General features: G+C 39.9%; 23 protein-coding genes and 1 non-coding gene across 40 annotated transcripts; 13 read left to right on the top strand and 11 right to left on the bottom strand.

Moving 5' to 3' along the window:
• Window positions 1–133,951: 133,951 nt before the first annotated feature.
• LOC109038095 (uncharacterized) lies at window positions 133,952–138,788 on the top strand. Its single transcript, XM_072306544.1, has 2 exons — window positions 133,952–134,176; window positions 136,116–138,788. Exon 2 carries the CDS (start codon window positions 136,139–136,141, stop codon window positions 137,228–137,230), a length of 1,092 nt encoding a protein of 363 aa, XP_072162645.1. The 5' UTR covers window positions 133,952–134,176; window positions 136,116–136,138; the 3' UTR covers window positions 137,231–138,788.
• Window positions 138,789–148,781: 9,993 nt separating this feature from the next.
• Window positions 148,782–165,618, bottom strand: LOC109038345 (uncharacterized). Its single transcript, XM_019053383.2, has 12 exons — window positions 165,317–165,618; window positions 163,353–163,804; window positions 162,686–162,806; window positions 161,277–162,080; window positions 160,540–160,695; window positions 157,234–158,596; window positions 153,969–154,417; window positions 153,158–153,278; window positions 151,782–151,881; window positions 151,358–151,483; window positions 150,581–150,736; window positions 148,782–149,566 (listed from the first exon to the last, which is right to left on the bottom strand). The coding sequence occupies exons 6-12, from the start codon at window positions 157,533–157,535 to the stop codon at window positions 149,507–149,509; spliced, it is 1,314 nt and encodes a 437-aa protein (XP_018908928.2). The 5' UTR covers window positions 157,536–158,596; window positions 160,540–160,695; window positions 161,277–162,080; window positions 162,686–162,806; window positions 163,353–163,804; window positions 165,317–165,618; the 3' UTR covers window positions 148,782–149,506.
• A 71,299-nt stretch (window positions 165,619–236,917) lies between these two features.
• LOC109038046 (uncharacterized) lies at window positions 236,918–242,058 on the bottom strand. The gene is made up of 3 exons (XM_072306543.1): window positions 241,873–242,058; window positions 239,600–240,499; window positions 236,918–237,114 (listed from the first exon to the last, which is right to left on the bottom strand). Exons 2-3 carry the CDS (start codon window positions 240,434–240,436, stop codon window positions 237,085–237,087), a joined length of 867 nt encoding a protein of 288 aa, XP_072162644.1. The 5' UTR covers window positions 240,437–240,499; window positions 241,873–242,058; the 3' UTR covers window positions 236,918–237,084.
• A 26,451-nt stretch (window positions 242,059–268,509) lies between these two features.
• LOC109040266 (uncharacterized) lies at window positions 268,510–273,298 on the top strand. The gene is made up of 2 exons (XM_019056145.2): window positions 268,510–268,737; window positions 271,476–273,298. The coding sequence occupies exon 2, from the start codon at window positions 271,755–271,757 to the stop codon at window positions 273,246–273,248; it is 1,494 nt and encodes a 497-aa protein (XP_018911690.2). The 5' UTR covers window positions 268,510–268,737; window positions 271,476–271,754; the 3' UTR covers window positions 273,249–273,298.
• Window positions 273,299–332,608: 59,310 nt separating this feature from the next.
• LOC109039477 (uncharacterized) lies at window positions 332,609–353,675 on the bottom strand. Of its 2 annotated transcripts, none has more exons than XM_019054973.2 (5): window positions 353,304–353,675; window positions 351,189–351,374; window positions 349,322–349,480; window positions 347,011–347,158; window positions 332,609–343,885 (listed from the first exon to the last, which is right to left on the bottom strand). In XM_019054973.2, the coding sequence occupies exons 2-5, from the start codon at window positions 351,357–351,359 to the stop codon at window positions 341,163–341,165; spliced, it is 3,201 nt and encodes a 1,066-aa protein (XP_018910518.2). In that variant the 5' UTR covers window positions 351,360–351,374; window positions 353,304–353,675; the 3' UTR covers window positions 332,609–341,162. The 2 variants fall into 2 exon arrangements, with proteins under 2 accessions (XP_018910518.2, XP_018910510.2); XM_019054965.2 differs by lacking the exon at window positions 353,304–353,675 and adding an exon at window positions 353,007–353,239.
• Window positions 353,676–360,102: 6,427 nt separating this feature from the next.
• Window positions 360,103–510,994, bottom strand: Efa6 (Exchange factor for Arf 6). Of its 3 annotated transcripts, XM_019053409.2 has the most exons (16): window positions 510,380–510,994; window positions 398,138–398,204; window positions 383,233–383,286; window positions 381,102–381,607; window positions 379,980–380,237; window positions 378,464–378,952; window positions 377,427–377,531; window positions 375,424–375,680; window positions 374,411–374,604; window positions 373,653–373,848; window positions 372,607–372,779; window positions 371,538–371,766; window positions 370,449–370,593; window positions 369,534–369,677; window positions 368,442–368,623; window positions 360,103–363,029 (listed from the first exon to the last, which is right to left on the bottom strand). In XM_019053409.2, the coding sequence occupies exons 1-16, from the start codon at window positions 510,515–510,517 to the stop codon at window positions 362,966–362,968; spliced, it is 3,201 nt and encodes a 1,066-aa protein (XP_018908954.2). In that variant the 5' UTR covers window positions 510,518–510,994; the 3' UTR covers window positions 360,103–362,965. The 3 variants fall into 3 exon arrangements, with proteins under 3 accessions (XP_018908954.2, XP_018908969.2, XP_018908962.2); XM_019053424.2 differs by lacking the exon at window positions 377,427–377,531; XM_019053417.2 differs by lacking the exons at window positions 398,138–398,204; window positions 510,380–510,994 and adding an exon at window positions 385,831–385,973.
• Window positions 424,360–438,771, top strand: LOC140223990 (uncharacterized). Of its 2 annotated transcripts, XM_072296721.1 has the most exons (9): window positions 424,360–424,854; window positions 426,378–426,486; window positions 426,820–426,920; window positions 427,686–427,787; window positions 428,501–428,602; window positions 429,316–433,492; window positions 434,206–436,752; window positions 437,466–437,567; window positions 438,631–438,771. In XM_072296721.1, exons 1-6 carry the CDS (start codon window positions 424,807–424,809, stop codon window positions 429,637–429,639), a joined length of 786 nt encoding a protein of 261 aa, XP_072152822.1. In that variant the 5' UTR covers window positions 424,360–424,806; the 3' UTR covers window positions 429,640–433,492; window positions 434,206–436,752; window positions 437,466–437,567; window positions 438,631–438,771. The 2 variants fall into 2 exon arrangements, with proteins under 2 accessions (XP_072152822.1, XP_072152817.1); XM_072296716.1 differs by having other exon boundaries at window positions 429,316–436,752.
• Window positions 510,995–512,493: 1,499 nt separating the features above from the next.
• Window positions 512,494–526,762, bottom strand: LOC109038415 (methionine aminopeptidase 1). Its single transcript, XM_019053458.2, has 8 exons — window positions 526,548–526,762; window positions 521,683–521,734; window positions 520,815–520,877; window positions 519,034–519,209; window positions 518,161–518,383; window positions 516,936–517,067; window positions 515,914–516,123; window positions 512,494–514,566 (listed from the first exon to the last, which is right to left on the bottom strand). Exons 1-8 carry the CDS (start codon window positions 526,662–526,664, stop codon window positions 514,400–514,402), a joined length of 1,140 nt encoding a protein of 379 aa, XP_018909003.1. The 5' UTR covers window positions 526,665–526,762; the 3' UTR covers window positions 512,494–514,399.
• Window positions 526,763–527,157: 395 nt separating this feature from the next.
• On the top strand, window positions 527,158–549,160 carry LOC109038458 (UPF0389 protein CG9231). Its single transcript, XM_019053503.2, has 3 exons — window positions 527,158–527,546; window positions 546,042–546,135; window positions 546,798–549,160. The coding sequence occupies exons 1-3, from the start codon at window positions 527,417–527,419 to the stop codon at window positions 547,006–547,008; spliced, it is 435 nt and encodes a 144-aa protein (XP_018909048.2). The 5' UTR covers window positions 527,158–527,416; the 3' UTR covers window positions 547,009–549,160.
• Window positions 535,060–535,141, top strand: TRNAL-AAG (transfer RNA leucine (anticodon AAG)). Its single transcript has one exon. It is a non-coding gene; the product is annotated as a tRNA-Leu (tRNA).
• A 1,604-nt stretch (window positions 549,161–550,764) lies between the features above and the next one.
• Window positions 550,765–558,519, bottom strand: Ccdc58 (Coiled-coil domain-containing 58). 4 transcript variants are annotated; one of them, XM_072296733.1, is made up of 6 exons: window positions 558,393–558,519; window positions 557,731–557,848; window positions 554,958–555,185; window positions 553,626–553,751; window positions 552,469–552,615; window positions 550,765–552,023 (listed from the first exon to the last, which is right to left on the bottom strand). In XM_072296733.1, exons 4-6 carry the CDS (start codon window positions 553,716–553,718, stop codon window positions 551,910–551,912), a joined length of 354 nt encoding a protein of 117 aa, XP_072152834.1. In that variant the 5' UTR covers window positions 553,719–553,751; window positions 554,958–555,185; window positions 557,731–557,848; window positions 558,393–558,519; the 3' UTR covers window positions 550,765–551,909. The 4 variants fall into 4 exon arrangements, with proteins under 4 accessions (XP_072152834.1, XP_072152836.1, XP_072152840.1 ...); XM_072296735.1 differs by lacking the exon at window positions 554,958–555,185; XM_072296739.1 differs by lacking the exons at window positions 554,958–555,185; window positions 558,393–558,519 and having other exon boundaries at window positions 557,731–558,131.
• LOC109038440 (uncharacterized) lies at window positions 555,130–559,786 on the top strand. The gene is made up of 4 exons (XM_019053483.2): window positions 555,130–555,267; window positions 555,934–556,055; window positions 557,030–557,373; window positions 559,781–559,786. The coding sequence occupies exons 2-4, from the start codon at window positions 555,992–555,994 to the stop codon at window positions 559,784–559,786; spliced, it is 414 nt and encodes a 137-aa protein (XP_018909028.2). The 5' UTR covers window positions 555,130–555,267; window positions 555,934–555,991.
• Window positions 558,582–566,020, top strand: LOC109038425 (solute carrier family 35 member F6). Of its 2 annotated transcripts, XM_019053468.2 has the most exons (9): window positions 558,589–558,836; window positions 559,781–559,864; window positions 560,211–560,355; window positions 560,999–561,149; window positions 561,830–562,006; window positions 562,841–562,951; window positions 563,942–564,100; window positions 565,077–565,231; window positions 565,760–566,020. In XM_019053468.2, the coding sequence occupies exons 2-9, from the start codon at window positions 559,788–559,790 to the stop codon at window positions 565,841–565,843; spliced, it is 1,059 nt and encodes a 352-aa protein (XP_018909013.1). In that variant the 5' UTR covers window positions 558,589–558,836; window positions 559,781–559,787; the 3' UTR covers window positions 565,844–566,020. The 2 variants fall into 2 exon arrangements, with proteins under 2 accessions (XP_018909019.1, XP_018909013.1); XM_019053474.2 differs by lacking the exon at window positions 562,841–562,951 and having other exon boundaries at window positions 558,582–558,836.
• A 52-nt stretch (window positions 566,021–566,072) lies between these two features.
• Reps (RALBP1 associated Eps domain containing) lies at window positions 566,073–585,090 on the bottom strand. 2 transcript variants are annotated; one of them, XM_019053442.2, is made up of 12 exons: window positions 584,792–585,090; window positions 583,400–583,546; window positions 582,318–582,627; window positions 580,467–580,764; window positions 579,276–579,432; window positions 573,589–573,681; window positions 571,968–572,100; window positions 570,897–570,945; window positions 570,043–570,223; window positions 569,310–569,439; window positions 568,779–568,842; window positions 566,073–568,123 (listed from the first exon to the last, which is right to left on the bottom strand). In XM_019053442.2, the coding sequence occupies exons 1-12, from the start codon at window positions 584,792–584,794 to the stop codon at window positions 567,994–567,996; spliced, it is 1,695 nt and encodes a 564-aa protein (XP_018908987.1). In that variant the 5' UTR covers window positions 584,795–585,090; the 3' UTR covers window positions 566,073–567,993. The 2 variants fall into 2 exon arrangements, with proteins under 2 accessions (XP_018908987.1, XP_018908994.1); XM_019053449.2 differs by lacking the exon at window positions 573,589–573,681.
• On the top strand, window positions 574,841–577,409 carry LOC109038391 (heat shock protein 68). Its single transcript, XM_019053433.2, has one exon. It carries the CDS (start codon window positions 575,096–575,098, stop codon window positions 577,052–577,054), a length of 1,959 nt encoding a protein of 652 aa, XP_018908978.2. The 5' UTR covers window positions 574,841–575,095; the 3' UTR covers window positions 577,055–577,409.
• Window positions 585,091–595,795: 10,705 nt separating the features above from the next.
• Window positions 595,796–607,249, bottom strand: LOC109039715 (uncharacterized). The gene is made up of 3 exons (XM_019055336.2): window positions 606,945–607,249; window positions 602,106–602,493; window positions 595,796–596,269 (listed from the first exon to the last, which is right to left on the bottom strand). The coding sequence occupies exons 1-3, from the start codon at window positions 607,042–607,044 to the stop codon at window positions 595,981–595,983; spliced, it is 777 nt and encodes a 258-aa protein (XP_018910881.1). The 5' UTR covers window positions 607,045–607,249; the 3' UTR covers window positions 595,796–595,980.
• A 364-nt stretch (window positions 607,250–607,613) lies between these two features.
• On the top strand, window positions 607,614–628,790 carry Pms2 (mismatch repair endonuclease PMS2). 2 transcript variants are annotated; one of them, XM_019055315.2, is made up of 13 exons: window positions 607,615–607,838; window positions 609,890–610,049; window positions 611,738–611,943; window positions 612,630–612,769; window positions 613,546–613,654; window positions 616,143–616,334; window positions 616,896–617,060; window positions 617,686–617,923; window positions 620,769–621,673; window positions 624,498–624,747; window positions 625,582–625,679; window positions 626,318–626,467; window positions 627,582–628,790. In XM_019055315.2, exons 1-13 carry the CDS (start codon window positions 607,779–607,781, stop codon window positions 627,639–627,641), a joined length of 2,733 nt encoding a protein of 910 aa, XP_018910860.2. In that variant the 5' UTR covers window positions 607,615–607,778; the 3' UTR covers window positions 627,642–628,790. The 2 variants fall into 2 exon arrangements, with proteins under 2 accessions (XP_018910869.2, XP_018910860.2); XM_019055324.2 differs by lacking the exon at window positions 625,582–625,679 and having other exon boundaries at window positions 607,614–607,838.
• Window positions 628,791–643,116: 14,326 nt separating this feature from the next.
• Window positions 643,117–649,854, top strand: LOC109030937 (uncharacterized). The gene is made up of 4 exons (XM_072296652.1): window positions 643,117–643,543; window positions 644,995–645,147; window positions 645,899–646,548; window positions 647,247–649,854. The coding sequence occupies exons 2-4, from the start codon at window positions 645,145–645,147 to the stop codon at window positions 648,007–648,009; spliced, it is 1,416 nt and encodes a 471-aa protein (XP_072152753.1). The 5' UTR covers window positions 643,117–643,543; window positions 644,995–645,144; the 3' UTR covers window positions 648,010–649,854.
• An 8,972-nt stretch (window positions 649,855–658,826) lies between these two features.
• LOC109030915 (uncharacterized) lies at window positions 658,827–681,482 on the bottom strand. 3 transcript variants are annotated; one of them, XM_019042139.2, is made up of 8 exons: window positions 681,043–681,482; window positions 680,039–680,172; window positions 678,085–678,218; window positions 671,653–671,994; window positions 670,605–670,751; window positions 666,375–668,400; window positions 664,334–664,573; window positions 658,827–663,898 (listed from the first exon to the last, which is right to left on the bottom strand). In XM_019042139.2, exons 6-8 carry the CDS (start codon window positions 668,398–668,400, stop codon window positions 663,666–663,668), a joined length of 2,499 nt encoding a protein of 832 aa, XP_018897684.2. In that variant the 5' UTR covers window positions 670,605–670,751; window positions 671,653–671,994; window positions 678,085–678,218; window positions 680,039–680,172; window positions 681,043–681,482; the 3' UTR covers window positions 658,827–663,665. The 3 variants fall into 3 exon arrangements, with proteins under 3 accessions (XP_018897684.2, XP_018897682.2, XP_018897683.2); XM_019042137.2 differs by having other exon boundaries at window positions 671,938–671,994; XM_019042138.2 differs by lacking the exon at window positions 670,605–670,751 and having other exon boundaries at window positions 671,938–671,994.
• A 4,192-nt stretch (window positions 681,483–685,674) lies between these two features.
• On the top strand, window positions 685,675–698,754 carry Coq9 (ubiquinone biosynthesis protein COQ9, mitochondrial). Of its 2 annotated transcripts, none has more exons than XM_019055845.2 (6): window positions 685,675–685,898; window positions 695,077–695,277; window positions 695,634–695,781; window positions 696,358–696,547; window positions 697,409–697,618; window positions 698,526–698,754. In XM_019055845.2, exons 1-6 carry the CDS (start codon window positions 685,829–685,831, stop codon window positions 698,559–698,561), a joined length of 855 nt encoding a protein of 284 aa, XP_018911390.1. In that variant the 5' UTR covers window positions 685,675–685,828; the 3' UTR covers window positions 698,562–698,754. The 2 variants fall into 2 exon arrangements, with proteins under 2 accessions (XP_018911390.1, XP_018911399.1); XM_019055854.2 differs by lacking the exon at window positions 685,675–685,898 and adding an exon at window positions 685,991–686,165.
• LOC109040053 (glomulin) lies at window positions 688,788–690,950 on the top strand. The gene has a single exon (XM_019055832.2). The coding sequence runs from the start codon at window positions 688,841–688,843 to the stop codon at window positions 690,524–690,526; it is 1,686 nt and encodes a 561-aa protein (XP_018911377.2). The 5' UTR covers window positions 688,788–688,840; the 3' UTR covers window positions 690,527–690,950.
• A 5,761-nt stretch (window positions 698,755–704,515) lies between the features above and the next one.
• On the top strand, window positions 704,516–739,923 carry LOC109039580 (protein D1). Of its 4 annotated transcripts, XR_002009729.2 has the most exons (7): window positions 704,516–707,071; window positions 720,311–720,654; window positions 724,609–724,735; window positions 725,879–726,019; window positions 726,863–726,944; window positions 727,695–727,998; window positions 733,362–733,500. XR_002009729.2 is itself a non-coding variant. In XM_019055118.2 (6 exons), the coding sequence occupies exons 2-6, from the start codon at window positions 720,490–720,492 to the stop codon at window positions 727,942–727,944; spliced, it is 765 nt and encodes a 254-aa protein (XP_018910663.1). In that variant the 5' UTR covers window positions 704,517–707,071; window positions 720,311–720,489; the 3' UTR covers window positions 727,945–728,051. The 4 variants fall into 4 exon arrangements, 3 of the variants coding, with proteins under 3 accessions (XP_018910663.1, XP_072152739.1, XP_072152736.1); XM_019055118.2 differs by lacking the exon at window positions 733,362–733,500 and having other exon boundaries at window positions 704,517–707,071; window positions 727,695–728,051; XM_072296638.1 differs by lacking the exons at window positions 704,516–707,071; window positions 720,311–720,654; window positions 724,609–724,735; window positions 725,879–726,019; window positions 726,863–726,944 and adding exons at window positions 734,995–735,118; window positions 736,930–737,019; window positions 738,199–738,271; window positions 739,559–739,923 and having other exon boundaries at window positions 727,862–727,998; window positions 733,362–733,565.
• On the bottom strand, window positions 714,526–971,613 carry LOC109039624 (uncharacterized). Its single transcript, XM_072296642.1, has 4 exons — window positions 971,189–971,613; window positions 777,266–777,454; window positions 743,565–743,652; window positions 714,526–715,751 (listed from the first exon to the last, which is right to left on the bottom strand). The coding sequence occupies exons 1-4, from the start codon at window positions 971,304–971,306 to the stop codon at window positions 715,574–715,576; spliced, it is 573 nt and encodes a 190-aa protein (XP_072152743.1). The 5' UTR covers window positions 971,307–971,613; the 3' UTR covers window positions 714,526–715,573.
• A 6,191-nt stretch (window positions 971,614–977,804) lies between these two features.
• On the bottom strand, window positions 977,805–1,007,798 carry LOC109039790 (uncharacterized). Its single transcript, XM_019055454.2, has 16 exons — window positions 1,007,556–1,007,798; window positions 1,005,072–1,005,216; window positions 1,003,333–1,003,617; window positions 1,001,148–1,001,248; window positions 996,362–996,557; window positions 994,529–994,719; window positions 993,476–993,753; window positions 991,554–991,821; window positions 987,667–987,831; window positions 987,068–987,212; window positions 985,204–985,488; window positions 982,362–982,462; window positions 981,734–981,929; window positions 979,647–979,837; window positions 978,688–978,962; window positions 977,805–978,096 (listed from the first exon to the last, which is right to left on the bottom strand). The coding sequence occupies exons 1-16, from the start codon at window positions 1,007,649–1,007,651 to the stop codon at window positions 977,820–977,822; spliced, it is 3,195 nt and encodes a 1,064-aa protein (XP_018910999.2). The 5' UTR covers window positions 1,007,652–1,007,798; the 3' UTR covers window positions 977,805–977,819.
• Window positions 1,007,799–1,009,224: the final 1,426 nt, after the last annotated feature.

Here is a 1,009,224-nt window from a genome sequence, read left to right as displayed (position 1 = left end):
GGGTTTTTCGAGACGAGAAAAACAATTCTGGCATTGGTTTTCCAGAAAAGTCGGTCCTTTTCAAAATGGCGGCGGTCAAAATGGCGGCCTACCGCGGGAAATGGATATTTAGGCTGCCTGCTTGTCGTTGGATTTGCATGAAGCTTTGTATTTGGGGGTATCTCGGCACGAGAAGAACGAATCTTTCATTGGATATTTGAAATTCCGACAAATTTCAAAATAGCGGCAGAAAAATGGCGGGATATCAGTTTTACGGCTGTTTACCGATGGATTCGTATGAAATTCGATATCCTGGTGGTTTTCGGCTGGATAAAAAGGAATCTTTCATTGGATTATTGAAGTATTAAATAATCGATATCGAATTTCATGCAAATCCATCGGTAAACAGTTCAGTGAAAGTTCAGTTTGACAAACAGCAAGTTCAGTTTGACAAATTAGTTAGACGAACAGAAAGTTCAAGTTGACAAACCAGTTTGACAAACCAATTTGACAAACAGAAAATTTAGTTTGACAAACCAGTTTTACAAACCAATTTGACAAACAGCAAGTTCAGTCTGACAAACCAGTTTGACAAACAGCAAGTTCAGTTAGACAAACCAGTTTAACAAACCGGTTTGACAAAACCAGTTTAGCAAACTAGTTTGACAAACCAGTTTGTCAAACTGGTTTGGAAAACTGGTTTGGTAAACTGAACTTGCTATTTGTCAAATTGGTTTGTGAAACTGGTTTGTCAAACTGAACTTTCTGTTTGTCAAATTGGTTTGTGAAACTGGTTTGTCAAACTGAACTTTCTGTTTGTCAAATTGGTTTGTGAAACTGGTTTGTCGGATTGAACTTTCTGTTCGTCTAACTGGTTTGTCAAACTGAACTTGCTGTTTGTCAAACTTAACTTTCACTGAACTGTTTACCGATGGATTTGCATGAAATTCGATATCGATTATTTAGTACTTTAATAATCCAATGAAAGATTGCAAATCCAACGATAAGCAGGCAGCCTAAATATCCACTTCCCGCGATAGGCCGCCATTTTGACCGCCGCCATTTTGAAAAGGACCGACTTTTCTGGAAAACCAATGCCAGAATTGTTTTTCTCGTCTCGAAAAATCCTAGGATTCCGAGTTTAACGCCAATCTGTCCATAAAGAACGGAGATGTCAGATTTCCGCCATTTTGAACTTTGACCGGCCGCCATTTTGTCAAAAATTTTGACCTGCGGTTTGCGCCAAAAATGTTCTTTTTTTATTATCTTTCAAATGAGGTATCTATCACAAAGGGGGGGTTGCTATTTGAAAAAAAAAGTTAGCCCCCGTCCCCCTTAGAGGGGGCCGCCCCCCAAAATTTTGGGGGGACGAAAAAGTTGCTACTTTAGACCGAGGAACATTGTTTAAGTTTCAAACTTCTATCTCAATTTGGAAAAAAGTTACAGGGGTGGTCAGTGACTTTTGGATAACCCTGTATATAAAGTGTATCCTCAGCGCACCTCTCCCGTCAAAATATGCCAAAGTATTGTGCGCTAAAAAATTTTTTATCGTAACCCCAGTGACACACAAGTAACGCAGGTCTATAACCCCCCCCCCCCCCCCATAACCTATTAAATGTTACTACGTTGCCAATGATTTTGACCTCTCGAACCACTTCAAATATTTTCTTGCTGGAGGGTTTGATTAATGCTCCTTCCTTTTTTCAGAGCAGACTGTTCGACGAGAGGGCTCGGGATTTCCGCGTAGAATCTGACGATGCATGATGGGGTTAAGGTTGAGGTTGAGTCACTCAGCGATGAGCAACCCTTTGCAAAGCGCCTGAAACAATAGAGAGCGCTTACTAATTTCATGCACGCGCACCCTGTCCGAAGTTCCGTGAAGTATTCGCGAATTTCGGCCTCGGTTTTAGGCTCCAGCTACGATCGGTAGAGCGGAATTGGAATTTCCTGTTACGTCGTCGTCGCGTGCCCCATACTGTGTTTTGGGGCTCAGTGACGTGGCGTGCTTTGCGATATATCGATTGATTTGCCATTTAAACCTATGGTAAAAGATCGATAACGGGGTATTCTCAACGAACATTTAAAAATCGATTCTTTAGCATGGTTCCAAATGGGGAAATATCGATAATTGATCATCGACGCCACTGGTTGGGCTCCAAATTCCAGATCCGCTGAGGACCGGAAGGAAGTTCCGTCCCAGAGCCGGGAAGGCCTCAACCACGCCGCGCCGCACGGAACTCAACCCTTCCGACCACCCCCACCCCAAAAACGAATCCCGCTCTCTCAAACGGGACGCCCCTGCTAGGCTTATCGCCATCCCTGATGATCGTGGGATGGAACAGGATAACATTGTATTTTCGCTGGATCGATGGATCTTACGCTAACTAACAAGGACAAGTATCCTATAGGGCCATCGGCAGCCCCATTTAGATTTCTCACCGACCTCAGTTGGTGCCGTGGTTAGAGGGACAAACTACTGACCCACGGGTCCCGAGTTCGAATCTTGGGAAGAGTGACGATTTTGATGCTCTCAGATCTTGTCACTTTGGAAGGGCCCAAATGTTCGCTCTGTTTCTGTTACTCTCTCTCACCCCCTTCTCTCTCTATCTTTTATCTATCCTTCCTCTAGTCTCTTCAATTTCGTTTGTTGGACCTCTGTCGGCGAAAGAGGATCCTCAAACCAGCTTAAAAAAGAAAGAATCCCATAAAACGTTTCTGTTTCGTGAATTATAATTTTCAGCAAAATGAAGTTAATTTTTAAAGATGAATTGCATTTATGGGTGAAAGAAGGGAGGAGCCGATGGAAAAGAATTCTACTTTGCCCCTTCAGAAATTTGATGGGATAGTATGGAACCTGTAAAAGCTCATATCTTTGTTAATACAAACCGAAGAAATTTAGAAGTGGTTCAGCTGCCTCTCTCGTTAAATTTTCTCTAGGAATGGGGAATTCGCACACTAATTTTTTATTACTTCATCCAAGAGTGCTTGAAGAGGTGATTCCGCAGAATTTTTTTATAATTTTTTTCTAATATGGGAAATTCTAGAAAAATAGGTATGAAAGTGAGAATTTGCACCGCCTAGTGATGTCATCTGCGGGTCGATTATTGAAATTTAAACCAGCCCGATAAGACATCGAATTGCGATATATTGCACGGTTAAGATAGAGCTATATCTTGTCGTAAGCGGCGACATAGTCGATGTCATTTCAAAAATCGCCCCGCTGGCGGCATTTCCAATTTAAACACATGAATTGTGGCAGATTAGACCATTTTGTCTTATCTCCTTCATAAATAATTGTTCAATTTATGAACCATGGATATCCTCGTGTTTAGTTCAATCAGCATTTTCCACTCAAATACGAAGTTCAGCTCTTAGACACCTGTAAATGATCCTTTATTGCTTATAAAAAATTTAAATTTTAATAATGTGAACATCAAAATTTGCAATTTCATTAAAAAATCTCTCGTCCGATATCCACAGCCAGTGTCTCGGTCCATTGTACGTCGCCCCCGTGACTTGGCAATTTAAATCGACAACGAGGCGGCTTAAACCGGAAACAGGCGAAGTCTTCGAATCAGGCACCTGGTTCTGCGAGGAAAGTGCAGAAATGTGGGTCAAAAAATGGCCTATTAGCGAGCCAGCTTCCGGTGGAGTTGAATTCGAACCACCGATCTTGCCTTGTTGCGCTTCTCGACCATAATTACATGCTGAACATGCGTAGCATCGTAGGAAGCATGGTATTTTCGCGGGGTTGGCATCCCTGCCGAGCCATCGTATCAATTTCGCAAAAAAAAGGGGGAGTTCACGATGATGATGGCGCTCCAGCTGACTCCTCTTGACAACCGATTTGCATTCATAGTTGCCCAGCCGACAAAAGAGCGTAACTATTTTTCCAGATGATCCCTGCCTTCCGTATGATCACACGCTACCTACGGCTCACGCGAAAATCGAGTTGACTCATTTCGATGGCGGAGCGACGTTATTTGGGTTAGCGAATCGACTTCCTCACCCGATTGTGTCTCACTCTATCAAATGGCGGCGGTACTACTGTGTATAATCCTTCATTTCCTTCCTTCATCTCAGCTCCGACCTTTTGTGCATCGTTTCAAATGAGAGAAGGAACCCCGTGGCTGCTTACTCTGTCGTAGCACCATATTTGGACAAACGGACAAAAACTGGTGACTGATTTATGAGAGTCGAGTTTTCATTATATCGATTTTTTTTTCTATCTCGAACATTCTACGGTGCCAATATGCTGTCAACTTAAAATAAAGCAGGATACATCCAATTCTTACGTTGCAAAAACACCGACCAATTTTAATTTTTACTGAAGAATCTGTAATATGAAACAAGGAGGCATTTTTTTTTTTTTTTTTTTTTTTTTTTTTTTTTTTTTTTTTTTTTTTTTTTGTTTGTTTGAAGAAACACGGAAAAAATACAGGTAGTAGAGGGTACCAAACTATCTAAATGGATGCTTGGCTGCGCTAAGAAGACGTCTAATAGTTCTACTAACTACAAGACGTCTGGTCAACATTGTCATCTATGACACTGGCCATAGATTTACGAGGGGGCTCATTGACGGATAAAGTTGAAAAATTCCTATCTCTCACTGCAACGGTTTTTGTGAATTTTTCCTTGCATTCAAACGTATTCAAGGGTTATTTCCAGGAGATATTTTGGTAAGTTTCCTTTTGAAACATTGAACATCGGAGAAATGCATTAGAAGACTTTTTTTTATTCTTGAGTGCTCTTCAATTCAGTATTGTATAAATTTAAAAACCGAATACAGAGATGGTTTTTGCAACTTGACAACACTGGGCTCAGCTCATTTAAATTTACGCCACGCAATCGATTTATCGCCGTGAGCTGCCTCAGCGCGCGTGGAATCGATCATTTAGAATGGAATTAAATTGAGTAAAAACAGCCCTGCTAACTTGCGAGAGTCGCCACTGGGCGAATTATAATCTGGGTATGTTGTATGGGACTCACACTCTTTTGCAGCTTTTTTAACTCTTCCCTTCATTCCGTGCGCTTATCTTTTCTCACTTCGTTTGTAAACAGGAGGGACGATCCGCCCTCCCCTTTTTAATCCGCCATTCCGTGCATATACGTAGAAGAAAATACGGACAATGCTTGCGATATGACCATAATTTTCATGTGCTGAAACTCATGGCATCACATCAGGCCCAAAGTGAAGTAATGCAAACATCGTATTCTTTTAAGCACTCTATTTTGCAAAATGAGATCACTTTCGGAAAAAGTGCAAAAACGAGCCACCATAGACTCAGGTCTTGATCGGAGCATTTTGCGAATTCACGCCTCTCGCCATCGCGCCTTCAGTTTTGCAGATGCAACACGGATATCCACCAAGTACGAATAGTTGTATCTCTGCGCCGTCATCGATGCGCGTCGTTTCCCTTGCTCTATTTGCCTGTTGCGTTGGGTCTGTTTGTCTAATTTTTATAGTGACGCTTCAAGGGTCACGTGAAGGAAAGACATGACCGGGCCTTGTTTTTTAACTTTGCTACCGAATCTGAATGGCACCTCACTGACAGCATACAGCGCAGCATTCCAACTTCACTCCTCACACCAACGCGGCTTCAATTTCTCTGATGCAACGTACGCACCCATCAAGTACAAATAGTCTTTGATTTTCCAACTTTAAGATAAGCTCAGATATTCTCCCATTCGACGCCACGATTGATAATCGGTTATTAGGGCGCTCATTCCGAACACCCCGATAATCGATCCTTTTCCATACGTTTAAAGTGGCACCAATCGATTGCATTGCGAGTTCACGCCTCACGCCATCGCGCCTTCAATTTTGCAGATGCAACACGGATATCCATCAAGTACGAATAGTTGTATCTCTGCGCTGTCATCGATGCACGTCATTTCCCTTGCTCTATTTACATGTTGCGTTGGATCTGCTTGTCTCATTTTTATAGCGCAATCAATCGATTTATCGTACAGCCACGGCACGCTAAAGACACGGCACGCATGAGAACATTTACTATCAACTTACTATTCTGCCGTGCTAAGGCAGAACGTCGTATGAACATTCGAGAGTTACCAAATTTCCTTCGATAAAATGTTTATTTTTGCGAAAAGTTATGAATATTTTTTCCTGAAATTTTCAGGAACTTTAAACAAGATATCTGAAAAATTGGAAGAAAAATATTCATAAGTTTACCAGGAGATTTTCCTTGTATCAAAGGAAATTTGGCAACGCCTGAAGGTTCATACGGCGTTTTTCCTTAGAACGGTCGCATTCAACTTTCATCCCTTCCACTTGATGAGACGCGGGAAGCTGAAAACGCAGCCATCGAGAATCGCTACAATTTTCTCAGCGACTCCGAATTTGAATCATGGTCCATTGTTAACTGTTGCCGAGTGACGGGCTGGCCGTGGCGGGGGGGGGGGGGGGGCGAGCGAAGGAGGGGCCGAATTGCGGATGAATCGATGGCGTCCGGAAACCTTTCAAATTCGCGCTCGCCCACCCCGGCGGCGCTTTCGAGAAAAAAGCCCTGGTCCGGACGCGAAAATGACGCCCGACTCGCTTTCTACGCCTTCAACGGATCACCTGCGCACAGTGGCGATACTTTAAATTTGGCAATCCTGTTTTTCTCTATTTAAATGTATGCGAAACAATCGATTCTTCGTGAGGCAGCTTGGCTCATCTAAAATCGATATTTTTAATTGATTTAAATGGAGGAAAAGCAGTGTCGCCAACTTTCAAGAATCGCCACTGTCTGTGCCCAATTTTCTTGTCAAATTCATTTGTTTGCCACCTTTGTCGTGTGACTTCTCCCCTTCCCGTATTGGCGCCGCGCCGCACAGTGGATCGAGTTAATTAGATAGGTCGGACATGAAATTTATGACTAAAACTACAACTTTTGATGTTTATTCCGTCACATTTTAAATTTTAAGGGGTGCGTGGTGCTTGTAAAAACTAATTTTACGAGAAAAACAGTGGAACCGCTTTCAAAATCTCAAAGTTTTGTATAAACGGGGTTATAAGCGTTTAAAGTTTCCAAATTTTGTCCGACCTCGCCTATTGACTCGATCCACTGTGCGTCGGTCCACCGCACCATGTCACCCATCGCCTTTTATCTTGAATTAAGTATTGCTGAATATTTCGTCGTTTTCCGGACAATGGAACGTAAGTCCATCCCAAGATTGCAAAATTGACTAAAAAAATTACATTTTTTATAAGAGTCAACCTGTGCCAAAATTTTTGCATAAATTCAGATAAAAGTCAGTGAAATGTCCGGATAGCAATGCTCAAGATTCTCCTGATAAAAATGCGATTTTCGAGGGGAAATGCGGCAACATCGAAATACAGTTACGTTATTTCGTCAGGGGAACGATGATTTCTGCACGCAACATTTTCCAAGGATATCGCCGAAAAGGCAAAGAAAGACCACGCCAAATTTTACCCAATTACGATGATTAGTATTCTCTGAAAAAGCAGAGTGTGATAGGAAACCTGTTACGTCGCAAATCGGGACTCGTGGTTTGCAGTGGCGAGGCGCGAATGATCGATTATCGATATTTCCCCTTTTGAAACAGTGGAAGGAATCGATTATTAAGGTGTTCGTTGCAAACACCCTGTTTATCGATCCTTTTCATAGGTTTAACTGACAGACCAATCGATACATCGCAAAGCACGCCACGCCTCGGGTGGTTTGGTAGTTTCACCATCAATATGCCTTGTTTGTGTTGAATAATGAGATCATTCTCTGTAGGACCATCTCATATAAGAGAACATAGATAACGGTAGAAGGGGTGAAAATTTACATGCCCTCGAATCGATGCGGAAAATTGAAATCAGAATTCAGAAGGATGCGTTGCGGTTGTAATGGACCGAAAATTGAATTTCGGCGAGTTTAACACGTCTCCAATTTTCGTACCCGGGGAAATATTCAGGCGCTGGACCTTTTTTTTGCGAAGCTGACGACGAAACTCGATTTAAAATCACATATTTCACGGGCAAGTGACTTCATCAACTCTCGGGTTTATCGGTTATTATTTTTGTCTCTCTTTACGAGGGAACCGGTTTCTAGGGCATCCCGAAGCCGAAACCCATGAGCTAGGGCCGTCCACTCCTGTTGGTCCTCGTATTCTGGCTCCTGTGACGTAGGGGCGTATCTCGATTTCCACGTTAACCCTGGTTTAGGTATAAATCCATGCTCTCCAGGGCTCATGAGGAAAAAGGGACACGCCCTAACGTCAGAGGATCGACAATAGCGGCCACCGAATGGGAGAGAAAGAAATGGACTTTCAGGATCATATTCAAAGTCATCTCCTTCTCTCCACGCTGATTTACAATTATCGATCTGTTGCAAAATTTTGCCAGCGCATATGAAGGAAAGTGGCTTCTTTAGACAAATGGCTCAAATTTTACAATGAGCATATCGAGAAAAACCGAAATTTATTTACAATGTCACAAAGTGCAAAAAAAATTCCCACATTGCTGAGCCGCCCGCTTCAATAACGTGCACAATAGCATCGCTAGTATTAATTGGATTGCATTTTGCAAAAAGGAACCAGGAGCATTGTAATGTTGCAAAGATTGTACAACTTCTTTTGTCTTGGAAGAAAGACCTGATTATCCATTGCCAGTTTCTATCTTACTCGCTAAAACCTGTAAATTTAAGACAAAAATTACCATATAAATTTCATATTTTTTCATGATTCAGTATATAATTTTATTGCAGGGGATGAAAATGCACAATCTTATCATCATTGGATTCCTTCTGGTTCCTTTTTGCAAAATTTAATCCAATTATAGAAGGGACACACTGGTTTTTCAACTCCAAGCGAGGCTGAAAATAGCGATCGGAATGTGTTACAGTTTTGAAGTGAAAGACAAACAACCCTCACAAGGCAAACTTTTGGGAGTAGATTTGGATGACTTCTTTGACCAAATCCTGATGAAAAAGGTTAAAGAACTTATGAATTTTCACAACTGTGACAACGTGGCTTTCAAAAGTCCCCTACTAGCGTATGAATGGCGACATGATTTGAGCAAATGCGTCGATCATTGTTTATTGATTGAAACTTGACGGTGCGGTGCGGACACAGAAAGGCAGAAAACTCGTTTAAGGTTCAAAGATTAATTCGGTGATAAAATGTGAAATTTGCACTACCGAATTGCAGCACCGGTAGCCCATCGAATACCGCAATGCCCGATTTCTTTTCGCACCGGGGCCGAAATTGAATATCAGCATCTTTCTCTCCATAATGTATGCACCGCGCCGGAATTTTGGACTCTCGTCGGAATTTTTACCGCGGTCTGGTTGGCCTCTTCCAATTCTCCATGTCATATTGTAAGCTGTTTGAAAAATGGAGCACTGAGCGCGCCTCTACGCCCCTGCTGAGAAAGAGCGTAGTATCTGTCAAATTTTCGAGTCAGAGATTTAAAAAAAAAAAAAAAAAAAAAAAAAAAAAAAAAAAAAAAAAAAAAAAAAAAAAAAATCAATAAAATTTGATGTGGAAAATCCGCTGAAATTGAAATCGCCAAGACCAAATTAACAATATTTTTTTTTTATTCAGTAAATTACAATCAGCGAAATATACAATGCATTCTGCAGACCAAAGTGGGTCTTTTTTCAATTTACTGTACCTCTTAAGACTACTTAAAATTTTGGAAGCACTTTTGACCACTTAACAAGAATTGAAACGCTCATCTTACCGTAAATGGCCGCAAAGCGTGGACCACTTGATTTCATAGATAGGTTGTGCTAAGTTAATACCGCCTAAAATTCAATCTGGGAGGGGCCCTTTTTAAAAAAATTTCCGGGGGAGGCCTTCCGGACCCTCCACTCAACCCTCAAGCTATCTCCGGATTCGCCACTGTGGAGCCCCTGAGCTAACTTCTCCCAACCAGCGATTTTGTACCCTGTACGCTCCTGTTTTGCAATAAAGAACTACTACTTGTAGCTCTTCCATTAAAGCACTCACCTACGTAGGAAAGAAATGGAAAATACTTTGTTTCTAAAATGAACCAGATATTGTAGTTCTATATTGCAAAATGTTGTCCAATTATTGGCACAGCTTTTATTCATAGGCTACAATTTTATGGCAAATTGTAATCGTCTTCGCACGTAAAAGATCTGGATGCGATTTGTTGCTGTTAAATTTTATTAAGAAGGCTACCGAGGGTAAAGTTTGGCAATAGCGATCAGGTAAGTAGAGGAATGGGAAAACTGCAACTATAATTTACAAACTCGCACCTGCTCTTTCCTCTGCTTTCTTGCTCTTTCGTCCATCCAAAATGTGCAGGTGATCGGGAGTAAAATAGCCTCAAGTTTTGTGCCCTCCAATTTCGAAGATGCCACCGCGACATTCCCCTCGAGGATGCCAAGTTTACACGCAAATTCCTGGTTTTAGATTCTGTGGTGTTTGGGACTATGGGGTTTTTTTTTTTTTTAAGATTCGTGACAACTCTGTGAGACGGGTCAACGGCTGCTTGTTCTCTGTAAAAGCTTTGTTTATGGCCTCAACGTATCTGTTTATGCAAGGTGCACAGTTTGTACTGTGGAAGTAAAAAAATTAGAAAATTTCACCACCTGATAAAATATTGGAGATTAAGTGCAAACTTGGAAAAAATCCGAGGAGCAGATGCATAGGCAATTGTTTTCATTCGAGCGCGATGTATGCATAGCGACAAAAAAAAAACCATTGTGTAAAGCGGCCGTTCAAAATTTCTCTCTTGCCACTCGTGTGCATAATTTTTTGAGATAACTTTCTTTAATTTTCCCAAAAATGGAATCAAGCCACTTCATAAATTCATCAAAAGAATTTCAAATCGATAACAACTCTTACAAGTTTGTTATACAGTTTCACCTCTATTTTAATGCATACAAAAGAATCCATTTACGCGAGGTTGTGAGAATCGATATTTTTCATGGAGTTGACCATAGGCAAAGCGGTGTTGTGTTGCGAACTTACCAAAATCGCTGCAGAATCAAAGTAAACAATAAATTCTGTCAGAGGGTGAATCTCTTGTGACGCCTATGTTCCACGATACGTAACAGCTATTTCTGTCTGTGCGTTGAAATAAGGGCGAATCAAGCTTTGTGAGAGACTTGATATCAAGCTTTGTGTGGCAGGAAGCTTCATTTGCCTTCATTCGAGCAGGTGGACAAAAATATCCCCTATGTGTCGAAATAGTTTCACAATCAGAGATTTGGCGGGAATGTCCTCCTCAAGGAAGGGGGGGAGGGTCTCTTAACCTTAGCTTTCGGAAATATCTTAGGCATTTCAGAAAAAAATACGAGCCTGGTTTCAGGGATTGCCTTTGAGCATTTTCACCTAATAATTACCATTACACGTATCGTAAATGTTACAAGGGATGCCGGATGTAAAATGATAATATGCATGCTCTTTAACCGGAAAATACAGTAGGCGGAGAAAGATGCAATTTCGAGTGGCTACACAATTTTTTTTCTATTATTATTATTATTATTATAATATATGAAAGTTTTGATAATAATTAACAGAGTGGCTAAGCGTTCAACGACAGACTCTTTATTACGTAGTGAGATGCCTGATCTCTTACAGCAGCTCAGATCAGAATGATTAATGAAGGGCTCAGTGGCGCCAATCGGCAAGAATACAGCAATTTATGTCTTAACCTCTTAATAACTCAATTTTGAACACTCTCCAGAGATATATGATACTAGGGGGCTACGCCCCCTGGCCGCTACGCGGCCCAACCCCCTGAAGGCGCTCCGCGCCATCAATGGGCCGCTTCGCGGCCCTATTTTTACCCTCCTATCAGTGTTGGTTTTATTTTTCCCCTAAAAAAATACGATATGAGGTATACTTTAATTTTAAACTTTACTTAAAATTACTTTAAAATTAAAAGGACGCGTTTTGGAATGACTGCTTGATGAAATATTGCAGTAAAACAATGAACTATAAGTCGGGGATCGAACCCACACTGTGATCAAAGCGGATGCATTTGACATCTTTAGACGACTCGGCCACCGCTCAACATGAAGTGGTTAGTGCGAATCTTGTGTATATAAGTGTAGAGCTGATGCGCAGGCTACCCAGCTACTGCGCAACCTCCTCGACCATTGCGCATCCTCCCGCGCATAGCGGTAGCAGTACCGGAGCATTCTGTAAACTCACTCACTTTTATAACGTGATTTTAAAAAAACCTGGGTCCTGTTTCCAAAATCTGATTGCAGCGGGCTCATCTAGGGCCTATTACCTGTCGATTTACGCAAAAATCATGGAAATCGGCCCGGTAGAACGCTCAAACGAACTATGACAAAAAGTATAAATTTACATTGTTTAAATGGGAGAATTCGCAACTTTACCACGTAATATAAAAAAACCTGGGCCATATTTTGAAAATCTGAAAAGAGTTGGCTTATCTAGAGGCAATTGCCCGTCGATAGCCGCAAAAATCATGAAAATCGGCCCGGTAGAACGCTGGAACTAAGCGTTACCAGTTTCGCAAAATTAGGAGGTCTTGGAGCTTATAGTATAGAGATGTTTCTCACCATTGTTGTCACGCATTGGACTATTTTTGGCCCTTTCTTAATCACCGAAAACATTTATCTCACATCTAGAATGCAAAACACGCAAAAAGTCTCATTGCGTATTAAATACCATGTGCCGATTCCTTTACAACCAGAGATGTAAATCGCACACCATAGATGTCAAATTGACAGCGGGTGAAGTTAACATTACTCCAAGTTGTTGCATCTGTAATTTCTTTTCCATTATTTTTACTTTTTTTGCTCATTTACATCAGGTAAGTATGTTAGATGATCACTTTTTCAAGCGAAACCGCACTTCACCGATGGTAGAAAGACGTTTCACTAAAATGTTAAATATGCGATGCTTCAATTTGAAGGAAAGTTTCACTCAGGAATAATGGACCACTAGACAAGATACGAATTTAAGCACACAGAATTTCAAGTAGAACCCTATTCCCGCATCGAGAATTGCTGAAATCAACTCCGAAGTAAGATATTAAAGTTTTTAATTTTACATCGGTTACGGGAAATTTGAATTGCCCGCTCACAAAAACGCAATAGTCTACGTGAGACGTTCCCAGACGAAATATTCATTTTTGAGGAAATTTATATATATTTTTCCTTGATTTCCTCAGATATTTTCGATTTAATTGCTAACAAAATTGTCTGAAACAATTGAAGAAAATTATTCAAAATTGTCTCAGCGAAAGCGTTTTTTTGTTTAAGGAAATATGGCAACATCTGAAGGCTCATAGGACGTTCTTCCTGTGCGGCGGCACACAGTGGATCGAGTCAATTAGAGAGATCGGACATGAAATTTTTGACTAAAACTGCAAATGTTGACGTTTATTCCGTCACATTTTAAATTTTAAGGAGTGCTTCTAGAAGAAAATTTCACGAGGAAACAATGGAACCACTTTCAGAACCTCAAAATTTTGTAAAAACGGAGTTATAAGCTTTTAAAGTTTCCACATTTTGTCCGACCTCTCCTGTTGACTCGATCCACTGTGCGGCAGTGCGAAATATCTCGTTAGTATCTTTCTTTAGATTGCGCAACAACGCAATACAATTTGTATAGCTGCTCAGCTTCATACAGGAGTGCAAGTAATATTGCCCATCATCCGCTTGTTGTCCGAAAAGTGATTGATCGAGTTCATAGTTCTGTTTGAAACCAGTTCAGTGCTTCCAAAGCATCAGGATGTGTTTTCAACATTAGAGGGCGCCCAGGCGGAACGTTTCGGTTTTCAAGTAGCTTCTGCTCGGTCATCTGGTTCTTATTAAAAATCATCCAACTTGACCTATTTCCTTCGCGATCCGAATGGTTCACCCACCAAAACATGGCATAATTATTCTCGATCAATATCTAGCTTCGATCAGCTAAGTAGAAATCGCATATCCAAGAGCAATGTCGAAGACAAATAGTCAAATCAGGCATTCCGTTAAGTCGTCACCTTCCAGGCAAAGTATCACAAGCGCCATGCGACGTTTATAATTTCCGCCGCCATTTTATTTTTTTACAGAGAAATTGTTCAACGAAACTGTCCGAAAATTTCACTGAATTTTCTTTGTGCTGCCGATAAAATTTAGTGAAATTTCCAAACAGATTCAACCAACAATTTCTCAGTAAAGAAATAAAATGGCGGCGGAAATTTTTAAACGTCGCATGGCGCTTGTGATAGGTACTTTGCCTGGAAGGTGACAAAATGCCTAGGCAAATAGTTAAATATCCTTCCTTAGACTGAAACTCTGATTATTTTCCTGACTGTAGACAAAATAATTCTCTGATCATGTGGAAATGAATTCCCTTCAAAAATTTGTTCCAGACGATTTTAAATACGTTTTTTCTAGTCCTTGAATGCAAATTTATCTCGGAACATGCAGCATTTCGTAAAATCAAAAGTTCTCACAGTTTGGACTGTTGAAAAATTAAGAGGAGCATTTTTGAACGGGAAATAATACGACATTTTGTACTTTGGCGGTTTTTTAGTCTCAAAATATTGAATATTAGAGAAGTATTTGTAAACATAAAGAAAAACCTCGGAAACATTGAAAATTTGAGTACCTGCCTAAGCATTTAATAAAATGCCTGATTTGACTATTAGCCTCCGACATAAGCACGTGGCTATTAAATAGCATGGATGAGTTTTTTACGAAAATAAAATAACAACTTGTGTTGAAGTTATTATTTGATCATGTTTTTTGGCTGCTTAAGTTGTTCTTCGTTCTATACGAAAAGGAGGAGTAAGTCGATGGCCACAACGCGAAACCAAGTGTATCCATTGCGATGTTTCAAAATTTCCGCTCCTGTTATATTTTTCCCCAGAGAAACAACCCAACTGTACAGCTTGAAACTTTAACAGAATATGCCACTGATAAGAAAAATCAAGGTAGTTTTTAGGAAATTACGTAGAATAACTTTTCAGTGAGAAAATAAAGTATGACAAGAAGTCTTCATTGACGGAGATGGAGGTACGTGGTTTCGCAGTTTAGTGAAAACTATACTATCAACTGAAAAATGAAATTTAGAATTGTTCTTTTTAAGCGTTAAAAATGATGTAATGGATCGATCTTCCTATACTGTGAAACACTTTTCGCTAATTTATTAATAAACTGTTGCATTGTTGAATCACTGTGAAGTAATCTACTTTACTGGCGGTAGTCTTCACTGGAGTCTAGACGTATAATGTCACCTGAGCGTGCGCCTAAAAGAATGCTATTTTACGGTTTCTGGATTTTTATGGACGGTGAATTTGTGTTCTGATTTATGAGCCCGTTGAGCTGATATTGTCTTCTTTCAACAAAAGATGACTAAAAGAAGGATTTTCAGTCCCGAATCCTAAAGGTTGGGCTCAGAAACTGCAGGAGTTCTGCGCCTTGCATATGTCCCTGCAACGGGACAACTCAAAAATATTTCATACTTGAATGACATTCGGAAGTCGGTGCACCAGGAAATAAATGATAATAATAGGGTGCAACAAGCATATCAACAAGTGGGACGCAAGTAACAGCTACTTATTTGTGTGTATCCCTCGATTGAAAAAACGTAAATAAAAAACACATTCGCTGGTGCAGCATTTAGTCACTCAAATAACAGTCCTTAAACACGGAGTTGAAAAAACGGAAGAGGTGGTGTTTCCTGTTTTGATTGTGTAACTGTGACAATTTCGGTTTTATCGCCGACAGACAGCGTGTAATCGCAATCTTGCAGCCTGAGAATAAATGAGAAACAGTAATTAAATGCAAGTATTGTGTTTGCAGGAGGACCGGGATCATAAATTGGACGTATTTCTGCCAAACGGAACTATGTGCATCAAGACATGAACCCTGATACCCATACGGATATATGCATAGCAGAGCTCACGTCGTAATGCACATAGTTCCGTTTGGCAGAAATACCTCCGATTCAGACAAGGCTGCTGCGGGAAGGAAAAAGGGTACGCAGGAGCAAAAAAAGGGGCGAAAGAAGTTGCACGGTGCATGGCTCCACCCTCCCGCCCCAAATTAGGAGCACTTCGAACTCGTTTCCACTTTGAATGAATTTCTCGCGATCGAAACACGATACTTTTTCCCTGACAAAGAAATAGCTTGCATTTCAATTAATTTCCATGCAGTCCACCGGCTTCTCAGAGGAAGCTGAATAAAGCCTTGATGGACCTGTCACAATGCTCCTAGTATGAGGCAGTGTGCATTTGCGATGCAAGTTACGCAAAAGAAGCAGCGTCCTTACCTCATAGCTGAAAGGCTTATTGCAAGAAAACTTTTCGGATCATGACCCTGCAAGTGTCATTCAATTTCATTTTAAAAATCAGGACTGCTTATTGTTATTTCTGTTATGAGCGATTCAGATGATATACCGCTTGATTGTTCAGCTACAAGATCTTATCGCAAAATTTTAAGTTTAAAGCTGTTTAAATGGATTTCATTTCGCAATTAGAATTACAATATCGGGCTCATCGGTCAAAATACTAATGTGCACAGGGAAACTAATGGTGCACACTTTGTTGATAATCTGAGCCTGAAATTGTAGTTCCTGATTGCAAAATGCAGTCCAAATTTGCTCAAAATTTTTGGACACTCCTGTTCATTTCTTGCCTTGCCATTTTGGCATGGTCTTCTAATGCAAAAAAATGAAAAAGCAGTCAAATGCACTAGGTAAATTACGGGTGCGTCATGGGGGGGGGGGGGGGGTCTAGGGCTACATTACGATACTCAGAAATTAGTGTGTAGTCGAGAATTTAAGATGAGAGATCGGCCCAAAATGAAAAATTTTCATCCACCATAGATCACAGATGCAATTTGAGGTGGGGTCATCCAAAGCGTCTCTTAATTTTTTACGGTATTTAGAGAGCAGGCCTGTGTCGGAGGTGCATTGCGGGGGAGGGGGATAATAAAATCCGATTTCCTACGTTATTTACTTATAGCCTATGTCGCACTATCAAAATACACCATCATGATGTCAAGGTCAAGTGCTGTGATTGGTCTAAGTCATCAAATAAGCCAATCACAACACTTGACCTTGACATTTTGATGGCTAGCTTTGATAGTGTGGCACAGACTTTTATGAACGAACAGTTCTAAGTTAAATACGTTGTATTTCTGCTTTTATTTTGAGCCGGCAACTGTGATTGGATATTGGGCTCGACACGCGCATGCTGACATTTTTACAGGCGAGAGGGGGAGAGTGTGGAGGTGGGGGAGGTGGAGGTGGGGGGGGAGCATTTTTACAAATAGGCCCAAGCGCATGGTCTCGTGTTGTAACAAATGACGACTGCTTCACGACAGATAAATAACGTTCCTGCCAAAAAACCACCTCATATTCAATCGGTTATGTGACCGATTTGTCGAAGCGTGACAACCGAAGTAAGCTCAGCTCGCGGGGTGTTTATCTTACACAAATTTTTCGAGACCACAAATCATTTCAATTATTTTTCTTGGCTTCTCCTGGCCTCGTTATTTATACGTTATCATGTCAACTCAGCGCAGTTAGAGGAATAACCTATAGTAATGCATGTAGTTCTGAAGTCAGGGTCGGGATCAGTCAGTAACGAAGGCGAAAAGTCGCGATAGCCATTCTTCCTCTCATTTCTGAAATTTTATTCGACCAAAAACGCCTCAACAAAGGAATAGACTAAATAGTGCTGCTAAACTATGCGTATGAATCTTTATGAGATACTAAAGTCAGCTAGGGGCTTTTTTTAGCTGATATAGGCAGCAGTGATTAATCCAAATCAGAGTTCATTTTGCAGCTCAACCAGACTAAAAAAAAAAGCAATGGATATTTTTGTATTAAATTTTCGGAGAACATTCTTGAAAAGGCTAAGAAAAATCGCACTAAATTTTGTGCAATAACAATGATTAGGTTTAATATATCTTCCAAAAAATTAAACAGTGACAGGAAATCTGATGTCGCAAACTTACATACTTGGTGTGGTTATTTAACGCTGAAGTTGTTCGTAAGTGCCTCAAAAAGATGGGAAATATACATTTTTAGCAGCATTACTTAATAGTTAAAGTTCAACTAAATATTTTTACCCTCCAAAAAAATAATACAATCCGATACTTACCACGCGATAATAAATCGTTGAAGTATTCCTACAGTGTTGTGAGCGCCAATATGCGTTTCACGTCATCTGACCGACTGCACTGCGTTTGGTGGCGCAATGCGAGAAGTATTCATGCAGTCTTGTAGGCACTAGCGCTAACGTCCATGTGACGCCGATCGCACCGCACTGTTTGGCGCAATGCGTGAAGTATTCCTACAGTCTTGCAGGCGCTAATATGCGTTTAACGCTGGCCGTACTATGGCGCGATTATTATTAGAGCTCGTGTTCGAATAATCGAGACACTTTTTTCCTGCTTATTGCTTACTCATTTTTTCAATTTTTTCAAATGAAGAAGAAGCCAACTTTATAGCTTGAAATATATACAGAATATTCTGTTGAAGGAGAAGAAAAATTAAGATAGGTAGTTTTAAAAGCACATTGAGTTGTTTTCATAAGAAAAATAGAACATGATAACACATAATTCCATACTTTCCGGCGAATTTGACCACTAGTGTTGCAGTTAGCCAGGTCCATAAGATTGTGCTGTCATCGAGTAGATGGGGGAAAATTTTAGGGGAGCGGTGACTGCGGGCTTTGACGGAGGTACTGCGCGGAAATATTGGGGGTGTAGCAGAAAATCGATGGCACAGTGCAGCTACATTACGCAATCCGTCGCAATTTTTCAGTGACACATCATGCCGGCCGGCCGGTAAAATACTGAGGATATGCGAGATGGGACTGATAAAGGACACCATTATCAGGGGCCATTTTTAAAGGCCACCTTTATCATCTTCAACGAGGGTCGGGGTGGTACCGAACCCTCTTAAAATCCATTCCTATCACTGGGTTTGTAATATTGTAAATGTGCATTACAGAATTTCAGTCATATTTACCATGCATGTAGGTGGTCAGATCAATCTTTTTACCGAGGCTTTGTTGAACTGGACTCATTAAACCGTGGAAAATCGCCTTAATTTTGGAGTATTTTTTCTAATGTCCTCTTCCTTTACTGGCTGTAGCGAGTTGACGATTATTCTCCATTGAAATTCATTGCAAATAATCGAATCTAAGTGAGGCAGCTTGAGATTCCTACCCCCCCCCCCCCCAAGCGTTACATAATTTATGAACCCTCCTTCCACACAGGTATATGGCGCGTGGTCGCTCGCATATATTGTCTCTGGTGAACAACAACGATACGAATATTCTAGCATGGCGAAAGCCCCAAAAAAGCGCAGACGGAGGGGGAGGAGGCTGAAAACCTCAAAATAACGTGGGTTGAGGGGGGGGGGGGTTCAAAGAAAAAGGATCTAACCATAAAAGTGTCATAGTAAACTCACTTACAGCACGCCTACATGTGACATAGGGCCGTTCATAAAATACATATTTTTTTACATACATTTTTGATTTTTCGACCCCTCACAACCCCTCGTGACGCTTTTGTGATGTAGGTCCCTATCCGTCAACACCTAAAAACAAAATTGCGTAGCTCTCCTCTTGAACCCTCCTGTAGAGGCGGATCACATAATTAGGCATCACCGGATTTCCTGAATTTAAACCAATGCTAAACAATCGATTTTTGTCGGAGCACCTTGCCCCTCCAAGAATCGATACATTTCCATAGGTTTAAATGGAGGAAACCCGGTGTTGCCAAATTGCTGGATCCGGCATTGCGAGCGTTACGTACTTTACAAGTGGCACACCGTATCTGGACACAGATTTCCAGATGCATTATTTTTAATTTGAAGAAAATCCGGAATCAGTTCAATCCCAATACCGCTTTTATTTTCCCAACCTAACCATACTACTCCTAATGAGCTACCAAACTCACCCTTGTTAGAGATCAGGAGCAAAGAATTATTAATCTCCATCTTGTTTGTCGAAAAGCGAAGGAATCAGAAATCAGAGGGAGGAGAAAATGAAAAATCAACAACAACAGTCAGACCACGCGGAACCAGTATTGATTTTCCGACGGCGCTTCTGTTGGGTTGTGGAAACCATAAAACTTCGCGATTCCGCTAAACAACGGCAGGGACGCCAGTATTACGCGTCGGCGTTTGGCGCGGCGAAAAAGGGGGAACCTGCGCTTCGAGCGGCAACGAATCCGGGCTCCAGGATGGAGGCGAGCGAGGGTGTTGTCGCCTGTTGCCGAGTTGCAATTCCTCAAACTCCGCGCCAGTTCACATTTTCACGATTTGCAAAATTTTATTACGTGCTTGTCGGGTCTGTAAGAGAGTACCTGTATATGGGAGAGTATTGTCATCTCAATCCTTTTACTACAGAAAAGCGTGCCGCTCTCTGATTGGTCAGCTATCATGGAGCCCCGAAGTTGGACCAATATGAAGAAACCCCAGCCCCTCCACTCCTAGTTTGGCCCAATGTAAACAAACAAGGTGGCGGAAAAGTTCTACAAAGTTCCAGACGTGATTTTGGTTGTGATAGAAAAATGTTTATATCCAATTTCTGAAGTAAGTTCGGATCGAACTTTGATGAATATTTTTGCCGAAAATTAAACTTTGAGTGTGATTATCATTAATTTCTCAGCCGATAATACGCCTTCCTCTGGGTCGGATTCGTTTACACTGGTCCAACTTTGGAGCTCCATGATAGCATGAAACTGATGAACCAATCAGAGAGCGGCACAAAGATGGCAATACTCTCCCCCAAACAGGTACTCTGGTCTAAAAAGCTTAGAATCGAGACACATTTACATTTAAGGTGCTTCCTGAGGCGCGGAAATCCCTAGAAATTGCGATTCTGTCGTGCGTCATTGCAACGGATCGTATTCGATAGTGGTTCGATGTATCGTTTGATTCAAAACAGCAGAAAATAACCTCAAACAAATATTTTAGGATTTTAGTTAGAAAATCTGAAAATCGGAAAAAGGACGAAAAGACAAAACGACGAATGGGCAGGATGACAGAAGGAAGCAGTAGCAAGGCGAGAATGGTCGATTATCGATATGTCCCCATTTGAAACTATGATAAAAAATCGATTATTAAGGTGTTGGTTGCAAACATCCTGTTAATCGATCATTTTCCAATGGTTTAAATGGCGTATCAATCGATACATCGCAAAACTTGCCACTGGAAGAAAGGCTGCCAAAGAAGATGCTTGGTTGGGTTTCTCCTGTAAGGAAACGAAGGGGGCGCCCAGTAGAAGGATGGCGCATTTGGTGTCAGACCATTTGGACTACATTTTGCACAGTGGCGTGGCGTGAATAATCGATTATCGATATTTCCTCATTTGTAGCTATGGTAAAGAATTGATTATTAAGGTGTTCGCTGCGCACACCCTGTCTATCGATCCTTTTCCATAGGTTTAAATGGCAGATCAATCGATATATCGAAAAGCACGCCACGCCACTGATTTTGCAATTCGGAACTGTAATTTCTGGCTCAGTTTAGAAACCACGTATGCACCATTCATTTCCCCATGTGCTAGAGTGTTTTTACGGATGAGCCAGGAATTGTAGTTCCGAATTGCAAAATAGTCCATTTTAGAGTCCCTTTATTCTGATGGTTAAGACATAAGGAATCCATCTCTGATTGGCTCCTGTGTTCGGGCCTTCACAATGTCACAAAGCGGAATCGAGATTACATTCACTAATCTCAAAGATTATAAACTGGAATGGACCGGGAATCAAGGGTACGCCAGAGATCAAAAAGAATTAGGGAGGACGGGGGAGACGAATCCGGAAATGAGGTGATCAAAGATTACGAAAAACTTTCAAACTGTGTAATCTTTATTCCGGTTTGTGACATCGTGCACCGACTTGTCTCAACTCTCCCTATGAAGGTACTTTAGACAATTTTGCAAACCCTGACTCAGATACTGATTCCAAATAATGTTACAAACGTCAGAAGTACAAATTTCTGCGCGTAGGTATGTGAATCCTCACTACCATCACTCGCATTTCGTTCAGTTGACATTCGGTCGGATTTTTTTTTTCAGGGATTGGTGAAACCGCTAGTCGCATGGAGAAAATCTTTTGGCGCATTGCAGAATTGGCAAGGGTGTTATTCCGTGCGATGAAGAAGGGCGGGTATGCGTTTATGAGAGCGTGCATGGCTTATAGGACGACCATTCTCTGCCCCCCTCCCCATTTGTCCATTCTGCATGCCGGCCGGCTTCATCAAACCACGTGTGTATTGTTGCCAAACTTGAACTTCAAGGCGAAAATTCACCACGCTGCAGTGTGCGAGAGATATAACAACAGAGAGGATTCTGGATTTTATAAGGACGTATCGCGCATTTGTTATGGTAAAGAATATTGTGGCAGACTAACTTTCAAAAACCGGAAACTAATAGTTTAATGATTGGGTGCGTATTAGCAGGGTGTTTATAGGTTTGGGTCAAAGAATATTTACACTTTAGTACATGATTTTGGCGCAGAAATCTTGATTTTCTCATACATTGGGCGGCAATTCGGATTCAACAACAATTTGTCTAACATTTCCTTCGTTGATCATTATGTTAACAACATGTTAGATACTTCCTTTTTTATGAAATGCAATTTTTTTTTTTTTTTTTTTGCGTGGAATTTTCATTTAAGCGATGAGAACCATTCGGCTGGCCCTGATTGAAAAAAAGAGATCTCCTCACACAATCAGAACATTATTTTGTCAAAAGATACTGAAGGATTCAGAATGCTGATCTAAAAGAATCCAAAAGACGATTCGTGGGGCCGTGCAACAAAATGCTTGATTTATTCTTAGGCCTACAATTTTGATTATACGTAAATCTGGAGAATATCGGTATAATGGAGCCAACGCGCGATTTTTTTAAATCTATATTTTTTTGGATTAAAAATTTCAAACTATTGTTAAATCGTAATATTTTGGCGTATTTTGTACCATAAATGGTCGTAAAAGACTCTTCGCGAAGGCTCCCTTTCTTACGGACGCTTACATTGAAATTAATCAATTCCTCTATAATTGGCAACACCTCCGACGTCATCCGTGGTTAGCAGCATAGGGGACCGATCTGGCTGTGATGAACGCGACCCCCACGCTACCCATTGACGAATTCTCATTTGCAGTCGAATTTGGATCGCTGCTAGCGCCATCAACTCTCAACGCACCCACGCTAGGGTAGCTCTCGACCAATGGGAGGGTCGCAAGGCCGATCCAGGAAAATGGCCACCCCTCAGAAAGGGATGATCCAGCTGCAGGCCATGAGCGGAGGATGCGAAAGGGTAGTTCATGGAATTAGGGTAAGTTTCGCGCATGTGCAAAAAATGCTTCGTGTGACACATCTCGAAATATGAGTTACTGATATATAGTTGCAAATTTCATAACGAGATTGAATTCATCTTTTTGTTTTTGCCCCCTCATTCAAGCTCTTTTCAAAACGTATGTTTCACTTAAAGATCGTCTCTATTTTTGTGTTACTAGATAGTTGGCGTTAATTAATTGGTGATAACGGGATGAAGAACGATAAAATAGTGACTTTTACATGAGTTTCGCACTTTTTGTCTGATAATACCGTTGTTAGGTAAAATACGATTTAACTTATTTGAGTGGCTCTTTTTTTTAACCCCTTTCAAAAATGAAGTTTTACATGATTAAAAGATCGATTTTAAAAGAAAAAATCCTGTTATGATGTTCAGGATGTGTTTTATCCGAATATAGTCGGACATTTGCGTAACTCAGTTCTTATTCTATATCTTATCGTAATAATTTTTACTTGAAAGGGAGAATGAATTTAGAGATCATTTTATTTTTGCGTTTCTATGGTTAACATAAAACTGTGTTGAAGCGGTAAATAACAATAGAAACGGAGAATTATCCATGAATTTTGCTCTTATTTTTTCTATGTAGTTCTTTATCATATGTAGAAGTTTATCCAGGGATTTTCCGTCAAAACAACAAGAACGTCACTTACCTCGATCATGCATTAGATTCGCACAAAAGAGAACACATTTTTACATCAAACATCAAATGAAAAAAAGAAGCTTATTCGAAAAGTTGGAAGAGGAAGAATTGAGAGAAAATATTGTCTCAGACGTCGAATGACATAATGCAATGAAAACAGACTACAGACTCATTCTCACTCTCTTCGTTTTGAGTGGCGATAATTTTAAGAGTTAAGAGTATCTTCAATTTTTTGGAGATGGGATTGGCCTGCATATTCAAATCCTGTCTTACTTTCCCATTCGAATGCAACTATTTAGCTCTCGTTAAAAAAAGTGACGATGGACATTGTAGAGAAGCGTATAGAACTAAACAAGTTAATACTTCCACCTTCAAAACGGCCTGATACTTTACGCCATGCCGGATGCCGGATGCCGGCTTTAGTGATGAACTCGACAAGACTGATGCCGTTCATGGGGCAACGCTATGACGTTCATGAGGCTATTTAAGTGTTGTCCAAAGGACTGCGGTTTTTGCAGTAAAACAATATACTTCAGTTTTTGTAGAAAAATGGAAGGTATAGGTTTTTTAAATGACGATGAGTGTATACTAATAAGATATCTGGAGAGCTTCATAAAATACGATCAAGTTTTAAATACTATGTATATTAATGATTGTGACCTTACGTAAAAAAGGAGCCATAGTCTGCAGAGCCAAATTCTTTAGCACAGAAAATTTTCTCAAGTTGGGTTAGTTTTCTGAATTTGGGCTTCGTTGGAAAACAGACCCTCCTATTCCAAAAAGTAAGATGCGAGCGCTGTTCCATATTTTTGCTCTGAAATACGATATGAGGTAGCATCTGAATCCTAAACATTACTGATGAAAAATCAACATGACTTTTGCTCAAAACACCATGTTTAAACTGAAAACTTCAACACCTCGCAATCCGACTGGGTTTGGCATTATGAATGGGACTTTTTTTTTAACAACTCAATTTTGAGTTTTTATGGAATCAAAGGTTTTGTAGGCATAAAGGCTTCATATAGTGTTTTCTCTAGGACAGACGCAAATTTAAAGAGCCACGAAAATATCACAATCAGAACCCGTGCGACACAGAAAAACTGAGAAGAACTGTCAAAATGTCTCCCTGGGACCCGCCAAACTCCCGGTGCATCTCACATGACGGAAATGTTACAGGTGTCCATTTATTTACACAGTATGAATAGTCATCAATAATACAGCCTATCTAAATTCATCCATTTTCACAACGAATAGCCTCATCTTTTAATTGAATGCGATAAAAACAGGGAAAAATTACGCCCAAGCGATGGAGAACGGTGGATAGGTTGCGTTGTTCCTTCTCAAATCCCTCCAATTAACGTCATAATCGACTAGTTCTATTCCCATCCCATGCAAGGGCTGCACTTGTCATTTTCGGGGGCTTCCGACGTGTGGCATCAACTTCCGGCCCATGCAACGTGCATTATGCTGCCGGGTCGTGCAGAAAATCATCGGTTTTTCCTTAATTTCCTCAATTTACTCTGTTTAAAATTTATCGTAACTCGACAATCTTGATTATGCGATACTCTTATGATGAACTAAAACCGTCTAACTCCAATGAAAGTTCTAAGTAGATTCGATGTTTTTGCCAGGCGCGGCAGACTACCAGACTGCAACTTTCAAAGACTTGCGGCTGGCTGGCACACTACGGCCGAATATACACGCGGTCTTGTGACTGAGAAGAGTCTGTAGAATACCGAACTTTAAAAATCGAGTTTTCTTCTTAATTAGACTTAGAATATTTTAAATGAACAAAGTAATTCCACTTGCAAGAATCAGGCACGTAGCCAGGATTTTGTTTGGAGGGGGTCTTGGTCGGGTGAGCGAGGTTCTCCCCCCCCCCTTCCAAGATGGGAGTTTAGGGTATAAGGAATACCTCCCAGCTCAGAGGGGGGTTCAGGGAAATTTTTTGAAATTTCAAATCTATGTGGACGCATATTGAGGCTTCCGTGACGCAGAATTTCCATTAATTTCTGCGGAAAAATTAAGTGCCTTCTTCAACTTTCATCCTAAAATACCTTCGAATTGTTGCATTCAACACATTTGGAAATTTTCAGAAATTTTAACTCAATTTGAATGCATTTTGAAAGTTCAAACTTCCTCTTTTCTCACCTGTTCTTCTTTTCTATATCTTCTTTTCTTCATTCTCTTCCTCCGTTTTTTGCTTTCGAGGGGGAGGGGGGCTTCGGGGGCTCAAGCATTCAAGACCGACATTTGTGTACTTTCCCCATAAAGGTACTCAGCGGGCTGATTGTTGAAATTGATAGACAAAGCGATAGACAAAGAAGACATAAGAAGTACGAAGCGATTCTATTGGTTGAAATGGGTGGTTCTTTGGACTAGGGGGGTAAATGATAGACTAACTATCAGGTCTCTCGTGGGTAGCCGTTAGTCAGTCTGCGGACCGATTATTGAAATGTATAGACAAAGCTATAAACAAAGAAGACATAGGGAGTATAGAGTGATCCTATTAGTTGAAATGGGTGGTTCTTATAGACTAAGGGGGTAAATGATGGACTAACTATCGTGTCTCTCGTGGGTTGCCGTTATTTAGTCTATTACCTACGTCCTTTGTCCATTGCAACCACCCGCTTCAACCAATAGGATCTCTCTATATCCTTTTTGTCTTCTTTGTCTATAGCTTTGTCTGCCAATTTCAATAATCAGCCCGCTGGTACCTACGTCCTTTGTCCATTGCAACCACCCGCTTCCACCAATAGGATTCCCCTTTATCCTCTTTTTCTTCTTTGTCTATCAGTTTGGACAATCAGCCCGCTGGTTTCCTTGGCTGCCCGGCGAGGTTCTCGCGAAAGTTGGCAGCCGTGAGCGGAGCTTCAAGGACACCTTGATCCGCGACGGACGCGGCAAGGGCAAGTCCAGGCCCCGCCAGGGACCGGCGGACCGGGGTCCAGGTGTGGGGCTGTGGGCTGCCTCGGTTGCTGCCAAATTCCTTGCTCCATCCGCGAAAACCCCTTGTTTTTCCGGCGCACCTTGGCAACGGTGCTCAGCTTGTGTGCTTGGGATCACGCGTCCATTGAGTTACTATGCCAGACCGACGGAAGTTGCAGCCCATGTTGCCGCTTTGGAGCTTTTGCTTCGTCGCATTTGAAGGTCGAAGGGTCGAAGGAGAGCTTTGCGGATTCCTTTCTATCACTCAGGTCGCCTGGTTATTTTAGAATCTCGCTGAAAAAGGAAATGAGAAGAAGAAAAAAAAAACAAGTTTCCGTTGGGCACCGAGGACTTACTGATTTTGAGCCAGCCAATGTGTAATTGGATTGAATTTTGCAAAAAGGAACCACTAGCATTGCAATGATGCTAAGATTGTGCAGTTTCATCTTTTGCAATAAAATTGCGGTAATCGTGAAAAACCATGAAATTTAGATGGTAATTTTTGTCTTAAATTTACAGTTTTTAGCGAGTAAAATAGAAACTTTTAATGGATAATCGGGCTTTTCCTTCAAGACAAAAGAAGTTGCACAATCTTAGCAACATTGCAATGCTAGTGGTTCCTTTTTTTGCAAAATGCAATCCAATTGGACTACGTTTTTCAATCCGGAACTACAAATTCTGGCTTAGTATAGAAACACCGTATGCACCATTAGTTTCCCTATGCACATAAGTGTTTTTACAGACGATCAAGAAATTAGTTACGAATTGCGAAATGCACTCGAATTATTATGGGTCACTTGCGCTGGTTGCAGAGTCGTATTTTGATGGTTTAACTATATAGAATGGCGAAAAATAGTGAGATCCGTCCAAATGCCAAGTTTCTTTTTTCAGTATTAATGGAGATATCGCTCGTGGAAAAACACGACATTATGACGTCATCCACCGCGGTTGTGAATAAACTAGTTTCTTCCACCTGGGTTCCATCTATCAAAGAGACACACATTTGCTCTGGTTGTTTGACGTAAAACATGGATGAAACTGAAGTAGAAGAAACCATGGTATGCGCTATACGGAAGTGAATGACGTCATGCGCTGTGTTTTTTAAAAGGCGATATATCTTCGTTGACGTTCGAAGTAGAAACCTGGGCTTTGCGCAGATCATATTATTTTTTGCTAATAGATGAGCTTCAGCCATCAAAATACGACAACCTTAGTCGCGTCGTGTCCAATGATCGGTTGACAAACACGATACTTCTAAAATCGGTTCGCATAACCCCAACAGACGCATTTAAAATCCTACGCAGAAAGAGTTAACACAGTCACCGCCAATGTAATCAAGTTCCTTTTTCGTCTCACCTATTTTGCTAATTAGATTTTCATACTTTCATTTAAAATCGCCGGGAACCAAGGTCTAATCACACTCGACTTTCCTTCGGTTACCTTTACTAGCCTAGAATACGAGAGTTCTCGACGCAAAAAGTCATCCAGGACGTCGTTTTTGCGTCGCGTTACTGCACAAGACGAAGTCGTTAAATGGTGGTCGCATGGTGAGTAAATCACCTGCACCGAGATTAATGGTTCACGCACCACCACCATCTCCACCCTGGTCGGCCGCCATCAGCGCACCGCAAATAGGCCTGAAAATTAGCTCGAAACCGCAATTAGACACCTCTTTAATTTGTCCTTCGCATTAATTCGTCGCTCCTCTGTTGTAAAGGCGTAACTTTTCTCTCACACGAGCCTCGGAGAACATGAAGTTGCAGCTTATATAGAGCTTGCGTTACGTATTTTATAAACGGCTCCAAAATGCGGACATAGATTGCAACTTTGGTACGTCTATGATTGTGTTTTATTTCCTCAAGGGGTACACTGGAAAAAAAAAAAATTGGATCTAGAGTCCAGACTCTTGAAAACATTGACAAGAAAAAATACTCTTGATTCAATCGGATTTTTGCTTGAATCAAAACGAAATCCGCTTAAATTAAGAGGCTTGGTTCTTGATTTAAGCTAGACTCTGATTGAATCAAGAGTACTTTTTCTCGTCGATGTTTTTAAGAGTCTGAATTCTAGATCCAATGTGTTTTTTTCCAGTGTAACCAATAAAAATATTTCCTTGCAAACGTAATCTTTTAAGAATAAGTGGAGAAAATTTACCGAAAATATCGATAGAAACAGTTGGTTAGTTTCCCTTTAAGAAATAAAACATGAGTGGAGGCTCTCCAGGACGGGAACCCGAATATTTAAAAACCCGATCAACAGAGAAAAGAGCGTAAATTAGAGATATGGTTCAGCTGATTCGTTGATGAAACGTGTCTGCGTATGAGAAACGCCTTCATGGGGAAATGATACTTCCTAGCATGACCGCAGAGGCCGAATAGTTGCATCATTTAAAAATCCGATCAACAGAGAAAAGAGCGTAAATTAGAGATACGGTGCAGCTGATTCGTTGATATATCGTTTCTGCGCACGAGAAACGCCTTCATAGGGAAATGATACTTCCTAGCATGACCGCAAAGGCCGAATAGTTGCATCATTTAAAAATCCGATCAACAGAGAAAAGATCGTAAATTAGAGATAAGGTGCAGATGATTCGTTGATGAAACGTATCTGCGTATTCCTTCATGGGAAAATGATACTTCTTAGCATGACCGCAGAGGCCGAATAGTTGCATTCTTTAAAAACCTGATCAACAGAGGAGTTGCGTGAATTAGAGAGGCATCCGTGTTCGCTTCGAAACATATTACTGTTTTAACACTATCGTTTTACTGTAGTTAGTATGTTTATATTTTTTTCTCGTAACTAGAGCTCTGTTGTCTAACCTCTGCTCTAAGAAGCCGATGATCATCCACAGATGAAAGGCAGTGCTAGGCCCATCTCTTAGGCGATAGATCAGGTTGCCTCTAAATATTTCGATGATAGTATTTTTTTTTAAAGCATCATAAAAAATTATTGAAAATATTCCTCCCTTTCCAGTCTTAAAAATTTCGCGCAGAGACTCTAGAAATATCATCATTTTTAACAAAATACCACAACTTCTTTCTTGTTTTTTGTCTCTTAAATTTTTTTAGAACATTTATGTGACTAAAATACATTGTTTCCGACGGACATACATCCAAGTACTCGTATGATCCTCAATTCCATCGCTCCCGACCCAACGATCACAACACCGCCGTGCTACGGAAGAACGCCGTATGAACATTCGAGCGTTGCCAAATTTCCTTCGATAAATTTTTTTTTTTAGAAGAAAGCTATGGATATTTTCCCTTGGAATTTTCAGGAAATTTAGGTGAAATTGCAAACAAAATTATCTGAAAAATTGGAGGGGAAACGTTTACAAATTTTCCGGAAATTCGCGATTTATAAAAGGAAATTTGGCAACGCCCGAAGGCTCATACGGCGTTTTTCCTTAGCACGGTAGTATAGCGAACGGAGGGGACGAGGGTGCATACAAGCGGAATCGTGGGCGAACTCGTTCCTCTATTGAGCTTCGGAACGGAACGGGAGGAGGAGGAGGAGCAGAAGGAGGAAGAAGAATTAATAGGATAAGAGAGGCAGGGGACAGGGAGGAGGAGGAGGGGGGGGCAGGGGAGAAAAGTAGCCGCAAAAGGAAGGTTTGCGGGAGTGCCTGGCTTGCCTCGTATGCAACCCTTTCTTCGGGCTCTGCGTTTTTTCACTCCTGGTGTACAGCTAGCCAGCCTTCCGCTAAGATTGACAAACTCTAGGTCACCTTGAAAAATGCACGCCGCCCGCTGTTGTCGAGCTGGGCGGCAGCGCCTCCAAGGACGCACACCGATTGCGGATCAGACTGCAATGGACCACTAGACAAGGTGCAAATTTCAGCATTCTGATACATGCTTCTTAACCAAAATTGCACGTAGAACCCGATGCGCACAACGAAAATTACCGAAATCAACTCCTTTCGAAGATATTTAATGATTCCTGATGCGTGAATTCAAACCACCCGCTCATGAAAACTCAATGCTCTACGTGATTCACATCACGCGCTAAACGTTATCATGACAGTCTCTGCGATATAAAAATCTGACAACCTCAATCTTGACGCTTTGGCTCAGCTATAGCAAATTGCTATATAACGTTCAAACTAATAATAGTTTGAACGATACATGGTGGGAAATAAACATTGCTCGATTGAGAAGCTTGCTGAAACCGATGTAGTGCACGCTTTGACGCACGTAGAGCTTTGAGTTTCTTGTGAGCGGGCAGTTCAAATTCCTCGTAGCCAATGAGAAATAAAAACGTTAATATCTTTCTTAGGAGTTGGTTTCAGTAATTTTCGTTGTGCGAATCGTGTTCTACGTGAAATTCTGATTGAGAAACATGTATCAGATTGCTTAAATTCTTACCTTGTCTTGTAGTCTATTGGGTGCTTTTGCAAAAGCGAAAATGAGAGCGGGTATTAAGATAAATCTTCGGTGTAAAGAAAAAGAACCAGCACCTCGCGCTGCTAAAATCTGACTCCGAAATCAGCAATTTTTTCAGGAACGTAGTCCCTCGTTAAAAATAACGCAAAAGTTGAACGGGTTCGTGTAGGATATAGTAGCGGCTCCCATTCTCGGTTGTTGGAGATTTCTATAGGCTTGACGGGGTCGCTACCGCTCCTAGTAATTCGCGAGTAGAGTAACTTTATAGGGAGAGTATGGGCAACTCGAAAATTTGGAGGTTAGGTTTGATTAGAGTACCTTATAGGGAGAGCATGGACAACTCGATTTATGTAGCTCTTAAGGCCCAAAAGAGCGACAACATGAAAAATGGAAATCACTAGAAAAGTGCTGCCGCCAACCTATGCATTTGAGTGATTAATCAATAGGGCCGACATCGCATTGTTAACAAGCGTTTTTAAGGATTAAGTCTTAAAACTGTGAAAATTTTAAAAAAATCCAAGTTTTGTACGTGTTTTTTTTTTTCAGTGAATTCTTCCCCCGTCGAAGTCGATAATATCGCTCGCAATCAGCGAATCAGCTGTTATGTGATTCATATTTGGACGTATTTATGCTAAAAGGAACTATGTTGCAAGCAAACCCTATGCACGTAGTTCCTTTTAGCATCAATACGTTCATTTCTCGGCTGAGAGTAGGTTCGGCAACGAGGCACCAAGATGGGAACAGATGGTATTCAAGTGAATTAAGAAAAAGAGGAACATGGTGAGAAGGAGTAAAGAGCTTACGCAGGAAGCTTGCGCCACGTAAGAGCCGGCACGTATTAAAATAATGCGGATCCGAAGCTGATGCGGAATCATTCGGCGCGGCGCGGGCTTTTTCACCGCCGAGATGGGATTAGAATCCGTCCCCCTCGTATCACATCTTCCAGCGAAATTGTGGTTTCTCCTTTGAAAAGAACTTAACGCCAAGAGTCTCTTTTACTTTTCCCGCAAATCTGTAACCACGCTGAAAAAATCCACGTTGATATGGATTTTTGTGCCGAGCAGTGTTCGAAACTCACCTTTGAGTTTTAGGAGACATACGGCGCATCAAGCCCGATTTTTAGGCGCCATTGAAGATTTTTTAGGGGTCAAATTGACTTTTTGCCTACATATTACGGCGCATTTAGTGAAAATATAGACGCAAGATGTTTTCGTAACAGAACTAGTAAGTAGTTGTAACTTGGGGAAGACAAAAGCACTAATGATGAAATCGTGAAGAATAGAGATAGCTTTCACTTGTGGTGCTGAAAATTTCGAAAAATCGCCTAATATGAAAATGCAGATTTTTAGGGTGCAATTTTTAGGGGCCACGTTGGCGCAGAGCCTTCATTTTTTAGGCGCCATGGCTGATTTTCCAGGCGCATTTGGCGCGTTGGCGCCTGTGAGTTTCGAACACTGGACTGCCGAGAAGAAAACGGGGTGAGAAGCTCTTGAAAAGTCGAAACGAGGCCAGGTAATGTTGTGTTTGGACCTTGAAATTGTACCCTGCCATTGTGATTCTTCTTCCCACACATTTCAATTCCATTTTTTATTCTCTTAATGATAAATTACTATGTAAAATGTTAAAATAATATACATGTAGAGTGATAGTACAGTATATACAATGTATTGGGCTCCGCAAAGCATTTAATGGTCATACGGCACATGAAGTAAGGTTTAACATATCATTTTGTGGCGTAGTGGGTGTGGTTGACCTGTAACCCCAAAAAAGCTAATAATTTTATTGTTGTACATTTTTGAAGGGGAGTAATCATTCCTGATATTTTACCAAGTGTCCATGCAGGAGACAGTTGACTAAATCTTGGGCACTTACATAGTTTTTAACTTTTTTGATGCAGAACTCACAATTTTCAAGCTGTTTAAACATAAATATTAATCGAACAAAAAATAACCCACCTAAGTACCAATGTAAGGTCATAGGATGGCTACTCTTTTGGGTCTCAAAAGCCCTTTGAGACGGTTAAACTTATAGTCTTTAAAATTACCAACACACTCTTGCCCACACACTCTATATCCAGATACTCTATCCTAGGCATTTAGCGAAAAATCTGATTCAATTAATGGTTTTCGACGTATAGATTTCTAATGGGGACATAGATTGTGACAAAACTTCAATAAAAGTACGTATACTTTCATAATCGGAACTTCTGCGACGGTTCGGTCTGATATTTTTTCTTTGTCCCAAATTGTTTCAGAGCACCATACTATGGTAAATTAATAACTTAATTTTAAGGCTTTATGACTAAGACATCTTTTTCCATGAACGGCCACACAGCGAGAAAATATAATCAGTCTCCACTTCCAACGGCAGTTTTTATTCAGTCAACCGGCACGATGTTTTTGTGACATTTCCTTTGGTTCGCGAAATGATCTTTCGCGGAAAATGCCTATTTTTAGTATATCAATGAGGATATTTCACCCATGGAAATGTCACGATCTACGCTGGTGGAATCAGACAAATCTTTGTTTCTGTCTGGGCTATATTGAGGTCACTCATTCCAAATAAGGGAAATGGAAAACGAGGAAAGGTACCTATCAATAATTGTGTCTCATCGTGGTTGTTCGATGCAGTTTTCTCCCTTTTCCTATAGTTTCTCGAACATTATGACGGTCATGGATTGCCGCACATGCGGCTAATTTTTATGAAGTTTTGGATGCGATAGATTCATCGCACTGGAAAAAAAAAACACATTGGATCTAGAGTCCAGGCTCTTAAAAACATCGACAAGAAAAAATACTCTTGATTCAATCAGATTTAAGCTTAAATCAAGAACCAAGCCTCTTAATTTGAGCGGATTTCCTTTTGATTTAAGATTAAATCTGATTGAATCAAGAGTCCTTTTTCTTGTCAATGTTTTCAAGAGTCTGGGCTCTAGATTCAATGTGTTTTTTTTCCCGTGCGATACTTAAAGACTCGGTGAGTGTGACAAACAACATATCGACGATGAAACTCCCAAATCACGTATCTCGTTTGCGGTGTTTAAAAATTTCCGCCTCTCGTTAATTTTTTTAAAGGAAAAATAATCAACATTACACCTTGAAAATTTATCAGGATTTGCCTTGCACAGTGGAGAATAATCGCGAACACTGAAAAAAAATATTGGTGTATTTACTAAGAAAAGGGTAAAATTACCAAGAAATCAGGGTTCTATTTGATCCCAGTTTTTTCTTGGTAAAATTACCATTTATGGAATTGGTAATTTTGCCGAGAAATCTCGGTAAAATTATCGACTTTCTCGGTAATTTTACTGGACCCCGGTAAAAACGCCAATATTTTTTGTCAACTGTGGTAGAATTACCGAGATAAAATGGCAAAGTTACCGGGAATTGATTACCAATAAAAGTGGTATTCTTACTTGAAAGAAACAGTAAAAATACCAGTTTTTAGGTAAGCTTACCAGTCTGTCTTGGTAAAATTACCAATAATTGGTAAAAAAAAGTGAGATGGTAAAGGTACCAACGGACCTTGGTAAAAACGCCGAGAATTTTTTTTCAGTGAAAGTTTTTAAGAATGGAAGTTGAGTAGTTCTCCATTTAAAAAATAGAGTATAACAGGAACAACATCGCAAACCAAAAAAAGAAGTGGTTTGGTAGTTTCACTATCAATATACTGGCCTTTTGCATCAGGACCACAAGCACCAGAATTCAGATTCTGAATAGTGCATTATTAGCTGATTTATCCTATTCCAAACGTCCATTGCAAAAATACCGCCGAATTAATGCTGGTTGTTATTTCATATTTGTATCCAAAATCAGCTCGTGGTATCCTTGAAGATAAGAGGAAAGAGGATTTTAATTTACAGGGTTGTGAGGCTTGTAAAGTTGTTCTAAAGAGAGGAAAACATGCCGAGTAGTTGGGGTGCATTTTTGGTGTAGAAAATGACAAAATCTCTCTTCCGTTAACTAGCAATTTCCTTTTTAAGGAGTTTAAATTGTTGTATTGGGTCCTGATTGGAGGATGCCAAAAGTATAGTAGATAGGTCCTAAGGCTCAGGCCGTATAAAATTAGACCCGAACTTTTTTCTTCATGGCTGATTACCTGAAGTTTGGAATTTTCAGTTCACCCACATATTTTTGCTAACTATAATTTTTTTCCTTCCTTTCTTTCTTTTTTCTTCTTCTTCATTCCAATCTGAGTAATAGCTAATTTCAGGTCTAATCCTCATGGGGTTGAGCTGAAAATTCCAGACTTCAGATAATCAACCGTGAGAAAAAAATTTTAGGTTTAATCCTCATGAGGCCTGACTCCTAAGCCCTCAAAGCAATCTACCAAGAAACTTGTGAAAATGCACCAATGAAATCAAAAGGAATCACGTGTGCTTGCATTTTAGTACCTTTCGTGATTTGATTCACTTTCAAGCAGTCCTTTAACATAATTAAATACGTCTAATCAACATCTTTTTGACTTGAGGTTCGAATCCAAAATTGAAGGAGATCATCGTTACTGTGCACCGAGCTCGTTGCAGCTGTTAGTGCACCAGCGCAGTGCAGCGCGGCGGCGGCGGCGTCTTTCCATCTTAGCCTAATGAATTTAGACTTGATTAGCGAGTCGTAGACGATCGGCAGACTCGTTCCCAGCCAATTTACGTTCCTCGGTGCATTTTTGAAGCACTCGACCTTGATCTGCTTGTCTGAGCACCGATCCCCGACCCCCGATCACGCCTGCATCCCATTCAGATGCGAGAGGTGAATTTTCGCCGTCGAATATGATGCAAGATTTGAATAGCCCACCAGACAAGGTACAAATTTAAGCATTCTGGTAAATGATACTTAAAACAATTTCACTTAAAACGCGATTCGCGCAACGGAATTTACTGATACTACTCCAAACAGAACTATTTAACGTTAGTCGATTACAAAAAAAAATAATTATAAAAAAAAACACTAATGCAAGAAAAAATTGTGACATGTAAAATGGTGCCACAAGCTTTTTTTCCAAACTCTGCTGAGTCATTAGAAAAATAATCTATAGATTCCGTCATATTGGTTTTTCGACTGAAAAGGAGAAGCAGAATTGGAACGAAGATAGGTAGATGAGGAGGCTCTGGATTGGGTATACCCTTTGGCAAAAAACGTATAGAGGACGCCCTGCCAAATAGTGGATCGGTATAGAATAAGGTAGGAAATGAGGAGATGTGATTTGCCGGAGGAGCTCCGATAGGATCCCTATCAATGGCGGTTGGGTGTCCCAGAGCCCACAAAAGCGCTATAAGAGCGACATGTTAGTTAGTTAGTTAGTTAGTTAGAACTGAAACGATGGAGCCTCTGGTGTGTACGCTAAGTGTTATTTCACCTTCAATATTTGGTAGAAGTTAGAAAATCTCCGTGCATCAAAACTCATTTATTCGAAATCTTATACTTCAGAAATCTGTCTATATGTTATGTCAAACTGCAACCGAATGATTTGGATCTCCATACAGAAAAAACAAAGGAGGTGTTTGCATCTTGAGGTTTGTTCACCCTGTGACGTAGGTCGGTACAACCTGGTCGGCGAAATCCGGAATTCGGAGTATGAAAAACGGACCATAATGTCCCATTTTTTTGCTTAAATTGACTCATGATATAATTTCAAGCACTTTCTGTAGAATGACTTTTTTCCATACATTACACCATTTGCAAGAAAATCGATGAAAAACTTGTTGTGCCGTCCTACGTCGTCCAAGATGCCCGAAATGCAAACACCTCCTTTTTTTCTCTATGTTGGATCTCTGGTATTTCAAGGAAAGTTCGCATCATCATTAATGCATAGATGATATGAAAACAATAACACACCCCTAAATTCTCTAAAGGTAACCGACATGAAAGGAGAGAAGGTAGGAAGAGAGAGTGAGAGAGAACGAGAATCGAAATACTCAAAAAGAAGGGGGTTGAAGAGGACGAATGAGGGGAAAACACCCCATCCCACCATCAAGAATTTTCCTCATAACTCGAAGTTTCCGCGAGATCCCTCCTCCATATCAAATTTCTGATTGCTTCTCATATTACTTGCATGCAAATTAATAAACAAAACTCGTGGCTTCGGAGAGCTCTGACCGTCGTGATAAGATCGCGATCTGGGAAATGCAAAATGATTTCCGGCCATCGATCAACCAGGAATTCGGTCTACTTTTGCGGCAGAGTCGACAGGGGAAGGTGGGCTCAGCTCACGAAAGAGACACGCACTCAACATCCTAATTACCATTTTTCGCGTGCCTTCCCCTCCCGCCTGCGTAAGGGGCCGTTCATAAATTACATCATGCTGAAATGCGGAATTATACACGGAGAAAAATCCACGGCTATTTATAGACCAATTAGTGGCGCATATGAAACACAACTAACAGTGGTAAAGAACTAATGATTCTCGGTCTGTGAACCGTACTAAGGTATTAAAACTTTCCAAAACGCACACCAAAAACTCACCTCACTATTTCAATCCAATGAACTTTCTTGCAAATGTTTATTGCATATTTTGGCAAATTAATTTATTTTTTTTTGCTAGGTCTGAACTGATTCAGGTTCATTGCATTATTATAAGTTTCCTTCTACAAAATTCAGTCAAATTTAAGAGCAACGTCTAAAAAGTTTTTACCATTTTTCTTTTTTCACTTGGCCACATGCAATTTGAGCCAGCCTGGGAATAGGACCTCTGCAAATATGAAAAAAAAACGACAAAAACGTTTGAAGATAGAATCTGTTTAAGATAAAAAGTATGTAATGATCATCGGAAGATGAAAGAAAGTGTATGATCCCAGCAAAATTTCAAAAGTAGCCGCTCCCTTTCGGGAAATCTTGTCGAATTCATGGACAAACCGTCTTATTCTAATAACCGTTTTTCTTTCGTGGCGGCCAGCTGCATGAACTTTGAGCTAGCTTAGGGGCCGAATCCAAAGACATCCGTCTGGAAGTCAGAAAATAATGGCCAAAGATAGAAACTATTTACAATATACAAGTAATTATCCTGCAAGGTTATGGAAATTATGAAATTTCTGCAAATATACGAGGGTGGTAGGAAAGTGCTGGGTGCACTCTCTCCACTGGGGAATTCGTGGAAATACGAAAAATTAGAATAATTAGAAACTGCAAAATTGCAAACCGCCAGCTCCAAATCTTTGCAGTCGAATGGACGACCCCTTACATTCTAATTACCATTTTTCTCGCAGTAGCCGACCTTATAAACTTTGAGTCGGCTCGGGGACTTGATCCGAAGGCATCCCTCTGGCAACCCGAAAACAAAGGCTAATATAAGTTTCGGCAGATGATATTTCGCGTGGCCCGGTCGGCGCTCGCTCCAGTGGCGTGGCATGGTTTACGATCCATCGAATACCCACCAATTAAACCTACGGAAAAGGATCGATTATCGCGGTCTTCACATCGAACACCTCGCTAATCGATCTTTTAGCATAGCTTCAAATTGGGAAATATCGAAGGCCGACGACTCACGTTTCGCCACCGGGGCTCAGCGCGCGGGGATCACGTGGAAATCCAATTTGGGATGTTTTGCAACGAGTGGATTGGGAAATCGTTTTCAAAACGGGCGGCGGGGCGGCGAGGAGGGGAGGAAGGGGGGGGGCAGCGAAGGGCGGGCGGAGCGTTTGGTTGGTCGGGAGCCTCAACTGCGCAATTGGACTTCTCCCCTTCGTTCGTCGTTTTTCCCCCCTTCCGCCTCGCGAGCTTTATCCGGCCCCGTTGCCCACCGATTCGGTTCGACGCAGTTTCGCGGGCTCCGATTTTGAGGTGTGGCCCGACGCACTGTGGATCGAGGTAATTAGAGACGTCGGACATGAACTTTTTTACTGATACTGCAAATTTTGATGTTTATTCCGTTACATTTTTGTTTTATTTCAAGGGGTGCTTTCAGCAGAAAATTTCACGAGGTTACCAATTAAACAGTGGAAAAAACAATTCGTGAAAACGGGAAACAAGGCTAAAAATACACACTTAAGAAAGCGAGACGTTTCGACTCAAAACTGAGTCATTTTTAGTCGGAAACGATACAAATTTAAAAGAAAAAACGATATGAAACCTGAGCCGTTTTTTCTTTTAAATTTTTACTGTTTCCGACTGAAAATGACTCAGTTTTGAGTCGGAACGTCTCGGGTTTTCTTAATTGTGTATTTTTAGCCTTGTTTCCCGTTTTTCCTCCTTGTTTTTTACACTGTTATCATTGTCTTGGGCTGCTCTTAAAAATTTGTACCTATGTTTACCAATGAAACCACTTCCAGAACCTCAAAGATTTGGATAGACGGAGTTGCAAGCGTTTAAAGTTTCCAAATTTTGTCCGACCTCTCCTGTTGACTGGATCCACTGTGCGGCGTCCCGACGACGGCCCCAAAAAAAACCCCTCCTCCCCACGTCGACCCGCCCCCCGGGTTTCGTGTATTCTCTCCGGTGCCCCCGCGTTTATCTATCCGAAATTATTTTCTCGCTCCCCGCTGCCGCGCCCCCGCTTTTATTGCCTCTAATTTCCGCGCTATGACCCTGCATGCCCGCCTCGGCGGCTCGTTAAGCCCTCTTGTGAATTTGAGTTTCATCGCCGGGCCAAGAATGAAACGAGCTCAGGAAACGAGTCGACGAGAGCGCTATCTGCCGTGGCTAGAAAAAAATTGCTCTCTTCAACCCCAAAGGAGCGCAAAATGGATAGAAAAAGTTTCATAGAATACATAGCATATGAGGAAGCTACATATGCGACGGTGAAAGTCAGAGACAAGAGACCCCTACTAGTATCTTGCCCATGGTGGAAGCTTTTACTTTCGGACTTCAGCATTCTACTGTTGACTTACCTACATGGTTGATGTTCAACAACGTGTTGGCAGTTTCGTTTTGCAAACAAGCGAAAATGCCGACGTTGGGAAAGTGTTTGCTCATGACGTCATCCGAAGCTCATCATCGACATGTAGGTAAGTCAACAGTCGAAAATAGGTGATGACTGTTGCTCGCTAATAATTGTCCATAAGGAATTGTTGAAACCCGAAAGTAAAACACCTGTCGCTAGGAGGTCAGTGGAGGTCTCTTGTCTCTGCTTAAAGTACCTATGTTAAGAGAGTACGAATATGTCGGTACTTTTAAAGGTTAAGGCCTGGATACACGCTCAAATTTCCATCAATTTCCGATCAAATGGTGACTGGTGCACACCATCTACCATCAAATTTCTGTGGCCTGCAAAAATTCGACCGCCATTTTTGTCATCATTTTGATCGGAAATCGACGGAAATATGAGCGTGTATCCAGGCCTTTAGGTCATAGAGATCTTAAGGCCCACAAAGGCAGCCACCTTACGAACTCAAATTGTCCAGAATGATTCATTTTTAAAATTGTTACGACTTTTGTAAAAAAAACATTTGACTTAGTTTTTGCATTAACTGACCTCTTCAGCAGAAGGACGCTCATTTATAAACATTCGTGGCCTTTTTCTTCGACTAGTTCGTACTCTTCACATGTAGCTACTCTAACGCTACCCGCAAAACTACCGATTGTTCAACAACGCTTGAAAAAGTTTTTTTTTCTTTTTTTTTTTTTTTTTTTTTTAAAATATAGTATTTCATGAAATTTCTTATCGCAGGTGACAATACGAGTCCTTAAAATCAGGTTCAGGGGCGCATTCACTTTTGTCGTTTACTTAAGCGACGGTTGTGATTTCGACTGAATCCGATAGTTTGTAATATCTGAGGAACCTGCCATAGGCACGGAAAACGCTCTATGAATATTCAAACGTTGCCAAATTTACCCAAATCAATTTTTTTCAGCCCCGTCAAAAATTTTGACAATTTTTCTGTGGGATTTTTAGGTGAAATTGCGAATGAAGTTTCGTGAATAAGCAAGAAATATGGGAGAGTCACGGACATGCCGATAATTTTGAAGTTATATGTCATGGATCTATCGGGGCTCAAAAAGGCCCATGAATTCAAATTATTCTGAGTGATATATTGTTAGAATAATTGTCGATAACCCGTAGTTTTTAAGGCACGCATTTGACTTAGTTTTTGCATACATTTATACGTGTCTTCGCGGGAGAACGCTTATGTATGAACGTTCTCGGCCATATTGGTTTCATATTGGAATCTGCAGATCGGCAGTGACATTTTTTGTGTAAGAAAGATGGCTGCCCTTTGGGGCCCAAAGAGTTCCATATTTCGACTCGCCCGTACTCTCCGTATGGAGGTTCTCTAGAATAAGCAAAAACCAAAGGCTCTCAGTTTCCTCTAGAAACCCGAGGGATCAGGAGATATTTCACGGAATCAAATGCACATGCAGCGTCCTCCCATAGCATTGGCGTAGACAGGGGGGGGGGGGGGTTGTCGTCCAGGGGGTCCGGACCCCCCTCCCCCCTTAGCCTCATTAATTGTACCTTTTTTTACTTTTGGAGGGCAGACATAAAATATTATCAGGGACGTGCACAAAATAATGTGAATGGACCCTCCCCCCCCCCCCCCCATAAAGAATTCCTGGCTACGCCATACTGTCCCATAGGACGTTTTATATTCAGGTGCGAGGCTGAGCGTCAAGTGGACCGTCAAAGGTGTGGTCTCAGCACAGAGAAGCAAACGAGTCAAACAACACCTGCAGCGCCCTGGCGTCGGAAAATCGAACTGGGAGCGACGCTTTTTTCCGGCTGAACTTCTCTCCGCCCCCGAAACCCCCGCTGCCCCCGCCCACGGCCACCGCCCGCCTAGCTTTCCACCTTTCCACAGACAGCCGCAGCCGCAGCGTTTCCGTCCGCTTCTCATTTTCTTCCCTCGCTGTTGCCGATCCAACCAACGGGGCTGTCGCAAACCTCGGCCACAGCTTAATCACTGGAAAAAAAGTCGCTTGGATCTAGAGTCTAGACTCTTAAAAACTTTGACAAGAAAAATAATCTTGATTCAATCGGACTTTTTGCTTGAGTCAAAAGAAAATCCGTCTGAATCAAGAGGCTCGGCTCTCCGATTCAAAGAAAAATCGGATTGAATCGAGAGTATTTTTAAGAATCTGGACTCTAGATCCAAGCGAGCTTGTTTTCCAGTGGAGATAAATCCAAGTGGTTCACACTGAGAAAAATTTGTGGTTAGAATGGAGAATTTGCAGGGGTTTGAAATGTTTTGAATTTCATGTTTAAGTAGAGGCTACTGAGTGAATTGAGCATGAGGTTATTCTCGGTGACTAAAATGACCAATTTTATTAGAGGATATAAGACAAAAATACCTAACCTGCTGAAATACGTGTGCGCTTAAACGGGAAATGCCGCCAGATGACGTCACAAGACGGCAGATTTTCTCAATTTTAAATAAACTACATCTCGCAATATACTAGCGGATTTGTCAAATCTTAAGTCATTACGCAATACACAAATACGCATGTATTCATCTCAGTGTTGCAGGAAATACGAAATTTCCCTGCGATATTTTAAATTATGCTACTATCACCTCAGTATCGCGGCAAGTGTGCCATTTTCCCAGCAATTACGTGAAGTCACTCATAAACGTCAGTACTTTAGGACAGGCGAAAAGCTAGGATTTTCCTTCATTTTCGCGAGATACCACATACCTACTCCGGAGTTCGAATAGTTGCGGGCATGATTTTCGCATTTTACTCCTTATACTACACAGCGCCCATTAGGACCTTGTCTGCGCCTCCACAGTCTAAGAAGAGAACAGTTTGAGAAAGGAATGAGCTTCCCAATATTGGGGGAAAAGGAGAAAATAGTAATTGGGCACTAGTACAATACTGATTAATCTCCAAAATGTAAAACTATCGTAGTTTCTAAGTGGGTTTGCTGATCACCGAAAGTTCTCGGGAATCATATGACCAATCAATGTCTTTTTGATCATTTGACCAATTTTTTTTCCAAACGCAAGTAAATTTGCCTCGTACTACAGGCAGGAGTTGATAAAATACGTGGACACAGGAAAAGTACCTAACAACACTGAAAGAACTTAAAATAAATGTCTGGCGATCATTAATTACCGTGGTTACATCGTAGGCTTTTCTTCTCAGTCCTCAATCCACATGCATTTTCTTCCAGCTTTCCCAGAGAAAACCGAGATAAGTGTAGTGTAGTACTTTGAAATTTTTCCATGAAATTTGCAAATGATACATTTTTTGGGGGAAAATTCTCTTTTATCTCTACCATCTGGTAACACCGTGGCTCATTCATTATTTACGGTTCCCCGGACGGTCCGGTAATTATACAAGAGCCCTTCATTGGTTCGTGCCGGTCCGTGTAATTACATAAGAGCTTTTTCCGTGCGTATTTGATAGCCGTGTTTTTTTTTTCTTACTTATTTTCCGCCTCAAAGTCTAAACGACGAGCGAATGCACTTAAAGGCTCTGCAAGGGTCTCTTCACTCTTCTTCTCTCTTTTTTTTTCTTTTTTCTTTTTTTGGTAAAGTGTCCGAAAAAAGGCTGACAAAGTCTTTTTTGAAGAATTTTCACTTGAAGTCTTAAGAGAGATGAAGTTTATTTAAACTTATTTAAATGCTAAAAGAAACTATAAGTGCAAACTAATTAAATCAAAAGGGAATACTTACATATAGGATTTGCGTTTTTTACAAGTCATTCCTTTTCATTTGATTCATTTTGACATAGTTCCTATTATCATAGACGAAAACTGTTGAGAAATGTTGACAATTATATGCTGTAAAAGCAACGCTCGTCCAAAAAAAGCCAGCAGTGGAAAACCGTGAAATTTGTTTCTTGAATTTTTTCTTTGAATATAACCACTCGCAAGAAAACGGACTTCGGTGCTGATAAACTTGGTTGGATGTTACCATTTGTCTATAAGAGAAGTTTATGAAAATTTTGACACCAAAAATCCCACCAAAAATTTTAAATTTAATCAAATTTCAATCCGAAAATCGGAGTCTACGATAAAAGCTAAACGGATTTTCCTTCTTTACGTGATAGGTTCAAAATTGTCTAAATATAATGCGACCTCAGCCCTCCATTGATCGCCAATCTAATTCAAATTATCCAAATCAGAACTTTAACGAAAATAATAACTAGTCAAAAATATCGTTTTTTACGCTCGTAAATCTTGATTAAATATTACGGCAAAAGATACTGCAAAAAATATCAAATATTTAAAAGGCAAGATCAATATTTTGGCACGGCTTTTCATGGTATATATGGCAAATTCAACTTTTCCTGAAGATTTTCCTGAAAGATTTCAAATAATCATTATAGATATTGCCATAATATTAAAGTTACAACAAAATAATGCTGACCATTAATTGATTTTATCGTCAGCTTAAAATTGACAGGCAAAATTCAAAGATTTAGTGTAAATGTTAACCTAATATTGCCCGGATATTTTCGTCGTTGCTCAAAATTGTATTTTTATGCTCAGTTCCAGATTCCTAGATCATGTGAGTAGTACATGCCCGCTTAACATGTAAACGAAAACACGCGAGAAGAGAATCTCAAGGCCAACGAAAGTTTACCGCAAATGGAAGTGGAAGAAGAAACTTGCGGTTGCACTTGCATTCTTCCGAGAGGCGACGTGAGGAATACGAAGGGAGAGGAACCGAGGAATCGAGAGGGAAAACAAGAAATAGGAGATTAATAGGTCTATAATGAAAAACCGCGGCGCAATGTTGTCAGTCTAATCTTTTTTTTTTTTTTAAAAAAATGAAAATGAGAGATTCTAGGAAGAATATTAGGCGAGTAAAATCTTTGCTCAAATGAGTGCCATAAAAACTTTGGAAGGACGATATGTAAAATATTTAAAGTGGCGCGATCAGAATCTATCACTGCAGGATATGTGCAAACCTGCGCGAGCGTTTGAATGGAAAAAGACCGAAATCATGGGTTGGTGGACTTATTTCATGACCGTGGTCATATATGATGGATGCGGTCCTCATGGATTGTTTCGGCGCGTTACCTTCCTATGTTAGAGTATGCCCATGAGAAAGAAAAAAAAAAAAAAAAAACCAGCGAAGAAACTGACGTACTTAGCCATAAGAGATCAGTCTTTGACAACCATTCAGTCCCTTCAAACTTAAGGCTTGTTTCTACCAACAATCCTGAAAACTCATCTCAAACTCTTCCCTTTTCCCATTGCATTGTGCAATGTGAAGCGAGAAAATATACCGATTGAAGCTTGAGAGCGAATAAATTGGGGGGAAACTGCTTAAAAGTGCACATTGTTCAGGGAGGCATTTGAAATTCCAGAGGGCACCTTCGCAACTTAAGAGCGACGGCCATGCTAAACCAGGCCTCCGATTTGTCAGGAATTGCACGTTACGTAACAATCGTAAAATTGGCGAGACTTGGTAAAAATTCGCAACCGCGCGGTACATCTTGCTGGAACGAAGCGAAAATATGCAGTCGGTGCAGGCCGTGCGGAGCGGCGCGGCAGGACGGAGGACAAGCGGAAAGCGTGGCGGGAGAGAGAGGAAAAAAGGGCAGGAGTGCTGAAGCATAATTGAAAGAAATAAGCGAAAGGGGGAGGAGGAGTCCTTGAAACCAGAGGGCAGGGGGTCGGGGGGCCGGGGGGCCGGGGGAGGCAAGGAGTAAACAGGAATCGGGTAATCGGTCAGAGGACCGCCCGGTCTGGCTGCGGCTCATGATGACAGTAATGTGTGTCAGTGGAACCTGGATCACTGGGTCTGCATGCATGTCTGTGTGCAGGGGTTGCATAAGTTGCAGGCGACTTCCAAGAACTCGGCCGGACGGGGCGCCCGGCCCCAGCCCCTCCAGAAGCCCTGCCTCGCAGTCGCGGCGCTTCGCTGATCCCGCTGGCCTTGAAGGGAGTCCCGCAGCTCCTTCGGGTTTCGCGTCATTGCCAATTCGGAATCAGAAGTGAAGTAATTGGAGTTCTAGCGGTTGGTTGGAAACATGGTAAAGCTTGAAAACGAGTATCGTTTCCATCAACAGGCCACAATTTTATTGATAAATGGGTTCGTCTATTGATTCATGGATTTTTCGATCGATTCTAGGGTTATATTCGATAAATTCAAGAGTTTTTCGGTCGAATAAGGATTTGACGCTAATTCATTTAGCCCGCGCCCGCATTCCCTATTTTTTTTTTTTTTTTTTCTCTAGATCCTTTGGGGGTCTTTGGATCTTTAATTAGACCGATTAATTTAGGGAGGTCCTAAAACTAAAATTTCAGGTGCTATGAGGTTCTTGAACTTTAGGATTTGGGGCCCCTAGTTACCAACACACCGTGCCTCTGAGCGCTATTCCGGGACTGCTCATAGGTTTTCCGATGGATTTACGATTTTCGATGTAATGCGGCGATCGGTACTCACTTTTTTTACGGATTTTCGACTACTAAAACGATACTCGCCTAAATACAGTGACTGGCTTCGCTCTAAAATGCAATGTTTTGTAAATCAATCCAATCGGAGTCCATGAAAGCGTCCTTAGGTTTATAAACTCCCTAGACAATTGATAGATTACGATCCATGAAAAAGCGTTTATTGAGTTACGATGGATTGATACCTCTTTTAAACTACTGGGTGCAAGCCCTGCCTGTATTTTGCCGCTCCCTTCTCATTTGTTTTGAAACATCAATACGAACCATCAAGTTTACTCACCATCGCGTTTATTCGTGTTAGGCACATTTTTTGTGAGAGCCCTGTCAACATTAGCAAAAGTTCACGGAACTTTGCGCGTAAGTTAAGTTCCGTAAACCTATCTCTGTGTGGACAAGGCCTTTCATTTAAAAGAGATAAAAGAAAAAATTATGCGAGAATAAACATGAATGTGGTTCAATAATTTTAACTTCCGCCGCGCCGCCGCGCCAACCGCACTGTATTTGGCGCAATGCGTGAAGTATTCATGCAGTCTTGTAGGCACTATGAGTTTCACGCCAACCGCTGCCACCGCACTACGTTTGACGCAATGCGTGAAGTGTTCATGGAGTCTTGTAGGCGCTAATATGTGTTTCATGCTGACCAGCGCGCCGAGGGCTTCTCCTTTCCATCTCAAGTCCTTGTCATCATTGCTATCTGCGCCGCGCCGCTCCAGGCCGAATTGCGTGTTTGATTCCTCTCTCAACTAGACTAATGAAATGCGCTGACTCTTGTATCGCCAAAAGACGAACAAATTAGAAATTACTATACTTTTACTGCAACATTTTTCCTTATTTGAACACAGCCCCGAGAATTATTATAAAGTAAAAAGACCCAGCCGAGTGGTGCAGCAAAATTACGAACAAGGGCAGGACAATATGAAGAGCAAGTCCATAATAAGGAAAATATCCTGTGATCACTCAAGACAAAATTAATCGATATGGCGTGAACTATTACAATGAATTCTTCGGGATTTTATTTTATGACGATTTTATTAGAACCCACCGAGATCGTTACGTCACGAATGAATCCACCGTAACTATAACTTAAATCCTAAAACCAGGAGATCGCTTAGGTATCTATGGGGACTTGCTCAATCCAGGCGCAAATTTTTTATCATTTCTGCGAAATTTTCCAGTTGAAAACTAGAGCGATGCTGTGAAGAAATAAAACTATGATATGGTTTTCATTGTTTATTGCAGGTCCAACCAAGCTTTCATAATTAATTCGCATTATGGTGCGCACGGCACGTCTACATTGAGGGACCTTTTGGAAATAGATACCCACAAAATATTATGAACAGCGCCAATTTTGTGCTATTCGTATTTGCTGCACTTATTAGAATCAAATACAGTTTTCGCAACATAAAAATGTGTCTATTATTTATTTATTAATTTATTGCCAAAAATCATGCTATCTGAGAAATGAATTCTAACTTTTTCAAAATTTTGGGCCGATGCCAAGCTTGGCAACCATTTAGAGGCCCTAGGGGCCCTTGCTCATGCTCATATTTGTATTCAAGGACTTCGCAACCAAAGAATGTTGACACTCTCTCCTTTTTCTGTTTTTATCCCTCGTCCGTTACTGCCCCGCATTCTCACTTTTTTGTTTTCGTCGCCTATTCTGCAATCCTCTCGTCTCTATTCTTCTTTCTGCGGATGCTCCACTCATGTTGCAAGCGTAGCCCAATTTCGATCCCGTACCATAAAGTTCACCCTTATCCTGTTTTGTTGTTGTTGTTTTTTTACCGTTCTCCATGCTGGTATCCGTTTTGCATTTGGTTTCATCATCATACGCTTTCATTATTTTCTTGAATGCTCGCATATTTTCTTTTTCTTGGCGTGTCACGAAATATTTCTTTCATAATAATATTCTGAGCTCACTCAAAGCGGACCGTAACGATAGCCGCTACCGGTGGTCCCGTCGTACGTGCCGGGGCGATCTTCAAAATCACGTATCCACGCTCATTTGCGTCGTTTGGAGTCGATGGGACAAAGAAAAATAATCAGCTTCGACTCATTCTCCTCTTACATTCTTTACGGCTCTTGTAGTTTGTTCTGGTCTGAACAAGTTTCATGAAAACCGAAGAGTTACCAACATTAATGGTAATGACGGATTATAGGGGAGTCTAGGTAATACCACTACTCTCTGCTGATTTCGTCGCTCCTCTGACGTTAGGGCGTATCTCGATTTGCCCATGAGCCCCAGAAAGCATGGATTTATATGGAGAACAGGGCTCAAGTGGAAATCGAGATGCGCCCTTATGTCTGAGGAGCGACGATTTTACCAGTGGCGTGGCGTGAATTGCGATATATCGATTGTTATGCCGTTTAAACCTATGGTAAAGAATCGATTATTAAGGTGTTCGCTGCGAACACCCTGTCTATCGATCCTTTTCCATAGGTTTAAATGGCATAACAATCGATACATCGCAAAGCACGCCACGCTACTGGATTTTACCGTTCTAGTTTATTTTACCAAAATTTCCTCTTTTTATGAATAAATAGAGGAAAACAAAATAAAATATCCCATTGATATTCTCTGGGAATATATGTATGACAGCGTCACTTTTCTAGTGATTTTCGCTTCTTACGTTGTCGCCCTTTTGGGCCCTAAAAGCTACATAAATCGATTTGCCCATATTCTTCCTATAAAGGTACTCTACTCCGAAGCTACCATGAGGTGAGAAAGATGGAGGCAAGGTGGTTGGAAGGTCCCTGAAAAAAGACCCCATTCCGATGAAAATACTACCCTCCGAGTTTCGGGTGACTCGGAGTGGGAGTGGTCAATATTAGGCAGGTACCCGGCGGGAGGGCGGGAGGGGGAGAGCGCGCCATCCGTCCAGTCCCACCCATCCAGTCGCTACAATGGTCGGACCCTCGGAAAATAGGGTAAAAAACCGGGGTGAGGAAGAAGAAGAAAAAACACCATGGCACGCAACCCTTCTATTTTATTTTTAACCGGGAGTCGAGAGCAAGCCCTTCGATTAAAAATTAAGTTCGCGGGTTCTTGTCCCTTCCAACGAGCGCAAATCCCTTGCTGGCCGGCCCGCCATTGCTCCCCCCTCGCCTCCCCTCCCCTGCCCTTCACTCGGCGTGGACTCCTGCTAGGCGTCCCATGGCCAGCCAACCCACCCCCACCATCATTTTATAATTTATTTTCCGTTTATCAAATAATAATTGCTCGTGTGTCCGAGTTAACCGTTTTATGTGCTGGCAGTTGCGATCCTTGCAAGGTATAGCAACCGCGAGCCCCCGATTGAAACTCATTGAAATCAATCGATACATATCAAAGCAGGTTGACATATGCGAGATCGATTTTTTTAACGGGTTTAAATGGGGGGGGGGGGAAACAGTGTTGTTAAGTTGCAGAAATCGCCAATGTACACTGTTAAAACTTTTGGAGTGAAATTCCAGGGGAGTCAATATAGCCCGAAAACCCCGAGTGATATGAATGCGGAGCAGAATTTATTCTTCTCACGGAGTGACGGATGATAAAAAAGGGAGATTGACGAGAATTTGCAGCGGTTTTAATTAATTTTCATGAAATTTGTCCCATTTTCATTCATTATGAACTCTTGTCAATACCGTTAGACTTGTGCTCGGATTACGAGATTTTTTAGTGACCTGAAAAGTTCGTCGATGAATGGCAATGATGACTGCCGGTTGTAAACTGTACAATTTCCCTGCTTTGCGATGAGTATGCTCACATAATTTCAAGCCGGGACAATGACAATTCTTTATTGAAAAAACAAAACATGAAAGAAAATTTAAAGTCTGATGTAGTTAGGTTGATCCCAATTAACTCCGACCAGATATAGCGCAAGCGCTGGCCTCATTTTCAGAATGGGTAACAACAAGATAAGATCATAATCATTCATTCGTCTTTTTTTTTTTTTTTTTTTTTTTTTTTTTTGCACAAAAAAGGGTGGGACAAATAAGACGTATCGCTTTACACTACTATACTAGTGTATTGGCAGATAAAAAAAAAAAAAAAAAACTCCAATCACATATTGTGTCATTATAGTTAAGGAACACAGTTCTTCAGATCAATGGGGAAAAATATGCACTTGTGTAAAAATGTAGACGCAGGAAATCGTAAAGGAAATGCTCCACCAGTTTTTTTCCAAACGATCCAGTGCCGCACAAAAACAGAGTCATGAATAAATATCCCTGGCTCCCGGCATAATTTAATGCATAAACGATGCTACGCAGAGTATAATATTTTAGTTTTATGGTTAGCTATTTCTGCTAGGAGTCTCCGGGTGGAGTTGGCTTTCGACAAAGCGTCGGTCCTCTGACGTAAGGGCGGATCTCGATTTCCACGTGAACCCTGTTGTCCATAAAACTCCATGCTTTCCAGGGGTCATGTCGAAATCGAGATACGCCCTTACGTCAGAGGGACGACGAAAAGAGGAACTAATAAATGCACCCCTCGCATATTCTGAAGATGTTTTGGACACATTCGACCAGGTCGTCAATCTTTCATTCCTCATCGAAGACTATTATTGCATTGTGGCTTAATGAGCCAGCAAACTACGCGAACTCGCTGTGGATTCCGCACAGTAGCATCCTTAGTGCCACACTGCAGCGATTCTTCCAAGTTGGCAACACTGGATCTTGTCCATTTCAGAAAATAACAGGTATATGTGTCCAGGCAGGGTTTCTTTTACCTTGATTCGATTATTTGGATACATTTTGAAAAAAAAGAACTACTAATTCTGAATAATCGACAAGAGCCCTTCTCTGCGTCAGATGACGAAGGTCATAAATGGTGGGTATGGTCTGGGGCAGGTGGTAAAATTTCATGAAAAATAAAATCATGAAGTTCCATGTGAAATATTTCATGACATTTCAGAGTTTATGAAAGGTATTGAAAAATACAGGTTCCTTTTCATGTTTCGCTAAATGTAAAAATCGTGACTTTCTTCTATTTGTGTGTGTTCGAGTGCGGGTTGCATATTCTAACCCCTGAAAAATATGAAATACTTCACAGCCTCGCGAAATTTCACGAAATATTTCACTGAAATATCCAATCTTCCATTTCTTTCTTGCGTTTCATGGCATCCTGGGCCGGGACCGCCCCACAAGAGGGGTTTTTGTGATTTTGTCGAATAGAGTTCACATCCCATTTGAAACTCATATTTTTTAATTCCCTAGGTTTTATCCGCATTTTTCTCGCAAATTCCGATCCTGGAAGTTTTAGACGGATCCTATACATTCTTTGGAGGAGCTTGCAGTCACATTTCTGTTGTTCTTTGGGAAAAAAGGTAACTCAAGATGTTACGTGGATTGAGAAAATAATGTATCTAATTTAATATCTGTTTTCTGCAACATTCTTAGTCTGTCAATGGGATATGACCGTTAGCACGTAATATACCCTTCAATCAGTTTATGAAGAGCGAGGCCGGTATTAGTAAACCATTAGTAAGCCATTAGTAAACCAGTAGTAAACCATTAGTAAACCATTAGTAAACCATTAGTAAACCATTAGTAAACCATTAGTAAACCATTAGTAAACCATCAACCAGGCTGCAATGTTTTACAGCTGATTCGAAAGGAAATTTTCCTCTTCCTCGTCAAAGGAATATTCATTTCAATAAAAGTCAAGCGCAGAGTCCGATTTCATGTAAGATTTTTGCATTGTGCGCCGATGACTTTTTGCAGCCTGGAATTTCACATCTGCTGTCTCCTGAGCGACCTTTATCAGCGTGCCCAATGGAGTAAAAGTAAACGACTAGTTTGGCAAATTATTTTAAGTGAAAAAAAAAAAAAAAATCAAAACGGAAAAAACTAAGTACTCGATCTCACCCCAGCGTCCGATCGCACGGGCTAAAGCGATGAGTTATTAAGGACTGCTCAATGAGGCAGCAGTAAAATACTTGATCAGAATTCCTGTCGTGTTATCCTTTGATTCGATCCTCTCCGATGTGAGCGGCCAGCCCTGCCCGGGGGTTTTGCAAGGGCAGGCTTTGCACCCGGGCGGGGTAAAAAAGAGGCGTTTTTGACACAAATGGGGGATAAGCCAAATGAGGCTTGAATTACAGGCGTTTGCTGCAGGTCTCTGTTTCGCGGTATGTCTGCTGTTTGTTCAGCCGCCCTTTCCACTTACGTACGTTTTCGTTTTCGTCTCGGAACGCATTTCGACGGTAAAATTGAAAAAAAAAAACACGCGTTATTCCGTTTGTTTCAAAATCTCCGCTTTCAATTTATTTTATCAAAGAAGAACGTACCAAAACTATTACTTGGACTTTTTACATGATATTTTTCACACAAAGAAGTAGAATTAGAGAGGTTTTCAAGAAATGACGTTGGGCATTTTTTCATGTAGAAAACAAAGTTCGACTGCGCCAGAATATCCAAGACCAATATTAAATCAGACATTCTTAAAAAGCCTTAAGCTCCAGAGATGAAAACACGAAAAAACATTAATGATTAGTGATGAATTAATTCATCCCTTAAATATTTTAGTGCTCTGAAATTTAGAACAAGTCAATTATAACGTTTTTTTACTGTTTTTCTCGTATTATCTGGCGCTTAGGTATTTTTTAGTAAGGCCGAGTCAAATCAGTGATTATCTGGACCTACGAATATTACACTGATTGTGAGCTGGTTGGCGCCTTAATGCAGCTATTCGTGGTCCACAGATGTGCGTGTTGCATGTTCAACAATGAAGGCACTTTCGATTTTTTCACCTTTTAAGAAATGAATGGGAATACCCTGCTGAAAATGACGAGTAGGCTATTCAGAATTCGCCAACTCGCGTAACTCACATGAGTAGAACTTCTACTTATATGCATAGGCATCAAACTCATTTTTCATTTTTTCATTTTTTAGAAGTATACTGTTTTTGACCTGGAGACACCGACATTGTATGTAATTTGAAAAATAAAATACATTTTGTTTTTATGATTTTTTTGATGCGGTGATTAGTTTCTGAGGTTTCGAACACGGTAGATTCGACGCTGAACTCATGTGAGTTGAAATCTCTATAGTCATAGAAGTTGGCGAAAACTGGATAGAGAAATTCTGCTCATATGAGTTAAATTCTATTCATATAAATTGAAATTATATTAATATGAGTTGAAATTCTATTCACACGACTTTGATTTTCTACTCATTTGTACTCACTATTTTTAGCAGAGATTGTCGTCCGTTGTAGTACCCGAATAACAGAGTACCTAAGTAGAGAAACTAGGTATTGCATCTCAATAATATTACTAAGAAAAGTGCTTATTTAATTTGGTCAACGAATTTCAGGCTTCGTGGATTTTCTGATTTCCAACTTTTGAAATAAGTTCTGAACAAAATTTGATGGATACTTTTGCCGAGAATGATCTTTTATCTGTCAGTTCCATTCATCTCTGAACGACGAAACTCAACGAATTTCTATTGATCGGTTTTTTTTTACTCGGATGCCGGGTTACAATAAATTGTCGAGTGGAAATTTTTCAGCGTTGAAATATGGTTATGTTCTTTCGTTTGAAAAACGACGATTCCAGAAATATGAAAACTATTTGTTTTGCCCAATGTTTAAATAGGACAACAAGCCCAAAAACACCCTACTTGGCTGAATTTTTCACCCTCCTAGTCGTCATAAGCCTTCAGCGTCTTGCCGGGCCTGAGGGACGGCAATTACTTCGGCCGAACAGGAAACAATAGACGAGAGGAGATCAAAAGACTGCGGCAAAAAGTTTACAATCCCCGTCCGCGGAGTCTATTATACTCCCTGTCACAATAAAAAAAGATATATCGAGCCATCGCCAACGATTCGTTTTCGGCCCGAAAATGACGTGGTGACCGCATTTCCCGTGGCCCTCGAAGAGCCCCTCCAGTTTAAAGTTTTTAAGTGTAAAATGGGGTCGAAAATAGGAAAGAATGAAATATGTGTATAGTCTTGTTACTCGCCTCAGCGTGAGCACTCATTCTTTTATCATTCGCTTGTATTACAAATAAATTTGTCATTTTATTGAGTCCTCCCCCTTCCCTCTGCTGCGCTGCGCGCAGAATAATACGAGTCTGATTGCAGGACGAAAACGGACTGCTTCTTTTTCAGTTTCACGGAAAATAACGCTTGAAAAATGGGCGCCCTTCAAAACACCCGATAAAAGCAGTTAATTAGAGCACCGCACAGTGGAGCGATCCTTTGAGAGAGATCGGACACGAACTTATTTGCTAAAATTACAAGTCTTGCAGTTTACTTCATCGTATTTTAAATTCTGAGGGGTGCTTCTTGATAGAAATTTTACGAGGAAGCCAATTACACCAAAAAAAATTTACATTCTAATTTTTTATTGCTTCATTTGAAAGTGCTTAAAGAGCCGATTTCACAGAATTTTTACATTTTTTTCTGACATGGGAAATAGTGAAATAATAAATTTGATAATTGATTAAAATTGATTATAAATTGATTTAAAAGTGAGAAAATGCACCGCCTGGTGACGTCATCTGGCAGCATTTCCCATTAAAACACATGTATTTCAGCAGATTAGATCATTTTGTCATATCTCCTCCAATAATTGCTCAATTCATAAACCAAGGGTATCCTCGTGTTCAATTCACTCAGTAGTTTCCACTTAAACACGAAATTCATCAAATTTCAGACACCTGCAAATCCTCCATTTTAAACCTCAGCTTGTCGTCGGAGATTTCAAAGCTTAAAAGATGTTTCAGCTTTCAAAGTCGCTACATACTGTCCAATCCCTCCAATCGCTCACTTCACTGTGCGTCGTAAGGGCATCCCGGGACGCACGCTCCGGAAATGAATTGGAAAATAATAATTGGACGATTGAGCTCCCGATCTGATTCACGGCTGGATTTTTAGCGACTCGCGCGCGGGCTCGATCAATAATTGATGAATTAAATGTAACGAGGGAGGGTGGTGGGTGGGGGGGGGGGTGCGGAGGAAGGGGTGGGAAAAGCGGACAAAAAATTCGAAACGGCGGGGAAAACAAAACGAGCGGGGCCGGAAGGGTAACGTTGTGACATGTTCGTGCCCGAACAAGGACAGAAAAAAAAGAAGTGTCACATTCATCGGTCGTCGCAATTTTTTTTTGTAATGTGTGATTTCATGCTGTGCAGCTAACCGCCCTTCCACTTTTTTCTCCGTGCATTTGACTTCGTTCGAAATATTTAATTATGTTTCATTGTACAGTGTACACGTAACTACCATTCAGTGCAGGAGTAGGAAAAAAAACTTTCAAAAATCAAAAGAAAAAACCAAAATGATTATTGTTTACACTTCCGTGATATTTAATTATGCAATTGTGCTGCCCGATTTGTTGACTGCGTTCTTGACAAAAATGTGAGGTTTTGTAAGAGTCTTTACTCCGATGAAAGTGCGTCAGGAAGCACACGCTTCTGGAACAGATCTGACACTAAAAGTAGCGGTAAATATCATCTAGGTCAATAAAAAGAAGGACTGAGACCAGTGCAAGTACCGCCGACGACATTTTTAACAAGGTTTTTGCTCAAAATTCGTGAAGTATGATCTAATAGCATGCACCAATCCGTATACTTAGGACGTTGGACCAGTCACGTTGAAAACTGATCCGAGACTGATTCAGAGTGATAAATCAATGTTTTTTGCTCTCTCTACAGTATTTATCGGCAATGGACTTAGACTCAATTATTGACATTAACGTTAGTTTTAAATATATTCTGAAAGCAAGTGCTTCCTACCATTTTTATCGTTGGTGGGGCCACCTAAGTAAATATGTGTACTGCTTGCTGCACCATCCAATTTTTTGCTAAAATTGCTGAAACCAGCATTTCGGCGACAATTTTTTCAAATTCGCATTGTTTATCGACGGTGCAAGTCGGCAATCACATAACTCGTTTGCGGTGTCTGAAAATCTCCGCAACTATGTTATTTTTTTAAAGGAGAACAAATGGACATGATTCCTTGAAGTTTTTGCAGAATTTTCCTCGCACATAGAAGAAAAATCACGGCAGTTTTAAAGAATTACCGTTGAGTAGTTTTCCGTTTAAAAAATAAAGTATGACAGGAAGTCTGCGACGTCGCAAACCGAGTTATGTGATTGCCGACTTTCACCGTCGATATGTAACTTCCTTACAATTTGTATTCACCGTAATTCTATGGCTATCCAAAATCATAGCTATTCTGCATTCTCGTTCGTATTTCAAGACTTCCAAATTCGATCACGGAAGTGGCAAGATTGGCCATAACAATGAAGACGGCGCTAATTTATGCAGCTTTTGTGTACAAGAACACAACCTCCGAGCCGTATATTTTTGTATCCTGATAATGTATCACAAGTTTCAAGCCATGAATATTTGCTAATTTAAGGCGCAATAAACAACAATTATCATAATTTCAACGTTCTGAGAATTGCGTGGGGCACTAAGCATTAATTAGACTGTAGTTTCGGGGAGCTCTCTCAGACGGAGGCGGATCAGAGCGCGGGATGCATAACTTTCAAAAAGAAGGGGTTGGAAAAACAAATTGCCGTTGCTGCTTCGGTCTTCCGTCCATCTTTCCGCAAAGAGTTCCAAGAAAAGTTATGCTAAGCGAATTAATTGAATTATGAGGGCTCGATGTTGAAATGCGATCATGGAGTAATTAAATATTTGAAATGAGTTGCATCAAAAACACAGAGATCCCCTTCCCGAACCGTCCTAATTTTCATCTGCACTTCTTAATTAACTCAGGAATTTGACAAACTCAGGGTGGAATTATTTATTTTATTTTTTCAATTAGAACTTCAACCCTTTCCTTCTTGTCGCTCGCTTATAATACCTCCAAGTTTCCGGCGTGTTAATTTTTTTTTCTTGTTTGTACTTTCGTTTGTGGATGCCGTAGGAGTGGAGGCGGAGAGGGTGTCGACGTTTTTTCCGCTTTTAAGTTTTTTTTTCAGCTTGTCGATTTAAATCGGAATAAATCTGTTTACATTCGAAGCAATTAATTCAACTTCAACGGGACAACCCTTTCAATTGATCGAAAAAGCTTTCCATCACTTGAGAGACATTTCCTTTTGAATGCCTTGTTCTGTAAGCTCTAATAGAGTTTCAACCCGGTCATTTTTACACTTGGAAATCGATCATTCTGAGAGAAGAAAAAAAAAATTATTTGCACTCAAATTTGCGGCATATCTTTATCTTCTAGTTAATTGCAGCTTATTCATTTTCAAGGGGCTCAAGTTATTATCAAAAAAATCTACAATTTTACACCAAATGACATGCTTTTAATATTATTTTCTCGTACATAACAGTTAGAACAACACGAAATAAAATGATCAGTGGAAAAAGTTACGAAATATACATCTGTAACTGCTTTCGTCGATGCTCATACTTAAATGTTGGTGCAGATGCTTAACTTACAAATAAACAGTTCAATTTCATTACATCTTTCAGTTTCTTATCAAAAGATACGTCAGAACTAGCTGTTGCATGCGCGTCCTAAGAAAAAAGAAAAAAAAGGAAACCAAAAAAATAGAATGGACAAAAATTAATAGTGCAATAACATAAAGAAGACCACAAACGGGCCATAAATATAATGTATTTCGTCCGATACACCCATCCACGACAAATGGACCCGCAAAAGCCGCAATAAATTCAGGAAACGCTCGTGAAGCACTTTTGTGGATTTTTTTTCAATAACGCGGTATTATTATTAAATATTATAAAACAAACGGTCACATAGAGTTTGAGCAAACAAAAGTATAAAAAAGAGCTGATAAATCTTTATTACGGCCCTTGATAGGGTCTTGTGTGGCCTGCGGGGTGAAAAAATAAGTAAATGGGGAAGTTTGACCAATATCTTTATAGGCGCTCCTTTATATTCTACCCCTGTGTTTAAGCAGACTCCTTCGACCGAGTGTTTTGATTTACGGCGAGCCGGTCTCGATGCAAAGTAGAGAAAACTTTCGGTTTTTGAAAACATTTAAAGTGGTCAGTCTCTGAACTTGTGAGCGTGGGAGGAGACGAAATCTGGCCCTTGGCGGGCTGGTGAGTTGGTCACATGGAACAGGGATGAATATAATAAAATTGAACGGTTTGTGAATAACAATCCAATTTCGGGCGTCTTCTCTCCGGCCGCCCCATTCTTACCGGAGTTGCCGAAATTTAAGAGGAAAATCGGAGATGAGACCGCACAGAAAGGGTCTCTATCATATCGTATGAGTCTTTGGATGTTACAAAATTATCTGTGGTAAATCACGATTTTTTGGAAAAATTTGTAAATATTCCTCCTCCAATTTTTTTTTAGAGAATTTTATGCGTAATTTCATCTGAAGTGTCTGAAAAACTCAAGGAAAAATATTCATAATTTTTTTGAAAAATAAATATTTTCCGAGGAAAAGTTTCGGCAACAGGCGAATGCTAGTAAGGCGCGTTCTAGCTCAGTATAACAGTATTCTGTCGCACCGAGTAAAAACGCCGTATAAAAATTGAAATTTTGCCAAGCCTCCCCTGATAAAATGCGTATTGGGCTCTTCTAAAATCGATTTTTTTTAAATAAATATAAATGGATTTTTTTAATAAATTTAAATGGAGGAAGAACGTTGTTGCCAAATTTCAAAATCGCCTCTGCTATATATAACCATTAGTTGGTTGTTTCACGAGTGTTAAAAAGGGTGAGGTCCAATGGCACCAACTTGCGAGAATTCACAGGCACTTCCACAAACTCCGGTGACAACGAAGTGAGAAAAGAGGGAAAATCCTGACCATCCGCACTGCCGAGCTACGGAAAAACGCCGTTTGAGTCTTTAGACGTTGCTAAATTTCCTTTCATTAAATATGAATTTCCGAGTGAACTTGTGGATATTTTCAATTGAATTTTTCTGAGGATTTTATTCGTAATTACATCTAAAGTATCTGAAAATTTCAAATGAAAATATTCACTAGTTCACTCGGAAATTCATATTTAATTGAAGGAAATTTGGCAACGTCTCTAGACTCATACGACGTTTTCCCTCAGCCGGGCGGAGCACGAATCGAGCGAAAACCTTTATTGCGTCCTTTTTATGACCAGGAGCCTCCGCTTTCCGCCGACGTAATGAAAGTTGTCAGACAGAACTTTCGCCGTTTTACACCAACAATAGCCTGCGGTAAATGGAGCTCTGTGTTACTCCCTATCCGAGGGTTGCGAACTTCGTGATGAGTCCTTCCGGTTGCGTTTTCCCGCGCTTTCTGGGGCTCTCCCGAGAATGGAGTTACGTCTTTCTATCAATGAACCCAGCAGCTAGAGACTGCGGTGCCGAGATGGCATCCCTTATTAACTCCCATGTTCTTGAAGGAGAGAGAGGAAGCGGGGTAAATATTCCGGGTATATGACCAAATTTTGAAGATCCGAATCCTTCGAAGGTCACGTAGCACAACAACTTTTGATGAAGTCTCGTGTTGAGGATTCAATGACTGAATTTGATTTGTGTTAAGTCATACTTTTGAAGGTCCGCTCATCCGAACCCTTCATCGCTTTTCAAAAAAAGAAGAGAAAAAGTCAAGTTTTCAATTTTTTTTAAAATAAGTTTTGCACCAAAGTAAACTGTGATGCGAAGTTTTCGGCTTCTGGCATATGAGGCATAATATTTAAGTATAAAAATAAAGGGCTGAAAAAATGAATCCTCCCCATATTCTATAACTAATGTCATTTCAAAGAAGATTTTTACTAAGGCTGCACCAAAATGCAGCTCCGAGAGGCGGTTTTGTGCGGTTTTAGCGTGGAGAGCTGTGGTTTTTTATTTTGTTTTGTTTTTTTTGATTTACAGTGAAAAGTTACCACTACAATCGCCGCATCCTTCATCGAAATTCAGAGCTTCCAAACTTATAAACTGCTGTTCCAGTATTACAGAATGCTGATGCAAATGAGTTCAAGTTCGTTGTCACAATGATGTTAGTTACGAAGGGTCGGTTCTGGGGTATATTGTTTGAATGACAATCAATCAATGATTCAGACGCAAAAAATAGCAACGGAAATTTAAAATCTTTTTCGTTTAAAAAATTTAAAATTGTTGTTATTTAACGTCTGTAAAATTTCAGAGAGTCTTCTTGTCTGAATAAAGAGCCTGAGTCGAAGGTTAAGTCCCTCCTCTGAATGATGTAGTAATATTCAGTCCATGAGCACCAAAAAATGCCATTTTAAAATAAGCCGAACAATGTCAAAAATAAACAGAGGGAGCCGGCTTGGCATTCCATTGCATGCTGTGCCTGCTCTGATGAAAAACATGGCCTGGGATGAGCACGGAAAACATGCGTCGTATTTAGCAAGAGCTCATTTTAAGCCTCAATGACCTTCAGCTCCGGTGTAGTGTTGCCGTCGTCCCTCTTTCAATGAGTCCTGCTAAACTGAATGTACCTAAAAATAAGTTATCAAAGAAGTTGAGGGTATTCTTTTCACACGAAAAGTACACAGCACGTTTCGCTCGTGGCTTATTTTCTGATCATAATTTCGCTTACAATTTTCCCGCCACCTTCCTCCGTGCTATTAGCCTTGGTTTCAGCCCTACGTATTATCCCTATTAACGCTCAGAACCACCTGTTTACCAAAAAAATAAACGAGTAAATAAAAATAAAAAAATAATGAATAAAAATAAAGAAAAAAAAATATAAAAAAAACATTCTCAGAAAAGATTAATTTTGTGTCCACAATTTTTTTAACATTCTTCTTCAGACATCCTTTTCTAAAACTCGTGTGAGTGAAGAAATGATGAAGCCTCTTGTAATATCTCAAGATTTTTAAGGAATAGTTGCCCTTTGTGTCAATGCTCTTATTCATTTGGAGAGCGCATCTTTATTCAATTATCTGTTAAATTGATTTTGAAATCTATAATGGCCTACGTCACAAAAGCGTTACGAGGTGGTGGCAAAAAATGCCGAAAAAGTGCGATACGTGATTTATAGACGCTCCCTCAGGGGACAAATCTCCGTTGATAGTCTGAAACTAGTATTAAGAGCAAGACTGTATCGCACGCTAGCCCACATGCCTGATCCTACTTTTATTCGGTTTAACAGCATTAGGTAAAACAGCTTAACTTAAATGAAAACAACCACGGTATTCGGCGTTTCATACTTACAATCAGCGCAGCGGTTTTACCGTTACGTAGGGTCCTGCGCCGACGGCATTTATGTATAGGTTTTCGCCTTTTCGCGTGCCTCGATAGCGTTCGTCGTGCCGACCTATTTCCTGTTTTCAGGACTATTACCAAAAAAAAGTAAAACATTGCGAATTTTAGATCGGACTATTCGCATTGTCCCCATAATGACGGAGCTCACGCGGTCCTCGAATCTCTAACGGACGATGGAATAATTTTTGGGCTCTTTTTAATTTGGCGGAACTGCGACTTCCCCATTGTCGACGGCCGTGTCCCATTCAAATCATGCTAGGATTAGCAGATAGCGTCTCTCGCATGACAGAGGAGCCGCGCGCAATTAAATGAGTCTAATGTTGCTCGATTAAACTGTTGACTTCGCATGCAATATGCCAGACGGAGCTGTTTGTGAAATCCAGGAATTGGTCCATACAGGGTGTCCCAAAAATAGATATATTTGATTCCGTCAAGTATAACTTCTCCTCCATGGTATCTTTGTGTATGTTAAAAGGTTGAGTTAGATTAAATGTTTTATGACCATATGATGAATAGAGTGCTTGAAATTCTCCCGTACAACAAATTTCATAACTGTTATATTGCACTAGTGGAAACAGATAAAAGAAAAAAAAGAGAGAATTTTTTTTAAGTAAATTTATCAGTAATACTGCCTTGCTAAGGAAGAACGCCGTATAAACATTCGAGAGTTGCCACATTTCCCTTGATAAAACGTGCATTTTTTACTACGTTCATGCAAACTTGTCTTTGAAATTTTCAGATATTTTAGAAATAATTGCGTACAAATGTGTCAGAAAATTTTGGAAAAAATCATTTACAATTTTCCCGGTAAATTCAGTTTTTATCGAAGGAAACTTGGCATAGTCCGCATAGGCTCATACGGCGTTCTTCCTTAGCATTGCAGAATAGCTCCTATGTATATGATCAAAATCTCTCTTTGTACAACGCAACAGTTGAAACTGCCTCTGGCGTGTATTTGAACGTCGATTATTCGCAGTTGTGACTGATCTGCATTATTTAAACTTTAAGTATAAATGACCTTTTTTCACCAAAGCATTAACTGGAATACAATCTCAGAGACGAAAGGTATGCCACGCACTCATTTCGTTTTCAATCGAATTATTTGCAGGGAGCCTGGCTCCCTCCGCCCCCCTCCTTAGTTCTGTCTACGGTCCAAAATATGAAGCCAAAAATGGTGAAATTTTGGCTCAATTTCCGAGGTTGCAGAGCGTGGAGCTGGACCCGCGCCTCGAGAAGCCATTTTTCAGCGGCGAGTGAGCAGCCCTGCGGGTTTTCAACAGCCCATTCACGGAGCACGCCAAACAAGAAAAAACACACAATTGACGCCTGTTGACACAGCCCAGACGACCATCCACTTACGAGTTACAACTTACGAAGTTGCCACTCGCACTACTTAGCGTACAGGGCCTCATGCCCTCTTACTCTCTCCCCTACTTCATCACAGCTAGGATCCATGATATTGCTTCGTTGCCGGGTTGTCGGAACAGAGATTTCAACAGCATCGAAATTCAGCTGAAACCCCTTGCAGTATTAAAAAACATTTTCTAAAAGCACTTCTTAAAAACTCATTAAAAACTATCGATTTTTTCAGGTTTTTTTCAGGTATTTATTGAAAAAAGTCTAATTTACTTAGGTGACTACGGTAAACTCTGAGAATTCGCAATAAGAGGGACCTAAATTGGACTGCATATTGCAATTTAGAACTATAAATTCCGGCTCCTCTGGAAAACACTTATGTGCATAGGGAAACTAATGGCACATACGTTGTTTTTAAACTGGGTTAAAATTTATAGCTTCAAATTGCAAAATGTAGTCCAATTGTTGAGGATGGACAAATTGTGTCTCCTCTGACCTAAGGGCGTATCTTGATTTCCACGTGAGCCTTGTTGTACATAAAACTCCATGCTTTTTGGGACTAATGTGAAAATAAAGATATGCCCTTATACGTCATAGGGGCAACAATATGAGCGATTTATAACACGTTGGATAAAAAATTCGAAGTTAATGTCTTCGACGAGAAGCGCCCTATTGTATCCAACACAAAGACATAAAGACGGAGGGCTAAAATCAAAAAAATGAAGCTTCTTTTCAACCACCTCTACTATTGGCTAGAGGATTGGCGGCGAAATCGGGACAAGTTTGACATTCAAATGTAGGGCGGGAACTAAATAAAATCGCGGAAACAAAGTATTCTAGGTTGATTTTTGCCCAAATTCACTTACCCACTCATATTTGTTTAACTTTAGGTTAGCTTTGGCCCGTCGTCGACCGATTAATTTCATTTGGGAGTAACGGTCATCTAGAACCGTAATGGCCTGTTTGAACCTGTAAAACCACTATGAGCAGAAGAAAAACTAACTTCATCTGAGATTACTGCCTATTACCGAGCAAAAGTAGGTGTAATATAATAGGACGCAGTCCCAACTTTCTTAATATATTCGTTTTAGGCATTTAGAATACGTTTCGAAGAAGAAATGTGGAAAAATAAGAGGACAAGTTTAAATCAAATTTCCGTTTGCCGCCATGGATTCCCGCGCTCATTTACACACTCACACAAGCACTCAGCGCCAAACCAGGCTTCACTTTTTCCCCGTACTTTTAGATACGAGTACTCCGTCTTTATGTCTTTGTATCCCACAGGAGAAGTTGCGAGTAACCTAGCCTATAACCTAACCTAACGAAATAAAAAATCAAGGGGGAGAAAATAAGGAAGGACTGTTTTTTGGGAATGAGGTAACGAAGAACTTAATAATCAATTCTTTACCACGGCTTCGATTAGGAAGATATCGAGAATCGATCATTCACGCCTCGCCGCATTCGTTGGAGTAGTTCGTTGATCTCGAGTCGGACTGAAATTAACCTAGTTTTAACTTCGTCTGCATGTACTTCGCTAGCCTCCCTCATAAATTGGTTTATTGGCAACTCTGTGCTTCCAGAAATCGGTCGCAAGCGACAAAATTCAAGATAATTAATGCCACTCTATTTCGACCCATCTTTCTGGGAAGGGATATTTCTGGCCGTGGAGTGAGAGGCTCAAGCTAAGAGGACACATCGGAACTAGAGGGGAAGCAAAGGGGAATAATGAGACGGAGAGGGAGATGATTAATAAAAAGCGGGGAGCATGAAAATATACGAAATGTATGAGAGTCATTACCATTGTGCGGTGGGGCAGTTCCTCTTGGCGGGCGGGGGAGCGGGGGAGTCATGGAAGAGTTAGCCCCATTTGTCTTGAAGCTACCGCCTCGACACGACCAAGCTGGGAGTTCTAGTTCTATGGCACTACTTGAATTTAGGAAATGTTAAAGAGGCTTGCTTCAAAAATGGCTCATTTTTGTGGATTATCACGAGCCGGCAGTTTTATAGGAAGCTTGATCCCATTGTTAGAAAGAAAACTGTGGAAAAAGCCAGTTACGGCCTGAATTAAGATATGTTGCATTTTCTTTTGAGTGTCAAGTTTCGAGCGTTAGTTTCCTCAAAAAAAGAGGTACAAGTTTAGTAGAGAACACATAAAGTATGCGTTTGGATCCTAGATAATCCATTTCTAATTGAATTGGTCATTTTTGACGGAAAAATTGTTCAAATTGACATCAAATCAGATTTTTTGGCATATATCGCCGTCAATTTTAGTAGTATTATCTAAGTCAGGCGTGCTAACTTAGGTGTGAAAGTAATTTTGTGCATTACATGCGGAAAAATCTTTTCAATTAAGAACAATTTTAGCGAAGTCGGTGACAAGAGTTACAAGTGATAACTGTCAAAAGTTGATAATAACCTCTCCCATTTAGAGTCGTCACCATGTTTCATTTTACTGCAAGAGTCCACTGGACCCAAAACCCACATTCCCTGTCTGTTATGGCACTCTAGGTACATACACTGGTACAAGTTGCTATCCAGAAAGTGATATATACTGTGAAGTAAGCAGGAATACGTTTCTCAAATCAGGGCAACGTTAAATTTTCCTATGAAACCACCAATGATTATCTACCGTAATAAGGAAAAACGCCGTATAAACATTCGTGAGTCTCAAAAATTACTCAGATAAAATTTTAATTTTTAAAGAGAGTTTTTAATATTTTCTCTTCCAGTTTTCAGATATAATTTGGAACCAATTATGACCAAAATTCTCTAAAAAAATTGAGAAAAATACGCACAGATTTCCCGATGAGAATTTGTATTTTATCAAAAGAAATTTTGCAACGTCTCACATCCGTATACTAAAAGAGGGCTCAATAGACTTTTCAGCCAAAAATAGTATTGAACAAAGTATCGAAAGGCCTGTGAGAATCCCAATATAGCAGATCCCCAAAATTCAAGGCGCAGATATTGGTAATCTATATCTCCAGTCGCGTTGGCGCGAAGAGAGGTTTTCTCTTTTTTATGGACGCTTAGTCTCATTCATAGACATATCATCAAGATAAAGGGCGCATCGGATGATCTCATCGGTAGTCAATAAGCCACGCTCCACCTTCGGCAACCAAATCCTGTCTCTCCTCCTGACTTCCCCCAGTTTCCCCCATTTTTCGAGCGTTATGATTTGAGGGTAATGATTTAAGAAGAATCGAAAATATAGTTTTCAAAGCTCTCCCGCCTGCATTCCAACCCCACCACCTCATGATTGTCGCTGTGACAAAACTCCTGTTGCCACGTCTCATAGTAATGAACTTTAAACTTAGTCAGCCTCCTTTCTTATGACTGTGGTCATGTGGTTAGTGCGTCACTGACCGAGAAGTTCTGGCTTTGAATCCTGACGGAGTGACAAGATTTTGACGTTTCAGGGTTTGCACGGAGTAAACGTAGACTTTTTCTACAAGAGTCATTGTAAAATATTCTCCATTTTTCTGGGTAAATTGTATAATATTGCTCTTCCGAGCCGAGAAAAATGTTTCTGGTTCATTTTTGCCGGAATTAAATTTCTTTTGAATATACTAGAATTCCTCTTTAAAAAACTGGAATTTTTTTTTTTTTTTTTTTTTTATCGAGGAAGACCCCTTTTTGGAGTGTATTTAATGGGCATTTTCCAGCAGGAATAAGGCTTTTTTAAAGTGTACAAATTGAGTTGAATTTAATGCAAGAAGCGTGTTTTTTAGTCTTCAAAAATTAAGAGTATAAAATGATAAGAAAACCTCAGGTGATGCGTGTTGAGGCGACGGTTGCTCGGACCATGTTCCAAAGAAAGGATAAAGTGCAAAGAATATTGCTGACCACCTGATTTTGCCACTCATTGACCCTCCTTTTGGGGAGCAATACATACATAAGAGAAATAAATACATTTCTTCTTTACGTTTTTGGAAAGGATGTAAGAAACTTTGAATCATATCATAACGATGTAAATCTACTTCATAATTTTTTCATTCTAATAAGTATTTGCAAACAACTTACTAGAGGCGAAAGTTTGGAAAAAAGTATTATTACGCTCCCCCTACTTCTCCACCCCCCCCCCCAAAAAAAAAAAAACAAACTATAAACAACTACACGAAGTTCAGAGTATACGGAAGTACGGAGTTTATTGACCAGGAAAATAGCGTATGTGCTTTTAAGCGATATTATAAACGAGAATTTACACTAAAAAATTGGCTCAAAATCAAGGTTCTGCACACGTTGACGACGATAAATTGATCGAGCTGAATTGCACAAAATGATAAATTGTTTCACTCGAAAAAATTGATCAAAATCGGTTGCCAACTTTCGGCGCACTAACGCACGTAATAACAAACCATTGCTACAACTATTCCTGCTCCGTGGTTGTCCGTGTTGCATTTGCCAAGTATGAAGGCGCAACGGATAACCGAACGCGGGAAGGGGCGTGATGTCATTTCGAGGCCTCTATATATCTGTTTTAAAAGGATTGCAGCGCAGCGCACCACCCGTCAACAATGTGATGGGGGATGAAATCCCTAAGAATACTCACTACAGTGAATGATAAGCAAGAACTTATTCATCGTGTCGTAAAATTTTAGTACTTTCTCCGGTCTGGCGTAGCGATAAGACGACGAACCCACCGAGAAAGGGACTCGGTCGCGTTTTGGAAAAAGTACTGCAGTCTGCGTTGCCGTGTGGGCTGTAAAGGTCGACCCTACCTTTGCAGCACTTGATTCGCATGGATGGGACGCACAGATCAAAACAGCAATTGCAAATATTAGGAGGAGGGAATATTTCAGGCATTTCACGAGGAGAGAATTATTTCTGGAACATGAGGCTTTTTTATAAAAATTATACTTGCGTGGAACAAATAAAATTCCCTATAGTATTCCCATGGGAAAATGGGACTTTACATGCCTGTATTTACCGGGTTAGTAACCTGAGCAGCTGCCGAAGAGGGTCACATTCTAGGGGACGGTAAATTTTGGAAGAGAGGAAAAGATTTTAAAAAAAAGTGTTTTAAGAATTCTTTAATTCGTATATTTTTCAAGCAACAGTCACGCGAATAAGATTTGACGTGAAATAGGCCAATATCACTCATGATTGGTTGACAAATTGACTGTGGAAATTTTTTTTTTTTTTTTTTTTTAAATGGAAATTCTTCCCTCATCTGTAGACGGAGCGAGAAAGTAAAAATAAACATACTTGTGTGCATTACGGTAGTAATTTTGAGCTGAACTATGCATACTTTTTCTCCTGTTAAAAGGGCAAAGTTGAGTAAAATATTTTTGATTGTGTAAAGAAGCGTTGAATTTTATCAAACATCAAAACTCATAGGTGAATGAATCCTCAGATCTCTTTACCGCGGTTTAATTTGGACTAGACTGGGTACCTCTCTGTCAAAATGGATCCAATTTTCCATTCCAAATTGGCAGGAAGGCTTGCGAAAGTTCGGTAGCGATTCGATTTGATCCTGATGCAGAAAGCGCAATCCCTGCGCCAAACCGATCCGTGACTCCTCACACTGAGCGGCTCAGCTTTTAGTCTTTCCACGTGCACAAGTTCACTCTTGCTTTGGCGCTGTACCTTCGAAAAAATACCGAGGCCGCAAAGCCTCGAATGCAGCGACGCTAAGATTTTTTCTTTTTATTTACTTTTGGAAATGAAAAGCTCGGATTACAGATAAACTTTTTTTTTAGCTGACGCCAAATAAAATCTCTAGAAAATCATATTATGCTGTACATGGGTGGTAGGTAGGTAGTATTCCTAGCGGCCTGATTATTAAAATCTATCATACGAAGGAAAAACCGCGAAACTCTAATGCAATCCCTATTTAGAACGGTGGTTCTTGCTTAGCTCAACAGCTTTCTGCTCTCGCATAAAATAAATCTCTCTCATCTCTCAACTCTCTTTCGATGCTTAAAATAAGTTTAATTCCTGGTTATACTTGGTAAATAGAGGTTTTTTGGAGATTTAAGCAAATTTTTATAAATTTCCTCTTAACGGTAACTATATGCTGTGTTTAAGGATAGTCAAGGTTATAATCGGTTTTTCTGAAGTCAGGAATGTAGTCTCCGGACTTCAATTGCATGAGTTTAACTAATCTTGATAAGTAATTTGTTTTAGCCCTCCGCTGAAAAAGGCTTCCGTGCCGAAGTTCTACTCCGTTTTGCTCTCCTCTATACTTCCTTTTTCGCGTAATAGGATAAACTGCTGAACGCTTTTGAAATTGCTTCCTCTTCGAATTCATTCGATTTCTACGGGAGAAAGCGGAAAAAATAATGATCAGAAGCAGGTGGCAAAACGCTCGAAAGCGCTTTTAAAAATAATTTAAGTCGACTTCACTGAGAAAAATGCATTTGGCACGAGAAGAAATCAAACAAATCTATGAAGCTCTGTAAAACGGACTTATTTTCTGAGAAACATGTGCACTTTCCCTCGAAATTTGCACGGAATATATTCGCGCCGTGATCTTACGATGCTAATAATTTCCAAAATAAAAGTTACTAACCTTCCTAAAAAAAAGAATACTTAATTGGGGGACTTATACGACAATCTTCCTCGGCAAGATCGCACGCCAAAGCCTATTTCAAATTCATAACTATATCTACCCGATCCGATGTGTATCAAGAAACATAATGTTCTTGAGGGCTATAATTAACAAGTGAAACGTTATCAGACCAAGTTATCGGAATTTCCATTGGAACATCCGATAGAGGAGCGACATGTATTTTATTCTGCCATGCGAAGGAAGAACGCCGTATGAGTCTTCAAGAGTTGCCAAGTTTCTTCTGATAAAGTATTTATTTTTGAGGAAAATTATCAATGTTTTTCCTTGAAATTTTCAGACTTTTTAGATCAAATTACAAACAAAATTATCTGAGAAATTGAAAGAAAAATGCACAAATTTTCTTGAAAATCATTGATTTGTCAAAGGAAATTTGGCAACGCCTGAAATCTCATACAGCGTTCTTCCTTAGCACGGCAGCATTCTACCCCCACCTTCTTCCTCCCGTTTTTTTCCTAAGGAGTGAGCACCCTAGTTTCATCGTTGAAGCCCTTACAAATGTGCAATAATGCCATTAATTGATGACTCAAAATAGAAGCTGAAATCTTAGCACCGATCTTCCAGCCTCGAGGGGGCCCTCATTGCGACTCCTTTTGTTTTAACATCTTCCTTTTATACTTCACTGCGCTCGAGACGAGTTCTGCCGCTACGTAAGAACGTCGTATGAGCCTTTTAGCGTTGCCTTTCTTAAGACAGTTCACAGATACCCGGGGGAATCGGTGGATATTTTTCTCCCAATTTTTCAAAGCATTTCGTTCGTGATCTGATATGAAGTATCTGAAAATGTCAAATAAATATTTATACAAACATTCAAAAATAAATAACTTCTGAGAGGAAATATGGCAACATTCAATGGCTCATACGTCATTTTTCCTTAGCACGGCGGAGTTGAAGAAGAAGGGGGAGTGTTTTCGATATTCGTAGGCCCTCGGAATATTTTAATTCGGGTCACATGTGTTTTGTAAGCCATATGACGCAAACTTTCTCATGGCAAATATACGTCAGACGCGAATACATTTCATTTCAGCTTTAGAAGTAGGAGGAACTGGACGAGGTACGCGTTGCTTGTTATGTCTTCGAAATTTTAGTGAGAAAATGAATCACACACCAAAAGCCCGGTAATCAACTCCTGGGGAAGATTTTCATATTTACAATTAACACTGCTTAAATAGTGAAAAAAAGAAAACATAAATGACGTCATACACATGCTTTGTTTAACATATGATCAATGCGGTCCGGTGTGCATATTAGTCTCTTGCTCACAGAAGTTGATTTTCTAACTTCTCGTTGCGTAAATCACTTTCTTCGTACAATTTTGAAAATGAAACATAAGTTTAATTTACTTACACCTGGTTTCACGCTGTCGTGGTAAGGAAGAACGCCGTATGAACATTCGAGACTCGCCGAATTTCCTTCGATAAAATGTTCCATTTTTGAGGAAAGTCATGAATATTTTTCCTTGAAACCGTCAAGAACTTCAGGTAAAATTGCGAGCAAAATTATTTCAAAAATTGGACAGAAAATATTCATGAGTTTACCAGGAAATTTGTTTTTTGTCGAAGAAAATTTGACAACCCCCGGAGGTTCATACGGCGTTTTTCGTTACCACGGCAGCATGGTCCTGTGCAAAATAAACAGGATCAGAATCGAACGAGTCCGGACCTGCTGCGCCCAAAACCGAGTGCAATTTAACGTCTTAATTGGTGGGAGGGGTATAATTAGCCATCCACAAGACATACTACTCGGAGGAAACGGAGATGCGACCACCTCGTGGGAGGAGGTGTTCTCATTAGACTACAAAAGAAAATCGGCTGATTGTCCGGGAACAGGGGGAGGGGAGTTAAATGAGTAATGGCCAAAACTGCAAGAATTATATCTTTGCCACGTGTAGTGACGTGCCCCCCCTACCGCCGAGCCCCCCAAAAATTGTACCCATGGCGCGGTTTTAGGAGGGTGGGTCGGCCCCCGGCCGGATGCGGTCATGCACGGTGCAGGAGGCTTCGGGTTCGAGCGCCGTTTTTATTGTTTTTTTATTCCTCCTTTTTCGAGGAGCGTATTTTTGCACGAGCGAGCGCGGGCCCGGTCCTGGCGAAAATCGGGCAGAACAAAGGAGGGAGGGCCAAATTACCGGGCCAGGAAGTGCGCCGAGCCGAAGGTATTAAATTATTTGCCCGAGTTCGACGACCCGGCGTCACGGGGTGGACCCCCGAACCCTTTCGTGAAATCGGTTGTTGTGTAAAATGATATCTGCTCCGCGGCTCCAGGGCCTGCGGCTTGCCAAACTCGGGTCTCCTCCATCTGAAGACTCCCGCAGTCTCGACGAAAATCATCCACGCCCTCCAAAGCCACACCTTCCGAACACCTTAGAAACGAATAAATAAAAATGAAAAATATTAAACGTTTTGTTCTTTTTGTATCGAAGATGATTCCCACGTGATTTTGATTTCACACCTCCAAATCCAAACAAATACAATTTTTTTAACACCAAAGTTCCAAAAATTTAGAGAAAAAAAATCTGATGAAACTTGGAATAGAACTATATGTACAGTGTACATAACTAGAAATGGAAAAATGAAATGAAATGAAAAAAATCGATTTAGAGTAGCATTGCCGACAGAAAATCCTCCTCAAATTCAAAAAACAATGGTTTCACCTAACCTGGGAATAGACGAAATCAGATTAGTAATAACTGTAGCTCCTCAGAAAGACATTTGTCCTCAAGGTAAGATATACCCTATAAAAGCAACTATTATTAAAAATAATAAAATAAAGATTCCACTTAATCAAACCATTGTTTTTTTAAAAGAAATCCGCGGCCCAACCCCCTCGTATATTCTGTCAATTCGTTATGAAAATATCACTTAATTTTTTTTAATTTACATTATTCTCGTAAATTGTATTAATATTAATACTGCTGAAGTTCTGTTAAGTGCTTATTCATTCAAAAGATCATCTTCAATTTAGCTAAAAACTTACTTCAATTAAGGTTGGAGTTTTAAAAAAAGGTGAATAATCAGTTTGAAACGGTTTATATGGGATAAAATAAAATGGATGGAAAGCAAATAGGATAGAATATAATATAATATAAACGAAATATAATAGGTTTGTCATTAATAAAACGGGATGTATTTATATTAACCTTGATAAAAGGCCACAGGTCGGTTTGATATTTAAATTAAAGAGTGGCGGTGATGCGTAACAATTTTTGGATTTGCTGCTGCAATTCCCGAGTAGTAGTGATCGCCATAAATTGCGATTTAATCGGAGAATATATCGCGATTTTATCGACGTCGCGATTTATTGCAATATTATCGGATAAAAAAATCGCGATTTTATCGACGGCGAATCATCGCAATATTATCGGGAGAAAAATCGCGATAAATTGCAATAAAATCGCGATTTTATCGAACGCGATTTTATAGAGATAAAATTGCAATAAATTGCAATTTTTCATCAACGCCTACTAACGCATGAATGACGCTTATGAAACATGTTTCTATGCCGCCGCCGCTGCCGTTTTTACCAAGGTCCGTTGGTAACTTTACCATCTCTTTTTTTTATCAATCATTGGTAATGTTAGAAAGGCAGACCGGTATTTTTACTGATTTTTCCAGGTAAGAATACCACTTTTATTCGTAATCAATTCCCGGTAACTTAATTTACCATTTTATCTCTGTAATTCTACCACAGGCGATAAAAAATATCGGCGTTTTTACCAAGGTCCATCGATATCTTTGCCATCTCACTATTCTTGGTAATTTTACAAAGACAGAATGATGAGATTACCAGTAGAACCTCATTTTACCAACCGTATTTCATAAAGTACAGTACGTATTTCATAAAGTACAGAGGAGGGAAAATAAAAAAAAAAAAAAAAAAATCCAATGAAAACTCGGTGTCAGTCAACGCAATGTAAAAAGTTGTAAGGTTGCGAAGCGCCGATCCATCTACATAGAGGCAATTCGCACTTGGGAATCATGTTGCGGCCATAGCCAGATTCAGTGGCAGATTCATCTTGTAAATTGAAAAAGAGAAACTCGACCGAACCAGATTTTGAAACTTTCACTTGTGATTTTGAAATTACCTTACATTTAATTTGGATATTATAAGCATACTCATTTAAATCTTTAATTTTTTTGAAAGAAGACATTCCGAAATTTTTTTTAATTTTGTTTTTTGAAGGTTAAAACTGAAAAACCAAGTGGTGAAAAATACTCAGCTGTTTTTCATCACATGATAATGAAGTAATGCAACTGATAATGAAAAATAAGTCGCAAAGATAGGAGAAAAGAATTGTAATGAAATACATACAATTATTAATGATCAAAAATTAAATTCATATAATTTCGAACAGTAGAGAAATAGGAAGATTCGTAATTTTTTGTATAAATGGGGAAATTTGGGGGAATTTGGAATCGATAAATGCGGTTATCGAAACGTGCGATTATCGATACATGCGATTTGTTGTGTTTGATTGTGTTTCATGGTGTGTTTGATGTGTTTGATTGTGTTTCATGATGTGTTTGTTGTGTTTGATGTGTTTGATTGTGTTTCATGATGTGTTTGTTGTGTTTGATGTGTTTGATTGTGTTTCATGATGTATTTGTTGTGTTTAATGTGTTTGATTGTGTTTCATGATGTGTTTGTTGTGTTTGATGTGTTTTAGGTGTATCATGATGTGTATATTGCGTTTTACGTGTTTCATGATGTGTTTGATGTGTTTGCTATGTTTCATGATGCATTTGATGTGTTTTATCCCGGTTCCTTAACATAGTTACATCCACTATTATAAATGACTATACTGTATAGGTAAAATTACTGCATATTATCCCGGTCACTCTGAAGAAATCCGGTTTTATCCCAGTCATTACTGCTTTAGAAAAAAACGATGTATCGAAGATCGATACACAAAGATCGATATCCTTCCTGTTTTCCCGGTTTCTTAATATAGGTACATCCCGTTTTATCCATGACTATCCTGTATAGGTAAAATTCCTCCCTTTTATCCCGGTCATTATGAAGAAATCCCGTTTTATCCCAGTCATTACTGCTTTAGAAAAAACGATGTATCGAAGATCGATACACAAAGATCGATATCCTTCCTGTTATCCCGGTTTATTAATATAGGTACATCCCGTTCATCCATGACTATCCTGTATAGGTAAAATTCCTCCCTTTTATCCCGATTATTATGAAGGAATCCCGTTTTATCCCAGTCATTACTGCTTTAGAAAAAACGATATATCGAAGATCGATACACAAAGATCGATATCCTTCCTGTTATCCCGGTTTATTAATATAGGTACATCCCGTTCATCCATGACTATCCTGTATAGGTAAAATTCCTCCCTTTTATCCCGGTTATTATGAAGAAATCCCGTTTTATCCCAGTCAATACTGCTTTAGAACAAACGATGTATCGAAGATCGATACACAAAGATCGATATCCTTCCTGTTATCCCGGTTTATTAATATAGGTACATCCCGTTCATCCATGACTATCCTGTATAGGTAAAATTCCTCCCTTTTATCCCGGTTATTATGAAGAAATCCCGTTTTATCCCAGTCAATACTGCTTTAGAAACAAACGATGTATCGAAGATCGATACACAAAGATCGATATCCTTCCTGTTATCCCGGTTTATTAATATAGGTACATCCCGTTCATCCATGACTATCCTGTATAGGTAAAATTCCTCCCTTTTATCCCGGTTATTATGAAGAAATCCCGTTTTATCCCAGTCAATACTGCTTTAGAACAAACGATGTATCGAAGATCGATACACAAAGATCGATATCCTTCCTGTTATCCCGGTTTATTAATATAGGTACATCCCGTTCATCCATGACTATCCTGTATAGGTAAAATTCCTCCCTTTTATCCCGGTTATTATGAAGAAATCCCGTTTTATCCCAGTCAATACAGCTTTAGAACAAACGATGTATCGAAGATCGATACACAAAGATCGATATCCTTCCTGTTATCCCGGTTTATTAATATAGGTACATCCCGTTCATCCATGACTATCCTGTATAGGTAAAATTCCTCCCTTTTATCCCGGTTATTATGAAGAAATCCCGTTTTATCCCAGTCAATACTGCTTTAGAACAAACGATGTATCGAAGATCGATACACAAAGATCGATATCCTTCCTGTTATCCCGGTTTATTAATATAGGTACATCCCGTTCATCCATGACTCTCCCGTATAGGATGTAAAATTCCTCCCTTTTATCCCGGTTATTATGAAGAAATCCCGTTTTATCCCAGTCAATACTGCTTTAGAACAAACGATGTATCGAATATCGATACACAATGATCGATATCCTTCCTGTTATCCCGGTTTATTAATATAGGTACATCCCGTTTTTCTAGGACTATCCTGTATAGGTAATAATCCTCCCTTTTATCCTGGTTATTAGAAGAAATACATCCCATTTTTATACCTGTCTACCTATCAATAATTCCTTTACGGAAGAATACATTTAAATTTCCCGGGGATTTTCAATGACGTTTACTGATTGGTTAATGAAAGACCAATGAGAATGCGAAATGACACGGACGAATAGATTAAAGCAGTACCCCAGAGCCAAAAGGTACCTAACTCCATTTTAGTCTTTTTGAAATATCAGGGGAAAACAGCTCGTCGGCTCCATTGGTTCCAATGTATAACCGGAGTAAGATAGGGCTACCAAATTTTCCACACACACGGAACCATCAATGGATATTTCGAGAACGCAACTTACTAGACTTTTCCAAAAATGTGAGTTTTGTACCTTTTGGCTATGGGTTACTAATGATTATGTAGGTCCAACACCGCTCGATCTTTTCTTACTATTTATCAGTTTCTGTTTCTTTAGTTGCAATTCAGTGTCTTTATTTATTTTTCTCAGATTCGTCTCTTGAATATGATACAATTTGAATAATTTTCTGATGAAAAACAACGATTACAAATCACGATAGTATTGCTGACTTTGCCCGAAAACCCGTTGGTGATAATGTACTGTTCACAAAAAGCACTCCTCTCTCTGAGAATGAAGCCGCTAATTACAAGAAGCATTCACTTTATTGCAATTTTGGACAATAAGTTTTTAAGGTATACTCAGTCTGTGGTAACTCCGAACGTGTGTGGCTATCCTGTTAAAATTTGAACGTCCTGTTTCATTTTTATATTCAAGAGGCTTAGTGGTTTTAAACCGGTGCATCGGAATCTCAGAGGGTCTCAACTGGTTTTAGTGCGCCGTGGAGGTTCTGCTTCAGTGCCGCGCACTCGAGATTTGCACACAAAAAAAAAAAAAAAAAAAAAAAAAAAAAAAAAAAAAAAAGAACAAAAGAAATGAAGAAAAAGAGGTCGCTGGACCACCATCGAAACAGCGCGTTTTTGTAACGAGATATTTTGGCAGAGAGGGCTTGCTTCCGCGGTCACTTATTTGCGAATCGAAAAACACGAAGAGGTGAACTTGAGTGGTTGCGTGGGTGAAGCGAGAAGCCCTGGTTGTACCGAAATATGAGCCCATGTGACATTGTCAATTCCCGAAAAATAAGTCGCCACACTTCAGTACCTCGCGGGTCGTTCAACTCATGAATTTTTTCGTCGAATGAAGCTCCTTCTAAAGCAGTGGATTCGCTTTGAGCAGCTTTGCTCATAGTATTTTTGCGAACAATGCGTTGGTATGATTTGGTTCACGATTGACTCGGAAACTCACGAAGAACTCGTTTAAGGTCGTATTGGCGGGCAGGGTTGCAGGCGTGAAATGGAAAATATGTAAGATTGGACATTTCCTGTGAAATATTTCATGAATTATCACGGACTGTGAAAAATTTCATATTTTTCAGGGATTGGAGTATGCAACCCGCACTCAGATACACAAAAATAAACGACAGACACAATTTTTAAATTTTGCGAAACATGAAAAGGAACTGGTATTTTTCAATATTTTTCATAAATTTCTGAAATTTCATGAAATATTTCACGTGAAATTGCAAAATTTTAATTTTCATGAAAAATTGCAACCTTGATGGCAGGTCACGAGATCCGAGGAGGAGACTCTCGTGTTTATTCATTCAAATAAACCTACACGAAGATAGGGTTTAAATCATTCGCAACAGAGGGCTGATCTCGTCTCTCTGGCACTAGACATACTGAAAAAATGGTTCGGTTACACGAACTCGAGCACGATGTTTTAAGTTGGCCGTACACTGTTCATGCAACCGTACTTCTCGGTTCAGGAAACTACTTCGGTTCATGAAACGGAACTTTCAAACCCCACCGAATAGTAATAATAGTTCGGTGGCAAACCGAAGGTACGGTTACTCAACCCGAATAGTTCAGTAAATATTTGTTGACAATACCGTGCTTTAGTTCCCAGTTCAGTTTAACTGAATTTTTTTCTCGGTGCTGCTTTTCTGTGTTTAATACCTACATGTACATTAGTTCACAGAGACAGATTGCGTCATAACGTGGAATAAAAGCTCGGCTCTTGTTAACATGGAATTCGCGAAAAATCCTCAAGGTGGCGTTGAATGGCCTGTCAAAAGACCTCATTTCTCAAGGTGGAGAGAGCGTAACGGTAACATAAAACAAGGGGCGGATGAGAATTAATTTAGGCGGCTGAGAAAACGATTCGGAGATATTTCGGGGGAAGAATTCGGCTCGGGGCGCTGTCTTGCAAAATTAAATCGAAAAAAGCGAACTAGAGCTTTGTCTTTCAGGAGTTATTCACCTGAACCTTGCTCTCTGTAGGTATATTTGCTCTCCACCCTCGACGCGGGAGGTTGTCAAGTTCACTTTCCTTGCTGTATTTTTCCGCTCAAAGTAGGGAATAGATGGCTATATCCATCGCAGCCTCCGCTGATTCGTCACGCGGGAAACGTCTGTTAGGTTGGCACTGAAATAATTGTGGCCAAAAAGAAGAAGAAGAAAAGCTACATAGCTGATAAAACTATGGTTAAAATTACCGTATTTTTGATGTTCCACGTGAGATCCTAATTAATAGTAGCAATTACCATAATATTACGTTTCGCTACGTTCGCAAATCATCACGTGATGGAAATTACGTTTTTTTTTTTTTTTTTTTTTTTAGATGGCTATACTGTTGATTAAGCTCTCCATAATTCCATTGATGTGGTAATCTTAACAATAGTTTTTTCTCCATGTAGTTGTTTTCATTACTGATTGACTGGTCATAATGGTATTGGAACAAGAATACATGTATCTCGTCAGGCGTGTCATAAATTTCCGCTTTCAATTCATATTACAGAAATAGAAAATAACTAGTGCGTAAAACATCAAAATTAAAATTGTTATGCAAAAACATAAATTTTTATGGATTGAAAAAGGTCGGTTGCATTGCACTAAAATAAATAGTCTTATACATATAATATGTTGTAATGCCATCGACCAAGATATTATGTTCTTTTTACTTTTTCGTTTTGAATTGCTTTAATGGTGCATTCTCAACGGAATGATGGTCGTGGGTACTATAATTGACGATTTTCGTAATCATCCACGCTTCACTTTATAAGTGCGCTCTACCACAAGGCAACTCATTTTTAATGGTGGTGCACAATATTACGGCGATCTCAATTCCTTACAAAATCGGGCAGATTCACAGGGGCAATCTCAGCGCATCAGCAAAATACAGCGCAAATGGCAACTAGGGTGCCCTCCATCCCTCTCCGTCAGAAAGCAAATAACTTTCGTAAAAAGTAAACCTCTAATGTTTCCCCCTGTCATTTTGTGTCTTATTGTACTTGTTTCTTCGGCGTTTTCCCGAAAATTGCTCCGTCTCTCAATTCTGTCTTGTTTGTTTTGCTTCGATATCGGTTTGGTTTCGATCCTCGGATTTTCTTGTTTCACTCCCTATCATTTGATAAGCTTCCTTTTGCTCCGTGATTAGAATTAGAGGTTTAAACCAATTTTAACGCACGATTGCAAATCACAACGGTCCTGCCTAACTAGCCTAACGACTGCACGTCTAACGCAACTGCTTTTAAAGGCCGGAAAATGGCACAAGTGTCATAAAAATTTCCGCCGCCATTTTATTTTTTTACAGAGAAATGTTCAACGAAGCTGTCAAAAATTTCACCGAATTTTCTTCGGGCTGGCAATGAAATTCGGTGAAAATTTCAAATAGATTCAACAGCAATTTCTCTCTCTGAATGGAAATTCTGTAATGGCGGCGGAAATTTGTAAACATCGCATGGCGCTCGTAATACTTTGGCCGGATGGTGACGAAGTTAGATTTCAACCCAGTCGAGGAACACAGCATCTAACCTCTCAGTGTCATACGTCTAGAGGAAAACGTGTGATAAGCGTGAACAACTGGAACCGGGTAAGTGCCCTCTTCTCAGGCCTTGTCTCCGAGAAAAGGAAAGCTTTCAGTGGCGTGGCGTGAATTGCGATATATCGATTTTTATGCCATTTAAACCTATGGAAAAGGATCGATAAACAGGGTGTTCGCAGCGAACACCTTAATAATCGATTCTTTACCATAGATTTAAATGGCATAACAATCGATATATCGCAATTCACGCCACGCCACTGAAAGCTTTATGTTTAAGCGCGGGCGAGGCGCCTCCGATAAGTAACTCCTCGACGTCTCAGCGAGTGATAAATATGCAACAAAAACAGTGATCGAGCAGCTCCAAAGCTGACGAGATTCCAAAAAAGGAAGAAATAGTGGCAGAGCGGAGAAGAGGATGCTAACCCTCTCGGCCCACCCCCACCCCCCACGGAGAAGACGCCGCCGCGCTGCGGGGATGGAGGGAGGAAAAGCATCCTCTAACTTCTTTTGTGCATCCTCCTGTCACTTTAAATGAAAAACTATGAGTTAGACTCAAAATTCCATTTTCTTTGAGCTATTAACTTTATCTCACCATAAATATCCGTGTCAATACGTTCACTTTTCGTCGCATGTAAACTTTCCGCGACGCCCATCAATCCTCGGTCGGCGTTGTCAGGAAGAGCCGGAATTTCTTTAAATTTTATCACGGGGTGAACTGGAAAAGTGAGATTTTTTCTTCGAATGAGCAAGCGGCAGTGCTCTACTCTCGCCCTTGCCAGCCTTATTGGGCGCCTGACAGGGGTGCTAAGTACTTGTGTGTTGTCTCCTGGATGGGGTCGAGGAGATGAAAAATCGTTCCATTCCGGAATTCAATTGGATTTTTGGAAGTTGAATAGAACTTCAAGGGTTTGCAAACAGCATTTTCCATAACAGCTCAACTCGGATTTTCACTTAAAGTAATCATGCAAGTTTTTTCGTCATACATGTAATGACGAAAAAGGAAGAAAGAAAAGTTTTTTATGCGGAATATTGATGCAACTGTTAACATATAAATGCCAAATGTCAAACTCAAGTTTGTTAATTTGCTTATAATGTTGAAAAATGTACAGTATGTACACTTAATATAATTGCCAATTTATATTAATATATATGCGTTTGGGTGAAGAATAATTACACGATGTCGAATAAGATTGATGGATGCACCCTTTGTGATGTTTCAAAGCTGTCCGCCTAACCGCGAGTGATTATTGGCCCAGAGAGAAAGTTGGAAAGCACATTAGATTCAAACCGCGGTGGCAGTCAGGACGAATGTTGGTCTGTCACGAAGGAAGAAATATGAGTTGAGAAATTAGGTATCAGTGCCTTGCCCCGAAAAAAGCACGGGTAAAAAAATCTCAAAGCATGTTGCAATTGCACTCCCTGGCGATATGGGAACCGCGCTACTGCTGACTTTTTGCCTTCACAGTGAGACAAGAGCTCATAAAAAAGATTGCGGTAACAGAAAATGCGAGGACCAGAAAACTATAAACTCCTCTTGAATGAAAGGTTAGTAACCCTCCGGAAAAAAATTAGTTCCAGAAATGAAGTCTGTGATCATTTTTTCTTCTTTCTCTCAGCTGAGGGCCATTAAAGTTATGAACGCATTTAAATTAAAACGGACGTTAAATTCGGCTGGAACTCCCCGGCCGATTTACGGTAAAAAGAATTATGAGTGGTTTTTGAAGGAGTAAAATCCAGACTTGGAGAGAGCCGAATTTTTAGGTCGAGGTTTTGGCTATTTAGACGTAATCAGACAGCGCATGTGTACTTATTTTCAAACGCTTAATATTTTTTTGTTTCTTTTGAACACCTCGATTGAGGCTACAAATACCTAAAAAGGAACAAAAAGGCATCAAGACATTACGTTAGGACACTGCTCCATAATGTTGTAAGCACCCTTAAAATCAGTATTTAATTAAACTTTCAAGGAGCCTTGGACATAATTCGTTAATGAATTTATATTTTCTAAGTTTTAAGACATTTGTTTCTGAAAATTCGCTGAAAATTACGTATTATGCCATAGAAGCGTCAAGTTCTGGTGAGGGTGACTGCAACTAAAGCGGGCAATACTTCAGGTTTTTTTTAAACGTTTGTTTTGTGTCGTGTAAGTTTTATATTATTTCTCATCGACATGTAGTTTGAAATATTACTTTTTTATTTATTTTTTGGCTTGTAGGTCAATACTTTAATCAATCACCATGTTCTATATAGCTTAGCCAGCCAAATTTGGCATTAAAACGTTTTTTCTTAAGAGCCTGGACTCTGGATCCAGTAGACTTGTGTCCAAGTGCAAGAAATTTGAAGAAGGGCGAGGACATGGAGGAATAGATTGGAGAGCGTCTCGAGATCGGAAGACAAACAGAGCGTCGAAAGGGTGCGTCATCGCAGTCTGCTTAATCCCGCTAATAATAAGATTAAGAAAGCTTGCCGCTGGAAATAAAGGAATCCTGAAGTTTTGATTTGTAATAGTTACGCAGGCGGAGCCTTGACTCATGGCCGAGCAATATTTTTCGGTTGTCGGGAGGATAGCTGGACGCATTTACGCTGTAAAAGGAACTATGTTGCACGCGATTCCTATGCTCATAGTTCCTTTTAGCATAAATACGTTCAATTGGCTTTCGGAGTAGGGAATTTTCGGGAGTCGAACCCATCTCTCTTTCATAAATTATGCCGTGGTCTTTTGGCTCCTTTCAACAAGACAAATGATGACACGGGCTCAATCCAGCATGACTGCGACGCGGCGTCGAATTTTCACTCCGGCCTGGCTTTTGGAGCGGCTCCAACTCCAAGTGCGGTATTTTTATTTTAATCCGATGGATCTAATCACTGGAACACTGGAGCATCGAGGATTAATCCCGCAGTGGAGGAGGAGCCAATTCTTTTGTTCTTCAAATCGGGCATTCTCCAAATCTAATTTTTCACCGAATGTATAGAGCCTCGCAGCCTCGCTCCTTGCTTTGCATCCCTTGGCTCTCACATCTTGCAAGATACAATGGGGCACTAGTTAGCGTCACTGACTACTGAACCAGAGATCCCGGGTTCGAATTTCGGTCAGGGTGACACGATTTGGACGTATTTCTGCCAAACGGAACTATGTGCACTGAGACATGAGCCCTGAGACCCTTAAGAATATATCGACGGTGAAACTACCAAACCACGTATCTCGGTTTGCGACGTCGCAGACTTCCTGTCATACTTTATTGTTTAAATGAAAAACTACTTAACATCCAGTCTTGAAAATTTCTGTGATTTTTCCTCTTTGTGCGGAGAAAATTCCGTGAAAATTTCAAGGAATGATATTGATTTGGTCTACTTCAAAAAAATAAAATGTGAGCGTAGATTTTTAAACACCGCAAACGAGATACGTGGTTTGGTAGTTTCACCGTCGATATGCATAACAGGGATCACGTTATAGTGCACATAGTTCCGTTCGGAAGAAATGCGTCCATTTGATGGTCTCGGAGACTGCCACTTTGGAGAGGCATGGATGTTCGCGCCCCCTCTTTAAATTCATAAATCCTCCTTCCTTTCTCTTTAATTTCGTCTCTTGGGTCTTTTTCAGCGTAAGAGCTCGCTTAAATTAGCGTAAAAATGAAACATAAGTACAGAGAAATGAATGGAATGAATAAATGAGAATATGGGGCATTTTATTAGACAAAATAGAGCTCACATCATCGACTATTCATAATTACATTACTGATAGTTCAGCTGCCTTTTCCAAGCTAATATCTTCCGTTAGAACAATGCTTATCTACACCCAGTTTTGGAATAAAAATCTCTCCAGCTAGTACAATTCTGAAGTAAATCTAGATTTTTCCGATTTGCACACGTAATCATTAAAGCCCGTCATTAAGCGCCATTAGAGACGAACAGAGATAATCTCTCTACCACTTGAGTCTCTGTAACTCTTCTTCCTTTTTCCCCAAAGGGTTCCAGAAGAGGATCAGAACCAGAACATCATTGGAGGGTGGAATTATACGCTTAGGGTGGCTAGGAAAACATTTGGAAATGAGTGCAACACTTTGTCCAGACCGGGACCGGGGGTAATCCATCTCGTCTTGTCAAAGGAAGATAATTTTTCCGTCAGATTTTCCCGAAAAGAACCCAATTAATTTCGGCTCATGATCTTGCGCGGAGAGGCTCCAACTTCACCCGCTATAAATCCCCTCGTATTTATCTTGATTACTGGGTGTCCCTTCCCTGGAACGAAGGCATATCTCCAGGCACATCTGCTCTGAAGCATACTGGCGCAGGGATCGCTTCGGGGAGAGAAGGAGGGAAGGGGGTGGCCAAAATTTTCTGTCATAATATATTATGAGGAAGGGTCTGCAGAAATAACTGGAGTTATACACTCGGGTAATAAGAAAGGGCTAAAATCCAGCTCTGTCTCGTCTCAGATGGAATTTATTCTCGGGGAGAGAGCATTGCGGGAAAAAGCTGCGCGAATTAATAATTTATTTGCTTACCTTTCCTCTCGTTTACTGCTGTCACAATGCTGCCAGATGTACTTCCACAAAACCAGGTGTTGCAGGGAATTCAGAGTTGTTCCGCACTTGTGTAATCTCCCGAATACTTTTTTTTGCGATCGCTCATAATCGGTCAGTTGTATTCGCGTGAAAAAATTGGTGGAAAGGAAACAAATTATGAAAAAATTTAGGCCAGAAAGTCTAGAGATGATTTCTCAGTTTCCAGTTTCCCCGAATCTGACCTGACCTATCCCAACCTAACATGAAATGGTAGTCGATCCATCTGACGACCAGAACATTTTTTTAAAAATCTCGATTCCGAACCGCGCACGGTGACGTTATGTTTCACACCGAGGTAGGTTGATTATTAGAACTTTATCGCTCTTGTATTCAATCAAGTGATCTACGCAACCTCATCTTACAATAAAATTTGTCGATCAGGGCCATTCGACAAGCTGTCGCGTTGATTTCTGAAACTAGAATGCCCTTGGTCAACAAAGTCCTAACCTACCATGTTATTTGTCGCTTGAGATGATCCAACAAGGTGTTAGTCGCGTTTCAATAATCGCCCCTCAGAGCTCATTTGAATCCTCATATCGGACGTATTTCTACTAGAAGGAACTATGCGAATAAGGTTTGCATCCAACTTATTTTCTCCCAGCGTAAATGGGTGTAAAGGAACATAAGTGCAATTTTTGAAAAATTGAGATTTTAATGATTTTGAGTAAAACTACGGAAATGTTAAGGTGCTCAATGCCCTAAGATTTGTGGTTTGAAAGAGAGCAGTGGAGGTTAGGAGTCGTAGAGCGCGAGGGAGTGCTGTAAAGCGACCTACATGTATATGTATGAGTAAAACTAGTCTTAATGCATATTCTGTGAAAAATTCGCTCCCAAATTTCAATCTTCAAGCATCAAAAAGTCAGTTGAAACTTTCTTTCCGCCGTATGGATCCATGTAATTTCGAAACTTCAAACACGTATTTCTTGAAATAAGAAAAACTGCACTGATGCGTCTTGTCCTCCAAGCCCCTCAAATCATGTTTTGCAGTTGTGGTGAACTTTTATTACGCGAGATATAGCGAGGAAAATGTAACGGTTTCTAGTCACATTTTGGCATCTTGTTTGCGTTGCGCGATGCCATGTGCTGGACGACCTGCGTCTCTTGACAATAGTTTGCTTCCGTTTATTGCAACATATTTTATTAACGCTTATCAAATGCTCTTCTTTTTCCGAGTCCCCAGCCGTAGCCGGCCTCTCCCTCTTCCTTTCATTACTTTATATTGGATATTACGCTTTAATCCGTTTCGGCCCTCTCAGATTTAATTGAGAATGGACCACGAGACAAGGTACGAGTTTAAGCTTTCTGATACATGATCTCTCATCAAACTTTTACGCAGAACACGAATCCCACGACGGAAATCACTGAATATTCACTTCTTATGAAGATATTTAACGTTTTTCGATGCGTAAATTCAAACCTCCCGCTCATGAAATAGCTGGGGCCGAATTTTGTCGGTCCTACCACCGTACTTCAATATACTTAGGACGGGTCTCGACTGCACCTAAGTCCGGCTTAGCGCTTCTGATTGGCCGGTGGTGCGGTTTGAACTCATCGATGGATGTTGCACTTCGTGTGAAAAAGCCGACAAAATTCTGCCCCAGAAGTCTACGTCAATCCAACCGCGCACTAAACGTCACCGCAACACTCTCTGCGGTATGAAAATATACAGGGTGGCCGGAAGTTAACGAACTTAACTTTCAGAATCGATTTTTCGGCTGAAAATATGACTTTTTTCCGATTCAAATATGCCCACAAACGCTTCATAAGGTGAGATATAGGTTTCCAAAGTTGTCATCTTTTTTCTTTAAAATTGATGTAACTCCTCGTTGTTTAATCTTGAGTGGCTAAAACTTCGTGCAGGGAGTATTTTTTAGCGTACTGTACATTTTTTGAGTTTTCAAGGACTAACGTGTTCGGGAAATGACGTTACGACACTATCAAAACGTATCACACGTATCATAACGTATCAACACGTACACTAACAAAAGTTCAGTTCTGTAAACCCATCCCTGTATGGACAAGGCCTCCCATTTATAAAAAACGAACGAAAAAATTATGAAAGAACAAACATAAATGTGGTTAATAATTTTAACTTCCGCCGCTGCGCCGATCGCACTGTGTTGGCGCAATGCGTGAAGTATTCATGCAGTCTTGTAGGCGCTATGCGTTTCATGCCGACCGCCGCGCCGCACCGCTCCGTTCCAGGCCAAATTGCGTGTTTGGTTTCTCTCTTAACTCGACTAATTAAAGATGTTGTCTCTTGTATCACCGAAAGACGACAAAGTTAGAAATTACTATACTTTCATTCTCAGGAAATGAGAGATTTTGTCGCATTTTCTCATTTGTAATTTATTTTCTGAATCCAATTTCTCTCTCTTTTTTTTTGATACCTACATTCAAAAAGATTACAAAATTCGCCGCCCCCCACATTTTGCCGCCATGGGCCGCGGCCCATGTGGCCACCCCCTTAATCCGGCCCTGCGCGTGAAAGAGCGCAAAAAATCAAGGACACAAGGTACTGCACAAAATGTCCAGAAACGCGTCATTTCGACGCAACAGAGCTTTGAAAAAGTTCCAAATTTTCGAAACTCCTTTCTGGGTCTACAATTTTTAGCGCAGAGATTGTAAGGGAATTGCCTACGTAGCAAGGAGCGAGGAAGAGCCGTCAAACTGCACGGCGAAAAAAACCTCGTGCGTGGGACCCGAAGTTTAGGTCATATGGATCTCTGAAGTTTTCGAATTGAGTATCTGAACACTTTAGGTCTAGCTGTCGAGGTTCGGATCACACATCTGAAACTCCAGTTCTTACATCTGAAGTACTTCAGATGTGAGAACCGAAGTTTTTCGGATGTGAGAACCGAAGTTGTTCGGATGTGAAAACCGAAGTACTTCAGATGTAAGAACTGATGTTTTAGATGTGTGCTCCAAACCTCAGCAGCTGGACCTAAAGTGTTCAGATGCTCAATCCGAAAACTTCAGAGCTCCATATGACCTAAACTTCGGGTCCCACGTGCGAAGTTTTTTTCTCCGTGTCCCTCGAGACTTCGAAACTCCTTGCTCCGTAGGGAATTTTCTTACAGTCCTTGCTGCAGTAAAAATTGTCAACTTTCACTTCCGGACACCCTGTAAAAACCTCAACCTCGGTGATTTGGTTTAGCTATTGCACGTTGTTAACAGTTTGAACAACACAGAGTGGGGAGGAAATAATGAGTCACATATGTCAGAGAGATAGGCAGACTGCAATGCAATGAAAAATTAGGAAATACTTTAATGTTATTGCAATGAGCGTGAATAAGTGAGGCTCCTTCAATCGGTATATAGGCAACATACACAACACCCCGATGCCGTGGCGATTATTTTATCATGTAGTTCCAAGCTAATGCAATCTCTGCTTCTGGCAGTACTATTACCAGTATTTGTAACTCTTTTACTTTCGGGTAAGGGTGCTATTGCCGCTGTTCCAAATTTTACATATCGAAAAAAATATTAAAATAATATAAAAAAAAATAAATAAATAATTTTTTTGAAATACTTCCGAAATTCTCACACGTGTGGCCGTTAATGGAAAAACCGAAGTGTGCTGAAGTTACCAGTTCAAAAAACGTAAGCTCGAGGGGAAGCTTGTTACTGACGATCCCGGAATTGAAGTTGCCAAGCGCGATTACTATCGTAATTCTGATACTGGACAGATCAAAGGAGCTTTTTTTTATTAACTTTTTTTTATGATTATTATTTTTTTTTATTACTAGCTATTTTAATGTTAGTTCAATGATGAAAAGATGTTGATTTAAAAACTACCCTTGATTATTTTATAAGATAAGATTTCCTGGGGTATGGATACAACAGTTAGGACCCGGAAACGTCCTGGCCTTTTAGTAGATCTTTGCATTTTAGCCTAGGTTAGCTTTTTTTTTTTTTTTTTTTTTTTTTTTGTATAATTGTTGGCAAAGTATTGATACGTAACAAATAATCGATGACTGCCTGTAACGTGGGACTGGAGCAGTCCATTGTATAGCTGCTCATTTTGTTGCGTTGAAGGACGTCGGAGATGGTTGTGCTCTAACGAGAGACACGTTTTTTGAGCACTCGAGATGAGAGCCGGTCGCGGGGGTTGAGGAGCAACTTCAACCCCTGGCGTGTCCGTCCGAATTCAGAACCCATGACGGACGGGGAACTTTCCGTATGCTGAGGGCCTCCTAGCTTCGAGTGCTCAAATAACCGCGAATCGAGAACTCGAAACGTCTCATCGGAGAAGGATATCCGAAATCAGAAAATATCTATGGATGGTTTCGGACCACTTGACGAAGTGAATGCTCGTCCAATGTTGCCAGCTTTGTCTGATGGAAAAAAGTAAAGAAATAGCATACGCAAAAAATGTTTTACAGCTAGTACCTAAGAAAATACGAGAAACGCAGTGCACAAATATGTCCCTACGCGAAAGAATGTAACTACATTTCGACTTCGCAAGTTTCCTACCCGCGATTTGTATTTTCACGAAGTGGCTGACGAGCGTTTCCGACGGGAAATTCTACTGATCTTCCTTCTGATTTCACCCGAAAATCAGGTAAATTTTGGGCAAAAATTGCGCATTCGTATTCTCGTAAAAAATTGAACTGCATGTTTCAGCCCAGTCGTGTGACTATCGCGTGGGGAGAGTGCGGACGAACTATTGAGCTCCTCGGGCCTGAAAGGGCAGCTAGCCTTTCGGCACGAGAAACATCAGATAAATGATGCCACCAGGAAATCAGATTCCAAAAACAAATCAATATAGCCAAGAATGTTCATGAATGAGCGTCGTTCCGCATGAAAATGAGTAAATTTATGCTAATTATGACTTAAAAATGTAAGTCAAATACGTATTTTACAAACAACGGATCGTAACAATGGTGTATGCAAATCATTGCTAGGCAATAAGTTTTAGTTGGTAAGGCCCGCATGTCACGTTGAGCCATTTAAAACTGCCATGACCTTAACCTCGCAAAATTTGCGTTTTTTTGTTCCGTTCGTACTTGCACAGTGACATTGTTAGAGGCGCTCCATCGTGGCCATTCTCATGCGACGCTTGCAGCGTCTCGTAATTCGAGGACGAGTTCAGTCATCAGGCGGCGAGAAAATATGACGGGATGTTACTTGGTCTAATCCATGTTCGGTGTTACTCGTACCACACATGTTTGCGATCGGCGTCGGATGAGTATGAGCCGATGGAACGAATTCTGCTAACAGATGTCCACTGTCGAGTTCGTTTGAAGGAAGTCGAAACGCCAATCTACGCTGTTAGATGCATTCGAACCCATCGGTGACGCTATCTGTAGGACCCTAGATGTCAGACAGGCAGCTAGATAATCATCTGGACCAATCGTGGCCCGTGCGTAAGCCTTACCATGCTAACTCCAAATTATCGACATGTCCGTCCTCTCTCCATATAGGTACTTTAGTTAAAGCAACTCAAAGTTAAAAATTTCACAAAAAAGAGGGTGGAATTTACCGTGAAGGTGATCAACGACCGACTATCTAGCAACGCTGAACGTATGCGTGGAAAGCGTTCTCAAGCCACCCCCAGCTTCAGCCAGTCGCGGGACGCGTTCCGGGGTCCGTAACGAAGCGGGTGAAGAGCACTTACGTCATCACGCGCTACCATTTCCCGCCGCGCCACCGCCGCACAGCGGATTGAGTCAATTAGGGAAGTTGGACATGAAATTTTTGACTAAAACTGCAAATGTTGATGTTTACTTTGTCACATTTTAAATTATTAGGGGCTTTGCTAGAGGAAAATTTCACGAAGAAGCCGATGAAAACACTTTTGGAACCTCAAGTTTTGAATAAACGGAGCTATGAGCTTGTAAAGTTTCCAAATTTTGTTCGACATCTCCTATTGACTTCACTGGGAAAAAAAAACCGCTTGGATCTAGAGTCCAGACTCTTAAAAACATTGACAAGAAAAAATACTCTTGATTCAATCGGATTTTTGCTTAAATCAAGAACAAAGCCTTTTAATTTGAGCAGATTTCCTTTTGATTTAAGCAAAAATCCGATTGAATCAAGAGTATTTTTTCTTGTCACTGTTTTCAAGTGTCTGGACTCTGGATCCAAGCGACTTTTTTTTCCAGTGTTGGTCCACAGTGCGCCGCCGCCCATGGCTTCATCGGTGCGTGTATCGTTAGAAATTGTCAATTTGCCCGTGCTCAACGTCACTTTTTTAAGAGGATTTGCTGCTCCAAGGAATCAACCGGTGACTAGACCGCCCGACGGGGGGGGGGGGGGGGGGCTGGGAGGGGGTGGCGCGGTGCGAGGGGTTCCGAAAAGAGGTGGAGACGCCGCCGCAGCCGAGAAAGTTCCTCTACGGGGCGGCTTATAAATAATTTCCACTTTTCCTCTTTCCGCCCTGAAGTGACCCTAATTGAATGAAGGGCATTAATTAAAAATGCGAGACGCGCGAACCTGCTCTCCGTCCTGCGGTCGGACGGGAGAGACCGATCGTCGGCGATTCTACGAAAAAAACTACGTATGAACATCCAAACGTTGCCAACTTTCCATCCATACAGTTTTCAATTTTTAGTGCTTGTTTCTTTTTGGCAATTTTTGGATGCTTTAAATGATGGGCTTGAAGACAAGGCGTGTTTGTGCATTTATTTTTTTTTTTTTTTTTAAATCAAACGTTTGATTTTGATCGTCATTTTTAAAAAAAATGCAGTTCTTTAACGAGGCATGAGCCATTTTTGAAAAAGATGGGGTACTCATGAACTTATCTAGTTTGCAAGAATATTCTGTGAAAAATTCACGACTAAAATCCAACTTTAAAGCATCAAAAAGTGAGTTTAAGCTTCCTTTCTGCCATAAGGGTAATTTCGAAACTTTAAACACGTATTTCATGAAAAAATACGAAAAGCTGCACTTATGCTCCTTGTCCTCCAAGTCCCTCAAATTAGGTTTTATGAAATTCTCTGGAAAAACTAAAAGAAAAATGATAGCAAATCTCCCAGAAAATGTATTTTAATCGTTGGAGGCATTGAACTCTCATATCAATTATTGCAAAAACCTTGAGAAATGCTGATATTTTTTTAAAGCGCGATCTGTCCAAATTGCGCCACTTATCATGTAGACATTACTAGTGCTACCTCCCAGACAAGTGGTTTAGATCGATTGATTATCATTAGTGGCATTGAATGTGGTAATGTCAATGATTATTTTTGGGTCTAATTCGATGAAATTGAAAATCTTTACCAGGAATATTCACGACTTAAAGCGTCTACAGCACGCGCGCAAGACAGAATAGTTTGTTGTGATAGACCGGATAGGGTCTCAAGTCTCCATTCAATGATGTGTGTTCCTTTGATACATGGTTTATTAAATCATGCATGCATATCCTTCTTCCCATTATTAAAATGCACTGCATTGCCGACCCCCGCGCGGATTTTTTTTCCAGCATGAGAAATGGATGGAGTTATTTGTTTGTTTTGGGAGCAAAAAAGAGTCCCGGCGAACGAACGAATGAATGAATGAATAAAAAGAAAATAATCATAGTAATTAGGATCCGGTCTCATGATGGGAGGTCGTAAATGCGTTTCGCTGCAACCGAAGAGGGACGACAGAGAGGAGGAGGTCCTCAGTTCGGGCCGTATTGTTTGGATTATTTTATTGTTGTTTTATGCACGAACGTGTGTTGGAGCTTAAGTTTGGCACTTGCTGGACTGCAGCAGAGCCCACCGTCCGACGAAACCGTGGCAAAACAAACCAACGTAAACATTACGCTGGTAGGCACGGTAATTTAACGTTTTTTTCTGTTGTGCCCTACGATTCTCACGAAAGAATGTACGGAGCGCTTATGGTATGGAGTTCGTTCAACTGTGTAGTTTTTTTGGGGTCCCCTCCCCGTTCTTGTAAGTCTTTTTGGATGGAGGCGTACATGTTTTGAAGGTTGTAAATGATCAAAAATGCACGGTTGTCATTTGGACAACAGTTTACTACGAGCGCTAATTACTTTGAACGTACTTAAGGCAGTTTTTCTTGAAGGAAGAGACGTACCTACCTAAGGGAGTTTTTCTTAAAGGAAAAGACGTGCCTACTTGAGGGAGTTTTTCTTAAAGGAGGAGAATATGTATATACTCGTACAGTAAGAATTAAAATACCTAAGAAGTTTTTTTTTCTTTTTTAATTGTTACTCTAGGCAGGGCTGGATTAAGGAGATGGCCACATGGGCCACGGCCCATGGCGGCAAATCTAGGGGGCGGCAAATTTTGCACTTTTTTTAAATGTAGGTATAAAAAAAATCGAATTTAGAAAAAAAATTACAAACGAGAAAAGGCAACAAAATCTCTCATTTCCTGAGAATATAGTAATTTCTAATTTTGTCGTCTTTCAGTGATACAAGAGACAGCACCTTTAATTAGTCGAGTTAAGGTGATTCGTCAAGCTCAAGTGACGTGGTCGAACTGGCATGCGATATATCGCATCTTTTAGGTCAAAAATCTCGGCAGTGTTTGAAATTTCAGCAAAAAAAAGGACGATAGCCCCTGCGCATGAGCCTGAAGAATCATTCTAAACCCAAAAATCGGCAAAATTCAGAGAAAAGAAAGCAGGATAGTGTTTGGAAAAAAACCTCGCATTCGATACCAAAATCGATAGCTGAATCGAATGCGAGGTTTTTTTCCAAACACTATCCTGCTTTCATTTCTCTGAATTTTGCCAATTTTTGGGTTTAGAATGATTCTTTCGGCTCATGCGCAGGGGCTATCGTCCTTTTTTTACTGAAAATTCAAAATCTGCGGAGATTTTTGACCTAAAAGATGCGATACATCGCATGCCAGTTCGACCACTTCTTTTGAGCTTGACGAATCACCTTAAGAGAGAAACCAAACACGCAATTTGGCCTGGAAAGGCGCGACTTAAAGAGAAATGATGACGAGGCGAGGACTTGAGATGAAAAGGAGAAGCCCTGGGCGCGGCGGTCGGCATGTAACACATGTTAGCACCTACAAGTCTGCACGAATACTTCACGCATTGCATCAAACACAGTGCAGTTACTGCTGTCTGCGTGAAACGGATAGCGCCTACAAGAATGCATGAATACTTCACGCATTGCGCCAAAGAAAGTGTGGTCAGCGTGTAACGCTCAGCGCCTACAAGACTGCGTGAATACTTCACGCATTGCGCCAAACAGCCAAACACAGTGCCGTCTGTGGGGCGCGGCCGCGGAAGTTAAAATCATTGAGCCACATTTATGTTTGTTCTTTCATAATTTTTTCGCGCATTTCTTATGAATGGAAGGCCTTGTCCACACAGAAAGAGGTTTACAGAACTTCACTTTCGCGCAAAGTTCCGTGAACTTTCGCTAGTAGTGTTGACAGGGATTTCCCAAAAAATGTGTCCAACACAAGTAAACGCGTCTTCTGCATCCTTCCCCCGCTGGCACGTTCACTTGATGGTTTTTTCTGATGTTTCAAAACGAATGAGAAGGGGGCGGCAAAATACAGGCAGCCCATGGGCGGCAAGTAGGTAAATCCTGCCCTGACTCTAGGTATCGTGTTCGTATTTTCGTACTTAGAAATGTGTGCGTTTTCGTTAACTACAAAAGCTGATGGAATAATTCTAAAAACAGTTCAGGGCTCAATAATTGAACCTGTCTATAAAAAGTATCCAATTTGACCGATTGAGATGGAAAGGTACTATAGGAAGCTGTTTAATTTGGAGCAAACGGCTCATTAATGAACCGTTTTTTTGCATTAGATGTAGAAGTAATAAATCTTAACTAAGTTAAGTTTAATTGGGCGTATTTCTACCGAACAGAACTATGTGTGGGTGCTCTAGAAACAGTGTAAAAGTGCGCGTGATTCCCTTTGGAGAAATGGAAAAGCGGACTTTTAAATTCGGCAAACGGAACTATGTGCCAACTGTATGCGAGACTCATAAGCCGTGGGCATGAACATTGAACAAGTGCGTTGTGGACAGGGCTCATAAGTTAATGACTCGGCAGCGGGACATTGTCGCCCCCGCGTCGTCGCCGCTGACGTCACTGGTGCCCTATAATTTCCATTCCTTTAAACCTCCCGAGAACTAACGAGCACACCCCATATTTCCTACCCACATATAGTTCTGTTCGGTAGAAATACGTTCAATTTGAACGTGTAAATACAAAAAAATACGCGCTAGGGTGTTCCCCCAAAAATTCGACCCCCGAAAAATTAAGCTTTCCGGACAAAAAAAATTGTTCTGCTCAGCTTAACGGTGGGAAAATAGAGCTACCAACTTGCGAGAATAGCATCGTGGTGGTGGTGGGTGATACTGCGCCGTGCAGTGGCATGCCATTACTCATACACTCAACAAACAAACGGCCCCGACTTGACGACGGGCAACAAATGCGGTAATTAGTTTCTCGTTCCAGGTTCCTTCTTCCGCTGCATTCGGGAACCACGGAGGGTGAACCAGTTCTTAAATAGATCGGTTAATTGTTTCTTTTGAGCTTGCCGCTTGCGGGGTGGGCCGTGCCCCCCGAGCCTGTTGCCAACCCCTCAAATTCATGGGCTCCGTGTGTAGCGCGGATTTTCTCGTGCAGATTAGATGTAATCGTGCAAAATACGAGTGTTCACCCATCAATTGGTAAAAATAAACATGAATTAATACAAAATAAAGAATAAAAGAATTATAAAATAATTGAAAAAATATAATAAAATATTAAAAAACGAAAAAACATTAATCAGCAAAGAAGAATATTAAAATATTTGGTTAAAAACGCAATGTTGCTGAAACAGTGGCGTAGCCATGGCAGGAAAAGGAGTCAAATCAGGTACGTTCGAGCCTCCATCATGGCTGCAAAATTTTCCCCAAAAGAAAAAAAAAACAAACGATGTTCGTATTTTTGTTATGGAATTTAAATTCACCTTTTAATCCCCTATTAGAAGTGTTTGACAATCGGACGCCCTTAAAAATTCCCGGTGACATCACTGTGTTGAACGCATTGAAATATATTGTCTTTAAAATCGTGACTTTAGTTATAATAATTGTTTCTAGAATAAAAAATTAAGAAACTTGCGTTTCCTGCGGCCTGAAAAGTTTTGAACTTATAACCAATACTTTTGCGTTACATCAGCCTCATAATTTCTCACTGGAAATAAGACTATTGGATTTAGAATGCTGACTCTTAGAAGATTTAACAAGTAAAGATACCTTTGATTCAATCGGATTTTTGCCTGAATCGAGAGGCAAATCTCTTGATAAAAGCGGATCTCATTTTGATTCAAGCGAAAGCCCGATTGAATCAAGAACATTTTTGCTTGTCAAATTTTTAAGAGTCTGGACTCAGGATCCATGAGACTTTTTTCCAGTGCATGAGATAACGCTCCGTAGCCCATGATCAGATACATCAACAATTAAACAATTTATACCGCGGGTAACAAGGCTAATTTTCACGCATAAAACCAAAACGTTTTGACTGAAAACTTTGCCTTTCTCAGTTGGATAAAACATTAAAAAAATTGTAAAAATAGTACTTGGCTATACCTTGCAAAGCAAGAACAATGTTTTTATGAAAGAAATTTCGAAAACCAACACCAAATTTTGATTCCAGTGTATCACCAGCGATATCTTTCGGTTTGATCCTTTCAAACGTTATTTTTTCCTTTTCTCTTTCTTCTTTTTCGGGGACTAAAATCGTCACTTCTGGAATGGAAATGTCAACATTGGACGGGAGCCCGAACAGAGGGATCCTTGTCCTGTGCCCCCGTGTGATGCGCGTGATGTATGGGCCCATTCTTGTGAGAGCGCCCTCCTGGGCCCTGGCTGGGGGCTCGTAATACGCCTGAGTTGAAGAGCAACGCCAGTGGCGCCATCCAGACTCCGCCGGCACACCCCGGCCCCCGGGTCGGGGACCGCGGGCACCTAGCACCCACGTCTCGCACACCTGGAGTTAAGTCGACGCAGCAACTCAATCTTCAACTCTATATTCCTAGACCTATGTAGAGTCCCTTTATACTGAGAGTCAAGACAATGCGTATCCATTTCTGATTGGTCAACCGGATTTCAGGCCTTCACAGTGTCACAAACGGGAATAAAGATTACATTTTCACCAATTGGAAAGATCCTATGTGGAGAGAGTGCGGGCATGTCTATAATGGAGCTCTTGCATGTGTCAGGAATTTGCGATTTAACACATGAGTTAAATTTCTCTAAAAACACCGATGATGCCATTGATTTTTCTCTGAGACAAACTCCAAAATTAAAAAAAAGAAAGAAAAAAAAACTCTCGAAGTTGGGGTCGTAATGGAGGGAATATCTGAGGGAACATCCAGAGATTCCACCTCTATATATATCTAGTCCACTCTCCATGCAATATACAGCAAATACATAATCAGGGTTGCCGTGTGTTCAGTTTTTGAGTCCCCAAACAGAGTGGCAACCCTGTCGCTGTATTAGCTATCCCTATCTTTGCATGGAGAGTTTAACTTGATAGACAGGTGGACTCTCATGAAGTTGTGCGTGGGATATCCTCACCATTACGGCCTCAACTTTTAGAGCTTTCTTGAGTTTTGGAGTTTGTTTCGGAGAAAATCAGTGGCACCATCGTATTTCTCACAAAGTTTCACCCAGGAATCAATACTTTACTTTTCTATAAAAAAATTGATTAATTGTAATTAATTGTTTACAATAAATAGAATACAAAATGACTGATCACCATACCAGTTGTTCGAACAAGCTAAAAAGCAGATAGGATGCTTCCAAAATTTTTTGAATCTTTTTTCGTTAAAAGAGTTTTATACACTTCACTGAAATGGACCTATGTATCTTCAATTTATTGCCCCTGAATAACATATTTATACCTACTGTTTTATAGAGGCTTGTAAGTTTTTGCTTCCGGAGTAGTTCCTTTACAAAATCCTATTTCCAAAACAAAAAACGACCGAGAATGGGTTCAATCAATATATATAGTATTGCTGTTATAAATGTATCCGTTTATTTTGTCCCGCAGTTGGCTGGAAAACGGAACTTTCGAGATATGCGGATGCTGGTGGTTCGAAAAGGGTAGGAGATCAGGTGACGTGGTGTGGTGGGGGCGGGAGGAGGTGGTTACGGGAGCGGACGTTATATTAGCAAATCGTGGGCAACGATTCGACGCAGGGTCCGCCTGTGTTGCGGGTTGCGGCGTGACCGAGTGAAAGGGGCGAGACAAGTGCAGTATTCCACGGCCACGGTCGACCGCCCCCCTTCTCCTCCCCCATCGTTTCAAACCCCCTCTACTCCGAGCCCCCTTTGTAACTCTGTATCGATTCAATCTCCTGATTTCCGCTTCCCCGATGTAGATTCCTTTGGCACAACCACGCAAACACGGTGGAAATGAGAGAGCTCCCCGGGATAACGAAAATACAAATCGTGGCTCCTAATATGCCCATAGTGGAACCTGAAACTTAATGTTAGTTACAATTTCATGCCTTACACTGGAATTTTAGATTGAGTCGATCTAGAATCCACCACCACCAGGACCATTGTATAAACTGGGAACCAGTTGACGATAAAAATTCCTAGATTGGTGAATATTCGAAAATAAATTCCTAGACGGGGGAGGAAAATTCAAGACTCTTTCGTGTAAATTTCTACATTAACCCGAAACAGACGAGCACAGAAATGCCGCAGAGTGAGTTGCGTGGTTTTGAAGCTTGATCATCCGGCCATTGGCCGTCCAAAAAGGTCCAAAAAGGTTGTCCTTAAGTGCCGCCTGAGATTAGAGTTAAAACCAGACGTCTCATTTCGCCTTCAATTGTAATGATACTTGATGCACATCCATAAATCACGAATAGTGGTATCAAACAACAACGTGAGTTCGAAAATCTTGTTCTGTTATCTTCTCTTGATTTTTTCCACCTCGTTGTATTTCCAAAGCAAGTGTCTTGAATTGATAGCGTCGTTGATTTGAGAAAAATTTAGATAACGTTTGCCCAAATTTCAATGATAGTTTTTTCGTTTTGCCGGAAAAAGTGGCCTTTAAACGCAGCTCGAAGTCGAAGTCAAGGCCAGATATCTTATTTCTCCTTCAATTTTGATGATACTTCAAGCACATCCATAAAACACGAATAGTGGTATCAAGGAGCCGTGTGAGTTCGGGAGCCTTGTTCTGTTGTCATCTCTTGATTTTTTACATCTCAACGATATCGGTTCGAAGTGTCATGGAATTGGTAAAACTGAGATAGAGTTTGCCCAAATGTTGGAGATAATCGTTTTGTTTTGATAGGAAGAGGTCATCTCTAACTGCCGGCGTTTTTACAAGTTTTAAAAATGAGTAATTTCAAACAGTTTTCACAAGTGCGCACAATGCTGAGTATGGTTTGAAAATTTTCAGCACTGTTCTGCAGAGTATTAAAAAACGCTGAGCGTGAAAAACTGAAAAATTTTCTTTTGAACCTCAAATCGACTTTTTAGTAGTTCTGGACAACTTAATTTTCTGACTCGCGCTTCATTTTTCTAAAAAAAGATTAATGATTTCAGAAGCAAGGAATTGCAGGTATTCTCATTTTCCACGTACCTTCTGAAAATGAATAAAAAAAATAGTGTGCAACAGCCCCACTTCGAGCTTCTGTTTTAGCTAAACGGCTCACAGCGAGAAACATCCTAACCGAAAGCTTGATGTTGCTCCTCTGACAGGACTTGAATGACTCATCTATGACTCAAAATGAGCGGCTACGAATGCATTGAGCACGGGAACGGGAACTCGTGGCACAGGAAGGGTTAAGCAACAGTTAAACTAATAACCCGGAGAAACAATTAACTCTGGTGGGCCAATCAGAACTGAGCAGACAAAAGCGACCCGATCGTCCAAAAATTAGCAACGTTTTCATTCCCGTATGAGTAATACGTCTGAGTCACGGAAGACAATCCGTTTCCTTGTTGCCAAGAGCGAACTCGAAAAAGAATAATCCAAATTTAAACAAAATCCAATCCTTGTGATGACAAGGTTCCGAACGATCTCCAAATTAATCATGAAAATTGGTTCGATAATCGAGTTACTCAAACCTTTTGGATACGCATTATTTCCTCAGGCAGATTTGTAGGTGTAAGTAGGTGTTGCCTACCCACCCTCTTTAATTTTGTTTGCGTGCGAGAGGCGACTAAGTTGCCTCTGATAGTGAAATTTCAGAATTATTACAAACTTAACAATGGTTGGTATAGTCCGTTTATCGAAATCCAGTGGTCGCGTAATAACAACTAGGAGATCAGGTTGTCCCTCAATATTTTATTAATCTTTATTATTGTTTTCAGCTGTAAACGAATCAGTCACGCCTTCTAAGTTTCCTTAAACATGAAAACCAAGCAAAACATAGTTTCTTAAACTCTAATAATTAACCCCCAGACTATACAGAATGTACTTTCAAAAGTTCAATTTAGTACGTTTTTCAAGTTTTTGTTAAATAAAGAAACCATGATGAAAGAGATGAGGCAGCAACGTCTGATGGAGTTACGTCAGTTCTGGTTAAATCCACCCACCTGTAAGTGCACATACTCCTTCAATAAAAGGACGTCACTTCGCAGTAAGGAACTACACTTTTTGACCAATCCATAAAAGCACTTGTCTGAATGAAGGAACTAATTGCACGTAATTTTGCTGAACGGAACCATGAACAGGTGGAAAAAATGGGTGTGCTCGTTAGTTAAGGGCCGTAAGAATAAATGGGAATTATAAAGCGCCTGTGACGTCAGCGGTGACGAGGAGATCGTTGGATTCAGGTTCGGGGCCCTTTTACTCATTATGAGCCCTGTCCATATCGCTGTTGGCACATATTGACGGTGGAACTACCAGACCACGTATCTCGGTTGACGACGTTGTAGACTTCCTGTCATACTTTATTTTTTAAATGGAAAATTACTCAACTTCGAGTCTTGACAACTTCCGTGTTATTCCCTCTATGCAAAGAAAACTCTGTAAAAATTTCAAGAAATGATGTTGATTTGTGCTCTTTCAAAAAAATAAAATGGGAGCGGAGATTTTCAAACGCCGCAAACGAGATACGTGGTCTGGTAGTGTCGCCGTCGATATACCCACGGCTCATGATTCAGCATACAATTGGCGCTTAGTTCCATTTAGCAGAATGTAAAATCCGCTCTTTTCCATTTCCTCAAAAGAATCACGCCCTCACATTGTCTCTTATACAGCTCACAAAGAGCACACATCATCTTTCCAACGCGTCTCTAGTTCCATGTAGCAGAAATCCGTCCAACTGCAGATACGTTGTATCTAAAATAAGTCAAAAAGTATCGTTCCTTATTGCAAGATGTAATCTAAAGGCACTCTGCACATCTTGGGTATGCGAGGAATTTCGGCAATGACGTGGGTTGTTGGCAACAGAGGGCGCTGAAATCGTTTTTCCGACAGTGACCGCGGCGAGCGTCAATTGAAAACGCGGGCCACGTAATCGGGTGTAATTACCCGATAATGGACACGGTCGTTCCACGAAATGGCTTATCTGGCACAATTTAATCGGCGCCGTCCCCGGCGGAGCCCGGAGGCCCGAAAAAGCTCCAGAATCATGGATGCAGGACCGGTCGCCGTCGCCGCGGCCATCGCAACCACCCGCCCAATTAGCCCTCGTCTTGACCAGGGCCGTTAAGAAACAGGGAACGCCCGGCACTCCCCTCCACGCTCAATTGCAATTAATTGAAATCCAGTTTGCCCGAAAAATTAGCCGAAACAAGCGTGTACCCGCTGCCAATTCCCAATGGATCGCTGTATACATGAAGTGTGTATTCGATCCCATTGCCCCATCGTAGTGCCTTCACAGAGTAAGTTGTTGGCAACGATCAAAATTCGAACAATTGACCGTGTTCATAAGCGTCATTTTAGCCAAATCTAAGGGAGGATTTAGAAATATCTCCCTACACACCCTGGAATTATAATAGACGTGTTGGTCAGGGCCGGATTTACCTACTTGCCGCCCATGGGCCGCCTGTATTTTGCCGCCCCCTTCTCATTCGTTTTGAAACATCAATAAAAACCATCAAGTGAACGTGCCAGCGGGGGAGGGGTGCATAAGACGCGTTTACTTGTGTTGGAAACATTTTTTGCGAAAGCCCTGTCAACACTACTAGCAAAAATTCACCGAACTTTGCGCGAACGTTAAGTTTCGTAAACCTATCTCTGGACAAGGCCTTCCATTCATAAGAAATGAACGAAAAAATTATGAAAGAACAAACATAAATGTGGTTTAATGATTTTAACTTCCGCCGCCGCGCCGCGCAGACCGCACCGTGTTTGACGCAATGCGTGAAGTATTCACACAGTCTTGTAGGCGCTATGCGTTTCACGCTGACGCACTGTTTGCGCAATGCGTGAGTTCAGCTCTGAGCGCTATGCGTTTCACGCTGACCGCACTGTGTTTGATGCAATGCATGAAGTATTCGTGCAGTCTTGTAGGCGCTAATATGTGTTACATGCCGACCGCCGCACCGAGGGCTTCTCCTTTTCATCTCAAGTCTTCGTCATCATTTTTCTCTCAGTCCAAAGGCCGGGGGGGGGGGGGGGGGGGTCGTCAGGTTCTGGTCTCTGGCCAGTTCCTGGCCAAATTGCGTGTTTGGTCTCTCTCTTAACTCGATTAATTAAAGGTGGTGTCTCTTGTATCACCGAAAGACGACAAAATTAGAAATTAATATACTCTCAGGAAATGAGAGATTTTGTTTGTAATTTTTGTGTAAATCCGATTTTTTTTATACCTACATTTAAAAAAACTGCAAAATTTGCCGCCTCCTAGATTTGCCGCCATGGGCCGCGGCCCATGTGGCCACCCCCTTAATCCGGCCCTGGTGTTGGTACCATACGATTGCTCATTTTGGTAAATCGACCCAAAAAAGGATCAACCTTGAAATACAGGAGAAGGGGTGGCAATTGCCACTGTCCCGTGCCCCTCTCATATCAGTGGCTAAAACCTAAGAAGTTTTAACAAACATTTTTGGGAAAATCAAGTTATCTTAATTCTTAATATGCTTAGGCGGAACTTGAAATGTTTAAAAAACGGTAGTGATTTACTCAATGCCAGAGGCGGAATGCAAAACCCAAAACCTAAAAATCGCTTTAGAAGCAACACGGGGGCTTCCAGGATGTTTTCTAGTGGCATTTCGAAATGAAAAAAATCGGTGGGTTCGAAAAATCCCGAATTTAGCGTCACGTATTTTATGAACGGTCCCCAACATTACTCGCCGATTCCCGAAACACAGAGATAAACTCAATGTTCATGTTATTGCAATCATTTTTGTACAATTACAAAAATGAGTAATTTTAGATCCATGCGTCACGCTGATGAACGGTAAAATTCGCGCAGTTTTCACCGCGTAACTATTACCGCACAGGAAGCAGAAAATTTGGCATAAGTGGACAAATCCGCCAATAGAGACTCTTTTTGTCACTCTATTCCATCTTTCCGTGCCGAAAATAATTGTGATTTTACATTCATGCTTCGGTGATGTTATTACTGGCTGGCAGGCAACATACTTTGGCCAGAAGTGATGCAGACGCATTTGTCCTGGCATTCAAACGAACTCGTGATGGTGACTATTAAATGGTCCGGTCTATTTGAGCGGTAACTAAGATAATGTATTGGGCGTTCTGCCGATAGAGTGCTTAAAAAGTATTAGTATAAGACGGTCTTTTAGCGCACTGGAAAAAAAAGTCGCTTGGATCTTGAGTCCAGACTCTTAATAACTTTGACATGAAAAAATACCCTCGATTCAATCCGATTTTTCCCTAAATCAAAGAGCCAAGCCTCTTGATATAGGCGGAATTTCCTGTTGATTCAATAAAAAATCCGATAAAATCAAGAGTATATATTTTCTTGTCAATATTTTTAAAAGTCTGGGCTCTAGATCCAAGCGACTTTTTTTCCAGTGCGTGATTGCGCTCTCGAGATGAAAGTTTGGAATCAATCCCGGAAGTTTAATTAGATCAATTCATCACTAACAGTGAATTTTTAGGAACGTGGTTCTCAAACTAGAAATTGAGGATAGAATATTCGTCCGATGAAAAAATTAAATAAAAATTGCGATCGTGGTCGATCAGGCAACTTGGTGGATGGTGGACTCCCAGCACCTCATTGATTGCTCCTGTTCATCGATGACAGGCGCATCCTGCGATCGATGCCGACAAAGTTGTTCAGCGAGAAATAACCTCAACTACCGTTTACCAGACGAGACTTGACGTTCGCAGGTCACTGAAGTGCCGCATCAACCACAGCTCCACCATGCCAAGGAAACGTCCTACGAAAATTCAGACATTGCAAGATTTCAAAGGGTAAAAAATATTTTTTTTGGAAATCTCGGGGATTTTTATTTTTAAGTTGTACTCTAGACGTTTGGTACAAAATCTCGATTCATGCATTATGGCTCATTATATTAAACGTTTGATACCCTGCATTACCCTCTATTCTCCGGTCCATCCCAGTTTACGATCTTTGCAGTTGGTGAAAATGTAATTTTCATTCCCGTTTGTGACACTGTGAAGGCCTAAAATACGGGAACCAATCAGAAATGAGTTCGCATTGTCTTTACTCTCAGTATAAAGGGACTCTAAATTTGGTGTCACGGGTGACCTTATTTGCCGGGTGTGAACTTGGCATTATTGCAGGGTCCTACTTATTGTATCTATGGTGCGTTTGGCAAGTAGGTGGAGGAGTCAAGAGGAGGCGGTCCTGTATTCCTTGTCAGTTCACACCTTGAGCGCGGGCGCGGGTCTTCCACCTGGGCAAGTCAGAGCGGATTTCGATAAACACGTTAGCTGGTTACTGGGTTGTGAATAATCCCTCGATTGAGACACGGCTCCACTCCACCCTCCCCCGACGCCGCGCCGCACCGCGTCGGCAACAAGGACTATTATTCTCCTCATATTCGCATGACGCATCATCGAGCTGTAGATATGGATGCGTTTTGGCGTCTAGGAGTACCACAAGGCTGCCATCATGCACCAAAATCCCCAGATTTCCCGCTTCTCATGCGGTGAAAGATTGGACCACATTTCGCGATTAAGATCTACAATTTCTAGCGTATTATAGAATCAGATCATGTGTTATTAGTTCCCCTATGCAGATAGGTATTTTTATCTATGGGTCTTAAATTGTAGTTCCTTGTTGCAAAATGCAGTCTAGTCGTGATGATGACTCTTAGAACACATTTGGACCTCATTTTACAACTACGAATACGATTTCCGGCTTATCCGCATATAAAGCCCATATTTACATAGGAAAATTAATGGCACGTACGTTGTTTCTAAACTGAGTGAAAAACAGTAGTTTTTTATTGCTAAATGTAGACCATTTATAGAGACAGTGCGGACCCTCAAGATCCAGAGCAGGGTGGATTGCAAAGAGCGAAAAATGTGAAAGTTTTGAAATCTCGGTGGGATATATTCTAAAACTAAAACGAAATTGTAAAAAGTAGTAAAATATTTCATATTTTCCAGGGGCTAGAGTATGCAATCCGCACTAATTAACACAGTTAACGCAAAAAAAGAACGATCTTTGCATTTGTGAAACATGAATAGAAAACATACATTCAATTGTAAAAAGCGCATTCATCTGAATGATACTAACTGTATTTTAATCTCCCTTCAACCTTGGAATAAAAAATCTATATTTGCGAAGTATTTTTCAATATATTTCATATTTTTCTGTAATTTCATGGAATGCTCCACGTGAATTCTTCAAAATTTCATTTTTCATGAAAAATATCAACCCTGACTCAGAGAAATGTAGGCGAATTTGAATCACCCTCTATTCCTCAATACTTAGAGCAGATGATAATGATGACTTTGGAATTTAAAGGTGTCTCAATGAAAATTGGGCTAAATTTTGGCACATTGAAATTAATGTATTTTTGTCCTTTACGTTTAGGGCAAGGAAACAATGCACCGTTTAGCCATTGAGTAATTTCTCATTTAATAGTGCATATTTTTCGGATAAACATGCCTCTGAGACATTGGACATCTGTCTAATAAGTCCGCTGGATCCTCCCTCCCCCTCCCCTTCCTACCCTCCCTTTCTTTCCTCCTTCCCTTCAGGCAATGTTCAATCCAGTTGTCTCACCTGTAAGGTAATCGTTATAGCGGGGGCATAAAGCGCCGTGCCCTGCCGGCATCTTCCATCTTCCATCCCTCCCACTCCAGTTTTATGTTTGGATGAAATATTCATTAAAACTTCTTAATCCAAGGCTTGGGACTTCCGAAGTCTTTTTGAATGGAGCTTACGGACTACTTATCCTTTCCGCTTCCCGTCTGCTTGTCTTCGCCATTGTTGCCGGATCCACACAAAAAAAATCCTCGTACTGGAACAGCAGCTGATATATGTAGGTTCGATCCAGGTGATAAGGGGTCGATGTGATCGTTCCTTGCGTTTTTTATGACTGATCCTCAAATAATGTCGCCTTTACGGTGGTTCTGTAGCAGTTACGAGAACTATCCGACAGTCAATTGATCGATTCATAATTTCATGAGTTTAGGATGTTTTTTCTAGAGTACCTATATTGAGAGAGTATGGCCACTGGGCCCCATGGAGAGGCTTAGGACCCAAAAATGGCGGTGCTTTGTTTTGGTTTTTGTGGATGGGAGGGGGGGGTCATTGCCAACTTTTGACGGTCATCACCAACCGCACTTGCTGCCAACTTTACTATACATCCAAGATAATTTTTCTCAAAAATTGCACACGATTAGCCTTAAAAATATGTAAATAAGTCGCAGTAGTGCATTTGGGTAAATTTCTCGTTACGATAAGCAAAGAAAACTACATTTTGAGTCATTTTGCATTACATTAATTTATAGCGTCCGCCATTTTTGGGTCCTAAGGGCTCCATTCAGCCTAAGATGGCTGAGCCAATCAGAGGTGGTAACTCCAGTGGCCATACTCTCTCAATATAGGTACTCTAGTTTTTTCGAAAATCCCCGGAAGTCACATCTAAATGCAATCTTTGGTATTCGTGCACAAGAACTGACCGAGATGTATTTGGAGAGCAGCGGCAAGGCGTGAATCGATTATCGATATCTCCCCATTTGATGCTATGGTAAAAAATCGATTATCGAGGTGTGCGTTGCATACACCCTCTTTATCGATCCTTTTCCTTAGGTTTAAATGACAGATCAATCGACAAATCGCAAAGCACGCCATGCCACTGTAGAGACGACCCGGAAAGAATGTTCTGAGTAAATATCGCAATTTGTTTGTATCTTTTTTGATTCGAGACATTCACTCGAGACGATTTCAAAGCTTTTTCGAAGGACTTTCAGAACAAATTACGCTTATTTACTAACTGTCTTACGGACTGTGGCGTGATGTAATTTTTTTTTTTTAAAAAGAAAAAAAAATAAAGAATGAAAATAAAAAAGGGGAGTTGTCCGAAAATTCAGGCATTGTCAATTCATCGGTCGACTGATCGAATTGTTAAAAAAAATGTAATAGCTCCAACCTAAATTGAAATTTAATGCTATAGACCATTCCAATCTCTTTTTACTTTTAAAAAATTGTCTGAATTCCTGCATCAGCTTCAGTTTGTTCACAAACCGTGCATGTCAATAAAGAAAAGCGTATTTTGAAAAATACTGCTCACTGAAGAAACCGCACCACTTCCCTTAAAACCATGCCTTCATTTCGTTATGGCGGCGATAAAAAGGAAGAGATACGTCAGTTTCAATCCTTTCGACGATCGGCTCAAAGGGGAGAAGAGCGTATACTTCAAAGGCCTGGCATCAAGGATATACAGCGTATTTAAATCAAATCCACCACAAACCAACCCTTTCCTTTCCGCGATGAATATAAATAATTTTACGCTGCACTTAATTTTCTGTTTACATTATTAACGAGTCCCTGCCTCATCCCGTTAAAAGCACCGAGCGGTCGATCAAAAGCGCATGCATTAGATTTCAATAAATTGAAAGTATCGAGCATGCTAGGATACATTATTTACGAATCCGTATAGAGCAAGAGGACCGCCCAAAACTGCTGGTTGCGTCGAGGGTCAGAGATAAGGGAATTAAAATATGTTGTGTTAGGAGACCATAATTTCACCCCTCCCGAAATTGTAGCACGCGGTCTGGAGGTTTTGGGTGGAAATAAAGCGTATTACGCTAATGTAACTCGATACTTGAGGCAGGTGTCCAGTGTTTCTGTGTAACGAGCTTTCGGGCGATTTTAGCGGGTGATTTTCGTGGGGCTGGTTTTTTCCACCCTCTTGTTTTTGAGCCTATTTTTAAGTCGTGTAACTATCCCTACCGTTTTCGAATGCGGGTTGCTCGCCAGGGAAGGCTTATTAGCTCCGTGATCATCAGCCTATATTCGAGTTTATTAGAAAAGGCTCGCTTCGCGAGCCGATTTTGTAGTAGTTGCAAATTTTTTATCACTATATTTTGAAGATTTCATAGAAAACATTATGAAATTCTCATTCCACAATTAACTTGTAGAATAATAATGGCAGGGCAAGAAATAGACTATATCTTATGGACGGTTCCCACTTAGTAAAAACAGCCAACACCACGAGAAGGTGAGGAACCATTGTTAGCCACTTTTTTTTACTTTTCTGAAAAAATTTACTGAAATTTTAGTTGCGTCCCCTAAAAGGAAACACGGAGAAAAAAATTTTGTGCATGGAACCCGAAGCTGAGATCATATGGATCTCTGAAGTTTTCGGATCACGCATCCGAAAAGTTAAGGTCCATCTGCCGAAGTTCGGGTCAGACAATTGAAGTAGTTCGGTATATACCGAAGGTTTCAGGTCACACATCTGAAGTACTCGGTGCATACCGAAGTGTTTCAGATTTCTGACCCGAATTTCGGCAGCTGGACCTCAAGTTGCTCATTTCGTGGTAGAGGTCCATACGAAAATGAAACCCAAAAAGACATACAGCTTGCACGTGGCACGGAAGCATGATTCATCGGTTATCGATATTTTCCTATTTGAAGCTATGTTAAAAAATCGATTATTAACGTGTTCGTTGCGAGTACCTTGATAATCGAACCTTATCCATGACTTTGAATGGCAGACAATGCATCGTAGGACAAACCACGTTACTGGTCACACGCTAATTTTCGCGTGCGATTGACTTCCATTTCTAAAGATCAATTTTAAAAAAAATGGAACACTGACAGGGCCTAACTTCATACATCATGATACACTTTTCTGCATCAAAATTACTCGTAAAGAAACGATTCATCAACGATTTTAGACAGCTTTGGTTCAAAAATTGTACACACCCCGCTCACGAAGCAAACCGAAGTCTACATGAATCAGATCGTGCCCTAAATTGTGTTGAAAGGTTTGCAAATGAAATGTGCGTGTGTTGTTATTTGCAGCGTGTTCGCCGTACATTACGTCCATACAATTTTTCGGCAGTCGACCACAAAACTCGCATTTTTCACCATAATTGGCCTTCAGTCCCATGTTTAGGCCAGTAATTTATCCAAACAATGACCGAAAATGACAAAATGATGCATTCCACGAAATATAGACTTTCAACGAGGAAAAAATCGTAGAGTTAGGGAAATTCAGGGTGGGCCCAAGAACGGTCCTTATTGATTCTCCTCCTTTACCATCAAGGTAAAAATTTGTTTCTCTTTTCCTCCGTGGATGGACACATTCATAAATTCCACAAATCAACTACAAGCTCAGGAAGAAGCGCAAAGTTGAGGAACGCCGAATTCAGATGAGACCTGAACAAGACTCTCAACAATTTTAAGCTCGGATGCAATTTAACAAGTTCGATTCGGTTCCCAGAAAATGAAAGGCAGCGTCCCTTTCCGGCATCAAAGACCCAAAGAAAAGAGTCCTGAAGGCCAAGCAAGGAGGGGAGGGACCGAAGTGCTCTCGCTTCAATTACGAGCTCATAATTAAATTAGGCCGGTAAAATTACTATTATTAACTAATGGCATATCAGGCCCTGCTCTTAGTGAAGGACTGCATTCAGAGGGTCCCCGCAAGGAATAAAAAGCGGAGCGGTGCATGACCTTCTACCTGTCGGGGTACCATGATCCTCTCGCGAAGAATGACCATCTCGGTGCATAAAACAAACATTTACTCGACAATGCTCCCAACATCGGTGCATCCGAAATTAGCGCACCTCAGTGTGCACCGAACCCTCAGGTTCGGTCCTGGTGACAAGCGTTGGATTCCCTCCGGCTCTTTTCCACGAGTGAATTGCGTTCGCGTGAGTTATTTCCATTTAAATAACTTCTTGACGCTCGCTGCACTTAAAATTGGGATCCCCTCCTCTCAGACGTGAGTAATGTCAACCTGTTCGGCAACTTGTTCGGGGGTAATTTGAAACCGCGACCCGGAGTATTTCGCTAAATCGTCCCTCCTCACGTGTCGTCGGTTTCATGGCGACCCCCCTCGTGTCAATCAGTTTTTCGTGTTCCTCAAATATCTCCACGGATGTGTCCTTTGAACTGCTGATCATAAAAGGCGGTGGTGAAAAAGTTTTGGCTTTTCGAGAAGAACGAAGAAGCAATTTACCAACGGTGTCCGAACCACGTCATTTGATTGTGGGTTTCCCAACCTTTTTCAATCCCGTTTTATTTTTTTACGGAGAGCAACGATTCATCCAGATCATATTAAAAGGCTAAAAACTGCATTGCGGTCAACTACGGTTCCAGTTAATTTAACCAAAAGTTTACAGATCAACCAAGTCGTTTCGAATGACCTAACCGAAAGATAATTAACCGAACGTAAGCGAAGCTACGGACATTTTGAACCATGTATTGCGACGGATGTTACCTCCCGAAAAAGGTGTTAATCGCGTAGGCGGGGGCGGGCTCCGATTGTGATCTGGTGACTGAGCAGCGCGCTTACACCCTTTTACACGAAAATACCGTCACGGGCCGCGGCTGCTCCTGTTGTCACACAAAGCTCCGTATATTACACGTGTCGCGCCGGGAATATACGAGCGCGGCTATCCTGTTCGCGCAGACAGTGGTGAAAAGACAGTAATTGCAGCACTCTAAATCATGAATCACCCATGCCGCTTCCTTGTTCTGCTTCTTATCAAAACCATCGTGCGACTCCCTTCTCGTCTCCGGTACCACATCCGTGTACCTCCACTTGGAAGTGAGCTCTCTCGTCCGTATGACGCCCTGCTTTCGGAGGCTCATGTGGAAACGAAGTTACGCCCCAACGGCGGAGGAGTGACGTTATATTATTTCGTTTGCAAGCGATATTTATTGCGGCGCGTAATTAATGTGCAACTCCCACTTCCCTCTCGCCCCCCTCCCAACCCCCTCGACGGTGACTATTGTTGCCGCATGGGTTTCGAGGTTCGTAGTCTAATTGGTCCAGGTTGTGTTCCGATCGTTTTTCGTTCTATCTATTGAGTGATTTTTGTAGGAGGGTTTTTTAGTGGGCGACAAATCATTCATACCATATGGATCTAGGGACGATATATTTCAGAGGCCCCGCAAAGCTTTCTCTTGAGGTACTTTTGGAAGTGAATGCTTAGATTTGCCCATGATGACTCTTCCTTTTAATTCATCCGACCGGGAAAATGTAATTCAAAGTAACCCACAGGGCCGGATTAAGGGGGTGGCCACATGGGCCGCGGCCCATTGCGGCAAATGTTGTAATTTTTTCAAATGTAGGTATCAAGAAAAAAATCTGATTCAGAAAAAAAATCGCAAATGAGGAAAGGCGAAAAAATCTCTCATATCCTGAGAGTTAAAGTGTAGTAATTTCCAATTTGTTCGTCTCTCGGTGATACAAGAGACAGCGCCTTTCATTAGTCTAGTTGAGAGAGAAACCAAACACGCAATTTGGTCTGGAGCGGCACGGCGCAGAGAGCAATGATGGCGAGAACTTGAGATGGAAAGGAGAAGCCCTATCGGCGCACCGGTCAGCATGAAACACGTATTAGCGCCTACAAGACTCCATGAATACTTCACGCAGTGCGTCAAACGTAGTGCGTGGCGCGTATGCGTAGGCGTTGGCGTGAAACTCATAGTGCCTACAAGACTGCATGAATACTTCACGCATTGCGTCAAAAACAGTGCGGTCACTTGGTCAGCAGCGGTCAGCGTAAACCGCATAGCGCCTACAAGACCGTAGAGATACTTCACGCATTGCGCCAAACGCAGTGCGGTTGGCGCGGTGGCGGAAATTAAGATCATAAGACCACATTCATGTTTATTCTTATTCATAATGTTTTCGTTCTTTTCTTATAAATGAAAGGCATCGTCCACACAGAGATAGGTCTACGGAACTTAATTTTCGAGCAAAGTTCCGTTAACTGTTGTTAGTGTTGACAGGGCTTTCACAAAAAATGTGCCAAACGCGAGTAAACGTGTCTTATGTACCCCTCCTCCTCCGGCACGTTCACCTGATGGTTTCTATGGATGTTTCAAAACGAATGAGATGGGGCGGCAAAATACAGGCGGCCCATTGGCGGCAAGAAGGTAAATCCGGCCCTGGGAACCCACAGTATCAATAAACCCGGAAATTGTAAACCGTGTATTGTAGGTCTCGGTTCCTTTTTGCAAAATGCGGTCCGTATACGATGAAGAGTTCCCCTCTCGACAAGGTTTTTAATCAAGCATCGCGAACAAATTATGGTAAAAGGAACGAACGGAGTACAATGTTTGCCCGCAGTAATGATTTCATGTCAGAAATGTTAATTAGAGTGTCTGACTAGCGGAGACAAGGGAGGCGGACCTGGGGGGCGGGCGGGGATAAATTGGAGTCATCATGACATAATCAAATTTTGACAGATGAGGTGACGTATACTTGACGCCGCGTCGCTCCTCTTATTTACATACACGATGCGAGCGGGTGAAATTGGTGAAGGGTTGACGGCGACGCAACCCACCCCAGCCTCGCCCTCAGCCGCTCATCACAAACGCAGAGACGTTCCATTTCAATCAGGCTTAACACGTCCAAAAAGTCAAATTTTACGAGATGAGAAAAAGGCTTGTTCTGAATGAACAATAGCATCATCTAAATACCAGCAAGATCATTTAGTTTAAAAACGCCGAAGAGCGCTGTAAAAGCGAATCTATGGACGTAAATCTCGTTCGTCGATCTATAGCTTTGCAAAGTTCGGCCAAAATTTGAGGGTCTGGGCCGGCCGGGCCCTATTCTAAACATCACTGAAAACGGTAACAAAAAAACAAATTTTATTTTAAGTTCCGAACCTCTTTGGGAAGTTCTGGCCCGGTTCGTCTCATCAATCACCAACACCAGTGGACACCGTTGTTGCCAGATTCGACCAATCAGATCCGTTGGCTTTCGATATGTCGAACTCTTTTTAAAACCACCTCGCGAGATGGTACCGAAATCACGAACCAAAGTTGCGATTCGTTAGTCACCGAATCGGAAGTTCTGAACTCAAATAGAACGGCAGCTCGGAGGTTCGGGCACAAAAGTAGTACCGAACCTCTAAATATTTGCTTACTAAGTTCATTCAAGATTCGAGAAATTTGCAGGTTTTTTTGTCTTACTTGTTCTTGGTCCTCCGTCGATACGGATATATTTTAGATTCCTTCATCAATGAAGATATCTTCAATTTCTCCCTTGATGTTAAGAAAAATTCTAAATCGACGTCGAGCCTTGCTGGAAGGACGCGAAGGAGGGAGCTTAAACAGTTGCTACAGAAAACAATACCCTCAACGTTCATTTGAAACAGAGGAACCCACCGGAACAGCATGCAGCACTCTAATCTTATGGGATTACCCAGTTTGATCGAGACTTCTCTCTGTCTCTCCTTCCTCCCGGTCCCGATAAACTGCCGCAATGCAAGCTGCGGAACAAATCACTTCCGATCTCCGCGTATTGATTCAATGTTTACGCATTCAAAAAACCCGAGAGTATTTTATATTCGATTCAATTACGCGCTCGTATCTTATTTGTGTTTTCGTTCGGATGACTTCAATTTAGGATGCACCGCCGCGAACCCGATTATTCGCGTTTCAAAACTCGGGACAATCGGAATCGTTCCAATCGCGAGGTGGAAGTATTCGGGTCAAAAGGGACTACCTCCATCGTGATACGAGCCCTGAGACCTGTATGAATGCATGCATGGCAGGTTCTATGTCGAAATGGGGATGGTTCTTTTTGATTGAGATACGCTTAGTTGTTACTCGATTAGTTCGAGGACATCCTCTTCACCTCTTATTCCTGACTGTGTGCAGGATTCGTACCTTTTCAAGTACCACAGCTCCCCCCTCCCATCATCTTTGCGCCCCCTCTATCCTTCTTAAGTACAAAAAGAAGGTTAGGTCCATCTGTACATCGATGAACCACTATAGATTGGGTGAGAATGGAATCATCCAGTAGAGTTGGGACTTACCGTAAAAAATTTTCAAAAAAATTGCTTATCTCAGAAAAATGGTTTTGACAAACGCAGCTTTTACTTATTTATTAAATTTCCATTGTTTTCACTTCTCTTGAGATTACACCGGTTGACAGTTCGAAAATGAAGAATCTCCTGTGTTGTCAATCATTTGTATTTCTGAGACAAAGGACGTAAAAACATCGATAATATATCACTTCCTGTGAGACTCTTTATAATGGTTTAGCAACATGCACTAAAAACATGTTCTAATCGTGGAAACGTACAGGAATTAATCAGTTGTTTGCCCCTTTTTCAAACCCTCTTTTACGTATTCAAACTGAGTCATTCAGTCATACCAGAAAATAGATTCCCTCATTACAAATTTCACTTAAATACGTTAAAAATGTTACCAAAGTCCAAAATTAACCGATAAAAAGTCAAATTTCATAGTTATCATTAAAACTGTCGTAACCTAAAATCGGCGATTGCCTGAAACGTCGCATCGTTCTACAAATACCCGATGTTGGATCCCCAAAAAAATATTTCTTGCTCTGATGCACCGCACAAGTGAATTAGGCAAGAAAAAATCAGCGCACTTAAAACTTCATTCTATTGTAAACAAAAGCATTGAAATTAGTCAAAGGACGACTTTGGTAACACTTTGGATCTTCCTCAAGCAAGGAGTTTCAAAAATTGACGAGTACAGAAAACGTTAATTTCTCACTAGACTTTTCCATCATTTTCGCCGTTTTCTCATTTTAAATACATTGTAATTATCGACTATAGGTGAGACAATCCACAAATACTAATCAACTCTGTCTCAACGCACGAGTAAGCATTAGTAAGCAAGGTTTTCAATTTCCATGATTGCCTCCAACTGGAACAGAATGAAGACACCGAGACGAAAAATACCTTCAATGCATCTGGACCTGAAAAGGTAGGAAATAAGGAGGAAGGAATAAGAATTAGTACGAAGACTTTTAAACGCCAGGGCGAAGCTAACGGGTATCTAATGACGATTTCAAGCTCCCCTTAGAATTGTATTGTTTAGCGTTTGTCATCCGCAGATCAAGTGTCCAAGCTTGCTAAGATGCAATGTCTCGTGTCCGTTAATCTTTTTTCATGCGGATTGTGGGAAATCGGGAAGCGCATTGGTGCAGCTTAGCAACAGTGAAAGTCACTTGAAACATCTGCAAAGACGGAATCTGTCCTGTTTTTGACGTTTGAAAGACACAGCCCGAAGCCGGCGCTTTCGAGTGAATAAAAGGTAGACCACTGTTGCCACTTCGGAATGACGAGAAAGTGTGCGCAAACCAATCGCACCTCTCGAAAACGAGAAAAGATTCGAAGTATTGAAGACACTCGAGGCATCACTTTGAAATTGGACTGCATTTTCCAAAAAGAAACCAAGAGCTTTCCAATGTCGCTAAGATTGTGCAACTTTTTTACCTTACAAATCTGAACCATAGAGAAAAAAAAAGGAGGTGTTTGCATTTCGGGCATCTTTGAATTTTTTTGATGGCGTGGGTCGGTACACCGACTTTTATCATCGATTTTCTTGGAAATGGTGTAGTTTATGGAAAAAATGCATGACACATAAAGTGTTTGAAATTATGTCATGAGTTGATTTAAGCAAAACAAACACCTCCTTTTTTTCTCTATGAATTGAAACTGATCATCTAGGCAAGTTTTATCTTTACTCCCAATGAACTATAGATTCGAGACGAAAATTACCTTTGTAAATTTAATTTTTTGCATGGTTTCAGTAAATTTATTCCAAAGAATGTAAGTTGCACAATCCTAGCAACAGTGGGATGCTCTTGGTTTCTTTTCGTAAAATGCAATCCAATTCTGACAATCACTTTCAATAGCTAATTTTCTTCTCTGGAAATGTGGCGTTTTCTGTTTAATAAATGCACTTAATTTGGTTCGTCTAAAAGCCACTTTGTAATCTGTTACCCAAGGTTGGAGGCTGTTAATGCTGATCGGCTCCAAGAGCGCACGACTTGACACTAATACTGGCCTGCATAGCAATAACGACGTAACTTTAGTAATCACCTCATGCCGGATGTGCGGTTTTTGCTGAATATGAAAGCACGGGACTGCGTTGTTCTGATTCAGATCAAATCGATTTAATCTGTCATCTTTGCAACTTACCGAGAACTAATTGTAAAGGGATGGGTTTTGATAGTTGGCGCTACGCCTGGTGCTATCGTCAGCCAAGGTCACATCGGGACAATAGCATTGTTTGATTTGAATTGTATTAACTTATATCCTTGCGTTGCAAATCGCTGTTTAATGCGCGTGCATTTTAAAAATATCATATTACATTAGCTGTGATTGAACTGCAGTCTGTTGAATTGACGTATAAATTCCTTTTTTAGGTGCTCGTCTGAAGAGGGTCCTCCTCTTTCGTTTTCGGAATGATCCGTTTACGTGATTATTCCTATTCCTAAAGTGGGAATATGTGACCCTCCTTTCATGAGAATTAGAACACTTCAAGATTGACGTTGAGGATGACATGTACGATGCGTGTACTGTTATCATTCTATTGTCGATACCTAGTTTTAAGTAACCCATCAAATGTTGGCGATCGAATGAATCAAGGATGAAAAAAATGTGCTCTTCTCGATCATTATGAGACCGTTAACGGGAAATAGATATCAGTGCTGATGAACTCAGAATTGTGATGTTGGTACCATCTCTGAGAAGGTGGTTGTTTCAAAGACTGAACTGCTTCGCTAACAAGTACCTATTCTCTGTTTATATCATGATTTGCGATAATGATGTTTTGTGTTCTAGTAACCGAAGCTTTCGGCCAAAGAAACTGAGCTCCGGTTCACGTGAACGAACCACTCGCTAAAGATTACAACTATTGCACAAAGGATGACCCGCAAAAACTTTGGGTATCTGAACCGACGCGACGGTTTCTACGACCAAGAACTTTGGGACCGTTCGTGTACTGCGAAAGCTGACTCGAGGAGCGCTAAGCTTATCATACCGGGTATTGCGAGAGGGAGAGGGGATAAGTCTAGTATTGCGTAAGCCTTCCACTTAAGAGAAAATATTAAAAAATAGTTATTCTTTAGGCTCTCTGTCTTATTTATTGAAAAATTTTGAGGAGAGAGATACAACTTTCTCGACTCAAAAGGAGGGACAGAGGTAAAATATTAAGTAAATTGTGTAAAATGTTGTAATTTGAACAATTATTGGAGGAGGTATGGCATAATAACCCAATCTGCTAAAATACAGGCGTTTTAATGGGAAATGCCGATAGATGACGTCACAAGACACATTTCCTCACTTTTAAATCTATTTTTCTACATTTACCTAAATTAGAAAAACATTTGAACAATACTGCGAAATCAGGTCATTAGATAAGCACTCTCGGATCAAGCAATACAATTTTTACGTGCCAATTCTCTATTTACAACACAGAGATTTGATCAATGCAACCCAAAGAAAAACTAACCAAAAAATATTGACTACACGTTTAGGCTACTTTGTGTTTACTTCTTATATTGACACAAAATCTTGGTTACTTTTTCTTACTGTGTGGTTCTCAATTCGTCGCCCTCCTGACATAAGGGCGTAACTACACTCTGCAATGAACCCTGCCATCCATACAACTCAATGCTTTTCCGGGCTCATCTCTATATCGACGGTGAAAGTCGGCAATCACATAACTCGGTTTGCGACGTCGCAGACTTCCTGTCATACTTTATTTTTAAAATGGAAAACTACTCAATGGCAATTCTTTAAAACTGTCATGATTTTTCTTCTCATGCGAAGAAAAATTCTGCAAAAACTTCAAGAAATAAGTATCAATTTGTTCTCCTTTAAAAAATGAAGTATGAGCAGGATATTTTCAGACACCGCAAACGAGTTATGTGATTGCCGATTTTCACCGTCGATATGTAGTTACGCTCTTACGTCAGCCAAGCAACGAATTGCAAGATGTAGTCCAGTTGATGTGTTTATCGAGAGGCGGGAGAGTGGAGCATAAAGTCTAAATTCGAAAAAAAAACCCGGCCGAGAACATTGACGGCAATCGAAAAGAAATAACCGGGGCGTTATGCGCCTCTCTGTTATTGTTTATTGGACGGCGGAGACAGCGGTGAGCTCCGGTGGAGGCGCCCGGCCCGGGGAACCGGGGGCCACGCTCCGCGGATGCACCAGATGTAACCAAGTGTCCGGGTAAAAAATCACCGGCGACAATGTGTGCGGGACGTTGTCGTAATATTGTCGTGATATCGTCGTAATATTCGCCCGCTTGACGTGACTCCGGCTTTTGATTGTTCCTCCGTCCAAATGGGCGAGCAGCCACTCGGGTCGCGGCGGGCGCGCCGGGACTTTACGAGACGGCCTCTCGCGCTTTTCGGGTTCAGGTGGTAAATTTTTCGGAGCCACGTTGCCGTCACCTCCGTCGCGTCGGGCTGGGAAAGAGCACTGAAGGCTGGTTTTCCTGATGCTGAGTACTCCTCAAAATTCGAATAATTTGATTCGAGGCAGTTTACATAACTGCACAGATGTCGCTACAGGTAACTAGGAGCATGGTTGAAGGGGAGGGGAGGGGGCACTGGGCCCCTCTTTACCGAAAAAATTCCCCCCGTTTCTTGTTGTTTTTTTTGTAATTTTTGAAAATTTTCCATCTTGGACTTCTCCCCTATTTAAAGCTTCGAGCTACAATACTGGGGGTAACTGGTTTTTCATAAAAATTAAATATGAGCATGATTTATTGTATTCTTCCTCTTCTTCTTCGCATTCCTCTTGTTCTCTTCTTCTCTTTTTCTGTTCTTCCTCTTCTTTTCTTCTCTTCTTCCTCTTGTTCTCTTGTTCTCTTCTTTCTCTTCTCCTCTACTTCCTCTTCTTCTCCTCTCCTCTTCCTCCTTTCCTTCTCTTCCTCAGCCTCTTCTCTTCTTCCGCTTCTTCCTCTTCTCCTCTTCTTCCTCTTCTTCCTCTTCTCCTCTTCTTCCTCTCCTTCTCTTCTTTCTCTCCTCTTCTTCCTCTTCAGCCTCTTCTTCTTCTTTTTCCCTTCCTTTTTGACTAAAATTAGAACCTTTTGTCTAGCTCCTACTCCAAGGAGTCAATGATTCATTGAGTGTGAAAGGCAGATTTGTGCCCGAACAATTTTTATCTCTTGCAGTATTGTGCAGATACTTAGGAGAGTTTTACATTAAATTATAATAGAGACAATATACTTTAAAACACTCCACATCCCCATCTTCCCTGTAATTTAAAAATCCCTCCGAGAGTCAACGCCTTTATTTGCTTGATGACAATAAAGTTGTGTGATTAATTCAGCAATCTTAACCTAATTTGCAAATATTCGTCCAGAAATGAGCTCACCTTCACGTTGATCAGTCATCATTTGGCAAATTGAACACAACATTTCAACAATCTATCTATCAAACCCCATTAGACGAAAAGGTGCGTCGTCCTCCGAACTTAACTTTTGCCTCGGCCAATTACATTGCCTGCATTATTAGTTCAGGGTATCTAAAATACACCGTGACAACAATGTTGCTGCAGAAGCATCCACTCGACGCATGACCTAACGATGAGTTTAATGCGTTATTGTTTATGATACAAGGGCATGGTTCCCATCTAATAGCAAATTGTTGTTTTATGGCAACCCAGTTCCTCAATCGGATCGCTCACGTCCCAAACTGTGGTAAGCTGCTGTTGAAACAGATACACTCATTTGCATCGCGTTGAAAAGACACGAGCGGATGTCAAAAGAGTTCCCTTCTCAACGTTAGTTAGGCCCGGTTCTATCACCTCCGGTCAAACTGCTGGTTACGTTTGGCAAGAGGATGATGGTCTCGAGAGTAGCGTCCTATGCATTTTTGTAACCCTAAACTCTTCGTCTTAGTACGACAGAACAAAAATCAAAAAATATCTGATAGGTAGGTACTTAAAGCACCCAGCAAACCAAAGTTTGAATTTAAAGCGTGGTATCTACTTGGCTAACGCCGCAAAGATTACTAATTTTAAACCGACTTTTGCATGAAACACATAGAAGTTTCACGGTAAAGCACTTATAATTGCTGATAACTTGTCATCATAATTTCAGAAACAATAGCACAGATTTAACCGGAGGTCAAATGTGACAGATTAACGGTGATAGATTTGATGAAATCTTTTAGAGAGTGGATTCATTTTATCAAAAAGAGGCGTAGTACGCCTCCCACCCCCCTTGAAAATTATTTTCTTCGTCGCTCTCAAAGGAAACGTTGGATTTTACATCGACTTATGTGCGACTTATAATAATGAGAATCTATAGCACCCGCACTACTCGCACTAATTCACGCCTCATCGTTTGTTGGTTTTTAAGAGATGCAACTATTCGGCCTCTGAAGCCACGCTAGGAAGTATCTTTTCACAATGAAGGCGTTACTTATACGTGACACGCTTCATCAATGAATTGTATGAAACATCTGTTTCCTCACTAATCCACGATGCTACACTGTTGATATCTACCTTATTCGCGCTTACCGGTATGTTTGTTGCCTATGCGGCAAAATTGAAGGCGAACCTAAGGTAGAGCCACCGCATGACACTACTATAGTGTAATAACAGGACCCGCCGGATAACGAAACCGATGAACGGCTGGCTTCGTCAGCGATTAAAAATGAAGTTTTGAGAAAAAACTCTGTGGCCACAGTGCAAACCACGTATCTCCGTTTGTGATGTCGTAGACATTCTGTTATAATTTATTTTTTTCTTTTGAAAACCAGTCAACGCAATTTCTTGAAAACTCCTTTAATATTCCTCCTCTATCGGCAGAATATTTTGTATAAATTTCAAGCAATAAAATTGACTCGTTTCTCTCCGAAAAAGTAAAATAGGAGCGGACATTTTGAAACACCACAATGGAGATACGTGGCTTTGCACTAAAGCCATCATTGTCCCGTCTGGTGGTTCGTTCCCGATTCCGGAAAAGTTGGCGATTTCACCAGATTTTTTTCTCAGTGTAAGGTCCCTTTTCATGTAGACGTCACACATAAATAAAATGTCATCCCTTTGTCGCGCTACCCCAAAACGTACAGAAAAGTTCGGGGAGGGACAGAGGGCGGAGCCGAACAGCTGAATAAACACCGGTCAGCCTCCGTGAGTGGCCGCGGAAAGACGCGGAGATGAAGAATGAAACTTTTCGCAATAGAGCGCCCTGCGTATGCTTGACCGGGTTCGTTCGCTTGTTCCGTTTCGCAATTCGGCTGAATTATGACATGCCTTGACTTCGCGGCCGGCAGATGATCGTCTAAAAAATTAAGTCCTCTCCCCGCGAAACGCGAAGGGGAGACGAAAGGGTCACCGCCATTGTTTTAAACTCATAATATCGGGTTGTGTAACGCCTAATGCATAGCCTCGACATCCGAGAGCGTTAAGAGCCCTGTCGAATTGTTGTAGGGAGTGAAGAAATTTATCGGATGTGTACAGCTCCCTTAAGTATTTACTAAATCATTCTTGGCTGATCTCATTTTTGCCTCGCATAGAGAGAGAAAACAGAAGAATTATCTGAAATGCTGAAGTTTTCAGTCCAGGTGACTGAAATTTATGTTTTACATGTGGAAAACGCCTATCGAATTTCATTGCAGATTTTATTATTTACTTAAATACAATACGTATCTCTCTGCTAAATTCATATCTTGATAAAAAATCAAAAGCATATCTTCACGACACTAAAGCGAGCAACCTGTTTCAGAGACGGTAAAGAACCTCTGTTGTTTGGACTTTCCTTGGTTCTTGAAAATTGGAAGTAACCGCTGATCGGCTTGCCTTCGCCAGCTATACGTGTTTCTATTTGTTTTTTGTATCCCCCAATGAGCTTTGGTGTAAACGAATTCATGGTTGCTGCATAGAGAGTATCAACCTTTGCAACAAGAAGAAGCATTTCACTGGATACAAAACATTTGAGCACAAGGAGGGAAATTCTTGGCAATTGTACTCCAGTCAACTCTTTGACGTTCTTAAACTAATGTTGCATTTCTTGTTTATTCATAGAAAGTTCCGAGTAGCTGTCAAAAATGAATTCAGAAGCTTTGATAAAATAAATAAATGAATTTAATAGAGAATAAACAAAAAATTCAAAATTTTAGTATATTGACTGATATATTATTTTATGATAGGAATCAAGCGGCAAGCAACGGCTTGCTCTCGCTGCGAGAGGATAACTTGACACTCCCCAGCACAGAAAGTTCCTTCAAACGGCATTGAAGCAACACGCGTTACTTCATCATTGGAGGTACGTACGAGTAGCATGACTAATTAACTAATACTTATTGCCTCTCTTGTCGAACAAAAATAGGATCATTACATAGTGTTTGCTTTGAGGTTACTACCTATGAATTCGTTCGAGTGCGGTTCGGTTAATGCCAGGCGAAGCAAATCAAGATGATGTACTCATCGACGTCAAGTTGTAAATTTTTTTTTATTTCACTCATTTTTTAAGATTAGGACTCTGAGGCTTTCTATTTTTTAGAACACGATGTAACATTTTATCATTAAAGTAAATTAAGATACTTTAATGTGTTTATAATACTTGAAACCATCCATATTAGCCCTAACTAATGTTTGTTTTGTTTTTTTCAACCGATTTAGAGTATTTTCTTTTTTTTCCAAGCTAAAGTTTGAAAGATTAAGCGTAATAAAATGTTTAAGAATGCTTATGTATAAAAAATATAGAATTAAGAAGAAATGTAACTCACTCACAAAAATCTCGAGTGTTTTTCGAAGAAGTATCAGGCTACATTAGCTATTTCCAAAGTAGGTAATATAAATTTTTCCAAGAGAGCTCTTAACCTTCCTCACGGAAAATTTCAGAGAATTCGCCTTATGGAACAGAGGAAACTCCTTGCCATTTTTGGTAAAATTCGTATATAATCTTCCTTTTGAAAAAAAAAAAAAAATAAATAAACTCGCTGACAAAGAAAACAAGGGTATACAAAACAACGATCAAATTATGCAAAAAGAAAAAAAAAATCTTATAAAAATCGGACATAACAATTGACCAGAAATTGATGCCTTAAATTTTGAACCGACGCGACGGTGGCGCTCTCCAGCTGTACCCAAGGTGACGGGCTGAAAATATGCTCTCAATCGGATCCACGATTCCAAAGCCCTTATCATTCCCGTGTGAAAAGGGAGGGTAGGTCAAAGAGTGCCAAACTCCTAGCTGCAGTGTTGCCGAGTGCATCTCAAAATCACGGATGTCCCGTGCGTCCGTATGAGGGAATCGGAATTTTTTTCAGGTGGCATGACGCCTAGGGCCGTAAAGAGAACAGGATTTCACAACTTGAATGGGAGCATGTCTTCAGAATTCACAACTCCGAGGGTGGTCGCCTCAAGTGTTGCAATACCTGAGAGGGTTGGCAACCCTCCCTTGTACCTTGGTTAATCCCGTAGTTTTTTCGACCACCCCTTCCTGTGCGCACTACTCACACGCTGCCCCTCCGTTCATTCAAAAATTCCTCCCCTGGCTGTCATTCTTGCCAGAATAGGCTGAGGAGCAGCGAATTGCCCTAATTTCTTTTTTTAAAATGTATGGTTTTTTCGAACAATCTTGCAACTTTGTCAGTTTCACGTGTGTCATCTCGTTAGTTAGTTCGTGTGTGAACGCTTTTTCTTCGGGAGGGGTTAAAGTAGAGCTTTCAACAGAGGTGTTTTCATACATGCATTAGTTCAGGTTCACTCGCTCCTTCAATTCGCTCGCCTAGATTAATTCAATGCAGGGCGTAAGGCTAGAATATTACTAAAATATCATCGTTAAATACAGCTTTTGCTCCACTGATAACTTTGTATGAGCCTATTTAAAAGATACTCCGTCAACAGAGGGAAACATCTGAACAGATAAAATTCTCTTGTTAAACGAGGGGTGGCAACGAGAGGCCAAGATTTGAGGCACTAAACGGAGCCATTAGTGCTCATTTTCAAAAATTCACTAAGTTACAGCCGGCCTTTAAAGGTCCTCTGAAAAAAAATTATTATGATACACTTTTTTGACGTGTATGAACTTCAGTTCATAAAAAACTTACATTAAATTACTAATATCTGAACTTCCTGAAAAATGAACTTGATTTTATGATCTACATTTGAAAGAAACGTGAAACCGTCGACATGGTTACCTAGTGCTAATAGAATAAATGCTAGATATCTAAGCCTCACTCCGTACGCGTTTGAATGGCGTCGTTCAAAAACGACGGTATTCCGAAAACACTCTGTCTTGGACGACAAAAAATATGTTTTCACATCACTCCTCTCGGATGAACCATGCAGAGTCTTTTTATTTTTTTTCGACTTTAATTAGTAATTTTCCCTCGATACTGGTTTGTTCCTCATAGAGGCATGCAAAGGCACTCCGCATGTAACATACTCCATAAAAAACCACGATTGCCAAAAACCAGATTATTGTTGCCGCGTGCCGCCACACATTTAAAGCGTGCCATTGACGAAGGAGTGGAGTGCCTTCTCGTGCAAAAGGTTAAGGTATTGAATTCGAATTAAATTCGTCTTCAGACGTACTTTACAAAAAACAGAACACTGTAGGCTATTTTTTCGCCGTAATGTTAAAGTGTGAAGTTCATAAGAAAAAGGGTGATATTTTCCTCTGTAAACAACCGAAAATTAGGTTTCGAGGGATACTTAATTTTCAATTTTTTTCCCAGAAATGACCCCCTCCGCTAGGGAAAATTTTCTAACCCTCCCCCCTTTCGCCCATGCACCTCCTCCCCATTCACAACAGAGGCTCATTCAGAATTAAGATAAGCATGCTAATTTTTGAGTGCTTTCATATTAAACCGAATGTCGACAAATCATCGCGTGGGGGGCGTAGTAGCGCGGAGCCGGCGGTCGACCGAAAAAACCGAACGGTTCTCATCGGAAATTATGTCGGCGGGGGGAGGGGGTGTTCAGGATGGAAACGAGAAAAATGAGAACGAAGTCGGTTCGGTATCAGATCTAGGAAATGATACTGCATTTGTGGCGCGAGCATTAATGGCTTTTAACACTCGCGAGATCAACATCTGCGGGAAGTCGCTGGCTTCCGGGGATTGTCCCGTAATGGATCAGGTGATCTCGAGTTAGCCGAGGAAGAAGAAGGATAAGAATGAGAGAGAGGAAGAAGAAGTTTTTATCTAGGATCCGGATCGAACACGGTTAACCAAATTAATCGAGTCTAATTCGGGTCGGAGATCACGCTCCGAGGGTGACTCCACTAAAATCAGTGATCCTACGATGGGGCCCCACCGATATTTCAACTAGATACTAATTTTCGGGCCCGGGTGTCGGTGGTTTTTAAATTATGTCACATTCGGCGGGTAAATATTTGTTCTGGTCGCACGTAATGCTGACAGCTGTTCTTTATTTTCTGTCTCTTCCTCTGGCGCTCTGCCGCGACAACGACGCCAACTCACGGCTTCGATCCTTCATATCGATGGCCCAAGTGCGTGACCACGTAACTTCCTTCATAGCGTTCTTCTAAAATTTTAGCTCCAATTTTACTTTCTCGGAGAAGAAGAAAGAATATTAAGCTTGAAATTTAAACATAATTTATGCTAACAGAGGCGAAAATTCAGGAAAGTTTTCCAGAAATTACGTTAATTTTTCCGAAGAAACAATGAAGTAAGTCATGAAGTCTACAACATTGCAAACAGAGATACGCGTTGTTTTTGGCCATGATGTCCTCTGCAAGTTGAATTGTATTTAAAATCAGTAAAAACTCTCCCACATAGAAAGGAACACCATTGCAATGTAAGGGTTGCGGTCCAAATGCCGTGTTATGCAGGGCAGGATTTACCTACTTGCCGCCCATGGGCCGCCTGTATTTTGCCGCCCCCTTCTCATTCGTTTTGAAACATCAAAGTGAACGTGCCAGCGAGGGAAGGATGCAGAGGACGCGTTTACTTGTGTTGGACACATTTTTTGAGAAAGCCCTGTCAACACTATGCAAAAGTTCACGGAACTTTGCGCGAAAGCTAAGTTCCGTAAACCTATCTCTGTGTGGACAAGGCCTTCCATTCATCAGAAATGAACGAAAAAATTATGAAAGAACAAACATAGATGTAGTTGAATGATTTTAACTCCGCCGCGCGCCGCGCAGACTGCACTGTGTTTGGCGCAATGCGTGAAGTATTTCGACAGTCTTGTAGGCGCTAAGCATTTCACGCTGACCGCAGATATGAATCGCACATGAGCAACGCACTGTGTTTGATGCAATGCGTGAAGTATTCGTGCAGTCTTGTAGGCGCTAATATGTGTTACATGCCGACCGCCGCGCCGAGACGAGGGCTTCTCCTTTTCATCTCAAGTCCTCGTCATCATTTCTCTCTAAGTCGCGCCGTTCAAGGCTAAATTGCGTGTTTGGTTTCTCTCTTAACTCGACTAATTAAAGGTGCTGTCTCTTGTATCACTGAAAGACGACAAAATTAGAAATTACTATACGCTCAGGAAATGAGAGATTTTGTTGCCTTTTCTCGTTTGTAATTTTTTTTCTAAATTCGATTTTTTTTATACCTACATTTAAAAAAATTGCAAAATTTGCCGCCCCCTAGATTTGCCGCCACGGGCCGCGGCCCATGCGGCCATCCCTTGATCCGGCCCTGGTGTTATGTGACTCACGGAGGCGCGCCCACCGAAAGGCTATTTCAGCCTAAATATGTTTATTTTAATTTACCGCGGTATGCTAAAGGGATAGTGCGGTATTTCCGTGAAGCACCATGGAAGGAATTTGCATTACAATTATAGGTAAGGCCAAGAACTCTCAAAAAAGAAAATAAATATCATTTCAAATTATGTATTTTCTTATTTAACCATCGTTGTGGTACAGACAAATGTCTGGCGTACATTGAGATTCGGAAAAAAGCTAATGACTGTAAAAACTAATTGTTAGTAGCTATTATATACTATTTTCATACTTTTCCGATGGAGGATGAATTGACATCGTGAAAAAATAACATAAGCCATGAAGGAAAAATGTATGAAACTTTCACAAGCTCACTGTCAAACCAATAAGAGTAATTACTGAGCAGCACTCAAGTTTCGTCTGCCTTTTTATGAATTGTATACCTACGGGACTCTTGCGAAACAACCATATTCTCCTTCTCTTCTGCTGCCATACGAACGACTAGGGCATAGCCCTGTTTGTCAAGGCATCTATAGTATCCAGCACATTGAATCATAATTTTCAAATTTAGCATTCCAATGAATTAAATCATAAATATCCTAAAAATGTAAAATCGATAAATTTAATGGACTCGTCAAATCAAAGAAAAAACCAGTAATGAAATATTCAATCATCCTCAACGAAGAGAGCCAGCTTGTGCCCATCTCCTCGGCGGTTGTCTAAGGTAATTTTTTCAGTAAGTGTTGACCGATCCTACAAATTTTTGCTCGTTTCTCTTCATCTATTCGGTCAACGTGCTCATACACATAATCATGCTCTCAGACCAATTCAACCTAAATCTCATTTGTGAATTCGTGACTTTTCCGCGGAGTGAAGTCGGAGTTCTACATTCACTTTCTTACGAAATTCATCACTGATCGACTCATAAATCGCGGTTGTCAAAGTTGAAGGAATTTTACTCTGTGTGAGCACTCCGAGTTTAATCAGCTCACTCAATCTTCCTTCGTTTGCTAACTGACTACATTCAATGTGCTTTTGCATCAAGAAATGGCTCATAGGAACCCCGGTTTCAAGTAAAGAATTTAAACACCACAAATGTATGACGATTATAATTTTTCTCGTCCCTTCAGTTAATTTCATCCCTTTCTCAGATGGTATTAACCCCCCGAAGGCGAGGAAGGAGAAATACTGGGGAATGGTGAATTTTCCGACTTTGATAGGCTCTTCACTTGTGCTCGGACCCTGCTTGCAGAAGTTGATGGTCCAATACTCTAGTTGTTGTCGGACGGCAAAATGTGGGAACAGCGAACACAATAGGAAACATATGTCTGCTTCAGGGTTTTCAGAGATCACTCTGTATCTGGTCTCGAGACGAGAGTATTCTGAATCACATCTTATGTCAGAATCCTCACGGATTCCTAAAGAAATGAATTCCTTTATTTCTTGAACAAATTCCTTCATGGAAATTTTCCTCGCTGACGCTATTTTGACAAGAAGGAGCATGGCTTCCTCTGGCTTCAAAATTGCGAAAACTAAGAGCAAGTTTGCTGGCAGTGTGTGAATATGGGTTGGGTTCATCATTCAGTGAGGCATTCAGAAATTCTCGCGCAGATTCGACGGACAAAATTTCAGAGAATCTTTCAAGATCCGATTTTCTTGCATTTTGACCCATTTTGTAATAATGTTTTTGGTCACAGAATAAGATCTCGTTTTATTAGGGTGTTTTCCTCTGTAACAGATAAATAATAAAAATGTCATTCGTAGCATGTATGGGATCTGAAATTTTACGTACAACTTGAGGCCAGTTTGATTAGACTAAAAAATTTCAAAATTCAAAGTTTACGTTTCTCCAGGGAAACATTGAAAAGAAAAACTGATTTATGCGGCCGTTATGTCTTATTGTTTTATCTCATAATTAATGATAGTCCATTTGGATTTATGCTCTCTTGGTTGTAACACATCAGAGTGACTTTATTTTCCTCAATTTTAGTCCATTATAGGAAAATTTTCAAATTGAGAGGGATCAAGTCTCTCCCTTAACTCCCAAAATTGAATTTATGCCAAGTTTTGACATTCTGCCATTTTCACCGATTTTCGTTAATTAATTTGGATGCAGATCAGAAATAAAAATTTATCGTAGTTCTCCCAAAAAGTGGACTTGTATCTTTTTGATTTTGTATGCTTCATCTCGTAGTTTTCACATAAAAAAGAAGTCCTACATTTATATGTGTGCTTTAAAGCAGCAAATTTTTTGACGCAAAAGAACTTCGTGATTTTGAGTTTTGGTAAATCAAAAATCACGCATCGAATAAATCAACGAACTGAAAGTTGGAAATCGGGGAATATGCATGGTTTGCAAACGTGTCGAAAAGAAATGTTCAAAAATACTGAATGGAAAAATACGAATTAAAGCACTGCTATACAAAAATTCCATGGAATTTTTTGTACCAAATGACAAAAAATTTTTGATTGTAAAACAGTGATTAAAATTCAGCAGCAGTAGTTGTAGCACAGTAAAATTTGAAAGAACTGTCGGACAAAAAGACAATAACGAGTCTCATTACTTTTTCCTTCCTTCGCCATTTGCTGAATGTCATGCCGTGTGTTTAAAAGGCAATGAAAAAATCGAATTTTTCGGCACGTGAGTCATTACTGCGCAAAAAGTTGAAGGGAAAAAATAAAAAGCCGCGATAGATATTTTTACCAAGAAATAAAGTATCTAAACAATGAAAAAATGCATGTGCGCACTTACTTTAGATTGATAGAGATGCCGCAGTACAGGAGCTTCAGTTTGACACACAAAGCTTCACTGACTACTAGAAACTTCCTAAGGCGGTTGTATTTATTATCAAGCTAATTATCTCTGTCCTAAGAAACGACTTGATCAAAACAAAGATTATCAACTGAACCTTGTAATTGTCGTTTGTATTCAAACGCATTTCTGTTGATGAAATACTAGTTTTATTTTTGAGTGACTAGGTTACATTGAAACACGTAAAAATTGACATCAATGAGACAAATAATTCTAAAATATCGTAAGAAAAGCGATAACTCAAAACAACGCAACGGGAGGAACAATGCATTGAGCGTAAAACAAGGGAAGAATATACGAAGTTGGGTTCGAACCTAACATGCAACTATTTTAACTCTGCGGTGGGCCGGATTGCATACGCTCCATTTTGCGGGCGAAATCTGAGATCTACCAACAGCTTATTACGCGCACTTGCAACGTGCGGTGATCGTCTTGCGTTGCCTTAACGTTACGCTATTTTGTTATTGCGTGTTAAAGGAGAGGAATTTACGTCACAAACGGGACAAGGAAAGAATGGGGGGGGGGGGTGGGGGTCAAAAATGCCAAAAAACTGATTTGTGCGTAATTCATAAACACTTCTGAAATACAATTAGAGAATTCTGCTCGATCGGTATCCGATCGGTATCCTATCTCGATCGGTAGGAGCGTGATATTCATGACTAAAGTTCGAAACCACGTATCTCCATCGCGTTTTTTTCAAAACTGTTCGCCTATTTTATTTTAAAGAGGAAAAACAAGCCAACTTTATAACCCGAAAATTATGCAGAAAGTCTGGTAATAGAGAGGAAAAATCAAGAGAATTTTCAAGAAATTACGTTTGACTAGTTTTCTAAAGAAGAAATAAAGTATTGCAGGAGGTTTGCAACGTGGCAAATTGATATAAGTGATTCCTGGTTCCGCGTTTTGGCCATTGATATGAAAAAAATGAATTACGTGCAAAAGATTTGTGTGCTACATTATGCTTTTTAATTCAATTCATTGCAACGCAGTTTTTTTTAGCATTTAAGTCCAATTTTCTCATTTTTTACTCTTTTTTAATTTTATTATTTTAAAATTTTATTGAGCCATCTATACAGGTTCCGCTGGCGGTTTCGATTAATCAGTAGTTTATAGTATGGGTTCTCAGCCCAGTTTTTTTGTGGTGGGGCCCAGAGCGCGTTTGTCCCCTGCAGCGTAGGAGTCTCTTTGCAGTGCAACCATCTGGAAAAAGGAAAACCAATCGGGTTGGCATTCCAAAAAAAAGCGAGGTATATTCCCATCGATTCCCTTTGTTTCGGACACGGCTAATTGGCCGCCGTGAGCACCTTCAACGGTCGTTGAGGAAAGTTGAAAGTTACACTGATGACATTCGTTTGTGGTGCAACAACGGTGGTGGCTTTGTAAACCCGTTTCGGCCTCGCTCATTGTTTTTTTGACACTCTCCTCATCCCAGCGCACAAAAAAAGTCGAAAAAAAACCTCACGATGTGGGGTTGAAATGACACAGTGTTGCCACACAATTCCTTAAATTATAAATAAAATACCGCGGAATCATCCTAAGTGAGAGGCAGTAATTGAATTACTTTTTGCAATAAGGAACTACATCTCTGGTTCTTACATAAAATCACTTTTTTGCATAGGGAAACCGATGACACATATGCTGTTTCTAAAATGAGCCAGAAATAGTGGTTCCATAGTGCAAAATTTGGTCCTATACTCCGATTGTTCTCAAAAATTATTTGATTTTACGCAAAAATTGATTGACTTTAATTGGTCACTAACTGCAGCACCGTGGAGAACTCATGTGCTGCAGTTAAAACGTAACCCATCGAAGCTTCTATCATCAGTGCTTCTTATCCTCAGTAATAAATCTTTGATGCGAGTTTGATCTTTTAGTAAGTTGTAAGGAAAAAGTCGGATGCACAAATATTTTAACAAACACTTTTATGATATGGAATAAACTTGTTCAAATTTAAGCAAAATACATACCAAGCCCGATTGGATTATTGAACTGGGGTTATGAGTGCCTAAAAATTGAATTTGGTCAACCTCTATTTCCATTTAGAATAAGTTAAGAGTATATAAGGGTTAGATATTTTCCGTCTTAAATTTCTACTTTATCCTTTCTTTAATTATGTATGTTTTTGGTGGGAATATCATACACAATTTTAACACTACCTCATAGCGCCTGCTGGATTACAAAATAATATTAACTCTATTCATGCATATGTTATCATTTACGGAGGTTTTTGAAGGCAGTATTTTCAAAAAGGCGATTTTCCAAGATTTATGTCAAATTTGGAGAATTTGATCTTGATTTTGACTTGATTTCTTCTACTGTACCAAAGAATATTTTAGACAACTTTTTGTGTGGATAAAGGGCGCCAAGTCGCATTGTAATCTGTACCATTTTTTGACTTGCAACTCGAAACCGCCACGTCATGACGCTGATATTATCTGGACGTTTTGTGTCCAAAAATTTTCTAGGAGCCGTGTGCTCTCGAATACGAGGGATTTATCGGAGAAAGCGGCAACGGTGGATCGGTGCGGCGGCGGCGCCCGTCTTGCACGGAGCCGGGAGCCGCATTCGCCGGGCTAATTTCGAATTAATAAGCACACTTCCCGGGCAAGAAAAATAGAGGAATTTAAAGAAGAATTAATTTTCATTAGGCACGCTTTGACATTTCAAGCGCGGTGATTAGCCAGAGAACAATAAAAATATTAATTCGGGGATTGAAGGGCTGCCGAGCCGGAATGCAGCCGGGAGGGCGCGCAGCGGGGCGGGGAGCGGGTGACGGGGAGGGGGCGCGACCCCTGATCGGGAAGTTTTGAGTGATGACAAAACTCTCGACTTGTGTTGCTTGGTCCTTTACGGTACGAGCCGAGCCTCCAAAGGCCCTTTGATCTTTGCTGTTGGCACCGCGCGATGATGGACACGCTGTTTTTCGTCAAAATTTTTGGAAACATTAAAATTTCAAACAACCGCATTTCCTAGCATGGTAAAATTTGACATCATTAAATTTAAAATGTGGTCGATTTTTTTAAAACTTTAGCACTGTAAAATGTGTGCAAATTAATTTGATTGCAATTATCAAATCTAGTTATTAAAAAAAAAAAAAAAAAAAAAAAAAAAAAAAACCAACGACAACAACAGTTGAAATGTTGGGATTTCGCACGAGACAAAAGCGAGGGAAAAGTTAATCGGAAAGTTGAGAGGGAAATTCGAATTTCCCTAACCAATGTAAACTAAAAACGCCTACAGCTTAGATCGGAGTTCATTTGAGTAATTTTATAGTAGCGTGAATCGTGTTCAGCGTAAACTTTTGGTCAGAAAACATGTGGCAGAATGTTTAAATTCGTATCTTGTCTACTGATCCACTGTCTCGAAGAACAGTCTCAAAGCAGAAAGAAAAAATATGATTTTAATGGACTCCCATTAGACCAGAACCCGGACAATGCACGTAACACCCTTTTCTATACTTTAACAATTGTGTTCTTCCGTCCTATCGCCTCTCTGTATTACTCATCTCAAACTTGCGCTAGAATAGCGTACGAAATAAAGTCAATTGACCTCCTTTTCTAAAACGCCCAAACTCCTCCCCCTTGAGGACTAAGTTTCCAGTTCTTTCTTTCTTCTTTTTCTTCTTGATGGAAACTATGCGGGTAGGCTCCTCCTCGTGAATAACCGGAGGGATCGGGGCCAAGGTCGTGGATTGGGCAACCCTGGAGCCCCTTCGTCCCGAGGACCCGGGAAGGGGGGGGGGTTGTGGGTTAATTAATCATTCGTGGAGCACGGGCCAAGATTGGTCGATGCTGATCTGGCCACGCGACTAAACGCTCTCACCTCGATCCGGGCTCCGGAGATCCACCACTCATCGCTTGCCCGCGACCCGATTCATTTTTCTGTTAATTTGACGTTAACAAATTACCCTCTCTATTTAAGTCGTTCCGTTCCGCCGAAAAATTAATCCTCCTCCTCCCCTCCGTCCATGCCCCCTCCCCTCGCCGCCGGAACCGACCCCCTCGCCGCTTTGCTCAGTAGCACCTTGCGATATCCTCATCTTCATTTGTTTCTGAATCCTTCTCATTCAACGCACTACTTTTCTTTATTTTAACGAATGGAGAGAACAGGCGAGGGGTACAAGAAGCACGCACTTGCAAGGAGCGCCAACATTTTCTCGGATTTCTTTCATTCATTTCAACTTTTTAGAGATTAACATCTTCATTTCACCTCATCTTCCTTTTATTTTTTCTTCCTCGACCTTCCTCCTCCTCCTCCTCCTCCCCCCTCTTCTTCCTCCCCTTTTCCTCTCCATGTCCTTCTCCGTCCTTGTGATCGACATCTTCATCGATCATCATCACCATCTTCTTCTTCTTCTTGTTTTTCTTCTTCCCATCCTCCTTCTCCCTGCAGAGAATTTCTCGCAGATTCTCATTTTTTCCACTGCTAATTCTTTTTTCTTCTTCTTCTTCTACTCCTACTTCTCCACCTTCCTGTTCTATTAAATCACCGGTGATTTGATGACTTAACTCAACAATCATGCATTACTTATATCATTTCAAAATTTACGAATTCGCTTGTTTTTTTTTGCCGGAAAAACCAAATAGACCAACACACAGTTTTAAATTTTCTTGGATTCTTTTTTACCACTCTATTGTCTTCTTGTAAAAATGTCAAGGCAAATTTTTCATTTGTCTCCCGTGTAAAAATAAAATATGCACGGTAAAACGTTGCAGAGGTCCGTGCGGATTTGGATGCAAAAACGGGTACGCACAATCATGCTCGTGAGATATTAAGTCTTATCATACACGTAAGTATGTCGAACTGTTTTCCTCTAGCATTCTTTTTACTCTGCTAGTTTCTTTTCTTTTTTTAAATTTTTTTTTTTTTGTTTTTTTGTTTTAGAAAAACTAACTGTAAGGAAACCCGGAAAGAAGTACGGTTCAATTGTGTTCGTTTAAAAGATAACAGGTATGCTAAGCGGGTCTTTTGACCCTGTGGGGTTCTTGAAACCTTCAAGCGAGGAGACTCGTCAAAAACCAAAAATTTTACTGAGATGCACTCATACAGAAGAAGCAGCAGTGTACAGAATTCCCCGCAGTCTTTGTAAGCACGCTGTCCCATTTAGTGTTTTGTAAGTACTTAAGCTCTAGACAATATATCGATATCTTAAGTGCAACACCACGTATCTCAATTGCGGTGTTTCCACTCCTATTATATTTTTTCGAAGAGGAACAAGCCATTTGTACAGTTCGAAATCTACGCAAACTTTTTTGTGCTGACAATTAAGAAAAATCAAGGAACTTTCCATGGAAATACGTTGACTAGTTTTCCAAAAAAATATTAAGTATGACAGAAAGTCTGCAACATCGCAAATGGAGATATGTGGTTTCACGTTTTGGCCACTGATATACCGCGCTAAAGTTTTTCCCATTTGTGAAAATAGTGTGTGCAGAAAAGCACATAAATGATCGATTAAAGTAGAGTAATCTGAATTCTCTGGTTTTTAGAGGCACGTTTCGAAAAGAAGAAAATACTAAAACAGTATTTCAAGAAGTTTAATCTCAACATTTTTGTTTCTGATTCAGTCAGGAAATATAGCCACTAGACATTATTTGACAAACTTTTTTGATCAACGTGAATCATAACTAGAGTATTGAGTACTCGTAATTGTCTCATGAATCTATGTTCGTAATTTATGTTGATAATATTATTAATTAGATCGAATTTAGAAAAAAGGAACCAGCCTGATTACAGTGTCTTCAAAATCGTGCAACTTCTTTTTTCCTTTGAAAAATATTAAATATAAGTTCAGTATTAAAATGTACACAATTATTTTCCATTAAATTAACAATTTTTTGGTGGGATCCAAAAAATATTTGCTATTTGGGATATTTTTAGAAACTTTTAATTTTCCTTCCTGTGATTTAATTTTACTCATCTCAACAAACAGAAAAAAACCCTAGTAACAGAAATAATAGCATTTTGACCGAACTCTATTTTTCTACTGCTAAATATCGTACGTAAGTAGCCTTCAAAATTTACAACTTTTAACACCAATGATGTGCTTTATGAGGGAAAATAATGTACGGTATCAACTAAATCAACTCAATTTCATCAGACATCGCCTACTTTTTTCTCGTGTTCATTTCCTCGCAAGAAAAATATGCAACGCCTTAAAATTTTGGTCAGCATATGTTTCATACCCATGTCACCATATCCAATGAGGAGTGCACGGATGGTTTGAAGACATTCTGCTTACTTTTTTTGTAAACATATTTACCGTCAAAGTGAATTAGACAAGGTGAAATACAGTTCGGTGGCTTTCGATTATATTCGTCCCAAAATGTGGAATTTTCTATCGAAAAACCTAACACTCTTTCACCGAAAGCTGTGCAAGTGGCCTTTTAATGCAAAAAGGCTCTTCGTGCGGATTAATTAAACAAAAAAGAAATAGAAAAGAACAGCGATTGAAATGCACTTTCGCGAAGGACAAGGAAAGTCCTCACTTGCGTGGGGCGCGGTGCCCAGCATTTATTTCAATTCCTTGCCGCATTTCTTATTTCCATTTAATTTCTTGGAGATCACTATAAAGTTGGACTACATTTTGCAATTTGGAACTATAAATTCTCGCCCGGTTTAAAAACAACGTATGTGCCATTAGTTTCCCTATGCACATAAGTGTTTTTTCAGATGAGCCAGCATTCATAGCTCCAAATTGCAAAATGCAGTCCAGTTGTTCCCCTTCTCCATTTTTGCTTCTTCTTCGCCGACCTCTATATTTCCCTGTGCTGCCTCCGTTTCTTGCTTCTTTTCCTCTTTTCCGCCTTCTTATTATTCCTCATCTCCTGATCCTTCCTTTTGATCTTCTCATCCTTCCTCTTGCACTTCTTCTTCTCTCTCTCTCTGAACTCATTAGTTTGGCGGAAGAGGGGGGGGGGGGCGCCAAATTTACTCTCTTAACGGCCCTGTATACACTTTTCCCTGGAGCATAAACTCAAACATGTGTGACATGCTGCCAATCGGAGGCAACAAAATTTTGAGCCGGATCACTAATATTTTCGTTGTTCCAGGCAACTGGACGATCCCCAAGAGGATGCTGCGATCGACTTTCATTCCCGGCCTGATCGGAGCCATTGCGCTGGCGTCTTCGGCCTCAGGAACCGAGGAAGGACTCCCCAATTTCCCGAAGGATGACGGCTTCCCCAGCAACGCTCCCCCGGGATCCGACAACGAAACAGAGATCTACCAACGCGCCTTCGGGACCCGGCCGAACGGCGCGCCGGCCAAGAACCTGACAGAAGACGACTTCACCTCGCTCCAGATCATCGTCTTCACCGGGATCTTCGAGGTCGCTTACTTCGTCCAGCTCATCTACAACATCACCAACAACGTCACCGGCTACGAGATCGACGACCCCGACGAACGCAGCAAAACCATTGCCGAGTTGACCGCGATCCAATCTCAAGAGGAAGTCCACGTGCTTCAGGCCAGATACCTCTTGTTGCAGAACGATCGCGACCCCATTCGGCCTTGCCAGTACATCACCCCCGTGAGCAACCTCAAAGATGCGATCCGCACCATATACAAGGCCACCGCCCTCCTTCTCGGCACGCTCCAAGAAATTATATACCGCTTCGGGTTCGATGCCCGCGAGCTCGTGAAACCGAGTTCGGCGATCTCGGAAAACGAAGCTGAGCAGGCTGCTTTCTTCCGTCAGTACCTCGGTTATACCCCGACCTCAACCCCGTACCTCACGGGCGCAACTCGGAGTATGGCTTACTCCGCCGTCCAGCAGAACTACATCATGCCCGGCTCTTGTCCGAACAGCTTTGAGATCGAGCTTCCGATTTTCGGTGTGCTCGGCATTGTGGCATTCCCGGATATGAGTAGGAAGGACAATCAAACCATCCAATTATTCGTGCCTGGCCACGATACGAACGTCATTGACGGCTTGAGCATTTGCTACGCTTACCAACAGAACGTCCCGCCTTGCGAGTCTCTGACGGATGCGCACGTGGATCAGGGTTACGTGTACTTTCTGGCCAACTATCCGACCGCCTTGGACACATTCGGTCTCAAAGGTTTGGTCATTGGCGTTTTGGTGAACAGCACCGACAATGTAACGGATGTTGATAGCTTAGATCCATACATCTTATATGGCCCTTTGTTGATTGCAGAAAATTGAGCCATATCAACAGCATTAGATCGAAGGCGTTTACCAGAGATGAGAGGTTTTGTAATTATCGTAACGGTGGCTCATACGAATCAAAGCAGTCTCATTAATGAATGGGAAAATTAAAATTAATTATTTTTAAAATATATGCGTGTATGTCAAATAAAGTGCGGTGAAGATTATTAACTACCCAAACACCTTTCATGACAAATGGCAGGCCAGGCCTGTCCAAATATGTGTCAATCAATTATTTTGCAATTATTTTCTCATTTCTTCGAGAGTCATTTTTGAGTGCCTTGGGATAAAAACATGAAAAATGAAGAAATGACAGTTGGAGTCCACATTACAAAATTAAATGTGTGTACTGGGTTTTTCTTTCGAAAGGCATGTGCTCAGCAACTTACCCACAGCTTGCCGTTTTTTATGACTAGTAACTACCGGCATACTTATAGAGATGCTGCATTTCAAACTTTTTATTATTATTATTATTTTCTTTTTAAATATATAATGTCAAAATTTATGAACCATCTATAGATTACGTCACGGAAGCATTCAAAATGTTAGATGCACCCCTTTGTCACGCACCAGTCACGCATGTGTTCCCTCAAGTTCACATTAAAACATTTTACCAATAATATCGTGCAATTTTAAAAGAATTCACATTTCAAAAAAGGAGTGAAAAATTTGACTTTGCAGCACATAATTCGTGGTGTCTCGCTCACACAAATCCGTGCTCAGATGACCCTCAGACCCCACAAAGTGAAATGTAATTTATGGACGCTCTCTTCTAATAAATCTGTACACTTTAAAATATCAAGCGTTCCAACTGGCATCCATGCGCCCATGATAGGAAACAGTCAGCTGTACAACGGGTGCCTCTACCGGAAACAACAGGTTCTGATTCCAGGATGAAACTGACACTATTCCGGTCCCAATCGAAATGGAGCAATTTTGGTCACAAAAACGTTTAAGAGCTGGAAGGAGGGGGAGGGGAGGTGGTGCGAGCGCTGATCGCATGTCCCGCTAGAAACCCTGGGGAGGAAACGTATATCAATGTGGACAAGGAGTTAAACGTTTATTTATCAGATAAACACACAATTTATCGTACGTGGCCAGTTTTGATGACGGTTTACTGCAATTTAACAGCGATGGCTCTGAATCGAGAAGCACCTAACTTAGCCCCAAATTTACACCATTCCTGAATGTATACAGTTGTTTACGATCGCTTTAAAGACAACGCTTTAGTACGCATAACTACCTCAGTTTCACATGATAGCAAATCTGGTAATTCTGTAACTTCTTTAAATAGAATGACTTTTGGTCTTCACTCCAGCATTAATTAAAATAGTTTTTTATCACGTCCATAACTACGATATTACGGTAAATTTGCGCAGCCCTCTTGAATTTTAACACGGCCCCAAACCCATCTTAGCGTAGAGAAACAGGCAAAATGTGGCCCCTAATGAATCGGGAGTAAAATAAAACAGTGTTTGAAATCGGACCTTTTGCAAGGGATTAAAGTGAAAAAAAAATTCTTCAAAAAAAATTAAAATTACAAAAGAAAATATTTCGCAAGTTTTGAAAAATTTAAAGAGAGTTTGTGGGAATCCCAGTTGGTTTTCTTTCGAACTTTTTATTTTTCGCAGTGAAAAATCATTCCAATTTTTATGATGCTACGTTAAGAATCTCTTTAAAGATATCTTGATCACAATTTAAACCTCGTGAGGCCTCCTAAGGAAAGGGGCTGCTTAAGGATCACAATTTAAACCTCGTGAGGCCTCCTAAGGAAAGGGGCTGCTTAAGGATCACAATTTAAACCTCGTGAGGCCTCCTAAGGAAAGGGGCTGCTTAAGGATCACAATTTAAACCTCGTGAGGCCTCCTAAGGAAAGGGGCTGCTTAAGGATCACAATTTAAACCTCGTGAGGCCTCCTAAGGAAAGGGGCTGCTTAAGGAACGACATGGTGTGTCTGTGTGTGTTCGTGTGAGTGTTAAGTGAACGACTGTGAATAAAACCCTCAGAATCCATCATAATGCAAAACTCAGCAGTTAAGTAACAAAAAGCGTCCACTGCCACGCTCTGAGTAAAAACTTCACCCCCAAATCCAAAATCCAGCGCTAAGATTGATGAGCTTTTAACCCCGGGGTCATTCGCAGCGGGGGTCCTCGTTTGTTTGAAAAGTGGGGCAAAGTGGTCGTCCCGAGGCTTTATCGGTGAGAGATGTCAAATTAGTCAGGGATCCGCTGGGAACGGGGTGAATCCCAAGCACACGTGTCCGGGAAGACGCAAAAACCGCGCCGTTGCGTAAGATGTGTGTTGGACATACGCGGTTTTCGCTTCGTGGATAAGCGCGGCGGTGGTCACTCGGAGCTGAGCTAAGTTGAAGACGTGCTCCTGCAACCGCGGCCCGCGTTGGTTCATGTGCAACATAAACTGTCTTCAACTTGCGGTCATCCCGAGAGTGACCCGAAGCGCGGGGCTCTACGGAAAAGTCTGCGTTGTTGTCATGTTTTTCGACCGGATTTGCATTTTACCATTTTAGGGAGAAGTTCCGGGAGTGTGGTCAAAGCAAGGGAAATCACCACAGAGACCCTGATTTTGCTCTTCACTGGAAAAAAAAACACATTGGATCTAGAGTCCAGACTCTTAAAAACATAGACAAGAAAAAGTACTCTTGATTCAATCAGAATCTAGCTTAAATCAAAAACCAAGCCTCTTAATTTGGGCGGATTTCGTTTTGATTCAAGCAAAAATCCTTTTGAATCAAGAGTATTTTTTCTTGTCAATGTTTTCAAGAGTCTGGACTCTAGATCCAATGTGTTTTTTTCCAGGGTTCTACAGTGCAAAAGTGATTTTAAAGACCCAGCATTTTATCATCGGAGCAATACAAGTCTCCTCGTGAAAATGACTGCTTTCTTTCAGCAATCCCCAAAAAAGAAAGAAAAATCCTAGAGGTGAGGAAGACAAGTTCAAAGTTTAAATATTAAACTAGGTCTCCGGCCGTCAGAAAGTTTAAACTAATGTTATGAAGCTTCAAATTTCCTTTCCGATGACAATTTTTATTACTTTCTTCATATTGGCGCAAAAATTTATTAATTCGTAAGCAGGTTTCCTTTAAAAAATTGCCTATCCCTCATTTTTCGCAAAAAAATGTTACTTACCTGCTTCATCTTCGGAGGACTCATTTTGCAAAACTCTCGGTTGTTGCCTTTAGTAAACCTAATGAACGAGTCTCATTGTATATTCCGACAACTTTGATTAATGATGGTACTCAGCCGATCAATGTAAAAAGGGCGGCAACAGTGCAAGTTCACTCACTTCGAACCACTCCGAGAAAGCGGCTCCGGAAGACTTAATTTGTTTAAGGGTCCGAGCTTTTCGGCCGCGAACGTAATTAAACGGTCAGTCCGTGACGGAACTTAACGTGGCGTTAAATAAGGGTCTGACCGCCGCCACATCCCTTCGGGGACCGCCGCGATAGAAAATGAAACGCATCATAATTTCGCACACACCTTTCAATACAACCGCCGCCCCTTCCGGTGCTGAAAATTAACTTAGCATACTTGGACGTATATCTGCCAAACGGAACTATGTGCATTAAAACATGAGCCTTGAGACCCATAAGAATATGTACATAACAGAGCTCACGTCATAATGCACATAGTACTGTTTAACAGAACTACGTTCACTTAAGTGACGCCGAGCCCTTTGAAGGGATACTACGGCCACGGCCAAGGGCCACTCGGAGTAGATTAAATTTCATGGTTAACTTAATTATGGGTTCATCCGTTCGTGAAATTTGACGGCGATGACCGTCCAAGGGTTGGGGCGGGGGGGGGGGGGCGTCTGGGAATCGGGTCCCGAAAAATGACTCTCGCGCGTGCTCTGAAACATGAAATATGCAGAGGGTGCTCCGGGAAGTGGCCTCCTGAAATGACCCAACTTAGCCGACTGTCCGGTCACCTTCCCCGAAGGCTCGTTCTCCCCGAGATTTACTCGGCGCAGAGGAAACTCCAATCACCGGAAAACTGTATGGTGTAATGGACATTTGAATCGTTCGATGAACGATGTGGAATAATGCTGGGCAGTCGCGAAGGCCAATCGTCACCTGCGCGAAAAGCAAATAGATGTGTAAATAGATATTTCCCTACAGATAGACAATTCAAAGAGGAGAAAAAGAAATTGAAGCTATCCTATTGCTTGAATCGGGTGGTTTGGACTGAGGGGGACTATCGCAACCACCCACTTCCACCAATAGAAACGCTCCATTTTCTCCTATTCTTCCTTGCCCGTCGCTTGGTCTATCAATTGCAATTATCAGCATGAATAAAGAAGGAGAGAATTAAAACATGGGTAAACAAGGCTAAAACATTAAAAACACTTAAAGGCATCAGGACTTTTCGAGCTGTTACAAGCTCATTTTCTGCTGCAATAAACACAAAAATAATAAACGATTGAGTGGCGACCTGACCCCCGCCGTTATCACGTAACCACTGGAATTCAGTCCACTGAAATTCAGACTTAATTCTGGTGGTTACATGATAACGGCTGGGGTCAAGTCGCCACTTAATTTTTTATTTGTTTTTTGTACTTTTTGAAGCTGAAGATGAGCTAGTAACAGCTCGAAACATCCTGCCTTTAGGGCCGGATTAAGGGGGTGGCCAAATGGGCCGCGGCCCATGACGCCAAATGTAGGGGGCGGCAAATTTTGCTATCTTTTTGAATGTATCAAAAGTAGAGAGGAAAAAATCGGATTCAGAAAATAAATTACAAACGAGAAAAGACGACAAAATCTCTCATTTCCTGAGAGTGAAAGTATAGTAATTTCTAATTTTGTCGTCTTTCGGTGATGCAAGAGATAACACCTTTAGTTAGTCGAGTTAAGAGAGAAACCAAACACGCAATTTGATCTGGAACGGAGCGGTGAGGCGGTCGGCATGAAACGCATAACGCTTTCAAGACTGCATGAATACTTTACGCATTGCGTCAAACACACTGCGGTCAGCAGCAGTCGGCTTGAAACGCATAGCGCCTACAAGACTGCATGAATACTTCACGCATTGCGCCTAACGCACAGCGCAGTCGCCGGTTCGCGTAGCGCCTACAAGAGTGCACGAATACTTCACGCATTGCGCTAAACAGTGTGGTCAGCAGCGGTCGCGGTCGGCATGAAACGCATAGCGCCTACAAGACTGCATGAATACTTCACGCATTGCGCCAACACAGTGCGGTCGGCGCGGCGATGGAAGTTAAAATTATTAACCACATTTAGGTTTGTTCTTTCATAATTTGTTCGTTCGTTTTTTTTAAATGGAAGGCCTTGTCCAAACAGAGATGGTTTTACGGAACTGAAATTTTGTTAGTGTTGACAGGGCTTTCACAAAAAATGTGCCCAACACGAGTAAACGCGTCTCATACACCCCTCTCCCACCGGCACGTTCACTTGATTGTTTTTCTAGATCGTATTCGACAGATCACACAGGTGAGATTATATTGATATCGATTGGTACAATATGTAACCACAGCCTCAAAAGTCAATTTAGAAATCTAAAGTAACGGGTCTCATGTGACCGAATTTTTAGTCTCTCGAGTACCAAATGGCAATGAAAAGTGAAATTGTTAGGAATTTTCTCATTTTCAGCTTTTCCAAATTAAATCTTAAAATTGTTGTTTGGAGTTATGTTCTATTGTTTTGAACCAAACGATACATCGAACCACTGTCGAATACGATCTATTGATGTTTCAAAACGATTGAGAAGGGGGCGGAAAAATACAGGCGGCCCATGGGCGGCAATTAGGTGAATCCGGCCCTGCCTGCCTTTAAGTGTTTCAATGTTTCAGCCTTGTTTACCCATGTTTTAATTCTCTCCTTCTTTATTCGTATATTTGGGCTATGTTTTTGTGCTTTATCGTTATTATCAGCATGCAGGGCCGATATTGAACAGTGAAAAGATCACTTTGAACTTGAGAACCCTAGACTTTTAAAATGAGGTCATATGTTTTCGCAGAAGTTAAAGGAGATGCGAGATGCGAGCCTCTAACATACTCCGACCTTAACACTGATTGTTCCGCGCAGCAGGTATCCAACCTAATCGGAGCAGAAGGCTGTCAAAACTTCATTACGATCACGCGGAACAAAATAGCCGAGAATACTATACCTTTTAGGAAAAACAACGTATATTAAGCTGGGAGGTTCCAACGTACCCCTCTTAAAATACGATTTTTCCAGGAAATTTATGAATATTTTTCTGAGACTTTTTCCTATGCTTTTACTCGTAAATCAACCCCTTTACATCTGAACATCGTACCGTCAAATATAGATTAACTCCCGTGAAAATAAACTTGTCTAAGGAGGGAGGGTTTTGGCAATATAAGAATGCTCTTACGTCGTTCTTTCATACTCGTTTCGGGGTTTGTATCGGGGCGGAGGTGAAGGGAAAAAAATAAGGAGAAAAGAGAGGGACGAAACGCCCTCTCGAGGCACCTTCAGGCTTCCGCTTCAATCACTTCCTCTCCCGATATTCACCGTGGTCTGACCCCGGAAACGTCATGTCCATTTCCGGTTATGTACACCTCCATCATATGCGTTTGGACGGACAATTAAGGCTTTGAATTCGGCCGGATCGGAGCCTGATTCACGGGTGCATTTCCAGATCGCTCTGAATGCTTCGCGGCTTTTTAATTAAATCCCGTGAATGTCTGAGACAACGTATAATCATTTTTTCTCATCAGTCATATAAGTATAGATGAATTTAACCGGAATACGGCTACCTGCAATTTACGCTGCATAATATCCTGCTCCCATTTTTTCTTCATTTTATAAAGGTAAGGCAAGCTAGACAACGCCTTGGAGTGCTCCGTTAAATTTTCTCGAAGTATCAGAAATATACTCGGACAATTTTTAAAGCAGAATATTGGTCAGTTTTTAGTAAAAAAAAAAAAAAAAAACCCTGTGATTGTCAATAATCACCCAAGAAACTTAAAGGTGGTTTGGGTGATTAAAATATATGTTCACTTACCCTCCATTATACTAAACAAGGGACTTATCCATTTCAGGCCAACCAAGATAGCCGTTTGACATTTCTTTTACTTGCTTTCGTGATTACAGTTTCAATAATTTTAGGGTCACAAGTTGACAGAGAAGGGCGCCGATAGTGCTGAAAGCATTCCTCGAGTTATGTAAAAGTATAGCGTTCGCTCAATTGCGTTCGCGCAGGTTATTGTTTTTGCTCATCTTTTATTTGGCAATTTTAATCTGGGTATGCTTAAGAGTATTAAATCAATACGACCCCATCGACTGATATCTACCTGGTGGGGCACAATACGCATGTCAATTATATTACGAAACGCAATATTACGGCTCAAGGGCTTTCGATGCATGCATCAAACATTCTGGAGCTTATAGATAGTATTTTAAATCTCATCCCGCTGTGCTAAGGAAAAACGCCGCATGAACATTCAGACGTTGCCAAATTTTGTTCAGTTTACAACAAATTTTCTCTAAGACTAACGGACATTTTCTTAATCCTTTAGACATTTTTTTTCGCAACTTGATCCGAAGAATCTAAATATTTTGAGGGAAGATAATCATAACTTTGCCCAAAAATAAATAAGTTTCGAGGGAAACTTGGCAATACTCGAATGCTCATACGGCATTCTTCCTCAGGATATCAGCATAGTTCCTACGAGCTAAACTCCATTTCTCGCAAGACAGCATCGGTATTAAAAAACTGTTAAAGGCGAGGCTCTCAAGGAAGGATGCAACTCTTTCAACGGTCGGTCTACTCTGCAAAGGCGGCATAGAAGTTGGATTTAGAGGAGATACCCTTTTGTGTGGCCAAAGCTCGAAAGCAGATGCGATTGGCTTTTTAAAAGAGTTCTTATAATTTCTTTGAGAGGATTATACGAAATTAGATAGTGGCGCTCGCGCTCTGAGTGCGTTGCTTTTATTTCCGTGATCCAATGAAAACGAGAGGCTTATTCTCGCGCCTAAACCCTCAACCCTTCGGCTCAAACTCTGGCTCAAGGCCGTATTGATTGTCGTTTCCTAACCAGCCTCTTTCCTAAGGAGGCCTTATATGGTTACCATTAAGATTCAGGAAGGTTTCAGGAGATCCTGTACGTGTCATCTTAAACTGACGATGTTAACAAATCTCGAAGAAAATTCAGAAATAAAACTCTGAAAATTGATCTGAACGAGGGATTACAATAATTTTCAGTAACATAAAATACAAAATATTAAATAAAATAAGTTTTTAGCTTTACAAAGTTTAGCGTAAGTTTGCACCTTCCTTATATTTTTTCAAAATAATAAATGCTAACAAATCTTGGGTAAAAGTCAACAGGGTAAATTCGGATATGGACCATTGCAAGAAATAACAATGAATTGCAACTGCAAAAATAAAATTAAAAAAATAAGAAAGAAAAATGAGTATGAGTTTTACATGTACAATGCAACCCATTCCAATTTTTGTCGGGTTTCCTTTTGATCGTCATTTCCCTTATTTTGCATTTTATTGTACTTTCATTCATCCTCATATTACAGTAGTCAGTATAAAGAGACTTTTTTCACCCTCGCTCAGTAGCTTGTGGATATGCAACTACAACCCTAAAGACAATTTCGCAACGGGTGCTCTCGAAAATCGGGGCGACACCTGAGCAGAGGGGTTCGATTGTTTAATCGATATCGAATGGTATCGATCGATCGATATTGCTAAGGTAGAGGTATATCGATATCGATCAAGTCACATTAGCAAGTCGAGTGGAGATGGAACGATTGTTAGGCGTGGCCAGCACTGCCTTGCTAAGGAGAAACGCCGTATGAACATTCGAGAGATGCCAGATTTCTTCCTAAAAAATAAACATTTTTGAGGAAAGCTATGAATATTTTTCCTTGAAATTTTCAGGAACTTTAGGTGAAAATGCGAATAAAATTATCTGAAAAATTGGAGGGAATTTTATTGCAATTTTTCCCGAATATTCGCGATTTACCGAAGGAAATTTGGCAACGCCCGAAGGTTCTTAAGACGTTTTCCCTTAGCACGGCAGAGCAGCTCAGCGGTGGGCACCCGTAAGTCGTGAGTGTTGCAAAATTCCCTTTATCCCTTGTAAACTCCCGTTCCGTGTTGATTGTCGGGTGCGGTCTGAAAAACTTGTCCCTCCTCGTTTCGTTTCGGGATGCGTTTCGCAATGCGACCTCTGTCACCTCCTACCTCCTCCTTTCCGCCCTCCCCCCGCTCCTGGCCCCTTTCCGAAATAATTCCACCAGGCGCGTGGCCCAGTTCAAGAACCCTGTTATGTAATTTTTTGTTTGGTTTTTTTTCTCGGGACGAAAATAAATTATTGCGAGATAGGTGAATAACGCTATCATACTAGGGAAAAATGCCGTATGTTCATTCTGATATCGTCGAATTGTGCGCCCTTGATGAGATGTTTATTTTGAACAAATTTATGAATCCTTTCCTTTAAAGTTTTCGGATATTTTAGATTGCGCATTGCAAGTAAAAATCTGTCAAACAGTGACAAAAAATATTCAAAAGTTCCCCGGAAAATTTGTATTTTATTTCAGGGAATTTGGCAGCGTCCGATGGCTCATACGGCCTTTTTCCTCAGCACGGCAGATTTAAAGAATTAGAGTATATATCTTGATGATTTGCAATGACTAAGATTGAATAGAAGCCATGCAGACAACAGCGAGGGCTCGACCTACATATTCACGAAATTAGACGAGTGGGGGAGGAGGAGGGGGGTCAAATAGGATGAGAACTCGAGTTTGATTTATTTTATTTCAAGACGCTACGACCACATTCAACCTCATATTTTACTAGCAAGTTGAGGTTCGCCCCCCGGACTCCCGATCACTCGAATTCGACTCGCTACGTGAACCGCAATTTTTGGTTGTGGGCCATTTTCTACAGGAGTCAATGGAGAAGTAACCCCACGGAGATAGAGGTGATGGACTTATTTAGTGGTTATGTCATTCTTACCATACCTATCCGATATTCCGATTTTCGAATGGGAAATCAAAATCGGAATCCGAATTTTTGTTCCAATGGAACGATAGAAGAAAATCAGGTGGAAGTTAAAATCATGGTCATGCTTAGCCCCCCCCCCCCCCCTCCCTTGGACTAAGAAGCTAAAATTCGGATATCGTGTGGAGTATTCCGTGCTTTTAAAGTTCGCAGTAACAATTTTTATGATATAAAACACCGGTTTCCTCCATTTAAACGCATGCAAATCAGTCGATCTGTCTACCCTGCCATGCTTAGGATCGGTTAATCATTATAGATTCAAATGAGGGAAATTTCTACCGAATTGGGAAAAACGTCTCTAGGAGTTGGAGCAATCAAAATGTATTATGACCGAAGTACCTGAGACATAATTTCATCATATCCTGGAGACACAAAATTTTACCCAGGGAACGTACTGTCAAAACTTTAAGAGTGGAATTCGGTGCCGGAGTCTATGTAGCGCCCAAAAAATCCGATTAATATGATTGTAAGGTAAAATATCCCCTTTTTACGGAGTGATTCACACGTCTACGAAACAGAATCTCCCCTCTTTAAAAAGCGCCGTACGCTCGTATGGAGCGAATTTCACTTCACATTCATACCGCTCGAATTCTGTACCAAATTTCACTCCTCGATTTTCAACAGTAAGTTTGCTGCAACGGTTTGGCATCGATGTTGATTGAACTGGATCATAAAATTTTTTAGAGTCTTGGATGAATTACGAGGACATCGAACGTTCAAGAGGCAGACCTTGCCACGGTGCGTGAAAAAAAGTGATCATGGAGAAAAGAGACTGAACCGCAGGAAACAGAGAGAGGGGCGAAAAGAGACCGAAAACGCACTGGCCGCATCACCCGTCCTTTTGTTGGCGATTTATTTTTAATTTTTTGAGGCAGAAATTAATTTTTGACGCCGCGCAAGCGTAACCTTACGGCAGAGGTGCCCTTTCCATTTTTTTTAATGTTCGCTGTACGTTTATTGCGCCGTAAAAGGGCCCATTATAAAACGGAATTTAGTGGGGTTTCACGGGATTTATAGTGCGTGTTTCGTAGATAAAATTTTGAACTGTTCCGGGCTCATCTCCCGTCTTGCCAGTAAAGAGGTTTATGTGTTGTGTTCTATTTACGAACCACCGCAAATGAGCGGGTGTTTATTTTTGGGTGCAATGGCAATCACCCTCCGAAACAAGCATATTCGTTGAGTAAAATCCTCCTGACACATGTGAAAATCGCTAGGGATGGCGATTTTCGAGAAAAAAATCAATTTTATTGATTTTTTTAATTTTGGCAAAGCAATCGAAACAACTCAGAAATCGCCGCTAAAATAAATGTCCATTTCTTCAATTTTTGGGATCAAAATAGTGAATTACTTATCAATGGTATGACATCATTTTCATCACAAATTTCTAAAAAATTTGACAAGAATCGTTCGATTTCAATCGTTTGTATGCGCAAAAAATCGATTCCGCTTTTGAATGGATTCAGTTATTTGCGCCGAGAAATTTATGTCTCAAAAAAATCAATTTGAAGTTGACAACCTAACACCCTAGTCAATGTTGATTTTTGAAGAGATTGTTGATGCATCGAGGAGTTCTTTGCCACTTTTATGTATCTTGCAACAGAAGGAAGTGAGGTGCATCTCGAACTTGAAATCACTCTTAATTATTAATTCATTTTAATAATGTGACTTGGTTGTTTTCAACCAAAAGAACTGAATTAAGCTGAGAGGGGCCAAGTAAAATTCTGTAAGTAGGAAACAAATAAAAAAAAGTTCGGGGTTAAGCTTAAACTAGCTTAAATATAGCCGCATATTTTTGCTCATCGAATATTCAAAGTAAAAAATACTGAAATGAGAAAATGGGCTTTGAACGTTATTTATATTATGATTCTTTCGGAAATATAATGCTCTGATCCTCTTTTTTCTTACTTCCATTTATGAGTTGATTGATTTTCTTTAAAATCTGTCCAATTTGACCAATGAATTTTAATAGAGAACAACCAAGCCTCTTCTACGAAATGGAACAATAATTTGGATATATTTTAGTAATTAAATGTAATTAATAAGTATATACTATGTATGTACAATACAATAATTTGAATGTAGATTTCTTTGAAGTATCTTCGTGCATCATATCGCGACTTTTTCATTTTTTTCACGTAGGTTTTTCGAAGCATCAATTCTGGCATGAACATCCCTCGTTTAGGCCACATTCGTATTCAGAACTCTCTCTAATCTTTAACTGGCTTTTCTTGATCTTGCCACTTAATGATGCAACATTTCATTTTGCCACAGGTAACTCGTAGAGAAACAAGAAATAGGAGAAGGACCGGTTCATAACCTAGAGAAAAAAAGCAAAAACATCCTTTACAGTACAGGGATATCTTACTTGAACGGAGACTTACAACAATTTTGAAGTTTTAAAACAAAAAAAAATGTTTTGAGACTTCAAATAACTGTTGAGACTTGTTATCGAGATTGTTTCAACACACGTAGGTAACTATGAGCGAGTTTATTAATTCGTTCTAAGGCAGTTTATTTTGTTATTTGGCAATACTGGGCATCGTCTATTCAAAATTGACTTTATTTTGCAATTAGGAACCACCATCTCTTTCACAAGTATATAATTACCTATCTACTTGTACTAAAGGTACAAACCTCGTTTCTAAAATCAGTCAGAAATAGTAGTTCCTTATCGGAAAATACGGTCCAATTGTAAAAGAATCAATATTTTTAAGACATGATGATACTTCACTTTGAATCGGTTTTTGAACCTGGCGTTGAATGAAAGGTAAAATGTAAAAGTGTTGCTAACTTCCCCAAGACTGATGGCCCGCCTTTGGAAGAAAGGCGCAGAGAATTAGTATGGGCTTGAAAGTGATTAGCTAAGGTTTGGCAACTTTTCCTAAAGGGGAAATTGCAATTCATCTTCGGATCGGGAAATGACAATACAATTCTAAGCAAAAATGGAAACTCTCTGTAAATTTCTTCGATCATTTTTATTTTGACGAACGAAAAAGGCTCGATTCGATGTTTTGAATTTCTATTCTCATTTTTAAATACATCTTGAAAAAATGTCCTTTGAATATGCTGTGAGGCAAATCGAAGTGGTCACGATTGAGTTTCTTTATACTCTCTACACCCTCTCGATCAGTAAATAATGCACAATAAATCTCACTGTTGAAAATAAGAAAAATATTCGTTGCGTTATCTTTAACGCAATAAGAGACAATTCATAGTTTCAACAAGAGGAAAAAACTGTCTTTGTCATGATGGATCCAATTTTTCTTAGTGCACATCCTCATTTGTTCTAAATTGCTTGCCCTTCTCAAAATTAATCGCGAAGATTACTTACTTGCGAAAAATGTTCAAGATCTACCGAGACGAAAGAAAATGCTTTCATTTTGACAGAGTTATTCAGCGCCGAACTAAAGTTAAGAAATATTTCTCTGTATTCAATAGATTTCTCATACCAGTTATTTTTCCACAGTGAGTGTTTTAAGTTATCGTACTGAAATGAAAGAATAGACAAATAAAGATTGTTTTACACTAAAAAAGTACGGCAAATTTTAGCAGAAGTATAGTAAATTCTGATATGAGTCTACTTGGTTTTTGACACAGTGATACTATAGTATAATGATAACCAGACTTCTAGTAGAGTTGACCATACTTTAAGTGAATGTGATTAGAGTTGTGGTACTTTTTATCCTACCCATGAACAATTACATACGGCTGATTTAGACTCCCTCTCCCCTCTCCAATTAGAAAAACTCATAATTCAGCAACAAGTTGTGTTGAAACATAACAGTTCTGCTTTATTCAATTAAAAATAGAAACGTTAAAATGAGCAGGTTTTATTTTTATTGAGTATTTTCCTTGATAACATACAGGAAGATGGAAAACACCTGTATTAAAAATATCGGAGATTTTTTTTATATGTATTTTTTTGACATTTTATTTGAGAAGTATGAAACAAGCATTTTTACAATAATAGTAGTTTCTCAAATGTGGATGTTTTGTTTAATGTGAGACACCTCTTGAACCTTTGCTTTAAATAATGCACGTAAGGCCTTTATAAATATCACCGCGATATCATCGGTACAAGACCAGAATCGAAGCAAGTATTACTTACGGTGATTTCAAATAAAGTTGCGTTCAAACACATTAGAAATATGTGACCGGATGCTCCTGTGACGTAGGCAACATACATTGCAGTCTCACTGATTATTTTTCCCATCAATACGGTATGCCTAAGTGTCTATAAGAAAACCGAGCCAATGATTTTAAAAGGCAGGAAATTAATGGTGAGTGGATCAGTAACTTAGCTAAGGAAAGAGTAAATCAAAGAATGAGATATGAAACATACAGGACGTAGGAATTATCTATCAAATGCACACATCACGTTTCGCCTTTAAAGCCTCATTCCGTAGAGCAATTTTTATTCTCGATTGAAAAAAAAAATTATTTTTATTTTAATAAACGGAACTTCCTCGACTTAGAAGACTCCTTGATAATTATCGATTATAAAATTGAAGTCTTAGTTTATATATACTTACGTATACTACCGCATAGGCCATGATTGTGTTCGTAATCATCCCTACTAGGTAAACCGCACTAAAATATGCAACAAAATACTCCGAAATAAGCTTAGCATGTCTGTGAAAAAAACCCAAGCATTCATAAGATACATTTGAAATGCAATCTATTTTAAAGAAATAAAGTGTTATCGGGAAAATTTTATACATATATTTTCAACCATCACATTCTGTCATTCAAAGAGGATGCAAAAACAACTTTCTTCCGAAACTGGGGTTTTCCAGTGCGTCACGAATTCAAATGGATGTCTGACTAAAGTAAAATTGTCAATATTCTTGTCGATCGCATTTTTTATAGAAAGAAAAATGATGGCTCGTGATCCCCGCAAAAATGTTTCTTTTTTAATGCTCTTCCTGACGATAAGTTAAAACAGAGAGTGGGTTTTTTCCTCCTTCCTCTTCTTTGTAAAGAGAAAGTTTAAATGACGCCAAAATTTTTATTCCCCCGCGAGAAAGTATTTTCTTTCTTATTTTACTTAGGGGACGAGCACCTAAAATTTCAGCCTAACACAGTTCCAAAGACATTCAGTTGTTTTCGGACTTCAGCCTTGGAACCAACAGCGATTTTACGAGGGTTTTTTGTTTGTTTTTTTTCATTCGACGTACAGCTTCAATGAGTACACATTCCACAAATTTTTTCACTAAAACAACGTAGACTGTGGAATACAAAAACTAGTTTTAAAGAAATAAAAAAATAAAAAAAACATTAATAACATTTTCAATAAAATAATCAAAATTTTTGAAAAGCATTAAAAGCTGTATTGAAACTTTTAAAACTTTTTTGAAAATCTCACGCTTTCACTAATTTGTTTTTTTTAATATCTTGGAGAGTATCCAGATATTCAAAAATAAAGAGAATTTATTAAACACTGATTTAGAGTGTCTCCAAAATCGTTTATTGCAGTCTATACCTTCCACAAAAGTATTTGAACCTCGGACACCCCGCCCGCCCGCGAAAACACCGGAAACTAACGCGCCTGCGCAGCCAACAGTCAGGCGATCAAAAAGACTGCAAGGTCGGCAGTCAGCTGATAATGGTTGCCCGGGTAGCCGCCGAAACGCGTCCGATAAATAACAAATCAGTGAAAGCGTGAGTTTTTCAAAAAAGTTTTAAAATTTGTTATTAAAACATGAACAAAAAGAGAGCGATCTTAACACAGAAGTGCGCCTGTTGTGTTGTATCGAAACCATAGAAATTCCGTGCTCCGGCCTATTAGGCAATGTAGATCTCAATTTGAGACATGTTGTAAACATCCCACGAGCCTAATAGGTATATAAGACATACAAGTTGACATAAAAAGTTTGTTAGGGAGCGATAATAAGAAATACTTAGTTACCTTCTTAATTTTTGCCAATCCTTGATGCACTGTTTCATTACTCCGCACTTTCGATCAACATCATTACAAAATTTATCACCAAAAAGAGTTATTGGGGCAGAAATTAACTCAGGTTTTCTCCCTGTTTAAAAAAAAAACAATCGTATTTATTCCAAAAAGAAGTCAAGGAAGAGTAAATACATAGTATGTATGTTGGATGATCAATGAAAGCTTATTTTCACTGAACCTACTGAAAAATAGCGTGCTGATATTCAATTTCAAAACAAAGCGAGTTTTGCGAGTACCTACTCATGACTTTAATATAGACCTTTAGCACTATATTTTGCTTTTACATTGGCGATGGGTCAACTATTTCACTCGACAAGGCAACTCTGCAACTCCTGGTCTTATGAATAAAATTTAAAACAATAACTATGCAATGTCAATTTATTTTATGTATCATTACATCAAATTGCTGTATTTTCGCTATTTTTCATTGGCCCTAGTTATTCTTATTTAGCATGCACATAATTCTAATAGTAAGTTGTAAGTAAGTAAGTAAGTAAGTAAGTAAGTAAGTAGTAAGTAAGTAAGTAAGTAAGTAAGTAAGTAAGGGCCGGGATTACCGGCGAGGCGCCCTCAAGGGGCCAAGGCACTGGCAGGAACCCTGCCGTCGTGTACCCCAAAGTTGGACCGTGCTGCTTAACTTCGTACTATTACAAGTATCAGTCACCTCCGGGGATTGAACCCGGGAATTCAGTGTTAGCAGCGAACTGCCTTGACCACTACACCACTTAGGCTGACACATAATTATTATGGTGATCTGTATTACCTTCTGATGTTTCAAAGTCTTTAAAGAAAGTTTGTGGTTGCGAAAACTGCGGGCGCTCATCATCTTGCAGATATTGACTGAGAGCTTCAAACTTGGAACGAGTGTCCATCAGGATGTATATGTACAAAACACCGGCAGAGGCAAACATGAGGGAGTTGTACCAGAGGACGATTGATTCCCACACAAGGATGAACCAGAAGATTCTCCTCGACGAGGTGACGTCAATGGGGTACCACACCGGTATCACGATGAACCATTCCTCGAAGTCGAGTCCGAACCTGAGGGCCGGCGAAACGACTGCAGTGAAAAGGGCTAAACTGTACATGAAAACCGCTAAGAGCACGAGAAATACGCCCGTTGATTTGTGTCGGAGCCACAGAAATTCCTTACTCCGGCCTGCTAGACAGTAAAGATGTCGATCTGAGACATTTTGTAGACATGTCACGAGCCTAAAAAATGACAGAGATATGAATAGGAAATAAGTCTTGCAAGCTTCTTAAATTTTTTAGTTTCATATATTTTAATGGACCACTAGACAAGGTACGAATTTAAGCATTCTGATACATGTCGACGGTGAAACTACCAAACCACGTATCTCGGTTTGCGACGTCGCAGACTTCCTGTCATACTTCATTTTTTAAATGAAAAACTACTTAACATCCAGTCTTGAAAATTTCTGTGATTTTTCCTCTTTGTGCGGAGAAAATTCCGTGAAAATTTCAAGAAATGATATTGATTTGGGCTACTTCGAAAAAATAAAATGTGAGCGTAGATTTTTAAACACCGCAAACGAGATACGTGGTTTGGTAGTTTCACCGTCGATGTATCATAAGTAGAATTTCACGTAGAACACGATTCGCGAAACGAAAATCACTGAAACCAACTCCTAATGGAGATATTGACATTTTTATTTCACATTGGTTACGAGGAATTTGAACTGCCCGCTCACAAGGAACTCAAAGCTGTCTGTGAGTCAAATCGCGCACTACAACGGTTTCAGCAAGCCTCTCAATCGAGCAATGTTCATTACCCACCACGTGTTTTTCAAACTTTAAGTAATTTGCTATAGCTGAGCCAAAGTGTCATGATTTAGGTCGCCAGATTTTTTATCGCAGAGACGTTCACGATAACGTTTAGCGCGCGATGTGAATCACGTAGAGCATTGAGTTTTCATGAGCGGGTGGTTTCAATTCACGCACCAAGAATCATTAAATATCTTCGGAAGGAGTTGATTTCGGTAATTTTCGTTGTGCGCATCGTGTTTTACATGAAATTTTGGTGAAGAAACGTGTATCAGAATGCTTAAATTCGTACCTTGTCTAGTGGTCCATTAACAGGAGATGAGTTTGATCGAAAACCACGAATAGTAAGGGCTCTTTTGATGGACTACTAGATAAGGTGTAAATGTGCTGAGCGTCCTGAAGCGTGCTTCCTAGTAAATATTCCCCGTAAAACATAATTCGCGCGCCAAAAATTACATGAAATAACTCCTAAAGAAGATATTGAAGGTTTTTTTTGTATGCTGATTCATACCTCTTGCTTATGCAAAAACAGACGTATATACAAGAGTCAAATCACGCAAAATGTTCACCTATGCGAAGTATTGATGTTGAAGCAGAAGCTTAAAAATAGGCATATTTCTTACACAGATTGTGAAGTCACGTGTAAATTTTAGCAGGGCCGGATTTACCTACTTGCCGCCCATGGGCCGCCTGTATTTTGCCGCCCCCTTCACATTCGTATTGAAACATCAATAAAAACCATCAAGTGAACGTGCCAGCGGGGGAGGGGTGCATGTGTTGAACGCATTTTTTGGGGATGCCCTGTCAACACTACTAGCAAAAGTTAAGTTTTGTAAACCTATCTCTGTGTGGACAAGGCCCTCCATTCATAAGAAATGAACGAAAAAATTATAAAAGAACAAATATGAATGTGGTTTAATAATTTTAACTTCCGCCGCCGCGCCGCGCAGACCGCACCATGTTTGGCGCAATGCGTGAAATATACACGCAGTCTTGTAGGCGCCATGCGTTTCACGCTGACCGCACTGTCTTTGGCGCAAAGCGTGAAGTATTTATGCATTCTTGTAGGCGCTATCCGTTTTACGCTGACCGCAGTGACTGCACTGTGTTTGATGCAAGGTGTGAAGTATTCGTGCAGTCTTGTAGGCGCTAATATGTGTTACATGCCGACCGCCGCGCCGAGGGCTTCTCCTTTTCATCTCAAGTCCTCGTCATCATTTCTCTCTAAGTCGTGCCGTCTCTAAGTTCCAGGCCAAATTGCGTGTTGGGTTTCTCTCTTAACTCGATTAATGAAAGGTGCTGTCTCTTGTATCACTAAAAGCCGGTAAAATTAGAAATTACTATACTCTCAGGAGATGAGAGATTTTGTAGCTTTTTCTCGTTTGTAATTTTGTTTTTATAAATCCCATTTTTTTAACCTACATTTAAAAAAATTGCAAAATTTGCCGCCCCCTAGATTTGCCGCCACGGGCTGCGGCCCATGTGGCCACCCCCTTAATCCGGCCCTGGAAGTCACGAGTGAATTTTAGACTTTCCTGATGCGCTCATTGTGATTTTTGAGCCAGTCTTATTCTGACAACACAGATTTAACATTCTATCCATGTAAGTAACATCCATGTAACATTATAGATCAACATGTCAACAAAGTAACAACATTGCATCAAGAAATCGTGCTGAATGGGCTTTTGATCTGTAGTGTTTAAATAATTATAATATATCTTGTTAAAATCTCGCTCAGGAGTTGATTTCAAAACTTCCCGTCGTGTGAAGTGTATTGCTATGTAAGATTTTGAAGAGAGAACATAGGATGTTTTCTTTAACTTCAGACCTTGTCTAGTGACCAATTAGCCCGGGCAGATCACAATGTGCACAGCTTTCGGCACTTGCCGGTAACATGTGGACGCATTTCTACCAAACGGAACTAAGTATAGACAAGTGGGAAAAATGGAGTGTGCTCCATGAAGTTGCATAAGAAACACTTTTCCTTTCTGTCAAACGGAACTATGCGGCACTAATGAGCTATGGGCATGGTAGAAGAGCGTGGTGGACAGGGCTCATGAGTTAACGCCGACCAGAATGGCAACGGAAAGACGTAGACGGCTTAGTTGTCGCTGACGTCACTGTCGCTTTATAATTCCCATTCATTCTTACGGCCCTCGACCAAAGAGCACAGCCCTTCTTTTCCACCTGACCCTGGTTCCTTTTGGCAGAAGTACTTCCATATAAAGATAGAGAATACTCACATTGACTGACGTAGGAGTAACAAATGGTATGCAACAAAATTAGCCATCATAAGCAAGGCAAACACAAAATAAAGCACCATCTTTTGCAGTGATACTTGCGCAGAGGTCAGACACACCACCATTCCGCTGATTCCTAAGACCAGAAACATTGTAACAGGCACTCGCATCACTGCATGGAACATGCGGATGATTTTGCCTTCATCTTTGCCGGTGTCAAGGGTCCCATCCAATCCAGTTCCAACACGTAAATGAAAGTAGACGACTTTGTCCTGCCATGCGATTCTCTTTTGTAATACACTCATGGGCTAGTAATGCTTCAGAACTTCAGTGGTGAGTACATTGGAGACGCGGTAATCCGCGGTAATTAATAGAGGCACTTACTCCATACGTAGCTTGAATGCCAGCCATAGCAAGAAATGCCAGAATCACAAGACGTGGCTGGGAAACTTTACCTTTAAAAAAACTGAAAGACTTTCGACGTTACTACGGGTGAATATTATTATGATAACGATGAAAAGTAAATAAAGTCACCTTTTGAACCATGCCAAGAAACCACTGACATTTTTTTCTGCGAGGCCGTATGTTCTTACATTGGAAACTAGAGCAGATGACTCGTAAATTGATTTTTATTTCAGCATGCTAGTATACACGAGGACTAGGAACCTCGATAATTACCAGGGGGGTTTAATAATTCACTGCGCGTGAATCGACTCCATCACTGAATGCAAGTAACATTCCTGGCCGAATGACATGGAACAGAATGGCCAGAAATAGACAATGTTTTAATATTGATCCTAAAGAGAGGTGGGTAGCTCTCGCGTGAAAGTGCGACGTTAGGTACTTATGCACTTATTTATAATTCCTCTTAAGGATATACATTTTAATTATAACGAGGAAACAACCGTTATAAGCCGCACCAAGACCGTGCCGTGAAGACAAGCGATCATATTCAATTAACAAAAGGATAATGAAACAAGAAACCTGACTCCAGGAATGAGTTGTACCTACTTTTAAATGACAGTTTGAGCAGTCATTAATAGGCGTATTTGTTCCTAAAATAGAGGAAAACTCTATGACGTCACATTAAAATTCACACCCTCTTCATTCGCGTGGACTCGTCAATGTTCATAATCGCGCATGCGCAACTTCTGATATAAACTACGAGATCTTCCATTCGTATAGTGTACGGAAGTCGTATCGCCCTGTTGATAAGGTTCATGGTGGGAGACCCGTCTTGTCATGGCCTTGGCTCTTCCATGCTTTGACTCCATTTTGGTACATTATGAGGCAGCCTTGTGGGCTTTTATTTTGTCACCGGTAATTGGAATAGAACTGAGAAGTAAGAGAAAGACTTGTTCATAACCTGAAAAGAGACAAATTCGAAGGGTGTCAGTCAATAATACACTGAAAAAAATGAGTTAGCGTCAGATGACTAAAAATGGTTTCTATACACTAACTCATATTGTGTGATTTGGACACACATGATTTTTGGTTTCTGTACACTAACCACTATTAGTGCTGGGAACTAATTCCGCTACTCTAATTCGCATTCGGTAGGGTTGGGTCAACCTAACCTCAAAACTTTTTTTTTTTTTTTATTGAGAGTTTAGTGGCTTCTATTCCTTTAGGAATCTACAGCCATCTATAGGCACTATTTATTGTCCGAAGACATCAGGGAGATTGGTAGACATCCATGCTCGGGCTTACAAATTTTCACGGATTAAGGCCGAGCGAATTCTGCTTACAGATCCACTCGTCAGTTCCATGAAAATTTGTCGCCACCACCGGGATTCGAACCCGGGACCTATTGACCTAGAGTCAGACGCGCTAACCACTAGGCCAACCTGCGGGCCGATTATTGAAATTTTGTGTTTGTAAGGCGGACATAGATGACATAGGTTAAAAGGCGGAGCGTGATTGGTCGGCTATGTCTTATCGCTGCTTTGTCGTGCCTATGTCAGGTTGACCTCTCGACAAGCTATCGGTACCTTTTAAGTTTCCGACAATATGTCGATCATTCCACCTGACAAAGGCACGACAAAGCAGCGATAAGACATAGCCGACCAATCACGCTCCGCATTTTAACCTATGTCATCTATGTCCGCTTGACAAACACAAAATTTCAATAATCGGCCCGCTGGCCGGCAACCTCAAAACTGAGAGAGGAGAAAACGGCTTAGCGAATGATAAGTGGACAATACTTTCAGGAAAAGAAGATTTCTTAAAAGATGAGAGGTAAAAATCAACTGATCGGTTCCAAATGAACGACAGAGGAAAGGAATATCCCATAATGTGCAAGTAGACAGAATTATCCTTTAGAGAGACACACACTCACACATGAAACGGTAGCGAATGTTCACACTGAATAAACATATCTCGTCCGAACACTTGAGATATTCTTTTGAAATTACGGGAGAACACGAATTATAGAAGTAAGCAGTAAGTTCACAGATTTTCGTAAAACATAAACTGAACGCGGAACGCTTTAATCGCAATTTAATACAGAAGATTGACGACTCCAACGAATATCATGCTTGTTTACGTTTTGAATCGAACAGACTATTTCTAACCTTAACAGGTTTACTTATGTTGCTTTCGAACGTTTTCAAGAAAGAGAGGACACTATAAATCATACCGGCAGTATTTACATTGTCAAACGAGCCCGAAATTTCACATTTTAATTGATTTTCACGAGCTGACGCGATTGAGGCTGTTGTACCGACACCACTTTTTCGAAACTAAATAAATGTAACGGACAATGTGGCAGTTAGTGTTGAGGGCGAATTAGTTTGACCCGAAGGTGAATTTGTCTTACCACAGCGCTAATTTTACAGCTAGTGCTGTTTTCCAATTCTGGTTCGCGCTCTAGTAAAGTCAAGTCAGCGTATGAAGCGAATTGATCGGTGCTTCAGTACAATAAATTAGTTCTGAAGCCTAATTTTGATTCTACTTGGCGAGAACTTACCAAATTAGTTCTCAACGCTAACTACTTTTTTTTCAGTGTAGAGGGTTGAAACATATTGACACCTTACATGACAAACCGAGTGATCGAAAAATAATATGAAGACACGCATAAAAGAAAAAATTCATACGGTTTCTACATCTCATATACATTTATTTGAAACTATAATCAATTTAGCTGGCTCAGTAATCTTGCGACGATGCCATGACCAAGTATTATGTCATCTAATCGCCGGAGCGAATTCATTTCACCCATTTAAAATCGACACTGGGTTTGTTTGTTTGTTTGTTTGTTTGTTTGTTTGTTTGTTTTTTTTTTTTTTTTTATCCAGGGAAGATACTCACTTGGGTAAAACATTCAAGATTCATCGAGATCACAGAAAATGCTTTCATTTTAAGAGAGCTATTCATAGCCGAACGAAAATTCAGCAATAATTTTTTATGTTCAATAGATTTTTCGCACCAATCATTTTCCGACAGAGAGAATTTCAAGCCATCATACTGAAAGCAGAAATACATATGAATATGAATATGATGAAATTACTCTGATCGATAGAATATCAATTGCTCTGTTTTCAATTTGAGAATTTTCCGTTTAAAAGTCTGAATTCAACAAAAATGAGCCTACCTACATCAAAATGAGATCGATTGAAACCGATTTGAAATCATACTCTTTCTTTGAGTTTATTGAAAAAAATAATACAACAAATAATAATGAAAAAAGATATGCATTAACTATCTCCACAGACTATATATTTTTCCCCGACTTTACATTCTCGACTAGTGAAAAAAAAATACAATTGTTAAACTTGAAACTATTGTTCATTAAATTTTTTTTAAAGAATATAAATTGGTTGCATTCTGATGAACTCCGTCCAAATATGACGCCTAATGACAAGAAAAGACACACTTTCTAATGCGATGACTTTTCCATTTACAGTTTACAGAAATATAATTTCTTTGATAAAGGTGTGTTTAGTCACACTCTTTCGATCCTTGGATAAACTATCCCCACGTCACTCTTAAAACAGTACATCTAATAATGAGGAAATCACATAGAATGATTCGCAAATTTCACTTACGGTATCTCGAAATAAAGTTGCGTTGAAGCATGTCAAGAGTAAGTGACCCGATCCAGCCATAACGTAAGCGAAGTACATTGTTGTCTCGCTGATTTTTTTCCCCGCTGATTCAGAATGCCTGAGTGCCTAAATAGGAGGTAGACCTTATTACAAAAAGGAGCGATCATTTTGAATAAGGAATAAAATTGCTATAGAGCGAATGGTGCCAGCGGTTGCGGTAAATTTGATAATGCATAAAACTTTCCATGCAAGTGTGTGCATTTTGGAGTGTATTTTGGAAATTTTCAGGCATACTGATGTTAATTTTCGTGGAATTTTACTTCTAAGTAATACACTCAGTTGGCTGTACTTCTTTTGTGCAACAGACCTATTTTTTTAATGCAATTTCTGAGCCAGATTTTACCATCACACCGTCTCAGGGCCATATAGAGGCTTTGTATTGCACTGAGCTAGTACATCCATTTGCTGTGATGAACTTACTTAGCCTTCTCTAGCGCATCATATTCATCGGCTGCAAAATTAAGGGAAACGGATAACAAGAAAATCCAGGGAGTCTTCGATTTTATTTATGCAACACGCGCGTGAACCGGCATTGAGGAAACCGTTTTACAATTCAGACAAAACTAAATTGGTAGAGAGGGGCTACAACAGTCAGCAAATAAAATATGTGCTCTACAAAGAAACTCATCAGTAAAAACACTTACGTACACGGCTGCGTAAGCCATGATAGCGTTTGTGATCATGACCGATGCGTAAGCTGCTCCAAAGTATAAAGTGAAACTTTCCAAAATAAGCTTGGAGTGTCTATAATAAAAAATCAAGGATTGTTTATTAATTATTCTCTCCACGTGGTATTCGATTCTTTGAGACGGTTGAGGATTTGAAAAGTGCGCACATTTTGGAAGTTTTCGAGCAGTGCAATCAGTAGGACCGAGTTCATCAGAGAGGAACCATCCCTCATTTTGGAAAAAATTGAGTTAAGAATGTTTTCAAGTTCCACAAGTCGTACATATTTTCCTGCCAAAAACTTAAGTCGAGAAAAACAAAAAATTAGTCCGTGTTAAGGTAGGTTAAAATGTGTTTTTTACATTGAGCCTTATGCAGAAATAAAACTTAAAACCTCTTTTTCTCGGTTTCAACTTCATATGGCTTGGTTCCTTTCTCTTGAACTCGGTCCAGTTATTGAGGAACTGGCAGCTATTTTTGCATACCTATGGGAGAGATAATTTCAACCGTGAAACTCGTAGAAGCAATGAAAAAAGGTAAATAACGAGCGCGTAGGTATAGATTTTACAAGATATAGTAAGGTGGTTTTTTCTGTACATACAATCAGTCAATTACCTATTCAACACCACGATAAAATGAAAAGGACTTGGAATGATTAAAAAATGATAAAAACCAATAATTACCCTCTTAATTTTTGCCAATCTTCTATTCCTTGCTTTATTTTTTGACACCTCACATCAAAAATATCACCAAATCCTTTTTTTGAGAGACTGAACGGGTCATAGATCGATTCAATTTGCATCCCTGCATAAAAGAGTGAATGTAATTATACGGACTGCAAAAGTTCAGATGTCAAAAGTATATAAAAACCGACTAACTTAACGCAATCACTCTTTTTTGCAACTACAAGCTAGATCTTTTTTCATTTGAGACACTAAAGCGAAAAGTATGTACCTCGTCAGAGATTCCTCTTCTCTTATTTCCTTCGTTATTGTCTCGTCATCCATACCCATTTTAGGGCTTCAGTTATGATAATGATCCATTCCATCTTCATCTCCATTGCTCTACTCAGCATTAAAAATTATAATAAGGAGAGATAAGGAATGAAACGAATGAAAAAATAATGAATACATTAATAAAACAGAAGAATGCTTTCATCGTATTTTCATCTTTAAATGATTCCTACAAAAACACTAATTATTAGTATTCATTTGAAAAGATAAAGTGAGAGTACGAGGAACTGAGGCCGGACTCTATGTTTTTTTTAGTTTTACTATCGATAGATGCTTAAACCATTCTCATTTCTCTCACAGGTATATGAACTAACTCGTTTTTTAACTGTTACATTACCTTTTCCCAGTGTTTTGAGGGGTTGAGGAGAAGCTTCTGATTGAGACAATTGCCATTGCCTATCATTTAGCAGGTATGTCCTGAGAAATTCGAACTTAGCACGTGTACTCATCATGATATACAAGTACAAAACACCGATGGAAGCAAACATAAATGTATTATACCAAAGCAAGACAAACTCCAGTACAAATACTATCGATAGGACCCACGTAGAAGAGGTGACGTCAACAGGATACCACATCGGCATCACGACGAACCACTCCTGAAAGGCTAGACCAAACCTACAGATCGGTGAAACGATTCCAGTGAACAGTCCCATACTGTATGTAAACACCAGAAAATACGCCAGAAAAATGTTTGTCGATTTGTGGGAGTACCAAAAGAGCTCCTTTTCTCGACCCATCAAACAATGCAGACTCTTGTCAGAGGCATTTCGTAAACTTGCTAATATCCTAAAAAAATTAAACGGAGAGAAACATGAATAGAGTATTAAAGCACAACAAATTCTGCGATCATCAAAACCACTGGGGTTTGAATGGGTTTTGGGTTTAAAATTGGTATCACTGGATACCAATTTTACGAAAATCATCACATGCAGTTTTATTGTATAGCGCTGACAATAGCTGAACAAGTTCTATTCATCAGAAAGTATAAATAAATACTATTATTTCTTTTTATTTAATGTGAGAGGCTGTAACGTAAAACTGGACTTGAGGGGCTTGGAGGACAAGGTGCATAAGTGCAGCTTGTGCTATTTCGAGAAATACGTGTTCGAAGTTTCGTGATTTTATTGATCCTTATGGCGGAAAGAAAATTCAAACTGACTTTGATGCTTGAAAATTGGAACTAAGAAGAAAATTTTTCACAGAATATACATTAAGACTAGTTTTACTTGAACACATTAATACCTCATTTTTTTCAAAAACTGCACTAATGAGCCTTGTCCTCCAAGCCCCTCATTTGATCTTCCCCTCTTTCCTCCTCGTAAGACCCCGTGTAAGGTAAGTTCAAATCCCCTCCCAGGGCCGGATTTACCTACTTGCCGCCCATGGGCCGCCTGTATTTCCCCCCCCCCTTCTCATTCGTTTTGAAACATCAATAGATCGTATTCGACAGTGGTTCAATGTATCGTTTGGTTCAAAACAGGAGGGAATAACTTCAAACAAAAATTTTAGGATTTAATTTGGAAAAGCTGAAAATGAGAACATTTCTAACAATTTCACTTTTCATTGCCATTTGGTACTCGAAAGAATAAAAATTCAATCACATAAGACCCGTTAACTCAGATTTCTAAATTGACTTTTGAGGCTGTAGTCACATATTGAATCAATCGATATCAATATAATCTCACCTAAATAAGGAAAAAAAGGAAAAGGAAATAAGGAAAGCCACTATAAGGACTTAATAGAAGTATGTCTAATTTTGTTGGTCGGGTTGTGTACATCAGGAAAAGGATATAGAACTAGAGAGGCAACAATAGGGTATTCATTGGTATAGCAATGGTGGATACTTTTACTTTCAGGACTCCAACATTCCACACTTGACCTATTTACTAGGTGGATGGTCAACAACGTGTTGAGCATTTCATTCTGCAAACTAACCGAAATTTGGTAAACTCGTTTGGCTTATCACGTCACCCAAAGGTGCCACCTAATAAGTATACAACTAATTTATAGGGTCCTGCTACCTAGGTCCATATGGAAATGTTGAGTCCACGAAAGTAACAGTTTCCACCTGTCATCAAAAGTTTAAGCGGCAGATACACCTGCAATTTACAAGCACTTGTTGAAAGTGAAACATCAATGGGAAACCAGGATTTGATCGCTCGACGTCGAGGTATCGAAATCTACCATGCCCATTGGTGTTTCACTTTAAAAAAGCGCTTGTAACTCGCAGGTGTATATGGGCCTTTATCGCAGCGTCTCGCTTCGTGTTTGTTGTTTACGATTGTAGACAATGCTAACCTGGGCTGATGTACAAGTAGCGTTTGATAAACGACAATATTGTCGACGAAAAGACCTCCAAACACCATGTGAAGCACCGTCTGATATAGGGGTGTCTCTGACGAACTCAAGCACAATATCACTCCGCATATTTCCAGGACCAAGAAAATCAGAACGGGCACCTGGAGCAATGTATGGGTCATGCGAATACTCCTGCTCAGACAGTCACTTGCGTCTAGAGATCTGCCCAATCCTGTTGCACCGCGTAAATGGAAAAGGACGATCTTGTCCTGCCATGGAGTTCTTTCGAGTGATAGGTCCATTACCTGATACCATGAGAAATGCATTAAGTATCAGTTTAGCGACCCTGCTGAAGAGTTTGACCGTAAAAGCACGAGGCCACGAATAAACTGAAATGAAGTTGCAATTCAATGCAAACAAATTGCAAATTTGTCATGAAACTTCAATATTTTGTTTTATAACTCTGTCAAGAAATGCCGACTCCGAGGGATTCGTCCATAAATTACGTCACTTATCCAGGGGATGGGGGTCTAGAGGTGAGTGACGTGTAGGTGACAAAGGGGTGGGAGGTCAATCAAAAGTGACCTCATCGTATCACAGTGAGAAAAGGAGTGGACTTTCCCTATCAGCTCAACATTATTTTCGAGTCATTTTAACACACGAATCGATGTGTGATACGCTTAGAGCAAAGGTTTACCCCAAACCTAAAAAAAAGGGAGGTACTCTTGAAATTCGACAATTTCAACTTCTCACATAGAGTCAGAAATTTTTGGGCAAGCAGTGCGTTTTGAGTCAGTTTGCAGACCCTACATCACCTGACGCTTCAGATGTAAGAAATAGGAAATTTAAAATTATGATCATGACGCGGAAGCTAGTGGAAGTATACCGAAAGTGGGGAATGGAAGTAAATGTGGTTAAGACGGAGAAGTTGGTTATCGGTGGTGATCAGCAAAGCATTGAACTGGAGGATGGTCGGAAAATTCAGGACTGTGAAGAGTATAAATATCTAGGAGTTTGGTTGACTAAAGACGGAAATTTGGATCGGGCTATTAAAGATCGGAATGTGCAAGGCAGGAAAGCTATCGCGATGCTAAATGGGGTTCTCTGGGACCAGAGTATCTCCAAGGAGACCAAAAGGAAAATTTACAACGTCATCGTGAAGAGTATCGTAACTTACGGGAGTGAGGTCTGGCAACTCAAGAAAAGAACTGAAGACATGCTTAGGGCAACCGAGATGGACTTTTGGCGAAGGTCTGCTGGGATATCGAGAAGAGAGCGTATCCGCAATGAAAGGGTACGCGAGATAATGGGTGTGGAAAAGGACATCGTGCACGATATCAGGTCCAAGCAGTTGGTCTGGTATGGACATGTGCGAAGGATGGCAGATGATCGGTTGCCCAAGCAGGTCTTCGATTGGGTTCCTCCCGGAAGGCGACGGCGTGGACGTCCTGTGAAAGGTTGGCGACAGGGGGTGGAGGAGGAGATCAGAAGGTGCCAATTGCCTGATGATCTCTGGGAGGATAGGGGGCAGGCGATTGGGCGTCGCAGAGCGCGAGGCGGCGCTATAAAAGCGACTTTATGTATGTATGTAAAATTATGATACTGTTATTTTTTCTCGTGGACGATGAGGATTTCACGGTTATATATTTAGCAGTCCTTTAAGTTGTGAAATTTTGTAAAGATGATCTTAAATTGAGGAAAACTGAAGAAAAGAAAGAAGAGGAAAAACTGAATCAAATTAGTACTCACGTGGTGTGGTATTTTTTATGTACAAAACAACACGCGTAACTCAAAAATGGATGTTCTGGCATTCGAACGTGCCGCTGAAATGTAGACTAAAATCTCAATGATCATTAGTCCTTTAATAATTCAGGTAGGGTTGCCCTCGTTAGCGACCGTCAGTGAGACTATCATGGAGGAGATTTTGAATAAAATAGCCGGCTGTAAGATGGTCTATTATTGATCTCAACGGAAGGCAAGCAGCAATATCTTATAAAACTTAACTCACTAAAAAATTCCGCGCAAAGATGTTCAGGACGTTTAAACAATAACATTTACAAACCGACCCGCGACAAACTTGAGAGACGAGCAATCAAAATTCTATTAATTTAAAGCTGGTAATGAAACACAAAGTTGGGCTTGTTGAATGAGTTACACACCGGAATAATTAAAACAGTCGTTGATGGCAGTGATTTTTCAGTTAATCACTATAATTTAGGTAAGCTTCATCGTTACAACTGGAGCTCACGCCTTTCCGTTTTCTTACTGGAATGCTTATGCATGGAGTTCATGCCGTGTGTGTGTTAGTTGAGCGTCATTTCAATTAAATTTTCTCCGAATAACTATGCATCGAAGCATGTTGTGTGGGATGTGGCCTGCATGTGGCAGTCTAATCACCCGATTGGGAGAACAGATCATGTTGAAAGATCCAGCCTTCCGTGATTTTTCCATTTAATTTGGGACAAGATTTATTTTGCGACGAAATAAGCAGCCGAGTTTTAATTTTGTCACCGGTAATGAAGTTAAAAGGGAGGCACGGTGAAGTGTAAGAAACGGGCTCGTTCATGATTTTTGTAAAGTAAAGAAAGATAAGCTCCTTTTTTTAACCCTGTTTCAGAGCGTAAACAGAAAATGCGATTTTGACCGGTCATGTATTTCAAATAGCCTTTCTGGCAGCCTATTACAATTGGCCTTGTATAGATTCAGCTAGGTGAGCATATTCAAAGGAAAGAAATGAACAATTTATATTTTTCGGAAAAAAATTATTACTTTGTAGCATTAAAAAATATGACACAAAAACAAAAATCTTATGGAAGTAAACTATTGGTCCATCGAGCGCCGCCGCCGCTTCCTTGTTTCGCTATTTTCACCCGAATTAAGTAATTATATTCATCAGCACCGAACATATCCTGTTAAGAGAAGAAAGGAGTGTCCAAAACACTTATTTTTTTGTTCTGAATTTTTGAGGATTAAAATTACACTCTGTAGTTAAAGATAGCTCAATTTTTGAGCGAACATCGATTTTTTTAAGGAGAATTATGGTCTGGCAAACACTGTTTAGCTTGGGGAATCCGCACGCACTTTTTTAAACGACTCAATATTCCCGCTTTAAAAACCAATCCGGTTGGCTCGGAAATGCGTGTTCATCGTAGCATGCAGCGACCTATATGCGGACTGAAACATCAATAATTATCGCGGAGCTAAATAATTCATTCTGCGTGGGATATCCTCGTTAGTGACTGATAGCGACAGTCCCTTTAGAATGAGGTTGAGCAGAGCAGTTGGATATGGAGACAGCTTAGTTATGCCTATACAGATCTGGGCAGCCCCCTTCTTTGCTCAGGATTTTGCTTAGGGTAAGTCGTAGGTCCTTACTTTCACCTAACTATCCGATAATTTAATACCTCAAATATAAACTCCGTTGTATTTTTTTTTATTCCGTTTTTTATTTTTTATTTTTTTTTAACGTTGCTGGTACCCGTAAACTAAACGATAGCCGATATTTTTTAAACAAAATTATAAAAAAAATTCGCGAGCGAACAGAGCGAACAGGTGCATGAGAAAGCTGCACGGGAACAAAATTAAAGCTCATACCCGAAAAACCATAAGTTACACACTGCCGCTCTAAGGAAGAACGCCGTGTGAACATTCGAGAGTTGCCAAATTTCATTTGATAAAACATGTACTTTAGACAACATTCACGCATATCCTTCCTTGAAATATTCAGATATTTTAGATTAACTTCCGTTCAAAATTATCTGAGATTTCTGGAAAAATAACATTCACAATTATTCCAGTAATTTTGGTTTTTATTGGAGGAAACTTGGTAACGTTTGGAGGCTCATACGGCGTTCTTCCTTACCACGGCTGAGCACACGAACAACGAAAGTACACTGTTGTCGTTTGGTGGTGGTACGTTGTCGTCGCCGTCACTGTTGCGTGGCATGCTCAGCGATGAATCGATCGATCTATCATTTAAACCCGTTGAATTAGATCGATTATCGAAAATCGATTCTTTACCATTGCTGAGAATTGGGAACTTTCGATTATTTACTCTTCACCAATGGCGAGGCGTGAATGATCGATTATCGATATTCTCCCATTTGAAGCTATAATGAAGAATCGATTAGTGAGGTGTTCGTTGCGAACACCCTGTTTATCGATCCTTTTCCACAGGTTTCAATGGCAGATCAATCGATAAATCGAAAAGCACGCCACGCCACTGCTCTTCACCACTGGTCATCTTTGTTTTGGCAATGAATCACGCGGAGATTTCGCCGCAATGAGCAACCCCATGAGCAAAGGAACCAATTAAAGAGATTCCTCTCGGAGAAGCGGAAGGGTGGAAAAAAATAAGTATTCTTTAGAATCGAATGCAACAAAGATCGGCGTCGATAAGGCGCTACAGCGGGCCGAATATGCTTTTCATTTCAATAAAAAAGGGGCCGCAACGAAATCTCGGGCGTTTTATTTCTTAAGCGCAATTGTAAGAATCGGGAGCACCCCATATAGGATTTCGCGATCCCCTCCGCCTCGCGTATAATAAACAGTTTAGCATAAACATATTGACTTTGGCGCGACGGGGTGATCAAATTTTATTCCGAGTCGTACAAAAACATGAGTGGCCTTCGTAGTGTAAGAAGTGGTCGCGCTTTTGTCCACTCGCATTCGCAGCTTTGTGCATCGATAACTTCTCAGCGCGGCTCACAGTGGGCTCATTCGTAACACACCCCCGCACTGGAAATAAAAACACATTGGAACTAGAGTCCAGACTCTTAAAAACATCGATAAGAAAAAATACTCTTGATTCAATCAGATTTAAGCTTAAATCAAGTACCAAGCCTCTTAATTTGAGTGGATTTCCTTTTGATGTAAGCTTAAATCTGCTTGAATCAAGAGTCCTTTTTCTTGTCAATGTCTTCAAGAGTCTGGACTCTAGATCCAATGTGTTTTTTTTTTTTTTTTTTTTCCAGTGCGCCAAGGAAAAGCAGTTCAGGTAAAGATCAGGCATTCGGAGAAAATCAAGGAAACTTTGGTTCGATTCAATCGAAGAGGTCAGTTTTCGGCTCCAAGCTTCGGTCCTTGAAACCGGAAAGCGTTTTCTGGACTTACCGGCTCATGTGTGGCGATCCGTGCAAGATACATACGCATAGAGTTTTCCCCATTTAAACGCATGTAAATCAATCGAACATATCGAGGCAAGATGTTTTACCTGGAACCAATATTTAAAACGGGTTTCAGTAAGGAAAACATGTCTGTCATCTCCACTGATCACTCGACACTGACTGCAATCCAAAACGGATGAATTAACCATGGATTGTGGTCATCTAAAAGAAAGTGTGCGGGCTGTAGCGGATGTAATGCTAATCAACTTAGTTATTTTAGGCTTTATGGGACTACCCGATTTGAAGATGAAAAAAAAATGTGAGCGTTGCAGGTAGACGACTTAAAATGACTGAAAATGTGGTCTTATTTGCATCTGACGCTGTCATTATCACTGGAGTTAGGTTCAAAGCCCATTTTGCGCGATATATATGGGTGGGGAAAAAATCAGACTAGTTCTTATTTACGTCAAGGTTGGCAACAAATGCAGTAAGTGAAATTTGATCGATAAGATTTGACTTTAAGTTGACCCAAAAGTTGATTTTAACCCATCTTTCCCGAACAGTGCCGACCTGTTGACCCACTGAGCGCTTTTTTGCTCGCCCCCTCAAATGACGCAACTTGGACCATTTGAAACTTTGGGGTGAGGATTCCAAACAGGACCATTCATTAGTGACCTATTTATATACGTGAGGTCACGTCTCCCTCGCTTATATAGAGGGGATTTGTCCCCCTCCCCCTCTGGCCATAGTCCTTTCGATGCCGTTTTAAAAGGGAATTACGGGGCTAAGTGTTGATAAGCGTTGGGTCTTGTTTAGTCGATGACCCGTGAACCTATAGACGACGAGACGATTCCGTCTATGGTTGCAGACCTCCTAAAACACTTGGTCATTCATTAGCGCGTTAATTATTCGCACCGCCTGGCGCTATTTCGTGTATCTCGTTTAGCTTACCAGCGCGGCGTTAGAATGATATTGACCCCTCGGCGCTGTCTCTGAAGTTCTTTAGAGTCCGAACTACCTAGGGTTTTAGCCATCGCTTAGTCAATGAGCTGTGAAGTTTAAGGGTAGGTGGCGTTTCTTGCATCTTAAAATATGATTGTCTAAACGGTCTCTCCACCAACATCCAATAAATTACTTGTTCATTGTTCCTTTAGAGTGCGGCTTAAAGTTTCGCACATTCGAGGAAACATGTTAGTTTTTCTAGAAAGCATGCGCGTTAAAAGTCAATTTACATCAATCATAGTGAAACAATGAGCAGACTCTTAGACACACACTTAAAGAAGAAAAAATGATATTTCTGCCGTCAAGAAATATTTTTCCTTGAATACAGAATGATTCAGCCTACTTTTAACGGTTTTTTTTTTTTTTTTTTGCTTAACTCAATCATTTTTTTTCTTGATCATGGAAAAATTCAGCCTTAATCTATGTAAATAAAAAATTCCTGGCGGCTAATTCCAAATCACTCTAATTCCTGGTAGCTAATTACTTAAGTCAAGCACTTGATTATCAAGTGAATGTAAACAATAACCATAGTCATTTCTCAGCCCCATTTTGAGAAATGTTTTAAAATTTTTAAAAGTCATTGAGAGTCATTTAAAAATATTCCTTAAAAATTTTGTAAGAAACAATTTTCAAATATTTTGATTTTATTTTCGTCCATCGATGTAAACATTTTTGCTGCATTTGAAAAAAGTTTACCCGAACTATGAATTCCTAAGTTGTTTCTTAAAATTGCCTAAAAACATAATTTAATTTTTTCCCAATAATGTATTCCTCAACAAATAAAATGAAAAGTTTCTTAAACAAACTTGTGTTTTGGCGTGATATTAAGGTCTGTTCAATAATTTAAAGATAATTTTCCTGCAAACCCATTTCATGCATTTGGGATTAGATCCAAACATGAACTGAAACTATAGGTAAATATACTATGCCAGAATCCATCCTTATTTGGATCAGAATTTAACTTAACAAGAAGGAGACCCAGTGGAGGATCATCAATAATTAGAGTGTGTAAAGATTACGAATTTGTTGTGAAAGGGTTCGTTTTAACGACTCCTAAATCCAGTGGCGAGGTGTGAATAATCGATTATCGACATTTCCCCATTTGCAACTATGGCAAAGAATCGATCATAAAGGTGTTCGTTGCAAACACCCTGTTTATCGATCTTATTCCATAGGTTTAAATGGTAGATCGATTCAGCGATTTATCCACTGCTTACATCTTCCGCGTCCCTGCGCGTTCTTAAAATAATATCGTCGCTTGAGAGTTGGTGGCATCAATTAAAGTCAGATTGTAAGGACGGAAGAGATCGTAAAACTCATCATACATGTGTTTCAACACGCAGATTATGGCTTTTTCTAACCTCAAAATGGATCTGAAAGATAAACAAAACAATAAAGTGAGTGCCTATAACACCACGTTTATCATTAGCCTCGTCGAAGACTTGTCATAGCTCAGACTCCTGCTATTCGATGGGAATATTATCAATTATTTTTTATGGGACGCGTCACATCAATGAGATAATGCATGTTGAAATTCCCCATATTTTTGGCTTACTTCTAAGAACACACAAAAAAGAAGGGAGGAAAGGAAAAGGAAATTACTCCGCTTATTCAAGTTACATCGGAAGTCAATCCGGTCGGTAGCGATTCTTGTAAGTTGGCAACTCTGATAAACCTCCATTTAACTCCATCATAAATAATCAATTAAATTACTTAAATATCGAACTTCCGACTACCGTTTTTGTCCTGGGCTAAACCGATTTCAATATCGAACTTACGACTACCTTTTTTGTCCTAGGCTAAACCGATTGCCAGCAACGACAAAACGTGCCTAGATGCCAAAAACTTAAAACATCATAATACAGACTACGCTGTTTGTACGTCTCGAAGTATCAAGACATTGCTGATGTTTTCAAGGAGATTTTCGTGATTTCTAGGCGTAGAAAGTATAATTAGTTGGCTGCGCTTCTTGTGTATGTTGCAGGCAGTCAGCAAAAACTGGCATTTTGTGAAGTGCAACTATTCGCATTGACGCAGTAAAGGTTTTATCAATAAAACTTTGGAGGGATGACCACGGTTTGGCGCGCCTTCAAATGTCCGTGATACTCTCCACATTGCGAGGCAGTTAATTTAGTTGCCTATATGAACTTAATCCAACTACGGTCGCTGCTTTCATTACAAGTACTCACTAGTGCGCTAGCTGGTACTATGTATTCAAGAGAAAGATTAAATCTAGTTTACTTCCTAGTGCTATAATCAGTACTTTCCATCATCCCTCTTTCCCTCTGAATTTTTACAGTGTTTTATTCAGGACAAATAGATTGAAATGTGTTAGTTGCCTGCGAAGTGTATCACAAACCGTCGTTTCCCAGACGAAGGAAGGTAACTCCATTCCAAAGTTGCAAACTTGGCTTAAACAATTTAATTTGTTACAAAAGTACCTGTCAAATGGTTGTCCACGACTTGTCTGATTCTCGCATGAGATCAGGAGAAAAATCAGTGAGATTTTCAATTCAAAATGCCTGAGATTCTCCTGGTAAAAATGCAATTTACGAGGGGAAATGTGGCAACAGTGAAATGTAGTTGCGTCTTTTCGTGCGGGAAACGACAAACATACTGCCGTGCTCAGAAAGAACGCCGTATGAACATTCGAAATCTGCCAAATTTCCCTGGATAAAACATGTATGTTTGACAACATTCACGCATATTCTTCCTCAAAACGTTCAGATATTTTAGATTAAATTGCATCCAAAATTGCATGAGAATTTTAGAAAATAATATTCGCAATTTTCCCAGTAAATTCGGTTTTTATCGGAGGGAACTTGGCAACGTCTGAAGGCACGTACGGCGTTCTTCCTCAGCACAGCAGCATTGTAGTTCAATCTAAGCAACATTGGAATGTTTGCGGTTCCTTATTGCAAAACGTAGTTCAGGTGCGAATAGAATCCCTGCATGCGCCATTGGGAGGGCCGCGCCTTAATCTCGGCGTGGAAACCGGGATAAAGTTGGAGTCAAGTCACGGGAAGCCAGGAGTGTTAGCTGGATGCATTGGTATGCTCCGGGCGCATTAGCCGGCTGGATATCCAGGGCCGCCAGGGGACGATCAGGGGCAAGAAAGCCTTTGAATCCTTTATCGTGATTCCTTCCCAACTTCCTCCCTTTGACCCGTTAAGAATTCGAGTCGCTCTCCTCTTCCGGAATGGAGCCCACAGCCCCGGCCCCGAACTTGCTAGCCCTTAATGCCGACGCAGATTCTTTCCTCTGTCGTGCTCTTCCTTCCTGCCCTAACTCACTTCCTTCGGAAATCGCCCCCGCCTTACCCCGCCCCTCTTGCCCCATCCTCCTCCCCGTGCCACCACCCGTCTCGCCGGCAATAACCTCAGCATCGCACGGCCGTGCTAAATGTCGTATGAGCCTTTAGACTTATCAAATCTCCTTCGATAACATATTTATTTTCGAGGAATGTTACGTATATTTTGCCGTAACATTTTCAGATATCATTCAGTAAATTGCGGACAAAATTGTCTGAAAAAAATCGGAAGAAAACTATTTAGAGTTTTCCCGGTAAATTCGGTTTTCATCGACGAAGATGTGGCATCGTCTGAAGGTTCATACGACGTTGTTCCTTCGCACTGCAGCATATACTTTGGGATCTTACTTAATCTGTATCGTGGCTTTTCGCTCAACCAGCGCCCTTTCACTTTCGCACTAGCACTTAGCCGCTGGTTACGTCGCTGCTTATGAAATTCGGTCGTTAATGTGAAACATTGCATTTGAATGAAATGTTTTACGATCGTAAATTGTGCATAGGGTTGATACGCAAAAAAAAATCGACTAGACACAGTTTCTTTCTTACTTTTTTTCCGTACTGTCTGACAGTCTTTGCTCATAGTGCCTCAAAACTGCTTCCTTGTCAGTAAAAAATAATGGTATCCATCACAGATTGAAATCAATTACGCGCATAACAGAGGAAATTTTTATCTTTGACTCATCTTTTGCATCTTTGAGTACTTGGAATCAGTGTCAACTAGCTTTGAAAGACATTCAAATTTCACATAGCTAGTTGATGCTGTCATTTTGAAAACATACTTCTCAGCATGGCTTTAGAGGCCGAATACTTTTCTCATTTAAAAACCCTGTCCTATCAACAGTGCAGGTGCGTGAATTAGTGAGTAAATGTGATTGCTCCAGATGATGAAAAATATTGACACATACGTAAGCCTTCAACGTGAAAAGATACTTCCTAACGTAGCTGTGGAGGCCGAATAGTTATTTTTTAAGACCCAAACAAGAATGTTACAGCACGAATATCAGGGCCGGATTTAGGGGTTGGCCACATGAGCCGCGGCCCATGGCGGCATATTTTGTAATTTTTCAAATGTATAGCTGTAGAGAAAAATCGGATTCAGAAAAAAATTACAAACGAGAAAAGGTGACAAAATCTCTCACTTCCTTTGAGTATATCTTTAATTTTATTGTCTCTCTGTGATACAATAGACAGCATCTTCAATTAGTCGAGTTAAGACTACGAGAGAAACCGAACACTGAATTTGGCATGGAACGGCGCGGCGCAGAGAGCAATGATGACGAGAACTTGAGATAAAAAGGAGAAACCCTCAGCACGGCGCGGCGGTTGGCATGTAACACATAATAGCGCCTACAAGACTGCATGAATACTTCGCGCATTGCGTCAAAGACAGTGCGGTCAGCAGCGGGCGGCGTGAAACGCATAGCGCCCACAAGACTGCATGAATACTTCACGCATTGCGCCTAACGCACAGCGCAGTCGCCGGTTCGCGTAGCGCCTACAAGAGTGCACGAATACTTCACGCATTGCGCCTAATACAGTGCGTGCGCGTAGAGCAGAGGTCGGCGTGAAACGAATAGCGCATACAAGACTTTAGAAATACTTCAAGCATTGCGCCAAACACAGTGCGGTTAGCGCGGCGCGGCGGCGGAAGTTAAAATTATTAAACCACGTTTATGTTTGTTCTTACATAATTTTCGCGTTCGTTTCATATAAATAGAAGGCCCTGTCCACACAGAGATAGGTTTACGGAACTTAACTTTCGCGCCAAGTTCCGTGAACTTTTTCTGTAGTGTTGACAGGGCTTTCGCAAAAAATGTGTCCAACACGAGTAAACGCGTCTTATACACCCCTCCCCTTCCGGCACGTTCACTTGATAGTTTTTATTGATGCTTCAAAACGAATGAGAAGGGGGCGGCAAGTAAGTCAATTCGGCCCTGACGTATATTAGAGAAAAATATGGTTGCTTGCTTCACATAATTCTTTGATGCAGAGTAACTCCACATATGAAACGCGTTCATTGTAAATGATACTTCCTAGCTTGGCCTCAAAAGCTGAATAGTTGCATCATTTAAAAATCCCAATCAACAGCTTAGCAGTGTGAATTTATGACCTGATTAATATTAGGAGCCTTTCAATGACGTTGACATCAAACAAAAGCGTAAGTCGTTAGACTTGGTCATAATAATGTACGAATATTTTCGTCAAGATCGCAAGGGCACGCACTCAGTATAAACTAGAAATAATGCAACGACAAGTCCGTATTTATGGAAACGGATTGCCTGTCGCGTTATCATTCCAATTTATATTCATTAAATGTAATACAAGATTTCGAGACATTGACGAAAAAATACAAGCATTTAGCTTTAATTGTTTGTTTTTGATCGATTCAGTAAATCATCTGCATTTTTCCCTTAACAACTATTCCTCCCTTTTGCAACAAACGAAGAGCACCCTGCCTGCGATGTCAATATCCGCACACGGCAAAACACAATGTTACAATGATGGCTCATTTTTTACCACCAAAAATGGGCATCGGTCGACCCGGAAATCAAAGGGGAGGCGTTGAAGTCACCGCTCTGCTGAAGTAAGGGTGTGACTCAGTTATCACGTGAGACCTGGAGAGCGTGGAGTTCTACGTAAGTCAGGGCTCATCTCTAAGTGTAATAGGAATGTGTATCCTTCCATTGATGAAGTCTCGTGCATCCTCATTCCTCATCGACCAGAATTTGAAGTAAATGACTCGACACTGCGAACCATGTTTGTACTTTTCGGGTGAAATGACGCGACAACGAAAAAAAGGGTTGAGAGCCGGGCCAGTATTGAGGAGAGGGTAGGAACATGCGCATTCTAGGTTGGACTACAAAACAACGGATATTAGCGGTAATGAGATGTTACGCGCGTCCAGATGATAGAGTGACTGTCAACTGTGTTCTCGCACTTGAATGAAAGGGAACTCCATAAAAGCAGGGCTGAAATCATATTTGTATGACACAAACTGATTGCAGTGGACGCACGGGTCATAAGACAGTATGTTGGAGTTTTTAGCCAACGGGCGTTAAGCCTGAATTCCTGAAAGCGAAGTTCCTGAAGGGTCGTAACTAGTGTTGCACCAACCAGCATATTTCTTTGAGGGAAACTTGGGCTCATATGAGCTTTTCCCCTCTGTATTGAGACTGCAGCTGGCAGCTGAACTTTTAACGCACGTTGGCTAAAAAACTCCAACATACTATATTAGTATGAATGAAAATTTTCTTCCATACATCTGATCCGTCAAAAAAACTGCTTATTTTTTTTTAAATTAACCGGGGTATTTGAGAGGATAGAAGGCTAGAGAGATAGATGCACTTCGAACTTCATTTCTGGTGAGATTTCTAACAATGTTCTTTTCTCCGTACGGATTTCACCTGTGCTCAAACTTTGCCTTATAGTTAACTTATTCCAATGCAAAGCCTTTGCGCGAACACATTTCGAAAAGTTCAAGGAACCGCATTTAGGAGCGGGCGCGGAACAACCAGTCACGGCGAATTACCGACCCCGGTTAAACCGCAGGATCCGGATTTGAAGTACTCGAATTCGGCCGAAACTTGGTCTTGGCGGCCGCACCGGGCGAGGGGAGGGGAGGGCTGGGATGGAGACCGAGCTTAGTTGCGCCCGGGACTTACGTAATTAAGGAACAATTAGGTCTCCTGCTGAGAGTGAAAATTGGTGTTGCAGAAAATCGAGAAGTGTTCTCGAAGGAGGACCACTGCGGTAGCCGAGCGTCGGGCGAGGGGGAGCTCCGACAATAGGAGGGAGAATTCGCGGGGATGCGACTACCGACTAGACGCCGGATTACAGGGGAGGTTTTCAACTTCATTAAAGTCGCTTGCGATGCTTCGCTCGCAGCTGGATTACGCGTGCATGTACCCGCAGTAACCATGTATTTTCCGTCTTTCCTCGTTTTATGAAGCCAGTCCCTTTCTATCTGCTGCGGGTGTGCCCGTGGCTCGACGTCTCTTTAAGATTCTCGAAATTGCTCCCCGTGTGGTTTAATATTGAGTTTCCTGCTCAAAATCCGACTATTTTGAACAATCTATTCCATAATATGTGTTGATCCTTCGTTTCCACACAACGAACAAAATTCGCAAAGGAAAGGTGTTATTAGAAGCTCATGTTGCGGCTTCGCAAAGGATTTTTGCAATAGTTATTCTTCAGCTGATTTCAAAATTCAATGCATATACTCAATAAAAAATCTGGTCTTAAGCGAGCCTGACGAATCCTTGCAGTGGGATATATTGCTGCTGTCATGGGTTTGAAACCCGATAATGGTCATTGTTCATGACAGTTTTTAGTCTAATGTTATTTTTGGCCAGAGCGCTGCAATCAGGCTATTAGACTCGGATATGTCGTAGCAGGCCAATCAACCTTGGTAAAACCATGAAAAGTAGCCATTTTCGACTTTCATACCTCCTGTGTTGACGTCATTATCTGGCTTTACCATTACGAGGCTGAAACCAATTATTTTTGTTTATTGAGAACTTTCTACTGTCAAAACATACTGAATTGCCTAAAATTCAGCGTTGAACCGATTTCAGTCTCGAACGAAGTGTGGCGATTTTGCCTCTTAATGATACTCTTCCTCTAAATGAAGTAGAAATAAGCTGTTCCGAAAAGAAATAAAATAAAACATGAACCGACAGTTGCGCCATCGCAAATGAAGATTAACATTTTTTGAATTCAACCATCAATATGTGCCCTCCAACTTGGTGAGCACACAAAATAGATAAAGTTTTATATTCTCGCGAAGAGGAGAGTTCCCTGAATTTTTCACAAATTCAGGCGAAGAGCGCGAAGCGGCAGTGCGGAAAAAATAAAGAGATAGGGGTAGAGCACATGTCGCCGAACCGGAGGGCAGGGGCGAAAATGTCTATCCAGGGAAATCTCGCACCTATCTAAAATGCTTGACACATTTTACCGCGACGATGGGCGAGCATCATTTCGTGTCATTTCGCCGGATCCTCGCCGCTATTTATGCTAATACGTTTGAGGTCTCATTTTATTTAAATCACTCGACTGCGTGCTGCGTGCTGCCGAATAACGGGGCGTAATTTATCAAACTCTAGGTAGATAATGGCGGGGCGCAGTTGATTTTTTCCTCCCCTCCCGTTCGCGTATGCGTGTGTCTGTGTCTGTCTCCCGACGGAACAAAAAGATTCACACATCTTCGTGTTTTTTTTTCGCTCTCCAGGGCCGTGCTCCTTGCGGAGATGATTGTTTCTGATAAGCGTTTGATTATTTTTTTACGCGGCGAGGCGGGGCGCTCCTAATCCTTTGAGCCAAGCACGAATCTATTGTCGCGCCTTTTATCAACTCCACCGGAATCAGGAATCGGGAATCGGAACGTCGATTCGTGCCTCAACTTCGTCAGCCTCGTGCTCGCTTCCAAGTTGGAGTGAGGAAACTCATTTCAGCCACGGCAATGTCAAGTTGAAGGGGATGTGCTTGACGTCGTTAAGAAAACCAGTCATATAGGGGTCCTTCAAATATTTTGTAAGCCATTTTGTGTGAAAAGGTAGGGAGGGGTGTCTGAGTAGGCCTCCTCGTCTTACGTGGAGTGGAGGAGGTCAAGTTCAGCTTTACGTGAATCCATAAAAAAAAAAAAAAAAAAAAAAAAAAAAAAAAAAAAAATCAGGTACCTCAATAAAAATAATTTTTTTCAGATATTTTTCAGGATTTTTCGTCCCTCTCTGAACTAGATTAAGAAAAGTGGGGGTCAGAACTGTCTTACATGATTCAAAGTAACGTTGAGAGGTTGGCTGATTGGTGTCGTACAAAAAGAAGAGAGTGTCAAAAAGTCCTTCAAAATGCCTTACCTAATACTTGAGCGGCCTCCTCAACAAGAAAGAATAACATTTGAATAGACGTCATTCAACTGTCCACTCACGAAGGAAGAATCTCCGTGGGAAACCTCGACTTGAATCTTAAACTTTCGAGAGTTGTATTTTCTCTGTTCGATTTAACTCATTTGCGAATACGTCAGAATGCAATTAGTTTTTTTTTTTTTTTTTTTTTCAAATTTTCAATAGTATTGTGAGGAAAGCTTTTGATGCATAGCGACTTAAAGGTTTGGTTTGTGGCAAAGTTTACGGAAGTTTGCAGCAAAATACTTCTCCAAGTTTACACCACGGATTCATTACATGAAGAAAGTCGAAGAGATCTTGGGGAGGCCACCCTCACATATTTTACCAGTCTTAGGTTACTATCCAGGGGGTGCGCCTCCTGATCGCTGTGCCGTCCAATTCCCCGAAGCGCTTCGCGCCTTAGGCGTTATGCGCTACGCGTTACTCTTATGATTTGATATTATAGGGTAAGAAGCCGAAAGCTCCGGGTGCTGCATAAGCCCGAGACTTTCGGCTTCTGAGCCCAGAACGCGGACGGTACGTGTATATAGCTTGTAAGTACGGCTTCTACGACCGGAGTTCTTTTTTCAGTGCACGTAGGACACAGTTATTCTTCGGTCCGATTATCAAATTATTTTTTCTAGACGGGAATCGAACGATTGACAGAGACCATCGAGTCATTTGGACTGCGAATCTTCCTCTCGACTCCCACAGTTTTCACGAACAATGCAAGGCCTCTTATTCCATAGCTCACGCGCGAAACTCCTTCTAGGTCCATTACTCTTCGCGAGAGGCTTTAATGAACTTGTAGAGGGCCCCTCGTTCACTTCCGAGAGTCGGGCCGGAGACGGAACATGTGAGATTGCGAGACGCGCTCCCCATAGGATACGTGTTACGAGTTTGACGAGAAAACTGCGAAATTGATATAAATGTTGCCGCCAGTAGAGTTGAAGGAGTCAAGGTTTATACGATTCGGATCTTGATTGATCGAGCGACGACTCCGGATGCTTAGACCCGAGGAGGGCTCGCGCAGGCTTGCCAAGTTGTCCTTCAAAATCGCCATTAAATTGGCTCGCTTATTTGGATAAGTTTAGACCTCCCCCCCCCCACCCTCATTTACATGTATCACATTTTTACATTTTTCTGCGTGTTTTACATTTTTTTTTTACATTTTCATACTTTTTTTTACATCATTTTACCTGTTATACATTTTTACATGAGGGGAGGTGGGGAGGAAACATTTATTTGAATATGAACCCGATTCGATTAAAATGTTCTTTCTGTCATCTAAAGCAGAGAAAAATTTCCCGATAGTTACCTAAAAAAGGGCTGCCGCGCCTGCTCTCAAAGAGAGTTAAATTCCTTCGTAACATTTAATTTCTAGAATTCCAAATTTCTATATCGTTGTGAGTATAACATAATAATTTCTCAGGACTAGGTATATTCGCTTTTTCTTTTTCCTTTTCTTTAAACTTATATACTCTGAAAAGGTTGATCCATGGTTTTTAGCTAGAATTCCAAATTTCTATATCGTTGTGAGCATAACATAATAATTTCTCAGGGCTATATTCGTTTTTTCTTTTTCTTTTTCTTTTTTTTAAACTTATATACTCAGAAAAGTTTGATCCATGGTTTTGAGACGAAATATAAGTCAAAGAGCTCCTGAACGTTTCCAACTAAATGATAGCAAAAGATAAGATTTCAAAATTAACTCTTGCATCAAAACCACCCTTTATGTATGAGGGAGTCAAGTCTCAAGTCGTGGCTTTGCTGAGTCTCCTCAGTCCTAGCGAAGAGCGCCTTTCCCGGAGCGACATGGCAAGGATGCACGCGCAGTGGTGAACAAGTTGCGGAATAGAGTCATTAATTTTATTTGGCAACCTTACGTCTTTATCGCGAGAGGCGCGTTTCGAAAATAGGAAAAAGGGCGATGGATATAAGTTGAAACTTTTCGAAGTGAAGCACCTAACTTAAATAGAGAAGGTTTAAGGGAAGAATGGAAATAAATGGTTCAAAAAAATTGAATATCATGCGATAGAAGTTGGGACGGTATGCAATGTAACGCCTCTATCCGTTGCAATTTGAGTCAGTTTGGCTTCAACATGATATATCGATGTTGTGAAGCGCAAAATACGTGCACGTAGGTGCCGATTGCGAAGATTGAAACTCTTCGCTGTTATACGTTATTTTTTAAAAACCAACCGACCAATGGACGAATTGGACGTATTTCTACCAAACAAACCTATGTGGAGGTGAGAAATATGGGGTGTGCTCGTTAGTTCTCTGGCCGTAAGAGCGAATGAGAATAATAAAGCGCCAGTGACGTCAGCGGCAACGAACGAGGGTGGGCGCGGGGGCGCGGCGGCGGGGACATCGTCGTCGCGGCACTTTAACTCATGAGCCTTGTCCACAACGCTCTCTTGCCATGCCCGCGGCTCATGAGTTCCGCCTTCAGTAGACATATAGGTCTGTCTGATAGAATGTAATATCCCGCTTTTCCAATTCTTCAAAAGGAATCACGCCCACTTTTACATTGCCTCTTATGCAGCTTTCTAGAGCACACCCCATATTTCTCACCTGCACATAGGTCTGTTTGGTAGAAATACGTCCAATTGTTCTAAATTTCATAGAGTATTCTACACGGCATGAGGAAACATTAGAAATTCCAAGAGATAATTGTTGGTTTTCCTCCAAAAAGAAAATTAATAAAATGTGACAAGACATCTGCGCATATTATCAATGCGACTTTTGTAACATATACATATACGTAGCTTTTGGTCTCACCGTTTCAATTATATATCAGCAAATTGCTATCGGCTTAAGATTCTCAAAAAGTTAAATGAACATCTGAGTAGTAAGCAAGCTGTAAAAAGGAAAAAATCATCTTTATATTGCCGTGATGGCGAAGAGAGCAGTAAGTGCATGCTGGGATGAACCTCGAGACACATAAAAGCATGTGCTAGCCATGGCTCATACAGAAATGCACTTACCGCTCTCTTCGATGTCACGGCAGTATAGAACAAATATAAAATCGACGCCTTATTACTTGGTGACGTAATTTTAATCTATCATATGAAAGCCAAACGTCCGTACCTCCTCTCAGCCGTGAGATACTTAACAAACATGTACTAAATAATTATGACCATTAGAGAAATATTTATTGTAGAATAAACAGAATGTTTTACGATAGGTTGTTTGATTTGAACAAGTTGCAAAGTTCAACAACTCCAGAATTTTTAAGCTCAGAAAAGAAGTCACATACCCTAGCTTGAATAACTTACGAAAAATTAAGATATCTTACATTACCGTAACGAGAAAAAAACAAATCAAAATCCAGAAGGATTTGGAGTATAGAGGGAAAAGTTCGGGGGAAGAACGCGCAACAGAATGTCATTCAAAAGCCGCATTATCCTCGACTACGAGAGTAAAAGTAGAAATAAGCGAATACCCCGCAACAAAAGGAGTTCGATGATACGGAAAAAGAGGGGGACCGTAGAGGAGCGACAAAGAAAACGAAGTTAAAGAGTAAGTTGAGGAAAATCAAAAACCGTCTCCTTCGCGGACGATAAGCTAAAAAAATAGACCGTCGACAACCGGAAGAGGGGGAGGGGAACAAAATCCGGCTTTGCAATACATTTGGAATATACACTATTGTTAACTTTTTTGCTTTTTCAAAGGACACCCCCCCCCCCCCCGTTTCTTTTTGTGTACTTTTCGTTTTTTTCTTTTTTTCTCTTTTAAAGGATCAAACACAGCTTTCATACCGCCCTCGCCATAACGTTCGAAAAGATACTTACTTTTCCCCGTAAACGTAACAGTTTTGAGCATGGAATGACTATCTATCTCTCGCATGAGCCTCCTATCTTAGGACCGTGTTTATACATATAGTCACTCTTTGAACAGCTCCTATCCTTCAGAAGGTATCACACTATTTACATTGTAATTGAGGGAGGTTTAAGGAGATATTTAGTATAAGCTGTTTGGGGGTCAATCTTCACCAACCTTGAGTAAAATTCAACAGAACAACTTTGGATATATTTTTGCAAGCGATAGCAATAATTTGATATTAAGGAAATAGGGGATACGAAAGTTAAGTTGATGTCGCAGCAAGAAAAGTTAAGATGGGGTAGGGAATAAGATAACTCCACTAACCTTAGAAGGACAGGTTCTGCATCATTCTGCGCAAAAACACCCAAAAATTCGAACATTTATCCGCTGGAACCGATTGAAAGTTCGAGGACCGAAAATGGATGATTCAAGTCCCGTAATATTTACGAACCGATCGTTGGATATCACGCCCATCAAAGTTTCGCTTTGATAAATGGTCCGATCAATATGGATCACCAAATGTCTGGTTCATAGGATCGAACTTTTATTTGGTGTGTTTTTTTTTTTTTTTTTAATTTTCTAAACATTATAAAATTTTTGTCATTATACGTGTGAATTGTTTGTAGCAGGAAATCATTGTGCGCCCTTGAAAGGATCTATTTCCAAATTAGCGCAGTTGTATTAGACCAGAATTTCCACATAATGCTCTCTGCGAGAAAAAGAAGGTTGAATCCTTTCCGATCTCATCACAAACCCGAAAGTAGTTGACTTTTGTGACGTCATCCGGGCTCCGAGGGAGCTTTGAGGGTGCAGGGCAAAGAGCTCCCGCAAGGGGTCATTTCGAAATGGACGCTCATCGATGTCTCACAACTAATTACCTCGAAAAACTACTCACATAAAGTGATCTACGGCCCCCTCCCCACTGTACTTCGACCCTCAATTTTTCTAATATAGATGAGTGATCAGTTCGAACACGCACAAGGATTCCCGGGAAAAAAACCGCAATTTACGATACCACACCGATTGCTCCACTTGCGGCGCACAGTGCGTCGAGCCATCAGCGGACGTAGAACAGGAAATGTTGTTCTGAACCTCCTAATTTTGATGTTTATTTTGTCACAATTGAAAATTCAAGTCCTGGTTTGAGAGGTAAGTTTTGCGAGAAAGCCAATGGATCCACCTTTAAACTTCTGCATTTCGTTTTAACGGAGATAATTAGTTTCTACAGTCAGCACATCATGTTCAGATTCTCTATTTGCTCGCCCCACGTGCGGCGTAATTTGCTATGCAAGGTTGATCGCCTTTTTTCGGGCGCTTTAAATCATATCGTTTTTTGCGGTTCACGACAGTCCCTATCTTTAATAATCGACGAATTTATGTTCGCGTGTCACGGGGTGGTTACAGCCAATTAAGCTCTTGCGCTGCGGTTTGGTCTAGGGGGACGCTTTATAGATCATGGTCTGATCGCTCTAATTCGTGTTCAGAAGCATGCAGTCTCTCTTACCTCGAAAAGCATGAATTGGCAGAAAATAATCTCAAACCAAGAAACGGTAAAGAGGAAGTGCATTAAGAGGTTACTCGGTGGAAGGGTCACTGTCAACATTGATATGCATGAAAAGGTGTTAAGTACAATATTTTTATCAGTTTTAGTGATCTGAATACAGGGTGATCCAGGGTTAAACGGCCAGACAGCAGGAGCCGAAACACCCCAAACCCCCTCTTCAAATTGAGATTTGTGTTTTAGTCAGGTTTTGTAGATAATTTATGAATTCAGGGCTTAAAAGTACACGGGAAAACAAATTTTCATGTGATTCGGCTCACAACCGTTGCCAAAATTCAGGAAAAACAATTTACTTTCCGAAATTTTGGAGGGCCGTAGCTTCGACTCGGGGCATTTTCGGAAAAAAACTTTTTTCGACAAAAAAGTCTTATTTTGACCCATAGAACACGCTCCTGCATTCTGGCCGTTTAACACTGGATCACCCTGTAGAGCGTATTTATCGCACTCCTCAGCTTAGTTTTTACTCTAAAATGTGCCCTGAGACCAGCTTTACTAATTTATTAATACCGCATTTGTTTGATATAAAAATGCTGCATATTTTTTTATAATACATTTTTACAAGTGTCCAAGAATATAGATAACTCGTTGGATTTGCATTGATATTGTGTGATATGCTTCGATACATACTGGATGCCTGATATAAGAGCATAAAGCGATACCTTTGAAAATAGTGGCTGGCGTTTTACGAATAAACTGTTGTGATAGCTATTCCATCAATTCTCTTTGACGACTGGTATCCGAAGCTTCATTGCACCAGACGGAAGGAATCGAAGAAATTGAAAATTTAGTCAAAGAGGGTGAATTCCCGGAAAAATTGTGCCGGGCCTCCATCCCGTGGGAGACCGGGCCTTGCAATGAAGGGACCCTTGCCCTGATGACACCCGACACAGACAAATGATCCCTCATCTCTCGAATGCGCGGTGCGCGGGTTAAGTCACGCCTCTCCACTGGTCACCGAAAAAAAAGCGTGGCGAGGGTGGATTTTTCAAATTTGGTAATTTTATTAAGTCGGCGCCGGATCATTTTTCAAAGTTACCTAACGATGCCCACGTTGACAGTAATTACGTTATGAGCGCCGTGAGAGGAGTAGTTTTAAAAGATTAAAGTCGGAATATATTCAGAAAATCCGCTCCGACCGGACGATGCACCCGGGACTGGGGACCGGGCAGTGGACAAAGGGAATTGACTCGAGAGGGACAGGGATCTTTGTGCAAGAATGCGCGCCCTGGCACGAATACGATTCCGAAATCGAATTTCATTCCCATCCATATTGCATTAACTCAGAAGCATCGCTGCCATGTATGCCTCCCGCCGCTGTGCTCGGTGCAAGTCGCGGGCAGGGTTGCAATTTTTCTTGTAAAATGAAAGCTTGAAATTTCACGTGAATTATTGCATGAAATTTCAGATATTTATGAAAGATATTGAAAAACACCGGTTCCTTGTTATGTTTTGCGAAATGTATAAATTGTGGCTTTCGTCTGTTCTTGGGCGTTTTAGTGCGGGTCGCATACTATGGCCCCTGAAAAATATGAAATATTTCACAGCCTCGTGAAATTTCATGAAATATTTCACGCGTGCAGTCCTGGTCACGGGCGACTAAAGTTATGTGAGACTTCTTTCATTAAATAGCCACCCCGAAATTTGAAATAATTTACCCTGTCTCTGCGTTCAATCAAGTATGTGAAGAGGCACAACCTGGAATCATACGGAAAAGAAGTATCACGCACCTAACTATACCCCAGGATGATTTAGGCGCCAGGTGTACGAGTAGTACTTGCACCAGCCAGAGGTACGGTTGAGTCAACTGAAAAAGTGATTGAATTAACCACACCTGTGTTTGTTGCAACTACTCTTTTGGCGCCAAAATCAGCCTGGAGTATATTAGAGTTCGTATTAATTTTTATCAGTGCAAGAAGCTCGAACTTTGGCAACGAGGATAAACGCCCAAAATTAAAATACAAGATACGGCAAGCGCGTCTGAGAATTGCACACTCCTTCGACCCCTCCACCATCCCATCCCGAGGTTGGAATCCCCGGACGAAACTTTTCAGAACTTATTTGCTTAAGATTACTCGCCGAGACGTCTACTCTCTGCCTCTTTTTCCCTCCCTTTTTTACCTACCCATTTGATTACTGGCCCGGCCGGCCCGGTCCACGGACAAGTTTGAGTGGAAGCTGCCCACCCGTGACTTCCTAATACATTCCGACACCTGCACCATGCGGGATGACTAACAAGCACTGACAGCCTTTCACCCGCTAACCCTCATGTCGCGACACATTTTTTTGCTCATAATTTTGGTCAGACGCGCAGCAAAAAATGATTGAGTTTCGTCGTTTCGGGTCGCAGCTTCCCTCCAGTATCGATGGTGATAATACAAAACAACGTAACTCGATTTTCGAAGTTGCGGTTCTTCCATCTAAGACAACTTACGTCAGAGACCCTGAACATGCTGCACTGCTATCTTCCGAAAAGGTTATCTGGTTGGAAGCTTTGTAAAGGTGACTTTCGAAGGGCAGCGCTTTGATTCGTCAAATGCTGACTGATGAGAAGAACCAATTGGTTTAGCAATCGAATCTGCAAAAATTCGACTAGCGGACCGGAGCTCCGGTAGGGAGAGGTAAAAACAAATCAAGTATATCCTTATTTCTCATCAACTATCATCAGATAATAAGCAGTATTGCCCTCCAAACTCAACTTTTGCCTGGTCCCAAAATAATTCAATTTTGAAAATAAAACCTGAACTCTACATTTTTTGTTCGGAGCATATAGAGGATAAAGAAAGTAGCAAGTACTCAGAAATAGCGAACACAAAGAATACATATAGCAAGGACATAGTAGAAGATATCTGCCATGCTAAGGAAAAACGCCGTAGGAACCTTCAGGCGTTGCCAAATTTCCTTGGGTAAATCATGCATTTTCGCGAATATTTTGTCAACATTTTTCTTCCGGTTTTTCAGAAAATTTTGTTCGCAATTTTCCCTACAGTTCTTGAAAATTTCTCTGAAAAATATTCATAACTTTCCTCAAAAATAGACATTTAATCGAAGGCAATGTGACAACTCTAAATGATCATACGGCGTTTTTCCTCAGCACGGCAGATATGCCCTCGCTGATCCTGATAAAATGGAACGATTTCCGAATACGATCATAAGGTTCTCTACAATGAATCCACACATATCCTCGATTGATATCCCTCATTTAATATCTACAGACACAAATTCTGACCCCTTTTGTCCCGGGAATCACTGTCTATTGATACAAGCCCATCAGGTCATAGACCATCACATCCGACAGGACATCTCGCTGAATGAAGGGGTGCGTGACAGCTTCCCTAGTGACCCGACAAATGTTCACCACATTGCTCTACGAGGAGTACGGAGATCCTTACATTTATTCAGGGGTGAAAGGGCTCGACCAATGCAATGTGGCATCAACGAGATGAGTCCTCTTTTTATTTTTTTGACCTAATCAAGAAACGCATTTTGTTTATCATTTGCTTCATTTATCTTTCTGGTACTGGGTAGAGTGGCTTACTCATGTCTAGGCGGTTGTATAAAAGAAAGGGTCAGAATGTTTTCCCCCCAAATTGGATTATAAGCGATTTGTTAGGGATCCATTTTGCGTTGGCTTGTCTTAACGTGGGAAGAAGTATAAGTTACTCTCGGTGGATCTATTACATTAAACAAGGGAGGAAATAAGAATGAAAAATATGAAACAACTGGAAATATATTTGATAGTATTAGAAATCCAGAAAATTAAAATGAAGCTTAACCTACGAGTGTGTGATTATTATGTGCGATGCAAACACGCATATGAAGTATCTCTTCTGATATGAACGAGTTTTCAACTCCGAATATCGATCAAACGTACATTTTGTTGTCATCGCCTAATTTGTGTACTTTTTTGAGAAATTTGAAATTGGGAATTTATTTATAACTCTCACGTTCAAAGTTATGTAATGCAGATGAAAGGGTACTCAAAGGCCATTTTAGACGTTGTCCTATTTCAAAATTTTGCATCCTGAAATTTCCATCCCGTGGCCTATTCCTCGTGCTATTTTAACAAGTAATTGAATGGTTAGTTTAGAATTCTAATGTATTGTATTGACTTTGCCACTGAATTTTTATTACCAGACTACGGAATAATTGTATTCCCCGTGATGGCGCAACTTGAAAAATTCGAAGATTCAGCATATCACCCTCATACTGAAAGTTTAAATTTCAGTCTTCCTCATCAAATCCGCAAATTTGATCCTCGTGAAGCACAAGAAACTAAAACAGAGGGCAGCCGTAAGGCATTTGAAAGCAAGGGGTTTATTTACTACAGATAAAGAAGAGAGACAAACGAAATATTGCCACTGAAGGCTGTTACTACTGAAGCGTTTCAGAATAAAGTGAAACTTTAAAAATGCGGGCGTTCCAAAATCCTTTCGATCTTACAGGCCTGCAAAGAGGGTAGGACTGAAATTACTTCTGTTATTAACTTGGATTAAAACCAAAATAAAGAGGATGAAAGAGAGGATGGAGAAGACTGCAGGAGAAAACTTTACCGGTGTACTTATTACAGAGTTGGAAGCGCACGTTGGTACCCGTGCAAAAAATGGGGTCTCCCTCGCTTCCCTCTCGAGGGAACGTCAAATGCAATCAGTTTCAGTTGGTAAAACTGCGTATTAACACAGCAGAGTGAATTAATAATTCAGCTCTCAAAAAACTTGCTAATTATTTATGTTTCATTTATTAGGGATGATAAAGATTTTACCCTCCGAAGGTGAGATTTCGCGAGGAAACTTTCGTATTAGCCCGCGTGCATACTTGGAGTCTTTGAGATGGTTGTTTTGTGAGAGCAGCTTAGGTATCTTTAAATTTTTACGTTGTAAAAAAAGAGGGTTTTTCAACAACTTCGTGATCTCCAACATCAGAATACAAATATTTAACTACAGATAGTTATACTGTGAAACAGAACGGAGCAGTAAATTATGCGAGGTCTATGTAATAAAGGAAATTTTTTTCTTAGATCAGGGCATGCTTTTACTACTGACCAACTGAGCTCTTTCTTCTCTTCGGCACAGATTCATGAGAATCATTTTTCATCATTTCACAGAATCATTATGAGATTTCATCATTGGTGATTATTCATAAATCATCGAAAGGCGTCGTGAATTTTCTAAATATATTTGCTTCCACCATCTAGTGTGACACACAAAAAAAGAAGAAATCCTCTGCACCACTGATAAGCGCATCTTGGTATTTGATGATTGAAAATTCGACATTGTATTTCAATGCTCCTATTTTCAAAGGGTATCTTTAGCATCTATGACCCATTTTGCATTTATGGGCGTTGAAAGGATGATAAAAGGTGGAGGGTACGCGGGAGGGGAGCGTTTATGATCCCTTCCATTAAAATTTTGAAAACATGCAGCTACCCAAGACCATTAGACTCCCGCAAAGAATGAAAGGTCTCATTAGCTATGTTTATGCGAGCCTCTTAACCTAACTTCAATCGAAACCTGAGTTTTAAACCAAGGTTCAAATCACGGCATAAACGATACGGAACTAACGAAATGTAGGTTTCCGAAATTTGTGTTTGAAACCTTATTTTACACTAAAGACTAGGTTTTCGCACTCCGCATAAACGAACCGAAGGTTGAAATTAGTTGAAATTCGACTTCAAATGCGATTTTCAGGTGCGCGATCGGCAATATGGCGGATTTATTATCATACCGTTCGTAAACAACTGGTGCTTATCCCACGATTTAGCTTTAATTTTTCCATTATTCAACATTTTTTACAATCATAATTTTACTATAATTGTTGCTTAAGCACTTTTACGTGATTCCTTCAGTTATATGTGGCTTACTTATCCTTATTTAGCTAAACGTAGGACGTTATTTTCTAGTGAAGGTGTTTAGTGTCAGATGGAATCCAGGCTTATTACTGCTTTTTCAGATTATTCTTGCAACTCTAATCAACATTTTATGACTACAGAAGCAAAGCAAGCAAAGAGCTTTACAGGCTACAATTAAGTAATAGCCTTACCCGCACCAGTTCATCATCTGCGGAGAACTTTTTTACTGCATCCGCACGATTTGCCTAGGATTTCAAGATAAGGCACCCTGCTTCCCTTTAAGTAGTGCACCGAATTTTTTCATTTCAATCTACCGATTAAATCTAAAATCTGATCCAATCAGAGCTGCATAGCTCTTGAATTTGTGTGTTATCCGTGTACGTATTTCCTGATTGTCCTACTGGAAGTGTGACTCCAGCCACAACCGTGACCTGCTGACTTATTTCTTTGATCCAATCTCTAGTAAATGATGACTCAAATTCTGAAGCCATCATTTATTGAAACTAGTTCAAAGTTATTGCTCCAAAGTATCGTCACTCTTCTCATACTGATGCAGAAGGAAGGAGATTCTTCGGTGAGTGCTCTGTGATCCAAGATTTTCAATTTGAGATAACAATTTTTGGTCGTTGAACCACTTGTCATAATTGAGCTTTGGCGTTAGAGATGCATCAACTGTGGAAAGTGGCTCTGCCTGTGCAAAAATATCTTGTGACAGCAGTGAATGTTAGTAAATGCGCTTTACAGATAGACTGAGAGCTCCAGATTCCAATCTACCTGAATAATTAAATTCAGAAGGATTTTTGAATTGAGTTCATATCGAATCTCAGTGGGAGAATAATATACAGTGTAAGCGAAAGAATATCAATGGTAAGGTTGGGTTGGTGTCTTAGGTTAGTGAAATGCAATGGCAGGTTCTGAAATCTTGTTTTTCAGTTGCTCTTTACATGAGTCACCTTTGAAAATCAAGTTTAAGAAAAACACACATAGGTAGGCAAACAGTGGTAGGTAGCTTGCCTATTTTCTTCCTGTCTTGCTCATGGACTCGGAGAGCAGTCGGAAAGAGGGGTGAGAAACAGGATTTCAGCGCGTGTCTCTGGGAATGTGGAAATTCAAAATTTGTGAAGCGTCACCAGTTTGTTGAGATTGTCACCGTCCGTTGCCTCAAGAGGATTTAGACGCTTCTGCTTCAGCGATACATTGTTGACCTATCAATATCTGCTTATTTTGATCATATCTTGAAGGAGGAATTCCCATAAGTATATCCCGATTCTTTATTTGTTTCACTACAATAATGGCAGACATACAATCTTTACAACAGCATGGAGTGAAGGTGCGGTGCTTTACTGGATTAGCACTCCTACACTTTCAATGCCTATATCTACCTATTGTAAGATCATTAGAAGCTCAATAAACAATATGATGAATTTCTGCGCCTGCCACAATTATTTTTAACATCACTAAAATTACCTATGGCAACTTTTCTGAACTCAGAATATAAGCTCGAGCATGATTTGGAGGGTTGTTGAGATTAGGTATTCATTCAATTTTAAAGATGAACGTAAAATGATTAAACATCTACTGTTATTTTTCCAACTGTTGCTCAGAAAGTCAGTAAAGGCTTTTCTAGTGAAGATGAAGCCTCCGCTTATATATTGTGGAAAAATTGAACATACACAGGATAAAAGAGTAATACCTAATAATTTATTGAATCAATTCATAGTGGAAAAATGAAGTATAGCTTGTGAAAATGGCGCCAACATGAAATTCAAGTTCAATCGAAAATATGCGCATAAACAGCGCCAAAATCGGAAAGTTTGATTTCCCGCGAAAGTCGGGTTACAGCGCCCGCATAAACCCGACGGAGGAAACTTGCATTACAAACTCGGGTTTCGTGAAACCCCGGTTTCGAGCCTCGCATAAACGTAGCTATTGACCGCCAGAAGGAACCTCTATAGGTACGCTCATTTTCGCATTTTGTTTTAGACGAGTCAAAATGGTTTCGTTCACGTTATATTCGGCGGGTGAATCGTAAAGACGCTGCGCAGGGTTCCGCTGCGTGAACCCTCAAAAACAGAGACAGCTTGACCGCGTTTTCAATGAAATAACGTCTTACGAGGGGCCCGTACAAAAATTCCATTAAAAACCGGGGTTTTACGATCCTCACCCACTCCGCACCCGATAAAAACCAATAAAATTATAATATCCATGAAGAACACCGGTCTTGATCGGATGAAAGCAACCGCTTACAGTCACGGATTTTATTTTTCGGCTCAGTTTTTACCAGTTTCAGAACATTCGAGGTAATTTACGACCGCGTAGCTCATAAGTTCGGACTCGTAAATAACAAATGACCGTGCACTTCCTCATTCCGTCATTTTGAGACGAAAAAGCGTAACTACATTTCAACGTTGCAACATTTCCAATGACAATTTTTGGACAGCCTTATTTTGGACAGAAGTCCCACTTTCATATCCGTGTAAGAATTTGAACCGTTTGAGTCAATTTTCCGATTTTAGAATGGAGTTCAGGGCCGGATTTACCTTCTTGCCGCCCATGGGTCGCCTGTATTTTGCCGCCCCATCTCATTCGTTTTGAAACATCATTGAAACCATCAGGTAGGCCGGAGGAGGAGGGGTACATAAGACGCGTTTACTCGCGTTTGGCACATTTTTTGTGAAATCTCTGTCAACACTAGCAAATGTTCACGGAACTTTGCTCGAAAATTAAGTTCCGTAGACCTATCTCTGTGTGGACGATGCCTTTCATTTATAAGAAAAGAACGGAAAAATTATGAATAAGAATAAACATGAATGTGGTCTAATGATATTAATTTCCGCCACCGCGCCGACCGCACTGTGTTTGGCGCAATGCGTGAAGTATCCCTACAGTCTTGTAGGCGCTATGCGTTTCATGCTGACTGCTACTGACCAAGTGACCGCACTGTTTTTGACGCAGTGCGTGAAGTATTCATGCAGTCTTGTAGGCACTATGAGTTTCACGCCATTCGCTGCTGACCGCACTACGTTTGACGCAATGCGTGAAGTATTCATGGAGTCTTGTAGGCGCTACGCGAACCGGCGACTGCGCTGTGCGTTAGGCGCAATGCGTGAAGTATTCATGCAGTCTTGTAGGCGCTATGCATTCACGCCGCCCGCAGCTGACCGCACTGTCTTTGACGCAATGCGTGTAGTATTCATGCAGTCTTGTAGGCGCTAATATGTGTTACATGCCGATCGCCGCGTCGAAGGCTTCTCCTTTTCATCTCAAGTTCTCGTTATCATTTCTCTCTAAGTCGCGCCGTTCCAGGCCAAATTGCGTGTTTGGTTTCTCTCTCGACTAGACTAATGAAAGGCGCTGTCTCTTGTATCACCGAAAGACGAACAAATTAGAAATTACTATACTTTAACTCTCAGGATATGAGAGATTTTTTCGCCTTTCCTGATCGTTTGTGATTTTTTTTCTGAATCAGATTTTTTTCTTGATACTTACATTTGAAAAAATTACAACATTTGACGCCCCCAAAATTTGCCGCCATGGGCCGCGGCCCATGTGGCCACCCCCTTAATCCGGCCCTGATGGAGTTACGTTCCAAGGGAAACGCAATGGCGATTTTGCAAGTTGGTAACACTGTTTCCCTCCATTTTTATCCATTTAAAATATCGATTTTAGGTGTGGCAACCTCACCAAAAATCGATTGTTCTACATACATTTAAATGGAGGAAAATCGTGTTGCCAACTTTCAAGAATCACCAATGGGGAAACAACGATTTACGATACCTTTCGTTCGAACCGCACACAGTGGTAGAGATCAGAAATCGCGTTGCAAATCTCCGTTTTTGTTTTTATTTTTCGGAGTAAAAAAATTAATGGCATCGTTTATAATTTTCACAGGATAATCTGAGTAGTATGAAGGGAAATCCGATGAAAATCCTATGGATTTATGCAAATCGTGCGCTTTCTTCAAAAAATAAATGAAACGTGATTAGAATCCTGCAACGCAGCATCGATACGTGCTTCTCGACTCCTACCGACGATTCATCGAAGGCAGTGATACCCCCGGGCTTGAAACACTCTTGAGCTTATTTGTAAACTGGACGTATTTAAGCCAAAATGAATTATGTCACATGCAAACCCTGTGCACATAGTTCCTTTTAGCATAAATACGTCCAACTGAAGGGTCATCCGACCTGATAATAATGAGCCCCGAAGTGCTGAGTTTCCCCTCTTCATTTTTTATTTACATGCTCCCGCTGTGCCGTGCCGCACCAAACCACATAACTGCAATGTTAACGCTACGCAGTTATGCTGTTCTCACTCCCCTCCTGTCTTCCCGCTCTTTGCATAATCAGACCCCTGTCCACTATCGTAGCCTCTATCCTCCGGTTTGATTCGCTCCAAGTTCGAACTTTTCTTCGTTGGCCCCTCTCTGCATCACCCAAGATCCATCATTCTAAAATCCGTTTTTTCTGAATTTCCCTGTTGAACGTTGAGAGTGCTGAGATTAGTCGAGGTGAGTGTGGACTGTTGCCTCCTGATAGCCGCACAGAATTCCCGAATATCAATCACCGATGACGTCGGTCAGCCAAGAGGTTTGTCAAAGTCAAAGCACTCGAGATTCATGGATTTGAATCTGGATCAGAGATCGGTGACCAGTGCCGTCGCTCCTATGAATCAAGTGCGTATCTTCATTTTATGGGAGCCCTGTTGTTCGTATGACTGCATCAGAACCCACTAGGAAATAGAGATACAACCTTCCGACAGTGAAGCGACGATATAATAGAGACCCTGCATGGTTATCTTTCCTAGAGTGAAAACTTTACTCTGGATCCAACGATCAGATTCACTTAATGATGACTACTGACTTTGAACCAATTGGTTTAGCAATTTTGCAAGAATACGTCTAGCAAAGTACTTACCGCGACTTTTGTTGACCATAATTTGGCGAATTTTACACTCAAAAAGTTACCCATGAATCATAATTAGGTGAAAAGGAGCGTTGACCTCCGAACCTAACGTTTGCCTCACTCGATACAGTAGGCGATTCTTGAATGTTGGCAACACTGCTTTTCCTCCTTTTAACACGAAAAAAAATAGGGTAGTTGACACAACCAGCGGCTAGTAAAAAATGAACCAGCCACCGTGCGGTAGTTACGATAACTACCGGGTTAGTTGTGACCTCCACCGCGGTAGTTGCTGGTTGTGTCGACTACCCTATTTTTTTCCGTGAAACGCACGTAAAACAATCGCATCTTGGTGAGACAGCTTGTCTCGCCTAAATTTTTGATGGATTTAAAGGAAGAATAACAGTGTTGCCAACTTGCAATATCGCCATGGACCCGATCACGAATTTGTAGAGCAAGGTCCTGAAATATATTTTCTCTGATAGGAACCGAACCTAGTTTGACGTAACCAAAGGTTTTTTCCAGCCACTTTAGAGACTCATATTTTCTATCGAAGGTTTGGCTGTTGGTGTCTCACTTGAACTCAGTGATAGTGTCCAAAAGTTTTTTCTGCGTATACAGATATCATGGTTCAAAACCGTATCCTGCACAATTGATCAATTTTGTAATTCTCATCGGACATAAGAGAACAGACCTTTCTGTTGCCGGTCTGTTGATCGCCTGACTCAGCAGTTCGGGAGTGGAGCACTTGGCAGATTTCACCGCCCGAGATTTTATCACCTCTTGACTCCTGTCCAATTAACATCACAATTGGACGAATTATTCATACGCTAATTATTACATCCTCTCTTTTTGGCCTCCTCCAACGAAAATTAAGCTTGTCCCTTCCCCTCCTCCGCCGCGAGTGACCCCCGGTTATTAAACGGACCAGCCGGTTTTTCGCCTGCCGAATGTGAATACGCACGTATGCTATGTAAATATAACAATAGGAGCTTGAATGGTGCGCGAATTTATGCAAATTTATTACATATGTGAACTTGCAACCCATAAATTCAGCAATCGAGAAACGAGGCTCCTTTACACTAACTCTGAGGCGGAACTAAATGACACATTTCCGCAAATTAAAAGAAGATGTTTATCGAGCTCATAATCCGGAGGGAAAAAACACGTTTAACAGAATTTCTACCACCGCCATATTTTTTGTGGTCTCAAGCGGCGTAGTGTTTGAAAAGAGATACAAAAACGTTGGCTATAGTATGTTATTCTTCGAATCATTGCAACTGAACAAAATGTTTTTCCGCGTTCGTAAAAAAAGGACGAAGAAAAAATCATTTTATAATCTTCTAAAACAAACTTGTGTCGGAGGCAATGTTGCTTACTTCTAGCTGGGTCTGCGCCCATTTCTCAAATTTTAAAAGTATGAGAGTTCTATTTTTCTCGATAGAAATGTACGAAACTTCATAAAGTCAATTATGTGCATGCAACGTACTTCATAGGGTCTTTCTGGATTTGCATTACAGACAAGCTTTTTCTCCAAAGTTTCTACAACCAAGTGATAAATCTCATAATTTAATCTCGATTTGTTCTCATACAGACTGTGAAACATCGTAAAATTTTATGATAAAATATATGTACTAAAAAAAACCCCAAAAACTAAGAAGTCTTGCTAATAATGGAAATACGCTTATTTCAAGAAGGTGCCAATTCCGATTTTATTTCGAAATCGAGTTTTTGACAGAAAAAGAATCCTTTTCTGCCTCCTGTGTAGTTTTTTTTGTCCCAGAAAAAGTTTGTGTTGCAGAGCTGGCACCTTTTCAAAATGAACGCTTTATTTGAGATACTTATTTTTTCATTGTCGATGTAAAATACACTTATAATTTTTCCTTTTTTCAGCGAGTGTGTGAGGAAAGCAAAGCGAGATTAAATTAGGGTAACATCTGAATACAAGGATGCACCAACATTTAAGTCACGGACAAAAATCTGGACAAAACGGGAAGGTTTCACAAGGAAAAGAGGATAGTTTCAAGCACATAAACAAGGTTTGCTCTTGCGCCGCCAAAGGCCGTAAGCTCGAGGGACAAGGGTAGGAGACAAGAAGGAAGATGGATGCGAATTGCAGTTTAGTCTCCGCCTCTTGTGTCAGCGATTTGTACAGAAAAGTAAATCCCTCATTAACACAAAAATAGAGAAGAGTATTAGAGGAAACGGGAAAACTTTCCACGCTCTGTGCAGTTTCCTATATCATGAATTTCCAAAAGCTTGGAAGTTGCTTGCGAGGGCTGGACCCTGGGAACTGGTCGGCGCAAGAAAAAAATTCGTGAATGCAATTGACAGGTTGCCTTTGATGACAGAATGGTTGATTGTCGATAAAGCTCTATGTTAGCAATGCAATTAATCGATCACGCTTTTTCGATAACGACTCAATAGTCGAGGCGCAGTTAGCCCTCACGACCAAATTCATAGACACAAATAAAGCCCGTTTTACCCCAGTTGCTTGGTGGTCATTTAATTGTCATAAGAATGGGACCGCGGGCAATAAATCTGATTTCTTTCGAGCGGCTATTGCAGTTAACTTGACAAGCGTATTAGCTCACGGTAACACTGCCACGCTAAGGAAAAACGCGGTGCGGACATCCAGACGTGGTCAAATTTATGCTGATAAAAACCAAAATTTCTTCCTAATTTATGCATTTTTTCTTCGAAATAATTGCAGGGTTCAATTCGCAGTTCAATAAAATTCCTCTTATAATTTCGAGGGAAAGCGTCCATACCATAGTATTTTATACCATGTTTCTTGAAAATGAATATTTCGGCAGAGGAAATTTGGCATCCTTTGGATGTTCTTACGACGTTTTTTACTTTGCATGACAGAGCACCGTAGCGGTGCGATGATGAAACTATAACATGGCTCAAATTAAATAAAATAATCAAAAAGGCCGTAATTTAGTGGGGAAGGAGAGAGTGAGGGGTGAGAAAGCAAGACGGAGAAATAAATAAATATCACTAGTGTTAATTGTGAGCGATGCAATCTTTCCGTAAAAGTCAGTAGATTAATCATTAGAAGACTTTGCCGTGGCAGGTGATCCTTCGATCAGATATTTTTCAACCATATCGATCAACAACTAAGACTTTGAGGAAGAGGTTACTAGTTTTACTGCCAATGAAAGTTACAACATTACTCGCAACTATCATTAAAAACATATCACCAATTTCATCGATCTTTTCTCTCGCTGATTTATACTATATGGATATGTACAATCTTATCGAGCAGTTAATTTGTCCTAAGAATTGTTTGTGCAGAATTGAATGGCACTCCCAGAATGAAGTCACTGAAAAAAAAGTTCGGTATGTACCAAAGTTCGGGGTTATCCATATCATCCCAACTAATTCGGTTCGTTAAACTGAACTTTCGGTTCGTCAAACTGGACTTTCGGTTCGTTTAACCGAACTTGTGCGGTAAAAAGAACTGACGGACTAAGTTTGGTCATATATGCCAAATGCTCAGTTACATAAACCGAAAGTTCAGTTTGACGAACCGAATATTTGGGATGATATGGAACACCGAATGTTCGGCTCACAAGACCAATTTTTTTTTCAGTTTTTTTCAGTTTTTTTTTCAGTTTTTTTTCCAGGGATAGTACAAGGAACCGATTTTTTTTCATACTTCTCGCGACTCACTTATACCACTTATTTCTTTCCCTCAACGTAGAGGAAAGGAATCGCATTTGGCACGATGAGTATATTGGCTCCTCTCTGGTGAACACGGACGATTTGACAACCCTTATAACTATTTCTAAAATAAAGCAGGAGGCGCCGCAGTGCATGAGCGCTATTGGCCATCACTCTTCCGCTGCTCATCCCAACCCTAAAAATGCACCGGGCGTAATAAAAATGCGGAAACCGATGCGGCCGCTTTTGAGATGGAAGTCCATAATATTAAGAGAAAAGTGTCCGGTCATATCTCCATTTGCCAAGTGACCCTCTCTGCTCTCCGAGACGGGCTCCCTATCAAATTACCATACATATAAAAATTGTTTAAACTCAAAAAAGTTTCCTCTTCGCTTCCGTCTTCGACTTTATGAGGGTCCTTGTTCTTTCCTTGATTTTGTTTCGCTGTGCGTGCGAAGGATTCCGCTATTTTGTGACGATAGGTGCACGAACTCTCTCGAAAATTCTTACTCAATTCTACTCTGAAGGATACTTTAAAGCTTGTCTATGTTAATGTCGAGAAAAATTATTTAAATAATGGGTTATTATAGGACCTTTTTATTGCTATTACCAAAGGTATGAAAATGGGAGGGTACAAGGACTTAGTTGCATAAATGTAAAATTTAATAGTTCCACGAGGTTGAAACAGACCCCATCCATCTAACACTTAGATGAATGCTTACCCTTCTCCTTTGACGCAAACAAATCGAATAAAATTTACCTGATAATCAATAGGGAAATTGAATAATTGACTGATGAAGCTTCATCATCAGAAAAATCCTATATTGACAAAGCTCAAGAATTTTTCCGTCGAATAAAAACAATTATCTACTCGTTCCCATCCCATTGTGCACCAGCGGTAATTGACTTTTCACCAGACAAGTGCAATTTTTAAGGGAAATGTAGATTTTCTGGGAAAACTCGAGCCATCGGAAAAAATGGAGTTCATTTTTCGAACTAGCGCTAAAAATTATCTGCGTTATATTTACCTGTGTTGAGCAAAGGAACGTATATTTTTAACTTCATCTCAAAACGCTGACCAGTCGGTGACATTCGATCATTTTAAATACGAATGAAATAACATGACATTAACATAAAATTTTCGTTGGAAACTTTGAAAATTAAATCGTGAAACTATTTTTAAAGGAAGGAGTTGGTTTTTCAAATCACGAAAATGCTTACTATTCTTCTGTTGCTGAATGGTCCCCTAAATGAACTGAACTATCTTTCAACGCGGTTTAGAAAATGGTTTGATTTTCCAGCTAAAATATTACCCATTTTAAAAGCCTGCGTAGGTTTTAATGTAATTAATGCAAAAAGAGCTCATTAAATAAAACATTTATGTGACACTGACGCCTCGGTTTTATTTGTGGTCTGCCCCGTTGAACAATAATAGGGGTATGAGGCTAGCGCGCGCATTTTTAAAACTCGGTTCTCCTTAAAACGATCGTTCCGGATCGGCAATTCTGCCTCAAATTCCGCATTACTCATGCAAAAAAATAATGAACTGGAACTAATATATGGGTGCGCACAATTAAAACGCGCCGGAGTGAACTCAGATAGGCAACCCGCAGGGCAGGGCGACACAACTGGTCAAAGAAATGTGCGGGCGGCGCTGCGTGCAAACAAAACAAAAAAAGCCTTATTTTTCCCGTTTTATTTATCTTCTCTGCCCTGCCTTTTTTCAAAGGAGGAAATGAATAATCACTTAATTATGTAAAAAAAGGAGGTCGAACGAGGCTTAAGTTCGTTAACCAACGCAAATATAAGGCCCGCGGACCAATTAAAAGGAGAAGGGAAAAAGTTCGGCTAATTCCGCGACACAAACAATTACCTCCCGCCTTTGACGCTGCGCAGGTTCGGCTTTTTCAGATAAATTATTCATAGGGGTGTACCACCCTAGCGGGGGGGCTTAACTATTCCATTATCCGCCAAAGCGTGGTTGGTCATTGAAAGGCACCTTTGGAGGTCAAGAGCTTGAGTGGCTCACTCTCAGCGCCCTCAAAGGCAAGGCAAAGGCGCCTGCCTCTGGTAACCTGAGACAGAGACCTAATGCGACGCTTCAAAGCATCCAGGTGACCAAGATTTATGGTCAAGTATGCAGTATGCATGTAATGGAAGGTTGTAAATATCGGGTCCCTCCTTGAAAGTTCAAAGGATCCGACACTTTCGGTCAAGGGTCGTGGGTTGCGACATCGTTCAGGGGTGTGTGACCATCCTTTGGAAATTAGACACCTCTACGTTAGAATCTGTGGCTTTCGCTGTCAGAACAGTGGGCTTCATTTTGCAATGGGGGTGGGGAAAAGTTTAGCCAGGATTAACGGCCTCGGACAAAATTCCATGATTCTCCTATGCATGACCCCCCCCCCCCTCTTAATTTTTCCTCTCTCTTCTTCCTCCTTTGAGTAACACGGGTGTGTACTTCCCTGAGAGAAATTCGTAACACCCTGTATCAATTCACTCTCCCCCTCAAATTGGCATTTTGTAGAGAACAGAAATGAAAAAATTGCTACCTCCCTTTGATTTTCATCTTAAATTGTCGAATATTTTAAAAAATGATTTTCTCGATTATACCGTTGCGCAACGCACATTTCTGAAATCTTTACTCCGCCTGTAACGCTCCCATAACGAAGGCTGAGACTCCCCTCTCTTTCAGGGCGTCACCAAAATTGTTGTTACGGTTTTTTTTGCTGTTCATGATAGTTAATACTTTTTTGAACACTAATCTCTTTTGTTTTTATGATTAGAATTTTTTTTTTTTTTTTTTTTTTTTAACTTTTAATTTAATTGACTGATTTAAATTTTGAGCTATGGTATGGGCAAAGGGGGGAGAGTTCAGCTCAAGCAGATGCATTGGAATACTAAACTGGGGTCAAGCCGAGAAATGTATAACGTTTTGGGTCTTTTTATACCTGATCAGTAGATCACACTTGTCAGTGAACACTCCCCGCACCCCCCTCAGTTTTGTACTGATACTCATTACAGCTCAAATTTTTGACTCTAATCAAAACTTTTGGCCTTGCTTTCCCCGCCAAATAGTGTGGATCCAGCGCAATTTTACCACCTTGTTACATACAGTTCGAGCCATATTAGTAATGTCTTTCTCCTGTTTATTTTATTTATTTATTTTTTTAGTGCATACCTACATCGAGGAAAATGCAAAAAGTGCAGTTTTTTTAGTGCAAATCGAAGAGTTTCCCCATAGAGAGGCGGGGCGTATTATGAAATCGGTCTTTGTTTTAAAAATCAATTATACAACAACAGCGCATCTTTGGAAATACACAGCCATGTTTTCATGTTGATCCGACGCGGGATTAAAACAAGGAAAGCCACTCTCTCAAAGCTTCAAATGAGTTTTTCTCAAGACAAATACTTTTCAAAGACGTCCTTTACGGGCATATTCTTTAATTTAAGTGCATACAAAAATTTAAGACCGAGAACAGTTAAGGCTCATCAGTAACTACGGGCTTACGGACCATCTTCGTCCCTGATCTTCACCCTTGGTGGGGTACGGACCACTCCTTCGGCAATGAATAGGATTAGCCAATCCGTAGTCGCTCTATTGTCGCCCCTGCGACGGGTTCGGCGGCAATATCCATACTCCTCGGTATCTCTAGTAGCCGGGGGGCCGGGCGATCTCTGGCCTCGCCCACCCCGGTGAGTGAAATCCGTGCCGGGGCCGCTGTCCATGACGGTGATGACAATGACTCCGGGGCCCCAGGAGTGCTACGGAGACATGCTCCGCTTACTAACGGCCCGTCGCCGCCGCCGCAGTGCGTGCCGACAGCCAACTTATTTGCATTCAAATCGCGTCTGCTTATCGGAATCCAACTCGCCCGACAAAAGCTCGGCTTATGGCGGCGCCGAGCTTCCACGCCAGACGAGAGAGCTTGCCTCCGTTGCCTTTTTCATCATAATCGAATAAAAATTGAAAATCGTTTTTATAAGACGTAACGCTTCAGGAGGTTTAAAAAACCAGGGCTGCGTTATGGAACGATGAAATTGTCCTTCAGCGCTGATCATTCTAAGATGCGAGACAAAATCAACGCAAGATGACAAATTCATCGTCACTTATAGCAGCTCTGAACTTTTCCTCCCTCTAAGTTTAAAATTAGGTATTTTTAAAATACGTAAAGCTTTAGAGAGTTTAATAGTTTATACGTTTAGTAACGATGAAATCGTAATCCTGCGTTGATTATTCTAAGAAAAATAAGTTATAAAATCATCGAAGGATGACAATTTTATCGTTACTTAAGGAAGCCCTGGACTTTTTCTCCCGTCAAAGGATTACGTATTTAAAAATTAAGGGTTGTTTTTAAAATACGTAACTCTTAAAGGGGATGAACAGTCCGGGTAACGTTGGAATAGTCGTTTAGCGCTAATTGTTCTGAAATGTAAGATATGAAAGCATACAGACAAATAGCGTTATCATTTTAGCGTTATCAGCGTGAAATGGTACGCCACACACTCGCCACTTGGAACGCAAGCACAAACAATAACCTTTTAACCGAGCGTGCAGGGGTGATATCACTGGCTTGTTAATCCGCCTTTACTTTCCAGTATAGGCAACACAAGCTCCCACGTGGTCGAAAAGTGGTATGATTGTGAAATGGTACAATTACTCGGAGATCACACCAAAAAAAAACACCTATGCCACATGCGGAGAGGTGACTTTAACGCCACTTCAGTTTTCCTTCAGTCTCTAGTGCAGGCAACACAGTGGGCACCACAGGCAACCACGTGGGAGCTTGGTCGAAAAGTGGTATCATCGTGAAATGGCACAGTTACTCGGAATGCACACAAAAGGTATACCTTTACCAAAAGCGAAGAGGTGACTCCAACGCTTTTTTAGTTTTCTTTCAGTCTCTGGTGTAGGCAACGCAAGCTCCCATGTAGTCGAATAGTGGTGTCGCTGGCCGTAACAGTCTTTCTTTGGAGCGCGTTTCTCTACAGGGAGGATCGATTTTTTAGTCAGCAAAATGCAACGCTCGACGCTCTCCGGAATTTTGCGCACAACTTGGCGCTGAGCGGTAGTTCAATCTGGACGGGTGTAAACGGATTACCGGTACGAGATGCATATTCAGGGTTCAGGGAAATTGACAGTCCTGTCGATTCGCTGGGATCTCGATCGTAAAAAGCTTTAACGATTCCGCGACACCCCGGACACTACGGGACCCCCGGTCTGCACCCCAATTTCGACCTTGCCGACCGTTAAACAGGTTACCGTCGAGTGTCGGACTTCTACCTCCCGCTCCACGCCCATACCGTTCTGGAGAAAAACGCCGTATGAGAATTTGGGCGGTGCCAAATTTCCTGTAATGGCTTTTTTTGCTCCCATTCCTTGTCCGTTGAAAGTTCCGGGATTCGGAACTTTTTTGTTCAAAGTTCTCTCACTCTATGGTCATTAAACGTTCCAGGGTTCTTTTTAGATTTTTTCAAAAGTTCCAAGCAGGTTTCGGAAAATGCAAAAGATCCGGAACATTTCGGGAATTTCAAAAGTTCCGGGAAAAATTCTTGAAAATCTCAAAAGTTCCGAATTTTGGCAATATTTCCAGGAAATGGGAGCATTGATTTTTTGTATCGCCAAATTATATCGTCTTGCCGGATATTTTTTTCAGTCCGAGAAATTCGAATTTTACACCGAAATAACTAGGATGTTAAACTTGGTTGTTACAAGAAATAAGCGAAATTGTTCAAATTGTTCGTCACAACTGCCCCTGGAGTTAACATGACACCTCCGCAGGATGTGATCTCCGCAGCAGGGGCGGTGGAGACAAACATTTTCAGGTCTCCGCAGGATATTTTTGCACCGTGAAACTTAGACAGCGTTAAGTATGTAACTAAATTGAATCTGGTTAGTGTCATCCGATTATCATTTTCATTAGACGATAAAAAAGAAGAAAAATTATCGTTCCAGCTCTTGCAGATATTTAGGCAGCACAATTTCAGTCGACCGCGCTGCCTCGGACCATTTAGTGGCGTGTTTCAAAAGAGTCCATTCCTCCTTTGTAATCTCTAAAAACGGGATGGAAAATTAACATATCCGGTTCATAAAAGTTCGAAAGCTTGAAATATAGACCATCATCGGTTAATATTCAATGAATATCAAGGTGATATATTATCTGCAGACTGTCAACCTCTGTTTAGGCATCGAAGCGTGGTGAATGTGCGACGCGACACTGCCCATTCGTGCCTGCATAATGAGCTGATCGAAGCAAGTTCAACTACACATGTGCATCCCGTTTTGTCCGGTCGAATTCGTGGACCCACTCCAGAAACCGCCCGGAACAGGGAGGTCGGGGAGGACCGCGGGTCTCCAACCCGGTTGGTTCTCAAGGGTTCGTACACGTAAGTGACCCTTGTCCCTTTCCAAAGGGAGCATATGTCTCTGTTTGGACGAGCCCCAAGGCGCTTGTATCCTCCCGTGTTTCAAGGCTCACCCGAGATGGATATAGTCTCTTCTGATACGTATGATATCTTGTAAGTTCGAGGGCATTACGCATTACGAGTTACGCTCCAGTAATATTTACAGGGTGATTCTGCATTCCGGATTCACTCGATCTAGGGACGGTTGCGACGGAAGATTTAGGAAACCATTCATAGTCGTTCCTGAAACCTAACTGCTTCCTTGACCTATCTATATTTTATGGGTTGAATCACGTTAAACATAAGGGAACGACGGTAAATACGGTCCTCGCTTGGAGGTATATCTCGATTGAAAAAAAGTTATTTTCACAAATTAACAAACTAATAGGTGGAATCAGGCTAAAAGGAAGGGGAGGAGTGTAGTTTATTTGGTAGCTCAAACAGTCCAGTCAAGGGTTTCTGGAGGGAAGGGCGCTTTGGCGCCCACGTGTCGCAGAGCGCTGGAGAGCGTTTTGAAGGCGTCTCTTATGTTTGCACTATGACTTCCATTTTGCAACAGAATTGATTTTGCACGACTACAGACGTAAGAAAGATGGTGATAAATTACAGAGTTGAGAATCATCTCCTCTAGAGGAAAATACCTAAAAAAGGACATTTTTGAAATTACTCTGTCATTTGTTGAAGATTCGTTCAGACTTAATCATTTCAGTGTGACTGTTTAAAAATCAGCAAGAGGCTCAGAATTTTAAACCTTCCTATATTGATACAGAGCACGGGGATCTAACTCAGGTTTCTAGAGCGCCCCTGCGCAAGTCGCATATGACAATGAGGGGATTCAGGTGCTTTGTGCGATTTTTCGGCGTTCTAGGGGATTATGCCCTTATGTGGAACAGATTCCTTCTACTTCTCGTCGAGTACATTTCCCGGTTAAATAATTCTTGTCCCTCGAGGTCACTCAACCGCGAACTCATAAGCTTGTAATTGTGTATTCTCACACCTATGTCCGCGTGAATCAATGAACTTAATTGCGGCCAATCCAAGGGAAATATCTCAATTTTAAAATATAAAATCTTTCCACACATTTGCTGGCATGGACCAGAATTGGACCTCATTCTGCAATTAGAAATTTCTGACGAATTTGTGACTTATCTGCATATAGAAACTGAAGGCACATACGTTGTTTCTAAAGTGAGCTGGAAATTTTAGCTCTTTATAGAAAAATCAAGTCCAATAATTAAATATTCATATTGTCTAAACGTCGTTTTAAATAATGGAAACGTAAGTAACATAAACCTTAAAACATTTATCTTGGAAAATCCTTTTTTTACGAGAAAAAAATTTGATGCCATTCTAATTGAAATTTTTCTCCTCTTCTCCTCTGTTGGCTCGCAAAAATTAGCAAATTTTTGGCAGAATCTGCGCAATAATTGTTCTCTCGTAAAAATTAAATGTTCTACGCCACTTTTGCAACCTTAAAATACAGTGTTAAAGTACTTCGTTCAGGAAACGGCGAAATTTCCCGCGAATTTTATTTTCAACAAAATATAACACCGTATAATGTTCTGTGACTATATCCAATATTTTAATGAAATTATTTGCAAATTTTAAAGTGAAAATACCGCTTATTGATTAAATTTATTGTCACTAACGAATGTTCTGGGTATTTTTAGATACTTATTTGATAATGGTAGTGGTATTGGTATCATTAAAAACTACTTGTTCAGCATTGCATGGTGTAAACCGTGTGGGATTTGCAACGAGCCTCATCCGCGCCTGCAATTTTCAGGAATCGAAAAGGAAGTATAAAATGTTGCGTCAGCGGGAATTGAAGGCGGAGCTATGTCAAAGTTGTCGATCTTTTGGCATGGATGAAATGCAATTATCTGCACTGTTGCGCGCAGAAAAGAACATGAAATTTTAATAAGATTATTGCGACCAATATTCTTAATTATTTTCTAAGAAACAATGGCTAGGCAAGCTCTCTCCTGAAAAAGTGTTTGTCCTGTCAAAAAATAGTATCAGCTTGTGAAAGCAAAGTTTTAATGAGAGAAATACGAGCATTGGTCTCCAGAGTTCCGATTTCAAGACTCTGTGATTTAAGATTTAGGATTTAGGATCTTAGTCATAGACATATCCTCACTTCATAGTAATAAATGAGAAGAATGAGAAGCTTAACACAAAAGGAAAAGTAGGATAACTATGCACTGGTTGTACTAAAAGAGAATACAAGGTAAACTGACAATGTGCATGCAAAACAGTGTTCTGCCTTCCCCTAAAACTTTAGGAGCCACCCTGGCTGAAAAGTCCAATTTTTAGGAGCCATCTACTATTCTTTAGGAGCCAAATTAAATTGTTGCATATGGGCCATGGCGATGCTGCGAACGGTGCGTATGGAGAGCGCTTCGTCTTTACCGCTGCTTCCCAATTGCAAGTTCAATCTGTAAAATTTTTTGGGCGCCATGATGGCCCAGCCACCCCGCAATTTTTAGGCGCCAGGGCCCGATTTTTAGGCGTATTTGGCGCATGGCACCCGCAGCAGAACACTGATGGAAAATAACAACTGTTGGGAAAAAATGTCACGGTTTTTTTCCTGCAATTTTAAGACAAAATCATTTCCAAAAAGAACGATTAAAAGCTTCTTCGGAGCACACAAGCATAAACAGCATCTTCCTGTTGGGCAATATTGTTATAGAGCACAAAGGATATATTGGGTTCGGCGTTTTGCAAGTTGCAACCCTTTTGTTTACCCTGGCGGCTCCCTTGATAGCTAGTTGATACCCAATGCCTCAGTTAATAGCTGAGCGCTAAAGTAAACAGGGTACCCTTCCACTGGTGTCCACTGCTCCAATATTCACAGTCCCTAGATCTATGAATAAAGCCGCCCCCAGGCCTGCCTCTCGCTTCAACCCTCCCCGCCTCTCGGGCCAAATGTCACCTTATCTCCTCTAATCACTTTTGCACGAGCTAACTGTCAGGTGTAATAAAAGAGCACCAGCTGTAACGTTGCCACTCCAGACGAGTGCATTCTGGCATTCACGACGACGCGCACTGGAAAAAAAAAGTCGCTTGGATCTAGAGCCCAGACTCTCAAAAACATTGACAAGAAAAAATACTCTTGATTCAATCGGACTTTTCGCTTGAATCGAAATCCGCCCAAATCAATTAGAAGCTCGGCTCTTCGATTCAAGGAAAAATCTGATTGAATCAAGAGTATTTTTTCTTGTCAATATTATTAACAGTCTGGACTCTAGATTCAAGCGACTTTTTTTCTAGTGCGACGTCTAGGTAGCATACCGAGAAATATGAAGGAGAAACAGATTTTTTAACGTTGTCGATGGCTCATAAATTAAAAAAAGGCAGTATAATTAAAAATACGATTTATTCTCCTGAACAGTTGTAGGACAAGTCAACAAAATCTTGATAATGGCTCCCACAAGGAGGCACGAGGCAAGTGAAGCACTAAGCATCACCGATCGTTGATAAAGAAAATAAAAATGGAATCATCAAAACGGAGACAAATAATATGCATCCAAAATCTTTTTGCACAATGTAAGAATAAAACTTGAATCGTTAAGACTGTAGTACAGTAATTATTGCGTGGCGTGGCAATATAAATGTTCCGTTGGCTGTTGTCGAACGCTGCGCTCAATGTATGATTCGGCATGTACGAAAAAGAATGATCCGACAAATCGCCTTCAAAGAGTGAAATAGGCAATAAGTTAGCGTGACCGTGTTTACTCTCTTTCGCGCGCTTCCATCTGATAATCGACCCGATACTTTGCACTCCTCCCCCCACTGATATTCCTAGTGCTCCTGACTAATAAACTGCTGTTATTACTTTTTATGATCGCTGCTCAAATTTAAAAACTATGCACACGCTTACAAAATAAATAAACAAAGACTCAGATGCTCGTGTTATTCTTGTTAGGAATCGAAGAAAAAATGATAGTCGACTTGAGACGCTATATTATAGACATCCCACACCGCTGTCATCCCCAAAATATGATGGTTCTTCGGAAGTCATAATGACGACTTAAATGCTGAGAAAATCTGACAATCTCGCTTTGCAAACCGGTCGATCCGACATTCATCAGTCACCTTGTCAGCTGGATGCTCAACAAAGATTCGGCAAAATCGGGAAGATTGGCTGAAACAAAAGTGCAGGTAAATCAGGTCTGCCGTGCTGAGGGAAAACGACGTATGAAAATTCGAGGGTTGCCGAATCTCCTGTATATGTTTTTAACTTTTTACTTTGTTTCTTAGGAGAGTTATATGTAGACATTTTTTCTTGGAATTTTTAGACAGTTTAAATCTGATTACGAATGGAATGGGCCTGTTGCATGCAAGAGATACAGCCGTGCGAATAGACTTTTTAGAGGTTAAATGACACGAAAATTACGATGGTCACATTAAAAAAGTCTGAAATACACTCCTTACTGCGCAATTTGCGTTGTTAGGAAAGCGCTTTTTCAAATTTCCCGCGTCTGGGGGCAGTTTTCTAACGGAAACAATTAACGGCAACTCGCGGCCATTTCCGTCAACTAAAACTGACAACATAACCTAAAAATGGGAGCTCGTGATATTGTGAAATGAAATGTAGGAGGATTGCGTTGGATATTTAAAAGTTGATCGATTTGGTTAGCGCATAAAGCGTATATGGACCACTATAAGAGATCACGTTGGGTTTGTAAACAAACTGAAGGAAAAAATAACAACAACAACAACGACTCGGCATCTTCCGGAAATCACCGAGCCCGCCGTTTGCTCGTTTCCGGTGATTAGAAAACTGCCCCCAGACGCGGGAAATTTGAAAAAGCGCGTTCCTAACAACGCAAATTGCGCAGTAAGGAGTGTATTTCAGACTTTTTTAATGTGACCATCGTAATTTTCGTGTCATTTAACCTTTAAAAAGTCTATTCGCGCGACTGTATCTCTTGCATGCAACAGGCCCATTCTCTGCAAAATAGGTGGAAAAATTTTCATGGTTTTCCCAGAAAATTTGTATTTCAACGGAAGAAATTTAAGAACGTGTGAAAGCTCATACGTTCTTCCTGAGCACGGTAGAGGTGGTCACGCACTAGGGCTGTTCAATGCGGGTCCATAGAGAGAGAAATAAGAGGTGTTTGCATCTTGAGGATTTTTTACCCCGTGACGTAATTGGTTGTTACTGCATCGCCAGCAAAATCTGGAATTCGAAGTATGAAAAATGGACTATAACGTCCGATTTTTTTGCTTAAATCAACTCATGATATAATTTTAAACACTATACATATATACGAAGACTTTTATCAAAAATCTTCACCCTTCCAAGAAAATCGATGCTAAAGTCGTCCGTACCAACCTAGGTCATCGAAAATATCCAAGATGCCCGAAACGCAAACACCTCCTCTTATTTTCCCTTTGAGCGGTCAAAGGTCAGGAGACCTGGCAACTATCTGACGAGGTAATGGGAGGGAGTGATAGGTACTTTTGTTTATACTCGAGGGTGGCAAGGAGGACAGGAAACAGCTTTCTGCGTCAAATTACGGGACAGCCGAGCGAGCAAGCAACGGACCAAGGAGGAAAAGAACTCTGAATTAAACATGGCGAATTTCTGGCGCTCATTTAAGATGCATGCCGACGCCGACGCCGCCCCCGCCCTGAGTCCGGCAACCAGAGATACCCACTGCATCCCAACCCTTCTGCAGGTCGATTGTCGAATCGTTGTCGAATCGTTATCGAATGACCTTGATCGATAACTCCCTATCTTGACGATGAAATATATCGATCAAGGTCATTCGATAGAGACTCGACAATCGGGGCGCTGCGGGTCGATTGTTGAATCGTTATCGAATCACCTCGATCGATAACTCCCTATCTTAACAATGCAATAAATCGATCGAGGTTATTCGATAGATATTCGACAATCGGGGCGCTGCGAGTCGATTGTTGAATCCTTATCGAATAACCTCGATCGATAACCCCCTATCTTGGCAATGCTGTATGTCGATCAAGGTCATTCGATAACGATTCAACAATCGACCCTCTTTGGACACCGCCGCAACGTTGTCGAACGCATCACCCTTGAATGATAATGTCTTGAAAATGGATCAGTGGACATGGTACAAATTAAAGCATTCTGATACATACATCTCACGTAGAACACGATCTGCGCAGCGAAAATTACTGAATTTAACTACTTAAGATATTTAAAGTTCCTTAACGCGTGTATTAAAACCTCCGAGAAAAATACAAGTCAAATCGCACACTAAACGTTACCATAACTACCATAACAGTCGCTGCGATTTGAAAAGGTCTGAAGGTCCGATCAGTGGCGAGGCGTGATAATCGACTATCGATATTATACCTCATTTGAAGCTATGGTAACGAATCGATTATTATTTAGTTCGTTGCGAATTCCCTGATAATCGATTTTTGCCCTCGGTTTCAATGACATAACAATTGATACATCGCAAAGCACGCCACGCCACAGGTCCAAATAATAATTGACTTCCTGCCGATAAATTTGCACGAAAATCGCAAAGGGCACATCAAAAAAGTCTGACCTCACTTGATCCTTTTTCAAGTCACGCAATCGACGTAGTTTGCTACATTTTGCTCTTTGGTACGGAATTTTGCTCTTTCAGCGAGATGGTGAAATTCATTTGAATTAGATCGCTAGGATTTTGAGGAGCAGTTGAGTTGGAAAATTCAGTCGTTGCAGCCCTCCTCCTTGGTAACGCGTCAGATCCACGCAATTTCCTGATCCCTTTGATCTGCGAGGTAAGATAAACACAAGAGCCGGGTAAATTGAAACCCGACGATTACTCCAAGTAGGTCCCCCGGCCGCGGCGGCATCCCTGTTCGGTGGACACACTTGACTAATTACCGGCCCTTTGGACATCTTCAAGGGACACCCGACCCATCCTCATCCCTATCCGTCGCCCCTATTTTCGTCGACGTGGGGGCGCGGCGGAGAGGCGAGTTACACCGTGTTAAGCTTCCGATTAGCATATTACGAGAGCTATAACCGAGCCCTCAAGACTTAATGGATGCTTAAACGTACTTGAAGTTCGCACATTTTCCCCGTTCAGCGCAAAGTTCGCAACCGATGTTGCCGAGCCCAAAAAGTGTCCTCGTTTTATGTGCTGCTACTGACGTGCTGAGGAAGAACGCCGTACGAACCCTTAGGCGTTGCCAAATTTCCTTTGAAAATACGCAAATTTTGTGGTAGACTTATGAATATTTTTCTTCCAATTTTTCAGATAATTTTGTTCGCAGTTTCACCTAAAGCTCCTGAAAATTTCAATGAAAAATATTTATAATTCCCCTTAAAATCGAACATTTTTTCGAGGGAAATTTGGCAACTCTCGAATGTTCATACGGCGTTCTTCCTTAGCACGGCAGACTAGAGGTCTATTTCAAGTTGGATTGCATCCCTGCTCTGGGGTCGAGATTCCAGGGAGAGAGATGTGCGTTCTAGGATGGTTGAGCCCTGGAAAGGTTGTCAGGTTGCAATTAGATTTCTCTGTGAGTTTAAAAACCTAATTTAAGGAGAGTGCAAAGAACGCAGACACCTCCTTTCATCTCAATTTTTAATTGGACCGAGTTTATCAGAAAGTAACTAACCCACATTTTCGAAAAAATTTAGTTAAGGATGTTTTTGAGTTTCACTAGCAGCACATTTTTTCCTGTCAAAAACTTAAAGTCTAAAAAACCAAACAAAAACTTGAGAAACGAGGGGATAGTGATTATTTTTTACATTGAGTCTTATGCAAAAATAATACTTCAAACCTCTTTTTCTCAGTTTCAACTTAATGTAGGTTGGTTCTTTTCTGATGAACACGGTCCAATCGCGACTTTGCTCTCCGAGTCGATGTGCTATTGACATTTTGCAGTGCTCTTTCACGCAGAAAAAGTGATGGTTAAAATTACTGTACTATCAGTGTTTCGTATGAGTTCCTGGCAGCCTTAACGTATAATAATGCCGGTGATACTTTTACGACGAGAGCGATTACATGACTAATGATCTAATGAATCTAATAATTATAAAATTACTAAAGTCATTTTTCTTCTAAATAGAGTTCTTATCTTTCATCAAAAGAGTTAATTTTTGGAATGATTGAAACTGACGATTTTAATTCTTAAAATTGTGAGGCGAATCATCGAATGTCTTTAGGCAATATTAATTTGCACCCTTTGTTACTGTTTGGCATCAACGCTTCCTTGACCTGAGTCATTATCAACTCCTACATACTAGCGTTGAGAGATGACCTTTCATAGGGGCTAACTTTGCCGAACATTGACCCTCCATCATATTCTAATGCCTTCTGACCTTTTTTTACCCTTTTTCACACGAGAGTGTAAGGACGTAGGGAAGTAGTAAATACGATCATGTTGCTTTTCCCTATACTTCATTTGTGATCTTATTAGAACAGCATAGACGCGCAAAATACTTCAATTTTATCGCTTAAGTCCCAACACTTACAGAGTGAGGAATTTGGTCTACTTTTGCGCTAGGCGGAATTTTTCAATGAAAGTTAAGGAACTTAAACAGAAAAACATATTAATAAGGCAATTTATTAATTTTTTCAGAAAAATACAGCTTGAGCTTATGCTTGCAACGTAGCAATCAGAGCCAGGTATTTTTCGACCAGACCAAAAATTTCGTTCGGACTGCTCGCGCAATATTGTGTGAAAATTCTCCAGTTATCTGCTTCACGTATAGGTTAAATTGTTTTTTGATATCTAATTTGAACCACGTTGATTATGGGCTTTGACGTGCAGAAAGCTTTCTCATACTATTCGCAGAGTAAGCTGAACAAATAATAAGTCGTTTGCACTCATGACTTACCTTAACCGTTAAGTATTTGTTGTGAAAGTTTGATGAGGACACATGCCTTGTGGATGTCTAGTTTATTCTTATCCTGTCTTCAACATTACAAATACAACAAAATCCATTCAACAATCGCCGCATGCTTGCAGATAGATTTTTTCTGCTGAGAGGCGTCAAATCCAAGCCTCCGCAAAAAGCTTGAATCCACGATAACAACGGATGTCCCGGTCACCCTCACTAACACTCTCCATCCCCACCTTGATTTAAATCGACCCTCACCGAAACACACCGCGGAATCGCCGGAGGGGTGACAATCAAAGGCTGATTCGACATCCGAAATTAAAGCTCTAATCAAAAAAGCGGAGCAAGCCGCCAAGGGAGGTCATCAGTGATAACTGGAAAGTCTCAAGTGCGGAGAGTGCAATGGACACAAATAAAAAGAAATAGAAAACAGGGCTGAGCTCGAGTGTAAGTGCGTTGGTGTACATTAAAAGCACGTAAATGTGCGCGTGTGAGGGTGCGAGCCAGGCAGGGCTGTGAACTCAGCATTTCATAAGTAGAAATCGACCAAATATTTGTGCTCCAGGTTTGTGATGTCACGGTCGCCTGGTCAAAATAATACAAGCCCATGCCAGGCGTGGGGGAGGGGAGAGGGAGGTTGAGGGAAGGGAGGGGAATAAATGAGAACTCCCCTAGGAGCGACGATAGAATTGAAACCAGAGTGACATTACCACCGCTTCCGCTTTGACACCGCGAGCTATCGATGTATCGATGTTCGCCCGTTTCACGCTCGGGGAAGTATCGAAGTCCGCTTCGATCCCTCGCCCGTTTCCCAAAAGTGCGGACTCCAGAAGATCCGGGACCCTCCACCCCTCTACTCCGCAACCCTCCACCCTCATAGTTATAATTTCCAGTATTTATTCTATTATTTATTGTGCTCACCCTTGTCTTAGTATTGCCACCCTGGACCGCGGCGGGGGAGGGGGTGGAAATTCTCTCTTCGCCTCGGCGTTATAAATAAGTGTTTCTCTGAAATGGCCAAGATAAAGTTGCGGGCTTTGTGCCGCGGCGCCCCACCTTGCGATTGCGATATTGCGGCCTCGTAAGAACACGGAATTATAAGCTAGGTGTGGGAGCGGGTCGGGGACGGCGAGAATGTTATCTTCGAGCGCAGACCCGTGTTGGAGGCAGAGGAGCAGTTTACTCGGAATATACCGACCAATAAAATTGCGCATTCTCGACGCAATCTAGATTTTCCTCCTAGAGAATCAGCTCTCTGCATCTCGGCGCGGTGGCGCATCTGTGCCTGACAGGACGTCTGTACGAATTGGGGAAATTTCTGGGTTTCTTGCTTTTTGAAAGTTGAACTTTCTACCTCCAGACTGTCTATGTTACACCCCTTTGGCGAAATTGCCCAGTTCGGAGACTGGCACCGCAATCACACGCTGAATGTGGGAGCTGAATGTGGCTTGAATGTGGAAGTCATCGGCCCGATGCCTGAATTTTGCGCGTGACGCGCAAAGTTCAGCAACAATTCTCAGCAACCATCGGACCAATTTTGAATTTGTCTAAACTATTCGAGTAGATTTGATACACATCTGGATGAAAATAACTCGAATTTGCTAAATTTCAGCCGTTGGGCGATGACTGTTGACTTCCACATTCAGGTGCTAAATTCAGCGTCTGATTGCGGCATGGGAAACTTTTTTGTATCGTTCATGAACAGGTCACCTCCGTCGCCCAGTCCGCGAACTGGCAGATGTTCTTGCCATTCCGTGAAATAGGCAGCCAGGCCGCGAACTGGTCGGTCAAAAGTCTGAATGTTAAGCCGATGGGCCAGTTGTTGGTTTTAAATGAATTCTATAGGCTAATCGACGAATGTCTCCTACTGACCGACTCCTGGCGTATTATTCACAAGATTTTGAACGGAACTAAAAAAATGATCAAATCAATTCACAGGTTATGTGAATAAATCGTCTCTTTTTTTATTTTTCTCAAAAAAGTTTAGTATAAATTCAAATTTTGCTTATATTTTCAGTCTTTTGAATGTGCGTGTTGTCGATTCAAACAGTTGAAGCGTTTCCGCTTGACGAGGACTAGACTAAGTTGACTGTAGCGCCTTGATGCAACTATTCGGGTTCCCCGTGTGTGCGTGTTGCACTGTTGCATGTTCAAAATTGAAGGCCCTTTTGCTTTTCTCATTTCTTCAGAGAGGCACGGGACTCGTTACTTGTAGCACTCTAATGACAGAGTACTGATAAGGGGAGAATGCCACTATTTAGTGACTTGAGACCAGATCATGCAAAGCCTATACTTGAATCGGTCATTCTTAAAAAAGACCTGAGCGCCACAAATGAAGGCACGAGAAAAACATTAGAAGCTGTAATAATCGATCCGTTCAAAGTCGTTTATATAATAATGTGATTAAATCATTCATAACTTTAATATTTCAGTGTTCTGAAATTTAGAACGGATCGATTAACACTTTTTTTCTGTAATCCTCGTATGAAAAGTTCTTAAGCTTAAGTATTTTTTTAGCAAGACCAATTCAAACCTGTGATATTCTCGACCTAGTACAATGGTTGAGTTGGTTGTGGCCCCTTGCGGCAATTATTCGTGTTCAGCGGATGTGCATGTTGCATGTTCCAAATTGAAGGCACTTCCGCTATTCTCACCTTCAGAGATGCACGAGCTTTTTCCGCTTTCCCCTTTAAACAGACTTGTCTCTTCTTCCTCTTGGCTGCACCCGGAAAACCTTTGGTGTTGCAATGATTAAAGGCACTAAAGTTCGGCAAATTTCCCGTTGATCGGAGCGCATAAAAGCCCCGCCGAGGAAAAAAGAGATTTATTAAAACAAGGTTGACACACCTCAGACGGAGGGATTAATTTAATTCTAAAACAAACTAAATATTCTAATATTTTCATTGAACTCGGCAATCATGCCGAGGGATAACAAGGGTCGAGAGTCTTATGACGGTCGGATTTTTTCGCCCTCTAATCAAATCCGGGATCTTTCCCGCGTCGAGACCTGTTATAATTAACCTGCGTCCGATGAGCTTTTTCAAATTTTCCGACTCGGCTGTTGCCGACCGGAGCAAAAAATTCGTAAAAGTTCACTTTTCCACCTCAGAAAAGTTGTTTTTAGAAAGCATAGCTCTTTTCCGCTATTCAAAACTGTATCATAATAACATATGAACCATATTGGGTGATTGCAAAGTCCGGTCAGCAGCTTTCGACGAGAAACGCATAGCGCCTACAAGACTGCATGAATACTTCACGCATTGCGTCAAACACACAATTAGTGCGGTCAGCAGTGCAGCGGTCGGTGTGAAACGCGTAGCGCCTACAAGACTGCATGAATACTTCACGCATTGCGCCAAATATGTACAGTGCAGTCAGCGCGGCGCGGCGCGGCGGCGGAAGTTAAAATTATTAAACCACATTTATGTTTGTTCTTTCATAATTTTCTCGCTCATTTCTTATTAATGGAAGGCAATGTCCACACGGAGACAGATTTACGGAACTTAACTTTCGCACCAAGTTCCGTGAATTTTTGCTAGTAGTGTTGACAGGACTTCTGCAAAAAATGTATCCAACGCGAGTAAACGCGTCTTCCCACTCCCTCCGTCACGTTCGCTTGACGGTTTTTATTGATGTTTCAAAACGAATGAGATGAAGGCGGCAAAATACAGGCGGCCCATGGGCGGCAAGTAGGTAAATCTAGCCCTGGACCTGAGAGTCTATGCTTTGTAGCTGTATCCGAACTATCCTGTCTTGTCCTCATCGCGATGGCAAATGTCCAATACCACGTAACTCCGTTTGTGACGTTGCAGACTCCCAATCTTACCACTTTTTTGGAAAACTTATAACGAAATTTCTTTAGAATATTCTTAATAAGTTTTAAGCTATGGGTTATACCTTATTTCTCTTCGAAAAGATAAAATTGGATTTTAAATTAAAAACAGTTATGCATATTGATGAGTTTCTATCCAGCGACAAAAAATCTTTTGTTTGTAAAAATTCCTAATATTATTTTTCTCTCAAAAATAACAACGATACTTTTCTTCATTTAAATATGAATTGTTGCTAGAAAAAAATCCTAGTTAAGGACTGCACTAAAGCTATCGTCATTATCATAATTTAAAAAATATAAAAAATATCCAAGTCTTATTGACCTTTCTAACAATTACCTTTGACTGATTTATTTTCCCGGCGAAAACGTGTTCTCCAATTGCCGATTCGACCTTCATGGCTTTAATTTTTTAACCGGCGAAAATTTCGACTTTTCTAATGTAAACAATCATCAACGCACGACAATCATTCCCCGTCATGCCGATATCAATATGGTACTAACTTGGCAACAGGGAGTCTCACTCCGGGTCCCTTTGATCAAACCGGGCGCGTTTATGACGCAAAGATCCCGTTTTCCTTTTCCTCTTTCTGGTTCTTTTTGGTCCCGGCCGAAGCTCGGCCCACCAAAGCTGATTAGCTTTTCCGTTAAGCCGCGTGACTTTGGACCCTCCTCGTCAAACCTGGCTTTAGCCCGGATGAGAGCTTTAATTTGCCTCGTTTCCTATCGACTCCCTTTCATCGAGACACCTACCCCATCCTCCAGACTCTCAGTAACTAAAAATCTCTCCATTTCCTCTTAGATGCCGGGCTCTCATCAACTACCTTTTTGACCCTCGAAGAGGTAAACATTTATTTACCATGCAGATGTGATTTTTCTACTCCGTCTGCTGTGCTTCATCATTTAAAACGGTAATATAAGTAACACAGCAGTAAAAAAAGTGGAATATTCAACTCTGTATGGACCAGTTACACGTATCCCTAAAATACCGCTTGGCTGGTGACAGCGCATTTTACTTTCAACTCATCGCTAATATGCTAAAATATTGGCACAGTAGATTGAATTTCGAAAAATTGAAAAACACAATATTCTTCCTTCAGTCAAAAAATATTGACGAGATTTTCTGGCTCGTTTCCTTATTCCATAAAAATGATAAAATTTAGTCGGAGATTTTTAAACGTTGCGACGAAGTTATAGTCATCAGTTCATTCAAATGTATACTTACGCTATTGATCTTAAAGACAAAGGTCTCTCTGTCTCTCTCAATCAAACCGATCGCATTTACATTTCAACACACTTAAACTGCACATTTTCCCGAGATTTTCGGAGTTTCTTGTGAACAAGCACAAAAAAACCAAAGATTGAATTCTAGGAGGGAATATTAATAGTTTTCTTTCACAAATTAATATTACCACAGGACACAGATTCACGTTTTGCGTTTCAGCATATATGACTGGAAAAAACACCCCGGTGTTGGAATATATTACAACTTTTTAATCAGCCCGGGTTAAAATGCTCCGGTACCCAACTTGAAAGAAAACAGCGAACGATTGCAGCTCATCAAAGATTATAGAATAAGAAGAGGAAAAAACCACGTGCACGTATGTAAAATTAGGGGCGCTTAGAGCGTGGCGCCGAACATTATCTATGGCTATCGATAGCTAATTTCCATCGGGTTTTTTACTCAGCGGGTTGTAATTAAATCTAGCCCCGTGCCGTGGGTTCTTCGGGGGAGGGGGCGGCTTGTCGGCAAGCTAATTAGCGATTCCTCCGAAATTCTTGATTAGATAAAGATTTTTTCCATTATTTTATTCAGATTAATTCGCGGAACCTCCCGCTCCTCCCTTCAGCCTCGGGGGAGTGAGACTGCGGGTCGGGGAGGAGGCGAGGGGCGCGCGGTAGACTTACGCCAGTTCTTACGCGCTATTGAACTTTTTCCATTAAATAAAAGCATAATAAATACAAGGTAATAATTCCGGGGCTTGCATTTATACTAAGTATAATTCCATAATCTCCCGTCTCCAGGAGGTAGCGGGGTCCCGTGGGTAGGGGCAGGAGGGATCTGGCAGAGGCAACGCTATTAACTTGCGGCACTCCCAAAGGACACGTCGTGCCTCTGTCTCAGAATTATTTCTTTTCCCTTCCGAGGATCGCCCGAGCTTCTTTTTTTTGCCTCTCTAATTTGGACGGCTCACTTACTGACTTCTGTCTGTGCCCGTTTCATTTTATTTAAAATACAAAAAAATAAAATGAAATAAAAATTGAGATTTCCCCCCCTCTCCCTCCTCACGCATCTTTGTCCTGACTCTTTTAATTCACCATTTTTCCCTTGTCCCACCCGTTTATCTCTCGGGATCGAGTGAAATTTAAAAAAAAATGCAAGGCTGCAGATCCTTTTCTCGTTTTCGTGCAGAATTTCGTTATCAGGCGGTGAGCCACTCATTCGAGGGCGTAAGCCAATTATATCACGGCCCCATTACAAGACTTCACGAGCACCAACCTTTGACTGAACCCCCCACCACCACCACGTCACCCCTGCTGCCTCTGTCCTCGGCTTTCGCAGAAAAACGAGGAGCTGAATTATTAATCTCGTAGCCGAGGTATTTTTGAAAAAGCGAGAGGGAAAATGAAAACGTCGAAAACTTTGCCCAAGCTCCCGAGCTGTAACAAAAATTTGTGGGCTCCAAAACTTTTCTTCTCACTCGAACCGCGCAAAAAACGCTGGAGGAAAAAACACGACACATTATATCAAATTAAAAGTGGGAGTGCGCGCCGAACGATTCGAGAACCGCGGTGAAATGCTGGTTTCTCTTTTCCGCTTCATTTCTCATCAATTAAATGAAAATGGACTGTTAAAAATAAATAAAAAACGAACGAGAAGAAAGTTGGTTGAGGGAGCGCAGCGTGGAGGAGAGGAGAAGGACGTGGAAATCGCGCTTTTAAAGTTTCTGGCACTATTGTGCACACTGCAATCCTGCACAGATTCATTAGGAAGATTTCATTCTAACACATTTTAACCAGAGACAAGAGACCCTCCACTGGAATCCTAGCGACAGGTGGAAGCTTTTACTTTCGGGGTTTCAACAATTCCTTATGGACAATTATAAGGGAGCAACAGTCATCATCCTAATATCGGCTGTTGACTTACCTACATGGTCGATGATGAGCTTCGGATGACGTCATGAGCCAAAAAAGTTTCCCAAACGTCGGCCATTTTCGGCGTGTTTGCAAAACGAAACTGCCAACACGTTGTTGAACATCAACCATGTAGGTAAGTCAACAGTAGAGTGCTGAAGTCCCGAAAGTAAAAGCTTCCACAACGGCCAAGATACTAGTGGAGGGTTTCTTGTCTCTGGTTTTAACGGACCGACATCTATGATATGGACCGCGTTTATAGCAGAAAGGAACCAAGCCGCATCAGCTATTGCCAAATTTAACACGGCAATGCAATATTCTTTACAAAAGAACGTTCGTGCGGGTTCCTTTGAAAATTCTAAGGAATTTGCTTCGCACTTCGTACTGTGCAGAAAATTCACTGGAATTTGTACAAAAATCCGCACAACCCTTTTCACGTAAAAAATTGATTTATTGAATTAAATTTAGCAAAAGCTAATGTAGTTTGGTTCCTGACTGCATGACACGGTCCATTTGTGCCTGGGACTGGTTGTTAGGGACGGAGGGGGGATGGGACTGGAGCGCAGGATTAGCCCTTGTGGGCTACTTGAAGTAGTTAAAAAAAAAAAAAAAAAAAAAAAAAAAAAAGATTTTGGAACCTCATCTCACAGGGATCCGCAAGGCGGAGACGAGGCTAACTCTTGAGGATGCAAAGTACCCTGGTTGAGTCGCATAGCGGTCAGGGTGCATTATTCCCTATTCTTATAGTATCGCAGTTTTGATGAGTAATGCTTCTAGACTATCAAAAAGAAGTATTTACTCTGATAAGTCAGAAAAGACCGAAATCGTGATGAAATAAAAAAATAAGTAAATGGAATCCTGAAGAAGTGAGAGAAATCACAAACGAGTTTCAATTCGAAGGTATATGCCATATTTTACCCGGCTGGCATAGCAAGTGCTGCGGAAGTTTTACACTTTGAAATTTCGCCACTCAAAATGTTGTCAAAGAGGCATTTATATTCCTTCAGTGGAGTTCAGTTGTTCGCCGTTCACTAGGTAATTGTATCACGCTGAAATGCGAAATTTTAAATCTCCAAAAACACAGCTGTCGCGCAAAGCTGTACTCCTCTCCTCTGAGAAAATACGTCTAAATTTGCTGAACCTCCCCTTCAACGTGATTAAAATTGGTATTTTGGTCAATATTTTCACCGAGACTAAAGAAAAAATAATATGAAAAAAATCGGTGCTTTTTACTAATTTTTTTCGTGACGTCATGCAGTGTTTGACTCCTCTCTCGACCGCGTTTCACATTCTTCACGCGAGACCCCTATCTAGACCTTTCTCCTTTCCTCCCCCCCCCCCCCCCACTAAAGCGCGACATAACTCATGAGTGACCTCATTATTTTGCTCAAAGGTAAATTTTGGAAATGAGTGAATTGATACCACGCCTTTGGAGATCCAAATGAACACTATTGCACTTGTCCCCACAGATGATTTTTCCCGGAAGGCTACATTGTATTTCGTTTGCGGAAGCGAAGGCAGTCTCATTCAAAGGAGGTGAAGGGATAAAACTGAAACGGCCTGGGGGGAGGAGGGGGGGGGGGTTCGCACCGGAGGGATCATATTGCGGCAGAAAGAAGAAGAGTTTGTTTGCTCAGAGGGCGAATCACCAAATGGAACGAAACCGGGGATTTTTTCTGCAGCTTATCCGCAGGGACTCGACAGTGGGATCCTTTGATTGCAATCCGGATAAACAAAAGGGTGATATTAAAAACACCTTTTCAGACGCTCTTTGAAGGGCATAATCTGATTCTCATCAGCCTTCCGTGCGCTTTTGGAATGAGTCCGCCACGTACAAATAATCCGTTCTGAAAGGGCATTTCTGATGCTCTGTTCGACTGCTCGCAGCTCTGTTGAAATCGGTCAACCGGTGCCATTTTTATCGCGGCATTCAGGCTTGTTTCCAAAACAAGGTTTTCATTCTGAAATGCAACGCGTGTGACTAGTGGGGAGGCGTGAATGCACGGAAAAAAATCTTTGGTGCTTACAGCCAGATAGTAGGTAACATTTACCATCTTGGATACCCAGATTCGACCCCTGAGAACAATTTTGCTACGAGCACAGATGTATGATGGTTAGAAACCTCAAACCGCGATCAGGTAGGCGTTGACAACAAAGTTGGTAATTCGCACCAACACTGCTGGGCGAGCACGCCGTCCTCCGTAGACGTCCCTCACAACGTTGCTGAGATAGACCTTCGAAGATGGTAAACTGACCCATCCGGGCTACACCAACAAGGCTACACCTACTTCTCATAGTCTTACTAGTCCAGGCGCCTGGTAAGTCTACCTGGAATTTTGGGTACACAGCGATTTTTTTGGCCTACTTTATGTTTTTTGGGTTGTTGAATCCGAATCTGAAGTTTCCGCACGCGTATCTGGTGAGCATTTTCCGCTATTTTGAAAAAATGGCCTAAAAAGGCCTTTTTTTGCGGTTTTTTTTATATAGCGGCTACGGATGAGGAAAAGTCCCGGATTTAGCTGATGTTTTGAATAGCTGACATAATTTGGAAGAAAATGGTGTATACATATGTTAGGTTTGCTTAAAAATTGAGGAAGATACAGCATCGTGAACATCGCGCCTATTCACGTTTTCGCGGCGCACCCGTCAACGCGCGATCCGGCTCGCCGCGGTCAGCCAAGTTCCGAAGCGTTCTAAAGTTCCGAAATCCGAGGTTCCTCAATTTTTGAGCAAACCTAGCATATTCATATACCATTTTCTTCCAAATTTTGTCAGCTATTCAAAACATTAGCTAAATCCGGGACTTTTCCTCATCCGTAGCCGCTATATAAAAAAAACCGCAAAAAAAGGCCTTTTTAGGCCATTTTTCAAAATAGCGGAAAATGCTCACCAGATACGCGTGCGGAAACTTCAGATTCGGATTCAGCGACCCAAAAAACATAAAGTAAGCCAAAAAAATCGCTGTGTACCCAAAATTCCAGGTAGCCTCATTTTTAGCTACCAGGCGCCTGGACTATACTCCTCGGTCATGTATAAGAGGAGGTATTTTTCTCGCATTAGGAGAACCTAACACACGCCTCCGCTACCTCCATCCGAACTTGGAGGCGCTTTTGACCGAAGCGACAGGGGAGAGGCACCGAGAAGTGAGAGGGCTCAAATCCCTCTCTATGTTTATCCAGCTTCTATCTGCTCCGTGTTGAGATACGACACTATAAATTGCCGAATTCTTGCCTAAGTGTCCTCATTAACAGTTATTTTTATTTCTCGTGATTCATTGCGCGTTCCGCGGGTCGCGGTACCGCCGCGTCGCGCCACCCTAGGCCCGGGCCCCCCGAGGACCCTGAAAATCACAAAACGAAAAGATCGAATTTTAATGACGATTCAAATACGTCAAGTCGGATGACAGCGACAAGAGGGGCAGTTTGTTGTTGCATGGTGCTACTTTCACCCTTAAAGAAAACGGCTCATGTTAGAGCTCTTGTAAGAAGCGGGAATGCTAGATTCGACTGTTTTTCCCATCGTAAAATCGCGTGGGAAACTTGTTGATGTACTGATTTTTAACTAAATATACGCTAGAAACAAAGACAGAAAGAGGCACAAAATGTTTCCTCTACCTGCTAGAGAGGCGGGAAAGTACAAATCATGGTAAAAAAAAAAAACCTGCTTTGGGGAAGAGCTCATATCAGTACTAGCTGCCGTGCTAAGGAAGAACGCCATATGAGCCTTCAGGTGTTGCCTTATTTCCTCCATCAAAAAACGCATCTATTGGGAAAATTGAGAATATTTTTCTTCAAAATTTTCAAACAATTTCTTTCGCAATTTAGTCTAAAATATCTGAAAATTTCAAGTAAAAATATACATAACTTTCTTCAAAATTACATATATCGTCCGAGGAATTTTGGCAACTTCGAATGTTTAATCGGTGTTTTTCCTTAGCTTATGGCAGAATACTCCCCCTACAGTGATAGAGAGTCATATACATTTAATACTCAATTGTCATTTAAAGTTCCAAAGTGGTAATTTTTAGCGTGCTGTTTTGAAGAGACCTTTCTGTAGACTGATCAAGTGGCAACGTCATTCGGTTTGTCGTCATTAAATTGTGCTTATAGTCTTTAAAAGCGCGGCAAAGTGATCGATAACAAAACAGTTTATTTTTTCCTAGTGACATCGTCGAATATATTGAACATCGAATAACGTAGTAACTCATTCAGTTTATTGAATCGATTATATTTATCGGTCCGTATTTTTATATGAGGACTTTGATTTTTGAATATAAAGGTCACATACGTAAAAAGGACTCAAGAATAGGTTTACTCCTTAATCTCGACCTCGATTTTAAAATCTTCTTATTAGCTTGGGAGTTGATTTCAGGCAAAAACCATCATATTTCACGCAAAACGTCTATAATAATAATAATTGGATGGGCCTAAAGCCCTCTGCGTAACAAACGGCATTCTCTATAATGGTAACAGAGTGCACCATTTTACTTATTAAAGGAAACGCAGCACCAAAAATATGTTTACCGTGACAATGGAATCGATCGGCTGTCCGATATTTCACCGTTTAAGAAAGCACCGTTCGAAGGGGAAAAAACAAAATAAGGAAATAATAAGAGGGGCTCATTTGAACAACATTCCAAAATCGTAAAAATTAATGATTTGTAATGATTAGTGTAATAAACTACTGTTTAAATAGGAAAAAGTTACCCCTAATGGCACCAACTAACTTCACCGATACAACCGACCGTAGCGGATGCTCGAAACCGGCGAAGAACACTCAACCGTATTGGCAGTCAACGTAAAGGCGAGAATCGTTAAAACTAATGATAAATAGTCATTAACACAATGAGCTTTGGGGGTCTGCAAGCCCACTCATCTTTCACCTAACCGTGGAAAACGCGTTTTAAACCGTGGCGAAAGCGACCGGGCCAATATTGCGAAAACCCAAAATCGTAAAAATTAATGATTCATGGTGACAATGGGAGGGTCGGCCGCGAATTTGTAACTCGGCCAGGCCACTAACCTACACCAGTCGGCGATTGATACTTGGACGTATTTATGCTAAAAGGAACTATGTCCATAGGGTTAGCGGGTGACATAGTTCCTTTTAGCATAAATACGTCCACTTGTAAGAGGGTCAAAATCGAGGGGCAAGGGCAAGGGGTTGAAAATTTACATTTTCATCGAAGCGTTCTAAGATGAGAGGATCTGTTTCAAGGATATCAGAGTCAACTCCTGGGTCGTAAATATGAAATAACGGGAGGGGGAAGTGATGTGATGTTCATGTCGAATTATAATTTTAAAAGCCCTCTTACACGGAGGTTATACGCGCCGAATGAGTGCGGGCATGCCTCCCGATTTGGGCGTTGTCAAATTCTCTTAATCTTTCGCCATGTTCTAAGTATGTATGGTAAGCCACGATGAAACTGGTGAAATGTGGATTAAGTTGCCCCCTAATAAATATTGCAGCCTCGCTATAATTAGTTATTTATTTTTTGCATTCTTAAACTCTGAAAATTGCGTGATGCCGTACTAAGAGCACTAGCTAACGTCCTTAATAAAAAACGGGAGGTTGGTGTCCCATGAAAAAATTAAATATCATCGAATACACCGAAAGTTCAAAATGTTCAACTTCGTACCATGTCTAGTGGTCCATTAAAGCTACCTGGTTATTTTCTTTATTCCCCGTGCACTGAAAAAAAATTCTCGGCGTTTTTACGAAGGTCCGTTGGTACCTTTACCATCTCACTTTTTTTACCAATTATTGGTAATTTCACCAAGACAGACTGGTAAGCGTACCTAAAACCGGTATTTTTACTGTTTCATTGAGGTAAGAATACCACTTTTATTGGTAATCCATTCCCGGTAACTTTGCCATTTTATCTCGGTAATTCTACCACAGTCGATAAAAAATATTGGCGTTTTTACCAAGGTCCAGTAAAATTACCGAGAAAGTTCAATAATTTTACCAAGATTTCTCGGTAAAATTACCAATTCCATAAATGTTAATTTTACCAAGAAAAAACTGGGATCAAATAGAACCCTGAATTCTTGGTAATTTTACCCTTTTCTTAGTAAATACACCGAGACTTTTTTTTTCAGTGTGTGGTTTAGTTGACTTCTATTCCTTGAAAATTTTGACGGAATGTACAGCCATCTATAGACGTAGGGTGTTAATACTAGGTAAGGTATCTGTTAGGAAAGTGGGGTTCTATTGGTTCATTGTTCTGTGTTTTTAGGGTTGTTTTTAGGGGTTCGTGGGCTTGATTATTTTGATGCTGCGCACGAAGTGACAACATCCGTCATTAAATCTCTAGTCGAGGGCACTTCGCTATCTCCCAAGCGAATTGGAGATACCTCATCTCCAAACAGGAGAGCAAACAGCCTATCCCTGGTCCCGTTTTAACAATCGGCCCATCAGAAGTCAGCGGGACGACTCTCTGTTCACTAACCCTGCTCCCTCCCCGTTTGGAAGTTGAGTGTTAACACAATTCGATTAATTGTAGTTGCGCTCAACATCGTTTACCTGCGTGCTGGATGCGCTTGGTTACTGACAAAGTCTGTTTAGCTACTTAAAATGATATTGCAATCATTTGTTGACGCTGGAAGGGATGATACGCAGCCAGGTATAACCCGTGGAGAAAAGCTTCATTGTTTCACGAACACAACCCGGGGAGGTCTCCCTTTGAACATGTGATCTTGAAAATTCGTCGATGTTGAAGTATAGAGAGACTAGAAAAAAGGTGATATGGAATGAGTAAAAAAAGCAGGGTTGATCCTCTCTGCTCAGCTTGACTCAAAAGGATATTAAAAAAGAAAGAATGTGCGATTTTTTTTCTTTTTTTAAATTGCAGTCCAGATTGCGTGAAATTGCATCCTATTATTTAATGTCACTTCGCAGTATCCCAAAACGTTTACAATTTTGCGTGAAAATGAAAGGTAACTGGCGTTGAAGTAAACGGAAACACCGATCCTTTAGTACTTCGACAGACTAATTTTAGTTCTGTTTTGCCGTGTGAAAGTGACAAACCGGCTTCAAATCGCCTATAATAAGGAGCGCCCCACTAAAATTTTTCCCGGGGCCCCCCGTGCCAACAATGTTAATTTCAAGTATCGAGATAGGCAAGCTGCAGCACCAAAAACACAATCATACGGATTTCACACCAGGCCTGGACAAATTGGACGTATTTCTGCCAAAAGGAACTATGTGCATTAAGTCATGAGCCCGGAGACCCATAAGAATATGTACATAACAGGGCTCACGTCATATGCACATAGTTCCGTTTGACAGAAATAGTCCAATTGGGAAATGAAAAGTTTTCAAGAATATGATTGTGTACCTATAGAATTACTAGCCGTTCTGGGCGCGCTTCGCGCTCCCGTCACGCCTAGCCGGGGGCTACGCCCCCTGGACCCCCGGTCACTCGCTACGCGAGTGACATTCGGCTCGCTTCGCGAGCCGATTTTGTAGTAGTTGCAAATTTTTTATCACTATATTTTGAAGATTTCATAGAAAACATTATGAAATTCTCACTCCACAATTAACTTGTAGAATAATAATGGCAGGGCAAGAAATAGACTATATCTTAAAATGGACGGTTCCCACTTAGTAAAAACAGCCAACACCACGTGAAGGTAAGGAACCATCGTTAGCCACTTTTTTTCTTTCTTTTTTTTCTTTACTTTTCTGAAAAAAAATTTACTGAAATTTTAGTTGCGTCCCCTAAAAGGAAACACGGAGAAAAAAATTTGTGCATGGAACCCGAAGCTGAGATCATATGGGATCTCTCAAGTTTTCGGATCACGCATCCGAAAAGTTAAGGTCCATCTGCCGAAGTTCGGGTCAGACAATTGAAGTAGTTCGGTATATACCGAAGATTTCAGGTCACACATCTGAAGTACTCGGTGCATACCGAAGTGCTTCAGATTTCTGACTCAGAGATTTAGGAAAAACACAGTAGAGAACCAAGGAAATCACAGTAGAACAGAGAAAAAAATACAGTCGAATAAATAAAGAAAACTATTATCGAAGAAAATCTAATTATTAGAAAGTAATTAGCTGGCGTAATCAATGCGTAGCTGCATAGGAGCATGAGCGAGATTTATCATCAACTGACCGCTGGCCGCTAGGTACATACGTGGGTGGGCGAGCGACAATACGTAAGCGGTGGCATATGGTTCGATTGACAGAGGAGTGGGGAACGGTCAGACGTAGGGGAAAGGTTCAGGCTGAACCGTTCAGCACAGCGCAGCGTCAGTCACCGGGTGGGGAAGAGAGTCCGGGAGGGGACACTTCCCCTCGAGTGAAATAGAAAAAGGCAGAATCCTTCGAAGTTTATATTAATGATGATGTAAATTGTACATTCTTTGAAACGATGGCTAGATTTACGTTCAGGGCCGGATTTAGAGGGTGGCCACATGGGTTGCGGCCCATGGCGGCAATTTCAGGGGGCGGCAAATTTTGCAATTTTCTAAATTTAAGTATTAAAAAAAAATTGGATTCAGAAAAAGGCGAAAGAAAAGGCGACAAAATCTCTCATTTCCAGAGAGTATAGTAAATTCTAATTTTGTCGTCTTTTGGTGATACAAGAGACAGAACCTTTAATTAGTCGAGTCTGGAACGACGCGGCGCAGAGAGCAATGATGACGAGGACTTGAGATGAAAAGGAGAAGCCCTCGGCGCAGCGTTCGGCATTTAACACACATCAGCGCCTACAAAACTGCACGAATACTTCACGCCTTGCGTCAAACACAGCGCGGTCAGCAGCGGTCGACGTGAAGCGCATAGCGCCTACAAGACTGTATGAATACTTCCCGCATTGCGTAAAACACAGCGCGGTCAGCAGCGCAGCCGCAGCGGTCGACGTGAAACGCATAGCGCCTACAAGACTGCATGAATACTTCACGCATTGCGTCAAACACATTGCAGTCAGCGCGGCGCGGTGGCAGAAGTTAAAATCATTAAATCACATTTATGTTTGTTCTTTCATATTTTTTTTGTTCATTTCATATAAATGGAAGGCCTTGACCACACAGAGATAGGTTCACGGAACTTAACTTTCGCGCAAAGTTCCGTGAAATTTTGTTGGTAGTGTTGACGTGGCTTTCGCAAAAAAAATGTTTCCAACACGAGTAAACACGTCTTATGCATCCCTCCCCCTCCGGGAATTCACTTGATAGTTTTTATTGATGTTTCAAAACGAATGAGAAAAGGGCGGCAAAATACAGGCGGCCCATGGCCGGCAAGTAGATAAATCCGGCCCTGTTTACGTTACCGAAAAACGACTATCTAGTAACTCACCGCTTTACAACAATAATTGATGACTCTGGTGAGAGAAGAAAGGAAGTGACATATTTGTGATTTTGAGAGGATATAGTTTAAAACTTATATCGATATTGGTATCTCGTGACAAGTTTCAAGGGTTCTCGAGCTAAAAATGGAAATTAGTCAATTTTTCTCCTTCTGTTTTTCACAATGTTTACTTCAAGACAAGATTTATTAAAAATCACATGTATCAGAACTATAAAATAAATATAATATGCTTCGCACCTCAACACGCACGGGCGGTATCATTTACTGGAATGTACAAAAAATAAAATAACAAATACAAAGAAAGAAAAAAAAACACCGAGGGATGCAATTAACTGTGAAGCGAAAAAAAAGTTCCAAATCTTTCAGTCCCTCGGGCATCAAAGAAATATGAGATTGGATGAGCAGTTGAGGGTTCAAAAAATGAGGACATAGCCTATGAGAGTGTAAACACGAACGTAAGAATCGGATTCTTTACTAACAATCAAAACATTAATTTAAGACCGGGAATCAAGTCTCAACACAGAGGCTGTGATTCCTGGCCACCGTTTCACACATTTCCTCCGCACAATGGGCCAAATGGAAAACTGAGGACAGTCAAAAATGATTATACTGTTTTTAAGTTTTTGTTAATTACTTATCGTCCCACTTCACCTGAGAGCCCCATTTACTCGAATTATTTTAGTTATAGCCACCAGAAAAGGTAACAAAAGTGTCTCATCGTGAAGACCTATTTTTTTTTTAAAAAAAAAAATAATAGTTGCACACAGTTTGGCTCCTTTAACGAAGGGTTTGGTTCCTGCGTGCGACTCTGTGGATGCTTTTGGAGACGTTAATTGGACTTGAGCGTCTTGTATTGTGCCTACGAATTATTGCAGGTCTTATATTTTTCTAATGTAAAAGTACGCGAGATCATGGGTGTGGAGAAAGACTTCGTGCACGATATCAGGTCCAAGCAGTTGGTCTGGTATGGACATGTGCGAAGGATGGCAGATGATCGGTTGCCCAAGCAGGTCTTCGATTGGGTTCCTCCCGAAAGGCGACGGCGTGGACGTCCTGTGAAAGGTCGGCGACAAGGGGTGGAGGAGGAGATCAGAAGGTGCCAATTGCCTGATGATCTTTGGGAGGATAGGGGACGATGGCGATTGGGCGTCGCAGAGCGCGAGGCGGCGCTATAAAAGCGACTTTATGTATGTATATTTTTCTAATGCCTGAATGAAATACCATCCGTGGATATATGATGACACCGTGTCTAAAAGCGTAGACGGTATTTGGTCTAAAACATATGTACATACAGGTGAAAAATGTTCATACTAATTTGTGTGATACGTGATAAGTGAATGAATGAATTCAATTATTCCCGAAAATAATTCATATCCTTTCAACTGTTCCTACTATTCAAAATCAGATAAAAATCCTCTTTTACTTGCCATCAAGTTTTGACTCAACTCTTTTTTGGCCTGTTACGTCCTACTTACGTCCTATTGATGCTAATCTAGCTTTTAGAACTTTAGAATTCGTTGCTCCGAAAGATATTCAATGTAACACATTCTTAAAGTATTGAAAAAAATTAGATTAATCTGCGCGGTGTTGCCAAATTGTCCGAATAAATAAAATTTGCAGAAATATTTTGTGCGGAAGTGTCAATCTAAAATTTTGTGTGGAAATGTCAAAATCGGAAATTTTGTGCGGTAACGCGAACCTTCCCTTCAAGGAACTGAATATTTCGATCTACATGGATCCCCGAACTTCAACATTTTTTACTTAAATTTAAAATTAATCACTTTCAAGCAGATTTGATCGTTGTGCTCTTGGCACTTACAAGCCAAAAGCTCACTGTGCGCTAGAGTCTTGGGGCGGTGTTTGCCTTCGTTAGCGGACGTCAATTCCCGCCTTCCCGGCGTGGGTGGGGGTAGGAGTACAGCTCCTCGGGGGAAGGGGAAGGTGTCCTGCGGGAGAGTGGTCGTCATCCAGGTCACGCAATTCCCGGATCCGCGACGCAGTATTTATTTGTTTAGCGGCAGAGGAGGGATGACCTGCGCAAGGGCTTGCCTTTGTTCGGTCAATTGGATTCAATTGGATTCGAGATTTGAGTAATTACAAACTGGACAGGAGGCGAGGCGTTCCGAGGTGACGAAATCAGAGACAAAATATTATTCCAGAGACCCCGCACTGTTATCCTGCCATGCTATGGAAAAACGCCGTATGAACATTCGAGAGTTGTCAAATTTCCTCCCATATAAAATGTCTATTTTTAGAGGAAAATATGAATATCTTTCTGTGATACTTTCAGAAATTTTAGGAGAAATTGCGGACAAAATTATCCAAAAAATTGGAAGAAAAATATTCATAAGTTCATACGGAAATTCGTGTTTCAGCAAAGGAAATTTGACAATGCCTGAAAGTTCATACGGCGTTTACTCTTTGGCGAGGCGGTATCTTCTCTTTGAAGTAATAGTTACTCTCAGAAGTCATTGCTCAGGTCCGCCAAATGATGGCCCAATACCAAAGAGTTGAGTAATGGACCAGTGGACAAGGTGCAAATTTAAGCATTCTGATACTTGTTTCTCAACCAAAAAGTCCACGTAAAATACAATTTGCGCAACGAAGATCACAGAATTCAACTCTTAACGAAGATAGTGACGTTTCATGATGCATCATCTCAAACTTCCCGCTCATGCGGCGATGTGTTCGGCGAGATTTGACTGAATGCTAAATAATCTGAAGACATCAAAAAGGCTATGATGTTCGTCGTGAAATATTAACTGTCTTTTACGCGAGGTCTGACAGGCATGGCGGTTATATAATCGCAAGGAAGAACTGGCGGGAGAGAGAAAATTGTTGAGAACTTGGCGCAAATACATTCTTAGGATTCAATTAACCACCCCATTGATTGCGTTCGGTAATTAAACCTGGAAATGGCATCCGTCGTGTAGCTTCACCCTGTCTAGAGGTTTTTTCCCTTTTTTCCACCCCCTTATCGATCTTAATTCTGCAATTTCCTTCGATGTTTTCCATCTTCCCCTTCTCTCGTTGTCAACCGGGATGTACAGTGCCGTGCATCTGAAGCAGTGGCGAAGCGTGAATGATCGATTTTCGATATTTTCTCATTTGAAGCTATGGTAAAAGATCGATTATTAAGGTGTTCGTTGCGAATACCCTATTTATCGATCCTTTTCCATTGGTTCAAATGGCAGATCAATCGATGTATCGCAAAGCACGCCACGCCATGCCACTGATCTGACGGTGGTTGGAAATCGTTCGAGCATTACGTAACACACTTGAAAGGACATTTGATTCAGCGTCACGATAAGTTACGAAAGAGAGGAGCTAGCGGTACGGAACAGCCGAAATTTAAAAAAAAAAAATTGCGTTATTATTGTGGGGAGTACGATTATACAAATTATTGCGTATATACATATATTTATTCTTGTTTCTTGTTTAGAAAAATTCGACGCATTTGTAGAAGCCATGTGCAAGCCAAAAAACAAATAAAGATATATTATTATTATTATATTATTATTATTATTATGCGATCGCACTTTTTTCATCGAAAAATAGGAATGAAAAGGGAAGGACTCCAGCCCCACTCGGCATTAGATAATTCTTGAGAAGAGTGTAACGTTGTTTTCAAGACACGGTATAGTGGGGAAAGGTGTGGGAATATAAAAAACGTGCTTTACGCAATAATTTTTATCATGTTTCGAATATTCTGTAGACTTCATTGTTGACCTCCGATTCTGAATTTTCTTTCTGTAATTGTCTAGGGAAAAAAAATTCGGCTACTTAGGATCAAATAATGGGAGTTGTATTAGGTTGATATTTTCTTTGAGTAAATACTTAAAAAGCGCAATATATCGATGACCATAGCGCGAAACCAAGTACCTCCATTGTAGTGTTTCAAAAATCCCTCTCCTGCTTTATTTTTCCTTAATGAAACAAGCCAACATTTTTAGCTTATATTCTACTAACAGAGAGAAAAATTCAACGAAGTTCTCAAGAAATCACTTTAGATATTGTTTTCACAAAAAAAAGAAAGAAAAATAAAATGACAAGGGTTTGCAACGCTGCGGACGGAGCTACTTGATTTCGCACTTTTGGCATTGATACACTCTTTATGAAGACATTGCAGCATTTTGAAATCAGTCAGTATCGACTCACAAACTCAATGCAGGATAATGAGAAGTGCTCGTTCAGAGTTTTATGCTAAAAAATAGATGTATTCATGCCCAAAAGAATGATTTACTAAGTAATAAAAGTAAAGAGAAACTATAAAACACGAAAGTCCTATGTGCATAGTTCCTTTTGATTTGATATGTAAGTGCATAGATCCTTTTAGTATTAATACGCCCATACACTCTTAAGAGCACATAAAACTTGCATGACTCCCACGAGATTAAGAAATGCCTCCTCCTGAGAGTACATAAAAGTAGTGATCCACGCATCCGCATGGAAAGTATTTTTGGAAGTAACGGAACATGGCGTTTTAAATTCTACCGCCGCATTACCAAAAAGATAGCGGTTGACGCAAAAATGAATTTCGGAGAAAATGGACATGTGGCAAGCGTCTGGGTGAAAATCTTGAACGGTTCCTATATGATATGCCAAATTCTCCAAAATCAGCCAAAAGGCTTTTTAAGATTGTTCGGGTGATTGCAAATCAACGAATTTCATCCTCAACTACTTAAGTAAAGAGGACTCTCTTCATTTAATGAGAAGTAAGACTCCTGTGCTCATGCTCTATTCTACATATTACCTTGTTTACGCTTTGGACACACAACGAGCACATTGCAATCGTTGTATTCTCAATACTTTCTAGGCTTTAAGTGCATACGTTTTAATTTAGTTTATTTTCCTTGCGTTGTTTTGCTTCTCTCTTGTTTGCATTTTCCTCCTTTTTGGGGGCAATGAATTGATGAATTTTACTGAATATATCATCAGTTAAGTTTTCATTGTTTTATTATTAATTCATTAAATTTCTTTTTTTCTTCTTCTTAAAAGTAAAAGGATTCAACAGAGACCACCGCAATTATTAGGACTATGGTTAGGTAAATATACTCTTTAATGCCTAATTTAGACAATATAAAAGTAATCTCACTTAAAAAGGCTCCAAAGCATACTTAGACGAGTTATCCTTATTGCGAGGTTGCTTAGTTAAAGTGTAAATCCATTCATCTGTTCAACCTGAAATGGAAAAAAGATCTAATAAATGGAAAATAAAATGAAATGAAAAGAAAAACGAAAAATCATGGTGCAACAATACTGATAATGGCTGATAATAAATATGACCCAAGGTCGCGTTTACACTAAAATTTAAACAAGCAGTTCCAACGCTTAGCGTTGGAGGGCGCTTCTTCGACAAAGCATACTGCTACCATTTTATGTATCCGAAGACTGACGAAGATGGCATTTTAAGTGGAATTCTTTAACCGCAAAACCCTTCAAAACTTCAGATCGATGGCGAAGATCTGAAACTTTCCACGAGAATTTTGTGATGAATTAAAACTGGTGGTGCATGGAAACATAAAGGATGCACTGTAAATCAGACGACGGGAAAGAGCGGCGGAACCTCTAAAGCTGGTGCGGCAACGCGATCTAGCGGACAGCGGCGTCGCGACGCCGCGAGGTAGGGCGCACAGGTCGCGGGGGAGGGGGGCCCGGCCGCGTGAAGAGGAGTTCAGCAGCGGGGTGGGGAAGCGCGGGTCGCGGGGAAGAGAGGGACCGGCCGGCCGACGCGGCGGTGACATCGGCCATGGATGAAAATATAGGCAACGCTAATGTCTCCGCTAACTGGAGTTGGGGGTCCTTATTCATTCTCTTGGTCCATGACATAACCTTAAACCTTCCGCTCAATGCCGCAAACAGCTGACGTGTCGATGCTGCGCCAAGAAAATGAACCAATCACAAAGTAGCACAGTAATACGTCACTAAAATGAAGAGATCACGTGACTGTTCGTAATATTTTCAAATCGATCTGAAAGTACTGCCTCGGATATAAGTATTTAAAGCATAAGGAGGCCCTAAAATACTTTAACCAGGTAATACGTCCGTGCGAGATTGTTATGCTTAAAAGCAAAACATTTCACGAAAACTTTTACGAATACCAGATGCAGAAAAAAATCAAATTTTCCCGGGTGTACCAGAATGGCGTCATTACCCATAAGGCAAAAGGGCATGTAGTATAGTACATGTTACATCGGGGGAGTCGAACGGTTGGAAAGGGCGCATCTGGTACCCAGAAGCGCCCAAAATGTTGATCAATTTATGAGTAATATTCTTTCTTAATTCCTCCAGTTTTCATAGGAAATTATTAAATTATTGCAGGAAGATGTTGCGTGCATTTTTGAAGCCGTAAAATTGCATCACATCTTGAGAAACTATTATTAAGGTGACCTATATTATGAGTAAGAACTAACCCATCCTCACGCATAAACAGAAAGGAACTAAAACATACAATAGAAACAAGTTGAGAGTAGTTTTGAGCTTGACTAGCTACACATTTTCTCCCGTTAAACTTTCTGAGTCTTTAATAAATATGCTGAATGTGAACATGGTCATTGAGCTCGATTCAACATTGACTCTTGTGAAGAAATATACCCTTAAACCCATTTGTCCTGGCTCGATCTCGATGCAACTTAGGTTCCTTTAAGGACCGGATCCATCAGGTTGCCAACACTGGCTTTCCTCCATTTAAACCTGCGTTGAAATATCGATTCTTGCCGCAGCACCTTGCCCCTCCGAGAATCGATTCATTCCCATCGGTTTGAATGGAGAGAAAACTATGCTGCCAATTCACTAGATCTGCCATTGGCTGCGTTTCTCTCATTCTGTTGAGTTCGCCTTCAATAAGCGTGATGGCAATTTGAGCGACTTGAGAGCACGAATAGATTGCGCGCAGTACTTTTGTCAATTTCGCTCTGTCCTCGCGACGGAAACACGTGGATTATTTTCCTTTGCCCTTGCTGGCCTATAGAGGTTGATCCAGCAAGTTCTCGACACCGGATTTCTTCCATTTACTGTGTTGAATGGTCAGTTCTCGTTGGAGCACCCGACAGTTCTGGCACTCCCCGAAAATCGATACATTTCCATAGGTTTAAATGGAGAGAAAATAATCTTGCCAATATTTGCTCGATCCACCGACGGCTCTTTTCTGTTTTACTCGGTCCAGGTTATAGCGGGTTTGCTCAAGACCTCGCGAGAAAGGGCAAGGAGAACGACTATCACTCACTCACTTATCCTGTTTTCATAGTGCACCTCAAAATTATCAAAACGTAAAAATTAATTAATTTCCATTTTTTAAAAAAAATTGTCCCTGGTAAAAATTGGCACTAGGATCTGTGTTCCAAAATACTTTCGACCTACAGCCTGCTGTAAGATTTCCTATAGCTTTTTTAGCCGGCTATACCATTTTTTATAGCCTCTTATAGCCAATGGCGATAAAGCTACAGCCAGGCGATAAACTGCATAGCCCGGCGATAGGAACTATAACGCGGCTGTATAATTTTTCATCGCTTCGTATTGGTTGTATGATTTTCTTCGCTTTTTACAGTCAGCTATATAATTTTCTATAGCCTTCCATCGAAGAATTCCTATAAGAATTCCTATGGTGTTTTGAAAGGCAGCTCCTATTGCCAATTTTAACAAGGGGTTGACTTCCTTCGATACTCACCTGCTTAATTTCGGCGATGATGTCACTGTAAAGTCGACACATTGTTGCATGTACTCGTCGAAATTTCTCCGTCGGTTTACCATCCGGCTTTATAATTTCTCGTCCAGAAAGAAAGCGTCTCCTTTTCTCATCCGAAAGCAATCCCCCGTCAATTCTCTTCTTCAAAAACAAGTGATGAAGTTTCAGTGATGTTTGAGGATACACAAGTCTTAAGCAGCAGAGGTGCACGGCAATGATCTCGTCTCTACAAACTCGAGTGAAACACACGGAGGGAATGAGTCCTCCAAATTCAGGTGCGCCGAACATTTGAGGAATAAACTTATTTTCACCATAGACTCCATCCGACGTCAAGCCTATGAAATTCGGAAATAGGAACCGCAGCCGTGAATAGGTTAGTGAGTTCTTATTGGTGCCTAATTCCTGGATACCATACTTTTTTTCGAGATGTATAACTTCCTCAGGCTTTAAACCTTCGTTACTCCACGACACCAAGGTTTTCATCTCGTCGATGAAAGCTGTCGGAGATTGAACTGCCCCACCGTCGGAGAATCTCTCAAGAAGCAATTCTAAGCTTCTTTCAGGATCAAAATTATTGTATTCAGCAATCAAGCTTTCGTCATAAGTGTCGCATTCGTTTATTAGACCGCATTCATTCAGTGCAAGTCGAACCGCGGTAAGAAATGGATTCCCAGAACTGTGAGAGTGAGAGCCAGTATTCACGACATGTCTACGAGGACCAGGGTGAATTCTACCGTCATCCGAGTTAGCTGTGCAATTCTTCGAATGAAATGAGGACATACGAAGAGGGAGTGAGTCCCATAAACTTTGTGCTGACATGATACAATTTACCTTTGCTATCGCTAGAATTTCAACTCGACGCTTCGATTTGTCCTCTGTCCGCTTGTTAACAAGAGAAAAAGGAAATTAATTTTTAAATGCGATTTCAAAAAGACGAGACCAAAGCAAAAATATTGTCTCTCTGACTTTAACACTGTTCCTGCCAAAAATGGATACAAGACAGCTTTCAAACTGAGGGGATAATTGTTGTGACAATTTTGTTTATTGAGGTCGTCCAATTTTTCAAGAGATTATCTTACAAAATTCGTCATCCATATAATTATAATATTACTCTCAAAATATTTTTTTATGAACAGGTATATTACCATCTACGAAAAATTGATAATTTTCAAATTTTCAAAATTTCCATTACGTGTTTTTCCCCCTGAATAATTTGATTCTTTTCAATCTACGATAATAGTGCAACCATGCATATCCATCTGCAAGCCCGAATAAAACTGCTTGCATTTATTTATGCATCCGCGATCATTATTTATAAGAAAAAATTCCACGATACTTAAGTGATGTAAAACTTATTTGTTATTATATAATGAAAATTAGAGTTTGCGTTTCATCTTACGCCTGAATCATACGGGGCAAAAAGGGTGCCGAATACTGCACACGCTGCGTTACATAATATTACCTACATTGTCATACTTAGGTTAAACGTCGCATAAAGATCCAGACGTTGCCAAATTTGTTATTATGAAACGAATTTTCTAGGTATCACAGGTATATATTTCTACTGGATTTTTTCACAGAATTCTGTTCAGGGAAAAAGAAAGGAAGAAGAAAAAAAATATAAATAAAAATTCATAAAAATAAAAAATCGTCGCATATAAATTCAGACGTTGCCGAATTTGTAATGATGAAACGAATTTTCTAGGTATCACAAGTATATTTCTACAAGATTTTTTCACAGAATTCTGTTCAGGGAAGAAGGAAGGAAGAAAGAAAGAAAGTAGTAGTAGTAGTAGTAGTAGTAGTAGTAGTAGTAGTAGTAAAATAATTTTAAAGAAAGAAAGAAAGAAAGAAGGTAGGGATGGAGGGAAGAAGAAGGATAGACGTTTATATTTGGTGATTATTAAGGACGAAATTGACACAGACTGATTATTAGATGCTTTAAAATATCGAACATTTTCTCGGGGAAGCCTCCGGACTCCCCTCCCGCCCTTCTGAGTTCGAAGTGTCCGGAACCGCATATAAAAACTTTCAAAGGAAAATACTGATAATATGTTTATAAAATAAATCTATTATGAAAAAGAAGTTACGACCTTCAACTACGGTGCACATGTGACATCATGAGTCATGCGGCTATTGAACAGGAATGTATTATTGCAACCCTGTAGAAAAGTTACTGAGCCTACTTCTAATTCTTTTGCATTGAAGCGCGCAGTGCGGAATGCGCCGGATGAAAAACTTAAATCCATACGAACCTTTGTGCTATTAAATGGAATCCAAAACTAAGGAGAGGCAGAAAATTAACGATTGACGATATAACTTCAGCGTACCCACTAATCTTTCCCAACAAAAAGAGCACAACACGGATGAATCACAACAATAAATCAGAGCGCAAACACAACATATACCTCAATCAGGAATGTCTAAGTCTACCGTGGTAGAAGAAAACAGGTATGGACATAGTATAGCTGCAGCAGATCATCATGGGGGAGAAACCTTAAGCTGTGACGTAACCGTGGAACCTCCTCTCACTAACACACTGACAGAACGCATGTACACAAACTGTTTGAGTCGTGTCGTCTCTTACGCACACAATTACAGAGCTCTTGTACACAAGCCTTCCCTACAGACCTGTGACGTATGTGTCAATCACAGGAAAGTTGGTTTATCCTTACCTATATTTCGTTTTACCAGGGAGTCACCTTACAGCCCTGAGCGTGGGTTGGCAAAACCGAAATACAACACCCCCGGCTAGCGCTCGGAGTGGACTCGCTCGTCATAGCCATGGCATTTGTCATCGTCATCACTTTGCGAGATGAACATGCTGAGCGGAGCCGACGCAGAATCATGAGGAGTGAGTGGAGTGATACAATCTCTGTGGCACTTCATTTCTAGAGTACCTGTATAGGGAGAGTAGCGACAGATCTGAAACTTCGAAAGTCCATCAGGCCTTCACCGATGCCTCCGCGAATAAGGTTAGGGCCCAAAAGGGCAGCCAACCTATGAATTTCGAATGTCCAGAGCGATTTACAAATACAATTGTTACGAACCGTCGTTTAGCAAGCATGTATTTGGTTTACTTTTTGCATAAATTTACTTATTTTTGCGAAAAAACGCTCATTTATGTACATCCTTAGCCATCTTGGTTAGAATTGAAATCTGTAGGCTGGCAGTGAAATTTTATGTGTTAGAAGTTGCTCAGAAGGGTGGCTGCACTTTTGGGCCCTAAGCCCTCCATGAACCGATCAGTCGCTACTCTCCCTATACAGGTACTCTATTCATTTCCAACTAAGTCAACTTTAGTTTCCCACCTAAAAAAATTGGCCTTCGGCGATAGAGCCTTTAGGAACTTTAAAAAATTATACTAGCGGTACTTACTGCCAATTTTCAAAGAATTAAAGGCATGTTTTCAAAATTTTAAGTCGTATCAAAATAGTTCACTGCGTGAATTTAATTATGGCAATCCCTCCCCCCCCCCCCCGTCTCGTTTCCCAAAATCACGTGACATGAATAGCGGAACCATAAATATGTTCCGGTCCTCCGTGCCCATTTAAATGAAGTTGAGCAAATTGATATTAAGATATGGCCGTAAATAGAAAGCAAGGACATTAGAACACCGCACGGATGAACACGCACTTTTTCAAGTGCGGTTTTTTCGAATCCAGGCACCTTTAAACGCCGAAAAATTATGTAGTTTCATCTTTTATTTTCCTTCCGGGTACCTCCCCCACCCGCAAGGAAATTGAGAAAGTAAAAAAATGTGCATATCTAAAGTGCAAACAAATATAGGCTCCCTTTCCATCCTTCTCCAAAGAGAAATCTATGGTCATGTATTAGTCTAGTCGTAAAGAATTTGTGGAGAGGTACTGAATTTTCAAGCACGCCTAATATGAAACCTTCAAGGACCCAAAAATTGGAATCCTGCATTCAGGTCAATCTCTTGTCATAAATCAGCATATCGACGGTGAAAGTCGACAATCACATAACTCGTTTGCGGTGTCTGAAAATCTCCGCCTCTAAGTCATTTTTTTAAAGGAGAACAAATTGATATTATTTCTTGAAGTTTTTGCAGAATTTTCTTCGCATTGAGAAGAAAAATTATGACAGTTTTAAAGAATTGCCGTTGAGTAGTTTTCCATTTAAAAAATAAAGTATGAAAGGAAGTCTGCGACGTCGCAAACCGAGTTACGTGATTGCCGACTTTCACCGTCGATATACTATCACACGCGGAGGAAGGACCAGCATTCTGCATAGTGACAGGAACTCGCAATACTCAAAAAGTTATTTACATTCGTCACTCAGCTAAATATTCCATTAATTCCCCATTGAGAATGCCGAGGATCACACCTGTTATTGGAATGAAACGAAGCTCTAGATCGTGGAATGAAAGCGCAGATGACGCTTGTCAACTTGGTGCTACGACGCGTGTTTTACTAACTACGCGGTGGGCGACCTTTATTTATGGTTATCGGCTGTGGAGTCTCCCGAGGGTTGCGCACCGTGACACACGAGGGGGCGGGGGTGTTGCCGAAAAAAAACCGTAAATCCTTCCACCGACTCATTATTTCCGGGCACCTAAGATAGTGCCACCTCACGGCGCGGCGGCATAAATACGTCTCCAACGTTCACTGAGCGCAGAATTAATACTATTATTTTAGTCATAATATGACGATAAATCAATCTAATTACGTAACCCCACCCATGGATGGGCGCGTAGCCACGATCGCCCCTACGATTTAAATTTAAAACAAATCAGCACGGGATTGATTGAGGTCCCGTGTTGCTACGTGTGGCGGGACTTGTGCGACTAAACGCCCTATGAAAAAAACTTAGTGTTGGTTTAGTGCTGTCGTGCTAAGGGAGAACATCGTATGAGCATTCAAGATTTGCCAAATTTCCTCCAGTAAAATGCTAATTTTTCAGGGCAGATTGAGTCAGAATCGGTCCAACTACATCAGACGTTTCTCGATTTCTTTTCATGTTTTATCTTTTCAGCAGAAAACTAATCGATATTCTGACTTGAAACTTTACGAGTTTGTTTTTTTTTAAAATTCGAAGGAAATTCACCGAAAATTGGACGTATTTCTGTCAAACGGAACTAAACGCCATAGGGGGAGGAAGGTAGGGGGGGCTTTGATTGGCGGCGGAACTGCGAACCGGGCGTCGGGCTCATTCCGTCCTATACTCGCAATGCTGTTCCATGGCGCTTAGTTCCGTCTGACAGAACGCGCTATCCGGCATTCCTAATTCCTCAAAAGGAACTCAAATTGGCGCTTAGTTCCGTTTGACAGAAATACGTCCAATTATGATTTTGTTTGGCTCTATTTTAACAGAATAAAACTAGAAGGCGAAATTTGGCAGGAAAAAATGAAGATAGGTTGATTCTGATAACATTCGTTCTATGGACAAAATTGGGTGTGATTTCTTTTTCCCTCCTCGAGAAAATTCTCTGAAAATTTCGTGTAAAAATATCGAGAAAAAAAATTTTTTAACGAAAAGAAGTGAGAACGTAGATTCAGAAATTATACAGTCGATATCCATGTTCTCGCAGTATCTAACGTTGATATGGCAACAAGGAAATGCGTAGGCGGGCGGCGTAGAGTTCAAAGAGAGCCTCCCCTACAGCTTCCTCCTGATTGGCGGATGCCCGCCTATCATTATCCAACTAATATCTTATTTATCTCTGATGATTTATTTTTTAAAATTCCCGAGGCTGAACCCTCTACCGTAATTCATATCCATGGATAAAATTCCTCCGTGCTTGCATTAGCAGGAAATAGTTGCGATTATGATCAATTGGTTAACAAATTAACGACAAAGCCCACACAATCGCGATAAGGGTTTCTACCATTTGGTTATTTTTAAACTGCACTAGCGGGTAAGTGTGTCTCTGAAAATAATTAACGTCATCCCTTCCGGGAAACGGGGGTTGCTTTCACCTCTGTCTTTGGTTGTGTTCCATGTTGCTTTAACCAATCCGTATGCTGATACAGAAAGTTGCATCGTGCTGAAATAAATCATTCCATCACCAATCAGCTCTCCAAATTTAATCAGCTCTTTATTATATTTTTTACGCGTAAAAATGACAACTGATTTAACTTGCAGGTCTTTCAATGAAACAGAGATGACAAGATAATTTTAATAGATGTTGATACTTAGTTGTATTTTGTTTCACTGATCTATAGATGAACGGGTGCTTCTTCCTCTTCTTCATTTGCAATTGGTATTGATTTGACGGACGCCATATTTTGTCAGAGCGACATGCAATATATCGTATCGATTTTTACTTCCATGTTACCTGTTTGTATTGTGTTGTTTTACATATTTGTCATTTTCGTCGAATTTTGAAATCGCATTTCTGTTATCACGAGACTGAAGAATTCACTTACCAAAGAAACCAAACCAAAGACCGAGTGACGTCAGCGCGGTGAACGGAGATGGCTGCCTTTTATGTAGCTCCGATTAATTTGGTTGAAAATTCGTGTTTTTTTAGTGAAATCTTTGTTAAAAGTGGCCGAAGTGTTCGGGACGGGCAGTTCTACGATTTTTTACTTGGATTCAGCGTCAGGTTGTACCTTTCCGTTTTATTTTTGGTCTTTAAATTTTGAGCTGGCCCGTCGGCCATTTTGCGTGGCTTGCCACGTAGTTTTCGTGCAGGAATTTTATTTTTTGGTTTTTGTTTTGAGTAGGAAAGGTTTTTGTCAACTTTAATTTTGTATTTTTAAATGATTTGTACTTGAAATTAATTCGTCCGAGCATGTGAGACTTTTATTTAGTGATTTTTTGTCGCTCTGGCCGTCGCCCGCATTTCCCCGGGTGTGGATAAATGGGTATGGAAGATCATGTAGGTGCATGAGGGGTGCAGACTCTCTGATCGCTGCCAGGGGTCGGTCTTATAGACACCACAACCCAACAACCCTTACGATTTCCCGGCCTGTGGCAGCCTTTGCTCCGAAAGTGCTCCGAAAGTTTTTCATTTCATTTTTGACTGCGTGTGCCCTCTCTGGCTAGGGGGCCTCTGGGGCGGTATTCCGCCATTGATTTGATTCGTCCGATGATTTAGTGCTGTGTTTTATCGCGTCTCGCGTGCTCGGGCGATAAGAGCCCGCGTCATCAGATAAGCCTCGTCGTTGCGTCCAAGTTTTAGCGGTGATTTTATTGTCAGGTCTGAAATATTAGGTGTACTCTTTTTTGCCTGCCCGCGCGGCGCTTCGGTCCGTTTTCTCAGCCATCTCCGTTCTTCCGCCGCCCGTGTTGCCGTTGCCTCCGTCTCGAGGCGGCATCGGCCTTGGCCGGCGCCGCTCCGGGACGTTAAAAAGTAGGCGATTTTGTTTGGACGTTTTTTCCAGGTCCCGCTGGCTAATTTTTTCTTGATTTTTTAGTGCATTTTTATTTCGGCGTGTTTATTTTTTCGGTTTCGGTTTTTGTTAACAGCGGGGCCTTCGCGGCGCAGGGATCCTCCCTTGGATTCGGGTCTGACGCACCCGCGCACCCGAGTTGGTCGGGGGTTGTTCGCTAGTGAACCCCGACCCCTTCTTCCCCGTTCGTGGCCCTCAACAGGCGCGGCGGGTTGTTGTTGTTCGCGATCGGGGATACCTTCCTTGGCTTCCCCTGATGTTGCCGCTCCTCTGTGCCTGCGTCCTCGGTTGTTAGCCCATATCCTGTCGCTGTGGCAACACAGTGGCAGATCAAGCGGGATCGTTGACGTGTCCGGCATCGTGATTCCCGCGCCCCCCAGGATCCCGGAATGCGGACCCTGAGTCCGCGGATCCGGCCCTGGTGGTCGGCGGGGGCTGAAAGCGGGCCGGACCGGAGGAGCAAGTCATTTTGACTAGTGCTTCGGATGGGGTCGGCCGGCCGCACCCCTCACTACTTGTAGCGAGGGGCGCTGCGAAGTCTGGGTCCCATGGGTGTAGTGGGTAGGACTTGGAGCGCCGGCGTAACACAGGACTCTTCGGAGTCCTGGCCGGGAGCCACCTGGAATCCCCCACGCATCCTCGGGAGGTGACCTTTCCGCCTCAGATGTTCCAGTGTTGACGGACCCCTGGGGCAGGTCAGTTCCAGCCCGTCCTGGGGGTACGGTCTCCCATCCCCAGAGCTGCTGGTGGGTTCAGGTCTGGGTGGCCTGGATCTGCTGGTGGGGGTTAGGTGCTCCGGAGGCATCGGGGTACTCCTATGGGGTTGGGGGCCCGGCTGGACACTGTTGCGGGGGGCCCTCTCGCCTGACGAGGTAATGACCGTAGGTTGACCGTCGGGTGGGAAGCAAACTCGGACAAAAGGGGATGCGTAGTGCGGACGCATCTCAAGGGGAGTGTCGTTAGTGTTTGGCGGGCCCACCGTCATGGGCCAAACCCACATACCCAGTCACACTCTCGGGCCGAGGTCTTCGGGCAGCAATGCCCGGGGATGTTCCACTCGGTCTGGGCCGCGATTGGCATCTGGTACTCGGGGGTGGGGATGGAACCTCCCCCTCGGGGCCCGCCGGATCTGGGGGCGCTGGGTCCACGGATCTGGTTCCCCCTCTATCCAGTGCGGGAGAAAGCAGATTTTCACTTCCGTTTAAACAAAAAAAAAAAAAAAAAAAAAAACCAAAGACCATGCCTTTATTACTTCGAAATTCGTCAAATTTGGTAGATAAGTAACAGCTTCAGTGTCGTGACAACAAAAATGCGATCTCAAAATTCGACGAAAATAACAAGTAGCTGAGAGCATGGAAATGATCGGTGTGATATATCGCATGTCTCTCTGGCACAAAATATGGCGACCATCGAATCACGTCAAAGGAGCAAATGCATTTGCACAGGAAGAAACTTACGCGGAATAAACTCATTGTTTAAAAAAAAAAATACTTTTCGCAAATAGCCTCCTTTTGTGGAAATACTTCCAATTCAAGATCCTCGTTTCTCCCGAATAAAATGCTCTCTAATTAAGCCCTTTGAGTTTACGATTAATAACCCCGAATTCAGGGAGCCAGCAGAGGAGCAGAAAAGTAAAAACTTGAAAAGGATACTCAGAAATAAATGTAGTTATGCTAAAAACAACTATGTGCATAGGGGTTGCGTGCAACATAGTTCCTTTTAGCATAAATCCGTCTAAATGAGAGGACCCTGATGAAAGGGGGAGGAAAAGCGGATAAAAATGTATCTTCGTGGCTGGCTCGGATGGCACAAGAGTTAGAGTGCGTTGCGCGCATTTACATGAGAGCACACAGCACAAATCAAAGCTCAACGCGTCTCCGTTATCCTTTTTAATTTTATTTTAATTTCGGGCACATCGAGAAAAAACAACCGGTGGTGTTTGTTTAGCATTTTCCCGGAACCTTTTGTGCCCGACTGTCAACATTAATACGCTCGCTAACTACAATAAATACTTGCTATTAGCTTAAACCGCCTTTGTTCTTTCACAGGATTGCCGATCTTGTGAAAAAAATCATCGACTTTTCCTCAATGCCGAAAAAGAGTGTAGTCCGTTCTATTGATGAATGAACAATTCAAAGCATCATTACGTTTTCATGCTCTATTCAGTACACATTTAATCCAATGTTTTGGAGAACATATCGATAACTAATCCATTGAATACATTATTCGCACTAAAATTTAAAATCCATTCTCCTCTATTTCTTTTTACGGTGTAAAAGCTCCTTGACTGATACTGAGAAAGAACAGCGAATTCGAGTGTGGTCCCTAAAGTCATTTGTTCTTTTTGATTTTCAATAAAATTAAGCGAAAATGTCAGCATGTGATCGCTTACATCCTTCTAATTGTTTTTTAAAGTGCTTCAAAGAAAAAAAAATTAAGTTCATTTCAGAATGAGATGCTTGTGAATGAATGTTGGTTTTCTTGCCTCAGTCCTTAAATTATAAAAGAACCGACTCTTTCACACAATCGGTCGAGTGGAAACATTCGCGGCCTTAATTCGCCTGCAATTGCGAGTGATACCATTTGAGCGCCTCCCGTGCTGTAAGAGTTGCTCTTCAAAGTTGAACCTCAAATGACAACGAGTTACTAAGGCGTCGTGTTTGCTATACTAATCAAAATTAATCAAGCAAGTTTGAATTTTTAATAACAGAAAAAGGGAAGGCAAAATATGAAAAGGAGGAGAAGGGGAGCGAGAGTACGTCAGAGACTATAATAAAGAGGAGGAAGAAGATAGGGGAAAAATAGAGAAAAATTAAAAAATCCGATAAATAGGAAGGACAAGTCAAGGAACAATTTTATACTGGATTAAATTTTTCTTTTTATCTTTTCCCTCTTATGCTCCTTGATTTTTTCCCCTGAACTTCTTCCGTGAATGCTTTTATTGTTATCCATCTTTCTCTACTTTACTCTTCCTTATCCTCATCAATTACATCTTCTACTTCATATCCTATTCCATCTTCTTTTCCTTCGTTGCAAAAATAAAATAGTTTGCTTTGCTTCCTTTTGGGGACCAAACATTGCGCTTCATAGACCCGTTGTCACAAAGCTCAACTTCGAAGAGCAATTCTCGATGATAAAAAGGGTGGAGGAAAGAGAAACAAAAGAAGAGGAAGAGAGGAAGGAAATAACACGAATACAGATACAACTGAAGAGAAAGGCGACAAAAAAATAAGTTAGAAGAATATGGTAAAATCGGAGGGAAAATAAGAAGAAGAACACGGAAAAAAATTAAATGTTGATTTAGCATTTATACTGTTAAAAAGATGTCCGACAAGTTTCAAATGCTGATTTTACAATACAAAAATGCTAACATAACATTTTAATTTGTACGTTTTGCAGTAGGCGTAGTTACGTTAGCATTTGTTAAAATGTAAAATCAGCATTTGAAACTTTTTGGACATCTTTTTAACAGTATAAATGCTAAATCGACATTTAGTTTCTTTCCGTGAAGAGTAAAAAGCAAAAAAGGAAAAGAAGGGAAAGAAGAGGAGTTGAAATGTTAGTTGAATAAACTAGTTCACCATTTATTTTTACTTCATATCGGATTTTCAAAAATCCATTTTAATGGCGGGAAAAATCACATTTCCGTGCGTAGATGCGAACTTTGGCGGGATCCACGCGGCAACGTGGATGAGTCGCGCTTTCAAGTAGCGCGTGTTTATTTTTAATTTTGATAAGTACTCATTTGAGGCATAACTCATCGTATTTTGTTAAATCGCTGTTAAAAGGGTTCCCCGCGCTCAGCCCCGCCCGCTCACTCTCGTCCCGTCCCGTTTTTCAGTTTTTTAATTTTATATAATCTCCTCATTTTTCAGGGCCCCTCAAACGAATGCGTGTTTTGTATCTCCGAGAGCCCTCTCCACCCGTTCGATGAAGATAATGTTCGCGATCGACTCCCCGACAAAATTGGACGAATTTATACCAAAAGGAACTACGTTGCGTGCAAATCCCATGCACATAGTTTCTTTTAGCATAAATACGTTCAATCCATCGGCAGAGTCGCGCCGAACGCATTAATAACTACTCATGACTTTTTTCATCTAATTAATTTTTCGTTCACACTCTTTTCGAACTGAGTAAATGGAGAGAGCTTCGTGGCATACTGCAATTTATATTCTCCACGCGCTTGATTTATTTTTTTCTGAAAAAATCAATAAAGATATGAACGCCTGAAAAACATGTGTCAAAATTGGAGTAAAAGAAAGGGAGAAAATAGTATTGAGTGATTTTTTTTTTCTACAAATACCACATTAGTTTTTCTGCTCTGAGAGAGTTTTAGAAACATGCGTCAAAATTATAATTAAAAATCAGCATTGAATGATTTTTGTTTACAGATTTGACAATGCTTTTTCTGTCAGAATGAAGGAACTGCCCTGCCGAAGTGACCGCGCGTTATATTAAAAACTAATTCTGGTTGCTTCTAATATATTTTACAAACAGGCCCGGTGATGTAAATTGAGAAAAATGACAAGTTCAAATCAAATTTCGTTTCCCGCGCACGGATTCACAGCACCAGAATGGCTTCACTTCTTCCCCGTGCTTTTAGATATGAGCACTCCGTCTTTAGGTCTTTGGTAAAACGTCACATTTTGATGTTTATATGGTCACAAATTCAATTTCAAGTGGTGTTGTTAAAAGGAAATTTCACGAAAAACCCAACAATACCACTCTTGAACTTTCTTGTTTCATATTCTTTTTTGCTTTCAAAGTTTCCAGATATTGTCCGACTTCTCAAGAACATCTAGAGAAGAATGAATTAAAACCCATACTAATCACATGATATAAATTGAATGGCACCCTTCAAAGGCCTATCCTAGATAATGAATAAAAAGGACTGTACTAGAAGCAACTTACTTCATCTTCTGAGGATTATATCCAGATCAGCCATGGACTAACTATACAAGCCTCTCAGCTTTGACCGACAAAGATATATACGAGTATATTAAATTGTTAAATACAAAACCATTTACGCAGCGCTTAATACACATCATTCAAAGGAACGAAAAGTGCTACAATGAAATCTCTGAGATGAGATGCCTCATATTTTTTTGCTGTCCTTTATCTGAGGGAAGACGTCATAGCTCATATTTCGTCATTTATTCATTCCCTTAATTTCACAATGTGCATAATGAGGCTCATGTTTTTATACAGAGTGTATTAGTCATTGGTCACGTGTAAAGACAGCTCCTCCTATTCCCCTTTGTTTTTTCGCGGATATCGACGAGGTGACATAACATCCTTTCTAGTGGTGGTTTAAAAGCTGAATGAAAGGGCTTGAGCAATTAAGTGGAAGGGTGAGATTAAACCTCCAGATAACAAGCGATTTATTTCAAACGGTAATGGAGTTATAACTCAAGCACCCGTGATGAGTAGCTTTATCATTCCAACACCTCATTTGACCGAGTTTTCGTTGTTCATGGCCAATGGCGACTCTCGAAATTTTTCGACATTGTTTTTGTTCCATTTAAATCCATTATAAATATCGATTTGAGGTGAATCAGTCTAAACATAATTCATATCTTACATTTACTCATGCATCAACATACAGGTGACACAAAACTGCGCTTAGATATGCCCCCTGAACAAACCTCCCCTTTTCAAAGTGCTACATTACGCTTCTAAAAACAAGGTGAATCGATTCTTCAATTTTGATACTTTTCATAAATATTCAATGAACTACAAGTTTTAGATTTGAGATTTTAAACGAATACCTAATGGGCAGTGACATAGAACATTCAAAATGGGGACGGATATTGACTGCCTCTGAAATGTGTTTTGTAGGAAAATCACGGATGAATGAAACGCAAAAATAATGTTCCCCTATCAATTTGATTTTCATAAAGAAGAAGAAAGAGAAGGAGGAGGAGAAATGAAAAAAACAATTCTTTTTGCGATGAATTTTCCATGGAACTAGACTTACTTCATGGAATTTCGTCGCATACTACTACTGGTTTGTAGACTGAATAATTTCTAAGTTGATATTTTTGGTACAAAACCCTCGCAATCTTTCTACCCTCATCCTTATTGGATCCTTCCTTGTCTCCATATCGTGCATCTTGATGAAATTCAAAAATCAATATCACACCTTTTTTCGTAATCCATATTTCTTCCCGTCGGAATAAAAGTTCTCCACTATTATTTTTGGGATATTATCTATAGTTAGATCAAATATATCAACTCCAGCTAGACAACTTCAAGCGTGGTGCAATATGTTTAAAACCAACATTGTTCTATTGGCGCGCGTGAGACAGTGTTCATTAACTTCCAAATATTTGACATCTGCTAGTTTCCATTGCAAAAAGTTTTCTTTTTTTAAAATAAAAATAAAAAAGAAGGGTTGCGTCCAGCTGATTTTACACCCAGATTTCTCGTACAATGTTCTCACGATGTTTAAAAAAGGTCCTCTGATTAGAAATAAGGGGGTATTAAATAAGGGGGGTGAAGGGGGAATAGCCGGAAATCAAATCGAAAAGTTTTACGGAGGTATTCGTGGCATTATTTGGCGACAAAATACGAAAATAAACAACTGTTCCGACAGAGGGAGAGATAACGTGATACCGTCACACCACGATACAGGGAAATTCCCCCGAAACTTCAGGGTACGTAGCATCGTTACCAGTTTGTATGTGAAATTCCTACCCTAAAAATATATATTTGAAAAAAAAAAAACATATGTGTGACTGACCAAGATGGCATCGCTCGTTCGAACGAGGGTTTGACAGAGCGGCGCACAATGGAACGAATTAATGGGGGAAGTCGAACAAAATTTGAAAACTTCAAAAGCTGGTAACTCCGTTCATACAAAACTTTGAGGTTTTAAAAATGGTTCCATTGGTTCCCTAGTGAAATTTCCCTCTGGAAACACTCTTTATAATTTCAAAAATGACAAAATAAACGCGTCAAAATTTGCAGTTTTAGTTGAAAATGTCATGTCCGACCTCTCCAATTGACTCGGTCCACCGTGCGGCGGCGTGGATCTCCTCTGCAGACGCCGCGCCGCTCCGCCTCATCGGGGATTATCCCGATTTTTTTTCGCCCTCATCCTATCCCGTAATTTCCCACAAATTTCCCGCCGCTTTATCACGTTACACTGTTGCATCCCCCGCGTAAACCTCTTTATGAGCTCATTACTTTTTTAGCATCGGTCAAGCCAGGGAGCGGAGGCGAGAGAATGCGATAAAGCAGGATTGTGGAACCCATTCCCGAATTTATGTTCCGGCGGACGGATTTGCGATACACTGTACGGTCCACGCGCGTTGTCTATCGCGTGCGACACGATGGACCGCCGGACAGGTTATGAGCAGTGCTCCCATTCCATGTCCGTCAAAAGTTCCGGGATTCGAAACTTTCTTGTTTCAATTTCTCCCACTCCATGGCCGTAAAAAGTTCCGGGATCCCTTTTAGATTTTTTCAAAAGTTTCTAGAAAGTTCCGGAAAATTCAAAAGATCCGGAACATTTCGGGATTTCAAAGTTCCGGGGAAAAATTTAGGAAAACCTCAAAAGTTCCGGACTTTGGAACTAGTTATGGGAGATGGAAGCACTGATTATGAATGCTGGGACTAGAGAAAACATGCTTCAGATTCCCTGCACAGACAATCTCAGCAATAATCAGATGAGGCAAAAGCCGGCCCGCCACAAGGGGGGGGGGGATACTAGGTCCCTGGTACCGGGGCCCGGGCCCTGGAGGGGCCCGTAACGCAGGTGACAAACCACTACGAATTCATGTGTAACCCTTGTCTCGTAGGGAAAAGTGAAAAAGTTACCCTAAAAATTCCGCAAAACGTGAATAAAGTTTCAAAAACACGCTAGGGCACTGTAAAATTTTTCTTACTTTTTTAGAGATTTTCAAGATTTTGAGTATATGTAGAATGATATTCATAGTAACTGTGTTTCATTTTCTTCCGTTGTCGGATGCTAAGAGGCTCCTTTCTGGGCATCCTCGACTTCAATGGCTTAACTCCCTTGCCATAGTCGTACGAAAGGGGAGTCCAGGGAGGCCCGGCTCCCCATAGAATTGAAAATTCTCATCTGCCCCCTCAAAAAAAAATTTATAGATGTTTTGAATGCAACAATTAGAAAGTTTTTGGTGCTGAAAGTAAACAAAAAGGCGTAATTATTCTGCAGAAATTGATGGAAAATCTCCATCATAAGAGCTTCATAATGCGTCCAAATAGATTTAAAATTTCAAAAATTTCCCGGGGGAGGCCCCCCGGACCCCCCCCTTGCTAGGGACCCGGGCCAGAAAATTGGTACCAGGGCCCGAGATGGGATGTGGCGGGCCTGGGCAAAAGTTAAGTTCGGAAGTCATCGCTATCTTCCGTATAGTGATGATCGATGAGCACCTGTTGAGCATAAATTTCCCCTGATAAATGTTGAGGCGAGGACTTTGTCAGGCGAATTTTTGCAAATAAAGCTTGAAATGCCAAACTATTTGTAAGTACTCAACTTTTTGTTTTTCAGTCATCGTCAGGCGAATCCAACTGTTGACTTCCGAAAGTAACTTTTACCGTTCCCTAGTATAGGGTCTCGAAATTTCAGTTTATTTCCCATGCAGTTTGACAATGACGCAACGATATTCAGATATTTTTGAGCCGTGACCGGTGGGCCGCGCCTCGCCGCGTCACGCGGGTTGCGTGTATCTCGCGGCGTTATTAATCTTATCGCAAATATGTTAAAACACGTTCGGGGGCTATCTTCCGCTCTGGATGCTGGATGGTGAGTGTCACTGTTGCCTCGATACACACCATAAATCCCCGCTCGATAAACACGGGACTTTATCGTGAATAAGTTGTGCCCCGGGAGAGTGACCCCCCCCCCTCCCTCCCGCATCCCTCTTCTCCTCCCCCTCATGCTCCCTCCTCTTCCCACGACATACCGAGTGCATGCATTCAACGCCCCAGTTTGATTATACACTGTCTCTGTTATATAACTAATTGGCCGTTATTTTACGAGTTCCGCGAGTTTGGCACAATAATGAAGCCAAATAAGGTACTATTGAGGAATAGGATTTTCGCTTGGATTTGATTTTGCTTTTGATTACATCCTATCGGTACTTTTGGGTATTTAATAGATTTATTATTGGAAAGTAGAGCAATCCGTCGGCAATAGACCATTAGTCAGATAAAGAGAATAAGAATAATAGCACAACTGACACCATGTTTTCCCATCAAAATTTCATGTAAAATTAGGTGTAACGTAATAAGGTGTAAGGTAAGAATGTCATGAATTTACAAATGCAACTCAGAGGAAAGGATTAGATGTTTTCTATACATGATTGAAAAGTGGAAATTCAAACCTGGTATAAGCACCATCAAGGATTGCTAAGATTGTGTAATGATTCCTCCCATTAAACAGGGCTTCAGTGTCCTGAGAGTAGAGCCGGACTGGCCCGGGTGGCGATTCCTGCAAATCCCTTGGCCCAGATGATAATAAAGATGAAAAGGTGATGAGTGAAAGTGTGAAAAAAGAAGAGAAATAAAGTCACGAAAAGAAGGGAAATAGTGAAAAAATTACACTGGATCTCTGTGAAATCTCTGTGAAACTTATTCTGAGTAAAAAATACGATTTGCACGGAGGAGTAAGGCTCAACCAAGGGAAAATTAGGGGTTCGGCCCCGGTTTACTCACATCCGTGTGAACTGACTACATACTATGTAGAGAGGTAAAATGGCACAAAACTCACTACGATCACATTATGGAAGTACAAATCCACTCCTTGGTGCGCAATTTGCGCAGTTTGAAAGAAGCTTTTTCGAATTTCCTGCGTCTCGGGACAGTTTTTCAGTCGCCGGAAACAAGCGAACGGCAACTTCAGGCTACCATGGTGGTTGCCAGTAAATGCCGGCAGTTGCCGATTCGTTGTTGTTATTAATTAGTTTTGTTTACCGGTAAAACGTGGTCTTTGATAGAGGTCCATGCCTTAAATTGTTTGAGTGCGGTATTTTATTGATCTGCAAGTTATGTTGATAAATATTATTATTTATGTTTAGAGTTGTCAGTTTCCGTAAACCGCCAGTTTCCACAAGTTGCCGCCAGTTGCCGTTACTTGTTTCCAGATACGGTGACTGGAAAGAGTAAAAAAAAACTACAAAGGAGGGAAAAAGGAAAAAAAATACGCTCTTTCAGCTCTTTTTTCCACTGATCCATGTTATCTCTTATTCCGGGGTTTTTTTCAACTTGGGTGTTCTCAGAAGCTATAAACCTCAGCGACAATAATTAGGAGCTTAGTGAACACGCCAGTTACCGCGAAACATCTCGAACTTCTAATCCAGTTTTTTGCGCAAAGCGGCGTAAAAAATTGAAAAGAAAGCCGGAGAAGAGAGGGGCAAACTTTTAACCGGGGAGGAAAAAAAACTTCATTCTATTTTCCTCGCCCGTTACGGAGGGTGACAGAGGAGAAAGTAGACTCACAAATCCTCCGCCTAGGAGTGAGGGCTGCTGGCAAAAGAGGGAACCGTCATGGTGGATTAATCAACAGTTTGTCAATATGAATTGTATCGTTACGACAAAACCACGCGCGTAAAATGGTAACAAAAGGAAGCCCTGATCGAATTTTAAAAATAAATTCGGCCCCTGCTCCTCTGCTTTTTATCTTCATTTGTAAAGTGGACTTTTTAGGCTTTCTCGAGGAAGGCTGACTTTAAGTACTTGAGCGTGTATGGCCCCTGCACTTCGCTTAGAAACTCAGTTGCCACGATGTGTGAAATTCTTCCTAGATTTCTAACCGGGTCCTTTGCTCTAGAGTACCTTTATAGACAGAGTATGGCCATTCGTATCTTTTTACTACAGGAAAACTGTTCCGCTTTTTGATTGGTCAACGAGTTTTTAGGCTTCATGATGCTCTTAGGGCCGTAAATAAACAAACAAGATGGCGACTCTCTGTATCATTGATAAAAAGCTAAATTTGAAAAAAATATCAATTATACGGCAGTAACAATTTAAACTAGCATATCTACGAATAACACACGAAAAACACATGAAAACATTGTTAAATCGCCTTTCACCTTTATCACAGGAGGATGTAAGATGTGCATAACCTCAAACTTCCTTGCTGATAACAGCCATCTTGTTTGTTTATTTACGGCCCTAAGAGCATCGTGTCAGCCTATTCGCTCGCGACCAATGTAAAACCGGAACAGAAATGGCCATACTCTGTCTATAAAGGTACTCTACTTTGCTCGATCGACCAAGTTTAGAGTACCTGAAATTATAGAAAAGTATGTCCACTGCGGGAGTGCGGGATGCACTTTTGATGTGCTCGGCAATCTTAGGTTTTGTGAAGCTCTCTGAATAGAGAAAAATGACGAACATTGCATGAGGATTTTAAAAGTGGAGATGATGAGGTTTTATTAGCTTGCATCTCCGTTGCATATTGTATCACTGCCTCAGGCGCATTAACTCACAAGTAGTTTTGAAACCAATTTTTTGCATTACGCTCATTAAAAAATATTTTCAAACTGAACCTCGATCAGAGCATGGTTGGTAATAGATGAAGCAAGTGATAAACGTCAAAGATTGGCAACAATCCCTTTCCCTGACCATTTTCGCACCCAAAGTTGCCGCCATTTTTTTTTAAATCGTAAGAGTCTCCGTGAGACCTAATGGCCATACTCTCTATATGAAGGTACTTTAGTCCGAGTTACAGAGAAGGCTTTTATGAGAGGTAACAAACCCCGCACCAAAATTTAAACTATCGCAAAGTTTTGAAAAACCTGCGCTTCGCGCCGAATTAAGCAAAGCATCATGGTATGTACAGATCCCTTTTCCCTTTAGAGCGTGACGCAATTACTTACGTGCGTGACGTAAGGCACAAAAGGGCATATTTAACCAGAATCAGTCCAACTACATCAAACGTCGCCTAGTTTTCCCCTTTTGCCTCATTTTCCAGCAAATAACCAAGCATAATCGTGACCTGGAATTTTGTGAGGATACTCTTTATGGTCGAAAGAATATCCCCAACAAGTTTCGTGGCATCATTCTGTCCACTTTTTTGTTATATAAATATAACACGAGAGGAATCAGGCAACAAGGAATGCAGTTTGGCTGAGGGCTGTTTTCATCGTTCAAATTTGTAATTTTTATGATAGCATGTCAAGGATCTCCTTAAACTTAAATACCGCGAAAACTGTATGGGGTCTTTTTAGGACTGATCAAGGAACGCCAATGAGTTTGACTGGAGTGTGGTCGGATCCGCCCCCAAAAATAGTCATTTCGTCAACCTCAAGAAGACAAGCTTGATTCTACGATGGTCCGAAACAACTCCCCGAGCAGAACTGGCGGCACGGCTCGCGAACTCCTAATCTTTATTTCGGAACACCCCCGTCGTCAGTTGTCCAAGCTCTGAAAGCTAGAGCATCCCCTCCGCCCTGCATCCAAATTACTGTCGTGCCGTTTCATTTTTCCCCGACCGTTGTTACCAGCCAGCCAGCAGCAACTTCAAAATCCACTCCAACATTTGTCCAATTACCGTTGCGCCCGTAATTGGGATTTTTACCAACCCCCGCCCCCTCCACCGTCCCTCGCTCGCGGACGGATCGGCCGAAGAGCCGATGATTATTTTTCGGGTCCTTTTCATGCGTGAAATATTGAAGAGTCAATGTTGCCAAGCCGTGCGTAGTAAAATGGTTATTTAAATTGGTTTGAAGGGGGTGCAGCGCAATTTTTCAACACCATCTGGCAAAAATGTGAAGAGTCTCCGTCCTCGGGGTCAGCCGCGCTGCTTGTCCTTTATGCTCGGACGAAAATACTAGACTCCTGGATTATTAACGCTTTCATTGACTGTGTATTAGCCCTAATCTTTTTCGCGTTAATTGAGGGGGAGCCTCCAGTGTTTTGTTTATCCGGTAAATGGACCAAATGCTACTGCAACGAGTCCGATATGCGCTCTTTCCCCCTCCAACTTCGCCTGATACCAGTGCTCGAATTCGGTAATGCACCGATGATGAAATTTGATCCGGAGCAACCGTGAAAGGATGAAGGATGAAGGATGAAGGACAAAGCTGAAGATTGGTTGAACAGTATTTGCACGCATTAGTAGGCGTTGTTCATATGCCATTGAAAATATCTGAATTTCATCCTCTCATTAAGTTTCTCGGAGTGCGCATTGAACCTGTAATAGAATTCCAAAATCAATTTTTAAATAATAGATGCTTCATGTTTATTATAAAATCAGTTTTTTCAACTTCCTGCTTGCCAGAAAACCAAAATTAATTTAGGCGCAGGTAAAATCGACCTTTGAAAAAAAGTTTCTGGGTTTTTGACGACTGGAAGCATTGAATTAACAATTATGAAGTGTGAAAGTTCTAAACCTGTAAGCGCCATCAAGAGCGTTGCTAAGATTGTGCATTATGTTCCTCAGTGTAAAAAAGCTTAGAGGCTTCAAAATGGCACTAAGCGCGAGAAATACCAGAGCATCTAGAAACCTGAAAAAATTTTTTAGTATCAGGAAATATTGAAAAAACGCCGTAGATCTGAATTTACCTCACAGTCAGTTTTCCTTCATTTTACAGGATAGGCAACCCGAGCTCCCACGTGGCCGAATAGTGGTATCACTCTCGGATGCCGAGAACTAATTCCGTAGGCCAGAGAGGTCAAATTTCGACGAGAAAAATGTATTTCCGAAATATGGTGAATTAACCTCTAAACAACTTATATCGCGCTCTTTCTTCACAAAACAGATTTCAGATTTTGTTCGAGGTGTGACGACAACCTCAAAATCAAAAACGGGTTTAATTTAAAATGTTAATGGGACTTTCTAAGCTTAGAAGCTTTCGCAACAATCAGACTTATGGTCGTCTTCCGAGCCCTTTAAGAAAGTCTTTACGGCTCTTTTATAGCCGCCCTTAATTTTTAATTCCCCGTATTCTTTGGCGATAGTGCGGGGGCGGGGATGTTCGGGATTCCCTCGACCGCGGTGTTAATCCACGCGTGACTAAAAACAATAACAATTAAGTTGCTTTTATGTCAGCCGAGAACTTTCTCGAGAGGACTTTTATTAATTTGAAACAAAGCGAGCTCAAATATTGAAATTTTAATCGGAGGGTGAATGAGAAAAAGGGAACCGAGCTGATTTGTTTCGATAACCGCGTAAGAACCATGCGATCCGCCCAGAGTTACGTATTTCCACGTGGGATTCTACGAACTTTGCCGAGCTCTGCAGGGAGTAAGTTAGGAGCGCCTGAGCGGGAAAAGTTGGCACATTCATCGGAGAAAAAGTATTGAATTGTGAGAGTGGACTCGATGCAGGAGTGAACGAGTTTTTAGTCACAGTTAATTCGCTTCTCGATCACTTCGGAGGATGTTCGGAACACGATCATTCGCTGGTTTTCCTCCGATTCGAGCTTCTCTCCCAATTATTTGTCCGCTTCTTGCGCGGACGACTCTGGACGGTTTTTATTGTATCCTCAGTTTCTTTTCTGTCCCCTCGGTCCCTCCTCCTCCCGCATCGCGTTACGTCGCCATTCGTGGTGTGACGTCCGCATCCGCATCTGTAGATCATAAGGTAAAAGGCAAAGAGGTTGTAAGGTAAAAGGCAGAGAGGTTGTAAGGTAAATGACAGCAAAGTGGCAAGGTTAAATCGACCTACCTTGTAAAGAGCCTTCCCTGTAAGGGCGTAAAGCACTCTTTCGGCATTTTCGACCCCCCCCCCCCGCTTTTGTGACTTAGGTCCCTATTCTTTAACACGTAAAAACAAAATGGCGTAACGCTCTCCTTGACCCCCCTCCACCCCTAAAACGTCTAGTGATTTAGGGACGGCCCCTTATGTGGCACGACACTGCGATTTTTTAACACCCCTAAGTCCGAGTCCACCCCTAGGTCCAAGTCCAAGCAACTAGCGCAAAAAGCTGGCTAACACCTGCGTGGGGCGCCAAAGGTATATGCGCGCCAACTGTGGGGGCGCTAAAATGTCTCACTTTATCATGTAAACAATTTCTCAGAGATTCTGATGTTTATTCCTCTTCTTCTTCATCATTTTCTGCCTTTTTTCTCATTCTTCCTCTTTTTTGTCTTATTCTTCCATTCCCTTCCTCCTTCCTGTTCCTCTCTTTCCTCATTTTTTTTAATTTTCCTCCTCTTCTTGTTCATCCTTCTGTTCTTCCTGTTCCTCTACTGCATCTTTTTCTGCTTCATCTATTTCTTAATCTATTCCGCCTCCCCGGTCTCTGTTCTCTGGTCTCTGGTCACTGTTACCGTAGTTGGTAATACTTCATGCTCACGATTGACTTTGTCTACGCCCTTCTAACACTCCAACGCTGTGCCAAAATGGCTCTCAACCCCCCCCCCCCCCCCCGCCCCCCGCCCCTCATACACTGAATAACTCAGACCCAGATCAACATAGAAAAATCTCAAAAAATGGGGGGGGGGGGGTTGTGTAGAATTTGTTGAGAAAATGATCCTCGATTAGGCCCAGCAAGAGGGTAAAAAAGCTTACCCGGAAACATTTTTCCAAGCACTGCTTTATTATCAACATCGCTAAGGACGATTAACGACAAACGTTTCGAAACCCCTGAGAAGTGCATACAAACTGTGGCAACACCCCTCAAAAATGAAACGGGGGTACATGCAAGGCCATGCTTCGCTTGATCTTTCACCCTTCCTTTTCGCTTCCCAACCCCCTCCCCTCCTCCCTCCGTTTATCTTAAATTGCAGTTTAACGATCTTCTCGGGATGATATCAAGCGCGAGGTGAAGATTGTCCCGACTTCTGCTTGATCGAACCTACCGAGAGGGCAACTTCCACCCCCGGAAAAGGTCCCGTAAGTAATTTAACTCCTAGCTTTTGATGTAAGCCTTCCCGCAATCAAGAAATTACAATGTGACCTCCGGATTATGGCGGCTTTGAACGTCTTCGTGAAATTAGTCGTAAATGCACGTATTAAAGAGCAGGCAGCACGCTGTTCACTGAAAAAAAAATCGAATTCGCGTTTTAATGATCAGAGACGTGGCGTGCTTTGCGATGTATCGATTGTTATGCCATTTATACCTATGGAAAAGGATCGATAAACACGGTGTCCGCAGCGAACACCTTAATAATCGATTTTATACCATAGGTTTAAATGGCATAACAATCGATACATCGCAATTCAAGCCACGCCACTGTTAATGATTCGGGCTGTCTTCCGAAACCGAATTCTGTTTGACATAATGTTGATTTTCGACTTCAAAAAATAGCGTTATTGAAGTGAATCTTAGACAAACCTTGGCGAGAAATGCATCCCCGCATCATGGGCACCGCCGCTGTGTTTTGAATTTTGATCATGTTTGATTTCATTTCTTTCCAGAAAATTCCATGATGCACTAAAATATTTGTAGCTAGTAGTTTCTTCTTCCAAATAAGATCAAAAGAGCTGGAATTATAACGCTCTCTAAAATATTTATGTCACTGCGCTTTAATGTTAATAATTGCAAGCCTTTAATATTATAGAAATAGAGCTTGTTTTTTACTTTGCACATGCTATAGATATACTGCTCAGGGCAAGATTAAGGGGATGACCACATGGGCCGCGGCCCATGAGGGCAAATCTAGGGGGCGGCAAATTTTGCAATTTTTTTAAATGTTGGTATAAAAAAAATTACAAACGAGAAAAGGCAACAAAATCTCTCATTTCCTGAGAGTATCGTAATTTCTAATTTTGTCGTCTTTCAGTGATACAAGAGACAGCACCTTTAGTTAGTCGAGTTAAGAAAGAAACCAAACACGCAATTTGGACTGGAACGGCGCGACTTACAGAGAAATGATGACGAGGACTTGAGATGAAAAGGAGAATCTCTCGGCGCGGCGGTCGGCATGTAACACATATTAGCGCCTACAAGACTGCACGAATACTTCACGCATTGCATGAAACACAGTGCGGTCACTGCAGTCAGCGTGAAACGCATAGCGCCTACAAGAATGCATGAATACTTCACGCATTGCGCCAAAGACAGTGCGTTCAGCGTGAAACGCTTAGCGCCTACAAGACTGTCGGAATACCTCACGCATTGCGCCAAACACGGTGCAGTCTGCGCGGCGCGGCCTCGGAAGTTAAAATCATTAAACTACATTTATGTTTGTTCTTTCATAATTTTTTCGCTCATTTCTTATGAATGGAAGGCCTTGTCCACACAGAGATAGGTTTACGGAACTTAACTTTCGCGCAAAGTTCCGTGAACTTTTGCTAGTAGTGTTGACAGGGCTTTCCCAAAAAATGTGTCCAACACAAGTGAACGCATCTTCTGCATCCTTCCCCCGCTGGCACGTTCACTTGATGGTTTTTATTGATGTTTCAAAACGAAAGAGAAGGGGGCGGCAAAATACAGGCGGCCCATGAGCGGCAAGTAGGTAAATCCTGCCCTGATACTGCTTGCTGCTAAAATTATTTAATTTCAGTGATAATTATACCTATCATAATACTAAAATAATCGCCTATCTCGGAATCAGATTTCAGCTACGAGACGAGCTGGATTTTTCAGCAGCTACTGTTGAAGATATACCTCAACTTCTGAGGATAGCTTTTCCCGAGAGAGAAAATGTAAGCTCTACCATAAGCAAATTCATTAACCTACATCTCAATAGTGGCAAATTTCCCCTCGCAAATTGCATTCTCACCAGTCTTGTACATTTTTGACAGGGAATTTCACAGATTTTTCATGAAACTATCATAAAAATTGTGAACAAAAATTGCACAGGTTCACACATGTGAAACATTCAATTGTTTGAGTCGATTTTGCCACCTTGGAATGAAGTTACGTTCCTTCTCCTCGGAGACGACGAATTGGGTTACATTTTGCAATAAAGAACCACTATTACTGGCCCATTTTAGAAACAACATGCATGCCATTGGTTTCCCTATGCAGATATGTGCTTTTATGAGAGAGCCAGAGATAGTGGTTCCCTTTTGCAAAATGTAATCCAATTAGCGTGTTAGGTTCAAATTTAATGTGAATTTCTCACAAAAATTCAGTTTCAATCAAAATTCGCTGATCATGACGTCATCTAGTCTTTTTGAGTCTCAGAGCCTCGTTGGGTCCCGGTTGTATGTAAAAATTTACAGAAGATGTTCTACTTGGGTGAAAAGTGGAGAGCGGATGCAATCGCAAACCTCCCCCGTGATCTTCCATCTCTTTGAATTCCCTCACTTATCGTGATTTAATTAATTCTGGGAGTCAACTGAACGGAACAAAGCTTGAGGGGGGGGGGGGCAGGATGAGGGGACGAGGGGGAGGCTGAGATGAAGTCCTCGCAAACTGAAACAAACTCGCCATTGGAGGGCACGGACGCATCAACCACTAAATTATGAATTTACAACTCTGATATTCTGAACTTGACGAGAAGCATCTTGGACGAGAATAATAGTGACGACCTCCTCAAATCGGCAAAGCTCACTCCACTCGTTTCAGCAGGCTGATCATTGATATTGATAGACAAAGCTATAGACAAAGCAGACAAATGGAGATTGGAGCGATCCTACTAGTGGAAATAGGTGGGTTCAATCGACAAGATGAGTAGGTAATAGACTAACTATAATAGACGTAATCATCTTCCTTCATTTTTGCATATTTTTAAGGGTACGTTTTTTCCTTGCACTGGTAAAAAAAACCTCTTGGTTCAAGAGTGCAGTTTCTTGTCGCCGGATTTAAGAGTCTGGACTCTTGTTTCAATGCAAAATCCGCTTGAATCAATGCGAAATCCGCTTGAAACAAGAGTTTAAGACTCTTAAATCCGGATACAAGAAACTGCTCTCTTAAGTCAATGCGATGCGGCTTTGGTCCAAGAGGTTTTTACTTTCTCGCTCCCATAGGGTAGAGAGGAAGTATTGTCATCCTCCAAAAAAAAAAAAAAAAAAAAAGTTGAAATTTCATCATTTCTAGACGTTTTAAGGTCCCAGGAGTAAAAATAACCATACTTGAAAAAATGTGTGTCCGTCCGTGTGGCGTCCCCCAAATCTGTCTACAGCGATATCTCAGAATCTATCTGTTCGATTTCATTCAAAATTGGCACAGGACACCATATCTATGGTCTCCTTATGCACGTCCAACGATTTTGAGGTACGCTAAAATTTGGGGGGGCTACGCTCAATTGTCCATTTTTAGCAAAATCACACGGAAAGCTCATTTTGAAAGACTGTAAATTTTGAAAAATGTCTTTAATTCTTTAACAATGGGCATCAAGCACATCACCTGGGTCATTAATTTAAGTTCCAAAAAGATCTTTGGACTAAACTCAAAATTCAAGAGATACGAGGCCCAAAAGTAGGGCACTTTGCTCCGCGAAACAGCTCATTTTCAAGGGCTGTAAATTTGAAAAAAAATAAAAAAAAATGCCTTCAATTCTTCGAAAGTTGGCATAAGAGCACCACCTGGTTCATTAATTTAAGTTCCTACGAGGTCTTTGGACTAAACTAAAAATTGAAGGGTTACGCGTCATATAGCGAGGAGAGCACTTCGGTCACACGGAGAGCTCATGGACTGTAGATTTTGAAAAACTGCCTTTAATTCTTTGAAAGTTGGCTCAAAAGCACCATCTGAGTCATTAATTTAAGTTCCTAAAGGATTCATGGACTAATCTCATAATTGCAGAGGGGCCGATAGGAAACGCTCAATTCTCTGATAAATGAGTCGGAGCGCTTCTAGATAATAGCAGCAAACGCTTTGAGTCAGGTGAAACCTAGGAATTCAAATGCATTATATAATGCATCATATACTATTTCCAAAATTACTCCGTAGGTAATCACAAAGCAAAATTAGACAACTAATTAGATACATACTCACATTACAAAGGTACTATGAATCATCAAGCTAACGCCAAGAACTGACACTTAGATCTTTATTAAAAACTAATATGTTTGTTGTTAATGAATTTAGAATCCCGGCAGATTCCATCTTTTGCGGTTCCTTTTTACGAGGTACTAAGCACAAATATAATGTAATAATTCGGCACAAATATGACTGATTTAATGCTTGTTAATGAATGAGGTTATAATTGTTATAACGTGACGTTTGTTGACTTGTCTCTGGTTGACGTTTGTCGATGGCGCTCTCTATTGTTTTCGCTTTGAGTTACGGGGATACGCGGTAAGGAGATGGCGCTCCTGGCGGGGTGTCGTGAACCTTCCAGCAGGTAGATTCGCCCGCCAAATTTAAAATTTGGGAGATGCTAAGCGAAAACCGTTTAGTTTTAAGACTATTTGAACATCGAATAGTCATTCTACCCATTCAAGTAGATATTTGATGGCTTTTGACCGTGCTTAAGGAGAGATTATAATATAAAATCGTATCTGAAGTATGATGTCAATGAATCTAATGGATCCTAATGAATCGTAGAAAAGCTAAGATTTTTACGGATCGCCATATTTGACAGGAGACTTAGTTAATCAATTACATATTTAATTGAAGATGCCTCATAAAATCAACAAGTCGAGTCCGAATATATGAATTCACCACATATCGCGAAGACATTTACAATGAAGTTCAATGGTTTGAATAAAAATTTCATAACTATTATCCTGTGATCAAAATTCCAATCAAACTTTATGATTTTGTAAAATTGGCAGTATTTTTCTAAATATTCCAGTAAAAGTGTCTATGCCGGCGCGAAGCGCCGGCTCGAGCGAGAAAGTCCCGTGCGGTCCCCGCACCAATCCGCTAAGCGGATGGGGGGGCGAAGCCCCCCAAATGCCGGCGCGTAGCGCCGGTACGCGGCGCGAAGCGCCGCGCATAAATTGGCCGGAGGCCAATTTTTTTTTACCAGTGTGCCTTGCCTTGCTTTTGCACTGCACCATGTTTGCATATATTTCAATTTATTAGTATTTTAAAACTTGATTACTTTTATCGCGTTTGGAATGGTAACGGCTGAACGAGTGAACTCCGCCGGCAGTGGAATGATTCACATGCGCTGGATTTGTACTTATCTTCAAAAATACTGCTGCTTGCCCAAGAAAAGAGGGATAGCGGGAGTCGGGTCGGTTAGGGTCTATGTATGTTTCCGGCAAGGAGTCCAAATATTTCTTCACTTTCTACAAATTTATCATGATAATCTTGTAAATTTTATTGACAATTGGCAGCACAACCCGACGACCGACTAGGGGTGTATTATTGAAAATAATTTAATTCGTCTAGGAGTTTAAATTTCGAAAACCTCTGCCGTCAGAGAATTTACCAATTCCTAGTAGGGTCAGTCAAGGAGTTCAAATCTCCCCGGTCGGAAATTAAATGGAAGAATTTGCTTCTTTCAAAATCAGGCTGATAAAGTAACGTGCACAGTCAATGCATTCTGTGAGTTTTGGTTCAAAAATTTTGTTCCGTAGGGAAAACCTATAAAAACAGGATATGCCTGGAACATTTTAGTCCTACGATGAACAAATACTGCTGCATCCTTCCGATCATTGCATTCACATTCAGTAATCTGAGGGAGAACAATAAAATATCCTTAAACATAACATGTTTATCGATAAACACGACTATCAAAATTCCTGGGGCGATATCGCGTTTCCTGCCACACGGCCTTCGGAGATCATCTCGCTCAGTTGTTGTCATGACGTGTCTCGTTTGTCTCGTGTGCTCGACGCTAAACATCTCGAAGTTCGTTTCAAAGTTTAAATTAATGAGTTGATTTTCCCTGATTTGTGTTCATTCGAATCAGACTCCACAACCTATCGGCTTCAACACTAAGTAATTTTGTGAAAACCGTACATAACTTTTATTAGTAAATATTTGTGAAATTCAGGTACGTCAACTTATTGTCAACTCACCCTGCGGACCGATTATTGTTGTCTGGCGGACACAGCTTAAACGGCGGAGCGTTATTGGTCGGCTATGTCTTATCGCTGCTTTGTCGTGCCTTTGTCAGGTGGAATAGACGCCATACTGTCGGGAACTCAAAAGGTGCCTTTAGCTTGTCGTGAATTCGACCCGACAAAGGCACGACAAGGCAGCGATAAGACATAGCCGACCAATCACGATCCACCGTTCAACCTATATCCGCTCAATAAGCACAAAATTTTAATAATCGGCCCGCAGAATGGATAATCCCGAACTCTTACTTGACAGAGAGAGTTGTAATCCAGAATGGAGAAAACGTCAAAAAGTCTTGGAACAAGTTTATTGAAGAATGAATCAGAGAGTAGGAGCTTGGATTTTTGATTAGTTATGCTCAGGCAACGAACCGTATCATCATATGCGTGTATAATGGAGCTATGAAAGAGAGTTGTATTCATGGTGAAAACAATTTAAAGATTTTGATAAAAACACCGGTAAAGTCTGAAAACCCGCTTAAAGATTATAATAATACCACTCGTAAAGTCTGAAATTTCCACCTTACCTCACATAATAGCTATAGTGTATAAAATTTGCGTATCTTTGAGTTTTCCGCCACATGAAGATGTTATTAATATTTAGGTACATCGTCGCCTCGGTTTGATAACGCCGCGTAGAACTCAAAATAGCCGCAATCATGTAACGTATGGTTTTTCATTTGAAAAACAGAGGAGACATCGTCTTTCTTCTTACCGTGCTTCGACTGTGATTTTAAAACTAAAAGAATTAATTGTAGACAGGGCCGGATCTACCTACTTGCCGCCCATGGGCTGCCTTTATTTTGCCGCCTCCTTCTCATTCGTATTGAAACATCAATAAAAACCATCAAGTAAACGTGCCAGCGGGGGAGGGGTGCATAAGACGCGTTTACTCGTGTTGAACACATGTTTTGGGAATGCCCTGTCAACGCTACTAGCAAAAGTTAAGTTTCGTAAACCTATCTCTGTGTGGACAAGGCCTTTCATTCATAAGAAATGAACAAAAAAATTATGAAAGAACAAACATGAGTGTGGTTTAATGATTTTAACTTCCGCCGCCGCGCCGCGCAGACCGCACCGTATTTGGCGCAATGCGTGAATTATTCACGCAGTCTCGTAGGCGCCATGTGTTTTGCGCTGACCGCACTGTGTTTGATGCAATGCGTGAAGTATTCGTGCAGTCTTGTAGGCGCTAATATGTATTACATGCCGATCGCCGCGCCGAGGGCTTCTCCTTTTTATCTCAAGTCCTCGTCATCATTGCTCTCTGCGCCGCGCCGTTCCAGGCCAAATTGCTTGTTTGTCTCTTAACTCGACTACAGAAAGGTGCTGTCTCTTTTATCACTGAAAGACGACAAAATTAAAAATTACTATTCTCTCAGAAAATGAGAGATTTTGTCGCCTTTTCTTGTTTGTAATTTTTTTTCTAATTCCGACATTTTTTTATACCTACATTTAAAAAAATTGCAAAATTTGCCGCCCTCTCGATTTGCCGCCATGGGCCGCGGCCCATGTGGCCACCCCCTTAATCCGGCCCTGATTTTAGATGTTTGCCCATTTTATTAGAGTATTGAAGTCATCTGTTGTTCGTAATTTTGGGTTTTACGCGGGACTACCAAAGTATGGTATATTCTAACCACTCTAGACTCTACTCATATGCGTGTCAAATTACAATGGACCACTAGACAAGGTACGAATTTAAGCAATCTGATACATGTTTCTTAACCAGAATTTCACGTAGAACACGATTCACACTACGAAAATTACCAAAATCAACTTCTAGCGAAGATATTAACGTTTTTATTTCGCACTGATTACGAGGAATTTGAACTGCCCGCTCACAAGAAACTCAAAGCTCTACGTGAGTCAAATCGCGTACTACAACGGTTTCAGCAAGCTTCTCAATCGAGCAATGTTCATTATCCACCATGTGTTGTTCAAACTATTGGTAATTTGCTATAGCTGAGCCAAAGTGTCAAGATTGAAGTTGAAGATTTTTACATCGCAGAGACTGTCATGATAAACATTTAGCGCGCGATGTGAATCACGTAGAGCATTGAGTTTTCATGAGCGGGTGGTTTGAATTCACGCATCAAGAATCATTAAATATCTTCGTCAGGAGTTGATTTTGGTAATTTTCGTTGTGCGTATCGTGTTCTACGTAAAATTTTGGTTGAGAAACATGTATCAGAATGCTGAAATTCGTACCTTGTCTAGTGGTCCATTCTACAATACATTGAGTCTTTACAAACTATGAGATTAAAATTTCCAAATTTTCTGTGCAAATTGTGATCCACAGAGTTAATTTCAGGCTTGTTTCATGAAAAACTCTCTGATTGATAATGTTCCTGTAAAGTGGCAATTCTAAAATTAATAGATACTAAAGAAACGAAAATTCATTTTGCAAATTATTATTATTTATTCATGGCTATATTCTCCGAAGGTTCTTCTTCACATTTTTACGCATAATTTATGACGATGCACGACAGGCACAATAATCGCATCGAACATTAAAATACCTATACTCTGTAAATTTGAACTGTGCTATTTATTTTTTGGGGCTTGGGGGTGCGGGAATCAGCATTTGTCCTTATTACATCTGATTACAATGCAACCTTTTTTTTTAATGTTCCGCAGTTTCGTTTCTTCTAAAATTTCTTTTGTTTTGTAGGCACTCGAGGACTTGCATCTTTCACCCAAATCAAATGATCAAACTCAACTACGTATCAATTTTGGCGCGTAGCCGAAACTAATTCAGCCGATGGTAAGATGCTTGAACGTTTTTTTGGTCAAAATGCGCGGAAGAAGTTCGTTGATCATCGAAGTTAAGCATCTTCAAACGGAATCTCATATTGTTTGAAGTGCCCTAAAAAAGATCGCCAGTCGAGTCCAGCGCTGCTCGGACTCCAAGACAATAAGAGAGGCCGGTAGAATTCGGTCCCATAGTCCCATGGCTTTCGGAACACTAGTGATGGCGGTTGGATTTTTATTGATGGGCTATCGAGAAGCCTGCGACATAGTGGTAACGGTGGATTCGAACCACATAACCATGCTATGCCACGATTCCCATTGCTCTCCTGACTCGTCACCCTTCGTTGTGAATAAAGGCTCCGAAATCTGTATAGAAGATGATCACGGGAAGCGAGTGTCTTTGGTGGTCTCTGATTTTGTTTGGGTGACAAAATACGAGCTGGTTTACTACACATCAGAATATAATGTTACTTTTTTCTATGCATGCGAATGTTGTGAAGATCACGAGCATTGCGAGCATGATTGCAACGTACAAGCGGATGCAAAACTACAGGCTGCTCACTCAGTCAGCGCAAACCACTATGAATGTCTCTGGAATGAATTCCAAAACGGAACTGTGAGTTGTGGTATGTTCAAGCAGGTGACCAAAAGCGGGCCTTTGTACGAAGTGCTACATAAAACAGAGCAAAAAGGCTGGATTAAATTTACCGCCAGAGAGTCCAGCAGCTCGCGCGAGACAAAATTCATCGTAGGGGAATCCGTTTACGATCTAGATTTGTCGAATTTCAATATTCGAAGCAACGACATAATTTCGATCACTGTACATAACGTATCGTCAGAGGCAATGCCCTTGCAATCTCTGCTACGACATAACGCCGAACTGTACTACGCCAACAGTTCGCAGTTCGATGAACCGAAGGAGGGTTTCTTCGGTGACATTCAGATCGCCCTGAACACGAATGAGGAGAAGCATTTTGACTTGAGTGCCCTGGGCGATTGTGAGTATTTGGAAAGCTGCTATCGTAACTGCAGTGTGCCTCAGCCGAGCATGATCGGTGCCTTCTTGAGACGCAAGAATGAGTTCGAACAGCCACGTGCCGTCATCAAGAACACGAGTCCTTCCGTGGTCGAGGTTCTCGAAACACACAAGAGCAGCTCTGCGACCATCCAGTTGGGGAGCTGGGGTGGAAGTTTAGAGCAGAAACGAGGCAAGTGCAACGTTGAGTATTTCGGTAGTTACGGCTGCATGGATTGTGGCGACAGCGCGTCTATAGTTTTCAATGCCTCTAACGTGGAGACGCCTGGATTCGTTCCTTTTCGGTCGAACTGCAGTTTCCAGAGGAACACGGTAATCTGCTCGTCAGAGCCCACGGAGCTCGTTATGAAGGAAAGTGCCACGGTTTGTAACATTAGAATGTTCACGCTGAACAAAGAGTTCACCGTTAGTGTCAGGTACTCAACACTTGGCCGCATAGTCAAACCGAGAGAAAAGGAACAAAAGTGTACGATGATGTTCCGAAGTTACGGAGCAGCTTTTGGGCACTTAGTGACGAGCAAGATTTTCGTGGTGACTTTCATCGGCATAATCCTTATTTTGTCGATTTGCAGCTTCCTGTATGTTGTACTTGCATCCGTTCGTAAACGTAAAGCGTTCTACAATGTCGAAAATGAAGAGGAGTTGGTTCGAATGTGATGACTTCGATTGTTTGTTCAAAATAAACGTTCATAAAGATGGCCGAAAAAGTCGCCTTGTCTTATTTTCCTTCAACATTTATCCAACGGTAAAAACTGACGCGATAGTTTCGAAAAGGCAAAATTAGTTTCTTGTTCTTTGAATCTTTAGGGAGCCTAGATTTCTTGATCATTTTAATATTATAACCAGACAGGGCCGGATTAGCACTCAGAGGCCCGCATATTTACGAATTGCATATTCTCTAAACTGAAGGCAGTTCACGTTTCACCAAAACGAAAGGTCATTTATGGCCACGACATCAAACTACCGGTCCTAGCCCTCGCTGTCATTTTAGTCTAGGACAGTTAAAATAGTAAAATAACACTCAAATTAGGGATACCACATGTTATATGTAATTACGATTTTTTAGTTATCATTCATCAACAATACCTTGGTTAAAGTCTAAAAGTAAGTTTTCGAAACTCGCACATTTTAATAATTGTTTCCCGTTTTTCGGAAATCCAAAATCAGTAAAATAACGCTACTTGCTTCCCTACGATTTAGAACAGACCTTTAAACTTTATCAGTTTTATTTAGATCCTACAAAAACGAACCTCACTAATTTTCACGGCTCCTATTGGTATAGGTTAATTTTTTAAAGGAGCGAGCAAGCAGGCTCACAAACATTAAGACTTTCCAAACCCTAAGATAGGTAAGCTCAGTTCTGTAAATTGGCACCATGAGCTCGCAAAATTCCTACGACATAAAATCGAATTACAGTAATTAAGATCTAAAGCGCATTCCTTCTCCGCATCAAGGGTACCTGGGTAATAACTTGTGAGGCCTGGGGCCACCTAACATACTTAAAAGCAATTACTGAATTCTTTGCCGATCCCCTCAGATACGTTACAATAAGCGAGTTGCTACAACATATGACCTGCTTTCGTTTGTCTTATTTACGGACGCTTTAAACTAGTGCGTTGTAAGAGGTTCAAAATCTCCAAAAAGCCTCGAGAATTAATTACCAAGAGCGGCGTAGACCCTTTTGCCTCAGCAATTTTAAGTCAGAGGGTTGCAGATCGCGCCCCTTCATATGCGCCCACCTACCTAACTGATGCTATTGATACTCGTAGTTATATTTTAAGTAATTATGATAGAAATATTAATTAGCATCAACTTTGTGGCTTTGCCCCGCAGAAACGCGTTCCTCTGTGATCCTAAAGAAACATCACCTGCATGGGTGGAGGGGTTGCGTTATTACTATATTTCGCAATTTTATGAGGGAAGAAATTGAAGTTTTGCCATTAAATAAAAGGACCAAAGCTTCGTTAATGTCTCATTCACTGAAAAGGTCGTTTGAATCTCAATTAAGCTGATTTAATCTTTGACATTTCCAGAGTTCCGTGGCGGAATATTAAGAAATGAGGTCTTTAGTACCATTAAAAAGTAGAACTTATTTGAGTGGTTTTTCTCAAGAGGACCTTTTAAGACTTGTTACCATATGTTCGAGCCCTTAAATATTCCTGCACCCAGCACATGGAAAAACTAAACCTTTTTTACGTATTAATATGTTCCGTCACCAGCAAAGCAATCTTACAATTTCGATAAGGTATGAAAATCCAGTGATAGCTAAGAGAGCGATCGTCGAGCACAAAGTCGTCTATGACGCCATCGGTTCTTACCAATTGCGACAGGTAATTGTCCTAATGAAGAAAGAAACTAACTGTACGTACATCTTTTAGACCATAAAAATTACCGAGTTTTTTTTTTACTACAATGAGTTATGCCTCTTTGTTTTAGGCATCTTCTTTACAGAAATGTCCTTAAAATTCTCCTATAAACAATGTGATCAATAACTCAATTTTGATGTTATCGGCATTCGTGGCTGCAGTGGTAATTGTAGTAAGTAACGCACGAATGAAGGTGTAAATATTAGAAAATAAGTAAACTACATTTTTTTACGTCATCTTCTAAAAATTACGGAAAAACCCCTGAGAAATTACAACTTTCTTCAATTTGATCTTCAGTACACATTTTTTTAAAAATATTTTTTTTGTAAATTAATATGACGTCTAGCGCTACCAGGCTAAGCTCAAAAAATATCCAAGCACTGGAGCATTCAGAGAATAAATGTAAGCGATTATTCGGCACTCCGCTTCATTCAGCCTGCATTTAAACTTCATGAGAATGCGGTGCAGATTCAACTATCGCACGGATGGCTCAATCAAACACAGGAAAGGCTAAAAACCGCGGGAAAAACCACTTGTAACAGCGCCTCGGAGCCATCTCACACATGAATACTGAAACAAGATCCCCCGCCCCCCACGATCCCCAGCTCGTAAATCCATACGTTGCGGGCGAGATGTCAACTTCCCAAGCGACGGGGGAAGGGGAGGGGAAGGGGGTGCCCGACCTCAATGGTGCGGGAAACACGACCGGAAGCCGGGAAAACTGGCGCGGAACATGTGCGGAAAATTAAACGGGAATATTTTAAATTTAATTATGTTGGCGGCATCGGCGGAAGCGCGGCTGCCGGATCCGCGCTTTTCCCGGGGGCGGGGGGCGGGGGGGGGGGGGGCTTTTCCGTCGCGGCGCGGCAAGGAGGCCGGGGCCGGAAACGAGAGAGCGTGTTGCTGACGCACCCAACTCCGTTTAGTGCTGAGTCGATCGAAAGCCGAGGCGACTCGCTACTTATAACTTATTGTCGGCGGAATCGCTCCTTTGCCCAAGTTGCCCAACTAGTCGAGGAAAAGAGGGACGGAACCTTGACAAAATTGCAACAAGAGGTTTTTTGATAGATTCTCAAAGAAAATGAACGGTTGATTCCGAATATGCTAACAATAAGCCCGCTACGCTGCCGTGCTGAGGAAAAACGCCGTATGAACATTCGCGAGTTTCCAAATTTCCTCCAATAAAATGGTGATTTTGAGGAAAGCTACGAATATTTTTCCTTGAAATTTTCAGGAGCTCTAGGTGAAATTTGCGAACAAAATTATCTTAAAAATTGGAAGAAAGATATTCGCAAACTTTCTCTAGATTCGTGATTAACCAAAGGAAATTCGGCAACGCCAGGTGGCTCATACGGTGTTCTTCCTCGGCACGGCAGTATGAGGTTCTGACTCATTCACTCCCAAATCGTTTAGGTTATGGTAATTTTTACCAAATTTTCAAGTTTTTTTGGAACAGCTGCTTATCCGTTCGCTATGGCAAAATAGTAGTTATTTTAAACATTGTAGAGGACGCAATTTCACGTGGTAGGCAATTGAAACTACCAAAGCACGTATATTTAAACCTTTAAGGGTGCCTCGAAAAATGGGCAATGCTGATGTATGAAAAAGTACATTATAAATCCAGCGGAAGAGGCTAACCGCTTGTTCATTCTCTATAACAATCGATAAAAAAATCGTGGGTCACAAATTTGTCTAGATTACCCGTACTTTGGCTTCTCTTTTCCTGGACTAAACCTCCGGGATCCATTCTCCCCGAGAGACCTTGCATTGAGGGCAATAGAGCAAATAGGGCAAAGAGACAATATGGGGCACATTTTGCAATATGGAACCACTATCTCTCGTTCATTTTAGAAACAGCATTTATGCCATTGGTTTTCCCATGCGAAAAGGTGCTTTTATTGAAGAGCCAGTGATAGTGGTTCCTTATCGCAAAATGTGATCCGTATACATCGAGCCAAAGTGTGAAACCACGAATCTCCGTTTGCGACGTTGCAGACTTCCTGTCATACTTCATTTTTTCTTTGGAGAACCAGTCAACATAATTTCTTGAAAACTTCCATGATTTTTCTTCTCTGTCAGCAGGATGCTCTGCATTAATATAGCTATCGCGCGTATAAATATAGCGTTCTGTACAGCTATTTGCAAAAATAAAACGAGAGCGGAAATTATGAAACACTGTAATGGAGATACGTAGTCTCGCAGTTTGGCCATCGATATACTGCAGAGACCCCGCAGTGTTATCTTCCCTGCGGACTGATTATTAAAATTGATAGACAAAGCTATAGATAAAGAAGACATAGGGAGTATGAAGCGATCCTATTGGTTGCAACTGGTGGTTAACAGACTGAGAGGGAAAATGATGGACTAACTGTCGGGTCTCTTGTCGGCTGCTGTTAGTCTATTATCGAACTCCTTTGTCCATTGCCACCATCCGCTTTCACTAATAGTATCCCACCGTATCCCTTTTCTCTTCTTTGTCAATAGCTTTGTCTATTAATTTCAATAATCGGCCCGCTGGTGTGAAAGTTGCTTTCGGAGGTCTACGGTCAGATTCCCTCAGTAATAACTCATGACCGAAGACTTGAGCGATTTTTTCAGCAATCCTATCTCAATTTGTAAAAACTCGCCTAACAAAGTGCTCATCCCGACATTCATCAGTCATCATTAGGCGAATCGTATTCGATTCTTTGCTCATCAAGTTGCTACTCAATCATTATTAGGTGAAGAATATCGTTGAGCTCCAGATTTATCGCTTGCCTCGCTCGATTACATTGCTTAGACTGTTGGTGCGGGGCTCCAACCAAAATCGCAAACAATTCCACTAGGTAAAGTCACATGATCTGATAAAGCCGTCCAATGGGCGAGAACACATCCTATCAAAGACTGTGATTGCCTAATTCGATGATCAGCACCAAATCATAACATATGACATTGATAAACTGCGCACGGTCTGATCGTGTGGCATTGCTGACCCTCTTTTGGAAAAGTATTAAGCTCATCAATTAAGGCATGTGTAAAAAAAGAAAACGAGTGGGAGTCAGACGCGAAATGCAGTTAGACTGATTTCGGTCAACTCCGTTCATGCATAAACGGTCCCTTGACAAATTTTCGAGCAATGAAAACACTCCTGCGGGCCGATTATTGAAACTTATAGACAAAGTTATAGACAAAGACGAAAAAAGGGATTTGGAGGGATCCTATTGGTGGAGGCAGGTGGTGGCAATGGACATGGGAGGTAGGTAATGGACTAACTAACGGCAACCCACTAAAGACCCGACAGTTAGTCCATCATTTTCTTCCTTAGTCTATAAGAACCAACCATGTCAACCAATAGGATCGCTCCATACTCCTTATGTCTTCTTTGTCCATCAGTTTCAATAATCGGCCCGCTGGCTAGCGACGGGGGCGTTGAAAAACCCTGCCATCCAAACTGGGCGTAAATGCCGCGTGCTTGAGCCAATTTTCGGGCTCCTGCGAAGAACCCAGGCTACATGACAACCCCGAGCTCCATAAATTAAAAGGCAGGCACTCATGCGAGGCTCCGCCGCAAAAAGGGTTGTCTATCGGCCGTTGTCACGGCTGGAAGCAAAACAGCCGCATGACGGAAGGAGAAAGCGCTCTCCCCGCGCCCTCAACCCTCATCCCCAGGGCAGAGCGCTTGACATCTTCATCCCTTGTGGATATTGAGATCACTCCGAGCGCAACTCTCAGCTTCCCGCGGAGACCCCGCGATAATTCCCGCTTAGTCTGCCGCGGTGACTGTATATAATCTCCACTATCACGAGTCTCGGATTGCGTCGTCAGCAAATCATTTTATTGTTACATCGGGGGGAGGTAAGGGCGGCGGGGACGAGGGGGTGCTTTAGTGCACTTGGCGCCGCGCACGAGATCCACCGCAGTCGGATAGGATTCGACAGCTCCCCGAAAAGTGATGAGGACAGCTAAAGGGGCGCCTCCGAGCGTCTTTATGCAAATCTCGAATGAAAATAAGTGTTTTTTATTGGAAATCTATGTCCTGGGGCGTGTGTTCCTCCATCGGTGGCGAGAGAGTTGTCTCGCGTGGTCTCTTGACGTCTCAATCGGACGTGTTTAAATCAAAAGGAAATACTCAATGGAGATGTTGCATGTGTGAGGAATTAGCGATTTGACTATTGATTCTTATGTAAAAGTTCGCGAGAAACACGATGGTGCCACTAGCCACTGGTTTTCTCTGAAATCAACTCCCAAGCTCAAAAAAAACTCTCAAAATGGAGGGGATATCCCACGCTATCCTGAGAGTCCCCCTCTACATCAATACCAACTCTCCATGCAAAGATAGGGACCAGATACATTATTGACAGGGCTGCCACTTTTTTTGGAGACTCTAAAACTGTAAACACGCCATTACTGCTAATGTATTTGCTCCCTATATTTGCATGGAGAGTTGGTCTTGATGTAGAGGTGGACTCTCAGGATAGCGTGGGATATCTCCTCCATTTTGACCTCAACTTGAGAGCTTTTTTTGAGCTTGGGAGTCGCTTTCAGAGAAAACCAGTGGCTAGTGGCACCATCGTGTTTCTCGCGAACTTTTGCATAAGAATCAACAGTCAAATCGCAAATTCCTCACACATGCAACATCTCCATTGTGACATGAGCCCCGTCATGCACGCATTCTTACGAGTCTCAGAGCCTGAGCCCCGATGGAAATAGTCCATTTTCATTTAAATACGTCGAATTCTTTCAGCGTTGAGCTCCCTGCTGTCTCCAAGGGTCGGTGTTGACCGAAATAAGCTACTTTCTCCCTTTGTCCTTCTTTTCTGATTCTATATTTACCTTTCTTTTATTCCGAATGTATGTTTCTAACACAATGGTTTGCCACGAGAGAGACATATATAATTAATTATGCTAAATAAAACTATGGAAAAATGAACTAAATAGAGAGAAACTATGATCACGCAAGTTATTTCTACATAGTTCATTTTGATTTAATTCCTTTGTGTAAAGTTCTTTTTTACATGAATAAATACGTCCATTTAAGGAAAGGTTTAGATAAACTAAAGGGAGAGGGAAGATGAAAGAGCTGAAAAAAGAAATGTCGAGGCCAATCTAAACTATGTGCTCTGATGATCAGATCAAAGTCTATCGTCGCGACTGACAGACCGTGTGGTAGTTTTATTTCTCTAGAATACATCTCTTCACCGTTCAAAAATTATTTTTGAGCGCTCAAAAATGCCAAAGAGGCCCAATGACCTCTAAATCATGAGACACCAACCGCACCTATAGCTACCCAAACTTGCCATTACTATTTACAGAAAGGCAGGCACAACGGACGAATCCATGAAATGTGTAAATCGTTGAGCTTTGCAAATCTATTAGCGAAGTAATATGACGGTTATCATAGTACAGTGTGGAAATTCTATGGATACTATTCCTATTTTGATTGATTTTACACAGGAATCATTGCAATATCGTTGTTGGAAATCTGGACGCGGCCCACTCCTAAGTGACGATTTGAATTGCGCTAACTGCTGTACTACGTTGTTTCCATTCAAGAGGAAAAGATTATAAAAATGATCCTCAAGAAAAGATGGTAGGCGTACGCGTTAAATGCAAAAAATTGAATTACTGTAAGTCAGTATCCCATTAACGGCCGAAGCGCCGAGGCAATGCACTGCAGCGTTGAAAACGGCGCACGGCGCCTGAATGCGACTATTCGTGTTCCGAGGATGGGCGTGTTGCATATTCAGAAATATGAAGGCGGATAGTTCCGCTGTGCTGTCGCAGCGTCCGGTTGCGCCGATCACCTCTTCATGACAGCGATACTTATTGCATCCCAAAATCATCTGCGCAACTTTCCTAGTTTGTTCTTTTTCGAAAAGGAAATTCTTGGAGTAAACTGTTGAAATATGAGAGTGTATAGAGACGCATCAACAGGGTTTGATGACTCTTTTCAATATTCACGTTAATGCAAGGAAGATTTTCTAATCAATGAATATTCATTAACTGTTAAGGATGAAATGAGAGTAATTTTTTTTACACTTATTGAAGTTTCAAATCATTGTTCACATTATTACAGCCCCCTCCCCTTTCCTCCATAAGACGCGAGGAGACTGATAGAGTGCCGTACGAAATGAATACTGGGTAGCGTCTTACTCTTGAAAATTTCATGAAAATCACAGCTATAACGTAATAAATAGCCATATCTTATGATGCCATTCAAAACTCTCCTTTTCCTGCGGGCCGATCATTGAAATTGATAGACAAGGCTATAGATATAGAAGACAAACGGGTTATGGGTGGATCCTATTGGTGGTAGCGGGTGGTTGCCATGGACAAAGGAGGTAGGTAATAGACTAACTAACGGCAACCCACTAGAGACCCTTAAGTTAGTCCATCATTAGTCTGATATCAACCCCACATTTCAACCAATGGGATCGCTCCATACTCCCTATGTCTTATTTGTCTATAGCTTGGTCTATGAATTTCAAGAATTAGCCCGCTGCGCACAGATTCTCTTTAAAGGAAGACTAAATTATAAAATACAAGTCCCCTTTAGGCAAGAACAAAAATAATTGAAATTTCTGTAGAGGCATCGACTGGTGTTGTAAGTATGAGGCTGAGGGGGAGACGGATGGAAACTACTCTTAGCTCGTGTGCCAAAAAAGTCGAAAGGTAATACAATATTACGCTTAATGACACGAGAAGCGTTTGATTAAGCCCCCAGCCCACACCCTCCAAGGGCGGGTCTGTGAAATATACCTCCGGAATTGCTCGCTTACATGTCGTTAATATTAGGAGCATGCATCCTGTTTATTGGCTGAGTATATTTTAACACAACATTAAGCAGCACTTGCCGAGAGAGCGCGCGGCCTCCTTTTTTCGCTTTTTCCCCGCTTGCCTAATTTGCCCAAATATGCACCGATTAGGATGGCATTCGGGCACTAATGGAGCCAGAACCCGATTTGCGTGGATAAATGGGAGAGAAAACGCGTTTATGTCGTCAGCGCCGCTTAGAATAAATGAAAAAGGAATTTACTTACCTACGGTTGAGATATGCTGCGTGGTTGATTGTCCTCGGTCCCGCTTTCTATCCAGGGGGAGGCTCTGAATTACAACTTACTTACGTTCTTCTGAAATTACAAATATTGAAGTAGCTTTCCGAGTGATCTTACGAGAGGCATTTATTTTATGGATCCAATTTATCTTACGTTTGATGCTTCCATGCTTTTGGTTAAGATGATTCGATGGACGCCATTTTTTTTTGTCAGAACGGCATGCGATACATTGCATCAATTGATTCCATTTTTTCAGCTACTCGTCATTTTTTTCCAATTTTGAGATCGCAATTCTGTTGTCAGGAGACTAAAGCACTCACTCACCAATTTTAACAAAGAAATTCAACGTAATAAATGCGTGGTTTTTTAGAGAGAAAACATCGCATTCGATACTGATATCAAAACTGCACTCGAATGCAATATTTTCTCTCTAAAAAAAAACCACGCCTTTATTACGTTGAATTTCTTTGTTAAAATTGGTGAGTGAGTGCTTTAGTCTCCTGACAACAGAATTGCGATCTCAAAATTCGAAAAAAACGACGAGTAGCTGAAAAAATGGAACCAATTGATGCGATATATCGCATGCCATTCTGACACAAAATATGCCGTCCACCGAATCACCTTAAATTCGCTCGGGAGCCGGAGCTGGAACTTTACGATTTCTCAATATGTATCAATGTCGAAAACTGATCAATGCATCGAGTGATGATTGGACGAAACTAGGGGTAAATTTTTAGCTGTCATTCTTTTTCTTTTCCTTTTTTGCAATACTTCCCAAAATGCTCACGTGTTTTTTCCTTGCGAGCTTACATAATACGTTTTAATGCCTGAGTTTTTTTGGAACAATGGTCCATTTTTCTGGGGACGATCATATGTTTTAAATATCAAATGAGGCGAATACCGCGAGTTGGTACAACTGTCTTTCTTCCGTTTCTATCTTAAGCGTCCAGCCCACGTACAAACTGGGGCTCTCAAACTGGCACTAATTCTTCTATTTCTCAGCCATTTCTGCACGGAATGCCTTGAAAATTTCAAGATCTGATCTGTGATGTATCCCGAACACATCGGTTACCCTCAGCCGACGATCTTTGAAAGGCAACAGTCAACAGTTCCATCGATGAGGCTCTTTGAGGCCCCTAGTTTGTAGGTGGGCTGGACGCTTTAAATGATCAACTCGAAGCTAGGCAGCCTGTTTTTGACGAATATTGTAAATGATCAAACCCCAGTCTCGCCGGAGAATTTGCAAGGGTCTGAAATTTGATGAATTTCCTGTTTAAGTGGAATCCTCTGAGTGAACTGAACACGAAGATACCCTTGATTCATAAATTGAGCGATTATTAGAGGAGATATGACAAAATAACCGATTCTGCTAAAATACATGTGTTTAAATGGGAAATGCCGCCAGATGACGTCACAAGGCGGCGCATTTTCTCACTTTTAAATCAATTTTTCTCCAATTTCCCGTGTCAGAAAAAAATTATGAAAAATATTGCGAACTCAGCTCATTAGGCACTTTCAGATGAAGCAATAAAAAAATTGCGTGCAAATTCTCCATTGACACTATTATTTCATAGAATTCATACAGTAGGTAGTGGCGAGGCAGTCGTTTCAGATTTAGTCATAAGTGTACTTACTACACTACCGTGCTAAGGGAAAACGCCGTATGAACCGTCAGACATTGCCAAACTTCCCTCGATAAAACTAGGATTTCTTAGAAAAATTGTGAATATCTTTCCTCAAAATTTTCAGACAATTTTGTTCGCATTTTTATCTAAAATATCTGGAAATTTCAAGTAGAACTATGAAGTACATATTCTCAAAAATATACTTGTTATATCCGGTGAAATTTGGCAACTCTAGAATGTTCATACGACGTTCTTCCTTAGCAGAGCAGTACATGACGCACTTTTGTCACTAGTTTCATCAGATCTACGCTTGCTCTCTGTAACATAGGAATGTACATACATTTACGCGCCACCGCTCTCTGTATTTTGATAATCTAAGGCAACAGTATGTGTTCTGCTTCTCTGAAAAGGCCACTTTATGGCCGTGAGGGCAGTTTGGGGGAGAAATCCTCGGAGTGCCGCGGACCATGGCTGGATCTTGCAATTTGGCCGTGATTAATTCAATTGTTTGCGTTACATTTGCTGTTGACGAGGGAAGCAATTACGCCCGAGTAGAACTGGGACCAAAGTCGACAATCTTGAAGGGTTGACCGGCATCTTGTGTCTTCTTCCGATGCTCTGTCTTTCGGATGGTCTCCAGGGGACCCTTACGATATCATCCTTTCGGCTATGTTGCCAAACCAGTGGAATTATTCCTTGATGAGCGCGTGCTCATTTTGGCAGAAACTTTCAAGTAATCGGGCGAGACAAAATTTAAGTTCGGAGAGCAACGCTATTGAGCAGAATATCCGATAAAATTCGCCTATTGATGTCTGATGAATGTCGGAGTGAGCTTTGCGTCACAAGTTTTTGCTAAATAGGTTGGAGATTGCCAAAAGAATTGCGCTCAAATGTTCGGTCATCCGTCAACTGAGAAATCTGCGTGTTGACATCCAAATAACTCCTTATACATTAGAAGAATAGCGGTGCGGGGTTAGGGGTCGGGGGCCCTACGATATACCGTCTCTGATATTTTAATATCTAGGTGTAGTTTTACAACGTGCGAATTTTCCAAATTTTCGATGGGTTTTGTAGAATAAGAAAGTATGGCATGTTTGCAAGAATGAATGCCATCCTCTCTGCGTTCGGTTGAATATGAGTGCTGGACGGAATCGATCTTAATACACTGAAATAAGTGGTCCGAAACTTAAGCCTGGGGACTGAGAACCGAGGAGCTTCCGAAACCCAATATTGATAAACCGAAATTCCTCAGATATTTCGTGTCACCCTCCGAGTATAAGTAATGGCCACAAACAATAAAGTCCCCTCCCGGGAGGTAAATTATCTATACATTCCGCGCATATTTCCGCCGCCGCCTGAGTGGGCTCCGATATTTGCAAACTTATATTTTGAAATCTTTCTCCCGTCCCCTTCTCATGCACACACAATTTCCCGAGATATATCTTCATCTCTTTCCCCTCTCGTAGCGCACCCTCTGGCCACGAGACTAACTTGCACTTTAGAGAAAAAAGTAGATCTGCCGATATAACCGGGTGAATTAGTTTCTCTAGCGAAACTTTCAACTTTCATTCTCTAAAGGTCCATCCATTAAAAAAGGGGACCACATTGCAGCGAGAGTTTCGAGGAAATTTTCGAGTCAAAACCCCCAGATGCATGGACCCAAAAATCCTAAATCCGGTCCTGATTATCAATGCGCTATTTGTGTAATTACACTATTTTTGTTCCAGGGTATATATAGAAAGAAGTGTATAGCGATTGCTAAAGTTAAAACATGTGTAATTGCTTCGCAAAGCTTCAAAATTCCCGACTAAATTTTACTTTTTAAAGAGAAAATTAACCAAAATATCTCCTGGGAATTCTCTGTGAATATGTTTGAATGAGAGAAGGAGAAAATTTCAAAAGAAAACTATCGGTTAGTGTTCTTTCAAAAAAATAAAACTCAAGCGAAATGTACAATGTCGCAATCGGAGATACGCTTTTTTCGACTTGAGCCATCGACTTACAGTTATTTTAGCTACAAATATGAGTTAGGTGTTTTCGAGATCTCATCGTATTGTTACCATATGAAAAATGAACTATACATCCTTTTTTAAGAAAGACAATAATGATGCGTTGCAGTGTTGCAGATTGGTCCTTCGAGGGCATCAATTCTCATTTATACGTGAACGAGATCCAGCTCCTGCGGGCTGATCTTTGAAATTGATGGACAAAGCCATAGACAAAGTAGACATAAGGAGTATGGAGCGAGCTTATTGGTTGAAATGGGTGGTTCTTATAGACTAAGGGAGAAAATGATGGACTAACGATAGGGTATCCCGTGCGTGTCCGTTAGTTAGTCTATTACCTCCTTTGTCCATTGCAACCAACGTACCCGCTTCCACCGACAGGATCCCTTCATATCCTTTTTGTCTTCTTTGTCTAAAACTTAGTCAACCAGTTTTAACAATCAACCCTCACCGGACGGGTCGTAATCTCTGTTGATAATAATTGGGAGTTACGCGAACATCCCACTTTTCGAGGAGATAGTTTAAAATGACTCAGCGATCGGAAATTGCTGCGAGATAGACGCGCGATTGAAAAGTTCATAGATAACGGGGGACGGGTGCAAAGAGAGAGGGAAACGGGAAAGTGGTCCTTTGTCTGGCGAACAGATGCCGTCGCCGAAATGATGGCGGGCTAAAATTGAAACCCTGTTTGCCTGTCACCTCGCGTCATATTTTCGGCACTTTATTGAATTTTCAATTTTCACCGCGCGAAGGCTCGCAGCCGGGATCCGCGATTCGGAAGTGGCAACCGTTTCGCCGCGCTGCTATGGCAAATCGCCGCATAAGCCATCGAAAGTTGTCAAATGTCCTTTGATAAAATGCCAAGTTCCAGGAATACTCCTGAATATCTTTTTCCAATTTCTCTGGGAAGTAACAAGGTGGAGTCTCGGGAAAAACAAAGCCATGAAATTCCAAGTATTTTAGAATTTGAAATTTTTTTGAAATATTCCAATTTTTAGAATTTCTTGGCTTTGTTTTCCCCGAGAAATGGTGTGGACCCAGCACCATTTCTTCACCTAGTTACATACAGTTCGGGCCATTTCTTAGTGTTTATTTTTTCATTTTTCTGGGAACTTTACTTGCAATTCAATCGGCAGAATCTAAAAGTCTCATGGAAACACGTTCAAAACTTTCGTCAAAAATAAATATTTTATCGGAATTTTGGCCAGCTTTGAATGTCCAGACGAAGTTCTTCCTTGTTGCATTTTCGGATCGAAACAGAGGGAAATGATTGCGGGCACCGCCGCCAGTTTGCGTTGAAAGTCACCGTTCGAAACGTCCAGGCAAAGACAATAATATAGGTATTTTAGAGACCCTACACTAAAATTCTGAGCAGGATAATCAGTAATTAGGCGAGGCAAAAGTTAAATCCAAAGGTCACACTACTTTGCATCTAATGATGATTGATGAGCAACCGATGGAGCATGAACTTTTTCATGTTGGAGTGAGCACTTTAGGCAAATTTCTGCGAGTGGATGTGGTCCATTTTTTATCAATCAAATTGGAAGGGTTGCAAACAAAAGGAAAAATGTTTTGTTAAAGTCAAGGATTAAATTCAGTTACTTGATGGATTTTAGCCGACGTTTGCATCCAACCGCACCTCGGGCAGTGGGTCGAAAATTTTGGATATGGTCGTCATTGCCGCCAGCATGAAAACCAAATGTCGTTGGCGCACCATGATCCGAAGGGAATTTCTTTTTGTTGTAGTAGAAGTCAGCAGGAGGTCTTAAGTATGCTGGCAGACCAGTTGCCTGACTCTTCGGTCGCGTCAGTCATCAATAGCTAAATCTGAGCGTTGACTTTAACAAAAGTAACTTTAAAACAGAAGAAAAGGTAGCAAAATTGAGATTTATAGACATACATTAATTTTTAGAATGTATTTAAACTATGACGAAAAGTATATGAAAAAATAAGTCTGAAGTCCTCTAAAATATCTGTATTATAGTCTCCGATTCGAGGAGGTGGATTTTTCGGGGCGACGTGACACCCTCCCTTCCGGCCCCACACTCAGACATGAACCAAATTGGGATGAAATCTGCAATCCGCCTGCGCAGTGAGAGGGGGAGGGGGGCTGGTTCGCTCGAAAGGGGTGTACGCTTCCTGATCCCGATACGCCGATATCGGGGAATAAAAGATGCGGCTATCGAACTTCATAAGTTTATGCATCAAATGTCACCCTCGCGGAAATTCGTGAACACCCACCCGCGCCCAGCATGCAGTGGTAGAAATACCATCGCAGACTGGATCCCAGGTTTAGGGCATCTAAGGGCTGTACTAATAAGGCCGGATTTAGCGGGTGGCCACATGGGCCGCGGCCCATGGCGGCAAATTTAGGGGGCGGCAAATGTTGTAATTTTTTCAAATATAGGTATCAAGAAAAAAATCGTTTTCAGAAAAAAAAATTAAAAACGAGAAAAGGCGAAAAAATCTCTCATTTCCTGAGAGTTAAAGTATAGTAATTTCTAATTTGTTCGTCTCTCCGGTGATTTAAGAGACAGCGCCTTCCATTAGTCTAGTCGAGAGAGAAACCAAACACGCAATTTGGCCTGGAGCGGCGCGGCGCAGAGAGCATAGATGACCAGGACTTGAGATGGAAAGGAGAAGCCCTCGGCGCGCCGGCCGGTCAGCATGAAATACATGTTAGCGCCTACAAGACTTCATGAATACTTCACGCATTGCGTCAAACGTGGTGCGGTCAGCAGCGGTCGGCGCGGCGTGAAGCGCATAGCGCCTACAAGACTGTAGGGATACTTCACGCATTGCGCCAAACACAATGCGGTTGGCGCGGTGGCGGAAATTAAAATCATTAAACCACATTCATGTTTATTCTTTCCTAATTTTTTCGTTCTTTTCTCATAAATAAAAGGCCTCGTCCACACAGAAATAGGTTTACGGAACTTAATTTTCGCGCAAAATTTCGTGACCTTTTGCTATAGTGCTGACAGGGCTTTCACAAGAAAATGTGCCCAACGCGTCTTATGCACCCCTATTCCTCCGGCACGCCCACTTGATGGTTTGTATCGATGTTTCAAAACGAATGAGAAGGAGCGGCAAAATACAGGCGGCCCAAGGGCGGCAAGCAGGTAAATCCGGCCCTGTGTACTAGGTCAAATATTCGACGAATATTATCCTCATTTTAGAGTACATCGACGTACACCTGATACTTTGCTCTTCAAATCATAGTTTTTTATTCTCCTGTAAAATTTTATTTTGTGTGAAGTTTTAACATGCGAAGTCATCAAAAAGCGCAAATCGTAAATTTGCGCTTTTGGATGGTGGCTCGTTTTCGCAAACAGTAGTATGGTTTTGGGGTGACAGGGAGATACAGAAAGAGGAAGTGAATCAAGTGGTCAATATGTGGCCTGACCTAACCTAACCTTACGTTAGGTTAGGTCAGGCTTGGTTGGTTTCCTCGTTCGCGCCTTTGGACGACTACATGTGTTTAAAATTTGCACTTTCGATTTGTGCATGTTTGCGCTTATTGCTTACTATTTTTGCGCATCTGGTTTTCCGCTTTCGTAAATGTTGGCTTTTAGATAGTATCCTTAGCATGGACGGATTCATTTGTTCCTAGACTCGACTCTAAACTTTCCATGTGTGCGCCACCCACGGTTCTGCGGAGATTTCAAGGGTTACCTTCGAGAGCACACGCCAGGTTTATGTCTCCGCTCCGGGTTTCAGCTCAGAATGAGGCTCTTGAACCTTTACGCTTGCACGGATAAAGATAACACTATCGTCCTCTAGCAAGGCAAAGCCGCGCAAATATAGTTGAGCCAGTTTTCAGCCGCATCGAAACCTAGTCTCCACGTCTGAATAAGTTGGCAAAGTTACATTTCTCTCAGGGCCGTATTCAGGACGACGGCTCCTTGAAAAGCTCTTTTTTGTGAAAAGGTTGATATGAATTATATTGAGATTCCATTATGTTTGAGGGACTTCCAATACAGTATCAAAGAAGAGTTAATTTTAAAATAAAATTGAGGTTGAAGTCTACTCTATTATAGAGGATCGAATTTTGGGGTTTCAGCTTATTTTTAGGCATATCATGTAGTCACCTTAAATCTTGTCAGAACTCACCTGTCTCCTTCTTTTGTTGGGTCTTGAAATGGTTTGTTATGAGTAACTAATGTGAAGAAAGTAAAAAGTATTGCAATTTCAGCCTTTTTGAGAGTGGTCTATATACCGCCGTGTTTAGGGAAAACGCCTTTGGCGGATCCAGCAAATTGGCAACATTGTATTTCCTTCGCTTAAATCTATGGAAATATATCGATTCTTGGAGGGGCCAGGTACTCCTACAAGAATCGATTATTTAACATAGGTTTAAATGGAGGAAACGCGGTGTTGCCCACTTGTTGGATCCGCCTCTGGAAAACGCCGAACGAGCCTCCAGACATCGTCGAATTTCCTTTGATATAATACGCATTTTCCGTCAAACCTATATCATCTATCAAAAAAATCTCAAATCTTAAAATAAAAAAATAAAAAAAGGTCCAAACCTATCATATATTATTATATCCATCATTTGCTATCAAATCTACATTATCTAAAAATTTCAAGAGAAAATATTCATAGCTTTCCTTAAAAATTAACATTTAAAGAGGAGGAAATTTGGCAACTCTCGAATGTTCACGCGGTGTTTTTATTTAGGATGGCTTTGCGTGTCTATCAGTTTATTAGTAATTCCTCGAATGTCAGTAATATGCCCTTAGGATAGGTAAAAACACTCAGAATACAGCCAGACGGTGGATACAACTTAATTAACTTCGGCGTAAGGTTGGATTGCATATCGGCAAATTTGAAGGCGAACCAGCGGCGGTTTTGTTGTAACGCGGCTCGGCCATAGGAGCGACGATCCAACCGTTTCGCTGTAGGTATCACCGTCATCCTTATTTCGGGATTAGGAGAATTTGTAGTGTCGGGATGAAAACTATGCTGCCTTACCAAGGAATGACACCGTATGAACCTCCGACCGTCGCCAAATTTCCTTTGACAAAACACAGATGTCCTGGAAAATTGTTGAATATTTTTCCTCTAATTTTTCAAAAATATTTGTTCGCAATATGTCTTGCCTCTTGCGAGGGTAGGGTCGGGACCTGACCAAAATCTAGCTGATACCTTACTAAGACCCAATCTACGAGTCGCTTTTTCTCTGCGAATTTGGGTTTAAGTAGTGATGCAGTTCTCTTGAAAATAAAAATATTTTTAAATTTTTTCCATGACACGTCTACTTGGCTATTCGACGTAAATGAAAATTCCATGTCGCAGGCAAGACCTATCAACAAAGAGGTTAAAAACTCCTATGTAATGGTAACTACAGTACTTTTGTAGGTAGGGCACGTACATTGAGTTTCATTGAGACCTTTGGGGCACTGACGCCTGACTGCATGTGTATTTGGGTAATTTCTTATGGTGATGCAAGCAAGTAAGAGTAAGACATCACTATATGCACTTTTGAATCATCTGCATACCCGCCATTTTTTTCCTCAAAAGATATATCAATGAGGCCTTAGATGGCTGAGCCAATTAGTGTTGAATCCTTTAATGATGCCATGCTAAGGAAGAACGCCGTATGAACATTCGAGAATTGCCAAATTTCCTTCGATGGAATGTTTATTTTTGAGAAAAGTTATGAATATTTTTCCTTGAAATTTTCAGGAACTTTAGGTGGAATTACAAAGAAAATTATCTGAAAAATTGGAAGATAAATATTCTTAAGTTTACCAGGAGATTTTTGTTGTGTCAAAGGAAATTTGGCAACGCCTGAAGGTTCATGCGCCGTTTTACGTTAGTACGGCAGCGCTACACTCATTATGAGTGCTCTAGCAGTATCAATTGTTGGAATGTGGTTTTGGCTAGTTTTCATCCGAAACACAATTGCACAAGCTCCAACCCTAGGCTAAAAATTCCATGAAAGCTTAATGATTATTTCATTAGCAGATGACAGAATGCTCCTAAAATCGTAGTCAATGCCATAATCCTCATTACAGACAACCCCACCTCTGAGCACGCGAAATAACAATGGATTCACTCCAGCACAGCACCCTGAACACGTGTTCACTGTTTCTAAATAAACTTCTTTTCAACTCTGAATAAATTTTTCGAATCAGCTACTTTCATCGGGCTCCGACCTAAACGCGTTGACATTTCCATTTTAAATTCCCCAATTAAAACGTTTGATGCAATTACGCAGTAACTAGGAGCACACATTTCATAAAATACGCGGCTCGGTGTGCTGATTTGCATAATTTCATGTCCTCGCCCGAAAGACTTCTGGTGCAACTGCGCGCTGTTTGATCAAGTTTTGAAAGCAAAGCTACACCTCGCGGCGGGATTGCCGAATTTAAATTTAATTTTGATCAAATTTAAGAAGGACGAGAGGGAATCTAAAATCAAGGCGGAGTTTGAAGAAAACGACTTGCACTATATCATTGGGCTTGGGCAAATGCATTTTTCCAATAAGGACAAAAGGACGAGAACAATCAATTTTGTCCTCACCGTAGACCATACAAAAATTGTTAAATCTAAGGGAAACTCAACCTCTTGCGATATTCTTAACATTTACCATAAATGTAATGAAGTCTAGTGAGTTCTGACAGTAAAAAATGGTTATGAACATTTAAAACTTTATTTTCCGCGAATTTAAGTTCTCGTTCAGGGTCTATGATAAGGTCAAAAAGTCTAAAAACGGTGAATAGTTGTTTGAGCCGACCCATTGAATTGATTCAGAAAGAAAGGGTACACATCTGGAGTAATTTCTCGTGAAAGAGTTGGCGTACATTTTTTAAGCCTATCGACCAATAGGAGTGTTTGCTTATTTACGGGCTTAAGGACATCATGGACATCATCGTAGACCAATCAAAAAGCGGTGCAACTTTCATATTCCAAAAAGATAGGAATGGCCGTACTCTGTCCATGCAGGTACTCTAGTAAATCTAGCATTCGTAGCATGCGACCCATTTAACCTCCAGCATGGCACCGCGGCAACGTCGGTGAGTTAAATATCCTAATAAAAAAGCGTATGAATAAAATCCACTTAGAATGAACGTCTCGCTTCCAATAGGATGTCGACGCATCCGAAACGCAGCCTCATGGCACCCACACGACGCACCTCGGAATACATTAGACACATGTATATTTATGATGTAAGTAATACGTCATGCGGGCATTGTTTGAGCACCGAGTCAAAGGGTTGTTGATAAGTTCAGACTTACATGTGTCGAGAGGGGGACAAAACTGAGCCGCATATTTTTCAAAAGCCCCGAACGCGGGACCTTTTTGAGCCCCGATTGTGCTTAGCCGCAGGACCCTTCAGGACCCACGCGTTAGAGCCCAAAAGATCGGCCTCTTGTTTTCGTAACTACGATGTTGCTTGCACCTCGAGCTCTGGTTTTTGAATCATTTCCCAATAAAGGGTGACGCGCGCGAGACGACTCCTTCCTTTTCGGCAGTATGAAGTATGTGCACGTATGCTTTGTTTTCGCCTTCGTCGCAGTTAATTGAAACCCAAGTCTGCGCCCCTTTCCAACGTCAACCCTTCAGCCCTCTACTTTTTCTCTCTTCCTCCGCGCAGCGTTCTGTTTATGTCTGTGTGTCAGCCCGTGGGCAACTATCTCTCTCACTCTGTTATTATATTTTGACCTCTAAACGATCAACCCTGCTGCCGTTTTGAGAGTACACTGAAAAAACAGTATGGCGTTTTATCAGAGGAGCGCCATCTCCCTGAAGAGCTTTGGGAGAATAGGGGACTGTGGCAGCTAGGTGTCACAGAGCGCCAGGCAGCGCTATGAAAGCAGATTTTGTATATGTATTCAGGGCCGGATTAAGGGGGTGGCCACATGGGCCGCGGCCCATGGCGGCAAATCTAAGGGGCGGCAAAAATTTGCAATTTTTTAAAGTGTAGGTATAAAAAAATCGGAATCATAAAAACAGAATTACAAACGAGAAAAGGCAACAAAATCTCTCATTTCCTGAGAGTAGAGTAATTTCTAATTTTGTCGTCTCTTAGTGATACAAGAGGCAGCACCCTCAATAAGTCGAGTTACGAGAGAAATCAAACACGCAATTTGGCCTAGAACGGTGCGACTTAGAGAGAAATGATAACGAGGACTTGAGATGAAAAGGAGAAGCCCTCGGCGCGGCGATCGGCATGTAACACATATTAGCGCCTACAAGTCTGCACGAATACTTCACGCATTGCATCAAACACAGTGCGGTCATTGCGGTCAGCGTGAAACGGATCCTACAAGAATGCATGAATACTTCACGCATTGCGCAAAACACAGTGCGGTTAGCGTGAAACGCGTAGCGCCTACAAGACTTTGTGAATACTTCACGCATTGCGTCAAACACAGTGCGTAAAGCAGCGGTCGTCGGTGTGAAACTCATAGCGCCTACAAAACTGTCGGAATACTTCACGCATTGCGCCAAACACGGTGCGGTCTGCGCGGCGCGGCGGCGGAAGTTAAATCATTGAACCACATTTATGTTTGTTCTTTCATAATTTTTTCGTGCATTTCATATGAATGGAAGGCCTTGTCCACACAGAGATAGGTTTACGGAACTTAACTTCCGCGCAAAGTTCCGTGAACTTTTGCTAGTAGTGTTGACAGGGCTTCCCCAAAAAATGTGTTCAACACGAATAAATGCGTCTTATGCACCCCTCCCCCGCTGGCACGTTCATTTGATCGTTTTTATCGAGTTTCAAAACTAATGAGAAGGGGCGGCAAAATACAGGCGGCCTATGGGCGGCAAGTAGGTGAATCCGGCCCTGTATGTATTTTATTAAAAATAAGGTAAAAGTGTATTATGAGTCTACTAAATGTTTGACACAGTGATACTGTAGGGTAAGGATAACCAAACATTTGGTAGCATTTTAGTGGGTGTGATTAGAGTTATGGTAATTGCTACCGTAGCGTAGAGTCTGTTGGTGATTACGACTGGTACTCATATCACTGTACCTCACATCATACTTCTCTTTCCGGTGTTTGAAAACTTGCATTGAAATCCGGGGTGCGTTTCACTCCGGACATTCGAAATGAAAGAAAAAATGAAGAGCGATGGACTTTTTTTCATCTCATCAATTATGGTTATATAGCCACTTTGATTTTTCAAATTTTGATTGTTTGTCATGGTTTTAAAAGAGATTAAGTGAGTTGCTTTTAAAGAAATTCCAGTTATTGGCAAAAAGGTCATCTCTATCAAAAGATAAAACTAATCAAAGCATATTCTTATAACTTTCTGTAAATAATTTAAAATTAGAGAAGAAGATTTTCCAAAAATTTAAGAAAACTGTTGGTTATTGGTTTCATTCAAATTACAATAATACAAGCGGAGACTTGCAACATACCTATATTTTTCCGACTTCAGGCATCGATATAAAATTGAATATAAGGGAACGCTAAAAGCGCCACAGTAAGTAAGTCCACTTTGGAAACGATTTCCTTTCAACCGACGGCAGTTCGCTGAGTCCATTGGTTGCAATGCAGATGGAAATATGCTCTCACATCTTATTCACACACATTTTTTCGGAAAGTATCTTTGGTAATTTGTACCTCCTCCTCATACACATTCCAATTTATTTTTTAAAAAAATAATAATAATTGAAAGACTTTACGTATAATTAGATGCGTCTTTTTGGTAGCTCTAAATATTGACAATTCGTTGAGGAAAAGATACGAGAGGATATGAGTGAAGGATAGCCTACACTGTAAATAATTAAATCTAGAGAATGCGACTCAACATATCTCCGTGCTCTCGATTAAAATTCATGTTTTCCCGCTCAAATTAATTTATTTTCTCAGGCTGCTCGGAGAGGCGAATCTGTTTTGCATACGTGGAGATGGGTTGGGGTCGCAGTTGTAATTGGTATTTGCTCCAACCCCTTTGCGCCTTCTTGCCTTGTCTATTCTTATAAATCACACTTATCGTCTTGAATTGCCATTTAATGACGATATATCTTACCGGGGCCGTACGCTCTCGTTTTAAATACGATACGTGGGCCCTCCGACCCGGCTCGTGTATAGATTTCACTTTCTTTTCCAGTTTCCTTATTTCAGTTACCCCTAAATTTTATCAGTCAGCCTGGCTTTTGTTTATTTCAAATGAGATCAGTAAATACGTAATTCATGGCCACAAGACGTTCTTGATTTAAACGCGCGGGAAATTAATGTGGCTCTCGTATCAATTCTGGTTTGGACTCGTGATCTATAAGTAGAGGTTACATGATTGGTATCTGAATATACACATGTGTCGGCAGAAATCATTTTTCCTCCGCTCTGCTCTCACAATTTGAATTATATTCGATCGCCTCCTCCTCCCCCTCGTCTTCTTCGTTTCTTATCTTCTTCTTCTTCTTCTTCTTCTTCTTCTTCTTCTTCTTCTTCTTCCTCTTCATCATCTTCTGCTTCTTCATTTTCTTCTTCTCATCACTGAGGCATATACCTATCCTGAAAAGTATAAAAAATAAATTGAGCGTTTACCTATCTGCGGTCTACGGTCTTCATCTTCTGCTTCTTCGTTTTCTTCTTCTCATCACTGAGGCATATACCTATCCTGAAAAGTATAAAAAATAAATTGAGCGTTTACCTATCTGCGGTCTACGGTCTTCATCTTCTGCTTCTTCGTTTTCTTCTTCTCATCACTGAGGCATATACCTATCCTGAAAAGTATAAAAAATAAATTGAGCGTTTACCTATCTGCGGTCTACGTTGTCTCGATCAAAATAACCAAACCAGATTATTTTTCCAATTATTTTTCTTTTTAAATCATTTATCGGTAAAATTTGAGCAAATTCATTCGACAGGTTCAAATTCAAAACCTTTTTAGATGATCTCTCTACGTTCCATAATTCGAAGGGTTAAGCAGGTCCGTTTATGAAGTCAACAGTAAAAGAGAACCACGTGAACAATATTACTAAGTACCGGCAAAGAGAGTTCTCACATGTAGTTTTTAAGCATCCTTCCTTATGTTTACGAGCTGTGATGAAAATAAGCTTCATTGGATGCGGTTATAAGGCATATTCGTTTACAAAGCCAAAAATTCGTTGATGAGAATCATTTCCTTAAGTGGCGTTAAAAGCTACCCCCTCAAGAAGGAGGAATTACCGTAAAGCTGTCTAATATCATAATCTTTTTGAGCAGTGACAAAAAAAATGGAATTGTAAAAAGTTAAAGCTGTCTAAAAGAGAGGGTATTATGATACTCTCATCGTGAATTAGCATCACATTAATGATGAGACAGGCTCCGAGGCTGAGAGACGAAACTTATTTAAATATTATTCAAATAGAGGCATGTTAGTACTTTCATATCCAATTCTCAAATGGAAGAAAAAGCATAAGAAAGCAGGTTGACGGAGGAAGGGGGAGGGATCAGTAAGAGGAAATAATTAGATACAGCTTTTACCTCTTGGAAGGGACATTATGATAAGAAGGCAAATTAATAAACAATAGAGTACGACACCCCCTTCCCAAGATTGGAAGGTGGACTTTTTATTCCTTTTGTTGTATGCGCTTGTCGCTGCTCTCTCTCTTACTCGTTTTAAGCTTGATTCTACCGTCTTAAGACAACTTTGAATTCAAAAATGATAGTATTCGAAGAGGATTTAAGGGTGAAGTACTAAACAATGCCGAACAAGATTAATGGGGCCAGGTCTTCCAGGATGCCTGAGAAACAGTATTTCTAACGTCAGAAAAATATATGATCGCCGACAATGTGACATGTTTGACTTACCTGAACAAGTAAAAAATCTGAACTTTTAATTGAAGCTTTCTAGCGAGACGTTAATTTCTCTTACGCTACCTCATTTCTAACTTTCTCATTCCTCTATACCTGGGTGGATAAAGTTGGCATTGAGTTAGAGAGCGAGAGCAACGCTTCAACTGCCATTTATGTATAGGGTGATTATGGCTGAGGTCGAAGATGGTGGTCGGGAATTTTTGGAGTCAAGAAAAAAGGTATATGACATTGTATTCCTCCATACATCTCAATGTTAAGGACAAAGCTCAACGACTATTTTAATGTTCAAAAGATTTTTTCTCGACACAGAATTTGTGAGAGGAGATAATTCATGATACTTGAATTAAAAAATACTCCTCATACTCATTTTGTTCCAAAATACGATCACGTGCGTTGATGTTAAACCTCGGTGTAAGTGATCTTGGAAAAGACATTTCAATATGATGAAGTTTTGCTCTTTTCCAAAGCGCCCAGACTCCTAAAATATCCGAACTTGATTCTGAATCACCCTGTATTACACCTGTTCCGTACGGAGGACAAGGAAACTAAACAAACTTTACAAGCGGGTGTCTGTCTCAGTATCTATTCATCCAGGCACAGGGAGATGTTGGGGGATGTCTCGAGCTTTCCGCGCGAGGAGGGCTTGCGCTGATAGCGATAGCGGAACCTATGCGGCACTTGAGGCAAGAGTTGCCGGGACAATGAAACGGAAATGTAATTTAAGTATTTTCCAAAGTTAATTAAGAGCGGGTTCGCACACGTCCCATTATCAGACGCAGGACTAAGACGTGACACCCGAACCCGGTCTATTGAATTTCGAGACAATTTTCAGCCCTCATTATCATTCGTAAAAATCCTGCCAACCGCCCCGCCCTTTCAACCCTTCATCCTTTGCAGATGCGCTTTAATCAATAGCTCAGTTTAAAGAATCACTTCTTTGCAAAAGTTTTTGGCGTTAAAAAATGGAGATGGCGGTATCCGATTTGCTTACTCCATGCCGTAGGTGAGTACAAAATGGTTTTGATATATGGCTAAAATATCCTTCCAAGCAGTTTTTTCTTAGTTCTTCAATCTTGTTTTGAAGGTCTCTAGTCCTCCTGCCCCTGTTTCTGAAACGGAGTCTGGAAGGATTACAAATAATGCCTAAAACGAGTAAGAATGCTGGTGAGAAAAATAGTTCTCCTTCAATTGAACGATTATGCAATTTTAGCTACTCAGACGTTAAAATAATTGTATCAATGTATCATGTTCTCAGTGCAGTGCCTCAGCGGAGCATTTAACGAGAAACGTGGATTAAATGGCGTCGCGATCATATGGCTCCCTTTTTCATCCATACAGCCATACTTAAATCCCTTTGTTTAAGATATTATGGGAGTATATCGAAGTTTCTGCATTTAATGTTCGATTTTTACATTATATATATTATGACTCAGAAACAAATGAGCAAAACAGAGAAACACCAAACCTGACAAACCTAATTTACCTCAAGCTTTTATTACGACGAAATGATGCTAGGATTAAAAATGGGTGATTTGTGATCTCAATTTAACCCTAGTGTTTTCAATAAATGTAAAAAAATGGGGCAAACCAAAATATATCAGGACACGGATGAAAATGCGACAAATTCGGGAAGAGCGTAGAAACGGGAGGACTAAAAGCAAGCGAGCAAAGACTCAAAATATACCATTTAAAAAAGGCTGTTCCATTCATCTTGTTACGCCCGTCTCGATAGGCAACAAGCGAAGCGCATCGCTGGTATTCTTTAGACTTCTCTTCGTTTTGTCGAGGATTGAGGATTGTAATCATGCAAGAGATCGAAGCTCGGGTAAGGGGGCGGAGGAACAAGGGAAAATTCATCCCCCGAAAAATAAGGAGTATAATATATTTAAAGAGGAGCGAAGAGCAAATTTAAAGTAAGATGTTAAGTCAAAAGCACATCGGTTGTATGGGGAACCGATTTCATGGGCCGCTAGTCTCTAATATTCCCGCCGTTTGAGAGGAGCAGGAGCGGGCGGTGCGGCTCGGAGCCATTCTCGAGCAATACTTAACAAATTGATGGTGCCAATTCACTTTTATAACATCCTTTATCATATCCTCTCCTATCCCGACACGTCGCGTCGGCCTTTGCGAAGGTTCTTTTTCCTTCGCGACTCGTGCGACACTTCCCCCTCTCTATCGAAGAATTCCACCAAGAAAAATACATGATCTCAAAGCACAGTAGAGTCTCATTCGTCCACGGTGATTGGGAGTGGAGCTACCGCGGATAAGCGAGATTCGCGGATAACCCGAAACTGAGCTATTTGCCTGATAAAGGGATTGAATAGGCTATATTTTAAAAGAATCTATTAAAATACTTGTCAAATAATAGACAGACTTGTAATTATTGCACTGGAAAAAAAAACACACTGGATCTAGAGTCCAGACTCTTGAAAACATTGACAAGAAAAAGTACTCTTGATTCAATCGGATTTTTGCTTGAATCAAAACGAAATCCGCTTAAATTGAGAGGCTTGGTTCTTGATTTAAGCTAGATTCTGATTGAATCAAGAGTACTTTTTCTTGTCGATGTTTTTAAGAGTCTGGACTCTAGATCCAATGTGCTTTTTCCCAGTGAGAGAGATATATGATCTCAATTTACTGTAGTCAATGTCATTCGTCCGCGGTGATTGGAAGTGGAGCTACCGCGGATAAGCGAGATCCGCGGCTAATCCGAAACTGAGCTATTTGATCAATAAAGGGACTGAATAGGCTATATTTAAAAAGAATCTATTAAAATACTTGTCAAATAATAGACAGACTTGTAATTATTGGTTAAAAATGAATGAATTATACCTCAGAGAAATTATTTCGCCACAAATCATTTTTGGAAGGAATTTTTCACATAGGTTGGCGACATAAAATTGCAGCAATTTCTGGTAAAAGCCATCGAAAAAACCGCAAATGGACGCATTTCTGTCAAACGGAACTATATGCATTATGACGTGAGCCCTGTTATGTATATATTCTTATGGGGCTCAGGGCTCATGTCATAATGCACATAGTTCCGTTTGGCAGAAATACGTTCAAATATAATACGGAGCGCGGATACTCGAGTAGGTATACCGCCAGTGCGTTAATCGAGTCGCACATAATATGATCAAGGACCCGGAGATGCTCCTGTAACCAAGCAAAAGTTAATTAAATTCAAACTTAGGGCAGGAGTCATGACAATTTGACTTATCGCAGAGTGCGGCCCACCGTTTAAGCGGTTCTAACGAAGAGGGCAGTCGATGAATGTCGCGCTGAGCGGGAAAGCTATCATCCGACCATGCGGGGGTATCAAACTAGGAACCAGAGAGACAACTGCGCCCTACCCGGGGCCAACAATAAGCGACCAGTTGCTGAGATATGTAAGCGCCCCTGCCGCCTCGCCGCGCCGGTGGACCGCAAGTCATAAACTTTGGAGAGAAGGGAGTCATTTTAATAAAGAGAGAGACAAGACATTAGTCTTCGAACAAAGGGCCCGCGGGAGCATCCCTGTCATGGGCCCGTTCGCGGAGCCTTGTATGGAGAGGGCGACCCTCTGCGAGGTGCGCTACCTAATTTTGCGACTCGATCGAAAATTTAACTGGACTGCATTTTGGAGTATCATAGGCGGTTCTACGGGGATGCCAGTGGGTGCCGGGCACCCCCAAGCGAAAATTAAGTACGGTTATTGGAACTGTGAAATTACTGCTTTCAAAGATTCTGTATTCACTCCCACTGAGAAAAAATCCCAGCAATTAATTGAAAATGTTTTAAACAGAATTAATATTGATAGCCGTGTTTTACAAAGATTCTACCTACTGGTTTTTTATGGTAAGATTGTAGTTTTGATGGAAAGTTTTTCTAAAAATTTTCTACTTTGAATTTATAGGTATTTAAGTAGAAAGGAAGGAGAGAAAAAGAGAAAGGAGGGTAGGAAAGGGATACTCGTAAAACTTGAGGGCCGAAACTTAGGCCTCTCCTGAGCGACCGTCCCCTTCGGGGCTAGTCTCCGACATTTTCCACCTCTGGGCACCCCCAAGCATGAAGGTCTAAAACCGCCTATGTGCAGTATGGTAACCACTATTTTTGCCTCATTTTAGAATTGACGTTTGCGTAATATTATCTGTGGACGTGTGCAGTGTGAGACTAGAGTTTGCCACGACACGACTACAAATTTTGAAAGAGTCCTGTAAGTTGTCATGCCATGGATGCTTTGCTCTAAAACGTTTCCCTCACCAACTTACATCTTTTAAATTGAAATTTCCGATTGACCCACATTACATGTACTTTACTTCAGAGACGGCATAATTTTGGCAAAATTTTGGAGTGAAAGTCTGTGCCGGAGTCTATGAAGCTCCCACAGTAACCTAATATCTCCATGCAATCCTAAGTACTATGAATGAAGAGTGGAATCTATGTTCCTTTCGGAGTGACTAACATTATTACGGAGCGGAATTCACTTTTTTTGCGGAGTGTCATACGCTTTTATGGTGCTAATTTCACTTCGCACTCATATCACTCATGATTATTGGGCGTTGTATACACTTCGGCACCGAATTTCACTTCAGGGCCGGATTTACTTACTTGCCGCCCATGGGCCGCCTGTATTTTGCCGCCCCCTTCTCATTCGTTTTGAAGCATCAATAAAAACCATCAAGTGAACGTGCCGGAGGGGGAGGGGTGTATAAGACGCGTTTACTTGTGTTGGGCACATTTTTTGCGAGAGCCCTGTCAACACTACGAGCAAAAGTTCACGGAAATTGGCGCGAAAGTTAAGTTCCGTAAACCTACCTCTGTGTGGACAAGGCCTTCTATTTACATGAAACGAACGAAAAAATTATGTAAGAACAAACATAAACGTGGTTTAATAATCTTAACTTCCGCCGCCGCGCCGCGCTAACCGCACTGTGTTTGGCGCAATGCTTGGAGTATTCCCAAAGTCTTGTATGCGCTATGCGTTTCACGCCGACCGCTGCTCTACGCGCACTATATTAGGCGCAATGCGTGAAGTATTTGTGCACTCTTGTAGGCGCTACGCGAACCGGCGACTGCGCTGTGCGTTAGGCGCAATGCGTGAAGTATTCATGCAGTCTTGTAGGCGCTATGCGTTTCACGCCGCTCGCTACTGACCGCACTGTCTTTGACGCAATGCGTGAAGTATTCATGCAGTCTTGTAGGCGCTATTATGTGTTACATGCCGACCGCCGCGCCGCGATGAGGGTTTCTCCTTTTTATCTCAAGTTCTCGTCATCATTGCTCTCTGCGCCGCGCCGTTCCAGGCCAAATTTAGTGTTCGGTTTCTCTCATAGTCTTAACTCGACTAATTGAAGGTGCTGTCTATTGCATCACAGAAAGACGACAAAATTAGAGATTTACTCTGAGGAAATGAGAGATTTTGTCACCTTTTCTCATTTGTAATTTTTTTTCTGAATCTGATTTTTCTTCACAGCTACATCTAAAAAAATTACAAAATTTGCTGCCCCCTAAATTTGCCGCCATGGGCCGCGGCCCATGTGGCCACCCCCTAAATCCGGCCCTGTTTCACTCCTCGATTTTTAACAGCGTAAGTGAGAAAAAAAGGATTGGCATCCAACCTTTTATTTCTTTTCTTTCTTTTAAACACAGGTTTTGGTTTAGATGAGTTTCTATTTGCGTCCTCTCACGAATGTCCTGCATGTTAGCAGAAATAATCATGACTTTACTTTGGTCGAGAAGTTTTATTAAAACAGTTGCCAAATTTTAAGACATCGGATGGTGAACACAGCTTTTGATCCTCAGCAGTGGCGTGGCGTGCTTTGCGATATATCAATTGATCTACCATTTAAACTTATGGAAAATGATCGATAGATAAGGTTGTTCACGACGAACACCTCAATAATCGATTTTTTATCATAGCTTCAAATGGAGAAATATCGATAATCGATCATTAACTCGTTCTCTTTACGCAAGAGCCGTTTCAAAGAAGGCCCGGTAGAAGCTGAATTCTGTCGCAAGACACTTAACGCGGGAGTTTATAGGTTGTCCGGTGGGCAGAACACATGTAGCCCGAGCCGGCGGCTACCCTCATACTTTATGATAGCAGTTTTACTTAACGCCTTCGCCTCGGCTCAATGAGGGGAGACTCGAGCATCTCGCATCTGCTACCCCTATTTAAGAGCGAATAATATTTTTATTGGTGGATCGCCATCTCCACATCGCCGGTGTCCACGGCGGCATGGTTCATGACGTCATGACCACGAGTCGTGCCCAGACGTTAAGTCCGATCGCATTCGTATAAGATGAGAGCATTATTTGGACGTATTTCTATCGAACGGAACTAAGCGCCATCGGGGGAGGAAGGTAGAGGGGGGCTTGGATTGGCGGCGAAGCCGGGCGTCAGGCTCATTCCGTCCTATACTCGCAATGCTTTTCCATGGCGCTTAGTTCCGTTTGATAGAACGCGCTATCCGGCATTCTAATTTCCTCAAAAAAAACTCAAATTGGCGCTTAGTTCCATTTGACAGAAATACGTCCATTTTGAGAAAGGAATCTGCTCGACCGCACGCTCAACGTCGTAATTTCGTCTGATTGTGAGAATCGTCTTGTTTTCTCGCGCTCAGTGCAATCAGTAGCGAATCGAGAGAGAGCTGAAGGGGGAGGAGATCGTGAGATGTCGAGGGGGGAGTCTGGGGGGACAGGGGACACTTCAGAGCATGGGGAGGGGGGTCCAGAGAGCCCCCCCCCCCCCGGAAAATTCTCTATGGAGAACCCCTCCAGGATCGAATTCGCTTAGCGCCCTCTCAGGTCCGCTTCGCAAGTCCCTGTGAGTTAAGTCTCTGAAATCTGAATAGAGCGGGCTCATCTAGAGACTATCACTTGTCGATAACGCAAAAATCATAGAAATCGGTCCGGTAGACCGCTGGAACGAACTGTGACAGAAATGAAAGTTTAGGTGGTTACATGGCTTACAGTAATGATTATAAAAATAAATTAGTAAAAAATATCTACGCAAACGGATCGCGGTGGACTCACGGGTCGGAAGACAGTATGTTGGAATTTCTTAGTTAACGTGCGTTAAAATGCGCTAAATGCGTTACAATCTCTCCATACTAATTTTTCACCAAACAGCGTATCTCTTTGAGGGAAAATTGTGCTCATATGAGCTTTTTCCCTCTGTACTGAGATTTTTAGCTTCGTGCTAAACTTTAACGCACGTTGGCTAAAAAATTCCAAACTTATCACATCGAACCTCAGCCCCGTCTTACGTAAACACTTTAAGGCCGGTATCCAAGAAGTCCCTCTCTATGAAAAAAATACTCTAATCTGTTTTCCCAATAGACTTGGAAAACATGGGATGTGACTTCACCGATATCCTCTAAGCACTGGTGCACTAGTCGGGCTATGGAACCCCTAGAACGAGGAGATGAGATTTTCTAAATCGGATTATGCAACGCAAAACTTTGACGAAACAGGAACAAGAGTTTTCGTTTTGAAAAATTGTCGATAAAGCTCCTACAATCCCTCCCATGTGCATACCTCCACCATCTAACCCGTGTGGATCGAAAGGTTCAAAAGTCCCATTTTGCACATCAGCGGCGCTCGTCCTCGGCACGTCTGGACCACTTTTCGCTATTCAGAACTAAAATGACTGGCTCAGTTTAGAAAAAACATATGTGCCATTAGTTTCCCTATGCATATGAATGTTTTTACGAATGAGCCGGAGATTGTTGTTCCTAATTGCAAAACAACATATGGTCCATCTGTTGTCGCAGTGCGCTATGACGCCACGCTCGATGACAACAGCTACCGAAAACTAGAAACGACAAATTGTTGTTTCGCAATAAGGAGCCACAATTTCAGGTTCATCCGTAATAAAACTTAAGTGCATAGGGAAACTAATGGTACATACGTCGTTCCTGAACTGAACCAGATATTGCTGGGCCTAATTGGGAAGGTTATTCCTCTTTATAACACTGATCAACGCGAGTCGGTTTGCCAAAAATTACTCATTGATCCCTGGTAGATTTTTAGCACTGGTTCTGAAAATGACCTCCGCCTTTATGGATCAGTTCCGTTTTTTTTTTTCGGAAAAATTAGAATCTTCCCCAAAAATCTGACCTCGTCAGAGAAAAGTAAATTTTATGGAAAATTCGACCACGATAGAGAAAAACTATGGTAATTTTCAGATTCAACAGTCAAAAGTACCGATGAAACCATCATGTATAGCATGCCTATTAAAATTTCCTTTCCGTTCATAATATCCAGGTCCATCCGGTCAAGTGCTCCCTTCCGCCCATTTAACAGCACGTAAAGCTCATACGCTTGTTTTGCGTCGGAAAAGAGAGAAACATTTTTTCTCATGTATCAAATGGGTAAAGAGATCCTGACTCGTCTTCAAAGAAATGACGAAAATGTTGCGGGTTTATACGATCCGTATACGAAACACGTGTTGTTGTGAGCTATGTTAATTGTTAACTTGCTGTCACCAGTCGAAAACGCCTTCAGTTTCTCCCGATACTTCACCGGCAACACCAGAGTTAAAATATTTGTATCATAAATTGCCTCGCAAAACCCTCCGCTTCTCGAACACGCGTGAAGTATATTATTCTATCGCATTTAGTCGGGAACATTTTTATGAAAACTGTTAGCACTATCTCTGGTAGTGCCTTTTACATGAAATGGAAAAACGAGACAAAAAATCTGGCAATTAGGGATGAGACCAAACGCAGAGAGAGGGAGACGCAATTACGACAGCAGTTTATTAGATTAGCACTGATCGAACGAGGAAACGGCAATGAATCGAGAGTAATCGAGTGATCGATTTGATTGGTGACATCGATGAGTCCCCCGAAACGCCGATATGCTGCCGCGTTGCCAAATGTACAAGACACATCAACACTTCACCTCCGTATCCGAATTTTTGTTTCATCCGATTCGGCAACCCGATGCACCATGGAACGAGCTACCGATAATTGAAAACGTCAGCCTCAGTCGCATGACTTAAAAATCCGCGCCAACGCGTGTCCAAGGCGCAGGCGTCGATGCCAACTTGAAAAAAAACATTATGCTCACGCCTCAGGCCCGATAGAAAATCGATCGTTTCGTGATCAAGCTGGCAACTCCACTCGTAAAGCTGTCATCGCTGTGCCGTCAGAGGCAACGGTTTTTGTTCCATTAGGTGCATTACAGGACTTTAGGTTATGGTTGCGAGAGGAGGGGCGGAATGAAATGAGGGAATGGGGAGAAAATGGGTTGCAACAAGAAGGGACAGTAGCATATTGGTGGCATGTTCAGAATTCTGTAAAATTTAAATGTCTGTAAATCTCCAAGCAGGAATGCATAGATCTCGGGAGAGACAATTTGTGGCTTTGTGCGTTTTACTAAATCCGCGCACTATAAATTCAAAATCGGAATCCTGGTCCCGACGTCCATTATAGTGTTCCCCACGCAAACAACAATTTTGGCGTTCCCTCTCCTTAGACTAATGAATGGAGGGGAGTGGAAGAGAAACAGGAGGAGGGAGAAGAGGAAGACGAAAAAATTTAGATGAAGAAGATGGGGAAGGAGAGAAAGTGTAACCAGAAAAGGAAGAGGAGGAAGAAGAAGGGGAGGAAAAGAAGAAAAGAGAGAAGAAGGAGAAATAAAGGAATATAAGAAAATAAAGGAGCAAAGAAGGAGAGAAAGAAGAGGCAGAGTGGAAAAAGGAAGATGAGGAAGAAGGAAAGAAAGAAAAGGAGAAGCAGAAGAGGTAGTAAAAAGAGTACAAAATGCGAGTACAAAATAACAAATATTGCTGATTTTTAAAATTTTAAGGTAGATCCGGACCTGCGTTAAATTTTTTCAGATTAATAGAATATTTTCCCGTGTATTTAATATTTTCTGCAGTGGCAAGCCATTGTAATACCTCTCAAGGACCTATTCCCAAAGTTATTCGGAAGGTCTGTACTCGAGGTTCAGGAAAACTGTCATTTTAATTATGCTATAATACTGGCGTACTAAGGAAAAACGCCGTATGAACCTTCAGGCGTTGCCAAATTTCCTGTGATACAACAAAAATCTCCTGGCAAACTTATGAACATTTTTCTTCCAATTTTTCAGATAATTTTGTTTGTAATTCCACTTAAAGTTCCTGAAAATTTCAAGGAAAAATATTCATAACTTTTCGCAAAAATAAACATTTTCAAAGGAAATTTGGCAACTCTTGAATGTTCATGCGGCGTTCTTCCTTGGCACGGCAGACTAGGGGCCTCCTTAGGTATACCTCCCCTTGATTACAATATAAAGCGTGTGGGGCCTCCTTAAAAAGAAGGACTGTTTAAGAAAATACTACGAGTACGGCCCGTAATGTCCCTTTTCCCATGGACAGTCATACATCTATATATACTTAATTACAGTGCCATAACCATAGTAATCCACTGCAGATCTCTTTTAGCCTATTGGCGTAACGAAACAACGGAAGAAGTTAACAGCAACGCCTTGATACAGGCGATACAACTATACCTACTCAACGGTTGTCGGTATTGCATACGCAAAAGGTTGAAGGCGTACCAGTTGTCATTTGATCAGCCATAAATTACGCTTCACGAAGCGGTAAGCGACCGCTGTCGTTACGCATGGTGGAGGTGGAAAAGTGTTTAGCTGTGCGTTACGTACCGAAACCGTACATCCCATCATTCCAAATGATTGTCAACAGACACCCAAGTTTTCTTATTTTTTTGTACGAATCTAAAAATATTGTACATCATCTTACGGTTGGAAAATTTATTCAAACCCAGTCGAGGCAACTTGCTGACCAGATAAGTCCATTATCACCGACTAATTTGACATTAATTGATCCCCCCCCCCTCTTCACTCTAAAAGCAGCATCTACAAATGCTAATGATATAATTTTTGAGTTATTAAAATTTCACCCTTGTACTTGGGATTTTGAAGAAAGGGCAAGTCCTTGGTGGTCTAATCCTTACCTTGCCTATCGGTTCGTCTCATATACATGAGCTCGCATCATAGTGAAAAAAAAAAACGATTTAGTTTTAAATTTCTGCTCGTAGAACTGCGCCACGCACTGTTCCTCTAATATTGATTGATCCGTGTCAGTCGTCATTAAACTGCTCATATTCGCCGAAGCGTTGATAATCGATCGTATCGATGAAATTTTCGAATGAAACTCGAGTGTCGAGAGGGCGCGTTTCCTACAACACCCGGCAAGCAAATGAACGCCAGCCGCGCCGGGAAACCACTGCTCACAAGTAATGCCGTTTTTTGGATACAATTTTTTTACCTCCCGCAAAGTTCAATGGAAAAATCGGAAAAACATTAAAAAAATGGCAACGCCCCTGGCTTGCATCAGTCGCGGGGATAGGGAAGAATAAATCCATTCTTCTTACTCCTTTTTTCATGCTCCTCATAGAATTCCATTTTCGTTTCGGCACAAGTCAGATTCGTGAAGCTTTCAACATCACCATGTGACGTGGCGGCAGGCATGACGAAATGTGACAGCTATAAGCAGTTCTGCGCGGAACAATAAAAAAAGGGAAAAAGAGAAACATTTCAGACGTTTTCAGGAACCCCACGGACTTGTGCGCCAACACGCGCTGTAATCGCTCAAAATAGGCGTGCAAGAGAGATAAACAGCGGGGTTGCCGCGGAAGGAGGACGATCGAGGGGGAGGGGGTTGCAGGGGTTGGGGGTAGTGGAGGAGATACGCAAGCTCACAACTAACGAAATAACGAAGCATTGTTGAATTTCGAGTAGCCTTTCAACCAAGTGCACGTTGCATTCAGGGGGGAAGATGGATCGACATGCGGTCGTTTCGGAAGTAGAAACAATTCTCGTTTTATTATAAAAATCGAAAGAAAATGCAAAATGCTTTTGGGAATATGAGGCAAAGGAATTGGCGCAAATGCAAAATATCATTAGCGATAGCTTCATTCCTATCCGTTCCTGATTTAGACGGTGCATGTACGTGAAACTGAATCCAATGAAAAGTTTGTATCCCATCATTAAGGGGACGTCCGTGGGTTACGTTACGTGACGCACTTTTTCGGCATTTTTGAACCTCCCCCTCGCCCCCTTGCATCGCTTTTGTTACGTAGATCCCTACCCGTTAACATGTAAAAACAAAATGGACTGCATTTTGCAATTTGGAGCTAAATTCTACCTCATCCGAAAAAACACGTAGATGCATAGGGAAACTAATGGCACATACGTTGTTTTTAAACCGGGCCGAAATGTATAGTTCTTAATTGCAAAATGTAGTCCAAATGGCGTAACGCTCTTCTCTACCCCCTCCCCCAAGAGTGTTACATAATTTAGGGACGGTCTCTTAGCTTACCTACAAGCTACATAATTTAACCTCTAAATTTTCATTTTCCGTCGCAGTCCACTCAACCGTTCCACTGCAGGACCGATTTCCAAAACTTTGGCGGCCATATTGACGAGTAATAGATGAACTCGCTCTGTTCAGATTACCTCACGAGGGCCTGCAAAGCGGGCCTCACAGTGCCTTCTGTGGGTTGGGCTGCGTAGCGGTCAGGGATGCGTACCCCGTAGTTTTCTTCTTCTTTTCGCTACGGAGCATCGAACGTAAAAATGCACTTCTCGATAATTTTTCTTATTTCGTAATTTTTTCGTTTATATTGTATTTCTACAATAATCGCAGCTAACCATAGAGCGAAAAGATGTAGCTTCCAGAGCTTGAGGTTACCAGAGATTGATACCAGATGTTCTTCCATTGCAGCTATGCAGTGCGGTGTGCATGCCTGGCCGGGGGCAGGACAATCGGGGCGCCGGAATCGGGAAAGTGTAATCAAGAACGTAGAGCGGGATAACAGGAGCATGCCGAGAGATAATCACCGATATAGATTGGACCAAGGCGCACAACTCCTGAAGTGGACGTTTCCTCCCTCCGTTTCCCTCGGCCGTCCTTTTGTCGAGAATAACTCCGGGCAGCAGCAGCGAAATGAAAGGGAGAGCTCCAGATCGGCGAATTCACTAAATGCTTTTAATCTCCCTTTTTAATCACAAGAATGTGCTTTCACCAACCTCGTCTTCGCCCTTCCCCCGACAAACGGCGCTGCCATTTCAAATCGCACGGTTCCAGGGAGGCCCCGGCGGAAACGCCCCATTCGGCAGGGGTGGCGGTCAAGTTCCAGAGAGATTTCTTCTCCCCGGTTTTTTTATCAGCTAATCACTCCCGGCTCCCCTCGGAAAAAAACAAGTCCCGTGAAAGTTCCGTACGAAAAGGCGGAAATTCGAGTGGTCATTGGGAACATTTCGCCGGAGGTCTCCTGGATCAAGTTCGATCACAGTTCTGCCGTATTAAGGAAAAACGCCGTATGCACCTTCAGGCGTTGCCAAATTCCCTTTAATACAACAAAAATCTCCTGGTAAACTTATGAATATTTTTCTTCCAATTTTTCAGATCATTTGGTTTGTAATGCCACCTACATTTCCTGAAAATTTCAAGGAAAAATATTCATACGTTTTCTCAAAAATAAACATTTTATCGAAGGAAATCTTGCAACTCCTGAATGTCCATACGGCGGTCTTCCTTAGAACTGGAGAGTTCGACTGATTAAAAATATCCGGAGCCTCCGAATTTACCCTGTCATTCCCCGAATAACCTTTCTCCGAGGAATTTGAGGAATCCCTGCCAGAGGGTAGCGCTTCCGCTTGCGCTGCCTTGCGGATGTGGTCAACTCGCCGAAAAATCAAAGTTGATTGATGGTGGTGAGATGAGTGGTGAAACGTTTGACGATTCAAACCCTAGGGACCGCGTTCACAGGAAATGGGACCTTAATCGATGGAGGCGAAAATTTTCAGTAGAGCACTATGCTCGAGTAGGACCAAACTTTGAATTCTTGAGATCCAAGGAAAACTCCCTTGAATGTTTTAAAAATATGTTGTAAACGATGAAGTTCTATAGAAGGCTCTCAGTTTAATTATAATGCGACAGTTTCGTGATCTGGACACGATGGATGAGATTTTTAAAAATTTCTCTCGAAACTACCTACCTTTCTTAAGCCCTTGACTCCAGTCTTAGCATTTAGAGATAATATTCGGACAAGAACTTTTGGTTACAAGGAGGCGTTGCTTGAAAGGAGGATTACTTACTTCAAATCTCAATTTTCTATGAGAGAAGGAAATAAAATTATGGGCTTGAGTGCACATAAATAACAAGGCCGGTTGGACAGTTTTACGAGATAGCCTTTGTCTAAGAGAAGAGAAGGGAGGGAGAGAACACAATAATCATTGTCTACAAGTTAAAGCGGAAAGACATCGTTAAAAATCTAACAAAAAAAAACCCCAAAAAAGATAAAAACGACCCAATAGGTTTGCACAAGTTCAACCTCATCATCATGCGGACAGCTTCAACTCAGATCATGCTAAACTGCAGTCACTTCGTCTCATATCCTCTCTTATATTATTTTTATTCTACTTTTTTTTTTTCAACCGAGAAAAAAAGCATGATGCTTATGCTTCCAATGCAATTTTCATCGATAATCATCATTCTATCTAGTATGAGCTTTTTCACTCCTGAATTCCGAATTTTTACCTGGTTATTTTTAAAGATCCACCGTGCAGATTTCTGAAATTTCTTGACTATTGTCAGGAAGTGCACAAAAATTATGTATACACTCGCGTTGGAAGCTTAGATTTCGCGAATTGCTCTTAATTTTTTTTCTTCCTCTTCCTTTCCTCCCTCTTACAATTTTCCTATTTTTCTTCGTTTCTTCCCTTCTATTCTTCAACTTCCTCCTCCTCCTCTCCTCCTCCTCCTCCGCCTCTTCTCCCTCTCCCTCTCCCCCTCTGCAGTCTTTTTCTCCCTCTCCTTCTTCTTCTTCTCTCCTGCGCTGAAAAATAAGAGCCACCCACTTTAACCAACACAGAAAAAGTGTTAGGGGTTATCCCTTAAAATCGTTGTACTACCCCAAGTTGTTGGTTGATATGGACATTTCCAAATTAATTATGGTGGTACTGCATCTCAAGTTGGGGAAGAAGATGGCAACATTTGAGTTAGTAACCTAATTTATTGGGTTAGTACCACTATTAATTGGAAAAGTCCATTTCGTACAAGAACCCCGTACTCTTCTTTTTCCATGAATAGAATCGTTCGATTTTCATTGGTTTTTTCGTGAAAATTTCTTCGAAAAGCACCCCTCGAAATTTTAATTGTGACGAAATAAACGTCAAAATTTGCAGTTTTAGTCAACAAATGCAGGTCCAACCTCTCTAAATGACCCGATCCACTGAGAGCCTCTGGAATATTTTTACATTTTAAACGGGGGCCTCTAAAAAAGCGAATCGGTAAGTTGCACTGTCGAGTGTCCGCTTGTTAATTTCACTCGCTCGCCACTCGCACTCGCCACTCGCCATTCGCACGCGACGCACCAACGCAAGCCGGCCGAGCGCGAGCGGCGAGGGGACCTTTGTCTAAATATTTTCGCTGGACAGATCAAAGGGCCGACAGGGACGAGTGTCCCCGGCAACGCGGAGGAGCGAGGAGATAAAACGGGCCAAGTCACTGCTCGTCCTCGGAAGATGCGGAGCTCGATTACAAGTCTACATAAACGCCGTAATCAAGGCTTAATCATGCGGAAAGTTGGAATCCGCCGCCCGGGCCCCTCTCGGCCCTCGCGCTCTCGCCGGGGAAAAACTTGGCCTATTATTTTTATTGTGAGAAATCCCGGCGATCCGGACCCGAGGAAGCGTTTTATGAAAATGAAAATGCAGAACCGGGCTCCGGCCGACCGTGGTCTTTATGTTGTCAATTAAGGGGTTGTCAAAACTGACTCGCTCCTATCAACCCCGTATCACCGTTTGATCTCGGGGGCTGGTTTTTTACTGTTTTCCCGATTTCCGCGTCCGAGTCAGTTCCGAAAATTGAGATGCGTATCGAATCTTCGAGTTGATAGAATTCGGAGGGTCGCCCAGGGTGGGGATGTTAGTTAACGCCGGGCGGTGGGTGGGGGTTGATGCCAGATTTTAGCCCCCTCCCCCCTCAGCCGGCTGTCCACTTCCGTGATCTTTTTTTTTCTCGCCCTCGGAGTCGTGGCTGATACCCTTGTGAAGAGGGAGTGAGGTGTCGTCACCTGGAAATTAGTTTAGCGCTGCTCCACATTCCTGATTGAGGGCGTTGATGTGAGGTGGACGCTGAGACGCCGTTGTCAAATGATACTGCGATTGCCCTGGTTTCCTTCTGCTAGGTGCGATCTAAATAAAGCATGCTTAAACTTTCAAAGCTTTTATACAAGAAGCAGAATAAATTGCAAAACTGAAGACGCATCGAAACATATTGCACAGGGGAAAAACTCAATAAGACCGCCTACTGGCGATTTTTGATCGTTGGTGACTCTCGGGTAGATCAGAGATTACCGGTTTCGTTTAAAAATCGGTAAAACTAATAATGGAAATCGGATATTACTGAGGATTCACGCTATTTTTAATGCGCTCCCTGAAATTTTACAGATTATTCCGGTTTGCACTAGCTAAAGCTGCACTGAAAAAAAGTATGGTAACATCTACTATATGTCTAATTAATTTTTTACACAGTGATACTAGTTGGTGAAAATAACCATGGTAACATTCACCATGATGCTGGTGATACTTACCAAAATATGATAAATACTACCATAGAATCTGGTGTTTATTACCACATCACCTATGACCATATTATGGCATATTGTTGCCCATATTATTGCCCACTATGGCAGATTATGGTAAAATCTACCATACTTTTTTTCAATGTGGTCCAGATCCTCATCCAAAATTAATGAGTTCCACTTGAGATCTGGCAATCATGGTCCCGAAATCCGGTACACACGCCGAAGACTCGTTGATACGAGCGTTTTCCCGCGTTTCCGCTCGAGTCTCCAAATACCGGGGAGGCTGATCATTATCTCAGGTTCAAAGCGCGTGCAAAAATTGAGTCGGGGCTCGGACAATGCAACGTGATCGGGCGCTCGGACACAGGATTGTCCGCATGCTTGTCCGCGTCCGCCTGCTTCCGTTAATGGAAAAACGATACCTATCGCGTCCCACGACAGGAACAGTCGCACGCATCAATACCATGATTGACCTCTCGAGGGATAGAGGGGGCGGGGGAGTGGGGGGAGGCTGGAGGGGAAGGGGGAAGGTGAAATCTAGAGTCCCTTCATACTGAGAGTCAAGACAATGTGAATCCATTTCTGATTGGTTCCCGTATTTTAGGCCCTCACAGTGTCACAAACGGGAATAAAGATTACATTTTCACCGATTGCAAAGATTATAATCTGGAATGGACCAGGGAATTATGGGTTCGGCAAGGAACAAACGGAATGAGAGAAGGAACGGAGAGAGGAATTTGAGAATGGGCCGATCAAAGATTACGAAAAACGTTCAATTTCTGTAAACTTTATTCCCATTTGTGACTCCATGAGGGGTAGTTGTCTTGACTCTCAGTATAAAGGGACTCTAGTGAAATCCATGCGGATAGGCTGTGCGTTCCAAATACTACCTTTTGATTTAATTAATTTCTACAAAGTTCTTTTTAGCCATTGCAATATTTGTTAGTGCCACCAACGTGCCAATTCGAGTATGGGTCAGCTCTAAAATCACATATCTTATCTGAGATTTGTCGAAATTTTCACTTATCTATACTATATATACTCTATTTTTCCCAATCAACTACAGATTTGATGGCAGATTTTGATTTTACATGAAGACCATCCAAATGGTTTACAAATATTTGAGGAGTATTCAAGCTATGATAGGCTTTCTCTAAATGGAAAATTTGCACAAAAATGTTGTAACGTTGCAGTTCAGATCCCTGGTTTTGGTGGTGAGCCATTGGATTGCCAGAAACTAGACATTCGTGCAGTTTTTAATGGCAAAATTTTGGCAACAATGCACTGCTCCTCATTTAGTTGCGATGGGTGTGAAAACCTTGCGTTAGAATGGATACACGAGAGTAAATAAAAATATGGAAACAGTACAGAGGTAAAAGAGGAATCTTTTTATTAGGAGGGTAAGCAAGATATCTGGGGGCCGGAAAGGGTTGAGAGGAGATGCCGAGAAAATATCCCGACGGGACGTGGGGAAGGGATGCAAGAGGGAGTGCGAATTCGGGGATAACGCCCGGCGCATTTCGAGACTGCGAGGTGTGCAACAGTCATAAAACGCATAATTACGCGCGCGGAAAGTCATAAAAAGAGGGATAGCGCGCCCAGGGTTGCCAGATAACGCGTGCCGTTCAGTTTGAGATTTGCAAATGATGAGGAGATCTACAAATAAGCGCGGATGAGATAAATCCTAAGTTATTCCCAGAAACATACCTACAAATGGACTGCATTTTGCAATTTGGAGCTATAAATTCTACCTCATCCGAGAAAACACGTAAATGCATAGGGAAACTAATGGCACATACGTTGTTTTTAAATCGGGCCGAAATGTATGGTTCTTAATTGCAAAATGTAGTCCAAATAGACCTACCACTTAGGTTAGCACCAATAGCCCTGAAAAAAAGAGTCAAAAGACGCACTTATTTCAAATGTCTTATGCCAGTTACAATTAAACTATGACCAATGCAAATATTGTTAAATCAATCCTGTTAGTTGTCAGTTCCGTGTCCAACTGCCCAAGAAGATGAATTTCGGACCAAAGTAGCACAGCACAAATGACAATATTGAAATATAATCGCGATTTAAAGTAATGAGTTTCGATGTTTTCACCATGAAATTTTAATATTTGTAAATCATTTGGCTAATAAAAGCCGATTTGATGAGCTCCACGTATCAGAGAGATCGGCGACCTGCAATACAAAGAAAAATTGCAACTTGTTTCAATTTTATCGCAATTAACGTCAATAAGAGATGTCACTTCAATCAGTAGATAGGCCACTTACATATCACTCGACTGCAGCATTGATAATTTTACCATGCAATGTTTTGAAATCTGTGTTACGTGAGGAGGAAGGATTTATCAGAGGGCCAGACCAGCACTGGGCAGTGCTTGTTAAGAGACCGTTTTTTTTAAAGAGCACTGAGCATAGCTGAGTATACCCCTTGTCGACACCAGCGTCAGAGGTTTTTGCATTCAGTGGTTCTTCTTGATCCATAATCTACCGATCTAAGTGTTATTTGACACTTCTTTAAATGATACCTTACTCTATAATGTAAAATCATAAGAATAGCGCATAGTGCGAAGCGCTTCGGGCCCCCTAGTTTAATACTATAAAATTACGGATCGGGTCTAAAATTTGGTAGATGCGGCAAACAGCTGAAGACGGTGGTGCGACACGCTAATATTAGAAGCGAGTCTTCGAAGCCATAAAACTGCCAATATGGAAATGTCACAAAATTCGGTCGTCGTAACTCCAGCCCGGCTTTGTGCAGCCGAAATTTATGCTCATCGAAAGGTTACCCTCCCCTACGCACGCCTTCCCCCGTGGCGCGATGGCAGTCACAACTTTGTCACACATATTTGGCGATACCGCGGCGTGATGCCAGGATCAATTATTTATCGCTCTCCGGGTCCCGTTCGATTGATTCAACCCTTTGATGCCCGAAATTTAAACCTCCGGATAATTCCGCGACCCTACGTTGCCAGATCTGACGGTTCCTGGGGCTGGACTACCCGCTGATGCCGGTTTTTTCGAGACGAGCGTCAACAGTGGGGTTGGCGGACGTATGTTGCGGCTCACGGTTCACTACATTGTAGGTTTCGGTTTCGGTTGTGACATTGTGTTGTCACAGCTTTTACGAGCGCGATTGTTAACCCATCGTTATGTCTCGTAAAATTAAGCTCCATCAGACCATAAATAATGGGCTCCGAGCGCTTCGGTGACAGTGAGATCTCTCTTTGTCGAGAAAAAAAAGGAGCCAATCAACTGCATGAGCGTGGAGGTGGAAGTAGTCGGAGACTCATTACAGTGGTCCCGCGACAAGGCCACATGATGGAAGATTCGAAACGTTGTTTCATATCTCGTCTAGATTGTCTTATTGGAGATACATTGTATTTCACCAGATAGAAATATACCTCGGATGAAGGAGTTCAACTACATTTTTGCGATTGCGAGAAAATTCTACTTTACGTAATGACATTACATAAAAGCTTGCACTGGGAAAAAAACACATTGGATCTAGAGTCCAACTTTTGAAAATATTGACAAGAAAAAGGCCTCTTGATTCAATCAGATGTAAGCTTAAATCAAAAGGAAATCCGCTCAAATTAAGAGGTGTGGTTCTTGATTTAAGCTTAAATCTGATTGAATCAAGAGTATTTTTTCTTGTCGATGTTTTTAAGAGTCTGGACTCTAGATCCAATGTGTGTTTTTTTTTCCAGTGTAAAGTTGAAAGATTAGTCTGGGAAAAATTGAGACTCCAATTGAAATGCGTAATAAAGGCCATATATTGACTGTGAAACTGTTCAAAGCGCGTGTCTCATTAGCAGTGCCTTAAAATCTCCGCTCTCATTTTATCGTTTCAAGAAGAAAGAATCAACACGATTCCCTGACATTTTCAAAGGATATTTTTCACACAAAGGAGGAAAAAGTAAAAATAGGGGATGTTATACGCGTAGACTGCGTCGACACTAATCTACGCCGCTACCACAGTTCAGTGGGTTTTAAAATGATACAACTATTCGACCTCCGCGGTCATGCTAGGAAGTATCATTTCCCATTGAAGGCGTTTTTCAAGCTTCGACACGTTTCATCATCGAATCATCTGACGCAACCGCACTTCTCATTATGATCTACGCTGCTCCATACTATTGATTGGGTTTTGAATGATGCAACTTTTCGGCCTCCACGGCCATGCTGGGAAGTATCAATTCCCGGTGAAGGCGTTTCTTATGCGTTTAAGTTACTTACTAATCATCATCAGGCGGAAAATAGTGTTGCCTTCGAAACTAAAATTTTGCCTCGCTCGTTTAAATAAAAAGAAGAGACATAAATATATTTTTTTTACTAGACGAGAAATCTTCAGTATTTGCTCTTATAGTAATAATAGTAACAACTAGAATTTTAATTTATAGCCAGTTTTACATTGAAAAAAAAAGTAATATTCTTAAAGGTTTTAATTATATTTATAGTTTCTATATTGATATTAATCTTAAGCCCAAACATAGTAGCATTAGAAGAAGAGAAGTAGAGAGAGTAGTATTTTAAGATGAGAAGGCTTAGGGATGACTTCCTTAGTCCTAGTTATATACTACCAAAACAAAAAGTCAGTAATAAGAAGTATATATACCATAATGATAGATTGTACCATACCTATACCATATAGATTGTAAGTGCGGCGTCTCTGAGTTGTATGTTTTTTCTCTGGTGGCCAGATTGTCTTCGTGTTGCCCTCGTTTGGCAAGCGTCACGCGTGCTACTTTATCCCATTTCGTCTTGATATGCATCACTGATTGCATATTTCACGCTTGACGGGCGTCGATTGTCATCCTGGCGCTTAATACGGAACACACGAGACGAAGTGACGAAAATGAGGAAGGCGTGGATGGAAGCTTTAAAAAAATGCGTTCGGAAATGAAGCTGACAATGAGTTCGATGATGAGCGTCTCAGGCCGTGAAAAATAATGGCAAAAATGATGGGAGCAAATCTAAATAAGTTAAAAATGGAAATGAGGGGGTGCGCAGTGAGGTTAAAGGGGAGAATACACCTCTCCGTTGACAAACAACGGGCTTTCTCCATCCGTCTCAAACGAAAACACTAAAATACGATATTAGGAATAATTTCCGAGACGTTTACTCCGCATAAAAGAAAGAAAGGATGAGATTTTTTTTTTCCTCTCCCGCTCCCCGTTCGACAAAGGTAACGCTTGAGGTAACCATTCTGATCCGTTCCATCGCTCATTTCTGGCCCCTCGCCTCTTCTCCCCGCGGCCCGCCTTTGTCTCGGCGGAAATACAGCGCGGCGAGTTTTGCACGTTCTCAAACATAATTTACATCTCAGAGAACTCCAGGGCCTGGCACCGGGAAAACCTCACAAGTCAAACACTCCGCGAGAAACCCAATCGTCGGTGTGCAAGTCCGTCACCGCCGCCGCCGCTGGAGACTTCAAACAAAAAACTCCCGGGGGGGGGGGGGGGGGAGCTTCCAGCGACCGAAAAAAGAAATGAAAACCCCCCAAGATAAAAAGGGAAACAATGAGAGGAGAGCTCCTTCCTCGCTTTTAACCCGAAAGATTTCGCGATCGTTTTCTTGTTTCGTTTCCTGCGAAGCCCCCATGTTTATCCCGGGGCGGAAAGGCTTTCCGCGGGCGGTAGGCGGGGCGGGCTAGGGTGGGTGAGGGGGGAGAGAGGGGGAGGGTTGGAATTTATAAAGAAAATGACTGAGGTGATTTCTTTTTATCAATTGGAATCGTTGAACCGTGGCGGCGTTTTTTGGACCTCTGCAGAATCTGAACATTGATTGAATACTAATGTGACCTCCGTCTCGGCGGTCCTGGTTTCCTCCCTCTATCGTTGACCCGCCCCTCGAGCTTACCCCCTCTCTTACTCCGACGTGCCGAAGAAGAACCTCGTAAGAGCATTAGAATGTTGTCGAACATCCTTCGATATAATATCCAATTTTCTGAAGAAAAAAAAAAAATAACATTTCCATCTTCACTTAAAGGGGCACATAATACAACCCTTTCCGAGAGGAGGATTGAAAGCATTTCGAGGGTAAAACAAGCATGTTTTTTGGTCAAATTTCTATACGTCATAATCAGCAGTATCATTAATCTTCAAAATAAACTATTGCGAAAATCTTAAATCTCCTTTCAAATCAATTTAATTCCTCATCACCTAACGAATGGCAAGAGGACATTATTTTTAGCCCTCGAATATTTGGTCTCTTTTTCTTTATTCGATGCTCCCATTTTAGCAGCATCTTCAATCATACTTCAATCTCTTATGCCGTGCCTGCCTATGTAACCTAAACGATTTCAAAGCGCGCGGAAAAATTAGAGATTGTTAGCTGCAACTGATGGGGCTCCAAAATTTACGAGGAAATGTTCATAACATAACGCACCGGTGGCAGACTGACCAGTGTGACCATTACCGCATTAGATTGCCACAGCTCACCCTAAGCTTTCCACTAGATGAGCTGATTGGAGTTATGATCCACTCTCAATTTGATTGCGGCACTGACGGACAGAATTGCCGTGAGATTTGGTTTATTGTGCTAAACCCCAGTCTCAATCACCCCACAAAAAAGTAAACCCAAGAATATAACAAAAAAAGGTTTCTTTGTAACTCAGAATTCTGATCCTTTGTCCAAGCAATAGTACTCCAATCAAATGGACTGCATTTTGCAATTTGGAACTATAAATTTTGGCTCTTCTGGAAAAACACTTATGTGCATAGGAAAACTAATGGCACATACGTTGTTTTTAAACCGGGCTAGAATCTATATGTCCAAATTGCAAAATGTAGTCCAAATGTAATTTAGTTTTTCCCTCAATATTCTTCCATTGCTCGCAGAAAAAGCTCATTTGAATACATTCATTCAAAAAAAAAAACAAAAACAAAAACAATAAAAAAACAAAAAAAAACAAAAAAAAAAACAAATCAATAGGTCAAAGAATTGAATCATGAGGGGCTATGTCTGCGTGGAGGGACTGGAGGGCGGAGGGGTTACATGTCTTATTGTTTCTTTGAATTTGATTCACCTGAAAATGGTTATTTTCAGCATAAATAGGTACCTCCATTTAAACGGATATCGGAAACCTCGGATATCGATATATTTTTGAGAAGGGAATTGGTCATACCTTTGAGGAAAATAGAGGGTGCCTTTGGGCTATATGTATAAAGTTTTATATTTGAATTTGTCTACAGTTAAATCTACAGATATATCCATGGCTAACAAAAAATGTAAAACCTAACCTAAACGCGTAACAGCTGGGCTTTAAGCTGGACTTTTCACGCACGATGGCTAAAAAACTCCATTCTAAAATAGCACAACCCAACGAAACCCGACCAAACGGTAAACTTTAATACAGTGACTATTAGGTATATCCGCTAAATATTTTTTAAATATTTTTAAAAACAGCATGGAGTGACGACGATTTACTTCAAGGGGTCAAACGGCGTAACCATTTATTGCACAAAGGAAACCACAATTGAGGACTTGACGCCGGGATTAAAAACTCTCTCAACACACCATTTTTACGGCACACGATCATTTGAGCCCGTCAGCAATTGACGCTTTGAATTTTAATGAGGGTCCCATTCCCCTCTTCTCCGTCACCCACTCGCGACGCTTGTTTGACAAAATGTTTCCACGATTTTAAAGCGGGCAGAGGAGCCCCGCCGCCGAAATACAAGCTTAAGCAAAGATGCTTATCATATCACGACGCTAATTAATATTTATTCAACAGCCCCTCCCCACTCTTTTGCACTCGAGGCTCTGTCTGAAGATGCAGCGACGCGACACTGTGTTTTTATGCAAATGATTCATTTTCGGAACTTGATAAACAAGGAAATGTACCTCCGTGCAGCTCCGAAAAAAGGACCAGGAGACAGGGTGAGAATGGGCCGCGTAGTTGCACAATTTTTCTTTTTAAATTCGCCCTCGGAGAGCTCGTGCATATGAGAATGCCCACTTTTTTTCTCTCTTTTTTCATTTTATCATATTTTAGTTGATAGAATACATTTCAAGTCATCAAAAAGTTCACCCCATTTCTTATTGAAACTAACTTGATTCGAGCTATTTCAGTCTTGTCTAGGAGAAAATATAACCCGGAGCCCACATCTTGGAAAGGCAACGTCGTGTTTAAACACTCCAAGAATTTTCGAAAAACTGGCGATGTTATACAAATCTGTAATAATTTACTTTATACAGACAGATGACTGACGAGTGACGCAGACGCTGGAATTAGGTTGAGGTGTAGAAAAAATAGGCAAAGCATTTTGAGATAGTATCACCTGCAACGAGCATTGGGTGAATTGCATTACAACGCTTGGATGCAACTATTCTAGCTCCACGGATGTCCATGTTGCATAAGCACGCGCATGAAGGCGTTTTGAGTCTCTTGGGATATTTGGAAATCAAATATTCTCGAGACTAAATCTATCTGGCCAGGAATAGTGGTCAAAAAAATTGTACTTTAAAAGACTCATCTATTAAAGCGCTTGTCAAATAGTTGATAGAAGTGTAATTTTTAGTTAAAAATGAAAAAGATTTACCTTAAAATAGGTTATACTCGCAAACATCATTTCTGGAAGACCTTGTTAACGGAGATTTGTGGCATAGAGTTGCAACGTTTCCGGGCTTCAGTCTTTCCCATGTATTGAATGAGAATTTTTCTCAGGGTTGAATAGATTGATCCCCAAAACTCCATGAAAAAAACCACTGGAAAAAAGCACGGATAATCGAGGCTCTTCTGCAATGCATTTTAAACCTATTTTGAGTAGGGCGACAACTGTGCTCGAATTTCGGCGGTTCGTTGGAGATTTAAATAATACATCAAAAAAGAGCGAGGCTTGTTTGCAATGTTGGATTCGGGTTGGCTCTGGTGTAATTCCTCGGTGGGAGGCGGGAGGGGTTCCGGAGGGGACGGGGGGGGGTACGGGAGGGGCACGGGGGGAGGGTACGGAAGGGGCACGGGGTGGGTCTCGGATGAGCGTGGGTCCATGGGGGCCGGAGAAATTAAATGAAAGAACAGGCACCACCTTAATTCAGGGCAGGGCGTCAGGCGTCGGATTATCTGCGAAAGGCGATCTCGCTCCTTTAAAAAAACGCGTGAATTTTTCCTCTCTTCCCCGACGAGCACTTTTCGCATGATAAAATCCGCCCAAGTGCCTTTTCGCAGCAAGTGCAGAATATGACGCTTGCCCTTTTTTGCACCCGCGTTTTCAGCTCTGTTTTCTAGAGCTCCTCTCCCCTCCACCCTTTCTTTGAAACATGACTTTGCTCAATTAGTCTTGAGATGACAAGACTTTGTGATACTTTGCTGCTCTTTTGAGTCTTTGAAAGCGGTCAAGTCTTGAAAGAAACTGTCTAATTAAATTTTTGATACATTTTATCCTTTCGATAGGAGCTTAACATTTTTTAGTAAAGAAATTTTCACTCATCGCAGTATTGAGAGATCACACTTCCATCTCTCGAGTTTTCTCCACAAAATAGTGTGAGTGTAGCACTGTTTTACCACCTTGTTTCCTCTTGATGTATACATGAAAATAGCTTAGACCAATCTATTTCATGAATTACTGATTAGGAGCTTGTCACAGGAATGAGAAAGATTATTTCTTTACGGATGAAAATTTTTTCTCCGCGGAAAAAATTACACGTAGAACACACTGAATAAATCGGAAATTTAAAGCAGAGAAACATCTAGACCTTTTCGACCCAACTCTTTCACCACTAAATAACATGAAGAACATGATTCTGGGCAGAAGCGGAATTATGAATATTCTCTTTGGTTGCGTTTTTTTTTTTCTTTTATCCCCCAATTTTAGACCAAACGTGTGTAAAATTTCAAACAAATTGTTTTTGCTGAAAAACCCTCGTAAAATTTCATTGGATTTCTAGGGGCTGAGTATGGGAACCGCAACAAATTATGGAGACTTCGACGCACTGAACCCTACACATGATAATTTTCCAAAATGACAATGTTGAGTTTTCACTTGTCTAGACCTTTTCCATGATCTTCTGAGCCTGTTGAATAAATTCAAAAACTTTAATTTGATGAAATGTTAAGTACACTTTTGCATCTCTTTTTCAGGCGCGTCGGCGATGACTTGGAGGACATGAAGATGAAACAATCCGGAACGGACATGACCAGGAAGAGTGCTGATGTGGCTTCGGAACGACGAGGATCGAACAAGCGCATCGAGGCAATAAAAGCCAAGATAAATAACCACTTTATCTGTCCCTAACTTTGAAAAAGCTCGAGTATTACATATAAATAAAAGTATGAAATACGAACCCGCGCCCAGGAAAGGGGGAAGACTTGTGCAAGTTTTAAAAGTGTGAAGTTACGAGGGAAGCATATAATTTAAGCAAATGACCCGATTTCGGCCGGCAGGGGGGGGGGGGGGGGGGGGGGCCTCGCTTACAATGCCTCGAAACGCTCACTTTGGAATCGTTCACACTAAATTTGATACGATCGGGAATATTGATATTTTATGCAAGACAAAGCTCGGCTCTTGGGCGAGCGGGAAAAAATGAAATAAAAAGCCCGGGACTGGAGACGCGGGCCGGGAAATGGATGTGTTTGTGAATTGCACGGCAGCCGGATTGCGGATGGGAAAACGAGCAAGTTATGACGACTGACGAATGAGATATAGGAGCATTTTCGGAATTTTTATTATTACAGATAAACGCTGATTCGGGGATGGCTTTAAGCGTTTGGCGCATTGTTTCCTTCTCCCGATGCTCCCGCTCAATGGGCCTTGAGACAATATGTTTGGACTACGTTTCGTCACCTTCCAGCCGAAGTATCACGAGCGCCATGCGACGTTTCAAAATTTTCGCCGCCATTTTATTTTTTTACAGAGAAATTGTTGGTTGAATCGGTTTGGAAATTTCACTAAATTTTATCGACAGCACAAAGAAAGCTCATGAGAATTTTCGGACAGCTTCTTTGGAGCCCAAAATGGGTCTTCTTTGGTCTTTCCTAGTGCCCAACAGTTTTTTTACAGATAACCCAGAAATTATAGTTCGTAATTGCAAAATCGTCACCCGTATGTGTATCACAATGTATCACAAGCCAATGTATCACAAGCGCCATGCGACGTTTCAAAATTTCCTTCGTCATTTTATTTTTTAACACAGAAATTGTTCGACGAAGCTATCCGAATCATGAACCTTCTTTGTGCTGGCGATAAAATTCAGTGAAATTTTCAAACCGATTCGACCAACAATTTCTCTGTAAAAAAATGACATGACGGCGGAAATTTTAGACCTTCGAATGGCGCTTACTGTGATGCTTCGGCAGGAAGGTGACAATTTTGCAATTACGAACTGCAATTTCTGGCTTATCTGTAGAAAAAATTTTGGGCATTAGGAAATTAATAGATACAGACCCCATTCTTAAACCGAGCCAGAAATTAAAGTTCCGAATTGCAAAATGTAGCTCATTCTAGAGACCCTGCTACGATCTGAGCAATTCGATTGGGTGAGGCAAAAAATAAGTTCGGAATTCAACACTATTTTTCACCGAATGATGATTAATAAGCAACTTAAAAACATAAGTAACGCCTTCATTTTAAGTAGATACTTGCTAGCATGGCCGTGAAGGCCGCGCGAATAGTTGCGTCATTCAAAAACCCGATCAACTGTTCAGAATGATGTAGATATTAGCGAGTAATGCGGTTGCTTCTGGATGAAGTGTGACGACGCATAAGTAAGTAACGCCCCCATTATGTGACGATTGGTGAGCGAGTCGTTAAATATAAAATTAAATGTAACGCATTTGACGCTGCCCTGCCTACGGGTTTATTCTAATATTTTTGTTATCACTCATTTTTGCACCGCGTGACGCACGATACATGCAGTAATGCCGGGCTATTTTGCTCACTGTGCGTCGAAAGAAAAATAAAAGTTTGGTGTTTGAAAAATTCTTCGGATTAAAACGCTTGATAACCGACGCTTGTCTCCATTAGATTTACGAATTACTTTCTCTCTCCGAGACAGTTTCTGTATGAGAATGGAAATAAAAGGCCAGAGCATCGCTCATAAATTTCCTATCTGATGAAACATTGTAACTCATTGCGATCCTCTTTTCTCTTTCTTCCACTCTCCTGATACCTTCTCAATTGCAGAGCCATAATAAAACAGTCCAAAATGTATAATTAAAGGATATTATGCTGGTCAATGGTCAAGTTTGCCTAGTCGGTGCTACCGCTTCTGGGTCAATAGGTCCCACTTTTGAATCTCAGGGGTGGCAACAGATTTTCACGGAATTGACGGGTGGATCTACTGAAAATTTGAAAAGCCTAGAAGAACAGGGCCGGATTTACCTACTTGCCGCCCATGGGCCGCCTGTATTTTTCCGCCCCCTTTTCATTCGTTTTGAAACATCAATAGATCGTATTCGACAGTAGTTCGATGTATCGTTTGGTTGTCAAAATAATAGAACATAACCACAAACAAAAATTTTAGGATTTAATTCGGAAAAGCAGAAAATGATACGTTTCCTAACAATTTCACTTATCATTGCCATTTGGTACTCGAGAGAATAAAAATTCGATCAGATAAGACCCGTTACCTCAGATTTCTAAATTGACGTTTGAGGCTGTGGTTACATATTGAACCAATCGATATCAATATAAAATCACCTGTATGATCTGTCGAATACGATCTATAAAAACCATCAAGTGAAGGTGCCGGTGGAGGAGAGGTGTATGAGACGCGTTTACTCGTGTTGGGCACATTTTTTGTGAAAGCCCTGCCGACACTATCAAAAGTTCAGTTCCGTAAATCCATCCCTGTTTGGACAAGGCCTTCCATGTATAAGTAACGAACGAAAAAATTATGAAAAAACAAACATAAATGTGGTTAATAATTTTAACTTCCGCCGCTGCCCGTCCGCACTGTGTTGGCGCAATGCGTGAAGTATTCATGCAGTCTTGTAGGCGCTATGCGTTTCAGGCCGACTGCTGCTGACCGCAGTGTGTTTGACGCAATGCGTGAAGTATTCATGCAGTCTTGTAGGCGCTATGCGTTTCAGGCCGACTGCTGCTGACCGCAGTGTGTTTGACGCAATGCGTGAAGTATTCATGCAGTCTTGTAGGCGCTATGCGTTTCAGGCCGACTGCTGCTGACCGCAGTGTGTTTGACGCAATGCGTGAAGTATTCATGCAGTCTTGTAGGCGCTATGCGTTTCATGCCGACGCGACCGCTGCACCGCTCCGTTCCAGGACTTCCAGGTCAAATTGCGTGTTTGGTTTCTCTCTTAACTCGACTAATTAAAGGTGTTGTCTCTTGTATCACCGAAAGACGACAAAATTAGAAATTACTATACTTTCTTTCTCGGGAAATGAGAGATTTTGTCTTCTTTTCTCGTTTGTAATTTATTTTCTGAATCCGACTTCTCTCTCTTTTTTTGATACCTACATTCAAGAAGATTGCAAAATTTGCCGCTCCCTACATTTTGCCGCCATGGGCTGCGGCCCATATGGCCACCCCCTTAATCCGGCCCTGTAAGAGGAACATGAGAGTGTCCTTACCCTCCGGTAGTATATTCCAAGCTCGTATGTGCCTGTACCAGAGCCGGTCCCGTGCAACCTGCGGGCCAGGTGTTTTTAGCAGGCCTCAGGTCAATGTGACCCGCTTTGGGCATTTAAGAGTTAATGTAGGTATAAATTTACAATTTATATTCATTTTATTTACCATCACATGGAAATTTTCCTTCAGCAACAAGATAAAATTCAAAATTAAAATTCTTGTTATTATCAACGAGGGTGGATTTTTAAGTAAGTTTACCCATTTAATATCTCTAAAATTATTGATGTTAGACAAGGAATCAAACCAGCTTGAAAAAGAATATATCTTCAGCTTTTCAACAAGCTGTAGTTTTCAAGATTTGATACAGGATGTGCGAAGTAGTGACAGATTTTTCCGAAAATCCGAAATGAAATGTAATTTTTACTTCGGCTTAAATCTAAAGATAGAAATTAACTGATACATGGTTGTCGATGATTGTCTGTCTAACAATAAAAAAATATCTTGTGTTTGTTCCATCAACTGATGCTATTTTTATTCAATCATTTTAATTTCACTTTTGTTATTTTTATTATTAAATGCATGAGAGGTCTTGTTGTAAGTTCCAATTACATGGAATGATGAAAGAAACGCAAATCCGATTTCCCGAATTCTTGCGTGATCTATACACAGGAAACGCGAGTCCACGGCCATACTACCGTGCTAAGGAAGAACGCCGTTAGAGCCTCTAGACGTTGCCAAGTTTCCTCCGATAAATACCGAATTTGCTGGGAAAATTGCGAATATTATTTTCCAAATTTCTCAGACAATTTTGTACGCAATTCAATCTAAAACATCCAAAAATTTCAAGGGAAAGTATGTTTAAATGTCGTCAAAAATACATGTTTTAACGAGGGAAAGGCAACTCTCGAATTTTCATACGGCGTTCTTCCTTAGCACGGCAGTGTAGGAGCTCAACATCAACTTATTCAAACACGACGAGACTCATTATTGATGCACGAATAGAGTTAAAGCGAGTCCATCTACAGAGGGTGGACTGCACTATATAACCCATATTCGAAGGGATGTCCCTGAGCCTCAAATTAGGCGGAGATAAGTCAAACGGAGAGAGGGGGGGGGGGGTTGGAACTCGAGGGCACCGCACCAAGACACACCGACAACGATCAGAGCAATAATAATAGCACGCAAGAAATAGCCGTTCACTAATTTTCCTATTCGGGCCGCTTTTACGAGGGTTGAGGGACGCGTTAATTCGCCACTCGGTCCCGGGCGAACGCGTGAATAATTTAACGGCCCAGGATGCGTTATGAGGTTAGCCCGGGGGGGGGGGGGGGGGGGGCAATAACCGGTGCGCGGTCTGGTTCCGGTGACTCAATCGCCGAGAATTATGAGATAATGTATATTTTATTCCGCTACTCGGAGCGAGTCTTAAGATGGGTCACTGTAATCTATGACCTCGTCCGGCGCCCCTCGATCAGGATTTCGGGTCTTGAGACGCGGGCTAAGACGCGTGCAAACATTTTAAAGGCTTAACATGATCGGGTCAGTCGCCATTAACCCTTTGCAATTATGCTCTTAAGTAGCCGAAATTCGGAGACAACGGAGGGTCATCTCCCCCGCACCGGGGATAATTGCTCGGGAGCATTATGATGAAATTATGAGCGGCCCGTTTCGGGATGGACGCCGGTCGCTCGCTCGGACGATAAGCAACGCTTTAGTGATATTTATTTGTAATTATAATTGACTTGAATGGTTCTGGTGTCCGAATTATTGCAGTTTTATTCATTGCGTGTTGATGCGAGAGGGTCCGGCCTCCCTCCACGAAGCTACACTCGTTGGCGAGTGACTCTCGAAGCAATGGATGAGGGATTCACCGGGAATCCCCTCCGTTTGTGACTCAATGCTTATAGGTTTTGCTAAGGTCGAGTGAAAAGAACTAAAAATAGTGTCATGTTTCGTTGTTGTTGGGAAAAAGAAAAACTAGTTAAAAATTGTGATACGAATCATGTAGTGTAACTTTCATGAAACGATTTTTTGTTGAACAAAGCTTACGTAGAAATGTTCGGTTTTAACAATTCAGTATACACCTCCTGTTGTATAAAAATATTTGCCTCATTTTTTAAATTTTAGAGATGGGTAGAGATGGGAATGGGTAAACTTACTTAAAAATCCACCCTCGTTGATAACAACAAGAATTTTAATTTTGAATTTTATCTTGTTGAAGGAAAATTTCCATGTGATGGTAAATAAAATTAATATAAATTGTAAATTTATACCTACATTAACTCTTAAATGCCAAAAGCGGGTCACATTGACCTGAGGCCTGCTAAAAACACCTGGCCCGCAGGTTGCACGGGACCGGCTATGGTACAGGCACATACCAGCTTGGAATATACCTAGCTCTGTCAATACATTGTAAAGAAATAATCAGACATCAAATTGGAAAAACGAAAAATCGAGTGTCAAAACAGCCGAAGACAGGAAAACTGTCATTTTTCAAATTGTCTTCCAAATCTGAGCGACACCTCATTGGCAGCACAGAGCGGAGCATTGCGAGTTCACGCCTCGCGCTATCGCGCCTTCAATTTTGCAGACGCAACACCGACATCCGTCAAGTACGAATAGTTGTATCTCTGCGCCGTCATCAACGCGGGTCGTTTCCCATGCTCTATTTCCACGTATATTAACTTACTTGAAGTCCATGCGCACGAATCTGTGTCTTGCCACAATCCCTGTATTTTCTCTTTGAGTTGCAACGTCCCTTGCAGGAAAAGAGAGGGGAAAGTAAAATAATTCATTTTGAGTATCGGCTTGCGAGAGCAACTTGAAAAGTTAATAGTTGAGGATTTTCATGAAGGAAACAAATAAGTGAGTCTAATAATTGGGAACCCTTTCCACGTGACGGTGACGACGTGTTGTTTTAATTGCACGAAATGGCTCCCGAACGGAATATCCGGCTTCGCATATGTGAGCCATAACTATGAATGTATGCAAATGGATTTACTTTTAATACTTGATCCTAATCGAGTTCCCCTCCAACTCGCAAGGCAGTTTTGAGAGCTAAGGGGATACGTAATTGAGCTTGCAACTCAGACCTGACTTAACTTCAGATTTTTCTCAAAAATACCTCACCGACCGTCCTCTCCTCCCTTCAAAAAAGCGGGAAAAGGAAGAAGAAAAATAAAAATGTAGCCTTCCCTCCATTGCATCGAACTTAGGTGAAAATAATGTTTACCTGCGAAAACGTTAATGTCATTTGCGATGTTTCAAAATCACCATCCTGGTTTTATTTTATCAAAAGAAAATTAATAAACATTATTGCATGAAATTTCACGTGTAACAGTCCTCACACAGTGAGAAAAGATCAGGGCTATTTTAAGAAAATTACGTTAAATATTTTTCTTCCGCTATTTTTACGGAAAGTTAAGAGTATTCTTCTTTGAAAGTTTCAGATAATTTCGATTAGATTGCGAATAAACTCTTAGAAAAATTTAAAGAAAATCATACATGTTTCCAGGGAGCCTTTGTTTTATCAAGGGAAATTTGGCAACAGCCAAAATTCAGACGTATGATTGCAAGTTTAACAATCAGTCAAAATTCGCTGACTTTCCCGGATAGAAAACATTTCCTGGCCACTGGCGCTGAAATTCCCTGACTTCCTACAAAAAGAAAAGAAAGAAAAACGTTAATTTAAAAGCAGCGATACAAACTTTGAGGCACCGCAACCAACCATGTTGGTAATTGCGGTGCCTCAAAGTTTGTATCGCTGCTTTTAAATTGACGTTTTTCTTTCTTTTCTTTTTGTAGGAAGTCAGGGAATTTCAGCGCCAGTGGCCAGGAAATGTTTTCTATACGGGAAAGTCAGCGAATTTTGACTGATTGTTAAACTTGCAATTAAACGTACCACTCGTTTATTTTTAATCCTCGTAGAAAAACCACCCATTTCCTAAATAAAATTGTAGCTGGAGCGCATTTCAGCTATGCATTCTAAACGATACGCCCAGCGTGCATGGAGGCTATTTCCATTTAAATCTTCCCTTACATTTCTAAGGCGCAATGATACAACTATTTGAACTCTCCGGAATGCGTGAGGTGTCAGGCCGCATTTGAAGGCGTTTTCAGAACAGCAATTGCCGATACCTGGGTTATCGTTTTGCATAGTTCATATTCTTTCGTTATTTTCCGTGCCACTTGTTTATTTTTAATCCTCGTAGAAAAACCACCCAATTGTACCTAAATACAATTCTAGCTGAAGCGCACTTCAGCTATGCATTCACCACTGCAAAAATTTCAGAGGAAATCGACAAGCCCAGCGTGCATGGAGGCTATTTCCATTTAAATCTTCCGTCACATTCTTACGGCGCAATGATACAACTATTTGAACTCTTCGGAATGCGTGAGGTATCACGCCGCAGTTGAAGGCGTTTTCAAAACAGCCAAGTTCCGATACCCGGATCATCGTTTTGCATAGTTCAGCAGCAAGTATTAGTAGTAGTAGTAGCAAATATTTTGTGCTGAAAGTAGGAAAAAAAAAAAACATAATTATTCCGCAGAAATTGATGGAAAAATTCTTTATGGGGGCTTCAAAATGCGTCCGATCAGTCGTGTAAATTCTAAAATTTCTCGGGGGTTGCCCCTCGGACCCCCCCCCCCTCCCTGCTTGGGGCCCGGACCTTATAACTGGTACCAGGGCCCGAGATGGGATGTGACGGGCCTGGCAATGACAACCATATCCAGAATTCTCGACTCACCTGCCGTGTTGGATTGAAACGTGGATGGATGCAAAAGTTGACCGAAATTCGACGAGCGGCTGAGTTTAGTTCTTGACTACAGCAAAGTGGTTTTCTCCATTAGGTACCTAGTTTGCAACGCTGCCGATCGAGTTGAAAAAGTCGACCAAATCTACTCGCGAAAATTCAACTTCTCAAGATTGTTTTCATATTCTTTGACTTCTTCAGGTTTTACCTGACCCTTGCAACCCTGGTTTTTTGTATCTCAATCAATATCAGTGAAAATCAGTTTATACTGTACCTACTAGAAATATTTGGATGGTGTGATAGTGCCCATTAACGGAACATTGAAGACTGACAAGACCAATTTTTTTTAACAAACAAGTAAAATTTTTATTATAAATACGCATTAAAAACTACAATATTCCAGCAATATATTACACAACTACAATAAATTAATAACAATCAGAGAAAAAATGATAGACATTAATTTCAATCCTCCGTTTTGGCCAGGAATGGTCAATTATCAGAGCTCTCCTTTTTTTCAATATTGTTTTTTTTTTTTATTAAATTAGGCAAAACATAAATAGTCAAAACTGGTGAAACATATTCAAGAAAACTTATATGCCAGGATTACTAGACAAAACACTGACTGCAAGCAGTTACGGCTGAGATTATCACAAAGAACAATTTCACTGAAATTACCTTCTTTTCGTCCAAGTTCTTGGTTGAGGTCAAGGTCAGCAAATAACAATTTAAAGTTGCTGATGCAGTCATTAAAGAATTATTCAAAAAATGGACAAACTATGAAAAAAAGAAAACACTATGCAGAAAAAATGATGTCTCCTGACAGGAGGTACAGAGAGAGGGGTAAAATAATAAAACTAATGGTCGCAAAAGTTGAGATAAAAATCAAACATAGGTACCTACATATTTAACATAACGCACTGTACGCAATATTTACATATTTCCACAATAAATTTATTCTCATTTCAATCAACAAGTCACTAAAATATTTTACTGAACTTTCAAAATTATTAACACTGAAAATAATCTTTGTAAATAAAAATAATTGATAAAATCGGTGCTGAGATTTTAAAAAGTACTTATGCATTGCACACAACTGGGACTACTCACATGCATGATAGCTTTAATGTGCAAAACAGCTGAGGACCATTTCAAGTTCATGAGGAAAATAAGACTCTCTTTCCAGCAATATTTTAATGGCAGTTGAGCATGGAAAATTAGCTATGCAATCATGCATCTCAAAAGACTCTCAAAGATGATATTAAGAGACTCCACAAGGTTAAGAAAGCTATGCTTGGCAAAAAAAAGAAAGAAAAGAAACAATAGTTCACAGAAACAGACACTTAAAAATAAATACTGAGAAAGAAGTAACATTAGCCATTTTCTTCCTTGTCTACAACAAATGAAACAAATTACAGAGAGGATATGTTGACAAGGACAAAGAATGATGAACGCACTACATGAGACAAACACTTCCTACCACTAGCAGTTTCATTGTAAAATTCCATTGGCTTAGGATTATCATGATCAGGGTAAACTCCATACATATTCAAACATATTTGGACAAGTTAAATCCAACTATGACAATGACACACAATGCTTAGACGGTAGTGAAAAAACTAAACATTTAGAAATAGCTGCAAACAATGTTTTGTGCTGTAACCAAATTTCATTATTAGTAATATGGGTGGTCACGGAAAATCAAAATGATGGATAGCTCCTGACACTTCCGCGTTTTCCTTGACCGATTTTGAGGGAGGTCCCTGACCTAAAAAAGGACACAGGATGATAAATTGACGGATTAAACAAGGGTCAACTTAGGGGTATACAGCATAATTTCCTTGCGTATGTTATTATTTTACAGGGTACTGAAAAACGAACCATCTTGAAACTTTTTGTGCATGACAAATTCTAGTCGAAATAATGCTTGTTTTTTCTGTTAAAAAAAATAAAATATTACAAAAAATTACACAGCAGCTAGTAAAGTTTGGCTGATTTTCGTCAAATTCAGCCTAAAGATAATTTTGAGATTTTCCAAACTAGGGACAAGCTAAAATTTTAAAAACACACTGAAGTTCTCAATTTCCCTAAGCCCCATTTTTCCTGATTCTTGGGTTATTATGCTGTTCTTCCTTGAACCATTTTTTGCCCTGGCTGTTACCGCTTTGTCCTGATTTTGGCTGTCATCTGTAAATGTGTTTTCAGCCGACGATGAACGATCACTAGATTGTGATAGGTCAGTGTAGACAACCAATACATATAGGAGGAGAATGTTAAAAAGAGGAGTAATGAATATCTCCTTCCCACTTTCCAAGGTTTCTGACTGATTGCCGAGTTTTCTAAGTAAGAGATAAAATTAACTCATCAGCTTCCTCGGTAGAAAGGTTACCCATGGGTTACCCTGATCATGAAAACATTGAATAATTTTAGGGAACTGATGAGGCTACGACTGTAAGTAGTAACACAGTTGCGAACAGTATGGTTTACAAAATTCTGGAAGAGAGGGTGGGGAAACATGTAATTTTTCACAATCTGGTAGGACTACAGCAGTAAATTGTAAAATATTTGCGAACGGTACGGTTTAAAAAATTCTGAAACATGGGGTGAGGAATCAATTGATTATAATTAAAATTTTAATCCCTTGAATTTTTATTTATTATTTCTTCATCCAACTTTTAGCCTCTGGCTTAATTTTCTTCCAACTTCCCAAAACGAAGATGAGAAGACTAGAAAGTTCATGGGAAGAGTCCTCGATTTCAGATGTACCATTTCGTGTAAGTTCAGTTATCGCTACCCAAACATATTCGACAATAGGCTCAAGACTTGCTCTGTTCACAGCATTCTGTTCTCATATTGCAATATTTGATGCACCTGAGAAAAAAGGGACTGAGAGTGAGTTGCTAAATTTTTTTGGAGAATGACAGAACATACCTCTTGTCAAAACTGTCGATTTTCAGTTTGTAATGCTAATCGACTAAATATTGAAAAGCTTGACGTTTTGTCATACCCGAACTTTGAAATGCTCTTAAAAATTCGACTCTCAAAATTACTGAGTATTTATACAGCAAATAACTCAAAATTAACCCTTCAATGCGAAAACATACGATCACAATTGATCACATCTTGATTTTTATTTTTTTCATCTTAAGCTCCCTTTTCCTCAGGTGAATCACATATTTTGATCCTCGACTCTGGATAATTTTGAAAGCATAGTCTTAAGACAGAAACTGAGCTTAACATTTTGAACTGGCAAGCTAATAACAGTGAACCTGAGTATTAAGGTTGAGGTATACTGAAGCCTTGAATTTTAATTTGTAGCCATGCATGTGAACCGATTTTCAGAGGTGTCCACACGCTAGTTGCATAACTTGTCAGAAATTCAACTTAAAGCGAAAACCTCAACGACCATTCAAAATGACCGTGTAAAATAATAAGCCATGATTGTCTACTGAAAGTGCTTGAGAACAAGGTTAAGAATACCTCACAAAATGGTCGAGAAAAATATGTGCTGTAACAGAGAACTTAAAAAACTGAGAGGTTTTAACAAAAGCTGCTCTTAGAGTCAGAAAGGTATGAGGATGAATTACAAAGCTAATTTCAACAAAATTCGATTAAAAGTTAAGAGAGTGCAGATGCTTTCTCATTGTGCTGACTCACTGGCAGATGTAAAGGTAGTGTACATTCGAATTCTACTCTGAAGTCCTGAGTAGAACTTTCAAGAGAACGCAAATAGACTTTTTTAGCTTTTAATTATTAGAGAAATGAAGAAAATTGCAGGGCTTGTGCTTGGATGGCAAACCACTAGAACACATTATAATAAGATTGGCACATTAACTTGCATTCTTAGTCACTCCTCAGAATGAAAAGTCAATGGTCAACCTTCATACTTCACAGAATGCCTTTTTGTATGTTCTCTGCATCAAAACATGCTGTATTACAAGTGAAATTTGATACAATGAAATGGTGCTAAACTAAAATAAAGGTTGCTAAACAAAAGCAAACCCTCACCTTGGTTCAATTTTAGACTTGGCGAATTCTTTCCATGGAGCTTCCCTCTTCACAAAGACTTAAGAGAGCCCAAGGAAAAGTCTGTGTAGCCGTTGTTAAGACTCAGATTGAGAGTTAAAAAAAATGGCTGCTTGTTTTAGAACATTAGAAAAAACTATAACAGCTGGAAAAATTACAAAAGGCTGAGGAGAAAAACCAGATTCACACGTTTGATAATGACATGAGTCCATAAGTGTTGTCTAAGGGGTAAATACGTAAAAATCATTCAAAATAAGGAAACTTGAATCACAATAGTATCCTTGCAGTTTCAGATAAAAACTTCATACGAAACTTCATTAACAAAATGGGATATCTACTGGATATCTGGTAATACAATTCTAGGGAGAACCAATTTTGAAGACATGAAAACCGCTGGGCAACAGAATTTCTCTTTGGACATCTGAGAGATGAGGTTACCTAGCCAAATCTCAAGTTATACTTCTCTACGTACTTCTATTTACATTCCTGATTCTGATCCGTTAAAACTGTACCTGTCATAATGTGAAGCTACATATACTGGGAAGAAAAAAACCTGCACTTTCAGCCTGGGAAAGGCGGAAAAGTATGTATGATGTTTAAAAATCTGAGACAAAACCAGGCTTGCTTCTAGAGACCAAAGAGGCCAAATGCAGGACTTCGTCCCACTTCTGGAGTCTCGCTACTTATACCTCTATCGATCAATCAATAACCAAATGATGTTTGAACAAAGATCTTCTTAACCTCTGTCAAATTCACTGAATGGATACTTCAAGCATGAATTGGTTTGATATATTATAATGGGCATTTGGGCAACTTGCAGTAGATAAGTTGTTTCAAAAAGTAGGTGATGAAATTTGTCTTAAAAGTAGCTAATTTAAAATAGGTGCCTTTACTTAAAAAATATATTCTCTGGTTTTCAAGTCACCAATGGAGCCAAAAACGTCCGATTCAAGGTCACCAATATTCTCTGAGTTTCTCAAAAGAGTTGACAGAATGCTTATTTTACTGCTTTGGTCAAAGTGAAATTTGAGAAAAAATACCTAAAGCCTCTTTAAAATGCTGCTGCTATAAATAACATTAAGATTCAGTGTGAGTGTTAAATCTAAGTGACATTAAGTAAAATTCAAAATCTAAGACTCTGAAACAAAGGAGCGTAAAATTTCTACAGAAGAGAATGATTGCAGTTACCTATCTGATGGGAAAACATGCAAGTAATCTTTCATATGGAGGAGGCTTAAAATAAGTAGAATGAAGTAGAGAACAAGCTGACTTGGCTGAAATTGGTTGACTGAAGTTATTGATGAAGTAGATTTAGTTCCTGAACTAAATTAACACTTTAAACGTCCTAAATCATTAATAAGCAGACAATTTAAGAGACAAGAAGTTGAATTTCATATGAAAAAGCAAATAATTTGTGCGAAGAGAAAAATTTGTAGGAATTGATCTGCCGTTTCTGCCACTTACATCCCCTTTAAAGAAGACCAATGAACATTATTTGCTCAAACGTCCAGTAAAACTTTTTCTCACCTTCCATCTTTTTACTCTTTTCATTTCAGTGGTAATCACAAAAAAAATAATACAGTCGGTTGGTAAAAATGCAAAAATGTTTTTTAAATTCCACTATAAAGATAACACGGTCCTTAACGTTCAGAGCTGGCACCATTCCTACACTTATTTAGTCCATTGTTTTTACCTTCTATCTATGACTCCTAGCCTCATGTTTTCAATCATAATTGATGATTTGTACAAGGACAAAATCAGTGATTTATATGGCAAACAAAGCACACTGGTAACCAGTCTATATACATTAAACGATTTCATCAATATTTAAAAATGTAGCAAAATGAAAGCAAAGGCGTCAACCAATACCAGCCAAACATCATTTGTGAATGCCAATAGAAAAGAGGGGAAACTTTACTTGCTTGCTTAAAACTAATCTGTAGACTTGGGTGACTACACATTATACAAGAAGATAACATTTACAAAGCTGTACATAAAAATGTTTACAGGTATAGTACATTCACACACATTCATATGTTTACCATTCCAACTTGTGAGAGGATGAAACATCAGCAGTGCTGCAGAGAGCGTGCTTATCACGTTCTTGGAAGTATGTACACAGAAGTATCACTGCTTTTCTGCACAAAATTAACGAAACTGCACTTTCAAGATTCATGAGAAACATTGATCAAAGTTTATAATTTGCTTAGTATGAAAGTTTATTGGCCCTCCGGGACAAAGCAAGTTTTAAAAAAATATACCTTGTGCCGTTTCTAATCAAAAAAGAAAGGTGATATTTGAGCGCACCAGTCCATACTGGTGGATGAAGATGAGGAAAAGTGTTGACAACATTGAGTTATTACTCTAAACAATGAGAGCATAATGCCGCATTTTGGTAAAAAAAACATGGACTCATTCAACAGGACAATAGAATTTATGACGCAAGTCTCCGCTCGTAATTTATTTTTTTTAAAAGAAAATGAACAGTTTCTACTGAAATTTTCTTCGAATTCTCTTCACTCCCTCAAAAATATTTGCATAAAATTTCAATAAGATATAACGGATAGTTTTCTGTTAAAGACAAATAAAAAGTTGAGCAGAAATTTTAAAGCATTGTACTTGTAACACCCATTATTTTACCTTTGTCATTGATAGGATACTAATAGCATGTGGCTCTGATGACAACTTTGCTATGTTTCAATGTACTTGTGACACCCATTGTTTTACTTTTGTCATTGATAGGATACTGATAGCGTGTGGCTCAGATGACAGCTTTGCTATGTTTCAATATACAACTACAAAGAGGAGTCTTGGAAATTTTATTTTAAGTATTCAACACTTGAACTCTTGAACTCTTGAACACTTGCTGGGGCATTCATTAATAAAGCTTACCTTGCCATGAAACTCTATTGAGCTAGCATAACTATAAATTAGAAACTTTAATCAGTGTTAAATCATGATACTGGACACAGTCACCATCGAAGTGTTTTTTGGGCACGAAAAGAACTGATGACAGGAATTCAAAGTATGAAAGAAAATAAACCACATTATAAATCAGTGCTTCTCGGATGATTCATTGAAAATGTCTGACTCCTTCGATTCCTTTGATTCACACCGACTTCCGATCTGGTTTTAAATGATTTGATTGACGATCATTTCAGGAAAGAAATTTTGTTGCTGACCAACCTCCAACTTTTTCCTCCCGGAGTCTTTAACACAGATCTACTGATGTTTCTTTGAAATTTAAGCTGCTGACTTTGACCTTCTTCTGAACAGACAGCTTATCAAGTCTTGAAAAAAACCTTGATGACTTGATCCTGTACGTTGATGGGGTTCACTTCAGAGTTTCACTTTTATACAAATTTACACTGTAATGCAAATAATTTTTTTGGTTATATTGTACACTTTAAGATTAAAGAAAAAACACAAACACACATTTACATGACTCACTTGATTGTTCATTGAAAAAGTTAAGATTTTCGTTACCAACAACAACACTTCACCATTTTGTCGCTTCTAAATAGTTCCACACTTAGAATACTGATGATGTTTCTCATCTCTTGACTTTGAGATAGCACTCGGGGATTGTTTTTCTTGTCCATTCTTCGCTATTCTTCCGTCCAGAGGCTTCATGGTTATTGATAACTTCGTTCAATTTAATAACTGACTTCCTGAGTAATACTACTATTTATATTTGAAATATTAGAAGAGTAAAATTTTTTGTAACATCTACGACTACAAGAGAAACAACTTGATCATATGTTGCGCAAGTAAAAGTACTTTAAGATCATTGAGAAAATTAAACGATTAAGCAAACTTTATCTGCAAATGTTATTTGAAAACTGTGCAAAATAAATCGAAAGATGCCATAGAGCAAAAAAAGGAAACGCTTAAACAACAAAAAAATGAAATTTGATTTGATGTTGATTTGTAAATATGGCATGAAAGGATTAAATAATTTGTTTAAGCAATTGTGCAAAAAGTATGCACTCCAAATATTAGCAATTTCAATCTGGTAGAGATTCTTAGATTTTTTAATGAATTTAAGATTGATTCAGAGGTATGTATGTAGCAAAAAAAGACAAATTTCAGTGCCTAGGAAGCCTTGGTTTTCGAGGATAAGTCTTGCATCTTGATTTACTCCAGTTTCTTCGGCAGCAGCTGATTCTTCAAAATTGTTTGCTCCCAAAATTGGATGAAAATTTTTGTGGATCAAAGCTCATAGTGATTCGATTTTTAAAGGAAAATTGATGGAAACTGAATTTCAATACTAATTACGGAAAGAATCCAATCAAGACTGGAATTAAAATTGTGTGGATTTATCAATCATATTAAAATTAAAAGACTCTGGAAAAAGAGAGAAAACTGAAAACTTTAGGAAAATTTTTAAAAATTTCATAATCTGATTGCAAAGAGCTGAATTGAAAATAGCAGATTAAAGTTTCATTGAAAAAGAGTTAAAATGAAAATTTGCATTACAATCTGCGAGAAAATAAACAAAATTATTGGAGGTATCCAAATTTATTAAATATTTGAAACTATATATACGCATTAAGGCATATATATATTAACATTGAACAACAAGAATAAATAAATATATAACTCAATAAATATTTAAGTTTAAAAAAGAAATCTAATATCCAGCATTATTTTAAATATTTTTCAACTAGATCCAACAGTGCACCATGAATAAAAAAAAGAAAAAAAAATATTATAAAAGGAAGATAGTCATATTTAAAAGAACTGTTTTCAAGGTATGATTTTATCATCAAAGTGAAGGACAGAAAATTAAAAGATAAAAAAAAAAGAAACAACAAACAAAACAACTAAAAAAATCAAGAATTTGAAAAAACGAAATTCATTTCGTTCTAAGATAAATTGTTGCCATCAATGAGTTGCGAATTCATCATGGTATCAGTTAATCCGTTTCCAAAAAACTGCGATTCTTCGAGAGCGTTTTCATCACCGTTCCCCATTATGACTACATTCTCATTGTGGTTGTCATTGAGCAATTTGTTTCTCTTCTCTACGCTCACACAATTCTTCATTGAGTTTTGTTTGGCATCACAGCTACTCGAAGACCTCCTCTTGCGTAGGACACGATCCGAAATGCTGCTTTCGTTTGACTTTGATTTGGGCATGAAAGGAACATCTATTGAAGAATTCTTTGGTGCAGAACAAAAGTCTTCACTTTTCTCACGACTATCAACTAAATGGAAATTATCGTTTTCGCTATTCTCACTGAACACGGTTTCTTTGCTTAAATATTTAACATTGTCTTCTTTGCTACCCACACCGTTTTCATCACCGAAGGCTGAATTATCGTTCTCCTCGTGAAACTCAATGCTGGCTGAATGGTAACCTGAGCTTTCAGTCACATCGTTTTCATTCAACTGGTCTGTAGTGTTGAGGACTTGGTTGATCATACCCAGACTTTTGACATCATTTTCTTCATTCATGATCAACTCGTCTTCTATTTCTGGTGTAGAGTTGAGTAGAATATTTGAGAGCATTTTATTTTCCCTCATTCTGTCTGAAAATTGATCATCGACCATTTGATACTTGACACCAGCGTCCTCTAGCGAGGTATCCTTATTTGAATAGAGAACCATATTCGAGTATGATTGATTTGAATTCGAATCATCCAACATTTCTTTATCAACGCTGCTGCTGTCCAAAACATACTGAAACTGCTCGTCCTCACCTTCTCCTAAACATTGTTTCAATGCGATACTTTTTGAGTCTTTCTGTAACGAGCCAAAACCTTCCATCTCAATAATACGGTTGCTCATCAATGGCTCTGCTGTATCTTCGACATACATTAACGGAGCGCCATTTTTATTCTTCAACAAGACAACATTTCGAGCTCCATTCATCATATGAACCTGATTGAAATTAGGGTCCATGCCATGGAGATGTGACTCGTCTCGCATTTGTGATTCTTCACTCACAAAAATATACTCATCGCTATTAGTATTGATGAGTTGAGATTCGTTGGTAATACTTGAGATCTCCATTTCACTGTTTTGCATCAGTTCTATGTTTTCAATGTTTGATTGTCTTGGTTTTTGATGCCTCTCCTCCTTCACGTCATCGTTGCACATCATGGCAAGTGCCTCATATGCATGGCTAGTGCTAAGTTTTGAACGGTCTACCTTATCAACAAAAGCATTATTCACCATTAAAGGATCTGAGTCTTTGGTGGATAAGTTTTCTTTGTAGACTTTGACAGGTAAACGTTCGCAGATTGCTTTAGCAACACTTGTTAAACCACTTCCAGTTTCAATGAACTCAGTGATGTACGATTTTTTCGGGGCTTCACTATCATTTAAAGTTAAATTAATTTCAGCTATTTTTGTACTATTTTTCTTAGAACTATTGGAGATCGGTGCAGTGCTATCAAAACCAGCTTTTTGCCATTTCTTTTCTTCGTTGAGGGCTTTGAGAGCATTTATCTCTTTAGAAGAGACAACATACCTGACTACTTGGTTCCCTTTAACTTCTACTAGGACTACTGCATCAGGATCATCTGATGCAGAAGATTTCAAAGTTTCAGTCACTGTTTCCGTGATATCTGACTTTTCGTTGCTAATTGTTGATTTGCCTCCCAATGTGGTGAACAGGTCTGGAGGCTCTGGCTTCGAATACTGTTTAAAGTGACCTGAGAGAAGTTTTTTCGACGAATTCGGTTCCGCAACTAACTCACGACCTTCTTCTGTTACTATTGATCCATCTTGCATCACAACACCTTCCGTTATGCTGACAGAATCATCCAACGTTTCTTCGGTAACTTGGAATTGTAGAGATTCACTTGAACTTAGAACGTCCATAAAGACATCTTCCGTTAAAGTCACGTAGTTCCCATCTCCTGTGTCAACAATAATTGGCACATCAGTTGGTAGCCCTGCTGCTTTCAGGGCTTCTAAGTATTCAGTGGACCCGCTAACAGATGGAGACTTGATGTCCACAACTCCACTTTTCAGGGCATTTTTCTTACCTTGAATGGAGTCTTCTTTTGAAAGTAATGAAGCAAGCAATGGGGACTTTTCCATGTTTGCTGTTATAGAATTTAGTTTAGGGTCACTTGAATTGGACAACAGCTTGCTATACTTAGTATCTCGGTGTAACATTTTGAAATTGTCAATAATAGAATTGCTGCTTTCAAAACTTTTTAGAGAACTTACGGACTGATTTGAACCATCCAACAATTCCCTACTTGACGAGCTAACGGATGCAATTTGTTGTTTTTTCCTGCCGCGCTTGCGAGGTTCGAAAGTGTTAACTAATTTCGACCGCGTTTCTATTTGTGAATCAGCTGAACCAAAACTACAATTACTTATCACGATCGGTTTATTGGGCGGTCTTCCGGGACCCTGTGTCAGGAGGCGATTATTGCTTCCCCGCCCACGAGAGCCTCTTTGTACTACTTTGTTGTTTCCAGAAAGAGAAAGCAAAATCTGAGCTGACTCATCTTGTGGTAGTCCAGAGCTATCATTCATTTCAACTGCTACGCTGTCAATTTTAGGAGGTGCTATGCTTTTTCTTGGCCTCACGATGGATGTCTTCTTGCTTGATTTTATGAAGTTGGCCCCTGGAAAATGGGAAAAAAACATCAATTCAATTTATTCACACATCCAAATCAGCGTAACATAAGGTAGAGTTGCTTGAACGAATTACTGATTTACAAATGAAGGACTAGAAAATTGCGCAACATTCTTAGTCTCCCTCGTAATGATAGGAAAGAATTCTTTTGCTTTTGATGCTGTTTTATAACGACTGAAATTAGCTTGTAAAATTTTTTGAAAAGATATTCGTTTACAACAAACGAAAATATTAAAACTTTTTTGCAACATGTCTATTTACAGGTAGTAGCACTTCAAATTTTCCGGTATGCAGAATGTAGCCAAGTGCTAGAAATAATGTAACATTTTTAGTAAAACTTACATTTTATTGATAAAATTTGACCAAAGCTTTCCGAAGTAAGTGCTTCATCGTTTCAGACAGTTCTACTGTCTGAAATTAAGTTATAGCCTTTGTAATTAATTCTTTGTAATCCTGACGATGAAGCATTTGCTTCAAAAAGCTTCGGTCACATTTTATCAATAAAATGTAAGTTTTACGCAAAATGTTACACTATTTCTGGCACTTGGCTACATTCAACATACCGTATTATATTTGGGTGAGTTCCCATAATTATGTGCTGTTTCTGAACTAAAAATTTTGAAAATAATTAAAGATAGATTTTTCAAGGGAGTATACACTTTAGGGCGGGTTGAAACTAAGTTTTTTCTTGGTTTTGATCTTAATAGCAAACAAGCAGGGAAATCTAACACTGAGTGTTGGAAGAGCGCGCCTTAAGGATATTTGATTATTTCAAGACAAATTGTTGAAGTCGAGCAGGACAGCAGATGAGCATACAAATTAAAGACGATTTTCAAACACTTATAATTTGGAACAAAAGCTGAAATGAAACAGTTCTATTTGCAGTAAAAATCTATTGAGGATGCCATAGGAGCCAAAAATCTTTGTTTTAACCGAAATTTTACTCATGGTGGCTGATGGGTTGCGAAACTAACCAGTGGTGGAGCATATGCACTATTCGTACGAATTATACAAAAGAAGTGAGCAGTCGTCCATTGCGAACGATGATAACCAGTCAGAAAGTTGAATTGAATGTAAATCTGCAAAGTTTCATGCCTTGCAGGTGTAAACAAAAGGTACTTTTTTAAATTGCGATTTGCTCGAAGCAACTTTATAGATACATAAAAATTGAAGAACTTTATTGGCACAAGAAAGGATATAATGGGTTCTTTCAATGATGGCATTGATTAAAAAATAATTACCAGCAATCTAAATGCTCTCAAGACTTATTTATCACGATGCAAAAATTCAAATACGTTCCACCCTAAAAAGGACTTTAAAATAACAGAGCAAGCATTGAGACTACAATATAAAACAAAATATCTTCGTATAGATACAAAATAAAAAGTATCTAGCAGCCAGTCTCTCAGCGATTGCAATAAAAGAGGCCATTTGCACGGCGCACTTGAAACCTAGCCTTAAATGGGCCTTACATGCGCATTCTACAGCTCAGTCCACCGTACCACCCCTAAAATAAATCCGGACCATTTTAGGAGATGCAAATTATAATGTGTACTTTTTTGAAAATTTTGACACCAATTTGCAAGGAATTTTACACTTTGCAGTTCTTATGGCACAAATTTAAGCTGTTGTAATGAGCGAAGAAAGGAACAGGTTGAAAATTACCATTTTTGGAGCTCAAAAAAACACCTTGGATAAAATTTATAATATTTAAAATGCAGAGCACTCCATCTTCCATGAGATCAATGGATTGAGAACAAAAATTTTGTTGGTTTCTATTGCATTTTGAAGCGATTAGCCACAAATTATGAATTGAAATTGCAGAGAGGTTATGCTCCCAGCTGCAAAACTGCTGCAGCATTTATGTTTTAATACTGTTTGCAATGCACCTGAAGCCACACGGTGCACCTGTAACAGTGACACTGCTGTACTTCTGCTCGACTCTGTTATATGATTAGATTAGGGGCTAAATGCTTTAAGATAAGTTTAACACAATTAAATTTTTGCTCACAAACTCATAACTCGTCGATTGTAAGCGTAATAGTGTTATACTGTCAAAATTTGGACAAAATCAGAATTCTTTCCACAGATTGGCGAAAAGGGCTATTTCGAGAGCAATAATTCCAAATTGATTCTTGCGAGCATTAACAAGCCTATAGAATCTACAACCAATTGACTTGAGCCCACGCAGCCAAATCATCTTTTTCTGTGCGATGGGCCACTAGAGAAGGTCTATAGTAGAAGAAAAGGTCACATATTTCTTCTTCAAAATTTTACATAGAGAACTGTTTACACGACAGGAAGTTTTGAAATCGATTTCACAAAGAAATAAATTTTTCCTCTTGCACAGCTTGATTAAGTTCTTTTGACAAAAGTTGGCATGAACTTGGTAATTTGTAGCAAAAATGACTATGGGCCGAGTAATTAAGACACATCAGAGTATTTTTATTCACTTTCAAGACAAATCAGGATGCTTACAGTATTTTGTAATATCATTAATCAAGATGACGACTGAAATTAAAGATCAAAATTCCTTGACTAGTCAGTCTTGAAAGGATGGGCCTCAAGGCTGTTGCACAAAATACTTTCAACCTTTGGCGAGTTTGACGCAATTTGGTAAAACCCCTGACAGTTAAAGATATGCCAATTGTTTAAAAAAAAGATAGTTTGAAATAGTTTTCCGGCAAAATTTTTTGTTCGAAACGTCGAACCCATTCTAGAAAGCAAATAAGGTGAGTTAACAATTTACCCCTGCCACTTTCATCACTTTCCCTGACATTTCCAGGTTTTTCCTGACATTTCATAGTATTCCCTGACTATGGCAATTCTATATAGTCCCTCAATGTTGCCGGAATGAGACTTGTAATATACACTATATACTGGTGAGAATATGAACTACAATTTTAGCATATTCACGACCGAGTGTAGGCGTACCACTGCGTTAGAGAGGAGCTGAGTTTCTGCCCACTTTAGTCTAAAAATTTGCCGATACCTATAATACACTGTCCCAGGCTCTTGAACATAAAATTATCAGATGCTCTTTTTCCTACCATCTGAAAACATAGTCCCTGCCTACTGCAGGGACTCTTAAATTTGAATGTAATGAAAACTTACCACTTGTGCTGAGCGTTGACGCAGTAGATGTGTGCGGAGTTTTACAGCAAGTGACATTCTTCCCTTCCTCAGAAACAGATGCTTGAGATACTTTAGATTGTGGTAGATCACTCAAGACTTCTGCAGTCATCGAAGAAAGTCCCTTCACCTGTAAAAGCGCGATAAGTATTACACACAAGTCATACTTGGAACTTACATTTACACATAAGGAAAACTGTTAAAAAGCAAGAGAAAATGATCAAGATTGCTTGATGAAGAAACACTGTTGATGACTCTTAGATATTCAAAGCTACATGGAAACGAAGCGATCAATAAAAAGATGTTACTTACATCAAAGTTTTTCTTTGGTTACTTGAGATATTAGGGATAGAATACAATGACTGTCCAAAAAGTGTTCGAGCTGGTTTTATAATTGGATGTATTTATGCTAAAGGGAACTATGTAGCATGCAAGCCCAAGGCACATGGTACCTTTTAGTATGAATATGTTCAATTACAAAAAAAAAAGTTAACTAGAAGCTTGATCAAAATCTCATTTAAAATTAACTCAAAAGCTATCAATTGAGACCAAGGTCTTGGTATGAGATTGAGATCAAGTATGTGTCAAGCTTAGATCTTGAATTACAGAGCCAGCCCAGGTAGTTTTTAGACAGCCTATGTAATTAATGCATGTGGCATTTACAACCTCCTTAATAATTTCTTAGGCGTTGATAAAAGAAATATCCTAATCCTACCTTTATGAGAGGCATTATTATTTAATTTCAAAAAGATGAGCTAGAGGTACAAAGGAACTTACAAAATTTCCAGCCAGAGCAATTTTCTGAAATTCAAAATTATTCAAGATCTCCGAAGTTTAAAAATAAAAATTGAAGAACTTTTTAAAGGAGTTGCGCTATACTTTGTTCCTAGCAAGCCGATCAACCCATTAAGTTGGAGCTAAAAAAATTGATTAGCAATGCCAATTAAGAGTTGAGCACTCTTCTCAACTAAAACTTTCTTGAGAAACATGGAAGCTGTTTACAGGACAGGGACAAATAGTGTTGCTATGAGAAAATTCAAAACATCAACAAGAGATTATCACGAAGTTAATAAGAAGTCAAGTCTTATGAATTTATTACACTGACTGCCAAGATATTTTTCCATAACATTTTTGTAGAGGCTGGACGCCAATCCATGCTGTTGCTCAGCTGGACCCAATACAGTATCCTCCACGCAGAGTGTAAACTGGACTGCATTTTCGCCGCATGGGTTTGTGCACTTTTAGACTGCGACAGAAAATCGTATGATGCCATTTTCGCATTGCAAGTAATGCAAGAAGCAAGATGATGGATCTTTTGTCACAGTTTAAAAGAGCATTAACTTGGTTAGCATGGACTCTACCATCGGTGATGCACACTTTTAAAAAATAATATTCACATCACTAATATATAATCTATGAGAACTTGTGGCATACATGTTCCTTAAAAACTTCTGAACGTTTATTGTCTTTGATTAGAATTCAAGCGAGTCAAAACATCGACGGAGAAACTGCACGACTGACTATCGATGCCTAGGGAACAATACTGCCTCATTGACAATTTAGGCATAAAAGAGTAAGCGACTTTGCTGCATTCTACGATATAAAATACGCTAACTGATGCTTTTGGTTTTCTCCAATTCTGCGTGGGAGCAGTGTATTGACTTTGTAATGTATAAAGAAGTTGCAAACCTAACCTCAAAGTTACAAAAAGTACAAAGTTTTTTCTACGTCCTGTGAAATGATCAGTTTGAGAATAGACGGTAAGGATCCTTAGCCATTGATATCTTGTTTACAACATTTCAAAATGACAATTTCTCATTTTCTTTTATCAAAGGCGAACATACCAATGCTATTGCTTCAAATTTATGCAAAAAATTTTCAACCCAGAGAAGAAAAATCAGGGAACTTTTAAAGAAATGATATCAAGTAGTTTTCAATTTAAAAAATAAAGAATGACAGGAAGTTACAACTTCACAAAACCGAGATAGACATTCCTGCAGTTTCACCTTTGATTTATCATCTTTAGTATATTCAGGGTTACATCATCTCCCGCATTTCTGATTTTAATTTTAAATTGAAATTTTGAAACTAAAGTGTCGCATGAAATAATAATGAAACCTGCTTCTTTTGTACAAAAAGCCGAGTCAAACAGAAAAGTGCTCATTCCAAATTGTTAAAATTATTCTGTTTAAGCTATTCAGATAAAAGTTATTCATTACAGAAAAGCTAGTTTGATGAAAACCTTGATCTCTGGATAGAATCATAAAGAAAGAAAGAAAGAAAAGATTCTCACCTTGAAAAATTTGGCAGCATCAAGCAAAGGTCGAAGGTCAGCTTCAGTAATACTTGTTTCACCGCAGTACATGAATTCAATGAGTGCTCGCAGAACACAAAACTTCATGTCTTTCAGCATGATAAGAGGATGATGACCCACTTGAAGTTTGAGTAAGTCCTGAAGGACAAAATTAAAATATATCACACCTTTAAACTTTTGTAAATATACATTTTAGAAAAAAAATTAGAAATAAAGAGAGGAGAGCTTCGAAGGTCCATCTTGCCAAATCCAGTTTATATTCTCAAGTTTAACAGTCAATTTTAAATAATATATAACTTCCACAGAAAGGGGAACATTGTCCTCCTGGAAAAGATCTGGAAAAGGGTTTCATCTTATGAGCAACAATCTAGCTGTTCACCAAGATTACCTAACTTAGGAGATGAAGTCGGTAAAATCAGAAAAAAATTGCTTCCTCAAGAAAAGGATCACTCCATCTAAAATCAGTCTTCCTTTCCCAAAAGAAACCATGACAGAGCTAAATTTGACATCCTCCATCCATCATATTGCAACTTGAGTCAAATTATGAGATACTATACTTGCATTTCTGAATACAATAAAGAAATCGGTCATGATTGTGACTGCATCTTCACTTGCAAAATCAGTGAACTAGTTTCCACCTAATACTAGCAGCTTTACCAGAGGCATATAATTCAGTACCAATCTAATTTCCAGCAGCATCTTATACCTTTTCAGAGTTACATGGAGTTTTCAGAAAGCAAAAGGGGCAAAAGGCAGCAGCAGAAATGCCTGCGACACATTTTTAGGTGCAGTTTGGCCAACGCTTTAGTCTTATCCCCCCTCAGTCTCTATAACTAGTCCCAGGCAATCATTGTTGGAGACCATCAAACTCGGGTCGCCTGACCTGGAATCGAACCCGGGACCTCCTGATCATAGAGCTAGCGCTACAACCACTACACCTGAGGAGGCTAACTCAATGTTCCCTCCCAAAATCCAGTTTGACGCGCAATTTACTCACCTGATCAAACATAAATAGCAAATAACCAGTTGCTAAGCCCCAGAGAGCGCTATAAAAGCGACTTGTCTGTATGTATCAAACATAATTATAAAAAGGACCTAAGTTACAGAAAAATTACTAAAATTTAGAATACTCAAGAATTACTGCTGCCAGTCAAATTAATTGCAGTTTCTCACTCCTCACATTTCACCATCAAGATGCTCAAATATTGAAAAAGTCACACAAAAATTTTTTTTTTCTTTTTTTTTTTTTTTTACTACTTCAAATAGTCCACAAGGGCTAATCCCACGCTTTAAGTCCCATCCCCCCTCCATCCCTACTGAACCAGCCCCAGGCAACCATTGTTTGAGACCATCAAACTCGGGTCGCCTGGCCGGGAATCGAACCCGGGACCTCCCGATTATAGAGCAAGCGCTACAACCACTACACCATAGGAGGCCGACGAAATCTACAGCCTTGTTTTTGAATACTTAACGTGGAATGAAAAATTAATTCAGGAAGTTGGATTTGTCAAAATCAAAACCAAATTTGCAAGATTGTGCTCATCGAAAAAAAATAAAAACATTCATTACTTAGTAAGGACATACTGATTGAATGTGTTTTGCCAACAGTCCAAATTAATGACGAATGCTCCAAGGAATAAATATATGAACTACATCTCAAAAAAATTGCCTGATGAGAAATATATATTTATTTTGCCTGAGCCGAGAAAAAGAGCTTTCTGAGTATAAAACTAATAATGCCAAAGGCTACAAAAAATGGCACAATAAACAAGGTGTTCAATGGTGTTTGGTGTGAGAGTTTTCAGTTTTTTCTTTTGGTAAAAGAAAAAAAAAGGAGGTACTTTACCTCAAAATATGGACTACAAGCAGCCAGTACTGAGCCATGAACTCTTAGAGAATGCGTAGCACACATCAACGTGACATCAACGAAAGCCTGTGCCTCCAAGAGTCGACCAAGCCGGGTTGACAAATGTGAGGGATGCTCCTCCCATTGTACCATAAATCGTGTGCCTACCATTTTGCACGTCACTACCTATAACATACAAAACAAATCATTAGTACACGAAGGATAGATTCCTGATAACAGTTCTATTATTCAACAACAAGAATATTTGTATACAAATGACACTGATAACTTTTCTAGAAATTGTTAGGTGCTGTGATTTGAGAGTTTCCAACTTCTATGAGTTTTCGAGATGATAGGAAAAAGCCTCCTGGACCTTTAAACAATGAGAACTATTATCAAAACGTAAAAACAAACATTCGTTTCGGTATCCTTCTAAAAGTAAATCAATTTATGGATGCATTTTGGTACTATGACTCAAGCAAGGACAATTGCTCGATAAAGATAATAAATATTTTTACAGTAGTCATTACAGAAATGTTAAAACATACAAAATAACCTTGACTACTGAGCACTTATGATGAAAAGAGGCTCTTGGAGAAGGCTAGTAGCCACAGAATATACCTGACAAAAGCACTGCCCTCAGACAGATACCTGACAGATTTTAGATGAACTGAAAAAGAGAGAGAACAGAATGACAAAAGGAGCAGCATTCAAGGCTCAGCCACTCTGCAGGGATTTCAATTCCTTCAGACTCAACCGTTTACTATTTTTTGGAGAGTTATGATAAGAGATCAGCGCTAAAAGGGAATAGTTTCTTGAAAATTAACTCACGAATATCAGCATATTATGGATATGCTAAGGCAAGTAATAATGAGCGCAAGAAAAATAATTATGAAAAAGCGTACATTGTCAAGTGAGAATTGTGCTTTCAGAGACAGTTTACAAAACATACCAAAAAATCCTACTTAGTTTGAGGGTTGGTAATCCGCCCGGGCTCTTAGAGACTAATAGAGTGAAAATTGCCAAGCCAATGAAAACCAAAGAGAGAAGTGAAAATGGGGGCTGAAAGTCATTTCATGGTTTCATTAGGCCGCAATTCACAGGTATATCTCTTTCCATCTATATAGGCTCAAAATCCACAAATGTGCGAAACACACTAAGATTTTCATCAGATCATGTTTGGACAGCATATGAGTGAGGAAAGTGGCTTAAACTTGAGGAACAACCGAGGTATCTACTGCATTTGCTGATACTTTCCGTTTCTTCCGGCAGATACAGGTCACAAAGAGTCAAAGCATTTAAGGTTAGAAGTATCACTGCAGAAATAACTTTCCATGAAAATGGTTGGAGTTTAAACAGGAGCTGGTATGCCAAATATAATTGAGGCTTAAGATTCAATGCGCTCCTTTTCAAATCAGACAACTGCGGAGGAAGCTGATACGATCACTTTCTTAAATTCTGGTGACAACTAAATTGATTGAGAGGTTATTGGTTTCCAATTCCACTTTCTGGTTAAACAACTGACAATGTTAATACTATAGTATCTATAACCTGACTTTTCAGAGAGTAAAGGTTAATTTGAGTGCGTAAAATGTTTGACACAAATAAAAGGCTTCGGAGTGTGTGGAAGAATTTTTGCCTTGGATCGTATTCATTATCATAGCCTGGATTGAAGAGCTCAAACTAAAGCTTCCTACATAATAGTAACAGGAGAGGTGAAATACTGATGTACGAAATAACAGATGAGGAAGATAAAAGCATTATTTTCAAAGATTAGCAGAAACATTACGAAAAATAAACAAGAAAAAATTCGTGTACCATGGAATGGGGTTTCAATGGTTAACATCAATATAATCTCTCCACTGAACAAAAGTAGGACACGTTAACATTGGCAAGCAATCTAAAACTCTCAACATTTCGTTAAAGGGGTTGGAGGGATTCTAGCAATTAAATTCCAAAGTCAGAATAATGACAAAATTACGAAAAAAACTACGGGGGCAACGCAATCGGGATCGACGTACATGGCAGCTATACATGAAGTTATGTACTACTACGCGGAAGGTAGGTCATTAAAATTACGTTTCTCAGTGAAACGAGTTTCACCAGAATACTTACAAAAATCCTTGCAGTTACTACGAGATCAGGAACCAATGTATTATTAACTTTAAATTCGGGAAATTGAGATAGACGTCCATTTTTTTTCACAGAACAAGGACCCACTACAAGCAGTTACCAACAAGAATAGATAGATAACCAATTGTCACACGAAACGGAACGGAGCGCACCACTGTAATCACAATACAATAATAAGTACTTGGTCGATTTATCGTTCAACGCAGCGTGATGTATCGAACGCCGCGCGAAATATCTGCGCTCATGTCTTCATCGATGAAATAATTTATTAGTACATACATACTTCGGTGGAACTGTACATAATAAATTCAGCAGTATCTTCTTCAGTGCGTACGCTGTGCTAAGGGAAAAAACTCTTATCACCCATAACACGATGTGACGCTTCCGTGATAATGGAAACTGCGGACTAGGGTGTTTCAGTAGTCCTCCCCTCCCCCTCCTATACCGTGCTAAGGAAAAACGCCATATGAGCATTCGAATGTTGCCAAATTTCCTCTCGAAAAAATTAATTCAAGGAGAGAGTTTTGGATATTGTTTCGCAAAATTTTCTGGCACCTCAAATAAAATTAGAAAAAAAAATTATCTGAAAATCGGATGAAAATCATATGAAAAAATGTCCGGAAATTCGTGATTTGTCGAGGGAAACTCGGCAATATCGAAAGGCTCATTCAGCGTTTCTCCTTTTCACGGTACAGATCCTCTCGTGAAATTGTACAATTTTTTTTTTTTTTTTTTTTTTTTTTGGCGCGTATACGTAGTATACCGCCTTTGCGATCGTTTCGAACCCTGCTCGATACAATAACCGAGTCCCTTAGTTCCTTACCGAAAAGTGACTACCGCGAACTTCTGAGATTTTCCAAAGCGTGTAAAAAGTTTATTTATCCATCAATAATTATGATTTAAAGTTGTTTCTCATTCTGGGGCTCATTAGTTTATGTGCAGTGAATACCAAGAGTCTACGTTACTTGGTTTTTTCAAAAAAAGCCTAAGAATGCGACGCGCTGATTTAAATTATGCATATATAAGCAGAATCAAGCGAATTGATTCGAGGATGGCTGAGCAGGTCGGCACTCTCGAAATGAGAATTTAACTCCTCCGTTTTGTTCAAAACGTTGCTTTGACAGATCTGTAACCTCGGTTATAATTTCCAAAAGTTGGTACCCGTGCTCTGATAGTGCTGTTCATCTGACAACATTGTCAGTGTCAGCTGATAAAATGTATATTTTCACAGTGCAATCTGTGTAAGTGCAATCTGTGATGAGCCTCGAGACTCATTAGACCATTAGCTAAACGTGGCTCATACAGGAATCCACTTACCCCTCTCTTTCCCACGCTCCTGCTCACTGCGTCGGCGTCTCGACGAACAATAGCTAATGACGGTTGCCAAGCGATGCCGGGATCCTCAGCCCCTCGCCCAATTACTTACGCTTCATTAACCATTTCACCGTCACGCTAGGATTCGTCCAATTTTCAAAAAAAATTGTTTCGCGAGTTTTTAGCAATTTTTTCCTTACTCTCCGTTAAAACACGAATTAAAAGAGGTCTCATTCATAAAAATCGGCCAAATAGAAGAGAAGTTACAGTATTCGAAATCCGAAGAAATCAACAAAACTTCTCCAAACAAAAAATAAAATGAAGGGGGAAAAAAAGAAATGTATAAATTACAATTTAATATGATTGACCTCAGAATGTGACAAGCAATTCAATTATAAAAAGGAGAAAAAATTGAGTGAAATTACAAAAAATTAGCCTCTTGCAAGGGGCTTCCTTGTATGAGTTTTGACCTGAAGACAAGTAAATCCCGTTATATTATTAAAACGAAATTGACTCCATAGTTTAATGCCTTAGTTTCTTGAATACGATTATTTTAAGCACTCGATTTATATCAGCAATTTTACCCATGAGGTGATTTCCTGAGAGCTGATAATATCACGAATTTCTCATAGAGCCCTTCAAAAATGGCTTGCTTTTTGGGCAGCCGATTCGGCCATCAAACCGGGGTTTAAATGGAAGCTGATAATAACACAAAGCTCTGAGAACAATTTTAAGATGAGTATAGGAACGGTTTGTACATTACGAGGAGAGGCGGGCATTCTGTTCAGCATATCGATACATAAGTATTTTCACACGTAGAATTCAATTTTCACGTCAGGGAGTCGACATATTTTGATTTTTTCGATTTTATACGGAAAATTTATGGTTTTTCGGGATTGAAATTACTTACAATTGTTTCATGAAAAATGAATGCACCCAAAATGACTATAGCATTTTGACTTTCACATACCTACGTGCACTCACTAAATTGATTGGTAAATTCAAAGAGTGGGTACATCGACCTGGTATATCAAGTTTCTGCGATTTTTTACGGCAAATCGGTAGATTTTCGGGATGTGGATTGCTTACTTTCAATTCATGAATGAATAAAGCATGGACATGGTTGAGCTTCTTTGCATGAAAAGACGTTTAAAATAACAAAATCAAGACATATTTAATACAATTGCATTTATATCGAGTCAATTTCTTTTCAATAATATAACGGGATTTATAATACCGGTGATTTGGGTATTTTAACCCCAAAATACCTTTAAATCGACTTTATCTTCTAGGAATTCGACAGAATTTTTCCTTTCTTCGCTTAAATTTTTCCGTAGCACTTTTCCTCAAGAATCTGATAAGATTTTGCTTGAGGCGGATCAAAAAACTTAAATTTGTTCGAATAGCTTTCTAGATTCACAATACACGGTCTCGTCAAGGTGCGTCGTTGACCTTGCAGTGTTGGATCGTGAATTCTCCTGTTGTGCTGCTTGCCTTTTTTGAAATCTCTGTAAATGAAAACTAAAGGGGTTGATATGTGCGAGTTAATGACGCGCCTTATCAACACATTGTGTTGGAGTTCACTGCTTGTTTTTTTTTTTTTTTTTTGTTGTTGTTGATATTTATATACTTACCTATTTTACTAATATAGGTGTCGTATACTTACAAGAATCAGACCAATTCCATTTCACTTTGCTAAATTTTCTCTCACATTTTAACTATATTGTGATTGGCAGGAGAAATAGATCATATGACGACTGGAAACTTTCTGTAAATTTTCCCCAGATCATGAAAAGTACACACATAAAATTTTAAGCCAAAATGTTGCTTGGTTTCCTTGAAAAATAATAAAACGTGAGAAGAAATTAAATACCGTCAGACGTAATTACGCTAATTTAGAGTCCTTCCTCTCTATTTAAGCAAGCACCTTCAGTAAGCAAAGTCATTTCTTCAGTTACTTACATTTAAGTTACAGTCGTGTGCAATAACTTGTATTTCCAAATCCTGCAGAAGGGGGCAACTTACAAGTGCTTCCTTCAACAACCCCCCTTCCTCCCCTCTTTCAAATGATGTCTTTGGTACGGAGTGTTTCTCTGGTCACAATTATTCTGAATCAAGGGGATGATGCTCAAAGAGCTTGCTAGAACGCAAATAATTGTTATTGAGAAGAGTTTAATAGAAAAACTTGGAAAGAATAGGTGCTTGAATTGTATCCAAAATATGCAATAGACTCAGAATGGTAAGATTTAAGTTTTGAGTCGAATATGAAAGGTATTTATCATGAATGTGGATCTCATAACTCACCATTCACAAAGAGTCAAATTATGCATTCATCCTATTGTGTAATATAACGTAGGCTTATTACTTTGATAAAGCATTACTCAAATCCTTTTAAAATTACTTGGAAACAACTCAAGGACTGCATTTTCAGTATCACAAACTTCGAACTTTCCAAAAGTTTGCGATACTGATAGTAAATGGAGGTCTCAGAGGCTGCATCTTCTCCTCAGTAGGTAGGTTCTTAATGCTCGATATAAAAATCTTTCAACTTTACATCTTTAATCTTCAATTTTAGCAAATTTCAAAATCCTTGGGTTTAATTCTGTTTATCAAATTTAATTAAATGAAAATTCTTCCTGATAAAAAGTCGTAAATTGAAAATGTGAAGTGCCATCAACATCAACACATCATCAAAGGACATCAAAAGTCATAGATTTTGAAGCATTTACTTCTATACTTCTGTCAAAAATACATGCATCATTTTTTTTTTCTTCATAAGGTCCTCCTTTCTCTTAATTTTTCATGCATATAATTTAATTTTTGTTAGATTTTTCTACATTTTTTCCTTCAACTTAAGCAGCTTTCTCTCCGCGACAAAAGTCACTTAATGGCAGTTTTTTGACATTGCGTCTGATATCACTGTCAAGGGACTGAAACAATTTTTAACTTGAGGTGGATTTGTCTTGACCATAGTTTGACATGGCAAGATTTCATTGTAACAGCGTAATGTTTCAAAAATTTTGCTCCAGATTTTGAGAACCAGAAATATAAGAATATTAGATTTCTTTAAATTAAGGAGGGTGGTAGATGTGTGAACCTTTGAGTGGAAAATCATTAACTGCTTCGATTAAAGAAGATAAAAATGTAATATTTTGAAAAGTTTCAGGGTTTTTGGGATACCAGATGTAATAATATTAATGGTAGTAATATGGAGAATAATAATAAAAAGTGCCATTGATTTTTTGATCAGTAGATTTTATTATCATAACATAATATTTACAGTAGTAAATAAATAAAATTAAATTGAATAATATTCATAGATAATTCACAGCAAAATGTGTGTTGACACTAATTTATTATGTACAAATGAATTTACAACTCAAAGCGTAGATAGTCCCAATTTTTTAAACAAAGGAAACACTCTCATTGACATGAAATAATAAGGAAAAAGCATGGAAATTTTGTATAACAATGGGGTTTCCAGTGTTTCAAACCGGGATGAGGAGAATAGATTGGAGCTAAAAATTTGTCAATTAGACAATGCTAACTAAAATAAATTATTCAAGTGGCTAAGTGTAGCTTTAAAAAAAATGAGTAAATTTAATTGAATATTGAAAAAGTTGTTGCCGTGGTTTTAAAGAAAACCTGGTGCACAACTTGCACCATTTGTTTCAGACAAGTTGAAGGAAACCCTTTGAGCATTGCTAAAAGTAATCAAATTTTTTAAAAAAGCAAATAGAACATAACAATTTTTAGAGTGGTTTCATAAAAACTCACGTTCAGCACCAAAAAATTTTATATTTATATTAAAACAAAAAGCATGTACTTCTTAATTCCTCTAATTCTGTATTCAAAGCAAAAAACAAACAAAAGAATAAAAGAACAACTACACATATTGGGAAAAAGCAAAACATTTTCTAACACTTCCTTTCTTATTAACTGAAAGAGAACTGAAAGAGAGGCCAACTTCACAAAAGAGGGCCCATTGCCGACATTTGTCAATGTTTGGTCCAAGTTTTTTGAAAATTTTCAGTCTTCATGGAATGTCTTCTTTTAATATGTGGGAAAGTGCGCAGTCATTAAAGTTTACACTTGCCGGGTCGTAGAAGAAAATTTAGATACCGAATCCTCTGAATTCCTTAAAAAAAATAGTAAACCTCTTCCAAACAAAAGAAAGCTTGTACATAAGAGAAACTTGTTAGCTATGAGTACACTTTATGGTTTTAGAGAGAGTTTTCATGAGAATCTTCAAGACATCATGGTGACTTTTTGACAATAATGAAAATAATTTAATAAAGGATTAAAAACCATGCACAATAAGTGGCTCCTATTACATAAAAGGTAAGAATCTCCTCTTCCCACACTTACAGGAGAAATGATATCGATTTAAAATTAATCATTTCAAATTGTCCTCCTCTTGTTTTGAGAGTAGTATCATTTAACCTTATAGATTATCGTGGCTGAAAAAAAAAAAACTCAGCTACAGTCCTACTTTATTCATGATTTGCTTCTTTCCTTGCATTGAAGTCTAACGTCAGGTTTTATACAGAAATATCTTCATCAAATTTATTTCCCCCTCAAATTGAGTACTTAATTGCAGTTTTTTGCCGGAACACAGAAAATGCTAATATACATTCTTACACTGCAAACCAACAATTTTAGATATTTTTAATTAATACTTCTTGATGCTTCTGATTAATTATATGGTACAGAATAGAAGTGGGGCATCCATTTGATAAGTTGGTTAGCTTAAACTAAAAAATGAGGCAAGAAAAAAAACTTAAGGAAAGGACTCTAGCATTTCATTGCTGTGTATGAATTAAAAATGTAACCTAAGGGTAACCTTAGTAGCATAGCTTGTAAAATAAATCATAAAAAAATTCAAACTTGTTGTTTCTAAAAGTTTGAAAGTTGTACTAGAAAAAAACACATCTATCATCAAAATTCAAGAATTTAACATGAAAAATTTTTGAATTAAGAGGTGAAAACTAACTGGGAGGGTGAGCTGAATTATTCACATGTGTTCCTTGTAGGACGAGATGTTGGAGTTTTTTAGCCTACGTGCGTAAAAAATTCAGCTTAAAGCTGAAATCTCGTTAGAGAGGGAAAAAGCTCACACACAAGCACAATTTTCCCTCAAAGTTGGTTGGTGTGTTCCTTGTACAAAATACCACATGATATTTAATTCAGGTCTGTCATACAAATTTGTACGATATTTTTTTTTTTTTCATTTTTTTTCTTTTTTTTTTGTAAGTTTTATGCGTAGTGCTACCAGGGAAACTTCATTTGAGGAAAGCTTAACATTATTTACTCTAACAGAGAAGAGAATACTACTCTCTAGGAACAGAGTTTAGAATTTCAGAAAATACAGTCTGGCTAGATGAGTGACCTGATATACCTTGATTAAACTTGATCATGTTAAAACTGCTAACATTAAGAATACTGATTTTTTTTAAAAAAAAAAAAAAAAAAAAAACTTTTACAAAGAGCAAAGCATGGCAAATACTAGTAATAATACACTTGAATTGTATGAGATTTTTCCCAAATACTCTTCACGGAACTTTAAGTCTATATTCTTTGCACCACTCCCATAGATATAGATAAACTTGGAGTGAACAGAAAATTTTGATGATTCGTAAGTTAGGATGGAAAAATACAGGAACTAAAAAAGAGGAATACAGTCGAACCTCGATAACTCGAAGCTGAAGGGAAGCGATGAAAAATTCGAGTTATTGAGGTTTCGAGATTATCGAGGTTTCGAGTTAACGAGATTTGGAGATGAAAAATTCGAGTTATCGAGGTTGGAGGTTCGAGGTTGGTGCTAGGTCAATTTAGAAAAAAAAAAACCGTTATTTGTTTTACGTTATCATAATAAGGGAATATTGGGGAATGAAAGTAGGAACTAATATTTAACCTCACGTCCGATTGGGGTAGGGCAATGGTTTATTATTGGAAAAAATATGTACACAAAGATCAAGAATTAAATTTTAAAAAACTGAGTTATTCTGCTCTGCTGCAAGTGTTGCAAACGGTGTCTATCTACCTCATTTTCAAGTGTTACCAAAGCAGAAAAAACATCCTCGTTTTTTAATATCGTTGAGAGGGTGCTGGGTGGGATACCGAACTCTTTTGCAATTTGTTCCTTTGTCTTCGCACCTCTGTTTTTCACCGCCTCCAATATGCTCACTTTTTGGGCGACTCTCAACGCGGAACACTTGCGCATTTTTTTTTAACGCGTCACAACATTAACTGATGATAAACTGATTAACCTGCCACCGCTGATTGCCTGCGGCCGCCTTGAGATTATCTGGGCCGAAGCATCCTTCGAGTTATAGAGGTTTTTCTCCAATTCCTTCGAGTTACTGAGGTACATATTTGACACATGGTAGTTGCCTTCGAGTTATAGAGTTAAACCGCCGATTCCTTCGAGTTACTGAGGTACAAATGAGCCTCAAATGTCTTCGAGTTAACGGAACAAATTTTTCGAGTTATCGAGGATTTTGGCCTTCTGCGGAAGGGAACGGACATTTTCTTCGAGTTATTGAGGTTTTCGAGTTATCGAGGTTCGAGTTATCGAGGTTCGACTGTACTTATGAAAAAAAATATGTTAAAATGACTAAAAAAAGAAGAACTTCAAAGGTAAGTATACAGTAGGTATACAATTACGAGATTCATAAGATATGGATGGCCAAAATGCAAAACCACATACCCCTGTTTGAGGCATTACAAATTTCCTGTCATCCTTGTCTCGTACTTTTCCTTTGGAAAACTAGTTAACATATGTAATTCCCTGAAAATTTCCTTGTTTGTCTCCTCTGTTAACAGGTAATTCTGTATAGACTTCAAGCACTTATGTTGACTTGTTTCTCTTTGACTGATTATTGCAATGGTAATGGATACTTAGATCAGTAGCTCATGTGGTGTAAAATTTACTTAGATAAATCTGTATAGTACCAAAAATGAGAGAACATAATAGCACATTAAAATCAAAGCATAGTTTCTGCAAGGATGAAATCCTTTTTCAATCTGACAAAAAGTAATCATAAGAAACTTTAACTTTTAGGGACTCAACATTTCTTTACACACAGCGTTGGGGCGGCAAAACTTATCTACCATCTTTTTGGCCATCGCATACCTGTTGGATGTTTGCTCCCCCCATTGAATTGTTGATTCCCCATTGAAAATCTACTATTATACCTTGTCTGTATAGTTGAAAAACTTAGCAACATAATTTCTTGAAAAAGTTCATGATTTTGTTTTTATGTAAAAAGTATCAAACAATACTCGTAATTGACGTGATGAAAGTCTGTCCAAACAAAATTCTTTAAAATAGTAAGATAAAGAAGTTTTAAAATACCACAGTCAAGAGATCTGTATTTCTAGTTTCACCAATAATGTACTTTAAATAATAATAAAGTGATCCTCATAAAAGGAAGAAGTCCTGTAGCTTTGAATCAAGGCTCAATCATTTGTTCCTCATAATTCTCTCGGAGAAGGGCTATCTGCTGCTGGTCAGAGGGGTTCACAAACATCCCTCCCACCTCTGTCCTAAACGAACTGCTCATAGCAGAGCGATTTCAAACCATAAGAAAGGTACTGATGATTACATGAAAATAACTATGCAGCTGTTTTTTTAGAAAACTAAAATAACGTTTGATTTTGAGTCACATAAATTAATGTCAGAGAGGAATATGTGGTTGAATTCAAATTTTCAATGACAAGTTTGGTAACCTCAACTACTATCGAACTTTTACTTGAAGCTTTATTCTTCCAAAAGCTAGAGGTAACCATGAAATTTAAGTTTGATGCAAAATTTTAGAAAACTGCCTTTAAATGCTCCAAAATACTTAGAAAAAATGAGCAGGAAAGAAATCTCTCTATTAAATGCAAAAGGGAATAAAGGATAAATAAACTCCATCATGCAAAGAGGAACTACTGTTTTTGGCTCATTTAAAAAACAACATATGTGGCATGGTTTTTCTATGCATATAAGTGCTCATATAGATGAGCCCGAAATAGTAGTTCCCTATTGACTAATGTTGTCCGAATGATAATGACTATTCAGTTTTATTACAGTTGTCAATCATGAACATTCTGTCACTGATAAAAACAAACTAAAGATAAAATTAAGTACACATCACAATTATGCAAAATACTGAGTCAACAGGAAAAAAAGACATTTGCTGAGACTAATTCTAGAATCATATGACATAAAAAATCAGTGTTGATTGCTTCTTTGAAAAAAAAGAAAAGAAAAAGGGTCATTACACAGCATTGATTTCATAACAAAAAAAACAATTCAAAACAACACAAGGGCAAACAAATACCAATTATTTCTCAGACCGGTTAGCGGGTTTCTTGTCCTCCTCCGAACTTTTAAGCTTCTTCTCTTCTCTGAATAAAAAAAAAAATAAAATCATTAAACAAAAACGGACACAAAAAATTAGCTAAAAACTAAAAAAAAAAGAGAAAACAGAAAAGAAAAGAAAAATTAGCGACAAGAAAAATTACGAAACTAATTTATAAAAATCAAGAGAGACCATCCCAGTTTTACGATAAAAGAACAGCCAGAGTTTTATTAACCACTTCTAGGAGTAAACTGGATTGCATTTTGCAAAAAGGAACCACTAGCATTGCAATGTTGCTAAGATTGTGCAACTTCTTTTGTCTTGGAGGGAAAACCCTATTATCCATTAATAGTTTCTATTTTACTCGCTAAAAATTGTAAATTTAAGACAAAAATTACCATCTAAATTTCATAGTTTTTCACGATGTCCGCAATTTTATTGCAAAAGATGAAGTTGCAAAATCTTCGCATCATTGCAATGCTAGTGGTTCCTTTTTGCAAAATGCAATCCAACTGTACCTTCCTTTATTATGTCTTTTGGTAAAATTTTATGAAACTCAAACTATTCTCCTTTCTGATATGAGTCAGACATCTTCCTGGGAAATCCAGTATTTTCTCAGACAATTTCAAGATATTTGCGACTGAAAAACAGAAAAAATTGAGTCAAGCTCAATAAGGGCTACCTCTTGACAGGAAAAACAAAATCAAAAACTTTTGAAAAAATATGCGTTTTCCAATACACTGAATATGAGCAAAAGCAAGGAATCTGTAGGAGAGAGAGTAGTAGAGGTCCATTAATAAATGAGACATTCCATGAAGCAAATAGAATACTAGTAAAATAATTGAGTTAAACGATTTTGTCCAGTATGATTGATAAAAAAAACTAGAGGTTTTTTTTGGGAGGGGGGGGGCAGCACTTCAGCACTTACAATGAGCTAGTTCAGAAATTTTCAATTCTTTCATTCTTGAAAAGAAGAGGGTGTAATTTTCTTGCCTTTTTTTCCCAACGATAGTGCACAGAAAACAAGTTCTAAGTTGCCTATTTAGAGTTTCTATTTAAATAAGCAATGCCAAGAAAGCTGAAATAGCGTCCGAAAATGTCCCTCTTGCTACCTCACCACCACGGTTAAATCGGTATCTCTGTCACAACCTATAGTCCATGCATATGATATCAATGCGCAGAACAAAGAGGAATACTTCCTGACACCATTATGGCTCTCTCAGTAATTCGTATTTAAATAGAAGCTCAGTATAAGCAACTTGAAATTTATTTCTTGTGCGCCAAAATTATTTGAAAAGTCTAGGAAAATCACTGATCAAGCTCCTTAGAGCAGTAAAGGGATACATTGGAATGTTTCATGAAATTATACCAGAAGACAATTCTCATGGGGATTGTGAGAGGCCCTTTGTCTCGTGAGAATACCAGAAGAAAGAGGACATTCATTCAATTTTGTTTCAATTGACAATTGAATTTCATTCAACACAGAAATTGAATGCGCAATAAAGCAAAACTCCCAATTCAAGTTCAATTTTACACTAACATTGAAAAAACCCTACATAGAGTTTCTCTGTGGTTCTCTCTTGAAAAAGCTTTCCAACTTGGGTTAAATTTCTAATCACTTCTTGTCCATGAGACTTTAAAGTTCATAGGGTGAGTACTATTCAAAACGTTGGCCACAACCGTTTTACAACGGAAAGTTGAAGAGCCCTTCCATTTTTGCACAAAATAAGTCTCTTATGGCATCTTTAGAAGGAGATGTAGTGACGCGGCACATTCTTGCCATTAGTGCTGGGAAATCAGCACTCTTCCCATTTAAACTCCCATTAAATATCCCCATTTGAATGCACAACCTGGCAATTTTGAGCATAGCATCATAATTAGAAATTTTTTATAGGGAGTCGCGTTGATCCTGATGAGAAAATTATGTAGACTGAACCAAAAAGCTGGTCCCATTAATTTGAAAGAAATATAAAATTTATGTAATCTTTGTAGGCAATTCATTAAAAAAAACAGCAAAAGGTAAGAGAAGAGAATAGCGTCTTTAGAGAACCCCCTAAGCTCCAATACTACAGAAACAAAATAATTCCAGTTAATTTTTAGCTGAGGAAAAATTTAGACAGCAATCTAAGATACAGACAAGAATATTTTTCAACCTCCATGATACAACTTCATCCCAAATAGATGTAAATGAGATAAGTTGAGATTACTTTCACAAGCCAAAATAATTTGATAGAAAAATTGAACTACTATTTTTTTTCAGCTTGCAAAACATTTTCAGAGATCAATAACATGCATAAAATTTTACCTTCCATAGATCGAAGCATGACTGTATTAAAATGCAGAAATAGAAGGTGTAAAAATAAATTACAACGCCCCGTTAAGAAAGTTTGAAATTTAAATCCACAGTTCGAGATATCAATTTCTCTGGTCAATGCAATGATAAAACTAAATCAGTTAACAATTCATATTCAATTAACAGCAATTACTTAAGTTTAAAATTAGTCAACAATAATAGTAATAGTTCTGTGTTTAGTAAAAATAAAGGATAGACATGAAAAATTACTTTCAAAACTGAATATAAAATCTCTACACAGTAAAATCTAAAAGGCAAAGACAAAAGAAGGATAAGGGTCAGTTTAACAGTTCAAATTATACACTAATCTTGCAAAACAAACTTTTGATAATGAATACTTATCAATATTCTTTCATTCCTTTCATCCAAGCCTTGAATCGCAATGGAACAAATATTTCATCGGAACTTTCTCCATGAATATATTGTGATTCATACACAAATCCTACGTTAAGACCAGGTGGACCAAATTAATGTAAAAATAAAAATTTTGAGACTTAAAGAACTATTTTCAACTAAGAATAGTCATGTCTTACATGTATCCAATGTGCAAACTAACTAAGACACATAAAGTAAGAAATAATGAAAATAGTACTTGAATCAACTGATGAAAAGATACTGTTAATTTACATGACATCTCAAATCTTCAGCTTCTCTTCCTACTAAAACTACTCAACAAGTTCAGAGCCTACAGAGGGCAAAATTAAGTAATCTGGAATCATCTACAGACTCTACCAGTGGCTTGTCCATGAAATAATTACAAGATAAAACAAAAATATTGACTAAAAAACATGAGATGTAATATAAACTATCTAGTCAGTAAAAATGGTGAGAGGAGAAGGCATGAAAGTCGACCTTTCCCAGAAGGAAAAAAAGCCTCCCCGGAAAAAAGACAGAAATAAGAAGAAACATCTTGCTAGATATTAGAGCTGAGAATCATTTTAAAACAGGAGAACTAAAATATCACTAGAGTAATTTTAATTCTTCTACAAAAGACGAGACTTGGCAGATTGACAAAAGAAGAAAAAATAACTACTCATAACATGGCACAAATGAGGAGTGGAAATAGATCCAAACTCAACAAGTTCTTATATCGAAAATTGGAAAGAAAGCATGCAGAAGTAGGGATGAAATCCTTCAAATTGGATGATAAAAGTAGACAAAGAACTCTGCAATGAACTAATAGAAAATGGCAGCACCTCAAACTAGATAATAACTTATTACATAAACCTATGTTTCACCTATTACATAGGATTTTTCATTGTTGCATTATCTTTTGTTGTTACTCAAACTGGCATTTCACATTGTATAAAAAGAAGCAGGGCTAGAAATGTATTTCATAGCTAATCGAGCTTTTTTATTTGGAAGGTGTAAAGCCCAATTCAAACAGTCATACTTTTCATCTGACAAAAAGTTGAATGGAAAGCTTGATGCAGAAAAATTTGATTCAATAACTGTTGCCATGTGATGACATCATAACATAGGACTTGGGTATTGGGGTATTTCAGCCACCTTCCGGTTCACAAAAATACAGCTTTAATAATGTTGGTTGGAAGATATCGTTTAACTTCCATCCAATTGGCAGATAATTGGATGGAAATCGGAAGGTTAAATCAGATTCAAGTTCTCATTCAACTTTCCGTCCTATTGATGTGTTCATGTGTCAGTATCACACCATCCGCTTTTTGATCCGACAAAAGCGGAAGAAAAGTTGATTGAAGATTTGACCATCTAAATAATGGGAGTTTACCCTTTATTGACAAAAAAAGTTCTTCCTGGTTTTACAATCAAAGCGATCCTTCAGCAAAAGACCTTACAAAAAAACGACCAAATCGGCCTAAACACGGAATCCTACAATTTTCTCAGGGATAAAAGAGAATCTTTCCAGACACTCAAAACTAGTCTTATTTTTTGCCTAGCCCCCAATATTTCGCTTTCATTGAATGATTCACTTTCAAAATGACCTACAGAAGCATAAAAATACAAAAACTCGCCACTTGCGAGCAATCCAGGGGGCGCAGGCAGGTGACCTTGAGACTCGGAACATACAAGGTTCCCGCGCGCTGCATCAACTTTGAAGACTCATAACTCCACTTCTAATCGTTTCCCAAGATGAACTTAGGCTTGTTTTAAACCTTAAACGCTCTACTTTCATTTAGGATTGTCTTTGTTTTGCTTCAAGCATATTGAACTACCAAAAAACTCGAAAAACGAAAATTTACGAAAGGGGGACCTTGTATAATTCCCCCAGAGGTAGGTCAAATTTTTAAATAGTATTAATTTCATACATATATTCTGATAGCTCTTATTTTTCTGGAAATTTTGACACCAAGATCATTTTTCTACAACGTACCGTTGAGAAGTTATGTTACTTCAAAGGTTTTGGTTTTGATCACCTCTCCCCCTTTTCCCCGAAGGCAAGGCAAAAAATAAGACCAGTTTTGAGTGTCAAGAAAGACTCTCTTTCATCCCTGAGAAAATTGTAGGATTCCGTGTTTAGGCCGATTTGGCCGTTTTGTTGTAAAGTCCTTTGTTTCATCTCTGTGGGATACTCCTTTACATCAAAGAACTCTCCTGTTTTTTCTTGATATCAGCATGATGGATCTTTAATCAAGTGAAAATGACACTTTTAAAGACTTTAATTATTAGCAGCTTTCTGAATTAAAGCAATTTAAACTCAGATTATAATTAAGAAAAATGAAAATTATTAAACTACGTTTGAGGAGTGGCCATTTTCGTCAAGGGACATGGTGGGTTCTGCGAAGGATTTGTTTAAGTGCCTGCAGGAATAATAACACAAAACTAGACATGGCTTCTTTTTTTTAAAAAAAAAGAAAAGAAAAGGAAATGGAGGTAGGGTATATTTGAAATATTTCTTATTTTTTCTTCTCATTGGACCTGTTCTTCCATGATGACATAAATTAAAGGTAAAGTGATACATCAAAATTCCATAAGCCTACAGGCACTCTAAGTAATCTAGATCCCGGCCGGGGGGGGGGGGGGGGGGGGGGTTGTAGAGTTTACAGAACACAAGCTGTAGAGAAACTAATGAACCATCATTCTAAGTCTGATTCTCGCGTTGAGTAGATAGCTGCTCGGTAACTGTACCTGTTCAGCGAAGGACTATTTTTTCCACTATTTGGATTCATCACAGGTTCATCACAGTATTCTTCTTCCATTTCACCTACTTCTCCTATACAAGAGTCCGTCAGTGAGGAGGGCTGGTCTAGTTCAGGATATTGCGAAAGTTTCGAACGTAGTATCCATGCGTAAGTGCTGTATCGCTTCAACTAGTAACAAAAAAAATTAGAATTAAATCAAGTTAATGTTTACTTTTCAGTGATTAGTCATTGTTAAAGGTTAGTGGGCACAGTAACTTGATTCTGAACTGATTAAAACAAAATCGGCCATTCTTAGCAGTTTTAGCTTTGAATTCATGATAAAATTTTGCAAAATTCCATGTTTATATAATGTTAAAATTTTTTAAAATTACGCGCCTCTAGTACGAGAAATTCAATGAGCTTCTCGCAAATGAGTTTAAGCATTTACAACTAAGTTGTGGCTAGCTGACTGTGAAATCACACAGAAAACCGATGAAATGTGATAGAGTCAACTACTAGTGGTGGAGATTGTCGCAACGCTAACACTACCTACTTGTAGATTTGCAGTTAGCATTCTTATCACTTGGCAGAGTGATGCGAAAATACCTTAGAAAAAACCACTCACCGTAACCAGGGTTGCCACTGAATTTAGAAAATGAAATCCCGCAACATTTCTCAGATTATCCTGACATTTAAGTAAGATTCCCTGACAGTTGAGGATATACCAGATTGTTAAAAATACATAATTCGAAATAGTTTGCGGGCAAACTTTGTTGTTCGAAATGCCAAATCCATTCTAGAAAGGGGATAAAGGTGTCTTAACAATTTTTCTTCGACACTTTTGTCATTTCTCCTAAGATTTCCAGGTCTTCCCTGACATTTCCCAGTTTTCCCTGGTTGTAGCAACCCTGTAACACCCATTTTGGCCTGAGACAGCGAAAAATCGATGATTACAATGGCAAGCTGTGCAGAAAGTGCACTAACTTTTGAAAACATAATAAATCAGCCTCCTTTTGAATACATTTTGATACGATCAACAATGTAATGGTCAACATGTTGATAGAGATAAGTAACCTACTAGGGGGAACCAGGTACTTACTTCATGATGTAAGTAGGAATTTTTCTCTTTGTAGTTCTGGATTGTTAAAGCTTTGGCACCTCTTTCGGGGGGATGACTTGTATGCTTATCCAACTCTAACTCTAATCGCATCACAGTCTCTTCATGACTAAGCATTTGCTCGCGCTAAAAAACAAAAGACGTGAAAAATTATAAATTTGTAAGGAGAAAAAACACGTTTTCAAGGAAATATTACTGGGTGTAGTTGTATATTTTTGTACGCACGGCTGGCTCTACTCAAAGAACATGTTACTTGCCAAGTTTGAGTTTTGACTCTGTTGTTCAATGTTGTCAATATGTTAAGAGTTTGAGATCTTTTTAATCCTACCATTGACTACACCAAAAAGAGGGCTATCAATTCCCTCAAAATAAATGTCAAACTTTCGTGTTGTTTTTGTACATTGGAATTCTCTCTCCCTTGACCTTCTCTACTAATTCAACTGTGAAGTCAATTCTGTGGTCTTTTTTATGATAATGATTGGAAACAGCCAATTTCATTACACATAATTATTTTCATAATGTCTTCAATATTTTCATTCATTGCATTACACTTACGCTCGAAGCCTCTAACTTTTGTTTCTCTCCTCCTCTCAAAGACAGTCTTCAGAACAGTTGCGCACACTATCACACGAATTGCTGGTTTAAATAAAATTGAGGAACTTGGATGTAAATTACAGAACTTTTTCAACGTTCAAGAATATTTAAGAACTAAAATACAAGGATACATTCACTTATATTAGCGGATTTCTGGAAGCATGACAAACCCTGATAAATACACAGACTCTTCAAACTTGACGTCAAATTTGTCAAAACTATTTCTTTACAGAGCAGGAACAATGTGCACTATCTCCGATGAACATCAGCATCAGACTTGAATGATGAAAAAATTGGACTCACCAAATTTAATTTAGTATAAGTAGTTGGTAACAAGGGTCTTTGGAATTTCTTTTGAGAACCACAGCCTCCGGGTAGAGGTGGTGCTGAAAAACTTGCACAAACAAAATTAATCGTATCTACCCAGGATTGCAGCTCCTTGGAATCACTGAAAATAAAATGAGAAATGAATGAGAAAATTGGGTACTAGAGAAATAGAGAGATTAATGCATGAGTAAATAGTAAGTTTTCAAAACAAAATTGACTGATTCAGGAGTCAGTTGAAATCTTGATAAGTTGCTGAGTAAATAATAAGTTGAAAAAGTTATGAGTAACAGTTAGGTGAATAGTCTCTGTTTGTTTTCTAGGGCTAGTGATAGAGAAAATTAATTAAAAAAATGACAAAAAAGTTTTAAGTTTGGACATATGCTTTTCAAATGATAATTTCTTCTTCGTGTGCTATCAGCCTCTGCTACCCACAAAAAGGGGCGACTATATAACAAGTAAAAAATGCTATCCGGCCAGTGTTCTGCCTCCCTTATATGCCACACGGCCAAATGCATCTAAAACTCAGACTTGGGCGCTGCGCCACCATGAAACCTGTTGGAGACATACGTTGACACACACACAGGCAATTGCTTCAAATTTGCTTTTGCCATGATGCGCAGGTAATAATTTGGCTGGTAAAAAATAGTAGATGGCTCCTAAAAATTGGGCTTTCCAACCGGAGTGGCTCTAAAACATTTTAAGGGGAAGGCAGAAAACTGGATAAGACGTATCAGAAGTGTCAATCACAGAATAAAAAAATCCTCTTTTCCCGTCTTATTTGTCGTGCAAAAGAACATGGGATTTTAAAAAATTTTAGGACTTTCAATACTGTTGAGCAATTTTTGAAAATTCGAGGATGATCAATACATCAAAAAACTACTAAATAGTTCAAGTTTGTTCAAAGGCCTTCAAGGCTTCAAAGACCATGTGAACTACGATGATACAGAAAAGGATACCCGCATACCATGGTTGCCAGATTGTCCGGGTAAAATGTGTATGATTTACATTGGTTTAAATGGGGAAAATACTGATATTTTAGCACCATCTGGAAACAGAGCCGCATACCTGGTTTGAAAAAGGTACTCTGCTTGATCTGCTGTCTGGAGCCGGAACACATGCTGCTTTTTTCTATAATCAGTAGCTTTAGTTGCTAAGGAATGGTGAATGCGTATGGCATTGTGTAAATTATCACTTAGTTGCGTTTTTCTGAACCCATGTTCATCTTTATGTAAATATAAGACAAAATCTCGAAGAGTGCAATAAAACATCTTCCAGCCTCTTTTTCCTAGGGGAGCTAAAACAAAATGAAAGAGAAAAAATTGGGTGAGTGAGTACACACAATTTATCTTTGCTCTCATTGCCAAATTTTTTGGTTAGGATTCAATTTGCAATACAATGGTTACAAAATTTTACCACTACAGTGATTCAACAAGCTATCTGACGTGGTCAAACCGGCATTGCATGCCAGTTCGACCACATAGAAAGCTTGATGTATCACTAAAGGTCATTAACGCATCATTGATGGCAGGGTGCCTCATATCCTTCTGACTTCCTGAAAGATTTCATTCCCAATTACATAGTGAAAAAGACTGACATTCTATCCAGCTACCTGAGAGAGCTTGAAGGTAGGATGTAAAAATATTTTTAAACGAGGTGAAAATAGGGGATAAGATATCTTCCTGGGAAATAGGTGCAAGGTGTCCATGTTACCAATTTTTCTCATTGCCATAGAGTTCACAGTACAAATTTCGGAGAGTTTTCCTACGTTGATTTTAGAGTATGGATTTCCAAACATCATTGATAGGCATTCTGACAGCAAGCACACCGCTCATCCACCATCATCAACCTTGTCCTTTGTTTTATGGTGTTCCTCTGTCCAAAAGAGTTTCAGAGTCATTTAAACTTAGATTTTTGAGAGAGGATCTTTAAAGTAGTAAGGAGGTAAAAAATAAAAAAAAAAAAAAAAAATTAAAAAAACAACCACAAGTGAGGGCAGCTTTTACGATAAACCAAGGAAACTCATTGTTCCTTTAATTTTGAACAGCCCGTGAGAATATGTGCTCTGAGATTTATTTTCAATACAAAATCACATAAAAAGACAATTAAAGGAACATGAAACAATAATAGTACTTACTTCTTTTGCCATTAGGCTCGACGCAACACTTCCGCATTACATAGCCTTTCTTATATTCTATAGTTGATGACATGGACTGGAAGAAACCTTTGTCTGAAGCCATAATCTGACAATTGTCATTGGTAAGACCTACTCCTCCTTTCATAGAACCATTATCTTCGACTTCATCGTCCCTGTGTGTGATTAAAAATAATAGAAAAAAATTAAAAAATAAATTTTAATATCTTTTTTGATAAACAAGTCAACAGAGGTTTCTGACCCCTCATTGATAAAATACCTAGGAGGCAACCTACAACCAAAAATTTTAATTAGTGGCAAAAGTAATAGAAACTGTTTTACAAATTATTCAATCTTTACCAATATTATATAACATATGTAAGTCATTTCCCCCTCCCTCCTTTGTTGGTACCATGTAACTCTCTAGCATATGCATCATTTTTTGTACTTTATTTCTCAAAAATGTTCACTGATCTCTTACATTGACTTTTACGCTGTTAGTTGTGACATGTTATTATTGTAAGTCACTTTTGTTCCCTATGTGTGCACTAGTCAGTTTCCTGCTGCCATGTCAGGGGCCATACACAAGTGTCACCCAAAATGAAAAAAATGATACACGATGGTTTTGAAACGATTATATACTGTACAGAAAATACATATCGACGGTGAAACTACCAAACCACGTATCTCGTTTGCAGTGTTTAAAAATCTACGCTCACATTTTATTTTTTTGAAGTAGACCAAATCAATATCATTCCTTGAAATTTTCACGGAATTTTCTCCACACAAAGAGGAAAAATCACAGACATTTTCAAGACTGGATGTTAAGTAGTTTTTCATTTAAAAAATAAAGTATGACAGGAAGTCTGCGACGTCGCAAACCGAGATACGTGGTTTGGTAGTTTCACCGTCGATATTGTATATGATGGTACAGATTTGTAACAAAGCAGCCTTGATAGAAAAAATTAAAAATTCTATAATGAATTACAGAGACAACTCAGAAAGCTCTCAAAAAGAATTGTGCATGTATCATACAATTTTATACTTACACTGCCCATTCAAGCGAACAATTCTTAATGGCATGATAGGAGGCTTTGAGAACATCTTTGGGGAAGTTCTCCCCATCATCATTTAATTCAGCTAAATTTTCGATGAATTCAGAGCAGGTCATTTTACGTCCAATTATTTTGCCATGAAGATCGGAATTGAGTAGCATAAGGGCACAGGTTAAGGTATGAACAGCATCTGAAATGATAGAGCAAACACAGCTACGTTTAAAGAAAGCAAAGGCTTATAAGTTAATCTTATCCGCATTTACGCATTTTCTTATCAGCGCCTTCTATTACAATTTTAAAGGTAAACACCGGATAAAATTGGTGACTGACCACAGGGATTGCCACTTTGATAAGCTATGTGCACGCAGCAGATTTCACAGTTATGGTATCTGCCTATTTTCAAAGTAACAAAATCCACAGAACTGGATTAGAGCAAAGTTCAAGCAAAGTTGACTAAACATGAAATACACGGATGATGAAATTTGACTGAGAGTATGCAAGTAAGAGAGACACATCTTAATTTGGTTGTTCTGGAATCTCCTGAGACATGTTTTGCCTTCCAGGTAGGAGCTTGTGGCAATTTATCTGAATACATGTATCATTAAATCAAATTTTAGGTATGATGTTTAATTGGTCTCTGGATAACAGCGAGAATATTGATGCATACATATTGACATGCTGTAACAGAGGAAAGCTCCCATTTTGGAAAGAAACAAAGAAATTGAAGGAAAAATCAATAATCAATTGAATACCTTGTGATTTAAAAGCACCAGGATTGCAATCTAGGTAGCGTTTGGAAAAATGAACTAGAACTCGTTCTCGCTCCTGGGTTTCACCTGAGAGGCTGAACTGTTTCAAAAATTTACGTAACGCTACATCTAAAGTATCACCTTCAAAATTGAAGTATTTTAAGAATTCGTCAGCAACTGCTCTGCTAAAATCATTACTGAAAAAATGAAAGAAAACAGTTAAATAGTGTATAGATCCTTCTTGGAGACAATAAACATCATTGATAAGGTCTTACTGTACGTAAGTGAAACAACTTATGTTGACAATATTGGGGAACAAAAGGTAAGATAAACAAAGCTGATAACTGTGCTACCGTACAAAGGAAGAATGCTGCTTGAACCTTTGAATGTTGCCTACCCCCCCCCCCCCCCCGACAAATCAATTATTTTGGAAGAAAATTAGGAATATTTTCTTTGGTTTTTTCAGTTACTTTAGATCTAATTGCAAAAAAAAAAGTTGAAAATTTGAAAAGTTTCCTAAAAAATGGCAACGTCCAAAGGCTCATAGAGTGTTTTGACTTAGCACGATAGTGTGGTCTTGAACTTTTCTGACCATGCTGCTACTTTTATTAAGTAAGTTTATTAAGGAATATGTAGTAAAAAACAAATTGTAAACAAACAGACTGAAAGTTGAATTTGTAATTGTCCCAGAGAAAAATTTTTTGGTACACTGTTTGTTTTACAATAAATTACTATGAGCACATTTTTTTTCTAAAATCAAGAACTGAAAAAAACCCTACCACTTGATCGCAGTATTCCATGAACACTGTTCAAATTTTGCTTCTTTAGAAAACTGAGTACCTAGTAAAAGGTACCTATAGACCAGATATGAATTGAAATACCACATTGTATGTTCTCTCTTCAAATTCTACGAAAAGAGCGATTCAAGTAGCACTGAAAATGGCATTCAAGCCAGGTTGTTGCTTAGGATACATATTTATGAAATTCTCAGATTGGGAAGCTGATAAACTACTTACTTTTTACTCAGATGTCTAGATACATCTGATTTTTTGAAACCATCTAAAGTGAACAGGCGTTTAGCTAACCGCGAGGCAGAAGGGTGATCGACAGCTTTTGGAGAATAATGGAAGGATCGTAGCGACTCAATGTCGCTCTCGTCCTCGGAGAGTCCATTGCTACTCTGCGAGTTTGGTAAAGGAGGAGAGACTGCTCGAGCAAGGGTGGCTGCCCCTTTTGTAAGGGCCAAAAGTTGCTCATCATCTTCATTTAAGGTCTACATGGAAAAAAAAAACAAAATATTTTATTGAATGACACGATAATAATGATAGAAAAAAAGAAAAACAAATTGAGGTGCACAATAGCAATATATAGACAGAGAACATTGTGAGACTTCATATTGTCTACCTTGTGTTTTGATTTTTTAAAAAAAAAAATAAATAAATAAATTAACAGTTTTACGTTATGTTCGATGATATACTGTTGTATGATAGGAAGTATTGCTATGATAAAATTGATGAATGAGACACTGTACCCTTTCATTAAAAATTGATCAGGAAGGCTTCAATCAGAATTAGCGAACTGCGCATCCCATTGACTGACACCCTCTTATTTTTTACCTTTTTAGCTGAAATGTATGCAGCCAAATGCCTTGAAACTTCCTAATAATTTTCCTTTGATCATAAATCACTTTTTCAGTTTCTGCGAATGTGCCTGTCAAACCCCCCAAAAAGTTGCTTGAAAATGACCCCTGAAGGTCAGCCACCACATGAAGTAAGATTGTTAGCAATCAATTTATCATTCAGTAGAGGTGCAACAGCTCAGTCCTTGCCTTGCTGCTGAGAGGGAGCAGGTTCCAGGTGCCCGTTTTAAAGGTTACATGCAATGTTTAATATCAATATTTGAAAAAACCTTCTTCTCTGGCAATCCCCTACAAGAATAAAATTATACAAAATCATTCTTTACAATGGGGTGCTGCTGAAAGAAAAACTCACCAGGTAATTGTCTTAACTTCGTTTTACCAATACTTGTATTAATTGAAAGGAGCCAATTACTTATAATAACTCTACAGAATGTGTCATTCTTGTGAGGAGGGGATATTGGAGAAGAAGTTTTTTGGTAATAATAATATTAAAAATCAAATAGGGTCTTAAAATAATGGCCAGGAACTGGCACCTACAATTTCTCAGCCTCAAGGCGAGCGCTGGGTCACTATGCCACCATTGAAGGGTAAGCTGCAGACCGAAGATCATTCTTAATTAAACAAATGATCATCGGGAAGCATTTTCAGACAACATTTTGGGGAGTTTCAAGGGCCCACCAGCAAAAACTGCGAAGCACCTGTCCATCAGCTTCCTTTAGGCTGTTCATTACTTAAAACCGCATCAAAATTAGAGGTGGCCACTTTTGAGCCTTCAATAGTGACATAAATCTAACAGGTAAGTTCAATGCGAAATTTAAATAAACATTTTGAGTGCTGAAAAACTCATTTACATTTAAGATGACAAGCATTAAAAAAATAAATAATATAAAAAAAAAAAAAAAAAAAAAAAAAAAAAAAAAAACTATGACACAAATTCCACCAAAACTATTTTTTAGCAACTAAGACAGAAAAACATACTCCACACCACTCAGGGATAAATGCCAGTATGCATGGCAGCATTTAACATTTAAAATCAAAATTACATGTTGTGATTGAATGACGGAAATATACAGCATATGTTCTTTCAACAGATAATCCAATAAAAAATAAATAAATAAATAAACAAAACTTTTTAGACAATAATGTACATCAATGTTATTGATATGTAATATATATTAGAGTACGGCTGATTTCACTCATTCTGTACAACATCGAGGAGACACTACGAAACATGAAGCTGCATGGATATTTTTAATTACATTTGCTGGGACCATGTTTTTGATGGATCAAAAAACTTTTTTTTTTTTTTGTAAGAAACTGTTAATTCACTTTAAACTGAAAATTCACCCTTTTCTGCTAGATAAACGGCGGAGTACATACCATGTAAGATGGTTGTTCTCCACTACTAGAGTAATCTTGTTCCTTGTGGCTCCCCCTCCGTGAATTGTTTCGGAAATTAACTTTTGGACTACATCGTCCTTTCACCTAGATAAAAGAAATAGATAAACATTCACTCGGTCAGCAACTGGAATTATCTCACAGAGGAGCTGTAAAATTAAAGTCAAATGTCCCATTCTATTTCTTTTACTGTGAGCAGTTTCAAAATTAATTGATGTGTCGGGTACCTTTGTTGAGGAGTTTGGATGAGAATCTGCTTGCACAGAAAGGATCACACATATAACTACCACCCAAGATAATCTCTAATTCTGACTACAGTAAAAAAATCATACCAATGCACAAAAAAACAACAAGTCTAGAGTGTTACATACATGTAGATTTGACAACACACAAGAGGGATAAAATGAAATGTAACTTAAATTCAATTTATGGTTGCATGTTAACGACTGGTATCAGGTTGCCACTCAATATTTTATTGATTTCCATGGTTTTTTGCGGCTGAAAATGAGCCTGTGACGGCTCTTCTGCCTATTTTACAATAAGAGACTACCATTTCTGGTTCATCTTTGAAAACTCTTATCTGCATACGGAAGCAAATGGCACGCATGTTGTTTTTATATCAGCAAGAGGTACTGGATCCTTGGTGTAAAGTGCAATGCAATTATCGAATTTCGAGTGTTCAACACGGCAGATTAAAGCTTCAAAGAGTCTTTTTCGAAACCTTTGTGCTTTTCAATTGCAAACTTTAAACCGTCAAAAGTGCAAGCAGTCTAACCAATAGCTTGATGTTGAGTTTTTCAGCGTTTATAATAAGCTCCCTTCTCCTGCAGACAGTCTGATGATCATAAAAATAGAGCATGCAATTCATTTGAACTCAGCACAACCTGCTACATAGCTGCCAAAGTAGTTTTTATTCGTATTTGTTAGCAATATTTGACCACACATTATCACAACAAACATTAAAACGTTTTTACACCCTAGAAAAAATTGAATAATAAAAGAAAAAAAATCTCACTCACCTGTATCACTATTCGATGATCACCGGAGTCGCCATGGGCATTCTCATTTCTTTGCAACCTACAACTGCCTCCTTTGGTCGATTCACTGACCAAGAGTGTAGAGTCGCTATCACTAGGGTCTGAGATTTCAATGTTGAAGTCTTTTGAATTGAGGATTTCCGAGTCCTCCTGGAAGTCCGGACTGGAGATGTTCGAGATTGCTTCCGACTGACTGAGGTCACCACCGTTATTGACTAAACTACTGCTAATATTTTGATTAGTGCTGCCAATATTGGCATTTGATTGAGCTTGGAGCGTTTTCTTCCGCTCGTGAGAAGAGGATGAGGATGAGGTTGAAGACATGACTGAAGAGGATACGCTTGTTGGCGATGCTGGTGATGATAGTGAGTGATTCTGCGATGAGGCATTATTATCAGATGAGTTATTTGAGACTGAGCTGGAGCTATTTTTCATTTTTGTGCCTGATTCTGTTGTGTGATATGACCATACCTATGAAAAGAGGAGACGAACAAATCTTAGACAACATAGCTTTTTTTTTTTCAGCACTGGGAAGTAAATAGATGTGGGTTGATTAGGACTCAGAGGCTGGAAGCAACTTTTAGAAGACACAACTTTTTCCTCAGAGTGCTATAAACCCTTGATCACTCACATTACACTGCTGCAGCCGAAAAAATTGTAACAGCAGCAGCAGTCATGATAATGAATCTTTTTTTTAATTAGAGAGAAATGTTGGAATGCACGCTCTAGAGAGAGGAAATATCAAGTTAGGGTGTATTTTTAATTTTTTGCAAAGATAGGAATATATCCTAAATTGTAGCAGCAAGGATGCTATTTGTTACTAAATTCACCGAAAAAAATAATATGCTGTTTTAGCATCTAGGATGCCAAAAATGTGTCTGGTGATCCCAAGATGCTACCTTTACTGCCCCCGCAATTAATTTTACATCCTGTGAATGCAAATTCAACTGCGGGGCAGTAAAGGCAGCATCTTGGGATCACCAGACACATTTTTGACATCCTAGATGCTAAAATAGCATATTATTTTTTTCAGTGTTGTAGCAGCCAATAGCCTTCTGTCTGCTTTTTTCTTCCTAATTCCTCAAAAAACTATAGAAAGAGATTTCAACTAAAAAAATTGAGAGTGCTAATTCATTAAATAGAATTGAAAGTTATTTCAGGGTACCTGATTTTATTTTAATGAAAGTAGTTATTTTTCAAGTTTAACAACTCGTTGTCTAATAATAATAAAAAATAGTTATAGTCTGTTACAGCTAAAGTAAGCAGATATAATCCAGTAAATTCATGACAACTACCTAACATGACAGGCTGCAGTTGATATTGAGCAGATTATGACATACCTGGAGAATTTTGTGTGCAATTCTTAATTATCATTTCTTTCCAGTCTTAAATTAATTTTGCTGACTTAAACTCTTTAGCAGAGTTATTTTACCGAGGAAAATGCAAGGGAATGAATTCACTTGGCAATAATCTTTAAATTTAAGAACAAGAAGTTTACCCTCTGATCAGCTTCGCCCTCAGAGTCTGGTCTCGTGTCTAACAGAGTATTTAATGAAGAGGTAACATCATCATCAAAGTCAATTGATACTGTAGATAAACTATTTGAATTTTTGTTCAACTGCAAATGGTCTTCAGACTTGGAGGTCCTGACTACATACGATGAGGAGGCGGCGTCTGAGGAGCTACAGACGGGAGCAGCTGTATTGGATGTGCCGATTGAGCTAGGAGGAGAATTACCTGCTGATGACGAAATAACCTAGACAAAGTAAACAAGTGGATCATTAAATAAATAGAGTTCACAGATGTACATGCTCAAACAGACCAATTTTAACAACACACTTTTTCCACATCATATTTTACAATATTTTCAGAATATCAAAGAATTAATATTAGGTTTATTCAGACTTAGAATTCAAGAGGTACCTTGGAAATTCAAGGTTATGGACTTGGATTTTAGAATAATCTCATTAATTCGGAAGGGTACTCGATTTTACAGTCATAAAAATATAAATACAATGTGACATACTTCCAAGTACATGCAAAAGCAGGTACATTACATCGTTTTTACACAAACATTTTTCTTGGGTCATTGTATTTTAGGGTTTTTCGATCATTCCAATTTTATTGATTTCAGCTGAACCAAAAAGTAAAAAAATTAAAAACTCTCGACTCTTGACTTTAATTTTTTTCCATAAAAATGTTTTTCACACACAATTTTAATACGAATTAGTTCCTCCTGACTGGAACCTGGGAGCAGAAACTGCTTCTTAGGACCACATGCATGTTCAAAAGGTTGATACAAAGAGACGATCAGGGAGAGAACATGAAGGTACTTTACTGATTGGTCGGAGGGAAAAATCTCAAGGTTCAACATACAAATTTTCTGACTTTGATTAAAATAAAATTTAAAAACTCACTAGTCAGAGAAAATTCGAAACGCGCGTCGGATTGTTTCGAATTTTCTCTGACTAGTGAGTTTTTAAATTTTATTTTAACCTTTGACCTTTTAACCATTTGGTCTGGTACTTTGAAAATATTTGATCATTTCTGACTTTGGCCCAACTTTTCAAGAATTTATCCCTCTGTCTTGAAATATCTCAATGAAACAAGTAGGTCTTACCTCTTGGTGATTTTGTTTTTTACTGTGATGATGATTGTTCCGAGACTTATCAGACATATCTATGGGACTGGTCGGAACTGAGTGGTAATTACTATAGTTATTATTGTTGTTGTGGTGATGCTTGAGCAAAGAGTCAATTTTCCTTGAATGTTTGGGCAAGAGTGAGACTTGCTGGTTCCGTGTGAGTTTCAAGACACGGTCGCCCGTCATCATAAATGCTTCGAATCTTGGCTGTTGGTGACTGTTTTTGATTGGCTCATTCTCCAGGTCTACAATGCCTTGTGACCTAGTAACCTCGTTGACAGGCAAAGGATGCTGTGATGGAGGAGGCACTGGTGAGTCATTGGGGCTAATGTGATTTTTAAACTTGTCGTCGACCTTTTTCGCAGGTTGACTCGAGTTGACCGATGATTTTTTTTCACAGGGAGTTCCATTGTCCACTATTCGATCTACATGCGACTCTGGAGAGGAGAGGTAACTCCTTACTTTAGCTTTGATATTTGGATCTGGAAAAAAAAAAAAAAATACACTCCTATTAGCATTGTACAAAAATAATTTTTAGATAATCATCGTATTATCTAATGTTACCATGTAAAATTAATGTAATTTGTTTAGTCTTAGTTTTAAACCATGTAGATACATGCAAGGAAATACTTGTAGTAGTTACGTTATATTTGAATAAAATTTCTTTAAAAAAAAAAAAAAAAAAAAAAAAAAAAAAAAAAAAAAAAAAAAAAAATAGGTTGAATGGTGAGAAGAAAAAGAAAAGAACATCACGATAAAAATTTGATAAGTTTTACAGCTTAGCAATATTGAAAGAATCAAAGCCTTATTTTTTTCCATATTTGAATTACCTGACATTACAAAGGCTAAGTTAAGAACCAATAACAAGCTGCCTTTTCCTCAGACCAATAACAAGCTGCCTTTTCCTCAGGAACAGATGGAAAAAGGAAGATTGACCTTACAATAAGTTTATGGTATGGATTCCATACCAATTGTGGAATTTTCCATTTCAATCCTTTATGAAATTACGGCAGTAATGAAAGGAGGGGAAGTGAAGGAGAAGGAGTGAAGAAACAGATAATACATTTCTTTGGAGGCTGCTTTTACGGTATTGATTATTTACATTTTATTCCTCCAGCAGGTCGATTGTTGAATCGTTATCGAATGATCTCGATCGATAAATCCCTATCTTCACAATGCAATATATCGATCAAGGTTATTCGATAACGATTCAACAATCGACCCGCAGGAGGGGATGTAATGGGCCAATAGACAAGGTCTAAACTAGAAGGAAAAGGCACATGTTTTCTTTTCAAAATCTTCAGTAGAAAACGATTTATACGATAGGAAGTTTGATAATAAAAACCTGAACGAGATACTAACAAGAAGTTTAACCAAATCAAATGGAAGTTAGATTATAAAAATGACGTTATTTGTATTTTTGCCACAAAACCAATTTTGATTGGAAGCACATGTATATTGTTCAAGCTTTTATCTCCAGACTTTCTGTTGTGTAAATCGTTTTCTGCTTATGATTTTGAAGCGAAAATATGTTGTTCAGTGCTCCAGTTCATACCTTGTCTACGAGTTTATAGTATATGCCAGTTGCTTTTGCATCCTTCATGGGGGGGGGGGGGGGATGCGTAGAATGATGATTTTAAATGATTTTTTCTTTTTTTTTTGCAGCGACACAGTTAGTTAGAACTACAAAACTTGCACAATTGCAAACCCTTGAGGTTAACATTTAAAAGGCTGTCACTTTGAAATGGAAAAACGGGAGCTTCAGGTAAACACCAAGAAGGACTTGATTATTAAACTGTAACGCTGCAAAGTTTGACCTGACCAATTATTTGTTTAAACATTACAAATAAATGTTTCACTTCGAGAAATCCATGAAATATTCATCAAATTACGAAGGAAATTCACGACTCAATTTAAGAAGCACACTCGCAACTATTACAGAAGAAAACTTATTTTTTTGGTCATCAATGATATATTGTTATTTACGAGTGCCGTGTAAGCAACACAAAAACCAGACAGTGAACAAATTATTCCATAAAAAAATTATTTGATTTAGATTTTATTAAGTTGCAATGAATTCACAATAATGATTAATAAGCCACAGTACCTCTTTTGAGTTTCAGGACAACAGGATTCTCCGACAATCGTAGGCATTTTAAAACTGTAACAGACAAGACAGAAATAGAATTAGAGATAGATTTACACAGAAAAATTCCCAACAATTATTAATGAACATGCGTTATGAGAGTCTGCATTAGTTTGAGTTATATTTTGACGCAAACGCACTTACATTTCGGACTGAATCAAATACCTTTTAAAGTCATACACATGCGGAGAAAACTGCTCAGAAAATTACGGTGAAATGTTTTTGCAGAGTCGCAGCTAACGATAAGCTCGTATCAACATACTTCCGTACACACGCTACGCGGCTCAGTCCCAGCAAATACTACTAAAAATCAGCGGTTTCCTCCATAAAAACAGAGAAAAATTGTTTACGGACGTTCTACTCAGAGACAGAAAAAAAAAATTCTCTTCGATTTGAACACTATTTTTTCAAGGAAAAAGATTTTTAGAACAGGTTCAAAAGAAAAAGTGTAGATTTTAACACACTATCAGACAACTGCGGTACGCGGTATCTCATCAAGATTGCCAGATTGTACAGTAAAATGTGGATATTTTACATGGGTTAAAATGGAGAAATGTGCTGATTTTTAGCACTATCTAGCAACAATTTATCTCATGTGTTACTCATACGTGCGAGAGCAAAGGTTAGGGTTCGACTTGACTTCTAGTATACGTAGATAACAATCTACTTTCCGATTAATTGATGAAATTAGTTGAGAAAAAACACATTTTTCAACTTATTTCGGATACGTCACATGTGTTGTTGATTTTCCTATTAAGATTGATGCTCTTGTAAGGGCGTTCCTTTCCGATGAGCCCTATCATCAATTTTCATTGGTTAATTTTGTTAGTCTTAAGGTGCTGTTCCAACTCGAAGGGATCGCATTTGGGCTAGTGCGCACTGGAATACACCGCACAGTGAACCGGGTCAATAGGAGAGGTCGGACAAAATTTGGAAACTTTAAACGCTCATAACTCCGTTTATACAAAGCTTGGAGGCTCAAAAAGTGGTTCCAATGGTTTTTTCGTAAAATTTTCCTCAAGAAGCACCCATTGAAATTTAAAATGAGACGAAATAAACATCAAAATTTTCAGGTTTAGTCAAATATATTTCAAGTCCGACCTCTGTAGTTGACTCGATCCACTGTGAGTCAGTTGTAAATGATGACCGATTTCGTAGATTAACAATGATTACTGGTGCCCAACATCGCTGTTTAGCACATATGTTTAGTACAAAACAATTTTTGGGGCATTTCATTAAAAAAAAAAAAAAAAAAAAAAAAAAAAAAAAAAAAAAAAAAAACCTGAGCAAACGGTGAAGTTTGTGATCTGGAATAAGTCTAAATCGACGGCTTCATTTTTTTCTATGAGCTGTAGACGATGAAACAACGCTATGCTATTCACGTGAAGTTGAGACGTGTTCAATTTTCGAAACTTCACACTCACCGGAAAACAGGGAAATATTGCCTACATTTGATATGAGGACTTGTGAAAGCGCTTACAAAAGATTCGGCGCTGGGCAGCGCTTGCACAATGCCCTAGCGGGAGCTTTATAGCCGTGAAGAGAATGTTATTTAACATTTCCTAGAGGAATGATGTAATTTTACCTATTCATTCAATATTAAATCACTTAATCAATTCACTTCAAAATCAATTCACTTAAAAATGGATTAATTCATTTATTAATAAATAAAATCAATGTTTAAGATGTTGAGGAGAATCAAACGCACCGTTGAAAATATCGGAGTGAGATCCGGAATGCATTTCACACCGAATTTTCGGGAATTATGGGTTCACTTGGTCAGCGTGTTATTTCTGAAAATTTTATGAAAAATCATACCCGGTAAGACTTGGGTTCTTACCCTGTCAAGTGCCCTATTCAAGTTGATTTAAAAGCGATTCTTCAGCGGGGAATATCCAATATAGAAATTCAATACAATATATAAAATTCCCTGGCACATTCTGGTGAAGGTCCCTCAAAATTGAGGATATGTCAGGTCAGATGCCTAAAAAGACATGATTTGAAATAGTTTCCAAAGACAATTTGTTGTTCGAAACGTCAAACCTATTCTAGTGAGGGAATAAAGGAGGCTTGAAAATTTTTCCCGGACATTTCCGTCATTTTCCAGGGAGTCTACTACAGCAGGCTGACCAAAAATCAGTACTTTTCCAGTATATCCCAAAAAATTCAGTACCTCCTCAACAGAAATTTCAGAACTTTTTCAGTGCCTCCATTTGACGAAATTCGAAAAATTTCAAGGATTTGAATTTCTCGCTCTAATTGCGACAAAAATGCCAAAAAAATTAAACAAAATTCCGGGCTCCATGCGAAATTTCCGCACTTTTTCAGTAGCTCCGGACCATCCTTGAAAAATCGGTACTATTTCCGGACTTTCCGGAAATTCCGGACTTGTAGACACCCAGTTTTCCTTTACATTTTTATCATTTTTCCTAACATTTCCAGGTTTTCCTTGACTTTTTAAATTTCCCTGACATTTTCCGGTTTTCCCGGTATACCCTGACTGTGGCAACCCTGTACTATTTCTTACTGTGTGGCCTCTTGGAGAAGTAACTTGCTTACTTGAAAGGAGTCCAACGATGAGGAGCAAGGAAACCAACAACAAACTTGGGAACTCGTAGAAAGCGTACGGAATAGGAGGGCTCGGAGGCAGCTGACGCCCTGAATCCATCCTGCACCAGAACGCAATGACCGGCCATGATTCACTCGAGCACACGATTAAGCTGACCGATCAGTGAAACAAACTTATCGCCAACTTTTCTCCCTTTTTTTTATCAGTGCCGTGGCGTGCTTTGCGATAAATCGATTGATCTCCCATTTAAATCTATTGAAAAGGATCGATAAGCAGGGTGTTCGCACCGAACACCTTAATAATCGATTCTTTACCATGGCTTCAAATGGGGAGATATCGATAGTCGATCATTCACGCTTTGCCTCTGTTTTATTCGCGGCTCCTCTGCATAATCAAAGCTAGAACGACGCGGCGGTATACAAAACGAGTTGACGCAATATACTTGAGAAGAGCGGGGCGGGTCGATTGGGCAGCATTTTGCTGTTAGGAACTATTAAAACTTTAAAATATTTAAAAAAAAAAAAAACTCACGCTTTCACAAAGAGAATACATCGATTATATGCGATATACAAATGCGATACATCGATCAACATCGCTCAATAACGATTCAACGATCGATTGAGAAAATGAACTTATTGTTAGAATGCGCCCAATGCTAGCAGGATGTCTACCAAAACAGGTTAAAAATCAGTGCTTTTACAGTACTTTTTCAGTACATTCCCAAGGAATTCAGTACCTCATCAACAGAAAAATGCAATAATTTTTCAGTACCTCTAATTGACGAAATTCGAAAAATTTCAAAACTTTAAGTTTCTCTCTCAAATTGCGACAAAAACGAGAACAAAATGAAAAAAATTCCGGACCTTCTAATGGAATTTCCGCACTTTTCCAGTGCTTCCAGACCGCTCTTAAAAAATCAGTACTACTTCCTGACTTTCCGGAAATTCCGAACTTGTAGACACCCTGTCTAGCCTCAAATTTTGATGACGCGAAGCGCTCCTTGGGGGTTGGGTTACGTGGCGTTCGAAGGGTGGCGGGTTATTGATTAAAGCTTGAACTTGAGTCCGAAAATGTAGCCCATCCCCTCACGCTTGACTGGGACTTGGAACTCGCCCACGCGGACCCCTTCGGAGATCTCAACCTACATCTGGTCAGTTTCGAGATATTTGGAATAAAAATAAAGAGCTTATAAAAGTAAAGTTGAACTTTCGATCATGATTAACTCGATGATTCCAGAAATAATATGAGCGCGAGAAGGCACACAGCATCTCTCAGATTAGAAACAAAGATGTTGACGTTACGTCACAGAAATCGGTGTTTCTTTTCGTAGAGCGAATTAGACTCAGTACAGAAAGAACATTGAGACAGACTTTTCCCTTTACAAAAAAATTATGATATTTTATCTGAAAAAAGGAGGAGAGGATAGGAAACAATTTGGAAGCGATTTCATATTTACTGATGACTTCCATGAGTTGATCTCGGTCCGCAACTTTTTTTTGGGTACTCATCATCAAGTTAAGTTACTCATGGTAACTGTGTTTAGCACTTTCACTGCTCTCTCTTTCTTCCTATATGATCTGTACCCCCTCCTTTTCTCCCTTCCTTCCTTTCCGCTTCTTAAAAAGACTGTACAAAAAACGAATGTACGTACATAATAACTTATTTAATGTTAAAAGTATAGCCAAAGATCCTTAAGGTCTATTTATGTTACGTATTGATATTATAAATAAATACTTTCAAAAATCATCAAAAAAAAAAAAAAAAAAATCAACCCCACGAATGAATGAACTAGATTCTTTTAATACTACGCTTTAGAACTGACATAGAAAAAAATCCGAGAATACGGCAAAAGAACGCAAAACAAGATCTTTAAGCTGACACTTCGAAAACGCGACGAAACGACGGTAATGTCGATCGGTTAAAATTTCCTTCAAATAACGATATAGGCAATAAATCGGCGTTGATGCGCGTTTAGATGCATCGCGTTTTAGAGGTACGTTGGCGCGACAAGGTAAGAGGCGCAATTGAATGCTTTCGATCTGCCTACGCAGGTAATTAATGCATTTATTATCTCAGAATATAAGAAAAACAATATTCTGTTATGATTAGAAATAATATCATTTAGTCTGGACCATTTATTTGTCTGCATACGTACGAGGGGAAAAAATGAAACAACAGTAGCAAAGCACGCCAAGTTTATGCTTGCATCCATCGATGATTCTTGAAAAGCTGGGGGTTGATGCTTTCTGACGCAAAAGGATTCATAGCGCGCCGATATTTTCCACGAATCGCATGAGATTTTCGTCTGCATCGATACCCGGGAAAACGGAGAAGGGTAATTTCTAAAAATACCTACGGTCGAACTGCCATGCGCCGAACGCCTGATTCTCGGAACACCTGGCAATCTTCGAGGACCGTTTGCTTTCGATTTTAATGTTAAAGTTGCGAGTAATAAAACAACAATTGAGGGGCTTGGAGGAAAAGGCGCATAAGTGCAGTTCCTGCTATTTCAAGAAATACGTGTTTGATGTATCAAATTTACATGGAACCTCATGGCGGGAAGGAAGTTTAAACTCACTTTTTGATGCTTAAAAGTTGGATTTGAGTCGTGAATTTTTGACAGAACATACTTTCAAACTATATTTAGTCGAGTTCAAACTTCTCTGTAATAAAAAACAACCTAAAAAATTGCACTTTTCAGTGCCCATCTGGCACTGATTATTCTTCCGAGCAAACCCCGATTGATCGATTAGTGAATTTCGATTAATTAAAGCAATCGATCGTCAAAACTAAGCAAGATAACCGATCACGATTAATCGACTATATTAAATGGACTACATTTTGCAATTAGGAGCTATGCGCTTTCTGCCTCATCCATAAAAACACCCATCTGAACGAGGAAACTAATGGAGCATATATGTTGTTCGAAGAATGTGTCAAAAATAGTTCCCAATTGCAAAATGTAGTCCGCATAATCGAAAATCTCTTGCGTTATTCAACTATAATTACTGCATTTGTTAACGTCACTCAGTGAGTGCAAGACTGAGGGAATAATTGTTTGGCGTGACAACGACTCGAACTTTTAAATTCGCACCTGTTGGGTGGCGTCCTTTTAACCGAATACCTGTCGTGAGCATCTGGGGCGCAATGATAGATGGACGATCGGACAGGATTTCCACGGCGCGCTGCGCGATAATTGGCGTTTTTGTTCGCGCGCGTGGGAGAGCCCAACTCCGGTCACACCGGCGTCGATGAACACGCTCAGCAGAGATGTAAAATTTGAAATTTCAAAAAATTTCGAGGAATTTTTGGATCCGAAAGCTGAAAATGGTCATTCTTTGGGCTCAAGCTAACATCAGGTTACAATTATTTTAATAAAAAAAATTTTAGTTCAAAGAAGTGTCCATTAGAAGGGTCGATCAATGCAACAAATCTCTCTAATCAAAAATAGGGTGTCTCCGAAAATAGGCTGGCCTAAAATCAGTACTTTTACAGTACTTTTTCGGTACATTCCCAAGAAATCCAGTACCTTCTTAACAGACAAATTCAGTAATTTTTCAGTACCTCCAATTGACGAAATGCGATGAACTTCGAAAATTTGAATTTCTCGCTTACAATGCGACAAAACAGACAAAAAAATGAAAAAATTCCGGACCTTCTTGCGGAATTTCCGCACTTTTTTAGTACCTCCGGGCCGCCCTTAACAAATCAGTACTATTTCCGGACTTTCCGGAAATTCCAGACTTGTAGACACCCTGAAAAAACGAAATTTATTCGAAAGAAACATCAAAAATGATCGTTTACTGCTTAAGACTCGTATTTAGTGTTGGTTCGCCGTCTTTGATAAAACTGAACGAATGGGGACTTTTCAGAAACACTGCAAACGAGATTCACTTTTGTGCAGTTTCACGCAGTGGCGTCATTCCCCCCTAAGTTATTGACAAGCCCCCCCCCCCCTATTTCATTACTTAGCAGCCCTCCCCCATAAAACAGCCGCGGATTTCCAGGGGGTTTGCGCGGACTCCTTCCAGGGGGTGTGAGCGGGTGGGTCAGAAAATACATCGCCATTTCTCGATCTCGGATCGGCGGTTCCTTGGAGAAGTGGCAACTGCAGCGGGCCCCGCGATGCACTCGATTAATCATGGAAACAATTACGGAATCACTGTGTAACATCGTCGCGTCGCCGTCGCATAACATCGCGACGTCACTTGTCGCTCACCGCTCCACTCAGCGGTGTCTGATGCTCATTCGGGTCAGCCAGAAAACGGGTAGGAAGCACGGCGACGCACAATGGATCGAGTCAATAGGGAAGGTCGGACAAAATCTGGAAAATTTAAAAGCTCATAACTCCGTTCATACAAAACTTTGAGGCTTTAAAAGTGGCTCCGTTGGTTTCCTCCTGAAATTTCCTCCTAGATGCACCCCTTCAAATTTAAAATATGACGAATTAAACATCATTTGCAGTTTTAATTAAACACTTCATGTCCGACCACTCTGATTGACTCGATCCACTGTGCGCCGGCTCGTTATTATCTCTGCCAACCTGAGGAAAAACTTCGTATCGACGTTCGCACATTCCCAAATTTTTTTCGATACAATGTTTGCTTTGGGAAAAAGTGATCTACGTTTCTCCTTAAAATTTTCAGATATTTTAGATTGAATTGCGGATGAAATTCTCTGGAAAATTGGATTAAAAGTATTTAAAAGTTTTCCTGAAAATCCAAGTTCTATTAAAGGAAATTTGGCAATGTCCAAAGGCACATATGGCGTTCATTCTTACCACGGCAGATTTGGTCGAGGGATGATTGCACAGAGTTTAGCAGAAAGGAACAAGTGAACAACGCTTTCGTCGCCGTTCGAGGAAATGGAGATCTCGATTCGCGAAGAAAGAGCCATTTTTGTCGCGTTGATTCGATGAATCGGATTTTGAGGTTTCCAAAAAAAACTTTCTGGACCAGTAGGGGAGAGGCAAGTACTACGTGAGGCATTTTGGCCAACTTTTCGACCCCTTCTCTCCATTTTTAAGGTATTTATAGAGCAATTTTTGTCGCGTTGATTCGATGAATCGGATTATGAGGTTCCCAAAAAACTTTATGAATCAGTAGTGAAGAGGCAAGTCCTACGTAAGGCACTTTGACTAACCTGTTGACCCCTTCTCTCCATTTTTAGGGTATTTCTAAGACACCCTCCTCATCCCCCTTATAACCGAAAAAGCTTGACATATGATTTCATAATTACTTTCGTAAGTTTCATTACATAACGGATTAGAAAATAAATTTAATAGATTTATCGTTAATTAAGGTAATGTTATGTGATAGGAAAAATGATTTCCTAAATAATAAGGATGAATCTAGTTTTAAGATACTTCCTATCATAGAGTATTTATTCGTTTGAGGTAAACGCGTTGCTTCAATTAATAAATTAAAAAAAAAAAAGACTTGAAGTGAAAGGCTTGCGTATAGGGCTGGACTTGACCACCTCCCCCCCCCCTACTATTCAAATCCAGTAAGGCAAGCTCTCCCTCCCCCTTAAAAGGTTACGTTACATTCGAATGACCCCATATGACACCACAATCCGACATTCCAGGCGAGACAGATGCAATAGGATTAAAAAAAAGGAGGAAACACGAAAGCAAAGCAAACAAAAGGAGGAGGAAGGAATTGCAATTAAAGAGGGGACAGAACCGCAGGGACTATTTTATCGATTTAATCAATTGTGGCGAGCGGCCCCGCGGCGACACGACACCGCGAGATGCACGCCGCCGCCGCACGATGGGATGAGTCATTTGGCGAAGTCGGACAAAATGTGGAAACTTTAAAAGCTTATAACTCAAAACAAAATTTTGAGGTTTTAAAATGCCTACAGTGGTTTCCTCTCCAAATTTCTTTACAAACGAACCCCTAAAAATCTAAAATTTGTCGAAGTACACATCGAAATTTGGAGTTATAGTAGAAAAATCCGTGTCCGATTTCTCCTATCGACTGGATCTACTGTGCGCCGCCACGGTCGCGCACCCACCCGATGACCCCCGACCCGCTCGATGACTCAATCAAAGCTCTCATCCTCCCGGCATGGCATGGCAGTCGCCACGTTGAACGACTTGTATCCAGTCATTGAGTCGCAACCAAATTAAGCACCCCAAGAGAGTCACGGCCGTCGCTAAGGAAAATTGTCACCCGCGCGCATTGTAAATTTGGCGCCCTTCCTCCTCTTACCTGGATCGATTAATGGAAGAAGAGGAGAAACGCGAGGTATGGAAATAAGTCAAATAAAAAGAAGATAAAAAAGAGGAAGTAAAAACTTTTAAAAAAATAATAATAATAAGAAAAAGACAAAAAATATGTAGCGGAAGAACAAAAAGGGGATGGTGACGGGAGAGGAAGGAGTAGTAGTGGGAAGTAGTAGTAGTATGAGTAGTAGTGGGAAAGAGTAGTAGTAGTAGTAGTGCTGGTAGTAGTAGAATATATTCATTTTTTAGAGGTGTCTTACATAATTGTTAGACGAACAAAAAGAAGATGAGACGAAAAACGCGATAAGATAGAAGAATATAAGATGAGAAAGACGAAGAAAAAAAATATAAATAGGAAACACATGAAGTAGAAAAAGTTGAGAAAAAAATACGATGAAGAAGAAAACAAAGAGAATGACGCAGATAAGGACGAAGAATGGCTGATATGTCGATGAATCGAGGGCCCCACTCATAATTAGTGGGTGAGAGAAAGAGCTTTCTACATTGATAATTGAAAGATTATTGCGAGGTTATTGTAACAGTAAATTCGCAAGTATTCGACCACATTCTTTCAAATATTGTTGACATAAAGAATTTTAAGTTCCAGAGTGATTTTTTCAATTGAACTATGCACGAAATTATTCTTAAAATATAGGCAGAAAATTTTGTACTTTCAATATTCTAATGATTAAATTGCCATGAAAATGTTTAAATTTCATTTCGAAAACATGTTGCTATTATGTCGTCATCGAGAATATCCTGACAATCTTGAAAATATATACTCTTTAATGTAAAGTCATAAGAGTAACGCATAACGCCTCAAGCACGAAGTGCTCGGGGAGGTCGGACCGCGAAGCGGTCAGGGGAGACTCTCTAGTATGGAAAGAGTGCAAGGTGCAGGATATCAAAGTGACGCCAATGTGGGGGCGACTTACGCCCTCTAACCCCTACGGATTTACAAGCTGTCGTTAGGGGCCTCGGACAATGTAAGACTTATGTACACAGAAACCTCATAAAAAATAGCCCTCCTCCCTATCTCCTCACCCCCGATTCTTCCGCTTGCTCGCATGTAGTTTGATACCGAGAGCGGGAGGGCGAAATCCCCTCCCACCCCTCCGAGATTCGGGGGTGAGAGGGGCTCCGAAGCCGGTTATCGGATAAATCTAGGCTCCGTCTAATTTTCAGCTTGGGTGCGACTGCGATATCATACGGACTCCATCCGCGAGCGGGGGAAAGTTAGTTCGAAAACAAAAGGTGAAGGGTTGAACGTTTGAGCATACACGCATGCGGATGGATTTCAGACCGCACACTTGAACTTTTGCGAGAGGGAGGGAGGGGGGTGGTTAGCGATCGATGAACAGTATTATCGTTGCAAAAAAGCGGTGGTGATTCTCGCGGGTTGGAACTTCGTTTTTCCCATTGGCGGATCCAGCGATTCGGCAACAACGGATTCCCTGCATTTAAACCTATTGGAATAAATCGATTCTTAAAGGAGCCAGGTGCTCCGACAAGAATCGATTATTTAGCATAGGTTTAAATGGTGAAAATTCGGTGTTGCCGAATTGCTGGATCCGCCTCTGATTTTTCCTCCACTTGAATTCATTATGCGTAATCGAAGTCAGTTTCGATAAAATATCGATTCTTTCTACATGCCTTCAAAAGGCAGAGAACCTGCCGATTTGCGAGAGTCGCGACCGCGGGTTGGTTATCAAAATCGATAGACAAAGCGAAACGGGAGCGAATCGATTGGTTGCGACGGATAGTTGCAATAGACGAAGGAGGTAAGTAATAGACAAACCAAAGACGATTCCTGAGAAACTCTACATTGAGTTCATCATTTTCTCCTTTCGTTTGTAAGAACCACCCATTTCAGCTGATAGGTGTGCTGCATTTTTCTGCAATTTCAAGGATCAGCCCGCAGTTTTGATAAAATATTTTTGCAGTTTGACCGTCAATGCAGTGTTTGCTCCCTGTGCCCGGTGTACCGGTCTATTCTGCAGAAAGCCAACATTCCTTCTCAAATCTGACATCGGAGGTTGCAACGAGGAATACAAGCGGCAGAGATCCGGAGCGAATTCAAATACAAACGGCGAAAGTTCCACTTTTAGCTTCCTCCCCCCCTCTCTTACTCCTCTCCTCCCTGCTGCTGTAACTCCCCCATCGGGATGCGCTGTGAACTTGGCGAACTTGACTCTTGTCCGCTAGCTGCGATCGCGTGAGTAATTTTAGAGACGTGCTCCCTCAAGTTATTCAACTCGAGGCAAAGCTCAAAAATGCGCTCCTCTCTCTTCGGCGGCCATTCCGGCGACACTGTTTTCCCCTCATTTAAATCCATTCCCGCAGAGATTGGAAGGTTTGCGCGAGTGCTCGTACATAGAGTCCCTTTATACTGAGAGTCAAGACAACACCCTTCATGGAGTCACAAACGGGAATAAAGATTACAGAAATTGAACGTTTTTCGTAATCTTTGATCGGCCCATTCTCGAATTCCTTTCTTCGTTCCTTCCCTCATTCCGTTCGTTCCTTGCCGAACCCGTAATTCCCCGGTCCATTCCAGATTATAATCTTTGCGATCGGTGAAACTGTAATCTTTATTCCCGTTTGTGACACTGTGAAGGCCTAAAATACGGGAACCAATCAGAAATGGATTCAAATTGTCTTGACTCTCAGTATAGAGGGACTCTACTCGTACATGGACCAGTGGCGAGGCGTAAACAATCGATTATCGATATTTCCCCATTGGAAGCTATGGTAAAGAATCGATTCTCAAGGTGTTCGTTGCGAACACCCTGCAAATAGTTGGCAACAGGCCCATTGCAAAATGTAGTCTAATTGTGTAAGTACACTTTTCATAATCTGAGAAAACTTCAAGGCAAATTTCATGACATCAGTCTGTTGATTAGTTCTATGATGAAGAATGAAACATGAGAGAAAGTTACCGACAAAATGAAAGGCAGTTAAACTGATTGTAGTTTAGTACGTTCCATTATCATCGAGAGAAGAGATACGTCCTTCGTCGAAGATCGGGCGAATGTCCACTGGTCACGATGCGAATGGAATCCTTGGGAACTTTCGTTGAAAAATTCATTCCGGCGCGAAATTGATTTTCGGAGGGGTTCGCTCACATTTCAATTAGTCCGGAATTCAGCCGAGCCTGTCCGGACGGGATGACGGGTTATTTTGGATATGGAAACCGAAAGCTCCCGAGCGATGACCTGTGGAGTTGAACGTGCTACCCAACCGAGCGACAAGTCAACGATCCAAGACACAACATCAATCGGGAAACAAAGAGAGATTTTTTCCAACGTTGCCCAACGATTCATCATTCTTTTTTTCCATACAAACTGAAAGAAGGGGTTGCAGTGGTAATATTCGTTAATTTTACTGTGCCTAAGTAACTATGACCATTAACACCTCTGCAGTTAGGTTACAGGGTTTGATACAAAGAGAGAACAAATTTATCAGGCAGCAGAAAAAACAGGTGCACGGAAAAAATAATGATAGTACGTCGCTATTAGACTGTCTTGTCATATATATGTATGAGGATACTTGCCGACAAATTTTTGAAACAGTACTAGAGAGCCAATGCAGCATCTCTGCAGGTCAGTTTCTAGTAACACCTATTTCTGTTCTAACGAACTAAGTAAAAATGAAATAAAACAAACGGAACTATAATGCACGCAAAATCCTCTGAACTTCGTTCAATGGCGGCTCAGGACCGATCACATGAACTCCGAGCGGTAGAAGCAGAGATTCCCGGTTTCTGGGACATTTTCCCAGATTTTCCCTAATTTTTCATTTCCTGATGAATCCCGGTTATTCCAACGGCCGAATTTTGTTAGTCCTTCCATCGTACTTAACACAATACACTCAAGACGAGTCTCGAATGCACTTAAGTCCGGCTTAGCGTTTCTGATTGGCCGGCGCGGCGCGGCGGTGCGGTTTGGACTCATCGATGGATGTTGTATCTCCGTGTGAAAGAGCCAACGAAGCTCGGCCTTAGGTCCTGGACACCATGCAGTAAGGCTAATTTTACTTTTCTCGGGGCATCTCCTACAGAGACAAAAGACCCTCCACTGGTATCTTGGCAATGGTGGAAGCTTTTACTTTCAGGACTTCAGCATTCAACTGTTGACTTGCTTACATGGTTAATGTTCAACAACGTGTTGGCAGTTTCGTTTTGCAAACAAGCCAAAAATGGCCGAAGTTTGGGAAACTTGTTTGGCTCATGACGTCACCCGAAGCTCATCATCCACCATGTAGGTAGATCAACAGCCGAAATTAGGGTGATGACTGTTGCTCCCTTATAATTGTCCACAAGGCATTGTTGAATCCCCGAAAGTAAAAGCTTCCACCTGTCGCCAAGAGGCAAGTGGAGGGTCTCTTGTCACTGAGCTCCTACGTGCAATGGTCCTATTTCAAAAAACCTCAACAGATGAAATCCTGTGTATTAGCTATCCTTACTGTCGATACAACTTCCGACGGGACGATTTGACAACTCAAGCTGCGACCACACGCGAACAGCTGCTATAAACGCTTGCTCAGCGCGGGCTGGGGCGCCGGGGCGCGTTGTGTCGCGGGATGCGGGACACGGGACACAGGAGGCCGCTTGATTGAGTGGTGAGTGGTGATACGACTTTAAAATTAAATGCATGTCTCTCGGACTCGGGATCGATAGATAGCGCCGTTAATTCTCACGTCGTCGTTCCCAGCACGAAGGAACATAACTCCCTCCCAAAGTTGCCAAATTGACTCGAACAATTCAAATTTTTACGAGAAAAATCCATCATAGTTTCCGTTGAAATTCGTCTCATTTTCGCTCGGAATTGGAGGAGAAATTACTGCAATTTTCGGTTCGGAGATTCCAAAATTAACCCGGTAAAAATACGCTTTACGCGGGAAAATCTGGCAGCGTTGAAATTCAGTTACGTTCTTTCGTGAGGAGAACGACACGTCACCGACGACGTCCCAGCCCGGGGAACACAGCTTCCGACCCCCCCCCCCTCCCCTAAACCTCCCTCGCAGCCAAGAAGCTTCTCTCCCTGTGACGCGACGTCCAACTTTCGCCGTTATCGACGTTCGCCGCTTCGCGGTCGTGAGTTTATGACGGATACAACAAAGGCGAAGTATTTTGACGGCAAAAGTTTTTCGAGGCGTAAATCACTGGCTGTCGATGTTGCCCCATTTGAGGCTATGGTAAAGAATCGATTATTGAGGTGCTCCATGCGTGCTCTGATAATCGATTCTTTCCCATAGGTTGAAATAGCAGATCAATCGATTGACCGCAAAGCACGCCACGCCACTGCAGCGATATAGGTTGAGAGCGAAGCTCCGCTGGTTCACACGACACCTGGCGTTGAGTCATAGAGGTAAATGCAATGGACCACTAGACAGACTTTAAACATTCTTGACATGGAGAACAAATGGAGGAAGAATAGCATTGCCGAAATACACGGAGAAAAAAACTTCCTGCGTGGGACCCGAAGTTGAGGTCATATGGATCTCTGAAGTTTTCGGATCACGTATCTAAAAACTTGAGGTCCAGCTGCCGAAATTCGGGTCAGACATCGAGGACCTTCGGTACGTACCGGAGTACTTCAGATATGTGACCCGAATTCTCCGGTATATATCGAAGTACTTCAGATGTCTGACCCGAACTTCGGCAGCTGGGCCTCAAGTTTTTAGATGCGTGATCCGAAAACTTCAGAGATCCATATGACCTCAACTTCGGGTCCCACGCACGAAGTTCTTTTCTTCACCCGCCATCACTTTGATGAAAACTCATTTTACGGGAATCGCAAAAACGTTAAGTTCGCACCGTCGTTTTGCGGAGGCTTAGCATGCAATCGATCCATCATAGGATCTTGAATGATCGGAACAGTGGCGTGGCGTGAATTGCGATGTATCGATTGTTACGTCATTTAAAACTATGCTAAAGAATCGATTATTAAGGTGTTCGCTGCGAACACCCTGTTTATCGATCCTTTTCCATAGGTTTAAATTGCATAACAATCGATAGATCGCAAAGCGCGCCACGCCACTGGATCGGAAGCGGGGACTCCACTCACCTTCTTTCGTGTTGTATCGTTTAACGTCAGTCTCGTTCACTTTCAGGATCACGTCACCGGCTTCCACCTGTAATCAACAAATTGAGGAAATTAACCTGACTTCCAAGAGCTAATAATGATGGATACCCAGCAAAAAGCCGGAGAAGACATCGTATCGTTGAGATACGTCGCTTGAAAAATGAGGGGGATGTTCGATTATCGATTGACGATCGATTAGCCGGCGCCTTTCGATTATCGATCAGGATACGCAATCGATTACTTCGATCTCGATCCGTTGAACAAAATTAATCGAGATTGATAAAGCTTCTCCAAAAAAAAAAAAAAAAAAAAAATTAACTTGAGGTAACCATTGAGAGTTTATCTCTCATATGAATTGGACGAATTGAACCAAAATCAGTCAAACTGCATCAGCTGACTTATTGAAATCAATGTACAAAGAAGACGAAGAGAAAATGGAGCTATTCAGTGGCGGGGCGTGCTTTGCGATATATCGATTGATCTGCCATTTGAAAATATGGAAAAAGATCGATATACAGGGTGTTCGCAATGATTAGCTTAGTAATCGATTCTTCAGGATACCTTCGAATGGGGAAACATCGATAATCGATTAATCATGCCACGTCACAGGAGCGATTCTGCTGGTGGAGGGGTGTGACAGGAGTGAACAGAGGAGTTGAGTAATAGACTAGCTATCGGCAAACCACAAGGGACCCTATTGGCCCATAATTTTCCCGTTTGAGCCAAAGAGATTGCTCCTTTTTCTTTTGGTCTATTGCTTTGCCCATCAGTGTCAATAATCGGTTAGCAGATGTTCCGTAATTTCTTCTCGTATTATATTTGCCTTGAAATTTTGTGAATATATCCTTCATAATTCAGGGGAAATTCACAGACATTTTCAAGACGTTCCGTCGTTCAGTTTCCGTTGAGAAAATAAACCTCAAGAGGTGATCAGGCAGCGTGAAATATACAGTTCGAATGATTTTGATTGAATCCGTCCGATTACACTTCCGTTTCAAAATCGATTGATTGATTTGTCAACTGCGAGTAATTGAGGGAATCTCTTTTCAAAACTAGGCGAGATACCGATTACGATTAATCGGTTCGTTGGATAATCGAATATCCCTGAGATGAGCTCCGTTATCGGATCGAGTGGAGGAGGAGCGACGAAGTTGCCAGATTGTGTGGGTAACCCTGGATATTTTACGTTTCGTTAAGTGGGGAGACGTGATGAATTTTCAGCACAATCTGGCAACAATGGAGCGACTGACAACCCCTCCGGAGCTTCAGAAAACTTGCTTCCCGAAATGGATCGAGGTGAGGAATCATCAATCATGATTCATTTTCGACGTCTGTTTCCAGGGAGACAGGGACTAAAATACCGAGGAAAAACTAAAATTAAGACGAAAAATTTGCTCGGCTTCATCACAGTGTCCACAGACCTCAGAAAAATTCAATGGTCGCACTTCATTGATCTACGATGAGCTCCCAACGTGCATCGGTGATAGGAAAAATTTCAGCGGAAAATTTGGCAAAAAGAGGGGGGGGGGCGTGATTGAGATATTTCTATGTATCCTTTTATAAAATCATCAATCCTGCAAGGGTGAAAACGAACAAGGGAGAGGAAAGGCTGGCAAGAGGGGAAAAATTCCACTCGGTTTCTGGGATTGATACCCGAATAAAAGCGATATTTAAGAAATTCGCTTGAAATATTTTAAGTGTTTTAATGATATTTCCTGACATTTCGTTACCAAAATTTCAAATTTGTCTTGTTCCTCTTTTGCTTTCAGGCAGTCTCGTCACACACATACCCTCACAGGGGGGTCACAAGAGGGGGGGGGGGGGTCCTCATAGAGGGTCACAACCCTCTATCATTTCCAAAACATCCATAACATTTAAAAACTTCCCATTCAAAAATTAATCTTCGACTCAGTCGTGCAGAAACTTCCCGATTACGCTACTGCTCTGGTTTTGTAACGATCCTCCGGGAGAACAAGAACAAAAGCAGGGGAGCCCCGTCAGAAATACGGCATTACGGCATTCCAGCGGTAAAAAGTCCAATTTTTCTAATCTTCAGAGAGAAGCGATCATGAATTTTGGTAAAAATTAAGAGGTAGGTTGATTGACTTAGGGAGAAGGCTTGGAACTTTCTGCACTCATGCTTTAAATGGCGCAAGCGATCAAGTTCCGCTCGAAAAAGAAGATGCATGTGAGGTCAGACGTCAGAAATTGAGCGAGCGGCTTGAGTTTTAACTCGGAGCCGGATGATAAATTACTGGAGAAGCCGCTGGACCATTCCATCCTCTCTCATTCGTATAAGCAAACGCTTTCGTTGTGTAAACGTGCGATGCTTACGTGGGTCCTATGTGAGCTCAAAATCGGAGCGGTCGAGGAAATGCTTTCACTCAGCACTAACCGGCCTAACGAATGGACGGCAATAACGAGGAGAATACCACCTGCGTTTAAACTGCGTCCGTAACTTACGTAACGCTGGTATTGCGGATTTTCGACACCGGCGTAACCCCTCTGCAACGCTCGGTAACGCTGAGCTGGACAGCAACCCTGTCAAAATGTTTTAACGTTCGATCCGGCGAGTTTCACCCCCGCGCCTGCTCCTCTCCAACACTTTTAAAAAAGACCGCAGAATTGTAATTGATTGGCATTTAGAGGGCATATATATCGTTGAGAAATGAAAAAATAAAACGAAAAATTATACTGAGGTTACTGAACGGAGAGCAAGATAGAGAAATTGAAATTTCTCGAATATTTATTAAAAAGTTGGGTAAAATTGTACATGCGAAAGAAAAGAAAAAATAGTGACTTGATGCAACGAAAGCAACAATTCCAATTTCTCGCTAATATCTTGTACTGAAGCACTACAGCGTGATGCTAATTTCGGAAGGTTGAAACAAAATTTAAAAAAATTAGGAAAATCGCTAAAATCTGTGCAAATGATAAACTGATCGATCGACTTAAGGTCCGTCCTCGAAAAAGCAATGCATCGATCTCAATTCCTGGGAGAGTTTTCAGTGCAGTTCTAAGTATGGGTGAATAATTCGTGTGCAAGCGTGGGTTTCTCCGTCGAAAAAGTTTCTCGGGAGTATCAGTAAGTTTCACCCGGGAGAGTAGCCCACCTCAACCCCCCCCCCCCCATCCTTCAGGAGCATTCCGTAATTTACGGATAGCCCCCTCCCTAAGCGGGAGCTGCACATCACGCACCGTGAGACCTGTAGGGATGATTCAATCATCGATTAATGATCGATTGATCGATACCCATCGATAGTCGATTAGTGATCAAATACTTTAACCTCGATTGATGGTAAATACTAATCGAAATTAAAAGCTTTTTAAAAAATAAAAAAATTGAATAAAATTCATGACATCTAAGCTGAAAAACACTTTATAATGCTGATCTGGTATGAATTATCCTTTCGGTTAGTGATAATTTAACAAATAAGAGGGTAAATTCCGATTTATCGAGGTGATCAATTGTCGAAACCGGGCAGGATACAGCGATTAATCGATCGAAGAAGGAAACCGGCGCCTAATCGATATACACGCTTCACGATGGTCCGTGGTCGTATCGAAGCGCTTAAAGATAGCGAATTTGATCGGCGGTGAATCTATTTTTAAAGAGGTCGATGCGTATTCCGAGCGGACTGTTGAGACTTGTATCCTCTATTTTTAATGCGACAGGGAGATTTACTTATTCCTTCATTCATTATTAACGCTCACCACACCGGGAGCGGCGGAGGACGTCAATGACGTCACGATGAGAGGGTGCAACGCCCGCCCGATCTGGAGAAACATATATTTCGGAAACCCCGCACTAACAATCGGTTGAGTTCGGAGGTCAACGTGTTGCGGGTACAAAAATTGAGCCAGAGTTGAAGAGAAGAATAGAGAGGAGTTTAAACTGAAATCATTGAAATGATTACTTAAAGTGAAACATAGAAAATAGTGGCCAGGGTGTCTATTAAAACAATCTGGGCAAAAATCAGTACTTTTACAATGCTTTTTCAGTACATTCCCAAGAAATTCAGTACTTTTTCAATTGACGAAAATCGAAAATTTCCAAAAATTAAACTTCCTCGCCCAAGTTAAGACGAAAATGACAAAAAATGACAAAAATTCCGGACCTCCTGCAGAATTTCCGCACTTTTCCAATGCTTCCGGACCGCACTTCAAAAATCAGTACTATTCCCGGGCCTTTCGGGAATTCCGGACTTGTGGACACCCTGGTTGCATTGTCGTACCTCATCACCTCATACTGCGCTAAATTGAGAAATAATTGTATCATGAAAATGTTGTGCTTGCTTCTTAACATAAATTATGGTAATATTTCATGGCATCAATATAATGACACATATTTGTGGCTCACAGACCCAGCAGAAAAAGTAAAAAGACAGAACTTTAAAAGTCTATCATCGCAGAATAAACCCAAAATGCTCTCCGCTTTTCCGAGTATACTCCCTGGAAGTCCCTGTAATTTTTCCCACAGAGGAAATTGCGTTTCCTGGCTCTTCCCGTTTTACCGGTGGCTACGACCCTTCCAATGTATGGGGTTGCCACTTCCTTCAGGATTTCGTGAATTTTTCATACTTATTCAAGACTTTTTAATCATATGGGCTTAATAATGTTCAAAATGTATTCTTCCCACTTGAAGAAGGAAATATTCCGGAGTCAACTTCAGAATTCCTATATATCGACGGTGAAACTACCAAACCACGTATCTCGGTTTGCGACGTCGCAGACTTCCTGTCATACTTTATTTTTTAAATGAAAAACTACTTAACATCCAGTCTTGAAAATTTCTGTGATTTTTCCTCTTTCTGCGGAGAAAATTCCGTGAAAATTTCAAGGAATGTTATTGATTTGGTCTACTTCAAAAAAAATAAAATGTGAGCGTAGATTTTTAAACACTGCAAACGAGATACGTGGTTTGGTAGTTTCACCGTCGATATGTTTCCTCCGTTAGTAGAAACCCTGGATATTTTTCCGGTATTTTGTCCGGCGGTGGCAACCCTCCGAATTATTTAAAATACGACGTGAGGGATGTTTCTCCCGGCGTGACGTGCGCGGACGCGACATTTTTTCGGTGCATGGCTTTTAAGCCGCAGCTCATCCGCTGGAACGCGAGTTGATGGACTGGAATAAGTCACTTGTCCGTTTTATTGACTTTTCCTACTCCGGCGAGGAGCGACACATCTTCTTCGTCTTCGTCTCCGTGGGTCCCGGGCGACTGGCGCCTTCTGGACGGGCGAAAAACCCTCGCCGCTCGGTGGAACGGGTCGATCGGAAAAGCGGGACAAAATTTCAAAACTTCAAAAGCTCATAACTCCATTCATACGGAACTCTGCTGTTTCAGCGGTGGATCCATTGGTTCTCTCGTGACATTTTCTTTTCAAAGTACCCCATAAAATTTCAAATGTGACGAGTTGAACATCAAAATTTACAGTTTTAGTTGAAAATTTCATGTGCGACGTCTCTGATTAATCGGATCCGCTGTGCGCCGGCGGGACGAGGGATCGAGGATGGGGACAAATAATTCGGCCGCGGGTATCGCATCTCGCCGAAATGTGCTCCGCCGTTAACGGCCTCCCTTCGCGGTGGATTCGGTCCGTTGAAACTCGACTTTCCTCGTCCGTAAAGCGAAGATCGCTCCAATTGCGTTTCAGCGGCGTCCGTTCGATCGTGTGCCGTACTGCCACCGCGCTGAGGAAAAACGCCGAATCAACGTTCAGAAGTTGCCACATCTCCAGTGGCGTGGCGTGAATTGCGATGTATCGATTGTTATGTCATTTGGATTGCATTTTGCAAAAAGGAACCACTAGCATTGCAATGTTGCTAAGATCGTGCAACTTCTTTTGTCTTGGAGGAAAAACTCGATTATCCATTAATAGTTTCTATTTTGCTCGCTAAAAACTGTAAATTTAAGACAAAAATTACCATCTACATTTCATAGTTTTTCACGATTTCCGCAATTTTATTGCAAAAGATGAAGTTGCACAATCTTAGCATCATTGCAGTGCTAGTGGTTCCTTTTTGCAAAATGCAATCCATTTAAAACTATGCTAAAGAATCGATTATTAAGGTGTTCGCTGCGAACACCCCGTTCATCGATCCTTTCCCATAGGTTTAAATTGCATAACAATCGATATATCGCAAAGCGCGCCACGCCACTGCACATTTCGAATGTGATATTTGGACAGCGTTAAGCAGAGAGGAACCAAGCCACATCAGCTATTGCCAAATTTAATTGGGAAAGATTTTTAACATGAAAAACGGATGTGCGGATTTTTGTGCGGATTTCAGTGAATTTTCTACATCGCACGAAGCAAATTCCTCGACATTATCAAAGAAATTCGCGGGGACGTTCTCTTGTAAAAAATTAGTTGCCCAGTTAAATTTGGCAAAGGCTGGTGTGGCTGGGCCCCTTTCTGCTAAACCGCGTCCATTTCGTCTGATAGAGCATGAATTTTCTAGAAGGGCTTCCACTTTTTTCGTAGAAATTTTCAAAAGATTTTAATGGGTCGGCTGCGCTGGTCGCAGAAACGTGATTCGATGCTTGAATCTTGTAGATTCGCTAAAAATATTAAAAATTGTCCGAACAGCAACTTCTTACTTTCAATATTAACCGAGACATCGCGCTTTAAAAAATTCGGTTTATGACGTCATCCCCCGCAGGTATGCATACCATGATCTCTTCCACCTTGGATTCATCAACCGGTGATGCACACATTTGCACTGGTTACTCAACGTGAAATTCAAATGAAAGCAAGGTGGAAGAAACCAAGGGTGTCACTACTGCGGTGGGTGACGTCACAAACCCAATTTTTCAAAGCGCGATATCTCGGTTGGTATAATGGTATTGAACGTGGAAAATTGCTTTTTGGACAGATTTTATTACTTTTAGCTGATTTGCATGAATCGAGCATCAAAGCACGATACCGTGACCAGCGCAACTGACCCAATGCAATTTAATCCAACATATCTGAAAATTTTAAGGGAAAACTTGCTAGTTTTTTTCCAAAAATAGTGTATCATCTAAGGAAATATGGCAACGTTCATATGTTCGTACGGCGTTATTCCTTGGCGCAGCTAGCATGGGCATTCCGTGGGCGGCGAAAACTGTTCTCGGGGTAATAAAGGCACCGTCCCCCAAAAATTGTGAGGTTAGCTCGATGCTTACTGAGCTGATACGATCGGCATATGAATTGTTGGATTCACTTTTCTTTTCTCTTCCTCTCCTTATTCTTCTTCTTTTCCTCCTGCTTCTCCTCCTCCTTCTTCTCCATCTTCCAAGAATCATGAAACTTTAAATTTGACGTAACTACTCAAACCCTTCTTGGTAAAATCCTTGTTCACCTTCGATACGTCAAAATCCGATTTTTTGACTCAACTCGACGAAAATAGTTCTTTGGAAAATTTTACCTCCCCGCGCTATACTGTGCCGTACGCACGGTGAGGTTAACATGAATAGCATCAGTGCTGGTGATATATGAAAATATCGATTATTGTTTTATTATAGTAAGTAAAATTGATTGATTAAATGATTAGTGCGTTCTGTGACTTCGTTAGTTTTTCGCTAGGAACTAGGATACACGTAATCTCAACATCAAAAACATTCAATGACCAGTGCCTGAATTATAGAACGTGGTTACCTTAATCGATGAGTCCATATATCTTGGCAATGGTGCCTCCACACGGAAGTTTGAGATATTTTCCTTAATTCTTCAAAAGCTGAGGTGGATTTTACTAATGGACGCATTCAAATCAAAAGGAATTATCTCCGTTGTTGTGGCGTAGCCCTGTCATGCATGTATTCTTTTATGGGTGCCAGGGCCCAATCAACGATGCAAATGGTTCTTTTTGATTTTTATAGGTCCAGTCCAGGGGCTTTGAGTACCCCGAAAACCCTGAACCAAAAAGAGCGGCATGGTGATGGACATAGAAATTGGACTACATTTTGCGATAATTAGTAACTGCAATTTCTAGCTCATTTTAGAGACATTATAGCTCATTTTTGAGTCTTGGTCTCGCAATAACAGCGTAGCGACGCGACGGCTCGTTTATATTTTTAATTTATTTTCCGGTTGAAAATGAAATTGTAACTATTTTGAAACGTTCCGGATTTTGTTTATCCTTTGTTCTTTTTTTTTTGCAGCCTTTTTCCCAAATTAAATTGTTCTTTTATTTAGAGACAACGTAGGTACCCTTAGTTTCCCTGTTCACAGAATTGTTTCTACAGATGATCCAGAAATTGTGGTTCCTAATTGCAAAAGGTGGCCCAATTCTGCTTCATGCTCTTCCTCGCAAAGCTCGGAGTGCTTAGGGTGTTCGATGGTTCGGAAGAAATTTGTTACTTAGCAGCTTGGAACAACACGTTCATGTTCAAGTCGCTCGCTCATTGAACGACGGAGGAAACGATGCGACATCGTGAGCACCTTTTCCTGACCCGATTTTATTCGCGCCGACCGACTAAACATGAAAGGATCCAGATAATCCGCATGCCCCACTTTTTACGGAAACCTGACTTCCAACGAGCATATATGAACGTGTTTATGTTAAAAGGAGCTATGAGCATAGGGTTTGTGTGCAACATAGGTCCTTTTAGCATAAATGCGTCCATATAATTATCTGGTGGAAGGAGCAGCCATTGTTTTTCCCTCGTGTTCTTCATTTCCTACCTGAATCGATAATTGTCATCGCATATCGTTGGCCAACACTGGAAAAAAAACCACATTGGATCTAGAGTCCAGACTCTTAAAAACATCGACAAGAAAGGATACTCTTGATTTGATCAGATTTAAGCTTAAATCAAGAACCAAGCCTCTTAATTTGAGCGGATTTCCTTTTGATTTAAGCTTAAATGTGATTGAATCAAGAGTCCTTTTTCTTGTCAATGTCTGCACTATAGATCCAATGTGGTTTTTTTTTCCAGTGAAAGTGCTGAACCACGCGTACGTTAAAGACGGTTCCTGTCATACTTCATGGTTTCCTTGAAGAACTAATCAATTTAATGCCTTGAAAACTTCCTTAATTTTTCTTCTCCATTAACAGAATATCCAACAGTAATTTCAAGTTCAACAGTTGGTTCGTTTTTCCTCGAAAAAATAAAAAAGCGGACATTTTGAAACACCGCCACGGAGATACGTGGTTTGGTACTTAACCCGTCGATATTTTATCAAGAAGAGAGCATGGCGCCGTCTTCACGTGAGCTCTGGAGGACATGGTGTTAAACAAATGGCAGGGCTCATTATACGATATGTATGTATGTATAGCCGCTTTTATAACGCTCTCTGGCGCTCTGCGGCACCTAGCCGCCAAAGTCCCCTATCCTCCCAAAGCCCCTCAGGGAGTCGGCAAAAGTAGCAAATTTAGCGTTACGTAATTCAGGGACGGCCCCGTACATACGTTTCACTTACCTTGCAATCAATCCACGGACTAACAATAATAATTACCGGGGGGTAAATACCTACAAAAAAAACGTTGCATTATGCCACGCGCTCCGGAAGTGGATCCGAAATGGTTTCTTCCACTTTGCGAAATTATCAGCTATGAAGATGCGCACATTTTCACTAAGTGCTCCACTCGCTATGATGGGTCCAACGTGCAAGAAACCATGGCGTGCACTTCTGCGGTAGATGACGTCATACCTCGTTCTTTCGTTGCTAACGTTTATGTTGGGAGGATGTAAAAACTTGGAGTTCGTCCAATTCTCATTATTTGTTGCTAATTGCTAATCTAATAGGAGGAATTATCGAAACAGGGATCGTTAACTTAACTGGCCCACGGTAAACGATAATTTCACCAGTGGCGAAGCTTGAATCATCGGCTTCAGATATTTTCCCATTTGGAGCTATGGCGAAGGATCGATTGAGAAGGTGTCACTTGCGAACACCCTGACGATCGATTGTTTTCCATATGTTTAAGTAGGAAGTAATCGATCCATCGCAAACCACGAAACGCCCCTGAATTCCCCTTTCTAACGAATGAATTTCCAAATAATTAAAAGAAAAGATTGTTCAATAGTGAAAAAACTACGCATGATCATCAGAGATTGACACGACGGATCGAAGAACTCAAGTTTAATCAATCGGAGATTCACCAGGGTGTCTACTAAAACAGGCTGGCCAAAAATCAGTACTTATACAATACTTTTTCAGTGCATTCCCAAGATTTTCAGTACCTCCTTAACAGAAAAATTCAGTGCTTTTTCAGTACCTCCATCTAGGAAAATTTGGAAAATTTCTAAAATTTGAACTTCTTGCTCAAATTGCGACAAAAATGCCAAAAAAAATGGAAAATATCTCGGACCTTCATGTAGAATTTCCGCACTTTACAGTACTTTCGAACCGCCCTTATAAAATCAGTACTATTTGGACATGAGTGGACACCCTGTTCACGTGAGTTAGCAACATTGGATTGCGCGCGTTCAAATGCATGCACAGTAATCGATATCTATCGAAAGAGTATGCCTCGCCTAAAATCGACCGTTTTAATGGATTTAAACACAGAAAAAACAGCGTTGCCAACTTGCGGGAATCGCCGCGGGCGCTCGAGTCGGACGGAAGCTTTTTAGAGCAGACGTGAGTACAAAAATGAATCAATTGCTTTCAAAAGGAAACAGGTCCGCTCCTCCACGAGTCTTAGTTAGCATGTCCATTTATGCGAGCCAAGGCTCATGCAAAAATGGACTTGTTCTCTTTTGAAAACAACCGATTCAAATATTCTCGGCCGCAGCGGAAATACTCTTGACACTCATGCAATCTCAGTATACCGTGACTTATGATTCAACACTCCGAATTGCCACAAGAACCGCGATTTGATTTTTATTTTACACTCCACCTTTGGATAGGAAGAAGCAAAGTGGATCGATCAATTCGAGAGGACGGGTCATGAATACTTCGAGGAATATTTAAGTTGGACCACATTTTGCAATTAGGAACTACAATTCCTGGCTCAGTTTAGAATCAACGTATGTGTCATTAGTTTTCCTAAGGGCATAAGTGTTTTTACAGATGAGCTAGAAGTTATGGTTCCGAATTGCAAAATGTAGTCCAATTAATCCTCGTTAAAACCGCACATGCTCGAAAAATGACTTATTTACAAAAATCGTTTCTTCGAGCGGACGCTTATGGTCTGAGTGAGGATAACGGAGAAATTTCTTTTCTGTTGAAGAAAATCACCTACCCAAGTCGGTCTACGTAAAACCTAGTGCACCTAAAATTAAAAGGAGCAAGTCCGGGAGCAGAAAATTTAGGAACAGAACTCCCAGAGTCCATGCCAAATAAGTTCACGCAATTTTAGACGATGACATTAAACCCGCCCTTTTGATTCTTGCATTTATTTTCCACGATAAACTAACGGCAGAAAATGTTTTGTCGCAGTCAGAAAGTGCGTAAACTTCTTAGGTGTGGACTCTACTAATTAAAGAACAAAATCTTGCAGTTCTTCTTGAAATGATTATCCCCCAAAAAACAAAAATAGATTTTTGTACAAAACTCGGCCCAATCCCAAAAAACTCTCTGATTATTATATTTTAAGAACAAATTATACCAAAATACCAAAAACATACGATAGCTCCGCCGTTTGAATTCATCATTTAAAAGTAGGTGATATCAAAACGGCCCAATTTCTCCCTTAATGCCAATGCAATATACATCGCAAAGCTTTTTCCTAAAATACCAAAATACCAAAAACATACGATAGCTCTGCCGTTTGAATTCATCATTTAAAAGTAGGTGATATCAAAACGGCCCAATTTCTCCCTTAATGCCAATGCAATATACATCGCAAAGCTTTTTCCTAAAAAAAATCAAATAACTAAAACGTAAAGTGGTCTAGGACACGTTTTGATCCATGCTTTAAAAGAAGTGATACGGCCCAACTTCCCTTAAATTTGCCCACCTCGGGGCAAAGTTCTTCGAAACTTTCCAATTCATCGCTGTAGAGACACCAACCATTACTTGACTTTTAGTATATCTCTTTGTTTAAAAATCAAAGACGTCCCTTTGAAAACTGTAATGATTTTTTTCTTTAAAGTTAAAAAACACAAATAATCGTCATAAAGTTGAAAAAAAATTGAAGGAAAAAAAAGGAATGGGCCGGCCGGCCGTACTTATGGGTAGCAGGTGACAGGGTGATTCTCGTCTTTCTCGCTACTTCTTTAGCCGTGTCTCGTCATCGAAAGCAGGATCAATTTTTCTGAGAGCATCACTCAATCATTTTCCAGTAGCTAAATTTGCAAGGAGTTTTCTTCATTCGGACGATACTAGTTCAGACGTAATGCCTCATGAGCATCTCAGCAGTCATGCTCTGATGACCTAGAACTAATTTTCCCAAATACCTACCTACAGCTTTCAAGCGATGTCTTTGTTCGTGACAGAGCGTCTGACAAACTGCCTACTGAAACTTGGCGTATTAATAGGCATGTGCCTCATCCTAGCGATACTTAAAATGGTTCTTTGCTAACAACTTAATGTTTGCAGGACTAGGTTTGTAACCCATACCAAAGTGTTGGTACGTAATAACGTATAAACTTGTTTTTGGTACGTGCCGGCCGGCCCATTCCTTTTTTTTCCTTCAATTTTTTTTCAACTTTATGACGATTATTTGTGTTTTTTAACTTTAAAGAAAAAAATCATTACAGTTTTCAAAGGGACGTCTTTGATTTTTAAACAAAGAGATATACTAAAAGTCAAGTAATGGTTGGTGTCTCTACAGCGATGAATTGGAAAGTTTCGAAGAACTTTGCCCCGAGGTGGGCAAATTTAAGGGAAGTTGGGCCGTATCACTTCTTTTAAAGCATGGATCAAAACGTGTCCTAGACCACTTTACGTTTTAGTTATTTGATTTTTTTTAGGAAAAAGCTTTGCGATGTATATTGCATTGGCATTAAGGGAGAAATTGGGCCGTTTTGATATCACCTACTTTTAAATGATGAATTCAAACGGCAGAGCTATCGTATGTTTTTGGTATTTTGGTATTTTAGGAAAAAGCTTTGCGATGTATATTGCATTGGCATTAAGGGAGAAATTGGGCCGTTTTGATATCACCTACTTTTAAATGATGAATTCAAACGGCGGAGCTATCGTATGTTTTTGGTATTTTGGTATAATTTGTTCTTAAAATATAATAATCAGAGAGTTTTTTGGGATTGGGCCGAGTTTTGTACAAAAATCTATTTTTGTTTTTTGGGGGAAGATATCATGTCTTTTTGGTATCAAGTCAGCGAGAAAAAAAAAAAAAAATATTTACAAAGAATTTCTTCAGCGAAGCATTAGTCTGTTTCTGCAAGGTCGATTCTTGGAGCACAGCCTAAATGATGCCTCATGTGGCACATGAAAAACAGCTGTAAGGTGTGTGCCATTTCAAAGTTTGGCACTTTTCAGATGCGTCCTTTAGGAGAATTGATTCCAATCGTGAGGATTCCATCGAAGCTGATAGAATTTTCTTTTTTTGTTTAGGTGGAAGCGACCTCCTTTCTCCCCTTACAGTCGCACCTATACCACACCTTGATTTTCGGGTGCACTATAGAAGTGCAAGAGTTTGAGCCGTTGCGGCACTGCATCAGGATGATTGGATATTTTAATCATCTAAGCTTGCCTGGCTTCATAACTTGGAATTTTTTTTTGTTTAGGTGGAAGCGACCTCCCTACTCCCCTTACAGTCGCACCTATACCACACCTTGATTTTCGGGTGCACTATAGAAGTGCAAGAGTTTGAGCCGTTGCGGCACTGCATCAGGATGATTGGATATTTTAATCATCTAAGCTTGCCTGGCTTCATAACTTGGAATTTTTTTTTCTTTAGGTGGAAGCGACCTCCCTACTCCCCTTACAGTCGCACCTATACCACACCTTGATTTTCGGGTGCACTATAGAAGTGCAAGAGTTTGAGCCGTTGCGGCACTGCATCAGGATGATTGGATATTTTAATCATCTAAGCTTGCCTGGCTTCATAACTTGGAATTTTTTTTTGTTTAGGTGGAAGCGACCTCCTTTCTCCCCTTACAGTCGCACCTATACCACACCTTGATTTTCGGGTGCACTATAGAAGTGCAAGAGTTTGAGCCGTTGCGGCACTGCATCAGGATGATTGGATATTTTAATCATCTAAGCTTGCCTGGCTTCATAACTTGGAATTTTTTTTTGTTTAGGTGGAAGCGACCTCCCTACTCCCCTTACAGTCGCACCTATACCACACCTTGATTTTCGGGTGCACTATAGAAGTGCAAGAGTTTGAGCCGTTGCGGCACTGCATCAGGATGATTGGATATTTTAATCATCTAAGCTTGCCTGGCTTCATAACTTGGAATTTTTTTTTGTTTAGGTGGAAGCGACCTCCCTACTCCCCTTACAGTCGCACCTATACCACACCTTGATTTTCGGGTGCACTATAGAAGTGCAAGAGTTTGAGCCGTTGCGGCACTGCATCAGGATGATTGGATATTTTAATCATCTAAGCTTGCCTGGCTTCATAACTTGGAATTTTTTTTGGTTTAGGTGGAAGCGACCTCCCTACTCCCCTTACAGTCGCACCTATACCACACCTTGATTTTCGGGTGCACTTTCGAAGTGCAATAGTTTGAGCCACTGCGGCAGTGAATCAGGATGATTATAGACTTTTAATCATCTAAGCTGCCTGGCTTTATTTCTTGGATTCTCCGTAAAACGGTTAGCCGCCAAATTTTTTCGTTCCTTCTGCTTTCATGGACTGCACGAGATTGAACGATTATAGCTTTGATTAGGAGAAGAATAGAATTTTCTCGTTTCAAAAGTCAAAAGGCATTTCCTAGTACAGGAACTTTGGCGGAATACGCTAGAGGATCACGGTGGAAACATTTGCATTTCCTGATCAATTCATTCTACGGTAGAACAGCAAGAAAGCATCTTTGCTTCCTTCAGGCCACTCACACAGTTGAATCGTTCCATCATTCGCCAGAATAAATCGTTCTTGGGATCGAATGATAGAAGTGTAATGACCGAGGTAATTTTGAGCGTTCATATCTCTGTCTCCGTGATGAAATACGGATCCGTGCAAATCGTATCGATGGTTATCGACGGTGATGTGCGGCAGCGCGATGACTCTGAAAGAGGTATTCTTTAGTCCCTCTTCGAACAAAGTAACTGTATGATGAACAACTGGCTCGGATTTTGTACGACAGTTCGTTCTTGAGCGGTGCTTTTTTGGCCGCAAGTGGGACAGGTATAATCCTCGATATTTTGATAAGTCGATGGGATTTCCAACAGTTCAGCGATTGTTCTGTGGCTGTGAACAGTAGGCAGCCTGAAGACGTTGTCCAATTGTGGCTCCGACCTGTTGGTTTTCCCACACATATCGAAACCACACTTTCTCTCATATAATACAGTAAATTTCGTATGTTCGTTTAAGATAGCATGGCAATTAATCAAGGAAACCAAGAATAATTGAGCATCTTGTTGTGCGGGATCCGAGTAAGGTATTTGGTGGCCATCGAAAGACAGTAAGTCTACTTCCTGACGCACATGGAAAGAAGTGAGTTTTTTCCCTCTATTTGCTGCAGTAACGTAGTCTGTAGCAAGTCTTTTCAAAGCTGTTTCATCTGCTGAACTCGATAGAGCACATCGTAACGGCTCGTAACTGAGGAGGCATTGCAGATCTGAGTTAGCATAACAAGACAAATCGGGATTTGAAAAGGCAGGCAACGGGTTTGAAGCTTCGTTTCTGTAATCCGATAATTGCTTTCCGACAACATTCCGCCTTTTACCAGTCGCACGTTTTGCAACTGCATTTTTTGGAGCTTCCGATGCTGCTGCAGTGGTTTTATCAGTAGGCAGAGGTCTTGCTAGAGAACTTTTTGGCGATCCCTCGGAGGCTGCATTCTTACGAGCTGTGGGTTTTCCTGTCTTGGACGGAGGCTTCTCACCGTCGAATTTGCTATAAAACAGTAGACTGGCGCCTTTGCTTCCTCGCGGCCATTTACATTCTGAAATGTCACAGTCATCGGCTAGAACAACTCTCGTTCCAAACTGCACAACAGCTGTGTGATGGCATTCTACGACACCTTTACCGCTATGAAATACGGCTGCGTGGAGGCGGTAACGATGCTCGTCGACTTTAATGTTTGTGCCTTGAAGAGCAGTCATTTGAAACTTGTCATTTTTAACCCGACGCTCCCCATCGACACTGGGGCTCCACAGTAAAACTACCACAGCGAACAATTCGCTTGGATTCCTGATTACAAGGCATTCAGCTGCCTCTGTTTTTTCGTGGCATTGCGGACACACGAAATCTTTCGGTTCTGACCAAGAGGAACGCCTCTGTAAAAACTCGGAAACCTTCTTATGTTCCGTTGGCATCTGCACCATGTGACGCTCATCTGAAATTTCAATCACAGCCTTGCAAGAAGTACATTGTCTCTGCAGTACTTCAGTGAACGCTGTCATTTGTTTCAGGACGTCACTCTGGTTGACGAGGCAAAGGTAGAAAAAGATAGGCTCTTGCATCTTGGACTCGGAAAAATCATCGCCGGTGGCTTCACGCACATTGAACGCAGATAACGGCTTTCCGTTACGAGGCTTCACGTACTCTTCAGCGAGTTGTTTCAAGGCAGAATCGCCGTCCAAGCGTCTCAATGCATTCCTTAGGAGCTCGTGACTGAGTAGACATTGCAATGTGGCGTTGGCGTAGCAGGCTACATTGTCCTCATTCTCAAAAGGAGGAAGTAACGATGAAACCATCATCTTTTTAGGTGGGGGGGTTTCGTCTACGGCATTCCCTGTTTCGAGGCGAGGTGCCCATACGTCATCTTGGATACATTGTTTTCTCTGTCGGTTCACTTTCAATTGCTTCGCCATTGACTTCAAGTGAGGAACCATCGTCCGCAGTCTCTGATATTCACGTAAGGCGGAAGGCAGAGCTGAAACCTGTGCAGGATTGAAGTTGATAACTGTCAGACCGGCCAGTGTTTTGACCCGAGACAATGCGACGTAAATTTGACCTTGGGAAAACGTTTGGTCTCCAACGTCTACGAAAGCACAGTCGAGGCTTAATCCTTGACTTTTATGGATTGTTATGCCGTAAGCTAAGGACACCGGAAATTGTTCTCGATGGACGAAAACCCCCGGAATGATCTCAAATTTAGCCACAACTGGATCCAGCGAGAGTTCCCGGCCGTTCTGCATCTGCAATTTTAACTGTTTTGGAGTTTTGTTTTTGGTTATCACCTCCGTGATGGTTCCAACAGCTCCGTTCACGTACCCTAGAGTAACGTCTATATTTCTCAGGAGCATGACCCTCGCTCCTTCTTTGACCTTAATAGTTTTGTCTAAACCAGCCGTTCTGGAACAGTCTCCTTCCAGTTTTTCCAGTTTTTTCAGGGCTTTCTGTTTATCAGATAATCGGCCGTCGACGGAATCTCGGGCATGCAAATCGACTTCTTTACCAGGTAGAAGCGACAGAACAGCATCATTGAGTCGTTTGCACATCCTTTTCTTCGGAAGGAGACAAACTGGTTTATCAGGGTTGTCAAGCAAGTGCTGCGCTAACTCTTTGGTCCGAGCATCCGAGTTGATCGTTTTGAATTCTAACTTACGTTCTAGGAGCTTCTTTACATCTGCATTCGTGCAGCGACCCAAACGGACGTTCGCTAACAGCTCGCAAAAACTGGGATCGCTCTTCTGCCGCATATTGATGAGAAGCTCGTCGTACGTAAACAGATTCTTCCATAAATTGAAATCGGCCATAGATCCGAAGTGTTTTACTCTTTCACCATCCGACAGCGATTCGTACGGTGGATTCTGGTCGACGGGAGGTAATTGAAGTAAGTCTCCGAATACCATTATGTGGAGATTCCCGAAAAAGGCGTTTTCTTCCTCGAAGGTGTTGAAAATCTCCGACAGCCGCAAATGAATGAACATCAACATGAGAGAGGAAACCATGGAAATTTCATCTATGATCAAGATGACGGTTTGCTTGAGGGCGAGTCGGAGGATGTTGAGAACGGTATCCGAGAGCCTGCTGTATTTCAAATCATTCCCGTGTTGAACAGGCAGCTGAAGCAAACGATGGAGAGTTTGACCTGAGATGGCGGAAGCAGCCATTCCAGTGGGCGCACAGATAGCGACGTCTTTACCTTTCGTCTCTCGCACGTACTTTGCTATCGTTTTGATGAGGAAACTTTTACCGGTTCCACCGACCCCGCTTACAAAATGTCGCATAGGGGTATTCGAGTCCAGTGTCGATTTGACGAAATCATAAACTCTGAGTTGATCCTCGTTCAGCATGGATTCTAACGTCTTCAAGTCCTCAACTTCATCGATTTTATTCGCCGCTTCTCGGTACTCTTTCACAGCTTCCGCTGCCTCGTTAGCTCTAAATCCATAAGGATCTTCATCGGCATCTAAATTGATGTCTTCCGGTTCTTCTTCAAACTCTGCGGACTTCTCCTCGATCAGTCTCGCAATCTCTTCGCGAGCAGCTTCTATAGCCGAACGCTTGTGATGATACTGCAAAGCGTCGTGTAGGGAGTCTTGCTCCGCCTTGAATGCCTCTGTGAAGGTTGCATGACTGCCTTTCAAGTCATCGATTTTTCGCCAAGGTTTAAATAGCAAAAGGAGGCTGTAAAAATACTCCTCAGGCTTTTGTCTCGGATCGAAATTGTAATGATTGACGAGATGCAGCTTCGATCTTTTGCGGACGTACCCGAAATCCGGATACGGGAAGAAAACGACACCGGGTTTGGTCGGTTGAACCGTGATAATGTCGTACTGGCTGGCAAAATCGTAGAGACTTACACCATTCAGTTCAGCGGGTCGATTCGGGTAGTGATTATCGACAAGCGACGGACAGTATAAGTTGGTGCTTTTCGGATCTTCCTTCGCTATCTGTTCGATCTGCCCCTTTTTCTTCAGCTTTCTGCTGCGAAACATGCCAACATCTACCCATTTGAAGGAGGTATCCTTATCGGTGAAGTGCAACGGTTTGCCTAACAGAGCATCAGCTGCTTCTATAGCATGGCATTCCCGATGGGAGAGACATCTGGAGGCGACGCTCCACAACTTCTGGCGTAAAGTTTTGAGGCTGTTGATGGAACTGAAGACATCCTCCATTCGACTTTTCTCCGGCTTACAAACATACTTCGAGATGTACCGCGCAACAATACCACTCTTCTCGCCGACAAATTGGATATCCATATTTCCGTATCCAACTGCTAACAAGAGAGCGGGGTTGTAATCGTTGATGCGCTCTTCTCCCTTCTTGCGCGGTAAATCGTAAAGTCGAGAGTTCGCTTTCAGGTTCCTTCGTCCGGCAACAGCTGTGGGCACATCACGAAGCACTAATTTATCGGTGACGGGTCGAGGAAAGCCGAAGCGACACACCGGTAGCTTCCCATCCTTGAACTGCTTCATTCTGGTGCAGTATCTATTGTCGCGGTGCGTCTGGTAGGTCACGACTTTCTTGTGAAGTTCGGGAAACGTTTTTGCATCCGGCACTGAGCAAGTTATGTGCTTCTGAATGAACGTGGCTACGTCTTCGCTGGACGCCTTTCCCAGAATCGGAGCATCTTTTATCCAAAGTAGAATGTGGAAATGCGGCGCGCCGCGTGATTGATATTCCCTTCGAACATGATAGTGTATCACTTCTCCTAGCGGGCCGTCCTTAGACGCTGTCAGGAAATTCATCATCGCTTTCAATTTCTGATCGCAGAACTGAGCAATGGATATTGCATCCTCAGCGATGAGAACGGATGTAGTTTTGCCTTTTTCTTCATCTCCTCTCATCTTTCGCAAATATTCATCCACCTCGGGATCGTCGTACAGAGAAGGTGAAAAGGTGAAAAAGAAAGTAGCAGGCCCGTAATTATCGATCATAGCGATCAATTGAGCCAAAGGGACTTTCCAGAACTGTTCCGTGTTTCTCACACGCTGGAAAATGGAGCACATGTCGCGTTCCAATTCTTCTTCTCCGAGTTTCTCGAGAAAATCACCAGCGGTCCGTTTAGTTCGGGTGATGTTCAGTGTCTGATAAATGCCTGCTGCTATCTCCCTGTTCGTCTTTTGATTATTCAGAAAGAAAAGGTATTGTGTATTCATTCTGAATTGAGAATGACGTGACATTAACTTTGCCTTCGCGAATTCAGAAAACTCTATAGGTACATCTCTTTCCTCGTTGAAGTAGTTCCGACCATCAGGGAATAAATCAGGAAAGCATTGGGCATCCAAGAGAGGAGCTCTCGAATCTATGATTGCTCCTTCGACTTTTTTCATCTGAAACAATTCGGAAGAGGATTTATTTTCTCGTGAATCGTAAAGAGGAACAATCGAGTAGTTATCATAAAATGCGTCGTCTTTGGAACGCTGCGTGATCATAGCCGCGATTTCTGCCAGAGACGAGGGCGCTGCTTGATCACTTTCTTCATCGTCAGAATTGCTTGGTGCAGAGCGACGATCTTCCGGCAGAGCCCCGATATCACTCAGCTCATCTGAGAGGTCAAGATTTTTCACTGGACTCTCGTCGCGCTGGCTGTCACGTCTTAAGTTGCCGGTCTTTTTTGGACCACCGGGAGTTCGTATCTCGTCGTCACATTCGTCTTCGTTAGAGTCATCGGGATCAGGAGACGATCTACCGACAGGTAGCGCCTCCGATTGGCTCTCCCTTTGACTTGCGCTCGGATGCGGAGGAGTGGACGGATTATCCGGATCATCTGCGGTTGCGCTCGAGGGAGGAACGGTTGATGGATTATCCGGATCGTCGTCACTTGCGTTTGAATGAGGAAGGGCGGAAGGATTATCAGGATCATCGTAAATGATTTCCTCCAGTTGCTGCAGGAAATCCTCCGCCTTCTCTGGAAGCACTATTTGCTTGTACAAGTCATTGTGAGTCTTCAACCATTGCAAGGCTTTGAGAATATCGGAGAAGTTGACTAAATGCTCCCAAACTTTTTTCTGATTCGTTGGTAGACCACGTATGAGCAAATAGAGCTCTTGATTCGGCATTACAGCCTGTTCATCTCTCAATACTCTTTTCAAAGTTTCTTCCAGAGGTAAGGGCAAATGGAAGGTTCGACCGACCACTTTGGAATTTAAGTGAGAAGCCGGAAGGTGCTTCCCTGACACGGTGCCTGCTTTTGCGACAACTTGAAACGCTTTCGCCCGCTGGATAAAAATTCTTTCAAATTTATTCAGTCCTTGAATGCTCGGAGGCACTTTAGGTACATCCATCTTGTTCAAGGTCGCAATTGATGGCAACTCGCCTTTGCGTATTTTCTTCAAGCAAAATTTGCAGATGTAATCTACGCAAACACCGGTTTCGCCTTTTTTATACAACTCATTCCACCAATGGTTGTCGGGTGTGGACTTCATTCTACTCAATTCGATTAGCTGATCTCGCTTGAGTATTTTTTCACACGAAAAACAGTAATTACTAGGGAGATCATTCATCGCTTTGTCGAGAGCTGCAAAACATTTTTTAAACTGCATGTAAATGCCATCTTCATCGGTGTAAGTGTCACCGCCGATCGTGAATTCGCCTCCTTGGAGCCTCGCTTTTTCCGCTATGGCCTCTAACTTTTCCCGGTCAGCTGTGTATAGAGCAGTATCTAATTCGTCGATCTCGGACAAAATTTTCTTCATAGTTTGCAGCGATCGAACAGCAGTACGTACATGAGGGTAATGAGACATTAGATTCTGAAGTACAACTAGCGGGGCGCCGTTGCCATCGGTCATTCTACAAACTGCGGAATGTCCTTTCTTGCAACTGAGGTGGCATGTGTTCCTGCACTCGTTCATGCCTACGAGGAAATGAACCATCTGTCCTAGAGTGGTTTGTTTCAGTCTTCTGAAAACTTTGCCAACTTTTCGGATAGCGGTCCTATCACTCGTATTGCAAAGCGCGCTGCAGTCCCATCGGAGAGACTTTTTGAGCGGTTGTGTTTCCGGGAAAATATTTCTAACTTTTCCCTCTTCATCGACATTTAAAGAAGGGAAGGGCACGAGATTTTTTACCTCGCGATTCCTCCTTATGCCTACACGCTTTCGTAGAGGGCTTTTCATTTGAGTCCTTTTGATTCTCAATTTGATAGCCTTGTATGCAGTATCGACGAAAAATGGATCCGTCACCGATGAGTGTTTTCTAACACCTAACAAAGCTTCACCTCTCTGACCCAACTCGGAAGGCGCACTATAATTTTCAGCGACGTCGACCCATTTTTCACATTTCGTTTTCAAACTTTCATGAGCCTTCTGAAACATAACGATCAGTCTTCTCCTGGCTACCATGGCCCATTTTATAAGACATCTGGCCTGCGTACTGGCAGAGGCGAGAGAGCAGCGTTTGAAACGGCGAGCAAGGCTATTCCTCAGTTTCGCTTCACTGTTTCGGAGACGAAATACATTTTTCTGCGATTTTTTAATCCTCAAGAAGTTTTTGAGCTTTTTGAATGTAGGATTAAAAGGCTGATCGACTTTGCTGAAAAGCGTAGTATCTCCTCCGCGGGGAATAGCACGTTGTGCCGGAGGAAGAGCTCGAACTCGAATACCCCGGTTGTCTCCTGCTTTTAGCACCCTCATTCTTCTCATGAATCGACTGACAGGAGTGAAGGGTTCTTCCTCTGCGATAGACAGTCTTTGACCACGCTCAGAGAGAGGAGTTGCAGTGGCCGAATTCAGGGTGCTACGAGGTGGAGCAGGACAGGGACCCTCCGGATGAGGAGAGGGCTCAGAGATTGGATTTGAAGCGTTTTTACCGGGACCTTTCAGGCTTCCTAGGCTGGTTCTTGCCCTCGAGGATTTACGCTTGAACTTCATACGCCATTTACTTTGAAGTTTTGCTCTGGGACGTAAGGTTCTACGCTTTACCCTAGGGGCAGAGAGCGAATTACATTTTATATCGGAAGCGTTTTCATTGGACAATGATCGATCAGATTTTTCCAAGCTGGCACGAGTAAAGGAGCTTCCGATTGAAATCGGTCTCACCTGTACATTGGAGTCTGCAGAGCATAGGTTGGTCTGCGCAGACATTTGTACGGATGAATGACTGTCGAAGCTGCTCTTAAGCAGAGCTGTTGCCTCGCCTTGGTGACTGAATGATCCTCTGTTGTTTCCAACTTTGGAACGTCTCGCCTTTTTTTTGAGAGGAGACGAACAAGAGGTTTTCTTGCTTGGACTCTTTTTGCTTCTATTCTTTTTTGTTGGACAGTGGAGTTTCCTTTTGAGTAAGAAAACAGTGGAAGGACTATCTTCCGTATCAGTCGTTTCTGCTTCCTCGGAACTCCCGTCTTTTCCTCGCATCGTGGTGATAATTTTTTTTCGAAGAGGAGAGACAAGGAAATTGTCATCACGACTCAAATGGATCGATGCTTGTTCGTCAATTTGAGAGGGTAGTTTCCTTTTGAGAGAAAACACCACCGTATCACCGAACTGATCCTCCTGAATATCATATCCTGCAACTGTGGACTCTGCAGGAAACAAATTTCGTCGCCTCGGTAAATTGTTGTTTTTAAGTACCGACGCTGAGATTGTCGGATTCATTTTTTCTTTCACATCTTTCGGCATCGCTAACCTTTGGTTGCGAATTGAGAGGTTGCAAAGCGCATGTCTTCCAAACTTGTCAGGTACCGACCTTCCAATGACTAACGTTTCATCAGTCAACTCCATATACTGATGATCACTCTCAATATGTGATCCTTTCGATTCACATGTTGCCTCATTTTTCTCAGTAGAGGGACGTTTTTCACAATGAGTGAGTCCTACAGGTAACACATGCAAGGGCTGAGCGTTTGGTGAGGCTCTGTCTTGGTCATTTTTTGTGAAGTTAACGCCTGCTTCATAAGCCGAAAATTCACTGCTGACATGACAGAGCGGCTGCTTCTCACTGGGGGGTGCCATAGTTTGTTCCCCAATGAAATTTTTGTCGCAGCCTATCAGTTCAAATGGGTTCAGTTTTTGTCGAATGGGAAACTCAAATAAGCACTCATCGCCTGGATCTGCTGTATTTTTCTTTCCATCGACAAAATTTTCCTTGCCCAAAATTGATGTTTGGACTAATGACAAAGATTTACCGCTGAGAGAAAAAGGCAATTGAGTCTCGCTTAAAGTTCTATTTTCTTCTGTAATCAGACAATTTTCATTGCTAGCTGTTCTTATCAGTTTTAGCTTTTGTCGCTGCGGAAGGTCATCAAAGCGTTCAACTAGACCCGCTTTTGTTGGCCTATTGGTGTCAACATTGTCGCTTAAAACTAAGGTATCGACTGAAAAATCAGATGCCGATTTTCTAGAGTCATGAGTTTCGGGGGTCACATGTACCGCATACTCAGATGAAGATATTTCATGTGCATTTTCAGTGGGACCTTTTCCTATGCGTCTCAGTTCTATCGGCTTCAGTTCTTGTTGCTTGGAAAACTTAGGCAAGCACTGACCATCTGGACGCGCTGTATCTTCATTTCCAATCTCAACACTGACATTGCCATAAACTGACCTATCGACTGACAAGGATTGGCCACTGAGTGAAAAAGGCACCTGATACTCACTTAAAGTTGTTGTATCTTCTACGTTGAGATGATTTGCATTGCCAGTCGATTTTGTTGTTTCCAGCGTAGATTGCTGAGAAAGCTCAAATAAGCGCTCAACTGGACCCGCTTCTTCAAGCTTTTCACTCTCAATATCTTTGCTGGAAAGCGAAGTATTGACTGACAATTCAAATTCAGATCTTCTAGAGTCATGAGTTTTAGCGGTCACATTTACCGCATACTCACATGCAGTTATTTCATATGCCATCTCAGTGGGGTTGCTTCCCATGCGTCTCAGTTCTATCGGCTTCAGTTCTTGTTGCTTGGAAAACTCATACGAGCACAGACCATCTGGACGCGCTGTATCTTCATTTCCAATCTCAACACTGACATTGCCATTAACTGACTTATCGACTGACAAGGATTGGCCACTGAGTGAAAAAGGCACCTGATACTCACTTAAAGTTGTTGTATCTTCTACGTTGAGATGATTTGCATTGCCAGTCGATTTTGTCGTTTCCAGCGTAGATTGCCGAGAAAGCTCAAATAAGCGCTCAACTGGACCCGCTTCTTCAAGCTTTTCACTCTCAATATCTTTGCTGGAAAGCGAAGTACCGACTGACAATTCAAATTCAGATCTTCTAGAGTCATGAGTTTTAGCGGTTACATTTACCGCATGCTCACATGCAGTTATTTCATATGCCATCTCAGTGGGGTTGCTTCCTATGCGTCTCAGTTCTATCGGCTTCAGTTCTTGTTGCTTGGAAAACTCATACGAGCACAGACCATCTGGACGAGCTGTATCTTCATTTCCAATCTCAACACTGACATTGCCATTAACTGACTTATCGACTGACAAGGATTGGCCACTGAGTGAAAAAGGCACCTGATACTCACTTAAAGTTGTTGTATCTTCTACGTTGAGATGATTTGCATTGCCAGTCGATTTTGTTGTTTCCAGCGTAGATTGCTGAGAAAGCTCAAATAAGCGCTCAACTGGACCCGCTTCTTCAAGCTTTTCACTCTCAATATCTTTGCTGGAAAGCGAAGTACCTACTGACAATTTGGATGTGCTGGAAACATCTGCTTCACGGGACTGGTGTTCATTACGCTTGGATTTTGACAGATATAACTTCCTTTTGTACAGTCGTTTCACTTGAACTTTGCTGAATTGCTGTGAAGCAGGATTTGAAAATCCTGCAGGGGGAGACGTTGCATTTTCTTCATTCGTTGCGCTGCTAGGAACAGGTTGAGGATCAAGATCAATTGAAGTTGATGGTGTAAGTTGATCCTGGATTTTCGACTTCTGGGTTCTGCGACATTCTTTCTTCTTCAACAGTCGTTTCTTGATTTTCGAAACCATTCGAGTGTTAATGGTTTGGTCACGATTTAATTTACACTAGTTCGTTCAATAAGGGTGTAAGTCGTTGTGGAATCCGATTTAATCTTCTGTATTAATAAACAGAACAGAATGTTGCAATGGTTGCAATGCACGTTCCTCTGAGATAGAGAGTGGGGCTGCACATTATAGGGGCTCGTGCTCGTCTTGCTCGTCTGATAGGCGATAGGTAGGCAACCCGAATTTCAGGTAGCTGCAGAGAATAATTAGAGAGGTATACTCTGTACATACCACATGTATACCAGGTTGCAGCGTGAAGGCGCGTTCTTATGAACCCCCCCCCCACCCTCCTACCCGAACCCTTCTATAAAATCTTGTTGTGAGATGATAGGTGAAAGTCTTACGTCACAGCCTTAAATAAAGCCGCCCTTCTCATTGGTCAATGGTATCGCGGGAAAACCGAGATGGCTTTGAATTTTAAAGAGTAGCTGGAAAGGTTGTGAGGTTTTACTTATTTTGGCTCTAAAAACTCGAAACTATTAACTATAAACAGGTTCCATCATGAAATGTATTACTTTTTTTTTAACAGCGCGCCAGTCCGTGTGCTTTCTACGTCATAGCCAATCTTCAAGATGGCTGCCTTGCCACCACCTCCTGTACTTTCTCTATGGCATGGCTATAACCTAAAAAGGCCGGTGCAGGCGTAAAGCGTAAACCATGAATGATCCATGACCATGTGCATGTGCCAGTGCCTAGTTTAGTGAAAAACGAAGTTAAGAAGTGAGTTTTCTGTTTTTTCTGAAGGCCGGCTTTGTGATTAGTGAATGTGAACAAGATATAATGGCACCGAATCCGAACCTGAACTTATTTTCTTTAATCAACGAAAAGGTAAGTCTAATAATTACATGTCAGACCTTTCTACGGGTTCTGAACCTGCTTTCGGGCAATGCAACAACCTATGGTATCTGTTCATGTATGGAACACTCAGACAAAAGGAGGTATGAAAGACAATGTGGTCAGAAGCCTTTTTTAATACGTCATTATTTAGTCCCTAATTTCTTGTGTATGAGGTATATATCTGAATTTTTAATGATCGACACAGCATTGCAACACATCAGAAATGCAAAGTCCGGAGAATTGGACTGTAACTTGCGATAAGGATCCACTAAGTATTTGGACGCATGACTGCCAAACGGAACTATGTGCACTGTGATGTGAGTTCTATTAGGCATGTATTCTTATGGGTCTCAGGGCTTATGACTTTATACACATAGTTCCATTTGGCAGAATAGATTCACTTCTGGCGCATTTAGTAAGAAAATTTAGTTGGATATATATTAATATATGCTCTATATAACCAGTTCAAGCACTGAAAGAGGTCGTTTAACTTTGAAGCAACAGTGTTATATGAGGAGGGCGCCTAAATGGATTGATTAAGTTAGGAGGTTACTATCGTCAGGTCTGAAGAGATCTAGCAGGAATCAACTTGTGATTCCTTTTTGCTATACAAATAGTCTGCTAGCGTTGTTAGCCAGAAGATACTGTCAAATTATTGTGTGTGTATCTGACGTTGAGCTCTAATGGGTACTCATGTATTGTCTCCCAAATTACAATAGTTGCAAAGACAAGAGAATTCAATAGCTTTCTTTTTCATTATAGAGGTGGTGCATCGTATGTTGAGACAAACGTCTAAGTATTTTTTATGTCACCATTCACCAGTAGTGCCACCTAACTGCATTTATCAACCTGTTGAGTGGTGCGAATTCAGAGCTAATTGGTGATTGACGTTTGTCTCAACATACGATGAGCGAGCTCTACCATAGATAGATTTATGCAGTTTGTTTACCTTTCCAGACAGGTGCCCTCATAAATGAACCAGAAGTAGTGGCTCTGTATTACAAAATATTGTAGTGTCCCTGAAGAGGCTGGAAGTTCTTGTGGGTTCCAAGAATTATGCTTTTTTAAATAGAATGCCTCATTTAATTTTTTTTCTGGTGACAGTTTGATATCTAAGGAGAATCTTGAAAAATTTCACTTCAACACCTGAAGGACTCAATAATATCAAATCAATTTTCATCAAGTTGTCAAAACTGTAGGTGGTAAAAGTTCATACAAATACATACAGAGAACTTCAAAAGTTCACGTGTGAACCTTACTCATGAGATATCAGTGGTAGATATAGTTAGTAAGTAATGTGAGCTTGATATGAGTTCAAGCAAACTCGCAAGTTATAGCTTCTATTATTAGCCTGTTAAAGCAGTTGGTGAGATATCCCACAGATCTATCTTCTTTTCTGAGGATATGCTCAGTTTTGTAGAATCTGGTCCAAAATTCGAAGCAATCTCTCAGAGAAACATCTACCTAAGCATCGCCCTCATATGATGTTCATTTTTTCTTCTAATTTTTTACAGAATATGGAAAGAGCCTTATTTAAAGACTGTCGGGTAAAGCGGCTAAAGGCAGAGGTGGAGAAAAGAAAAGGGTTCAAAGTAGCTGCATACAGTGCCAGCCTGATTCTTGGTAAGAGTAGTTTCCAGATTCGTTTTCTAATTGCTGTTCCTTATTTGTTGTTTGGTCTATCACTTATAGTTCCAGAATGGATCCAGGTCAAACCTGAAATGCATTCTTGTAACCATAATTCTTGTAACCATAAAAATTGGTAGGTTTTCTTAGAAAATTTTCTGCAAGTTCAAAAATTCATTTTTAAGTTTGCAAAAAAAATCTTCCAATTTACTCATGAAATTTTCTTCCAATTTTCTAAGGAAGTTCATGCATGCTGCTGAAAAAAAATTGCTCATATCTTGACACTAGAAAAATACAATAATGCTACTTTTTTCACTTTTTTTGTTACAGAGGAAAATCTGTCAGTTGATGCGGCAGCAACTGTGATATGCAATCATATAGTTGAGAACGAAAATCATGGCAAACGGAAAGAAAAGCTCAACAAAGAAACCGTGAGTTTTTCGAATATCCTACTTGAAATTTTCTGTAAAAACATGTTTTGTTTTTGTTTTGTATGACATATTTTCAGCGGATGGAAATTTTTTGCCTGTAGAGGAGAAAAATTTGAAAGGAGAAGAGAGTTGGGAAATACCTCCTGTTTGGTTTGAAATAATAGAAAACATCTGTAGTGGAGCAAGAAAATGGGGCTGCATGGAGCAGAAATGAAGTAAGTCTCATTTGCTGAACTAAATTTCATCAGGAAAGTTTTGGTTTATAGAATTTTAAATTATAGGAAAGTAGTAGCGGCTGAATTTTGAGAATTTTTGTAATATTATGATGTTTCTTTCCATCTTCTGAGTACGATAGGCTCTTAAGATCGAGCTTTCTGTGTGCGAATTTCTCTAAACTTGCGTTTGAAAACTGGATTTTTCGTCCATTTGACATGGACTGTCACACAGTGAAGTGGCTAAAAGTAGGGGATGCTAGTTGAAAATGTGTTCTCTATTGTTCTAGACTGCTGTGCGCTGAGCTGTATTTCCCTGGCTGCGAAAGGATAACATTAAAAAAGCTTGCAATTTTTCCAATACAGAATTTTCTAGTCTTCCATGCAGTGTCTTTTTTACTTATGAAAATCTCAAAATTATGCTCCATTATATTTTTCTTAAGCTATATTTAGATGTTGACCTCTTTGATCATTGTATCATTGTAATTTGATAGATATATGTGAGAAAGAAAATAATTTATGTACTAAATTTTTCTCTCCTTTTTCCATTCAGAATCGAGAGCGGTCCAGATCCAGATCTAGTTCCAAAACGAGGAAGTATCCTGACAGGAATGAAGCCACAAAGCCAACAAAAGGAAGCCACAAAGTGGAAACTGTAAGTTTTTGTTTTATTTTTGCACTTCCTATCTGGACATATTTCAACCAAACAGAACTACGTGCCTTTACCAGTGACTTCAGCTGTGGCGGCTTTAACGTTCGGCTGCTCATAGGGCGTCCTAAACTCATGAGCTCTATGAACAACTATCTCTTTTTTTTATTTGTTTACGGTGGAGGAGAATCATCGGAAAAATTTGATTTCACAGGAGTTTTTTTGTAGAAAAGGAACTGCGAAATTTATTTCGATAATTTTAGAAATGTTCCTTCAAGTTCCAAAGGATATATCTTCCGAATTGCAATCAAATCGACTGAAATGTTTTTCATATTAAGAAACTGAGCATCAGAGGAGTCGTACAGAAGTAAAAAAGCAAAATGCAGTAGTGCAAAATGGTAGGAGTAATGATGCTGCTCTCAAACTTTAGTTGTTGAAGTCTAGGATCCTCATATGAGGAAAAGGCAATAACAATTTTTGTACTTAACCTTCCATGCAATGTCTTTTTTAGTCATGAAAATCTCAAAATGATGCTCCATTAGAGCAGTTGCACAGAAGTAAAGAAGCAGGATGCAGGACAGCAAATGGTAGAAATGTTGATATTGCTCTTAAGCTTTAGATGTTGACCTCTTTGATCATTGTATCATTGTAATTTGATAGATATATGTGAGAAAGAAAATAATTTATGTACTAAATTTTTCTCTCCTTTTTCCATTCAGAATCGAGAGCGGTCCAGATCCAGATCTAGTTCCAAAACGAGGAAGTATCCTGACAGGAATGAAGCCACAAAGCCAACAAAAGGAAGCCACAAAGTGGAAACTGTAAGTTTTTGTTTTATTTTTGCACTTCCTATCTGGACATATTTCAACCAAACAGAACTACGTGCCTTTACCAGTGACTTCAGCTGTGGCGGCTTTAACGTTCGGCTGCTCATAGGGCGTCCTAAACTCATGAGCTCTATGAACAACTATCTCTTTTTTTTATTTGTTTACGGTGGAGGAGAATCATCGGAAAAATTTGATTTCACAGGAGTTTTTTTGTAGAAAAGGAACTGCGAAATTTATTTCGATAATTTTAGAAATGTTCCTTCAAGTTCCAAAGGATATATCTTCCGAATTGCAATCAAATCGACTGAAATGTTTTTCATATTAAGAAACTGAGCATCAGAGGAGTCGTACAGAAGTAAAAAAGCAAAATGCAGTAGTGCAAAATGGTAGGAGTAATGATGCTGCTCTCAAACTTTAGTTGTTGAAGTCTAGGATCCTCATATGAGGAAAAGGCAATAACAATTTTTGTACTTAACCTTCCATGCAATGTCTTTTTTAGTCATGAAAATCTCAAAATGATGCTCCATTAGAGCAGTTGCACAGAAGTAAAGAAGCAGGATGCAGGACAGCAAATGGTAGAAATGTTGATATTGCTCTTAAGCTTTAGATGTTGACCTCTTTGATCATTGTATCATTGTAATTTGATAGATATATGTGAGAAAGAAAATAATTTATGTACTAAATTTTTCTCTCCTTTTTCCATTCAGAATCGAGAGCGGTCCAGATCCAGATCTAGTTCCAAAACGAGGAAGTATCCTGACAGGAATGAAGCCACAAAGCCAACAAAAGGAAGCCACAAAGTGGAAACTGTAAGTTTTTGTTTTATTTTTGCACTTCCTATCTGGACATATTTCAACCAAACAGAACTACGTGCCTTTACCAGTGACTTCAGCTGTGGCGGCTTTAACGTTCGGCTGCTCATAGGGCGTCCTAAACTCATGAGCTCTATGAACAACTATCTCTTTTTTTTATTTGTTTACGGTGGAGGAGAATCATCGGAAAAATTTGATTTCACAGGAGTTTTTTTGTAGAAAAGGAACTGCGAAATTTATTTCGATAATTTTAGAAATGTTCCTTCAAGTTCCAAAGGATATATCTTCCGAATTGCAATCAAATCGACTGAAATGTTTTTCATATTAAGAAACTGAGCATCAGAGGAGTCGTACAGAAGTAAAAAAGCAAAATGCAGTAGTGCAAAATGGTAGGAGTAATGATGCTGCTCTCAAACTTTAGTTGTTGAAGTCTAGGATCCTCATATGAGGAAAAGGCAATAACAATTTTTGTACTTAACCTTCCATGCAATGTCTTTTTTAGTCATGAAAATCTCAAAATGATGCTCCATTAGAGCAGTTGCACAGAAGTAAAGAAGCAGGATGCAGGACAGCAAATGGTAGAAATGTTGATATTGCTCTTAAGCTTTAGATGTTGACCTCTTTGATCATTGTATCATTGTAATTTGATAGATATATGTGAGAAAGAAAATAATTTATGTACTAAATTTTTCTCTCCTTTTTCCATTCAGAATCGAGAGCGGTCCAGATCCAGATCTAGTTCCAAAACGAGGAAGTATCCTGACAGGAATGAAGCCACAAAGCCAACAAAAGGAAGCCACAAAGTGGAAACTGTAAGTTTTTGTTTTATTTTTGCACTTCCTATCTGGACATATTTCAACCAAACAGAACTACGTGCCTTTACCAGTGACTTCAGCTGTGGCGGCTTTAACGTTCGGCTGCTCATAGGGCGTCCTAAACTCATGAGCTCTATGAACAACTATCTCTTTTTTTTATTTGTTTACGGTGGAGGAGAATCATCGGAAAAATTTGATTTCACAGGAGTTTTTTTGTAGAAAAGGAACTGCGAAATTTATTTCGATAATTTTAGAAATGTTCCTTCAAGTTCCAAAGGATATATCTTCCGAATTGCAATCAAATCGACTGAAATGTTTTTCATATTAAGAAACTGAGCATCAGAGGAGTCGTACAGAAGTAAAAAAGCAAAATGCAGTAGTGCAAAATGGTAGGAGTAATGATGCTGCTCTCAAACTTTAGTTGTTGAAGTCTAGGATCCTCATATGAGGAAAAGGCAATAACAATTTTTGTACTTAACCTTCCATGCAATGTCTTTTTTAGTCATGAAAATCTCAAAATGATGCTCCATTAGAGCAGTTGCACAGAAGTAAAGAAGCAGGATGCAGGACAGCAAATGGTAGAAATGTTGATATTGCTCTTAAGCTTTAGATGTTGACCTCTTTGATCATTGTATCATTGTAATTTGATAGATATATGTGAGAAAGAAAATAATTTATGTACTAAATTTTTCTCTCCTTTTTCCATTCAGAATCGAGAGCGGTCCAGATCCAGATCTAGTTCCAAAACGAGGAAGTATCCTGACAGGAATGAAGCCACAAAGCCAACAAAAGGAAGCCACAAAGTGGAAACTGTAAGTTTTTGTTTTATTTTTGCACTTCCTATCTGGACATATTTCAACCAAACAGAACTACGTGCCTTTACCAGTGACTTCAGCTGTGGCGGCTTTAACGTTCGGCTGCTCATAGGGCGTCCTAAACTCATGAGCTCTATGAACAACTATCTCTTTTTTTTATTTGTTTACGGTGGAGGAGAATCATCGGAAAAATTTGATTTCACAGGAGTTTTTTTGTAGAAAAGGAACTGCGAAATTTATTTCGATAATTTTAGAAATGTTCCTTCAAGTTCCAAAGGATATATCTTCCGAATTGCAATCAAATCGACTGAAATGTTTTTCATATTAAGAAACTGAGCATCAGAGGAGTCGTACAGAAGTAAAAAAGCAAAATGCAGTAGTGCAAAATGGTAGGAGTAATGATGCTGCTCTCAAACTTTAGTTGTTGAAGTCTAGGATCCTCATATGAGGAAAAGGCAATAACAATTTTTGTACTTAACCTTCCATGCAATGTCTTTTTTAGTCATGAAAATCTCAAAATGATGCTCCATTAGAGCAGTTGCACAGAAGTAAAGAAGCAGGATGCAGGACAGCAAATGGTAGAAATGTTGATATTGCTCTTAAGCTTTAGATGTTGACCTCTTTGATCATTGTATCATTGTAATTTGATAGATATATGTGAGAAAGAAAATAATTTATGTACTAAATTTTTCTCTCCTTTTTCCATTCAGAATCGAGAGCGGTCCAGATCCAGATCTAGTTCCAAAACGAGGAAGTATCCTGACAGGAATGAAGCCACAAAGCCAACAAAAGGAAGCCACAAAGTGGAAACTGTAAGTTTTTGTTTTATTTTTGCACTTCCTATCTGGACATATTTCAACCAAACAGAACTACGTGCCTTTACCAGTGACTTCAGCTGTGGCGGCTTTAACGTTCGGCTGCTCATAGGGCGTCCTAAACTCATGAGCTCTATGAACAACTATCTCTTTTTTTTATTTGTTTACGGTGGAGGAGAATCATCGGAAAAATTTGATTTCACAGGAGTTTTTTTGTAGAAAAGGAACTGCGAAATTTATTTCGATAATTTTAGAAATGTTCCTTCAAGTTCCAAAGGATATATCTTCCGAATTGCAATCAAATCGACTGAAATGTTTTTCATATTAAGAAACTGAGCATCAGAGGAGTCGTACAGAAGTAAAAAAGCAAAATGCAGTAGTGCAAAATGGTAGGAGTAATGATGCTGCTCTCAAACTTTAGTTGTTGAAGTCTAGGATCCTCATATGAGGAAAAGGCAATAACAATTTTTGTACTTAACCTTCCATGCAATGTCTTTTTTAGTCATGAAAATCTCAAAATGATGCTCCATTAGAGCAGTTGCACAGAAGTAAAGAAGCAGGATGCAGGACAGCAAATGGTAGAAATGTTGATATTGCTCTTAAGCTTTAGATGTTGACCTCTTTGATCATTGTATCATTGTAATTTGATAGATATATGTGAGAAAGAAAATAATTTATGTACTAAATTTTTCTCTCCTTTTTCCATTCAGAATCGAGAGCGGTCCAGATCCAGATCTAGTTCCAAAACGAGGAAGTATCCTGACAGGAATGAAGCCACAAAGCCAACAAAAGGAAGCCACAAAGTGGAAACTGTAAGTTTTTGTTTTATTTTTGCACTTCCTATCTGGACATATTTCAACCAAACAGAACTACGTGCCTTTACCAGTGACTTCAGCTGTGGCGGCTTTAACGTTCGGCTGCTCATAGGGCGTCCTAAACTCATGAGCTCTATGAACAACTATCTCTTTTTTTTATTTGTTTACGGTGGAGGAGAATCATCGGAAAAATTTGATTTCACAGGAGTTTTTTTGTAGAAAAGGAACTGCGAAATTTATTTCGATAATTTTAGAAATGTTCCTTCAAGTTCCAAAGGATATATCTTCCGAATTGCAATCAAATCGACTGAAATGTTTTTCATATTAAGAAACTGAGCATCAGAGGAGTCGTACAGAAGTAAAAAAGCAAAATGCAGTAGTGCAAAATGGTAGGAGTAATGATGCTGCTCTCAAACTTTAGTTGTTGAAGTCTAGGATCCTCATATGAGGAAAAGGCAATAACAATTTTTGTACTTAACCTTCCATGCAATGTCTTTTTTAGTCATGAAAATCTCAAAATGATGCTCCATTAGAGCAGTTGCACAGAAGTAAAGAAGCAGGATGCAGGACAGCAAATGGTAGAAATGTTGATATTGCTCTTAAGCTTTAGATGTTGACCTCTTTGATCATTGTATCATTGTAATTTGATAGATATATGTGAGAAAGAAAATAATTTATGTACTAAATTTTTCTCTCCTTTTTCCATTCAGAATCGAGAGCGGTCCAGATCCAGATCTAGTTCCAAAACGAGGAAGTATCCTGACAGGAATGAAGCCACAAAGCCAACAAAAGGAAGCCACAAAGTGGAAACTGTAAGTTTTTGTTTTATTTTTGCACTTCCTATCTGGACATATTTCAACCAAACAGAACTACGTGCCTTTACCAGTGACTTCAGCTGTGGCGGCTTTAACGTTCGGCTGCTCATAGGGCGTCCTAAACTCATGAGCTCTATGAACAACTATCTCTTTTTTTTATTTGTTTACGGTGGAGGAGAATCATCGGAAAAATTTGATTTCACAGGAGTTTTTTTGTAGAAAAGGAACTGCGAAATTTATTTCGATAATTTTAGAAATGTTCCTTCAAGTTCCAAAGGATATATCTTCCGAATTGCAATCAAATCGACTGAAATGTTTTTCATATTAAGAAACTGAGCATCAGAGGAGTCGTACAGAAGTAAAAAAGCAAAATGCAGTAGTGCAAAATGGTAGGAGTAATGATGCTGCTCTCAAACTTTAGTTGTTGAAGTCTAGGATCCTCATATGAGGAAAAGGCAATAACAATTTTTGTACTTAACCTTCCATGCAATGTCTTTTTTAGTCATGAAAATCTCAAAATGATGCTCCATTAGAGCAGTTGCACAGAAGTAAAGAAGCAGGATGCAGGACAGCAAATGGTAGAAATGTTGATATTGCTCTTAAGCTTTAGATGTTGACCTCTTTGATCATTGTATCATTGTAATTTGATAGATATATGTGAGAAAGAAAATAATTTATGTACTAAATTTTTCTCTCCTTTTTCCATTCAGAATCGAGAGCGGTCCAGATCCAGATCTAGTTCCAAAACGAGGAAGTATCCTGACAGGAATGAAGCCACAAAGCCAACAAAAGGAAGCCACAAAGTGGAAACTGTAAGTTTTTGTTTTATTTTTGCACTTCCTATCTGGACATATTTCAACCAAACAGAACTACGTGCCTTTACCAGTGACTTCAGCTGTGGCGGCTTTAACGTTCGGCTGCTCATAGGGCGTCCTAAACTCATGAGCTCTATGAACAACTATCTCTTTTTTTTATTTGTTTACGGTGGAGGAGAATCATCGGAAAAATTTGATTTCACAGGAGTTTTTTTGTAGAAAAGGAACTGCGAAATTTATTTCGATAATTTTAGAAATGTTCCTTCAAGTTCCAAAGGATATATCTTCCGAATTGCAATCAAATCGACTGAAATGTTTTTCATATTAAGAAACTGAGCATCAGAGGAGTCGTACAGAAGTAAAAAAGCAAAATGCAGTAGTGCAAAATGGTAGGAGTAATGATGCTGCTCTCAAACTTTAGTTGTTGAAGTCTAGGATCCTCATATGAGGAAAAGGCAATAACAATTTTTGTACTTAACCTTCCATGCAATGTCTTTTTTAGTCATGAAAATCTCAAAATGATGCTCCATTAGAGCAGTTGCACAGAAGTAAAGAAGCAGGATGCAGGACAGCAAATGGTAGAAATGTTGATATTGCTCTTAAGCTTTAGATGTTGACCTCTTTGATCATTGTATCATTGTAATTTGATAGATATATGTGAGAAAGAAAATAATTTATGTACTAAATTTTTCTCTCCTTTTTCCATTCAGAATCGAGAGCGGTCCAGATCCAGATCTAGTTCCAAAACGAGGAAGTATCCTGACAGGAATGAAGCCACAAAGCCAACAAAAGGAAGCCACAAAGTGGAAACTGTAAGTTTTTGTTTTATTTTTGCACTTCCTATCTGGACATATTTCAACCAAACAGAACTACGTGCCTTTACCAGTGACTTCAGCTGTGGCGGCTTTAACGTTCGGCTGCTCATAGGGCGTCCTAAACTCATGAGCTCTATGAACAACTATCTCTTTTTTTTATTTGTTTACGGTGGAGGAGAATCATCGGAAAAATTTGATTTCACAGGAGTTTTTTTGTAGAAAAGGAACTGCGAAATTTATTTCGATAATTTTAGAAATGTTCCTTCAAGTTCCAAAGGATATATCTTCCGAATTGCAATCAAATCGACTGAAATGTTTTTCATATTAAGAAACTGAGCATCAGAGGAGTCGTACAGAAGTAAAAAAGCAAAATGCAGTAGTGCAAAATGGTAGGAGTAATGATGCTGCTCTCAAACTTTAGTTGTTGAAGTCTAGGATCCTCATATGAGGAAAAGGCAATAACAATTTTTGTACTTAACCTTCCATGCAATGTCTTTTTTAGTCATGAAAATCTCAAAATGATGCTCCATTAGAGCAGTTGCACAGAAGTAAAGAAGCAGGATGCAGGACAGCAAATGGTAGAAATGTTGATATTGCTCTTAAGCTTTAGATGTTGACCTCTTTGATCATTGTATCATTGTAATTTGATAGATATATGTGAGAAAGAAAATAATTTATGTACTAAATTTTTCTCTCCTTTTTCCATTCAGAATCGAGAGCGGTCCAGATCCAGATCTAGTTCCAAAACGAGGAAGTATCCTGACAGGAATGAAGCCACAAAGCCAACAAAAGGAAGCCACAAAGTGGAAACTGTAAGTTTTTGTTTTATTTTTGCACTTCCTATCTGGACATATTTCAACCAAACAGAACTACGTGCCTTTACCAGTGACTTCAGCTGTGGCGGCTTTAACGTTCGGCTGCTCATAGGGCGTCCTAAACTCATGAGCTCTATGAACAACTATCTCTTTTTTTTATTTGTTTACGGTGGAGGAGAATCATCGGAAAAATTTGATTTCACAGGAGTTTTTTTGTAGAAAAGGAACTGCGAAATTTATTTCGATAATTTTAGAAATGTTCCTTCAAGTTCCAAAGGATATATCTTCCGAATTGCAATCAAATCGACTGAAATGTTTTTCATATTAAGAAACTGAGCATCAGAGGAGTCGTACAGAAGTAAAAAAGCAAAATGCAGTAGTGCAAAATGGTAGGAGTAATGATGCTGCTCTCAAACTTTAGTTGTTGAAGTCTAGGATCCTCATATGAGGAAAAGGCAATAACAATTTTTGTACTTAACCTTCCATGCAATGTCTTTTTTAGTCATGAAAATCTCAAAATGATGCTCCATTAGAGCAGTTGCACAGAAGTAAAGAAGCAGGATGCAGGACAGCAAATGGTAGAAATGTTGATATTGCTCTTAAGCTTTAGATGTTGACCTCTTTGATCATTGTATCATTGTAATTTGATAGATATATGTGAGAAAGAAAATAATTTATGTACTAAATTTTTCTCTCCTTTTTCCATTCAGAATCGAGAGCGGTCCAGATCCAGATCTAGTTCCAAAACGAGGAAGTATCCTGACAGGAATGAAGCCACAAAGCCAACAAAAGGAAGCCACAAAGTGGAAACTGTAAGTTTTTGTTTTATTTTTGCACTTCCTATCTGGACATATTTCAACCAAACAGAACTACGTGCCTTTACCAGTGACTTCAGCTGTGGCGGCTTTAACGTTCGGCTGCTCATAGGGCGTCCTAAACTCATGAGCTCTATGAACAACTATCTCTTTTTTTTATTTGTTTACGGTGGAGGAGAATCATCGGAAAAATTTGATTTCACAGGAGTTTTTTTGTAGAAAAGGAACTGCGAAATTTATTTCGATAATTTTAGAAATGTTCCTTCAAGTTCCAAAGGATATATCTTCCGAATTGCAATCAAATCGACTGAAATGTTTTTCATATTAAGAAACTGAGCATCAGAGGAGTCGTACAGAAGTAAAAAAGCAAAATGCAGTAGTGCAAAATGGTAGGAGTAATGATGCTGCTCTCAAACTTTAGTTGTTGAAGTCTAGGATCCTCATATGAGGAAAAGGCAATAACAATTTTTGTACTTAACCTTCCATGCAATGTCTTTTTTAGTCATGAAAATCTCAAAATGATGCTCCATTAGAGCAGTTGCACAGAAGTAAAGAAGCAGGATGCAGGACAGCAAATGGTAGAAATGTTGATATTGCTCTTAAGCTTTAGATGTTGACCTCTTTGATCATTGTATCATTGTAATTTGATAGATATATGTGAGAAAGAAAATAATTTATGTACTAAATTTTTCTCTCCTTTTTCCATTCAGAATCGAGAGCGGTCCAGATCCAGATCTAGTTCCAAAACGAGGAAGTATCCTGACAGGAATGAAGCCACAAAGCCAACAAAAGGAAGCCACAAAGTGGAAACTGTAAGTTTTTGTTTTATTTTTGCACTTCCTATCTGGACATATTTCAACCAAACAGAACTACGTGCCTTTACCAGTGACTTCAGCTGTGGCGGCTTTAACGTCCGGCTGCTCATAGGGCGTCCTAAACTCATGAGCTCTATGAACAACTATCTCTTTTTTTTATTTGTTTACGGTAGAGGAGAAAAATATTATGAAAAGAGAAGAAAGTGAGGGAATAACTCCTGTTTGAATTGATTTAATATTTGGAGTGCTGAGAAAAAATTGGGCCATATGAAGCAGAAACTCACCAAGTCACATGAGCCTCACCTTTCATCGGAAAAATTTGATTTTACAGGAGTTTTTTTTGTATAAAAGGAGCTTTGATAATTTTAGAAATTTTCCTTCAAGTTTCAAAGGATATATCTCCCGAACTGCAATCAAATCCACTTAAATTTTTTTCATATTAAGAAACTGAGCATCAGAGTAGTTGCACAGAAGTTAAAAAACAAAATGCATCAAAGCAAAATGGTAGGTGTAGTGATATTGCTCTCAAGCTTTAGTTGTTGGCATCTAGGATCCTAAATATGAGCAAAGGGCCATAATAATAGATGAAGCTGCAATCTGGAAAAGACTGTAAGTGAAAACTTAAGTACGAAGAAGTTACTTTAATTGCAAATCCCTCACGCATGTTAGAGGTTCATTAAGGAAATGATTGGGGGAAAAATTGTGTGGTGTTTTAATTTCTTCATGTCACTCAGAACTTCCTACTAAATTTCCAACTTTTTTTACATTTTCAATGTTTTTCGGAGATGTAATGCAGTGGATGCTAGAATTATATTATTTGGAAGTTCTCGAACTGGTATCAATAGCTAAGTTGTTTACAAGGAAATAATATTCATTTTTAATGTGTTGGTTTCTGAAATTCTTTTGAGGAATCCTTAGAACGAGGATCAATGGGTAAAATAACATGGGAATAAAAAATGTTGGTATTTTTTTTTTTTTTTTTTTTTCATTTACTTCGTATTTTAGCAGGAGGTGTTATCCTATACTTCATTTCATAACTTGATTTTTGTTTTTGTTACAGTCAGACGTGGTTCAAATAGTGGCGGGATTGTTGCCCGACCTCCTACCCTCAATTGTTGAGGGGGTCATGGAGAAAATGAAGAAGGTAAGCTTAAATCAACAACTTGACTGGTTCAAAGTTCACTAATGTAAAAACTGACTTTATTGCACTCATTTTTCTCTTTCACTTTTCTCTTTCATTTCAAATATATTATGAATTCTCTTTTGACAAGTGATTAGTAATTAAATCAGTTGTAGCTTTCAAGAGATACAGTAGAAGTGTCAATACATAAGTTGGCAGTTGTCTACTTTGTGTTGGAAGGGACTTTTATGTCACTGTTCACTAGAGATCAAGGATTGACTGAAAGAAAAAACAACGCTGTGCTGCCGTTGTATGCAGACGGAAAAGCAGTATTATTTACATGTAAGAGCAATTCCTAAATTCGCCTAATTTCTCAAGATAGTTCAGAAATAATAAACTGCTAACTTATTTGACAACACCTAGAAATTTCTCATGATAGTTCAGAAGTAATCAACTGCCAACTTATTTGATAACACCTAGATGTTTTATTTCTTTATTTATTTCAATTTTTTTGTTTTTCTACGCATGATTTAAAAATTATTGTAGTTTAGTAGTATAGGGAGGTAGAAATGATATTACAAGAAGATGCATTTAAAAACATTTTGGGTTTAATAAAGTATAGTAATTATAGTAGTAGTTGTTGGTCGCGAAAAAATCAAAACATCTTTTTTCAAATGTAGCTTAGAGTTTGCCTCTATTTCAGGAAACAGTTTTCTTTCTTGGTGACAGCATCCTAAGGCGGATGCAGCAAACAAAGTTTTTTAAAGAAAAATTTGCTGATAAACCAGTGATTGATCAAGCAATCTCTGGAAGCACTGTTGTGAAAGGGCTTCAAACTTTCTCGCATCACTGTACTAACAGACAGAAGGCATTTTTTAAGTTGTCGAATCTGGTCATTCTTCTGGGAACGAATGATTTCCTGAAGAGTGGCCGATTCGACTACACTCATTATTATGACCTCACAACATATGCTGTGTCATTGTCCTTCAAGAAAATAATTCTTGTGAAAATGCCTCCTATCCTCAAGAAACCCTTTTTATCCGAGGAAATCCAACAAGCCAATATCTGGATTGCTTCAATAGGTAGAAGCAAAGGACTCCAAGTCATTGAGGCTCCTCAGAATGTGAGCAAAGATGGGGTTCACTTAACTGAATGGGGAATGAAGGCATTGGCAACTTCTATTTTTCAACATGTTTCTGAATAGGTTTGTACTTGACTGAGAATTATTTTCCTGTGGCTTCATAACTAAATTTCGCTTTTCTAGTACCGAATGAGGACCAGAGTCCATCAAAGAACTGTACCAAGATGTGGATAGTTTTGGGATTGATGGTGCATGATGTTGGTTGTCTTCCTTTAAGAACCAATTAAATTATGGCACATGTAGAATTTTTACTGTCTCTTTAAAATTCATCATTTTTTGGGTCAATAATGTGAAATGTTTTTGTGTGTTTCAGGTCAAGTGATGTGTCATTTTCTCTCATCATGTATTGGACTCCAAATTATTATAATTCTTAATATTAATATAATAATTATTAATATTCTTTTTTTATTTGTGGATCATTTTCTCTCATCGTGTATTGGACTCCAAAGTATTATAATTCTTAATATTAATATAATAATTATTAATATTCTTTTTTCATTTGTGGATTTTATCTTTTGTTCCTGACTGATGGTCCTATGTCTTCAAAATTTCTTCATAATTTATAAGTTTCTCTTTTATTTTCTTGCTTTAATTTGTTTGTTTTATTCTTCAGATTTTTTGATCTCTTCAAAAGACTGTTGAAGTAACTATAGTATAACTGTGCTAGAATAGTTAGGAAATCATTTGCCATTTGTTCCTCAGGCACTGTGATTTTATTTCTTGACTTTAATTTTCCTTCCATTTTTGTTTTATTCTTCAGATTTTTTTATCTCTTCAAAAGACTGTTGAAGTAACTATAGTATATAACTGAACTAGAATAGTTAGGAAATTATTTGCCATTTGTTCCTCAGGCACTGTGATTTTATTTCTTGACTTTAATTTTCCTACCATTTCCAAAGTGTCTTAAGTTACATTCTAGTTCATTACTAATGTTTGAAATTCCCTATGAATAAAGTTATTGTGCTCAGAATAGTCAGGAAATCATTTGCCATTTGTTCCTTAGGCACTGTGATTTTATTTCTTGACTTTAATTTTCCTTCTGTTTCCAATGTATTTCAAATTACATTCTTGTCGATTATTAATTTTTGCAATTCCCTATGAATAAAGTTTCTGTGTTCATTTTTTTAAAAAAAATTCATTTATTATCTTCCTCTTTCTTCTCGTTAGTTCAGGGAAAATGTGTAAAAATTTCTGACAAAATATTTTCCTGGAAAAAATACTGATGGCTCTGGAAATGAAAATTTAAGTGATTTTTCTCCCATCACTTCAGAGAACTAAAAAAAATTATTTGCATTTAGTAGTGATTTACCAGCATAAAAGTCCTGCCATGTGAATTTGTTAAATCATTGCACTGCATGGATTGACAACCCTCATTATGTTTCAGTGAATACGATTGCTGCAAATTAAGCGAAGAACCTTATGTTTTAAATGTTTTAGGTAATCCTATATTCTTCACCTTATGAAACTGGTACTTTTCAGGGTGATTTTCAATTAGAAGTCTTCATGATCACTCTCATCATCGTCTCCATGATGAATCGAATTGTAACTTAGCTCATTAACTATAATGAGACCGTTTGGTACTTTTCATCATTATGGTTCTGCATCTTCTATCAATTCATGTCATTCTGAGTGGTTGCCATAAAATCAGTTAATGCTCTTTGAAGATCGGCACAAATCTGCCAGCTTGGTTCTTGTCCTTCTCCACCTTCAATGATATAAATAAACTTAAAACAGCAAATCGGCGGTGTAAGTCGGCAATCACATAACTCGTTTGCGGTGTCTGAAAATCTCCGCCTCTATGTTATTTTTTTAAAGGAGAAAAAATTGACATCATTCCTTGAAGTTTTTGCAGAATTTTCTTCGAACTGAGAAGAAAAATCACGGCAGTTTTGAAGAGTTGCCGTTGAGTAGTTTCCCATTTAAAAAATAAAGTATGACAGGAGGTCTGCGACGTTGCAAATAGAGTTATGTGATTGTCAACTTACACCGTCGAAATGTGACTCTTAAGTGAGGATTTGTTTTCTATCACATGCTATAAATGCATGCAGGTACTCAAAATTTTGAACAACTTGCAAGCCACTGCCACTTGTATAATAGTGAAGTTTTTCAGAATCTTGAACACCGCCAGCGCATTCTCTGCCTCGACTACATAGGATCTTATTCCTCCTTTTACAACCTGCTGGTTCTGATCAGGGGGCGCATCCTCACTTACCTATTTGATCAGGGGGCGTGTCCTCCCTTGCCTATCTCAGCACTCTTGGTTTGGACATACTTATTCTTAGGCAATCTGTCCTGTTGTTTCTTTCTTTGATTATCCTGTGTCATATACGTACCCAAGTTTAAAAAAAACTCTCGCATTAGTTAACATCTTGCTTTTAATTTGATCAAACTAATGGAATAGTAAACATACATACCTTCAACAGAGGTGAATGCGGAAGAGTTTGATTTGAAGAATTTTATCCAAACACAGGCAAATTAGACGATTCAATCAACTTCTGACACAGAATCGAAGAGACTTGCTAATAATCGAATTAACGGTAATGCTTGAAGTCAAGTATCTTCGATTTTGTGGCATTCAGTTGGTTTCATTATACCAGAAAAACAAAGGGTAATAACGGAGTGAAGCGTAGCTTCTTTAAGTAGACACACAACCACAGCTGACGAGTGAATGCGTAAACCGCGTTTCCAATATAGAGCATTACAAGTCTATGAAAACATTGAGGCTTTATGCACCGATATAACATGATACACTGAGAAAACACACATCAACTCCGGAGGAGGTAGGCTGCCTGGCTGCTAGCAAAATTTTAGTAGAAAGTGGAAACGCAGATTCATTCCCACCGATTGAGATCCCAGACACACATCATCGTATTGAGGGAAAGGATGATTTTCTGGTGAAAAGTTGCTGAATCTTATTAACGAGAAATAGTATCTCGGACTCACTATAGTGGGATATCATCAATCATTCATGAACAATTACTTGAAAAGATCACTAGATCAGGGCCGCTGGGAAGAAATGGCAGGTTGATCCGAGTACTTACTGTGGCAACTAAATTTATCAAGGGTGCGGGAATCATAAAAGGATTATATAGAAATGGATCCAGTTATCTTCGGCTACGATAAAATGGAAACACGCATCAATTAATCTATCTTCATCTTATTATTTCAATTAATCTATCTTCTTCGTATTAATTAAATATTTAAAGCCATGATAACAGTAGCATAACCTGAAATTTAACCTCTGGAGTCGGCGCTCACCATCCATCGCGCGGTTCTACAAGTTATTTTCAAATTCAAATGTGCTTGAAGAATTGAAGGACCCGCTCCTTCTTTCGATTATTTCTCCTTTCGACGTCTATGTAAGTCTGCAAAAGTACCAAAAGTTCCATCTCCAGCGTCTACAGATTTAAATTTTACCTAGTTTAATGGGTTTTATGCTACCATTACTTCCACAGCCGTGCCCCCAGGTCGCCTATTGAGAATACTAGAAAATGAACTATTTACCGTTATTTCTCCCTTATGTCTCATTTGTGTCAAAATTCCAAAAATATGTATGAGCTTTATGAATAGAAGTTTCAAAATATCTACAGTTGTATAGGGTTTTTTTCTACGGTTATAGCTGTAGGTTTGTCTAAATAACACGCCCGCCTTCCGCGGCCGGGCGTTTCGCGGGCCTCGAATCTGCCCCGAATCTGCTCATCTGCTCAGCGATTGGGTCAATCCATCATCGTCATGTTTTGGGGTCCAAAATTTGTCGTTAAAGCTTAATAACTTTTTTAATATTTAACTAAACTTAAAAAGGGTGGGCATTACGAGTAGAGCTGAGCATACTCTACCCAAATATTATAGGGTTTTTGGGGTTTACTCTCCGACTTAATTAGTAGGAGAGCTTAATGGACCGCAAACCGTGCAGAAAAGCCCGGTCGCGTTGTTTCGTGTAAAACTAGTTAGGCAGCAGCCACCCGTCTTTTTTTTTTTTTTTTTTTTTTTTTTTTTTGGGTCGTCATTTTTTAGAGGGAGTTTTTTAGGATTGGGCCGGGGTGGCTACCGCCACCTAGAATGAGGGCCCTAAATGTGTAATCAAATTACTAAACACTTCATTTTATGGGTGGAAATGAGGGGCAAAATAGCCAACTTGTGAGAAAGAGACTTTTAGGAATTAAGGGGGGGGGGGGAGGGTTATGGCTGAAAATTCGAGGCTTTTAAGAGCATTTTGAAATTATTATTATAATTTTTTTCAAATTGAAGAAAGTGAAAGCTCTCTGTGAGAATCCCTTAAAAATTAAGGTTAGCGAACCTCTCTCACTCTGATCCCTGAAAGACGCCATATGGGGGACGTAATCAACTCGCATGTAAATTACTATGTGTATTTAACGATAGAAAATTAGTGAATTAAGACCGAAATGAGGATTCAGGAGCAATCCGAGGGGTGGACAGAAGGGATGCAATAACTCGACGACAAATGTGACAACAGCTCCAGAGGAAGAGGAAATAAAAAAATAAAAAAAAATTGAATAAATAAAATTACAGGGTCTCGGCAAGATTGATTTGCAAGGAGAAAACGATACCCCTCTTGCTTTTCCCCTCCGTGTAATGTAAGTTTTTCGCGACCTTAATTGCATTCGGAAAAAAGAGCTGGCTGGCAAAAGGGACTTTCGCAAACCCTCTTTTAATGGGCCAACGGCGTGCGGCGCGGCGACAAACCTTCTTTCCTTTTTCCGACACACTTTTGGTGCGTTGTCGGACCTACGGACAAACCAACTCTTCATCCCCACTGCGGTGGGCTTCTTTCCTAATTGATCACACGATTACTCAATCTATGATTTGAGAACGGGTCAGTTAAAACAGTTTTACTACGCTTTTCTAGTATTTTTATCCCTGGCGCTTAAGTTTTTTTGAGAACAGGAGATTCAATCGGAATCATGTAGAAGCACAAATACCCGAAAATGCAAATCGTAAATTCGAGCTTTTGGATGGCGGCCCGTTTGCGCAAATGGTAGTAAGGTTTTGGGGGCGACAAAGAGGTACGAAGAGAGAGAAGGAATCGAGTGGTCATTATCTGGCCTAAGCTAACCTAACGCAAGTTTAGGTTAGGATGGTGTCTACGTTTGCGCTTTTTGACAACTACTTGTGTTTAACATTATTGTACTTCTGGTTTGTACATTTTTGTGCTGATTGTCATTCGTTTTTACTTCTGGTCTTTGCACTATTAGATAGTACATCCGATTTAACAGTGCTCTCATTTCCCAGAATTTATACCAAATCTCGGAACTTTGGAGATTTTCCTGAATTTTTCCCGGAACTTTTGAAGTTTCCGAAATATTCCGGATTTGTTGCACTTTCCGGAATTTTAGAAAAAATCTGAAAAGAATCCCAGAAAATTTGACGGTAGCGGAGTGGGAGAAATTGGAACAAAAAAGTTCCGAATCCCGAAACTTTTGACGGACATGGAATGGGAGCACTCCGAACTACGACTTAATCACTGGAAGGATAAAAGCGAGATGGCAACGAAGGAATTTCGACGGTGTACCTACGGGTCGGGGCCGAGGGTTCATGCCGTTCTGTGGTCGGCGGCGATTTGCAGCGCCATTCAACTTGGACTCCACAATTTTTTCATCAGAGCCAAAGGGTTGAAAAGGAATTCGCTCGGACGGAGCTGTGCGTCTCTCTTTCGACTTGGTGCGGCGGGTTGGCGTTGATGCTTCAGCCCTCGGCGTCCGCGGATTGGGACTCGCTCCCGGCTTATTATTCTACCGCGCTAAGGAGCACCGCCCTATCAACATTCTAGAATTGCCAAATTTCCTCCGATAAAATATTTATCTTTGATACATTTTACGAATATTTTTTCTTGAAATTTTCAGAAACTCTACAGGAAATTGCGAACGAAATTCCTGGCAAAATTTGGAGTCAAATCTTCATAAATTTACCGAGAAATTTGTGTTTTATCGAAGGAAGTTTGGCAACGTCTGAAGGCTTATACGGCGTTTTTCCGTAGCGCGGCGGTATTGAACGGAGTCGGCGACATCCCGCGATTCTGACCATTGCATTCGGGTTATTAATGATCGTCCCGGAGCGCGAAACACATTCGTACATCCCGATCCCTCGCTCGCTGTCGCTGTACTCACCCGACACCCGATACGAACGGAGGACGCCATGCTCAGTTTATTCTCAAAGCGGGGTTGCCGTAATTTCTTCATTCTCAAGTTCCCTGACTTTACCTGATCAGGGTGTCTAGTTTTTTTCCGTTTTGGGAAATCCTGATTTTTCCTCATTTTTGACTGTTAAATCCTGATTTTATAATTTTTTCAAATCCTGATTTTTGCGGAGAAATCTAACTTCACAAAAAAAGCTCGATAAAAAAATCCGATCGGACGGCCGACTTTTCTCAAATCCTGATTTTACATCCGATCTTTTGTCAAATCCTGACGAAATCGGGATTAAATCCTGATAGACCTCAAATCCTGGTATAGAATCGGGAAACTCGGGGAAATCCTGATGCTAGACACCCTGCGTCATTTTCCCTGACTTCAAAATTTTTTAATTTCCATGACCTTGAAACAAACTTTATTTTTTTTTTTAAATACGCTGACTTTCAGTAAATTGTGGACCAACTTTCCTTGTATGAAGATCGAATTACGGAAAGAGACATTCAGTAGCTGGTTAAAAGATGACAAGCTTTAAAAATTACCGGTAAGTGTAAACAGTTAGAATCAGTGATATGTTTCAGGGATTAGTTTTATCGGAAATTCCCTGACTTTTCCTTGTCGTCGCATATGCCCTGACTTTCCCTGGTTTCCCCGGTTTTCCAGACCGTCGGCAAACCCTTGACCGCAGGCTCGCCCGAGAGGACACCAAAGACACGCACCAGTGGCGTGGCGTGAATTGCGATACATCGATCAATATGCCATTTAAAACTATGGGAAAGGATAGATAAACAGGGTGTTCGCAGCGAACACCTTAATAATCGATTATTTACCATAGGTTTAAACGGCATAACAATCGATACATCGCAATTCACGCCACGCCACTGACACGCACTCGCATAAGACTCAGTTATTTTGCACGTTCCTTTGATTTATTTCTGACACGCACTCGCATAAGACTCAGTTATTTTGCACGTTCCTTTGATTTATTTCATTTACAGGACTTTTCCCGTTTACTCTTAACCCATATTATTAAATTTTTGAGGGGCATCTTGATTTAGTAGGGTAGCGCTCTTCGTATTGAGCAGGAATAAGATTTTGATTTGTGAGTTTGACTAGAGGAGAAAGTACAGGAAACTCATTGAGGGAATTTTAGTCTACGGAAAAGTAACTGCGTAATGAAGTTCAGTGGCGTGGTGTGAATGATCGATTAACGATATTCCCACATTCGAAGCTACGATAAAGAATCGATTGTTGAGGTTCTCGTTGCGAGCACCCTGTTAATCGATCCTTTTCCATAGGCTTAAATGGCAGATCAATCGATAAATCGTAAAGCACGCCACGCCACTGATGAAGTTGGATTCATTCAATGAGCACGGATCCTTTGCCAGACAGTAATATCCTCTTGATTGACACGGCCACATCGATACTGACAGATGGTCTTTTGAAGCACAGCGAAATATAAATGAAATAAGATAAATTTTATGCTTTGCCAAAGGAAACCATTGAAATATATTGATTTGGCCTCAATCGACAGCACATCGCTGATGCCAGGTCGCATTAAAAAGATTAATTGATAGAAATTAACTTGAAACTTCTGATATTCGGTTAAATTTTAGTCTGATATGAAATAACGTTCCAAGCCAAATTGAAACCGGTCGAAAAAAGCGCATCAGCAGGCTGTGCTGCGCACTACTGCCATGCTATGTAAAAACAACGTAAGAGCATTCGAATGTTGCCAAATTTCCTATCAGAAAATATTCATTTTGGAGGAAAGATATTGATGTTTTCCTTGGTGTGTTCAGACTTTTTAGATTAAATTACGAACAAAATTCTTTAAAAAATCGGAGGAGAAAATTCACAAACATGAGAATTCGTGATTAATCGGAGGAAATTTGGCAACGCCTAATGGCTCATACGGCGTTCTTCCTTAGCACGACAGAGACCTAATACGCATAACCGACGGTGAAACAGCACAAAACCGCATCTCGTTTGCAGTGTTTTGATGACTCCTCTCACATTTTATTTCATCAGAGGAAAACGAACCAACACTAGGGTGAAGAGTCTTTCAAGAATATTCTTGACGCAGAGGAGAAAAAATACAGGAACATTTTCAAAGAATGACGTTGGGTATTTTTCCACTTAAAAAAAATTGTGACAAGATGTCTAGCAGCGTCACAAAGCGACATACGCGTTTTTGCAGATTCACCGTCGATACAGCCTTGCAGAAACGCAGGCGGAGCCATGACTTCCGCGATTCAGCGGAGCTCCTTTTTCTACGTGTGCTTGCTTCGAAACCTTCAGCCCCTCCCTGGAATTGGCACCATCTTCAAAGTCTTAGGATTATGAACAAAATCAGAATTAACAATTCATAAGATTGCCAGATTATAATTTGCGGATGTAGAATTAAAGTGAAGACGACGAGATAAAAATTAAAAATTCCGTGCGGAAAGAGGTCTGGCACGCTAAGTATGTAATTGTAAAGGGAATGTATTTCATGGACGGGCTTCATCAGTTTCGAATTGTGGCTTACAAAAGTGGGCCGATCAACTGAAACTGAAACTGAAACGCATACATACGGGCACGGTGCGGTGCATGCAGAGATTTCAATAAAGCGCATCCTTTGTCGAACGGGGTCTTCCAGTATCGGAATAATTAAGCGTAAAATTGCATCACTTCTGTTTGATGTTTGTCGAGCGATCCGGCGGAAAAACTTCCGTCTGGAAACATTCATCGAGGGGCTTGGAGAACGAGGCGCATAAGTGCAGTTTTTGAAAAAATTGTGATATCCATCAAGTGAAGTTGAAGTTCATCCGAATACGATTCAAAAAGCAACCCCTGATGCCCTTGTGAACGGATTAACTACGAAGTTGATACCCGTCCGAGTGATGGGAATTCTCTCGCGTTGACAACACTTGACTTCGCCCATTGAAACGCATGTGAAACAATCGATAAACAGCGAAACAGGCTACCTCTTCCGCAATCGATTTTTTACGATGGATTTAAATGGGGGAAAAAAAGCGCTGCCAACTTGCGAGAACCTCCACTGCTTCAAATTATCCACGTGAAACTTGGTTAACAAGCTAGTGGAATTCGAGGCAGAGACCGATCCCTGTAATTTTAGACCAACCCTGCCGTCCTAAGGCGAAAAGGCCGTATGAACGTTAGGGCGTTGCCAAATCCTCTCGTATAAAATCCGCTTTCAATTGGACATTTTCGGACTTTTCCCTGAAATTTTCAGAGCATTTTGTGTGGAATTATATTCAGCGCATCAGAAATTTTCAGGTAAATATTTGCATTTTACGAAGTATTGAAAATGTTGTCCGACGAACAGCGTTTGAAACTCACCTTTGATTTTTAGGAGCCATGTGGCGCATCAAGCCCGATTTTTAGGCGCCATTGAAGATTTTTTAGGGGCCAAATTGACTTATTGCCTATAAATTACGGCGAATTTAGTGAAAAGTTAGACGCAATATGTTTTTGTAACAGAATTAGTAGTGAGTAGCTGTAACTTGGGGAAGACAAAAGCACTAAAGATGAAATCGTGAAGAATAGAAAAAGCTTTCACTTGTAGTGCTGAAAACATCGAATAATCACCTATAATATGAAAATTCAGGTTTTTAGGGGTCACGTTGGCGCAGAGCCTTCATTTTTTAGGCGCATTGGGCGCGTGGCGCCTGTGAGTTTCGAACTCAGCCGACGAAGTTTGGCAACTTCCGGCTGCTCATACGTCGTTGTTCCTCAGCGCGGTCTAACTCGAGTGGAGCGCGAGGCTCTTTCGAGTTACCTCCGACGAATCCATCAGCTCCCTCAAGAGCTCTTGATTATAATTGATCATTTTCAAATTGACTCCGCTCGTTTGAATACTGCCACGCCACGTGACAATGTTCTACTCCTAATTAAATATCCCGCCGCTGGTGCCGAGGTGCGCGGCAAATGCCCCGTATCGCTGTTGAGTCCCTTCTTCAAAGAAAAAAAAGATGAGTGGAATTCATTTTCTGCTTGGCTCCTGATGTGGGGTGAAGTTTATCACAAAGTTCGGAGCTTCTTTGGATGATATACGTCAAGTTCTGTCTTATTAGTCATCGATGTAGATTTAGCCGTCACATTATCGACGAATTCGATCAGGGCTGCGAAATGTTCTCGGAAACGCCATCATGATCGCTCGCGCGAAAATTGGGGAACACTGTGGAAATTTGAGATGACCTTTTTTTTCTTTTCCAACCCATTTTGATCAATTTTTGGAAGAAAGCTGTGAAGCACATTGTTTTCCGTGATGCCTTTCAAGCAAACTCCTCTCGGGGATGGAAACTAACACGGAAAAAAATGTGTGAGGGGTTATCCCCTAATTTGTTGGATTAATGTTGGTAGTACCGCACCTCAAGTTGGGGTAGTACCGCAACATTTAGGTTAGTAACCTAATTTATTGGGGTACTGCCACAATTAATCGGGGTATTACCACAATTACTTAGAAATGTCCATATTATCCAACAGTTGGGACTTAACCCCTACCTCTTTTTTTCCGTGAAAAACGCGCTGTTTTGTGCAGGGACGCAATTATAACAAAACGTCAACTTTTGAGGAAGCAAATTATAAATTGAGGAGGGCTAAGAACTTTCAACGACAACCCCGAAAGTGCGTCATGTTGCGAGGATGACTCGACCACACTACTAACTCTTTATGACGCTAAAATCGCTGCAAAATTACGACACGGCTTCATTATTCATGACTATCCACCCATTTTTTACCATAAATTAAGAAAGATCTTTATTGCATCGATTCAGAAACTCAGACCATGTTTAATTTTTTCGGTGTAAAAAAGAAAAATAAAATGGAATGGTGGAAAATATCAAGCTGAAATTTTCTATGATTTTATTTGAAATCGTTCCGGAGAATTCCCAAAACCTTTTCAGAAAAACTATATGTAGCTTTTTAAAAAATATTGATTTAAAAAAAAACATAATGGGAGGTGTGCAACGTTTCAATCGGAGATAAATTAGCTTTTTTCGCGTGCAACCATTCGTATTTTGATTCATTCACCGCAGGCGTAACGAGATAACTATTCGGCCACCAGTGTAAGCATGTTGCCGCCAGGCGGATTGAAGGCGCCAATTCGATGATCATCGATGGCGTGGAACTGTTTTAAACCACAGACAATATATTTCATACTGCTATATATTCTGTAAGAGTTACCGTCGGAGGTCAGCGCTTCAATAGGCAATACTTTTTGAAAATTAGGAAGATATACGGCAGTTGACAGGTGACCGGTGACTTAGGCGTTTAGAAAAATTAGTTAATAAAGTATAACATGTTCACTCAAGGCTAAAGTAGTTTTAAAATCCCGTACTGGCAATATTCTCCATAGTATTCTATTAAAGTTGCTTTAGAAAGTTAACACTTAAATTTGCCGAATGATGACTGATAGCCGGCAAGTTTTGCAATTGGTTCGGCAATCCTAGCCTAATTTGCTAAAAACTCGCCTAAGCTGCTTACCACGAAATTCATCAGTCATATCTGGCGAATTTTATAATACTTAATTAGTTATTCGTCGATCATCAATATGGGAAAAATAGCGTTTTCCCCCACCCGAGTACATGATTTTAGATTGTTGGTGCTGATGGGTCTCTTCCATAGAGTGTCTCTGTTTAGAGCCACATTGCAAGGTGGGTCCAAAACATTTACAGGAACTTGGAGCTTGGATGGGAATGCAACCTTCGGATGAGATCACGGAAATTTCACGGTGCGCCTTCTACAAATTACCTGGCAACAACACTGTCGCCTGAAGCTGAGGAATTGGCAAATCCGCTAAATGCTGAAGCGAGCAACTCTCAGCTATAATCGTCGGTCAATTATCCTCGAGGAAAATAAGTGAACCCTGAAACTATAAAATTACCTCCAAAATTATGAAAACTACTAAATTGACTCGCGGTTGACGGTCAATCACATTTTTACGCGTGCCATACCAATAATTAGCTTGTTGAACTCAAGTGCGCATAAAACCAGAGTATGTACATTGTACATATGTATAGTTATAATCTGAGCCAGAAGTATGAGGTGTGCGGTGCCCAATTTGTTTTAATTTACTTTTCAATGATGTTTATACCTACTTCCCTTGACGCGTGATGCAGGAATAATTTTGCCGTATACGATTTTATTACCTACCACACGAACAAAAAATTTACTCCTACTTTAGCTCTTGAAAATAGAATAAAATATGATAAACTTAAAATGTGATATTATCATAATACAAGATGTAACCGTTTACGGAAAATAGAAGCCTTGGTCCACGGAAACCAAAATCTCAATTGAGCGACTTTCGTCAAGTTGAATTTAAAATTCTTGACAAAAATCACTGTCTGGTATGCCAGAGAAGTTGTCAGAGGCAAGTTGGTCCATTTTTGTGACAATCGAGTCTGAGAGTGCATTATAATCTTACAATGGACCCGGAATGAGGCAGTTTAGAATTTTAAAAAGTTTTTTCCCCGAATAATTTTTTTTTTTTTTTTTTTTTTTTGATTGAGACTTTAAACAATCATTACTCCAATCGGGTTTAAAATTTCCCTGCGTTTTCTTCTAACTTGTTGAGCATTCATTCTTCGGTCCTCTTGTGTCCACGACTCAATTTCCAACTTTACTTATAGTGCGCTGCGATCCTTTCTCGTGGACGGCCACCTATAAATGGACGTATTTCTGCCAAACGGAACTAAGTGCATTATGATTTGCACGTATTCTTATGGATCTCAGTGCTCATGCCTTAATGCACATAGTTCCGTTTGGCAGAAATACGTCCAAACATCATTGTTGATTTCTGTGATCATTTGCAGGGGCGTAACATTTTAGGGACCCGCGCCGCTATCTATTTCCATGAAAGAAATAGATAAATTGTCTCTAAACGCTTCCACGAGTTCAAATTTTGTTTGTACATTGGTTGCTACCTAAAAAATCTGATGAAGTTCGATTCGAATTACGCAGTCACTCCCGAACATTTCCTTCAAACAAATTTTCGTGTGAGCATTCCGCTTGAGGTGCTCCGGGAGAGAGTTGATACGACCGTTTGTCTACATTTTCTCGGATGCTTCCCTCAAAGTGGCTCGTCGCAGCGCGCTTTAGCAAGAAAGTGATTTTAAACTGCGCCGCACAGTGAATCGAGTCAATTTGAAGGATCGAACATGGAATTTTTTACTAAAACTGCAAATTTTGATGCATATTCCATCACATTTTAAATTTCAAGGGGTGCTTAGATAGAAAATTCCACGAGGAAACCAATGAACCCACTTCTAGAGCCTCAAAGTTTTGTATAATCGGAGTTATAAGCGTTTGAAGTTTCCAAATTTCGTCCGACCTCTCCTATTGACTCGACCCACTGTGCGCCGTCGCACAGGAGAGTGAACTACTGCGAGACGTCGTATATGTATTTGAATTATATTGACGTATTGTATATGAAGTAGGCATTTTCAAAGCTCATATCCTCGCTGTGTAAGAAAATTGTATGTCCAACCTCTGAAATTGAGTTACTCCACTGTGCGTCGTCAGGAAGAAGTTTCATTTCCCGACAACGACGTCAGTCTCGGTAATCCCCTCAAGACGGAGCGTCCCTCAACATTCCGAGTCCCTCGGAGACTTCGCTTACGACGAAAACGAAACGGAGGAAGAACTTCAGCCGCAAGAACGCCGAAATGTACCACCGATATCAGTGGAAAGACATCCACTGGCTTCCTGTCGAGCGCCGAGCCTGTGGGCACATTTTTGGCTGAAACCAAATTCACTTAGGCCTCAACTACTCCGAAGACACTGCTCGAAAATTTAAGAGGCCAAGGTATAGTTGAGATTGTTGGAATTTTTCAACCAGGAAGCCTTCGTGAGAAATTCGAGACCGTAAACCTGCCCCCATGAAAATTTTCTGGCTACCCCACTGGGTATGAAATCTGTTTTTGATTAAACAAAAATTAGTGCCCCACAGTAATTTTCAAAATCGACTCTATTGAAAAAAAACTCTGCCTCAAGCGGCAGGGTTTTTCCGTGGGGTTGCCGGCAAGTAGGGGACGGTTCTTTTTGTAGTCCGCGCATTTACCGCGGCATGAGTGTATTTTCCGAAGGGTAGTGTCACATTGGGGAATGAAATCATTTACCCTACCCCTCTTTCCACAGATATGTTTCAAGAAACAGTTCCCCTTGGCTGCGCAAGTCCTACCCCCCCCCCCCTCACCCGTAAAAAAGGTAAATTGTCACTATTATGGAACACGTTGGCCGATTTCGCTGAAATTCAATAGGAAACCAGTCTTAGTAGATATCTAACTACCATCAAAATTTCAGCTCAAAACATTCGTTTTTACTCGAGTTATCGCGTGGACAAAATTAAACCTCCCCCCACTTTGACCCCTCGTTGTGCGAAAAGTAACTAACGTATTCCGATTTTTTCTTCACAATTTGAAAGTACTCTTAGGGGACTATAAACCCCAGAAGTTTCGTTTCAAGAAACTTAAAAATTAACTGCCTCTCAACGCTCTGAAAACTGAAAAATCCTCACGCTGGCTGAAATACGCACATACATACACCACTACATACATACATACATACATACAGTTAGTTAATTAATTTTATTTAACGACGATCAGCATCTAGGCTATTTACGTTACATACATACATACATACATACATACATACAAAGACGTTAATAGCCTGAGACGCTGAATGTCTTAAAATTATAATAACTAACTAACTATATATATTTATGACAGAAAATGAATGACATATATATTCGTGATCTACGACTCGAGATCGGTGCTCTTTACATGGTCCCAGGTCTAGGTCCCACCATGAGGGAGAACGCAATAGTGTATCTTTCCTTCGGAAAATACACTAAAATGCATGAGTAAATGCGACGAGGAGAGCTCATTTTGTAAAAATGAGATTCATTAATTTGGGAAAAAATAATACTCAGTTACTTAAGAATTTGCAGATAACCCCCCCCCCCCCCCCCAAAGTTTTCTCTTTTCTGGGAATTGGAAAAGATCAGAGCTCTTAATGCAACCTTCTACAATCGCAATCTATTTCATAAACGTATAAACGATGCCGCAAAGTCGAAAAAAATGGTTAAGAGCTTCGAGCAAAATAAGTTATGAAAGAAATATTGTGCCACAAAAAACTCCCATTCTGACTCAGAAAATCTACTCCCAAGATCTTAATTCCTGTATAATCCTACAAAACCCTATAGGGCACGTATTATTTCACGTTGATAGACCTAAACTGAAATAAGCCGGAATGTCATTCGACAGTCTGCTGACCCCCGAAATCGCTTCGAAAAAGGATGGGTGCCTGCGAACCAGGTGCGACGTTTTTCGGGAGCCGGAACGGCTTTCGAAAGCTGTGTATCCAGTATCCACGGACCCCGTTTTAAGACGGTGGCACTGGCGCCGGCGTCTTTACTCTATCCTCTTAGTTTCGCCCCCTCCTCTCCCCCCACCCCCTTTCGCCCCCGCGTGAAAGCACCTCCTCCCGTATGTTGATCTCCCATTCTTGGGAGCGCCTATGACGGACGCGCGACCGGACAGTGTCCCAATATTAATCAACCTTTTCCGCTGGCGACGTTGTCTCATCGCATCGGCTCGGCAGAGACCGCATGCATGCATGACCAGCCATGCATCGATCGGGTAGCAACGACCGGGTAGTTTCAATCAAAAGATAGTGTCTCGCGCGTCTGAAAAACTTGAACATCACCGAGATTAGTCTGGACGCGAAGGATATGCACGCAGCAAAATTAAGAAATTTGCCAAGAGATTAGGTGACCAGGAATTTTCTCTCTTTCGGTGCTAAGATCATATTATTTTTAAATTTGGTTATTCGTTGACTGGGCTTCGAAGAATCAGACAAGGGATGACAAAAAATCTGAATCTATAACTTTTCGAACTTTGGAAATCGATCTAGTGTTCCCTAAGAAAATAAGAAGTCACAGCAAAATGTCTACTTCAAGCTTGGGCGTTCGAACTCTCGTAAGATAGCCAAAATCGATCCTGATCTTCGCCATTTTTTAGTGGCATAGCTGAAAATTTTCTGTGGTCAAAAATTTGTCATTAGAGGAGCCAAAACAGGGTGTCCAGTTTTTTTCATTTTGGGAAATCCTGATTTCTGACTGCTAAATCCTGATTTCATAATTATTCCGAATCCCGACTTCACTCAAGGCGAATGTAACTTCACAAAAATAGCTCGATAAAAAAATCCGATCGGACGGCTGACTTTTCTCAAATCCTGATTTTACGACCGATTTTTCCTTAAATCCTGGTGCAATCGTAATTAAATCCTGGTTGACCTCAAATTATGATAGAATCAGGAAAATCCTGTTGCTAGACACCCTAAAAAAAGGTAAAAAAAATCCTATAAATCACACAAAATTGGCCATTTTGAGGGGGTCCAGCCCCGAGACCTCCCTTTCTTTGGATAAGTGGATCGATAGTTAAGGAAAGGGTAGTTCCACGTGAAGTTCCAGCCCCTCAAATTTGACGCACTGGAGAGACGCGAGGCGGCTACGGCAACGTGCCGCTGTCACCGGGTGGGAGCGTCTTGCGCCTTTCAAAGTCTCGACGCAGCACGCTCGACTTGATGTCCTCGGCGACGAATCAATCATCCTTTTCTCCGGCGCGCGGTGGCGTTCCGATATATTCATTTCGCCCTCTCCGCCGGCACCCCCCCCCCCCCCCCCACCACCCGGCCCTTCGCCGTCCCCTTCGTCCGAGGTAATAATCAATCGGGGATGTCCTAATTTGTGTATGCTGCTCCCGAAGAACTTCCGCCGGGAGAGGATCAGAGAGGCTCCGAGGGAGCCGCGTGAAAGCGAAATTGATTCGCCGCGGAAAAACGGGACGGCCCGGGCTTCTATGCGGCCCTGACGTCACCGCGCGGCACGCGATATGACGTCATAGGCAACGTTTAGCCGGGGCGGAGAAAAATATTTCAGAGACCCCGCACTATCGATTTACGAGATTTAATCGGGTGTGGCCGGAGACAAGAGACCCTCCACTCGTATCTCGGCTATGGTGGAAGCTTTTACTTTCGGGACTTCAAAATAAAAGTATCGACTTACCTACATGGTTGATGTTCGACAACGTTTGGCAGTTTCGTCTTTCAAACAAGCCGAAGTTTGGGAAACTTGTTCGGCTCATGACGTCACCCGAAGCTCAACATCCACCATGTATAGGTAGGTCAACAGCCGAAAAATGAGTGATGACTGTTGCTCCCTGATAATTGTCCATAAGGAACTGTTGAATCCCCGAAAGTAAAAACTTCCACCTTTCGCCAAGAGGCCACTGGAGGATTTCATCATTCATGTACGGCAGAGAGAAAAAAATCGCACGATCCGGCGGACACGCAAACATTAAAATAAAACGCTTTTTCCGGGCGCGGGATACGGTAGTACGAGACAAATAAACTTATCCGCGGCGAACTGAAGATGGGTCGTTTCGTTTACAGTATCCGAATGCGGTTCGTTATTGGCAACATTTAAGCTTTGAAAAGTGATGAGAGATCCTCGGCGCGGGGCTTTCTGTCATGCTAAGGAGGAACGCCGTATGAAAATTCGAGAGTTGCCAAATTTCCTCCAGTAAAATGTTTATTTTTGAGCAAAATTGTGAATACCTTCCCTTGACATTTTCAGGCACTTCGGATGAAATTGCGAACAAAATTATCTAGGACATTGGAAGGGAAATCTTTCTAAGTTCACCAGGAAATTCGTGTTTATCAAAGGAAGTTCGGCAACGCCTGGAGGTTCATACGGCGTTTTTCCTTAACACGGCAGCGTTGCTCTCGGATTACGTTCTTGCAACATTTTTCTGACGTCAGAGCGTGCGACTCATCGCGACAAAAAGTCTAGAATATTTACTGTTTTGTATTTACTTTTCATCGACAGCCTCGATGGATCCCGAAACGAGGCGCCCGAAAATAACTTCAAAGAAAAACGTCGATGTTCTCGAACGAGAGTAAACAGGCAAGATTTTCCATATTTTTTCGAGGAAAATTTCACATTATCAAGCCAGGATCAAGCCATTCTGACGCAATTCAAAAGAGAAGGTGAAAGGTTGTCTTGAGGGTCCTACAAGGGAGGAGAGGAGGGGTCGAAAAGTCGGTCAAAATTCCTTACGTGATACTTCAGCGGCTCCTTTGCCCTTTGCCTAGTAGTAAATCATGCTGTAAAAAGCTCAAATTGACGATTTAGATGCTACCTGCGCCTGCAATTTTTGTGAATGCAACATCTACATCCCAAGAGCACAAATAGTTCGATCCAGACCCAGTCATTGAAAAGGTCGATATAGCTTTTCTCGCTTGCAATAAGAAAATGTGTCACTCGTTGCACTCATATGTTGTCGAAACACGAAAAAAAGACACTTTGAGTATTAAATCAAAGATGTAAATAAGTAAATTAGTCGTAAATATAAAAATAAAACTAAGACTCTTCATGCGGCAATTCCTTGTCCGGCTTTCATGACAGTTTGAACACTTGACCTTCTTCTGAAGTTTCTCATTTGATTTACTTGGAAATATGTAAAAATCGTATCCATTTAATTATTTAATATCTTCCATAAGTGACATCTTGCCACACACTCCAATTTGCGGGACCTTTGTCGACAGAAACCAGCGGAATCACGACCTATTATGATCATCGGTATTTGCAGGAGTTTCTATGGATTTTAAAATTCCCTGAAATTTCAGATACTTCGATATAAAAATCCCCAACTTTCCCCGGACTTTTCAGCGCTTTTGTGGCACGGTTTCTGATATAAATTCTATGTCTATGCACAAGCTGTTTTGAGCGGGAAGTACATTGAAAGTGAAAAAATGCACTTTTTGGCTAACGGAAAAAAAATTTTGCAGCAAAATTCCCTAAATGTTCCTGGCTCATAACAGTTAGGTAAAATTCCTTGAGTTTACATACGGGGTAAAACGACGTCATCCATCGGTATAGTAGAATATGTCGTTCTAGAAATTTTGGTCCATGGATGCACACACGTGGAAAAAATAAAACGGAGTAAATAGAAAATCTTTCCCGAGCTTCTTAGATTTAATTCCTTCACAAGCTCCACCGCTCGCCCACCGAAAGTTCTGCTTGCTGTTTCTTTAACCGTCGTGACAAGGAGGTTGATGAATCGCTTGTCCGTTGTAAGAAACGTGGTTTTTACGTCTGAAAAGGGGAAGCAGTTCCACTGCGCCACCTCTAGACCGCACAACGCACGGCTGACCATGCTTAGGAAGAACGCCGTACATGCTTTCAGGCGTTACCATATCTCCTTCAGTAAAGGACGAATTTACAGAGAAACATGTGAATATTTTTCTTCAAATTTTTCGGACAATTTTTTTCGCAATTTAATCTAAAATATCTGAATTTCGAGGAAAAATGAGCAGATCTTCCTACAAAACTAAATATTTTCCGAGAGGAAATTTGGCAACATTTTATTGCTCATACGGCGTTTTTCCTAAGCACGGCAGCAATGCAAACGCCTCGGGCTCTCAACCAAGTGCGAAGTGTGGAAAAAACAAGAGCAAGAGCGAAAGAAATCGGGGCAATCGACGCTGGCGACAAACAGAAGAACGAGCAAATAAAATCGAAAAAATAGTGTTAGGAGTGTGCTACGTGTAAAAACCTGTGCTAAGCAATGAATTTGAAAGCGCCTGCTCCTGACATCTAAAATCCGTAACTGTTTCTTGTGAAAAGTACAATTTTTCTAGGGTAAGTAAATGCATTGTCCTTACATCGCATATCAATCAAACACATGCAAAGCAAAAACAAAGAAGAAGGATTCCGACTGGTGCTGACTTGAAATTGAGTAATACGTACAGGTATTTCAAATAAATAAAAAAAAATGAACAAAATTGTCAGAACAAAGGACAGCGAGTTAAAACAGGGAGACATTTCGATTTATAAAAGAGATTTGGGTCGGATCTGTTTTAATCAATTAATGTAGGTAACCCATTTTCTGGTTGTATTTTTTTACTATTAAGTTCTCTGATTAGACTTGAATAGCGTTGACTGGAAACTTGTTTAGGACAGGTTATTTGTTTTTAGGACGGATTCAAATTAGTTAAGTTTACACGTTTCCTGTATACATGTATATATGCGCATGGAAGCCAAATGCGTTGGTGAATCAATGGTGATGCTAGCAACTTGGCAACAATGAGTTTTTTTTTCCATTTGAGAGTATGAAAAACAATCGATAATCATACAATCAGGTTACCTCACATAGAATCGATCATTTATCATCACAATATATAATTCCGTAAGCCCAATTCAACATTTCCGCTCATGGAAGAAATAATAAATTACTCGGGTTAAATTACACGCCAAACGTCACTATGACAGTCTCAATAATATGAAAATATGGCAACCTCAAGCCAGATGCTCAGCTCAAGTTGTAGACACTTTGAACAACACATTTTGGGAAAGAAACAATGCTCAATTTAGTAACCTGCCAAGACCGTTGTTGTGCGCAATTTGACTCGCGTAGGGTTTTGTTTTTCTTGAGACCGGGCAATTCACAGTTCCGGTAACCAATGGACAATAAACACCTTAAAATCTTAACTAGAAGTTGATTTCAGTAGTTTTCGTTGCGAGAATCGTGTTCTACGTGATATTCTAGTGAAGAATCATGTATTCAAGTGCTTAAAATCGAACCTTGTTTAATGGTACATTCAATCTAAAAAAGCAAACATAGAGAACTTTCCCAACTTTTCTCAGAAAAAAAATATTTTATTGGGAGAGACGAGGCAACATTGGAATGCTCATACGGTGTTGAAACACAACATGGGCCTTTTAAGCCGCATTGTTCGATGCCGCGATTATCCTGACGCGAGTTCGAATAATCACGCCAGACACGGTGCGTTCGGCGTCAAACTCATATCAGCGCCTGCAAGACTGCAAAAATACTTCACGCATTGCGCCAAACGGTGCGGTCGGAGTCAGGCGCATTTTAGCGCCTACACGACTGCGTGAATACTTCTCGCATTGCACTGAACGCAATGCGAGAGTTATTTGCGATAGCTATTCGACTACGGGTATAGGCACATTGCCGCTAGCTGGACTGAAGGCCCATTACACTGTGAAGATGACTCAACACTCGACCGCGCTCCCTTCCCTGGCTTGCGCGACGCTAAAATTGCCACAAGACTAGGACATTTCTTTCAACGGTTCCTGCCCGGTTTTCACCTTGATTGAAGGATAAATATGTGTGTTCATTGCTACGATTCAGAAATCATTTAAAAGGAAGAAAAACAGCGTTGCCAAATTGCAGGACTCGCAATTGCAGTGTGTAAATTACGCGTAACAAAGGAAAGCATTAGACAATGGAAAAAAAAACCAATCACGATGATTGACTTAGCAAAGAACGTGTTAAAATTTTGCTCGTTGTTTTTTTATTTTACAAACAAACCTCTCAAGAAGGAGTTCTCAAGTAAATAAGAAGGGAGCGGGGAGGCAGAGAGGGGAAAATGCAAAGCAGGAAGAGCTGGAGAAAAAACTCTGTTATGCTATACAAAAAGTCATCACGAGATCAAATCCACGAGACGATCTGCGGGCTGCAATTTCGAAGCGCGGCAGATATTTTGCATACATACTGAAAGAAAGCTCAAATTCTCACAGTGCCACGGCGCGGTGCAGCGGGCAAAAGAGACTGTGGGAGCAGCGACGCGTATTTTCTCTCGCCGCACAGTGGAACGAACCATGACGAAAGATCGGACATAAGTCTTCGACAAAAATATTGCGAATTTTGGCGTAAATTTTGTCACTTCAAGGAGTTCAAAGGATTACTTTTTAAGGAAAATTTTGCGAGCAAACCAACTGGCAAACTCCCGCGTTTCGTATTAACGAAGTTTTAATGTAAGTAATTAAAGCTTTGTAAGCTTTCACATTAAGTCCAATTTCTCTTATTAACTCGCTTCACTGTGCGCCGGTTTCTTCAACCTCCGGACAATACCTTACATCCTCGTTCCTGGAGCTCATGAGAGCTCCCACCGTTAAGCCTCGGCGTCGGCCGGGGTGGAAAATCTTCGACAAAGAGAAACTCGACAAAAAGCAACGCCTTCGCTGAAGTCACCGTTTCCGAGACTTTCAAACCCCAAGGAATTCTATCCTGAAAAAAGCATTAGGCCATTCTAGAGCGACACCTATATGATTTTTGTAACATTTCCACCCGAAAAAGATGGTTCTTTCCCCCAAGTTTGGGACAGTCACAAAAACTACGTCAGGCGCTTTTTCCGATTTCCTACCCCCATCTTTAAGTCACAATTGATTTTTAGATATTAAAGTGCAGACGAGTATTCTATGACCGCTTTGCGTCCAAAAAAAAAGGCCAGAACATGTCAAACCGAACCAAACATGGCGGTTTCAAGTTGGCAGTTCACATGGCTAAAATATAAAGCCTTGTTTGACTCTACTCTGTCATACCTTACACCTTACGCAGGGTAGGTACAAAATCGATTGTTCATGATGCAACTTCACGCACTCTGGTGGCACAAAAATGAGCTACACCAGTGTGAACTCGTACAGTTCAGGTCACTGGGGGGAGTTTTCCGTCGAAACCCCACTGTCCGATTTTCCGACCTACTTTAACAAAGCTTGTTCCGGCGAAAACTTTACATCCGCGGATTGAGGTTCCTCTTCTCGTGAATGGTCACATTTCGTCGTTTTCCAGAAGAGAGAACGCAGCTTCATTCCAGCGTTGCGCAGTTTCAATTCGCATGTTGTATTTTTCACACGAGGCAGTTGGGCATTTCTAACTGAAAGATTCTCTGATCTATTTTCTGGTTACACGCGAGAACCGGCGAAATTTTGAGCATGGAATTTCACGGTCGTAATAGGGTACGAAAATGATTTGAGTAAATCGGTTTTGTAACCATGAAATGAGGTTGTGTACCTTCGATAGGGAAACGACGATTCCGTGAGTTTTGGGAATTTCCAACGATTTCGAACTTGACGAAATTTCGCCACCGAGAGGAAAGCGCGGAGCCGCGGATAAGAGGCGGAACCTCGTAGGGGGGAGGGGGGGGGGCGCCAGGGCGAGCTCCGAGCCGCGGGTAATGGGGAATTTTAACGGGAATAATTTATACATCTCAGCATCCCAACGTCGTAGCATCCCTTAATGACCCGGGTGACGTCATCGCGCGGAGACAAACAGTCTGTTCTGACCCAAATCCACTCCCGGGAGCGTTTCGAGCATTGGCAGCTCCCGGGCGTGCGGTGCGGGGCCCGTTGTGTGGGTGTTGTTGCAGTGAAAAATCGGTGCACTTACTCCGGGCGAGCACCGAGCCGCCGCGAGCGCCAATGCCGCGACACCGTTAAACTGTCCCCCCGCGGGGCGGGAAAGGGTGGGGGGAGGGTGGGGGGGAGGGTGGGGGGAGGGACCCGGAATGCGGCCCGACGACGCGAGTGACTCCCGCTTGTCGCGGGCTCTTTGAAAAATTGGAGAATTTCGAACGCTCCACAAAATTCATCATGGAACCACTAGATAGAGTCGGAAATGAGGCATTGCAAAACGGGTTTCCTCATCAAAATTTCACGTAAAGGAAAGTGGCAACCTGCAGGGGCGTCATTTCGGCCGAATCTTAGGGGGCGGCATGTTCGGAGGGTAAAATTCAAAGCGGAATGATTCAATGGCGGAAAAGGCGCCAAAACATTTGTCAAAGTGTCTAGTTTTTTTCATTCCGGGAAATCTTGACGAAATCCTGATTTTTGACTGCTAAATCCTGATTTCATAATTCTTCCAAATCCTGACTTCTCGCAAGGCGAAAGTAATTTCACAAAAATAGCTCGATTGAAAAATCCGATCGGACGGCCGACTGACCTCAAATCCTGATAGAATCGGGAAAATCAGGAAAATCCTGACGTTAGACACCCTGTTTGTGGCCGAGGAGGCGGGGGGGGGGGGGGGAGGAGGCACCGAATATCTGAGCGGGAATACCGACCTAACAGTAATTAGATCGGCCCATTTTAAATGTTTTTTCGCCGTCTGAAAAGGATAACCCGGCCCTAAATCCCTCTAAATATCGACCGACCCACTGGGGCACTGGGCTTTTTTTCCCGGTGTTTCTGCTCGCCTGTATGCCCTGGGCGGATACACATATCGACGGTGAAACTACCAAACCACGTATCTCGTTTGCGGTGTTTAAAAATCTACGCTCGCATTTTATTTTTTTGAAGTCGACCAAATCAATATCATTCCTTGAAATTTTCACAGAATTTTCTCCGCACAAAGAGGAAAAATCACAGAAATTTTCAAGACTAGACATTAAGTAGTTTTTCATTTAAAAAATAAAGTATGACAGGAAGTCTGCGACGTCGCAAACCGAGATACGTGGTTTGGTAGTTTCTCCGTCGATATGTAGATAGAGGACACTGGGTGCAGAAAGAGTACTTCTCGGTAGCGGTGTTTCAGAAAATCCGCTACTAGGTAATTTAAATTTTATGGGAGAAACGAAAGGGTGATTTTTATGTAATTTATCGATTCGAACATTGAGAAACCATAAAGAATTTTCTGTCCAAGTTTCAACAAAATATACGTATTTGCTTTGCTTCCCTTGCTTTGGATGGAATGTTAGCGAAAAGTCTGGGACACCGTAACGACGCAACCGCGAGGGGTCCCTACTTGTCCCTTTCTGCACTCCGCGCTTAATTTTCTTGACGGGCATTTCGAATAATCTGCAGAAAATGCCCTGAAATTGATTAAAGTAAACCAAAACTGTCTCAAAAAGATCCATTTCAAAACGCGTTTTCTTTCTAGTTAGGTGCTGCTGATGCTGAATTACGCCCGTACTTGCAACTAAAGGTACGGCATCACGAAGTTTATATTTTCCTTTTTTGGTCTTTCACTAAATGAAGATTGAATCGCGAGGTTCATTAACCGAGAGCACTACTTCCATCCTAAGAGGACGCAACTGTGCTTCATCGGTAATGAAAATGGCATGGAGAGGTGCGAAATGGAGCTGCGTCAGCGTGAGTATGTTTAATTTTAGTTCGTATTGATTCGTTTCTTACATCTTAATCCTCTTAACTGTTTACTTTCCCCATTCCTTTGTATTCTTATTTTTCTAATTATCCTTTCGTCTAATATTCTCTGGCGTCTAATCTTCTTCCTTTTCCCCCTTCCCGCAACTGACGATTAGGGCTAATGGCGATACCCTCTCTTAAAAAAAGCGTGCCGAAAGTTCTTCCTCCGGAGAAGTGCCTTGCTAGCAGTGCATTTCACGGATTCGGTCTCTCCTAGTGTGATAAGGAAACGAGCTTATTAGATAAGGGAGTAAGGGAGTCATCTTTTTTACGGCTCCCTAGAGGAGGACTGATATAAACAAAAAACTTAAAAATAAAATAAAATACTATTAATCAAAAAAAGTCAAACCCTGGGATACTTTTTCGAGAAGCCGCAGAAAGTTGTAGGTACTTGTGATAAAGGCGTGCTCCAGTCCACAAGTTATTTTATCCAATCAAAAATGTATTTAATTTACTCTGCCATGCTAAGGAATAACGCCGTATGAACATTTGAGGTTTGCCAAATTTCCTCCGAAAAAAAATGTTCATTCTCTGGGAGAATTGTGAATATTTTCGCTTGAAATTTTCAGATAGTTGAAGTCTGATCGTGTACAACATTCTCTAAAAAAAATTCAAAGAAAAATATTCAGTTTTCTCTGAAAATTCGAATTGTATCAAAAGAAATTTGGCAGCGTCAGAACGCTTATACGGCGATTCTTCTTAACATGACATGACAGTATTTTGTACAAGATTTACTCACCGCGTCTGTTTTGTAGTTTGAGATTAAGAATGATTGAAAATGAGATCGTTTTCATAATCTTACCTAGAACAGAACAGAGAGAAATAAACATTAGTAAAATATCGAAAAAAATTAATAGGAAAGGCATTATCAGAACTTGTATTACTGAGAAATCAACGCAAAGCACATAAATAGAGTCACCATCCCCCACTCCCCGGATCCTTGGTTTATGACCAAAATTCGGTGTGCCATCCTGTCAACTGTTTCATGATTTTTTGTGTCTGTTGGTCGATTATCTATTTACAGCTTTTTTCTAGTTGAGAGTAAGCGCGTAATTGGTCCGAAACGTCCTGAATGTGTTTTCGTTCTATTTAAGCTTTTCATACACATTTTAACTGTCTTTTTTGTATTTTATTTTTCATTTGAATTATTATTAGTTCGTGTTATTTCTTACCACTTGTTTATTTTAATAAATCAATAAAAATTACCCACTACCTAATTACAAAAATAGCTTGAGCACACTTTGCCTATGCGGTCACGACTGCAAAAATGTCAAAGGAAAACCGATACAGCCAGCGCAGAGGCTATTGCGCATCGGTACGGCGCAACGATACAACTATTCGTACTCTCTGAAATGCGGGAGGTATCACGACGCAATTGAAGGCGTTTTCAAAACCGCCAAGATTCGATAAATTCGCATTAATTTCGGTAGCACAATCATGGAATGACTGATCCCAATGCAACACTTGTACGCACATCTCCTAACTTTAATCTTACAGGCAAATTCGCATGCGGACTTTGGATTGCAATACGGAGCTGTTATATTTAGCTCATCCGTAATAGAACGCACACATGTTAGTGAAATTACCTCATTGAAAAATGTAGGGCAATAAACATTTGAATAACAATTGAATAAAGAAAGGCTCGTGTTCTTATGACTTTTTGAATCCAGAGAAAGAACGACGAAATATTTTAAGGTATCCCAATGAAGAAATTTCGGCCGAGTTCTCGGGAAATTATAATGAATTTAAGGTTTGCAGCATGGATAACCATATTTGCCCTTAAGCCGCCAATGGCGTGGCGTGCTTAGCGATAAATCGATTGACCTGCCATTTATACCTATGCAAAGGAACGATAAACAGGACGAGCACTTTAACGAATCGCTTTCTTTACCATAGCCCAAATGAGGGAATATTCGAAAATCGATCATCACGCCCAGAAGTTGCACAAGAAATTTCCATCGAATGAAATTTCTTTGTTACCACAAAATGTCAAAAATGCGTATTTTTCTAACAGAATTTGTTTTTTATTTTTAAAGAGAATAATAATGCGTCAATTAACCGATTGGAGCGCGTCCTTCTCTCAGCTCTTGCTCTCTGGTCTTCTCTCACTCTGTCTCTTCTGGCAGTTCTGGCTCTTCAGGGTGGGACCGGGACCCTAACCTCAAATTTCAAACTGTAATAGCCTAAATAAATCATTTGATTGGTTTCAAGAATATTTCACGAGCCCGCCCTCCCTTTTGTACCAAAAAAGAAGGATATACTATTAGGGTACTAGGATTCATTAGATCAAGAAAGTGTTGCTCTACATAGAAAGCTAACGTCTTACTTTATCCATTTTATAAAAAAAATTTATTTTGGTGTTCAACCGTACGGCTGTGTGTTCAAACAAAATTTAAGAAAAAAAATCAAAATTATGTTTTTGGCTATTTTACTCAACTTTCTGGCATTTCTAATTCCCTTTCACAGTTTACCACAGCAATATAAATAACTTAAGGAATTCATAAGTTCATGGGTTTTATCCTGAATTCTGCGTGTTAAATGAAATTTGAATGAAATTTCTTTTTTTAATCGTTCATAAAATGGTTATTAGTTCCTTAAAAAACCACTGTTTCACCGCCTCCCACTACTTGCCATTATTGCCGCGCGGCAGTACGAGTTGCGAAATTTTGCGATGTTCACCCACAAATGTTGACTTTACTTTTATTGAAGTTTTACTCACCCTCCAAGAGAGTATTCACTCGTTTACTCCTCACAAAGCGAGGCGTAATTTATCCTCCTAACCCGCAAATCAGAATCAGATTTTGTATTTCATTGTGAGCTATTTTCGTTCCCCGGTTTTGTATCAATATTTCCAATGTGCCTCGCGAGCTAAATAGACCCTACGAGACGAAAAAACCCCCTAAGAAAACCCATTTTTACACTGGGCAAAGGGATTAATCTTTTTTAAAAAAAAACCGGTTTCTTCCAACCTTAGCGGTGCTGCTTAACCACGGTTTCCTTACCGGCGCCGAAATGCCCGCGTGGCGCTCCGGTCGAATATGAGCGTTTTTTTCGTGCACCTGCGGTAGAGCACTGCGACTCGACTGATGATCTGCTCGCGCTAGTTTGATCGTGCGCGACTCTGGAAACTCGGTTGATGGCGAACCGAGATGAGGCGTGGAGTCGGCCGGCCACGGACTGATTGTGCATGAGCCGTGCCCAGCCGCGCGTGAGATTTGCTAACCGCTCAATCTTCAGCCCGGCAGCAGCTGCTCAAACCCCGCTGCCGATTTGAACTTCCTAAACGAGACAGTATTTTGCAATTAAGAACTTTTTTCTTTAGAAAAAAAAAAGAAGAAGAAGAAGAAGAAGAAGAAAAGTGCTGGGTTTTCTGGGCTGGGGAAAATATGGAGCCGGTGGAGTCTTCTGGAGAATATAGCACCCTCGCGGGCTAATTGATGAAATTGATAGACAAAGCTATAGACGAAGATACAAAAGGGATATGGAGGGATCCTCTTGATGGTGGAAGCGGGTGATTGCAATGGACATAGGAAGTAGGTAGGTAATAGGCGAACTAACGGCAACCCACGAGGGACCCTATAGTTAGTGCATCATTTACCCCTTAGTCTATAAGAGCCACCCATTTTAACCAAAAGGATCGCTCCATATTCCCAATGTCTTTTTTTCTATCGCTTTGTCTGTCAATTTCAACTGTCAGCCCGCAGGCCTGGAATTGGCGCGAGCCAGAATAAAGATTAATTCTGAAATGGCATGGATTTCTAAGGTTTTTGAAGAAAGCATTTCCTAATTTTTCACTTTCCACGGATGCTGGGAACGAAAACTCTCATCACACATTTTGTCTGGTATGATAATGGAACTACTTACATTTAGGAATTCAGCACTATCTCTGCCTCATTGTAAAAATAACGCATACACTGATGGCCTCCCACTTTAAATGGGTGCTTTCATAGATAAGCTGAAAGTATCAGTTCCTCAGCTGCGCATGGGTGCAGAGGTACTATCCGAGCAAAATTAGGAGTTCGATCAAGATTCAAGGTCGGAGAGCCGAATTTACTGACTTTCCACAACTGCGTAAATTTACTGATCTGACCGGGTTTTTGCCATCTTCAAAATCCTGTTTCCGTGCCAAAACTCTCCGAGAAATATCACCGAGTTTAACTCAACAGCTCCACCGAAATTTATTTTTCTCCATCTCTATATTATACAGCTACAAGCAAAATCTTGGAAGCACTATTTCTGACGAACTGCCGGACCGATAAGGATGATCTTTACATGTATGTCATCTGTAGTAGATGTAGATGTGCAAAAAATTATGAAACCCCGAACTTTTAATGTTGTAGAGCTTTTAAAGCTCATGTCACTTAAGTCCAATGTTAATAGCGTGAGAGATATGTCGTTTCCGCTAGAAACGTCAAGGTGTGGGATTCTACCTGAGTGACTCGAATAAACAATAAAACAATGGAAAAGCTCGTGAAGGGCTCCTCATTCGAAGAGTTGAGGAACGGTGCATCGCTCAGGGTTCAAGGTTCAAGGTCCAAGGTATAAGGTTTAACTCAATTTTTCCTGCATTCTTCCGGCTTCGATTTGTGGCATTGGTCAATTTACTTGATTGCTGAATTTCTATTAATATTTACAGCAGATAAACAGCAGATACAAAGTGAGAAGGCAGGCGCTGCGTCGCGTCGGGACGGACCAAATATTATTAACTCTTAACGGTCGAAATCCGATTTTTTTTTTTAAATTAAGTATTTAAAAATAACATAATAAATGGAAATTTCTCCAGTAAGTGGACTGTGAAATTATGTACATCCAGCTATTCCTCATCATTTACAAATCTGAGTGTTACGTCAAAAATTTTGAAATCGATGCAGCTCGAACACAAAATGGTGTATTAAAATGGAAGAACATTTTTGCCTATACATATGCGTATAAGAGCCCGCGAGGCGCCCTCTCGGGGGTTGGGCCGCGTAGCGGTCAGGGGGCAGGGCCCCCTAGTTTAAAGATAAAAATAAAAAAACAGAGAATAAAGAATCTGGAATATAATTGCGGCGGTTCAGCTTCGGACAACAGCGTACAGATCGGGAGGAAACATCGATTTGGTGTCGCTATATCCGTCTCTGTTACCGTCACCAGGAGTTGAATGAGTGAATGTTGATATAACCTTGAAGCTCATGCGAAAATGTACCCGTTAGCATTTAATTACGAATGGCACACTAATTTTTTCGAAAAACAAGTGTCAAAGTAGACCATTTACCTATATCGATGGCCAAACTACGAAACCACGCACCTCCATTCGTGAGATTGCAGACTTCCTGTCATACTTCATTTACTCTTTGGAGAACAAGTCATCGTAATTTCTTGAAAACGGCAGAAGGCGAAATTGCAAGGGCAAATTTTATATATAATCTCAAAAAATACACCAAATCTGACCAAAACTAAAGGAAAGTTCAAATGTTTCAAGAGACGCACATATAAATTGACGCAAACAATTGTAGGGGCAAACTAAAACTGTATGACATTCCGGATAAATTCCCATATTTTTCCGTTCCTGTTGAATCGAAGCATTTCCTTGATTTTTCCGAGTCCTAAACCACGGTGTCAGGACTGGAAAAAACCGGAATCCATCTCGGAATAAAAACTTTCAGAGAAAATCAGAGAAAAATCAGGGAATCTATTCCTCTTCCACCGGCTATAAACACCATTTAAAAGTGTTGGTTATTGCACGTGAGCCGTCATTAATGATCTCTAGAATCTTCAAATCGTCAAAATAATAGGGAAGTTTTCATTGACCAGATAATACATAAAAAATCGCTATCGAAATTAAAACTTTTAATGCACGCCAAATAATCGGCAGAAATATGAAAAAAATTATGTTCAAATCTGGGACTCCGGAAAATTTGCGGATCCCGCAAATTGGCAAAATTTATCTTTCTCCATTTAAACCTACCGAAATGTATCGAATCTCGGAGGGACTGGGAGGTTCGACACGAATCGATTATTCTACACAGGTTTAAATGAAGGCAAGCCAGTGATGCCAAATTGCTGGATCCGCCTCTTCTCCGGAAAATTATAACTTGTTTCTCAAGAAAATCCTGAGAAAATGGGGGGGGGGGGGAATGAAAACTCTCCAACTGGGGAAAAATTCCTGAGAAATGGGGTTCATCAGGGAATGAAAATCGTCCAGGATTCTAGCAACCGTGTCCTAGACATACTGATTTCTCCTGACATTTCAAGACCTCGCCACCCTTGCGAAACGACAAGACTCGGAAAACGAAGCGACAATTATAGGAAATCACGGGGGAGAAGCCGCGAAGCTCCGCATTCTCTGCCGCGTCGCTGCGGCGCTGCTCGGCGACGCGCCAGCGCGATAATGAAAGCACGCGACGAATTTCTGGAAGCTAAACAAAGCATCATCAAGCGTCTGATTGTGCTCGTATCGGCGCGCGCCATAGTGCATCGTGCACGCTACTCCAACGGAGCCGAGTGCAAACGAATCGGAATACACAGCGACACCGACAGGCAAGGTCGTCTCCCAAGGATCCCGCCGATGCATATGCAGGTGCGCTAATCCCAGCTCCACTGACCCACTGCCGCGGTCGCCGCGTTCGACGCGACTCGACGCGACGCCCACCAGGAAGTCGCGATTAAATATCCAATCGCTCGTTCCGTTCGTTCACCTCATCCTCATCTGCCTCCATTGTCCGTCCATCGCGGAACGGGAAGTAAAAACCCTGCCGCAAGCGCCAGGGTTTTTCCGTGGGGTTGCCGGCAAGTAGGGGACGGTTCTTTTTGTAGTCCGCGCATTTACCGCGGCATGAGTGTATTTTCCGAAGGGTAGTGTCACATTGGGGAATGAAATCATTTACCCTACCCCTCTTGCCACAGATATGTTTCAAGACGCAACTCCTACCCCCCCCCCCCCTCACCCGTAAAAACGGTAAATCGCCACTATTATGGAACGCGCTGGCCGATTTCGCTGAAATTCAATAGGAAACCAGTCTCAGTAGATATCTAAGTACCATCAAAATTTCAGCTCAAAATATTCATTTTTACTCGAGTTATCGCGTGGACAAAATTAAACCTCCCCCCACTTTGACCCCTCGCTGTGCGAAAAGTAATTAACGTATTCCGATTTTTTCTTCACAGTTTGAAAGTACTCTTAGGGGACTATAAACCCCAGAAGTTTCGTTTCAAGAAACTTAAAAATTAACTGCCGCTCAACGCTCTGAAAACTGGAAAATCCTCACGCTGGCTGAAATACATACATACATACATACATACATACATACATACATACACCCTTACATACATACATATAAAATGAATGACATATATATTCGTGATCTACAGCTCGAGATCGGTGCTCTTAACATGGTCCCAGGTCTAGGTCCCACCATGAGGGAGAACGCAATAGTGTATCTTTCCTTCGGAAAATCTATACTATAAGCTCCGAGACCTCCTAATTTTGCGAAACTGGTAACGCTTAGTTCCAGCGTTCTACCGGGCCGATTTTCATGATTTTTGCGGCTATCGACGGGCAATTGTCTCTAGATAAGCCAACTCTTTTCAGATTTTCAAAATATGGCCCAGGTTTTTTTATATTACGTGGTAAAGTTGCGAATTCTCCCATTTAAACAATGTAAATTTATACTTTTTGTCATAGTTCGTTTGAGCGTTCTACCGGGCCGATTTCCATGCTTTTTGCGTAAATCGACAGGTAATTGGCCCTAGATGAGCCCGCTTTAATCAGATTTTGGAAAAAGGACCCAGGTTTTTTTAAAATCACGTTATAAAAGTGACTGAGTTTACAGAATGCTCCGGTACTGCTACCGCTATGCGCGGGAGGATGCGCAGTGGTCGAGGAGGTTGCGCAGTAGCTGTGTAGCCTGCGCATCAGCTCTACACTTATCTACACAAGATTCGCACCTGCGACCTCAAGTCGAGAGGTGGCTGAGTCGTCTAAGACGTCGAATGCGTCCTCTGTGAACTCGGTGTGGGTTCGATCCCCGACTCATGTAATCTAAATTATTACTTGACTTTACCATTGTTCATTGTTTTACTGCAATATTTCATCAAGCAGTCATTCCAAAACGCGTCCTTTTAATTTCAAAGTAATTTTAAGTAAAGTTTAAAATTAAAGTATACCTTATATCGTAATTTTTTAGGGTAAAAATAAAACTAACACTGATAGGAGGGTAAAAATAGGGCCGCGAAGCGGCCCATTGATGGCGCGGAGCGCCTTCAGGGGGTTGGGCCGCGTAGCGGCCAGGGGGCGTAGCCCCCTAGTACACTAAAAATGCGCCTTAGACGTCTCCATCGCGCAGTGGATCGAGTCAATGGGAGAGGTCGGACAAAATTTGGAAACTTCAAAAACTTTTAACTCCGTTCATACAAAATTTTGGGGTTCTAAAAGTAGTTCCATTGGTTTCCGCATGAAATTTTCTTCTAAAAGCGCCGCTTGAAATTTAAAATTTTGAAATTTAAATTTGAAATTTAAAAATCGCGGAACAAGAAGTAAAATTGCACCTTAATACGTCTCCGCCGCACAGTCAGGGTGTCTACTAAAACATGCTGGTCAAAAATCAGTACTTTTACAGTGGTTTTTCAGTACATTCCTAAAAAATTCAGTGCCTCCTCAATAGAAAAATTCAGTACTTTTTTGGTACCTTCATTCGACGAAATTCGGCAAATTTAGGAATTTGAATTTCCCGCTCAAATTGCGACAAAAATGACAAAAAAATGAAAAAAATTCCGGACCTTCTAGCGGAATTCCGCACTTTTTCAGTACTTCCGGACCGCCCTTAAAAAATCAGTGCTTTTTCCGGACTTTTCGGAAATTTTGGACTTGTAGACACCCTGACAGTGGATCGAGTCAATGAGAGAGGTCGGACAAAATTCGGAAACTTTAAAAGCTTATAACTCTATTCATACAAAATTTTGAGATTTTAGAGGTGGCTCCATTGGTTTCCTCATGAGCTTTTCTTCAAAAATCGCCCCTTGAAATTTAAAATGTGACGAAATAAACATCAAAACTTGCAGTTTTAGTCAACAATGTAATGCCCGGCCTCTCATATTGACTCGATCCACTGTGCGTTGGTCCGGGCGCCAGCGCCGCAGCTTCCTATCGAGTATTCATCGCAGATAATAAGATTTAAGAAAAGAAAACTTGAAAATTGGCTCGGACATCCACGAAAACACGTTATTAGCTCCGATGGAGGCCGTTGAGTTGCGTTTTCGTTCGACTGTTTTCAACTCCGCATACGGTGGGAAATACCTTGGAATGAGACGATCGTCCAAGTGAGCAGAAACTTCAGTTCACGGCGACAAAATTCCTCTGCAGCGAGCATTTTTTGTAATGGTGTGTTCAAAAATCGGATTTGGAGATTTAGAGAAAAAACTCTAAATGGTGTTTGTAAATAAATCCTTCTTTTACCTGGTGAAGTAAATCAGCATGATATTAGCATGATAACATACTGCCGGTCGGGAAAACCAGTATGATACCAGCATGATATCAGAATGATACCAGCATGATATCAGAATGATACCAACATGGTATCATACTGATTCAACATGATGTCAAGCTGATATCATACGGGCAACATGCTGAAATCACACCAGAAAAACAATGCTTATCAACTTGACCATCTATTGGAAGACGTCCGACTGGAAAACGCTGAAAACGAGTTCGAATAGTATCCCTATCCCTGCGTATCGCACAAATTTTCACAACTCAGGGATGGTCAAAGTCATGACACAGGGCTTTTCGATTAAGACTGTGACGTTCTGCGTTGGTGGATGAGGAGGATAGGGGGAGGGGGTTCATCGGCATGAATGGGCGAGTAAATACTTTAATACGTTGGGGAAGGCGCGCGGGCGTCTGGCGAGAAGGTGAACGCTAATCATGTAACCATAACATCACAGATGACGCGCACTTTCATTCCTCTCACTGTGGCCATATAGTGCCGTCCACACCCATTGTCGCTCAATCAGCTCTTGCTATGAGGGAAATTTCGACATGGAGACATAAAAAGGACAGTTTTTACGAACATCGAGTGAAATACAATAGTCTAGCTTTGGAAATAGATCTTCAACACTGGAAAAATAAAAACCTAATTCACGGAGAAAATTCTTCGGGGGTTATACACATTTTGAGAAAGTCCCGCGTCAAGTTCGCCCAGGGTGTCTACTAAAACAGAATGGCCAAAATTCAGAATTTTTACAGTACTTGTTCAGTACATTCCCCAGACATTCAGTACCTCCTTAGCGGGAAAATTCAGTAATTTTTCAGTACCTCCGATCGACGAAATTCGAAAAATTTCGAAAATTTGAATTTCTCGCTCAAATTACTATAAAAATTTTAAAAAAATATAAAATTCCGGACCTTCTTGCGGCATTTCCGCACTCTTTCTGTACTTCCGGATCGCTCTTAAAAAGTCAGTACTATTTCCGGACTTTTGGACACCCTGTCGCCAGAATCATAAAATATTTTTTGATGTAAGCTGTCCGCGACACTACTACTATGAAGCCTTGTCCACACGAGCGCGATTCGCGGAACTTCGGGTGAACTCGTTCCGGGAACTTATTATAACTTAGCTTCAACTTGTTCCTCGAACCCCTAGTTCGAGGAACTATCTCGCCCAAACTGCGCTCGTGTGAACAAGACCTAACGCATTCCCGAAGTGTCCGGAGCAATTCAAGGTGAATAAAGAGTAAAAAGTTCTCCGTATCTCAACTACCTCGAAATAATTAATTTTAGGTTCTTATAGGAAAAATCAGACAGACTTACAGCAGAATTCCTATACTACCGTGCTAAAGAAAAACGCCGTATGAACCTTCGTGAGTTAACAAATTTTCTTAGATTCAATACAAATTTTCAGGAAGACTCACGAATATTTTCCGTTAAAATGTTCATAGAATTTTCTTGATAATTGGAGCTAAATTATCCGAAAATTTCACGATAAAATAATCATATTTCCCCCTAAAAATAAACACTTTATTCGGGGAAATTTGGCAACTCTCGAATGTTCATACGGCGTTACCAAAATTCCTTTGATAAAACAAATTTCCAGGAAACTTATGAACATTTCCCTTCCGATATTTCAGATAATTTTGTTCGCAATTCCACCTAAAGTCCAGGGAAAGATATTCATAACTTTCCTCAATAATGAACATTTTATTCGGGGAAATTTGGCAACCAGGGTGTCTACTAAAACAAGTTCTCCAAAAATCAGTACTTTTACAGTGCTTCTTCAGTACACTCCCCAGAAATTTAGTACCTCCTCCACAGAAAAATTCAGTACTTATTCAGTAAGTACCTACCTCTCATTGACGAAAATCGAAACATTCCAAAAATTTAAACTCGCCAAAGCTACGACAAAAATGACGAAAAATGAATAAAATTCCGGACCTTCTGCGGAATTTCCGCACTTTTCCAGTACTTCCGGACCGCCCTTAAGAAATCAGTACTATTCACGAACTTTCCGGAAATTCCGGACTTGTAGACACCCTGGTTGGCAACTCTCGAATGTTCATGCGGCGTTCTTCCTTAGCACGGCAGTACTCTAGATCCACGTTAATGACGTAATATGGCAACCCTCGTTTAGTTTTGCCACCCACTCCGGAACGTGGCGTCGCGTCGGCGTCTCTACCTTCGCGCTCTCGCACCCCCTCCCCTCCCTGGAACCTGTTGGATAACGCCTGGAGAACGGCCAGATTTCTCGTTGGAACCGTCGGGGGCCGCGGATCGAGTGGCGAGGTTTCCGGAGGATCGACAACCGCGCCCGATATCCTCCCAGACGTCGACGTCGAGAGTGACGAGGAAGTCGCCCGATTCCGCCCTGGCTCTGATCTTAATTGTATTGAGAGGGAGCACCCGGTTTCTCTTTTTTTATTGTCGAGCCCCGTTCGGTAATTTTTTATTGCCATTCTAATTTACAAGTGGATTCGACTTCGCGCGGCTGCCGAGTCGGACACGCTCGATTTCGCGGCTAACGATAGAGGTTCGCACTGAAAAAAAAGTTACCACCCATGTCTACTTAAGCAGGCAGGCCAAAAATCAGTACTTTTACGGTACTTTTTCAGTACATTCCCAAGAAATTCAGAACCTCCTCAAAAAAATATTCGGTACTTCTTCAGTACCTTCATTTGACGAAATTCGAAAAACGTCAAAAATTACAAAAATTCCGAACCTTCTTGCGGAATTTCCGCACTTTTTCAGTGCTTCCGGACCGCCCTGAAAAAATCAGTACTATTTCCGGACTTTCCAAAAATTCCGGACTTGTAGGCACCCTACTTACGGGCTATATAGACCGGTTCTCTTATTTCCCGGAACTAGTACCAAATTTCGGAACTTTTGAGAGTTTCCTGAATTTTTTCGGAACTTTTGAAAATCCCAAAATGTTCCGGATCTTGTGCATTTTCCGGAACTTGCTCGACATTTTTGAAAAAATCTAAAAGAATCCCGGAACTTTTGACGGCCATGGAGTGGGAGAAATTGGAACAAAAAAGCTCCGAATCCCGGAAGTTTTGGCGGTCATGGAGTGGGAGCACTGATATAGACATACCGTCCGGGAGCTGGAGCCGTAGTTTCGATCGCACCGGGTGGGTGCTGCACCCGAAACTTTCGGCCTCTGAGCCCGGAACGCGGACGGTGTGTCTATATAACCCGTAAGTACGACTTCCACGGCCGGAGTTTCTTTGCAAGTGCAGGCATTTCGACAGTTTGTGTGCACGGGAACCAGAATTGGACCGCGTTAAGCAGGAAGGAACTAAGCCATATCAGCTATTGCCAAATTAAACTGGGCAATTAATTCTTTGGATGAGAGCGGGTGTGCGGATTCTTTTGAAACTTTTGAGGAATTTGCTTCGTGCTGTGCAGAAAATTCACTGAAATTCGCACTAAACCATTCTATCACGTGACAAAATAGACGTCAAAATTAGTAGTTTTAGTCAAAAATGTCATGTCCGACTCTTTAGATGACTCCCTTCTTTGAGCTTCATGAAGGTTGCAAAAAGGGGGGGGGGGGCAAAAATGAAGGGGGGGGGGAGGTTGCATGAAATTGCAATGGAGGAAATGTATTGTGATGCTTACGTTCTTACACTATCGAATGGTCCATTTCGAGCTACGAGGCTTTTAATTTCGTCCTCGCTCTGCAAATATAGAATTATGACTTCACTCAAACATGAGCCCTAAAAAGGATGGAATATGCGGAAGCCGAGGCTCATCTCAAAGCGTACTCATATTGGCGGAGCGACGAACTATGAAACATGTCTGATACAGCATGAGAAAGAGCGAGAAAAAGGGGAGAGAAAACGAGAAAGGACACCTAAAAATAAAGCCATGTTACGAACACTGTTGCCGACTCGGGCGAAAATTTTAAGTTGAGTGTACAAAAAATAATACGATCATTTTTTACGAATAAAGGGGTCGTGCAGTTTTGGTCTATAATTTTACTGATTTTTGGGAGAATTCAGAAGAAAAATCAGTGAAATTTTCAGTTAGAAACGCTCAATACTCAATACACAATCAAAACATATTTTGCGTGTGGAAATTTTACGAAGTTTAGAAAAAAATTTAAAAAAAACTTAATTACAATTAAGTTTTGTTGTGCGGGAAACAACGTATTGTTTCCGTAAGCAGTTCATCGCTAGAGTTGTTAGCCTCCTCCGAAAAGTTGGATCGCTTGGACATGCGCCCCTAAGGGTTGCCACAGAATTTAGAAGATGCAATTCCCTGACATTTCCCTGATTTCCCTGACACATTTTGGGTGACAAAACGACGATTGAATTACGCCAGATGATTAGCAAGGCATTAATACGATTACGAATAGTTTTCAGGCAGAATTTGTTGTTTGAAACGTCGAATCTATTCCAGGCAGCAAATAATGGTGACCGAGCAATTTTTTCCTGACATTTTCGTCCTTTTCCCTGATATTTTCCGATATTCCCTGACTGTGGCAATCCTGGCCCCTGCTCGTAGCTGCTATTCCAAAAGGTTCTTTTTCGTCACAGTGTGAGGAAGCAATGATTGCAGGCACGATTCGGCAGCGAGGAGGAGGAATGAGTCAGTGATACATCCCTTGACGGGTCTCGACTCGAGCGCACTGAGCACTTTCGACGGAACCACCAAATTGTTACAAAATTAAATCCGGTCGTTTTAGACCCGAGTCGAGTCCCCCGCCTCCGCCTCCGCCTTCGACCGGCGATTTTCCCGCGAGGAGCAAGAAGTCGGCGGCCGCCGCGGTCGGCCTCGCTCCTCGCCCGCCGCACACGGGAACGAGCTCATGGAACAAGTCGCACATGAAATTTTTTACGAAACCTCCAAATTTTGAGGTTAATCTTGTCACACAGAGTTGCCACAAAATTTAGAGAACGAAATTCTCTCACATTTCCCTGACACACTCTGGTGAAATTCTCTGACAATGGACCACTAGACAAGGTACGAATTTAAGCGATCTGATACATGTTTCTTAACCAGAATTTCACGTAGAAAACGACTCACACAACGAAAATTACGGAAACCAACTCCTAACGAAGATATTAACGTTTTTATTTCACATTGGTTACGAGGAATTTGAACTGCCCGCTCACAAGAAACTCAGAACTCTACGTGAGTCAAATCGCCCACTACGACGGTTTCAGCAAGCTTCTCAATCGAGCAATGTTCATTTCCCATCATGTGTTGTTCAAACTATAAGCAATTTGCTATAAGCTGAGCCAAAGTGTCAAGATTGAGGTTGCCAGATTTTTATATCGCAGAGGCTATCATGAGAACGTTTAGCGTGCGATGTGAGTCACGTAGAGCATTGAGTTTTCATGAGCGGGTGGTTTGAATTCACGCATTAAGAATCATTAAATATCTTCGGAAGGAGTTGATTTCGGTAATTTTCGTTATGCGCATCGTGTTTTACGTGAAATTTTGGTTAAGAAACATGTATCAGAATGCTGAAATTCGTACCTTGTCTGGTGGACTATTGAGGATATGTCAGACGCTTAAAAAGACATGCTTGGTTTCCAAGTAAAATTTGTTGTTCGAAACGTCAAACCTATTCTAGTGAGGAGATAAAGGTGACTTAAAATTTTTCCCTGGCATTTCTAGGGTTTCCCTAACTTTTTAAAATTCCCTTCCATTTCCCGGTTTCCCCCGGTATTTCCTGACTGTGGCAACCCTGGTAACATTATAAATTTGCGGTGCTCCTTGAAGCAAGTTTTACGAGAAAAATCAATAGAGACAATTTGAAACTCCTACATTTCAGGGGCTTATACGGCAGGGCACATGCGTGCAGTTTTTGAAGAAATTGAAATATTCATGAACTGAACTAAACCTGGTTTGGACGTATCTTCTGTGAAAAATCCACGACTAAAATGGAACTTTAAAGCATCAAAAAGTGAGTTTAAAGTTCCTTTCTGCCATGAGGCTTTGTGTAATTTTGAAACTTTTAACATGTATTTCTTGAAATAGCAAACTTCATACCGGTCATACTTCATGTTTTCCTAGGAAAACCACTCAACTTAATCTCTTGAAAACTTCCTTCATTTTTCTTCCCTATTAGCAGAATGTTCCATATAAATGCTAAACAACATAGTTGACATGTATCTCTTCGAAAAGAATAGACAAGGAACAGAGAATTTTGAAAAAGACAGTAGAGATACGTGGTTTCGCACTTCAGCCATCGAAAAACTTTTTAGGTTCCAAATCATGTCTGAGCTCTGATTGACTTATTCGACTGTGCGCCTCCCGCGGCTCACCAGAGCGGGGAAGATGCGATTTCAGTTTTTATACCCTCGCTCGTAGGCAATTCGTTGAGTCAACGGGGGTGGGGGGGGGGGGGGGATGGCGGGAAAACCATGGGGCGCTCCGCTCGAAACGTCGCGTCGGCTACAATCCCCGAGACGGGTCCGCTAAGATAACTTCCAAATAATGATCGTCTCGTTTCCCGGTTCATTTTAAGACGGCTGAATTGAAGATAATGGACCAAAGGACCATTAGACGCGGTAAGAATTAGAGAACTGGCGGAGTTTTTGTCAACATTTTTAAAGGGGTTATAAGGTTAAGGAGCCGTCTAAGTGATACGTAAGGCACTTAAGCCGACTTCCTTTCTCTCTAGTAAGGCAACCTTTCCCTTTTGATTTACGTTAAACTCGCCTGACTCTTCTGGTGCAACTGGTTTTCTCTGAGATCTACTCCCTAACTGAAAAAAAGCTCTCAAGTTGAGGCCACAATGGAGGGGATTTCCCACGCTATCCTGAGAGTCCACCTCTACATCAAGACAAACTCTCCATGCGAAGATAGGGAGCAAATACATTAGCAGGGTTGCCGCGTTTTCAGTTTTAAAGTCCCCAGATAAAGTGGCAACCCTGTCAAGGTATTTGCTCCCTATCTTTGCATGGAGAGTTTGTCTTGATGTAGCCGTGGACCCTCAGGATAGCGAGGGATATCCTTTCCATTATGGCCTCAACTTGAGAGCTTTTTTTGAGCTTGGGAGTTGATTTCAGAGAAAACCAGTGGCATCGTCGTGTTTCTCGCGATCTTTTACATAAGAATCAATAGTCAAATCGCAAATTCCTCACACATGCAACATCTCGATTTGGACCACATTTAGCGATTGGAAACTACAATTTCTGGCTCAGTTTAGAAACAACGTACATACCATTAGTTTCCCAATGCACACAAGTATTTTACGGATGAGCTAGAAATGGCAGTTTCTAACTGCAAAATATTGTCCATTTGATACGCCGGATTCAGTAACTATATTAAAAAAACGGAAATCTCAGTTAAAGCTGGTGTTTTGGGGGGTCTTTGAGGGAGTATTGGACTGAACAAGGCTAATAACTTGTTTTTTCGGCCTATACACAGATGGTTTTATTAAAGGGGTTAACCTTGTATTACCCCGTACAGCTAGAAATGATTTTTCGTGGCAAATATAATTTTTTTAAGAGGAGGGTTAACATAAGAGTGAGGTTAACCCCCTCCTTTTCGTAAGACTTCGCAAGGTAGGCTCAACTCCTCTCCCTCTTAATAGCTTACGTAATATTCGAAAGGACCTTACACTCTTACACATACACAGCAATGTGTTTCGGAGTAAAGGATTAATAATAGCGGAAATGGTCCTGTCGGTATGCTCTCTGTTATTTTGTGTTGTTCTTTGATTTTTTTAGCAACCCAAGCTAAGACGACATCAACTCTGCATCGCAAACTTACGCTGGCCCGCGAACACCGACCAACACAAATCTCTGAGCGGGTGCTCTTCCGGCTAAGCTATCAGAATTTGTAGAACAGAAACGTACACCTATTCCGAGAGAAAATAAATGGGTCGATGTTGAAACCGAACGTTTCCATCATCAATGGGCCTTGGAATACAGGCATTTAGATGGAGCTTGAAGCTCATCGGAAAATGAGCTTGGGAGGTTGTAAAGTCCACCGATTCAAATGCGGGCCGAATTTCCGAGAAATGATTCCGAAGTTGGTGCCGTTTAACTTGGGCGTAGTTGTTCATCTGCCGAGCCGAGCGGGTGGAATCTATCCCTCTTTCGCGCGGTGCCGTGGCGTGCTTCCCGATAAATCGAGTTATCTGCCATTTAAACCAGTGGAAAAGGATCGATAAACAGGATGTTCGCAACGAACACCTTAATAATCTATTCTTTACTATAGCCTCGAATGGAGAAATATCGATAATCGATCGTTCACGCCACGCCATTGCTTCCGCGTAAACCGAAGGAAGCTCGCGTAATAAGCGAAGGAACCTATTTCATTCCCGTGTAAAGTTGAACGGTAACTGTAACACCGTCGTGCTTAGGAAAAACGCCGTGTAACATCTAGGCGTTGCCGTATTTCTTCATACAAAATATTTATTTTGGAAGAAAGATAATGATATTTTTCATTCAAATTGTCTGACCCATCAGATTAAATAGCTGGTAAAATTCTCTTCAAAATTGAAAGAAAAATATTCGCAAGTTTTTCTCAAAATTCGTTTTTTATCAAAGGAAATTTGGCAAAGTCCGAAGGCTCAGGCGATGTTCTTCCTTAGCACGCGTCAGAAAAACGTTGAATTGACGGATCGAACGTCATTCCTCTTCGCGGCTCCGTAATTTCATTTTTCGTCGGGGATCAGGTTGTAAATTATTTTTTCAAAGTGAAACCCTCCCGGGGAGGGAAAGCTTCCACACACCGCACTCGTTCCTCTCTCAACCTCTCAATTTCACGTCTCAGATAGAACGAATTTTTTTCAAACCTCTAGAATTATATCTTAAGTAATAGAGATACTATTTGAAACACACTGGAAAAAAAAACCACATTGGATCTAGAGTCTAGACTCTTAAAAACATCGACAAGAAAAAATATTCTTGATTCAATCAGATTCAAGCTTAAATCAAGAACCAAGCCTCTTAATTTAAGCGGATTTCCTTTTGATTTAAGCTTAAATCTGATTGAATCAAGAGTCCTCTCTCTTGTCAATGTTTTCAAGAGTCTGGACTCTAGATCCAACGTGTTTCTTCTCCAGTGCAAGGATTTTTCCTGTTTTTTCAACGAGAAACAGTCATGACATGCTCAACGATATTCCTGTTGATCCGACCGTAAATTTTTTTGAGTGTAAAACAGTTCAATTTATGAACCAAGCCCCCAGATGCGTATCTACCTCTAATCATCTGATCTAGCCATCAGCATTAGATTCCAGGTTTGCAATGGGCGTTTTGGGCTCGAAAATTTTTGTTGAACACCCCTCAATACTTATTTGGCAATAATGATTCAATTTTGAGTTTTTAAAGATTGACGAGGACGATCAAAAATTAATTAAACGTTTGGAAAAATTTGTGGCGTTGCAATGTGATTAAACTCTCTGACTCAGACTTTAGCGCATTGAACATCTCTATTTCGGGCTGAACATGGAAGACGTCGACGCAATAAGGAAATTCGGTAAAAACGGCGGCTGTTTCATCCGGCGCGACAGCCGGTGCGCACCTGAATCAAAGTTGATTTTGTCTTGAAGCCGCGATTTTGTAACTTTTTGTTCCTCTCGCTAGACCGTGAGTCTGTTCTGGCTCAGCGCGCGGAAACTTGCGAATTCCGTTTGAATTTTATGTATCGACTTCCTCACTTTCACACGCAAATTGCCCCAATCCACCGAAAGATTTTTTTCTCGACCAAAACATGCTTCAAGAAAGTTTAATCCTGAGACCTGCGAGTCTCAGGCGCCAGCTCGGGCGTTACCTTGTGGCGTCATCAAAAAACAACAAAAAGACAAGGGCGAAATATACTCACTATTTGAAGATGTTACGTAAGTGTAGTAAATACTCGTAAATGATATTTACCTGAAACAGAACAATGATGACAATTATTACACAGCAATCAGACTGAAACAACAGATACAGAAAACAGAAGTCGGATCAGCGTGCAAAGAGGCATGACAATGTGAAGTCGTCAAAATTGCTGGCACGTTTATTATGTGCTCACAACTAGTGGCATGGCAGGCTTTGCGATAAAGCGATTGCTTCTCCATTTAAACCTACAGAAAAAGATCGATTATCACGGCTTTCCCCGTGTTCGCTGGATCAGTCAGTTTATTCAAATTCGATTAGTCGCACTTCGAAGAAAACTAGATTTCGGTTGTTTATCGCTCTCTCCGCTAATATGGTTAATTACTTACATACAAATTCTCAGTTATTTCTGAAGGTGTCGGATCAGGTTTTCATTGAGCAACTATACTTATCGATAAAAATATATTCAAGCTAATTTTGAGACAGACCACGAAACAACTGAAATACTTTCCGGAGACTGAGATTTTGATTGTTTTCAGTATTGGGACATTCTTCTTTATTTTTGGCTGAGCAAAGTCCGATGAAAGGCTTCACATCTACGCTCCGAGGCCGCGAGTAAACTTTAAAGCTCACCAGTGAAAGTAGCGACGGATCGTAAATTACATTCAAAAGGGCTTAAATCCCCCAAAACGCTCGCGGCCTTTGACAACAGACAAATTGCTTTAAGATATTTTTAAATAACCCAATTAAGTCATTTACTTTGGACAAGAACCCATGATAATCCGGCAGGCAGACTATCTAAGTTTTTTTTAAACGTTTCTCCGTCCATCCAGTGTCCAGACATCTGCACTTTTTTTTTAACTCTTCAACGTCTCAAGGCCTGCTCGACAACCCCCCACCCCCCACCCATCCTCTTTCGGCAACCATCTGGGGCCTAATTAGACCGAGTTTAGTGTCGAGTTAATTAATTGAAACTTCATAATCATTCACAGAACACGATTCAGAACTTCACACCGTTAACTTTCCCCCGACTCCGCGGAGCTAAGTATCAGTGGCGTGGCGTGCTTTGCGATATATCGATCGACCTGCCGTTTAAACCTATGGAAAAGGATCGATTATCAAGGTGTTTGCAACGAACACCTTAATAATCGATTCTTTACTACAGCTCAAAATGGAGAAATATCGATAATCGATCATTCACGCCTCGCCCCTGGCAAAAACACCGTATGCGCATCAAACGTTGCCAGACTTTCTCAGATAAATGATTTTAGTTACGGACAAAGTAATGCATAGTTTCCCTTCAGCTTTCAGGAATATTTGGCTAAATTGAGAATAAAATTTCCTGAGAAATTCGAAAAAGATAACGTCATTAGTTCTCTAGAAAATCCATATTTTATCTTCAGAAATTTGACAACGTTCGAAGATTCGCGCGACGGATTTATAAAGCAAGCCAGCGGCGCTTTTAATGTGCGCCTTTAATGTGCTCATCGTGTTTTATCCGTCATTTACCTTCGGCAAAATGGATTCGCAAGCATTGGCGGATTCAGCAATTTGGCAACACCGAATTTCCCTTATTTAAACCTCTGGAAATAAATCGATTCTTGGAGGGGCCAGGTGCTCCGACAAGAATCGATTATTTAGCATAGGTTTAAATGGAGGAAATTCGGGGTAGCCAACTTGCTGGTTCCGCTTCTGTTTGCAAGTCAAAATTTGCTCAAGATGTAGTGACCCGTTGATTCAACGGATTTACAAGAATCAGCCTAAAGTACATCAGACGCTACCTGATTTATTTTTCAAAGTTTCATTTTTTACCAGAGAACTAAGCAACATTCTGTGTCGAAATTTTGTAAGCAAATTCTTCTTGGCCTGATAAGAATCCACAGAAAGTTTGAAGGCGTCATGCAGGTTGCTTCTGTTATATATATAAAAAAAAATAAATAAATAAAATAAAAAAATGAGGCATGAGTGCTGCTGTGCTAAGAAAAAACGTCGTATGAACCTTCAGGCGTTGCCAAATTTAATTTGATAAACCGCCAATTTCCTGGTAAACTTATGAATGTTTTCCTCCCAATTTTTCAGATACTCGTAATATTGTTCACCATTTCACCTGAAGATTCTGAAAATTTAGAGGAAAAATGACCATCTTACCTCAAAAATAGTAATTTTATCGAAGGAAATTTGGCAACTTTCAAACGTTCATACGTTGTTCTTCCTTATAAGCACGGCAGAGTGGGAGTCTGGCGACATGAAATGCAGTCGAGCTGATTCTAGTTGAATCCGTTCAATTCATAATCTTTTTTTTCTTCTTTTTCGACTCGAGACCTCCATTGGCATTCGACCCCGGCTAATTAATTGAACTAATCGAAAAGTAGATAATCTTGGCACGATGAGGCGTTTTAATTTCTTACTCGTATCGTCGCATCCGCAGTTCCCGCGGCCGCAAGAATAGATTGTTTCTTTTTTATGCGCATAATCGAACTATTTACCTCTTTTAATGCGTCATTCGCTCTATTTGTTGTTACTGCGGCTATGAATTCCGCGACCGAATGTGTAACCGTCTCATCGAGTTCTGTTTATCTTTCGGTTCAAGTTTACTAAACAATGTTGATGTCGTGACGGCTTTTACAAAATGTTGAAAGAGCAAGCAATGAACCGAAATGTTTGCTCTGGACCATCGCTCTGCCGAGCTATAAGGAAGAATGTCGTATGACCCTTCAGATGTTGCCAATTTGCCTCCGATAAAAACCGGATTTACTGGGAAAATTGCGAATATTATTTTCCAAACTTTAAAGAAAAAATATGCATGAATTTCGTCGAAAATATATGTTTTATCGAGGGAAATTTGGCAACTCTCGGATGTTCATACGCGTTCTTCTTTAGCACGGCAGCGTTCACTGGTAAAAAAAACCTCTTGGTTCAAGAGTGCAGTTTCTTGTCGCCGGATTTGAGAGTCTGGACTCTTATTTCAATGCAAAATCCGCTTGAAACAAGAGTTCAAGACTCTTAAATCCGGCGACAAGAAACTGCACTCTTAAGTCAATGCAATGCGGCATTGGTCCAAGAGGTTTTTTGTTACCAGTGGGTATTTAACCTGTTTGATGGAAATCGATCTTTTCATCGAATTTTTTCGATGGGACTTACAAAATTCCCCTGGAATCTACTTTTCTTGCGGAGTTTCATACGCTTCTATGGTGCTAATTTCACTTTAAATTCATACCACTCAGTGTTCTTAGGCGCTATATTGACTCCGACACAGAATTTAACGATTTTTGACATTGCATGCAGTCGCAACACATTACAGGGGCATTTTTCTCAGTGTTCGATCAGCCATTGATTGCACCCCCGTCTCTAAAACCCTATGGAGTACAATCGTCTCGTATTTCACGGGCGTTGTCTCCTGCGGCGGCGTTTGGAGCTGAGGTCTAAAAAGTTACTGACAAAGGGTGAGGAAAAGTGTTGTTGCTTCGCACACTCATTAGGAGTTGATGGGCGTCGGCCAAAGGGAGTGCCAAGTTCCCGGGCGCAGGAGGGTCCTGAGCTTAAGGTTTATCTACAGCTGCGTGAAGTAAGAAATTTCTCCGCGCAGGGGGCGCCACCGCTGTGTTTTAGAGTCCGTACAGCTCCACGTGAGTCCTTGAGCTTTTATAAAAGTTGAAGGAATTTCTGTTTAAATCGAAGATAAATAAGTTCTAGCTATAACATTCTTCTTCCTATTGACCCTAAAAACAACGTGAAAAGTCATTTCTGAAGCTCTGCAATTTGATCCCAGAAAAAAGTAGGGTTAAGCATGATGACCTTGATGCAACCAATCGCGCTTGATCGCTCTCAGCAGTTGGCAGATATCTCTCTCCCACCGTGAGCTGTCTCTCTCGCACTTACAGATATCCCGTAAGAGAAACTGGGATCAATTTACAGCTTTTATTATTAGACTTTCAAAGCTCGCGTTTGTTTCTAAGGATTCCAGACGTATGCTGCTAGAACTTATGAGTCTTAGAATTTAAGATACCTATTGTGATATTTAAATAATCACTGATTTCGGAGTCGGATTTTAGCAGCGCGACGTGGTGGATTTTTTCGGAACTACAGCTGAAGATTAACCTTAAGGCTGCGGGGGCGCTAAAGGCTGCATTCACCCGTGACGGGGTGGCCAGGCCCAATTATTATCTGCAGGGGATCCTTTACCGGGTCCCCCTCTCGTTTGACCTCCTTCGATGCGCCCTCTCCCCGGGCCCTTACGTTCCTTACATGTCTTTAATTACCTTCTTAATACCCCCCCCCCCCTCTCGTCTCCCTCGTATTTGCGTCTTCGCGCACAGGCCTTTCATCCAGGCTTCAGCTTTGAAATACTCATCACTCAACATGGAGCGAACGTTGTTGCCCATTCAACGCTGTGTTAAGAACTCTCCAATTATTTCATTCCTTGATTTCTGTGAAGATGTCGAAGTGACGAATTTCCCAGAATTTCAAAATTCCCTGGTTTAACCGGGTTTTGAAATTCCTCGATATTCGCTTTCGTTTCTCCCCCCCCCACTGGTGATTTCTCATAAGAATTCTTTTTACGACACACGCAGGCGCGAAGTTTCTTAAAATTAAAGAAAATACAATGTTTTGGTTCGAAGAAAAAAATCCGAGGTTCCGTAGAAAATATTTCCTGACTTATCAAGAGCTTAAGATCATGTTTTTCATGATCTCTAATGCGGAAAAATTGACGAATACCTATACCAATTTTTTCATACTTTGACGAGACAGCATTTAGCACATTATCTCAAAAGGGATCCCTTTGGAAACCTCAAGATTTCCGCTAGCTTCCTCCGAGATTCTCTGGAGAAAAAATAATTTGTCTCCGGATATACGTATACTATGAGTGCAAAATTGTGTGTATTTCTCTTCGGATACATTATTAAGGAATAACTTGAGCAAAGATAATTTGTAACGAGCAACTTCCCTGAAAAGAAGGGAACAATGTATCAAAATTATCTATGACATGCAATTTTACACTCAGTAATCGTCAATACCGAACACACGGTTTATAAGACAGATTTTTTATTATTTTCCTTTTTTTCGGTGAAGCTGACAACTGCGATACTTAATCAAATTCGACGTATTCACCTCGCCGTCGCGTCGTCGGTAATAAGAATTCATATCGTCAGACGAGAGCCTTATGGATCAGAAATGAAAACTTTCGTGTCGAGCATCCGTCCGGTTTTAAAATCTCCCACGAGTCTTCGCTCTCCGTCCAAACTTCCACACCCATTCAATTTCCTTTTATGAAAATGGCAGCCTTGCGCTTCGCTTCACTTGCACCAACACTCGTATATTCAAATTAGAATAACTCTCAAAGAGCTGCCAAAGAGCAAACGAAAGAAAGGAAAGGAAAAAGCCGGGAGAGCCTCAAACGAACAATTTTGCCAACAAAGCGAATTTGTAAGTTACACCATGGTATGTTTCGGCAATCGAAAAAGGAAAATTAACGCAAATACCAATTTTTTTCAAAATTTGAAGATGTCAAAATGCAGTTCGAAGGAAAAACGCCGTGCGAAAATTTCAGAGTTGCCAAATTTTCTCCGATAAAATGTTTATTTTTAAAGACGGCGATGTATATTTAATCTTGAAATTTTCGGATAGTTTCGATCTGATAGCGGATGACATTCTCTAGAAAATATTCAGAGATTTCCCTTAAAATTTGTATTTATCAAGATAAATTCGGCAACGTCCGAAGGCTCGTGCGATGCTCTTCCTTAACACGGGAGACTTAGCAACATGGGTGACGATCGTTCCGAAGACGGACACGGACTCGAAAAACTGCAAGCTCTTCAGGAGCGTTTCACCTCTCCGATTCCACTTCCCCGGGCGCATCCACCATCGACAGGTCGTGTTTCCTAGGCTACTCATCTAAGTAAGAACGCCGTATGAACATTCGAGTGTTGCCAAATTTTCCCGGATGAACCATTTTGAGGAAAGCTATGCTTATCCTAGAGTCAGATTTATACTGAGAGTAAAAACCCTTGGGTCATAATTCCTAAATCTGAATAGAGCGGGCTCATTTAGGGTTTATCACCGGTCGACAAAATCGGGACAAACTATGACGAAAAATGAAAATGAACATTGTTTTAATAGGACAGTTCACAGCTTTATCACGAAATGTGAAGAAGCCTGGGCCACATTTCCAAAACTTGAAAAAAGCGTGGTCATCTGGGGACTATCACCTGTCGACAGCCGCAAAATAAACCATTCTTGTCCGGATATCCGATTGTTGGTTGCTCGCACGGCCCGATTCCCCGTTTAGGTCAATCACCCGAACCTGGATGGAGTCTCGGATGGTCCCAAAGGGACATATTTATCCGATTTACTCTCGATCCCCGAATGGATGGTAAAAAAAAACCATTGAAATTGGCCCAGTGGATTGGTGGGGCGTACTAACAAAAAAAACCGGCGCTCCGCTTCGCTCCGCGCCGGTTTTTTGGGGGGGCTTCGCCCCCCCAAGCCCCCCCAGGACGCGCGCTTCGCGCGCGCTTTTTAGTTTGAGTGTCCATTCCAGTTGTTCTGTCTTCTTAAGCGACCCGCGCGTCCACCGCGGGAAGAGTGTATTTTCCGAAGGGGGGGGGGGATCAATCTGTAAGGGAATGAATTAATTTCTTGAGCACAAGATAGTAGTTGCGTACGTTGCCAGCGAACGCGCTGCGAAAGGTTGTGACGGTTAAATGGTGAGATTTTGTTCAAGAACAGATCATTTAACCTGACCCACTGTGCGACGAACAATTTGTCCAGAATCTTCCTTCCCCTGACCCACTGTGCGACGAAAAGTTTGTCCAAAAACTTCTCTCCCCTGACCCACTGTGCGACGATCAGCTTGTCCAAAAACTTTCTCCCCCGACCCACTGTGCGGCCCTGCTCCGGCCGGCTCCCCTCATGCCGCGCACCCCTCGCCTAAAACTTTCAAAGCTCGCCATTTTTAAACGGCTCGGCCGATTTAGCTCAAATTCAATACCAAACCAGTCCTAGAGGAGAACTACCACCCGTAAAAATTTCAGCTCAAAATATTCATTTTCGCTCGAGTTATCGAGTGGACAAGATTTGACCTCCCCCCACTTTCGAGCCCCACCCCTCAAAATCTATTGCCTCAAATTTCAATTTTTTTTCGCAGAATAGTAGTCCTAATGAGTCTCTACAAAATGCAAAAAAATTGGTCAAAATATCTTTCAACGTAAGAAAGATATAACCACTCAAAAATCGAAAAATCTTCAAAAGGCGGAAATACATACATACATACATACATACATACATATATACATACATATATATATACACATGAATTTGAATGGCATATATTTTCGTGATCTACGACCCGTGATCGGTGCTCTTCACAATGTCTCAGGTCTGGATTCGACATCATGGGAGAATGCAATAGTGTATTTCCTTCGGAAAATACACTAAAATGAGAATTTAGAGGGTTTGAGAGCTTATCACAAAGTCAGAGTGTCTACTAAAACAGGTTAGCCAAAAATCAGTACTTTTACAGTACTTTTTCAGTACATCCCCAAGGAATTCAGTACCCCCTCAACAGAAAAATTCAGTACTTTTCTAGTACCTCCAATTGACGAAATTCCAAAAATTTAAGTTTCTCACTCAAATTGCGACGCAGAAACGACAAAAAAATGAAAAAAATTCCGGACCTTCTAACGGAATTTCCGCACATTTTCAGTACTCCCGGACCGCCCTTTAAAAATCAATACTAATTCCGGACTTGTAGACACCCTGAGTAAAGATTGCAAATAAAATCTTGGAAGAAATTCGACGAATATTACTCACTACTTCTTCCAGCGAATTCTTCTTTTATTAGAGGAAAATTGGCAGCAGTCGAGTGGTCTTGTGGCGTTTTTCCTTAGCACGACAGCCTTGTTCCCCTCATTCTCGCGTCCTGATTTTTTGCAGAACGCTCAGACGCTCACGTCCTGTCGTCTCGTTGACTGATGTAACGTCATGCATCATCGACCGACTTGATTTCGGTGCCTCGTCGTAACGCCGCGCGGTGGGGATCGGATACGGGCTTAAACTTCCGTCTTCAGGGAAAACGCCGTATGAGCATACAAATGTTGCCAAATTTCTCCTCAGAGAATATTTATTTTTAACGACTGTTTTAATATTCTTTCTTGAAATTTGCAGACACTCCGGATCAAATTACGAATAAAATTCTATGATGAATTGTAAGGAAAAATAGTCACAGATTTTGATAAAAATTCGTGATTTGTCAAAAGAAAGTTGGCAACGTCTGAGGGCCCATACAGCAGTTTTCCTTAGCAAGGCAGCAAGGTATGAATCCGGATAGTTTAGCTATAACTCGACAAAAATAACTCAACTTAATATTCTGCCTCCTTGAAGAAAGACACCTTTTCCTGTATACTGCCGTGCTAAGGAAGAACGCCGTATGAACATTCGATAGTTGCCAAATCTCCTTAGATAAAGTGTTAAATTATGAAGAGACTTCTGAATATTTTTCCTTGAAATTTTTAGATAATTTAGATATGATTGTGAATGAAATTCCCTGAAAAACTGGAGGAAAAATATTCACAGACTTCCATGGAAATTCATATTTTATCGAAGGAAATTTGGCAGCGTCTAAAGGCGCATACGGCGTTCTTCCTTCGTACGGCAGTGTAGACAGCTTACGTAGCCGTTTCACGATGAAAAAGAGGCAATCAGGATGGGACGCCGATGCATAGACAAGAGTCAAGACTAAAATAGTGAGGCGCCTCTCTTTTTCGATCAACGTATATCGCGCGGACAGCGCATCAAGTACTAGGGGGGTGTTCGCAACGAGCACCTTAATAATCGATTCTGTGCCATGGCTTTGAAAGGGGAAATATCGATAATCGATCATTGACGCCTCGCCACTGCTCTGCGGTCCACCTTCCGGGTCCCAGTGAGTTAATCTAAATAGAGGGAGCTTATATATGGACTACTTCCTATCGATAACCGCAAAAATCATGGGCATCGGACTAGTAGACCATTCGATCGAACTATGACAAAAAATGAACATTTACACCCACATTATTTAAATGGAGGAATTCACGACTTTATCATTACGGAATATAAGAAAACCTGAGTCATATTTCCAAAGTCTAAATATAGCGGGCTCATCTAAATAAAATCAACAGATAAAAAATTGCGAAAATGGGCCCGGAAGAATGCCACAACGAACCTAACACATATTAGCGCCTACAAGACTGCACGAATACTTCACGCATTGCATCAAACACAGTGCGGTCATTGCGGTCAGCGTGAAACGGATAGCGCCTACAAGAATGCATGAATACTTCACGCATTGCGCCAAACGCAGTGCGGTCAGCGTGAAACGCAAAGCGCCTACAAGACTGCGTGAATACTTCACGCATTGCGTCCAACACGGTACGGTCTGCGCGGCGCGGCGGCGGAAGTTAAAATCATTGAACCACATTTATGTTTGTTCTTTCATAATTTTTTCGTTCATTTCTTATGAATGGAAGGCCTTGTCCACACAGAGATAGGTTTACGGAACTTAACTTTCGCGGAAAGTTTCGTGAACTTTTGCTAGTAGGGTTGACAGGGCTTTCCCAAAAAATGTGTTCAACACGAGTAAATGCGTCTTGTGCACCCATCCCCCGCTGGCACGTTCATTTGATGGTTTTTATCGAGTTTCAAAACGAATGAGAAGGGGGCGGCCCATGGGCATGGGAATCCGGCCCTGCAACGAACTGTGACAAAAAATGAAAACTCAGGAAGACAGAGAGCTTATAGTAATGATGCGTTTTTTAACTCTGGTGGGTGATCCGAAAGAGATAGGCGCCCCTAAATTTTGATGAGCTTCACGCAACAGACGCTTCGATGTCGCTTATTGATCCGCTCGTTTTGATCGTGGAATTACAGATTAAGAAAAAACGTAAAGAAGCAATGTACAGGATTATGTAGATATGTTTCCTCTTGCAAGCCCCCGTGAACAATGCACATACATGAGGAAATGTTTACGAATCATCATCTCGACGAGATCAACGTTGCTCGTATTCTCTACTTTCTGCTTTGAAAGTTTCAAGAAGAAAAAGAGTTTGTAGGTTCAAGCTCAGTTCGGATAACACACTGAAACTGCCGTGAACTGAAAAAGAAAATGAAAAAACAACGCTTTGTAAGCAATTAGACCGGAAGAAGATATTTGAAATCCCGAGTTAGTGACGACGCCGGCTGCAACAAGCCACCAAGGTTACCAGATTTGGTGATAAAATTTTCAGGATTTCACACTGACAACGAGTTACATTGAAATGAGCTGGACTTCAGCTCTACTTGGCAACCGTGGAGGGCCCGAAACTCTTGCTGAAATTGAACCGAGGAGAGAAACTGAAAGACGACGTGCAAAATCAAAATAAACAAAGTTTGAGCAATTTTTGTCGTCAAAAAGTATCTGACTCCGAGATGCTTCCTGCGAGTTGGACGATGAGATACAGTTTGCGAGGGAATGTGACTCCCTTTGAATGCGCACTTCTTCCGAGAAGTTTATGGTTGGCAATTTTAATTGAAGTTCAGAGGGGGAAAGGGCCGACGAGACATACCGGTGCATGAAATTGTGGCAAACTTCCATAAATATTCGCATAAATTTAAGCTTTCCTTGGTGCTACTGAGGAATTCTTACAAGCCTCCGTTTCGGTCTTGTAAATTTACAGATCCTCGCCTGTTTTCCGAGGGAAGAGGGTGAGAAGTTGGAGCGATTTTATCAAAATCCATGCCTGTCTTCCTCGTTATTGAACTTGGACGCAGACCTGACACATCGCCATGGCAGAGTATTAGATATGCTTACTGAGGAGATGGGAAAAGGGATTTTCTGTTTCAGAGCCTCGGGGGGTAAACTTGCGATGGGATACTATAATTCGTTTTTTTCTGACGGCGGGAAGATTTATGAAACCCTAGAGACCAACCCTTTGAAAAGGATGAACGCTACCAATTACTGACCCATCACCCCGTAAGGAACTTAATTTTTGCAAAAAAAAGTAGATTGATTTAGCCGCTGGTACACAGTGCCGGGCTGACTTGTTCAGGTTCAAAAATTGATACTAATTGAGGATCAAGGTCGGAGTACAAAATTCCTCCAGCGCCAATTATGAGTGTCATCCTCGTGCACCAGCTCAAAAAGCGCGCGTTTTTGACAGGATTGCGGCAATTTGTCAAAGAAAAGAGAGAAAAGAATTAGAGAGAAAAAAGGCATTTCTTTGAATATTTTGGGGGAGGAAAGGTTAATTACTTGGGAAGTCCGGAGACTTTCGGTTTCACTGCGCGTCAATAGCTTGGGCTGCGGACACCGAGGGGTCTATTTCGACGACTCATCAGCCGTCGAGATTTTTTAGCGAATTTTGTTCGTACCTAATTTGATCGAAAGTGTCTGAAACTTTCAGGGGAAAACATTTAATACTTCCTTCAATCAAAAAAGATTTCCGGAAAGAAATTTGATAACATTCGAATGGTCAAACGGCGCGGCGTTCTTCCTTGGCACAGAATCGCGGGTAACCATTAAGCGTTATTCGCCACCCCTCCCCTCTCAATTTTTGGGTCCTGAAACAGCCTCCAAAAAGCCTCGTGTCACGACTCTCTCTTGGGAAGTACTCGATATAAACTGTTTGATTACTAGCAGTCCGCGTGAAATAACTTATTCAGCGAGTGCGGAAAAAAGTGGCTATACGGGACACGACTCGTTTCCTTGATCTCCGCTGAGAATCGGCGGCGGTTAGCAGCAAACGAGTTCTTTTTCCTGGAAAACGGCCGCACGGTAAACAATCCGGGGGATATTAGACCTTTGAAGGGGGACAATGCAGGGAATAGAGTGATATAATTTTCAGCGGTGCCCCTCTTAACGAAGCCGTTATGAGCCTTAGTATTCGGCTTTTTTGGCTACGCCCACTGCGATCGCGCCATAAAATGACGCTCCACTTTGCGTAATCGCGGGGCGATGTTGCCGTATTGCCTTCGATTACAACTTTTTGAAGACCAGTGGTGGGAACGATTAATTTTATAGGAGAGCATTTAGAGACTTCACAATTTTGTTTCGTGTGCACTCGTACAATGCGAGAACTACGACCGAAGCACGCACGGACATTATACATATTACTCGCTTCCCGCGGTAGTTTCAGGATGATCAGGGGATATCTCTCATCAAATATTTTCAGGATGTCTACTAAAACAGGCTGGCCAAAAATCAGTATTTTCACAGCACTTTTTCAGTACATTCTAAAAAAATTTAGTGCCTCCTTAACAGTAAAATTCAGTACTTTTTCAGGTAGGTACCTCCAATTGATAAAATTTGAAAATTTGAATTTCTCGCTTAAATTGCGACAAAAATGACAAAAAAAAATGAAAAAAATTCCGGACCTTCTTGCGGAATTTCCGCACTTTTTCAGTACTTCCGGACCTCCCTTAAAAAATCAGTACTATTTCTAGACTTTCCGGAAATTCCGGACTTGTACGCACCCTGATTTCTCACGGGGAGATTATTTTGGCGGTTGTTGGGTAAGGCGCAGGTTGGAGAATCTCTGCAACGCTCACGTCACGTTCATCCTCGAGTATCGCTTCTGATCACGTTTTCGGTGATAGCTTCAACTTAAAATGGAGATTCCCTTGTGAATGGTCATTGGTCAACTAACAGAATACAAACAAAAAAGGACAGTAATGATGGCTACGAGGGAAAAATACAAGCTCGAGACAACCCTTGAAAATCACCGGAAGTTTTTTTGCAGAGCTTGGTCCAGTGTCTTTGCCTTCTTGCAACACTGCTAAACGGGTGGCTGAGACCTTCCGGTTTTTTTGAAACGTTGCGTACCTATTTTGAACTGCTTTCTAATGTTAAAACGAAGTATGGAATAACCTTGCACGTTACACATTATACAAAACAGGGTTCGAAACACTGCTTCACCAAAAAGTCCGCCACAATCATTATAGTGCGCAATTTGATTCACGCAGAATATTATTTTTCTTGTGAGCGAGCAATTCATATTTCCGGTGATTTAAGAAATTTTCGTTACCCACATCAAGTTCTACGTGAAATTTTGATCAAGAAACATGTACATGAAATTTTGATCTCGAAACATGAACGTGAAATTTTGATCAAGAAACATGTACGTGAAATTTTGATCTCGAAACATGAACGTGAAATTTTGATCAAGAAACATGTATCAGACAGGCCCGCCACATCCCATCTCGGGCCCTGGTACCAATTTTCTGGCTCGGGCCCCTAGCACAGGGGGGGGGGCTCCCCGGGAAATTTTTGAAATTTTAAATCTATTTGGACGCATTATGAAGCTCTTATGATGGAGATTTTCCATCAATTTCTGCAGAATAATTACGCCTTTTTGTTTACTTTCAGCACCAAAAACTTTCGAATTGTTGCATTCAAAACATCTATAAATTTTTTTTTGAGGGGGCAGATGATAATTTTCAATTCTATGGGGAGCCGGGCCCCCCTGGACTCCCCTTTCTTACGTCTATGGCAAGGGAGTTAAGCCATTGAAGTCGAGGATGCCCAGAAAGGAGCCTCTTAGCATCCGACAACGGAAGAAAATGAAACACAGTTACTAAAAATATCATTCTACATATACTCAAAATCTTGAAAATCTCTAAAGAAGTAAGAAAAATTTTATAGTGCCCTAGCGTGTTTTTGAAACTTTATTCACCTTTTGCGGAATTTTTAGGGTAATTTTTTTCTCTTTTCCCTACAAGACAAGGGTTACTCATGAAATTCGTAGCGGTTTGTCACCTGCGTCACGGGCCCTTCCAGGGCCCGGGCCCCGGTACCAGGGACCCAGTATCCCCCCCCTTGTGGCGGGCCTGTATCAGAGTTCTTCAATTCGTACCGAGTCCACTGGTCCATTCAGTTCGACTTTTTTGTTTGAAAAAAGCCATTTAAAATCTGCTGACTGAGCTGATCTGTTAGGCGTGGGAATTCCTAGGCTCGTGAAAATTTGTCCGTGCACCAGACAACGTGCAACTTCCTCGTTGGAGAAGTACTTAAGCATGGAATTCTCAGCGATAGCGCTGACGAGCTAAGGAAAAACGCCACAAGAGCCTTCAGACGTTGCCATATTTCCTTCAGTAAAACACGAATTTACTGGGAAAGTTGTAAGTATTTTTCTTCCAATTTTGCAGACAATTTTGTTCGCAATTTAGTCTAAAATGCCTACAAATTTCAAGGAAAAATATGTGCAACTTTCCTGACACATCAATATTTTGTTCGGGGAAATTTGGCAACATTTGAATGCTCATCCGGCGTTTTTCCTTAGCGACGAGAAGCGGTGGATGAGGATGAAGGCGGGGACTATTTGGTGCAGAACGCATTGTAATGCGACACTTGTAAGACTTCTCGAGGAGAGGAAGAAGAACAAGAGAAAACGTACACGCGATCGCGACACGACACAAGGGGGGGGGGGGGGGGGGCAGAGGGCTAATCTGCATATTGTTTAGAAATCAATTTCACATCATGATGGGCATTTTGCGGTTAACGATGGGGTCATCAATCGAGCCCTGGGATTTGTCTCATGTCTCTCCACCTCTGAAATCCGAGATCGCGTTCCGCCGGGTAGCACGAAAGCGACAGAACGTTAAGTAGCCGCGTAAACGTACTTCTCATCAAGCGTGCGGGGAATTCGGGATCGCGGGTCAGGTTGGGACAAGCAGGGGCAATTAGGAAAGCCACAATTTTCTTCTCTCTTTCCCCCTTTTCCCGACATTTTTGCGGCCACGATTAAGTATACATGCAAAAAAAAAACAAAAAAAACAGAGGTCCACACGAAAAAAACGTCGTCCCTCCACGCAGTGGAACGAGTCAAAAGGAAAGGTCGGACAAAGCTTGCAAACTTTAAGCGCTTATAACTCCGTTCATACAAAACTTTGAGGTTCTATGAGTTTTTCCATTGGTTTCCAAAACATCGACAAGAAAAAATACTCTTGATTCAATCAGATTTAAGCTTAAATCAAGAACCAAGCCTCTTAATTTGAGCGGATATTCTTTTGATTTAAGCTTAAATCTGCTTGAATCAAGAGTCCTTTTTCTTGTCAATGTTTTCAAGAGTCTGGACTCTAGATCCAATGTAGTTTTTTTTTCCAGTGTTCAATACTACAGGGGAAATAGCAATGCGGGGTCTCTCAAATATATTGTCTCTATGTGGTCTGCGCCCACGGGGCAGCGCTTACTACCCTTCAGTCATCGACGGACCGATAGAGCAACGCTGGACGCCTCCGTCATGACAAAGGACGACGCATCCCACGGCGGGGGGGGGGGGGGGTTGACGTTTAGGGTGAGGGTACTTAACGTCAACGAGACACACGTCAACAGCGCCGTCGGGAGGAAGCTGGGGGGTTTGGAGAGCGCGCACCCCCCCCCCCCCCCCCCCCCCGGCGGACGTTGAGAGCGTTATCGGGGGACACCACGGGTCGGTTAACCTAAATTTAAATGCGTGCTTCCTGTCCATTCAAGTGCTAATGGTGGCATCTTTTGCAAAACTGCATCGCGCGTAGGCGCCAAAGTTATGGCCGTGACGTCGACGTAGCGTTCTCGTCTCGTCGCGTCGCGTCGGCGGCACCGCTTTCCACTTCAGCGTTCGGAGAGAAGTACCGCGCCCCCGCAGCTTTTGGTTCATGCACTGTTAACCAGCGGGCTGCTTATTGAAATTGATAGACTCAGCGATGGACATAACGGACGAAGGGGAATATGTGGCGATCCTCTTGGTGGAAGCAGGTGGTTGCAATGGACTAAAGAGATAATAAGTATAGACTAACTAACGGCTAACGGCAACCGACAAGGGACCCTATACAGTTTAGTCCACCTTTTTCTCCCCTGGTCTATGACAGCCACCAGTTTCAACAAACGGGATCGTTCCATTTTCCGTCTGTTCGTCTATCGCTTTTTCCAACAATTTTAATAATCAATCCGCAGTAAGCTGATTATTGAAAAGTGTAGTTGAAGCTATAGACGAAGAGTGCAAAGGGAAAATAGAGCAATCCTGTTGGTTGAAATGGGTGGTTGTTGTCAACTAAGAGGGAAAATGATGGATTCACTGCACTGAAAAAAAAATTTGAGGGTGGGAATGACAATACCGTGCGCGGCACGGGAATTTTCTCCTTAAAAAACGACGCCACGTACTGTCTCGTGCCGCTTACGAAACTAGTTTCGTACACTGGAAAAAAAACACATTGGATCTAGAGTCCAGACTCTTGAAAATATTGACAAGAAAAAGGACTCTTGATTCAATCAGATGTAAGCTTAAATCAAAAGGAAATCCGCTCAAATTAAGAGGCTTGGTTCTTGATTTAAGCTTAAATCTGATTGAATCAAGAGTATTTTTTCTTGTCGATGTTTTTAAGAGTCTGGACTCTAGATCCCATGTGTTTTTTTTTTGTTTCCAGTGTGCGAGGCACATATCTTGCTACATCGCGATCATCCGATACTTCACACCGAGTGATGAACTTCGATTCATATGAAGGCGCACCGAAGTCCTCGACCAAGCACCAAAGTTCACGGTCGTAAAAAAAAACGAACTTCGGTTTAATTAGGTAACTAAAGTTTTTACCAGTCATGTGCTGAAACTTGAAATTTTTATCGAAGACTACGGATACTTGAATTATGGTTCGTTTAAAACGATCGAGGACTTCAATTGTCTGAGCTGAAAACTTACACAATGAGCTTTATGAACCAAGGTTTGGTCCTAAAGACCCGAGTTTTCTTCTACGTGCAAAATTCGCACAGAAAAGGCAGACATCGTTTCCTGGAAACTGTTGTATACTGCCGTGCTAAGGAAGAACGTCGTATGAACCTTCGAGAGTTGCCAGATTTCCCTTTATAAAAGATGCATTTTCGAGAATATTCATGCATATTTCTCCTTGAAATTTTTAGATATTTTGGATCAAATAGCGTACACAATTGTCTGGAAATTTGAGAGAATAATATTCGCAATTTTCCCGGTAAATTCGGTTTTTATCGGAACGTCTGAGGGCTCATACGGAGCTCTTCCTTAGCACGGCAGTATACTGCCGTGCTAAGGAAAAACGCCGTATGAACCTTCAGGCGTTGCCAAATTTCTTTTGATAAAACACGAATTGCCTGGTGAACTTGTGAATATTTTCCTTTCAATTTTTCAGATAATTTTGCTCGCAAGTTTACCTAAATATTCTGAGAATTTAAAATAAAAATAATCATAACTTTCCTCAAAAATAAACATTTTACTGAGGGAAATTTGGCAACTCTCGAATGTTCATACGGCGTTCCTCCGTGGCACGGCAGTATACGACACAGAATCGGTCAGGAACGGCAACCGAGAGAACTCTTCTGCGCGCCAATACTGGATATTGGGTCGAGAGCCCTGGTGTCGAACTAGAAGTCACCATCATCGCATCGAGGGGGCGACCCCGGGGAATGGGGGGAGGGGGGGGGGGGGGCGGAGGCAGCAACGCGACTCGACATAAACCAAACAACACGCCTTTATGGGCACTTGACGAAATAATAGGTATTCAAGGACGATTGATAAAACATTACGACGGCTAATTTACCGCGGGGCACTTGAAAAAGCCCCGATGAAAAGTTTCCGAGTTGACACACGCGCGATAGTGCTGACGCGGCTTTCTGTGGAGGCATCGAGTAAAACTTGGCCTTTTGTCCCGTCAAATTAGAATTTCTTTTCTTTTTCAATTATAATTTTCGGAGATTTTCATTTGTTTTGCCTTCCCCCCTCCCCCGATTGGACCGAAATAATGCACGGGGCTTTGTGGCGGGCGATTGGGAAACTACTTTGGAGGTAATATGAGCGAAATTCGAAAGTTTTTTAAGAGCTACCGTACGAGCCCCCCTCCTCTTTTTCGCTGGGTTGCTTGAAATCATACCGATAGAACACACTTCCAAACATCATTTGTCCATATTCTTTGCACGAAGTGCCGGTAGAATTGAGTATCAATGCATTCAATCCGTAGCAGTAATTGAGGGACCTAAGTGTCTTACATAATTAAGTAACGATAATATCCGTCATATATTACCCCCTCTCTCTATCGGGGAAAGAAAAAGGATTGGGGGAAGGGGGGTTGCAACATGTGAGGAATAGGTCAAAGCATGCGAACTTGCTCACGAAGTTCCTAAAAGGATTGGAAGTGAAAAGGTCCATTGACAGAAGATTTGAGCCAGTCCGTAATCCATCTCCTTTTGAAGATGGAGAAAGGAAAAAAAGCTCAACCACCCACGATAAAAGTTACAAGGGCTTTTTATGATGAAGTTGGAACCTCGTGCCGAAGCTGAACTTTGCCCTTGAATGCGTAATAAAGAGGTAACGAGGTTCTTTTCATCGAATTTAAATCCTTTTCCGGGCGACTCAATCATATGCCGTCGCGCGAAGGGAGGGGGATGCCTGTGTTTCGGCGCGTGGGAGGGAAAAAATCAAATTTCTCCGATTCGGCCTCACGAACCTAGCCGCGAGCGAGGATTTCTTATGCTTGCCTCCATTAAAATCCTTTGCGGCGGTAAATACACGAAAAAGCTCAGAGAGAGGAAACTCAAAGTTGAAGATTTTATGCGCTCGACAGACGTTTGGGATGCTCTATACGCATGGAGACAGGGTTTCCAACTTCCATTTATCGATTATTTTCGTCCAACCAATCAATGGAACCGATTAATTTCCAAATCACGTGACCACCAATCTCTATTTTGATGGTTCAGGGGTTGTTTTTTCTTTGCTTTCTCTGGTATAATCAATCACACTAGAAAAAAAAAAAAAAAAACACATTGGATCTAGAGTCCAGACTCTTAAAAACATCGACAGTAAAAAGTACTCTTGATTCAATCAAAATCTAGCTGAAATCAAGAACCAAGCTTCTTAATTTAAGAGGATTTCGTTTGGATTCAAGCAAAAATCCTATTGAATCAAGAGTATTCTTTCTTGTCAATGTTTTCAAGAGTCTGGACTAGAGATCCAATGTGTTTTTTTTCCAGTGCATGTCTGGTTCCAAAATAGCCTTCTGAAAGAACGAACATTTTTACTTTCTCGCTCCCCTAGGGTAGAGAGGAAGTATTGTCATCCTCCAAGAAAAAAAAAAAAGAAAAAAAAAGTTGAAATTTCATCATTTCTAGACGTTTTAAGGTCCCAGGAGTCAAAATAACCATACTTGAAAAAATGTGTGTCCGTCCGTCCGACGTCCCCCAAATCTGTCTACAGCGATATCTCAGAATCTATCGGTTCGATTTCATTCAAAATTCTCACAGAACACCATATTTATGGTCTCCTTATGCACGTCCAACGATTTTGGGGTACGCTAAAATTTGGGGGGGGGGGGCTAGGGTCAAATTGGGTTAAAGGTCCATTTTTTTGGAATTCGAAGATGGTCAACAAAGCTAATAAACGGATTTCCTAGCTTTCCTCGCATTCGCAATTTTGGCGCTTACGAGACTTAGAAAATAAACGGTTCAATCGAGATTAGTTTAATTTTGAAAAATATTCGATTTTGAAATTCGGTCGTTGTCGGTTTCTCCGGTAACTCGGCAGATGGGGCGGATGGTGGAGAGCGGTGCGACGCGACCGAGATGGTAAAAGATACAAGACCGTATAAGGGCAGGTTCAGCCTTGGATGTAACGTCCGCTGCGGAAGCCGGCAGCGGATCAGAGATCAGAATCAGACTCGACCGGACCAGTCGTGATCTTCGACAGTTGGCAACCCTGTTCTCCCTTCATTTAAATCCATTATTATTAATCGATTCTAGGAGATGCGGCCTAATTCGATAGATATCGATTGTTTCACATAAAGTGTCCGACTAACGTTGCCAGCTATCGCGAGAATCGCTACTGGGCCGGACCTTTCGCGGATGCGATGCCCTCGACCCACGCAGGAGGAACGCCGTAAGATCAGCCGGAGGTTGCCAAATTTCTGCTGATACAAACGGAATTTTTCGAAAATTCACTTGTATTTTATTTACTAGGGTATTTTAATTGTTTGAATAAGCACACATACGATCTGACCTTGTGTGTTTCAACATTTCAACACGTTAAATGGTTTTCAATTGCTTTTTCTTTCAATTTTCCGTACTTCTCAGAAAGATCCCCCTCTGGAGCTCGGGGATTCCAAAATACCTTTTCTGTCTTCTTTTTTTCTTACCCGACGTGCATTTTGGATTCTGATGAGGACGCATTTTCGCAAAAGATAAGAAATTTGAATTAGGGGCCGTCCATACATTATTAACGCATTTTTTGAGATTTGTGACCACCCCCCCCCCACCCTTTCGTAACGCTTATGTGGAGTAGGTCCAAAAATAACGTGACGCGACGCTCTCTTGGAAGGGGGGGGGGAGGGGGGGCTCCATCTTTAGAGCGTTATGTAATTTATGGACGGCCCCTTAGCAGCGTGGGGATGCCGGAGAAATGAGCTGAAATACGTGGAGTCTAAATGATAGTGAGATTTTAGGGTATATAAGTAAAGAAATTGCATACCTCCAAAGCTCGATCATAGAATATTCCCGGATTTTTGTATCTTTATCAGAAAACCCGTGCGTTTGCCGCGCAGTGGAAACCCTGAATGATCATTGATCATACATAATCTCTTCTCAGGACAAGAGCGAACCGCGGCACCACCGCGTCGCGCCGCACAAAAGAATGAATCAATGGAAGGAATCGGACACAATGTGGATAATCTTTAAAAGCTTACGTCTTTGTTATTCCAAAACGTTGGAGTTTAAAAGAGGTTCCATTGGTTTTCTCGTGAAATTTTCCTCGAGGCGCGTTCTTTAAAATTTACGTTGTGACGAGATAAGCGCTTAAATTTGAAATTTTAGTAAGAAATATCCTGTCCGAGTTCTCCAAAAGACCGTTTACATTGTGCGGTGGTCGGCGTGGGTCGGAACGGAAAGGACCAGACCAACGAACCGCGGTTTCCAGGCCGCGGCTTCAGCCTGTGCTACGGGACAGAACAGCAAGTGCATTTCGGCCTGAGCAGCGGTAAGCATGCGTTCTCACACAAATCGAGGCTCATTCATGAAGCTACTTACTGTCCTCTTCCCTAACACCTCCGTATGAACCGCGCTGCTGGGCGATGCTGTCCCCGTGCACTTACAGGTTGTCACGTCTGACACATACGGTCAAAATGAGAATGGACCAGTGAGTAGACAGGGTACGAATATTCATTCCAGGGTGTCTACAAAAACAGGCTGGCCAAAAATCGGTACTTTTTCATTGCATTCCTAAGAAATTCGGTACCTCATCAACGGAAAAATTCAGTACTTTGTCAGTACCTCCAATTGACGAAATTCGGCAAATTTAAAAAAATTGAATTTCCCGCTCAAATTGCGACAAAAATGAAAAAGTTCCGGACCATCTTGCGGAATTTCGCTCTTTATCAGTACTTTCGGACCACCCTGAAAAAAATCAGTATTTTTTCCGGACTTTCCGGAAATTCCGGACTTGTAGACACCCTGCATTCTGAAATGATGCTCATTGACTAAAATTTCACGGAGAACACGATTGGCGCAACGAAAATTACTGAAATCAACTCCTTATAAAGATATTAACATTTTTATTTTAGATTGGTTGCGGGAAATTTGACTTACTCGCTCAGAAAAAAAGGGCAATGGTCTTCCTACGTCAAGTAGCGCACTACAACGGTTTTGGCAGGCTTCTTAATCAAACAGTGTTCCCTCCCCAAGCCGTGTTGTTCAAAGTGTTACAAACGTGCAAAAGATAAGCCGAAGTATCGAAATTGAGGCTGTTATTTTTTCATACTGCAGAGACTGCCGCGGTAAAGTTCAGTTCGCGATTTGACTCACGAGGACTTTCGTTTTTTCAAGAGCGGGAGGTTCAAAATCACGCGTCAAGAAATATTGAAAATATCTCCGTTAGAAGTTAGTTGCATACGGATAGCTCAGGTGAAAAATAGGCAGCGCTGCACCTGTGGGCGCAAGTTACATAACTGAGCAGTTGATTGAATGGGTTAGCTCTTGGCTCGTTGTCCGTGTACGCAAAGCAAAAGTCATGCGTAAAATTCTACCGGCGCTTGTGAGGCTGCTCTCCTCAGGAATAAAGTTAGGTACTCTTCGAAACTGAAAAAAGAGTACGGTAAATATAACCAGATGATATGGTGCATTCTACCAGGAGTTTTCCCGGGACCCTTTTTTCGACGAAAAGTCCGTTAAGTATACCTCGCGACATCCCCCTCACCCCCCGTGGGAATCTGTCACCAGATGGAGTCACGGACCAGCGGACTGATTAATCAAACTGATACTTAGATAAAGCGATAGACAAAGAGAAAATGGAGCAATCCTATTGGTGGAAGCAGGTAATTGCAATGTCCAAAGGAGGTAAGTAATACCTAGACTAACAAATGGCAACCCATCATTTCTTTAGCCCATCATTTACTCCCTCAGTTCATTCATATAAGACCACCCGTTTCAGCAAATAGGCTCGCTGCATTTTCCTACTTCTTTGCCTATTGCTTCGTATATCGAATTCAATAATCAGCCCGCGGTTCGGCAATGGATAATTGAGCTGCTCTCAGTGCTCTGTGAAAGGGAACATAACTTGAAATGAGACTTCACTTGATCAAGACGCAATATAAATGTCCTCCGTGTAGTGATATGTTTGCAGCACCGAACTCGGTGGTTGGAACCAACTCATGTCTGAAATGCGGGTTGCTATTTCATTTATTTTACGAGGCCTGAAAAGAGCGCTCGGTCTCACAACGAACCGACCGCCGAGGGACTTCCGTCTTTTGAATTCTCGCAAGAGCCGGGCGGCTGACGAACATGGGTCGATTTAAGAGGAAAGTAAGTACGGATTCGATCGACGGGAATCGATCGAAAAATAAAAACAAGGATCGATCGATTATTAAAAAACTGGTGTTGATTCGATCGACATGAATCGTTCGAAAAGTTAAAACTTGAACCGATATACGTGAACACAACGAAAACCGCGAGTGGATCAACAAAACACGGGTTCACGGCTCACGGAGCTGTCGTTCGAAAACTCCATGAATCGTTCGAAAAACCCGCGAATCGATCGATTTTTGGCGATCGAATCGGTGTCGATTTGTTCACGTTTTCATTTTTAGATCGAATTCTAATTTTCAATCTGACAGTTTTCCTGTCGCATTTAATTTTTCGAAAAACGAATCATCATCGTTTCTTCTCTGAATTCCGTATCAATCATATCGAGATTGTTCTTCGAAAATTTCGCACTTTAACGTCAAAATAAGTTTTCCCAAACAAAATTCAAACAAAGGACGACTCATTAAACTTGATTAAAGGAAACTCTAAATATCAAACACAAACACCTAATTTTTTTGGCGATTTCGAGGGCCGACAACGTTGAAATACATTCAAATGAACACACATTCATACATTTCTCAGAGAATTAAAAATGTCCTGATAAAAATCAGTTATCTTCATTGGCACAAGAGGCAACGCTGGAATTAAGTTCAGGGGCACGAGGAACAATCAAAGCTACAGTTAGTGTGGACGGATACTAAACACATATCATTATAATAACGCCTGGATGCAACTATTCGGGCTCCGTGGATGTCCGTGTTGCATACGCACGGAGTTGAAGGCGTTGTGCCCTCAAGACACTAGCCGCCTTACCAGCGCACAGCGGCGTTCAATAAGAGAGTCAATGAGAGAAGGCATATGAGATGTATAAAAATTAAAAGCTCGTATCGATGTTAAATAATACGAAACGTGGAGGTTTTAGGAGTGGTTTCATTGATTTCCTTGTAAACTTTCCTTCAAGAGGAACCCGATTCAATTTATAGGTAACGTGAAGAAATAACGTCAAAATCTGCGGTTTAAGTCGATGATTTCATGTCCAACCTTCCTGAAAGGAAATGTGCGGTGAGCTTTCCTGTGAGGATCTAAAATGACCAAGTGCCTTCGATTCTTTTTTTCCACTTCAGTCTCTTGGGCATGAATAGTCGCTCGACCAATCATGTTCAGCACACCACGATATCAAACCTGAAGCACAAAAGATATTCACATATATGCCTGTATGAAACTATGCGTGCCTAGGGGATATCTCTGTAATAAAAACGAAACATTGAAAGCGATCTGCCATTTTGGGTCCTCGCAGAGGTGATTGCCTCGACACAGGGACGTAAAAACGCCTTCAACTATGTGCGTAGGCAACACGGACATCCACAGAGTCCGAATAGTTGCATCCAGGAGTTGGAATGAAATGTGTATGGTATTCGTTGCATTTGTCACTAACTAAGGGCGCTTTGCTTATTCCCCATCCACCAGAACAGGATTCCAGCAATGCTTAGGGTGCCCATGGGGTAAACTATTCCTTATTTTAATGATGACATTGTCAATTTTCCAAATATTGGTTGGATTCTTTAAGTGTGCAACAACGTTGCCGTCCTAAAAAGTGGGTCGCGGCCCTTTTGTAATTGCTGACAGCACCTTGGAAAATTTCATGTATTTATTGATTCAGAGTACTGCAGACTTTCATGGTCATCATAATTTCATGCAGAAACATCATTGGTTTCAGAATTGCAAAATTTTACACAAGTTTTCATCTTAGGAAAATGTACTCGCTTGCTGGGAAATTCTTGCAAAAACAATGATGAACTGATGACCTGGTCACCTTCTAAAGAAAAAGAACTTTAGTGGATTCTTCAGAACACCGCATTCCTAATTCAGGTTCTTCACGTAGTATTTTTTTAACTAATTTGAGGAATTTTAAGAGGCAGGGGATGTCATTCTCAGAACATTAAGGAACAACCAACCAAATGATACCTGCAATCCATCTGACGCAATTCCAGAGACAACTAATCATTTTGATTTAAAAACAGAACCTATACAAACAACGTCTTGACAATGTCTACAACTTTCAAATTATTCCACACAGTTCCTACTTATCCTTTCTGACACTCTTAATCTCTACCTAGAAAATATCCCTCGGGAGAATTTTTCTCCAAACATAACACTAATACTGAGAACATTTTTCAGGTCATCTAGGATTATAAAATGTTGAGCCCCTTAAGACAACAAACAACTGGGAACTAAGAACATATCTCACTTTCTTCTGAGAATGTATGGCTTGTAGTGACCATGTTAAGGTGAGCCTTATGAGAACCAGATTTTAAGTTTCATAAGAGAGCTACAACCTCACATGAATGAAATGGTCCATAGTTACTAAACCATTGATCTCCATAGTTAGGTACTTGATGAAGGCCTCTTACTAGTACGAGAAATCGATAAAACAAAAATTAAACAGGGCCAGCGCCAACAGGCTACTTAACAGATGGTATTTAGCAGTTTCACCAGCATTTACAAGATGGTGAGGTTTTTTTGGAGCTAACTGTACGGCGAAAGCACGAAAGACATACATTATGGGTCAGTGGGATACTTTTACTGCTTGTCGGAGTGCTTGGTAAAACTGAGGGTGCACTCTAAAACCGATTGAAAAAACTGTAGGGATGTTATTTTAGCCACTGAAAAAGCTTTTACAAATGGAAACTTGGAAAACTCATCAGAATAATATTTGGAATTTCTAACTCCAAGGACCCATGGACGTATTTACATCACATTTCCCGCTTTCTATCCCATCAAGCAACATGGATTGGTGATCCACCTTCATTTTAAGATAACAATTGTTCTTGGGCTTCAATTGAAAGTTCTCACCACACAATAACGACTGCACAATATTATCCAAGCTTGCTTAATCTTGTATTAGATTTCCATGTGGCCCTCCGATCCTTTAACTCTGCTTTGTGAAGCTCATGGGAGATAACGGTATCAACTATGTAAAGAGAAATGTAGAATTTGAAAGGGTTAGGGTTTGGCTTGAGATGTTCATTCATCTCAATCAATTAACTGCACGCTTGAAGATCATTTACACAGCTATGCTAACGAATGGCTTTGCATAAAGAGATAGTCTTGCAAGATCACCATGATAAGGATTCTGTTTCGCTTGCTGCATTTACATATCAGAATAAAAGGATGGGAGATGTGTACAGAAACAAATAGCTTGGCAGGGAATTAAGCAAGCTTGAAGGGAGAGCAGATAAGAGAAAAGGCTTGACGAAATGGGCCAAATTGGGGAGTTCACAAGCTGAAATGACCTCTTACATAGCACAGCTGTTCATGACATGAACCATGAATGAACTTACCTGCCCACTTTCTGCCGCAGGCGAGTTTTCTGCAATGTCGTAGATCACAGGCGGAAAGCCTGGGGTTCCCAAGAGCGAAAATCCTAATCCACAGGACGGGTCACGTTTATTTAAACTCACTAGCAGCTCTTCGGCCATATTCAATGGATTTGAAATTGGGGATTTCACAGATCACAGCACATTATTCACACACCAGAAGTACTGAACGAACGACTCCTCGCGAGCACTCATTTCACACCATGATAAGGGTGAAAAGTAATAACTTAATAAGAAATTGAAAGATCAGTTGCACCGATTGGTGAAGACGTTGTAAACACTGACCCGAACTCCAGGGCCCAAGCCATAACGCACGGATGCAACTCGGCTAGATAAATACCCCTTGTGGGAAAAGAAGAGGGCACTCCTTCGGATATTTGGGGAAAACGGTCTCCCCGTAAGATAAACTTGTAACAAGTAAGCATTCAATGATGCAAAGGCCAGCTCGTCACGTCGATGAAACCGACAAAAAATGCTTGACGGCGAACTTGTCAAGTGCGGAACGGAGCGAACGGGTTCCACTGCGCACACTTCCTCCTGAACTAAACAAAATTGAGTTGACTGATTTTGCTTCGCTCTTTCTATCTCTCTCTTTCTCAATGAGACTCTCGACCCTCTCGCTCTCTTTCATGGACTCGGATCGTTTCTACTATCGTATCGAATCGAAGGATCGATGTCACGATGTGATAGAATTTTTTCTCTCTCGTAAAAGGAGACCCTGGCTTGCAGTTGGCAGCTCTGATGAATACGTTATGATTCAAATTCGTGGCGCGTTTTCTCAGGAGCGCGCAGCAGTGCACTTCATGCTCATTTGCAAACAAGAAATTAACGTTTTAAATTGTAGACTTTTGCCTTTTTTTCGAGAACTGATTGATCAATTGTGGAAATGTTCCAGATTCCACCCTCTACAACCTCTCTTACGGGAACAGCCGCATCAGACTTGTGGGTTAAGTAGAATAGGTACCTTTTAGGTATCTTAAATCCTTGGGTATAAAAATGTTGTCCTGACACGCGCAATAAAGAGAGTTGGCGAAAAGAATAAGTTGAAAAATTAAAACGTTTAAGTATAGGTAGGTACTTGTGTGAACCGTAAGAAAATTATTTTCTTACGGTTCAGTAATCCAATACCGTCACAATATCCAAAGCATCCATGCCAAAGTTAGAAAATGCATGCTTACCCCTATTGGAATATTTAAAAATCTCTGATCTAGTTTTATTATTATTGTGAGGGAAAACTGGTCAAAATGTCTACTTGAGATGCTGAGGGAATATTTGGGTATAAACTGAAAGTTTTGGAAGCCAAAGGACTGTTGGTAGGTTTTCATTAGGAAGAAGAAAACATGAGTATGTAGTGATTTTAAACATTGCAAATGGAGATGCTCTTGTTTTGGACTCCAGTCATTAAGTGTTCTCCTCATTATTAAACTTTAAAAATAGTTTGGTCGAAGAAAGTGTTTTATGGGAACATCTTAATTGCAACAAGCGTTCAGTACATATAGGTAATCAAATCGACCACTTCCTAAATATGTTTCCCAGAGTTGAATCCACATTTAATCTCAGAAACGGATAATACCAAAGTTTCATGTTATAGTTTTGTAACATACTTCTTGAGTTAAAAGTAGCAAGCCTAGTCCTCCCCCTCCCTTAAATTTGGCTCTGCTCGAGAATGTCAGTTGATTCCGGAGACTTAATTTATTGTTTCCTCTGCTAACAAAAATCAAAGTTATGATTTCATTATTTTTCTCTGATTATCAAGAGAATAAACCCAGGGTCTGTTCCACAACACTAGACAGCCTGATGGAGGCGTACGTATATGTTACATATGGAATATTTTAAAAAAGTAAATATAAGTTGTATCTTTGCGACAGATGATTCACGCTTTCTCCCAGATAAACAACTGCGAAGTAAAGAAGTGGATAATGAACTGACATATCCTGCGATTAAACTTAAGCACACAAACTCTTTAATAAATTTTCAGATTTAAATCATCAAAACTGGAAGAGAAAAGGAAATGGGTAGGGTGGAGTGCATCAGACATGGCCTCCAGCTCTAGAATGTTCAATAAGATAAGATGTTCATTGCACTATAAAAAGGATTTTATTCTGTCAAAATACAGTGCACACTAAAACAATGCAAGTTTATAAAATAAATAAAAACCTCGATAAACAAAAAATAGACAAAATCAACGATTACACGAAAAATTCGGGTCAACTTTCATATTTGTGATCACAAATATTGGGTACAGCTATACAAACATTCCAAATTAAGTAATGCAATCAATACATTGAATAATTGAGAAGAATATCCTGAAGAAAAAAAAATCCAACCGAGGTCAGACGGAGTTTTCCACTTGATGGAAATACACAATACCTAAACGTTGGTAAAATCAAAACTATTCAGGAAAGGTTCAAAGTACTCTTAAACTAATACTTCACTTCTACATCATGCATTTCTTCAAACCACTACTACTGACAAAGAACCGCTGGGAAAAATTCTGAGAATTCAAAGGATTTCTTTCGCTTTCAAGTTTGTATCTTAGCGACAGATCATTCATGCTCTCTCTCGGACACACAACTGCAAAATAAAGAAGTAGATAATGAACTGACAAATCTCCTGCTACTATGAGCGTACAAACTCTTTAGTAGTTTTTTGGATTTAAAACTCTCAAAATAAGAGATGAGTGTAAGCATTGATTCCATATTTGTCAAAAACGCTTTCAGTTCACCTTCTGAATTTTATATGGATTATTTTATTTTTAAAGAAATTGATACAGGGGAAGTAGTTATTGTTCCTGAGAGTGTAGAGACAAAATGAGTTATGATAAAAAAATATCAAACTATGAATACAGGAGAATTTATTTCGTGGTTGACACGTTCATAAAACCACCGAGTTTCTACTGGCTGTGCTTTAGCCTCTACTTTTGAATAATTTTACAGAAATATTTTTTAAAAAAATGCCAGGGGCAGGTACTCACTTCCTGTCATTACATTCAGTAAAGAGAACAACAAGAGAGTAAATTAATTTATCATTAATTGAAATCAGTTCAAAACATACCAAATTAGTAATCGCATTCACCTTGAAAAAAGTGGCTTAAAATGAATTAACATTATGGCTGAGAACGAGGAAATTTGCTTAAAGATCCTCAGCTAGGATCTGAAATCTGGGGAGATTGCAATAGTGCAATTGCCTTTGAACAATGCAAGAGGGTGAAACAGAGACTGAGCATGTTGACACTTAGTCATGATGATCTAGGACAACTGAATTTTTTACTTGAGGCTTGGAATTGGATTAGAGAAAAAACCAAATTGCTACCGTCTTTCTCTCAAGAAGACTGTTCAAAAAAGCCAATACTTTCTTAAACCGAGTGATTCAGTAGTCATTAGTAAAAGGGTAAATGATATTTGGTTTCCAAGAGATTCATAGAACCTAAGATGGTTAAGCCGATCAAAAATGAATGGTTCCAAAGCTATACGATATCCGATATGATACTCTACTTCTTGACTAGTTTTTAACAAAAGGAATAATTGAAAGTAATTCACTGGAGATGACTGATCCATCTTTTGTCCTGTTTCTGTATGTCTCTAGGTCAATGAGAAGGTATGGCTAAAAAACATATTTTAGATTCTATGAGGGGGGGAAAAAACTCATAAATTTAGTAGTGAGTCATGCCTAGTTTATCCTTTGAACTCTTCAGATCAAGATAATAGCATTGCAACTCTCTTTAATTTATACCCTTGTCTCATTTTCTGCATAAAAATTTGAAGACCAAGATCATCAAGTTAGTCATTTTGAAACTGATGATACATTTCTGAATGCAAGAAAATAATGATGGTTCAAAAAGATTATCAAAAGGTTGAAAAACAAGAAAATAGTCAGCTTAGAAAAAAGGACAAAAATAGAGAACATCTCTGGGAAAAGATATAACTAAGGAGCTTGAATAGTAGAAGGCACAAAATGCAAGTAGGAGGAGACCAATCCTTTTGTTTAAAGGTTGTCCATGAAATAAGGTTGTCCATCATGGCTGAAGCGCTTCGTCAACACTTCAACTCCTGTATCAGTGACAAGCATAGTATGTTCGAACTGAGCGGAGAGCAATCCGTCACAGGTTACGGCGGTCCATTTGTCCGGCCAGAGTTGGTCACGGTAAGTACCTATTAAAAAAGAAAGTGAAAACAGTTTTATTAAGACTTTTATTCATTCAAATAAAATAGGATATATGCTAAACTCACCAATGAGCTCTATGAGACTTCCCAGTTAGAAACCCAACAGACGTTTTGTTGGACTTTGGAGGAATTACCCGGAGACTTGCCGCGTCATCTGATCTCTAGAGGTCAGAAAGCTGGAGAGCAAACCCATGACTGCACAAAGGTGCGGCGAGATGGTTGCAAGTCATAAAGTAATCCTCAGAGCTCTCTACTCGATGTTCCTCCAGCGAACTCACTGATGAGTTTAGCAACGCACCAGTGCTTTGCCCTTGTTTATAATTTGGTTTTGGAAAAATTCAAACTGCTAAACATATTTAGCACGAACTTTCAATTATCGAACATGTCTTGTGATAGTATCATTCTTACTATGTCTCATGAAATAAGGAAAAAAGCTGAGTAGAATTTTCTACAGAGGCATGCTGTTTGCTGCGACGCTAGTGTCAACTTATCGGAGGACCAATGTAAATGCTTCTAGTAATTGGTCCCATTACATGCTCGTTGCAGCCTCCTGATTATTTGCTTCCACTCTTAGAGCTTAAGAGACATCATGAAGTCGTTTCTGAGATTGAGAAAATGTTTATGGCAACAATGAACACACACCCTATTAGATGTATCAAAATGTTTAGAAGCTGCATGCTTAACTCAGCGAGATATTTAAAAGTTCTCAGGGATCGGGATCAAGAATACACGAAGACACACTATGTTAATGAAGGGACCAATTAGTCCTAGAAAAATTCTGCAGTTGCCTATCTGCAGGGAAGCAAAAAGTTCCGAAACAACAACATTTACTCGCAATATCGCATTTCTGCCTTAATGCGAAACTGGGAATTTGGCTCACTGTTGATACTCAAAAACCCTCAAATTTTCAAGATGTCTACTGAAAGATTAAGATTTTTCCTAACATCCAGAGATTTATCTCATAGTTTAAACATGTCACAGGTCATAAGATTGTTCAATGTTAACAAGTTATTGCTTATCGAATAACACACAGATAACATCATCCACCACGGTAGAGCATGCCATGATTTCTTACACCTTGTTTCATCCGTGGTTTACTTCGAGCAACCAGTGCAGATTTATGTGAAAATGACTCATGAATCCAAAGCAGAAGAAACCATGATATGCACTACTGTGGTGGATGACTTCATACCCAGTGTTTTTTGATGAACAATATCTCCGTCAATATTGGACACAGATATTTGGCAATTGAACAGCTCTTGTTATTTTTTGCTAACGGTGTGAGCTGCGCAACTGACCAATTGGAGTTAGTTAAATCAATTATACAAGACTTACCTTCTGAAATCATAGGTTCGATGGTGAAACAATGGCCAGGTCTCATGATTCCCACAGCTTTGTTCCGTGCATAGTGGGGAACGCTTGGAGCACAATGAAAGAGACGATGAATTCCATGGCCACAATAACTTAAAACAACAGAGAATCCTTTTGATTGGGCATACTTCTGGATCACATTGCCAATTTCTCGATACTTTTGACCCGGTTTAACTGTATTAAAAACAATCAATATTAATTTTTTTGTTTTGTTTTGTTTTATATAAGGAGGCAAACTCTGCACAACTGATGTGAGATAATTTTACACCGATAATTTTTGTTTTTACTTTCATAACTTATTTCTAAAAGGACAGGATTGTGGCATTTTTTCACAAGGTAGGTTTTATGAAGTTAATTGAGCCTGAAATACCAAACTGCTCAAGGCACAAGGCTGACATTCAAGCTAATTAAATTAAGATGCATCCTTTGATAAGGTAAAGGTGCACCTTTCCCGTACGAACGATTAAAAATAAAGAGCCATTCAAAAATAGAGATTAAAATTCAAGATCAAATAACGTTAGCGGCAATCTTATAATGAGTCCTTGACTTTTTACTGATTGAAGATTGGTTACAGATTTGGAAATTTGACATTTGTAACATCAGAGGACATTTGCAAAGTCCAATTTCAAGTGGCAACTTTTAGGAAAGCTCTGCATAGGGTTTTTGTGATCCATTTTCGATCCACAAAAAGGCTCAAGCTTTTCATAATATTTTCGAAATACAAATAGTGTCTAATCTTAAATTTTTAACCCTAATTTTGAATGGTGGACCAACATTTCATTATGTTTGTTATAAATTCAAACTTGCCTGTTACATTTTTAAGTTCTGTAAAAATACAATTATTCAATGAGCCTTCTTCAGAAAATTTTAAAGGGGAGAGTTGCAAAGTAATTAAAAATTATGTACAGCTAAACTGATATATTTTAATTCCTGGACAGAGGCTCCAAATAATTGGAGGGGATAAGAGGGTAAAAAATAATAATTACCAATTTTGATAGCTTTATCTAAACACTCCCAGGTGGTTTGAGTAAGTTTTCTGGCGGTATCACTCACTTGACCTAAGAGGAAAGTCTCATTGAGATCTCCATGAAAACCTCTATGGTAGACGGTAACATCCACTGAAATAATAAATTGGAACAAATCATTACTAATTAGACTAGGGATAACTATCAAAAAAAGAGTTAGCGTTTCCACTCCTATATTAGGAGAACATAAAACCTTGCATGAGAGAGACGAATCATAAAATATTGGTAGGCGATTGGTATTCATACAAGAGCAACTGCAATGCTGGCACTGTGCCATTTGATGATTTCAGTGCAGGCTGATGGGCAAGCGCCATTTAATGGTTCCAATTTTTTATTTTATATTCAAGAGCAGAAACAATGCACCTCAGAACAAGCTTGCGATGGAAGTCCCTAAAACTCCAGCAAAATTTTAATTGATTGATTAAAATGATAGATGGATGAACTGTGCAAAGTTCAATGAATATTTGATTTGCTCAGGATATAAATTTTTTTAGGTTTATTGGCCTCATCATTGCCATTGCATTTGCTAGCTAAAAACTTGATTGCGTGAATGAAATTCCAAAGAACTAGCGACGGCGAGAAAAGCGACCATGATTTACAACATTTTAAGAGAGCAGCAACAAGAGGACATGACACCTTCTGAGTGTGGAATACTGCTGTGACTGAAAGAAAGAGGAACTGAGGGACTCCGACACTGGGAATAAGGACACATCTTTTCCTAACAGAGTAGGCTATATTCAATGAATGACAAAGAGAAAGAGTGGAATCTCAGTTCACACCTTAAGACTAGGCCACCTGCTGCAGCGGCAAACAGCGGAAGTACAGGAATGCCTGTGGATAATGTAAATATCTCTCTAAAAGAAGACAACTTTGGTGTCAATTCTTTTATCACGGAAAACATTACCATCACTATCTTTCATTTCCCAAAATTGGTAGTATTGGTTCTTCTCCGATTCAAGAAGTTTAACCTAATCACCGCCAACGTTTCCATGTGCAACTGTATCTGTCAGGCCAGAAATTACACACAAAGAAAGAGAGAAAACTATTAACAATTTTTCCTGCCCAAAAAGCAGCCAAGGTACTTTTTCCAATGCCTGATTGAGGGAAAACATGCTCAGATTCCTCTGGGTGAGGAATACAATTTGGTATAGGAGAAAGAATTACAAATAATTCAACAGTTGCTAACCATTGCATAAATCACCATTCTGGAGAGGCCGAAGGTCAGGTATACCATGGCAAATCACCTCATTGACTGAAGTGCAACATGAGCGGGGAAACTCATAATAGTTGAGAGGAGAGGGATAACATTCACGTTCAACACATGCTTCATGAACGATTTTGTCAATAGTGTCAGTCGTGACTCCAACTTCCATTGCTTTCGCAGCTTCATCCAACACCTCTCGGCCCAGCTAAAATTAAACAAATGGATCATGGTTATGTCAATATCAAAGAGAATGTTCAAATTCATGAAAGTTGGCGGATCTAAAATTTCTGCTATTTAAACACAAATCTGTCAAAATGAATGGTAATCCATGTAAACCATGAAAACTAATTTAAATAGAAACAAAATTGCTAAATCCAAACATATCTCAAATTGGAATTTGAATATGTATTCATAGTTCCCAGAGATTTTGGAGATAAAATTCTCTGATTTTTCGATGTTTTTTTCCCCTCATGATTTCTCCAGAAAATTCGATCCGTGAAGAATCGAGCAGTCTCTAGTAGTTGAGAAAAATGCTATGTTTTGGTTTGGTCCTATTTTTTTTAAATCCTACTGTAAGAGTAAAATGAGAGTGAAATCAGATGTTTCATTACTCCTTTGCTTTGCAACAAAGGCAATTCGTTGTGAATTATTAACTAATTTATCTGCTAATTATTTTATTGTTGCTTTAAAAGGTTCATCTCCAAAAGAGGAATCCCGATATTTATTTGGTTCATTGCAAAACCTTTATTCGCCCTGATAAGGAATTACATGATATTTTGTCCTTGCTTTCTCAGAATGAAACATTTCCAAATGTTCTATCCAGTAACTTTATATATTCACATTTTATCTTCTTACCCTGCAGGCGACTCTCATGCCCTCAATTTCTTCATCATTCAAGATTTTTATTTGGGTAGAGGATTTAACTTCCTGTTCAGAGTGGGATTCGCCCCTAGGATGGGTGGCATAGTCTGGTCGACCGATATGGGCAGGCACCGTCCTGGGAGCCGTTTGAGGGTACGGCCTTAATCTACCTGCAAAAATCAAATAAAAGCTTCATTAAAATTTCTTAATACTGTTACTACATTTTTGAGCCAGATCTACAGCACCTTCAAGAACGATTTGATGGTCAATCAATCGGCGAAAGATTTCTAGATTTTAGGATATATTTGTAAAAATCCCTTACGACATCATACTGCGGTACACTGGGTACTCATATTAAAAATTTGATCCAAGGTATATTCTTGAATATTTTCGAAAGTACATTCTTCATGAATATTGCAAATCATTTTGTCTTTCCTTTAGCAATATGCATTTGGAGTACATTTTGCAATTAGGAAATTCAATTTCTGGCTTAACTGTGAAAACAGTTGTAGGCAAGGGAAAACTAAAAGTACTTCATGTGTTGCTTTCAAACTGAGCCAGATATTGTGGTTCCCATTCACAAACTGCAGTCCATTTGTGGCTTACTTTCAGAGTTTTTTTTTTAATGTTCCTTGATCAAATGTAGTGTGCAAATACCACAGATTACTTTATAAAATGGAAATATTTTATTGCCCTGCACACAACTATAAGTTGAAAATTTAATAGTGCCAACCGAAAAATTGCCTACATTGAAAAAATAGCAGTGGGAAAAAAATGTTGCTCTCAACTGCTAATTGAAATCAAAATTGAAGATCAGAATCATACATGAATATTATCAGACATTTCATTCGAACTCACGTTGGAATTTCAAATTTTTAAAAGAGGAATATTTTTCAGACTATTAGAATTCAGCAAATATCAATTAGAATTTCAAGCTACTAGTTTCAAAATTGAAAGCTAGGGTCGATGCCTGGATGCTTTTCAGAGGAGCAATTGGTGATGGTTGGTTGCTCTGCATTCCCACCACGAGAGAATCTCCTCACGTTCATGTAAAGTGCATAGCGTGGAGAAAAAGAGTTACTGCCCCTAACCTTTGGCAGGTCGAAGAACTCAGATAGTACCGACTCTGTGAAAAAATATTATCAAGAACTGGCAAAAACTGTAGACTGGGTTTATCAGAGACATGAAAGGGAAATGAAAAGAGTTGGCCAAAGGTGAGGGAGCAGAAAAGATTACATCCAGGAAACTTGGGAGAAAACATGCACATCCGATTTTAAAGCAACCTGATTCTGATGCATCCACAATGCTTTTTTCAGCGAATTAAACATCCATGCCTGCAGTTGAACGATTTGTATCGTCAATTGCAACATTGTAAATTGCTACCCATGTTTTTTTTTTAAAAAAAAGAAAAAAAGAACGAAGACCGGTTCTTTGAAGAAAGGAAAAAATTCTGTGGATAGTTTTTGCTTATTCTAAAAATTTAAGGAAATATTCAATTAGAAATCCGATAAAAAAAATTAGAAAAAATCATCAGAAATTAGATAAAATCATCATCAAAGATTTTGAGATGTTTCAATGGAGAAAAGGCATTTTTGACCTAGTCGATGCATTAATAAAATGTAATAAGTAGAAAATTTTCCGGTTTTATGCTTTTAGTTTATTATGTAATTTTTTAGATCACTTTATTTTTCGGAGCAGAGAGAGAGAAAGAAGAAAATAAGGGAGAAAGGAAAAATATAAAAAAGGTGCCCTTTGATTGAGATTAGAAATATTACCTGTAAACCTGTAATTTGGCCATGGATCATACCCATTAACAACTCCTTTCACACTTTCACCTTCTGCAAAAAAAAGGAAAAAAACAACTTTTGTTACTAGAAAAAAAAACCCCAAAAAACTGAAACAGCTGCGATGTCAGCTCCTACATTTGAATATTTCACTTATGAAAGGGCCTCAATGGCCTTATGATCCCTGGTTTTCTTCCTCTATAACAACATCTTGGTTTTGCGAGGTGTTGATCAGGAGCTTTTTCATAAATAAATGGTTAATATGAGAGAAGCACACACAAATGATTCAATAATAATGTATTAAAGGGACCGAGTAATGGCTGTATGATGGATATGAGATGGTATTATACATAGATATTTTATCCATTTTCTTTTTTTTTCTTTTTTGCTCTCACCTAATACTACCAGGGTTTACTTAAAGTAACCTTCTCCTAATTGAACATTTTTAGAAATTAAAACTTTCTTCCACGCGTATTGTCAAACGGAGTTCTTACAAGTATCAGGAATTTGCAATTTCAGTACATTATCTTGTTTGAAATTTTGTGAGAAGCATAATGATACTACTGCTTTTCTCTGGGAAAAAAAAAAAAAAAAAAAAAAAAAAAAAAAAAAAAAAAACTCCTAGGCTCAAAATAGTTTGTAAAGTTGAGGTCTTGATTAAGATACAAGTTTTTTGAAGTTCATTATTGACATTGATGCAGTTTCTTTGATTACTTGAGGAGTGCTTAGTACTTATGAGTGCACACAGAGCAATACAATGGGCATTATAATTTCTTTTGGCTGCAATGTCTGAAAAAACCAAATGTATGCAGCAAAAGGATTGTTTGCAGATTTAGACTTTTCTAAAAATACTACTTACTTGCTAAGAGGTGTAAAACTTTGTGGTTTTTCCAATTTCCCTTGAAACAATCCTGCAAAAAAAGAGGAAAGAAATTAAGTAAAGAGTAATTTTTGTCATTTCTTCTCACAATTAATTTCTCTGCAGAGATAATTAGGAAAAAGGGTCAACAGGCTTACGGATTTTATGTGAAATCAGAGAAAACATTTTTTCAGTGCAACATAAAAAATTGTGAGGTTGCACAGAGTTAAAAAATTATTCCCTTATGTTTTTCTGAGCGATATGAAACTACATCACTCGGTGTCCCACTTCCTCACTTTTTTTGAGAGACTGGAAAATTAGGGGAGGACCCAGAACGGCTCATGCTGAAATAAATAAGATAGCAAAACGGAAATATTTGTAGAGAAAAGCAAAAAAAAGTCATTAAATTTTGATTTCTCCCTCCCACTTTTTTACGCCTTCAGCTGTCAGCCCACACCACAGCTATAGAATTCACGGGTAAAACGCAGAGAAAACAAAAGGAGAGAGCAAAGAGAATAGGAATTGAATCCTCAGTTTTTCTTTTTTCTCCCTCCAAATAGAGTGACATTTCTCAATCCATGGGTGCCTTATGTGTGGTTGTCAACATTTTAATTTTTGTATGCCTCAATAAGTAGGCACAAAATGTTTTCAAAGTACATGTGAATCAAAACAGAAAGGTTAAAAAAATTGAGGGGGGTGGATTTGAGGTTTCCAGATAAGGGGGAAATGCAAAGGCCATGACGAGAGGATAAAAGTTCCTGTTCACATTTATGTGTGAACTCAATTAGCGATAAGCGGTAAAATTATAGACTTTTTGTTGTTAGAAGATAAATGAGAGTCCAGTTATCAAGCTAAATTTAATTCAACTAAATAAATATGATAGCATTCTCAATTTGGAAAGAATTAGATAAGCCAAACTGATTACACATCTTTGTGTCCCTCTCAAACGGAATAAGGTCAGGCAAGAACCAGATAAAGCAGAGAACGGAAAAACTGATAAATATTTGAAACGGAAAAGAGGCAATCTCATGTATTTATCATTTCCAAGGAGAAAACGATCAGCTTTTCCTACTTTAAATACCTGAGTAAGTAAACAACAGGTGCAAGTTCAATGTAGATCAATGAAATTTGTTGTCACTGAAAATGTGTAGTTCTCATTGCTTTTGAGCTGTCATCCAGTTTTGTAAGATTTTACAGAAATAGAATTTTCTGTTTTTGGTTTGACAGGGGGCTGACAGGGTGGGAGGGGAAAGGAGTCAGCCGAAATGGCTTACTTAATGCTTGAACAACCCTTAATGAGGGGAATGAAACAAAAGTGTCTTCCAACCATTTTCACAAAAATCAAATGTCATTTCCTAAAATGTACAGATAGATTTAATAAAAAGGAGAAAAGAAATTAAAAAACCACATCAGCCATGTTCTTTACTTGATTATAAAATTGACTTTAGATCCCTGCAAGTATTTATACAGTATTTTCAAAACCTCCGACATCCACTTTTACCGACCCATATAACTCCATGTAGTTCAGTAACAACTCCCCCCCCCCTCAAAAAAAAAAAAAAAAAAAAAAAAATCCGTGGAACAACAAGGCAGCTAAAGGAAAAAAGAAAGTAAAATCAAATGATCTTCATTTTTGGTTTCGATGAAATTTTTTCCTCAGTTATATGCTCTCATGTTGAAAACAAGTAGAGAAAAACAACTTTGTAAACAGAAAAATAAATAAATATTGACAACTGAAGGTGAGTTATAAAAAAAAGATTAACTGTGATGCTCGACAAGGAAGAATGCATGACCTTCTTCACATTTTCCTCCTACGTTTTAAAGTAAATACTTTCAATGAAGATAAAATATTGGAATGTTAGAGTACATTTTAAGTAACAACAGTACTCGAGCATTATTTGAGGACTCAATGACCCAATTTAGATGACGCAAAACTGCATCAATTATTCCCGTAAAAGTATGTAATATCCACTCGAAAATTGACAGGACTATGACATGAGAACAATGAAACACTTAGGCATTGTGGTAGGCCTTTGGGCAGGCGTTGTATCCTAATATAATGGTCATAGTTGTACCAAAAGTTTCTTGATGATAAGATATTTCACCTAATCCAAAAAAATATCAATGGATTTTTTCATCCAAATTTTTTTTTTTGTGCCAAAATTAGTTTGGTCCAAGTAATTTGGTAGGACTGAACAATTTCACTCAAATATTAATCCATCTAAAAGTTTTTGCCATTTTGCGCAGTGTACAGGTCTTATTCCTTAAGAAACAAGAAAATGAAAGAGGGTAAAAGCTACAGATGACTGCTGGCAAGTTAAATTCATGCTACTATGAGTTCTGAAAATGTAATTGTTTGACAATAAAGCTTATCTTATCTGATTCTATTCTAGATGAAGGCTCATGAACTAATAACGCAAAATATCAAAAGCATAACCACTTTCTTTCAGGGAGAATCATGCCTCTTTTATTACTTTTTGTGGCAACAGTTTTTGAAAGAACATACCTAAAATAGATGTACTAATATACACTATGAGACAATATAACAAGGTCGAGAAATGGTGCTGGGTCCATCCACACCATTTCGCCGGGAAAACAAAGCCAAGAATAACAAAAATTAAAATTTGAGTCGAAATTACATTTTTTGAACTCTAATGCGTACCAGTACGAAACTGAGGTGGGAGAGTTTAAAAAATTTAATTTTGACTCTAATTTTAAGTAATTTTTGGAATTTCTTGGCTTTGTTTTCCCCGCAAAATGTTGTGGACCCAGCACCATTTCTCCACCTTGTTACAGACAGTTCCGGCCACTTCTTAGTGTTTCTTTTTCATGATATAATATAATATATAATGTGTGCAACCAGGGCCGGATTTACATTTTTTGCGCCCTAGGCTAAACGTAGGGTGGCGCCCCTAAAAGTAGGCGCTCTCGTGGGGGGGGGGGGGGGTCCCCCAAACGCCCCTCCCCTCCAGATCAGAGAGAGGATGTTAGGTGTCAGGAAAATGTTGACATTTGATGACAACACAAATGACATTTTTTAATAAATTCTCAAAAATATTGCGCCCCTCAGAATGTTGCGCCCTAGGCTATAGCCTATGTAGCCTATTGGTAAATCCGGCCCTGTGTGCAACAATATGTAGACTTAAAAATGGGCAATTTGTCCACCAACAACATAGGAGTATGGGGCCATTATCATAGAATCAGACAGCCAACAACGATTCCCATCGATAACAGGGGAGCAATTATGACTATCGACCAGTTGTCAACCTTCAAATACTTACTAATTGTACTTTCAGTTTAAATTAACAACTTTATTTTTGGGTTAGCAACTTTTAGTTTGAGTTGGCAACTTTAAAATCACATCCCCACTGGTTAAATTAAGTACACTATGTCGTCAAATTTCATTTCACGCATTGTCTTGATGGACAATTTAATTGCAAAATTGCAATTTGTGGGGAAACATCATAAATGGTTCTATAATAGAAGTCCTTCTTGAAAAATCACTTTAATCTTGATTAGAAATTCATATCTTTCCAAAAGCAAAGTTGAGAATGAGAAAAAATTGCCCGCTCCTGTCTACCTAAGACGTCTTTCATAGGTGACGTTCAAGTTTAATCCTGGTTGAGAATCTTCCATGTAAAATCAGTGTCATCGGTGATCTGTACACCTATATTAAACTTTCAATAATGATATTTTTATAATACTGCAAGGGCAACCTCGCAACCTAGGCATGGGAGAGTTTAGGGGGTAGCATTAGTTGGATAAAAAACAGCCCTATCACAGATCAACGGTGTAAGTCAGCAATCACATAACTCAGTTTGCGATGTCACAGACTTCCTTTCATTGATGAATTTTCTTCTCTGTGCGAAGAAAATTCTGCATAAACTTTAAGGAATGATGTCAATTTGTTCTGCTTTAAAAAAATAACAAAGAGGTGGAGGTTTTCAGACACCGCAAACAAGATGTGTGATTGCAGACTTACGCTGTCAAGATGTTCGCCCTTGATAGGTTAATTCTGTAGAGCGTCTCGCTGACCTCTGGCGCTTGCCCTCTACCCACCTTCAACATAAGAATGGCAACACTGGAGTGAAGTAAAAGTGGTTTTGGATTATAAGCTTGTCAGGAAGCATTTAGGGGCAATCAAGAACTAAGGACATCTGAAGGAACAAAATGTAAGTCAATTCTTCTTTAAAATCTGCGTTTACTCGCCTATACACAGAAGGAGAGGCAATGTTGAATCTACATCAGGCGAGCCACTTCAAAAAGTCAGATATATTACCTAGTGAGGAATAGAGAATTTAAAATATCCAAGCTGGACAAGTCAGCACTATTGTGATGACCTCTACCAGAATACCATTCTTGGCAAAACCTAAATTACAAATTAGGTGAGAGAAAGATAATTCTTGATTGATAAAAATAGTGACATAAAATTATTTTGTATAGTTCAAGGTACAGTTCTCGCAGCATAGCATAGACATGTAGAGAGGAGACGCAAGCAGGATTACGTCTAGGCTGAGCCCTAGCGCACTCATCAGGCACAAATGCAGAGATACATTTAGCGCTTCCTATTGGATAAATTGTAAAGGTGATATCCCTATATCCCTTTTCTGGTGACATAGAGCCCTAGTTTAATCGGCAAGTTCAACAAATATGAACGCACAGGTTGTGGATGATCCAAAGGCATGTGAGCATCAGCCTTTCGATTTATTGCTGCTTCGAACATTCATTAAAAGAGAGATTTGAGAGAAAATTATACTTGATCTTGAAAGAAGATCAAACGTCCAGAAATATATTTAAAAACCTGATCAATGAATGGAAAATTGGGTGCGAACGAGGGTGAAATGCCATGAGGCATGATAGCATACCTGGGAGCAGAAGTAGGAGCCTTGGATTCCGAGTTGAACGCAAGTCGGACATTGTAGTTTTGCATCTAGATCACAGCCAGGTGTTTCACAACTTCGATTGATTTTGATGGCAGCCATGGATGAAGTTTCAGATTAAAATTCACGGTTTCACCAAAATTTCTTAAACTTTGAAACCTAACCTCGCAGGTGTGGGATGATAAAAGAAAAAGATAAACAACAAAAACGAGTCATATGACTGCGCATGCTTGCCACCACAATTTCCTTAGTGGCAAATTCCTCGTTAGTGAAGCGACTGAGGTATTTTATCAGATTCCTTTCTTCAATCGGAAAGATACCCGTAGAAAAAATAAAGAAAAAATTTAGTGACTGATTCATACCCATTTTAACGTAGCATGTACTTGTTAAAAATGTGTATGCCTGAGATAAGGGTTGCTTGTTTACAAGAGGCGAAGACGTGTTGGAGTTTGGAGTTGGCATGCAGGTGAGCACGCATTCGAAAGTTTGTTTATGTGTTCTAAGGATTCTGATTGGCGCTTTATGACCTTCGTTAGACAAAATACTCTCTGATTGGTGGAATTGTTTGTTTACGTGCAACTTGCCTCGTTCCCCTCACGCAATCGCGTTGATAAAAGATCCCTCATCCCCCTAAATTCGTCAAAGTGTTCTTGCGTCTCGTAGCTTGTGCGTCTCGAATTATTACTCACGATCGTCCGATCCTCTTTGAATTACCAAGTTATTAAGTGTTTCCTTCCATTATCTAACTGAGTCTAATTACGTTGCATTGCCAGTGATTGTTCTATGTGCTGTGCGTAACCTCAAACTCACCTTGGCTCGTGAACTTATTGAATAAACTTTCGAAGTTTGAAATCATGGCCCAAAACATGAAGAATGTTTCCAAACTCCCCATCTTCTCTCAAATCAGGAGATCCATCTCCTCCACTGCTGCCAAGTGCAAGGAGCTTAATGCGCTAAATGCGCAAGCTGCCACAGAAGAAATTGGTAAGCTTATTTACAACCCGCTACTCACCTCATTTGTTGCATCACCGACACCCACCCTTAAAATTAGAGGAATACAGGAGCAATTGAAGTCCGTTGTTTCTATAAAGCGAAACTTTCTCCCTCTGTTAAATCTTAACACCATGAGGTCATGTTCAGCCAGCCACTCAACGCTTTATCAGCTGGTGGTGAGAAATGCGGATAGGTGTCGGATTCTGCAATTCATTCCCCAAATGTTGCCATCTATAATTTTGATCTTTGCAGAGAAGCCAAAGTTGGAGGTGTCCACATTTTATTTAAATTTATTGTCAAATCCAGCATTGACATATCACCGTCAAATATTTTCCTCTAGCTCATACTTTTTCTCTTGCCCTGTCCATGGCTCTTGTTCTATTTTACACGTACATACTTTCTGTTAAAGTAGTTACTCATCTCCATTTATTCATTCATCATGTTATTTTTTTACTTTTCCAACAGCTTTTTCATGGATGCGCAACGCACATCTTTTCCATTTTGCATGTAATGCTCAAAGACTGTGGTCCAAATATTGAATATTTACAGAAACAAAACATGAGTTCTTTAAGATGATCAAAGTTGACAGGAGACAGTGTCTCAGTTTCCAAAACTGAAATTTGTTAATCGCAAACGTAATCTAATAGGGAAAGTAATTGGGTATGCTCTCTCTCTTGGGTATGATTTCTATCTTCTCTAACTCACAAATTTATTTTTTACCTGGGAAATGTTTGAAAATTTTAACATTCAGCAGTTGTCCACCATTAACTTTTTTCAATTCCTTGTAAGTAGATGAACTTGTCATGAAGTGCCAGTATCAATGTCATTCATATTTATTAGGTTCCATCTATACAGTCCCCCATATAGTATTTGTTTATTCCATGTATTTTCTCATAATTTTTTTATTTCTGTTTCAAAAATAAATTAAAACAAAACTAATAATAAACAGTCACAATCGGGGAATGTGAATCTTCCTAATAGACCCTAAGATTGGGGATTCAAGAAACCTAGTCCCAAAGTAGTGAAAAGTCCAATGATAGAGCTTGTCCAGGTCAAATCTTCCCTAAGTATGTCATTTACTTTATGAAAACAACAAGCACACCCCTCTTATTCACCAATTAACGACGACAAACTTCATTTGGTTTATCAAAATTACATTTTTACTTGTCATCTCCTCTCTGCAGAAATACAATTGAGTTCAGGTATCAAGATTTTCCCTCAAACTAGCAGGGTTCCATTTTTTTTAGTTCTCTGAAAATTTTGAAGGATGTTTTCCCCTTCTCCCAAACATAAAAGTCCAATAATTTTTAGCCATCAACTCAAAACTTGGCCTCTGTATGATTTCCGCCCGTACCGTGAGTAGATACTTTTCCTCGGAGAGAAATTAAAAATGCAATTTTCTGCATTCTGCTGAGGAACATTTTATCAGCCATTCTCTCATGTTCCTTTCTTATTCGCATTTAGGAGGCTTCATCTCGGCAACCAACCTTTTCTTTCGGAACGTCGCACGCACATTTTCTTGCATTTCCAATAGGAGGGCTCACAGCCGGAGCCCCGCGTCAAAACAAACCCTAGAATCAAAACAAACCTCCCCCTGCCCTCCCTCTTCCGATCTCCCGCCGGCGGCTCCCAGAGACGCATCTAAATCGATAACTCAAAAGCGCGTCGACGCGGCGCCTACGTGATTTTTGGAACGTATCCGCGAGCCTTTGCGTTTTCACCTCGATGAGCTGCCTTTTGTAGGCGCCACCCTTTTGCAGCCCCGGGTGCGTGGCCCAATCGCATCACGCAAACTGCGTAGTTTCGTAAGGTGCCTACGTGTTCGGAGACCCGTGCAACGTGCATCTGGTCGCCACCTGTCCAGCGCGTCTGGCGTCCCGGCTTCACCCGGCTTGGGACCGGGTTTCAGCGCCAAGCTGTCGAGGCAGGGGTCACGCCGACTGAAGACAGGAACCGATTTATTGAAACGCATAATAACACAGGATTTCTAACATGGCCGCCGAGTCTGGAGAGAGTCTTCATCAACAACTTTTTTCTTCTTATTTTTTATATTAATATCCGCCCCGCCCCGCCTCATCAAGCTCGTGAAGCCGCGAGCACTAATCGGTCGGACAGAGAGATATTGTTGCTTATCGGCGAGCCACCGCACCACTGTTGCCGCATTTTAATCTCGAACCGTATGTCTATCCGTTGGATTATTTTGACCTAGTTAAGTAGGGAGAACCAATGTTTTGACTCGTGGGTCATTGCGTTGATGCAAGCGTGACAACAAATTAACTTTGAACTACAACTTCAATACTTTCTTGACGTTCAAGCTGAACATGTATATTTGAGGTAGAAAAGAGGTTTTTTTTAAATATTTGAGTTTGGGAAGGAATTTTCTAAACGTTAAAACCCGGTTGGGTTATCTGTTGAATTTCTTAAGTTCATGCCTCAATTCTCGATTTCTCAATTTCAAATTCCACTTCAATGCTCTATTTGCTTTGTCAATCGGTGATAGATCGTTTGTTATCACCGCTGGTCTAAAAATGCTAATCAAAGCCGAACTTCAAATACTTATTTTGGGAGCCTGGATGACCTTTCACCGTATCTTCATGTCGGAATGATATCATTGGCTCTTGTCGATCCGTTTGGAATTTAACTCGTTGTCGAAAATCAAGCAGGAATGATATCAAGCGGAGCACCGGGGAAAAAAACACATTGGATCTAGAGTGCAGACTCTTAAAAACATCGACAAGAAAAAATACTCTTGTTTCAATCAGATTTGAGCTTAAATCAAGAACCAAGCCTCTCAATTTGAGCGGATTTCCTTTTGATTTAAGCTTAAATCTGATTGAATCAGGAGTCCTTTTTCTTGTCAATGTTTTCAAGAGTCTGACGGACTCTAGATCCAATGTCTTTTTTTTTCCAGTGGAGGTAGAACCATGTCTTCAAGACGTAACCGTATTCTTGGTTCCTCCAGATCGGTAAATTCGATCTATTTTTGTGAGAAATGGCAATGCGCAAGTATCGGTGGAGGGACGGGGAGGAGCGCTTTAAGTTGAACGATCCTTGACTGGAGTTTTGACCCGCACAACTCGGCTGCAGCCTTGCAAGCGTCCTCTCCGTCTGTTTGTTTACATCCGAAGGTGCCGGACTTCAGGGTGATTTTGCGTGTGAGCCGGGCGTGCTCGCGAGGCCGGAAAGTGCTGTCGCTGTCGCACCTCCAGACCTTGAGTCCGCCTCGGATGGACCAAAATATTGCGCGGGCGGGCGCCACGGCACGTAGGCTACTCGAGCGGCTTCCGTCGAAAACTGATTTGGATCTACTGATTCCATAGACGCTATTAGTGGCGACGTCATCATAGGGATTCTCCATTATATCGAATTGGATCCAAACAATAACATTGGCATAACCTCTTTCAATGCTACCAATGCGAAAAAATCGATAAATATCGCTTTTCTGTGACGTTGCACTAATAGCGTCTATACCGAGAATGAGCCCCGAGGAATTTCCAATCCAAGTTTTTTTTCTTTTTGTTCTTATCGAATCTTACAATGTTATATTTCAATGGGCTTCAACACGGAGAAACTGATCTCATTTTTAAATATTTTTAGTTTTGAGCGACTTTTTTGGCACCTACTCTCCTCAGTCGGCCTTCTATGGTGTAGTGGTTGTAGCGCTTGCTCTATGATCGGGAGGTCCCGGGTTCGATTCCCGGCCAGGCGACCTGAGTTTGATGGTCTCAAACAATGGTTGCCTGGGACTGGTTCAGTAGGGACGGAGGGGGGATGGGACTTAAAGCGTGGGATTAGCCCTTGTGGGCTATTTGAAGAAGTAAAAAAAAAAAAAAAAAAAAAAAAAAAGAAGCAGTGGCGATTATTGAAAGTTATTGGCAACATTGTTTTTCCTCCATTTAAATTCATTAAAAATATCTACATATATCTTAGGTGAGGAGCTTGCCGCACCTAAAATCGATATTTTTGATGAATTTAAATGGAGGAAAAATAGTGTTTCTAACTTTGCCAGAACAATCGTCCAAAATGCAGGTTGTACAATGTACATCCATTTTGTGTGGGTTTTCCGCAAGGCCCCTTCTGTCCAAGTGGGTCCAGTGCCTTCTTTAATCCGAGCAAGGAGTCAACAGGAACTGATGGACACGTTTTTGGGCCAAATTCTACATTGGCTCCTTCACAGACGCGAAAGTTTCAGTTGAAAGTTTGATCGTTCCCCGGGTCGTTTTTTATTTTGAGTGAAAACAAGAAAATCTCTAGAGTTAAGTTAATTTTTCACGAATTCAGTACTTGAAATAGAAAAATTAAAATCACTAGTAGCTGGATTGTTTAATTGTGTTCTGAAGCGCAGTGCAAGTCTTAGGTTAATTAGCTCACGCATCTCAGAAATAGAAAAGTGAATCTGTTAAATGACCTTGCATCGATGAGCTTTGCTACATGCTGTACCGCCGCGTTATCTGAAGTGATTTTTTTATGTTGACGCGCTCACATAGAAACAGACCTGTAATCGCAAGCGTCAGCAAAGTACATGAAAACTTCCGGATGCGTGGATTGTTGAGAAGATGACAATCGCCTGCGTTTTATGAATGTTTTGAAAATGCTTCAAAAGTTATAATATGATATGTCTATGCTCTCACAGATAGGTTCCTAAACTTTTCGCTGTCATGCATAGTGAAACCAATACTCTCGATTTTTGAGGTGAAGTGGAATGTTACTTTTAACCGCGTAACTGAAATTGCATTTTGATCCGCGCGTAACTGTTCGTTTTCAAAGTGATCGGTCTACGCAAGTTTTTTCGATCGGGAAGCGAGGAGAGGACTCGGTAAAAAAAAAAAAAGAAAATACTGGTGAAAATAAAGTAGGAGAGACCTAAATTCGTGTATTTACAATTAGCTCAATCTAAATTCAACCTTGACTGCGTTGTTTTCGTTCACCGATTACCTGATAAAATTTACTTTTTATCTTATCAACACCAAAAATAAAATTTCAACAGACATCAAGGAAAATACTCAGCTATAAATAACGCATCTCACCCTCTAATGAAAACATTTGAGCACTCATCTATTTTTACAATTTTCTTATCGCTTTCCCACGATCCTTCATGTCTCGCCGCCCTAATTTCCTGTTTCCTTTTTCGTCTCTCTATCCCAACAACTACACTTAAGATACAAAAAAAAACAAGAAAAAAGTTAATAAACCATAAATAAAGAACGCTTACGGGTAAAAAACGACCATACATTATTCTCTATTACCAAAACCAGTACACTTGATCGAGTTTTCAAATGATACAACTATTTGGCCACCGTGGCTATGCTAGGAAGTATCTTTTCTCATTGAAGGCGTTACTTATGCGTCGACACTCGTCGATACAGAATTATTTGCAGCAGTCGCATTGACCCACCAATCTGCCTGCTACCCTGTTAATTGGGTTTTTAAATGATGCAACTATTCGGCCTCTGAAGCCGCGCTAAGAAGTATCGTTTTGCAATGAAGGCGTTTCTTATACGCCGTCATCAGAACATTATGTGAGGAGACAGACAAATCTTGTGATGTGAATTGAAGAGTTTTAGAATATGACCGCGATTGGCTCGCACCCTGCGAAGGATGCATCTCTGAAAAACGATTCAGAGATCAATTCATGCATATCCTTTTCATTATTTTTATTTCGTTTTTGTTCTGCTTTGAAGAGAGCTCTCTTGAAGAGGAAGAAAATTATGTTGTGTCGGCGTCGAGGAGACTAATTTTCCCGTAATGTAATCAAATTATAGAAGGCCGTGGTTCTTTTCCCGTCTCCTATTCAAATCAGATCAGTTCGGCACTGAGAGCAGGAACACCATCACCTCCGGTCACTGTGCTCGCGTCGAAATCGAAAATGGGCGAGGAAGAGAAACGGACAGGTAAAGCGTCTGGACGGGGATCCAACAGATGATCTCAGGGTCGACGCCGTGCGCCACGCAGTGGAGTGAGTCAGTGGGAGAGGTCGGACAGAGTGTGGGAGCTTTGAAAGCTTACAAATTCATTAATCCCAAACGGTGAGGTCTTAAAAAGCGGTACCGACGGTTCTTTCGTAAAATTTTCCCCAAGAAACATCCCTTTAAATTTAAATTTGACCAAATAGACATCAAAATTCGCCGTTCTGGTCAACAATGTCTTGTCCAACCTCTCCTCAAGAATCCATCTACTGTGCGCCACTCTGCTTGACGCGAGGGCTAGGCGAGATTGGGCCTTGGAAGCTGCGCCACAGCAGAAGGGGCCCCAAAAGGACGCTTGCCCTGTTGCACCACCGAACCAATACCCGACGCGTGGAACCAAAAACGCACAGCAGCACTGTCTAACTCGGGCGTGATCCTGATCAGCTCTGCCGGCCCTCGTAAAACTTAAATATAGCTTATGACCCATTAGCTGATTTTAATATCTGTTTATCAGCGGTTTCCTTCACCGCGACGAGGCAATCGCTCGTTTGTCAGGCGGATTGTTCGGCGGCTTTTTTTTTATGGCGCGAGATGTCAACGTTTTTGCTGGCGTCGAGTGGCGAAATGGTGAGATCGGAACCGGTTTGGCTCCAAAAATAGTTTCTGGTTGACCTAATTGACGGGTCGGATTAGCTTGGGATCGGTGTTTGTATTTTGAAGAGGAGCTGGTTTCGTCGCGGCATGTGGGATGGAGGAGAGGGGATGTTTTGGATTCTGGATGCAGGGGTCTTTTGTTGTCAGCTTTGTGTGGATTACGGATGAGTCGAAGTTATACCTGGGACCTCTCGATCTGCGGATTTCGTCGATTGTGAGTTTAAGGTGTTTTTTAACGATAACTAACCTAATTTGGCTACAATGTGATGGAAAAGCAGAATTTTAGACTTTTATTAGTCGTATGCAGAGTGATTGAAAAATCCCGCGCCACAATCACACTCGTAACTTTCGAAAAAAATGAGATTGAGACTTAAACATTTCAAGAAATGGCTTGCCAAGATGCAAGAAATGACTTTTAGGATGAATTTTAAGAAGATTTTCCGGAAAAGGAGCAAGAACCTTAGGGGGTTCCAGGGGTTTTGCGGGACTTTTGGATCACCTTGTACACATTTCCGCGCATTGTCGTAGAAAGATGAAGTGCAAGTGTTGGTCAGGATCGCAGAAAATGATAACGCACTGTGTGAGTAAATCTGAGTGCGCGAGGAAATTTGGCTATAGTTCTTTTTCTCCTGCGAAAAATGAAAAAAAAAATGGAAAAGCGTTGTGTGTCTTTGAATTTTTGACCCAATACGTCCTGTTTACCTCGGAACGGAGCTAGGACTGAGGAAATCATCTGAAAATGAGGACATTTTGAGACCGAGGTAGCGACTTTTTTTACTCTGAAAATTTCTCCGCGCCCCTAATGCTGACTGAAAATTTTCAAAACATGTTCCAAAATCCGTTCCAGTTTTTCCTCCTCCTCCTACTTCTGATCACATTACTCCCCCTTCTCTTTTCTTTTCGTTGATGTATTTTATCGTAGAAGTATCACCATGAGATCACCTGGTAGCGTGGCCGAGCGGTCTAAGGCGCTGGTTTAAGGCACCAGTCTCTTCGGAGGCGTGGGTTCGAATCCCACCGCTGCCATTGTTTTAGAACACGTGGAAAGGGTCATTACTCATCATTCCAAACCTATCAGACGCCAGAAGTACATACGATAAAACGGCAAGAGGTTTTCTTAACATGTCCTCTAAACTTAGGGTGTATTCACAGCACTGATAAGAACGATAATTTTGTAGATTGGTCCTAAAAAAATAAATAAATAAAAATGATAAACCTAATTTTGAATCTTTTCATACTTACAAGGAGGAGGCTCCTAACAAGTACAATTCTTTCAAGTAAATCTTGAATCATACAGATTACGCCCGTGAGAAAGATCGACTGGAAATTTAGTTAAATCGTTCCCTCCTTCTGCAAGAAAACACTTAACGCACTCCAAAGCTCTATTTTCATCAACCCAGAACAGGAGATAGTAGACACCAAAAAATCGAAGTGGATGCAGTTCTGTCGTTCAAACTTGTTTTGGCGTTTTCCGGATGCATTTTGGCCGGATAAAACGAGAAAAAAGAGGCGAAGTGCTCGCCATTTAATCTTTTGCAGTGCACAAGAAGGGTCCTATGGATTTCAAATTTCTTGTCTCCCGCTTAGATTTCAAAATGTCCAGCGTGTTTCAACTCATTCTATACACGTTCAGAATTTTTCAGTCATTATTGGGAAGGAGAAAAACACACGGTTGCAGCCAGAAACAGTTAGTCCTCAGTCGGACCCCCAGTGCGTGAAATGTTTTTCAGAATATCTAAGCCTGGCATCTATCCAAGATGCGCCTCTCGGGCTTTACACCCCCCCCCCCCCTCCCTAGCCCCCTAACCGCCCTTTCTCCGACCCAAGCTCACCGCTCTGAGTCCTCTCTAGCGTTCAATGTCTATTTTGTAGATTTATTTCATTTTTGACGACGAACCGCATTTTAACCGTGTGTCCTATGACATTCTCTGCGTCCTTCCGTCGCAGAGAATTCCAAAGGTTGTTTACATAAAATTAAGTTGTTTTTTTTAAAAAAAAATCAAAGTCTATCTCCTGTTTATTAACGTACTAATTTAACTTCTGGTGAATCGAAATGGGGGGGGGGGGGGGGGTTGTCCTTACGATATCGAGGGAAACCGGTCAGAAGTTCAAAAACTATAAGCACATCGAATTTTTGCGGGTAATTTCCTTAATATATTAGTTTGGCGCTGAAGATCGAGTTTGTGACTCTATGCATTGCGCGATATTTTGCAACAAGGAACTGAAGTTTCTCACCCATCCGTGGAAATATCTCTCTTCATAGAGAAACTAATGGCTCATGCGTTGTTTCTGAAATGAGCTAAAAATTGTAGTTCTTTATTGCAAAATGTAGTCCAATTTGTCCCAGATCTTGAAGAATATGCTCGAATGATTACAAGTTTTAGTGTTGCCCAGTTTTCTGTTTAATAGAATAAACATCAGAATTTAAAAAATTTCTGATTCAGTTGCGCTGGTTTCTGTTAAACCCGGCCGATTGGTCGCTCGAGTGACAAAAATTGCGTAACCACACCTAGAGATGAGCCAGGGAAAGTATTATGTTTTATGGACGACAGGGCTCATTGCAGAGTGTAGTTCTGCGAAGTGAAGTTTCGTCGTCATGTCAGGAGAGCGACGAATTCACAACGCACATGAAATAGCTTCGTTAATAACTAGAGACCTTCATCGTATGAACGTCTTCAATTGTTCTCCACCGTACCGACGAAAGAGCGTTTTGTACCGTGAACGACCTCCACTGACTGTATATTTGTCACTCATTAATCATCATCATAAAGTCATCGTGATAGTTTTCGAGAGTCATACACTAGTGCTCTGATTACCCACTTTTTCTCTGTCTCAATTTTTTGTTTGCGTTTGCCTAAATTACTCAGATAAAAGCTCGAGAAAAATATTACCGAGAATCCTTGGGCGAGAACGTTGCTAAAGTAAACGGACACCCTTCCTTCTTGTATCACTGGTGAAACCATGAAAATGAATATCTTGATTTACAACGCTACATACTTCGTTAGGACTATTTTTGATTCTGGTAAAAGAAAACTAGAAGTTTTCGATTTTTAAAATCTCTGGAAAATATTTTTTTTTCAAAATCGCAAAAAGATGTCTTTTTTCGAGGGTATCAACTCCTGAAATGTACACAATTTTCTTTAAATCTTCTCTCCACTCTCGCTACTTTATGTTTTTGTCCGCTCCTGGTTCTCTTCTTGACTAACAATACGTTTTTAACGAGACAAAACGGTGTGTATAGGACAGTTCAGAACGTTCGCCACTTGTTTGGGCGGTGCAAGCGTTTTTTTCCACGTTCAGTTACGTAACATCACACAGTCGCTCAAGCACTGTGCTGAGCTTTTGATTTCTGGCCTGTTTGTCACAGTCACACCACAGTACGAAATCGGTCGATCACGTGTGAGGGTGTGTGTGTACGTAGGCAGAGCCACATAGTTACTCATTAACCCCCCCCCCCCCCCCTCCATTACGTAGTCAACTTTACCGCGACATTCCGGAAGGGGGGCCTAGCTTGAAGTCAAGCCGCTCTTCTTGTGAGCAACAACACTGATACCCGCAGCTCGCATTGTATGTTTGGACTCCACTGCCTGTCAGTCTTCATGTCCTAGGTTATTAACATGCACTAGAAATATTTTCAAACCATCACAAGTTGTCTTCTATCGGCGTTTTTACTTTCTCGCTCCCCTAGGGTAGAGAGGAAGTATTGTCATCCTCCAAGAAAAAAAAAAAAAAAAAGTTGAAATTTCATCATTTCTAGACGTTTTAAGGTCCCAGGAGTCAAAATAACCATACTTGAAAAAATGTGTGTCCGTCCGTCCGGCGTCCCCCAAATCTGTCTACAGCGATATCTCAGAATCTATCTGTTCGATTTCATTCAAAATTCTCACAGAACACCATATTTATGGTCTCCTTATGCACGTCCAACGATTTTGGGGTACGCTAAAATTTGGGGGGGCTAGGGTCAAATTGGGTTAAAGGTCCATTTTCAGCAAAATCACACGGAAAGCTCATTTTGAGGGACCGTAAATTTTGAAAAATGCCTTTAATTCTTTAAAGGTGGGCATCAAGCACATCACCTGGGTCATTAATTTAAGTTCCTAAAAGATCTTTGGACTAATCTCAAAATTCAAGGGATTACGAGGCCCAAAAGTAGGGCACTTTGCTCCGCGACATCACACAAACAACTCATTTTCAAAGACTGTAAATTTGAAAAAAAATGCCTTTCATTTCTTCGAAAGTTGGCATAAGAGCACCACCTGGTTCAATAATGTAAGTTCCTATGAGGTCTTTGGACTAAACTAAAAATTGAAGGGTTACGCGTCATATAGCGAGGAGAGCACTTCGGTCACACGGAGAGCTCATGGACTGTAGATTTTGAAAAAATGCCTTTAATTCTTTGAAAGTTGGCTCAAAAGCACCATCTGAGTCATTAATTTAGGTTCCTAAAGGATTCTTGGACTAATCTCATAATTGCAGAGGGGCCGATAGGAAACGCTCAATTCTCTGATAAATGAGTCGGAACGCTTCTAGATAATAGCAGCAAACGCTTTGAGTCAGGTGAAACCTAGGAATTCAAATGCATTATATAATGCATCATATACTATTTCCAAAATTACTCCGTAGGTATACACCAAGCAAAATTAGACAACTAATTAGGTAGGTAAGTACTTACAATATATAGTTACTATTAGTCATCAAGCTGACGCAAAAACTGACACTTACATCTTTATTAAATACTAATATGTTTGTTGTTAATGAATTTAGAATCCCGGCAGATTCCATCTTTCGCGGTTCCTTTTTACGAGGTACTAAGCACAAATATAATATAATAATACGGCACAAATATGACTGATTTAATGCTTGTTACTTAATAAAGGAGGTTATAAATTGTTAGAACCCGAGGTTTGGTTGAAGGAGATGGCGCTCTCAGCGCTCTCTATTGTTTTCGCTTTGAATTACAGGGATACGCGGTAAGGAGATGGCGCTCCTGGCGGGCGTGTGGTGAACCTTCCAGCAGGTAGATTCGCCCGCCAAATTTAAAATTTGGGACATGCTAAGCGAAAACCGTTTAGATTTAAGACTATTTGAACATCGAATAGTCATTCTACCCATTCAAGTAGATATTTGATGGCTTTTGACCGTGCTTAAGGAGAGATTATAATATAAAATCGTATCTGAAGTATGATGTCAATGAATCTAATGGATCCTAATGAATCGTAGAAAAGCTAAGATTTTTACGGATCGCCATCTTTGACAGGAGACTTTGTTAATCAATTACATATTTAATTGAAGATGCCTCATAAAATCAACAAGTCGAGGCCGAATATATGAATTCATCACATATCGCGAAGACATTTACAATAAAGTTCAGTGGTTTGAATAAAAATTTCATAACTATTATCCTGTGATCAAAATTCCAATCAAACTTTATGATTTTGTAAAATTGGCAGTATTTTTCTAAATATTCCAGTAAAAGTGTCTATGCCGGCGCGAAGCGCCGGCTCGAGCGAGAAAGTCCCGTGCGGTCCCCGCACCAATCCGCTAAGCGGATGGGGGGGGGCGAAGCCCCCCAAATGCCGGCGCGTAGCGCCGGTACGCGGCGCGAAGCGCCGCGCATAAATTGGCCGGAGGCCAATTTTTTTTTTTAGTTTTTAGCTCTTTTTTACATTTCCCCCTCCTCCTCCCCGTTTGCATCGTTTTCGAATAAATTGAATGAGTCGATTCTCAGCCAACGAACTCGCTGTTGTTCATGACGCCATGATACAACTATTCTTGCCCTATAGATGTCAGGGTTGCTTGTCTGAAAATGAAGGCGTTCCATCTTTTTGGCAGTCAGTCACTTGAGTACTATCGCAGCAAGTCTGGGCGGAGTGTGTTGTTAAGAGTGAATGGAAGCTTGAATTAACGCCTTCAATCTATCAAATATGCAACTTGAGCGGCCCTCGAACATCTGAAGTTGCGTTTTTGGCCATGGCTCTTTCTGCTGCCCATTTCTGGCTCTTGTGAATGAAACTTAAGTGATTCTCCAAGATCCAAGGCAAGGGCCGTAGCGTGACAGGATTCCTTAAGGAAGTAGGGGGGGAGGGGGAGACTTTATTATCCTTCAATAAGAGAAGAACACTCCAATGTATTGTACAACAATTGAGCAATTGTTGTCCAATTGTACAATTCTTTGATGGAAAAAAGTACAATAAAAATAATCCAACGATCGAACAGAATGCAAACATGTGCCACTGACGCTCCGACGGGGCTCATTGTCAGCTCTCGTATCGGATTCTGTATCACGATTAAATCACATCATTTCCATGAAATAAATTAGGACGTTCTTTTCTTTAGCTTTCAATCGATTTCGATGGATGGACATCGATAACAAATCAAAGACAGGACTTGTGATTTTAGTTTAAAATTTTGAATGATGATATTCGGTATGTAAGAACAATTTTGAATGATCTCTTCAGAAATTTAAATTTCGATTTTTCAAAAATTATGTTCAAACGTAAGTAAAATCTTCAATTTTAAACGATATCAATTGTTCCGAGAGTGCACTGCGCTAAAATCCGGGATCCACCTTCAGTTTCCTTTTCTCGGCTCCAGCATAAGTATAATCTCATATTTTTATGACACATTCAAAGCCTACTCAAGACCCAGTAGCTATTCAGTCCGAAGGATAACAACGTCAGCTAAAGGTCTCTCTCGCGTTATTGCCGAATTGCAACGCTGGAGATCTGAATACCAGCCTCGAAAATACAAAATGAATCTTGGCCTCCGTAGTCCGTACTGCAACCACGGAGTTGGATGCATGATTGGTTCGATATTTATCACCCACTGTCTCGCCAGCAAGTACCGGACGCCATCCTCAGTTGCCTGAATTCTAATTTCTTTAAAGGAGGCCTTGTGCAGTGTGCATTACACAGGGTGATCCAAAAGTGCCGCACTGTACACCTAAACTGCCTTGCCAAGGCGAAACGCCGTATGAGCTTTCAGGCGTTGCCAAATTTCCTTTGAAAGAAGATTTACCTGGTAAACTTGAAAATGTTATTCCTCAAATTTTTCGGATAATTTTGTACATAATTTTACCTCGAACTCCCGTAAATTTCAAGGACAAACATTCATAATTTTCCTCAAAGATAAATATCTGATCGAAGGAAATCTGGCATTTCTAGAACGTTCATACGGCGTTCTTCCTTAGCAAGGTAGTACAGCCCATAGAATTCTGTAGCTCATTTTTAGGCAGGGTTTCACACTGTCAGGGAATACTGGGGAAAGTCAGGGAATTTTAAAAAGGGATACGTTGAAATGTCAGGGAACATTTGTTAAGTCACCTTTATTTGCTCTCTAGAATGGGTTTGAAGTTATGAAGAACTTTTCCTTCAAAACTATTTCTAATTATGTCTCTTTAACCATCTGGCGTATCTTCAACCGTCGGGAAATTTCACCAAAATGCGTGACGGGAACAGGGAAATTTCAGGGAATTTTATTTTCTATATTCTGTGGTAACCCTGTTTAGAGAGATCCCTCTTTTTTTTTGGGGGGGGGACGTCCCAAAAGTTGTCTCCTTTGACTTAGGCGCATTCACAAGATTCCAAGGTTTCATCTTAATTTGTTAAATAAATATAGGGGCGATGCATTAGGGCCGGATTTACCTACTTGCCGCCCATGGGCCGCTTGTATTTTGCCGCCCCCTTCTCATTCGTTTTGAAACATCAATGAAAACCATCAAATGAACGTGCCAGCGGGGGAGGGGTGCATAAGACGCGTTTACTGACGTTGAACACATTTTTTGGGAAAGCCCTGTCAACACTACTAGCAAAAGTTCACGGAACTTTGCGCGAAAGTTAAGTTTCGTAAACCTATCTCTGTGTGGACAAGGCCTTCCATTCCTAAGAAATGAACGAAAAAATTATGAAAGATCAAACATAAACGTGGATAAATGATTTTAAATTCCGCCGCCGCGCCTCGCAGACCGCACTGTGTTTGACGCAATGCGTTGAGTATTCACGCAGTCTTGTAGGCGCTATGCGTCTCCCGCTGACCGCACTGTGTTTGCCGCAATGCGTGAGGTATTCTTGCATTCTTGTAGGCGCTATCCGTTTCACGCTGTCCGCAATGACCGCACCGTGTTTGATGCGATGCCTGAAGTATTCGTGCAGTCTTGTAGGCGCTAATATGTGTTACATGCCGATCGCCGCGCCGAGGGCTTCTCCTTTTCATCTCAAGTCCTCGTCATCATTTCTCTCTAGGTAAGCCGCGCCGTTCCAGTCCAAATTGCGTGTTTGGTTTCTCTCTTAACTCGACTACTTAAAGGTGCTGCCTCTTGTATCACTGAAAGACGACAAAAGTAGAAATTACTATACTCTCAGAAAACTAGAGATTTTGTCGCATTTTCTCGTTTGTAATTTCTTTTCTGAGTCCGAATTTTTTTTATACCTATAGATTTAAAAAAATTGCAAAATTTGCCGCCCCCTACAGATTTGCCGCCATGGGCCGCGGCCCATGTGGCCACCCCCTTAATCCGGCCCTCGATGCATTAACCTGGTGTTGCGGAATTTTTGAATCACCCTGTATGTGTAGTGAGACGCCTTTGGCCGCCGATTCGATTGGCTGGCGCGGCCCCGCGGTCAGTGCCTTTGCTTTGGAAAGCTAATACTCCTAGCTCCCCCCATGGAACTAGGGCAAATCATGTGAATTGACAGCGGAGGCCACAAAGCACTGCGGCTCGTTTCTTCTTCCTCCATGTCTCGCTCAGCCGTTGCATAAGCTGCAACAGCTTCAAAAAGAATCGAACACCCTGTGAAACACGGTGCCGGAATGTCGTCGGTGAAAGTTTAGAAATACGTAACTCCTTAGCTGTGTTTCAAAATTTACGCGTTGAAACACCGAACTTTTTCAGTTTAGGTAACCGAAGTCTTCGGTCACAGAAACCGAACTTTTTTTCTCAGTCAGAAAAAGACGTGTTTTCGTAGGACCATAAAAATCAAGGTCTTGGGTGCAGAAAGGGAATTTCTTGGTTTCTGCATGTGGTTCAGAATTGTCACTACTAACTTATATTTTAGAGAGAACACTTTTGGGTTGATTTTCTGTTCTTCGTTTTCAGCATCGTAAAATCGTGTATAAAAGTCAGTGTAAGTTTCAACGAATTCCACGCGTTTGCTTTTATCGTAGTGGATGAGATGTTAGCGGCGATTCTGAAACACCGCAACCAATGAATGGAAGTATTTATGCTAAAATGAATTATATGCATAGGTTTTGCGTGCAACATATTGTTCCTTTTAGCATAAATACGTCCAAATGCTGTTTCTGCACCCAACGTCACCCAAATCATGTCTGACTGTTCACACTAGCTTGGTCCAACCTCCCCCCCCCCCCTTCCCATCAGCGTTTATCATTTCATGCACGACTCCTAATGACACTCAAATTTGACCATTTGAAAGGCAAATCACTCTCCCTTACAAAGGCGTAAACAAACACTTTATGGGCGCCGAAACGATTTCAGCTGTCGGCGCGCGCTCGAACCGTAGCGCCATACGCCAGGTCGGCGGCGCTCCAAGAGTCATTGAACCCCTCCCTCCAAATTCCCACCACCAGCGCCTTTCTCTCGCGCCTGAATTTTTTTCAGAGCTTCGCAGCTATTCCGAAAGCTCATCTATATGCGCGATACGCGCTGCGTAATCCCAAGTGACAAAATTAGTGTCTGGCAGATGTCGTCTTCCGCTTAATTAATTTGTCTCTATTGGATGTTTTCAATTTGAATACTGATGTCCAGGTTCCATGAAAAGCGGGTCAGTCAGTCAGTGGCGCGGATAATTTGTTCCGCTTTTCCACGCTTTTCTCTCGACAAATTTACTCAGATGCTGACTGACCTGTTTTTCTTTTCGGGATAGTGAACGGTGTTATCCCGCCGTGCAAAGGGAGAACGTCGTATGAACCTTGAGCCGTTGCCAAATTACCTTTGTTTAAATGTCCATTTTCAGAGGAATCTGCAAATTTTTTCAGAGAATTTTATTCGCAATCAGGTCTAAATTATCTGAAAACTTCAATAAAAAATATCCATAACCCCATAAAGAAAAAAAAGGAGGTGTTTGCATTTCGGGCATCTTGGAATTTTTTGATGACTTGATGACGTAGGTGGGTACAGCGTGAACGGGACGTCGCTGTACCGCGCTGTACCCACCTACGTCATCAAGTCATCAAAAAATTCCAAGATGCCCGAAATGCAAACACCTCCTTTTTTTTTCTCTATGCCATAACCCTCCTCAAAAGTATATGTAACTCCTCGACAAGAGATAGTTGGATCAATTTTTTAAATAATTTAACCCGGCTTAGGTTTTCTGGGGACAGTCGTTAAAAAAATGCCGGGCATGACACAACTCCCGCCAGTAACTCAATTTTCGGACGAGTCCATCTTAGGGCGCTTGAGAGACCCCTACTTTTTTTTTTACCTTATTTTTTTAAATGATCGTTGATTTGGAAGCATAATAGCATATTTTAAGCTTCAACCTCAACTTTTCTCCAAGAATTAAAGACACTTCATCGCGCGGTGATGCGACGTAGCAGAGATATAACTATTCGCATTTGACGGATGTCCGTGTTGTATCTACAAAATTGAAGGCGTGAACTCACTCGATATACTCCGCTCTATTCTACCAATGAGATGTCGCTCAGATTTTGGAGATAAGTTAAAAAATAAGGCCCGATTACTTACGTCTCTCCAATCCTCGTTTGTTCCGTTCACGTATAGCCTTTAAAGCACCACTATTATTAAGACAAACGGAACTAACATAATATGGAAATACAGCCAGGGAAAGGACGCGGCGCAATGATACAACTATTCGTGCTCGGTGGATGTCCGTGTTGCATCCGCAAAATTGAAGGCGCCACGGCGCGCCGCATGAATTCGAAATGTTCCACTTACGCTGCCCATGAGATGTCGCTCAGATTTGAGAGAGAAGTGTAAGAACGAGGCCTGCGTCTATCTTCGGCTGTGTTGATACTCGATTTGTTTCCTTTTTTTTTTTCAATTTGACGACTGATTCTTTTTTACGAGGTATTTGTAGATCTATATCTAAAGCTCGCAACGTCCTCCCTGCGTCAAGAGTCAATACGTACAACATACTTTGTGATCAGGAAAGTTATAGGGATCCGGGAGAAATTCTGGAAACACCCCTCTTATGACGAAAGTCTCAGTTGGCGGAAATTGAAGCATGTTCATAACAGAGATATCCCCTGTTGTGTCTACATTCTTGGTCGTTGGAATTAATTTGAATAAATCTTAATCTAGTTTTCTGGACGGCTCAATCATATTTCTGCTCAGTTCCGTCAATCATTGTCCCACCCATAAATTGCTGCATCGCATCACATTGAGAAAGTACGTTCCGAGTAATTTTTCACCTCAGCCCGAATTTTTTTGTTGTCCTTCTACCTCCTATTCTTCCGCTGCTTCCTCGTACTCTTCACCTTCGCTTTGTACCTATTTGTTCCGTCTAAGAGGACCTTGATTCAACACATCAATAATGTCAGCTCTTTGTAGGATCTTTTCCGACGACAGATGGGAAATCAGAATGAAAATGTCACCTCTGATGAAAGTCGACCTTCGACGATTGTGCTGAAAAAATAGCTCACAGATACCTAACGTCCCAATGCCTTTCTTTGTACTTTAGGAGTATTTTTACTCTGTTTGACCCTTTTTGATCAAATTTTATTTAAGGGGGAGGGGTTGTTTTCTTACATTTTTACCACCGAAGTGAGATTTAACGGCCAAGATTTTCGAGCGCCATTCAGCAAATTATTTTTTTATACTTCTTACAGCTCCTGAAGTGCTAATAAGAGGCATTCGTTCAATAAAGCCGCTTTTGCGACCGAAGTCCTATCCTGTACGTGTTCAGCAAATGAACTGCTCATCTCTAACCCTCAATCTTTTTTGTTTCAGGGCACCACACTGTTGTAGTCACTAATTTTCAGAAAAGGCTTCTAGTCCTTGCGAAGAAATACAGCAACATCTCTGAAGTTCCCGAAAGAGTCTCGTAAGTTCTGAATTCCCTAGCTTTCCTATCAGTACATGCCACTGAAACCCGCTACAAACCCCTGTTTTTCTTTTCTTCCTCCAGCTAATCAGTGAGCTGTAATAATTTCTAAATAACGGCAATACACTCCCAGCAAGCCCAGCAGCAATGACTCAGAAAAAATGTACGATTTTGGAGCCCTTCACCTTGTAATTAAAATTCACATTTTTTTTTTTTTTGAAAGAGAAAAAAATATACATATTCAACTACGTATTGAGTATTGTCACAAGGAATTTTCTAACGTGGTTCCAAAAGAATTGTATGCGTTTGCACGGAGTTAGTAAAAATTTATAAGTTAAGGTAATTAATTTTTGGAAAATGGAAGATCCTCACCAGTAGCACATATTTTTCTCTCTGCAATATGGACAGAAAATACGGAGGAAACTTTTTTGGACCAAAAAGTATTTAACTATGAAGTATCTCAATAAATGTGGGACTGAGCATTTCTGTAACTAAAAATCAACTTATCTTACATTGAACCTTTGCAACATTTCAACAATTGCTCCTCAATGTTTACCCAAGCATCATAGTTCAATCTCTCATATTACTTGTTTAATACGTTTATTTCTTTTTTTGTAATTGATAATCAAAAATTTTGATTTTTTCCTTTTTTCTTATTCTAGACTAGACAAAGTTCACCGAGCTCAGGATCTTTTCCGTATCAGAATGGCCACCTACTCTCTGGGTTTTGTCACTATTGGAGCCTTGATCATGATCATCAGCGGCAAGAATGCTGCCCTCCGAGGTGACAGTGTTGAACACAGAAGTGAAGAGTGGCACCAAGATTGGGAAAAGAAACATGCAGCCGAAATAGCCGCCAAAAAGGCACACTAATAACCTTACTCCTCCTGCAAATAGTCATACCATCGAATAGCTGTAGCTGTGACTCTTTTTACTGATTTTCAGCTCTTCATAGATGCGTTTTGATTTTGATGAAATTGAATGTTTTCTCTTGTGATCTTGTAACCCTCTCAATGTGTACAAATGAAATCACTGAGGTAGAATGACATTTAGCATTATTACAAAAATACGGTCGATGCCTCATAAAAGCATGGTGTAAGGCAGAAAAAATTTCAAAGCGATCTAATTCTCTATTTTTTTGGATGATCAAAGCGAAAGAAATCAAAAATATGTCATATCTACCTTTGTCCTGTGAATGTCAGAAGTCAGTTTGTTTGTGTGTGTGTGCATGTTCGTATGTATGCTGCCGGCAGATAATCTTAAGCGTGTGATAAAGACAGCTAGTGTAAGTGTTAAGTAAGACTGATGAAAGTGTTTATTGGATGTTATGAAACGATGGAACTGTCCCCAATGTTCAGATAGAGGTGTTTTTATGATTAGAAGTAGGTTCGTTTCCTTTTACACATTATCAGTTATAAGCGTTTGGATAGATATGTCACACATAATTCAATTTTTTTTTCCACCTTGTAATTGAACTTTTACATGGCTGAATCTTGACAAAATTCAGTACCTAGATACTAAAATTAGTTTTCACGAGTTTATACTATGCAACAATAAGTCCTTAAAGTAAAGAATGTAAGTACAAAGTTAGCTAATGTTAATGCTGGGTAGCTGTTAGCATGGTGGGTGTCCTAATTTTTGTAGATTTAACTTATTCAAGTAAAACTAAACCTCTCAGTAGTCTTCTCCTTGCAGCTTATCTGAGCGTAACAAAATGAGAATTTTGAAAATCAAGGGTTATCTATGAAATATTATTTAGTCATCAGGTTATTTTCATAACTGTTTCTCTGTTAATTCGCTTTGATTCCCTTGTTCTACCGTTTCTCATTTTGTCATTTTTCCCTATTTTTTTCGTTTTTTTTTTATTTAGCTTTATCTGTAACATATAGGAGAGTATTTATTTATCCTTGTGTATTTTTCAACACCGCTTTTGAAGATTTTTTAAGGTCATGAGACTCATTTCAAAGTGGCCATCTTTTTACTTGCAGTTTTAGTCATCTTTCACAATTATTCATCTGTTTATCTATTCGATGCTAATTCTGTCCAGCAAATGCCCCCTCTTCTTCAATTTGAGATAAATCAAATCAAAATTATTTACTGAAAACCCTACTTTTACCTAGATCAGATCAACCTCAGTTTGAACTTTTATTCAGTCTGAAAGTATCCTTTAACTGTGATCTTAATTTTTAAATTTTAAATTATTGAGGCAATTTTTCAAAATTTAATCATAAAGTGTTTCGACCTTCCTTGTAGGATAATCTCATGGGAATCGAAGTCACTCTTTTTTCTTTTCAGTATCCTAAATTGGAGTTTCTGAATAACTCCAGCTGATTGTATGTATCTTATGTTTTTGAGCAAAGGCTTCTTTCAAACAATGGACTGTTGACTTTGTCTTCTAACTGTTCATTTGCCTGTTCCTTTCCCATTTGGCTCATGCTCAAGCACAAAAAAATATGTGGATTATCAAAGAAAGAAAGAAAGAAAGAAAACAAGTCTGCAACTAAAGTTACCGCAAAATTTTTAAGCTTTCTTATGCTCATTTGAGTACAATCTAGACTGGATCTCCCAGTCAGTTTGAGATTGGTTAGCTGAAAGGCAGAACTATGAACTCCTATGACTTATGCAACTGTTGGCCAGGAATAATACGATTTTTAATGCTCAATTTTTTGGTATAAGGAAGTTAAAGTAGCAATCAAAAACAATCATATTCTTGTGATAAAACTAAACCAATAATTTTATAATGCCTCATAGATCGTTTTAGACCATTGGGCTGCTCATTATCAATCTCAATCTCACTTGTCCTGATTGTCACATGCTGTATCGAACTTCAAAATTCGGAGATGAATCCTTTGAACTAAGTTGAGTCCTCAGTTTTATTTATTTTCTTTTTTTCTCATATTTATTTATTTTGTTGTGTTTTAGTTAGCATTTTGAATTTAGAGCTGTTAGTTTTTAAGTTTTATTCATTAGATTTGTAAATAATGCTGTCTCATTTTTATTAAAGATTAAATTATTTTATCACAAAGACTGACTACTGGTCCTTTGAATCATTGAAACGAAATTTCTGACTAAAATTTTAGAACTCCAGTAGGCAGAAATCTTATGGAAGAAAAACTTCTTCCTCCTTTTTGAAATTTCCATAATTTGCTATTTGCCACCTTATCAAAATGGGTCAAAACTCGTTGTTCAAGTTTTCAATGGAAACTGTAATGCAACAAGAAAAATAAGGTCTTGTCCACACAAGCGCAGTTCGCGGAACTTGGGCGAACTCGTTCCAGGAACTTAATATAATTTAGCTATAACTTATCTCTTAAACCCCTGGTTCATAGAACCAATAAGCAAAAACTACACTCGTGTGCAAGGCCTAAAGAATAGGATGCAAGCAAATGTGGAAGTATGCACAAGAAGGTTCCTAACTAAAAAATTTCAGTTTTTCAGAGAAATTTCACTTTTGTTTTTCATTTTGGTAAATTATAAATCGAGCTATCAAGAAGTCCTCGCAATTGTAATGAAATTTAAGTTTCAACAATTAAAATTTGCCCGTTTAAAGTTATGTTCTTGGTATAAAAGAAATACGAAAGCTGGGCGACAGGGTAAATGATTTTTTAAATATGAACCTCCAGTCTCTTGGAAAGCAGAAAAATGTCAAATAGATCCTGACAAGTAACGTTCTGGTATGTGTAGAGGTAAGATGGATAGGTATTGAAACAAAGAATCTGCCTTCACTAAAATGCGCATATCATACTAAATTTTTAAAAGTTCGAGTAAAGTTTCTTCAGGATAGAAGGAATTAGACAAGCCGTTCTTTGCAATTAGACTCATGTAGCCCTGCCGAATGGCACAGGTTACAATATTATTGCAATCATAAATGGTAAAATTATTGCTATCGCATCCAAATGTTGCATAGGTTGCCTATCTATAAATGGAAGGGGCTCCTCTACTTGAGTTTATTTGCCATACAATTTATTTTAGTTGAAATTTTTTCTGCGTTGCTAATTGCCTGTCTTCCCTAAACATGGAACTCATTCTACGGATCATTTAAGATGGGCATTTCTTAGTGAAGTGATCTAAAAAGAATGCAATTCCATGGTAAAAAAATCGAAATTTCATAGCACTGAATTGCAATTTTATCTCAATATTTTCATTGCACTGTGCTGCTTTAGCACAAGTCTTCTTGCATCCACCTCCTCGGTCGAATTAACGGCTGTTTCCATAGAGCACAGTTAGCAATTAAACGATTAAACAATTTTGAGTCCATAACACGTACTGCAGGGTGAAACTTTGAATGGCCTTTTTCTCACAGTTTTATTCTTTTGATCCGACAACATTGATCTGATATAACTTAGGCTTCAGCTTTCATGTTATGCGCACACATTTTTGCAAGCACTCCTCTATTTGGCAGTGCCATTGACTCGGCGATTAGTTTTTCTACACTGGGGTCCTTCTCCTGCTCAAGATCACTAATTAAAATTAAATCATGTGGGGCAAAAAACCTGTGGTTTGAGCAGAAACTTAGAAATGAATACCTAATTTTGTAATCTTCTCTTGTGCGTGTCTTGAATACAATTTTGAAGAATCTGCAAAGCAGGTCCCTGGAGACTGGCATTGAAAGTAGGAAAAGACAAGGTCTCAGAAAAAATAAGAAAAATGTTTAATCAAAAACAACTAAATGATTGTTCTGAAGTATTTACAAAATATAAAAAAATCTATGAACCAGCAAATGATCTGACAATTCTTCAGACTTGTACTAGCTAGGCATCAATTTTCAGAGGACATGCATTTACTGGGGAATTGTATACTTGATATTTTCGACAATAGTATGCAGTTTTTAATTGTTATTTTCTAAAAAGAAATTGAAGGAGTCCACTTCAATTTTTCTTTAACAGGTGAGAAAACCCACAGCTCTTGATAAAAAACTTTGGAAAGTAAGAGGTTACTTGGACCGCAGCCAAATGATGCATTGCACAAAGAGAACGCATTGCGTGGACTTAAATTACACAAATATATTCAAGATTTTTATGATTTTTAAATGAGGATGGATGATGAAGAGTCAAAGTTGGTTGAGGAAAACGAAAATATTTCAATTTTAACATATTCTATAAAAATATTGATTGAACACAACAAAAAAACTGCGCCAACAGGAGCGTAAGCTCAGACAGAGCCCATGTTAAAATATTTCTTCCCTCAGGCCACTCTTATCAACCGAATTTGGAAAGTGCATCATTGCCAGATGGGCAAATTTCAAATATTTCATACCATTTTACGGAGGACACATCATCAATAATGGGCCAAGTGCCGTAAGATCGAAAATTAAGTTAGATACGGCATATTGTTTGGGTGAAGTGCGATCAAAGCTAGATTAGTGGGTATAGCATCAGAAAAATAGCATTATAATGGAATATACCACAGTACTTAAGTGTCAGAAATAAAAAATTAAATTTCTGCCAATCAACTTTTGGGAACTTGGACCATTATTGATGATAGATTGACATAGCAACACTCATCTTCAAGACTCCCAAAACTGTGTAACTTAAACAGAACCTTCTGAGATTTGTTGACCTGAAAGTTGTTGCAGCTTGCACTTCTGTTGTTAAAAACTATCTATTCAATTACAATTAAAAATCAAGATTTTCACCAAACATCAGTGGTCTGAACTCGAAATTCTGAATATTACATATTTCCTACTTACACTTAGAAATTCAGACGAAAATACAATTTCCTAGTTTTAATGGCTAAGATGAGAGCACCGCTCTTCTTCCAGATAGAGAGCAACATCATAAAGGCAGTGTGGGTGGTCTATAAAATTCACGACAACGCTCATGGAATAGACGAAACGTCCTTTCCCTGATGACTTCTTCGACATTTACTTCAGTCTGAAGCAGTCTCAGCTGAAATGAAAAAAAATTCAGTATCAAATACAGCTAAAAAAAACTCACAGAAACAACACGAAATGTTGATTAAAGAGGTCCAAAAATAATTATAGATGGATGATGAAAAAAGAAGAAAATTCATGACACCAAAAATTTATGGTACAAACCAAAAATTAGCAAGAAGTTTCCATGGTTGGGTAATTGGGTATCCTGGATGGAGGAATCACCTTATAATAAGGAAATGCGTTAAGATTGAAAAAATTCGGGGAAAATTATGACAGAGTGGCACACATGTGCTTATACCTTGTATATTGAGGCAAAAAAATTAGCTCCAGTCTTTAATCAATCGACAAAATATAATCTTGGATGAGTTTTACTTAAAATGACTGATACTTCGATTTTTTTACCTTTAAAAAAAAAAAAAAAAAACTCATTAAAATTCATGACAGAAACCAATAAATACCTTGGTTTGCTCTTTCTTCAGTCTTTTAATCAGGTTTGAATCGTCAGGCTTTTGATCTTTCAGTTCCTTCAGTTCTTTCACTTTATCTGCTGTTATGTGAACGCATCCTTTGATTTTACCCTCTCTCGTTTCGTAGTTTTTTGTGAGCTGAGGAAGAAAAACAAACAAAATACCAAGTAAGTATATGATAAAGTTGTCTTATATTTCTACAACAATTTCGTACCCTGAACAAGCCACATTATTTCACATGATTTTATACAGCTTTTAATTAAAACCAACATTTTTGAATTTTCAACATCAAACCCCCAAAATTCTGATTAGATTATACATTTTCAAGTGAATTTTATGCAAAAATGTTTGTAGACCTCTTGTCTGTGCTGAAGTGTCAGTAACTTGTTTTTGAGTTCTTGGGAATCTACGTCCAGTTTTCCATGTGCGGTCACATGCAATAAACACTTACATGGCTAAACATATGTTAAAACTAACGCCATTTTACTTTTATTTCGTGTTTTGCCAAATAACAAAGAATATTTTTTTGACAGCTGTCAAAAGAAACTAACTTGATACTGCTCATTATTCTGTATCCAAAAAGCAACCACAAAATTGTTAAGCATTCATTTGTAAACTCGCAAGTAATACAAACAGAGTCAAATGACACCAACCATTAGCTTTAGGAAATATCTTTTCCAAATGGTCCGAAATAGTTTGCTTTGTAACGTCCCACAAGTAATTGGACCACATTTAACAGAAAGGAACCAAGCCACATCAGCTATTGCCAAAGCTGGACAATTTAATTTTTTACAAGAGAACGTCTGTGCGAATTCCTTTGAAAATTTTAAGAAATTTGTTTTGTACTGTAGAGAAAGTTCACTGAAATTTGCACGAAAATCCGCACAACCGTTTTCATGTATAAAATGAAAATGCCTGATTATATTTGGCAATAGCTGATGTGGCTTGGTTCCTTTCTATTTAAAGCGGTCCAATTATTTCCAGTGCTCATATTAGGTGGAAACAATCATCCTGGCACCGAAGTCATTTCACTTCAAATCATGACTCTTGGCTCAACCTGCAAATTGAGAGGACTGTTAAAACCAGCCACAATATTTACCATGCGGATTAGTGAATTTTGAAATTTAAGTATCCTTACTTATACTTACAGTTGAGAAAAGTTCTTTGCACATTTTTGTTGGATCTTTATCATTTCTGAAAGAAGCCACAGGAGTAGAATTGTTGAGAGCATAGACTATCATATCGTCAACATCGCGTAATTTTTTTATTATGTCCTGTGAAGTAAACAAACTAATATTAATACAGAATTACACATCCAATGGACATTGGTATCTAATAAAACAGATTATTCCAGCTCCATTTTACACATTATCCTAAAATTGTGAGGAGGGAGCAGGAGGACTCACAAAACAAGAATTTTAGAAATACAGTTGTCAGACGGTGGAAACAAATCCAAAGGCTGAAAATAATAATTAAGAGGTAATAATAATGCTGAGAAAAATAAGATAGCGAACAAAGACTGATCTGACACATTTTTATTCAGAGGCTGAGCCAAAAATACCACAGTTGATGAGATAAAAGAACTTCTTTTTTTTGTTTACTTCTTAGTAAGATAGAAGAGCATGTTCAGCAACTCCCTCTGTTTAGCTTTGTCACTTATTTAACTATACTTCATTATATCACTTACGGTGACTTTTCACACCTTCAGTGATCATTTTGAGTTTTGCCCCTCTCTTAGACACTCCTCTGAGCAAAGCCAGGGCTGCAACCCTATACGGGAGTCAAAAAGGATGAACTTTAAGGAACTAGAATTAAAATTATTTGAATGAAATTTTAACGCCATTATAATTCTAGAGATAGATTTGCCTGAGAATACGGAGTTACTTCCAAAATTGAGAGGAGAGGGCACAACAAATGTCATTAACGCAGTGACGTGGTCTGTAATATTCCCTCTCTTTTACTTGAATGACCCATGAACAGCATGAGTAAAAAGAAACACGGAGGACACAATGCTGCTTTCTAGTCTCTTTCTCTTTTACTCACTGACTCAAATGCCAGCCAGTCGACGGACGATGAGACAGTGATTGGAGCATATACCACTAGATGAGCAGAAAGAACACAGCCCCTTCTTACTCATTCTTGCCTCAGGAGGAAAAGCTTCTCTTTGACAAATGAAGAGACAGAACGAAGAGGAAAAATCAAAATACCACTTGCGGATGGAGTGAAAAAACTTCTCGTGTCCCTAATTTCCCTCATGAACTTATCTACTCCACCGTGTGCATCATCAGAGACATGACAAAAGCCAATACAGCAATTCTACTGACCTGAAACTCTAAAAAGTCCTCGCATTCCATTGGGAAGAAGTAACAGTTAAGATTTTGTCAAATAATACAAGGAGTGGAAACAAACTATGATGTTAGGAGCATTAAATCACGTTTTCCTACCGGGATAAAATTGTAGATAAGGAAATTGAACCTAACCTCAAAGTTTTCTTGTTGATCATAACAAAGCAGTGTTGCCTATGTTGACAATCGAACAATTTATCTTTAATCATGTATTTTTCCATTTTTCCATTTACTGCACGCTCGTTTTGTTTTGGTGTAGCTTTTTTTGTTTTATTCCGTGAAATCTGTCCTGAAAACCCTAATCTTTGTGCGATTAAAAGTTACTCCTTCTAATTCGTTACTGAGACCAATATCACACAGGTCCTAAAACAAAAGAACAACAGAAATTGATCAAGTGCGAAAGTGATTTCAGGTACAGATTTTTAGTGTAATCATTGTCTACCAGGTAAATTAAACTTCAGGTATTATTTGCCCTCATTATTTCAATGCGTGAGTCTTGCATCAACTGTCAACTCAACTAGTCTTTCTTGTATCATGACTACATTGCTTATCAACTGAAGGTACCCATTCTCGCAGTCATGCCTCCGAATATGAAGCGCAAGTCATTCGGTCTCTAATCTCACCCAACGTCACTTAGATTCAGCATTGCCTTCCTTTACAAGTTATAAATGGGCAGGATATAGTGTGTTAATTCATCAGCCCCTCCTAATTCTGAAAGGTCATAATGCCAATCTAAGTCATTTATTTCTCCAACAATCAGATTTCTGTAAAACTGCTCAGTACTGAATATGGTGATCGCTGAACTTCCTTGCAGTTTTTTTGCTAGAAGTACCAGCAACTTCATCACCAAAGACTGCTGCACCATCACATCAGTCTGTGAGACAACTGATATCTGTCCATTCTATGATAGGAATAATTATTTAGTTCAATTTCAATGTAAGATTCCATACGATTGACAACTTATTTTGTAAGTTCGTCATCCTCACAATTAATTTTTTACCTACAGCTTCTGACAGACTGGTAACATTTGAGGTGTCAAATGATAACTTATATTCAGTACCTAAAGCAGTCTTGATTTTTACCTAAAATAGCCTTTTTCTTTATTTTTCAGTTTTCCCTTGAATATAAAGACAACCAGTGCCCAAATTTTCTAAAATTGTGTACCTACCATGGCAGACACCTCCTCTTGTCCATTGATGACCAACACTGTTCCCACAGTTGTCTCAAATGAAGGTGGGTTTTTGGTATTTCAGGGTCCTTATATAATGAAAGATGTGGTAGGTAAACCCTTCATGCAAATCGTCTTTCAGTCAAATTTTCTAGAAATTATTTATCGACGGCGTAAGTCCGCAATCACATATCTCGTTTGCGGTGTCTGAAAATCTCAATCTCTGTTATTTTTTTAAAGGAAAACAAATTGACATCATTCCTTGAACTTCTTGCAGAATTTTCTTCGCACAGAGAAAGAAAATTACGGCAGTTTTAAAGAATTGCCGATGAGTGGTTTTCCGTTTAAGAAATGAAGTAACACAGAAAGTCTGCGAAGTCGCAATCCGAGTTATGTGATTGCCGACTTACACCGTCGATATGTTACTCTCCATATCACTCCAAATGAAACTCTTGATGAGTGCTTGGAGATTTCATGTACTGTTTTCAAAATATTTAAGCTTTGAATATCAGCAAAAATTTGTTTATGCACTTCCAAGTATGGTAGGAGCAAACAGCCAAGAGACGCAGGTAGAGAGGAAAATCATTTTTTTAATGATGTGAACAGTAATAAGTCATGAGTGAGAAATGAGTGGATGGTAAAACTCTGAAAACCCTCCGGAGAGGCAGGTCAAATTTTTTGCCATTGGAATGTGCATCGCACCAGTTGAATGAGACGTCCCATGTAATAAGTAGAGGTTATAACAAGCCAAGGATTGCCTCAATAGACCGTTATTCACACTGAACTCTGGTAAGAAGAGGCAACCGCGCGATGCAGGATGATTATTTTTATTAAAACTAATTCAATGCATAATTCTCAAGATAAAATCATTAAAGTAAAATAAAATAAATCCTTTGAAAGGACCAATTGAGCCTTTGAAAGCCTCCAAAAAAGTTCATCAATCAGGTTTTTCACGAAATGTATTTTGCAATGAAGTAATACTTAGTACGTTTGAAATGAATTTGTTCCTAGTTTTAATTTTTCCCCCCATATTTTTCAGAAAATACAGTGTCCATGGTAGAAGAAGCCAGTAACAGCAGCATGACACCTGCAATTAGGAGTCTTCTCTCCACCGCACATTCAAGCGCGGAAGTTTTGGTCGGTCTTCTGCAGATTTTAATGGCAGAATGTGGATTGTATCTTGCTGACAAAATGGGACGTGAGATACCTGAAGTAGGAAACAATTTCAGAAGTGAACAGTTCTTTGATTCAAGAATTGTAAAAGAATTGAAATTGGATTTTTCCAAAAATAGTGATGGAGTTTACACCAACAAGTACCTTTTACGAGGCTTCTCAGAGCCATCAATAGAGCTTTTATGTGATCCTCACAACCACAATGTTCTTGTAACTGCTATAATCTCCTCTTTTAAATGTGTGTTTTCAGTAGTCCTCAAAACACAAAATTATGTTATCGAGACTTCAAAGAACAATTACATACTTTTGAATATGAAGTCACTCTCTATCAGATTTAAAAATGCCATTGCTGTTCCTGTTCGGGCCTCAATTTTAAACAAACATGGCTTTCCAAATCCTAGTCTGGAAGGTTTACCTGATGAACTCCTACACCACATTTGGAAAAAAATACCTCAGCCGGAGTTTTTACCCCCTTTGCCAGGAGTTTCTGCAGTTTTCACTGCAGATTGAGAGAATCTCACTAGACTCTGACAGCAAAAATCGATTAGAGAGGGATTCTTTACTTACATTTCAAGTCTTCCTTTTCATTGTTGGTACCCGTAGGAGAGAATTTCCCTGTGGCTCTAGATGAAACTTGAAGAGCATCAATATCCATTTAAAGTGATTGGTATCTTCCAACAAATACCTAACATTAATTTTACGTATTAGATCACATTAGAACATGAAAAATTGGTCTTAAGAAATTATTGTCTTGCAAATTGGCCTTACACATCATCAGTTTAAAATTAATGAAATAATCATTGATTACTATGTTTAAGCTCCTTCTTGGATTTGTTTCTCAATTTATATATTTTAATCTACCCTCTCTACCAATATCAATGCAGGTTCTTGAGCCAAAAATTCCACTTTTCTTATCTTATTTTTGTAAGGAAGCAAACTTTTAATTATTGTAAGTTGAGAATTGGAATACATTTTTTCGAATAATAATTTTTTTTTAAATAAACAGGTACATTCAAAGTCCCCCCCCCCTCCATATCTTGTATTTGAACTGTTAAAGCTACCATCAAAGCAAATTTTACATTTTAATTCAATGTAAAAAACTTGCGGGAAAGTTTTTATCAAGATTGGCAGGATCAGCATTTGCTCCAAGATGAAACATTTAGAAGTAGGTAAACTGTGAAACATCCTTAATTAGTGCTGAATATTAAAGCATACAAAAGTTTGCTCACTTAATCCTCTGTGAAGTTCACCTTTATGTCAGAAACCCAGCTCTGTTCAAGCAATAAACATACTAAACTCTGTAATCCAATTCCCATCTGTTTGTAGCCAGTTTTATCAGAAGCAATGACACTAATTAATACAAAATTGATTACTCATAATCTTTCGACAAAGGACCGAAAAGTGTCAATTTCTTTTTTGTCAGCTTCTGATTCTGTTTTTATGTTAATTTATATTTATATTTTTTCCAACGTTGTCTTCCATGTGATGCGTCCTTCTCTTTTCACTTGTACAAGGAGTGAGCTTGAAAAAATTCATTTTAAATCAAGGTGTTTTTTTACCAATGGATTGTGAGCATGAGTCATCTCATCATCAATCATTAAGGGTTACAGTAGTAACGTGTGAGCCTGCCTCTATACAGAAGAAAAAAATTGTAGCTGGAAAATATCTCCTCTGTAAGTTCTTTCTTAAACTTTTAATGATGTCAGTTAATTTAGCAATTCTTATTACCTCTAGTTTCTCCTCTACGCTCTACCCTTTTTTTCCTCCAAACAATCTCAAAATTTTCATGACTTTCTCAGTATTCATCACGATATATTGTTTCAACCTCATTATGAGAGATGGAGGTTTTGCACATGTAGCCTGATTTTCTTTTCTAAAATAAATGGATACATGAGGGGGAATTAATAGTAAAAAAGAAATAATCTTTTTCTGTTTATGTTCAAAAAGACTGTATGTGCATGTTCAGAGCATACTTGAGTAAAACGATTTTTCTCTTGGTTTACGTAGAAGTTAAAAGTTGACAAAAAGCTGAATGGAAAGCGTATTGACATTAGAAGAACGAATATTTTAAAACACTTCTTAAGAATTTTGACAGCTTTCTCTCGTTGCATTTTTCTTGCAGCCCTCCAAAATAGGAAATCACATCACCAACCCTTTCAGATCTTTTTGAACTCATCTCTTTTTTTGGTTATTTCTATAGTCAAAGTGCAAAACCAACTACCTCGAATCCATTGCAGTGTTTCAAAGTTTCCATTCCTATATTATTCTTTCCAATAGAAACAAGCCGACTTCATAGCTTGAAACTTATACAGAGGATTCTGCCAACGGGGGGAAAACTCAAAGAAGCTATTAAGAAGTCACAATGACTAGTTTTCCAAAGAACAAATAAAGTATGACGAGAAGTCTGCAACATGATAAATGGTGGTACAAGGTTTTGCTCTTTGGGCGTCGATTAAATGTCCATAAATCATGGAAGTGATGTGAGTTTTAGAAGATCGGAGTTCCTACAAGATTTGCAACCTGTTCTCTCTTACAGCATATTTTTAAGTCGTGCCAAAGGAGTTAAGTTAAAAAAATCTCTTGCTTTATTGTGTTCTATTTTTCTTTTTTTTTTCAGATTTAGAATGTCATGGAACAAATTTTATGTGACTCAAGCATCTCTGATGGTTTTAAGCAGCACTGCAAACACTTTGAGTACAAAGTAAGATGTTTTTAACTTAACTTTGATTTTTTACTGAATCATTGCTCTCTATTTTTTATTTGATGTCACCAGAGCCAGATGTTTTGGATGAAATAGCCTGAGGTTTACTTTCTTTAGAGAGCAAACTTTGCTCAGGCATCATTGATTCATTCGCTGAGCATCTTATGATGAAAGTCGTCAGCATTTTCTTTTTTACTCTAATTTTAAAACCCATGGATTCCTTGCATGAAAGAGATAGTCAACCAAAATCATCGTAGTCAGAATGACATCAAACTGGTCTTGCCTCTTCCACAAGAAATACACGGGAGAAATGTTAGTAAAATAATTGTTCATTGGTTCCTTGCAGGTGGGCTGACCATTTACATGCTGAAAGCTCAGATGGTCAGGTGAGATCATTCTCACACCCATTTGTTCAAGCATGTTCCTCCTTCTTTGGAGAATTTTTGTGCCTGTTACTGTACAAAGCATCGCACTCATGTAGACATCTTCAGGTGAGATTTTCTTAAAGCTTCAGTTGAAAGTTAAAAATATCAGTCAATGTTTAGTCGCCGTCTACTTTCAACATTTTTTCAAAATGCCCCAAAAATAAAGGAAAATTAAAAAAGCAAATTCCAAGATCCTGGATGAGTAAGGAAGGATTTTTTTTTAAAAAAAAAAAAAATATAACAATAGCAGTTGAACACCAACGTGCAGTTCATTATACTTGGATTCACATAATACAAGTGTTTTTGATAATACTAACCTAATGTCAATGAATATGAGGGGAGAGGAAGTAATTTTTACCGTGACAGGGACGGCAAAGTGCAGTTTGCTCATAGACAGCGGAAAGTTAAGTGAGACTCCACAGCTCATGTAATTTTACTTTGTATCCCATGACTGCAAAATTCAAAGAGGCTGGTTTCTTGTACACCTTTTCAAGGACTTAAGACAATGAGTCTCGTGTTCCCTCATGGTGAGATTGGAACCTAGAACCATGCGAAGAGTGCTGGTCTCAAGTCGTATTTTAATTTTATTTTTAATAACTCGGTAGATAATCTAATCAAGTTAGACATTCATAAAATTAACTGTATTTAACTCTGGCCAAGCCTTGGAGTTCTTGTTTTATTTCGAACTTAATTCCTCTCTTTTTTGCAGGCCAAAAAGAAAATTGGAGAAGAAGAAGAAAACGTTGTAAATTTCAACCCTCTCATATTCATAATTCCTGCCGTTTGTGACATGGTTGGCACCTCTTTGATGTATATTGGTTTGAATTTAACGTATGCTTCTAGTTATCAAATGTTGCGAGGTTAGTATCATTATTTTTTGTGTTGGTTCTGCACCTGCCACACTTGCTTGTTAAAAATTGATACTAATTCAAATCAGTATTTTATACAAACTAAATTTTGAGTTGAGCATCCAGAGCATTATTGGCATGCTCCCATAATGTTTCATGTTTTCATTTAAAAGGTGTCTTTTTGCAAATCTGCCAACTTCTGGAGCAAGCCAGTCTTAGCAAAACTAGGGGGTAGGTCCCCTGGCTGCTACGTAGCTTAATCGCCCTCGAAGGCTCACTTTCTGGGTTGCCGTGTGATAATCTAACTAGAACAGGCTCATACAGGCTATCGATAGCGTCATAATTCATGAAATTCAACTTAGTTGATTCTCAGAACAAACTGTGACAGACATTGAACTTTTACATTGTTGAAATGAGAGAATTCTCAATTTTATAATGCAATAAACAAAAATTTGGATTATAATTCGGAAATCGGGACAATAATTAAGTTCATCTGTCGATAGCAGCAAAAATCGGGGAAATCAGCACAGTAGAACAAACTGTGACAAAAAATGAAAATTTAGAAGGTCAGAGAGCCTATAGTAATGACCATATCTGCTTTAATAATAAACATCAGTAAATTACAGTCACAATGTGAAAGTAAATTCAGGTTTGTTTTAAAACTGTTTTCCAATTTTTGCTTTCAAACACAGGTGCGGTAATTGTTTTTGTTGCACTCCTCTCTGTGGCTTTCCTTGGCCGAGAAGTGAGTAAGAAAGAATGGCTCGGAATCTTTTTCACAATCATAGGCTTGACAACAGTTGGGCTTTCAAATCACTTTCTGAAATCTTCTTCTATGGTCGATCTTGACAGCAACAGTATCATCACAGGTAAAAAACTAATAATCCATCATACTCTAAGTAAATGTATCGTCTTCGAATATTCAGTCATTGTACAGAATTTTACTTCTGATTTTCCCTCTTAATTCTTCCAAATTTGAAGCTGTCTAATGGACACTAGACAAGGTTCGAATTGAAGCGTTACGATGCATGATCCCCAAGTAAAATTTCATGTAGAACACAATTTGGACAGCAATATGCCAAAATAAACTCCTAACTGAGATATATAATGGTTTTTGATGCGTGAATTCAAATCTGTCGCTTTTAAAAAACGAAACTGCAAGTGAGTCGAATTGCGTACTAAACTTTGCTGTGATAATCTCCTTGGCATGAAAATAAGATAATTTCAAACTTGGTCCTCCGGCTCAGTTGTTGCACATTGTTTAAACTTTAAATAACACAGTGTAGGGAAGAAACACTGCTTAATTGAAGAGCTCACTGTGACCAACATAGTGCAAGATTTGACTCACAAAGAGAACCGTTTTTCTTGTGAGCAGGCAATTCAAATTTCCTGTTGCCAGTCTAAACTAAAAACTTTAATGTCCTACTTATGCGTTACTTTTAAGAAATTTGTATTACCCGAATCAAATTCTACAAGAAATTTTGCGTAGAAAATATACATTATCATGCTTTGGTGGAACTCAAACAAATATTTTACTCTTCTTATAATTATTGCCCTAAAAATGTCACCCTCAGGAGAATGAAGTAGAATGCACTACTTTTCAATGACCATCTAACTTTGAATTTCAAAAATGTATTTCTATTGCAGGCTTTTGTTTGCCTGAATTCGTCACTCATCATTCACTAATTTTTGTTTGGTAATAGGAGATCTTCTGATCGTACTAGCAACGATGATCCGCGCCATAGAAATGGTATATGAGGAAAAATTTTGTGTCAGTAAAGATATTCCTCCTCTTCAAGCTGTTGGGTGGGAAGGTAAGATTATTTAGACATCAGTTTGAAGGGCTTTTTCTTGATACCTGGGAATGCAGTCAAGGAGCTATAATATTTTCAATTATAATCATTGCTGAAGACTGCTACAGATTCAAGATAATAGATCAAAGATTGCTCTAAAAGGGATATTTTTAACAGTTTAAGGGAGAAAAATGCAACAAGGAAAAACCCGGAGTTCTCTTGCTTTGTAATCAAATGACCTCTTACATTAGGTACTTATCACCACAAAAGGAATCTTTCAGCATTACTGGATAAAGTAGCAGCACCAACTGAAGAGCCAATGGCTCACTAGGCAAGGTGCAAATTTAATCATTATGATAAAGGCATATTTCTCATCAAAATTTCTTGCAGAACTCGATTTGTGCAACAGAAATTATTGAAAGTTACATTAAAGGCTTTACCGTTTTTCATTGCCTAAATTCAAACTCTCACTCATTAGGAAACCATGACCTTCTTGAGTTTAATGACAACCGTTACAGTGACAGTTTCTGTGGTATGGAAAAATAGCAAACTCGATCTCAACACTTTGGCTCAGCTGTTGCACATGTTTACATTTTGATAACCTAGAGTGCGAAGGAAGACTACTCGATTAAGAGGCCTACCAAAACTGAATAGTTTGCAATCTAATTTACATGCCTGCTGGTTTTTCTTGTGAGCTGGAAATTAAAATTTTTCGTAACCATGACTAAATATAAATTTTAATACCTTGATTAAGAGTTGATTTCAGTAATTTTCGTTGTGGGAATTGTCTTCTATTTGAAACTTGAAATCAAATAATCTACATATGATAGAATGTTTAAATTTGTACCTAATCCAGATGTCGAATTAATTTTATCAACCATGAAGAGAGTTCTTATGCTCTCCGCCATATTCTACATCCTTCTATTTTCCTGAAAGTTTAGCTCATCTTATATGTTTTAATTGGTAAGCAAATTATTTTTCAATATTTAATTAATCATTCTTGACTTATAGGTGCGTTTGGCTTTATGATTCTGAGTACATTGATGTTTCCCATGTCATATGTAAAAGTCGGTCCTCCGTTTTCAAATAATGCGCAAAGTGTTCTAGAAGATTTTCCAGATGCAATCGTGCAAATGAGGAATAATAAGTTGATCGTTTTAGCTCTAGCAGGTAAGAGCATTTTTTTAGGAATTATGTCGTAAGGAAGATCCCTCACCGAACTAACATAGATTTTTAAATTTCATTTAATCATTCCAAAATTGTCTTAAGTTTAATAAGGTGGCGCAGGATAAACTCTCTCCCTATTTTACCAGTTGATCAAATTTCAAACTTAACCAACCATTGAAAAATTGAACGAATTTCCTGTCAACTTACTTACCTATCTGAATGTTGCTTAATTTTAACAATTTGTTCAAGACAGCTACAGATAGCTTTGATCTCAAATTTTCAATATATAATTAGTCATAGTTTTTTTCCAAGGAAGTCATCTTGTGTTTTTTACAGGCCCTAACTACTACTTATGTTTAAAGGAAAGTGTGTTTTCCAATCTTAAAAACCCTTTAAAAATCAAGAAAGAAGAATGAAATGACCCAAAAATCAGGGAAATTTGTATCCCATTGCATAGCTTCAAGTTGGTATCCTAGTCAGATCGAAAGAACATCAACTTCTGAATCATCATTCCATGGTATCTCAGAATCGCATTGGCAAAACCTGAAAAAGTTAGGGAGTTTCGTTTGTAAATTTTGCTGACCACCCTTAGCAATGCGATTCCTTGCTACTATAATTTATTCAAAGAAGATTAAGTGTTTTTAATTCTTGACTTTTATTTTGATCGATTGAATTTGACATGTGAAGAATTATTTTTTATTAACTTACCTGAAAACTCCATGAAACAATTTAGTAAGATTTCTGTCAAAAAAGCGAAGTTAGTGTAGAAATTTTAAAACATCACAATTAACATCCTTGTTCCTCTAGTTTCATCACTGATTTGGCTACATGTAAATGTATTTGAACTTCTTTGGAGAGTAAGTAGCAAATACTTACTAATTTTTCAGGAGGGCGTTCCGTTGTGCCTCAAAGTATTCATGGTTTCAGACAGTAAAGTACGTACTTTTCATAGGGATGTTTTCCCTTTTATTTCTTCCAGGTGCTGTCGTAAGTACATCTCTTAGTAATTATGCAGGCGTTTACATAATGAAGCATTTGACATCCACCACAAGAATGGTCTTGGAAACCATACCGACCCTCTTTGTCTGGCTCTCAAGTATTTGTTTGGGTTGGCAAACATTTCACCCTCTCCAGGTTGGTAAATCAACATGTAGTTCTTGATTATATATCAATTCAAAATGGGGCAATGGCAAAGAATTTATGCAGGGTCATGTTGTAGCACATGTAGTTTTACACGTGTAAAATGTTGTGAAAAAAATCATGAAGTTCAGATAATCATTTCCGAGGGAGAAAAAGCTGATCAAAAGACAACAGTCGAGCTAATGCTGCAAGGCGCTGCCTGAAAATGGGTTTCTGCCAGTCAGCAAACGCTGTCTCCCCTGCCTGACTGTCATGAGCGCCTGCCAAAAATATAGTTTTGAAAGGGTCCTATCTTGGGCATTTTCATAACAGGGTTTCTTTCCCATTCAGGGTTAAAAAAAAATGTGAAAAATTTCCAGAAGCTTAGTTCACTCGGTACTTTCAGAAAATAAATTTTAAAAAATTGGTGTCACTGACCCTGACCCATTCCTCATACTTCAGATTGATTGTGAGTAAATTTTCCTTTTATGAACTGAAATCAGTTTAATAAGTCATAATGAATCCAGCATTTCTGTTTTTCAGATCTTGGGTTTTGCCCTGGTCGTTTTGGGTATGTGTCTGTACAACAATATCACGTCAGGATTTTGTCAGTTCAGGTGTTCATGATATCAAACAAATGTAAAAACATAATTTGAAGACCCGTCAAGCATCAACATCCAACAAGAAGCCTGTTTCGTGGCTATGTTGGCCAAAATGTGCTTTCGCTGCTGACAAATTTTAGTTCCTCCTCTTTTATCTTTTTCAATGTAACCTTAAGAAAATAAATCAATAAAAATTGTTGAATAGTTGTTGGTTTCTTCTAAAACCACTCATTTAATATTCAAGTAGGCAAATATTTGATGAAAATAAAATTTATTTTACATTTTTTATCAATTTTTCACAAAATATAACACAATGATAGTGGTTGAATCAAAAACATTATAATTTAATAGATATTTCAGTCCAAGAAAAATAGAGAATGGAACTTCATCTAAAATTGGGCAGTTTTTTTAAAAAATTTATAGAAGAAAAAAAGTTAGGAAACTACTGTAAAAACAAATCAAGTGGCCCTCAAAGCTACAGATCATTCAACAAGTTAAAGGATAGAAAAACAGAGAGGATATCTCAAATCGTTTAAAGAGAGAAATACTGTCTACTTTTAGCGTTGGTCAACCAACTTATCCATGTCAAATAAAAGATGCATGAATCATCTTATTGTACATGATTTCACCTGATATTTTTCATTACAAGATTAGAAACAACCAAAATATTAAAAACAAATACACGATTAATCAACTCGTAAAAAGAAACAAAATAAATAAGCTCATGTAGACATATCAGGTTGTGACGTATAACTGCCTGTTGTTAATTTTTATAAGTTATTATCTTTTTACGCTACGTTGATTTGCTTATCTTTTGCTAGACGTAAAATAAAACAATAAAAATGCAAGATTCATTTAGTTATACTGAACATTTTCTAAAATTTCAACAAACAGAGAAAGTATGCATTCCTCATATAAAATCACAGTTGTTAGAATTTTTTTAAAATTCATGATGAGATATTATTAAAATGCTTAAAAATTATCAAGAGTCGGATAACAAATTAAAATAATTCCAGTCACAGAGCAGAAACGAGGAAAGCTTAAGGGAGCTAAAGACATTTCACAGAAAAATATGGGCGTTATTGAACAAAAGCAACTGCACTCGCAGAGGAGGGATAACGAAGAACTTCAAATGCCACTATCAATATCATGTACACATAATGAAAGAAATAACAGCTGAAAAAGACATCTCGAGTCGTAAAACGAAAAGAAAAAAAACATTTTCATTGATTTCTTTTTCTTTTCATGCATAGTCTTTAAACTTGTATATTTCACGCTAGACGATGCAAAACAAGTATGATTATTTCTAACAATGGGTTCAATGTTTAAGAGAACCAGAAAATGTAAAATGCGTGATAAGAAAATTGTCACTCTCCCAGCTGTCCGGGAGTTGGGCATTTCTTTCTGATTCTTGATCACAATTCAAAATGATTGGAGAACTTGGGTGAATATTAACATACTTCTTTGCATGATTTTTTTAAAATGATTGATTGTTTGCGAGGCCTTTCTTTTGTTTTTGAAATGAAAACTTTTTCATAAATTTTAGGAACTTTTTCCTTGGTTGGTTTTTTAATCTTCAGAAAAGTAGCATTTTAGAAGCTGCCGGCCTCCTTTCTCAGGTATTTTAAGAGAAGCAGCCTTCAAAAGGAGCCATGTCTAACGGAAAAAAGAAAAAAATTAGATAGGTTTTTTGAAATGTATGACAAAATTATTTTAAATATACCAAGGAACTCACTTTCTTTAAACTTACTTTGAAGGTTTCCCTTTTTAAAATACCACCTTTTTGATGAATTGCGAGGAAAGTCTCAGTTAAAAGTCAGAATACTTAAAATACAGCTGTAAAGCTCAACAACTAATGTTCAAAGGGTTTAATTCCACAAAAATTATATTGAATATTTTACCATAGACCACCACGCACATGCAAGACCCTGTAAGATTTCCATTTGATGAAAAAGATTTCTCAGTCTCAAAAATGAATCCTCTATATTTATCAGAGCTAAGATTTCAAGACTCAAAGTTTACTTATGTTCTGAGATATGTAATTCTCTAACCTTTAACAAAGTATACATTGATTTTGACAGGTAATAAGATGAGCATTTAGAACACAAAAAAGAAAAATCGAACACCTGGTTGTCCCATTAGCCTTGTCCCTCCTCCATCTGCTCTTCGAAGGTGTTATGGGCAGTGTAACTGTTCAAATCGAAGCTGTAAGATCGTTCGTTCTTTTCGAAGACTAGTTAGTTCATTCTGAAGCGACTGGCACAAAGATTTTAACATGGCATTATGTTCGATGTGATCATCCAAACTGGAAGCAAAATGAACACAAAATAATTAGATGAAAATGACTGCTCTTAGTTCTTCCAGAGCTTAATGCATTATCCAAAGGTTGAGGTTCAGAACTTACGATTTAGGTACTTTCTTTCAAATTACTAATACTCATTGTACATGACCTAGAAATAAGATTGGAAATAGATGAAAATATCTTGCGGCCACTTTTCTTACTTTAGATTTTTTTTCCTAGCTGATCATCAGCGTTTGCTTTGGAATTTGGAGGTTTCTTAGGAAAAAAATTTGTAAATTAACACAGACAGCATCAAAACTGTCTAACATCTCAATCTAGTTGATAGCTTTAGAGTTATGAAAATGCAAATCCAGAAAAAAAAGTACCTTTGTGTTTACTAAGAAGTACGTTTGCTCAATTACTAAGGAATCCTATTAACAGTTATGTATGATTGTAGAATGTTTTTAACTGATAACCTCAAACCATGCAATAACTTTCAATGTCCGGTTTTTTAACGTTGACTATATAATTTAATTGAGGATTCAAATCTATGTTAATGCCTTATTTTTCTCAATACGTTGGGATAACATTGTTCGGCATCACACAATTATCCTCTGAGATGGCAATGCTAGTAGAAAGGACACAATTAAAGAACATGTCGAACTTGTGATCTACTCACCTACAATTTGGAGACAAAGGTTTAACAATGACTGATGATGCCGGCTTGTCATTATTTTCAACAACTGAAACAGACATGAAAAATATTAAGTAATTAACATAAAACACAAAAATATTTGAGCTGCTATATTTATTGGTAGAGAGGTGTTGTAACCAAACACCTACTTACTGAATAAAAAAGGACACTTCCTTTCAAGTAAAAAAGCCAATAAAGACTGCCTTAATAACCTTGAGAAGAGGCTTCTTTAGAGTTTAGCGATTAAAAAACTTGAAATTCAGTTGGACTGCATTTCGCAATAAGGAACTGTTTTTGAATTAACAGAAAAAGCACATATTTGCAAGGGGAAACTAATGGTACAAAAGCGTTTCTGAAAGGAGCCCGAAATAGTAGTTACTCATTGCAAAACTTAGTTCAGTTGTGTCGTCAAAACCTTTCCCAAACGATTGAAATAGGTTGAGGTTTTTTTGAGAATTGAAAATTCAGTTGGCATAAAATGAGAGAAATGTTTTAACCAAGTTTAAATTCATTCACCTGGCTTTTTATAAACTTTGAAAGCTCCACCTCCTGGTTGTTGATATTCACTGATTTCTTTGGAGAGTTGCGTAAAATCAGCAAATTCCTCCCCTTCACTCTTTTGACCAGCTAATTTCTTTGGTGAAACCTGTGAAAAAGAGGAAGAATACAAACCTAAGTGAAGTATAACATATTTTACTTTCATTAATTGTTGACAGGTAAGGTCGGATTTTCAATTGTTCTCCACTAAACAAGGCATTGCAAGAAAATTAGGAACATTTTGTGAAAATGAAGTACGCAGAAGCCAGCAGGTATTTAGAGTTAAAGTGGACTTGGGAAAATTATATAAATGGGGACAGTTAATGAACATTAAGGACATAAAAGCTGGCAGGTAAGTATTTAAGAAGAAAAAAGACGCACAAAAATTAAGAATCGAGGTGTCAGTAGACATTAGACTTCTAAAAAGAATTGAGCGATGGCAAGTCAGCATATTTCTATGTATCAATAGTACAGTATAGAACTATTACATTCATCTGGGGTCAATAGAAATAAGTATACAAAAATTTAAATCCTCTTTCCTGAATTTTGTGACTCTTGATCATTGAATCATTAGAGAAGAAGAGAAAGAATGATTGACTTAAATTGGGAGAAGGCAGCTGTTTCGCCTGAGGACCTTCCTGCCTCGTCTATCTCCCTGTATTATACGGATACCCTTTGCCTGCGGGACTCATAATATTAAATAAAAACTCACCACACTTGGGGAAACTCTTGGGGGCACGATTGGAGGTCCATTATTTCCATATTTTGCCAGTCTATTGAGATCAAGAGATGAACTTCTAGTGTGGGTCCTGGGACGAGGTGGTGGAGGAGGAGGTGGATCTTTTTTTGGAATACTTGAATTCACGGTGGCTGGTAAGCTAAGCGGACCAAAACTGTAGAAGAAAAATGAATTCATATTAAAAAGTGTGAAAAGTGTGAATAAAAAGAAAGAAACTCAGACAAACTAAGCAAGATTAATGCCTACTGCAACAGGCTGAAAGACTATATATGAATCAAATGCCTCGGAAGAGTTTAAGTGCTTTCATGACTTATTTTCCTGAATCTGATGGCTCAACTCTGTCTCATGGCATATCGATGGAAAAAGTCAGTAATAGTAATAGTCAGGGAGATGAGGTACTCATTTCCCAGCTTAAACAATTAGCCAACGATTTAATATTATGATTGAAAGAAAATTTTGAATGAGGCTCATGACAATGACAAATTAAATCGCTTCAATATCACTGATCAAAATGCAAAACCACAAATCTCCATCATGATATTACAAAATTTAAGCTCCTTCTTTATTTAATGAAAGAGAAACAAGCCAATTCTTTAACTTGAAATTTACACAGAATATTCTAGTTTCAGAGTAAAATGAGGAAGTTTCCAAGAAATTACTTTGAATAGTTTATCAAAGAAAAAATAAAGTATGACAGGAAGTCTGCAATGTGGCAAATGGAGATACATGGTTTCACACTTTGGCTATGGATACACTTCCAAAACATCTCGTAGTGCATGTAACCTTTTGGAGTGATCACTTCAGTTTGTCGTGCGATGGAAAATTACCTTGGATCCTCTGTTTGAGGTGGTGGTGGGAGAGCACCTCGCCGTGGAGCTGAAACAAACGAAATCCAAAAGACATTAATTTGCTATTATCAAAGGTGGTAAAATAATGCTGGGTCTACACTATTCTACGAGGAAAACAAGGCCAAAACGTTCAAAAATTGTTGAACTTTTTGGTCTTGTTTTCCCTGCAAAATAGCGTGGACCCAGCACTATTCTACCACCTTGTTACATACAGTTCCGACAACGTTTCTCAGTATTTCTTTCTTGTTATCACTCTGGTAGAATTGGTTGTTAAGAAATAATTAAAATTTGTTTTAAAGAGAACACTCTTGAAAAAGCTGTTCACATATCCGAGTTTGGAAATTCTTTTTGGCATATTTCATGTGAAAATACCTGGCAGAATTTTAACAAATTTGTTGTCACTTTATTTTTTGGAAATTCAACAAAAATACATAAAATTTAGGTTTTTTGAGTTGCATATCTTCCATTTTAATTGGTATCTGGCGTCAATATGAATGATTTATAGAATTTAACAAAATTTTCAAGCCCATTTTTCTTCATTTTTTGAAGATCTCAGCCGATAGAACGCGCTTTTTGATTTCAACCTGCCTCTTCGTATACTAGTGACAATATGTTCAAATGCCGCACCAGCTCAACAAAAAGATAGTAAAGGGGTCTGACACATGTAGAATAAATTAATCTGTGATACATTTATTTAATACTGCTGATGTCAAAGTACAGAGGACGATAATCGTTTTTCTATAATTTATGCTTTTAGCAATATTGTAGTTTTCTCAAAATTGATGTTGAAATTTTGGTGAGCGAGTTTTTTCATCTCAATGGTGCTAATCCTCTTTGTGGAACTTAAAAACGTGCCTACATGGAATACAGCTGAGTGATTCTCTAATGCAAATGTATCAGAGCTTTCCTGCCTGATTTTTTTTTTTTATTTTTCCAATACAAATTTCACGAAGTTTACTTCAGAAAGAACAAAGAGGGTTTCCAAACTCGTAATTTTTAATAAAGTTTTTAAGATTAAAAAAAGGTAAAGGAAAATATTCATCAACTTACCAGCATTTTTTTTTGGCTGTGGCCTCTGGATGGGTCTTATTGCACTGTTATCTCCAGAGGAAGGCCAAGTTTCCTCTTTTGCGCCTACTTCAGGAGTAACTCTGACAGGTACTGGATGTAAAATCTTGGGATCCTAAAAGAAATGACAAATGAGTAAAAAATTATTCAGACTCCACGTTTAGTTATTAAATCAATGCACAAGGTAAATAGGTATTAAACACAACAGGAACTTGAGGTTCTGTGAGCCAGCTTACCTCCTGAATTACTGCATTAATAACGATCAAAGGATGACATTGCAAGACATATAAATAAAAAAGAGTGAAAGGCCTTCACATATAACATCTCACGCCTCATGATACAGTCAATTCATTGGTATCCACTTCTCTAAATAATCATATTTCTTTATTTTCAATCCATCAATAATGCAACTAAAAAAACAAGTAATCTAGTTAGTGACTGAACTTTCCAGGTATATTTAATTTTTTTTGAAAGATGCACGATGAGCAACAATGGGCCACTAGACAAAGTGCAAATTGAAGCATTCTGATAAACGCTCCTCTTCCAAATTTCTTATAGAACACATTTACACAGCAAAAATTACTAAAATTAACTCATGAGCAAGATATCAACGTTCTTATTTAGAAATGGTTACGAAAACTTACAATTCCCTGCTCATGAGAAAATTCTGAGTCTAAGTATGTGAATAAAAACGCACACTACAGCGGTTTTGGCAGGCTTCTCAATCGAGCAGTGTTCCTTTCCTGACCTGGATTGTTCAAAAGAAAATCCGCACCTTGTCTAGTGGTCCATTATGAAGGGAAATTTGGAATCAGTGCAATGAATGCAAGAGATTTCCTAGTTCAAAACGCAAAATATTATTCATTATTTCGTTACTGCCTAATTTACCGCACTGCCGATTCCATCTACCTGTCTATCTTCCAAATCTTCAAAATAAATTTTTGATGTAATATGATGAAATTGGAAGCTGGAAATCCTCCATACCTGCTCCTATTTTTCATTATTGTGGACTTCACAGTGAATGAAGAATTAAAAATTGTAACGTAAGGCACATGACTTATTTTTGGTCGGTGGAAACTTATCGTGGAGACAAAGCCCTAGTAGAATTGACCTTCAGGAAGCACTTTTCAAAAACCTTTAAAAAAACTTAGGTATTATTTATCGGGAAATCCTTTCAGGTTATTTTTCAAGTACTTACATACATAGTCTTTTTAAAAAAATTACTACCTTCTAAAGATTTTTAGACATTTTTCTCAGACAATTGCAGTGTAACAGAACTCCAGTGGATCTTCTGAGAGCTTTTTAACACTCTTTACTTAAATTTTACCTCTTGTGTATTTTACTAAAAAATACCTGAGAAGGGTTTCCTATAAAACATAAATTTTAACAACTTGTTGAGAGTTGTCTTTTAACCAATTTTCCAAAAGTTTTTGAACAGTCATTGCTACTAATGGATGGGTTTCTCATTATGCATCACACCTACTCACATAATTGCGCCTGATCTTACCACATAAACTGATGCTAGACAGAGGTGGAGAGAGGAATAGAGAATTAAAAGGGAAAGACAGTTAAGTGAGTGGGAAGTTAGAAACATTCATTATACCTGCTCAACAGCAGATTTGTGGAAGTCAAAATTAACTGGTTTAGGTCCAGGTGATGAGACAGAGTGAGTTGGGGAATCAACAAATGTTGTCCACTAAAACAAAGATAAGGATTAAAATGAATTAATGGGTGATTTGGGGACATCAATAACCACAGAAAATAACTCGGGTAAACAAATTTCAAAAGGTGACAAATTTTTAGGTAAAACATTTTTAGAACAAAAATCCCGAGAGAAAATTTGTTTTCAGAGGGAAAATTCCATTTTTCCCTCTGAAATTTTCCTCTACCTATAGATTCTGAAAATATTATAAAATCAATACACAAAGTTTGGAAGAGGCATCAAGAAATCGCTTCTTCGCTGAGTACGAGGGGTATTTAAAAATGTCTGGGCAAGATTTTGGGTTGAACGCTGGCTTCCAAAATTGCTTCACAGGTTGTTGATTTGTTTCCTTGCCTGTACATTTGAATTTGTAAAGTTAATATATAGTTCCTGGATTAAAAAATTAGAAATCAATTGCGGTGAAGCAGCAGCAATCAGTGAAATTAAGGTAGTAGATCACATCTTTAAAATAGAAAAAAAGTCCATAAAAACGTAAAAAAGAAAGGAAGGAGGTTGTGTTCATTTTTGTTTAAAAAAATAATCATTTTTCAGATATATATATTTTAATGTAAAAGTAAGTTCGACTCTCATTTCAAATTTTCAATCTTGTGATGGAAAAGAGGGGGAAAAAATTAGGATGGAAAGTGATCAATTGGGTGGGTATAAAATTAATGGAAAAAAATATTTTTAAAAAAATCCAGAAAAAAATATTTAAAAAAAAAAAAAAAAAAAAAAAAACAAACAAATAGAAAACGTATAAAATTACGCTACAGAAACATTTCTGTGGGATATGAGGGCAAAAAAAACCTCGTTGCGCCAGGCCAGAACTCCGGAAGCCCGTTCGTGAGGCGCAAGCGAGGGCAACGCGCCCATTATAATAAAAAATCCAGCCAGAAAAGTGAAAACGGGGACGGGGACGGAGATGGAACGCGCTGGTAATACCGCGAAAGATCGCGAAATCCCCGCGCAACCCGCCCTCCCGAGGATCTATTGAAAAGAGCGGGACGGTTACGGTCATCGAAACTTCCCGAAGCCCGCCGAAGCTCTAGAACCGCGGTCTCGAACAGTGCCGAGCGTTCCCGAGGCGGTCGAGAGGCGGTTCTAGAACATTCGAGAGAGAGCCAATGAGAACCGAGGAGTATATAAGCGCGCGCGCTGCCCCCATTGGCTCAGTACTGAACTAGCAAGCGTGAACGAAATTCGAAAAGTGCGAAGCGATTTCAAAGCGATCTTCTCTGTGTACTACGTGCGCTAAACCGAACAAGCGATTTTACAGTGTTTTCTCGTGGGTGACATCTTGTGCGATTTACAAAGTTAACAACACCGTTCTTCGGTTATATTGTCACTAAAACTTTACAGATTTTACGTACTTATTTCGTGTGTGAACTTAACATCAGTGAGTGCAAAAATGGCAAAAGCACCCGCCGTTGGAATTGATCTTGGTACCACTTACTCGTGCGTTGGAGTGTGGCAGCAAGGAAAAGTGGAAATCATCGCCAATGACCAAGGAAACCGCACCACTCCCAGCTACGTCGCCTTCTCAGACACCGAGCGACTCATCGGTGATGCCGCCAAAAACCAAGTTGCGATGAACCCCCAGAACACCATCTTCGACGCCAAACGTCTCATTGGTCGCCGATTCGACGATCCGAAAATCCAAGCCGATATGAAGCACTGGCCCTTCAAAGTTATCAACGACTGCGGAAAGCCCAAACTCCAGGTCGAATTCAAAGGTGAGACCAAAACCTTTGCGCCAGAAGAAGTCAGTTCCATGGTTCTCACCAAGATGAAGGAAACAGCTGAAGCGTTTTTGGGCACAAAAGTCAAGGATGCAGTCATCACAGTTCCAGCTTACTTCAACGACTCACAGCGACAAGCCACCAAGGATGCCGGTGCCATTGCTGGTCTCAACGTGTTGCGAATCATCAATGAACCAACTGCTGCCGCTCTCGCCTACGGTCTTGACAAGAATTTGAAAGGTGAACGCAATGTATTAATCTTTGATCTGGGTGGTGGCACCTTTGATGTTTCCATCCTGACAATTGATGAAGGCTCATTGTTTGAAGTTCGTGCCACAGCTGGAGACACTCACCTGGGAGGCGAAGACTTTGACAATCGTCTGGTGAACCATCTAGCGGAAGAATTCAAACGCAAGTACCGCAAGGACCTCCGAGGCAACAACAGAGCCCTGCGAAGACTGCGTACAGCTGCTGAACGAGCTAAGCGAACTCTCTCCTCAAGCACAGAAGCTAGCATTGAGATTGACGCCCTCATGGATGGCATCGACTTCTACACCAAAGTGTCCCGCGCCAGGTTCGAAGAACTTTGCTCTGACCTCTTCCGCTCAACTCTCCACCCAGTTGAGAAGGCCCTGGCTGATGCAAAAATGGACAAGAGCTCCATCCATGACGTCGTCCTAGTGGGAGGCTCCACTCGCATTCCCAAAATCCAGTCTCTGCTACAAAACTTCTTCTGTGGAAAAGCGCTCAACTTCTCCATCAACCCTGACGAAGCCGTGGCCTACGGAGCAGCAGTCCAAGCAGCCATTCTCAGTGGTGACACCAGCTCAGCAATTCAAGATGTGCTTCTCGTCGATGTGGCGCCTCTATCACTTGGAATCGAAACCGCTGGTGGTGTTATGACAAAGATTGTAGAACGTAATGCTCGCATTCCCTGCAAACAATCGCAAACTTTCACCACCTACTCCGACAATCAACCTGCAGTTACCATTCAAGTGTATGAAGGTGAGCGAGCAATGACAAAAGACAACAACCTCCTCGGTACCTTCGATCTGACCGGCATTCCACCAGCTCCAAGAGGTGTGCCCAAGATTGATGTTACTTTCGACCTTGATGCTAATGGTATTCTCAACGTCTCAGCCAAAGAAAACAGCACTGGCAAGTCGAAGAACATTGTCATCAAGAACGACAAAGGCCGCCTGTCTCGAGAGGAAATCGACCGAATGGTGAACGAAGCAGAGAAATACAAGGAAGAGGATGAGAAGCAGCGTGCCAAGATTGCTGCAAGAAACCAGCTGGAAAGCTACGTATTCAACGTCAAGCAGGCAGTTGACGAAGCAGGAGACAAACTTCCGGAATCCGACAAACAACTTGTCCATGATGAATGTCAAGCTGCACTATCCTGGCTGGACAACAACACCCTGGCTGATGTAGAGGAGTTCAACTACAAATTACAAGAAGTCCAGAAGAAATGCTCGCCCATCATGAGCAAGATGCATGGAGCAGGCCAAGGAGGCATGCCAGGAGGAATGGGAGGTATGCCTGGAGGAATGGGCGGTATGCCTGGAGGAATGGGAGGCATGCCTGGATATGGAGGACAAGGCCCAACCGTCGAAGAAGTGGACTAAATGTGCTGAATCAAGCTATGGTTCTGGAGGGGAAGAAGATCCCCACCCCCACCGACTACAACACTCCATCCATCCCGAGTGACACCAGCGGATGAAGCAAGTTCCTACTAAACTTAAGAAGGTATTAAAAAATTACTCTACTTAGTCAAAATCTAAAGAAAAAATCTTGAGCTCTAAATCAATTTTTGCATTCCTTGTAAATAATGTACATAATTCTATCAATTCAATCTTTTTCATTTACGTAACTTTGTGATATTCAAGCACATTTTCTTCTGTTTAAAAGTTATCTGTGCTGTAAAATTTGTTAAGACTGATTTTTGTTAATAAAAGAAGACCTCAAGTGGTCAAAACAAAACTAATGAGTTCTATTTCTCAGTCCCTACCTACAAAACCTCTTTTGAAGAAAGAAAAAGAAAAATATAAAAAAAAAAAAATGAAAGAAAAAAAAATAAATAAAAGATTAAAAAATCAATAGCATTAACACCTTGAATAATACTTGTAATGTTCCCAACTTTTGCACACAAGTTCATATGAGGTCTTCAACTTAAAATGAAAAAAAATTGAACCATTAAAGTAAATAAATAAATTTGAAGAAGAGGAAGGAGAAGAAAGGAAAAAAAATAGGAGAAAGGTAGGATACATTGCCTTAAGTATGCTTCATCCTTACTTTCTCCTTCTCAATTCCTTCTTTTTTTGTATTTTGTCCTTAATTTTCTATTTTTCTCTTACTGACGAAGCTTCAACATACAAACTTGTGTGTAAGAATGAATAATCTTCCTTGGGTAATAAAATTTGAATGAAATGGTAGAATTCCCAATATTTGTCCAGATTCTTGGAAAAGCTGATTCTACTGAAATTATACCAAAAAAGTAATGAAAGTATCAAATGAGAAAGTTAATGAAATAGTCCTTGAGGTTTCAATAAATACACTGCCAAAGCAGAATATTATCACATAAACTTTCTGGATTTGCTTTTAAAATTCCTCTTAAGAAACAATCAAGAGTAAAAACTGAAAGAGTATCTGCTGCAGCCAAGGTAGTAACCAAAAAACCATCTTTTTTTTAGCAAATTGGCAACTTTCTTGTAAATTGATGGCTTAAGACAGAAAATGAATATTTCACTATACCTATTGCAAGTCTTGACTCATTTCTTATTTTTAAGGAGAAAACTGATCAGAAGTTAAAATTTTCAGTGAATCCTCTTCACTCGTGAAACAAATTGTAAGAAGAATTACTATTTCTCGTTTTTTGCCGAAGAGTGATTCTTAATCATAGGTTGAAAACGCTGCCGCTCAATTTTTTATCTATCAACTTAAGTCATCAATTTTCAACCCATGCAAGCCATCAGACTGCTGAGCAGCAGTCAGACTCAACCTCCATTGTTTTGGCTCAGTTCTGTTAGGTTTTTAAATTTTAATTTTTAACATAGACACTTCATGAAGTGAGGCTCTTTGACTTCACTATTTATCACAATAATTGATGGCAGAAGTCAGTATTTATTTACATTCGTCTTCAACATCTTCTCAAGCTGTCTTTTTTCAACTTAATGAAATTACTAGGTGAAAAATAAATGGCCTGAGTTCGAAACCACCGATATCTGTTTACAACTTTGCAGACGTCCTGTCATACTTTTTTTTTAAAAAAAATGAGCCACCTTATATTTTGAAAACTTCCTTGATTTTTCTTCTCTGTTAACAGCACATTCTGAACCTACGTATTTCATATGTAGGTTCATAATCTCATATTTGATCTAGTCTCTGAAAAACTGGTCGAAATCCTCCTAATTTTTTTCACTTTCAACAGAATTGAGAATATTCTATACATAGGTATTAATGAATTTCAAGATAAAGAAGGCTTGTTTCTCTTCAAGAAATATAAAAGCAGAAATTCAGAAACCCTGCAGTGGAGATAGGTACATGGTTTTGCACTTCGGCCATTGATATAAAAAGTGACCAGTCCAAGACTAATCCTCCACACAGGTCACGTTAAATTTCCCATTAAAAAATTAGATATGATAAAAGATTAAGATACTTGCAAACCAACCTACATGATTTTCTCATTTAGCCATCAATATGTTTTTTGATCGAATCTGTGATGACAAATCAGGAAGGCAACCATGTTTTTGCCCCATTTTTTATTTTCAGGGACTGTCACTTTCAACCTCAAAAGGCAGCATATTTCAATATTTTCCTTGCTGGGTTTGAAAAATATGATTTACTCACCTGTTTAACAGCAGTTGGCGATGGAGGTGATGGAATTAACGATGGGGGAAGTTTGTCAGGTAAAGGAATGTTGTTCCTCCTGGCGACGATTAAATGCATTGCGGTTGAAAATTCACTGAGGGACAAGGCTCCGTCTTTCCCTATGTCCGCCAACTGCCTGTAAATGCAAGATTAGAATGAATGATCTCTGACTTCCTAGGAAGATGAGGGGCATAAAAAATCCCTTACAAAAATGGAAAGAAAATATAAGTTGAAAATCACCAAATCTGGCATTCACTTTTTGCTAACATTTGCTGTGGCCTACTAATAGACTTTATCATCGCATGCAAATGATGAGGGCCCAGTTTTTAGGAAATCCATACCATAACAAAACAATTTAAAAAAAAATCTCATGATTCCATACAAATAAATCTCTAATTTCAACTGAGGTTGGCCCCTTTTAGTCCAAAATCAGACTATCCTAGGCAAAGTCGAAGACCTCTGAAAAGGAGGGCACATTACCTAATTTGACTGTGACAGTGACGCTCACCCTAATTACATCAGGGTTGAACGATTTTGGATTTACATGCGCTAATTTCAATTGAAATTCTTTTTAGTTTTTTCTTTCTTTCTTTTGAGAAAGTACTGCAGAATTCTGGCAAGGAGACATATTTTATTTACTCTGTTGCACAAAGGCACTTTGGAAAAGTAATGATCACTTCCATGGGAGGTACATGGAATAGATAAACTTAGATTTCACTGTGGAACTATTCCAACACATTAGTTCCATAAAAATTACGTTCTTCCTTAATTTTTGAAAGTTAGAGCTTATATACATTCAAATAATCAAAAAAATGGCTGCCAGACAGGTATTAGAACATCCAAAAAGTAAAAGGGTTTATTTTACACATTTTGACTTGGATCTCATATCTTAATTTGTTGACAAACTATGTCTTTTGGAAGTGTTAAACTTATGTCGATGAGTGAGTTTCCTGGGGCTTGAAAACTTTAGAAAAAGGTATGTTATATGCAAATGAGCAAAATACAAAAATTTGAGGAGAATCTGAGGCCAACGAGGGTCCTTTGTCTAAAGCGAATTTTTTGTAGTCAACTTTGTTCAATATGATTACTTTCACTGTGCTTCCTGGTGATTGACCGACAAAAAGAATAGAGTGCTAGAAAGATCTTACTTGTACAGGAGTTGTAACTTACCAAATTTTACTAAGCTCTTGAACAGGTAATCGAGACTTTTCAAAAAATATCCGAGCATCGTGGCCAGAAACTAAGCCAGCAGGGTTAGGCAGCGATCGGAACTGCTTTGCATAATATTCTTTTTGTTCACTGGTCATGACCCAAATATTGCCTTCATCATCACTGCTGTGTCTATCGGACTCTTCTTCGGTGCCCAACAGTCTTCTTTGCTCTTCGCACCATGCGCTCCCACGTTCACCTCCACTGTTTGTTGGAGTTAATGACTCGCTCGAAACATCGGGTGAAGTTTTCTTGGAGGCTGTTAAGGGGAAAATTCACATGAGTACATTGTTTAAAAACGGTACATATTGACTTGAAAAAGGATCTACAGTTCCTTGTTGAAGACCACTCCAGGAGCAATTTTAGTTAAGTTAAGCTGAAAGGTTGAGGTGGGGTTTGAATTCTCGACGTATAACACTCTCTAGCATTCGAACGCTTAAGTGGTCGGTAATTTTATTGATTTTCATAGGAATTTGCATTTAAATGCAACAATAATGATCCCTGAGTTTAGAAATTCAAAATTTTAATTTGCTTTAAAAAATTGCATCTTTAGAACTAGATAACTTCAAACTGCCGTGATTTATGTTTGGTTTGATGTTATTTGTAACTTTTGGTGCAGGAATTTTCTTACAAATTTTCTCTGATGGTACTAATATTTGAATGTAAACTGTTTCAGTTTCGGGCTTTCATTTCCAAGGATGGTTAAAACTAAGTTTAAAGGAAAATTATAAAAAAAAAAAAAAAAAAAAAAAAAAAAAAAAAAAAAAAAATTTGCAGTACAAACTGAGAGGTGGAGTTTTCTTCACACTTTTAGATCTAGTATCCTACATTTTTTAATCGTTTAAGGTCATTTAAATGAGGATAAAGTATGATTTCCATATTGAAAGCTGAATTACAATGTTGATCCAGACCCTGAGACGATGACACAATCGTCATGCAGAACCCACTGGCTACATATCAGATTTCTTTGAATAGGACAGAAGGTTTTAATAATCACAGAGATCAGCAGATCTTCTCGCCAAATTAAAGATGAAAAAATATGTGGCAGGAACAACGAAAAATTATTTCAAGTGAAAAATAAAAACAAAACAACACCTGCAAATTAAGCTAGCTAATTAGAAAACCTCTACACATCAGTTTTTCGGGCCATTTTCTTTGGGGACATAGTGCCTTGTTTAACTAAGTAATTTTTTTTTAAAATGTTTAAACACTTTTATTTTTAATTTGGTGCACAGCATTTGCCTTCACATGCAGAAGTAAACTTTTAAATTTTCCAAAATTTGCCTCAAGAAAAGTTCTCAAACTTTAAAGTTTTGATGGTAACAAGTGACAATCTCAACAAATGACAATCTCAATTTTGGGCAGGAGGTAAAAATTGTAGGTATTGAAACCTTAATCCATATCTCTTATTAATTGAACAGAAAATAAAAATTTCGAAACCTGTTGGGACAACAAAAATTTCAACTCCATCCAGTGCTCAGATAGATTTATTTCATTCCTCTCAATCATGAAGTGTATTTTTACAGAGAAGATGATTGATGCAAGACCAATCAAGACAAGTCAGTCATTTCCAGCGGATGATTTTTGAGACTCTACTCGATTGCAAAGCAGGTGGTTTAAATGCAATGCAATCCTCAATCTTAATAGGATAATTTCAGGATGAGCTGATTCTATGTCATACAGATTACGGTTGTAGGGAAGTGGGTCTTGAAAAGAGACGCAGTAACTGACCTAGGTAGATTTGTCTTGGTATGATGTGAAAGGAACATATCTCTCACCAAAAAAAAAGAAGAAGAAAACAGAAATTAATACCTGATGAGACTCCATTGGCACGTAAAGTAATTGAGGTTTCGTTATCGGTGCTCTCCGAACAGTCTTGAAGCTGAGTTGAGTATGTATTCGTTGCATCACTCAACTGAATTAAATCTGGACTATCATCTCTTGCTGGCCATGGATCATCTGCTGCATTTGAAAACCTAGGTAGAGGTACCTCCAAGGAACTAGTTAATAGGTCTGGATGAAGTGTGTAACCAGCTTGGACGCAAGCGATAAGTTTCAGAGCTGATAAAAATTGCTGACAGGATATTGAGTTCCCTTCTGTTATTTTACATAATTCTAGAATCTGAAAAAAAAGGAATGATGAAGATACTCCATTATTGTCCAATTCATGAAGTGCCGTTATTACAAAAATTTGTGAACAATTTGAATTCAACATTCATTATTATGTCTAAGAGGCATTCTTTTACCTTCAGTATTGATAATTTCTAGAATGTTATATTTTTATGGCGGTTTTTTACAAGTATCAATGTTGGAAGATAAAAAGTTTGAAGTCATACACTCTACTGAAATAATTTGTCTGTAAAAGAAAACATATGTGAAGAAGATGCTACCTTCCATAATTTCCTCATATCTTGGGAAATTTTTCCCTGACCCAGCAAAAAATAATGGTGAAAATGCTAGAAATTTTGAAATAATGTTGGAAGTTGTAAAGACTAACACTGAATTTTTAAAAATGTCCCAACTTTTCTGAAGAAGACCTTCAATACTGGAAATTTTGCATGGAAGTGAGATGCTTGTGTTGATTGAGGATGAAATCGTTCAGAGTAAGGAATGGTTTTTCTTTCATATTCTTCTGTCACCAAAAAGGTATTTTTTTTCATCAGAAAACTGATCAAACAGACTACTAATTTATCAATTTTTGGTGTGTTTTTTGTCCACTATTTCGAGATTATTTCCAGCAAATTTCATGCAAAAATGCCGATATGCCTCATTTCGAAGGATCAAAATGTGAGCAAGAAACTTAGAATATGTCTTTCAAAATATACGTTTTTAAAATTTACAAAAATATACAATAAAAAAAATAGAGCTTTATCAAGCAGCAAAATAAAATTCACCTGTTGAATGGTGTTCATTGGAAGATTTGCACGCTTGAACATTTCTAATCCTTTTTCATATTGTATTGTATCCCCATCAGAGTCGCAATACATGTAAAACTCACTGGAGTACCGAATATATGAATTGGGAAGCTGCAAATCATCTGCCTGGAAAAGAGAGAGGGTGAAATTGAGTTTCAAATACTTAATGTCATAATGTTTATTTCACTTCACTTCAGTAGGTTTACACACTTAGAAAACACTTGAGAACAAAAGGTACTTTAAATTGAAAAATTGAAGGAGCTTTTAATAATAACCCTAGGCGTTCCACTACCTGTAGATGCTTCACATCCAAGGTAAAATAAGGAGTTGTCCTTAGATGGCATCAGACCTCTTGTTTTAGTCTGAGCAATTTGTAGTATTGTGACTTCAAATTTGGTATTATGTTCCCAGTAGTAATGCTGCTACACTACCTGGTTCAGTTTTTTCATAAATATGAAAAATAATTGCTTCTCATAAACACCGGATACGCTGCAGCGCAACGTTGTGGTACTTCACTCTTGCCTCTGAATCACTTAGATTTACTTTGACCTATATTTACTTGCATTACCGTGAATCCTCAAGTTGGATTCTTCAAGGGAGGAGACAAGTGGTGGCTAGCCCTCCTTCTAGGTTTACTTTCGATTTGCAAGCGCAGACGACAAATTTAAACCTCTGCACAAACCAGTGTTCGCTACCATCCACCTTAAAAACCTATCTGTCTCATGATCGTATTGTAAAAGAACTTCTTCTCAATGATGATTCTCAACTTTTATGTAGTTGTGATTTCGGTGTTGCTAAAAATTTAAGTGTTGCAAGGCTCAAAGGTATTAAAAAACCTATCCAAACTTGTGTTCTCACTTCTGCAAAAGATAGATGTTTTCATGTGAATAAAGGTGACGCAAAAACACCTGCAAATCGAAAGTAAACAATGGCCAGCTTATCTGATGACACCTCTGTCAGTCTTACTATGGGGCTTAAGAAACAGTCCAACTTTAATAAACAAGAAACATCCACCTCTTGACTCCACTTAGACCAAGTGAGATCAAAGCATAGTTTTAGCCTAATATGATGATAAAGCTTCACAATCAATAGTGGGTCGTTTCCGATTTTACACAGGATACATAACTTCCGCTTGCTTCATGTATACTTCACGTCTTTACTTTCCTTTGAAATTTCTGTCTAAGATGACTCAAGATATTTTACATAAAGGCCAAAGATCCACTACCGTCATTCTTGCACTTGCTTCCTCACAGACTGAAGACCGCAGATCTCTAGTAGTACAAACCATGAAAAAGCATTATTTGACAAGGTTTCTACAATCCTTGCGTACTTAGAATAAATGGATAGCATGCGAACGAAACATCTTCTTACCATTTTAAACGAAAGAGCCTGAGTTTATTCACGAGAAATGTAGCAAGCAAGAATTGAATGCGCAGCTAACCGAAGAAAAAGCAATGCCTGGCTGGCATTTTTAATTGAACATTTCACACAAAACACTTGTAAATAATAAATTATTAGAATGCTTTTGTAACCCACTAACAGTTGATTTGATACAACAAAAATGTGTGATAGTTAATCAATGACAGATATTTTTGAGCAATATTCCAAAAAACTCCCACCAGATTACATTTTTTGAGGGGATAAACATAACCTAAAATAACACAATCTGAATTTAACACAAATCTAGATCCAGCGTTGCCGGTTTGTTTCACCAAGATCGGCTGGACAGGGGCTGAGATAGCATTTTAGGCCATGTCCGCCATCTTGGATTTCGGAATTTTTCAAAATTAGACCCGAAATTCGAGTTTACCGTCCGAAAACACATCCTGATCCCAAGTTTCAAATTAATCGGCTGGACAGGGGCTTTATACCCAGAGTTACGACAATTCACTTTTGGTTGGGCCAGGATTGGCCTGAAAAAGGCCTAAAAAAAAATCCAATTCTGATTGGTTCTCGTTCATGGAGGCCGAAACGAGTGCACCAAGATGGCGGTACCTCGAATGTGAACAAGAATAATGAAAATATTACCTAATTGTGGTTTATCAAGAGTAAATTGTTATTTCCATAGGTCCAAAATGAAAGTAGATTAAGAAATTATTCACAAACCAATCTCATTTTCTTTTTAATTGATCACTTTGTTGATGTTGTTGTTTAAGTGTGACAGACATCGCAGGATTCCTGATCCTTATCCCTCAATATCGTTCGTTCGGGTGCACTCGTTTCGGCCTCCATGGCCAGCCAAGGACGGCTGCCAGTCAGCTGATAATCGAGTTGTCGTAACTCTGGGTATAAAGGGACTCTACATTTTAGGACATGTCCACCATCTTGGATTTCTGAATTTTCAAAATTAAACGGGAAATTCGATATTCCCGACTAAAAATACCCTCTGTTACCAAGTTTCAGCAAGATCGGCTGGACAGGGGCCGATATAGCATTTTAGGCCATGTCCGCCATCTTGGATTTCGGAATTTTCAAAATTTGACAACAAATTCCAGTTTCCCGTCCGAAAATACCACCTGATACCAAGTTTCACCAAGTCGGCTGGACAGGGCCCGAGATAGAATTTTAGGCCATGTCCACCATCTTGGATTTCTGAATTTACAAAATTTGACCCGAAATTCAAGCTTCCCAACCAAAAATACCTCCTTAAACCAAGTTTCACCAAGATCAGCATGACAAGGGCCGAATTGGCATTTACGGCCATGTCCGCCATCTTGGATTTCTGAATTTTCAATATTTGACCCAAAATTCGAGGTTCCCGTCCGAAAATACCTCCAGACACCAAGTTTCACCAGGAGCGGCTGGACAAGAGCCGAGTATGCATTTTAGGCCATGTCCGCCATCTTGGATTTCTGAATTTTCAATATTTGACCCGAAATTCGAGGTTCTCGACCAAAATTACCTCCTGATACAAACATCGGCTGGACGGGGGCCGACATAGCATTTTTGGCCATGCCCGCCATCTTGGATTGCTGAATTTTCAATATTTGACCCGAAATTTAAGGTTCCCGTCTGCAAATACTTCCTGATACCAAGTTTCACCAAGAGCGGCTGGACAGTGGCCAAGAAAGAATTTTAGGGCATGTCCGCCATCTTGGATTTCTGAATTTCCAAATTTTACCCGAAATTCGAGTTTCCCAACCAAAAATACCCGCCGAATACCAAGTTTCACCAAGATCGGCTGGACAGGGGCCAAGATAGCATTTTAGGCCATGTCCGCCATCTTTGATTTCGGAAGTTTCAAAATTTGACCACAGATGCGAGTTTCCCGTCCGAAAATACCCCCTGGTACCAAGTTTCACCAAGTCGGCTGGACAGGGGCCGAGATAGCATTTTAGGGCATGTCTGCCATCTTTGATTTCTGAATATTCAAAATTTGACCCGAAATTAGAGTTTCCCGTCTGAAAATACGTCTCGATACCATGTTTCACCAAGATCAACGGTACAGGGTCCTAGAAAGTATTTAAGGCCACGTCCGCCATCTTTGATTTCTGAATATTCAAAATTTAACCCGAAATTCGAGTTTCCCTTCCAAAAATACCCGCCGAATACCAAGTTTCACCAAGATCGGCTGGACAGGGGCCAAGATAGCATTTTAGGCCATGTCCGCCATCTTTGATTTCGGAAGTTTCAAAATTTGACCACAGATGCGAGTTTCCCGTCCGAAAATACCCCCTGGTACCAAGTTTCACCAAGTCGGCTGGACAGGGGCCGAGATAGCATTTTAGGGCATGTCTGCCATCTTTGATTTCTGAATATTCAAAATTTGACCCGAAATTAGAGTTTCCCGTCTGAAAATACGTCTCGATACCAAGTTTTACCAAGATCAACTGTACAGGGTCCTAGAAAGTATTTAAGGCCACGTCCGCCATCTTTGATTTCTGAATATTCAAAATTTGACCCGAAATTCGAGTTTCCCTTCCAAAAATACCTCCCGATACCAAGTTTCACCAAAATCAGCTGGACAGAGGCCGAGATAGCATTTTAGGCCATGTCCGCCATCTTGGATTTCGGAAGTTTCAAAATTTGACCACAGATTCGAGTTTCCCGTCCGAAAATAGCCCCTGATACCAAGTTTCACCAAGTCGGCTGGACAGGGGCCGAGATAGCATTTTAGGGCATGTCCACCATCGGGGATTTCTGAATTTTCAATATTTGACCCGAAATTAGAGGTCTCCGTCCGTAAATACCTCCTGACACCAAGTTTCACAAAGAGCGGCTGGACAAGAGCCGAGTATGCATTTTAGGCCATGTCCGCCATCTTGGATTTCTTAATTTTCAATATTTCACCCGAAATTCACGGTCCCCGTCTGAAAATACCTTCTGATACCAAGTTTCAGCAAGAGTGGCTGGACAGGGGCCGACATAGCATTTTAGGCTATGTCCGCCATCATGGAATTCTGAATTTTCAATCTTTGACCCATAATTAGGGGTCTCCGTCCGAAAAAAACCCCTGTTATTAAGTTTCACTAAGATCGTCTGAATAGGGGCCGAGATGGCATTTTAGGACATGTCCGCCATCATGGATTTCTGAATTTTCAAAATTTGCCCCAAAATTCAACTCTCCCATCCGAAAATACCCACTGATACCAAATTTCACCGAGATTGGCTGGACAAGGGCCGATTTAGCATTTATGGCCACGTCCGCCATCTTGGATTTCTGAATTTTCAAATTTGACCCAAAATTCGAGTTTCCCGACTAAAAATACCCTCTGTTACCATGATTCACGAAGATCGGCTGGATAGGGGCCGAGATAGAATTTCAGGCCGTGTCCAAAATCTTGGATCTCTGAATTTTCAGATTTGACCCGAAATTCGAGTTTCCCTACCGAAAATACCTCTCGATACCAAGTTTCACCAAAATCGGCTGGGGCAGAGATAGCATTTTAGGCCAACGCCGCCATCTTGGATTACTGAATTTTCAAAATTGGAGTTTTCCGACCAAAAATACCCCCTGATACCAAGTATAACGAACGTCGGCTGGGGCCGAGTTAGCAACTTAGGGCATGTCCGCCATCTTGCATTTCTGAATTTACAAAATTTGACCCGAAATTCGAGTTTCCATACCAAAAATACCCACTGATACCAAATTTCACCGAGATTGGCTGGACAAGGGCCGATTTAGCATTTATGGCCACGTCCGCCATCTTGGATTTCTGAATTATCAAATTTGACCCGAAATTCGAGTTTCCCTAGCGAAAATACGTCCCGATACCTAGTTTCACCAAGATCGGCTGGACAGGGGCCGAAATAGCATTTTAGGCCATATCCGCCATCTTGGAATTCTGAACTTTCAATATTTGACCTCAAATTCGAGTGTGTATATACAGGGTTATTCAAAAGTTACGCACCACTGGCCATAACTTAAGTTCTAATTATGATATCGATTTGCGGTTTGCGGCGTCCTTCCTCATATCGAGGGGGAAACTTTTTGAGGTACTTCCCACTTCTTCACCCCCCCAGGGGGAGGGGGGGCGGGGGGCAACTCAAAAATTTCAAATGGCAACCCCCATCATGTGATACATTGTTAGAAAGAGCATGAAAAAAGAAAATTTTTGGCGCAAACCCGAAGTCGATCTGACCCCCCTATCAAAAGTTAGGGGGGTCCAAAGGTTATTTAGGGGGTCCGTACCTTCATTTTTTAGAGTAGCTTCGGCGGCTCTTAGACATACCGTTTCTCTTTTCAAAGAGTCCTTGAATACTCCAGGTCTGATACCGAAGTCTTCATATTGCCCCCGGGCCACCACAGCCCCCCCGTAGGGGGGATGGGCCTGTTACAATGAAACATTGCATTAAAATGCGGAAAGTCACAGAAGAGCTTCAAACTTAGCATCAAATCCGAGTGGAACTTCTTGCCAATGTTAACGCAAACGCAGCCTGCGACTTTAAAGTGAGTTTTCAAAACTCTTAGCCCCCTGCCCCCCTCATTTTTGGTTGCAGAGCGGGTAAAAACCGGGAAATTCACTACAAATAAGCCCGAAACTAATGTCCAACTTGAGAAGGACCCTTGAAACGTTGCGATCAGTCGGAGCATTGAAATACAGGGACTGCCGCCCCCTTAAAGTACGGAAACATCCATAAAACCCCCGCTGCCCCCCTCATTTTTTGTTGCGGAGCGGGTAAAAACCGGGAAAATCGCCAGAAATGATGCCCGAAACTACTGTCCAACTTGACGCGGACCCTTGAAACGTTGCGCCCAGTCGGAGAGCTGCAACACAGGAACTGCCGCGCACTTTAAGGATGGAATCATTCATAAAACCCTTCGCTGCCCCCCTCATTTTTCATTGCGGGGCTGTTATAGGAACCGGGGCATCATTTCTGGCGAATTTCCCGGTTCTTACCAGCTCTGCAACAAAAAATGAGGGGGGCAGCGGGGGTTTTATGGATGTTTCCGTACTTTAAGGGGGCGGCAGTCCCTGTATTTCATTGCTCCGACTGATCGCAACGTTTCAAGGGTCCTTCTCAAGTTGGACATTAGTTTCGGGCTTATTTGTAGTGAATTTCCCGGTTTTTACCCGCTCTGCAACCAAAAATGAGGGGGGCAGGGGGCTAAGAGTTTTGAAAACTCACTTCAAAGTCGCAGGCTGCGTTTGCGTTAACATTGGCAAGAAGTTCCACTCGGATTTGATGCTAAGTTTGAAGCTCTTCTGTGACTTTCCGCATTTTAATGCAATGTTTCATTGTAACAGGCCCATCCCCCCTACGGGGGGGCTGTGGTGGCCCGGGGGCAATATGAAGACTTCGGTATCAGACCTGGAGTATTCAAGGACTCTTTGAAAAGAGAAACGGTATGTCTAAGAGCCGCCGAAGCTACTCTAAAAAATGAAGGTACGGACCCCCTAAATAACCTTTGGACCCCCCTAACTTTTGATAGGGGGGTCAGATCGACTTCGGGTTTGCGCCAAAAATTTTCTTTTTTCATGCTCTTTCTAACGATGTATCACATGATGGGGGTTGCCATTTGAAATTTTTGAGTTGCCCCCCGCCCCCCCTCCCCCTGGGGGGGTGAAGAAGTGGGAAGTACCTCAAAAAGTTTCCCCCTCGATATGAGGAAGGACGCCACAAACCGCAAATCGATATCATAATTAGAACTTAAGCTATGGCCAGTGGTGCGTAACTTTTGAATAACCCTGTATATAAATAGTCGCACTACAACGCACTCGGGCGTTCTACGACACCCAAACGCCACATATGCCTTTCTTCCCAGAGGTTCTCTGGCAACTGACACCGCAACATCTCTTCGTCAACGCCCTGCCGTCAACCCTTTCCGGGACGTCCCCGTCGCCTCTTCCCAGGTGGTACCCAATCCAAAACTTGTTTGGGCAACCTCTTCTCCGACATTTTTTGCACATGTCCATACCAGCATAACTGCCTGGACACGACGTCATGCATGATATCTTTCTCAACCTTCATCACCTGGCGAATTCTCTCATAACGGACACGGTCCCGTCTCGAAATGCCGGCAGATAGCCGCCAAAAATCCATTTCAGTTGCGCTCGACATTTCTTGCGTTCTTTTCGTCAAAGGCCACACTTCACTACCATAGAGCACGATACTTTTAACGATGGCGTCATATATCCGGTGCTTGTTTGCCTTTGAAATGCTCTGATCCCAGAGCAACCGTTCAGCATCGCGATGGCTCTCCTGCCCTGGAAGATCCTGTCCTTAATTGCTCTATCCATCCTTCCATCCTGATCGAGCCAAACACCGAGATACTCTTATACTCGTCAGACTCTTCGATGCGCCGTCCATCCTTAAGCTCTATGCTTTGCCGTTGATGCGCTGCTCCCACGACCAGCTTCTCTGTCTTGGACACACTAACATCCATGCCCCATTTCCGATATTCTTCGACCAACTTCCGCATCATGTAATCTGCATCTTCCTCATCCTGAGCTACTACGTTCTGGTCATCGGCAAAGCATAGAGTATAAAGGGTCTGCCCATCAACGAGCGGAACGCCCATTCCCGCAACCTTATTTTTCCATTCCTTCAACACGTGTTCTAGGTATACCTTAAATAGAGTTGGTGACTAACAACAGCCTTGTTTTAGCCCTTTTGTGACGAAGAAACCTCCGGACAGCTCTCCACGGGATTTAACTCTTGCTATCCTCCCGTTATAAAATGATTTAATTGCCCCCACAAGTCCTTTGCTAAAAACCCCTTTTTTCCAAGGCTTCCCAAAGCTTCACCAACGGCACGCTGTCATAGCTTTCTGAAGATCCACAAACACCATGTGCAGCTCCTGGCTGACCGCCCTTTTCTTTTCGATGACCTGGGTAATGGTGAACAAATGGTCGACGGTAGACCTACCGGCTCTAAAACCAGCCTATTCTTCGGCTTCCTGGCCACTCCAAACCTCTTTCGACCTTTGCCTTGAGAATTTTACCGTAGACCTTGCTCAAGGTTCCTGTGACCGATATACCTCTGTAGTTGTCGCAAATTTCACCGAGTACCAAATTTCACCGATATCGGCTGCACAAGGGCCGAGTTTGCATTTTAGGCCATGTCTCTCATCTTGGATTTCTGAGTATTCAATATTTGACCCGAGATTTGAGGTTCCCGTCCGAAAGTACCCTCTGATACCAAGTTTCACCAAGATCGGCTGGTCAAGGGCCGAGTTAGCATTTTAGGCCATGTCCGCCATCTTGGATTACTGAATTTTCAAATTTGACCCGAAATTCGAGTTTCCCTAGCGAAAATATCTCCCGATACCAACTTTCACCAAGATCGGCTGGACAGGGGGCGACATAGCAAGGCCATGTCCGCCATCTTGGATTACTGAATTTTCCAAATTTGACCCGAAATTCCAGTTTCCCTACCGAAAATACCTCCCGACACCAAAGTTTCACCAAGATCGGCTGGACCGGGGACGAGATAGCATTTTAGGCCATGTCCGTCATCTTGGATTTCTGAATTTTCAAAATTTGACCTGAAATGCGAGTTTACCGTCCGAAAATACCTCTTGATACCAAGTTTCACCAAGATCGGCTGGATAGGGGCCGAGTTAGCATTTTAGGGCATGTCCGAAATCTTGGATTTCTGAATTTTCAGATTTGACCCGAAATTCGAGTTTCCCGTCCGAAATTACCTCCTGATACCAAGTTTCACCAAGATCGGCTGGACACGGGCCGAGATAGCATTTTAGGCCATGTCCGCCATCTTGGATTTCTGAATTCTCAATATTTGACCCGAAATTCGAGTTTCCCTTCCGAAAATACCCCCGGATACCGAGTTTCACCAAGATCGGCTGGACAGGGGCCGAGTTAGCATTTTAGGCCAAGTCCGAAAACTTGGAGTTCTGAATTTTCCAAATTTGACCCGAAATTCGAGTTTCCCTCCCGAAAATACCTCCGGTTACCAAGTTTCATCAAGATCGGCTGGATCGTGACAGAGATAGCATTATAGGCCATGGCCGCCATATTGGATTACTGAATTTTCAAAATTCGAGTTTCCCGACCAAAAATACCCTCCTGATACCAAGTTTCACCAAAATCGGCTGGACAGGGGCCAAGATAGCATTTTCGGCCATGTCCGCCATCTTGGATTTCTGAATTTTTCAAATTTGACCTGAAATTCGAGGTTCCCGTCCGACAATACCCCGTAATAATAAGTTTCACCAAGATCGGCTGGACGGGGGCCGACATAACATTGTAGGCCATATCCGCCATCTTGGATTTCTGAATTTTCAAAATTTGACCCGAAATTCGAGTTTCCCGACCAAAAATACCCCCTGATTCCAAGTTTTACCAAGATCGGCTGAACAGGGGCCGAGTTTACTAGTCTCCCTTGGTAACATTACCAATAATTGGTGAAAAAAGTGAGACGGTAAAGTTACCAACGGACCTTGGTAAAAACGCCGAGAATTTTTTTCAGTGTGGGCGTTCCTCCCACCATCCAAACGCCACGCCCAACCTCGTATCGATTCGTTCTTACACCTCCGCTAGAGAACATCTCTCATAAGCGTCATTCATACGTTGTTGGGCGTTGATGAGAAATTTCAATTTTATCTCTACAAAATCTCGTTCGATGAAATCGAAATTTTATTGCAATTTATCGCGATAAACCGCCGTCGATAAAATCGCGATTTTACTGCAATTTATCGCGATTTTTTATCCGATAATATTGTAATAAATCGACGTCGATAGAATCGCCATATATTCTCTGATTAAATCGCAATTTATCGCGATCACTGCTACTTGGGAATACTATCGAATAAGAAATTGCGATTTATGGCGATTAAATCGCTGTGCATCGCAATTTTTTGTTCGATAAAATCGAGATTAAATCGCCATATATCGCGATTTTTGTTGCGATAATATCGCGGTAAAGTGCCGGGCGATAAAATCACGATTTTATTGCAACAAGATCGAGGAAATTTGCTCAGATGTTGATGATCTTAGCGATTTTATCGCCGACAAAATCGCAACAAATCGCGATTTTTCCGTTGGAAAATGCTACTTGGGGAGGGCAAGAATAGCTCCTTTTGACCTGGGAACATCCCCCAAGTTTCAAACCTTTCCCTCAATTAGGGATGTCGATACTCAGGGAAGTATCGATACTCGGTATCGATACTGGTATCGACTCTAAGCATCGATACCGGTATCGAGCATCGAGCCGAAGTATCGATACTTATGAGGTATCGATACCATCGATACTATTTCTGAATTATGCCGTGATTCTGAGTGTGCGTATGTCTGTCGGCCGTTAAATTCCGCCAGATTTACGCCTCTCTCGAAACAGCCCTGTTCGCGTCCTTAGTCAACTATTTTGAGCCCTTAACTACACTTATCGAACTGAGCTTTTAACATTTTTATTGAAGTATAATCATTTTGAGAAACTTGATTACTCCGTCGTTTGTCACAGTGCATCATGAAGGTGAAATAGTGGGGAGAGAATTTTTTAAAAAAGAAAAAGAGGCCTTCTTCATGGCCAAATCAGATTAAGTATCGATACCGTCGATACTGGGGTCTTGGCATCGATACTGCATGGTATCGATATCGTGGAGTATCGATGCCGAGTATCGTTAAGTATCGATCGAAAGTATCGATACTTTGCAAGTATCGGATAAGTATCGACATCCCTACCCTCAATTACGTGGGTGAAAAGGTGGAGGGGGTGGTAGGGACTTTGGGATCACCCTGTATTATAAAATCCTGGGTCCTTAAAATTGTCGAGATTCGGGGATTGATGTACCTACTGATGTTACCGCTAGAGCGAGATTATGGAAATTTTACGAAGATGCGACACTACTTCAAAGGCTGAGAGGATAAAGGAAGGAAAGGCAGAGGCACATGGGCATACACTAGATACCAACAATTTAGAGCTTAATTTATACCCATGGACGGAAAATACTGGTTAGTTAGGTATAGCTCTAGTTTAGCTGAAAGAGCTATTTAAACTCGTAATGGTTCACTGCCATCGTAAGCGTTTACTGCCCAATACGCGGGTAAAACATGTGTAAATGAAATGCTTCATTTGCAAGAAAACTTCATCAGCGCCATGCCCCATATTTTCTGTTCAAGTTTTCAACGACATGACACCGCCATTCTGAACAAATGACGGATTACGAGGTCTATTAAATAAGAAACCAGACTTTGGTGATAACTAGCCCACAATAGGACCGAATTAGGTTTTCTTGGACTTTACTGATAGCTGATAACATACTGAAGAACGCAAGATTCACAGATTTTGTTTATCTTGATCAATGTTCATTCTGTGTCACTTTGAATCCGAGTAAGTTAGGTGCGTTCTGTGATTTTCATCATACGATCACTGATAGAGCAAAGATTTAACATTATATTTTATGCTTAAGCTATGCTAACTAAAGTTTACCAAGATGGTTGTGTGAGTTGTTCGCACTGTTTTGAGTGGTTTAAACGATTCAAAACTGGTCAGGAGTCCGTTGAAGATGAGGAGCATGGGAATCGACTAAGTATCAATGGCAACTGAAGTTTGCCACGTGGAAGAAGTGCTGGCAAAAAGGCTCGAAAATGGTCATTTCCAGCTTGCTGAACAGTAAGATATTTCTAAAGGCTCTAGGTACACTACATACATAAAATTTTGATAGGATATTTGAGCGTGCATCAAGTTTCAGGTAAACTTGTCCTGTGATTGCTGTCCGTTGAACAAAAATCTAACATAATTTCGATATCCCTTGTGCTTCTAGAACGTTCTAGCAATGATCCTACATTTTTAGATAGGATAATTTTCGGTGACAGAACTTGAGTGTATGGCTACGATACGGAGACGAAACTAATCATCCTTGTGGGTTGAAAAAGGTGATGCAAGACTGAAAAAAGAGAGACAAGTTCGGTCAGACATAAAAATCGCAGAACACCCATGACGTTGCATTACTTCAAGCTACGTACCAATTAGGTGATTTTCTTTCCCATCTTTTAAACCTTCAAATCTTTACTTATAAAAGAACAACATTTTTGCAAGAAAAGTGAAAGTTTTACAACAAAAGAAAAAATAAAAATAAAAAAAACAATAAAATAAAAAAAAATTAGGGAAAAAAAGAAAAATAAACCAAGATATGTTGACAAAAAGGAAGGAACTACTTAAGGAACGATAGTCTTTAGATTGGAAATAGCACTTGCTAGAGCTGTTAAAGCTTCAACTTTCTTAATTTCCAACTCAAGTTGTTTCTCTGCAATCTTGATTTTTCTCTCCTGAAGTTCAATTCTCCGATTTTTTCTTCTCTGGTCATCCTTGTAACAAGTCTTGTCAAACTGGAGCTTTTCAAAGAAATACTCTTGAATGGACATCTTCCTTTCGTCTTCCACTGAGGTGTATTGCACACTGTTGAGTCGCGGTTTTTTAGATGGGGTTGCTGAAGTTAAAAAATATCTGCGTAGAGAAAAAAAATCAATCGGAAATCATGTCTATTAAACATCAATGTGATATAAGCCTGACGGTGTCACTTCGATGTAATCTTCATGTACTTTTAATATCAAGTTATAGAGTGTGAAGTTGGAGTGATAGGTGGATTGCATTTTGCAAAAAGGAACCTAAACCATTCCAATGTTGCTGGGATTGTGCAACTTACATTATTTGCAAATAATTACTGGAATCATGAAAAATATTAAATTTACTAGGGGGCTACGCCCCCTGGCCGCTACGCGGCCCAACCCCCTGAAGGCGCTCCGCGCCATCAATGGGCCGCTTCGCGGCCCTATTTTTACCCTCCTATCAATGTTCGTTTTATTTTTCCCCTAAAAAATTACGATATGAGGTATACTTTAATTTTAAACTTTACTTAAAATTACTTTAACATTAAAAGGACGTGTTTTCGAATGACTGCTTAATGAAATATTGCAGTAAAACAATGAACAATGATAGTCAGGGAATAAGTAAGAATTTTTGAATCGGGGATCGAACCCACACCGAGTTCAAAGTGGACGCATTCGTCGTCTAAGACGACTCGGCCACCGCTCGGAACGTTTTTATTTGAGCGAATCTTGTGTAGATAAGTGTAGAGCTGATGCGCAGGCTACACAGCTACTGCGCAACCTCCTCGACCACTGCGCATTCTCCCGCGCATAGCGGTAGCAGTACCGGAGCATTCTGTAAACTCACTCACTTTTATAACGTGATTTTAAAAAAACCTGGGTCCTTTTTCCAAAATCTGATTACAGCGGGCTCATCTAGGGCCTATTACCTGTCGATTTACGCAAAAATCATGGAAATCGGCCCGGTAGAACGCTCAAACGAACTATGACAAAAAGTATAAATTTACATTGTTTAAATGGGAGAATTCGCAACTTTACCACGTAATAAAAAAAATCCTGGGCCATATTTTGAAAATCTGAAAAGAGTTGGCTTATCTAGAAATAATTGCCCGTCGATAGCCGCAAAAATCATGAAAATCGGCCCTGTAGAACGCTGGAACTAAGCGTCACCAGTTTCGCAAAATTAGGAGGTCTTGGAGCTTATAGTATAGATTAAGGTAATTTTCGTCTTGAATTCATAGCTTCTTGAAAGTAAAGATAAAAATTGCATAAATGATCAGCTTAAACAGGGTTATCCCAAAGTCCAGGACCCCCCTTATAACTTTTGGATAAAAAATGCTGGAGATTCGAAATTTGGGGAATAGATATTCCTTGATCAAAGAAAACTACTTTTTGGCGTACCCAAAATTTCAGGAGGCGGCCCCCTGAGGGGGGACTCTAACTTTTTTTTTTTTCAAATGGGAACCCCTAACTTGTGATAGATTATTCGAAAGGACTTAAAAAAAAGAAACATTTGGCGAAAACCGATTGTCTATATCTGAATGTTTGACAATATGACGGAAAATGCGTTTTTTGGGTTTTAACTGACGGATTCGCTTGAAACTTGGTTTTTGAAAATCCGAGATAGGATTAGTTTTTCTCGTGCAAGAAATCGCCTGGAAACCAAGTTCCTTGCGTATCCGTCGCTGAATAGCCAAAAAACGCATTTCCCGCCACTCTTTGGCCGCCTATATGTAAAAAAGTGAGATATTGACAATCGGTTTTCGCCAAATGGTTTCTTTTTACATACCCTTTCGAATGATGAATCAAAATGATAGGGGTTCTTATTGAAAAAAAAAAAAAAAAAAAAGCATCGAAATTTTGGGTACCCCAAAAAGCACTTCCCTTTGACCTAGAAACATTCGCCGAATTTCGAATCCCTAGCATTTATTGTTCAAAAGTTATGAGAGGGGGGCGGACTTTGGGGTGACCCGCCAAATTTAGGCCGCCATTTTGTTAAGAATTGAGATATTGACAATCGGTTTGCACCAAAAATTTTCATTTTTTAAGCCCTTTTGAATGATGTATCACAATAAAGGGGTTCTCAGTTGAAAAAAAAAGTGAGGGTCCGCCAACCAAAGTTTTGGGTACGCCAAAAAGTAGTTCCCTTCGACTAAGGAAAATGCCCGCCCCAAATTTCGAATCCCTGGCATTTTTTGTTCAATAGTTATAAGAAAGGTCCCGGACTTTTGGATAACCCTGTATTTGCGAGGCAAGGAGTTGTACAATCATAACGCGCCGTGGGAATGCTCTTGGTTCTTTTTTGCAAAATGCAATCCAAGTGAACACCGATACTTAAAGCTAGTGTCACACGAGCAATCCGACAGTATCATCAATGACACTCGCGGATTGAATGGACAGTTGGCAGTGGCCCATTGCCGACTGCCCAGTCTGTGGCCACAGACTCTAAAGAGGGCGCGATAAGCTCTTAAAAAAAAAAAAAACTCTTCTGTTTCTAATAAACCAACCGTCAAACGGAAACGATATGTTCGGACGAAAAAAAGACAGATCCACCCAATGAGCCATTGACCGACCCACCAGCAAGTAAACGGAAAGAAGTAGACGTGTTGGAAGAGCCTGTATGTCGGACAACACGAAAAAGATTTAAGAAAGCATCGTGATGTACTTCTAATCTACTCCCATAAGGAGACGATTTTGACTGTGATGTGTTTTTATTCCAGTTTTTTTTATTCTTACTTTCATAATTTATTCCTCTTGACTCTTTCTCATGTTTCTGAAATAAAAATCATTACTCTACCTTGTACTGCTCGATGTTTTTAACCAATTTGATCAATTTATTTTTTCTTTGCTCAAAGATTGAGCCTATCTCACCTTAGCGGTAAAAATTTTTGCGGTTAGCGGTAAAAAGTCATCTGGTAAAGGCACCTTAGCGGTAGAATTTTTTCTGGTTAGCGGTTGAAAAGTCATCCGGTTAAAGCACCTTAGCGATAATAAAAAGATTTTTCTAGTGAGGGTAACGTACCGCCGAATAACCACTTCGTTTTTTGAATTTTAGGTATTTTGAGGGGTGTTCCGGGGTCGGGCCATGTTTAACTTTGAGGAAGTTGTTCAGGAGGACCTACGGATGATGATTACATATATAAGGGATCTAACGAAACTTTGCGACCGTTTTTTCCCGGAAATGTCTATACGATCAAAACGAAAGTAAGCATGGTTCTTCACTGCTATGAGGTCTACATTAAGTTTCATTTTTGGTGAAAATCGGCCAAACCCTTAGTTCAGTAACGTCAAGGTCACTAGGGGATGATTTTTCGAACTCGTCCGATCTTAGTTGGTGATACCTCAAAACACTCGTTTCGTCGTAGCCTTCCAAACAACTCATATTCACCCACCCCATAAAACCGCCCTTTATCCTGAAAATCTGAAGTTCAAGGGGGACGATTTTCCGACCTGTCAGGCTCATTAGGTGCAACTGTTTTCATAGAAACGATTAGTCGAAATCTACCTTTCGTTACCACTGTAGCTGGAAGGCGTTTTTTTTTCTAGTTCAAGGTGATTTTTTTAACGTTTACAAAGACGCCCTCGTCCTCCTAGAGTAGAATTTCATCTTCTAAGACCTGAGTTCTTTGGCATTTTTCTCGTAAACGCACGAATTCAGCGTAAAATCGAGTTTTTTTGTACGAAATCGGGGTCTGAACTTACACATATGAATTTCATCACAAAATTGACCTTTGGCACCATTTACAATGGTTGAAATTGGCTCAAATTTTGGCAAACATGTTTTTTTAAGGGTCATTCCATGTCAACTCGACGAGGTTTTGAACCTTGACCTCTCGGATCATGTTCAAACTTGGTGTGCGCGGCAAGTTCCTATTGAAAAAAAAATATTCCCCAAATAGGTCATTTGGTGTCGCTCCGTTGATTTTACATGGAATTTCAAAGTTTGGAAAAAATTGAGTTTTTTATGACAGATAAAACTTTGAACGGCTGTTACTTATCAATGGTTCATCGAAAAAACTTGAACTAGGTCTTGTTTTGAAGCTTAGAGCTTCTTCTTTAAAAAGAAATAAAAAAAAAATTGCAAAAATTTGCTGTTGAGGCAGGGCAAACATTTTTCATGTGGAGAGCGAGCAGGCATCCCGCTCTCCTCCCCCCCCCCCCCTTCCGATGTTGTAAATATCTATTTTACAAAAGGTGATAATAAACAATGAGCATCCATGAAAACATCCTATTCACACTATTTAGAGCCTATCAACTATTAACAGCCATGTCAAGGGAATCTGTTCCTACTAATGACTTACATATATAGTAGGTTCATATGATGGATTTTAAGTGGGATTACGGTACGTTTATTGCTATAACTCAGGAACCGCTTGGCGGCCCACAATGAAACTTTGGAAATGCTTTAAGATTATGTAAGGATCACCTACAAAGAAACTCAAAATTTTAAGAAATGCCCTTTTTGAAAAATTCAAAATTTGCCAAAATTTTTTTTCAATTTTTTTTTATTTCTTTTTAAAGAAGAAGCTCTAAGCTTCAAAAAAAGACCTAGTTCAAGTTTTTTCGATGAACCATTGATAAGTAACAGCCGTTCAAAGTTTTATCGGTCATAAAAAAACTCAATTTTTTCCAAACTTTGAAATTCCATATAAAATCAACGGAGCGACACCAAATGACCTAAAATTTGGGGAATATTTCTTTTTCAATAGGAACTTGCCGCACACCAAGTTTGAACATAATCCGAGAGGTCAAGGTTCAAAACCTCGTCGAGCTGACATGGAATGACCCTTAATCGAGTGGCATCGATTGACGCCTGGGGAGCGGAACTTTTCAGACTTTCATTTTTTTTGACGCACCCTAAGGGACCCTCGGACTCTTTTCGGAAAAATGGTCCTGGCCTCTTCATCGTCGGGCCGATCGGGGCCGCGTTCGAACCAGAACTTCTGCCCTTCGTCCCGCGTTGGGCGGTGCGAGGGCCCCCATCAGGGAGTCCGCATCGGGAGCGCCGCGGGAACCCTCCGAGGGTACAGTTTCTGGGTGGGTCGAGAGGATTTTGGAAAAAAATGGTCAGATTGCTGTTGCGATGGTCATGTTGTTATGCATATGACTCAGGCGCGTCGTGTCGCCGAATCTTGAGGCCTGGATAGACGCTCAAATTTCCGTAATTTCCGATCAAAATGATGACAGGAATTGCGGTAAAATTTTTGCAGGCCGCAAAAATTTGATGGTAGATGGTGCGCACCAGTCACCATTTGGTCGGAAATTGATGGAAATTTGAACGTGTATCCAGGCCTTTACTCTGCGGCGGAAGAATTATAGGTGTGTACTTTGACGGGAAACCGAAATTCGGCGCCTCGAGTTTGCGCATAGCCACGTTTGACCTTTTATGCCAGCTCTCAGACGCTGGAAAAGTCAAAATTCGTGAAACAAATGTCCAAAGGAGCTGAATTGAATATCTCATGCCTATAATAGTTCCGTAAGTCTATTTTTACGATGTTCTTGATTTTTGTCCACACCGCTAATGGAAGTTCCACCCCGCTAATGGAAGTTCCACATCGCTAATGGAAGTTCCACATCGCTAATGGAAGTTCCACACCGCTAATGGAAGTTCCACACTGTGCGCTGGTGCGTGAATCGTGGTGGCCGGAGATTTGAGGGTCGCGGAGGCAATTCAACAAAAAAGAGGGGTAGGATTTCAATTGCTCGATCGATGAGCATGACTGACAGTTTTTTGAATTTTCATTTTTCTCCGCTCGGCATGGTCTTTTTTATCCTGAAGGGAAAAATTCGCTTTAAAGTCTTTCTTTATGCCTGGTTGTTTCATCTTTAAAATTTAAAGAAAACAAAGTACAGTCCACTCTAAATTTTATTGTCTTTTCTTCAGTTTCTAGCTCTTGACTGAAACAAAATATAGGAAACAAATTGGTGTGAAAGCATCAGAAAATTTTGCTTACCTTCCTTCATAGTCAGATTCGACTGCTGAGGGAGTAGCTTGAATGGCATACTCAAAAGATTCAGATGTTTCATCAAATTTGGGGCCCAGATGTTCGTCCATAAATTCAAAGAACTCCCATGAAATGACGACGGACTCATCACTTGTCTGCTGCTTGATTTTATTCTTTCGGTAAGTGGCTAATAGGTTTCTATATTTACTATCACATGAATGACCATTGACAATGAATCCATTATTTTGCATTTCTTTAGCAACTTGTTCCCACAACTTAATTTTTCTACAAGACGGTCGGTTGAACTCTTCATCCCGTTGAAATCTCAACATTAAGAGGACTCTGACGGATTTTTCATTCCATTTGAATTCGGTCTTCGTAATAGATCCACGTGCATCTGGAAGAACAAAGATCGGCAAATTGAAGAAAATAAAGGCTATACCTGGATATGTTACGAGAGTTTCGATGGAAATTGAATGAGCAGCAAAACTTTAGTCATGCATATTGGACTGAGAGGATGGAGGCGGTTTCCAAAAATCCTGAACAAGGACACCTCACGTGGGCGAAAATTTAAAATAGGGGACATTTCAAGAAGAAAAAAGTCGAATAATCAAGTTTATCATTTCCCCTGAAAGTTGTGTTTTCTTAATTCTGGACGATTTCTGGGATCTGAAAACGTATATGGTCCCAATGTTTTCGCAAGCAGTTTTTTTTACAGTTTTTTCTATTCAAATTTCAGCTATTTGTGGCGGTCGTGAGTTTCGAAACAAAAACGCAGCACGTGCCGCCATCTTTAGGATCGAACAAATGGGCACCAGATTCCTATCTTGGTACATACCCTTTGATAAATGGTATGCATGATTTCAGTAATTCATTTCAAAATAGAAAGGACGAGCGTCCTTTCGTTCCCCTCGGTCGTGAGTTTCCAAGTGAACAGAATCATTGCTTGCCAACCGGTGTTGCTGTGATTCCCAAAAAACTTCAACCTGGTAATGAATAATGATAAATATTCCTCCCACACTTCAAGGTATCCTTAGGTAACACCGACGCCGATCAGATTACGTTCCCGTTACTTACACGAGTTACACACTTTTGGGTATAGCATTCATCTCAGATAGAGTCTACCTGTGACGGTCGTGAGTAAACCTTTTCGAACGCTCATTTCCGCTTGAAGACGAATTATACTGCGGATTATTTATCTTCTATTTAAGTATTTTTTTTACGATGGAAACACGTTTTTAAATATTTAATGATGTGTAAGTTCTCGGATAACGTTTTACTCTTTGAGTTGTAACAGTGCAATCTAGGAACCATACGGCCGGGATGCGGGACGGTCTTGAGTTTGACACCATTCAAAGGGTAAAATTTTACCCAGAAAAACAAGATTATGAAATCAATTTTTTATAGTACATTTTTAGAAAAAAGCGTTTCCTACGTATAATATAGGCCAAAAAATAGGAGTAGAACATATTTATTTGATAATAAAAGACCAGGGACAAGAATGTCTCCTATTTCAAATTTTTGCCCACACACATACACAATACCAGGAAATTCGGCATCGGTCACAATTCGAAATTTTATATACAAGATAAGCGAAAAGCCCCCGGCCCCTCCCTCTAACTTCTTACCTAATTAAGCTAAGAGTTATGAGCTAAGAGATGTTCCTAGGTCAAAGGGAGCTACTTTATGGCCCCCTAAAATTTTCAGGGGTGCCCTCTTAGGGTACGGCTTATACGAGAAATTAAGAAGGTTGAATTTTGAAACTGACAAGGGACCCCGCCAAAACGTTCCTAATATTGTAAAAACAAACGTTGTAGAACAGTTTTGCATTTGAGTTCTAATTAATAAATTTATTCATAAATAGGCAATATATAACCTAAAATGCACCCCATCCTCCACCTTAAGCCCCCCAGCCCCCCCCCCCCCACTCCCCTTCCTCACCGATCCAATATAAATACACTCTTTATAAACTACGCTATTTTGGTAGTGACCAAAGATCTAAAGTAACACTGGTCAGCACGGGTTCAAATGTGATTGTGCTGGGGTAGTTTTTAGCGCTGAGTCCGAAAGTGACCTCCGTAAGGCTAGAACAGGTCGATTTTCCCCGGAAAAATCAGAATTTTCCTTAAAAATCGAGCTTTTCCGGTGAAAAATCAATTTTCCGGAAAATCTGTGCACGATGGTGGAAAGATATGGTCATCTTCGGATTCAGCAGCTAAAATTACATGGGAAACCACATATTGCATGCCTATTAAAGTTTCCGTTCTGTTCCAAATATCGAGGTTTTTCCGGACAAGTGCCCCTTTCCGCCCATGCAACGCAGGCATACAACAATAAACTGGACATTAGCGGTTTTCGCATGATTCGTGCATGGTCGGTTCTAAATAATCGAAACTCATATGTTTAAGTATGCCTACCGGGCTAAATAAGGTCATCCTAATGTATTTTGAGGCGCTGAATCCGAATATGACCTCCGTTTTATTCCATCACCCTCCGATTTTCCGGAAAAGCTATTTTACTCGGAAAAGTGGCCATTTTTGGGCATTTTCGGTGTATTTCCTATTGTTATCCCCTGCAGAATGTAGGTAAAACTTTTCGTAGCTACGAGATTCACGTTTGCCGATGTCTTTTTGACTGAAAAATCCGGAATTGACCTTAATTTTTCCCGTTCATCTCTCAGTTTTCCGGGAAAGCAACTTTTTCCCGGGAAAATGAGCAAATTCGACGTATATATGTCGTGCATGAAATTTATTTTTATAAATTTTCCTGGACCCGTGATAGTATATTGCCTCTGTATTCTGAGCTGCTGAATCCGAATATGACCTCGGTTTCTTTCTATCACACTTCAGATTTCCGGTAAAGCCGATTTTTCCGAGCCTAAAATTGTGTATCGTAAAAGCTTCGCCGGACTCTAAGTGTGTTCGAAATTCATTTTAAAAATGTCTCCGATGTGTGATACATCGATTCCTTTGTGTATTGAACTGTTGAATTCAAAAATGATCTCAGATTTTTCCGATCACCCATCATTTTTCCGGAAAAGTCGCTTTTCCTAAGAAAACGCTCTTTTCGGGTATTTTTGCGGGATGATTTTCCTGCTCTGAGGAGTTTCAAAAATTCTCCGGTGGGTGATATCGAATTTCTAAGGTCATATTTGGGGTTTTCAGCTCACGTTACATGTAAAACGATGTATCACACATGCGGAAAATGTTTTGAATTTCCCTGGAAGAGGGAACAGTCCGGAAAAGCTTTTGGCCGGGAAAAACCGGGCCAAGAGTCCGGAAAAATCGGACCTTCTCGAAAAACGGGGGCTTGTCAAAGATGAGTGAAGGTCAAATTCGAGTTCAGTGCTTCTTAATACAGCAAGAGAGACCAAAAAAGGATCTCGGAAAATTTCTGAAACTCCTCAGAGCAGGAAAATCATCCCGCAAAAATACCCGAAAAGAGCGTTTTCTTAGGAAAAGCGACTTTTCCGGAAAAATGATGGGTGATCGGAAAAATCTGAGATCATTTTTGAATTCAACAGTTCAATACACAAAGGAATCGATGTATCACACATCGGAGACATTTTTAAAATGAATTTCGAACACACTTAGAGTCCGGCGAAGCTTTTACGATACACAATTTTAGGCTCGGAAAAATCGGCTTTACCGGAAATCTGAAGTGTGATAGAAAGAAACCGAGGTCATATTCGGATTCAGCAGCTCAGAATACAGAGGCAATATACTATCACGGGTCCAGGAAAATTTATAAAAATAAATTTCATGCACGACATATATACGTCGAATTTGCTCATTTTCCCGGGAAAAAGTTGCTTTCCCGGAAAACTGAGAGATGAACGGGAAAAATTAAGGTCAATTCCGGATTTTTCAGTCAAAAAGACATCGGCAAACGTGAATCTCGTAGCTACGAAAAGTTTTACCTACATTCTGCAGGGGATAACAATAGGAAATACACCGAAAATGCCCAAAAATGGCCACTTTTCCGAGTAAAATAGGTTTTTCCGGAAAATCGGAGGGTGATGGAATAAAACGGAGGTCATATTCGGATTCAGCGCCTCAAAATACATTAAGATCACCTTATGTCGTCCAGGAGACACTTTTTTCTTTTGGTGTGTTGTACTGTTTTATGAGGCATATATCGGAGGATGGACATTAGCGGTTTTCGCATGATTCGGAGCACGGCCCTCCCTGAAAAGGGGTTCAAACCCAAGGAACAAACATTTTCACCACATTAATGAGTGTGTCTGACCTCCGAGAGTATTTTAACCCAAAAATCTCAAAATTGAAAAAAATGGACATTAGCGGTTTTCGCACGAGCCGATTCAATTGTAATGAATGCAATGAGTGGAAAAGTCACCACGAAAAAGACACTACATAATGTAAGAATTTTGTAAAAAAGTTTCTCATCAAATAATAATGATGATCCGCTATCCATTTAAGAATGTCTCAGTTGATCTCTAAAAGGTGATTATGCTGCCACGTTTAGATATGTTTAAAGACATACTGTTCGCCCCCGGGCTTAAGGGTGGACTAAGGGTGCACAAATTGTGTTTGTCACTGGGACCTCTACAAGTTCATATGGCGGGAATAGGGTTAGAATGCAGTCATTGCGGTGGAAATTCGAGTAACTTTGGACCCACCCTACTATGTTTGAATACACAATAAAACTTCACTTCCATCCTCAGGTTTCAAGTACCTACTCAGTAGTTACTCATTAAAAGAATTAAATATTGATTCTTACCTGGTATCAGTGCACGACCACCATCCACAGATTAAATAAACGTAGCGATGATGATGATGATGATGATGATACGAATTGATGAATTATGAATGAAAAAAAAGTACTCACTTGCGATGGAACAGTCCTCATCCGGAGCAGCGTTGCTGGATTCGTCTCCATCTTCAAGCTCAACGACTTGCTGCCTGATTTCATCATGCTCGCTGCTCATTGTTTCTTCTTCAGATAGGAAGCAGTAAGGTATACCGGATTTTCAACTTCTTACTAGTTATAAAACGTTACTATCACGACATTTGCATTGACATAACAACAATCGTGCAAAAGAGAACTCAAGCAAACTGCTCGAGAATTTGATAAGGACGGCGAAGCGGCGATGGAAACGATGGAGTCAAGGAGTTGGAGGCAAAATGTTGTTGTTTTATCAAGAACATTACACTTCTGAGTTCTGATGCCTCATCGGTACTCATCGATGAGTACTGAATCAATAGACCGTATTGTACTCTAGTATTCGATACATCAAACAGGTGAGATTGTATCGATATCGATTGGTTCTAAACATAAATGTAGCCTCAAAAGTAAATTCAGAAATGTAGGAGAACGGGTCCTTTGTAACAGATTTTTCATTCTTTTGAGTACCAAATGCCAATTCAAAGTGAAATTGTCAGGAAATTTCTCATTTTCAGCTTTTCCAACTTAAATCCTTCAGTTTGGTTTCAGGTTATGTTCTATTGTTTTGAACCAAACGATACATCGAACCGTTATCGAATACGGTCTATTGCCATTGCTATCAAACCAACAACAACATTTATGTGATAATTTGTTTACCTGTATTTTACATCAGGGATTATTGGTACATTTAACTGGTTGCTAGAAATTCCTACCGATTGTATTTTAAGGTTTTTTTTTTTTACTGATAATTTTACCATTAATGTTACTCGAGGCACCATGTCAAAGACAATTAAAGCAATTGACAGAGAAGCTGTGCACCGCATTTGCTCAGGGCAGGTCCGTGTCTCCTGTTTATAGGATTTTCAAACAACGCCTTCCATTGTCAGTTAATATAAATCCACGATCACAACTCTAAACTTCTCCAACTCTTCAACTCTATTGAAGGGGATGGAATAAATTTAAGTCGTGTTTCGTTTTCAAAAATGGTGCCTTACTAAATCAATTTGAATACTATCAGTCGACTAGATAACATTTGTCGAATTAATTGCTGGCTTGTCAGCTTGTTAATTTAATGAGAGTATATCCTACCTATTGCAAAGTCAGGCTGCTGGTCAAATGTCTCTTCAAATAGGGTATACTTACATGGTCACCTGCAGCCTGATTGTTGAAACTTTAACTGGCTAAGTAAGATAAGACAAGACATAGCCCTATCTGCGCCACGTATTAAATCGATTATCGATTCTTGTCGTGCCGACATACATTTCAACAATCAGGTTGCTGTCTGGCAGTAAGCATACCTGTTAGTTGGAAATTTGAGATTATTTTCTATATGTGTAAGATTTACGAGATAAACAATAGGACCTTGATGCCTATATTAATTTTATTACTTACATATGGTACTTACATGCAGGAGCGGAAGCTTTTCGAGGGTCCAGCGCTCATCATCAGGGCACTTCATCATTTATCTTGTCAATCTTATGTTTAGATGCTAATCCAAAAATCATGTTTAATTACTGCATGTGTAATGATCTAGCCCGCTTTGTAAGCAAGTGTCAGAAATAGGCAGCAAGATCTTTGAAATCTTACCTTCCTTCAGCATGGTTAAGGTGATTCTGCATGATCTAGAGATGAGATTCGCCACTATGTTGTGCTGTTATGCTGTTTGTGCCTTTGAGAAGCATTAATTATCATTATGTACAAGATAAAGCAAGAAACCGATTCATACTGTGTAGCAGCATTAACACTAAGTAGAATGACATCGAATTTGTCAAAATTCATAGTAAATTGATACCTGAAACTGTGATAATGTAAGTATATCACCCTTTGGCTCAATGTGTAAGAGGGAGATGGCGCTCTAATAACTCTCTCTTGCACATTGAATCAATGGGCAAAATCCGTCATCGTAGTTTCAGGTACTAATTTACAGTGAATCTTCACAAATTCGATATCATTCTACAATTTTCATCATTAATGCTGCTACACTCTATGGATCAGTTAATTGCAGGTACCTGCCTTTTTTTTCTTTTTATTGTTTGAATTTTTGTTACTTTCTCAACGAGAAATATAAACAATTATTTTACATTATGAGGTAGTGTTGCAGAATGCCTCGAAAGTTTAGAGGCATTTTTTCTTAACTTATTGTTAATGATGATGAGTAGATGTGATGATCATGTGATTGATGATGGGAAATGTGTGGGTGGAATGGGATGAGTGGGCTTCACAGTGTACAAATGAAACATAAAGATTGAATAATTTAAAAATCAGAAATCAGAGTCATACGCCGTTGTCAACTCCCAAGGCTCTGTCTTTTTGAGTCTTCTAAGTTCATTGAAATTGTCAAGCAATTCTATAGCCTCCTCGTTGAGATGGGAGTGGAGTCTAGTTTCATATTGAGAGGCAAGTTTCTTAATATATTCTACCACAGGTTCGATGCCCAGGTCCCTATGTGTATCTCTGTTGCGCTCATACCTTTCGGCTTTGCAGATTTTTCTTAACATTTTACTTTGCATGCTTTGAATTAACTTTAGATTAGTTGTGGCTAATCAGCCCCAAATCTGGCAACCGTATGACCAGGTCGGTCTTATTACCTGTTTATAAAGTAGTATCTTGTTGTCTACTGACAGAGTCTACATTTTTCCTAGTAGCCAATTAAGTCTGCTGAATTTAAAATTACATTCTTTTTTCTTAAGTTTGATGTGATGTTTCCACCTTAGTCTTTGATCTAATGTTATCCCTAAGTATTTAGAATATCTCGATTTTGGGATTTTAGTGTTGCTAAATTTTAATTTACTTTTTTATGCAAGTACCTAAGTATTCAAATCATCCAATTGTTTTTTTTACCCTTGTCTTAGAATTCATCAACACTCATCAGCACATAACTTTTTCAGGTCGTTTTAAATCTGGCAACTGCTGTCAAAGAACTCGTAGAGAACAGTTTAGATGCAGGGGCAACAACTGTAGAGGTCCGACTCAGGGAGTATGGCAGTGATCTCATTGAGGTATCTGACAATGGAAGTGGAGTGCTCTCTGATAACTTCCAAGGATTAAGTAAGTTTTTTCATCTTTTTTCAAAAGTTATTTGACTTTTAATCTTAAACTCTCTGTGATGCTTTCAGCATAGCAATATTATATAAAAACTTGGGCTCTTTTAATTTTAAAAATCAAGAAATTTTATTGATTTGACATCCTCGCAACCTTCCTTTGTAATTAATTGGATTTAATGGACCACTAGACAAGGTACAAATTTAAGCAATCTGACACATGTTTCGTAACTAGAATTTTACGTAAAACACAATTCTTACAACGAAAATTACTGAAACCAACTTTTAATGAAGATATTAACGTTTTTATTACACATTGGTTACGAGGAATTTGAACTGCCCGCTCACAAGAAACTCAAAGCTCTACGTGAGTCAAACCGCGCACTACAACGGTTTCAGCAAGCTTCTCAATTGAGCAATGTTCATTTCCCACCATGTGTTGTTCAAACTATAAGCAATTTGCTATAGCTGAGCCAAAGCGTCAAGATCGAGGTTGCCAGATTTTTATATCGCAGAGACTGTCATGATAACGCTTAGCGCTCGATGTGAATCACGTAGAGCATTGAGTTTTCATGAGCGGATGGTTCAAATTCATGCATTCAGAATCATTAAATATCTTCATAAGGTATTGATTTCGGTAATTTTCGTTGAGGGCATCGTGTTCTATGTGAAATTTTTGTTAATAAACATGTATCAGAATGCTGAAATTCGTACCTTGTCTAGCGGCCCATTGCTACTAATAAGATTTCTCCATTTTTGGCCTTTTTAAGGAAAGTAGATAAGTTAGTAAGTATTGTAATGGAGCTGTTGCATGAGTGAGGAATCTGCGATTTGACCATTGATTCTTATGTAAAAGTTTGCGAGAAACACAATTGTGCCACTGGTTTTCTCTGAAATCAAGTCCCAAGCTCAAAAAAAGCTCTCAAGTTGAGGCCAAAATGGAGCGGATATCCCACGCTATCCTGAGAGTCCACCTCCACATCAAGACAAACTCTCCATGCTAAGATAGGGAGCAAATACATCAGCAGGGTTGCCGTGTTTTCAGTTTTAGAGTCCCCAAATTAAGTGGCAGCCCTGTCAATGTATTTGCTCCCTATCTTCGCATGGAGCGTTTGTCTTGATGTAGAGGTGAACTCTCAGGATAGAGTGGGATATCCCCTCCATTTTGGCCTCAACTTGAGAGCTTTTTTTGAGCTTGGGAGTTGATTTCAGAGAAAACCAGTGACACCATCGTGTTTCTTGCGAACATTTACATAAGAATCAATTGTCAAATCGCAAATTCCTCACAAATGCAACATCCCCATTATTATTATGTAAACAAAAATCACAACAATCAATCATGTTTCAAAAATGAATTTGAGACTCTTGAAACATTGTAAGTTACTGAATAAATACTTTTTTATCCTCTTATTCTCCCTACAGATTATTTTAACTGACAAATTTTTAAGGAATATATCATGAATGGTCTTTTAGAACAGGCTCAGCAGAGCCTCTCATAAAAAGTCACCCTTAAAAAGTAGTTTGAAACGAATTCTTCCATTCACAAAAAATTTTTAATTGGAGTCTTTTTTCCACCTCCAATACTTAACAATGCTAATTTTTTTCCTGTTCATTGTTCACACAATTTTGTGATCCTTTACGTTTTGGTTTTCATTTCTCTCTCTCTCTCCTTCTGTCCCTGTCACTCTCCGTCAGCTGCAAAACATCATACCTCAAAACTTCTGGACTTCTCTGACTTGGTGAATGTTGAAACTTTTGGCTTCCGTGGTGAAGCCCTGAGCTCTTTATGCGCGTTGAGTAATGTCACAATCATAACCAGACATGAATCTTCAGAGACTGGAAGTAAATTAGTATTTGACCAACATGGAAATATTACAAGTACCTCTCCAACTTCTCGACAGGTAAACAAAAGTTACCAAACTTTTGCCATCTGTAAGAATTTTGATGTATAAAATTTTCCCTCTCTTTCAACTTTTTTCTTTGAACTATCTGTAATTGTGAGGTATTCCCTGAATTTTATGCTGAAGTGAACTTGCTCTCTCATCCTCATAGCCTCTTTACTCAGCCCTCCCATTTTTGCACAGGGCCAGTACAATCCACTGGCCTAAAGAAGTTTCTGCACCTCTCCTTGAGAATTCTTATTACCAGTCACATAAATTGTAAGTCTCAGAAAAAAGTCTGAAATTTCCTGAAATTGTCATACAGAGGGTGTCTGAAAACAACTGAGACCAAGTCTGTTATTCGGAAAGCATGATAGATATTGAAATGCGGTTTGTGAGAGGTTGTAGTCCATACTATTAGCTATCAAAACTCAAAATTTGAGCTTATTCGGTTGAAAACTCATCGAGTTATATATATTTCCCATTATTTATTATACTTTTTAGCATGGATAAATTCAGGGACATCATTTCCATTGATTTATCAACTTGGTTTTCAATAGCTTTGCCCTAAGTCGTTTATAGCCCACGGCGACACGACTATTCCTTTTATCATGAAATCACCCATGTAAGTTTGTTTATGTCAATTAAGTTTGGCTTTTGAAATAGCTATTTTTTAATGCTTCATTTATCTTCCAATATTTTTATAGGTTGGAACAACAGTAATTGTGGAAAAATTATTCAAAGCACTTCCGGTCAGGCAAAAAGAGTTTCATCGTAATTTGAAAAGAGAATATTGCAAGATGATTCAACTTTTAAATGCGTATGGATTAATTTCAACAAACGTAAGGTTAGTTTCTTCCCATTATTAATTGTGAATCAGTAGACCCTAATTATGCATTTGCCATCACCACTACGGCTCTTCTCATGAGAGTTGACTTAGTTCTTTGTCTTCAGAAATTTGAAATAGGTAACAAGAGTGCTTATGGGAAGATTTTCAAAGCTAATTTTTCTCCATTCAATGATAGTTCTCCTCAAGGAAAGCACACTGTAAAGGGAGAATGATTTTTTTTTCAATAACTTCTTTCTCAATAGCCTTAGAAAATTAGGATGAGCAGGTACATATTTGCAATTTCCTCTGAAGTCGTATATTGTTTGTATTAAAAAAGCTCAACATTAGGATGCTCTTAATATTTGAGTTTCTTCCCAAATTGTTGGGCTGCACAAAGAGAAAGTATCTGTCTCTTCCATACAGAAACTTTATTTTTAAAGACGTATTTTGGAGTCAAGGGAGTGTCAAAAATTTTGTGGAATCTCTATAAAGTTGGAGTTTCAGTCAAAAAATTTCTTCATTCACAGAAAATTTAATGCCAGCAATAAGCGCTGCAGATGAATTGACCAAAGGTAAATTTTGGTTCTTATCTTTTTTTACCAAGAAACCAGTTTTGACTGAAAAATCCCCATGCGCTCAAGAATTTCCTAATTTTCTGTGACCCTGCTTAAATTATTGACTCTTAATGGCTCTACAGAAAAAAGAGCGACTGTTTTGCATGACAAGCAATTGTTTGAAACAAACTCTCTCAAGTCATCACAATCTGATTAACACATTATCGATAAATGTTGTAGACTTAGCTGCACCAATCAGACCAAAAAAGGAAGCAGATCTGTGGTATTGTCGACACATGGCTGTAAAACTGTCAAAGAAAATATTGCATGTATTTTTGGGTCGAAACAGGTTTGAATGATTTTCATGTCCTTCATATTTAATATATTCAAATTACTGAATTTTTGGAACTGAAGGATACCTGAATTTTTGGTGGACAGAATCATAGGATCTCAATCAGGAAATCATCAATTGAAATACATCAAATGGACAGATTTAACCAGAATCAACCCAACCACATCAAACATGGTGCAATTTTCTCTGATCCTTTATTTTTTAACAATTAATCAAGGCGCATTCCACATCAACTGTGCCAGGCTCGGAATCCGACCCCCTCCGATTTGGCCGAAAATTGGTATACGAGGTCCTTACACCATTCTGAGAAACCATTCTGAAGTGTTTTCCCGTCCCACACCTCGCTTGCAAGATATCGACCTCCAAAGAGGGGGTGAATTTAAGTGATATTCAAAAAAGCCCGTTTTAGCGTTTCTCATTTTCGTGACTTCCCTCTCTTTGACTGTCCATGGTGAGACTCTGTATTGATCCATCAAACTTTTAGAAAGTGTTCCCGAACCAATTTTTTATGTAGATTCTAAATATGCCATCGACATTGAGCTTAAAATAATTTAAATGACCGTAATTTAGGGTTTTTTAAAATTTACTATTTTTACGCCATCCAATGTTCAAACTGAAATATCTATAAAACATTCCCTCCCATTCTTGATTTTTTTTCCTACTTTAAGTTTAGGATATACTAGCCGTTCCGGTCGCGCTCAGCGCGTCCATCACGGCCAGCCAAGGGGCTGCGCCCCCTGGACCCCTGCTTACTAGCTACGGGAGTGACATTCGGCTGGCTCCGCGAGCCATTTTTCTACACACAGAAAATCTGGTTTCTAATTTCCGGTTTCCATCAGGCCGTTAACCGACTGGCGAATGTATGAAAGTGTTGATAGTCTGACTTTATGCATCTTAGGGTTGAACTAGGAAAAAAATATCGATAATTGAAGTGTTTATTTTTGCGGCAATTAGATTAATGTGTAAAAAATCGTCTTTTCAGGACCAATTTTTGACCTTTCTTGGCCTTTTTGAATTTTATTTAGGCCCTTAACCATCCGATGGCAATTTAAGTAAGTGTACAAACCAAAATATATATCCTAAGCTTGAAGTAGGAAAAAAAATCAAGAATTGGAGGGAATGTTTTATAGATATTTCAGTTTGAACATTGGATGGCGTAAAAATAGTAAATTTTAAAAAACCCTAAATTACGGTCATTCAAATTATTTTAAGCTCAATGTCGATAGCATATTTAGAATCTACATAAAAAATTGGTTCGGGAACACTTTCTAAAAGTTTGATGGATCAATACAGAGTCTCACCATGGACAGTCAAAGAGAGGGGAGTCACGAAAATGAGAAACGCTAAAACGGGCTTTTTTGAATATCACTTAAATTCACCCCCTCTTTGGAGGTCGATATCTTGCAAGCGAGGTGTGGGACGGGAAGACACTTCAGAATGGTTTCTCAGAATGGTGTAAGGACCTCGTATACCAATTTTCGGCCAAATCGGAGGGGGTCGGATTCCGAGCCTGGCACAGTTGACGTGGAATGACCCCCAAGCAAATATATGGAAAGTTTAAAGGTATTTGTACCTAGTTTTGTTCTCTGTCTAAAAAATAAGGCATCAGAGAAAATTAGGCACTGTGAAATGCAGTTAGGCCGATTCTAAGAAAATAAATTGGGAAATAACAGTAACTTACTTGTGTTGTTCTAATTTCATTCCTTAATTTTAGAAGAGTTCTAATTTTTTTAAAACCCGTTAATCCACCTATAACCAACTTAATTTGTCCTCCAAGTTATCCATATACCTATGAAATAAAATAAATTACGTTAAGGACAACAGTGTAAAATGCTCTAAAATGTCTTATTAAGCCTCTATGGTATGAATTAATTTTGGATTTTCGATTTCAAGGGGCTCAGATCTATGCTGTAGATTTTGTAAAAATATTAAGTTCCATTTTTTCCCTCCAAATTTAAAAATTTTGGCATTCATGTTTTCGTACTTGAAAACACCGAAACAAATTTGCATTGTCATGCCACAGAAGAATGATTCTTTTTTTCGAAAAACCAAAAATGCATAGTAACGAAATTGTTCCACCATGCTATAGAGGATCAATGAAACAAATCATGACCTTGATTTTGGATGATAAAAAGTTTACAGGAGAAGAATTCATAAAAAATAGTCAGTTTTACTAATTATTCCTCACATGATCTGAGCTTAGACTGGCAGCTTTAATTAGTGCGCAGTGGCAATGATTCCGGTTTTGGTTAAATCATATGCAATATCTCTGACTTTTATGGACACCTCTGTTCCGCCTTATTATTCACTATAACTAGCAGTGCTCCCCATAGATGATTCATCAAGCACAACTTGGCATTTCTGCCACTTAAAGTATGCCAGCTCATCCTGGCATAATTTGGCAGCTGCAGCCCTTTTACTTTAGGTGTGTATTGTCAACTTACAGTAGACATTTTATTAATTTTTGTTTCCTTTTATTCTGCAGTTGAACAGCCTTCTAGATTTAAAAAAGGTTTTGCCAGGTAACGAAACGTTAGCAGAACTGAAAGTGAAGGAAGAGGAGGCTGATAAATTCAACTTTGAAGGCATTATATCTAGTTGTGCTCATGGCCAAGGAAGAAGCTCTGGTGATCGTCAATTTTTTTACATCAACAATCGACCGTGCGAGCCCTCCAAAGTAAGAATATGACCACAGAATATAATATTCCTTACAAGAAAAAGATGTGTTTATTTATATCTGAGTAGGAGCCTCTCTCATATTCGCAGTGGTATGTGCTAGGGAAGGGCGATGGTTTGGCACCTTAAACTGAGGAGGTAGCCCTGTGATCTCCAGAGAAAGTTACCTGTCCCTCATACTCATGTGTCGTTGATAATTATTGTGCATGTGTGTTCGTATTGCACAATTGAAGTTTTCTTAAGAATTAGTCTACATTGTAAATTTAAGTTTTGTAAGTTCAGGTAGGGAGGGTACTATGTACCCTCTCTACCTGATGCCAAAGCAGTCCGGGCGCACCTGAATCCGACGGACCGCACAACGCCCGGCAGCAATGTATACCATGTGACGTCACAAAGTCCTAGTTTCGAAGCGCGGGAATAGACCCGTTTCAAATGGCCTTTGACTTTGAGGAGCTTTTTCTCAAAGTTCCGGTGACCGGAAAATTTTTCAAACTTTTAGGAATTGAATTAAAAAAAATCCATGCAACTACCCCATTCTACTTTTGAATTTATTCAATTCCAGATCGTCAAATGTGTGAATGAAGTTTATCATTCTTTCAATTTGCATCAAACACCATTTGTGTTTTTAAACATCACTGCAGCAAGACATTCGGTTGATGTGAATGTAACCCCGGATAAAAGACAAATTTTCTTGGATCATGAGAAACTACTTCTTGCAACAATCAAGGTAATACATCTGACTTTATTTTTACTGTGCATTTATGCAATTTCTGCTTTATATTTTAGTTTCAAATCCCCTGTGTTTCTGATACCTCTTCAGATACATATTTAACATGAGTATCAATCAAGTATTTATGAGTAAACCAGGAAAGCAGTTATCTTGATTTGGGATGTTACTTACCTACCATTATACTTTATTTTTGAATGGGAAAATCATCAATGTCATTTCTTGAAAATCTCTTGGATTTTTCTGCTTTGTTTGCAAAGTATTCTAAGGAAGTATCAAATAAAAAAGTTTTCCTTTCTTCCCCGCAAAAAGATGAAAATAAAAGAAGAGCAGAGATTTCAGAATATCGATATCAGTTTTCTATGTGTGAGCTTATGTCATATGTGTTCTCAGAGTTTAGCTATCAATTCGCTCAGCATTATCTTGAAAATATTCTTTATGCAACCCATCATGAAGGGAAAACAGCACATATCTACATAATTGTCATCCTCTATGAAGGAACTCCCTGCAACCACTATATTCTTTTGCTGTTGTTTTAATTAATCAAAGGGTCATGCATTTTATTAAAGCAAAATTTATTAGTGTATTCTTTTTAAATTATGTTTTATTTAACACTCTTTTGCAGGCATCTTTAATGAGTTTGTATGAAAAAATACCCTCCACATTCCAAGTCAACAATAGTTTTAAATTTGCACCATCAGAATCCACACTTAATCTGTCATCAGAGAGTCCAACAACTAATGTAAGATCTCCCTCGAAAACTTCATCCTTGGAGAAATGGAGACATTCAAGTCATATGGGGGTTTCAGAACTCCCTACCAACAAATGTAAACCTGAGAATAAGTTTAGTCAGCCTTCAAAACGTAAGATTTGTCATTTATGAAAGAAAACTTAAAGTATTTTATAATTAAGAAGCTGTCCTCAAGATGAAGCATTCTCTGAAGCTTTAATGGTGAGAAATAAACGGGCGCGAGCAAACTTGCTGAATTTTTGTGGAATTGCCGTCAAAAAAGAGACATTTTCTGGCCCCGGACAACTTTTTTCTTTGAAGGTCTGTGGACAGAAGAGAGTGAAAACTACGTGGATTAGATTGTTTCACATTTTTTACAGGGTTATCATAAAAGTAATTTTTCCTTTTTTACAACTTTCAAATCAAAAGACGTAAATCAAATTAGTTAAAAAAATTGATGTCAGGTATAATCTCTGATTTAAAACAAGACCAAGATTTTAAAAGCAGGTCAAAAGGTTGGCAAGGAGAGTAAATTTTGAACGGGGATTGCGAGACCACCTTCTGTTGCAACGTTGCTAACTTCCTCTGCACCAGTGGATCACACCGAAGATTCCACATTTTTCCTTAGAGGTAAAGTGTGCTGGATACAGAGGTATTGGATTAACTTTCGACTGCTAATAAAGGCATCACAAAACTTTGAGTTTTTCACTGAGTGGTTTGTCGTAATTTTCAAATAATTTACAAAAATACAGGGGTTCCCAGAGCCCACGCTCTGGGACCATGAAATTCGGATTCCTTGGGGTTGATTCCCTGTTCATACCCTGAACTTCGTACGATCCAAATTAACCAAAAAAAGGCCTGGTATGGTAGGTCTGGGCCATCCTGTATGACTGAAGTCATAAGGATCTAAATAAGTCCAGTAACTTTGCCTTTAGCATCCCTCGTTTTTAAGAAAGAAATTGAGAATTTCTACTGTTTGTGCCCAGGAAAGCGCGCATGCAACAACAGGAGGACGTCACACAGTGGGATGAACTGCCAAAAACGCGTGAAAAACTTAGATTTTCAATTTTCTTATATTGAGGGGAAAATTATAATTGTTCATCACCACCATCTTTACTGACTATTCACAAATTTCTCGCACCATACACTGGTTTTGACATGAGACACAAGCCTTTGAAGTCAAGCTTTCGCGGTTGCTGATTTTCCTGCGTTTATAATGGCATAATTGCAGGATGGAAAACAAGGTTCTAACAGATAGACTAAAGATTTTAAGCTGTTTTTCTTGAAAGTACATACTACAAACTTTAAATAAATCATACATTTTTCTTTAAAAATTGTCTCATGACATTTATACAGACATTTTAGTTGACGTCTTTTCTTAAACGAAAAATTTCTTTTCTTAAATTATATCTATCGAAGAAATCTGTAGGAACTTTTGGAATGAGTTGTAAAATGAAGATAATATGCTCCCCTAAACGAAGAAAAAAAGTTTGACCGCACCTGTCGCACCTCCAGCGGTAAAAATGTACTTGAAAGTGAGCAAGATCCATACGAAAACTGCGCGACTGTCCGGCGCCGCGCCGATTCACCGCCGTGCCGCAGGCGTAGTTGTGATCGCTCGGAGTCTTGCGGTGCCTGTTCAAATGCTGCAAGATTTATCTACATTTCTCTTGTCTAGAGGTTTAAATTCATGTTTTAGGCAACCTGGTGATGTTGCACAGTGACTTGCTGTCACGATGACAGCCACTCAGTCGGAACCGAAAATCGGCGCGTGCGGGACAAAAAAGCTTATCTTGCGGGTACTTGTACCCCGATTTGGATCGGTATCGGGTTGCCAATGGATTTAACAAGGAGGTTTACCATTTGAGTGATTTGAGCTCACACTTCTATTAATTTTTATCCAATTAAATAATTCCTTACATTCACTTTTTCTCCTTTCTTTCATGATAAAAAAACACTGGTCAACAATTTTATTTTCTTTTTAGGATTTGCGCACAACGTATAAATTTACTTTTGGTCCGTTTACTGAGTCACCTCGATTTACCTCGGAAAAATCGAAATTTTCCCTGAAAATTAAGCTTTTCCAGAGAAAAGTCAATTTTTCGGAAAATCTGTGCACACTGGAGAAATAATATGGTCATCTCCGGATTCAGCAGCTAAAATTATAAAGATAACAATGTAGTTTATGCCTTTTTAATTTTTCTCTCTTTTCATAATATTGAGGGTTTTCCGGACAAGTGCTCCTTTCTGTCCGTGTAGCACCATGTTAAGCTCATTTGATTGTTTTGTGGAAGGGCGGGGAAACTTTTTTTTCTCAGGCAACAAGTGAAATCATTCCCATGCAATTTTTGACATTCAAGTGGAAAATGACCGTTGTTTTCTACCAACACTTTTGGAAAATCAAGATTCCAAAAAGGGGGGATTTTTTTGAGCTGAAAAAGCGCATTGTTTTTGAAAAATCGATTTTTCGAAAATTTGGTAAATATGGAAGATAACGAAGGTCATTTTCGGCTATTTTTCTATTTTGTGGCTAAGAGCAAACCGAACGATTTTTGCTTGATATATATCTCAGTTTGTAAGATGTGAAAGAAGGGAAACTCACTATTCAGTTGACCCTTGTAAATCTGATTGATGATAATAGCAAGGTAAAAAAACTTCAATGTATCGACATAAACAACTGCACAAGTGGCCATCACATTCCAGTAACAGTAAAAAAAATATTACTTTTCAAAATACCCCTGTAATCTGTGCAACAGACGTTTAGTAATGATGAAAACAACTTTTGCCAATATTAGCGTCAATGTGGATGCAGTAATTTTTTAATTCTGCCTTAGTTAAAACGAACCTTGAGTCTTCCATTGAATCTAACATTTTCCAGTTTCTTAGGTTTTATATGTAAAATGAAATTTACCATTTTTCATCACCTTTTTGATTCCTTAAATACTTGAAAATTATCATTATCTCTTTTCTTTTTGCAGGGATGAAATTTGATGAAGAATTTGTCTCAGCAGAGTTAACTAACACTAGCCTCGAAAAACATGAAAATGGAGAACAAACGAAAGGAGCCTCTCACAATCTTGGGCTGGAGAGTCAAGACTCAGCTTGTAGCAGCCAATCTTCTTTTAGTGTAATTAAAACCGAAAATATAGAAGAATCACAGGAAACCCTCGGAAATTGCAGACTGTTTAATCAAGGATCAGCCTGTAACAGTTTATCAGAAAGAAGCTTTTCTCAGTTAAGTGATGTTTCCACTCCCACCGAGACATCTATAAAAAAAGTGCCTGAAATGTCTGTAGAAATTATCGATAGAAGTACATCTCTAAGTAAGACTGAAAGTTCATGCATCTCTAGCAATCAACCTGCAAGTGAGGATGATTTTGAGTCATTTACTTTGATTTCTCAAGAAAGTTCTCTATCAGTTAAAATATTAGATCCCAGCTCTCCAAGGTCGAGACAATCAAAATCTGAAGTTTCACTTGCTTACCATGAAGGAATATCCGCAAGGATCTCAGGGCATGAAAACAGATCTGAACCAACTGAATCATCGGGAACCATTACAGAGTCTACAGAAATTGAAGAGACCTGCTCTGAATCCGAGGGAGAAAAAGTTGAAATTTATGAGGAAGATAGAGGAAGAATTCGTCAGCAGCAAATAGTCGTTTCCGCGGCAATACGGAACAGTGCCGACTCCAGGACCACCGTGATGATCAATAATGTTAGTGTTAAAAGCATTAAAGAAACCATAGAGCAATTTAAGCTTGAAGAAAGTAATCAGGGCAAGAATTCTGTCACAAACAAATTCCATGCCACGATTGATCCCTCTAAAAATGACCAAGCCGAAAACGAATTGAGGCGGGAGATATCCAAAGACTCCTTTTCAAAAGTAAGTTATCTTCTTTTGCGCTTTCTTAATTTAGGAACTGTGCATCCAAAAAATTGATTGATCATGGTTTAAAAATAATGTATTTAAGTATAAAGGAAGTACAGCTCCATTCCAGTGTGAAGTACTGCAAAACTGAAATTAATTAAGCCTCGGATCATCAAGTTATGCTCAGAATGTTTTACAGTCACATTTTTTGACTTTTAACACATCAAAGAATATTATGAAAATCAAAACGACGTTTCGACGGTGAAAGTCAGCAATCATGTAACTCGTTTGCAGTGTCTGAAAATCTCCGCTTCTATGTCATTTTTTTAAAGGAACGGCAGTTTTAAAGAATTGCCGTTGAGTATTTTTCTGTTCAAAAAATGAGATATGACAGGAAGTCTGCGACGTCCCAAACCGAGTTATGTGATTGCCGACTTACACCGTCGATTTTTAAAATAATCGAATACTGATCTATTAAGAACATGCACTATTTCAGTAGGTATTCTCAACAAAATACAAGAAACCCTCAGAGCAGTGTTGACATTGAAGCAGTCGAGCGGTTCGAAAGCACTTTTGTTGCTGAAAATAGAAATGACTTTGCATCCTTCCCACTATGCAACATTTTCTCTGAAAATAACTTTTTTGACTCTTTTGAGGAAAAAAAATCGAGTTCTCAAAACCTCCATAAAGATCTTTAAAGTTAAAGATTATAAAAGAAAAACACAAATGTGTGTTTTGAAATCTACTAATTAAAATGTATTCATAGAGCTCAGTTTTTTTTCATTTATCAAAATTTAATCACTTTACTGAATTAGTCAAAAACTTATGTATGTCTTTTTTCGTGCATTTGAATATCCCTTCTGCAGCATGATTGTTGAAACTTTAACTGGCTATGTCAGCAAGTTATGACGACATAGCCCTATCTGCACTGTGCAATGTATTGATTTTCGATTCTTGTTGTGCCGACGTAAATTTTAACAGTCAGGCTGCTGGCATTGGCATTTTATCAAATTAGATTGCTGCAATCTATTGGTAAGGAAAAAAATTGTACATCACCATGTTTGTCAGTTGAAGATTTTAACCAATCTACGCATTGGTGTTTAGTCGTGCGGCGAAGCTGTATACATGAGTTTCGTCCGAGGCCCCTGAGAACTGGAATAGTTTTATCTCCGTAACAGACAACACATTTTTCGGTCATATTTTTAGTAGTAATAATAATCACTCAAATTTTTTTGCATTAATTTATATAGGGTTACGTGTTATAACCTTTTCAAAGATTTATTGCTCTACTTTTCAATTTTAATATATAAATGGTGGAAAAAGCGCTGTCTGTTACGCTGACTTTTTACCGCATAACAGACAGCACATTTTCGGAATTAACATCATATTAATTGAGAAGTACAGTGTGGAATCATTGGAAAGCGTTTTAATACGTAATCGTTTGAAGATTAATGCGAAAAAAGTAGATTGATTATGATTATTATCACTCTTTATAAAGCTGCTGTTACCCCTCTCTCTGCCCCCACCCCCCATCTAGAGAAAAATTGGCTGAAGCGATTTTCTTCAAACTTTGCACACGCTCAGTTATTGTCGTGAGGAGTTGATCAAAATTATTCTGATCAGAAAACGTTGCACAGGACGCCCGCAAGAGCGAAAAGTTGTTTCTCTGTACAGTAATGCATTGGGGATTACGCGGTTATTTGCACGCACCGCACGGAACAGGCTCAATCGTGTCGCATGACATCACAGGATCATAGACGAAATTTCAAGTATAAGGGGGTATTTTTCGACGGATTTTTGAGAAGTTGTGGGATAGTGTACTTTTCGACGAGAAACTCGAATTTTTGGTCTGATTTGCAAAATTTTAATATCCAAGATGGCGGCCGTGGCCTAAAATGCCAAGTCGGCTCCTGTTCGATCGATTTTCATGAAATTTGGTATCCGGAAATATATTCGACGGGAGATCTGAATATTTGACCAGATTTTCAAAATTTCAAAATCCAAGATGGTGGTCCTGGCCTGATATTATGTCTTGGCTTCACCTATTCGATCGATTTCATGAAACGCGGCATCCGAGGGAATTTTTCGACGAGAAACTCGAATTTTTGGTCATATGTTCAAAATTTCAAAATCCAAGATGGCGCCCGTGACTCAAAATGCTTAGTCAGCTCTTGTTCGATTGATTTTCGTGAAACTCGGTATCCGCGGGTATTTTTCGATGGGAAACTCGAATTGTTGGTCAGATTTTCCTAATTTCAAAATCTAAGATGGCGGTCGTGCCCTAAAATGCTAAGTCGGCTCCTGTTCGATCGATTTTCGTGAAACTTGGTATCACGACGTATTTTCCGTCAAAAACTCGAATTTTTCGTGAGACTTTCAGATTTCCAAATCCAAGATGGCGGTCGTGGCCTAAAATGCCAAGTCAGCTCCTGTTTGATCGATATTTGTGAAACTCTATCATTCAGAAATTTTGTTCCATAATTACTACTGCTTTTGTCAATTCATCATCTGATTCAATAATTTTAATTGTGGCATTTCATCCGGCATGTTGCTGCACGACCTCTATGATACTGAAAGTCTTACAGGTACAATTTGAAACGGTGGGCCGGGGAGGTCTGGGGGAGCCTAGCCCTCTCAGCAGGTAGCTTTTGCTGCTTGTGAAAGTAAAGAAAAAGTTAATGTAAGAACAACTTGAGGTAGTAATTTTTTTGTATTTTTAAATTCTAAGTTCAGGTAGGCATTATTACCCCTAAATGGCTCATATAACTTGATTAAGGGCACATTAATTTTTGATTGTCTCTTTTTTCCCATAATTTTTTTGTTCAATTTGTTTTTGCAGATGGAAATTATTGGGCAGTTTAATCTTGGCTTTATCATCGTTCAACTCGGAACTGATTTGTTTATAATTGATCAACATGCTACAGATGAAAAATACAATTTTGAGACGCTGCAATTGAACACAACTATATCCAATCAGATACTAGTCTCTCCACTGACATTAGAACTTACAGCTGCCAATGAATCCTTGCTGTTGGATAACATGGAGATATTTAAAAAAAATGGATTCGAATTCATTGTAGATGAGAAAGGTGGGTTGAATGGGAAGATTAAGAGGTCGTGATCACAGTGGATCAAACCTGCAAGCTGTCAGAAATTTTTTTTTAACTCTAAATTTTCAATTTACACTATTTTTAATTTTTTTTTTAGTAATTGCTTTTGTTTAACAAGAAAAAGTCAAAGGAGGAATACACTGCCGTGCCAAGGAAGAACGCTGTATGAACCAAAAAAAATTGTTTTGAGTTAGACATGAAATCATACTAAGTGAAGCATGCTCTATTCAGTGGTGAAGTCAGCAAAGGCGTATCTCCATTGGTTTCAGAGATATGGGTGGGGGGAGGGGTGTCCTTGCCGTATGTCCTGCATAGAGGCGAGGTTGCGAAGATAGATTGGTTGATGTCCAGGAAACTCGGGACGTAGGTGGCACTCACACTCAAGGAGTCATACACAATAAAGAAAATACACTATGTATTGATTTAATTTAGTACTTGATTCTGTTTAATTTAGTAGTAGGAAAAGAAAGAAAAGAGAAAATACAAACTGAACATTTATTATTTGCAGATTTATTCCTTTTTCTAACAAATTAATCTCCATATTGTTAGATAAATGTTAAGTTGAAATTTTTGGAGACTCTTTTTAACATCCTTGATTTATTGATACTTTTTAAGGTGTTGCAATATTTACTATTAAGTTTAATGATTTGAAAATATTTTCAAAATGCAAAACATCTACTATACAGGCTAAATAGTCTCAACAAATCTTGAGTTTTTTGTCTGAGAACTGCATGTGAGCACTTCTGGTGGAAATCTAGGGGATGTTCTTTTAATCCATGTCAAAGTTACACTTTCTTTCCGATTATCTTGCAGCTGACCCAATGAAGAAAGTGAAGCTCACAGCCATTCCAATAAGCCAAAACTGGCATTTTGGTAAAGATGATATAGATGAATTGCTTTTTATGCTACAGGTAATGGATTTCTAGTGGTTTTTTTAAGAAATAATCTAACGTTTATGATAGTTTTAGCTGCAAATTCTAAGCCTCCAGGCCTGATCAGTATGCCATTTAAAAATCATCATTCTAATGCTTTGTCTGCATGGTTGAAATAGCCTCAAACTTTGCCCTTAGTAATTTGGTTCAACCAGTTTTTGTTGCTCAGTTGAAACTAATTCGGCAGGTAAAGCAAATTTTGGAATTAATCAAAGTTTTGGATAGAAATTTGCCTGTGTAGGCGAAGTGTAATTTTTGTTCCCTCCCACTTCGGGACATACATACTTCCTCCATGCTCCCTGAATGACAGTAGTAAAAAAACACTTTAAAAATTTTTTTGTGAAAGTATGTGTGTATTGATGATGCAGCTTTAAACTTGCGATACTTTTCTTTTTTGATACGTTGCAGTTTCCAGCATTTTACTTCTTTAATAAATGTAGCCTCATGATTGGAAGACGTTTTTCTTCTTCTTTCTGGGAATGTCTTATTATTAACGTACCTTTTAGTGCAGTTCATCCATTTTACATACTTTTCATGTTTGTATCAATTGTGTAACCTCGTATATGTGCTAGAGGGAGTAATTTTATTTGATGGGTGGTTTTAATTTCTGTTGCCAGGATTCTCCAGGTGCACTGTGCCGGCCATCCAGGGTGCGAGCGATGTTTGCATCCCGTGCATGCAGAATGTCTGTAATGATTGGAACAGCTCTAAGTTTTTCAGAAATGAAAAGACTTGTCACTCACATGGGTGAAATTGAACAACCCTGGGTAGGTACTTTTAACTTAGGTACTTATCTCTACCAAGAATTTATTACGCAAATTCCTTACTTTTGAAGTTTTGGTTTATTCTTTTTCCGAACAATTTGCCTAAAAAAAGAGGTGGTTCAACTAAATACCACGCATATGTGAAGATATTCATCAGCATGTCTCCCTGCAAGATGATAATACTGATATGTGTCTCTTACTCAAACTCGTCGTCTGTTGTGATGCCTTAATCTTGATTGGTGCGATTTTTAGTAGCAGTAGTTAGTAGGATAAGAAATCGTTCATCAGTAAACAGTTGAAACTACGGAGCCTGATCTAGGCCATTAAACGCCCTCCAGAGTTTAGTATTTTTTTGGCCCCATCTCCCCCCGGCTGCTAAAAACCCTCAACCCCAAGATGCTTGAATGTACAAGAAAATAATCAATTGGCAAAGAGAGAGACCGACTCTTTTAAAATTAGACTGATCATATTTTGAGGGGTTACCTCCAAGAGGTCCTGGAGTTCTTCCCCATCCCTCCAATTTTTTTCAAAGATAAAAAAAGAAAAAAAGGAAGGAAAAAAATTATTTGATTTTATGGTACGTATCCTCTACAGAAATTTGGAAACCTTTAATTTATCCACTCTCAAACTTGCATTTCTCCACATTAGCCTCAAGTTTACTGTTTGAAATTCAACTATTATGCACTTACTTTAATTTGACTTGGAGGTGAAGGGACGTAAATGCCCATGCTTGAAACATTAGCTCTTGTCTTTCCTATTTATCGAGGAAAGCAAAATTTCACAAAATCTGTAACTTAATTACAGTCTTTTTGCCGTGGCCTCAAAAGAGGTTTTCCATAGTTTACCTATCCTATCTTATTTTTGACATAATCCAAAATCCTCCTTTCTCTAAAATTGCCCCCAAAGCTTCCTTAGTGCATGTACCATATTTTGTAAAAGAAGCAATTTAAACAAATCATGATTAACCAAAGCAAAGTAGTCTTTCAGTACCTACTGCTTATTTTGCAAAAGATTGGGGCGGGAGGAGGAAGAGATAGCTTCTCACAGTTCAAAGTCTCTATTACTCTTTATTTATAAGTTTGTTGAATTATCTTTATTGCTCATTTTAAATTTTCAGAACTGCCCTCACGGACGACCCACTATGAGGCACTTGGTCAATCTTGCTCTCCTGTGCTAAAGGATCACTGATCATCTCACCCATGTTCCTTTGAATAGGTGTTTTTCGCTGATTAATTCTCCTTCTTCTTCTCTTGCTCCACAGCCCAATGTGGGCTTTGGCCTCTATAACAATGCCTCGCCACCGCACCTTATCCTTTATCTTGGTCCTCCATCTTCCGACTCTCATTACTCTTACCTCCTCCTCAACATTCTCCATCCATCTGAGTTAAGGCCTTCCAAGTCTTTTCTTGCTTGGCGGTAGTTTTACGTTGGCTTTATTTTACTTAACTTAGATCAGCTAAAATTAATGAGATCGGTCCAAACAGCAACTCTCTAGGGCCTCGTTTCTACGAGCCACTCCACAGGATTGTCCCATGGAAAAACTCCACTTGTGTAGTCGGGAAAAACATTGAATTAATCAATATTTTTCCCAGTACCAAGTATGGTCCTTGCATTCCTACAACCAACTGAGAGAGGAAGAAGAAGTGAAAATAAATTGAGCGGTATTCTGTCGTTTACTTCACCGTTCGTGTTTGTCTAGTGAAAATAATGTGTCTAATTGTCAATCTTGTTCAATTTTATTTAAATCCCAATTAAATACTTGATTTTTACTAACCTATCTTCCTGCGTCAATTTGTGGCAGGATCATAAGAGTCCCATCCTGCGGAGATGGCACCTGGGAAAAATCCCAGAAGCCCCATTCCTGCGATTTGAACTTGAAGCCAATCCCATAAAAATGTCTCGTTAAGACAAGGCCTGCCTATTTTCAATATTAATCGAGATATCGTGCTTTGTAAAAATCGGTTTAGGACATCATCCACTGCGGTTGTGATACCCTTGACCTCTCCCACTTTGCTTTCATCAGAGCAACACATTGAGTAACTAGAGCAAATAATTGTGTTCCTGATTGATGAAAGGAAGGTTGAAGAAACCAAGGGTGTCACTATCACGGTGGATGACGTTATAAACCGAATTTTTCAAAGTGTGATATCTCGATTAATATTGAATGTAGAAAGTTGCTGTTACTGGACAGAGCCTCAAAACACAATTCTGTAACCAGTACAACTGACCCATTGCATGTCCTGTTTGTGCATGCATCTATGTTTGTATCTATTCATCTATTTTTTCATTGTTATTTTTTTAATAAAAAATGAAGTATAATTGAAAATTTGCTGATCTCTTTTCTTAAATGACCAGGTTGTCTCAAAAAGAAAATCCAGTGAAAACGAAGCAAGAAATTCCAGTACAGCCGCATCAAAGGGCGCACTAGTCAATAATTTGTTAGTACTGAGTGATTTGTAATTTATTGTGAATACTTTTATTTCAGAGATGCGTAAATTAAAATTCTCAATTCAGTGCGCTTGTTCATTCTGAATATTGAATCAATGACTGAATCAGATGAAACATTCCTGGGGTTAAGCCTTGCCGTGCCCATACAAGTATGAAAAATGATGTCTGTAGCACTACGTGTGACATATAACAGTACTCACTGTAAAAGCCCAATACCTAAGCCAGTCAGAGCTGCTTCATTATCAAAAAATATGCTTCATTATGCTTCATTTTGAAATTTTGCCACACCATAATATATTGATACCTAAAATCATCAATTAGTACCTACCTACCCCAGAGCCCAAAGGTACCTAACTCACATTTTTTTTAAAAAAATCGAGTCATTTGCATTTTTGGCACCCTCAGTTTTGATTCCAAATGTTCAAAATAATCAGTAGCAGTAGGTACTTACAATGGTACATACCTAATGGCAGTAACAAGATAGCGGATTCTAAAAGACGCCTATGCCTAACTTTCTTTTTGTCCTAAGCTAAAAGCTCCTACCCAGCTCCACTGGTGAATAGAGCAGCCAATTGAGTCAGCCGCGGGGGAGGATGAGGACGAACTAATATATGCATCGAAGAAGTGGACTGCATGGAATGAAGTGGCATGCTGGAAGGATTTTCTTGAATTATATAGGGTGTTTGAAAAGTTCCCTGCCACTGTCTTCCTCTAACTTATTACCTAATGTAGGCAAATATTTGAAACTTGGAGGATGGTCCTAGGTCAAAGGGAGCTACTTTTAGGCCTACTTAAAATTTTTAGGGTGGAGAGTAGACCCCTTATGATACCTTGTTCAAAAGAGTTTAAAACAAGCAGTGAACTTTAACACAATGTGCTGATAAGGCGCGTCATTGACTGGTATTTATCAACCTCATTAGTTTTCATCCGCAGAGATTTTGATATACAGGGTTATCCAAAAGTCACTGACCACCCCTGTAACTTTTTTCCAAATTGAGATAGAAGTTTGAAATTTTGGGAATGTTCCTCGGTCTAAAGTAGCAACTTTTTGGTCCCCCCAAAATTTTGGGGGGCGGCCCCCCTTAAGGGGGCGGGGGCTAAATTTTTTTTTTTCAAATGGCAACCCCCACTTTGTGATACCTCATTCGAAAGATAATAAAAAAAGAAAATTTTTGGCGCAAACCGCAGGTCAAAATGTTCATTTTTGACAAAATGGCGGCCGGTCAAAGTTCAAAATGGCGGAAATTTGGCATCTCCGTTGTTTATTGACGGATTGGCGTGAAACTCGGAATCCTTGGGTTTTTCGAGACGAGAAAAACGATTCTGGCATCGGTTTTCCTGAAAAGTCAGTCCTTTTCAAAATGGCGGCGGTCAAAATGGCGGCCTAGAGCGGGAAGTGGATATTTAGGCTGCATATCGTTGGATTTGCATGAAACTTGGTATCTGGGGGTATTTCGGTACGAGAAGAACGAATCTTTCATTGGATATCTGAAATTTTGACAAATTTCAAAGTGGACGGCGGAAAAATGGCGGGAAATCAGTTTTACGGCTGTTTACCGATGGATTAGCATGAAATTAATTGATATTTCAAGAATCTACTGAAAGATCCCTTTTTATCCAGCCATAAACCGCCAGGATATCGAATTTCATGCAAATCCATCGGTAAACAGCCGTAAAACTGATTTCCCGCCATTTTTCCGCCGCAATTTTGGAATTTGTCAAAATTTCAGATATCCAATGAAAGATTCGTTCTTCTCGTGCCAAAATACCCCCAGATACCAAGTTACATGCAAATCTAATGATATGCAGCCTAAATATCCACTTCCGGCTCTAGGCCGCCATTTTGAAAAGGACTGACTTTTCAGGAAAACCAATGCCAGCATCGTTTTTCTCGTCTCGAAAAACCCTAGGATTCCGAGTTTCACGCCAATCCGTCAATAAACAACGGAGATGCCAAATTTCCGCCATTTTGAACTTTAACCGGCCGCCATTTTGTCAAAAATGAACATTTTGACCTGCGGTTTGCGCCAAAAATTTTCTTTTTTTATTATCTTTCGAATGAGGTATCACAAAGTGGGGGTTGCCATTTGAAAAAAAAAAGTTAGCCCCCGCCCCCCTTAAGGGGGGCTGCCCCCCAAAATTTTGGGGGGACCAAAAAGTTGCTACTTTAGACCGAGGAACATTCCCAAAGTTTCAAATTTCTATCTCAATTTGGAAAAAAGTTACAGGGGTGGTCAGTGACTTTTGGATAACCCTGTATAAGTAAACATTTCATGAAGGGAATTCACAATTCAACACTGTGAGGTCAACCACGTAACTGCACCACTGTAGACTAGTAGAAAGTTAACTCTCTGACGTGAAAATTCAATTCTACGTGCAAGAATACTTACGTATCGATATGCTGAACTGGTAACATGCGTGAAAAACGATTCGAATCCCGCGGCAACATTAATCAACAAGAAAACGGCAAAAATTAGGTAGTTGAGATTTTAGCCCCTTTCCCCTCCCCCTCTCTCCTCGTGCCTCGGAAACCGTTCCTACACTCATCTTCAAACCGTTCTCAGAGCTTTGAGTCATTATTAGGCCTTGTCTCCACGGGACGTTTTCATGGGATTTGTCCCAAGTTCGAATCGCAGGAATGAAACTTCTGGGATTTTTCCCAGTTACCGTCTCCACGGGACGGGGCTCATACAGTCTAGAGTCCCTTTATACCCAGAGTTAAGACAACTCGATTATCAGCTGACTGGCAGCCGGCCTTGGCTGGCCATGGAGGCCGAAACGAGTGCACCCAAACGAACGATATTGAGGGATAAGGATCAGGAATCCTGCGATGTCTGTCACACAAAAACAACAACATCAACAAATTGATCAATTAAAAAGAAAATGAGATTGGTTTGTGAATAATTTCTTATTCTCTTTTCATTTTGGACCGATGGAAATGACAATTTAGCCTTGATAAACCACAATTAGGTGATATTTTCATTATTCTTGTTCACATTCGAGGTACCGTCATCTTGGTGCACTCGTTTCGGCCTCCATGAGCGAGAGCCAATCAGAATTGGATTTTTTTTAGGCCACTTTCAGCCGAACCAAAAGTGAGTTGTCTTAACTCTGGGTATAAAGGGACTCTAATACAGTCCTGCGACTAGTTTTCGCGGGAAGATAAATTGGTTAAAGTCGAGTGTTTAACCGGGATTAAAATAATAATTGCACTCAATTGACAATTAGACACATTATTTTAACTAAACAAACATTAACAATGTAGTAATGAAAATTCGTTTTCACTTCTTCTTCTTCTCTCAGTGGGTCCTAGGGGTACAAGCACCATACTTGGTACTGGGAAAAATATTGATTAACTCAATATTTTTCCCAACTTCGTAAGTGGGATTTTTCCCTGGGACAAATCTCGTGAAACGGCTCGTGGAGACAAGGCCTTAGCTTCCATTTAAACCCCGGTTCGATGGTCGAATCGGATGGCTACAAAGCAGGCCACTTTTTGGCGGGTTCTATGAGAAAGGGGTTATCGTTAAGGGTATTCTTTGGGCCCACCCTGAAATTTCTCAACTCTCAACTTCGCGATTTTTTGGTCGTTGAAGGTCTATAGAGGCGGTGTTCCAAAAGTCCAGCCCCTCCCCCCCTCTAACTTTTGAACGGTTCGAGATAGAAAAATGAAACTTTTTGGGAATGTTCCTATCTCAAAGAGGACCATCTTTTTTTTTGGGGGGGGGGGGGTCAAAATTTTGGTCCTTCCTCAGAGGGGGGGGGGGGGGCAATTTTTTTTTTCAAATGGCAACCCCTATCTTGTGATACCTCATTCAAAAGAGCATAAAAAACTAAGAATTTTGGCGCAAACCGCAGATCAATATCTTAATTTTTGACCGAGTCATGATAGGTCAATGGTCAAACGTGAACTATTTTCAAAAAATCATAACTCCGGTTCAAATTATCGTTTTTTTTTTTTTTTTTTGTTTTTTTTTGCTTTGAAAGCGGGGAGAAAACCGAGTTCCGGCAACTACTGCTCGCATGTGCCAGGGACGGGCGGCCAACCCCACCCCTCGACAGTTGCAATCAGCTGACAGGGGGTTCGAGAGAGCCACCCGCACCCCGCACACACGAGATTGAGGCATGCTCGATGGTCAGCAGCGCGCGAGTGGGTTCGGACCCCGACTACAAACCTTTACACCCCCACCAGTCACAAGGACTGGTGGTTCTCCCGGCGAGATATCCCGACCAGACGAGGCAGGCCCGATCGTTCCTCTCGCGGGTATGCAAAGGCGTCGGTGAACATACCACCCTAAAAACCCCTGGCTGCCAGGAAATTGAGCATCAAGGCTACTACTACTGGCTTGTGGTGCGCCCTGGACGGATCCCCACCGAGCAAGAAAATTAAAATTATCGTTAAGAAAAAAACAAAACGGGAAAAACCGAATTGTGTTCGCTGCTAAATAAAAATTGCAGAAATCACCTCGAACTAATTTTAAGGGGGGGGGGGGGGTTCAGACCCCCCAAATACGTCAATTCAAAGGTCATTCAATTTTCCCGCGAAATAAGCCATCCGTTCAAAAGTAGGGACTTTTGGAACACCCTGTATTTTACGGAATGCATCATGGTTTCGTCATTTTCGATCTCTTTCGGGGTCTACCACAGGCCTAAACATGGGTCTGCAAGCCAATTTTGGCGAAAAATACGGGTTTTACAGCATTCGACGAGCTGTTTCATACCGATACTCCCGGTGAAGCAAAAAGTCCTTCAAATATGTTCAATTATAGGGATGTAAGTGAGTCACTTTGGCCAATTTTCGTCAATGTCAAATTTTGCTCCCATAGTTAAAAAAAAACTTTTTAAAATTTTCCTGTTTTTCGTCATTATTTAAAATGGCTCAACAAAGCGACTCATCTTACGCCAGCATCAAACTTTTTTGGCAGAAAATGGACGTTGGTGGTCAAAACCTCTCCTCTAAAAACTTTTTTGGATTCAAAGCTCCCCGAAAAAGCCGGTGTTGCCATATTTTATTGCCTGAATTCACGGAAAATCTGTGTTCCATCATCTCATTATATTACAGCTCGAAGCGCGCCTGAAAATCGCCGAAAATTCGCAGGAGATTCGTGCCATGAATTCCTCCCCCTGTGCGACGCGCCGCGCGGTGACCGCCCGACTCACTCCGCCAAAACTCCCTCCCAGAATTCATTCCCCGATCCGATTCTCTCGCGGTGGTGGATTTAATGTGACATCAGTGGCAGCGTCGTAGGAATCAACACAAATTCGCTGTCTCTAGGTCCGGCCACACTATCAAAATGCAGACAAGTGAAAATCAGTAATTGGGAAGGAGGCAGCACCAGTAATCTTTGTTTAAACATTCTCACTTGCATTCATACGCAACTCATATTCACACCGATACTGTCAATTACTGCAGGGCGTTGCCGAATGTAAACGAAAGACAAACTTGTCAAAACACAGAAAGTTTCCAGATTTTATAAAAATAAAACTAAAAAAAAAAAAAAAAAACATAAAAAAAACTTTTCCTTCACACTTATCCAGGCTTAGGACTTGCTTAAGAGAACATCAAAGGGTGTGTTTAAAAAGTTTTTTTTTTTTTTTTTTTTTTTTTTTTGTATTATTTTTATCTCTACTAAGCTCCAAGGCCTTCTAATTTTGCGTAACTGGTAACGCTTAGTTCCAGCGTTCTACCGGGCCGATTTTCATGATATTTGCGGCTATAGACGGGCAATTATTTCTAGATGAACCCGCTTTGTTTATATTTTCAAAATATGACCCAGGTTTTTTTAATATAACGTGGTAAAGTTGCGAATTTTCCCATTTAAACAATGTAAAATATTTTTTGTCATAGTTCGTTTGCGCGTTCTAATAGGCCGATTTCCATGATTTCTGCGGTTATCGACAGGTGATAGGTTCTATATGAGCCCGCTTTAATCAGATTTTGGAAATAGGACCTAGGTTCTTGAATATAAGAGAAGACCAGGAAGCTTAAAAAGAGGGCAACATTTGAAATTCCCGCCAATATAAATGGCGGGAATTTTAAATTTACCAGAAAATTGAACTTAGCGGGAAATACAGAGTCTTGGTCTGTTAGTAGGGTAAGGTAGGTGAATAGAAGGTATGCTCCTTTGCCACAGACTATCCAAAAGCGATGGAACGCTTTGTTTCGTTTCTTTTCAGTCTTTGCGAGAAATTAGAAATAAATGCCGATTTTTTTATTCGATTCTTATTGGTTCAATCGCTTCCGGCCAGAGGGAGATTAGACAAATGAGAGTCGAGTATGAAAATCTTTTCATTTTTTGGTCGTTCCTTGTCAAAGCGGGCCTAATAGAGCGCAAAGCGTCCTCTGGGGGCTGGGCCGCGTAGCGGCCAGGGGGCATAGCCCCGTAGTTATTATTATTGAGTTTGCCTTTATTTGAGAAACAGGGTTAAAAGGATCGAGGGAGGGATGAACATTTTCACCTGAAGCGGCCCGTCAGCAGGATTTTTTTGGAAAGTCATGGAACATCCGCTTTTACGCGTCGCGGTCAAGCGCAACGTTGCGACTGATGTCACATTAATCCACATTCCACCACCGCAAGGGAATCGGATCGGGGAATGAATTTCGGGAGGGAGTTCGATCCGGGAGGGAGTTTTGGGAGTGAGTCGCGCGGGCAGTCACCCGCCGCGCAGGCCCACCGACCCCTCACCGCAGCGGTAGACTCCTTTCCCCTCCCAGCGCCACGACGCGACGCCCGTCCTCCGCCGCACGGTGGATCGAGTCAATGGGAGAGGTCGGTCATGGAACGTTGCGCCTCTAATTTTACCAGGATAACGAATATTCCTGGTCATTTGATCGATTATTTACCATTTTCTCTCGTAATTTTTCGCGTAGAATTCATTATTGATGTTTTTTGGTGAACAACATACTCGAAGACCCGTTCTTGTGCATTTTGTCGAAAAAACTATACAGGTGCAAAGTTCAGGCGCCTGAATTTTACTTCGGAGGACGAAGTGCTTAATTTTTCATGAGGGAAGAGGATAAATTATGAATAAAATTATGAAAAGTTACAAATAAGTGTCACAAATACACAAAAATACCTACCCAGATATGAGTTGCTACGTCAGATATATCATTCCCTTCATAGCAAAGTTAATTTCGAAACTTTGTCGGGTGATATCATTCTTATGCATAAGGATCGGTGAAAAACAAATGAAATACATTTATGAATTCTTTGAAAATATTTGAGATCTTTTTTACTTTAAATTCATATTAGTCCAGTCAATCTAGACCGAAAAAGGGCCCTACCTTGCAAATTTTGCGAAAAACTTTCTGGCATATGTTTACTGTGTGTTTTTTTAGCGCTGAATCCGAATCTGAACTTTGCTACCTTCGATTTTTGCCGCTAAAGCCGCCATCTTGAAAAAACGTTGCCAAATCTCATTTTTCGTCCAAAAACCGTTAATAACTCGTTCCCTGTGCGTCAGACGGCAAAATGAGTTATTTCCAAAATGAGAGTAAGTAAAATTTTGGTATAGAAACATGTACCAAAGTTTTGATTATATGCACATACCATCCGCCAGAGCGCGCTGAAAATGGCGGGAAATTTGAAAAAAAACCGCAATTTTTTGCGGTTTTCTCACATATCTTTTTTCTTAGCAGTTTTTCGGCAAAAATGGTTACCACAGGTATTAAAGTATGTAGCCAAAAATGCAACTAGAATCACTCTTATTTTTTTAACTAGGGTATTAGGAGCGCTTGAAGTCGGAGACTCGCACGGCCGACATCGGCTGCAACGCTGCATCGCAGTTCTACCGTATGAGGGCCGTTATATGGTTTCTGTAACGCTTAATTTTGCTTAAAGACATTGAATCTAGTTTACAAATAATACAATTAAAGATTTCACCCTTTTTGACATCCTTCCCCCCAACGCCCACCCCTCCCCCCACCCCAATGAGATATCGGCGTAACATCATTTTCACTCCATTATTATCCAGGAAAAAGCTATTTTGCAGTTTTGGTAGTTTTAAAGTAACAGAATATACCCCTCCTTTCTTGTGAAATTTCATGTTTCATTCGATTAAACTCTTTCAGCAATTCTGCGTAGGACCCTAGTAAACTCAGAGGATCCTTCCCCCCGAACCTCGACTCATCCATCACCAGCTCCTAGAGTACCTGTATAGCGAGAGTATGGACAGATCGCTTCATGGAGGTCTTAGGGCCCAGAAGTGCAGCTAGAGTACCTTTATAGCGAGAGTATGGACAGATCGCTTGATGGAGGGCTTAGGGCCCAAAAGTGCAGCCACCCTTCTGAGCAACTTCTAACACACAAAATTTCACTGCCAGCCTACAGAGTTCAATTCTAACCAAGATGGCCAAGAATGTACATAAATGAGCGTTCTTTTGCAAAAATAAGTAAAATTATGCTAAAAGTAAGCCAAATACATGCTCTATAAACGGCGGTTCGTAACAATTGTATTTAAAAATCGCTCTGGACATTCGAAATTCATAGGTTGGCTGCATTTCTGGGCCCTAACTTCATTCACGGAGGCATCGGTGAAGGCCCGATGGATTTTCGGAGTTTCACATCTGTCCATACTCTCGCTATACAGGTAAGTACTCTAAGTGCAGCCATCCTTCTAAACAACTTCTAACACACTAAATTTCACTGCGCCAGTCTACAGAGTTTGCAAATTCCAATTCTAACCAAGATGGCCAAGAATGTACAAAAATGAGCGTTCTTCCGCGAAAATGAGTAAATTTATGCAAAAACTGAGTCAAATACGTGCTCTCGGAGCGCTAAAAGCAAAAAATGAAGCTTTTTTTCAATCACCTCTACTATTGGCTAGAGGATTAGCGGCGAAATCGGGACAAGTTTGAAATTCAAATGTAGGGCGGGAACTAAATAAAATTGCGAAAACAAAGTATTTTAGGTTGATTTTTGCCCAAATTCACTTACACACTCATATTTGTATAACTTTAGGTTAGTTTTGGTTCGTCGTCGACCGATTAATTTCATTTGGGAGTAACTGTCATCTACGACTGTAACGGCCTGTTAGAACCGGCAGAACCACCATGAGCAGAAGAAAAACTATAACTTTATCTGAGATTACTGCCTGTTACCGAGCAAAAGTAAATGTATCACAGTAGGACGCAGTCCCAACTTTCTTAATATATTCGTTTTAGGCATTTAAAATACGTTTCGAAGGAGAAATGTGCAAAAATCAAGAGGACAAGTTCAAATCAAATTTCCGCTTGCCGCCATGGATTCCCGCGCTCATTTACACACTCATCACACAAGCACCCAGCGCCAAACCAGGCTTCACTTTTTCCCCGTGCTTTTAGGTACGAGCACTCCGTCTTCATGTCTTTGGTACCTGTATAGCGAGAGTATGGACCAAAGACATGGAGACGGAGTGCTCGTATCTAAAAGCACGGGGAAAAAGTGAAGCCTGGTTTGGCGCTGGGTGCTTGTGTGAGTGTGTAAATGAGCGCGGGAATCCATGGCGGCAAACGGAAATTTGATTTGAACTTGTCCTCTTGATTTTTCCACATTTCTTCTTCTTCGAAACGTATTTTAAATTCCTAAAACGAATATATTAAGAAAGTTGGGACTGCGTCCTACTATAATACACCTACTTTTGCTCGGTACAGGCAGTAATCTCAGATAAAGTTAGTTTTTCTTCTGCTCATGGTGGTTCTGCCGGTTCAAACAGGCCGTTACAGTCGTAGATGACCGTTACTCCAAAATGAAATTAATCGCTCGACGACGGACCAAAACTAACCTAAAGTTATAAAAATATGAGTGTGTAAGTGAATTTCGGCAAAAATCAACCTAAAATACTTTGTTCTCGCAATTTTATTTAGTTCCCGCCCTACATTTGAATTTCAAACTTGTCCCGATTTCGCCGCCAATCCTCTAGCCAATAGTAGAGCTTCATTTTTTGCTTTTTTAGCGCTCTGGCTTTATGTTTTTGACAGAGGTACTCGCTCCAAAAGTGAGGTTAAGCCGATGATTGAAAAATAACACATAAGGCGGCTGAATTCTTGAAAAATAAGTATATTTTTGGCGTTTTCCGATCCTTGCCATCCCTGCACGACCTACCGCCCACTGCGATGGGATGAAAACTTCGATTTTTGGCAGATATACGTGATTCTACGGATGTAAGTGAAGTCCAAAACTGAAAACTGATAATAGCAGTGAGTTGCGAGGGTCCTACGCGAGACAGCAGCACTAGTGTCTGCTCACGAATTTTTACATTGGCTCTGACGGGAGTCCAGGGTCCTACAGAACTGGTCCTTGGCCTGCTTGGCCCAAGGCGGATAAAGAATGGTGGTCGCATTTCGATTTTGGCTGCCATCTTGAGGATGTGTGACGTGCAGAGGGTACGGGCTTTTACCGCGCGATTTGAAATGTACCCGAAGTGTACCCGATGCGAGGCTCATACAACTTCTAAACGGAATTATGAGTTTTCCTTCCTGATGAAACGCTTTCAGATCGTAGTCTGAGTTAAAATTTTTACGGAGAATTTGCAAGGAAGTTACAATCATTCTGATGATTAATATTTCTGGCTGAAATTTGTGTTTAAAGAAATGTACCCGATGGGCTCGTTCCTTCACGCACATGTGCAACTTTCTGACGAAACTGGACCTATCATTTTGGACTTAGTATATTTCGGATTTTTGAGAGCTGTAATGCGGTAGTTTTTCCTTAGAAATTTGGAAATAACGTCCAATCATTCTTCTTTTTGATGCTTCCAGGAGAAATTTGTACTTTCGGAAATTTGGGAGACAAGTGTGAAAATTGGAAAAACGGAGAGGGGGTCGGGGATTTCTGAAAAACAAAGGGAGGACTCCCCCCAGATAAGGGGGTTCGGGGGATCCCCCGAAAAATTACATTGATAATCAGGTACCCATGGAGAAAATAAGAAATATTAAAAAAAAAAAAAAAAAAAAAAAAAAAAAAAAAAAAAACCTCTCACGGTTTTTAAATTATTTACTGATAAAGATAGCAAAATAAAATACACCGCAGTAATTTCACTTTAAATTCGGGCTATCAACGCCAGAAATACTTACAATGATAAGTGACTAATGACTATACAATACCTTGTAGCGTTAAGGCCTAGATACACACGGCGATTAATCGCCGCGATTGCAATCGCGGCGTTTAAACGCAGGTGTATTCGGTCAATCGCCGCGACGGGCGAGTGAAATTCTCGGAATTTCTCCAATCGCCGCGATTGAATCCAAAGTAGGATTCAATCCTACTTTTTGGGCGAGTAGATGCATTTGTTGAGTCCTGTTTATTCTTGATGGATGCGAAATCCACCAGTACATGTGGTCTACATGTGTTTTTGTTTACGTTCTTCTGTCTTCGAGGTGCTCGTCAATTAGTTTTATAGTATGTTTATTTTTACATTTGATGCGAAAATTGTTAAAATTGCAGCAGAAGTGTGTCCGTTCATTAGCCACTTATTATTCAGGAGAGGCACCAGAACTTCAGAAATAGGAAACATTATTCAGTTGAAAATCTTCATCTTCATTCCATTAAAAAAAGGCACTAGTCTTTTGGGCACAGTACTTACGACTATCCTGTTATCAACACGGAAAAAAAAGTCCTGTCATTTTAATCGTCGCGACTGCTGAAGGAACAGCTCTTGGCTGTTAAAAAACGGCACAGCATCCTGGTTGTTAAAATAACATTACCTTTGTCTGTTATTACAACAGGCGCTTTGCTGTCACATTGACAGTAAATGAATGTAACAACGACAGCAAAATCTGCTCAACCTTCATCGAATAGTCTGTTACACTGGCAGCGCAGCTGCTGGGGTAAACGCCGGTTCCCCATCAGATTGACGTTCACGCTGCCTTCGATTTAACAGCGGCCGCTGCTGTCGAAATAGCAGCGTCGCTGTTCTCATGACAGCCAGTTCGTATTTGAATTTAAATCCACGCTGCTGTCGATGTAGCAGCGCTGCTGCTCATGTAAAAGCTAAATCGCTCTTGAATTTTCATTCACACTGCTGTTAATGTAGCAGATACAATGCCACGCAACTGTAAAAAATTATGGTCATACTTACATGTTTAGGTAAATAGCTGATAACTGCTTAACTGGTTTCAAGTAAATGATACAAAAACCGTAGATAATATTCCGGTCAAAGTAACATTTACAGACTAAATCAGTTTCACAATGAGTTAATTTCACAAAAATTTTAACAGTTTAGATGCACAGAAACACTACACAAAGTATACATCTTTGCAGTTCTCGGTGGGGCAGAATTGATCATGGCCTTGAGGTCGTCAACAAATTATGTGAGGCACATTTTAAACCCTTCCTCTCCATCCGTTATTTTCTTTTTTCAAATAACCGAACTTTTCACTCGCAGCCTGGTCAGATACCGCACAGACACTGTATTACACATTGAAACACTTTACGCCATTAAGACAATGTCACGTTGGCATCATGAATAAAAAACAACGTAAGAACCAAACAGCAGATCGTGCTTATGAGTTAAAAACACCGAAAATGTATTATAAAAGGTTTCAAAAAATTCTACCATGATTAAGATTTGCTAAATTATCACTTCATTTCATTTCAAAACAGCCTAAATTTCTTTGAACGAAAGAAAAGGAAAAAATCACACAATGGAATTGGGTCGGAAAGTATAGAGGACAGGGCTAATGGTATAATCTACAGGAAACGGAATCAAAAGAGTGCCTGCATATAAATATGTAAGGCACGCTAAAAATAATAATTTGATGCACTGGACGCAAACCTAATTGAGTTGAGAGTGCGTGTAATGTCAATGGTAAAGTTGAAACCAAAAAGCACAAATATACGGCAGCAGAAATTTCGAATTGAACGGATTCATGATGATGCCTCAAAAAATGGCGTCTGCCCGCAACTGATTACAGTGTGCCCAAATTTGCTTATATCGTAAGAGTTACTTTCCTATGGAGCTACTAATTTTGCAGATCGCGCACTGAGTATCAAAACTAATCACTTTCTTCGCCAAAATTCACTCGCAAACACAATTTGAGCACGATTTCGAAACGCAAGCGCAAGACTTCTCTGACTCAAAACCACTGACTGTTGAGCAAACGAAATCCCTTTAAACAATGACATGGCGGCCTCAGCGAACAGACTGGAATGCGGGAACAACGCCGAAGGAAGAAACAACCGAACGCCAGGCCCGGGCGGTTGGAGTTCTGAGAATTTCCCTGACCGGGCCCTTTGTCAGGAAGGCGCGCAACCCTCGAGAAGGAGGGTGGGCAGTATGGCGGGTAGGGTAGGAGAGGTTTTCTGCGTCACCGCTCGCAGCGGGGCGATCGAGAACTGTATACAACTGCGCATGCGCGCGCTGCGCCGATCGCGCGGGACTGGCCGGGATGGAATGCTCCGTGCAACGGACAGCATTTTACCGTCAACTCGCTGTTAAATGAGAGGCTGCTATTTCGACACCCTCGCTGTTGCTTTAGCAGATTATTTCTGCAAATTTAACGACCTTCAAAACATTAGACCAACACCTGCACGAGTGTAAATTTAAAATCCAAACGAATGTCAAAATAACGTGTGGACTGTAAAATCAAAAGTCAATGACAGTCATTCCAAAAGCTTCAGGAACTGTTGATTTAATGACTGCGCCTGACGTTAACTCAGCAGTCGTGTGATGATGGAATAACATACAGAATGTTATTTCAAAAGCATCAATAAGATGTTGAGCTAACAGAGTTGCACACTTTTGTTTCAACATACTTAAAATGTTAAACTATCAGTCGCGACAACTAAAAGAACAGAGAAACGTCAAACAAATTTAACATTCAATGCGACTGTTAAAATGACAGGTCTTTTTTTTCCGTGAATATGATCAACTAGATAAGATACTGATCATTTTAAGGTTATAATAACATTAACAATTAGCGCTGATCGCGGCGATTAATCGCTAGGTGTATACGTGATCGCACTGATGGCCTCTGTTGATTGTATTGCGTTGAGCGATGCGACCCGAACCAACCCAATCGCGGCGATTAATCGCCGTGTGTATCTATGGAACGCCGTTAGTGTCAAAACCCTTTTCTTGCGCGCGCGGAATTTTTTCTGGCGCGCGGAAAGAAAAAACCCGTTATCGATGAAAATCTCTGAATTTCCGGATTCCGCGCCGGTTTTCGATATATTTGCGCCGTTTGTGTCAAAACTATTTTTTCCGGCGCGGCGCTCCAAATCTATGGCAGCATTACCGTAAACCTTACAGACAAAAATATAGGAAATTAGGTGTCGCACGAAAAATCTAATAACTTACGTCAACTCCCACGAAAAAAATTGCGAAATAGCGAAAAAAATATTTGTGTGTGCTCCGCATCAACCAATCAGAGTGACGAGATTCTTCAAAATCTCTAGATTTTACAATATTTTACTAGTGGGAGCCCGATCCGTTCCTCTCATTGGTCGGTGCTTCATTCCATATACACGAGGAATTTCGAACCAGTCAATAACATAACCTCAAACAGTGAATTCTACAAATGCTTGAACTAATTTATTTTCCACTTCTTTCGTTTTCGACTCAACCTCAGAGTTTCAAAATGAGGCTTTACCGCCCACTTCATCTACTTTCGACCCAACTTCACACACTTCACACTTCAAAGAGAAGAGGCAGGTAAGTAAGAAACTTTATTTTGCTCAAAATGTCAGCAATCGCTTAGCCTCATCATCAGGTAGATGTATTACAAGGCATTGTCTAAGAAAGTTTGTCTACTGAAAGGATTAACCAAGTCTTGAAAGAGTTTAGCGAAAGCTCAAACCTGTTTCATTGTAACCTGCCTAAACCCAAGTTTGGCGGAGCTGTTCCTACCAGAAAGTTTGATCATGTGCACAAGAAATATATTTCCGTTCTTAATTTGTCGAGCATAATATTTAGGAGTTTGGTTAACTGACGACCTTAAAGTGAAAGAACATATAGAGTAGGTGACAAGGGATTTCAGGGGAAAGATTAGTATGTTATGGAACGTAAAGGATTTCATACGTAAGGTAAGTAGAAAGTTGGTGTTTGATTGGCAAGATCAATCTACACTGGGCTGTCATTGTGCATCTTTGTTTAAATTCACTCCCCTGCCTGGCCCTAAGTTGGCACACCCAATTTTCCGCACACTGACCGCTCTCATGAGAAATTCATTGCGGACAGCCAATTGTTCGTCATTGCGCAGTAGAGCTCCAAAACTCGTCATCGGGAATGACTGACCTGTGTAGATTGATCTTGATAATTCGTTAATTGCATCAAAACTGAACTATTGCATTTCCTTTCTGGGAGAGGCAAATAGTAAAGAACTCAAGGACTTGCATAAAGGACAAATTTCGGCGATGAGATATATACTAGGGTGTGATAGGAGAAACGGAATAATAGACTTGTCAGAGATGCTGGGCTGGCTGTCCATGGAATTGTTGATTAAAGCCAGAATCTTCATTGTAATGTATAAAATGAGGAAAGGACTGACTGATGTAAGGGACAAAGAGATTATTGAGGTATTAGAGAGGAGGAAGGGAAGAAATGTAGAATTGAAATAAAATGAGATTAGGGAAGTACATAACATGTTGTTTCTTAAGGAACTGAGAGAATATACGCTGTTTGGTTGCGAGAAATGGAAGGATTTGCAACTAGGAGCGTTTAGAAATAGGGTAGTGCATGAGCCAATGACATTGCAAAGAAAAAACTGGGGTGATGGAGAACTACCCATGTGCTACAGGTGGAAGGAGTTTGGATTGTACATAGGAGAAAGTTAGAGACTGTATTATAGAAAGAAAAAATTCCTGTTCTTATTCATTTTGAAACAGGGACAAGAAGATATTAGGCAAAAAAGTCAGGGAAGGGCCCATGGAAAGATGCGGACAGATGGGATTAGCCCTTGACGACTAGTTGAAAAAAAAAATAAAATAAAGTAATTCCCTCAGTCGATCAAAGTGGATTGAGCAATGTCTGTTGGGTTGTAAAACACTCAAGCATTTCCAGTCTGGTCCTGTTGAATTGAAATCACATTTTTCTTTTATTTTCTTCCACTCAGTCCTGAACATGTTTTCTGAGTTTAATCTTGTGCCTTTTCTTCTCTTTTTCAGAAACTTGTCCTGTATGCTCCTGAATCATGTATCACCAAGGCTTGTTCGAGCATGCATAAAACTTAATGCACTCAGGGTCCCATCGAATATTTGTGATCCTTTTAGTTGCTCTAAACTGCAGAATCAACGTTATTCATAAGAATTGCAGCGATGGTGAGTGTGAAAGTCCCTTCGATCTCCAATTCAATGATCCTTTATATTGTCTGTGGGTATGGAAGAGTCATTTCGTAATTGTCAAAAGATGACCATAGTGGTTTGAAAGAAAGAATCAGGGGTAAACATTGAAAAAATCATTAACGATCCTCTTGCTGTTAGGAAAAATGGCATAGAACTGTCAATGTTTTGGGGTTGAATGATTCTGTACTTCTTTGTTTTGCAAGCCTTTGAAACTAACATGAAGTTACTGCCGAGTTTTCACAGGAAAAATAGCAAGACTAAGGGAAACTCATTAATGGCAACTAATTTTTTTTTCCTGTCAGCTTTTCTTTCTTCTTTAATTTTCTTTTTTTCTCTTTGTATCGCCAAGGTGATAATTTGCTCTATTTAATCATACAAAGACCTGTTGAATATTCCTTTTTTCTGGAAAATTCGTGGAGTGTTCATATTTTAGGTCGAAGAAGGACTTATTAGTGCAATAAATATTCATAGACATTTCTGCGACCCAAAAATCTGATCGCGCATTTTACAGAAAAAAACCCTATTCAACGGCAATTCCACGATTGCCCCCATGAATACTTGGAAAACACTGATTGTGTGATGAGCTTTCCATGGTGAAGTTTCATGAAATTTTGTCGATTTCGAAAATCTTGAGCTTTTTATAATATCAGTACTTAAATGTCCGAGTGCATGTTTATCAGTGCAGAAAGTTGCTAATATGATCACTTTTATCTTTCTTCTGTTACAGGCTGATGGAATGGACAATGTTCATGATGTGATCAATCATGATATCCAACAACTTGTCAATGGTCTGCAACAACAGAATGTTTTTCTCATACAACAGAGTCTGCCAAATGTACATCATCATATTCAATTTTTAGATACATTATTATCGCAATTGCCTGCATATGATGAGGAACTTATATCTCAAACTAAGAATTCTCTACTGCAATTGGTCGCTGCTGCTTCTTGTTGTTTAAATGACCTTTTACTTTCTCATGCTGAAGATAAAGGTGCGGCTGTAGCAGGAATAGCTGAGTTGGACATTGATGTTGTCTTGCACTTAAGAAAGAGTGGCTTACCATGGTCCAAAATAGGGGCCATATTTGGACTCTCAAGGCAGTCAATGTATAATTTTCGTAAAAGCAATGGCATTGAAGAACCAAATATGAATTTAGATGAACTAGCTTTAGAAGATGTGTTACCAAGTATTATGCAGAGCTTACCCAATGCAGGAGCTGTTATGATCCGAGGCGTTCTGCTAACCCACGGATTCAAAATAAATGTTAATAGAGTTAAGGAAGCCATGAAACGAATCGACCCTTTTGGTGTACATCTACGAATGAGACAAAAAATACCTCGGAGAGTCTATAGTGTACCACACCCTAATTATCTATGGTATGTATGTTTCTGAAAAAATTCATCTACCTTATGACTGCTTCATCGTGGGAAAGAGTGATAGGCAGGGTGGCAAGCGTCAGGAAGAACCGGGAAATCAGGGAAAAGTCAGGGAATTTTGAATAACTGGGAAAAGTCAGAGATTTTTGTGCCCGGTCAGGGACTTTTTGATTTTTTCCTCAAAATTTTGAAATTTCCTTTCTATCAAAGCCGATCAATATTTGTACTTCATGCTCAACTGCAATTACTTATCGAAAAAACCTTTTTGAAACACTAAAACCATCCAGCAAACGATTACTGTTTTCCGTGAAAAAAATGTGTTTGATTTGATGGTTTGTGATAATTACCAAAGGTCAGGGAATTCCATCAGTAAGTCATGGAAAAGTCAGGGAATTTTGAAATAGAATTTGACTTGCCACTCTGGATAGGAGACGGTAGAAATTTTTTTATTCTCTCCAGTGCATATGCTTTCAGGCAAGGCTGTTTGGTTCCGAATCTCATGTGTCTATTTCTTTTTCTTCTGAGGTACTTAATGTGAAAGTTGGTGCAATTGCAACTCTTACAATATAATTTTTTTTGTGAAACCAAATTATAATTAAAATCCAAAAGTTCCAAAACTCTTTGCATTCCACTTCTAGCTTCTGGGACATTCCAATTCATTTTTTTATTCCTAATGGTTTGTTTTTCAATTGTTTCAGGCACATTGATGGAACACATAAACTCGTCATGTTCCGAATCGTTATTCATGGCTGCATAGATGGTTTCAGTCGCTATATAATTTTTGTAGAAAGCAGCACTGACAATGAAGCCGAAACAGTTCTACAACAGTTTCTGACTGGCGTTGATAATTTTGGTGTTCCTTCGAGGGTAAGAGGGGACAGCGGAGGTGAAAACTCTTCAGTTAGGCATTTTATGGTGACTGTGATGGGGGAAGGCCGAGGGAGTTTTATAAAAGGCCCATCAGTACACAATCAACGTATTGAAAGATTGTGGCGTGATGTAAATGAGCAAGTAAGCAATAATTTTAAAGAGCTGTTTTTATTTTTAGAGAGCAATCTTATTCTTGATGAAAACAACATTCTTGATATTTTTTGTTTGCACTATATTTTTTTACCGAGAATCAGTAACACTCTAAGGGCTTTCAGGCATGCCTGGAATAAGCACAGCATGCGCACAGAGCATGGCAGAACGCCTGAACAACTGTGGCTGGCAGGAATGCTTAAAGAAGGATTCGATATGAAATTACACAGCGTTTGCCTAGATATGAGCTATGATCACGAATACTGGCACAAAGTTCATCTTAAGACTTTCAAATTAGACTTTAATGAAAATATGATGCTTTTCATACTGAACATAAGTTTACAAATCGTTCCAAATCCACTGATAAATGATTCTAATTCAGGTGTTAGTCTTTATGTGAATCTCCGTTCCGCGCTGCTTAATCAGTTAAATCCTCAGTAGGAAGTGAAAGGAATCAGGAAAATTAAGAATGCTAATAAGTTAACTCTTTAAAAATGCAAATTTTCCTGAATGGTTTTATTACATATCTATGTCATGAAGGTATGATAGTCGTGCCTAATTGTTGCCCTCTTCCAAACTAACTTCAAAATTTAAAAAATGCCACAATCAATAAATTCAGTTTTTCTCTTTGCATCTTGGAACCTGGGAGCTTTCCTTTCTGTTCAATGTTCATATGTAATACTGCAAACCTTGCTGATTTATTAAGGAATTTCTAATTTTAGAGTGACTGATACTCTTTATTTCATTTAAAATAGAGGATTACCTATTTTTTCCTAATGTATTACACTGATACCTCAAATATTTTCCTATATATTTGTATATTCTCAGAACTGTTTTTTTTTTTTTCTTCTTCTCTGTTTTTCATTTCACCAAATTTTAATCAATCTTATTATATCTTTATCTGTAGGTATGCCACTAACTTTGACTGTTAAAATTGGATGTAAAGAAAAATGTAAAATCTGTTGCAACATATGAGTTGGAAAACCTTTTTTTGTTTTAATTAAACATGACATGAAATTTTGTTAAAAAGGAGATATCATAAAAATTTGCACGAAGTTTCATTAAATGCTAAAATCATTTGTGAAGATGTGAATGGAGAATTTGCAAGGGTCTGAAATTTGATGAATTTCATGTCTAAGTGGAATCTACTGAGCGAACTGAACACGGAGATACCCTTCATTCATAAATTGAGCAATTATTAGAGGATATATGACAAAATAACCGATTCTGCTAAATTACATGTGTTTAAATGGGAAATGCCGCCAGATGACGTCATCAGGCGGTGCATTTTTTCACTTTTAAATCTATTTTTAAAGCATTTCCCATGTCAGAAGAAAATTATAAAAAGTACTGTGAAATCAGCTCTTTAAGCACTTTCAGATGAAGCAATAAAAAATTTGCATGCAAATCCTCCATTGCAAAGATAAATAGAAACTATGCTAATTACAAAACTAAAAATGTACCTAAATTTTCCTAAAATTTACTCAAACTAACTGATAAAAAACTCATAAAAGTATAAGGTGGCATTTTTATGTGAAAAATGACTAAATCCCAAGTAGCATATATTTTTCAAAGGAAAAATTGCGATATATTGCCATTTTATTGGCGATGAAATCTTTAGGATCATCAACATCTGAGCGATCATACTCGATCCTATCAAAATCATATCTCCCGGCAATTTAGCGCGATATTATTAAGATGAAAATTGCGATGTGGGGCGATTTTATTTTGATTTTATCGACAAATATTGATCGCCATTTTATCAGGCCAATAATTGCGATGGATAGTGATTTAATCGCAATTTTTCCCTCAGTAATATCGCGATAAATTGCCACCGATATAATCGCGATAACTAACCTATAAAATCGCTGTTTATCACCATCACTGCTACTTGGGATTAAAGGGTTTTCTAATTCTTCATATTTTAACAGTTTTTTAAGAGTTTTTCTGTTTGACATTTTTCAACTTTTTTTCCAAACGGTCAAAGCTACTAGAGTAGCATGATGAAATTTAATATAGCATTTTTTTAAATTCTGTACAAGTGAAAGTAATCTTTATTACTTTTTTTTACTTATCAACTTACTTAAATTTTACTGTTTCATTGAAATTCAGATTCATTTTTTTTCTGTAATATTTTCTATTTTCTGATTTGTTGTGCAAAATAAAATTCTAAATGTTTGGAAATATGCTCAGAATTCAGTTTCTGGTTGAACTCTTTGTTTAATAATTATTTTGTTGCATTGCAATCATACTGATGATAAATAAAACTCTACCAGTATCTGATCATTGTGATATCCTACATAATTTCCTTCAACAATTTAAGTACTTTTTATGGATATGCAGTATAGAGGGGGGGGGGGGGAAGGGGGGGGGGCAAATAGTCATAATGATCGCTAGGGCTCTAGAAATTTTAAGGACGGGCATTAATATTGGGAAAAAAGAGCCGTATGCAGACTTTAGTCCAAACCGTGCAAAATACATTCTTAGGTATTCTTGAGGGTTGCTGAGTTCAAAAATTACAGATACTTCTAAAAATTCACTTTTTTCCCGTAGCGTTACTTGAGAGGCCCACTGAGCGGCCGGTTGGTCGGCACTCGGTGGACCTCTCAAGTAGCGCTACGGGAAAAAAGTGAATTTTTGGAAGTATCTGTAATTTTTGAACTCAGCTACCCTCTAGAATACCTAAAAATGAATTTTGCACGGTTTGGACGTAAAGTCTGATTCATTAACACCCAAATCTGGCTTATTTGGAACCATATTTTGGCGCGCGAAAATCGGTCGGCGCGCGTTGCGGAAACTTCAATCGCTCATAACTCCGGAACTGTTCGGTTCCCCAACTTTAGTGACCGCTTTCGTTGGATGCGGAAAAAGACGAACAATTTAAAAAACTGGTTTTTGTTCCAATACAAAAATGTGATCTTTCAGTTTAAGTAGTCTGTTTAAAAGAAATTGTTTCTCCTCAAAAAACTGAAAAAAGCACACAAGTACCTTAAAAATAAAATTTTGGGATTTTGGCCTTTAGAATCTTAAAGTATGCAATTTTAGACGATTTTTCGTTCAAACCGGGCCTAAATATCTTTTTTCGTTCGAAAGATATCCAGGTTCACAGGTTTTGACTTCCATCCCCCCTAGCGCCCCCCACAATTTTTGGGGGGTCTGAAAATTTGGGGATCGGAGCGCTCCAGTATGAGTAACTGATAGACGAAGTTTGAATAAGTTTTAGTGGGGGGGGGGGGGGGGGGGGCGAAAAAAGTCGTTTTTGCGTACGGCTCTTTCCCAGTAGGTAATCGTATTATGGAGGATAAAGAACGTTAAAAACCGATAAGGATGCACTCACCTATTGTGTAACATTCTCGGGGGACGGGGGGGGGGGGGGGGGGGGCGCTTTCGAGAATTGTTGAAGCCAAATGACAAAGACCAATCCAAAATTGAAATATTGCATAATTTTTGGGGAGAAAATACATCTTGCCTATGATTACGTCCGTTCATCCTTCTTTGTTCAACGTTCTGAATTGTAGAATAATAATTTGATAGGTTTAATCTGAAGTAGCTGAACCATATTTTCACATTCTCAAATTTCTTCTCGTGTTTTTTTTTTTTATTTCACCAGAGAGTAAGAAGTATAATTATGCCTTGAAAAATTTTATGAAATTCCTCATTTTGATGACTATTATAATGAAACAATTTCAAAGCAGAGTATATATAGTTTGTGGTTTGAGAAAAATTAATTATGTTAGGAAATTAGGCAATGTGTACCTAATTAAGCTGGGAAAATTTTGGTTAAAGCCGGCCAATTACTAGGTTTTGTCCACATCGTCTCCATTATTTTCTTCGGACAATAGATCGTTGCAACAGATCAGGCTCGGACTGGCCATAAGGCCAATCTGCCATTGGCAGATGCGCCCCCTTGGCGCGCCAAAAACACGCCCCTCTGACAGATAGCAAAATAAGAAGAGAAAAAAAAATACGACCGAGAATATGTGCGGAAAATTCCTTAAATGAACGGAAAAAGAGAGAGTTAGGAGTGAAGAGAGGTGCTTTTACGCATAGGGGTGAACAGAGGTCCAAGAACTACTTTCTGAAGCGTAAACACTCTTCTGTGAAATTGTTACCTTTTTGTTGACATACAGGCGCTATATCCCCCTCCTTCATTCTCTATTGCAACTCCCGTAGAAACGATAGCCGGTTCGATTTTTCGACATACGCACACTTTATAGACCTCATGAGAGACCTTTAAGCATATTTCTTCCTTTTCAAAATGACTTTTGATTTGGACATAAATCATAGCATATCTCGGGCAAATTTAGCCTTAATTTATTTCGAAATTCAAAAATAAGAGACATCTAAAGTGTAAACGCGATACAACTATTCTCGCAAGATGGATGTCCACATTGCATATGAAAAATGTAAGACGCGATGGCGTGAGTCGTGAACTCGCAATGCTCTTCTAGTTTAAAGCAAAATTACAAATAAAACAAACGGAAACAAACACAACATGGAAATAGAGCGAGGGAAAGGATGCGCGTTAACGACGGCGCAGAGATACAACTATTCGTACTTGATGGACGTCCGTGCTGCATCTGAAAAATTGAAGGCGCGATGACGCGAAGCGTGAGTTCTCAATGCTCTGCTATATGCTGCCAATGAGGTGTCGCTCAGATTCGGAAGAAAAGTTAAAAAAAAGGCCCGAATACGTCTTTCTTGTCGTCGGCTGTGTTGATACTCGTTCTTTCTTCTTTTTTCAGGTTCTTGCCTGATTCTTTTTTAGGATGGACTTTTAGACCCACGTCTTCAGCTCGTGTAAACCGCAGCACTGACACGGTTCTTGTAGAAATAATGGTGCTTGGATGCGTCTAGTGGCTTTAATTTTTTTTTGTTTTCTCTAATTTCAGAATTCTGTCGGTCACTTCAATACGTTCAATTTTACAATGTTTACTCTGTACGATTAAAAAACTTTGAACCTGAAAATATAGCGTAAACTTGTGCTGCTTCGCCAAAATTTTCTGAACCCCTCTCCACGAAGGGGATGCCCCATCAGGAAATATCACATTACGCCCCTTTAACCAGCCAAGGGTCTACGCCCTCAGATGCGAGCCAGTCCGACCCTGCAACTGATGAACGGCAATTACTTACCTTTGGACCTCAAAATTAGCTGTCCCAACCAATGGACCTAGCAGCAACTCTCAGGATCCTTGTTTCTTGATTATATAGCAATTTTGTTGCAAGAATGCTAAGAGTCGAACGAGAAGTTGCAACAATCAGCTGCCCGAAAACATCTAATGGAGACCGGGCGGTAAGTAAACTAAAACTGTTGCCGATCCACGGCAACAGTTTTAGCAACAACGATCGTGGCAAGTCCTCACAAGGGAACGCAGCTGCTACTTTTTGAATCATTCAAAACCATCGTAGTTCAAGATGCGAAGGGCAAAAAATCACAAAAAATAAATTAGCAACCGGCAAATCTTTAAGAAAATATCTGCTTTAATTTATTTATTATTTAATTGTTAAGGTGATTCGTCAAGCTCAAGTGACGTGGTCAAACTGGCATGCGATATAGGTATCGCATCAATTAGGTAAAAAATCTCCGTCGATTTTGAATTTTTAGCAAAAAAAAGGACGATAGCCCCTGCGCATGAGCCTAAAGAATCATTCTAAACCCAAAAATCAACAAAATTCAGAGAAATGAAAGCAGAATAGTGTTTGGAAAAAAACCTCGCATTCGATTCAGCCATCAATTTCTGTATCTAATGCGAGGTTTTTTTTCCAAATACTAGTCTACTTTCATTTCTCTGAATTTTGTTGATTTTTGGGTTTAGAATGATTCTTTAGGCTCATGCGCAGGGGCTATCGTCCTTTTTTTTGCTAAAAATTCAAAATTTGCCGAGATTTTTGACCTAATCGATTGAGATATATCGCACTCCACTTCGACCACGTCGTTTGAGCTTGACGAATCACCTTAAAGTGTTTGAAATATTGTGATAAGTGGAATTTGGATATCTTACCTCAGGCAAGACCTCCGGGAGAGAACTGGACACACGTGGTTAGATATACTTTCCTATACGCATGCGATTCCTATCATTGACGGAAATTTACCAATGAATGTGATGCTCATGTCACTTAGCTTAAAGTATAGCTATGGTGTCAGTCAGTATCGGAGGCTGGTAAAATTATTAAATTTTGATGAAAACGGGGATTCACACTTTTTCATTACAGCAAGATTCTCAATGTAATCACTGACAGTGAAGGACCTAAAGCAAATATGGATGGAAAATCACTGATTTAATTGCTGAAGTTGGTCAGGAGGTCATTTTAGAAACTGATGCTATAAATGCAACAATTTTTGTTGCGTGGCGCCACGAGCCACGTTTGGCACATTTTTGCGAAAACCCTGTCACCACTATAGTAGCAAAAGTTCACGGAACTTTGCGCAAAAGTTAAGTTCCGTAAACCTATCTCTGTGTGAACAAGGCCTTCCATTTGTAAGAAATGAACGTAAAAATTATGCAAGAACAAACATCCTTAAATGTGGTTTAATAATTTTAACTTCCGCCGCGCCGCGCTGACCGCACTGTTTGGCGCAAAGCGTGAAGTATTCCTACAGTCTTGTAGGCGCTATGCGTTTCACGCCGACCGCCTCACAGTGGATTGAGTCTATTAGAGAGGTCAGACATGAAATTTTTGACAAAAACTGCAAATGTTGATGTTTATTTCGTCACATTTTAAAGTTCAAGGGGTGATGCTGGAAGAAAATATCACGAGAAAACCAATGGAACCACTTGCAGAACATCAGATTCTTGTATAAACGGAGTTATAAGCGTTTAAAGTTCCCAAATTTTTTCCGACCACTCTCATGGACTCGATTCACCGTGCGCCGCGCTGAGGGCCTCTCCTTTTCATCTCAAGTCTGCCGTGATAGCGAAGAGAGCCGTAAGTGGAAAATTTTCGAAATCGAGTTTTCTTCAAAATTTGTCTAAACTCTTTAAGATGAAATTATACTGAGACAATTAAAACAACAAAATTCATCCTAATTTAATGAAAACGAGACGTATGAAAAAGCCGTAAGTGCACAAAAAATGACACGGTTTTTTTCAAGACAGCGCGTAGATGCATGAGAGCCAGTGAAAACAGTGCCTTCCAGTAAAGTGCCGGCCCTCTTCTGCCAATTTCTAACCTGAAAATGTGTTTGTTGGGCGTCCAAAACGCAACCACGAAAGCATGCAGAAGATAGCACTTTTACGGCTGTCTTGCCCAACAATAACCTTGCATGAAAATGAAAAATACCGTTTTTGTGTAATGGAAATAAAATCAGTCGACTTTTAATCATCCATAAGATTTCTAGGAGTCTTCCGGGCGATTAGTGGCAATTTGAAAAAGAACGGAGGCTTCTTTCAATAAAATGTTCTTGTCAGAAGCTTCTGAGCCCGTTTTCTCAAAACTTCTTTTTTGCACCTACGGCTCTCTTCGCTATCACGGCAGAAGTCCTCATCATCATCATCGCTCTCTGCGCCGCTCCGTGCCAAATTGCGTGTTTGATTCCTCTCTTAACTCGACTCCTTGAAGGTGCTGTCTCTTGTGTCACCGAAAGACGCTTTCTGGTTTGTAAGTTTTTTTTTTTACTCCGATTTTTTTTAAACCTACATTTTAAAAAAATGCAAAATTTGCCGCCACGACAGGCCGTGGCCCATGTGGCCACTCCCTTAATCGGGCCCTGATGGAACCATCAACAAAACTTTATATTGCAATTTAGGTATTCCTCTTTTATTTCGATTTTTTGCGATATTAACGCGAAATATCCCGATAGTATAGTGCCTTCATATGAGCGGATAGGCAATTGGCACAACATGCTCCGAAATCGCGATAATTAGACGATTTTTTGTGACATTAATACCGTTATTTTCGTCTCTTTCATAACCCCCCCCCCTCCATTATGTAAGTCTCATAATTTGACCCGCTAAATTAAATTTTTTTACCTATCACTGCTTTTTTCACATGTTTAATCCTACGATGAATATGTACAACATAAAAAGACGGTCAGCTCGAAAAAAAAATTAAGAGAGTCTGAACTCTATATTTTCACTTATGGTGCTAACGTAAAAGTGGGAACACCAGTAGGATGCGAAAATTTTCTTGTTCTTTAGGGCCCTTTCCCGGATTATAGGTACCTGCACTTTTCACGATGTTCCCTGTTTTTTAATCCGTCCAGTCTGAAGAAGGGCCGAGAAATGCTTCCAAATTCAGGGAAAACACTTATTTCAACACAGCGAGAGAACTCGTGAAAATCGTGGAACTTCAGACAAGGAGGAAACTTTGGCATTTTTAAGCCAAAAAGTGGAAAGTTGATGTTTTGGATAATGATTCGTTTTTGAATATGCATCATGGAAGGAAAAAAAATCCAGGAGAAAAATTCTTGGCCGAAAAGAAAAATACAGTGCATTACTTACGATCGAAAATGTTATCTCATTATTAAAATAAAAATTATTAAATTAAAAATTGTTCTCACATAACAATAAAAAAACCAGTTTTGGTAAGCACACTTTAGAACCTGGTAAAGAATAGCGCAATGGAAATAATTTGATTCATATACGTTGGGAGAAGTTGAGGGTTCGAACACTTTTTAGATATTATAAGTATAGTGACTGAAATTTTTCGTCGGGTTTGAGGCATTTCAATGTTAGAACACACTTTTTAAATCCGTGCCGCCATTCTCCTCTTATATACAGTCAAAAAACCATTGATAATGGTGAGCCAACTTCACGCCCAAAAATAACAGTTCTCCTTATACTTTTCCGGTGAACTACAGATGAAACAAGAGTGATTTGCGACTAATATCTAATGGTTTATTAGTCCATTCAATATCCGAGGAGATTTTTCAAATCCGTTGAACCGTTCTCTTGCCACAGCCAAAACCGAGTATTGAGCTAAAGTGGCGTAAAAAGAACTTTCTTTAAAATTGTCGGAAACGATTGTGCTTTGCGTCTAATATTTAGTGCTTTATTGTTCTTTCGATATCCGAAGAGATGTTTGAAGTCCGTCGATCCGTTCCTTCGCCAGAGCCAAAAAACCGGCCCCCGAGCTCGCTGATCCGGCCCCGGTTTGAAAATCCCGCGCAAAAATTCCGGATTTTTACAGTTGCGGCTGTATGCGACTGCGGAAGATTCGAGTTCCGGCGGCGCAAGAATTGGATTTTCTTCCCAGATTTCACCTATTAATAATTATGTGAAGTTTGAAAGAAATCTCCTCAACAAAAACTACTTTTATTTTTTTCAAGGGGAAATTTAATCATAGGTGCCCACAATTCTTCCGATTTGTGTACAGGGTATGAGCCAGAAGTTTCAGGACGATCGGCTAATAGTATAAATAGTCTGAAAGTATAATAGTGTAATTAAGTCATAAGTTTAAAAGTAGTAATAAGTATTAAAAGGAAAAAGGAAACATTCTGATTTGATCACCCAGGGCACAGAAACGGTCCGTTCAATCCTGCCGCCACGGGCAGGGGGCCATGGATGGGGGAGGCCTTACGGTAAAAAAAAGTACGATATTTTCGACGGTACATTTCGGTACTTACAAAACTCTAGTATAGTATACATTCTGAGGGTTTTCGAGTACGTTAGTCCATTTTTTCGAAAATATTTCCCCAGCCCCCCCCCCCCCCCCCCCCCCTCGGCACGTCCATTTAATGGTACTCCGATGTCAATCTCAGTATGATTGCTCTATCATTTGACTTTTTGTTTGCTAAAATGGACTTCTATTTATTCAGTATGCACCAAAGTACAATGCAAGAAGAAAATAGTTTTCAAATTTAATTATAGGCAATTTAAACTTTTACATAAAAACAATTGTGCGGATTTTTGTGCAAATCTTCGTGACTTTCCCACATATTACGAAGCAAATTCCTTTAAGTTTTCAAAGGAATCCGCACAGACGTTCTCTTGTAAAACATTATATTGTCAAATTAAATTTGGCGATCGCTGATGTGGCTTGGTTTCATTTCTGCTAAACGCGGTCCAATTAATTATCCACCAGGGCAGCCAGCCGCTGCGCGGTAATCTGACAAATTCTGTTCGAATCTGTTCAGAAGTTTCAGAAACTTAAAAACATTCCAAATCCATCGGCTACCTTCCTACTAAATTTGCGGTCAAACCGAGGTATTCAGCGGGAATCAAGTATAGTCTTATGAGCAATTAGCAATTACGTCTTCGGAGGTGTAAAAGAAAATATCTTGTGTAATGCTATTAGGTACGTGTCGCAAGAAGCACAGATTGCGATAAGTTAGCAATTACATACAATTATTGCAATTTCACTGAGTGTTGTGTATATTGCCTACCTTCTATTTGAAGGGGCCCCATTTATTGAAACTTTTACTGCAATAAGATTGAAATAATTTGCAATTTTTTATTGCATTGCATATTGCCTATCTTTCTAACGCATGGAGCTCATTTTTTGGATAGTTTAAAATCGGCATAAATCGAATAAATGACGTAAAAATATTGCAATGCAATGGTAGAAAAATCAAATTTCTTGCACTGTGCTACTTGGATGTATCACGATCAATATAAGGCGGTCAATCTGACAAGGCGAAGCTTCTCGTTGGCTTTCAAGAGCTCAAGAGGCAATGAGAACAGCCTGATTATGTCACATTTATGACCCCATGTTTACCGTGAGACACAGGCTACCCTCTTCTTAAACTTTGGGGGGGGGGGGGGTGTTTAAGGATTGAGCCTGGGTGGCTACCGCCACCTGGAATAAAGGTGCGAGACGCTCCCGAAATCTCCAGTTTCCAGAAAAATAAGTGGATCCTGGTTTTCCGGCGGGGACTGTGTCCCGCGCCGCACATTTGAATTCCTTAAAGCTCTCCCGCGTGCGCGCCAGTTCATCATTTCCTCTGCCAGAGCAGCGAACAGTGACTCAGTTGCCCAAGATCTACGTACTCATATGGGTCAGTCATTCCCAGAACTAAAATGAGAGTCTTCTGCGCATAACGTCAGTATTGCTGGCGCGAAAGTCAGAAAGCTGGGAATCAATGCTTTTCTGATGAGAAGGCTACTTTTTATTGATGAATCATTCAGATTTCTTACTTTTAAACCGTTTGAAGCTTATTGAGAGTCGAAAAGAACGTTTAGAAGCTTTCAGGGTTTTGCTTTGGCAGAATTTGCGTTCTTAAATTTTTAAATGATTTTTAAAGTCAGCGCTGTACAAGCCACTTTGTGGCATCAGAATTTGGAACTAAAAGAAAATGATATCTAAATTGCACAACAAAGTAAAGAAACGAAAACGGCAACTGCCTTATTTATTATAAAAATGTTAGCACCGAACATATTTACGATGTACACAATAGGTACTCTGATAAAATATTTTACAAATCAAAAATGACTTTCACAAAAAAAGAACAAAATATTTCATCACAGTATCTGAATTAACTCTTAGAAAAAAAAAAATAAAACAAGAGGTGGTGCCAATCCTCTTAAAATCTGCTTAGAGAAGTACAGAACATAAATGGAGAAAATTATAATTATAAAAATATTGAGAGCGGACTGCAACTGAGTGTATGAAACTAATAGTTGGAAATCATGTGCTGCATGCTATGCGCAAATTGATATATGATGACAATAGAGTAAATATTCTGGTTATTTTTAGGTTTTAACAAATGTTCGTTCAAAAAATGATCCCGGTAAAGACATAAAGACAATAGGACGATTATACATTAATAAACTGAAAACATTTTGGATGTAGATCAGAGTCAAAGCGGCATGTGTTGTATGTAGAATGTCCAATCAGCAAGATGAATTTAAAAATTATGGGAAAAGATATTTATTTTAAAATATCTTTGATTACCAAAAATTCGTCTTTGATTTCAAAATAACTGAACAACGAACATGAACATGAAACGCGAAGAGAGATTAACTGCTACATCAAAGTATGGAGGATCTTGCAAGTTAACATATATCCAGTAATATTGGTGAGTATGATACTTGGTTAGAAATACCTATCTTCCGACAGGGACAACATTTAAGCTGGTCAGTAAGCATACTAATAAAAAAATAAGGCAGTGACATCGGTGCAAAATGGGACTCTTGCACTGTAACTGGTGCTTTCCAGGTACTCGTTTTAGAAAGGCAGATTTGTAGGATTTCATTGACGACCAGAGTCTACCTATTTCATCGACTAATGCCTCTGTACCAAATCTTTCACAAACAAAGAAAATCGATCACCCTGTAAAAGGAGAGTAAAAAGGAAAGAGCTAATTCCTATGAGCCATTGGAAAATTAAAAAAGGAACAAAATACCCGAGGGTGAGATCAAGAAATACACAAATGTTTACAATACGCTTCGAGCTAATGCAAAACTTTCTTGCGTTAAAATGCAATTCCTGAGAAATATTAAAAAATCAGTCTTCAATGTAAGTAGAAGAGGTAAACAGCAAGAAGACTATGCGCTATCTCTAGTCTTGGAAAACTAATAGTTAATAACATTTACAATGAAAGAAAAGTCACATTGGGAAATAATAAACTAACTCTAATGGGCGCTTTCTTATGGAAAGCAAAACAAAAAATTAAAGCTAGCTACTTACACCTCACACTTCTCAAATTTTGAAAAGGCATAAGAAAATGAACAAAAGCTGATCAAAATGTTAATAACAATACAGATTTTAAACAGTGTTCAATAAAGAGATTCAAAGAAAGAATTTCTGTGAATTATTTGGACACTAAGTTCTTGATCTTTAGAATTACTGTCCAGTTACCTCTTAAGGTTTTAGTAGGCTGAAATACAAAGCTTACCTAAATTTTCAATCTTTTTCTTAGAAAATATATTCACACCCTGCAACCATAATTTTTTGGAGCCAAGAACCTTTAACCTATAAAGTGGAGAGAGCAGGTTCCAAAAGTGCTTTAAAAATTCTAGAAAAATCTAGCGAGCGTAATTTCTCCAAGGAAATATAGAGTTACTGAGCACTAGTTTTAAGGTTCAAGAATAAAGTGGGAAAAAAAACGCCAAACTTGAAGAAAACTACTGGGAATTTGAACCAATACAGTGCTGACCTTCATGACTTTACTCTTCAGCAAAACAATGTTGTGCTTGAATTACAAGAAAGAAGCCATTAGTATCAGGGTGTCTCCAGAACAGAAACTCTAGTACCTACTACAATCTGAAGTAAGAAGGAAAAGAGCTACTAAACTGTACGACCCTTCTTTTTCTGAAAACAATTTAAAATAGCAAATCAAAATTAAGACTTGTGGAGAATTGTATACACAATTAGAACATACAATATATTCTAAGCACGTCAGCGTAGCTAACGGAGCAACTATCTGTAAAAGTCAACAAGTGGTTTAATGAAGAACAAAGAGTATAATAAAGAGTATTAGGAATATAAGTTTTAAAAAAAATAATATTAATGAAAATGAGAGGAATAAATAACATTACTCCAAACGATAATAATTCAGCTAAAAATCTAAATGGATACATTTCACACACTTTTCATCTCAAAATATCCACTCTTTAGTTCTTAGAGCAGCATCCTTTTACGGTAAATAATAAGTGAAAATGAAAGTAGGGGAGACTGGAAGGGACTGCTAAATACGGTTCCTGCTATTTCAAGAAATACACGTTTAAAATTGCAAAGTTACTTTGAGCCTCTATGGCTTCAACTTTTTCTTACAAGTACAGTGACCAACAAAAAAAGAAAAGAAAAAAAATGCAAAAGGCACAAAGAGCACACAATTGACATTGAGAATATTAAATCTACTGAGTTAATACAGAAAACATCAGAAATAAATTAATATTAGGTGGTGTAGGTATAAGAGGAAAGTCATAGTGAATTACGAGACCTGGAAAAATTAAATGAACAATGATGAGGAGAAGACAGGAGAGATAAGTCAGTTGAATGGTAGCCACTAGCGACTGCCCCATCATGCTAATAAGTAAGTAAGGTAAACTAAGGTACCTTCATGAATGCGTACTTAAGAGAAAGATCCTTACGCATTCAAAAGTAAAGAATAGGCAATAACAAAAAGAACGGAATTGCAGAATCACTGGTTGTCACCTCATGTACATTTTAAAAGTTTTAAAGGACTCCCACTCACTCAGACCAGAATTTTTTTTTAAATTTTCACCAAATGTGAAAATGGAGACCTTTCCATAGAGGGCAAAAACGGGCATTATGATACAATGCATCTTTTTTTTGGGAAGGCCGTGAAAAAAAAGACACCACTGTTGTATAACCCAACATTGCCACGTCTATTGCAACTTGCATCCGAGATTTACTGTGGAGTGCATGTCTCGAACCAGCAAGGGATATAGAACCAAAGTAGCTACTCCTACTGAGAGGGGAGGGTAGGGAAGGGGGAGGGATGGGGATGGTAGAGGAGGGGATAGGAGAGGAGGGAAGGGGATAGGAGAGAAGGGAAGGGGATAGGAGAGGAGAGGGGGGGATAGGAGAGGAGGGAATGGGATAAGGAGGGGTGAGGAGTGGGAAAAGGAGGGGGAGGGTTGGCAAACACTACTGTTCCATTAACCAACGTTGATGGCAAGCACAAAATGCGGATTCGGCACGTTTTCCTTGATTAAAGAATCTTGAACAACATCTGAAGTGAGTAACTTGTACAACACAGGCGAAAAGCAGTGTGGACCAGGTCCTCCGTTTAATAAAGAAAGGACTATGATTTGACCTACATAGTAATAAACTCTGCTTGACAATAGCTTCTGAGAATATTTCAAGCTTCGGTGAATTTCTCCCTCGAATAAACTATTGTTACCTCTAATTTCGTGCATTAATTCATCAAGGAATTCACGAGTGACACCTCCTACATCAAAACCGCCTTCCTCATTGAATTTTATCAATAATTTGCAATTCCATTTCAACTCTCCACTTTTGAAAAATGCGATGGTTTGATCAAAAAGATTCTTCCGCTCCAAGTGCAGCGTCAAAGGAATCTTAGCAGTTTTTTCACTAAAAAACATTAATAGTGAGTCCGTTGACTCAAAGGATCGCTTAGAAATAGTGTCACCACTTATTAAGTGAAAAACACCAAGTTTAACAAAGAAAGGACTATGATTTGACCTACATAGTAATAAACTCTGCTTGACAATAGCTTCTGAGAATATTTCAAGCTTCGGTGAATTTCTCCCTCGAATAAATTATTGTTACCTCTAATTTCGTGCATTAATTCATCAAGGAATTCACGAGTGACACCTCCTACATCAAAACCGCCTTCCTCATTGAATTTTATCAATAATTTGCAATTCCATTTCAACTCTCCACTTTTGAAAAATGCGATGGTTTGATCAAAAAGATTCTTCCGCTCCAAGTGCAGCGTCAAAGGAATCTTAGCAGTTTTTTCACTAAAAAACATTAATAGTGAGTCCGTTGACTCAAAGGATCGCTTAGAAATAGTGTCACCACTTATTAAGTGAAAAACACCATCTTCGGCTTCAAAAATCTCGTCAGGTGCCACAACTTGCATCCGAGATTTACTGTGGAGTGCATGTCTCGAACCAGCAAGGGATATAGAACCAAAGTAGCTACTCCTACTGAGAGGGGAGGGTAGGGAAGGGGGAGGGATGGGGATGGTAGAGGAGGGGATAGGAGAGGAGGGAAGGGGATAGGAGAGAAGGGAAGGGGATAGGAGAGGAGAGGGGGGGATAGGAGAGGAGGGAATGGGATAAGGAGGGGTGAGGGGTGGGAAAAGGAGGGGTGAGGGGTGGGAAAAGGAGGGGGAGGGTTGGCAAACACTACTGTTTCATTTACCAACGTTGCCACGTCTATTGCAATGGACATGGCAACGTTAGTATATGAAACAGTGGTGTTTACCCACCCCTACCCTTCACTCCCAGTGGGAGTAGCCACTTCGGTTCTATATGCCTTGCTGGTTCAACACATTCACCGCGCAGTGAATTTTCCAATGTTGCAATAGACGTTGCAACGTTTGCTTATAAATCAGTGGTTTCTTTTCATGGCCCTCCCAAAAGCAGAGCAGTTTGGGGCTACAGGATCTTCGCTTAAATTTTTAGAAATTCTAGAAATTTGGTACAGGATTAAACTACTTTCAAGGCTACAGCTGAAGTTTGCAACAGGCTCATCGGCACAATTTTGTTCGATCAGAGTTAATCGGAGATCAGCCCTTCTGAACCTTTAACTCCTAATTCTAGACTCTCTTTAAATTGAGAATAGGTTACTATGTCGGGAATGGATATTTCGTTGTTACATGTAGAGGCTTCAGGTAGAAGGCTATTCGTTATACGGCAGAAAGGTGCTGGATATAAGCCTCCAGGTGGCAGTTCCCTGAGTCCGCAAGCAAACTTGCAAACAGCAGCCAGGGAGACGACAGATTCTCCACCTGAAATTAATACACATTCTTGTGAATAGAATCTTTGTATATTTACACCATTTGCAGTTCAGTTTAAGAGTAATGAAAATGAATCTATATACAGCAATCCAGTCCTGCTTCTCAGGCAAAAATAGCAAACCACCTTCATCAGAGCACCGTAAAAACAAGTGAGTCTATATCTTTATTTGAATTTATTTTTTTTATTTTCGGTTTCAAGTTTCATGTTTGCCATTCCTTTTCAATGTGTGTGTTTTTTTTTTTTTTTTTTTTTTTTATGTATTTAACTATTCTATTCTATTATCACCTTTGACTCGAAAATCCTCATAAACTGTGAACATTGAGTATTTAAACTAAAATTAAATAAAGCAGGAAGAATAGTTCTTAAAAAAAAGTCTTGTAATAGTGTTGATCCCCTGACATTGGTGAAAAAAGCCGATCACTTACGTTCGCAATCAGTTAAAAATCTGCGCCAATGCCTGGAAACGTTTTCCTCTTCATCTGTTGCAGCTTCAGGGTTAAACAAACGGTATAACCGTTCTGCAGTCAGGGGCAATTTCCCCGCTACAAAAACGGGTTCCATTAACGCCTTATTCTCCTCTAGCAAATCCAGAATAGGGCTCAGCCCTTCTTTAAGTTGGGTTAGTGGTTTTTCCACACGCTCTTTCAGCACGTACTCGACTGCTTCTGGAAAGTGAAACAAAATAAATGAGAATAGTGTGAGGAACTTAACTACAGGAAGCTTCAACAACTCCAAAGAGAAAAGCATATTCATAAACTTATAAAAGACGTGTTAACAAAAGCAGAAAATGAGGCTTAGAAGAACGGTTGCCTGTTAACTGAATTGAAAACATTACGAGAGATATTAACCATGTAGTGTTATTTTACATTGGATACATTCTGAGACGGAAAATTTTGAGAACAATAGTGATATGCGTGTAAAGTGCAGACACTGCTACCAAATGTTTGAGGATTTATGATTTAAGATTAAATCATGAAACATGTATCTTAAAGAGGCACACTCCTTCAATCTCAGACTAGATTGTCACAACTAACGTTTAAAAAGCTACGTTCAGTACATGCAAAATGCTTCTAACTATAAACAGGCACATATGAGATATAGACGACTGAATGTCAAGATGAAAGCCCTGTGGGTAAATTTTAAAATTTGAATCATCACTGAACAACACTTAGTGATGTGGAATGTCTTTATCTCTGTAGGATGAATAGGTCCAAAAAAAACAATATGCACTCATTGAAAGCAAAACATAACATATTTGCTGACTGTTATAAAATGAGGCAAAATAATATCTGCACTGCAAAGTTTTGCAACATCGCTTGTAGATGTTAATTTCTATGTACATTTTCTAGAAGAGTGGCTCCAGTCACATGAATGAAACAATAAGTAAGGCTGAATTTCCTGGAATTAGCCGAATTTGACTTCCAAGATTTAAGGAGTTATCAAAATAAAACTTAACAACAAGAATGTAGAGAGTTCAAAAATAACTTCTCTAAACTTGCAAATTCTGAATTTTCCCTGCTTGGGAACGGTGTCCAATTATCTGAGACATTAGGAACAGATTTTGGGTTTTCGACATAATGATCGTTGGTGCAAAGCTCTATAACCCCTTGAAATCAAAATGTACCGGTTGAAGTTGCACTGAATCAGTCTTCTACTTTCATGTTAGTAGAGTTAGTTGTTGTATTTTAAGGTGCGATTTTTAATGGTCAGGAATGTAATACACTCTTGATAAACTCTCAAATTTTTAGGTAACCTATTTTTCAAAATCGTAAAAATAGATCAATTTATCAAATTGAAGGCATACAAGTTTTCTCTTATAATGTTTAAATAAAATTATTCAGTTACAGTTACAATGGACCACTAGACAAGGTACGAATTTAAGCAATCTGATGCATGTTTCTTAACCAGAGTTTCACGTACAACACGATTAGCGCAAGGAATATTACTGAAACTAACTCCTAAGGAAGATTTCAACGTTTTTATTTCACATTGGTTACGAGGAATTCGAACTGCCCGCTCACAAGAAACTCAAAGCTCTACTTGAGTCAAATCGCGCACTACAACGGTTTCAGCAAGCTTCTCAATCGAGCAATGTTCATTCCCCACCATGTGTTGTTCAAACTATGAGCAATTTGCTATAGCTGAGCCAAAGCGTCAAAATTGAGGCTGCCAGATTTTTAAATTGCAGATACTGTCATGATAACGTATAGCGCGCGATATGAATCACGTAGAGCATTGAGTTTTCATGAGCGGGTGGTTTGAATTCACCCATCAAGAATAATTACATATCTTCGTAAGGAGTTGATTTCGGTAATTTACGTTGTGCGCATCGTGTTCTACGTGAAATTTTAGTCTTGAAACATGAATAAGAATGCTGAAATTCGTACCTTGTCTAGTGGTCCATTCACTGAGTGAGAGAATTTAAATGAATTTTGTAAAAATTATGATGTAGATGAAGGAACATACCTTTAACAACACTAATTTTGGCATCTTCTAAGGTGACTCCATCGAGTTGCTGTTCGATGCCAGCCAATTCAAACAGTGTATGTTCAGCTATTACTTGATTCAATTGAATTAGACTTTGGGCGGCCTCAGCATACTTGATGGCAAGCACAAAATGCGGATTCGGCACGTTTTCCTTGATTAAAGAATCTTGAACAACATCTGAAGTGAGTAACTTGTACAACACAGGCGAAAAGCAGTGTGGACCAGGTCCTCCGTTTAATAAAGAAAGGACTATGATTTGACCTACATAGTAATAAACTCTGCTTGACAATAGCTTCTGAGAATATTTCAAGCTTCGGTGAATTTCTCCCTCGAATAAATTATTGTTACCTCTAATTTCGTGCATTAATTCATCAAGGAATTCACGAGTGACACCTCCTACATCAAAACCGCCTTCCTCATTGAATTTTATCAATAATTTGCAATTCCATTTCAACTCTCCACTTTTGAAAAATGCGATGGTTTGATCAAAAAGATTCTTCCGCTCCAAGTGCAGCGTCAAAGGAATCTTAGCAGTTTTTTCACTAAAAAACATTAATAGTGAGTCCGTTGACTCAAAGGATCGCTTAGAAATAGTGTCACCACTTATTAAGTGAAAAACACCATCTTCGGCTTCAAAAATCTCGTCAGGTGCCACATGATTGGGATTCATTTCGAACACAGCATTCGAAGGGCCAGCCTCATTACCCATCTGGTTATGATGATCATTAACAATGACATATGTGGAACAGGAAGGGTCATCCAGATCGTCATCATCATTGTCAGATTCGAGTCGTTTTTTTTTACGAGCATCCTTCCTTGCTTTTTCCACTTCTTTCTTGTTGTTAATTTCCAAGAACTGCTGCTTCAACTCATTAGAGAGTAAATCAGCTTCCGGTGCAATATATACACATGTGGAGGTGATGCGGAATAATTCCCTTCCATCTAAACGCTTATCTGGAGCGACATTCAACGGAATGATTTCTCCTTGCACCCCTTTATCCTGAAACAAGAATCTTCGGTGTTGCAGCATTGGGAATAAACTCTCCACATGAGACAGAACCTGAGTTTCGTCCCATTCTTTCCGCCACTCGGTTGACTTATACCCGAATTTAATTTTGAAAAGGAAATTAATGGCACATTTCGTTATACGCTCCAGGTTTGGGAGGGGAAGCAAAATTGCCCGTCTATGGAATGTCGGGTGTAGTTCTGGTCTGGGCACACTTTGCTTTCTCTTGCGGCCAAAGTTCTGCCTCGAGAAAACTGGAGTAGAAGCTGGTAGAGTTGAACTGGTCGTTGGTGTCAGCTGAGGTGTAAGTATATTTGTTATTCTCAGAGGTTCTGAAAAAAATGACTGAGATTGGGAGCTCGAAGGAGTTGAGGCATAAGAAAGGACTGGAGTTGGTGAAAACGCTCTACCTGGAAGAAGTGACTGAGATAGAAGCGTAGATGAGAGATTAGAAAGCACCGGCATCTGACAAGAAACTGTGCAAGGAGGAAGTGACTGAGACTGAGGTGTTGACGAGCAGCTTGAGAGAAATGGAGCCTGTGACGAAACCACCCCTGATAGAAGCGACTGAGGCTGTGGTGTTGCTGAGGCACTAGAAAGCATCCGTGTCTGAGAAGAAACTGTGCAAGGAGGAAGTGACTGAGACTGAGGTGTTGACGAACAGCTTGAAAGAAATGGAGCCTGTGATGAAACCACCCCTGATAGAAGCGACTGAGGCTGTGGTGTCGCTGAGGTACTAGAAAGCACAGGAGTCCTTGAAGAAACTGTGACTGCGGGATATTGTAGAGAGAGGGGTGTTTGCTGTGTATTTGATATCGAAGCCGGAGAAGCAACTGGAGACGATCCAGCGGCTGCGGGAGGTGGCAAAAGCCCTGTTCCATTATCAGTGCCGATTACCGCCTGTGGAGAGGTTGAACTTGTTGATGGGGCAGGTTGGACTGCTTGTCTGGCAAAATAAGTGGCCAAACATTCCTGCAAGTATGCCTGCAGGTCAGCCATCTGCGCAAAAAATAAATAAGTAAAATTAAAAAAAAAACCAAAAATGAAAATAATGAAGGAACAAAAGATATTTCCTTTCTTTAAAATCCAGTAAAAAAACCATAACTGCAACAAAATAACCTTAATACCAACCAAAATTTTATCATGTATTTTCATTTTACAAAACTAAACATGGCTGTTATTTTTCAACAGTTTGTCCTCAAAACTCCATCTTTGTCTCAAAGTCAGCACGCCCTTATATTTTCAGACTGCGGTTTGTCATCCTGGTGCTTCAAAGAGTTTTTATAAATTCGAATTTTCTTCTCATAAGGAGCAAATTTATTGTTGGTAATGAGGTGATCTATTGATACTGAATTGGAATTGGAAATTAAATTTAAATTGACCTCTGATAAATGCACCTTGGAAAGTTTTTAAATAGGGACCAAAAATCTGATTTTCAGCAATTTCTTGCAAAATTTTATAATTCTTGCAGCACCTAGTGTAGAGGTGGTTTTCTATTCCTGCGAATTTTTTCTGGGATACGATATAAGGATTCAGTGAACTTTCTTCCAAAAGTCTTGGGAAATAGACTTCGAAGAAATGCTGGAGACGAAAAATTTGAAGGGCACTGAGGGAAATAAAATCATGCGATTAAATTTGAACAATTGAAGTTAAAACTGATATTAAGTAGATTATTTTAAACATGATATATATTTGTAATTAAATTTTGAATCCGAAAATGGGTTTCCTTCGACGAGGTTATTCAGGGTGTCTACAAGATTTTCAAAATGAAATTCCCTGACAATTCCAGGTTTTCCATGACAAAAAATGACAAAATTCCCTGACTTTTTGGGTTTAGCCATACGATGAACTAGTTAGAAAATATAAAAAAAAACTATCCTTAGGAATGACCCCGTAAAGTCATATTCTGAATTACCATGGCGTTGGAAGGAGTTGAGTAATACTTTTGAAAGGAACGAGATCCTAAATACTCAAAATAAAGCTAATTTCAAAATGGTAAACTCAGACTAAAATTCACCTTCAAAATTTAATTTTTAAGCTCTATTACGCTCTCTTTGTGACATATTGCCTCGTATACTTTTGAAAATTCAAACTATAGTTCACCCTGGTGGTTTCATATATTGTCATATTACTTAGTGTCCTGAAAAAACAAGTCTCTTTTTCTTAAAATATAAAACAAGAGTTGTAAATGTGCCTAACTCAGGTAGATTTTGCTATAATCAAGAGGAAATATGAGTCTCTTCTCGATTTTCGATAAATTTCCTTGATTCGGGGTTTTTTTTTTTTTTTTTTTTTTTTTTTTTTTTTTTTTTAAGGTCAATTAATTCAGTGGATTCCAGAACCTATTGTTGGTATTGAATTTGTCTTATACTCAACAAGCGTTGGCTCGTTAGAATATAATCCACCAATAATATTTCTACAAGGTGGATGCACCAGTTGTGAATATGATGATTTAAGAACCAGAAAAATTTCACGCAAAATGCAGTTGACATTAAATATTTCTTTACTTAGTTAAAGAAAAACTAAAATTCTAGCACTTTCATTAAATTTCCTAACTTATTGAAAAAATTGATTAACCATCTGCTCAAAACTTAGTTTCCTATCATTATTTACTGTAATTTTCTGCTGTTAGCAAGTTAACTTTATTCAAATCTATTTAGTCTATCTTGCCATTTGGCATGAATTAAGTACATAAATTAAATAGGGCAGATCGATTCGATCTTTAAAGTTAGCGAACACACATTAGTGAACCTAGCGGCCGTGTTGCAAACTGGTTGAACAGAGCAGTTTACCTTATCAGCCACACGAGCGCGCTACTCGGCCAATTCGGCAGTGACGAGCAAAAATAGCCGCGAAATGTTCGAATTGCGAAAATTCCCTGACTTTCACCAGTTTTCGATCGAATTCCCTGACTTTTCCCGGTTTTCCAGACAGTGATCAAATTCCCTGATTTTTCCCGGTTTTCCAGACCTGCAGACACCCTGTTATTACAGTGGAATTTTGCAGCTGAAAACGTGTGATAGCATGGAGCATAGAGAAAAAACAGGACATGATTACAAGTTAAGGATTTGCAACAACCGATGTCATAAGCTTCAGACAAAAATCGGCAGGGGTGTTGCAGGGAGTCAAATTTTTCCGAGTACTCAATAGAAAATCAAATTTTAAGCAATTTTTTTGTTTTAAAATTTTTTCTATAGACCCACCGTTTCCGATATATTTGCAATCACAGCTGTACCAAGTAAAGTAACGTGTCAGATTGACGAGCAAGACGGCTTCGAAAGTTAACTCCCGATCACCTTTGTTTTTTCTCTAGGAGCATGGATCATATGGCACGAGATTGACAGAGATGTCTGCAAAAAAGGAGAAAATAAATTTGAGACAAAGATGAAGTGGACGTATTTAGGCGAAAAGGAACTATATTCAAGAGGAAAGATGGAGTGTGCTCGTTTTTGCTCGGGCGATAAGAATGCATAGGAATTGTTGCTGCAACAGTGACGTCAGCAGCGGCAAAGTAGCAATAATTCCCATGCATTCTTATCACGGAGTCCAATCCCCTTGGCTCATGAGTTAGCGCTCAGTTTCTTTTGATTTAATGTAAAATTCGGCTTTTCCACTTTGTCAAAAGGAACTATATCCACTTTTATATTGTTTCTTATGCAGCTAACAAAGAGCATACCCCATCTTTCCTCTTGGATATAGTTCCTTTTCGCATTAATACGTTCAAGTTTTTAGGACAAACTGTTGAAAAGTAACAGGCATGAAAAGTTTTGTAAATCGGAAACAAATAATCAAATTTATATTGAGAGTTTGAAACTAATTTCCTTATTATGATGTATTTAATTGTAGAATGCTTAATACTTTGTCCTTCAAGAAAGTCCCGACACAAGATTATGAGTTTGCTAAAGCTTAAATGTGATAATTTAATTAAAGTAAAACAAATCTATAAAACTTCTATGCATTTGAAAAGTATCTGGTGGATAACCGGAGGCAACAGATGGCAAACAGACTCCCAAAGACTAAAATCACGTGTCTGGACTGACAAAATAATCAAGCGCAGAGGAAGGATGAGCAGGTGGAAATTTGAAGGAAATCTTTCAGTATTTTTCGAAGACAGATCAATAAATAACTTTAATTTCTGAAAATTTCTCCCAGCTTTCAGGTGTATTAAGGGGCTCCTAAGGTTTACCATATTTTCTCGCAACAACGAAGTATTAAGAATTACAGAGAGGGAAAATGGTTGCTTTAACTTACAGGATCAGCTACAGATGACAGTTAGCTTGTGTAGCGCATATCAGGCGTGGAGAGAAGGATAATTTTCCAGTCCAATTACTTTTTGTGTGGAATCTGCAAGGTGTAAGGAAATGATAACATATTCCACATTTGGATGTCGTTGGGGTCATTTGGGCAGAGGAAAATCACTCTTTATTCTATCCTGAATAGTTTCAATTCAGTATTAGCAGTGGTGCTGCGAAAGGACAGACCTTGAAATCTAGTAAGGTGATTAGATACTTGATAGTCGTTCAGTTTGGTACTTACTTATCAAATGTCTGGGCGAATTGGAGAGAAACCAGGACAGAGTGATAGGAGGCAAAGCTGTAATAAAGACAGAAACAAGGTTAAGTAATAATGTTGGAAGCATGTCAGCAAATGAGAGGAGCAAATGATTTTAATAGACATATTACGATAGGAGCAAATCAATACGAACAAGAAATTTGAAGAAAACACCAACTGGGATATGATTTGCAAATTCAAGTATTTGCACTTTGATAAGTACCAGCACTGCTCATACATATAGTTAGTGATCGTTTTTGTGTGAAGGGTCTGATGTCAGTCATTGGCTCTGATTGAGCACGACTCAAAAGGCTTAAATACGTAGAATCAATGGCATGATTGAGGTGATTGAAACAATACTGAACTTTTGTTCGGACATACGATAAGGAAGTTTTGATGTGTGTACATGTGTGTTAAATTAATCTCTTTCACTCATGTCTAAAGATGTTTTTAAAGTAATGAGGTGTGATTAACTATGCTGCCATGCAACGCAAGAACGCCGTAACTCCACTGCCGCGCGAACCGAGAAAATGACTCTCAAAGTTTTCATCCTCTCCTTTAATCCCTTTTGACATTTTTGAAGTTTTTTTCTGTCATTTCGCTTCTTCACACACTTGTGTGTCTAACTACATAAAAACATTGTGCGAAAGGCGACTATTGCTCTCAATAATGCTCCAATCTCTCCAAATCCAGGAGCATCAAGCACATGATTAACTTTCACTTGCATTCAATTCATACCCCAACCCTTATTTTGCTCATAGTTGCCTAATTCCTTCATACCCCTTCTTAAAAGTAATGTCCCAGATTGCCAGAGTTTGTTGAAATTCCTACCCACCCTTTCATAAAAATATAATGTCCAATATTTCCTGACCTTCTTTTAAAATAATCTGAATGCAGAATTTGCACGCAAATTTTTTATTGCTTCATCTGAAAGTGCTTAAGGAGCTGATTTCACAGTGTTTTTTATAATTTTTTTCTGATATGAGAAATAGTGTCAAAATAGATTTAAAAGTGAGAAAATGCACCGCCTAGTGACGTCATCTGGTGGCATTTCCCATTTAAACACATATATTTTAGCAGAATCGGTTATTTTGTCTTATCTCCTCTAATAATTGCTCAATTTGTGAATGAAGGGTACCTCTCCATGTTCAGTTCACTCAGTAGATTCCACTTAAACACGAAATTTATCAAATTTCAGACCCTTGCAAATTCTCAATTCACTGAAGGGATTGATTAGATTTTCCAGATCGCTTCGATGGAATAAGGAATTGGACCACATTTCCCAATAAAGAACTACTATTTCTGCTCATCCATAAAAAAATATCTGCATAGGTAAACAAATGGCACTTAGTTTTCTTCTAAAATGAGCTATAAATAGCTTTCTTTAGCAAAAATGTGGTCCAATTGTCGATTAAGCAAATCGTGAATTTTATAAAATGTAGGTAATATATAATTTGAAGATGCAATCAATGATCAGCCCAATGATTCCATAGAAGGACTAAACCGCCAAAGAGAGATTCTAATCAGGAATTTATTATTTAATTGTTCTTTCTATCTATAAATATTTTACGCAAAACTATTTATAAATAATTCAGTAAAGGGTATACTGAATCACAGATATCACCAAGGGATCCGAGTAGAATGTTATTTTTATGGTTAATTCAAGAGAGTTATCAGCATTTCGATTCAATATTTTCCGTGAGAACAATTAGAATTTAAATACGAAGAACTGAAGAAAAAGTTAAAAATTTAAAATGTGTTCTGTTCAAATATTTCTGTGTGTTCCGTTCAAAATTTCAATTCAAATTTCACATTCTTGACAATTCAATGACAAGATTTTTTTAGTTCTTTTCGGCATTTTAAATTTAACACTAAATGTTCTCGTGAAAACATTGAATAAAACACAGAGAATCACACCTAAAATACGTAGAACGGTAACGCGGGCACACACATTTGCCGAAAACACAGACCGGTGGACGGGACGGGTGAAGAAGCGGCGAGCGCAGCTAGGTAAAATCGTGCTAACTGGCGGAAAACACCGATCGCTCCCAAGCTAGAACGTCGCAACCGCCGCGTACACAGTGAGAACGCGGCTCACCCATGCAGCGCCGCTGGATGAGCCGCGTTCTTGCTGTGTACGCGGCGGTTGCGGCGTTCTTGCTGTGTCGAGGTAGCCAGTTCGGTGGATGTACGGCAAGCGCGGGCTCTTTATTTCGGAAACTAACGGTGATATCAGAATTTTGACCTCAACATTAAATTTCCCGTACCTCAATTACCCCATTTTCATATCTAACTCAATTTTTTCGAATTTTGGAGTTACGGCGTTCTTGCGTTGCACGGCAGTATGGCAGCATTACCGTAAACCTTACAGACAAAAATATAGAAAATAATGAGTTGCACGAAAAATCCAATATTGTACGTCCACTTCCACGAAAAAAAATTGCGAAAAAGCGAAAAATGGACAATACAGTGATGAGAAGTTTTTATATGATTAAAAGATTAGAGTGATTGCCATCTACAGATCACCAAGCTCTAATGTAAATGATTTCCTAGACAGGTTAAATAAAATGCTTGATAATGTAAGTCTGAAAGAACAACTAATTATCGCTGGAGATTTTAACATAAACCTAGACTCCGGATGTAACGATAAACATGTTAGGGATTACTTGAATATCATGAAAGAGAATGGCTGTAAGTATACAGTTTCAGAATACACCAGAATCACGGAAACAACCGCTAGTAAAATAGATAATGTATTCACGAATGTGCCATACAAACTTGTTCAGTCTAAAGTCCTAGAAAACGCCCTATCAGACCACCTTGCTATTGAATCCAACATATGTACTGAAAACTTTGTAAAAACGTCTCCTGAGAACGGTTTTTTTATGAGAAATCATAACGATCCGCTTGCTAAAAGTTCGTTCGCCAATTTTATTATCGACACCTACAATTCCGACCTTGGTAAAAATGCCGAAGAATTCTTTACTTCTATCTCACACCAACACAATCTATACTTCCCTGAGAAATTTAAAGCGATCAAAAATAGGAAAAATGTCATAAGTAGAAAAGAAAGAAGAATTCATTATCATAAAATAGCAGAGATAAGTAATAAGATGAAACAATTAAAAAAATCTCCTGAATTTGATAAGGAAGTTTATAAACAATATAAAAACGAGCAAAAAGACATGAAAAGGAGGTATAAAGAAAAAATTTTAAGGGAAAAAGCTAGTCAGGTAACGGACAGATTAAATAAATCTGAAAACATGGCAGACATCGTGGTCCGTCATAAATGAAGAAAGAAAAGAAAAAAATAGTAGAAAAAGCATAAATAAAATAGAATACAAGGGCGAGATTTTTGAAGATCCTGTTAACATAGCAAATAAATTTAATGAGTATTTTACCTCAGTTATGGGAAAATCCTATACTTCACAAATTGAACATAAAGACTTTGATAATATAATGAGTGTCAATGAAATATTTGAACTGAACAAAACCGATGAATACCAAGTGGAAGAGGCAATAAACAGCCTTAAAAACAAAAAATCCCAAAGCCACGATGGATTGAGTAACATGACGGTAAAAATGTTCAAATCAGCACTTACTCCACCCTTGAATCTTCTCATAAATAAATCCTTCTCAGAATGTTCGTTTCCAGAATCGCTAAAAATTAGCAAAGTGTCACCTCTATTTAAACAAGGCGCCAATGAAATCTTGAGCAATTACAGACCCCTGTCCTTAGTGTCCCCCTTATCGAAGGTGTATGAAAAAATAGTGGTGAAGCAAATTTCTCGATTTTTAAGAAAGCATAAAATTCTCTATGAGCACCAGTACGGCTTTCGTGAATCACTCAACACAGAGGCAGCAATACAGAAATGTCATGATGTACGAGGTCTGTTAGATTAGAAACCGGATTTTGGTCATAACTAGCCTATTGTGCGTCCAAATTAAGTTTTTTTGATCTTTCCTGATAGCTGGAAATATACTTAAGAACGCTGCGTTCACAGATTTGAAAAATCTTAATTAGCCTCGTTGGTATGTGGCTTCAAGTACGGCAACCTCATGGGTGTTTTGCGATTTTTATATTTGACCGAACTTGTCTCTCTTTTTTCGGTCTTGCACTAAATTTTTCAATCCACAAGGATGATTGGAGTTTCGTCTCCGTATCTTAGCCGTACCCTCAAGTATTATCACCGAAAATTATCCTATTCAAAAATGTAGGATCATTGTTAGAACGTTCAAGCAGCTACAGGTAAATTAACATTTGGTTGGATTTTGTTCAACGGACAACAATCAAGGGGCAAGTGTACTCTGAAACTCTATGCATGTCTACATATTCTATCAAAATTGTATGTACAGAGCCTTCAGAAATATTACACTGTTCAGCAAGCTCGAAACGACCATTTTCGAGACTTTTGCCCGCACTTCTTCCACGTGACAAATGTTAGTTGCCGTTGATGGTCGATTCCCATGCTCCTCAACTTCAACGAACTCCTGACCAGTTTTAAATCGTTTAACCCACTCAAAATAGTGAGAAAAACTCATATAATGATCTTGGTAAACATTACTTAGCATACCAAAAGTTTCGGTACAAGGTATACCGAGCTTGAAACAAAATGTAATGTTAAATCTTTGCTCTGTCAGTGATCGTATGATGAAAATCGCAAAACGCACCTGACTTCCTCGTATTCAAGATGACACAGAATAAACACTGATCAAAATAAACAAAATCTGTGAACGTAGCATTCTTTAGTATGTTGTCAGCTATCAGAAAAGTCTAAGAAAACTGAATTCGAACGCACAGTAAGCTAGTTATGACCAAAATCCGGTTTCTAATCTAACAGACCTCGTATTACTCACTGATAGAAAGAAACACAAATATTCAGTCATAGTTGCGGTTGACCTTAAAAAAGCATTTGACACAGTTCGATTTGATCTGCTAATGTATAAACTAAAACGAAAAGGATTCAGTGAGAAATTTTTTAAATGGCTAGAAAGCTACTTGGTGGGGAGGACTCAGTACGTTGAAATCCAAGTTGGTAATAAGAAATTCAAATCAAAGAAGTTGTTAGTACTGGGTGGTGTTCCACAGGGATCTGTGATTGCTGCAATTCTATTTATTTTATTTGTTAATGATATAGCTACATATTTTAAAAGGAAGATTACATTGGAAGCTCTAAAATCATTACTCTTAATCCTACTATTCGCTGATGACATCCTAATGGTTGTCTGCAGTCAATGTCTAGAGAATCTCGAAAAAGACACCTATGTACTCATGAATTACTTACTTCAATGGTGCAAAATTAACTTCCTGAATTTTAATGAAGAAAAGACAGTATTTATGCTGATACATACTAGAATTAAATGTAATTGGAACTTCAATATATTCGTGGATGAAAGGCAATTAGAAGAAGTAAACGCACTAAAATATCTTGGACTCAACCTTGATAATAAATTAAACTTTGAAATGCATTGTGACAAAATAAGATCTAAAATAGCTTCGTCAATTTTTGTCCTGAGGATGTTAAGTAAATTCTGCGATAAAAAACTTCTTCTACTAGCCTATCACGCACTAGTCGAGTCTCATATAAATTACTGTATCAATACTTGGTCATGCGCGAGTAATAAACAGATAGAGAAAATCTTTATTCTCCAAAAAAAATCAATCAGAACCATTCTGAAACTGAAGCAAGATACATCATGCCGAGAACACTTCATAAAAAATGAGATATTGACATTACCGGCCAAAATAATTATGAGTCACTTAAAATTACTGGCTAAAAGGCTGAAGGGAGATAAGGCAGAGACACATGGGTATGGCACAAGATATCACCAATTTAGCAGTTTATCAAAGAACGACACATACCTAACAAAGGCATGGAAATTCTTTGATAAATTGCCAAATATTATACAGGAAAGCATATATAGTCCAACATTCGGTAAGCTGGCCACAAGGCATTTGATTGCAAAATGCCCGTACTCAATCAATGAATTTTTGAATGTCAATGAATGAATTTAAGAGGATTTGTATGTAAATATGTTTATACCTATCAGTACCTTTATTTAGAATGACGTTTTTGTGAAGCCAAATGTGCAAAAAGCAAAAGAATAAATAAATAAAAAAAAAAAATATACCTTTGTTAGGACCAGGTTGTTAAACTGAACTATCCACTCCTGCTCGGCATGCTTCCCAAAACTACAGTAGTATGAAAAGGATGATGATTAGACTACACTTGAAACGCTGGTGGCTTCTGGGACTCAGTAAAAACCTAGGAATTAATGAGAAGAGTAATTAAGGTTACTTTAATTCTGAAGACGGACATGATATACTTAATGGGTCACTAAATTATGAACGAATCTTGACTTGGGAATACACTTTTACAGGGTGACTTGTGCAAGTATTGTGTCTACAGGGTGTTTATTTTTTTTCATTTTGGGAAATCATGATTTTTCCTGATTTTTTACTGATGAATCTTTATTTCATAAATTTTCCAAATCCTGAACAAAATTTGATTTTTTGCGGAGAAAAATTAAAATTTCTGCATAAGAGTTTGCAAAGATAGAACTGTGAAATCAAGTTCTAAGGATTAAAAGCAAGTGGGAATCAATGAAAATGTAAATAAATACTTATGAACGACTCAATTGGCGATTCAGCCACAAAAACAATTAAGGTTGAAAAATAATCGCTCATACTTACAAAAAGATGGCTAGCATTTTTGTTTACATTTTACTTCTCACGTCAGATCTCATGTGATCAGCAGGGTAGACATGTGAGATCATTTCAATAATAAAAAAAAACGAGAATTGTATAATCATTTCAAAATTAATCGATAATTGGTCCAAATAATCGATTTAATCAATATAATCGAAAATTTTGCTTTGACCGCTAAATCCCATATTTTTACTGCAAAAAATGCAAATTGTGTGATGCGAGTTTTTATTTTACTTTTTGACAACAAAAATATGGGACTAGCATGGAATTTCCTCTTTAAAAATTGCTAATGATTAGGGAATAAACTGCATTTTGGTCAAGGAATTGAAGAATTATCAGGGTTTTCATTTTTGAAAAGTATGTTGAACGCCCTGAATTTTTTGTAATTATTTTAATGTTAATTCGTCTCATTCAGTAGCTATGATTTACGACTGTTATGAAAAATTCTGAAGTATACTTACTTAATCTGAAAATTTTGTAGCGAAAAGAGTTCAATTCGATTGCTGTAGTGCTAAACCAGGTATCTCCATTGCGGTGTTCTAAAATGTCTGCCCTTATTTTATTTATTCAAAGAGAATTAAGTGATCTGTTTTAACTTGAATTATACAGAATATTCTACTAGTAGAGGAGTAAAACAAGAAAGTTTTCGAGAAATTAAGTTGACTAGTTTTCGAAAGAAAAAATGAAGTGTGACAGGATGTTTGAGACGCCGCAATGGAGATACATGATTTTGTACTTTGGGAATCGTACCACAGCTTGAGTATTTGAAATAATTATTTTCAGTTTCTATTTTCTTCTAGAAGTTTTAAATTTTTCCATAATGAATTCTTTTAATGAATTTGCTCTGATTTGTCTCAGTAATTGTTTCTCATTCAAAACTCAGAAGCATACGGTACCCTAGGATTTCAATTTGAACGCTGCAACAATTTAAAGAAATGCAAATGAACCTAATTTTTTTAATGGCTAAATCTCTCTGAAATAATGAGTTTACTTTTCTTAAATGGATCATTTAGCAGAGGAAATAGATTCATTCTCCCATTCAAAAGTTATCCAATATTGAATTTTTTAAGGATGAACATGAAAATCCATCAAAAAGAGCTTCCAATTGTCAATTAATTCAACATGGATAATTAATCAGTCAAATAATATCGATTTATCATTAATCGATTGAATCGACATCGAAATCACACAATTATTTTTGGATTAATCCCATATGTCTAGACAGGGTAGCTAGTGCTCCTTACATTGTGCTCTTTTGATACCCACATGGAATGGGGTTATTGTATGTTGGGACCAAAGTCAAGGGCCCAAATCTTGTTGATTTATGATACGACATCAAGTTGGGAAACGTAACTTTACAGTTCAGCTTTTACGTACCTATGTTAGGCCCATGTGCGCAAACTGAACTATCCACTCCTGCTCGGCATGCTTCCCAAAACTACAGTGGTATGAAAAGGATGATGACTGGACTACACTTGAAACGCTGGTGGCTTCTGACACTCAGTAAAAACCTAGGAATTAATGTGAAGAGTAATTAGGGTTCCTTATTCTGATAGACGGACATGGTATAATGGGTCACTAAATTATAAAAGAATTTTGACTTGGAAATAGACTTTTACGGCTGGGTTGTGTAATTATAGTCTTTAGGCTACCTACGTCGGATCTCATGTACTCCACAGGGTAGCTGGTGCTCCGTATATGGTGATCTTTTGATATGCACATGGACCGGTGTGAGATTGTTCTTAGGACAAAATTAACAGGCCCAATTCTCGTTGGTTCATGATTAGCAGCATGTTAGGAAACGTAACCTTTAAGTTGAACTTATTGCCGCAAAAATTTAACGTTTCACTCAAGTATCATGCAAATTGAGCTTCCTTACAGCAGGGTCAAGGCATCATGAGTCCCTCTCAGGTGGAAACAATTAATCAGCGATTCAGTGACAAAAAGGAAATTGTCGCTGCAACTTTCAATTGTGGGTTAGTTAGCAGAGGAGGTTTGGTCTAAGTACTGTACGGCACCACTCATCAATGATGAGCTCTTGACAGAATGTAATAATCTGTGAAGTGTGGCGCGTTGGTTATTCAGAGCTTATAAGAGATTGACACTCCTCAACATATGATGACTGAATTCTAACCCACCTTGTCAAATTCAGATTTGGGTCCTTCGAGTCTCAAAACACAGTTAGATGTGAAACGGGAACTTTCTTTAGAAATGGAGATTGGGCATTCCGAAGGGACGAATGTTGCATGGAATATGGATGGGTTCTTTTCCCGGACACACATCTTTCTGAGGGGACCAGAAGGACCTTGTCCATGTCTGAGTTTGTTTTACAGTCAGCGAATGTAGTTGAGTTGTAGTTAGATGATAGACATGGTTCTTACCTTAAAGTATGTAGAGGAAGAGGCGACGGCGACGTAAAGTGCAGGCAGCGGCTACAGCAAGACGAGGATCACGAAGATGAATAATTTGGCGGTAAAATCCCATCCTTCAGGCTTTCAGGCTTCCAAGTCCAATTACTCAACAAACTTAACACAATATATTAAATACCCGAGAGTGCTCCAAGTTACCGTTGAAAATTTTTAAGTACGTACTCTCCTCTAAGTTCTAACCTATAAATTCTTCTGTGGGTGGACAGACGTCAACCAATGAAATGGACGGGTCGCGTATACACACAGAAAAAATCTAGAGTTCCGTCACTCTGATTGGATGTTGACGCACACGTGCAGTGTTTTTTCATAGTGCAAACCGAAATTTTCCCTATCATTTTTTTGAGGGACGTCGTATTTCCGATTTTAAAGGGAGAGGTTTACGGAAGTGCTGCCATACAAATCTGTTCCGCGCGCGGAATTTTCGATGTATCGATTCCTGCTCGCCGCCGGCGCGGCGCTCCGAAATCTGTTCCGCGCGCAGAATTTTCGATACATCGATTCCTGCTCGCCGACTGTTTTTTCCGGCGCTACACCAGAAAATAATTCCGCGCGCCACTTTTTCGATTTATCGATTTTTCTGCGCGCGGAGAATATTATCTCTCTTTTGAACGATTTCCATTATCGATCCTCTGCGTGCCCCTGCCGTATGTGGGTCGTGTAAACAAACGCAGATTGATAACACAAATGATCCAAACAATTCGAAATCTCTTAATTTTAATTAATTTAAATCCATTTTCGACTTCAACCAAGCATTTGGCAATAATATTCATCGTATTTTACAACCTGGAGCCACGGCCTATCGGCTCATTTTAAGGTGCATTCTGAAAATCAGTTTTACAAGTCCAATGTCCAAACCCAGACTTTCTTCTTTCCCTTTTTTTTAACCATTCTCTTTTCACTTTCGCCTCAAATCAAATGTTTTGCAGTTTTTTTATCTTAAGTAAGTGGTCCTGAATTCATTCAAGAGTTAGAAGTTCACGATTTATTTAGTATTATAGCCTTTTGACCTCTTAAGCTTTATCGATATGATCTCATGTAGTTCGAGGTTTCTTTGGCCCAAACCAAGTGATTACTTACACATCTGATGTGAGTCTTATGGCTCTTCAAATTCGCAGTGTAGAATTAAATCAGAGACTACAGTTACTTAATCCAGTTCTGCTCTCTTGTTCAATGTTTGTCATAAGTGTTTGTTCGTGTCTGTTCTTTATAAGTGACCACTGTAGTGCATATACACAGTTATGCTATCGGTACAGGTATTATTTCTTGTTTTCTACAGTCAGGACTTTCTCTTAAGCGCAATAATTTACCAAAGAAATTCACCTAGTTGCGTAAATAATTTGGTGTATAGATATTCTGTTAATGTCTCCTTGCGGTGATGCAAAGTTTCTGAGATCTGTCATAAGTGGATTTTGCATTTAGACGGTCACTCTTGCCTGATAAAATTACTGCTCTAGCAGCTTCAAATTTATACTTTGATCTCTGATTCATCACTAAATGACACTCGTGCGGTGTCATTTATCTTTAATCAGTTCAAAGCTATTTCGACAATGAATCATCAAAGGTCCGATCGAAGAAGGAATTTTCTGGTGAGTGCTGCGGCTGAACCGACATCACAACTCAACTTTCAAAAGCATCAACTTATAAAAATTTATGAGGAAGTGGTAATCGTAAGTGGAAATCATGGTAGTGCTCGCTTCTTTCTTAAGCAAATTGTGCGCTCAAAATTTCAAAATCTACTCACCTGCATGTATATTTGAAGAGGAATACGACATGATATGTAGCAGGCTACACTTCATCTATTAATAATACGTAAATTTGTCTTCAGAGCATTCTTAGGAAACTTCCACAATTTTTAGTTTTGTTCCTGAGAGAAAATTTTGAGATGACTCTGCTGGTATTCCCAGTGTCTTTTCAGAAATTTTGTACTTCGTAGGTATCATCAAATACTTAAGTATCAACAGATATTGTACAAGATAGAAAATTTATTTGAGGATTCCTGCTAGTATGTTGTGTTTCCTGCAGCAACAAGGCTCATCACATTTCATGGAATGAAGTAATCAAAAACTACTTACTAACCTACAGCTTGGTCAGTTTCATGTCTTTCTAGAGTGAAGAAAATATTTTTTTTCTCTCTATTTAAGAATTCAGGGTGAATCAAACCTGTCCAACAAAAATTTTAATAAAATGCCTTTGTTCAAAAACACCTAAGAATCATTTCAATGGTAAAGATGCCGACGATTCTGGTTAAAAGTCCGAAAGTCGGCTGATTTACTGAATTTCTCAGGTACAGACGGATGGAAGGATTTTGAAAAGACATAGAATTACATCCTCCCATAAGAATAAGTCAGGAACATGGTTAAGGTTATCTGGGGATGACATTTGTAACATTTCGTTGCATGATTTTATAATCGAAGAGAAACAGAAAGTCTGAAACTTTGTAAATCTACGTACATGGTTTTCTAGTTAGGCTATGACATCGATATGCTCGTTTTGTTATCAATTAATCTCCACAAAGGTAAGCATACCTACAAACACTATTCCACAAGAGATACGAATGTAACTTGTGATACCTAAGTGACTTTACAAATCTTACCTGTTAAACTACCATCTACCTGATTATTGAAACTGTGTCAGCCCGATATGAAAAGACATAGCCCTATCTTCTCCATGTAATATATCGGAATTTGTTGTCTTGTCGGGTTGCTCTAAGCCTTCAATAATCGGCCTGCTGATGAGTTGCAAAATATTTCCACTTCCAGACGAATGATCATGTCTTGGTTGATGCTTTCGATAGTAGAGTTGTGATGTCGGTTCAGCCGCAGCACTCACCAGAAAATTCCTTCTTCGATCGGACCTTTGATGATTCATTGTCGAAATAGCTTTGAACTGATTAAAGATAAATGACACCGCACGAGTGTCATTTAGTGATGAATCAGAGATCAAAGTATAAATTTGAAGCTGCTAGAGCAGTAATTTTATCAGGCAAGAGTGACCGTCTAAATGCAAAATCCACTTATGACAGATCTCAGAAACTTTGCATCACCGCAAGGAGACATTAACAGAATATCTATACACCAAATTATTTACGCAACTAGGTGAATTTCTTTGGTAAATTATTGCGCTTAAGAGAAAGTCCTGACTGTAGAAAACAAGAAATAATACCTGTACCGATAGCATAACTGTGTATATGCACTACAGTGGTCACTTATAAAGAACAGACACGAACAAACACTTATGACAAACATTGAACAAGAGAGCAGAACTGGATTAAGTGACTGTAGTCTCTGATTTAATTCTACACTGCGAATTTGAAGAGCCATAAGACTCACATCAGATGTGTAAGTAATCACTTGGTTTGGGCCAAAGAAACCTCGAACTACATGAGATCATATCGATAAAGCTTAAGAGGTCAAAAGGCTATAATACTAAATAAATCGTGAACTTCTAACTCTTGAATGAATTCAGGACCACTTACTTAAGATAAAAAAAACTGCAAAACATTTGATTTGAGGCGAAAGTGAAAAGAGAATGGTTAAAAAAAAGGGAAAGAAGAAAGTCTGGGTTTGGACATTGGACTTGTAAAACTGATTTTCAGAATGCACCTTAAAATGAGCCGATAGGCCGTGGCTCCAGGTTGTAAAATACGATGAATATTATTGCCAAATGCTTGGTTGAAGTCGAAAATGGATTTAAATTAATTAAAATTAAGAGATTTCGAGTTGTTTGGATCATTTGTGTTATCAATCTGCGTTTGTTTACACGACCGCGACCCACATACGGCAGGGGCACGCAGAGGATCGATAATGGAAATCGTTCAAAAGAGAGATAATATTCTCCGCGCGCAGAAAAATCGATATATCGAAAAAGTGGCGCGCGGAATTATTTTCTGGTGCAGCGCCGGAAAAAACAGTCGGCGAGCAGGAATCGATATATCGAGAATTCTGCGCGCGGAACAGATTTGGAGCGCCGCGCCGGAAAAAATAGTTTTGACACAAACGGCGAGCAGGAATCGATATATCGAAACTTCCGCGCGCGGAACAGATTTGGAGCGCCGCGCCGGAAAAAATAGTTTTGACACAAACGGCGCAAATATATCGAAAACCGGCGCGGAATCCGGAAATTCAGAGATTTTCATCGAAAACTGATTTTTTCTTTCCGCGCGCCGAAAAAAAATTCCGCGCGCCAGAAAAAATTCCGCGCGCGCAAGAAAAGGGTTTTGACACTAACGGCGTTCCATAGTGTATCTAGGCCTTTAGAGTGCAGCGTAAACCTCAAACCCCCTAACTCCGCAGTTGGGTTTGTTTACAATCGTGACGTCAAGAGGGTACGAGATGCGACCACCATTCTTTATCCGCCTTGTGCTTGGCCTTGATGAGTCAAGGCGGATAAAGAATGGTGGTCGCATTTCGATTTTGGCTGCCATCTTGAAGCGTTGTGACGTCAGGAGGGTACGGGTTTTGCCGTGCAATCCGAGGTTGAGTCGGCCCCCCCGGCCTCGGCCAGCCCATGTACCCGATGTACCCGATACCGTGTGACGTCCAGAGGGTACGAAATGCGACCACCATTCTTTATCCGCCTTGTTGATGAGTTGATTGTAAACAGCGTAATACGTGTAGCGTGTACTATTCGTGCTCTCTTCTTCAATTTGAATTGTACTGTAATAGATTCACTAGTACTTATTTCTAAGGTGTCCTATTATGTAATTTTTTATTTTCAAATTGCTGTTGAAGTTCCGAGAATGGCATCGCGCATTTGCCTAGGTGTACTGTCATTTTCGAAGAATCCACATAATGTCAACTTTTGTAGAGGTTAGTTCAAATTTCTCCTCTTATTAAGTACCTACGTGATTAGCTATTTTGACTTCAGCACTTTATTATGTGTACGAATAAGCAAATTTCGTCAACCTATCTAGTTTACACTTGTCTCTGGTTTACACGAACTTCTTGTTCAATAGTTATCAGTTGGATTGAGTAAAGGTTAAGTGTGCACCCTCAACTTCAAATCTGTTACCATGAACCCAACTGTCTTGTCCGTTTCAAATGTCAATGAGAGCTGTATGCCAAGCAATATCTCAGGTGATTCAAGTCATATCATTTTGCCTCTCGTCATTTTTTGAAGCTCGAGATCCATTCATTTTGAATGAGAATGTTTTTAACTTCAAAGAGTCCCGCACCTTCCTCATGAGAAGTCCTCCCCAGCCAAATTTGATGAAACTTGAATATTTCGCTCAGCTAGTCATTCTGATCAAAAGCTCTCATGAGCCCAAAGAGATCAAAGGTGATAAGACCACTCAGGCTGGTGATGAGCAAAGCCTCGGGTACAGGTGGTGGGGAAGCGGAGAGCGGTCAGAGTGGACCGGAAGGGAAAGGCATGAGCGGAGCCGCACAATGGTCCGGCCAGCGAAACCTCAATTTATACACATTAAAAGGCGAATATCTCGAAAACTGCACATGGGATCTCTTTTGGCCCGTGAGAGCCTTTGATCAGAGTGATGAGCTGAGCAACATATCCAAGTTTCATCAGATTTGATTGGGGGGATTTCCCACAAGGATGGTGCAGGGTTCTTTTGGACTCGCGCGTATTGCAGTCGGAAAACTTGCTACACGTTATACGATGTACCTTTTGGGATTAGCTCCCATCATTCCATGCTTACTACTTATTTATCAGAGGAAATGCTTAAAACTCGTCGTGAGACTTGAAGAACAAGCTGCACATAATCTTATCAGTTATGTCCCAATAAAGTGCCGCACTAACATAACATCTGGCAACAAGTTTTTTTACTTTTCCTGAAATTATGAGCACCTGACAATTGGAGGAAAGATGGAAAGCACCAAACCATGGAAGCCAATCCCAAAGTTCCCATTGTGTAGCAGAGACCAAAAAAAAGGACCATAGAGAAGAAGAAGGTGTTTGCATCTTTAGGATTGTTTACCTCATGACGTAGGTCGGTACAACATGGCGTTGATATTCCAGCAAAATTCGAAATTTGAAGCATGAACTATGGACCATAATGTCCGATAGGTATTTTTTTGCTTTAATCAACTCATGATATAATTTTTAGCACTTTATATGATTTTCCAAAACTACCTACACCATTTCCAAGAGAATCGAGGATAAAAATCATCCGTACTAATTTACGTCATAAAAAAAATTCTAAGATGCCCGAAATGCAATCACTTCCCCTTTTTTTTCTATGAATCCGTGCTACAATATTGGGGAACTGCCAAAAAAGTTTTCGTAATTGTTCTAAGTTCTAAGCTGGCAACTGAAGTTATTTTACCGTGAATCCATTGTACAACCTTAACGTTATTCTCATCAGGAATATTCACAATTCTTTCCTATTTTTTAAACAGCAATCTTGCCACTGATGTAGGATAATCAGTATCACTTGCAGGTATTTCTATTATATGTGACTAAAACAGAGTACCGGAAATCCTGTAACTGCTGCAGGTAGCACCTGTAACCTGAAATAACATTTACGTTCATCTAGCCAAATCCTCACCACTGACTGTTGTACGTCTAGCCTAATGGCTGTGTTTGTATGAATCCAGATGTTGAGTTTAAATAGCTTTATGGTTCCTGTAATGGGGCGTGGTTTAATCAATTAAGGAAAGCTAATGATTTTTTCCAAGGATCTCGGATTTACATTGATCATCTCTCACATGAACGGTGGCCTTATCAATCAAGGAAATACAGAATTTTGTACTTTACTTTACATGATTGCGAATTTCCTGCTCTATTTGAATTTTTTTGTTTTTTATTCTTTTTTTGGATAAAATTTTGTATGATTTTTCTTTGCCTTCCACAAATATTCTTCGAAAAATCCTCAGAGAAATGTCTGATTTTATCTAAGTATGTACTTACCACCTCTTGAAAGTAGAATCGGCTCTAAATTTTGAAACATTTCGGTCAGAGATACTGCTTTTATAGTTTTATCAGCTATACAGCAATGCTACGTAGGTATCTATGGTTCTTGTCCGCACATTATATAGATTTACTTCATTAGTTATGTATGGCACACATCAAATTTTTATGCCATATTTATGCACTTGACACTTAAAATGCAAGGAAGGAGTGTCAACACTTTCTCATTCCTTTTTGCTGTGTACCTACTTACTGCAAACTCGGATCCCTCCATATGAATTGTGTAACGTTGGGAAGGAACAACTTTCTCCTCCCATTTCCAACTTGTTTTCAAAAAAGTTGCCCAATATATTTTTTGGGAAGGTTCTACTGGGGCTCATAATATTTAAATGAACGGATTTTTTGCTAGTATTAAAGAAAAAGAAGTCTTAATTATTGAGGGTATATTAAATGTACGAGTAATCACCCTCCTCAGTGTAAACGGAGCGAAAAAAATCACAATTTCCAATCAAATCTTGCTGTATTCCTTTCAATTAGCCGGCAAGGGTTCCTAAGAGACAGTTGAGTATGTGATTCGTCTGTAATGTTACATTAAATAATTAGAGGGACTAACGTGACGTGAAATCCACGCATGTCAGTCACTCTGTAATTTTTTTCCCAAGTGATTTAGGATGGCCCTGTATATTTGTTACAGGACAGTGATAAAACTTTTGAAGATTTTTATCCCCCCCCATGGATCAATTTGAATTCCTCCATCATCAAAGTCAGTGAACATTCCTAAGCAGCTGCTCTCTCGTGAATTTGGATATTAGAGTTCTTTGTATTTGGTAAAATTAATAATTACTTAAAATAGGATTCAAAATTGAAATTAAGATAGATATTTTTGATGGAGATTGAAGAAGAGCAAGACATGAATGTACCTGTTAAGCAAAAAACCGAGAAGAAAGAAGATGAAGAACTTCTCCAAGCTATCCTTGAAGATGGTAATGAAGTTGACCTAGCAACTTGGGATCTGTGGGAAGTTATCCCCAGGGTCTTTCGATACCTGTCAAAAAGTCATGCCCAAAAAGATGAACATTTACACCTTCTAAGTGCAAGCGCATTAATCAAAATAGCTTCAGCCGCCAACCCTAAAGAATTCATTCTTATTCTCCTCTCCCAACTAGAAGAAGATTTTGATGATGCCAGATTTTGTACCTTACTGAGACCTTTACAGAGTGTTCTCTTCCGTTTGCCAGATGAAAATGGGAAATCATTTCACTGGTGTCTTACGTCTATTCATGATTGCTTAACAAAGCATTTATGTTTGCCAGGTGACTTTAATTTTGAAGATAGAGAAAAAGTACACCCAGAAAGTGATGAATATCAAATGATAATTTGTAAAGTCTATGAAGAGTTAATTTTCTTTTACCAGACAATTCAATATGAAATCTTGAAAATTGTGGATGTCCCAAAATCTAAGAAATTTGAACAAATTTTTGTAAGTCATCTAGTTAAAATTCTTGGAAGGCCATTAGTTCAGCTAAATTTTGAGGGCGAATCATCATCAAGCAGCCTTAAGAAGTCAGTAGAAAATTTGCTGAATTTAATCTTTTCTATGTCTGTTGATGTTATATCCTTTGTAAAGAAAACTGAACCTCTGACCAGTCACAAATTTAATTCGGAAAATTCTGATTGTATCCCTCTTTTAGCATCTGCCAATTTCTACTATCTAATTTTTTGCGAAAGGCTAGGTCCTATTGAAAAAATTCCCAAAGTTTACAGTACCAGTTATCTAAGATCTAATATTTTTCCTCTTGCGTCTGCTTTAATTTTGTGTGAAGACTCCCTGATCAGGAGGAAAGGCTTACTTTTAAGCAATTTCATGCTTGAAGAGCTCGATAGTTGTTTTTTCACTGAGAGTGTTGTATTAGAGCACTTCATGCAAGGCTTAACGACTTGCATAACTTATGAAAAAACAGAGGATAATAGGAAACTAAGTTTTACAGTTTTCAAGAATTACCTTTGTCAACTACGTCCTAAAGAAAAATATCTTGTATTTCTAAATCTCCATACAATCCTCACTAATTCGAGCATAAAAGCTTATGTCATAACTTGCATCAAAGATTCAGTGATTCAGTATTATCAGCACCCATTATTTAGAGGCAAGTGCCTATTTGATTTAGTCGATCTCTATTGTAAGCTACCTGCAGGGTCAAGAACTGATTTAATGGAGTTCGCTAATGAAACTATTGCTTCACTCAATTTCATTCGTTTTTTGATCATTCGAGATAGGAATAATAAGCTTGGTAGTCACAAGTACCTTAGAAAAATATATGAAATACTGCTGGACCCTTTAGCTGAAGCTTTGAAAACTTCTCGGGTCAACTGGCAATTAAAATTGAAAGAAATTGATGAAGGTATTTTAGAAGGCAACAAAGTGTCGATGACTGTTGGTGGGCAAAGATTACCAGATATGCCTAAAGAAGAACAGATAGGTATTGTCACTTCTGCATTTAATTGTATTGATCTTTTAGAAAGTCTCTCTAAGAGAGTGAATGAATGTTTTTTAGAAATATCTATAGAGTCCTAGATTTTTTATCATACTGTGAAATTTATGGTTCTTTTATTTCCCTGCTGGAAACACAAAAAAATGCGTTTTCAATTAAACATCATAAAGAAGAGAGCATTCTTCTATCTCATGGACTCAATTTTTATTTGAATGCATCAAATTCATAATATTTAAAGACTTTTATATGTTTTTTCAAGGAGAAGAGGCCCTGTTACCTCAGTTTTGTAGTAGCTAAGTGCTTCAATCATGGTGCGCACAGGTCACCGACTGCCATGCATAAGTCAAAGAAATGAATATAAATATATAAATAGGTGTGATGTTTTTACCTGAATTTGCTCCTAAATCTTGTATTCCTTGCCTGGTTTGTTAAATTACATGCTTTAGTTTTTTTAACAACAGAAAATGTTTTTTTAACTTTGAAATAGCAACCAATTTATTTCTAAAACACAGACTTTCTATTCTATCTAACAATTTATCCTTTTTTCTCCTATTTTTCATGAACTGGTATAAGATGATCCTCGTCAAAAGTAATCAACCGCAGCCATCTTTCTTACAAGATTGGTGGATTTGAAGTTCTGCTTTTCATTAATCCCCCCTCCCCTCATTCCCCTAAAACATACCTTCATATTGAGGGTTATCATACAATAGAGGTCAGATTTTACTCCAAAAGCAAAGCTTCCGGAAATGATAGTTTTTGCTTATTTCTGTGGCTGTAGCTCCAGTTATATAGAGCTGAAGACTTAATTACTAGAATTTTATCTCCTTTAAATATCGTGTGGCATTTTTGGTTTTGTTTTTTCTCATATCCCTTAAAGAAATGAAGAAAGGTCCAACAAATTAACATTTCAAGGAAAAAAGAAAGTATTTATTTTTTGTCAAAAATTTGCAAATCGTTTTTGACAAGTTGTAGAGGACATTATTCTGATCTCTGCAAAACAAATCCAGAGTCATCAGTAGCTCTTTCTGAACTGGAGCTCTAGCTGTTCCTGTACATGTCCACTATTTTACAAAATTTCAATACTAAGATCAATTTATGCAACCAGCGTAGGGATGCAATATGTCACAAAACTCGTTTTCAACTGTCAATTTCACGTTGAAACTTCAGGAATTTGCATACAAGTTTTTTAATTTCTTTAAAACCTCTGCAATGGACTCTGTATGCCATGAAACGCACAGAAATCGTCAAATATCAATTTTTAAATAAAAAGATATAGTGAGTCAAGTCCAAATTTTTCTTTGTGAACTATCGGGTAATTATTGCAAGTTACATTCACAGCCCGTAAAATATTATGGAAACATGGAAAATGAAATTTCACTTACCAGCAAAATGAAAATTCATGTGAAAGGAGGGGTGGCGAGTTCCGGGTTTTCCGGTGGATTTTTAATCCGGGATTTTTTTTGCTGTAATTCGTTACGTATGAGTGTCAAGAGAAAGCATGCCAAGTTTCAGGCCATATTCGGGGGGCGGGGGCCCCCCAAATTTTTAAGCGCAAAATCGGTTTTAATTTTGTAGCGCCGTCAATCTTGCTCGTATAAAGATGAATATCGGGTTCCGGGGGTAACATTTTGCGCTCCTTCCATTTCCGCCGTCAAAATTGGCATTTGGGCAAAACTGAGGGGGGTTTTACGCGTTTTTCTGCGTTTTTTACCAATTCTCTGCGGTTTCCATGCTCAAAGTCAGCATTTTTGAGCCAAACGACCACAGATTTGATTTCTACGCAAAAAAATACACAGGAATTACATGGCCAACCGACACTCAACCGTGGATTTCTCTAGGAAAAACTGACCCATAAGTATGTGTTCACTCACAATTTTTGAAAATAGCCATGTTTCGAGTACATACAGCCCAAGCTTGTAGCACTAACATTTTCACATGTGATACGCTCCAGGTCAACCCTGTTGATATTATCCGGGACTTGAAATGCTACCCGCTTGGGCGGAGGGTCGAATCCTCCACAGAAACGAATAAAAAAGGCTATAAAACTACGTTGCACGTAAATTGTTGCGAGAGGAATGTTATTATATCGGCACCTTTCACCTCCAACTTATGTAATTTTTTGCGTGTTTTCTTTTGCTGCCATCAAAATTGGCATCAAAGCAATTTTAAACGGTGTTTCTTGGGGGTTTTTCCATCATTTTTTCGCATTTTTTACCAGTTTTTTGCGGTCTTTTGCGGATTTCACGTTTGAAACCTCACCAAATAAACCAAACGACCACAGATTTTACTTTCAGAAGAAAAATTGCATAGGGATAAGTAGGTCAACTTACATATCAGCGGATTTTTCTAGATAAAAACTGACCCAAAAATACAGGGTGATCCCGACCATCCGTCCATTATCTTCTTCTCGAAAACGGTGAAAAATTGAGCTTCGGGACAAAAACTTTCGTAAGGTAAATCGACCCCAAAGAATCGAATGAAAATATTTTCAGCCCCCCAAAATGCCCGTGGGGGTGTTTTTGGAGCTGTGGAGGGCTGTAAGTCGAAAATTTCAAATGGCAAGGGTATGTTTTGACTTCAGATATGGATTCCACGTGCAACGTTACGTAGAATTGACATGGCGTACGGCCTGTTTGATCCATATTACTGATGAACCTCATCTCCCCATAAAAATCGTGTATTTTTGGAGAAAATAAGGGTAAAAAAAAAAAAAATATGAAGCAAAGAGGCCATGCGCCATATCAATTCTCAAGGGGATTTTGAGGGGGTGAAAATATTTTCATTCGATTCTTTGGGGTCGATTTACCTTACGAAAGTTTTTGTCCCGAAGCTCAATTTTTCACCGTTTTCGAGAAGAAGATAATGGACGGGTGGTCGGGATCACCCTGTATTTTTGGGTCAGTTTTTATCTAGAAAAATCCGCTGATATGTAAGTTGACCTACTTATCCCTATGCAATTTTTCTTCTGAAAGTAAAATCTGTGGTCGTTTGGTTTATTTGGTGAGGTTTCAAACGTGAAATCCGCAAAAGACCGCAAAAAACTGGTAAAAAATGCGAAAAAATGATGGAAAAAACCCCCAAGAAACACCGTTTAAAATTGCTTTGATGCCAATTTTGATGGCAGCAAAAGAAAACACGCAAAAAATTACATAAGTTGGAGGTGAAAGGTGCCGATATAATAACATTCCTCTCGCAACAATTTACGTGCAACGTAGTTTTATAGCCTTTTTTATTCGTTTCTGTGGAGGATTCGACCCTCCGCCCAAGCGGGTAGCATTTCAAGTCCCGGATAATATCAACAGGGTTGACCTGGAGCGTATCACATGTGAAAATGTTAGTGCTACAAGCTTGGGCTGTACGTACTCGAAACATGGCTATTTTCAAAAATTGTGAGTGAACACATACTTATGGGTCAGTTTTTCCTAGAGAAATCCACGGTTGAGTGTCGGTTGGCCATGTAATTCCTGTGTAATTTTTTGCGTAGAAATCAAATCTGTGGTCGTTCGGCTCAAAAATGCTGACTTTGAGCATGGAAACCGCAGAGAATTGGTAAAAAACGCAGAAAAACGCGTAAAACCCCCCTCAATTTTGCCCAAATGCCAATTTTGACGGCGGAAATGGAAGGAGCGCAAAATGTTACCCCCCGGAACCCGATTTTCATCTTCATACGAGCAAGATTGACGGCGCTACAAAATTAAAACCGATTTTGCGCTTAAAAATTTGGGGGGGCCCCGCCCCCGAATATGGCCTGAAACTTGGCATGTGACTGAAACTTGGCACTTGACACTCATACATAACGAATCACAGCAAGAAAAGTCCCGGATTAGGTTGGGCCGGAAACGTCCCAAATCGCCACCCCTCCTTTCGTTTTGCAAACCAGAACCACAAAAATTAATCATAGTTTGATAATATCACCTAATAAAAACAATTTCAAGTTGCTTGGCCAAAACGAATAAAGGGTAGAAATTAAACCAGATTCAACTCTTTCAGGACCAATCTTTTTTTATATATATATATATTTCTTCCTTTAATTTGAAGCGTCATGAAACATCTGTGGAATGATAAGATATGGTAAGATAACTAAATTTTTTAATTTATCATGGAATAGTCTAAAAAAATTCAGCAATTTTATTCCCAACAAATACTAAAACTCAGGAGTTGAGACGATTAACTATTGATATTTCTGTGAACAAATCATTTCAAATATTTTCATGGTCGAATTTCTCATATTGATACCCAACATTATTGTAGAATTGCGAAAGTCTGAAAGTTTTTGTAAGAGGAATTCAAAATTTTAAAATTATTAATGGTTGTAATGTGTTGTGCTATGAAGCCCCAATAAGTAAAATTATTGAGGTAAGGTCTATATAAGTAGGAAGTAATGTAAAATGATAGGATGACTGATAATATGAAATGATGATTTGTCAATTGTTTTGTCCTACTCATAGTTTTAAGTTGATACACCTGTGTATAATATGTAGTTTTACATGGATAGTAAGAGGCAGTAGCTCCGAGGTTATTCTAGACTCTTTTGAGTAAGTACATAATTATTTGCTCTTAATAATCCAAAATTTCATAACGTAGCTTCCAGAAACATGACTCTTAATCCATTATACATTATTAACTGTTCTAGGATCTTTTGTACTTTTCCAAAGAAATTCTAGTCAGGCTGTAGCACACAATGACTGTAGCCCTGGTGTGAAAGACCTTGTTGAATTACCCAAGTCAGAATCTTTTCAATCCAACACTGATGAGGAAATTCAGGAGAAAATTTTCAAAGCTGCTCTTCCTTTTGTAAATACGCATGGCTGGTCTAAAAGCGCTATCACAGCTGGTAAGTGATCTTTCATCTAGTTGATTTTTTCACCGTCATGTTTGCTCCATTTTGCCCCATTGTTACCTCAAGTTATTCTTTAGGTACATGTTCACTGTTGATCCACATGTTTCTGTCATTAGTAGTAAATTTAATACCAAAAATTTTTGTTCTCAATTCCACGTCTGCAAATCAGTGAATCAGCTTATGTGAAAAGTTAGAGAATTTTTATTATTTTGAGCAGAAAAACCGCATCAGACAGGGAGTTTTTTCCCACCCAGTCTGTAAACACCCTGATAAGTAGTTATAGGAACATTTCATCAACTTTGAATAATTTCATTTCTAGATTTCAAACTCTATTTACGGTTCTGTTTTAGGTGCTGAAGCTGTTGGTTATCCTGGCATAGTTCACGGTATGTTTCCTCGAGGAGGAGCAAACCTAGTTGAATATTTTTATAGTACCTGTAATAGGGAGTTGGCGCTTAAAATGAAGCTTGAGACTGAAGGAGCTGCTGCAGAAAATAAGTATGTTATCCATCCAGACTAATCTATGTTCAAAATTTTAAGTTTCAAAACAGTCAAACCATTTCTTGTAAATGTTTGGAATGACTATTACATTCTGTAGTCACTGGCCCATCATGGAAAGGCTAGAGTTATAGAAATAATGACTAAAAGTAAACCTCAATTTCTTAGTTCATGAAATTCCCCAATTTAAATGTCTAGGCTCAGTTACATTGGAGACAAGACAAACATTGATGTGTTCAACAAAAGCTTATTGTAAAATAGACCGTCATGCGTATGGGCCCTTTTTTCTTGTAAATATAAGGAATGGATTTCCTGGGCCAGTTCGTTTAGGCCATGAAAGGGTAATAGCACGAAACATGGTTGACATGATATTTTTGCATAGACCCTTTTCTCAGGAAGCTAATTTACTTTGCATGTTTTTCTATAATTTGTGATATCGATAGATTTAGTATCTGTATCATTTGATGTTTCCTTACATTAAAAAGCTCGTCAATGCACAAACAGTTAGCAGAAAAGAATTGATATTCTTACTTAGAAGTACACTCTATGAAAGGTAAGTTCTCTCTTTAATTTCAGAAAGAAGGACCCTCAAGTTTTTGTGGCTGAAGCAATCGAAGCTCGACTGCGAATGATAATCCCATACTTGCCTAAATGGCCTCAGGCCCTAGCAATTATGGCACTCCCACCAAATGCTCCTCACTCCATTCAAAATCTTATGATGTTAGCTGATGATATCTGCTATTACTCTGGTGATCGCTCTGTTGATGTAAGTATTAAAATAATGATGGCTAAACTTAGACCTTGTATCTCACAGTTGCAGACTTCCTATCATACTTTATTTTTTAACCTACATACATAAAAGCTGCTTTCATGGCGCTCATTTGTGTTCTGCAATACTCAGCCGCCAAAGTCCCCTATCCGCCCCAAGTCCTTCAGGGAGTTGGCACCCCCTCATTTCCTCTGCAACCCCCCTTTCGTGATGCCTTATTCGAAAGATAATAAAAACGAAAATTTTTGGCGCAAACCGCAGGTCAAAATGTTTATTTTTTACTAAATGGCAGCCGGTCAAAGTTCAAAATGGTGGAAATTTGGCATCTCCGTTTTTAATCGGCGGATTGGTCTGAAACTCAAAATCCTAGGATTTACGGGACGAAAGAAACGATTCTGGCATTAGTTTTCCAGAAATGTCAGTCCTTTTCAAAATGGCGGCTTAGAGCGGGAGGTGGATATTTAGGCTGCTTATCGTCGGATTTGCATGAGACTTGGTATCCGGGAGTATTTCGGCACGAGAACGAATCTTTCATTGGAAGTCTTGAAATTTTTAAAAACTTTAGAATGGCGGCAAAAATGCGAATAGCGATGGTGGATGCGGATTTTCCGTTATTTTTCCGCCACCATTTTGACGATATTCAGTGTTCCAAAAATTTAATGAAAATTAAGTTTTTTCGAGCCAAAAACCACCAGAGTATTGACTTTTGTGCAAATCCATCGGTAAACAGCCGTGATGTGGATTTTCCGTCATTTTTCGCAATTTAGATATATTAGATTATAAAATAATAGATATTTTTGATGCATTTAGACATTCCGTAAACGGTTCTGTCGTACAATTATTTTATCTCTGCTTTAGGTTACATGGTATGCAAAACGTCTTGGAGTTGGCAGTATTTACAAAGTGACAGAATTGTATTTTTTGCAAGATACATCCCCTGATTATCAGAATACTTGGCATTTTCTCAATCGCCGGATAGAGGATGCTGTCCAACTACACACTGTTTTGATGAAATCTGAGTCAGCCTCAACCTTAGCGAAGGATGTAGCAAATGTAACTTTCACAACTGTAAGTGAATCCTGTTTTACCTCCTCGATGTCAACGGATCACTCAACAGGGTCGAAATTTTGACATTTCAGCACACGGCTGATCCATTGAAAGATGTAAATGAAACTCATCAAGGAAGAAATACTCTAAAACCTTGACATTACAACGTTTATAGGATCAGTTAAAATCGTTGTTATTTCTAGGTAGCTGTGTAAACAAACACGACAAAGTCAACCAAATTGAAAGCTTTCTTATAATTTAGTGATAGTACTCAATCTTTTTGATCCACTTGAGCCAACTAAGACAGTAATTCTCAAGAAATGAACGCTATTGCAATACTAAATGAGATTTTCTGGGAGCAGAGAAATTTCAAGGAAATCAAAAAGAAGATATACAGTGCCATTACGAAAAGTATTTGAACCTATAGGAGTGAGATTTTATAGTTAGAAGAGAGATCTTAAAAAATTGTTAGGCCAACTGAAACGGACTTCTGGTCGAGATCTCATAGGATTTTGAGAAGAGAGCGTCACTGATATGCAGTCTCCTCGTCAAGTTGTTCAATCCCTAACTATTGATCCTTAGTATTCAGTTTCCTGATACCTACACTCAAACGAGGGTATGTATATAAAACTCTGCTGCAAAATCGATTTTCCTCAATACATATACAGGGTCCCAGGAGAAGGACAGGCTTTAAGTGCAATATCCCGTCAGGGTCAACATTTTTCAAAGCAGAATGAAAAGAGAAAATGCTCAATGCAAGGTATAGGTTTTTACTTTTGCTGTAAATGAATAGTCAAAATGAAGAACTACAAAATAATAAATTAAAAAAAAAACTCAGTTATAGTGTCTTTTTCTAATAAGTTGTACTGTTTTATAGGGAAACACCATAATATTGTTTGTAAACTAATTCTCTTGTATTGGTTCACAGGTACGAAATATGCTGGGCTTGAATTGGAACAGATAATCCTTCATTTGGCTTTTAGTCCCACTTTTACTCTCTGTATTTGTCGTGCATTTCGTCCATTATTTCACTCTACTGTTATTTGTGTTCTGTTTGTTGTTCAGAGTAGTAATCAGTTTTAGATACTGCTGTGTTGTTATCTTGTAAAATTTGTAAAGAAATATGAAAATAGAATTTGGGAAATTGATCGTAGAAAGATTATATTATTATGATTCACTTCTGACCTAGTTCAACTCAAAGTCTTGAAAAAATGAGGAACTGTTGAAAAAGTACACATCTAGCCTGGGATTTATTGTGTAAAATGTGTTACTTGAAGTGGTTATCCTAAGGGTAATACTAGAAGTGACTATGTCTGAATGCAGAAGGGCCTTAGTTTTGTAAATAAAATTCGTCAAGTACCTAGTTCAGTGGTTGGGAATAGTTCAAATTCAATCAACACAAAGGCAAATCATCTGAGAGATGTGATTATCCTCCAAAGTATGTAAATCACATTGACCAGCTTTAATTTTTGAGAGCAACTTTATTTGCAATTTGAGTATTATAATTGGACCACATTTTGCAATTTGGACCTATAGATTTTAGCCCGGTTTAAAAACAACGTATGTGCCATTAGTTTTCCTATGCACATAAGTGTTTTTCCAGAAGCCGCGCCGCCACGGGAGTTTCTTTAGATAAATACATGTAATAAACAAAATAATAATGGATAAATGCATGTACTTAATCACCAGTCATGTGATCGTTACGTATGAAGAATCAAGGGTCTTGAACTTTTCGGAATGAGCTCTACGAAGAACAGCCTCCAAATAGTTTTCTGTGATTTTAGGCAACAAAATATGGCAACACCGGCTATTTCTTGGGAGGAGGATGGAGGGAATTTTAATTCCATAAAGTTTTTTGAGGGCTACGTACATTTTCCGCCGAGGAATCTATTTCTGGTTTAAGATGAGTAGCCCTTTTTATGCCATTTTAAATAATGATGAAAAACAATAACATCCTATAAAGTTCGTTTTAACTGTGAGCGCAAGGTTTGCCATCGACGAAAGTTGACCAGAGTGACTATCTAACACCCTCAATGAACGTACTTGAAGGAAAATTTCCTCCTCCGATGATATATGATCGTTATGAAACAGTCGAATGCCAAGAAACCCGTAGGTATTTTCCGCCAAAATTAGCCTTCAGACTCATGTTTAGGCCAGCATTAGACCCCAAAATAGACCGAAAATGACCAAAGCATGATACATTACCCCTACGGCATTACCATTACGGCCCTTATCGAACCCCCTCCTTTGGCAAATCCCTTCAATATCAATAGTCCTTTACCGGTCTGCACCTTTAACTGGCAACCATATGTCGGTAGCCATTTTTGATTCGGAGGCTCAATTTTTTGTAGGAGTAAACATTTGATCTCCTATTCGAACTCCTTGCCCATAAAACTAAATTTTGAAAGTATTGCTTATCATAGCTGCGCTAAATTGGTGTTTCAGCCGTAAAACCGGTGGCCATTTTGGATGCCATATTTGATTTACGCATACATTAGCTCTAGGTATTTGGGACTATTGACTGGCACCGGACACGGATCGGGATTTCGGGAACTGAAAGCGAGCCACACGCTTCATATAGGTATTGTTCACATATTCCCGCCATAGAATAAAAAATAGCTCAGCTACAGTCAGAAAATAGTCAGCTAGTTATTATTATTCTATGTTCCCACGGAGCGCCCCAACTCCTGTGCCATCCGCTGTGCGCCACCACCGTCGTTTCGGTATCTGCACCCGGAATCTGATGCTGACAGCTCCCGTGTCCGGCACCGCGATATTGGGGATTTACCAGATAGAAATGCACATTTGAAGATTTATAGAACTCGTAATCGCAAGAAAATCCGGCAGGAACTGTCTGAAACTACCCAGAATCAGCGTTTGATTATTGACTTTCCGTTCCTTATGGGAAATCCCATGTAAATCGAACCGACCGAATCCCGGTTGGGGCACCAGGCCTAAAATCGTGATATATCTCGAAATGTGACGTAACATATATCGACGGTGAAACTACCAAACCACGTATCTCGGTTTGCGACGTCGCAGACTTCCTGTCATACTTTATTTTTTAAATGAAAAACTACTTAACGTCTAGTCTTGAAAATTTCTGTGATTTTTCCTCTTTGTGCGGAGAAAATTCTGTGAAAATTTCAAGGAATGATATTGATTTGGTCGACTTCAAAAAAATAAAATGCGAGCGTAGATTTTTAAACACCGCAAACGAGATACGTGGTTTGGTAGTTTCACCGTCGATATAAGCTCCGAGACCTCCTAAATTTGCTTATCTGGTAACGCTTAGTTTCAGCGTTCTACCGGGCTGATTTTCATGATTTTTGCGGCTATCAACAGGCAATTGTCTCTAGATGAGCCCGTTTTATTTAGATTTTGAAAAGATGATCCTGGTGTATACGTTTATATTACGTGGTAAAGTTGCGAATTCTCCCATTTAAACATTGTAATTTTTTATTTTTTGTCATAGTTCGTTTGAGCGTTCTGCTGGGCCGATTTCCATGATTTTTGCAGTTACCGACAGGTGATATCCTCAAATGAGCCCGCTGTAATCAGAATTTGAGAATAGGACCCAGATTTTTTTATATTAAGGGAGGCCAGAAAGCTTAGAAAGGGGGCAAAATTTGAAATTCCCGCCAATGAAAAATGGCGAGAATTTCAAATTTAGCGGAAAATTGAAGTAAACGGGAAATTTTGAATCTTGGTCTGTTAGTAGGGTAAGTGAATCGGAGGTATGCTCCTTTGTAACAGACTATCCAAAAGTGACGAAAAGCTCCGTTCCGTTTCTTAAAAGTCTTGGCGTTTAGTGTGAAATAAATGCCAATTTTTTCATTCGATTCTTATTGGCCCAATTGCTCCCGGCCAGGTGTGAAAATATTTTCATTTTTTTTGGTCGTTCTGTTGTCGACGCGGGCCTAAGAGAACGCGAAGCGTCCTCTGGGGGTTGGGCCGCGTAGCGGCCAGGGGGCATAGCCCCCTAGTTAGGTCTATTGGGTCAGTAAACAATGAATCAAAGCACACAAATCATTTTATAATTCAAAATTATATATTTAGTATTCATTCATGTTCTGTACATGCACATTCCAATAATTTAATCCACATCGAGTGTAAGTATCTGACAATCAAACGGCTTGTTGCCCATCAATTATTTTGGTACTTACTAGTAACACTAGTAGAACTGATATGCAAAAAGAAAACGTCATAGATAGGTTAAATTAAGGGAATGATGAGGGAAGCCTGAATGTTTCACAATTTGTAGAAAAAGGATTTTTTACAAAACAATATTGGAAGAACGAGTATGTCAATGGAGAGGGCTTTCATGTGCTTAACTTACACCGTTTAAAATTAAGAACGGTCATTGACCGTCAGGATTGTTTTTCGGGTTTAAAATTTTCGTTCTTATGTACAAAAATAATACTCAGGTACACAAGGTCGAAAAATACAGGGTTGAGGGGTAGACAGTTTGAGACTACCATCAATGAGAGCATCCGAAAAAAATTTCTTGCATTTTCTTGGCATTTTAAAGGCTCATGTTCGCATGTATATCCCTTATCAAAAAAGGTACACAATTTCTTCGAAATTTTATATAATCTTATAGCCTGGTATGCCACTAGGTAAGTAGGTCAAAAATACCACAAGGGAATGTTACCAGGTACCTAACATATGTGCAAGCACAACAGCACTGGCGTAGATCCAAGATTATGGTCATTCAACAAAAGATATTAACAGTTGAAAATATCTAATCGGCACCTGCAATGAATTGCATACCTTTTTCTATGCAGGTGAGGAGGTACAGACCTACACAGGTAGGTACTGTTTAACATAAGTTAACTGGTAATAAAGTTTGTAAGCATAGTTGCCTCCATTAATCTAAAAGACATTGAACTGAGACAGGATATGTAGGTACCTAGGTAACCTACCTAGGGTACCTAGGTGTATGTAGATTACATTCGAAATCAAATTTTTTATACCCACCGCCTCCTCATTACGTTTATAAAACACAAGTGTGGATTCTTCTAAAACAATTTCACGATGTTCAGTTTGAACCCACTTCCCCTCAAATTAGCGTTTTGTGATGAACTTTGGATGAAAATTTCTGTTGATTTTACGCATTCGATTTTTGAACAATGGAGGTGTTGCATCTGTAAGTAATTTGCGATTTGACTATTCATTCTTATGCAAAAAATCGCGAAGAATACACGACAGTGCCGCTGGTTTTCCCTGAAATCAACTCCCAAGCTCAAAAAATGCTCTTGAAGTAGAGGGTGTAATGGAGGGGATATCCCACGCTATCCTCAGAGTCCATTTCTGCATCAAGACAAACTCTCCATGCAAAGATAGGGAGTATATACATTGCTAGGGCTGCCACTTTCTTTGGGACCTCTAAAACTTAAAACACGGCAACCCTCCTAATAAATTTGCTTCCTATCTTTGCATGGAGAGTTTGTCTTGATGGGGAGGTGGACTCTCAGGATAGAGTGGGATATTCCCGCCATTACGTCCTCAACTTTGAGAGCTTTTTTGAACTTGTGAGTTGATTTCAGGGAAAACTAGCGCCACTATCGTGTTTCTCACGAATTTTTACGTAAGAATAGTCAAATCGCAAATTCCTCACACATGCAGCATCTCCATTGGTAGGTAGTTTTTCGTTTTTATATGTCCTCCTCTTGGAACCTGGTTTTGATTAATCAAAATCAATAATTAAAATCAGCACCCAAACCTCGATAGTTTACCTAAAATCCTTATACACATTATAGACATTATAGGTACATAAATACCGGGTGTTTCAGAGCACTCGTTCACTCTTTTTCTCTCGGAAACGGCCGAGGATTGAACTTCAGGGCAAATAATTTCAGAGGTTAATAAAGCCCGAAGAATCCAAAGAAAATATTTTCAGCCCCCCAAAACCCCATGAGGGGTGGGGAGAACCCCGATTCTCCCATTTTTCTAATAGGAAGGGTATGTTTTGACTTCGGCTTTAAATTCTACGGCCAAAACTAACATATTTTCGTTCCATATTTTTTTCCCTACACCCCCATTTCTTGGAGTTACGGGGCATTTTTTGGGCGAATTTCAATTAGACACTGCCAAGTCGAAAATTTCAAATGGTAAGGGTAGGTATGTGTTTTTTTTTTTTTTAAGAAACAAATAAGAGTTTTAAAAAGAAACTCAGAACTAAAGGACATGATACTGAAGATAGTAAAACAAAAGTATTGATATTAGGCTCTACTGACAATGAGGCAGAAAAAAATGCAGAAATAATAGTAAATGAAACAATCATTTCAACAGGAAAAACATTAAAATATCTTGGTTTCTGGATAGGCCCTGAATTAAACAAGACCTATCATATCTCTGCAACCTGCGCGAAAGTTAAGAGAACAACCGGTTAGGTATTTTAGAAGTCTTTTGCCCAATCATAAAGGACCTGGATTCCTAAAAAGAAAATTGCTAATTCATGTAATAATGTCGATTTTATTTTATGGGATAACGATATGGGCCCCGAAAATTAATAGAAAGAAAAACGTAAACAAGATAACATCGAACTTAAGGCCGTTAAAATTGTCGTTATGTAGCGCTTATACCGCGGTATCAAACTTCGCGATAGATACAATATCCGGGATCCCGCCGACAGACATATTGATCGAGGAAAAGCTAAGAAAAGCTAGAAAGGAAGAAAACGAGGAGATCTTAAACAACACTAGAGATAAATGGAGAGAAGTATGACAACAGCATGAAAGGTTCTCCTGGTTTAAAGGAATGATCGGAAACCTAGATAGATGGCTTGACAGGAAACATGGTAACCCTGATTACTACGTTACCCAGTTTCTGACGGGACATGGATCTTTTAGAAAATATCTATTTACACGTAAAATAATTGTATCTCCCCTGTGTCCAGAGTGTGACACGGTCGACAACCCGGAACATGTCTTTTTTTTTATGTAATAGATTTTGTAAAGAGAGAGAAGAATTGGAAAAAGATGTAAAAGAATAAATTGAAAAGAGTAATATAATGGAACTAATGTTATTAATGTTAAACAACAAAGAAAATTGTTACAAATGTAAAATGTATTTCAAAACAATAATTGATATTAAAATTAAAGATTTTGAAAAAATAAACATGAAGAAAAGTAACAATAAATAAATTCCGATGTAGTGTCAGAGGACGGTGCCGGAGTGTCGACCTCACGAGTGAGTAGTGTTAGCCGGTGAGTTAATCGCGAACCCTTCTCTAAATTTAGTAGAGCCAGTCCGGCATAATGGACCAGTAGACAAGGCTCAAATTTCTGCATTCTGATACACGTTTCATAATCAAAATTTCACGCAAAATACGATGCGCACATCGAAAATTACCGAAATCAACCCGTTATGAAGATATTTAATGATTCTTGATGCGTGAATTCAAACCACCCGCTCATGAAAACTCAATGCTCTACGTGACTCACATCGCGCGCTAAACGTTATCATGACAGTCTCTGCGATATAAAAATCTGGCAACCTTAATCTTGACGCTTTAGCTCAGCTATTGCAAGTTGTTCATAGTTTGAACAGTACATTGTGGGAAATGAACATCGCTTGATTGAGAAGCTTGCTGAAACCGTTGTAGTGCACGATTTGACTCACGTAGAGCTTTGAGTTTCTTGTGAGCGGGCAGTTCAAACTCCTCGTAACCAATGTGAAATATAAACGTTAATATCTTTGTTAGGAGTTGATTTCGGTAATTTTCGTTACGCAAATCGTGTTCTACGTGAAATTCTGGTCAAGAAACATGTATTGGAATGCTTAAATTCGTACCTTGTCTATTGGTCCATTGTAGAGCAGAGGATTTTGCTAGATTTCTTGGTTTTTGTAAGTGAGGTGTCTTTGTAAAGTAGTTTTCCATCTTTTACTTGTTATTATTCATTAATTTGTTACTCATTTGCAAATGCTGGGGGATCAGGATTCGGAATCCGAAGCGATACGATATGAGCGAGCTCATTTTGGTACACTCGTGGAGGTTAAAGACACCCCCCCTCCCCAAAAGGGTATGTTTTGACTTCAGAATTGGATTCGACGCAAAAAGTTACGTAGAATTGTGATGACGTATGACCCATATGCCCCAAAATTTTTTGGCCCCTTTGTTTCTCCAAAAATACACAGCTCCTTATGGGGAAATTGGGTTCTAAAGTAATTTGAAGCAAATAGTTCATGCGCCATTGCGAGTCTACGTAACTTTTCACGTAGAATCCAAATCTGAAGTCAAGACATACTTTTGCCGTTTGAAATTTTCGACTTCCGGCTCTACTTAAGCCGCAAAATTTTCGGGAGATCGCGGCCCCCAGAATTTTGGATCAATAGGGGTCACGTGCCATATCAATAAAAATTGGGTCAATTTATACGAGGCGCTTTGTGCCGGCATATGGGGGGGGGGGGGGGGCGGCTTCGTTGTGTGGTACGAAGACCGCACATAAACTTTCTCGCTCAAGCCGGCTCTCCGCGCCGGCCTCGCAAAAGGTGTCAAAGTTAACATGAAGGCACAGCTTTAACATGAAATCTTTAATTGAACTAGGTGCTGACCTATTTTTAATTGCCACAACTAGTTTCAAACTGAAATTAATATAAAAAAAAAGAGTTTTGTGAGTTACTTAGACCACGAATCATGATGCGGGATTTATAGGACCGGTATAATTTTAGGCGTAACTTAGGGACTCGAATTCTCGTCAGTTCGACGTGCAAGCGTGTCCATTCGGCCATTCGGCAACAAGGTGGATGTATCAAGTGCGTTGAAATTAGCAATATACAAGGTTCTCCGTCTGGGACCTCTACCAGCTTGAAATGATTCACCACTATACCCATCCGCCGCGGGAGAGCGGTGTCGCGCCAGAGTCTCACAGCCTTTCTAACTTGTCACTAACCTCACTTGTCACATCTCCCGTGTGTGGTAATTTGGTAAATAAAATAGTTGCTTCATGCTTCGTGTGATCATTGTAATCAAGGAATCAATCATGTTCGTGCAGTATTATTATATTTGTGTTCAGTACCTCGTAAAAAGAAACCGCGAAGGATGGAATCTGCCGGGACGCTTGAGTTCATGAACGAAATACATATTAGCTCCCAATAAAGATCTAAGTGTTAGCTTTAGTGTCAGCTTGGATGATTTATAATAATGTAAGTAACTAATTAGTCGTCTAATTTTGCTTGATGTGTACGGAGTAATTTTGGAGATACCTAATACATTTGAAATCCTAGGTTTCAGGCTGCGTATCATCCTCGCACAATTCAATCTCGCACACTTTTTTAGGATTTTATGTATTTCCTTACACAGCTTGGCAACATCGCATTGGAAAATGCATTGAGATGATAGTATCTGATGGTGGACCCCGTTTGAACTGATAACGCTCCTTGATTCCACTCAGTCACCGAAATGTGACACGTCTGAAATGAAGTTAGTGACCTCTTGTCAGCTGACGCGAACAACAAATTACTTCGTCGGTCTGTGATGATTTACGTGATAATCGTGTTTTTGCGATATTTGTGATTTTAAAGTTTTTAGCCTTCAGATTTTAGCGATGAATGAAAATAGTTTTAATAAACTTATAAAAAGTGACAAGCGATATGACAATTTAGCAGTGCCGGACCTAGATATTTGGCGCCCGTTTGCGAGTAAGGACCAGGCGCTCCCCTCACGGAGGTATCAATCCCCCTTTCCCTGAGGTATTGCAGGGGGGGGGGGGGGGTTACCTTGCTCCATCCCTCGAGGGACCGCGGGGGTGTATCCTCCAGAAAATGTCCAAAATGTATAATTCTTCCGTAGAAAGTTGACCCTTTCAGCAAAATATGTTGTAAACATAATTATCAGGTTAAAATGTTTTGGTTGACTATTACGACTTTGCAATCGACAATAAAAATTTTTCTGGTCTAATAAACATTTAACATATTTTTGGTGGGTAATCTATCCTGCGACGGGGTCGGGTGCAATATCGTAAAGGATATTGCCGGGCAGTATAGGTCTCTCAACACTGAGACTTTTAGCATGTTATGCAAGCACCACGCCTCAATTCTCTACACTTGTCACCTCTCATATTACTGTGACATTTGTTCTAAACATTAGCGTACGTGGGTTATTACGTGGGGGAACCTGCCCCCCTACCACTGGGGGTATGGAATACCACTCAGTTCGGGGGGGGGGGGGGTTCAGGGGGGCCCCCCTCGGAAAATGTTTTACTTTTAAAATCTCTTTGGACGCATTTTGATGCTTCCGTGCCGCAGATTTGCCATCAATTTCTGCGAAAAAATTACATTTATTTTTTACTTTTAGCCTAAAATATTTTCGAATTGTTGCATTCAACACAACTGGAACATTTTTGAAATTTCATCTCAATTTTGACGCATTCTGAGGCTTCCATGATGAAAATTTTAGATTATATTAAGTGAATGAACGTTGTGTTTTCATTAAAGACTCTCTAATAAGAGATGATAATCCTCGACGAAAGTTTTTCCCACCATCCAGAATTTCTAAGGGGGGACACTAATACTATTTTCAATTCTAGGAGGGGGTGGGCCCCTTTCTTTCGTACGCCCATGGTCCTGGAAGTTGCATTTTCCTATAAATGGAAGTTACGCCGGCGGCAGTGCCCGTTCACTTATTATTGCGTGAAACATATTGAACATCGTGCGCCGCATCAAATTCGCTAGGCTGTCCGCGGAGCTGCGATCTAGCAACGTAGACTGAAGGGGCGACCTATGGGGAGGCGGCCGGCGTCCCCTAATTCTTGGAAAATGTGGTATAAGTGGGGGGGCGCGCTCAGCGCCTGCTTAAAACAGTGCATAGTTCAAGGCGCCCCCTTACTACATGGGCACTCTTGTATTTCCGTATAGCCGCAAATGCAGGGTCAAGGGGCGCTTGAACGTCTAAAGATCAGGTGGAGTTTATGTCCTGAAAATTTACTTTTAGACGACAATTTAATTCTCTCTATATTTTGTCTATGGTATGTTTTTAAGCCCCCCCCCCCCTTTTCTCGCGAACTCTTTTCACTTTCCTTTCCTACTTTTTCCTTCCATTTCCCCCTATTCCTCCTTGCCTTCACTGCTCAACCTTTTTTCCTTTGCCTTTGTTCCCTTTTCCTTTTTTTCCATTCTCTTTCTTCCCTTTTTTCCCTCTTCTTCTTTCGTGGCGCCCCCCAAATGCTGGCGGCCGTGTGCGCCACACGCCCTTTGTTCGGGCCTGCAATTCAGAATACAAGAGCACAAATTTTTACAAATTTCGCGGACAAAGAAAGAGTATACCTAGTTTCGAACTAGTTGCACATAATGCTGTTAAAAAAACATTTCCAGGAATAATTTTGAGCGCTCGCAAATTTCATTTACACCAAGGTTGGAGGAAGCGTATTCACCTTTCAAAAACCCTACGATGTGCATAATATTACAAAATTGACGATGACAGTGAAATATTTCGAATAAAACTGTGGTTAAAATTATTTTTCTCTTCGTCATATCTAGATCCTGCTGATGCAGCATCTACATTTCAAGAATTGAAAAATATAATACCACCTCCTCTAGGGCGAGTCAAAAAACATCGACTTTCGAATTTCAAAAACGTATAGGGGGGAAAAGTTGCGCCCAGGCATCAATCTTAAGTGTGCCAAAGCGTTCCTCGAAAAAAAAATATCTTGGGGTGCCTCTTCGGCAATTTGTGTCAAAAAATCACGCAATTCAAGCTGTTTTCCCCGATTCCGTCGCACTGTTTAAGCATGATGGAGATTGGCTAGAGCCCTGATTTTTGGAGTATTAACTCACTTCTAGTAGTCATTTAAGGTATGCTAATTAGTTTTTGGATCAACATATTTTTTGTGCCTCCCGCATGCCCTTAAAAATGCAAAAAACGCGATTGCGGCCGAATGCGCATCGTATATTTCAACGATTTCATCGATTTTTTAGGTGATTTTGGCAACCACGCAAAAAGTCAATTTTTGGTTTTTATAAACTATTCATGTAGGTGATTCGGGGAAAATATTGGTTTTTTGGATGCGGGCAGTTTTTCACCCATTTGCAAGCTCACAGTTAGGCCGAATCGTTCGATTTAGTCGAAATCACATAGATTTTCGCCATTTTTTTGCACGCCTTGGCAAGCATGTAAAAAATCGGGCTTTCAATTTTCGTAGACTCTTTTTATAGTAGAATAAGAGGATATAATAATTATTTTGCTCGGGGATGTTTTTGTACCTCCGCGGAGCCCTTACCAAGCCAGAAAAACACGATTTTTAGCGACTTTTCAGCGATTTTTGACGATGTTTTTCAGTGACTTGGCAACCACGCAAAAAATCGACCCTTCAATTTTCAGAGACACTTTTCATTGCAAAATAAGATCCCGTAAAACGTTTTTCGTTTAGGTTATTTTTTGTACCTACTCAGAGGCAAGAAAGACATGACTCTTGACTCCCATTCACTTTAAAAATCTTAAATATTTCAACTCTTTTGTTTACGTATTTGAGCTGTTATTGATACGAGAATTCACAAAAATTAATAATTAAACGTTCATTTACTCAAGGAATGCTTACTTTACTGTATTTCAATTTTAATTTCATTACAAATCATTAAATTTATCATTAATATTCAAGTTCATTACCTCTTATTGGGATGTGCTTGGGCCAGCTCTTGGTTCTTCCAATGGCGGCATGCATGTTTTTCGGGCTATCAACTTTTCTCTCTACTTGCCTAAGAAGTTGAAGAAGGTGATCGACCCAGTAATTCAACGTAATTCATATTTTGCACACCCCGAAAATCTTCTGCTAACAAAACAATGCTGGTTGATGATGATGAACAAATCAGACGAAAGGCAGTGAATCTTATCATTAAAGCAAGAAAAATCCACCCAAAGGACCAGATCCGAAATTTTTCAGTGCCGAAACTTAACTTCAAAGCAGGAGCTTATCATCGGATGATAAATTGGAAAGGAACAAAAGTTACGCCACCTCCCCTTCTGAATCATCTTAGTAATACGGATTTAAGACGGTTGGTGACCTCAGATGAAAGAAGGTATGAGCCTTTCCCCTGTCACACGCAAGCAGTCGAAAGAGGAGTAAAACTAGTCACTGATGCAGCCATCAAAGTTTATGGTGCAGAGGCCAGAGATGGATACATCAGAGCTAAAGTATTTGCTAGAGGTCTGGGGCAATCAACACATAGATCTGCAGAACCAAGAGCTGGCCCAAGCACATCCCAATAAGAGGTAATGAACTTGAATATTAATGATAAATTCAATGATTTGTAATGAAATTAAAATTGAAATACAGTAAAGTAAGCATTCCTTGAGTAAATGAACGTTTAATTATTAATTTTTGTGAATTCTCGTATCAATAACAGCTCAAATACGTAAACAAAAGAGTTGAAATATTTAAGATTTTTAAAGTGAATGGGAGTCAAGAGTCATGTCTTTCTTGCCTCTGAGTAGGTACAAAAAATAACCTAAACGAAAAACGTTTTACGGGATCTTATTTTGCAATGAAAAGTGTCTCTGAAAATTGAAGGGTCGATTTTTTGCGTGGTTGCCAAGTCACTGAAAAACATCGTCAAAAATCGCTGAAAAGTCGCTAAAAATCGTGTTTTTCTGGCTTGGTAAGGGCTCCGCGGAGGTACAAAAACATCCCCGAGCAAAATAATTATTATATCCTCTTATTCTACTATAAAAAGAGTCTACGAAAATTGAAAGCCCGATTTTTTACATGCTTGCCAAGGCGTGCAAAAAAATGGCGAAAATCTATGTGATTTCGACTAAATCGAACGATTCGGCCTAACTGTGAGCTTGCAAATGGGTGAAAAACTGCCCGCATCCAAAAAACCAATATTTTCCCCGAATCACCTACATGAATAGTTTATAAAAACCAAAAATTGACTTTTTGCGTGGTTGCCAAAATCACCTAAAAAATCGATGAAATCGTTGAAATATACGATGCGCATTCGGCCGCAATCGCGTTTTTTGCATTTTTAAGGGCATGCGGGAGGCACAAAAAATATGTTGATCCAAAAACTAATTAGCATACCTTAAATGACTACTAGAAGTGAGTTAATACTCCAAAAATCAGGGCTCTAGCCAATCTCCATCATGCTTAAACAGTGCGACGGAATCGGGGAAAACAGCTTGAATTGCGTGATTTTTTGACACAAATTGCCGAAGAGGCACCCCAAGATATTTTTTTTTCGAGGAACGCTTTGGCACACTTAAGATTGATGCCTGGGCGCAACTTTTCCCCCCTATACGTTTTTGAAATTCGAAAGTCGATGTTTTTTGACTCGCCCTAACCTCCTCCTGACTGCGCAAAATTTACAGCATATGTAGAAAAAAAACTACATTAACACCACATCATTTTTTTCCACCAACTTTATGGGCATGTCCCTTAACTGACATTGAGTTTACTTCAACAAATGGAGTCGAGAGCTTTCATGACAAACATCAGTTGGAATTTCACTACGCTCATCCGAACGTCCATCAACTCTTGAAAACCATTTGAGATAATCAGGGTATGGTATCTCTGAAAATGAAGTTCGCTTTATAGGGAGATTTGTATAAGAAAAGGAAACATCAGGCTGTGCTAGAAGAAAATATCATCTCCATGACGCAAGCTTCCTACACCTACAAATATATAACAACTTTGCAATTCTTGCGAGAAATAGGAGGAGAAACACTTATGCTCAGCTTCAAATACCTAAACAACAGACCCTAATAATATTGACGAAGAAAATGACGATAGCTTGATTTGAAAAATGGCGACTGATGAGTGATACATCGGCGGTGAAACTACCAAACCACGTATCTCGTTTGCGGTGTTTAAAAATCTACGCTCGCATTTTATTTTTTTGAGGTAGACCAAATCAATATCATTCCTTGAAATTTTCACAGAATTTTCTCCGCACGAAGAGGAAAAATCACAGAAATTTTCAAGACTGGACGTTAAGTAGTTTTTCATTTAAAAAATAAAGTATGACAGGAAGTCTGCGACGTCGCAAACCGAGATACGTGGTTTGGTAGTTTCACCGTCGACATATTCTTTTACAGTGTTGCAATTTCATGCACATGCAGAGGATGATAATGCTCGCAAAAAAGCGCGAGGATGAAAGCCTCCCGTTTCACCTGACGCAAAGCACTTGCAATACCCAGGAATGTTCTGTCTCATTTAGCGGAGAGTTGACAGCTTGCTATTGGTCCCTCTTCAATTTTGAGATTAGTTCAAAGATCTTTTAGGAACTTATATTAATGACCCAGGTGCCAACTTTCAAAGAATTAAAGGCCTTCCTACAAAATCTACAGCTGTTCTCAGTGAGCTCTTTGTGTGATCTCGCGGAACAAAGTGCCCTCGCTATATGACCCGTATCCCTTCAATTCTAAGTTTAGTCCAAAGATCTTTTAGGAACTTAAATTAATGACCCATGTGGTACTTTTTGCCAAATTTCAAATAATTAAAGGCATTTTTTCAAAATCTATAGTCGGTCAAAGTGAGCTCTCCGTGTGAATATGATAAAAATCATGTTTTGGCCCTAGCCTCCCCAAATTTTGGAGTGCCCCAAAATCACTTGACGTGCATGAGGGGACCATAGATATGTTTTTCCATGCAAATTTTGAATGAATTGAACCGATAGATTCTGAGATATACGGCTGTTTACAGATTTGGAGGACCGCCGAAAGGACGTGCACATATTTTTTCAAGAATGGTTATTTTGACTCTAGGCACCTTCAGACACTTAGAAATTATAAATTTCAACTTTTTCTTTTTTCCTTCTTGGACGATGACTATACTTCCTCTACCCATAAGGGAAGCGAGAAAGTAAAAAGGTATTGACCTCTTCTCCGAAGATACTTTTAGATTTGAAAATCGGATAATTTTAACGCCAACAGTGTCTACTTGAAATTGGCCCAAAAAGTGCCTCAAAATGCCCGATAACTCCAAAAAATGAGGGTTTAGGGAAAAATAGCATAGAACAAAAAGTTCTTACTTGTGGTCATATAGACTTTAAATCCGAAGTAAAAACATACCCTTTCTACTTGAAAAATGCGAGAAACGGGTGGCACCAGTACCCCCCCCCCCCTCCCTGAACCCCCTCCCATGGGGTTTTGGGGGGCTGAAAGTATTTTCATTGAATTCTTCGGGGTTGAGTAAGCCCTGGAGGTATTTGCCCTGAAGTTCAATTCGCGGCCGTTTCTGAGAAAAAGATAGTGGAAGGGTGCTCTGAAACACCCGGTATAATCACAAAAATTTCCAACTCAGAACCGGTTGGTTTATTCTGTTGATAATTTTTCTAAAGAGGAAGGAAATGTTTGAAGACCATACTTTTCCCAGCTGAGAAACTGCCGTGATATTATCGTCTTGGGGCATTTTTAATTCTATTACGAGGCCATCAAATTTTAGGTATTCGTTGATATTTTGAATGAGTTCTGGGTTTGGCAACACCTCGGGTTGTTTCACAACACGTTTAAATGAAAACTGTTCGTAAGTATTTTGAGGGACATTACATTTCCTCTTGGTGCTTAATACCGTATAGATCATGCAATACTTCTGAAGCATACATGTATTCTGTGACTAATGAAACAAGTTCCTTCTTTATTTTTCCTCTTTTTTAAGTTTGGAGTTATAATTACCCAAGTTCACATTGTCGATTAGGGGCTCGTAAAGAAGGCATAAGGTTGGAAATAAAAGCTGAAAGAGATGGAGGAAAGCGAGAGAGAGAGAGGGAGAGAGGGATGGGGAGAGATGGGTGAGAGAGAGGGAGGGGGAGAGGGAGGGGGAGAGAGAGGAATAAGGGGAGGAAGAGAAAAGTGCACACCTCTACTCGTGTTTTATTTTTATGTAATTTGTTTTAGATATTGAACAACAATATTTCTTGTTGACATCGTCAGAGATTTGTCCTTATTCTTTTCAGATTTATTCACAAAGATCTAAACGGGGACACGGACCTTTTATGTTTTTTTTTTTTTTTTTTTTTTTTTGGTTGTCTTTTTGAGAGCAAAGAAAATATTATCTCCGACCTAGGAGAGGAAACATGTTCCGATGAATGCACTTATTCAGTGATATCTTTGCAAATAATTTCACTGCAAGTATAATTTTTTTGTAAAATTGCCCCCTTTTCTCTTGAACCGATGCACTTCCTTATCCACGACGCGTTTTTACAGGGGAAAAAACAGTTTTTGTATCGAAACGGTTACTCGGTTATGGTCCAATCGGTTTAAAATTTTACAGTTTTTCTCTTTCTTTTTGTAACGGCACCTATTGGAGACCGGAAAACTGTACTTTTCCAACTTTTTTCAGCAAACAAATAAGCCGCACTCTAACGGGCCCTTCTACGATTGGTTTATTGTTGATCTTAGGGATCGCGACTCAATGGAGACAGTTTCTGCTGAATTAAATACGTCTATAAGTTGCTTGACTGCTTCTGAAATGAACGAAAATGGCGGTTTCTCAACGCAAAATTACCTACTTCTGTACCCAAGTACAGTGTCGGTCGGGCTCGGAAATTTTTGGGGTGCTGATACGTTTTCGGGGCCTATTCTCTCGGGTGGGACGCCCTCTAATTAACCTAAAATCCTCCTTTATGTGCGTGGGTTTTTCAAGTTTTGGGAGTCTCTAAAAGAAACTTGACGGAGCCCCCTGAGCCACTCGTCAGAAGTTTTTGGGTACTGAAGCACTCTGGCACTCCTAACCAGACCGCCCCTGTCCAGATATTTGTATCTCATATCACCTGAAGATGCAAATGAAGAAAAGAATTTAAAGGCTCCATTTTTTTCGCGCCTGTTCTTGCATTAGCGAGGACGGAAAAATTTACTTATTCCCTCCGATCTCCCGAATATATAGATGGAAGAGGGGGTTAGCTCTCTCCGTCCACGTGAAGACTCAATCCTGCGACAGGATTCTGCTTTTCTATGAGAATTGGGAATTTTTCTTAAATTTCTTGAGGTTTAAACGTCAAGCCGAAGGGGTTTAACACGTGCTCTTTTAGTACAACTTTTTACAAGAGGCGCTCAAGTTCCTCGCTTTCCTGACTAGAACAGTCATCCTCTTCTTCCTCTTCTTGACACCGGCGGCACGGCAAGACGCTCGTTTCGTCGCCTGACCAGTGCTCCAGCTCCTCCTTGTGATGCTCCAGAGCCTGCAAGGATGAAAATAGCGTGTCGCAGCAAGAGCATCTGCAAAAAGGACAAGAAAACAAATAAATGTAGCCTCTCTGAAAATCTAAATAAGCCCCCCCCCCCCCCCCCCCCCAAATACCAGGAAATGTTGTGGAAAGTAGCGGTATTGCCATGTAATAATGTAATAACGTTTATATTGCACCCTTTACAAAATTGAAAAGCAATACTTCTGCAAAATTTCATTACCTACATCGTCGTTACAACACTTAAATAAAAAAACTTCACTTTGGTACACACAGGGGCTGTATTTTGATTGTTTATCTTTGGGATTTGCTGTATGGCAATATTGCTGATGCATGTGTAGCTGCTGTTCAATATAAACAGGATATTGATATGCTGAACAGCAGAGAACATGTGTGAACTCATAATTACAAGCCTGCAGTAACATCAATTCAACAAGAAAACGCAAAAAATTGGATGACATTTTAGCTCCTTTGCCCCACTCCTCTCGTAACTTGGAAACGGTTCCTATACTCATCTTAAATTTTTTCTCAGAGCTTTGAGTCATTATTAGTTTCCCTTTAAACCTCATTTCGATGACCGAATTGGCTACTCAAAAAGCAGGACATTTTTTGGAGGGTTCTGTGAGAAATTTGTGCAATTATCGGCTCACAGGAAATTCAGTCATTTTGAACTTTAACCGGCGGCCATTTTGGAAAATTCGGTTTTTTGGAAAATCTAACGTCAAATTCGTTATTCTCGTCTCAAAAAACGACTAGGTACCGATTTTCACACAAATCCATCGACAAATAACCGGTGTGAATTTTCGGCTATTTTGAACTTTAACCGGCCGCCATTTTGAAACGGTTTGAGATATTGACTTCGAGTTTGCGCAAAAAGTTTTCTTTTTTTATGCTCTTTCGAACGAGCTATCACAAAGGGGGTCTTCCCATTTGAAAATTAAAAGTTGGGATCGGTTTCCCCCTCTGAAAATTTTAGGAGGGCCAAAAAGTAGCTCCCTTTGACCTAAGAACATCCCCCAAGTTTCAAATCTTTACCTCAATTAGGAAAAAAGTTAGAGGGGGTTGAAGGGACTTTGGGATCACCCTGTATTTCTTAGACTCTGTTAAATGTTCAATTGCCTTTGATTAAAACGGTATGCGGTGGCGATTGCGGACTTGAGTACCTGTATAGCGAGAGTATAGACAGATGTGAAACTCCGAAAATCCATCAGGCCTTCACCGATGCCTCCACGAATAAAGTTAGGGCCCAGAAATGCAGCCAACCTAAGAATTTCAATTATCCAGAGCGATTAATAATACAATTGTTACGAACCATCGTTTATATAGCACGTATTTGACTTAGTTTTTGCATAAATTTACTCATTTTTGTGGAAGAACGCTTATTTATGTACTTTCTTAGCCATCATCGTTAGAATTGGAATCTAAAGACTGGCAGTGAAATTTTGTGCGTTAGAAGTTGGTTAGAAGGGTGGCTGCACTTTTGGGGCCCTAAGCCCTCCATGAAGCAATCTGTCCATACTCTCGCTATACAGGTACTCTATTGCGGACGTGGCGTTTGCGGATTCTCATATTTTGATGGTGGCGATTGCGGAGAGGGGGAACAGGGCCGGTAGAGTTTGCGAATCAGAGGATTTCGGCGGTGATGATTGCGGACGGGTAGGCACTTACATATGTATGCTGCCCCCCTCCCCTGCGCTGTATATTAAAGAAAAAAATTACCGGAGGGACTCTGGATTCCTGTCCGTGGATGTAGAATGAAAAACTAATTAATATTAAACATTAGTTTTATAACAGTATAAAAACATAGTATGTAGTACTAGATTTTTTATTTACAGTGAATTTTTAAGGCATACCAGGAATAAATAAACTGAAAAATTGTAAGTTTCAATCCATTTTCAGGATTAAAAACATGTTGCGGAGTCTAGTCCAAAACTACTGAAAGTCAAAAAAATTTAATATGAAAAATGAAAACACATAGGTACATAGGTACACATGGGAACGTTCTTTGTTTGAAATTACATATATCGACTAGAATCCGCAACATGTTTTTAATCCTAAAAATGGACTGAAACTTACAATTGTTCAGTTTTTTTTTTATTTCTGGTATGCCTTAAAAATTTACTGTAAATAAAAAATCCATGTATACTTCATATGCTTTTATACTATTATAAGACTTATGTTTAATATTGATATGTTTTTCATTCTACATCCACGGAAAGAAATCCTGAGTCTCTCCGGTAATATTTTTGTTAATATACAGCGCAGGGGTGGGGGGCAGCATATGTAAGTGCCTACCCCTCCGTCCGCAATCGCCACCGCCGAAATTCTCTAATCCGCAAACTCCACCGGCCCTGTTCCCCCTTTCCGCAATCGCCACCGTCAAAATACGAGAATCCGCAAACGCCACCGGATTCTTAGAATCCGCAATCGCCACGTCCGCAATCGCCACCGCACCGATTAGAACACATGTACAGCTTAGATTTTAGATTTATATGTGTACGATGAAAAAATCAGCAAGGTCAGGTTTGTTTAGCTCGTCTTACCTACCCCGTCGCAGGATAGATTGTCCGCTAAAAATATTATACAAGTTTATTATACCAGAAAAATTATGTTGTCGATTGCAAAGTCGCAATAGTCATCCAAAACATTTTAAGCTGATAATTATGGTTGCCACATATTTAGCTGAGAGGGTGAACTTTCTACGGAAGAAGTGTACATTTTGGAAAGAGGTTGTCCCATTTTCCATAGGAAATGGTCTCAAGAGCTTTTCCATCCATACTTTCAGGAATCATAACGTATCATCGGAGAGGCCTAAATCCGGTGTCATTTTCCGTCTAATCCTCCAGGGGGAGGGGGGGAGGGGGTCAAAGGTCAAACGCTCTGACCGCCATAACTTTTGAACGGATCATCGGATCAACTTGATCTTGGGCTCAAATAAAAACTCTTGACGAGACCTTTCATTTGATGTATAGTATTGTCTGTTTTAGGTAATTTTTTATGTAAAAAAAAATTATTGTTTGTTTTTTCAAGCGCAAAAAATTCAGTTTTTGGGGGTTTTCATAATTCGGAACGCATGAATCATTATAAAAACCAGTTTAAATAAAAGCCCTTGTTCAAGCTTTAAAACGAGCTGTCGTTGAACCTGGGGAAATGAATAGTTCAAAAGTTATGACCGTTCAAAGTTGGCGTGGCGCGCTATTTTCGAAGCGCGCGGAGTGTATACTCGCGTGCCACCCCTCCCTACCTTTTCCCGTGGTGCCCACTTCAGCTGATAACGGATATAGAAAGGTCCAAAGCTCCTTCCACCTAAAGAATAACCAATCATTGGTGCAAAATTACTTTCATTTCTAACGAAAAAAAGAAATAAAAATAAATTAAATGCTAATAAACGACAAGACGCTGACATTCATTATTAGTTCGCCCCAACCCCCCCCCCCTCCATGATTTAATATTTAATAGCCAAATCAAGCCTCTTTTACTGCAAAATACACTCAAAAGCTTTAGATAATATTCATAGGCTCTAGTACGCAACTAGCCGACCAGCACTTGAAACTCACATTTAATACTGAATATCTCTCCCTCACCTCTCTCCGATCTATTCCCTCTCATCAAGATTTACCTGCACGGGAATAATCAGATACCGCAATGATGGGAGGCTTGATTTGGCTATTAACTATTAAATCATGGAGGGGGGGAGGGGCGAACAAATAATGAATGCCAGCGTCTTGTCGTTTATTAGCATTTAATTTATTTTTATTTCTTTTTTTCGTTAGAAATGAAAGTAATTTTGCACCAATGATTGGTTATTCTTTAGGTGGAAGGAGCTTTGGACCTTTCTATATCCGTTATCAGCTGAAGTGGGCACCACGGGAAAAGGTAGGGAGGGGTGGCACGCGAGTATACACTCCGCGCGCTTCGAAAATAGCGCGCCACGCCAACTTTGAACGGTCATAACTTTTGAACTATTCATTTCCCCAGGTTCAACGACAGCTCGTTTTAAAGCTTGAACAAGGGATTTTATTTAAACTGGTTTTTGTAATGATTTATGCGTTCCAAATTATGAAAAACCCCCAAAAACTGAATTTTTTGGGCTTGAAAAATCAAACAATGATTTTTTTTACACTAAAAAATTACCCAAAACAGACAATACTATACATCAAATGAAAGGTCTCGTCAAGAGTTTTTATTTGAGCCCAAGATCAAGTTGATCCGATGATCCGTTCAAAAGTTATGGCGGTCAGAGCGTTTGACCTTTGACCCCCTCCCCCCCTCCCCCTGGAGGGTTAGACGGAAAATGACACCGGATTTAGGCCTCTCCGATGATACGTTATGATTCCTGAAAGTATGGATGGAGAAGCTCTTGAGACCATTTCCTATGGAAAATGGGACAACCTCTTTCTGGAGGATACACCCCCGTGGTCCCTGACGGGAGGGAGCAAGGTAACGCCCCCCCCCCTTGCAATCCCTCAAGGAAAGGGGACACCTGGTCCTTACTCGCACTCGGGCGCCAAATATCTAGGTCCGGCACTGCGTCTTATGTATAATTTCCAGTATAATTTAACTTTATTGCTTGTGTTCACTTTGTGCCCCTAGAAAAAGGGGTGGAATTCAGGCTTAAAAAGCTAATAGGTTTTACAGGTCGCACATAGGTAACTACAATTTTTTGCGACTGGAGTCGAACATTTGATGAGCTTGACTTTTCTACACTTCTTAAATTTTGACACTCTCTAGAAATTTTTCTGTGACGCAAAGTTTTCCCCAAATGTACCTACATGACGAGCTCAAGTGCTGAACGGTGTTTGAATTTCATCCTACTCGTGCTGCTAAAAAAAGCGACGACACTTGTCGATCGAAGTCCAGAGGATATCAAACATGCTTGTGAAAAAGCTTGCGTCGTGCCGGATGTTCTACCTTTCGCCCCCCGAGACATTGTCAAGGTATATGTACCTATATGCTAGAATTTTGCACGAACAGAATGTCTTGTTGGCTGCATTACAGCTTTGCGCACATTGGCGTATCCAGAAAGTTAACAGTATTATATTAATTCCATTTAAATATATGGAGGATCGGAGAGGCCATCTAGGTGCTTCGACAAGAATAGATTCTTCAACATAGGTTTGAATGCAGAGAAAAAATATCGCTAACTTCCTAGATCCACCTCAATTTGTTCAGTTCATATCACTTCGAATTCAGACTTTGATCAAAGCTCTATCATCATCATTAACTAGTTGGCGATGCCCCCCGGCCGCTACGCAGCCCAACCCCCCGAGGACGCTTCGCCCTCTCTTAGGGCTGCTTCGACAAAAGAACGACCAAAAAATGAAAAGATCTTCATACCCGACTCTCATTTGTCCAATCTACCTCTGGCCAGGAGCGATTGGACCAATAAGAATCAAATTAGAAAACCGTCATTCATTTCAAACTTCAGGCCAATACTGAAACAAACCGAAATGACTGGAACGGAGCGTTTCGTTACTTTTGGATATTCTGTAGTAAAGTTGCATACCTTCGAAACACTTACCTTACCCTACTAACAGACCAAGATTCACAATTTCCCGCTTAGTTCAATTTTCCGGAAAATTTAAAATTCCCGCCGATTAAAAATAGCGGGAATTTCAAATTTTACCCCTTTTCTAAGCTCACGGTATACTCTATTATAAAAATCCGGGTCACATTTCTAAAATCTAATTACAGCGGGCTCATCTAGGGACTATTTTATAGTCCTTCCTAGGAAAACCCATGATTTAGCCGGAAATGTCATTAAAACAATTGATTCCGTTTGAAGCATCAATTGTACACTGGGGGAAAGCTATTTAAAAATAATAATTGTAAATGGACACAGATGCTACAGAAAGGGAAAAAGGAAAGGGAAAGGAAATGAAATGAGGATATGATTACTAATATGCAATCAGAGAGAATAAAACAAAAACATCAGAGAAATTTATATGCGATGAAAGTGTAAGTGGGCACGAGTGGGTTCATTGCGATTCGGAACTCGAACTATACTATCGTTAAGCAGTTTTTAGACCCCTACGCCACCGATAATCTTCTTAAGAGGTAAAGATGAACTTTCGCTACTTCAGCAAGTCAAATCGCGGAAGGAGATCCATGGATTGTCTTTTTCCGCCACCCGATGGGATGACGTCCCAGTCAAATGCGTTTTTGAAGAAATGATCGATCCCCATCATCGCTTCATCTCCACACATCTATTCATGTGCAAATGATGGCATGCTCCGGCAACAAGGTTCTGTGACGAAATCATTTTTGCCTCTAGAGTCTCCAAAATGTATACATATTAGTGATCAAAAGTCCAATCACTGAGAAAAATGGCTCGCGGAGCGAGCCGAATGTCACTCGCGTAGCGAGTGATCGGGGGTCCAAGGGGCGCAGCCCCTTGGCTGGCCGGGACGGACGCGCAAAGCGCGTTCAGAACGGCTATACATTTGATATAAACTTCGAAGGATTCAGACTTTCAGTCGATTCCACCTTTTTCTATTTCACTCGAGACGTTGCCAGATTGCGCGATACAAGAAACTTATCTCGCAACAGTAGAGTCCGAGAGGGACGAGAGGCTGCCTTCCTGGGAAAACCCATGATATAGCCGGAAATGTCATTAAAACAAATTGGTTCCGTTTGAAGCATCAATTGAGATGTTGCATGTGTGAGGGATTTGCGATTTGACCATTGATTCTTATGTAAAAGTTCGGGAGAAACACGATGGTGCCACTGGTTTTCTCTGAAATCATCTCCCAAGCTCAAAATAAGCTCTAAATCTAAAATACCTTCACCTAAATCAACTTTATCTTTCAGGAGTTCGACAAAATTTTTTCTTTCTTCGCTTAAATTATTAGGTAGCACTTTTCATTAAGAATCTGATAAGATTTTGCTTGGGGCAGATCAAAAAACTTAAACTCGTTCGAATGGCTTTCTACATTCACAATACACGGTGTCGACAAAGTGCGTCGTTGACCTCGCAGTGTTGGATCGTATGAATTCTCTTGTTGTGCTTCTTGCCTGTTTTGAAATCTCTGTAAATGAAAACTAAAGGGGTTGATATGTGCGAGTTAATGACGCGCCTTATCAACACATTGTGTTGGAGTTCACTGCTTGTTTTTTCTCTATGGTGGCGGAGCAACCGCCGCGCCGCACACTGTGGTATTGGACCTGAAAAGCTGGCCAAAACTATTTATCACCAGATATCGCCGAGTTTTAAAAATATTTTACAATCAGTACTTCTTCTTAAGTGATAATATGCACAATTTAACCACCTAACACATCATATGACAATTTGCGGAGAGTCCAAAGAGGGTGCAAGAAGCCCTCCAAAAAGCCTTTAACAGGACGCAAATTATCTAACTAAAGCGGTGCATTTAGACGAGTTTCTCCTTCACCTATGGTCTACTTTTCGAAATAAGGACTTTCTATTACCTCATCAATGGTTTTTTTTTTAAAAACAGCGTAAGTCACTTCAAAATTTTTGACAAAACAGCCGATCTCTCACATTGAGGAGTAATTGTACATTTCTCAAAAAAATTAATATGAATCATTCTAGATATTAGATTTTTGACAGTTTTGAATCAAAATTAGTCCTAATATGAAAGTGTCGGGACTCCAATGATGATTTGAGGATAAATTATAAGATGAAAATGAGTTTTATCATAATAAGAACCATTGTAAGGACAGAAAGCACCTGTGAAAAAGATTCATTTTGATGGGTTCCTTCCTAACCCATGGTCCCACATCTCAAAGTGAGGCACTTCACTAAGAAATTTGTAAAAAAACCACATATCTCACTTTTACGAGGCTTCAAATGTGCCTCACAGCGTAATTTCAAGGTGCCAGAGGGCCACTTTTAAAGCCCCATCCCCGGGGCCGCATGGACTCAAATTTGTCCGTCAAAGTAAATCATGGCATAAATATGTCTATACTCAAGGATAATGCACGAAGAGATTGTTAGATAACGGATTAAACACTTTTGCAAGACTTTAAAGTGACCCTCCCATCCGCTTTCAAATTATTTTTTTTAATCCCTCTTTCGAGGGCGTAGGGGCCAAAAAAACAGGTTGGGTGACCAAACATCACCCAATTGGTACTAAATGGGTCAGAGCTGTTGGAAAAATACAATTTCAGGCGTCATATCGACATAATTTTTCCCATTCATTTTTGTGAAAATCGCTCAAAAGTCCATCTTTAAAGTCAAAAATTTCAATTTCCTCAGTTTTCCTCAGTCTGTCAACCCTGAATCCTGAAAATACCCACTTCGGACTATAACATCCCGCCTCAAACTGCTTGAGAACAGTTGAGAGAAAAAAGATATCGGCCTCTGAAATTCGAAAAAAACGTTTACTTTTACATCACTTTTCAACCTCCTGTGAAAATCACTAAAAAAAGAAATTTCGAAAATACTGTGGTTAGTTGTGTAGAATATACCCCTAAGAATGTGTTGCATATCGCCGAACTTCCCTCCTATGATCGCACAGTTGAAGTAAACTGATTGACGAGTAGCGCGCCGAAACATATCAAAATAATCGCTGAGAAATAGGTAACTTCGTGGTCTCTTCGCGGGAAATTGAGCCACTCGAAAAATGGTACATACATGTCTACCAGGGTAAAAAACAGTGTAGATTTCGAATATCACATTGGTTTTCTACTAAAAAAAATTTTAAAATTGAGGTTTTGGCCAGGTTTTTCGGTCAAGTACCACAGTGTGCGCCGGCGCGGTGATAGGAGCGCTACGCTCGGCTGGAAGGAGACTCCAGCCGGCCTTAGTTCGCGGCGCGAACAGTGAAAATGTGATTTTCAGTGAATAAATACTTACAAGGCATTTGGAAATTCTGCTTCTCCTTTATCATCTTTAAAATGACTCTAAACATGTGTCTTATTTTTGATAGGTGAAATACTTCCATGGATTTATTGCAAATCTAGGAAACAAACTCATCACAAATGACGTGCATATACCTCCTAATATTATGGATTGGCCCACCAAAAATAACACGTATTATACAATTGTATTTGTCGGTAAGTAAGTCAATGTGGATCTTAGAATCGATGCGATGTTGCTGTTCTTTTTACGATCTGATCTAAAGGGCTTTGGAAAATAGCCATTGCTTCTGCGCCTCTTTGAAAATAAAAGTAAACTAAAACTTGGACCAATTTCCTGGATTTCTTTTATTATCCTTAGTCTTTATGGACTAAAAGTCGCAAATCTTGCATGGCGTTTTCAAATATTGTCCCAAACTCTCTTCCTTTGGAGCGGATTAATTGAAAATCGAATAGAGTACCTAAAGTTCTGACCAGTAATATGTTTTCTGCATGCACGAATGAAAAATATATTTCCTGGCGCAAATCAGCGATTCGATTTAAATTGATGACACTTGCTATGAGAATACTAGGCACTAGGGGCCGGGCTCGTCTAGGGACTATCACCTGTCTATGACCGCAAAAATCATGGAAATCGGCCCAGTAAAACGCTCAAATGAACTGTGACAAAAAATAGAACATTGTTTAAATGGGGGAGTTTGCAACTTTACCACGTAATATAAAAAAAAAACCTGAGTCATATTTTCAAAATCTGAGTATGCCGAATTCATTTAGAGACAATTGCCTGTCGATAGCCTTAAAAATCATAAAAATCGGTCTGGTGGAACGCTGGAACTAAGCGTTACCAGATATACAAGAGGAGGTCTCGGAGCTAATGGTATAAAAAATCATTGTAAAGAAACGTTAGCGTCCCTTTTAATTCCATTTTAAAAACGTGCCAAAAGTTTTCAATATTTCCAATTTCCTAAATCTAAGTGTCAACGAGGATCTATCAAAAGCTTCCTATGTGATAGAAATGACAAGAATTGCGTTTCTTCTAATTAGGAAAACAAGCACCGTTTTTAAAATACAAACCCCACTAAGTATGATTATCTTCACATTTTTTATTACCTCAGTTATAAACGCGAGTCTTCAGGCAAAAATTGCAATAATTTGTGAAACAATAAGTGCAACTAATGAGAAATTCCATATAAAAGATAGGTAGGTAGTACGGAAGATCAAAAACTAAAACGTTGAAGTTTATCTCATATTTTTTTCTAATTATTGTACGATATGGTCTAAGTCCTTTCTTGGTTCATCTTAACCTCGAGAAATTAATTTACGGCTGATCATTTATTTCAGGGCCTGACGAGCCATCAGCAGCTGCCGCTAGTAAAAGTCAAATAATTTATTGGCTTAAATCAAATATTTATGAACAAAGATACATGGAAACAGGAGACACTATAGTCGAGTATACAACTCCGGAGCCACTCAAAGGAACAAGTGAGTGAACTTTCAACACATTTTATCAAATTTAATTACTTAATAATAAACTAATCTAATTATTTTGCCACAATAATATTGCCACAATGGTCTGTTAAACTTTGCATTGGTTGCCAGATTTTGTCTCCTGTAATTTTACGTTTGTTCTCTGGGCTCAACTGGGCTCCTGATGGAAGCAATATCGAATGAAAGTTGACTTAATGCATCAATTAGACTAAATTTTGCAATGCGGCAACATTATACCTAAAAACAACTCATTTCATAGACAACGTATTTGCCATTAGTACCTATCCCTTTGTAGATATGTGGTTTTATAGATGAGCAAAAAAAGTAGTCACTCATTGCTTAACACAGTCCGGTACCGGTCCGGTCCGGTAGTAATGCATTGGGGATACGAGGTTGTTCACACGCACCGAACCGGCGCACATTGGTTCCCAGACCCGATCTAGGTGGCATTAATTCGAAAAAATGAATTTTGGAAAAATTAAAATTTGACACCACAGATTGATAGTTTTTGAAGGGTGGCATGGCAGGCCGATTAGATCCCCGTAGTAAGGTTTGATTTTACGAAAAAATTATTGTTTGCCTTGTTGGATAGGTCATGTTTATGTGCCTCGAAGTTGTCAGGCAAAAAATAATTTTGAAAAGATTGGCGAGAAATCATTTGTTCGTGCACCCCAAAAATGGATATTAATATTTGTATCAGTGGAGTTGTAATTATTTTACAAGCATTCTACTCTCCGAGCTTTATCTTAATCTCTGATTATTATGAAATATTAAGAAACCTTTATAGTCCAAGATATTTCGAGCTGTGTTTAAAAAATCAGTCTTGGTTGTTTTTAGGTTGGCATCGTTACGTGTATGTCGTATACGAACAACCTCATGGAAATATGACCATCCATATGGAAATAATTAATTCCAACAGGTTAGTGGACTATTTTTATTAAGACTGTTTCATTATTTGAATGAGCCTCGTTAAATTTTATTTGTGAGGTTGGCATATTTTTCTGGGAAGCAGCACTCCTGCATTTGGGAATTCGGAAAAAAGTGTAACTCCCTAGTCTTCACCGGCACTGAGTTATAAAGATTGTAGTTTTTAATTGAGGTACCTGATGTGAAGAAGGTCAACGAAACCCGAGAACAAGTTACCACAACCAAACAGGTGAATAAAAGCACGCATTGATTTGCATTACCCATGCAAAACTGATAACGAACGTCCATTTAATGTGAAAAAAAGGAAATTCATTTCAATAACTTTAAAAATGCATAAAAGACTATTTCCACGATAATCAGTCCCTTTTATTCCGGTGAGGCGAACACCCTGAGGTATTTTCTTGTCCATTATTCTTAGGGAATGGACCAAGCCGCTTTTCCATTTTTCCCCGACTCTCATTGATTCATACATTTCCAATTGATTTGCCTGTGTCACACTATCAAAACTAGCCATCAAAATATCAAGGCCAGGTGTTGTGATTGATGACTTGAACCAATCACAGCACTTGACCTTGACATTTTGATGAAGTATTTTGATAGTGCGACACAGGTGATTGATTAGAAAATTCAAGCATTGGCCCCACCTAGCATTAACCATCGGAAAAATATCATGGTCGATCGCGAAAATTCGCCCAATAAACCTGTACTTGTAAAATTGAGGCAATGCTCCTTTTCTTCGCAGTTCTTCCGATCCAGCAAGAGCGAAATTTTCTGCCCAAGCTTTTGCAATGAAACATAAACTGGGAGACGCATTGGCTGTAAATTTTTTCATCTTCGAGTGGAGAGAGGACTTCTTTGAGCCTTTAAGCTTAACACCGGAGGATACCACCCGTTCTAATGGAAGCGAGTGCGCATTTGTTATGAAAGCCGTGCCGCGTACCACCACAACCACCGCGAGACCAACCCTATTCTCAAGGACATACATAGTGTAGACAAATGGACGTCTATTCTCCCATATCAGTTTTTTTGCAGTTTCATACACCATGGTCAGTGCATAGTCCGAAATCAATTACGTAGTAAAATAATGATTTTCAAAAAATTCAGAAGCTTTTACATACCATCTCCTTCAGGGAAAAGCACCTTTGTGCACGGAAACTAAAAATTTCACTTTTAATACACGAGTGCAAATGAGTTTACGGATATGAAAGGAAAGAAAAAGCACCTAAAACGATAAATTAAAGCCGTAGGTATGGTGCTTTGGAGTTTTTGGTTGTAAAAAATGTAATTCTGAGAGAAATTATTTTAGTCTAGGTGATTTGTCCTCTTCATGGCACACACATGCGAGGATGAAATTCATGCTCTCTATTGACAAAAAATTAAAGAAACCTCTCGAAAATTACTTGCCACAACGACGGAGAAAATTCAACTTTTCAACCTAACAAAACTAAAATCACCTCTGAAATTGCTTCCGTGGACTTAGGTATAGCCTACCCCACAGACGACCACTGATTAATTTTTAGCGGCTCTGGTGCTTGCACTAGAGCTGCTATTCCGGACGGTCCCAGCTGGGGAGTATCAATGCAGCATGTTACATTGTAGAGACCGCGCGTTGGTTGATGGGAATCGGCGCCATTTTCGGCTATGTTCCTTGTCATGACTTTATTTTATTGCATACTGTTTTATTGTTAGTCAATGCTATGTTGTGTATTGTATTTTTGGAATCATGGTGATACAGTCAACAATTCAAAACTTGTTTGTGCTTTTATCTCGTGATGGAAAAAATGTACTTTACGTTCAAAATTTGAAAATTTGAATTTTAAAGTTTTCGCGGTTAAGGAAGCTTTAACCACTGGGTTGGAGCTTCCTAGTCATTTACTCGATATCAGCTGATAGCAAACAAAGGTTACCAGGGAAACCGTAAACGTCTAACAACTATCGTGGCCATTGGGGCGATTATTGAAATGATATCGACTTTATGTCGCCGCTTACGACAGGACATAGCCCTATCTTAACTGTGTAATATATCGCAATTCGATATTGTTTTGATTTTTAAAAGGAGCAATTCATTCATACAGTTCCGATTAGTTTTGGCGAACGGGCCCTTAGCCTGCTTAGTACGTATAATCCCAAAACGCAGGAAAATAGATTGTAGGAAAATATTTGCATCGGAAAATCGTAACAATTTTCCCCTAGATGTCTTCCATTCCGGGTACATATTTATTGAAAACGGCGAATTTTTCAACAGTCCTATTTTTATCTACAACATCTAAGTGGCCCTTCATAATCATTTAATTTTGGCCCCTGGCCAGAAAAAGGTTCGGAAATTGCAGTGATTTTGCCGAAAATGCTGAAGTAAGTAAATTTGGGCATTTTTTTTCCTTCTTCAAACTCTGTGGAGAAGCACTTCTCCTCCAGTACATCTATTTTTTTACTTATCTCTCGCAAGGTACATTTACAGAAGGTGTGTTCCAGTATTAACAGTTCAGATTCGTTGTTTTTTTATTATAACGCTTATTTCGGAAAGCAATTATTACATTGTTCAATTCTACTGACTTTCAACACTCGATTATACTCCCGGCAAATTCTGCAGCAGCGTTTCAAATGTTGACTCTAATGCTTCCAACAGCCATCCGATGTCTAAGAGTTTATTCCTAGATTTAGGGATTTTCCGGAATTTCCAGGGATTTAGGGATTTTTCAGGAAATCTAGGGATTTTTTTTTGATGAGGTAAAGTTACCAAAAATCAACTTTTTAACCTCAATTCTAGCTTCGACAATCGAAAACATTTTTTCATCTATATTTTGTAGGCCTTTTTGGCAACACTATTTTCCCCGCAAATAAGCCGGAAATTAAAACGATTGCGTCCTTCGATGTACTTGACATTCAACTGCATTCAACCTGTTAATAATAAGAAATCAACTAATATTCTTTCATTTTATTGGTCTGGATTAGCACTGCTTTCAGAGAGCGCCAAAATTCAAACGAGCCAATCAGATTTAAATATTGCAAATCGCTACATCGAATGACATCATGATTCTTCATAAAAAAATGGCGCTTTTTGCAAAATCTAGGGATTTTTTAAGTATATTTGAGCAAATCTGGGGATTTAGGGATTTTTAGCGAAATCTAGGCATTTTTTTTCTTCCCCGCTAGGGATTTAATATCGGAAGACTGGCTTCCAGTATCGTAGCGTTGATCGTCGCTGATGTCGAAATGGAACCTAATGCCGGACTTACTGTAACACCTCCATTCCTCAATTCCGGTGAGGAATACGTCTCTACCCTTAACTCAATATAAATATACAAATTGATAAGTGAGTGCTTTAGTCTCCTGAAAACAGAATTGCGAAACTTAAAATTGGAGAAAAATGATGAGTAAATGAAAAAATGGAACCAATTGATGGGATATGTCGCATGCCATTCTGACACAAAATATGGCGTCTATCGAATCACCTTAACTAAATAAAATAACCAAATTTTCAACTCTCAAACTATCAACTATCAACTATCAAAATTCAAACTATCAAAATTTCCAACAATGACAAAAATGATTGTAATATACCTATAATGTAATGAAATATACACGCTCTAATCATTTAATTTGTATTACCTTTATGTTATGTACCTACATGTTATACTATTTTTATAATAAATTTTGCCAACATGCTTTTCAATTCAGTCTACAACATTTCATTCCGACGTGGCAATAATGATTTATAATGCCCCTAAACATTAAAATGAATTACAATAGTAATGCCGCATTATAATGTCGTATTATACATCGCAACGATTCATGTCCTACTGATTATTGATTATTGTAAGATGAATTCTGTTTTCTCTGATTGTATGTTTCATACGTGCGAAGCAAGTACGGGTCACTAGAAACGTGGTTCGTACGGGTGGCTGATGAAATTGATCTTCGAATACCTTTTGATGAGCTAGGGAAATGGAACCATCTGCATCTCATGGACAATAAATAGTTGCCGTAATTAAGGTCATCCCGTGATTAAGGTGCCGTGATTTAAGTCATAAATTCTTCATCTAATTCTTGATTCATCTCCAAAATGTCTGCTAAAGCTTTCATGCGCTTCTCCTTGTATGCATGAATGAGCAAATTGGGTATCGAACAAGCGGACACTTTTTGAAAATTTAGATGATTCTGGACAATATCGTACAGAAGTCCACGAGCTGCAGATAGAACCATTACCTCTAGCTCATCAAAAGTTATTCGAAGATCATTCAACAACCTCTTTGACAAGTTGCAAAAACTTTTCGTTAACAATAGTGTCACACGGTACTAGGAATATTTACTATTTAACGAACCTTATATTTCCCTGACTCAGTCCTAAATTATAGAAGTATGCGTTACTTTTCCAGCAATCCAAAAAAACAATTATACAAAAAACCAATACCTACACTTTCAGATATAAAAATGCAAATTTTTTGCAGCCTCGCTAAACGACTTATCAACCAGAGATTTTTTAGGAAGCGGACCTCCAAAGAGCTTTCAAAATTAAAAGTATACAACAAGTGATAATGCCATGTATTCGCCATATCAAAGCCCAATACACATTTATACACCGGCTACGTAAATCTGCTAAGTTACAAAACATGAATCGACAGTTGTCGGATTGTACATCAATGACAAAATGTGTCTAGGCCCTCATTCTTGACTACAACTACTGCCCCCAGAGCCGCTCTCCGACGCCAATGCGTTGGAGCTTCCTTTTTTAATTCTTAAAACCAACAGAGTTTTTTTAATATTTTAATAATTGACAGTTTACTATTTCCTCATAATTACTTATCAAAGAGTTTAAGAACTCTGCGTAGTATACAAGGCTAATCAGAAGTCACACTTACCACTCCTGTAACTTTTTTCCCAGTTGGCATAGATTTGAAACCTTGGGGATGGTGGTAGGTCTGAAATAATAACTTTTTGGTCCTCCCAAAATGCGATCTCCTTTTAAGGGAGCGGGTGCCAACTTTTTTTTTTAAAATTATCGACCCCCCCCCCCCCTCTCTCTCTCTCTCTCTTTGTGACACTTCATTCGAAAGACAATAAAAAACCAGCAAGCAAAAAGCAGACAAAAATATTGGCAATTAGAATTACAAGCGCAGAGAAAGTGCGGCTGAAACTTTCAGCTCAGAGGCGGCGGCCGAGCGCGCAACGGAATCCCTCATGTTCTGTCTCTCTCTCCCATTGCCGCAATGGGAATTACTTTCCGCCGTAGTTAAGACTTTATTTTTGGGAATTTTGAGAAGATTTTTTAACTGAGTGTTCCTCAAGTATGTTGCCATAACCCCTGGATCTCCAATCTTGAATAAGTATTACGGTTTTTATTATTTTGGAAAATATATGCGGCTATTCTGAGCAGCGCGACGTGGTGGCCAAATCGCGAAGTTCCAAGCCTGGATTCACCTTAACTGACTCATTGTATAGATGTGTCTTTAAGTTTCTTACGTTTGTGTAAATCAACTGTGCGTTGTGCGATTACCAGACCTGCACCTATCTCGTTTGCAGCGTTTAAAAATCTCCGCTCTTGTTTTATTTTTTTGAAGGAAAACAAATCAATATTAGGTATCATGAATTTTTCATGGAATATTCTTTGTACAGAGAAAAGGAAATCGCGGAGGTTTTCAACAATAGACATAGAGTGGTTTTCAATTTAAAATATGCAGTATGAAAGGAAGTCTGCAACGTCGCAAAACGTGGTCTGGTAGTTTCACCGTCGGAATGCCGTACAAGATTTCTATCATTGTCTTTTGCGTGGCGGCTGTTTTTGGAGTCAGCATGCGTGGAAAAAATAGGATTAAATATTAGATCGAGGCTTCACGTTAGAATTAGAGCGAATTTATGCATACAATATACTCGTTTAGATATAGACAATGAAAATAAGAACCTTGTATGGTCCGTCAACGCTTCCGGCTATTTTATCTTCTCTTTTTCCTCGTTTTTAGGAATATTTGTGATTTTTCCTCTGACCTTAAAAATAGTAGGTAAGGTCATCTGTACCGATAGATTTCTGGCACTGTGGAAAAATGGAAGCATAGATAGTTAGTAATGAATAAAATATTTCAATAGTATCTCTGTTCTTTGCGATGTGTTCTTCTTACAAGAATTTCACACAATGATTATTTTTAAGTATTATTCAAAAAAGAACCCTCAAGATTTTTGAGGTTTACTCTATTATAAGAATTTGATGGTGCTTCGCTTCGGTTATGTTTCTTTTTCTCTTCTTTCATTTTGATTACATAATTTGAGGCTATTTGCTTGTATTTTAATTCTTGAGCACATGCAAATTCCACTGCATCAAGTAAAATTACTCATTTTAATGTGACTAGTCTACCCAAAAATCACCTTCGTATAGAAAAAAAAGAATACTTAAACATTTATAGAAGATTAATTGCAGATGCAAGGCAAAACGCTAAAAACATCCACTGATGGATGGATTACGTTACATCAATATATATTAATGAGTATAGTGGCCCTAGTTCCCGTGAAAGCTGAAATTATGGAACCCGAGTCATGTTTATCGAATAACACCGCCAAATTGATTTCATCCGGAATTATGTCAGTGCTGAATTTTTCATATACTCCACCGGCCCCATTGCTGGTAAGTGATTTAATTTTAATATTTGGTCCGATAGGTCTAAAAGTGACTAATGTTTATAAAGTGGCTAATATTTATAAAGATAATGTTCATTAGCTGTTCTGGGCTCGCTCTCACGAGCCGTCACAGCCAACCAGAGAGAGCTCCTGCCCCATGGATCCCGCAGCAATCGCTCCGCGCCTGCTACGCGACTCGCTCTGCAAACCGCGACAAAGCGCGGAATTTTGAAAATTGAACTAAAAATTCAAGTTTCTCGCCAAAAAATACCCCCTGAAACCAAGTGTGATTTCATGATAAGATAAGGAGAAACAACTTTTCTTTCTCTGGGGCTTCAGTGACAATTTTTTCTAAAGTTGAATTTTTGGACATGCTCCGGCGGATCTTAGCTTCATTCTTGCTAAATAGGTTTGCTTCGAGGTTAGACGTTTTTTTTGTTAAGTGCTGATGATCTGTTGGTACCGTGGCTTTCTATCATTAATCATTAATATAAACTTCGGAGGATTCAGACTTTCAGCGATTCTACCTTTTTCTATTTCACTCGAGAGATTGCCAGATTGTGCGATAAATGTGAATATTTTACATGGATTTGGATTGGGAAAAGTGCTAAAAAAGCAACTTATCTGGCAACAATAGAGTCCGGGAGGGACGAGAGGCTGCCTTCCTGGGAAAACCCATGATTCAGCCGGAAATGTCATTAAAACAATTGATTCCGTTGGAAGCATCAATTGTATACTAGGGGAAAGCTATTTTTAAAATAATAATTGTAAATGGACATAGATGCTACAGAAAGGGAAAAAGGAAAGGGAAAGGAAATGAAATGAGGATATGATTACTAATATGCAATCAGAGAGAATTAAACAAAAACATCAGAGAAATTTATATGCGATGAAAGTATAAGAAAAAGACACGATTCGGAACTCGAACTATACTATCGTTGAGCAGTTTTTAGACCCCTACGCCACCGGTAATCTTCTTAAGAGGTGAAGATGAACTTTTGCTACTTCAGCAAGTCAAATCGCGCGCGGAAGGAGATCCATGAACTGTCCACCCGATGGGATGACGTCCCAGTCAAATGCGTTTTTGAAGAAATGATCGATCCCCATCATCGCTTCATCTGTCACTCGCGTAGCGAGTGATCAGGGGTCCAGGGGGCGCAGCCCCTTGGCTGGCCGTTCTGGACGCGCTAGCGCGTCCAGAACGGCTAGTATTTAATAAGAGTAGTAGAAGGTAAGCTGTGCCAGACGGTATACCAACGGTTTCTGACCGAATATTTTACGACTGATCGCAACAAACGTATTTTCTGAGGGAGGGGAGTCTCGAAATTACCGAGGCAGTATGCAAGAATCATGTACCTGCTATGGTGCTAATTACCTTACCCTGTATACCTAGTGGTCTATTCTGAGGGTTCTATGAGACATATTTGCTTCTTAAGGTTGAATATCGCAAATATCCAGTCCGATGTGGGAAGAAACCTAATCCCACAGTTATGGAGGTTGCAAAGGAGCCATACTTTTTCTACCCTGATCCATACCGATATGTCACACTGACCGTGCTTGGTAAGTACTTTATATTAAAGTTACATTCTAACTTAACTTCCATTTCAAAAGGAAATAACTTACGGAGAGAGGAAAAAATTATTATGCGTAGGAAAGAAGGAAATTAAAAACTATGTTTGATGATTTTATTATCGATTCAGCTGCATCCTGAGAAAGTACAAACACCCCAAAAAACTTTCAGATTTAAAGGGGTAAAGAATCCGGTCAGAGTCTTAAACTTAATGAGCCAAATTGTCCTGTTACTTCTATGAGGAAATGAAAATTTATACTTCACCGTAAATCGAATGTAGGCCCCTTCATTTATGAGTGATGTATGTTTAGCCCTTTCTTCAGCGGTCTTTAGCGGTCCCCTTTCTTAACCTATTTGCATGATTTATCAAAACTAAAAAAATAGTAGGTGTGGATTGATCTGCGCCTTTTATGTGCTCCAAAACGATATGAAATATGTTATCGCACAAAGTTCAATTCATTAAGTATGCACCCACAATGTTCCAACGGCATATACGCAAGCATACTAGGACTGTACTCTAATCGATCCTCGATCCTTATCGATCCTTATCCCTCAATATCGTTCGTTCGGGTGCACTCTTTTGTGACACCAAGACCAGCCCAGGCCAGCTGATAATCGAGATGTCTTAACTCTGGGTATAAAGGGACTCTCAACAATTGCCTCGGTACAAACGGTTGCCTGATGATCTCTGGGAGGATAGGGGGCAATGGCGATTGGGCGTCGCAGAGCGCGAGGCGGCGCTATAAAAGCGGCTTTATGTATGTATAAAGGGACTCTAAGTTTAAGTACATCAATCCGCAGCCTAGTTGACTAAGCAGCTGCCTAGAGTTCGCAAGGTCCACGGATCGGTCCCCACTGGACCAGGCAAAATGTTAATGTCCGTCGCGTACATGTAATTATACATCTTTTGATGGAGAGTTTATTTCAATGCGTCTCTTTCATCTAGAATCGACTCCAAGCTCATCTCTGTCATAAATGTTCAGAAATACCTTATTTATAACTAGCGGCCCGTACGTGCTTCGCACGTAGTAATCCACACATACTGAAAGACGGATGCAGTTAATATACACCCCCCCCCCCTCCTTTAATCATCGTAAGTGCCGGGCAAAGAGTCAAGTCTAATGACGCGTATCCTAATTTTTCGGCGTCTTTAGCGTCGTGCAACCCCGGGTGCGAATCACGGTTTAGCGGTCGAGTCATCTTCGCAAGGTGCAGCGCCTTCAATCCAGCTAGCGGCAATACGTCTACACCTGGGTCGAATAGTTATCTCGAGATGCCTGCATTGCGTTTGCACGCAAAAAAAATAAAAAAATAAAAAAAAAAATAAAAAAATAAAAGTGTTTACCTCCGATTGCAACGTTGCATACTCCAACTGATGTTTTATTTTCTAATATGAGTAACAATTTGACGAAGGTATAATTCATGCATAAATTTGTTTAAGGATCGATTAGAGTACAGTCCTAGTATGCTTGCGTATAGATTCGCTCGTCATCATCCTCTGCTTTTTCCTCCCTAAATTCTCCTTCTTCTTTTTCTTCTCCTTTGATCCTCTTTATCATTTTCCCCTTTTCCTCCTTTACTTTCTCCGTCATCTTATTTCAAAAGCGTCCTTCTCGCATTCGTTATTTGTGTGGATTCCTGAGCTATTGCACATGTAATGTCGTTTTCTCAAAACTCTTTATTTAGGTATAGGTATGACCATGACCCTAATACTCAACCCTATCCAGTTATGGCAAGGTTTGGGTCCAGAAGACCTGAGTGTATCAGACTTGAAGGATATTTTATTTTCCATTCCTTTCAGATATCGATCCTCCGAGTCCTGAATTGCCGATTTTCCGATCAATACTCCATTTGTTGCTGTGTAATATTCCTCAAAACGATATAAAAAAAGGTATATATCTGGCCGAATACCTGAGTCCCGACCCACCTTCTTTCGGTTCGTAAGAAAGCTCTATATCTAAAGTTTTTTTTGGTCTATCGTTTATTTTTTAGTTTTTTAAACGCATTGCAGCTACTTTTTACTTCAATTTGTTCACCTGCCGAATTCTTATTCCTAGTTTGTTATTCCTTAAATTTCTTCTACTACTCTGATTTCATTTTATACATGTGCCCGGGCCAATAAACCCTCAATCATTTGTGTAGGCTTTAGATTAGCCCTCTGTTTTTACATTTTTGTGTTGGGGACATCCGTCCCCCTGTTCACCTGAAAGAAAGGAGAAAAAGAAAGAGAGGACGAGAGAAGGAAGGAACGGAGGAAAGAGGAAGGAGAGCCGCTTACATTTGGTAATTATTCATGATTAAATGGACTCAAATGCATATTAATTGCTTCAAAAAATCAAACATTTTCTGAGGAAGGTTCCCGGACCACCCTCACGCCCCCCTTCTCCCCTCCGTTTGAGGTTTCTGGGTCCGCCTATGAAGGATTGAGCGATTGAGCTGCACAACGGCTGCGGAGGATTAACTAGTTAACTAGACACTCAAAAACAGAATTTACTCTTCCGATTTTACACACGTCAAGGTTGTGAAAAAAACCCCATATAATTTCACTATTTTAGTCACGCGCAGGCATAAAAAAGACATAGTACCATAATGTGTCAACTTTTTTCCTCATTACTGTCTCAGAAACAACAATTGAGGGACTTGAAGGACATGGCGCACAAGTGCGGTTTTTGCCATTTCAATTTATACGTGTTTAAAGTTTCAAAATTACATGGAGCCTTGAGGTGCATAGGAAGTTTAGACGAACATTTTGATGCTTTAAAGTTGGATTTTAGTCGTCTAATTTTCACAGAATATACTTCCGAACTAGTTTTAGTTGAATTCATGAATACCTCAATTTTTTCGAAAACTGCACTAGTGTGCCTTGTTCTCCAAGCCCCTCAATTGATACCATTGAAAAAAATCAGAAATGCCATTTTACCCTCATCTGCATACTGGACGAGTTCCGGCTTAAAGTTTATGTCATTATGTCCATTCTTCAAAATCGCACGAAAGACATTAATTGCTAAGATCTGAGGATTTTCATCGGCCTCGCAAAATTTCTGTATTATCTTTTTCTTCTGTTTTATAGATCCTCATAGATACGTTTGTTTAGTTTTTCTACAAAAAGCGTTGTTGCCGGAAAGCATATGTACACCACGAAGGTACGTCTTTTTACACAAATTATCATGGCGAGCACTATTACAATAAGAATACATTAGAATTATTAAGGGTAAATATTTTTCGAAGGTATACCTACTCTAAAAGTTGATTGTCATGAGTGTATCCGAACTGAATAAGTCAACTTTGAGATTCTCAAAATCTATACTATAAGCTCCGAGACGAGACCTCCTAAATTTGCATATCTGGTATAACGCTTAGTTCCAGCGTTCTACCGGTCCGATTTTCATGATTGTTGCGGCTATCGAGAGGTCATTGTCTCTAAATTAGCCCGTTCTATTTAGATTTTGAAAATATGACCCACGTTTCTTTATTACGTGGTAAAGTTGCAAAATCCCCCATTTAAACGATTGTCTATTTTTTGTCATAGTTCGTTTGAGCGTTCTACTGGGCCAATTTCTATTATTTTTTCGGTTATCGACAGGTAGTAGGCCCTAGATAAGCCCGCTCTGATCAGATTTTGGAAGTAGGACTCAGGTGTTTCTACAATTACGTTATAAAAGAGAGCGAATTCACAGAATGCTCCGCAACTGCTACCCCTATGCACAGAAGGGTGCGCAGTGGCCGAGAAAGTTGCGCAGTCACCGAGTGGCCTGCGCATTAGCTCTTGTCTATTAAAACAAGATTCAACGACGATTAACTAAGCTGTGCGGTGGCCGAGTTGTCGAAAGAGACAAACGCTCCTCCATGTAGACTCGGGTCGTGGGTTCGGTTCCTGACACTTGAACCGTTTAATTATGACCTGATACCTAATCATCTTTCGTTATTTTTCTGCAATAGTTCATTAACCAATCCTCTTTACTTATCAAAAACAAAACCGATTTCATTTTAAAAGTGAAATATACCTCAAATCGTAATTTATTAGGAGAAAAGTAAAACCAACATGGAGAGGAGGAAAAAAATAAGGCCGTGAAGCGACCCCTTTATGGCGCAGAGCGCCTTCAGGAGGTTGAGCCGCATAGCGGCCAGGGGGTGTAGCCTATAGCCCCTAGTATTCTTATGTGCTTGCGTATAATTTTCCAATGTCTACTTCTCGTCACTCGCATACTTTCATTTATCGAATTGTAACGTCGCAGCTGAACCATTTTATGATGCCTCGCAATTTTTATTCAGCCCCTGAACCCATTTTTTTGCAGTTAAACCCGGTGATTTTTAAATTTACATATCAAGATTGGGTATCAACACATTTCAAGAAATGAATATTGACTTTTCTTGCACGGTTATAATACAACGCTCAAAATTAAATTAATTAGAATTTTATATTTTTCTAGGTATAACTCAACCTTGGACAGATATGGAGTTAATATAACCATGATATTAGCCGAGTTGAGGTTATCCTTCTACGATCTATACGCCATTAATTTCTTTTACTTGGGTAAATCACTTTTGACATGAAAATGTATTATGTTACACTTGAATGCAAACTAACAATAAGACAGTAAAACTGAGAATCTCCTATGAAGTTTTTCAAATCAGTAGCGTGATTAATAAGAAAAACTGCCATTGAAAAGAGAGAAAAATCAACGAGAAAGATAAGAAATTGTTCGTAAATCTATAATATGATCAATAACTTTTTGTGTGCAAAGAACACTTCACGTCGAAATAAAGAGAGCTCCTTAAGGATTTCCTCCCCAATGTTTTTATTATTAAATGCTTTACAATGGGCCTGTTGCGAACGATTGCTAAAGCAAATATAAGAATTTTTTCCAATAGATAATGCCTCAAAAATCACGATGTGCGCATTGGCAAAGTCTGAAATGCACTCATAACTTCCCAATCTGCGTAAGAAATTTGCGTTTTTTTAAGCTTCCCGCTTCAAAAACGATACTACGGCACAGGTGAACCGACACTTCCGCAGTTCCGCGCGTAGATAATTCGAGGTGAGTTCAAGTTTCCTAGGTTACACTCCACGTTTAGTTCAACAGCGTCTTGCAGCGCTCTCTTCCGTCCGCGCAAAACCACTTTTACATACTGAGATTGACGAGGTGCTACGGTGAACGCCCTCCAACGTCTTAACGTTGGAGCCGTCGCACAGTACGGCCCTCTGTGGGTAAAACTCAAAAATTAAGAACTCGACATGTGAACATTTTTTTTGGAGTTTGTCATCTTAAAGGTATTTCTGACTCACAATGCTGGTTTGTTTTCAAATTTTTTGCTCAAAACTACATAAAAGTTGGGTAGAAAGTGGGTGGGAAATGGGTCGAGAATGACTGGTCCATGAGAAATGCACGGGAAAAAGACGTCAACTTCAAAGGAAGATTTCTCGCTTGAAACGCAAAATGCTCTGGGTGGTTGACATTTTCTTAATCCTCAGATATCCAACTTCAATTCTACCAAAAAGATCTTGCGAATTTTTGTGACTATCAGAGATATTTGAAGTTAAAGTTTAGGTGTTTCACGTTGCTTTTCCATTTTTAACTTAAGGCTATAATTCGAGGTTGCCAACTTCAAATAAACTGTTCTCGAAAAATACGCAAAAAATCCTGAGATATAACATTTTCTTACTCCTCGAGTGTTTTACTTTGATAGTAAATTAACTGAGTTCAAAATCAGTTCAACATTACGTTTGCAAGGCCCCAAATTTCGGGAAAATTTCTTAAAAAAACGAAAATTACAGTGATTTTTGAGCGTAAAATTCTCTTTTTTTTTTGTTTTTTTTTTTATTTTCCCGAAATGTGGGGGCTTGCAAACGTAATGTTGAACTGATTTTGAACTCGGTTAATGTTGAGGCAAAGTTGGGGGAAATTGGCTCATTTTGCGGGAAAACCGAATGATCTTTAAACCGACATATTTGGGGTCCGACCCTCCCTTAAAATTAGTTCGAAGTGATTTCTATGTTGTTTACTTTAAAGTGATTACAATTTGGTAAATTCTCCAGTTTTATTTTCTTTTTCACGATAATTTGAACCAAAGTTATGATTTTTGGGAAATATGTCAAAGACCTTTGACCTATCATAACTCGGTCAAAAATTAAAATATTTATCTGCGGTTTGCGCCAAAATTCTCAGTTTTTCATGTTCTTTTCAATGATGTATTACAAGATAGGGGTTACTACTTGAAAAAAAAGGGAGCACCTCCGCCCCCTTTCCCTGTGGAGGGGCAAAAGTTTTGACCCCCCTGGAGAATGGTACTCTTTGAGATAGAAACATTCCCAAAGTTTCGTTTTCTATCTCAAACCGCTCAAAAGTTAGAAGGGGGGAGCGGGACTTTTGGAACACCCTGTTTAGTGTTTACCATTGATGTAAATTATCGATGCTCAGTATTCCAAATGCATCAAAATGGATTGTTCCATTTAACAGATAAATTCTGTTTGAAAAATCAAGGCGCCGGATAGTTTGGTGCCAACATAATCTGTCTTTTCGCGATGCGCCGCCGCGCCGCACCTTTCAGGTGACGTTAAGCTAGAGCCACCTAGACGATTTTACCTAGAATAGGAGACAGACTATTATTGCCCGATGGCACCCGATTCAACTTGGTTTATTTAAATTCCTTTGATAATCCGTCAACATTGCCGCGTGTCAACTCCAATGCAGGAAACACGTCAGTGACGTGAGCCGGGCTGAATCTCAAACGTCTCCTATAGGTGATTAAGTCGAGTGACGAAGCTTATCGTGTCTAAATGGGGCTAAAACGGCCTTTGTCTCATTCAAACCCCCACTACGGAGGTCGGAGATACTCCAAAGTACCTTAAAGCTGCGGGAGCTCGCATTCAAATTACCCCTCGAGTATCTGTCTCGGGCGTTTCATCTCTAATTTTCAATTCGGGTTGACGTTCCCATCAAAATTCTTGCCGGCAGCGTGAGACGGGGGAACAAACAGTCACGTTTGCTGAGAGTGAGCCCTCCGGATTCCATCATAGCGTTGCCGTTCGCAAACGCAATGGCGCAAATGGGACCAATGCGGCCAATAGGCCCAATGGGCCGTGGTGGCCGTGGCATGATCCAGGATTTCCCTTGAAACTAAGTGGGCCTTACTTAGATCATACCAAGCCACGGCGTTTGTGAGATTTAAAAAAAGCCCAAAACGGCTGACTGAGAAGAAAGGGCTCGAAGTTGTAGTAATAAACAAGACGACGCACAGTGCGGCATCCTTATGAACGATGCGGACAAAAATCGGTAAAAGACGCTTAACTTTAAATAATGAAGATAGTAGCACCGACAAAAGGAAACGCTTTGGCACTATCAAAGTAAAACACTCGAGGAGTAAGAAAATGTTATATCTCAGGATTTTTTGCGTATTTTTCGAGAACAGTTTATTTGAAGTTGGCAACCTCGAATTATAGCCTTAATTTAACAATGAAAAAGCAACGTGAAACACCTAAACTTTAACTTCAAATACCTCCGATAGTCGCAAAAAGGCGCAAGATCTTTTTGGTAGAATTGAAGTTGGATATCTGAGGATTAAGAAAATGTCAACCACCCAGAGCATTTTGCGTTTCAAGCGAGAAATCTTCCTTTGAAGTTGACGTCTTTTTCCCGTGTATTTCTCATGGACCAGTCATTCCATTTGGATTTTCCCGCAAAATGAGCCAATTTCCCCCAACTTTGCCTCAAAATTGATTGAGTTCAAAATTAGTTCAACATTACGTTTGCAAGGCCCCAAATTTCGGGAAAATTTCTTAAAAAAACGAAAATTACAGTGATTTTGAGCGTAAAATTCTCTTTTTTTTTTTTTTTTTTTTTTTTTTTTTTTTTGCTTCCGATATTTGGGGGCTTGCAAACGTAATGTTGAACTGATTTTGAACTCGGTTAATGTTGAGGCAAAGTTGGGGAATGGTCATTTTGCGGGAAAATCGAATGATCTTTAAACCGACATATTTGGGGGTCCGACCCTCCCTTAAAATTAGTTCGAAGTGATTTCTATGTTGTTTACTTTAAAGTGATTACAATTTGGTAAATTTTCCAGTTTTATTTTCCTCTTCACGATAATTTGAACCAAAGTTATGATTTTTTGGAAATATGTCAAATCTGACCTTTGACCTATCATAACTCGGTCAAAAATTAAAATATTTATCTGCGGTTTGCGCCAAAATTCTCAGTTTTCCATGTTCTTTTCAATGATGTATTACAAGATAGGGGTTACTACTTGAAAAAAAAGGGAGCACCTCCGCCCCCCTTCCCCTGTGGAGGGGCAAAAGTTTGACCCCCCTATAGGATGGTCCTCTTTGAGATAGAAACATTCCCAAAGTTTCGTTTTCTATCTCTAACCGCTCAAAAGTTAGAAGGGGGGAGCGGGACTTTTGGAACACCCTGTTTATGTATAAGTTAGACAACTTACCCAAAATGCCTCTTCTTCTGCTGGTGAGCATCAAGCTGTCTTTGAGTACAAAACGACCGATCGCAAACGTTGCATGTTAAGTATTCCTCTGTGAAGAAACCAAAATACATTCTGAGTTAGAATGGTATATATATTTAACCAACAGAGCTAAGATGGGTTATAATAAAAGATAAAAGATGAAACAAATATAATAATGATTTTTTAGGGATATACTTTCATGAAATGTGACACCCACCACGTATAATAATTAAGCCTCTTAGTTCATGGAGGCAAAATTCTTAGTTCCAGAGCTGTTCAAGTCGAGTCATACCAGAAAATTGGATTTCAATGTTTCAACCAAAAACCCTCTACTGTCTTGAGAGAAAAAAAAAAAAAATTGCGAGTGATTTAGTTACTTCAAAGCTAGATTAATAGTAAACAATGGTAAATTTGAAGTTTGCAATCTAAAACCCATAATTTCGAGTGAAAGCTGCTTAAAATTCTAATACATCTTGCTCAGAGTACGGAATTTTCGAATTTGAACGGAACTTGTCGCCCATTGATGACATACGAGTATAATCCCAAAAGTCCTGCGCGTTTTGTTCTCATTTCAAAATTACCAGAGGTACGAAAAATCCGATAATATGCACATATGAGGTATACTCTCAGCTTTAATTTAAATCCAAATTTTTAAAAATCGGAATAACAAGACGCTCAGGAGGTCCTTTCTCCCGCGCCGAAGTCGATGAGTTTCCCGTCACCTCCAGGCGCTCAGTATCCGTGCGGTAAACACAGGATGAGGATGTGCAGACGATTGCGGCCAATCTGATCCGATTGCATTTAAATCCTAATCAATATTTTTTACTACTACTACTACTACTAACTAGTCCCAGCGCTTCTGGGCGCTCTGCGAAACCCAACCGCCACTGATAGCGATCCTTCCAGGGCTCCTCCGGCAGATCGTATCTCCTTATTTCCTGCCTTGTTCCCTCAATCCACGATTTGGCAGGGCGTCCTCTACGCTTTCTGCCACGGGGGACCCAATCCAGAACCTTCTTAGGCAACCTATCATCTGGCATCCGTTGCACATGCCCGTATCAGACAAGCTGTTCTGTGAAAATGTCATGCACTATGTTGTTTTCGACGCCCATAATCATATATATAAGCTCCAAGACCTCCTAATTTTGCGTAACTGGTGACGCTTAGTTCCAGCGTTCTACCGGGCCGATTTTAATGATTTTTGCGGCTATCGACGGGCAATTGTCTCTAGATAAGCCAACTCTTTTCAGATTTTCTCAGATTTTCAAAATATGGCCCAGGTTTTGTAATATTACGTGGTAAAGTTGCGAATTCTCCCATTTAAACAATGTAAATTTATACTTTTTGTCATAGTTCTGACTTGGGTAAAATTTTACCTTTGATGAAAGAAAAGGAAAATAGAAGGGATAAAAACATTAAAAATTCAGCTTACTGCACAAAAAAAATATACATCTGCAATTAGATGGGGACAAAGTTTTGGCAAAGGATAGCCTATCCCAGGGGCCGACGCAAGCCTGTCTGGGTCTCGAGCAAAATCTCAATCAACAAAATTACTTTACTTTTGCCGGCAGATTGGTAATACAAATGGAAACTTTTGTGCTTCTGGGAGGCCCTGCCGGGCCCCGGACTGGAGTCCCGGCAACCCCCCCCCCATGTGAGGGGGGGGGGGGGGGCTGATCAGGTCCCGAATACACAAGAACAATTTGCGTGTTCTACACTTTATTGAGTCCGTTGGTATTCCTCCCGATCCGGGCGCTTTGCGACTCTTCAACCACTTGATGGCCTTCACGACTTCTTCATAAGGAACATGCAAAGAGTCATCATCTCCTGGTTCTTCATTTGCTGTACTCTCTCCCTGAAACTCTGATCGCCTTTGCGTCTGTAAATTTTTAAAATAGTCTCCGCATTGTTTTACAGTCACCGGTGATAAAATGTCCCTTTTTCAATCCCTACGTAAGCCTTTGATAAGCTTCCAGCTTTCCGCACTCCTTCTCCCACCCAAGTAGGTATCGATTTTGAAGCAGTTTCTCTCCCAGATGCCATTCTTCTCTGCCATTCTGTTGGACCGAGTTACCCCGAATTCTCGCATATGAAAGCTCTAGGTCTCTAAATGTACCAACAATCCTCGGTTTTCGATCTGCGAAACCGACGTTGCAAAATTTACCTCGAGTTGTTAACGAAATATGTTCGTCTCTCCGACTGTTAAGAGTTTGTCCTCCTTCAACCTCGGCGACTATTGCACCAATTTATCTCGGATTCTCGCATATTAAAGCTTTAGGTCTCTACATGTACCAACACACCTCGGTTTTTCGCTTTGCGAAACCAACGTGCGACGCGCAGTTTGTCCAAAATCTTCCTTCCCCTGAGCCACTGAGCGACGAAAAGCTTGTTCAAAAACTTCTTCCCCCTGACCCACAGTGCGAAGAAAATTTTGTCCAAAACTTCCCCGTGAGACTGGAGCGCTTTCTTTAGATCTTGTGAAGGGACGAAATGTGTGGGTAGAGGGGGACCATTTGGATTACAACAAGATTTGGCAATAATATCCGCTGTTTCATTACCGATGATTCCCGAATGCCCCGGGATCCAAGCAATAATGATGTTCACATGAATTTGAATGGCATATATTTTTGTGATCTACGACCCGTGATCGGGTCCCCCTTCACAAGGTCTCGGGTCTGGGTCCGACATCATGGGAGAATGCAATAGTGTATTTTATTCGGAAAATACACTAAAACTACGCGAGGCGGTGGCGGCTCGCGGAGCGAGTCGCACGTTCATCGCGATGCGAAGAACTGGGGTCCAGGGGCACTCTCCGGCTAGACGTGTCAGCTTGCAAAGCGAGCTAATCACGACTAGTTGTTACATCATCATCATTAATATAAACTTCGAAGGATTCTGCCTTTTTCTATTTCACTCGAGGGGAAGTGTCCCCTCCCCGCCTCTCTTCCCCACCCGGTGACTGACCTGAGGTTCAGCCTGAACCTTTCCCCTACGTCTGACCGTTCCCCACTCCTCTGTCAATCAAACCATGCTACCGCTTACGCATTGTCGCTCGCCCACCCAAGTACATACCAGGGTACCTAGCGGCCAGCGGTCAGTTGATGATAAATCTCGCTCATGCTCCCACGCAGCTACGCATAGATTACGCTAGCTAATTATTTTCCGAATAATTAGAATTTCTTCGATAGTAATTTTCTTTATTTATTTGACAGTACATTTTCTCTGCTTAACTGTGTTTTCCTTGGTTCTCTGCTGTGTTTTTCTCAAATCTGTTTTTATTTTATCTTGCTAATGCTCACACGCACCTGAGCTCAGATTACCCTAGTGGTGTCGTTTCCTTTGTTATTTTTCTTTATTTTTTTTTCTCTGTTATACTGTGCTTTTCTTGAATCTCTTCTGCGTTTCTCTGTCTTTTCTTTTCCTTTCTGTCCTAATATTTCTTTTCCTATCCTTTGTTCTCTGAGGATAGTTTTGATAAAATAAGCATGAATCCAGCTTTAATTGATGACGTATTGCAGGACGTGTTGTCTGGCGACACAATTAATTTGTTTTTTGACATTGTGCGTCATAAGACGAACTCCCGACCTGTCAATGTAAATTTAATGGGTTTGTGGGATTTCATATATAGGCCCAGCTCAATTGAATAACGGCAAATTTTTCAAATTTTGAGTAGCAGGCCCACCGGGAATATAAATGAAATTTCCCTCTGGGTAACTTTTTATTATTTTAACAACACTGTAAAAAGGGGAAATTTATATTAATACTTATCATTTAAGGAAGCGCAACTAAAATTTCAGTAATTTTTTTTCAGTAAAAAAAAAAAAAGTGGCTAAAGATCGTTCCTCATTTTCTCGTGGTGTTGGCTGTTTCTGCTAAGTGGAAACCGTCCATTTCAAGATACAGTCTATCTCTTGGCCCGTCATTATTATTTTACAAGTCAATTGTGGAGTGAAAATTCAATAATGTTTTCTATGAAATCTTCATAATAAAGTGTTAAAAAATTCGCAACCACTACAAAATCGGCTCGCGAAGCGAGCCGAATGTCACTCGCGTAGCGAGTGACCGGGGGTCCAGGGGGCGCAGCCCCCCGGCTAGACGTGGCGGGCGCGCGAAGCGCGCCCAGAACGGCTAGTAAAGTCCTAATGTAGGATCAAAATATCACGAAGCCACTATTCCCCTCTTTCGAAGGACCGCAAGAACCTGTGACTTTCTAATGACAATTTTTTGTGACGAAAGCTTAAATAAAAGCTTAGGCTCAGTGTGATTAGATATGGACATTTCAAAAATCAAAGTCGATATTACTTAGCGGATCTCTTTAAAGGAGAATGGATCACTGTCTTTTCGATCCTAACTTTTTTTCACCATTTTAAATCCCCCTAGGATCTTATTCTTTGATCCTACCAATTTAATGATGTAACTTTAGACATTTCCGTGGAGGACACAGCGAACGTGAAATGAGGCAAAGAGTAAAATCCGTCCTGAAGAATTTGAATGAATTCATTTTTTTTTTCCCAAGCCGTTTTTGAAAACGTGATACTTGTTTTCTTGGGTGGAAACTCCCAAAGATCTGCATAGTTGCATTTTTGCCAATTTTTTTATTATTACTTTATCTGCGGCTTTTTTCATTTTTATATTATCTCAGTTTCATCAAATGTAGCCCGCGTGCCCGTTTGACCCCTCATTCTTCAACTCTTCCTTGTCTTCCAGAGACACATAGCACTTGACTCGCAAAGAAGCCGTGGGAAGATCTCATGACCCTGAAATTCTGATATGCGAGTCGACGAAACGAAACAAAAGGGGGTTTCAGCGCATCAAGATGGATTGAGGGCGTAGTCCCACGTAAAAAAGAAGGCGGGGGTAATAAAGGAAAGGGGCTGGAGAGAAAAGTGGCAAAAAACGACCGTTGAACTGCGGACGCTCATCGATGAGGTATGAACCGGGATGGCGCTAGCTCCTGGCTGATTTATTGGGTCACCGGCTTAATTAAATCAACCTAGCAATGTTGCCACATTTTAATGTTTCAGAAGCCTCTTAAGGTTTCTCGTTTCGTTCTTGAAGAGAGAAGAAGATCTTAAAAACACGAATTTCAAAGAAGAGATTTTGACGTGCCATCACTGATACTAGCTGGGCTTTATTATACGGTTAGAAATACGTTTAGAAATTCGGTTAGAAATGGGCCGTAAACATCGAGGCCATGATGGACGCATGAGAAGAGAAAAGAGTGTTGAGTGCAGGGGGGGGGGTTACCTAGAGATGTGAAGTGAATCAATCACGAGCTCATTTACTTCCGAATTATTTGAGTCACACTTGATTTTGACTCGAGCTGTACAGGACATTATGTACAAGTATATGAGCTGGGAGTAATGGTGAAATGAGCCCAGGTTTTTCATGGTGAATGAAAAGGAGAAAACGTCGTTGATTGTCAAAATACTTTGCACCCATTGTGAAAAAGTTACGTGTGAAAATCAACCTGAAACAATGTTTACCTGGACTTAACTGCCGAGCAGTGGCGAGGCGTGAATGATCAATGGACCACTAGACAAGGTACGAATTTCAGCTTTCTGATACATGTTTCTTAACCAAAATTTCACGTAAAATACGATGCGCACAACAAAATTTACCGACATTAACTCCTGACAAAGATATTTAATGATTCCCGATGCGTGAATTCAAACCACCCGCTCATGAAAACTCAATGCTCTATACGTGATTCACATCGCGCGCTAAACATTATCATGACGGTCTCTGCGATATAAAAATTTGGCAACCTCAATCTTAACGCTTTGGCTCAGCTATAGGAAATTTCTCATAGCTTGAACAACACATGGTGGGAAATGAACATTGCTCAATTGAGAAGCTTGTTGAAACCGTTGTGGTGCGCGATTTGACTCACGTAGAGCTTTGAGTTTCTTGTGAGCGGGCAGTTCAAATTCCTCGTGACCAATGTGAAATGAAAACGTTAATATCTTCGTCAGGAGTCGATTTCAGTAATTATGGTTGTGCGAATCGTGTTCTACGTGAAATTTTGATTAAGAAACATGTATTAGATTGCTTAAATTCGTACCTTGTCTAGTGGTCCATTATTATCGATATTTTCCTATTTGAAGCTACGGTAGAAAATCGATCCTTAGGGTGTTCATTGCCGAAAACCTGTTTATCGATCCTTTTCCACAGATTTAAATCGCAGATCAATCCTCAGTCAATATATCGCAAAGCACGCCACGTCACTGCTGCCGAGGAACTACTCGTATTACGCAATCTATTCCACTGATCTCATAGTAGTTTTTAACCATGGCCTAATGAGACTTGCGCAGATCCCCCCGCCCGCACGGCTTCACAGCCGCCCCTCGCCCATTGGAGTTTTGCCGTGACGTCAGCAGGAGCCCACTCTGATTCCCGGAATGAGGAGCGCGTGAGTCGTGAGATAACTAGAGTCCCTTTACACTGAGAGTCAAGACAATTTGAATCCATTTCTGATTGGTTCCCGTATTTTAGGCCTCCACAGTGTCACAAACGGGAATAAAGATTACATTTTCACCAATTGCAAAGATTATAATCTGGAATGGACCGGGGAATGGGCCTGTTGCAAGGTGCGGGGATTTGCAAATTGATGCCTGATTCTTATGGCAAATTTTACGAAAAGAACGATGGCGCTACTAAAAAACCTTGAAATGACCTCTCAAACTCAAAAAAAGCTGTTTTTGGAACCGACCCATTCAAAACGGTCGCTTTTCAACCGCCATACTTGTGATTGGTGGATTCTATGCTTGTGACTACTTGTGACGTGAAATGATATGACAGACCTGGTTTCTTCATCACTTACAATGTATTTTCCCGTAAGGAAATGGCAGCCGCTTTTCAAATGCAAATATCGAGTCAATCGCTAATTTTTTGATCAAAATTGAAAGCAGAAATGGATTCCTCGTACGTTTAAATGGTTAAAACCTTCATTGGATAAATAAGAACCGACGGGATAAACCCTATTTTTAAGGAAGACTGTAGTCAATGGGCGATTGTTTACATCTGCTTAGTGATAACAGACATGGACATTAGCTCAATATTTGGTCATTTTCATGAGTTTTTACTTGTTTGTCACTATTTGAAGGTAAGTTTATTTTGTAAATCAATTGTCTAGTGTCTTAGGATCATGTTAAAAGCTGTAAAGGTATACTTTGTTACTTATTTATTCAGAACACACTCCGGCAGTCCAACGCTCAAACCATGGATGTTCTCTCAATGCGTGTAAATCATTCTTAACTCTTCAACAAACATCTCAATATCATTCAGAACGTTCTCACGTTTTATAAACTTATGTTATTTTAAAATCCTGTGTGTTTTAAATGTAACACTATACAGAAAAATTTATCGATAAAGTCTGGTAATCGAAGAAGGATCCTACGTCTACTTTCCTTGCCTCCAGCTAAAACATACCGGTCTCCTCATCTCATCAGTATTGTCAAAGGTAAGTTTTTTTTATCATCAATGATTGATACTATCATTTTGGTGTCTTCAGTGAAGCATTAAAGGGTGAAATAGTAAGATATAACAACTGACTCGCTACATCCAGGTTTGAGCGTTGGACTGCCGGAGTGTGTTCTGAATTAATAAGTAACAAAGTATACCTTTACAGCTTTTAACATGATCCTAAGACACTAGACAATTGATTTACAAAATAAACTTACCTTCAAATAGTGACAAACAAGTAAAAACTCATGAAAATGGCCAAATATTGAGCTAATGTCCATGTCTGTTATCACTAAGCAGATGTAAACAATCGCCCATTGACTACAGTCTTCCTTAAAAATAGGGTTTATCCCGTCGGTTCTTATTTATCAAATGAAGGTTTTAACCATTTAAACGTACGAGGAATCCATTTCTGCTTTCAATTTTGATCAAAAAATTAGCGATTGACTCGATATTTGCATTTGAAAAGCAGCTGCAATTTCCTTACGGGAAAATACATTGTAAGTGATGAAGAAACCAGGTCTGTCATATCATTTCACGTCACAAGTATGGCGGACCCGAAACGACCGTTTTGAAAATCCAAATTCTGAGGCGTTTTTAAGTTGATTTTTTGGAGGTTTCCGGTGATCAAAAAACTCTGGGAAAATTCCTGTGACATCAGGAGCCTTAGGTCTTTCGATTAAAGCAATAAAAAAAATTGGTGCAACAGGCCCATTACGGGTTCGGCAAGGAACAAACGGAATGAGAGGAGGAACGGAGAAAGGCATTTGAGAATGGGCCGATCAAATATTACGAAAAACGTTCAATTTCTGTAATCTTTATTCCCGTTTGTGACATTCATGAGCCGAATTGTCTTGACTCTCAGCATAAAGGGACTCTAGAGATAACCTGAGAGATTTTTTTTCACCATGCGTTTTCAAACTTCCCGCTCGAGTGGGCTCCTGCTGACGTCATGCGCAGTAGAGGTCTTATTTTCGTTTTCGGAAGGACTGACCTAGTCTCATTAGGCCATGGTTTTTAACACATCGGTTGGTAAACTACTATTCAAAGAGAAACTAGACTGCTGAGAAGAGTGTTTGTCTCGAGTGAGATGTAAAAATAAAGTAGCCTAAATATCGACACTAGGCGCGCGCCTACAGGCCCGCATCACAAAGTGTTTTATATTCTTCACCCTCAATATAAACATTTTAATTTTTTTTTTTGACCACGAGAATCTGGGTGGTTTTTTGTGGCTTATAGTTGAGTCGACAGAGGGCCCTCTGTACTTATTTCCAGCACAATGTGCACTAAAAACGTCTCAAATTTTGTTTAAAAGGATCTAAAATTTTAAAAAAATAAAAAATGAACATGTATATTTCTCAAATTTTTTAAGGAGAGGTCCACTTTGACTCACCTACAGTGGCGGATCCAAGGGAGAGGAGAACACGGGGGTAAGACCCTCACTCGGTCCAAAGAGAAGAGGGAAGAAAAAAAAGAAAGAGAGGATGGTGAAGAAAGGGGAGGAGGGGAAGAAAGAGAAGAAAGGAAGGAATTTAGAAGTAGACTACGTGCCGCCCTGAACAGATGCGGCTAAGAATAAAAAGGAGCAAACTCAAAAATTTACCACAATGGTTTTAAAACCATCGTGGTAGGTCACAGTTAGGTCCTAAGACCTAACTGTGATTTCTTTTTTTTTTGGGGGGGGGGAGGAGGAGGGAAGGAAGGTCGTTTGCTTCTTACCTAAAAAAATATTGTTAAGTTTAAGTCCTCTGCCCTCTTATTTTTGTTATTTTTCCTTACATGTACTTAAAATGAAGAAAAAGCACACGCACAGTAAAGAGGTGAAGTCCTACAATTTTGAACCTTCAAATATTTTACTTCTCTCTTTGGTTTGCACCCAGAGCTCGAAATTGTAAATAGACGTAGTCACTAAATTAGTCTATTCAACCGGAACCGCACCGACTTCCGAGTTATACTTGCAGTGAGAAAGTTATTTCAGCCGACTCCCGAAAATTTTAACCGGGTCCCGTGTCCTTCCGTTGAACAGCCGATGATTGCTGTAACAACTCAAAGGGGCCAATATTCTTAGCTTTGTTCCGCTTTCCCTCTCTCGAGTGTTTCTTTGTCGAGCTCGTTCTTTGAGACGGGTAATTTTGGCGTCCTCGGTTAATGTTTACCTTTCGAGTCTCATGAATATTGAACGTTTTTTGGCCCTTGCGTGGATATTTCAAAAGTTGACAGGATAAATTCCAATTTATCTTTCCTTTTACTCCCCGAAAATGGAGCATACGGGTGATTTCACGATAAGAGGAGCAGTCGTGTCGCCGTGTGACAGGCATTTCCCCCCAACAGACGTCCGAAGTCGGTGCTGCAAGATGGTAAACGACACAGTAAAATGTAACGATGACTCTTGATGGCGGCCGGAGCCTTTGGATCCCTGACCCTCAACCGGAAGCTGCCCAACTGGGGGAATCGGGTCCGACGAACCCGCGGAACCGCGAGTTTCTGATAGGCTGCCCCCTTCTGGGGCCGCGTAAGGTCGGGTGCCTCGAGGGTAGAGCGAGAGGCTCACTTTCTTTTCCGCACAAAGCACATTTAAGGTAATTTTTCCGATTATCGTTGCCGCACAAAATCATTTTCGCACGAATAATTTTCTGTAGTATGTGGGAACGTCGAGAAAAATATGAGGCACATTTAAGAAAAATGAGTGAACAAAGATTGCGATGTTGCCAGATGTTTGAGATCTGATTTGTGCGAAAATGATTTTGTGCGGCAACGATGATCGGAAAAATTACCAGAATTGTACTTGGCGCGGAAAAGATATTCTGCGGAGCGAGAAGTGGCTAGCCTGTCCTCCCTGTCCTCCGGTCCTCGAATCCTGAGCCCTGCCGTGGGTTTGCCGCAGGGCCTGCCACTAGCTGGGTATGGCTCGCCTCCTCTCTTGGGGGGCGCCGGCGCCGCCGAGGTCGGGGTCGGAGATGGCCGTTTGAAGAGTGCCTCGGGAACATTTGACGGGAGGATAGAGCGCCCGACGGGCCACACGTATGGGGGACGCGGCCTGAAGGGGTCGTTTTGGGGGCAGGCCCGCCACAAGGGGGGGATACTGGGTCCCTGGTACCGGGGCCCGGGCCCCGGAGGGGGCCCGTGTTACCCGTGAAAAACCACTACGAATTCACATGCAACCCTTGTTGCGTAAGAAAGGGTGAACAATTTACCCTAAAAATTTCGCAAAAGGTGAATAGATTTTCAGAAACACGCTGGGGCACTGTAGAATTCTTCTTAAATTTTCAAAGAAGTATACTTCTTGGAAAATTTCCATCTATTTTCAAGATTTTCAGTACAGAGGGATATTTTTAGTAACTGCGTTTCATTTTCTTCCGTCGTCAGATGCTAAGCGTCTCCAGTCTGGGCATCCTCGACTTCAATGGCTCATGGCTCAACTCCCTTGCCATGGAGAAACGATGGGAGAGTCCAGGGGGGGCTTGGCCCTCTTAGAACTGAAAATAGTATCATATGCCCCCCCCCCCCCAAAAAACAAAAAAAAATAAAAATTTTCCAGATGTTTTGAATGCAACAATTCGCAAGTATTTTGTTCTGAAAGTAGGAAAAAAAAACACAATTATTCCGCAGAAATTGATGGAAAAATTCTTTATGGAAGCTTCAAAATGCGTCCGATTAGTCGTATAAATTCTAAAATTTCTCGATGGATGCCCCTCGGACCCCCCCCCCCCTCCGTGCTTGGGGCCCGGACCTTAAAACTGGTACCAGGGCCCGAGCTGGGATGTGGCGGGCCTGTTTGGGGGAGTGCACTAACCTCACATAACCGGATAGTAACACCGTCGGCGGTTAGGTCGGTTAGGGGTCGCCATAGCGGCCCTTCACCGGCTAATGGCCGCCGCTGCACCGATATGCGATAAGCCGCCTTTCAAGGGGTAGCATTTCGGCGTTCCTCTTGTTGGGAGGCACTCTAGCAAATTTTTCTCCTCATCCCTCTGTCCCTTTTAACGACAACTCGCTGCATGCGAGACAATCCGTTAATAAGTGAAAATTTCCGGAATGTTTTTTCAGCTGCTAATTGGATTTGCGTCGGTTGAGGAGGGCACGTGAGAGCTATGTCCACCACAATCCCGAGCTAATTCGAGGCGCAGCTCGGCGGGGCGCAATTGAATTTTTCTCTTTTCCGGTCAGTTGCCTCGCAAAATCGAAACGCCGAGTGCATGAATGCTACGTTCAGCTGGAGACTGGCGAGTTTCGCCGGAATGAAATTGAATTTGTTGCGATTTCACATCGCCAAGTAGCAAGCAATTTTCAACTGTCAGGATGATTAGCCGTGACTGAACAAACAATTAAGTTTAGTTTCCATCGCTGCCTTTTTCACTTCCTTTGAGCGCCTGCACCTGGATTGTCAGAGCGTTGTCAAATGCACGCTCCATCGATAAATATCAATGCTATGTTAGGGATTCATCAATGAACATTATCTGAAACGAGTCAAGGATCGATGTTAGAAAAGCTTCGAATAGAGTACCGTCAGATGTTTTTATTTGTCCATGAACCACAAAGAATGCGATGGATCGGGTTACCTGCGGTTCGACAGCGTGGGAACCTGATATAATTCCTAGCTTTTGCCAGCTGACGCACGTGAGTGAGCAATAGATTATCGTGGATTTTTATTATTCCAGCCTTTCACCGCGCACAGCAGCACCTTTCTGTCTCACCAAAGACGGCATCGTACATGCTCAACTCTCTTTATTAACATGTAGCGTGGAACACGAAGAATAGGTATTTTGTAGATTATCAAGGTCGACTCATAAATGAGAAATTAGTCATAATTTGTAGTTATTCATTGATTCTTTTCTCATAGAAACGACGCAGGGGCCTTACAATGCCGCGCGAATTACGCTGTCTCATACCTATACTATAATTAGTAGTAAATGAAACACAGCCACGTGTCAATTATATTGAGAGAGCACGGAGTAAATGCACCGGCAGGGCTAATTTGATTTTGGCTTACGAATTGGTCAGACTTCCGCGATGTCGTTCACCAAGTTGCACAATTTGATAGGCACTGAAACAGGCCGTTTCCAAAAAGAATGGCTCAATAAGCCTAAAAGAATTAACAAATGAAAGATTCTCGCTTCCACTTACTCGACAAATATCTGAACACTACTCCAGTAGGACCCTGGCCGCTTGCTTGAAAAATTTAGCATATTCGATTGACCAGGGCTGGAATCCACCTTAACATTAGAAGCTGAAACAGTTCAGGACTTTAATATTAACAGAAGAAATTGCTTAACGTACTGCGAGGCCCAAGGTAACTGCAAAACTGTTATGTGTTCCTAGGAAACGTATACGATTTACGATTATAAATTACCAGCCGTGATAAGCGATCGCTTTCACGCCTGCCTGGCCATGGAGTCCCTGGACCCCCGGTCCCTCGCTTCGCGATGAACTTGCGAACTGTTGAGGCCGGTTTGGAGTTGTGGTTGCCAATTGTCGTGTTGTGCAGCCAAATCAAATATTTACAAAATAGAAATCATGCAGATGAAAATCTTAAGAAGCATTGTTAAAACTCGCTGGTATGATGGAAATGCAGGTATTTGCGCTTACCTCAACATCGACTCTGAGGAAGAGGACATGCATTACTAAAATGTACACCTTGTATGAAGCTCGATTGCATCGGCACCCCAACCCAGAGGCACTCGCCCTGTTGGAATGGGATCAGTGCAAAAGACGATTAAAACGCCGAAAGCCCCATGAGCTTGGAATCCGGGGTTTAACAAAATTTTTCCCATAAAATAACCTGCGTGCTTCCCCGTGCTCTTCGGACACCATCGGGGGTTCTTTGGACTTTGCCCGGTTCCGATTGTCCGCAATAATGGTTAAAGTAAAAGGGCATTTTTATTTTGCAGTAATTATGTTTTTATTCTCTCCTCGATATTTCGGAGGTAGTGTTTTTATTTGTTAAAAATTTGTACAATTAGTTAAGTATTTACTCTTACAGTTCAATCAAGCTTTTCAAACACATGCTAGATCTCCAAAAGTGTGCTTTGTCGTATAATTTTGCTGGGGGGAAAAATTCTATGCAAGTTGAAATAACGTGCATTTCTAGCTCGTAGCTCCGTAGCTCAATTAAGAAGGCAACTGTAGTTACTTTCTCGCCTCCCGTGCGCTCGTGCGAAGTGCATTTCACTCTGGCCCTTATTCTTCAACTCCTTTTTGAACTCGCCGTATTTCCGCATGAGCCTCAGAAAGCATAAAAGTAAACGGAGAACAGGGCTCACCTGAAAATTGAGATGCGCCCTTACGTCGAAGGACCGACGGTGTGAGCAGGCCGCTTCTAACAGTAGGCCACGAAGACGGCCGTATTCGTTCTGAACATGTTGCGCACGAGTAGCGAAATTGAGGAAACATTGAAGAATGGAACACACCCTCCGATTTATCAAAGGTTTGGATCAATCTTTCGAAAGGTTTGGATAGACAAGTCTCCTGCAGACATCCTATATCCAAGCGACGGGTCCAACGGTAAGCGGGAGCCTCGGGGAGCTCGCGGTAACGCACGAGTTGCTTTAAATGTTATTACAAGTTGTTCGGCTTTGTTTTTATTTACCACGCCCGGAAAAATATTATTGCCCGACCCTTAACTTGATTATTAATTTCTCCCGAGGGGTCCTTCATTCCACGCGCTCGCACGCCCGTGGCGCGGCGCGGCGGCACGCACGCTCTTCAGCCACGCACAGCTTCGCCCCGCTTCAGCGTCAACAATCGCTTCAGAGTAATAACAATGCCAACTGAATAAAGGCAAGATAGTGGCTGCGGCCGGGGGCACTTTAGGCTATGAACGGAGTTGTTAGGTCTATGTCTACAGATATTGAGGAGTATACGGCGGAAGTAAACGAATGCATCCAGACATCAGACATATTTTACTGAAATAAGTACTCAATTCCTTTCTTTGGTTTCTCGCAAAAACGGGATCATAACGTCTAAAAACATAAGCGACCTCTGTACTTACAAAAAATCTCCTTCAAAACCGAAAATACCTAAGTGCGATGCACCCTGACAAGGCACATATGAAACCAATTGAGTTTTTTTTTGCAATACAAGTACTTCCGTTTGCTTATGATTTCGGGAGAAACGCGACGGTGCCACTGGTTTTCTCTGAACCACGCGCCGAATCTCAAAAAAACTCTTCAAGTTGAAGCCGTAATGGAGGGGATAACCCGCGCTATCCTGAGAGCCCTTCATTCCAAGTCAAACTCTCCACGCAAGGATAGCGAGCAAACATATTACCAGGGCTGCCACTTTATTTAGGGACTTAAAAACTGAAAACACAGCAACCGTGCTAATGTAATCACTCCCTATCTTTAAATGGAGAGTTTGACTAGACGTAGAGGTGGACTTCCAGGATAGCGTGGCAATGCGTGACATATCCCCTCCATTACAGCCCTAACTTTGAGAGCATTTTTTGAGAGTTGGAGTTTGTCTCAGAGAAAACCTTAGATTGCAAATCCCCCTTACATGCAAGAGCTCCATTGGCTGGACTCTACGTTAGTAAGAAAAACCCCAAAAAACTTTCAGATTCTAGTAAAGAATCCGGCCAAAGTCTTAAACTTGTTGAACCGAATTTTCTTATTACTCCTAAAAGAAAATTAAAAATTATACTTCACTGAAAATCGAATGTGGGCCCCTTCATAAACGAGTGATACAACATTCACTGCATGTGTGTATGTGAGCCTCTTATAGGAGCCCAAGCGGTTCGCTCTATGCAACAAACGCTACATTCGTGAATGGAAAGTCCTTGAAGGAGCACATAACGTCCTCTTTCTTCATTTAACTTTTGCATTTCTTTTTCAGAATCTTCGTAAAATCAAAAAGAAAAGTATGGACTGATCTGAGCCTTATATGTGCTCTAAAACAATTTGAAATATATTTTATCGCACAAAGTCGAATATTTTATCTTTAAAATTTAGAGCTACGTAACTAATTCAATAACCATGACTCGTGCATTCGCAGAAAAGTTTTCTCAGAGACTCAGTAAATTCCCTTGCTAAGCTGCATGTATCTTCAAGTAGGCATTATACTTCTTAAAGGAATTAAAAAGTTATACTTCACTGTAGATCGAATAGTGACTCCTTCATCGGCAAACTCTGAAATGCAGTCTCAACTTCACAATCTGCGTAAGAAATTTGCGTTTTTTTAAGATTCCCGCTTCAAAAATGATACTACGGCACAGGTGAACATTTCGTTGGAGGAGTCGTTCCACTCAATTACTGCTCAACATGGCCGACGCTCTCGCGCGCAAGTTGAGGATAGCACGAGGTTAATCGAGGCGGATATCTGTCAACGCAAGAAAAATGTGAATGTAAACACGCAGATTGTTATCAGGTGGTTAGAATCATCGTCCCGTCACATGTGTTTTGGTGGATTGGCGTCGGCTATGTTGAATATTGCGTTGTGAGCAGGGGTTGGATGGAATGACTCCTCTGACGATATGTTCACCTGTGCCGTAGTATCGTTTTTGAAGCGGATAGCTCGAAAAAACGCAAATTTCTTCTGCAAATTGTGAAGTAAGGAGAGCATTTCAGACTTTGCCAATGCGCTCATCTTGATTTTTGAACCATTTTCTATGAGTATCAAGTCTCGTTTTTGCTCTAGCAAAACTTTGCAAGAGGCCCATTGCGTTGAAATGAAAAGAAAGGGGGGAGGCACAGTGGGCCAGGGAGGCCCGTTTTACGCGAAAAATACCGTTTTTATGAGTGTCCAGTATTGTATTGATGATGAGGAATTCGTTAAAGTGACTCTCTAAGGGATGAGAATTCATCAAAATTTCATTGAATAATCGCCCAGCAGCGATGTATTGGAGGGGGGAACTTGGGTACCTCTCACACTGCACGGATAATATATAGTAGCGCGTCCTGAACTGCAACCGTGTAAGGCCTTATCACGGTTCAGCGGTTTTGCGGGGTAAAAATTTGTTCACTAGGACTTATTCTCCTAAGAAAGAGCTTTCATTTGATGTACACACTTTTTCCATTGCGCACTTTTCACTGTCCAAAAAGCTTGTTAGAAAATGTGCCTAATAAATCTTAAAAATTCCATCGAAAAAGCTTTCTGCAGTTTTTTCCTTAAGTTTCCTTAGAGTTTTTGGGCCAGATACTTATTCTTTAAATCCTCAACATTCATTTGCACTACAGCTTTGCTGCGGGAAACTGCGGGAAACCCATTTTTTTAATTTTTTTAATAAAAAAGTCGACTCATCAAAAATAGGTTTAAGTTCATGTTTCACATATATGACCTTAGATATCGTACAATAAATAAATTCTTCCGAGTGAATAGTAATAATATTATTAAATTGAGCTGCTACGCTACTGAGGGTGCGCAATTTTTCCATGGTTGCCACATTTTCTCGTATTTAATAACTACATAAAAGGTTCTCAGATGAGACGATACTATAAATCTGTCTGTCATTCTGTCTTTTATATTTTTCTTCTTTTTCGTAAGTGAAATTATTAATAGTACCATACGGGTACTATATGTGACCCAGCAGGACAAAATGCGCCTTTAAAGGAAAGCTGATATTGTTTAGTACATCAGAAAACAGTTTGAGGGTAAAAAAAAACCCCACACTACTTCAGTTTTCAATGATGATAATTCCTAATGTAATATTCTGAAGGGCATTTGGGTCAATCTCTGGAGCCATGATTTGCGTTATTTATAATGTAAGCTTTTAAGGTGGATCGTTCCTCAAGATAAGCAACTGTGCAGACAAACTTTAACCGCTATTTACTTGGGAAACTTGTGTTTCTCCCTCGGACTTTTAAATGCTGCAAAGTGGTCAAATTCAGGAATTTTTCAGTCATAACTTTGTGCCAACTAATGCAGAACTAACCCCTCTAACCCATGGTACTGTTCACCTAAAGGCAAATTTTGTCCTGCTGCTTCACTTATGTCGTTTGGTTTCCTGAATGTAATTGTGTCCTTTCACATACCAGACCATCACAGCAACTCACCTACGGTTTTCGTGCTTCTCAAATGTATTGACGATTTCAATCGCACTAGAAGCTGCTATTGTTGACTAGCTCAATCGACGGCAAATCCGTGGATATTTGAATTTAGATCTGATTTGATACAAAACTTTTTTTTCTCTTTCTTTTTTTATTTTTATTTAAATTTCTGAATTTTGAGCTTTGTTAGCCGATAATTGGTAAACATTTGGGCGGAACTTATTGAAGTCCAAGAATGTTGCACCAAATGCAAGAGTGGTAAATAGACACTGTTCAGCTGACCGTCATTTCCAATAAACGTTGTAAGTAAATGTTGTCCATTCTCATGCCAAGCGCCGCTAAACAAAAATTCATAGAATGCTTTTTTGATCCTCTGACATGATACTTGATAGCTTACAACAGCAAAACGTAGAAACATGAAACCATGGACGGCATTACTTTGCAAACTTATTTTCACTTAAACATGGTAACCCACAAGAACCAATAAAACGAGGAGACAGTGACCAAAAAGAAAAAAAAAATTAACATGTAAAGCGTTCCTAGGTGAACATTCTCGTCTTTTATACTTCTAGTTTTAACAATATTAGATCGTTTTCCAGACTCTTCTTGGTCACATCCAAGTTCTCAATTTTGTTTCTGAAAGTTTCTCCAGCGTTAAAATGGTTCCTAATCTCAGTGAGATTGCTCATAAAAAGGAATCATCACTGGACTAGCGTATATCCTCATAACATACTTTTCCTGTGATTTTTGAAAAAATCTGATATCAAATTCGAGTTCAGCGACCCAAAAAACCCCCTTAAACCAAAACTTAGTGATTTTCGTTCGGATTTAGCCGAGATATCAATTATTCTCGCGCAACCGGCACCTCTGGCCCACAGTGGGAGGGGGGCAGGGGAACAATAAGGTAAGGCCGTGCTCACCGGTAAAAAGTGGTAAGCGGCACTATTGTTATCTGACCGGGCGGTCAGCGTGCGCAAGAAGATGCCTGACCAAAAAAAGTATAAGCGATCGTCTCGAACAGGAGTTCCTACGGGAGAGTAAAATGTTGTCTCCCTCGATTACATCAACGAACGATCGGTGAGAACTTAAGAAAGAAGTGTCGCTGAAGTTCCATCAAGGTGGAGCGAGCATCGATATAGCTCCACTTAGCTGGCTCGGTGACGGGCCAACCCGCATGAATAAATAAATAATTCATCGCTCTTCGGCTCGGAACTAGTCAAGAATTCCCCTGGCAAGCCCGAGCACTATTCCGGCGTCAACTTCACAAATGACATTCAAAATAAATTTTAATAAAACCCAAGATAAACAAAAACGACTCGGGGAGAACTTAAACGTCAATGAAAGAATAGGAAACGTAGTTACGAAGGGCCGAGGACTTGGCGATTCTCCCTATCAGCATCGTAGGTACGTACCTAACCGCATCGGCAAAGACCGCACCCACAATGCATTTTAGGGACTTAACTGGGACCTCGCACCTCCAACCTGGGGCATTGGAATTGGGTAGAGTGGAAGTGCAGTTCGAGGATCAACACCAGTTTTCGTTGACTGACTTTTGACGAGCAACTGCTTGATCATTTTTTTGGTCTAGTGCTCCGAGTGTCTTTAAGATGAAAGTATGGCCACTGCATTATTCCGTGCAACGCGACGTTTTATCTCATTTCTACATAAATTCCATGTCAAAGAGACGTTGCGTCGTTGCCTTTAATGTGCGAACACGCGGGGAGTCAAATGAACTCCCAGTTACGGGACGTTTCAGCCCTGATTTAAAGAGAGGGGCAGAGCCTGTGTACCTAAAAGCTTCATTGAGCTTATTATAACAAGGCGGGCGCGTTTGTGATAAGCTCCCGACTTGCTAGAGAAAAACTACAGTTGCCAGATCTCACCCGGAAGACATGAGATTTTACTTTGATACTTTACGAATTGTCCCCTCCCCTCAAAAAAGCACAGCGAGTCACGTTTTCGAGCTAGTCGTCCCATCTTCAGATTTTCTTGTTAAATCCTTAATTTAATTAATGATAATATTAATGCTAAAAGATACTGTGCACAAATGATTGAGCTGGAAGGAACTATATCGAAAGGCGAGGCCTCATGCACGAGAAAAGAAAAAATTGCGTTCAATTTACGAAAACTTTGCGCACACAACCTGTTACTATCAGATTGGAAAAGTAAACCCTAAAATTGGAAAATAAATTTATTCAAGCTTTAAGGTGAATCTAGAGCGGTGCGTAGTGAAAAATTTTTCCGCGCAGGGAGCGCCACTGCTGTGTTTTGATTTTATGGTCCACGCTATTAGAGTCCGTACAGCCCCACGTGAGTCCTTGAGCTTTTAAGTTAAAGGAATTTCTGTTAAAATCGGAGAGTCATAAGTTATAGCCATAACATTCTTCTTCCTATTGACACTAAAAAAGACGTGGAAAGTAATTTCTGAAGCTCTGAAACTTGATCCCAGAAATAACTAGGGTTAAGCATGCTGACCTTAATGCGACCAATTGCGATTGATCGCTCTCAGCAGTTGCAGATATCTCTCTCGCACCTACAGATATCCAATAAGAGAAACTGGGGTCAAGTTATAGCGTTTAATATTAAATTTTCAAAGCTCGCGTTTGTTTCTAAGCGTTCCAGACGTATGCTGCTAGAATTTATGAGTCTTAGAATTTAATATATCTATCGTGATATTTAAATAATCTCTGATTTTGGAGCCGGATTTTAGCAGCGTGACGTGGTGGATTTTTTCGGAACTACAGCTGAAGATTCACCTTAAGAATCGTCTCAAAGTATTTTCACCTCCCAACTCATATGGTAAATATCTTAGTTAATTTCCCACACATGAGAAAGATACAATACGAAAGGGTAAATGATAACATTTTTCTAAACCATAGTCCCACTGTTTTAGGTGTTCCACTGTTAAGGTGATTCAACTCAACCGTTTAAATTTCGTCTTTTGAACTTAGCCAGTTTGGGAACTTGAAAACGCAATTTTGAACTAATTTTGAACTTACCAAGATAATATTGAAGCAAAATAAGGGGAAATTGGCTCAAATCGCGGGAAAATCGTATGACTTTTAAACTGACGTATTTGGGGGTCCTAAACCCCCCTTAAAATTAGCTTGAAGTCATTTCTGTGATTTTTACTTAGAAGTGCTTACAATTTGGTAAATTTTCCCGTTCTGTTTTTTTCTCTGCAATAATTTAAACCGGAATTACGAGTTTTTGAAAATAGGTCAAATTTGACCTTTGAACTGTCATAACTCGGTCGAAAATTAAGTTATTGATCTGCGGTTTGCGCCAAAACTCTTAGTTTTTTATGATTTTTCCAATGATGTATCACAAGATAGAAGTTGCTATTTGAAAAAAAAAAAAGTTGGGGGCCCCCCGCCCCCCTAAGGGAGGGACAAAAATTTTGACCCCCCTAAAAGATGGTCCCCTTTAAGATCTATCTCTAACCGTTCAAAAGTTACGAGGGGGGGGGGGGTACGGACTTTTGGGACACCCTGTATTCCTGTATAAAAAGAAACGTCACTTACATCCAGCAGAAACCTGCTTCATTCAGTTATTTCATTCTTGATTTAAAATAAAATCTTGACGGCATACTCAAGAATGTTTCTGGCTTAATTGAGTCACTTTTTTCTATGATGAAATTCAAAATTGTGCTAAACGTTATCGGATACGGATATAAATAATTATTATATATTGAAGAGGACTTAGCGAGTTTTTGGACTACCGCTCTCTTTTTGTGCCATAGTATCTTGATTCATTTTGTGAGGAAAGATTCGTACTCTTGAAGGATGGCATGTCATTCTTAATATGTTGCAGCATCTTCAATTTCGTATGATATTGTGCAACACCTCGGTTTTGAAATAGTTGCTTGAAGTGCCGTGGCACGCTGCGCTGCGGCGCTGCAGGAGGTCGGCCAACGCGAGACGCGCATTGGCGCATACAAACCTCCTACAGGGATACTTCAAGCATTGCGCAATGCGTGAAGTATCCCTGTAGGTTTTTAGGCGCCAGAGCGCGTTTCGCGCCGGCGGCATGCGGCAGCGCGCCGCGCCGCTCCGTTCTGGGTTAGGCTCTAATTTTTAAATTCGCGGAGTCAAGTGTTTTCTAACTCATGCTTTTGAAATTGTTGCACACTCTACATGGATTATTCTAATTTAATTTGATGGGAAAAAATGTACTAAAGGAAAATATAACGTGTGTTTTGTAAATATTACGGTGTTTACGTGTCAAATTTAATGACTTCCAAAGCACTTTAATTTTTTCCTCTATACTCTGTGCTTTTACTGTGCTGCAACGTGGTGTACGCGCAACCAAATGCAAAAAATTGGACGTAATTGACCCTGAAAGATCGATGTAAAAATAGACCAAGACCAAAGATTGCGTGCTTCTTGGTTTTTTCCCTCTTTAATTCATTTTCTTACAGTTTATTTCAACAGAACTACGGTTCATCGAAATTAATATCGATACCATCTCTTGGAAAAAGTCCTACAAATATTTGCCACGTTTTAAAAATGAAGATGTTTCTAAGATAAAATAATACTTTCATTCAATAAAAAGAAAAAAAGAGAAAAAACAAAGAAAGACAAAAAAAGTATATTTTATATCGAAAATTTTAAGGATAGAAATAAAACCGAATATTCACCAATGACTATTTGAGAAGATGAATCAAAAGAACAAAGTAAAATTTCATTTAAAAAATGAGTTACCGTGATAAAACCTCCTTCTCTCTCAGCCAATATCAATTTACTTAATAAAATATAACTCTTGGACCGAGTCACCGTTGCGTATTTGGCGCGTGGACGTAAACTACTGGACAAAACAGGTGCGTGAACAAAAAATATCGTTGAAGGAATGTCCTGAAGCCAACATAACTGTGATTCCGCATTCGACGACGAACTAAGAAATTTATAAGAGAAGAGTATAGCCATATAAAATCTTCTGAAATGGAGCGAGCACTCTAATCAGACTGGCAACATACAAATATCTAAAGGAACGAGCAAACGCTAGTAATAAACTTGTTTGAACTGAGTTAGAGCCTTCAGATTAGCAAATGTTTGCATTTTCCCTGCTTTGGATCATAAATCAACTGCTTAAGCAGCGAGAGAACCCTGGGTTCTGGGCTAACAGACAGGAGGAGTCGGAGGGTGAAGGTATTTGCCCATTCAAAGTCTCCAAAAAGTAACGAATGTTTCGAGTGCTAGAAAAAGTACGATTTTCTACCGGAAAAAAGTTTCAATAGGTGCATTGAAATCTGAGGCGCTCAGTGACGAAGGAAGACGGAAGAGTGTTCATATTTGCCACACCTTCAATCGGACCGTTTGATGAAATTTCGACATTAAGACTCCAAAAGTGCCTATCTTGTTTGTGATTTTCCAAAACCTTTGTTCCCACTCCATTATACATCAATGAAGAACGAGCGGACAATATTGCTAGAAATTTTCACAGAATACTCTTCACGCAGAGGAGAAAATTTAGCAAGGTTTTCAAGAAATGAAGCTGAGTATTTTTCCATTTGATAATATCAATTATGAAAGGAAGTCTACAGCATCGCAAACCAACATATACGTTCTTACAGTTTTACCGTGGATTTGATTAAACACCTATCAATATCTGCCAGCTCGAAATGTTGTCCCACCGGGGTCGGAGCTTCCCAATTTTCCCGTGGGCTAGTCCGCCTCTGCGACGAAAGGGGAATTTTTGCGCCCAAAGTTCTTGCGCGCTAACAGCTTTCATTTTATTTAAATTTCTTTACGGGGCTCTACCAACACACTAGTATCTGTATTTGAGCAGATTTATGCTGAAAGGAACTATGAGCACATGAATTAAATCAAAAGGGACTGTAAAGCATGCGAATCTTACGTACATCCAGCTCTTTTTGATATCATTAATCGGCATATAGTACCTTTCCGCATAAATGCGTCCCGTTTATCCGTCTTTATAAAGGCTCCTGCGTCAGTTGATGATGCTTACTTAGGGCACCAAATCCCTCCACTCGGCATATCGTCACCCTCCGGCCAAAGTATCATAAGCGCAGTGCGACGTTTCAAAATTTTCGCCGACACTTTACCTATTTTTTCACAGAGAAATTATTAGTTGAGTCTGTTTGAAATTTTCACTGAATTTTATCGTAAGCTCTGAGAAAATTCAGTGAAACCCGACAGCTTCCTTGAACAATTTCTCTGTAAGAGAAATAAAGTGGCGGCGGAAATTTTCAAGCGTCGCATGGTGCTTGTGATACTTTGGCCGGAGGGTGACGATATCGAAGGTTTCCGGAGCTACAATGGCGAACTAATCAATTATCAAGTCTCAAAATTAAATCCGAGTACTTTTAGACAAGCAAACAAAATACTGATCTCTCATCTGCGAGAGTTTTGCGGATTAATCCTCCACCCTCCTATCAAAGGACGTAACTTAAATTCGAGATGAGCTCTGCCGTCCATACAGCTCCTTGCTCGCCAAAGTTCACGCAACGAAGGAGTTATACCCTTCTGTCGAATTTTTACGAGCCGCGTCTACAGTTTAATGGCTCACATGATGATGTGTAGCGGATTTCCCAGATCATGTCTCGAGGCTCCGAAAGGGAATCTTGCGCGTTTCCGCTCGCGGCTTACTCTTGTGTCACGCTTCGACAAAAACGCCCTGAGAACATTCAGAGGCCAAACTCCTCCTGACGAAATGGTCATTTTCAGTAAAACTATATGTATATGTTCCTTTGATACTTTCAGGCATTTTTTATTATATCATTAACGGTATTGTGTGAAAAATTCAGAAGAAAATTTACAGTAGGTAATTTATCTGCGGTTCGTCAGAAAAAATTGGGCAACTTCTGGATTCATTCGGCATTTTTTCCTAACACGGCAGAATTTAGTGACGGAAGAGGCCTTTCCTCCCCGAAGTGCAACCGACTCACAAAACAGGAGACTGCGATGGGTATAAACTTCAGAGCCTCTGGAGCGGGACGATCATGTATGGAGACAGAATATTCCCGCGATAAGCACTGCAAGTTCCTTTATTATTTATCGCGGAAAAGTTGCTAGCGATAGGTATGACTACTCATCTTTGTCGTGGTATGAGTGATGATCGATCGGGCCCTTAATTCCTGCGTCATCAAACTCAAGGAATTCCACTGATACCTTTATCAATGCCGGTTAGAAGGAGGGACCCAGGTTACATTTTCGGTACCTCAACTTCGGGAGTATGGACACTAAGTTCCATGGAGATTCTTAGTAATTAGAATAATTACAACGACTCCCAATGGGAGAGGGTTGTTCCCAAACGTTTGATGATTATTAGCTACTGGAATTGCTCCAGCTTGCTTGCTCGACCGCGGGGGTCGAAAAGATCGCAAAGGTGGTATACTACGTATACGCGCCAAAATGATTAGACGTAAACCTGAAACTGAAAGAATCGAGCATCAATACAGCCGAGGACGGGAGGGACTTCAATTTTGCAGATGCAACATGGACAATCGGACATCCGTCAAGCATGACTATACGTGTACGCCGCCACCGTCATTAAGGCGCGTTCGTGCTTTTGCTCTTTTTCCATAGTATAATTGTTTGCAGATGTCTTATTCGTAGTGTTGCTTCTGGGTATACTTGAGTGAAAGAGCCGAACACAGGAAAGACGTGATAAAACTCGTTTTAAAACTTTTCTTCCGAATGTAAGTGACACCTTACTGGCAGAACAGAGCGGAGCTGCGGAGCATCGCGAGTTCACGCCTCGCGCCATCGCGCCTTCAATTTTGCAGACGCAGCACGGACATCCATCAAGCACGAATAGTTGTATCTCTGCGCCGTCGTCGCCAACGCGCATCCTGGCTTTACCTTGATCTATTATTCCATATTATGTTGGTTTCGTTTCTCTCATTTGTAGTATTACTTCAAGGGCTACTTGAGCAACACAGTCGAAGATGGAGAAAACGTAATCCGGCCTCGTTTTTTAACTTTTCTCCCGAATCTTACCAGCAGCATAGAGCAGGGCATTGCGAGTTCACGCCTCACCACTCACGCCATCGCGTCTAAAATTTGTCATCTGCAATATGGACATCCATCCAGCACGCATAGTCGTATCGCATTTAGATGTCTCTTATTCTTGGAATTTGAGATACGTGAAGGTTGAATTTGCTCAAAATATATTATAATGTGTCCAAGTCAACAGGCATTTTGAAGAGGAAAAAAATATGTTTAAAGGTCTCCCGAGCGCTCGCTCTAAAGGCCGCACGTATAAGAATTGACCCGACTATCAGTTCTAAGAGAGTTACACATGCCGGATTAGATGAAGTGCTAGTATGTTGAAAAAAAGATGAAAATTTCACCGAAAAGTGTTTCTTGCCCTCCGTAATATACAAATAACATCTTCAAAAACCATACAATTTTATATTTTTAAGAACGGGTTTATTTGGCCCGACTTGGGATTTTGCGAGTAAAAAAAAGTCTTGAGTATCGGAGGGTTAATCCCACGGAGGTTTATGAAACATTTTTAAGAATTCTACATTGTTTGGAAATGCCCAGAAGGTTGGAAACATCAATTTTAAGAACGAACACCCACCAAATTTGTCACAATTTTCCTACATTATACCCATAGAACTAGACTCTTTTTGAAGTTATGAAACTTTTTAAGGCACAAAGCTTTGTGATTTAATATACAACTCTGAAAAAAGCACTCTCGTGTTTATGGCACTGCTAATTTTTTGCGACATATCTAGACGATTAGAACCAGAGGCGCTCTCGTCATCTTTACTAGGGGCTCCTAATCGGTCCCGTCGGTTATGGTCGAGAATCGTTAAAAAGTATTCGATAGAACTAATTAAGAGTGCGCATATTTGCAGAGGCAAACAGGCAACATGGAGCAAAAGTTTGTCGTCAGAGCAAAGGTCTGCAACTGAGGGAACCCGCGGGTAACCGGTCAAATTACGACTTAAATCGACCGCCGAAATTCGGCTCCTATTGGGTCGCAGATCCGACCTCGCTCCTTCCCGCCGAGGGGCCTAAATTAAAGGGAAAAGTTTTCTTTTCAACAGCTGATTAAAGGGCCAACTTTTGTCAAACCAAGTTCGGGAAGAACGCGCGGTTGTCCATATTCAACGAAAACGACAGCGCGGAGAGCAGCTCGGGGGCCTTTGCGCTGGTCGAGCGTACTTGAAATGTCTTTCTGCTGATTGACTTTTTTTCCAGAGTCGGAGACGTTTCAAAACAAGGAGGTAATAACTTATGCTGAAAGGAGTTGTGTATTTCCAATTACTAGTTGCCTAATTCTAAGTTGTGTGATTCTAAATTACGCAAATCTCATGTGCAAACATTTATAGGAACTATAAGCTCCGAGACGTTCTAATCTATACTATAAGCTCGGAGACCTGGCAACACTTAGTTCCAGCGTTCTACTGGGCCGCATTTCGTGATTTTTGCTGTTATCGATTGGAAATTGTCTCTGGATGAGCCCTATATATTCAAATTTTGAAAAAAGACCCATGTTTCTTTAATATTGCGTGATAAAGTTGCAAATTCTCCCATTTGAACAATGTAAATTTTCATTTTATGTCACAGTTCGTTTGAGTGTTCTACTGAGCCTATTGCCACGATATTTGCGGTCATCGACACAAGATTGTCCCTAAATGAGCCTGCTGTAATCAGATTTTGGAAATGGTATCCAGATTTTTTATTTAAGAGTGGATCAGGGAGCTTTGAAAGGGGGGCAAAATTTGAACAAAGTGGGAAATGTTGAATCTTGGTCTGTCAGTAGGATAAAGTAAGTGAATGGAAGATACGCTCCTCTGCTCCAGACTATACATCCGAAAGTGACGAAACGCTCCGTTCCGTTCCGTTCGTTCCTTTTTCTTTAAGTTTTGGCGTGACGTTTGAAATAAATGACGATTTTTTTCATACGATTCTTATTGGTCCAATCGCTCCCGGCCATAGGGAGATTGGACAGATGAGAGTCGGGTATGAAAATTTTTTCATTTCTTTTTTGGTCGTCCTTTTGCCGAAGCGGGCCTACGAGAGCGCGAAGCGACCCGCTTGGGCCGCGTTGCGGCAAGGGGACATGGCTCCCTAGTAGTCTCTTTTGCTTTGATTCCTCTGGACATAATTCCTTCCAGCATTAATATGAAAATTTGAACTCGAAAAACTGGATATTTTGTTTATTTATCGTTTTCCTTACAATGAATGTTTGATACAATTTTTGGCTTTCATGAACGAATACTACTTGATGTGTTCAATTATTTGTCCGTGCTTACTTACTGTTCTTACTAAGTCGCTAGATTTTGTATTAAAAATGTTTCCTCTTAAATAAAATTTAGTCCAAGAACCGAGATTGAATACTAGGGGGCTATGCCCCCTGGCCACTAAGCGGCCTAACTCTCTGAGGGCCCTTTGCGCTCTCTTAGGTCCGCTTCGACAAAAGAACGACAAAAAAAAAAAAAAAAAAAAAAAAAAAAAAAAAAAAAATTAAAAGATTTTCATACTCGACTCTCATTGGTCCAATATCCCTATGGCCGGGAGCGATTGGCCAATAAGAATCGTCTGAAAAAAAATCGTCATTTATTTCGAACGTCACGCCAAGACTTAAACGAAACGGAACGAACGGAACGGAGCGTTTCGTCACTTTCGGATTTATAGTCTGGAGCAAAGGAGCGTATCTTCCATTCACAGACTTTATCCTACGGATAGACCAAGATTCAACATTTCCCGCTTTGTTCAAATTTCCGCTAAATTTGAAATTCCCGCCATTTTTCAGTTGCTCAACCCCCCTTTCTAAGCTCCAGGTCATATAGTAAAGTCGGGGACGTATTTCCAAAATTTGAATAAAGCGGGCTCACCTAGAGACCATTTCCTATCGGTAACCGCAATAATTATGAAAATCGGTCCGGTAGAACGCTGCAACTAAGCGTTACCGGATATGCAAATTTATGAGGTCTCGGAGCTTATAGTATAGATTGCATTTTTTTAAAACCCATTTTTTGCATATTTACTTCTAAATTTCGAATCGTGAAATGAGGGGCTTGAAGGACAAGGTGCACAAGTGCAGTTTTTGCTATTTTGAGAAATGTTGGTTTGAAGTTTCGAAATTACAAGAATCCTTACGGCGAGAGGAAAGTTCAAACTGACTTCTTGATGATTGCAAATCGGAATTTGGGAGCAAATTTTTCGCAGAAAATGCATTAAGTTTAGTTTCACTTAAAATCATTAATATCTCAACTTTTCAAAACTGCACTCATGCGCCTTGTCCTCCAAGTCCCTCGAATAATATCGTCTATTTTCGAGAAACCTGACTGCTCGTTTTATTTCCTAGCTTCCTTTTTTCTCTGCGCATTATGCCTCGAGAAAGGACTCGTTAACTTAATTTAAATTAATTTTACCAGTGGCGAGGCGATGATCGAATTTCGATACTTACCCGTTTGAAGCTAGAGGAATAATAGAAGAATCGAATGTTGAGAATCAATGAAAGAGGTGTTCGTTGGGAATATCCTGTTCATCCATCCTTTTCCGTAGGTTTAAATGGCAGATCAATCGATAAATCGCAGAGCACGCCACGCCGCTGCATTATACCTATCGGTAAAATGCAACTTCGTTCCGCAACAAACGGCAACAGTGCAACACTTTTCGTCCGTCCAAAAGTGAGATTTGACCCGGGTCATAAAACATTTTAAGCGCTTGGATTGATATTTTACCAGCTTCTCACATATCTTCCCTCTATTTGAACGTATTTATGCCAAAAGGAACTATGTCTCACGCAAGCCCTATGCACATAGTTCCTTTTAGCATAAATACGTCCAATTGAAGTCATGTAGCAATTTAGCTGCTCATAAAAGAGATGTTTATATCTATTTTAGACTCTCAATTGATTTTCTGCTCGGCCATAGTCGGTCCCAGGTACAGGGAAAGGTGCCTCGTCTCTCGAATCAGATGAACGAACCAAAAAGAAAATAAGAGTGATTAGGAGTGCCCCCACTGCCCCCCCCCCACAAAAAAAAATCTCTTGCGTGAGAATTCAGCTAATCAAAACATATTCGGCACTCGATATAATTCATCTTCACGTTGCTAACCCGGTTTTGATGTTGCTGAAGCCAGAGCGCCTACATTATTTTGAATATATACAATGCTAACAGCTGTAAACAATGGTAACAGCGGAACAGTTGCATCCAGGGCTTTTTTCCTTTGATAAAGCAGGTTTTCGTTTGGTGAGAGCAGGAGAAGACTAGTTAACCATCATGTCTTGAACAAGCGACACGGGAAAGTTACTGTGCAAGAAGGCCATCATTGTAAACGATTATAATTGCATCGCACCGCAAGGATCAACGACACACTCAAAATGTCCCGAAAATGTTTTGCCAAATCAAGAGCACGGGGAAAAGGATGCGGAAAAGTGCATCCTAGGAAGTACGCACGGGGGAAGGGGCTAGAAAACTCCCTCCCTTTCACTTATAAGAAAAAGGTCCAGAGATCATTCCTTGAGGAATGGACCACTAGATAAGGTATGAATTTCAGCATTCTGATACAAGTTTCTTAACCAAAATTTTACGTAAAACACGATGCACACAACGAAAATTACCGAAATTAACACCTTACGGAGATACTTAATGATTCTTGATGCGTGAATTCAAACCACCCGCTCATGAAAACTCAATGCTCTACGTGATTCACATCGCGCGCTAAATGTTATCATGACATTCTCTACGATATACAAATCTGGCAACCTCAATTTTGACGCTTTGGCTCAGCTATAGCAAATTTCTTATAGTTTGAACAACACATGGTGGGACATGAACATTGCTCGACTGAGAAGCTTGCTGAAACCGTTGTAGTGCGCGATTTGACTCACGTAGAGCTTTGAGTTTCTTGTGAGCGGACAGTTCAAATTCCTCGTGACCAATGTGAAATAAAAACGTTAATATCTTTGTTAGGAGTTGGTTTAAGTAATTTTCATTGTGCGAATCGTGCTGTGCGTGAAATTCTGACTAGGAAACATGTATCTGAATGCTTAAATTCGTTCCTTGTCTAGTGGTCCATTATGTAGATTTAGCGAATTAAGGACATTTAGGGCATTAATGGTGTTGAAAATAATTTTGAGTGATGAGGGGAGGAGAATTTACAAGGCTTATCAGAAATATATTGTATGGGGCTATGCTCCCTAGTACAATATATTTCTGTATGCTATCTTTCCATTTGTCAGTGTAGAATCATTCACTCAAGCAGTCTTGATTTTCACGATAATTAACTGTTTAATTAATTAATTAATTAATTAATTAATTAATTGATTAATTCATTTATTCATTAAACCTCGGACACCGAATTTCACGAAAATCGTTCGAACAAGCGCCGACTCAGCGTTTTAGGCCACGGCCACCATCTTGGATTTTGAAATTTTGAAAATCTGGCCAAAAATTCGAGAGTCCCGTCGAAAAGTTGCCCCCGCCACCAATTTTCACAAAAATCCGTCGAAAATACCCCCTAAAACCCGAAATCTCGTCCATAATGCTGTGACGTCACGCGGTATTAGGATTGATCCTGTTCGGCACGGTACGCGTGAACAACCTCGTATCTCCAATGCATTATCGTGCGGAGAAACAACTTTTCGCTCTTGCGGACGTCCTGGGCAACGTATTGGGATCGGAATAATTTTGATCAACTCCTCACGACAATTGCCAAGCGTGTACCAAGTTTAAAGGAAATCGCTTCGGCCAATTTTTCTCGGGGGGGGGGGGGGGGGGCGCAGAGTGAGCCGGTACGGCAGCTTTATACATATAGAGTAATAATTAGGTCACTTAAAGTAAGCTCCCCACTAAAGGAAAAAATAAAAGATAAAATGATGTGAAGGGCGCGAGGCGGACGAGAGGATGTCATGGAACCTGCTACGTCACACGGTGGATCGAGTCAATCAGGAAGGTCGGACATGAAATATTTGACTAAAACTGCAAATTCTGATGCTTATTTCGTCACATTTTCAACTACAAGGGGAACTAACTGTAGAAAATTTTACGAGGAAACCAATGGAACCACTTTTAGAACCTCAAAGTTGTATATAAACGGAGTTATAAGCGTTTAAAGTTTCCAAATTTTGTCCGACCTCTTCTATTGACTCGATCCACTGTGCGTCAATTCATCTCCGAACAAGAACCTTTGAAATCCGCTCCAATCCCGACTTATGTAAATTCCAAAGCAGACATGGAAAGTTCCGATGAAATGTTCAAGGGATGCATGGGCGCAGTAAGGGCGCGGAGCTCGGGAATATCGCCGAACATGACGCAATGCAAACCTCTCGAGAGTGCTTGCATATACTCCCACGGAAACCTCACGAACCGTGACGGGTATAGTTTTTCATTATCCCGGCGCTTGGTGGCCGATCAATTTATTTCATTATCAACGATGCGATCTTCAAAATCAGCATAATTCGTGCGCAATGAATGGAATTTAAGCCGGGCATTGTTATGGTGATGAGTGCGGCAATCGATATACGGACGGGACTCGGCCACAAAGGATAGGAAACTATTTTCCGAATGCCCTTCAGCAGAGGTATTCCACTCCTGATCACAATAGCTCATGCTGCGGCTGGACAGCTCCGCGATATCAAAAGAGGCTCAGCGTTGCAGCCAACTGGGCACGCTCAATGCTCATGTGCTTGCTCAATAATTGAGAAGCGTTCCAGCCTCGGGCTCCGAGGAGAGCTCTTGTAAATTCCTCCACAACTTCGGCGAGTCCTCTCACAAAAATTCGCATCAATTACCCTCCTCCGAACCAGCCACGCCGCCCCCGCCCTGCCCCGCATCGAGAGGCAAACGAAATCCCTGATATTTCGTCTTCAAAGTTGGAGATACAACCCAAGCCCACACCCAAGTTAATTGAGTTGCATCCACCGCTGGGACTGGGCTGTATTCGGAATCAATCTACGTATCCTGAGCACTAATTCCTTACATTTGAGACAGTATCAATAAATTGACGGATACGCACAAAATGCGCACATACAAATTGCAAATACGCAGGTTTGCCACAGATTTTAGAAAATGAAATTCCCTTACATTTCCCTGACACATTTTGGTGAAATTCCCTGACAATTGAAGATGTGACGGGTGGTTAAGAGGGCATAATTGAAAATAGTTTTTGAGCAAAGTTTCTTGTTCGAAACCTCAAACCCATTCAAGAAAGCAAATCAAGGTGATTTCACAAGTTTTCCATGACATTTTCGTCATTTTCCCTGACATTTCCCGGTTTTCCCTGACTGTGGCAACCCTGGCACAGCCATGCTGAGGATAAACGCCGAATGAACATTCGAATGTTGTCAAATGCCTCTCGATAAAGTAAAAAGTAAGTAAGTTTTTTTAAGGAAAGTCGTGGATATTTTTCTATGGGATTTTCAGGTGATATCCATCAAATTGCGAAATTGTGAAATTTACTTGAGGAATTAGTGATAGTGTAGGAATGAACCTGCGACGCACCTAAGACACAAAATTAACCTTTTTTAAGACACAGGAAAATCAAACTTTGACCTATCCCTGATAATCACTATTCAATAGATAAGATTCTGAATTTGACCGAGACCTTCCTTAGTCTTATTTTTAAGCAAGTAATATTTAACTCTCAGATGTGGAAACTGGAAACCCTCTTTAAGGCAATTGCAAATCAATTTGCAATTTGAATGTCATAATAATTTCAAATAGTACAGTGCTTGGGAAACGGCGAGGAGGAAAAATAAAGTACGAGTATTATTGAGAACTTACAGATACTTTGAGAGCACACTTGGACTTTGAAAGCCTTACTAATTTCGAATAGTACTGTGCTTGCGAAACTGCGAGGAGAAAAAAATACACTATTATCGAGAACTATATGAGTAACAGCCACTTTTTGCTTAGTTGTTTTATGTCGCGTGAAATCGCGTGAAATCGCAGAGTCGAATTTGGCATTGACGTCAAGTGATCTGAACTTCATGGTCTCGCATCCCCCCCCCCTTCTTATTTTGTCATACAATCCTCTTTCATATATCCATCCTTATTTACAAAATTATTACTAAATTTTGTCTATCATTTACTGAGGGAATGAACAAAACCTAAACTTTGAAAAATATATAGCATCATTATTCGCCCTTTTAAAACGAATAACGTACGGATTGTGTTAGCCCTCAGCCATTCATCACACTCATTATATTCTTACACATTGCCTCATACGGGATACACAATTATGTGCGTCCCATCTAAAATGCAGAGAAAAACGCTTCAAACCAAAATGAAAATAATTTTGAAACGTAACTTACCCATATCCGAGTCTGAAAAATCTTCCTCCTCCTCGAGATCAAAGTCGGACGTGCTGCTCGTGTCAAAAACATCGTCTAGCGTGCAATCCGTTAGGGGGACATTGTGATTGGCTATGTTCTCATTGTCAGTAGTCTGGAACTCATCTTGACAGCTTAACTTGTTGTAACCCAATTTTTTACTCACGAATGCTGCGCAACAAAAAGAGAGAAAAAACAAACTGTAGGCACGACAGACAGATGGTGTTTCCCTAAATTAGATTTGTTGAGGTGAGAAAGAAGGCCAGGAGTCTCATTCCGGAATGGTAGGAAAAGAAACCATTACCTGTTTTTTTTTTACAGAAAGTTCGGTCTTTTATCAATTATTTTAGATAACTTATCGAGATTTTTAGATGTTGTTTCCTAAGTCAAATTCGGCCACCGTACCGATTTTTATTTAAGTTTAGATTTTAGACGCCCCTAACATGATGCTTAAGACTATGAGAGGCACGGATCGAGATACGCATTTTCAAGTTTTACTAGCGAATCTTGATGGCTGTATCCTGAGAATACAAATCTCAAAATGTGAATTTACGAATATTCTTACCAATCTTGCAATTTTCTTTGAAATTCCTTTACCCTATCACGGTAATTCCGCAAAAATACTAGGCTATAAATAGTACCCATGCATTGGTTTGTCTTTTAAAACTATAATATGCGCGGATAAAAGGAACTGTGTCGCACACAGACCTTATGCACTTGGTTCCTTTTATAGTCCGAGAGCCAGACGACTTTGAGTGACAAACTCGGGATACATGTTTTGACCCCCTAAATCGATAGCCTTGCATGCACTGAAACGGAAAATTTTTGTCTGCCGCCCTCTACCCTGTGCCATCACCCTCACCTAGGCCCTCAAAGTGGTCCAAAAAACACCATCTGGTGACAAACTCCTGACGCTCGGCAGACAAGTCTATTATTAAAGATCATACCCAGGGTGACTAGAAAAACTTTGTCTGCCACCCTCTAGCCTGTGCCATCACCCTCATCTAGGCCCTCAAAGTGGTCCAAAAAACACCATCTGGTGACAAACTCCTGACGCTTCGAGAATCGACACCTCACATGCCGCTTTGAGAGAATTTCACTGCAACTATGTCCCCCCGGCGGCCGTTTTGAAGAGGGTACGGGGTTGCTCCTGGCCCCCCGTAGGGGTAATGACATTCCAGACCTCTAATTTGCGATTTCCGACTTGGAATTCGGAATCTACGCCTCTATTTACATTAGAATCGACACCTCACATGCCGCTTTGAGAGAATTTCACTGCAACTATGCCCCCCCGGCGACCGTTTTGAAGAGGGTAGGGGGCTGCTCCTGGCCCCGCGTAGGGTGAAATGGCATTCCAGACCTCTAATTTGCGATTTTCAACTTGGAATTCGGAATCTAAGCCTCTACTTACATAAGAATCGACACCTCACATGACGTCCTGAGAGAATTTCACTATCTATGCCCCCCATGGCAGCTATATTAGAAAGAAGAGGGGGTTGAGGGGGTTCCCCTGGCCCCATATAGGGTATAAGCCATTGCAAGTCTCACATTTGCGATTTATGACTTGAAATTTGGAATTTACGCCTCAAATTACATAGGAATCGACACCTACTATGACGTTCTGAGAGAATGTCACTATTTATGCCCTCCGCGGCGGCCATATTGGGGGTAGAAGGGGGTGAACCCTGGCCCTCTATAGGGTGCAGTGGCATTGTAGACCTCCCTTGTAGGTTTTCTGACCTAATTAACATGAATGAAGACACGTCATTCGACAGTGAAAGGTGCATCTTGGTAATTATCATTAAAGTTGAAATTTTGGCCGCCATCTTGGATTTGACGGTCCCTAAGGGGTTGAAATGATTTTTTGACACCAGATATGAATTCTACGACCAAAATTACATATAAATGGATACCAAACTCGACAATATTTTCAAATTTTGGAATTTTGACCCCCGGGGCGGCCATTTTGGGCGCCATCTTGAATTGGGGGCACCAGCATCATTTTTGGACTTGACAACATCGAAAATCGATTCTACACAAAAAAACAAAGAGAATGATGTATCATTCAAACTTTATTACACAAGCTGCACACAGGAGTACATCTGCAACCGCACTAAGCGTCAGGAGTTTGTCACCAGATTGTGATTTTTGGACCACTTTGAGGGCCTAGATGAGGGTGATGGCACAGGCTAGAGGGTGGCAGACAAAGTTTTTCTAGTCACCCTGGGTATGATCTTTAATAATAAACTTGTCTGCCAAGCGTCAGGAGTTTGTCACCAGATGGTGTTTTTTGGACCACTTTGAGGGCCTAGATGAGGGCGATGGCACAGGCTAGAGGGTGGCAGACAAAGTTTTTCTAGTCACCCTGGGTATGATCTTTAATAATAGACTTGTCTGCCGAGCGTCAGGAGTTTGTCACCAGATGGTGTTTTTTGGACCACTTTGAGGGCGTAGGTGAGGGTTATGGCACAGGCTAGAGGGCGGCAGACAAAAATTTTCCGTTTCAGTGCATGCAAGGCTATCGATTTAGGGGGTCAAAACATGTATCCCGAGTTTGTCACTCAAAGTCGTCTGGCTCTCTGACTATTAGCATAAATACGTCCATTTGAGAGCAGCATTTGAGATACTCGTTTTCAGAGTTTAGCCTTCAATTTCTATTGATCTCATATAAGTTCACAAAAGGCGCATTTACATAGCGTGACAACAAATTCTCGGAGCGATGTTTCTAGCAATAGTGCGGACGGGATATTCTCTACATTTGGACGTTAATTCATGAGAGTCAAAACGGGTTTCTCTGCCGACATTGTGAGAGGAGAAGAATGATTTCGATGGAGGTCCCATCCGAAACCTCTGACGAGTCGATTTCCAAATCGTTATCTATAAATTCCTATATCTTAGCAACACCGTCAATCGATCCGGGTGATTCGATGACGATTCATCAATCGACTAGCTGAGGGGTAAAAAAGTGATGAAACACCTTCATTATTCTGTGAAGACGAATGCACACTTCGCTTGATTTATTCCTCCGGGAACATTTAGATTCAGATCATTCGACCCTATACCAGTCGCGTGGCGTGCTTTGCGGCGAATCGATTTGCCTGCCATTTAAACCTATGGAGAAGGATCTGTAAATTGGGTGTCCGCAACCAACACCTTAATAATCGATACTTTACAATAGTTGCGAACGAAGAAATATCGAGAATCGATTATTCACGCCTCGCCATTGCCCTATACAATCAGGCCGACTTTTGGTAGTTCAATCGGCGGCGCTTCCCGGAGTTTCGGCCTTTTATCTGCTTTATATTTAATGCAGCTCGAATTTCAAAGTTTTCATTGCAAGCGCTCGTCTAATACGAAAGAGTTTCTTCTACATAGATTTTGGAGCTTGTAAGAGTTGATCATCAGGCACACAATCGGATCCAAAATTACTGCAAGGTAGGTACGTGAGCTGGGCAGCTTTCAGCGGAAGGGAACCAATTTCCTTGAGATTGAAGCGACTCGCTCAGCAAGAGCAGTCGGCAGGATTCCACATTGTATTTATATATGTATAGATCATAGTATGTGCATTGAAATTCGGACCTATTTCTGCCAAACAGAATCATAGTGTGTGCATTGAAATTCGGACCTATTTCTGCCAAACAGAACTATGTGCGGGTGGGAAAGACGTGGGGTGTGGGTGTGCTCGTGGTGAGCTGGCAAAGATATAATGTAAAAGTGTGCGCTATATTCCTTTTGGTGAATTGGAGAAGTGAGATTTTACATTCACCAAAAGGAACTATACATATGTAACAATTGTATGCGGGACTCATGAGCCATGGGCTTGGCACAAAAGCGTTGTGGACGGGGCTCATGAGTTAAAGAACGTGGAGATTGACCTTTTCGGCTCCGTCGTCGCCGCTCATGTCACAAGCGTCCGAGAACTAACGAGCACACCCCATATTTCTCACCCACGCATACTCCTGTTTGGTAGAATTACGCCCATTTGAAAGACGATTTCACTGGATATAGCGTAAGAAATTCAGCACTACGACATATGTACCCTCATCAAGATTCCATACAAAACACATGAGTGTCCTAATACATGAGTGCGGAACACTTATAAAATAGAAAAGTTAAGTACAGTGCGAACATTATTCGGTCGTAAAAGACATCAAAACTGGATTCTTTATTTCATTTTTTAGTAGGACACGGGAAAAAATATTTGCTGAAATGGCGAAAAATGCTTTGGGATTTCTGCGATTTTTTTTTTTTTTTTTTTTTTTTTTTTCACACATAGTAGTGTCCAGCCCTGAAGTGACTTTGGTGAGCGTAAAATGGAATGACTCCGCCCTAGATTGAGAAAAAATGGAATGATACTATCGGTGTAAGTGGGTGATTGCAATGGACAGAGGAGGTAGGTTATGGACTAACTAACTGCAACCCAAGAGGCACTCTTCAGTTAGTCCATCACGCCTACCTTAAGCTAGAAATAACCACCCCTATAAGGCAATAGGATCACTCCATTTTCCCGTTCGTATTCATTATCTATCGCTTTATCTATCAGATTCAATGATAAACCCGCAGCTCTCTGAGAAAGAGCTACGTATAAATTAAGCAGTCACACAATTGGATTACATTTTGCGATAAGGAACCACTAGTTCTGGCCTATTTTAGAAACAACATACATGCATTGGTTTCCCTATGCAGATATGTGCTTTTATGAGCGAGCCAGAGATAGTGGTACCTTATTGCAAAATGTTATCAAGTTTATGAAAGCCTTATAAGGACGTATTTGTAATGTACGAGAGGGAACGAAGTGCCAAATTTTCGATTTTCAGTTTTTAATGGGTCTAGATTCTCCATAAGCTACACTGACATGTAAATATGCCCCCAGAAAACTCATTTCATCACCCGTGGGAACAGCGCCTGAAAAACTGCAAAGATGGCGGACATGGCCTACAATGCTATCTCGGGTTTTGTTCAGTCGATCTTGGCGAAACTTGGTAGCAGAGAGGGTTTGTGGCTGGGAAACTCGAATTTCTGGTCAAATTTCGAAAATTCGAAAATCCAAGATGACGGATGTGGCTTAAAATGCTATGTAAATAAACAAACTACACGTATAGAATGGTCGCCAGATAGGGAACCTGATTACGCGCATGGACAGGGTTTTAAAGGCCGTAGGGGGGTGGGAGCCCAAGTACACCTAACCTCAATTTCCATCCCCGCGGCATCTTTCCCATACGAATTACATGTGAAAATTTCCGCCTTTGTAAACTTCAATTATTTTGAAGTGTACTTTCAATGTTACTCTTTTTCAAGTAAAGAATGCCGTATGTGAGAAGCGATTTTGATGCCATCTTTTCATTGACATCTTTTTGATCAACAATATTCGGCAAAATGTGGGCAGTTGTAGGCAAATGCAGACGCGAGTTTAAATAGGAGCTCAGAAAACGCAACTTCCAACTTGTTTCTCGTGGTCGTGGGTTAATATTGTTAAAAAAAAACCAAGTTTCCACAAATCTCCGCCGCACGCGCGTCGATCAATTGCATATAGTGCCGTTTGATCTAATTCAGTATCCCGGATAGCGCATTAAATCAAAATGACCTACGGGCAAAATCCTCTATATCTCGCTTAGTAGTTATTTTGTCGCAATTTTGTTGACGCGTGTAAGTAGAAGAACTCCTCAACTTTCAAACAATCCATAGTAAACCAAAATCGGTTCATTAGTAAGGAAACACCAATGGTCTTAGTCGAACTTGCTCCACTGAAAATTTTCAAAATGGAGTTTAGTTCCTTTTAGCATAAATACGTCCATGATATATTCCCAATTAAGGAGTTTACTGAAAAATTTCTCCATGCATTGCGCATTTTTTCTCCCTCCTCCATGTCCTTGGTTATTTTTGCACGGAGGTATTGGTGCCTGCGCTGTCTTTCTTGCCGAGAGCTTTCTGAACAATAATGAAAACGTGTCGCCGCGAGCTCAAGGAGCAGCGCAAGAAAAGCGCACCTTAACACAATTAAAAGAGGAAAAATCGATAGAGAGAATCTCAGACTCCTTGGGGGAATTTCGCTCTGAACAGAAAGTATCACCTACAAAGGTACTGCCTCTTGTTTCACCTTTAATCGGGCTTTCAATCAAAGCATACTCAAGCGAGACCAGGCGTTGCCAAAATCGCATCATCATGATGAAAATAGGGCTCTGGAGGTCCTCTGGAGAGGAACGCTCATCCTAACTCCTTACACCATACAGAGTATTGGTCCCGTCTTAAGCATAAATCTCTTTTTTAAAAATCAAGTGAGATATGCGAATTTTAGTGGAAGCAAATGAGTCGATTTGGGAGCATCCGTAAATAATTACGCAGCGCCTCTTTTCGGCATTTTTGACTCTCCCCTCCCAACCCGAAAACGCTAAATAAGTACGTAACTCTTGACGCCTCCCTCCCCCCTACTCACCTTAAAGATCCCAAACATAAATGCAAACTGCTTAATATAAAGATGGATGGAATTTGAAGTATTTTTGATGATGGAGTGACTTAATAACGTCGAAGAAAATAAATGAGGATGATACATATTGGACTTTTGTAACTAGTTTACAAATAGAGAGTGACCCTCCCTCCCCCTAGTAACGCAGCGTGACGCAGACTCATACGCCCCCTCTTTTCCCCTAGAGCGTTACGCAATCTTTACAGTTACGTATTGACATTCCTCTGCTGAAGTTCAGATTATTAATCTTTCTTCCCGCTTTCAATTTTTAAACAAAGGTGAAATAAATTTCAATCGATGGTCTTTCATAATCATAAAAAACACAGTTTTAACTTCCCTATTTATCTTCAAGTAACATTTGAAAGTAGCCATTCGAAAACTAAGCAAGCCGTTCCATGCGAGTGAGCCCACAACGTAACCTCTGTAAGTCCAGGGTATACCCTGAAATTAGCAAATTTCAATCGTGGCAGCTTAAGTCTTGTGACTTAAATAATATGAGTCAGACTTCATTGTATTCATAATTTACGTGAAGAAGAAACAAAACCAAAAATTTAGAAGGTGGTTCCTTAGGAGGCTATTTTCCGTCCAAGAATCGTTTTCACCTCCCTCCAAAGTTTTAAGAATGCAGAGGGAAATTGGCAACGCCGAGGAAGTTACAAAGCTCCTCATCGAAATTTGCCCGAGCCGCGAAAAGAATTAACGTTTGAGCGGTGCCCATTTTCTTTTTCTTTTGCGTAATTGTAAATTGTGAGCTCGGATTTCTTCTCCCTTCCCTCGCTGAATGCTTTGGACCCGGGGGTGAAGTTTCGTAATGAATTCATTCAGCGAGGCGAAATGAATCCATCCAGATACCTTTTGGAGACTCATATTTCATTTGCGAGGGTATGCAAGAGCCTTGTCTCTCCCCGGATTACCTGCCCATCCAGACTTCACGACTCCGAGATGGAGAGGTGGGGGACGCGCGGGCAGAGGGGGCTTTGAAAGGGGGTTGGTGGGGTGAGGGGGAGGGGCTCCTTATTATTTAAGACTTCACTCCATGGAACCTTGGGTGGTGAATAGTTCCCGCCCCGGTTATTTTAGGGAGACTGGAAAATCTGCTCGTCTAGATACGTCAGCACGCAAGAAGGTTGAGCGAGCTACAGAGTAATTCTTCTAGACTACCTTTTACATGGGAATTTCCACGAGGAAAAAGTAGGAGGAGGCTGATTTGGCAATGTTATGAAATTAATTTAAGAGAAAAAATTGGGTTATTTCACCTTCACCCCAATCTGCGCACACTCTGACTGAGCGGAGGTGGCGATGTGGAAAGGGGAGATTAATAAAGGCAGGGCTAACGCGTCGTTGTTGGATCTGGGGGCGAGGACTCACGAGTCTGCAAGCCCCCCTCTAAGAGAGAATGGATCGTTTTCAAAGCGGAAGGAGATATTGCACATTCTTGCATTGTCTTTTCCCAGACAAATATTTTCGTAATCACGGGTCAACATTTGCTCAGAGTCCTACAATTTAGTTAGACAATTAATTTACCACGACGATCGGCAACTAAGCTACTGACGTCGCAGACCAGGAATTTACCTAAAATGTTTGAACTTACTGGCTCTGTATACGATTTCGCTTGTACATATTGCATACTGATGTTTCCTAGGTTACGCTTCCCTTGTGTCCCATTTTCTCACGGAAAGCTAGCCTCAGGCCGAGGAGGTTCTTCAGGTTGACGGCAGGAATCTTCTATGACCAGAGTCTACAGATCTAACGTTAAAATTGCGTCCTATTACTTAAGTTCAGAAGCATCAAAAGACGGCAGCCTCTTTCATCGCTCTCCGCAGATTCGGTGGTGAATAATGTTAATGACTACGGACTGAAAAGTAATCCTCTTCAGTTCCGCCCACACTCCTGAAGCCCCCACCTTTTTCTCGCTCTTTGGTCTATTCTGAGGGACGTTGCAATGATATTTCGTCCAGAGGGGAGGGAGATCGGAGGGAGGAGAGTAGTTCACACGAAACGGAACTTTCTGATCGAATGAATGGATCATGGTAAATAAATCACACCGGAATTACAATGAAGTTTTATGAGGTCGTTTTGGGTCGCTTTCACAAGGAGTTGTGCTTGCAGATTACCTTCTCAAGTTAGTAAAATGAAAAGCTCACTCGAACTCACTACTCATGCTTTCAAAACATTAGGGATCAAGAGAAAACTTTCCCGTGAGCGGGGACTAAAATTTACTTTTTTGGAAAACGCTAACCGAAAAACGCCCACACACCAACCCGCAAGTATGAAGTGGTGGATGTGAAGACCAAACATCTCCATTATCCGATGAGCGGTGAAATGTAGACCTCCTCATAAGACTCAAAGCTCATAGGAAACTAGCCGTTCTGGACCCCCGATGAATCGCCGCGCGAGTGACATTCGGCTCGCTCCGCGAGCTATTTTTCTGAGTGATTGGACATTTGATCACTATAGGATGTATACCTACATTTTGGAGACTCTGGAGACAAAAATGATTTCGTCATAGAACCTTGTTGCCGGAGCGTGCCATCATTTGCGCATGAATAGATGTGTGGAGATGAAGCAATGATGGGGATCGATCATTTCTTCAAAAACGCATTTGACTGGGACGTCAGTCACACGTGGGCGTAGCTAGAATAGGGGGGGGGGGGGGGGGCCTGGCCCCCCCAGAAATCTCGTGGCCCTCCCCCCCCCCCCCAGAAAAACGGGATCCTCCATTCCTCACCCCCCCCCCCGCTCTCTTCACCACGAGAGGTGGTCCCATGCCCCCCCCCCCCAGAAAAATTTCCTAGCTACGTCCCTGCAGTCACATCGAGTGGAGGGAAGTGACAATCCTTGGATCTCCTCGCCCGCGAGTTGACTTGCTGAAGTATAGCGAAACTTACTTGCTTTACTTCTTTAGAAGATCATCAGTAGCGTACGGGTCTAAAAACTGCTCGACGATAGTATAAATAGTTCGAGGTCCGAATTGCAATGAACCCACTTGTGTTTTTTTTTTTCTTATACTTTCATTGCATACAAATTTCTCGAGTGTTTTTTTTTTCTCTCTGATCGCATAAGTAATCATATCCTCATTTCATTTCCTTTCTCTTTCATTTTTTCCTCTCTGTAGCACCTGTGTCCGTTTACAATTATTATTTTAAAATAGCTTTCCCCTAGTATACATTTGATGCTTCAAACGGGACCAATTTGTTTTGATGACATTTCCGGTTAGGTCATGGCTTTTCCTAAGAAGGCAGCCTCTCGTCCCTCCCAGACCCTATATTGTTGCCAGATGAGTTGCTTTTTTAGCACTTTTTCCAATTCAAATCCATGTAAAATATTCACATTTGTCACACAATCTGGCAACCTCTCGAGTGAAATAGAAAAAGGTGGAATTGACTGAAAGTCTGAATCCTTCAAAGTTAATATTAATGATGATGGACTTGTTAGATCATAGCATCGACCGATTTGTACAGGTAATCACTCACACTAGTGGAGCTGTCGGAAACTTTCTCGTTCCGTTCCCGGCTTTTGACTTTCCCAGAAATCTTTTAGCCCTGCATGAGATGTTGTGGTTTTTCAACGTTTTTTTCTCTGCCTGCGACCATCCATGACATAAAGTAAGAAAGACCACAACGCCGAAATACTCCGTCTGTAATATTGGTAACATTGCTCAACAAAGTGCTCTGCGAAAAGCCAAAAAGTCATTGGCGGAACTGAAATAGGGGAGGGGGAGAGTTTCCCGGATTCTATACAGAAAATCTACTTGGACCTCTTAGAAAATGTTAAGGCTCTGTTAAAACAAGTTCATGGCGTTTTTTAAATTGAATTTCGACCAATTTTTCGACAAGAACAGCTCAAAATTGCTTTTGAGACGTGTTTAAATTTCACAACATTCCGGATCCGGTTTACGGACAGTAGGTCTAGAAGATAAAGGGCTACAAAAAAAGGGCTACCTTCTTTGGTCTACAGTCAAAATGTCTACATGAAAATGCCTATTAAAATAGTGTCTATAGTAAAATATGTCTGCGGTATTAACATGTCTTCGGTTTGATTGCCTACTCCAAAAACGTCAAAGTACGTATTTATGTCGTCTGATAAGAATCTCATTTGAAAGTGTATCCCCAAAGACAGGACGAGACTGTGGATGCTGCAGAAGCTGATGCGTAAAAATTGTGAGTCACACTTCGCGAATAATTCACCATATAAATATCAACATGTATATTTTATAAATATTTTATTTAATTTTTAATTTTATAAAGATATTTTATATATTTTTAGTGGCCAACATAAATATTTTGACATTTTCTAAGTGGGCAAACAAACCGCAGACATTTTAATAGCGTAGACATATTTGACTGTAGACATAATTTAAGTAGGCATTTTAATGTAGACGTTTTGACTGTAGACTAAAAAAGGTGGCCCTTTTTTTTGTAGCCCTTTTTTCTGTAGACGTACTGTCTGCATACCCCGGATCCCCCTTCAAGACCACGGGAGGCCCTCCGACCTTCTTAGTAGGCATTTCTCTGTGGCTCTCATAACCTCTTTGATGAGAATCTCCTCTGCTCCTCACCAAATATTCCTGGTTCGCCAAAGCGGAGTTTTTTAAGGTAAAATCGGTGAAAACTTTAAAATGGTCAAAGAATAGTTCCTCTTCCTAAATAATATTTACGGAAGGAAAACAAGTATATTTAAAGTCCTGAGGATGTATGAAAATCGTTCGGTATGTCTGTTCCAGTTAATTTCATATCGTGAGATGCAGAATTTATTACCTAAGAGGATGCATGTGGCACGCTGAGGAAGTAAAATTCATTGCGTAAGGGAAGCCGTGGAATTTTTCAATCTCGAGGATATAAGGGAGCATCCTTTTTAGCTTTTATTTATGAACGCCAGTGGCGAGCCGTAAATGTTCGATTATCGATATTCCCCCCTTGGAAGTTATGGTAGAGAATTGATTATTAAGCTGTTTGTTGCCAAAACCCTGTTTAGCGATCCTTTTCCACAGGTTTAAAGTGCAGATCAATCGATCTATGGCGAACAGCGGCGTAGCGTGCTTTGCGATATATCGATTGATCTGCCATTTAAACCTATGAAAAATGATCGATGGACAGGGTGTTCGCAACGAACACCTTAATAATCAACTCTTTGCCACAACTTCAAAATGGGGGAATATCGATAATCGATCATTCACGCCTCGCCACTGATCGCAAAGCTCGCCACGCCGCGCCACTGATGAATACGTCAAGAATTTCGCTAAGTTTTGAAGTTGCATGATAAGGATAACACTGGACATCCTAAGTTGGATTCAAGTTTCGTCGTTGAAACTCGTATGAGTGAGTAAGCTCATTTTGAAAACATCACAGGAAATAAGTCAGGGGAATGCATGTTACTTAAACGGCGTGGGTTGCACAATACTTTCGGATCACGCCTTTGTTCCTATAACTACCCCCGGCTAAACATTCATTGTCCATGCTCCTGGTAACATGGGCAAGGAGAGCAGGAAAATGGTTGATCCTCCATTATATGACACATTAATCAGACTCGCTTTGTTCACGTGCCCCCTCCCCCCCTCCCCCCCCCCCGCTGGACGAGAGTGGCTGCGAGCGGTTATCTCGGGCTTTAATTCCCCGCATCTCATTACCGACGGCGGCGGGGCAACGGCGACGAGGTCGGCAACATAAACCGACGGTGTTAATTCGCGCTAAAGTCCCCGTGGATCAATCATGCCCCGAGCTATTGGTGTTGGGTCCGGCCGGCGGCGGCGAAAAATGACGAGGGATCGCCCCCTCGGATACCGTCGCGTCGCGGCAATCCATCAACGCCCCCGACATGCAAATCGGGCGCGAAAAATTCGCCGACTTCCCGTGTCCTCGCGCGGAGAGTCGTGGGAAAGTAGGCGGATTTTTCGCAGCATCTGGCAATTCCCTCGCCCCATGACTCGGTCCTGAGAGACGCTCCACCTTCGTGACAAAGTGCCGATCCTTCGACTGTGTTCCGCTGATGATCCTTCAAAACTGATGACGTTAGCAAGCCATGTATAATGAAATGGACGCATTTCTGTCAAACGGAACTATATGCCAAATGACGTGAGCCCTGTTATGTATATATTCTTATGGGGCTCAGGGCTCATGTCATAATGCACATAGTTCCGTTTGGCAGAAATACGTTCAAATGTACATACAATCGAAAAATTGACCCGACGCAAACCGGACGCCGCGCCGTCGAGAAAGGAGAAGTGGAGAAATGTTATCTACACCTCGGGACAAACAGGGAGGTTTATTTGGACGTTTTTCTATCAAACGGAACCAAGCGCCATAGGGGGAGGAAAGGAGGGGGGGCTTGGATTGGCGGGTGCTGCGGAACGCGATGCTCGGTCCGTCCTATACTCGCAGTGCTTTTCCATGGCGCTTAGTTCCGTTTCACAGAAATTCTTCCATTTGTTAACCTTAGTTTGACCAACTTGGGTCTTGAAGACCCGCGGCTCAATGTAATTGGATTTAATCAAGCGATATGGTCGTAACTGCATGAGATTTTTCAAAAAAGCTGTAAATCAAATCGCTGAAAAGACCTAACATTATGTTGAGGTCTGTAACGTTGCAATCGGAGCTAAATACGCTTCCTTACGCGTGCAGGAAAGGATATTTGAACTCATTCACGGCAGGCGCAGTGATACGACTATTCGACCACGAGTGTAAGTATGTTGCTGCCAGCCGGATTGAAGGCGCGCCACACTCCAGCAATTACTCGGGTCCCCTCCCGTGCGATATCTTTGGCTGCCGCGCCGCTAAAATCGCCGCAAAAGGAGGACTGCACGTCATTATCCTTGACTCTCTGTGCCGTGTTTACCACAATTTGAGTAAAAGTGTATCCCTGAAATGTAAAGATTCAGAATCTCGGATTGTGTTTGTTAAATTCATTTTTTTTAAAAAAATGAGGTATGAAACGAGCGAAAATATTGCGTCAAAATTTCCGGCGACTGAAGAAAATCCGCGGAAATTCTATAGAAAAACTGTATTTGCCTTTCCTGACAAGAAATATTAAAAATAAGACATTACTTGAGTACTTGAGTACTTGTTTACTTGAGTAAAATTTCTGGCGACTGAAGAAAATCCGCGGAAATTCTTTAGAAAAACTGTATTTGCCTTACGTTTCAAGAATAATAAAAATAAGACATATGGTGAGGTCTGTAATGTTAAAATCGGAGCTAAATACGCTTCCTTACTCGTGCAGGAAAGGATATTTGAACTCATTCACGGCAGGCGCAGTGATACGACTATTCGACCACGGGTGTAAGCATGTTGCTGCCAGCCGGATTGAAGGCGCGCCACACTCCAGCAATTACTCGGGTCCCGTCCCGTGCGATATCTTTGGCTGCCGCGCTGCTAAAATTGCTGCAAAGGGAGGACTGCACGTCATTATCCTTGACTCTCTGTGCCGTGTTTACCACAATTTGAGTGAAAGTGTATCCCTGAATTGTAACGATTCAGAATCTCGGATTGGGTTTCTTAAATTCATTTTTTTTTAAAAATGAGATATGAAACGAGCGAAAATACTGCGTCAAAATTCCGGCGACTGAAGAAAATCCGCGGAAATTCTATAGAAAAACTGTATTTGCTTTTCGCTTCAAGAATAATTAAAAATAAGACGTATTATGTCGGACGCGTTAGACGAGTGCTAGAAAAGAAGAACAACTGGAGAAGGAGAAGCATAAGAAGGAGACGAAAGGAAATGGATAGAGTTGGAGAGGAAAAATGAGAAGAGGAAGGATTAGGAGAAGAGGATGGAGAAAGGAATGGAGGTAGAAAAGGTACAAGAGATCGTTCACCTCTGACGTTCGCCTTCATTCGATGAGGATAGACGAAAAACCAACTGCAGAGCGCGAATAGTTACCTCGGGTAATACTCATTTATCTCAATTCATGCTCTGATTTAGCCGATGAACAATGATAAGTGAACGATTTACACCATGATACTGGTATTTTCTTCCCAGTAGCAATTATTTGAACGTATTTCTACCAAACAGAACTATATATGGATTGCATTTTGCAAAAAGGAACCAAGAGCGTTCCAACGTTGCTAAGATTGTGCAACTTTGTTTGCCTTGCAAATACACACAGATTATCTAAACCAATTTTCTCTTTACTCCCAATAAACTATATCTTAAAGACGAAAATTACCTTTGTAAATTTGATTTTTGCATGATTTCAATAATTTTATTGAATGAATATAAGATACACAATCTTAGCAGCATTGGAATGCTCTTGGTTCTTTTTTGTAAAATGCAATCCATATGTCCAGGTGGGAAAGATGGGGTGTGCTGATGTGCTCGTTAATCGAGGGCCGTAAGAATGAATGGGAATTATAAAGCGCCAGCGACGAAGCCGCCGCACCGCCGCGCCGCGGTCGCCCGTCCTCGTCATTAACTCATGAGCCCTGTCCACAACGCTCTAGACACACGCCCATGGCTCATTGGTGCCGCGAGCACTTGGCACATGGTTCCGTTTGCTGAATTAGAAATGCAGGATTTTACGTTCTATCAAACGGAACTTTGTGTCAACTGTATGCGGGACCCATGAGACATGGGCATGTGTCTAGAGCGTTGTGGACATCAGGGCTCATGAGGTGCACTGAAAAAAATTCTCGGCGTTTTTACCACGGTCCGTTGGTACCATCTCACTTTTTTTTTTACCAATATTGGTAATTTCACCAAGACAGACTGGTAAGCTTACCTAAAAACCGGTATTTTTACTGTTTCTTTCAGGTAAGAATACCACTCATATTGGTAATCAATTCCCGGTAACTTTGCCATTTTATCTCGGTAATTCTACCACAGTGGATAATAAATATTGGCGTTTTTACCAAGATCCAGTAAAATTACCGAGAAAGTTCAATAATTTTACCGAGATTTCTCGGTAAAATTACCAATTCCATAAATGGTAATTTTACCTAGAAAAAACTGGGATCAAATGGACTGCATTTTGCAATTTGGAACTATAAAATCTGGATCCTCTGGAAAAACACGTATGTGCATAGGGAAACTAATGGCACATACGTAGTTTTCTCAACAAGGTAGGTATAACGTAAAAAAGGAATCATGAAGGGAAGTAAAACCTAGTTCTTTTGAAGTCACAAACATTTCACATAACATGAACGCATGCACCAGACCCTTGAATCAAAGAAAGGCTGAAGTTTGATCGCACTCGTTGTGGAAGACTGCAGATGAATTATCAGCCCTCGAATCGAATTTAACATCGTAGTTACTCGAAAATATGTTCACATATTTCCACATTCATGTGGAGATTCTTTTATGTTATATGCAATCCAAGTATGCATGGCCAGAACAATACCTGGGTATCCTTGCGCAAACTGGATCGTTCCTGGAGCCACCATGATTTCGTGCCGATTGGCGTCAGTCGAGTTGGTATACAAAGCGTGAATCGTCATGATTTCTAAGCTCTTGAAAATGAGCGTGTTTCCTTTTCCCTCTCGAGTCTGGATTCTCAAGAGTTGGTGCAATTAAAACAAGAATCTTCGGCGAACTCTACTGCGAATCCAGGGGATGAACGCTACCGGCAGTGTCATTAAAAACTTACCAACCGCAATGAATTGCAGTAGACACTCGAAGGGAGTGCACAAAGAGGAGAGTCGGAAATAGAGAAAGAAGGAAAAAACTCGTGCACGGGACGGGACGAATGAACGACAAACGAGAAAGTGAGGTGAAGGTGTGGCAGTGTAAAAACAGTGTAAAGGGAAAAAGGAAGTCCAACGAGACATATATCATTTTTCTCCCTCTTCCTCTCTCTGTGAATGAATAACGCACGACAATTATTAATTATTGTTCGTCCCTCGGATTTTTTGAGAGGAGGCGCGATGCAATTTTAGATTGAAATGACCATAACGGCGATTACCTGTCCCGTTCGAATGCGTTCAAAATTTACACACAATGTCTCGAACTTTTGGAATATTAATCAGATGATATGGACCGAAAATAGTCGAGAGGAGCAATCCTCATTAATTTATATCAGAAACGTCGTGTGTGCCATCGATTTTCCTGTGCAAATATCAGGTTTTACAAATGATGCCATGAACTCTTCGACTGATGAGAATGATCATTCGGAGAAGAGAATCAAAATCCTTGTACTACCGCGATGTTACCGAATAGAACAATGAGAGGAAAAAAGAAGTTATGAGAAAATGAAGCTTGTAGCATCTGAGCGGAAAATTATCGTACTTCAACAGTTTGTTTTATATTCCGAGGCCTAAATATTAAGTCCATATGTCAAGTGAGGCATTCGGGGGGGGGGGGGGGGTGGTCAAGCGGCACCTTACTGAAGGGGATGATGGGGGGAGGGGGTCAAGCACTGCCTTACGTAAAGTAAAATACCTACTTGAAAGGGAAAACAATGAATATCTACTAAAAAGTGTCTAAAATATACAATGAACTGAAGGTAAGAAATTAGAAAAACAGAATTGTTCACGTTTTATACTCGCCTTTTATTCTTTTCATTTTTTATTTTTTGTAGCATCTGTGTCCATTTACAATAATTATTTCAAAATAGCTTTCCCTAGAATACATTTGATGCTTTAAACGGAACCAATTTGTTTTAATGATATTTCCGGATAAATCATGAGTTTTCCCAGGAAGAAAGCCTCACGTCCTTTCCAGACTCTATTATTGCCAGATACGCTGCTTTTTCCCTATCCAACCTATATAAAACTAGTCGTGATTAGCTCGCTTTGCGAGCTGACACGTCTAGCCGGGGAGTGCCCCTGGACCCCAGTTCTACGCTTCGCGACGAACATGCGACTCGCTCCGCGAGCCGCCACCGCCCCGCACAGTTTTTAACATTGATGAGGAGACAACATCCATGTCTTAATCTTCTTTTTCACCAAGTTTTACAGAAATTGATGTTCTAGGAGTCCGGACCGCGTTTCCGTGCGGGGCCGCCATCTTGGATTTGGAAATGTTGAAAATCTGACCAAAAATGCGAGTTTTCCGTCGAAATACACCTCTTAATACCGAATTTCACAAAAAGCGATGGATCGGAAGCCGAGATAACAATTTAGACCACGTTCGCCATTTTTGATTTTTGAATTTTGAAAATCGGACCTAAAATTCTAATTTTACGTCGAAATACACCTGCTAATACCGAATTTCACAAAAATCGATGGATCGGAAGCCAAGATAGCAATTTAGACCACGTTCGTCATCATGGATTTTTGAATTTTGAAAATCGGACCTTAAATTCTAATTTCGGGTCGAAATATACCCCCTAATACCGAATTTCACAAAAATCAATCGATATCAGGAAGCGATATAGCATTTTAGGCCACGGCCGCCATCTTGGATTTTGAAATTTTGAAAATCTAACCAAAAATTCGAGTTCCCCGTCGAAAAGTACCCCTGGCTACCGAGTTTCACGAAAATCGATAGAACAGGAGTCGACTTAGCATTTTAGGCCACGGCCGCCATCTTGGATTTGGAAATTTTGAAAATCTAACCAAAAATTCGAGTTTCTCGTCGAAAAATACCCCCGGATACCGAGTTTCACGAAAATCGATAGAACAGGCGCCGACTTAGCATTTAAGGCACGGCCGCCATCTTGGATTTTGAGATTTTGAAAATCCGACCAAAAATTCGAGATCCCCGTTGAAAAATACCCCCGCTTACCAATTTCCTCAAAAATCCGTTGAAAAATACCGCCTAAAACCTTATATTTCGTCTATAAGGCAGTGACGTCACGCAACAGGATTGAACCTGTTCGGCGCGATGCGCGTAAACAACCGCGTATCTCCAATGTAATACTATATGGAGAAACAACTTTTCGCTCTTGCGGGCGTCCTATGCAGCGGATTTGAGTGGGAATAATTTTAATCAACTCCTCATTACAATAGCTGAGCGTGTATCAATTTTAAAGGAAATCGCTTCGGCCAATTTTTATCTAGGGGGGGCATAGTGAATGGGAACAGCAGCTTTATATAGAGTAATAATAATAATAGACGCTATTAGTGCCACGTCACAGTCGGTATCGATTGTATCGAACTGGATCCAAACAATCAAACATAACCTCATCTTGACACCTCCCTCCCAGAATTTCACTGTCAAAAGCCAAGAAACTGGAGTGGCATAGGAGTGGCCTAAATCATGGTGGCCCTCGTGGGTATTTTCACCTTTCTGAAACTGCTTTATCCCGTCAACTTAACAATGCGGGAACGTTCCGCGATTAAAAGAGCTGTCTCTAACACAACTTTTTTCTCAAACTGGGCGAATTATCTCTGAAATTCTTTAGTTTCATATTGAATAGTAAGGTTATGTTTGATTGTTTGGATCCAGTTCGATACAATCGATACCGACTGTGACGTGGCACTAATAGAGTCTATAATAATATTCACATTATCGCACAATCTTGCAACGCCGGACTGGAATAAAAGGTGGAATGAGTGAAAAAGTGAAAAAGGGCTAGGTGAAATCCTTCGAAGTTTGTATTAATAATAGATTATGAAGATTATGTCAATGTAAATCTTATCCTTATTGTTAGGTATATTAAATGATCTGAGTAATACTTGGTGAGCTTGCAGCACTACAACTGGAATAATCGATACGATACGAGGAACCATTTCCCCATTGCCCCATTTCGCCATCCAAACAATAATGTTTGATCAGAAAACTTTGGGAGGCGCACTCAATTTTGATTGAAATTAGTAGTTGATAAACTTGCAGTTTTGTTCATCGGAGCCCGCGCCCTGTTCAGAGATACCCTAGAGCGAAGCATTGTCGAATGCGGTGATAACTGCTCCGCGTCGAATGCTATAAACTTCCTCTCGCAAACTGTTAATTCCGTTCGTAAACATATTGAGCCTTTGCCCGCCAGGTTAGTCCGCGCATCCTAACACATTGATTTACGTGTAGGTTAGTTTCTCAATCGCAAGAATCCTCTCTCTCTAAATTAACTTCAACAGTACTTGCAGTGTGTTTTACAGTAAACTCTGCATCTACCTACGTGTGCCATGTAGATGCAAAATCATTGCTTTGAGGGCGCTATTTCAGTATTTCGGGTCGACGGAATGCTGAAATGGGTGAATGGGTATCTTTAATTTCGTTACACAGAGTTGTAGGAAGGAGGAGTTAGGTACCAATCGCCAAGTCAGAAACGATTTTAAGAGATACTTCAACATTTTTAAAGTGTCCCAAAAGCGCCCTCTCAGGGTGTAGGCTTGTGCTTAACGGCTACTTTTCGGGAACGTGATTACTGTTACTGCTACTCAAAAATCACAGTGAAAAGTAGCAGTGATTTTTCACAGGATAACTGACAAACATAACCTAAAAATACCGCCGTCTCCAGCAGTTCGTTGGCTCTAGTCGGATCACATGATTCACATGTGAAAAGTAGCAGGTGGCGGTTATGCTGTGATTTATCACAGGTTAACCTTATCAAACGATCCTTCCCAAATGCTTTCTACATCTTCAAAATTAAAAGTACCACTGATTTTCTACAGCATAAACTCTTTAAATCACTCGTTCTTCTCATGTTTAATCCACAAGTCATAATTTCCGGAACTATCTGTGAATCACAGGTAAAAGTAGCAGTGAGGCCACGGAGTTATTTATCACTGGTTGACATGAAAAAGAGAATTTAACTTTAAAAAAAAAACTTCTCGTAGTGATAATCTAGGTGAATATTTTAATAGCTCTCAGTTTTTATCATAATGCCATGTTCTTTAAAGTTAAATTCTCCTTTTTAGGTCAACCAGTGAGAGATCACTCCGTGGGTTCACTGCTACTTTTACCTGTGATTTATCACTGGACTGGTTGACGTCACTACCTACAATGCATTGTAATATTCGGAGATTTCACGTGATTGGCTATCCGCCCTAGGGTGCTACTCTGCTCTGCCACTGTTATCATGCTGCTCCTTTTAAAGGGCGGAGTTCAATCGTCGACATCGGCAGAAGTCGAATTCGAAAAAAGGGCAAACGTCGACTCGAAGCGAACGGGTCGAATGGTTCCGCGAACTGCCGCGAATGTCATGAACATTCGCCGGGGCGAGTTCGGACGAGTTTGTTATTGTTTCTCATTAAACTAACCCCTTTTGAGGACATAAGTAATAGTAATAGTACATCTACCTATTTAATAGTCAAGAACGTCTAATATTTTTCACTGAATAAATTTTCGCATGTCGTCGGATAAATTATTTTTTTGGCAGTGTGTCTGTTTAGTAGTAATTTCTTGCCTAGCCACTGCTGTTCATTGTCGGAACGGTGGGAAGTTAATCGAAGCTGTTCAATCCGGAAGTGTTTTTGAGTCAGTTTAAATTAATTAATTAATTTCTTTTTCAGTCTGAGCCCTAATTGAGTGGACACTCTACGACTTTCGCGTAGGTAGGTGGAAAAATCCACTTTTTGAGGAAAAAGTAGTCTTTCAGCAGTTCATAGATTATCTCCACTCGCTACCACGCCAAAGGAGCATATCATTGCGTCTGATCATTGAAGGTTTCTTGAGAACCAAGTTGATGAAAAATGCAGATGAAACTGTAGCTTTTCTTGTTCTTGAAAAACTTTAATGGCAGATTTTCTTATACCGCGAGGGAAACGTCTCTGCTCCATGGTCATAGTTGCCATGACTGAAGATTTCTTTGATGGTAAAGTTCCTTATCACCTTTAATACGCTTTAATATCACAGGTCTTTACATCTACCTCATTGTAAGTTGCTTTCAAGCCTCTACTTTGACAACTTTATTCTTGATGTGGAAGCCAACGTTTTGTTACCCACAGGAGTTACTTGGAAATAAATACATTCATGTAGGATACCTAGAATTTACTACCGACACAGTTTCCTTTGCTTCAATCTGCTTTTGCGCAGTTCCTCATACTGTAACGTGACAAGACTGAGTCATAGAAGGGTGCCTCGGCTCCCTACTAAAGAGAGACAGGGTGCTGTAAACACGAACACAAAAAGATAAGAGGATGAAACACTAAGTATACTTGACTGCAAAAGTGAAAGAGCCGGCTGAGGCCCAGCCTCAAAGAAGTACAACTGGAACTTCTCACACTAGTCCTAATCGGAACATTTTAATTCAAACATGGAAAAAGTTATGACATAGGTACCTATCGAGCATTCTTTTTGCACATCGCGGTAAGACATGATACTTTCAAAGACGAGAAAAATCAAGTTTATTTTCCATGAAATTAAAAAAAAAATTAGGCATTTTCACCGCGACTTGTTTCTGAAAACACAGAAATGAGACATTGATTTTTACACGCAACTTCATAAGAGTTTTTCACTTTCATTGAAGAAATTTGAAGTTCATTTTATAAATCCTTCCATTTTAAGGGGATGCATAATGAAGGTGACATCACTTAACCACAATCCTATCTGCAGTTGCATCATTTCAGATGTTCTTAAATTTTTTACTATTTTGAAGCATAACGGATCAGTACATGAAGAAAAATTGCATGTAATGCACCGATTCTGAGATGCTATCAATCCATATTCCTTGCACAATGGAAATTTTTCTAGGTTCACCATTGATGTGTATGTCTTATCACATTAAAAGATAAAAATAAATAAAAAAAGCCACTTAGCGCCCCAGCTGGGTCTTATTAGAAAAGATATTAAAAAAACTTAAATTCCCTCCAAGTATCAGAATGGAAAAATCCTGAAGACCTTTCTCTTCAAATCATGGTGCAAAATTAAGAAGAGAACGTTTCTCCAAAGTTCATTTTCAATTAAGTCTATTATTGGACATAGCCTTTCTCTGATGAAGAAAAGGAAGACATTAATACGCTAGGCTTTTATTGCTCATCAGTCGAGGTCAAATTAAAAATCGAGACCTGTTTACTTAGGTATCTACTTTAAGGGTCAGAAACAAAGCATAAATTTAGTTTAATTTACAACCATTGATGGAATTTCCTGATCCATTATGGCTCTCGTTCTGCTAAGAGAGCTACTTAAACTTAGAGGTCTTTAGTGTCGTCCACGGCAAAGATAAGCAGCCTATACATAATGCTCCATTTGCAACAAACGATAAAATGAAAAGTAAAATAAAATGCACAATGGTGAACTAGGTTCGATTGGTTCGGTGCCTTCGGGCATCGACGTATGATCGTTCGCGAATCGACCTCTGACCGTTCGCCACGAATCGACCATTGCCGATGTCGACCTTTGCTACTCGTTCCTTTTAAACTGCTACTGCTCTTTTTGCTTCGTTATCGCAATCGCAGTGTATCCAACTGTAACTATGATTAACCATGTGCAAGCTCATTCATACATTTTTTTCGCCGTTTAACACTAAAGTTTTGGTTACTCACTGTTTAACTATCAGCGACTAACTTTTGATGAAAACTGCTCAAAAAAAGAGCAGAATAACAGGTGTTCCTCGCCAGTCACAGTGATCGATCACTGCTACTCAAGAATCACAGTGATTTTTACCTGCTACTGCGATCGCGGTCACAAGCCTACTCAGGGTGTTATTTGTTCAGAGTGTAACAGAGAAAAGGTGTCACCCTGCTTTTATGTTGCTACCTGAAAAATTTCATTTTCAGAGGAAATCCCCATGCAATGTCTTCACAAAATATGACTAATTTTTTTTTTAAATGTTTGTGTTGAGAGGGTCTGAGCCAATGTTACGAGCATTTTAAAGGGGTTATAGCTATGCCGTTTCAAGTGTCGTGTGGGGTGGGGTGGTGTTAAAATACCGCAAAAGTAAGTAGGCTTCACAACTTTTTTTGTGGTAGAACTTTTTAAACACGTCTAATAAAAAAAATAATAAAATGTTTAGTCATATTGTTCTTTTTTGAAAATACATTCCTTTTTATACTTGTGAGCACTCCCCACTCAAAAGAAGCATAGAATTCATTAAATAAACAATATAAAAAGTATGAGTTCTAGTATCAAAGTATGCTTTGTTGTTACTTTTAAAATTGAATGAAATTCTGTACTGATAAGAGATATCTATAATATTGATTTGAAGTAAACTTTAAAAGGTTCTTCAATGCCTCTCCACACTTTGTCTCATCTTCCCTCGTATTTGAAGGCAACGTTCAGTATCCCATCAAAACGGAACATTGGCATGAGAGTTCATACGATCAGATCTAATAAAACCCAGCTCATAATCACGCACAAGATAAGTTAATATGTACTCAGTCAGCTCAATTTCATTACGGCACGTTGAATGAGCAGGCTATCACAATCTGTTATTCAGTTTTCGGACAGATCCACCCGGATCCCAGATCCCATCGGAGCCTGAGTCGTAAGCCGCAAATTACATGCTATATAGCTTCAACAGGTACCTACCACATAACAGGAGGAATAAATAATCAATGTTTACTTTCTCGACCGAACGTAATTACCTACCGGATTATGCCTCACCGAATAGTTGACCAATTTTCGAATCTACAAAGTGAAATTGATACTTACTAGGGGGTCGGGGTCGGGGGGGGGGGGGGGTCTGTCCCCTTGCCGCTACACGGCCTGACTCCCGGGCCCTCTATAATGCCGCTTCGCGGCCAGCGAAATCAACGAAATCACCCGTTGGCGGTTGAATGACACACTTGAAGCTTGAAATCATCAAGAGAATGGAGAGGCTTTCATTGGCCAGATAATATAAACATCAGGAACGCTATCCGAATTACAATTTTGAATATGCGCCAAAGAAATGGCTCAAAGATGAATTAAGATCCATATTCATTTATGGAACTCGCTGTATGATTATATTCTTTTCCCCCAGAAAGTCCCGTGGAAGTGGGAGAAAACTTCGGTTATTCATCAGCAAATGAGCTCCTGAAAATCAGAAAAGATCAGGGAATGAGCTCTTGAAAATCAGGAAAAATCAGAGAATGAGCCTGCTCCAAAATTGTAGACACCATCATTTAGAATACTTTCTCTTCGGCAAGGCATGTTTTTCTTCTTTAGTCAGCAATCAAAATGTTTTCCATTCATCAGAGGCAGATGAAAATAACATAAAAAAATTGATCAATTGAAGAAGAAAAAAAAAAAAAAAAAAAAAAAAAAAAAAAAAAATTAAGATAACCTAATAAAGTGACTAATCGATTTTATGACGTCACTTCGTGAAGGCTCGCGAAGCGGGTGACAAGGGCGGGTGCTGGGAGGGGGGGGGAACCCCTGCCTGGCTGTGAGGGCGCTCAAAGCGCGCCCCGAACAAAGGCCCCGAACAGCTAGTAATATATATAAAATACAAGAAAAGATTTTTCCAATAAGAATTACCATCATGAATGCACCGCTACCACTACATTCTTTACCTGTTTTGCTTCTATTTTTGTTGTAAATAGACGTTGACGTTATGGACAAACCATTAACAATATTATACAGATACTCTTTATTTTTAGGTCTTCTAACTATAATGGGTTTGAGCAAAATTTCGACTCATTAAATTTTACAAAATTTATTAAATTCTTCATATTTCGTAAGAACTTCCGGCACTACGTAACGAAACGATGCGAGGAGGTGGAAAGGTGCCAAAAAACCGCAAATCTAGCGTTTACATAATATGCCAATGCCCTACATCCCCAGGACAGCAGTAACGCTACTAATGCGTCATGGGGAAAAGGAAAATAAATGAAATGCGGTCCTCAAAAATTGTCTTTTGTCGCGGAGTAAAATATTGGACGGTCGGACTTGAGTGGAATCGCCTCGGATGGTATTGCTTGGATCCATCCAAGGGACTGTTGACCAATCGTCTGGGAAATTCACTTTCTTCGGTTGATCTTAGCGAGGAAATTCAGATGGGTCAAGCGATCTAGCAAAAGTGGTCCCGGGAAAAAGATGGCATTTTGTGGACCCGCACTCATTTCTCGCAACCGGAAATTTCGCCGCTCCAAGTCCCGAAATGGCTCCATGTTAATATTATATAGGGAAGGGTTCTCCCTCCTTTCGACCAAAATAAGTGCGTCGCACAGTAGAACGTCTTAACGCTCGAAAATCGCTTTGAATTCTTGGAAGTATCAAACACACTCGAAAGAAATATGTTTAACATAATGCGTCATTACATTTTTATTTTTAATTTGTGACTTCCCATACACTAGTAAGAAAAGGAACTTTTAAACCTCAAATTGAGCTATTTATGTTACTGGTTAGAGGAGTATATCTCCATTATTTTGATACAAAAAAAGCCCAAAAATCTCAGACTGACCCGGCATTGAGAGAGTACAAAGTTTTCAGTTTTAAAAACACATTTTAATTTTGAGAAAAATCTGTTTGAATTTTTCCTCGGTCATATTCACAGGGCTCTTAATAGTGCGGGATATAATTACAATTTTACGCCCGAATTTGGCACGGAAATTATTCATAATGCCTAGAATCTTGAACTTACGGATACTAGAGAGAGTTTTCCGTTAAACACTCAAAATCTAGGTTTTCCCTAAGAAAACTCTTGGGGGGGGGGGGGGGGGGGGGGGGTTACATGAGCGGGGAAAAATTCGCCTCCGCCTTATGCCACGGACTGTCACATACTTAAGTATTAATTATGCCTATTATCCTCCAAACAAATATATACCTCAATATATATACAAATATATATATGTATATGTATATTTAATGGTTCGAATACTATGATAAAATAATATTTCAAAAGCTCATATCAGCCACATGTGATCCACTCGTGGCGCATGCTCGGACCCCCTCCTCCACTAGAACAAGCATATCGACGGAGTAAGTCGGCAATCACATAACTCGGTTTGCGATGTCGCAAACTTCCTGTCATACCTTATTTTTAAACGGAAAACTGCTTAGCGGCAATTCTCTAAAACTACCGTGATTCTTCTTCTCTGTGCGAAGAAAATTCTGCATAAACTTCAAGGAATGATATCGAGGAAAAAATAACATACAGGCGGAGATTTTCAGACACCGCAAACGAAATGTGTGATTGCGAACTTACGCCGTCGATATGTCGTCACCTTCCAGGCAAAGTATCGCAAGCGCCATGCGACGTTTAAAAATTTCCGCCGCCATTTTATTTTTTTACAGAGAAATTGTTCAACGAAGCTGTCCGAAAATTTCGCTGAATTTTCTTTGTGCTGCCGATAAAATTTAGTGAAAATTTCAAACAGATTCAACCAAAAACTTCTCAGTAAAGAAATAAAATGGCGGCGGAAATTTTTAAACGTCGCATGGCGCTTGTGATACTTTGCCTGGAAGGTGACGATGTTATGAATAGCCTCTAATTTTGTAATTTTTGGGCTAATTTAGTTGTTCCTCATTCTAAATTCCTGTAAAAAATGTCAATGAGGAGATTTGACAGCAATTCAAAAGTAATTGAAGAAATTGTTCAAGCGCTCATTGTTCAATTGTTCACCTCTGGAGCACTACGCTCGGCCGATGAACAAGAGCTTCCGAATGAAGTAAAGACGCGCCGTGCCTGCTTTCGATTTCCCTTGGGGCACCCGCATTTTGCCTCCATTCCTGACCGTAGAGCTTTAACCCGGTGGCGCCATTGTCATAGCCTGGCGTGGCGCAGCGTTTCGGCATAGCAGTTCTGACAATATTCGCATCACACGAAGCTGGGTTCGCAAAGTGCATTTGTAATGCTATTCCCCAGGGCCCAGTTGCGGCGCGTCGACTTTTCATTTATGGGTGCAGGAAACAAATCCACTGGGTCTTTTCACCGGGGGGTTATATTCCGGGGGGCGGGGGGGGGGGCCTCCGGCCTCTCCCGGAATATTTTGAAAATTTACCCTATCTAAAATGCAATTTTGAATATTTTGAAAAACCCTATCTAAAATGCAATTTTAAGCTATTTTTGCTATGTATGCCATTAGATTATCGTATGAAACTCTCAACATCATCGCTAGAAATTCAACTAACACTACCTCAATACTTGACGTTTTAAACAAAGTTTGCAGCCAACTCATTTTACTTTGAGGCGTTGAAAGTGCGATTGCCAAAACATTGGTAAAATTACTTTATTATTGAATCTTGAGGAAGCATAGAATTAGATTGTGCATTGTGTATTGTGTATTGGTTCAGCAAACAATCTGTCGTTTCACTGACAAAAACCGGGACGGGAAAATAAATTAAAAAAATAAAGGGGGAAAATCTCTCAAAATCTTGTGGGTGCAACTGCACCCACGTGCACCCGTTACGCGTTTCCGCTGCACCTTGAAGGACCTCCTTATCCTACTCACCAAATTCGCATCCTGGCTTGTGCTATTAAGACCTCGTTATTGAATTCTCTCGAAAAGCAAAGATAAGCACATATTTGAGCACGCACACGCATTCACTGAAAGAAAAAATCTCGGTGTATTTACTAAGAAAAGGGTAAAATTACCGAGAATTCAGGGTTCTATTTATTTGATCCCAGTTTTTTCTTGGTAAAATTAACATTTACGGAATTGGTATTTTTACCGCGAATTCTTGGTAAAATTATTGACTTTCTCGGTAATTTTACTGAACCCCGGTAAAAACGCCAATATTTTTTTTCGACTGTGGTAGAATTACCGAGAAAAAATGGCAAAGTTACCGGGAATTGATTACCAATAAAAACGGTATTCTTACCTAAAAAAAAAAACAGTAAAAATACCGGTTTTTAGGTAAGCTTACCAGTCTGTCTTGGTAAAATTACCAATAATTGGTAAAAAAAAGAGATGGTAAAGGTACCAACGGACCTGGGTAAAAACGCCGAGAATTTTTTTCAGTGTTCTTGACGAAGAATATTTACGGGGTTATCGGACTCATTATTAAGCCTTTGTAAACGGACTGAACCTAATCTAACCAGGTTTTAGCCGACATTAGTATATGACAGATTTTATGAATGTTTCTCATCGAAATTTTCTGAGTCGCTAAGTCTAATTAAGACAAAAATCATTTTTTAATTTCCGAAAGGCCAATCAGCCAAACGCTGAAATGATGATTGAAAAGGAGGTCAGGTTATTGCTAACACAATGTGGATTTAATATGTAATCCGTTTCATTATCGTTCATGAATCTTCACTATCTCGCAACATCTGGAATATACATTTGGATAATGCAAAGTATTCCTTAAAAAAATTATTAGCGGCTCTGGTGCTTGCACTAGAGCTGCTATTCCGGACGGTCCCAGCTGGGGAGTATCATTGGACCATGTTACATTGGAGAGACCGCGCGTTGGTTAATGGGAATCGGCGCCATTTTCGGCTATGTTCCTTGTCATGACTTTATTTTATTGTATATTGTTTTATTGTTAGCCAATGTTATGTTGTGTAGTGTATTTTTGGAATCATGGTGATACAGTCAATAATTCAAAACTTGTCTGTGCTTTAATCTCGTGATGGAAAAAATGTACTTTACGTTCAAAATTTGAAAATTTGAATTTTAAAGTTTTCGCGGTTAAGGAAGCTCCAACCACTGGGTTGGAGCTTCCTAGTCATATTATTCGATATCAGCTGATAGCAAACAAAGGTTACCAAGGAAACCGTAAACGTCTAATGCCGTCTGCCCACGTAGCAAATGGGAGGCGAAAATGGAAGTCATCAGTGCATCGTTGAGTGTTGACGCCCGATCCCATTTTCAGACATGTTCACACGTTTTGCTTGCAAAGAAAAAAGGCGGCAAATCAATTTTTATTATTGGACCAATGAGTGTTCTCCAATTTGAGTTTGTAAACATCGTGGTTTCTAGGTTAGGTTTTTGGCTGTGTTATAAATGATATTATGCCGTCTTTGATTTTGTTAAAATGACTCGATATATGTTATTTGATAAACGATTGGAGTTTTGATAAAGTAAGTTGATTTGAATTAAAAATTGTGTCCTTAAAAAATGGATGATGAGGTGATTTGGTTAACATGGGCATTTGTGGTACTTGCGGCGTATTGGGAGTTTGTATGGAAACGACGTGGCAGTAGTCCACACTTTTTACAAGAAACTATTTTGTACAAAGTTCTGTACAAATTTTACACTATTTATACAGTAATATAATACAAAAAAATTATGTGCTTTATCACAACTCACATAGCTTCAAAACAAGATAGAAAATAATGGATGCTCAGCCCCGACACATCGATGATCGCGAAATTTGCGCGGCCCGCGCAATTTTCACGTTCAACACTCACCGATGCACTGATGACTTCCATTTTCGCCTCCCATTTGCTACGTGGGCAGACGGCACACAACTACCGTGGCCATCGGGGCGATTATTGAAATGACATCGACTCTATGTCGCCGCTTACGACAAGACATATAGCCCTATCTTAACCGTGTAATATATCGCAATTCGATATTCAAAACCATTACCTACAATTTCAGATATAAAAATGCAAATTTTTTGCAGCCTCGCTAAACGACTTATCAACCATGCATTCCAAAGTTTCTTATCACAGGGCTGTGAAAATATACAATCTAATAAATACAAAATAACCAAATATCTAAAAAGACAAAATTTCAGTTACAGTCAGTTTCAGTCTTATTGTTGCACAAACTAGTTATTTGACAAAAAAAGAAGATGATCACTCAATTGAAAGAAATTCGCGCCCAATCACAACGACAAGTTAAAAAAAATACTGTGGGAGAAATTTTTTAGGATGCGGACCTCCAAAGAGCCTTCAAAATTAAAAGTATACAACAAGTGATAGTGCCATGCATTCTGCATATCAAGGGCCAATACACATTTATACACCGGCTACGTAAATCTGCTAAGTTACAAAACATGAATCGACAGTTGTCGGATTGTACATCAGTGACAAAAGTGTCTAGGCCCTCATTCTTGACTACAACTACTGTCGCCAGAGCCGCTCTCCGACGCGAATGCGTTGGAGCTTCCTGCTTGTTTTTAATCTGGAGTCATCGAAAAAATTCAAATTTTTTTTCAAGAAAAATCATCAATTTAGCCATCAGCTTTGACCTTTATTTTGAGAGAACAAATACCTCTGAAGCACCAGAACTAACCAACCATCGCGCAGTGAGAAGGAGTTGGAAGTATTTCAAAACTTGCTATTTTTTGAGGCTGATTTTAGTGGATCCAAGCGAATAGTACCTGTAACAGAAACAAAAATTTGACATTAAAAACAAAACGGAGAAATAATAATCAACCTTAAACACATCATTTCACCTCGGCACCACACTTCGATGAAAAAGCAACACTGAACCCAGCTAGCAGTCAAAATCCTTTGAATATCCTAGCAATACTCGCAATTATTTCGAATATCCTCAGAGTTTCCTTTGAGTATTCCGACTTTTTCGGAATATCCTTAGGATGTCCCACGAACCTTCGAAAAACCCGTAATTTCAGATTATTCCTGGAATAATCATGGGATAATTTCCTCCCTTATTACATACATCGGAACTCTTTTAAACAAATACAGAGTTGTATAAATTGTTACACCGCCATTTGCAATTCCGTCCCGACCCCGATAATCCTCTGTGGAGCGTCCAACCCCCTCTCTTCACCCTTAAGCTCTCTTTGTTTACGTTACGTTATCAGTTTACCACTTCGTCGGGTTGACTTTGACGCGGGTGGTGATCATGCGAAAGTTCTGCGAAATGAATCGTGTTTGAGCGGTTTAGTGGTGTGATAATTTGGTGAGTTTTGTGACTCAATGTTCATCAAATCTAGTGTTTACGTCTGAATAAAAAGCGTACGTAAAATGATGTGAAATACTCGATTTTTGAATATTTAAAGTTCACTTTGATTCGAGGTGATGTATCATGAGTGTTTTAAGTCGTGAAATATTTGAATGCAGCCATTTTTGGACAAAATTCGCTCATATTACAGTGAGCGCAATTAGTCTCCTACGTCACTGCTCTTCAAATTGTTGGATTTTTATGCAGTTCTCTGTTCGTGTAAATCATCTAGAGTCTTTAGGGTTAACCTCGAACTGATAGCGTGCCCACTTTGTTGCGGATTTTGTTGTCTGTTGGGAATTTTTTTCAAAGGCGTTTTGGATCTAACGATGGGGTTATACACGTGCTATGAATTAGGCTAACTTTACTATTGTGCAGACATAAGCCCAGGATGTATGCAGTGACGCCATGCTCTTAAGGTGCCGATCCGTTTCCTCGTAGGCAGAGCATGCATGCGAGTCCTGACGACGCACAGTGGATCCAGTCAATCAGACATAGCTCGGACATGAAATTTTTAACTTAGACTGCAAATTTCCATGTTTCATTCGTCAGATTTTAAATTTTCAGGGGAGCCTCTAGAAGAAAATTGCACGAGGAAACAGATGGAACCACTTTTAAAACTTCAAAGATTTTTATAAACGGAGTTATAAGCTTTTAAAATTTCCGAATCTTGTCCGTCGACCTCTCCCATTGACTCGATCCACTGTGCGCCGGAAATGGAGAGCATGCTTTTAGAACTGTGTTCATGGTCATATGATGATGATGGATGGGCCTAGTGATGGAAGATGAGGCGCTCAAGACACAAAAATGCAATCACAAGCTGAGTGAAAGGAGAGAATGCGGAGTGAAACACGGAGGCAACTTAAGGGATTTCGGCTCAACAATCAATTAAGAGTGGAATGACAAATAACAGACTGACGCATATTTTCAGGTTCCTGTATTTCATCCTATAGTCCCTTTATACTGAGAGTTGAGACAACCTCCCCTCATGGAGTCACAAACGGGAATAAAGATTACACAAATTGAAAGTTTTTCGTAATCTTTGATCGGCCCATTCTCAAATTCCTTTCTCCGTTCCTTCTCTCATTCTGTTTGTTCCTTGCCAAACCCGTAATTTCCTGGTCCATTCCAGATTATAATCTTTGCAATTGGTGAAAATGTAATCTTTATTCCCGTTTGTGACACTGTGGAGGCCTAAAATACGAGAACCAATCAGGAATATTTTTACATTGTCTTAACTTTCAGTATGAAGGGACTCTATTTCATCCCGGAATTTTTGAACACGAAAGAGAGGTCAGAGTCACTCGAGAAAAAGAGTGAACTAGTCAATATGATCTTTTCGAGCTGTTTAGTTAAGTTAAAAAATGATCTGATAACTAAAAAACTTAAAACCGCGTGCCCTCCTCTGTAAATTATGATTTGAAGTGTTCACCCGATGATTTTTTAGGGTCGGAGGAGGGGTTACAAAACTATTAGCATGGGAGACACTATGCCGATAATTCTGCCTCGAGTCGCATTATTTTGCTGTATGGACAGTTTGAACCCCCACCTTTTAATCTTCTTTTATCTTGCTCCATTATGTGTCATGTTAAAGCATGTCGTTGCATCTATCTGCTCTGATAATCGATGTAAAGTATCTTGGATCGAAAAATGTTACTTTCTACACGGCTGAAAAGAACCATCAGAAATCAGTCCTCACAAATAGCTATACACGTACCTCATCTTTCTATCATATATATACTATAAGCTCCGAGGCCTCCTAATAAAGCATATCTGGTAACCGTAGTTCCAGCGTTCTACCGGGCCGATTTTCTTAATTTTTGCGGCTATCGACAGGCAATTGTCTTTAGATGAGCTCGTTCTATTCAGATTTTGAAAATAAGACCCAAGTTTTTTTATATTACGCGGTGAAGTTGCGAATTTTCCCATTTAAACAATGTAAATTTTTATTTTTTGTCATGGTTCGTTTGAGCGTTCTACTGGACCTATTTCCACAATTTTTGCGGTTATCGACGGGTGATAGTCCTTAGATGAGCCCGCTGTAATTAGATTCTGGAAATATGACCCAGATTTTTTTATAATGGAGTATACTTGGGAGCTTAGAAAAGGGGGGCAAAATTTGAAATTCTTTCGGAAAATTGAACTAAGCGGGAAATTGTGAATTTTGGTCTGTTAGTGTAGGGTAAGATAAGTGAATTAAAGGTATGCTCCTCTACTACTGACTTCCCAAAAGGAATGAAACGCCCCGTTCTGTTCGTTTCGTTTCGTTTCGTTTCAGTATTGGCCTGAAGTTTGAAATAAATGACGGTTTTCTTATTTGATTCCAATTGGTCCAATTGCTCCCGGGCAGAGGGAGATTGGACAAATAATGAGAATCGGGAATGAAAATCTTTTCATTTTTTTTTTGTTGTTCTTTTGTCGAAGCGGGCCTAAGAGAGGGCGAAGCGCCCTCTGGGGGTTGGGCCGCGTAGCGGCCAGGGGGCATGGCCCCCTATTGATTTATTTTCTTAATACCACATCAAATTGCGAATTTCAGTTCAAGTGAATTTTAAACTTTCCTAAGTTTTGTTATTATGATTTTGACTTGATAAGGAGCATCTCCTCTTTTCGCTCTGGCAATGGTTTCCAACAGACCCATCCTTTGACAGTTAAAATTTCAGTGCGGCCGTTTTAATTCCACTTGTTTTTTTCAAAAATCTGAAAATGCCTCGATACTTTTTTTTCAAAACACTTGTGATAGGTTTGAAGGTGATTCGACAGACGCCATTTTTTTGTGTCAGAGCGACGTGCGATGTATCGCATTACATATGTAGATTTGTTCCATAATTTCAGCTACTTGTCATTTTTTCGAATTTTGAGATAGCACTTCTGTTGTCACGAGTCGTAAGCATACATGTACAAAATTTGACAAAGAAATTCAACCTAATAAAGGCGTGGTTTTTTTAGAGGAAAAATATCGCATTCGATATCGATATCGAAATTGTACTCGAATGCGCCAATTTTCCTCTAAAAAAAACTACGCCTTCATTAGGTTGAATTTCTTTGTCAAATTTGGTACATGAATTCTTCAGTCTCGTGACAACAGAAGTGCGATCTCAAAATTTAAAAAAAATGACAAGTAGCTGAAATTATGGAATGAATCGATGCGATATATCGCACGTCGCTCTGACACAAAAAATGGCGTCCGTCAAATCACCTTAAGGATGAAGGATGCATGTTAACAGTGCGCGAAAAGACAACAAAGCGGTAAAATAATTTGAACTTGATCGTTAAATCCAAGCCGCTGAAAGCTTTTGTCGCTCTTTCCATCCATACATTTTTTATTTTTCTCAATGATATATTTTATATTGGAAAAAAGAGCAACTGCGACTTACGCAGGTGGGTAGCTCTGAAAAATAAATGGTGACTGAAAAGAGATTCGCTTCCCCCGCCCCGCGTTGTAGTGCTTTTGAGTCGCAACCCTGCTGCGTTCACCTGCTCATCCATGCTGCCAAACTATGCATTAAATCGGTGTTTCGGTCTTGATCTAAAAATTACTAAACGTCTCTTTCGATTGTAGATTCTACACAGGGTGTCCCAGACCACCAAAATCACGGTTATTTCTCACTAGTTATAGGTCAGACGAGGATGGAGAGGAATTCGACCTCAAGATATCCAAATTTCATCGTCCGGAAGCATCCACCTCCCCGACCTCCGTCCCCCGAGCCTGAATTTTTGAAATTATTCTATCGAAATCGGAGAATACGGAAAACTGTGTTCTCCGATTTCGATAGAATAATTACAACATTTTTACGTGAATCCCGATCCCCATTTTAGTCACAGGAGGGCTCGATGGGGAGGGGGAGGCTTCGGGACGATGAAAATCGCTTTTATTGAGGTTAAGCTCCTCTTTATCCTCGTCGTCTTCAACTCGCTCCGACCTAAAACAACCATGAAAAAACCCTGGTCCAGGTGGTTTGGGACACCCTGTACAGAGTTTTCACCTGATTCGACACCAAGATGTCCAAAATCGGCACATCCATGTCCGAAATATTGACTGCTAATTGTAAGTGTCGGGAACAGAGTCCCCCTCACAAAAATGCTAATTCGCTGAATTGACGTAGAGGCTCGAGGAAGATGATGCTATCATAGGTAATCAGAGTTGGAACAGGTACGGGAGCGCCTCTTGAGCTTACTAAAATTCTTCCAAAAAAAGATGGGTGCCCAGTGATATTGCAGCAGATCTCTCTGATGAGGATTGTGGTGTCTGCGCGCAGATTTTGGAAACCACTTTGGTTAAAACATGACCCCCCCTCCCCCCCAAAAAAAAACTCATAGGTAATGGGCCTGTTGCACACAAGAGATACAGCCAACTGAATAAACTTTTTGAGGGTAAACAAGACGTTCCAACGAAATTGCGTTGGTGGGCTTGTTGCAAACTTTTGCTAGAGCAAAAATAAGAGCTGTTCCTTATAAATAATGTCTCAAAAATCGCGATGAGCGCATCGGAAAACTCTGAGATGCACTCCTAACTTCACAATCTGCGTAAGAAATTTGAGTTTTTTTAAGCTTCCCGCTTCAAAAAGGATGGGTGCTACGGCACAGGTGAGAATTTCGTTAGAGGAGTCGTTCTACTCAATCCCTGCTCAACATGGCCGACGCTTCCGCGCGCAAGTTGAAAAGAGCACGAGGTCAATCGTCAATCGAGCCGGATATCTATCAACGCGAGAAAAATGTGAATGTAAACACGCCGATTGTTATCAAGTGGTTAGAGGTTATTTTTTTTTGTGTGTGTGTTGTTTAATGTGGAATAGCACCTCATTGAGATGGGGGAAGCGGCCACAGAATAAGCCCAACGGAAAATAAACCAATCACAGAAAAAGCATAGTAATACGTCATTAAAATGACGAGATCGCTTGATTGCTCGTGAGTTTTTCAAATTCAGTCTAAAAGTACTGATTCATATATGAAAATTTAAATATGACGAGGCTTTTAAAATAATGTACCAGGTAATTAGTCCGTGCACTTTTATGCCAAAAACCAATCGAATATATAAGGCCGCCGATATATTACGGCCCCCTTTCCCGGCAAGGCGCGACTGTCACGTTCCGATCGCACGTGACGGGGTTTTTCCCCGCGGGCACGGGGCTACGCTGCCGAGTGCGTTACGATACGACGTGACGAGTTGGGGGCTCACGTAGCATGTCTTTATCCTCTTTCACCCCCACTCCAACCCCGAGGGGGAGGGGGCCTGGGGCGAGGTCCTGGCCCCAGCTCTCAAACGAATAATGTCAACAGAAATACATTCCGTTGAGTGTAACCCAAACCGATCGATCCGGCATTCCATCCGCCAGCATGGCATTACCAGATCAACGGCATTCTGATGCAAGGAGCATCGGATTTCGACCTTTATTTTCGTCGGTGGGAGGGATATTCGATTCGTAGCGGTCCCTCATTTTCAAGGGCAGGGTGCTTTCCGCGGCCTTTGACGAGACAGTCTTCCCCAGAGACAGTATGTGTGACGCTAGAGTGCAAAATGCTTATCAAGGTTGAGAGTGGGGAATAGCTTCGCCACACCACGGTTTAAAAGGTTTAATGTGCATCATTTGCCGCCAGGAAAACTACAAATTCTACAGATTGACCTCTTGGAGGGCATTCAAAGTTTTACGTTGGAAAATGGAAAATGCAAGAAAAGCGCTGTCAAAGTTTCTCGCCGACACTGCCAGTCTTGGGGAAGACTCACTGGAGTTGCTCATACACTGAAAATAAAGATTGTAGAATTTACCATTCTTTCACGCTATTTCACACAGCGTCAATTCAGAGTCAATTCTGCCGGAAGAAAGGTAAACGTTGCTATATACTGGTGCAGGTAACCATTCTTCTGGCAAAATCGACTTGAAGATTAGTAGAATTTACCATTCCTCCACCCTGTGTGAAATACAGTGTGAAGGAATGGTAAATTCTACCAATCTTTTTCTTCAGTGTAATATCGACGTCAAATTGCCACTAATCGCCCGGAAGACTCCTAGAAATCGTGTGGATGATTAAATATCGACAGATTTTATTTCCAATTCATAAAAAGGGTATTTTTCATTTTCATGCTAGGTTATTGTTAGGCAAGACAGCCGTAAGTGCTATCTCCTGCATGCTTTCGTGGTTGCGTTTTGGACGCACAGCAAACACATTTTCAAGTAAGAAATTGGCAGAAGAGGGCGGCACTTTGATGGAAAGCACTATTTTCATTGGCTCTCATGCACCTGCGGCTGTCTTGAAAAAAACTATGTCATTTTTGTGCACTTACGGCTTTCACATACGTCTCTTTTACATTAAATTAGGATGAATTTTGCTGTTTTAGCTGTCTCAGTAATTTCATCTAAAAGAGTTTAGACGAATTTTGAAGAAAACTCGATCTCGAAAATTTTGCACTTACGGCTCTCTTCGCTATCACGGCAGAACGGTGCTCAAAGGATAAGATCAAAGGTTACGGAGAGGCGATGAGATGCGGAAGTTTTATCTACATAGTTTGCTTGCAGTACAAGATTCCAAATACCTACCAACAAGTCTAAACGACAAAAAACGTTGTCAACTCGAGATTTTAGCACCTTAAATCTGACAATTTCAAGAGTGGCTAGGGTGTTATAGGGCCAAGTTAGAGAGAGGGGGGATGAGCAATTTTCACGGTCATAAAGTATAAACGCGGTTCTTGTGATTCGCATATTCTTCGGTATAATGGTCTCCTCGGCATTTCAGAAAGAGCGCCGGCCTGCGGCAGCCAATAAAATATCAAGTGGAAGGGGGGAGGGGATGGGGGCAGTGGAAAAAATAAATAAAAGACAAGCGCAGGAAGGTGCTTTGGGCAACCCAATCTCGGGGAGAGTAGGTTAGTCTCAGTTTACGAGGGGCAACGGATTTTAATAATGCCTTTGGTTTTGAAGATCGTGGAAATTTCTTGAGGTGATGTGTACAGTGATGCCAAATTCTGAAATACGTGAGAGGGTAGGGAAAGAGGGCAATAACAGCCTTTGAACCGTAGTTCTCTGCAGCAAGTCGATGCAAATGAGCTGAACAGTGCCATGTTGCTACGGAACCATAAGGCTGTACGAGAGAACAATATTCCTAGTACTTACAATGCAGTTTTGCGTTCAACGCTACAGCTGCAGATGTTCGCACGACAAGTGTCCGTGGAACATGCGCCTTCCGACCCAACACTGGGAAAAAAAAGTCGCTTGGGTCTAAAGTCCAGACTCTTGAAAACAATGACAAGAAAAAATATCTTTGAATCAATCGGATTTTTTTCTTGAATCAAAAGGAAATCCTCTTAAATTAAGACTTGGTTCTCGATCCAAGCAAAAATCCGATTGAATCAAGAATATTTTTTCATGCCAATGTTTTTAAGAGTCTGGACTCGAAATCCAAGCGACTTTTTTCCCAGTGAAAGCGACAGAAACGTTAACACCTGAATGCAACGAATCGTGCTCCATGGATGTGCATGATGCAGTGCATTGGAGGCATTCGGGCTGTCCTCTCTTCTTGTTGTTAGCGCAGCACTACCTCTCGAACGGCATTTTATCTACGAGTTACTGGTGGCTTACACATGTGCTTTCCTCTAAAGAAGGGAAAATTCCCGCAAAGTAATGAGAGGCTGAAGTACTAGATTTTTAACGATCCTAAATGAAAAACAAGACGACGGTTCCAACGTTGAGACGTTGGAGAGCGTTCACCGTAGCACCTCGTCAATATGTAAAAGTGGTTTTGCGCGGACGGAAGAGAGCGCTGCAAGACGCTGTTGAGCTAAACGTGGAGCGTAACCTAGGAAACATGCATATATACAAGAAATGTCTTGTAATCATAGGGTAAAATATAGGGGTCATTAGTGAAGGGGTACTTTGTACCTAAATTGAGAAACTAAGTATTGCTTCCCGTCACGAAAAATGGCGCCGATTCCCATGGAGCAGTGCGGACCTTTACCAATGGATACATTAGTAACATACCCGATGCAAAACGACGGGAAAGAGCGCACACTACTAACGTGGTGAACGCTCAAAAAAGCCGTTAAAGCATGAGAAGAATTTTGTAGGTAGAGGTGTAGCTCGAAACTTCTCCCATCAAGACTACAGAATCATAGACGAGAAGATAAGTACCGCAGTACCGCTCCTTGCTGTATGAGTCAACGCAAAACTTGTAAAAAAAATATGTGTGTAAATTGACGCTTTTGTAAATTTCCCATTTTGTCATTTCTCACGAAGGAAAGTCAAATTAAGACTGACTGGATTGCATTTTCCAATGAAGGTCTTTTCATTTCTGGATTATCCAAAAAATTATCTATCTGCATTAGGAAACTAATTACGTCACTAATTGTTGTTTCTGAAATTATCTAGAAAGAACGGACCCCAGTCGCAAAATTGAGCTCAATTAGATAGCATGCACAAGGAAACCAGAGCTTGTTGGGGAAGGAGAGGTCCGTCGTTTCGAAGCGATTGCGTTTTGGGGGACAATGCGCAAGTGCGCAGGCGTTTAAGAACTCGTTGGTATAGATGCATGGTCCTGTAGCGGGGGCCGTATGGTAATTCTTAAACCTGCCCTGGGACACCTGGAGCTACTAATTTTGTAATTTGGACCCTGTCCCAGAGTCCTCATCTTCAATAGGGTTGTAATCAACCCACCAGTTATTACTCCTTAGCTTTAGTATAAATTAAATTGTAAATTTCTTAATACCTTTGAAGTAGGCGGAATCTTGAATAAAACTTTAAAAAAAAAAAAAAAAAAAAAAAAAAAAAAAAAAAAAAAAAACCCAAAACTCCGATGGCGCGTCTGGCAAAGAGATTTTTTTGTGTACGTGCCAACTAGTTAGGCATAGGGACGTACACACACTTTTCTCCGAGACACGGTTGCTTCGAAGATAAGACTAGCCATTCCTCGAGCAGCCAACGAACTAATCTTCTCTTTCCACACTGACTGTGGTTCAAAGAGGCACCTCTTTCACAATACTCGAAATCATCTTGTGAATTATGATCCGCTTACCTCTTAATAATTTTAAGAATTTATAGAAAAATGTGATCTGACAACGATGCAAGCAGAAAACATACAAAAGGGGAATTTTTCATTCAACCGAAGATTTCATTTTTCACGCCGGTGGCACTACTTGATCATCCTTGAAATATTGTGACACGATAAATCGCATCAAAGCCTTGCTTTCAGTCACACGCGAGAAAATCGACTAAAATCGCAATTTTCATAGGTCAAAATGTTGTGAGCTAGGCACATAGTCATAGCTGCCAAATGGACAGGGAATTGGCATTACTCACACTTTACTTCAACTCACCAGATGAATCTGTTGAAAAATCAAAGTTGATCAAAATTGTCTTGAGAATTGTCTTGTTAGATCAAAAGAAACGACGATGCTTCTGGACACTGCGAACCTCTTTTCGGTGCGGAGATTAGCGATTACGCGGGTTCGATTGTTGAATCGATATCGATTGATTCTGATCGATAAATTCCTATCTTAGCAATGGTATTTATCGATCATGGCCATTCGATATCGATTCAACGATTGAGCCGCTGGTGAGTTACCTTAAGAATTCAGCAACCGCGCTCGGAATTAATTACTCAAGCTTCGTCGGGATTTAATTTTGAAAATCCCACCGCGGCAGAAGTTGCTGTGTTTGAGCTGTCGCTTTCCTGAGCCCAGTTTGTTTTTTTTTTATCTTCTCACTCTCGATTTTCGTCTCCCCGTTCGCATTTAGTCGGGAAAAAGTTTTCCAATTTCGACGGCTCGAGGACACTGTTGTTGAAAGCGTGACTTCCGGCTGTCAATACGTGTGTCTCAGTACAGATTCTGCCGCAAAAATTTAGTGCAGGAGAGTAATGAAAGTATTTAGGATCAAAAGGGCACAAGGACGCTTCTTGACGAATTTGAGCTAATTGCACCAATAAATGAATATTTTCATTGTATGCCACCTCGGCAGAAATTGAAAAGGAGTGGCTAAAATTAAATTTTGGAAGTCTATGAAAGATTTGACCCCCACATTTCTTAAAATGTTTGAAAATTAACTGAAACTGAAAAACTACTACATAATATATCTACTACAATAATGACTAAAATATCTAAAATGTCAAAATTAAAGTGTTAAGATCAGAGCGGAAACCCCAATGGGATTCATGGTGAATGGTAAAGATCAAAAAGCCAGATATCCATCTTTCCCTCTCGGGAATCCACGTAATGACGTTGGTTTTTATCTTTGAAATTTCAGGTCTAATGGCACCGGTCTTAAACTTTGAATCAAACTTCTTTATAGTTAAAATTTTTTTAAAAGACCTCTTGGTTCTCTCGTAATTTGATCAAGAAAACTGACCCCCCTCAACAACGCTCATTGCCTAAAATGTGACTTTCAGTGTTTAAGGTGAAATCGAAAACGCTTAAGATAATGGCACCGGATACTAATGTTTTTTTTTTTTTTTTTTTTGTTTTTTTTTGTTTTTTTTTTTGTAAATGAAATTAGGTATGATGCTTATCTGGACGAGATTGGGAAGTCTCTGATCAGCCGTGACAAACGAGCTCCAATTCTTTGCTCGAACAAGGGAGGGTCATTCGTCCTGGAGTGTCGGCGTCATTAATCAGTGCTGCGCCCTCAAACGTCTGGAACGCAACCAGTCTGACATGTTTTCACGACCGTTGCCAACTTTTGCGCGTGCCGTGCATCACACAACTGACAGGTGCCCGTTTCCTCCCTGATCTCTCCTCGAAAATGGAAGATCCCTCACAGGAGGGAACCAATTTTGAAACCTTAAGTAACTGCTCACGTGAACAGCCGCGCTTCGATTTTTTTCCCCCAGCGTTGTAAACCGTTTATGGGGGAAAAACCTTGAGTCGGCAAACAAGAATTTATTGTCTGCGGTGAGATTAGGCTGGCCAGGCACGCTAACCCAGTTGGCAATTTATTGGCCTCGTAGCAACTTCGTTAGGCGAGTAGAAGAGACCTGCAGTGAAACTTGGAGAGACAAATGAACTGCCCCGGTTGAAGAGCCTCAGTAATAAATTACCAGAGACCTATGCTTACGTTGTTCAGGTACATTATGCTAGGTTTTCAGTTCAATCGGTCAAAAACATTCGAGGCTCCATGTTATTTCTTTCTGAATGTAATAAGTCTGGATTGAGACGCACCCCAGAAAATAATAATTAATGTGCACCGTGAAAGATTTCTGTTAGATCAATATGTAGCGACGGGAAATATCTCTTCGAAGTGATAGGAATAGGTACAATTCAAAACAATAAGAATACGTCACGGCATATTTAAAAGGAACATTTTTCTCAATGTGCTGAGTGAGAAAAACAAAACCGTCAAGATGTTGATCAGGTTTTGCGTCGGTGAAGTTTTGAATTCGTGACTCTTTTCAAAACGTTATAAAGAAAAAACAATAACAAAAGAACAAGATGTAAAAATGCTGGGGAGGAAGAAAAAACCATCACCTCGTCCTAAAATGTAGTTAATTTAGAGTATTGTGCGTCATTTTTTCCGCGCTTTGTTTTCTGATGTATGCGCAGAAAGTAGGTGTTTTTTTTTTTTTTTTTATTTCAGGGCTTTAAAGGTTTATTCTAGGTAAGAACATTCTTCATTGATTACAAATGCTTGACCAAGGGACCACTGAAAAACATGCAGTGAACTCGACACAATGTGTTGATAAGGCGCGTCATTGACTCGTAGATATCAACCTCATTAGTTTTCATTTACAGAGATTTTATTAAGGATAGGATAGGTAAATAGTGCATGAACGGAATTCACGATCCAACATTGCGAGTTCCACCACGCACCTCGACGAGATCACGTGAAACGCATAGGTATCAGCAATTTCTAAAATTCACCCCTGCAACCACAATTTGCGTACTCCAAACGGCCTTCAAACCGACAGTGCAGCAATGGTGGATGGGAGGGGAAAACGGTAAAATCAGGGGGCCGATTTGTTGTGGGTATCCAAACCACCCCTGGTAAAAATTGGCAGTAGAATCTGTGTTCCAAAATACCATAGACCTAAAGCCGGCTGTAGGATTTTCAATAGCTTCTGTAGCCGGCTGTACAATTTCTTATAGCCTTTTATAGCCGATGGCGATTAAGCAACAGCCAGACGATAAAGTTTATGCTAAACGTTACATAATACGGATAATAGGACTTAGTTAGTGTTTGGACTATCGTTCTCTTTTTGTGCCGTAGTATCTTGATTTATTTTGAGAGGAAAGCTCCGTACTTTTGAAGGATGCCTGTCATTCTTAATGAGTTGGAGCGCCTTCAATTTCTCATGATACTGTGCAATACCTCTGTTGTGAAATAGTTGCTTCAGACGCCGTGGCACGCTGCGGCGCGGAGGGCGGGCAGAGAGTGTCAAACGCGCATTGGCGCCTACAAACCTAACAGAGATACTTCACGCATTGCGCCAGTGCGTCGCCGCTCCGCTTTGTGTTGGGCTCCAATATTTAATCTCGGCGGAGTCAGCGTTTTTCGACTCATGATTTTGAAATGTTTGCACACTCTGTATGGATTATTCTCATTTTAATTGATGAAAAAAAATATGTTTCAAAGGAAAATATAATGTGTGTTTTGTAAATATTAAGGTAGTTCCGTATCAAACTTAATGATTTCCAAAGCACACGAATTTCTACACAATTTTTTATAGCCTTTTATAGCCAATGGCGATAAAGTGTACAGCCCGGCGATAGGAACTATAGCCCGACTGTATACTTTTGTATAGCTTCGTATAGCCCGGCTATATGATTCGGCTGTTTCGGCTTCGATTTTAGCTTTCAATATCTTACCATGAATTTTACTGATCGTCCCGGTCACCGACAATCCACGATAATTATCGAGATCGTCCTTTTTCCCTTTTTTGTGGGTAGCTGTAATCCAACATTCTTTCCACTCCTTCGGGACTTCATCACCCTTCGCACATTTATCCGTTAAGTCCCTTAAGCAATGGAACAGCCTGTTGGACCCACATTTAATTAATTCTGAGGGAATATCTCAGAGTCCATAAGCTTTCACATTCTTCAACTCCCTGACGGCTCCTTTACAACATAGTTCTGAAATTAAATTTCACAGAAAAACTAATGGAACCACTCGTAAACTTGTAAATTTCATACTAACGAAGATAAAGAGTTGCTTGCTTGTTGAGTTTCCACAATATGTTCGAGCTATCTCAGGGTGTCTACCAGCTGGAAAAAACCAGAATCGGGGACTTTTGGAGACTTTTTTCATGAAAATTGGGGACATTTTTACCACAATAGACGAGAGAAAAGCCGCGGGAGAGAGCGACATGAAATGAAATATACATGAACTCGACACCGAGGTCCCGAAGTTTCGGACCGCTCCCGCCGAAAGACGCCAGCGAGGGTTCGAATTTCTGCCGCCTGGCGCGCAACCGTAGCACCGCGAAAATTTGAAATTCTCGGCGGACGATTCTTGTCAGTTTTGGGGAACCTGAGCATGAAAATCGGGGACATTCGGGGAGATTGGGGACACCTTTCCAGCATCGGGGACAATGGAGATGTTGTATATGTGAGGGATTTGCGATTTGACTGTTGTTTCTTACGTAAAAGTACGCGAGAAACACGATGGTGCCACTGGTTTTCTCTGAAATCAACTCCCAAACTCAAAAAAAGCTCTCAAAGTGAGGCCAAAATGGAGGGGATATCCCGCCCTACCCTGAGAGTCCACCTCTACATCAAAACAAACTCTCCATGCAAAGATAGGGAGCAAATACATTAGCAGGAGCAGGGTTGCCCTTGCCGTGTTTTTAGTTTTGGAGTCCGCAAATAAAGTGGCAGCCCTGTCAGTGTATTTGCTCCCTATCTTTGCATGGAGAGATTGTTTTGATGTAGAGGTGAACTCTCAGGGTAGGGTGGGATATCCCCTCCATTTTGGCCTCACTTTGAGAGCTTTTTTTGAGCTTGGGAGACGATTTCAGAGAAAAACAATGGGACCATTGTGTTTCTCGCGAACTTTTACATAAGAAACAACAGTCAAATTGCAAATTCCTCACACATGCAACATCTCCATTGGGGACTTTTGAGGACCGGTAAACACTCTGTATCTTTTTCATTGACTCGCTTCCAAAGACATTCTCGTTCCAGTGTGCGCCGTCATTAAAATGGGAAATTTACGAGCGTAGGATTTTTCGGCGATAACGGAAAATCTGAGATAGAGGCCCGGTAGCGCGAGGAAAATGCGAATCGTTTTTTAAAACGTCGTGAGGTCCATTTATCTGGGCCTCCATGGCGGCGAGTATATCGACTCCCGACTCTGTCGGCGTGAGTGATGAACACCCCGGGATCCCAGGGTCGTCAGGCCCAGGCTCCGCGCGTGCTACACCGCCACACCTGGAATCCACAACACCTTCCGTGCTCACGGAAAATGCCGCATGATCATTTGGACGTTGCCGATTTGCTCCTGTACGGAGAATAAAACAGCTCGAGGGGTCCAGCAATTTGGCAACACCGGATTTCCTTCATTTAAACCTATGTTAAATAATCGATTTTTTTCGGAGCACCTGGCCCCTACAGGGAATCGATACATTCCCATAGGTTTGAGTGGGGGAAAAACAATGTTGCCAATTTGCTGGATCTGCTAATGGCTGTATCGACGACAAAACTGCAAGAATTCGTATCCAGGTTGCGCTGTTTAAAAATATCCACTCCTATTTTTTTTCTGTTTTTTCCTTTTATCTTTTTTAAGGAAGACCGAATCAACATCACGGCTTAAAATTTTCAAAAAATATACTTTACATGGAGAAGGAAAATCACCAAATGAGTTCTAAAAAAATGACGTTCAGAAGTTTGTCATGTGAGAAAAAAATATGACAGGAAGTCTGCAACTCCGCAAATTAAGATACGTATTAAGATTCATTATCGATATATGTATTCACTCATCCTAACATTTAAGTTGAGTTGCTCCTACAGCGCGCTGAGTGGTGCTCTGCAAGACCCAAACGCTGTATTTACTGTCGTTTTAAAGGTCATTGGGTCATTGACATCTTTGAATTTCTTGATGCGCTTTTCGGTTTTTTCTGATGTGCTCTGCAACATCCGAACGCCATATTTACCTGCCGTTTCAAAGATCATTGGGTCATTGACATTGCTGAATTCCCTCGTCAACGCCGTGCCGCCATCTCGGCGACGGTCATCCCAAACCTCGGTTATACGAACCAACAGGTATACCTTCTTGGCACGGAAGAGCACAGAATGAAGGATCAAATTTCCGAAAAAAATCTACTTTACCCTTGGCTCGATTACACGGCGCACAGTGGATCGACTCAATAGGAAAGGTCGGGCAAAAATTGGAAACTTTAAACGCTTATAACTCCATTTGTACATAATTTTGAGGTTATAGGGGTGGTTTCACTGGTTTTCTCGTAAAATTTCCAACAACAAGCACCCCTTCAAAATTTAAAATGTGACGAAATAAACAGAAAAATTTGCACTTTTAGTAAAAAATTTCATGTCCGACCTCTCTAGCTGACTCGATCCACTGTGCACCGAGCGTCTCCTTCTATCATAAAGTCAGTATTATTTTATTCCTCTAAACAAGGAATGCATAAGTTTGAAATAAAGTGATGGTCGGTAGACGCCGTTTCCTCTCGGATGTTGCTCGCAACTTGCTCCTTCAGTTCCTTGGCAGGGCAGGATGGCCCTCACAACACAACGATTGTAGCACCGCAGCGCAGGCGCGGGGATGCGACTATTCGTGGTTTCTGGTCGTCCTTATTGCATATGCAATAATTTGAAGGCGCTCAGGTTTCCTTCGCTATCTCGAGCGTCCCACTATCGAGCTCTGAATATTATTCCTCCAAATCCGCATAGTTTTGAAACTATTGAAACTCCGCATTAAAAATAGAACGACGCAAGGTGTAAACCTCTTTTTTCTCTGCGCTGGCTGAACAACACATCGAGCATTTTTTCGTCAGGAATCAACCACGCCGATTGACAAAACCAAATAATTAATTCAACGATCTGAGAAACATTGCCTCATTTAAGCGTGGTTCATATCAAGAGAAGTTTCACGTCCTCAGTTTGATTTACACGGAAATTTTCAAATTACATTGAGGGGTTTGTAGGACAAGGCACATACATGCAATTTTTGAAAAAGTTGAGATATCAATGATTGCACATTTTGAGAAAAATTCACTCCCAAATTCCACGTTTTAACCATCAAAAAGTCAGTTTTAAACTTCTTTCCGCCATGAGGATCCACGTAATTTCGAAACTTTCAACACGTTGTTTTCGAAATAGCAAAAACTGCACTCATGCGCCTTGTCCTCCAAGCCTCTCAATTGGACCGCGTTTAACAGAAAGGAACCAAGCCACATCAGCTATTGCCAAATTTTACTGGGCACTTTAATTTTTTACAAGAGAACGTTTCTATGGATTCCTTTGAAAATTTTAAAGAATTTGCTTCGTACTGTGGAGGAAATTCGCTGAAATTTGCACGAAAATCCGCACAACCGTTTCCATGTAAGAAATTGAATTGCCAAATTAAATATGGCAATGGCTGATGTGGCTTGGTTCCTTTCTGTTTAACGCGGTCCAATTGTGATAAAACTTCCGTGAAGGATTCATTCATACATTTCCATGAAATAACGTTTACATCGGCAGAAATGTTGCAACGTCTGGATAATCATACGCCGTTTTTCCTTGGCGCGTCAGAACACCTGCTCTGAACTTGGTTTCGCCCCCTCTCCCCCCCCCCCCGCGGGGGGGGATGAGGTAGGAGGCTGGGTGTTCAAGGGGCGATGGGACAGGTCCCATCAAGTTAAACGAGGCAACTTCATCCTGAGCGCTATCGGAAACGCGGGAAAGTTGGGCGACTAGGCGTTGGCATACGAGATAAGCTATTACACGAGCCAACAGATTAATTAATGGATCGAGATTAATCTCGGGCGAAATTACGCTGACTCGCTAAGATGCCGGGGCCTGGGACTCTAAGAATGCCGAATCGCCGAGTATCGGGTCCCAGTCCCGGGCAGTGACGTGGCATGAATTGCGATATATCGATTGTTATGCCATTTAAACCTATGGTAAAGAATCGATTATTAAGGTGCTCGCTGCGGACACCCTGTTTATCGATCCTTTTTCATAGGTTTAAATGGCATAACAATCGATATATCGCAAAGCACGCCACGCCACTGGTCCCGGGATCACACCTGCGCCCCCGGATAGTCGAAGCCCTACCTTCATCGATAGTTAAGATTCCCGAGATAGAGATTCATGGATCGAGGTTGTTCGATAATCGACTCGCCGCCTCGAATCGAGCTCGCTAGATGGCGCAACTGTTTCCTCGCTTTCCGGCTCCTGTCATTTTCCTAATCGAAGCTCAACAGGGCAAGTTTTCGGCACTTAAGTCGCAGCCAATTCGTTCGCATGCTCCAGGGCTCGAAAATCGTGGCTCTTACATACGAATACAGTGCGCTCGCAGATCGGGTGCGAGAGAGTTAAGACTTAAGACAACCCGGCTCATGAACTAGGAGCACACCCAGGGAATCCACAGAAATGTCATATACTCATAGGATGAAAACAACTAGCTTTCCGATCACTGTTTTATTACACCTAATGTAGCGCAAATTTGGCTATTCTCAGCATTTTTTGGGGAAAAATGCGAGATCAAAGTTTACCCATCGCAAATATTACCTTTATCATGCCGGGGAACTTCAAACCTCAGTAAAGGTCTCGAGCCCTAGTAGCAATGACCTTTAGAGACATTTTTCAAAAACTTTTAAAAAACTATTGAAATGTTCGTACTTGGAAACCCTCTTGATTGTTTTTTAAGTAAAATTTACGAGAAGTAACACTTAAGAAAGTAGTGTTGAAAAACTTAAAATATCACTGTAGTTATTTAACATTTTTTCTAACATTTTTAGTGAAAAATACAGTTGATATTTTGAGAGTTTATTCTCCCCCGTTTATTTAAAATTTACCGCTCATAAATTTTATTTAAAAAAAAGAGCTAAAAAGGGTTTCCTAATACGAACATTTTTATAATTGTTTCTAGAGTAGTCTTTTTAAAAATTAAGAGTTTTTAAAAGTTTTTTTTAACAGTCAAGGAAGTCATAATGTTGAAAATTAAAACTTGTCACATGGGAACTTTTCTTAAGCATTTTGAATTTTGAAGCAAAAAGAGGTCACTATGGGCACTGTTTTTTAAAAAATGCCACAAGCATACCTATCTCTAATTTTGCAAGTTTTTCCTCATTATACTTAGCCTATCGCGGGCCCTTTGGGCCGGGGCGCTGCCCGCCCGTTTTCCGCTTGTACCTCCATTAATCAAGAACATTCGAATAGCTAGACAGATCTAGCAAGTGTGTCTGGAAGTAGTACACGGAAAAAAAAAAAATTGCTGATTCAACAATTCAATTGCTAAAAACAGTGAGTGCAATGTTTCAACGCAGATTTTACAACAAAAAAATGCTACTTTAAGCATATTGTAAACTAATTTAACCACGTGTTGTGATCCCCCCTTTGGGACGTGTGGTTAAAGTATCAATTTTTTGTTGTAAAATCAGCGTTGAAACATTGCACTCACTGTTTTTAGCAATTGAATTGTTGAATCAGCAATTTTTTTTCCGTGTAACTTCCGGGTGTGCAATGTGGCAAGAGGGCTTGAAAAATTAAGAAATATCTCTATTTCTTGGAGTGGCGTGTATCATATTTTGCAGGGAGTCTGCTCTGCATACAAAATCACGGCGAAATTCTCCGGTTGTGTTAATTCTATATACGGGTGAGCGGGCTCGTCTTTTCCTTCCTGGAATTCGAGCCGAGAGAAAATGGATACTTCCCTCATGGAAATAAACCACAAGTGTCTTGCCCGGGTGAAGGTTCCGCATTTCCCGTTTTAGAGACCTCGAACATTTTGAGATTCAATCACTCACTCAAATAAAGGGGCATTAATGTAAACGAGTCAATAATAAATAATCATCAGTTATTATAATGAACTGAGGATTACTTCTCTTTAAAAGAACACCAAGCATTTAAAATTAACACGAAGAAATTACAGGATTCAAGAGGAAGATTTTTAATTACAATTGAATTTCATTGAAATTATTTTTCAACAGTCTAGGGTATTAATAGTGCCTTTTTCCCTTCCATGATAAATGAATCAATTTTGCGCCAAAAAGCGATCAGTTGGTTGTAACAATTCCAAATTGCCGAGGATATTTTTACTGTTTTTTTGTTAAAATAGACTACCGAAAAAATCTACCAGAGAAATTCCGGGGAAAAAAGTTCTCCATTATATTCCCTGAGAAAAACTAGAGTCCCTTTATACCTAGAGTTACGACAACTCACTTTTGGTTGGGCTGAAAGTGGCCTAAAAAAAAATCCAATTCTGATTGGTTCTCGCTCATGGAGTCACAAACGAGTGCACCAAGATGGCGGTGACTCGAATGTGAACAAAAATAATGAAAATATTACCTAATTGTGGTTTATCTAGAGTAAATTGTTATTTCCATCGGTCCAAAATGAAAATAGATTGAGAAATTATTCACAAACCAATCTCATTTTCTTTCTAATTGATCAATTTTGTTGATGTTGTTGTTTTTGGATGACAGAATACTTTTAGTAGTTAAGTTGTACGAATGAGAAAAAAAAACAAAAACAAAAAAAGACTCTGAGAAATGTCCCGAACTGTATGTAATTGACTGTTAATTTTTTACTCTATTTATTATTTTTGGAACTTCTTGGCTTTGTTTTTCCCGCGAAATGGCGTGAACCCAGCACCATTTCTCCACCAACTATTAAACAACGGATCTTGATTCCAGTGTCGGTAGATTTTCATTTTATATTCTTTTCAAAATGGTACCGCCAGCAATATTTGTGCTAAATTTTTAAAGAATATTATTGAAAGAAGGAAGAAAAACTATAAGAAATTTTGTGCAAAAACGATGAGCAACCTTCTTTAAGTAAATAAAATGAGGTCTTCCTTGTTTCACCCTCAAAATAACACACACACACACACACAAAATAAATAAATAAAAATAAAAATCAATAGATAGGGTAAATGGGACAAAAATTAAAATGTCAAGAGGAAACTCTGAAACGGAGCTACTGAAGTACTTGATGAACATTGATTATTCCAACTCCGCCCGTTTGTTGATGAAAAACAAAGGAACAAAACTAGCCCAGAGCTGACGTTTGCAGCATCCAACAGTTGTTAAAAAAAAAGAGGGGGAAAAAAGTGTTTAACCGTCAGGCTACCAGGCTGCCAATTTTCCATAATATTTCAGATCTGAATTGACACTTTCGTGATTCGTTCATTATAAATGTTTAAGGGTAATTATTTTGAGTGAATAACCTTCACTATTCTTGTTTTATACTCTCTTTAGGCATTCTGTGCTAGGGAGGCAATAGGTTACCTATGCCCTTTCCCCCGGGCAAGCTTTTACTTTAAGATGCAAACTTCAGCAAGGCTGCTCAAGTGATGGATATAACTTTTTATTTTCTCACTCTTAAAAAGTGAAAGCCATTCATTAAAAAAACTAACCTTCTTTCATTAATACAATTCTTTAGCTATGTCCTCTTAAGAAATCTGAAATTTAAATTTATGGCAGTTTTTTCGATTAAAACGCATCACAATTCAGCAACATAATTTCGCAATTATCATGCGTCAGAAAATTGTTAATTTTAATAAAAAACAAGGTAACAATTGTTACCTTGTTTGAAATTTAAAGTATGGCAGCGGCCTTTGTGATATCAATTTTGTTACCCTGACGATGAGGCGTTCGCTTCGAAAAGCTTCGGTACAAATTTATTAATAAAATGTAAGTGTTTTTTGAAAACATTTTTTGCATTATTTCTAGCACTCGGCTACAACCCAAACTCCTATATATTTAGTGCTACTACCTTCAGACATTGCATTACAATGTTCGCTGACTTTGACTCAAAGTTAGCGAGTCTTCCGGAGGGAGATCGGGATGCCTATAGTGCGTATTTTTCATTAAGGTTTCAGCCCGAAAGGGCGAGGGGGGAAAGGGGGTTGAAGGAGGGTGGGGGTGAGACCGAGACGACGAGGAGTCGGAGGAAGGGCGGATACGCGCTTTTATGTTGGGCTACAAAAGCTGTGCGGTTCATTTTTACTCAAATTGAGGTTGCGTTCCCCGAGACCCAGCTCCCGACGGCTCGGCGATGTCATTAAGCTAATGACTGGCAAAATCCGAAGATTAGCGAAAGCAAGAAAGCGCCGTGCCGTGCCGTGCGCTGTAGCGGGGGTGGGACGGTAATTAAGTTGCGAAATAAAATCATTATCCGAGTTTGAATAAAAGCCGAGAGGGCGGACGGCGGACGGATATTGAGTTGAAGATTGGCGCGGCGCGGCTCCTTTTCACCGGCTCGGCACCTCACCTTTACGCAACGTCCAGGGCTCCCAGCTCTCCCGCCACAGCCAACAGAGCAGTATAGCCTTGTCTCCACGGGACGTTTTCATGGGGTTTGTCCCCAGTTCAAATCGCCTTCAGAATGAAACTTCTGGGATTTTTCCCAGTTACCGTCTCCACGGGACGAGGCTCATACGGCCCTGCGACTAGTTTGCGCGGGACGATAAATTAGTTAAAGTCGCGTATCTAATCGGGATTAAAATAATAACTACACTCAATCGACAATTATAGACACATTATTTTGACAAAACAAACATGAACAATGGAGTAATGAACAAAATATTGCACGATTCGTTTTCACCTCCTCTTCCTCTCTCAGTGGGTCCTACGGGTACAAGGACCATACTTGGTCCTGGGAAAAATATTGATTGACTCAATATTTTTCCCAACTTCGTAAGTGGGATTTTTCCCTGGGATAAATCCCGTGAAACGGCCCGTGGCGGCACGGCCTAGGAGCAAAGATGGAGTCATGAGAAAACGGGCTCAGAAGCTTCTGACCGGATATTTTAACCAAAGAAGCCTCCGTTCTTCATCAAATTGCCACAAATCAACCGAAAGACTCCTGGATTTCGTTCGCATGATTGAAAATCGACCGATTTTATTTAAATTACTTAAAAAGGGTATTTTTCATTTTCACGCTAGGCTAGCGTTAGACAAGAAAGCCGCGAGTGCTATCTTCTGTATGCTTTCGTGGTTGCGTTTTTGACACACAACAAACACATTTTCAGGTTAGAAATTGGCAGAGGAGGACGGCAGTTGAGTTGACTTGAAAGCACACTGTTTCCATTGGCTCTCTGGAGGAATAATGTCACTTACGCTGCCGTGCTACACTGGGGGAAAAAAACACATTGGATCTAGAGTCCAGACTCTTAAAAACATCGACAAGAAAAAATACTCTTGATTCAATCAGATTTAAGCTTAAATCAAGAACCAAGCCTCTTAATTTGAGCGGATTTCCTTTTGACTTAAGCTTAAATCTGATTGAATCAAGAGTCCTTTTTCTTGTCGATGTTTTCAAGAGCCTGGACTCTAGATCCAATAAATTTTTTTTTTTCCAGTGCATTTCCAGCTTTTCACCATTTCATTTGACTGGAAGCGATATCTTACGTTCAGATACATTCAGCTTTATTTTAGTGTTTACAAAATAGACTTCTTAGGAAAAAGCAACTATAATGCGCCTCTTGATCCAGTGGATTCATTGTTTGCCAATTTGAAGTGAAATCGGTATTTGTATTCGAGCAAAGTAAGTTCGATATCTGTGTATGTTTACGCTCGAGGTTTCGATGAAGTCACTGAGAAATATGTTTTTAGTAAACAATTAACGAACAAGAATCCTCGCAGAGTCAACCGGAAGTCTCTTTGATATGACACGACGTCTCGTTGAAATAGAAGAACTACCATTTCAAAAAAGGAGACCTCCTGTTGATTCAACGAGAATCCTCATCCGAGAATAATTAATAGGAAAATCTATTGTTCATATGTTTCCATATAATCAACTTTTATAACAACTCCAGGGAAGCGCGAAAAGTTCTGTGTGTGCCGTTGTCTAAATGTCTGCTATTCTACAAATGCATGTACCTGGGTCAATTTACGATTGACGGAATTATTGTGCAGTTTTTACTTCCTCATTTAATGAAATTCCTTTCGGTTCCAATTTTAAAAGGAGACTGTATGTGTAAGGGGTGGTAAAAGTCAACTGCGCAATGCAGTGCACCTTTAGTAACTTTATGAGGCTGCCGCTGCCCGAACATTTCGCTTCAAATAATCGGTGTAGAGCAGTGCGAACTGCATTCGATAAATACACAAGACCAGCGTGGTGGGAGATTTAATCACGAAATATTTGCAAATAAGTTGGATTAGTAGGCGAACTCATTAATGTCACTCCAGTACGACGTCAGATTGGCTTTGGCTCGTTCAACAATTTCGTGTGATTAGAGCAAGGGAGGTAGTCGCATAATTAATTGAGTGCGCTAAATGGGTAGTAATTATTCCGACTGGATCAGGAAATAATGACCTGCTGTTCGGTTCGCGGAATGGTGAGTCTGAGCACTCATTATTGCCCGAAATACACGCCGTATGTAGCCTTATAATTATAGCCCATTTGTCCCATTGTCGAGAAAATAAATAAATAAATAAATAAATAAAAACGCATCTAGGTTTGTTGCGTTGAGAGGCCTCCCACCCTTGCTTAATTTCAGCGAGGAAAAATATATATGTTACGGGTAATGTAATACAGCCGGGTAATGACGTCATTACCCGGTTATATTACATTGCCCGTAACATATATTTCTGCCTCTTAGCAATTCGTAAAAGGGTTTCATAACTCGAACAAAGATATTCTTCAACTTTTGAATGCAAAAATATTCATTAGTTTTTTCCTAGAAATTAAAATTAGAGCAGACATATCAGAATAGCATATTCAATCCTTTTGCATGGATTTTGATACCGTCAACGCCGCGCCTGTATACATTTGAACACAAAAAAGCAACAGAATTCACATGAAAGTTCAGAGGCACAAACACCACTGCGATGCAAAAATAAATCAAGCGAGCTCTACAAAATTTTTGAGATTTCTAAACCTTACACTACTGTAGGCACAGTATGTGCAAATGTTCAAGTATACGTTGTGAGAATAAAAAAAATAAAAGAGAGACTACAAGATTCGACTTAAAACCATTTGCAGAAGAAAGATATCGACGGTGTAAGTCGGCAATCACATAACTCGTTTGTGGTGTCTGAAAATCTCCGCCTCTATGTTATTTTTTTGAAGGAGAACAAATTGATATTATTCCTTGAAGTTTTTGCAGAATTTTCTCCGCACGAAGAAGAAAAATCACGGCAGTTTTAAAGAATTGCCGTTGAGTAGTTTGCCGTTTAAAAAATAAATTATGACAGGAAGTCTGCGACGTCGCAAACCGAGTTATGTGATTGCCGACTTACACCGTCGATATGCGGAAGATGATACCGCGATCTAGAGACCTGGGGCGACTTGGAGTTTAGACAACCATAATTTCAACGATGATTCTAGAACACTCTCATTTGTGCAGTGATTCAGAAAAATCATATTAAAAGCACATGTATCCACAATCTTAAAAATCCACACTCGACACTCCCTGGATTGAAGCGGCTTTCAGGTTACGCGCAAGCCCTAATATATGTGATGCGTTATTGCCCATAGGGATTCCGGGGGGTCGTTTTCGCTGATATAGGTCAATTGTTTTTTTCTTCCTGAGGGCTCGAGTAAATCTGCCGTTTTTAAAGGGAATAAATTTAAAGAATACGGAGCAGAGGTCGTGATCGGATCGGGGAACTACGTATAGATGGATTCGAAATTTGAGCCAATATATTTCGTGACTCCATCTTCCGCGTTTTACGCATTCGCTGGTTACCCACAGTTGCAAAATCATTCCAAAATAACCAAACATCTCAACGCAGAGTTAAAGTAATATTCCTCGTGTACAAATTTCCGCCTGTTGCCATTTCAAGTACTCTTCAAAAACAGCTAGATAAAAACAGAAGATGAGTTACTGTTCAAGAGCATAAACCGGTGTAAGTTAGCTACGTGTTTTAATTGATGGTGAAGTATATATCGACGGTGAAACTACCAAACCACGTATCTCGGTTTGCGACGTCGCAGACTTCCTGTCATACTTTATTTTTTAAATGAAAAACTACTTAACATCCAGTCTTGAAAATTTCTGTGATTTTTCCTCTTTGTGCGGAAAAAATTCCGTGAAAATTTCAAGGAATGATATTGATTTGGTCTACATAAAAAAAATAAAATGTGAGCGTAGATTTTTAAACATCGCAAACGAGATACGTGGTTTGGTAGTTTCACCGTCGATATGTAACACACACCTTGCGCAGACTTTCCGCCATAGAGGCGGAGATTTTCAGCAGTGGCGTGGCGTGAATAATCGATTATCGATATCTCGCCATTTGAAGCTATGGTGAAAAATCGATTAGTAAGGTGTTCGCTGCGAACACCCTGATAATCGATCTTTTTTCATAGGTTTAAATGGCACAACAATCGATAAATCGCAATTCACGTCACGCCACTGATTTTCAGACCCCGCAAATGAGATATGTGATTGCGGACTTTCGCCGTCGATATGCTTTAGTGCAATAAAAAAACGAAACTTGAGAGATACTAAATCATACTCTCGTAGTTACTCATCTTATAGTTTAAAACAGGAACCAACGTTTTGACTCCTCCTCGAGAAGCAATTGTTATTAGCAGCACAAAACGTTGAACCTTCTTCCTGCACGTGGAGAAAAGTATGAGGACCAGGCTCAGGTAGACTTTTAGACGAGAGTCCTTGTGGCATTTATCATTATCTTGAGTAATGTATCATACCATTCAATAAACCTGCTGTGCTAAGGAAGGACGCCATATGAACATTCGAGAGTTGCCAAATTGTCCCGGATAAAACATGTATTTTTGAGAACGATTATGCCTGTTTTTCTTTGAAATTTTCAGATATTTAAGACAAAATTGCGAACAAAATTGTCTGAAAGAATTGAAGAAAAAAATTCACGATGTCCCCAATGAATTAAGGTTTAATCGAAGGAAATGTGGCACCGTCTGAAGCTTCATACGGCGTTTTTCCTTAGCACTTAGAAATGCTCCCGACACTTTGACCCCACTACACCCGAAAATCTGCACGGGCTCAAAATCGAGGCGGATGGTATCCATACTGCCGTGCTAAGGAAGAACGCCATATGAAACTTTAGGCGTTGCCAGGTTTCCTTTGACAAACCACGAATTCTCTGGTGAACCTATGAAAATTTTTCTTCCGATTTGTCAGATAATTTTGTTCGCAATTTCACCTAGTGTTCCTGAAAATGTCAAAGAAAAACATTCATAACTTTCTGAAAAAATACACATTTTACCGAAGAAAATTCGGTAACTCTTAAATGTTCATACGGTGTTCTTGCTTAGCACGGCCGCATACCGCACTGTAGTTATACTTCACTGCAAAAAAAATCTCGGTGTATTTTCTAAGAAAAGGGTAAAATTACCAAGAATTCAGGGTTCTATTTGATCCCAGTTTTTTCTTGGTAAAATTACCATTTATGGAATTGGTAATTTTACTGGACCTTGGTAAAAACGCCAATATTTTTTATCGACTTTGGTAGAATTACCGAGATAAAATGGCAAAGTTACCGGGAATTGATTACCAATAAAAGTGGTATTCTTACCTGGAAAAAAAAACAGTAAAAATACCGGTTTTTAGGTGAGCTTACCAGTCTGTCATGGTAAAATTACCAATAAGTAATTGGTAAAAAAAGGTGAGATGGTAAAGGTACCAACGGACCGTGGTAAAAACGCCGAGAATTTTTTTTCAGTGTATCATGATTTTTTTCCGTGTGCGCGAGGAGATGGCAATAAATCAACTCTCAACTTTCCTAGGAAAATGACATATCCCAAGGATGCCCGTCTTAACTCGATGACATTCAGTCAAGTCGTGGTATCCCTGGCGTAAGTGCAAATCTCCGTTTCCAGATGAGCCCTGTAAAGCCCGTAGTTATATGGACAGTAATTCTCAGTTCAAAAAGTAAATAAACGCTCACGTCGCGGGGAGCAACGGAGTGACGGCGGCGCAGCGACAAGATGAGCAGATGGAACCGTTCCGTTGCTAACTTTTCTTTTCGCAGACAAATGTTATTTGTCTTTGTCTCATATTCATTTTGCGAATATCCAAATGGCAATTTCTGGTTTCGCTTGGAGAGCGCATTAACGTGATTGCATCTCATTCGAGAGTGATGAATGGAAAAATACCTGATAAAAGCTGACATCAGCGTTGTCAAGATTTTACACGAAAAACATAGGTTTTGCACTAAAAAAGCTTGTGCTTTGTGCACAGACCTGTGTGGCTTTTCACGATAGACTGTCACAATTTCATGATATATGTAGTTATATCGATGTGGAAAAATTGAATTAATTAATTTTTTTAAAATAACGAAAAAATTAAAAATTGAAGCTGTAGACTTGTCATCGTTCCTTTTTTCCGATAGCAAAACATTTTGAAGTTCTCAGTTCTCTTCTTTCAGGCATTCATAGTAATATTGTGCTCGCTTACAGTTTCTCTTTGAAGAATGATTCGATTTCGTCTCGCTCTTTATGAAACATAAAAATGTTAGGATCCTTTTACTCTGAAAGCTATTTCTTTTATTAATAACGAATGAAAAAGGAACGCAAGGTTTGTAGGAACGTATCATAAAAGATGCAGGGAACTGGCAGAATTTAAAATTGAAAGCGAAACTTAATGGCTGGGCAGAGCGATAATATCAATAGAAACTTCAAACGATTCATAATTTTTTCAAAATACCGTTTTAAACAAGCGGATCTACCTCCCATTGACTGAACGAGAATTCTCGTTCGAGTAGTGTGCATTTGAATATCAATTGACCCGACAGGAAGGTATTCTCCGTCCTTGTATTTTTGGCTCCCGAGTCCAAATATTACCTTTTGTGTTTCTAGAGTGCAACAGACCACTTAACCAAAAAATTAATTTTTCCACGAAAATTCCGTCTAGAGGAAGATTTCTATTTTTTTGGGAAATCCATACGTCCACAAACCTCATGCCATTATAGAGGTTTGGAAGTTCATGTGCAAAATTTATTTAAGATCAAATGAAACTGTCTTATAATGTAATTTTAATTTAAACGCGAAACAATAACGATTTCGATCATTTCAAATTTTCTTTCAACGACGCCTCATATTTTATTTTTTTTATTTTTTTTGGGGGGGGGGGAGGGGAGGTTAGAGAGGGGTCCTTTACTGTCCTTAGATGACTGCAGCGCTAATCAGAAATGCGGTTCCCTCGGAGTCCATACCTTGCTATTATGGTACAATAAAAATGCGTTTTGAATTTTGTACGTATTCAATTCGAGAAGCTACACATGGCGACTGCCAATGGCAGCTCGAGGAAACGAATCACATTTTTAGCGCTGAAAATTCAGGGCAGCACCCCAATGTGATGCGCGAGAGAAGAGTTTGAGTCGACCGAGACTGGAGATGGATTACAGCCACGCTGAGAGAACCCCGACCCGCGATTCGCACGAGATGTCGTCACCTTCCGGCCAAAGTATCACAAGGGCCATGCGACGTTCAGCAATTTCCGCCGCCATTTTATTTTTTTTACAGAGAAGTTTTCCAACGAATCTGTCCGAAAATTTCACTGAATTTCCTTTGTGCTGCCGAAAAAAATCAAAGAAATTTTCAAACAGAGTCAACCGCAAATTTCTCTGTAAAGAAATAAAATGGCGGCGGACATTTTGAAACGTCGCATGGCGTTAGTGATACTTTGGCCGGAAGGTGACGATGTATCTATCGGCTATGAATTTCTGGTGCGAAGGATGTACTCGAGCCTCCACCTGGTAAATGTATATCTTTTATCGACGTCCAACAAAAAACTGAGGGAGGTATGTAGGCACCGCTCCTTACCCAACGACCCTCAACATAATAGAGTGGAACCAATGTCGCGTAAAATTACGTCCCTCCTCATGAGAAAAGTTAACCGCAATTACTTCGCCATCTCTCTGTGTCAAGGTGAAAAAAAAACTGTTGGTCTCTCTCTCTCTCAATATTTAGCTCTTAGACCAAGACGAAAAAAGGTAGTATAGAAGAAATAAGTAAGAGGTTGTAATCTACGTAAGCATAAGCTGGTACTTAGCTACTGAGCTTTGAGTCAAGAATTCATGTATTTTCGGAACTTACATTAGAGAAAAAAAAAAAAAAAAAAAAAAAAAAAAATCACATGCAGATCCATTCTATTAAATATTATTTTACGCTCATAGGTACACGGTCTTATCGTAAAAAGATAATTTCCAAAACTTTAATATCTTTAACTCCTCTGCGTTTAAATATACTTTTTGATGCAATGATAGCTTTAATAGCAGTCTTATTTTTGTTTCAAGGATCTTTGTTCTTAGTGGTTTCCAAAGATCCTTATGCAGAAATACTTTTTTCGCCCCCCCCCCCCCTTCTAGAATTTCTTCAAACTTCGTCTATTGATTATAATTCATACTTTCTCATACTACTCGTACTATTTTTACGACGTGATAACCGAGATACATTGAAAAATCGAGAGCTCAAGCCTCTTCGTTAAAAACGCGAGACTATTAATACATCTGCAAAATTTGGTAAACTGTGTATGATCAGCTGACCAAATATGTTACTGTCAAAATTCATCAAGATTTCGGTAATTTAAGAAAATATTCTATACCATGACCCTGAAGCTTTGTTTTTTAATCCTCTGGTTCAGGTTCAACGTGCAACGGAGTGTTGTCTGTGAAATAACTTTCGCGCTCCAGTGAGGGCAAATTGCCTACACGGCTATTAGAAGGCGATTCTCAGTTTCCTTCTCTCGTGCTCGGAAACGTTTCCATTTCAATATCTTTTACCTCTTGTTTCTACAGCGTAAAAACTTCTGAGCGTTTCTAGGTCAGTTAGTACACTTTTCACAAAGGATGATAAAGGTTGAGCATGAATTACTTTTGGAAATTGTATTCCTCGGTGTAAAATTAAAATACTTATATCCATTAAAAAAAGCCTTTCAATTCTTCGCTGGAATATGAAATTCATTTTTTAGATTGAACCTTGTTAAAGTTGCACGTAAACTTCTAGCCGTAAAATAATAAAATAAAAAAAACCTTGAACTTATTACAATTACCTCAACTTTGTCTTTAATTTGTTAAAAAAAGAAAAAAACCGATCCTTTATATTTACTTCCACAGTGTTTACAGGAATAAGCCATTACCTGAAACATAAAAATCAGAGAAAATCTTTCAGCATAATTGAAATTTTACGAAAAGTAACAAAATTGAGGATACAAAATAAACTAGGAAAACCAGGGAGTTTAGAAATCATCAACCATTGATCGATTTAATATCATGTGCAATTAACACTGAATAAATCATTGTCAATTTTTGTATGGGCAACATTGGGTTTCCTCCATTTAAATTCACAAAATATATCAGTTCTATGTGCGGCAGACTGCCTCATGCACCAGGATTCGGACATTTAGATGACGGACAGTGGCGATTCATGAAATTTGACAATATACATTTTCCTCCATTCAAACGTATGTAAAATAATCGATTCTTAGCGAGGCAGGCTGCCTCGCCTAAAATCGATATTTTTAATGGTTTTAAATGGACGGAAATTGCGATTGCTGCCAAATTTCAAAGATTGCCACTAATGCGGAGTTGGGCCACCCCTAGATAAAATGCTACATAAGAATAATGTATAAGTTATGGCATCAGTACGTCTGCCATCGGTCTGCTATTAACTGTTATTTGTATAACAGCTTAAATCTTCTGTAACCCCTTTCAATAACTGTGTGCATAATAATAGGGCTAGGTCGCATTTACACATGCTATGCTAAGACACCGGAAAATTAACACTGAGTCCCAAATTAATCCAAGTGAACTCAAACACCAATATTCACAATTTAAAAAAATTTTTGACTAAAAATAAAATTCTGCGGCTGCAAGAGTCATAAGCTGATTTTCAAATTCTTCGTGTGCAAGCCATTTACTGCGTTAAATTTTAAAGGAAAACATGAAATAGAGTGCTTTAGTTTGTACGAATGAAAAACAACTTAATCGGCCAAAAAAACATAATACTAGAAATAATTAGTTTGTACTTGATATATTGTAAAATGGAAACAAGCTGACATCTCCGGCCCTCGGGTGCCGGATAAGGAAGCGATTCAATGTTCCCTCGAATAGTTTATCTATTTTTAATCGCCCGGGGGCGAGTTGAAATATGGCAATGCCGTGAGAGCAAAAATTAACACGTCTTAAGGTGATTCGATGGACGCCATATTTTGTGTCAGAACGGCATGCGATATATCGCATCAATTGGTTCCATATTTTCAGCTACTCGTCATTTTTCTCCTATTTTGAGATCGCAATTTTGTTGTCAGGAGTCTAAAGCACTCACTTACCAATTTTAACAAAGAAATTCAACGTAATAAAGGCGTGGTTTTTTCAGAGAGAAAATATCGCATTCGAGTGCAGTTTCGATATCAGTATCGAATGCGATGTTTTCTCTCTGAAAAAACCACGCCTTTAATACGTTGAATTTCTTTGTTAAAATTGGTGAGTGAGTGCTTTAGACTCCTGACAACAGAAGTGCGATCTCAAAGTAGGAGAAAAATGACGAGTAGCTGAAAATATGGAACCAATTGATGCGATATATCGCATGCCGTTCTGACACAAAATATGGCGTCCATCGAATCACCTTAAATCAACTGAGTTCTTTGTAGATTTTTCATGACCTCACAATCGAGTAATCGATTAATCGACGTTTAAAACTTTGAACGCGTATAAAAACTGTTTCTTTATTAAAAATTACCCAAAAGTTAAATGAGATGCGTTTGAAATGAGCTCGGATTTTGGAAAATTGCTCATTTGAACTGATCTTTCGTCCAGTGGTATTTCAACAGAAAAGGAACATTGAAGTTATTTTTGCTTCGATCAAACGGGTGAACTATAGATCTTTAGAGTAGTGAATTGATCGGAAGAAGCGATCATGCTTACGTGTTGAATCGCTTAAAAATTGAGGTACAATTTTACCAACTTTCCCTTTCGGCAGCCTATTCCGCTGCAGCTGGCAATGCAGTCTTTCTAGGAAAAAAATAACGCTAAAAATACGCCCGTGAAATAACATGTCGGCCAATTTAGCACTAACGTCGCCGCGTCAGTCCCGTCGTTGCTACAGTCACGAATCAATCCTGCACATTGCCAACTTGTGGAGAGCGCACTGAAATTCTTCGAATAAACTGATGTCAAATTTGAAAGTTGTTCAGGAGAACAGGGGGTTTTTATTGGAAAAATGGCATCACTGAAACAGTTATTTCGGCCACAGAGCGGGGCAGATTTGTTGACGTTGGGAACTTGGTACCTATCAGGGCTTGTCGCGATCCGATAAACGCGAGGCAATGGATGCAGCCTTCAGCACATGATGCATCCAAAGCTTTCAGACACGTCAAGTTTGAACTTGGCCTTGGCACAACTTTGCCGAAATGTGCAAGAATATTCCAAATGTTTCCGGAATATGACATCTTAGTTCACGAGGAGTTCACGAAAACCACCCTGAAAGAACTGAAATATTACGAAATTAATTTAAACATGAGGAAGTAGCGACATCGTCTCATATTACAATCGATAAATTGCAATTTTCTGATCACAAAAACAAACATACATACGTAAAATCAGCCATTATGAACTTACAAATGTTTGGCAAATAACTAAACTTAGATCTCATTTTTTCACCTCTCTTTGGTGACATTTTTCCACTTGTAACAACACATTGGAACACAGAAAAAATTATTTAATCGTAATTAAAGTTCGCCAAGAGTACTGGAGTAATCGATGTCACTTCGGTTTTTTGGCGAGCGAAACATTAAAATCATTTGGAACATAAAATGTTAGTTTCTCATTTATGTATTGAATTTTGGGAACTTTTTATGTTCTCCTCGTCTTCTCTCAGAAATTTGGATGGGGAAATATGTAAAGTGGTGTTTGTTCTTGTGGTTCACTGACGACAAAATAGAGCACTGATTAAAATGCGTAGCGTGTAGGATCAATCGAGCACTGGTTTACTTTTGATGAGAGGGCCGAAGAGAGCGAGAAGCGCCCTTGGGGGGTCGGGCCGCGTAGCGGCCACGGGGCATGACCCTCTAGTTTTCAAATGATGAGCGACAACTGAAAAAAATGAAGCTCAAAGGTATTTAGCGAGAACTTTAAAATGTGCCTCTTCTCACGTTAACTGCATCCTCTAAAACAATTTCGAAGGTTGCATCATTAAAGTCTTGGGTCCCAAAAGACCCAAGTCGAAGTGCGATTTCTTACAGTGAAAAAAGTTAAGATCAAAAAGGCACGTATCTTTTCATCCTCCTAGGATGACCGTAAATTAATATTGACCTTCACTTTTGAAATTTTCAGGGCTAATTACGCTGGTAGTGAGCTGCAGCTGAAAAATATTCACCGTGCCCGGCAAAATGTACAGTTTTTGCACGAGTCTCTCAAAGGTAGAAAAGTGGCTTTGCGCCCTTTCGTAGCTACTCGCTTCACTTAAGAGGCGGTTCAATCAATTCAACGGTGGTAAAAAAAGTTTGGCCACGCCGAGCGCTGCTTTTATAAAGTAAACAAGGGATTTCAATCTTGCAGTCACACTGTCGGACCCGATGTTTGTTTTCACTCGAGTGCTCGCACGCAACCGACGAGGGATCTCATTCCTATTGGAGGACGGAGCCGTGCGCCGCGCCGGGCGGTCAAGTGACAATTCAAACCAATTTTTCGGACCACCCTTCATTCTCACAATTTCATTGATAAAATATACGCAATAGAAATAATATAGAAATACGCAGATAGAATTTGAAGTGAATTTTTTGACGAAACTATGATAATAATACCAATGAATAGAGCCCCGTTGGTCACATCCGAAGAAATGTAAAGAAACCGGCAAAAATGAAATTTAGAGGGTCTGTTTTCATAGAATGGACTAAAACTGAAAATAATGAATTCATTCAAAGGTACCAATAAGAAGTTTGCACTTCGTTTCTTTTCACATTAATTAGACTCCCCCCAACAAAAACCCCATAAGTTAAACCATTCAAAAGTTAGTGACCATCAAAAAGAATGAATCCTAATGCCACTTATAGTGATGAAACAAATTAGGATAAAAACGGCAGCAATCTATTTTTCCTCTCAGGAAATAGCGCAATGAAATTGACTTTTATCTTTTGAAATATGTAGGTCTAATCATACTTATTGGTCCCAAGCTATAATTTAAACGTAACTTATATTTCTTCATGCCGAAAAACGATTTTTAACGGTTCTCTGGAAGTTTGAAAAAGTGACTTTGACAACTACTGTGCATAGTAACTTTCAGTTGCGTGACCTTACAGAAGGGCGACCGATAAAAAAAAAGGTGTCCTTCTCTTTTCCCCTTTCGCGGAAATCTAATTCTATTAACGGCAAATTCACTCCATTTTTAAGCATTTTATAAACGCTATTTAAATTTTTACCCTTTTTTCCAAGTCGTAAATATCGTCCTTTTAGATCAACCCTTTACTTTTTGATTCAGGTGAAATGATACCAGTCCTCGGACACTCTGACTCCAATGATGGATCGAATCGAGTTTAGCAGATAAGAGCCAACATGTATGACTTGTTCCTGAAACGTTGTAGTAACATAATAAAAAAAGAAAAGCGCCCAGTTCGAAAAAAATTCAAAATTTCGTTCAGGAAAAGTTTCGAAGGAAAATATGGTTCTCAGGGTCACGCGCATCTTTCATTTCTTTTTCCAAACATGTTTCAATCCTTATCGGTATAGGCACGAATTTTCATTTTGAAATGCGCTCAACTCAAGTGTTTAAAAACATCCATATTACACTTTTTAAATACCGAAAAGTTTCATGTTTTTGTGTACACTCTCTCCGGAAACTGAAGAACGTGCGCAAAAAACTATTCCCACTGAAAATAAGTATGATTTTAGGAACAGCGATATGAGTATGGAATTCACCAACAGTCTGTACGGTAACACATACTGTAACTCTAATTGCATGCACCATAAGCATAGTAAATCGACGGTGAAACTACCAAACCACGTATCTCGTTTGCGGTGTTTAAAAATCTCCGCTCACATTTTATTTTTTTGAAGTAGACCAAATCAATATCATTCCTTGAAATTTTCACAGAATTTTCTCCGCACGAAGAGGAAAAATCACGGAAATTTTCAAGACTGGACGTTAAGTAGTTTTTCATTTAAAAAATAGGTATCTGTTCATTTAGCCACGGCTCGTGGCGCCACGCAACAAAAATTGTTGCGTTTAGCCACAAGTTATAGGTGCTGTGTGGCTAAATGAAACATTCAAAATGAGTGTGGCTAAATGCAACAAATTTTGTTGCGTGGCGCCACGCAACAAAAAATGTTGCATTTAGCCACAGAAGTTATGTGTGATCTGAGTTATCTGTGGCTCATTGCACCGCAGCCAACAGGGCTACGGTGCAATGAGCCACAGATCTTGGCGCCACGTTCGGATCTCGGCTAAAATTCGGGCACAGCGCCACAGAGTGTGGCGCCACACTCCTGCAAAATCCTCAAATTTCCCTTATGTTTAAAACCGCTTAAGTGCTGGTGCAACCTGCCACAAAGTTCTGCTTACAGTTGACTTTCCGCTCATCTTTGACTTTCGTAAAAAACTGTCCAACCAACTTTGATAAACTTTCGAGCGTGGCACTACGCACCAGCGCATGAAAAAATCCGGGCCCAGCGCCACAGGGCCGAGCGCCACAACTCACGATTGCCTATCGCCTGAATTACGGGCGCGCATCGGGTAGCGAGGCCCGCGTCGCTCAGTAGCGCATGAAAAAATCCGGGCCCAGCGCCACAGGGCCTAATCCACCTGAGGTTAGGTTAGGTTAGGTTAGGTTATGTTAGGTTAGGTTAAGTTAGGTTAGGTTAAGTTAGGTTAGGTTAGGTTAGGTTAGGTTAGGTTGGGTTAGGTCAGGTCCGATGCGACGCGACGTGGGCCTCGCTAACAATATGTTGAATTGATGGCTGTCTAAATTTACCTAATCTAATATGCTTCGCCTAGAAGATTACCCTCAGTATTCATGAGTCAACTCAAATCTATCTCACTAATCTGTGGCTAAATGCAACAATTTTTGTTGCGTGGCGCCACGCAACAAAATTTGTTGCATTTAGCCACACCATTTGATGTTTCATTTAGCCACACAGCACCTATAACTTGTGGCTAAACGCAACAATTTTTGTTGCGTGGCGCCACGAGCCGTGGCTAAATGAAATGTAATCAAAAAATAAAGTATGACAGGAAGTCTGCGACGTCGCAAACCGAGATACGTGGTTTGGTAGTTTCACCGTCGAAATGCTATTATAAGGTCTAGATATACGATCAAATTCCGAACCAATTCTGATCAAGGTAGACCACTTAATGACTGGTGGTCACCATGCAACAGTCCTCTTTGATCAAAATAGGATGGGCCGTCCAATTTTGAGTGTCACCATTCATCATCTCCTGCGACAGGAAACATTATTTCTGCCAAGTTTTCATTTTAAAATTAGGCAAATTAATGATTTTAAGACTGATGACTCCCGACACTTTGATGGTATTGGTTCAGGAATTTGATCGTGCATCGAGACCTATAGGTGTCCGCTTATCCTTATAGCCCAACACCAACACCAATAATCAAGTAGCCTCACGGTAGAATTTACCATACTTCTGGTACGAGTATTTGCCATACTTTTTTTTCAGTGCTCCGAAAGTTTTCGACCTCGTTTTCTTGGATTTATTTTCAGGCTTGGCCTTTCTAAACGGAATGACTGGCATCTGCTGAAAATGCCTTTGAACAAATAGGTGCATTTCAAAATTTGTCCACAAACTTGGTTCGTTTTTGCCAAACTTGACCCTATTACATGTAATTTGTTTCGTAATTTTGGGATGTGGCAATGCCGATTTCTGCGTTCGATTTTTTTTTTTTTTTTTTTTTCTTCCGTTCATAGGTTGCGATAACTCGGTCAATAACGGCATGTCTCCAAAAATTTGCGACACTTAACAATTCTGTAAATTTATGATGAATGCTTATTATTGCGCCACAAAATTACTGAAAAAAAATGCGATCTGTTCCTTCCTACTTTGACATCTTCGGAGGCGATGAATTTTGATTTGAAGGATCTGACAAGAACTGTGTTATAGTATGAATAATGATTTTCCTAGCCTGAAATTGATTTATTTCTCCACGAGGCGTATCGCGGTAAGTGATAAATGACGATTCCCGCAAAATATCTCTGGAAGAGCCGTGAAATATCCGAAGTCTTAGCGATACTTGGAACGGATAAGGCTATGCTTCAAAATTGCAGAGAAATATCAAGCAACATTTGAATCAAAACGTTAAAGAATTATATTGTAGGCTCAATTTGTATGTATGCCCATGCCCACACCAATAAACTATGTAGTGGAAAAAGTTTCTGTTTTACAGTTCAAGGAACTATCATTTCCGCATATTCGCACGTTACGTTATATCTGTAAAGCTCATGCAAAGAAAACTTTCTCTCAACACATGTAATTTATAAATGCCAGGTAATCTAATGGATATGAATACACTGCATATTTTGCCAATATTTTCTGCAGAAAATATATGCGAATAATTTTCAGGAAAATTCATTGCATATGGATTGATAAGAAACAAGTGTAGTTATGTAATTTGATGAGGGATCTGATACATTGCGAGGAGGATAAAACATTGATATAATTTCATGCAGATTCCAAAAGTTTTAATTCTCAGAAATACTTGCAATATATCGAACCGCAGGAGACTCCACACCTTTGTCACGATTTCAAAAAATCCAATCTTAAATTACGGTTTGTTTCATTAGTTTATATTTGAATGGAGTCCTTATCCCATACTAGATCGTATTAATTTATTGCGCATAAAAAGTCTAAAATTCTAAATATTCACCCTTTGGCGGAAATGGGCCTGCTGCAAAATTTTGCTAGAGCAAAAATAAGAGTTGTTACTCATAGAAAGTGTCTCAAAAATCACGATGAGCGCATCAGCAAAGTCTGAAATGCACATTTCGTTAGAGATGTCATTCCATCCAACCCCTGCTAACAAGGATACTACGCGAAATTCAACATAGCCGACGCCAATCCGCCAAAACACATGTCACGAGACGATGATTCTAACCACCTGATAACAATCGGCGTGTTTTCATTTACATTTTTCTCGCTTTAATAGATATCCGTCTTGATTGACCGCGTGCTCTCCTCAACTTGCGCGCGGAAGCGTCGGCCACGTTCAGCAGGAATTGAATGGAACGACTCCTCCAACGAAATGTTCACCTGTGCTGTAGTATCATTTTTGAAGCGAGAAGCTTAAAAAAACGCAAATTTCTTACGCAGATTGTGAAGTTGAGACTGCATTTCAGAGTTTGCCGATGCGCTCATCGTGATTTGTAAGGCATTATCTGTAAGGAACAACTCTTATTTTTGCTCTAGCAAAATTTTGCGACAGGTCCATTCCTAAGTTCTAGGGCAAAAAACAGGAGACATGAGAAAAACGTTAATAAGTGAAGTTCTCAGGTGCTCTGCCACAGTCTTAGGATAGATTCGCATTTCAACCTCTATTGCAAATCATAGCTTGAGCCTTTGACCCATTGTTTTTGAGATTATTAAAAAATATGAAAATCGTTTCCCTATGCTAAACAATTCGAGTATCCATTTCGCATATTTTTTCTATTGAACTGACACTAAAATTTTAATTTTGCAAATCCTCCTTGGGAGCTCATTTCTGAAAATCTCGCTGTCAGGGTAATATTTTATTTTAACAAAAACTTTTGATGAGAAACTATATGGACTACATTTTGCAATTTGGACCTATAGATTCTAGCCCGGTTTAAAAACAACGTATGTGCCATTAGTTTCCCTATGCACATAAGTGTTTTTCCAAAACAGCCAGGATTTATAGTTCCAAATTGCAAAATACAGTCCATATGTGCTTTAAGTTGCATATTGTTCTACTCAGTGTGTCCCATGGAGCGATAAATGATGCATCGAAAATGTTAAATATTATGCAAACTATGGTCGGAATTTCAAGAGGGGGGAAAGGGTTGGCTGCAAATTCTCAAAGGCCACTTTAAGAATAGGTATTTGTCGGATATCTTTTTAGTCCATCAGCAATAAACTTTGCCCGAAACGTTACGACGCACATAATTTGAACAGCCGAAAGGCCCAGCCCGAGGCTTGTGCTCAAATACTCCGCTCGAACAAAAGTATAAAAATTATTATTCCGAGGAGGTGTTTCATATTCAACGAAGGTTGTGACATTATGAAATCTCCGTGACAAAGCTACTAAAATGGGGCTTTCTTAGATGAGGAGCGGCCGAGTTGACGACTTTTTTTCTCTCTTCCCTCCCCCCTTCCTCTCTCGCAGCGCAACAAAGTTTTTCTTCGTTAATAACACACGTAGCGTGAAATTTATACGTCCGAATTCCATTCTATCCGCACACAGTGGATCAAACTGATCTCGCAATGGGGTCATTCCACGTCAACTGTACCAGGCTCGGAACCCGACCCCCTCCGATTTGGCTGAAAATTGGTATACGGGGTCTTTACATCATTATAAGAAACTAATTTGAAGGGTTTTCTCATCTGACGCCCCGTTCGCGAGATATCGACCCCCAAAGATGGGGTGAATTTTAGCGATATTCAAAAACGCCCGTTTTAGCGATTCTCATTTTCTCGACTTCCCTCTCTTTGACTCTCCATAGCGAGACTCTGAATCAATCCATCATACTTTGAAAGAGTGTTTCTAGACCAGTTTTTCATGTAGATTCTGAATATGCCATCGAAATTTAGCTAAAAATTATTCTAATGGCCGTAATTTAGGGTTTTTTAAAATTTACGATTTTTTCGCCATTCAATGTTCAAACTGAAAACTCGAAAAAACTGTCTCTCAGATTTTCGATTTTTTTTTTTTTACTTCAAGCTTAGGATGTATACTTTCGGTTCATATACTTTTTTCAATGGAACTCGGACGGTTAAGGGCCTAAAAAAATTCAAATAGGCCAAAAAAGGTCAAAAATGGTAAAAAAAGACGAGTTTTTACATGTTAATCCAAATCTTTCGATAGTAAACTCTTCAAATATCGATATTTTTTCCCTTTTTACCCTCTAATATGTATAAAATTAGACTTGCAACGCTTCCCATACATTCACCGATCGATTAACGGCCTGAGGGAAACCGGAAACCGACCGAAAATCCTCGAAATTTACGCAAAAAGGCGATTTTTCACATCGTAACCGATGCATTCCATGGATTGTAACTGCAATTTCCAATTTTCTCTATCTATTTCAACCTTAAGGTATATACTTACGAGTAATAAACACTTACTAACGTGCATCGATGGGGCACGGATCTAAACGGAAATTAAAACCGGCCGGAAATGCTCAAAAATGACGGCGAAAAAACGATTTATTACACGGGAACCGATGCATCTCCTGAATAGTCACTGAAATTTTAATATTTTCTCTTTACTTCAACCTTATGGTGTAATCTTTCGAGTACTTAACACTAATAAAAGTGCATCGATGTGTTACGGAGCTAAACGGAAATGGAAACCGGCCGGAAATGCTCAAAAAAGGCGGGGTTTTCCCACCGTAATCCGAGCATCTCATGAATAGTCATTGCAATTTTCATTTTTGTTTCTCTTCTTCGAACTCAAGGTGTACTTTTGAAAAGCTTGCATTACACATTATCCATTTATTGGTAAAATATCTAAAAAAAAAACCGAATTAGAAATAAACCGAAAATTCAAAAAAAAAGAAAAAAAAGGCGATAAATGACGTTGAATAAGTGGAGTTGATTTGAATCGATGATATGATTTAAAGGAGCCGATGCTTGCATCATAAACAAGCAGTAAGCTCCAACGCATTTGCGTCGGAAAGCGGCTCTGGCGACGGTAGTTGTAGTCAAGAATGAGGGCCTAGACACATTTTGTCATTGATGTACAATCCGACAACTGTCGATTCATGTTTTGTAACTTAGCAGATTCACAAAGCCGGTGTATAAATGTGTATTGGCCCTTGAACACAAATAATCAGAAGGAAATCAGGAATCACAAATAAAAGTAAATTGCCATAGAAACTTCTTCACGAAATCACACACACAACGAAGAACGAGGCGCTACAGACGAGTCCGTCCAGGACAAGTTAAAAAAATTCCCATGAGCCTAGTGACGTAGGTTAAGGGGCCCGTTCGCCAAAACTAATCGGAACTTTATGAATAAATTGCTCCATTTAAAAATCAAAACAATATCGAATTGCGATATATTACACGGATAAGATAGGGCTATGTCCTGTCGTAAGCGGCGACATAGAGTCGATGTCATTTCAATAATCGCCCCGATGGCCACGATAGTTGTTAAACGTTTACGGTTTCCTTGGTAACCTTTGTTTGCTATCAGCTGATATCGAGTAATATGCCTAGGAAGCTCCAACCACTGCATTCTTCCAAAAACCGCGAAAACTTTAAAATTCAAAATTTCAAATTTTGAACGTAAAGTACATTTTTTCCATCACGAGATTAAAGCACAGACAAGTTTTGAATTATTGACTGTATCACCATGATTCCAAAAATACACTACACAACATAGCATTGGCTAACAATAAAACAATATGCAATAAAATAAAGTCATGACAAGGTACATAGTCGAAAATGGCGCCGATTCCCATCAACCAACGCGCGGTCTCTCCAATGTAACATGGTCCATTGATACTCCCCAGCTGGGACCGTCCGGAATAGCAGCTCTAGTGCAAGCACCAGAGCCGCTAAAATCGCCGATTATAAACTTGACGATGGAAAAATATGATGCACTTCATCGATCCTTTGGAGGACCTTTCTAAAGGTAAAGGCAGCCTGACACTCCTTTAGATTGATATAATCCACTCCGTAGATTGATATTTCAGTTTCTCTAATCTGTTCTCTCCTGAGCTATAACAAAGAGAAGGTGACTCAGAGTAACTGCCCCCGGGGTCGGCCTCTTCCTTCTCTTTTGATTGAGCTCAGTGGTCAAGTACGGCCTCCAGTGATGCGGTCAGGTCAAGTCAAGACCTTAGGTTCCTCTTTCTTTTCTGGAACTCTGGTTGTTATGGTTTTACTAGCCGTTCTGGACGCGCTAAGCGCGTCCGTCACGGCCAGCCAAGGGGCTGCGCCCCCTGGACCCCCGATCACTCGCTACGCGAGTGACATTCAGCTCGCTCCGCGAGCTATTTTTCTCAGTCATTGGACATGTGATCACTAAGATGTATACATTTTGGAGACTCTGGAGGCAAAAATAATTTCGCCACAGAACCTTGTTGCCGGAGCGTGCCATCATTTGCACATGAATAGATGTGTGGAGATGAAGCGATGATGGGGATCGATCATTTCTTCAAAAACACATTTGATTGGGACGTCATCCCATCGGGTGGCGGAAAAAGACAATCCATGGATCTCCTTCCGCGATTTGACTTACTGAAGTAGCAAAAGTTCATCTTTACCTCTTAAGAAGATTATCGGTGGCGTAGGGGTCTAAAAACTGCTCAACGATAATATAGTTTGAGTTCCGAATCGCAATGAGCCCACTCGTGTTTTTTTCTTAAACTTTCATCGCATATAAATTTCTCTGATGTTTTTGTTGATTGCATATTAGTAATCATATCCTCATTTCATTTCCTTGCCCTTTCCTTTTCCTTTTTGTAGCATCTTGGTCCATTTACAATTATTATTTTCAAAATAGCTTTCCCCTAGTATACAATTGATGCTTCAAACGGAATCAGTTGTTTTAATGACATTTCTGGCTAAATCATGGGTTTTCCCAGGAAGGCAGTCTATCGTCCCTCCCGGACTCTATTGTTGCCAGATAAGTTGCTTTTTTAGCACTTTTCTCAACTCAAATCCATGTAAAATATTCACATTTATCGCACAATCTGGCAACCTCTCGAGTGAAATAGAAAAAGGTAGAATCGCTGAAAGTCTGAATCCTTCGAAGTTTATATTAATGATATATTAATGATGGTTTTGTTCTTTGCTCTACTTCATTTGTATCGTCGCTTTTTCTTTGGTTTGAATCCGCTCTTCAAATTTGGGATTCTGAGTTTTCCAACAAATAAATTATACGAGTGTATGGAAAGGCAGCGTGATGTCTCACCCTTTTTCAAATTTTAGCTTTTACTTTTTTGCAATATTTATTGTCAATATTAATGAACGATATTTTCTTCCTGTCCGTAAATCAGGTCCAAGTCAAACCTCCATTTCTTATTCGAACTATCTTCCTCATTTTATTGTAACTATTGCTGGAATTCTCAGTCAAGTCGAAGTCTAAGGCACACTTGGTCCCTAATTTAAACATCGTCCGCCGATGGATTCCCCTCAACCTCCTCCACGTGAGAAAAAAAAAAAAGTTAGGGCTGGCCGTTCTTCATCGCCTCTATTCAGAAGCCGTAGGGGTGTAATTCTTAGCTAGTTATCTTGGCTTCTAACTTTTTTGAAAGGAGTGTCAGGCTGCCTTTACCTTTAGAAAGGTCCTCCAAAGGATCGATGAAGTGCATCATATTTTTCCACCGTCAAGTTTATAATCGGCGATTTTTATGATGCAAGCATCGGCTCCTTTAAATCATATCATCGATTCAAATCAACTCCACTTATTCAACGTCATTTATCGCCTTTTTTTTCTTTTTTTTTTGAATTTTCGGTTTATTTCTAATTCGGTTTTTTTTTTTAGATATTTTACCAATAAATGGATAATGTGTAATGCAAGCTTTTCAAAAGTACACCTTGAGTTCGAAGAAGAGAAACAAAAATGAAAATTGCAATGACTATTCATGAGATGCTCGGATTACGGTGGGAAAACCCCGCCTTTTTTGAGCATTTCCGGCCGGTTTCCATTTCCGTTTAGCTCCGTAACACATCGATGCACTTTTATTAGTGTTAAGTACTCGAAAGATTACACCATAAGGTTGAAGTAAAGAGAAAATATTAAAATTTCAGTGACTATTCAGGAGATGCATCGGTTCCCGTGTAATAAATCGTTTTTCGCCGTCATTTTTGAGCATTTCCGGCCGGTTTTAATTTCCGTTTAGATCCGTGCCCCATCGATGCACGTTAGTAAGTGTTTATTACTCGTAAGTATATACCTTAAGGTTGAAATAGATAGAGAAAATTGGAAATTGCAGTTACAATCCATGGAATGCATCGGTTACGATGTGAAAAATCGCCTTTTTGCGTAAATTTCGAGGATTTTCGGTCGGTTTCCGGTTTCCCTCAGGCCGTTAATCGATCGGTGAATGTATGGGAAGCGTTGCAAGTCTAATTTTATACATATTAGAGGGTAAAAAGGGAAAAAATATCGATAATTGAAGAGTTTACTATCGAAAGATTTGGATTAACATGTAAAAACTCGTCTTTTTTTACCATTTTTGACCTTTTTTGGCCTATTTGAATTTTTTTAGGCCCTTAACCGTCCGAGTTCCATTGAAAAAAGTATATGAACCGAAAGTATACATCCTAAGCTTGAAGTAAAAAAAAAAAAATCGAAAATCTGAGAGACAGTTTTTTCGAGTTTTCAGTTTGAACATTGAATGGCGAAAAAATCGTAAATTTTAAAAAACCCTAAATTACGGCCATTAGAATAATTTTTAGCTAAATTTCGATGGCATATTCAGAATCTACATGAAAAACTGGTCTAGAAACACTCTTTCAAAGTATGATGGATTGATACAGAGTCTCGCTATGGAGAGTCAAAGAGAGGGAAGTCGAGAAAATGAGAATCGCTAAAACGGGCGTTTTTGAATATCGCTAAAATTCACCCCATCTTTGGGGGTCGATATCTCGCGAACGGGGCGTCAGATGGGAAAACCCTTCAAATTAGTTTCTTATAATGATGTAAAGACCCCGTATACCAATTTTCAGCCAAATCGGAGGGGGTCGGGTTCCGAGCCTGGTACAGTTTGACGTGGAATGACCCAATGAGCTTCCCCTAACAGGTAGTTCTCTGACTGGGGAGCAGGCCGATCCCCTAAAGGCGCTCCACGCCTCATCCTTTCCGGCCGCGGCGGCGACAGAAAAAAAATGGAGCCTGTGAAACCCGGCTGAAAATTTAAGAACAAAAGGCTCATTCAGAGATTATAATATGATATTAGTAGCCGCAATTTCACGGATTTTGCCTGAATATGGATCTTCGAATACGACTACTCTAACAAGAAACGAACACTCAAAAGGTTATCAGAGATTCAGAGAACTTGCGATGAATCGTACCTAATAATCATCAACTTCTGTGGTGTTTTCTATAGTTTCGAAATGATTTGTTCGCAAGTGGTCGATCTCTAAACCGAACGAGAAAACGCATACCACCATCTCCCATTAATCGTCATTAATATAAAACTTCGAAGGATTTCACTTTTTCACCCATTCCTTCGTTAATTCCAGTTCGGCGTTGCCAGTTAGTTCGATGAATGAGAATATTTTACATGGGTTTGAAAGGGAGAAAGTGCTAAAAAAGCAGTATATCTGGCAACAGTAGAGTCTGGAGGGGACGCGAAGGGCTCACTTCCGGGGAAAACCCATGATTTATCCGGAAATGTCAATAAAACAAATTGGTTCCGTTTGAAGCATCAAATGCATTCTAGGAAAAGCTGTTTTAAAATAAAAATTGTATAGGACACAGATGCTACTAAAAAGAAAAAAATTAAGAGTAAAAAAAGACGAGAATAAAACGTGAACAGTTCTGTTTTTCTTATTTCTCACCTTCAGTCCATATACTTCAGACAGTTTTGAGTAGAAATTCATTTTTTCCTCTTTCAAGCGGATATTTTACTTTACGTAAGGCGGTGCTTGACCCCTTCCCCTCCTCCCCTTTAGTAAGGCGCTTCTTGGACGACCCCCCCCCCCACCCACACAAAAAAGAAAAAGGATCCTTCCGAGGGTTCGTCTGTAATCAGCGCCCCTCTCCGGTTCCGATTATTGATATAGCACCTGCTATACAGGGTGTTTCAGACCACCCGTACCAGGCCTTTTTCTCGGTTGGTATAGGTCGTACGAAGTCGGAGACCGCGGGGTTGAATAGGGAATTGACCCCAAGGAATCCGAATTTCGTGGTCCCGAAACCCCCCCACCCCCCCTTGGGGGGTAAAGGGGGGGTCACGATGCTAAAAGTCACGGTTCCCGACCGAATTGCGGATAGATCGCATCAGAATTGAAAAGCACGGAAAATTTCACGTGGAATTGACCCCTAAAAATCCTAAATCGGACCATCCAAGGCCCAAAAATGACCCCCTAAAGAGGGGGACAGTACCCCCCTCCATAATTTCTCTTTGGTCTCAAAATTGACGTAAATTCTCCAGAAAAAGACGGTTTCCCAGGTAATCGACCTCGAGAAATCCAAATTTCATGGTCCCGAAGCTCCTCTAGCTCCCCTTGGGGGTTAAACGGGGGGGCCCAATTTTAAAAATCGGGGCTCCTTTCCGAATCGCAAATTGATTGCATCCAAATTGAGGAGCAAAACACATTTACATCTTAAGTGACTCCTAAGAGTTCTAATTGACCCCCCTGAACGGCAGAAAGTAACCCCTGAGGAAGGGGGCCTCGCCCCCGCCAAAAATTTCTCAGGATTCCTCTTTGGTCGCAAAATTGACGTCGATTCTCCAGAAAAAGACGGTTTCCCATGTAATCGACCCCGAGGACTCTAAATTTCATGTTCCCTGAGCTCCTCGGGGTCGATTACATGGGAAACCGTCTTTTTCTGGAGAATCGACGTCAATTTTGCGACCAAAGAGGAATCCTGAGAAATTTTTGGCGGGGGCGAGGCCCCCTTCCTCAGGGGTTACTTTCTGCCGTTCAGGGGGTCAATTAGAACTCTTAGGAGTCACTTAAGATGTAAATGTGTTCTGCTCCTCAATTTGGATGCAATCAATTTGCGATTCGGAAAGGAGCCCCGATTTTTAAAATTGGGCCCCCCCGTTTAACCCCCAAGGGGAGCTAGAGGAGCTTCGGGACCATGAAATTTGGATTTCTCGAGGTCGATTACCTGGGAAACCGTCTTTTTCTGGAGAATTTACGTCAATTTTGAGACCAAAGAGAAATTATGGAGGGGGGTACTGTCCCCCTCTTTAGGGGTCATTTTTGGGCCTTGGATGGTCCGATTTAGGATTTTTAGGGGTCAATTCCACGTGAAATTTTCCGTGCTTTTCAATTCTGATGCGATCTATCCGCAATTCGGTCGGGAACCGTGACTTTTAGCATCGTGACCCCCCCTTTACCCCCCAAGGGGGGTGGGGGGGTTTCGGGACCACGAAATTCGGATTCCTTGGGGTCAATTCCCTATTCAACCCCGCGGTCTCCGACTTCGTACGACCTATACCAACCGAGAAAAAGGCCTGGTACGGGTGGTCTGAAACACCCTGTATACGCACTACCGAGGACTACCTGCAGACCACACGATACCATGCTGATTACCTACAGACTACATGATGTTTTTTTGAACAATTTTAACCTTTGATTAGGAAAATGGACGAGGCCAGCCAGCCGGGTGTTGAATCGCTATCGAAGGATCTCGATGGATACATCCTCATCTCATGAGTCCTCTTTATTGATGAAGGACATGGGATAAGGTTTTATTAATCGAGGCGCTGGCCGCGCTGGTCATCCTGCCAAAGGGCATTAAGTCTGGATCTGGGCCGGGTGGGCGTAATTCGTTTACTGGGAGAGCGCGAGGGCTCGTGTCGGTGCGCGGCGACTGTGTCGGGTAAAACTTGCAAGTCAGGAGTGTAAAAGCCAGGCTTAGTTCCCAAAGCCGAGCGACTGTGCGACCGGGACCAGGCCGAATTTAAGAGCAGAAAAGCCCACCGGGGGCAAGTTCCTGCGCAAACAACTTCCGGACGCCAACATAGGACAGCCAAGAAATTTCTGAGAATTAATTTAGTTTCCTTCAGCTCCAGACAGCCGACTCCCGCTCTCAAGAGCCGAGCTTATGTAGAAAGGGAAGCCTTTATCGAAATCTTACCAAATTATTATCGTCCTAATCATTATCCCTCGGCGCTTTCTCCTACTCATTTCTAACAGCGGGAAGGAAATTGCAATTTTTTTCTCCGTTTTACTCCGCCGATTTTCACACTAAGAAAACTTTGTCCCGCGACGCCACGCTACTGAAACCATATGAGCTCGGACTCTCGCGCTGAGAAAGAAAGCCACATGAATTTACCAGACCTTGCCCATTTTCATTTGATTAAATACGACCACTACACTAATTACCATTTAATAATTTCGAGGAAATATTTTCGTAACTTTTCTCTGAAGGGAATATCTCGTAAGATGATTAGCGACGCTCTAATGCCCATGACGCTTTATTCTAAGATACCAGCATACCGTCTTCATCCTGGGTTCAAGGACCGGCGCCAAGGATTCTGAATCTATTACTCACAATAATACACCCTAAACATTATTCAGTTTAATTTATAACACTACACTTTAAAGGATAGCAATATTCGTAAATTAATAATACATAAACTCATAGTAATTCATGAACCAAACATAAAATTCCTAAAATATAGCTACTACTACTTACAAGTCACTGTTAGCGCTTCTGTGCGCTCTGTGACACCCAACCGCCACTGATAGCGATCCTGTCAGAGCTCCTCCGGCAGATCGCATCTCCTCATTTCCTGCCTTATACCCTCAATCCACGATTTGGCAGAGCGTCCTCTACATTTTTTGCCAAGAGGGACTCAATTCAAAACCTTCTTAGGCAACCTTTCATCTGGCAACCGTTACACATGCCCATACCAGACAAGCTGTTTCGTGAAAATGTCATGCACTATGTTAATTTCGACGCCCATGATTTCACGTAGCCTTTCATTCCGACCGTGATCCTTCCTCAGCACTCCGGCCGATCTACGCCAATAGTCCATTTCGGTTGCCTCAAGAATGTTCTAGGACCGTTTCTTCAACTATCATACCTCACTTCCATATAGGTTAATATACTTTTGATACTTTTGAGTTATAACTTTTCTGTTTGTTAACTTTGGATATTGTCTGGTCGCAAAGAATATCATCATTCTAATAGCTTTCCTCCCCTACAGATTACGATCTTTGATTGCCTGGTCCATTTTGCCGTCCAATGTTTAGCGCACACCTAGGTACTTGTATTGTTCACAACCCCTGGCCATCCTCTGACTCTATGCTTTGCTGAAGAAAAGAAAATAGCTTCTGACTGTATAAACGTAACTAATTTACTGAAGTTTTGGACTACAAGCGAAGAAGAAGGAAATTACTTTTGGGTAGGCTCGTATATTGGAGCGGTGTATGTCTGCCGCCGTTCACTGTTAGAAGAGAACACGGTATCCGGTTTGGCGCTCTTCGAAAAGCCCAGTCCTAGTCACTCGTAGCCCCTGCACGAGGCATCTCTGCCAGATTTCTCCCTTTTGGGAGAATAGTCGAGTTGTGAAGGAGAGATGAAAATTTATATTTATCACCGATCATGAAGAAAAAGATCGGAGTGTGAGATAGCACATTTTTCAAAGGAGGTGATTATTTTTCTTGTCGAGTTAAACAACTGGAATTTGAGTTTTCGCCTCTTAGTCAAAGATAGCAAATTTCAGAGATCCCACACTGTCACCTCCGTATTCAGTAAATTTTATGTTTAAAGCTCAACACTCATGATTCGCTTAATGGGCAAATGACCGATGGGGCGAGCAATGTTCTTTCAGAAAACCTAACCTAATTTGTAAAAACACGCCTAGCAAAGTGCCGTCCTCGACAGTCATCAGTCATCATTTGGACAAAATATACGCTCAGTAAGTTGATCATCAATCATAATTAGGCACAAATGAACGCTAACCTCCGAACTTAGGCTCTGCCTCGCCATATTTCTTCCTCAGCATACCGGTATGGAGTCTCTTTACTACATTGTCCGTCTGCAGTATTTCGTGGAATTACATACAGTAAAGCAGGGTTGCATTATAAAAATAACCATTTTCAGCCCAAAACATAAAAGATTGAAAATTTAGACGGGAGTTTTCACAAAATTCTGTCTTTCGAACCCGACACTTCGCAAACCTCTACCGTACTCCTGTTGGTAATGTAGCATCGAGTCCATGATATTGGACTCCATGATCACCTATATAATGTACGGTTGCTCATCACGTCCAAGATCTTGGACTCTATGATCACTTTAATGAGGGATAATTTTTTAGTAAAATCGAAGTGAGCATAACGTCCAAAATTGTGGGATGCAGGTATTCTCTGACAATACACGAGCATATGGTCCAAAAATTTATTAAGACAATTTTTGTGAAATGAAGACGTAAAAAAGTGTTTTCGTAAAAAAATTGGGCATTGTTTAGGTTGAGTTAGGTTAGGTTAGGTTATGTTAGGTTAGGCTCAGTTAGATTAGATACAAAAAAGTATACGATTTTCTATCATGACGAACTTTAAAACAAAGAACGGTCTACTTGCTATTGGACTCCATGCTCAAGCAAAGAAGTGAAAAGTTTGGCGATGAGCATGGAGTCCAAGATCTTGGACGAGATGAGCAGGCAAGTAGATCAAGGGTGAGCATGGAGTCCAATATCATGGACGCGACGCTACATAATCCTCCCGTTCAATTTGCCCTTTCTGAGCATTTATCGTACCCAAATCTCGCCATAGCCACTCCAACCAGTGATACATATAAATCAATTTTGAGCTCTTCGGAATTTTCAGGTCCCTTTTCCTTCGGAGTTACATACTGCCGCTTCTCTAAAATAAGAGCGCATCCTCGTTATCACGTGAGCCTCGAAAAGCAAGGTACTGTATATACAACAGGACTCGCGTGAAAATAAAAATACATCCTTCCGTGAGAGGAGTGACGATATTCCTCTCGTGAGGTTTAATATTGCTTGATATGACGTTCGCAGGTTAAATAAAAATTTAGCAAACATCAAAGTGTTTTTCGTTTCCAACCTGAACTTAAAAGCGTATACTCAAACTCGGACTTTTTAGAAATATTCACTCCTAGAAGCGCTCAGAGGTATTCGACCAACAACTCTCTCCGATGAAAGGAGTCTGATTATTTAACACTGAAATTAAAGGAGGTGTAAATAGGCAAACGAAAAATTGGAGGAAAGGCAATTTTTAAGAATTTACAATTTTTTTAAAAAAATTATTAATCTTTTGTGCAGAGAATTAAAATAATTACAATATGGTTAATCGGAATGTTTACAACATGATTAATCAGCATATTTACAATCGGTTAATATGAATATTTACAATATGAAAATTTGAATATTTACAAGATGATTAATCAGAATATTTACAATATGATTAATCAGATAAAATTTGACGATAGTTTTTTGATCTTTCAATTAGGCTCTCTGCATAACAAAAAAAATCCGCTTCTTTTGCTTTTCGCAATAAAATGGGGGAATTGTTTTGGAAAAAAATAAATGATGCGGCTTTACAGACCACGCATTCTCGCGATAAAACAGAGCTTTCATTTTCCCCGGGTTGGCCACTTCCGGAAGCAAACGATTCACTCGGCAACGATGCAATGAACACCCTCCGATCTGATAAAAGTTTTTGAGCCGCTCAACCGGAAAGTTTCAATCAAAGAGCTTCTGACCCGTTCAATTAGATTCAAAGACCCGCAACGGTAAATAGAAGGTAAGCCGAGAGATAAGTCGTCTGCCGAGAAAAGAGCTCCATGATATCCTGAATCTTTCTTTCACTGAAAGAAATGAGCAGGTAGGTGATTGACTGCGGCGCAGAACGGGGGGGGGGGGGGGGGGGGGATCCATCAAAACATTGCTGTGATAGCGCAGATAGCAGTAAGTATCCAATTTTCGAAATCGGGTTTCCTTCAAAATTCGTCCAATCTTTTTTGAATGAAATCACGGAAACCGCTAAAACTGCAAAATCCATCTCAATGGAGAATTTGCATGCAAATGTTTTATTACTTTATCTGAAAGTGCTGAAAGAGCTGATTTTACAGCTTTTCTGTAATTTTTTTCTGACATGGGGGATAGTATAAAAATAGATTTAAAAGTGAGAAAATACACCGTCTAGTGACGTCATCTGGCGGCATTTTCCATTTAAACACACGTATTTTAGCAGATTAGATCATTTTGTCATATCTTCTCCAATAATTGTTCAATTCATGAACCAAGGGTATCCTCGTGTTCAGTTCACCCAGAAGTCTCCACTTAAACACGAAATTAATCAAATTTCAGACACCTGCAAATTCTCTATTATGTAAAAACGAGACAGATGAGAAAGCGTACGTGCGCAAAATGACGTAGTTTCAGGCAAAACAGCCGTAGGTGACATTATTCCTCCAGAGAGCCAAGCACTTTTAAGCAAATTGCCGTCCTTTTCTGCCAATATCTAACCTAAAATGTGTTTGTTGTGTATCCAAAATGCAACCACTAAAACATGCAGAATACAGCACTGAGGGCTGTCTTGCCTAACACTAGCCTATCATAAAAATGAACAATACCCTTTTTATGTAATTGAAATAATAAAATCGGTCGATTTTCAATCATCCAAACGATTACTGAGAGTCTTTCGGATGATTAGTGGCAATTTGACGAAGAACGAAGGCTTCTTTCGATACAATTTTCCGGCCAGACGCTTCTGCGCCCGTTTTCTCAAAACTCCATCTTTGCACTAACTGCTCTCTTCGCTATCACGGCAGAACAGCCGCGGCGACTTGACAGACACCCGGACGCCGCGCGCCATATCGTATACAACCTCCGCAGAGTGCAGATTAGCGCTTTCAAGATTGGTTCGCTCACTCGCATATTGTCCGCATCAGCCTTAATCATACGTCCTTCAAATACGTTTTGCTTCCATGATCGGTTCAGACTCAACATTCGGAATTAAAAAAGTCTGTTTTTGTTTCCGGAAAAAAAGGACCGAATAAACTGCGAGGGTCAAAATTAACTGAGCTTCAAAGGAGACGGTGCAGAAGTCATGATCAGATTCGGAACTTAGCCTCACTAGACAAACGCTTAGCCCTTGGATGGCTCGGCCGAGTCAGATCTACCCGAGGCTTGCTAAAAATACGTGCCCTGCGGATTGTATGGGTCTAGCGAATACGAGTTTTAGATATAGGTCTTCAAATACATCTTATGAAAAAGAATCGGACATAAAATTGAAAAAAAAGGAGAAAAAGAGTGTCAGGGAATTTTTTCAAGAACCACCCTCAAACATTCCAGAGCCGGGTCAAATTGGCCCTACTATCTCCTCTGGTGGGGCCAGTAATACTTGAACACGAGCCTTAGATATGAGTCAACGATTTTTTGTCCGCGCACTTGTTTCGTCCAGTAGTTTACTTCCACGCATAAATTAATACCGGAGCGGCGTACTGCCAGCGCGACACGCGCATTGGCGCCTACAAACCTAACTGGGATACTTCACGCATTGCGCAATGCGTGAAGTATCCATGTTAGGTTTGTAGGCGCCGATGCGTGTGTCGCGCTGGTCGCCGTCGCCCGCTGCGGCGTGCCACGGCGCTTCAAGCCACTATTTCGCAACAGAGGTGTTGCAGAGTATTGTGCAGAATTGAAGGCGCTCTAACGTATCAATAATGACAGGCATCTTTTAAGGGCACGGAGCTTTCCTCGCAAAATAAATCAAGATACTGCGGCACAAAAAGAGAGCGGTAGTCCAAAAACTCACTAAGTTTTAGCATTCGTATTTAATGACGTTTAGCATAATTTTTGTATTTCATTAGAGAAAAAAGTGACTCGACTTAAGCAGAAACATTCTTGAGTATGCGGTCAAGACAATTTTATTTTGAATCAACTACAAAATCGCTGAATGAAAGCGGGGTCCTGCTTGATGCAAAGGACTTTTCTTTTCATAAAATCATCTTTTCTTCTTCAAACAAGCAGAAATTTATTGATTTATAAGGAAATCTAGGAGGTAAATTTGAGCATATTTCTGCTTGAATGAAGTCACATTTTCCTCTAATGAAATTCAAAAACCATGCCAAATATTAGTGAATACGGATACTAGGACTTAGTGAGTTATTTTACTACCGCTCTCTTTTTGTCACTCGATTTAATTTGCGAGGGAGCCTCGTGCTTTTGAGAGATGCCATCAATCATGATACGTTGGGGTGCCTTTAATCTTGTATGATACTTGTAACACCTCCGTGGCGGAATAGTAACTCGAAGCGCCGCGCACGCCGGCACCGTCGCGAAGTTATCGTGCACAGGAAAAATCTAAGAGTCTTTAGCTGAGGCAAATCGAAAGTTATACCTATCCAGTTCAGGTTTAACAAAATGGAATTTCCTTGAAAGATAACTATCATGGGTGGCGGTAGCCACCTCCGGACAAAGTCTAAACTCGACAACACTGGAAAGCCTCCAAACGAAAAAGGTGGCAGCCAACCATAGACACACGTAACTCCCTTATTCTGAAAATTGATTCGACTCGAACTCGACTGCAGACCAAACGACGGCACGGATTCCAACGATCTTGGTGTCTAATGACGCACCTAAATTGGGCCTACTAAGTGGGAAAGTTTCATCCAGATCCATTGAGTTTTCAAAAAGTTATAAGCACTTAAATCTACTCAACATCTATCTAGTCAACAACCACTGAAGATGGGAGACGATTGAAGTTCCCGAAACTAGTCTGGCAATTAGACGTAAGCGAATTTGAGTTTTTTAGTTTGATTTTAGCCTTAGTTGATAACTATCTACTCTTGCACTAAAAAAGGGTTGAGAGTTTTGGTGACTTTTCCCTCATTGAATTGACGCTCCCCCATTGTAACCGAAAATTTCAATATATAGTTTTCAGTGTCGGACCAAACAAACAAACAAACAAACAAACAAACAAACAAACAAACAAACAAACAAACAAACAAACAAACAAACAAACAAGCAAGCAAAAAAAAGCGAACCCTCATTTTTCAAAGAAATTATACAGTTTTATCTAAAAACGTCGTGAGCCATAAATCATCGTTATTATTTACATGAAGACCAATTAACTGTGTGTCTCAATTGGTGTGTGGACTAAATCTCCCCTGCCAAAAAAACGCGTGGACATAAACTACTGGAAAAAACAGGTGCCCAAACATATAATCGTTGACGGAATGACCTATAACCAGGTCTACAATTACATGGTATAAATAATCAGACATGAAACTGGAAAGCAAACTGGAGTGGCAACACAATCGAAGATAGGAAAGACGCATTAGGGCCTCGATTTTTTACTTTTCCCCCGAATTTGATCGACGCGACGCCTCATTGACAGCATAGCGCGGAGCAATGCGAGTTCATGCCTCGCGCCATCGCGCCTTCAATTTTGCCAATGCAACATGGACGTCCATCAAGCACGAATAGTTGTATCTCTGCGCCGTCGCGTCAACGCGCATCCTTTCCCTTGCTCTATCTCCATATTGTGTTGGTTTCGTTTGTCTCTCTTGGAGCGGTGCTTCAACGCTTCAAGAACTACACTGATAAAAATATTTGTGTTTTTGTGTTACTTTTGGTTACTATAGGAAGTGAATATAGTGTAGGAACATCACACTTTTTTACATCTAGAATGTTAAATCATCAACTTCACTTTTTTTCGGTGATTCGTCCACAGTTCCGTTTTCCAGAAATACGTCCGACTTTTAGTCGAAAATTCAAGTTGACCCACGAACACGGGACAACACGAACCGTCACAACCACCAACAATTTCTGAGCGTGTTTATTTCTCTCTTTTATATGTATTTGCTTTTATTAGATTAGATATGGTTGGATCAAATTTTCGATTCTTGTGACTGGATTCTTTTGATCAGCTTGGCTCAAATAAAGAGTTCTATCTCATGAACCGAAAGTCCCGTTTGAACGATCGTAAGTTCGGTTTGACAAATCGAATGGTTTGATCGATATTGAACGCTGTGCGTTCGGCTCATACGACCAAACTTGAGTGTACTCGATGAAATTCGGAAGGAATAACAAGTTTTTGCTTTAATGAATGAAGCCAGGAAATAGATATAATGAAATTGTAAATATTGACAAGTACAGAGAGACTAGAGTCCCTTTATACCCAGAGTTAAGACAACTCGATTATCAGCTGACTGGCGGCCGGCCTTGGCTGGCCATGGAGGCCGAAACGAGTGCACCCAAACGAACGATATTGAGGGATAAGGGTCAGGAATCCTGCGATGTCTGTCACACAAAAACAACAACATCAACAAATTGATCAATTAAAAAGAAAATGAGATTGGTTTGTGAATAATTTCTTAATCTATTTTCATTTTGGACCGATGGCAATAACAATTTACTCTTGATAAACCACAATTAGGTAATATTTTCATTATTCTTGTTGACATTCGAGGTACCGCCATCCTGGTGCACTCGTTTCGGCCTCCATGAGCGAGAACCAATCAGAATTGGATTTTTTTTTAGGCCACTTTCAGCCCAACCCTGGCCCAACCAAAAGTGAGTTGTCTTAACTCTGGGTATAAAGGGACTCTAAGAGAGACCAGTCGTTCGACTCACTCGCTCAGTGCGCCAACATCAGACTTGAGGCGGCAAAACCTCAAACTTGGTGCTCTCCAACTTTTTGATAACAAGTTTAACTTTAAGCCGAGGCACGTTGCCTGGAGCGAGGACGCAAGACAAGGACGATGGCTTGCCGGGGAGGAAACGCGAAAAATCCCTCTTTCATCAAGCTTTGATAATAATTCAATAGGTCTTTCACGTGGCTGCGTAATGAGGAAACGTGGAACGAGTTCCGCTGCATGGTAAAAGCGTTACGCCCGTGCCTCTACCACCGCAGCGCCGCCGCCTTGGTGACGCGTCGTGCTTCGCGATGAATCGATCCGTCCGTCATTTAAACCTACGGAAAAGGATCGGATATCAGAGTGTTCGGAATGGATACCTCAATAATCGATTGTTCACCATAGCTTCGAATGGGGAAAATCGATTTTCGATTATTCACGATTCGCCACAGCAGTGGCGCAGCTTGGAGTTGGGCTACGAGTTATTACGTGCATGGGCCGATTCACCGAGCCAGAAAAAACCCAGCATGAGAAGAAAAAACCCACGCTAAAACCACGCCGTGAAACGTTCCAATTACCACACTATGCTTACGAGCCCCCACCTATTCCCACTTTCTCACGAGTCTTTTTTTTACTACTTTTCCTTCCTCTTTCTTTCTTTCTTTCTTTCATCTTGGGCGACGGGTGAGGATGAGAGGACGTTGATTAAAATTCGGCTCTCGGCAAAAGTGTTTTCGCACGGTAAATTTACGGTAGTATGACTTAAATATACGGATTAATTGCAGCGCTACGTTTCGTATTTTCTTATTCATAAATGAGCAAAAACACTAAGTAATGGGCCGAAATGTATGTAACAAGGTGGAGAGATGGTGCTGGGTCTACACCATTTCGCGGGGAAAGCAAAGCCAAGAAATTCCAAAAAATGTTCGATTAGAGTCGAAAAAAATGTTTGCTCTAATGAGCACCGGTACAAGACTGAGGGAGAGGGGTGTGTTCAGCTCAGGAAGCTTGCACTGGAAAATTGAGTCGAGGTTACGCCAAAGGAATCTATAAACGTTTTGGGTTTTTGTAGACCCCATCAGTAGATCATACTCGTTAGTCGTCGTTATTCATAAATGGGTGTGTATTTTACAACGAAAATGTCAAGAAAGTTTCGTCAAATCACAAATAATTTGGCGGAGAATACATTTTTAAATCTTCTTGAAAACATCTTAAAACACCTTCTTAAATATATAAGTAAATGGATCAATTTTTGAATGAAATTTGTCGAAATTTCAGTGCAATTAAGCCCACACGTCTCTCACTCCTTCACTTATTGAACACATCTCATTTCATCTAAATGTCTCTGAGTTTATTTGGACTACCGATGCAAAGAGAAATTAAGCAAACATGAATAAAATCAAACGGAAGAATCATGCACGTATGGTTTCGTTCAATTTAATTCATTCTCACATGATTTTTTTAATTGGCGGCACTGGGATTTTGTTGTGAGAGGAGCCAAAAGAGCACCTCATCAAGGCTACGTCTAGGAGGACACAAAAAGACACTTTAATGAGGGAGGGGGAGGGGGGTCTGCGGGGCTTCTTTCGTTCCAAAAGGGGGCTCAAAAGACTTCCTCTTCAAAGGGGGCCCAACTTAGACAATTTTTAAACAGTTTCAAGAGCAATTTTTCTAGCACGTCTGTAAATTTTGTCGGACTTACTTCATAGAAAAACCCCTTACACTTCTTGAGAGGGGCCAAGTACATTTTTAAGGGGCAGACCCCCCGGTCCCTTTAGCTCCGCACAGGGTTCTTCTTAACATAAATACAAATGCGTCCATTTAAGACATCTTTAAGACTGCATGGTCTTCATCATACTGACTTGTGACTAACGGGAGAAAGGACCTTAATGCACCGTGGGAAAATATGAGGAAAGATTATTTTTCTCGCGCTGGGTCGGAAAATTAGATTTGAAGATCTGCGTGGACGCCATTTCCTAATATCTTAAAAAATAAGATACGAAGGATTCAGTCGACTTCTGTTTCATTAGGAGCTTGGTTGATCAGAATGGTCGGCAGTTCTTCCCGAGAATATACGTCAAATTCATGGCTTCGAATTCGTGTCACAAATGCTTAGTACAAACTGAACCTGGTTTCCGTACAACAGCTGGCCAAAATATCCTATTTGATCGAAATATTTTCACTTATAGGTACACCTTATGTAATATGCTCAATATTCACCGTAGGGTCAAGGCACTAAAAATTAGTCCTACTTCATCCGTGTGGTACCTTACGCTGAAAGCTGCGGGTCGATTGTTCTATCGTTGACGAATGATCCTGATCGATAAACCCTTATCTTCGCACTGCTTTTTATCGACCGAGATCATTCGATATCGACAAGCCCCTATCTTCGCAATGCTTTTTATTGATCAAGGTCATTTGATATCGATTCAACGATCGAGTCGCAGGTCTTGAGTTGATTGTAGGCTCAACGTTTACTCGTAAGTTTGTAAGGAACGAGTCTCACCGACCTCAAAACCTCAAAATCAAAGCTACATTTTAGCTTAGGCAAGCTTAAACTTAGGCTACTAACCCAAGCTTCATCCTGAGCGTTCATTTTTTTCTCGCAGAAAAACGATGTAAGAGAGATTTTCACCCGTAAAACTCAGCTAATCATTCAAAGGCGTAATCTAGGCCGTTGAGAGAGACACTTTAATTAGGCCATGAAGATGGAAAGAGTCGAGAGTCACTGAGCCGACGATATAATTACCAGCGCGAGTCCCGCTCCTAAATGATTCATTCATGTCAAAATAATCGCCGACGCAAAGAGTCTGCAGAAAAAGATGCGCAACAGAGTGTCGACAAAAAGCGAGTAATTGCTGCGTAGAACTTAGGACGAGACAATATAAAAACCTCAAATAACACATTTAACGGTTTTCGTTTAAAGATCATCTGCGAAAATACCCTAGTATGCATGACTCACTGATTGCGGGGTCATGGGGCCCCAGCGGGTCGATTATTGAAATTGATAGACAAAGCCATAGACAAAAATGACAAAAGGGATACGGAGGGAACCTATTGGTGGAAGCTGGTGGTTGCAATGAACACGGGCAGTGGGTAATGGACTAACTATCGGCAACGCGCGAGCAACCCGACAGTTAGTCCATCATTTTCTCCCTTAGTTCAAAGAACCATCCAATTCAACCGATAGGATCGCTCCATACGCCCTAAGTATTCTTTGTCTATAGCTTTGTCTATCAATTTCAATAATCAGCCCGCAGGTTATAGTCATAAGCGGACCGCGTCAAGCAGAAAGGAACCAAGCCACATCAGCCATTGCCAAATTTAACTGGGCAATTCAATTTTTTTACATGAAAACAGTCGTACAGATTTTTGTGCAAATTCCAGTGTATTTTCTGCATATCACGAAGCAAATTCCTTAAAATTTTCAAAAGAATTCGTACAAACCTTCTCTTTTAAAGCATGTAATTGCCCAGTAAAATTTGGCAATAGCTGATGTGACTTGGTTCCATTCTGCTAAACGCAGTCCGAGTCAAGATAACGATGACGCGGAGTATACTCGAGGCGGAAGTAGGCTGAATGCAGTATTTCATGCAGGTCAATAGGCAGCCGACGATGTCGCTTCAATCTCAATCGAAAGTGCATGCATCCAACATCTCGAAGCGAGTCATTTCGACAGCACTCGATTCAACAGCCCTCGGAAAGTCTCTAACGTGAGACTGGCTCCGTTGAACAAGAGAGATACAGCCAATACCGAGCGAACTGCACATGGGTGAACTGGACGTATTTCTACCAAACAGAACTATGTGCATGTGGAAAAGATGGGGTGTGCTCGTGGCGAGGTGGATAAGAAACAAATCGACGGTGAAACTACCAAACCACGTATCTCGTTTGCGGTGTTTAAAAATCTACGCTCGCATTTTATTTTTTTGAAGTCGACCAAATCAATATCATTCCTTGAAATTTTCACGGAATTTTCTCCGCACAAAGAGGAAAAATCACAGAAATTTTCAAGATTAGACGTTAAGTAGTTTTTCATTTAAAAAATAAAGTATGACAGGAAGTCTGCGACGTCGCAAACCGAGATACGTGGTTTGGTAGTTTCACCGTCGAAATGTGGTCAGTGGGCGTGATTCCATTAGGTGAAATGGAAGAGCGGAATTTTAAATTCAGCGAACAGAAGTATGTGCCAACTGAATGCGGGACTCATGAGCCGTGGGCATGGCCAAAGAGCGTTGTGGACAGGGCTCGTAAAGTTAAAGCGGAGGAAGGGCGACAACGGAGACAGCTTCGTTGCCGCTGACGTCACTGGCGCTTTATAATTCCCATGCATTCTTACCGCCCGAGAACTAACGAGCACACCCCATCTTTCCCAACCGCACATAGTTTTGTTCGGTAGAAATACGTCCAACTGGAGTGCATATATATGTATCTACAGGGAGTTCTCAGCCGTTCCCTGATTGGTCGATCGGTTTCAGATTTAATGAAGGGCTCTTAAGGACCAAGTTGATCTGAAAGATTTGGCTGTATGACCGGAGAAATGAACAATATTAATAATAGGTATTCTATAGACTAATAATAAATGACGAATAAAAGGAGGGCCTTGAACGGTTTGCGGGATTTATTTGTACTTAGGCTATGGATCTTGGACCTAGCTCTCTGGAAAAGTGCTCAAAAATCATTTCAACGATAAATATTGAACTCACCGACAACTTAATATTTGTTTGACAAAAATTGTTGAGACAAAACTTGATTGAGCTTTACATCGAGGCATCAGGATATTGTTATTAGCACCACAGACAACAAACTTTTCAATATCTTGAATACTTGCCTGGCAAACTTGGGTTTACTCGTCGTTTCAATATTAACAAAATCCTGTGCCGAGTTACTGATATCAAACTTCTCGCTCGTGCATGGTTAGCTCCTATCCGCTCGCATAACTTTTAATTTGTTTTCGTGGCGTTGAGACGTCAAATATTCAGGAATCCAGAATATGCAAATAGCTCAGAGCATCAACTATCCGTCCTTAAAACATGACATTTTTCGTAAGAGCCAAGAAGGAGGGGGGACGGGGTAATTTATCATCAATATCTTCACAATATCTGCATCCTGCGTCAATTTCTCAATCACTGGGTCCAAGCCGCATGTGTACATTAACATAATGAAATGCTTTTCTTTAATGCAAGGTATCCTCGCACGTAAAATTTGTCATTCTCATTCTCGTCGAAACGAGCACCAACGAAAATGTAAGTGGATTGCATTTTGCAAAAAGGAGCCGACAGCATTCCGATGTTGCTAGAATTGTGCAACTTACATTCTTCACAAAAATACTGAAACAGTGTTCGAAACTCACAGGCGCCAAATGCGCCTCAGAAATCGGTCATGGCTCCTAAAAAATGAAGGCTCGGCGCCATTGTGGGCCCTAAAAATTGCTTCCAACCAAAAAAAAAATTACAGATTTTCTGTTTGGTGATTTTTCGAAATTTCCCCCGAGTAACATGTACTGTTTCTTTATAACTAAAACATCTTGCGTCTAACTTGTCATTAAATGCGCCGTGATACACAGGCAAAAAGTCAATTTGGCCCTTAAAATATCTTCAATGGTCCCTGAAAATCGACCTTGATGCGCCACATGGCTCCTGAAACTCCAAGGTGAGCTTCGAACACTGACTGAGATCATGCAAAAAAATTAAATTTACAAAGTTAATTTTCGTCTTAAATTCAAAGTTTATTGGTAGTAAAGATAAAACTTGTTTAGATGCTCAGTTTATATTTGCAAGGTAAAAAAATCTGCAAAATCTTAGCGACATTGGAATGCTCTTGGATCACTTTTTGCAAAATGCAATCCAATGGATCATCTGTCTGGGCATTGGAAAAAAAATTGTCTATATAGACACAGAACTATATTCTGTTATGAATAATAGTGTTAGTGGCGAATCGGTTCGTATCATATGTAGCATTTTGAGAGTAGATGTCGAAGTAGCCAGGAGAAAAAATGATGGATAACCAATCGGAAGGTGAGAGCTCTGCGAGGCCTTCACTTCGCGGATGGCTGATCACGGAAAAAAATTAGCTTCTAACTTCGCTATTATGAGTTGTCAGATTACCAATATGCAAGATGAATGAGACGCTGAAATTCATAACGTTGTTCGTATCACGTTAAAAAGCGTTTTGAAATACTTTTCAAGGATTTTTTTCTCTCTGATTATGCCTCTCTTCTCTGATCACTTTCGACTACCACCAGAGGTTCTCATTAGGAATGAAAGATTTTATTCATGCAGGAATTTAATTAAAATTTAGAGCTGGCCTCACTAATCAGCGATGCCGATTCTTAGCCTCTTCCTCATAGGTATCACTGTAGCAGACGAATCGTTCGCTGAATAATTCGACCTCGTCACTTCGACACACAGTGGGATTTTAATGATTTTACTTTACAACATAAAAGTTCATGATCCGCGGGGAAATTCACGTGAAAAACTTTAGCAAATTGCCACTTGCGTAACGGATAAAAGTCGGCAATCGACTGATCTCACGGGAGCGAAGTTGGACACCGTTAATAATAGAACTAAACGCAAAAAAGTGATCAATACGAATTTGTATCAAATTTCATTAAGTGGACCACGTGAAGCAGAAAGGAACCAATTCACATCAGCTATTGCGAAATTTAATAGTGCAGCTAAATTTTTTATATGAAAACGGTTGTGCGGATTTTCGTGCGAATTTCGGTGAATTTCCCCCAAAGTACGGTGCAAATTCCGTAAAATTTTCAAAGGAATCCGCACAGGCGTTCGTCCGTAAAAAATCAAATCGCCCGGTTAAATTTGGTAATAGCTGATGTGAAGTGGTTCCTTTCTGTTTAACGCGGTCCCAATATACTTGCATCAACGGGTAGTATGCAGACATGCAAAATAAGTTATTTTAATTTTAATAAAAAGAATCGCGAAAATTTTGGCGGTTTAAAGTTTGCAAGTTAAAGAAAGCATATTCGAGGAATCTATTTGTCAACTTCGGCTTGTTCATGACACAAAATTATCGTCTGATTATAATGGATCCCGTACTTTGTATTGGCACAAAAATCGACCAATCCAATCGAGAGTCGATTTGTTGCACAGAAAAAGGAGTTGTTTGTCAAGCAATCAAAATCCAATTTTTTGACCCAACTTGACCAAAGTCGCTGTACTGAAAATGTTTCCACCGCAAGCAGAAGTCCTTTTGACCGTAGACTGTCTTTTCCCATACATTTTTTTAGAAAATTGCGGGTCCGTTCAACTTTGCGCCGAGTTCCATAGAGAGACCGGTAGGGTGTGACCTATTCGCCTCCCGCACCTCAAGTCTGAACACGTCCCCGGGAAATATTTACCCGTGAGAGGGCAGCGCCAGTGAAACTCGGAATCCATTTAAATGTGCATTTGGACCCAGCATACATTATCCACAGATTTCCTTCGCCATGAAATCTATCCTCTTGAGCCTTAAACCGTCGTTTCCTGCGCGAAGGAACGTAAATCCATTTCAACGTTGCAAAAATGACTCAGACAAATTAATTTTTTACAAGTATGTACCTGTGTATTTTTTGGTCAAATGTTGTTTTTTTTACTTTTGTATGAGATTAGAAGAAAAATCAGCGAAATGTTTAGACAAGAAAGACCAAGATTCTCATGATAAAACTGCAATTTGCGAGGGGAAATTTGGAAATATTGAAATGTAGTTACGACCCTCCGTGAGGGAACCGACAAAATATAGGGCACTTTTTACTTCTTTTGGCCTGTGAGTGCGTGGTTCGCAATCGAAAGTGGCCCGAGCTCGCTCATTGCCTTACAAAACCCTTCAAACTTTCGAAGGCGCTCAAAGAATGCTCAGTAATATAAGTATGATGAAACGTTATTAAGCATTGCCAATCAACATGAAGATATTTAAGCATAATTAACTTACGAAGCTTGTCCTGATAAACCCATCTTCAAGCTTTAAAGAATTTACTATCCATGAAAATAAAATGCATATACCTTTAAACTGACTGACTATTTCCCCTTTATTTTATATTTGTCTTCTGGCTTTATTCATCGTATTTAATGTAAAATGATACAAATAAAATATTGGTTTGTAGTATTTATTTTCTATTCAAAATCAAAATATTTAAACAGAAAAGAGGGACAAAAGATACTCGCGCTGTTCAGGGCTGCAATAAGGTAAATCCATTGTGATATAATACTCGTACCTCAGTTGCCTCAAAAAATTTAAAAAAAAAAGCCGTTGCATACTTTTTACTTGCAGATCAATATCTTTCAGAAGGTTCAAAACAAAACTAAAACGTAAATTTCCACCTCTCCTCAAAAAAATTCATAACAATTTGTTTCAGCTTTTCTGATGGGAAACGTGTACAGGAATATAATCGCAGATGAAATTTTGACAGGAGAAAAGAACAATGCGAATCAAGGCAATTTTTTTGAACGGAAAAAAACTTTTACCTACTTTTAACGGCTTGTTTTTAGAGCACCAAACGTCCAACTGTCTAAATTTGGAATACATTTTCTTCAAAAGCCCTAAAAGAGAAATGGACTACTAGATAAAGTATAAAATGAAACGCGCCAGGACATGTCATTTCATTGAAATTTTACACACAGCACAATAATTCCCTCAGAGATTTTCGAATTTTACACATGAATGAGAGTTCTGCGTTTTCCTCCGTCTTTCAGCGTCTTAGTTTGTCAATAGAACTTCCCGTTCTCAAAGAAAAGAAACAAAAACAAACAAAAAAAACCCGTACAGTCCACTTGAGTCAAATTGAAAGTTAAACTGACTTTGTACATTTTCTAATTGAGGAATATGTTCTGCGTGCTGATTTTCCTTAACTCAGTGAGAACCCCCATATTCCACAACAAAATCAGTCAAAGTTTTGTAGTCAGAAAAATGAACTTCGTGGGCGATTTTTTTTCGCCTGTTCATTTGTGTGGGCAATTGGTATTCAGCAGTTATGTGGCAGTTTTTTCTCATCGCTATGCTTGCCGACCAAACCGTCCTCGGTAAAAATTCATGTGCAATCATGTGCACAATTTCCCGCGGGGCTGGAACGTATAGCGCAAAAAAGGGTAAATTTATGCGGCCGTATGCCAGAGTTAGCTGAACATTACGAATGAACTGCTCTGGATTTGAGATTATAAAGATAAATACAATTTGGCATCAACGATGGACAATATGCTACACTTTGTTCATTTTACAAACAAACACGCAAATATAGAAAAAATATTTCAATCGGTTGAAACTGGAATCGATTCTTGTTGGCCCCTACTTCATACCGCATATTTTCTTCCTTAAAGTCTAAGTAAATCATCAGAATTTATTGTTTATGAAAGCGAGGGATTAGAGAGTCCTAGCCCGTGTCGTATCAACAGTGGTGGAGTTAGGGATTTTCTGTGGGTCACCAGAGGGGTATCTCATCAAGGGGCGTAAAGAGGGAACAAAAAGACACACTGCCAGGGAAGATCTGGGGGGGGGGGGGGTACAGAATCACACCTCGACGAGAAGGATCTAAAGAAACTTCTTTAGCTCAAGCACAGAGCCGGGGGGGGGGGGGGAGGGCACCTTTGAAAAATTTTGAAAATTGAGGCGGGTAAAAACCACTCTGACGTTTTACAGGGGAAAAACGTAACTGACATTTAACACTTCCTCTTACACTATGTACTCTTACCAATAAACACCTGGGCATTTCTAACTGAGAACTTTTTTTTATGTTCCCTCTGATCCAGACATAATCAGTAAAGTTTGGACGCGCATTATTACGCCTTATTCTTGTTGAGAAACGACTTATTAATGCAATTTTGCAATCTTGGAATGAAGATACGAGCCTTATAGTTTGGGCGACTTTTAGCTGTCCTCACCAGATGAAGGATTGAAATAAAATTCCAAGGATGACAGAAATGTTACTTTTTTACTTCGTGAAATCCCAAACATATTTTAGAGGGGGTCAAGTATATTTTTAGAGAGCGGGCCTCCCATTGGCTAACCTGGTTTTTTTAGGAGTTTTATTTGGGCCACGAAGCAACCAGGAAGGCTCCTCTTGGAAATACCCAATGCATTAATGTAAGAACAGGACGGAAACAAGAAATTATAAAGTTCCCCCGTTCCCACTGTGTTTTCACGGTGTCTTAATTCGCAAGCTGCGCTGCAAGCTGAGCAGGCTCGAAATATTGTCGCGCAAAAGAAAAGCCCCGTCAGATGTTGCCGAATTTCTGCTAGGAAACTAGTGTTTTTTATAGGCTTCATGTATATTTCGTGCCAAATTATCTTCAGAATGGGCCTGTCGCAAACTTTCTCTAGAGCAAAAATAAGAGTTGTCTCCATCCAAATGTCTCAAAAATCACGATGAGCACATTGGCAAAGTTTGAAATGCACTCCTAACTTCACTACCTGCGTAATAAATTTTCGGTTTTTAAGCTCCCCACTTCAAAAAAGATACCACGGCACAGGTGAACATTTCGTTAGAGGAGTCGTTCCTGTCAACTCTTTCACAATAGCAATACCCAACATACCGACGCTTCAGCGCGCAAACTGCAATCGAAAGCACAAGGTCAACCAAAGCGGATCTATATCCACGCGAAGAAATCCTGAATGTAAACACGCTGGGTTGTTAACAAATGGTTAGAATCTCATCCGGGCACATGTGTTTTGGCGGATTGGTGTCGGCCATGTCGAATATTGTCTAGTATCCCAGTGCACGTAGGAGTTGGATAGAACAACGCCTCTACGGAAATGTTCACCTGTGCCGTAGTATCGTTTTTGAAGCGAGAAGCTAAAACATCGCAAATTAGTAGATTTTGAAGTAAGAAGTGCATTTCAAACTTTGCCAAAGCGCTCATCGTGATTTTTAAGACATCTGGATGGAGACAACTCTTATTTTTGCTTCAGAGAAAGTTTGCAACAGGCCCATACTGAGGATAGTTTGGCACGAAATATACATATAAAGCTTATAAAAAACACTTTTTTCCTAGCAGAAATTCGGCAACATCTGACGGGGCTTTTCTTTTGCGTGACAATATTTCGATCCTGCTCAGCTTGCGGCGCAGCTTGCGAATTAAGAGTAAGACACCGTGAAAACACAGTGGGAACGAGGGGAACTTTATAATTTCTTGTTTCCGTCCTGTTCTTGCATTAAGTTTCCGTCCTGTTCTTGCATTAATGCATTGGGTATTTCCAAGAGGAGCCTTCTTGGTTGCTGCGTGGCCCAAATAACGCTCCTAAAAAAACCAGGTTAGCCAATTCATCGTGATTTTTAAGACATTTACTGATAGAAACAACTCTTCATTTGTACTCTAGCAAAAGTTTGCAACAGGCCCATTGTATTCGCCATTGCGAATAGAAGTGACTGAAATTTCTAAGGAAAATACTGATTATATTTACTGAAGTTGCACATTTTGCTATAAGAAATTCGGCAATGAGTGAATGTTTATGCGGCGTTTCTCCTAAGCAAGACGGATTAAGAGAGTCGCTGTAAGGAGAATGCACGTCGACGGCTCGCTCGGTCGCTGGACCGTAATAAAGAGCGCTCGCGATCCGCGGAGAAACAACAACAACGGCGGCGAACAAGGGCCACCGCAAGAATAATAGCCTGCGTAATATGCATGGAATAGAAAGGTTTCAAGGGCCATTATACGGGCGGCGCCGCTCATTGTGATTTAAAATTTCTCCGCTGGAGCGCGCCCCGGTCGGAGCGTTTTGAAAAATAATTACTCGTGACCCTAATGGCTCGCGAATGTGGAAACGGAGCCTGCCAGCCTCCTCCTCCCCCATACTATCCCCCCTCCTCCCCCCTCGGCTCCCGGACATCCCGCATCTCCGGTGGTTATTGTTCCCCGGTCCAGCCCGCACCTGTTCTGCTCCCCGAAGGAGCCGTCCAACGTGTAGGAAAAATAAGCTTTAAGCGTGCGTAGTTTAATGCTGAATTCATACTCTAAGCGTTACTGGTAGCAACTACGCGTTCCTCCTCGTTAGTAACTACTGCATGCTGCGGGCTGAAATCGATAGACAAAGCTATAGACAAAGAGGACAAAAGGGATATATGTAAGGATCCTTTTGGTGGAAGCGGGTGGTTGCGATGAACAAAGCAGGTAAGTAATAGATCAAATAAAGGAAATCCACGAGGGACACTATAGTCATCATTTACCCCTTTAGTCTAAAAGAACCACCTATTTCAACCAATAGGATCACTCCATACCCCCTATGTCTTCTTTGTCTAGAGCCTTGCCTATTAAGTCCAACAATCAGTTTACTGGCTGCAGATTCTGAAAAGAATAAAGCCGAAAAATTTTGAAAAAAAAAAAAAAAAAAAAAAAAAAAAAAAAAAAAAAACTTATGTATACCCAAAGTTTAACAAAATTGAAATAGGTACAAACGTGTGAGAAATGAGAAAGAAAATCAAATCGGTTCACTAGACGCCGTGTATTCGAGCCACGGTTTGTTCAATTTCCCTTTAACCCATGGACTTAGAACGAGCCGGCCGTCGACTGTTCGCGTTATTTCGGCGATTCTCCGGTAGATTGCGTTCTCATCAATGTTTATATGAGTAGTGTGGCCACCCTATGACTTATTGTGTAAGGTAATTTCTTGTTTTGTTACGGTATTTTCATATTACTGTGCGTTTGAACATGAAATAACCTCCAAATTTCTGATTTTCGCTGATTTTGCGATTTTTGCGACTTTGACGGCTATGAGCCACAATAAAAAAATCATTGTGTTTAAAGTTTTCGCCATTCTTCTCAAACGTTGTATTGTGAATGCTTATTGTGTCAATTTTCACCCTTAGAGAAAGAATTTCTGGATTATTTTGAAGTGTTCGAAGTTACTGATTTCCGCCAAATTAAATCGTAATTCCTGGCCCGGCAGGGTCAAATAAAATCATAAGTCAATGGGTTAAAGCCTATTGGAGTGTACAAATATACGTAGTATATAACACCTTTGCGATCGTTTCGACTTCCTATTCGATACAATTTACCGAGTGTCTGAATTCCTTGCCGGAAAGTGACTCGCGGGCTCGTTCTGAATCTTTGAAAGCTTGCAAGAAAGTTACTAATGCTTCAATCTTTTAGGTCCATTGATCTTCGTCACAGACGGTGTTTTCTCATTGTAAATCTTATACAGATGAACGGGCTTCGTTATTCAGTTTCTTTTTAATGCATGAGTTTTGCGTAAATAGATTCAGGTGCACCGCCTGTACCCATTAGATTGATGAAATCGCCTCGTAAACTTAAATGTGATGTTGGCAAATAGGAAGACAGTTTTCTTGATACGAAATCTGAATAAGAGGCTTCGCCTTCCTAGTGCTCCGACAGAAAACTGATGTACCTAATTGATTGCGTGAGATAAAATGAACCACAGATGACCAAATACAAGGAAGAACGAACTTCTTTTACGATGATGAACCTATACTGCCGTATGGATATTCGAGAGTTGCAAAATTTCTTCGAATAAAACGATTATTTTTGAGGATTGTTCTTCATATTTTCATTCCTTATGATGTTCAGATATTTTAAATTAAATGCGAACAAAATTGTCCAAAAAATTTGAAGGAAAATACTCAAAAGTATCCCAGTAAATCCGTATTTTACTGAAGGAAATTTGGCAACGCTTGCAGGTTCATACGACGTTTTTCCTTAGCACGGCATCGTAGCACGATAGATAAAATATAATTGCTGAAATCGAGATTCCTCTTCGCTTCTTCACAAATCTATTCTCTGAAAACTTCGTGCACAATCATGAGGTAGGAAGGACATCCCCCCCCCCTCCCCCAAAGTGGCTAACTTACAATTTTGCAGACAAAAAGATATTAGTGTTTGAACGATATCCAGTAACGCTCTCTGCAGTATTTATTGGTAGCCTCATTCTGGCGGCAGTTTTGAGTTTGTAGAACTTGAGCAAATATTCGATTTGCATCAGAATAATCCATACGATGGTGCCTGAGAAACAGTTAGGCGCCAGTGGCGTAGCGTGCTTTTCGATGTATCGATATTTCCCCATTTGAAGCTGTGGTAAATAATCGATTATTAAGGTGTTCGCTGCGAACACCCTGTTAATCGATACTTTTCCATAGGTTTAAATGGCAGATCAATCGATACATCGCAAAGCACGCCACGCCACTGTTAGGCGCCTTTTTACTCGCGTTCTTCCTCAGCACGGCAGAGCGGCCCTCAGAACTCAGCGCACCTCATCAGGCGCTTGGATACGACTATTCGTGCTCGGTGAATATGCTCATTGCATACGCAAAAAATTGAAGGCGCTCTGGTTTTCTTCGCTTTCTCAAAGACAAGCGAAGGCCGTCGCGTCGCTTGGTTTCAATTGGATTGCATTTTGCAAAAAGGAACCACTAGCATTGCAATGTTGCTAAGATTGTGCAACTTCTTTTGTCTTGGAGGAAAAACCCGAGTATCCATTAATAGTTTCTATTTTACTCGCTAAAAACTGTAAATTTAAGACAAAAATTACCATCTAAATTTCATAGTTTTTCACGATTCCCGCAATTTTATTGCAAAAGATGAAGTTGCACAATCTTAGCAGCATTGCAATGCTAGTGGTTCCTTTTTGCAAAATGCAATCCAATTATTAATCGTAAGACCCTTCTGAATTCTGCTGTGTTAAAGGAAGCTAGTCAAATCTTTGGGGCTTATTTTGAAGAAAATAATTACTTAATTCATACATTATTTTGAAGAAAACTAAGAAGAACATTGACGCATTGAGCATTGAGATCGGCATTGACGCAACTCAAAATCGGTATGTTGAACGCGAGAGATCAAGCCAACTGATTAGACTTTCAACAAGTAAGATCAAAGGGAAATTAAGTTGAGAGCATCTCTTAATTTCAGCAAAAAGGCACTGTTAAATAGGTGATGCCTGAAAACGGTTGAAGCCATTCGTGAGAAATATTCAAAAAAGTTTGCGATTATTGTTTAAGAATTAAGGTTGGTTTTCTCTGCATCCCTTTTTAGGGCAAATCCGATCGGCAACGACTTGGAGAAAAGTCTTACTGACGCAGCATATTTGAAGATAAACAATACGGAACAAGCAAATGGTCTCTATACAATATGGTTTGGACTTAATTTTGCAATTGGAAACGACAATTTCTGACTCATCTGTAAAAACACTTACCTGCATATGGAAACTAATGGCTAATACGTTGTTTCTTAAGTGAGCTAGAAATTGTAGTGCCTAATTGCAATCAGCAGTCCGTTTGGATTGCATTTTTCAAAAAGGAACCAAGAGCATTCCAATGTCGCTAAGATTGAGCAACTTGTTTTACTATACAAATATAAACTGATCACCTAAGTAAGTTTTACCTTCACTCCCAATAAAATATGCATCCAAGACGAGAAGTAACTTTGTAAATATCATTTTTTGCATGATATTGAAAATTTTTTAACAAAGAATGCAAGTTGCACAATCCTAGCAACATTGAAATGCACTCGGCTCCTTCTTGCGAAAATTCAATCCATTCAGAACTCCTGTTGTGCTCAATGTGGTTTTGGGAGGTTCATAAATTACGTTGCAGACTTTTCCGGCATTTTTGACCCCTTCCCCGTGGGAACATTTTAAAGGCTAAAGGTAAAAGCTAAAGGTGGTATGGAAAGAAATAACACTCGGAGGACGCTTTTAGATCACCTTTATGGGCAAGGTATCATACCGAACTGAAACTGAGAAATGAAAAACTGGAGGAATCAAAACTTTACAAAACAGCTGACGCTTTTCGCCAACACGCCCCCTCAAAATTTAACTTGGGGATTAAATTTTGACATTGAAAAATGAAATGTAAATTTGAAATGTAAATTTGACTTTTTTTTTTTTTTTTTTTTTTTTTGGGGGGGGGGGGTTTAAAACGTCAAAAAAAATTCTTTTTTTTTTTTTTTTTTTTTTTTTTAAAAAAAATTAACTTTATCTAATATCTGGGAAGAAAAGAAAATAGATTCAACATTCGTTGCAAGGATGAGGGAAACCCAGATGAAAACCTCATCAAATCTCTCACTCGGTACTGGCTGATTGGAGCCCAAATTCAGCTCTGAATTTCAAGAAGGTCGGAGTTGGTAGAGGCTTCGTGAGCAGATCTGCTGGCTGATCACCTGTGGACAAATGATGAAGGATAATAGTATTTTCTTCAACTTGCTCTCGGGAAAAGTGATATTTAATATCGATGTGTTTCGATCTTTTATGACTAGACGGGTTGTTAGCAATGCTAATACAACCGTTATTATCCTCATAGATAGGGATTGGCCGTTGTATTGCCAAATTTACGCTATGCAGTAATGACTTCAACCAGAGAGCTTCCCTAACCCCTTCAAATAGGGCCATGTATTCTGCCTCTGTAGACGAGGCAGCAACAGATTTCTGTTTCTTTGTATTCCAACTAACGGTGCACACACCAAACAGTTTGAAGAAAAACCCAGTGGTACTTTTCCTGTCCGTTGAATCTCCTGCCCAATCAGAATCAACAAATCCACTTAGAATATGCTCATGATCATTATTTCGTTTATACGTAAGTTTCAAAGCACGAGATCCTTTCAAATATCTCAGGACTCGTTTTAAACACTGCCATAGCTCCTTGTTATTTTTACTAGCGAATCGACTCAAAATATTTACTGCAGTGCTTAAATCGGGTCGAGTACTCAGCATTATATACATGAGACATCCAATAAGGCTTTGGCAAGGCGCGTCGCACCTTTCGTCTGAATTGAGAGCTTCGAAGTTTAATTTGCTCGGAAGAGGGTTGCTAATAGGATTGCAATCACTCATGTTGAATTTTTTAAGGACTGCGTCAATGTAAGCGCATTGACTCATGGTTATCTCTTCATTACCTCTTTCGAATTTAATTCCCAAGAATAATCGAATGCTGCCTAAATCTACCATGCTAAATTCACTCATTAAATAGCGTTTGAAACTCATCATTGTTTTAAGATCTTTGCAAATTATTACCACGTCATCGACGTAAAGAATAACGTAAATATTTTTGGAAATATCACCCCTATCCAAAAAGTAAATGCAACGGTCCGCAGGTGAAGTTTTGAAATCTACCTTAAGGAGTTTTATTTCAAAAGTTTCAAACCAGCATCGTGCTCCTTGTTTAAGACCGTATAGTGCCTTATTTAGTTTGCAAACGTGATTTTCTTTACTCTCCATCCCTTCTGGTATTCTCATGTAAATTTCCTCTTTTAGAACTCCATTTAAGAATGCAGTTTTGACGTCCATTTGGTGAATTAACAGGTCAAATTGGTTTGCAAAAGCTGTTAAGATTCTAAGACTAGCGATTCGAGCAACTGGCGCAAATGTTTGGTCGTAGTCCTCCGCAAATTTCTGACTATAGCCGCAGGCTACAAGTCTAGCTTTATACTTTACTTTTTCCCCAAATTCATTGTTTTTAATTGCAAATACCCACTTGCATGCAACAATGTTTCTTCCTATGGGCTCTGGCACAATATTCCAGGTTTTATTGATTAATAAAGAATCAATTTCTTCCTGAATAGCTTTTTTCCATTTTAATTTGTCGGGGCTTTTCTCGATCTCTTTAATGGAAGAGGGAATGTCACATTCGAGTGATTGAGCACTTAAAATGTACCGAGTTAAATCATCGGTTTCATCATAACTAACATGTGGCAATCCCTTAATTCGTTCACTCCTTCTCAGTTCATGGGGCTTTGAGTCACAGTTTGCTGTAGGTAAATTAACATTCACATCCTTATCATCCATTTTGTCCTTGTTAGAGTTTTCAGGTTTAAAAGGCTCACATGTTTTCTCACACGTGTTTGATTTTTCATTTACTCCAGCTCGTTGCTGTGAAACTGATACTTGACCATTATCGAGTTTATGGTTTGCACTATTCCTATCACCATAGGTTTCACCATATTTATCTCGATTTTCTAGAATATTATTCAAATTCAGCACAGGCCTCGAAACCAGGTAATTTGTCTCATCAACAATTACATCTCTAACTTTGACAAATTTTTCGTTTTCTACGTCCCACACTTTATATCCATTTGGTTCATAACCAACTAGAATGGCTTTCCAGGATTTTTCATCAAATTTTCGTTTCCTGGTTTTGTTGTGGACATAGACCGTAGAACCAAAAACTCTCAAAAATTCTATTTTGGGCTTTTTTCCATGCCATGCTTCATACGGAGTCATGCATGCTGATAAAGCTTTGGTAGGAGTCAAGTTTATCAGATACGTAGCTGTTAGGACAGCTTCACCCCAAAATGCAAGATCTAACTTAGCTCCATGAAGCATTGCACGTGCCCGTTCTGTGATACTTCTTACCATTCTTTCAGCCACCCCATTCAACTGAGGCGTTCGTGGAATGGTCGGATGATATGTTATTCCCTTATCTATACAAAACTGTTTCATCTCAGTGGAGAAATATTCGCCACCATTATCTGAGTAGAGAGTAACGAATTTTGAATTAAAATGAGCCTCACTTTTGGCTACAAAATCTTTGAAAGCAGGAAAAACTCCCGATTTTTGTTGAAGCAAGTAAGTTACACAGTAGTGAGTGTATTGATCAACAAATAAAACGAAGTAATTCTGATTATTCAGAATAGTTGGAGGACTAATTGGTCCAGACACATCTGAATGTACTATAAATAACGCTCTATTGACGTGACTTTTATCTTTTATCTTGTGAAATGGTAACCTTGCTTGCTTACCTTTAATACAAGCTTCACAAAAATGTTCACTCACTGCAACATTTTTGATCCTGTCAATATCATCAAACATGTTATGTCTTTTCAACTCTAAAAATTTTCCCTTGCCAATATGTCCTAAGCGTTCATGCCACAGTTTATAAGTAGTATTGCCCATCGCACTATAAACTTGCATGTTTGCATTCTGGGAATTAATCAAAAATGTAATCGAAAATAAATTATGAAAGGGCTTACCCTTGAAAAACACTGTACTTCCCTTTGTAATTTGTACGCCCTTTTGATCGAAGGTGACCGTGAATCCAGCTTCCTGGATTTTCTTCACGGACAATAAATTATGAGGAACTTCAGGGCAGAATAGAACGTCCTCGAGAAGTCCGCTGAACCCGGATTGAGTCGTAACGTTGATATTCCCTTTTTTAAGGGCAGTGATGAAGGCTCCACTCTTTGCGATGGCAATCTTCATTGGAGGATCTAGTGTCACGCTGCTGTTGAAGAATGCATCAGTTTTTGAAATATGGGCCGATGCTCCAGAATCCAGGATCCAGAATCCAGCTTCTTGATTTCCTTGAGATTCACCCGCCATGAAGGCAAAAGCAGAGATATTTGCACTTTCGGGTGAATAGTCATCTTTATCTTTAACTTTCACGCTCTTTAAGTTGGGTCTCGGTGAATTTTGGCTCGATTGATTGCGTCTGTAAATGCAATCCTTGATCACGTGATTTTTACGGCCACAATGGAAACATCCCATTGATTTCTTCTGAAAAGGTTTGAAGTTATTCTTCTTCTTAATGTTCGGATTGAACTTTTGAGAATTGAACTTTGAACCCTTTAGTGGGAACTTTCGTTTTTGGTGGTCCAAGAGGAGGACTTTGGGGCTTGTATCATCATCACCCTTCAGCTTTGTTTCATGATCAAGTAGCCTTGTCTTAACAAAAGCTAATGTCAAGTTGTTTTCTGACAAAGTCTCGATAGCTGTAACGATACCATCATAGCTGCTTGGCAACGTCACTAAAAGGTGAGCCACCTTATCAGATTCGGTCAACGTGGCGCCAGCGGCACTCAGCTCAGTCATCAAATCGTCAAAAACTGTGAAGAATTTCATTAAATCTGACTGTCCTTGGAATTTTAACGCGAGCAACTTCTTTTTAATCGATATTTGCGCGGCCAAACTCTTCCTCTCGTAAATGGCATCTAAACTTAAGAAAATGTCTCGTGCACTTTTTTCGTTGCTAACGAAGTGAATGTGAGAGTCCGCGAGATACTCGAGAATTACATTTTTCGCTTTTAGGTCCGAATCGTCCGAGATTTCACTTGCACCACTTGCAACACTGTTATCGCCCGACGCGGTCTGAGTCGTAACCGTGGTTACCGAGTCTACGGCGGATAAGACTTTTAACTCGGCCAAGACCGCTCGCACTCGCAACTTCCAAATTGAGTATTTGGTACCGTCGAACGGCTTAATATTTCTTTTAGTTTTATGGTCACCACTCATTGTTAATTGGACACTTAATGAAATCACGAATAAAAACTGCACTGCTCTGGGCCCATAACCTAAAGGCTAAAGGTAAAAGCTAAAGGTGGTATGGAAAGAAATAACACTCGGAGGACGCTTTTAGATCACCTTTATGGGCAAGGTATCATACCGAACTGAAACTGAGAAATGAAAAACTGGAGGAATCAAAACTTTACAAAACAGCTGACGCTTTTCGCCAACACATTTGTGACGTAGGTCCCTATCTTTAACCACTGAAAAAAAAAAGGGCGCAACTCTCTCCTCTCCCCCCTCCCCCTGGAGCGTTACGTAATGTATACGCAGCCCCTTTAGTATGATTTTTCCTGTGAAAAGTAAACTCACGACTAAGTCTCTTACGATGAACATACCCATCTGGTAACCACCTTGATTCTTCCTTCCATGAAACGCTCGAATTTTCATACGGGTTCGAGAATTATTTTACCGTGCTAAGGAAGAACGCCGTATAAACCTTCAAGCGCTGCCAAACCTTTGATAAATCACGAATTTCCAGGTAAACTTACGAATATTTTCCTTCCAACTTTTGAGATAATTTTATTCGCAATTTCATCTGAAGTTCCTGAAGATTTCAAGTAAAAATATGCATGACATTCCTCAAAAATAAACATTTTATCGGAGGAAATTTGGCAACTCTCGAATGTTCATACGGCGTTCTTCCTTGGCACGGCGGTATTGATGAAGAGCACTGACAACTCTCCTCGATCTCCCTACGCCTCAAGTTTGGAGACACCGGCTGCAAGGCGTTGGAGCCTTTCAAACAGCATCCTGAAAAGGGCAACTGCTTAACTTAATGGCAATTCACATGAAAGGTTTCCCGGGCATCGAGTGGTTTCGCACGTCGCGACGATGAGTGAGCCACAGGGATGCTCCCCGCCTTCTTGTCAAATCGACACTGAAATCCACATTTTCCCTACGCTCATTTTAGGCATCCGAGGACGGAGTTGGCAGCGCTGCTCCCGCGGCGCGCATTTAACAATTATGGGGCGCGCATAAAACGGTGATAAAAGCCGCTTTTGAGCAATCGATCAAAGAGCAGATAAGCTCGGCTGCTCCTGGCGTTGTTTCGATTCTTCATAGGGTGGCATTTTTATGTGACTGTTTAGAATGTATCCGCTGGAAATATGACTTTCCGGAGAACCCCTGAGCACCGCGAAGAGGCTATTGGGCAGAGATTTTCGACGGCTGCTTTCCACATGCTTCTATTATCTCGTTAAAATTGAGAGAAATGTCATTAAATGAGAAATAAGGTCTGTATAAATCCCGCGTCGTTCCATAGTCAACTCCTGTTTTCGTAGAAAGCCTCATATGGTTAACATCGTGACTAGGGAGGATGTATGGAGGCACTTAATGCAATATCATCATCAATATGAAAGTGGAAGTATTCCACCTGTTTCTATTTCACTCGAATGGGTTTGCCGGGTTGTGCGATAAATGTGAATATTTTACATAGGTTTAAACTGGAAAAAGTGCTGAAAAAGCAACTTATCCGGCAACAGTACAGTCTGGAAAAGACGAAACAAATTGGTTCCGTTTTAAGCATCAGATGTATACTACGGAAAACTGTAAAATAATAACTGTAAATGGACACAGATGCTACAAAAAAGGAAAAAATGAAAGGGAAAGGAAATGAAATGAGGGTATAATTACGTATGCAATCAGAGACAATAAAACAAAAACATCCGAGAAATTTACATGCAAAGAAAGTATAAGAAAAAACCACAAGAGGGCTCATAGCGATTCGGAACTGGAACTATACTGCCGTTGAGCAGTATTTGGACCCCTACGCCACCGATAATTTTCTTATGGAATAAAGATGAATTTCTGCCACTTCAACGAGTCAAATCGTGGAAGGAGATCTATGGATTGTCACTTCCCTCCACTCGATGGGACTGATGTCCCAGTCAAATGTGTTTTTGAAGAAATGATCGATTCCCATCATTGCTTCATCTTCACATATCTATTTGTCAATGTGCAAATGATGGCACGCTCCGGTAACAAGGTTCTGTGACAAAATCATTTTTGTCTTGGGAGTCTCCAAAACGTACACATCATAGTGATCAAACATCCAACTACTCAGAAAAATGGCGCTTACTCGCTAAGCGAGTGACCGGGGGTTCAGGGGGCGCACCCCCGGCTAGCCTTAGCGCATCCAGAACGGCTAGTAATAAGACAATTACCACGCAGTTACGGTAAAGTTCAACAGTATGGTTCTGGCGATGAATATTTGCATGTAATTGCAATGGATTCCTCTTCAAATACAAAATGCAACTTATTAAATAAAAATATACATATCTGCAAACCTTGTGAGGAATCTTCTAACTCCCATAAAGATATTCACGTTATCTTACCTGGAACAAAAAAGAAAAAATAAATAAATAAAGCAAAATTGTAGGAATCGGTCATTAAGATTTTAGGAAAGTGATTGACAGAAAATTAAAACGTCATCAACATCATGGAACGGTAGAATCGGATCCAATACGCAAGAGAGTTGAGGTAAGCGACGCAAGCCCTCTCAATGTTTTTTCCCCCCATTTATTTATTATGTATGAATGATTTTTTGACAACGAGGAAAATCGAATTTTGCCCGTGCATAACGCCAAGCAGAAGTTTGACGTATTTCTAAAAAATCGCATCTATTTCCGTGTGAACTAATGCCCCCTCCCCCCACCAAAAAGAAATTAATCGGTGATATAATACCGGTGCACAGTAGCGGTAAGTGGGCTTGCAGTAACGGTAGGACGAGAGGTGATCAAAGCAAAGCATTTCCTCGCGAATCTCTACATGAATATTATAAATCTTGAGCTCACTTTTTAAAGTCGACATAATGTCCAGGTAACTGCATGTCTCATTATTAACGTCGTTTATCTTTTACAGCTCCGAAGGTATAAAGTAAGGAAACTTGCTTTTTTGGTGGATCATGCGATTCATTTATTTGCGAGTGTACCGGGTTTTTTCACTGAAAAAAAAATTCTCGGCGTTTTAACCAAGGTCCGTTGGTACCTTTACCATCTCACTTTTTTTTACCAATTATTGGTAATTTTACTAAGACAGATTGGTAAGCTTACCTAAGAACCGGTATTTTTACTGTTTTTTTTCAGGTAAGAATACCACTTTTATTGGTAATCAATTCCCGGTAACTTTGCCATTTAATCTCGGTAATTCTACCACAGTCGATAAAAAATAATGGCGTTTTTACCAAGGTCCAGTAAAATTACCGAGCAAGATCAAATATTTTACCGAGATTTCTCCGTAAAACTACCAATTCCATAAATGGTAATGTTACCAAGAAAAAACTGGAATCAAACAGAACCCTGAATTCTTGGTAATTTTACCCTTTTCTTAGTAAATACACCGAGATTTCTTTTTCAGTGTTCAACCCTAGTTGTTGATCCCCGTTTAGCCAATGTAAGAGAAGATCAACAATCGAGGTATCCATGTGGAAGGTGAGGAGGCCCCGGGCAGAACGAATCAAATAATTTTGGGGGAAAATACCGGGAGGATGTGATGAATTATCGAAATATCAGTGAGCCAACACCTATATAGAGTTGACCTATCGCGTGAGCGTTCAAGCGAAAGTTATGAGTAGGCTATATACACGCCGCCGCACACGGAAACGAGCTTTCGGGGGAGGTCGGACATGAAGTTGATTCAACATTCTGGATGTAAAAAAAAGTGTGCGAGAACTTATAAAATGCTATATTACCCGCTACAGCAATTACTTTAGCAATGCCAAGATGTAAAACTAACTACTGTGGCGGGTGATACAACATTTTATAAGTTTTCGCACACTTTTTTTACATCCTGAATGTTTCATTACCTTCACTTTTTTTTCGGTGTGCGCATGATGTTTATTCAGTTACATTATAAATACACGGAGAAAAAAGAGGTAGGGGTTAAGTCCCATCTGTTGGATGTTAAGGACATTCCCAATTGATTGCGGTAATACCCCGATTAATTGTGGTGGTATCCCAATTAATTGTGGTAGTACCCCGATAAATCAGGTTACTAACCCAAATGTTGCGGTACTACCCAAACTTGAGTTGCGGCGCTACCAAAATTAATTGGAAATGTCCATATCATCCAACAAATTTGGGTAGTGGAACAATTTTGGAGATAACCCCTGACACTTTTTTTTCCGTGTATCAAGGGGTACTAGGTGGCTACGCCCCCCGACTACTACGCGGCTCAGCCCCCAGGGAGCGCTTCAGACAGAGTTAATCTAAATAGAGTATGCTCATATAGGAACTATGTTCTATCGATAGTCAAAAGCAATTCAACTATGAAAGGTGATGCAAATTCATAATGTATCCACAGCATTACTGAAGGAAGTTAATTATGATACTTTTCAAAAAGAAAGAAAACATTTTCTTAAAGAGTGATTCAGGAAGAAAAATATGCTCAGGATTATCGAGAGAGTCGATAATAATGATACTTTACCATGATAAAGAAAACAAATTTACAAAGATTATTTCAAGACTCACTGAAAAAATCTCTGAAATCAAATGAGTGAGTGAAAAAAAGTGGGTCTAATAGTTGAACGCTTTCAATGTTTTCAAATCATATCCAACCGCTCCCCTCAAACCGCTCCGCCGCGCGTGCGCCATAACGCCAAATAGGAATTTCCGATCTCAAGCTAGCAGAGAATTCCCTCCATTATTCGCTTCCACATAAACCGATGGATAAAAAAATCAAGTCGATTTTACCCGTAGCGTGACGTGTTTTGCGAAACATCGATTGATCTGTCATTTAAACCTAAGAAAAATGTTCGATAAGCAGGGTGTTCGCACCGGACACCTTGGTAATTAATTCTTTACCAAAGCGTCGAATGATGGGAAAATATCGATAATCGATCATTCACGCCTTACCACGGGATCATACTGCACCACGCGGCAACAGGCCTCATCCAATGTAGCCACATTTGAATGTGAATTCGTCATTTCACATGGGGAATAACATCTACATCGAACGGCGACTGGAGTCTTACTGTAGGTCGCATCTGCCGAGGCGGGATTTTTACTTAGCCGAAGAAGGTGGCAACAGGAAAGTGTAATTTCTTGCAGCACGTAGGCGGTAGGCGTATCCTCTTGAGAAAGCTCGGATATGACGTCAACCGATTAATCTACCGTCGTGGAGTAAACATCAAACGCCGAGGGAGCCTTTTAGAAATCCTCCCTGTGATATTTTCAAAGTCATGATGAAAATGGTGTTTTGTTTCTATCACTTTCTCAACATAATGAGTGGAGTAAAGGATAAAAGTCTTTTGTTCGGATGCTAATGGCTAAACTCTTGTTTCCTACGCATTTTGACACGGTTAACCCGTGATCAAAAGTAATTTGGAATTGAAATCATGGAAGCTTCATACATTTTAAGCAAAATGAAGAAACCGACACGGGAAAAATACCAGAATAAACTTAGGTAAGCTTATAATGATAATACTGTTTTTTTTTGGTTGCACCAAGTACTACAATCATTTCCAGGGTCAAAACAATTTTTTGCTCAATGGATTGGTATAAATTAAGGTGATTCGATGGACGCTATATTTTGTGTCAGAACGACATGCAGTATATCGCATCGATTAGTTACATTTTTTCAGCTAATTGTCATTTTTCTCAAATTTTGGGATCGCAATTCTGTTGTCAGGAGACTAAAGAAGTCACTTACCCATATTGATGAGTAAATTCAATGTTATATATAGGCGTGGATTTTTTAGAGGAAAAATATCGCTTTCGATACTGATCTCGGGACTGCACTTGAATGCGATATTTTCCCTCTAAAAAATCCACGCCTATATATAACGTTGAATTTACTTATCAAAATGGGTAAGTGACTTCTTTAGTCTCCTGACAACAGAATTGCGATCCCAAAATTTGAGAAAAATGACAAGTAGCTGACAAGTCGCATTCAAGTGCAGTTTCGAGATCAGTATCGAAAGCGATATTTTTCCTCTAAAAAAAACCACGCCTATTACGATGAATTTGTTTGTCTAAATTGGTGGGTGAATTTTTTAGTCTCCTGACAGAAATGCGATCTCAAAATTCGAGAAAAATGACGGGTAGCTGAAAAAATAGAACCAATCCATGCGATATACCGCATGTTGTTTTGACACAATTTATGGCATCTATCGAATCACCTCAAGTCATTCGAATTTATGATACCTATAACGATTCAAAAAATTTAACTGTATTTGATTCGTTTTTGGATCGAAGAAAATGGAAAAACGAGAGTACCCCGGCGAAACTTTCTATGATTTTTATTTACAAATCATTTCAGAAAATTTCCGGAAAACCTTCAGAAAACTACAGGAAGCTTTGTAAAACACATCGATTAAAAATAAAACACCAGTAGATGTGTGCAACGTTACAACCGGAGATAAATACGCGTTTATTCGCGCGCAGCCGTCGGTATTTCGGTTCAACCACGGCAGGCGCAATGATACGACTATTCGACCACGGATGTAGGCATGTTGCAGCCAGCCGGATTGAAGGCGCGTCAAACTGCGAAGATCACGCAGCCGCGTTCCCTTCCCTGGCTGTCGTAACGCTGAAATCGCCGCAAACCTAAGAATACGCGTCATTATTTTCACTTTTTGCCCTGTTTTACTACAGTTAAATTGAAATATGAATTTAAACTATAACGATTCAATAAATTTAACTGTATTTGATTCGTTTTTGGATCGAAGAAAATGGAAAAACGAGAGTACCGCGTCGAAACTTTCTATGATTTTTATTTTTACTTCATTTCAGAAAATTTCAGAAAACTACAAGAAGCTTTGTAAAACACATCGATTAAAAATAAAACACCAGTAGATGTGTGCAACGTTGCAACCGGAGATAAATACGTGTTTATTCACGCACAGCCGTCGGTATCTCGGTTCATTCACGGCAGGCGCAATGATACGACTATTCGACCACGGATGTAGGCATGTTGCAGCCAGCCGGATTGAAGGCGCGTCAAACTGCGAAGATCACGCAGCCGCGTTCCCTTCCCTGGCTGTCGCAACGCTGAAATCGCCGCATACCTAAGATTACTCGTCATAATTTTCACTTTTTGCCCTGTTTTACTACAGTTAAATTGAAATATGTACCTATTTCAACTGTAACGATTCACAAAATTTAACTGTATTTGATTAGTTTTTGGATTGAAGAAAATGGAAAAACGAGAGTACCGCGTCGAAACTTTCTATGATTTTTATTTACATATCATTTCAGAAAATTTCTGGAGAACCTTCAGAAAACTACAGGAAGCTTTGTAAAACACATCGATTAAAAATAAAACACCAGTAGATGTGTGCAACGCTACAACCGGAGATAAATACGCGTTTATTCGCGCGCAGCCGTCGGTATTTCGGTTCATCCACGGCAGGCGCAATGATACGACTATTCGACCACGGATGTAGGTATGTTGCAGCCAGCCGGATTGAAGGCGCGTCAAACTGCGAAGATCACGCAGCCGCGTTCCCTTCCCTGGCTGTCGCAACGCTGAAATCGCCGCATACCTAAGATTACTCGTCATAATTTTCACTTTTTGCCCTGTTTTACTACAGTTAAATTGAAATATGTACCTATTTCAACTGTAACGATTCACAAAATTTAACTGTATTTGATTAGTTTTTGGATTGAAGAAAATGGAAAAACGAGAGTACCGCGTCGAAACTTTCTATGATTTTTATTTACATATCATTTCAGAAAATTTCTGGAGAACCTTCAGAAAACTACAGGAAGCTTTGTAAAACACATCGATTAAAAATAAAACACCAGTAGATGTGTGCAACGCTACAACCGGAGATAAATACGCGTTTATTCGCGCGCAGCCGTCGGTATTTCGGTTCATCCACGGCAGGCGCAATGATACGACTATTCGACCACGGATGTAGGTATGTTGCAGCCAGCCGGATTGAAGGCGCGTCAAACTGCGAAGATCACGCAGCCGCGTTCCCTTCCCTGGCTGTCGCAACGCTGAGATCGCCGCAAACCTAAGAATGCGCGTCATAATTTTCACTTTTTGCCCTGTTTTACTACAGTTAAATTGAAATATGTACTTCAACTAGGTACCCTTACAAACAAAGGTAGCAAAACATAGCTTGAGAATTTTGGAATAGTCTGGCGGACTGGAATTGTGTATGGAAGACAATGCTTTTTGCGGTTTCTGCCTTGTGTCCGATTCCCCACTCGGATCCTTCGAATGAGCGGGAACGGATACAAAAGCTTTGAAGGAACGGGCTACTGTAATGATTGCGTGAGTTGGATAAATGATTTCCGAGTAACTCAATCAAATCTTTGAGTTTCTGCGAAATCGAAAACGGCTTCGCGGATTTACTAAGTTCTATGCAGATCGATAGACAATGGCGTTGCCACTTGGACAGAGTTTTTTGAAGAGGAGTCGAGTACACTGATGCCATTTTAATGACCATTTTTGGCTTGGGGGAAACAATGATAGATGTGTCCTTTTACGAGGAGTTGGACCAGTTCGATCAATTTTTTTCACACTATTCCTCACCATCTCCTTCCTCTTGATCTATTCCTCATTCCTCTCCCTTCTCCTCCTCTCGATGCACTTACTTTCCTGTCAACCAGTGTTCGAAACTCACCTTTGAGTTTCAGGAGCCATGTGGCGCGTCAAGCCCGATTTTTAGGCGCCATTGAAGATTTTTTTCAGGCCAAATTGACTTTTTGCCTGTATATTACGGCGCATTTAGTGAATAATTAGACGCAAGATGTCTTCGTAACAGAACTAGTAAGTAGCTGTAACTTGAGGAGGACGAAAGCACCACCGCCGCGTCGCGGCGAAATTGCGCGCTCAACAAGGCGCAACTGCTCGCATTTCGCGAGTTCAATCCGGTGCCGTGCGTCGAAATTTCGAACAATCATCTAACATGAAAATTCAGATTTTTAGGGGCCACGTTGGCGCAGAGCCTTCATTTTTCAGGCACCATGGCCGATTTCTTATAGGCGCATTTGGCGCCTGTGAGTTTCGAACACTGCTCTTAACCCGCCTTTTTTCTTCGTTCCGTTCTCCTCATTGTTCTTGTGTCTCTCCTCCATTCTCATCCTTTTCTTTTTCAGGTACTCTTCCTCTTCTTCTGCATCGACTCCTCTTCCTGAGATTTCTAAAGCGTCCTCATCGGGCATATGTTAGGAGTCCTAGAATCTAAGTTCGTCAGTGGGCCGATAATTGAAATTTACAGACGAAACTATAGACAAAGAAGACACAAGGTGTATAGAGCGATTCTATTGGTTGAAATGGGTGGCTCTTATGGACTAAGGGGTAAATGATGGACTAACTATCGGGTCTCTCGTGGGTTGCGGTTGCCGTTAGTTAGTCTATTACCTACGTCCTTCGTCCACTGCAGCCACCCGCTTCCACCGATAGGATCCCTCCATATCCTTTTTGAGCGTTCACCAAATTAGTAAAGCACGCTCTTTCCCGTCGTTTTGCAGCGGGCATGTTACTAATGGATCCATTGGTAAAAGCCCGCACTGCTCCATGGGATTCGGCGCCATTTTTCGTGGCGGGAAGCAATACCTAGTTTCTCAATTTTATTTATGTACCATTTCTACCTTTTTTCTCCTATTTTGGCCACTTTATGTAATGCCTGTATAGGCTTGTCTTCGAAAAATTAATATCTTTACGTTTTAAAACTCTGCAACGTACTTTTATTTAATGACTCTTTCAAGGATCGTTCAAATTTTTAGTCGTCGGAGATCTAAAAAAATTATTGGGTACAAAGTACCCCTTCACTACATGACCCCTATATTTTACTCTATGATGACAAGACATTTCTTGTGTATATATGTGTGTTTCCTATAGTTTACGCTCCACATTTAGTTCAACAGCGTCTTGCAGCGCTCTCTTCCGTCCGCGCAAAACCACTTTTACATATTGACGAGGTGCTATATACGGTGAACGCTCTCCAACGTCTTAACGTTGGAATCGTAGTCTTGTTTTCCTCTTTGTCCATTCCTTTGTCTATCAATTTCAATAATCAGCCCGCAGACTAGAACTAACACCAAATCCAGCGAAATATGAACATTCCTCTGCGGTGTGACAATGATGGTGGACAGTCGGATGTCGGATCCTCATGGGAAATGAGGATAGAATACCGTAATAAGAGTAAGCTAGCATTACGGCTGCTCGAAATGAAAGGGCAGAGGAGGGTCGGGGGAGGGGCATTGCAGGAAGCCGCGGTGAGGAGGCGGAAGGAAATCTCAGTGCAGAAAGCTCCCTCTCAAATGGACTTAAACTCCCTCACTCTTTTCCCAGGGAAATTATTCCGTCTCCCAGTCGAACCTCATTTAGGTAAACATCTCACTTCGCCGCGAACTCTATGGCGCACAACCTAACGGCAGACGCGGGGGCGGAACGGATTTCAAACGTGGCTCCCTTCATTCCTCATCCGAATGTTTTTTCATTCAGATTTCGGATCGATGAACTTTGTTCTCGTGTTGAGGAAATTTCTTCGAAAGGGATGAGAGAATGGGCGACACGTCCCGTCGTTTCCCCCACGAAAGAACACAACTGCATTTCAATGTCCCGATTTTTTCCCGCACAAATTGCATTTTAACCGGGAAAATCTTGGGCATTTCTAACTGATGACAATGTTACAGATTTTTCTTCTGATCTCATGCAAAACGGAACAATTTTGGACAAAATTGCACGCATATGTTTTTTAAAAAATTATATTGTTTGAGTCAATTTTGCAACCTTGGAATGGAGTTACGGTCCATCGTCCCACCGCAATCACACGCTGAATGTGGGAGCTGAATGTGGCTTGAATGATGAATGTGGAAGTCATCGGCCCGAGGCCTGAATTTTGCGCGTGACGCGCAAAATTCAGCAACGATTCTCAGCAACCATCGGACCAATTTTGAATTTGTCTGAACTATTCGAGTAGATTTAATACACATCTGGATGAAAATAACTCGAATTTGCTAAATTTCAGCCGTTGGGCGATGACTGTTGACTTCCACATTCAGCTGCTAAATTCAGCGTCTGATTGCGGCATCCGAAGAAACGACGAACTTTAGCTTGTGTCACACTACCAAAGCTATAACCATAAAAATATCAAGGTCAGGTGTTGTGATTGGCTTATTCGATGACTTGGACCAATCACAACACTTGACCTTGACATTTTGATGGAGTATTTTGATAGTGTGACACAGGCTTTTCGGTGTTCCTTCCAACTGTATTTGTTCAGTGCTTTTACCTCTCTCTTCTTCTTCTTCTATCACTACTTTGTCGAATATGGCCTCGTTCATTAAAGTCGGGTCTCAAAGATCTGAGCCTATCAGACTGAAGTGGTGAGCTCGTACTGAAAAACTAACCGCGAGACGAAGAGAGGCCTTTTGTCGGTATATTGCCTATATGGGAAGCTTTTAATTTCGAAACTCTGACATTCAATTGTTGATTTACTCCATTGTTGACTGTATATCAACGCGCCATGTAATTTGTTTAGCAAACAAGCCGGGAGTTTGATCAGCTTGCTTGGCCTACTGTATTACCCGAGGTGATCAGTCAACAATCATCAGTCTGGCTCGAAAGTTCCTAGGGTGCTAATACGTTTTCGGGGCCGTCATTTCACACTCTTCTCTAGAAGGGCGAAATGAGGTGATTTTAACTGAAATCGGCAACCGTGTCACAATTTTGCACTTGAGCCACGAAACGCCGCGCGCGCGCGGGTGCAGACTAGAGGCGGAAAACTGGCGCGTCAAAAGCTTTTACCGACGGCGAACGCACCGCGTTTCGTAGTTGCAGGATCGTCCCAGAATGAGCACCGTTTTACGTGTAAATTTCAGGAGAATTTGAATTGGGCGCGGGGCTCTGGTCGCTGCGTTTCGGCCGAGCTCGAGGGATTCTCGTTGGACCGCTTAACGGCTCAAAATGTGGCCGCTCGCTGCTCAGCCATTCGTCGCACGAAACTACTTATTGTCAGACCAAATCGCTTTTCTTACGCGGGCGGCCGACCCCGCCGTCCGCATGAATTTATCTGTAAATAAGCGCGTTTACAACTCCAGCACGAGTCGCCGCGCCGCACCAGGGTTCCAAAAATAAATCGAATATCACGGAATCCAGGCCTGCCACATCCCACCTCGGGCCCTAGTACCAATTTTAGGATCCGGGCCCCATGACTGCCACCAACCCCCCCCCCCCTCCCGGTCCCCTTGCCACCAGAGAAATAATTTGTAATATCTTAAACTTAAGAGCACTCAGTTGCAAAAATATCATTCTCTATCAAAAATCTTTAAAATAGATAAAAAAAATAATAGATAAAAGAATTCTACAGTGTCCCAGCGTGTTTTAGAAAATTCATTCACCTTTTACGAAATTTTTAGGGTAAATGTTTCACTTTTCCTTACGAGACAAGGGTTACATGTGAATTTGAAATAGTGTGTCATGGGCGGCCGCGGCACCATGGACCCAGTATCCCCACCCTTAAGGCAGGCCTGACGGAACCCCCTTGTGGCGATGAAAATTAGGCGACGCTGACAAGGCGACTGTGTCAGGCGCAGAATCAATCTGAGTCTCTTGCGCTTCTTTCTTGCAAGAATTGGACGTATTTCTATCAAACGGAACTAAGCGCCATAGGGGGAGGAAGGTAGAGGGGGGCTTGGATAGGCGGTGGAAACGGGCGTCCTGCTCGTTCCGTCCTATACTCGCAATATTTTTTCATAACGCTTAGTTCCGTTTGACAGAACGCGCTATCCGGGATTCTAAATTCCTCAAAAGGAACTCAAATTGGCGCTTAGTTCCGTTTGACAGAAATACGTCCAATTGGACGTAGGTATCTCTGCTAAACGGAACTATGGACGGGTGGCCAAGGTACACTTTACTGTATAGGTATGGACAAACGGGGTGCCGAAGTGGCAGCGCTAAGAATATAGGCCCATCGAGTGATGTCGCAAGTCGTACCGTCTTTGCCGCGCAGTTCAAAATGATCCTCGAAGAGATCCTGGCAGATCTGGTAGCTTCATTAAGCTATCACATGAATTTAAAAAAATTGATAAAACTCAAAATAACGACAACTAAGCACGCGAAATTGACGAGACCCACTCTCAGAAAAATGAATGCAAAGAAGTTAACCGGTTTTAATTCGAGTCCTTTTATATTGAGAGTTAAGACAACACCCCCTCGTGGAGTCCCAAACAGGAATAAAGATTACACGAATTGAACGTTTTTCGTAATCTTGGATCGGCCCATTCTCAAATTCCTTTCTCCGTTCCTTCTCTCATTCAGTTTGTTCCTCGAACCCGTGATTCCTCGGTCCATTCCAAATCATAATCTTTGCAATCGGTGAAAATGTAGTCTTTAGTCCCGTTTGTGACACTGCGGAGGCCTAACATATGGTAACCAATCAGAAATGGATTCACATTGTCTTGACTCTCGGTATAAAGGGACTCTTAAGTCCCGTTTGGTAGAATGTGTAGAAGGATAGAGGCGCATGCTTCTTTCTGGAATCTTCGAGCGAATATTCATCGCAGAGTAAGCTTTGTCGAGCTTGGTCCGGAGAGTTGAACACAGTGCGCCGTGTTGCTCTCACCAGTTGTCGCGGCTTTTATGCTTGTCATCGCTCGTAATTCGGCACCTCAATTTCCCGGCCGCGCCGCGCCGCGCGCCGTGAATGGAGGCGATCCCACTCGGAATTGCGCCTCGCAGTGACGTCATGGCCAACCGGCGCGAGGGAGAGAGGGAGGAAAATACTTATTCTTTAGAATAACCGTCTTTTGTTTGTTTTTAATTTCTTTTGAAAGTAACCTTACCGAAATTTGTGAATGCGAGCTCGACCTTCGCCGCAAAAGGCTAGAAACACCTGATGTGTACTCATCTATATAAGGAAAACGGGCATTCTAACGAGAAAACAAAAAAAAATGGTCCACCGTCGCACAGTGAATCGAGTCAATAGGAGTGGTCGGACAAAATTTGGAAACTTAAAAGCTCATAACTCCGCTTACAGACAATTTTGAAGTTCTAAAAGTGGTTCCATTGGTTTCCTCGTGAAATTTTCTTCTTGAGCCACCCCTTGAAATTTGAAATGTGGCGAGACAAACATCAAAATTTGCAGTTTTAGTCGGACCTCTCTAATAATTGACTCGATCCGCTGTACGTTGGTTAACCGTTCCAACCGTGCTGGTGAAGAGCGCCATATGGATGGCTAAAGTGCGAAACTGAGTATATTCATTACGGTGTTTCGAAATTGCCCCTCCTATTTCATTTTTTCGGAAAAAAGAATAAAAAACCAGCCAACTTTATTGCTTGAAAATGCCGGATATAATGTATTCTGCTTACATAAAAGGAAGTTTTCAAGGAAATACGTATGGCATGAAGTCTGTAATGTCGCAAATAGAGATTCGTGGTTTCGCATAATGGCCGTCAATGTGAGCCTTTAAACGTTGCCAAATTTCCTATGGTCAAACACTTGGAGAAACGTGTGACAGTTCGAAATTTTTAATGTGTCACCGGTATATCCTACTTGAAATTGTAATGACAGGACATACTTTTGTCATTGATTTTGTGCCCTGTCCATCGGTCCATTACGTCGAGGGACTTCGACAGAGTAATATATCTAGGTGTTCAAACAACATAGGGAACGTACCACGTGCGAGTCTTTTTATAGAGCAGAGTAAGCAAGTCTGGTGCAAGACTGACAATAAGAGAGACATTGCAGTTTCAGTTTATTGCTTCACGCTTCAACTAATCTCACTGAATTCATTTTGAAAAAAGGCTCGGTTCACTATTCCACGAAGTATAGAGGAAAGGATGAACCCGGACAAGTATGTATAACTGCTGCCTCGTTCGAAATGTTTCAAAGAGTGTACGATGAATTGTTGTTTGTTTCATCGACAACATACAATGACAATTACTCTGTTTAAAATGTATTTCATCCGTGTAAAGAGGGGCTGTCTTCTGGTAGCTCTTCACATACGCGCACATACATAGGAGTTTTAAACGTGAGGCATTTTCAAACGGTATTTTTCTGTGCCTAATATTTATTTTGTTTTTATGCAAACTAATTCAATTGGCTCGTGCAAAAACGTCTGACGTCCAACACAGCGTTACCGAATTTGTGCAGCGCGATCTGATTGTAACTTCGGAACTACAGTTGGTCTTAAACACTATTAAATTAGTATAATTTTATATACCACCTTGTTACATATAATTTTATATAAAGTTCTAAAAATATAAACCAATTGGTTTACATTCTTATTTTTAAAGTTTAACAAGGTGATCGACTTTTTCGCACGAGTAGATTCGGTTATAGCTAAATTCTGGTCGGTTTTCACGTCTAATAATGAGTTGCTTAATTTTTGAATAATTACAAAAAAATAAACAATATAATTAATGAAATGAAAAATTAACAATAGTGTCAGTTTATCCATACCTTTCTGACAAATATCAAGGGATTTTTTCCTCAGCTCCTTTTTTCTTGTTCTCTTAGTGTACTTTCCGACGGTAATACGCTATTGGCGCGTATACGTAGTATACCGCCTTTGCGATCGTTTCGAACCCTGCTCGATACAATAACCGAGTCCCTTAGTTCCTTACCGAAAAGTGACTACCGCGAACTTCTGAGATTTTCCAAAGCGTGTAAAAAGTTTATTTATCCGTCAATAATTATGATTTAAAGTTGTTTCTCATTCTGGGGCTCTCTAGTTTATGTGCAGTGAATACCAAGAGTCTACGTTACTTGGTTTTCTTAAAAAAAAGCCTAAGAGTACGACGCGCTGATTTAAAATATGCATATATAGGCAGAATCAAGCGAACTGATTCGAGGATGGCTGAGCAGGTCGGCACTCTCGGAATGAGAATTTAACTCCTCCGTTTTGTTCAAAACGTTGCTTTGACAGATCTCCACACCTCTGTTATACTTTTCAAAAGTTGGTACCCGTGCTCTGATAGTGCTGTTCATCTGACAACAATGTCAGTGTCAGCTGATAATAATATTTTTATCATATGAGGTTAATAAAAAGTTTTCAGTCAGTCTTTGACATCCTGAATAATTGTCTTGGTATTTATTTACTAATTTTACAGAATTATATTTTATTTCTTATTAAAACTAAGAAATACAGTGCAATCTGTGTAAGTGCAATCTGTGTAAGTGCAATCTGTGATGAGCCTCGAGACTCATTAGACCATTAGCTAAACGTGGCTCATACAGGAATCCACTTACCCCTCTCTTCCCCACGCTCCTGATCACTGCGTCGGCGTCTCGACGAACAATAGCTAATGACGGTCGCCAAGCTAGGCCGGGATCCTCAGCCCCTCGCCCAATTACTTACGCTTCATTAACCATTTCACCGTCACGCTAGGATTCGCCCAATTTTCAAAAAAAATTGTTTCGCGAGTTTTTAGCAATTTTTTCCTTACTCTCCGTTGAAACACGAATTAAAAGAGGTCTCATTCATAAAAATCGGCCAAATAGAAGAGAAGTTACAGTATTCGAAATCCGAAGAAATCGACAAAACTTCTCCAAACAAAAAATAAAATGAAGGGGGAAAAAAAGAAATGTATAAATTACAATTTAATATGATTGACCTCAGAATGTGACAAGCAATTCAATTATAAAAAGGAGAAAAAATTGAGTGAAATTACAAAAAATTAGCCTCTTGCAAGGGGCTTCCTTGTATGAGTTTTGACCTGAAGACAAGTAAATCCCGTTACATTATTAAAACGAAATTGACTCCATAGTTTAATGCCTTAGTTTCTTGAATACGATTATTTTAAGCTCTCGAAAATTTATACCAGCAATTTTACCCATGGGGTGATTTCCTGAGAGCTGATAATATCACGAATTTCTCATAGAGCCCTTCAAAAATGGCTTGCTTTTTGGGCAGCCGATTCGGCCATCAAACCGGGGTTTAAATGGAAGCTGATAATAACACAAAGCTCTGAGAAAAATTTTGAGATGAGTATAGGAACGGTTTGTAAATTACGAGGAGAGGCGGGCATTCTGTTCAGCATATCGATACATAAGTATTCTCACACGTAGAATTTAATTTTCACGTCAGGGAGTCTACATATTTTGATTTTTTCGATTTTATACGGAAAATGTATGGTTTTTCGGGATTGAAATTACTTACAATTGTTTCATGAAAAATGAATGCACCCAAAATGACTATAGCATTTTGACTTTCACATACGTGCACTCACTAAATCGATTGGTAAATTCAAAGAGTGGGTACATCGACCTGGTATATCAAGTTTCTGCAATTTTTCACGGCAAATCGGTAGATTTTCGGGATGTGGATTGCTTACTTTCAATTCATGAATGAATAAAGCATGGACATGGTTAAGCTTCTTTGCATGAAAAGACGTTTAAAATAAAAAAATTAAGACATATTTAATACAATTGCATTTATATCGAGTAAATCTCTTTTCAATAATATAACGGGATTTATAATACCGGTCATTCGGGTATTTTAGCCCCAAAATACCTTTAAATCGACTTAATCTTCAAGGAGTTCGACAGAATTTTTCCTTTCTTCGCTTAAATTTTTCCGTAGCACTTTTCTTCAAGGATCTGATAAGATTTTGCTTGAGGCAGATCAAAAAACTTAAATTTGTTCGAATAGCTTTCTAGATTCACAATACACGGTCTCGTCAAGGTGCGCCGTTGACCTTGCACTGTTGGATCGTGAATTCTCTTGTTGTGCTGCTTGCCTTTTTTGAAATCTCTGTAAATGAAAACTAAAGGGGTTGATATGTGCGAGTTAATGACGCGCCTTATCAACACATTGTGTTGGAGTTCACTGCTTGTTTTTTATTTAATTCATTTAATAAATGCATTCATTGCTGTTAAACATTTAAAATTGCAGAGAAACCGTGAATCTTCAACAGACTGCCCCTGATACTTTTTCGGTTACGAAGATTTTTTTTAAAAAAAAAAGGATTAGCAGCCAGTTCATTATTTTTGGTGAATGCAAGGATTAAAATATGGTAAATATCAAGCGATTAATTTTGTATCGAGACAGAAGCAAATTGAATATGAGTAAGAGAGGGATCATCGGAAAATCGGCGATCTTCAGCCATCCCCCCCCTTAGTGAATAAATGACCAAGGATTTGAAGAATGTGGACAGAATCATTGAGGAATCTTGTAAAGTAGAAATGTTGCACATCTGCCCTCTCAATATTGTATAGGCGAGGGCGAGGCTTCAGCGTGTGCTAGTCGTAAAGAAGAATGTAAGGCAAAGAGATGGTGCTCTGCGATAGCGTCATTTATTTTAATCTCGCTTTTCAAATTAGATTGTCGGTTCCCACAAAAGGATTGATTTAAACTGACACTGAGTGTGCAAATTAGAATTTCTGAACAGTATCCGACAACGCCGAGCTCTCTGATTCCATTACTCCTTATCAAGAATTCCATTTTGCATAAAATTATCTTTTTCCACAATGAAAGACGAAATGATGACAAGAGTCCTTCTTCGCAAGTACGAAGCTACTTTAGCCATTAAAAAAATAATTTAAAACAGGAAGTTGGATGAAATGAGACTATCTCAACCGCACCGATTCTGAAGCTGTTCTGAAGTACCTAGGTAATACTTTTTTCCCCCCTAAACCATCACTATATGGTTTTTTCATTCTATTAAAATTGCAATGTACTCGAATTTGTTTTAAGAATTTTACAAGACTAATGCTCTAATATATTAAAAAAAAACGTGGAAAATTTTTGTTCGACCACAATTATTGATCGTTCACCAAAATGAAATAAATGGCGTGCTTGGTTCATTTGCAAGTGTGAAGTTTTCATCTGAATTTTTACTTTCAGTTGCCCTCACCATATCTTGCGGGCATTTTTGAGGGCAACTGTAATGGATAATTGGCGGCGGTCTGTCGGCATCTCGAGTCAGGATCGTGTCCGTAATAAAAGAATCAAGGTCAAGTGCTGTGATTGGTTCGAGTCATAGAACAAGCCAATCACACAGTGGTGGATCCAGAAAATTGGCAACATTGTCTATTCTCCATTGAAACCTATGGAAATGTATCGATTCTCAGAGGGACCAGGTGCTCTGACAAGAATCGATTATTAAACATAGGTTTAAATGGAGGAAATCCGGTGTTGACGAATTGCTGGATCCGCTTCTGGCGGAAGGGCGCCGACGAAGAGATGTTGTGCGTAGTCAGTTGCCCGATAGCCTTTGGGAAGATGGGTACCTGCGGCGTTTTGTTGTCCCAGAGCGCCTGAAAGCGTTGTAGGAGCGACTTGAATGTACATTAATGTATGTGCGTTTACTTCACCTTCAAGAGACGAATTGAGTATTTTTGAAGATATTACTACTAACATGCGGTTCTCGTAGAGCTTCCGTGCGCTGTGCGACACCCAACCGCCTTTTTTAGCGATCCTGCCAAAGCTCCTCCGGCAAATCGCATCTCCTAATGTCCTGCTGCAGTCACTCCATCAACCCACGATTTGATAGGGCGCCGCGCCCTCTACGTTCTCTGACAGGGGGGACCCAATCCAGAAACATCTTAGGCAACCCATCATCTGGCATCTTTTGCACACGTCCAGACGAGACAACCTAAGATAAAAAATGTTCCCTCCACTTTCTGATCTCAATACCATACTTTCAAAGTTTTTTCATGAAATCCCTTTTCTTTTTCAAATTAATTCATCTCGGAATTTAATGTACGAGTCTTTCCTTGTCCTATCTTTTAATTTTGTGTACTACCCTTTCGTGACCCCTACTTTGAAATTGTTTTCTATACTACACTATTTTGATCTCTCCTCTAAGGTATTAATGCCCCAGATGTTAAAAGCACATTTAAATAAACGTATCTACCAACCAACCTGCTTCGTGGAAATGTCATGTGCTCAGTTGTTTTCGACGCCCATCTAACGTATCCTTCCATTCCGAACGTGATCCTTCCTTGACACTACGGCTGATCTACGCCAGTGGCGTGGCGTGAACTGCGATACATCGATTGTTATGCCACTTAAACCAATGGACAAGGTTCGATAAACAGGGTGTTCACAGCGAACACCTTTATAATCGATTCTTTACCATAGGTTCAAACGGCATAACAATCGATACTTCGCAATTCACGCCACGCCACTGATCCACGCCAGAGCTTTCTTTCGGTTGCCTTATAAGAGAGTCCTGGGGCTGTTTCATCCTTACCTTCTTTTGCGTATTTTTAAGAATGATAAATTAAATGTGTGATCGATCCCGAGAGGCGATTGTAGTCCACGAATTAATAGTTTTTGTAACTATATTCTTCATCTGCTTGGTATCTGAGGAACGTTTCAGTATTCCAATCCCCCATTCCTAATTCCAAACGGTGATCTTTGCAGTAAAGTCTGGATATAAAAACGAAACTAGAGGGCCCTTTAACAGAAGATTAGCTCCTTTCAGGAGTACTTTGTAGAAACTTTCGAAGTCACAGTTCTGGCGGAAAGTTGAGATAGAAAGTTCAACTCCAAAAATAAACGCTGGTTCAACTTACACAACTAATTTGATTCAAAATAAACCATTTATCCTGGCTGTAATCGACTCTAATTGAAGAAGGAACTTTTATTGCAACAAACAGATTGATAGCAGCTTTTAGCGGAACATAAATAGAATTTAAAAGACTCTTGGCCAGAAATGCGGATGAGAGCTTTGGATCGCTTCCCATTAAGCTTTGCGCTAGACGCGAGATCCGCCTTTACCTCAGAACTTTTAATTCGCTCTCTTGTCATGATTTAATTGTAAAACACAAACTGAAACACATTTTGCAATGCGAAATTTACTCTTTCTAGTTCATTCATGGAGGCAGTCACATTCATATAGAGAATTTTCTAGCAAGTATTCATGGTGAAACTGCAGAAATGCGTAGCTCGCCTCGTGGTATTGTAGACTTCCAGTAATACTTTACTTTCCTCACATAAAACTACTAATAGTGACCAATTCACTTTTACGAAAGGACGGAGCAAGTATTAAAACAAGAAAAAAGTCTCGAGATATAAAGTGTAGTTCGATTTATTCAAATATTAAGTTCATTTTTAAATTATTTAGACGGAAGTTAAAAAGCAAACGAACTCTTCCGACACACTCTTTATAAGTTGGAAAATCTAAAGAATTAGCGCCTGAAATTTCATTCCAGAAAGACTTCAACTTCCTGCCAGAGAACCTATGTAATAAAAAACAAGCAGTGAACTCCAACACAATGTGTTGATAAGGCGCGTCATTAACTCGCACATATCAACCCCTTTAGTTTTCATTTACAGAGATTTCAAAAAAGGCAAGCAGCACAACAAGAGAATTCACGATCCAACAGTGCAAGGTCAACGGCGCACCTTGACGAGACCGTGTATTGTGAATCTAGAAAGCTATTCGAACAAATTTAAGTTTTTTGATCTGCCTCAAGCAAAATCTTATCAGATCCTTGAAGAAAAGTGCTACGGAAAAATTTAAGCGAAGAAAGGAAAAATTCTGTCGAACTCCTTGAAGATTAAGTCGATTTAAAGGTATTTTGGGGCTAAAATACCCGAATGACCGGTATTATAAATCCCGTTATATTATTGAAAAGAGATTTACTCGATATAAATGCAATTGTATTAAATATGTCTTAATTTTTTTATTTTAAACGTCTTTTCATGCAAAGAAGCTTAACCATGTCCATGCTTTATTCATTCATGAATTGAAAGTAAGCAATCCACATCCCGAAAATCTACCGATTTGCCGTGAAAAATTGCAGAAACTTGATATACCAGGTCGATGTACCCACTCTTTGAATTTACCAATCGATTTAGTGAGTGCACGTATGTGAAAGTCAAAATGCTATAGTCATTTTGGGTGCATTCATTTTTCATGAAACAATTGTAAGTAATTTCAATCCCGAAAAACCATACATTTTCCGTATAAAATCGAAAAAATCAAAATATGTAGACTCCCTGACGTGAAAATTAAATTCTACGTGTGAGAATACTTATGTATCGATATGCTGAACAGAATGCCCGCCTCTCCTCGTAATTTACAAACCGTTCCTATACTCATCTCAAAATTTTTCTCAGAGCTTTGTGTTATTATCAGCTTCCATTTAAACCCCGGTTTGATGGCCGAATCGGCTGCCCAAAAAGCAAGCCATTTTTGAAGGGCTCTATGAGAAATTCGTGATATTATCAGCTCTCAGGAAATCACCCCATGGGTAAAATTGCTGGTATAAATTTTCGAGAGCTTAAAATAATCGTATTCAAGAAACTAAGGCATTAAACTATGGAGTCAATTTCGTTTTAATAATGTAACGGGATTTACTTGTCTTCAGGTCAAAACTCATACAAGGAAGCCCCTTGCAAGAGGCTAATTTTTTGTAATTTCACTCAATTTTTTCTCCTTTTTATAATTGAATTGCTTGTCACATTCTGAGGTCAATCATATTAAATTGTAATTTATACATTTCTTTTTTTCCCCCTTCATTTTATTTTTTGTTTGGAGAAGTTTTGTCGATTTCTTCGGATTTCGAATACTGTAACTTCTCTTCTATTTGGCCGATTTTTATGAATGAGACCTCTTTTAATTCGTGTTTCAACGGAGAGTAAGGAAAAAATTGCTAAAAACTCGCGAAACAATTTTTTTTGAAAATTGGGCGAATCCTAGCGTGACGGTGAAATGGTTAATGAAGCGTAAGTAATTGGGCGAGGGGCTGAGGATCCCGGCCTAGCTTGGCGACCGTCATTAGCTATTGTTCGTCGAGACGCCGACGCAGTGATCAGGAGCGTGGGGAAGAGAGGGGTAAGTGGATTCCTGTATGAGCCACGTTTAGCTAATGGTCTAATGAGTCTCGAGGCTCATCACAGATTGCACTTACACAGATTGCACTTACACAGATTGCACTGTATTTCTTAGTTTTAATAAGAAATAAAATATAATTCTGTAAAATTAGTAAATAAATACCAAGACAATTATTCAGGATGTCAAAGACTGACTGAAAACTTTTTATTAACCTCATATGATAAAAATATTATTATCAGCTGACACTGACATTGTTGTCAGATGAACAGCACTATCAGAGCACGGGTACCAACTTTTGAAAAGTATAACAGAGGTGTGGAGATCTGTCAAAGCAACGTTTTGAACAAAACGGAGGAGTTAAATTCTCATTCCGAGAGTGCCGACCTGCTCAGCCATCCTCGAATCAGTTCGCTTGATTCTGCCTATATATGCATATTTTAAATCAGCGCGTCGTACTCTTAGGCTTTTTTTAAGAAAACCAAGTAACGTAGACTCTTGGTATTCACTGCACATAAACTAGAGAGCCCCAGAATGAGAAACAACTTTAAATCATAATTATTGACGGATAAATAAACTTTTTACACGCTTTGGAAAATCTCAGAAGTTCGCGGTAGTCACTTTTCGGTAAGGAACTAAGGGACTCGGTTATTGTATCGAGCAGGGTTCGAAACGATCGCAAAGGCGGTATACTACGTATACGCGCCAAAATGCCGACCTTCGCAAAAAAGCCTGAAAGCTGAAGAGTTGCACACATGGAAAAGGAATTGTCATAGGAGCAGGAAATTAGGGCAGGGACTGCGGGATCCTGTCATGCGAACATTTTAATAAAAACGGAAAGAAAAGAGGAAGCTGGAGGACCAACACATAATCACGTCGAAGAAGAACATGTCCCTGGCCGATCTCTTACGTGACTTTTCTGGCAATCCACACGATGAATGAATTCAAATTTCTGCATCAAGACAGCACAAAGCGACTTTTTTCATTCGTACAACACTGAGGTCAGGACGGAAAAATAGAGAAGAGGGGATTTCAACATAAGAGATCCAATGAACCCTGTTGTCACGTATTTAGCAATTTACCTTTGGCACCAGACCCACTAACCTGCGATGAACCTAATATGTCACAACCAAACTACTGAAACTTTTTGCTTCCCTCCATTTAAAAATCTGAATTTTTGTACAAGGACCCATCTTTCACATTCTGTGTAAAGACGTTAATAGCCTAAGATGCTGAATGTCTATAAATAAATTAACTGACCAACTCACTATATCAGTTGCGAATACCCTTTACCTCATAGTGCCGTATGCGGTGCGTCTTAGTGTTAAGTGATCACATTTATCATTCCATGTGCATTAAAAAAATACATTTTTGCATATGGATCGCAATTAATTGAAATTTCTCTGTTTAGCTAGCTACGACGGTATAGTTGTAAAATTCAGTTTCCCGAGATTTTCCTTGAAACGCGCATGCATCATTTCTTTTCTTGAGGACAGTAAAATGCTTAGTAATACTCATTGTATCCTCTGATGATGAAGTGTATCCGAAAATTCATAAAAGATTTGTAACTCAATGTATTTTCAGCGCATCTCTGGTCTGTTGAACAAGTCGCCAAATTAATAATAATTGCTCATTCACATAAGTTTCATCCACCTGAATACATGGAAACACAGCGATGTACATATGGACTGAATTTTGCAATTAGGAAATATACATTCTCGCCCGGTTTAAAAACAACATATATGCCATTAGTTTCCCTATGCACATAAGTGTTTTTTTCAGATGAGCCATTTATAGTTCCAAATTGCAAAATGCAGTCCATAAATTATAGGATAACTTCTTTTTCTTTTTCCTTTTTTTGAAGTAATTTCGTCACTTTTATCTTCCACGGAGGTGCTGGACGCGGCGCTTGTACTTCTCCGAAAACAAAGCGTTGTGTTTATGTAAACGCACTCGTTGTTACGTTGGGAGAGGCGAGGCGAGGCATGGAGGCAACAGAGCTGTTTTGTAAATTAATTGCATAATGAGGCGGGTGGTTATGCATGAGATGAGCCACTAATCCGGGTTCGCATGCCCTCTCCTGGGACAGTGAGTGCAAAAACGTGTCTCAGCACATCGTCTAACCGACGTTTTTATTTCTCGCCGCTCCTAAGGCTCCCGTACTGCTGTGCTAAGGAAAAACGCCGTATAAACCTTCAGGCGTTGCCAAATTTTCTTCGATATAACACGAATTCCCTGGTAAACTCATGAATATTTTTCTTCCAATTTTTCAGAGAATATTGTTTGTATTTTGATCTAGAGTTCCTGAAAATTTCAAGAAAAAATATAAATATATAAATATAAATACATAACAATCGTCGAGAGCAAATAAGCCAACATACGCCTAGATATAAATATATAGAATAATATAAAAATATGATTTTCCTCAGAAATAAACATTTTATCAAAGGAAATTTGGTAACTCTGGAGTGTTGATACGGCTTTTTTTCTTAGCACGGCTGCATAGAAGCAGTGGGCTTGCCCCCAAGTCCAGCATGTAGCACTTTCATTTCAAATGCGTTCGTAAGTCAATCTAGTTTTCCTAATTTTTTAGGTTACAACAATATTTATGTACCTAAAGTTAATTATTATCGACCGGAGCGATTGTCTTTGCGATGAAACCCACAACAATGAATTTTCAGAAACAATGAATAAAATTCACAACAAAAAAGTGAGCCATCGTATGTTGCCAAATCTCCAATGTTCAAGGACGAATTTTCTGAGAGACTTGTAATTTTTTTTCCTACAATTTTTTCGGAAACTTCTTTTGAATTCAATTTTTAAAAAAAATTGAAAGAAATAGGTATTCATAGCATTCCTCAACAATAAATACATCATTTGAGAAAATTGGTAACAGCAGATTGTCCTTGTGATATTTCTTGGTAGCTCGGCAGTAGAACTCAGAGCCAGTCGAGTTTAACCCACTGTATCGAGCTGACCTATCCTACTGAAAAACTCAAAAAGCTGAAAGCTTTTCCATCAGTTTGACGAAACACTCTCAGCGGTAAAATGACTTCACACGACACACCCTCACTACCACATACACAGACACACACACGTCACCGTGTCGAGGACCATTTTGTTGCATCAAATCAACTTCTATTTTATATGCATCTCCTTACTGAATTCTTACGATTAATTCTTACGAGAAAGTGCATAAGAAATTAAATAATTTAATGGACATATGTAATCAATCGATGGAATAATACGTTATAGCCGTACAAAGTTCTGCCATGTAAGGGATTTATTTTAGGGGGACTACTCCTAGTGATCTCAAGCAGGATGAAAGTGACCCGACCATGTCTCGTGGGGAAGTTGCATACGGCGAATAGAGAGGGGGATGAGAAAGCGTCAGTACATTACTGACTTGGGAAAACCCGACTTAGGACTTAGCGTAAAAAAAAGTCTGAAACATCTAGGGGTCAAGACAAACTTCATATTTGTCCTTAAAAATTACCTGCGTTTTATTTAAATTCCAAAATTCGTACATCTCTACACACCAATACTTTTCGTAGATTACTCGCTTCAAAAATTATCCTATTTTTTACCATCTTTTTGAATAGTATACCAGCCTCGTCGCCATCAGCACTCCATATTAATGTGTAGGTAAAAGCAATGCATAAATAAGGAATCATATTTCGAGTGCCTATTTTTGCAGAGCATTCTAATGGGCGAGGTGATATTGAAATAAAAATATCTCACATGATCAGTGAGCACATCGAAGTTGCATGAAAAGAATTCAAACCAAAGAATAGAGTCTTAAACGGCAATTTCTTCATCTAATTCGACAACGTTCATTGTTTAAGCACCGGTCGACTCTCAGCATAGTGCGAATAAAATACCAACTTTCACAAGCAGCATTAATATTAATTCAGTCAGACTCCCAGTCTGTGATTAATTGTGACACCTTCCTACCGACTAATGAATTAATGGTGTCAAAATGTTTTACCGCGGTAAAAATGATGCTCGGTTCACTTCCAGCTCTTCCACAGGCTTATCTTTCCTAATTTTTGAGATACTAAGTAAAATTTTATACCAACCAATTGCGGTGAACGCACGGGTCGTAAGACGAGATTTGGAGTTTTAAAAAACTCCAACATCTCGTTTCAAAATTTTATGTTTACGGCATCAATTCTCTCTATCCAAGTGTATGTGGTACATCGTACATTGAATGGAAATGACTATAATTTTGCGCAAAAGTCGGTTTTTAGTGAATGATAAATTGAGGAATCAGAGCCTTCCAAAGCTGATTTGATGAATCCGTGCTCGCTCTATATTTGTGGCTACATATTCCTGAGCTAGTCCAGTCGATCTAGCATTTTTCTGGGAAAATCAATATGTAAAGGTTTCTCTGCGGAAACATGTTGCAATAGACTACCAAAACAACATGAAGAAAGCTTACCGGAGTCGGCTGTCCTCTAAGGCCACCATCTTGATAAAAGATAAAAGGGGCCGGCGCACGGTGGATCAAATCAAAAGGTGAGGTCGGACAAAATTTGGGAATTTTAAACGCTCATAACTCCGTTTATAAAAAACTTGAACCTTCTAAATGTGTGTATTGGTTTCTTCGTGAAATTTTCTTTTAGAAGCACCCAATTTAAAATGTGACGAAATAAGCATCAAAATTTGCAGTTTTAGTCAACAATTTCATGTCCGGCCTCTCCAATTGACTCGATCCACTGTGCGGCGGGGGGGGGGGGGGGATCTCCCGCCGGCGTCCAATTTTTTTATTGCATCTCAAAAACAATCAATCCTACGGAAAAATGTCTAAGATTGCAGGAATTCTTCACGAATGCGCCTAATACGTATAGTGTGGTGTAGTATAGGTCGCTGGTTGGCGGTTGACGCATATTAGCGCCTACAAGGCTGCAGGAATACTTCACGCATTGCGCCAAACACAGTGCAGTCGCTCGTCGGCACGGGACGCACATTAACGCCTACAAGACTGCAAGAATACTTCACGCGTTGCACGAAATACAGTGCGTTCCCAGGCGCAGAGAACTACCACGATAACGTATAAACCAGAAGTCACAAATTAATACAAGTACAGTTTTTTCGTAGGAAATTGTGTTCTCTTTATAAAAAGTTCAAATGCATATTCCTTTAGGATTGACAGTTTTTGGATTGTAAGCAAAAAACCGCATAGAAAAAAATGAAAATGCTGATTTAACCATTTTGTAGTTAAAAAAAGTGTCCGACGTGTTTCAATGTAGATTTTACAATTAAAAAAATTACACTTTTGTAAAATGTACATTTGCCCTCGGGTAAACCTTGCAAATTTAAGAAAAAAACAATTTCTAAACGCAGCAAATTATGGTTCAGTAAAATTTAACTAATTTGCTTTAAATCCTTTCACTCTGATTTTATAACAAATACACAACGTCTTATTTGTTTTGGAATATCAATGTAAAAAAACACGGAAAAGAAAAGTAAGTAAGGTGGAGACGAGAATGAGAAAACTAAAGAAAAATTACGGGATGCTTTTTTGGACATTTTCAACGGTAAAAAAAATGAGCTACATATTTAAAAAATAAAATATTCGGCTCATGGCGATGAAAGCTGAAGAGAGAAAACACTCTGAGCGCAATGAATTAATCATTAGATCAATTATCGATATATAGCACGCTATAAGCAATCGCGTAGTGACAACTTAAGTCATAATGTACATTTTTAGAGCGCAGGGTGGAACTGCAAAGCAACTGTGTGCTCGTTAGAAGAGGCAATATGCTGAAATACCTCGCAACCCATGGAAAAAAGAAAATCCTTGAACACCTCTGAGAGGTCCTGGGATGTAGGGCTTCAGTCGGCTGGAAACGCCTATATTAAGTACCTTATCTCTTCTTGTTTTATGTGCTCAATTTTGTCTGTTTTTACTGCGCCAAGATGTCCCGTAAGTCTTGTCGCGTCAGTCTCTAATCCGCAAGACACTCGAGAGGCGCCCATGCCAAATCGAACTGGACCAGCACTAAAACGGATTTATCCCTAGATCAATGCGCGTAAAATTCATAAAATATAGGGTATACGATCAAAGGTAGATTCTCAATCTTTAAGCTATCGGGTAGAATAGTGGATGATTAGTTCCAAAGCGTATGTTTCTTTACGCGGGAGGGATTAGCATTTCTTCACCACGGTAGTATTCAGACGACGCGAAAGGGTCCTCCGGATCAATGGTACAGGCTTCAAACATCCAAAGATGAATTTAGGCGTGGGTGCATTTGGAAGTGCGAGGATAAAAGACAATGAATAAATGATGGAAACTAGGGCTCAGACCTTCCTCCAACATGGACACGAGTTGGCGGTTAGCCATGGTGACGTCATGCCTACATCACATGGAGGAAATTCGTACATTTAGATCAAAAACCCATGCACTTAAATTTCACGTAACAAAGAGGCAAAATGCATTAGGCAACGAGGCTTGAGGTCAATCGGAAAAAAACCATTTCGGTTTTTTTTGGGCTCATCAACGGTATAGCGTAGCTCTTTTAAAAACACGTTAAAAATCGCGGGAGTGATGCAAAACGTGAACTACTATGGGCTTGAGTTCATTGAACTTGGGGTGAAGTTAAATAAACGCTAGTAGGGAGCATTTTGAACGCCGCGAGATTCCAACGAGAGTTTTATGGGCAAAGTAAAGGCGGAACGCGAGTGGTCTCTCGGAGTAAAATTGGTTCACCTTCACTCCGTTCTTATTTTTGGATGCACGGAAAAAATTAAGTTGCGAATTTAACAATTGAATTGCTAGAAAAAGTGACTGCAATATATCAACGCAGATTTCACAACAAAAAAAAATGCTACTTCAACCACTATTGTTAGCTAATTTAACCACGGGGGTGGTTAAAGTAGCATTTTTTGTTGTAAAATCTACATTGAAACATTGCAGTCGCTTTTTTGCGATTGAATTTTTAAATCATCAATTTAATTTTTTCCGCGTGTGAAACTTGCGTGGAATCTTGCGGCGTTCACAGCAATATTGAGTGACGCTCACGAAACCCCTATGCGAGTCAGATCAACACTAAGGAGTTGTAATTTTTATTGATACTGCTGTCTCTTGTTTTTTCCATCCCTAGTTGTGAACGGTGTAATTTATATTTTATCAATCTTGTATTATTTTCATAATTTAATGATATAATAACGATCGTCAAGGGCTTTGACGGATATGCGTTCTTTAAATGAAACAAAATTTTTTGCGGAAAGGATAACCAAGCCTTAAAAAAGTAAACAACTTACGCAACTTATTTCGTTAAAGTTACACCATTCTTTTCCAGGCTCAATTTAGTCGGTGCAGTACGAGGAGCTGGTGAAACACAAGGCAAATTGCGAATATTTGTGCTCCTTGGTAAAATTTCACAAACTAAGGACACTCTGGCAACAATGGGAAGGCAGGGTGCTCAATAACTCTCCAGCGGCAAAACCAAGTAAATCCAACACTGATGATCTCTGCCACAAGAATCCTGACCTACTAGATTCTGAGGCCGCGATAGCTTCGAATGGAATTCTCGTGAGGCTGAATACGAGACTATCTCAAAAAAAAAGGGACGAATCTCTGACGTCATCGGAAATTTAGTCAGCTCACGTATACTTTTGGAAGGTAGCCTGCATGCTTGCTCTGAAGCAAAATAAAAAATCAAGCCAATCAAATGAACTGAGTACATCCAGGATTCATTTGCGTTGAATCCTGGAAAAACTCGAGATATTTACAGAGAGATTTAACAATATTTAACGTGGTACTTATGGGCTTAGGATGGAGACTCGTGAGTCATCAACACGGACACTTCCCAATACGTCCCTTCTACCCAGAACAGGATTTATGAGAGGGGAGGGGGCTGGTGCCATGGCACCGGGCGGCAAATATCGGAATAATTTAATATTTTTTTTTTTTTAAGAGAAAAAGAGGGGTTTAGGTTTCATGTTCGCCTTTACGTGTCACAAATCCTCGTTCCTTGAAGAATGATGCCGTCCAATTAGACGCTACACTTAGCAGTGAGGAACTCCTATTTCTGGCTTATTTCAGACAGAACGTATGTATCATCAGTTTCATTGAGCCCTCCATAGATTCCCTCAGAATATTCTGCGTAGTGCATGGTCATGGCGTCATTCCGGCCTTGACCATATGATCATGCAACTTGTGTTCATCGGCCGTATCCCCATACAGATTGGGCATAAGCTGGAACTATCAGAATTTATTCCGACTCAAAATCGAAAAAATTATTTTGAAGGAACAATCGACATGGGATTTTATCATTGAGTCGCATGAAGAAGTAACATTTTGAGCCTGTTTTTCTTGCTCGTAACTTGGTTCCTGTCTGGCGAACGTGCGGCAGTTTTTCAACTTGAAAGTAGTCCAATGAGGAATGCGCAAGAATGGGTGTTGGGCAAGGATGGTGAGTGCTGAGGAAAAAGTGTCGTATAAACCCTCAAGCGTTGCCCAATTTCCTTTGATAAAACACAAATTTCCTGGTGAACATATGAATGCTTTTATTCCAATTTTTAAGATAATTCAGTTCGCAACTTCACCTGAAGTTCCTGAAAATTTCAAGGAGAAAAAATTGATAACTTGCCTCGAAAATAAAAATCTTATCAAAGGAAATTTGGCAACTCTTGAATGTTCATACGACGTTCTTCCTTGGGAGGGCAGAGTGCGGGTGCGGGGCCTCTGTCATAATCAAAGACCTCTCGAGCTCGCGGGCGGATTTTGCGACGGAATTCCGAGCGTTGGGTTTATTCGCTCTGCTGCGCTCTGTGCGAGCCCCGGAGCACCCTGCATCGGTGCACCCACCACTCGAGCAGGCTCCATTTCTGCCGTACTAAGGAAAAACGCCGTATGAGCCATCAGGCGTTGCCAAATTTTCTTCGATAAAATACGAATTTCCTATAGTACACTTATGAATATTTTTCCCCCAATTTTTCAAGGAATATTCTTTGTATTTTGATCTAAAGTTCCTGAAAATTTCAAGGAAAAATCACCCGCGCTGACCCACATCACCTCCAGTGGCGTGGCGTGAAGGATCGATAATCGATATATCGCCATTTGAAGCTATAGTAAAGAATCGATTACTAAGGTGTTCGCTGCAAACGCCCTGATAATCGATCTTTTTCCATGGGTTTAAATGGCATAACAATCGATATATCGCAATTCACGCCACGCCACTGGTTACCTCTCCAGTAATTTGCATGCTTTTCGAATGACATCATGCAGGGAATTGTCTACTCCAGCTTCCTCATATAAAAACATTTTATGAAAGGAAATTTGGCAACTCTCGAGTATTCATACGGCGTTCCTCCTTAGCACGGCAGATTTCTACACCGGTATCGGTACCGCACCATGCAGACACCCCACCGCATCCGACACCCGGCCCGTCGCCCCCGCCACATGCTCCACTCCAATTGGATGTATTTCTATCAAACGGAACTATGTGCATTCAGACATGAGCCCTGAGACCCATAAGAATATGTGCATGACAGGGCTCACGTCATAACGCACATAGTTCCGTTTGACAGAAATACTTTCAACTGGGTTCCGAGTAACATGCGCCAAATTCAAGCACAGCTATGGAGGCTTCCGATCCGACCGACCTCAGACAACGCTCGCAAATCAGGTAAATATACCGGAAATTCCTAAATTCCCGTACCATTGTACATGGAAAAAATTACTGAAGATTCATTCCATATACACTGAAAAAAAAAAAAAAGATTGGTAGAATTTACCATTCCTTCGCGCTGTATTTTACACAGCGTGAATTCTAAGTCGGTTGTACCAGAGGAATGGTTTTCTGTACCAATATATGTAGGTATAGTAACGTTTACCTTTTTTCTGTCAGAATAATTGACTCTGAATTGACGCTGTGTGAAATACAGCTTGAAGGAATGGTAAATTCTACCAATCTCACTTTTCACTGCGGGAAGATTGTCCTCACACAGGTTTTTGGTCGGGACTACAAGTGACAGGAAAGATTCTTCTTTTTATCTTCTTCTCGTCTTCTTCTCCCTTTTCTTTTCCACCACCATCTTTTATTAGCGGCTCTGGTGCTTGCACTAGAGCTGCTATTCCGGACGGTCCCAGCTGGGGAGTATCAATGCAGCATGTTACATTGTAGAGACCGCGCGTTGGTTGATGGGAATCGGCGCCATTTTCGGCTATGTTCCTTGTCATGACTTTATTTTATTGCATACTGTTTTATTGTTAGTCAATGCTATGTTGTGTATTGTATTTTTGGAATCATGGTGATACAGTCAACAATTCAAAACTTGTTTGTGCTTTTATCTCGTGATGGAAAAAATGTACTTTACGTTCAAAATTTGAAAATTTGAATTTTAAAGTTTTCGCGGTTAAGGAAGCTTTAACCACTGGGTTGGAGCTTCCTAGTCATATTACTTGATATCAGCTGATAGCAAACAAAGGTTACCAGGGAAACCGTAAACGTCTAACAACTATCGTGGCCATAGACCGTATTCGATAACGGTTCGATGTATCGTTTGGTTCAAAACAATAGCACATAACCTCAAACCAAACTGTAAGGATTTAAGTTGGAAAAGCTGAAAATGAGAAAATTCCTAACAATTTCACTTTAAATTGGCATTAGGTACGCAAAAGAATAAAAAATCTGTTACAAAAGACCCATTCTCTCAGATTTCTGAATTTACTTTTGAGGCTATGTTTATATTTTGAACCAATCGATATCGATACAATCTCAGCCGTTTGATGTATCGAATACGATCTATTGGGGCGATTCGACAGTTTGAATCGTTTTCGTTGATTGAATCGACAGTTGTCGGATTGTACATCAATGACAAAATGTGTCTAGGCCCTCATTCTTGACTACAACTACTGCCCCCAGAGCCGCTCTCCGACGCCAATGCGTTGGAGCTTCCTGCTTGTTTTTTCTTTGGCTCTGTTTGATCAGCCATCACCGTGCCTGACACGTGTAAAAACAGTGAAAAGAAAATAATAATGTGTCTGTATTCTAACGAACAGACGTCAAGGCTTAAAATTTGGATCACATTCATTCATCCCATGAGAGCCACCTCTACGTATCGTGGCGTGTGGCGTGCGGCCAGTTATAAAACTGATTACAGAACAAAACAAAACAAAAACAAAAACAAAAAAAACTCTGTGCGGTGTGAAAATTGTTATAATAAATTCCAAATTGTTCCAAAACAAAATCTCTGCATCCAAAAAAGAATGAACCATCCATATAAATGTTACCATCGAAAGATCGATGAATGGAGTAAAATGTATCTCGATGGTGAATATTCCAAATCCTTCATTATATTCCACTTAAAGTCACTAAGGCCAACTTTGGGCCACCTGGTGCAACATTGGGCCAGGGACATATTGACCATATTCAGCAACCAGTTAGGAGTCTTTCTTTGCAACTGCAGCCAACATTGGAAAGCCTTTACTTTATTTTGTATTCAACAGTTAGTGGGCCTGTGAATGATTTTAGATGGCTCAATGTTGTACCAGATTGACCCGATGTTTTATCAAATTGGCCCAATGTTGGCCTTAGTGACTGTATGTAAAAGTAAACCGGGAAACTTGGTTTCTTGAAATTTCAGGTGGAAATATTTGAGTGAGCGATGAAAATTCATGTTCAACACGTAGAGTACCTTTATAGACAGAGTATGGCCATTCGTGTCTTTTTACTACAGGAAAACTGTTCCGCTTTTTGATTGGTCAACGAGTTTTTAGGCTTCATGATGCTCTTAGGGCCGTAAATAAACAAACAAAATGGCGGCTCACCTTAACATCGATAAGAAGCTAAATTTCACAAAAATCTCAATTATGCGGCAGTAACAATTTAAACTAGCATATCTACGAATAGCACACGAAAAATACATGAAAACATTGTTAAATCGCCTTTCACCTTTATCACAGGAGGATGTAAGATGTGCATAACCTCAATCTTGCTTGCTGATAACAGCCATCTTGTTTGTTTATGTACGGCCCTAAGAACATCGTGTCAGCCTATTTTCACGCGACCAATGAAAAACCGGAACAGAAATGGCCATACTCTGTCTATAAAGGTACTCTAATTTCAAGCAATAACAGAAGGTCAACGGAACACGAGCAGCGATTTTTAATTTCGTTATGGGCGATGTGCACTCTCAGAGCTTACCCATGGACACGGGATTTGTTAAAATTTTCATGGACGGGGAAAAGGCAGGTAGTTGAGGGCAGTAGGAGCCGGGGGTATTTTTCATTTTCTCATCTCGGGCGGGGAGCGAGGATGAAATAGATGGACGATAATGTGTGCTTAATTACTGGCGTCTTATATGCTTAGCTTCAACGTGAGCATTATCGAGCAGCGAATGAGCCCTCTCATAAATCCTTAGCCCGCGCTCCAACGACGATGCACCGACCCGACCCGGGCGGCTCCGTGCTCACCTTTTCCCGAGTAATGAATTGCCTGCTCCCACCCCCCCCCCCACCCCCCCCCCATCCAATCACGATCCCCGTTGCCGCCTCGGACTCCTCAAACAATTTCAAGCCTCAAAGTTTTTATTTCCATTCGCCAATTGAAAACATACTTCACATTTTCTGGCACAGAGCCACTGATTTACACCGAATTAATTTTTTTTTTTTTGTTCATCATTATTTCTTAGATGGATTCTCGTGATTGTTTTTTGGGAATCGAATAAGTTTCCTTTTTGTATTGGGAAAAAATGGGATCAACATTTTTGAAACACTGCAATTGCGTTATGCGATACAACCTAAAGTGGGGTTCCTTCCAGACCGTGTAAGTTGCGAATGAATCCACTTAACCCGAGCTTTTGCTGAATTAAGATGCTAATGTTTGCTCCGAACCCACTAAAACTCAGGAAAAGCTTTAAAAGTTGATGCTATGGCGGCTTCTTCCCTTTGTTATGTGGAGGAAAACTACCAATAAGATCGGTCTCGTTCTCTAGGCTAACAAAAACTGATACTTGGACATGATCTAGCCTTTACATATGACGATCTAGGGGCAAGAAAACAACATATTAGACACATAGTCGTGACGGCATTGCTGAAGAGTTGTACACAATCTCTGGAGACAGTAAATACCTTTTAGAACCAATGTGATATCACGCAAAAAGTTAAATTACCTAGAAATTGATGCGGAAACGTTTAAAAATGTTAATCTCTACTCAAAATTAATGTTTTAAACCTTCCTAGAAATCTTCAAATGGTCATTCAAGTGTCATCGCTTTCTTAATGATTAAAACTTGGTCTGTCGTCACGAGACAACAAGAAAGTTAAGTCTTGAGCTGCTCTGAAACTTATCTCGTTACTCTTAAACCCGTGAGCACCCGACTCAGCTAAACGAGACATTAATCTCCACCGTTTATATGTAAATGCACAGAGGTTAAAATTGTTCAACCACATTTTGCATCAACCAAGCTTCATCTTCCGACTTGAAATCTTAATTATCTGACAGATCTTGGTTGAAATGTTGGACTCTGCATGCAACATTATCAGAGTCGACGACTTTTGATGGTGACACTTGCTAGGCCAAAAAAAAAAAAAAAAAAAAAAAATCGTTTTATCATTCAGAGTTTTGTACTCGGGCCTCTGAATAGCAGTACAATCACATTAACATGTTGAAGAATTTGTTAAGGTTAAATTATTATCATAGTAAAGACCTGAAAAAATTGGTGCTCAGCAATATAACGTTACAATTATTGTGAGCACTGACTGACTTATTTTTGTCCACCTTCATCAACTACATTAACGTATTTCTTCAATGAGTCAGTTAAGTCATTTTTTTTTTTATTGTGTCATTCGAAAGTAGTAAGTGACCGAAGCTTACGGTTTTTTTCCTAAATTTTTTTGATGACTGCAAACAGGAGAAAAGTTTATTTGAAAGTGCCAAAAATTAGGGTGGCCTAAAACGGCGTTTGAACTGCGCGCTCGTAGGTCTTGGACGTACACGTCACGATCAATATGGCGGCGGAAAGCGTAGTGGAAGAATACACGGCGGCGACGCGTTGGCGGTATGTTTTTGTTGGTCAATTGGAGGTTATGTCGGTTACTTTGTTTGAAATTCATATCCATTGTTTTTAATTCTCTAAGCTTTTCAATCAGAATGCGATACAGATGTATGTAGGATATGAAACATTCACACAGAGCTCACTTAACCTCAAACGCGAAATCGAGATGTCAACAATGACAGTGTGGTGGTAGTAAGCAGGTCGGCTTCGCCGCCGCCATCTTCCCGTCTTATGACACGTAGATCCAAGAATTCACGGCGGTCGGTTCAAACATGTTTTCGAGGACCCCTAAAAAGGAAGCGTTATATCTCCGCGGAGACAATATTTCGTGAAATTTTGACGTGCGCATCGTTCTTCTCGTACCGAAAACTGTAAGATTCGACTATTTGCAGGCAAATCCCTCCCGAGCTTAACTGACTCATTAGGGTCTGTATTATGGTGATGAATGATGTCCAGCACCAAATAATTGGTGAAAAAAAATTATTGATATAAAAACGAATCCTGATCCTTTTTTTGTAGAGTTCCAACCAAATCTAATACACCGTCTGGGCCAAAACTGACGGAGGAGTCTGGCTAATATACAGGGTGTCCGGAAGTCAACGTTCTTAACTTTCAGGATCGATTTTTCGGCTCAAAATATGATCCCCCCCCCCCCTATCCATAAGCTCCGAGACCTCCTAAAATTGCATATCTGATAACGCTTAGTTCCGGCGCTCTACAGAGCGTAAAATTCGATTCAAAATATGAATTTTGTTTCAGATGCTCAACATGCAGCTAACATTGCTGTGAGTATTCTCTCAACTTATTTTTCGGTATTTTATTTTATTTTGCGAGGAATTTCACCTATTCGTGGGAAGATATTGCAACGGTTGCTCTCATGCAAGTTACAGGAATCTGTTTTCGTTGCACTGGGTTTCTTCTCACTCCTCGTTCAATTATCCATGCATTTCCGCAGCCTGCTCGACTAGCTTCAAAAGCCTCCTCTTCTGTGTGTCATCAAGCTGCACACCAGTAAAGTTACGATGTCAAGCTTCCATTAAAATCTTATTTTGTCCAGGATTAGAGAGGAGTATAAAAATGAATAATCTAATTACCCTTACTTTTTTGTTTATACCCAGTTCACCTCTCTTCTTTTTCCCCTCGATACTTCCGTGTTGTTCATTTTTGTAATGAATGTGTTTTATCATCGATGGGTTAAGTGATCAAGTTTGCAGGAAGATAACTTATACTATCATTTGAAAAATTGTAAATTCGCACGCAAGGAAAAAGTCAAATATATAAATATTTCCCTCCCCTTTCTTTTTTTTCGTAGAGCAGGGATTCTACATCGCAATTAAAGAGCCTCCCACCAAAAAAGAGGCTGATTTTGGCCCCTTTTTAGGTATTCGATTCGACCATCGGACCAAGGTTTAAATGGAAGCTTATATCAACAGAAAACTCAGGAAAAAATTTCAAGATGAGTATAGGAACCGTTTTCGAGTTACGGGGGGGCAAAGGGGTCACAATCCGGCCTAATTTTTTGCTGTTTTCTTGTAGAATTGATGTATCGGCGGGGTTCTTATCGTTGTTTACGCATGTGTAGCACATGGATTCCTACGTGTTTTTACACGTAGAATCGATTTTTAACGTTGCCGAATCGATATACTGATCGGTTAAATCGATTTTGAACGATTTATTAAGGAAAATCGATGATTCCTCAGGATCGAAATTGTTTATTTTCGATTCATGAATGAATAAATGCATCTGAAATGACTGAAGCACACGTGACCCTATGTATTTTGATACGTAGAATTGATTTTTAACGTTGACGAATCGATTTATCCATCGTTCGTATCGAATTTTTGCGATTTTTTACGGAAAATCGATGACTTTTCGGAATTAGAATCGGGTTTGCTCCATCCGAGATCGGAGATATGTACCCAACATGATTGGTGCACATCGACTCTTACGTATTTTTATACGTGGAATCGATCTATAACCTCGATAAGTCGATATATCGATCAATTGTATTGAATTTTTTCGATTTTTTGCGGAAAATCGACGGTTTATCGGGATTGAGATACGTAATAGCGATTTTTTACGGATATTCGATGGTTCTTTTGGACTGGCATTGGAAACATCTACCAGACATGACTGGAGCACATCGATTCGTTTGTGATTAGTCTCGCAAAATCAATTTTTAAGAAGTCGACGAGTCGATACATTGACTGGTCGTATTGATTTCTTGTGATTTTTATGGAAAATCGATTTTTTGAACAGGAATGAAATTGGTTACTAACGGTCCGAGGGCGGAGATATGCACCTGACACGGTCGGAGCACGCCGTTTCCACGTACTTTTACACGTAGAATCATTTTTAAGGTTGACGAGTCGGTTTGGCGATCTAACCAATCAATTTTTTGGGATTTACGGAAATCCGATGGTTTCTTGAAGTTGAAATAATTTTGATTTTAATCAAAATGGGAATGAAGGAATGCACCCGACACGAAATGATTCTACGTGTAAAAGTACGTGGAAACGGCGTGCTCCGACCATGTCAGGTGCATATCTTCACCCTCGGACCGTTAGTAACCAATTTCATTCCTGTTCAAAAAATCGATTTTCCATAAAAATCACAAGAAATCAATACGACCAGTCAATGTATCGACTCGTCGACTTCTTAAAAATTGATTTTGCGAGACTAATCACAAACGAATCGATGTGTCCAGTCATGTCTGGTAGATGTTTCCAATGCCAGTCCAAAATAACCATCGAATATCCGTAAAAAATCGCAAGAGTTGTATATGTCAGATCGATATATCGACTCGTCGACGTTTAAAATTGATTCTACGTGTGGAAATACGGAAGAATTGATGTGCTCCAATCATAAAGGGTACATTTCTCCGATCTCGGATGGAAAGACACCTATCTCAATCCCGATAAACCGTCGATTTTCCGCAAAAAATCGAAAAAATTCAATACAATTGATCGATATATCGACTTATCGAGGTTATAGATCGATTCCACGTATAAAAACACGTAAGAGTCGATGTGCACCAATCATGTTGGGTACATATCTCCGATCTCGGATGGAGCAAACCCGATTCTAATTCCGAAAAGTCATCGATTTTCCGTAAAAAATCACAAAAATTCGATACGAACGATGGATAAATCGATTCGTCAACGTTAAAAATCAGTTCTACGTATCAAAATACATAGGGTCACGTGTGCTTCAGTCATTTCAGATGCATTTATTCATTCATGAATCGAAAATAAACAATTTCGATCCTGAGGAATCATCGATTTTCCTTAATAAATCGTTCAAAATCGATTTAACCGATCAGTATATCGATTCGGCAACGTTAAAAATCGATTCTACGTGTAAAAACACGTAGGAATCCATGTGCTACACATGCGTAAACAACGATAAGAACCCCGCCGATACATCAATTCTACAAGAAAACAGCAAAAAATTAGGCCGGATTGTGACCCCTTTGCCCCCCCGTAACTCGAAAACGGTTCCTATACTCATCTTGAAATTTTTTCCTGAGTTTTCTGTTGATATAAGCTTCCATTTAAACCTTGGTCCGATGGTCGAATCGAATACCTAAAAAGGGCCAAATTTTGGGAGGCTCTTTAAAATGAATGCAAAGAATTTAACCGGTTTTAATTAGAGTCCTTTTATATTGAGAGTTAAGACAACACCCCCTCGTGGAGTCCCAAACGGGAATAAAGATTACACAAATTGAACGTTTTTCGTAATCTTGGATCGGCTCATTCTCTAATTCTTTTCTCCGTTCCTTCTCTCATTCCGTTTGTTCCTTGTCGAACCCGTAATTCCTCGGTCCATTCCGGATTATAATCTTTGCGATTGGTGAAAATGTAATCTTTATTCCCGTTTGTGACCCTGTGGAGGCCTAAAATACAGTAACCAGTCAGAAATGGATTCACATTGTCTTAACTCTCAGTATAGAGGGACTCTAGTTTTGATGAGATCCCTTAAATAATATTACCTCAATAGAGTCCGTCTGAAAATTTCCCAAATCAATGCTCGTCGTTGTGAGTGAAAAATAAAAACCCGCAAATGACTGAGAACTTTTTCCATGATATGAATTAAGCTACGTTTTGTCAATTAGGATGGTTACTATTCTCCTATGTAATTAGATTGCTGAATATTCAAATCACTCTCACGAGTAAAAATAAATTGAGTACTCTGTGAAAGTGAGTAGAAAGCTGAACTTCCCGACAGTTAATTTGAGTCCGAATTTCCTCTGGAATCTAATATTGCCGACCTTTTGAAGTTCTAATATGAATATGCGTGTAATGGGATAGAAGCTAGGACCTGAAATCCACGCATCGCCAAATGCATCGTTATTACTCAATTTAACTCTGATGGTTACAGTCATGTGAAAATGTTCTCACATAAACGGCAATGAATGAATGAATTCCCTAAATTATGCTTTCCAATACCAATATAATACGTCACTCGAACCACGAGAAGTGATTCTAATCGTTATGGGAATTCTCTTCATCAGGGCCGGATTTTCCTACTTGCCACCCATGGGCCGCCTGTATTATGTCGCCCCCTTCTCATTAGTTTTGAAACATCAATAAAAACCATCAAGTGAACGTGCCAGCGGGGGAGGGGTGCATAAGACGCGTTTACTCGTGTTGAACACATTTTTTGGGAAAGCCTTGTCAACACTACTAGCAAAAGGTCACGGAACTTTGCGTGAAAGCCAAGTTTCGTAAACCTATCTCTAATGGACAAGGCCTTCCATTTATAAGAAATGAACGAAAAAATTATGAAAGAACAAACTCAAAATTTGGTTTAAAGATTTTAACTTCCGCCGCCGCGCCGCGCCAACCGCACCGTGTTTGGCGCAATGCGTGAAGTATTCACGTACTCTTGTAGGCGCTATGCGTTTCACGCTGACCGCACTGTGTTTGGCGCAATGCGTGAAGTATTCATGCATTCTTGTAGGCGCTATCCGTTTCTTGCTGACCACAATTACCGAACTGTGTTTGATGCAATGCGTGAAGTATTCGTGCAGTCTTGTAGGCGCTAATGTGTGTTACATGCCGATTGCCGCGCCGAGGGCTTCTCCTTTTCATCTTAAGTCCTCGTCATCATTCCTCCCTAAGTCGCGCCGTTCCAGGCCAAATTGTGTGTTTAGTTTCTCCCTTAACTCGAATAATTAAAGGTGCTGTTTCTTGGATCACTGAAAGACGACAAAATTAGAAATTACTATACTCTCAGGGAATGAGAGATTTTGCAGTATTTTCTCGTTTGTAAATGTTTTTTCCTGAATCCGATTTTTTTTATACCTACATTTAAAAGAATTGCAAAATTTGCCGCCCCTTAGATTTGCCGCCATGGGCCGCGGCCCATGTGGCCACCCCCTTAATCCGGCCCTGCTCTTCATTCGGTAAAACTAAATCGTTCCTTTATGTAAATGTATATAAAATAATCGATATCTATCGATAAGGACAATCTTGCCTTGGGTCGATTATTTACAATGGACTGAGATGGAGGAATAAACTAGGGCTACCATCTTGCAAAAATCGCCAATGCCACAACTCACTCTCAATTTTAGATGTGCACCCTTTGTGAATAATCACTCACACGCACATTCAATCAGTACATTTTATCCATGTGCTAATGCGCAAAGTCTGTCTAAAGTCGGGAGTACGCCAAGGGTTTTTCTTAGTACCGATGAATGCTGTAGAGGCAATTTTTCTCACTTTACAGGTTTCTATAAAATTTTAAAATGACTTTATTCTATAACCGAAAAAATGTTACAGCTGCATTTAATAATGCATATTTCTGTGGTATTTATTTTTTTTTCCATATAGGAAGTACAGATTTTGATTCAAAAACAAAAAGGATTCTACATAATCTGGAACTTATCTATATCCCATTCAGAAAATTATAACGAAAACCGCTCCTAAAGGTAAAAATAATATAGTGAAATAAAAACCTGTTAGCAGTTCGGATACAAATTTACCAAGTGTAGGTAGGTTTTGGAAATAAAGTTTGGTGCCAATTTGGCTGGCTAATCTATATAGACATAATTATAGATTAAACAAATCGAGGTACAGACCAAAATGAATAATATGATATACATGTTTTAACTGAATGACTTTTTGAAAGATTATTATTTATCAGTTTTAAATTTTTAAATTTTATACAATACGAAATCCAAATTTTGAATTTTTTTAAAATACGCAAATCGGTTTATCGTCAACTGTCGATTGCATCTCAGTCATCCAGCAAAACAGAGGATACCCACGATCTACTCTCAACCAACTCTTTTTATGTCAAGGTACGTAAAACTAAGTCTATTTTCCCTAAGAATTGGCTCTTTTTTGTCGTTTTTGCCCAATTTCAGGGGAAAAATCGGAAATTTTACTTCGTCTTAACCGGCTTTGGTTACAGGTCAAAATTTCGAAATTTCGCCTTATCCGTATTTTTTTTTACATTGACTCTTATGGAAGTGTCAAGGGACCGAAAAAAATTTCATCTTAAGCGGATTTTCGTCTTAACCGTAATTCGTCTTAACGAGCTTTTACTGTAGTATTTAAAACTACATAACGTAGGAGAGAAAAACACAACTTTCCCAAAACAAAGAAGACACAAGATTTTGGAAACAATAAGTACAATAATATTGAGCTCAAATGTTTGAAACCTCCACGTAAGTTAAAGTCATGAATAATTATAAGATCAATAAATGCCGTCCGAATTTAGATCGCAAAACCCCTTCCTCCTTGTTGTTCAAAGTAATGCAAATCCCACGATGCTATGAGGGTCAAAAAGTTGGGAACATGAATCAAGACGAGCTCACCGTAGATCGAGAGGGTAGTTTTTCCCTACCCTCTAAAGTTCCCTTTTCAAATATTTCTTTCAATTACACCCGCGAGATTCCAGGGGGAGAAATAGGAAAAAAAGATCCTCAAGTAGGCATCAGTGGAGAGGCATACGGTTAAGGGAATATAGTGGTCGCGCGTACCTAGTGAAGCTCGCGTGTGAAACTTTTGACTCCGCGTCGTAGGCTGCGATCCCTTTTCAAATAAAATCTCTCGAGTCTTTGAGTGAAAAAAGAAAAACTTGGTCGAATCGACCATCATCTACAGCCAGCGAGGAACAGAGAGTCAATTCATTTATCCCAACTTTACCTCGCATTGATTCTCGGTTCTCAATGGAGACGCAGTGTTGCCTAACGGTGCTTCGAAAAACTATGAAAACCCAGACTTATACTCGGCTCCTTTCATGAGTGCTTTCTCACTGGAAACACATTGCCATACGCTCTTTAAATTGCTCTTTTTAATTGTCAAGACAGAATTTTCAAAGAGTCAAAGAATTATGAAAGGGTCAAAGAATTCTCAGAGGATTTGGAGAAATCTTTTCGAGGAATATCTATTTATTTATTTATTTATTTATTTATTTTTTTTTTTTTTTTTTTTTTTTTTTTTTTTTTTTTTTTTATTTATTTATTTATTTATTTTTTTTTTAAATCTACTACAGTATTTTGTGAATGGGAATCAATTATTTTTATCTCTAAGGTGACAAAATCACGTTTCTTTCAATCTAAATAAAAAAGTATTTAAATTAAAAGAAATTTTCCTCAAATGCAAAGAGAAATTCTCAGCCAATCGAAGGCATTTAAATATTAGAGATTTTTTTCACACGAAATCATTTATTTTAATTAAGGAAGTTTTTTTACCACTCTTATATGACTACTTTTGTAGGTTGTTCCGTTCTACCCAATAACGTTTAATGCCAAGGGGTTGAAGCACCTGCGTCGTTCCAAAAATCAATGGAGCTTCAATGGTTTTTGCGACTCGCAATTCTGCAGTTTGATTCGAATTCAAAGTCTCCCCATTTCACACATGAATGTAACCTCGTAGCACGCCTGTTTTTTTTTTTTTTTTTTTTTTTTTTTTTTGTTTTTGTTTTTTTTTTTTGGAGAGTCCCTTTGTAGAATAGATCCACACCGCTAAATGGACGGCATTTACATGATAGGCGTAATTAATAACAAGTCTAATTTCCTCTAAAAAATGTTTGATTTTGTTAAAATAAATCAGAGCATCACTCAGCGGCGGCGGGCCAGTTATTTAAATTATGTGTTGTGTGGACAAGACTAGTCTAAGATAGAATGAAGGCACGTGATTGGTCCGCCAAGTCGATCGAATGACCATCAACGGGATTGCGAAATCATCATCAAGCCGAAGGTCGCCCGATCGACATAGTTGACCAATCATTGTATCCACACTTCATCACATTCTCGTCTTGTCGAAGCAAACACATCATTTCAATGATCGGTCCGGTACCAAGGAAGCTTCCGGTTAAGTCGTCCACATACCGACCTGTCTTGAACATTTTTACTTTCTCGCTCCCCTTGTTTTGCACTGCATATTCATAATGCCAATACAATTGATCTGCCGTTTAAACCTATGGAAAAGGATCGATAAACACGGCGTTCCTAACCAACACCTCAATGATCGATTCTTTACCATAGGTTCAGATGGGGAAAAATCGATAATCGATCATTCACGCCTGCCATTGACAGTAATATATGTATGTAATATTATAAGAGAATTCAAGGTGGAAGGTATTATTTTTGAAAGAAGTTCGACGTTTAAGGTAACTTCACCCTGGAAATGAAAAAAAAACTGGAGGATATTAAACAAATTTTGCTACATCAATGGCTTCACTTTAAGTTTTTGACTTATAAAAACAGATCCATTACGCGTAGATGTACACCACAGCTGCTTCTCGCCAAGTAATCTATTTTTTAAATATAATTATTGTTTATTATAATTTTTTAATCATTTTTTAGGTATGCGAACGGAAAGTTTAGCCATTAAGTAATCAAATCTAGCATTTGATTTATGCCGTCGCATACTTTCAGCTTTAATTCGGCGGGCTGGTTGTTGAAATTGGTAGACAAAGAAGACAAAAAGGATTTATGAAGGGATCCTATTGGTGGAAACGGGTGGTTGCAATGGACAAAGGAGGTAAGTAATAGACTAACTAACGACAACCCACGAGAGTCCCTTTAGTAAGTCCATCATTTTCTCTCTTAGTCCATAAGAACCAACCATTAAAAGGAATATGAACACTCCATAATCCTTATGTATTCTTTGTCTATAGCTTTGTCTATCAATTTCAACAATCAGCCTGCTATTGTTACAAAGGTGATTGTTTAGAAATAACCAGTTCAGGTGTACTTTCAGGCGTAATGGATCCGTCCTCCGCCGAAAATTTCGAACAAAACCAGAAGTTTATCAAAATTTTTTGGATGTCCCGAAGTTTGTGTACTTCCGATGAAGATTCATCTTAAATTTTAACGGAGTTTGGGAGGGAGTGCGGCAACTAAAACTGATTACAAGACAACGACATGCGGCTCGAGTTTCCGACCACCCAGTTTACGGAAGTCGGAGGTTCGATGAGGAGCAGGGAAGTTTCGGACTGGGTGAAATTATGGTCACTAAATAAGAGTGAGCCCCAAGTCCCCGATCAATTTATGGCTTCGCCTCTCGGCTTTGGAGTCTTTCGAACCTTCGGAGCCTCTCAGGATTTACGGACAAGGATCTGCCTTGTCTGCGGGAGGGGACGCTCCAAAATAACCACTTACCTTTTCCGCGCCAACGGGATAATAAAAGGCGCCAATTTCAGGTGCATTGAAGATTCTGAAGAACTCGTTTCAAGTTTTAAATCGTAGCAATCATCCCAAGTGGCTCTTAATATTCCTGGTGATCCAGTATTTTTGATACAATTTTTCCCTCCTCATAAATGAGAGGCGAGTTAACAAACTACTTCCCAACCATGGAGTTCTTTTCTGCGCAATCAGTTCACTTTGATGGATTAAACAGAAATCAGCCTAATTGTATTTCACCTTGTCCGTAAAAGTAAATTGTTCCACTTTTTTTTATTCACGTTTACAAAAAAAAAATTCATTTTACTACCACTATTTGAGCAACTGAGAGCTTCATAGAGGTACCTTATATTTATAAATAATAAGGCTACAGTTTTCTCTTATTATTTACTATTTAAACAGGCAAGGATGAAGTTCACTTCAATGCTAATAAAACTATCTGCTCTGGCCGTTCAGGATCAATGATGAAAAACGAAAAAACATTATGTACAAAATAAATACACCAAAATTCATCGAAAATTTCAATTAAAGTTGAAAAAAGAAAATAGCTCGAGCACTGCGGCCACAGTGCAAGTGTCACGGTGCAAAGCTCCTGCAATTGAGCAAGTAGGCAAAATCGCAGCAGCAGAGTTTGTTTAGTTGCCTACTGGCGTGCCTGTATTCCAGGTAAATCTATTCTGAACGTTTCGAGAGCATTAATTGTATTTATAAAATCTACATAGAGCATAGTTCCTTTTGATTTGATTAATTTGTCCGCAGTTCTTTGTAGCGTAAATACGTCCGATTCGACTAAACTTTGCAATGAAGAACTTTTTTTCTTCTTTTTTTCTGGTACATTCTTAAAGTTTAAAGGCACCTGTCATAGAAACAATAATGGCACTTTACATGTTGCCTCTAAAATAAGCCAGAAATAGTGGATCCTTAAGGACTGTCTATAAATTGTGTATGGCATCCAAGGGTGAGGATCAGAAATTGCCTCACGGGAGGAGAGAGGGGTCAACAACCATTGCCTTATGTAAGGCAAAACGCCTTAAAAGAATGGGAAAAAAATGAAGAAAAAAAAAACATTAACTTTGAAAATGAATACCTCCAGATAGACGAAATTTAGAAAATAAATTAATATTGTGTGGTTTCCCTCAGCTAAAGGAAGAGGAAAAGGGTTAGGTCAGCCTTAAGTAAATATTAAGAGAGGACAAAAGATGCCTTGCGAGGTAGGAAGTCTACAAATAAAAAAAAGTGCCGTGCGTAATTAATGGGCGCTTTTTGTCCGTGAACTTAGTCCTATTAAAACTGCTGCGTTGCTTTGGGTGAAAATAAAATTTAATAGGGGGAAAAACAACTGTCTAGAAGCTTCAGCTCGATCTGGCAAGAGGAAACACTGCGCCGCGTGATCGGAGAGACAAAAGGATGCCGATGAAAAGGCGAAAGTATCAATATTGCGATGATAAAGTGTGTTCGTCGATGGCTAACGCCCGGCCCACAATAGCTCGGATGGGGAGGGGAAATGCGTGAAGTCACGTGCGAAAATGAAAAATTATGCAAAGGAAACTTACAAAGAGTGTTTGGCGTGACAGCTGTAAAACATCTATCATAACTTTCCCGGCCGGGTCTGTGCCGTCGCTCGCCGGTACCCTTTGTCTTTATTTTCGCGCGGAAGCTACACTGTCGTGCTAAGGAAAAACGCCGTATGAACATTCAAGAGTTACCAAATTTCCTTCGATAAAATGTTTACTTTTCAAGAAAGATGTGGATGTTTTTCCTTGAAATTTTCAGGAACTTTAGGTGAAATTCCGAACGAAATAATCTGAAAAATTTGAGGAAAAATATTTACAAGTTCCCTCGAAGATTCGTGATTTACTGATGGAAATGTGGCAACGCCTGGAGGCTCATACGGCTTTTTCCTTAGGACAGCAGTACATGTCAGACTGTGCGTGAAACCTAGAGCACTAAGCACCATCATCCCAAATCCCGCAAGCGCCTTGAACCCTACCCTTCGTTCCAAAAGAGGTGTAACTCGAGTTTTTTATGTCTCTCCTAGCTTTTTCCTCGCGTGGAATTCTTCAACTCTTATTCTTCACGGCTTTATGACAAGTTTTGGTCGGTGCAACTTCTGAACTTGTAAAAATATAGGCGGATCCAGACACCTCCAACACTGCCGTGGTGAGGAAAAGCGCCGTATGAATATTCGCATGTTGCCACGTTGCCCCTGATAAAAAATTATCTTGGAGGAAAACTATGTATATTTTTCCTTAAAATTTTTAGATACTTTAGATCAAATTGCGAACAAAATCTTCTGAAAAATTGAAAAAAAATATGTACAGCTTTCCCAATAAATTCATTTTTTATCAGAGGAATTTGGCAACGCCTGAAGGCTCATACGGCGTTTTTTCTTAGCATGGCAGAACAGGAGGGGAGAAAGAAGGGTCCAGGAGGCTTCCCCCAAAAATTATTGAGTCAATTTTTCCATGAATAAGTACCAACTAAGAGCGCCCTTTTTCTTTCTCTCATCCGTTCCTTCCTTTCCTTCTTTTCTTTCTTTCTTTCCTTTTTCTTGCTCAGTTTTTTTCAGACGAACAGGAGGGAGGCGCACGCTCACTGACCCTCCTCCCCATCCTTCTATGTGTAAAAATTACAAGTTATATATTTTTTTTTCTTATCAGCTATTTTATTAGCATTGTTATCACGGTCGCTTGGCTTGGATGCGCGATTTTTGTAAAGTTGTTTCCTACACTCAATTTTATATGTAGTAATATATAATTACGCACGGTGCATTAAAAACGGTGTGTGAAAAATTTGGTAGCCCTACTTTACGCCAGTTATGAGATTCAGCGTTTCAAGAATTACAATTTACATCGGAATCAATGGGGCCAACGCGCGGGTTTCCCCTAATTACTCGAAAATACTAAAATGGAGTTAGGTACCTTATTCTGGCTCTGGGGTACTGATATGTACGTACAAAATATGCGATGAACTTCGAATAGATATTGCACTACCTAAATATGTAATGATAATGATACTCTCCGAAGATATTCAAGTGCTTTATGTACAAAAACCCCCAAGTTGAGCAATTTTCAATCTTGAATCCGCTGAGATTCAGATGATTTTACTTACGAACAAGCTTCCGTAAGATGCTACAGTCAAACGATTCCAGCTTCAGAAAGTATGCACTGACCTGAAACAAGAAAGAGAAATGAAATTGTTAAAATATCCTTAAAGTATAAAAGGAACTTACGTCGAACTTAGAGTATCAAGTATCAACAGAGAAATGCTTTGAAGAGCCACTTCAAATGCGCGGTATAAGGTAAAAACCTTTGTTCTATGAGAGTCCTCCCTTAAAAAGGACGTACTTTTTCTAACATCGCTCGTTGAATAAACGTAAAATATTCGATCTACTGAGCATATTTATTATTTTTTTCCTTTTCACAGTGGGATCATTCCAATGATTTCCAAAAAAAATTGCTGCGTGACAAATGATCTCTACTAAAATTTTTCTGCAGACTATATGCGATTTAAAGTTCATCTGTACTGTGTAAGTTTCAACTTTTAAATCAGACTCGCAAAAATCAGTGTTTCTTCTGAATCACCGTTATGTCCCCAAACTTTCTCATCCGTTAAACTTTCAATGGAGAATTTGCACACGAAGATTTTGTTGCTTCATCTGAGAGTGCCCAATGAGCTGAGTTCACGGTATTTTTCATATTTCTTTTCTGACAAGGGAAAATTGAGAAAAATAGATTTAAAAGTGAGAAAATGTGCCGCCTTAAGACGTCAACTGGCGGCATTTTCCATTTAAACACACATATTTTAGCACATTAGGTTATTTTGTCATATTTTCTCTAATGATTGTTCAGTTTTGAAACCAAGGATATCCTCGTACTCAGTTTCACAAGCAGTATCGTTTTAAATATGAAATTCGCAAAATTTAAGACACCAGCAAATTCTCTATTGGGATGTTTTATTTATAAGATGAACTCCTAATAAATCAACTTTCAATATCTTCAGAGCCCGACAAAATATACTTTTTCCTCCGCTTATTGTTATTATAACGAGTTAACAATCCAAACACTAAAGAGAAATCATCGAGAGTTACACCCGGCCGAAAATTGACGTATTTCTATCAAACGGAACTATGTGCATTATGACGTGAGCCCTGTTATGCGTGTATTCTAATGGGTCTCAGGGCTCATGTCTTAATGCACATAGTTCCGTTTGATAGAAATGCGTCCAAATCATCCGAGGAAGCGCCCAATTCCGTTCGTTGAGGTTTAAGTGCGTTGAGTCAGGCTCCGGCTCCCGCCTGATTAAACATCCTCCAGATGAGGAGCCAAAGTCTTATTTTCGGAACCACATAATTGGTCCCTTCGGTGAAATTTCAAGTGTGATACGGAGACCGTGAAGTTGAAGCTCGTGTTCGTCGGGTGCTTACGAGACAAAAGGCTCATTACAAAGTGAGTGCCAACTCCAAAATTCGAGGCTCAACTCGGCGAGATCTCGTCTAAACAATGAGGTCTTGATCGTAAGTGCCGGATGAGTAGATCAACAGCGCGCTTGCATCAATTCAGCACGGTAAATATTGACTCAACGGCAAAATTATTGAAATTAAATTTTGAATTATGAGAAGCACGCAGCGAGCAAAGAAAACATTCTCATCTGTTTCTCCCCCCCCCCTCACCCGCATTCTCCACCTCGATTTTTATAAGCATTGTTGTCATCTGTGCGAAGTCTACTTTATTAACTGTAGAAAATTATTCCCAAGTCCACCAAATGAAATATTAGAGCCAGTGGAAGGAGAAAATTCTATCATGTGCACAAGAAGAATTTAATCATTGTTAACGTGGGTATAGTCATACACAGATTAGTGTGTTATTGACACTTTTGGCAACCAAGACTAAAACATTTTCTGATGATTGAATTATCAGACAATGCCCCTTCCCCCCTTAATATCAGTGCGGCATGTTTTCCCTTTTTGCGTGTTTTGAGTCGTGGTTCTTGCTTAATACTTTAAGACCTTAAAATTGACTTTTCTTTTAAACAAGAATTGCAAAAGCCGTGAAATTCACAGCTTGACACGAATTTCCGATTCTCAAGACCCACAGGGTTTTCATGGGAGCGAAATACAACCTCATTTTGAAAAAAGCGTTCAATTTCATCTTGAAAGGCCAACTTGGCGAAATAATTTTGCTATCGCCTTGTTTTGAAATAGTTATCACGCGGTTATAATTCGTCGTAAGAACGTAATGGGATTTCAACGTTGCAAAATTGCCACTCGCAAGCATTACTTTTAGAGGAAAACTGTTGCTCGTCTCTGACTGACAATTTCACCGATTTTCTCTCTAATTCCAAAGAAAAATCTGCTTCTTATTCAACGAAAATCAAGTCACGTGTTTGTAAACAAAATGAAATTGTTTATGTCAACTTTTTAGCTTGGAAATGGAGGTACGTTCCTCCGTGTGGGAGACGACGAAAAATTAGCTGAAAATGTTTTCGATTGATGAAATATTGACTGATAATGTATTCGATTGCTAAAATACTAGCTGACAAGTTTTTCTATTGCTGGAATATTAGCTGAAAATGTTTTCGATTGCTGAAATTTTAGCCGAAAATGTTTCCGATTGCTGATGACTTGCAGACCATTCATTTTGCCTCTGATCATAGCGAATCATCTGCGAGGAACTTGGATTGGCAACACTGTTCATCTCTAATATCTTGCTCATTCTCTCTTGCAGTCATCTTGCTGGGCCGCTGACAACTTCATCACGCTAATCAATAAGATATTGTCATAACCTTTACGGAGAGCAGCTATTCCCTCGAGCCTCAAGAGAAGTGGAGAACTCAACAACTTCAACTAAACTTCTTTGTTTTTAATTAACGTGCTACACTGCTACACCGCTACCCGGCCTCCATCCTCATCGCTCTATTCTTCTCTTCGCTCCGGCTGCAATTCTACTCGCCACTTCTGCGCTTCTGGCATGTTCCGGTATAGGAAAAGAATAACCACCCACCCCCACCCCCACCCCCTCTCCAAGTTTTATTAATATGCAGAGAACGAATGATGATATTTTCTTTTTATGTTAGCATGCGCTTGAATAAAGGGAGAATAGGATGAGCTCTGTGGGTAATCCTGAGAATCCATCAGGTCTGCACCAATGCCCCCGTGGGTAGCAAGACACTTTGTCCAATTTTTTTTTTACCCGATACCTAGTTTGGCCATAACAAATTGAATCCAAGTTATACTTTGGCTGTTTTGCTAACGTAGCTCTTGAAGCACCCCTACAAATAAAACAAATGGAACCAACACAACATGGAAATGGAGCGAGGAAAAGGACACGCACTGATGACGGCGCAGGGATACAACTATTCGTGCTTGATGGATGCCCGTGTCGTATCTGCGAAATAGAAGGCGCTAGGGCGTGAGGCGTGAGCTCTCAAAAAAACCAGGCCCAAAAACTTCTCTCCTATCTTAGACTGTGTTGACATTCGATTTTTCCCCTCTTTTTTTAATTTAATGTCCTAGTCTTTTTTTAAGATGTATTATTAGCCCTACATCTAAAGCTCGGATATGCCAGCCCTATAAAACCCGCGGGGTGCGTGTTTCCAGCGATCCTTGGGTCAGTTTAACCTGGCTTGGGTATCTAAGGTAAGGGTTACATTCCATTATTTGGCGAAATCTCAGATATAACCGATGGCAGAATATCTTTTCCGCGCAAAGTACATTCGTGGTAATTTTTCCGAGCATCGTTGCCGCACAAAATCATTTTCACACAAATCAGCTGAAAATGAAGAATTCAAGGACGAAAATCTGGACCCTGACGATCCCTGTTGGACTGCTGAGTAAGGTAAGAAATAATTTTCTCAATCTTTGTTCACTCATTTTTATTAAATAGACGTATTTATGCTAAAAGGAACTATGTTGCATACAAACCCTATGCACATCGTTTCTTTTAGCATAAATACGCCCAAATATGCCTCGTATCTTTCTCGACGTTGCAACATACTACAGAAACTTATTTGTGCGAAAATAACTTTGTGCGGCAACGATAATCGAAAAAATTACCAAAAATGTACTTTGTGCGGAAAAGATAGTCAGCCGCACCGATACCATTATACTTGTAACTTGACTAAGTAAACTATTGGTTCATCCAGCATTGCACAAAAATCTATCGGACCACAAAAACGTTGGACTAAACAAAATTGGGTAAAAAGTCTGGCCACCCTGAAGCTAGGACCCAAAAGAACAGACTGGGCAGGCAACCTATGGTTTCAAATCACCCGTTGTTAGCACCGGTAAATTGAGGCTTAAAGCGATAACAGAATGCACAACCAAGAGGTATCATAACCAGCTGTGAACCTCCCAGATAAGACAGAAATATTTAGCCAATATTGGTTAAATATTGAGCCAATGTTAAAAGTGTACACCACATTTCCTTTTGGCATAAATACTGTGCCAATACTTTAAAATACTGTGAATATATTTTTATAATATTTTGGGTGAACATATTCTTTTTAAAAGTACTAAATAAAGATTCTTTAAATATTTTTTTAAAAAATAATTTTGATTAAAATATTATCAAAATATTGTCAGTATTGTGTAAATATCGCGACAATACTGACAATATTTGCCCAATATTGTGAAAATATCATGTCTTATCTGGGCTCAGAATAAAATTCGCTTGAGATTGGTGCATCGGTGGAAAGAATGCATCCGATTCTCGCGGGGCATGCTGACTAGAAATAACCGCATCGGGGTTTTCAATCGATTTCCTGAACCCCTTCGGTTGGTGATCGGGTTGCAGTTTCGCAATTTGCGCCCGAAATAACAACAATTTCACCTTTGAAACCCTAATGATGCCCGTTCCCACTAGCACAGTGTGCATCTCCGAGACTAAGGTTAATTAAGTTCTTGCTTCGCCTAGACGTAGATAACTACTTATCAGTAAAGTGCAATTTTCTGATGTGCAAACAGAGGAAGATAATGAACAAACTTTAGCCACTCTCAATAGTAAAATATACAGTGCGCCGCACAGTGGATCGAGTCAGTAGGAGAGGTCAGACAAAATTTGGAAACTTTAAACGCTCATAACTTCGTTCATACAAAACTTTGAGGTCTTGAAATCGGTTCCAATGGTTTCCTCGTGAAATTTTCTTCTAGAGGCACCCCATGAAATTTAAAATAGGGCGAATTATACATCAAAATTTGCGGTTTTTGTCAAGAATGTCATGTCCGACCTCTCTTATTGACTCGATCCACTGTCCGTCGGTGATGACCATGTAATGTCTCACTCACACTGGTAGTATTATATTTTCCTCTCACTTTACTCGGCAACATTATAAGTTGAATGAATAAGCGGTATTAATTGTTAAAACATAACTTTTTGGAGGAAAATGTACACTCGCACTTTAACGGGTAACATTTTTTTCTGTTTCTTAACGGAAACAAATCTAAGGCATCGACATTTCCGGTCAAAGTCATTTGCATCGGCATCGGCATGCGGCGTGGATTTAACGAGATGTGGGTAGATAGTAGATAATGCTATTCAAGTAACAGCTTTGTTCTATGCGGACTCGGTTCAAACACTTTAACGATTTCACCCTGATCAAAGCATTCCGCGAACACCTGTTTAACATGAAAACCTCTCCAGGATACCCCACCCGACCAACAGCATCGGCGCTTATAGGCTATTCAATGAGTATCGATTAATTCCTTCCAGTATAGCATGGAAAAAGCGTATGCTATTGTTAGGATCTAATTCAGCATAGTCGACTTGAAGATGGTCCAGTGACGTGGCGTGAATTGCGATATATCGATTGATATGTAATTTAAACCTATGGTAAAGAATCGATTATTAAGGTGCTCGCTGCGAACACCCTGTTTATCGATCCTTTTCCATAGGTTTAAATGGCATAACAATCGATATATCGCAAAGCACGCCACGCCACTGGCAACGTCTGAAGGCTCACGCGGTGATCTTTCTGAGCATAGCGCCTCTCCTCGACTTGGATTTGTAGAAGGACTGTCGATCAAAAGTACACCGACTTGGAGTGGAAGCAAGATAAGGGTGGTATCGCACGGGCGGAATCCTGGAGGGAGCCGAAACTCATTTGGCACCCTTCTTGTAAGCGGCATATCGACTAAGCTGTCAGATTCAATTCCGCGGAGCTCGCATGTACAAGCTGCTGTGGAAGGATCCGCTCTAGGGCGTCGGTGCATCATAGATCGGAAGGCGGACAATAGAGGTGTCAGACTCAAGCATCTCGTGGAACCAATGAACTACATTCCATCCGCCAGGTATCTCTCCTGAAAGTGCTCTCCATGAACCAAGATCGGATTCCCGGATTTCGGACGTACCAGACGCCCCCCCCCCCCCTCTCCTACTGAAGACAGAGTATTCTCACGGCACCGCCAACCTTTCCAGGTAAAATATTTTTCAAGTAAGAATCCTATCTTGTGAATATTTTACGATAATCTAAAAGATATTAAGGAATTTAGGTTCTCATCCCCCCCCCCCCAAAAAAAAAGGCAAGCAAAGGGAACAAAATAGATTCTGTGTCGCTTAAAAAATTCCGGGGCTGGGTCGCGTAGCCCCCAAGTTCTTTATAAAATTAGAAGCTATATTTTCGGGTAAAATATCGTGTAAACATTCAAATAAAATTAGTGAAATCAGTATTTAATTCTCAATTCGCAACAAAAACTCACGAGTAAAAAAATTTTAAAAAATACTTGCAAGATTTCAGAAAATATGAAGTTACTACGTCGCAGATATTAAACTGTGGTGATTTGATATATAGCTAATGGTGATGGTATAACCAAACTTCTAAATAGTAATAATAACAGAAAACTCAATACTCGTATTTGCTGAACACTACTGGAGTAACGCACAACTTAATTTTTTTCCTTCTTTCTTCTTCTTCTTCATCTCTTTTTTTTGAGAATGGAATGAAAGAAATGAAGTTGGATGATCTGGGATTCTTAGTAATTGCGAGTACTCATAAGATGAACATTTTAAATGGACTTTTTTTTCTAAACTACGTTTTTGAGCTGAAGACTTCAAAGGGGCATAACTTAATTGGTTTGGGATAGTTGTTGTGCTTATTAATCTGTTACAGTAAAAGCTCGCCAAGCCGAGCTGCGGTTAAGACGAAATGCCGCTTAAGTCGAATTTTTTGTCGGTCCCTACACGATTCGATTTAGCGGGCTTTCGCTGTAGCAGAAATACTAGTCTCGGCACTGATGACAAACACGCACTTTTTATTTTTTGTGAACTAATTGTAAGATCTCTTTCCCTTCGAACGATTACGTATGATGAGAAGTAACAAATGATGTACGATTTTACGCTCAGCGTAGGCAAAAACTTTAAAGGACGTATTTATGTTACATGAAACCATGTGCATGTGGAAAGATGGGGTGTGCTCGTTAGTTGAGGGCCATAAGAATGAATGGGACTTTTAAAGCGCCAGTGACGTCAGCGGCGACGATCGAGACGCGTAACAGCGACGAGCTCGTCGTCGGGGCGCTTTAACTCATGAGCCCTGTCCACAACGCTCTTGTCACATGTCCACGGCTCACGAGTTAACGCTCATATCCTTTTGCTTTACTGTAAAATCCCGTTTTTCCATTTTCTCAAAAGGAACTATATGCACTTTTACATTGTTTCCCATGCAGCTCCCATGAGCACACCCCATCTTTCCACTTCCACGTAGTTCCTTTTAGCATAAATACGTGTACATTAAGCATACATTTGCAATGGACCACTAGACAAGGTACGAATTTCAGCATTCTGATACATGTCTCTTTACCAAAATTTTACGTAAAACACGATGCGCACAACGAAAATTACCGAAATTAACTACTTCCGAAGATATTTAATGATTCTTGGTGCGTGAAATGAAACCACCCGCTCATGAAAATTCACTGCTCTACGTGATTCACATCGAGCGCTAAACGTTATCATGAGCGTCTCTGCGATAAAAAAAAAGGCAACCTCCATCTTGACACTTTGGCTCAGCTATAGCAAATTACTTATAGTTTGAAAAACACATGGTGGGAAATGAACATTGCTCGACTGAGAAGCTTGCTGAAACCGTTGTGGTGCGCGATTTGACTCTCGTGGAGCTTTGAGTTTCTTGTGAGCGGGCAGTTCAAATTCCTCGTAACCAATGTGAAATAAAAATGTTAATATCTCCGTTAGGAGTTGGTTTCAGTAATTTTCGCTGCGCGAATCGTGTTCTACGTAAAATTCTGGTTAAGAAGCATGTAACAGAATGCTTAAATTCGCACCTTGTCTAGTGGTCCACTCTGGGCTATGAACTTAAGCGATTGAAACATCCGTGCTGTTGCTTGGTGGTATGAAATTCCTGTCATTTTAGATGTTTGTATGCGGGGAAAATTTGAAAGTCCTTGAAAAACGGCAATCATGTCTTGAACGAAGGAGTGGAAAAAAACGATGGATAATTTAATGAGGAAACAAGAAGGGCTGGAGGGTATATAAGTCAGCTAAGTGAATGAGCGAGAAGGTAATTTTATCTGAAATTGCGACTGCGTTGATCTGGAAGACGATGCTGTTACATCACATGATCATTCCAATACACGTGAATTCCCTAGAGCTTGAATCATGTACCGTACCATCTGATACAACGAATTTCATTTAGAGTCTCATGGCGCATTGCGATTGAACTCATGTTCAGAGATGATAGTTTTAATAATAGACAATTGGAAGAACTGACTCAATGTAACTGCAATAAGGCTCTATTCATGAATCCAAAGTTTCGAACGCTTTATAAAAATCATGCAAGGAGGAACACATTCGTTTGGCTTGATTCCAAAAGCGTCCAACTCTTTAAAAAAATCCGGAAAACAAAAAACCCGGATTTAGCCGAAAATTGTTGGAAAAAGAAAATGCTTCTGACACATGCTACTCACTTAGGTCCCAGTACAAGGATTTAAACGACGTTTCAAATAAAATCTATTAGCATTATCTTAGGCATGGGAATATGGATTTAATACCTGTAAAATCGGTAGCTTGATTTTGGTGAATCCAAATTTCTAATCATAGGTATATTATGCATTCTAAAAGTTGAACTTGCGAATAAATCGATTGCATGGTTTTTTTAACGATTGCCTTTTAAAGGGAAATTACGTAATTAGAATGTGGGAAAAATTGTAAAAAAAATAAATTAAATAGTATAAAGTAACATAATTTTCCTCGATACTAATTCATGATTTCTTCCGATAGAAAAGAAAGAAAAAGGGGTACATGAAAGCTGCGATGCCGAATATACAACTGCAAATTGCTTCATTTCAGTTACTTTTTTTGTTGGGAAGAATCGTGTTCCATCTCTCAAACTTTCATCTTTGGTTATCAATCAATATTTGTTTTCAAACTTGGTGCTGTTGAAGGATAGTGGTAAAATATCGTGTGCATGCCGATGTATTGAATTCACTTTCATATATTTTTTCTAGATTCCCAGTTTTATTTTTGAGCTTTGCGTACCTTCAACTTGTGAGATTGATTTATTCTTCTTGGAAGTCAGAAACGCGAAATATCCATTATAATTCAAGCTTCCCAATAAGCCTCTCGGGACCATCCTCACTGATAAAAAATTCTCGGCGTTTTTACCAAGGTCCGTTGGTATCTTTACCATCTCACTTTTTTTTACCAATTATTGGTAATTTTACCAAAATAGACTGGTAAGCTTACCTAAAAACCGGTATTTTTACCGTTTTTTTTTCAGTTAAGAATACCTCTTTAATTGGTAATCAATTCCCGGTAACTTTGCCATTTTATCTCGGTAATTCTACCACAGTCGATAAAAAATATTGGCGTTTTTACCAAGGTCCAGTAAAATTACCGAGAAAGTTCAATAATTTTACCAAGATTTCTCGGTAAAATTACCAATTCCATAAATGGTAATTTTACCAAGAAAAAACTGGGATCATATAGAACCCTGAATTCTTGGTAATTTTACCCTTTTCTTAGTAAATACACAGAGATTTTTTTTCAGTGCTCCTCGAAACCTCCTTGGCACGTGCCTTTGAAAAGTTAACAACAATCCGAAGAATTTTTTCCATTATCTGTTTCGACTCCATCACAAGATCAAATGCACCCTGATGAGTGGAATAGCTTTGATGGGTAGGTTCTTCTGAACACACACGTCCTTTGAGCACATCCATTATTTGACAATGTTTTCAATCAACTTCATCCCTCGTGGAGAAGCTCTTTACAGGTTCAACTCTGAAAATACGGGAGGAAAAATAGGCAGAGCTCCAGTTCGTCTAAACCTTCCCCACGGGATACGTCAGTTCAAAGGCTTTACGTCTGTCTTTTTCAGCCGTTGTTGATTTTTAGTCCTAAATGCACTGTTGTCAGTTTTGAGCGGCCCATTATGACACTATTGACACTGTTGACATAATTCTTGAAAGGTAATGCGATATTTATTATATTTGAATTTTCCACTGTTACACACGACCTCCTCTCGTTTAAAGTTCCTCGATTAGAACTGACTTTCTCCGAGAGGAGTTTTTGCCTGAAATAGTTCTCGAAGTTCTCGTAGAGATCTGCTCTGCAGCATTGTGTTTTTTTGCGAGGTCAACTCGTTCTTGAACAACATGGCACCAACGTGATAAAAGCGATTGGACGTTTGGTTAAATGAAGTACTAGACGGTAGAGAAATTGAGTTCCCTGCCTCTATGAGTTTAATTGATTTAACGAAAACTTTTCGCATGGTTGGCGCGGAAGTTGAGGGCAACCCCAGTGACCGGAGGGGAGGGGGGAGCCATGTGCTGAACGTTTTTCACTCATCAACAACATACTCGCACTTGCGCTCACGAATTCACAGGCGTGTTTCACTTCCGCCTACAGGATAGAAGCGACCCGACAATGGCCTGGGTCTCCATGCGATGCAAATCGCATTAAATTAAAATCAAGGCTATCGATAACCGATGGTACTTTTTAATGTAACTACCCACAGTTCTTGAGGCATAATACCACATAGAATGGCCTGTGGTGAGGCTGGTAACTATAAAGAAAACCAGCAGACCGATTATTAAACAAACATGGTTGGACAAGTAGTATCTAGTATATTTATGGTAAAACTTAAAATTAAAATAATAAGCTTAAAACAAACCACGGTGCTATTCATTATGTATAATCTCAAATGATTACTTACATGAATAATATATGAATATATATGAATATAGTGAATAGCATCGCGGTTTGTTTTAAACTTATTATTTTAATTTTAAGTTTTACCAAAAATAGACTGATTGTTGATGAGCCTGACAGACAAAACTATAGATAAAGAAGACAAAGAAGACAAAAGGGATATGGAGATGGAGGGATCCAATTGGTGGGAAGTGGGTGGTTGCAATGGACAGAGGAGATAGGTAATAGACTAACTAAGCCCACGCAGACTAACTAAGGCAGCCCACGAGAGACCATATAGTTTGTCCATCATTTTCTCCCTTAGTCTATGGGAAGCATCCATTTCAACCAATAACATCGCTCCTTACTCCCTATGTCTTCTTTGTCTATCGCTTTGTCTACCAATTTCAACAATCAGCCCGCAGTGGCGATTCTCACAACTCGGCAATGCAGTGTTTCGTCTATTTAACTCCATTAAAATAGATTAATCGATTCGCGATGAAGCTGCCTGCCTCGCCTGGAATCGATGAATATCGATTGTAACACATGAATATAAATGAGCGATTCCCCAATGTTGCCAAGTTTCAAAAATTTCGAGGAGAAGATTTCGAGGTCGGAGAAATTGTCGATCGGATATTGTCTGGGACAACAAGTGGCAAGAGAGCTTTGCCGCTAAGCGGTTCCTTTTTCTTCTTTTAATTGTAATTTTGTTGGGAGATGTTAATTTTCTCATTGAATTTTCACAGAATGTTGGCAAGGAAAAAGAAGTAAATGTGATGGTGTCCGGCGAAAAGGTCCTTAGAGTGGAGATTCAAACTGCTCAGCACAACGGAGAATCCGACTCAGAGTCTGAAATATCGATTTTCAGTTTCCGGTGCCCAATTCTCCCGAAAACCATGATTTTCACCATCAATGATACCGCAAGTGTTGGAAATGAACTGTCCTTAACGCTGGCTAAAGTACTGGCAAACTTCATCTACATTTTTTTTCTTTTAAATTTTCGCGATTAATGGCCCGCTAATTTTGAAATTCTCTCTAAGAAGCAATTTAGGGGCGTTCCTCAGCTAAATAATAACGAATTAACCGTCACCACCTTCGAGATGCGATATGAAATTTTATTTTTGCCCCGCCTTAGGGGACCATTTGGACGTATTTCTATTTACCGAAACTGCATATAGACGAGTGGGAAAGATAAAGTATGCTCTAGAAAGCTGCATAAGTAACAATGTAAACGTGGGCGTGATTCCCTTTGGAAAGATTGAAAAGCGGGATTTTACCTTCTGTCAAACAGAACTATGTGCAAACCGAATGCGGCACTCGTGAGAGCATAAGAGCGTTGTGGACAGGGACGTCACCGGCGTTTTATAATTCCCACTCATTCCTTCGGCCCTAGAGTCCCTTTATACTGAGAGTCAAGACAATGTGAATCCATTTCTGATTGGTTCCCGTATCTTAGGCCTTCACAGTGTCACAAACGGGAATAAAGATTACAGTTTCACCGATTGCAAAGATTTTAATCTGGAATGGACCGGGGAATTACGGGTTCGGCAAGGAACAAACGGAATGAGGGAAGGAACGAAGAAAGGAATTCGAGAATGGGCCGATCAAAGATTACGAAAAACGTTCAATTTATGTAATCCTTATTCCCGTTTGTGACTCCATGAGGGATGTTGTCTTGACTCTCAGTATAAAGGGACTCTATTCGGCCCTCGACTAACGAGTACACTGCCGTGCTAAGGAAAAACGCCGTATGAGCCCTCAGACGTCGCCAAGTTTCCTCCGATAAAAACCGAATTTACTGAGAAAATTGTGAATATTATTCTCCAAAATTTTTAGACAATTTTGTACGCAATTTAATCTAAAATATCCGAAAATTGTAAAGAATAATATGCATGAATGATGTCAAAAATACATGTTTTATCGAGGGAAATTTGGCAACTCTCGAATGTTCATGCGGCGTTCTTCCTTGGCACGGCAGTACAGGTACACCCCTGCGGGGCGATTATTGAAAGTTCTTGTTTGTCGGGACGACATACATGACATAGGTTAAAAGGCGGAGCGTGATTGGTCGGCTATGTCTTATCGCTGCTTTATCGTGCCTTTGTCAGGTGGAATGATCGACAAGCTAACGGCACCTCTTAAGTTTCTGACAGTATGTCGATCATTCCACCTGACAAAGGCACGATAAAGCAGCGATAAGACATAGCCGACCAATCACGCTCCGCCTTTTAACCTATGTCATCTATGTCGTCCCGACAAACAAGAAATTTCAATAATCGCCCCGCTGCTTTCCCACCTGTCTCTGGTTCCGTTTGTCAGAAATACGTCCGATTCCCGTACATTCTTGCGGCCCTCGACTAAAAAGCACACCCCTTCTTCCCATCTGTTTCTAGCATTCCGTTTAAGCAGAAATACGTCCTTTTACCCTCCATGCCTATGGGAGATGATTGGGGAGAGGAGGGTTGTGTCAACAAAGGATAAAAACAAGGGTGTTGGTGAAGACGAGGCGATGAAATCCCGATTTAAAGCGTCAGCCGCGCGGCGCACGCAGTGGATCGAGTCAATAGGAGAGATCGGACATGAATTTTTTTAGTATAACTGCAACTTTCGGTGTTTATTTTGTCACATTTTAAATTTTATAGAGTGCTTCTCGACGAAAAGTTCACGAGTATACCAATGGAACCACTTTTAGAACCTCAAAGTTTTGTATAAACGGAGTTATGAGCGTTTAAAGTTTCGAAATTTTGTGCGAGCTCTCCTATTGACTGGATCCAGTGTGCGGCGAGCCTCATCAAAGACGATAAATCATCGGGGCAAAACATTGGATGGAACCTGCTCGGTGCGCGGTGCGTCGGGCGTCGGGTCTGCCGTCATCCTTGAAGGGGGCTGAGCCGAGCCCGCCAACATTAATTTCGTGCCCAGACGTTGCCCGCTCAATCTACAATCCGCGCTCGTCCGAGTTAAGCGGATCAAAGTCTCAAAGGCAGGAGGAGGCCAAAGTAACTTTCCGTCGAAAAAACTGCGGGACAGGGCCGGCGGAGGTCAACACAGATGAAAAGTGCGTATTTTTTAATTAAAAGGGCCAATTAATTTAGTCCCTTTCGCCCGTTGATTTAGAGAGAAACAAAAATTAAATTACCGCGCACAGCTTGTTTAATCACACCCAAGAGAGCATTAATCCAATTACTCCGTGCGACTTCCTGGAGCGAGACACTGGGTGTCAAGATTTAATACAAATAAATGAGGAGGAAGAAGCCCGGAAGAACTGCTACGATAATCTTCTCCTCCAAGTTTTGTACGTGTGCGGACCGGAGTTAATAAAATATTCACTCAGGAACAGTCAAGGCAGAGGCCCTGGTGACGAGTCTCACATTCACAGTTAAAAATGTCCGTGTTTATGGTTCGTTGAGGTAACTTTGATTTACTTTCATTCGGTCGGATCAACCAGAAAAAACTTGGTGGATTGACTAAACTTTCGGTTAGATCGATCGGAACCGTAGGGTACTCTAATGCCGGAATCACACGCTGAATTCGGTAGCTGAATATAGCAGTCATCGCTCGACAGCTGAAATTTCGAAAACTCTAGTTATTTTCATCCAGATGTGTATCAAATCTATTCGAATAGTTCAAACAAATCCGACATTATCCGATGGTCGCTAAGAATCATTGCTGAATTTTGCGAGACACGCGCAAAATTCAGGCATCGGGCCAATGGAATCCGCATACTCAGCTCCCACATTCAGTGTGTGATTGCGGCATCCAATTTCTCCCGATGAAGAGAGTATCCTGCTCAACTAATGAATATCAGTGGCAAAGCGTGAATGATCGATTATCGACATTACCCCATTTGAAGCTTTGGTAAAGAATCAATTTTTAAGGTGTTTGTTGCGAACGTCTTCTTTATCGATCCTTTCCCATATAGGTTTAAATGACAGATCAATCTATATCAGATATATCGCAAAGCATACAACGCCACAGATATACATTCTCATGTTTCTCGCGACTTGTGAGTGGCTACGAGAGAATCTCCACTGTATTCAAATCGAGCCATGAAAAGTCGTTTTAAAACCTTTTTTGTGGTTAAATTTCTTCAAGAGGGCTTATTTTCCGCCAAGGGCCAAAAAATAAGGGCCCAGCGTGTAATAGGGTTTAACAATGAGCCACTATAATTATCCCACTCACAATACAAACAATTATTCTGAAAGTACAATATAATACATATCTGTAACATTTTGCGTCCAAGGAGAGGAAGACACTACTTTACACCTCAACTTTTTTTCGAATTCAATCACATGAACTATCGTGAATACTTGAAACACGTGTAACTTGAAATACAGCAGTTAGCAGGTTAACAGGCCTGATTTGGTAGAGCATTTTAATCGAGTTAGGTTCCAACCTAAGAATACAACTATTCAAACTCCGGTGCGTTGCACAGTATCACACGCAATTGAAGGCGTTTTATATTGGTCCGACCGCGACCTACGAAGAGTGGAGTCCTGACGTGTTGACTTCGAAGGTTATATTTGCTGTGCATACGTTGAATGTAAGAGATGAGTCATTTTCATATATTAGTGTAACGAATTGAGAGTCTGATATGAAATTTCGGGTTAAAATAAAGTATTCATCCTCATATTAACAAAATGTTGGAAGTCGGAATTTTTTTGAAAACCATTTAAGTATCCAATGAAATGATGGAATGTATACCTCAAAAAAGAAATGTAAAACATTGTTTAGGAATTCAAAATTCTGGTCCCCTATTTACCGGTATTGGCACGCATTGGACTGCCGCGTCTTTGTTGCTCAAGAGGAGAACAGATTCTAGCAGTAGTCTTGGGAAAGAAAGAGGCCTTCACGTTGAAAACCTTTTAAGTTGTTAAACTCCCCGTGAAACGAGTTCACAACGGGGATAATAACTTCCATCCCGCGTCAATTTTGTAAATCCAATCGGATTTTCGTGCCTTGCGATATTTTAGGGCGAAAAGGGGATCATTCTCAAAGTTTTCAATCACCATTTCTGCGCAGAAGGCTCTTCCACTTCCTAATATCGTGGTGAAGAGAAAATATTAGACTAGTTTATCGAGCTCTCCTAAGTCTATCTCCTTGTTCAAAAATATCAGACCGAAACGAGTTTTCCATAATAAAAGTTGCAGTCAGTAAAATTCTAAGCATTATTGTTCGTTGGATTAATTTAAACCCTTAAATGCCCTAGACTTTTTTTGAAAGCTAAGTCCCAAATCGTGTCATGTTGCCCCGTATTTAAATAAATTGATTTTGATAGATTTTTTAAGTATTATCTACGTTATTCCTATTTCAGTGAAGGTTAGGAATTACTTTTTTTTGAAATTTTCATCTTTTTCGTAACATGCCGACGCTACCTACCCCAACCTCCCTCCTCATTCGCCACAAATAACTCCTCCCGAAGAGATGGTTGGGTCAATTTGGCCCGGCTTGAAATTTCCAGCTAAGGCCATCAAAAAAATTTCCTAACACGACACATCTCTCGTCAAAATACTAATTTTTAGACGTGCGCCTTTAACCTCTCTAAGGCGCTCTATGACCTCTAACCACGTTTTTACTTTTTTATTCAAAATAAGAGACACTCAGATTTACGTTGATGACATCGTTATAACTACTACACGACATTATATAGAAAACCATGAAAATAATCTGTAGCCTTACATCTGATTAAATTACCCAAATACGGGTTTTATCTCCTTCGATCTACACTATTTGACCGAACTTAACCCGGTGGTTAGTAAATGACAATACTTTACCAGAGCGACAAAAAAAACAGGTTTTTCATGCGATTAATCAGAATTGGACTGCATTTTGCAATTTGGAACTATAAATTCTGGCTCATCTGAAAAAACACTTATGTGAATTGGGAAACTTATGGCATATACGTTGTTTTTAAACCAGGCCGGAATTTATAGTTCCTAATTGCAAAATGTAGTCCAATTTATAGTCGGATAAGGTCAGGTTTAAGTATTGGCGCATTATGACGAAGAGCCCCTATCGCAGTTTATTCTATCCTCGTTAAATCTTCGAGTGTTTAATTTTCTATTTTTCAATACAGTGCTTCCTCTTGGTAGAGGGTCTTGCTTTCTAGAACTTCATAAGATTTAGTATTCCCTTTAAAATGTATCACGAAAACGAAATTGTTGCAGTAAAACCATTTATGAGAATACTTTTGAAATACATACATGAATCGCTTTTATAGCGCTCTTTGGCGCTGTGCGACGCCTAATCGCCACAAAACTCGGTCTTTCCACAGGTCATGAGGGAATTGACACTCCCTCATTTCATTTACTACCCCCTGTCGCCACCCTCTCACTGGGCGTCCCCTTCGTCTCCTCCCAGGAGGAACCCAATCAAGCATTTTTTCTAGAATACACTGCTAACGTCAAAAGTAACCACTCTTTGTTGGCAGAAGCTGATCCAGCAATTTGGCAACGCCGGATTTCCTCCATTTAAGCCTACGGTAAATAATCGATTCTTGTCGGAGCACCTGGCCCTTCCAAGAATTGATACATTTCCATAGGTTTAAATGGAAAAAAAACAATGTTGGTAATTTGCCGGATCTGCATTGTTGGTAACCAAGGGATCTCTTTGTTTATAGTTATCGATCAATCACTGACATTCCGGAGGCGTCTGCTAACATCAAACAAAGAGGCATACCCCATGTTTATTAGAATGAAAGGAGAGAAAATTAGTTTCTTTTCCATTGAATTCGATCAGAATCATTTTTTTCCTTTATCATTCGCGAGAGTACGCCTCCCAGATGATTATAAGGCGATGATAAAATGAAGTAGTTGAAGAGGAATAATTAAAGTGTTTAATTTAGAGACTTGCGGTGAAAAGGTAAAAAAATGTCTCACGAAAGAAGTAAAGTTGGCGCCCACCACGTGGCTTGAATGAGCCTGCCTTTTCACCTTCAGGCTCAAGATTTCGTGAGCAGCCCACAGCTCACGATTCTAGTTTATGAGAACTTTTGAATAAATAATGAAACAGCAGAGGAAACTTAAATGGAAAAGTTTACCGTAAAATTGAAGTCCCTCATTTCCCTCTCGAACAGGCGCGCCCGAAGTGTATGAAAGAGTCGCTATGGGACATTCTAAAGGTGGAAAGATGTGGTTTTTTAAATTTTGGCATTTTTTTCATCATTCATTACCTGATTTAGAGGCAGATGGTTTCAAAATCTGTGAAACGATGACGAAGGGACAGTACCGCACATTTGCGAACGAATGATTTTAAAAAAATATTCCCCGGTACCAAGTATTACGAAAATTGATCGGACAAGAGCCGAGACAGCATTTCAGGCCACGAGCGCCATCTTGTAACACTTGAGTTGCGGAAATATTGTTGAAGATTCGATTTTCTCGTAAATAAAAATGGATATAAGAGCATGTCTGACGCGCTAAAAAACTAAGAACGTCTTTAAAAATGGTTACTATTCAAGTGAGATTCATTCGTCCACCACATTAATGATGCTAATTTTTTCGTTTTAAATCATAAAATTTTGTCACGGCAATAATGGACACTGATAACGCTAGGTAACATGAAATACAGCAGTTAGCAGGTTGACAGGCCTGATTTGGCAGAGCATTTTACTCGAGTTAGGTTCCAACCTAAGGATACAACTATTTAAACTCCGGTGCGTTGCACAGTATCACACGCAATTGAAGGCGTTTTATATTGATCCGACCGCGACCTACGAAGAGTGGAGTCCTGATGTGCTGACTTCGCAGGTTATTATACTTGATATGCATACGTTGAATGTAAAAGATGAGTATGTGTCACGAATTAAGAGCCTGATATGAAATTTCGGGTTAAAATGGAGTATTCAGCCCCATATTCACTAAATGTTGGAAGTCTGAATTTTTTATCCCGCCAGAAGTTCGTTCATCATGTCAAGGACAGTAGGTGGTGTTGACAGTGCCGACTGTCCTAATTGAGAGAAAGAAGTTAAGATAAGCAAGTTAACTTTTTGCGGCCATTATGTGCGTCAAATTGACATGTGCCAAAGTTCCGTAGAAATCGGTTAAACGGGCGCAGAGGTACGTAGGACTTTTTTCCAACATACACTTTTTTTAAATTATCAATGACGCAAAGTTTGAATCAAGTCTCTTATGGCGCTTAATATTCGCTCCTCATTTTTGAAAGAAGCCATAGAAAGTTAAACAAGCGGGAAAGTTCTAATACTGTTGTATTGCTCAGGTGTTAGTAAATGTATTTAATGAAGAAAGGACGTATAAACTCCGTCGACTTGGCTGGGAAATGGAAATAAAACATCAGCTGATAGCAAACAAAGGTTACCAAGGAAACCATAAACGCGTATTTTTGTTTCCCGAAAATGAGCTCACCGTTGAGCTCATCAGGCGCGTTTTTTTAGGCTTCATTTGAGTTCAACGATCAATTTCGATAAGAATTACTCTACCGCTAAGAAATTTTCTTATAGACAAACGATCGAAACTACCTGCGCATTACGTTAAAAGCATAAAATACAGTTTTCACAGCTTTATTTATTTTAAAAATGGACCCCCCCCCCCCCCAAAAAAGCCTACACATCGATGAGCTGGTGCGCCATTTAAACGCATTAGCACTAGTATACTAGTACTCAGAGGCAAGTCGAAATCAAAAAGCGCTGCCTATCGGCTGAGCGCTTAAAATCGGCCCATTAGTATGAAAACACGTTTAATTTTGCATTAAATGCTCCCCTGAATAGCCGCCATCTTGGATCTGCTACCATTTTGGAAATGCCTCTGCGACTCAAAACACTTAAAATATCATCTTGTTTGACCTCCCAAAGTGGCAAAACTGAATTACGATTTGTAGAATTTGGCCCTTTTCTGGCACTTTAAGGCAACGTACTAATTTAATCCCATGAAAAAGGATCAATATACAGAGTATTCGCAACAAAAACCTGAATAATCGACCCTTCACCATAGCTTCAAAGGGAAATATCGATAATCGACCATTCGAACCTCGCTACTGCCCTAAATTAGACGCCTCCTCGGAAAAACTCGGAGGAACAAACTGCGCGTGAATAATTTACAATGCTCATTGTGCGATAGGCGGAGAAATATATACCCCCCTAAAGAGTTCGGCTAAAAACAGCTCATGCCGTCAAGGCCTGTCGCCTTGAGACGGAAACTCTTATTTTCAGCCTCTAGCTCTGACCCACTCAGAGGACATGGATTGATCTAAAAGGAATAGTGGGAGTTCATGCTATTACGAAGAACGATTGAATCCATTGACATTCGTGGGAAAAGGTACCGTTAAAAAAAAGTTTCGTATCCGCACCGCTAGTGAATTGCAAGAGATTTTAAGTGAGAAGTGTCTCACAAAGCTCTCACTCAAACAGGCATAAAGCGAAACCTGCACTTCACCAACTCAAATCAGGTTCGCACCGTTGTAGTTTTAGGACAAAGTTAATAACCTCTCGGCTCTGCGATGAGATTTACACGGCAAAAATGTTGGTTTCAGTCGATTCAATTCACTTCCAAAGTTCCGTTCTCAGAGAAAAACATTAGATAGTTGAATTGGAAGATGCAGGAAAAGTGTACGGAAGAATCAGTTCCTGAGAGCCCCTAGTTAATAAGAAATACTTCAAGATAATTTGGAAGTTTTGGCACGCAAAATGAAACTGAAGGATCTGATGTATTTGAATGCGGGTTATGTATTTGAATGCGGGTTGCATATTCAGCCCCTTAAGAGTAAATAAGGAGAGAATTAAAACATGGGTAAACAAGGCTGAAACATTGTAAACACTAAGAGGCAAGACGTTTGGAGCTGTTACCAGCTCATTTTCAGTTGCGAAAAACACAAAAAAATAAAATAAATGATTAATATAAATGATTCAAATAATCGATTTTTTTTTTTTTTTGTATTTTTTGCAGCTGAAAATCAGCTGATAACAGCTCCAAACGTCCTGCCTCTTAGTGCTTTTAATGTTTTAGCCTTGTTTACCCATGTATTAATTCCCTCCTTATTTATTCGTATATTCGGGCTATGTTTTTGTGCTTTATTGCCCCTTAAGAGTAAATGTCATATTTGTTTGTAATATTTCAAGTTGAAAATTTCTGAACTCTTCGGGAGATATCCAACGTGAAACAAGACGCTGTGAAGAACTTGGCGTCCTTGATATCCTCCCTTTATAATGAGAGTTAAGACAATATGAATCCATTTCTGATTGGTTACCGTATTTTCGGCCTCCACAGTGTCACAAACGGGAATGAAGATTACACGGAAAAAAAAAAGGTTGTTAGGGGGACAGTTCACGGTTGTAGTTGGCGAAATGGTAATTGCAACCGACGTGCTGGGTGCTACTACCAGAGTGCCAGTGCAGGTGACGAACCCGCTCAGGTAAACATAACTACCGTGCGGTGGCTAATACGTTTTCCTGGGTTGTCTGCTGTCGGCTGGTTGTAATAACTACCTCGCGTGTGCTGCCCTCCTTCAAAATTTCCGTTACAATTTAGTTCATATTAAAATGGCGTCGGGTACGGCCAGCTTTCCACGCGTGAGAATGGCGTGGGCTTTGAATCCGATCGTGGAAATGGAGTGAATAATTTCAATCACAAGTGCATATAAGTATAATGATATTTGAATTTGCCGCGTGTGGTCCGAGCCGGCAACATTTGGACAGCTGGAGCTGGGTGAGTGAGAAATGTGCACCGTCTATCAATTCTGTTCTCTGTGATCATCCTCCTTTGTTATCAGCCACGCTTGTGCATGTGCAGTGTCGAATGCTTCATTTTATCTCAAATCAACTCTAATATCCCTGAATAATTAAAAAACAGTGCTGAGTTTTTGTATTTGAAACTCCGAATTGTGTGTCTCATAGCTTATCAGTTACTTAAAGTACTCAGGAACGTCCATTTAGGCACCTCTTTGTTTCATCAACCTTGTGCCTCCAGGATCAAGTTCGACACTCGTTGTAATTTGTGATTTCTATTTCTTCCAAAGCCATGGTAACGAAGTGAGAATGTTAACGTATCTATACAAAAAGGAGACTATCTTCTTCCGAATCAGTTCTACAGAGTGTGCTTTTCTCACGTAACCGAACGTCACAGATCCAGCTTGTCTCGTTCCAATGATTTTGTCTAACAATTGAAGTACATATGTTTCTCAGGTACCCACCTACAGTTTTCAGTAATCCCCTTTGTTCTTTTCAGTTAGTTTTCTTGTTTGATGAACCTGCTCTCCTGAATTTAATAGGAGTCTGATTCAGAGAGGTACATGAGCCCATCGGTATAACCTCAAAACATCTTCCTCCTTAAAAAGTAATTGATAGCTGTATGACTTTTTAAACAAATTACTCAGCTGATTGCATCTTGCAGTCTCAGTATTTGTTTGAAAATTTAGCAGTGTTGATTCATCTATTTCACCCAATAGTTGCAGCCTCACTGCTTAAGCTTACGCTCTTACCTTAAAGATTGTGCAATTATTGTCAGGTGCGCGCACAGTGAGTTGTTGCTTAAATGCATGTTACCTCTACATATGGACTTTCATCTTATAATTTTTGAAATGAAAATCAGTGGTGCATCTATTATTTAATGAAAGGCGAATGAAAAAAAAAAAAACCAGAAAGTGTAGTGTACTCAAGAGATTCACATCCAACTCTGCAGAAACTTCATACCTTCTGATTCAATCGCAAAAATTGTCTGGTGAGTCAGTGTTTTATTTTATTCTCCGCTTCAACACTATCCATGTTCTCTGCAATTGTGACCGATCAGGATGTTCTCACATTTTATTTTATTAACGACTCTAGTGCTCTTCGCAGAGAGAATTAGTTTTAGCATACCTACATTGAATGTCTTATGCTCATCCAACTTCATATTCTAACAAGAACTAGATATTATAATAAGTTGTGCAGTTCTGTAAACCTTTCTTGATACTTAAGTTTTAAAATGGTGTATGCAGAATTTGTATTTGTATTTCATGAGAGTGATCTTTAATCAGTTCTCTTCAAGCAAGTTTTCTCACTGACTTGAATAGAGATACTGTTCCTTGCATGAACCAATCATTGCTCCTAGACCTAATGAGGTATTTTTTTTATTTTTCAATCGTGCTTAATTCTTGTTTAGAGAGATGTGTATGTGTCAAAGGCAAATAGTCAAATTAGGCATTTTATCAAATACCTAGGCAGATAGTCAAATTTTCAGATGTTGCGAGGTTTCTTATGTTTTCACAGAGACCTCTCGAATTTCCAATATTTAAAGTGTGAAAATCCATTAAAGTACAGACTGTTATTGCCTTTCCTATTCAAAAATGCTCCTCACATTTCTTCAGCTGTCCAAATTGTGAAATAAGTTTATTTTATTAAATGCTGTGTATTTTGAGATAAATGTGCAATCTAGGACTAGAAATAACTCAGGTATTTATCATTGTATGAAGCAAATTTCTACAGAGAATTCCTTCCCACATGATCAGAGCATTATTTTGTCTACAGTTAGTAAAATAATCAGAATTTCAGTCTAAGTGAAAATATTTGACCATTTGCCTAGGCATTCAACCAAATGCCTGATTTGACTATTTGCCTTCAACATATGCACCTACAACGACCGATCAGCGATTCAAAATTGGGAGGAACTGAAGTTACTTGGGAATTTAAAAAAAAAAATGAATTCAAGGAAAATTAGGAAAAATTAATAACCAGCTTTTTCTCTCCCTGCACTGTTTTTCATGCCTAACACCAGATCATTTTCCAAATTAAATTTTAGGCTTCATGGCATCGATTTTGATTAAAATTTGCTGTGCTGTCTGACTAAATATTTTCAAAATTATGACACAAGAGCCCCGCTTTTGAAGGTCCGAATGTCTTTTTTAGCCTCAAATAGTGACCGAGGGAGGTCTCTTCATTTTTCATTTAAATTTCTCTCAGATATTAAAATAAACAATGTGACTTTATTATTGCAAATTAATACATGAAGTCGAGAGATTTAATGAAAGGGGGGGGGGGAGAGATGATTCCAAATTCCCCTCAATAGAAGACAATATCCCATGTACCCTCTGGGAGGGATGCAAAAATCCGTGTTGGTCTTAGCAGGACCAACGGGGATTTTTGCATCTCTTCCAGAGGGTACTTAGGATCTTTTCCTCTATTGAGGGAAATTTGGAATCATCTCTCCCCCTCCCCTTTCATTAAATATCTCGACATTATGTATTAATGGGCACCCTAGCCCCCCCCCCCCTCCCCACGAGAAAAAACACGGCAGTCAGGAGTACCAAAAATGGGCACTCCCTACTAGCGTGCGGTAGCGAAAAACGCGCCAGCTACCCTGCTGGTTTTCTAAACTGCCGTGCGCCTGTAGACCCAAGGTAGTCGTCTCAACCACCGGAAAGTAGTTGAGACAACTACCGTGGCAGTCACGGTGGCCACCACGGTAGTTGTCTCAACTATTTTCCGGTAGTTGAAGCTACTGCCACGGTGGTTGAGATGACTACCTTGGGTCTACCGGCGCACGGCAGTTTAGACAACCAGCAGGGTAGCTGGCGCGTTTTTCGCTACCGCACGCTAGTAGGGAGTGCCCATTTCTGGTACTCCTGACTACCTTGTTTTTTCCGTGTACACTTTCATCAATTGCAAAGATTATAATCTGGAATGGACCGAGGAATTACGGGTTCGACAAGGGACAAACGGAATGAGCGAAAGAACGGAGAAAGGAATTTGAGAATGAGCCGATCAAAGATTACGAAAGACGTTCAATTTGTGTAATGTTTATTCCCGTTTGTGACTCCATGAGAGGGTGTTGTCTTAACTCTCAGTATGAGGGGACTCTAGATTTTGATGGTGTGAAAAAGAACTGACCCGAGGACCGCGGGGCAAAAGGTTTCCTCGCTCTTGCGTTGACGCAACAGTTTTCACGCCGGAAACCTCGCGGTCGCTCCGAGTCGCTTCAATGTCATCCCCCACCACAACTCCACCCCACCCCCTGGACTGCCCCCTGCCGCCACGCCGACTGCAACCTTTCTCATCTTGTCAGTGAAGCAAAGGCTACACACGAACCCTCCATTTCCTTTGCACTGTCCCCACCTACGTCTTGGTCAGGGTACGTGAGCTCAAAGAAGAGACTCGAGGCTCCGTCCCTAAAACAACACCGCAGCCACCGCGCGTGGAATAGTGGACCACCTGCGGGGCCGTTCATAAATTGCAGCGCTACCGTGCTAAGGGAAAACGTCGCATGACAGCATTCTACTATTGCCAAATCTACTTTGATATAATGAGAATGTCTGAGGCGAGCTATAAATAGTTTCTCGAAGTTTTCAGACACGTCCAAGAAAATTGTAATTGAATTGTCATATAATTGCACCTGTAACTAAAATAATTTCAAATAGAATTCGTTGAGAAATCGGAAGAAAAGTTGTGTTTCATTAGGGGAAAGTTGGTTACATCCTAGGGTTCATATTACTTAGCACGGTAGATGAGACGATCACGAGGGTAATGCCGAAAGGATAATGAGCAACTTGCAACATAATACGCTAAGTTTCGTATGATTTTCTAAGAGCCTTTGAGATTATTCACAGAAAAATTCCTCGTTATAATATCAGGTGGACTACATTTTGAAATGGGAACTACAATTTTTGGCTCATCCGTAGGAGAACCTATCTACGTGGGGAAACAAATGACACATGCGTTGTTTCTTAAATGAGTCTGAAATTGTAGTTCCTCATTCCAAAAAGTAGTGCATTCGGACTGCATTTTGCAATTCGGAACTACAATTTCTGGCTCATCAGAAAAAACACTTGTGAGCATAGGGAGACTAATGGTACATACGTTGTTTTTAAACTGGGCCAGAATTTATAGCTCCTAATTGCAAAATGTGGTCCATTTATTTACATAGATGAATCCTCTTATTCGTCATCGGAGCATGAGCAATTTACAAGGAGCCAAATAGTCGGTGACACAGCGAAAATAACGCCTGTCACTTCTCAATGAAGTGTGTACTGACAGCAATCGCTTGGATCAAGGGCTGGGGCTGGCTTTGCAGTCGTTCCTTACACAGTTTCCCGGCTCCCACATCGTAACAGGGGAAATTTAGCAACATCTTTAGCGTGGTACGATAGAGAGGAACATTTTCACGGAAATCAAGTAAAGTTTAACGGTTTAACATCGGAAATAAAGCCTCGCAAGGATCGAAATGATCAAGTACAAAAGAAAAAATGCCATGATTTAGAAAAACTTCTAGGAAGGTAGGGACTTTCCTTAAATTTAGCCAAACTTGCAAAGGATTTCCTTTTGAATTTTGTATTTCTTGCAGTGGCAATTAAAAGTCAGTATACCTGTTTCTTGAGGATGTCTTATAGTCACTCCTAAGACATGAGGGCGTACCTCAATTATCGTTACATGAGCCCTCGGGTCCGTAACTCTAGGCTTTCTAAGGTTCATGTGGATGTTGCGATACGTTTTTGCGTCAGATGAGCGACATTATGAGGACCCAGTTACAAAGATAGATTGTTAAATTTTACTAAATTATCAAGAACTTTCTGATTTTTATGTTGCTAAGTCAACGTGTCCTTAACCCTCTCTTAAGCACAATTTAGGTCCTATGGGGCCTTCCCCAGGAGAGTAGGTGTTAAAGGAGCAACTATGAATAAGACCATAATGGGACACAGCCTTAGTTAAAACTCTGAACAAAAAATCTATCGATAGGAACATACTAGTTATACAAAGAAGCAAACTCACTTATCGGAAGTGTGTGATGTCATGTTCGGACGAAAACAAATCCAGCCGAACCAATGGTCTTTTTTTAAAGTGAGTTTTTACGTCAATTTTCCTGCTTGGCCCACCCCTCGTTTCGCTCTTTTTCCAGCGTAATATAATATCAATTTACATTTCCATTTACTTGCAAATTAGTCCATCCATTTTTCCATGTTTTCCTCTCAACGAGAGCGTTTCAGCCAACTAGGACAGCCGAGTACCATTTGGCTTTATAATTGTCATGTCGCGTTTAATTTTTTCATTTTACAATAGCTGCGTGCAGTTAAGTCCTTTTTTCAATAACTTGGGCTCGGATAAACCGTCAAAATTTCCTCCTTGCCAACAAGTCAAAATATTGAGTTTGTGAATGTTGACGTAAGATCTCTCCTTGCAGATTGCATCGCCAATGATTTCCTTCTCTTCACTCTGTTCCCTCTTGTGCTTTTACTTCTGAAAGAATCCTTCTCGGCTCCATTTCACGACAAAGAAAACCTTAATAGGACTTGAGCGTTGCCAAATGTCTCCTCATTCGTGTAATAAATTGCGAATTTCCAAGAAAATTAGGGTTTTTCATTTACATTTTTGGGGGCATTTGATCATAATTTAAAGTAGCGTCTCGGGAAATTTCAAGGTGAAGTATTTATATTTCCTCCCGAAAACGAATGTTCTATCCCAGAAAACTCCGGGTTAGCAACTTTTCAAAACAAGCTACCCCTATCACGAGGATCAAGAGTAACTGGAAGCAGTCGACAGATGGATTAGCGAATCTTGGTAACCTTCATAATTCCGAGCTTGCAGGGAAAATATAAATAGCGCGATGAATAACATGAGCACTATACGCTCAGAGCATGAGTCAAGACAATAAAGTTTGAAGCCGTAACAACGATTTATGTTAATCTCTCGTCGTAAAGCCTGTGTTCACCAAGACTGCCTTTCGTTATCCCGTCCGTCCGCGGCCAAAACAAAACACGTTAAAGCCAACCCAACGCTAACGAAAATGTGAAAGGCTCGTGTTTTAACTTTAGACCTACATGGCGGATACGAGACGTGTAATTAAAAGTTTCAAGACTTTTTCGCGTCGAAAGACTCGTGAACTGTACATACTGAGCCCTCCACCCCCCCCTCCCCCTAGGCCACTACACGGCCAATCCCAATGGCCGCTCCGCGGCGCTCTGCGTACAAAATGGTCTTAGGTCAGAAATTGCCGGTCGAGAATTTAGGGGCAGCGAGCTCATTCAAAGAGTATTTCCTGATGTCAGAGAATAAACTATAATGGCACATCCAATAGATCTCTAATAATTATAAATACGATAAAAAATGAAAAATTTAAAGGGCAAAGAAGTCAAAAGTAACGATCATATGGAAATACTTATGCTGAAAGAAGCTGTTAATAAAATTAAAAGAGACTATGCGGTATGCGCGCACGATTGCGTATCTGATAGTTTTCTTCCGATTTGATTCGTTTCTACGGAGTCCTTCTCAGAATGAATACGCCTGAATGGAGATATAGTTGATGCGAAAAATACGAGGCAAATTTTTGGAAAAGGCTTTCAGTTTGAGAAATCTTGAAATTAAAACATCAATGAAGAATTTACAGATGAAAAACTAAAAATGAAAATAAAATGCTTAAATGAGTGCTGTTTTCATTATGAAATAAATTATTCAGGGTGCCCATATTCTGTGGAAAAAGTTAAAACAGTCGTCCGTTTTACTCTCTTCATTTTCGATTTTAGGGATTTTACGTCCATTTAAATCATCAAGCCCCGCATAGTTCCTCGCATCACGCGCAAAATCACATAAATATCAACAGGTGGAATTGGTGGACTCTTTTATCAGTAGGACCCCTTAAATGTACTTTCAATTCATTTGATGAACAGTGACAGAATAACGAGTGACAACTAAGGAGAATGTTTCAGTCCAGATTTGAACTTTATTGATAGTATCCCTCGTGTCACCCAAGACTTCATTATTTCAAAGATCTTTCATTTTAGTAATTTACTCCAAGCAACTTTTTAAACTTGAGGAAGCGGAGTACGAATCCTTTAAAAGGGCAACGGAAATATAATTTGAAAAAAGAAAAAAAATCCCATGTCAACATAGCCGCAGATAGAAGAGACGTATTCGGGCTTCTTTTTTAACTTTCCTCCCGAGTCTGAGCGACACTTCATCCGCAGCACATAGCTGAGCATTGCGAGTTCACGCCGCGCGCCGTAGCGCCTTCAATTTTGCAGATGCATCACGGACATTCATCAAGCACGAATAGTTGTATCTCTGCGCCGTCTTCAACGCGTGTCCTGGCCCATGTTCTATTTATCCATATTTTGTTGGTTTCGTTTGTCTCATTTCTAGTGCATGGTGCTTCAAGGGATACGTGAAGCCGAGGATAGAAAAAACGTAATCCGGCAGCGTTTTTTAACATGCCTAAGTTTCTTTTTCTTTCTTTTTTTAAACACATTAGGGTTCGATCAATACCATCTACCACCTCACCTAATACCTTTCACCGCCAAAAAATAAGCTAGGAGGTTAGGTATCCTCGGTAAAGAGAAACGGCTATTCTTCCAATGTTAAGATGAAAGTAATTGTTTTGGAAATACTCGTTCTGCGTAGAGGTAAGTGTTTACTAAAGTAATTAATTGTCTTAAATGAGAGTATCGTGGGAAATTTAAGTAAATCAAGCATCCAAATCATAATGATAGTCAGACTGTCTCACCTGGGCCAGCTTCCAGTTATGTGAAGTTTTATGTTTCTTTTACGAAATATTAATGCTTTTAAGTCCTTCAATTTCAAGTGCGCGTTTGAAATTAAAGTTGTAGTGGCATTTTTGCATGTAATTTTCATTCCGAACACTCACTCGTTTCAGCAGTCCCCAAAAGATGCCATGTATTCTGTTCTTTACCGCTCGGTTCCTAACCTCTCTTTGCGCTGGAAAGTATGGGTAGGTGGTATTGGTTCGATAAGATATATTGATCAGTTCTCTTACACAGAAAAATGCAGCATGAATCAGAGCTTTTGAAACATTGTAAAGAAGTTACGCATTTTTTCACTTTGGCCATCGATCGCGGCATAGTATGGAAGCTGAATCGGATCAAGGAAAAGAATTTCATCGGCATTTTATATCGCAACGTCGCAAATCTCCCCTCACGTATTATTATAAAACAAAACCAATCATGACTTCTCCTTGAAATTCCTCTCGAGGAGCAGACTCTCATCCACATTGTTTTATGAGCCCCGCGTCGTGGAATGGTGCGCCGTTCCCGAGGAGGACGCCGAGGCGCGAATAACGCGAAGCTGTTCGGCGAAGGCAACGACGCACAGCTTTCTCACCGGAAACTTCCCTAAAAACGTCGGAAAAAGCTCCCTGGAATGAGCGTATCTGTGTTTACCCAAGGCATTACGGGCGCGGGCAATAATGCTGCCTCGCCGCGGAGAAACGACGCATCTCCGCGGGGTTCCCGGCGGAGTTGCGCGGTTGTTGCCGGGCGAGGCGGAGCGGTTCCACCGCAGGATGAGCGGGATCGCGGGCGCAGAGCCCGATTTATTTGCGCTTCTCCGCGGCTGAGCCTCGGCCGGAGCCGCCTCAGTTTTTTCACTTTCCCGCTCTCGCGTCGTCGCGGGTCCCAGGTTACGCCATAAAATGAGCATATTTCACATGGGATCAAGGGGGGAAAGCCCTCAGTTCTCGGCACGATCTGGCAACTATGCGCTCCGCCGACCCGTTATTGGGCTGTGCACTCGCGGAATGAATTAAAAGCACGAAATAGAATTTATGCAATTTCAGAGGTCTCCTTCGCGCTGGAAAGTGAAGGTAGTGCACAGGGGAGCGAGGTCTCGAGCCTGCGCGGACGCAGCGAGTTTCTTCTCTTTCTTTTATATATATACACAGGAACTACGTGACTAACAGACAAATCATCGTGTGCCCCATCATTCGGAGAAAATGTGTCAGATTCACTCAAAGGAAATGAGAGTCAACTTACTAATTGATACAGGGTCGTTCTCGTCGTCGTTTTTTCCCCCTCCCTCCCTCCCTGCACTTCAAAATTGACGTTTTATTTGCGAACTGGTATAAACTTCGATCTTTCTCACAGCGCACAGTGGATCGAGTCAATAGGTGGGGTGGGACAAAATGTTGAAACTTGAAACTCGCTTGTAACTCGTTTGCACAAAATTTTGAGGTTCTAAAAGTGGTTCCATTGGTTTTCTCGTGGAATTTCCTTTTGGGCACACCCCTTGAAATTCAAAATGTGTCGAAATAAACATAAAAATTTACAGTTTTAGTTAAAAAGTTTGTGTCCGACCTCTCTAATTGACTCGATCCTTTGTGCGGCGTTCCTTTCATTTTTTTTAACACTTCCCCTCCCGAAATTTTAGGTCCTTCAGACAACTTGTGTCCCTCCCCACATTTGGCGTAAATGGTGTTCCTGATTCAAAAATTTCATGACAATACGTTTATAAACGGAGGTAACCTGCTGATAACCGAACAACCTTTTAAAGCTGCCTAGGTAAATCTGTAAATATATGAATGATAAAAAAAATGAAAAATTGGTGGTTACAATATTAAATTCTAATAAATTCCAAAGTTTCAGACATGTTTATACTTCGTAAAGGTTTAATATACGCTAAATGAAATTCCCTTATACACTTGGTTCAGTTGGGCGGACATATTTTAAAAAGATCAAAGGGAATATGTTCTGCCTGCCAAAGGCTATACTGTCTGAACTCTCTGACGTGCAATTTTCACTTAATTTTTGTCTCTATTCGAACCGAATTCATCGTGAAATAGATAGGCTCTCTCAAAAAAGGCCTAATCTGGTAACGTCCTATTCGGATTGAATTTTGCAAAAAGGAACCAGAAGCATTGCAATGGTGCTAAGATTGTGCACTTTCATCCTTTGCAATAAAATTACTGAAAACATGAAAACATATGAAATTTAAATAATAACTTTTGTCTTAAATTTATAGTTTTTAGCGAGTAAAATAGGAACTGTTAATGGATACTCAGATTTTTCTTCCAAGACAAAAGAATTAAGATGCACAATTTTAGCAACATTGCAATGCTTCTGCTTCCTTTTTGGCAAAATGCAATCCATTTAGTTATTCGACGGTGAGACTGCAAAAATGCGTATCTCGGTTGCAGAGTTTCAAAATCTCTGCTCAGGCTTTATTTTTTTCAAAGAAAACCCAACAAACATTATGGCTTGATAATAAAATATTTATCACACAGAGATTAAAAATCACCGAAGTTTACCAGAAATGACGTTTGATAGTTTCCCACGTAGAAAATAAGGAATTACAGGAGGCCTGCAACGCGGCAACCGAGATAAATTACTGACGATTTCAATCAGCCATCAAAATTATTGTCTCAACTTTACCTCCCGACGAGTTCCTTTGTATCTAAACTCTTCCTCGCTACTTCCCGCCGTGTCAACGGCCGATTAAGCGGCTGATATTTATTTTTGGCCGATTAAATCCCATTGGCGTCATCGTGGCGAGCTGATATTCAACGTGACAAGCTGAGGATTCGGAGATCAGGGCCGAGGGGCATGACCGCAGCGTAATTCATCTCCCTCTCCTTTTATCTCGTCTTGAAACTCCGAGAAAAGATCATAGAGATATCAACGATTTGACTGCTTTGAGGGTTATTGTCGATGGGTAGTGTTTAAATCAAAACGAACTATCTCCATTGTGACCTGCGGACTTCTCATTGAAATTGATAGACAAAGATATAAGGTGTATCAATATCTATAGATTCCCATTCATTCTTATGGCCATCAACTAACGAGCACACCCCTTCTTTCCCACCTGTCTCTGATTTCGTTAGGCAGAAATGCGCCCAACTTACCTTAAGTTAAGGACCACTATAACTGTAAAGTTTAACTCAAAAGGAAATTTGTTTTTCTTCCTTTGAGTTGCGTTTTTCTAAAACCATGAGCCCCTCCTATTCTCCGACTCCATGACAGTGGTCAGATACAGTGTTCGAAACTTACCTTTCAGTTTCAGGAGCCATGTGGCGCATCGAGCTCGATTTTTAGGGGCCATGGAATATGTTTTAGGGGCCAGATGGACTTTTTGCCTATATATCATGGCAAATTCAGTAAAAAGTTACATTCAAGATGTTTTAGATACAGAACTAGTGACTGTATAACTTAGGGGAAATCTCGAAAAATCACCTAATAGAAAAATTAGGTGTTTTTTTTTATTTTTTTTTTTTTGGGGGGGGGGGCAATATTTAGAGGCCACGTTGGCGCAGAGTCTTCATTTTTTAGGCGCCGTGACCGATTTCTTAGGCGCATTTGGCGCGTTGGTGCCTGTGAGTTTCGAACACGGGTCAGATACGTATCTCGAAGATCAAGCGTTTGTCGAACGGCCTCGATGGACAAATTACATTCTGAGATGGAACTTGGTCTATGAGAATCATTCGACAAAGTTTCAATAGTAATAATCCCGTCGTTCGGCTCAGCATCCCCTCGGAATCGAGATGAAAATTAATTAAAACAGGTCCCTTCTCCTGTTTCCGCGCATTTCCATATTTCAATTCTCGGTCGGACCAGACGTCTCGTTTATTTCAAGTGCCGGTGGGAGAGGAGGGGCGCTGATTTGTTTGAGCGGAATATTTTATTCAGAAATATTCAAATAGAATCGAGACATTTTTTGTAAAAACGACGTATGCGCTTCACAAGGCGACTCAGGTCATGCAATGTTGTATTTGATTCACACAATCCCAAAAATCTACCATATTCGATTTTACTCATTGTCTACACAAATCATAAGCACGTGTGCCCTCCTGTAAAAAGTAGAAAATAGTAGATGGACTGTTGAAAACTGTGTAGATTTTGGTAAGTACACATACTTTATTCTCGGTTTGTGATCGATTGGTCACAATTCAATGAAAAAAATTAAATACAGAACTGAACAATACTGAATAAAAATCAACTGAAAAAATAGAAAAGAATTAACAACGTTCTATTTGTAGGAGTCCGACCCGCAAAGCCTATTTATACGTTTAAAGTCGGTGAATAACTGATTAGCATTGGATTGCCCTCTTTAGACCATGTTGACACTTCAAAGCCTCAATCAGTCAAAAATCCACGTTGAAAACCTACATTTTCTTAATTTCTTGACTCAAACGTCAATTCCGTTATTCTTGGCTCGGTCAAGACTGTTTCTTTCAATCAATTCAATATGACGTTAAGAAATATACGCAAAAAAGGACCTAACGTCCCACTTTGCAGTCAAATAGCACAGGGAAGACAAATCAAAAAAGGAACCAATCGAATTCTGTATTTTCTCAGTGCAGGTTTCTTTTTTAAAGAAAATAGGTAAAAAAAAATCGGTAAAATGAAACCTTAAATAATCAAAAATTCACAACAGGAGGCTGAACTCCCGATTTGATTTAAAAGTTTTTTCCTGCCGTCAAATAAGAATATGTGCAGGATTTAAACATAGGAAAATGAAATTCATCTCGGAACTAAGTTACTGTAGACTGGTTACTTTCCATCGAGTTCCGCCCAATCCATGTTAGGCACACGTACCCTGGAAATATATAACTTGTCTTCCCTAACAAAAAAGTGAGCATGTGCCATTGCATTCCTCCATTTTGATACTCCATGCGAGCTTCGCCGAAATCGTGAATGTTTTCCGGAACACGTGCTTACCGCTACATTTATGGCGGAAATGGCACTTGAAATGTAGTCGGGAAATGATGCTCTTGGCTGCGCCCTTTGCAAAGGAAAGAGGCGATAAATCCTAGAGCCTTCCCTTACACTTCCTGGCCTCTCATGCCTTTCCGCGCAGCTTACACTAATACTAAACATTGCAGTGGTCTCTAAACTGCAATCAGCTCTTGGTAAAATGAAAATGAAAGACTGAAGCCCTTGAAATAAAGATCTGCAAAATCCTTTGCGATTCCGTTCCCGAGGTATACATATCCATATCTTCCGACCAAAGTATCACAAGCGCCATGCAGCGTTTCAAAATTTCCGCCGCCACTTTATTTTTTACAAAGAAATTGTTAGTTGAATCTGTCCGAAAATTGCACTTAATTTTTCTTTGTGCCGCCGATAAAATTTAGAGACATTTTCAAACAGACTCACGCCAACAATTCTCTGAAAAACAAATAAAATGGCGGAAATATTGAAACGTCGCATGGCGACCCAAAGGTGACGATATCATCAAGGGGAAATCCAATAGCTGTGCACTTGGAATTTATCAACCTATGAAAAAAATCCCCATGGTAAAAAGAAGCTATGCTTGGGGGAAGGCAATCAAACGAACATTCTTGTCAATTTTTGTTTCCGAAAACAAACTAAAGGGAATTTTATGGAAACGATACCCGCAATGATTTTGTAGGTTTCGGAGTTAAAGGTTTCGCCTGCTGCATGACAGTATGACTACTTTAAACGAGCGGTATGAAATGTCTAATTATTTTGCAGCGGAATCTAAAGTTTGATGTATACGGCTGAACTCATGAGTAAGTGTTATTTGTTTCATTTTTTTTCAAATTTCAACAAAAGAATAATTTAAGAAAGTTTCTCTGATTTAATCAAACCGAAATTAATCGAAATCTACTGGAATTTCGATGGTTTCAAATTGGATTGATCAACAATTTATAGCCGGCTAATATTTTTAAACATGAAAACAATTTTAATAATTGTTTGGTTAGGTTTCAACATAGATCACACTCTTGTTCGTCGAGAAAAATGAATTAAAATCGAGTCGATATCTTTTCGAATGGTAGAGTAGGGCACCAATGTTTCACTACATAATGATCGATTTTCAAATGGTCATGCAAAATATATTTATCAAAAATATACTTCGATAGTATGCTTACTAGCATATGGTTACGTGATTCTCATTGTAATAATAGGATCTATCAGAACTTTCATTCTTGTCGTAAAAAACTGAAAAGATAAGTAGAGATTCTAATCGATTCAAGACTTGTACTCCTAACTCCAAAACATTCATATGCTCTACTATCCCTCCCAGATGTTCTTAACATCAATTGGATTGCATTTTGCAAAAAGGAACCATGAGCATTGCAATGTTGCTAAGATTTTGAAACTTCTTTTGTCTTGGAAAAAATCTTGATTATCCATTGACAGTTTCTATTTTACTCGCTGAAAACTGTGAATCTAAGACATAAATTACCATGTAAATTTCATATTTTTCCATGATTTCAGTTATTTTACTGCAAAGGATGAATTTGCACTATCTTAGCAGCATCGCAATGCTTTTGGTTCCCTTTTGCAAAATGCAATCCAATTCATTGATAAAGTCTCTATCATTAGTCAGCACCTACCAGCGTCCCACGTTGTTCATGAATTTGTACACTCTAAATATTCTTATAATAAGAACCTGACCCTTAAACGAAGTCGAAACTTCAGTAACTTCAAGACCATTTTCAGTTGCTCCCCGTGAAAAACGTATTTTGATGCCAAAACAGAGAGTGCGGGGAAATTGATAGAAAAATGATTTGTAAATCTTTAAGGGGCCCAAAACTGGAGCAAGATCTGAGCAGTATTTTGGAGACCCCATACCTACTATATACTGGTTCTCCGCAATGAAAGAGTTATCTCCAGTGATCAACACTATTTTTCTAGGTAAGCTCCGCATTGATACGCTACGCGATCCCTTCAGCAAACAGGCGCTAGTTCGCAAGGGTGTCATTTCAGGTACAATTGAGGGGGGGGGGGGGGGGCATGAGTAGCAAGTAAATTTTGCTGAGGGGGGGGGGATTCAAAAGATGTCAACAAAGTCCTTAAAATCGATCAAAATTGATTGAACAGCCACAGAAAAATGTCAACTCTTCAATGCAACTCGAAAAATTTTGGGCGATTGCTCGCCCCTCCATAACTTCTCCAAATCCCCCTGCCAGTCTGTCAAACCATGTTCTGCAAACTGCTACGTCTGGCATTCATCAATCATAGTCATGCGAAGATGAGAACTAAAACGTGCCCCTCGTCAATCATAATGAAGCGAAAATTGGTGTCGCTCTATTCGGTATATATCTAAAATGCATCATCTCTGTTGTATTTTTTTGGCTTCCAAAATTATAAGAACGCATGCAGACACACAACTCGCGAACACGCACAAAAGGGAGTTTACCTTTGTTCGTGTTGTTGGATCTCGCCGCATTGTTGTTGCTGTTGTTATTGTTGTTGAGGGAGTTGAAGAAAGAAACGGCTCCGTTCGTGAAGCGACACCGACGTAAATTCCAAAACATGGCTGGGAACTCGAAATATTTCACCCCGGCTAGTCAAAACGACATGAATCGATCAACAATCGTGACGAGAAAGACCCCGGGGGGGGGGGGGGGGGAGAGATTTGTGTGCACGCTGAAGTTCCTTCCCTTGATCACCCCGGACGCACAAAGCTATGAAAGTCGGTATCAAGCAACTAAGTCGGGTGCTGAGAAGATTTCAACGACGCGACGGAGCGATTTCGGACAGTGAAAACCGCGATTTCGCGAATGGAAATCCGATCGACGAGACCACTCCGGGTACGAGTTTCGGTCGGAATGCTAACGAAACCGGGACCCAATGCTACGGGAAAAGCCTCCCCCGGTGCGCGCTGCGGCCCCCCCCCCCCCCTTACGGTGCGCAAGAGCGCCGGAAACGCGGGCAGCGGTCCGAAAAGTCGCCCCTCCCCCACAACCCCCGCTCCATGGGTCGCAGCTCCTGGAATAACAGTTTTCTTAAGCTTTGTGTAATACCTGACCACGGTTAAACGCCTCCACTGTGGAGCGTAGTTTAAAGGCTGTCGGCTATTCATCACAGCTCGCTTGTTGGCGGCCGAATTTCCCTCCGGAGAGCTGAGTCTGCGGTTGTTTTCAAGTCCACTAGGGATAGGCCTTTTCGCAATTCACTGGTCGAGGAAACGTAGCCCCGTTTCAACGCTACAAAATTTACTCAAACGCAAAATTTTAAAAGAATAGTTCAACTGTGTAATACTGCCGTGCTAAGGAAAAACGCCGTATTAGCCTTCAGACGTTGCCAAGTTTCCTCTAATAAAAACCGAATTCACGGGGAAAATTGCGAATGATATTTTCCAAAATTTTCAGACAATTTTGTAGGTAGGTACGCCATTTAATCTAAAATATCTGGAAATTTCGAGGAAAAATGTGCATAATAATTGTCATCAAAAATGCATGTGTTTTATCGAAGCAAATTTGGCAACTCTCGGATGTTCATACGGCGTTCTTCCTTAGCACGGCAGAATAGAGCACTAGACAAGATGCGAAATTAAGCATTTTGAATTTAGAGACCGCGTTAGAAACGCTCGCGCGTACACTGTAGGACCGACTTAAGATAAGAAATTCATGCGAAAATGGGTCATTTTCGTTATTTTACCTTTGTGAGCTTTCTAATAGATCAAATGCATTAGAATTTGGAGGAGATGGTCTTCAAACAATGTACTTTGATGTCATACAACAAAATTCTCCAGTACATAACAGGAAAATTTTTAAAAAATTATAGTTGATGAAGAAATTTAAAAAAAATTGAAATGGATGAAGAATTTACAGTATAACTACATACTGTTAAAAAGAAAAGGCACTAAAATCTTTCTGAGAGGGTAGAAATTAAAAAGAATAGAAAAATGAGGCACTAATAACATATTTGCAAAACCAGCCACATGCTAAAAATATTTTTGGTAATGGTAAAAAATAGGTAAATAAAAAAGTCAAATAAGATAAAAAAAATGAGGCTAAAACCTAAATATTATAGTATTTGGCAAGAGTATGATACTTTTCGAAGCATGGCACAACACACAAAGAAACTTGGCATTCTGCACATTCATAACGAGATTCTTTCCTTTTCTTGGCTGAAAGCAAGGTGTTTGCACTAACGTGGCAAACTTGAGTCAGCCTCGCTTCATTCCATGTCGCAGGAATCACTGAGGGAAAATGTAGAGTAGAGCAGTCATTTTGGTTGGCATTGGTTTGCTGATTTTTCTGCCACCTGATGGGGTCTTAACTTCACTGTGTTCCTGAAATAACTACTCTACAATAAGCTTTCTAAACTCAGCCAACAGAGTCTTCTTTTTTGTCACTTTTCGATAAATAGCGTGTGCGTTATGTTATAACACACAACACAAACACATGTCAAGAATATGAACAAAAACTTTCCGGTACCATATTCTAGTTCTTCTGAGCGACTTTACACTGCTCAGAAGCTGAACACAATGGTCTACACCACCCATTGCCTCATTGTAATTGAGGATGCATGAAGGTTTTAGGACAGCTTTTCCTTGTTTTAGTCCATCGGCAGCTGCATAATTGAAACCGTCCATAGATGTCAACATAAAAACATCCCTCCTAGGTATCAATAAACTTCATAGCCTTATGTGTTCTTTTTTGGAATACTTTGATGTTGCTTCCCCCCTCTCAAGTCCTGCAGGAAAAGAAGGAATTCCCCTCCTATTTTTTTGGATTGTGCCACAAAGATTTGTGCCATTGAAAAAAAGAAATGCACACAGTGAAGGACTACTATACCGATTATCTGTAAACAAATTATATCCTTTAGAGAAGTATGGCTCTATTTATTAATGCTGTTGTGACTGCTCCAGATTTTCCAAGTTTATGAGGATCCAGGACTTCAGTTTTAGCACCAGTGAAAACCATAAAATCAACAAGATAACCGGTCAAACTATCACAGAGTTTGAAAAAATTTGACCCTAAAACGTGCACGTTTAGTTTATATGTATTGTTTGAAGGATAGACAGCCTTTGAACAGCACTAGACTTTGATCTGTGCACACATTTCGTGATAGAAAGAACAATGACTTAAATTTATGGCGTACTTAAGTAGTCGTAGAGCTCGCGCATCGTATGTAGAGACAAGCCTCAATCTCCGATCTCTGAATTCGCACCACTCAACAGGTTAATACATGCAGTCAGGTGGCACCACTGGTGAATGGTGACGTAAACAATTCTTTGACGTTTGTCTCAACACACGATGCACAAGCTGTACACACTTCTAACTTTGAATAGACGATCTACTTTAGGTTGAACGTGTAAAAAAAACCGATTTCTAGGCATAATTTTGGAGAACATGGGCACATTCAAGATAGGTCGAGGTGACCAGCAGTCCTTTATATCATTCAAACCATGGATTGCAATCAAGCACCAAACTGATAAGAATAAATATAGCTTGCTGACGGTCACATTCTTCCATTAGTTCACAGAAGATTTGCGATTCATTCGCAGACAGAGAAGCACATTGTCCTTCATAAAGTCAGCATATCTGTAAGTTTCCTCTACAATTTTAGCTACAAGAGTCTCATCAAATACCTGTTTGAAGAAATCAGCTTCCTGGATGTCCGGAGTAAGGTTGTTGTTGGTCCAGGATTCACCACGGAAAAAGGGTGAGGCGCGGAACTGTATTCAGTCACTTTCTTTTGTGTCCACTTTATAGTTGATGGGTCAAAAATAAACTCAGGAATTTCCTCATCAACTGCCTTATCATTGTCAAGTTCAACATCATTATTGTTCTCGGGAACATCTAAAATATGTGTCAAAGGAAGATTGTCCTCGGCATCATCATCATAGTCACCACGAGGACCATTTTCAAATTTACTTCCCGATTCATTTGGCGCGACCAAATAAAATGTTTCACTATCACTTATTGTTACTCGATGACCAGAGGCCATTCTGTAGCGTCATGACAATAAAAACACGCGAAAAACCCGAAAAAAACGAAACAAACGACGACCAACGTGCCGACACTGTTGGGTTTGTTTACGAAACTAACGAAGAGGTGAGAGGGGGAGGGGGGGCGGCGGTTATACCAAAGGGTTATACCAGCTCTCACGTGTTCCCACGTGTTCCGAGTTGAGCGCTCTCTGCCGGACAAATGGTAAAGCTATAGTTCACATCCTCCCCTACAGAATGAGCGTAAATGTTGATGTATTACGACTGTTCAGCTGGTTGCTAGGGCGCGAAATACAAAAAAAAAATTGAGCCCGAGTAAAATCGGAGGCTGTCCCTATGTAGGGCTGAACAAGATGCGAAAAGCTTTTGGAATTCGTATACAAAATTTCACATAGAACACAATTCGCGTAGCTTAAATAACTGATATTAACTCCAAACCAAGATTATAACGTCTTCATTTAACATTGGTCACGAAAAATTTGAATTTCCCTTTCACAAGGAGAACATTAGTCCACTTGAATCAGATTGCGCACCATAACGGTTATGCCGGCTCCTCAATTGATGTTTACTTTTTGCAGGCAAGGACCCCCTCGAATGTGCAGGCAAGATGACCGCGACGAGCGCCGGGAACTTGCGCAGCAGTTCGAGGACTCTCTAACCAATACCTACTCTAAACCATCCTATCGTCCGCCGCTTCCCCACCCTATCCATCCAAGTAATCATGTTTCCAATGTAAAATGTCATCTTAGGTACCTAGTGCTATTTATTTTTGCTCCCATTTCTTGAACTTGAAGTGACACTTTGTTTAGACTGTACTGTTTACTAGACTAATTTTTCATTTTTATGTGGTATAATCAAGAAATTAGTTTGCCTTACCATAGGCTTTCATGTGTGCCTTGCCCGGTTGACTAACCCGGGTATCCAAAAAGGGGCTAAGAAAACACCTCTTTTTGGCGAGGCTCTTTCAGACACCTGCAAATTCTCTATTAGGGGTTTTCCTCCAGGTAGGTACACTCTACTACAGGTATGGACAAATGGAATTTTAGAAAGTCGTCGAAACGCGTAGATTTGGCAGCGTCCAGTGGTACGACTGCGACGCCATACTGAAAACTGATTTACTTTCTGTTATACGAGTGGGTCTCGTCAATTTCGTGTTCTTAGTTGAGGTTTTCGTTATTTTGAGTTCTATCAATTTTTTAAAATCTGATGGCTTATCGAAGCTAACGGATCTACCAGAACCTCATTTTGAACTGCGCGGCAAAGACGGTACGACTTACGACGTCACTCGATGGCCCATAATCTCAGCGCTGCCACTTCGGCACCCCGTTGGTCCATACCTGTAGTAGACTAGAGTGTACCTTGTTTTCCTCCTCACCAGTAAGTTCGAGAGCAGGCTTCTTTAACAGATTTTCCAATGTTCTCAAGTATATGTCAATGTTGTCGTCTTCTTCATAAGTTTCATGGTATTGAACGATGTTTTCCGCTCTATGCTGATTTGTGATGTATTTACGGCTAATCGGGTGCTTTATCTGATCATGACCACCTCTTAGTTGGACGATGAGTTGTTCAATATCGTGCTCTCGGGCTTTGAGGTGGTCAATGAATCTCCGAACGTTCACGTGGTGCGCCAAAACAATGCTTTGAATCCTTTTGATTCAACCTTTTGAAATAATGTGGACATTTGCAGTTAAATGCCATTTTATTACTTTGGACATTACAACACCTGGATTTGGACATTTGCAGTATTAGGCCTTTTTAGTACTTTGGACATTAGATAACATGGGTATTTTTGCTCAGTGGACATTTTATGTCATGGACATTAAGGAGGAGGACAATAGGTACAAAAGTGCACAGTATTTATTGGGCATTTTTATAGTTGGACATTTTAGACTGGACATTTTCACTAATCACCCAATTCCATACGGATACTTTTCTGAAAGGTGGGGGACAGAGGACATATGCCCAATGGCGCTGGGATACTTTTCCAGTGGGCACGGTGCAAATACTCGTACTTAGCAAATACTTAGGTGAGGAGCGGGGATACCGCTCCTGCAAGGGCTAAACACACTTACAGGTCATGACTGTTCCATGCATCAATCATAAATGAAGGGGCTTACATTCGATTTGCAGTGCAGTACAATTTTTCATTTCCTTTTAGAAGTAACAAGACAATTTGGTTCACTAAAGTTTAAGACTTTTGGCCGGATTCTTTACCCCTTCAAATCTGAAAGTGTTTTGCGGTTTTTAAAGTTTTTTTACCGTGACATACGAATAGTTGCATGCGTGGTTGAGGAATTTCAGGGTGGCCCCAAAAACGGCCCGTAGGCATCGACACCCCTCCTTTTCCTTTAAAACACCCTGTATGATGGGATAAATCAATTCATCAGAATAATGCGGTTGATATTTTTTTATCATAGAATTCTGTAAATATAATTTTATCTTGGTTTTAGTGATCAATGTAGCGTTCTCGTTATCATTCTTCCTGCGATAAGTACAAATAGTCGTGATATCGGTCGAACTTCAAGCTGATTCAGTTCGTTCTTGACTTCAATATGGGTGACTCTTACCGTTCTCTCCCTACAATTCCATCCATAATAATATTTCTCCAATTACTTTGTATTTATTAGGTGAGTGTGCTTTGAAATAACATGCGTACCTACATTAAAATAGAAGTGAAGTCATCATGACAAACGTAAAAAAATCAACAAATTTGATTTTACTTTTTTATTCATTGGTTTTTGAGACGCACGGTTTCCTAAGACCAAATGAAGAGGCCGGCTATGTGATTCTATTCCAAATTTATGTCCCCTTCAAGTAAGACAATCTTCATCCATGACAATCCAATCCAAGACAATCCTCATCCATCAAGCACGAATACTTGTATCGCGTCCAGGTTGTTTCCTACTTTTGAAATTTGAGAAAAGTTCATGTTGAGTCCACTCAAAATATGCATAATGTGTCGCTATAAAATCCTTTAAGAAATACAGTGATTCTCCTACAAAATTAATTGGATCAGAATTATTCTGAATATGTGGAGAGAACAAAGTGAGACGGTGAATGAGGACGAGTTGAAAGTAATTCAAATAATTTAATAGAGTGTATTTCTGTCTTGGTTGCCGATTCTAAATTTTTCTGTTCGATCGTGGTTCTTGGTGAAATAAGATTCAATCTGCTCGAGTGTTTTCCCCTCAGTTTCCGGCAAATATAGGTAGTAATAACAGAGACCAAAAAAGGAAACGCCTGCGTAGAGATACATCACGCCACTTAAGTGTAGCCAGTCTTCCGTCATCAAGAATGTTTTGATCAGCGTGAAAAGTATAAGCTTCGCAAAGGCAACCGAGATTGCGGAGGCGAAACCTCGACCCCTGGAAAAAGACAAAAAAAAAGTTAGGAGAACCTAAAATCCAGAAACTCTTAGTCAGGTATTTAAAAATTCAAATTCTAGTTGAGAGAAACTAACATGGATCTATATATTTCATGTTTGCACTGACTATTTCGGTTCAAGTTGCTGTAATAGTATTTTTTTTAAAAAGATTAATTTTTTTCTCCTGTAAAAAAAATTTCTAATATCCTTTGTGTGGTAAATCAGTTGAGAAGGCGCTTTGAAGCATTACTCTTAAAGGAATATAATATTTAAATCCAATTAAAATCCATGCATAAGTGGACGTATTTCTGTCAAACGGAACTATGTGCATTAAGACATGAGCCCTAAGACCCATAAGAAAGTATGCATAACACGACTCACGTCATAGTGCACATAGTTCCGTTTGACAGAAATACGTACAATTGGAAGAAAATTTTCGAAAGAATGGCTAAGATGCCTCAAGTTTTCCGTCTCTCACTCAAGTCCTAGTCCCTCTAACCAGGAGTCAGCTCCTTTTTCTTTTTCCCTTCCGTCCATCTCCGAGTAAGTTTTGAGTGTGCAGCAATGTAGATAAGGTGATGATTTAACTCACACTGGTGGAAAAACTTCACTGAGGAGTTGCCAGGGCAAGAGCCTGACGCCGACACCGTTTATGAAGTTGAGGAAGAAGAAGAGTGCAACTGGGATCCACGAGAGCTGAGGACTGCGATCGGCACTGCTGAACGCCAATGAACAGAATGTTCCGATTCCTAGGATACAGAGAACTGCGAGTCCTTGCGACAGAAGGGCCAGTCTCCGTTTTCCGAAACGTCGGACGAATGCAACATTTGTTAACGAACCCACCATAAATATGATTTGAAACATAACCTGAAATCAGACTTAATGCATGTTTAAAAAGGAGGAGACAAAGTAAACAACGAAAAATAGGACTTCTCTGTTAAAAATTGGCAATGTGATTCGTAAATACAATACAATTCCAAAATACAATAGGCCCAAGGCCGGTTCTAAGATCTCTTATAGCTTCCATAGCCGGCTATACAATTTATTACAGCCTCTTACAGCCGATGGTGATAAAGCTATAGCTAGGCGAAAAACTGTATAGCCCGGCGATATAAACTATATCCCAGCTGTACAATTTTTTATCGCTTCGTATCAGCTGCATGATTATCCTCACTTTCTATAGCCAGCTATATGATTTTCTATAGCTTTGTATAGCTCGGCTGTATGCTTATCTTCACTTTCTAAAGCCATCCATATGATTCTCTATAGCTTTCCACAGCCGGCTATAAAATTTCCTGGAGTATTTTGAATTGCAGCTCCTGTACCCAATTTATACAAAGATATATTGTAAAATGAAACGTAGAACGCCCATAAAATCTATTTTTTCAATTCATCAATTCATCAATCAATTTCGCTATCATTAAACAATACCGGCATTTTATTGTCATTTTAGTATTAAACATTACATCTGACTATGATTACAGTTGATAACACTTCGAAAAATTTTTGCTGTTTACTGGTCAAAAAAGAATTGCTTCATGAGAGTCTTACCAAAATGAGTTTCGGTTCAACAATGGCTCCCAGTTCTCTTAGCTCTCGGATCATGTACGGAGTTATACCTATTACATTTCCTGCTTGTGAAATAAGGAAGGCGGTGCATACCATACAAAGAGGACGTAACACCTTTTTGCTTGCCACCGCTTTCATTGTCGAGAGGACGCCTTTGAAAACCGTCAAGTTCTCTAAAAGGGAAATAGAACTAAGTTAAATATTTTTTATGGAGGATTAAAATTGCGTCATGTTTTTGTGAAAATAGTCAAGCATTAAACGACAGAAACTAAATGCCGAGGAGCAACATGATAGAAGCAATGTAGTGCTCATTCTTTGACAGATTGGTCAAATATTATCATCTAGATTTTGGGTAGGTAGTAGATCTACCCGGAATAGTGTCTAATCCTGCGAGCTGATTGTTGATAACATCGTCAGCAAGATAAGACATCGAAAATTGTATTAGTATGATACCTATGCATTTTATCATTCTTTGACTGTCTTCGGGTGCGTTGCTCACGTAGCCCTTGAAGCACTTGTACAAACAAGACAAACGGAACGCCTACAAACCTAAAGGGATACTTCAAGCATTGCGCAATGCGTGAAGTAGCCCGTTAGGTTTGTTGGCGTCAGTATTCGCGTTTTGCGCTGGCAGCATGCCGCGGCTCTCTCGGCGGGCGAATGGTGAAGGATTTCTTGCGGGGAGAGCTCCCTGGCGGAGAAACTCGTTTATCGTGTACATTTTTTATTTTTAATCTTCGAGTTTTAAAATTACACCCTAGTCGTGTGAAGTAACTAGTGAACTCTCAAAGCTACCCTGGTAAAAATTGGCAGTAGAATCTGTGTTCCAAAAAATCATAGACCTACAGCCGGCTGTAAGAGCTTCTATAAAAAGCTATAAAGCTTCTATAAAACTTCTATAGCCGGCAACACAATTTCTTATAGCCTTTTATAGCCGATGGCGATTAAGCAACAGCCTGGCGATAAAGTGTATGCTAAACGTTACTAATTACGGATGCTAGGACTTAGTGAGTTTTTGAACTACCGCTCTCTTTTTGGGCCGCAGTATCTTGATTTAATTTGTGAGGAAAACTCCGTACTTTTGAAGGATGCCTGCCATTTCTAATATGTTGGAGCGCCTTCAATTTCGTATAATACTGTGCAATACCTCGGTGTGAAATAGTTGCTTCAAGCGCCGCGGTACGCTGCGGCGCGGCGCGGCAGGCGGGCAGCCAACGCTGAACGCGCATTGGCTCCTACAAACCTAACAGGGATACTTCACGCATTGCGCAATGCGTGAAGTATCCCAGTTAGGTTTGTAGGCGCCAGTGCACCGCCGCTCCGCTTTGTGTTAGGCTCTAATATTTAATCTCGTGGAATCAGAGTTTTTCAACTCATGACTTAGAAATGTTTGCACACTCTGAATGGATTATTCTCATTTTAATTGATGAAAAAAAATATGTAGTAAAGGAAAATATAATGTGCGTTTTGTATATATTAAGGTGATTCCGTAGAAACTTAAGGATTTACAAAGCATAAGAATTTCTACACAATTTCTCATAGCCTTTCATAGCCGATGGCGAAAAAGCAACAGCCAGGTGATAAAGTGTAAAGCCCGGCGATAGGAACTATAGCCCGGCTGTATAATTTTTTATCGCTTCGTGTAGCCCGGCCGTAGGATTTTTTCCACTTTCTACAGCCAGCTATATGATTTTCTATCGCCCTCTTCAGTCGGCTATAAGAACTCCTATGGTATTTTGAAACACAGCTCCTATCGCCAATTTTTATCAGGGTAGATGAAGTGTAGTAATGAAAGGCGGGTCGTGCGCCATGAGCGCTGCGGACGGCGCTCAGGGCGGCTCACGAAATTCACCCCTGTGCTCTGTCGGCCAAGACTGCAAAATTGTTGAAATTCAAACTTCGCGCCACAGCTCTAGCGGCGGGAGCCGAGAGCCGAGTTCTGGCCGAATAGGGCGGGGAGAGTATACCAGTATACCTACGTTTCACTTACCTTGTCAAAGACATATGGAGTCTATAGCATTTTATGACACTCTAAGCACTAAAAAGGAGCTGCTAAAAAAAATACTAACTTGCATTTGATTCTGCGCATTCATTTGAATTAAATGCTTTCAAACTTTCCTCGGAAGAATTTTTCACGTAATTGACCATCTCTTGAAATTCTTCCTCGACCTCATCTGGGGACACCCATCCTCTCACCCAACATAAAGACTTTTTAGCTTCATCGAGTCGATTGCGCACGATGAGCCACGTCGGTGATTCAGGAATCTGGACACAGATTTTAAAAATAAAACGGGGCAAAACATTGCGTCATCAGGTAATCATTGGAAGCATTTATTAAGAACGAAGTTTGCTCAACAGACAGAGATGGAGATATACTCAATATGATTCTTGCATGCGCACAGATATAAAAATTGCAGAAAATTTGAAAATGCTTGATACGTTCACCGCGAAGCGTTGAAAATTGACGTTAGACTGCTCTGATGTCTCTCAAGTGACATTCGTGCGATAATACCTAATGACAGTCTTCTTAGTTCGCCTCTGGGTTAAAAAATCAAATATATTCGTAGAATGCAATTATGTAGATGGAATCTTCTAGCGGACAAATAAACAATGAAATGAGGCTGTCCGTATCATAGCGGTAATTTTTTCTGGATTTGTATTTCTACTTCTTTTCACCTGGTCGACATTTAAACTCACCTGTGTTAAGCAAATAAATGCCAATACAGGAACTGCACTGCTGATCAAGACAACCGTCCTCCACTCAAAGTAGCAACCAAGAATAAGAGTAGTGAGAGTTCCTGTAAATACATAAAGCCCATGGTAAGTCAGCGTAGGAGATACGTTTGAAATATCTTGACTTGACATTATTTTAGTGCATAACAGTGCTTTTTATTAAATTTAACTGGAGGATTCTAAACCCTGGCTTCTACGCTGCGGTCCAGCGCGCGTCAAGAAGCACCGTCGTCTTTACGCAAAATTGAACATTCGAGAGTTAGACGTATTCATGAGGCTACAAATAACTAGGTACAAAAGGATTAATTTAAAAAGAACTACGAGGAACGCGACCTATTTACAACCTGTACACTTATACTGCCGTGCTAAGGAAAATTTCCTCCGATAAAATGTTTGTTTTGGAAAAAAACTAAGAATATTTTTCCTTGCAATTTTCAGGAACTTCAGGTGAAATTGCGAACAAAATTTGAAGAACAATTTGAAGAAGAAATTTCATATGCTTATCAGGAAATTCGTGTCTTATCAAAGGAAATTTGGCAACGCCTGAAGGTTCATACGGCGTTTTTCCTTAGCACGGCAGTACCTACAGCGCTGCCTGCGTCCTCAAATTTTGTGTGCGATTCCATCTAGCATATCGGCAGTGAAACTACTAGATCACGTATCTTGTTAGCGGTGTTTAAAAATCTCTGCTCCCGTTTTATTTTTATAAAGAAAAATAAACCAATATCATTCCTTGAATTTTTAAACGATTTTTTCTCACTCAAAGAGGAAAAATCACGGAAGTCTTCAAGAATTGACGTTGAGTAGTGTGCTTAAAAAAATTAAGTATGGCAGGCAGTCTGCAATGTTGCAAACCGAGATAAGTGGTCTGGTATTTTCACTATCATCATCATCATCCTCATTAATATAAACTTCGAAGGATTCAGACTTTCAGCGATTCTACCTTTTTCTATTTCACTCGAGAGGTTGCCAGATTGTGCGACAAATGTGAATATTTTACATGGATTTGAATTGGGAAAATTGCTAAAAAAGCAACTTATCTGGCAACAATAGAGTCCGGGAGGGACGAGAGGCTGCCTTCCTGGGAAAACCCATGATTTAGCCGAAAATGTCATTAAAACAATTGATTCCGTTTGAAGCATCAATTGTATACTAGGGGAAAGCTATTTAAAAATAATAATTGTAAATGGACCAAGATGCTACAGAAAAGGAAAAAGGAAAGGGAAAGGAAATGAAATGAGAATATGATAACTAATATGCAATCAGAGAGAATAAAACAAAAACATCAGAGAAATTTAAATGCGATGAAAATATAAGAAGAAAAAAACACGAGTGGGCTCATTGCGATTCGGAACTCGAACTATACTATCGTTGAGCAGTTTTTAGACCCCTACGCCACCGATAATCTTCTTAAGAGGTAAAGATGAACTTTTGCTACTTCAGCGAGTCAAATCGCGGAAGGAGATCCATGGATTGTCTTTTTCCGCCACCCGAAGGGATGACGTCCCAGTCAAATGCGTTTTTGAAGAATTGATCGATCTCCATCATCGCTTCATCTCCACACATCTATTCATGTGCAAATGATGGCACGCTCCGGCGACAAGGTTCTGCGACGAAATAATTTTTGTCTCCAGAGTCTTCAAAATGTATACATCTTAGTGATCAAATGTTCAATCACTGAGAAAAATGGCTCGCGGAGCGAGCAGAATGTCACTCGCGTAGCGAGTGATCGGGGGTCCAGGGGGCGCAGCCCCTTGGCTGGCCGTTCTGGACGTGCAAAGCGCGTCCAGAACGGCTAGTACCTATATGATAAGTTACGTTGGCAGTAAACGTGTTGAGAAACTTACAGTTTGTGAGAGATGTTTTTGCCTTTCTTAATGGGTTAGTTGCGCCGGTCATAGGCGCGTTGGCACGTGTTTTGATTTTTGATCTTGGTAGATTAGCCTATAAGAATAAGATCTGTCTGGACAGAAACTTTCTACGTTCAATATTAACCGAGATATTGCCCTTTGAAAAATCGGGGTTTTGACGTCATCCAACGCGAGAGCGACACCCTTGCTTTCTTCCACCGTGCTTCATTAAGCAGGGCAACACGCATTTGCACTGGTTACTGGACTTGAAACTCTGATGAAAGCATGGTAGAAGAAACCAAGGGTGTCCCAACCGCGGTGGATAACGTCAAAACCCGACTTTTCAAAGGGCGACATCTCGGTCAATATTCAACGCAGAAATTCGCCGTTTGGACAAATCATATTATTATTAGATTATCTACGGGTGGTTTCATGATAACTGGAATAGTTTTGTCGCCGTAACAGACAACACATTTTTCGGTCATATTGTTAGTAGAAATGATAATTACTCGCATTTTGTCGCATTTATCTTCAAAGGGTTACGTATTATAACGATTCCTAATGATTTATTGCTCTACTTCTCAATTAATATTATGTAAATTCCGAAAATGTGCTGTCTGTTACGCGGTAAAAAGTCTGCGTAACAAACAGCACATTTCCGGCCATTCATATATTAAAATTGAAAAGTATAGAGCGATAAATCTTTGAAACTCATTATAACACGTAACCCTGTGAAGATTAATAATGAAAAAAAAACTCTAGTGATTATCATTACTACTAAAAATCTGACCGAAAAATGTGTCGTCTGTTACGGCGACAAAATTATTCCAGTTATCGTGAAACCACCCCTACAAGAATCAAGCACCAAACCACAATTTTGTGACCAGCACAATTGATCCATTATTTTTTTTTTTCTATTTTCAAGCTACGTATATAGGATTACAGTGATTACGCACCAAAAAAATAACCATGACTGGATATAGATGCTAGGGTGCCTCTTAATCGAGGATCTCCGATTTCGCCGATGTACGAATGAACCGACGCCTCGCATAAGCCTTCACATATGCCCATGACAACAGCTGCCAGGTACATGGTGGATAAAGATGAGGCGAAGTAGAGTGTCATCCATCCTGCGAAGCGAGGCACGTTCACAACAATCATGGAGCCCTTCCGTCCAATCAACTCTTGGAGAAACCCCGAGGATAAGCTTGCGAATAAAAATATCATGTTCGATATGCTACCTGAATAACATATTAAGTATAGACTCATTTAGTGGCTACGACATGCCATAAGCAAATCAAGCAAACAGGATCAAAAGATCACAAGGGCATTTGTTCAAGATCCCAAGGTATAATGGCATCACAAATTGTCACTTCTTCAGCGACATCCAAAATACAAATTAATCGATAAAAATTAAAATTTGAAGGTCTGGAGAAATTTACTCCTCAAAATGTTGATAATTTTTAAGTAGTAGACTGAAAGTGAGAAAATGAAATAAATGAAAAGTTCGCGGGAAAAAATTAAAAGTCGATTTAGCATTTATATTTATAATGCTGAAAAAATTTCCGACAGTTTTAATGAGCAGAAAAAGTCCCTACTTTTTCGGTACCTTTAAGTTGACTGTTGATTTGAGTTCCTTAATTTATTTAGTTATATTTTTTACCGCTTGTTTATAGTTAATTCTTAAATCTTCGATGAAAAAATCCGTTTACTAAATACAATCCTAGCTTGAGCACACCTAAATTATGCGGTCAAAACTGTAATAGTTGCAAAGGAAAACCGACAAGGCGAGCGTGGAGGCAGGAGGCTACGTCAATATTAATCTACCATCTTCGCATTGCTCAGGGCTACGGCGCAATGATACAATTATTCGTACTCTCCGGAATGCGTGAGGTATCACGCCGCAATTGAAGGCGTTTTCGAAACTGCTAACTTCCCATATCCGGATTCTTGTGCCGCGCATAAATAGATGTCTACGAAAACTGGCCGGCAAATATTGAGTACTTATACAGTACTATTTCAGTACCTCTCTAAAAAATTCAGTACCTATAAGCAGAAAAGTTCCGTGCTTCCATGGCACCTTTAAGTGACGAAATTCACGCGCAAACGACGAAACTCGAAGCTCATTGGTGGCCTGAGGATCAACTGCCTTCAAAATCTCGATCTAGCGGGATAATACTGCACCAAGAATCATTGCGCAACGGCTCGCAAATTTTCCAGGCTGTTTTAAACATCCGTGGCATGGAGCTAAAAATTCCGGACCTCTAAAGCGTATTTTTGTAAGTGGTCGGTCGAGTCAAAATGGGAGGGGCAGAAGATTTCGTATTTTACTTTGACGCGATCATAATTTTTTGAAACAACATCGGGACTCACCAGACAGATCGAAGGTGGAATTCTTGCAACTGTTGGGGCCAAAATATAATCCTACATAAAGTAGGGTTTAGAAATGACCTGATGAAGATGATTACAACTGATCAGCATCAATTTCGAAAGTCTAACCTCAAATGTTTACCAACCAGATGATGATCTCGCCGCTATTATCGCGGCATTTTAGCTTGGCCGATCACCAACGAAAATACGCTTCTATTGGGAATTTCCGAAAGTTTTCAATACGATCAACATGTTGTGCGCGAATTTGAGATGAAATAACATAAGCTGTAGTAGTGTTTTGTTTTTTTTTTTCATTTCTTGCCTTATCTACCGGTCAATTTTGCCAAGTTTTCCCTCTTAAACCTCTGCCTATTAATATCGACAGGCCTATCGAAAAATGAAATCTTATTTATGTTGCGGATAAATTACAGAGTTAATTTGGAGCCCTACCGAACCAGGAGGCTTCTTCATCATTCATGTGCAAGGGTTCAGCTTCAGCTGAAATTTTGTGTAGCGCTCCGATTATCAAAGTTGGAGTGGCCATCTCCATACCCAGATCAACAAGGAGCCAAGCCTGGATCACGCAAGCTAGTATCTGTGAAAATCACGATAAGATGGAGTTCCAAATTTACGCAGATAATTTAAATATTTGAATATTAATTTAAGCTTTTTACTTTGCTTACATTTCGCATTTTGAAACCATTTAGATGGAAAAAATATATGTTTGATTAAAAATGTTGTCGTAAAAGAAACATTTTTGGTTTTTTGTCTGTAAATTTTGAGTTTTTGAAAATAAAACCTTAGGTATGCATTTAAATATACAGCTCAAATTTTACCGGAAAAATCCAACATTCCGAATATTTCAATTTAAATGTACCTCTAATTCCGGCCTATACAAAAGTTTTAGTTTTCATAATGAAGCGTTTAGTCCGGGTGATGGTTCCGTCGTTGAATTTGAGCCTCACATGCTTATTAAAAAGGGGGTTTTTTGGGGAGGGGGGGTGATAATTAGTGAATAAGTAACTTGAAGAGCTTTAAGCTATACTTACCTGGGCGCTGGCTGATCTAAAACGACGTTTGCCCCTCCGGTTGTTGCTGATGTCCGTTTTTAGGCCGTTCTCCACGGAAGCTTTGTGGCAAGAGTTCGTGTCATTTTCCATAACGGCTGATGCTACAGTTATCATGGCTGAAAAATCATAACCTAACTCGTTCACCTAAAAAATCTGATTGTCAGGCGTTGATTAAGGATTTAGATCCAGTGAGAGAGAAAAAAATGAGGCCCCCTTTTTTTAAAAAAACAGCGTTTATCAGAGCGATAAAATTAATAATTAAAGCGATTTTTCGATTTTACAACACTCATGGGACGTTGAAAATGAGCCATAATTTTTGATAGGGATGCGCCACTACATTTATACTTCACAGATTTTATTTGAGTTCTTGCCAAAGAGGCCTACCGATTTATTCTTAAGCAACACTTATATGTATGATCTGCAGAATGTCTCTTGAGGTAAACCATGACGAAACTCTCTGGGCCGCACTTTCAATTTGATCACTAGTTATCATACGATGGTTGTGAATAGTTGCGTATCAAATGAAATTACATGAAGCAAGAGTTTCTATTTCAAAAATAAATTCCACAATACCTTCACTATCGAGCACTGGGACGAAATTTTCAACATTCTGGATTTTAATTTATTACTTTGATTGTACGGTTGTCAAGCCTTATATTATGCACTTATGAGAAACGTTTCAAATGAACGATTTGAAAAATCCTTGAGAGCTGGTAACTTCCGTGAATTTTAATCAGAATTTACAAAAAATCATAGATTATTGTCCTCGTGTAAAGCACGTCTTTGAAGCGAAGATTCCAACATTTTGTCACCGCGCTCAAAAATGTCGATAGTAGTGTTATCCATGGAGGATTTAGATTCAGCAGCTCGTCATGGTTGATAAGGAGTAGTATCATTCGAGGAGTCTTGTCCTAATAGAGCACTTCAAACCCAAATTTATAGCCTTACGTCTGCCTGTAAAGAATCCATCGGATTATATCTCGATTGCATCAAAGAAAAATCGGGTATATTGTAAGCACCCACATCCACAAGTCAGATAGTAGGTACATTTGAACGATGTCAAGCTTCATCGAATGTTTAGTCCTATCGCATATTAAAATCTAGACGACCTTGCGAAGATGAATAACCAATAATTTGAAAATACATAATACATAGTGAAATTACAATTTAAAAAATGACTGATTTTGCAAGGTCTTCTTTTTTTCAGAGAAAAATTCTATTTTACCTCCATCTACTGGCACCAAAATAAACAACATAATGTGCCATTACTTCCCATATTAAGATCGGTGCTTTTATGGGTGGGCCGAAAACAGTGATTCCTCAATGCAAAACGTGGTCCAATTTTCAGCTACAAACATGAAGGAATAAAACTTTGAATGACTTTTTCGAAATTGGGTTTCTGGAACTCCAAACTTCAAACCGGCCTGACTTCAATTTGATGAAGTGGCTGTAGCCTCCTATTAGAGTCGCCAAAAATTAACGTGACGTGCTATTCAAGTTTTTTAGGAAGTTTTTACAGCTGCCTCTCCAAGCTTTACGGGCTCTTATCGATCTCGACGAGCACATTAGTCTGAGCCTCTGCAAATACAATTGAACCAAGAATAAGTGGAGAAATTTTGGCCAGGGGCCATAGCTTATAATTTTCGAATATTGTTGAGATGAATCACGTGATTCTTCAAGTGGATAGTTGTTAAGTTCAGTTTTCAAAAATCGAGGATCGCTCCATGATTAATTTTTGAGAGTGAGGTAAGAGCATAGAAGGTCAATGGACTCACGCGAGTCCAACATCTACCATATGTGCTATACTTTTGGGTATCTCTTGATAGGATAACTTCGACGTAATGAATGTTAATTTAACACTTCATATAAAAGACCAAAGCTTTTGAGGATTAATAGTTATTTTTTGATGAGTGAGAACTCCAAAATTAGGAAAATATCTAATCATAGAAACATAAGACGAAACAGAGATGTGAAATTGGCATGATATCAGTTGCTTTAAATCTTTTCTAAATCTGTTTTTGGCTCTGTTTAGAAGCAACACATGTGCTATTCGGCTCCCGTTGCAGGTAGGGTAGGTGCTTTAAAAGAGGATGACGAGTAGTAGTCCCTCAAGGCAAAATGTTGTTCAATTCACATAAATAATGAGGCGAGTCTATAAAAAAAGAAATGAGTTTAATCAAGGAACATATTTGAACAATAATCTAAGAGCGTGAATGCAAAATTCACGACATGTTTAATACTGAGAGATCTTTCTCTATAATATATCAGTTTAATATGTATTAGGCTTAGTTTCTCCAAATATTCTCGAAGCAGAAAAGATACATCCTTGAACTATGTTTTAACATCTTTAAACACTCTAAAACGCAAACATAGAATTTGACATGCGAAAATCTTAGTTCAAAAACTCTCCTATCTTCATTTAAAAGCGGAACTATTTTGGTGATCTCTTTTTGGTTGATTTCATTAGTTCATAAAAAAATTGGCCTCCGGCCAATTTGGGCGCGGCGCAGGCGCTTCGCGCCGGCGCGGCATGTTGGGGGGCTTCGCCCCCCCCCCCATCATGGTGCGAGGATCACACAAGACTTTCTCGCTTTTGCCACTTTTACTGACACACCTTTATAGTCACTTTTACTGGAATATTTAGAAAAATACTGCCAATTTCACAAAATCATAAAGTTTGATTGGAATCACACGTCACGTTTGGGCATTTTTGTTTTTGGCTATAATACTGCTACTGGACATTCCAAATATTAGGACATGTTTTAGATGTGGACTTTTTTAACTTTGGGCATTTTTATACTTCGAGCTTTTATTTTTGGACATTTTTTCCTATTATCCTCGTTTATACAGGAGACTATTCTCAAGAAAAGCACTGTACTTTAGCCAGCCGATTGAGTATTTTGTTCATACTGTTTTATAAGCATACCTATGAGCGACCTGAATCAAAAAATAGTGGACTTGGCGCGGAGCGCCTTCAGGGGGTTGGGCCGCGTAGCGGCCAGGGGGCGTAGCCCCCTGGTAATTCTATAATTACTAAAGTACCTTTCGGCTTACGCCATCATCAGAAAATTTACAAAACTTGAAACACAAACGTAATTACGGTTTGAAATTTGTAAGATATTTTACATCATACATATCGACAGTGAAACTACCAGACCCCTAGTAATTCTATAATTACTAAAGTACCTTTCGGCTTACGCCATCATCAGAAAATTTACAAAACTTGAAACACAAACGTAATTATGGTTTGAAATGTGTAAGATATTTTACATCATACATATCGACAGTGAAACTACCAGACCACGTATCTTGGTTTGCGACGTTGTGGACTTCCTTTCATACTTTCTCTTTTACATGGAAAACTATCCAACGTCAATTTCTAAAAACTTATTGTACTTGCGCATTAGCAACTCGACGTACGGGAAACGATGGATTTTGCGGAGTCATTGGAGCTGTGAAAAAAACACTCATCTTCCTGGCTTCAAACACACATTATAGACTGATTAGAAACGTTATAGTGTAAAAGTGAAAAAAGCAAAAACATTTCATGAATTCACCCGATGTTAAGAAACGTCAATTGGATCGATTTCGAGCAGATTCAGCTTAAGTAAGTGGACAGACAAAAGCTGATGAAATAATATTCTTATTGTACTCAGAGCCCACTAAAAAAGTGTCTCTCTTCAGAGTAATTTAGTGCAGTTAAGTAAATTCTACAAGGAACCTGCCGAATGAAAGTCGACTTCGAGGAATGTCCTCTGTACTCTGTCATCCCTGATCACAGTCGCCAAAAACACAAACATCATGAGACGTCAAAATATTTGTCATTGTTTACCGTGCGGTTTGAATTTAAGTTAAAATCACGATCACCGCTGTTGACACCTTTCTCCCATCTTAATTTTCTCCTTCCGGGTGTGATGATTCGTATAATATGATTCAATCTGCTCCAGACTTTTCCCCTCCGTTTCTGGTAGATAAAAGTAATGATACAAGATGCCAAAAACTGTGAGTCCTGCGTAAAGGTACATCACACCACTCAAATTCAGCCAAACTTCTAAGTATAGGAATGATTTAATCAGTGCCGAGAAGACAAGTTTCGACCAGGCGGCTGACATTCCGGCGGCGAGACCCCGTCCCCTGAAACATAAATGTTTTTATGATTGTTCCAATTTTTGTTACTATCCTGTTTTGCTGTACCTCCTTTGTTTTGTAAGTGTATCGTGTATTATTTCTAATATGTAGCTTAACAATGTAGCCACCAACTATACTTTATTATGTACTTAGTTTATGAAGCGTGAGTGCATACATTTTTTCAGTGTATGGAAGGATAGGAAACTGTCGCGGCTAGGTGTCGCAAAGCGACAGAAAGCGCTATGAAAGCAGTCTTTATGCACGTGTGAAACATGTCAGATTATATTCGAAGAATACATGTAGATAATAAATTTGAAAAAAATCACCAAGAGAAAAATTTGCTCTAAGTAAGGCGTCTTTCACCTCTACCTACGTGTATACATGCATATACATATTTAAAATAATTGGTCGAACGAATTGTGGCGGTTTATTCACTTCTTTCATTTGGAGAAAAAGTAAAAGTTTCCTTCAATACAGGAGGTAGGCAACCAAACGTTCTCCTGTTTATTGGACCTGAGCTTCTTCGAGTGGCTAGTACATTGCTCTCACAAATGCGAGCTAGGTTCGATCTTAGCGGCTCACGCTTGATTTTTTTCAGAGGTTGCATTTTTCCAACTCGAGGATTTGGTCAATGTAAACCCCCCCCCCCCCCCCCCCCAAACGAACCAAAAAATATTAAAAACACTTTTTTGTGTTCTAATTTCCCTATTAACACAAAATTTCGGTTACTTTTTAAATTAAGCACTAACTGGACATTTACGAAGTATTAACAGTAATAAAAATTATTTCAAAACGACAACGGTAGACCAGTGTTGTATTTTTACTGTCGGCTCATAAAGTTAAGACTTCAACGCAAATTTCGACCTGAGATACTGCCAACAAATTTTTACAGAGTTCCACTTGAACAACACCATTTTGTTATGAAGGTGATAAATAGAACCAAGGTGTTGTGGATATAATTCTATAATTACTGACGTACCTTTCGGCTCAAACCATCATCATAGCATTTACAAAACTTGAAACATAAACATTATTACAGTTTGAGATGTGTACGATATTTTACATCGCACGCATGTATAAACATAAATGATGGTGTCGAAATTTAAAGAATTTGATCATTAATGACATCTTTTAATTTCGACACCATCATATATATATCGACGGTGAAACTACCAGACCACGTATCTCATTTGCGGTGTTTAAAAATCTCCGCTCCCGTTGCATTCTTTTGACGGAGAACAAATCAATTTTGCTCCTTGAAGTTTTCACAGAGTTTTCTTCGCACAGAGAAGATTAATCGCAGAAGTTTTTAGAAATTGACGTTGGATAGTTTTCCATGTAAAAGAGAAAGTATGAAAGGAAGTCTACAACGTCGCAAACCGAGATACGTGGTCTGGTAGTTTCACTGTCGATATGTATGATGTAAAATATCTTACAAATTTCAAACCGTAATTACGTTTGTGTTTCAAGTTTTGTAAATTTTCTGATGATGGCGTAAGCCGAAAGGTACTTTAGTAATTATAGAATTATATCCACAACACCTTGGATCTATTTATTACCTTTATGACAAATTTTTGTTTCGACTGAGATAAATTGAAGATTTTGCGCAAATTATGATCCAGTAGTTCTTGATAATTTTAAAAATTCTGGTCAAACTTACACTGGCGGGAAGACTTCACAGGTGAGCTGCCATGGCAATAGCGAGATGCCCACCCCCTCAACGAGATTGAGGATAGCGAAGAGAGCGACCGGAATCCAGGGTAGCTGAGAATTGCTATTATCTTCATAAAAGGATGAATAAGAACAGTAAACGCCCATCCCTGTGATCATGATGGCTGCAAAACTGTGAGAATATATGGCAAGTCTTCTTTTCCCAAAACGATGCACAAAAGTGACGTTGAACATCGAACCCACGAAGAAAATTACTTCGAACATAATCTAGAATCAGAAGGCAAATGAAAGCTAAAAAATTAATGAGTTTCCATTTCTTATCCCAGCACTGGAAAAACACATTTTTAGTCAAATGGGAAAATTGATCGGTGTTTGACTACCTGAGGTTTTTTTCTTTCGTTTTTTATTCCATAGAGATTTTTAAGGATCAGTTTCTTAAGGGCAATATATCGACGGCGTAAGTCCGCAATCACATAGCTCGCTTGCGGTGTCTGAAAATCTCCGCTTCTATGTTATTTTTTAAAGAAGAACAAATTGACATCATTCCTTGAAGTTTTTGCAGAATTTTCTTCGCACGGAGAAGAAAAATAACGGGACTTTTAAAGGATTGCCATTGAGTACCTAGTTTTCCGTTTAAAAAATAAAGTATGACTGCGACGTCGCAAACCGAGTTATGTGATTGCCAACTTACACCGTCGATATGTGCTAAGTACATCATTTTGTGCTTTTTGAGGAGAGACGAGGGCAATTCGTGTAATTCTAAGTACTAATGCGCGGGAAAAATCAGGCGCTCGTCGAAAATTCCACGCAATTTGCTAGTTTGTTTTTCAAAGTTATTGATTAGCCTGATAGGCTAGCATGCGAAAATATAAAAGTGTCCTTTTATCATCTTGCTCCTTCAAAAATACAATGGACAAAAAATGTCTTGTAAATCTATTCTTGTAGCTATGTACCTGCTTATTATGTTTCTTTCTTACTTTTCATCGCTGTCACAGTAAAATGAATGAAGAAAACTAAAGTTCGATTTTAAATAAATTCTTACCAATACTAATTTTGGGTCAATGGTGGTCCCTAAATCCTTGAGTTCGCCGATTAAGAACGGCCTAATTCCGCCTACACATGCTACTGAGCTGATTACGAAAGTAATGAACACCATGCGAAGGGGACGGAAAACCTTTTTACTCGCCAACACTTTGATGATTAGGATAAATTCTTTTAGTATAGATGAGTTCTCTGAATAAAACAAAATTCCAAGGGTACATATTAGTTGTGAGAAGGTTTAAATGTATATGAGGTGAGTCGATAAGCTTATTTGAATGTTAGATAATTCTTGCATGATGGATTAAGAGTTTTTGTGGAAAGTGAATACAGGTGTTTCTTTTCAACGTGTGTTTAATTGATTTAGAATGCTAGAGGCAGTGAAATGAACGTGTTAGTGCAGACAACCTGCTCTTTCTGTGTAATCATCTCCATATTGCTATTTCATTATGTGGCGCATGGAGAAAAAAAACTCGTGCGTGGGACCCGAAGTTTAGGTCATATGGATCTCTGAAGTTTTCAGATTGGGCATCTGAACTCTTTAGGTCTAGCTGCCGAGGTTCGGATCACACATCTGAAACTTCAGTTCTTACATCTGAAGTACTTCGGTTCTCACATCCGAAGTAATTCGGTTCTCACATCCGAAGTACTTCGGTTCTCACATCTGAAGTACTTCAGATGTAAGAACTGAAGTTTCAGATGTATGATCCGAACCTCGGCAGCTAGACCTAAAGTGTTCAGATGCTCAATCTGAAAACTTCAGAGATCCATATGACCTAAACTTCGGGTCCCACGCACGAGTTTTTTTTCTCCGTGCGGAGTCAGGAATCAGGGCCCTGACGGTATGACAGAAAAAATTCGAGTTATTGGCAGCACAGCTGGAAGGATTAATTTTCCATCATTTTGCGTAAAAAATGCCAAAATTGAATCCTTTGAAATAACAAAGATCATGACAGTAAAACTGGGATTTTGAGAAAAATTATGTTATTTGCCGGCCTCCAGAAACATCTCATTTCAAACGCTTACTATGCAAACTATGGCTTGAAGTCTCCAAATGATAATTATGTTTTACTCCAAAGTCTTCAGGCAACAGCAAACAATTGGGTTTTCACATTGAGAGCTCATTTACCTGACTTCATCACTTATTATTATCGTTTTTCTAAGATCTTGTGCGCAGGTCATTAAAAAATATATTCCGTAAGGAATAGGCCAATAGATAAGGTCGGAGGTAGAAGAAAGCAAGTTTTCGATCGGTTTCCTCCCGGAAGGCGACGGCGTGGACGTCCTATGAAAGATTGGCGATAAGGGGTGGAGGAGGAAATCAGAAGGTGTCAACTGCCTTGCCTGATGATCTCAGGGAGGATAGGGAGCATAATGGTGATCGGGCGTCGCAGAGCGCGAGGCTGCGTTGTGAAAGCGGCTTAATGTATGTAGACTCGTATCGTCATGCATAAATTCATACCTTGTCTAAAGGCCCATCCTTCACGGAGAAAAAAACTTCGTACATGGGACCCGAAGTTGAGGTCATATAGATCTCTGAAGTTTTCCGATCACGCATCCGAAAACTTAAGGTCGAGCTGCCGAAGTTCGGGTCAGACATCGAGGCACCTCGGTATGTACCGGATTACTTCAAATTTGTGATCCGAACCCGTCGGTATATATCGAAGTACTTCAGATGTCTGACCCGCGCTTCGGCAGCTGGACCTCAAGTTTTTAGATACGTGATCCGAAAATTTCAAAGATCCATATGACCTAAATTTCGGGTCCCACGCACGAAGTTTTTTTCTGTATGTTCAGCCCATTCGCTGGAACCATGCAAATATCAAAAATCCCTTACCTTCAGTCGAAGCTATTGATGTTTCCTGACGTAAACCTCTGCGAGTTTCGGCAGATGAATTTTTGACGTATTGCACTAAAGTTTGAAACTCTTCCTCGATCTCGTTTGGACTGACCCATCCTCTTAACCAGCACAGGGATTTCTTGGCTTCGTCCATCCGATTCCTCACTATGAGCCATGTGGGTGACTCTGGAATCTGGATAAAATTCACCCGATAAATTATTAAAAACAAACACGGAGGAATTAATAAAATTCGATTTATAAACCAGACTCCAGTTTAGAGAATCTACTTATATACATAGTGAGATTCGGTTCACGCGATTATTAAGTCCGGTATAATACTCGAATTTGTTTTCTCCGGCTGAAGAAAAATTCATTCAGAAATCGGATTCTGATTGCGTTTCTTGATTTTCATCGCGAATTTTCAAATCCATCTTATACAGCTACAAGCAAAGTGTTGGAAGCACTATTTCTGACGAACTACCGGACCGATAAGGATGATCTTTACATGTATGTCATCTGTAATAGCTGTAGATGTGCAAATAATTATGAAACCCCCAACTTTTAATGTTGTAGAGCTTTAAAAGCTCATGTCACTATGTTCAATGTTAATAGCGTGAGAGATATGTCGTTTCCGCTAGAAACGTCGAGGTGTGGGATTCTACCTGAGTGACTCGAATAAACTATAGAACAATGGAAAAGCTCTTGTAGGACTCCTCATTCCGAGAGTTGAGGGACGGTGCATCGCTCAGGGTTCAAGGTTCAAGGTCCAAAGCATAAGGTTTTTACTCCATTTTTCCTCATTCTTCCGGCTTCGATTGTGGCATTGGTCAATTTACTTGATTGCTGAATTTCTATTGATATTTACAGCAGATAAACAGCAGATACAAAGTGAGAAGGCAGGCGCTGCGTCGCGTCGGGACGGACCAAATATTATTAACTCTCAACGGTCGTGATCCGATTTTTTTTTAATTAAGTATTTACAAAAACGCACCAAGTCGCATTTTCCAAAAAATTGAGTTAAGAGTAGTTTTCAGCTCAACTAACTCTTCACTTTTCCCTTTTCTCGGGTTCATCTACATGCGACTTGATGCGTGTCTATTCAACGCAGCCCAATTAAAATCCCTTTCCTTTCTCAAAGGAAAAGAAGAAAAGAAAAGTTAAATTCAACGTGCGGATGTGAAAAAACGTCAAAAAATACATTTTTTGAAATTTCAGCGAGCATTTTCTGTCAAAATATAAAAATGCATGAGGACTGGATTCGCCGAAAAATATGTGCCGAATTCAACAATCTTAGCGATATGTTGCATAGCATAAGAGCTCTTTTTGCATAACGATGGCTAAAGTTGAAAACCACGTACCTTGCTCACGGTTTTCAAGATTTCCGCATCTAATTTAAGATTTCAAAGAGAAATGAGTCAATTTTATCGCTTTAAATTTTCACAGAATATTCTTCGAGCAGAAGTGAAATCACCGTCGTTTTCAAAACATTCAGTACGTTGATTGGTTTACCAATAAATTAAAAAAAAAAAGTATGACGAGAAGTATACGATGTCGCAAAATGAGATACATGTTTCCCGAGTTTAGCCGTCAATATACTGCCTCCATTAATACCACATTATGTACATTCAGCTGTTCCTCATCATTTACAAATCTGACAGTTGTGTTAAAAATTTTGAAATCGATGCAGCTCAAACACAAAATTGTGTTTTAAAATTGGAAGAACAGTTTTGCCTGTACATATGCGTATAGGGCCTGCGAAGCGGGCCTGAGGGCGTGAAGCGCCCTCCAGGGGGTTGGGCCGCGTAGCGGTCAGGGGGCAGGGCCCCCTAGTACTTGAATTCGAGCCTTAGATATGAGTCAACGATTTTTTGTCCGCGCACCTGTTTTGTCCAGTAGTTTACTTCCACGCGTAAAATACGAGTAATACCGGAGCGGCGTGCTGCTAGCGCGACACGCGCATTGGCGCCTACAAACCTAACTGGGATACTTCACGCATTGCGCAATGCGTGAAGTATCCATGTTAGGTTTGTAGGCGCCAATGCGCGTGTCGCGCTGGTCGCCCTCGCCCGCTGCACCGCGCGCTGCGGCGTGCCACGGCGCTTCAAGCAACTATTTCGCAACAGAGGTGTTGCAGAGTATCGTGCGGAATTGAAGGCGCTCTAACGTATCAAGAATGACTGGCATCTTTTAAGGGCACAGAGCTTTCCTCGCAAAATAAATCAAGATACTGCGGCACAAAAAGAGAGCGGTAGTCCAAAAACTCACTAAGTTTTGGCATCCGTATTTAATGACGTTTAGCATAATAATTGTATTTCATTAGAGAAAAAAGTGACTCGATTTAGGCAGAAACATTCTTGAGTATGAGGTCAGGAAAATTTTATTTTGAATCAACTATAAAATCGCTGACTGAAAGCGGGGTTCTGCTTGATGCAAAGGACTTTTCTTTTCATAAAATCATCTTTTCTTCTTCAAACAAGCATTATTTTCTTTATCGATTTATAAGGAAATCTAGGAGGTAAATTTGAGCATATTTCTGCTTGAATGAAGTCAATTTTTTCTCTAATGAAATTCAAAAACCATGCCAAATATTATTGAATACGAATACTAGGACTTAGTGAGTTATTCTACTACCGCTCTCTTTTTGTCACTCGATTTAATTTGCGAGGGAGCTTCGTGCTTTTGAGAGATGCCATCAATCATGATACGTTGGGGTGCCTTTAATCTTGTATTTCTATAATTATCATTAATAGAATGTTTTTTTTTCGAACTTTAAACTTTCAGATTGTCACAGCATACCTACACAACGACGAAAATGGGATGGTTAGAACACACAGAAATCACCGAATGTAAATTGGCGTTCAAGGTCCAAAATTTTATAATGTTACTTCGTACATATTTCCTCTTCAAAATTGTACTTCTCAATAAGGAACAAATGAGGAATTTTTCGGTGAAAGGGCGTATGAGGCTTGCAATATTACTGAGATTGTGCAATTTCTATAGCGTTTGCGGCAGATGAAATTCATTCACAGTCCACCTACTCCCTTACAATGGTGAGGGAGAACTCGGAGTGGATTCAGGGAAAAATTCATAGCAAAACTGTCAAATAAGTTACTTGCAATTAGAGAAATACGTTGCACAATCTCAGCAGCATTGGAAGTCTCAAACGCCCTTTCACCGGAAAATGCCTCAAATATTTCTGGCGCATTTTAGGTGAAATGAATTTGCCATTAGTTGAAAAACAAAATAAAACAGCAGAATGTGTCACGTGCATCCATGCTGGGGCTAAATCCATTCCAATGAAAAAATGCAAAATATCGGGATATCGTAAGCCTCTGTATCCTCAAGAAGATAAGACTGCAAACACGAGACAAGAGGCACGCAAGTATACAATGTTATCCACCTCACTTGATGTCGTATTTTATTTTTGAGGTGGTTAAATTTAAATTGGCATGGATGCCAATTCCGTTAGGGTAGGAAGAAAATTATCGTTTTCCATTTCTTGAAATCACTCGGAAATGGCTAAGTTGAGTATTTCTTGCATTACAGTTTTTTATGTGGTTTAGTGTCGAGACTTTAAAAAGCAAAAAAATATTTAATGTGAAGTACAATTCTGGAGCTCGCTCTTTCAACTTTTATTCAGATTCATATTCCATGTTCAACATATTTTAAGTATATCTCATAATATTTACGACGGATAATGTCATTCACACTCCGAAGGGAGGTTTTTAGCTGGATGATTTAAGTAGATTGAGAAAATTACTGCGAAAATGAGCCTTCTCCGTATTTAATATATCACTAGCCGTTCTGGACGCGCTTTGCGCGTCCGTCACGGCCAGCCAAGGGGCTGCGCCCCCTGGACCCCCGATCACTCGCTACGCGAGTGACATTCGGCTCGCTCCGCGAGCTATTTTTCTCAGTGATTGAACATTTGATCACTAAGATGGATACATTTTGGAAACTCTGGAGGCAAAAATGATTTCGTCACAGAACCTTGTTGCCGGAGCGTGCCATCATTTGCACATGAATAGATGTGTGGAGATGAAGCGATGATGGGGATCGATCATTTCTTCAAAAACGCATTTGACTGGGACGCCATCCCATCGGGTGGCGGAAAAAGACAATCCATGGATCTCCTTCCGCGATTTGACTTGCTGAAGTAGCAAAAGTTCATCTTTACCTCTTAAGAAGATTATCGGTGGCGTAGGGGTCTAAAAACTGCTCAACGATAGTGTAGTTCGAGTTCCGAATCGCAGTGAGCCCATTTGTGTTGTTTTCTTATACTTTCATCGCATATAAATTTCTCTGATGTTTTTGTTTTATTCTCTCTGATTGCATATTAGTAATCATATCCTCATTTCATTTCCTTTCCCTTTCCTTTTTCCCTTTCTGTAGCATCTGTGTACATTCACAATTATTATTTTAAAATAGCTTTCCCCTAGTATACAATTGATGCTTCAAACGGAATCAATTGTTTTAATGACATCTCCGGCTAAAGCATGGGCTTTCCCGGGAAGGCAGCCTCTCGTCCCTCACGGACTCTATTGTTGCAAGATAAGTTGCTTTTTTAGCACTTTTCCCAATTCCAATCCATGTAAAATATTCGCATTTATCGCACGATCTGGCAACCTGTCGAGTGAAATAGAAAAAGGTGGAATCGCTGAAAGTCTGAATCCTTCGAAGTTTATATTAATGATGATTGTTTAATTTCTATTCATGCTTAGCGGAAGGAATGGAATGATAGATAGACATGCATGTAAAATATTTTGCTATGTAAGGAACATACTTGAGTCATGCAGATGAAAGCTATCACGGGACACGCACTACTTATCAAAACAACCGTCCTCCAATCAAAATAGTAACCAAGGATGAACCCACCGAGACTACCTGAAAAAAAATATTCTTCATCATGAAATGGTCTTGAAAAATCAATATAAGATTTCATTTGACTGTAAGTGTATGGTTTCATTCACAAAAATGGGAGAGCCTGTCAAGAAAGTGCCCCTTTTCTGGAAATGCGGAGATTTTCTTCCAATCCATCCCAAGCGAAACCCTCCGATGGAAAAACCTCCAATGAAAGTTGTAACCTGAGTTCACAGCTGGTTTTGGAAAAAATGCTAATTTCTTATGTTGTTCGGTTAAAAAACTAACTTAAATCTATCTTGCTTCTATTTTCTAGACACAATTTCATCAGTTGATATTATTCAGAGATTAAGACTGTTGTTGACACTCTACGATCTGACGATCAGTCGTGATTCAGGGTTGCAAAGTTTATACAAGGTGTCAGCGACTACCCGTGCCAGCGGGTTGATTGCTGAAATTGATGAGAGCATCTTTAGACAAAGAGGACATAATGAGTATGGAGTGATCCTATTGGTTAATTTTGGTGGTTCTTATAGAGTATGGGGGTAAATGATGGAATCACTGCCTAATGGGACTCTAGTGGGTTGCCACTAGTTAGTCCATTGCCTGCTTTCTTTGTCCATTGCAACCACCTGATTCCACCGATAGGATGCATTCATATCCCTTTTGTCCTCTTTGTCTACAGTTTTGTCTATAAGTTTTAACGAACAGACTTTGGCTGCCGCCAAAGCAAGTTTGTGCAGCGTGAAGACGCCGTTGCTTGAAGATCCAGTTTTTGCCCATTTTTTTTTTTTTTTTTTTTTGGATGATACAGTATTTTAGGGGTAAGTTTGGTATGTATTTAATTGAAATTTTTGGAATCATTAGATTATATTGAGCGGAAAATTTTCTTAACATTTTAAAAAGAAAATTCGTAAGTATCTAATCGGAGGAACTTCGACAACACTCGAGTGTTTATACAACGTTTTTCTTGACGCTTTGGTATCGATAACCGAGTAAAGGACAATGATATCGGTAATAACGCTTTGATACAACCATTCGTGCTTTATTGACATCCGTGTTGCATTCTAAAAATTGAAGGCGCTCCAGACACTCCACCTCAGGAAGCACAGTGCTCGCAGCGACACCCTTCCAGACTAGGAGTGACGATGGAATATAATTTCCTGATACTAGAAAACGGTGCGAAAATGTCCGATTGTTACAGCACCCCGTTCCTAGACATCAACCGACTTAGGTAACCGAGGAAAAAGCCTGGCTCCAATTTTCTGCGATACTCGTATAAAATGTGCAACACTGTACATCACGAATGATTGCTAGAGCGTAGTGCAGTCTTGGTCCCCAAATAACATCATTGTTCCCGAGAAAATAATAAAAATATCAATTAAGAGGCTTGAAGGACAAGGCGCACAAGTACAGTTTTTGTTATTTCCAGAAATAGGTGTTTGAAGTTTCGAAATTACATGGATCCTTATGGTGGAGAGGAAGTTAAACGGACTTTTTGATGCTTAAACATTGGAATTTGGGAGCGAATTTTTCACAGAATAGACTTGCAGACTAGTTTTACGTTGTAATCATTAATATCTCAATTTGTTCAAAAACTGCACTTATGCGCCTTGTCCTCCAAGCCCCTCTATTGAAGTTGTTTCTTTAACCAAACAACTTCCAAATATTCGCATATCAAATAGAAAAACGCTGACTTTGCAATGATTTATTGCCGAAATGAGCTTTGTTCTCAAGCCTCAACTTTCAAAGAAGGATTGTCTCTTCACGAGGGTTTCTTCGGGATGGATTAGTGAATGAAATCCCTGCGTTTCTAAAAAGGGACCTAAAAACGGTCCTTTTTTGACGGCCTCCTTGTTGATGGAAGCGCGCTCCTTTAATGGTGCCCGATCAAGGTAAAAGGTTATCATCTCAAGCGGCGTGTCATGCTTTGCAATGGATTGATATGTTCTTTAAACCTATGTAATATTATCGATTATTGTCAAAAATTCACGCCTCGCTGTTAGGATCAATTTCAATATAAACAATGTTTGGACTCCCTGAGGAAAAGCTCTGATCGAGAAAGGATGACAAATTTGAGCTCCGACCTTGAAACACCAGTCGGTTACCTGCACAAAATCCGCTAGACGATAAAGATGAGAGGGTGCCCCTTAAGCGCGGTTCTCCGATCTCGCCGATGTACGAGTGGAGAGAGGCTTCGGATATTCCACTACTCAAGCCCATGATGGCAGAAGCGACGTAGAGAGCCGGTACTGATTCCGCAAAGTATAGCGTCATCCAAGCTGCGAAGCTGGGCACGTTCACCGCCATCATACACCCCCTTCGACCGATGAGCTCTTGCAGAAACGCCGAGGAGAGGCTAGCGATAGGGAAACAGAAGCTCTGTAAGCTACCTGCAAAACGAAAAATTCAATTATCAGCTACACGGAGAAAAAAAAACTTCGTGCGTGGGACCCGAAGTTGAGGTCATATGGATCTCTGAAGTTTTCGGATCACGTATCTAAAAAACTTGAGGTCCAGCTGCCGAAGTTCGGGTCAGACGTCTCAAGTACATACTTCGAAATATACCGAAGGGTTCGGGTCACACATCTGAAGTACTCCGGTACATACCGAAGTGCCTCGATGTCGGACCCGAACTTCGGCTGCTCGACCTCAAGTTTTCGGATGCGTGATCAGAAAACTTCAGAGATCTATATGACCTCAACTTCGGGTCCCATGCACGAAGTTTTTTTCTCCGTGTATCAGGGCCTGATTAATGGGCCGCGGCCCATGACGGCAAATTTTGCGATTTTTATAAACATAGGTATCAAATACATATTTCGGACTCGGAAAAGAAAATTTCGAACAAGAAAAGGCGGCAAAATCTCGCATTCCCTGAGAGTATAAAACTAAAGTGATTTCTAATTTTGTCGTCCTTTGGTTGAATGGGATACAGCAGCTTTAACTTTCATAAAAATTTCCGAGAACTTTTGTTGGTGTGGACAGAGATTTGAAAATAAGTGCGCCCAACACAAGTCCCTTTCGGCAGGTCCATTTGATGACTCTTATTGATGCTCAAAACGGAGGAGAAGAGGGCGGCAAGATACAGGCGGCACATGGGCGGCAAATGAGTGAGTCCGGCCCTGTCAGTTAGAGAAGTTCAAGCGTAAATGGCGGAATGGGTCTGTAGCACACAAGAGATTGGCATACAAGGCCAATTATGCGTCGCGCGCTGCCTGTGAAACCGTGGCTTCAAATGGACGTATTTATGCTAAAAAGAACTAGAGATGGGTGAGAAAGGTGGGATGTGCTCGTAAAAGCTGCATAAGAAACAAAATGTAAAAGTGGGCGTGATTCTCTTTGGCAAAATAGACAAGTGGGGAATTACATTAAATCAAAAGGAACTAAATGCCAAAATATGCTAACTCATGAATCGTAGACATGTGACAACATCGTTGTGGATCCCGAATCCGTCACCGCTGACGTCACTGACGCTTTATAATTCCCATTCATTCTTCCGGCCCTTAACTAATGAGCAGTTGAGCACACTCCTTCTTTCCCATCCGTCTCTGGTTCCCTGTAGCATAAATACGTCTACATGAACTTTGAAACCGAAACCGCCTAGACTTGGGCTCGCTTGGGAGTACTTTGTTCACATTGAAATCCCTGTACTTGTAAGATTGCTTTCCCAGATCGACTTGTTATTGAATTCTTTTGTCCCCCCCCCCCCCCCGGTTAATTTTCTGGATTTATTCAATGTGTCATGTTTGTGTAAGAGACGAGCTAAATGCTAGACATCTTAAAACTCAAGGAGGAAAAAATGGGAATCATAACAGTTACAGGAAAATGATTCATTTTTGTCTCTCACCATACCAAGATGCCTGGTCGTTGTTCATTCGCAAGGACTCTGTAGCGCTAGGGTTCCTGTGTAAAGCACCTATGATTAATGTAGGCACAGCCGCCTCAAGACCTAGGTCAAGGAAAAGCCAACCCTGGATCAATGTCGCTAACAGCTGGAAAGTGTGTAACGAAGTTATATAGAAGTTCAATTAGGTACCTATAGCAGTTTATTAAAACCATGCCAGTTCACAGAGTGGGTTAGTTACGCTGGTCTCTGAGTCGTATTTTGATGCTTGATTCTTGTAGATCAGCTATAAATAATAAGATCTGTCCAAAAAGCAGCTTTCTAATAAGTTCAATATTAACCGAGAAATCGACCTTTGAAAAGTTGAGTTTTTGACGTCATCCACCGCGGTAGTGACACCCTTGATTTCTTCCACCTTGCTTTCGTCCGAGTGTCACGTTGAGTAACTGGTGCAAACTAAGGTGTCACTACTCACTCCCTCGGAGGATGACGTCAAAAACCCGACTTTTCAAAGAGCGATTTCTCGGTTAATATTTAACGTAGGAATTTGCAGTTTAGATAGATATCATTATTTTCAGCTAATCTACAATACAAGAATCAAACACCAAAACACGATTTTGTGACCAGCGCAACTGACCCAGAAAATATTGTAGCAGCACTCAGTTGCTTTTTTGTAAAAAGAAAATAATATTTACTTTTGAGAAATGCGAACCATCCAGGCTTTACGGCGCATGGTCAGATAGACACGAATATACGGAGATAATCTATCACGCTGCGAGGAAGTGCTGTTTGAGCATTTGATGTAACCAATGATGGCAAATTTCTATCGATAAAACGATACTTTGCTTTTGAAGAAAACAGACACAGCTGAAAAAACAAAGCGAACCCTCCAAAGCGTGTAGGTACTTCTTGAAAATTTGAAACGATGAGGGTGACCGAGGTTTTATATTTACATAAACTCTCGTGATCACTCAGATAAATTATTGAGCATAAAATTTTTCGAACCCGGAGCTCGTACTGACAGTCATAATTAAAAATTTACGGTCTGGAAGGTTTAAATAAAAAAAGGAAGATGTTTTTCCAGGTACACATTGAGGTCGAATCTCAAACACTTCAGATTGGGAGATCGTGCTGTCGCATACGTTCACAAGGTTTTATTTTTTTCAAAGGGCATAAAAGCCAGAAGGGCCTAATTGCATCGCAACGTTGCTAAGTTTCACTCCATAATGTATTTATTTGCCTAAGAACTGTTGCATATTTTGTAAAACAATTTCTCGATTGATTTAATTCATTTTTAAAAATTACCTGGACGACCCCCTAAGAGATGGGCACAAAGCTGGCTCTCTTCTCCCGAGAATGATAGAAGATTTTATGCTGTTTTTATCGATTTGACGAGTCCTTTATTTTTAGTGATTTTTAGATTTTTAATATTAATATAGTTTATTTTGCCCGATACTGGATGGTCTGACAAACAGGGCCATGTCCTACAGTCCGTGGAAGAAGAGGAAGATTTTTCTCGATTTTTTTCATTTTCACTTTTTACGAGAATTCCTTGGAATTTTTTATATACTCCCTTGTAAATTAATCATGTATTACGAGAATTGAGGGGATTGGAGGACAAGGCACATAAGTGCAGTTTCTGAGGAAATTTATGTATCAATGATTTCTAGTAAAGCTAATCTTAATGCATATCCTATGAAAAATTTGCTCCCGAATTCCAATTTTTAGGCATCAAAAAGTCAGTTTGAACTTCCTTTCCGCCCTGAAGGATCCATGTAATTTCAAAACTTTAAACGCGTGCTTCTCGAAATAGCAAAGAAATTGCAAAAACTGCACATATGTGCCTTGGATGTGATTGGGCATTGTCGACCCCGGCGATACCGTTCCCAGCAATGGGGGGGGGGGGGGGGGGGCGATCCCATCCGACGAAGCCTCGTTGAGCCCGTATCTGGATGTCCCTGAGACGACCGACCCCCAAACCCAAGGCCTTACGCGACGGGCTAAGTCTTCCAAGCCCTTCAATTAAGAAAATTAACAACTTAATTTGGGGAAAAGGCTGCAAAAAAAGAACAAAGGATAAACAAAAAACTCGGAACGTTTCAGAATATTTACAATTCCATTTTCAATCGGAAAATTAAAAATAAAAATGAGCCGTCGATTCGCTGCTATTGCAAGACCGAGATACGAGACAATTCTCTTTCCATTCATGTCAGTACCTCCGAGCCAAAAAATACCTAACTCACATTTTTGGTAAAATCGAGTCAGTGGCGTTTTGGAAATCTTACGCCGATTATGAGATACGGAGTTTCAAAATTTTCTATTTATACTGGAATCAATGGGGCCGACGCGCAGTTTTCTCCTCAAATCTGGAAAATACTAAAATGGAATTAGGTACCTTTTGGCTCTAGGGTGGATGCTGAGAGAGATAAAGGAGGACGCATTGACTAAATATCTTTTACTTGTAAGTGAAACTTTTTTTTCTCTTGCCTGTGCGCATGTTGATCTGCATGGATGTCTCTTCGCTGTTGTCTTTGAGGCATCCTCTGTCGGAGTCCGGGTACACGCATTCATGGAGGCACCCATTGTTACTGACTCTGCACAAGTCGTAAAACGCGGCCAACTCCAATTGCATAAATTAACTTGGATTTTGGCCACCCGAAAAAACTGGTTTTAGATAGATATCTGGGAATCCGTTTTCATAAGACTGAAGACAAGTTTTGTCGCTGAGCTTTGCCTAATGTTTCAAATCATACCAAAATACGTGATTAGACATGAATCACTAATTATGGGCGTTAACGTCATAAAAAAAGGACATGAGGATAAAGCTATACACAATGTCAAAGAATCGAGTGGTTTCCTTTATGGCATGGACTTACCTGGAGGAGGTCCCTCGCGCGGCCCCACAGATTGCTGGTCAGCCCCCCCCCCCCCCCAAAAAAAAAAAATTATGACCGTCAGTAGCCGCTTAACACTAATAGACCTCTGTGACGACGACATGGACCCTCAAATCGACCGCACAACATTTTTGAAAATCAAAGTGGAGTTTGACAACAAGAAAATGCGCTTTAAAGACGCTTCCCACTCAATTTATAATTATTGATTAAATTGATTAAACCAAAGCTATGTAATGAATATCTTTATTGCTTAAAGCCTTTCCGACCTGGTAGTCATCATCAGAGCAGAAGTTATGTACGGGTGATCGGTCAAAAGTGTGCCAAAAAAAACTGTTCCAACAAGCAAGGAAAGTCCAGAGTTGAGAAAGTCCCATATTTGTTAAAAAAGTCCAAGTATCTTAAAAGTCCAATACTGGTGTTTTTTTTTGGCCAAGAAGACAAAAAATGCCAAAAGTTACCAATCCCTTTGCAACAAACAATTAGAAGGTGGCGACATTTGGTCGGCTTGAATAGCTAAATAAATTCCGAATCCATGGCGACGACGGGGCAAGATATTGAGCCATCTTTGTTTTTCAAGCTGATTCTAACCTCAGTTGTGAAACTTTTTTTGGCTTTTGTAAAAATATTTCGGAGTTTGATAAACACATGCGGTTTAAAACCAACAGACCGGGGCAAAAATTTTCCAATTTGTGGATTTTTTTTATGAATGCGCATGGAACTAAACTAAATGGAGGAAAACTAACAAAAATTGGTGTATTCAAGGATTCAATTCATGGCACTACCAATTGTCCCTCAAGATGAAATTCTACACCGTTTAATTTCAATGAACTAAAGGAATGATGCCCGCCTGACCGAAGAGGAAGAATTATCGTACCAGTACCGTTGAAAGAACCTAAGTGAAGGGTAGACCTGCAATGGGGGCGGCGTCCCGCAGTTTCCCACCAAGATTCCCTCCCAAAAGTGGTGTGTTTACGTACTTGGTATTTAAACCAACTACACCGGACTAACAACGACGTCGAGTCCGTAACCACTCCAACGTATCAGAAAATGGATGAAATTCCCATCATCTTTAATATTATGGAAATTTTATAGAATAACATAATGCAGAAAAGATCAAAGGGGATTACAGAAACAGCACTGCCAACAGCTCGACTGGGGTCCATACGCGGATCTCAAACAACCAACTTTCAAAGAAAGTCGAAAAGGAAATTCAGGAGGGAGAAATCCTACAGCGGGTCTCAACGCTATCAAGAAATTCAAAG

Source organism: Bemisia tabaci, chromosome 1, assembly GCF_918797505.1.
Source record: "Bemisia tabaci chromosome 1, PGI_BMITA_v3".
Classification (NCBI taxonomy): Eukaryota; Metazoa; Arthropoda; class Insecta; order Hemiptera; family Aleyrodidae; genus Bemisia; species Bemisia tabaci.
Note: the sequence above shows the minus strand (reverse complement) of the source record. Positions and strands in the feature narration are given on the sequence as shown.

Excerpts from the sequence above, each read along its gene's own strand:
- LOC109038095 (XM_072306544.1), top strand. The coding sequence starts at position 136,139 with ATGCTGCGATCGACTTTCATTCCCGGCCTGATCGGAGCCATTGCGCTG.
- LOC109038345 (XM_019053383.2), bottom strand. The coding sequence starts at position 157,535 with ATGAGTGTATTACAAAAGAGAATCGCATGGCAGGACAAAGTCGTCTAC. Across the intron at positions 150,737-151,357 it reads CAACTTTATTTGAAATCACC|TACGATAACTTAAAACACTC; the intron begins GTAAGTAATACT and ends CTTTCATTTCAG. Across the intron at positions 149,567-150,580 it reads ATCTTGAACATTTTTCGCAA|GTTATGAACCGGTCCTTCTC; the intron begins GTAAGTAATCTT and ends TTTTTTCTCTAG.
- LOC109038046 (XM_072306543.1), bottom strand. The coding sequence starts at position 240,436 with ATGTCAGCACAAAGTTTATGGGACTCACTCCCTCTTCGTATGTCCTCA. Across the intron at positions 237,115-239,599 it reads TCATCGCCGAAATTAAGCAG|GTTGAACAGATGAATGGATT; the intron begins GTGAGTATCGAA and ends TTTCCATTTCAG.
- LOC109040266 (XM_019056145.2), top strand. The coding sequence starts at position 271,755 with ATGGCTTTCGGAACACTAGTGATGGCGGTTGGATTTTTATTGATGGGC.
- LOC109039477 (XM_019054965.2), bottom strand. Across the intron at positions 347,159-349,321 it reads ATGCTGCCAAATTTTTCAAG|GTGAAGGGACTTTCTTCGAT; the intron begins GTGAGAATCTTT and ends GCGCTTTTACAG. Across the intron at positions 343,886-347,010 it reads GTCAACGCTCAGCACAAGTG|GGGCCAACTTCATAAAATCA; the intron begins GTAAGTTTTCAT and ends CCCATTTTCCAG.
- LOC140223990 (XM_072296721.1), top strand. The coding sequence starts at position 424,807 with ATGGCACCGAATCCGAACCTGAACTTATTTTCTTTAATCAACGAAAAG. Across the intron at positions 427,788-428,500 it reads GAAGCCACAAAGTGGAAACT|AATCGAGAGCGGTCCAGATC; the intron begins GTAAGTTTTTGT and ends TTTTCCATTCAG. Across the intron at positions 428,603-429,315 it reads GAAGCCACAAAGTGGAAACT|AATCGAGAGCGGTCCAGATC; the intron begins GTAAGTTTTTGT and ends TTTTCCATTCAG.
- Efa6 (XM_019053409.2), bottom strand. The coding sequence starts at position 510,517 with ATGGCCGAAGAGCTGCTAGTGAGTTTAAATAAACGTGACCCGTCCTGT. Across the intron at positions 371,767-372,606 it reads CGAGCCTAATGGCAAAAGAA|CTCCCCTAGGAAAAAGAGGC; the intron begins GTAAGTACTATT and ends ATTTTGTTTTAG. Across the intron at positions 363,030-368,441 it reads AATAGTCCTTCGCTGAACAG|AGAAGAGAAGAAGCTTAAAA; the intron begins GTACAGTTACCG and ends TTTTTTATTCAG.
- LOC109038415 (XM_019053458.2), bottom strand. The coding sequence starts at position 526,664 with ATGGCTGCCATCAAAATCAATCGAAGTTGTGAAACACCTGGCTGTGAT. Across the intron at positions 518,384-519,033 it reads GCATGAGAGTCGCCTGCAGG|CTGGGCCGAGAGGTGTTGGA; the intron begins GTAAGAAGATAA and ends GTTTAATTTTAG. Across the intron at positions 514,567-515,913 it reads CGAACCTATGATTTCAGAAG|GTACTTACCGTGACCAACTC; the intron begins GTAAGTCTTGTA and ends CTTTTTTAATAG.
- LOC109038458 (XM_019053503.2), top strand. The coding sequence starts at position 527,417 with ATGGCCCAAAACATGAAGAATGTTTCCAAACTCCCCATCTTCTCTCAA. Across the intron at positions 527,547-546,041 it reads AGCTGCCACAGAAGAAATTG|GGCACCACACTGTTGTAGTC; the intron begins GTAAGCTTATTT and ends TTTTTGTTTCAG. Across the intron at positions 546,136-546,797 it reads GAAGTTCCCGAAAGAGTCTC|ACTAGACAAAGTTCACCGAG; the intron begins GTAAGTTCTGAA and ends TTCTTATTCTAG.
- Ccdc58 (XM_019053515.2), bottom strand. The coding sequence starts at position 554,831 with ATGGAATGCGAGGACTTTTTAGAGTTTCAG. Across the intron at positions 553,752-554,801 it reads AGGACTTTTTAGAGTTTCAG|GACATAATAAAAAAATTACG; the intron begins GTCAGTAGAATT and ends TTTACTTCACAG. Across the intron at positions 552,616-553,625 it reads GCAAAGAACTTTTCTCAACT|CTCACAAAAAACTACGAAAC; the intron begins GTAAGTATAAGT and ends TTTCTTCCTCAG.
- LOC109038440 (XM_019053483.2), top strand. The coding sequence starts at position 555,992 with ATGGCAGACACCTCCTCTTGTCCATTGATGACCAACACTGTTCCCACA. Across the intron at positions 556,056-557,029 it reads CACAGTTGTCTCAAATGAAG|AAAATACAGTGTCCATGGTA; the intron begins GTGGGTTTTTGG and ends CATATTTTTCAG.
- LOC109038425 (XM_019053468.2), top strand. The coding sequence starts at position 559,788 with ATGTCATGGAACAAATTTTATGTGACTCAAGCATCTCTGATGGTTTTA. Across the intron at positions 559,865-560,210 it reads GCAAACACTTTGAGTACAAA|GTGGGCTGACCATTTACATG; the intron begins GTAAGATGTTTT and ends GGTTCCTTGCAG. Across the intron at positions 560,356-560,998 it reads ACTCATGTAGACATCTTCAG|GCCAAAAAGAAAATTGGAGA; the intron begins GTGAGATTTTCT and ends TCTTTTTTGCAG.
- LOC109038391 (XM_019053433.2), top strand. The coding sequence starts at position 575,096 with ATGGCAAAAGCACCCGCCGTTGGAATTGATCTTGGTACCACTTACTCG.
- Reps (XM_019053442.2), bottom strand. Across the intron at positions 580,765-582,317 it reads TGCCAATGGAGTCTCATCAG|CCTCCAAGAAAACTTCACCC; the intron begins GTATTAATTTCT and ends TCCCCTTAACAG. Across the intron at positions 570,946-571,967 it reads ACAGCCAAAAAAAAATGCTG|CTCCACGGCGAGGTGCTCTC; the intron begins GTAAGTTGATGA and ends CGTTTGTTTCAG.
- LOC109039715 (XM_019055336.2), bottom strand. The coding sequence starts at position 607,044 with ATGAGCAGCGAGCATGATGAAATCAGGCAGCAAGTCGTTGAGCTTGAA. Across the intron at positions 602,494-606,944 it reads TGAGGACTGTTCCATCGCAA|ATGCACGTGGATCTATTACG; the intron begins GTGAGTACTTTT and ends TTGTTCTTCCAG. Across the intron at positions 596,270-602,105 it reads GAATCTGACTATGAAGGAAG|ATATTTTTTAACTTCAGCAA; the intron begins GTAAGCAAAATT and ends TTCTCTACGCAG.
- Pms2 (XM_019055315.2), top strand. The coding sequence starts at position 607,779 with ATGTCAAAGACAATTAAAGCAATTGACAGAGAAGCTGTGCACCGCATT. Across the intron at positions 611,944-612,629 it reads CCTCTCCAACTTCTCGACAG|GTTGGAACAACAGTAATTGT; the intron begins GTAAACAAAAGT and ends ATATTTTTATAG. Across the intron at positions 625,680-626,317 it reads AATTGCTTTTTATGCTACAG|GATTCTCCAGGTGCACTGTG; the intron begins GTAATGGATTTC and ends TTCTGTTGCCAG.
- LOC109030937 (XM_072296652.1), top strand. Across the intron at positions 646,549-647,246 it reads CCACACCCTAATTATCTATG|GCACATTGATGGAACACATA; the intron begins GTATGTATGTTT and ends CAATTGTTTCAG.
- LOC109030915 (XM_019042139.2), bottom strand. The coding sequence starts at position 668,400 with ATGGCTGACCTGCAGGCATACTTGCAGGAATGTTTGGCCACTTATTTT. Across the intron at positions 664,574-666,374 it reads CAAAATTAGTGTTGTTAAAG|AAGCAGTCGAGTACGTGCTG; the intron begins GTATGTTCCTTC and ends TTCACTTTCCAG. Across the intron at positions 663,899-664,333 it reads ATTTTTAACTGATTGCGAAC|GTGGAGAATCTGTCGTCTCC; the intron begins GTAAGTGATCGG and ends TATTAATTTCAG.
- Coq9 (XM_019055845.2), top strand. The coding sequence starts at position 685,829 with ATGGCATCGCGCATTTGCCTAGGTGTACTGTCATTTTCGAAGAATCCA. Across the intron at positions 695,278-695,633 it reads TAAAAGCGCTATCACAGCTG|GTGCTGAAGCTGTTGGTTAT; the intron begins GTAAGTGATCTT and ends GTTCTGTTTTAG. Across the intron at positions 697,619-698,525 it reads CAAATGTAACTTTCACAACT|GTACGAAATATGCTGGGCTT; the intron begins GTAAGTGAATCC and ends ATTGGTTCACAG.
- LOC109040053 (XM_019055832.2), top strand. The coding sequence starts at position 688,841 with ATGGAGATTGAAGAAGAGCAAGACATGAATGTACCTGTTAAGCAAAAA.
- LOC109039580 (XM_019055118.2), top strand. The coding sequence starts at position 720,490 with ATGACGAGCTCAAGTGCTGAACGGTGTTTGAATTTCATCCTACTCGTG. Across the intron at positions 724,736-725,878 it reads TTATACAATTGTATTTGTCG|GGCCTGACGAGCCATCAGCA; the intron begins GTAAGTAAGTCA and ends CATTTATTTCAG. Across the intron at positions 726,020-726,862 it reads GGAGCCACTCAAAGGAACAA|GTTGGCATCGTTACGTGTAT; the intron begins GTGAGTGAACTT and ends GGTTGTTTTTAG.
- LOC109039624 (XM_072296642.1), bottom strand. The coding sequence starts at position 971,306 with ATGTTTTGGAATTTACGTCGGTGTCGCTTCACGAACGGAGCCGTTTCT. Across the intron at positions 777,455-971,188 it reads ATCCAACAACACGAACAAAG|CATTCGTGAGTAAAAAATTG; the intron begins GTAAACTCCCTT and ends TTTGTTGCGCAG. Across the intron at positions 743,653-777,265 it reads TTTTTCAGACTCGGATATGG|AGGAATACTTAACATGCAAC; the intron begins GTAAGTTACGTT and ends GTTTCTTCACAG.
- LOC109039790 (XM_019055454.2), bottom strand. The coding sequence starts at position 1,007,651 with ATGGGTGCCTCCATGAATGCGTGTACCCGGACTCCGACAGAGGATGCC. Across the intron at positions 1,005,217-1,007,555 it reads GCAGATCAACATGCGCACAG|CTGTTAGCGACATTGATCCA; the intron begins GCAAGAGAAAAA and ends CACACTTTCCAG. Across the intron at positions 991,822-993,475 it reads TGTGAAGTCTTCCCGCCAGT|GGGACGGGGTCTCGCCGCCG; the intron begins GTAAGTTTGACC and ends TTTATGTTTCAG.